We start from the raw sequence: 1,087,607 nt of genomic DNA on the forward strand, positions 1-1,087,607 counted from the left end.
TCAGTCTTCAATCGCCACTGACACCCCTTTTCACAACACTGTCTTATACCATCAACACCTATCACTTCCTCACGGGCTGGGATCCAAACAGTCCTTTTAATTTGTGCTTTGCATTTGGTTCTCTCAATGTGGTCTCCTCTATGTTGACAAAACCAAGAAGATCTTTGTTCACTCCTCAAGAATGACATTGAGCTTCTGGTTCCTTCTCCATACTGTTTCCATTCGGATCCGCCTCCCCCTGTGACCACAATAAACTTCGAACAAAATCAAACACAAGTTTTTTGAGGAAGAGCACCTCACCTTCGAGATTGACTCATTTTAGCTATGGGGACATAATTCAGCAATTTTTGTATAACCAGCCATTCCAGTTTGTTGCTGAATTGGCTATTTCCAACCATAGCATTAACTCAGTGTTTCTCTCTCCACAGATGCTAGCTGATCTGCTGAGTTGTTCCAGCAGACATGTTTTCATGACAAGTACCCAGCAGTGGCCACGTTCTGGGTGACTCAGCCGTAGCAGTATGTTAGTCCTTTCCCCCCTTCACTTCATCTCCCTTTACTTACACCTCCTCTGGACAGACAAATACTCTCTGCCCTCTCTTAGCCAGCATCGACATGCACTTGGGCCATCTGGATTCTCTTAATCTCCACTCTAAAGCAGATACTCCTTTTGTTACCTCCACTTCCCTGTGATTTAAAGCAGGCTTCTAATTGCACTTTTTCCAGTTCTACCTCCACATCACTGTCAGCTTGTCAATATTCACTTGCTGTGCTGTAGTTTCTCTGCAGTAAAGTTTCCTCCTATACCCCCGCTGTTCCTTTCTCCTTGATAAGATTGTAACCTCTTGGTCAGCCTGAAGTTGCCATTTTACCATGTTGGAGGGTCATAGAAACATTTAACAATGCCTTAAAACTAAGCAAATAAAGGCACACAAGCACAAAAGTAGCATTCCTCACTAAAATTAAATGACTAGCTTTGCAGAATACTTTTTTAAAAAAGATTTTAATTATGAATAAATAATTTTATGCATTTTAATAAGATCACTAATTTCCTGTTTGCGTTTTATTTCCAATGCAGAACAGAAAGCAATGTACTTAACAACAGGCCAACATATAAACAGTGTTGATATATTTATTTTAATAAGATGCTGCAGAATCAAGTGGATCAGTATCAGGTGAAATTGGTTGTTTGCAGCAGCAGTACAATGCAATACATAAAAAATTACTAAGTAGCACATATAAATAAATAGTGCAAAAGACAAATAATAAGATAGTGTTCATGAACTGTTCAGCAATACGATGACAGGAAGGAAGAAGCTATTCTTAAAATGTTGAATTTGGTTCTTCACCATCCTGTACTTCCTCCCTGATGGTACTTGTACAATGACCGCATGTCCCAGATGGTAAGGGTCTTTAATGATGGGTGCTGCCTTCTTGAGGCATTCAATATTTACCATGTAATGCAAATGGATGGTCACTTTAAGGCACGGCAGCACAAAGCTTATATGATGATGCACTATGTGAAAGTGCATTCAATTGTATTCTAATCTCAAACAAATGGGAAACTTTGACTTTTTTGAATGAAGTTCAAGTGCTTCTTCATGAGTAGCAATTCACAAACAAACATTCAAATACCAGCTCAGAAAAAAATCAGGAGCCAAGTCAATTGGGGAATATTACATTGTTGCTTTATCATGTCAAGTTGATTCACCGAGCAGCCAGAGGTCGTGGTCATTGTAGGTACCAATGACGCTGGTATGAAGAGTGACAAGATTTTGCAAAATGAGATCAGGGAGTTAGGTGTAAGTTAAAGGGCAGGACCTCCAGGGTTGTGATCTCAGGATTGCTACCTGAGCCGCGTGCCAGTGAGGCCAGAAATAGGAAGATCACACAGTTTAACATGTGACTAAGGAGTTGGTGTAGGAGAGAGTAAATCAAATTTTTGGATCATTGGGCTCTCTTCCAGGGACGGTGGGGCCTCTACAGAAGAGACAGTCTCCACCAAAACTGGAGGGGGAATATATCTGAGCGGGAAGGTTTGCTAGTGCTGCACGGCTGGGTTTAAACTGGAGTCGCAGGGAGATGGTAACCAGGGTGCCGGAACAGATAGTGGAGTGGTTGTGGAGAAAGATGCTGTTAAAAGTCAGGAATAAAAAAATTGAGCATGGTGCAACTAATGTTCTGAGCTGCGTATACGCAAGAAGTATTGTAGGAAAGGCAGATGAGCTCAAGGCATGGATCAAGACATGGAATTATGATATTGTAGCCATTAGTGGCTACATTTGCAGGAGGGGCAGGACTGGCAGCTCAGTACTCTGGGATTCTGTTGTTTCAGACATGACAGAGTGGAGGGATTAAAGGGGGAGGGGTGGCATTACTTCTCAGGAAAATGTCACGGCAGTGCTCAGTCAGGACAGACTGGAAAACTCATCTAGTGAAGCTTTATGGGTGGAAATGAGAAATAAGAAAGCTATGGGGCTATTATTACTGACCACCCAACAGCCCTAGGGATTTAGAGGAACAAATTTGTAAAGAGATCACAGACTGTTGCAAGAAACATAAGGTTGTTATAGTAGGTGATTCTAACTTTCCACATATTGACTGGGGCTAAAGGACTAGATGGGATAAAGTTTGTCGAATGTGTTCAGGAAAGTTTCCTTATTCAATACACAGAAGTCCCAGCGAGAGATTGTGCATTCTTGCTCTCTGATTAGGAAATGAGACAGGGTCTGGAGAAACTCAGCAGGTCAGGCAGCATCTACAGAAATGAACAAAACAGTCGATGTTTTGGGTTGCAGCCCTTCATCAGGACTGGAAAGGAAGGGGGAAGATGCTAGAATAAAAAGGTGGGGGGGGGAAGGGGAAGGAGGATAGCTAGAATGTGATTGGTGAAGCCAGGTGGGTAAGAAAGATAAAGAGCTGGAGAGGAAGGAATCTGAGAGGAAAGCAGAGGGGATCATAGAGAAAGAGAGGGAGGATGGGACCCATGGAGAAGTGATAAGCAGGTGAGAAGAGGTAAGAGGCTAGAGTAGGGAAGAGAAGAAGGAGGGAGAGGTGGGAATTTTTTTTTGCCAGTTCGAAACATTGATATTCGTGCCATCAGGTTAGAGGCTGCCCAGATGGAATATAAGGTGGTGCTCCTCCACCCTAAGGGTGACTTCAGCTTGACACAAGAGGCAGCCATTGTCTGATATATCAGAACAGGAACGGAAATTGGAATTAAAATGTTTGGCCACTAGGAAGTTCTGCTTTTCGCGGACGGAGTGGAGGTGCTCGACGAATTTACGACGGGTCTCATCAATGTACAGGAAGTCACATTGGGAGCACTAAACACAATAGTTTGACCCCAGCAGTTTCATAAGTGAAGTATTGCCTCACCTGGGGCGCTGAATGGAGGTGAATGGGCAGATGTAGCACTTTGGCTGCTTGAAGGGAAAAGTGTGGGAAGAGATGAATAGACAAGGGAATTACAGAGGGAGTGATCCCTGTGGAAAGCAAAGAAAAGGAGGAAGTAAGGATATGACTGGAGGTAAGATCCCTTTGGAGATGGCTGAAGTTGTGGAGGATGACGTGTTGGATGCGGAGGCTCATGGGGTGGTAAGGACAAAGGAGCCTTTATCCTTGTTAAGATGGTGGGAAGATGGGGTGAGTGTGGATGTTCAGGAAATGCAGGAGATGCAGTTGAGAGCAGCAATAATGGTGCAGAAAGGGAAATCCTGTTCCTTGAAGAAAGAGGACATCTCGCTGATGTCCTGAAAAGGAAAGCTGCATCCTGGGGACAGATGCAGCCGAGACGATGGAACAGAGAAAGAGGAATAGCATTTTTAAAGGAGACAGCATAGGTTGAGGTATAGTCAAGAGGTGACAGAAGCTTGTGTAGGGGACACTTTGCATCTAGTGGTCATAATGCCATTAGTTTCAAAGTAAATATGGAAAAAGATAGTTCTGGTCCTTGGGTTGAGATTCTAAATTGGAGAAAGGCCAGTTTATGGCATCAGAAAGGATCTGGAAAGTGTGGATTGGGACAAGCAGTTCTCTGGAAAAGGTGTACTTGGTAAGTAGGAGGTCTTCAAAAGTGAAGTTTTGAGAGTGCAAAGCTCATATGTCCCTATCAGAATAAAAGGAAAAGATAACAGGTTTTCAATGGATATTGAAGCCCTGGTTAAGAAAAAAAAAAAGAGGTGCAGAGCAGGTATAGGCGGATAAAAAACAAATGAGGTACTTATGGAGCATAAGGAATGCAAGAGAACACTTAAGATAGAAATCAGGACAGCTAAAAGCAGGCATCAGTTTGCCCTAGCAGACAAGGTGAAGGAGAATCCTTACGGCTTCCACAGATATGTTAAGAGCAGAAGGTTGCAAACAACAAAATTGGTCCTCTGGAAGATCAGAATGGTAATCTATGTGTAGAGCCAAAAGAGAAGAGGGAGATGTTAAAAAGATTTTTTGCATCTGTATTTATTCGGGAGATGGATGCAGAGTCAATAGAAGTGAGAAAAAACAGCAGCGGGGTCATAGACCCTGTACAGATTACGGAGCAGGAGGTGTTTGCTGTCTTGAGGCAAGTTAGGGTGGATAAATCCCCAGGGCCTGACAAGGTGTTCCCTCAGATGCTAAGGGCAGCAAATACAGAAATTGCAGGGGCCCTTGCAGAGATATTTATATCATCCTTAGCAACAGGTGAGATACCAGTAGGATAGCTACTGTTGCTTCGCTGTTTAAGAAAAGCTCCAAAAATAAACCAGGAAATTATATGCTGGTGAGCCTGACATCAGGTAATCTAAGGGACTAGATATAGGAGTACTTGGATAGACATGGACTGATTAGGGTTAGTCAGCATGGCTTTGTGCTTGGTAGGTCGTGTTTAACTAATCTTGTAGAGATTTTTGAGAAAGTTACCAGGAAAGTTAATGAAGGCATGGCTATGGATGTTGTCTACATGGACTTTTGGAAGGCATTTGACAAGGCTCACATGGAAGGATCAGTTGCTTGGTATGGAAGATGAGCTAGTACATTAGATTTGTGGGAGAAGCCAAACAGTGGTCATACATGGTTGCATCTAAAACTGGAGGCCTGTGACTAGTGGTGTGCCGCAGGAATCAGAGTTGTTTGTTATCTATATCAATAATCTGGGTGACAATGTGGATAACTGGATCAGCAAATTTGCGGGTGACACCAAGATTGGAGATGTAGTGGACAGTGAGGAAGCTAATCAGAGCTTGCAGCAGGATCTGGACCAGTTGGAAAAATGGGCTGAGAAATGTCAGATGGAATTTAATGCAGACAAGTGTGAGGTGTTGCACTTCAGTAGGACCAACCAGGGTAGGTCTTACACAGTGAGTGACAGGACACTGAGGAGTGTGGTAGAACAAAGGGATCTGGGAATCAGGTCCATAATTCATTGAAAGTGGCATCACAGGTAGATAGGGACATAAAGAAAGCTTTTGGCACATTGGCCTTAATAAATCAAAGTATTGCATACAGGGGATGGGATGTGATGTTGAAGTTGTATAAGATGTTGTTGAGGCCTAATTTGGAGTATTGTGTGCAGTTCTGGTCACCTACCTACACGAAAAGTGTAAATAAGGTTGAAAAGTATACGGGAAACTTACAAGGATGTTGCTGGGACTGGAGATCCTGAGTTATAAGGAAAGATTGAATAGGTTAGGACATCATTCCTTGTAACGTAGAAGACCGAGAGGAGATTTGATAGAGGTATCAAAATTATGAGGGGTAGAGGTAGGGCAAGTGCAAGCAGGACTTATGCACTGAGGTTGGGTGGGACTACAACCAGAAATTCTGGTTTAAGGGGGATAGGTGAAAAGTTTAAGGGGAACATGGGGTGGCGGGGACTTCTTCACTCAGAGTGTCATGAGACTGTGGAATGAGCTGCCTGCACAAGTGGTGCATGCAAATTCAATTTCAAAGTTTAAGTGAAGTTTGGATAGGTACATAGAAGACAGGGGTATGGAGGGCTGTGGTCCACATGCAGGTTGATGGGACTAGGCAGTTTAAATGGTTTGGCACAGACTAGATGGGCTGAAGGGTATGTTTCTGTGCTGTACTTTCTATGACTCTATGATGAGCAAAAGACAGCACAAGTGAAGAAGGAAAGAGTGCAGAAAATTTGAAGAGAAATACTGTGTATATATTATCTTCAACCTAAAACTCTCTAAATGGCTGTCTCCAGAAACAATTTAATATGTCTTATCCAATTCATTGCAATCAATTAACCAATTGTAATTAAACACCCAAAGCTAATTGCAAAAAAAAATCAAGCTTAATGTTTACATTTTGGATATAAATTAGTAAGCATAAATCTTATCAGTGACCATGTACTGAGATAAGTTGAACAGTAATGTTCTTAGTACACAGAAGAAACTCTATTGTGTTTCAATTAAGATGTAAGATGGCATGAAAGACTCACACGTAAGTAATATTTAATAAATGTTTATAAACTTCTAGCAGAAAATTCCAACAAGCTTTTGTCAAACTTGAAGTAGCATCATCGTTGCTAATGTAGAAAATATCCCACTGGATTAATGTGTCTAAATCAACAGACAGGAAGTGCAGCCTACAACAAGTAGTACAGAAATTAGAAAGGTCAATTCCCAACAAAGCAGGACACTCGAAAAAAATAAATTCTCGGAGAAAACAGTATTTATTTAAAAGTCAGCAAAGAAGCTAATCAGAGAATTCTGTGTCAACAAACAAAGGCAGACACAACCCCTTTAATAAAGGAGCATCCATGCATATCAATACTTTGCAAGCAAGGGCTCAGTAAAGGGGCACCTCACACATAACTCCCAGGAAACACTCAGATGCCACTGAAAGAGACCAGAAAGATGATTTTTTAAAAAAAAGTAATCAGGAGTCAGCTTTTGCCTACCTCAGAGTGCTGATTGTACTAACATGTTAAACATTTGTTTTTATATATTACTTTGTATCTTATAATTTGTGTATAATTTATAGTCAGTGTATTGAATGCATGTACAATGCTGCTACAAACAAGTTTTTCACTGCCTGTGCCTCATCACACTGTGCACATGACAATATATTCGACTTGAGTCTGCAAAGATCTCTGTAGTTTCAGCCCGACTACATTGACCTTTCCATGTTATTTCCTTTTGTCCAGATGGACAGCAAGTTAAGGTTAGCATCCTGCTTATCCTCTGCTGCTAAACAGGCTATGCTGAGAGTTTAATGGCTAGATGCCGGTAAGTTAACCTATCCATCACAACATATCATGTTTGTGAGATGCTTGTAGAAACACGGGCCACAGCACGGGATAAATGTGATGATTTATCCAGTGGACTAAATTTTACCAATCAAAAAGGACTTGGGAACATGGCCAACGTGCCTTACCTCAGGTGGAAACTGGAATTGCTAAAACAGAACCACCTCATTCAGCTCAGCCAAACCTGTGTTGGAGTAAATACTAGGCAGAAGCAGTAGTTTGAATGCCATGTACTCTCTCATATTCCTTTCCTTTCGACCATTAACGTGACCTGCTCTTAAGTGCTGACACAATGCCTATTTCAGTTTCCACTCTGTGCATTCCACAGTAGAGTATTATAATTCTCTTATGCTCTCTGGTTAACCACTACTGAACGTGAAGGGCTGCTAGTGTTTAACGACCAAGATTTCTGCTCGTGCCAAAATTATCCCACCTCATACATGATCCATTGTGACAGGTTGTACCCATCAATAGGTTCTATAAAAATGCAAGTGTTGTTCAAAATATTAAACAAGAAACCCAGAGAACCTTTGCTGCCATCAAGTAGTTGTTTACTTAGATATTAATGTATTTGGCAAGAACAAATTAGAGTACAGGACTTTCATTTGGAAACAAATCAGATGGTGGCTAGATGTTGTATTACTAAAAAAATCACGATGTGAATCCTGGCTACCTACATCCTAGAAGAGAGGCTGGCTAACACGAAAGTTGGAGATGGCCTTCAGTGTTTTCTCTTGGCCAACATTGCCACCTTTTTGTCATTCAGTCTCGCTCAGCCACCACCCCATCACAGCCAGTCCTTTGTTCGATAAACCCCTCCCTCATCCTCTTTCTTAGTGCATACGTGATTTCCACTTTTGTCTGCTTCTGATGACATCATTGACAATCGATTTATTTTTGTCACATGTACCCAGGTACAGTAAAAAAACTTTTATACTGTATGCCATCCAAATCTAGGTACACTGAGATAGTACAAATGATAATGAAATGATAGAATGTAGAATTACAGAGAAAGAGCAGTGCTGCTCGGCAAATCTGTGGACAATTCTGATTTGATGGAGATGGACGTGAAAGCACAGAGGAACATCTGGAAAAATTTCTGAAACGCTCGTTCGCTGCTGTCGTTACTGTGTGATCGGGAATCTTCCGGAGGAAAGGCCTCAAAATCCCTGGCTTTGCCTGCTGTTGGTGACCGAGATGGAGGTCGAATCGTTCCGATAGAGATGGCACTTAGTACTCAGTGTCGGAGAGCTGATCAGAGCTCAAAGTTTTCGGATGACTCAGAGTCAGACTGTGGTCAGGTATGGCAGGGACAGTTTTTCTTCCTTCTCCCGTCTGCGTGAGATGTGGGACATTTGAGAGACTTTGAACTTTTACTGTGCTCATGTACTTCTTCAAGTTATGGTATTGTTGCACTGTTGTAACTATGTTATAATTATGTGGTTTTGTTAGTTTTTTTCAGTCTTGGTCTGTCCTGTCTTTTGTGATATCACACCGGAGGAAATATTGTATCATTTCTTAATGCATGCATTGCTAAATGACAATAAAAGAGGACTGCATGTCTTCATAATCTATATCTATAAATAAGGTGCAATGGCCATGACAAGGTAGCATGAAAGATCAAGATTTCATCTTTAGTATGTAAGAAGTACCCTCATGAGTCTTATAACTGAGAGGTAGAAATATTAAGGCAGACCAATTTTCCATAGATGACACCTGACCTGCTGAGTGCTTCCAGCATTCTTTGCTCTTATTTTAGGTCTCCAGCATCTCCAGCTTTTTGCTGTTGATCTCCAAATAGTCTGGATCGGTTACGAACAGTTGCCAAGGATTTGGACGGACCTGGAAACATTTAGCAGGACCCAGGATAAGTGGGGGAAAGTAACATCTGTCAGATACCAACACTTACGCTTTCAGTTCCCTATAATCCATAGTAAGAATTTCTGTGCATCCAGTCCTGGATGTCAGACAAGAATTTTGATCATTTTAAGATAGGTCAAGGGAGGTGGTGGTGGGGGAAAGTTGGGTGTCAGCAGGCCCCACTTGAAATCTGACCCAGTGTGTTTGGATGTTGCTGATGATGAGAACCGGATGGAAACCAAAGACTGATCTCAAGGACCTCAGTGGTAATACTGCCGGGATGGGAAACGAGCCATTACTGGGATATCTTTGATGTTTAACAATAATTTTCAAGATTGAGACTGGTGTGAAAATATTGTCCCTTGCCGCTTTTAAGTCCTCATATTAATTACTGAACACACAGTAGATCCCAGCACTACGCTCCCAAAACCAACAGACACTTTTAGTAGGCCTGACTAATAGAAAAGATTTTAGTGGGATCTGGAGGGAAATATATTGTTTACAGGCTTTACAAAAGTGTCCCAGGCTACTTCAGCTCCCTTCCACCCCTTCTCCTCTGACTTCTTTCTTAAAAGTTTGCGAAGATTTGGTAAGTCATCTAAAAACTTTGACAAACTTTTATAGATTAGTGTTGGAGAGTACATTAGCTGGTTGCACACAACCTGGTATGGAAACAGGAATGTCCTCGAACAGAAAAGCCTCCAAAAAGTAGTGGATACAGGCTAGTCCATCATGGGTAAAGCCCCTCCCCACCACTGAGCATGTCGATAGGAATGATGTCTCAGGAAGTAGCATCCATCATCAGGGACCACCACCAATTAGGTCAGGCTCTCTTTTCATACTGCCATCAGGAAGGAGGTACAGGAGCCTCAGGACCCACACTACCAGGTTCTGGAACAGTTATTACCCCTCACCATCAGCCTCTTGAACCAGAGGGGATAACTTCACTCACCCGCACTGAACTGTTCCCACAAAAAACCGACTCACTTTCAAGGACTCTTGATCTCATGTGCTCAATATTTATGGTCTATTTATCCATTATTATTATTTTTCTCTTTTGTATTTGCATAGTTTGTTGTCTTTTGCACATTGGCGTTTGTCCATCTTGAGGGGTGCAGTATTTCATTGATTCTATTGTATTTCTGTGTATCAGCTGTGAATGCCCGCAAAAAAAAATGAAGCTCAGGGTTGCATATGGTGACATATATGCACTTTTGTAGCGACCCACTTTCTACACAAGCGAATCGGCTCACAAAATAGCCCGCGCGCGGGGAGAGACTTTTGTAATGCACCTCTGACGTCATTTCCGCCCGGAGAGGGCTAGAAGGGAACTGCTTAAAAGCTGTGCCGCGAAGTTTGAATAAACTAGTCTCGAGTGCGACTTACCGACTGCGTGTCGTTATTGCTAGCTCTGTGTGTGGCATATCGCTACATTGGTGACCCCGACGGTCCAAACGGGATTTGGACCAAAGATGATCGACTCTTCTTCATCCGTTCACGCAGTTTCACTAAAACTGCCAACTTTCTGGACGCTGCGACCACGCGTGTGGTTTGACCAAGCAGAAGCCCAGTTCCAGATTCGGCAGATATCTTCTGATTCCACACGTTACTATTACGTGGTGAGCTCCCTTGACCAGAAGACAGCTGCACGGGTTGGGGATTTCATACAGTCACCCCCTGAAGAAGGCAAATATGCAGCATTCAAAGTGCTGCTCATAGGGACCTTTGGCCTCTCATGGCATGAACGAGGTGCCTACTTGCTGCACCTGGACAGTTTGGGAGACAGGCCACCGTCAGCATTAATGAACAAGATGCTGGCCCTGGCTGAAGAACACAAGCCCTGCCTCATGTTTGAGCAGGCGTTCCTAGAACAACTGCCCGAGGACATACATCTGCTGCTGGCTGACACAGATTTCAGTGACCCCCAGAAGGTGGCGGCCCGGGCAGACGTGCTATGGAAAGCCAAGAGGGAGAGCGGGGCATCCGTCAGACAGATTACCAAGCCACGCGCCCAACAGCAGGCCAGACCAGGCCCGGCAACGGAGCGCACACAACCCAGAGGGTGGAGTGAGGAGGCCAATGAACAGTGGTGTTTCTACCACCAGCGGTGGGGCACAGAAGCCCGCCGTTGTCGCCCACCCTGCAAGTTCCCAGGAAAATGCCAGGGCCAGCCGCCGCTAATGGCTATGGTGGCTGGCCACCAGGACAACCTCCTGTACGTCTAGGACAAACAGTCAGGACACCGCTTCTTGGTCGACACCGGAGCAGAGATCAGCGTCTTACCCCCAACGGGGCATGACACCCGCAACAGGGAGCCGGGACCCACCCTGAGGGCCGCAAACGGCAGCACGACTCGGACGTACGGCACCCGCACAGTGCAGCTACAGTTTGGTGCCAGCCGGTTCACGTGGGACTTCACACTGGCCGCCGTGGCCCAACTACTTCTGGGGGCGGACTTCTTGCAAGCCCACAACCTGCTGGTCGACTTGCAAGGGAAAAGACTGGTCCATGCCGGGACTTTCCAGATGTTCTCCCTGGGTGAAGCCAAGTTGCCGGCCCCACACCTGGACTCCAGCACGCTGTCTGACAACAAATTCACCAGAATCCTGGCGGACTTTCCATCGGTTCTGGCACCACAGTTCACGGCAGCCATGCCCAAACATGGAGTACAGCACCACATTCTGACCCAGAGACCACCCCTCCATGCCCATGCTCGAAGGCTCCCCCCGGACAAGCTCCGCCTGGCGAAGGCAGAGTTCAAGAGGATGGAGGAATTGGGGATCGTACGGCGGTCCGACAGCCCATGGGTCTCCCCCCTGCACATGGTGCCCAAAGCAGCCGGGGGCTGGAGACCATGCGGCGACTATCACAGACTGAACGAGGCTACAACTCCAGACCACTACCCATGCCGCACATACAGGACTTGCAGAAAACCTATATGGGGCAAGCATCTTTTCCAAAGTAGACCTCGTCTGGGGGTACCATCAAATCCCAGTACACCCTGAAGACATCTGCAAAACAGCACGCATCACCCCGTTTGGCCTGTTGGAATTCCTCCGAATGCCGTTCGGCCTGAAGAATGTTGCACAGATGTCCCAGAGACTAATGGATGCAGTGGGATGCAACCTGGAATTTGTGTTCATCTATTTGGACAACATCCTCATAGCCAGCAGTAGTCGTCAGGAGCATCTGTCCCACCTCCGCCAGCTCTACTCCTGCATGAGTGATTTTGGCCTCACGATCAACCCGGCCAAATGCCAGTTTGGACTCAACACCATCGACTTCCTGGGCCACAGGACTACCAAAGACGGAGCAACACCTCTGCCCGCCAAGGTAGACGTGATCCGCCACTTCGCCCGGCCCAACACAGTCAAAGGCCTGTAGGAGTTCATTGGTATGGTGAACTTCTACCACAGCTTCCTCCCCTCAGCAGCCCGTATCATGCACCCTTTCTACACCCTGATGTTGGGTAAAGGCAAGGACATTACTTGGGACGAAGAGGCCGCGGCCGCTTTCGTTAAAGCCAAGGAAGCCTTGGCAGACGCCGCGATGCTGGTGCACCCCAGAACGGACGTTCCAACCGCCCTCACAGTGGACGCATCCAACACAGCAGTCAATAGAGTGTTGGAACAACTCATCAAGGGGTGCTAGCAACCCCTGGCGTTCTTCAGCAGGCACCTACGGCCACCCGAACTCAAGTACAGTGCCTTCGACTGGGAGCTGTTGGCACTATATCTGGAAATCCGGCATTTCAGGTACTTCTTAGAAGGCAGGCCATTCACCGCGTTCACGGACCACAAACCGTTGACCTTCGCATTCACTGGTCGGCCCACCAGCAGCGACGTCTGTCCTACATCTCCGAGTACACGACGGACATCCAGCATGTCTCTGGAAAGGACAACGTCGTGGCAGACCAGCTATCCAGGCCCTGTCCCAGGGGGTGGACTATGCAGCACTGGCGGAGGCGCAGCAGGCAGACGACGAGATGCCCAGCTACAGGACCGCAGTCTCGGGTTTGCAGCTGCAAGATTTCCTCATAGGCCCAGGTGAGAGGACCCTCCTGTGTGACGTGGTTACCGGCCAACCTCGCCCCATCGTCTCGGCAGCCTTGCGGCGGCGAGTTTTCAACTCCATACACAGCTTGGCGCACCCATCTATCAGAACGGCCATCCGGCTGGTCTCCAGCAAGTTCATGTGGCATAGGTTTCGCAAACAGGTCAGCGAATGGGCCAAAATATGCACTCAGTGCCAAACAGCCAAGGTGCAGTGGCGCACCAAAGCCCGACCGCAGCAGTTCGAACCCACCCGCCGGAGGTTCCACCACATTCATGTGGATATCGTGGGGCCCCTGTCAACGTCACAAGGAGTGCAGTACCTCCTATGATAGACCAGTTCACGAGATGGCCAGAGGCAGTCCCGCTCAATGACACCACTGCCAAGTCCTGTGCCCGAGCACTGATTGCAAACTGGGTGGCACGCTTCGGGATACTGGCCCACATTACCTCTGACAGGGGCGGCCAGGTCACCTCCAGCCTGTGGTCGGCTGAGGCCAGCCTGTTAGGAACACAGTTACACCACACAACTGCCTACCACCCACAGTCAAACGGACTAGTGGAACGCTTCCACCGTCACTTAAAGTCGGCTCTCATGGCCCGCCTGAAAGGGCCTAACTGGGTGGACGAGCTTCCCTGGGTCCTGCTTTGAATCCGCACAGCACCCAAAGAGGATCTGCACACCCCGTCGGCCGAGCTGGTGTATGGCACACCCCTGGTCATCCCAGGAGAGTTCATACTGGCCTCAAGGGGGCAAGAGGAGAACCCGCAGCAGTCATGGACAGAGTACGCGAAAGGCTCGGCAACCTGGCCCCCGTACCGACTTCACAGCATGGACAGATCCCGACTGCGTACCCAAAGACCTGTAGAACTGTAAGTTTGTATTCGTACGAAGGGGCGCACACCGGGCACCGCTACAGCGGCTGTACGAGGGGCCGTTCAAGGTGATCAGTAACAACGGGTCCATATTCGTTCTGGACATTGGGGGGAAAGAGGAGGTTTTCGCGGTGGACCGACTCAAACCAGTCCATGTGGACTTGGCGCAGTCGGTCGAGGTTCAGGCACCGCGGCGCAGAGGCAGACAGCCCAAGCGGTGACTGATTCAGACTGTGGACATTGGGGGGGTGTATCGCCGGTTCTGGGGGGGGGGGTTATGTGGCGACCCACTTTCTACACAAGCGAACCGGCTCACAAAATAGCCCGCGCACGGGGTGAGACTTTTGTAATGCACCTCTGACGTCATTTCCGACCGGAGAGGGCTGGAAGGGAACTGCTTAAAAGCTGTGCCGCGAAGTTTGAATAAACTAGTCTTGAGTGCGACTTACTGACTGCGTGTTGTTATTGCTAGCTCTGTGTGTGGCACATCGCTACACTTTGTTTAAAAATTTACTTTGAACTTTGTGGCGTGACCTGGCAGTCAGCTGTGTAACAGCTAGTTTATTTCTACTTGCGACTGGACAACATCAGCCACTGCCTGCTGAAAAGTTGTTTCACTCTGTGCTGGAAGCTTTCTGGGCACTTGGTTGCCACAGGACATGGACACATTGGGCATCTATGCTCAACTTGAAAGATTTAGAACATGGAACACAGAACATTACAGCACAGTGCAGTCTCTTCTGCCCATGATACTGTGCAGGCCTTTTAACCTACTCTAAGAACAATCTAACCCTTTCCTCTTACATAGCCCTCCATTTTTCTACCATCCATGTGTCTTTCTAAGAGTTTCTTTAAATGTTCCTAATGTATCTGCCATGACTACCACCCTTGGTAGGGGGTTTCACCAATCCATCATTCTCTGACATCCCCCCAGTACTTTTCTCCAATCACTTTAAAATTATGATCTCTCACTTTAGTCATTTCCACCCTGGGAGAAAGTCTCTAGCTGTCTACTCGATCTATGCCTCTATCATCTTAAACACCTCTATCAAGTCACTTCTCATCCTCCTTTGCACCCTAGCTCGCTCAATCTATCTTCGTAAGACATGTTCCTAATCCAGGCTGCATCCTGGCATTCCTCTAAATCATCTCTAAAGCTTCCACATCCTTCCTACAATGAGGCAACCAGAACTGAACATCATATTCCAAATGCGGTCTAACCAGGGTTTTATAAAACTGCAACATTACCTCACAGTTCTTGAACTGGTTTCCACAACTAAAGAAGGCTAATCCACCATACCAGCTCCAAAAATAACCCCTGGGTTTCTAGGTTAACTTGAGCTTTTCACCCTCAAATCAATGCTTGATAACTCTTGGGGATCTCTGAGGTAAGGATAAGCTTGTTTACAGGTGAAATGCCCAGCATGGAAAATAGGCTCCTTTACCCTCCAGTCTCACACAACAATGGTGTGCTTTTGGTCAGCCCTAAAATTTGCTCCTGCCCATTAAAATGTATACAACATAACATTAACATGTGTAGAGGAGGTCAGAGAAATTCTTTTTTTAAGTAAAAAAACTGATTATTGGAACTCATCTGAAAAACTGAAGACTAAAATATAAAATTGTCTTTAAATTAAATATATACATTTTTATTTCCTTAGTTTTAAGCATTAATCTTAAAGAATTCACAGGGAACTACAACGGAATTGATTTCAAAATAATATTACTGAGGGGCAGCTGGCAAAAAATTTAAGTTGAGATTTTGCTTCCTTTTGGAGAGATGTGAATGCTGATATCACTGGCCTAGCCTGTCACCTCATGCTTCTGAGGTGATGAATGCTATGATGGGAATCTATAAATTTAAATGCACCTTCTTCACAAGTGTTAATGACATTTCATCAAAATGTGATTAACAATCCACACTCCTCCAAGTCCTTTCACATTTATCATGAAGAAACCATCCTTTGCTTGGTTACAAATCACCCTTTGGGAATTTCATGATTGTGTGCTGGGTACACAGGTCACAGACGCCTTCAACAATTTTATTAAATGAAACTGTACAGCAATCAATGTTACTGTTATAATCCCTCTGCTGTCTCACTGGCCATTTGGACAATCTCTGCAGCAATCTAAAACGGCCCAGTATATTTTCCAACAGAGAGAATCCTTCATTCAGAAGGCACTACTTACTCCAGTGAAGTCAGAAATCATTAAGATTTATTTGAAGTTTTGCTTTGCTTTGCTTTGCACTGAACTAATTTAAATCTCTCTTTTCTAAATTATTGAAGGAATTTATAACAGGCTGGTTATAATTAGCTAAGGGCTGTTCTTGGTGACTCCGGTGGCAAGCCCACGTAACCTAACCAAAATTGTCTCAAATAGAGATGCATGGTACTGCTCCATATTCCATCACATGATGGTGCTCAATTAACTGACCTTTGTCAGGGCGACTGCGGAACTGAATCAATTGACTAGACCAAAGGGAGTGAGGAAACAGCCAAGCATTTCCAGGCATAGCTCCAATCTTAAAATTTCGTCTTGAAAACCCAAGTTTTGATGCCAGGTTCACTCTGCATTAGTGTACAGGATACTAAGATCTATCAGTGGCCCTCTCCTATTTTTCATCCCTGTGCTATGTCATCCAAGAGCTAATCGTACAGGTACTGGTATCAGTTCCTACCATTTCTCTTAAAATCTCAGCTATTTCTGATTCGTCATAGTACTTGCCTGACAAAAATGCATGAACTAAATCTTCCATAACTAAACATTGTGGAAAGTTGATCCACTGTCTTGATTCAAATACACCCATAGCCTGCTTGTCAGTACCTGTATAACTCACCTAATCTCTCCAGATCTCTGCACTCCGACAAATCTGGCCCCTTGCATATTATCAGATTTATTCTCTTCAAGTCGGGCAACCGTATATTCAGCCAGCTTGCTTTTTGTTCTGAAATCCCCACCCGCTCTCCCTCTCTACACCTTTAGGTTGCTCTCTGGCCCAGTGTCAAAATGGTAAATTGATGATGCTATTGTAAAGGGTCTTAGGATAAAGCAGCAGCTTAGAAATTGCTGTCAACAACTGGACCCTCTATCAACGTTGGTAAAATACAGGAGGACAGTGAGCACACATGGAACTAACTAAATACCGAAGTGGAGAAAAATAATTCCAGACTTAACTTACAACAGCCAGCCTTGAACAGTGAAATATTCAACAGAAAATCCAAAAAGTTTGCATCACTCTACCAGTAACATTGTTGACAAATCAGTGGATAACTTCCATATAAATTAATGACATGATTAATATTTCTGTAAAACACGTGTGTCTACAATTATAAAGAATTGTTCGTAAAATATTTTGGCCTATCCTCAGAATTTGCAAGGTATGATATAAATATCAATTCCTTTGATATCCTAATTTAAGACACGCAAACTTGGCTTTGCTTCAAATTCAATGCTCATGTGTCTCATAATTATTTTAGACTGGATCACGTTCCCATTAATATGAGGTGTTCATGTCCCTTTGTATCTGCATTGATTTACATGAGTAAGTACACCCTTGAGACTGTACAAGGTAAAAAGATATGGATGATCAAATACTATTACTGTATAGGCATGCTTACTAAAGTATTCTTTCTTACAAGAAAAAAAAAGAAATGGACCAGAAATAGTTGGTTGAAAATACAACAATACAGAAAACAATGTTTGTTAATAGAGAAGCACAGTTAACATTTTAAGTCGATAAGGTCTCAGTACGAACGTGTCTGATCACCTGAGTATTTTCAACATTCAATTTATTTATTTAGAGTTACGGTGTGGAACAGGCGAGCTGCAAGACCCTGCAACCCACTTATTTAAACCTAGCCTAATTACAGGACAATTTACAATGGCCAATTCTGGTTTTCTTCTGGTTTTCCAACATTTGTATTCTTAAGCTCTTTGGTTGTCTTTTTTTGAAATTACATTATAGCAGCTTTATTCATCTAGCAATTTTTTTTGGGAGACCACCATTGATAAGAGAATAGAAATATTTCATGACAAAACAAAGCCATTCAGCCCATCAGGTTTATCCCAGCTCCTTTCTCAGAGCCTTTGCAAATTATCCTCTGTCAAGTGTCCACCTGATTCCCCTTCAAAGGCACTATCAAAATAGACAGTCAATTAAATATCTTCTATGTAAATAAACCTTTTCCTCACATACCCTCTGTAAAAGATCTTAACACCTGTGTTCCCTGCTCCTCAAACCATTTGCTAATAAAAAGTTTTCTGCTACATAGACTATTATGACTATTAAATTTCACCCTAATCAAAGAGAACAACTTCACCCTTGCCAGTCTAACCCAATACCTGGCCTTCATGTTCAACAATTAGCTATGAAAACTTTCCTAGGATAAACTGTCAAAACGCCATGAAACCACAACATAGGAGATGGAAGTGTGGTTCTACTTTGGGGTTTAAATAACACCTTCTTCTCTCTTGCATTCATTTTAATGACGAGAGCAGATCCTGGTGTTATCCAGAGGTCTGGTCCTGCACATAAGGTAGTCTGTGCAATTAAGGTCACTCACTGCCCAAGTACTATCTGTGAAGAATCAATTTAATGCACCTTGAGTTATGATCATGGACAGTTTCTGGAGATGGTCTGCAACTTCTCAGGGGTCTCTGTCCACTGGGATGAAGCCAAGGTCTCAGCTCAAAAATAAGTTTCAGAAAAGTACTCTCCCACTCATTCTACAAGCATGCCTAGATGTTGGAACACTGTGGTTTGTAACTTCGTCTTATGGAATTGAGCAGCAAATGTATACATTTCAAAAGAATTACTTTATTAGGAAACACTTGAAGACTTGGTTTATTAACAGCTGAAATTATGCATTTATCACAGTGAAATTATGAATGCAACTGCTGGACTGAGCTTCATACCCACACTTCTAGCTGTGCTGCATGTGTTAACTGCTCATCTAACAAGCTCTCACTTGTCACTCGCACAAATCTTTGCTGGTGTCATGGTGACCCTTAGACTGTGGCTGAATTGTTCCTAACAATGGATGAAGTCTTTACTAAACATTTGTTTCAGCCTGTGTGCTTGCAGCACATCCAGATCATTCTAACAAGGATAATTACTTGTATTTAGACATCACCTTAAAATGGAGCAAAGCATCCCAATGCATTATCACACAATAATCGACAGCAAGGTGCAATATGAGGTATTACCATATGGGGAAGTATGTGATCAAAGGAGGGTTTTGAGGAGATAATACAGGAGGCGAAAGGTAAAGAAGCAAGGAGGTTTCAAATTTGAATTCAGATCACATATTTTGAGACTTCACTATTTGGTACCAAGTGCCCGTCCTGTCTTATCTGTCATCTGTTGAACAATGATCACCATGCTTAGTTCCAAACAGCTGTAGGTCTGCAGATTTCTCGGCTAATTTGTTTTGCTCTGACTTCCTAGATTTTTCTCTCTCTCTGCTTGCTAATAACTTTTCTAATCAAAGTGGCCAACTTGAGCAGGATGTGGGCTTGGCTTAAAGCCAGGGAAAGGAGGGGCTGGGACAAGGCAGAACAGCCAGTTCCGACTGCTTCTTTAAACCCATGTCGTGCTTGTCAACTGACAACTGCTCTTCTGTGTTTGTTTGAACTGTCCCTCCCAATTAGTGGTAATAAGTAAGTCTGTAAGGATGAGCAAACACAGTGTATTCATCCTTCCAATCCACTAAATTCCCAAGAGCACAACCCTGCTAATAGACGGAGGAAGCCAACTGCATCTTGTGCTCTGCCAACAAGTGCAAGCAAGGAGGCAAATTAATGACAAGTCATTTGAAGAGTTTGGTAGAAATTATGTTATGTTGTCTATCCACTGTAGAATTGATTAGTTTCTGTGTGATGAAAGTGGGTGAATCAATAAGCAAAAGCAAAGAGCAGACAAAGCATGCTCCAGTCCAATTTACTCACTGCAATGGTTTGTTTTTTTTTACAAACCTGACATATAAACTGCAGGGTACAAATTGCTGCTCTAGGACTGGGCCTGTTTAGAGCGACTACTTATGGCAAGCTCAGGGAAACCTGTACGATCATCCATCTCTCTGGTGAATTCAAGCCCAACAGATTCGCCAATGACTATTTCGGCAGTGGTGAAGACTTCCAGGTCACCTAACACGTGCCCGCCGATCATCCTGCCATCCTTGTCTGCCAGAGCTATGTGCAAGTGGGGCACTTCATTCAGGGTTCCAACCAACGAGACGATTTCGAACTTTTCATTCAAATGCACGATCTGACAATGAGAAATGCAGCACAGTCAAGTTAAAAGGTGTTAACATTACAACTTCCATGTATCTGCACCCTATCTTCAAAGGTACTTTAAAGCATGCACGGACAGAAACCTACACATGAACGTCCTGATGCAAGACCCAAATCAAAACAAAAAGAAGTTTGGATTAATATTCTGTTCCCAACAAGGATTCCTCCCCTCTGTGAGGAATTCCACGCACTTCTGGGCAATAAAACACAGAACAGGGGTATAGCAAGTGGTGAATTAATAGCATGATGAATGACCTACTGATGGAGAATGCACATCTCTAGTTCAGACACTGGGTTGTGTACAGCTCACTAACCTTTGCCAAATTCTTATCCTTTGGAAGTGCACATTGTTAGATGGACACAAGAAGACTGCTATCTTTGTGTGATGCATTCCATAGCGGACAAGGTTGGCAACATTCCAGTCTACATTTCAAAATAGTTCATTAACTTCAATTCCTAAAAGAAGTCAGAAGTTTCTTAAGTTTCATTGGCCATTGAGCCATTGATAATTTGGAAATGATTGTAACAGGGCCTAATCTATACCCCTTACAAGTCCCGGTTCTGAGTTTGTTAATGTTTGTAACACAGGAGAATGCTTGCAAACCATTGTCTCAAGTCTTTTTTTCCAGATCAAGAATTGTACTTTCCAAACTAATTTATCGCATGGTTTATTCCCCAATTTCATGGTCAAGACACACCGATGTTGCAACTTGATATCTGCTTGACAGAAATGATGTTAAAATATCAGTACACCACATGCATGCTCTATGGCTGGATGTCGTGCACATGCATAGAACAAAAAGGCCAATGATAAACGACAGAATCTGTATTTACGTATATTGTGTCATTCATGTTCTAAACCTATCCCAAATGGAACAAAGCAACTGAATAAAAGTTTGAAGCCAAGACAATGTCGCGATGCCGGCAATGTAGCAGCCAAACTATGCACAGAAAATTGCCAGAAATATTCAACCTTAATCATCTGATGCTCGGATCCTGAAACATTAATGCTGTTTCACTCTATCTGGTTACTGCTTGACCAGCTGATCATTTCCAGCATTTGTCAAGTTATAAAACCCATTAATCTGTACAGTTTTTCTGTGGTCTCAGTTGAGGAATAATGATTGGCGAGATCACTCCCCACTCTTTTTCAGTCAGTATCATGGCCTCTGAACATCCACCTTGGGTTTCAATTCTACACCTCAGCAGAAAGGCAGCACCTAACAACACAGAGATGAATTACAAAGGTGCAGAGATGTACAATAGTACACTCGCTCAAGTTAAGCGCTATCACTGGGTTTTTTTGGGGAAAGCTTATTTGTACAATTGTGCAGGAAAGGGATGGTATGAAAGGTGCTTAAACTCACACCAAGCAATTCTCTTTACCTCAGCCAGGCATAAGCCATGACAGCATTGGTTAAGCTCAGGAAATCAGCATGTGACCACACCACACCATGTTTTGACTCTGGGCTGATCCATCACCTGTCACACACAAGCCATGTAGTGCTGCCAAAAGTGGAGGAGTTTGGTAGGAGATGAGTTTGTGGTAATTTTTCCTACCGTTGCAACCTGGTTGATCTTTGACACAAGGGACAGAGAGAAACCTGGAGCTCCTTCAATGTGTGATCACCCTTCATATAGCTGGGAAAAGGATCCTTCATAACAGTAGACGAGGAGCAAGCCAATGATGTGCAGTGGTAAGAAATGTGTCTTAAACCAAGGACTGGTGAGAGAAAATGAAATATTCTGCACTCTTCAGATATACTTCACTAAATGTTGACATAAGAGAATGTAGATTCTGGAATCTACAGCAGCAACAATTTGCTGGAACAATTCACTGGGTCCAGCAGCAACTGAGGAGGAAAATGGATAGTCAATGGACAGTCAATGCTTCAGGTCCCAGATTGGAATTGGAATCCAAGCTTGTCAGAAACAACTAATGGAGCCCATATGAAGCATCTCACCCAAAACATCATCTGTTGCTCTACCCTGAGTTATTCGCAGTCTATTCTTCCCTCTCTTACCCTGAGCAAACATTGTAAGTAAGTCAAGTACTTCACATTGAGCAGAAGAGAGCAGAGAGGATAAGCACCATATTGGATTGCTGTCTTGCACCTATTACTTTGGAGGTGGCTTGGAGGGCCACTGGCTTACCCAAACTCAAGCCACTGTCAGTCAGTGGCTAGCTGTGGGAGGGGTCCTGGCAGCCAGAAAAAAACATTGAGCTAATTGGATAAAAAATACTGTACACTAATGACAAAGTGGGGTCAAGTGAAATCCAATCTCAGATTCTTTTCCAGTCCTGATGAAGGGTCTCGGCCCGAAATGTCAACTGCTTACTCTTTTCCATAGATGCTGCCTGGCCTGCTGAGTTCCTCCAGCCATTTGTGTGTCTTACCTCAGACTTAGAGAACTGCTTACACCACTTAAAGCTCACTTGTACCACTTTTGACACAATATGAAGCACTCAATTTTATTACAGGTCTTATGAACCACTGCTAGGTGGCCATTAGTTTTAGGATATTGGGGAGCATTTAGTTACATAAATTTACTGTGTTCGCATAACATAAATGAAACCCATTCTCAGGTTTTCGCTCTGCAGTTCAATAATGCACCAGGATCATCTAAATCTGTCTGACTGACTGGCATCTATACTGTACTGCTGGAAGTGTCTACTTGACTTTTGCCTTTTAAGTCATACTGTTTACTTTCCTCAGTTTTCTCCTTAGCATTATATATCGTGGGATAATCTTTCATTGGACCCAAGGAGCCATTTAGGTGGTCAAGTAGTTTGAATTGGACTCATCTAATCTTTGGATCTTGTCTATATAAGCATGGGCAAGTGAGCTACAATTGGGATTGGGATTGGGAGTGGGAGTGGGAGAGGGGAACATGGCTGGTCTTCCTGTCGCAATGGATGTAATGCTGAGTGCCGTACTAAACTGGAGTGACAAAATCACCAGAGGTTTTACGTCCAGAATGTGGTCCACTTTAGCTCTATTGTACATTTACCCAGTGAAGACACTTGCTTCATGATAAAGGAGAAAAACTGTGTTCTACTTCTCCTCGTTCCCTTGCCACACAACAGCTCCATAACCAAAGAGAACTGATTTAATTGAAGAATAGAGAAGTTATTCTTACTTTCATTTGCAGCTGAAAACTGGACTAACATCAAAATGTGTAGATCCAAACAAACACAGTCTTTGCAAAGAAACTCAGGCTTAAATTAAACCCAGGTCAGCCACTGTGGTAACACACCATTTATAAAATCTCACAATTGTGTTTCAGCTGGATGCTCAGCTCATGAACTTTTCGTCAGGCAAAAGTGAATAATGCTTTCTTTACTAAAAAAGGTTTTCCATGGATCCCTTTATCAGCTTGTCTGTGCTTTAAAAAAGGCAAACACCTTAATGGACTATTCTCATTCCCTTTTGCCAATAAACTTTGTTCTGCATTTTTGTTTTTAAATTTTCCAATTGTCTAAGTTTAAAATTACATAATACACATTTCAGGGAGAAACAAAAGCCACTTTGGAGGGAAGATCTTCACAGGGCTGTGTTCCCTATTAAAGAGCTGTCTTTCTATAATTGTATATAGTTCAATAGAAAAGTTAACATAATAAAAGGTCAAAATAAAAAGGAAACCACCCAATAGAATTGATCTCCTCATCAATTTACATCAGTGAGAAGCCACTGTGTATTTTAGTCCAAATTTGCATTTATTTTATTACCATTCTGCTACTCTAAACTGAACTTTTTGTTAATGTTCAGCATAGCTGAACAGCATAAATTTGTTTACTAAATGATGTTGCTATGTTGGAGATTACTGTGCCTGTACACTGCTGGAAGGATTAAAATCGAACACATTTTGTTCTTTAAAGGTGTTGCTCAAGATTAGACACACAGTAAAGAGAAACTATCTCAAACATTCAGTTTATCTCCAGCCAGCTTTTTGTACCCCAGGCACAGCGATTGCTGCCAGTACTACTACCATCAGACATGCCAGTACCTCATTAGTATTCAAAGCAGTGGCATTTGCCAGTCTGAGCGTTGCCTTGGTTACACTGCCCACACAAGTGATGATAAATGGAGCTTTCAGCTTCTTATCCTTCACAAACATTATCAAAGAGGTCAGAATTTCTTCGCCAGGGCTCAAACGCAATGCATAGACTGAAAGGGGGCTTGATCCAGCCTACAAGAGTAAAACAATTGGCACATGAGCTGGAGGTTTTAACAAAGATGTCACAATTTTCTATTACAAAATAGCAACCCAGTCAGTCTAACACTCTGATGTGCCACAGCATCTGATGGAAACACAGGTTGTTTATAACTCCTTGACTAATTGCAAATGTGTGTAAGACAGCCTTCCTTTTAACCACATGCTCATTGTTTGAACACACTTTCCTGTGGTTCCAAAGAGAGGATTATTCTAATTCAAACAGATTAAGGCAGCAGTCGCACTGCAGCCCACCATTCCCTCACCAGACTCTGCAGAATGCAATGTGCAGCTGTTTCAGCAGAGTACCACGAGCAGCTGGGCATCCTTGCACCCAGTTTGGAAGCTTGAAAAGAACCTTCCGGCAGTTGGCAATCTTTCATAACGTCAGCATGGCAGCACCATATTCTCAAAACCAGAGGGAGTTAAGACGGGGTTTGAAAGTTCCCACCTTTCTGAAAGGAGGTTCTGTATTTGAATCTAAGTGCTGCAACTGAGCTCCCGATTCCACTCACACCACCAAGAGAGTGAGCAGGAACGAGGAACATTGCTCCGAACAATTCCCTGCATATCGAAAAACCCCTTAAATGCCTGCTTCCACCACTCCTCTCGTGGTCCTTTCCAGGTACCTACCATTCTCTGTATAAAAAACATGACCCGCGTATCGTCTTTAAACTTACCCCTCCTCACTTTAAATGCATGTCCTCTAGTTCTCGACATTTCTAATGCTGGGAAAGAAGCTTTTGACTGTCTACGCTATCTATGCCCCTCATAATCATGTTCAAAAGATTTTGCATAAACAGACTTGATCCAAAGATTTATGATTTCTCATGTCTTGCTCTGCCCTTCTCATCTGAGATGTTGGGACATCTTCTCAATTTATTTAATAGAAGTAAACCAATCTTTTGCAGAACTAAAACTGAGGAGAAATGAGTGTAACTAGTTACAAACTCTTCTTTAAGCAGACTCTCAGAATGGTGGAGCATTTGTTTCTGCTCCAGTTCCGTGGTTTCTGAAATAGCAAAGAAGGCCAATGTACAGCACACAAATTCTGCCACAGTATCTGCCATGTGTTTGTGCCAGACCCCGATGTAGTTCATCAGCTGAGGGAGAATTTGTTGATGTCAGTTAGGAGCAGGTTTCCTTACTTGTGTTTTGACATTATATTTTGAGTTATCCCGAACTGCAGGCTGAAGTTGAGGACTCTAAAGTCAAAACTATGACACTGTGCTACTGCCTGTGTTGTGCCCATCCTACTGAAAGGACAACACTGAACTAGGGATGATAAAGAAATATGGCACATGAACTATGGTTCTGCATGTGTTAACATGTTGATTTGAGGCTTGAATAACCTGGCCCAGTTGGGAGAGCTTAACTTGTGCTTCCAGTGTTGACAGCCCAGGTGTTTCACAATCACCACCACTGTTATTAGGTTTTTATACCATATTTATTGAATAAACTGAATTTACATTCCCAGCTGCCAAGGGATTTGAATCTGTGACACTAGATCATTAGCCTGGTCCTCCGTCCCTCTAACAAATGTTACTTTGTGTTTACTATTCCAGAATAAATTTTCTTCCTCAGACCTCTACCATGACCTTTCTTGCTGAATACACGAACCAATCTGTTGTGAGTGGCTTTACATAAACTACAGGTACCTTAATTGTCTGAGATGGTATAAAGGCAGCCTTCCATTTACACAATTGAATCACCTGAACAGATACTGATGCTGGCACCTATTAAACATGACCTTGGCCGTCTTCGTCCCAATCTTCCCCCATCCGCGCAGGATTGCTTTACAAGTCAGGAGAGCTGCACAGTCAAGCAATAATTTAATACTTTTCTCTCAAATCATTATGTCTATCAGCCAATTTCCCAGACTTCACTGTCAATGTATACCATTCCAATGAAAGGACAGACCCGGTCAAAGTTCAAAGTACATTTTGTTATCAAAGCATGCATACTTTACACAACCTTGAGTTTTGTCTCCTTACAGGCAGCCATCTCTCCATACAGACAGGTGCTTATGCAGTCAGAAGATGGTGGCACTGACAGTCGAAAATCATTATTGTTCTCCATCTTGATCTTCACATAAAATAATTATGCAACATGCTCAATTTATAAGTGAGTTTTGATAACGCTCAGCACCTATACTCAGGATGCTATCCAAGTTGCATGCCGTCTTGGACAATGTCTCCCATCCACGACATAATGTACTGGTTGGGCACAGGAGTACATTCAGCCAGAGACTCATTCCACCAAGATGCAGCACATAGGAAGTCATTCCTGCCTGTGGCCATCAAAATTTACAACTCCTCCCTTGGAGGGTCAGACACCCTGAGCCAATAGGCTGGTCCTGGACTTATTTCCTGGCATAATTTACATATTACTATTTAACTATTTATGGTTTTATTAATATTTAATTATTTATGGTGCAACTGTAACGAAAACCAATTTCCCCCGGGATCAATAAAGTATGACTATGACTATGACTATGACTATGACTATGATGGTGCAGATCAAAGGTGAACTTGGTCAGGAAAGGAAACGGACTGAAGAGAACGAAACTAGTGTCAGGCAACATACTTGAATCTATATTAATGACGAGGGAGCAAAAACTTGGTCTGTTGTGGTGAACTGCACACATGACACTAACCTTATGTATTTATACTTATCGTGTTTTTTTAAAATTGTACTCTTTTTGCTTATTGTGCTTTTTTTTCGCTGCATCGGATCCAGAGTAAGAAACATTTTGTTCTCCTTTACAGGTCTGCACCGGCTGGTGGTGTAGTGATATCTGCACCAGACTTTGAGGTGAGTGGTCACAGGTTCAAATCCGGCTGGCTCCTTGCACGCTTTCCATCCACGCTGGGTTAAGCGTTGAGCTAGCAACTCGGCCTCGAAAAAAAAAATCAGACAAATGCTAAAGAAATGATGCGCCACAAGGCACGGAGAGGAACAACAAGACTTCTGTGCTGAAGAATGACAACAGGCAATCTGAATCTTAAACACGAGAAAGTCTGCCGATGCAGGAAATCCAAAGCAACATGCACACACAATTCCACGGGACCTCAGCAGGTCAGGCAGCATCTCCGGAATTGAATGAACAATCCACGTTTCGGGTCAAGACCCTTCTTCAGGACTGGAAAGGAAGGGGAAAGATGCCAGAATAAAAAGATGGGGGATGGTGAAGGAGGCTAGCTAGAAGGTGATAGGTGGGACCAGTTGGGTGGGAAAGGTCAAGGGTTGGAGAGGAAGAAATTTGATAGGAGAGAAGAGTGGACTATGGGAGAAAGGAAAGGAGGAGAGGATCAGGGGGAAGTGATGGGCAGGTGAAAAGAGGTAAATGGCCAGAGTGGGGAATAGAAGAAGAGGGGAAGGGGAGGGTATTTTTTTAGCGGAAGGAAAAATCAATACTCTTGAATCTTGAATGGGGTGAACAGTAGGAGAGGGGAACTCCATGACTAACAAACGAAATTTAATTCCAACTGTTAGTAAGTAGTGCACAAAGGAAGCAGAGATAAATGTCATGCACTCCATGAATATCTATGGATTAAACTGTAAGAGATGTAGCTGCTTTTGTAGTCCCAACTTTCAACATGCTCAAGGACTGCAGATGAGCAATTAGCAAAATTAACAGCACGTCAACTGTACAGACAAGGAGCAAGCGTCAGAATGTGTACTTGTATTCTAGACCAAAATTACGTTGAAAATAGATTCCCGGTCTGGTATCCAAGTGCTTCAAAAGGGCCAACAGTTCTGTAGAAATTGATGGCACAAAAGAAAGCCATTCAGCCCAGTATGTCCCTGCCAAAGAAACAGCTGAGCTACTTTTGATCACTTTCTAGACCTTGGTTTTCAACTTTGCAGGCTGCATTTCAAGTGCTCATGCAGACTTTGTACACCCTCCCTTTGGAACGTGCGGGTTTTCTCCGGGTGCCCTGGTTTCCTCCCAAAGTGCAAGTGCTCACTGGGCAGGTTAATTGGTTAATGTATATTGTCCAGTGATTAGGTTAGGGTTAAATCGGGGTTGTCAGGCACTGCCGAGCAGCATCCTCCAAAAGACCAGCCGGGCTTCTTCCATGCTGTGTCTCTAAATAAATAAATAGAAATACTCGCTCAGGCAGTGAGTTACAAACCACTGCCCCCACCCACCACCTACTGACAGGATGGGTGAAAAACTGCAATTACCCCATAACTTAAATCTTAGACTAGTCATCAAACTCTCCGTTAACAAAAATATATCTTCTCTCTTCATCTTATCTAAGCTGTTCATAATTTTACAAAAATCTCCCTCATTTTCCATTGTTTCACAGAAAACAAACTCAGCAGGTCTCCCCTTCAGGCTATAATTCTCCGACTCGGGCAACAACACCAAATCTCCTCTGCACCATCTCAGGTGCTTTCCAATAAGCAGAAATGTACATAATGCTGTAGCTAGAGCACAATCAACGTTTGTGTACAGTTTTAGTCTGACTGCACTGCTCTGATAATCTAGGCTTCACCTGATAAAGGCAAATTTCCTGTATACCTTGCTAGCCACCCTAACTAACACGCCAGCCAACACGAGTTCTGAATAGACCTTCCCAAGCTCTCTAGGTCCTCAGTTGTATCATACCTATTAATGTGAGTACCCTTGCCTCATTTGTAGTATCTCAGACCTTGCCAATTTCAATTTCAATTCTATTCACCATTTTTGTTACCTACTGATATCTTTCTCCAGCCTAGAACTTTGCTTCTCACTAGAAATCTGTACCTTTGGCAAACCACTTAAACTAAGGACTCGATATTTCATAAGTGTTTTCCCCCAGAGTGAAAAAGACTTAATACGAGGGGGCATCATTTTAAGGTGATTGGTGGAAAGTATAGGGGGATGTCAGAGACAAGTTCTTTACACAGAGAGTGGTGAGTGTGTGGAACGCCCTGCCAGGGGTGGTGGTAGAGGCAGATATATTAGAGATAGTTAAGAAACTTGTAGATAGACACATGAAAGATAGATAAATGGAGGGCAAGGTAGGAAGGAAGGGTTTGACTGATCTTAAAGTAGGTTAAAAGGTTGGCACAACAAGGCCCTTGTGGCCCAAAAGGCCTGCACTGTGCTGTTCTATGTTTAGCATATATCATGAAAAGCAAGGGATAAGGCTCATTTTGACCATTACCCTGTGCTTCCTACACTTGCCATTTTCCCTTGGATCCAATAGCTTTGTATTGTTTTTATTAACCCATCATGTATGAGTTTATCAACATCTTGCTGAATTCCATAGAGACAACATAATATGCTCCACCCTCACCAACTCATTTTCTAAGCTCCTCCAAAGTATTCAACCTTTTGTGAACCCAAGTCCCCTCAGCAAATCTCTGCATTAACCTGCACCTTTCAAAATGTCTGCTCCCCAGTTTCATGCTTTGAGCTGGCAGCAAAGAATGGAGATGCTTTGGGTCATTTTTTTCTGGAATAGCTTATGTGCTATAGAGTTCCAATGATGTTAAAATGGTATCACTTGCCTTGGGCCCAAGATATGATTGAAAGAGCTGAGTATGTGAATACTTGGAACAGCAATCTATCAGATAGTTAAATAGCTCATTAATGATTAACCTAGTTGTTAGTGCTCAGTAAATTCACTATTCTGAACAGGTCTGCAATAAATGGCTTCTCCAAATAGTGCCCAGAAAAGCAGGAGTTAAACTCATAGCTGAGCAAAATTTAAAACTATACTTGTAACTGTTCATTTGATGAAGGAGAGTAACTGTCCAGACTGCTTTTGAAGAGGTCTCGTCAAGCACATGGGTCAAGACATGGACACTTTTTTAAGACTTCAGCGACACCCAATTAATGCTCCTTCTGAAGATACTTTGTTCTGTGCACCTTTTAAACAGCAGGGATTTTATTTGCGATTCTTGGCACCAAAGGGGTAAAGAGGTTGGACAGTAGAAAAAGGTAGTCATCTTCTTCTCCTCCTGTGAAATTCAGTGCTGTGTGTTTTCACTTTTGGTTCTGAAATTTTCTCGATAACTTCCTTGCCTGAACTTAGCCCTTAGACATTGGCTCCCAATTCCTCATTTCCCTTATCTGAAATTTGTATTCTGAGTTGCGTTCACCTCAAAGACTTAACCCTCTCAAGCATGATAAGATCCAACAGAACTGCAAGGTTCACCCAGAATTCCTTTGCTCTTGCTTTTTGTGTACTTCAATCCTACCAAACGTTTCTAGGCCTTTGGATTTTGTTTTTTGAATTTCCTGTTCCACATTTCACCAGCTCAAGTGGTTCCCCTTTCTTAGAAACCATCTCTTTGACCAAGTATTCGATCATCTTCACCCATCAGAGACATATCGCAGTGCTTCTCCTGATTACCTGTTGCATAAATGCAAACTGTTTGTATGGGACTGAATTAAATATCTCTGGAAAAAGACTGCAAAAAAAAAAGTTGCAGCAAATTAATCTGAATTCCTATAATTAGTAATCAGTTTAGATATTTACTTCCAGCTTAAAATTTGATTGCAACATGGTATAAAATAGTGCAATCAATAACTTTTACTATCATGGTTCTTTGATTTCTGAGTATATTTAAAAAAGTGGGCAATTCAGGTTTAAAACTTAATATTGTGGTTAATTTGATATTCATAGCTGAATCGTTGAAAAAAACTCATCCTACCAGAGCAAATTTTGGAGTAACAGATGTGCTGTCAGAAACATCATAATCTGATAACATTTTCTTCAGGGCAAATAACGGTATCAATAATGGAATATCACTGAAACTGAATCAAAAGTGATCTCTCTCGGCAAAACAGTCCTAAAAGCTATATCAATAAATTCATAAATATTTCAATCAATCCATTGTAAATAGGAAGGCTGAGAGATTTCCTCAGCAAAAAGTCAGAATTGGTGGTTTTTTTTTGAAGATTTGCGCAGTGTATTCTATATTTTTCAGCTATGCCACAGAGAAAACAGAGTCTTTGATGAAAGAGATCAGTTTTAACCTGTTATTAGTGCTGTCAGTCACAGAGGGCACAATTTAGTCACAGTCCAGTTCTTCGTAAACACTGTGAAGTGATTGTCAAATAACATCAGTTTTCAGCTGGGAATCTGAAATTCAACAACAGATAAAGGCTGGATCCTGTCCCATTATAATTCACAGTGCCTTTATTATGTGCCAACTGAAATGGGACAGGTTGTCAAGTATTAAACACAAGCAATGTAAGCCGTGTAAGCTCGGTAATAAGCATTCAATTCAGCAGTCATCTGTAATGAGTAAATAAATTAGAGGGGGGTCTTTAAAGGGCTCTCATCAGCTGTCATCCTCCCCACCCCTGAGGAGCATACAGAGTCTCCTTAAATCAGCCCTGCACACAAATAACAATAACGGTTCCTAATCACAGTGTGAATATCTTTTTCTTAAGATGTTGACTGAACAGAGAGGAGACTTAGAATATTATCCTCAACAATGTGCAATCATTTGCACAGTTTTTGGGCACTACAGAAATCTTCATAGCTGAAACACACTGTCTGTTGGACACACACTCTCCTGTGGGGTGAACTATGCCATATGGATATGGCAGTGATTATCAAAATGCGGAGTGCCCAGAAAATGATGTCATTGGCATGCCACGAAGATTTAAAACCAGCTACTGCCATTTTGCTTCATTTCAGGCCTTCTCTCAACACTGCAGGGCAAACACACACATTCAGCAGCAACACCATCTGAAGGGATTATCAGTAACTCCTGGCTGTAGCCTACAACGTACCCTTCCTTATTTACTTCAGGTTGCAAAAGTCGACTGTAAGTAGTCCCGATGAAGAGTCTTGGCCCAAAACTGTTCATTCCCTTCTGTCGATGCTGCCTGGCCTGCTGAGTTCTTCCAGCATTTTGTGTGTGTTGCTCTGGATTTCCAGCATCTGCAGAATCTCCTGTGCTAGTAAATAGTCCGACAGGTGGAGAGGGAGCTCTCATTGGCTTTCCAACTTCCGCACAAACCTGTTACTCGCAGACAGAGTAGGCACTCCTCTGGACATACAACTTGGCTGGAGGAATGAGAAGACTGCACAAAGAGCAAGACAAGCAGCTGAAATGCATGGGGTGGGGTGAAAACAGGACAACATGAGGTCATCTTAACCGAAGGTTATCTAGGTATCACTCTTCAATCAGATTTTCAATGAATAGCAATATATGAAATATCAACAGTTCATGAGGACATCCAGTGATACCTGTCACACAGGGCAGTCTCAGCTGTATCCTCAGAACTGGGTTGGTACTGTGTTACAAGGGGCAGCTAATAACTTATACTACTGGATCTTTCCAGGTTGCTGCTGTTGATATTTGCGACATTTTGTTGCTTGCTTTCAACCTCTGCATCCTGAGGGAGTCCTCAGAGAGAAACTAACTACAGAAGTTACGTGGCCTGTCTTAAGACTGCAAACTTACCATGGTGCATGGTGCTGTTAGCTGCATGTGAATTGCTTGGAGGATGGAGCCAGCCCACTTTGCTCCACTTATGAGCTTTAGGAGGTCATCTTCACTGACCAGCTGTCACAAGCGTCATCTGGTACCCTGGCAGTGGCCGCGTTGTCTTCATTCTACACGGGGTCACCATCCAATCTGGATTGGTTACTGCAGCAACCAAAGCAGAACTTCCATATAACAAGGGCTGCACAGAATCAGAAGCAGAATCAGGTTTATTACCATTGACACACGCTGTGAAACATGCAAGTAATCTATGCACACAATGGAAGGGCAGACCTGGCTCTGGGTGCCCATCTGGCCCGCAAACCCAACACTGTTTGTGCTGTCACTGGAAGAGATGAACAGGTCAGGAGAGGAAAATATTCAAGGAAGTGGTCAAAATCTCTTTGAAGACTGCATCATTGACAGAGTTGGGAACCGCTGGCCACCTTCAATGTCGTAGAGAGGTTGTAGTGAACTGGGCAGTGTCTTGATGTCAGTTGTCCAGTTGGTAAGATGTAGCATTTGAAAACATTTTTTCTGGCTTCAACATGTCAGTTCGCAGCATGTGGCTCAACTCAAGGTTTGACTCGCTGGAACACCTTTCAGGACAATCTCCTTCCACACCCTAATATCTGTGGAGGACAGCCTCCCTCTACAGATACAGCACATTTCTTCTTTTTCGTGCAGTCTACATCTCCTCGATGGTGTTATTCTGTAATACATTCGTTTATAGGGAGAACGCAAAAGAATGGGGTTGATAGGGTCAATAAGTAAGCCATGATGGAATGGCGCAGCACTCGACGGGCTGAATGGCCTAATTATGCTCTTACGTCTTGTGGTGGCCTGCGAACAGAGTGAGCATGCTGTGCTGCTGCCGGAATGTGTGGCAGACTTGCGGGCTGCCCCCAGCACACCGTTAGGTCGTGTTGGTCACTCCCGTAAGTGACCCACTTCATTGTACGTTTTGATGTATGTCTGATAAGCGAATGAACCTGAGTTAATGCTTTCAGCCAGGATGATCTCTAAACCATCCTTGTTTAAGATGACCTCCTGCCGAGTGCCTCCTTCTCCTCCAACCCCAGTCACCATGCACTTTCCCCATAAAAGGAGCAGTCCTGTTGTCCTTGTACTGGCACACAGGATATTGCCCCCGCCCCCCCCCCCTGCTGATTTGCCAGCCGGTCAACACTCATGTAGCATAGTGCCCCACAGTTCCAAGGTCCCAGCTTCATCCCTGACTGAGTGGAGTTTCCACGGTTTCCCTGTAAGCTTCGAGTCTCCTCCACACAGGTGCTCTGGCTTCCTCCCACCTCCCAAAATCAAGCTTGTATATTCATTGGGCCCTAAAGTGGATGAGCTGCAAAAGGATTTAAGGAGCGTGGGCAGACACGTGAGAGAGAAAAAGTTGCAGCACCTCAAGGAAATAGGGAGGGGAGGGTGAATGGGACAAATGAGATTGCTCTGCTTGAACCTACAAAGTTACATAAATACTATTGATAACCCATGGGTGAAATGGACTCTTAAAATATGGAAAACTATTATAAAAGAATATAAACTAGAGAGAGACATTGCAATTCTTAAATGGTCTGCATATAACTCGGATTTTACACTGAATAAACTGGATGCTAGATTTAAGGACTGGACAGCTAAAGGAATAACAGCTATTTGCAATATAATGGAAGAAGGAACACTGTTCAGTTTTGAAATGCTCAAAGAGAAACACTTATTAGAAAAACAAGACTTTTACCGATATTTACAGATGTGACAGTATGTTAATAGGAGGGTTAAAAATGTAACCAAGGCAAGTACATGTCTGACAGAGCTATTCAGAAAAGCATATAATTCAGACAACGGTAGTAGAATCATTTCAAGTGTGTATAAGGGTTTGTCAAATCTTAAAACACATTCGACATCATACATTAAAACAAAATGGGAGAAGGAAGGAGGGATAATAATATCTGAGGAAGACTGGACAATAATATGGAGGTATCAATGTAAGTGCACCAGTTCACAGAAATGGAGGGAGTTCAGGTGGAAAAACTTGATAAGATATTTTATTACACCCTCTCAGAAATCCCATTATGATAGTAACTTCCCTGTTTGCTGGAGAAATTGTGGAAATCAAAATGCAAATCATTATCATATTTTCTGGGAATGCCCCGTTATCAAAGACTAACGGAGTGGCATACACAATGCCCTGCAAGACATCTTTAAATGTGAAATACCCTTGGAGAGTAAGACCATATATTTTGGGTATATACCTCAAAAATGGTTGAAAAGAGATAAATATTTAATTAATATACTGCTGGTGGCTGGTAAAAAGACCCTTACCAGGAAATGGTTATCATAGGAGAGCCCAACTTTAAATGTATGGATGGAAATTACATGGACATTTACAAAATGGAGAAGATAACAGCATCTGTTAATCATAAATTGGAACAATTTGGTTCATACTGGGAAAAATGGTTTAACTACATAACACCTCACAGGCCTGATTTTATTCTCAGGAGTCAATGAATATGTTGTAAAAAGAAGATCACTCCCTACTCTGTACATAGTTTTCTTCTTTCGATTGTTCTTTCTTTCTCTTTCTATAAGTGTATACCTCAGATAAATATTATGTGGAGATTTGTGACAAATATGATTCTATGATACATATGTACAGTATCTGAAATACATCTTATGGAAATGTTTGATGATGAACTTCAATAAAAAATTACCAAAAAAAAGAGATTGCTCTGCTTGGGGATAGAATGAATCTGCAGGGCCAAATGGCCTCCTCCTATGTCAAAGCAACTAACTCTGTTTAGCATTGGTCAGACATTAAAGTTATCGAAATACAGTAAGCATAAAGTTAATGTACTTCTGACACTGTAATTAATAGGCATAAACCAATCTCATATTGTGATCCCTCTGCCCTTTATTTCAAGGGTGAGTGAATTTGCTTCCGTAACTGTTTTACAACAGTTAAAGGAGATTGAATTAAAAGGGAGCCAACCATTCTAACTCCTGAATAAGAGCCTGATGACATGAGTATTATCACTGCTCTGTCTAGGGGAAAGCAAGTCCGCAGGTGTTCAAAATGCTGTATAACCTTACCATTCTGTTCTATGCTACAATGCAAAAGCTCTCTGCTCCCACTGCATGTTCCTGCATTCTTGCCCTATAATTTACCTCCATTTGCTGTTGACCTATTAGCTTTGCCTCTCATTTCTGTTCGATTTAAAGACAGTGAAATTGGTAGGTTACAGAAATAAAACACGGCTAAACAATGTGAAGATTATCTAATGTCACTCTTAGAAGCATGGTTCACGCCTTTTGGGCATCTCAATCCATAAGTGGTTTCCTTAATGTGATATTTAATTAATGAAAAATTACTTCTAAATTACAGTTAAAATTAAAACTAATTGTAAATAAAATAAGACAACTAAAATTTAATAACTTAATCAACAGGGAATCATTTTGTAAAAGCACCATCGCACATATTCCAGTAAACACGTGATGAAGATCTTTATGCATTAAAACCAAATTAATATTTGCACTATTTTAGAAAACTAAACACGATTGCTTAGCAACTGAATGGCTTCAGTGAAGGTACGTTGGTAGGGTGGAGCACGAACAGAATTGCACTTTGTGGACTAGCACATGTTTGTGGGTTGCTGTTGACTACATCAGATCCTCAAACATACTTCCTCATTCATGGACTCCTGAATTGTATTGAGAACCCATGAAAGAATTCAGGTAAATTCTGAACCAGATTTCAGGGTGGAGAGATTTGAGGGGTGGTTGTGGACACCCCCTTGTGCTGGAAGACCAAAACATCTCGAGCAGACTAAGTTCATGATTCACTGAAGTGATAATAAGCCTGATTCTGAAGTTGATATTCTTCCAATAGTAATCAATGTCTATGTCTCCGGCCACAGAGCACAGAGTCCTACACCAGGATCGAGACTCCAGACAGAGTTTCACTAAAATCCTTTTGTTACATACTCTTCTGACTCATGTTGTCTAGGCTCGAAATTAAAAATAGCTCGCTTGAACCTGGACGTGTGATGGCACTTGTGAATACCTTGCCCGACGTGAGTGTGAACCGATGAGCCAGTGGGGGTCAGCAGTGAAAAGTTGAAGGACAATAAAACAACATTAGTAACTAAAACACTCATCAAGTCCTTTCATTGGTGATTAGGGTAGCACATAAAAGATGAGAAAATATGACTTGGATAATTGATCATTTGGTTAGCAGCTTAATGATCTGAAATTTACACAAGTGTCGAATCAAATATAACTTTCTGTGGCAAATCTGTCAGAATTTAGCAGTAACTGTAGCAGGTGTAAAGTGCCCGTTTCCATAAACAGATGGTAGGGGGCCAGTTCCCAGAGTGGCTCTTTATTCCATCCCATCTGCTACAGGCAGGCAGGAGTGAATTTTGATTTTACTCAGCCCAGTATACTGAAATTGCAAAACACCACCGCTGCTCCAGAATCATACAAATGGCCCAACATGAATGGAAACATATCCTTCCCTGTAAGGAGCTGGAGAAAGCTATTATTTTTAACCACATTTCACAGCTTCTTTTAGATTCCTTTTCACTGATTCACTGGCAAGGCTAGCATTTCAAGGATCAATTTTATTCACCATATACTTATATCTGTATTAGGAATTTGCTGTTGTGTGCAACAGGTAACAAAAAAAAAACAAAATTCAACATTTATAACGTATAAAGAATTTTATAAAAATAAGTTAGAGGTTAAAATACGGATATGGAATTAAATGTGCATAAATACATAATTACCAGCATGTATTTACAACCTAAACAGCATTTTCAGAAGTGGTTTAAAGTGTTTACAGTGCTGTGCCATGAGTGGGGTAATAGACCCATTTCCCTTCTCTAATTGCCCTTGAGAAGGAACTGTGGAGCTGACTTTTGAACCACTGCAATCCTTCTGGTGAAGGTATTGTGCTGGTGGGTCGGGAGATCCCGACCTTAGACCAGGCGGTGATGCATTTCCAGGTCAGGATGGTGTGTAAGGTCAGAGCAATGTGAAGAAGGTGGTGGTGGTGTTTCCATGTACCAGCTGCCGTTGTCCATGGTGATAGAGGCTGTGGGTTTGGGAACTGCTGTTGGAGTTGTCTGGGTGAATAGCTGCAGTCCATTTTCTACATAGTATGCAATGCAATCACCATGTACTAATAATGGAGGGAATTAATGACTAAGGAGGCTGTTAAAATATCACCTAAGCATGCTGCTTTGTCCTGGAGTCATGCACTACGTGTGGTGTGCATGTGGGTACGTGTGCATTTAGGGACAGCAAATTCAATCGGTACATTTAATGCCAGAGAAATGTATACAATGCACATCCTAAAATTCCTTTTCTTCGCAAATAACCACAGAAACAGAGGAGTGACCCAAAGAATGAATGACAGTTAAATGTTAGAATCCCAAAGCGCCCCTCCAGCTTCCCCCCCCACGCATAAGCAGCAGCAAAGCATCGACCCCCCCTCCCCCACCGAGCACTCAAGCATGCAGCAAAACATCATGCTCTGAAACATGATTCAGTTACTGGAATAGACTTCCATAGTCCTACAACATCCAGGTATCAACATAATGCCATTTCTTGATCCTCCCCGAACTACTCATTCCATCAAAGAAATCTGTAACTTCTGCTGACAAAGCCCCAAGCTCTTAAGTTCCTGCACCAAACACTTCCTGGTCTCAACAAGCTCTTTAAAGCCCAACTCTTTGACCACATTTTAATTATTTGCCTTGACATCATCTCAGGCGGCTCATTTTGAAATTCTGTTTGATAATGTTGCTGGGAAGAAGATTATGACGATTTCCTCAAGTAAAGACATCACTGAAATAGAAAATATTGCTAATCATGAACAACTGAAGACATCAAGGTGATGGCGAAAGTTTGGAGGTCTTTTGGGTGTTCCAGCACTCTGCGGTCTCTGAGAGGATTTCGGGAGACAGAGACAATGGGCAGGCTGCAGGACAGAGCACAAGCTGGTGTTTGGTTCCATGTCCTCGATTAGAGCTTCCATTGTTCGCTGGCTAAAGTGACGAGGGCGACTGAAGAGAGTGCGGAGGGTGAGCTCTGGTGCCTGGCTTTTGATCGCTCTGCTAAGCTACCAGAGAGCGTAGGGCCTGCTGCTGCACCCGGAGAGTGTTACCCTGGTTTCTTCTGCGTGTTGGCTGTGGACTTGGACTATAAAATCTTTTTTCCAGTCTTAGAGAAACATAGAAAACCTACAGCACAATACAGGCCCTTCGGCCCACAAATCTGTGCCGAACGTGTCCTTACCTTATAAATTACCTAGAGTTACCCATAGCCCTCTACTTTTCTCAGCTCCATGTACCTGTCCAGGAGTCTCTTAAAAGACTCTATCGTATCTGCCTCCACCACCGTTGGCGGCAGCCCATTCCACGCACTCACCACGCTCTGTGTAAAAACTTATAGTGTTCTTTTGCTCGATCTCAGTCTTTTTTTTGTGCAGGAGGAGGAATTTTTTTGTGGGGGGGTCAATGTGCCTGGATCATTATGCTCCATTTTTCTGCAATGGGGAGTGGAGGGATTTCGGGGTTGGTATGCCTGATCCATTTTGTCTGTTTTTTTTGTAGGAGATGGGATTTGGGGGCTAATGATCATGCTGAATTTCTTTCCTGGTTTCATTGCTACCCAGAGAATTGAAGAATTTCAGAGTTGTATACTTTGATAATAAAATGAATCTTTGAAATTAATAGATAATTTAAAAAAAACTGGTCAACAAATGCTGCCTGGTCCACTGAGTGTTTCCAGCATGTTCTGTTTATATCTTAGGGAAAATTAACTGCCAGATTTCCAGTCTAGAGTCAGAGAGACATAGCAAAGTACAACACAGAAATAGGTCCTTCAGCCCATCTAGTCCATGCCAAACCATTTAATCTGCCTACTCCCATCAACCTACATTGAGATCATAATCCTCCAGACTCCTACCACCCATGTACCTATCCAAACCTCTCTTAAATGTTGAAATCGAGTTCGCATGGACCACTTACACTGGCAACTCGTTCCATACTTTCATGACCCTCTGAGTGAATTTTCCCCTCAAGTTCCACTTAAACTTTTTACCTTTCACTCTTAACCATGAAATCTAGTTGTAATCCCATCCAACCTCAGTGGAGAAAGCCTGCTTGCATTTACCCTATCAATACCCCTCATAATTCTGTATACCTCTAACAAATCTCCTCGATTGCTATCTCCTCTTGCTGAAGACTTAACATGTTGTCTGGACTGTGTTTATTACTCATAGTTGAATGGGTAGTCAACAGACCTTAATTGGGGACAATGTACACCATTTAGCAGCCTGGATGCTTAGCCTCACAAAGCCAGATATAGAAGGATACTGGACAAATATTAGATCATGGGATTAATGTAGATGACTGCTAGGTGGTCAACACAGAGGCGGCAGGCCGAATTGCTGTTTCCTTGCTCTATGACTCTATGACTCAGAGGAAATCTGCTGCTGATTAAAGAGACATTAGTATATTTACCAGTCATTATTTAGACCACTAAGAGTATAAGGTTCAAAATAGTCCACCTCTCCCCCAACCTCAACCCTCCACCAACAAATTCTCAATCTTTGAATTAAAATTGGGAACCTGGATTCTCTGATATACGTTTGTCTTAAGTAGCTGATTATGTGCATTCCTGCCAGAAGGGCCAAAAGATTTTCAAACCCAATTTATTCAAGACATTGGATGGCACCTATGGAGACAGTCTATGGACACCAATGATATTCTGGTCAAGGGCTCTAATCTGCATAAAGCACCAACAAAATCAGGTAGTCACAAGCCTAGGTTTCATTTCAGGTTGGGGAGAGTGGTCAATTGAAAAAAATCTGTATCTGAGGAGATTAAAATTATCACAGAGAAATGAAAGGTGTTACATTTTGGACTAAAATGAGATGAGGCTATATAAACGAAAGGACACAGTTCTAAAACAGGTACAAGAGCAGAGGGATCTGTGGATTTATGTGGAATTAATAATCAAAAATGGCAGGGCAGGTTGAGGAAGCGATTAATAAAGCACAGGAAACTTGGACTTCATAAAGACATGGATTATAGCAGGTCAGTCATGAAGAATATTTATAAATCATAGGGCTTACCTACAACTAGATCCTGTATCTTGTTCTGGGTGTCATATTTCTGTAACAATATAAAGGCTTGAGAGACAGAGCAAAGACCAGTACAGCACAGGATAGCTCATTCAACCCAATTTGTTCTTCCCATCTTCATACCTTTATACTATCCCTCCATTCCTTTCATATCCATCAATCTATCTAAAAGCCTCTTAAACTCCACCAGGCTGTGTGTCTTCACTACTACCCCTGATAACTTGTTCCAGGCACCACCACTCTGTATAAAAAACTTGCCCCTCACATCACCTTTAAACATCTCCCCTCCGCCAACCTTAAAAGCATATCCTCTGGTATTTCTCATTTCTACCCTAGGAAACAGATTTGGACTGTCTGCTCTGCCTTTGCCTCTCATAATTGTTATAAACCTCTATCCAGTCTCCTCTCAGTCTCCATTGCTCTAGGAAGAACAACCCAAGTTTGTCCAACCTTTCCTTATGGCTCATACCCTCTAATCCAGGCAGCATTCTAATAAACCTCTTTCACCCCTTTCGACAGAATCCACATCCTGCGGTGACCAGAACTGCACATGGTACTTCATGGTATTACAATCTGACTAAAGTTTTATTTAGCTGCAGCATAGCATCCCTACTCTTATACTCAACACTCCACACCAATGAAGGCAAGCATGTCATTTGCCTTCTTTACCACCTTATCCACTTGTGTAACCACTTACAGTGAACTCTGAACCTGGCTAACACGCGCTGTGCACGGCAACCTTAGAGATGTTCCGGGACCGCTGGGCTTCGCGGGGGGTTGGGGGGGTAATTGCCATCATTGACAGGGATGGAAACATTTTGATTTAATGTGTATTGTCTATTTGTAGTGAAGTAATTGTGTTAGTCACTGTTTTGTATAATTAACACTGAATTTGTAATAAAGATACTTTGTATAGTTAAAAAAAGATCCCCGGTACCTCAATGCTCTGAAAGGGTCTATTGATAACTGTATACATTCTCCTTTCATTTGACCTCCCAATGTCCAATGCCACACATGCCCCAATTAAACTCCATCTGCCACTTCTCTGCCCATATCTGAAACTAATCTATATCCCACTGTACTATTTGATAGTTCTTTTTATACTGTCCACAACTCCATCAATCTTAACTTTATCCACAAATTTGCAAATCCAGCCATCCTCATCTTCATCCAAATCATTGAAATGCACACAGTGGCCACTTTATTAGGTACGGGAGTGGATACTGGTGTGGTCTTCTGCTACTGCAGCCCATCCACTTCAAGGTTTGACATATTGTGCATTCAAATGCTTGTCTGCACACCATTGTTGTAATTATTTGAATTTCTGGCACCTTTCTGTCAGCTTGAATCAGTCTGCCTATTCTCCTACAACCTCTCTCATTAACAAGACATTTTTGCCCACAGAACTGCTACTCACTGGATGCTTTTGTTTATCATTCCCTGTAACTTCTAGAGACTGTTGTGTGTGAAAATCCCACAAGTTCAGCAATTTCTGAGATATTCACGCCACCCTCTCAGGCGCCAACAGTCAAAGTCACTTAGACCACATTTCTTCACCACCCTTTTTGGTCTGAACAACAATTGAATCCCTTGACCACCTCTGTATGCTTCTGTGCATTGAAGAGTTGCATTATGACTAGTTGATTAGATAGTTGCATTAATGAGCAGGTGTACAATACATAATAAAGTGGCTACTGAGTGGATATCATAAACAGAAATCCCAACACTGACCCCTGCAGAAAAACACTGACCGTGGACTTCTAGCCAGAATAACAGTCTTCCATCCCTACTCTGTCATCTATGTGCAAGATAGTTCCAAGTCCAAACTTCCAATTCACCCTGGATCCCATGCGTCTGTATCTTCCGAATCAACCAACCATGGAGGACCTTATCAAATGACTTATTAAAGTCCACGTAGATATCCTCCACAACTTTACCATCATCAAGTACCTTTGTCACCTCCTCAATAAACTCAATGAAGTTTGTAGGGCATGACCTATCACGCACAAAGTCATGCTCACTGTCCCTACGCAGGCCATACCTTTCCATATGTGCATTGGTCCTATCCTTCAGCATCTTCTTCAGCAGTTTCCCTACCACTGAGGTGAGGCTCATTAGTCTATAATCACCTTATTTATCCACATTTCCCTTCTTGAACAAAGACACAACATTTGCTACTCTCCAGTCCTCTGGGACCTCACCTGTTGCTAGTGAGCACCCCAAGTCTTTATCAAAGCTCCAGCAAGTTTTTCAGTTGCCTCTTACAGTATTCCAGGATATATACCACCAGGCCCTGGGGATTTAGCCGCCTTAATGCTTTTCAGAAAGTTTAGCACTACCTCCTCCTTAATCTCAAAATGTCCGTGCACATTGGCACGCCCCACTCATTTTTCACTACCGTCCAAATCCTTCTCTTTGGTAAATACCAACACCAAGTGCTCATTTAGTACTTCAGACATTTGCTCTGACTCCAAGTTCAAATTCCCTCCTACCTTCAGTGAACCTACCATCATCTCAGCTATCTACTTCTTCTACACTTTGTATATATAAGTATACAATGCCTTGGGACTCTCGTTGAGTCTGCTCACCAAAGATATTTCTAGCCTTCCTAATTGCCTGCTTGAACACTTTCCTGCTACCTTAATGTTCCACAAGGGGCCAGTATGATTCTTGCTTCTTTAATCTTATACATGCCTCCTTTTCCTTCCTAACTAAATGTAGGACCTTTCAGGTCATCCAAGGTTCCCTTGCCTTACTATCCTTGTCCTTACTCCTTCCCGGAACACACCAATCCTGAACTCTGCTCACAGCAGGCCAGGCAGCACCTATGGAGAAAAAGTACAGTCGACGTTTCGGGCCGAGACTTTTCATCAGGACTAGAGAAAAAAATCTGAGGAGTAGATTTAAAAGTTGGGGGAGGGGAGAGAGAAACACCGGGTGATAGGTGAAACCTGAAGGGGGAGGGATGAAGTAAAGAGCTGGGAAATTGATTGATGAAAGAGACAGAAGGCCATGGAGGAAAGAAAAAGTGGGGAGGAGCACCAGAGGGAGGATGGGTGGGCAAGGAGATAAGGTGAGAGAGGGAAAAGGGGATGGGAAATGGTGAAGGAGGGAAGAAGGGGGAGTGTTTGGGTGGGGGGGGCATTACCAGAAGTTTGAGAAATCGATGTTCATGCCATCAGGCTGGAGGCTAACCAAGTGGAATGTGAGGTGTTGTTCCTCCAAGTTTGTTGTACTCCAGGTTGGAGGAACAACACCTCATATACCACTTATTTCACCAGTTTATGTTAAAATCAATTAGTCTATTCTGCTTTTAAGTGTTCACCTTTCCTGCAAATGATAGAGCATCAGTGACCTCTCCCAAAGCTCACTCAATGGACCAAATATGAATTCCCTTCCCAGATACTGTATATCACTGGTATCTTATACAAAACATGCTACTGGAGCCTGTGATGTGCAGTTCAGAACTCGATCGAATGATCTAGCACTCTGCTATGTCTGGGGAGGACTGACAACACAAACTGTCTCATGGGAAAGATCAGAGGTGGGGTCATGAGCAACTCCATTTCAAAGCAGCAAGCAAGGTTGAAGCATCGAACCAAATGCAGACGAGGTCAGCAGTTGCTCCCAGTGGAGACCACGGGCGCTACAGTCGGGTCGGTGGCATTCGTACCCAGCGCGGTGGGTGCTCCTCACGGAAGGACTGCATTCACACGACTGCTCTCCTTGGATGGTGACAGGAGGATGTTTTCAACACTCTGAGATCTGTGTGATTATTGGACTGTACTTTGCATCGGTTTCCTTCAGCTTTTGGTGTTTTCTTTCTTGTTGCCGACTGGTGGGAGAGTGATATGTTACTTCTTATGAGAGGGAGGAGCTGGGGTTTGGGGTCTGATGTTCCTGTTGGTGTTTTTCTGTGTGGGCAATCTGTTAGTTTTTTTATTTGTGAGAGAGAGGGTTGGGAGAGGTTTGATGTTGTTTCTTTCTGTGAGGGAGGAGGTTGGGGATTTGATGTTATCGTTGCTGTTTTTTGCTAGGGAGGGGGTTGGGGAATTGATGTTATCGTCGTTTTTTTGCGAGAGAGTTGGCGTGTGGCCAAGTGGTTAAGGCGTCGGTCTAGTGATCTGAAGGTTGCTAGTTCGAGCCTTAGCTGAGTTGTGTCCTTGAGCAAGGCACTTAAACACGCATTGCTCTGCAACGACACCGGTGCCAAGCTGTATCAGCCCTAGTGCCCTTCCCTTGGACAACATCGGTGGTGTGGAGAGGGGAGACTTGCAGCATGGGCAACTGCTGGTCTTCCAAATAACCTTGCCCAGGCCTGCGCCCTGGAAATCTTCCAAGGCACAAATCCATAGTCTCACAAGACTAACGGATGCTTTGAATTTTTGTGAGGTTGGGGGTTTGGGGATTTGATGTTGTCGTCGCTGTTTTCTGCAAGGGAGAGGGTTGAGTGGAGATTTGATATTATTGTTGTTTTTTGCGAGGGAGGGGGTTGGGGATTTGATGCTATTGTCGCTGTTTTCTGCAAGGGAGGGGGTTGGGGATTTGATGTTATCGCTGCTTTTTTTGCGAGGGAGGGGGTTGGGGATCTGATGTTATCGTTGTTTCTTGTGAGGGAGGGGTTGGGTGGAGGCTTGATATTATTGTTGTTGTTTTTTGCCAGGGAGGGGGTTGGGGATTTGATCTTATAATCACTGTTTTTTGCAAGGGAGGGGGTTGGGGCTTTGATGTTATCGTTGCCTTTTTTTGCAAGGAAGGGGGTTGGGGGTTTGGGATTTTTGATGTTCCAGCTGCTGTTTTCCACGTGAGTGATCTATTAGTTTTATGTGCGGGGGGTGGGGGGTTTGGTGTTTGCGAATTTTGTTTCTTCTCTTTTTCGGGGAGGGGGGAGTTGATGTCACTTCTTTTAACAACTTCTATGGTTTTTCTGTATTTCATGGCTATCTGGAGAAGACAAATATCAGAGTTGTATTGTAAATACATAATTTGACAATAACATGAACCTTGTGAGTAGATGATTCATCTGCTACTGTCACTGTGTCTGCTCTCTATTTCACTGCCTGCTATTCATGAACTCGGTGACTAGTAAATTTATTATATTGTTCTCTTAATTGGCATAATAGCATAGTGGTTAGCACATTGCCACAGCACTGGAGATCACCGATCAGGGTTCAATTCCTGCCACTTTCTGTAAGGAGTTTGTACCTTCTCCCCTTGACCACGAGGGTTTCCTCCGGGTGCTCTGGTTTCCTCCCACATTCCAAAGGCCTACAGTTAGGGTTAGGGTTAGGGAGTTGTGGACACATTATGTTGGCGCCTGAAGTGTGGCGACACTTGCCAGCTGTCTCCAGCATAATCCTCAGACTATATTGGTCGCTGATGCAAAACAATTGCACCTCACTGTGTGTCTTGATAAATATACAATAAATAAAGCTAATTTTTAACTTCAAAGATGGCATACTCTCAACGATAAATATATTATTATTTCCTACAGACAGATATTATTTCTCTCTGTGGCAGATTGATAAAACTTCAGGATTATATAATGATGTCTTCTGCTCTCACAAGAATTGGTTAACTTGCTTTAATCAAGATACTAAGAAAACATCCAGGTCAATGATATCAGACAGACATTAAAAAATTCCAGTGAACTACAAGACAGGATTATAAAAGTTGAGTTTTGTAATCTAAAATTTATTGATCTACCTAAATGGTGAGTATCACAGATGAAGTTCATCTTTTGTCTTCCCCCCCAACTCCTCTGTACAAGTCTCACCGCACCCCCGCCACCCTCATTAGTTTCTTAGCATTTAATCTCTTCTTTTCCTCTTCTCAATGGCTTCCTCTCACTTGTTGTAAGCACAGTCCTTTCTCTCTCCTTTTAAAACCACCACAACACTGAAAGGCCCAACTCAAGTCGGCCACCTGGAAGCAGCTTTCTCCCAGGCCTGGCTCCCTGCCAGTTGCCAGCTGTGTCATTGTCTGCAACCATCCTTCTTAATCTCACGCACAGTGATCGTATTAACAGTGTTTACAACAACCTTCTGCCCCACCCCCAACCCCTTCTCCCACCCTGTCCCACTCCCAATTGTCCTCACCTCCTCTTGTTTAATTCTGTTTTGCAAGTTATTAAGCTGGGGAAGTCCATTAATCACAGTTCATGTCTTGTGTAAGCCCACACAAGGAAGAGAGAAAGTGGCTGGGAGGGGAGGGGAGGGGAAGGGAAGGGATGGCACGTTCACTCTGTTGAATGAGCGTGGACGGTGGTCCATTCAGATCTCTAACGAGATCATTACTGCTAACTAAATACAAACCTGCCCCCTTGACCCACTGGGAAATTATGTAGGCCCAGTGCAAGACATTAATATGCTTCTCCACCCCCTCTCCCTGATAAACAGAGAACTAAATGCGTGATCAAAAAAGGCTTAATCACTGCTGTGATTGTGATAAACCAAGACTGACGGACATTTCTGCAAAGCCCCTCAATAGCTGCGGCAGTGCCACCCCTGTGTATAAGTTCGATCTGCCATGCTCTGCAAGGAGCCTCCAACCGCCTCTCCCCATTTCTTGCACTGAGACCACCTGGGAGGCCAATTTCAATGCAGCAGCATCCCATCATTCCCACTAATACCCACCCTCAGCCCTTGCTACTAAAATGAATTCCACTTAAACCACTGACCCAGTTGAGCATTCCTTTTTTTAACACTACTCTGAAGAAGCCAGTTTTAACAAGGGATTACACACTTTCATTTCTTCTCTAGGACACCTGAAAAGAGCCACTGGCCAAATATTACAACCTCCACATCCCACCATGCTTGGAGCCATTCCACATGATTCACACTGATCAGCTTTAACCTCACCTGGACCCAAGGTCTTAGCATGGTCAGGAAAGCTTGCTTGATAAGTAGGGTAATGATCCACCACTTTGGCAGAGCAAGTGATGGGAAAGGTTGCTGCAAGAACTGAAGTGACTAACATGAAGATTAAAACAGAACCACTTCCACTCTGAGGTATTCTATTCATAGGGCTGGTCACCACAATTTGAACAAGAAATCACCAAATTAAAAACCTTAGAATGAACACCCTGTTTATTTTTGCAAACACGAGGAATTCTGCAGATGCTGGAATTTCAAGCAACACACATAAAAGTTGCTGGTGAACGCACCGGACCAGGCAGCATCTCTAGGAAGAGGTACAGTCGACGTTTCGGGCCGAGACCCTTCGGCAGGACTAACTGAAAGAGCTAGTAAAAGATTTGAAAGTGGGATAGGGAGGGGGAGGGGGAGGGGGAGATCCGAAATGATAGAAGACAGGAGGGGAGGAATGGAGCCAAGAGCTGGACAGTTGATTGTCAAAAGGGACATGAGAGGATCATGGGACAGGAGGCCTAGGGAGAAAGAAAAGGGGGAGGGGGGGAAGCCCAAAGGATAGGCAAGGAGTATAGTGAGAGGGACAGAGGGAGAAGAAGGAGAGAGAGGAAAAGAATGTGTGTATATAAATAAATAACGTATGGGGTACGAGGGTGAGGTGGGGCAGTAGCAGAAGTTTGAGAAGTCAATGTTCATGCCATCAGGTTGGAGGCTACCCAGACAGAATATAAGGTGTTGTTCCTCCAACCTGAGTGTGGCTTCATCTTGACAGTAGAGGAGGCCGTGAATAGACATATCAGAATGGGAATGGGACGTGAAATTGAAATGTGTGGCCACTGGGAGATCCTGCTTTCTCTGGTGGACAGAGCGTAGGTGTTCAGCGAAATGATCTCCCAGTCTGCGTCGGGTCTCGCCAATATATAGAAGGCCACATCGGGAGCATCGGATGCAGTATATCACCCCAGCCGACTCACAGGTGAAGCCTCACCTGGAAGGACTGTTTGGGGCCCTGAATGGTAGTGAGGGAGGAAGTGTAAGGGCATGTGTAGCACTTGTTCCGCTTACAAGGATAACTGTCTGGAGGGAGGTCGGTGGGGAGGGATGGGGGGGGGGATAAATGAACAAGGGAGTCGCATAGGGAGTGATCCCTGCGGAAAGCAGAGAGAGGGAGGGAGGGAAAGATGTGCTTAGTGATGGGATCCCGTTGAAGGTGGCAGAAGTTACAGAGAATTATATGTTGGACCCGGAGGTTGGTGGGGTGGTAGGTGAGGACAAGGGGAACCCTATTCCTAGTGGGGTGGTGGGAGGATGGAGTGAAAGCAGATGTGCGTGAAATGGGGGAGATGCGTTTGAAAGCAGAGTTGATGGTGGAGGAAGGGAAGCCTCTTTCTTTAAAAAAGGAGGACATCTCCTTTGTCCTGGAATGAAAAGCCTCATCCTGAGAGCAGATGCAGCGAAGATGGAGAAATTGCGAAAAGGCGATGGCATTCTTGCAAGAGACAGGGTGAGAAGAGAAATAGTCCAGATAGCTGTGAGACTCAGTAGGCTTATAGTAGACATCAGTAGATAAGCTGTCTCCAGAGACAGAGACAGAAAGATCTAGAAAGGGGAGGGAGGTGTCGGAAATGGACAAGGTAAACTTGAGGGCAGGGTTAAAGTTGGAGGCAAGCTCAGCATGTGTGCAGGAAGCAGCGCCAATGCAGTCGTCGATGTAGCGAAGGAAAAGTGGGGGACAGATACCAGAATAGGTTTAGAACATAGATTGTTCCATAAAGCCAACAAAAAGGCAGGCATAGCTAGGACCCTTACGGGTGCCCATGGTTACACCTTTAGTTTGGAGGAAGTGGGAGGAGCCAAGGGAGAAATTATTAAGATTTCGCTAGACGGAGCAGAGTGGCGGTAGAGGGGAAATGATTAGGTCTGGAATCCAAAAAGAAGCAGAGAGCTTTCAGACCTTCCTGATGGAGGATGGAAGTAGATAGGGACTGGACATCCATGGTGAAAATAAAGCGGTGGGGGCCAGGGAACTTAAAATCATGGAAAAGTTTAAGAGCGTGAGAAGTGTCATGAACATAGGTAGGAAGGGATTGAACAAGGGGGGATAAAACAGTGTTGAGGTATGCAGAAACGAGTTCGGTGAGGCAGGAGCAAGCTGAGACAATAGGTCTGCCAGGACAGGCAGGTTTGTGGATCTTAGGTAGGAGGTAGAAACGGGAAGTGCGAGGTGTGGGAACTATAAGGTTGGTAGCAGTGGATGGGAGATCTCCTGAGCGGATAAAGTCAGTGATGGTGTGGGAGACAATGGTCTGGTGCTCCTTAGTGGGGTCACAATCGAGGGATAAATAAGAGGAGGTATCCGTGAGTTGTCGCTGTTCCTCGGCAAGGTAGAAATCAGTGCGCCAGACTACAACAGCACCCCACTTATCGGCGGGTTTTATAGTAGGGTTAGGATTATTTTCTTGTTTTTACCTTGCCATCACCCCTTCGAGCCAATCTACTATGTGATCTGATCGGACTAAAGGTCAGACTGACAGGGTAATTAAAATTTATAACAGCCTGCTCCTTCCTCATTCTCTCCCTCTCTCCACAGGTAAGTGTATCCACCAACTGCCCACCATCCATTCAGTAATTAATGAAGCAGAAAGTCTGGGAGTATTATTTTCTCTTCCTGCCTGTGAATATGAAGTGTTAATTTGATGTTCCCAATTGACAATGCCATTGTTAACAAAGGCTTCAAAACAGAACCCAAGGAGAACATAGCTCGTGAAGAAAATAACCTCATGGGTTTGATTGTCTCTGGACTTTACTGTCAGTGAGCAAAAGCCCATGCTGCTTAGTGTGTCCTCTGCCAACTAATGAAGCCCGCATACCTCAGTGCACAGAATGAATCACCTGAAATACTCACTTATTTACCTTCACAGTATTGTGCTAAACCCACTGGCAGGCCACTGCTCTTTTCCAAGCAATGATTAATTTGACAAGAGTGAGAAACCTAACCCCTTTATTTTGCTAAAATTTTAAACAAAGGTCTTCTTCTTCTCAAAAGGATTAAAACATAGCATTAACAAAGGAATGAGGCGTGAAATTCCATTCCCCACCTGAGGCTCCATTATTCAGTTCCTGTTCATGGCACCAACACAGGAGCCCCAGTTGTCAGGCACACAGCATTTAAAACCACATACATTCAAGACTCCAATAATCTGCTATCAGACTATTCAGAATATCAACAGATTGGCATCTGATTTTTACCTCTCTTCGACACACCAGTGGTTACTAATTACTGTTAAATTCACCGTGGTGTGGTTCCTGTACTATCCTTGTATAAGGTGATATTAAACCTGATTTCTGCTTCTTTGTTCCTTTTAAATTTAGGGTAAAATTCATTACATTACTCTGTAACAACTGAAAAAGTAAATTGCTAGCAACACACACAAAATGTTGGAGGAACTCAGCAGGCAAGGCAGTATCTATGGAAAAGAGTACAGTCGACGTTTTGGCCCGAAACCAGTTCTGCCGAACGGTTTTGGCCCAAAATGTTAACCGTACTTTTTTTTCCATATATGCTGCCTGGCCTGCTGAGTTCCTTCAGCATTTTGTGTGTTGCTCAGATTTCCAGTATCTGCAGATTTTCTCTTGTAAAGAAAATTGCTAGTTTGTTGCAGTATTAATCAGACTCATGTCCAATGGACCAGAAAATCTGCTGGTCTGTATCACCAACATACGGAGTGTGTCAGAGTAATGGAGATGAACATTCGAGATAGGCAGTAAGTGGAAGCAAAAGTAAATTCCACGATCTAATTGTAAATTTTTTAGTATATTTTCTTTTCTTGCTGGTGGTTGATGTTTATTTTTAGAAGCTTTTTGTATGACGCATGACTCCGGAGTTGTACACCTAACGGGTTCTTTTTTTTCTCACTTTTCTGCTTAGTAGGTTTTTTCCGTTATCACAAAATTTTTTTTCCATCTTTAGGATAATGTCTTTTTTGAGACATTGTAAGTGTTGTTACTTCAATGTACTCATGTTATTTATTTTGTATAATATAACAATAAAAAAGATTTGAAAAGAAATGAAAAAAAGCAAATTCAGGTCTGTTAGAATAAAAACAGAGAATAGAGGAAATGGTGGAAATACACAGTGGGTCAGACAGGATCAAGAGAGAAGAACGGAGTTAATGTTTCAGGTTGATAACCTTTCATCAGAATTGAGAAAAGTTAGTAATTAGACGATTTTAAATTGCAGTCAGGGGGTGGTGGGGAGATTGGAGGGAATGCCAAGAAAGGGTGAATACTAAGAGAGACTGAAATGATGCTAGTTCTGACTGAGAGAAGATGGTGAAGGCCTGTTACCCATATCTGATTACCCTGGGGAGATGTAAATAGACGGAGAACAATGGAAATAGAGGGAAAAGTGGGGGGGGGGGGGAAGCCATCAATGACGGAACTTTTGAGATATAAACAGGAAAAATAAAACACTGCAGAAGCTGCAAATCCAAAATAAAAATAGGGAATGCTGGAAATTGTTAACAGACCAGGGCACAGATATGGGGGAACTGGATTATCATTACAAATTGTTGGCCTTTCATCAGAACTGGTCAGCGCTGTACACATTGCAATTGCAGAGAATTCATCAATAATAGTGGCCGCAACATTACAGAGGCTTGCATTCTTGGAAAGCAACCCATATTGCAATTTTCTGTAACTTGAAACGCTGTCATCTGTGCATGCATCAGGAAAAATGAGTTGATAAGATAAATTTTTGAGTTTATTAATTTAATTTTTTTACACTTAAAAATCCACAATAATTAATTTTAATCTGTATCTCAAATTTTTGAGGCAGTGACTTGTCAATACTGCAAGAGTGAATTTACATAGTCCAAATGGCTAGCTGTCTCATCTTGTCTTGGAGAAGACGTTGTGGATTAAGTCTACATACTTATTACATAATAAATGCTGGTAGTGTTTTTATTGAAGTAGATTTTATACAAGAGGATCTGGCACCTATTTTCTGATGCTTCCTCTTATGGGAAGTTCCTGAACTAGGATCATATTCTCAATATAAAGGGTTGTCCATGCCAGACTACAATGAAAATAAATTCTTTTTCTAATAGTAATTAATCCTTGAAATTCTCTATCTCAATGAGCTAGGGATATGGAGGCATTAAGTCTGTTAATGGCTGAGAAACAAGTTTGAACTATAACAATTATAACTACTATGGTAGCGTAGGGGTTAGTGCCACACAATTACAGCTCAGGGAATTCAGAGTTCAATTCCAGTGCTGTCTGTAAGGAGTTTGTACATTCTCCCCGTGTCCGCGCGGTTTCCCCCAGGTGCTCTGGTTTCCTCCCACAGTCCAAATACGTACTGGTTAGTAGGTTAATTGGTCATTGTAAATTGTCCTGTGATTAGGCGAGGGTTAAGTCGGTGGGTTGCTGGGTGCAGCAGCTCATTGGGCCAGAAGGGCTTGTTCTGCACAGTATCTAAACAAAATTAATGAAAAGGAAATGCAGAAAAGACACTGCAGTTTAGGGAGCATCTGTGGAGAGGGAAGTGAGGTGATGATGCAGGTTGATAATCTTTCACCAACACCGAGCACGATAAAATGAATACTGAACGTTGGGACACATGCCTGAATTATTTAAATTTCCTTCCTGCCGCGATGAAGATGCTCCTTGCTATCTCTGACAAATGATCACATGAAGTGCATGGATTGTGGGTATTTTAACACTTATACAAAAGCTATGTTGTGGCCACAAATTCCTCTCCCTCAGCTCCAGATTTCCCACCAAATACGCTTCTGCATTTCCTCTTTACTGTGTTTTCTCCAAGTCAGACCATTCACAAAACCCAATAATGAGCTCCTCACATTTCTGCTTCTTATCGGCCACTACTGCCTCTCCAGCCTGGCTCTCTGCTCATGATCTTCACAAGCACCCTGACTAGCCCTCTCCTCAAGATGGACACCTAAACCCCAGCCATTCTTTTCACCTCCTGCTTTAACTCAACGTTTCCATCCCCCCCTCCCCTCACACAAACTCCTGGGAGGTTTTGCCAATGTACATTTTGGCTCCAATCACTCTTGATGACTTTACTCTAAAACTGGTAAATGATCCGCAGAAGGCAACTTGCCAAATGTAGTAAATGGGATTACAAAAAGGCACTTGAAGGTTGGTATGGACAGGGTAGGCCAAAGAGCAAGCATGTCACTGTGCTGTAGGACTGTTCAACCTGATTTCTGCACATAAAACACTAGCTGAAGATCTCTCTCTCTCTCACACACACACACACACACACACACACACAGTAATTCAGTATTAAAGAAGATAAAATCTGGCAGAAGTCTTTAGGCTGACATTCAGCCTAGCCCATCGTATGTCATCTACAGCTAGTTGGTTGATGCTTTACTCCAGAGTCTGCAAGAATTGGGTTCAAGTCCTGCTCCAGAGACTGCTGAGCATAGAAATCCTTATGGTTGCTGCAGCACTCTCTTTCATGCATTATGTTAATCTGAGGCTCAGCCTTTTCTTTAGGATGAACATAACAGATTTGCGATACTATCATGACCTACCCACCCCTGGAGTCCTTTCAGGCTCTTGTTGTAGAAACATCAGGTATTCCATTCCTCCCCTTTTAACTGCTAACTGGTCAGAAAGTCCAAACGAGTTGATGAGCACATTTCTTTTTTCCAAATATTCCATGAAGCCTTGTCTTCCTGCTCCTGAAAATCTACCACTGTGGATCTGCGTTTGCTTGCTGTCAGGAATCGGAGTGCAGTGGTCCACCCGTCGCAGTGGGCTGAGCTCGTGCAGTTTCGGTGCTGGGGACACTGCCCTGGGAGAGGATGCTAGTGTTGATCATCCCAACCTGACAATGGACCTGGATGATTCTGCAATGTTCTGAGTTGCTAACTATTTTTTTTTGGTGTAGATCGGAAGGCCTTGAGGTGAGTGTCAATTTAATGTCTTGATCTCGGGGCTAGCGTTTCTTCACTCAGCTGTATACACTAAGGTCAGTGGTGTATTATCCATACAGAGGATGTAGAGCACGGGCTCCCAACATTTCTTATACCATGGACCCCTACCATTAACCGAGCGGTCTGTGGACCCCAGGTCAGGAACCTCTGATACATACGAAATACTTAAAGTTCTAGTTGACATCTCTTTACTATAATTATCTATGATTTCTGCCAAAAACTCAATTTTCACAATGCTTCTGTATGGAGCGTACTGTGCAGATTTTTGTTTAAAAAAGATATCATTGCTAACCCCCTTTTACTGCTTGTTATTAAAGCAAACAGCCTGTCAGTACAGAATTCCACAATAAATCTGTACACTTACTCAACTAGAGATCTGCATAGAAGTCCCAGGGGCAGTAAAACGGTAGTCTGAGTGGATGCAAGCAATCACAAATTATCTGCATTATTGATTTGGTCTTGAAAATTCACTATGACAGTGAATATCAATGCATGGAGTGGTGTATGTTCCACTTTAGCACAAAGTCTGTCAAGCATCTCCAAATGAGAGCAACAATATAGTTTCATAGTCCTTAATTCATCCTTAAGCAAAATATAAACAAATATAAATATGTTTACTCACACGTATACAAAAGTTTTCTTTTCTGAAAAAAATGAACTGTTACAGAAATGAATATTGATTCAAAGCCTGAAAATCTTCACACAGAAATGGTATTCATCAATTCATGTAAGCAATATCACTTCTATATTCATATATTTCCTTACAAGATAGAAAGAGGTGATTTTGGCCCTTTGAATCTCCCAATTCACAGAGCAATTCCAATTCCTCACTAATTTTTCTTGTAACCTGTTCTCCCAAATTCTCATTAACTCCTTCAATGGCCATTCGTGTGGGAGGAAACTAGAGCACCTGGAGGAAGCCCACACAGTTACAGGGAGAACATGCAAACTCCACACAGAGAGGGCCAGAGGTCAGGACGTGTCACTGGAGAGGTGAGTAGTGGTGCCACGACACTGGCTTCAGACTCTTTCTCTCAACAAATCATTCTGTCACCAGAGGAATGGAGAACAGAATGAAACAAGAATCCAGTCAACTTAATTTTTGAACATTACTTTGCATTGCTCTTAAGAGCCTGGAATGGAGGAAGAATGCAATATCAAGAATTCATTGAACACATGAGAAACAGAACATGTACCTTTAATTAAAAGGGATGGCTCAATTGAGAAGAATTGGATAGGGATAAAGAGGAAGGAGAAGATGGCGGCATTACGCAGTATGTGCGGCTGTTCCGAATGAATATCGATTATGTGTAACTAGGGGACTGTGCACAATCCGGATTTGATGGGGACAGCTGTGAGAAGCACGGAGGAACATCTGGAGTAACTTCTGAAATGCCTGCTTCGCTGCCGCTGCTGCTGTGCGATCCAGAATCTCCAGAGGGGAAGGCCCCAAATCCTCGGCTTTGCCTATTGCCCGTTGCCGGGGCCGGGGTTGATGCGCTCAGCAGAGATGGTGCTCGGTACTCGTTGGTCGGAGGCTCGGAGTTTTCGGATGGACTCGGAGTCGGACTGTGGTTGGATGGTTCCAGGATGCTGCATTGGCAAGTTTGCGGCACTGGAAGTTCACCGTCTGCGTGAGATGATGGGACTTCCAAGAGACTTTGAGACTTTTACTGTGCCATGGTCTGTTCTTATCAAATTACGGTATTGCTTTGCACTGTTGTAACTATATGTTATAATTATGTGGTTTTTGTTAGTTTTTAAGTCAGTTTGTCATGTGTTTCTGTGATATCATTCTGGAAAAACATTGTATCATTTCTTAATGCATGCATTACTAAATGACAATAAAAGGGGACTGCATGTCCTCCTAATCATCATAATCATAATTGCCCAGAAACTAACTTGCACATTTGACAATATGTCACACTGGTTCAAATGCAGTAGTGTACAGAGCTCTACACGCTGTGATCTTATTGAGCATGCACTGTACGAGGACAGGCCTTTCCTTCGCCACTACATGACATGTAAAGAGAATCAGGTGAAATCCAAAGCTGGGACTGGAGATAGGAGCAGGGATGTCCCCCAGTTTCCTGGTTTGTTAACAAACGCCAATTTCCAGGTACATTTATAGCTCACTAACTGCAGTATTATCTGCAGAAATGTGTACTGAATTGAATAATACAAGAAGACAGAATTTGAAATAGTCCACAGAAATCACTTGAGTATTTTGATTATTGATTCTGCAATATTGTTTTTTTTTGTGAGATGTGGTTTATATAAAAAATGAAGGATTTGGTTATTTGTTTTTCCTAAGTCCCTCATCTGTGTTTCTTATAACTTTCAATTCATTCATCTTCATTGAGGCATCTGAATTTATCATCAGATAAAATTCAGCGTCTCTCTTGACATTGTAGATGGATGGCAATTCCATAATTTAAAACCCAGAGTTACCATGTGAGGAGCCATTTGACAGATGTACACTATTTCAGATAAAGTAGCTTACTCGTTTGGCACTCCATCCATTACCTTAAATCCTTTGCTGTCTCCACCTACTCAACATGAAGCTGTGTGCAGCATTTACAAATCCAACAGCAGTAACTAGTTAAGGGCTTCTTTGACAGCACCTTCCAAAGCTACAGCCTCTTCCATCTAAAAGAACAAGAGCTGCAGATCCATGGGAACACCACTACCCGCGTGCTGCCTTGCAAACTGCACATCACTCTCCCAAACCCTGGACTCCCAGCCCAACAATGCTGTCAACAGGAATTCTGCAGATGCTGGAAATTCAAGCAACACACATCAAAGTTGCTGGTGAACGCAGCAGGCCAGGCGGCATCTCTAGGAAGAGGTGCAGTCGACGTTTCAGGCCGCGACCCTTCGTCAGTGGCCACACATTTTAATTCCACATCCCATTCCCATTCTGACATGTCTATCCACGGCCTCCTCTACCGTAAAGATGAAGCCACACTCAGGTTGGAGGAACAACACCTTATATTCCGTCCAGGTAGCCTCCAATCTGATGGCATGAACATCGACTTCTCTAACTTCCGCTAATGCCCCACCTCCCCCTCGTACCCCATCTGTTACTTATTTTTATACACACATTCTTTCTCTCACTCTCCTTTTTCTCCCTCTGTCCCTCTGAATATACCCCTTGCCCATCCTCTGGGTTCCCCCCCCCCCCCAGACCTCCTGTCCCATGATCCTCTCGTATCCCTTTTGCCTATCACCTGTCCGGCTCTTGGCTCCATCCCTCCCCCTCCTGTCTTCTCTTATCATTTTGGTTCTCCCCCTCCCCCTCCAACTTTCAAATCCCTTACTCACTCTTCCTTCAGTTAGTGCTGACGAAGGGTCTCGGCCTGAAACGTCGACTGCACCTCTTCCTAGAGATGCTGCCTGGCCTGCTGCGTTCACCAGCAACTTTTATGTGTGTTGCAACAATGCTGTAGCAGGATCCCCCAACGTGAAACTGTAATGGTTCAAAGAGGGGGATCACATGCACCACCTCTCAACAGCAATGAGAAATGGGTCTTGCCAGTAGCATCCGCATCCTTAAAACATCATCATTATTTGCCGTGTCATATGACGTGGGCGATCGTGGTCTTGGACCATGATTGTTCTTGGCAAATTTTTCTACAGAAGTGGTTTGCCATTGGCTTCTTCTGGGCAATGTCTTTCCAAGATGGGTGACCCCAGCCATTATCAATACTCTTCGGAGATTATCTGTTGGCATCAGTGGTCGCATAACCAGGACTTGTGATATGCACCAGCTGCTCATACAACCATCCACCTTCTGTTCCCATGGCTTTGCGTGACTCTGATTAGGGTGGTGGCGGCTAAGCAGGTTCTACACCCTGCCCAAGGGCGACTTGCAGGCTAACAGAGGGAAGGAGTGCCTTACACCTCCTTTGGTAGATGCATTTCACCACCTCGCCACCCATAATTATAGGGATGATTATTTACATATTTATTATTTCAAGGGTGCCCTATGCACACAGAAAATTTAGGCAGTGTAACATATTTCATTGTAGTTTGTTTATGAAGATGATGGACTTCTAACCCATCCAACGAAATCTAGATTGAGGCCAGGGGGAGAAGATAGCACAAATCTATATTTACCTCCAACTCTATAATGAAGCTGGCTGACCTACAATAGGAGATTATTGACCACGCAATAGTGCTATCTTGAAAGTTTCATAGCAATAGTGACAATGGCCATGCACCAACATGGGATACCTGGAGGTCATACTATCTATTAATGCAATTTCTTCGATTTACGTACACCAAGGTCCACTGTTAAGAAGATAGTTAAAAGAGGAACACAAAGGTGTGATGAATTTTAAGAACACCATTTAAACTGATATGTGACTGAACTATTGTCAGTCAGACTACTTGCCACACCAAAAAACAAGCTGTAATAACTGACTCAATTGCAAATTATTATTATTAGCTACTGCATTATTAGCTACTGAACTTAGATTAGAGATAAATCCACAGATTTGTTATAGGGTATGAGAAATAGATGTGTTTTCAGCAGTCCAATCGTCGTGGAACTGTGTCTGGAGCTTTGTACAGAAATGTAGCCCATTGCTCTGTATAGTGCATACCTACTGACTAAAGGCAATATAAAAGATCTATTTCTTACCATCACTCCACAAGCAACACTAGTGACACCTCTCTGGATACTGTTGTAGTCTTAGGTATTATTCATCCTCTGCTCTGTAACTCAAGGTTAGAATTTTTTATTTATTCTCTTCCACCTCAACTATTCCTTGCAGCCTATTTAACTTCCCTATAATAGCTTTTCTTATCCTGATCCATTAATGTCTAGCCAGAGAGGAAACTGGCTTCCAGTCAATAACTCCTTAGTCTCCAAGTCAACCACTATATAGTTGACCATACTCTTGTATTTGAGTGAATGAAATAAATCAATAATTTTGGACAATCCTTGGGCATTGAATAGAGTGGACTCATTGAACACAGAGTGGGTTCTTCGGCCCACCTGGCCCAGGTCAACCATCAAGTTCATCTCATTTTATTCTGTCCAGACCTCCCCCTCCCGCCACCCAACACCCAGATTCTACCAGTTGCCTACACACCACAAATAATTTACACCAACCAGCTTGCACATCTTTGGCATGTAGGAGCAAATCAGAGCACCATACAGATCATAAGTAACAAGCCTGGGTGTTATCCTTGATTCTGACTTGAATTCTGAACCCCACATAAAGAAAGTCACCAAAGTATTTCTACACTTAAGAAATATTGCAAAGGTACATCTGTTTCTATCACATAATGATGCTGAAAAACTAATCCACACCTTTATATCCACCAGACTAGATTTCTGCAAGGCACTTGTTACTGGCCTTCCAAAGTAATCTATTGATAAACTTCAACTCATTCAGAACACCGCTGCTACACTTTTAATGAAAACCACGATGAGGGAGCATGTCAGTCCCGTCCTAACTTCTCTGCAGTGGCTTCTTGCAAGAATCGATTTTAAAGTTCTCTTACTTGTTTTAACCTCCCAATGGTCTGGAACTGGAGTACATAACAAAATCACTTTCGTTTATATTTCTGATACTCTCTCGGGTCTTCTTCTGCTGACCTCTTAAATTTAAACATCTCCCCCAAAAGATAATTGGCAAGTCAGCTTTTTTGAACTGCGCTCCCAAACTGTGGAACTCAATAATGTACCTAAAACTAATACCTAAAACTATAAGGGATGCCTACTCAGTTGACACCTTTAAACACAAGCTGAAAATCTATTTAACATTGCTTTTATCTAGCATATTTTTGTCTTTTATTTTCAGATTTGCACTTTATCCCATTGCAAAGCACTTTGAACTACAAACATCGACTGTACGAAAAATGTTCTATAAGTTATTATTATTATTAATAAATTCCAGACAGCGCCCTTATTTAAGGCTGAAGCTGGGTTACAGGAGCTGTGCTAGATGTGCCATCCTGCTGCCTGTAGATCATTTCATAACAGTATAGCTACGGATCAGAATCAGATTTAATATCATGGTATATGTTGTGAAATTTGTTGGCAGCAGTACAGCACAATGCATTAAAAACTATAAATTACAGTAATATCTTTATTGCATTAAACAATATCACTATTGCATTAAATAGATAATGCAAAGAGAGCGAAAGCAAGTTCATGGGTTGGTTGATTGTCCGTTTAGAAATCTGATGGTGGATGTAGTACAAAGAAGACAGGAGCCTAGAAATGCAGCAAATTCTATAAAATGCAGCATTGCACAGATTAAAATTGCATTCGCATAGCAATTACGCAATTGCTTTTGGAAGAATCATGTAGTCATTAATCTCAGTGTTAAGGCATAAGACATTTTTGGTTTCCTGCATTCCTTTACCAGGTTCCAGTTCAGTGATAACTGAAATGCAACACCCAAAATTCACCCACAGCAAGATTTGCAATCACATTAACCAAATACCAAAAGGTACTATCAACTCTGAGAAGAATCAGCTGTACTAATGTTGAAGCCTATGACACTTGAAGGGGCAGATGTGTTTCTCCAGCATTTCAAGTGGACTGATCCAAATTGGAATCGCAGTTACTGCACCCACCAGAAGATGATTTCACTGGTTCCCTGCAAAATTTAGTGGCTAGAAATGCCAGAAGAAATCCCATAAATAGATTAGATTAGATTATGAGAACACTCAGTCCTCTTTTATTGTAATTTAGAAATGCATACATGCATTAAGAAATGCATGTTTCTCCAGAGTGATATCACAAAAAAACAGGACAAGCCAAAGACTAACACTGACAGAACCACATAATTATAACATATAGTTACAGCAGTGCAAAGCAATACCATAATTTGATGAAGAACAAACCATGGGCACAGTAAAAAAAAGTTTCAAAGTCCCCAAGTTAATCGACTCCCGAGTCCCTGATAGCAGGCGGCAAAAGGGAGAAACTCCCTACCATAAACCTCCAGGCACCGTCAACTTGCCGATGCCTTGGAAGCAGCCGACCACAGCTGACACTGAGTCCGTCCATCCGAAAACTGCGAGCCTCCGACCAGTCCCTCCAATACAGCCTCCCGAGCGCCATCCTCTGCCAAGCGCCTTCAACCTCGCCCCGGCCGCTGAAATAAGCAAAGCCGAGGATTTGGGGTCTTCTGCTCCAGAGGTTCCGGTTACCACACAGTAGCAGCGGCAGCGAAGCGGGCATTTCAGAAGTTTCTCCAGATGTTCCTCCGTACTCTCACGTCTGTCTCCATCAAATTAGAATTGTGCACGGTCCCCTACTTGACAGATTACAGATATCATTCACCAGAGAGGCCACGCGCACTGCCGTCGCACCGCCATCTTCTCCTCCTCCATGTTTTCCATATTTATCAAACACAAATGAACAAAAACAGAGATACACACACACAAAAGGCTGGAGGAGCTCAGCAGGTCAGGCAACATCTCTGGAAATGAATAAACAGTCGATGTATCAGGCCAAGACCCTTCTTCAGGAATGGAAAGGAGGGGGGAAGATGACAGAATAAAAATGGGGGGGGGAGGGGAGCTAGAAGATGATAGGTGAAGCCAGGTGGGTGGGAAAGGTAAAGGGCTGGAGAGGAGAGTGGACCACAGGAGAAAGGGGAGGAGGAGGGAACCCAGGGGAGGTGACAGCCAGGTGAGAAGAGGTAAGAGCCTAGAGTGGGAATAGAAGAAGAGGGGAGGGGGAGGGATTTTTTTTAACTGGAACGTGAAATCAATATTCATGTCATCAGGCTGGAGACTACACAGACAGAATTTAAGGTGTTGCTCCTTCACCTGAAGGGTGGCTTTATTATGGCACAAGAGGGAATCATGTACTGCCATGCTGGTACGGGAATGGGAATCGGAATTAATATGCTTGGCCAATGGGGAAGTTCTGCTTTTGGCAGATGGAGTGGAGGTGCTCGGCAAAGAGGTCTCCTAATTTTACGTCGGGTCTCACCACTGTAGAGGAGGCCACATCAGATCACTGCACACAATAGAAGATCCCAGCAGATTCGCAGGTGAAGTGCTGGCTCTCCTTGAAGGACTGTTTGGTGCCCTGAATGCAGGTGAAGGAGGAGGTGAATGGGCAGATGTAGCACTTTGGCCACCTGCAGGAATGAGTGCATGGAGGGAGAGTAGTGGAGAGGGACGTACGGACAAGGGAATCACAGAGGGAGTGATCCCTGCAGAAAGCGGAGGGGGGGGGAGAGGAAAGATATGTTTGATGGTAGGATCTCTTTGGAGATGGCTGAAGTTGCGGAGGATGATGTGTTGGATGCAGAGGCTCATGAGGTACTAGGCAAGGACAAGAGGAACTCTACCACTGTTAAGGTGGCGGGAGGAAGTGGTGAGCACAGATGTTCAGGAAATGAAAGAGAGGCATATGAGATCAGCATCAATGGTGGAAGATGGGAAACCCCGTTCTTTGAAGAAGGAGGACATCTCTGATGTCCTGGAAAGGAAAGCCACTTTCTGGGTACAGATGTGGCAGAGGCGAAGAAACTGAGAAAAGGGAATAGCATTTTTACAGGAGACAGGTTTAAAAAAGATGTCGGTTGACAGTTTGTCTCCAGAGATGGAGAAAGAGAAGGGAGATGTCAGAGATGGACCAAGTGAATTTAAGGACAGGATGGAAGTTAGAGGCAAAGTTGATGAAATTGATTAACTCAGCGTGGGTTCATGAAGCAGCAGCAATGCAGTTGTCAACGTAGCAGAAGAAGGGTTGGGGAGTATAACTGGGGAAGGCTTGGAATATGGGCTGTTCGATGTAGCTAACGAAGAGGCAAGCACAACTGGGGCCCATGTGGGTGTCCATGACTACCCCTTGACTCTGGACAAAGTGGGAGGAACTGAAGGAAAAACTGTTAAGTGTGAGGACCAGTTCTGTCAGATGGAGGAGGGTGGTGGTGGAGGAGAGGCACTGGTTGGTTCTTTTATTGAGAAAGCAGTGGAGAGTTTTAAGGCCTTCTTGATGGGCGATAGGAGTGCACAGATTCTTGACATCCATGGTGAAAATGAGGTGGTCAGGGCCAGGGAATTGAAAGTTACTGAGGAGATCAAGACCATAAGAAGTGTTGCTGATTAGGTGGGAATGGACTGAACCAAGAGGGATAGAATGGAGTTGAGCTTTGAGGACAGAAATAAGAACAAAATGAGAAAGACATCTGAAAGAAGAGGTAGCACTCAAAACCTTCTTCCACTCAAATTTCATCCATACTTCCTACAGGGGCAATAATTGTGCAAACTGCCCTCCCATAAGAGAATCCTCATTGCATCTGTGACCTTGAAAATCCTCCACCTGTCTGCATCGGTCTCAAATTTAAAATCACAGACATCTCATTTCCTGAGACTAAGCCTGAGGACCTTTCTGAGCTGTTTTTATTGCTATCCGTGATACCTTTTGTTCACTGCTGCAATGCAGAGCTGAGATTTCAATAAACATGGTGGTGATCCTTCTACGTTTGGTTCAGGCAGGTTCAGCATTTAGATCCAGACTGGTGCTTGACAGCACTGCAGTGATTCTGCTCCTTTGTCTTATGGTCTTATTCCCAAAATCCAGGCATTCAGGGAGGTCACGCATGCCTCTCCAGACACTTCCTTGGTAACCTCCCGCCATGGGTACACTCTGCATAAGGACACTGCCTCCTGGGAACACCAGGATAAGATCTGAAAACAATAGTGCAGGTTACAAGGACACAGAATGTACCCAAGGTGAGGGAGGTTTAATATCCATAGCTAACGTTGGCTTGTTCAATACACAGTTGGCTGAGTCCTCGAGGACAAAAATGCCAAATTGGCTTGGGAAATCCAATCGCAGGCAAGCAACAATCAGTGATGGCTCAGTAAATCAAATTCCTCTTACAGTGCTCCCTAGTAGTCGGCACGGACTTGTTTGACCAAAGAGCTTGTATCTGTGCTGTATTGCTCTATGACTCTATGGCCCTCTAGACCGGGGGATGTTTGTGGCAGGGGTGCCTCAGAGCCCTTTGTCCCAGCCTTACAAGGAAGATTCCAGACCTCCTTCAACCATTAGCAATCTCTCTCTAATCTTAAAATCAGCAATTGTTTTGCATCCCTGCACTGAAATCTGCCTTTGGTCCTTCCAATTTTCCTCTCCTATTCTCCCAGACTCACTTGTAAATCCTAAGCACTCCCTTTCATCCCACTCTCTTTTTGCCAACTCCCATGTCCCCAACATTCTAGCCTCACCAAATCTCAGTCACTGGTTCCTTCTTGATTATTATCAAAAATCACCATCAAAGATGGAACTCAACCTCCTCTGGCCGGTTTTCCCGTCTCCTGTATTACTGAATCCACACAGTCAAGACTGACACAACAGGAAGATAAGTGACAACCTGAAGACTGCTTGGCCCTGATAAGCCAAATTATGGCACATCACCTTAATCAAACCAATGAGAAATGCTCCAGGTTGGACATCAAAGTTCCATCTGCCATCTCAGGAAGCACTTTCTTGTCGTCGAAGAATAGGATACAAAGATCGCTAAGAAGTTATGCCATAAAATCCAACAGGACCTCATCTTCTCAGGCTTATTATATGTTTCATTACCATATCACACTCCTCAATGCTCTACCCCTTCCCCAATTTCATTGGGTCTTCAGCTCTAGTTGGGGATCATATCTGGGAATTTTTATGCACAGTAATGTAAGAAGCTGCAGGGAGTAGTGAACTGAGCACAATACATCTTGGACACATCATTCCTCACCATCTGCACCATGCCATCTTCTCACAGCTCCCATCTGACAGGAAGTACAGAAGCCTGATGTCTCACAGCACTAGGTTCAAAACAGCTACTTTCCTTCCACTATTTGTTTCTTGAACCATCCTGCACAATCCTAATCACTAAACTATGACCACTTTGATCACTTTACGCTACCATGGGTGTTGTTTTTTTGTTTCTGTTCCAACTGCATTATGTTTTTCCTGTGACTTCTGCTGACAGGATGCAATGTGGTGATACTGCACGTAGGTTTTTCATTGCACCTGTGCACTCACATACTTGTGCTTATGATAATAAACCTGACTGACTTTGACAATAATCCTCTGCCACAAAACTACCAAAATCGTTAGTCATCAGAGGGACACAGAGAAGATTAAATGCACAAAAATCCCTGCAGGCAAACAACACTACTTTGTCATGCGAACTCGAATATGCCACTGGCCTGAGTGCTGAACTATACTCATAACACCTACCTCTGGGCTCTTTGGTTTTGACTATGTTGAAATCCAGTGTTTCACTCTATCCTGGTCAGGCCCATATTGTGACACTGTAATGGGTTTCATGGACACTTTTTCAAGATTTACTCTTGCTTCATTGGTGCTCCATTGCATTCTTGAGAGATTGCTCACTTCTCTAACCCGACCGAGTTACCGGACCAAGGATCTGTAATATACATTCACACGTACTAACAATTTGCTGATGTGTTGGCGTGACGTGCCACAAAAGCAACACCATTCAACAACTGTAAAGAATAAAGAATAATATATAACAAATAAAGTTAGAGGTTGAATTAGGATATGGAATAAAATGTGCATAAATATATAAATACCAGCAAGTATTTACAAAGTAAATAGCATTGCAAAAAAGTGTTACACCTTTCAAGTTACACCTCGCTTTTCTGCATTCAATCACTTGGGAAGTTCACAGGACTGCTCTCCTGATTGATCCCAGAAGATAGGGAAGAATGTAGGGGTCCATATAATTAAGCTGAGTTGGCTGTTTCCCTGGAAGATTTTTTTTTGTGTACTTAATTGTCTTGCAAGAAACAACTTGCCCTTTTGACAGCTCACCCTGTTCCAACTGACTCTCAGTTCTCTTGGCTCCTGCTGGCTAGGGGAGATGATACTGCTTTCACCAACTTCCAGCTGCACTGTTCTACATCTTCAGATGGGACCTGCTCCACTGTAACCTCCTCCTCTGAAGCAGCACCCTGGGGGCTTGCTATTGTCCTTGCTCTTTGACTAAAGAATCAGAATCAGAATCAGGTTTATTATCACCGGCATGTGACATGAAATTTGTTAATTTAGCAGCAGCAGTTCAATGCAATACATAATCTAGGAGAGACAGAAAAAAAAATAAAAAACATAATAATAAGTAAACAAGTAAATCAATTATGTATATTGAACAGATTATTTAAAAATGTGCAAAAACAGAAGTACTGTATACTAAAAAAAGTGAGGTAGTGTCCAAAGCTTCAAAATCCATTCAGGAATCAGATGGCAGAGGGGAAGAAGCTGTTCCTGAATCGTTCAGTGTGTGCCTTCAGGCTTCTGTATCTCCTACCTGATGGTACTGGGTGCTGGAGGTCTTTAATAATGGACGCTGCCTTTCTGAGACACCGCTCCCTAAAGATGTCCTGTGTACTTAGTAGGCTCGTACCTAAGATGGAGCTGACTAGATTTACAACCTTCTGCAGCTTCTTTCAGTCCTGTGTCGTAGCTCCTCCATACCAGACAGTGATGAAGCCAAAGTTACAGTGTATGAGTGGGAAACCCTCCTGCAAATTTGGCTTTGAGTTGGGGAACAGGGAGGAAAATGGAAAAATAAAAGCTTCGTGATTATGAACATCTTGAGATGTTCAACAAAACCTCAATAACTTTCTAGTGCGAAAATCAACTCCTTCCGACTCTCTGTGTTATTGGACTCCCAATATTTCAAAGGTTTCTGCACCAAATGAATAATAGAAAATTACAATTAATTGGCCTTAAGGGCTGGAAGCTATTTAAGCTGGATAAGCTGTATAACACAAAGAGGCTGATGTCATGTTTAATTTTTCATAAGATGCCCATGGTAGATGTACAGTAACCGCTACTCTGTGAAGCAGATTTCTTAGAAAGTGCAATAGAGACAGCTTGTGGCAGAACATTAGCAGTGCATTCACTCCATCAGCAAAACAGGATATTTGGCTCTGGATTACTGCACATTAATTCTTTACCAACTACAGTTTTGAATGTTAAATTCCTAAATGGTGTAGGGAGCAATTATAATTAGTGAGCAATTTAATATAAAATCATTGATGAATTTGACACTATTATTAATCAATACACAAACACGAGGAATTCTGCAGATGCTGGAAATTCAAGCAACACACATCAAAGTTGCTGGTGAACGCAGCAGGCCAGGCAGTATCTCCAGGAAGAGGTACAGTCGACGTTTCAGGCCGAGACCCTTCGTCAGGACTAATCAATACATATTAATATAATGTACAGCAATGTCAATGCAAATATAATTAGTCCTCACCAAATGTAATTATTTAAAAATATAGACTGATAATAGATATGCAGAGTTAAAACAGAATCAAACAATAGACCTTAACAACATCAAAGGTTCATTTTTAATGGCGAGTTTACCTAAAAACATGATTATTTGAACATAAATTATAGAACACAACAAAGAGCGAATATGCCGTAATGTCCAAATTGAGTTACACGTTCTCTTTAATAGAATTTATCAAGTCTGTTTTGTGGCAGTTACGTGGTCCATTAAACCTCTTAAAGTCAATTCCTCTCATGATGAACATCAAACAAACATGGATTGCACTAATCAATAGACTCTACTCAAAGGAAACCATCTGACCTCGCCAATGATGCCTTATTTTGGAAGAAAGCAAAACAAATGTAGAACAAACCTTTACAGAAATTAAGGACCAATCTGGCAGAGGGCCAAGACTGATGAAAAACTAACTAGCACTTTGTAGCTCGAGGCCTAGGAGAGTTTAATCCACAGGATCCCCTGCTTCTCCACTGTGTAATGTGAACCTGAAGGCAAGAGCAACAGTTCTGACATAAGTGACCGCTATCTTGTCTTTGGGCAGACAGGCAGAAGTTCTGAGGGGGACAGAGAAGCCCGGCAAATTAAAGGCCTGAGATTCCATCACGTGGCTTGTGCTATGTTGTTTGTCAAGGAAAGAGGCAAATGATTTAAAATTTCACGCCTTGTTAAGCTTCTTCCAGCCTTCCTGACAGATTTAGCTTGAGGGGTAAGTCTCCTTTCAGAAGACAAATTTTTTATCTGTCTTGTATCTTCACATAGCAAAACATTTTCCTGGTATTCAAGGGGTACCTTATTCCCCTGTGATTTACTTGATGCAACATTTACAAATTACCAAAATAAACCCAGTTTATCTATTGAGAATGCAGTAGTGACTTAGAATCCCTTTGCATTCAGTGCTCTACACGGTCCATTTGTTAAATGGGAGTCAGATGCAGAGAGGGAAGACAAGTTAACAGAGGTCAATGAGTGGTGATCTGCAACATTACTGGAGTCAAGGGTATCTTTTTGAAAAGGGGAGCTTATAACTGCAGTTTTAAAAGTGAAGGCGATAACAGTAAATTACTCCCTCTCTGCGGTTAAAATACCAACTAGAAAGAGGGTCAGAGGATAGAGACAAGAAAGCAAAAAGTGATTCACTGAAGAGAAATATGAAAAAAATTGAAAGAATAAGTTTTTGGTTAAACATACTTTCTTAGATTAATAATAGTTACCCCACTTTAATCTGGGGTTAACAAAAGCACTACTGTGCCATTTGGGTTGCTCTGTATCTTGGTAATCATGGCGACTAGAAGAGCTTCCTATTGTCACCCACCAGAAGATGCGGAGATCAGTGGGCACATCCAAGGCATAAGAGACTGCACTTTTCTCAGGAAGCAATTTACTTCATGCCAATCCTTGTTAATACCTTCTCTTGGCAAATCAACATCAACATTTACAAAATTACTGCAACAAATGTTCTACTAGAAGAACTCAACAAAATAACTGGCACTGTCGATGCAAGAAATTTAAGGAAATGACAGAAAAGACCCTCATCTAAAATCCACAAATGGTGTTTTTGTGTGGATAGCAGAGAATCAAGTGATGTGGGGAAAGATGCAGGATTATTCATGATCTCACTGAATGTTACAGTGGGGCTGAATGCAGCAACAGTCAAGATGTTTTGCTCACAACACAGAAGAAATGCAATAAATCTGAAGGTATTTTGTTCCAGTGAAGGAGTGGCATTAACAGCACAACTGCTGTTTAATTCAGCAAAGATTTTTAAGTTTCATTGCCAGCATAGTGGCAAATGTTGCAGATCTTCAGAATTCTGCTGAAGATGAAAGACCTGCTGTGTACTGTAAGCCCTATAATGTGTGTGGCAGTCACATTACCTTCCTTGGAAAAAACTGGTGCACGAACATACAGTTGTATCAGACTGTGGAAAAAGTCAGGCACACTTATTGTTAACAACTGAACTGATCTTAAGTAATTGATCTATCCCTAAAGAACAATAATGGCATTGAAGCAGATTGAAACCATGAAACTTGTTCATAGAAAGGTTTTCAGGTACACCTGTGATTTTTCCTCCAACTCTGTGCCGCACTGTTTAAAAACAAACACTAACAGTTGGTCCCTTTCCCACTGACAATAGCTGTTACTCAGCAGGAATGACTTGATTTTTAAGTAATTTATCAATTTACAATTCAATTTTGCATTTCCACATGCAGATTTTGTATCTCAAACAGTGAGGATAAACAGTGTTGTTAGCTGATTACCTCTTAGCGATCACAGTTATTACTGAATGTTATACCATTTTCAATGCCTGTGGCATAATAATGAAATCAAATGGCTTACTTATTAATATTCTACATAAATTCTCCACAATTTTTTTAGCCATCAGTAATGGCTTCTCCAAATGTATTAACACACTTAAGTGATTAAATGTGGGTGACTTAAAATGTCAAACTATTACTAGCTTGATGTTTGCTACAGGCTTTTAAGGCAAGGTCATCTTCCTCATGGGGAATAATTTGCCTAATCAGGTGCTTTGCGTCTGTACAGTGTTTGATGGGCCATCTAAAAAGGTGAGAACACACTTAATCTGCAGAAAGAAAATCACTACCTCCAATAACACCCATTCATACGCTTGACAAACATCTTCTACAATGGAGTTCTGTTACAAACATACTCAACAGGGTTGCTCCAAAAATGCTGCATTGCCTTGAAACTATATATATCTATACGCATTAAATTACAAATAATTTATTCTAGTTGCACCTCTCCCCTTTATTTTCTGACTCTATTTGTGCTGTGTTCAAGTCTACCCACTTGCACAGCTGATTTCTGGAGCTTCTCTATGTCGGAACCCCAGCAGAGGGTATTGGGGGACAATTCAATTATGTGGACTGTCAAGGAACACATCTCTGACCACAAGGCCTTACAAAGGATTGTGACCACTGCTGAGAGGATCATTGGAATCTCTTTTCATTGGGCTCACTCGAGATAGTTAGATTTAGATTATGAGAACACTCAGTCCTCTTTTATTGTCATTTAGAAATGCATACATGCATTAAAAAATGGTACAATGTTTCTCTGGAGTGATATCACAGAAAACAGGACAAACCAAAGACTAACACTGACAGAACCACATAATTATAACATATAGTTACAGCAGTGCAAAGCAATACCATAATTTGATGAAGAACAAACCATGGGCACGGTAAATAAAGTCTCAAAAGTCCCGAGTCGATCAACTCCCGAGCCCCCGATAGCAGGTGGCAAAAGGGAGAAACTCCCTGCCATAAACCTCCAGGCACCGTCAACATGCAAGCAAGTTGCAAGCAGCCTTGGAAGCAGCCGACCACAGCCTACACTGAGTCCACCCGTCCGAAAACTTTGAGCTTCTGACCAGCCTCTCCGATACAGCCTCCCGAGCGCCTTTGAAACAAGCAAAGCCGAGGATTTTGGGGCCTACCACTCTGGAGATTCCAGTTACCACACAGTAGTAGCGGCAGCGAAGCAGGAATTTCAGAAATTTTCCAGATGTTCCTCCGTACTCTCACGTCTGTCTCCATCATATCAGAATTGTGCATGGTCCCCTACTTGACAGATAACAGACATCACCACCGAAGTGGCCGCACGCGCTGCCCTCACACCGTCATCTTCTCCTCCTGTTATTAGGAGTGCTGCACACACATGGCCCTTGGCATTGTCAAGGACCCCTCCCATCCATCCCAAAATCTCTTTAAACCCCGCCAACATCAGGCGGGAGATATGTAGCATTAGGACAAGGACTGTTAGCATGGGAAACAGCTTCTTCCCCCAGACCATGAGACTACTGAACCCCCTATCACCATCCAGATCTCATCACTTATGAAGCACCAGTTGTTATTATTTTTTAACTTGTGTCATAAATGCACCTTATGTTAAGTGTCAATCTTCTGGAAAATATTTTATTATTTGTGGTAATATCACTTTGTGTGTTGTGTGTGAGTTATATGTATCGTGTTGTGCACCTTGGTCTGGAGGAAATTGTTTCGTTTGGTGATATACATGTGCATGGCTGAACGACAATAAACCTGCACCCTGCTTTGAAAACCGTTCCATTTAAGCTGCAGCCCAGTTTCAATTAGCAGGCAAGATACATGTGGCACATTCCTATTCAAAAACTTTAGGCAGTTTAAGCTAAGATCAAACTTCTATGCTGGCCGTTTTTATAGCACCCTGTCACACACCTGGACCATGCCAAACTCCTATTTATATAGGAAGATGCAGATACTGCTTAACCCACTGAATTCTTGAAGCAATACACAGGTATTTTCCCTCCGATAAATATATTATTCACTTTAAGGGTAATGAAAAGAACAACAGGTAGAGGGCTGTTCAATCTACAATTGAACCAAATTAACCAATCTACTCATAAAAGAAAATATAAACTTGAATACATTTGCACAATTGCAATATTTAAAAGACATTTGGATGTAGTTAGAAAAGGTTTGGAGCAGGGTTCCCAACGTTTTTTTTCCATGGACCCTACTGTGAGGTTGGGAACTCCTGGTTGAGAGGACTATGGGCCAAACACAGGCATGTGGGAATTGCATAGATAGACATCATAGTCAGCCTGGACAAACTGGGTTTATACCTGTTTCTATAATATATAACTATGCGATCTATGAATATCACCAGATAAAGAATCTGACCGGGTAAAAGATAACACCAACAGACTGCGTCTATGCAGAAAGAAAGCTGTTTACAATGACATAACTAAATGATTACACTTGATCCCATGACAAGGCAGCAGGCTTGCAGGTAGGTTTTGAGAAGGAAGAGATAGCAAAATGGTGAGAATTAGACAGGGAATTTCAGAGCAAAGGACTTGGATGGTGGAGCAATGGAAGTCAGGTAGGAATGCAAATCCTAACTGTGAAAGGGAAAATGCTTCAACAATCACGCAGACCGAGACAGCTACTTAACAATCAACATGAAACAAAAGCAGATATAAATACAGGTTTCCCCTGCCATCCGAAGGTAGAGCGTTCCTATGAAACGGTTCGTAAGCCGGAATGTCGTAAAGCGAAGAAGCAATTACCATTTATTTATATGGGAAAAATTTGTGAGCTTTCGCAGACCAAAAATAACCTACCAAATCATGCCAAATAACACATAAAACCTAAAGTAACAGTAACATATAGTAAAAGCCAGAACAATATGATAAGTACACAGCCTATATAAATTAGAAATACTTCTCTACAACGATTGCCTGCACTGTTCTCCGTAGCAAAAATCTCACGCAAGCGCTCTCGGCAGAAACACTCTCTCCAGTAACCTTTAAGCTATGAAGCTGCCAAATCATACCAAATAACACATAAAAATACACCGCCTATATAAAGTAGAAATAACGTATGTACAGTGTAGTATCACTTACGGGAATCGGGAAGACATTGAGCACACTGATGATGGTGTGTTAGGCTGAGTCGTTGGAGGTTGGGATGGTGCAGTGGCCCCCACCCTCCGGGCAGCGAACCGATACCAATTCGCGAAGCATGCAGGGGTCCAGCGGTAGCTGGGATGCACCCAGCACATCTTTAAGAAAAAAGCCGAAATAAACAAGCTAATTAATTAGGTGCCACCTGGCACGTAAATGTTGGCTCAGATCAGAGGCAATTGCCGATTACATAGAGCAAGTGAAATCGGCAATCGCTTCTGATCTGGACCGATACTTACGTGCCGAGCAGCACCTAATTAATTAGCTTGTTTATTTCCGCTTTTTTCTTAAAGACGTGCTGGGTGCCTCCCGGCTACCACTGCATTCTCCGCAAATCGGTATCTGTCGGCGGCCCGGAGATTGGGACCACTGGAGTGTCATCTCATTGTTGATCAGGGCAGGCAGGTCATCTTCTTCTATGTCTGCCTGCCTCAATGTCGAAGGTCGAGGTTCGTCGTCTACTGTGGCTGATGTGGAAGCCTTGAAAAACGACTGTAATCTTGACTGCTAGCCTCGTGCATTTTTCTACCATACAGTTCTTTGTAAACCATCTTGCAAATATGCCCTAAACTGACGTACCCTTTCAAAATTAAAGTCGTACTTTATCATTGCAGTGAAAATCTCATGCAGTCGCCTCACATTCAGTTCCTGGACGACTTCACTTTCGGTCCGTTCGCTACTCCATTCAGTTTTGATTGTTATCCTTTCCTCTTCCAAATGCATCAGTTCTTCATCTATCAGTCCTTGGTCATGGGATGCCAAAACCTCTTCAACATCATCTTCGCCAACTTCCACAAGCCAAACTCACTTTGTCCTTACTTCGTTCACCACGATCGAAACGCTTTATTATGTCTAGTTTTACGCTAAGTGCAACACCCTTACGAGTTCTTTCAGGCTTTTCCGATACCTTAGAACTTACCTTGCAAACGGCTGCTCACAGGTACGTGATTAAGCAATGCTGGCGAGAATGCTGTTCCCGGGGAGGAGCAGCTGCTTGGGGCGTGCGCTGCTTTTTTTCGCGCGCTGCCTTTTCTCACACATTGTTTTTTTCGTAACAGTGAAAACACCTTCTGTTAGCGAAAACAGGGAACTAATGTAGGTCTTTCGTAACAGCGAGGTTTCGTAAAGTGAACGTTCGAAAAGCGGGGGACATCTGTAGTTCAAAGCAATTTTTAATGCTCCGTCATGTAGTTAATAATGAAAGCATTCAATGAAGCAAAATCACTTGTTCTCTCAAACTTGCTCCTTTGGCAAATTATGAACGCTTGCATCGCAACTATACCACCACTCTAGCCTTCGATCACTAGATTACACTTTCACAACTTGTGTTGTCTACCTACCTCCACTCCACAATTTTAGACTGCCATTCCCCACACTCACATATCTAATACTAAGTACACAAATAGTCATCATGCCTTTCACAAGCCACATGAATCACATCACAAAAACTCCAAGCCAGCTTTTCAATAAAATAGCAAACTTGTAGTAAAGCACCAAAGTTAATTTTGGATCAAACCATGCTGACTGACATAGGGAATTGCCAGTCCAGCATGTATCAGATTTCTAATCTTGTACAGCCAATGACTGAAGTGTAAAATATTCTGGAGGTTCCACCAGTGAGCCCAGCATGAGCTCACTGGAATACTGAGGGGACCCAATGATTTGTTGACAGTGGAACAAGGTTATTTTGATTTTGGATATTATTTTTAATTATTTACATCAGATTAAAAGGTTCTTATAAGCCTTTGCTTTCACAACTGCTGAAACATTTTTGGCAGGTTGATAGAACATGGGACAGTACAGGAATAGCCCACAAATTCATGTTGAACTAAGAACTGAATGACAAACTAAACTAATCCCTCCTGCTTACACAATGTTCTGCGCATTCATGTGTCAATAAGAACCTCTTAGATGCCCCTATCCTATTTGATTTCACCATCACACCTTGCACTGCATTCCAGACATTCGCTACTCTATATGTAAAAATATTTGTCCCACACATCTCAGTTGTGTATTTAATATTTCAGTAATAATTGATTAAGCATTGTTGTTCACTTTCTTAATTCCTTAGGGCTTATATGTAAAAATACGCTAATTGCATATGTCATCACACTACCACATGATACGTGCACGCCTCGCTTAAAGTAAACCCAAAGTAAGACATGCCAATGATCAACAAGTACAAATCTTGCTGAGTGCATTGGTTTAAAGGCATACAAGTTTGCTTAGAAATTTGACTGCTCCAGCCAAGCCAGCAGAAATGACTTTTGTTGATATTGTCAAAGTAATGCAGGGACACTTAGAACCGAAGACATTGGTGATTGCAGAATGCTTTAAGTTTCATTAGTGGAATCAAGAATTAGGGGAGTCCATTTCAGCGCATGTGGATTAATTGAAGAGGTTGCCTGAGCATTGTCAGTTGGGTAATAGTCTTAATGATGGACTGAGAGATCATTCAGTTTGTGGAATCTTATAAGAATGCATTCAAAAATGATTTCTAACAGAAGCACAACTCACTTTTAGAACATAGCAGATAGAAAATCTACAGCACATTACAGGCTTTTCGGCCCACAATATTGTGCCGACCATTTAACCTACTCTAGAAGCCGCCTAGAATTTCCCTACCGCATCACTCTCTATTTTTCTAAGCTCCATGTACCTATCTAAGAGTCCCTTAAAAGACCCTATTGTATCCGCCTCTACCACCTTCGCTGGTAGTGCATTCCAGGCACCCACCACACTCTGTGTGAAAAATTTACCCCTGACATCCCCCTTGTACCTACTTCCAAGCACCTTAAAATTATGCTCCCTCATGTTAGCCATTTCAGCCCTGGGGAAAAAGCCTCTGACTATCCACACAATCAATGCCTCTCATCATCTTATACACATCTATCAGGTCACCTCTCATTCTCCATTGCTCCAAGGAGGAAAGGCCAAGTTCACTCAACCTATTCTCATAAGGCATGTTCCCCAATCCAGGCAACATCCTTGTAAATCTCCTCTGCACCCTTTCTATGGTTTCCACATCCTTCCTGTGGTGAGGCGGCCAGAACTGAGCACAGTACTCCAAGTGGGGTCTGACCAGGGTCCTATATAGCTGCAACATTACCTCTCAGCTCTTAAACTCAATCTCATGATTGATGAAGGCCAATGCACCGTATGCCTTCTTCATCACAGAGTTAACCTGCGTAACAGCTTTGAGTGTCCTATGAACTCGGACCCCAAGATCCCTCTGATTACTCCACACTGCCAAGAGTCTTGCCATTAATGCTATATTCTGCCATCATATTTGACCTACCAAAATGAACTACCTCGCACTTATCTGGGTTGAACTCCATCTGCCACTTCTCAGCCCAGTTTTGCATCCTATTAATGTCCCGCTGTAACCTCTGACAGCCCTCCACACCCCCAACCTTTGTGCTGTAACGTTATTACACAGCTCTTGAAATCAATCCCACGTTTGATAAAGGCCAACACACCATATGCCTTCTTAACAACACTGTCAACCTGCACAGCAGCATAGACCCCAAGATCTCGCTGATCTTCCACACTGCCAAGAGTTTTACCATTAATATTATATTCTGTCTTCAAATTTGACCTATCAAAATGAACCACTTCACACTTATCTCGGTTGAACTCCATTTGCCACCTCTCAGCCCAGTTCTGCATCCTATCGATGTCCCGCTGACAACCCTCCAGACTATCCACAACACCTCCAACTTTTGTATCATCAGCAAACTTACTAACCCACACTTCTACCTCCTCATCGAGGTCACTTATAAAAATCACAAAGAGGAGGATTCCCAGAACAGATCCCTGTGGAACACGACTGGTCACCGTCCTCCAAGCAGAATACAAACCATCTACAACCACCCTTTGCCTTCTGTGTGCAAGCCAATTCTGGATCCACAAGCAAGGTCTCCTTGGATCTCGTGCCTCATTACTTTCTGAATCAGCCTCGCTTAGGGAACCTTATCAAATGCCTTACTGAAATCCATATACACCACATCCACTGATTTACCTTCATCAATGTGTTTTGTTACATCCTCAAAGAATTCAATCAGGTTCATAATGCACGACCTGCCCTTGACAAAGCCATGCTGACTATCCCTAATCAGATTATATCTCTCCGAATGCTCATAAATCTTGCCTCTCAGGATCTTCAACAACTTGCCCACCACTGAAGTACAACTCCCTGGTCTATAATTTCCTGGGTTATCTCTACTCCCTTTCTTGAACAAGGGAACAACGTTTGCACCCTTCTAATCCTCTGGTACTTCTCCCATCCCTATTAATGATGACAAGATCATTGCCAGAGGCTCAGCAATCTCCTCCCTCACTTCCCACAGTAGCTTGGGGTATACCTTGTCCAGTCCCAGCAACTTATCTAATTAAATACCTTTCAGAAGCTCCAACACATCCTCTTTCTTAATGTCTATACATTCAAGTGTTTCAGTCTGCTGTAAGTCACTCCCACAATTGCCAAGGTCCTTTTCACTGGTGAATACTGCAGTAAAGTATTCATTAAATACAAAAGGGATTCAAAAGGCAGCAGGACTGCTGAAGTGTCTCAGCCCAAAACGTCGACTGTACTTTTTTCTATAGATGCTGCCTGGCCTGCTGAGTTCCTCCAGCATTTTGTGTGTCTTGCTTGGATTTCCAGCATCTGCAGATTTTCTCTTGTTTGTAACAGACAAGTAATAAGGCTTATACCAAAAGTGAATAGTAAATTAATAAAAATGGAATTAGACAGTGGTTCAGTGGTTTCAGTCATTCCACGAGATCAGTTTGAACGGCATTTCAAAGATACTGAACTGAAGCCTGTAGATATTCAACTATGAACTTATACTGGAGAAGAGATAACTCTTGTGGGAATAACATTTGTAACAGTGACATACAAAAACAAGCTACATTGAGCTTTAAATGTGGTAAAAACAGAAGGACCAGCATTGTGGGGGTGCGACGGCTGAGACAACTACGACTTGATTAGAAATCCATCCATGATTTGCATGCCACATCCCCTGCAATAGTCAACTGAAAGTGAATTAACAATGGTACTAGACGATGCCACAACTGTCTCCAGGCCAAATGTCATGAACCATTGCCAAACAGAGGACAAACAGATATTGGTGTCAACCTCTGTGCCTCTGGTTGGAAAGCATATTAGACTAAGGAAGGACTATGCTGCTCAGAGGTATCATGAACGTGACAAAAGTAGTGGTCCGGCTACAACAATTTTTGAAGGTAACATACCTGAGAAAGCTTCAGATATGTTAATTCGGAATCAAAGGTGGTGATGAATCAGAATACAGGAGGGAGGTTGAAAATCTGGCTGAGTGGTGTCTTAACAACTACCTCTCACTCAATGACAGCAAGACCAATAACTGATTGTACACTTCAGGAGAGGAAAACCAGAGGTCCTTATCGATCAGAGGTGGAGAGGGTTTGCAACTTTAAATTCCCAGGTGTTACTATTTCAGAGGATCTGTCCTGGACCCAGCACTTGGGTGCAACTGTGAAAAAAGCAGGGCAGCGCCTCTACTTCCTGAGGAGTTTGCGGAGATTTGGCGTGACATCTAAAACTTTGACAGTTAAAGTTAAAGTCTGTCCCGAGCCTTATAGGCTCATCAGGCCGGTTTCCGTGGCGTGAAGCGACGGAGAGTATAAGACTCCCCCCCGGATAGGACACCAGTCTATCGCGAGGTTAACCCCCAGCATTTTGCAGGTACCCATTTTCAGCTAGGTGGACTGGAGCAGTGTGTGGTTAAGTGCCTTGCTCAAGGACACACACGCTGCCTCGGCTGGGGCTCCAACTCACGACCTTCAGATCGCTAGTCCAACACCCCAACCACTTGGCCACGCGCCAATAGGTGTCTAGTGGAGAGTGTATTGACTGTCTGCATTGTGGCCTGGTATGGAAACACAAATGCCTTTGAACGAAAATTCCTACAAAAGGTAGGGGATTCAGTGCACTATATCACAGGTAAAGCCCTCCCAACCATTGAGCACATCTACACGAAACGTCATAGGAAAGCAGCTTCCATCAGAAATTGCCACCACCTAGGTCATGCACTTTTCTCACTTCTGCCATCAGGCAGAAGGTACAAGAACCTAAGGATTCACACCACTAGGTTCAAGAACCGTTACTACTCCTCAACTATCAGGCTCTTGAACCAACGGGAATAATTACACTCACTTGCCCATCCATTGAGATGTTCCCACAACCAGTGATCTCGTTTAAGGAAGGATTCTTTATTTCATTATCTCATATTCTTGTTATTTATTGCTAGTTACTTAGATTTACATTTGCAGTTTGTTGTCTTCTGCACTCTGCCTGATCTTTCATTGATCCTTTTATAGTTACTATTTTACAGATATGCTGAGTATTCCGGCAGAAAAAAGAATCTCAGGATTGTAAACAGTGACACATACGTACTTTGGTAATAAAATCTTCTTTAAACTTACCCCCCCCTCTCATCTTAAAATGCATGCCCTCCAGTATTATACATTTTGACCCTGGGGGATAAAAGAGCTGTCTACATTATCAATGCCGCCAATAATCTTATAAACAGATCTGAAAAAGGTTCCCAGGGTGTTCCAAGATCAGGGCCACAGTTCCACTGCCCAAGGTCTACTTGCAACTCAGCTTGCTCCACCTCCAGGACATCCAACGAGTGCACAGAGTCCAATTGTTTGGCCTTGCTCATCCAGAAAAATAGGGCCATGCCTGGGACAATTTGGCCTGTGACCTTTACCCTCCTTTCTTTGACTGTATTGTAAGTAGACTCTCTGTGATGTAAGCATTCCCTGCGTGGTTAACTAGGAATGATATTGTAAATTGCCAGGCCAGGAAAATGTGAAGTCATAAAGACAGAAGGATTTTGGCCCATTGAAACTGCGTCATTTTCATAAAGGAATACAATTCAGAGATAAGCGACCCACTAAATGCCCATAAACCACAGGACATCAACCAGAAATCCAAACAAGCAGCTCTTGACTGACAATACGAAGATAGGTGGAGAGGCCGGTAGTGCTGAGGAAACAGAGAGTCTGCAGAGAGACTTGGATAGATTGGAAGAATGGGCAAAGAAGTGGCAAATGAAATACAATGTTGGAAAGTGTATGGTTATGCACTTTGGCAGAAGAAATAAACAGGCAGACTATTATGTAAATGGGGAGAGAATTCAAAGTTCTGAGATGCAACGGGACTTGGGAGTCCTCGTACAGGATACCCTTAAGGTTAGCATCCAGGTTGAGTCTGTGGTGAAGAAGGCGAATGCAATGTTGGCATTCATTTCTAGAGGAATAGAGTATAGGAGCAGGGATGTGATGTTGAGGCTCTATAAGGCGCTGGTGAGCCCTCACTTAGAGTATTGTACCAGTTTTGGGCTCCTTATTTAAGAAGGGATGTGCTGACGTTGGAGAGGGTACAGTGAAGATTCACTGGAATGATTCCAGGAATGAGAGGGTTAACATATGAGGAACGTTTGTCCACTCTTGGACTGTATTCCTTGGAGTTTAGAAGAATGGGGGGGGGGGACCTCATAGAAACATTTCAAATGTTGAAAGGCATGGGCAGAGTAGATGTGGCAAAGTTGTTTCCCATGATGGGGGAGTCTAGTATGGGAGGGCATGACTTAAGGATTGAAGGGCGCCCACTCAGAACAGAAATGCAAAGAAATTTTTTTAGCCAGAGGGTGGTGAATCTATGGAATTTGTTGCCACAGGCGGCAGTGGAGGCCAAGTCATTGGGCGTATTTAAGGCAGAGATTGATAGGTATCTGAGTAGACAGGGCATCAAATGTTATGGTGAGAAAGCAGGAGAGTGGGACTAAATGGGAGAATGGATCAGCTCATGATAAAATGGCAGAGCAGACTCGATGGGCCGAATGGCCGACTTCTGCTTCTTTGTCTTATGGTCTTATAGTCTTGACTGCAGCACGAAGTCTGTGCTGACATCTTCCAACGGAGACAAGAAAATGCTACTACCAACTCAAACCAAACCACTCAGAAAGGTGCTTCTGTCACTAACACCCCAAGTTCATAAAATGCACAAGGAGCTGTGGATATAGCCTCAATGCTGAAATTCCTGTGAATTTCCACACGTACCAGACTAAACCCTGAGGATGCATTCTTATTTTTATAGTTAGAAGGACTAGAATATAAAATTCAATAGCATTCACATTTCTTAGTTCCTGGGGAGATGTTACATGTTACAATTATAGAGCTCATCTTACATCTGCTGTGCTTTAAACCAAAAGCTTTAAAACAGGTTTGGTCATCTATGGTTCAGCTTGAGCTTACACATAAGTAGCACTTAGGGTACAAAGCGCTCTAAAGACTGCGGCCACTATCATGCTGCACATACGTTCAAAGATCATCTACACGTGTCCATAATGCCCCACATTGAAGTCTACTCTCCAAGCAATTGTAGCACCACAGAATTTGTGGTTTTTAAGAGCTCATTTCACATCATCACTTGAAAAAAATTGTATTGAGAAGTAGTATAAAGAAACAGCAAAACTCAACAAGAAGAGCCTAATAAGCAGCAAAGCCAAACAAAACGCAAGGCCAATGTCTGGCATTCTTTTGTACACCTGTATTCAATAGGATGCACTCTACGGATATATACAAGAGAAAAATACAACTGCTGATAAATAAATGACTAACTATGAATCAAAAAAGTCACTGTATCAAATGAGACACAACGTGCTTTTGTTTAATTTTGTTGCAATCTACTTAATAATATATATTATTGACAAACAACTTCAGAAATATTCATGTAAAGGACTGGAAAAATATCAGAAGACACCTTGACCAGCACTAAACTTATAGCACTTGGAAAAGGATCTAGTGCTTTCCTGGCATTTACGATGAATAAACTCTTCTCGGTCTTCAAGCCGATTACAGGTCTTGATTATAAATTTGTTAAAACTGGAGGAAAAGAATTTTAACAAAGGCAAAGATCCCGCTCTAAGTTAGAACTGGAGTTTGATTGTAAACAAGGTGGGAGAGCGGAAACCTGATTGGATGAGGACTAACCAATCAGGAGGGATGGACTACAGGGGTATAAATACCACTGGACTAGACTTACCCAGGCATTATCCCTGAAGAAGATGGTAGAGTTTGTATTCGAAACGCCAGTCATAATTGATACCTGTACCCAGCTTGAAGCCCGAGAAGAGTTTATTCATTACCTTCACTTGGATAGAAATTCATGTAATTGTCTAAATGAAACTTTTGGGTGTTCTATTGGATATCCTTCAGAATGAAATAAACTTCAAAATAAATTTCAATTGCACAGTAGTTTTTCTGATTACTGATAATCTCAAAGGACTTTATAGCCTATAAATTGCATTGAATAGTAGTGGTCGTTGGGAAGATTCAACAATTTTAGCAGTCTCCAAGAAACACCAATCTAATCCTGACCAGCCAACTGCTGAGAAATTGTACCCATTATTATGTTTTTAAGGATGGGTCTAATTTCTCAGCAGTTTACTCTTCTTTGTCCTACAGCTCCAGTGTTAACAAAACCTAATACAGATTAAGAAGTTTAATTACCTCCTAACCGTCCCTGAATCTCTACATCCTAGTTTTACTAAATCACAGATCATCCCTTTGTCTTATGTTCATTCTGCAAACAACTTTACATAGAACATAAAAAATTGCAGCCCAGTGCAGGCACAATCCAAATGATTGTGCCAACCTTTTAATCTACGAGATCAGTCTAACCCTTTCCTCCTACATAACCCTCCATTTTTCAATCATCCATGTGCCTATCTAAGAAGTTTTGAGTGCCCCTAATGTATCTGTATCCACCACCCCCTGCAGGGTATTCCACACACCCACCACTCTCTGTGTAAATAACTTACCTCTAGACTTTCCTACAATCACCTTAACATTATGCTATTTCTGCGCTGGGGAAAAAAGAGTCTCTGACTATCCACTCGATCTCTTATCAATCTCTGTCAATCACTCTTTTACGTCAAAGAGAAAAGTTCTAGCTCGCTCAACTTATATTAAGACCATAAGATATAAGAGCAGAAGTAGGCCATTCGGCCTAACAATCGATTCCAACAACTTCCCAACCACTGATGTCAAGTTTCCTTTATAGTTTCCTTTCTGCTGCCTCCCACCGTTCTTAAATAGTGGAGTAACACTTGCAATTTTCCAGTCATCTGGTATAATGCCAGACCTATCAATTCTTGAAAGGTCATTGTTAATGCCTCCGCAATCTCTCCAGTCATAGTCATAGTCATAGTCATACTTTATTGATCCCAGGGGGAAATTGGTTTTCGTTACAGTTGCACCATAAATAATAAATAGTAATAGAACCATAAATAGTTAAGTAGTAATATGTAAATTATGCCAGTAAATTATGAAATAAGTCCAGGACCACCCTATCGGCACAGAGTTTCTGACCCTCCAAGGGAGGAGTTGTAAAGTTTGATGGCCACAGGCAGGAATGACTTCCTACGACGCTCTGTGCTGCATCTTGGAGGAATAAGTCTCTGGCTGAATGTACTCCTGTGCCCAACCAGTACATTATGTAGTGGATGGGAGACATTGACCAAGATGGCATGCAACTTAAGACAGCATCCTCTTTTCAGACACCACAGTGAGAGAGTCCAGTTCCATCTTCACAACATCACTGGCCTTACAAATAAGTTTGTTGATTCTGTTGGTGTCTGCTACCCTCAGCCTGCTGCCCCAGCACAAAACAGCAAACATGATAGCACTGGCCACCAGAGACTCGTAGAACATCCTCAGCATCGTCCGGCAGATGTTAAAGGACCTCAGTCTCCTCAGGAAATAGAGACGGCTCTGACCCTTCTTATAGACAGCCTCAGTGTTCTTCCTTCTGCTACTTCCTTCTGAACCCGAGGGTGCATTCCATCAGGTCCAGGAAATTTATCCACACTCAGACCATTAAGCTTCCTGCGCACCTTCTCAGTCGTAATTTAGACTGCACATATATCACTTCCCTGATGGTCTTGAATGTCCAGTATACTGCAGATGTCTTCCACTGTGAAGACTGATGCAAAATACGCATTCAGTTCCTCTACCATCTCTGCATCTCTCATTACAATATCTCCAGCGTCATTTTCTATTGGTCCTATATCTACCCTCAACACTCTTTTACTGTTTATATACATTAAAAAAGCTTTTAGTATCTTCTTTGATATTAGTCACCAGCTTCATTTCATAATTCATCTTTTCCTTCCTAATGACCTTCTTAGTTTCCTTCTGCAAGTTTTTAAAAGCTTCCCAATCTTCTATCTTCCCACTAGCCTTGGCTTCCTTGTATGCCCTCTCTTTTGCTTTTACTTTGGCTCTGACTTCACTTGTCAGCCACGGTAGTGTCCTTCTTCCATTCGAAAATTTCTTCCTATTTAGAATATATCTGTTTTGCAGTTCCCTCATTTTTCGCAGAAACTCCAGCCATTGCTGCTCTGCTGTCCTTCCTGCTCGTGTCCCCTTCCAGTCAACCTTGGCCAGATCCCCTCTCATGTCATTGTAATTTCCTTTATTTCAATGAAATATCAACACACTGGAATTTAATTTCTCCTTCTCAAATTTCAAAGTGAACTCAATCATATTGTGATCACTGTTCCCTAAGGGTTCCTTAACCTTAAACTCTCTTATCATCTGTGGATTATTGCACAACACCTAATCCAGCACAGCCGATCCCCTAATGCAGGGGTCCCCAACCTACTTTGCACCGTGGACCGGTTTAATATTGACAATATTCTTGCGGACCGGCCAACTGGGGGTGGGGGGGGGTGTTCAAGTAGGGTTAAACTCACCTCAACATGTCTTTTACAGTTAGGGTTGCCAACTTTCTCACTCCCAAATAAGGGACAAAAGTAGCAGTCAGATCCTGACGAAGGGTCCCAGCCCGAAACGTCGACTGTACCTCTTCCTATAGATGTTGCCTGGCCTGCTGCGTTCACCAGCATCTTTTGTGTGTGTTGACGAGACACTTGTGTTTACCCCGAGAAAGACTACCATGACCATGAAGCCTTGCGGGCTCCAGTGTGCACATGCGTGACGTTCGCATATGTAACGTGCGCATGTGTGTATGTGCCGATTTTTTCCCCCACACATCAGTTTTGGCTTAATCTTCCCAACTACACTGTACCTGTATTATTTCTACTTTATATAGGCTGCGTATTTATCATATCATTAACGCTTTTACTATATGTTAGAATTATTTTAGGTTTTATGTGTTATTTGGTATGATTTGGTAGGTTATTTTTTGGGTCTGCGAATGCTCAAAAATTTTTTCCATATAAATTAATGGTAATTGCTTCTTCACTTTACGCCATTTCGGCACGAAAGGTTTCATAGGAATGCTCTGCCTTAGCGGGGGAAATACGGGACAAGGGTGGTCCCATATGGGACAAACCAATTTAGCCCAATATACGGGATGTCCCGGCAAATACAGGATAGTTGGCAACCCTATGTTCAAGTTTAACAGTGCGTGACAGGGAATGAGGAACGGTGCAGCTGACTCATATGGATTCCTCATGGCCCGGTACCGGTGGTTGGGGACCGATGCCCTAGTGGGCTCAACAACAAGCTGTTCTAAAAAGCCATCCCTTAGACATTCTACAAATTCTTTCTCTTGAGGTCCAATACTGGCCTGGTTTTCCCAATCCACTTTCATGTTAAAATCGCCAACGATTATCATGACATTGCCCTTCAGACATGCCTTTCTATCTCCTGCTGAATTTGTATCCACATCCCGGCAGCTGTTTGGAGGCCTGTATACAACTGCCATTAGGGTCCTTTTGCCCTTGCCATTTCTTAACTCAACCCATAGAGGCTCTACACCTTCCAATTCTATGTCATCCCTTTCTAATAATTTAATATTATTTCTTACATACAGGGCCACACCACCCTCTCTGCCTACGAACCTACCTTTCCGATACACCGTATATGCTTGGACATTCAATGGCAGCCATCCTTTAGCCAAGTTTCAGAGATGGCCACAATGTCATACTTGCCAATCAGTAGCTGAATTTCAAGATCGTCCATTTTATTTCTTATGCTGCATGCATTCAAATATAACACTTTCAGTCCAGTATTTATTGCTTTCTGTTTTAACTGCACCACGCCTCTATTGTCCTGTAACCCATCCCACTGGCTGTGATTATGCCTCATCTCCTGCCTGTCCATTCTATCATCTCTGTTGCACGCTATCTTTGATTTATTTCTGTTTTCCCCTTCCTCTGCCCTATCACTCTGGTTCCCATCCCCCTGCCAAATTAGTTTAAATCCTCCCGATTGCTCTATTAAACCTGTCTGCTAGGATATTGGACCCCTTTGGGTTCAGGTGTATCCCATCCGTTTTGTACAGGTCATACCCCCCCCAGAAGAGGCCCCAATGATCCAAGAACCTGAAGCCCTGCCCCCTACACCAGTCTCTCAGCCACGCATTAATATGCCTGATCACGCTACTCTTGCGCTCGTTAGCGCGTGGTACAGGCAGCAATCCTGAGATTACTACCCTGGAGGTCCTGCTTTTCAGCTTCCTACCCAACTCCCTGAATTCTCTCATCAGGACCTCCTCCCTTTTTCTACCAATGTCATTGGCACCAATGTATACCAAGACTTCTGGCTGTTCACCCTCTCCCTTCAGAATACTCTGCACCCGATCCGAGACATCCTGTACCCGGCACCTGGGAAGCAACACACCACACACATCTTGCTGTGCAATTTAAGACTATCTTTGCTTAATTTCTTTCCCAGTTCTGGCAAACAGTCTCCAACATGAAACATCAACTCCATTTTTCATTGCACAGATACTGCAGAGTGTTTTTAGTATGTTCTAGAAACATAGAAAGCCTACAGCAAAATACAGGCCTTTTGGCTCATAAAGCTGTGCTGAAAATATCCTTACCTTAGAAATTACCTAGAGTTATTCATAGCCCTCTATTTTTCTAAGCTCTTTGTACCTATCCAGGAGTCCCTTAAAAGACCCTATCGTATCCGCCTCCATCACAGTCACCAGCAGCGCATTCCACACACTCACCACTCTCTGCGTAAAAAAACTTACCTCTGACATCTCCTCTGTACCTACTTCTAAACACCTCTTTGGTTCTAGCCATTTCAGCCCTGGAAAAAACCTCTAACCACATGATCAATGCCTCTCATCATCTTGTACACCTCTATCAGGTCACCTCTCACCCTCTGTCACTCCAAGGGGAAAAGGCCGAGTTCACTCAACCTATTCTCATAAGGCATGCTCCCCAATCCAGGCGACATCCTTGTAAATCTCCTCGTCACCCTTTCTATAGTTTCCACATCCTTCCTGTAGTGAGGTGATTAGAACTGAGCACCGTACTCCAAGTGGGGTCTGACCAGGGTTCTATGTAGCTGTAACATTACCGCTCAGCTCCTAAACTCAATCCCACGACTGATGAAGGCCAATGCATCGCATGCTTTCTTAACCACAGAGTCAATCTGCGCAGCAGTTTTGAGTGTCCTATGGACTCCGACCCCAAGGTTCCTCTGATCCGCCACACTGCCAAAAACTTCTGTTTTTATTTCTGACTTCCTGCAACTGCAGCATTTTCTTTGATTCTCATTGTCCCGGAAGGAGTTCAGCTTCTTGACGGTTATTCAAAAGCGCACTCATCATTCAGGGAAATGGAGATTATTCCGTTACACTCCTGACTTATACCTTGTAGATGCTAGAAAAGGCCATGAATGTCAGGAGATGTGTCACTTACCATAGGATCTTCGGACTCTGACCTGCTCTTTTAGCCACAATATTTACAAGGCCTAATCTAATTGAATTTCTGGTCAGTAATGACCACAGGAGCTTGATGGTGGGCCTTCAGTGATGGTTATGCAACTGAATGTCAAGGGTAGCTGGTTAAATACTCTCCTTTTGGAGGTGCTCATCACCAGGCACTTGCCACTTATCACACAGTTCCTGAATGTCGTCTAAAGCATGCTGCCCCGGTGTGGGCTGATTCATTTTTGAGGAGTTACAAGTGGATCTGAATATTGTGCAGCCATCAGCAAGCCACACATCCTGCCTTTCTAATGTTCTGACTGAAGGAAAATCATTTCTGAAATGGCTGAATATAGATGGGCATGGGACATTACCCTGAGGAGTTCCTGTAGAGAAATACTAGGTCTGGGATGATTGACTCCCTGCCACTACAATCATCCTTGAGTGAGATACAAATGGATGTCCCATTCATTTTAATTTTACCCAGAGTCCTTGAGGCCCCACTTGTCAAATGCTGCCTTAATATCAAGGACAGTAATTTTCACCACACCACTAGAATTCACTGTGATGGTGACACGGTGTCACTGCGAGCAATGCAGCTGCCTTGCAGCTCCAGCAACACGGATTCCATCGTGACCTCTGCGAGGAGTTTCTAAGTTCTTCTGATGGCCACACAAGTTTCCATCCAGACCCTCAGTTTCCTCCTGCATCCTAAAGGTAGAGGGTGATATTTCAATTAGCCACTGCAAGTGTAGACGGCTGGTGAGTGGTGGGGCTGGGTACTCATGATCATGTACGAGAGAACAAGTTAAAGGAAAATAAGCAGAGAATGGGATTCCTCTGAGAAGCAACATTCAATGGGCCAAACAGCCTCTTTCAATGAGGTAGGAAAATATGAATTGATACTATGAAGACATTTAGTTCAAAAAGGTAATCAAAAGCACATCTTATGAAATAATCAACAGTTCCACACACAAAATGGAGAGATTCAACTAAAAGGTGAAATGATAAGTATATTTCATCAAACGAGTTGGCTATAGACCAACACGAGCATAAGTCTGCAAACTGTTGGAGCCTCTGCTTTAGACCACCGAGACAACACAAACACCTACATCAGGATGCTGTTCATCGACTACAGCTCAGCATGTAATACCATCATTCCCACAATCCTGATGGAGAAGTTGTAGAACCTGGGCCTCTGTATCTCCCTCTGTAGTTGGATCCTCAGCTTCCTAATCGGAAGACTACAGTTTGTGCGGATTGGTGATAACGTATCCTCCTCGCCGACGATCAACACTGGCGCACCTCAGGGGTGTGTGCTTAGCCCACTGCTCTACTCTCTGTATACACATGACTGTGTGGCTAGGCATAGCTCAAATACCATCTATAAACTTGCTGACGATACAACCATTGCTGGTAGAACCTCAGGTGGTGACGAGAGGGCGTACAGGAGTGAGACATGCCAACTAGTGAAATGGTGCTGCATCAACAACCTGGCACTCAACGTCAGTAAGACAAAAGAGCTGATTGTGGACTTCAGGAAGGGTAAGACGAAGGAACACATACCAATCCTCATAGAGGGATCAGAAGTGGAGAGAGTGAGCAGCTTCAAGTTCCTGGTTAGATCTGAGGATCTAAGCTGGTCCCAACATATTGATGTAGTTATAAAGAAGGCAAGGCAGCAGCTATACTTTATTAGGAGCTTGAAGCGATTTGACATGTCAAAAAATACGCTCAAAAACTTCTATAGTTGTACCGTGAAGAGCATTCTGACAGGCTGCATCACTGTCTGGTATGGAGGGGCTACTGCACAGGACCGAAAAAGCTGCAGAAGCTTGTAAATCTAGTCAGCTCCATCTTGGGCACTAGCCTACAAAGTACCCAGGACATCTTTAGTAAGCGGTGTCTCAGAAAGGCAGCGACCATTATTAAAGACCTCCAGCACCCAGGGCATGCACTTTTCTCACTGTTACCATCAGGTAGGAGATACAGAAGCCTGAAGGCACATACTCAGCGATTCAGGAACAGCTTCTTCCCCTCTGCCATCTGACTCCTAAATGGACTTTGAAGTTTTGGAGACTACCTCACTTTTTTTAATATACAGTATTTCTGTTTTTGCATGTTTTTGCACCTCAGTCAGCCCGGATTGGAAGTAGCATCTCCAACACCATCACACTGAGCACAGGGGCCCCCAGGGCTGTGGTGCTCAGTCCACTGCTGTTCACTCTGCTGACCCACAACTGTGCTGCAACACACAGCTCGAACCACAGCATCAAGTTCGCTGATGACACGACCGTGGTGGGTGTCATCAGCAAGAACGATGAGTCAGCATACAGACAGGAGGTGCAGCGGCTAACGGACTGGTGCAGAGCCAACAACCTGTCTCTGAATGTGAACAAAACAAAAGACATAGTTGTTGACTTCAGGAGGACGCGGAACAACCACTCTCTGCTGAACATCAATCGACGACTCTTCCATAGAGAACGTTAAGAGAGCCAAATTTCTTGGTGTTCACCAGGCGGAGACTCTCACCTGGTCCCTCAACACCAGCTCCATAGCAAAGAAAGCCCAGCAGCGTCTCTACTTTCTGCAAAGGCTGAGAAAAGTCCACCTCCCACCCCCCATCCTCACCACATTCTACAGAGGTTGTATTGAGAACATCCTGAGCAGCTGCATCACTGCCTGGTTCGGGAATTGCACCATCTCAGATCGCAAGACCCTGCAGTGGATAGTGAGGTCAGCTGAGAAGACATCGGGGGCTCTCTTCCCGCCATTACAGACATTTACACCACACGCTGCATCCGTAAAGCAAACAGCATTATGAAGGACCCCACGCACCCGTCATACAAACTCTTCTCCCTCCTGCCATCTGGCACAAGGCACCGAAGTATTCGGGCTCTCACGACCAGACTATGTAACAGTTTCTTCCCCCAGGCCATCAGACTCCTTAATACCCAGAGCCTGGACTGACACCAACCTACTGCCCTCTACTGTGCATATTGACTTGTTTATTATTTATTGTAATGCCTGCACTGTTTTGTGCATTTTATGCTGTCCTGGGTAGGTCTGTAGTCTAGTGTAGTTTTATGTTGTTTTACATAGTTCAGTATAGTTTTTGTATTGTTCATGTAGCACCATGGTCCTGAAAAACATTGTCTCGTTTTTACTGTGTACTGTACCAGCACTTATGGTCGAAATGACAATAAAAAGTGACTTGACTTTACTTTTAACAATCTATTCAATATACCTAATTCACTTACTTGTTTGTTTATTATTATGTTTTATTTTATTTATTATTATTTTTTTTTTCTCTCTCTGCTACATTATGTATTGCATTGAACTGCTGCTGCTAAGTTAACAAATTTCACGTCACATGCCGGTGATAATAAACCTGATTCTCATTCTCTGCCTTACACAAGGAATAGTAGACTTGCCTAAACAGGGTGGGGGTAGGGGAGGCTGGCAACGAGAACTAGAAACATGGGAATGAGGGATAGGAGCAGGGTATTCAGCCCTTCAAGCTTGCTCCACCATTGGGTGGCTTAGAGGGATAGGTGTAAAATGTGGGCAAGTGGGACGAGTTTAGATGGGCTTCTTGGTCAGCATGGACAAGTTGGGCCAGTTTCAATGCTGGATAACTCAGACTCCCCGACCATTCAAGAAGCTCTTGAATCTGAGTGAGGAGTCAACTCAGCATTACTGTATAACCCCACTCCACTGTAACCTTTCATTCTCTTGCTTACTACGAGTCTACATTCCTCTATCTAGAAAATATTTAAAGCATCAGTTTCCACTGCTCTTTGAGGAAGAGATTAAAAGACTCATTACCATCACAGAGAAAGACAAGTATATTTCTACGGTATTAAATAAGACCACTTATTTTATAAAACAGTGACACTAATTCTAAATTCTCCCATAACTGTAAATATCCTCTCCACAGCTAAGATCTCCATCAATCTTCTTTATTTAAATTAATTCACATCTCACTCATCTAAACTCCAGCAGATACAAGCTAGCCTTTCCAATTTCCCCTTTAGAGTACCCTCACCCTGCTTGTATCAATCCAATAAACTGTTTCTAATTGATTTATAATCTTCATTAAGATTAATGAAGATTATTAAAGATTAATCTTTCTCTACACAAAACGCTAGATATTGTCTCATCGATGTCATTTAGAACCTTCCTAATTTTGTATCAAAGTCCTGTCAAATAAGCAATGACATTTTGTCAGCTTTACTAATTTTGAGAATCACGCAATCAGACATCATGCAAGTAGCACGACAATATTCCTTGTAAGGCAAATTTGCCTTTTGTCTATTGAGGAACATTGTCTACCCCACTTAAAGTTTAAACATATAGGAAAAGCAGTAATATTTTGGGAATTCCTACACTTTATCAGAATGGGAAATAAAGATTTGGATAGCATTTGATGGGGAGAGAAATTACTGCAATAGTTAAAAAAATAGTATATAAATCCCATCACCAGACATTTCTGCATTAATCCTGTTTCATACCACCTTGTACAATATATCTTTGATCATGTGCAAATCTAACAACTGGATGCAATACCCAGTATACGGTAGGAACAAGAGATGATGCATTATCAACCTAAGATGCCCAAATTAAAAGCTGAGACAGTTAATACATTTTGTGTTTGAAAGAAGGGCAATTTGTCTTTCTAACTGCTCATTTCTTGGTGATAGTGACTTTGTGTTAACTATCAAACACTCCCTCAGTCTCCCCTCCTAGGTCTTGTCATCTATCAAAGGAGAGAGATTGAACAATGGAACACGGAGAAGATAAGAGATAAGCGAAAGCAATCAGCGGTACCAGTAAATTATCATTCTGTCACTGTCAGTGAATTGGGCTCCCAAAAAGAAGTATTTGCAGTGTTATCCTTCTATCTGAAGTTATTGATCAGAGATTTTAAGAAAGCACTCTACTATTCAGACTCTATCACAATAAAACCAATTGAACTTTGAGCACATGACTGCAAGCATCAAAACTGGTGCTGTCTCTTGTATCAGAGACTAATAAATGCAGGAAATCAAAGAACATGAAAAGCCTTTTAGTTAGTCAACTTATTCCATCTACAGACTCAGAATCGTCCAATGGAGACACAAGGGATCTGCAGATGCTGGAATATGGAACAACACAAAGGCTGGAGGAAAGAAGGTGGGCTTGATCTAAATTGTTGATTATTCATTCTCCTCCGTAGATGCTGTGTGACCCACTGAGATCCTCCAGAACTTAGGATGTTGCTAAGAAACAGTGTATCTGTTTTAAACATTAAGTTAATTCTGTACAATCACTGCACCAAATATCAACATCCTCCTATGTTTTAAGAAAATAACATGGAATTACCTGTGCCTTCTATCACATCCCTCCCACTTCCTGAAATTCCAAAATTCCCACTGCTCTGATAAATGCGTCGTTTCTGGGAACCACACACAGTATTATTGCTTTCAGAAGAACAAGGCCAAGGATTCTGGAATTAGTTGTGGACTGTGACTTTTGAACTGAAGTTTTCGTATTTGAGAGCCTGACTACCCACTGTAATACAGAGGGAATGGAATCCTGTCAGAGGTGTTAACTTCCAATGAAAAATTAAGCCAAGGCCTTTTCAGTCTTTCAGACAGATTTGAAAGCAGCCTCGTTAAAATTAAAAAAAACTCACCATCTCTTCTGGATGTTTTGCCCAAAATTCATTCTTCACAATTTTCAAAATACATACAGTTTAGATGTACTATGTTGGTTATGAAGGGCCTAGGGCATCCTGGCGTGAAAAGCAAAATAGAAATCCAAGTTTTCTTTCAACCCATGCCTCTGCCACATGCCCACTGTTCTGCTCTCTATATACACATGACTTTGTGGCTAGACATAGCTCAAATACCATCTATAAATTTGCTGACGGTACAACCATTGTTGCTAGAATCTCAGGTGGTGACGAGAGGGTGTACAGGAGTGAGATATGCCAACTAGTGGAATGGTGCCACAGCAACAACCTGGCACTCAATGTCAGTAAGACAAAAGAGCTGATTGTAGACTTCAGGAAGGGTAAGACGAAGGAACACATACCAATCCTCATAGAGGGATCAGAAGTGGAGAGAGTAAGTGGCTTCAAGTTCCTGGAAGTCAAGATCTCTGAGGATCTAACCTGGTCCCAACATATCGATGTAGTTATAAAGAAGGCAAGACAGCGGCTATACTTCATTAGGAGTTTGAAGAGATTTGGCATGTCAACAAATACACTCAAAAACTTCTACAGTTGTAACATGGAGAGCATTCTGACAGGCTGCATTACTGTCTAGTATGGAGGGGCTACTGCACAGGACTAAAAGGAGGTTGGAAATCTAGTCAGCTCCATCTTGGGTACTAGCCTACAAAGTACCCAGGGTATCTTTAGGGAGCAGTGTCTCAGAAAGGCAGCGTCTATTATTAAGGACCACAAGCACCCAGGGCATGCCCTTTTCTCACTGTTACCATTAGGTAGGAGGTACAGAAGCCTGAAGACACACACTTAGCAACTTAGGAACAGTTTCTTCCCTTCTGCCCATCCGATTCCTAAATGTCCTAAATCCTAAATCTTTGGACACTACCTTACTTTTTTTAATATACGGTATTTCTGTTTTTGTGTGTTTTTTTAATCTATTCAATATACGTAATTAATTTACTTGTTTATTTATTATTATTATTTTATTTATTATTTTTTTCCTCTCTGCTAGATTATGTATTGCATTGAACTGCTGCTGCTAAATTAATAAGTTCCACATCACACGCTGGTGATAATAAACCTGATTCTGATTCTGACACATAGATTAGCAGATCATTTTATTGATGTGTAATCTAATCCGGTTGCATTCAAACTGGCAATGACCATATGTTGGCCTTAAATTGCTCTGGGACGTGAATATGGCAAAAGTCTTAACTTGATGCAAGCACAATGTACAATAATATATCTACCCAGCTCAGTATGTCATCCATATTAGATTGCAATGGCCACCTCATCCCTGTTGATTTGAGATCTCATGCCAACAGTTCACATCACTGGCACAAGATTTCCTAACATAACCTATCCTGAAGCATAAAGTAAAATTTAGTGAATATCATGAAATACATTGAAAATTAAGTATATGAATAAAACACAACAAAAAAGTCCAAGAGTCATACAGCTTGGAATCAGGCCCTTTGACCTAACTGGTCCATGTCAACTAAGATTCCCATTTTAGCTGGTCCCGTATGCCCATGTTTGACCCATATTCCACTAAACCATTCCTATCCACGTACCTGCCTCAACCACTTCCTCTAGCAGCTCATTCTATATACTGATCTCCATCTGGGTGAAAAAGATGCCCCTTGGGTTTGTAGTTCCTATTAAATCTCCCCCTCTCATCTTAAACCTATGACCTCCAGTTCTCGATTCCACAATCAATGATATAAAAATTAAAATGTGAATGTGTAGAGGAGAAGCAACAGTGAAGAGGAATTAATGTTTCATTTTCTTAAGGACTTCAATTATTTATTATTTGTTGAATATATGCTTGGAAAGGTTTTGTTTTGTTTATCTGCCATCTTTGGCCCTCAAGTCTTTAGCTCATCTGAACTAGCCACTAGGAAGTGCAGACATTGTCAGCACGTGACTTTTTTTCACAATGTCGTTTCTAAGGGAAAAAAACATACATCGAACAATACATTACCCCACAAATATAAACACACAGTGAAATTCTGACGGAAAATGGCTTTGCCCTTTTTATCAACCTAACAAAAGAACTGAGAAAACCAGCTGTTTCAATGGATTAAATACAGGTTTAAAAATATGCACTTGGAATTGGGAACAGGCTATTTCATGACTTCATTATATGTCGTAGCTTTGAGATTGCAAGTGATATCAGTGACTTAATTTATAAAATATGATCTGCAACTACTAATGTGAAGCACTTGAAATTTAAGTAATAATATTTACGAGGTTGAAGAATCTGTAATGAAACCAGGTGCTGACCCCAAGCATCCAAATCTATTCATCTCCAAGAGGTGAGAGAGATTAAGCACAGGATGTCTTTTCAAACCTTTCCCATGCTTCTACCTTCAATAACGCTATCACCGTATTGATTTTCTTTTCAGTTTGTTCCAAGGCCAGGAGTGAATGGCAAATCCTGCTGATTTCAAATTGAAGTTCTCCAAATTGTATCTGTTATATTCCTCACAAATTCAAAAGTTGACAGACATTATTTCTCGTAGTGCATTTGCTCCATAATAGCTTGCTCTGTTAAAATATTCTATTCAGAACATATTGACTGATGAGAATTTTGCAAAGAATGTATACTCAATGGTAAAACCACTCAGAATGGCTTTTACTTAAATCTTATTGCACATTAAAATATTTTATAATAAATCTAATTTTGCAGGGTAACAATATCAGATTCAAGTAAAACATGACTGCTACCTATCACATAAATCATAAAGAAGGGAATTTTAAAGTGCAAATGGTGGGGATGTGATGGTTGGTTTCTGCCGTTCATGCACTTTATAGATGGATGCAAAACAGGCCAATTTTTGGACAGTGTTCTATACTTGATTTTTCCCTGTATTTGAGGCACTACCACTTTGGTAAGAAGCCTTTCCAGACATCCCTGCATCTGCCTGGAATAAGTATTTGGCCCCTCACAAGCATACGTTGATCAGGTAATCTGTGATATTAACAGAAATACAGAACTAAAATAAGCAGATATCCCACTCTTGGCAGATTCAAAATGGAACCACAGGACAGAGATTGCATTTTCTGTGATGTTGATGATGCAGTTTTGTGCTACCATCAACTTCATTCATCTCTAAGAAAGAATCATTGTCATTTGTGGCAAAGAGAAAGAGGCCTGTCGGTGCTGAGGTTTTCTCCCTCCTTAACCCCCGTAAATTACTTTTCGCTCAACTTCTGTCTGATAGTATCAATTACCACCAACTAACCCAGAATCACAATCAGATTTATCATCACTGACTTGTTTGTCGTGAAATTTGCTTCTTTGCAGCAGCAGCACAGAGCAAAAATATAAAATTCCTATAGATTACGAAAATAAATAAACATTGCAAAAAAGCTAAAATGAGGTAACGCTACATGTATCAGTCAAATATCTAATGGCAGAGGAAGAGACACTGTTTATGAATCGTTGAGTGTGGGTCTTCACATTCCTGCACCTCTTCGCCGATGGTGGTAATAAGAAGAGGGCATGTCCCTGGTGATAGATGCTCCCTTCTTCAGGCACCACCACTTGAAGGTGTTTTCAATAGCGGGAAGACTGTGCCCATGATAGCTGAGCTTATAACCCGTTGCAGCATCTCCTGTGCACTGGAGCCTGCATAGTAAGCAATAAGCTAAACAGTCAAAATGCTGTCCACCGTACACCTATAGAAATTTGTAAGCCTCTCTGGTGACATCCTGAATCTTCTCAAACTCCTAGCAAAGTAGAGCTGTTGTCATGATTGCATCAATGTGTTGGAATCAGGATAGATTCTCCAAGATATTGCAGCCAGCAACTTGAAGATGCTGGATCTACGTCCCCCTAGTTACTAATGTCTTTGCTACGTGGAAAGTTCTCTTTCTGTTTAACCTGGCTGGAATCTTTCATACTTATATACATCAGGTTTTTCCTTCTTGCACTATAATTCATAAATAAGGTATGAGAGCATAGCATAAATGCTGGGACCGTGCACAACATTAGCGAGACCGCAGAGAGAGAGAGAACTGCTACAGAGAAAGCAGCAGCAGCTATATTTCATTAGGAGTTTGTGGAGATTTGGTATGTTACCAAAGATACTCACAAATTTCTACAGATGTACCATGCAGAGTATTCTAACTGGCTGCATCATCATCTGGTATGGGAGTACTACTGCACAGGATCGAAATAAACTGCACAGAGTTGTAAACTTAGTCAGCTCCATCATGGGAACTAGCCTCTGTAATATTCAGGACATCTTCAGGGAATGATTCCTCAAAAAGGTGGCATCCATCATTAAGAAACCCCATCACACCGGTCATGCCTTGTTCTCATTGCTACCATCAGGGAGGAGGTACAGAAGCCTGAAGACACACACTCAATGATCCAGGAACAGCTCCTTCCCCTCCGCCATCCAATTTCTGAATGGACATTGAACCCATGAACATCACCTCTACTTTTTTTAAGCAACACATTCAAAATGCTGGAGGAACTCAGCAGGCCAGGCAGCACCCGTGGAAAAGAGCAGACAGTCGACGTTTCAAGCCAAGACACTTCATCAATATTTAATTGAACCATTTAATACATATGGTGGTGGTGGTTGGCATCCGTCTGTCTTGAAGGACAATGAGTGATGATCATTATCACTACAAGCCTGGGTGGAAGTATGGAGATCCTGCGATGCCCAGTCATCAAGATCCCCCTCTCGGCCTCACCACAACACATGCTGGTGATACTACACCAGATTCTGATTCTGATTCAGATCATTGATATAGATGGCAAGCAATCCCTGCAGCACACCAATAGTCACAGGGCTCCAGTCAGAGAGGTAATCATCTACCACCACTCTCTGGCTTCTCCCACGAATAGGGTTGCCAACTGTCCTGTATATGCCAGGACATCCCGTATATCGGGCTAAATTGGTTGTCCCGTATTTCCCCCACTATAAGTAGAGCATTCCTATGAAACCGTTCGTAAGCCGAAGTGGTGTAAAGCGAAGAAGCAATTACTATGAATTTATGTGGGAAAAATTTTTGAGCGTTTTCAGACCCAAAAAATAATCTACCAAATAACACATAAAACCTAAAATAACACTAACATATACAACCGTTTGTAGTAAAAGCAGGAATGATATAATAAATACACAGCCTATATAAAGTAGAAATCACAGACCGCCAGGGCCATGACTTGACTCGGAACCTGGAAGCCGCCAGGACCAGGACTCCACTCGGAACTTGGAAGCCGCCAGGGCCAAGACTCGACTCGGAACTTGGAAGCCGCCAGGGCCAGGACTTGACTTGGAGCCTCCAGGTAGTGGCGAGCTCTCAACTCAGCCTGGGAACAGTAGATAGCGGTTCTTGATTCCCTCCGGGGGATTAACTGACGGACCCACCTTGGTGAGGAAACTTTGCAGGCTCGCTTTGGCGAGGTAACTTGACAGGGTTGCTCCGGTGAGGAAAGGCGAATTACCTGCACTCGCTTCGGGCAGAGACTAGGCTTGCTCTGGCCAGATGATACTGGCACGCCGTACCTTTGGTGACTTTGCAGACGCTCTCGCACGGAATGGCTGAAAGCTGGAGACTATATACTACCGGTTCAGTCAAGAGTAATTGCCTCCAATCACCAATGCCGAGGGACATGGGAAAACAGGGAACCAAAGGGAAACAGGGAGTCAACAGTCTGGATCGTAACATAAACAAAGTAAATTTAAAGGGACCCTGATCCAGATCATGACACTCAGTTATATTAATTTTAGCTGCATATAAGCTAGGCTACATAAGGAATGCTGATCTCTGCCTGAATAAATCATTATTCAATATTTTTTATTCACAGTTCCTCAGATAATGAAGTGGGTCATCCCCATTTCCAATAAGACTTGGAAATGGTTCAGGCATACCACCATTTGGCAGGTAACATTTATACCGCACAAGTGCTGGCCAAAAACCATCTCCAATGAGGGAACCTCTTGTCATCTTATTCTGACATTCAAATGAAGCATCATCCTCTAATCCACTATCCTTGACATTCTGGGGATCACTAAGCACCCTGGTAACACAATGGGGCCAGCTTTTAGTCATAGGTGAGTCTAGCTTTTTCTTACACCGTCAAAGACACACATCAAATGCGGAAAGCTTCCCGGAATGTTATGTAAAGCCTGGTGTCTAACTGTAAGTGGTTCATTTAATTTAAACACAAAGTCACAGGTCTTGATCTTAAATGGCAATTATCCCTTTGCCTGAACAGATGCGGCCTGACCTGCAGTGTTCCTCCAGCGGATTGTTTGTTGCTTCAGATTACAGCATCTGTATTCTCTTGTGTCTTGATTGATTTGCCCTTGGCTTTCTTGTATTCTGATTCAGAATGAAAATGTCGCTGGTTCGCCCAGCACTTGCCTATCCCAAATGCATTGAAGGAGGTGGCAGTGAGATGAATGCTCGAGCCACTGCTATCCTTCTGCTGCTGGTCAGTAGAGAATTTCATAACTTGGACCTCAGTAACGACGAACAAACGGTCATTTATTTCAAAGCCAACACGTATGTGGGACGCAGTTAAGTCCTTGATATTTTTGAGCACATTTTCTGTTCTCCTACATATAATAGGAAGGTTGCAGAAAAATAGAGCACATGCAGTACTGAGTGTTAGGAGGTGAAATCAGTCAAACTTCTCCGCCATTGTTTTTCTCCTCTTTTGTGATTATTGCGATTAAGTAGCCTTGACTATGATGTATGATGCTTAAGTTACCTTGTTTTATAATTAATGAGACAAGGCCTGTTTACTGATCTCTACTGCTTTTCTGCTGGACAGGCAACTTCACAGTGGAAAGAACCACATGCTAGACTGTCAGTGGTATGGATCACTCTCCTCAGTACTGAATACTGAAGGGTCTGGGATAAGCTACTGGAAAGTATGCTGGTTACACAAGGACAGCCCATCAAGAAGGCAAACAGCAAGAAGTCATTATCAACACATGCCTGAGAGGAGACACTATAGTCTAAAATTATGGACACTGGTCAGGAAGCTGTGCGGCTGGCAACCGGTTCAGCACCGGAACGGAGAAGTCCAGTGGATAGTACAAAATCAGGAGCACTTATTACAGAGGAAGAACAATCTAAACTGGCCTTAATGCTCAGCTTTCCAGGATTTTCCCAGCAGCAGCATCTGGCAAATGAACAGCTTCTTCCCCTCTGCCATCCGATTCCTAAATGGACATTGATCCCTGAAGCACCTTCAATTACTCCAAAAGACTGAGGTTTGGTAAAATACTGAAAAGCTTTTATTCGCTGTACAATACGACCTCCACAGTGAGTGTCTGCCCCCGGACTGAGGGGGAGGGGCAAGGCGAACACCTTTATACAGGACTCTGTGGGAGGAGCCACAGGGGCAGTCAGCAGAGGGGTGTGTCCAGACAGGTAACCGAGTTACAACATATATACATGGTTTACCACATTCACCCCTCCTTTTTTAAAAAGAGTCCCGCGGGGTGAAGTGACTGACAATATTTAAAAGAAGTATATTTACAGGTTAAGTCTATCAGGTGGTCGAGTCCGTCGCTGTGATCTACGTAGCACTGGCGATGGCGGTTGTGCTGGCTCCGGCCTGACTTCAGGTGCCAGCACGTTAGGCATCGCTAATCCCTCATGCGTGTGCGTCACGCCCGGTATGGGAGTGTCGTGTGGTGTCTGTATAGGGTTTGGGGTGCACGGTGTCTCGTAGGTACATACATTGGTGGGTACGGGGTCAATAGTCACCACGGAGTGTTCAGGGTAGGGGCCCGGAGTTCCTGCGGGTGCCAGGTCGCGGATGGAGACTGTGTCCTCCCGCCCAACAGGTAAAACCAAGTAGGCATACTGGGGGTTCGCATGAAGTAAGTGAACCCTCTCAACTATCGGGGAGTATTTATTGCTCCTCGCATGTTTCCGGAGCAACACTGGCCCCGGGGACGTCAGCCAAGATGGTAGGGTGGTCCCGGTGGTCGACTTCCTGGGAAAAGAAAAGAGTCGCTCATGAGGGGTGGCATTGGTGGCTGTGCATAACAGGGAGCGGATGGAGTGGAGTGCCTCGGGAAGGACCTCCTGCCAGCGGGAGACCGGCAGTCCCTTTGACCTGAGGGCTAAGAGAGTGGCTTTCCACACTGTGCCATTCTCCTTCTCTACCTGTCCATTCCCCCGGGGATTATAGCTCGTGGTCCTACTGGTTGCAATTCCCCTAGCCAGTAGATATTGGCGCAGCTCGTCACTCATAAACGAGGACCCTCTGTCACTGTGGATATAGCATGGGTATCCGAACAGAGTGAAGAGCTTGCGCAGGGCTTTTATAACTGACGTGGTAGTGGTGTCGGGGCAGGGGATGGCGAAGGGGAACCGCAAGTACTCGTCAATTACGTTAAGAAAGTACACATTGCGGTCGGTGGAGGGAAGGGGGCCCTTAAAGTCAACACTCAGTCGCTCAAAGGGGCGGGTGGCCTTGATGAGTGGTGCCTTTTCGGGTCGGTAGAAGTGCGGTTTGCACTCTGCGCAGACTTGGCAGTCCCTGGTCATCGTCCTGATCTCCTCAAGGGAGTAAGGCAGGTTCCGGGCTTTCACAAAGTGGAAAAGCCGGGTGACTCCCAGGTGGCAAAGGTCTACATGTAGGGCGTATAGCCGGTCGATCTGCGCGCTGGCACAAGTTCCCCGGGATAGGGCATCGGAGGGCTCATTGAGCTTCCCAGGCCTGTACATGATGTCATAGTTGTAGGTGGAGAGTTCGATTCTCCACCTCAGAATTTTATCATTTTTGATTTTGCTCCGCTGCTGATTGTTAAACATGAATGCGACTGAGCGCTGGTCAGTTAGCAGGGTGAACCTTTTGCCGGCAAGATAGTGCCTCCAGTGCCTTATAGCTTCCACTATGGCCTGGGCCTCTTTCTCTACTGCAGAGTGCCGAATTTCAGGGCCTTGAAGGGTACGGGAGAAGAACTCCACTGGTCTTCCTGCCTGGTTGAGGGTAGCAGCCAGCGCAAAGTCGGAGGCGTCACTCTCTACTTGGAAGGGAATGGCCTCATCCACTGCATGCATTGCTGCTTTGGCAATGTCCCCTTTTATGCGGTTGAAGGCCGTGTGGGCCTCGGCAGAGAGGGGGAATGTGGTGGACTTGACCAGGGGGCGAGCCTTGTCTGCATAGTTAGAGACCCATTGGGCGTAATATGAAAAGAAGCCCAGGCACCTTTTGCGGGCTCTGAGGGTATTGTGAAGAGGGAGTTCCAACAAGGGGCGCATACGGTCAGGGTCAGGGCCAATCACTCCATTCTCCACGACACACCCAAGGATAGCAAGTCGGGTGGTCCCAAATACACACTTGTCCTTGTTATAGGTGAGGTTGAAAGATTTGGCCGCTTGGAGAAATTTTTGGAGGTTGTTGTTGTGATCCTGCTGGTCGTGACCGCAGATGGTGATGTTATCCAGATATGGGAACGTGGCCTTCAGTTGGCACTGGTCCACCATCCGGTCCATTGCCCTCTGGAAGACAGATACACCATTCATGACACCAGAAGGGACGCGCGGGAATTGATAAAGCCTGCCGTCCGCCTCGAAGGCAGTGTAAGGGTGGTCCTCCCGGCGAATGGGGAGCTGATGGTAAGCGGATTTTAGGTCTATGGTCGAGTACACCTTGTACTGTGCTATCTGATTGACCATATCCGCGATGCGGGGTAGAGGGTACGCGTCGAGCTGCGTGAACCTATTGATGGTCTGGCTATAGTCCACGACCATCCTATTCTTCTCCCTGTTCCGAACAACCACCACCTGCGCCCTCCAAGGACTTGTGCTTGCCTCAATGACCCCCTCCCTGAGCAGCCGCTGCACCTCCGACTTAATGAAAGCTCTGTCCCCCGCGCTGTACCTCCTGCTTTTAGTTGCCACAGGTTTACAGTCGGGGGTCAGGTTGGCGAACAGCGGTGGGGGAGGGATCCTGAGGGTGGAGAGGCCGCAAGTGGTGTCGGTAGTGTGGCAGTTGGCATAGTGTTGGGTGGGATGCGCGGGTCAGTGTGTGTGTGTGGTCAGTAGCGGGGTATGTGACACATCTCTACAAAACAGGGGATTTATGACAGTAATTGATGGGAGGGGCCCATCATACTTTATTGTCACGCTTTTCAGGTGGCTCTGGAAGTCCAACCCCAACAGCACAGGGGTACACAGTTGAGGCAAGACCAGTAACGTAAAGTCCCGATATTCTGTGCCCTGCACCACTAGTGTCGCTACACAACCCCCCCGGATTTCTGTTGTATGCGACCTGGAGGCCATGGTGACCCTCCGACTTACTGACCAGATCATGAGTCCACAATGCTGCACCGTGGCCGGGCAGTCAGCAGAGGGGTGTGTCCAGACAGGTAACCGAGTTACAACATATATACATAGTTTACCACAATCCCTCACTTTTTAATATATATTATTTCTGTTTTTGCACTATTTTTTATCTATTCATTATATATATATATACACTGTAATTGATTAACTTAATTATTTATTTTCTTCTTCTATATTACATATTGCATTGAACTACTGCTGCTAAAGTAACAAATTCCACGACACATGCCGGTAATAATAAACCTGATTCTAGGCAGCTCCAGGAAACAATTATATCAGTATGCCAATAGAGTTTCTTTTGTCAAACTGCCAGAACATCGCCAGGGATAGCTAAGCCTAACCTATTCAGATTTTTTAATCCAACACTTGTAGCAGGAAGTTTACCAAACTTGCAGACTGATTTCATATTCTTGACTTAGATTGACTTTTTAAAACGGTAGCAACTTCAACCCTGCAAATGTATTAACCGAGGTAGAATGAGAGCTTACATCAAAGCTGTTCCTTTCTGGTAAAGGCAACAGCCAACGTATAACACAGCCACATAGACCTGCATGTGTGCATTGAACACGATGATCTCAGCAACATAAAGGTTCGATATTCCAGATGATCAAAAAATCTGTGGAGCATAGAAGAGCAAAATAAAATTGCCCTGAGTTCTTGTTCTAGTCACAATCTACAGTCCCCTGGACACTGGCTGAGGGTAGGATCAAGACAAAGCAATTTGCCTCATGCAGCTGAGAAATACTCACTGAACTAATACAAGGATAAACAATTGAGTAAGGGGCTAGATTGAAGCTGGCACAGTGGAACAATATGCAATGAATCAATGCCTTTATAAGTGGAAGGAAGGAACTAGAGGAGGAGGGAGAATTCTAAAAAAAGACTTTTCCGATTGTTAGACAGGAAGAGCTTCAAATACCAGCAATTATTTTATAATGTAATATGGAATAATAGATGTCCCATATATGAGAAACCATAAAGGCCTTAATTGTGCCATACTTAGAAGAAGAGAAGTATTCAGTAGTGCAGTCGGTCTGAATTCGTTGATGAATATTTATGCCATTGCAAAATCATTTGCAAATTAATTGTAGAAGGGCTGTTGACAAAAATAGAAGATACCTGGAGCTGATTAACAAGCAATAATTCCATGAACTGTCTGAACCCCATTAGATGAATCGTCTGACCCCAAGATAGAATAAGAGCTTGAAATTACACTTAAAAAGCAATGATAATTCTGCCTGAATCTGCATTGCACCCCCGTCATGTTGAAGCATGCGATCTTGCCGCACAGTGTCATGTGGAAATTTGATAAAAAGAGATGGCAAGGTTAGTCACATCTATAACTGCAGAGGAATAGAAGAGGTCAATGTGAATAAATAGACTACAATCAACTTTACTGAAATTGTCCTGCCATACTATGTCCATGTCAGTCAGTAATGGGGAGGTTGGTACACAGACAGGAACAGCCATAAACATCCCAGCCCCTCAACCCTGCCCTGGCATTCAACATGATCCTGCTGATCTGCTCCAGATCTCCTCATTTGTGCCAGTTCCCCATTACCATGAATTCCTTGATCCAGTATTTAGCTACTTCCTCATTAAATACCCCCAGTGATCCAGCCTCCAGAAATCTCCAGGGTACAGAATTACAGAGATTTACCATCTTCTGGAAGAAGAAATACCTAAACATCTCAGTCTTAAATGATCACTCCCTTATATTGTACCACATTCCCTAATCTACTTTGCCACGGTCCCTTCAAGGTCTTATATGTTTTCATAAGGTCACCCCTCAGTCTTCTCATTTCTAAAGAACGGAGAGCCAACTCCCTTAGTTATTTATGACAGGACAATCTTTTCACCCAAGAATCAGCATAACGTATAGTGGATGTGGAGAAGATGCTTCCCGTAGAGGGGAGGTCTAAAACCAGAGGCCACAGCCTCAGGACAGAGATGAGGAGGACTTTCTTTAGCCAGAGAGTGACAAATCTGTGGAATTCATTGCAACAGGTAGCTGTGGAGGCCAACTCACTGGATAGATTCTTATTTAGTAATGGATCGGTCATGATGAAATAGCAGAGCAGACTCGATGGGCCAAATGGCCTAATTCTGCCCCGACATCTTATGATTTTATGGCATCTCTTTTGGTCAGTCTCCAACGTTATATGAGGAACAAACTACACACCAGCCTCACCTGACGTACTGTTTGAAGTCAAAATTAATGAGGAAGTTTTAAGCAAGGCAGAACACGTGATTCACTCATGGACTGTAAGTGAATAACTTAAGGTTGGAGGTGTGCTGTGGTTGGTGACAGCAGGAATGGAGAGCATTGCCCAAAATAACTCACATTTACACAAATTTAAAAACATAAAGCTTCACAGTCAACATTTGTAATTTAGGGAAACATGCACAGCAATATCTGTGAAACAATGAGATAAAGATCTGAGATTTTAGTGCCAAGTTCTTGTGTCTTGCATTTATTTTAGTTCTGTTGGGTGAAGAATAACTATTAGCCTAGATGGCAAGAGGAATCTCCTGCACTCACTGGAATAGTGAAGGGGAATCTGGTGGAAGGCAAACAGGGTTTGTTTTGTTTTCCCCCCAGTTTTCAGTAGACATTCACGTCTCTGAAGTAGGAACTGAATCCATGAGGGAAGAAGTATAACGCTGAACAAAATCATCTCTGTTCACATGGCCTAAAGGATAGAAGCAAGCTGTAATAAATCCAGAACCTTCATAGGAAATGTCACAAATATCAGCATTTTTCCTTTCTCAGTTCAGCACAGTAGCATACTGGTTAGCGTAATACCATGACAGTGCTAGCAATCGGGGTTCAATTCCATCCCTGTCCTTGAGGAGCTTGTACGTTCTCCCCATGACTGGGTGGGTTTCCTCCAGGTGCTCTGGTTTCTTCCACTTTCCAAAGACGCGTGGGTCGGTAGGTTAACTGGTCATACAGGTGTAATTAGGCATCACGGGCTCATTGAGCCATAAGGGGCCTATTATCGTGCTATGCCTCTAAACAAAAACTATCACTTTTAATCATCAAGTATCAGCTTATGTGATATTGTCTAATATTTCTGTAAAACTGATTGGGATGTTTTGTTACATTGAATGGACTATATAAATCTTAGTTGTTGGAACAAAATCAACTGCATTCTCCTGGCATGGAGATTTAAGCCAACTGGTTCACCATCCGAAAAGAAACACTTTAATTTCATCTTATTAATGCTCCATATGAAAATATGTTATTTGTATCTATTCTAAAAACTGTATCTATTGCATTTTACCCCATTGTAAAGTACTTTGAACTACATCATTTGTATGAAAAGTGTTATTAAGATTAATTTTTGTGGGAGATAGGAAAATAGTGATTGGAGATGATGGCACAAAGAGCTGTGGTTTCAGATCCAATCTCACTTCCCTCTAAATGGTCATAACAACCCTCGAAAGTGGCCTTGAGAAAGAAGGTAAGTGGTTCCTCTCACCACATAATCCACAAACAGGAGCTCTAAAAGAAAGAATACAGACAGATATTCCTGCAACAATATGGCAATTCTCCATTGCTTTCCTACCCCTCTCACTGTTCCTAGTCTCAGTTGCCTTTGAATATAACCAATTCCCTTCAACCTTACTCCAGGAGCTAACTTGTACTATATTTGCCCAGGTACTAAGCCAGAAAGAACAGAGACATTATCAACGCAAACACAAGGAAATCTGCAGATGCTGGAATTTCAAGTAACACACATCAAAGTTGCTGGTGAATGCAGCATGCCAGGCAGCATCTATAGGAAGAGGTACAGTCGACGTTTCGGGCCGAGATCCTTCGTCAGGACTAACTGAAAGAAGAGCTAGTAAGAGATTTGAAAGTGGGGGGGAGGAGATCCAAAATGATAGGAGAAGACAGGAGGGGGAGGGATGGAGCCAAGAGCTGGACAGGTGATTGGCAAAGGGGATATGAGAGGATCATGGGACAGGAGGTCTGGGGAGAAAGAAAAGGGGGAGGGGGAAAAAGCCCAGAGGATGGGCAAGGTGTATAGTGAGAGGGACAGAGGGAGAAAAAGGAGAGAGAGAAAAAGAATGTGTGTATATAAATAAATAACGGATGGGGTACATTGACTTATCAAACTTCCGTTAATGCCCCACCTCCCGCATCCGTAATTTATTTTTATACACAGATTCTTTCTCTCTCTCTCCTTTTTCTCCCTCTGTCCCTCTGACTATACCCCTTGCCCATCCTCGGGGCTCCCCCCCCAACTTTTCTTTCTCCCCGGACCTCCTGTCCCATGATCCTCTCATATCCCTTTTGCCAATCAACTGTCCAGCTCTTGGCTCCATCCCTCCCCCTCCTGTCTTCTCCTATCATTTTGAATCTCCCCCTCCCCTCCTACTTTCAAATCTCTTACTAGCTCTTCTTTCAGTTAGTCCTGACAAAGGGTCTCGGTCCGAAACGTCGACTGTACCTCTTCCTAGAGTTGCTGCCTGGCCTGCTGCGTTCACCAGCAACTTTTATGTGTGTTGCCAGTGACATTATCATTTGTGTATGATGTATGGACAATACAAGGTCTTTTAAGAGCCTCGTAGATAGGTACATGGAGCTTAGCAAAACGGAGGGCTATGCGGTAGGGAAACTCTAGGCAGTTTTTAGAGTAGAATACATGACTGGCACAACATTGTGGGCCGAAGGGCCTGTCGTGTGCTGTAGATGTCTATGTTCTATGTATGAACCACATACAGAGAGTACTTCGCTGCTCCAATTATGATCAACAGCCTTGTTCAAGTTTCTGCATCATGTGACTGTAGTTGCAAACTGCACCCTAGAAATAGTCAGAGTCCACTTTGGCATACATCGCGCAGTCCCCGGGAACCTTCATTCGTAACTTACTGAAATAAAAGGGAAGTCACTTAAAAAAAAACTATCGTAGGATTAGTCGAATTAACGGAGTTTATATAGATTGTTAAATGACTGACAGGTTGTTTCACAAACCCGGTGAAAAACGTTCTATTATGAGGCAGCCTCTTTGCACCGCCTGGGACACACTGTTTTCCAGTCTCCGACTTCATAAAAACTTCGCCTGCTTATGGAGAGGCCAGTTGGAAGTATTTCTATGATCCTCTGACGAGAAGAAGATGCATGACATTAGCTTTCCTCGATGCTGTTATCAAATAAATTATAAACCAAAATAAACTGTCCGACATTAACTCACCATTCCTCAACAACAAATATTGCCGGAACGATCCCCGTTAACCCAGGCGTGCTGTCAATCAGCGGCTTAGCCTGAAGGTCATGAACTCAAACCAGTGGAGCATTGGTGTTTGTTGCAATGTGTAAATAGCAAGGCAAGTTTTGTTGCAGAAAGGACCACCAGTTGACTTATTCATCCGAATGTTTCAACATAAGTAGATTATATTAACCAACAATAAAAATGTAGATATTACTCCAACGTTCTTCCACTTTATTTCGCGCTTGTTGTCAGATTTTCTCTATCGATTTTGTTTTCAGTTCCGGGATAATCTAAGATTTATTTTTCTTTTTTTTAACCGCCTTGACATGTTCCGGGTCATTGGATTTGGAACGATTCCGACAGGCTAGCTATGTTCAAACATTCTTGGTTCTTGTGTTTGTGTGTGGTGGGTTTGCATTCATAATACGAATAAAATATGCATGTAGCATAAGCCAGAAATTCACAATCGTCGCCTTTACGTACTTCCCTTCCCGAATTACCAGCTGTCTGCCACCGCTTTAACAGTATACTGTGCGTGTTATATTTAACCCATTAATTCCCTTTAAAAATCATCGTTAACTAATTTTAAAACCTGCCTAATTTCCTTATGTATATCACCCGTGCAGACAGTATCATTTCAACTTTCCAATGATGGGCCAGTTGGTGAGGTTGCTGAGAAAATTGACAGCAAGGTGGGGTGGGAGGGTGGGCGATGGTCACGGACGATCAGTTTGCCCCTATCGTGACGAACGGAGGTAGGTAGAGGTAGGCAGCCTGGAGCTTAAGAACGCGTGTGTGCTTACATGGGCAAAAGGACCAGCATCGAGAAACTGGGTTAGAATCCACATAAACTGGGATCTCAAGGTTTGAAATAAATCTAATAGATTTAGCAATTCAGAATCTCAGAATATTTAAATTAAGAAAATGCGGCTTACTATTGGAACAAAGTGGCTTCAGCAACCCAGGTCGAGGGGCTTTTAACAGCAATGCGCGTGGTTGCAGAGAGCTGGACTGAACTGTACTGCCATCTGGTCACAGTCTGCCATGTGATAGGAGCAGCTTTTTATTGAGATTTTAGTTAGATGGGCAAATGTTGACCTCTTGTGGCTCTGTTCCCAGGAACTGGAGGGTTTAGTAGTTTTATACAGCTGCCAATTTACAGACTGCAATTAGACTAAATAGAGTGAGGTTTATAATAGGGTATTTCAGGAGCATTACTGATGATACAGGCTGAGAATTCAGTGTTGTTCATAAATTCACTGACCCTAATCAATCTGGTGGAGATTTTAATATATTGACATTATTTGGGAGGGATGGGGGCATTGGGGTGAGGTGGAGGAGGGGTAGGAGAGGGAGGCACTTGGGAACGTTGGCAAGTGGTGAGTTAAGAATGTGGCTGCAGAGATACGCAGACCTGAAGTTTGATGGACCTGAGGGAGAAATCAGATGTTCCCATTGACTGTGGAATTATTGCAGTCAGATTTTAGTAACACGGGAAGGGAACTGTGGGAGTAATGGATGTTCAGGAGAAGGATCCCAGAGGTTTGTCAGCAAGATCCACAATTCCAGAAGATAGGAATATCGAAACCAGAAGCCGTGAGGTAAATGGGAGTGGGAGTAGCATCACAGTGGGCTCTGGGGTTGAAACTCTCCGGCACAGGCTAGGTGTAGGTGGGTGCTCAAGGCAAGATCAGGGTGTCAAAGAAGAGGCAACAGTGCTCCTTCTGGTCACTGCAATAAGGAGAATTCAGAGATTGTCATCTCTGTACAGCTCGTTAGAGGGCCTATGAAAACTGTAGGTTATTGAGGTCACTTTCATCTGATTACACTTCATGAAAGCATCTTTAACGGGTTTCATTCACTGATGATGTTCTGGAAATGCAGATTGAAATTAATAGATCACAGGTTGTGTTTTAGATAATGTATCTATTCAACATAGAAACTGAAATGTGTATGTTTGTCCAGGTCCAATTATTCCCCTTCTACTCTCTTCACTAGGAGAGTGCACCTGAAGTCAGTTTAATAGGTTTGACTGGTAGAATTGCAACTTCACTACACAGCTAGGTAAATTAATATTTACCTTAGTAGAACAAGCGTTCGAATGTTCAGAATAATCCACATTTATTCCAATTGACCAAGCCACCTGGCATCACAAGTCCCGCAATGCTTCACGCTGTACGTCATGTGGCAAGAGTGCCAAGTTTACGCAGCAATGTATGCCGTGCATCATAGTTCTCATCCCTTTCTCGGATGTACATCTGATGGCATTAGAGCTAAACCGGTTGTTTCCACCACCAAATACCTGAGAACTGTGGATCGTGAGCTGTGCTTGGCCAGTTCTATGCTAGATGGTTAAAGTGGCAAATCTACACCATACAGTAAACAACAGAAATTCTGCAGATGCTGGAAATTCAAGCAACACATATCAAAGTTGCTGGTGAACGCAGCAGGCCAGGCAGCATCTCTAGGAAGAGGTACAGTTGAAGTTTCAGGCTGAGACCCTTCGTCAGGACTATACAGTAACAATTTTTATTCTTCACATTTGTGGAGTTTCACAATATGTCAAGATTTTATTACAGACTAGTTTGTACATGCTATACTTTAGTGCTGTCTTAATACTTCAGTTTTAAATAACTAGGATTGATTAAAATGTGACCTCAACATAACACTTCAATCACTCTCAGGAAGAAACTTATGTAGTTGAAGACAATACACTATTCGTATTTAAGCTCATCTTCTCTCATATAAAATGAAGCCACAGTATTTAAGCTATTTTGACTGTGGGCTCACAATTGAAATGTTCTCTCCTGTCTGAACAGCTGATCACTTCTAGCATTTTCAGATCCGATCAGATTTCCCCAACCTGCTTCTTTTTTTGTTTTGGTCCTGAGCTCAGGACTGTCAGAGACGTTTCGCAAACGTGCAGAACTGCCGAAGTTCTGAAGCTCATTTGTTGGTAAAGGTTGCCACCTGCTGGAGAATGAAGTTTCTGAAATTGACATCTCTAAAGTTTTGTTTAACTTTTCTAAAGTTTTGAACGAAATTTTAATCAGTCCTTGCCACAACAAATAAACTCGTTCAACAAATATGAGTTTAAATGAAACATCTTATCTGAGAAAATAAATTGCAATGAGAATTACACCCCACAAATGACCTGTTATTTATTTGGACACCAGACTCAAGCACAGCAAAATCATGAGAAGCCCAGTTGAACTGAAAAAGTTTCATGAACACCTAGGCACAGGTGTTTGAATTGGAAGAGCTACTCCAGACTTATTTAGTTGTACTTACAAAACAAAATCTTACAGGCTATACAATGCATTAGGCAGCTCCGTCACTGTCCATGTTTATATCCTGTCCCACTGAAGGATAGGTGCCCCAGAGTCAGTAGCAATGTGGTGTAGAGGCAGGGGAATGGCTTTGGGAATTCACAGCATTGACCCTAGCTGCATAAAGATCAAAAACAAGCTACAAAACTCCTGATTACTAGCTAGCATTCTCCCTCATGAATCAATGCTCTACTGTGCTGAACAACATTCAGTGAGCTGCTAAGGCATAGACTGTACTCCGTGTGGGGGGATTCCACTGTCCAATACAAAAGTGAACTTGATTGCATTACTACTCACCAACCTGCCAGAGTTCTGAGTGAAAAGCTACTGGACCTGGTTTGCACCAGGTCAGGAATCAAACTAATAGCTGTGATAAACTTATATCAGCACTAAATCTGTCCTTGAATATGCAGAAACAGAATTCAATAATCCTTGTTGACCTCCAACCACAGCCGAATATGATAACTTGGGACAGAGCAGAGCTGCAGCAAATGATGCTGTTGCCTCGCACATTCAGCGATCCAGGTTTGATTCTGGATCCAGGTGCTGAATGCATTGTGTTTGCATGTTCTTCCTTTGTGTGGATTTCCTCCAACTGCTTGCTTACCTCCCGCTTCGCAAAGTTCGCAGTAATTTTATTATCGAAGTACATATATGTCACCATATACCCCTGGGATTCATTTTCTTGTGGGCATACTCAATAAATCCAATAACCATAATAGAATCAATGAAAGACTGCACCAACAGGGTGCAAAGACAACAAACTATGCAAATAAAAAAGAAAGAAAAAAAGAAGTAATAATAATAATAAATAAATAAGCAATAAATATTGAGAACATGAGATGAAGAATTCTTGAAAGCGAACCCAAAGGTTGTGCAAACAGTTCAGTGATGGGGCAAGTGAAGTTGAATTAATTTATCCCCTCTGTTCAAGAGCCTGATGGTTGAGGGGTAATAACTGTTCCTGAACATGGTGGTGTGAATCCTGCGGCTCCTGTACCTTTCTCCTGATGGCAGCAGTGAGGAGAGAGCATGACCTGGCAGTGGGGGTCCCTGACAATGGATGCTGCTTTCATACAACAACGCTCCGTGTAGATGGGGAGGGCTTTACCCATGATTGACTGGGCCGTATCCACCGCTTTTTGTCGAATTTTCCATTGCAAGACGTGCTAGTTGGCAAATGAATTGGTATTGGTATCGGTTTCGTATTGTCACATGTACTGGGATACAATGATAAGCTTGTCTTGAGCACTGTTCATGCAGACCAGATCATTACACAGTGCATTAATAAGGTAAAAGGTGTAAGCTAAAAGAATAACAGTGCATCAAAAAGCCACAGAAAAGTTGCAGGGCAGGTAAACAATAAAGTGCAAGATTATAATAAGGTCATTTGTGAAGTTAAGAGTCCATCTTATGTTCACATGTAGTTGGCATTCCAAGCCATTATTCATCCAAGTAGAAAGTTTTCTAGCTGCATTGCTAAAAATTGGCATGAGTTGATGGGGAGGGGACAAGTCAAATTCCTTCAGCCTCCTGAGGAAGTAAAGATGTTAGTGAGGCTTCTTGAAAATATCAACATTGTGCTTGGAGCAGGACACACTACTGATGATGTTCAGTCTCTCTAAACCCCAACACCATTGATGTAGGTAGGACCATGTCCTTTCCCCCACCTCCCCCCCCCAACTACCTGAAGTCAATGACCAGCTGTAAAACGTCCACAATGTGCAGTGGAGTAGTAAGAAAACTTGGAGTAGTTGATGGACATGTGAGAGAAAATAGGTTACAGGGAAATAAACTGAAAAATAGGATTGTGGGTAATATTCTGAGGACAAGCGTGGACTCAGTGGGCCAGATGACATCTTCTTATGTTGTATGAAAACATTAAATATTAAGACTGGCCAGGGAACTAGGATACATAAATCATGACTGCCACTATTGCTAAGAAAGGTGAGAAGAGATTTGATTGCAAAATAGGATACTTAGGGGCTATGATAGGTTGGATGTGGAGAAAGTATTTCCACTTGAGGGAGGATTTAGAATATAGAGTCTCTGTTTAAAAATGAGGCCGCCCATTTGAAATAAAGATGACACAGAACTTTTTCTCTCAGAGATTCGTGCATCTTTGGAACTCTCTTCCTCAGAGGGGAGTGGAAGCAGAGCCTTTGAATACTTCTAAGGCAGAGATAGAAAGATTCTTGATAAGCAATGGGGAAAAAGGTTACCAGGGTAGGCAGAAATGTGGAATTGAAGTTAGAGTGAGATCAATCCTGGCCTTTTAAAATGGGGAAGTAGGCTTGAAGGGCCATGTGGGCTACTCCTCCCAATTCTTATGTTTTCTGGGCAGTATAGGAGTATTGGGCACCAGAGTAACTCTGCTTACTCTTGGACTTTTTTTTGGAATGGATTCAATTAATGTTTTGAATTCTTCTGATGTGCAGCCCAACCTGAAATGATGTCTAGTACACTTCCAAAATAAGAAAGATATACAAATATCGTCCCCAGCCCGACTGTAACAGTAATATTGGGAACGTAGGGTCACCACATGCCTGTGCAATACACTCACTCCTTGCTCTCTGCTGATCTGCTCTCCCTGTGAGGCTGGCCATAGACCCCGTCTTACTTGTGTTTTCCAGAGTCTATGAGATGCATCAAAGGATCTGAAATGAAATATGAAATGCAACAATGTACAAGGTTACATTTTCCTGAGAACTAAGTTTAGCATTTTAAAGTGCTAATTCAAATGCAAAATATATACAGCAAGGTTCTGAAACACCAGAAAGACAAAAGCATGACTCCACTAGTGCACAAATGGAATCCTAAGATAAACTGGACCATGGCCAAAAAGGAGCAGAGATTCAGAGGCTTTCTGGGGTGAAATGCCTTTAGCGATCCAAAATGTGAAAAGAAAATAGCACTGGCTTTGAGAGACATTATTTACATTGAAAATGAAAAGAACACAAAGTTAGAGGACATGAATCACGCAGAGACTGGATGTAATAGGTAGATGTAATAGGTCTTTATTCAGGATGACAAGCATCCATTCTGGAAGAAGTTCTCTTGTTGAATGTCAAAAGAATCTCAGCAAACTGAAAAAACATAAGTTTTATACTCTTTAAGTAAAAAAATAGCAGGTTATTAAATACAGTTCCAACTTCAATATTTTGGCTGCAGGCTTCTGTACAATTCTCAAGTGAAAAGAACACCTCTGCATATTAAGGCACCTTTGTTTAGAATCCAGACGTCCGGAACAGCCTTCTTTTACAACTGTAACACTTGCCTACCTTAGCGGCTTAATATAGAGGGTGATAACCCCCTGCCCGGCCAAACTTAAGAAATCTCGTTTGGGTGGATGCTGCGCGAACAAATCAGTACCCCAAAATAACAAATTGTACACAATATGCGATTAAATGATTAAGCATTATAACTCTTACTATATGGTTAGTAGAGAAACAAAATTTTAAAAAGGGGCCCAAGTCTTATTAAACAGTCTGTGCGCAAGGTTGGAGCTCACTCATAGGCCAATCGGTCCCCATCGACCTCCTTCAATTGTCGCTGCCCTTTGGACCCTGGCTCCGAGTCCACCCCATCTGGCGGTCTACCAAATCTCTCCATTCGCGTCTTCTCTCTTCATCTCTCTCTCTCTCTCTAGCAAAAAGCCCACAAAATCAACTCCTTCCAGATTCACAAGACAGGGCAACAAAATCTTGATTGGCTAACAGTCAATCAACAGTCCTGTTATCTCCAGCCATAATCCAAACATTGCTGCTACAGAGAAACCGTTACTTCAGCAGTGAACATTACAAAAAAAAAAGCCATTACATTAGCAGTGAAACCTTACAGCGCGTTACACACTCCCCCCACCAAATTTAGTCATGTCCTCATGACGTTGAGATGATTCGCCAACCCTTCCTGCAAAACAAAAAGCCCAATCCAGGTGCAAAAGACGATGACATAGCCCCCCAAAACAGTAGAGATCACGCCACGTTCCCCAGGCGCTGCATAGGCCACCCTATCCAGTGGCTTCCTAATCCTCTGAGACATCCGTACCTCCTCACCTAACTCTTCAGGCTCAGGTGCTACTGGGGATACTTCGGGTCTACTTGGTGAGTCCTCCCTCGACCTACCACTCATGCCTCCCTACAACTCAGAGCACCCTGTCCTGTGTCCAGGCCCCGCTTCCTCTCCTTCAGGGTCCTGCTGTAACTCAGGCTGCCCACAGATAGCCCCCCGCCCACTTCACCTGACTCAGTGGGAGAAGAGCCAGGAGTCTCTGCCTCAATCAATGGGGAGTTAGCGAACGGCAGCATGTACCACACATCCAGATCATCATCCTCCAAGTCAGTATCCCGCTCAGGGGCAGGCCCTGGCCTAACTCTCCCGCTGTGGGCCCTGCAGTCGCCCAGCATTTTCGCAGAGTCCTCTTACTAGGTGTAGGCTCCTAGTTGGGCTCTGGGTCTACCTGCATCTCTTGTTCCAGGGGCAGCAGGTGGTTCTGATGGAGAATCTTGACAGGCCCATTCCCCTCCTCTGGTTTCACCCGGAAACCTGGTAGGTTTGGCATCTGACTCTCCACCACCTAGGGTGTGGCCACCCGGCAGTCAGCCAATTTGTGCTTTCCAGGTAGCCCCAAATTCATTATGAGGACTCGGTCTCCTGGCAGGAGTTGGGAGAACCTCACATTTTGATCATTCCTCCTCTTATTTCCTTGATTCTGCTTGGCGGCCGCGACCCCAGCCAATTCAAAAGCCCTTTTCAGCTCTCTCCTCATATCAGATACATACTTCAGATTAAGCTTCAGTGGTAAGTCACCCTTGTCAATCCCAAAGCAAAGGTCAATGGGCAACCTCGCCTCACGCCCAAACATCAGATAATATGGAGAGCACCCAGTAGCTTCATTTCGAGTACAGTTGTAACAGGGAACCAGATGCCCAATATGTTGTCTCCACCTGTTCTTGCTGATCTCCAGGGTCCTGAGCATGTCTAGCAAGGTCCGATTAAACCTCTCAGGCTGGGGATCACCCTGCGGGTGATAGGGAGTGGTCCTCAACTTCTCAACTCCAAGCATGCCCAGTAACTCATGGATGAGTCTGCTCTCGAAGTCCCGTCCCTGGACACTATGTATCCTCCTGGGAAGGCCATAATAAACAAAATACTTCTCCCATAACACTTATGCCACTGTAGTCGCCCTTTGGTCCTTAGATCCATAGAACCATAGTACACTACAGCACAGAAAACAGGCCATTCAATCCTTGTAGTCTGTGCTGAAACATTATTCCACTAGTCCCATTGACCTGCATCCAGTCCATAACCCTCCAAACCTCTCCCATCCATGTACCTATCCAATTTATTCTTAAAACCTAAGAGTGAGCCCGCATTTACCACACCACGTCAGATGGCAGCTTGTTCCACACTCCCACCACTGTCTGAGTGAAGGTCCCCCTAATGTTCCCCCTAAACCTTTCCCCTTTCACTCTAAAGCCATGTCCTCTCGTATTTATATTATGAGAACACTCAGTCCTCTTTTATTGTCACTTAGAAATGCATACATGCATTAAGAAATGATACAATGTTTCTCCGGAGTGATATCACAGAAAACAGGACAAACCAAAGACTAACACGGAGAGAACCACATAATTATAACATATAGTTACAGCAGCGCAAAGCAATACCATAATTTGATGAAGAACAAACCATAGGCACGGTAAAAAAAAATCTCAAATTCCCCGAGTCCATCGACTCCTGAGTCCCTGATAGCAGGCGGCAAAAGGGAGAAACTCCCTGCCATAAACCTCCAGGCACCGTCAACTTGCTGATGCCTTGGAAGCAGCCGACAACAGCTGACACTGAGTCCGTCCATCCGAAAATTTCGAGCCTCCAACCAGCCCCTCCGATACAGCCTCCCGAGCGCCATCCTCTGCCGAGGGCCTTTGACCTCGCCCCGGCCGCTGAAACAAGCAAAGCCAAGGATTCGGGGCCTTTTGCTCCGGAGATTCCGGTTACCACACAGTAGCAGCGGCAGCGAAGCGGGCATTTCAGAAGTTTCTCCAGATGTTCCTCCGTAATCTCACGTCTGTCTCCATCAAATCAGGATTGTGCATGGTACCCTATTTGACAGATTACAGATATCATTCACCGGAGAGGACGCACGTGCTGCCATCGCACCACCATCTTCTCCTCCTCCTAATCTAAGTGGAAAGAGCCTATTCACATTTACTCTGTCTATACCCCTCATAATTTTGTAAACCTCTATCAAATCCCCCCTCATTGTTCTACACTCCAAGGAATGAAGACCTAACCTCTTCAATCTTTCCCTGTAACTCAACTCCTGAAGATCCGGCAACATCCTAGTAAATCTCCTCTGTGCTCTTTCAATCTTACTGATATCCTTCCTATAGTTAGGTGACTGTACACAATACTCTAAATTTGGCCTCATCAATGTCTTATACAACCTCTCCATAACATCCCAACTCCTATACTCAATACTTTGATTTATGAATGCCAGAATGCCAAAAGCCTTCTTTACAACCCTGTCTACCTGTGACGCCACTTTCAGGGAATTATGTATCTGAACTCCCAGATTTCTTTGTTCCTCCGCACTCCTCAGTGCCCTACCATTTACTGCAGGGGTCCCCAAACTTTTTTGTACTGCGGACCGGTTTAATATTGACAATATTCTTGCGGACCGGCCAACCGGGGTGGGGGGGGGGGTGGTATAGGGTTGCCAGCGCACAAGAGTAGCAGTCAAATACGTTGTGTTTACCCGGAAAGACTACAATTACCATGAAGCCTTGTGCGGGCACCAGTGCGCATGCGTGTACCTGCCGATTTTTTTCTCTGCAGATCGGTTTTGTCCATTCTGTTTGGTGGGGGGGGGGTGTTAATCACGACCGGAATATAGGTGATAGGTGGCTAATACACTCAATTTCATTTCTAAAAGAGTTTATCTAACGAATTTAATATTAAACACACAGCGCATATTTTCCTCTCATGAATATAGTGATAAGTCAATTATCGGGGAGGACGGGGGGCTTGAAGTAATTGTTGAACAAACTTCCAGTAGAAGTGGTAGAGGCAGGTTCGATATTATCATTTAAAGAAAAATTGGATAGGTATATGGACAGGAAAGGAATGGGGGGTTATGGGCTGAGTGCAGGTCGGTGGGACTAGGTGAGAGTAGCGTTCGGCATGGACTAGAAGGGCCGACATGGCCTGTTTCCGTGCTGTAATTGTTATATGGTTATATAAATAAGTCAATAGCATCATAACATTTTAAATAATGTTTGGAAATTAAACACACAGCGCATATTTTCCCCGTATGAACATATAAAGTCATTGCAACACACTAATATCGCTGAATCAATGGGAGTCCTGGGCTTGTTTCCCTGCAACAAGACGGTCCTATTGAGGGGTGATGGGAGACAGCGATACTCGAAGGGGGTTCCTTATGTCCAGTCTATTCCACAATTTAGTTTTCGTTGCATTCATTGCAGAGATATGTTGGAAATGGAAGCAACGTTTTCACTGTTTTCGTAGCCATCCTGAACCGGAATGCCAGCAGAGATGTTATGTCAAACATACTTTTCAGCCCGCCATGATTTGCAAGTTCGAGGAGCTGATCTTCTTCCCGCACTGACATGGGCGACGTACGGGTAATGACCTCGCATGCGTTTAAGCTCAACAGTGAGCGTGACAGGGAATGAGGAAAGGTGCGGCTGACTCATATCGCCAAATCATATCGTTTCATCGTGGCCCGGTAGCACATGCTCTGCGGCCCGGTACTGGTCCGCGGCCCGGTGGTTGGGGACCGCTGATTTACTGTGTATGTCTTATTATCGTTGGCGCATGGCATGGTTAAGGCATTCGTCTAGTGATCTGAAGGTCGCTAGTTCGAGCCTTGGCTGATGCAGCGTGTTGTGTCCTTGAGCAAGGCAATTAACCACACATTGCTCTGCGATGACACCAGTCATGCTGACTATCCTTAATCAGCCCTTGGTTGTCCAAATACTTGTACTGTATATCTGATCTCTTGGTAGGAAAAGCCTGAGCATATCTGGTGTAGTGGTCCATTATGACTAAGGCATTTGCCATGTTGCTAGCATCGGGTTCTAAGTACAGGAAATCCATACACACCAGGTCCAGGGGCCCTGCACTCTGCAAGTGGGACAAAGGAGCTGCCTGCGTAAGCAGTATCTTCCACCATATACAGCGAATGCTTGACTTGCAGTATTCTTCGACCACTGACTTCATTCGGGGTCAGTAAAACCAGTCTCTGAGCAATCCATAAGTCTGTTCCACCCCCAAATGTCTAGAATCATCATGAAGTGACTTCAACGCAATCTTCCAATACTTCTCGGGCAGAACCAGCTGGCAACGCCAAGGTCAGTCTGGGGGTGACGTGACCCGGTATAAGATCTGGTTCTTCAACTCCAACATTGTCCAGTGCTTACAGATAATTGACAGCTGCCGCTACGGGATAATTTATCCTGACAGTTCTGACAATGTCAGCGGCCTGCCCATTCAAACTTTCAATCAATCTCTGTCGCTTTTCATCATCCAAGCACTGCCACTCATCTAACAACTGAGAGGTCTGTTCCGTCCAAGTCTCATACTCCTCCTCCCCTTTAGGGGTGGGTGTTATTCTAGAGAATAGGTGGAGCCTGCCATTGCTGGGACTTTGAATCTGATTTTTCCATTTATTCGCCAGAGAATTAAGGACAGATACTACCTCAGAATTCTCACTCTTCACCGGGGGACATGGACTAATCAGACATTCCAAATCTGACAACTCTTTCCCCTCACTGCTCAGAAATGAGAGAACACTGTCTTTGAAATCTCCACCCCCAGCTACCGCTACCTTAGCGCTGGTCTGCATTAAAATGAGAGCTGCGCCCACCATTTTATCAAACCTCCGCTCACAATCGCAACTTTAACAGTACTTAACAGTGGAATTAACAATTCATCCAGAGTACAAATATCTGCCCCACTGGTTCATTACTCAGGGTAATCACACAGCATCCAACGGAATCAATCCCGAACGTAGCCTCCACAATTGTAAGAGTCACTCTGGCTAGCAGCTTAATATAGGAGGTGATAACCCCCCGCCCGGCCAAACTTAAGAAATTTTGTTTGGGTAGATGCTGCGCGATATGTCCCCTGTTACAAATCGATACCCCGAAATAACAAACTATACACAATATGCGATTAAACGATTAAGCTTTATAACTCTTACTTTGACTAGATGGTTGATAGTGAAGCAAAATTTATAAGAAAAGGGGCCCAAATCTTATTAAACAGTCTGTGCACAAAGTTGGAGCTCACTCATAGGCCGCAACCTCCTCCAATTGTCGCTGCCCTTCAGACCCTCGATCCAAGTCCAACCTGTCCGGCGGTCTACCAAATTCTTTTTCTTTTTCTTTTTCTTCTCTCTCTCTCTCTCTCTGCATAATATGGGTTTAGGAGGAGAGACAGCATTGACAGACCATGTGGCTGGCAAGAGCTTTCTGGAGAAGTTAAGGAAACTTAGTGAAGGAAGAGAAAACAAATTTTTAATGCCCACCAAATGGAATTATGGAGGAAGCCTAGGCCAACACAGACTGTCACAAGAGGAGAAACAGGTTTCTGATCACAAGGATGCAAAGGATGATGTAATCTTCATGCACAGTGAAGCACGTGCTTCTTTACTGTCAGTGACAAACAAGAATCTGTTACTCATATTTTACAAATCAAATAAAAGGGTCTCAATGATTGCAGTTACTTTTTTTTACATTGGTTTCATCATGAGAGAGATTGAGAATTGTCTGTAAGTTAAAGAAATTAAGTTTTGCTGAATTTGGTTAATGTTTTAAGCCACTTAATGAGCCTTGAATTTGAGCACTCAAAAGTGCAAGTGCTATTCCTTCCCTCCACCACCCTTTTTCTCATCCCACCTCTTGATTCAAAACATTTAGGTCTGTTATACAAGATGTTCTTCTGGATGCACGGGATAGGCCATGGATACTGTTGCTGCTCTCAATGTGGGAAAACCTTGGGAAGGTTATAACATTGCCAGTTGCATAAGGAACGTTAAGGAATATGCGGCTGACCTGACACTGGCTAAGGCCAATGCTTGATCTAAGATGAGATGGCCAGAGATTATGAACACATCATAGGGATTTCCATTCATTTTTAAATTAATCTCCCCCACTGCTAAAGAGACTCACAAAGTGGGAGGAGACTAGTGCTGGATATCCTTGGTGAATCCATAGTCATAGTCATAGTCCTACTTTATTGATCCCGGGGGAAATTGATTTTCGTTACGGTTGCACCATAAATAATAATTAGTAATAAAGCCATAAATAGTTAAATAGTAATATGTAAATTATGCCAGTAAATTATGAAATAAGTCCAGGACCAGCCTATTGGCTCAGGGTGTCTGACCCTCCAAGGGAGGAGTTGTAAAGTTTGATGGCCACAGGCAGGAATGACTTCCTATGACGCTCTGTGCTGCATCTCGGTGGAATGAGTCTCTGACTTAATGTACTCCTGTGCCCACCCAGTACATTATGTGGTGGATGGGAGACATTGTCCAAGATGGCATGCAACTTAGACAGCATCCTTTTTTCAGACACCACCATGAGAGAGTCCAGTTCCATCCCCACAACATCACTGGCCTTACAAATGAGTTTGTTGATTCTGTTGGTGTCTGCTACCCTCAGCCTGCTGCCCCAGCACACAACAGCAAACATGATAGCACAGGCCACCACAGACTCGTAGAACATCCTCAGCATTGTCCGGTGGATGTTAAAGGACCTCAGTCTCCTCAGGAAATAGAGACGGCTCTGACCCTTCTTGTAGACAGCCTCAGTGTTCTTTGACCAGTCCAGTTTATTGTCAATTCGTATCCCCAGGTATTTGTAATCCTCCACCATGTCCACACTGACCCCCTGGATGGAAACAGGGGTCACCGGTACCTTAGCTCTCCTCAGGTCTACCACCAGTTCCTTAGTCTTTTTCACATTAAGCTGTGCATAATTCTGCTCACACCATGTGACAAAGTTTCCTACCGTAGCTCTGTACTCAGCCTCATCTCCCTTGCTGATGCATCCAACTATGGCAGAGTCATCTGAAAACTTCTGAAGATGACAAGACTCTGTGCAGTAGTTGAAGTCCGAGGCGTAAATGGTGAAGAGAAAGGGAGACAAGACAGTCCCCTGTGGAGCCCCAGTGCTGCTGATCACTCTGTCGGACACACAGTGTTGCAAGCACATGTACTGTGGTCTGCCAGTCAGGTAATCAAGAATCCATGACACCAGGGGAGCATCCACCTGCATCGCTGTCAGCTTCTCCCCCAGCAGAGCAGGGCGGATGGTGTTGAATGCATTGGAGAAGTCAAAAAACATGACCCTCACAGTGCTCGCTGGCTTGTCCAGGTGGGTGTAGACACGGTAGACAGGAATAATGCCTTTTCTTTAAAATATGAATCAATACAAACTCAACTTCATGAACAAGAAAGAGGCAATGCACACCAAGGAGAGATGATGGTAATGTTTCAATTGTGCACCCCCCCCCCATCCATCTGCAGCCTGAGCGGGTCACAACTGCATAAAAAAAGATGCTAAACTGCAGTACCCTACTTGCCACTATCTAGGATGTGGCTCACATGCTAGGCAACCCATCTTATAGAGAACACCACCTGTATTTAGCAATTCGGAATCATGCAACAAACTACAATTTTGTTTTACAAAGGGTGATGTGTGCACCCTTCACATTATTCCCATTGACACCAATGTTGAACAACATAACAGTAGACCTTAAAGTAAAGAGATGGTTTCTTTTAATTTTTTTTTCCATTTTGGAGCCATTTTGCTGCGGGGCTGTGAAAGAATGAACTCATTTATAATTGTACTAAAATATTGAGCATTGTCAAACACTCACATTGGAAATTAACTTAAACAGCTGTGGATTTTCATTCCTTTAGATTTCACTTACTGTCAAGAAAATGTTGTGTACCAATTTTCTTCTTGTGGCGTCACCTTCTGTTGCCTCTTGTAATTTAGATTCTTTTTGGTGGGATGGGGCAGTAAACTAGCAATTGTTGCTCCATTCTAACTCATCCATGGTGAGAGTGGACTCCTGAACTGGTGGAGTTAGTGTGATGTAGGTTCTCCCACGACACCGTTAAGGAGGAAGCTCAAGGGCTATTTTGATTCAGAAATCAGAAAAGGCCAATCCATGTTCAAATTGGAAGAGCATGAGATTTGCAGGGAAACCTGGAGGTGGCTTTTTTGTTGTTTATCAGCTGTCATTATCTTTCTCAACATAGAGCTTTCAGCAAAAGGAGGCTTGAACATTTGCTGCATTATACCCTGCAAATATTACTCAGAGCAGGGGTGGCTAAGCTGCCTTTCAGGTCATCATTAGGCCTGAATGACATTGAGCTCCATGTCTGAGTTTGCATGCTTTTTTTGTTACACAGTTTGGTAGGTGCCTCGATTCTGTTGCCATGTGAGATGGTGGAAGCAGAGAGATTAGCCTAGAGACAGACACATCAACGGGAGGAAGCAGAGGGAGATTGAGCATGTGCAGTTCAAATTGGCATTATGGCTGGAACAGACATTGTGGGCTGAAGGGCCTGTTTCTGCGCTGTACTATTTCAATGTTGCATGTCCTTACCCTGCTAACTCCACTTAATTTATTGTCCATTTATAAAGGGACTTATGTCATAATGCTGTTTTACACAACCAATATGAAGCTGCAGATAGTATGGAAAGGATACATTTATACTCAGCTGACTGTTCACCCATCTGCCGTGGGTGTGATCCTGTGTGTGCAGGTCATTGCGTGTTTTGCGTTCACGAATCAAGGCAACATAAACTTAGAGATGTGATAAGGTAACACTGAAATACAAATCCTTCACACCCACATCAAAAAGGCTGAAATGTTGAAATTCCTATTTAACAATCTATAAGTACTTGATAGAATTAGTTAATTCTTCTCCCTCTACTATTGTTTAGTGATATACTGTATACTATAGTCCATTTCCATGCATAACTATTTAACAGTCTAATTAACCTTTTGAGATCAATTCTAAACACAACGCAAGTATTTTTCACATTTCTACAACATTTGCAGCAAACAATATGTAGCTCTGAGTTCAAGCATCTATCATGATCTTGCTGAAAAATAGAGTGAATCAGGGGCTGAGTAACCACTAGCTCCTAGTTCTCATTCTCATATGTCATTGCCTTGTTCTCTGGTGGTTATACTGTACATGGAGTCGGTGGTTGCTGAGTTTTCGTATGCTTTGTACTCCTTGACTCATCTTCACGAGACAAGGAGGCATAAGCTGAGGAATCCAGATTCAGACCTCAGTGGTCAAAATATTGTGTGACTACAACATAAGGCACATCCAAGACATTCATTGATATCCTCAAGCCCAATACACAAAGGGTATTAAAAGGGCAATAATTATACTGGTTTTGTAAGGCATCATATATACAGGCGTCTGGAACTTGCCAATCTTGGTCAGGGAACTAGGTCTTTCAGGGTATCTACCTCAACCTCTACACAATCACAGTACAGTAACAGTTGCCTTATTAAATTAATGAACACAATTAAGTAAAGACCTGGTTGTTACTCACCAAAATTTGTCTTAACAAATGACAATTCAGCAGCAGGAAATTGTAATATGGGTGACCCTATGTTACTTGCAATGTGGAGACATTGAGTACTGAAACTCCACAGAACCCGCATGACAAGAGACTGGCAGTCAATCTAGAATAGTAGCGACTGCACGGTAAAGGCAGCCTAGAGAGCGGGAACTGAACACATCAATCCTGTGGAATGGGGTGTACATTTACGCAACGTGTAATTTAACAGAACTGTTTATCAAACATAACACTGTTATCAGTGGATGGGTTCAGAATCATAGAGGGTTGCAGCACAGAAACAGTCCCCTCAGCCCACTGAGTCCTCAGCAACCATCACACACCCACTTATATTAATCCAATTGTAATCAGTTTTATTCTCTCCACACTCCCATCATCTCCCTCCAGATTCTACCACTCTTCCACACACCAGGTACAATATATAACAGTCAATTAACTTAACAGTCTACACGCCTTTGAATGTGGGAGGAAACAGGAGCACCTGGTGGAAACCCATGCAGTCATAGATATAATTAAGAATATTGATTGAAGATTTCTAGGGTAACACCTAAACTTAGCCACTGTCAAGAGACATTCATGTGATGGAAACTGGGAAAAGCCACCGGTATCCACGTTCCTTTGTCCCTTGGTTGATATTTCAGGAGAGAGATCATTGGCCTCTATTTGTCTCTCTATAGAAGCTACCTGATTTACTGAGTATTTTCACCATTACTTGTTTTTATTTCAGATTGACCAGCATCTGCAGTTTTCCTGATTTTCATTTTCCTGAACATATGCAGCAGTGTGGCTCAGCATATTTAAGACTGTTACAGTATATTTACCTTGATGGTCAAGTCAGGTTGGACAGGATGGCAGAAACTGGATCAACACTGGGTCCACAAAAGAGTGCAGGAGCTGGAATTTGTAAAAATACACAGAAAGCAGGAGGAGCTCAATAACACGAGATATTCTGCAGTTGCTGGAAATCCAAAGCAAAACACACAGAATGCTGGAGGAGCACAGCAGGTCAGGCAGCATCTGTGGAAATCAATAACACGTCGACGTTTCGGGCAGAGACCCTTCTTCGGAATCTGGCCTCTCTCTTTCAATCCAAATGATTGGTCTCGACCCAAACTGTTGACTGTCCATTTCCCTCCATCGATGGTGCTCTACCCACTGAGTTCCTCTAGCTTTTTGCGTGTTACTTCAGTATTGAGTCTAGTTGGCTGTGGTTCACTTGGGTTCAAGTTGGATTTTCAATAAACCTCAGGAAAGGTCTGTAATACCAAAAAAAAACTATGGAAATCAGAGATATTACAGAAAATTGTGGATACTCACAATTCAGTCAGAATTTGTAGTGAGAGAAACAAAATTAACTTTTAAGGCAATGACTTTTCATTATAATGCATTAAGACCCTCACAAATAAGACCAGAAGACATAGGAGAAAATTAGGCAATTCAGCCTATCAAGTTTACTTTACCATTCCATCGTGGCTGAAATATCATCCTGCTCAACTCCACTTTCCTGTCTTCTTCCTATAACCCTTACCAATCAAGAACCTATCAACCTCTGTTTTAAATATATCTAATGACTTGGCCTCCACAGGCATCTGTGGCAACTCCCATATGTCTTATACATTATGAATATTATCAACAATAGTTTGTATTTATAAAATCTTTGATGTAGTTAAAGATGTGAAAGTACTTCACAGAAGCAATTTTAAACAAAATTTCATCCCATTGTCACAATAGGAGGTGTTTGGAGAATCGAGCCAAAGCTCAGGCAAAAAGGTAATTTCAGTGGAAAGCCTGAGAGCAAGAGCAAGAGGGAGAATAAGAGAGAATTACTGTGAGGTTAGAAGTGAGTGTTAGCGGAAGCACTGATAGTGAGCCAAAAGCAAGGCAAGGACAAAGCTGCTGGAGATTATTGGGAGGGAGTCAGGAACCATTTCTTCACAGAAGGGCTTAAGTCAAAGGTGGCAACATCTTGCTTTGAGTTTTGCACATTTTCCTAGTTCTGAGGCTAAAGAGTAAGGGTTCCAGTGTCGCTTCAGACTCAGCTCTTAACCCCCTCATGATTCAGTCCAGCACTGAGGGAGTGCTGCGTTAATAAAGGTGCTGTCTCAGTAATATTCTGAACAAAAACCCATCTGCTCATCATGCCACCTTTCAAAGAAAATAAATCTCCCGGTGACCTGCATCCTTCCCAAAATCAGCAGCTCTACAGTAGGTTATGGCATCAATTCCTTCTCAGTATACTTGTTGGAATGATTGTCAGCTAGACCAGGACTTCAACACATGCGCGGTAAAACATGGAAACTCAACAAACCCACTGGAAGTCAAAACATATTTGGAGTCCAGCAAAGGAGATCAGTCTAACTGAACCCCAGTATAAAGCTTCATTGGTGAATGGAATTGTTGTGGGGAAGAAAGGTAAATTAATCAAAATTTGTAAATAATTTAGCTTTTTAAAAATTGTTCTGATATTCAAAGACAAAGTTTCTTGTTTGCATTGTTGGAGGTGTTGGTACAGCTGAGAGCCACATCAATGGTCCTTGGGATACTAGATAGTTCCGCCACATCCCATCTAGACAAGTTTGGGAGAGAGCCAATTGAAGAAGATAGACACATGCAAAGGAAACCTGGGCCAAACAGTGTTTGAAATAAAAATGTATTTCCATTTTCCTTGCCACAAAATCCCATGGATTTATTCTCTCAAGTGCAAAAAAGATGCTGAATGATCTGAATGTAGATTCAGATCAAGGAAGGCACTATTTTAAAAAGATAATTTCCAGGAACTACGTATTAATTTTTAATTCCAAAATTGTAAGCAAATGTTGCTTTTACTCAGCAAAGAATGTATGTTATGTGTAATCTTGGATGTCAAAATAAATTTATTCTAGAAGTACTCATACGTCATCATATACTACCTTGAAATTTATTTTCTTGCACATATTTACAGGGAAATAAAGAAATACAAAAGAATTATGAAAAGCTATACATAAATAAAGACTGGCAAGCAACCAAAGTGCAAAAGGAGGCGAATTGTGCAAATTAAAAAAAAAAATAAATAATACCGTGAACATGAGTTGTAGAGTTTTTGAAGGTGAGTCCATAGGTTGTGGAAACAGCTCAGGGTTGAGCTGAGTGAAGTTATCCATGCCAGTACAGGAGTCTGATGGTTATGGGGTAATAACTGTTCTTGAAACTGGTAGTGTGGGACCCAAAGACTCATGTACCTCCTGCCCGATGATAATCCTGAGAAGAGAGCACAAAGCTTTCTTGTGGCAGTGCATCTTATAAATCTACACACTGCTGGGGAAGGTCTTCCTGTGACAAACTGGGGTGTAGTCACCATATTCTGTAGACTTCCCCATTTCTGGGCAATGTTTCCATACCGAACCATGATGTTACCAGTTGGGATACCCTCCATTGTACATATATAGAGGTTAAGCAGTTTTAGGTGACATGTTGATTCTTTACAAATCTCTAAGTAGAGGCACTGTCATGCCTTCTTTGTAATGGCACTGCATGCTGGTCCCAGGACACATCCTGTGGTATGATAACACCAAGAAATTTAAAGTTACTGACCCTTTCCATCTCTGATCCCGTAATGAACACTGGCTCATGGACCTCCAGCCTCCTCCTCCTGCAGACAATAATCATCTCTTTGGTGTCACTGATGTTGATTGAGGTTGTTGTTATCACACCGTTCAACCAGATTTTCAATCTCTCTTCTACGTGCCAATTTGCCACCAGCTTTCATTTGGCCAACCATAGAGGAGTCATCAGCAAATGGCATCGGAGCTGTACCTAGCCTCACAGTCACAAGGATAAAACGAGTAGAAGAGGGGGCTAAGCACACAGCCTGGTGGTGCACCTTTGCTAATGGTAACTGTGCAGGAGAAGTTGATGTCAATCCATATTGACTGGGGTAGGCAAATGACAAAATAGAGGATCCAGTCCACATGATGATAGTTTTCAGAGGATGTTAATGTTGAATGCTTAGCTGAAGACAATGAAGAGCATCCTGATGTATGCATCTTCACTGACCAGCTGTTCCAGAGCCAAGTGAAGGGCTAATGAAATAGCATTTGTTGTTGCAAAAGGCAAATAGGATCAGATCCAGGTCACTCCTCAGGCAGGAGATGATATGCTTCATGACCAGAATCAGAATCAGAATCAGGTTTGATATCACCAGCATGATAGAGCTGACTAATTTTACAACTTTCTGGAGCTTCTTTCAGTCATGCGCAGTAGACCCCAACTCCCATACCAGACCGCGATACAGATGGTCAGGATGCTCTCCATGGTGCATCTGCAGAGGTTTTCGAGTGTTTTAGCTGTCAAACCAAATCTCCTCAAACTCCCGATGAAATATAGCCACTGTCTTGCCTTCTTTATAGCTGCATCGATATGTTGGGACCTGGTTAGATACTCAGAGATATTGACACCAACAAACTTGAAATTGCTCACTCTCTCCACTTCTGATCTCTCTATGAGGATTGGTTCTTGTTCCCTCACCTTACCCTTCCTGAAGTTCACAAGCATCTCTTTGGTCTTACTGATGCTGAGTGCAAGATGGTTGCTGAGACACCACTCTACTCGCTGGTATATCTCACTCCTGTACGCCCCCTCATCTCCACGACCAACCTCTCAAAGCACTTCATCACAGTGCATTTAAGTGCTACTGGATGATAGTCAGATACTTTCTGTGTATTTATATGAAATAGATTATATTCTGCATTATTTTCCTGTTGTACTATTTTAATGTACTTATGTATGGAATGATCTGTCCAGATGGCAGGCATACAAATGTTTTTCAATGTATCTTGGTACATTTGGCAATAATAAACCAATTAACATGCTTTATTTTCTTTCCTTTTAGCACACACAAAATGCTGGAGGAACTCAGCAGGCCAGGCAGCATCTATGGAAAGAAGTATAATTGATGTTTCAGGCCAAGAACCTTTGGCAGGACTGGAGGAAAAATGATGAGGAGTAGACTTAAAAGGTGAGGGAGGGGAGGGGGAAACACAAGGTGATAGGTGAAACTGGAGAGGTGGCAGGATGAAGTAAAGAGCTGGGAAGTTGATTGATGAAAGAGATACAGGGCTGGAGAAGGGGGAGTCTAACAGGAGAGGACAGAAGGCCATGGAAGAAAGTGAAGGGGAGAGGAGCACCAGTGGGAGGCAATGGGCAGGCAAGGAGATAAGGTGAGAGAGGGAAAAGGAGATGGGCAATGGTGGGGGGGTGGGGTGCATTACCGGAGGTTTGAGAAATCGATGTTCATGACATCAGGTTTGGAGGCTACCCCAACAGAATATAAGGTATTGTTCCTCCAACCCAATTGTGGCCTCATTGTGACAGTGGAGGAGGCCACACTCAGGCTGTAGGAACAACATCTTATACTCCGTCTGGATAGCCTCCAACCTGATGGCACGAACATCGAATTCTTGGACTTCCGGTATTGGCACACCCCTCTCCTTCACCATTCCCCACCCCCTTTTCCCTTTTTCACCTTACTGTATCTCCTTTCCTGCCCATTGCCGCCCTCTGGTGCTCCTCCCCTCTTTTCCTTCTTCTGTGGCCTTCTGTTCTCTCCTATCAGACTCCCCCTTCTCCGGCCCTGCATCTGTTTCACCAATCAACTTCCCAGCTCTTTACTTCATCCTTCCCCCTCCTGGTTTCACCTATCACCTTGTGTTTCTCTCTCCCCTCCCCCACCTTTAAAATCTACTCCTCAGCTTTTTTCTCTAGTCCTGCCGAAGGATCTCAGCCCGAAACGTTGACTGTACTCCTTTCCATAGATGCTGCCTGCCCTGCTGAGTTCCTCCAGCACTTTGTGTGCTTTGCTTGGATTTCCAGCACCTGCAGATTTTCTCTTGTTTTTTTTCTTTCCCTGGTTGCTTTTCCACAAACTGATGCTCTTTTAAAGAGTTGACATTTTAAATAAATTAATTTGTTAAGTTTTTTTACATGCAATTATCTTGGCGATAAACGGGGGTTATAAATCAGTTAGCGACCATAAATGCAAATAAGAAGTAGGAGCAAGAGTAAGAATTACAGCTGTCAAACCCACAAGCAGTAAAAACACTGAAGCAGTAAGAACAGGGCCATATTTTTTTTTGATAAACTCTGTTCAAAAGTCCATCAGTCACAACCTGAGAGTATTCAATGACTGAGCATCTCCTGCCCTCTAGTGTGTAGAAGTGGAAGGAATCATAACATTCTGTGCATGGTCCTCCCTCATCCTGAATCTGGCCAGATGTACAGTAACAGCCTCTCGACATTTTCCCTGTCAATTGCTCTCAATTATTTCTGAGATGACCTCTCGATCTTTTAAATTCCAGTGAATCATGCCTTTCCCGACTAAATCTTACCTCTCTGGATAATGCAACCTCATTTGAGAAATGTGTCCAATAAATCAATACTGCATCAACTACGAGGCAAGTACTTCCTTAAGCAAAGTAAGTAAAGAAAGTGCAACACCCCCAACTCTGGAGAATTCTACAGGTTTGATCCAAAACTTCCAGTAATTTCTGAAACTTACTCAGGCTCTGGAATTTTGAGTCAGGGCTCTGGGTCACAGGATAGCAGGGTTGCGAGCACTCATGCATTGCCAGAGCTGTCCAGCATTCCTGATATTGGATTCACTGTCTTGTTCCTTAATCAACCTGAAAACATTATTTCATGTGCAGCGTGTGAAACTGAATGAAATGACTGAGTATAATCTGTATTTTAATAAACAGCCACTTCAATCATTTTAATCCCTGTTGACTGCTAAAAAGTTAGTTATTTGCATAACCATCACTTACAGTGGTTAAATGGGAAAATGCCTGTCAAATTAAAATTAACAGCTACAGTAACTGGTAATTATGTTCTCAGAGCAAGACCTGTGCTAAGTGGACAAAATGCCTTACTGCACAACTTAATTATGCTTCTATATGTTTTTATTAATTGCATTGAATGCATATGTGGGTATAGCAAGGATTATTCCGTAAGAACCAGTTTGTTGGAAAACAGTGTTGAATGATATTCAAATGTGAAGCTGTAAAATGAATCAGTTGAATTATTTATTTGTAGAAGTTCTACTTCATATTAATACTTCAGTTTAGTCCCAGGGAGAGAACAAAAAAATATTTATTACATTGGAGATTTTACCAATTTAGGATGATTGAAATTCATTCCTTATCAATAAGAATTTTACTTTTATTGGTGCATAAATAAAATGCTTTCCTACACTGCTGAATCAAATAAATAACCTTTAAATGCTTAAGCAAATGTTTGTGCTGCAGGTGTGCTGGATATGAAACAGCTCCTTAAACATTACAATAAATGCAGAGTAAACAGGTCATTAATTCTTCAGGTTTTATATTTGTCTCTAGTTTGAGAATACTTTTGTTTCTTAGTGTTTCATGAAATCAGATATTTTCAGCTATTAAGGAAAATATTTATTTTTTGGCTTCTCAGGCCCAAAGTTCCAAGTAAACTTTATTATCAGAATACATTTCTGTTACCGCATACAACCCTGAGATTCATTTTTCCGCAGGCATACTCAGAAAATCTATAGACTGGTAAATATAGAAGGGTCAATGCAGAAGACAACAAAGGGTACAAATGCAAATATAAGTATAGGAGTTAATACAATACAGAAACAATTGAGATATTTCTCATCTGCCTCTGACACAGCAGTCTTGCCCTCAGATCATCAATTTTATTCTCCAGGATTGTAGTCACCAACAAGATGCTGGGTAGAGGAGGTTTCATCCCTCTGCGTTTCAGCCTGGCTTTTGTCCATGGCGATGAGCCTTAAAAGCACCACACCTGACTGGTCTAGGTTCTTTAATCCGTCGTGAAATCTGAAGATTATTGATGTGATTTGGAAGTCCATTGTGAAGAGGAACTTTACATGTTGCAAACTGCAGCAGTCACCGATGATCGCTGGCACCATCTTGTGGTCATATAAAATACAAGAAGGTCAAAATTGGTAATTTTACTAATTATAGATTTATGTTTCTCTTCCCAGTATTTATCAGTTAAAGGCTACAATATTACTGTGGAATAATCCACCAATCATAGGGTTTATTAACAACCAAATCTGTAGAAGTGTAAACACAATTACACCCTTCTCCATCTACTGTGGTCTCTTGGGATCGAGGATGACATGCTGGTTTTGTAGATTCTGGGGCAGCTAATGAGGCAAATGCAGGAACCAAACTGTCCCAGTGCACAACTTCAGGGTTTCCTGTGCTATTCTGAATGCTCCTTTTCCACTTGCGAAGAATGAAGCTCTGAAATGTAACAGTTGAGGGTTGTAACCACTTTGATTGTGGGGACCTCAGGACAATTAAGTGCTTTCAATTCAGTGTTTGAAACCTGTTATTAAAAACTTCCTGCGAATTAAAACACAACCTAATAGGTGCACGTTGATTCCCAGCAGCAAAATCCCATCCCATCTCTACTTATTTTCTGTGCAGCTGAAATTCATTCTTTCATGGGCCCATCAATTCCCCTTCGATTATTTTCTATTTTCCTGCACCAAGCAGTATTTTATAGTTGTCATTTCCCAGAACATTCTTGGAATGTGGACGGAAACCGGAGCACTGGAGGAAACCCACACAGTCATTGGGAGAGTGTGCAAGTTTCGCACAGGCACCACCAGAGGTCAGGGTCAGATCTGGTTCCCTGAACAGGGGAAGTGGAGGTCCAAACTGCTGCACCACGTACATTGTTCTTACTGAGTACTTGCCATTTCCCCTTCATTTCTGTTTTTACTGTAGATTGTACAGCCTGGTTTCCAAGCTCCAAGTTCACAGTTAACAGCAGAAAAGCACACAAATCCTGGAGTAACTAAAATTTGTAAGGGCATGTGTAGCACTTGTTCCGCTTACACGGATAAGTTACACATATGCTACACATGCCCTTATACTTCCTCCCTTACCACCATTCAGGGCCCCAAACAGTCCTTCCAGGTGAGGCAACACTTCACCTGTGAGTCGGCTGGGGTGATATACTGCGTCCGGTGCTCCCAATGTGGCCTTTTATATATTGGCGAGACCTGACGCAGACTGGGAGACCGCTTTGCTGAACACCTACGCTCTGACCGCCAGAGAAAGCAGGATCTCCCAGTGGCCACACATTTTAATTCCACATCCCATTCCCATTCTGACATGTCTATCCACGGCCTCCTCTACTGTAAAGATGAAGCCACACTCAGGTTGGAGGAACAACACCTTATATTCCGTCTGGGTAGCCTCCAACCTGATGGCATGAACATCGACTTCTCTAACTTCCACTAATGCCCCACCTCCCCCTCGTACCCCATCTGTTACTTATTTTTATACACACATTCTTTCTCTCACTCTCCTTTTTCTCCCTCTGTCCCTCTGAATATACCCCTTGCCCATCCTCTGGGTCCCCCCCCCTGTCTTTCTTCCCGGACCTCCTGTCCCATGATCCTCTCGTATCCCTTTTGCCTATCACCTGTCCAGCTCTTGGCTCCATCCCTCCCCCTCCTGTCTTCTCCTATCATTTTGGATCTCCCCCTCCCCCTCCAACTTTCAAATCCCTTACTCACTCTTCCTTCAGTTAGTCCTGACGAAGGGTCTCGGCCTGAAACGTCGACTGCACCTCTTCCTAGAGATGCTGCCTGGCCTGCTGCGTTCACCAGCAACTTTTATGTGTGTTGCTTGAATTTCCAGCATCTGCAGAATTCCTGTTGTTTGCTGTACTTGCATGCTTGCTTTCAGTGACTGATGTACAAGGACACCTAGATCTCGTTGTACTTCCCCTTTTCCTAACTTGACTCCATTTAGATAATAATCTGCCCTCCTGTTCTTACCACCAAAGTGGATAACCTCACATTTATCCACATTAAACTGCATCTGCCATGCATCTGCCCACTCACCCAGCCTGTCCAAGTCACCCTGCATTCTCATAACATCCTCCTCCACAGATACGTTCTGTTACTGGAGTGCAATCCTATCCCTTGATGGTTACATGAACGTACTTCACCACTATCCACATGTAGCAGCTTTGGAGCTGGGAGGTTATGCAAGCATTGTAAGTAGGTTGATACCAATCCTCCAAGTATTTGCAAGAGTCCATCCTATAGGCAGTGCAGTCCATGTTCCCTTCACAGTTCTAATTTCGTTCAAGGTAAAACACGGAATCAAACTCAATATGATCTAGGGGTATTAATGCATTGGCAATCTACCTTCCGGATGTATAGATGCTCTCCAGAGCACACCCAGCAACCGAACCAGTTAGGACATGACACATATTCATAGCTAAGGTGAAGAAAAGTGTGAAGTGTTTTAGTGCCATGGGGGAGCTCTTCATTTAGACAGAAAGTAGATGTCCAGATTACCCAATATGTATGATGCACTTTGGCTACTTAGGGTGGCAAATAGCAACGGTCAAGAGTTCAGTCCATTAGTCCTTATTATCAATGTTCGGCTGGCTATCTGTTCCCCAGTCTAGTGGCACTGCTGCTTAACGTGCAAGGCATGTATCCACGTTGGCTTCCTTGGACCATTAAAGCAGTCTATGTGGTCAGCAGTACTTGGAATGGACCTTTCCAGTGGGGCTCTAGGCAGTTCTTTTGTCCGTAGGCTCTCTCCAGTACCCATTCTCCCAACTGGTAGGTCTGGCACTCTGCAGCCAGCACAGTCTTTTGGGCTTCAAGCACCCTCAATACTGCAACATGCTTTTGCTCTTAATCTGGATGTTCCTCTGTTTAATTGAAAAGGGAGGGAAGACTGGCAAGAGCATGGGATGCCCTAAAACTATCTCATGCAGAGGTAGGCTTGTTACACAGCTTGTAGCACAGTGCATTGTCATGAGGGCTAGTGCCCTGTCTCAGGCAGGGAAACATTTTCTTAGAGCTCCTACCAGATCAGTTCAAGCTACATTTAAACCAACATCTAATACCTGGAGTATTGCGTACAGTTTTGGTCTCCAAATTTGAGGAAAGATATTCTTGCTATTGAGGGAGTGCAGCGTAGGTTCATGAGGTTAATTCCCGGGATGGCGGGACTGTCATATGTTGAAAGATTGGAGCGACTGAGGTTGCATACACTGGAATTTAGAAGGATGAGAGGGGATCTGATTGAAACATATAAGATTATTTAGGGATTGGACATGCTAGAGGCAGGAAACATATTCCCGATGTTGGGGGAGTCCAGAACCAGAGGCCACAGTTTAAGAATAAGGGGTAGACAATTTCGAATGGAGTTGGGGAAAACCTTTTTCACACAGAGGGTTGTGGATCTGTGGAATGCTCTGCCTCAGAAGGCAGTGGAGGCCAATTCTCCAGGTTCTTTCAAGAAAGAGTTAGATAGAGCTCTTAAAGATAGCAGAATGAAGGGATATGGGGAGAAGGCAGGAACAGGATACTGATTGTGGATGATCAGCCATGATCACAGTGAATGGCGGTGCTGACTCGAGGGGCTGAATGGCCTACTCCTGCACCTATTGTCTATTGTCTATTTTGTTCATCTCCTCTGAACTCCTCCACAGTACTATTGGGAACTACCGTCTACGGCAGGGCACCGGCTGATAGCAGCCTCACCAAGTCCTCAAGAGCCGTCACCTGGCGTGGACTTTGATAAAACGGATGGCAGGGGTACAGCATCTAGTACATCCTCAGACTCTGGTTCTAATAGTTCCTTTTCAAACACTGAGGCGGTTTTTTATTTTGCCTATTCCTTGTGTCTTTTCCTTCTTTAACTTTGGCTCACTTTCCCTACTTTTTACACGATTCTTCTAACCGTTTTTGCATTTCACATCCACATTGAACAATACCAGGCCACCCCTAAGGTCTTCTCATATTTTTCTCTGTACATTCAGGCTGCATCACTGTCTGGTATGGGGGGAGGGAGGCTACTGCACAGGATCGAAAGAAGCTGCAGAAGTTTGTAAAGTTAGTTGGCTGCATCTTGGGTACTAGCCTACAAAGTACCCAGGACATCTTCAAGGAGCAGTGTCTTAGAAAGGCAGCGTCCATTATTAAAGACCTTCAGCATCCAGGGCATGCCCTGTTCTCACGGTTAGGAAGTACAGAAGCCAGAAGGCACACGCTCAGCGATTCAGGAACAGCCTCTTCCCCTCTGCCACCAAATTCCCAAATGAACATTGAACCCTTGGACACTACCTCACTTTTTTTTAATATACAGTATTTCTGTTTTTTGCATGATTTTTAATCTATTCAATACATGTATACTGTATAAAGTATATTGAATAAGATTGTAATCTGCTTCACGAGCAACAAAATTCACTAATTTATCATCAGACTTGCTAATCATGCGTTGTGCATTCATATCCTTCTCATTTACCAAAATAATGAACAACAGAGGTCCCTATACTGACCCTTGGGTCACTTTAATGTACTTCAAGACTACAAATACCTCCTTCCTCATAATATATATATATGATCCAATATCTCACTGCTTACTGTCCTTGTTTCTTTGGCATCCATGATATTCTCCTTAGTAAATACTGAAGAGAAATAGACACTAAAAACTTCATCCATCTCCTGTGGCTTCACACACAGATGGCCCTAATAGTCTTTAAGAGTACCTAGTCTCTCTCTACTCACCTTATACTGTACTGCTAATATAACTTAAGAACCTCTTGGGACTATCTTTAATCCTGCCTGACAAATCCATCTCATTCATTCATTTTGTCCTTCTGATTACCCCATTAAGTTTGGTATTAAACTTTTTATAATTATCAAGGGATTCTTTTGTACCCAGCTGCCTTAAGATTATTTATGCTTGCTTCTTTTTCCTTCCCAGAACCTCTATATCTCCCATCAGCCAAGGTTCCTTGAATATGGTATGCTCATCCCTCACCCTAACAGGAACATGCTGCCCCTGGCATCTCAATATGGTCTTTTTAAAAGCCTCCCACATGCCATCTGTTTCTTACCCTTTAAATAGACAAACCCATTTGATTCCAGTTCGATTCTACCGAATGCCCTCGAAGTTGGCCCTGCTCCAGTTCCGGAGTTTAATCTGTGGGCATGTTCTATCTTTTTACATAATTTTCAAAGAATAGTTTATAATAGAATTGTGGTTACTGGACCTAAAGGGACTCCAGCCACCACGCAGTTACTTGCCCCCACCCCACTCCAATTCCCTAAAATGAGGTCTATTATGCATCACATACATTTTGCCCCTTTCCACACTGGGTGGCCCAGCAATACCGGGAAAATTGAAATCTCCCACTAGCACTGCCCCATGTGCAACTTCTGAACATATCTGCTCTTCAAGTTCCTGTTGACTATTGTGGGGGGAGAGGGTCCTACAACAGCCCAACCAGGCTGACCATCGATTGTTGACTATTGTGGGGGGGAGGGGGTCCTACAACAGCCCAACCAGGCTGACCATCCATTGTTGCTTTCAAGCTCTAACCAATTGGCCTCGTTACATGATCCTTTGGGAATATCCTCTCCAAACACCGCTGTTATGTTCTCCCTTATGAAAAAGGCAACACCCCCTCCATTCTTAGCTGTTCCTTTATCACAGCTGAAGCATTGGTATTCCAGAACATCGATCTGCCAGTCCTTCCCTTCTCTTCATCACACTTCAGTTATGGCCACAATGTCCCACTCCCTAGAGGCAATTCATGCCTGTATTTCATCCTCCTTATTTGTTAAGCCAAGTATATTGAAATCAGAGTGCAATTTAAAGCTGTGGTCCTTTTACTGTAAACATGGCTACCCTGATTGCTAGTCTTACATTCTTTGGATGCTGCACATATCCCTGCTATCTCGGGTCCCATAACCTTACCAATCCAGTTTAAACCCTCACCGGTGACAAAAGCATATTTTCCCGTGAGGATATTGGTTGCCCCTCTAGTTGAAGTGCAACAGTACCTCTTGTACAGTCACTTCCACCCTAGAAGAGATCCCTGTGATCCAAGAACCCAAATCCTTGCCCCCTACCTCAGCTCTTCAGCCAACCATTCAGCCTATCTTTCTATCCCTTGACTTACGCACCAGGAGTAATCTGGAGATCCCTACTCTTGAGATCCAGCATTTTACTTTCTTATCTAATATTTTGTATTCATTCTGCAGGACCTCATCCTTTATTCTACCAATGTTGTTTCTACTAACATGTACAACGACCTCTGGTTGTTCCTGCTCCTTCTGGAGAATTCTTGCAGTTGCTCAGACATCCATGACCTTGACATGCAGGAGGTTACACACCATCCTGGCTTCCCTTCTGAAGATGCAGAATCTCCTCTCTGCCCCCTCACTCTCTGACTGCATCTTTTTCTTTCCAAGGCTCAGAGCCAGGTACAACACCAGAGATCTGACTGCTGCTGCTAGCCCTTGAAAGAATAGTATCCAGCAAAACATACTGGTTAGTGAGGGGACTGGCCACATGAGAAACCTGCACCCCTTACTTCTCCTGGTGGTCACACAACTATCTGAAGCCTGTATCTTGGGTACGACCACATCAGTAAATGTCTCGTCATCCTGAATGATTCTGCATTCTTCCAGATCAAAACTCCATTTCCTTGACCCAGTCTGTCAGGAACTGCACCCGGATACAATTCTCACAGATGTAGCCATCAGAGAGCGAGTGTTAACTTCCATGACTTCCTACATCTTGCAGAAAGACCACTGCACTGTCCCAACTACAATCCTGCTTACACTGAATAAAGGACACAAAATAAAACCTTATCTGTGCCTTCTCACTGAAGCCTTTTTAAAGAGTTGCTCTCACTCTCTGGGCCACAAACTTCATCTCTTCATAACAGAAAATGAACATAGAACATATAGAACATAGAACAGTACAGCACATTACAGGCCCTTCACCCACAATGTTGTGCCGACCCTCAAACCCTGCCTCCCATATAACCCCCCACCTTAAATTCCTGTCTAGTAGTCTCTTAAACTTCAGTGGTGTATCTGGCTCCACCACTGACTCAGGCAGTGCAGTCCACGCACCAACCACTCTCTGAGTAAAAAGCCTTCCTCTAATATCCCCCTCGAACTTCCCACCCCTTACCTTAAAGCCATGCCCTCTTGTATTGAGCAGTGGTGCCCTGGGGAAGAGGCGCTGGCTATCCACTTTATCTATTCCTCTTATTATCTTGTACACCTCTATCATAACTCCTCTCATCCTCCTTCTTCCCAAAGAGTAAAGCCCTAGCTCTCTTAATCTCTAATCATAATGCATACTTTCTAAACCAGGCAGCATCCTGGTAAATCCCCTCTGTACCCTTTCCAATGCTTCCACATCCTTCCTATAGTGAGGCGACCAGAACTGGACACAGTACTCCAAGTGTGGCCTAACCAGAGTTTTATAGAGCTGTATCATTACATCGCGACTCTTAATCTCTATCCCTTGACTTATGAAAATATGGTGAACTGATACCAAGGCTTAGAGCCCACTCCAGGGATTCGGATCTAAGGACTCAATTTGGTTCGGAATGCTGTTGCATGATTTCTGTTTCTCTCTCTCTGCTCATTGGGTGCTGATCTTTATTTTTTTTTTAATTGGGTTCTTTCAGGTTTCTTGCTTACATTGGCTGTAAGCAGATAATTTCTATATTCCTTGATATTAAATGTACTTTGAATCTTTGAATTTAAGGAGAACCCGAGGGACGACTTCTTCACTCTGAGGTTGGTGAAAATGTGGAACAAGCTGCCAGCAGACGTGATGGACATGGGTTCAATTTCAACATTGAAGAGAAATTTGGATAAGTACATGGATAGGAGTGATACGGAAGGCTATGGATCCGATGGTCAATGGGACTAGGCAATATATCAGCAAGCATGGACTACTTATGCGCCACTTGAATGGGCAGCCACTCTTTCTTTTAATTTTAGAGTTGTTTAATTCAGTTGCCACTTAGATCTCATTCTAAATAACTTGGATGTTATTTTAAACTTAATCGTTGTGTTTTTAGTAATTGAATTACCAGTTGGCTGTTTTGACCTGAGTGGAGCAGCACTGCAATCTCATTGTACTGAGCAATGACAATAAAGCTCTAATTCTAGATGGGCTGAAGGGCCTGTTGCTGTAATACTCTGTGACTCTACTTTCTGTTGGCTTTAGACCCTTCTTCTGGTTGACAGTCACTTCTGTCACGGATGCTGCCTGACTCATTGAGTTCCTCCAGCAGTTCACTATTGGACTTGTTATATATTTTAGGTGTCATTAATATTTATTTTCCTTGACTGATTACATTTTTCTTTTGAAAGAACATTGCCTATAGTAGAGTGGGCAGTGTCTGCCTACAATAGAGTGTGCAGTGTTTGCCACCTTTTTAATGGTTCAGTATAAGGGTAGGATGCAAAAAGCAACGGATTCTTCTATCAATCACTGGCAAAACCACGAAAATCAATTAACTGCAAACGCTGGAAACATGAAATAAAAGCAGAAAGTGCTGGGAACATGCAACACGTCAAGGGTTATCAGTGGAGAAATCCAAAAGGTCATCTCTGTTACTCTTCCAGCAAATGCCTGATTTGATGCATTTGATCCAACATTTTTTTCTCTCTGTTTTTAGTACCACTGTTGAATCTCCCAACAACTTGGGGATTTATTAGTGACAAAATGTAACTTAACAAGAATTGGTTGGAGTCTGAATATATTCTGGTGTCACTGTGCACACAAGACTGTCAACACATGGGGAACCTACTTGATCTCATACTCAATCTTGCTGTGGTAGACTTTACCTTCCATGTGCATCCTGAGAGGAGTGAACTTGGCACAAACCTCCAGAAAACAGCAATCCTGAATTTTTTCTTATATTGCTGTATTATCGTGCCAAATCATTTACATTAAGAAATAATCTAACTGCCAAGAACTGGGTATCCATGAGTTTCATTGGCCTCAGCAGTAGCTGCTGAAATTTATGCCACCAAACTCCAGACTGCAACATCAGCGTGGGAATGACAGTCACAGATCAGCAAGAAACCACTGTGTGGTGCCCTAGAGTCCAGCAGCAGACCATCGACAAGTTGAGGAGACTGAAGTTTTCAAGTTTACATCATGTATACATTGAAACATACAACATGAAACATAGAACATACAGTGAAATGTAAAGGTGTGCTGGGGGCTGACCACAAGTGTTGCCGCACATTCTGGTGCCAACATAGCATGTCTACAATGCTTGGCAGAACAGCAGAACACAGCAAGCAACGACAACAAAACAAGCCCCATTCCTCCCTCCCACCTTCGCACAGTCCTCTAACCCTAAGACACTCCATCTTCTTCAGTCTCTGGCCTTGGATTCAGACTCAGACACTAGGCCTTTGACCACGCCGGTGGACTCAGAGAGATCTGCAGACCCGGAGCTCCAGCCAAAGGGCCTCGAATTCTGGATTTCCAGTTCGATCTTTGGTATTGACCACAGGATTCATCCATCACTGAATACCAGACCTCAAATTCCAGACTCACTGATGATAGGACCTGAACACTATGCCTCGAACTCCAGTCTCATCAATTTACAAACCCAGGGGGTCATCAGACTTGGTTCCCTCTCCCGGCTTAGAACTCCAACTCCAGAACTCGCCAACCCAGGGGAAACCAGTAATCTTCATCCATGCCGATCTGTTGGCCCAACATCTGCCGGACATTTTACTTCTTCAATATTTGTATTGTTTTTCATTTGCTTGAATTTATTTCAACAACATGTAAAAGCTTTAAATGTGTGACCACTTTGCAAAAGAGCTAGCAGGTCAAGGACATCAGCCCATAATCACCCTCATCCATTAGCTCTCCACAAGCTATCTGCCCAATCCTTTATCTCACAGAATACCAGAGATTTTCGAAGTGAGACGTTGTTCCAGATGTGTTCGCTCAGCATTGTCTTGCTGAACAGAAAATATATTGAGGCTACTGAATTACCATGACTAGGGCCTAATTTATAATTTTGACAAAATATTTGTTTGAAGGAAAAATGATCTCACAAAGCATATTTACCTGAACTACAAGGATTGACATCTTCCTTTTCCTATGCTTGGGCCATCTTCTCAAAATTACATGTTGTGTATGCTGCACTCTCTTCAGAATTAGCCGAGACTTCACTTTTGACTAGAGATGTAGCCTTGTAAAGTTTGCTCATTATGTGAATCTTCTCCTGAATCCCTAAAGCCCTTCAGTCAGGGCAGTGCATAAATCAGCAATGCTGTGCAATGTTTTCCACTTGTTGAGTGTTGCTCCAACTACAACAATCAAGAGTATCCCACCAGCATCTGGAACAATTTTGTTATTTAATCAGTATTGCATAAAACTCTAACATTATTCTTTTTCCCCCTCTTCACTTATCATACTTATCATTTTTCCCCTTTTCCAGTTTATGCTATTCTTTTTCTTTCAGTTGTCTTATTTCCTGTTCCTTCCTTAATTTTCATTACATTTCTTTAAAATTTTTGAATTATTATCCTTCCCCCCCCACCCCCCAAATTATACCTTTCAGTTTGCCCTAGTCACATCAGAATCAGGATCAGATTTATCATCACTGATTGGATGTTGTGAAACTTGTTGCTTTGTTTCAACAGTATATATAGTGCGAAGATAAAAAATTACCATCTTGAAGCAAATAAAAGTCAGGCATTGTCAAAACAGAGAACATGGGGGTGGATGTCAAGCCAGACTTAAGTGTTGGGGTAGGAGACTACCTTTTTCAAGCATATTGTTGGATAATGTACAGTCACTGGAGAATAAGATAGAGCACCCAAGGGCAAGATTGCTGTATCAGAGAGAAATGAGTGATTGCTGCATTCTCTGTTCACTGAGACATGGTTCAGGTCCGACACTCCGCACATAGCGCTTCAACCTGAGGGGTTCTCAATTCGCCAGATGGACAGAACTGCAGAACATTCAGGGAAGGCAAGAGGTGGGGGGGGGGAAACAGTTGTGTTTCTTGATAAACTTATTGTGGTGCTCAGACATAGCAGCCTTCTCTCACTCTTCTTCTCCTGATCTGGAACATGTAATGATTAAGTGCCAACCATTTTACTTACCAGGAGAGTTCTCTGCCATGATCCTGACCGCAGTTTATATAACACCAAAGGTGGATGTCAAGCTAGCACTTGAAGCATTATATGCTGTGATTAGCAAACAGCATACCATAATGCCTTTGTCATCATTGCCAGGGACCTCAGTCAGGCTTGCTTGAAGAAATCTCTGGCCAATTACGATCAGCACATCACCTGCAGCACTGGGGGAACCAACACACTTGACCAATGCCATCAAGAATCTCTAAACCGTATTACAGGAAATCTGATCATCTGGTTGTGCTTCTCCTGCCTGCATACAGGCAGAAGCTAAAGTGCAAGGTACTAGAGATAAGGACAACAAAGAGGTGGTTGTAGGAGTCAGAAGAGCAGCTACAGGCTTGCTTCAATCCATGGAGCAGGTATTTAACACCATCATCCCCTCCAAATCAATCAATAAGCTCCAAAACCTAGGGTTCAGTAACTCCTTATGCAATTGGATCCTCAATTTTCTCACTTGCAGACCCCAGTCAGTACAAGTCGGCAGCAGGATCTCCTTCACAATCACAATCAGATAGGTGCACCATAAGGTGGTGTGCAAAGCCCCTTGCTCTGCTTGTTTTATATCTATGACTATGAGGCTAAGTACAGCTCCAACACCATACGCCGATCAGACCACTGTTGGCTGAATCAAAGGTGGTGATGAATTGGTATCTAGGAGGGAGATTGAAAATATGGTTGAATGGTGCCACAATAACAACCCCTCACTCAACATCAGCAATTGACTACAGGAGGGGGAAAAAAAGAATCAGGGGTCCATGAGCCAGTCCTCATTAGGGCATCAGGGGTTGAGAGGGTCAGTGACTTTAAATCCCTAATATGCTATCGTATTAGAGGATCTGTCCTGGGACCAGCACAAGTGCCATTTCAAAAAAGGTATGGCAGCACCTCTACTTCCTTAAAAGTTAATTGGCATGTCAATTAAACTTACGCAAATTTCTATAGATCCACAGTGGAGAGTATCCTGACTGGTTGCACCACAGCCTGGTGTGGGTAGACCAATGTCCACGAATGGAAACGGCTACAAAAAGTGGTGACTACAACCCTGTCCACCACAGGCAGATCTCTCCCCATGTCAGGACACTGGAGCAGGGATCCAATCGCAAACCCAGTACTGTGCACACAGTGATATTAATTGAGTAACAAATCCCAAGGTACAAAATAAGTCAGCATCAAAGTTCAGGCAGAGATCAAAACATAGAGACAGAGACAGAGACAGAGACAGAGACAGAGACAGAGACAGAGACAGAGACAGAGACAGAGACAGAGACAGAGACAGAGACATTCACTGGCACAATCTGGCAACAGGTGAAAACACAGGACTGAAATACACTGAGCAATAAACAGAGAGGCAGATGATAGGTGGAGCACAATGAGACTCAGGTGGCAGCAATACAGGTAATAATGAGAAGCAGATGAGAGATGGAATATCAGTAATACAGGGGCCAGACTAGAGCAGGAGTACATGGCAATACAAAACCACAGACTGAGAACTTGGGGGAAACACACAAAAAGACAGAGTTCAACTGGAGGTACCGACACCCCACCACTGAGCACATCTACAAGGAGCACTGCCACAAGAAAGCAGCATGCATCATCAAAGACCCCCATCCAGACCATTATCCCTTCTCACCGTTGCCATCAGGAAGGAAGTACAGGGGCCTCAGGTCCCACACCACCAGGTTCAGGAAAAGTTACTACCCGTCAACCATCAGGCTCCTGAACCATCATGGATAACTTCACTCACCCCAATATTGAACTGATCATGGATTCATTTTCAAGTCTTCTACCACTCATGTTCTCAGTATTATTTATTTACCATTTATGCATTATTATTATTTATCTTTTTGCATTTGCAGTTTGTCTTCTGTTGCAGATTGGTTGCTTGTCAATCTTTGTGTGTAGTTTTTCATTGAATCTATTGCATCTATTTGCTCTATTATGAATGCTTGTAAGAGAATGAATCTCAGGGTAGTATATGGTGACTGTATGGTGTTAGATTAATTACAAGACTGTGATGAGTATGCATATGGTAGATTGACAATGTGGTGAATCGACTAGGCCTCCTATGTACAGGAATGCAATCTCTCTTTTGGGCATGGGCTTTCGAGTGCACATCTTTCTGGCTTGGCGTCTCCAGTTCATAGCTCCCAGACTGTAAGTTACCCAGCATATAACATTACTAACACAACTCAGTATAAACGTTTAATTATACTGCTCCATTATCGTTCTTGTTCTGCGTATACATAACATTTTGGCAACGAGGTTCAAAACACAAATGTCCGCTCTGTTCCAAGCATCCAATCCATTTTGCACTGCAGCTATCGCGAAACTGACCACTGGAACCTGGATGCAATGGAAGACAGCCTTTCTGGACTGCATCGAACTTCTACTAATTTTAACACCAGTGGCAAAGCTGAAGGAAGCAATCATACTCAAGCTGCTCTGCATGCACTTAGTAGAATTCATACGGAAATACTTTTTTGCTCTCCACCGGCAGAACTTACCTGAGCTGACATACTTGTTTGAGGCTTTGAACAATGCTTGGGGAATGCAGGACAATCTCTTTATGGCAGCTTCAGGGTCTGACAGCTACTGCGGACCGCCAATGAGAATGCAGGTGATCTTATTGCAAGATTGATGTTCAAATACAAGTTCAAAGATATTCCCCCTAGCAATGCTTATCCAACTGTTGATTTTTGGACTCCATGAGGGGAGGACGCAGGAGAGCCTCCTGTCTGGAAAGCATGATTTGTCCTGCAAAGCATGCTCCACAGCTCACCACTGACAGGCAGTCAAGAGAGGCCTTATGCAGATTTGGCTCCCTCCCGAAAATATCAATGATTTCCACGGATACTCACCTGAAGCCCACAGTCTCCACAGAGATCACATAAGACTCCACAGAGATGATATTGCTGTGAGGAAAGTCACACTCAGTGCTCCAGTTGCAAGCATCAAAAGACAGTCTGTCAGATCTGTCAGAAGATAGGGCACCTCGAGAAGGTGTCCTTCGCTAAGCCACCAACAGTTTCACAGCCGGAGTGAAGAAGTCAGTGCTATTTTCCAGCCCCATGACATGCACCATGGAAACCAGACTCCTTACTTGCTTATACTCACAGTGGACAACCAGTCCTTGAAATTTGAGCTGGATATGGGGGTCAGCCATCACCTTGGTGAGTGATTTACCCTTACGCCAGATTCCAAGATAATAACCGCTGAGCCCAATGTTCCGCAGCTATTCTGGAGACAGCGTGGATGTGTGTGGTGTCTTTACGGCAGAAGTGGTTCTCTGTGGGACCTGCTTCACTTACCCATACATGTGGTCAGGGGAGGTCAATAGCTTAATTTGCTGGGCAGAAATTGGATTTGAAAGATCTCATCTGTACTGTCCTGCACTGGGGTGGGGTGAACTTGCATTGAATTCTCTGCTACAAAAGCACCAGCGGGGTTTCTAAGCTGACACTAATGGTCAATACTGTGATGCAGCGACTAAGTTCAAGCTTTAAGGAGAACTGCCAGCTGAAGTTTTACGACACTGTGGGCCTGAAGGTAGAAAAACCTGAACGATGACAGAGTGTAGATCTCCTACAGCTGGCCATCCAGGAGTGCATTTGTGGCAAGCAAGAGGTGCCAGAGACAAAGTCTATATGCATATCTCGCAGGAGGGAAACTGGCTACCGGCTGTTGACCGGCACTGTCGAGGTCAAGTAGCAGAATCTGAGCATATAGGTGGACAAATTGCTAGGATCTTATACACCAGCAAAGTGACAGGCAAACCTGAGAAGCTACAGATGTATCCTCTGCTGATGAAGTCCTAGCAGATGAACCAATGGATGCTTCATCAAGAGAAGAGGTGATTCACAGTCCACTAATAAGGCATCGTTAGTCTTTGTGAGACCATGGATCTGCGCCTGGAAAGTCTTCACTCCTGGGCAAAGTTGTATGGAAGACCGACAGTTGCCCATGCTGCAAGTCTCCCCTCTCCATGACACCGCTGTTGTCCAAGGGAAGAGCCTACATTAGGACCCATACAGCTTGGCACCAGTGTCGTCGCAGAGCACTGTGTGATAAAGTGCCTTGCTCAAGGACACAACACGCTGCCTCGGCTGGATCTCGAACTCACGACCTTCAGATCGCTAGTCGAATGCCTTAACCACTTGGCCACATGCTCACACAGTCCACTGCCCTCTACAGAAAGGCACATAGACAAGACAAGATCTGCAAATGCTGGAAATCTGAGTAACACACGCATAATGCTGGAGGAACTCAGCAGGCCGGGTAGCACCTGTGGAAAAAAGTACAGTTGATCTTTCAGGCCGAAACCCTTCAGCAGGACTGGAGAAGAAAAAGCTGAGGAGTAGATTTGAAAGGTGGGGGAAGGGGAGAGAGAAACACAAGATGATAGGTGAAATCATGGCGTGGGGGGAGGGATTAGGTAAAGAGCTGGGAAGTTGATTGGTGAAAGAGACAGAAGGCCATGAAAAAAGATGGGGTGGGGGGGGGTAGGAGCACCTGAAGGAGGGATGGGCCTGCCGGGAGATAATGTGAAGACAAGGGGATGGGAAATAGTGAAGTGTCGGGGTTTGAGAAATCGATGTTCATGCCATCAGGTTGGAGGCTACCCAAACAGAATATAAGGTGTTGTTTATCCAACCTAAGTGTGGCCTTATCTCGACAGTGGGGGAGACCATCGATGGACATATCGGAATGGGCATGGGAAGTGGAATTGAAATGGGTAGCCACTGGGAGATCCTGCTTGTTCTGGCGGACAGAGTGTAGATGCTCAGCGAAGCAGTTTCCCAATCTACGAAGGGTCCCACCAATATACAAGAGGCCACACTGGGAGAACCAAACACAGTATATGACCCCAACAGACTCACAGGTGAAGTGTCACCTCACCTGGAAGGACTGTTTGGGGCCCTGAATGGTAGTGAGGGAGGAGGTCACAGTATATGACCACAACAGACTCACAGGTGAAGTGTCACACATTGTGGGAAGCTGCCCTTATGTGGTGATCCAAAGGGTATGCAAGTCAGTTGACCAGCTGGATCGAGATTTCATCAGGATAGGCACTTCAAAGTGTTTCTCAGTTTACCTCACTTATTTCTTTCCACCGCGGTTTCCATCAATGGGGGGGGGGGGAGGGGGGAGGGGTGCACCGTATCAGATTGATTGGAAGAATGTGGTGAGTGCGCACACAGCTGATCGATCAGACGGTGAATCAATTGGACCTCATACTCACAGGAGGCACTCTTCCTTTTGGGAATGGGCTTTTGAGTGCATATGTCTATTCATCTCAGCAGGCCCAGTTCATACCTCCCACACTGCAAGTTTTCCAGCATGTATGTACCATTACTAACATGACTCAGTAAAAATGCCTAATTATGCTGTTCTGTTATTTTCCTGCATATACATATTTTGAAACTAAATTTACTTTGAACATCACCTCTGTGAAGCTGAGTGTATCACCACCATCTCTTATTGTTTGCACACTGGCACCACATACAACCCAAAATTTCTCAACATATCTCAGCATTTCAGATCATAGAATGCAAATTTCATACTTGTTATGGGTTAATATATCTATTAAATGTTGCAGAGACCATTCAGTTCTGGCAGCTTTAAAATTATGTTGATTCTTGCCATGCCCTATTGATTGACAATTGCTGTAATACAGGCTTTGATTTCCAGTCAAAATGGTGCCAGTGTACAACATTTCCTCGGTTGACATCTTCCAGTTAGCTCACAAAAATGTCTTTTTTACTTCCCTTATGTCTGTTTTTCATCTTAAACATGCTTCTGGTTAGAGCCTGCGATTTACAGTTAGATCGTCTGACTGACGCAGTGCTTTGCTGTCTCCAAGAAGATTCAGGAAGCAAGCGTTACTCAGACAGTCTCGATGTGAAGAAATTTCAAGACAGGGCACCAGCCAATGTTCGACTCCATTTGACTGGTCAAAGCATCCATTAATCACTGATTAAGGTGTCGAGTAAGATTGAGACATCGAGGCGAATGCAGATGTCGAGGAAGAGTCCAGCGCTAACTGCTTTCCTTTTGATTGCTGCTGGAGAAGGATTCTGTGAGTGGCCTATTGCTGTGTGGCTCATTGTGGCAGGTGGGTAGGCCTCTGTACTTGTGTTGTGTTCCTCCCTTTCGATGAATGTCAGTGATATCGTTGAATGGTATCATGGTTCTGTGTTTATGGATTGGATTTACGCATTTATGGACTGAAGACCTTTTCAGACTTATGGTTTTTATATTCTGTGTTTTCTTTATAATCGTCCATTCCTTTTCCGTTTTGTTATGCGAGGGGCGAGTGTTTGGAGGTTGATATTCTGTTAGTTATTTGTGCAGGAGAGGGGTTGTTTTTGAGGATCAATTTTTCTTGTTCAGTTTTGTGAGGGGGCTGGGGTTTGGGGGTTAATGATTGGGATGCTGTTCTTTTTTGTGCGGGGGGGTTGATGTTTCTTTCTGAACGGCTTTGATGTATTTGTTCATGGCTATCTGGAGAAGACAAATTTCAGAGTTGTATATGGATACATGCTTTGATAATACATGAACCTTTGAACCTTTAATCCTTTGTGGAGTTAACTGTAGGTGGTAGACTCCTCCCTTCTATTAAATTATTATCTTTAGAGAGCATCACGATAATAATTCCATTCTGAGGAAACTTCATCAAATGTGACAGTCAGATAATTGTAGAAAGGAAATTGGATTTGCACTCCCAAAACAAAAAAAAAATGGATTTCAAAGCATAATAGTTCTGTAGGATAATTGAGTTCTTGATTAGAAACACTCACTTTTCTTGGAATTTAGGAAGATACAGACCACTGTAATTCTCTGGATATGCCTTTCTTTGTCTGTACATTTACTTCTACAAAAAGCAAGAGGATTGTCTCAAAGAGGAATGTACAAATATTCAGCATGGCAGGCAGCTTGTGCAGAGGAAGAAACAGAGTTAACACTTCAGGTGAATCAGATTGAGAAAAGTGAGATAATAAGCATTTCTAAGTTGCTGATAAGAGAGTGGAGATATCAGATGGAACATACATGACAGTGTGGAGATAAAAACTCCAAAGAGGTGTTCCACCTGCCCTCACGACACCTTCCTTCCAAACTGATTAAACAAATATTGTACCACTTCATATTTGACTCACAGATTACACCTCAAAGATCCCCTGTAGTGCCCATTTAGCCAGACCATCACCAATGCCTCACACCCTTTGTTGCCAAGGAAGAGGAGGTGAGAGTGCTGTTCAGGAAGCAAAATATTAAAAAGGCTTATCTGGCCCTGACACTGACTCCCCTGTCATCCTTAAACATCGTGGTAACCAACTGTCTACAGGCTTCATAGACATTTTTAAACAGTTTCTTAAACTATGCACTGCACCAGTATGTTTAAACCATAGAAAGAGTGCAGAGGAGATTTACAAGTATGTTGCCTGGATTGGGGAGCATACCTTATGAAAACAGGTAGAGTGAACTTGGCCTTTTCTCCTTGGAGCAACAGAGGATGAGAGGTGACCTGATTGAGGTGTATAGGACAATGAGAGTCATTGATCGTGTGGATAGTCAGAGGCTTTTTCCCAGGGCTGAAATGGTTGCCACAAGAGGACACAGGTTTAAGGTGCTGGGGAGTAGGTACAGAGGAGATGTCAGGGTTAAGTTTTTTACACAGAGAGTGGTAAGTGCATGGAATGGGCTGCTGGCGATGGTAGTAGAGGCGGATACGATAGGGTCTTTTAAGAGACTTTTGGATAGGTACATGGAGCTTAGAAAAATAGAGGGCTATGGGTAAGCCTAGTAATTTCTAAGGTAGGGACATGTTCGGCACAACTTTGTGGGCCAAAGGGCCTGTATTGTGCTGTTGGTTTTCTGTTTCTGTTTCAAGAAATCTGTTATTATTCCCGTCCACAAAAAAAATTAAGGATCACTGGACTCGATGACTTCAAACCGTTTGCACTCATATCAGTCATAATGAAGACTTTTGAAAGGTTGGTCTTGTCACTTCTAAAATACATAACTCAAAGTTTTTCTACATCCACAGCAGTTCACCTATAGAGCCAAAAAAATCTGTAGATGATGCAGTTAACATCAGTCTTGACTTTATACTACAACACCTTGACCCCCTTGATATATATGGTCATGTTTTATAATTCTAAAACACAAAACTAGTTGAAAGGAAAACAGAGTTGGAAATGCGAGTCTATCTTCATTTTTACTTTAAGCAAGACATGCGCGTATGACACAGCAACATGATGATAAGTGGCAGCCACCTACTTCGTACATATAACCATAATGAATTATTTAAACGAGCAAAGAATGCTTAATCAAACAATACGTTTACAATATTACTGAAATACTAAATACAGAACACATATGTCAAGATTCTCTTTTCAGTTCAGCCTTCAACACGATCATTGCTGAACTTCTGGAAGAGAAACTCTCCAAACTTAACGTACCAGGCCACATCTGCAGCTGGACCACAAACTTCCTCCCTGACAGGGGGCAGTACGTAAGACTAGCCAAGCACACCTCCACATCCCACTCACTCAGCACTGATCTCCCATCTCCAACTTTCTCTATACACCAGTGTCTCCAGTGGTCCATCTGTTAAACTGATAAAGTTTGCGGACAACACCACTGTCATTGGACTACTCACCAGAGGCGACAAATCCAAGTACCACCAGAAAGCAAACAAGCTAGTGTCCCGGTGCAACCACGACAACTTGGAGGTGAATGCTCTCAAAATAGTGGAGATGGATATCGACTTCAGGAGAAATGTGTCACCTCTCCACCCACTCATCATCAACAACAGTTAGCACTGTTTCAACGTTCAGGCTCCTGGGCATAGTTATTTGACAGGACCTCATGTTGGAGAACCACATCTTCTTCATGTACAAAAATGCTCAAGTACAGGATGTACTTCTTGTGGTAGTTGATAAAATCCCATCTTCCCCAGAACATACTGGTGCAGTTCTACACTGTCATCATAAAGAGCACCCTCACATCGGTCATTACTGCTTGGTTTGCTGCAGTGTCCTCTGTAAATACTTAAAACTACTTTTTATAATGCTGTTTACATAGTAAATACATGGTAGTATTTATGTACTTATGCACATTTTATTCCAAATCTGTACTTTAACCTCGAACTTTATTTTTATATAATTTTTTATTTTTTATAATTATTGAATGTTGCTTTTTTGTTGCATGTTACACCCAGACTGGCACAACACAGCAAATCCCTAAGACAGGTAAATATATGGTGAATAAAGTTGATCCATGAAATAAACTGACAAGTGCATGTTGTGTTGTAAGGTCACTTATCTAAAACACCAGTTCTGTTTGTCTTTCTGCAGATGCTGCCTGACCCATTGAGTATTTCCATATTTATTTCAGGTTTCTAGCATCTGTAATGCTTTGCATTCAGTTTCAACAATTTTTGTCTCTTTGTTTGCTCTCTTATTTCTATTCATCCCTTACTTACATTGCTTCCAGTTGTACCCCTATGACCACCACACCAGTATTGCTTGTGTCATTCAATCTGTCTCTACCTTATCACAAATACATTCTTTGCATTCTCCACTCTTCTCCTTCTCTACAACCTGAAATATGTTTGTCAACAAATATTTTTCAGTTCTGCTGAAAGGTCATTAATTAGAAAAGTTAACTCCAATTTCTCTCTGGATTACACCTGACCTGCTGAGTATTTCCAACATTCTCTTTAAGAAATCTTAATTTTTATTCTCTTAAGCATCATCATTATTCTCATCAGGATATTTACACTGAAATAATTTTCTCTGGTGGGACAACTTAAAGACTGTTGGTTCAACTGAGGCAAGTTACAAGCAAATTCTAGAAAATCTTCTTCAACAGGTAGTGGGATTCTTGAAATTTCTTCCCAAAAGATTGTGCTTATTGGATCCATTAGAATATTTAAGAGTGAGATTAATAGATCCTTCATAGGAAAGTTGATCAAAAGTGAATAAATTGAGTTCTGGAATAAAGATTACTTTCTACTTCCTATTCCAATTTTCTAGCTTTGATTTTTTTTCCCCATCAACTGAACCTTTGAGGACTTTGACACACTGCAGGACTGGCATCAAAACAGCTTCATTCAATCTCACACTGATTCAGTCTGCATATTGCACCTCTGGTTTTGGACACCTAATTGTGGTTACAGCCAGTTCAGACACACTGAAAAACATTTTAAACATTGCCACATCTTTGACCAGAAACATAAGAATGCAGGCAATGGGAGTCATAGTAGGCTATTTACTCCTTCACCCTTGCTATGCCCTTCACCAAGATCATGGCTGACATTCTGCCTCAATGCCACCTCCATGATCACTTTCTGAACAAAATGTTCAGAAATCTACTCCTCTGTGCTTAGAACAATTAAGCCTTCAGGGCAGAGAATTACAAAGATTCACCAACTTCTAAGTGAAAGTATTTCTCAGTCCAAATGGCCTCCTTTTTCTGAAGCTAAGCCCTTAGTCCTAGATTCCTTGGTCTGGGGTAATATCTTTCTTATATCCAGCTTGTCAAGTGCTTCTATACCTTTTGATGAGATCTCCTCTGATTCTTAAAGCTCTGGAGAGTACAGAGCCAGATGCCTTGGTATACAATGACATAGAAAGGAAAAGCAAAGAGAATTTAGAGAGCTAGACAGAAAGCTGAGAAGCAGGATCTCCAGGGTAGTAATTCCTGGATTGCTACCTGTGCCACGCATCTGTGAGGGTAGAAAAGGGATGATTTGGCAGATAAATGTGTGGCTGAGAAGCTGGTGCAGGAGGCAGGGCTTCAGGATCTTGGATCATTGGGATCTCTTCTGGGTGAAGTATGACCTGTGTAAAACGGATGGGTTGCACCAGATCCCAAGGGGGACCAATATCCTCGCAGGCAGGTTTGTTAGAGATTTTGAGTAGGGTTTAAAGTAATTTGGCAGGGAAAGTGAAGGGATGCAGGATAGACGGCTGGTTAGAAAAAAGATAGAGTGCAGTCAGACTGTCAGGAAGGGCAGGTTGGACAAAATTGCAGCTAGCACGGTGAGTATCAGTGCATTAGGAATGCAGAATCAAAAAGGGTAGCAAATACAGTACTCAAAGTGTTATATCTCAATGCACAGAGTGTAAGAAATAAGTTGGATGAACTTGTCGCACTTTTAGACAATAGACAATAGACAATGGACAATAGGTGCAGGAGTAGCCCATTTGGCCCTTCGAGCCAGCACCACCATTCACTGTGATCATGGATGATCATCCACAATCAGAGTCCAGTTCCTGCCTTATCCCCATAACAACACACATCAAAGTTGCTGGTGAACGCAGCAGGCCAGGCAGCATCTCTAGAAAGAGGTACAGTTGACGTTTCAGGCCGAGACCCTTCGTCAGGACTAACTGAAGGAAGAGTTAGTAAGAGATTTGAAAGTGGGAAGGGGAGGGGGAGATCCAAAATGATAGGAGAAGACAGGAGGGTGAGGGATAGAGCCAAGAGCTGGACAGGTGATTGGCAAAGGGGATATGAGAGGATCATGGGACAGGAGGTCCGGGGAGAAAGACAAGGGGGGGGAACCAGAGGATGGGCAAGGGGTATAGTGAGAGGGACAGAGGGAGAAAAAGGAGAATGAGAGAAAGAATGTGTGTATAAAAATAAATAACAGATGGGGTACGAGGGGGAGGTGGGGCATTAGCGGAAGTTAGAGAAGTCAATGTTCATGCCATCAGGTTGGAGGCTACCCAGACGGAATATAAGGTGTTGTTCCTCCAACCTGAGTGTGGCTTCATCTTTACAGTAGAGGAGGCCATGGATAGACATGTCAGAATGGGAATGGGATGTGGAATTAAAATGTGTGGCCACTGGGAGATCCTGCTTTCTCTGGCGGACAGAGTGTAGGTGTTCAGCAAAGCGGTCTCCCAGTCTGCGTCGGGTCCCACCTCCCCCTCGTACATTGACTTCTCTAACTTCCGCTAATACCCCACCTCCTCCCCGTACCCCATCCGTTATTTATTTTTATACACACATTCTTTCTCTCACTCTCCTTTTTCTCCCTCTGTCCCTCTCACTATACCCCTTGCCCATCCTCTGGTTCCCCCCCCTTGTCTTTCTCCCCGGACCTCCTGTCCCATGATCCTCTCATATCCCCTTTGCCAATCACCTGTCCAGCTCTTGGCTCCATCCCTCCCCCTCCTGTCTTCTCCTATCATTTTGGATCTCCCCCTCCCCCTCCCAATTTCAAATCTCTTACTAACTCTTCCTTCAGTTAGTCCTGAAGAAGGGTCTCGGCCTGAAACGTCGACTGTACCTCTTCCTAGAGATGCTGCCTGGCCTGCTGCGTTCACCAGCAACTCTGATTTGTGTTGCTTGAATTTCCAGCATCTGCAGTATTCCTGTTGTTTGCATTATCCCCATAACCTTTGATTCCGCTATCTTTAAGAGCTCTATCCATCTCTTTCTTGAAAGCATCCAGAGACTTGGCCTCCACAGCCTTCTGGGGCAGAGCATTCCATATATCCACCACTCTCTGGGTGAAAAAGTATTTCCTCAACTCCGTTCTAAATGGCCTACCCCTTATTCTTAAACTGTGGCCTCTGGTTCTGGACTCACATATCAGCGGGAACATGCTTCCTGCCTCCAGCGTGTCCAATCCCTTAATAATCTTATATGTTTCATGAAGATCCCCTCTCAGCCTTCTAAGTTCCAGAGTATACAAGCCCAGTTGCTCCAATCTTTCGACATATGACAGTCCCGCCATCCTGGGAATTAACCTTGTGAACCTACACTGCACTCCCTCAATAGCAAGAATGTCCTTCCTCAAATTTGGAGACCAAAACTGCACACAGTACTCCAGGTGTGGTCTCACCCAGGCCCTGTACAGCTGCAGAAGGACCTCTTTGCTCCTATACTCAACTCTCCTTGTTATGAAGGCCAGCATGCCATTAGCTTTCTTCACTGCCTGCTGTACTTGCATGCTTGCTTTTAGTGACTGATGTACAAGAACACCTAGATCTCATTGTACTTCCCCTTTTCCTAACTTGACTCTATTTAGATAATAATCTGCCTTCCTGTTCTTACCACCAAAGTGGATAACCTCACATTTACCCACATTAAACTACATCTGCCCACTCACTTAGCCTGTCCAAGTCACCCTGCATTCTCATAACATCCTCCTCACATTTCACACTGCCACCCAGCTTTGTGTCATCAGCAAATTTGCTAACGTTACTTTTAATTCCCTCATCTAAATCATTAATATATATTGTACACAGCTGCGGTCCCAGCACTGAACCCTGCGGTATCCCAGTTGTCACTGCCTGCCATTCTGAAAGGGACCCATTAATCATTACTCTTTGTTTTCTGTCAGCCAGCCAATTTTCAATCCATGTCAGTACTCTGCCCCCAATACCATGTGCCCTAATTTTGTCCACTAATCTCCTATGTGGGACTTTATCAAAGGCTTTCTGAAAGTCCAGGTACACTACATCCAGTGGCTCTCCCTTGTCCATTTTCGTAGTTACATCCTCAAAAAATTCCAGAAGATTAGTCAAGCACGATTTCCCCTTCATAAATCCATGCTGACTCGGACCGATCCTGTTACTGCTATCCAGATGTGTCATAATTTCATCTTTTATAATTGACTCCAGCATCTTTCCCACCACTGACGTCAGGCTAACCAGTCTATAATTCCCTGTTTTCTCTCTTCCTCCCTTCTTGAAGAGAGGGACAACATTAGCCACCCTCCAATCCACAGGAGCTGATCCTGAATCTATAGAACATTAGAAAATGATTACCAAAGCATCCACAATTTCTAAAGCCACCTCCTTAAGTACCCTGGGATGCAGTCCATCAGGTCCAGGGGACTTATCAGCCTTTAGACCCAACAGTCTATCCAATACCATTTCCTGCCTAATATAAATTTCCTTCAGTTCATCCATTACCCTAGGTCCTTTGGCCACTATTATCTGCATACTTTTGCAGATTGTTAGGTATAATGTTGTGGCCATTACCGATTCGTGGCTGAAGGATGGTTGTAGCTGGGAGCTGAATGCCCAATGTTACACATTGCATGGAAGGGATTGGAAAGTAGGCAGAGAGAATTGCGTGGCTCTGCTGGTAAAGGATGGCATCAAATCAATATAAAGATGTGACATAGGATTGAAGATGTTGAATCCTTGTGGATGGAGTTAAGAAACTGTAAGGGTAAAAGGACCCTGATGGCAGTTATATACAGGCCTCCCAACAGTAGCTGGGATGTGTGCTACAGATTACAGCAGGAAATAGAAAAGCTGTGTCAAAAGGGCAATGTTATGATAGTCATGGGAGATTAACATGCAGGTAAATTGAGAAAATCAGGTTGGCAAAGGAACTCAAGAGAGTGAATTTGTTGAATGCCTATGAGATTGCTTTTTTGAGCAGTTTGACGTTGAGCCAGCTATACTGGATTGGGCGTTATGTAATGAATCAGAGGCGATTAGGGAGTTTAAAGTAAAGGAACCCATATGAGGACAGTGATCACAATACAATTGAGTTCAACGTGAAGTGTGATAGGGAGAAAGTAAGGTCTGATGTAACAGTATTTCAGTGGAGTAAAGGAAATTACAGTAGTATGAGAGAGGAGTTGGCCAAAGTAAATTGGAAGGAGATGCTGGGAGGAATAACAGTGGAGCAGCAATGATTTGAGTTTCTGGGAAAAATGGGTAAGGTGCAGGATAGATGTATTCCAAAAACAAAGAAATAGTCAAACGGCAATATTGTACAACTGTGGCTGACAAGGGAAGTTGAAGCTAATGTAAAAGCAAAAAAGAAAGCATACAACAAAGCAAAAATTAGCAGGAAGATAGAGGATTGGGAAACTTTTAAAGGATTGCAGTTTTTAAAAACCCATAGAAAGCAACTAAAAGAATCATTAGGAGGGAAAAGATGGAATATGAAAACAAACTAGTAAACAATATCAAGGTGGATAGAAAAAGCTTTTTCAAGTATATGAAAAATAAAAGAGAGGTGAGAGTGGATATAGGACCACTAGAAAACGAGGCCATAGAAATAATAACTGGGGTCAAGGAGATGACAGAGAAACTAAATGAGTATTTTGCATCAGTCGTGACTGTGGAAGACACCTGCAGTGTGCCAGGTGTTGAAAGGTGTGAGGGAAAAGAAGTGAGTGCAGTTAATATTACTAGGGTGCTTGAAAAGCTGAAAGACATAAAGGTACACATCACCTGGAGCAGATGAACAGCACCCTAGGGTTCTGAAAGGGTAGCAGTAGAGAATCTGGAGGCATTAGTAATGATCTTTCGGGAATCATTGGACTCTGGCATGGTTCCAGAGGACTAGAAAATTGCAAATGTCACTCCACTTTTTAAGAAAGAAAGGAAGCAGCAGAAAGTAAATTATAGACCAGTTAGCCCAACCTCAGTGGTTGGGAAAATGTTGGAGACAATTGTTAAGGATGAGGTTACGGAGTACTTGGTCAGCATGGTTTCCTTAAAGGAAAGTGTTGCTTGTTGGACCTGTTGGAATTCTTTGAGGAGCTTACAAGTAGAATAGGTAAAGGGATGTTGTATTTGGATTTTCAGAAGCCTTTGACAAGGTACCACACCTGAGACTGCTTACTAAATTAAGAGCCCATGGTTTTACAGGAAGGTTACTAGCATGGTTAGAGCATTGGCTGATTGGTAGGAGACAGTGAGCGGGAATAAAAGGATCCTTTTCTGGTCGGCTGCCAGTGACAAGTGGTGTTCTGCAGGGGTCGGTGTTGGGACTGCTTCTTTTTATGCTGTATATCAATGATTTGGATGATGGAATAGTTGACTTTGTTGCCAAGTTTTCAGATGATACCAAGATTGGTGGTGGGGCAGGAGGTGTTGAAGAAACGGGTAGGCTGTAGAAGGACTTAGACAGATTAGGAGAATGGGCAAGAAAGTGGCAAATGAAATACAATGTTGGAAAATCCATGGTTATGCACTTTGGTAATAGAAATAAATATGCAGGCTATTTTCTAAACAGGGAGAAAATCCAAAATTCTGAGATGCAAAAGGGTCTTGGGTGTCCTTGTGCAGAACACCCTAAAGGTTAACTTGGAGGTTGAATTGGTGGTGAGGAAGGCAAATGCAATTTTAGCATTCATTTCAAGGGGTCTAGAGTATAAGAGCAGGGATGCAATGCTAGGCTTTAGAAGATACTAGTGATGCCTCACCATGAGTATTGTGAACAGTTTTGGGCTCTTTATCTAATACAAGATGTGCTGGCATTGGAAAGGGTTCAGAGGAGGTTTACAAGGATGATTTGGGAATGAAAGGTTATCATATGGGTAATGTTTGATGGCTCTGGGCCTGTACTCACTGGAATTTAGAAGGATGGGGGTGGGGCATCTTATTGAAACCTTTCGAATGTTGAAAGGCTAGACAGAATAGATGTGGAAAGGATGTTTCCCATGGTGAGGGAGTCTAGGACAAGAGGATACAGCCTCAGGATAAAGGGGAATCCATTTAAAAAAGAGATGTGAAGAAATTTCTTTAGCCAGATGGTGGTGAATTTGTGGAATTTGTTAGCACAGGCAGCTGTGGAGGGCAGGTCATCGTGTATATTTAAGGCAGAGATTGATAGGTTCTTGATTGCCACAGCATCAAAGGTTACAGGGAGAAGGCCAGGGTGTGGGGCTGAGGAGGTGAAAAAAGGATCAGTCGTGATTGAATGGTGCAGCAGACTTGATGGGCCAAATGGTCGAATTCTGCTCCTAGGTCTTATGGTCTTTTACATGTCATATGGCTGTGATTTGTAGTTAAGTGTCTCTTCAGTTTTGCTAGAGCCATTACTGCATTTGTAAGTTATTTGCCACAGACTAGGCATAAGGTAATAGGACAACTTGGGTAATCAATCTCTCTTCATACGGCTAAGCTGACATCTGCAAACTAGTCTAGAGAGGTTTCACTGCATTCTCTCAATGGTAAGTACATACTTTTTGGGGACTAATACAAAATAGCACATGATATTCCAGGTCTCCTTAAGTGACTATACAATTGCAATGGAACTTCCTTACTTCTTTATTCAAATCCTTTCATAATAAACATAGAAGCACATAAAGTAGCATGAGGTTTGATCCACCATTCAACACAACCTTGGCTGTTCATCCACTTTATAACTCTGTTCTTGTTTTCTTCCCACATCCCTTCATCCCCTTCACTTTATTCACCTCCTTCATGAATATATTTATTGACGTCTTCCACTGCTCCTGTAGTAAAGAATTCTGGGTGGTGAAATCTATGCAAGTTTTTGTTCTAAATGGCATACCTTGTATCCCGAGGTTTTGAACTTCAATAAAATCCCCTCTCATTCTTAAGTGAATTTCAATAAACCCCCCCTCGCATTCTTCTAATCACACTTCACTCTAGTAATTCTGACTAGTAATTTTTGTATTTCTCTCTCCATGGTAAGAACATCCTTCCACTGATTAGCAGACACAAACTGCATTCAAAACTCTAGATGGGTCTCACCAAGACTCTGTCAGGCTGCAGCAGAACACATTGTTCCTGTATTCTAAAATGAAAGCCAACATCCTGTTTAGCTTCCTCATTCTTTGCTGAACCTAAGTTCTTACTTTTCACAACTGGAATACAAGTACGTCCATTCATTATTGTACGTTCCCTTTTCTCCAAAAACAACAATGAAAGCTATCACAGCATTTGACTTCTTAATTGCTTGCTATGCATGCATATAAAGCTTCAATGATCTGTGTACAAGGATACTCAGGTCTCATTGAACCCCAACACCATCCAATCTTTTACCATTTAACAAATACTGTCTTTTTTCTATTATGTGCACCAAAGTGCATAATCTTTTTTTCCACATTGTATTCCATCTACTATTTTCCCACCAACTCCCTCAACTTATTTGCTTCCCCTTGAAGGCTTAGTCCTGATGAAGGGTCTCAGACCAAAATGTCAACTGTACATTTCTCTCCAAAGATGCTGTTTGATCTGCTGAGTTCCTCCTGCATTTTGAGTGTTTGTTCCTCTTTACTCGCAATTACACCTAATTTAATTTATTCTTTTAGACAAATCATTGATGTAGATGGTAAATAGGTGGGGCCCAATCACCAATGTCTATGGTACACAAGTCACAGTCTGCCAACCTGAAAGGAATCCATTTATTCCCATCCTTTGCTTTCTGTCCAAGCATCAATTTGCAATCCAAGAAGTACATTGACACAAATTCTAAGAGTTAACCACAAACAAGAGAAAATCCACAGATGCTGGAAATCCGAGCAACACACACAAAATGCTGGAGGAACACAGTAGGCCAGGCAGCATCTATGGAAAAAAGCACAGCTGACATTTTGGGCCGAGACCCTATGGCAGGACCTAAGTGTTAACCAACTTCTTGTGTGGGACCATATCAAAATCATTCTGTAATTCCAAATGTACCACCTTTCCTTTCCTCTCTCCCCCACCAGTCACATCTAGAAAGATACATTAATCATATTTTTTCCTTTCATTAATTTGTTGGCTCTCCTCAATCTTATTTCTCTTTATACTTATTACAGCAGCATCGATTGTGCACATAGGTTCAAGAAAGTACATAATTTTTCAAAACGTATACACTGACAAGAAATCATTCAGTGCTTTTGTTGACCATGATATTGGAACTGAGTTTGGTGTATTCTCAAATATTTTCTGTTTGACTTAAGTCTTCATTGGACTCAGCAAAAAGTAAGTCTCGTTATGTCATCTTCAGTATGTGGCACCAGAAGCTTGGCAAGGACAACTGGTGCCCAATGGCTACATTCTGGTTGTAAACACTTCCAGAAAAAAAACTGGCAAAATGCATTTTGAGAGATTCAGCTGAAAATTCAGTTGACAAGACCCTAGTAAACTTCAGATGCTAAGGTTGAGTATGAAATGACAAAGCAGGATTGCATAGGAACTTGTTTACTGACATTTTTAATTTGATTAAACTTATAATAAATGATATTTTATTAAATTACGTATTTTAATATTACTTTTTTCCATTTTCTTTTCTCTCCATTTGCAGCAATAATGTCAGACACATAACTAGTTAACCCTCTTTACTCATTTTTCGAAGCAGGTATTAAACCCATCTCCTGCAGAGTCAATGCCAATCAGACATTATAAAGCAAAGCAAGCTTCCCCCACCACAAACTACAAAGAACATGGTGATATAGCCAAAGGTCTACTCCTGGTGCAGACTTTCACTGGACATGATCACCGGTTGTACATTCGTTCCTGTCTCTGATCGCACTCCCATGTGCTAGAAAAATGGCAGGAAGAACAGAAAATGCAAAATTACCACTTTTAAATTCTTTTCTTATTCTCCAATTCAGGGACACCTCCATTCACTGTATCTCTGCACTCCCACCTTCCTAACCCAGGCCTTCTCCTCTTTATACAATCTGTCTCCCCTCGCCCCTCTGAGTCCTGATGCATTGTTTTTACTTGAGATATCGACAGTTCCCTGCCCTCCCCACAAGTTCTGCTTCACCCATTGAGTTCATCCAGCTGATTGTTTGTTGCTCCCATTGATGGAAACTTGTCTTACCACACCCACCCCCCACCCCCCCACTTTCCAGCTGTATATGAGTTTCCACGGGATATCCTCAACATCAACGTCATGTCCTTGTTTTAAAGCCTCCTTCTCTGTATAAATGTGTGAAACAAAGTAGACGTTGATGATCTAAGATTGTGTGTATCAAGGTTGTTCTGCTTTTTAATGTACTAAGCATCTGAAAGGGTGTTTGAAAAATGTATTCAGTATTGACCCTGGTGGCAGCAAAGGATTTATAGAGGCTGCATTAACCTGATTTTTCTGTTGCTTTCATATAAGCCATCACAGATCAAGGCAGTGGAAGGTAACCTTGGTATTTTAGTAGCAATCATTCAAATATTCATAGAGATTTGTCTGAAATTTTTTTTTAAAAAAAAGGCATGACTGCAGCCCAGGAAATAAGCGTTAGCTTATCTCACTGATCCCAGATTTCCTGTACCTTGAGGATGCAAAATTCCAGGAAGAACAGAAATACAAAATTGCCACTTTTAAATACTTTCCTCGTTTTCCACTTCAGATGAACATAATCCTATTACTTTTATTTACTTAGGGATACAGTGCGGAACAGGTTGTTCTAGCCCAACAAGCTGCAACGCTCCGCAACCCACCTACTTAACCCTAGCCTAATCACAGGACAATTCACAATGAACAATTAACCTACTAACCAGCACGCCTTTGGACTGTGGGACGAAGCTGGAGCCCCCAGAAAAAATCCACGTGGTTCATGACGAGAAGGTATAGACTCATCACAGATGGCGCTGGAATTGAACTCCGACCTCCAGAATGCCCTGAGCTGCAAAAGCGTCGCGTTAACCATTACGCTACTGTGTCAACTTAATGCTGTTGTGTGTAGGAGCTTGCATGGCCACAGAAATTTCAATATAGATGCCCTGATTGTCAAAGAGCCTATCCTCATTACAGAAGCAAAACAATACATAAAGTATTTTTGATATTATAAAATAAACACATACTGCATAGTAAAACCAAATATTACAAAATCAGAATAAATGCTCCTGTATTTTCTTCTTATGTTTTTGAATATAAAGTTGTGCAGAGCACACTTACAATCTCAGCAAAAAGACCATAAACTAAGACCGCCATATTCATACAAACTTCTCTAATGATAGAGTATCGCTTTTATGATAGATTTGGGAGAACAGTTTAAGAAGATAGCCAACAATGCAGAGAAGAAGCAAAAATAATCCTGGCTGGAAGATTCATCCTGATTATAAACAAGAAGAATTCTACTTTTACAGAGGAATTCTTATAAATGTCTACATTCACCAATACTTGCACATATTGACACAGCAGCTGAATTCCAGACATTGCTGCTCTACAGAGATTCCAGCGACCACAAAGTCACATCAGCAGGCATTGTGGTCTAGACAGGCAGGAAGTGGAAAGCCAAGGGTGTAGTGGAGATGGGTGAGCCACAGGGATCAGGTAGGGGCAGTGATGTCTAGTTAGGCAGGGCTGGGCAGTTTCTCTTCAACCAGCTTCAACAGGGCCCACAACAGGGACAAAACTCAAACTGGTCCAAGAAGAGATGTGAGCAATTGTCAGGTAAGCGTCTACCACAAGCACGGTGGGAATGGGGCAGCACGGTCAAGGTGAGAGGGTGCGCTGAAGCAGAGGATGTCCTGGTCCAATATCTGGCAGGCAGAACATCAATGCGTCAACTTCATGATCCAGGCTGTGTATGATGTCCTGCCCAGTCCAACGAAGCTTTTTTGCTTGGGGAAAATGTGAGGCAACATCATATCCTCTCTGCCCTGACAGAGGAAGCTGGGAACACATCCTCAGCAGGTGCATGGAAGTCCTAGGGGAAGGTTGCTACTGCTTGCACCATGACCAGGTGCTGAAGGCAGTGGCAGAAACTATCTCCTTCGCTATTAGTAACAGTAAGCGCCTTCACCAACCCAGAAAGTCCATAGCCTTTTGTGAAAGCTGGAGACCAACCATCGTCTCAGCCCAGATCACCAGCAGGCTTGCTCGCCACTGCATTTGACTGGCAACTGAAATTTTGGCAAGCAATTAAAATTCCCTGACTTCATCATCCCAGAGACCTGACATGGTCATTCTATCAGAAACCTCGAAGCAGGTGATCATGGTAGAACTGATAGCTCCTTGGGAAGACCGGGTTGAGGAGGCGTTTGAGTGTAAGAAAGCCAAATACCAGGAGCTAGGAGAGCAGTCCCAGAGAAAGGGGTGGAGGGCATGATGCCAGCCTGTCGAGGTGAGGTGTAAATGTTTTGCTGGCTGCTCACTCTGCAGAACCTACTCCAAAGAAAAGAGCCATCAGGACCGTCACAGTGGATGCTGAGCATTCCTTCAGATGGCTACGGATCAAGGGGTGTGACCTGTGGACCAGTGTTGCTGGGACCACAAACCGGGGCCTGACCAACCCTGGATGGGTTGCCTGGGGGAATGGCGTCTGGTGCTTAAGGACCGAAAACACCCGATGACCCCAGGTTACATCACTGATGTGTCCTAGCACCTCTTAGGATATATCGCAGCATAATAACTATAAGAAGATCGGCAAGCAGCAAAAATGTTGAAATAACTAATGTGCACTCAAATGAATAGGAGGCACAGCTGGTGGCGCTGTTGCGTCCCCAAGAATGGAGGGGAGATTTCATTGGAACTGATTGAATACTAAAAGACCTGGATAGAGTGGATGTGGAGAGTCTGTTTCCGATAGTGTGGGTGTCTTGGGCTAGAGGGCAGAGCCTCAGAATAGATGTCCCTTTAGAACAGAGATAAGGAGGAATTTCTTTAGCTAGAGGGTGGAGACCAAGTCATTGGGTATATTTGAAACTGAAAGATTTGTGATTTGTAAGGGCATCAAAGGTTTTAGGGAGCAGAGAGGAGAATGGGGATGACAGGGATGATAAATCAGTCATGATGAGAAGGTGGAGCAGACGTAATGGGTCAAATGACCTAACTCTGCCCCTTTGTCTTATGGTCTCATGGTCCCAGCTCCAGTAACCTGGGACCAATCTGGATCTCCGGTTCTGTCTATGTAGTGTTTTGCATGTCCTCTATGTCATGCTCTGGTGTGCTCCCACATCCCAAAGATGTACTGGCAGGTAGTTCATTGGTCCCTCATGTAGCTGGGTGTTAGAACTGATGGGGAAATGGGGAGAAGGTCAGTAAGGGAATGGGATTGCTCCATGAATCAGACTGAATGGACCTCTATGTGGTTAAGAAACAAATGCTGTGAAATAGCTCCACTAAAAAAATAAAGAATGTTTTATCAGCATTCTCCCAAGGTGGTTCACTGACTTGTAACTTTAAATAGATATCCTATTTTGTTACATTCTGCTTCACTGCATCCCTTGCAACACATCAAAACCCAGTTACCTATAATTATTAGTTTCAGCTCCAAATGCACTTAAAAACTATTAGAAGTTAATCATATTATTACTTTTAAGAAACAGCAAATTTAAAAATTGTAAAGGAACACCATAAAATACCAGAACTATTAAATTCATTAGTTAGGTAATGATATGTAAAGTACTTGTACCTACATCTGCTCCTCTCAGCCATTGCTCTGCTTGACATGAGTAAAGCTACTGAGCCTGCACCATGACTCATCTGGTATCGGGTCAGCAGGCATAATCCTCAGTCAAACTACTGAGAAATTGCAGGATGCTGGTGCTGCCCTAATCCACTCAGGAGGAATCCAATGACACAACGTGGTCAGAATGACAAAAGCAATGAATGGCAGAAAGATTGAGACCCCATATTTTTCGATGTCTAAGCAGGAATCCCAAAAATCCTGGGAGTCACATAGAGTTAGTTAGAGTTACAAGATACACGTGGACTAAGATGTTAACTGTCCTGTGCTATCACCAGTGGGATCATCAGTTGATCAGCCACCTGTCTTCAGGAGTTTCGGCCCGCTTATGATCAAGACTCCCTCGAGGTGGTGGGCCAGCAGTGCTAAAGCACCACCTCCCACTGGTGAGCTTAAAAACTTGGCATCTGCCTCTATCAGATTTGTTGGAAACTTCCATCCAACAGAGTCTGCTCTTCAGGTGTCTATGCAACTACTGAAGGGTTTGCAAGATGTGTATACACTGTCTGACTATCTGCCCCTCTGGACATACTTGGTCCACACCCATGCTGATCCTTTCTCTGCTGCCTCAGCTACAGCCCTGCTGGTTGACTTGATCTCTCTTCTAGTGAAGTCAAGGTCACGCAGCCACTTCTGGAGAGTAAGCACAATAAACCCACGGCAGCCTACTTCGAATGGATAGCAGGAGACCTTCCACCCTCTGTCTCTGCACTCTGATCTTAATTCTGCATTCTTGGTTAACTTGCGCTCATGGGCTTCATCGATGTGGTCTTCCCAGGGGACTGTGAGTTCACCATTAACCACTTCTCTACTGGTGTCAGACCATACGATTATATCTGGATGCAACGCTGTGAAAGCTATTTGCTCCGGGAAACTGCCTTTCCGACCCAGGTCAGCCTTGACACACCAGTCATTGGCTGAAGAAAGTATGCTTGATCGTGAGCCTGTGCTGTACACCCTTGACTTGGAGCCTTCTTTCACAAATGATATGCGATGTTCTGTGCAGCATGGGGTATGAGATAAGTTGTGCTGCAGTACTCTCTGCTCAACCGCTTCTGTTACAACTTTGAGAACGTTGTTATGTCTCCAAGTGTACATGCCACTGGAAAGATTGACTCTGCATGCACTCAGGGTATGTTGAAGTGTTCCCTTTTCGCCACAAGCAGCACACCTGTCTGTCTTATCTTCATACCAGGTGCTGAGGTTGGCAGATGTTGGGAGCAGATCGTACGCTGCTCTGCATAGAAAAGAAATGCGGAGCGGTTCCATCTGCCACAGAACATTCCAAGATGGATGTCATTGTTCAACACTTTCCAACCGGGTCCAAGGCCCTTGTTTGGCCAGGCCAGCTGTTTTAGTTAACCTCTTCTCCTCTTCTACCTCTCGTACTTCTTGTGTTACAAGCTCACGGCGCTCCTTACCTGTAGAAGATGACCACCACTTGTGGGTTGTCCATCCAAGTCCCTGGCGGCCTAGCTGGATAGCCCCAACCGTCTCCTTGTGCTTCAATCTAGACTCTGCCTCATCAACTGCTACACGGACTGACCACTTCCTGCCTGATCTCACATCCGGCTGCGTGTTCTTGATGACAGGGTCTTTTGAGTCTCGAAGCATCAAGAATGATCTTACCTTGGCTACCTTGACCTCCTCAACAAGGGATTGCACTGGGATGGTAAGCTTTGTCTGGCTACTGTGGATTGCAACATTGGTGAGGCTGCTCGGTACTCCAACCCACTTCTTCACATACTTGTCGATCTTCCGTTCCATTGCCTCAACATGGGGCATTGCCACTTCATAGACAGTTAGTGGCCACATTATCCGTGGCATCAGTCCGTACTGCAAGCACCACAACTTCAACTTGCCAGGCAAGCCACACTTGTCAACAGACATCAGACCTCTGCTGATCTGTTCTCCTGTCTCTTGAACCCTCTTGGTGTCTCTCAGCTCCTCTGTGTACCATCGCCTGAGGCTCTTAACTGGTTGGTCCTGAATGGATGGAATCTCCTCTCCACAAAGGGTGAAATGAAAGTCAACCAGCTTTCCTCTCCTAAGAACAAGGCTCCTTGACTTCCTGGTCTTGAACTTCATTCTTCCCCAATCCATTAGCTCCTCAAGTCTAGATAGTACATTTTCCACTGCCTCCGTGCTGGGACCCAAAAGGGTAAGATCATCCATGAACGCTCGTATTGGTGGTAACTCCTCTCCGCCATCAAGTGCGACACCTGGTCCCACTGATTCTGCAGCCTCCATGGCACAGGCTCACGATCATATTTTTCGATGTCTAAGCAGGAATCCCAAAAATCCTGGGAGTCACATATAATATAGACTCTTGTTCGTCCATCGGGCAACGGTGAGAAGCGCTCTAGTCATCTATGATTTAAAGGGGCTGGACTGGTCTGTGGGTATGCAGAGGGCTGGAGAGGCCAGCCCATTCTTGAAAGGTCCTTTGGAAGTGTGGACAAAAGATGGCTGCCATGTTGGTTTAGGGGTTGCTGGCTTGGGCTTTCCTGGCCAGCCTACGTCTCTCTGCTTCCCACCTCATGTGTCACTGCACCCTTATGGAGGGAGGAGCGCAACTTAACCTGATCCTGGGCAATGTGCTTCCATGCGTTTGGGTTGATGCCAAGGTGACATGTTCCCATGTGTCCGAGTGAAGTTTGTCTTTACTGTGCTTCTTTGGCCTCCATGGGAACACTTTCCCTTCTGTAGTTTGTCATAAAGTAATCTCTTAGGCAGCTGATGGTCTAACATAAAAGCTACGTGGCTTGTCCTGTAGCTGGGACTGCAACAGGATGGTGTAGATACAGGGCAGGCCTGCCTCGGTAAGTACCTCAGTGTCAGGGATTCTGTCTTGACTTAATGCTGAGGAGCTTTCTGAGGCAGACTATGCAGAGAGGTTTCCATTTCTTGGTATGCTATTGGTATACTGTCCATGTTTGCAGGCGTAAAGCAGAGTGGGAATTACCGTGGCCCTAAACACCTTCAGCTTCACCTGTAGACGTATGCCTCTTCTGTTCCAGATGTTGGTATAAAGTTGGCCGAAGGCTACACTTGCTTTGGCGATCCTAGCGTTTACTTCATCATCAGTGACAATGTTCTGGGGTAGTGTGCTGTCAAGATCCATGAACCTGTTCACTGGGTTGAGCCTTTGACCATTGATTGTGATGTTTGGCTTAACATACGAGTTCCCTGATGCATTACTTCGGTCTTCTTTATGTTGATTGTAAGCCTGAAGTTGGTACTTGCATCAGAAAGCTTGTCAACACAGCACTGCACATCATCTTCTGAACCAGCATTGAGGGTACAGTCATCAGCAAAAAGGAGTCTCTGATGACATCTGTCATAACATTAGTTTTGGCATGGAGCATCCTGAGATTGAAGAGTTTCCCATCAGTGTGGAATCTGATGCTGATGCCTATGTCGCTCGCTCTGAAGGCATCAGTCAACATGGTGGAAAGCACCAGACTGAATAGCACTGGTGCCAAAGCACAGCCCAGCCTGACCCTGCATGAGACAGGTAAGGGCTCGGCTAGCTCACCAGTGTCCCAGACTCTAGCTTGCATGCCATCATGGAATTGCTGTAACTTGCTGATGAATTTCCTTGGTCATTCAATCTTTACCATGACCTTCACCAGACCTCTCTGCTAACAGTGTTGAAGGCCTTAGTCAGATTAGCATAGCAGGAGAACAGATCAGCATTTTGCTCTTGACATGTCATTTACAGCTGCCTTGCAGTAAACACCATGTCAATAGTCCCACCCTCTTTCCGGAATCCACACTGGTAGGAGTCCCCAGTCAAGATGTGATTGAGACAGTTGAAGAGAAGTTTGGCGAAGATCTTGCCTGCAATAGAAGCGAGGATATTCCTGTGGAATTGTCTCTTGCTCTCACATGAGTTGAAACAGCCAACGGAGCTTTTCTGTTAGCACTGCAACACCTTCGTTGTAGGCCTCAGCTGGTATTGCATCTGATCCAGGCACTTTGCTGCTAGAGAACTAATGTATCGCTTTCTGAGTCTCAGCTAAGGTTGGTGGAACATCAAATGTTTCATTAACAGGTACTTAGGACAGGTGATCGATGGCTTCATCATTTATACTCAAACGATGATTCAGAACACTGCTCTCCTATGAAGAATTTTCTCTTTGTCCCTGATCAGTGTTTTCTGATCAGCATTAAGGAGAGGGAATGATCCTGATGATGTGGGGTCATGGGCTTCTTTTAATACAGTGCTGAAGTTCTTTAAATTATATCTATCTGCATACACCTAAAACTTATCAGCTTTATTGCTCAGCCAAGGATCCTGCATCTGACGAAGTTTGTGTTGTACTTTGCATGCTATTGAAGGCATCCCTCTTTAAGGTGGACTTGAGGTCGCTAAGGAAAGCTTTGTGGAGACGATATTTCTCATCCAGCTGTTGTTCAATGTTGACACAGTTTTCATCAAACCAGTCCTTGCGCTTTCTGGTAGTAAGCCAGAATCTCTGTAGCAGTGCTGTAGATCAGCTCTTGAAGGGTTGACCAAGCAGTTTCCACATTCTGATTGTCCAGAGGGGCGGAGATTAGGTTGTCTTTCAGAGTGTCAACAAAAGACTGCTTTATGTTGCTGCTTTTCACCTTAGAGACATTCATCCTTCTTGAGGCTTTCTTTTCTTGTGTGGGTCTCTTGGGCTGGATGTGGATGTTTGGTTTGGAAATGATGAGATGGTGGTCTGTCCAGCTTTCAGTACCACCCATAGATATTGTCAACTTTATACCTTGCCTTCTCTCATCCTGATGATGATGTAGTCAATTAGATGGCAGTGCTTACAGTGGGGATGCATGCACAAAGTTCTGTTATGGGTGGGTAGGCGGAAGGTGGTGTTGGCAATCAACAGTTCACGTTCAGCACATGTCCGGAGTAGCAGAAGACTGTTGCTATTTCAGTGACCAAGGCCACATTTCCCAATAGGTGCTGTCAGAGCCTACTCTTGTGCTGAAGTCACTTAGGATGATTAGCTTGTCCACTCTGGGAATATTGGCAATAGCAAAGTGCAGTGCTTCATAGAACTCGTCATGGTTGGCGCGTAAGTACTGACAATAGTGACATGACGATAGTGACGGGGGTTTTATGGTCATGAGCCTGTCATTCATACTCTTTGCCCTCAATCTCTGTCTTCACTCAAGTCCAAACAGCCTCACATTGATCTTAATTTCCTCTTCCACTCCAAAAGAATGTGTATCCCACACTCCTTTCACTAGGTTCACTCTCTCCAGCGAGCCGAGTCTCAATGTTATATCAGGCTAATTCTCTCCTTATTAGAGCAGCTCTGTCAGCATCGACTCCGGCAAGCAGTCCGCACATCGAGGGTGAGAGGAATAGTCTTTAATTTTCTCTTTAATGCATTTTGACTGCTGTGACTGGGTCCCTGCCCGCCGCAGTAAACTGGCCAAGGAAAGAATGGAGCAGGCATTCTTTAGGTCACTGTTTCTAGCCCCTTCCTCATACCAAGGAGGTGAGCAGTGCATTCCTGAAAAGGGCTGCTCAGTCACTCAGGTGGCTGCCGAAAGCCCTGCTCTGTGTCGGTGGATAACGCCCCTATGGCCTGAACCGCCAATGTGCAGGTTTGCAGCTATGGCTGCCAGTGTACCCACGCCTGCCACTTTGTCACTAGCCCGTTGCTACGGGACTTGGGTTAGTTTGGGATGGGAAGGATGGAGGACAAGAGTGACCTGCGCAAAGACTTAGCTTAAAGTGAGGAAGAAAGAGTTGAGCAATGTCAACCTCACTCACTTGTCTGAGACCATCTGATTCCGATGGCAAGGCAGAGTCAAGGCAGCTGGAGATAGAGTGAGATACAATGGATGACTATAACGTCCTCAGTGCCTCATCACACTCTAAGTGCTCTGAGGTCAGTCAGCATTGACCCTTCCGAACAGCATGTTCAACAGTTCATGCACAGTGGCTCCACAACCTGCTCATCCAAGCGGTTTACCAGGATGTGGTTGCTGTTACTAGCTAGCAGCTGCTAGGAGCCACTAGTGAGATCTAAGTGCCAAGTGGTGGACAAGCTACTCCCAAGGGAGCATGAAGTGCCTGCCCCGACAGAGGTGCCACTCCTCTCTGACACCCCATACACCCCAAATATATATAATTTTGTAGGGAAATTGTGACATATTTTCCCAATATAACATATAATTCCAGCACTTTCCCCACCACCCAGACCATGCTCTCTTCTCATGGTTACCATCAGGAAAGGAGTACAGAAGTCTGAAGGCACACACTCAGCTATTCAGGCACAGGTTCTTCCCCTCTACCATCTGATTCCTAAATGGATATTGAACCCATGAACACTACCTCACTAGTATTTTTTTTATTTCTTTCTGTTTTTGCACTACTTTTTTCACTTAACTATTTAATATACATATATACACCAAATGTAATTCATTTTTTTCTAGATTTATCATGTATTACGTTGTACTGCTGCTGCAAAGTTAACAAATTTCACGACATATGCCAGTGATATTCAACCTAGTTCTGATTCTGATATCTGATATCCAATACCAGTCTCCAGAGATTCAGTGTGACAAAGAACATCAGCAGGTTCTTCAGTCCACTTGAGTCCAAACCAGCCATTAAGCACCCAATTTTACACACATCCTGCATTAACGCATTTATTCTCCCCACATTCTCATCAGTGAACCCCAGATTTAACGTATCATCTATAGCCTTCTTGTTTGCCATTTCTTATGTGATGCAGAGGGTTGCAAACTCAGCCAGCTCTATCATGGGCACTAGTCTCCCCAGCATTGTGGACATCTGGAAAAGGCCATGCCTCTGAAGGGTGACATTCATCGTTAAGGACACCCACCATCCAGGATGTGTTACCATCTCATTACTACCATCAAGGAGTAGCCTGAAGATCCACACTCAGGTATATGAACAAGAAGGCACACCAGTGGCTATATTTTATTAGGAGTTTGAGGAGATTTGGTATGTCACCAAAAACACTTGCAAATTTCTACAAATTTCCACATGGAGAGGATTCTAATTGGTTGCTTCACTGTCTGGCATGAAGGGGCCACTGCACAGGATCAGAAAAGATGCAGGTGGTTGCAAACTCAGTGAGCCTCTCTATGTCCACCAGGCACCACAGCATCAGGAATATCTTCAAAAAGCAGTACCTCAAAAAGATGGCGCCCATCATTAAGGACTGCCGTCACCTAGGACATGCCTGCTTCTCATTGCTACCATCAATGAGGAGGCACAGGAGCCGAGGACAAACACTCAACATTTTAGGAACAGCTTCTACCTCTCCATCATCATATTTATGAAAGAACAATGAACCAACTCATGAACCCTCACTATTTTTGCTCTCTTTTTGCACTACTTATTTAATTCATTTTTTAATATATATATATTTCTTATTGTAGTATTTCTTTATGCACTGCTCTGTAACATTGCCACAAAGACATGACAATGATATTCAACCCAATTCTGATGAACAATTGAGGAACAACTTCTTTCCCTCCTCCATACGATTTTTGAATGGTTCACAAACCCATAAACACTACCTCATTTTTGTCTCTTGCAAAAATGCCATCCCTTTCTCGCAATTCCTCCGTCTCCGCCGCATCTGCTCTCAGGATGAGGCTTTTCATTCCAGGACGAGGGAGATGTCCTCCCTTTTTAAAGAAAGGGGCTTCACTTCCTCCACCATCAACTCTGCTCTCAAACGCATCTCCCCCATTTCACGCACATCTGCTCTCACTCCATCCTCCCACCACCCCACTAGGAATAGGGTTCCCCTGGTCCTCACCTACCACCCCACCAGCCTCCGGGTCCAACATATTATTCTCCATAACTTCCGCCACCTCCAACGGGATCCCACCACTAAGCACATCTTTCCCTCCCCCACCTCTGCTTTCCACAGGGATCGCTCCCTACGTGACTCCCTTGTCCATTCGTTCCTCCCCCCATCCCTCCCCACTGATTTCCCTCCTGGCACTTATCCTTGTAAGCAGAACAAGTGCTACACCTGCCCTTACACTTCCTCCCTTACCACCATTCAGGGCCCCAGACAGTCCTTCCAGGTGAGGCGACACTTCACCTGTGAGTTGGCTGGGGTGATATACTGCGTCCAGTGCTCCCAATATGGCCTTCTATATATTGGCGAGACCCGACGCAGACTGGGAGATCATTTTGCTGAACACCTACGCTCTGTCCACCAGAGAAAGCAGGATCTTCCAGTGGCCACACGTTTTAATTCCAATTCCCATTCCCATTCTGATATGTCTATCCATGGCCTCCTCTACTGTAAAGATGAAGCCACATTCAGGTTGGAGGAACAACACCTTATATTCCGTCTGGGTAGCCTCCAACCTCATGGCATGAACACTGACTTCTCTAACTTCCGCTAATGCCCCACCTCCCCCTCGTACCCCATCCGTTATTTATTTATATACACACATTCTTTTTCTCTCTCTCTCCTTTTTCTCCCTCTGTCCCTCTGACTATACTCCTTGCCCATCCTCTGGGTTCCCCCTTTCCCCCCAACTTTTCCTTCTCCCTGGGCCTCCTGTCCCATGATCCTCCCTCCATCCCTCCCTCTCCTGTCTTCTGCTATCATTTTGGATCTCCCCCTCCCCCTCCCACTTTCAAATCTCTTACTAGCTCTTCCTTCAGTTAGTCCTGCCAAAGGGTCTCGGCCCAAAACTTCAACTGTACCTCTTCCTAGAGATGCTGCCTGGCCTGTTGTGTTCACCAGCAACTTTGATGTGTGTTACTACCTCATTATTCCTGTTTTTCCACTATTTTATTTACTTATTTCTTAATTATAGATTTTTATGTTTTTCACTGTACTGACACTGAAAAACAATAAATTTTACATCCCATGTCAGTGATAATAAATCTGATTCTGATTCCTATCTAACCATTTTTAGTTGTGAGGTACTGTATTTGGTAACGAAAAATCCACTGGATGGCGACAAAAAGCAGCGTGAACTTAATTCTTTTCCTAAAAGTGGTGTGAGATGTTGATAACAATAAATAAACCAGTAGTCTGGGAATTGTGTTCTGGGGCCAAAAAGATGAAGATGCCAACAGAGTGGGAAACGCCATCCAAACTTGGAAATACACCACTGTTCCTTCAAAATTCCAGATGTCCCTGCTGTGCTATTTTGGACGTACCATCATTGTATAGGCTGTTGCAGTTCTGGAAAACTGTTCATTGCCATTTTCTCAAGAGCAATTGAGGAGAAGCAAAGATTACTGTCCTTTCCAGGATTCCCAAATTACATTTATAAAGTAATGAAATTACATCCTAAACATGTCACAACACATATTAGAGGTCATGGCATGCCCTAGAAGTGTTGTTTCTGGTAGTGCAGGAAATAGGGCAGCCAGCTGGATATACTCAAGTCTCATCAAAGTGTTGGTAATTAGATAATCTGATCTGGTGACCTCGATTGAGGGATAAACAGTGGCAGGTCTACTGCATATATCTTCACCGCTCTTCTTCAACAGTGCATCACTGGGAAGCTACAAGTGCCTCTGCTGTACCAGAAGAATTATTTAAAATCTCATCTGAACTGTGTCCCTTCCAAATGCCCCATGCTATTCTTTCATACTACACAGGTGTGTCAGCCACACCGTTATATTTGAATCTCTGGCCTGGGATTTGAAGACACACCTTCTGATGGACGGGGTATAACTCCACAACAGAGTCTCTGACACACAGACAGTGGCCACTTTATTATGTACAGAAGTGGAACCTGGTGTGGTCTTCCGTTGCTGCAGCCCACCCATTTCAAGATTTGACGTGCTGTGCTTTCAGAGATGCTCTTCTGATACCACAGTTGTAGTGTATGGTTATTTGAATTACTGTTGCTTTCCTGTCAGCTTGAACCAGTCTGGCCATTTGCCTCTGACCACTTTCATTAATAAGGCATTTTTGCACACAGAACTGCCACTCACTGGATGATTTTTTTTGTTTTTCGCACCATTCTCTGTAAACTCAAAACTGTTTTGTGTGAAAATCCTAGTACATCAGCAATTTCTGAGATACTCAAACCACCTTATCTGGCACCAACAATTATTGCACAGTCAAAGTCACTTAGGTCACATTTCTTCCCCATTCTGATGTTTGTTCTGTACAATAACTGAACCTCTTGACCATGTCTGCATGCTTTTATGCATTGAGTTCCTGCTACATGATTGGCTTGTTAGATAGTTGCATTAATGAGCGGGTGTACAGGTGAACGTGATATAGTGGCCACTGAGTGTAGTATAACTGGATACACTGATTATCCTTATCTGATGCTCATAAAGAGCTAGATCATTGACTACGATGCTATTCTTGTCACAAAATATAAACCAGTTTCCCCACTGCCAATGTTCTTCCATCCGTTGTAACGTCACAAATTCTCAGATAATGAAGCAGACTATGCCTGCATTTTGCCGGAGCTGGACAATATTGAGGCAGGGAATGATATGTGACAAGTAACAGTCACAGTGCAAAAGAGCTCGGCAGTGAGTACTACACAATACAATGTGTGAAGATGGACACTAGTCTCCACCCTCACTGATCACCTCTTTTCATGACATCATGGACAGATACATATGCACGTAATAGATATAATGAAATGCATCACCCTCTGGATCTTCAACCATCTCCAAAGTGATCCAACCACTCAACATATCTTTACCTCCCCCTCACTTCCTGCAGGGCTCGGTCCCTCTGCGATTCTCTTGTCCATTTGCCCCTCCCCACTAATCTCCCTCCCACCACTTATCCCTACCAGCAGCCTCACTGCTACATCTGCCCATACGCCTCCTCCCTCACTTCCATTCAAGGCCCCAACCTGTCCTTCCAGGCCAAAACGTTGACTTTTTATTCATTTCCATAGATACTGCCTGTCCCTCTGAGTTCCTCCAGCATTTTGTGTGTTGCTTTGATTTCCAGCAACTGCAGACTTTCTCATGTTTATGATACACAATAGATTGACTGGTGGGGATGATATCAAGTAGATTTATCTCTTATGTGGTTTATTCATTATCTGCCAAAGACCCAGTCCAGCAGCTACTACCTCCTGATCTCAGTTAGCTGAGTCAGTGGTGAGGCCACTGGCACACTAGGAATGATGGGCATTATATCACCCTTTGCTCCTTGTGGTTCTTCTTCCAAAGATCTTCAACATGGAGACGCAATATTGTTGAAGGAGGACAGTACGTGGTAATCAGGAGGAGGTTTCCCTGTTCTTGTTTGACTGGATATAAATATTTTATTGGATCTAGAGTCAATGTGATTGATTGCCAAATAAATCGATGGGCCAAAGCTCCTGTTTCTGTTCTGTGTGATTCTATGCCTCTATTGCTCTGGATGTAGAGTGATATGTAGGCTTATCCATTAGTTTTCCTTCACCGAACAATGTAAATGAAACACTGGTGAGACATTAAACTGGTAAGTATTCAGTAAGTACTCTGTGGGAGTCTTCATTGTGGAAGACATCAGCAGTGTGACAGAGAGTTGAGAGTGACAGTGGGCAGAAGTGAGTGTAGTTGCAATTGCTAAGGAGAATGTGCTTGGAAAGTTGAAAGGTCTGAAGGTGGATAGATCACCTAGACCAGATGGACTCTGAAAGAGGTGGCTGAAGAGATTGTGGAGACATTAGCAGTGACCTTTCTAAGAATCACATCATTACATTCTGGAATGGTTCCAGAGGATTGCAAAAACGCATATGTCAGTCCACTCTAAGATGGGAGGGAGGCAAGAGGCAGGAAATTATAGGCCAGTTAGCATGAATTAAGTGGTTGGTAAGGTGTTGAAGTCTACTATTAAACATGGTGTTTCAGAGTACTTGGAGTCACATAAAAAAATAGGCTAAACTCAGCATGTTTTTTAAAGGGGAAATCTTGCCTGACAAATATGTTGAAATTCTTTGAGGATATATCAGGCAGCATAGACAAAGGAAAGATAGTGGAGGTTGTTTACTTGGATTTTCAGAAGACCTTTGACAAGGTGCCACACATGAAGCTGATAACCAAGATAAGAGCCCATTGTATTACAGGACAAATACAGGATAGAAGATTGGCTAACTGGCAGGAATCAAAGAGTGGGAATAAAGGGAGCTTTTGTAGTTGGCTGCTGGTGACTAGTGATGTTCAGCAGGAATCAGAGTTGGGATTGCTTATTTTCACATTATGTCAGTGATTTGGATGACAGAATTGATGGCTTTTTGACAGGTTTGTGGATGATACAAAGATAAGTAGAAGCACAGGTAGTGTTGAGGAAGCAAGGAGTCTGCAGAAGGACTTAGGCTGGTTAGGAGAATGAGCAAAGAAGTGCCAGAAACATAGAACATAGAAATCTACTGCACATTACAGGCCCTTCGGCCCACAATCTTGTGTGGACCATGTAACCTACTCTAGAAACTGCCTAGAATTTCCCTACCGCATAACCCTCTATTCTTCTAAGCTCCATGTACCTATCTGAGTCTCTTAAAAGACCCTATTGCATCCACCTTTACCACCTTCACTGGCAGTGCATTCCACACACCCACCACGTGTGAAGGAATGTAGTGTAGGGAGGTGTATGATCATGCACTTTGGTAGAAGGAATAAAAATGTATACTATTTTCTAAATGGAAATCAGAGATACAAAGGGACTTGGGAGACGTTTGCAGAACTCCCTAAAGTTTAACTTGCAGGTTGTGTCAGTGGTAAGGAAGGTAAATACAATGTTAACATTCATTTCAAGAAGACTAGAATATAAAAGCAAGAATGTGTAACACTGAGGCTTTATAAAGTATTGGTCAGACCACACGTGGAGTGTTCTGAGCAGTTTTGGGTCCCTTATCTAAGAAAGGATGTGCAGGCATTAGAGAGGGTTCGTGAGAATGATCCTGGGAATGAAAGAGTTAATGTAAGAGGACCGTTTGATGGTTGTGGCTGGAGTTTAGAAGAATGAGGGAGAATCTCATTGAAACCTATCAAACATTGGAAGGCACAGATACGAGTGGACATGGACCAGAGGGCACAGCCTTGGAATAGAAATATGTCCCTTTAGAACAAGATGAAGAGGAATTTATTTAGCCAGATGGTGGTATATCTGTGAAATTCATTGCCAGAGAAGGCTGTGGAGGCTAAGTCATTGGGTATATTTAAAGTGGAGGTTGATAGATTCTTGATTAGTAAGAGTGTCAAATGAGGGAAGGCTGGAGGATAGGGTTGAGGAGGGAAAATAAATTAACAATGATGATACAGCAGAACAAACTCAATTGGCCGAATGGCTTAATTCTGCTGCTAAGTCTTATAGGTCTGTGAGGTCGTGGCTAACCTTTCGGGTGAATGTCAAAGATCCCATGGCATTATACTGACTAACATTCCTTCCTTGAACTGCATCCAAGGCTTCCTTCCTTGCACAATGATAGGATTATCCGATCATCCAATCTTATTGTTGTGGGATCTTATGGCATGAATGCTGGTGAAAATGTTTCCCATGATACTATAATGAAAGCATTTTAAAAGCAGCCCTTTACGTGTGGGAGCCTTTGGGACACTTTGTGGTCATAAAGGTGCCTGGTAAATGACATTTTTTAAACAAATGCATTTTGTAATCACAGATACAAGGACAAATTAGAACAGAGATGACGTGGAACTTCTTTGGCCAGAGAATGTTAAGTCTATGGAATTGATTGCCACAGACGACTGTGGAAGCCAAGTCATTGGGTATATTTAAAGCGGAAGTTGATGAGGTTCTTGTTTATTAAGGGCGTCAAAAGTAACAGGGAAAAGGCAGAAGAATGGGGTTGATAGAGATAATGAAGTTCAAAGTACATTTATTATCAAAGTATGTATACTATATACAACCTTGAGATTCATCTTCTTACACAGCCACAAAACAAACCCATTAAAAAAAGACTGTCAAATATCCAATGTGCAAAAAAAAAGAACAAACTAGGCAAACAATAAAAAGTAAATAAATAAAACTAAAGTTCACAGAAGTAAGTCCACACTCACAAAGTTAGTTCATCACTGCAGCTGGTCCAGGAGCCCATTATTTTCAGGCCACAGCCTCAGTTCAGCACGGAGATGAGTAAACCTCGCGGAGCAGCAAGCTGAACACCAGCCCGTCCCTTGCCTCTGGTCCCAACGTCTTGACCTTTTTAATCTTGACCATTACTTACATCAGTCAAATATCAGCTGCTTTCCAGCTCTCGGACCCGGGCCCTGTCACTTTGATTCGGCTCCAAATCTGCTCTAGCAATGGCCAATCATCGGTTCATTCCTCGTTCCTGGACCTGGCCCCACTGCCTCATTTCAGCCCATTCCCACCACACTGCAACCTTATTGCACCTTCAAGATTCCAGTTCACACCACAAAAATGCCAGGTTGTACAGGTGATTCAAAAGCACAACTCCAAAAGGTAAGTTATAGATTAGTGACTGCAGTGATCATTGTCCAGAAAAAGTGTAATTAACAGAGTAGTTCTCAAAATGGCACCAGTGATAATCGGTGACTTTTTGTGGGCTGCAGAAAATTGTTCCAGATTTCTTCTTAAATATAAGAGGAAATTAAATGCTGCAAATTGCAACAAAAAGCATTGCAGCATGTAAATTTCCTCTTAACAATGGACTTCGAAATCATATTAATGATCTTCAGATTTGCTCTTGAATGGAAAATCCTACAAAAGGTAGTGGATTCGGCCTAGTACATCCCCAGTAAAGCCCTCCCAACTATTGTGCACATCTACATGAAATGCTGTCGTAGGAAAGCAGCATCCATCATCAGAGATCCTCACCACACATGCTCTTTTCTCGCTGATGCCATCAGGTAGAAGGTACAAGGGCCTCATGACTTGCACCGCCACGTTCCGGAACAGTCACTACCCCTCAACAATCAGGCTCTTGAACAAAAGGGGATAACTACACTCACATGCCCATCATTGAGATGTTGCCACAACCAATTCTCTCATCTTAAGGGCTCTTTATCGTGTTATTTCATGTTCTTATTATTTTTTATATTTGCATTTGCACAGTTCTGTTGTCTTCGACACCCTACTTGATCTTTCACTGATCCTGTTATAATTACTACTCTATAAATTTGCTGAGTATGCCCACAGGAAACTGAATCTTAGGGTGGAGTGTAGTGACATATGCGTACTTTGATAATAAAAATTACTTTGAACTTTGAACTTTTTAGTCAGTAAATTTGCTTGTTGCTAGTAAAGCATTGCTGTGCCTCACCAGTGCCATCTTAAATCAGCCATGATGGAATGACGGAGCAGACTTGATAGACCAAAAAGCCTAATTCTGCCTCTATGTCTTATGGTCTGATGAACATTTGAAATACATTATTTAAAGTGCTTAACCTTATCAACCAGCGGGTCTTCACTTCATATCCCAATAACTACCTTAACACAACAACACTATGACTATTTTGCACTACAACTGACTTCTTTTTGTTCTAGTTGTGTTCTTTCCAGAACAATTCTGTATAATTGGCATTCCATTTATGTTTATCTTGTGAATATTGTGTATTTAATACTTTTGGCCTGTGATGCTGTAAGTAAATTTTTCACAGCACCTGTGCATATGACAATAAACCCAATATTGACTTTTGATTATCCCGAGTGAGCAAATTCCAGCAGTAGTTTTAGACTTTCTGCAGCTGTCCTAACTATGCACAACCTGGATGGTGTGATTCAACCATAGTTGACCCATTCAGTCATCTCTGCTGGTGATGGTATTGGGTTTGCTGTCTGTGAAGTTCTGAACTCAAACAAAACTCTTAAGCCCTATTTGATATAGAGAGCTACAGGTACCCTCTCTGAAGGGAGGCTTCCTGTAGCCAAAGGTTAGATCACTTCCATGTTCATCCTCCATGGTGAATTTAGCTGCCAACACCCACTATTTGAGCAGTGGGTCCCCCCTCCCTACCAAGGTGGAGATGCTTCCAACTAATGAAGTAGTTTAAATGCAGTTCATTTATCTTTAGTGATACATATCTGAATTTACGTAAAATTCTTAAAACACATAAAAAGCTCAAAAAAGATGTCTATCTTCTAAAAGATTTCCAAATAACAAATGATTTCAAAAACACAAAGGATTTCCAAAAGACAGATAAAATTCCTTTAAGCTAAAATGACATACCAAAGAGTTGTAAGTTAATAAGTCGCAGAAATCAAAGGTGGAGGAATACATTCTAGTCACCCATCTTTCTATTATTCTTCTTGATTTCTTGATCATTCTTACTCAAGGCTGACGCTGTCTAACATTTATATTATTTTTGCCTCTAGGTGATTTCACCCACGTATGATGTTTTTCAGTTACATATGTCGGGTCAAGTGAATACATTTGTTTAATTAAACTGAAGCGGACTCCCATTAGTTTCTTTTGATTAAATAGTGGGCCAACGAGGACCCTATGTTCTCACTTTTTACTGCAAGAGGTTGATCTCTGATGATGGATGCTGCTTTCCTTCGACAGCATTTCATGTAGATGTGCTCAATAGTTGGAAGTTTAGCTCACTCAAAAACAGCTCTTTGATCCCTGCTGTGTTAGAAAGCTGAGCTTTTAAAAAGGCCTTGGGGCCCTGGACAGTGAATATCCATCACTTGCTAATAATGTATGTGTTGTCTGTTAGGCAAAGATGGTTGGGGTTGACCTTGTTGCCTCTGACTTGCTTTTAAAAGCTACTTCTCTTGATCTCAGAGCTCAATAAAACCCTTAGTCCATGGGTGACTTTGGAATGTGTTCCTTGTTGCTTTGAAAGAAACACACCAGTGACTTTGCACAGAGCAAGGTCCTAAAGACTGCAATGTAATAATGAAGGGATACCCTCTTTTCGGGATGATAAGTGTTGGCTGCACAACACGTATCTCCCACTGCTTCTTCAACATAATGCCTCAGGATTGCATATGCCTACCCAGTTTTACATTTGTATACAATGACAACTCCTCCACATGCACACACTAGTCAGTCTGGGTTTTGTGCTACAGAGTTTCAAGTGGAGTTAAACCTCAAAAACTTCATAGAGCTGTGGTTGACAAGTGAAAGAAGAATTTGAACCACAAAATATTCTCTCAGTAGGCAGTGAGAAGATAGCATTTGATAGACCGCAAAAACATTAAAACAAGTGAGCTAGTGTTTCCCACTTCAAAAGCAGTCGCTTTAGCAGAAACCTTGACATTCTGTACGCTCACTTTTGCCTAATTCCTTAGTCTTTGATCACTGCACTTAGTTGATATATCAAAGTTTGAATATCCTAGAATGGATCACAATACCAAATCAAACAACAGCATTTGATAGCCAGCACACAGAATATTCAGCGTAGGACTTGCTTTATGACCTAGTGGTGGCAAAAACAACTCTATTGTGAGTCCTGTTAAAGATGCATACAGCCCCACAGCTCTTCCCCCACATGGAAGATCAGATCACAATCTGGTTCACCTCATGTCCTTGTATAAATCCAGAGTACAGCAACAGCTAGCTACCACCAAGAGAGTAAAGAAATTACTATCGAGGACTTGAGGGGCTGCTTTGAGATTACTGACTGGAATGTGCATTGTGAACCATAAGGAGAGGACATTAGTGGACCTATTGATTGCACCACTGGCTACATCAAATTCTGTGTGGACACTGTAATACCATCAAGGACTACTTGCTGCTTCCCTAACAACAGACTATGGGTCACCAGTGATCTAAAGGCTCTTCTCAACCACAAGAAGAGCCTTTAGAGCAGGAGACGGAGGAATTGAAAGGTGCAGAGGGAGCTAAAGGAGAAGATTAAGGTGGTTAAAGTGGAATACAGGAGAGAGATGGGGAATGTTTAGGCAGAGTAACACACGGGAAGTGTGGGGAAGCATGAAGAATATCACTGGGTTCAATTGGCCTAGCTGTAGAGCCTCAGAATGCAGCTGTGAATGGGCTAATGAGTTAATCTTTTAATAGATTCAACAATTACCCTCCTGTTCACACCATTGTCAGCACACCAGTCCAGGTGCCGAGGCATGCAATGCTCCCTTAGCACCAATGCATCCCCTGCTCCCTCCTCCCCCAACCAGTTCAACACGTGGATGAACAACACAGGCTACCACTGTCTACATCCCCTCCTTGCCCTGCACCTACCATCCACACCTCCACATACCAACTGCTATCGTCCCAAACCTCAGCCTCCACCTTCAACCAACTCCCCAGTCATCATGGACTCACCTTCACAACTGAGCAGGTGAGTAGGGCTCTGAAGAAATTCAGACATGGCAAAGTATTGGGACCAGATGGTGTGAACCCACAAGGTCCTGAAGGAGTGTGCTGAGTAATTGTGTGGAGTTCAAAGCATTTTCAATCTGAGTCTCAGTCTAGAACGGGTCCCAATTGTGCGGAAAGCGTCATGTGTGGTCCCAGTACCCAAGATGGGCCAACCAAAAGTCTTGAATGACTACCACCCAATGGTCCTGACCTCACAAATAATGGAGACCCTAGAGAGACTGGTCCTGGCTCACCTCCGACCTCTAGTCAGATCAGCCCTCAATCCCCTGCAGTTTGCCAACCAGGAGCACATTGGAGTCGAAGATGCTGTCATCTACCTACTGAACAGACCCTACTCCCATTTGGATAAGCAGGGCAGCACCATGAGGACAATTTTTTTGATTTTTCAAGTGCCTTCATTACCATAGAGCCATCATTGCTGAGGGAAAGCTCCTGTTCAATGTAGGTTGGCACTTCCATTGTATCCTGGGTAATGGTCTACCTGACTGGCTGAGCAGAGTTTGTGCAGCTTCAGAGTTACGCGTCAGACATGGCTATAAGCAGCGCTGGGGCCCCACAGGAAACTCTTCCTGTCTCCCTTCCTGTTTACCCTGGATTCCTTGGACTTTAGATACAACACCGAGTCATGTCACCTGCGGAAATTCTCTAAAGACTCAGCAGTATTTGGGCGTATAAAGGGAGGACGGGAGGATGACTACAGAGCCCTGGTGGAGGACTTTGTGAAATGGTGCAAGCTGAATCATCTGTAGCTCAACATCAGTAAGACAAAGGAGATGGTGATGGACTTTAGGAAGACTAAGCCTACACTGCTCCCTGTTACTATTGATGGTGAGGACATGGATGTGGTGAGGCCCTACAAGTACCTGAGAGTACACCAGGATGACAGATTTAAGTGGAGCACCAATACAGATGCTGTATACAAGAAGGGCCAGAGTCATCTCTACTTCCTGAGGAGACTGAGGTCCTTTGGAATATGCAGGCCTCTCCTTCACGTGTTCCACCAGTCTGATGTCACCTGTACAATCTATGTGGTGCTGTGCTGGGGCAATGGTATGAATATGCATGATGCTAACAGGCTCAATAAACTGATTAGAAAGCCTGGCTCTGTTCTAGGAGTCAAACTGGACCCACTGGAGGCTGTGGTAGAACAAAGGACCCTCCAGGAAATCCTGGCAATTCTGGACAATGTTTCTCACTCTCTGCATGCCACTTTGGCTGAACAGAGGAGTACATTTAGTGATAGACTGAGACACCTGCGCTGCTCCGAAGAGTGCTATATGAGGTCATTCTTACTCTTAGCCATTAGGCTCCATAATGAGTCAACCTATAGCTGGGGATAGTGATAACCCCCTCCTGTTAGACTATTTGAGGTAACTTATTTTTTTATTCTTTCTTACTCCTAATCTTTGTATATTTGTGTATCTGTGCACTTGTAATGCTACTATGACACTGTAATTTCCTTTGGGATCAGTAAAGTATCTATCTATCTAATTATATGAATGAAGCTTCTGATAGTCACATTAAACCGTAATCTTCATTGTGAGGTATTATTTGGTTTCCTATTTGAACACCATATTGAAACTCATGGTGCAATTTTTACATGATGTTTTCTATTGACCTGTCATGGATTCTCACAGCTGCTGGCATTTAGCATTCCCAAAAACAACTTTTGCAGCGAATTCTTGTAGCACAAGAAGGCATGTAGCACAATACAAGCAATACTATTCAAGCTAAGGAGGGAGGGGCATTGTTGCTGGAGGAATGGGTGCTGCGATGATGAGAGAGGGAAAGTTGAATGCTTCCAGGGATCAGAGGGATCTTTACCATCTGGAGCAGAATAATGCCAATGGGAGGCATTATCTTCAATGGTGACGGAATGGCAAGATCACAAAGATGATGCAGGGCTGCAGCCATGTTGTTCTACAAGCATCAAGCTGCACAGGCAGGCACCTCCCAGTCTCCGCCCAGCTAACAGGAGTCACTTGCCACTCATTTCCAACTCATCACCTGCAGCCTATTTAAACCCAGCTCTTATCCACAGCCCTTGCTCACCCACTGAACCAGCCAGCTCCAACAAGTTGCTCTTAGCCTTCAGTTACTTGTCTCCTAGTTATGTTAAACATCTGATCTTTCTTGTTTTTTGTGGTCCTTTGTAGCTTGATACTTTGCAGTTGGTTATTAAAGTTATCGCTCACCACTAAATCATCTCCACTGCTCTATGTCTGAGTCAAGCCTCCTCTACATTTCCTGACAGGATGGGCGAACCAGTGATTGACCCAGCTGAGTTTACTCACTCTAAGGAAGTCATTCGCTGACATGAGCACATGATCCAGAAGCAACAGGAAACAATTGACCAAGTGTTCAACCCTCTCAACCAACCCTCCATCTCATTACAGTAACCCTGTGCCTGTCAGCCTCCTCACTCAGAGGCTCAGATCCCAGTGCTGAAATGCCTCAATGGATCCGCAACCTCCTGTCTCAGTGCATCTTACACTTGGAGCTCCAGCCATCTCTGTACGTTACGGCTGGTGCCAAGATTGCCTTTGTCACTTCCCTTCTGACTGGGCAGGCTCTGACCTAAGCCACCATTGACAGGGACAATAAAACCACCATTTGCAATAAATATGAGGAATTCAGCACTGAGGTGTGTCAGGTTTTTGATCATCCAAGAAGTGGAAGTGGGCAGAAATGTATAGGATACCTTGCCTGCATCAAGGCTCCCAGTTGGCTCTAGATCGCCATCGAATTCAGGATCCTCGTGGTGGAGTGTGGCTGGAATGTGGAAGCACTGCTGGCCCATTACCAGCATGATCTCTCAGAGCAATTGAAAGATGAGCTGTCTACTCAGGAGATCCCCACTGACCTCGAGAGCCTCATCATCCTAGCCCTCCGTATTGACAAGCGTCTTATGTAATGACCCTCCAGATGGTCAGTCAGAATGTTCCATTCCCAGAACTAATTCGGGTTACAATACGCTCCTCAGCAATGCCTACACGACTACATCGAATAGGCGCTACAGTCCAGCTGCATTCGGCTATCCCAGACCCCAGCTGAGGCAGGATTTGTCTTTGTCAACTGCATCAACTACAGTGGACTTAACAATATCACCATTAAGAAATGCTACCCTCTTCCCTTGATGGCTAGCACATTTGAAGCTCTCCACGGAGCTGAGATATTCACCAAACTTGATCTACAGAGTGCATACAACCTGATCTGCATTCACCAGGGAGATGTGTGGAAAATGGGGTTCATAACACCCACTGACCACTATGAACACTTGGTGACACCTTCAGACCTTCCATGTGTCTATCTGTTTTCCAAGCTGTCATCAACCAGATCCTTCAAGACATGCTGCACAGGTATGTGTCGTCTACCTTGACAACACTCTCATTTTCTCCGAAGACCCCCAAGATCTCATCTGTCATATCCGTTCAGTCCTTCAACACTGTCTCAAAAACCAACTCTATTGCAAGTTAGAGAAATGCCAATTCCACGCTCCAGTCATTTCCTTCCTGGATTATATCCTTTCACCCCAAAGCATTACCATTGACCCAGAGAAAGTGTGCACCATTGTTGAATGGCCCTGACTGTGCTCCCTCAACCAGTTATAACACTGACTGGGCTTCTCCAACTTCTACCACCATTTTATCAGGAACTACAGGCAATCGCCACACCTGTCACCTCCCTCACCAAGTCACCCATCCCATGGATAACCTGGTCTGCTGCTGCAACTCGTGCTTCACCATTGTTCCCATTCTCTACCATCCAAATCCCTCCAGGCCTTTTGTGATAGAGGTAGATGCATCGGACATGGGCACCAGTATCATCCTCTTCCAGCAACGACCAAGCAGGAAGACACAGCCTTGTACTTTCTTCTTATGCTTGTTCAACTCTCCACACTGCTATTATGGAGTAGGAGATAGGGAGCTACTGGTCACCATCAAATGGGTTTTGAAGGAATGGAGACATTGCTTGATCTGGACTGACCAGCAGAACTTCATATCCATACAACAGACTGAACTCAACCCACGTTAGGCTTGCTGGGTCCTACTCTTTGAGCATTTCAACTTCACCATGTCCTACTCACCTGGCTCCAAGAACATTAAGCCTGGTGTCCCGCCCTGACAGTTCAATCCAGCTGAAATGGAAATTGACCCTCAGCCCATCATACCATTCTCCCTGATCCTCGCCCGAATCATCTGGGATCTTGAGAAACAGTTCCACCAGACCCTACAGCATAGGCCTGCCAACACACCAGACAACTGTGCTGGGGGGTCTGAGGCACTCCAGTGGGACCAATCCTCAGCACTCTCTGGCCACCTGAGCACATGACGGACGCTGGATTTTCTGTAACGCTGGTTCTGCTGGCCCCCGATGATTGCAGATGTACATCAGTTTGTTGCTACCTGCTCTCAATATGCCCAATTCAATTCCTCCAACCAGTGCTCTTTTAGTCTCCTGCAGTCCCTACCAGTCCCCTGACTCCAGTGGTCCCACATCACAACAGATCTTGTCATTGGTTTGCCACATTCTGATGGGGCCATGAGGATCATGACAGGATCTACCATTCATCAAGGGGTTCTATTGGACCTACCCAGATCACCCTGGCCTGTTGGGTGTCGGACATAGGAGGAGGTCCTGTCAGGTCTGTGCAGATGGGCACCTCCCAGTCTCCATCCGGCTAACAGGAGTCTCCTGCCACTCGTTTCCAACTCATCCACCTGCCGCCTATTTAAACACAGCTCTCATCCACAGCCCTTGTCACCCATCAGACCAGTCAGCCTCAATCAGTTGCTCCTAGCCTTCAGCTACCTTGTTGCCTTGCCCTATTAAGTAACTGTTCCCTTTTGTTTCATGGCCTCTTGTGGTTTGTTATTTTGCAGTTCGTTATTAAAGTTGTTGCTCACCACCAAACTGGGACAGGGGATTGTGGTCAAACAGTTTCTAACTAGAGTTAGTCGCATGCACTTGTATTGGCTTTAGACACCTCACTAGATTTAAAGCAAACAGATTTGAATTGTGTCAATCGAATGTGTTTGTGTTGTGTGTGTTGTACGGATATGAGTGTCAGAAGCAGTAATTTTTGTCACCGATAGTTGGCAAGAAATAAGCAGTAAGACAATTCAGAACTATTTTGCTCACTGCAGTTTCAAGCAGTCAGGTCTGGAGATGCCAGAAACGGCCAGAAGTGAAAATTAAACAATTTTGCTACTTCAACAAGTGGGGAACTATGAATAATTTGAAGGTATCGACAATCATCTTGAATGCTACATCGAAAATGAAGGTTTCAAGGATGCAATCATTGAAAGTATTGTATGAAGTCAGTCTGTTATCTGCAGTAGGTGTCTGTGCTGTTTTTGTTTATTTATAGTCAGTCAAAAGAACACGGCAGCATACACTGGATGAATTCCTCCATCAATAACTATTAGGAACTAATACAGTATCATAGTACTGTAGAGGTATTGTTTGTGTTCTAAATTGTTCTGCATTTTATTTAAATGCATAAATTGTTACTCAGTGAAATGGTATTTAGCATATTTTTTGAACTCTTTCCATGATACTTAAGCTAATTGGTGCAGCCACTTAATGGGGCCAAAACGTACTGATCACAATGTATTCCAATTAAACGGAATCCACTGTATTTTCTCCTGTCATGGTCTGGTCCGTGAAGTCTGCATGCCGGTTCACGGTCCGGTCGGTGGACTCAGGACTCCAGGTTTTCCAGCTGTCCCTTGTTTTGATTGAGTTAAGCATAGGCACCTGATTCCTATCTTGGGGCTTGGAAAATGAGTAGCCTTGGGGTTGAGTGTGGGCTGCTGGTTTGTCTTGTCAGTCCCCCTTGGAGCAACCCGCTGATGGAAGGCTAGTGAAACCATTCGTGATCTCTAGGCCTGGTTGGAGGACCACCGCTTCATGGAGCCTTGTTGCCACTCATCGGAACAGTCATCGTGGTATGGATTCGGCCATTTCTGTAGCCAGCCAAGGTTGCTGACTGCCCCAAGACTCAGAGCCACCCCGGATTGAGCTCCTTTCCTGTCCTTGCCTCCGTTGGGTAAGCAAGGCCGTGATTGCCATTACCCTGTGGTTAGTTCTGTCCCTTCCTATCCCTTGCCTCCATCGGGTAAGCCAGGCCAATTGCCATTACCCTGCGGTTGGTTCTGTTCCTTACTGTCCCTTGCCTCTTTCGGGTAAGCCAGGTTGATTGCCGTTACCCTGCAGTTGCTTCTGTCCCTCCTTGTCCTTGCCTCCGTGGGGTGAAGTTCCACATCCTGCTCAGGAGAAGCTCCAAGAACCCAAGCCTTGAGGATCCTAAGTCAAGCTCCAAGAACCCAAGCCTCAAGGATCCCAAGCCAAGCTCCAAGAACCCAAGCCTCGAGGATCCCAAGCCAAGCTCCAAGAACCCAAGCCTGAAGACCCCAGCCTCCATGCCTCGAGTCCAAGACCCCAGTCTCCATGCCTCAAGTCCAAGACCCCAGCCTCCATGCTTTAAGACGAAGACCCCAGCCTCCATGCCTGAAGAACAAGACCCCAGCCTGCAGCCCCAAGCCTCTAGACCCCAGCCTCGTCCTGTCCCATAGTCATGTCATGTCCTTGCCTGGTTCTGGGGCCTGAGCCCGAGGCAAGACCCAGGTTCTGGGTCCTTGTCCAGTCTCTGGCTCGGAACCCAAGCCCAGGCTCCTAGTGCGTAGTTCCTTGTCCGGGTTCCCTGTCTTGTCCATGCCCTAGCCCAAGTCTGCGTTCTTGGCCCTGCTCCTTGTCTGTATCCAGTCACGTCCCTACTCTAGTCAAGTCCTGTTCCTTGTACTTCAGTGTCTGTGTCTCGCATTTGGGTCTGTTCCCAGCACCCCACTGTGACAGCTCCTTAATTTTTCTACATCGCTAGCAGTTTTATATTGCAAGATAAAGCCTTTAATTTTTACAACATACCACTACAAAAGCTATGTTTTTCCTTGTAATGCTCTTTGTAGTTGGTTTATAGGTTACTCTCAGACTGCAATCATGATGAGACTAAGCTAAGTGGAATATTATTCTCAAAGTGATACTAAAAGAAGGGCAATGTACCCCAAAGGCTTAACGTGATGACCTGTAACTTCAGAGATATTTTCATCACTCTAACCTGCCTGCCTCTTGAGAGTTTTCCCAGCACAAATTCAGCTGACTTTCAATGTCAGAAGCTCGCACCAGTAATATTTGTTTTCCTGTGTTAGGAAATTAATTTTAGCTGATTATCACGGTTCCATTGGTACCTTTCACATTGTAATTTTGCATGTTTTGTCATCTCATAATATTTTCAGAGGAGAGAGGATTAAAATATTCTAATAATATTTGTTCTTTGCAAAGGACGACCCTCAAGTACACCAAGTATTCTCACATGACAAATAGAAGCTACATATTCAATTAGGAAATTTAATCTAATACAAAACTTTTGTCTAGATAACGTTCTCATACTGTCTTGTGATTTCTGGTGTATTTTGGCATAATGAATCCTGTGTCTAGTTTAAATTACCTGAACCAACTACATCCCATATTGCACTTTGCATTTTCCCAAATTTCCCCCATTCTCTTTCTGTCTCTCACTCTCTCATTTGTGTGTAATGATCCTTATGATTTGTCCTTCTTCAGTTTTGTATTTCAAACCTCCTCCTTCCAAATTGCCTTCCAGAATATCAACACCACCACCACAAACAGTTAGAAGACCCGTTCTACATGAGCAAACAGCTCAAAGTGAAATGTGATCAGAGAAGAATTGACACCAGGCCAAAGTATGTTCAAGCACAAGTCGAGGGACTTGGTGAGAATTAAGCAGAGAGATGAGCTTTAAAGCAGTGCAAGGAAGCCCAAAGAGATAAGTGAATGCTGGGATATTTGATGAATGAGACAATACTGCAGTTCAGAAAATAGCCACTAAGATTTTTGATACTCTCAACTTTATAGAGGATGCAGGATGGAAGATGGGAGGACAGGCAAGTTGAATCAAAGGAGTCGACAGAAGCTTGCAAGTTTGTTGGCAAAATTTATGACAAAAGGATTAATGGTACACCAGGATTGTGTGGACAAAATTGGCTGAGAGGGAAAGTATATTGTTATTGTCAGGCAGCATGTATGGAGAGAAACTGAAGTGAAGATCATCAACCTGAAATATTAATTCAGTTTTTTACTCTCCACAGATGCTGCCTGGCCAGCTGAATAGCTGCAGCATTTTCTGATTGTGCTTCAGATTCCCAGCATCTGCAGTTTTGTTTGTTTTGTGAGTAACAGTGTATGGTCCTAGGGAAATACACAACATCGTTCCTTTCTCGCTACATCCCCATTGCCACTCTATGCATTGAGGAGTCAAAACCCCAGGTCTACAAATCCCTGAGAGTCCACTGGGGTTGTTGAAAGCTGATTGACTGTGTGTCTGCTTCTGAATCCACATCCAAATCCAGGTCCACTGCAGGCTGAAGAATGCCAGCTGTCTTGGGGTTGGAGAACTGTGTATGTATATGAGTGGGAAGGAAGAACATGGGCTTGTTCAACTGTTGTTGTTTTGTTGCTGCTATGTTCTGTTTTGCTGTGTTCAGTGTTCTGCCAGGCACTGTGGGCATTCTACACTGTTGCTGAAATGTGTGGTGACACTTGCAGGAAGTCTACAGCACATGAACGCAGCAGGCCAGGCAGCATCTGTAGGAAGAGGTGCAGTCGACGTTTCAGGCTGAGACCCTTCGTCAGGACTAACTGAAGGAAGAGTGAGTAAGGGATTTGAAAGTTGGAGGGGGAGGGGGAGATCCAAAATGATAGGAGAAGACAGGAGGGGGAGGGATAGAGCCAAGAGCTGGACAGGTGATAGGCAAAAGGGGATACGAGAGGATCATGGGACAGGAGGTCCGGGAAGAAAAACAAGGGGGGGGGACCCAGAGGATGGGCAAGAGGTATATTCAGAGGGACAGAGGGAGAAAAAGGAGAGTGAGAGAAAGAATGTGTGCATAAAAATAAGTAACAGATGGGGTACGAGGAGGAGGTGGGGCCTTAGCAGAAGTTAGAGAAGTCGATGTTCATGCCATCAGGTTGGAGGCTACCCAGACGGAATATAAGGAGTTGTTCCTTCAACCTGAGTGTGACTTCATCTTTACAGTAGAGGAGGCCGTGGATAGACATGTCAGAATGGGAATGGGATGTGGAATTAAAATGTGTGGCCACCGGGAGATCCTGCTTTCTCTGGCGGACAGAATGTTCAGCAAAGCGGTCTCCCAGTCTGCGTCGGGTCTCGCCAATATATAAAAGGCCACATCGGGAGCACCGGACGCAGTACATCACCCCAGTTGACTCACAGGTGAAGTGTTGCCTCACCTGGAAGGACTGTTTGGGGCCCTGAATGGTGGTAAGGGAGGAAGTGTAAGGGCATGTGTAGCACTTGTTCCGCTTACACGGATAAGTGCCAGGAGGGAGATCAGTGGGGATGGGGGGGGACAAATGGACAAGGGAGTTGCGTAGAGAGCAATCCCTGCGGAATGCGGGGGTGGGGGGAGGGAAAGATGTGCTTAGTGGTGGGATCCTGTTGGAGGTGGCGGAAGTTACGGAGAATAATATGTTGGACCCGGAGGCTGGTGGGGTGGTAGGTGAGGACCAGGGGAACCCTATTCCTAGTGGGGTGGCGGGAGGATGGAGTGAGAGCAGATGTACGTGAAATGGGGGAGATGCGTTTAAGAGCAGAGTTGATAGTGGAGGAAGGGAAGCCCCTTTCTTTAAAAAAGGAAGACATCTCCCTCGTCCTAGAATGAAAAGCCTCATCCTGACAGCAGATGCGGCGGAGACGGAGGAATTGCGAGAAGGGGATGGCGTTTTTGCAAGAGACAGGGTGAGAAGAGGAATAGTCCAGATAGCTGTGAGAGTCAGACATTCTCATTCTGACATGTCTATCCACGGCCTCCTCTACTGTAAAGATGAAGCCACACTCAGGTTGGAGGAACAGCACCTTATATTCCGTCTGGGTAGCCTCCAACCTGATGGCATGAACATCGACTTCTCTAACTTCCGCTAAGGCCCCACCTCCTCCTCGTACCCCATCTGTTACTTATTTTTATGCACACATTCTTTCTCTCACTCTCCTTTTTCTCCCTCTGTCCCTCTGACTATACCCCTTGCCCATCCTCTGGGTCCCCCCCCCCTTGTCTTTCTTCTCGGACCTCCTGTCCCATGATCCTCTCGTATCCCCTTTTGCCTATCACCTGTCCAGCTCTTGGCTCTATCCCTCCCCCTCCTGTCTTCTCCTATCATTTTGCATCTCCCCCTCCCCCTCCAGCTTTCAAATCCCTTACTCACTCTTCCTTCAGTTAGTCCTGACGAAGGGTCTCGGCCTGAAACGTCGACTGCGCCTCTTCCTACAGATGCTGCCTGGCCTGCTGCGTTCACCAGCAACTTTGATGTGTGTTGCTTGAATTTTCAGCATCTGCAAAATTCCTGTTGTTTGAGTCTACAGCACATCCTTGGGTGTGTTGGTTGTTAATGCAAATGATACATTTAGCTGTATTGTTCGATGTACACATGATAAACGAAAGTGAATCCATCCCCTCACTGCTTGAGAACTTTCCAACATATGTCAATGACCTACACTTAAGTAAAAAGCAATTTTTTTCAGAGTTTTGAGATGACATAATAATATTAAATGATGTATTTTGGAAAGCGAACATGGAAAGAAAATATAAAGTAAACTGTTCTGAAGGGCATGCAGAAACAAAGTGCTAGTAGAGCCCATGGATGTCACCTTGGAAAATAATGCAGATTCACCAGAGCAATACCAGGTTTGAGCAGTTCCATTGTGATGTGTGATTAGTGAAGCTGAAAGAGCATTCCTTCAAGCAGAATCTCAAGGTAAACAATGGAGGTGATCAAATTTACCAAGGAATTCGTAAATAGACAGCTGGGAAGATCCACTGGGGACAGTTAGATAGAAACAGGGCATAGTTTTAATGGACTATATATTTTTCTCTCTGTAAATCTTGCACTAGTGTTGTAATGTTTATTTTGTTTATTTTGCACTTATGCAAGTTATGTATAATTTATGTTACTTTAAGTTAATATTAACTCATGCTTGTCCTTGCAATGTACTCAGTTGTTGCTACAAAACACTTTTTAAAATGGCATTTAAATGCTGTGGAACCTAATTTGAAAAGACCATTGTGCACAAAAATCTTATACTGTGCAATTTTTTACCCTGTGACAATAATGTGTGTGCATTGAATTTTATATATAGCGGTATTAATTTTTTTTGGCTGGCAAAACAATTAGAACTTTGATCTCCTCTGGGTTTGATTGTTTTCACGCTCATTCATCTGCACTCTTACAAAACACACATAGTAGGCCTGTAGCGGGTAATGAAGGATTTTCTCACTGGAGCTTTTGCACACCATCCATATTTGATTTGCTTGCTAAATGAAGCTTTAATAAGTCAAGTTTCCAAATATCACTCCACTTCTTCTCACTTGCAAATTTCTCCAGCAGCTTTTACTCTGTGCCAATACATGCAGGTATTGTACATGAATATTTCTCATAGCTGCACATTCCTGACCTCATGAGCTTTCGGAGTAGCAGTTTCTACTGTTTCATTAAGCCATTCCACTTTAAATTAACAAGCAGTTCTTTTGCACTTCACATTCTTTGCTGCAGTGGAATTCAACATAGTGAATCAATAACTTCTTCAATAAAAACAGTATAAATAAACCGGTTCTAAAACCTACAGATAAATCAACGCAAACTCCACATTGTGCCATGAGGTTACTTGCAGGTTGGTGAAGCTTGCATAAAAGGAGAGTTTCACAGGCGTTTGGGCATCCCGGAGGCCCAATCAGCAGCAGGAGCAGAGTATGGATCAACAAGTAGAACTATGACGTTATGGCCATTATGGGGACTTGGATGTCTCAGGGGTAGGAATGGCTGCTGTGTGTGCCGGGCTTTAGATGTTTCAGAAAGGACAGGAGAGAGGCAAAAGAGGTGGGGCAGTGGCATTGCTAATCAGGGATAGTATCACAGCTGCAAAGCAGTGCATCAAGGTTAAATAAAAATACAGAAGGGACAAGTGGGGCAGCCATTGTCGGGCCAGCCATTGTCGGGAGTAGGAATGTCAGGCTTTGACGAGAAGAGGCTGAGGCCAAAGAAACAGGTTAGAGGGGTTCAAATCACAAACAAGAGAAAATCTGCAGATGCTGGAAATCTGAACACACACAAAATGCCGGAGGAACTCAGCAAACTAGGCAGCATCTATGGAAAAAAGAATAGTCGAGCTTTCGGGCTGAAACCCTTCAGCAGGTCTGGAGGAAAAAGGCTGAGGAGTATACTTAAAATGTGAGGGGAAGGGAGAGAGAACCACCAGGTGATAGGTGAAACCTGGAGGGGGAGGGATGAAGTCAAGAGCAGGGAAGTTGATAGGTGAAAAAGACAGAAGGCCATGGAAGAAAGAAAAAGGAGAAAGGAGCACCAGAGAGAGGCAATGGGCGGGCAAAGAGGTGAGGTGAGAGAGGGAAAAGGGTATGGGAAATGGAGAAGGAGGGCGGCGGAGGGTAGCGGTTTGGGGGGCATTACCAGAAGTTTGAGAATTCGATGTTCATGCCATCAGGTTGGAGGCTACCCAAATGGAATATAAGGTGTTGTTTCTCCAACCTAAGTGTGGCCTCATCATGACATTGGAGGAGGCCATGGATGGACATATCAGAATGGGACAGGGAAGTGGAATTAAAGTGAGTGGCCACTGGGAAATCCCGTTTGTTCTGGTAGACAGAGCATAGATGCTCGGCAAAGTGGTCAGCATAGATGCTTGGTGAAAAGGGTTAGTTTTTTTCCCTTTACTTATTGCTGATTTGGTCTTGGTTGCCTATTGTACAGTGCAGGCAGGATGGCAGATATGGCGGTGGAAAGCTCTTCCTGTAGGATGTGGGAATTCATGGAGCCTGGTAGCCTCACCTGTGGGAAGTGCAGCCAAATCCAGTTCCTAAAAGACCGCATTAAGGAGCTGGAGCTGGAGTTGGATGAAGTTAGGACCATCTGGGAGGCAGAGCAATTGGCAAACAAGACTTTTGAGCAGGTAGTTACAGCCAGAGTGCAGAATTTAGGGAGTAGATGGGCGAACACCGAGAGAGGTAAAGGTAGAGGGAAGTCAGTGCAGGACCCCCTGTGGCCATTCCCCTCAGTTACAGGTTTACCCCTTTGGATACTGATAAGGAGGATGACCTATCTGGGCAAGGCAGCAGCAGCCAGACTGATAGCACTGTGGTCAGCTCTGAGCCTCAGAAGGGTAGTGTGAAGTAGGGCAAAGCAATAGTTGTACGGAGCTCGATAGTTAGGAGGACAGATAAGAAATTCTGTGCAATCAAGACAGAAGCCAGGATAGTTGGTTGCCCCCCACCCCCCCCGCCCCCCAGATGCTAGGGTCCAGGATGTCTCTGAGCGGTTGCAGAATATTCTTGAAGAGGAGGGTGAACAGTCAGAGGTCATGGTACATGTTGGTTCCATGACATAGGCAAGGGAAGGGAAGAGGTCCTGCGCAGTAAGTTTAGGGAGTTAGTAAGGAGGCTGAAGAATAGGACCTCAAAGGTGGCAATCTCTGGGTTACTCCTGGTGCCTCAAGCTAGCGAAGGTCAGAACAGGAAGGTAGTGCAGATGAATGAGTGGCTGAGGAGATGGTGCAGGGGGCAGGGTTTCAAGTTCTTGGATCATTGGAACCTTTTCCGGGGAAGAGGTGACCTGTACAAGTGGGACGGGTTGCATCTGAACTGGAGGGGAACCAACATTTTGGGAGGGACGATTGTTAATGCTATTGGGAAGGGTTTTAACTAGGTTTGCAGGGGGGTGGGAACTGAAGTGAAGAGGCAGGAGATGGAGTGGTTGGTGCACAAGTAGAGACAGCTTGGAGGAAGTTTATGAGGAAGGATAAGCAGATGATAGAGCAAAGATGCACTCAGCCAGATGGTTTGAGATGTGTCTATTTTAATGCAAAAAGTATCATAAACAAGGTGGATGAACTTAGAGCATGGATCAATACATGGAACTATGATGTTGTGGCCATTACAGTGACTTGGATGTCTCAGGGGCAGGAATGACTGCTGTAGGTGCTAGACTTTATATGTTTCAAAAAAGCCAGGAAGGGAAGCAAAAGAGGTGGGGGGAGTGGCATTGCTAATCAGGGATAGTATCTCGGCTGCAGGAAAGGGGGAAGTCATGGAGGAATTGTCTACTGAGTTATTGTGGGTGGAAGTCAGAAACAGGAAGGAGGCAATAATGTTACTGGGTGTTTTTTATAGACATCCAATAGTAACAAGGCCATCAAGGAGCAGACAGGGAAGCAGATTCTGGAACAATGCAATAATACTGTAATAGGGTTGTTGTGATGGGTGATTTTAACTTTGCTAATATTGACTGGCATCTCATTAGAGCAAGGGTTTCAGATGGGGTGGAGTTCGTTAGGTGTGTTCAGGAAGGTTTCCTGATGCAATATGTAGATAAGCCAACTCGAGGAGAGGCGGTACTTCAAAGGTTTCAAAGGTACATTTAATGTCAGAGAAATGTAGGCAATATACAAGAGATGTCTTCGTTTCACAACGAGAGCAGAGACATAACAAACAACTTGCTGATTTACGATGTTAAAAGTCTGTTGCATCCTTTTTTTCTGAGCTCTGTGCCCAAAGAACTCGAGTCTCTGGACACACAGCCAGAGATCTTCCGTCTCCCACGACACACCAAATTCCTGCAGAGACACCGACCTTCGGTCCGCCTGTCTCTTCGGAACTCCGAAGGAGAGTTAATCTCTTAGGCCACATCTTTGGCATATCAAATAATGGTCAGCCATGAAACCCCAAGAGCGGGTCTCATTCCCATAAAGAACCGAAGTCATTGTGTAACTCTATGTCAGGGTCCAAAAGAACCCTGAAAGGGAAAAATAGATTTATTAAAGATGGAAATAGAGCTGTTACCGAAGATGCAAGCAAACAATTCGCTGTTAGGCGCCATTGTCTCCTCCTAAGCTTGATCTGGTATTGGGAAACGAACCTGGTCAGGTGTCAGATCTCTTGGTGGGAGAGCATTTTGGAGGTAGTGATCACAACTCTAACTCCTTTACCATAGTGTTGGAGAAGGATAGGAGCAGACAATTTGGGAAAATATTTAATTGGGGTAGAGGGACATACGATGCTATTCAGTGGGAATCAAAGTGAAGAGGTAGAGGATGGGGAGGTTGGGGCACGAGTAGAGTCAGCTTGTCAGGAGGTTGTGAGGAAGGATAGGCAGATGTTAGAGCAAAGATGCACTCAGCTTGATGGTTCGAGATGGGTCTATTTTAATGCAAGGAGAATCATACATAAGGCGGATGAATGCAGAGCGTGGATGATATGTGGAACTATGACGTTGTGATCATTACAGAGACTTGGATGTCTCTGGAGTAGGAATGGCTGCTGAGTGCGCCAGGCTTTAGATGTTTCAAAAAGAACAGAGAGGGAGGCAAAAGAGGTAGGGGCGTGGCATTGCTAATTAGGGATAGTGACATGGCCACAGAAAGGGAGGAGGTCATGGAAGGATTGTCTACTGAGTCAGTGTGCGTGGAAGTCAGAGACAGGAAAGGGGCAATAACTCTACTGAGTGTTTTTATAGCCCCCCCCCCAATAGTAACAGAGATATCAAGGAGCAGATAGGAGGCAGATTCAGGAATGCTGCAATAATTATAGGGTTGTTGTGATGGGAGATTTTAACTTTCCTAATATTGATTGGCATCTCCTTAGCACAAGGGGTTAAGAAGGGGTGGAGTTTGTTAGGTGTGTTCTCTCAGTGGGAGAGCATTTTGGAGGTAGTGACCACAACTCTATCTCCTTCACTATAGCACTAGAGAAGGATTAGGAACGGACAATTTGGGAAAACATTTAATTGCGGTAAAGGGAAATATGATGCTGTTAGGCAGGAACTTGGGAGCATAAATTGGGAACAGATGTTCTCAGGGAAATGCACGGCAGAAATGTGGCAAATGTTCAGGGATCGTTTGCATGGAGTTCTGCATAAGTATGTTCCATTGATGCAGGGAAAGGATGGTAGAGTAAAAGAACCATGGTGCACAAAGGATGTAGAAAATCTAGTTAAGAAGAAAAGAAAAGCTTACAAAAGATTCAAGAAACTAAGTACTGTTAGAGCTCTAGAAAATTACTAGGTTGCTAGGTAGGAGCTTAAGAATGGAATCAGGAGAGCCAGAAGGGGCCTTGAGAAGGTCTTGGTGAGCAGGATTAAGGAAAACCCCAAGACATTCTACAAGTATGAAGAGGATGAGCCTTGTGAGAATAGGACCAATCAACAGCGATAATGGAAACATGTGCATGGAGTCGGAGGAGGTAGAGGACGTACTTAATCGTCGCTACATCGACGACTGCATTGGTGCTGCTTCCTGCACGCATGCAGAACTCGTTGACTTTATTAACTTTGCCTCCAACTTTCACCCTACCCTCAAGTTTACCTGGTCCATTTCCGACACCTCCCTCCCCTTTCTAGATCTTTCTGTCTCTGTCTCTGGAGACAGCTTATCCACTGATGTCTACTATAAGCCTACTGACTCTCACAGCTATCTGGACTATTCCTCTTCTCACCCTGTCTCTTGCAAAAACGCCATCCCCTTCTCGCAATTCCTCCATCTCCGCCGCATCTGCTCTCAGGATGAGGTTTTTCATTCTAGGACGAGGGAGATGTCTTCATTTTTTAAAGAAAGGGGCTTCCCTTCCTCCACTATCAACTCTGCTCTTAAACGCATCTCCCCCATTTCACGTACATCTGCTCTCACTCCATCCTCCCACCACCCCACTAGGAATAGGGTTCCCCTGGTCCTCACCTACCACCCCACCAGCCTCCGGGTCCAACATATTATTCTCCGTAACTTCCGCCACCTCCAACGGGATCCCACCACTAAGCACATCTTTCCCTCCCCCCCTCTCTCTGCATTCCGCAGGGATCGCTCCCTACACAACTCCCTTGTCCATTCGTCCCCCCCATCCCTCCCCACTGATCTCCCTCCTGGCACTTATCCGTGTAAGCGGAACAAGTGCTACACATGCCCTTACACTTCCTCCCTTACCACCATTCAGGGCCCCAAACAGTCCTTCCAGGTGAGGCATCACTTCACCTGTGAGTCGACTGGGGTGATATACTGCGTCCGGTGCTCCCGATGCGGCCTTTTATATATTGGTGAGACCCGACGCAGACTGGGAGACCGCTTTGCTGAACATCTACGCTCTGTCCGCCAGAGAAAGCAGGATCTCCCAGTGGCCACACATTTTAATTCCACACCCCATTCCCATTCTGACATGTCTATCCACGGCCTCCTCTACTGTAAAGATGAAGCCACACTCAGGTTGGAGGAACAACACCTTATATTCCGTCTGGGTAGCCTCCAACCTGATGGCATGAACATTGACTTCTCTAACTTCCGCTAAGGCCCCACCTCCCCCTCGTACCCCATCTGTTACTCATTTTTATGCACACATTCTTTCTCTCACTCTCCTTTTTCTCCCTCTGTCCCTCTGAATATACCTCTTGCCCATCCTCTGGGTCACCCCCCCCCTTGTCTTTCTTCCCGGACCTCCTGTCCCATGATCCTCTCGTATCCCCTTTTGCCTATCACCTGTCCAGCTCTTGGTTCTATCCCTCCCCCTCCTGTCTTCTCCTATCATTTTGCATCTCCCCCTCCCCCTCCAGCTTTCAAATCCCTTACTCACTCTTCCTTCAGTTAGTCCTGACGAAGGGTTTCGGCCTGAAACGTCGACTGCGCCTCTTCCTATAGATGCTGCTTGGCCTGCTGCGTTCACCAGCAACTTTGATGTATGTTGCTTGAATTTCCAGCATCTGCAGAATTCCTGTTGTTTGTACTTAATGAATACTTTGCTTCAGTATTCACCAGTGAAAAAGACGTGGTAATTGTGGGGATGACTTAGAGCAGACTGAAATGCATGAGCATATAGCCATGAAGAAAGAAGATGTGCTGGAGCTTTTGAAAAGCATCAAGTTGGATAAGTCACTGGGACCAGATGATATATACCCCAGGCTACTGTGGGAGGAGATGGCTGAGACTCGTGCAATGATCTTTGCGTCATCAATAGGGTCAGGAGACGTACCAGAGGATTGGAGGGTTGCAAATGCTGTTCCCTTGTTCAAGAAAGGGAGTAGAAGGGGAGATAACCCAGGAAATTATAGAGTAGTGAGTCTAACTTCAGTGGTGGGCAAGTTGTTGGAGACCATTCTGAGATGCAGGATCTATGAGCATTTGGAGAGCCATAATCTGATTAGGGATAGTCAGCATGGCTTTGTCAAGGACAGATCGTGCCTTACAAGCCTGATTGAATTCTTTGAGGATGTAACGAAACACATTGATGAAAGTAGAGCAGTGAGTGTAGTGTATATGGATTTCAGTAAGGCATTTGATAAGGTACCACATGCAAGGCTCCTTCAAAAAGTAAGGAGGCATGGGATCCAATGAGACTTTGCTTTGTGGATCCAGAACTGGCTTGCCCACAGAAGGCAAAGTGGTTGTAGATGGTTCATATTCTGCATGAAGGTCGGTGACCGGTGGTGTTCCACATGGATCTGTTCTGGGACCCCTCCTCTTTGTGATATTTATAAATAACCTGGATGAAGAAGTAGAAGGGTGGGTTAGTAAGTTTGCTGATGTTGGGGGTGCTGTGGATAGTCTGGAGGGTTGTCAGAGGTTACCTAGAGACATCGATACAATGCAGAACTGGGCTGAGAAGTGGAAGATGGACTTCAATACAGATAAATGTGAAGTGGTTCAGTTTGGTAGGTCCAACTTAAAGACAGAATATAATTTAAATGGTAAGACTCTTGGCAGTGTCGAGGGTCTGAGAGATCTTGGGGTCCGTGTCCATAGGACACTCAAAGCTGCAACGACATATGATGTGTTGGCATTCATCAACCATGGGATTGAGTTCAAGAGCCGTGAGGTAATGTTACAGCTATATAAGACCTTGGTCAGACCCCACTTGGAGTATTGTGTTCAGTTCTGGCCACCTCACTACAGGAAGGATGTGGATACTATAGAGAGAGTGCAGAGGAGATGTATAAGGATGTTGCCTGGATTGGAGGGCATACCTTATGAGAATAGGTTGGGTGTACTTGGCCTTTTCTCCTTGGAGCGACGGAGGATGAGAGGTGACTGATAGAGGTGTATAAGATGAATCAGAATCAGAATTAGGTTTATTATCATCGGCATGTGTCATGAGATTTGTTAACTTCGCAGCAGCAGTTCAAAGCAATACATAATATAGAAGGAAAAAAACAATAATAATAATAATAAATAAGTATGTAAATCCATTACAGTATATGTACATTGAATAAACTAAAAATCATGCAATAAAACAGAAATAATATATATTAGAAAAGTGAGGTAGTGTCCAAGGGTTCAATGTCCATTTAGGAATCAGATGGCAGAAGGAAAGAAGCTGTTCCTGAATCACTGAGTGTGTGCCTTCAGACTTCTGTACCCCCTACCTGATGGTAACAGTGAGAAAAGGGCATGCTCTGGGTGCTGGGGGCCTTTAATAATGGACTCTGCCTTTCTGAGACACTGCTCCTTGAAGATGTCCTGGGTACTTAGTAGGCTAGTACTCAAGATGGAGCTGACTAAATTTACAACTCTCTGCGGCTTCTTCCGGTCCTGTGCAGTAGCTCCCCGCTCTCTCCCCCATATCAGACAGTGATGCAGCCTGTCAGAATGAGGGGCATTGATCATGTGGATAGCCAGAGGCTTCTTCCCGGGGCTGAAATGGCTAACACAAGGGGGCATAGTTTTAAGGTGCTAGGAAAGAGATACCGAGGGGATGTTTTTCACACAGAGCGTGGTGGGTGTGTGGAATGCACTGCCGGCTGAGGTGGTGGAAGCGGACACAATAGGGTCTTTTAAGAGCCTCTTAGATAGGTACATGGAGCTTAGACAAATAGAGGGCTGTGCACTTGGGAAATTCTAGGCAGTTTCTAGAGCAGGTTACATGGTCGGCACAACATTGTGGGCCGAAGGGCCTGTAATGTGCTGCAGATGTCTATGTTCTATATTCTATTAGGCAGGAACTTGAGAACATAAATTGGGAGCAGATGTTCTCAGGGAAATTTACAGCAGAAATGTGGCAAATGTTCAGGGAACATTTGCATGACGTTCTGCATAGGTATGTTCTACTGAGGCAGGGAAATAATGGTAGGGGAAAAGAACCATGGTTACAAAGGATGTAGAAAATCTTGCTAAGAAGAAAAGCATATGAAAAGTTCAAGAAACTAGGTACTCTTAGAGCTCTAGCAAATTACAAGAAGATACAACTGTTGAAGTTGTTAAATATGCTGTCTATGGAGTTCTTTCTCAGATCCATCTTGCAGATGCTCAGTGAAAGGAAGAATTTCTGTGATGTCTTAATGTCCGTTCCTGCATAACAGATGAATAATCATACTGAGGTGAAATGCAACCTGGTATTGTTAGTGCATCTGCATTTAACAACAAAAAAAACACTTTAAGGGTTACCCTTTCAGAATCAGAATCAGGTTTATTATCACTGGCATGTGACATGAAATTTGTTAACTTAGCAGCAGCAGTTCAATGCAATACAGAATCTAGCACAGAGAGAGAAAAAATAATAATAAATAAAATAAAACATAATAATAAATAAACAAGTAAATCTATTATGTATATTGAATAGATTTTTTAAAATTTGCAAAAACAGAAATATGGTATATTAAAAAAGTGAGATAGTGTCCAAAGCTTCAATGTCCATTTAGGAATCGGATGGCAGAGGGGAAGAAGCTGTTCCTGAATCGCTGAGTGTGTGCCTTCAGGCTTCTGTACCTTCTACCTAATAGTAACAGTGAGAAAAGGGCATGCCCTGGGTGCTGGAGGTCCTTGATAATGGACGCTGCCTTTCTGAGACACCGCTCCCTAAAGATGTCCTGGGTACTTTGCAGGCTGGTACCCAAGATGGAGCCAACTAGATTTACAACCTTCTGCAGCTTTTTTTTCGGTCCTGTGCAGTAGCCCCTCCATACTAAGCAGTGATGCAGCCTGTCAGAATGCTCTCCACAGTACAACTATAGAAGTTTTTGAATGTATTTGTTGACATGCCAAATTTCTTCAAACTCCTAATAAAGTATAGCCACTGTCTTGCCTTCTTTATAACTACATTGATATGTTGGGACCAGGTTAGATCCTCAGAGATCTTAACACCGAGGAAATTTCATGGCAATGATACTGTATATCAAATTTCAGAGGCCTGTTACTTGATTAACATATGATATGCTTTTGTGCACATGTGAAGCAATCAGACACAAAATGTGTTCAGTCCGATTCGCAACTGCAGCAAGATATGAATATTCGAACAGGAGTTTATAAATGGCAGGAAGCATTTGGATGATGCATGTGCTAGACAAGGTCTATTTTCAAGACGAAGTCTATCTAACCACTTCCCTTTCAGTATTACGATTCCTCATCAATATCTGCAAATTGACACTGACTGAGTACTAAACTGAGCAGGCACAAAAAAAAACACAGCCCACAAGTCAGAGACTAAGGTTCTGCTTCTATCAACTCTCCTCCAGATTCACAAAATCTTTACACCATTCACAAGGCACAGTTCAGGAATATGAAGGAACACTTTCAGTGAAACTCCAGAATGCTACAGAGGCTGAACCCCAGGACAAGACTACGAATGGTTGAACAATCTATCAATGCCTGAACCATTCACTTCTCCTCTTTCAGCACCTTTTGGTTACAGTGCATATAATGTACTTTATCAATACCTCTTCAACATATGTTCTGCATAACAAAGAAGGGTGCAGGCAAATGTATAAGCAACCGTCACCATCTGCAGGTTCTCAGGTCACACACGTTGAGTTGGAAGTTTATACCATTCTTTCATTATTCCTGAAACTCTACCCTTCTCAATGCTGTGGTAGTATGGTATCTTCACTAGGATCGAAATAGTTTAATAAGAAGCCACATCATCAATTTCTCAAGGGCAATAGGAATTAGGATAAATATTGGCCTTGTCAGTATTATTAAGATTCTATCTATAAGACTCAATACTATATTGAGCACACCACCGCCTCCTCAAATGCCTTCAAGTCATACATCATTGTGGATATATATGCAGTTCCTTTATCGTTGCTGAGTCAAAATCTTCAAACCTGCTACCCAATGATTCAATTACCTCATAGGCTACAGCACTTTAAGACAGACTAACAGCAACTTCTCTCCAAAATTGTTAACAATGCCAGCAAAGCTTACCGCCTATGAAGGAAAAAAATCAACAATATATTTCCTAGTAAAATGTAGAGGAATCTGATTCTCCTGGCTCAATTGTTCCCAAATCAGTCGTGAGGCTGATCAGAATAAACTGCTTTCAAATGAACGCCAACTTGAATCTCCGTTAAACTCAACAAATTTCAAGTTCTGAAAATCTTAAATAAAAACTGAAGGTGCTGGGGAAACGCAACAGGGCCAAGCAACATCTGTGAAGAGAGATACAGAGGTGATGTTTCAGATAGAATGCTTCTTTTTCACTTCTGTTGCCTGTCTCGCTGAATGTTTCTGGTGCCACAGGGGAGTCTAACAGCACGATGATTCCTCTTCACCAGGGATGGAATAATTTATTCAATCTGTAGGTGCAATGGAGGAGTTACAGTAGTTCTCAGTTTTCCTTGGTCGTGCTCTCATTTTGTTGCTTGTCAGAAAGTTGGGGTGAAATCTGTTGCATAGCAGGCATTCAGTGCTCTGCTTAACTTCACACCTAAACCCCACAAAAGACCTTGGAACCATGGAACAGTGATGGCTATGCAGTCTGTAACTTGACAAACATTGATATTTGTTGGTATAAATGTACAAACTAAGATTTTGATAAGGGTGGGACAGTGATGTAACTTCTGAAACTGCTGACTCTCTCAGATCCAATGACCTTATCTTAATCCTGACCCCCAGTGCTGTGTGGTTTTTGCACGTTGTTCCTGTGACTGCACAGATTGCCCCAATCCCAAAAATGTGTGAGTTGGTGGAATGTAAATAGGTAACTTTGTGATAAAATATGGGAGGATGTGATGGGAATGTGAATGTCAAAAGAACAAAAGTAGGATCAGTTCAAGTGAAGAGATTCAATAGTACATTGTCTGGATTACAGTGTATTGCCTGTAAGGTAAAATTGGACAAACATGTCCTAATGAAGTGTCTCAGCCCCAAATGTCGACTGTTTATTCATTTCCATAGATGCTGCCTGACCTGCTGAGTTCCTCCAGCTTTTTATTTGTGGTGCTCTGGATTTTCAGCACCAGCAGAATATCTTGTGTTAAGGCATTGGACAAGCATGGATTGTTTTCTCTGGAGTGCCAGGGACTGAGGGGGCAACCAAATGGTAGTATGTAAAATTATGAAATACTCAGATAGGGTAGATAGAGTCTTTTATCCAGGGTGGACATGTCAAATACTATAGGGCAAAAGTGTGAGGGAAAAAAGCTTTTTTTTACACACAGTAAGTGGTAGGTGCCTTGAACAGTAAAAGCAAATATGGTTAGTTAGACAGATACATATAAAGGCAGAGTACAGAGCTGGGGTTCCCAACATGGAGTCCACGGACTTCTTGCTTAATGGTATTAGTGTATGGCATAAAAAAGGTTGGGAACCCCTGGAATAGAGGGATACACAACAATATGCAGGATTAGTTTAAGTTGGCATCATGCTTGGCACAGATATGATGGGCCAAAGGGCCTTCCAGTTCTATACTTTACTATGTTTTTTTTTGCTACATAATAGGGCCATAAAAGCAGAATGACCTTCTTGAAGATGGAGGAAGAGAAGGACTCTCAGCAATTGGTCTCATCAACACCAAGTTTCTGGGCATAGATGTCCTTCATGAGTACAAAGAAAATGTAGTCAGCAGATTTATAAGCTCTTACAAAGGCCATTGCTGTGTGACAAGAATTATAGGTGTGAAGCATGAGGAGTTTAAAAACGATATGGCTAGTTATTTCAGATTGCAGGTGCACACAATGTGATACAATGTGCAGAAAGGACATCACATATGTTTACATATAATACACTTCTTCCACTTTGTTTAAAGGGAAAACAGAAACTAATCTAACATATTTACAAATTTAACTGAGCCTCAGGTTCTCTGAGTTTATTTCACCTTATCAGCAATACTGATGACACAAGTGTGGAATTTGCAGAGTCATCAGATGTTGCAAGTGCACCACCCACCTGGGGATTCAGAATTCTGGCTCTCCTTGAATCATTAGTGGGAATCACATCAAGAACAGTCTTCTTTACCAATGATAAGTAGCCTATATCAACTTCTCTGAACTTCTGGCAACTATTGACAGGTAATTGGCATCTTGCTAATTACCATTTTAACAGATGAATACTTGTTAATCTCTTGCAAAGCCCATTGCAGATTTTAAAGATTAATCTACACCGGCCATGTGCAGATCAGGCAATGTGTGCCTAGTTCATTCAGAAGGTCTTCCAAGACTACAGTTGTGTATGATAATACAGTCTTGACATAGAGTTGTAGAGTTATACAGCAAGCCCTTTGGCCCAACTGTCCATACGCCATACAAGGTCATCCCATTTGTCAGTATTTGGCTCATTACCTTCTAACCTTTCCAAACCTGTCCAACTGTCTTTTAATTAGTATTTTACCTGTTTCAACCACTTCATCTGGCAGATCTTTCACATACATACCAACCCTCATGTAAAAATGTTGCCCCTCAAACATATACAATCATGTGCCATATTGTGCTCTATCTCCATCTACAAGTTTGTTGATGACACCACGGCAGTGCGCCGTATATATATAATGATGAGTTGGAGTACAATAAAGAGATAGACAGCCTAGTGACATGGTGTCATGACAACATCCTTACCCTCAATGTCAGCAAGACAAAAGAGCTGGTCATTGACTTCTGAGGGAGGGAGGTGTGCATGCTCCTGTTTATTGCAATGGTGTTGAGGTCAAAAGGATTGAGAGTTTTAAATTCCTAGGAGTCGACATCCTGTCCCGTTCCAATCATATTGATGGCACAGCCAAGAAAACTCACCAGCACCACTACTTCCTCTGGAGGATAAAGATACTTGAAATGTTCCCTTTGATCCTCACTGTTTTTATTTTATTGATGTACCACAGAAAACATCCTATCCAGGTGCATCACTGTGTGGCATAGTAACTGATCTGCTCATGGCTACAAGAAACTGTGGAGAGTTGAGAACAGAGCTCAGCACATCACAGAAACTAATATCCCCATGATGGACTCTCTACACTTGCTACCTCAGTAAAGTAGCCAATATAATCAAAAACCACACGCACCACGGACATTCTCTCTTGTTTCCCCCCTCCTTTCGGGCGGAGGATACAAAAGCCTGAAAGCACATACCACCAGACTCAAGGACAATTTCTATCCAACTGTTATAAGGCTATTTAATGTTTTCCTTGGGGTAGCGAGGTGGAGATACATCTCTGCCAAAAGAGGTGTAAGGCGCTCCTTCCCTCTGCTAGCCTACAGGTCACCCTTGAGCAAAATATAGCATCTGCTTAAACACCACCCCCCCCCAACCACTCCGGTCAAGGTCATGCGAAGCCATGGGATCAGGTGGTGGATGGTCATATAGGCAGCAGGCGCATATTCAAGAGATTATGCGACCTCTGATGCCAGATAGACAATCTCTGAAGAGTATTGATAACGGCTGGGGCTACTCATCTTGTGAAAACACTGCCCAGAAGAAGGCAAACTACTTCTGCAGAAAAATTTGCTCAGAAAAATAATGGTCATGGAGAGACCATGATTGACCATCTCATAACACAGCACATAAAAGATGACGATGAATGTCTCCCTGGTACAATAGATGGACACAACCTCATGATGTATCTTATTGCGACATTGCACTCAGTTATTATTTTACCTTGTACTACCTCAATGCACCATTGTAATGAGTTGATTTGTATGGACAGTATGCAAGACAAGTTTTTCCTCTGTACCTCAGTACATATGACTACAATAAACCAATTTACCAATTTACATCACTCTGAGTACACCACCTTGGAATCTGAAATTTTCCACAACAGCAAGTTGGATATATAAGTTTGGACATGTAAAGTTGTTAGTTGGGAGTGCTGTTTTTGCAGTCTTCTCACCTCCCTCCAATCTTCTATTCTTTTTGATAACTGTTGGTGCCTTTGCCAAATAACTATCCCCAGAATGCTGCTTCTGGGAGCTTGCTGTGGTTACCAAAAATGATAAACACACTAAGGTCTGCAGATGCTGGAAATCCAAAGCAACACACACAAAATGCTGGAGGGACTCAGCAGGTCAGGCAGCATATATGGAAACAAATAAACAGTCAACGTTCTGGGTCGAGAACCTTTTCAGGAATTTTCACGCACAACAGTCTCTAGAGTTTACAGAGAATGGTGTGAAAAACAAACAAAAAACATCCAGTAAGTGGAAGTTCTGTGGGCAAAAATGCCTTGTTATTGAGGGATTTCAAAGAAAAATGGCTGACTGATTCGAACTGACAGGAAGGCGACAGGAGCACAAGTAACCATACGTTACAACAGTGGTGTGCAAAAGAGCATCTCTGAATGTGCAACATATCAAATCTTGAAATAGATGGGCACAGCGGTAGAAGACCGTGTTGTGACCCTCTCCTGTACCTAATAAAGTGGCCACTGAATGTACATGCCTCCAAAAGGACCACGACCTTTTCATGGTTTGGAGGCTTGCATACCTTAATGATTTGGAGAGCTCTGTTGGCTAGAGTCAGGGCTTTATGACTCTTGGCAGAGTCACCCATGCCAAACAGGTCAAAGGGTAGAGGCCGGACTAAGAGTGGTCCACTGGTCCTCCAGGTTCGGGGCTTCAGTCCAGGGCTAACAACTCTGACCGGTAAAACAAAATTGTTACGGAAACAGCAATAAAGAATCCTTCTACATCTGAGTGCAACGGTATTCCTGAGATTCTACCCAGGACTTCCATGACTGATAGTAGTAAAAACCAAGAAATTACCGACATGAAGGAAGCCCTGAACACTGCCAGAGATAGAGGAATTTCATTGCTACCCTAAATTGCAGAACTACTAAGTGTATAAGACAGGAGCCAGAACCAAATGATAAAGATGATAATCAGACCCTATCATGAAGTACAGCAGGAGCCATGGAAAACACAATGCAATTTGCATTACCAAATACAAAGCAGCCTTCCCACAGCGAAGGATGACAGCCAGCCCACATCTATGCAGAGTGCAGGAATGAGCTCAGCTATGATTTCCCCTCCCATATTAAATTGCTTGTAAATAATCAGGTGTGTCTGGTTTTTTTTTGGCTGCTGCTTGAATAGTGACCTGTTGAACCAAATTAGAATGCTTTGGAATTTTCTCCATCTATTTCAAAATCAAAAACAATTAAAAATAATTTGCAAGCTGTCTGTGCTTGTGCCTGGTTAATGAGGAGGTATTCAAGGGTCGGATCTTCCTGTGAAAATATGACCACATCAAGTCACCCACTCTGGGAACAACAGGAAGGCAGAGGTGCAAATAAGCCAGGAGTATAAACTTGCACCAGATAAATTTAAATTAAAACTTTGTCTCGAGGACATGAATGCATTGTTTCTTGATGATATCTATTGCCAGAGTCCTTTTGCATGTTCTTCTTTCAACCCCCCCAATAATGGGAGCTGGAAAGCTCTTTCACCTCAGATAGTGAAGAATTCCAAATGATAGATACTTCATCATGAGAACTCCAACTCTCTATATAGTTTTATTCATGTGATTTTAATAGCTCATGCAAAGGAAAATTACTGAAACATAAAAATGTTTGTTGCTAAATGGTGAAATTTGAGACTCAGTATTGCATAATGTTTCTTATGCTATTGATTCAGTTGAAAAATACAAATAAAACTTCAATAAAATATTTAACATGCATGCCTTCCTAATTCAACAGGAGTTATGCAATATTCATAACTGAAAACATCAGCCTACATTAAGCAATCAGCAATCTACGTTAAGTAACTGGTACTGGCTTTGAAAAATTACAGTGAGCTGCTCAGAATCAAATAAAAATTCTGATCATCAGATGCTTGTACATTGTACTTGCAAAAAGATAGAATGATTAATATGAAATAGTTCATAAAATTATTGATCTGTGTTCAGCTTTAGACTAAATTGATTTGTTTCTGATCCAAACAGCTCTGCATCCTGAGAGATCCTTCACATTGAAAGGTCAGAATCACAATAGACAATAGACAATAGGCGCAGGAGTAGGCCATTCGGCCCTTCGAGCCAGCACCGCCATTCACTGTGATCATGGCTGATCATCCACAATCAGTATCCACTTCCTGCCTTATCCCCATAACCTTTGATTCCGCTATCTTTAAGAGCCCTATCCATCTCTTTCTTGAAAGCATCCAGAGACTTGGCCTCCACACCTTCTGGGGCAGAGCATTCCATATATCCACCACTCTCTGGGTGAAAAAGTTTTTCCTCAACTCCGTTCTAAATGGCCTACCCTTTATTCTTAAACTATGGCCTCTGGATCTTGACTCACCCATCAGCGGGAACAAGCTTCCTGCCTCCAGCGTGTCCAATCCCTTAATAATCTTATATGTTTCAATAAGATCCCCTCTCAGCCTTCTAAGTTCCAGAGTTTACAAGCCCAGTCGCTCCAATCTTTCGACATATGACAGTCCTGCCATCCCGGGAATTAACCTTCTGAACCTATGCTGCACTCCCTCAATAGCAAGAGTGTCCTTCCTCAAATTTGGAGACCAAAACTGCACACAGTACTCCAGGTATGGTCTCACCAGGGCCCTGTACAGCTGCAGAAGGACCTCTTTGCTCTTATACTCAATTCCCCTTGTTATGAAGGCCAGCATGCCATTAGCTTTCTTCACTGCCTGCTGTACTTGCATGCTTGCTTTCAGTGACTGATGTACAAGAACACTTAGATCTCGTTGTGCTTCCCCTTTTCCTAACTTGACTCCATTTAGATAATAATCTGCCTTCCTGTTCTTACCACCAAAGTGGATAACCTCACATTTATCCACATTAAACTGCATCAGCCATGCATCTGCCCACTCACCCAGCCTGTCCAAGTCACCCTGCATTCTCATAACATCCTCCTCACATTTCACACTGCCACCCAGCTTTGTGTCGTCGGCAAAATTGTTAATGTTACTTTTAATTCCCTCATCTAAATCATTAATATATATTGTAAACAGCTGCAGTCCCAGCACTGAACCCTATGGTACCCCACTGGTCACCACCTGCCATTCCGAAAGGGACCCGTTAATCGCTACTCCTTGTTTTCTGTCAGCCAGCCAATTTTCAATCCATGTCAGTACTCTGCCCCCAATACCATGTGCCCTAATTTTGCCCACTAATCTCCTATGTGGGACTTTATCAAAAGCTTTCTGAAAGTCCAGGTACACTACATCCAGTGGCTCTCCCTTGTCCATTTTCATAGTTGCATCCTCAAAAAATTCCAGAAGATTAGTCAAGCACGATTTCCCCTTCATAAATCCATGCTGACTTGGACCGATCCTGTTACTGCTATCCAGATGTGTCGTAAATTCATCTTTTATAATTGACTCCAGCATCTTTCCCACCACCAACATCAGGCTAACCGGTCTATAATTCCCTGTTTTCTCTCTTCCTCCCTTCTTGATCCTATCACTCCTATCACTGTTCAAACTCCTATCTGAAGAACAACCACTCCAATGATACAGAATTCAGTCATAACCGTTCTGAAGTATTGGCTTGTGGAATACATCTATTAGATATTGTTCAAAGTAAATTTATTATCAAAGTATGTTAAGTCACCATATACTATCTTGAGATGCATTTCTCGCAGGCATTCACAGTAGAATAAAGAAATACAGTACAGTAAATTCAAAAAAAGTTATAAAGATTGACAAACAACGTGTAAAAGAAGGCAAATAAAAATAATTACTATAAATAAGTAAATAAATAATACCAATGAGGGTAGAGTCCATGAAAGCTAGTCCATAAATTGTGGAATCAGTTCAGAGTTGAGATATGAGTTTTCTAAGTCTAACATCCCCTGAGCTTCAAGGAAAGAATCAGAGCACTGTCTGCAGGGAATTGGTAGAATATCTGCAAAATTGCTTTTTAGAGCAGCTTGTGGTTGAGCCCACTAGGGGAAAGGAAATTCTGGACTGGGTGCTGTTTGGTGAAGTAATCCTGATTAGGGAGCTTAAAGTAAAGGAACCCTTAGGAAGCAATGATCATAATAGAATAGAATTCACTCTGCAGTTTGAAAGGGAGAAGATAAAGTCAGATGTATCTGTATTACAGTGGAGTAAAGGGAATTACAGAGGCATGAGAGAGGAGTTGGTCAAGGTTGATTGAAAAGTGACAACAGTAGGGATGACGGCAAAAAAAAAATATGGCTGGAGTTTCTGAGGGCAATTCAGAAGGCGCAGGAAAGATACATGCCAAAGATGAAGAAGTATTCTAAAGGGAGGATGAGTCAACAACAGCCTGAATGTTAAAGAAAGGGGATACAACATAGCAAAAATTACTGGGAAGTTAGATGATTGGGAAGCTTTTAAAAATGAACAGAAGGCAACTAAAAGAGCCTTAAGGAGAGAAAAGAACAAATATGAAGGGATGCTGACAAAATAATATAAAAGAGGATATCAATAGTTTTATTCAAATATACATAAAGAGTAAAAGAGAGGCAAGAGCGAATATCAGACCGCTGGAAAATGACACTGGGGAGGTAGTATTAGGGTACAAAGAAATGGCGGTGGAACTTAACAAATAATTTGTGTCTTTCTTCGCTATGGAAGTCACTCGCAGAATGCCAGAAATGTGAGTGTCATGAGGCAGAAGTGAGTACTGTTACTAGTAATAAGGAGAAGGTGCTTGGGAAGCTGGAAGTAGATAAATCACTTGGACCTGATAGACCACACTCCAGGGTTCTGAAAGAGGCAGCTGAAGAGATTCTGCTGGCACTAGTAATGACCTTTCAAGAATTGCTAAATTCTGGAATGATTCCCAATGATTGGAAAATGACAAATGTTACTCCACTCTTTAAGAAGGGAGGGAGGCAGATAAAAGCAAAGAGGCTTGCGTGCCTCAATGACCTGGAAAGCTAAGTTGGCTGGAGTCACAGCTTTATGCTTTTGCTCTGAGTAGGGTCACCCATGACAAACAGGTCAAAAGGTAGAAGCCAGACTAAGAGTGGTCCACTGGTCCTCCATGTTCAGGGGTTCAGCTCAGGCCTCATAGCCTTGACTGCTGAAGCAAAATTGCTACCGAAACAGCAATGAAGAATCCTTCTACATCTGAGTGCTAAGGTATTCCTGAGTTTCATCCCAGGACTTGTACGACTGACAGTAGTGAAAACCAAGAACAAGCTGTTGACATGATGAAAGAAGCCCTGCACACCACCAGAGACGGAAGACCTTTATCACTGCCCTAAATGCCAGTGGTGTAATGGGCAGTAAGTATCCTGACTTCAGTGGTTGGAAAGATTTGGAGTCCATTATTAGAGACAAGTTTTCAGGGTATTCGAAGGCAGGTTATAAAACAGGCTAAAGTCAGCATAGTTTCCTTAAGGAGAAACCTTGCTTGACAAAACTGTTGGAATTGTTTGAGGAACTAACAAGAAGGATAGACAAAGGAAACCCGTGGATGAGCGTACTTGGATTTTCAGAAGACCTTTGACAAGGTGCCACACATGAGACTGATTAACTAGATAAGAGCCCTTGATATTACAATAAAGATTCTAGCATGGATAGGGCATTTGCTGATCGGTAGAAAGCAAAGAGTGGGAATAATGGGATCCTTTTCAGATTGGCTGTCGGTGACTAGTGGTATTCCTCAGGGGTTGGTGTTAGGAAAGCTTCTTTTCACATTATCCGTCAATGATTTGGATGATGGAATTGATGGCTTGAGGCCAAGTTTGTGGACGATATGAAGAGGTGGAGGGGCAAGTCATGTTGAGAAAGCAGGAGTTTACAGAAGGACTTGCACAGATTAGGAGAATGGGCAATAAGTAACAAACGGAATACGGTGATGGGAAGTGCATGGTCATGGTAGAAGGAATAAAGGTGTAGACTGTTTTCTAAACATGGAGAAAAGTCCAAAAAGCAGAGATGCAAAGGGTCTTGGGAGTCCTTGTGCAGGATTCCCTAAAGGTTAATTTGCAGCTTGAGTTGGTGGTAAGGAAAGCAACTGGAAAATTAGCATTCATTTCAAGTGGATTAGAATATAAAAGCAAGGAATGTACTTCTGAGGCTTTATAAAGCATTGGTCAGACTGCACTTGGAGTATTGTGAGCTGTTTTGGGCCTCTTATCTGAGAAAAGATGTGCTGGTATTGGAGAGGGTCCAGAGAAGGTTCAGGAGAATAATTCTGGGAATGAAAGGGTTAATATATAAGGAGCGTTTGATTGCTCTGGGCTTATACTTGCAGGAGTTTAGAAGAATGAGGGAGGTTCTCACTAAAGCCTATAGCATATTGAAAGGTTGAGATGGAATGGATGTTGGGAGAATGTTTCCAATAGTGGTTGAGTCTAGGACCAGAGGGCACAGCTCAAACTAGAGGGATGTCCATTAAGGACAGAGATGATGAGAAATTTCTTAACCAGAGGGTAGGTAATCTGTGGAATTCATTGCTATGGGCAGCTGTGGAGGCCAACTCATTGAGCATATTTAAAGCAGAGGTTGATATGTTCTTGGTTTGTCAGGGTATCAAAGGTTACAATGAGAAGACAGGAGATTGAGGTTGAAAGGGATAATAAATCAGCCTTGATGGGGTGGTGGAGCATACTTAATGAGCTGAATTGGCCTAATTCTGCTCCAATGTCTTATGGTCTTATGCATGGACAGAGGTTTGTAGGACACTTCTGTGGTATATATGAAGTTACATTCAGTCCTTCAAGGTATTCGTTCAAGCCCTGAAGTGCTGCCACAGAAGCAGTATGGACATTTCAACAAATTGTGTTTTTTTCAGTAAAAATATGGAGTGTGAGTTTACAATGCATACTGGACACATGCAAAGAAGCTTTATGAAAAGTCATCATCATCATTGTTATCATTCTGTGCCAGGTCATATGACATGGGCAATCGTGGTCTTGACCTTGATTGTTCTTGACAAATTTTTCTGCAGAAGTGGTTTTCCATTCTGGGCCCCAGTAACCCCAGCCATGAAAAGTATGTTTTCCAAAAACAAATGCTTAGGTATTGACGAATATTCCTAGAACTGGAATGGAACAAGAGTATGTTTAGTGGGCAACAAAGCAAAGTGTCACCTACTGGAAGTGGAATTAAAACCCATAAGACCATAAGGTATAGGAGCAGAAGTAGGCCATTTGGCCCATCGAGTCTGCTCCGCCAATCATGGGTGATCCAATTCTTCCAGTCATACCCACTCCCCTGCCTTCTCCCCGTACCCTTTGATGCCCTGACTGATCAAGAACCTATCTATCTCTGCTTTAAATACACCCAATGACTTGGCCTCCACAGCCGCTCATGGCAACAAATTTCACAGATTTACCACCCTCTGATTAAAGTAATTTCTCCACATCTCTGTTCTAAATGGACATCCTTCAATCCTGAAGCTGTGCCCTCTTGTCCTAGACTCCCCTACCACGGGAAATATCTTGGCCATATCTAATCCGTTCAGGCCTTTTAACATTCAGTATGTTTCTATGAGATCCCCCCTCATTCTCCTGAACTCCAGGAAATACAGCCCAAGAGCTGCCAGATGTTCCTCACACGGTAACCCTTTCATTCCTGGAATCATTCTCGTGAATCTTCTCTGATGCCTCTCCAATGTCAGTATATCCTTTCTAAAATAAGGAGCCCAAAACTGCAGACATTACTCCAAGTGTGGTCTCATGAGAGCCTTAGAGTGCCTCAATATCACATCCCTGCTCTTATATTCTATATCTCTAGAAATGAATGCCAACATTGCATTCACCTTCTTCACCACTGACTCAAACTTGAGGTTAACCTTTAGGGTATCCTGCATAAGGACTCCCAAGTCCCTTTTCATCTCTGCATTTTGAATTCTCTCCCCATCTAAATAATAGTCTGCCCGTTTATTTCTTCCACCAAAGTGCATGAACATACACTTTCCAACATTGTATTTCATTAGCCACTTCTTTGCCCATTTTCCTAAACTATCTAAGTCTCTCTGCAGGCTCTCTGTTTCTTCAACACTACCCACTCCACCTATCTTTGTATCATCGGCAAATTTAGCCACAAATCCATTGATATCGTAGTCCAAATCATTGACATACATCGTAAAAAGCAGTGGTCCCAACACTGACCCCTGTGGACCTCCACTGGCATTTGGCAGCCAACCAGAATAGGATCCCTTTATTCCCACTCTCTGTTTTCTGCCGACCAGCCAATGCTCTAGCCATGCTAGTAACTTCCCTGTAATTCCACGGGTTCTTACTTTGCTAAGCAGCCTCATGTGCGGCACCTTGTCAAAGGCCTTCCGAAAGTCCAAGTACACCACTGCACCGCCTTTGTCTACCCTGCTTGTAATTTCCTCAAAGAATTGCAGTAGGTTTTTCAGGCAGGATTTTCCTTTCAGAAAACCATGCTGGCTTTGGCCTATATTGTCATGTGCCTCCAGCTACTCTGTAATCTCATCCTTAACTATCAACTTCAACAACTTCCCACCACTGATATCGGGCTAACAGGTCTAAAGTTTCCTTTCTGCTGCCTCCCACCCTTCTTAAATAGTGGAGTAACATTTGCAATTTTCCAGTCATCCGGTACAATGCCAGAATCTATCGATTCCTGAAATGCCTCAGCAATCTCTCCAGCTAATTCCTTCAGAACCCAAGGTGCATTCCATCAGGTCCAGGAGATTTATCCACCATCAGACCATTATCATACCATTGTCATCCTACTTGAACATTCTCAGGGCCAGCTGAGTCACCGATGTACTTTATTTCTCTGGGAGATTATGGAGGGACAATATGAATATCTGCATAAATTATTCAGACATATATTGGCATTCCCTTCAGACATGGAATTTTACTGGGATCCTTCCGAGCTTCTATAAAGAACATACATAGATTGTGACGTAAGTGAACTATATGCTCTTCAAACCTACTTTAACTGATGGGAAATAGAATGCGATATTGAGGGTCAAAAGTGATGCAGCTTTTGCTGACATATAGAGCTCAACACTAAGCATCTTATCATTACCCTAAATAATAATTATGGCATAAATTCTTATTGCATCAATCTTTTTTTGCAGTGCAATGCCATGCACCCACTACAGAAACAGTCAAAAGCAAACTGTAACAAAATTTAGTTCCTTAAAATTATGAACTTTCATATTTCTTCATTCTATGCTTAGCATTGACTCCATAGCACTTTCTGTGAAATTGCCTCCACCTAACTGATGAGGCACTGTCACAAATGAAGCACACTTTAAGCATTAATTTCTTGTGAAAACTGTTTGTGGACAGACAAGCATGCTTATACAAGTTATTCAGAAATATAACAGTCAACACATAGGTGATGGAGCTATTTTGAAATCCTTCCTAGTTTCTATCAGAGAGTAAAACCTTTGATGAGTTGGATACTCTACTGTTCTCCAAGAATAGGTCAGAGGCCAGAAATACTGTCATGAGTGCCAACTCATATACTTTCTACTATCTCAAGACATGGTAGTAAAATGATGAAATGATCTCCAATTTTTTAGTTTAGTGCTGTTGACACTTGAGAAATGACAACATCCGGGGCAAAGAACCTCTTGATTGACAGCCAATCCACTACCAACACACTGGAACTGCAGGGTGTACCAGAGTCACTGATGTTACTAACCGGGGCCACACTGGCAGCATATCCCTACCTGTGACCTTAAATGCCAATAAGGACATAGACAGCAGGCATGTAGGAACACTATCACATGCATATTCTTGACTTGAGTCCTGGAACAATCGCACCCCTTTTCCTCTCCCAGCAATATTAGGAGAGTACAGTACCTTCACTAGAGGGGCTATGGCAGTTCATGAAGGAGGCTGATGGACACCTGCTCAAGGGCAATGGGGGGGGGGGGGGGAGGGCAAAAACGCTGGCCTACTGATAACACTCAAATTCTGGAAAATTAGTAAAATATAACCTAAGAAGTGTGATGGGGTCCTGAATTACCCCTATGAGCTGTGCTTTTGAAAAGAGAGAGAGAGAGAGTTATTTAACGCTGACACCTTGTTTTCAAAAGAGATAGAGAGGCTCATAGCATGTTTATACTTTTTACAAGGATGTTGCCTGCTTGGAAATTCTTACAGAGAGAGAAGGGAGGAGCTGCTTTGATGGACAGCTAGTATTCAGTACAGTGAGGTAAATAGAAGGTCAGATGATAAACGGACAGACACATGGTTTTGGACACTGAATGAGCTTTGTTGAGCCCACAGAAAAAGTGGGTTTTGGAGGATCGATCAGGCGGATCGATCAGTGGCTCTCGCGGTGTGGAGAAGGTGTGACCGGTGGGGAGTTATTCGTGCGTCCAAGCCTCACCTGGGCTGATAATTCCACCATGGAAGAATGGTCCCCTTTGTTGTGGTCACAGTCAGTGACTTCTAAAGGAATTCAGAGGACAACAGGAAGCTCACCTGAAGACTCAAATCTCTCTCCCTCTCTGTCTCTCTCTCCATCACTACTCAACTCAATACCACGAACTGAACTGAACTTTATTCATCACCATAAGACTATCTATTTACCCCTAGACCTGAAGAAGCTTGGCTTTCAAGCAACACACATAAAAATTGCTGGTGAACGCAACAGGCCGGGCAGCATCTCTAGGAAGAGGTACAGTCAACGTTTCCAGCCGAGACCTTTCGTCAGGACTAACTGAAAGATGAGCTAGTAAGAGATTTGAAAGTGGGAGGGGGAGGGGAGATCCGAAATGATAGGAGAAGACAGATGTTGCCTGGCCTGCTGCGTTCACCAGCAATTTTTATTTGTGTTGCTTGAAATTCCAGCATCTGCAGATTTCCTCGTGTTTGCATTTTTAAGCTTGGTTCTCATATATTTCCACACTTACTTATATATATTCATTGTTAACCTGTTTTGTATATATGCATTTATATTACTATATTGCATAGTTACTAATAAATACCATTAGTTAATAGCAATGCTGGACTCAAACGTGTTTTCCACTTCTGCTGGTTCTTTAACCCTTCACAGGGCACGTAACAAAATTGGGGCCTGCGACCGGGATATGAACAAATTGGTTGGGGGGCCTGTTTGATTTGATTGGGTAAAATCCCTCTTGATTTGGGTGTGCAGAAAAACAGCAGAAATGGATGGTAGGGAATATCTGAGATCGCCAGACCCGGTGACTTTGATGATGTGCGGGACGTTGCTAAAGAATTGAGAATTGAGGTAGAGAAGGGTATGACGAAGGTAGAAGCTCAAAGGAAAATAGCTGAATATTATGTCTCTATACAGGAATTTGATGAGGGGCTGTTAAAGAGGTTTTCTATAGGGAAAGAGGAGGTCCAGGTACAACTAGAACAGATGAAGTTAGAGAGATTTAAATTAGAGATTGAGGAAGCAAAGAAACAGAGAGAAGAGGCAGACAAACAGACAGTGTTTGAGAGGGAGAAATGGCAACATGATGATCAAGTGGTAAACCATGGTGAGGGGTTTAGTGTCAGTCGAGAAATTAAGTTAGTGCCTCCATTTGATGAAGCAGAAATTGATAGGTATTTCCTACATTTTGAGTAAGTGGCCCATAATTGGAATTGGCCGAGGGATCAGTGGGCTGTGCTACTACAGAGTGTGATTAAGGGGAAGGTTCAGCAAGCATATGCAGCCCTGTCTCTTGACGATGCAAATGATTATGATGCAGTGAAAGATGCTGTGCTTATGGCTTATGAGCTAGTCCCGGAGGCATACAGACAAAGGTTTTGAGGTTTGAGGAAACCTTGGAACCAAACATATCCATATATCCATTTTGCCCATGAGAAACGTGTGTACTTTGATCAGTGGTGCACTTCAAAAGAGGCAGATAAGGATATTGACAACTTGAAAAAGTTGATGTTGATTGAAGAGTTTAAAAACTGCGACTTGGCTGAAATAAGGACACACTTAGATAAGAAAGCGGTAGCGACACTGTCAGAGTCTGCTAGGTTAGCGGACGAGTATGCCTTAACTCATAAGGTTAGGATTTTTCCGAATAGGAATTACCAAAAGGGTAATAGAGATAGCCCACCGGCTAAACCAGAAAGTAAGCCGGGGACTAGTGACAAAAGTAAGGAGGAAAGGAAAGACTTGTCCTTATCGAAAAAGGAATTTGTAGAGGAACAGAATAAAGATCCTGAAATTGTGCCTTTAAAAGAGACAGCTCTCTCTGAGGATGAAATTCAGAAAGAGACAGTGAGATATTACCTTAAAGATGGGGTGTTGATGAGGAAGTGGAGATCAGCCACTGTGCCTGCAAGTGAGGATTGGGCTATTGTGCATCAGGTAGTGGTTCCAAAGGTTTACAGGGCTGAAATTTTAAACCTGGCCCACAAGATACCTTTAGGGGGACATTTTGGAGTAAAGAAGACAGTGCACAGGATTATGAGGGAATTTTATTGGCCTAATGTCAGGAAAGATATTGTCAATTACTGCAGAGGGGGTCATATGTGCCAGGTGGTGGGGAAACCTAACCAGGCCATCCCAAAGGCACCACTTCGGCCAATACCTGCTTTTGGTGAACATTTTTCTAGGGTCATAGTGGATTGTGTAGGCCCGTTACCAAAGACTGCAGCTGGTCACCAGTACTTGTTAACAATTATGTGTGCTGCATCTAGGTTCCCTGAAGGCGTGCCTCTCAGAAACATCCAGGCCAAGACTGTGGTAAAGGCACTCAGCAAGTTTTTTGCACTGGTAGGTTTACCTAAAGAAATTCAATCTGACCAGGGCAGTAACTTTACTTCAAGAATATTCCAGCAAATAGTTTCTGAGCTGGGGGCTAAACAAATTGTGTCATCTGCCTACCACTCAGAGTCTCAAGGGGCTTTGGAGCAGTTTCATTCCACTTTAAAGACCACGATTAAAACCTACTGTTATGAGAATGACAGGGACTGGAATGAAGGGATACACTTATTACTTTTTGCTGTGAGAGACGCCATTCAAGAGTTCCTGGGGTTCAGCCCGCCTGAGCTCATTTTCGGCCATAGTCCCAAAGGACCTTTGACCTTGCTCAGGGAGCAATGGTCTGACCCAAAAGTGTGTGTCAGCGTGTTAGATTATGTTTTAAAATTTCGCGAAAGTCTTAACAAGGCTTGTAACCTTGCCTAAAAGAATCTACAAAACTCCCAAATTAAAATGAAACATTGGTTTGATAAGAGAGCAAGGGAGCAGGTGTTGAGGTTGGAATTAAAGTGCTGGTGCTGTTCCCTCTTGTGACCAACCCCCTCCAAGCACAATTCCATGGACCAAACCACATAATTAAGAAAATTGATTCTTTGAACTATGTTATCGAAACTCCCGACAGAAGGAAGGCGACCCAACTGGTACACGTAAATATGTTGAAGCCCTATTACGATCCTGAGGCGGTACCAATAAGTACTGTTATGAAAACAAATGGGGCTGAGGAATTTGACAATGAGGTACAAGATCATTTTACCAAACTGAATATTGTATCAACAAGACTTGAGAATTCCACTATTTTGAAAGACCTTACTGATAAAATCTGTCATCTAGAGTCTAGAGCCTGCACAGAGAGAACAATTGCAAGAACTAATTAGCAAGCATAAAGACTTATTCCCTGACATTCCAAGACGGTGCACTGGCGCAATGCATTACGTTATTATAAGTTCAGCCCAGCCCAATGAACAGCATCCTTACAGAATGAACTTAGGGAAAAGCAAAATGGTTGAAAAAGAAATTGGCTACATGCTGGCAGCCAGGATCATTAGGCCCTCTACCTCAGACTGGGTGTCTCCCTGCGTCCTTGTCCCTAAGCCAGATGGTAGCATGAAATTCTGTACTAACTACAGGAAAATTAATGCAATAACCAAGACAGATGCTTATCCTATCCCGAGAGTGGATGACTGTATTGATAGAGTAGGAAAGGCTAAATACTTCACAAAGATTGGCTTGTTAAAAGAATATTGGTGTGTTCCTTTGACAGAGAGAGCTAAAGAGATATCAGCATTTGTGACACCATCTGGACCATATGAGTACAATCTTTTACCCTTCGGGATGAAAAATGCTCCAAGGACATTTCAAAGAATGATCAACTCTGTGATTAGAGGTTTAGAAAACACAGGGGCTTATATTGATGATTTAGTGGTCTGGAATGACATGTGGGAAGAGCATATTGCAGCGGTAGAAAAACTGTTTCACAGACTTTCCAAGGCCAATATTACTGTGAACCTCGCTAAAAGTGAGTTTGGCCATGCCACAGTTATATATCTGGACTATGCAGATCCTGTACAGGCCAAGGTTCAAGCTATTGCTGGGGTTCCTGTTCCGACCGGCAAGAAAGCTTTAAGAAGATTTTTGGGAATGTTCGGGAATTATCGTAAGTTTTGTAAGAACTTTGCTGATATCGCTCTCCCCCTAACAAAACTTCTAGGGAAGGGTGAAAGATTTATATGGAGTGATTTTTGCCAGGAGGCATTTGAACGCCTGAAAACCATCCTGTGTTATCATCCTGTGCTCAAAGCACCTGATTTTTCCAAGCCATTTTCGATAACAACAGATGCTAGTGATGAAGCTACTGGGGCAGTACTGTTACAGAAGGGAGTGAATGGGGGGACCGCCCCGTCTGCAAATGGAGCAGCAGTATTTTTGTCCTGCTCTTAGTTTTCTTTCTTTCCCCCTCGTTTAAGCTTTGAATTTAAAATTTTTACTTGTTGATTCTTGAGGGGGATCAATATGTCTATGTCTACAAGAAGTGGGAAGAATTTACCTGAACCTAGTGATAAAGGTAATGGGAAAGGAAAGGTGCAAAAGGAAAGATCTGATGAAATGCCATCGTGGGCTGAAGATATCGTTCGGACACTGAATTCAATTAAGGATCAGAATGGATCAATTAAAGACCAACTGGAAAAGAATAGTAATGAAATGAAGTCGTTTCTGGGAAAACTTAAAGACCTGGAAACTCAAGTTATTTCACACGAAGAAGAATTGAAGATAACTAAGCAAAAGTTGTCTGAAGCTACAACTCATTTGGAAAGATATCAAAATAAGATTATAGACCTGGAAACTAGGTCTTGACAAAGGAATATAAGAATTGTTGGGCTGCAGGAAGGAGCTGAAGATGGAGATCTAACGGCTTACTTTGGTAAGCTTCTCCACACTTTATTTCCTACCATTCTATCAAAGCCGCCTGCTATTGAAAGGGCACACAGGGCGTTTATCTCGAAATTGAAGGATTCTAGTAAACCAAGATCTGTTCTGGTTTGCTTTCATCACTTTAAAATTAAAGATCAAATAATGCGACAAGCAAGAAAACAGAGAGTTTTTAGATTTATGGAATCTGAGCTCCGCTTCTACAAAGATTATCCAAGAGAGATAATGGAACAAAGATGAAAATTTGCCCTGGTAATGAAACAAGCATATGATAAAAAACTTTTTCCGTCTCTGAGGTACCTGACAAGAATTAAAATTTTCCCTGCTAATTCTCCTCCTTGCACCTTTTTTGATCCAAAAGCTGGACTGGATTTTGTTCAGGCTTTACCTGCCGCTGTCACCGACGCCGCTGTTACCGACACCGCTGTTGAATGATCCATCTGAAAGGTTGTTTGGTTATTTGTATATTATTTGATTTTGGAAAGAAGATTTATGAAGGTCACTTGTATATTTCATAGAGAGACTAATTAAAGAAGACAGAGAGTTGTTCTTTATTGCATATTGTTGGTTTTCCTTTGGAAAGATTTATGGTTTAAGTATCTCTGCTTAAATGATCTCTGGACATTCTAGGACTGAGGGAAGAAGATATGGTGATTTGTTCCTTTAATTTAATACTTGGTTTGTTTCTTTTTTTAATCAGCTAATTGGTAGTTTTTTCCTACTAATAGGGCTTTTTATATTTTTTTTCTGTTTTATTATAACATTTTATAATTGAATTTAAAGCGTTTTTTGGGAATTAATATTAAACGTAAAGATGGCGCTGGTTTTTCTCTCTAAGGGATAACATTATTTTGGTTCTTTCTGGTTTATTAGTCGATGGAATGTAAATACCTTTTTCTCCTGAGACTTTGTTTTTTTTCACAAGGTCACTCTACTTTTTTACTAACTGGGGGGAGGGAAAGAAAATACAGACACAGCAGTCAGCAGCTTTGAATTCTATCATAGATTGCTTGCCTCTTTCGGGTTTCCGGGTGTGGTGGGTGGGTTAGAGTTAGGAGTTTTTTCCCATTGGGTGGTTCCGGAGCGCGCGTGTTTTTTATTTGGTTATATTCTTCATCACCGCCATCTTTGATAATCCCATATTGGTATGTGCTCTGTGCATGTATAAAGTAGAATAAAATTATAGTATGGTGTTCAAATGGATTAATATAATAAGTTGGAATGTACGTGGTTGGAATCATCCTATTAAACGAAAGAAGACTTTTAAAATTATTAACTGATTCCAACCTGATTTAATTTTTGCTCAAGAGAGACATATCAGGGCAGGAGATCAAAATAGATTTCTTAGATGGTGGAATGGTTTGCAATTCCACTCTACTTCTCAGAGTAAAACAAAAGGCGTGACTATTTTCATTAAACCTAATATATTTATTCAAGAGGATATTGAATCAGATTCTAATGGTAGATTTTTAATTGCTAAAGGAACAATCTGTAACAGAAAAGTTGTTTTGGTTAATTTGTATGGTCCTAACTTAGATGATCCTTTTTTTTAAAAAGGTATTTGCTTTACTGCCTGATTTAAATGAATATATGCTCATAATGGGTGGGGATTTTAATTGCTGTTTAAATCCTATGATTGATAAGAGCTCAACCAATCAGCGACTTCCAAATCGATCCGCGTCATTTATTAATTCCTTTTTGATTGATCTTGGGCTGATTGATTTGTGGAGGTATCTTTATCCTGATAATAGAGAATATTCTTTCTTCTTACATGTTTATAAAAAAAATTCAAGGATCGATTATATTATAATCGATCCCTGCTTCTTGCCCAGTGTTAAAACTTGCGAATATGACGCTATTGCTATATCTGATCATGCGCCTCTGAGTTTGTCTTTTGAATTTGATGATGTCATTCTTGCCCGTCCAACTTGGCGCATGTCTCAGACATTATTGCAATACTCTGACTTTGTCAGTTTCATTGAAACCCAGATAAAAGTATTTTTTCTTTTTAATGATATAGGGGGTATGTCTAAATTAGTTATATGGGATACATTTAAAGCATTTTTACATGGCCAGATTATTTCTTATTCAGCTAAAGTTAAAAAACAAACTAAAGCAGAATTAGATAGAATTTCAAAACAAATTAAAGATTTAGATAATATTTATGCAATTTCCCCCAATACTGATTTATCTAAACAAAGGGTGGAACTTCAATCACAATATAACCTGTTATTAACTCATCCCATTGAAGGTTATTTGCTTAAGTTAAAGAACCAATTTTATATGTCTGGAGATAAAAACAATATAACTGCTTCTATCTCAATTAGAAACGGCTGCAGCCAAAAGCTAAATCATGAAAATTCGTAGGAAAGATGGTAAATTAGCTCAGGAATATGAAGAAATTAATAAAGATTTTTCAAGATTTTTATGCTGAGCTATATAAATCTCAATGTCCATTAGATTCCTCTAAAATGAATGCTTTTTCACGAAAACAACAGGAATTCTGCAGATGCTGGAAATTCAAGCAACATACATCAAAGTTGCTGGTGAACGCAGCAGGCCAAGCAGCATCTATAGGAAGAGGCGCAGTCGACGTTTCAGGCCGAGACCCTTCGTCAGGACTAACTGAAGGAAGAGTGAGTAAGGGATTTGAAAGCTGGAGGGGGAGGGGGAGATGCAAAATGATAGGAGAAGACAGGAGGGGGAGGGATAGAGCCGAGAGCTGGACGGGTGATAGGCAAAAGGGGATACGAGAGGATCATGGGACAGGAGGTCCGGGAAGAAAGACAAGGGGGGGGGGTGACCCAGAGGATGGGCAAGAGGTATATTCAGAGGGACAGAGGGAGAAAAAGGAGAGTGAGAGAAAGAATGTGTGCATAAAAATGAGTAACAGATGGGGTACGAGGGGGAGGTGGGGCCTTAGCGGAAGTTAGAGAAGTCGATGTTCATGCCATCAGGTTGGAGGCTACCCAGACGGAATATAAGGTGTTGTTCCTCCAACCTGACTGTGGCTTCATCTTTACAGTAGAGGAGGCTGTGGATAGACATGTCAGAATGGGAATGGGATGTGGAATTAAAATGTGTGGCCACTGGGAGATTCTGCTTTCTCTGGCGGACAGAGCGTAGATGTTCAGCAAAGCGGTCTCCCAGTCTGCGTCGGGTCTCACCAATATATAAAAGGCCACATCGGGAGCACCGGATGCAGTTTATCACCCCTTGTTCAATCCCTTCTGACCTATGTTCGTGACACTTCTCACGCTCTTAAACTTTTCGATGATTTTAAGTTCCCTGGCCCCCACCGCTTTATTTTCACCATGGATGTCCAGTCCTTATATACTTCCATCCCCCATCAGGAAGGTCTCAAAGCTCTACGCTTCTTTTTGGATTCCAGACCTAATCAGTTCCCCTCTACCACCACTCTGCTCCGTCTAGCGGAATTAGTCCTTACTCTTAATAATTTCTCCTTTTGCTCCTCAGATTTCCTCCAAACTAAAGGTGTAGCTATGGGCACCCGTATGGGTCCTAGCTATGCCTGCCTTTTTGTTGGGTTTGTGGAACAATCTATGTTCCGTGCCTATTCTGGCATCTGTCCCCCACTTTTCCTTCGCTACATCGACGACTGCATTGGCGCTGCTTCCTGCACGCATGCAGAACTCGTTGACTTTATTAACTTTGCCTCCAACTTTCACCCTGCCCTCAAGTTTACCTGGTCCATTTCCGACACCTCCCTCCCCTTTCTAGATCTTTCTGTCTCTGTCTCTGGAGACAGCTTATCCACTGATGTCTACTATAAGCCTACTGACTCTCACAGCCATCTGGACTATTCCTCTTCTCACCCTGTCTCTTGCAAAAACGCCATCCCCTTCTCGCAATTCCTCCGTCTCCGCCGCATCTGCTCTCAGGATGAGGCTTTTCATTCTAGGACGAGGGAGATGTCTTCATTTTTTAAAGAAAGGGGCTTCCCTTCCTCCACTATCAACTCTGCTCTTAAACGCACCTCCCCCATTTCACGTACATCTGTTCTCACTCCATCCTCCCACCACCCCACTAGGAATAGGGTACCCCTGGTCCTCACCTACCACCCCACCAGCCTCCGGGTCCAACATATTATTCTCCGTAACTTCCGCCACCTCCAACGGGATCCCACCACTAAGCACATCTTTCCCTCCCCCCCTCTCTCTGCATTCCGCTGGGATCGCTCCCTACACAACTCCCTTGTCCATTCGTCCCCCCCATCCCTCCCCACTGATCTCCCTCCTGGCACTTATCCGTGTAAGCGGAACAAGTGCTACACATGCCCTTACACTTCCTCCCTTACCACCATTCAGGGCCCCAAACAGTCCTTCCAGGTGAGGCATCACTTCACCTGTGAGTCGACTGGGGTGATATACTGCGTCCGGTGCTCCCGATGTGGCCTTTTATATATTGGTGAGACCCGACGCAGACTGGGAGACCGCTTTGCTGAACATCTACGCTCTGTCCGCCAGAGAAAGCAGGATCTCCCAGTGGCCACACATTTTAATTCCACATCCCATTCCCATTCTGACATGTCTATCCACGGCCTCCTCTACTGTAAAGATGAAGCCACACTCAGGTTGGAGGAACAACACCTTATATTCCGTCTGGGTAGCCTCCAACCTGATGGCATGAACATCGACTTCTCTAACTTCCGCTAAGGCCCCACCTCCCCCTCGTACCCCGTCTGTTACTCATTTTTATGCACACATTCTTTCTCTCACTCTCCTTTTTGTCCCTCTGTCCCTCTGAATATACCTCTTGCCCATCCTCTGGGTCACCCCCCCCTTGTCTTTCTTCCCGGACCTCCTGTCCCATGATCCTCTCGTATCCCCTTTTGCCTATCACCTGTCCAGCTCTCGGCTCTATCCCTCCCCCTCCTGTCTTCTCCTATCATTTTGGATCTCCCCCTCCCCCTCCAGCTTTCAAATCCCTTACTCACTCTTCCTTCAGTTAGTCCTGACGAAGGGTCTCGGCCTGAAACGTCGACTGCGCCTTTTTCACAAAAGATTGTTTTTCCTAAAATCTCGGCTGAGGATCAAAAAACTCTTGATGCTCAAATTACTGAAGCCGAAATTCATAAAGCTATTTTTTCAATGCAATCTGATAAGTCCCCAGGACTTGATGGCTATCCTGTGGAATTTTATTAAAAATTTGGAAAGTTGCTCTCTCTGTATACGTTGATAATATTTAAGGATTCTTTTGTAAAAGGTGATGTACCCTCTACTTTCTATTTCTTTAATTCTTAAAAAAGATAAAGATCCTGCTGACTGTGCTTCATATAGACCTATTTCATTACTGAACGTTGACGCTAAGATTTTGTCAAAGGTAATGGCAAATCAGTTGGAGAATATTTTGGGTAAAATTATTTGTAAAGATCAAACAGGCTCTATAAAGGGTCGCTATTCTTTTTCAAATGTTTGGAGACTATTTAACATTATATATTCATCCTCTTCTAAAACTCCACAATGTGTTGTATCTTTGGATGCTGAAAAAGCATTCGACCGAGTCGAATGGAAATATTTATTCAATGTTTTAGAGAAATTTGGCTTTGGTGTTAACTTTAATAATTGGATTAAGATGATATATAAAGCCCCTATTGCTACTGTTGTCACTAACAATCGTAGGTCTCCTTTTTTCCAGCTTTCACGGGGGACAAGTCAAGGCTGTCCATTAAGTCCTTTGTTGTTTAATTTAATATTAGAACCCCTTGCTATTGCTCTTTGTGAGGCTAAAAATATCCTTGGGATCTTTGTGAATGAGACCATGCATAAGGTCTCTCTTTATGTTGATGGTTTATTGGCTTATATATCTAACCCTGACGAATCCATTCCTGCCTTGCTAAAGTTATTTAATGATTTTGGAGGTTTTTCAGGATATAAAATAAATTTTAGTAAAAGTGAATTGTTTCCTTTAAATGATTCTGACTCTATATATGATAATACTCCTTTTAAAGTTTCAGACTCTTTTAGATATTTAGGTATTATAATTACTAAAAAAATATAAGGATCTTTATAAAACTAATTGTGTTCTCTTAGTAGACTCTATGAAGTATTTATTTAGTAGATGGAGTCCACTTACATTTTCACTTGTTGGTCGTATTCATATAGTTAAAATGATGATTTTACTGAAATTTTTATATTTATTTCAGAATATTCCTGTTTTTTTGACTAGGAAGTTTTTTGATCGGATTGATTCTATTATTTTATCTTTTATTTGGAATAATAAAAGACCAAGAATTAGTAAATGTCATTTACAAAAATTGAAAAAGGAAGGAGGTCTTGCTTTGCCTAATTTTAGAATGTATTATTGGGCTGTTAATGTGCGATATATGTCTTTTTGGCTATACTGGGTTGATAAGACTGATCGGCCAATTCGGGTAGACCTGGAACTGAAAGTTGTAAAACAGTTTTATTTAACCTTGTCATTGGGAGCTCCTTTACTTATGCAATTAGGTAAAGTTGTTAATTTAAATCTATATCCTGTGATTAAGTATTCTTTACAAATTTGGCTGCAGTTCCGCAATTTTTTAATCTTAAAAAATTTAAACTTTGTAAGCCTTCTTTGAGTAATCCAATTTTTTTACTTTGGAAAAATAAAGGTATTAATTCTTTTTTGGAGTTATTTAAAGAACATAGATTGATGTCTTTTGAACAATTAATTGATAAATATTCTCTTTCATACTCACACTTTCTGCAATACCTTCAAGTTAGATATTTTTGACAAAAATATTTAAGTAATTTTCCTTACATATTGGAGGCTGACCTGTTAGATACTATTATGAGTATGAATCCTTTGATTAAGGTTTCTATTGGAAGAATTTATAATTTATTATTACAATGGGATAAGCATCCTTTATCTAAGATTAAACAGGATTGGGAAAAGGAACTTAATTTGATCTTTATGATGGAGGATTGGATGCGGATATTGAAGTTGGTTAACTCTTCTTCAATTTGTGCTAGCCATTCATTGATTCAATTTAAAATTGTACATCGTTATCATTTGACAAAGGAGAGACTTTCTAAAATCTTTCCTAATGTTGATAGTCATTGTGATAGATGTAAAACTGAGATAGCTACACTGACACATATGTTTTAGTCTTGTTCTATATTGGAACAGTTCTGGAAGTCAGTTTTTTCAACAATTTCTAAAGCACTTAAAACTAATTTACAACCTAATAAATTAACTGTGCTCTTTGGAATAGTTCCTCAAAATATTCATGGTATTTCTGTGTCTGACCAACATGTTATTGCATTTGTTACATTGATAGCTAGGAGGGCCATTTGTTGAAGTGGAAGGATACATCAGCTCCCACTTTGTCACAATGGTTCTCTCAAGTGATGCTATGTCTTAGTTTGGAGAAAATTAGAAGTCGAACCTTTGAACCCATGCTTGATTTGCCTTGGAGTTTGTCCTTCCAAAGTGTACCACCTCACACTTCTCCGGGTTGAACTCCATCTGCCACTTCTCAGCCCACTTCTGCATCCTATCGATGTCTCTCTGCAATCTTCGACAATCCTCTACACTATCTACAACACCACCAACCTTTGTTTCGTCTGCAAACTTGCCAACGCACCCTTCTACCCCCACATCCAGGTTGTTAATAAAAATCACGAAAAGTAGAGGTCCCAGAACAGATCCTTGTGGGACACCACTAGTCACAATCCTCCAATCTGAATGTACTCCCTCCACCACGACCCTCTGCCTTCTGCAGGCAAGCCAATTCTGAATCCACCTGGCCAAACTTCCCTGCATCCCATGCCTCCTGACTTTCTGAATAAACCTCACCTGAAGACTCAAATCTCTCTCTCTCTCCATCACTTCTCAACTCAATACCACAAACTGAACTGAACTTTACTCATCATCGTAAGACTATCTATTTACCCCTAGACCTGAAGAAGCTTGGTTTTCATATATTTCCACACTTACTTATATATATTCATTGCTAACCTGTTTTATATATGCATTTATATTACTGTATTGCGTAGTTACTAATAAATACCATTAGTTAATAGCAACACTGGACTCCGAAGTGTTTTCCATTTCTGCTGATTCTTTAACCCGTCATGGGGTACGTGACAAGAAGCAACATACTTATCCGATTTTTTAGGAGCATGTTCAATATTTCAGGACCATGTTATCCATTGACTAACAAGCGCAATCAATTTCAAAAATAAAAAGCCTGAACTATTTTAAAATTGGGAAACTAGCAATATTATCAAAATTAGTGAGAAATGAATCATTTTATTTTCTTTTTACTGACTGCAGAAAAGCAAGTTTTCTTTGTTTTCACAAAGAACATACTTCTGCAATTTATAGATGTTGCAAAGTCAATTCTCATCTAAGTAATTATACTTCATTCAGCACCTTAACTTGGAAAATCCCAAAATAACACCAGGTTTCATAATTATTTACCAAGAATTGATGATTACTTATAAAATATACCACCTTTGAAAATCCTTTAGCAATATTTATAAATGTTGAAATCTAAAGCATTGAGCAACTTCTAAGTCTTCACTGCATTGTGATTCACCACAACGTCTTCTTCTATCTGATCAGCCCAGGCCTCAAAGTTATGGAACTCCTTACAAGCCACTTGACACACTTCTTCCAACATTCATACCCTTACCATCCACGTACGTATCCAAACTTCTATTAAACATTGAAATTGAGCTTGTATGCACCACTTGTGCTGGCTTAAAGTTTTGAATTTTAAGTTTTGGTTTAGTTGATCACTAGTTCCTGATTTGACTCATTACCTCATTTTTTTTTGTCTTATTGGTACCTTAAATTATAGTTCTTTTCCCTTCATCAGAGTTTCTGAATATTTCAAAAGAATTTAAAATAAATGAATTAAAGATTATTTACCTAAGAGTCCCATTATTTTTATGTAAGTACAACCACACAGCCAATCATTTTTATTATTCTTATTTGTATCTACATAGAGATTAAACAGACAAGTTTTAGAACAGAAACAAAATAAATTAAGAAAAGCTAAGATTTACTTTAAGGCTGAGTGCTTGAAGCAGTCAAAGTCAAAGTTGATTTTATTGTCACGTGTACAAGTAAATCTATGCAGAGGTGCAATAAAAACTTACGAGCAACACAAAGCATCATAAAAGCAGCATTCACAAGAGAACCATAAATTACACTCAATTACAAGCGATGTCAAAATTCAATAGACAATAGGTGCAGGAGTAGGCCATTCAGCCCTTCGAGCCAGCACCGCCATTCACTGTGATCATGGCTGATCATCCACAATCAGTACCCCATTCCTGCCTTCTCCCCATATCCCTTGACTCCACTATCTTTAAGAGCTCTATCTAACTCTTTCTTGAAAGCATCCAGAGAATTGGCCTCCACTGCCTTCTGAGGCAGAGCATTCCACAGATCCACAACCCTCTGTGTGCAAAAAGTTTTTCCTCAACTCCATTCTAAATGGCCAATCCTTACTCTTAAACTGTGGCCTCTGGTTCTGGACTCCCCCAAAAACAGGAACATGGTTCCTGCCTCTAGCGTGTCTAATCCCTTATTAATCATATGTTTCAATCAGATCCCCTCTCATCCTTCTAAATTCCAGTGTATACAAGCCCAGTCGCTCCAATCTTTCAACATATGACAGTCCTGCCATCCTGGGAATTAACCTCATGAACATACGCTGCACTCCCTCAATAATAAGAATGTCCTTCCTCAAATTTGGAGACCAAAACTGCACACAGTACTCCAGGTGTGGTCTCACCAGGGCCCTGTACAGCTGCAGAAGGACCTCTTTGCTCAACTCCCCTTGTTATGAAGGCCAACATGCCATTAGCTTTCTTCACTGCCTGCTGTATCTGCATGTATACTTTCAGTGACTGATGAACAAGGACACCTAGATCTCGTTGTACTTCCCCTTTTCCTAACTTGACACCATTCAGATAGTAATCTGCCTTCCTGTTCTTGCCACCAAAGTGGATAACCTCACATTTATCTGCATCTGCCCACTCACCCAACCTGTCCAAGTCACCCTGCATTCTCATTACATCCCCCTCACATTTCACACTGTCACCTAGCTTTGTGTCATCTGCAAATTTGCTAATGTTACTTTTAATCCCTTCATCTAAATCATTAATGCATATTGTAAATGGCTGTGGTCCCAGCACCAAGCCTTGCGGTACCCCACTAGTCACTGCCTGCCATTCTGAAAAGGACCCGTTAATCGCTACTCTTTGTTTCCTGTCTGCCAAACAATTTTCTATCCATGTCAGTACCCTACCCCCAATACCATGTGCTCCAATTTTGCCCACTAATCTCCTATGTGGGACCTTATCAAAGACTTTCTGAAAGTCCAGGTACACTGCATCCACCGGCTCTCCTTTGTCCATTTTCATAGTTACATTCTCAAAAAATTCCAGATTAGTCAAGCATGATTTCCCCTTCGTAAATCCATGCTGACTCAGACCGAAGCTGTTACTGCTATCCCAATGAGCCACTATTTCATCTTTTATAATTGACTCCAGCATCTTCCCCCACCACTGATGTCAGGCTAACTAGTCTATAATTCCGTTTTCTCTCTCCCTCCTTTCTTAAAAAGTGGGATAACATTAGCTACCCTCCAATCCACAGGAACTGATCCTGAATCTATAGAACATTGGAAAATGATTACCAGTGCATCCACGATTTCTAGAGCCACCTCCTTAAGTACCCTGGGATGCAGACCATCAGGCCCTGGGGATTTATCAGCCTTCAGTCCTATCAGTCTACGCAACACCATTTTCTGCCTAATGTGAATTTCTTTCAGTTCCTCCATTACCCTAGGTCCTCTGGCCACTATTACATCTGGGAGATTGTTTGTGTCTTCCCTAGTGAAGACAGATCCAAAGTACCTGTTCAACTCGTCTGCCATTTCTTTGTTCCCCATAATAAATACATCTGTTTCTGTCTTCAAGGGCCCAACTTTGGTCTTAACTAATTATTTCCTTTTCACATACCTAAAGAAGCTATTACTATCCTCCTTTATATTCTTGGCTAGCTTACCTTCGTACCTCATCTTTTCTCCCCGTATTGCCTTTTTAGTTATCTTCAAGAGTTGATTTTCTTTTTAAATGGTAAAGTAAATATGGTTACACACACAGAATAATGGAGGAACTTAGCTGGCCAGGCAGGGTCTATGGAGAGGAATAAAGAGTTAATATTTCGTGCCGAGACCCTTCAACAAGACAATGAAGTGTCTTGGTCTGAAATGTCAACAGTTTATTCCTTTCCATAGATGCTGCCTGATCTGTTGAGTTCCTCCAGCATTTTGTGCATCTTACTCTGGATTTCCAGCACTTGAAGAATCTGTTACATGAATAAATCAAATACTGTATGATAAAGGGTTGCATAAATGCAATTAGAATTATTTGCACAAATGGGGCGAGGTTTAATAAATCAGCCATGATTAAATGGTTGAATGGCCTAATACTGCACCTCTGTCTTATGATCTTATGGGGCGGGTGCATAATCCTGGGTACATATGCTTTCCTCCAACTCGGGCAAAATAGTTGCATCAACCTGCTGCTAAGCAGCCTGACCCAGCGTTCATCACAGTACTTAGTTTTAAAGTACACGCTAAGGCCACCCTGTTAAGGTTCAGTTTCACTTAAACTCAATGCTCACACAGTTCAGTTGTTTTATGGGTGTAAACTTGAATGAAAAAGTTAATTCATGCCACCGCATATCCCTTTAGACTCCATGCTGTTTCTAATCTATCAGCTCACCATCCCTTTTTTTCTATTGCCAGCTCGCTACAATTTTTAGCTTTCTATTGATTAGTACCTTTTGTTGAATTTGTAAATAGGAGGCTAAGGCGACTGGTGAGAGTTTAAACTAGAATTATTGGGGGGTGGGAACCAAACTGAAGAGACTGGGGAAGAGGAGGTTGGTTTACAAATAGAGAAAGCTTGTAGACAGTGCGAGAGGGAGGATAGGCAGGTGACAGAGAAGGAATGCGCTTAGACCAAAGGTTTAAGATGCGTCTATTTTAGTGCAAGGAGTGTTGTGAACAAAGTGGATGAGCTTAGAGCGTGGATCAGTACTTGGAGATATGATGTGGTGGCCATTACGGAGCCTTGGATGGCTCAGGAACAGGAATGGTTACTTCAAGTGCTGGGTTTTAGATGTTTCAGAAAGGACAGGGAGGGAGGCAAAAGATGTGGGGGCATGGCACTGTTGATCAGAGATAGTGTCACGGCTGCAGAAAAGGTGGACACCATGGAGGGATTGTCTACGGAGTCTCTGTGCGTGGAGGTTAGGAGCAGGAAGGGGTCAATAACTTTACTGGGTGTTTTTTATAGACCCCCCAGTAGTAACAGGGACATCGAGGAGCAGAAAGGGAAACATATCCCGGAAAAGTGTAATAAAAGTTGTCGTGATGGGAGATTTTAATTTCCCAAATATCGATTCGCATCTCCCGAGAGCAAGGGGTTTAGACAGGGTGGAGTTTGTTAGGTGTAGATAAGTCTACAAGAGGAGAGGCTGTACTTGATTTGGTATTGGGAAATGAACCTGGTCAGGTGTCAGATCTCTCAGTGGGAGAGCATTTTGGAGATAGTGATCATAATTCTATCTCCTTTACAATAGCATTGGACGCAAGTTAGAAAAGCGCTTAATTGGAGTAAGGGGAATTATGAGGCAGGAAATTGGAAGTTTAAATTGGAAACAGACTTGCTCAGTGAAAAGTACGGAAGAAACGTGACAAATGTTCAGGGGATATTTGTGTGGAGTTCTGCATAGGTACGTTCCAATGAGACAGGGAAGTTATGGGTAAGGTACAGGAACCGTGGTGTACAAAGGCTGTAATAAGTCCAGTCAAGAAGCAAAGAAAAGCTTACAAAAGGTTCAGAGAACTAGGTAATGTTAGAGATCTAGAAGATTATAAGGCTAATAGGAAGGAGCTTAAGAAGGAAATTAGGAGAGCCAGGAGGGGCCATGAGAAGGCCTTGGCAGGCAGGATTAAGGAAAACCCCAAGGCATTCTACAAGTATGTGAAGAGCAAGTGGATAAGACGTGAAAGAATGGGACCTATCAAGTGTGACAGTGGGAAAGTATGTATGGAACCGGAAGAAATAGCAGAGGTAGTTAATGAATACTTTACTTGAGTATTCACTATGGAAAAGGATCTTGGTGGTTGTAGTGATGACTTGCAGCAGACTGAAAAGCTTGAGCATGTAGGTATTAAGGAAGAGGATGTGCTGGAGCTTTTGGAAAACCTCAAGTTGGATAAGTCGCCAGGACCGGATGAGATGTACCCCAGGCTACTGTAGGAGGTGAGGGAGGAGATTGCTGAGCCCCTGGCGATGATCTTTGCATCATCAATGGGGATGAGAGAGGTTCTGGCAGACTGGAGGGTTGCGGATGTTGTTCCTTTATTCAAGAAAGGGAGTAGATAGCCCAAGAAATTATAGACCACTGAGTCTTACCTCAGTGGTTGGTAAGTTGATGGAGAAGATCCTGAGAGACAGGATTTATGAACAGTGGGAGAGGCATAATATAATTAGGGATTAATCAGCATGGCTTTGTGAAAGGCAGGTTGTGCATTATGAGCCTGATTGAATTTTTTGAGGATGTGACTAAACACATTGATGAAGGAAGAGCAGAAGATGTAGCGTATATGGATTTCAGCAAGGCATTTGATAAGGTACCCCACGCAAGGCTTACTGAAAAAGTAAGGAGGCATGGGATCCAAGGGGACATTGCTTTGTGGATCCAGAACTGGCTTGCCCACAGAAGGGAACGATTGGTTGTAGACAGGTCATATTCTGCATGGAGGTCGGTCACCAGTGGAGTGCCTCAGGGATCTGTTCTGGGACCCCTACTCTTCGTGATTTTTATAAATGACCTGGATGAGGAAGTGGAGGGATGGATTAGTAAGTTTGCTGATGACACAGAGATTGGAGGTGTTGGGGATAGTGTGGCGGGCTGTCAGAGGTTACAGCGGGACATTGATAGGATGCAAAACTGGGCTGAGAAGTGGCTGATGGAGTTCAACCCAGATAGGTGTGAGGTGGCTCATTTTGGTAGGTCAAATATGATGGCAGAATATAGTATTAATGGTAAGACTCTTGGCAGTGTGGTGTATCAGAGGGATCTTGGGGTCCGAGTCCATAGGACGCTCAAAGCAGCTGCACAGGTTGACTCTGTGATAAGAAGGTGTACAGTGTATTGGCCTTCATCAATTGTGGAATTGAATTTAGGAGCCAAGAGGTAATGTTGCAGCTATATAGGACCCTGGTCGGACCCCACTTGGAGTACTGTGCTCAGTTCTGGTCGCCTCACTACAGGAAGGATGTGGAAGCCATAGAAAGGGTGCAGAGGAGATTTACAAGGATGTTGCCTGGACTGGGGAGCATGCCTTATGAGAATGGTTTGAATGAACTCGGGCTTTTCTCCTTGGAGCGACAGAGGATGAGAGGTGACCTGATAGAGGTGTATAAGATGATGAAAGTCATTGATCATGTGGATAGTCAGAGGCTTTTTCCCAGGGCTAAAATGGTTGCCACAAGAGGTCACAGGTTTAAGGTGCTGGGAAGTAGGTACAGAGGAGATGTCAGGGGTAAGTTTTTTACTCAGAGAGTGGTGAGTGCCTGGAATGGACTGCCGACTATGGTGGTGGAGGGGGATACAAGAGGGTTTTTTTAAGAGACTTTTGGATAGGTACATGGAGCTTAGAAAATAGAGGGCTATAGGTAAGCCTAGTGATTTCTAAGGCAAGACCAAAACCATCATCTGCGTACAGGAAAGAGGTAAGTACGACTGAAACAAAGAATATCCCACATCTTGCACAAAGATCAGATTATGTTGATGGAAAGTCTAAAACAGGGATAAGCAACCTACAGCCCGCGGGCCACATCCAGCCCTAGAGCAAATATTGGTATACTATGCTTATCAGGCCCACGAGCGATTTTTCCTTATTCTGAGTGTTTCACGCGACCACACTGATGGACATGCATGGCGTCTTGTTACACTGGCCCCAGGTTCTGTTTTGTTCCAACCCAAACACTGGTATATACGAATGACGGGAAGGCAGACTACCTTATTAATATGTATTAGATACTCTCCGTGCACGCGCAAGTTTTCAGATGGGATTGTTCAAATTTGTAAACAGAAACAGCGTCACTGTGTTTTTACAAGAAATCCATGCTAAATATCCAGATATTTACATGTGCTACGATACTTGTTGAATAACTCACATTTCAAAATAAAATCGAAGAAAAAAATTCCAATGGCAATGAATGCAAAACGCAGGAAGGTAGACACTGAGTGCCGAAATTTCCAAGACACTTGGACACTAGATTACTTCTTCGTCGAGCAAGCTGGGAAACCAGTTCATCTTATTTGCCTAGAAGATGTTGCTGTGAAGAAGGTGGCAAATAACAGGCGACATTACGAGACCTGCCATACTGGAAATTTTAACAAGTTTAATGGGCAAGCAAGGAAAGATGAAGCTGAGCGAATGAAAGCTAGTTTCGAAAAACAAACGTCACTTTTTGCCAAGAAAAACAGTGAAAATGAAGGAAATACCTGTGACAAAATGTATTGCAGAAAAGATGAAGCCTTTTACAAATGGAGATTTTGTCAAAGAATGTTTACTGGCAGTGGTGGATATTGTTTGTCCTGAAAAGAAATCTTTATTTGCATCTATCATCCTGTCAGCAAGTTGAAGAAATGTCAGCAGATGTTAAAAGTTGTTTAAGGGATGCCTGCAATGATTTGCAATTTTTTTCAATTGCGCTTGATGAGAGCACAGACTTGAGAGACACTGCTCAACTTGCAGTGTTTGAGTGAGGAGTGACCTCAACTTTCAAATTTTTGCAGAGTTTATTCAATTAATTCCTATGAAGGACACGGTTGCTGGAGCAGACATTTTTGAAGCTTTGTTGAAAATGATGTCAGAAATTAAACTTACTGTGTCGAAGCTAATTGGAATCACAACTGATGGGGCACCAGCAATGGTGGGACAGAAAAAAGGCATCGTTGCATTGCTGCAAGGAGAAATGGAAAACCTTGGAATCGCACAGAAACTGGTTAAAATTCATTGCATTATCCATCAAGAGGCATTATGTGCCAAGTCTTTGAAATTAAGGGATATTATGGACATTGTTGTGAAGGCAGTGAATTTGATCCTATCTCGTGGATTGAATCATCGCCAGTTTCAGCAGTTTTTGTTGGATACGGAGGCAGAATACAGGGACCTGGCTTATTTCTGCAATGTATGCTGGCTTAGCCGAGGGTCAATGTTGGAAAGAGTATTTGCATTGCATGAAGAGGTGGCAATATTCCTTGAAAGCAAAAATGAGGATGCTTCACATTTTCGTGATCCTGATTGGCTTGCAAATTTGGCATTTCTTGTGGACATTACATCTCATTTAAATAACGAATTTACAACTTCAAGGAAAAAATCAGCTGATACGTGAGGTGTATGGTCATATTGTGGCCTTTGAAAGAAAGCTGCAATTGTGGGAGTACCAGCTTCAAAAAGGAAATTGTGCACATTTTCCCACTTTTCAAAAAAGTAAAGCACAAGATCCAGGCATTTTTGTGAATATGGTCCAAGAATTGAGAAAAGAGTTTTCATTTTGTTTTGCTGATTTTCACTTGCATGCAAATAAGTTCAAGCTGTTTGCTACTCCATTTGATGGGGAAGTGGACACTGCATCAGAAATTTTTCAAGTGGAATTGATTGAGATGCAGTGTGACCACATATTGAGATTGAAATTTCATTCTGAAGATGTGTCAGTGCTTGAATTCTATAGAAAATATATTCATCCAAGTGGGAAGTATCCTAACTTAGTGGACCATGCAGAAAAGATGGCATCATTGTTTGGCAGCACTAATCTGTGTGAGCAATTATTTTCAAAAATGAAGCACACCAAGAACCATTTGAGAACAAGATTGACTGATGCTCATCTGGATAATGTCTTGCTCTTGGCATCAACAAGTCTGACACCCAATATTGAGAAGCTTTCAAGCAACAAACAGCATCAAGTTTCATATTGATTTATCGACTGTTTGCATTAAAGCTTTCTTTTTTTATTATACTTAATTTACCACCATTCAATGCATCATGTTCATACGTTTTATGTTTAAAGATTCTTTGTGTCCTTTTAATAGATTCAAAAGATGCCTTGATTGAAATAAATTGCAACTAAACTGAGTTCTTCGATTACTAATTGACATCCTTGGTTAAGCACAAATGATTTTCTAGAATGCGTTATTCATTAATTTGAGGCAAAACATAACTAGATGTATTTAAACAGATAATTCCCATATTTCAAGTTTTTTATGGCATTTATCTGACCCACCGTCCACTTATTAATACGCGATCTGGCACCCAGAGGCAAAAAAGTCGCCGACCCCAGTCTAAAAAAATGCTCAGTTAATGTTATTGGTGGATGACAGCCAGTTCTGACACAGCCAACAGTAAATAATAATGGAAAAAGCAGCAATGCTGGAAATCTGAAACAACCCTACGAGGTTGATTTGCTGATGCACAATATACTCCAGAGTGGGGCTTCTACTTCTAATGGTATGACCACAAAGAGCGACCTCACGCGTTAGTACCAACACTGCAACCACAGCCCGCGCCAAGCTGGGACACACCAAGAGGGGCGGCACCTCACGTCAGGGAAGCTACCTGGACCCGCCCACGACCCAGTACGTCTGACGTCAGCACGCAGGCGCGAGGGGGAGGGGCAGCGGGCGGGCCTGATGGCGGCGAGTTCCGTGTTTACACCCAAGAGGACAGAGAGCAGAGCGCGGTGTCACTGAGTAAGCAGCGGTCGAGAGGGTAACGTCAGTAAGAGAGAAGAGGGGGGAAGAAAGAGATGCATCTGCTTGCTTGAGGACGCTTTCCTGCCTCCAATAATAACAATTAAAATCAAAGGTGCAAGGGGGCAGCGGATTACAAACATAAGGGGACGTTTCCAACTGCTTGTAGAACGGAATGTTTTCCAGAAAGCCTCATGGAGACGTCAAGAAATCTACACAGAAAGTTCTGGACCCAAAGAAGGATGTGATAACCCGCCTTAAGCACCTGAGGGCTCTACTAGGTGAGTGAGGAAACACCTGCAGTGGGTAACCCTGTGTTGGGTGAGGGCTTGGGGTGATTGATGGCCTAGGTGATTTCAGTTCCTACTACCCCTCCTCACCTCCTCCACTTTGCCTTCCCCGCCTCCAGCCCCTAATCGGCTGCTCCTCCGATCTGGCGAGGAAAGGACATTGGAATCACCGGTCGTACCGAGCGGGATCGCGCATGCGCGTGCTGGCACCGCTCGGACTTCCTGTCAAAAATTCCCTGTGATGTGACAAGTGGATGCTGCCTCGGTGACCACACGGATACCCTGGAAATTAATAAAATTGGGCAGCTTCGTGTGCCTTCAGTTCCATGAGGAAACATCAAGGGTGTCTTGATGTTCTGGTGCAGGCACACGATGTGCTTGGTGATGTCTTTAAGTGTTCTATATCTTTGTATAGTTTTTAAAAAATTCACAAGGTTACTGAAACTCACATGAAACTTATATATGTTTTGAACTGTTTGAACTCGTTGTACGGGTGAAGAACAGCCGTGAAGTTTATAATTGAAATGGAAATCTAAACGAGTTGAGGTCTGTTTATAGTTTTACAATGTGCAAAAGATTAGCGCTTGATAATAGAAACTGCATTGTACTGCATTGGATTAAACATTAATGGTTTACCTGCTGACTTGAAAGAAACTGTCAGTTTTCAGACATAATCATCTGAAAGTTTGTTTTTGCATCAGTTTGAGTCTTCAGTCCCATCTTCAGGAAAAACTATTTTCTATCAGATGCTCTCAAACAAAAGGAGTGGGAGTGGGCCACCCAAGCCTGCTTCACCATTCAATGTGATCATGGCTGATCTGATTGTTACTTGAGTTTTTCTTTCTTATCTACCCATGGTACTGTTTCATCCCCTTATCAAATTTCTTTCAATACCTGCCCTAAACATATTGTTCACACCACCCTTTTGAGAAAGACAGTTCCAAAGACATTTAGTCCACTGTGAAAGCATTCCACTTTATCTCTTAATAGGAACCCTCTTATTTTTAAATGGGGTTCTCTAGTTTTAAAATCTCATACAAGAAGAAGTACCCTCTCTACACCTTTGTCTCTTATATTTGGTTAAGTCCCCTTCCACTCTTCTAATCTCCTGCTTGTCTGACCGTTCTTCATAAGCCAACTCCTCTATTCCAAGTATCAGTCTTTAAGACCTTTTCTGAACAGTTTCTAATGTGTTAACATGCTCCCTTATAGGGAGGCCAGGAATGTTCACAATTATCACCAGTCATCTATATAATTGAAGTATGCCCTTTCTCTGTTTTGTATTCAACTCCCCTCAGAGTTCTGTTGCATTTCCTAATTATGTGCCTTTTTGTCAATCATGGACTTGGACACCAGTTCCCTCAGCATCTCAGAGATCTACAGTCTCTCGTCATTTGGGTAATATTCTATTTTATTTTTCCTACCAAAATGGACAATTTCACATCTTCCCATTTTGTATTTCAATTGCTATACCTTTGTTCCCTTGCTTACCCTATAGGAACTGTGTCTGTTTCACATCTTATTTTCCTAGCTGCCTTTGTGACACCAGTAAACTAAGCACCCATATCTTCGATGGTTTCATTCAAATCATTTATAAACTAAAAATGATTGGGGCTTCAGCACTGATCTCTTTGTACACTGGGAAAGACTCCTATGCACCTACTGTTTTCTTTGAAACAGGCAATCTATTATTCATGAAATATGTTACTTCCTTCATTGAGAGCTTCTTTTTTCTGTAATAACATTTGATGAGGCACCATTTTCAATACTTTATGGAAACTTAATAGTATATCCATTAGTTTTCTTTTATTTGCAGCACAAATCGCTCACTGAAAATGTGCGGACCAAATAACTGATTTTCATGCAGCCTTGGAGAAAAAGGAACAAATGGAATGGATTATGGATCCCATTCCTTCCCAGCGTATATGACAAATAAACTCTTCTCTAGCTTCCAGCTGGGTACAGATATTGATTATAACCGACGTTTCGATGACAAACTCTGCCATCATCAGGGATGATGCCTGGGCCTGTCTAGTCTGGTGGTATTTATACCTCCCCCCCCCCAAACCGTAGTTTGTCCCTCCTGATTGGTTAGTCCTCATCCAATCAGATTTCCACTCTCCCACCTTGTTTACAATCGAGTTCTTACTTAGAGCAAGACCTTCACAATGGTCATAGGATTGACTTCAATGACACAAAACTACCGTGCCACACTAATGGCTTTTGGTACAGCCTGGTAAGGGAAGCCATTGAAATAAAACTAAAGGCAAAGTTTTAACATAGACGATGGTCTCACTCTGGATAAGAACTGGAATTCAATTGTAAACAAGATAGGAGAGTGGAAACCTGTGGATATGGACTAACCAATCAGGAGGGATGGACTACGGGGTGGGGGTGGGAGGGTGTTATAAATGCCACCAGACTAGACATGCCCAGGCACCATCCTGGTTTCGTCATCGAAACATTGGTTATAATCGATACCTATTCCCGGCTAGAAGCATGAGAAGACTTTACTCAGAATGGACTATAGTTCAAATTCAGATTGAATACAATCAGCTGTCAGCAGAGAACTTGACCTTTCTGAAAAATGATCAGGACTGGGGTGCACAAACTACAGCTTGTAAAGCTGATAGGAAATTCAGGAAAAATTTAGAGAAGTGCAGGGGTTGCTTTAATGATTAAGGATAAAATTTAAGCGAAAAGGGTGGGCGATGACAGATAAGCTGTGTAGAATTTTTAAAAAAGAGTTGAAATTGAGAATGTGCATTGGAAATCTGGCAGTGATTATGTAGTGGTTGAATGTAAACAAATCAAAGGTGAGAAAGCATGCAGCATATATTTCCCATATAGACTTGGTTGGAAAAGCAGACAAGCACGTGCCAGGAAGGCAGTGAACTTTTTATGAGTTTGGTATAATTTCCTGCAACATGTCCCAGAACAAACAAGGAAGCAGTTAACTTGATTTTTGTAAGCAGCCCTATGTTTTGAGAACATTGACCAAATGGTGATCATTGTATGATTAAATTTAATCCAACCTTTGAAAGGAGGAAATGGGAAATGTAAAAAAGATAATGTTGAATGAGAAGGGGGAAGCACCAGATGAATGGAAACAAAAATAAAACACAATGGAGATACAAATGATACCAAAGTGGCAAATCTGATGTGCAGTGTGGTTGGCATTCCGCAAGTGGCCTAGATTATTGTGCGCACACTATAGCTGAAATCTTACACAATTTATGTTTTGACTGGTTGTTGCATTCCTCATTCTAGAATTATCTTAAAGCCAAGGGACTAAACATGACATGGGAAAGAAAAGAGCATGCCAACTGAATCACCAGGTGAACCAAAATGTGTGGTGGCATGACTACAAGTATATGAACAGCTGTTTAACAGAGGTAGCATGTGATCAATAGAATAAGGTTATCCCACGGCAAATGGGTCAGGTTAAACTTTCACAATCTTGCCATATCTACTTGCAAAACATAGTGATTAAACATTTAAGGGGAAGCAATTCCTTAAACATCTCCCTCTGTACTTTAGACTAAATGCATAATTACATTTTTATTCATCTTCAGCCAGAAGTGATCTGTGGAAAATCAGGTGATCTTATCTCGAGGTCTGTATTGTCACAGTCTCAGTCAAAGAGCCAATTTGATTCAATCCTTGTGAAATAGATGAGTGTACTATCTGGGGTAGTGACTGAATCCTATAACATCACAACTAAAAAGATTTGTGTTATATAACTAATTATGCCTCTATTCAGTTTATTACATTATTTTAGTTTCCATAAGGTTGTTGTAGCTGTGGGTAGTAGTAGGGATAAGCTCCCACTACTTATTAAATGCTCCCAATGACATGTATCTCAAGTATCCTTTGACAACCAAATGGCCTTTACATGTGGTTTAGCTACTAAGTTCAGTGGAGCTGTTTCTACTAACAGGAGAAGGGGCAAAGGTGGTTTACTGGCGCCTTAAAACCAGTCACTTTGGGAATTCCTTTGGCTTCTTCAGCTGCATGGAGCAGGGAAAACTGCAATAAGGCCAAGAGCTTGCTTTCCATAACATACTACCCTGGTTTGCGTATCATGCAGGCAGCTGGGACGCAACATCCATGGTTGATCCTGACCAACTGAAGGCCTCAAAAACATTTTTTTTTACCAGTTGTAATGATAATGTGGCAATTGTCCAGCCACATCCTTTACTCAGAACTGGACTGGGCGACGTGCTGTGGTAAGGTGAGCCTCCAGCAACTTGGAGGATAGTCACTGTGCAGATTTGGTCGCTGCTCGGAAGAGGAGAAAACTGACCACATCAGTTGCTGCAATAGTGGCTGGACAGTTTACCTGCCCTTAGTGTCAACATCTTTGCCTGTCTCAAATTGGACTGCAGAGCCACCTCAGAATGCACAATCGGTGAGCTGCACTAGCAAACATCATTGTACGACCGACCAGGACTAATTTCATCCAGCTAACTTTTCTCCTGGCAGTGTACTCTTGATCATGAGCAAAATGTCTGGAGGTTCTGCCAACAGTGCTAATAAGTGAGACTTCCTCAAATAACTGTGATGATCAATTTTGGTTCTGTCAGGATAACTTGGCTCTTTTAGGCAGTGATGCACACTTGGGTCAATTAGCTGAAACACAGAGGTGAGGTAAAAGTGCTTAGCGTTTGTCCAAAAGTTTTTCTGTATGTGATTTAGTATATTATGCAGATAGTTTATCCAAAGCCTCACTAGGTTCTTTGTAAATATGTAGGGCACTTACAGAAATTCATTAACAGGTCCTTTGTGTGGATGCTGCTAGACGTGCCACTTGCACAAATTTCATTTCTTACACTTGAGACTCATGAATAATGTGGCTCTCTCATCCAGACTAGCTTGAAGTGGTTTATTAAGGTAGATTTTGGTATTGGTTAAAGGAGGCTAACTATTTATTCTGCTACTGTCGGGTATTTTGACATCTAGATAGTTTCCTCTTTATGAGAATAATAGAGCCCAACTGTAGTGTACTGTTAACTTGTATCATGTTTCCATCTCCTTTTCTTTTCAACTCCTTGCCTATTTGTACACCTCACTATTGAAGTGCCACATCCTTCCCCAGCCTGACTTCCTCTGCTAACTTTGTTATTGCATTTGCCCATGATGGACAGTTCTGTTTATTGCTGTCAAGGCCCAGCATTTATTGCCCATTCCTAAATGACCTCTGCATAGAGTGGCTTGTTGAGCTGCTTCAGTGGATGTTCAAGGGTCAATTCCATTGCTGTAGGCTGGAATTACACAGCCCCAACCAAGGCCAGTACAGTTCCTCACTGAAGGACAGTAGTGAACCACATTGATTTATATGGGTACCAGACTCCCGACTAAATTTAAAGACACAATTACATGTCAGATTTAAACTCTGATCTTTAGTTAGTCCAGGCTTATTAATCCAGCATTTTAACCACTACACCATGATCATAAATTCTTTGCACAATGCTTTGATGTTTGTAGATCTTGCTCAAAATTAATACAGATCACCAGCATTGCATTAACAAACATTTTGTGGTGCTGGAGTCCTTTGAATGTCTTTACATTCCAGACGGTCTTTCCTTTGAGTTGATGGGTATTGGAAATTAGGATTTGATCTTTGGAAATGTGCCATTCCTTGCAGTTCATTCAAAACAAAGTTTCAGAACTATTGAAAGTCAATGAAGTGTGGAAAAAACTATATTTTGTATTTAGTGTGTTTAGATAACTAGATTCAGGCGCCCCTGTGAAATGGCTGTTCAGGTTTCCGAAATTCACACTTAACAGAATTCACTATCCAAAAATATGAGATCTGGAATAAAATCAGCTCACTCAGAATTTATAGAAGGGGAAAAAGTAGATAAATCTTTACATGTGCAGATATTGCAGCTTTGTGTTATGGAAAATTGCGATTCAGACTGTTTTCTAGGAATGTAACATCCCTGTAATACAGGGATAGCTTGCCTGTTTTTTAATGCACTGAAATATTACAAATATGGGACTGTTTATTGTGTATTCACCCTCACTTGGCATTTTAAATTATTGTCAAAGTTATTTCACATTGGTCTTTGATTTTGATGCCTACCTTTGACATTGAAGGGACAGAGGTGCCTTAATGTGAATAGTTGTATTTATATGATAGATTCTAAAGATCAATTAATGTTATTTAGTGATGCAGATCCTGCATAAACACACTAGCGAATGGAGACATTGGTCACATATTTGATTGACAGCATTTATGTTTATCATCCATGTAATTATGGAAACCAATGTGATTATTTCTGGTTATGTCAAAGAGCCTACTAATCTGTACTTGTAAATTTGTTTATTATTGTCACATGTACCAATGTACATTTAATAATTTTGTTTTGCATTCCATCCATACAAATAATTTTATCACATCAGTACATCAAGGTAATACAAGGGAAAAGCAGTAACAGAATATAGTGTTGTTGTTAGAAGAATAAGCTTTTTTCTCAGTGTTTCAGAGTTGAAGAATATGTCAAATATTTTTGCCAAGAAATTTTCTTGACATTTTGCTGAAGAGCTGTCTGTCTGACTTCAGGCCCTTCATGTTCAATAAGACAAAACAATTACTAAATGTGGAGGGAAAGGGAAAAGACTAGTTCTGTTCATAGGGACAAGCATCCTGTATATACGTGTGGCAGACCTTTTGAAAATAATATTAATGGAAGCTCATTAATTATGATTGTTCATAATTCAGGGAGGACTTGTGGGTGTAATGATGCTATGTTAATTAGTAGGCATGTACTGTGTAATGCATTATATCATGGTACCATTTAGTAACAATGATTAACACCTCACATATTTTTGGTGTGCATTACATAATCTCTATTTAGGGAGTAGAACAATTAATTTAGTGCCACTCTTTATAGAATTAAAGAATCCTGGGTTAAGTTATCAGGGATACAAGACAAAATTGTTTGTATTCTGATCAATCATTGTGGCTGAGCCTCAAATATAAGGGTACCCAGACTGTACCATCGAACTTTTTAAGGCCTGTTTTTGAGATTAGCATCTTATATGTACTTAGATAACTATGGTCTCTAGAGGCTGACTTCGTTGGAATTAATTGGTACTGGATATAGTGAACTCGAGGAGACTTTCATTTCATCATTTGGGGCTGATACAGGCTGTGGAAGATTTATAAATGTTGGACTTACAGACACGCATACATGTGAGTTCCCATAATATTATTAAATTCAAAAGAATGATATATGTGCATGAGCTTTTTCCTTTCAGCAGCAGAACTAGTTTCTTCTCTCTACTTTTAGGAATTGTTCTCATTGGTCTTGTATGCTTTTGATTCCAGTTATTCCAATACTCTGGAGGTAAGGTTACTATATGAGTGATTTTGTGTATTTTTCAATTTGTGAAGAAAATCAACTTACGAACGAACATCTGTTAAATCTAAACTTGTTTGTTACCTGGGGCTTGCTTGTACATGAAAGTACAGTATTAGAATACAATTACTTCCCTTGATCTCTATCAACCTAATAATTTATTTCCTACTGGATTTTATATGAATGGGGGAAATTTTTGATTTCAGAACTTAAATTTTTCTTCTTTTGAGGTCCTTTGCAACAGTAAGTATGTAGCCCAGCAGTCCAGGCCTCTTTAACTGCAGTATATCTCCAAGTACTTTTTCAATGTGTTGAGTGTTTCTGCTCCTAGCATCTTCTCAGGCAGTGAATTCCAAACCCATTGCCCTCTTGAAGGTGGGAAAAATCCCCCTCTCCTCCATTGTTTGCCACTTAGTTTACATCTGTGTGCCTTGGTTGCTGAGCTATCTGCTGGTTCTCCTGGGGTACTTAGAAATGTATACCCCTGTCTTACATTCTACATTGCTTCCTTTAGAGAATTCATAAGATTCATAATTCTCCATCCCACAGAGCTGTGGAGTCAGTGAATGTGTTCAAGATTGAGATAGTCAGTGGAATTGAAGATAAAAGAAAATGGGCAGGAGAATTGATTTGAGATCATGATCAGCTCGGCATAAATCTTATTGAATGATGGAATGGTGCCCTGTTTCAACCTTTATTTCTTATTTGTTCAGATCAGCAAATAGTAAGACTAAAATCATGGAGAAATAGAAAAATTGCTAGTAATAATTCTCTGTTATAGATCATATCTATTTCCTTGTATGTATATCCATGTAAATTTCATTGAATATAAGACCATAAGACAAAAGAGCAGTATTAGGCCATTTGACCCATCAAGTCTGGTCTGCCATTTGCTCATGTCTGATTTGTTTTCCCTCTCAACCCCATAACCTTTGACACCCTTATAAATCAAGACCTATGAACCTCCACTTTAAATATACCCAAAGATTTGGCCTCCATAGGACGAGGAATTCCACAGATTCACCAGCCACTGGCTAAAGAAATGCCTCCTCCTCTCTGTTCTAAAGAGAATGTCCTTCTATTATGAGGCTGTGCATCTAGTTTTAAACCCTCCCACATTTGGAAACATCCTCTGCGCACACTATCTAATCTTTTCAATATTCAACAGGGATCAGTGATGTTAAAACTCATTTTTCTAAACTCCAGCAGGTACAGGCACACAGCCATACCGTTCCTCAGATATTAACTCTTCCATTCCCGGGATCATTCTTGTAAGCCTCCTATGGACCCTCTCCAATGCCAGTACATTATTTCTTTGATACGAGCCGCAAAACTGCTCACAATACTCCAAATGTGGCCTGACCAATGTCCTATAAAGCCTCAGCAGTACATCCTTGCTTTTACATTCTAGTCCTCTTGAAGTGAATGCTAACATAGCTTTTTCTTTCCTTACTACCTACTCAACCTACAAGTTAACCTTTAGGGAATGCTGCACTTGGAATCCCAAATCCCTTTGTACTTTTGATTTCTGAAATTGATCCCCATTTAGAAAATGAGCTATATCTTTATTTCTTCTACCAAAGTGCGCAACTATACTCTTCTTGACATTATTCCATCTGCTATTTCTTCGTCCATTGTCCTAATCCGTTCATCTCTTTCTGCAGATGCCCTGCTTCCTCAACACTACCTGCCTATCTTTGTATTATCCACAAACTTTGTCACAAAGGCCAGCAATTCCGTCATTTAGATCATTAACATATATCATGAAAAGTAGCGGACTCAACATCGACCCCTGCATTGACACCACTAGTCGCTGGCAGCGAACCAGAAGAGGTGCCCTTTATTTGCACTCTTTGCCTCCTGTCAGTCAGTCAATCTTCTATCCGTGCTAGTATATTTCCTGTAATACCATGGGTTGCTGTCTTGTTCAGCAGCCTCATGTGTGGTACCTTGTCAAAAGTCTTTTGAAAATCCATGTAAACAACTTGCACTATCTCTCGCATTTCACGCACATCTGCTCTCACCCCATCCTCCTGCCACCCCACTAGGGATAGGGTTCCCCTTGTCCTCACCTACCACACCATTAGTCTCCGGGTCCAACATATAATTCTTCGTAACTTCTGCCACCTCCAACAGGATCCCACCACCAAGCACACCTTTCCCTCCCCTCTCTTTCTGCTTTCCATAGGGATTGCTCCCTATACGACTCCCTTGTCCATTTGTTCCCCACCCCATCCTTTCCCACCGATCTTCCCGGCACTTATCCTTGTAAGCGGAACAAGTGCTACACATGCCTTACGCCTCCTCCCTCACCACCATTCAGGGCTCCAGACAGTCCTTCCAGGTGAGGCGACACTTCACCTGTGAGTCGGCTGGTGTGATATACTGCATCCGGTGCTCCTGGCGCGGCCTTCTATATATTGGTGAGACCCGATGCAGACTGGGAGACCGTTTCACTGAACACCTACGCTCTGTCCGCCAGAGAAAGCAGGATCTCCCAGTGGCCACACATTTTAATTCCACGTCCCATTCCCATTCTGATATGTCTATCCATGGCCTCCTCTACTGTCAAGATGAAGCCACACTCAGGTTGGAGGAACAACACCTTATATTCTGTCTAGGTAACCTCCAACATGATGGCATGAACATTGAAGCAACACACACAAAAAAGTGCTGGTAAACGCAGCAGGCCAGGCAGCATCTATAGGAAGAGGTACAGTCGACATTTCGGGCCGAGACCCTTTGTCAGGACTAACTGAAAGAAGAGATAGTAAGAGATTTCAAAGGGGGAGGGGAAGATCCGAAATGATAGGAGAAGACAGGAGGGGGAGGGATGGAGCTAAGAGCTGGAAAATTGATAGGCAAAAGGGATACAGAGCTGGAGAAGGGAGAGGATCATGGGACGGGAGGCCTAGGGTGAAAGAAAGGGGGAGGAGGGGGAAAAATCCCAGAGGATGGGCAAGGAGTTATAGTGAGAGGGACAGAGAGTGGAAAAAGTAATAATAAATAAATAAGGGATAGGGTACAAAGGGGAGGTGGGGCATTAACGGAAGTTAGAGAAGTCAATGTTCATGCCATCAGGTTGGAGGCTACCCAGACGGAATATAAGGTGTTGTTCCTCCAACCTGAGTGAGGCTTCATCTTGATAGTAGAGGAGTCCATGGATTGACATATCAGAATGGGAATGGGACGTGGAATTAAAATGTGTGGCCACTGGGAGATCCTGCTTTCTCTGGTGGACAGAGTGTAGGTATTCAGCGAAACGGTCTCCCAGTCTCCGTCGGGTCTCACCAATATAGAGAAGGCCACACCGGGAGCACCGGACGCAGAGAAAGCAGGATCTCCCAGTGGCCACACATTTTAATTCCACGTCTCATTCCCATTCTGATATGTCTATCCACTGCCTCCTCTACTGTTAAGACGAAGCCACACTCAGGTTATGCATCTGAAAAATCTTTTTGTATCCTCCTTTATATTAAAGGCTAGCTTGCAATCATATTTCATCTTTTCTCACAGTGGTTTTTTCGTTGCCTTCTGTTGGCTTTTAAAAGCTTCCCATTGATTTTTGCTATTTAGTATACCCTCTGTTTTACTTTTATGCTCTCTTTAACTTCCCTAGTCAACCATGGTCGACTTGTACTCCCTTGAGAATGCTGGTGCTTCTTTGGGACGAACTGATCTTAAAGGAGAAATCTTCTGAATGACTCCCAGAAACTCTAGCTTTGCTGCTCTGCTGTAATGCCTGCTAGTGCCCCTTTCCAATCAAACTTGGCCAGATCCTCTCATGCCTCTGTAGATTTCTTTACTCAACTGTGATACCAATACATCCAATTTTAACTTCTCAAACTGCTAGGTGAATTCTGTCATATTATGATCACTTCCTTCCCAGGGGTTGCTCTATCTTGTGCTCCTTAATCAAATTTGGTTCATTGCACAAGACCAAATCCAGAATTGCCTTTTTTTCCCCTAGTGGGCTTAACCACGAGTTGCTCTAAAAAGCCATCTTGTAGGCATTCAACAAATGCCCTCTTTTGGAATCTAGTATCAACCTGATTTTCCTGATCTGCTTGCATATTGAAATACCCCGTGACCTTTGTAATATTGCCCTTTTTACATAACCTCTTCTATCTCCCTTTGTGATTTGTACCCCACATCCTGGCTACTGTTTGGCGGCCTGTATATAACTCCCATAAGGATCCTTTAACCCCTGTAGCTTGTTAACTCTACCTAGAAGAATTGTGCATCTTCTGATCCTACAGTGCCACTTCTCAAAGATTCAAGGTATGTATGCAGTACACAACCCTGAAATTCATCTCCTCCATGGAGAAAACAAAGAAGAACCATGGAACCAACCCATTCAAAAAAAACATCAAACAGAAGTAGGTACAGAGGGGATGTCAGGGGTAATTTTTTTATGCAGAGAGTGGTGAGTGCATGGAATGGGCTGCTGGTGACTGGTAGAGGCAGATACAATAGGTCTTTTAAAAGACTCCTGGATAGGTACACGGAGCTTAGAAAAATAGAGGGTTATGGGTAACCCCAGGTAATTTCTAAGGTAAGGACATGTTTGGCATAGCTTTGTGGGCCGAAGGGCCTGTATTGTGCTGTATGTTTTCTATGTTTCTATCCATCCCCCACCATGTGCAAAAAAAATTGCATGAATGGCAACAAGAAAAAAAGAGCTAAAACATAGAATATAAAAACACAAAATCAAAAGGCATATTTCATTATAGTTCAGCTCAGTGTTCACTACCTGCAGGCTGCCTCAATTCAGAAAATCGCAGAAAATTAGTAACAGAAAAAGAGTGACCAGAACTAGAACTAGAAACTAGAACCCATCATAAATGTGAATTGGAGTGCAAATCAACAATCTGTGTCAATTAAAGCTTGCTTCAGCACCATCCACCAACAGCCTCGAGGGAGAGAGAGAAATCACTCAAACACAAGGACCTACGCTTCGGAGCAGCAACTAAGAGAGTGAGAGACTGCCACATGCAGACACCTTCCCTGGCAGCAGCGAGTGAGAGGCTGAGAGACGACGCTGAACGCTCACTCACCCTCCACACTTGCCTTGATGATGCAAGACTTCCTCGATGTTTTAATCAGTGAGCTTGGCAAGAGGTGGGTGGAGTCAATCACGGGCTTGCGTCCCATCTCTTGGCTTCTTGGCCTCTGTGCCGCACACTTTTGTCGCAACCTTGTGGAACACTCTTGGAGACAGCAAAGCACCAGATCGCCTGATCGGCCTGAAATCTCACTGCCAGAATGTGGCTTACAATCTCTAACAGTAGCAGAACTGTATCCGTAATATAAGGATGTAAATGAAGGAAAAAGAATTACTTCTTTCTAAGAATTTTTTAAAATCAACTGACACGTCCCAACCCTTCTGCCTACCTACTTGCCCTTTTAGTACAATGTATATCCTTTTGGATATTTAGCTCCCAGCTGTGTTCTTCTTTCAACCATGACTCTGATGCCCACAATGTCATACCTGCCAATTTCTAGCTGAGCTAAATGTTCATGTACTGTGTGCATTTATGTATATAACCTTCAGTCCAGTATTCACTGCCTTCTTCATTTTGTCTCCATGTTGCCTGAAGTTAGATTCTTATCCCTTTCTAAACTCTTAATTTTATTCTTTATTCTGGAAACTGCAGTCACCTCTCCTGTGCTCACCTTCCCTTTTACTTAATCCACATATTATTAAGCTTTCCTTAAAGGCTCTGATATTTTCTCCTGGTCATTAATGAAGATCACTTTTGTTAGTGTATAATACTGTAACTTAAGATTTTGGTCCCTGGTCTCAATATTTTGGAAAGCTGAGGTACTAAAAAAAAAATCAGATTTTTAAGTTGTTAAATATTACTAACCTACATGTGGCAAAAAGAAAGTGTTCTAAATTTGTTTGCTATTAATTTCGTGGAGTGCCAGAGAATTGGGAAACTGCTGTTATAATGTGAACATTCAAGAAGGGAGGGAGAATGAAAGAAAGCAGGAAACTATAGGCTAGTTATCCAGGTATTTTCCAACAAGAAATGCTTGCCTTACTTCCTTAATAGTGAATTCAATCAATCAAATTCAATGTAGTTTTGATGTAAAGGAAATTGCAGAATTTCTCGTCGTTTAGAAGGTGCAGTAAATGGGTGGATGAAGGGGAATGAGTAAATGGAGTGCATTTGATTCCGAATCAGAATCAGGTTTATCATCATTGGCATGTGATATGAAATTTGTTAACTTAGCAGCAGCAGTTCAATGCAATACATAATCTAGCAGAGAAAAATAAATAAGTAAATAAAATAAATAATAATTAATAAGTAAATAAATCAATTACAGTATACATGTATTGAATAGATTTTTTAAAAGTGCAAAAAACAGAAATACTGTATATTTTTTTAAAAAGTGAGGTAGCGTCCAAAGCTTCAATGTCCATTGAGGAATCGGAAGGCAGAGGGGAAGAAGCTGTTCCTGAATCGCTGAGTGTGTGCCTTCAGGCTTCTGTACCTCCTACCTGATGGTAACAGTGAGAAAAAGGCATGCCCTGGGTGCTGGAGATCCTTAATAATGGACGCTGCCTTTCTGAGACACCGCTCCCTGAAGATGTCCTGGGTACTTTGTAGGCTGGTACCCAAGATGGAGCTGACTAGACTTACAACCCTCTACAACTTCTTTCAGTCCTGTGCAGTAGCCCCCCCCCCCCCACCCACACCAGGCAGTGATGTAGCCTGTCAGAATGCTCTCCACGGTACATCTATAGAAGTTTTTGAGTGTATTTGTTGACATTCCTCTCTTCAAACTGCCTCTTCATTTGTCTCTTCAAACTCCTAATGAAGTACAGCCACTGTCTTGCCTTCTTTATAACTACATCAATATGTCTGGACCAGGTCCTCAGAGATCTTGACACCCAGGAACTTGAAGCTGCTCACTCTCTCCACTTCTGATCCCTCTCTGAGGATTGGTATCTGTTCCTTCGTCTTACCCTTCCTGAGGTCCACAATCGGCTCTTTCGTCTTATTGATGTTGAGTGCCAGGTTGTTGCTGCGGTACCACTCCACTAGTTGGCATATCTCACTCCTGTACGCCCTCTCGTCACCACCTGAGATTCTATCAACAATGGCTGTATCATCAGCAAACTAATAGTGGTATTTGAACTATGCCTAGCCACACGGTCATGTGTATAGAGAGAGTAGAGCAGTGGGCACACACCCCTGAGGTGCACCATTGTTGATAGTCAGTGAGGAGGAGGTGTTATCACCAATCTGCAAAGATTGTGGTCTTCCAGTTAGGAAGTCGAGGATCCAATTGCAGAGGGAAGTACAGAGGCCCAGGTTCTGCAACTTCTCAATCAGGATTGTGGGAATGATAGCATTAAATACTGAACTATAGCCGGTGTTTGTGTTGTCCAGGTGGTCTAAAGCCATGTGGAGAGCCATTGAAATTGTGTCTGTCGTTGACCTATTGTGGTGATAGGCAAATTGCAATGGGTCTTGGTCTTTGCTAAGGCAGGAGTTCAGTCTAGTAATGACCAAGCTCTCAAAGCATTTTATCACTGTCGATGTGAGGGTTACTGGGCAATAGTCATTAAGGCAGCTCACATTACTTTTCTTAGGCACTGGTATAATTGTTGCCTTTTTGAAGCGAGTGGGAACTTCCGCCCATGGCAGTGAGAGGTTGAAAATGTTCTTGAATACTCTCGCTAGTTGGTTGGCACAGGTTTTCAGAGCCTTACCAGGTACTCCGTCGGGACCTTCTGCCTTGCGAGGCTTCACTCTCTTTAAAGACAGCCTAACATTGGCCCCTGAGACAGAGATCACAGGGTCATCAGGAGCAGCAGGGATCTTCACAGCTGTAGTTGTGATCTCCCTGTCAAAGTGGGCATCGAAGGCATTGAGTTCATCTGGTAGTGAAGAATCGCTGCCATTTATGCTATTGGGTTTCGCTTTGTAGGAAGTAATGTCTTGCAAACCCTGCCAGAGTTGTCGTGCATTTGATATCGCCTCCAACCTTGTTCAAAATTGTCGCTTTGCCCTTGAAATAGCCCTCCGCATATCATACCTGTTTCTCCGGTACAGACCTGCGTTGCCAAACTTAAATGCCACAGATCTAGCCTTCAGCAGACGACGTACCTCCTGGTTCATCCACGGCTTTTGATTTGGGAATATACAGTAAGTCTTTATAGACACACTCATCCACGCAGGCTTTAAGGAAGTCAGTAACAACTGCAGCATACTCATCCAGATTCAAAGATGAATCCCTGAATATAATCCAGTCCACCGATTCAAAGCAGTCCTGTAGGTGTTCCTGTGCCTCCCTTGTCCATACCACCTTAGTCCTCAGTCTTCAGTCTCTGCCTATACTCAGGGAATAGAAGTACAGCCAGGTGATCAGACTTCCCAAAGTGAGGGCGTGGAATAGCACAGTAGGCATTCTTGATGATGGTGTGGCAATGGTCCAGTGTGTTGTTTCCTCTGGTATTGCAAGTGATTTTTTTCAGATTGGCCTGGTTAAAGCTCCCAAAACGATGGTGAAGGCGTTAGGGTACTCTGTTTTGTGCACATTGATCCCATTGCTCAGATCATCTAAAGCCTACTTGACATTGGCCTAGGGTGGAATGCATACTGCTATCAAAATGACCCTGGAGAACTCCTGTGGTAGGTAAAAAGGATATTCCAGGTCTGGTGAGCAGAATTGGAACAACATTGATATATTTGTGCACCACGCAGAGTTGATCATGAGGCATACTCCTCCACCTCTGCTTTTGAGAGGGACTATAGATCTATCCTGATGGTGTACAATAAACCCGTTGATCTGAATCGCTGCATCTGGTAGGGAAGGGGTTAACCAGGATTCTGTGAAACAAGAGGACACATGCAGTCCTAATGTTCTTCAGATTCAGCACCCTAGCTCTGAGATCATCGATTTTATTCACCAGAAACTGCACGTTTGCCAGCAAGATAGTCAGTACAGGGAGTTTAAAATCGCATTTCCTTAAACGCACTGTAGCACTGCTCTGCACCTGCGCTTCATCATGGTATACTACGTGGGCGCTTCCGACCACAGTCGGTGTTGTTTCTGTCAGTTTTAAGCAGTGATAGTTCATTTAAACACGTTAAGACATCTTTGTTGACTGTACTGACCTTGGAAGCAGTTGTTGTCTTTTAGTTGTATCAGGCTGAAATGGGAATATTCAATCGTATCCATAAGGCCATGAGATATGGGAACACAACTAGGCCATCTGGCCCGTTGAATCTGCTCCGCCATTCAATCATTCTTCCAATCATCCCCACTCCACTGCCTTCTCCCCATACCCATTGATGCCCTGGCTAATCAAGAATCTATGTATCTTTCTCTGCCTTAAATGCACCCAATGACTTGGCTTCCACAGCCGCTCATGGCAACAGATACCCCAGATTTACCACCCTTTGACTAAAGTAATTTCTCCGCATCTCTGTTCTAAATGGACGTCCTTCAATCCTGAATTCTTGCCCTCTTGTCCTAGAATCCCCTACCATGGGAAATAACTTGGCCATATCCAATCTGTTCAGGCCTTTTGACATTTAGAATGTTTCTATGAGATCACCCCTCAATCTCTTGAACTTCAGGGAATACAGCCCAAGAGATGTCAGATGTTCCTCATACGGTAACCCTTTCATTCTTGGAATCATTTTAGTGAATCTTCTCTGAACCCCCTCCAATATCAGTATATCCTTTCTAAAATTAATAGTAGTAGTAGTAGTAGTAGTAGTAGTAGTAGTAGTCATACTTTATTGATCCCGGGGGAAATTGGTTTTCGTTACAGTTGCACCATAAATAATAAATAGTAATAAAACCATAAATAGTTAAATAGTAATATGTAAGTTATGCCCGGAAAGGAAAGGAGCTCAAAACTGCACACAATACTCCAAGTGTGGTCTCACGAGTGCCTTATAGAGCCTCAACATCACATCCCTGCTCTTATATTCTATACCTCTAGAAATGAATGCCAACATTCTTCACAACCAACTCAACCTGGAGGTTAACCTTTAGGGTATCTTGCATAAGAACTCCCAAGTCCCTTTGCATCTCTGCATTTTGAATTCTCTCCCTATCTAAATAATAGTCTGCCTGTTTATTTCTTCCACCAAAATGCATAACCATACACTTTCCAACATTATATTTCATTTGCCTCTACTTTGCCCATTCCACTAAATTATCTAAGTCTCTCTGCAGGCTCTCTGTTTCCTCAATACTACCCACTCCTCCACCTATCTTTGTGTCAGCAGCAAATTTAGCCACAAATCCATTAATACCGTAGTCCGAATCATTGACGTACATCATAAAATGCAGCAGTCCCAACACCAACCCCTGTGGAACTCCACTGCTAACCGGCAGCCAGCCAGAATAGGATCCCTTTATTCCCACTCTCTGTTTCCTGCTGACCAGCCAATACTCCACCTATGCTAGTAACTCCTCTGTAATTCCATGGGCTCTTATCTTGCTAAGCAGCCTCATGTGCGGCACCTTGTCAAAGGCCTTCTGAAAGTCCAAGTACACCACGTCTACTGCATCTCCTTTGTCTTCTACTACTCCTACTACGTCGACTCAGGCCTAGGGGGCCGACATTGGGCATGACGACAGACTCTCCACTTCTCCCTCTCTCTCATCAGTGTGTTCAGTTCATCTACATTAGCCACACCACTGTCTTCTAGGAGTGTTGTCTACCCTGCTTGTAATTTCCTCAAAGAATTGCAGTACATTTGTCAGGCAGGATTTATCTTTCAGGAAACCATGCTGGCTTTGGCCTATCTTGTCATGTGTCTCCAGATACTCATAATCTCATCCCTAAAAATCGATTCCAACAACTTCCCAACCACTGATGTTAGGCTAACAGTTTCCTTTCTTCTGCCTCCCACCCTTCTTAAACGGCGGAGTAACATTTGCAATTTTCCAGTCATCGGGTACAATATCAGAATTCATTAGTTTTTGAAAGATCATCATTAATGCCTTTGCAATCTCTCCTGCTACTTCCTTCAGAACCCAGGGGTGCATTCTATCAGGTCCAGGAGATTTATCCACCCTCAGACCATTAAGCTTCCTGAGCACTTCTCATTTGTAATTTTCACTGCAAAAACTTCACTTCCCCGACACTCTTCAATGTCCAGTATACTGCAGACGTCTTCCACTGTGAAGACTGATGCAAAATACCCATTCCATTCCTCTGCCATCTCTGCCTCTCCAGCGTCATTTTGTATTGGTATTGTATCTAACCTCGACTCTCTCTTACCCTTCAAATACTTAAAAAAACTTTTAGTATCTTCTTTGATATTAGTCGCCAGCTTCCTCTCATAATTCATCTTTTCCTTCCAAATGACCTTCTTAGTTTCCTTCTGCAAGTTTTTAAAAGCTCCCCGACCCTCTATCTTCCCACTAGCTCTGGCTTCCTTGTATGCCCTCTCTTTTGCTTTTACTTTGGCTCTGACTTCACTTGTCAGCCGGATAGTGTCCTGCTTTCCTTTGAAAGTTTCTTCTTATTTGGAATATATCTGTCTTGTACTTCCCTCATTTTTTGCAAAAACTTCAGCCATTGCTGCTGTGCTGTCTTTCCTGCAAATGTCCTTTTCCAGTCAACTTTGGCCAGTTCCCCTCTTGTGCCATTGTAATTTCCTTTATTCCACTGAAATACCGACACATTGGATTTAATTTTTTCCCTCTCAAATTTCAATGTGAACGCGATCATATTGTGATCACTGTTCCCTAAGGGTTCCTTAACCTTAAGCTCTTTTATCACCTCCGGATCATTGCACAACACCCAGTCCAACACAGCCGATGCCCTAGTGGGCTCAACAACAAGCTGTTCTAAAGAGCCATCCTTTAGACATTCTACAAATTTTCTCTCTTGAGGTCCAGTACTGACCTGGTTTTCCCAATCCACTTTCATGTTAAAATCCCCAACGATTATCATGACATTGCTTTTCTGACATGCTTTTTCTACCTCCTGCTGTAATTTGTAATCCACATCCCGGCTGCTGTTTGGAGGCCTGTATACAACTGCCATTAGGGTCCTTTTACCCTTGCCATTTCTTAACTCAACCCATAGAGACTCTACACCTTCCAATCCTATGTTATCTCTTTCCAATGATTTAATATTATTTCTTATACACAGGGCCACACCACCCCCTCTGCCTACTAACTTATCTTTCCGATGTACTGTGTATCCTTGGATGTTCAGCTCCCAATGGCAACCATCCTTCAGCCAAGTTTCAGAGATGGCCACAATGTCATATTTGCCAATCTGTAGTTGAATTTCAAGATCATCCATTTTATTCCTTCTGCTGCGTCCATTCAAATACAACATTCTCAATCCAGTATTTGTTGCCTTCTGTTTTAACTGCACCACGCCTCTATTGCCCTGTAATGCATGCCACTGGCTTTGATTAAGCCTCATCTCATGCCTGTTCTTTCTATAATCTATGTTGCACGCTATCTTTGATTTATTTCTGTTTTCTCCTCCCTCAGCCCTATCACTCCGGTTCCCATCCCCCTGCCAAATTAGTTTAAACCTTTCCTAACAGCTCTATTAAATGTGCCCACTAGGATATTGGACTCCTTTGGGTTCAGATGTATCCTGTCCTTTTTGTACAGATCATAGCTCCCCCCGAAGAGGCCCCAATGACCCAGGAACCCGAAGCCCTGCCCCCTTCACCAGTCTCTCAGCCACACATTAATACGTCTGATCATGCTATTCTTGCACTCGCTAGCATGTCGCACAGACAGCAATCCTGAGATTACTACCCTAGAGGTCCTGCCTTACAGCTTCCTAACTCCCTGAATTCTCTCTTCAAGACCTGCTCCCTTTTTCTACCTATATCATTGGTACCAACGTGTACCAAGACTTCTGGCTGTTCACCCTCTCCCTTCAGAATACTCTGCACCGGATCCGAGACATCCCGTACCCTGGCACCTGGGAGGTAACACACCATGTGGGTATCTCTATCAGGCTGACAGAACCTCCTGTCTGTTCTCCTCACTATGGAATTCCCCTATGACTACTGCATTCCTCATCTTTTTCTCTCCCTTCTGCACCATGGAACCAGGGTGCCAGAGACCCGATTGCCGTGATTGTTCTGTCAGGTCATCCCCCTCAACTGCATCCAAAACGAGATAACGATTACTGAGCGGGATGGCCACAGGGGTGCTCTCTGAGCTCTTCCTATCCCTTCCCTGACCGTCACCCACTTACCTAACCCCTGCAGCCTCGGAGTGACTAACTCCCTGTAGCTCCTCTCTGTCTCCTGTTCACTCTCCCTATTAAGCTGTAGGTCATCAAGCTGCAGCTCCAGGTCCCTAACGTGGTCTCTCAGGAGCTGCATCTCGGTGCTCCTGGTGCAGGTGTGGCCATCTGGGACACTGGAAGATTCCCAGGATTCCCACATCCGACACGCAGAGCAAAATACTAAACCTACCGACATGCTTGCTCTTCCTTAAAAAAAAAATGCAAAGAAAAACCAAAAATGAAGTCCACTTACCCAATTACCTTGCCGAAGCCTGAATGAGCAAAAGGCTGTTGCTTCTACTGTCACCACTGGCCTACTCCTGACAATGGCCACTCCGTTTATCCCTTCTGTGCTTTTATTTAGTTCATCAAGCTCAGTTGCCGCTGCTGATAGGCTTCGCACAATGGATTAACACCTGCGAAGCTCTCGTTTTAAATCACTGACTCTGACCTGCGAGAAACCTCCTCTGTTGAGCTCAGTTGCCGCCGCTGATAGGCCCCGCACAATCCATTGAGAGTACTGCTGCTACTCAAGTTGTACCTAGGCACCCTGGAAGTACACTCACTAAGAGAAAACAAAAAATTACAACACTTCTGGAGTTAAACTGGCTTGGTGACATGGGTCGGAGATTGGCTACCAACCATCAAATAGTGATAAATGGGTAATTTTCAGACTCGGCTGTCATAGGGTATCATTACTGTGACTTCAGCTATTTATGAAGCATATTGATTAACTCGATAAAGAGAAAAATGGTATTTTACCTATATTTGCTTATAGTTTGGGTTAATAAGTTGTATGATTAATACAGGATGATTTAAAAATAGAAAGGCTGGCTGTACTGAAGAAGAATACATTGCTTATTCTGAATGAGACATAAAGTAGTTGCTGAGATAATAGTGGCAATGTGGAGGACAGGGTGGGTGCCTGAGGAATGGACAAATGCAAATATTACACATTGCTTCAAAAACTACAAGGATATACACTGCAACTACAGACCAGTCAGTATGAACTTAATCAAAAGCGATTGCAGAAACATTTATAGAAACAAAGGGGAACAGACTTGACAGTCTCCTGGTCAAGTGTGGATGGATTAGGAAAAGCCAGCAAACATTTGTTTCAGAAAAATTCATTTTGTTTGGTAACTTGACATTTTGATAAGTGGGTCTGTAGGGGAAATACTGTTGGTGTGGTGTATATGGACTTTCAAGTTGATAGAGTCTTGATTAGTTAGGGTGTCAAAGGTTACAGGGAGAAGGCATGAGAGGGATAATAAATTAGCCATTATAGAGCAAACTCATTTGCTGATTGGCCTAATTCTGATCATAAATCTTATTTCAAAAGGGTTCTGATAATATGTTCCATAATTAACCTCCAGAAAGAATGCAATGGAATAAGAGGTAGTAGCAAGCAGAATAGAAAATTGGCTTCGTGACAGGCAGAGTACACTAGGCCATCATTATCTGATGACTTGGATCTGCAGATTGTCCACTTGTGAGCTTGGTTATTTATTACAGGGAGTATTGATAAATGTAGCTTTTCCTTTGGATTTCAGTGAAAGCTGCTTACCACGAGGTGGATTGTCTTGTGTTGGAACATAATGTAACATCAATAGTCAGTCTACATTCAGGGTCAGTAGTGGGGTTGAGAGACATGGGAGTGTGGGCAAGATGTGCAACCAGAGTCAATTGGGAGCAGTGAAGGTAAGAAACAGACTTTCTGGCAGTCGGGATCCAGAGAATGTCTGATCTTGACAAACTGCAACTTACGAGCTGAGACACACATGGGAGTTATTATAGCTGTGGAGCAGTTGACTATTAATTCTTTGCAGTCTTAAAGTTTTTGCCTGCAGCCTTAGTGGTATCTTTTTTATTTGTTATCTGTGAGAAGTCCATGCCCTGCTCCGTTGAGTTGGCAGAAGGACAATTTGCCATAATAACTTGCACTTAGTTGTACCAAGCACAATTTTCAAATTTGCAGAAGACATTGAAAAGTATTTGATGAACAGAGGGATCTCAGGGGTGCAAGTCCTTGTCTTCTTGAAAGTGGCAACGTGAGTAGATAAAGTGGTAAAAGAAGACATACGGCATACTTTCATTGATGTTGAGCGTAAAAAATGGGAAATAGTGTTGCAGCTGTATAAAACTTTGGTTATGCCTCATTTGGAGTATTGTGTGCAGTTCTGGGCACCAAATTACAAAAAGGATTTGGAAGCTTAGGAGATGCTGCAGAAGATGTTCATCAGGATGCTGTCTGAATTGGTGAGGTTTAACTATAAGGAGACACTGGGCAAACCTGAATTGTTTTCTCTGGAATTGGAATTAGAACTGGAATGCCTGAGACTGAGGGGCAACCTGATGAAAGTGTAAAAATTAATAGAGGCATAGGTTGGATAGATAGTCAGTCTTTCCCTGAGAGTCACATTCAACTGCAAGAGGGCATAGCTTTATGGTGATGAGGGAAAAATTTAAAGGAGATTACATGGCACAGCTTCTCCATAGAGAGTAGCAGCTGCCAAGCAAGGAGGTGGAAGCAGATAAGATATCAACATTGAAGAGGCATTTAGACAGACACAGGAGCAGGCTGGGAATAAAAGGAAAGTGAACACAAGCAGTTAAATGGCACTAGTTTAATTTGGGAAAATGGTCAGCATATACATCCTGTTCTTAAGTTCTGTGTTTACACAACTGCACTCTTATGTTGCAGCTATATCCCTTCATTTGAGACTCTACCACTGGTGGAAACATTGCCGTGTCGTACCTCCTTCAAATCAATCATATCTCAATTTTCTGAACTCCATAAAATGCAGATCTCACTATTTTGGCCTATTTTGGCCAATAACAGGCACGCTTCCAAAATGGTACTGAAACAGCAGCATGGGTTAGATAGGCATAAATTGTCGTTAAGTAGCAATGCAGAATGAGAAATCAGTCTTAAGCTTAAGGAAATGAACATGTGGAGTATTGTGTCCAATTCTGAGCATGATACTTAAAATAAGATGAAAAGGTTTTATTGTGCAGAAAAAATTTACTTATTTCTGGAAGGAGGCAATCTAATTACAAAGAGAAATTGGGATTATTCAACTTGAACATAGGTTTGAGAGAATAACTTTTTAAAAAAAAGATATTTAAAAATCGAAGGGATTAGACAAGCGTCTTTTTATGCTGTAGACCCCTACCATTAATGAAGTAGTCTAGAGACCCCAGGTTGGAAACCCCCAGTTTAGACAGAGTAGATAGAGGGCAAATGTTCCTATTGGTGGAAGGTCAGCAACCAGGAAACAGAAAAGAACAAAGAGTAGCAAGATGAAAAACCTCTCTGGAGTGAGTGCTTAGGATCTGGATTGCACTTAAAGGGGAGAGGTGGAGACCAAGTCAAAGGAGCTCTGGATTAATAGTTCAAAGAATTTGCAGGGCAATGAGGAAGAGGTTGGGGAGTTGGACCAGCTGAAGTGCTTTTGCATAGAGGTGGTATAGCCTTAATGGACTGAATGGTCATCTGTACAACTATCTTTGATTCTTAGCATTAGTGCTATCATAAGAGTAGGGGTTCTGGCTTATAAAAGAACAGACATACTGGAAGACACTCTGCAAGGATGAGTAACTAGTTTGAACAAACTATTGATCTCATATACATATACATGTCTATCTTTTCTCATATGCTGATAGCACACACAAATGCTTGAGGAACTCAGTAGGCCAGGCAGCATCTATGGAAAAGAGTAAACATCAGGACTGAAAAAAAAGATGAGAAATTAGAGCAATGGTAGGCGATAGGTGAAACCAAGAGGGAGGGGGAGTGAAGTAAAAGGTTGGAAAGCTGATGGGTGAAGGAGATAAAGAGCTGGAGAAGGGAGAATCTGATAGGAGAGGATAGAAGATCATGGAAGGAAGGGAAGGGGGAGGTGCACCGGAGGGAGGTGAAGGGCAGGTAAGTAGATGAGATGAGGGGGGCAAATGGGAATGGTGTACTGCGGAGGGCAATTACTGGAAGTTTGAGAAATTGATATTCATGACATCAGATTGGAGGCTACCCAGACAGAATATAAGGTGTTGCTCCTCTAACCTGAGCAGTAGAGGAGGCCATGGACTGACATATTGGAATGGGAATGGGAAGTAGAATTGAAGTGGGTGGCCGCCGAGAGATCCCATTTTTCCTGACAAACAGAGTGTAGGTGCTCAGCGAAGTAGTCTCCCGATCTATGCCGGGTGTCACCAAGATACAGGAGGCCACACGGGGAGCAATGGTTACAGTAGCTGATCCCAACAGACTCAGGAGGTGAGGTATCACTTCACCTGGAAGGACTGTTTGGGACCCTGAATGGTAGTGATGCAGGAACTGTCGGGGCAGGTATAGCACTTGTTCCACTTGCAAGGATAAGTACCAGGAGAAGATCAGTGGGGTGGATGATGGACAAGGGAGTTGCATTGTGAATGATCCCTGCAGAAAGCAGAGAGTTAAGTTGGAGCGAAAGATTTGATTGGTGGTGGCATCCCGTTGGAGATGGTGGAAATTATGGAGAGTTATGTGTTGGACGTGGAAGCTACTGGGGTGGTTGGTGAAAAGTAATCTCTCATCTTCATTCTCTTATGCTGCCTTTAAGTAAAAGCAATGCACAGAAATTTGCAAAGATTTGATACTTTTAAATGAGAATTAGCTGGAACCAAATATTTTGTGTACTCTCTATATCTTGGTATACTTTGCTGAATTCTGTTTTGATTGGTTTTGGCTTGCATGGATAATACATTGTTATCTGGAATAGACTGGTTCCTACAAAGCATGTGAACATTTGAGATTAAAGATGATATCAGCAAGGAGCACCTGCAGTAGCTTGTGTTCACTAAAAATACAGAATGGCAGCTTATGTTTGTAATGACCTTGATTAGAGATTTACTGGAAAATTTTAACTAGTTAGCAGTATTTATTAAACTAGCATTGTGAGAGCAAAGAAATATTATCTTTTGACCTGTGAACTGACAAAAATACACATTTTCATATTGAGTTGGGAATGCAAAGGAGCAGGTTCTTGGAGTTGTCATTTAGTGTTATTTAGTAAATAAGAGTTCCAGTTTTAAATTCACAAGTAGGTATTTACTCCTCCCTTCTCTCCTCCCACACCCACATACAAAAATGCTTTACGTCGTAATTTTTATATTGTATAATGTGACATTTTCATCATGAATATAACCTGCTAAACGTGTTATAGGCTGTGTGTATTGTTATGACCTTTTTTACTGTGCAATACTTGGTAACATTGCTTAAATTACTGTTTTGAGTTATTGGTTGATTTGTGGGGAAGAAGAAAGGCTGTAAAACTGTTTAAAAATATTAGAATTGTCTAGTGCACTCTGTGAAAGGCTTCAGTGTATAAGCCAATCCAGTTTGTTCTACTTGCACTCATCATCATCATCACCAGGTGCCGTGCCCAGTTTGAGCTTTGACTGCCATAGCCCACACACTCCTGTTTTGGGTCAAGTGGATCAATTCATTGGTATTCATTTCCAGTTCTCTGACTGCTGTCTTCATCAACATTTGTCTTTGCCTTCCTCTTGCTTTGTTCCCTTCAATCTTTCCCATAATTACCGTGCATTCTAACTCCTCTTTCCTAATCACATGTTCAATGAAGTCAAGTTGCCTTTTCATGATCTCATACATTATTTTTCTTTTTGTGCTTGCTCTGTTCATGACATCCTCATTAGATATTTGTTTCATCCATGATATTCTTTGCATCCTCCTCAAAAACCACATCTCTGCTGCTTCAATTTGTTTCCTCATGTTACTAGATATTGTTCAACATTCTGAGCCATATAACATAACTGGATAAACGTAACATTTCTGTACTCTGAGGCGGGATGTCATGCCTAGTTTAGTGTTGGTCAGTATACTCTTCATTCTCGTAAAGGTGTCTTTTGCCATCTCTATTCTTCTTTGGATGTCCATGTTGCACCTGCCATCTGATGTCACCCAGCTTCCTAAATAGCAAAAGTTCTGTACTTGTTCTATGTCTTCCCTGTTTATTTTCAGCCTGAAGATAGGACTCTCCTTCTTTTTGGATATCACCATACATTCTGTCTTTTTGCAATTGAAATATAGACCCATTTTTGCACTTTCTTCAACAACTATATCAATTAAGTTTTGTAATTCTTCCTCCGTACTTGCAATTAACAGTGTCATCTGCATATCTAAAATTATTGATGTTTTCACCGCCAACTTTGATTCCCAAGATGTCTCTTATTTTTTGCAATATTGTTTCACTGTACACGTTAAACAAATCATGGGAGAAAACACACTCTTGTCTAACACCTCTCTTGATTTTCGTAAACTGACTCACTTCTTCATCTATTCTTACAGCGGCAGTTTGTTCCCAGTACGGATTTCTGATTAGGCAGAGGTCTTTCGAATCTAGATCTAGAGTTTCTTGTAATATTTCAAATAACTTATTGTGCTTCACTTTATCAAATGCTTTTGTGTAGTCGATAAAACAAACAAATCTTTTTGCACTTGAATAGCTCGTTCTTATAGTATCCTTAACGTCAATATCGTGTTTCTTGTATCTTTGTCTTTCACAAAACCGCATTGTTCTTTACCTATTTCAGCTTGTATCTTACTTTTAGTTCTTGTCATCAAAATTCTTAGAAGTATCTTAGTGATATGACTCATTAAACTTATAGTTCTATGTAATTCACATTTTATTGCTCCAGGTTTCTTAGGAAGAATGATAAATACTGACGTTTTTCATTTCTTCTGGTATTATTCCAGTCTCATAAATGTCATTGATTAAATCAGTAAGTTTTTCTACTTGCACTATTCAACTTAAAAATGAATGAATATATGCTAGACCAAGATATACCAGTGGTTTACATTGTTTAATGAAAGCCAAATACTGATATTTGGTTTAGGTTCAGCTCAGAAATAACGTGTACCATCAATGGCATAATATCATTACTGATGGGACTTGGTCTGAGAATTAAATGCATAGTTTTTCATCTTTTAAACTAAGCTGAAGTATTTTTGGTATGGTTGAGAACTGCAATTTTGAAGCATTATCAGTTTCCTGTGTAATGAGGAATAAAAGAATAATAATAGTTCATACATTTGAATACCTGGGTGGTGTTTTTGGTTGCACTTTTCTGGGGGGGCTGGTGGGAAGAGATTACATTTGGTTGAGAATAAATAGAGTAAATTTCAAAGGAAAAAAAATGTATTCCTGTAACTACAGCTTTACTTGGGAATGTACAGTAAAACTGTCATTTGTTAAACCACTTCTAATATCAGCTGTTTATCTGACTTGTAGCTTTAGTTTTGGCACATGAAACCAAGCACACATGGTTCCTATTTATATTGGAAATAGCATTTGAAAATGAAATCTTCAGTCCCACCCAAGGTTTGTCCTTTATAATGACTCACTTCCTCATCTGAATGTTGCTCCTAGCTGACCACATTTGAAGGCCTGGGGATGGGATCCATTAGTATTGAAAGAATAGAAAGAAATTAAAAATAAATGATGAGCGATCATAAAAAAACTACTCTGTGGAAAGATTGGAATTCCTCCTGTATCTTAGCTAGAATTGTTTGCAGGTTTAATGTGCAATCAGGATGCAGAATGATGGAGTATAAAAATGGGGATAACTTGTACAGTGCGCAAGATGCTAGTGAAGCCATATCTTGGGTGCTCCTTACAGTTTTCACCTTATTTAAGTGTGTGTGTGTGTGTGTGTGTGTGTGTGTGGGGGGGGGGGGTAGTGATAAACTACATTATAAGGACCTTTTAATCATGTTTGACCCAAGCATTTTGGAGTTCAGAAGAACAAGAGGTGACATTATTCAGTGAGTCTCGACGAAGACGTTTGCTCTTATTGGGGAATTGAGATCCACTGAGATGGGTAGGAAAAGCATTCAGAATATATCTTCACCTACAGTATTTAAAATGGAGAAAAGGAAGAATTCTGTATCTCTGAGAGCTGCCGAAACTGACATGGTTTTTAAGTGACTCTGATTTGAAATTTCAGATGATTTTTGAAGGTTATGTGAATGGGGTAAAGAAAAGGTCAGGAAGTGGAAATGAAGTATGATCAGTTAAGTCATGATTTTGCTAAATAGTTCAGTAGACTGAAGAAACTATATGGCCTTTTATGCTCCCATTTATCTTTTATTCTTGACCTTCTACTTTACACCCTTGTGTTACGTTTTGTAACTCCAAAACATAAAACTAATCGAAAGATAAAGACAGGAGTCCAGAAGAACATGCACGTTCTGTTTTTACTTTTAGCGAGGCACGCATATATGACGTGGCATATGCCATTCATATACTTTTACATATACTGTAATCTGTAATGAATTATGTAAAAAAAAATTACTTAAGTAATATATTTATAATATTACTCAAATATTATTGAAATATGTTCATAGGGTTGTTTGCTAAGCCTAAAGGTTATGTCACAAATGTTTTGCTGCTAGTTGAGGTGATATCATCGAGCGTTGTTTCTGCTGAGTGCTCACATTTATATTGGTCTGACTCGTTCTGATTGGTTGGCTGTCGCACTGGCCGTTTGTCTCCACTGTATCCCAGTCAACCAGATAGCTGAGTAATCTCTGCTGGCCCGTATCCCTGGTTATTGGTCATTGTGAGCATTGGTTCCTCGGGTGTCCACCGTTCAGCCCTCGGCTTGTGATCCCGCAGACGCATAGGTTCGTAAATTGGGAAACTATTAAAATTATGTAGAAGCATAAAACAGGAAATCAAGAGAATTCTTAGAAGCTTGGTTCTCAATGGAAGATTATTAACAAGCATATTGAACTGGGTATTGTGCAAAAGTCTTGGGCATCCTGGGTATTTTTTGTATCAATTTTTTTTGGATGCTTTTTTTTGTCAGTAGGAAAGAGCAAATTTTAAATTTCCAAACATTCATTTTTCAAAAAGTTAAATGTTACAGAGAAATTTTTGTATTTTGTTAAAGAAATTAACATATTAAGTAACAGACCACTTTTCAAATAAAAACTTGGTTACTTTGTGCATGATTAAATAAAGATAACGAACAGGTGCTAATGATCACTGACATAATGAAACAAAAACGGGTTTAGAAAAAGAATCAAATTGAGCGAAGGTCAACCAAACTAAAAAGTGAGGGTGTGGCTGATGTGACAGTTTAACCTCTAGCTCATCAATTCTTACACCATGTTTCCTGTGACTAGTGGTGTGCCACAGGGATCAGTGCTGGGTCCATTGTTATTTGTCATCTATATCAATGATCTGGATGATAATGTGGTAAATTGGATCAGCAAATTTGCTGATGATACAAAGATTGGAGGTGTAGTAGACAGTGAGGTAGGTTTTCAGAGCCCGTAGAGGGACTTGGACCAGCTGGAAAAATGGGCTGAAAAATGGCAGATGGAGTTTAATACAGACAAGTGTGAGGTATTGCACGTTGGAAGGACAAACCAAGGTAGAATATACAGGGTTAATGGTAAGGCACTGAGGAGTGCAGTGGAACAGAGGGATCTGGGAATACAGATACAAAATTCCCTAAAAGTGTCGTCACAGGTAGATAGGGTCGTAAAGAGAGCTTTTGGTACATTGGCCTTTATTAATCAAAGTATTGAGTATAAGATCTGGAATGTTATGATGAGGTTGTATAAGGCATTGGTGAGGCCGAATCTGGAGTATTGTGTTCAGTTTTGGTCACCAAATTACAGGAAGGATATAAATAAGGTTGAAAGAGTGCAGAGAAGGTTTACAAGGATGTTGCCGGGACTTGAGAAACTCAGTTAAAGAGAAAGGTTGAATAGGTTAGGACTTTATTCCCTGGAGCGTAGAAGAATGAGGGGAGATTTGATAGAGGTATATAAAATTATGATGGGTATAGATAGAGTGAATGCAAGCAGGCTTTTTCCACTGAGGCAAGGGGAGAAAAAAACCAGGGGACATGGGTTTAGGGTGAGGGGGGAAAAGTTTAAAGGGAACATTAGTGGGGGCTTCTTCACACAGAGAGTGGTGGGAGTATGGAATGAGCTGCCAGATGAGGTGGTAAATGCGGGTTCTTTTTTAACATTTAAGAATAAATTGGACAGATACATGGATGGGAGGTGTATGGAGGGATATGGTCCGTGTGCAGGTCAGTAGGCCTAGGCAGAAAATGGTTCGGCACAGCCAAGAAGGGCCAAAAGGCCTGTTTCTGTGCTGTAGTTTCTATGGTTTCTATGGTTCTATGGTTTTGTGTTTGGAATGCTTGGAAATGTAAAATTTACTCTTTTCTACTGGCACACTAATGCAGAAGACAAAAACTAAACATTTAAAACAAAACTTATACAAAAAATGTAAGATGCCCAAGACTTTTGCACAATTCTATATTTTACAGTATTGTGCCAAACCACTGGAACCCAAGTACACTATACTGTATAAATTTTAAATTGTACCATACAAGCTTAAAGAATTAATCGCTGTGGAGGATTTTTCACTCCTGTGGGATAATGTGTTTCCTGACAGGGAGTGCTCACTCTGCTTGGCAGGTGAAACTTGTGGTTGTGAACCAATCTCGGTTTCTGGCTTCTCCTCCATGGCAGCTGTAGGAGTTAACTCTGGGACTGCTGGAAGTGGTTCTGACAGCTCCGAATACCTTTCTTTAGGACATGTGGATATCCTGAATAGGGCATGGTAAGCTGTTCGATCTACTGATCTACACAAGCCACTAGACAAAGCTTTGAGCCAATGCTTCTACTTTGACTATGCCTAGATGACTGGCATGCAGCTCCTCCAATATTTTAGCTTTCGGCTTGAATCGTGCATCCGCTCTCAAAGCCCAAGTATGACAACTGCTATTAAGGGCGATTCATCCTGGTGCTGGTAAAAATGGGGGCACTGGGATTTCTACTGCACATTCAGCCGTTTTGGGTTGCCATGTAGACCTGTGACAGTGTGGGGTTTTTTCTGGTTTCTCTTTGGATCATCTCTGCCGTAATAGGGAGACTTTTGATTTACATTAGGGAGAATGCATCAAGAAGAATATTCTCTTTTGTAAATTTTTCAGGTAGTTCCTTTCCAAGTGTAAATGGGACAATCCATCAGCATTTCCTTGATTAGTTGTTCTCTGACAACAGAACAGACTTGAATAGAGCACCAAAACAGAAGCTGTGTACAAGAAGACCCAGGGTTGCTTCTACTTCCTGAGAAGACTAAAGTCCTTTGCAGTATGCAGGACTCTCCCTCGCGTTTTCTACCAATCTGTTGTTTCCAGTACAATCTTCTATGTGGTGATGTTCTGGGCCAATGGCATCAACATGGGTGATGCCAACAGGCTCACTAAACTGATTAGAAAGGTAGACTCTGTTATAGGAGCCAAACTGGACACAGTGGAGGGTGTGGTAGAACAAAGGACCGTATAGAAAATCCTGGCAATTCTGGACAATGTTTCTCACCCTCTGCATGCCACCGTGGCTGAACAGAGGAGCACTTTCAGTCATAGACTAAGACAACTGCGCTGCTCCAGAGAGCATTATATGAAGTCATTCTTACCCTCGGCCATAAGTCCCTATATTGAGTCATCCTATAGCCGGGGAAGTGATGACCCCCTCCTGTTAATAAATTTAGTTATTCTTTGAACTTCTCTTCTAATATTGTATATCTGTGAACTTGTAATAGTGCTGTGACACTGTAAGTTCATTTGGGATCAATAAAGTATCTATTCATCTATCTCTTTAACTCAATCTTGTAATTGCGTCCTTCAAGAAACAGAGCCCATCTCTGCATTCATGCTGCTGCTATTAGAGGAACTCCCCTCTGTGGATAGAATTTGGGCACTGGTGGTTGATGATCAGTAGTGAGGATAAACTCTCTCCCATACAAGTACTGATTGAATGAAGGCAACAATTAAACCAGTGCCAAAGAAGAATAATGTGGGCTGCCTTAATGACTATCACCTGGTAGCACTCATATCGACAGTGATGAAATGCCTTGAGAGGTTGGTTATGACTAGACTGAACTCCTGCCTCAGCAAGGACCTGGACCCATTACAATTTGCCTATTGCCACAATAGGTCAATGGCAGACGCAATCTCAATGGCTCTCCACACGGCTTTAGACCACCTAGACAACACAAACACCTATGTCGGATGCTGTTCATTGACTATAGCTCAGCATTTAATACCATCAGTCCCACAATCCTGATTGAGAAATTGCAGAACCTGGGTCTCTGTACCTCCCTCTGCAATTGGATCCTCAACTTCTTAACTGGAAGACCACAGTTTGTGCGGATTGGTGATAACGTATCCTCCTCACTGGCGATCAACACTGACGCACCTCAGGGGTGTGTGCTTAGCCCACTGCTCTACTCTCTGAAAACACATGACTGCGTGGCTAGACATAGCTCAAATACCATCTGTAAATTTGCTGACGGTACAACCATTGTTGGTAGAATCTCAGGTGGTGACGAGAGGGTGTACAGGAGTGAGATATGCCAACTAGTGGAGTGGTGCCGCAGCAACAACCCGGCACTCAACGTCAGTAAGACGAAAGAACTGATTGAGGACTTCAGGAAGGGTAAAACGAAGGAGCACATACCAATCCTCATAGAGGGATCAGAAGTGGAGAGAGTGAGCAGCTTCAAGTTCGTGGGTGTCAAGATCTCTGAGGATCTAACCTGGTCCCAACATATCGATATAGTTATAAAGAAGGCAAGACAGTGGCTATACTTTATTAGGAGTTTGAAGAGATTTGGCATGTCAACAAATACACTCAAAAACTTCTATAGATGTACTGTGGAGAGCATTCTGACAGGCTGCATCACTGTCTGGTATGGAGGGGCTACTGCACAGGACCAAAAGAAGCTGCAGAAGGTTGTAAATCTAGTCAGCTCTATCTTGGGCACTCACCTACAAAGTACCCAGGACATCTTTAGGTAGCAGCGTCTCAGAAAGGCAGTGTCCATTATTAAGGACCTCCAGCACCCAGGGCATGCCATTTTCTCACTGTTACCATCAGGCAGGAAATACAGAAACCTGAAGGCACACACTCAGCGATTCAGGAACAGCTTCTTCCCCTCTGCCATCAGATTCCTAAATGGACATTGAAGCTTTGGATACTACCTCACTTTTTTTAATATACAGTGTTTCTGTTTTTGTACATTTAAAAAATCTATTCAATATATGAAATTGATTTACTTGTTTATTAATGTGTTTTATTTTATTTATTATTTTTTTCTCTCTTTCTGCTGGATTATGTATTGCATTGAACTGCTGCTGCTGAGTTAAGAAATTTCACGTCACATGCCAGTGATAATAAACCTGATTCTGATTCTAACCAGGCTCAAGGCCTCTCTGTCAGTCTGTGTATAATTTTTCTCTGCAGCAGGAAGGGAACATGATGCAAACTCTATGGGGAGCTCACTTCCATCAATCATAATATGCGACATAACAGTATCTATACTATAAGGTGAAGCGTCACAGGCAAACTTCACTGGATGAAGTAGATCAAAATGTGTAAGTATAGTGTCTGTTGTCTGCATTTCCTTTGCCTTTTGGAAAGCAAACTCACACTGCTATGTCCATTGTCAGTTCTTCCCGGTCTGTAGTAATGAGTTCAAAGACTGGAGTGCAGTAGCCAGGTTTGGCAGGAGCCTGTTACAGTAATTGACAAATTCTAAAAATGACCGCCACTGTGACGCGTCCCTTGGCCTTGGGGCATCCAACACTGCTTGCATTTTCTCAGTGCTTAGTTACCATTGTGCATCAATGGTGTGACCACAATAAGTGATGCTCAGTTTAAAGAATTCCTACTTGTTGCATCATGCTCTGAGCCTATAATCTTATAAACATTTTAACACTGTCTTGATATTTTGGAGATGTTCCTTGTCATCCTTACTGGTAACAATAATATCATCTAGGTAACACTGAGTGCCTGGGCAGCCTTGCAGCACCTGGTCCATAGCTCTCTGCCAGAGTGCAGATGCAGATGCTACTCCAAAAAATAAGCCTATTATAGTGATAAAGCCCTTTGTGAGTGTTTGTGGTGAGAAACACTTTGGACTCTTCTTCCATCTCCATCTGTAGGTAGGCCTCAGATAAGTTCACTTTTCTGAAGTGTTTTCCTCCAAAAAGGTTAGCAAAGATATCTTCTATCCTGGGCAGAGGGTATGAATCTTATTATGGTACTGAGTTCCTGGTGACCTTAAAATCATCACGAACCCTGACAGATCCCTTCTTCTTGGCTGCTGGGACCACTGGCGTTGCCCCTGTGCTCTACTTAACCTTGGAAGGAATTCCTTCAGCCTCTATGTTACCTAGTTCATTGGCTGCTTTATCACAAATGGTACAAGAACCGGATAAGCTTTGTAAAACTTGGGTGTGGCATTTTCATTTAATACTATTTACCCTTGATATGTTTGAGTTTTCCCAATTCCATCCTTGAACACTGCTGTGATATCATCCAGTACCTTTCTTAATTTGCATTCAGTTGACTCTATTGCAGGGGATGTGGCATGCAAATGGTGGATGGATCTCCAATCAAGTTGTAGTTGTCTCAGCCATTCATGGCCCCATAATGCTAGCCATCCTGTTTTTACCACATGCAAGCCCAAAATGGCTTGTTGGTTGTTATATTTCACGGTTGTGAATGTCATTCCCATAGGATTATCTTTTCTGCTTTTGAGTTCTTAGTTGGATATCTGCAAGCTTTAGTATGTTTAAAATGCTATTCAAACTCATTTTGTGGAATGACTGAAACAGCCGGAATAGTTTCCAATTCTATTTTAATTAATTTGCCATTCACTTCTGGTGTCAGCCATATTACTTGTCTATTGTTAGTTTTCACATTTGAAATCTCAAGGCTACCTAGTCCTGTGTCATTCACGTTATTATCAGATTTCTCATGAACGGCATGCAGATTAGTGCTCTTTTTGAAACTGCAACTTGAGATTTTATCTCTTCCTTGAGCAGTCCAATTATTGTTGTCTGCTCAACATGCTCTTTGTATGTGTTTCTGCAAGTTTTACCTTTAAGTCTACCTTGGTCCAGTATACCAGAGCCCGTGCCACAGCAGTAACACAATTTGTTTGGCCAGGGTGATTTCTGTTCAGATGTTGCAATTTTGTTCACTATCATTCCTGACTGCAACTCAGTTGCATCCCTTTCTTCTGTTTCTATTGATAGTAATTTCAACTGCTCTTTTAAGTGTGCACTTAGGAGCTGTTTTTGAATGTTTTCTTGTAAGATTCCACAACTAAACAATTCCTCAGTGCATCATTAAGCCCATCACTGAACTGATAATGCTCAGGCAATATCTTTAAGTCAGCTATGTATGCTGAAGTGGACTCCCCTTCCTTTTGATTCTGCTTATGAAACCTGAAGAGTTCTGCTAATCATCAATGGTTTTTGGTTCTAAATGTTCCTGCATTACTTTCGTGATATCAGCAAAGCTCATTTCAGCTGGTTTGGTCAGAGCAGTTAAACTTCTAAGCAAACTATTTATTCTTCCACCTATTATACTCAGCAAACTGGCACTAGCGCTGTATTGGCTATTTCTTTTTCTTGAAAATACTGCTCAATTCACTCAGTATACAATATCCAGTTACCTCCTGTACAATCAAATGCTTCTATTTTTCAGATGTAGCCAGTAATTTCCACTGTTTTTTCAAAAAAATTTAATTATTATTATTATCATCACTCAGTACACATTGTTTATGAACCCATGAATTCCCCTGTTTTCTGCCTTTTTTTAACTGGACAGTCGCTGTTCTTCCTTGAGGAAATGTTTTGTGCATTTTTTTACTCAACTGCTTCGTTGCACTTTTTAAAATAAATTTTGAAAGTATCTCTTTCCTTTTGAAGAAAGAGCATGCTGTGGTCAAACAGATAGGTAGTCACCTTGGGTTTATTTTATAACTTAGTTGTTGCCAGTGTTATGTTTTCTAACTCCAGAACATAAAACTAATTGAAAGAAGTAGACAGGAGCCAGGAAGAATGTGTACGTTTCATTTATACTTTTAACGAGGCCTGCACATATGACATCATGGTGTGATGATGCATACTGTTCACATAGTTTTACATTTAACCTGTAATGAAGTATGTAAACAACAAATAGTGCTTAATCAGGCAACGTATTTACAATATTACTGAAATATTATATATGCAACATTTTGGCTGTTCCTGATCACCTACAATTTCCTTCAGCTTGATTTCTGTGAAATCTGATGCTACAAACAAACAAAGGTGGTAAACCTCTAATGATAACAGTAGAAGAATGGCATGGTGGAAGATGAGAGAACATAGTGCATGGAGATTAACGTTAGTTTCTACTACCTATTAGCTAACTACAGTATGTATAAAAGATTTTGATTTGAAATGGTGACAGAGGTTAGAAGTGGGCTGGCAGTGCAGAATCAACATGGATAACATAAAAGTGTTGTTGTTAATCATCTCCAGTCCTCTAGCCGTTGAGGAATACTGCTGCTTTGGTACATTGCCATTTTCAGTTGCCTTGCTTATAATACTGTAAAATGGCTTCCACTTGTCTTTCAGCAAGCTCTCTTAAACTCCATTTCCTTGTGCAAGCTTTTCATTATTTACCACCTCATTTGTATTGGCTGTAATTTTTATCAATATGTGCCTATGTAGCACAAGGTTTTCATTTGTTTGAGTTTCAAAGTTACTTCAATAAAAATTTGAATATTTAAATCTAAATCTACCCCCTGATCCTGTCTGGGATTGAAAGCAGCACTGATGCTTGTCAAGAAATGGGTTGCTTAATTTCCTGATCTTATGATGGAAGTGCAGGCTTGGTTGAAGCAACTAAAGGAAGCTTTGGACACTGCTGCAGGAAATCCACAGGGTAATATCTTTGGACCAAGATGATTGATCTCCAGTAACAGCAAAATTCCATTAACAAGTCCTGATGCAGGGTTTCGACTCAAAATATCAAAAATTCCTTTCCCTCTGCAAATGTTGCCTGGACTGCTGAGTCCCTCTGGCAGTTTCATTTTCTTTTGAACTGCAAATATTTCTTTGTGCAAGGTATAACTGTCATTAGAAATTATTCTTTTTCTCTTGCTTCAGATATACTGACTTTTATCAGGCCAGAGTTTGGGCAATGGGTGGAGGGGAGTGGGGGAAGGTGGTGGTGATGGTAATGCTACCTTGGTTAGTGGACATTGACCACATTTCCAGAATTTAATTCTTTCTTCTATATTTGGAACTATGTAGTAATGATGTCTAGAGCTAGATGATTTAGAAACCCAGATTGAAAGTGCCACTGATCGCACATTAATCACAACGCCTCCTAATCACAACTCTGTCACCACATACAACTCTGAGATTCATTTTCTTGAGGGCATATTCAATAAATCCATTAACTATGATAGAATCAATGAAAGATTGCACCTAATAGGGCAGGCAACCAGTATGCAAAAGGCAACAATCTGTGCAAATACAAAAGCTTAAAATAAATAAAAAAGCAATACATATTGAGAGCATGAGATGATGAATCCTTAGGTTGTGGGAACAGTTCAGTGATGGAGAAGTGAAGTTGAGTGAAGTTATCCCCTCTGGTTCAGGAGCTTGATGGTTCCTGAACCTGGTGGTGTGAGTCCGGATGCTTTTGTACCTTCTTCCTGATGGCAGCAATGAGAAGAGAGCATAATGTGAGTGGTGGTGGATTTTGATGGATGCTGTTTTCCTGTGACAGTGCTCTATGTAGATGTACTGAATGGTGGGGCTTTCCCCGATGGACTAGGCCGTTTCCACCATTTTTTTGTAGGATTTTCCATTCAAGGGCATTGGTGTTTTCATACCAGGCAGTGATACAGCCAATCAGTATACTCTCTGCCACATACCTGTAGAAGTTTATCAAAGTTTTAGATGTTGTGCTGAATCTTTGCAAACTTCTAAAGAAGTGGAGGCACGGTTGTGCTTTCTTCGTAATTGCACTTAAGTGCTGAGCCCAAGACAGGCCCACTGAAACGATAACACTGAGGAATTTAAAGTTGCTGACCCTCTCTACCTCTGATCCTTCGATGAGGACTGGCTCATGGACCTCCGGTTTCCTCCTTTTGCAGTCCATAGGGGTGGCATGATCGCCCAGTGGTTAGCACAATGCTTTACAGTACCAGTGACCCGGGTTGAATTCCAGCTGCTGCCTATACTGGTTTTATACCTTCTCCCTGTCACTAAGTGGGTTTCCTTCGGGTGCTCCAGTTTCCTCCCACTGGTTGGTCAGTGAATTGGTCATTGTAAATTGTGCAGTGATTAGGCTAGGATTAAATTGGGGAGGGTTGCTGGGTGGCGTGGCTCAAAGGCTGGAAAGGCCTATTCCACAATTTATGCCAATAAATAAATAGACAAGACAATAGTCATCTCCTTGGAAGGAATTGAGTGAAAGGTTGTTGTTGTGGCTTCACTCAGCCAAGTCTTCAATCTCCCTCCTATATGCTGATTTGTCACTACATTTGATTCTGCCTATGATAGTTGTGTCATCAGCAAACTTAAATATGGCATTGGAGCTGTGCTTAACTACACAGTCATAAGCGTAAAGTGATTAGAGCAGGGGGCTAAGCACACAGCCTTGTGGTGTTCTTGTGCTAATGGAGATTGTGGAGATGTTATTGCCTATCTGAACTGACTGGGGTCTGCAGGTGAGGAAATCATGGGTCCAATTGCACAAGAAGGTATTGAGGCCAAGGTGATGAGGCTTTTTTTTTGCTGGAAACAGGAAAAGTCACTATGAATTGTCCTCACAGACCTCACTAAGGCCTTTGCAATTGAGCAGATGGCTTTTTGGCATGGAGTAGATGGGTGAAGGGCCTATTTCTGTGCTGTAGCATTCTGTGACTAAGAAGTCTCATTGCAAGATTGACAAGAGTTTTTTGTTTGAATAGCTAGAGACTGTTCTTTCAGGTCAGAGCTCTTTTTGATTTGCAGAAGTTCTGGCTTTAAAATTTGCCCAAGATCCTAGATTTTTTGTTTATTTACTTTGTATTATAAATGAGTGTATGATCATCTTACACATGGTTTTAACCACATTTGGCGCCCCTTGACAGACTTCCAATCTGCGTCTTGTAAGGCATGAAAATGCCCGACGCAGGCCTCTCATGGTCTGAGTCGACGTTCCCCTTGGTATATTTCCTCCAGCATTATTTGGGTTACCCAGATTATGTTGATGCAATCTTGAATACACAGGTGTGGAGGATGGAGAGGAGTGAATGTGATAACTGTCAGTTTGGAAACAAGTTTGAGAAATACGTGTTTGGAGGCAATAAACTAAATTTCTGATGGAATTCCTTCAGTTTTCTTGATGTTAAAAAAGAAGGTCAATCTATTGTCCTTGTATACCAAGACAAATGTAGAAGTTGAGGTTGGAAACATATAACAAAAATGTTGCATGTGCTGATTATTCTGAAATTGTTGACCTGGGTATTGAATACAGTTGAGCATTCAGAAGTCTAAATGCTGCTCCTTAGATTTAATGAAAGCATTACAGGAGGTCAAAGATGAGGAGGTTAGAGCGGAGTGAGCTATGTCACGCTTATTTATTGAATAAAGGTGTTCCACAAAGGATTCAAAGTACATTTATTATCAGAATGTGTATGCAGCATGAAACCATGGGATTCATCTTCTCCACAGACAGCCATGAAACTAAGAAATCCGTGGAACCTGTTCAAAGGAAAAACATCAACCACCTCCAACACACAAAAAACAAATTGTGCAAATGGCAGCAAGAACAAGCAAAAACACGGAAAGTAAACATAAAATCAAAAGAGTCCATATTCAGTTCAACTCAGTGTTCATTATCTGCAGGCTGCCCTGATTCAAAGTCGCCCAAAATAGCAATAAAGCTACAGGAAAAGGAGTGACCAGGAACTACAGTCTAAACCACAAGCTGCAGACCCAGGGCTTTAGTACCATCTTCTGACAGCATCAAGAGAGAAAGAGACCATTCAAACATAGGGGTCTTCCCTCAAGAGCGGTGAGCGAGAGGGAGAGAGCGACCATCACACTCAGACTCCTTCCTCCAGCAGCATTGAGTGAGAGTCTGGCAGACGGTGCTGAGTACTCGATTTCCTTCTGCACTTGCCCCAATGTTTTCAACCTTCCTCAACATTTTAACCGGCAAGTTTGGCAAGAATTGGAGTTAATCATGGGGGTGCACCCTATCTCTAAACTTCTTGGCCTCAGGGTGGCTTGCCTCTCAGAACTTCTCAGAGACAGTAAAGTGATAGATGGCTTAATTGGCCCAAAAACGAATCATCAGACCTTAGATTGCAGGTTCCAATAGTACCAGACCTACATCTAAAAGAAAAGGAAGGCGTAAAAGAAGTGAAAGAAACTGTTTTGTGGACCACCTGGGGAATGTAGACAGTGGTAGCGTTGTTCGCTGGTGCCATCTTCTCTCAAATGTGAAGGGTTAAGATGTCAGATGTTAAGGGGGATGTTTTGTTGGTTAGTTGGTAAAATTGAAAGTGACCAAGATATTTCTGTCATCTTTTTGAGGTAGAGAAGTGAGAGCAGACATGCAGAAAACACATTAATCATTTGAAATTTTCAATATTTCCAGCAATTTTAATCGAAATTCCAACAATCAGCCCACAACCTAATCATCTTTGATGGCACAAAATCTCCAGATTACCTTTGGTTACTTCAAGTCACATGCTTTATTGATAGATCACACTTTTGTTGATAGATCATAGACTATCAGTGTTAACTCTCCACAGATGCTACCCTGCTGAATGATTCCAACATTTTCTGTATATAAAGGAAAAAAATATAATTTACACAATTAAAACTAATTTTTCCTTGCTGTAGGTTCTCAGTCTTGTTTTATAAAGTTTTCATTTTGTTATTGTGTTAAAACACTTTTTAATTCCTGACAACTAACGGCTTTCCTTGTGGCTTGGTGCAGGAATCATCAATGCCTGCACAGAAAGATGAGAACAACAGGAATTCTGCAGATGCTGGAAATTCAAGCAACACACATCAAAGTTTCAGAGAAACGTTGACTGTACCTCTTCCTAGAGATGCTGCCTGACCTGCTGCGTTCACCAGCAACTTTGATGTGTGTTACAGAAAAGATGAGGCTTGTTTTACGCATGGTGATTTGCCTTTTGATGTCTGCTGTTTAATGCTGCCTCCTTTACTTCAGAATGTTGTCGTTCCAGTGAGAAAGGATGGTTTATTTTAAATATCTGTAAGCACAGATTGTTTGCAAAGAATGATACTGTTAATGGCTTGTTAAATGACTCCCCCATGCTGTTGACAATGATAGGAAGCTATATTTGAATAACATTGTTAGAGACATTTAAAATGCAAAATGTCAAGTCTGTATTTAGGTTTTCAGTCATTTATTCATGAATTTTATAATTAACGTCTAATAGGTATGAAAGTACATTTTTATGAAAGAATGACATCTGTGCTTCCTTTTGCATCCCTTTCATGAATTAGCAATTAACTGTCACTGAAGTATGTATCGAAATGCTTTCACTGTTGTCTGAAAATGACAGCCGATTGCAATGTAGCAAAATCCCCTACAAAGTATTGCTCAGGGCAACTTTGATAATTCCCATTTAAATGCGGCACCTTGTCAGAGTTCTTCTGAAAATCCAAATACACAACATACACTGATTCTCCTTTGACTATCTTACTTGTTATTTCCTTAAAGAGTTCCAGTAGATTTTCAGGCAAGATGTTTCCTCATGGAAAGAAACCATGCTGACTTTGGCCTATTTTATCATTTGCCTCCAAGCTCCCTGAAGCCATATACAGGTGGCCTCCGTTTTCTGAACGTTTGCTTTACGACACCTCGCTGTTACGAAAGACCTACATTAGTTACCCGTTTTCGCTAACAGAAGATGTTTTCATTGTTACGAGAAAAGGCAGCGCGCACTCGAACAGCCAAGCTCCTCCCTGGGAACTACATTCTAGCCACCATTACTTAAGCACGTGCTTTATCTCGATTTATTTTGTGCATCCGTTCGCAAGATGAGTTGTAAGGTATCGGAAAAACCTAAAAGAGCTCATAAGGGTGTTACACTTAGCGTAAAACTAGACATAATTAGGCGTTTCAATCGTGGTGAACGAAGTAAGGACATTGTCCGCGTGTTGAACTTGCCTGCGTCCACCATTCGTACTATTTATACGCAGAGAGAGAGAATTTTGAAAGCTGCCGATGTTACTGTTGGTTCTGCTCGTAGCAAGGTAGTCTCTTTTAGTTGGCATCCAATAATGGATAAAATGGAAAGTCTATTGTTTGAGTCGATTGATGGGTGTACAAAGTGTGGTGTTCCGTTAAGTTTTCTTATACTTAAGGAGAAATCAGTCAGTCTTTTTAATAAGCTGAAACAGAAAGCACTGGACGATGGTGATGAAAGTGTTGCGAAAGTGGAATTTAAAGGTAGTCATGGGTGGTTTTATTGGTTTCTGAGATGGGGACTGCTTCATAGTTTAACACTTACTGGAGAGAGTGCTTCAGCTGATACTGAAGCTGCTGAAAAGTTCCCAGCAGAACTGAAGAAAATAATTACAGAAGGTGGTTATTCATATAAGCAAGTGTTTAACCGTGATGAAACGGCAATTTATTGGAGTCTTCCCGATTCCAGTAAGTGAAACTACACTGTACATACATTATTTCTACTTTACATAGGCTGTTATGTGTTATTTGGTATGATTTGGCAGCTTCATAGCTTAAAGGTTACTGGAGAGAGTGTTTCTGCCAAGAGCTTTTCCGCCGAAAGTGCTGCCGTGAGACTTTCACTGTGCAAGACAGTGCTGCAGAAAAGTATTTCTACTTTATATAGGCTGTGTATTTATCATATCATTCCTGCTTTTACTGTATGTTACTGTTATTTTAGGTTTTATGTGTTATTTGGCATGATTTTGTAGGTTATTTTTTGGGTCTGGGAACGCTCAAAATTTTTTTCCATATTAATAAATGGTAATTGCTTATTCACTTTACAACATTCTGGCTTACGAACCGTTTCATAGGAATGCTCTACCTTTGGATAGCGGGGGAAACCTGTACTTAACAATTGACTCCAACATCTTCCCAGCCACTGAGGTCAGGCTAACTGGCCTAAAATTTCCTACCTTCTGCCTCCCTCCCTTCTTGAAAAGTGGAGTGACATTTGTAATTTTTCAGTCCTCCGTAATTATGCCAAAATATATTGATTCTTGAATGATCATTACTAATGCCTACATAATCTCTTCATCTACCTCTTTCAGAACCCTGGGATGTAGTCTATATAGTCTAGGTGACTTAACTACCTTCAGACCTTTCACTTTTCTAAGGACCTTCTCCCAAGTAAAAGCAGCTGAATTCTCTTCTGGCCCCTGAAACTCTTTTGGTAGATAATCTATTTTTGGATATGGAAACAGAGACATTAAGAAAGGGGAGAGAGATGTTGGAGACGAACAAACGGAATTTTACCGTGCGGGAGATATTGGTGGTGAAGTTGATGAAATTGATGAGCACCGATGCAGTCTTCATTATTGCAGAGAAAGAGTTGAGGAATGGTATCTGTTTTTAGGTTTGGAACATGGATTGTTTTATGTAGCCAGTGAAAAGTTAGGCATAGCTGGGGCCCATGCAAGTGCTATCGTCTGCCAGAAAGTCTTCAAAGCTCTCTGCTTTTTTCTTGATAACAGACCTAACTATAAACACAAGAAAGTCTGCAGATGCTGGACATCCAAAGCAACACACACAAAATGCTGGAGGAACTCAGCAGATCAGGCAGCATTTATGGTAATGAATAAACAGCCAACATTTCGGGCCGAAACCTTTCTTCAGTAAGGGGCAGATGCCAGAATAAAAAGATGGGGGTGGGGAAGGAGGATAACTGGAAGGTGATGGGCAAAACCAGGTGGGAGGGAAAGGTCTGAAGAAAAAGGAATCTGATAGGAGAGGAGAGTGGACCGTAGGAGGGGACCCAGGGAAAAGTAATAGGTAGGCGAGAAGAAGTAAAATAGAATGAAGAATAGAGGAAGTCGGGGGTGGCAGAATTTGTTAACTGGAAGGAGAAATTGATATTCATGCCATCAGGTTGGAGGCCACCTCGATGGAATAAAAGATGCTGCTTCTCCACATTGTGGGTGGCATCGTCTTGGCACAAGAAGAGACCTGGATGGACATATCAAAACAGGAATGGGAATCAGAATTCAAATATTTGCCTGTAGGAAGTCCCACTTGTGGGGGGATGGTGCAGAGGTGCTTGATGAAGTGGTCCCCTGATTTACAACAGGTCTCACCAGTGTAGGGGAGGCCGCATTGGGAGCATTGCACACAATAGATTACCCCAACAGATTTCACGGGTGAAGTGTTGCCTCACATGGAAGGACTACCTGGGTCTCTGAATGGAGATGAGGGAGGAGATGTGTGGGCAGGTGTAGCACTTAGGCCACTTGCAGGGGTATCTGCCAGGTAGAAGATTAGTGGGGAGAAATGAATGGACAAGGGAAGCATGGAGGGAGAAAACCCTGTGGAAAGCAGAGGGAGGTGAGGTAAAGATATGTTTCCTATTAAGGTGGCAAGAAGATGGGGTGAGCGTGGATGTATGTGAAATGGAGGAGATGTGGATGAGGGTGGCATCAATAGTGGAGGGAGGGAAACCCTATTCTGATGTGCTGGAGTGGAAAGCTGTGCTGGGAATAGATGCAGTGGATTTGAATAAATTGAGAAAAGGAAATAGCACTTTTAAAGAATATAGAGTGGGAAGAGGTATAGTCGACATAACCGTTAGAATAAATGGATTTATAAAAAATATCAGTAGACAGTTTGTTTCCAGAGATGGAGACAAAGAGATTGAGAAAGGGGAGGGAGATATCTGAGATGGACCAAGTGAATTTAAAGGCAGGGTGGAAGTTAGAGGCAAAGTTTTGAAAATTGATGAGCTCAGCGTGGGTGCATGAAGCAGCGCCTATGCAGTCGTCAGTGTAGCAGAGGAAGAGAGGAGGGAGGATAACCCGGAAAGGCTTTGAACCACCCTTGTCCTGCCTGGTAGAACTGGAACTCGCCCATAACAACTTTTAGCTACTTCACATTCTCCAGATCCCAAAGGTTTATTGTAGATAGCAATTCAGAAGAAATCAGACCAACTGAAGTTATTTTCCATAAAACTTGCCAAGCAGGAGGATTTGATCAAAAATTTTAAGTGGATGTGAAAATGGATTGGAGGACACTGTGTACACAGGTTGAAGAATCTAGTAGTGAATCATAAAATTAGAATCAGATCTCTGAAGTAAAGATGGGTGGTGATCTTATACTCTGTGGTAGAAATTTGGAATTCTCTTCTGTACTTGAGCCTTTTTTATTATTCAATGAGTTGCTGGTTGATCTCTTACCTGTATCCAACATATCTGTTTTCTAAAAGTATGCAGTTAACAAAACCTGGCATCAGTTCCCCTTTGTAGAAGCAAATTTTCATTTTCTTCCATTGTGTATTATAATGCACAAAGAGCTACTTTATAGTCTTCAGATTTTATTCCAGTGAAAATTAAGGAAATTAGGAGTTTGAGATGTGGAGGATCTTGGGAAACTGAAAGGTCTTAAGGTGGATAAGTCACCTGGCACAAATGGTGTACACCCCAGGGTTCTGAAAGAGGTGGGTATAGAGATTGTAGAGGCATTAGTAATGATCTTTCAAGAATCACTAGTTTCTGCAATGGTTCTAGAAGACTGGAAAATTGCAAATGTCACTCCATGCTTCAAGAAGGGAGAGAGGCAGAAGGAAGGAAATTATAGGTCAGTTAGTCTGACCTCAGTTGTTGGGAAGATGTTGGAGTCAATTGATAAAGATGTGGCTGTAGGGTGCTTGGAAGGACATGATAAAGTATGCCGTAGTCAGCATGGTTTCCTCAAGGGAAAATCTTGTCTAACAAATCTGTTGGAATTATTTGAAAAAATAATAAGTCGGATAGACAAAGGAGAATTGGTTGATGTGAACTTTCAGAAGGCCTTTGACAAGGTGCCACACATAAGGCTGCTTAACAAGGTATGAGCCCAAGGTATTACAGGAAGGACTTTAGCATGGATAAAGCAGAGACTGATAGGCAGGAGACAAAGAATGTGAATAAAGGGAGTCTTTTCTGGTTGGCTTCCACTAGGGTTTGTGTTGGGACTGATTCTTTTTACATTATATGCCAATGATTTGGGTAATACAAAGATAGATGGAGGGGTTGGTAGCTTTGAGGAAATAGGGAGACTACTGAAGGATTTAGACAGAATAGGAGAATGGGCAAATAAGCAGCAGATGGGATACAGTATTTTCTAAATGGTGAGAAAATACAAAAATCTGAGGCACGAAGGGATTTGGGAGTCCTTGTGCAGGATTCCCTAAAGGTTAATTTACAGGTTGAGTCTGTGGTGAGGAAGGCAAATGCAATGATAGCATTCATTTCAAAAGGACTAAAATATAAAAACAAGGATATAATGTTGAGACTTTAAAAAGCACTGGTGAGGGCACTGTATTGTATGCGGTTTTGGGCTCCTTATCTTAGAAAGGATTTGCTGAAATTGGGGAGGGTTCAAAGGAGGTTCATGAAAATGATTCTGGGATTAAATGACTTGTCATATGAAGAGTATTTGATGGCCCTGGGCCTGTGTTCACTGGAACTTAGAAGAAAGAGGGGTGACCTAATTGAAACCTATCGAATGGTGAAAGGCTTTGACGGAGTGTATGTTGTTACGTACCCCGTAACTGGGTTGCCAAACCAGCAGAAATGGATCACTCAGTTGGAGTCTGGAGTACTAGAACTAAGAAAGTTTTATTAAAGAAACAAGCAACACAGTAATCGAAAGGATAATAAATGCAACAATTCAACAATGATAACCACACATGTGCACAGAATTAAGATAACAGCATCAATCAAGCTCTATCGTTGTCTAGGGGTAAATGACCAATTTCAAAATGACTCAAAGTTCAGTCCAGTTAGTAGTCCAGTTCGCAGTAATCGTTGCCATGGCGATGGACAAGGTGGGGGAAGAGAGACATAGAATAGGAACAACTGATCATTCAGAACGGCTTCACTCACAGACCAGCGAGATGGCTCACAAGCAGCATTTGGGCGGGTCCTTGGTGATGTCACCTGAGGTCACCGACTGTGACCCCTCCTCCAGATGCGGTCGATCCTCTGCAGTGAACCCGGCACCCAGGCAAGGGCGGACACACACCGGGTTCCCGCTGATCGTACCTTTCCACCCTTGTCGTTGTCTGGCACTTCTCACCCACTCGTGAGAGGCGCACCGCTTCCAGGGTCTCGTTACCTCGGGTGGCATGTGTGTCTGTCTTAGCGAACCTGTCCCTTTTTATCCCCCTGCTGGGGTATCGCCTGTCCATCACTTCAAACAGTTCAGGGTTCAAAGGGGGGAGCCGCTCCAGACAGCTCTCTCTCCCACATCCTTTCATTACACATCTCCAGACGCTGCTCCATTGTTCCTTATCTCTCCTTCCCCTGAGGGCAGGTGGCAGACCAACTGCTGATGCCACTGATGCTAGCCCAGGCCAGCAAACATCTTAATTTTATGTGTATTCTCGTAACAATGTCGAGAGGATGTTTCCTATGGTGAGAGAGTCTAAGACCAGAGGACACAGCCTCAAATCAGAGGGGCGTCCTTTTAGAAAGGAGATGAGGAGGTATTTCTTTAGCCAGAGAGTGGTGAATCTGTAGAATTTGTTGCCACAGGCAGCTGTGGAAGCCAAATCCTCATATATATTTAAGGCAGAAGTTGATAGATTCTTGATAGAGCATGAAGGGATACAGGAGGAAGGGAGGAAATTGGGGCTGAGAGGAAAAATGGATCAGTCATGATGAAATGGCAGAGCTGACTCGCTAGGTCAAATAGCCTAATTCTGCTCCTATATCTTATGGTTCTATGGATAACTTGCAGGTGGCAGTGTTCTGTTAAGTTTCTGATGAACAACAGCTTGTAGAAGATTTAAGGATATTATTGCTTATATCAGTGATGGATGGTGGTTATTCTTTATTGAAAATGTTTGTTGCCTGGTACTTGTGTGGAGTGTTCCTTGCCATTTAATCAATTCAAATTTTTCATGGTCTTATAATATATGGGCATTGACTGCCGTGTTGCCAAAAAAGCTGTGAAAGAAGTGGGAAGCATCTGTCAACATCCCCACCTTATCTTATAATAAAGCAGTTGAAGACCAGAGTCAGAATTAGGGTTATTATCATCGGCATATGTCGTGAAATTTGTTAACTTAGCAACAGCAGCAGTACAGTGCAATACATAACCAGATTGATTCCTGGGATGGCAGGTCTTTCATATGAAGAAAGACTGGATGAACTGGGCTTGTACTCGTTGGAATTTAGAAGATTGAGGGGGGATCTGATTGAAACGTATAAGATCCTAAAGGGATTGGACAGGCTAGATGCGGGAAGATTGTTCCCGATGTTGGGGAGGTCCAGAACGAGGGGTCACAGTTTGAGGATAGAGAGGAAGCCTTTTAGGACCGAGATTAGGAAAAACTTCTTCACACAGAGAGTGGTGAATCTGTGGAATTCTCTGCCACAGCAAACAGTTGAGGCCAGTTCATTGGCTATGTTTAAGAGGGAGTTAGATATGGCCCTTGTGGCTACAGGGGTCAGGGGGTATGGAGGGAAGGCTGGGTTCTGAGTTGGATGATCAGCCATGATCATAATAAATGGCGGTGCAGGCTCGAAGGGCCGAATGGCCTACTCCTGCACCTATTTTCTATGTTTTCTATGTTTTCTATAACATATAAAGAAAAAAAAGTAAATTGATTACATATTGATTTGATTAAATATAGTGGAAAAGACAGATATAAATAATAACACCCTCTCATCTCCATCTTCTGAGATTCTGCCAATAATGGTTGTATCATCAGCAAATTTATCAATGGTATTTGAGCTATATCTAGCCACATAATCATGGATATAGAGAGAATAGAGCAATGGGCTAAGCACACTCTCCTAAGGTGCAGCAGTGTTGATTTTCAGCAAGGAGGAGACATTAAAAACATTAGCTCTCTTTATGAGAAGAAAGAAATCATGACCAAGCTCAATAGACGCAACAGCATATTTTCCTATTTCTAGCTTCCACCATGTACATACTAATATTTTTCGAGTATCGCCTTTTTAACCTTTCCCCTATATCAATGCATCTTGCAAATGCCTCCTTCTCCAGTCCCATCACTACAATACGAATAAATCTTTTTTCCTCTAAGTCTCCACCATTTTCAACCAGAATGCTTGAATGGTATTGCCATTATGCTGATACTGACAGAAATCTGGCTATCACCCATGATCCTGGCAGTTTCCCCCCATCTCTGATGCTTTCTAGTTGTATTTGACTGGTGGTGAACATTTTTCCCTTTACTCCACAGGACAAATTATAATTTGTGGTTGGCATCCGTCTGTCTCAAAGGACAATGAGTGATGATGATCATCATCACAAGCCTGGTGAGAAGGTATGGAGATCCTGAGATACCCAGATATCAAGATCCCCCTCTTGGCCTCACCAGTGTAGTCCAAAGCAAAGCTCATGAAGCAATACGTTTGGCACCAGCTTGGCTTCAGGAGCTGCCGGAAGGATGTTCAATGACTTCCAGCTGCCTTAGAGGCTCCACTCCGCATTTGTTGTCTGGGTTTACTCCTGTAGCCTTCGTCTCTCCCGAGGATGCCCCCAAGGCAGTGGGGTTATTTACCCGTGGCTGGGGATCTGGTTCACAAGCACCAGGGCGTGCCTACACATCGGTGGGCCTGCGTGCTACATGTGCAGGGTCCAGACCTCCTCCCCGTCCTCTGTAGTTCAGCCTGAAAGGGGTTCAGTTTCCATCTGTCACCATTGAGGAGGCGTTACATGAGGCTTGTGTTGGAGAGGTGATGTACTGTCAGGGAGAGACTTATACATTCAGCTCTCCTTTTTGCAAAACTGCTAGCCAGCAGTGGAAGCTGAAAGTGGGAGCGACAATCATTACCCACTACACTACCACACTAGAAGCATCACAACAACCATTTTGACACCACAAATTAACTTAAATGTCAGTTAAATCCACATAAATAAATGTTGAAGAATTGATTGTAAGATTGTCAAATAAAAGAGAAACAATTTTTATTGACTAGCTAGTCATTGCAAACAGCCTGGGAAAAGTCCAAAGTCAACTTCTGGAATTTCTTAATGCAGGTAATGGCAACGATTTAGGTGAGATTATCGAACACTTTTCGAGCCAGGGCAATACTTTTGCCATGAGCAGGTGTCTTAAATTGATGAAGATGTTTTACATTTCCACAAAAGTGAATTTCAAAACCAGTGGATTGTCCTGACCCTGACCAGTTGCCTAGGTTATCTGTCCATGATTATATAATTTTCTGTATCTGGAGGGTTAAACAAGCTGAACTCGGCAACGAGATTAATTGAAATAGGATTTATACTGTGTGCAGACACTGTAGACTGAGGCTTCCAACCATCCCAGAACAGCCTGATAATCTTCGGCAGCTTACCACGACATTTTGGAAGCATTAATTAGATAAAATAGACATAAATAATAAAGCAAGTAACATTTTGTTACTTGCAGGTTTTCCACAAGTACGTGTGTAAATGTCTGAAACTTACTTCAGTGGAACGTTCTAACAATAGCCAAAGGTTCCCTTCAGGACTGTCAGCTAGTATACATGATATTCGTGAAGATTATTATCACTGATTGTTGCATCTATGTACTACTAAAACTCTCATGCTCTGTCTGTCTGTTTGTTTATGACCTTCAATTAGCGCAAACTGTGCATTACAGCGGCACTTTTTTCGGTTAAATTGAATTAAAATGCGCTAACTTACAGAATGCAGGCAAAGTTCCGAGTTATATATTCGTGTAAAATTGTTCATTCGCCAAAAATCAACAGGCTGCCTTTCACCCGGGACCCGATTGGCCATCATGGAAATCGGAATGCCACACCAACCGCAGCAAAAGGGCAGGGCTATCACGTCCATTTAGGAGAGCACCAACCACATCATCAAGAAACAACAGCATCGTGGAGGCTTTGGTGTTACTGCTTCCTATCTTCTATCAAACATTAGGGTAAAAATGTATGGATAGCCTAATTATGTTGCGTAGAAAGAGAAGAGGGGCATTATGGTCAAGAGATGACGCCAAAGGTCATCGGGAAGCGGCAAGGGGAGGGAGAAAACAACAATCAGATGAGGCCAGGGCCGCACGACTCCAGCATCAGAGGGAAAAAACAAATGGTAGAAGAGATGAGGAGATGAAGGATGAAAGGGCTGTGCGTCTCCAAAATGACAAAAACAGGCAGAGAAGGAGGAGAGAGGAAGAGACAGAGGAGAAAAGGAAAGATCAACTCGAGAATATGCGGCATAGAGTAATTATTGCGAGAGATGTGGTCATAAAAAGTGTCCTTCGTTAAACGAGGAGAAGCAATATTTGTCTTGCTACGCGTCTTTCTTTTTTAATACACTGAGTTCTTCTTTAATTTCTAAAGCACGTCACATCACACTGCACTACCTTTCTCTCAAAAGGTGCCCCAACGGGTCACCCGGTTGTCTAGTATTTACTAATTTCATGTAGTTATCATTATCTTTATAAGCTAAATCCTCATTTGCATGCATCCTAAACTTTCACATCACCTTTTTCCTTTAAATACATTTGAATATAATTAATGTAAGAGGATAAAAAATAGAAATATCTCTTAAATACAGAGGGTAGTGGTCAATGGGATTTATTTTTGCTGGACAAGAGGTCTGTGATAAGTGGTGTTTCGCAGGAATTCATACCAGGAGCTAAACATCTATGGGTTTGTAAGTTTGTAGATTGTATAAGGATTGATGGTGTTGCAGATGGCACTGAAGACTGACAAAGGATACAGCAGGATATAGATCAGTTGCAGATATGGGTAGAGAAATGGCAGTCGGAGTTCAACCCAGCCAAATGAGAAGTGTTGCAGTTTGGGAGACAGTATACAATTAATGCAAGACCCTTAACAATGTTAATGCGCAGAGGGATCTTGAAGTCCAAATCCATAGCTCTTGATAAGTGGCTACGCAGGTTGATAGGAAGGTAAAAATGGCATATGACATGCTTGCCTTGATTAGTTGAAGAACTGAGATCAAGAGGTGGGAAGTTATTTTTCCAGCTTTATAAAACTCTAGTTATGCACTTCTTAAGCGTTACATTCAGTTTTGGTTACCCATTATAGGAAGGATGTGGAGGCTTTGGAAAGGGTGCAGAAGACCTTTACCAGGCTGTTGCATGGATTAGAGGTCATGTGCTGTAAGGAGGGTTTGGACAAATTTAGTTTCTTTGTCTCTGAGACGCCAGAGGCTGAGGGGATAACTGCATAGAGGTTTTATATGATTATGAGAGGCATAGATAGAGTAGACCGCCAGTTTTTTTTCTCAGGGTTGCTATGTCTAATGCCAGTAGGCATGTATTTAAGGTGAATGGGGTTCAGTTCAAGGGAGATGTGTGGGGGCATATTTTCTTTTTACAGAGAGTGATGGGTGCCTGCAACACTTGGGATGGTGGTGGAGGCAAATACAATATAGGAGTTCTAGAGGCCTTAGATAGGCACATGAATGTGCAGGAAACAGAAAAACATGGATTTTGTGTAGGCAGAAATGAATAATTTATTTGGGCTAATTGAATTAGTTTGGGACAACATTGCGGGCCAAACGGCCTGTTCTTGTGCCATATTCTATATAAGTTTATACTGTTATGTACAGTTTGTTGGCTGGGAATTGAAAACAACACCTACCATTGTCTGTGATTGCCGTCATGTATCTATCATTTATTATTTATGATCATCAGCCGTCTCATTCCTACCACAGGCAAAATATGAAATGCTTTGTTTGGATTGAATCCAATAGTGACAAATGAAAAATAAAAATGATAACGAAAATAAGGCATTCTTAGTCTGAAATGGAATTACAAATTAACTCTGGATGGTAGCCTTATTTAGTCGTAGGGTCCAGCGCAAGTGCATTACTTGTTCCAAAATAGTCAAAAAGACATCCGATAGCTATTGATAGAAAAAATATTTACATGTAGCACTGCACTGCCGTCAATTATTGAGTACAATAATGTTAAATGACTAAAAATAACTTTCATGCTTATGTGATGATTGGGCAAGTTTGATGCCGCCCAGCACAATATAGTCTCTAGATTTTTGGAAAATATATTACAACAAATGTAAAAAAAAAAGATTCAAATCTGCTAACTAATGTAGATACATACCTTTTAATGCTTTCTATCTTTCCCAAGATGGATAGTATATTCCATTAATAGCTAAAGGATATTAATCAGTGTATTTGATGGCTGCACAATGTTCCAGTAACAGGAGAACATTACTCTGTTTATTGAAGGTGTAAAGATGTTGGATTTTAAGCAATAGGCATATAAATATGGTACTTTGTGGACGGTATGTAGGTGTGTGTATATAAACATAGTCTTTAACTAAGATAAGAGAAAAAGAGAAAATATTTTTGAGAATTCAGTTGCAATAATGGAATATTTTAAGACAAAAGCCAGAGTGTGGGAAGTTATTTTAGGAAATATTTTGTGGTGATGTGTTGTAATATTCAAGAAAAGGAAGTTAAAAAGAAGTCTCCTAATTTTCATTATTCTTCTTTGTAATATGTTTGGTTGTAGTTTACTCATTAAACCAGAGGGCATCCATAACAGATTTATATTCCTTTTGCTCTCTTAAATTCTATCTTGCATAATATTCATAGTTAACTGATATGCAGGTTACTTTTCATACTTCTCTACCATTCTGGGTACCAGCTCTCTGATTTTACTTACATACGTTGTTTCAGGTATCCTTCAGTCATGAGATTATGATCTAGAGAGAAGAATTTTAACAATTTTAATAGATTATAGCATTTTTAGAGGGTTAGTAGCAGTAGATCTTTGACAGTTCATTCATTCGATCATTAAGTTCCTCACCATAACATCTTGGTTATTGCCATTGACCAGAATCTCCACTGGACCAGCTACAAAAGCAGATCAGGGACTGAGTATCTTTGGTGAGTGACCTACCCCTTGGTCTCTCAAATTGGGAATGTGACAGAATATTCTCCAGTTGCCTGAATGAGTGAATCTCCAGATTAATAAGTCCACCACCTCTTTCATCGTCCATTAAAAAGCAGCTGCTTGATTCGTAGTCCATTTAAGACAACCTTAAATGTTTACTCTCTCAACCACTATAGAGGCTACATTGGCTACCATCTTTAAACTGTACTGCAGTTATTTGTTTTGGAGTTGTAGAGAGATATGGCATGGAAGACTGGTCTTTTGGCCCAATGATTACAAGCTAACCTTGAACTCCATTTTACACTAATCTGGCAATCCTTTTTTTATTCTCCCTACATACTCATCAGTTCCATTCAGATTCTACCACTCTCCTACACACATCATGACCTAAGAACCCATCTACTTTTGGGATTTGGAGGAAATTGGATAACCCAGTGGAAACACATGCAGTCACCAGAGAGAGTGCACACTTCACGCAGACCAACAGTGCCCAATTGAACTCGGGTCTATGGTGCTGTGAAGCAGTGATTCTACAAACTGCACCAGTGTGCTGTCATGGTAGGAAAAAGAGTGTTTATGTTTTTTTGTTGTATTTTACTGTGCTTTTAATTTTTAGAATTTTTAAAATTATTTTCATCTGTTTGAATAGTTTTTAAACGTATATATCAAATGCAGTTTGAAAAGCCCTTGACAATCTCTTGGAATCTGCTCCACCATCTTTATTTTCCAGTTTTGATGGAACCATTAGTATTGCATGACCTGACTATTCCATACACTTTGATAAACTGCCTTATCTTCATGATAAACATTGTCAAAATTCTATTTATTCACTTTTTCCCACTTATTGGTGTCTATCTGTAGATGGAACTTAGTCTGAAGCAGAATTATTCTGTCCGCTCTCGAAGATGAGACAATCCTATGCAGTGATGGAATAGAATTATCAGTTCAAGCAATTAGTGTGTCCATGGTCAATGTCAAAGTTGTTGAGATATCACAGCACAAATCTAGGGGAATGTTGACAGTTTACCTGAAAGTGAAATCTGATATTCAGAAGCTTAGTAACATGAGCAAAAGCAGAGTTACCTTCAGCCATTTCCTTCATTATTAAACTGATTGTTAGAAAAGAAAACGGAAGGCTAACAAGCAAGCAGTCTTTAAAATATTGATGCAGTTAGGGATGTGTTTGAAGAAAATCTTGAGATTTCAAACCAAACTCTCTGGAATTGGGAGAAGAATTATGCAGATGACCTGAGTAGTGTTGGAATTGGATTAATCCTAGTAGGTATTCTGTTAAATTTCTTTCTTGTGTTTTCGGTATACAGAATTTTCATTAATTTGAGAAATGTTCTTGAAATGCTAGAATGACGTGGATTTTCCTGTCAAGCTCCTCATTTCACCCAAGCTCCCCTGGTCTTCACCTTTCAGCTGTAAGCCTTCAAATTAAACAGATCATAAGACCATAGACATAGGAGCAGAATTAGGCCATTCAGCCCATCAAGTCTGCTCCACCATTCCATCATGGCTGATCTCAGACCCCACTCAAGCCCGTACACTTGCCTTCTCGCCATATCCTTTGATACGATCAACTTTAGTCTTAAATATATACACAGACTTGGCCTCCACCACAGTCTGTGGCAGAGCATTCCATAGATTTACCACGCTCTGGCTAAAAAAAAATCTCCTTACCTCTGTTCTAAAAGGTCGCCCCCTCAATTTTGAGGCAGTGCCCTCTAGTTCTGGATACCCCCACCACATTCACCCTATCTAGTCCTTCCAACATTCAGTAGGTTTCAATGAAACCCCCCCACGTTCTTCTACATTCCAGTGAGTTCAGGCCCAAAGCTGCCAAATGCTCCTCATATGTTAACTGCTTCATTCCTGGAATCATCCTTGTGAACCTCCTCTGGACTTCCTCCAATGACAACATGTTCTTTCTGAGATATGGGGTCCAAAACTATTGACAATACTCCAAGTGTGGCCTGACTAGTGTCTTATAAAGGCTCAGCATTATCTCCTTGCTTTTATATTCTATTCCCCTTGAAATAAATGCCAACATTGCATTTGCTGCCTTTACCACAGACTCAACCTGTAAATTAACCTTCTGGGAGCCTTGCGCAAGAACTACTAAGTCCCTCTGATGCTTGAACCTTCTCTCCATTTAGGTAATAGTCTGTACCATTGTTCCGTTTACCATAATGCATAATACCTCTCCCAGCACTATATTCTATCTGCCACAATTTTGCCCATTCTTCCAATTTCTCCAAGTGCTACTGCAATTGCATTGCTTCCTCAACACTATCTACCCCCTACCTATCTTTATATCATCTGCAAAATTTGCCACAAAGCCATCAATTCCATTATCTAAATCATTGACAAACAATGTGAAAAGCAGTGGTCCCAATGCTGACCCCTGAGGAACACCACTAGTCACCGGCAGCCAACCAGAAAAGGCCCTTTTTATTCCCACTCCTCAGTTATTTCCACCAGTGCAACAGGATTCCATCATCAGGTGTATTTTCCTCTCTCCATCACTTCACCATGTAGAATTGACAGGTTCCTTCCACTACTCACTGCTCTGCCACATTTTACATCTCTACCAACTTTCCGTCTCTTTGCACATTTCTATTTTACTGCAGTTGAAAAGCCTGACCTTGCACTGTCCTTGGGAAAGTGAAGGATGAATTTATTTGCACACCTTCCAATATAGTGTATCCCATTCACTGTGCACAATGTGATCTGTACATTGGACCAAACTCATTCAGATTGGTGAAATGTTTCCCTTGGAACAATTTCGGTAACCACATTGTTTTTTCTCCAGGGATGTGGCTGTTTCGATATATTTATTTCTTCTCTTACTCTAACTGCTGTTTTTTAAAAAAAAATAATTGTTACTACCTAGATGCTTTGGTCTGCACTCGATCACAGAATTTTCCTGCGCTCTCTCCAATCCTACAGCCAACTACCCCTCCCCAGCAAATTAAAAATTTTCCACTTCTGTTGAATAGTCTTTGATCTGAAATGTTGACACTTTTTTTCTACATACGTATTGCTTGGTGTAAAGAGATGAAGATTGAAGATTAGCTTTATTTGTCAAAGGTACATCAAAACATACAGTGAAATGTTGTTTGCGTCAACAACCAACACAGAATGGGGATGTGCTGGGGGCAACCCGCATCTGCCGCCATGTTTCCAGTGCTAACAACTTAGTAACGCTAACCTGTATGTCTTTTGGAATGTGGTAGGACATCAGAAGAAATGCATGCAGTCACAGAGGGAGCGCACAAATTCCTTACAGACTGTCCTAAAAATTGGATCCCAATCTTTTGATTGCTGGCAGGTTCAGAAGTGAGCAAGATCTGCTGTAATCCTAACTTATCTTCTGATTTTTATTTTGGATTCCTAGCAGCTCTTTGCTCCAACTACTTCAAATACAAGATGCAAAAAGCATGGTCTTGCTGCTAAAAATGAATTTGTAGTGGGTAAGCTGGTTTCTAAGTAACAGAAGTTAATATTATTTAACATGAGTCTCAGAAGTGATTTACATTTTGTATGATGTGAAGCCTTTATTTTGTTTTCTTCCTTCTTTGATTATGCACAAAGACGGAGGCCAATTACATTCATACCGAGCTAAATATTTTCATTGATTTGTTCAGCTGTTTGCACAGGGGAAAATATTTGGAAGTAGGCCTTTTTATTCCGTCAGATGATCATTTCCATTTTAACCACCTTTAAGCCCGATAATTTATCTTGAAATGTAATAATTACAATCTCAGTGCAACCATCTGAACTCTGACTGTTGAAAGTTCAATTGTTTAAAACATAAATGACATGATAATGTTATAAATTACACTGCTTCATCTCTGTTTGAAACCTTGTTATTTAGCACACATGTTCATGCTTTTTGTGGATGCGGCCTTCTCTTGTAACGTCTTTAGTAATTATAGTATCTATAATTATACAGATTTGTATTTTTCCATGCAAGTCACTTGTCTGCAAATGCTGTGATTGTAGGTTTGCAGTGCCTGAAAGAATATAAAGGGGAGATTCATTCCCCTTTCTGCAGTGGGACAACTGTTAATACATGTAACTTTTATGTTGCATTTACCTGGAAGTGGTAGGGAAATTTAGAACACTGAGATAACTTTTAAAAATTATTCCATGGATTTTCTTTTTAAGACCATAAGACATAGGAGCAGAATTAAGACATTCAGCCCATCAAGTCTGCTCCACCATTCCATCATCATTGACTTATTATCCATTTTCCTGTCTTGTCTCAGTAATCTTTGATGCCTTTACTACTACTATCAACTTCCACTTTAAATATACTCAATGACTTGGCCTCCAAAGCAGTCTATCGGAACGAATTCCCATAGAACGACTTCCCTTGTCTGGCTGCCATGCTAGATTCACTACCCTCTAGCTAAATAAATTCCGCCTCATCTCTCTCCTTAATGGACGCCCCTTTACTCCGAGGCCGTGCCCTCTGTCCCGAGACTCACCCACTATTGGAAATGTTCCCTCCACATCCACTATCTAGGCCTTGCAATATTCGATAGGTTTCAATGAAACCACCCCCCCTCCCCCATCCATTCTTCTAAACTCCATTGAGTACAGGTCCAGAGCTATCAAATTCTCCTCCTTGTGATTGGCAAAGGGGATATGAGAGGATCATGGGACAGGACGCCCAGGGAGAAGGAAAAGTGGGGGGGGGGACCCAGAGAATGGGCAAGGGGTATAGTCAGAGGGAGAAAAAGGAGAGTGAGAGAAAGAATGTGTGTATAAAAATAAATAACGGATGGGGTACGAGGGGGAGGTGGGGCATTAGCGGAAGTTAGAGAAGTCAATGTTCATGCCATCAGGTTGGAGGCCACCCAGATGGAATATAAGGTGTTGTTCCTCCAACCTGAGTGTGGCTTCATCTTTACAGTAGAGGAGGCCGTGGATAGACATGTCAGAATGGGAATGGGATGTGGGATTAAAATGTGTGGCCACTGGGAGATCCTGCTTTCTCTGGCGGACAGAGGGTAGGTGTTCAGCAAAACGGTCTCCCAGTCTGCGTCGGGTCTCGCCAATATATAAAAGGCCACATCGGGAGCACCGGACGCAGTATATCACCCCAGCCGACTCACAGGTGAAGTGTTGCCTCACCTGGAAGGACTGTCTGGGGCCCTGAATGGTGGTGAGGGAGGAAGTGTAAGGGCATGTGTAGCACTTGTTTCGCTTACAAGGATAAGTGCCAGGAGGGAGATCAGTGGGGAGGGATGGGTGGATGAATGGACAAGGGAGTCGCGTAGGGAGCGACCCCTGCGAAAAGCAGAGAGGTGGGGGAGGGAAAGATGTGCTTAGTGGTGGGATCCCGTTGGAGGTGGCGGAAGTTACGGAGAATAATATGTTGGACCCAGAGGCTGGTGAGGACCAGGGGAACAATATCCCTAGTGGGGTGGCGGGAGGATGGAGTGAGAGCAGATGTGCGTGATATGGGGGAAAATACAGACCTATTGTCTCAGCTTGCTCCTGCCCCACCGAACTCGTTTCTGCATACCTCGACACGGTTTTATCCCCCCTTGTTCAATCCCTTCCTACCTATGTTGGTGACACTTCTCACGCTCTTAAACTTTTCGATGATTTTAAGTTCCCTGACCCCCACCGCTTTATTTTCACCATGGATGTCCAGTCCCTATATACTTCCATCCCCCATCAGGAAGGTCTCAAAGCTCTCCGCTTCTTTTTGGATTCCAGACCTAATCAGTTCCCCTCTACCACCACTACCTCCAACTTTCACTCTGCCCTCAAGTTTACCTGGTCCATTTCCGACACCTCCCTCCCCTTTCTAGATTTTTCTGTCTCTATCTCTGGAGACAGCTTATCCACTGATCTCTACTATAAGCCTACTGACTCTCACAGCTATCTGGACTATTCCTCTTCTCGCCCTGTCTCTTGCAAAAATGCCATCCCCTTCTCGCATTTCCTCCGTCTCTGCTGCATCTGCTCTCAGGATGAGGCTTTTCATTCCAGGACGAGGGACATGTCCTCCTTTTTTAAAGAAAGGGGCTTCCCTTCCTCCACCATCAACTCTGCTCTCAAACGCATCTCCCCCATTTCATGCACATCTGCTCTCACTCCATCTTCCCACCACCCCACTCAGAATAGGGTTCCCCTGGTCCTCACCTACCACCCCACCAGCCTCCGAGTCCAACATATTATTCTTCATAACTTCCACCACTTCCAACGGGATCCTACCACTAAGCACATTTTTCCCTCCCCCACTCTCTCTGCTTTCCACAGGGATTGCTCCCTACACGACTCCCTTGTCCATTCGTCCCCCCCAAACCCTCCCCACTGATCTCCAACCTGGCACTTATCCTTGTAGGTGGAACAAGTGCTACACATGCCCTTACACTTCCTCCCTTACTACCATTCAGTCCTTCCCAGACAGTCCTTCCAGGTGAGGCAACACTTCACCTGTGAGTCGGCAGGGGTGATATACTGCGTCCGGTGCTCCCGATGTGGCCTTCTATATATTGGCGAGACCCGACGCAGACTGGGAGACCGTTTTGCTGAACACCTACCCTCTGTCCGCCAGAGAAAGCAGGATCTCCCAGTGGCCACACATTTTAATCCCACATCCCATTCCCATTCTGACATGTCTATCCACGGCCTCCTCTACTGTAAAGATGAAACCACACTCAGGTTGGAGGAACAACACCTTATATTCCATCTGGGTGGCCTCCAACCTGATGGCATGAACATTGACTTCTCTAACTACCGCTAATGCCCCACCTCCCCCTCGTACTCCATCCGTTATTTATTTTTATACACACATTCTTTCTCTCACTCTCCTTTTTCTTCCTCTGACTATACCTCTTGCCCATCCTCTGGGTTCCCCCCCCCCCCACTTTTCCTTCTCCCTGGGCATCCTGTCCCATGATCCTCTCATATCCCCTTTGCCAATCACCTGTCCAGCTCTTGGCTCCATCCCTCCCCCTCCTGTCTTCTCCTATGATTTTGGATCTCCCCCTCCCCCTTCCACTTTCAGATCTCTTACTAACTTTTCCTTCAGTTCGTCCTGACGAGGGGTCTCTGCCTGAAACGTCGACTGTACCTCTCCCTGGAGATGCTGCCTGGCCTGCTGCGTTCACCAGCAACTTTGATGTGTGTTGCTTGAATTTCCAGCATCTGCAGAATTCCTCTTGATTGTGAAACACTGCAGTCTTTGTGCTGAGGGTACACATTGCTGTTAGTAAGGAGTTTCAGGACTTGGACTCAGTAATGATATAGTATAGTGCTTCCAAGTCAACATCATGTGCAACTTTGAAGTTAAGGAGCATTTGTTGCTCTTATTGCTACCTCAGTGGTGGGGATTGCAGGTTTGACAACTGCTATCGGAGAAGTATGTGTAGTTGTTCATGGATTCAGGTCTTTTGTTAATTTTTGTAACTCCAAAACATAAAACTAATGGAAAGAAAACTGCAGAGCCGGAGATAAATGTGTATGTTCTTAGTTTTACTTTTAGTGAGGCACACATTTATGACATGGTGGTGTAATGACATGTGCTATTCGTGTACTTTTACATACAACCCATAAAAATATTTAAACAAAAATGCTTTATCAAACCTATGTACAATATTTCTCAAATTTAATTGAAATAGTAAATACAGAACACTCCCTGCATCGCTACAAACGCCAACTCAATATAGGATGCATCGCAACTCATAGGTAATGTATTACGAATAAAGTCTTCTCAGGCTTCCAGTCAGGTGCAGTTATTGATTACAACTGACGTTTTGAATGCAGAGTTTGCCATCGAAACATTGGTTACAATCGATACCTGTCCCCAGGTAGAAACCTGAGAAGAGTATTTGTCATATACACTGGGAAAGCACTAGATCCCTTTTTCAGGTAATGTATTGTTCTCTAGTCATTATATATAATTAGTCATTGTATAATACAACTAATGTATAGACTTCCACAGCATAGTAAATTTTAAGTTGTCCCCTTCAGGCCCAAAGATTTCATCGCTGTGGGGGATTTCGTACTCTTGTTGGATAACTCCATAGTGGTGGTAGGAGTTGACTCTGGGACTGTAGGAAGTGATTCTGGCAGCTCTCGGCACCTTTCTTCTCTAGTAATTGGCTCTGCTCTCCCCAACTGATCGATGTTCTTCTTCAGATGATATCAGATGCAATCTTCACTGTGTGGCAGAGTGGTCCAGTTCTGTCCTTAATCTTTCCTCATTTTTGATCACCTCTGTAGTTGCTTGCCAGGAGGCCTTATCCAGCAGCGAAACATCAAACCTTTTTGATCGAAGAGTCCTCAGTTTGTCTCAGCTATTTATCTTGCATGCTCTCTCTGAGATTGGATTTGAGCAGATCCAAGCATGAGCACAAGGGATGACCCAAAAACAGCATATCTGGTGAATAGTTGATTGTGGAGTGTGCTGCATTGCGATATGCAAGAAGGAAACTGGCGAGCTTCTGATTCAGTGTTAGTATGTGTGTGTTTTGCTGACATTGCTCGCAGTGCGTTCTTTAGACTCTGGAAGACCTTTCCATGAAGCCATTTATAGCTAGGTCTTATGGTGTGGATGTCATATGTCATTTTCAGGAATGACTGAAACTGTTCTGCATCAAACTGTGGTCCATTGTCACTGACAAAGAGTTTTGGAATACCAGTACTTAAGAAGAGGTTTCTCAGCACATCAGCAGTATACAAGGCTGTAGTGGAGGCTATTGGGAACACTTCTGGCCATTTTCTAACTGCATCCACTATTACCAAGAAATTTGTGCCCATGAATTGTCCAGCAAAATTCATATTAATCTTCTGCCAGGGCAATGGAGAGGCACTGCTCTTGGCATCTTCTTGATGTGTTGCCATCCCGAACAGTGTATTGCAAGTTGCTTGATCTGCTGATCTATCCCAGGCCAGCAGACAAAACTTCAGGCCAGTGCTTTCATTTTGAACTTCCAACTCTTCAGCTCTCAGCTTGAATGCTACAAAAATGCACCATCCCCACATAAGGCAAACTCCATCAAGGGCAAGTTCATCCCGATGCTGATAAAAATGGGGAACTGGAACTTCTGTTCTACATTCCAGCCGTTTTGGATGGCATTTAGACCTAAGACAGTGTTGGTTCTTTCCTGGTTTCCCTTCGGATCATCTCTGCTGTAATAGGGATATTTTCAATTTGCACTAGAGAGAATATGTCAAGAGGAATATCCTCTTTTGTAAAATTTTCAGGTATTTCTTTTTCCAAGGGTAAACAGGACAATCTGTTAGCATTTCCATGATTAGTTGTCCTCTTGAATTCGATCTTCTTATTGTGTCCTCCAAGAAATAGAGCCAATCTCTGCATTTGTGCTGGTGCTGCTGCTGCTGATAGTGGAACATCCTTCTGTGGATTGAAAATGGACATTAGTAGTTGATGATCAATAACGTGGGTAAACTCTCCCAGACAAGTTCTGGTTGAAATGTTTTACACCCCAAACCAGAACTGAGTCCTCTCTGACAATCTGTGCATAATTTTGTTCTGCAGCACCTATAGCATAAGGCGAGGCATCACAGGCAAGCTTCACTGGACAATGTGGATCATAATTTGTGAGGACAGTATCTGACACCACCATTTCCTTTCATCTTTTGCAAAGCCACCTCACACTGCTTTGTCCATTGTCATTTCTTCCCAATCTGTACTGATGAATTCAAGCGGTGGAGCGCAGTAGCCAGGTTTGTCTGGAACCTGTTATAGTAATTGACAATTCCTAGAAAGGACCGTAGCTATGACACATCCTTTGGCCTTGGGGTATGTACCTCTGCTTGAATTTTCTCAGCACTCTTGTTTAAAATTTGTACATCAATGGTGTGACCACAGTAAGTGAGGTTTGGCTTAAAGAATTCACACTTACTGCACCGTGCTCTGAGTCCATAATCCTCTAAATTTTTTAACACTGCCTTGAGATTTTGGAGATGTTTCTTGTAATCCTTGATATATGGTATTCATTTACTTTTACATATAACCCATAATGGATTATGTAAACAAACAAAGAATGCTTAATCAAACAATATATTTACAATATTACTCCAATATTGCTGAAGTATTAAATACACAGTATCTAACTGTATAGCATTGGTATGTTTCACGTTACTATCAACTGCAATTTTAGAGAACTGGTATAAGCACACAGTGATCTGTAAGAATCTTTGAAATGCCTTCCCTGTCAAGGCCTTACAAGCAAATATTTTCATGTTAAAACAGATAAAAACTGAAGCAGAATGATTAATGAGCGTGGACAGGAAGGAAAACTGTGAACCTCTTCACTTGGAATAGGGAGCATTTGCTGTCAGAGGAAAGTGAGTTAGCTTTCTGTACTGTGAAATTTATTTGTAGTTATATATTTTTTTCTGAATAGCTTTCAGCTCCTCTCTGAACTAATTTGGACTGTAAATCTGTCCCTTGTAGCAAAAATGTTGTATGTCACTCCTGGCTAGGGCAGGCCACATCCTTATTCTCCCAAAGCAGCCCTGTACTTTCACTCTCTGACCTGCTGCTTTGCATGACTTTTCATACCACCTGACCATTAGAAACTTTCATCTTTGTAATGTAGCCAAATGCTTAGCATGTCGGACAAAAATAGGAAGGGGTTGTTGTCCATGGCAGTTGAATCTTTACAAGATGTTCCTCTGTTTTCAACAGGATAAGGGTGAGGCTGAATGAGCAGTTTCCATCAAGTATGTGCTGTTTAAAATGCAAACATAAGGATTTTACTGAGATGGGCTATTGTCCTTCAAGTAGAGGAAATGCTTGTGCAGTTTTCATTAGATTAATGATGGATGAAACATAGCTAATAGTCTTTTTGAAAGTTGCCATTAATTCTTGTTGGTGTTGCAAAACAGGAAAACGTGGAATGATGAGATAAATACAGTCTACCAGATGTTGCTAAAATGGCAGTTTTTCCAGACTTCTATCAGTAAATGAACTTTGTAATGTTTGTGTGTTCACTGCATAATCTCCTTCTATTGTGAAATCATCTACATTATTGGTGTAGTTTGAGGAACCATGTCAAATAGTCAATATCCTTTTAGTAAAAACAAACTTTTAAGTTCAGTATTTTTTAAATTGCCAGTGATCCTTGTTTGAATTGAGCATGAGTTAGTGCATGGCAATATGTTGGCTTCAGCTGCTAACTGAAGTTGTTTATAGATTTTGTGCTAGGGGCTGCCCCCCCAAACCATGAATTGATCTACTTTGAAAACTACGAAATAAGTTATTTGGTTCAACTTGTCTGCATTTTCACTTTCATGTGTTACCTCACCTCTCATAGACCATCACTTTCAAGGATGTTAGCAATTTATGCTTTCTTATCTGATTTCCTTTGTACTAATTCAGCCTTGGATATTTCATTGCTAATCCCGAAGAAAACATCTCCCTTAAATTACTTACAAATACACATTCACACCCCTGCCTCTTTTGTCTTTGTTCCCATTAGCTACGGAGTTTAGGTAGTTGATAACTTGTTTAAGAAGAAGAAGAAAGCCCTTAACTCCAGGTGGAATCATCGGGACGCTGTCATGACGGCATTTTTTTTTTAGCAGGCTTTCTTATTTTTACGAGGCTGAATTGCTAGCTGGCTGGATTCAAACTTGGGAGCCTTTGCTCCGAAGTCGGGCACTGATACCACTACGCCACCAGCTGGCCAACTTGTTCAAGCAGTCACTTGATCTACAGTCAGTGACCACTTTTTAGGTACACTTGTACATCTGCTTGTTAAGCAAATATCTAATCAACCAATCATGTGGCAGCAACTTAATGTATGAAATCATACAGACATGGTAATGAGATTCAGTTGTTATTCAGACCAAGCATCAGAATGGGAAGAAGTGTGATCTTAGTGAGTTGACTATGGAATGATTGGTGCCAGATGGGGTGGTTTGAGTATCTCAGAAACTGCTGATCTCCTGGGATTTACAAGCACAACAGTTTAGAGTTTATATAGATTGTGTTGCAAAAAACAAATAAAAAACATCCAGTGAGTAGCAGTACTGTGGGTGAAAATGTCTTGTTAATGAGAGAGGTTAGAGGCATTCATTTCTGAATGCCCAACACATTAGACTTTGAAGTGGAAGCACTACAGCAGCAGAAGACCAGGACATACACAGGAGGTACCTAATAAAGTGGCCACTGTGTATATTCACTGCAATGTATCACTACAGTTATTGCAGTATTCTATCTTGTTATTTCTTTTAGTATAGCTCACTGTACCTCTGAGAAGATGGTAGTGCGCACAGTCATAGTGGCCTCTCCAAGTACAAGTGTCTTTTTCACAATTGCAAGACACTGCTGGGTATTAAGAATGTCAAGTGCTGCAGGTCTATGCCCACTAGCAAGTTGCTGGATAGCGATGGAGCTGGACTTGTGTACCGTTTTGTCGTCTGGACTTGTATGCCATTGTTGTGCGGAGGTGCTGTGTAGTGCAGCAAGTGGGGCAAATGAAGTCTTGAACGTTTTTCTTGTGATTGCAACATTAATGTAGAATACTGCAAGTCTGGTCCCTGGTTCATTGGTGAGACCGACAGCGGGGGAGTTGTGCTCCCTCGGTTATTGAGCAGACCAGACCCTCAAGCCGCAGTGTCACCTGTTGTAGCAGCCCAAAGGAGGAAACACCTTGGTGGTGTGGGAGAGAGAAAAGGCCATTGTAGGTGCGCTGGAATGCATGCTGGGTCAGGGCTGGGTGCTCCCATTGGTTCTACCTTCCAGTGTTCACTTGGTGGAAGACAAGCTGGATTGCATTCGTCTGTGGCTCCCTTAGTGTGTGATGAGGAACTGCTGCATGCTTGTTCTTGCAGAAACATGGCTCCAGGACAACATCTCATGCAGGTCAACAAGTCATGCCAACAGGGACCTGGGTAATTTTTTTTGTAACTATGTGTTTTTCTGCTATAATAACTGTATGTGCCATGTGTGCTATGTGTTATGTTGGACTATTGGTACTGTGCTTTGCACCTTGGCCCTGGAAGAATGCTGTTTGATTTGGCTGTATTTATGTATAACCATATAACAATTACAGCACAGAAACAGGCCATCTCGGTCATTCTAGTCCGTGCCAAACTCTTACCCTATCCTAGTCCCACCAACCTGCACTCAGCCCATAACCCTCTATTCCTTTCCTGTCCATATATCTATCCAATTTAACTTTAAATGACAACATAGAACCTGCCTCAACCACTTCTGCTGGAAGCTCATTCCACACAGCTACCACTCTCTGAGTAAAGAAGTTCTCCCTCATGTTACCCCTAAACTTTTGTCCTCTAATTCTCAACCCATGTCCTCTTGTTTGAATCTTCCCCACTCTCAATGGAAAAATTCTAACCACGTCAACTCTATCAATCCTCCTCATAATTTTAACCACCTCTATCAAGTCCTCCCCAACCTTCTACGCTCCAAAGAATAAAGACCTAACTTGTTCAACCTTTCTCTGTAACTTAGGTGATGAAACCCAGGCAACATTTTAGTAAACCTCCTCTGTACTCTCTCAATTTTATTGATATCTTTCCTATAATTCGGTGACCAGAACTGTACACAATACTCCAAATTTGGCCTTACCAATGCCTTATACAAATTCAACATTACATCCCAACTCCTATACTCAATGCTCTGATTAATAAAGGCCAGCAAACCAAAAACTTTCTTCACCACCCTATCCACATGAGATTCCATCTTCAGGGAACTATGCACCATTATTCCTAGATCCCTCTGTTCTAAAGCATTCTTTAATGGCCTACCATTTATCATGTATGTCCTATTGTGATTAGTTCTACCAAAATGGTAGAATCACAATTAGACTTGAACTTGAACTGATCTCTAAGGCAAGTAGGCATGAATATAATTGGTTTAGCCAGCTGCATTGAGACTTGACAAGCCTATGTCTAATTTGGTGTCCTCAATTATTTCAGCTGAAGTCTCTCCAGTCTCCAGAATCACATTGGAGATTTAATAGTATAGTTGTTTACAAGATTCTTGCCGAAGAAAGCCAACTCTCCCTTGTTCTATAATCTTATTTCAATTAAAAAAATTCTCATTCTTTTAAATTTCAGCGAACAAGTCTCCATTCTCATTGCTCTTAACACATTAGGTGATGTTCTCATCCAAGATTCAGTTTAGTGAATAGAAGTTACACAATCTGTAAGGTAAGTATATCTTGGATGTCAAAACCTTTACTGTATATTGCATGTGGTATTACAGATGTGGTGATGCTGTAGCACCAGTCTGTTTCCTGTGCTGTAATACATGCCAACATGAAATGCGCTGGCCCAACTGTTCATTGTACCTGCATGTTAACTTTCTGTGTTTATTTCCGTGGGCCTGTGCCGCACACTTGATTTTACTAGACTTCCATCATTCTAAAATCCTCAACAGTTTTTTTAAATCAAAATCAACAACTCTACATTTCCTAAATTATATTCCTTCTGTCATATTATAGGTTTTTGCAAATAAAAAGACATGAATCATATTATGTTTAAGGAAAACCATAACAACTCATTTATTGCACTCCAAAACCTGAACAGAAAGCAGGGTAATTGAACTTCACGTAATTATGTCATCATGTCAGACCAGCCTCTTAAAGTGAAATGCAACTCAATGTCGATGGTTGTGAACTATATACGGTTCCACCAATTACATTACCCTACAACATTGTCGGCAAACTGCAAAGGTTTGGTACTTGTATCTTCTATAAATTGTACAAACTTTGTTAGGGACTGTGTAAATAATGGTTGTTTTCTTTCTTGTAACACAGGACTTAGGCATGCTTACAACTTTAAATAATTTAAAGAGCAAGCACACAGTGTTCTTACAAAGGATATTTAGTTAATAGCATAAGAGTAGAAGCAAATTACTTTATCCCTCCTGCTATTAATTGAAACAAATAGATCATCTTCTTTGTCTATAGTGCTCTTCTAGAAATACAGGATGTCCCTGTGCTTGGTTTCATAATGCTTTGTTGTTCTTATTTTTGACTAAGAGTGGAGTTTATTTTAGGCATAGGATGATGAGGAAGATAATGGGTAAGATTTAACTTCAGGGATTTCTCCATGTAAATATCAAGATTACCCCTTTCTGCCAAATTTTGAGCAATTTTGAAGAATAACATGCTTTGTGTGATGCTTTTAAACCATGCAGTGCTATGATCATCAATCCTTCTGTGGAGGTCACTTCAAGTAGCTGCATGTCATAGGGGATATTCTTCTCATCTGCATAGTTATCATGCCTTACTGAAACTGTATCCAAAGGCTTTATGAAATAATTCTGAATTTCAACTGTTTCTTGAATTTGTTGTATTGCAATTTTTCTTGACTTTATCAAGCTCATGTTGATGATGGTAGATTTTTTTTTGCATTTATCTATAGTTCTCTGGGGTCATTCTGGTAACAGTTTACATTCCACCTCAGGCCAATATCAAGCAGGCTTCAGATGATCTGAGCAATGGGATCAACATGCACGAAACACCGCACCCTAACACCTTCACCATCATTTTGGGAGATTTTAGCAAGGCCAGTCTGAAAAAATCACTAAGCAATTACCATCAACAGATCACTTGCAATACCAGAGGAAGCAACACACTGGACCATTGCTATACCAACATCAAGTATGCCTACCATGCTATTCCTTGCCCTCACTTTGGTCTGATCACCTATCTGTACTTCTTCTCCCTGAGTAGACTGAAGATTGCAGCACCAGCAGTGAAAACCAAGAAAGTTTGGACAAGGGAAGGACAGGAGCGTCTACAAGACTGCTTTGAATCGGTGGACTGGACTGTATTCGGGGATTCATCTTTGGATCTGGATGTGTATGCTGCAGTTGTTACTGACTTCATTAAAACCTGTGTGGATGAGAGTGTGCCTACAAAGACTTGCTGTACATTCCCAAACCAAAAGCTGTAGATGAATCAAGAGGTATGTCGTCTGCTGAAAGCTAGATCTGTGGCATTCAAGTCAGGCGAGCCAGGCCTGTACCAGAAAACCAGGTATGATTTGCTGAGGGTTGTTTCCAGGGTGAAGAGACACTTTTGAATGAGGTTGGAGGAGATATCAGGTGCACGACAACTCTGGCAGGATCTGCAAGACATTACTTCCTACAAAGCGAAACCCAGTAGTATGAATGGCAGCTACTGCATTCATAGCAGTTCATCTGGTAGTGAACCAGATGAACTCAAGGCCCTGTATGCATGCTTTGAAAAGGAGAACACAACTACAGCTGTGAAGATCCCTGCTGCACCTGATGACCCTGTGATCTCTGCTCAGAGGCTGATGTTAGACTGTCATAAAGAGAGTGAACCCTCGCAAGGCAGAAGGTCCCGATGGAGTACCTGGTAAGGCTCTGAAAACCTGTGCCAACCAACTAGCAGGGGTATTCGAGGACATTTTCAACCTCTCACTGCTACGGGCGGAAGTTCCCACTTGCTTCAAAAAGGCAACAATCTTACCAGTGCCTTAGAAGAATAATGTGAGCTGCCTTAATGACTATCGCCCAGTGGCACTCACATTGACAGTGATGAAATGCTTTGAGAGGTTGGTTATGACTGGACTGAACTGAACTCCTGCCTCAGCAAGGACCTGGACCTGTTGCAGTTTGCCTATCGCCACAATAGGTCAATGGCAGACACAATCTCAATGGCTCTTCACACGGCTTTAGACCACCGAGACAACACAAGCACTTACGTCAGGATGTTGTTCATCGACTGTAGCTCAGCATTTAATACCGTCATTCCCACAATCCTGATTGAGAACTTGTAGAACCTGGGCCTTCCTCTGCAATTGGATCCTCGACTTCTTAACCGGAAGACTACAGTCTGTGCCAATTGGTGATAGCATATCCTCTTCGCTGACAATCAACACTGGTGCACCTCAGGGGTGTGTGCTTAGCCCAGTGCTCTACTCTCTGTATACACATGACTGTGTGGCTAGGCATAGCTCAAATACCATCTATAAACTTGCTGATGATGCAACCATTGTTGGTAGAATCTCAGGTGGTTATGAGAGAGCATACAGGAGTGAGATATGCCAACTAGTGGAGCAGCAACAACCTGGCAGTCAACATCAGTAAGACGAAAGAGCTGATTGTTGGACTTCAGGAAGGGTAAGATGAAGGAGCACTTACCAATCCTCAGAGGGATCAGAAGTGGAGAGAGTGAGCAGCTTCAAGTTCCTGGGTGTCAAGATCTCTGAGGATCTAACCTGGTCCCAACATAAGGCAAGACGACAGCTATACTTTATTAGGAGTTTGAAGAGATTTGGCATGTCAACAAATACACTCAAAAACCTCTATAGTTGTACTGTGGATAGCATTCTGGCAGGCTGCATCACTGTCTGGTATAGAGGGGCTACTGCACAGGACCGAAAGAAGCTGCAGAAGGTTGTAAATCTAGTCAGTTCCATCTTGGGCACTAGCCTGCAAAGTACCCAGGACACCTTTAGGGAGTGGTGTTTCAGAAAGGCAGCATCCATTATCAAGGACGTCCAGCACCCAGGGCATACCCTTTTCTCATTGTTACCATGAGGCAGGAGATACAGAAGCCTGAAGGCACACACTCAGAAATTCAGGAACAGCTTCTTCCCCTCTGCCATCCAATTCCTAAATGGACATTGAAGCTTTGGATATTACCTCACTTTTTAAATTTACAGTATTTCTGTTTTTGCACATTTTTAAAAATCTATTCAATATATGTAATTGATTTACTTGTTTATTTATTATTATGTTTTATTTTATTTATTTTTTTCTCTCTCTCTGGTAGATTATGTATTGCATTGAACTGCTGCTGCTAAGTTAACAGATTTCACATCACATGCCGGTGATAATAAACCTGGTTCTGATTCTGAATAAGTGTATACATATGCTGCTTAGGCATCATAAAAGGAATCACACTTTTTCTTCTAACAATCATAGCAATTTTCCAGATTTCTACATGGCATTCATGATCTATATCTCTAATAGATACTGGAATGACAATGTGATTACTTCACAGCATGAGATCTGAGGTGGATATAATCATGAGTTCATTGTAAACTTTATGCTTATTGCCTGGTCTCTGTTATTGTGAGAGAATGCTATTTCTCAGTGTTTCAAGTCTTGTTACTGTCATATACAATAATAGAGCATTATTTTACTCTCTTGGTTTGATTTTAGTCTGTTCCAGTGTTATACTTTTTATTCAGGCTAACCGTTCCCGATTTGAAAATGCCAGTGGATTCTCATTTTGATGCTTTGGTTAGGTGGCACAAGTAAGAAGATGATGTAACCAAATCAAGAATGAATTGGCTGCAACAGGTGAATTTGCACATTGACTGGAACATGTTGGCAATAGCTTGTACTTCCGTAGGATCTACTAAGACATCATCACTACTAGCTAAAGAAATTGGCACTGCTTATTAAGCAAACCTTTGCCTCTCTTCAATATGACTTTCTGGTTCAAAGTTGATTCATGTTTGCGTCAAGTAATATTTGGATCTTATTTTCTGTTCAGACTTGTATTGTTTGTCATTGTTGTTGTCCAGTGTGCATTCAAATCCTTGGCGATCAGTCCTCATGAAGTTCTGAACCAAAACATTTAAACTCATTTTGAAGTTGAGATTCTTGCATTAGAAAAATCCATTGTGCAAATAAATGGTTACTGTGATTCTTTTACGGCTCAATCTGCTACTCAGCATTAACATCTAGCTTTAGAATCATTGACTTCATGGTAATTTAATCATATGCTAATGTTATATCCTATTTTTGATTACTTGTTGGCACAAACCAACACGATGCAAATCTGGATTTGACTTTTCTAAGGATTTTTGGCACACTAGAGATAAAACCCATGTAGTTAGTTATTTTTCAACTCTGGTTGTGCAAGTATTGAAATTCTTTACTCTTTTAATTGTAAGAACAATAAAGGAACCCTGTGATTATGCAACTAATTATGCCCAAAGGACAACATGCAGTCTGTGCTTGATAACTTTCTAATGCCAGAAAAGCTATCTGTGAATCTTGAGTTCAGTTGACTCCAATGATTAATGGCACTGTGCATCTGACCTCTACAGTGTGTAGAGCTGATGCTGTTGTGAAACTCAAGAGCATCATATTCAAGTGATAATCACATTTGAAGATAGATGATTTGAAATGGAAATATTCAAGGTACTGTTAAGGATTAGTAATGTTGTAAGAAAGAAATTAAGATTTCCTTGCAGAGTTGAAGTAGGATAACAGTGAAGATCATTTAAAGTTTGTTACCTCATGGTGTTTTGTGAGTTGCATATATATACATTCCCATAGCTGAATACTCTGTCAAATATGGTGAATTACAAATACATGCTCCACAACATCATAAAATGGTTATAGCATTTAGCCCATTGAGTTTGTATTGATTCTATATGAGTACAATTCAGCTAGTCCTGTTTCCCTGCTCTCTCCCATACGACTGTAAATACTTCCTCAAGTTATACAACTGAATTTGCTTGCACTAGTCATAGTCATAATCCCGGGGGAAATTGGTTTTCGTTACAGTTGCACCATAAATAATAAATAGTAATAGAACCATAAATAGTTAAATAGTAATATGTAAATTATGCCAGTAAATTATAAAATAAGTCCAGGATCAGCCTATCGGCTCAGGGTGTCTGACTCTCAAAGGGAGGAGTTGTAAAGTTTGATGGCCACAGGCAGGAATGACTTCCTATGACGCTCTGTACTGCATCTCAGAGGAATGAGTCTCTGGCTGAATGTACTCCTGTGCCCACCCAGTACATTATGTAGTGGATGGGAGACATTGACCAAGATGGCATGCTACTTAGAGAGCATCCTCTTTTCAGACACCACTGTGAGAGAGTCCAGTTCCATCCCCACAACATCACTGGCCTTTCGAATGAGTTTGTTGATTCTGTTGGTGTCTGCCACCCTCAGCCTGCTGCCCCAGCACACAACAGCAAACATGATAGCACTGGCCACCAGAGACTCGTAGAACATCCTCAGCATCGTCTGGCAGATGTTAAAGGACCTCAGTCTCCTCAGGAAATAGAGACAGCTCTGACCCTTCTTGTAGACAGCCTCAGTGTTCTTTGACCAGTCCAATTTATTGTCAATTCGTATCCCCAGGTATTTGTAATCCTCCACCATGTCCACACTGGCCCCCTGGATGGAAACAGGGGTCACCGGTACCTTAGCTCTCCCCAGGTCTACCACCAGCTCCTTAGTCTTTTTCCCATTAAGCTGCAGATAATTCTGCTCACACCATGTGACAAAGTTTCCTACCGTAGCCCTGTACTCAGCCTCATCTCCCTTGCTGATGCATCCAACTATGGCAGAGTCATCCGAAAACTTCTGAAGATGACAAGACTCTGTGCAGTAGTTGAAGTCCGAGGTGTAAATGATGAAGAGAAAGGGAGACAAGACAGTCCCCTGTGGAGCCCCAGTGCTGCTGATCACTCTGTTGGACACACAGTGTTGCAAGCACATGTACTGTGGTCTGCCAGTCAGGTAATCAAGAATCCATGATACCAGGGAAGCATCCACCTGCATCGCTGTCAGCTTCTCCCCCAGCAGAGCAGGGCGGATGGTGTTGAACGCACTGGAGAAGTCAAAAAACATGACCCTCACAGTGCTCGCTGGCTTGTCCAGGTGGGTGTAGACAGGGTTCAACAGGTAGATGATGGCATCCTCAACTCCTAGTCAGGGCTGGTAGGCGAACTGGAGAGGATCTAAGTGTGGCCTGACCATAGGCCGGAGCAGCCCCAGAACAAGTCTCTCCAGGGTCTTCATGATGTGGGAGGTCAATGCCACCGGTCTGTAGTCATTGAGGCCGCTGGGGCGTGGCGTCTTCGGCACAGGGACGAGGCAGGACGTCTTCCACAGTACAGGAACCCTCCGGAGCCTCAGGCTCAGGTTGAATACATGGTGAAGTACTCCACATAGCCGAGGGGCACAGGCTTTAAGCACCCTGGTACTGACGCCATCCGGTCTTGCAGCCTTGCTTGGGTTGAGATGTTTCAGCTGTCTTCTCACCTGTTCAGCCGTGAAGCCCACCGTGGTGGTTTTGTGTGGGGGAGGGGTATAGTCATGAGAGCAGGGTGGGGGACTGTGAGGAGGGGTAGGAGGGGAGAGTGGAATATGTGTTGGTTGGGGTCCGACAACAGATGGCTGTGGGGGATGGGCAGGGGTCACAATGTCAAATCTGTTAAAAAACAGGTTAAGTTCATTGGCCCTGTCCACACTGCCTTCAGCTCCTCTGTTGCTAGTTTGCCGGAACCTAGTGATGGTCCTCATTCCCCTCCAGACCTCTCTCATGTTGTTCTGCTGGAGTTTCCACTCAAGCTTCCTCCTGTACCTGTCTTTATCCTCCCTGATCCTGGCTTTCAGGTCCCTCTGTATTGCCCTCAGCTCCTCCCTATTTCCATCTCTAAACACCCTCTTTTTAGCGTTCAGGATGTCCTTAATGTCCTTTGTCACCCATGGCTTGTTATTTGAATCCCAGTAGCTCATTCTGTATCTTGTCCATTCATGTGGAAAAAAATTGTCATTGCATCATATCATCAAATTTACTGTTGATCCCTGCACATTAGTTTCAACACCTTAAATATGTGCTAACTATACAGATTAACAAACTTAAGTGAAATGGTTGTTTTCCCCTCAACTCGTACTTTTTTTATCCCTCAGTAAAACAATGCAGTTTGTTGAGGATAGCTACAACTCCTTTAAGATCATTGTATTGAGTTCTGCTCATCTTGATGCTGGCAATAGCTCTTGGCACATGGAAAGGTCTGCCCTGGCATGTTTTATTTTGTCCTGTAATTTGACTGAGAAAATGTCAAGTGACCTTTCTACATCGATTGCTGTATTCTCTGAAAGGTCTTGCTACTCAAGCAGTTCAGTTGATTTGACTTTTTTCCCCCAAAGACTCTCCGCCAAAATTGATTTTGATATGCACTAATTATTGATATGCATTTTCAGCACTTGCTCACGATCAGAAAAATTATGTTTACTGGCAAATATTCTCAGACATTTGCAATGTTGAAGAATTTTATTTTGCTTTGTGCTTTGTTTATGCAGTTGTATCACAGCACAGTCTGATTTTGCAGTGAAACATGTAGTCAATACATCTTTTGCTCCAATGTAGACTTGAGTGTAGACAAGCAACACACATAAAAGTTGCTGGTGAACGCAACAGGCCAGGCAGCATCTCTAGGAAGAGGTACAGTCGATGTTCTTGTACAGTCATCTTCCTAGAGATGCTGCCTGGCCTGCTGCATTCACCAGCAACTTTTATGTGTGTTGCTTGAAATTCCAGCATCTGCAGATTTCCTCGTGTTTGAGTGTAGACAATAACGTTTTGTAAATATCCTTTAACTACTGTAGAGAGTGTTTTTAAACTGACATCCTAGATTAAAGAATAGACTGGACATAAGGAACCCCATTTGAGTATCGCTGTCTCCCATCACCCCTCGATGGCACCGTCTTGTTGCAGGAAAACAAGCCCAGGGCTCCCACTGATTCAGCGATATTGGTCTGTTGCAATGATCTTATATGTTCATACGAGGAAAATATGCGCTGTGTTTAATATCCAAACATTACTTAAAATATTATGATGCTATTGACTCATAAGTGACTTATAATTCAGTGGTCCCCAACCTGTGAGCCGCGAAGAATACAGCGGCACAGCGGTGGCCGGAACTCACCCAGCACATCTTTAAGAAAAAAGCCGAAATAAACAAGCTAATTAATTAGGTGCCACCTGGCATGTAAATGTCGGCCCAGATCAGAGGCGATTGGCGATTGCCGATTGCCTTTTGTCTTTTATGAAGCAAACATAATCAAGAAGCAAAGATTCATTGCCTGGCAAAGTTGACTCATCCAACTGCAGAGCAAATTCTGTTGTCTTAAATATGTTGCACAATGTGTCTTCCACATTCTCAGACATTTCATCTATTCGTCTTTGAACAGAGTTGTCGCTAAACAGAATTGCTTTAACTGAACCAGCCTAGATGTTACAATCTTTCATTGTTTCTATTATAGTTTTTATTCTATTACAAATTTGTTGAGTATGCCAGCAAGAAAATTAATCTCAGACTTGTATATGGTGACATACATGTACTTTGATGATAAATTTACTTTAACCTTGTACTTGATCTGGTGACTTCTGCAAACTCATACTCAGAACCTCCCTTACTGCTGGCAGAATCAGTTCTTCTCCAATTGTATGGGGCTTTCTAGATTCAGCAATGAGCAATTAAATGTTGTAAGAAGCACTCAAACCATCACTGGTTTGTTGTGAAATGCTGGTGAACATGTTTTGAAGTGGTTTCGGTTACTGAAAGTTTTCATGAAGTGACTGAAAATAAGCCAAGTTCTTGTTTGCTTTATAAAATTCCACTTCTTCAAATGTTTCAAGGAGCCAGGATGGTTTTACTACATCATTTGGAAAAACTTATTCGCACAACAGACACATTACATTGGCTGCTGTTGGTTGTTTGGTGATGGTATCAATTCATATTACAGATAGACAACACTATACTGTCTACAATTCTTTTTCGTTTGGTCTGCTTCCGTCATTTTTATTATGGATTCACAAATACAATCAATCACCTATTGTTTAAGTTCAATCTGAAGCTTTATGATGAATAAAGGAGAAAGTTGTGATGTCATCATAGCTCAGGCAAAACCTGACTTGCTGTCTGAAGGTACATAAAGTGGGGCAGCAATATCTCATTTGGGCCGTGGGTGTCAAGGTCCAGTCCATAAAGTCCGTATTCCGGTTCATGGTCCGGTCCATCGATCCCTATTCCAGGTTTTCCAGCTTTCCCTTGTCCTGTTGGGTGCCTAAATTGAAGCACATGATTCTCATTTTGGGCTGGCTACATAAATAGCTCCTGGATTCAGCTTCAGTTGCTGGACTGTTCCCTCCTGTGCTACCTTTGCCTGTAATGCTGTTAGGTTCAACCACCAGGACAAGATTGGGGCCTTGCTGTGTCTAGATAAGGAACTGTCTTTTGTTGTTTGGAACAGTCTCTATGTGTCCTCGCCTTTACTAGGTTGGTCTGGCTGTTTGCTGCTACCTTGAGTTGCCGCTACCTAAGTCCTGCTCCCTAGGAGGGGTCCTGACTCTGTTTAGAGCCCCAGCCCCAAATCCTGTTCTCCCTCGACCAAGGCTCTGTGTTCCTGTTCCCTCTCGACCAAGTCAAGGCTTTGTGTTCTTGTCCTGTCCATGTGCCTCGCCTGGACCAGGAGTACCTTGCCCAGCCCGGTGCTGGGGTTCCCTCGTCCTGTCCAGGAGCCTCACATCCAGTCCTGTTGCCACTCCTCGTCCTGTAGCCACATCTTGTCCTCGCCTAGATCCGGGGTCTGAGCCCAAGTCAAGACCCAGGTTCCGGGTCCCTGTTCAGTCTCTGGCTCAGAGTCCTTATCCAGGTTCCAAGTTCCTTGTTCCTCGTCCAGGTCCCACTTTCCTAGTCTAGTCTTATCCCAGGCCCTGTATCCTCGTCTCGTCCAGGGCCTGTGTGTTGTCCAGCGTCGTTTCTTCCCCACTTCCCTTGCTTGCTTGACACATCTAGTCCTGTTCCTAGTACTTCAGTGTCTGTGTCTTGCATTTGGGTCTGCTCCCAGCGCCCCCCTCTATGACAGTGGGCTAGAGAAATACAGTCAAGACTATCTGAAAGGGTAGATTCTGAATTTTACTCCATTGAACGCCATACCTCAATTCACAAGAATTGCATTACTTGCATGTTTAGAGTATGTTTAGAGTATGAGAATCGTACTAGTCAACACCATACTACAATAGTGAATGGCAGTAATGCATGGACCAGGCCCAGAAATAACACAATTTCGTCAGTCCATATTTCTCATGATATTCCATTGTTTTCCAGCAACTATAACACATTTCAAGCAAAGTCTAAGAGAATGGTGGGTTAGCAAGAGATGAGGTGATTATGATGAGGGCATTTTGAATGTTATTGATTTAGGATTTTCTACCGATGTAAAATGATGTTATAAAATTTTAAGAGTAATTTGAGATTTCAATCTTTGACTTTCAAAAATCATTGAATAAGATGATACATTAAAGGTTTTTTGTTAAATACAAGGATCTAAGTTGTCTTAAGCAATAGTGAATTGGCTAATGGGCAAAAAAAAGAGCAAAAATTAGCAGTCTGCAACTATTAGATTGCCACTAAAATCAATACTAGGATCGCAACTATGTACAATCTACATTAATGATTTTGAGGAGGGCATAATGCATCTCCACTCGCCATACCAATCTAAGTGGGAAAGTAAAGGCTGCAAAGAACATGGGAAGTGAATTTCTAGAGTAGCTAGGTGTTAATTTTGTTATGTCAGCACATTTCTTAAGAAGTCACTGTATTGCCTCTTTGAATTAATATTTACTGCTGAGCATGCCCAGTATCTCAGGTAAAACATTATTTTCAAAACCACTGGAAAAACTTCGCAGGTCCTATAGCATCTGTGGAGGCTGTGATATTTGACATTTCAGGTCAAGGCCCAGGATCAGGACCAAGAGTATAAAAGGAAGATATCCGGAACATGGAGGTGAGAGGGAGTGGTGAGACAAAGATCAGAAGGTGATGTAGAAAAAGATTAGGAGAGAAAAAAAACAATTGGTAGATGGAACTGGATAAAGAAGAGTAAGGACAGAGGCTGGTAGATGTAGGTGAAAGGTGGACTCAGAAAAGCGAGAGATGAGAGACACATTAGAAGAGGGTGGAGTCTTGGTAATGAGAGAGTGTGAGATGGAAAAGGAGAACAAAGAAGGAGAGTACCTGGGGGTGAGTCTATTGTGAATTCCCACCTTTTGCCCCATTAACCACTGCATTCAATATATCATGCTTCACCATTTCTGTCAACTGAAATGAGATCTCACTATTAGCCACATTTTATCCTTTCCCGTATTCTCTGCAGCGACCACTCTTTTCATGACTTGCTGGGCTGCTTAACCCTTTGCACCCAACCCTCCCCATCCCCTGGCACTACCCCATTATAACCATAAGAGGGTGCAGCATTTGTCCCAACACCACCAACATCCAGCCCTTTCAGGTGAGGCAGAGATGCTCACGATGTGTCTTCCTTCACATTGGTGAGGCATAATGACAGCAATTTTGCTAAGTATCTGTCTTTGCCCACAGTGCTCATCTTGTATTTCTGTTTGCATGTCATTTCAAATCCTCTTCCCATTCCCACATCAAACTGTTTGTCCTTAGCTTCTCCATTACCATAGTGAGACCAAACACAAACTGGGAAAACATTCCATATTCCATTTGGATAGCCTACAACTGAATGGTATGAACATTGAATTTTCCATTTTCAGGTAACCTCACCTCTCATGTTCTTTTCTGGCTCCCACCAGTCTATCCCTTTTATCAAGACTCTTAACTGTACCCCTCCAAGTTCCATCTGCCCATCACTGATATGACTGTTCAGAAAGGTTTCTTCTCCCTTGGTTCATCTTTCCCACCTCACCCCCACCTGGTTTCATCTGCTCATCATTCCTCCTTTATTTGGTTCCACCTATCACCTACCAGCCTCTATTCTCCATCCTCCTCTTCCCTTCCCCTCCCCTCCCACTTCCATCTGCCATTTATTTCCCTTACATCTGTTTCTACATATTATCTTCCAGCCTGTTTCAACACTTCCTCTTTCTCCTTCACCCACCTGATTCCATCTGCCATTGTTCCCTTCCTCATCTTATACCACTACCTGCCTCTGCCTCTCCCTTCTCTCTCAACCTGGGTCAAATCATCAAAGTTTACACTGGCATGAAGAAGGCAGCTTGGAATCACAAATGCTGTCTACTGGAATATATTGTGAATCCAAGTATTATCCAAAATGAATAGGCTGTTGATTTCTGATTCAATATGTATAATTATTTGTAGCTGTATCTGAAAACCAAATCAGAGTGGTTAACTTTGTGTCCATCAATGAGGCAAAGATTCCAATTTCTAATCCAATTAATTTGAAGATCAATTAGGGATCTTCAGGATGGAACTGTTGAAGAATGACTACATCTTACTAACTTGAGGAGGTATCAAGGAGGATTGATGTGACCCAGTCATTTATTGTAGATGGATGTCAGCAATACTTTTGAGAACAGGCTGGTACAACAGGTAAAAGCTAACAAGGTCTAGCGGAAAATTAACTTCAAAGTGAGCTCAGTGGAAGGAAGCACAGAATGACAGACGCTTTCTGATTGAGAGATGATTATCATGGAGGTTCTGTAGTATTCTGTACATGAAGTCGGTGTTATGTTTACAGCTAAATGTAATAGGCATAATAAAGTAGTTTGCAGATAATACAAAATTTGACCATGAAGTTAATGGCAAGGAGGAAAACTTTAATTGTTGTGAGATTGCAATGGACTGGTCATTTGGACAGAAATATGACAAATGAAATTCATTTTTGAGAAGTGCGAGGTACAATGAATAAGGGAATCAACAATAAATAGAAGAACAGTGAGTATTGTGGAAGAACAAAAGAACCAAGGACAATATATCTACAGATACTTAAAAGGTAGCAGGTCAAATGAATTAGTTAAAATGCATGTTTTATTAGCTGAGGCACAGAATATAAGGCTGTGTAGGTGCTTGTAGAACTATATATAATTAGAGCACAGTGTGAGTGATTTATGCAGTCCTGGTCACATCATGGAAAGTTTTTGCACTGAGAGTGAACAGACAAGATTTAGAAAGATGTTGCCAAGCCTAGAAGATTAAAACTGTTACAAGAGATTAGATAAGTTAGATTATTTTGTTTCTGCGGAGGCCAATAAAAAAGATTAAATCAGCATTTGTAAAATTATCAAGTACCGACATAAGAATGATCTATTTCTCCAGGAGAGGTCAAACACCAGGAATGGAGAATTGAAATCGAGAATGAAAATAAATACAACTCATATTCTCAGTATTATTTATATTTTTTGTTTGCACAATTTGTCTTCTTTTGCACATTTTATCAGACTTTGTTTATGAATAGTTTTTCATAAATTCTATTGTATCTCTTTATTTTCCCGTAAATGCTTGGAAGAAAGTTAATCTCAAGATAGCATCTGAGTAGATGGTACTTTGACAATAAATTTACTTTGACTTCTTTTCCATCCAAGTGGCAGGGGTGTGGAACTCACTCCCAGGAAAAGGCAGTAGATGAAGAAACACATTGATGCACATTTGAAGAACCATGAACCTCAAAGCCATGGTTCTAGAGCTGGATGGCAGGACTGGGTTGGGTGGCATTTTGGAAATCATGTCTTCCCCATGCCATACAGTTTCAATTAATCTATTCACATCAACCGAGATCAAAAATATGCGCTTAAATCAATAGCAATGTTCAAATTCAAATATGTTTAACATAGCATCGGCTATGCCAAACCTTATATCAGGCATCCCACCCTGCAAAAACTCATTCCAGGGAGGTAGCACCCCCGCAACCCCATATTCCACCCCCTCCCCCCGTCACAGATGACAAGTTGGTGCAGAAAACGGAAGTGATCGGCTGCACAAATCATTAAATACTGTTATCACAGCGGTAAATAAAATCAAGTCGCATGCTCTCAATTCTTAACTATCTTGAGAGCATTGTATTGAGAATAATGAACTGTTTGAATACTGCTGAACACAGAGGTCAGATGGCTCTTTAAAGCAAACTGCCTGGGATGCTTTTATGCACATTTTGAAACTGTGTTAGAATTCTTCTTTTGACTCAATTGCTTCATTCAGTAATCAATTAAGTATGATGTTGCTTATTTGTCAGAATTATTCACAGAGTTTAATGAAATCGGTCTTGCTTGTGCAGGAATTGCAAGGAAATCTTAGAAAGCGAATCTTATCAAAGTTAAATCAGTCGTCTCCATGTTTTTGTCCAAGTTAACTCTAGTTAAATGCAACATTGGCTGTCAGGACCTTTTCCAATTTTTGAGCCTCTCTGTGTTGGAAGAGAAAGAAAGAATACTAGATGGTGATCTTCAAGTATACTGTGCCCAACTGGGTGAGCTGCATAAAGATATGTCAGAGAGATTTGAGGATCTTCTCTTGAATAAAATTTCAGACTAGGTAATACATCCATTCCTGAACACAAATGAGGAAGGATGGAAGAACAACTGGTCTCATTGCAAAATGACTTTGAGCTGAAGCAGAGGTTCAAAAAGTCATATCAAGACTGTTAGTTGTAGAAAGAAATCTCTGAATGCAATGTGGAAGAAGGCCAAATGTTTTTTATTGCCTTTCTAACATAGTACGTATTTAGTGGATCATAGTTTTAGTGCAATTGCCCAGCATCTTTCAAGGCAGTGAATCAGACTGCAAATTACTGAACACAGGGATCTGAGACTCGAGTGACATTTAGCCTGATGTGAGAAGCTGATATCACTACACCAAGTTCATCCATCTCATTGAAAGGTGAAAAAGCAATGAAATCATGTATGTTCTCAAATTGCTTTTATTGTAATTAAAGAAATAAGTTTAATTGCAGTTTGAAACAGATCTGAATAATTTTTGCAATTATTTTTCAATGCTTTAAATTTTATGTGATGACTAGAAAGGGATGTGATCTAGGAGCCAAGGGGGTGGGAACCCAAAGAAGTTTGGGAACCACTGGTCTAGATCAAAGTCCAGTTTTAGGCTCAATTATGCCACTCACTAATGCAATATAAGTTTAATCAAGTAATCACTCTTCTCATCAAGATCCATTACTATAATTCTAATTAGCCTTCTTACACAAGACAAGATCTAAAACAGATTATTTCCTGGTCGGCTAATCACACATCTGCTCTCAGAATTATTCTATGAAGAAACAAAGATGTTGTCAATCTTCAGAATGGAAGTCGATGTTTGATTGGGGCAATCATTCAAATGGATTTTATCCTGAGATGAGAACGTTAGAGTAAGGTTGGGATTTCAGGAAAAGGAAACTTGGGAAGAAATGGTCCACAATTTCTGTTGGTATGGGCAATGTTAAGACAACTTGCAGACTGCAACTATTGCATTCAGAGATGGTTTAACTGAGTCTAAGTCCATTCTTTTATTTTAACTTGGTTCCTGCCAGGAGTGGAGGTGGCAGTTGGGGTGCCATTATATGAAGTCTCAACTGTATACTCAGATTATAAGTTTTATGTTCATGTCCGATAATTGAATTAATCTAAGGTTGATAATTAATTCACTTTTTTGGCAGGTTTTTGAGTGTTTGATTAGATGATTGGCAATTATTGCAAGCTATTTTTAAAATACCAACATTTCAGGAGGGCCTTTCAATCTGGCTTTGAGGCTTTGAATCTTTGAATCTTTATTTGCACTCATGAATAGCCGTTGTTTGTGGTGTTTGGACAATGTCATCTGTCCTTTGAGACGTTGACAAATGAGGTATTATTTTAGGAAAGGCAGTTACAATTAATAGACATTAATAATGATAAAAAGGGGTATGCTTACTTATTTGAATAATATATAACTTGATCTTTTTTGTGTGATAGATATGACCAAATGACAACAAGGATTTTTTATCCAACCAAGTTGTATTAAATGATTACTGGAACCAAGTAATCATTGCTACCGCAAATTGTCTTTCTCCATTATGTTATGTGTAGAAACCTGGGATTTGACTTAAGTCAAAAATCTGCAAATTTGTAGGATAAAAGTGTTAATACACAGCAGATGTTTTGCTCAAGTTTATGATGCCTTTTTGAAACGAAGTGTCCGTGTCAATTTTTTAAAAATTTAATTTTGGTTTTGATTTTGAAAGTTACTTAGCAGGTTTGCTCTTTTACTTCAAACATCAATTGTTCATTAATTTCTATTGATGCTGTTTGACCTGGTGAGTTCCCCCAGCATTTACTATGTATCGCTCCTTTTCTTACTCTCTTCCTTCTGTGTTTGTAGTTATTTTTTCCTTTTTAAAAACTTACTTCTAGATGAGAGTATCTTCTGTTCCAACATTTTTTTATTCCATTCATTCATATGCAGTATTCATCTACGATTTAAAACTAAACAGAAAATGCTCGAAATGTTTGGCAGGCCAGGCTGCTTCTGTGGAAAGAAAACCAGAATTAATACTTCAGGCCGAAGACACCTGTCAGATGTTATTGCATTCCCAGATGGTTTAGCTGACAGGGTAGTACAGGTTTCCCCCACCATCTGAAGGTAGAGTGTTCCTATGAAACGGTTCGTAAGCCGAAATTTCGTAAAGCGAAGAAGCAATTACCATTTATTTATATGGTAAAATTTTGTGAGCGTTCGCAGACCCAAAAGTAACCTACCAAATCATGCCAAATAACATAAAACCTAAAACAACAGTAACATATAGTAAAAGCAGGAATGATATGATAAATACACAGCCTATATAAAGTAGAAATACTTTTCCACAATCATTACTGCACTGTTCTCCGTAGCAAAAATCTCACGCAAGCGCCGTTAGCAGAAAATCTCACGCAAGCGCTGTTGGCAAAAACATGGCACAAGTGCTCTCCAGCAACCTTTAAGCTATGAAGCTACCAAATCATACCAAATAACACGTAAAAATATACAGCCTATATAAAGTAGAAATAATGTATGTACAGTGTAGTATCACTTACCGGAATTGGTTCAGCGCCGAGCACACTGATGTTGGTGTGTTAGACTGAGTCATCGCAGGTTGGGTGGTGCAGTGGCCCCCACCCTCCGGGCCACCAACCAATACTGATCCACAAAGCATTCAGGGGTGCAGTGGTAGCCGGGAGGGACACAGCACATCTTTAAGAAAAACGCCGAAACAAACATGCTAATTAATTAGGTGCCGCCCAGCACGTAATTGTCGGCCCAGATCAGTGCCGATTTCTGATTGCGTCGTCTCTGATCTGGGCCGACAATTACGTGTCGGGCTGCACCTAATTAATTAGCATGTTTATTTCGGCTTTTTTCTTAAAGATGTGCTGTGTGCCTCCTGGCTACCGTTGCATTCTCCGCGAATAGGTATCTGTCTGTGGCCTGGGGGTTGGGGTGGTGGGACACTGGGGTGTCATCTTGTCATCGTCTGTTTCCATTAGGGCAGGCAGGTCATCTTCTCCTATGTCTGCCTGCCTGGATGTCGAAGGTCGAGGTTCGTCATCTGCTGTGGCTGATGTGGAAGGCTTGCTTGACTGCTGAGCCTCGCGCGTTTTTCTATCACACAGTTCTTTGTAAGGACTCAAACCATCTTGCAAATATCCCCTCAACCTACGTACCCTTTCAAAATTAAAGTCATGCTTTATCATTGCAGTGAAAATCTCACGCAGTTGCTTCACGTTCAGTTCGCTACTGAATTCTGTTTCGATTGTTATCCTTTTTTCTTCCAATTGCATCAGCTCTTCATCTATCAGATCTTGGTTATGGGATGTCAAAACCTCTTCAACATCATGTTCGTCAGCTTCCATAAGCCAAACTCACTTCGTCCTTACTTCGTTCACCATGATCGAAATGCTTAATTATGTCTAGTTTTATGCTAAGTGTAACACCCTTATGAGCTCTTTTAGGCTTTTCCAATACCATAGAACTCATCTTGCAAACGGCTGCTCACAGGCACGTGTTTAAGCATTGAGAATGCCATCCCGAATCCGGGGGAGGAGCGGCTGCTCAGGGCACACGCTGATTTTTTTTCGTAACAGTGAAAACACCTTCTGAAAGCGAAAACAGGGTACTAATGTAGGTCTTTCATAACAGTGAGGTTTCGTAAAGCGAACGTTTGAAAAGCGGGGGACACCTGTACTCATCTTAGAGATAAGTTTCACTAAACAGATTTTGAGGATGACCAATTAATTAAATTGGAATTAGCTGCCAAATACTATGTAAATAAAGATATCAAAGGCCATATTATAAATCATTATTGCATGATTTAACTAAGGATCTAATTCTAATTGATTAAATGTTGGTTAAATGTGTCATTTTTTTGCAATTTAATGACCTTCTGCAATTCTTATGTTATATCTATAAAAGCAAAGAACCCCTTTATACCAAGCTAAAACCAAACTAATTGATAGTATATTATGAAGGGAGGCTATTAATCCCAAAGGTTACTTTACGCAGTTCAACCTACAATCCAGACAACTGAAATGATTGTTAATTTTGAACTTATATGATCAAAAGAATAATAAGCACCTTATTTCTGTATATACTGAAGCTTAGCTTGAAGTCAAAATAATTAATGAAGTAGTTTGATTATTCCGAATGTTAAGGTATGTAGCTAATCTTCCTTTGGAACTGGCAATCAGAAATTAAACAATTTCGATTAAATTTATTTGATTTTATTAGATAAAATAGAAAAAAAGTTGCTTGTGAATTGTAGATTGACATCAATTTAGTACAGAACTAATTGCAAGTCAACACTTTAATACTTTGGTATTGCATTTGTAATTTATTTTATCATTGACTCCAAGCTCCTTTTAGATGAGCTGTTGTCTGTGATTGGGTGTATTTTTCAACGTAATATATTTTAAGTAATATTCTGTACCTGTTTATTTGTTGTGAATATAATTGACTGGTCTTAATGTAGGAATCAGTTTATTTTATTTTTGGTCATAACTTTCTTTCCGTTCTGGTTCACCTTGATCCAGAACATGGCATGGCTTCAACGATGAGAAACAAAGACAGTATAGTACTTGAGTCAGTGACACCAGCAGGAAGCACACCCCAGAGCTGCATCTGTGGCTGGTATAAAGTAACATTTGCTAGGGTCTTGAAGATATACCAGGGCAGGATGAAGTGCTTGAAGGAGACAAGACTGGGACTTTGCATCGGCCAGTTCTACTCGAGGGAAAGGACGAGTAAGTCAAATGAACTTCAGCAAGAGGATGGAACCCAAAGTCTACAGAGCATCAGTAACCCAGGCGCAGTCTCAGAAGAGCACATCAGTAGTGGTCTTCAATGACAACTGAAAGACAAGGCCAGCCAGCAGAAAAGAAGCAGCAGGTGAAAAAGCCATGTGTGAAATAGCCGAAAACCTGCAACAAGAAAGAGTGGGCAATGGTCGATGAGGATCTGTGCATGCTCCTCTATGGTCTAAAGAGCACAGTTGAGAAGAGAATTGAGAGGATGGGTGACCTCATATACAACTATAGAGCAGAAAGGTTTGGAGTGGGGACAATTATTAAGACAAAGCTGCCAGCATAGCCTAAATCAAGAAGGCAAAAGGAGATAGAGGTCATCATTAAGGAGAGACGGTAACTGAAGAAACAGTGGAGAAAATCAACCATGGAGGAAAGAGAAGAAACCAGTACCCTGTAGGCAGAACTAAAGGCACAACATCAAAGAAACAAGAAAGAATGCACTTGGACACATTTCTATAAGGACCCCTACAAGTTTGTGAAAAGCATTTTCTCAAAGCAGAAGAATGGAACTCCTAAGATGCCAAAGCAAGAGTTGGAAGATCATCTGAAGCTGACATGCTCAGACAGTGGAGAGCTGACCAGATCTGCAGTTTGACTTCAGTCCCCCCAGATATAGTGAGGTAAAAGTAGTAAAGTGGGCCAGGGCCGCTTCTGCGCCAGGGCCAAATGGAGTTCTGTACAAACTACAAAACGCATCAAGAGTCCTGAACTACTTATGGAAACAGATGAAGGTGGGCTGGAAGAATAAACTTACTCCTAGAGCATAGCGGCGTGCAAGAGGAATTCTAATTCCTAATGAAAAAGATTCCTCAGAAAATGGATAGTTTCGGCAAATAAATCTATTAAATGTTGAAGGGAAATATTTTTCAGTGTCATAGGTTGTCTGCTTACCTGGAGAGAAACAACTTTATCGACACACATGTGCAGAAGGCAGGGATAGCAGGTTTCTCTGGCTGCTTGGAACACACAAGTATAATTTGGCATCAAATACAAACTGCTGAAAGAGAAAGAAGAGACCTCCACATCTTGTTCTTGGACGTCGCCAATGCCTTTGGTTCAGTCTCACATAACGTCCTGTGGTCTTCATTTGAATTCTCCCATGTACCAGAAGGTGTTGCAACTCAGGTCAAAGTCTGCTTTTGAGATCTCCAGTTCTCATTGATAACAGCAGAGTACAACACAGCCTGTTACCCTGTGGAGATGGGCATAATGGCAGGTTGCACCATCTCTCTGCTGGCCTTTACCATGGCAATGGAAGTAATCATTAGAACTTCTAAATGGGTAGTAGGAGGAGAACAACTGAAGTCAGGAGTACATCTACCACCAATCAGGGCATTTGTGGATGATTTAACCATCCTGACAACTACCATCCCATGTACCAAACGGTTGCTTGAGAAGCTCCATTCAAACATCAAATGCCAGTTAAAAGTTTGGGTCGTTAGTACAATGTAAACCTCAGTGATACCAATCAAGTGAAACAGTTGAGAGAAGAAATCACCAAAGGGCTTAAGTGCATTAATAAGACTTTGCTGCCAGGAAACCTCAAGCTCTGGTGCCTTCAGTTTGGATTGCTCCCTCGGGTGTGGTGGTCACTGACTCTGTATGAAGTTCCCATCACTCATGTTGAAAAGATGGAGAGGACAGTTAGTTCCTTCATTAAGAAGTGGATGGGCCTACCAAGATCGCTAAGTAACATCTACCTAATATGGCAAAGGAGCTCTGGAGTTGCCTGTCAAGGGGCTGACTGAAGAGTTCAAGTGTGCCAAGGTGAGGCATTCTATGACTCTCCCAGAATTTCGTGACAGTGTTGTCCAGGATACTACATCCAGGACCTTAACAGGAAGAAAGTGGTGTCCAGCAGCATCAGTAAAACAGGCAAAAGCAGCACTCAGGTTTGCAGACATGGAGGGCCAGGTGCAATCTGGAAGACGGGGCCTTGGCACAGGCTCAAATAGGCCCATTTGGCAAAAGGCAACAACACAAAAGCAAAGGCAAGCTATGGTGGTGGAGGAAGTACAGTGACAGTAGATGAGGTATGCAAGAATAGTACCTCAGGCAAAACAGGGAAGTGGACGAGGTGGGTGAACATTGAGAAAAGAAAATTTAGCTGGAAAGACTTGTGGGAAAAGGAAGGAAGAAAGATTAGATTCCTTATAAGAGCTATTTATGATGCTCTCCCAACTCCAAAAATCTGAACCAGTGGCTCTGTGAAGACCCAGCTTGTCCATTCTCTGGAAGAACAGCAAACCTCAAGCACATCCTCTCATCTTGCGAAGTAAGCCTTACTCAAGGAAGACACACATGGAGGCACAACTGGATCCTCAGATGTTTGCTATCCGTTGTGGAGAAGCAAAGGCTGAATAACAACGCTAAGCCCCATATGACTGGAAGAATCACCATCCCCTTTGTCTGGCAAGGACAGACAGTGCCACCCTCAGTGACACGGTTGGTGTCAGGCATACTGGAGCTTGCTCATGACTTGAACATGGCTGTCGACCTTGGCAAAAGGCTAATATTTGCCCCAGAGATACCCACTACCACCGTCAGACCAGATTTGGTCTTGTGGTCCAGCAGTCTGAAGGCTTTAGTAATTTCAGAGCTCACAGTGCCCTGGGAAAATGCAGTCTGCGATGTGTATGAGCAGAAGCATTAAAGATATGCTGAGCTGGCTGCAGACACTAGGCAGTATGGATACAAGGTGCAGATTTTTCCAGTAGAGGTTGGCTTCAGAGGATTTGTGGCTACGTCCATGGTCAGATTGCTTAAAGGATGGGAGTCCAAGGCCAGAACTAGTGGCAAGCTATAAATGAACTCTTGGAGGTAGCCGAGTGAAGCACCCACTGGTTACGGATGAAGAGGAGTGATGGTAGCTGAGCCCTAAAATGACCCATGGGTGGCCAGCTGTGGAGGGGGTGCACCTGGGATGTCGGGTTACACTGTTGAGCCCTCTGGAGATGTAGTGGGCTTAAACTGAAGAAACATCTAAGGGGGGGGGGGTGCCCACCTAATGACCCCCTGGGAAGCATCTGCCACCCACCAAGCCCCACGTAAAGATTTCAATGCCATGACCCGGGTTAGGATCTGCTCATCAAAGGGATTGAAACATCTAGTCGTATAACCTCCAACAGCGGCAGGAGGAGAGAGAGCAGCACACTGCGCGTGCGCAACCCTCCGGTGAAAATGATATTGTATCTGTTAAATAGGGGCTGTGGACAATTCTGATTTGATGGAGAGGGACGTGAAAGCACAGAGGAACATCTGGAGAAATTTCTGAAACGCTTGTTTGCTGCCTTCATTACTGTGTGGTCAGGAAACTTTCAGAGGGTAGGCCTCAAAATCCCCGGCTTTGCCTGCTGTTGGCGACCGAGATTGAGGTCGAATCATTCGGACAGAGATGCTGCTCAGTACTCGGTGTTGGAGAGCTGATCAGAGCTCAAAGTTTTTGAATGACTCAGAGATGGATTGTGGTCGGGCATGGCAGGAAGAGTTTTTCTTCCTTCTCCCGTCTGCGTGAGATTTGGGACATTTGAGAGACTTCGAGCTTTTACTGTGCTCATGGACTTCTTCATCAAGTTATGATATTGTTGCATTGTTGTAACTATATGTTATAATTATGTGGTTTTGTCAGTTTTTTTCAGTCTTGGTCTGTCCTGTGTTTTGTGATATCACACCAGAGGAAATATTGTATCATTTCTTAATGCATGCATTACTAAATGACAATAAAAGAGGACTGTGTGTCTTCATAATCTAAAAAAACTGGATAATAGATTAAATCAAAAATAAATATATTTAGATGTCACTGGGGAGGCTGGCATTTAATATGCATCTGTATTTGGTCTTGGGGAAATGTGGCATGTTTCTGTCTTGAATAGTAGCAGTATGGTGAAATATGGCTTCCAGTATAGACACTCTTGGACAGGGTGTTAGAGAAATTTAATTCAGTGAATTCCATGGATGGTACAGACTTCCACAAACGTGTTTGCAGTAGGAGAGTTCCAAGCAGAGCAGGTTTTATCCTGGAATTTTTTTGAGCTGACTGGTGTTTGTCCTATTTTATTACAGGTAGATGGAGCACATATTCAGACACCCTTCTGACTGAAATGCTGAAGCTGTTTGGGGATTTGGGAGGGAAAGCAGAATACTAGCCTTTGATTTGCTTGCCTTATCCACTTTGTGATGTTAAGCCATGATAAATATGGTAATAAGTATATTATATGGTTGCCTATTCCTAAGTTGTCCCTTGCAGGCAGACCAAGTACTGCTTTAACTTAATTAATTTACATTCTTGCCTTGTATTCTTCTCTTGTGCAATTATATGTTGCAGGTCAGGTTTTTTTCTTTCATTCTGTTTTTGGATGTCAGGTACATCAATGCATCTACTTCCTTAGGAGTCTAAAGAAGTTTGGCACATCCATGTTGACCCTTGTCAGTTTTTATGGAAGCATCATAGAAAACAAGCAATCTGCATGCACCGCTATGGCAACTGCTCTATCTGTGACTGTAAGAAACTGCAGAAGATTGTGGGCACTGCTCAGTACATCATGGAAACCAGTCTTCCCTCCATGGACTCTTTCTTTACTTTTCACTGCCTCAGTAAAGCAACCAGCATAATCAAACACCCCACCCTCCTTGGACATTCTCTCTTCTCCCCTCTCCCATTTAGCAGAAGATATAAAAGCCAGGCTCAAGGACATCATCTGACCCACTGTTGTAAGACCACTAAATGTTTAAGGCAAATTCTGACCTCACAAATTTCATTATGAGTTACTGTAGTTGGTCTCATCTCTAATAATGATGTGACTTACTGTCAAAGAGAGGTAGACCGTCTTGCAGCATGATATGCTGGTAACAATTTGAAGCTTAATGCTATCAAGTCAGTGAAAATGAGGATTGACCCATTCTCCCCCCTCCCCCCCACCACAGAAATTTGCTCAGGCTGTATTTGTGTTTGTCATTCAAATTCCTGGGAACTACCATTACCAGTATATTGAAGTGGTACAAGCACATTACGCTCATCACTAGGAAAGTCCAGCAGAAATGGTTCTTCCTTTGCCACCTTAGGAATTTTAACATCTCCGAGCAAAAACTGATGAATTTTTACTCAGCCATCATTGAGAGTGTTTGGTTTCCTACCGTCCCCTCCCTCTCCAAGCCTAGGTTGCAGCGAGTGGTCCACTCAGCAGACAAGATTATTGACTGCCAGCTACTGACATTAAAAGACCTGAAAAAAATTTCTGCTGACTCCCCCCACCCTAGCAGCCACATCTTCACCAAGTTACCATCAGGGAGATGTGGCAAGTCCATCAACACCAGGAATCAGAATCAGAGTCAGGTTTATTCACTGGCTTGTGTTGTGAAATTTATTAACTTAGTTGCAGCAGTACAATGCAATACATGATAATATTGGGGGGGGATCAATTACAGTAAGTATGTATATTAAATAGATTAAAACTAGTGCAAAACAGAAATAATACATTTCAATAAAGTGAGATAGTGTTCATGGGTTCAATGTCCATTTAGGAGTCATATGGCAGAGGGGAAGAAGCTGATCCTGAATTGCTGAGTGTGTGCCTTCAGGCTTCTATAGCTCCTACGTAATCGTTACAATGAGATGAGGGCAAGTCCTGGGGGTCCTTAATAATGGACGCTGCCTTTCTGAGGCACCACTCCTTGAAGATGTGTTGGATACTACGGAAGCTAGTACCCAAGATGGAGCTGACTAATTTTACTAATTTTCTGCAGCTTCTTTCGGTCCTTTGCAGTAGCTCCCTCCCCTCTATACCAGACGGTGATGCAGCCGGTCAGAATGCTCTCCGCGGTACATCTATAGAAATTTTTGAGTGTTTTAGGTGACAAACCAAATCTCTTCAAACTCCTAGTGAAATATAGCTGCTGTCTTGCCTTCTTTATAGCTGCATGTTGGGACCAGGTCAGATCCTCAGAGACCTTGACACCCAGGAACTTGAAGTTGCTCACTTACTCCACTTCTGATCCCTTTATGAGGATTGGTTGATGTACCTTCGTCTTACCCTTCCTGAAGTCCACATCAGCTCTTTTATCTTACTTACATTGAGTGCCAGGTTATTGCTGTGACACCACTCAATTAGCTGGGATATCTTGCTCCTGTATGCACTCTCATCTCCATCTGAAATTCTACCAACAATGGTTATATCATCAGGAAATTTACAGATGGCATTTGAGCTCTACCTAGCCACACAGTCATGGGTATAGAGGGAGTAGAGCAGTGGGCTAAGCACACACTACAGAGGTGCACCAGTATTGATAGTCAGCGAGGAGGATATATTATCACCAATCCACATGGATTGTTGTCTTCTGGTTAGGAAATCAAGGATTCAATTGCGGAGGGAGGTACACGGATCTATAGCTTATCGATCAGGAAAGTTGGAATGAAGGTGTTAAATGCTGAACTATAGTCAACGAACAGCATCCTGACATAAGTGTTAGTATTGTCCAGGTAACCTAAGGCATTAAGTCATAATCAAAATCATTAAGGCAGCTCACAGTATATTCTTCTTGGGCACTGGTATAATTGTTGCCCTTTTGAAGCAGATGGGAACTTCTGACCATAGCAGTGAGAGGTTAAAAATGTCCTTGAATACTCCCACTAGTTGGTTAGCACAAGTTTTCAGAACCTTACTTCCATCGGGGCCTGCCGCCTTATGAGGGTTCACCCTCCTTAAAGACAGCCTGACATCGGCCTCTGAGACAGAGATCACAGCTGTAGTTATGTCCTCCCTTTCAAAGCAAGCATAGAAGGCGTTTAGCTCATCTAGTAGTGAAGCATCGTTGCCATTCGTGCTATTAGGTTTCGCTTTGTAGGAACTAATGTCCTGCAAACCCTGCCAGAGTTGACATGCATCCGATTTTGCCTCCAACCTCGCTTGGATTGTTTCTTCGCTCTTGAAATAGCCCTCCGCAAGTCATGCCTGGTTTTGTTGTACAGAGCTGGGTCTCCAGATGACTTAAATGCCACAGATCTAGCTCTCAGCAGATGACAAACCTCTGGTTCATTCAATGCTTTTGGTGTGAGAATGTACAGCAAGTTTTCGTAGCACGCTCTGTGACATACTCATCCAGATTCGAAGATGAATCCCTGCATACAGGACTACATGTCATCTAAGCTTCTTTCTGTAGTTATCCAGCTTCTCAACAAAACTCAGTCAGATGTGATACCCTAATTGTCCCTGCACAACATCCGTTAAATAGTCTTTCCTGCTGTCTTTGATCTGTTGATAATTAGTTCATCTGTTCATATGTTCACATTTATTTAAGTTTCATTATTGACATTTGTGCATGTGACTGTTCTGCTAACTGTTGATTGCTCATGGCTGTTTGCAATATTGTCTTGTAAATTTTTGGTTGCTATTGTGGTGTCTGTTATGGTTTTGTCCTGCAATTTATGCTTGGCACTAAACCACAATCAATTCTGGTATGATTCACATACTTGTAATAAAGTGATTCTGATTCTGACCTTGCACCTTAATGTCTACCACACTTGTACTTTTTCTGCATCTGTTACACTTTATACTGCATTCTGTTATTGTTTTACTTCGCACTACTTCAATGCACTGTTGTAATTAATTAATCTGTACCACAAGGTTTTCACTGTACCTCGGTGTATGTGACATCAATAAACTAATTACAATAACATGGCTCTTCTTTTAGTTAGTCCTGACGAAGAGTCTTGGCCCGAAACGTCGACTGTACCTCTTCCTATAGATGCTGCCTGGCCTGCTGTGTTCACCAGCAACTTTTATGTGTGTTGCTTGAAATTCCAGCATCTGCAAATTTCCTCGTGTTTGCAACAATAACACGAAACGTGCTTCTGCTTTATGAATAGTGCAGACCTTAGATGGTAATCCCCAGTTGATTCAAAAAAGAACAACTTAAAATGTCCCTTGCAAATTATATTATGGAACCAACATAATGTGTGGATTGTCAGCTGGTAGAGTGGTTTGTCAGACTGTAAAGACGGCTATATGTGAGATTGTTTACATCGGCAAGCTGGAATGGTTAAAGCATGATCTTTTTCTTGGGTTGCCACACAAAATCTGGGATGCCTTCAACACTACATGTTCTATTAGTGTGATTGTGAGTTATGTTAGGGTGAAGGAAGAAGATATTAGATGAAATGAAAAAAATAAAGGAAATATATACAGAGAAGTATAATACAGGCCACTATAGAAAATGGATGTTTCCAACTCTGAGAAAGATTGGCTTATAGCTAGTTCTCAGCTACAGAACCCTTGCATAACCCCAGCGCTGCCTGTATAAGCTTCTATGAGTAGTTTGTATTCATCTTGAGATCAGCAGGGTTTGACTGTGCTTCTGCTTATTTAAATATCTCAACAAGTCATATTTGAATGTGTCATGAATAAGAAATGTTGATAATAAGATGATGTGGTTAGAATTTTGCAAGCAGAGATTTTCTGTATGGATCAAATAAAAATAACTTGTGGATCATCTAATTGGATTTGAATTGCATGCCAGGAAAGGTAGGCCTCTGGGGTAATTTCTTGTTGATAGCAAGATTAGTTTATGAGCATGCTATTGAGGGCAACAAATTTGTGTGTATGTTTATGAATGTGCATGTGCATCCACTTATGAAAATAGATTTTTTTTTTGTAAATGGAGCACTTGCTGATTGGAAATTGTCCCATAACCTTCACTGGAATTGACAAAATGAGAGAATTATTTTAAGAATGTTTGTATATTTTTCCAAAATATTGTACTGTTTATAAATATGTAATGCAAACCAAACTAGGGGAAAATTATGAAGAGCTTTTAGAGCTTTATGTGAAAACATGCTTGCTTACACTTTGAATTGAGATATTGGTATAAAATTGGTCTGTTGTATAAAACCAGGATATGTGCAAATTAACTAGAATACTGTGAACATTTCCAAAATTCTTTTCAATTTGAGAAGTAACTAATTGTCTTGACCACTAATACAAGTAGAGTGGCCCTTATCTGAAATTCCAAAATCTGAAAACCTCCAAAATACAATTTTTTTTGAGCGTTGACGTGACGTCACAAATGGAAAATTCCACATGGCGCAGGGAAACTTCCCAGGTGATGCACAGGTCTCTGCACCACGGACAGATCAAGAAGTGACCTGACACGTGTAATGAAGAGAAGTTAATGAAAAATAGAAAACCACTGCATAAAGCAAAAAATGAAGGTCTCAATCTTGTATCATCAGCGTTGGAGTGAACATATGCTGCTTAACCTTATGCTGATCATGAAACAAGCAAAGATCTATATGACAAACTGAAAATTGAAGGTAATTGTAAATATTCAGCAGCCTGGTTGCAGAAGTTTAAGAAAAGGCATGGCATTAAATTTTTAAAGCATCTGCTGGTCTCAAATCTAGCACCTGAACAAGTCTACGATGCTGATTGTTTGATACATTATGTAATGGCATTACATTTTTAAAAGAGTCGCTGATGAAAATCGAACACCAGAACAGGTCGACAATGCTGATTGTTTTTATACCTTACATAAAACCTAAAAAAGGTAAAACACCAATACAGTGTACTGTAATCTTTTTAATCGAAGTGCAGCATCGTAGGTGGAGACTGAAAGTCTACCATTGTTTTATTGTTGTTAAACAGCTGATTCAGGTATACTCCCAATGCTGCTGTGCTGCTTTTGTTACCCCGCACACATTATATTTTATGATATTAACAGTAAGTAATTTTTACTAAATACATTTGTGTGATTAACAAGTGCAAGACAAAGGTTGCTACCAGTAGCACATAAAGTCAGAGTTGGTAATTACGCCAGTCCCAAGCTATGTATATCATTATATATTCCAAAATATGAGAAAAATCTGAAATCCGAAAAACTTCTGGCCTCAAGCATTTCAGATAAGGAGTACTCAAACCTGTATTACATTGACTATGCAGACATTCTTTGATTTGCAAAGGTGTATTCTGGGGAAACATTTTTTTATTTGGGGAGAAAAAAACATTTCCAATAAGTTTCAGTATAAAAAGTGCAGTTGCATTCCAGGGCTTAAGAATTTGTGTCAAAAAAGCCTAGCCATTTAACAACATGTTAACACAGGTTTCTGAAATAAAGCATTTTATTGACAACTAACTCTTCAATGTGGATTTAGACGAAAATGTGTACCTTTCAGCATACTCATCAGTTGAAACTGACAACATCCTGAGAAGTCTTGACAGGGTGTACACATTCTCCTGTGGGAAAATCTGGAATGAGGATTCGACTATTAAAAATCTTGATGAGGTGCAGTTTTCTGATGAGAATTAAATGTCTTTGGAACGTTCATCCTTTGTCTAGTGAAATCTTAATTATCTTTTGGGGAGATTCTCAAAAAAGCACACAGATGGAAATAGGAAATTCAATAAGTGATCAAGTAATCCATGATGTGATTAAATCATGGCATGGGCTTGAGAGGTCAAATGGTGTAATCCTACTCCTAATTCATGATGCATTTCATATCGAGGTGATGGCAAGGGAGAATAGAGGCAAAGTGGTCACTGGTTCTTGTTGATGAATCTGAGCTTGATGGAGTTTGTGACATTGAATGCAAGAGTTCTTCCTGGATGGCTGATAATAAAAAGACTTAAGGAAGGTGTCAGTGACTATCTGGACAGCTCTTGTCTGATTTCATCTGGTAAATATCCTCAGAGCAGCAGAGGCCTTTTCTATCATTGAGCCACATCCAGTGTTGTGCTTTACATTGTAATTGTTGTGTTTGAAAATGGCTATCCCTTTCTCGGTGCAGCAGATCATTTCTTGGTTCAGCTCCATGGGAGCTGAAAGCACACTGTTCATAACTTTCTTCATATGCAATTCATTTTGCAATAGTTGTGTCTTTGCAAGATGTGCTGAGATAGTCCAATGCCTATCTTCACATTCAATCTATTTCACATTTCCTGAATATTGCAATCTTAATATCTTAATGCTGCTTAGCTCTGAATTGATACCAAAGATATCTTAAGTGGTGCTAATTTTATGTTGGTGGCTTCTTGCTCCCTTTGTGGCTCTTGTTGGCCAAGCAGAAAATTCTTATTTTGAAACCTTTGATAGGCAATTTTTAATTTCCACGTCAAACCTATTACATCAAATCCAGCCTTATTTAGCAACATCTTGGAGATTTTTTTTTTCAGATTAGTTATCCCATGGGAGCTGAAAACTCACTGGCCATAACTTTTCCATATACCATTCATTGTTGCAATGATAGTGTCTTTGCAAGATGTACTGTGACATTGTATCTACTTCACATTTCTGAATATTGCATATTTTAACACTGCTTAACTCTGAAATGACATTCCTTCAGGTAGTACGTCCTCAAACTTACCTCATTGCACATTGTGGTGTGATGTGTAGGTCATATTATTTATGTCATAATTGACTTAGGATTGCATGATATTGACGTGAAAAGAATAAAGAGATTTGAGAATGGAAAATGTCGACAGGTTTTATGGCAATGAAGCCATTTGATTATGTGAAAAGGAACACACACAAAATGCTGGAGGAACTCAATAAGTCATGACGTTTTGGGCCGAGACCCTTCATTTGGATTGGAAAAAAAGGATGAGGTTAGACCAAGAAGGTGGGGGAAGGGTAGGAAGAAATACAAGGTGGAAGGTGATAGGTGAAACTGGGACAGGGGAGGGGTGAGTAAAGAGCTGGGAAGTTGATAGGTGTAAGAGATAAAGGAATGCAGAAGGGGAATCTGACAGAAGAGGGTGGAAGAGCATGGAAGAAAAGGGAGGGGGAGGAGCTCTAGAGAGAGGTGATGGGCGGGCAAGGAGGTAAGGTGGGAGGGGAGCAATGAAGGGCAGGTGGGGGAGGGCAAATATCAACAGTTAGAGAAATTGATGTTCATGCCATCAGGTTGAAGGCTGCCCAGATGAAATATGAGGCATTGCCCCTCCAACCTGAGTGTGGCCTCATCACAGCCGTAGAGAGGAGGTCATGGACTGGCATGCCTGAATGAGAATGGGAAATAGAATTGAAATGGGTGGCCACTGGGAGGTCCCGCTTTTTCTGGCAGACAAGAGCATAGGTGCTCGGCGAAGTGGTCTCCCAATCTACATTAGGTCTCACTGATATACAGGAGGCCACACCGGGAGCATAGAATACAGTAGATGACCCCAACAGAAGTGAAGTGTCACCTCACCTGGAAGAACTGTTTAGGGCCCTGAATGGTAGTGAGGGAGGAGGTGTAGGGGCAGGTATGGCACTTGTTGCACTTGCAAGGATAAGTACGAGCAGGGAGATCAGTAGGGAGGGATGAATGGGTAAGGGAGTTGTGTCAGGAGTGATCCCTATGGAAAGTGGAAAGTGTGGAGGCTGGGAAAGATGTGCTTGGTGGTGGGATCCTGTTGGAGATGGCGGAAGTTACGGAGAATTATGTGCTGGAAATGGAGGCTAGTGGGTGTTAAGTGAGGACATGAGGATCCCTTTCTTTTCCCTGGTGGGGTAGCGGGAGGATGGGATGAGGGTAGACGTGCGCGAAATGGAAGAGATGTTGGTGAGGGCAGCGTCAATGGTGGAGGAAGGAAAGCCCCTTTCTTTGAAGAAGGACGTCATCGCATTAGTTCTGAAATGAAGAATGTCATCCTAAGAGCAGATGTGACTGAGTCAGAGGAACTGAGAGAAAGGGATGGCATTTTTTACTAGTGAAATGGTGGGAAGAGATATAGTCCAGGTAGCTGTGATGATCAGTGGGTTTATAAAAGACATCAGTAGATAAACTGTCTCCAGGGATAGAGACAGAGTGATCAGGAAAGGAGAAGGAGGTGTCAAAAATGGATCAGGTAAATTGAGGGCACAGTGCAAATTGGAGGCAAAGTTGATGAAGTCACTGTGCTCAGCATGGGTGCAAGAAGCAGCACCAATGCAATCATGGATGTAGTGTAGGAAGAGTTGGGGAGTGATACCGGTGTAGACTTGGTATATAGTCAGGTCCATGTAGCCGCCAAAAAGCTAGGTATAGCTGGGACCCATGCAAGTGCCCATGGCTAAACCTTTGGTTTAGAAGCTGTTTTTATTAAGGTACAAACAATAATTGGTTCGTGCAAAATTAAAATGACATAGCTGATCGGTTATTTGAGTAATTCCCAGGGACATCCATGCACAAAATGTTATTATTTATGGACAATATTATTGAAAAGTGGGAATACCCCCATGCATTTGCAGAACAGAGAATTGCCATTTGGAGCTGAATGGGTTAAGGATTAATGAGAGAACATGGAGGGAAATTGATGAGGGCATGAAACACCGGATATTGTGTGTAGGAGAGCATTTTAATTTGAAATTGTAACATTTACTCTCTACTGTTTGGCAATGCATCAGATTCATAACTCTCTATTGAGTGGATTCATTTTTTGGAAGGTGCTGTACTCAATGTGTGAAGTTGACTGCAGAGTATATGATGGAATTCCAAATCTTCTCTAGGTTACTTCCATTTTCTAAACTTCTGACAAATACCAGGACAAAATATGAAGAGCAACTTTATCTTTTACTTTTGCATGGCTTAGTCTGCATATCCAGATTCAGATTTAACTCTGTTCTGCAAGTTTGCAGATGATACCACCATAGTGGGTTGTATCTCAAATAACAATGAGTTGAAGTACAGGAAGGAGCTAGGGAACATAGTAACATAGTGTTATAACAACAACCTTTCCCTTAACGTCAGCAGAACAAAAGGACAGGTCATTGACTTCAGAAAGGGTGAGGGGTGGTGCACATGCTTCTGTCAACATCAGTGGTGCTGAAGACGAGAGGTCTGAGAGGTTTGAGTTCCTCAGAGTGAGGGTGGCACGGTAGCGTAGTGATTAGCACAATACTGTACAGTACCAGTGACCTGTCTCTACAAAGCAATTGTGGACTTAGAACTTGCTAGTTCAATGATATTGGAATTAGAATATTATGGCACATACTGAGGTACAGTGAAAAGCATGTCTTGTATATTGTTCGTAGAGATCAATTCATTGAACAGTGCATTGAAGTAGTAGAAGGTAAAACAATAACAGAATGCAGAATGAAGTGTTAGTGACAGAGAAAGTGTAGTGCATGTGAACAATAAAGTGCAATATCATATTGAACCAGCAAGTTCTAAGTCCACAATTGCTTTATAGAGGGATAAATAAGAGGGAGAGAAATCCAGGAAAGTGAAAAGCAGTAGGCTCTTACATTTAAAGGGAAAGTGGAATGTACATAAAGATCAGAGTGCGAAGACTGAAACCAATGGCATGAAGCTGAAGGTTGGAAAATTTAAGTGACATTATTTAAATTTAAGTGTGAATAACACTGTTGTTAATAACTGGGTCTGGAAACAATACGATGACATTGCTATTGAAATGTTGAGTGAGAGGCAAAGGCAAGGGATTGTACTTGGGTGAGGCAGCTGGTGGAATGTGCAGCTAAATAAAAGGCAAGGAGTTGTCTCCAGCAGTCCTCCTCCTCTTCCCAATGTAGCACGTTTCCATCAATACCAGGAATTTAAGCAAATCATGCAAAGTGCTTGTAAATGGTAAGGATCTTGGTCATTGGTGATTTATGAAGTGTTATGCATCACAGAATATCCCAAATTAGTGTTATTTGGATATATAATTAATGAAATGGACAGAAAAGAGCAAGGGAATATGACAAAGAAATTTAACCATATTGTTTACAGGCCTGTTTTTTATATTAATATGAGTTTCTCAATCTTGAAAATAGAACAATCTGACAATGTTGAATTAAGATTGGCTTGAAATTTTGCACATTGTTGATGGTTCCTTGAAAATGTTCTTTATAGATGTTTTTGATTAAACTTTTTTATACTGCAGATCAAACGTACTTATCTATGCCTTGGGTCATGCTAATTGTCATTCATAATTGTGATGACTATTATAGTTCATTATAGCTCTGTTCAACATCGAAGAATCAGAATTGGGTTAAATATCACCAGCATATGCAGGGATCCTCATAGCAGTAGTTTTATTCTCCCTTCCATAGCAAGCATAAAAGGCATTGAGCTTGTCTGGTAGTGAAGCATCACTGCCATTTATTATGTTAGGTATTGTAATTGCGTTATTATCATTCTTGATGGGTCAAATACAACCTGTAGGTAAACAGATATAAAATTTTAAAAATATGATTGCCCATCTGATAAGCTACAGCTATGTACTCTTTGTCTCATTTCTCATCCAATGAATATTCTGCTGTGTGTTATCCGTAACTGTAACCTTCCCTGTAAAAACATGTACTATAATATACGTCATTTTTGTACTAATAATTGTCAGTGCTTTATTTTCAACTTATTGTTTGCTAAATGCAAACCCATTTTATGCATTACATCAAAATCTTTCACCTACTATTTTCGTCCTCCGTTTTCTGCACACGACTTTGTATTGTGTATAAGCCTGTGAAGCAGAGTAGACAAGTTGTAATTTGTGTCTGCTTGAAATGTCTACTGATCAGCTGTTGGACTAAGAAGACATTTAGAATAGATTGAATACCCGTGGTTGAATTTAATGCTACTAATGCTAATGTGTTCAGAAGTATTGATGAATATTGAGATTATTGGGGGGGGGCGGTTGGGGATGGGATGGCTCTTCATAAAATTAGTTAATTTAGATACTGAATTGTAAGATTTTTTGCAGCTGATCTTTTGAGATCTGGGCTTCACGGCAAGGCTAATGTTTATAGCCCTTAATGTTGATGAACAACTTTCTGGAACCATTGTAGCCCTTCTGCTGAAGTTATTCCTATTTTGTTAAGTAGGGAATGCCACAGTTTAAACCTAGTGATGGGACAGAAATAGGCTTCCTAGGTTGAATCATGTGCGACATGGGAATACAAGCTAGTTATCATTCTAGGCAATCATTACAGGTTATACTAAATATTCTGAATGCAGACATCCCACCCTGCAAAAACTCATTTCAGGGAGGTAGCATCATCAATTTGCAGGAGACTCTCGGAACTGCCGGGAGAGGTGGGATGTCTGTAATAGAGTAGCTCCTTAGCAGCTAGCCAGCTAGTTTAAATAACGTTAGTTATGCTAATGAATGAATGACACCTGTTAAACTCATCTCAACATGTCTTTTACAGTCTTAACCCACCATGGGCAATAGAAAAGTCACTGTTGCAAAAAGTGCAGTGAGCAACACTGTCATTATTTTTGACCCCTATTAGGCAGGGGTACATTTTAGTGTAGTCTGGGGTGACATACGTTTTATATTTTCTTTTTTGGAACACTCTGCCGTGGTGCGCTCTCTCTTGCGCGCGCTCGCTCTCTCTTTCTCTCACGCTCGCTTGCTCGCTCTCTCACGCTCTTGCTCGCTCGCTCTCAAAAAAATTGATTTCCGGGACATTGTATATAAATTGTGGGCATCAGGGAGCCACTATTAATATGCAGGAAACTCCCGGAACTTCCGGGAGAGGTGGGATGTCTGTGAATGCTTTTCAGAGTTTTTTTTCTTTGCCTTTTCAGAAGTCCAATATACATAATTTAGGGGTTTAAATACCGGAAATTGATGTATTAGCCAAATGGATATACCAAAACTTGAACTTTTTATATTTGTGTTAAATTGATTTTTTTTTGGTTTTGTTTGTATGTTGGGTAAGATTAGAACTAAAGGTGAAATGTATAAGGGGATCGTAAGGGGGATCTTTTCACTCAGAAAGAGTGGAATGAGCTGCCAGCAGAAGAGGGGATACAGATTGGATTTTAACATTTACAAGAAGTTTTGATAAATACGGGGATGAAAGGTATATGGAGGGCTGTGGTCTAGTCAGAGGTTCCCAACCTTTTTTTATGCCATGAACCAGTACCATTAAGCAAGGGGTCCGTGAACCTCAGGTTGGAAACCCCTGGTCTAGATGCAGGTTGATAGGACTTAGCAGAATAATAGTTTAGTATGACTAAATGGGCCAAAAGATCTGTTTCTGTGCTGTAGTGCTCTATGACAATATGTAATAGTAAGTATTCTTTTAATATTTCAGATACTTTGGAAAGAAGTGAACTGAAGCAATTCTTTGAAACCAACTACTCTCAGATTTATTTTATATTCTTCGAAAACCTGTTCACACTGGAAAGTAGCTTAAAACAAAAAGGTAATTTTTTAAATGATAAACATACTTTTATGGCTTATGTTTCCATTAAAGTTTTGAACTAAACTCTCAAGTAATTTTCAGTTTTTAACAACTTTTAGAATGTTGATTGATAGTTGCATTGTTTCTTATTTTGCGGTGGTTTGAATGGTTAAGATATTTACACATCTTACTGCATTGATAGCTCACTGAACTGGTTCTGAGATTTTTGTCTCTGCTGCTCTTCAGATATTTTAAGAATTTGTTTGGTCTGAGGGAGTATACTAGTTTTGGAATTTGTGTGAGGAAATAAAAGCAACATACTAATTTTGTATAATGTCAATTAAGTGATTTAAAGACAGGCTACAAGTTGAGAATCTCCAAAGCTTCCTAATGCTTAACTGTTTCTTCATTCAATTAGCATATGGCCTTTAAAACATTCATCACATTTAAATGCTTGCTGTATTTGAATATTAATTATCCATTATACCTTTTATAGCAAGTTATATCTTGCAATTTACGGCAGAGATAACTCTGAAAATATGAGAATTATTAATAATATAGGTTCACATGATTCATTCTTGCTATTTGTTGTAAGATCCTTACAATTTTAAAGTGGACTATTTTATTCATCCTAATTATTTTGTTTTTATTCCATGTGCTTGATTTATCCTGAAAACATATTATGCATCTTTCCCATTTAAACTGTGGAGGAATGTTAAGCCTTGCTGTACAAATGTTGCTGTTCCATACCTAGCCTTGGAAATCCATTTGGCAGAGTAACAGCAGAAGTGGTCAATCATTTTGTGATGCTATTTTTATTAACGGCATTCACTTTTCTGGGCGGAAATACTCAAAAGCTGCTATATCCTTGAGCATTATTTAAGTTGTGGTTGTTGATGGAACAGAGAACAATACATCACAGGAACAGGCTCTCTGGCCCGCAATAGTCATAGAAAGGTACGATACAGAACCGGACCCTTTGGCCCATCTAGTCTGTGCTGAGTTATTTATAATGCTTGTTCCCATTGACCTGCACCTGGACCATAGCCTTCGATACCCCTACTATCCATGTACCTATCCAAACTTCTCTTAAATGTTGATATCTAACTCAAGTGTACGACGTGTGCTGGCAGCTCATTCCATACTCTCACAACCCTCTGAGTGCAGAAGTTTCCCTTCATGTTCCTCTTAAACTTTTCATCTTTGACCCTTAACCCATGATCTCTAGTTGTAGTCCGACTCAACCTCAGTGGAAAAAGCCTGCTTGCATTTACCCTGTCTACACCCCTCATAATTTTGTATATCTCTATCAAATCTCCTCTCAGTCTTCTACATTCCAAGTAATAAATTTTTTCACATAACTCAGGTCCTCCAGACCCAGCAACATCTTTGCAAATTTTCTCTGTACTCTTTCAAATTTATTTACATCTTTCCTGTAGGTAGCTGACCAAAACTGCACACAATATTTCAAATCAGCCCTCACCTCTGTCTAATACAACTTCAACATCTCCTGTATGCAGTACTTTGATTTATAAAGGCCAATGTGCCTGAAGATATCTTATGATCCTATCAACCTATGATTCCATTTTCAATGAATTATGAACCTGTATTCCCAGATCCCTTTGTTTGACCATACTCCTCAGTGCCTTACCGTTCACTGTGTAAAACATACTGGCTGGTCCTGCCAAAGTGCAAAACCTTGTACTTAACTGCATTAAATTCCATTTGCCATATTTCTGTCCATTTTTCCAGCTGGTACAGATCCTGCTGCAAGCCATGATAGTCTTCCTCGCTGTCCACTACACCCCCAATCTTGGTAATCCAGTTAACCAGATCGTTAATATAGATGACATACAGCAGTGGACTCAGCACCAATCCCTGCAGCACTCCACTAGTCACAGGCCTCCAGTCAGAGTGGTAACCATCCACTACCACTCTCTGGCTTCTCCCACAAAGCCAGTGTAATTTACTACCTCATTTTGAATGCCAAGCGACTGAACCTTCCTGACCATTCTCTCATGTGGGACCTTGTCAAATACCTTGCTAAATTCCATGTAGACAACATCCTTGCCTTCATCACCTTTCCTGGGAACTTCCTTGAAAAACTCTTAAGATTGGTTAGATACAACCTACAATGCATGGAACCATGCTGACTATCCTTAGTCAGTCCACTTCTACACAAATACTCATATATCAGTCCCTTAGAATATTTCCCAGTAACTTTACCACTATTGATGTCAGGCTCAGCAGCCTATATTCAAAGTTCAAAGGTTAATTTATTATCAAGGTATGCAACTCTAAAATTCTTCTTCTCCAGATAGCCATGGAGAAGAAACAAAAGAACAGCAGCACGATCATCAACCTCCAAATCCCTCCTCCTTGCATAAAAAGCTAACAAAAATGGAGTAAGCACATCAACCCCCCCCCCAACAAATACCTCTTCCCCATACACAAAAATATGAGAAAGAGTGGGCGAAAAACATAATATTAAAAAACCATGAGAATGAAAGCAACTCTGTAGTCCATGTCCATATCGAAAACACAGAAAACCTGGGTAACATTTTCTGGACACAGCGGCAGGCCACCCTCTCCGTCAGCAGAGCGATCCCCACCAGTGATCAAAAGGCAGTCTTCCCTTTCCGGTAGCAGAGTGATCACATGAGCGTTCAAAAGACAGGCAGTAGGCGCTCGCTTCCCACATTCGTTTCAATATTTCAATCTCCTTCTTTGCTTTGATTGGCGAAATGGAGTTAAGCGTCAACTTGTGTCCCGTCCCACAGACTTCTCACCATGAGGTTTACACACACTCCCTCTACCTCCTGGAATTCTCTCAGAAACTGCAGAGCACTGAAACAACCAAGCAATCCTCAAATTGCAAATCGTGGTTCCAGAATCTCATTCTTACTGATGAATGCCTCCTTTTTGAGGCAACACACTTTGAAGGGGTCTTTGATATTCGTAAGGCCAGTGGCCAGGATGGAGCTGGCTGAATGTACAACTTTCTGCAGCTTTTTTTCAATCCTGTGCCGTGGCACCTCTGTACCAGACTGGGATGCAACTAGTTAGAATGCTCTCCAAGGTGCATCTGTAGAAATTTGCTTGAGTCCTGATGACATACCATGTCTCCTCAAACTCTTAATGAAATATGGCTGCTGTTGTGCTTTCTTTAAAATTGCATCAATATGTTGGGCCACAGTAGATCTTCAGAGATGTTGACACCCAGGAAGTTGAAACTGCTCACCCTTTGCACTGCTGATCCCTCCATGAGACCGGTGTGTGTTCCCAATCATTTCCTTGGTCTCACTGACGTTGAGTGCGAGGTTGTTGTTGCGACACCAGACAACTAGGTGTTCTATTTCATTCCTGTACCTGCATCTGCATCTGAAATTCCACCAACAATAGCTGTGTTATCGGTAAATTTATAGATGGTGTTTGAGGGGGATGTTATTTACGATCTGCACAAACTGTGCTCTCCTGGTCAGGAGGTCAAAGATCCAGTTGCGGAGTGAGGTACAGAGGCCCAGGTTTTGGAGCCTGTTGATTAGAATTGAGGGTATGATTGTCATGAACACTGAGCTGTAATCAATCAACAGCAGCCTGACAATAGGTATTATTGTTGAGTTGATCCAAGGGTGAGTAGAAAGCCAGTGAGATTGCATCTGCTGTAGACCTTTTGTGGTGATGGGCACATTTTAGTGGGTCCAGGTCCTTTCTTAGACAGGAGTTGATTCTGACCATGACCAACCTCTCAAAGCACTTCAAAGCTGGGAACCTCTGACTGCAGCACTGAGAGATTGAAGATGTCCTTCAACACTCTCAATAGTTGGCTGCCTCAGGTTTTCATTGCCCTACCAGGTACACCATCAGCCTTGATGCCTTTCGAGGCTTCACCCCTCTGAAAGGTGATCTGACATCGGACTCTGAAACACAGATTACAGAATCACCAGATGTTCTAGCGATTCGCACAGCTGTAGTTTTATTCTCCCTTTCAAAATGTGCACAAAAGCCGTTTAGCTGATCTCGGAGTGAAGCATCAATGCCACTCATAATGTTAGGTTTTGCTTTGTAGAAAGGAATGGCCTGCAGATAACATGCATCCAATTCTATCTCTAACTCCAATCAGAATTGTTTTTTTGCTCTTAAGTTAGCTTTCTTTGCACCGTACCTGCACTTCTTGTATAATTCTGATCATCAGTCTTGAATGCCACAGATCTAGCCCTCAGCAGACCACGAATCTCCTGGTTCATCCATGGCTCTTGGTTTGGGTGTACTGGTATGTTCTTGAAGACATGAACTCATTGGCAGAAGTTTTGATGAAATTAGTAACAACTGTGGAGTATTCATTCAGATTTAAAGATAAATCCCTGAATATTGTCCGGTCCAGCAATTCAAAGCAGTCCTGTAAACACTCCTCTGCCTTCCTTGACCATGCCTTCTTGGTCCTCACCACTGGTGCGGCGGTCTTTAGTCTTTGCCTTTATTCCAGGAGTAGAAGTACAGTCAAGTGATCAGACATTCCAAAGTATGGGCATGGGATGGCATGGTAAGTGTTCTTGATGGTGCTATAACTGTGGTTAATTGTGTTGGCATCTCCGGTTCTACAGGTTATATGTTGGCGGTAGCTGTTCAGAGACTTCTTCAAGTTGGCCTTGTTGAAATCCCTTGCAATGCTAGGGAAGGCATCCAATTGTGTTGTTTTGTTTCTGCTGATACAGTGCTCGAGTCTCCTAATGCCTTCCTGGCCTGAGGAAGAATGTACAGTATAAGGATAATGGTGGAAAACTCCCTTGACTGATAAAGTGGACAACATTTAACTCGCGGATGCACCGCTGGATGAGCATGATTGAGACTGAACCACCATGACTGTGCACCACTATGAGTTAATCATAAATTATTCTCCACTTCCTCTAGTTTTAAAAGACTGAGCTGTGCTGTCTTTATGGAGAATGCTAAAGACATTGGGCTGCAATGCTGTGTTTGCAGGGGTTAGTCTTGATTCTGTGAAGCAAAATACATACCAGTCCCTGATGTCCTCTAGTACTGCATTTCAATTGTACCAGTAGACTGGCTTGTCTTCCATGTTTCTGTGGATATCTTCTATGGACAATCCAATCCTGAATCCAAACAGCTAAGTCTCCATGGATCCTATGCATTTTTATATTGTGCCTGAGCTTTCCATGTAGGGCTTTGTCAAACACTATTAAAATCCCTGTTGTCAAAATCCACATCTCTACCCTCATTGTCACATTCATCACTTCCTTGGAAGAATTCAGGTTTGTAAGCCGCGACTTGCCCTGCACAAAGTCTGTCCCTAATTAGTCCATGGTTGCATAAGTCCTATCCCAACAAGTCCTTTCCAGTAGCTTTCTTGCAATTGGCATGAGACTCACGGGCCTGTAGTTTCCATAGTTATCTCCATTTCTCCTCTTAAACAGCAGAACAGCATTAGCTAATTATCATTCCTCTGAGACCTTGACCGTGACTTGAGAGAACACAAAGGTTTTGGCTGAAGTGCAACAATCTCACCTCTTGACTCTCTGAATAACCAGGGGCACATCCCATCAGGCTCTGAGGACTTTACATCTTAATGTTCTTTAAGAGACCCAACACTATCACTTTATTTATTTCACTGTCTTTCATGCCCTTCCTCTTGGTAAATACCAAGATAACATACTTGTTTATTTTCTATTTCATCTCACCTATATCCTCTGCCTCCAATTAGATACTCCCTCCTTTATCCCTCAGTGGTGCTACCCTCTCCCTAGTTATTCTCTTGCTCTTAATTTATGTATAGAATGCATTGAGATTCATTTTATTCCTACTTGCAAAGGACCTCCTGGCTCTCCAAATTTTGGAATAGATGTTGTTAAGTCTAGTATTACTGGTGGTAATATGGTACATTGACATTTGCAAAGATGTACTACATTCAACATTTGAATTGCATATGCAGACAATCCTTGTTCTTAATTGGATATGCACAATAGGATTTGTCACAAATCATAATGAGAGTCATCAGAGAAAAACTGTATACGAACAGAAAACCTGCCTGTCCTGGCAGACCTATTGTCTCAGCTTGCTCCTGCCCCACCAAACTCATTTCTGCATACCTCAACGCGGTTTTATCCCCCCTTGTTCAATCCCTTCCTACCTATGTTCGTGACACTTCTCACGCTCTTAAACTTTTCCATGATTTTAAGTTCCCTGGCCCCCACCGCTTTATTTTCACCATGGATGTCCAGTCCCTATATACTTCCATCCCCCATCAGGAAGGTCTCAAAGCTCTCCGCTTCTTTTTGGATTCCAGACCTAACCAGTTCCCCTCCACTACCACTCTGCTCCGTCTAGCGGAATTAGTCACTCTTAATAATTTCTCCTTTGGCTCCTCCCACTTCCTCCAAACTAAAGGTGTAGCTATGGGCACCCGTATGGGTCCTAGCTATGCCTGCCTTTTTGTTGGCTCTTTGGAACAATCTATGTTCCAAACCTATTCTGGTATCTGTCCCCCACTTTTCCTTTGCTACATCGATGATTGCATTGGCGCTGCTTCCTGCACGCATGCTGAGCTCGTTGACTTCATTAACTTTGCCTCGAACTTTCACCCTGCCCTCAAGTTTACCTGATCCATTTCCGACATCTCCCTCCCCTTTCTAGATCTTTCTGTCTCTGTCTCTGCACACAGCTTATCTACTGATGTCTACTATAAGCCTACTGACTCTCACAGCTATCTGGACTATTCCTCTTCTCACCCTGTCTCTTGCAAAAATGCCATCCCCTTCTCACAATTCCTCCGTCTCCGCCGCATCTGCTCTCAGGATGAAGCTTTTCATTTCAGGACGAGGGAGATTTCCTCCTTTTTTAAAGAAAGGGGCTTCCCTTCCTCCACCATCAACTCTGCTCTCAAATGCATCTCCCCCATTTCACGCATATCTGCTCTCACTCCATCCTCCCACCACCCCACTAGGAATAGGGTTCCCCTTGTCCTCACCTACCACCCCACCGGCCTCTGGGTCCTACATACTATTCTCCGTAAATTCTGCCACCTCCAATGGGATCCCACCACTAAGCACATCTTTCCCTCCCCCCCCCGCTTTCCACAGGGATCGCTCCCTACGCGACTCCCTTGTCTATTCGTTTCCCCCCCCCCCGCATCCCTCCCCACCAATCTCCCTCCTGGCACTTATCCTCATAAGGGGAACATGCCCTTACACTTCCTCCCTTACCACCATTCAGGGCCCCAGACAGTTCTTCCAGGTGAGGCGACACTTCACCTGTGAGTTGGCTGGGGTGATATACTGCGTCCGGTGCTCCCGATGTGGCCTTCTATATATTGGCGAGACCCAACGCAGACTGGGAGACTGTTTCATTGAACACCTACGCTCTGTCTGCCAGAGAAAGCAGGATCTCCCAGAGGCCACACATTTTAATTCTATGTCCCATTCCCATTCTGATATGTCTATCCACGGCCTCCTCTACTGTAAAGATGAAGCCACACTCAGGTTAGAGGAACAACACCTTATATTCCGTCTGGGTAGCCTCCAACCTGATGGCATGAACAATGACTTCTCAAACTTCCGCTAATGTCCCACCTCCCCCTTGTACCCCATCTGTTATTTATTTATATACACATATTCTTTTTCTCTCTCTCCTTTTTCTCCCTCTGTCCCTCTCACTATACCCCTTGCCCATCCTCTGGGTTCCCCCCTCCCCCTTTTCTTTCTCCCTGGGCCTCCTGTCCCATGATCCTCTCATATCCCTTTTGCCAATCACCTGTCCAGCTCTTTGCTCCATCCCTCCTCCTCCTGTCTTCTCCTATCATTTTGGATCTCCCCCTCCCCCTCCCACTTTCAAATCTCTTACTAGCTCTTCTTTCAGTTAGTCCTGACGAAGGGTCTCAGCCTGAAACGTCGACTGTACCTCTTCCTAGAGATGCTGCCTGGCCTGCTGCGTTCACCAGCAACTTTGATGTGTGTTGCTTGAATTTCCTGCATCTGCAGATTTTCTCGTGTTTATGAACAGAAAAAATATGGTAGAGAAACATTTTGCTCATTTAGCATTTGAGTAATTTAATAACCCAAGGAATGAACTGACCTTTAGAAATGTTTGACGTAAGTCAATTTAATCCTTTACTCTTGTTATGTAAGCAGCTCTGTAGATGTTTTGAGAAATCACAAAGGCATTCTCACTTGCTAATTTCAACTGGGTCGTTGTTCAGAAGTTTAAATATTTGTGTTGCGACATGCTTTTAAAATATAACTTTGCAGCCAGTCTGGCAGATTCAGCAGGACATCTCAACATTTGAGAAGTTCTGCTTTCTTAAAAATTTTATTTAAAAACAATCCAAAGGCCTACTTCAAAAAATCCATCTTTCACACTGATAGAACTGTATCTGGTAATGTCATATAATGTCAACTATACGGTTTACTTTATGATTGCAGATCTTAAATTGTATTTAAATCACTGATCAATACATCTGTTTTTGGACAGTAATAGAATGAACTGATCATTCATGTTACTGGGACAATGGAGGGGAGGTGTGGGGTCGTACAAGCATTACTAATAATGTGGGTACTGCAAAGTATTATTTCTTGTTATTACTTAATAGTAAATTTAAAAACTCTATTTGCTTTATGTTTTCTCTCTAACTGCAAGTGCCTTTTATTTGTCAAGGTTTGGGTTACAGGAAGAGGTTGGCCAGGCTAAGTCTTTATTCCTCGGAACGTAGGAGAATGAGGAACGACTGTATAAAAATGTTTAAAATTATGAGCTGAGGTGGATGGTAATAGTCCCTTTTCTGGGGTAGAGCTGTCCAAAACTAGAGGGCGTAGGTTTAGGGTGAAAGAGGAAAAATTTAAAAGACACCCAGTATGAGCAGAACACAGGAAATTGGTATGGGTTGGGTGAGCACCATAGCTTATATTTTGGGCTGAGGGTTCTGTATCTGTTTTGTATTGTACTGACTCTATAAACAGTAAAGTCCTCAAATTAAAGCAAAATTAAAAACAAAATTCAAGCCATTATTTTAATGTATTTGCTTCGCTGGATTGAGTTGCAATTTAGGTACCCAAATATGCTTATCTCTTTTGTCTTCATCCTTCTGAAATTGCAAGGAATTAAGTCTTTTACTTTCATCCATAACCTTTAGTGCCTTTGCTTTGCATATTCCCTTGTTTCATTCCAAACCTTGTAATTCTTTACTACTTGAAACAAAAAAAAGTCTATGCAGCAATTCAAGCTTATTGATCAGGATCTCAGCTTAGTTTATCTATTTTTCTATCTTCAAACATACTAAAATATATTGAGCTCTGTACTAAAGTTCAGTGGACTAGCAAAAACAATCTTTCAGATTAAGAACTCTAGGTTTCCTTTGTGCGTAGTTCAAAGTTTGTGTTTTTGCGCTCTCATTCATATTTGCCTTCACAGTACATGTTTTAGAAACATAGAAACATAGAAAATAGGTGCAGGAGTAGGCCATTTGGCTCTTCGAGCCTGCACCGCCATTCAGTAAGATAATGGCTGATCATCCAACTCAGAACCCTGTACCTGCCTTCTCTCCATACCCCCTGATCCCTTTAGCCACAAGGGCCAAATCTAACTCCCTCTTAAATATAGCCAATGAACTGGCCTCAACTGTTTCCTGTGGCAGAGAATTCCACAGATTCACCACTCTCTGTGTGAAGAAGTTTTTCCTCATCTCGGTCCTAAAAGGCTTCCCCTTTATCCTTAAACTGTGACCCCTCGTTCTGGACTTCCCCAACATCAGGAACAATCTTCCTGCATCTAGCCTGTCCAATCCCTTTAGAATTTTATACGTTTCAATAAGACCCCCCCTCAATCTTCTAAATTCCAGCGAGTATAAGCCTAGTCAATCCAGTCTTTCATCATATGAAAGTCCTGCCATCCCAGAAATCAATCTGGTGAACCTTCTTTGTACTCCATCTATGGCAAGAATGTCTTTCCTCAGATTAGGGGACCAAAACTGCACACAATACTCCAGGTGTGGTCTCACCAAGGCCTTGTACAACTGCAGTAGTACCTCCCTGCTCTTGTACTTGAATCCTCTTGCTATGAATGCCAGCATACCATTCACCTTTTTCACCGCCTGCTGTACCTGCACGCCCACTTTCAATGACTGGTGTACAATGACACCCAGGTCTCGTTGCACCTCCCCTTTTCCTAATCAGCCACCATTCAGATAATCTGTTTTCCAGTTTTTGCCACCAAAGTGGATAACCACACATTTATCCACTTTAAATTGCATCTGCCATGAATTTGCCCACTCACCCAACCTATCCAAGTCACCCTGCATCCTTTTAGCATCCTTCTCACAGCTAACACTGCGGCCCAGCTTCATGTCATCTGCAAACTTGGAGATGCTGCATTTAATTCCCTCGTCTAAGCAATTAATATATATTGTAAACAACTGAGGTCCCAGCACTGAGCCTTGCGGTACCCCACTAGTCACTGCCTGCCATTCTGAAAAGGTCCTGTTTATTCCCACTCTTTGCTTCCTGTCTGCCATCCAATTCTCTATCCACATCAATACCATACCCCCAATACCGTGTGCTTTAAGTTTGCACACTAATCTCCTGTGTGGGACCTTGTCAAAAGCCTTTTGAAAATCCAAATATACCACGTCCACTGGTTCTCTACTAGTTACATCGTCAAAAATTCCACTCTATCCACTCTACTAGTTACATCCTCAAAAAAATTCTATGAGATTCGTCAGACATGATTTTCCTTTCACAAATCCATGCTGACTTTGTCCGATGATTTCACCACTTTCCAAATGTGCTGTTATCACATCTTTGATAACTGACTCTAGCATTTTCCCCACCACCGATGTTGGGCTAACCGGTCTATAATTTTCCGGTTTCTCTCTCCCTCCTTTTTTAAAAAGCGGGGTTACATTAGCCACCCTCCAATCCTCAGGAACTAGTTCAGAATCTAAAGAGTTTTGAAAAATTATCACTAATGCATCCACTATTTTCACCATTTCTAACTCATCATATAATTTTGTCAATTTAAAAACATTCAATTATGCTATTATTCAACCATCTCAACTCAAGAGAATGCAAGACAAGACTATTGTCTTTCAAATATATTCTTCCACATAATTCACCCATGACAATTTGTTGAAATGGCCCTGTATCTCTTTATTGTAGGAATATTCCTAAGTGTGATGGTCAAACTAGATGAAGTGTGGCAAGTTGGGCCTGACCAAAATACTGTCCACTTGTAGTTTCGCTACCTCTATTTGTACTCGTACTTTGACACCAGGATCAACTTTTCAGTAGACTTCCTGATTAGTTTTTAAACTGCATTAACTGTTCATCACCTGTACAGTTGAGCACATAATTCCTTTTATCAAAGCTCCCCAATCACATGTTGTCAAAATATTCCAAACTGTCTTTCATGGGCCTCCCATTTCTTGGAAATAAATTTTGTAAGTCCAGGTCATTCTTAACTTGTAATTTCCTTCTCCTAAATGGGCTACGTGCAGTGCCCCCAAGTGTCATGTTTCCTTGCTCTACAGCTCTCCATTGCTTTATTTTAGTCACTTCTAAATTTCATAATCAACAAAAAGCCCACCACAGATTCCTTGGAACATCAATTACATATCCATCAATATGAAAATGATCCACCATCTTTATGGAAATTCTTACCTGTCATATCTTCCTTAAATTTCTCCTTTCTCGCCTTAAACCTCTGCCCTCGAGTTCCAGGCGCCACTGACCTGGGGAAACCTCTTTGGCTATCTATCCTATCTATTCCCTTTGGTAAAGTTACCCTCTTCCCTCCCCCCCCACCTCTTATATTTCAGTGAGAATAAATCTAACCTAACCAATCTCTCCTGATAACTATTGCTTTCCATTCCAAATACTATCCTGTCAAAAACTCAAAAATCAAGTTTATTGTCATATGTACAAGCACATGTGTGAAGAAAATCTACTCTCAGCAGCATCACAGGTACATAGCATTATATAAGCAACATTCACAAGAAAAACGTAAACCTAAGCTATACATATTTTTTACAAGGAGGAACATAATTAGAACAAAATAAAACAAATTCTATTTTAGTACAAATTGATCAGAATATGTTCAAAATACAGTGTTGCTAAATTGTTATACCAATTAGTTCCTGTGAATCTTTTCGGCACTATAACTACCACATCCTTCTTGTAGTATGGTGATCAGAACGATACATAACTCTCAAAATGCATTCTGATCAATGTTTGTTCAGCTGCAAAATGATGTCCGGGTTCTTATACTCTCCCTATGAAAGCAAACATACCAAATAGACTTATCACTACATCAGCCAAGGACCAGGACATAATTTTGCAGCAAACAAACATTGATCAGAATACATTTTGAGAGTTGTGTATATCTCTGATCAGCATACTACAGGAAGGATGTGGTAGTTATACAGTGTAGAAAAGATGCAGCAGGAAATGACGAACCAGGGACTAACTGGCACAGCAGTTTAGCAACACTATGACCATTTTGATCAATTTGCACTATGGACTTGCATACCAAGGTCCCTCTGAACATCAGTGCTTGTAAAGTTCCTGCCCTTTATATATCCTGCCAGAATTTGATTTCCCAAACTGCATTACCTCATACTGGCCTGGATTAAACTCCATTTGTCATCACTCTGCCCTACTTTTCAGCTGATCTATGTCCAGCTGTGTCCTTGGACAACCTTCTTTACTTTGTGACTCCACCAGTTTTTGTAATGTCTGCAAACTTGTAATCAGACCACCTACATATATATTACAAACAGCAAAGATCCCAGCTGGACTCTACTTGTTACAGATTTCCTGTAAGTTAACACATATCTGCCATTACCTTATGCTTCTAACCATTAAGCCAATTTTGGCTTCAGTTCAAAGTAAATTTATTATTAAAGTACATATATGTCACCATATACAAACTTGAGATTTGTTTTTTTTTGCGGGTATAATCCAACTAAATCCAAGAAAGACAGAAAAATCAATGAAAGACTGTATCCAACAGGGCAGATAAACAACCAACATGCAAAAGACAACAAACTGTGCAAATCCAAAAGAAAAATAATAATAAAAAATAAGCAATTGATATCAAGAACCTCAGGTGGCGAGTCCTTGAAAGTGAGTCCATAGGCTGTGGGAACAGTTCAGTGATAAGGTGAGTGAAGTTATCCCCTCTGATTCAAGAGCCTAATGGTTAAAGGGTGATAACTGTTCCTGAATCTGGCGGTTTGAGTCCTGAGACTCCTGTGCCACCTTCCTGATGGCAGCAGCGAGAAGAGAGCATCTCCTGGGTGATGGAGTTCCTTGACAATGGATACTGCTGTTTGTTTTTCAATATGCCACATTTGTGCCCTAACCTTCCAGGCTAACTTACCTTGTGGGACATTATTACAGTCCATGTAAACTGCTTCCTTCATCAGTATTCTTATTTACTTCCTGGAAAAACGCAGTCAGATTTGCGAGATATCACCATCTCTCACAAAACCACATTGACTCAATTTAATCAATCCTTTCCAAGTGGACATGTATCCTGTCCTATAAAATGTTGTCGTTAAAAACTCCCCTACCACCATTGATGTAAGGTTCGTCTATAGTTTTCAGGCTTATCCCTATGGCCAGCAAAAATGAAAACACCTCGGTTCCCTGCTCGCCATCTCCACGCCAAACAGGTGCTGTCAATCTACTTCTGTGAATTCCCGAATTCTGTTTTATAGTATTGAAATCTACCTTCCTGGTTTAGGGACCTGACTTAAAACTGCCTTGTCTTTTTTCCCACAACTACCTTGAATTTTAATGAACTATGGTCACTGTTCCCAGAGGCTTTCTGTGCAGACGTTTCTATCATGTGGTTATGAATCATGGTTTTGTGCTTTTCAAAGTAATTGAGCTGTTATCTGATGTTTTCAACTCGTGTATGCTAATTTGCAGTTAAAGTAATCAAGCACGTTGCATTTCAAAATATTTAAATCACTAATTTATCTTTATTTTGGGGTTTATTTAGGGAATAAGTCACAGAGGGAGGAGCTGGACTCCATCCTCTTTGTATTTGAGGTAAGCCATTTTTTGATACATCTACATTTGTACTCCTTTGCTAATTTTGATTTCATCTATTAGTGAACCTTCAGAAAGTATTTTAATTTTTTTCCATTACCAAATTTCTGTCTGTGGGTGTAACAGTTTTGCATCTCTTGCTAAGAATTGATTTTTGTTCTATAATGATATCAGATCTTTCTCAGTATGCTATTGCTAACTCTTTCCCTTTATTGTCCAAACCTCAAAATATCAAGTGGATGTGAAAATTCTTTTGAAATATTGATTGTAATTTTATGTCCTCTATTAAAAGAAGGTCATGAAAGCAGTAGAAATGTTCAATGTTCAAAGTAAATTTATTATCAATGTTAGTATATGCCACCATATACTACCTTGAGATTCAATTTCTTGCAAGCATTCACAGTAGAACAGAGAAATACATGAGAATCAATGGAAAAATGACACAAAAAAGACTGACAACTTAGATGGGGGGGCAGAGGGGGAGTGGTCAGGTGGAGAGAAGGGGGAGAACATAAATTCTAGAGTCCTTGGAAGTGAATCAATTGGTTTGGAGTGAGTTCAAAGTTGAGGAGAGTGAAGTTATTCATGGTGGTTCGGGAGCCTGATGGTTTAAGGGCAATAGCTGTTCCTGAACCCGGCAGTGTGGGACATGAGGCTCCTATTCCTCCTTCCCATTGGCAGCAGTGAGAAGAGTACATGACCTGGATGGTGGGTTTCTTGATGAAGGATGTTGCTTTCTTGTGGCAGCGCTCCTGATAGATGTGTTCAGCAGCGGGGAGGGCTTTGCCTGCGATGGACCAGGCTGTGTTCTCCACTTTTGTAGACTTTACGTTCTTGGGCATTGGTGTTTCCATACCAGGCTGTGGCCTTATAGATTGATGTTAGGAACAGAGATTTGAGAGATTGGGATTTACTATGTTGCATTTAGAAGCATTTTAGATTGAGCTGACTAGTTCTAAAGGTAGGTTGTAATGATAGTGATCCACTGTGCTATCTGTTAGGCGAACACTCGGGACACTCGACATTTTTTGACATTTTTCTCCTTTCTATAAGTGTATACTTCAGGTAAATATTATGTGGAGATTTGTGACAAATAAGACTATTATATGTACAGTATCTGAAATACATCTTATGGAAAGTTTTGTTTGATGATGAACTTCAATATAAAATAAATTGCAAAAAAAATTAAATAAATTGATTAAAAATTTGCATTGTTATTTTGGTGGAAAGCGTCTTAGTAACACAACAAATAACCCAAGTGATTAAAATACTCTTGCAATGATGTAGTTTGAACTCCACAAATCGAACGAAGTGAGTTAGGAATGTATTGCTTGAACCATCTTTTTGAAATGAAGAGCTTTCTAGGGTTTGGTTGGAGGGTGATTCAAACTTTGATAACTTGTAATGTTCTATTCAGACTGCACGCACAAAGCATATAATAGAGCACTACCGTCAAAAAGCTGAAATAATCAAAGCTAACTTGTTTTAAAACTATCTGTTTTAAAACTAATATCAGAAAAAATGATATGAAGCTACTGGATTGTTGGTAAATAATGCTGTCTGTATCTGTAGAGCTAAAGGGCAAGTTAACTATTTCCTCTGTATTGCCATCCTTGGCCAGTATATGAATCGAAATCCAGCAACGTGACTGAGTCTTATCTGCCTTCTAAAATGGTCCAGCAAACCACTTGTACATCTAATGTATGCTGATTCTTGCCAGTGGCATTAACCTTCTATGAATGTCTATTCTTAAACAAAAGTGTTCTGTTGTACAATGAACATTGCTCATAAAACATTTATTTATAACTTTAGTGTGGAATTTTAATGGAGGGTATTGAATTTTAATACCAAGTTATTTAAATTGTGTAATACATAGAAACATAGAAAATAGGTGCAGGAGAAGGCAATTTGGCCTTTCGAGGCAGCACCGCCATTCAGTATGATCATGGCTGATCATCCAACTCAGAACCCTGTACCTGCCTTCGTTCCATACCCCCGATCCCTTTAGCCACAAGGGCCATATCTAAATATCTCTTAAATATAGCCAATGAACTGGCTTCAACTGTTTCCTGTGACAAAGAATTCCACAGATTCACCACTCTCTGTGTGAAGAAGTTTTTCCTCATCTCAGTCCTAAAAGGTTTCCCCTTTATCCTTAAACCATGTGGCCAAGTGGTTAAGGCATTGGACTAGCTACCTGAAGGTCGTGAGTTCAAGCTCCAGCCGAGGGAATGTGTTGTGTCCTTGAGCAAAGCACTTAGTCACACATTGCTCTGTGACGACACTGGTGCCAAGCTGTTTGGGTCCTAATGCCCCTCCCCGGACAACATTGGTGTCGTGGAGAGGGGAGACTCGCAGCATGGGCAACTGCTGGTCTTCATACAATCTTGCCCAGGCCTGCGCTCTGGAGAGTAAAGACTTTCCAGGCGCGGATCCATGGTCTCGCAAGACTAACAGATGCCTTTATTTATCCTTAAACCGTGACCCCTTGTTCTGGACTTCCCCAACATCGGGAACAGTCTTCCTGCATCTAGCCTGTCCAATCCCTTTAGAATTTTATACGTTTCAATAAGATCCCCCCTCAATCTTCTAAATTCCAGCGAGTATAAGCCTAGTTGATCCAGTCTTTCATCATATGAAAGTCCTGCCATCCCAGGAATCAATCTGGTGAACCTTCTTTGTACTCCCTCTATGGCAAGAACGTCTTTCCTCAGATTAGGGGACCAAAACTGCACACAATACTCCAGGTGTGGTCTCACCAAGGCCTTGTACAACTGCAGTAGTACCTCCCTGCTCCTGTACTCGAATCCTCTTGCTATGAATGCCAGCATACCGTTCGCCTTTTTCACCGCCTGCTGTACGTGCATGCCCACTTTCAATGACTGGTGTACAATGACACCCAGGTCTTGTTACACCTCCCCTTTTCCTAATCGGCCACCATTCAGATAATAATCTGTTTTCCAGTTTTTGCTACTAAAGTGGATAACCTCACATTTATCCACATTAAATTGCATCTGCCATGAATTTGCCCACTCACCTAACCTATGCAAGACACCCTGCATCCTTTTCGCATCCTCCTCACAGCTAACACTGCCGCCCAGCTTTGTGTCATCCGCAAACTTGGAGATGCTGCATTTAATTCCCTCGTCTAAGTCATTAATATATATTGTAAACAACTGAGGTCCCAGCACTGAGCCTTGCGGTATCCCACTAGTCACTGCCTGCCATTCTGAAAAGATCCCGTTTATTCCCACTCTTTGCTTCCTGTCTGCCAACCAATTCTCTATCCACATCAATACTATACCCCCAATACCGTGTGTTTTAAGTTTGCACCCTAATCTCCTGTGTGGGACCTTGTCTTTTCTTTCTTTTTAAATCTTTTTATTGAGTAAGTATACAAAAAAGGTAAGCCATATAAACATTAATACAATGTTAAAGTATAATAAAATTCCAAAAGGTATCAATACCAAAAAAAATACTACAAACAATGTAATTTAAACATAAGAAACCAAGATAACATAATAGTATACTAAATTTTATATATATCAATGGAAAAAAAGAAAAAAAAACCCCAAAAAAAAACCCACCGTGCAACTAACTAAAAGCAAGGCAAAGCAATGGGCTAACTTGAAACCAAACAGAGTTAAACTTAAAATCACGTCCTCAATCCCGACCACCATTAAAAACAGTGGAAAAAAAAACAAGAAGGGTAAATATTACATTAAATGAAAATATCGAATAAAAGGTCCCCAAATCTGTTCAAATTTAAATGAAGAATCATAAAGGTTACTTCTAATTTTCTCCAAATTCAAACATAAAATCGTCTGAGAAAACCAAAAAAAGGTAGTTGGAGCATTAAGCTCTTTCCAATGTTGTAAAATACATCTTTTCGCCATTAAAGTAAGAAATGCAATCATTCTACGGGCTGAAGGGGAAAGATTACTAGAAATTTTAGGTAGTCCAAAGATAGCAGTAATAGGGTAAGGAGAGATATCTATATTTAATACCTTAGAAATAATATTAAAAATATCTCTCCAAAAAGTTTCCAAAGTAGGGCAAGACCAAAACATATGAGTTAAAGAGGCTATCTGCCCCGAACATCTATCACAGAAAGGATTAATATGCGAGTAAAATCGCGCTAACTTATCTTTGGACATATGTGCTCTATGAACCACTTTAAATTGAATTAGGGAATGTTTAGCACAAATAGAGGAAGTATTAACTAATTGTAAAATCTGCCCCCAATCATCCACAGAAATGGTAAGCCCCAATTCCTGTTCCCAATCTACCCTAATCTTATCAAATGGAGCTTTCCTAAGTTTCATAATAATATTATAAATCATAGCCGATGCACCTTTCTGACATGGATTGAGGTTAATTATCGAATCTAAAATATATGTAGGAGGAAGCATTGGAAAGACAGAAAGTATAGTACTTAGGAAATTTCTAACTTGTAAATATCTAAAAAAATATATTCTTGATAAGTTATATTTATTAGATAATTGTTCAAAAGACATAAGGGAACCATCTAAAAATAAATCCAAAAACCGTAAAATACCCTTAGTCTTCCAAGTTTGAAAAGCGCGATCCGTAAAAGAGGGAGGTGGGACCTTGTCAAAAGTCTTTTGAAAATCCAAATATACCATATCCACTGGTTCTCTACTAGTTACATCGTCAAAAATTCCACTCTATCCACTCTACTAGTTACATCTTCAAAAAATTCTATGAGATTCGTCAGACATGATTTTCCTTTCACAAATCCATGCTGACTTTGTCCGATGATTTCACCGCTTTCCAAATGTGCTGTTGTCACATCTTTGATAACTGACTCTAGCATTTTCCCCACCACCAATGTCAGGCTTACCGGTCTATAATTCCCCGGTTTCTCTCTCCCTCCTTGTTTAAAAAGTGGGTTACATTAGCCACCCTCCAATCCTCAGGAACTAGTTCAGAATCTAAAGAGTTTTGAAAAATTATCACGAATGCATCCACTATTTCTTGGGCTACATGTACTTCCACAAGCACTCTGGGATGCAGACCATCTGGCCCTGGGGATTTATCTGCCTTTAATTCCTTCAATTTACCTAACACCACTTCCCTACTAACATGTATTTCCCTCAGTTCCTCCATCTCACTAAACCCTCTTACACTACATTGCTCTCCTGATCACAAATCCTCAGCTCTATTATGGTAGTGATGAGTACAAGCAGTGTAAAGTGGTTTGCACAAGAATTGAATCACAATTGTTTCCTTCAGTTCAGTTTAAAGATGCACAATTGTAATTGTTTTTTTACACATGTACCTAGAAGTAGTGAAAAGTTTTTGCTTGCATGCAGTCCAGATAGATCATTTCATGCATGAAACGTTAGGTCAGAACATGTCTTCAGGCAATTAAAGTAGTAGTATTTCCTGATTCTCCTGTCTAGGGATAGTGAGTGAAATTGTTTCTATTACTGATTTTATAATAAGGTCCTATGTGTATGTGCGTAGCAGCTTGGGACTGGCTAAATGAACTCCAAATTGTATGCTATCTTGTTAATGTAGTTTTATTCTAATTAGGCTACTTAGTTGTAAAAAATGATAGAAGATATAAAAATTCACATTAACTCAAAGAGAATAATTGCTGCAAATTATGACTCACTTGCAATGAATTTAATTTTTGTCATAGTCATAGTCATACTTTATTGATTCCGGGGGAAATTGGTTTTCGTTAAAGTATGACTATGACTATGACAAAAATTAAATTCAGATCTAGTAATTCATCCATGGGTGAATGGATGAAGCAAATGAACTGGTGGAAGTTGTAGATGTTAATTTTAAGGGATGAAGAAGTTTGAAAGTGGATTAAGCATAGGTTAGTGCTGTGCATTTCTCCACTGAGCAGTGTGGGATTGGCATTGGTTGAGTAGTGAGTGTTGATTGACGTAATGCTTTCCATATTAGAAATTGCTGATTGATCTGAATTTTAAGAAGCTAGTTATTTAGAAAACTGCTAGGATGTTTTCCCAGAATTTTATTCATGGGAATGTTTTCAACGTGTTTTATTTGTGAAAACCATGGCATTCTAATTTCTTACTAGTGAAGCAAATGTTACCAATTAAACAGATTTGAACTATTCAGTACATCACTCAACCGGGGGAAAAAAATTCTGTTTTACCGTGTTAAAACTGAAAGTACACTAAAAGAAGCCCCATCTCATTAACAATGCTGATAAATTGGTTCTTCAGAAAGCTGAAATTTATCATGTTTATTATGTTGTAGAGCTGTAAGTATTCCTTTGAAGCAGCTTAAAAACTGTGTAAATTTGTGTTGAGGTGAATAAAGTTCAATGGACAATATTTTCATAAGTTTTTTTTACCACATCCAATTACACTTTTAAATAATCAATTCATTGGCCTTTATTCTGGTAATATTACCAGTATCAAAATATTTCTTTTTCAGGAGCTCTAATTCAGGAGCTGTTCATTACATTGGGCTTACTAGCTATTTTCAGGGTACCTGTACTTAAGGTTACAACAAGCACTGCTCTTTTACAGAGAATTAAAGGGGTACAAGGGAGGAGCCAGCCAAAGGAGACACTAGCAAGGATGATGACAGAACAGCAATGGCTGGAGCTTCTGAGAGCAACTTGGAAGGTGCAGGATAGATCCATCCCTAAGAAGAAGCATTCTAAAGGGTGGATGAGGCAACCATAGCTGACAAGGGAAAGACAAGTCAAATACAGCATTAAAGCAAAAGAGAGGGCATAAAATATAGCAAAAATTAGTAGGAGATTGGGAAGCTTTTAAAAACCAACAGAAGGCAACTAAAGAAACCATAAGAAGGGAAAAGATGAAATATCAAGGTAAGCCAGCCAATAATATAAAACAGGATACCAAAAGTTTTTTTCAGATATATCAATGATAAAAGAGAGGTGAGAATGGATTTTGGACCATTCGAAAATGACACTGGAGAGGTAGTAATGGGGGACAACATAATGTCAGACAAACTGTAAGTATTTTGTGTCAGTCTTTACTGTTCAAGGCAACAGCTATATGCCAGAAATTGCAAGTGTCGGGGCAGAAGTGAATATATCTGCTATTACTTAGGAGATGCTTGGGAAGCTGAAAGGTCTGAAGGTAGATTATTCACCTGGGCTAGATGGACTACATCCCAGGGTTCTGAACGAGGTAGCTGAAGGGATTGTGGAGGCATTAGTAATGATCTTTCAAGGATCACCAGATTCTGGAATGGTTCTGGTGAACTAGAAAATTGCACTCTAAGTCTCCATTCCACTCTTTAAGAAGGGAGGGAGACAAAAAAAAGCTAATTAAAGGCCAGTTAGTCTGATTTCAATGGTAGATAAGATGTTGGGGTCCATTATTAAGGTTGAGGTTTCGAGGTACAGTACTTGCAGATACTTGATAAAATAGGCCAAAGTCAGCATGGTTTTATTAAGAGGAAATCTTATCTGACAAATCTGTTGGAATTCTTTGAGGAAATAACAGTCAGGATAGACAAAGGAGAATCAGTGGATGTTGTTTACTTGGATTTGCAGAAGGTGTTGCACATGAAACTGCTTAACAAGATAAGAGCACATGATATTACAGGAACAATACCTACATGGATATAAGATTGGCTTATTGGCAGGTGGGAAAGAGTGGGAGTATTCTGGTTGGCTGCCAGTGACTAGTGGTGTTCAGCAGGGGCTGGTATTGGGACCGTGTCTTTAATGTTATATGTGAATGATTTAGATGATGGAATTGATGGCTTTAGGCCAAGTTTGCAGACAATATGAAGATAGGTGGAGGGGCAGGTATTTTTGAGGAAGCAGGGAGTCTGCAGAAGGACTTAGACAGATTGGGAGAATGGGCAAAGAAGTGGCAGATGGAATATCATGCACTTTGATAAATGGAATAAAGACATAGGCAATTTTCGAAATATGACAAAAATACAGAAATCAGAGTCCTCTTGCAGTGTTTCCTCAAGGTTAACTTGCAGATTGAATCAGTGGTCAGGAATAAAAATGGAATGTTAGCAGTCATTTCGAGAGGTCTAGACTATAAGAGCTAAGATGTCATGCTGAGGCTGTATAAAGGTGGTGATCAGACTGCACTTGGACTCCTTATCTAAGTTTTGAGTTATTTATCTAAGTAAAGATGTGTTGGCATTGGAGAAAGCCCAGAGGAGGGTCACAAAAATAATTTGAGAATGAATGAAAAGGTTAACATATCAGGAACATTTGGTGGCTCTGGACTTGTGCTGGCGTTTAGGAGAATGGGAGGGGGGGTGCGGGGGAGATCTCATTGAAAGCTATTGAATATTGAAAGCCCGAAGATGTGGAGTGGATGTTTCCTATAGTGTGTGAGTCTAGGACTGGAGGGCACAGCCTTAGAATAGAAGGGTGTCCTTTTAGAACAGAGGTGAGGATAAATTTCGTTAGCCAGAGGGCGGCGAATCTGTGGAATTCATTGCAACAGATGGCTGTGGAGGCCAAGTCATTGGCAGTATGTAAAGCAAGGATTGAAAGGATTAGTGAGGCCATCAAAGGTTACAGGGTGAAGGCAGGAGAATAGGGAAAAAAATCGACATGATGGAATGCTGGAGGAAACTCAGATGACTTAATTCTGCTCCTGTGTCTTATGGTCTTATGGTCTTATTTTTGTATCACTGATGAAATCCCACAGAGTTTGGCAATCAACTCACCTGGCGATTACAGAGAGGTATCTATGGAAATTACTAGTGTAAAATGAAGATTATGTGACTTGTCTTTCTGCACACAAATAACATCAATCTTAAAAACATGCGATCAAAAGTTTGTGGTTGTGACAGCATCAGCAAAAATAAAAACAAGTATATGGGTGTTTACAGGTAGTATTCCCTCATCGGAGGAAATAGTAAAGGAAATTGAACTACTCAAGGAATAAAACTTACTGAAATAAAAATTTAAAGATAAAGCCTTTGGAGTCTGCAGCTGGTATGTTATGTGCTGTAGTTTCCCTACGTAAGTGCTTGTGGTGAAGGTTTGTTGTGTATGGAATTTGGAATTTTGCCTAGAACTATGTGCTTTCCCAACTTCCCAGTAGCAGTCTGATATGTTCTCCAGTAAGTGTAGAAGTTAGCGTGACACCATTACAGTTCAGAGTTAAATTCTGGTACCATCTGTAAGGAGTTTGTGCATTCTCCCCTCGACCGAATGGGATTCTTCTGGGTGCTCCAGTTTCCTCTCTCAGTCCAGATGTACTGGTTAGTAGGTTAATTGGTCGTAAATTGTGCTGTGATTAAGCTAGTGTTAAATAGTTGGGTTGCTGGGTGGCATGGCTTGTAGGTCTGGAATGGCCTGTTCTGTGCTGTATTTCTAAATAAATAAACAAACAAACAAACAAACAAAACAAAATTTAATACCTGCATCTCAAGGCAAATTTTGGGTGTGGCAGTTAAAGTACTGGATTAATTATCAAAAGGCAGTGGAAAGATTTGGAGACACCAGTTCAAAAGTTGCCATGTGGGCCAAATTTAAACTAATTTTAAATAATTTTTTTCAATATTGGTGGTGTGTGAAACAACTAGATTGTTCTAAAAAGTAATCTGGTGCATTAAAAAGTTTGAAAGTTTCATTTATTATCAAAGTATACAGCTGTGGAATTTTTCTTATCCAGGTAACCACGAAACCAAGAAAGAAATGAATGGCAGCACGATCATTAGCCCCCAGATCCACTCTGCACCCTGCACAAAAAAAAAAAAACAAAAGTGGAATAGGCACATCGACCCCCAAATCTCCTCCTCCGCACAAAAAAAATGAGAAAGATAGGTGAAAAATGCAGAATACAAAAAAAATTAATAGTCTTTAAATGAAGGAGTACACCATTTTTACCTAAACTGGGCTTTCTGGTTTCTGAGCAGCTGGGGGTTAGCTCTCATCTGTTCCTTGAAATTAAAAAAGTAGGAATAAATCCAACTAGCCAATGATATTCTTTTTCTTTTTCTTCTTCTTTCATAAGCCCATCACCCCTACAGGGCAGAGGCCATTGACAGCAGCACACCAATCCTCTGTCCTGGGCCAGTCTTTCAAATGTTACCAGGTGTAGCCTATCTTTTTGGTGTATCCTTCCTCCTCCAGGGATGAGGTCTTTGGCGTTTCTGTTGCACTGTGCTTTTTCGGGATGGGGTGACTTACTCCATGGCCAACCCTCCTCCTTTCGTAGCCAGGCTTGAGTCCGATCATGGACTCGTAATTTGATCGTAATTTAGTTAGTGGAATTGTTATCAAAAAGTACTTAATGATAGTTTTGTAAATGCTTTCAAGTGACACATGCTTATCAATACCTTGTGCCAGATGTCATTGGAGCTTTGGTCCAATAGGGATAATCAAGCTGAATTCCGGAGGTCAGGAGTATGCCCTTGGATATTGGCTAAATTTCATGAGTATGCTTTCAATGAAAGCTGAAGTTGAAGTTAAGTATAAATTCGAAGGGAACCGCCTCACTGGTTGGAGAATGTACTGAGTACAAAGGTAATTGAGGAGAGTATCTTACTGTAAATCATTCTTGCAGGAATCCCAGGATTAATTGCAGTCATCTTGACTATTTTGTCGTTGAATTTTTAACATAAATTCTGAGGTTACTGTGCACACTATTGCAGTGTTCAATTTCATGTGCAATTACTTTGATTTTAAATAATTTCATGATTTAACATAGCAGAACTTGAAAAACATAGTAATAGTGTGATCACTTGAGTCGAGTAAGATGTTCTCCTAAGGACTTGTCTATTGGTGGGTCCTCAGGTGTCTATAGAGGCCGATCTGGGATCCATGTATTCTAGTCTAGTGCGTACACAAGTAAGTGGTGACTGTGGGTAGTGGTTGGGTCTTTTGGTTGTTCATTCTCTCCTTTTGCAGCTGCAATTTGTTCTCTGTAGAACAGTGGAGGTCATTCTCATGTAGCACAGCTCCCTCTTGAACACACTTCCTCCAGGTGCATCTTCTGAGAGCAATGTCTTGCCAGTTTTTTAGATGTAATGTTGAATTTCTTCAGGCTGATTTTGATGTTATCTTTGAAGAGTTTCCTTTGCCCACCAGGGTCTTGTTGACCAGTCTTCAGCTGGGAGTAAAGGATCTGTTTGGGGAGATGTGCATTAGGCATTCAAATGGCATGACCTATCCATCCAAGTTAGTGTTGTTTTATCTTGGTAGAAATACTGTTCCTGTTGGTCTTCTCCAGTACACTGGTGTCAGTGTGTCTGTCCTTTCTGCCGATCCTCAAAATCATTTGTAAGGTTCCTTGGTGGTAATGTTCTAAGGCTTTCAGGTGTGTCCTGTAGGTGGTCCATGATTCAGCTCCATACAGTAATGTAAGAAGGACAGCTGATCTATAGAGCAAAACTTTTGTTTTGATTTGTAGGTTGCAGTCTTCAAGACTTAATCTTGCATGGGCTTCACTAGCACTAATCAGGCAGTGGTTGTTCTCTGAGTTGATGTCTGCTTTTGAGGAGAGAATACTGCCAAGGTAGGGAAAGTGGTCTGCATTTTCAAAGGTGATATCGTCAACTTTTATGGAGGGCTGGATAAGTAGCTGGTTGGGTGGTGGCTGATATAGGACCTGTGTCTTTTTTATATTCAGAACAAGACCTAGGGTTCTATATGCCTTAGCAAAGCCATTCAGGATACATTGGAGGTCTTCTTCAGAGTGTAATGTGATGGTGGTATCATCCGCATACCAAAGCTCCATGATAGTGGTGGTGCTAATCTTGTTCTTGAGGTTGAAAAACCTGTTGTCTATTCTGTACATGATTGGGATTCCCTACGGCAGGTTTTGGCCAGTGAGGTGAAGGATGGCAGCAATGAAAATGACAAATAGGGTGGGTGTAGTTATACAGTCCTGTTTGACTCCTGTTTTGACAGTGAAGTGGACTTGTGTTGGTAATGTTTTCATCATACCACTCTCTTCTCTCAGTTTTACATCACTGCCAGTTTCAGAATCTTTGAATTCCTATTTTAATAGCATTATGTGAGTACCTTCAACAGATGGATGGGGTGACATACTACTTCCTTGCAGGTGTTTGGAACTAGCAATATATGCTTAATTATTAACCAGGGATGCCCACAATCAATGAAAGAACAAATATATAAAAAAACACCTGTTCAAAATATATTGGAGTCTTCAAATACTTTGCAGAATTGATTATCCATTGATGGTCATCTTTGATCATTGAGCCCTATACTTGTTTCCCTCAAACATGCTGCTAGCTTTTAGTTCCTTAAGTGGGCTCACAAGTAAAAAGCTGATTTTGCTGTCTGCATTGCTCAGAATGCTGGGTATTGATAGTAAGCGTGCTTGGCAGCATGGCGTTAGTATCATACTTTACAGCCCCAGAGATTGGAAGATTGAGGTTCAATTCCCGCAGTTGTCTGTAAAGAGTTTTATGTTATCTCCATACCCACATGGATTTCCTTAGGGTGCTCCAATTACTTCTTACATTTTAAAAGACATATGGTTAGTAAGTTATGGGCTTGCTATTTTGGTGTCAGAAGCATGGCGACACTTTGGGCCACCCCAGCACATCCTTGGACTGTACTAGTCATTGACACAAACAATGCATTTCACTGCATTTATTTCTGACACCTCCCTCCCCTTTCTTGATCTTTCTGTCTCTCTCTCTAGAGACAGCTTATCTACTGATGTCTACTGTAAACCTGCAGACTCTTACAGCTACCTGGACTACTCCTTTTCCCACCGTCTCTTGCAAAAATGTCATCCCCTTCTCGCAATTCCTCCGTCTCCACTGCATTTGCACTCAGGATGAGGCTTCTCATTCTAGGACAAAAGAGATGTCTTCCTTTTTTAAAGAAAGGGGCTTCCCTTCCTCCACCATCAACTCTGCTCTCAAAAGCATCTCTCCCATTTCACGCACATCTGCTCTCACCCCATCCTCCCGCCACCCCACTAGGAATGGGGTTCCCCTTGTCCTCACCTACCACCCCACCAGCCTTCGTCCAACATATAATTCTCTGTAACAAGATCCCACCACCAAGCACATCTTTCCCTCCCCCCCTTTCTGCTTTCCGCAGGGATCGCTCCCTACGTGACTCCCTTGTCCATTCGTCCCCCCGCCCCATCCCGTCCCACTGATCTCCCTCCTGGCACTTATCCTTGTCAGCAGAACGAGTGCTACACATGCCCTTACACTTCTCCCTTACCACTGTTCAGGGCCCCAGACAGTCCTTCCAGGTGAGGCAACACTTCACCTGTGAGTCGGCTGGGGTGATATACTGCATCCGGTGCTCCCGGTGCAGCCTTCTATATATTGGCAAGACCCGACGCAGACTGAGAGACCGTTTCACTGAACACCTATGCTCTGTCCACCAGAGAAAGCAGGATCTCCCGGTGGCCACACATTTTAATTCCACATCCCATTCCCAATCTGATATGTCTATCCATGGGCTCCTCTACTGTCAAGATGAAGCCACACTCAGGTTGGAGGAACAACACCTGACATTCCGTCTGGGTAGCCTCCAACCTGATCGCATGAACATTGACTTCCCTAACTTCCGTTAATGCCCCTCCTCCCCTTCTTACCCCATCCCTTATTTATTTATTTCCCTTTTTTTCTCCCTCTCTTTATTTCTCCTTCTGTCCCTCTCACTATAACTCCTTACCTACTCTCCATCTTCCTCTGGGCTCCCCTCCCCCTTTCTTTCTCCCTAGGCTTCCCGTCCCATGATCCTCTCCCTTCTCCAGCCTTGTATCACTTTTGCCAATCAACTTTACAGCTCTTAGTCTCATCCCTCCCCCTCCTGTCTTCTCCTATCATTTCAGATCTCCCCCTCCCCCCCCCCACTTTCAAATCTCTTACTATCTCTTCTTTCAGTTAGTCCTGACGAAGGGTCTCGGCCCGAAATGTCGACTGTACCTCTTCCAATAGATGCTGCCTGGCCTGCTGCGTTCCACCAGCATTTTGGGTGTGTTGCTTGAATTTCCTGCATCTGCAGATTTTCTTGTGTTTACGCATTTCACTGGATGTTTCAATGTACATATAACAAATAGGCTAATCTCTTCAAACAACCAGAAATATTTATTTTGGTATTTCTGAATCCATTGTTGTCAAATATTTTACATCAATTATTGAAAGAATGTTGTATTGACGCGTACTTTGACACCAACAGCTGTTGAATTTTGTGTGTATCAGAGGCAGCGTTCCCTCTAATTTTTTTTCAACTGCACGGATCAACCATTGCTCTAAGCATGAAATTTGAATACAGTCTGAAAACTGCACAGTATCTTAATAAAACATTATATTAAAAAATTGTAGCTGCATGACAACAAAGGCTATGTGCATGGGAGCATTTCAGTTACTGTGCAGCCGTGCACATGCGCAGCTTAGAGGGAACCATGATCATTGTAGAAAAGCTAGATGAGAGCACTTAGGAAGTAACAGTGGAATTTATTCAAACAGACTCCAGAAAGCAGGTTTTGTTTTGTTACACTGGTGCTCCTCTAAAAGAGGTGTACTAATGGTAATTATACCTGTATGCCCTGAGGAATGCAATTTCCATGAAGACCTGAACGCTTTACTGATTACTATGGTTGCATATTTCAGATTTGTGGATATCAATCTGCTGTAATCTCTGTCCACTACCCTGCCAATGGCAACAACTCTCTTTTGGAACTATGCCCATGCAAAATCTATCACTGAGCTCCCTTCACTCGATAATTTTATTGTGTTTTTAACCTTCCAGTCACTTCTCTACCTTTTTCTCTGTATACATTCTTATCCAAAGATTTATAAGTGGTTGAAAATTAAAAAGAAACACATTTCCTGTAAATCTGTTATTAAAACTGAAATGCTGGTTACCCAAGGTTCAATAAACCTCCAAACTAAGATGTATTTGAGATGCAGGAGAAAATCCATGCACTCATGCAAAGGACCCCACAAAGGCAGCACTAGAAGTTAGAGTCAAACTTTTGTCATTGAAGCTGTGTTACTTTCTGTCTGATGTAGGTGGTGGGCGAGAAGAGAGAATGTCTGGGGTGGCTGGGGCTTTAAATTATGCAGGCTTCTTTACCAGGGCAGCGAGAAGCATGAGTAGTCCCTGGAAGAGATGCTGGCTTTAGTGATGTGCTGAGTTGTATCCATAATTATCTGCAGTTTCTTGTGGTCACAGGCTCCACTAAACCCCTTAAAAAGACAGTAATATCTTCTAAGCTTATAAGAAGAAAGAATGTGGTCAGTTAATTGGACTAATTTCACCATTTCCATTCTCTGAAGAATAATCGATTTGAAACATCAGCTCTTAAGTGCTCATCCTAGATCTCTGCCCTGTAGAATAAATGGATAAAAATGTTTTTTGCTGTAAAATACTGAAGTATGGTGGAAAAATAATCTTGCATACTGCTCGTGGAGATGAATTCATTTCAACAGTGCATTGAGGTAGTACAGGTACAAGGTAAACCAATAACAAAGTACAGAATAAAGTGTCCCAGTTATAGAGAAAGTATAGTGCAGGTAGACAATAAGGTACGAGATCATAACGAGGTAGATTGCGAGGTCAAGAGTTCATCTATAGCCTTGCAACAGCAGGATAGAAGCTGTCCTTGAGCCTGATGGCATCTGCTTTCACCCTTTTGTATCTAATTTAGATACATCACTGAGTCATGCCATCTGCAGAAATTCTCTGATGACTCAGCGATAGTTGGGTGTATAGAGGGAGGATGGGAGGATGAACACAGGACTCTGGTGAAGGACTTTGTCAAATGATGCAAGCTGAATCAGCTCAATATCAGTAAGACAAAGGAGATGATGATGGACTTCAGGAAGACTAAGATTGCACTGCTCCCTGTTACTATTAGTGGTGAGGACCTACAAGTACCTGGGGCTGCACCTGAATGACAGACTTGACTGGAGCACCAACACAGAGACGGTGTACAAGGGCCAGAGTTGCCTGTACTTCCTGAGGAGACAAAAGTCCTTTCGAGTAGGCAGGCCTCTAATTCACATGTTCTACCAGTCTGTTGTTGCCAGTACAATCTTCTCTGTGGTGAAAAGGCTGTCTCTGTTATAGGAGTCAAACTGGACACACTGGAGGCTGTGGTAGAACGAAGGACCCTCTAGAAAATCCTGGCAATTCTGGACAATAGATCTGTCCCTCTGCATGCCACCTTGGCTGAAAAGAGGAGCACTTTCAGTAATAGACTAAGACAGCTGTGCTGCTCCAAAGAGCGCTATATGAGGTCATTCTTACCCTTGGCCATTAGGCTTTATAATGAGTCAACCTATAGCCGGGGAAGTGATGGACTCCCCCCCACCCCTCCATTAGACTGTTTGAGGTAACTTTTTTTAAAATTCTTTCTTACTTCTCTTCTAAATCTTTGTATTTTTGTATATCTGTGTACTTGTAATGCTACTGTGACACTGTAATTTCCTCTGGGATCAATAAAGTATCTATCTATCTATCTATCTAATGCTTAATGTGGAGGAGAGACAATGTTCAACGTTGGTAGGGTCTTTACTTGTGCTGGCAGAGAGAAATGTAAAAAGTCCAGGAAGGGGATGCTCATTTCAGTGATGTGCTGACTATATTCACAATTCCCTGCTGTCACAGGCAAAGCAGTTGACATACCAAGCTGTGATGTAGCCAGATAGCATGTTTTTTGTAATGCATCAGTAAAAAATTGGTGAGGATCAAAAGGGATATGCCCTATTTCTTTAGCCTCCTGGGGAAGTAGGTGTATTGGTGAGCTTTCTTGGCAGGGATGTCTGTGGTTGGAAAAGGAAGGTGTTGATTGCTCCTAGGAATTTGAAGCTCTCAGTGCTCAGCACTATTGATGTAAATTGGAGCATATATAGCACCCACCCCCTTCCTGAAGTCATTGACCGACTCTTTTATGTTGTTGACATCGAGGGGAAATGTCATGACACTATGTCAATAAGCTGTCTGTCTCCTTCCTGTACTCCTGTATTCATCATTATTTGAGATGTGGCCCACAATGGTGGTACTATCTAAATCATTGGAGATGAATCTAGCCCATGCAGTTATGAGTGTTTCGAAAGTAGGGGGCTGAGGATGCAGCTTTGTGAGCATCAGTGTTGAGGATAGTGGTGACAGAGGCATGATTATGATGATTGATCAAGAAGTCAATGATCCAGTTGCAAAGAGAGGTATTGAGTTCCATTCCAGGAGTTTGGTTGGAATTATAGTATTGAGGGCAGAATTAGAGTCAATAAACAATGGTCTTGCAGGGGTTTATTTACTGTTCACTTGCTCTGTAGGACGAGGGAGATGGTGTCCATTTTAGCAGTGGGTAAATTGCAGTAGGTTGAGGTTGTTTGGAAGGCTGGAGTTAATGTGTCCAATGACCAGCTTCTCAAAGCATTTCATGATGATGGGTTTCAGAGCCACCAGGTAGCCATCATTGAGGAATGTTATATTGTTTTTCTTGGGTACTGTGATGATAGTGGTCTTCTGAATATTATAGTAATATAGTGGATTCCAGTTAATTGGACTACCAGTTAATCAAGGCAGCTGTTTATTCGGGACAGCTCTTCAAGGGCAAAAACTAAATCAATAAAATAGCTGGGATTTCATTCATTTATTTGGGAAACTATGCCACTTACTTGTTTCTGTACAGTTTCTAACTAGTGTCAGTCACGTGCACTTGCGTGGCTGTTAGGCTCTACACCATGCTCAGAACAATCAGTTTTAAAATAGCATTAGCTGTGTGTGTTTGTGTTCAAAAAGCAGTGATCTTTGTCACTTATTTTTGGCGAGAAATAAGCAGTAAGACACTTCGAAGCAGTTTTGCTCACTGCAGTTTCAAGCATTCAGGCTTGGAGATGGCAGAAGTGGCCGAGAGAGAAAGCGAAACGATTTTACTACTTCAAGTTAGGAATTATGAAGGAATCAACAATCATCTTGAATGTTAAAATGAAAGTGAAGATTTGAAGGATGCAATTATCAAAAGCATTATATGAAAGCAGACCATTAACTGCACTAGGTATCTGTGCTGATTTTGTTCACTTACAGTCAATCAAAAGAACATGACAATGAATTCTGAAATGAAGTGGGGTTGTGTAGAATTTAGCGCAACACTAATACAGCTCAGGGCGTTCTGAAGATCAATTCTGGTGCCCTCTGTAAGGTGTCTGTACTTCCTATGAGCATAAGTTTTCCCCAGGTGCTCTGGTTTCCCCCTACAGTCCAAACACAAACCAGGTAGGTTAATTGATCCTTGTAAAATGTCCTATGATTAGGTTAGGGTTAATAGGGTTTGTTGGAGGCTGCTGGGGTGGCGTGTATCAAAAGGCTGGGAGGTCCTATTCCATGCTGTATCGATAAATAAATTTTAAAATTCCTCAGTCAATAAATATTAGGAACTAATACACATTTTTTGTAATATTATACAGGTATTGTTAGTATTCTAATTTGCTCTGTACTTCATTTAAATGCATAAAATGTTACTCTCTTAAATGGCAGTTTGTCTTTTTTATACCTTTTAACTATTTCCATGAAACTTTGGCTAATTGGAACAGCCGCTTAATTGGGCCAAAATGTACTAGTCCAGATGTGTCCCAATTAACCAAAATTCAATGTATCTGTTTCAGTTATCTTTCAAAATTTAAGACTGGATATTTTGAGCTAAGTAATACTTAGTTTAAATGCCAGTATATTGATTTGAAGATGATGAATTAAAGCTTTACACATGTAAGTTGGGATTTTTCATGTTTTTTGGCTCTCTGTGATTCCCAAAGTACGAATTGTGGTTCAGTTAGACATGATAATTATTTTTCATTGTAGCTATTCAGTGGGAAACCTTCAGTGTGCTCCTAGCAAGACACCATTATTGAAGTTTAAAGCAAAGTAGCATTTACACCATGACTCATCTTTCGTGCTTAGCAACATAAAAAAAACAAATTATGTGTTGTATTACTTTTTTAAGGACAAATGGATAATTGGAATCTTGAGAACCATCTAACTGCAGGAAGGTGGTCATCCTTTTCTCCTGTTGGAAGCAAGGACTTTGGTAGATTCAAAACCAAAAACTTTTGTATCTGCTAGCCGAAATGTAAAGGTTGAATCCAATAACTAACTGAATAAATAGCTTTGCACCTACCCAAGGTTATTATTACTTTAACATATGCTGCTCTACAGCTGAACTTGTCTAATATATTTCATCTGTTTAGTTTTACAGCTTGCAATGATCTGTCAGTAATGAGAGATATTTCCTAAAAAGATACTGCCAACATTGTTTGATTTGAAGAACTGAAAGTTGTTTGTGTTACCTGTTTTTTTTATTCTGCAGTGACATCAAAGAAATGTATTTAAAATGATATATCAATGAACATCAAAACTTGAATGGAAAATAAAGTTTGAATGAACTAATAATATGCTTAAGTAAGATCATTTGTGAGTTGTGGTTTTAGAGACATTATATGGATGTGCGCATCTCAGTTTGTAATTTGTTTACCTTGAACAGAAAATACTTCAACTTCTTCCAGAGAAGATTAATAGTAGATGGCAGTTCCACAGTATAGGTAAGAAGAATGGAGCATATTTGTTAAACATCTGTAATCCACAAATATCATAAGAATTTTGGATGATCAAATTCGATGCTTGTTCAAAATATTTTGATTTCTGTAATCTATATCATTTTAATTACTGCAGAGAGTCAAGTACTAATTGAATGATAAAGTTCTTGTATCTCTTAAATAAGAAATCTAAATGTCTGTTAGAACATTTTTTTTGTTATACAAATTTACTTCCCCTTACTAATTTATATTTGTACTTCTGTGGTATGTTAATATTTTTTAACCCCTTTAGCCTATAATACTAAGTTTTACCAGCACATTTAAAAACAAAATATCAAGAGTATTCTTGTGCATTGTTTCTATGTAAGTGACAATCGGGATTTCATTAGGTTCTTTAGGCTTCCCTCTCAGTTTCATCCTTCCTTAAATTTCATAAGCATTATAATGCTTGCCAAATCTTTTTTTTACTTTCCTGTTTCCATTTTCTAGCTCATTTGAGTGTCAAGTGCCTTTTATTTGATAGGTAAAAATGTCATCAATTGTTTTCCAAAGTCCCCTGTTGGTGTTTGTTAAAGGAATTCAGCATATTTTGTTTTATGCTGACATTTTTCGCATGGTATACATGTCATGCTCTCTCCTTGCTAAAATATTTTTGCTGCTGAGATCCTTTAGTTAAACACAGTGGAAGTTTTTTCCTGTGGTTTTCTTATCTGCTTTGTAATTAACTGCTGAGTGTCTAAGGCTAATGACAATTTAACAATAGACATATCAAAGCGAATAATACTTGGAAATAGAAGGTCAGGACTAAAGGGCAGAGGTTGTTTCTTTATTTCAAGAAGACATGTAATTTGAGGACGTTTCGTAATAGGCAACAATTGACATTAAGCTGAAAGGAAATGTGACAAGGAGGTGCAGCTTAATATCAGTTGTGGGGAGAAGGGTTTTGTTCTAGGTTTTAAAGAAGAAAAAGGATGAAAATTTAGGGTAGGAATTCAGGGAGCTCCGGGTCAGATGGCTGAAGCCATGGGCGCAAATGTTAAATTGAAGGGAGTTGGGGGAGGGAGTAAACATGAGACTAGAGTTGCAAGAATCAGATTGCTTGGCTTCTTTTTATTCCTTTAAGCATTAAGTTTTTCCATATTTATACTTGATGAAACCAAATATGTTGGAAATAAACTTAATCATGAACTATAATTTTTGGGAATAAATATTGAAAATTAGAATTTAAACTTCTTTGAATAACTTTAGTTTCTTTCCAATACAGTCATTATTAGAAACATATATCTTTTGAGACCATGGAAAGATGGATATTTTTGCAGATTTGTAACATAAAATAAAAATAGGAAGATTATTTCCTTTTGACAGTGTGCTTGGTGAATTGCCTGGGAAATTGTTTGTTCATTTGCCAGGAACAAAATCTTGCAGAAATCTGAATTAAAACATAAATTGCTTTAACTAGATAGGTCAGGCAATGTCTGTGGAGAGAGAAATGAATTAATATTTAAGGTTGATGACCTTTCGTTAGAATGCCAATCAAAATTTAAATCACTTTTTCTCCTTGTAAATGCTGACGTGAATATTTATAACATTTGCTGTTTTTATTAACCCATTTCTTGTGGTTTGTTTAGTTCCAAAGTAAATGCCTTGATTGAGATTGTGGATTCTGATCCCATAATAGATGTAGTCTACATTGGCTTCAGTTTGTGTTGCTGAAGGAATGCTACCTATTTGGAGATGCTGACTTGGACCAGATATTAAACATTTCACGTAGGCAGAAGAGATCTCATGGTCCATATTGAAGAGAAGGAAACTTTCCAGAGGTTCTCAGCAACATTCCTTATTGCTATCATTCATCTTTGAGTTTTTTTTTTAAATTGTAGCATTTCAGAAAGTGTTTGCAGAACTTTGTCCAAGGTTTGGGCAGGTAGACTCAGGGTACCAGAGAGCACTTGTTCGAAAGAAGCTACCAAACAGAAGATTCTTTATAAGTTAAGAAAAAGCTTATTGGTCTAGCAGAAAGTAGAAAATCATCCAGTGCTGGGATTATTTTTGTAGATTTGAGTATAGAAAATAGAAGTTTGATCACCTACAGATAAATTTTTATAATCCACCCGCAGGTGCTGAAGAAGGGTCTTGGCCCAAAATGTCATCTGTTTATTCCATTCCTAAGATGCTGCCCGGCCTGCTGAGTTTCTCCAGCATTTTGCATGTGTTGCTTTGGATTTTTATATGTTCATGTGTTGTTAGTTTTACATGCCAATTTAAGATTTAAGATTTAATTAAGTTTTTAAATTTTCTTATTATTTATTTAAGTATTTTTATCTGTAACAGGTGGTGGAGATATTTAGAATTAATTTAGATATTTTGTCTTTACTATGCTAAAAATGTCAATTGCTGCATGTATTATTTATAATTGCAATGTTTAACTTCCATTTTGCAACAAAATAGGCTCAATTTTGAAGAAACTTCTGCACACTGGAAATTCTATTAAGGTAAAAAACTTAACTTATTACGTTTAAAGAGACTGTTTCCTTCTATATTTATAACCTCCCTTATTTTGTGCTTCTTTTGGCTCTTATTTGATACTGTCAGTAGGTACAAACTGTAAGTTAAACATCCAATTCTTTGGCTTATTTTACAACAATAGTTCAGAGGTTTGTGAGAATAATTCATTTAAATGTCTCTATTTTGAGTTTTCCTCCAGAAAAGCTTTGTTCTTAAATGAAATAGATAGTCACAAGACAGTGCCAACTTCATTGCGGATGATATCTGTGTTTAATATGCTATTCATTGAGACAGGGAAAGGATGGCAGGATAACAGTCTCATGGTTTATGAGAGAAATGTGGAACATCTAATCAAGGGGATGAAGGAAGCATACTTAAGGTTTAGGACACAAAAATCATCCATCGCTCTTGAAAATGATAAGGTAGCCAGGAAAGGTTTAACAATGGAATTAGGAGAGCTAAGGGGGACATGAGAAGGCCTTGGCCTGTGGGATTAAGGAAAACCCCAAGGCATTTTAGATGTATGTGAAGAATGTGGGGACTACTCAGGGATAAAGGGTGAAACATGCTTTGAGTTGGAGAAGGCGTTAGGATGTCCTTAATGAATACTTGGCTGCAGTGCTCATCTGAAGAGGGTCATTGATGAATGAAAGGTCAATATAGAAGAGGCTAATATGCTGGAGCATATTGAGGTTAAGCTCCTGAAAACCATTAGGATAGATAAGTCCCCAAGGCTGGACAAGATATACCTCAGATTACTATGGGAAGCAAGGGAGAGATTTCTGCAGCGTTAACTAAAATATTTCAGAATCAGAATCAGATTTAATATCACTGGCATATGTAGTGAAATTTGTTGTTTTGCGGCAGCAGTACATTGCATACTTAATAAATTCAGTAAATTACAATAAGTATATATATTATATATAAAGTTTAAAAATAGTGTAAAAAGGTGAAAATGAGTGAGGTAGTCTTCATAGGTTTGCTGTACTTTCAAAAATCTGATGGCAGAGGGGAAGTAGCTGTTCCTGAAACTTTGAGTGTGCGTCTTCAGGCTCCTGTACCACCTCCTTGATGGCAGCAATGAGAAGAAAGCATATCCTGGGTGAAGGGGGTTCTTAATGATGAATGCTGCTTTTTTGAGTTATCATCTTTGGGAAGAGTCATCAGTGCTGGGGAGGCAAGTGCCCATGATGGAGCTGGCTAAGTTCACAAATTTCTGCAGCTTTTTCCAATCCCGTGCAGTGGCCCTTCCATACCCGACAGTGATTTAACCAGTTAGAATGCTCTCCACAGTACATCTGTAGAATTTATGAGTGTTCTTGATGACATATCAAATCTCCTCAAACTCCTAATGAATTAAAGCCATTGTTGTGCTTTCTTTGTAATTGTATCAATATGTTGGGCGCAGGATAGATCTTCAGAGATCTGGACACACAAGAACTTGAAACTGCTCACCCTTTCCATTGCTGGTCCTTCAATGAGCACTGGTATGTGTTCCCTCGGCGTCCTCTTCCTGAAGTCCACATCAGCTCCACAGTCTTACTACCGTTGATGCAAGTTGTTATGACACCACTCAACCAGCTGATCTACAGTATCTCGTTCCTATTTGCCTCCTTGTCACACTGAAATTCTGCCAACTATATTAGTGTTGCAGCAATCTTATAGACTGCATTTGAGCTGTAGTCATGGGTTTAGAGAGAGTAGAACAGTAGGCTCAGCACATATCCTTAAGGTATGCCAGTGTTGATTGTCAGTGAGGAGGAGATGTTATTTCTGATCTGCACAGATTGTGGTCTCCCGGTGAGGAAGTCGAGAATTCCAGTTGCATAGGAAGGTACAGAGGCTCACGTTTTGGAGCTTGTTAATTATAACTGAGGGTACGATTATGTTGAACAGTGAGCTGTAATCAATAAACGGCAGCCTGGAGTAGGTAACACACATCAAAGTTGCTGGTGAACGCAGCAGGCCAGGCAGCATCTATAGGAAGAGGTGCAGTCGACGTTTCAGGCCGAGACCCTTTGTCAGGACTAACTGAAGGAAGAGTGAGTAAGGGATTTGAAAGCTGGAGGGGGAGGGATAGAGCCGAGAGCTGGACAGGTGTAGGCAAAAGGGGATACGAGAGGATCATGGGACAGGAGGTCCGGGAAGAAAGACAAGGGGGGGGTGACCCAGAGGATGGGCAAGAGGTATATTCAGAGGGACAGAGGGAGAAAAAGGAGAGTGAGAGAAAGAATGTGTGCATAAAAATGAGTAACAGATGGGGTACGAGGGGGAGGTGGGGCCTTAGCGGAAGTTAGAGAAGTCGATGTTCATGCCATCAGGTTGGAGGCTACCCAGACGGAATATAAGGTGTTGTTCCTCCAACCTGAGTGTGGCTTCATCTTTACGGTAGAGGAGGCCGTGGATAGACATGTCAGAATGGGAATGGGATGTGGAATTAAAATGTGTGGCCACTGGGAGATCCTGCTTTCTCTGGCGGACAGAGCGTAGATGTTCAGCAAAGCGGTCTTCCAGTGAGTCGACTGGGGTGATATACTGCGTCCGGTGCTCCCGATGTGGCCTTTTATATATTGGTTCTACGCTCTGTCCGCCAGAGAAAGCAGGATCTCCCAGAGGCCACACATTTTAATTCTATGTCCCATTCCCATTCTGATATGTCTATCCACGGCCTCCTCTACTGTAAAGATGAAGCCACACTCAGGTTGGAGGAACAAAACCTTATATTCCGTCTGGGTAGCCTCCAACCTGATGGCATGAACATCGACTTCTCTAACTTCCGCTAAGGCCCCACCTCCCCCTCGTACCCCATCTGTTACTCATTTTTATGCACACGTTCTTTCTCTCACTCTCCTTTTTCTCCCTCTGTCCCTCTGAATATACCTCTTGCCCATCCTCTGGGTCACCCCCCCCCCTTGTCTTTCATCCAGGACCTCCTGTCCCATGATCTTCTCGTATCCCCTTTTGCCTATCACCTGTCCAGCTCTCGGCTCTATCCCTCCCCCTCCTGTCTTCTCCTATCATTTTGCATCTCCCCCTCCCCCTCCAGCTTTCAAATCCCTTACTCACTCTTCCTTCAGTTAGTCCTGACGAAGGGTCTCGGCCTGAAACATAGACTGCACCTCTTCCTATAGATGCTGCCTGGCCTGCTGCGTTCACCAGCAACTTTGATGTGTGTTGCTTGAATTTCCAGCATCTGCAGAATTCCTGTTGTTAGCCTGGAGTAGGTATTGCTTTTGTCCAGGTGATACAAGGCCGAGTGGAGAGCCAGTGAGATTTCATCTGCTGTAGATCTATTGCAGTGATAGACAAATTGCAGTGAGCCCAGGCCCCTGCTTAAGCAGGAGTTGATTCTAGCCATGACCAACTTCTCAAAGCTCTCAAAAAAATTTTTAGCAGTGAAACATGTCATTTGGCTCAACCCATCTGTGCTGACTTATGGGCATCATGCCTCCCAGTATCTGGTGCATTGTAAGGTGACTCAAATGTTCTTCTAGACACTTAAATGCTTTCAGTAATCCAGCTTCAACAACTCTCTCAGGCAGTGCCTTTTATGTACTTGCCACTCTCTGAGTGAAGAAGGTCCTCATATCCCCCTATGAATCTCTTCTTCTATCGTCTCCTCTCCCCTCACTGCCCTAAATTATATCGCCTAGTTTTAGCTACCTTTGACTTGGGGAAAAGTTTCTTGCAATCTCCCTTATGCTTCATCGTTTTAAAAATCGCAGCCCCATCCCCTCTTAACCTCTTGTGCTCCTCTGCTCTAGGGCGAGTGGGTCTAGTTTCATCAGGCTCTCCTTCATAAATGAACTGTTCCATTCCAGGCAACATCCTAGTGAGTCACCTCTGCACCCTTGCAGTGTTATCACATCCTTCCAACAGTGGAGAGAATAGAGCTGCATACAGTACTCTAGCTGAGGTCTGACCAATGTTTTGAAAAGTTGGAGCATATCCTTCCTTCCCACTTCTGTATTCAAGGCCAGTATCCCATACACCGTCTTAACTACATTATCAACTTGTGTTGCCACCTTCAAGATCAATGCAATTGTACTTCGAGGTCCCTTGATATCCTCTATGACCTCACCATTCATAGAGTAATTTCCTAGTTTCATTAGCACTCTCAAAATGCAGACCTTGCATTCATTGGGTTTAACTTCATCTGCTAGTTTTGAGCCATTTTGTTAAAGTCCCATATAATGTAGTAATTAAGTCTAATTAAAACAAAACTTAATTAAGTCATTCAGATTCTTGATAATTTTGAAGTACAAGAAAATATGTTGTTTAGATTATATATTAAGTTTAGGTGATATGTTAAGTTACTCCATGTGGGATCTTCCTAGTGATGACACTGTAAAGGTTTTTAAAATAACTGTGGGCAAAAGGTTAATAAGGTAAGTAAAAAGTGACATTTTTAAATTTGAGGAATATTAAATATTATGCAGCCATTCTATGTGCCCACACATCTCCTCTGGCTCAATTCATGAGATAACATTTACAATGCATAGCTATGCAGGTTGCATCAGCACTTTGGGGAAGTATGTATGAACTTTTTACACAGCATTGCTGACAGGTCATAAAAGTGAATTTTGTCTGGTCTCTTTCTAAGATCTTGATCTGTTGCTGCTGTGTTTGCGTTTATTGGGATTTTCTGTTCAATTTCTAAGTTTTTAAAATGTGAAAATATTGCAGGCAGTGGAGTGACAGGTACAACTGCTCAAAACTACTAGTTAACTTAATTTTCAGTGAAGTAGTATATGTCTGTTTCATTTCTTTAGGATGTTAAATAATTATGCCCCCACCTTTCATAAATGAGGCAGCTGATTAAGTTGAAGAGAAAAAGTGTAAAAGATGTGGATTATGTTTATTCAGCACCTTGATGCAATTAACCATTGCACTGAAGGAAAAGAGTGTTTTTCATTAAATGGAAGAATACCCTCAATCTCTGAAGACAGTGACACTCTGCTTGCCTTGTGAAAACAATGTGCATTAATTCGTTATAAGATTGGGTGCATTTCAGTACAAAAAAGTCAATAATTTTTGATAGCTTGTTTGGAAAAACACTAATTTGCTTCTGACCTTGACCATCCGAATCTAGATGAAAATTTAGCTGACATTTTGTGATTTTTATTTTCTCTCTCTCTCTTCTTCAGATAAGATGTGAAGGAATCCGTCTCTACCTACTTTGGCTTCAAGCACTGCAAGAAAATTCTTCTGATGAGCAGCTGACTTTATTTGCTTGTCTAGTTCCTGGTTTTCCTGCTGTTTCATCACGAATTGGACCATGTACTTTAGATACGCTCATAAATCCTTCTTACAATATATCTGATGGTTAGTAATAGAAATGCAAATTAGACTGAATAAAGCAGTTTTCATTAAAAAGAAGTGGCAGTCAAATGAAAATCCAATTCATAAATTGAGAGAATAAATCAAAGATTAATTTTCCTCTATCCCTGTTGGCCACTACTGTGCCCACTGAATTCATACTGGCAGTTTGTGACCTCAAATTTCTGCTTGATTGCACAGGTTAATTTCAGTGCAATTTTTTAAGGAATTGGAAAGTGAGCTAATTCTGAATATCCAGCCTCCCACTTACTCTTACAGCTTGAAGAGTGATTAAGTTTGTAGTTACTTACCTGAGAATTTCTTTGGCAATAGTTACTCCATAGTTTGGAGTTAAGTTATAGTGAGTTATACAGGAGGAATGCAGGAAAATGGGGTTGAAAGGATAATAAATCAGCCACGATGGAATAATGGAGCAGAATCGATGGGCCGAGTGGCCCAGTTCTGCTCCTATGTCTTATGGAGTTCTAATCAGAATTGCCCTTGTCGAATCCAGATTTGTTAACTTAGGAGCTATTTCATACCCGCATTTTTTTGATAGTTGCATCATTTTGGTTATGAGAGCCCAAAGAAATGAGGTGGGAATTAGCTTGCTGTTAGGTATTTCCTGTATTTTGTGGTTGATATACTAGGAACATTTTCCTCATTGTCAAACAAATGATACAATAGAAGGCATTGGCTAGAAGAATGTGCACTGTTGGAGAATATTGCTTCAATAATATGTTAGCAACCTTATTGTTTTATTTGCATAAGGTTAATGCCTCATATTTAGACATTCCAAATAACGTAACATGCTGTTAAAAAATCATTAAAGCTGGCTTTATTTATAACCCATCAGATTACAGATTGTAGTCCTGCTAATTCTGATAACCAACAGCACCTTGTGGATGCTTTGTTTGAGCCTACCCCATGCACCACAATTGTGTCACTGCACTTCAAGATGGTAAATAAAGACAGAATTTGGTAACTTGGCAATACTGCCTTGATCAAGTGGATCTGTGATAGCTAGATTGGTGATGTTGAGGTTAAATCAATTTTTAGTGAGTATACATTTTGCACAATTACACTGTTAAGTCCTTAACACTTTAGTCAGCGATTTACTGTACATAGTGGTATTACCTAGTCACTTGTGCTCATGTCTGCTAAGTCCCAAAAATTAAGCCTTGTCTGCTTCCCAGTGCTCAGAAAGTATTCATTCCCCATTTGTGGGTGTCCATGAGGTATTAGGAGGTTTCAGCTCAACACTGTGGAACAAAGAGCCACATCTCCTAATTGTACTACCAATTAGTGCTACCATGTCTGGAAGCACACAAGGATGTTGATGAAGTCTGAGCCAATAGCCAAAAGATGTGGTTCTGCAGTAAGTCACTAATGGGCATACTGAATGTTGCAACCAGCAACTCCTGTCATCACGGTCTTTAATGACAGTATTGCTATGTAACTAACACCAAAAACAAAATGCCTCAATTTTAATGGTTTCTTAAAAGTGAACTTGCCTTATTTTATAAACATAACCCCTTCCATTTCAGTCATAAAAATTGTTTATTCATTTCCATAGAAGCTGCCTGACCTGCTGAGTTCCTACAGCATTTTGTGTGTGCTGCTTACTATTTCCAACAGTTTTTTATTATCTGATTGGCTGTTAAATTCTTTTTTGTTTGTTTTTTGCCAAAACGAAGAAGCATGGAAAGGAGATCCTGTTTTCTTTGTATTAAAATTATTGGGTATTTAGTGATCACACGAGATTCTCATGCAAGAGACTCATGATCAAATCTAAAGTTAGCATTTAACTTTAACTTGCAGATAACCTGGAGACTAGGACATTATTACCTGAGTCACTTTTTCTAATGGTAGTTTTGTTCATTGTAATATGTGAAGTTAATCTTTCCCTCTGACTAGGCATTAATGGATCAAGAAAAGTTTAAACAGACTGCTGGAAAACAGTGAGATCAAAGAAAATAGAGAAAAAATGTATAACACTGGTGTACAAAGAAGAAAATAATTGAGATGAGCAACAATATGTAGAGAAATGTAACCAGTTAACTTTTAGTGCAGATGTTACATGAAATTGATCTGTTAAATATAAACCAGAAGTGTAGATTTTACAGAGTACAAGAATCCACTTTTCCATAAACCCTGGCAAGATAAAGGTTGCAAAACCATGATTAATCTTAACTTCTTTATGAAGCAGCTTAACAAGTTATTTATTATATCCAAATTGCTGCATTAGAATGTCAATAATTTTGGACAGACCATTTGCAACAATCTGGGTGCCAAATTTTGATGTGACTAAGTTTCTAACAGTCTGTCCATCTTGCCATATTCTCATAATGAATGGCTTTTCTTTTGAGAAATGAGGTACACCTTATGTTTTCAAACTCCTTTCTTTCTTTTTAAATCTTTTTATTGAATAAGTATACAAAAAGGTAAGCCATATAGGCACTAATACACTTAGAATATAATAAAATGACAGGAGATATTAATACAGATAAAAAAATGATACAAACAATGTAATTTAAACATAACATAATAAGGTAACATAATAGTATACTAATTTATATATATTTATTTTTATATATATATATCAATAGAGAAAAGGGAAAAAAACGCACCGTGCAACTAAACTAAAAGCAAAGCAAAGCAATGGGCTAACTTGGAACCAAGTAGAGTTAAAGAACTTAAAATCACGTCCTCAAACCCGACCTCCATTAAAAACAGTAAAAAAAAATACAAGAAGGGAATATAAATATGGGGCAAAAAAGAGAAGGAAAAAAATTACATTAAATGAAAATATTGAATAAAAGATCTCCAGGTCTGTTCAAATTTAAGTGAGGGATCATAGAGATTGCTTCTAATTTTCTCCAAATTCAAGCATAATATCGTCTGAGAAAACCAAAAAAAGGTAGTTGGAGCATTAAGCTCTTTCCAATGTTGTAAGATACATCTTTTTGCCATTAAAGTAAGAAATGCAATCATTCTACGGGCTGAAGGAGAAAGATTACTGGAAATTTTAAGTAATCCAAAGATAGCAGTAATAGGGTGAGGAGAGATATCTATATTCAATACCTTTGAGATAATATTAAAAATGTCTCTCCAGAAAGTTTCCAGAGTAGGACAAGACCAAAACATATGAGTTAAAGAGGCTATCTGCCCCAGACATCTATCACAAAAAGGATTAATATGAGAATAAAAACGAGCTAATTTATCTTTGGACATATGTGCTCTATGAGCCACTTTAAATTGAATTAGGGAATGTTTAGTACAGATAGCGGAAGTATTGACTGAATGTAAAATCTGCCCCCAGTCATCCACGGAAATGATAGAACCCAATTCCTGTTCCCAATCTACCCTAATCTTATCAAATGGAGCTTTCCTAAGTTTCATAATAATATTATAAATCATAGCCGATGCACCTTTCTGACATGGATTAAGGTTAATTATAATATCTAAAATATATGTAGGAGGAAGCATTGGAAAGGAAGAAAGTATAGTACTTAGGAAATTTCTAACTTGTAGATATCTAAAAAAATGTATTCTTGATAAATTATATTTATTAGATAATTTTTCAAAAGACATAGAGAATCATCTAAAAATAAATCCAAAAACCGTGAAATACCCTTAGTCTTCCAAATTTGAAAAGCACGATCTGTGAAAGAGGGAGGAAAAAATATGTTACCTAAAATAGGAATCGCTAGCCCAAAATGGTTAAGATCAAAAAATTTTCTGAATTGAAACCAAATACGTAAGGTATATTTAACTATCGGGTTAGAGACCTGTTTGAGGCGTTTCAGATCAAAAGGAAGAGAGGAACCTAAAATAGAGCCAAGTGTATAGCGATGTTTTCAAACTCCTTTGCTTCTTCATTTTGCTGGTTGAATAACAACCTGACTTGAAGGTGCAGCTGATGTCCTGCTGTACTCTGCCTCCACTCATGGCCGTATCCTATAGCAGAAAATATAGTGGTTCACCAAAAGTGGGAGCACACAGGGAAACAGTTGGCAGATTTGCCTCTAGGAATTCTCAAAATTGTTTGTAGACCACGTGGGATCTCTGAATCAATGCTGTCTCTCTTATTAAACAACACTTGGAAAACATCAAAATAGTAAAGGTACGGAATGTAATCTGTATGAATGATTCAGTGTCTACCATCATTAATAGCTTGATGGCAGTAAATCTGATCAAGCTGGCCAAATCCCAAAGAGTAGTTTATGCTGACGTGGGTCTGCAGCAAATAGTAGGAGAAGCAACATAAGGGAAATTGAATTCCATAATCCATCTTCTGTATCCCACAATCATAGAAGAGAGTTTCATTTTACTATTAGCAACACCTGCATTGTGTGAAGTGTTTCTGGCTGTTACCACCAGTTGAGTTATATTCCACCACCATCTGTAACCTCATGTTTCTCATTCTATTATTATTGTCACCCTAAGGGGTCATTCCCAGCTCATTGAGACATTCAGAAGTGAACGCTGAAAGGTGTACTGTGTGAACTTAAAAAGTGAATACTAACCGGAGAAAAGCTATAAAATGATGTTGCACATATGGCAAGCAGCAAAGGCGGGTTGTAGTAGGTGGAACAAAGTGATCTGATGAACAAGAAACTAGATTTTCTGATTCTGTGGTCCTACTATGACAATTTTTTCAGGGGGACAATTACACAGATGGCAGGAGGAGATTATTTGGCTTGCATTCAAATATTACATGCTTTTAGTCCAAGATGGTATATAAAGCAAGTCTTTTACATGTATCCCTAGCATAAATGTTAAATAACTGCTAAAGTTATATATTTTTGTTGTATCTGGGACGCTTCTGGAGCATAAGTGTGAAGATTTTGAAAAGCAGACATGAGAAGATTGTGGTTCTAATTTATGTGCTGTAGTTTATAGAAATAGACATAGAAATATGTTTTTAATTTGGAAGTTTTGATGAATTGGAACAATTGCATTACCACAACATTAATAATTATTACTTTTAATTTAGTAAAAATTGCTGCAGAAGATATTACTCCGCTGTTACCTTCAGTTTTGGGAGAAAAGATATCAGAGGATCAGACTTCATATATGCTTCAAATCCTTTTGAAGTACATGGTAACTCAGGTATATCAAAAGTTTTAATAACATTTGTGAAGCTTCGCATTTGTCACTGAAGGGGAGTGCTCCTCTGTTGTAAATGCTGTTGTATGAAAATTTGTACTAAGAGTTTAGAAATGTACTATCATTTTGAAAAAGAGCAGAGGAGTTTCAAGGACATAAGGAACTGAACAGAGACCCTTATGGATCCACAAAATTTTCTTCACCATTCAAAAGGTTACAGCCAAAACCCTGCCTTGTGCCTTTGTTATCCACTGGATTTAAGGTTTCCTCGGTTTTTTTCCCCCTAAGAATTCAAGGAGTTTTTGATCTTAGCTTCGAGCTATCTCCACAATTAACCATCACAACCCCTTGGGAAATGAAATAAAAGATTCCCAACCACTGAATGAAGAAGATTTTCATCATCAGTCTGCAATTATGAACCTCTTAAACTGAGATCATTTCATCTGTTTTTTAGATTCTCCAGCTAGTTTCAACTCTGACAGTCTCTCTCATAATCATGTGGGTTTCGATAGGATGTCTGAATTCCTGGACTATAACCCCTTTGACCTAGTCTCACTTTATATCTAGGTCTTTTCAAAGAATAGGTGAATCAGTATGGCACAACGGGTTGAGTAGCCCTTATCCAAAATTCCAAAATTTAAAAACCTCTGAAATCCGAAATATTTTTACCATTGACATAACGTCACAAATGAAAATTCTTCAAGATGCTGGGAAGGTACCCAGGCAATGCGTATGTCTCTGCACACCACAGACATTTCTAAGAAGTGACCTCACATATGTAATAAGCAGAAGTTGATAAAAAAATAGAAAACACTGCACAAAGCGAAAAATGAACATCTTAATCAAAATTAAAAGAGTGGGTTTGTTACTCGGAGTGAACAAATGCCACTTAATGGTATGCTGATATGCTGATCATGAAACAAGCAAAGATCTATCACAACAAACTGAAAATTTAAGGGAATTGTGATTATTCAGCAGGCTGGTTGCAGAAACTTTAGAAAAAATGCAGCATTAACTTTTTAAAGATTTGTGATGATAAGTTCATTGATGAGTTTTCCAAGATTGTCGCTGATAAAAATCTAACATGCTGAACGACTACATCAGTCCATATGTGTGATGAATACGTGTAAGACAAAGACTACTTAGTGGTTATAAATTCAGAGACAGAAATCAGAGACAGAGATCTCAAGCTATCTCATGATATATTCCAAAACCTTTAAAAATCCGAAACACTTCTGGGCCGAAGCATTTTTTTAAATATAATTTTTATTGAGTTTTCAAAGTGAATACATGAAAAGATAATGTCTACCCTACCCCCTCCCCTTAACCCTTCCCCCCGATATATACTCCTACCTGAAAAATAAAAGAAAGAAAGAAAGAAGGGAAAAAAAGAACTGCCTGGATATTGGAAGGTTTCCACATGCTCCATGGGATTCAAAATAAATTTAGTATATTTATTTATTACTTTCCCCAAGGGACCAAGATCTTTATCATCGGAGCAACTAAATATGCCATCCTATCTTTTGTAAATAAGGGCGAATATTCAAAAATGTTTCATATTTATCTCTTAAATTGTAAGTAATTTTTTCGAGTGGAATAGAACCTGCCATTTCATTGTTCCAACGATTCATACTTAAATACGAATCAGATTTCCAAGTAACTGCTACAGCCTTCTTAGCTACTGCCAATGCAATTTTTATGAATTCTTTCTGATATTTATTCAATTTAAGTTTCGGTTTTATCCCTTCAATATCACCTAATAGAAATAATACAGGGTTATGTGGAAGTTGAGTTCCAGTAATTGGTTCCAATAAGACTCTTAAATTTATCCAGAAAGGTTGAATTTTAGAACAAGACCAAGTAGAATGTAAGAAAGTACCAATTTCTTGATTACACCGAAAGCATTGATCAGATAAATTTGAATTTAATCTATTTATTTTTTGTGGTGTAATATATAATTGGTGTAAAAAATTATATTGTACTAATCTAAGTTGAATGTTTATTGTATTTGTCATACTGCCAAGACAGAGTCTTGACCAATTTGTTTCCTCAATATTAATATTCAGATCTGTTTCCCATTTTTGACTTGTGGATTCCTTGTTTAATTGTCTGTTTTTGAATCAAATTATACATACAAGAAATAAATTTTTTAATTTTTCCTTTTTGAATTAAAATTTCAATTCAATTTCATTGGATTTTGGCAAAAACATTGTTTGACCCAGTTTGCCTTTTAAGTAAGCCCTTAATTGAAGGTAACAAAAGAAAGTGTTATTTGATATTTTATATTTATTCTTTAGTTGTTCAAATGACATCAATATACCTCGTTCATAACAGTCTCCTATAGATCTAATCCCTTCTTGGTACCAATTATATAAAAGTTGATTATCCATTGTAAAAGGAATAAGTCTGTTTTGGAACAAAGGTCTCCTTGCTAACTAAGATTTCTTTATTTCATTATCAACATTTATCTTATTCCATAGATCAATCAAATGTTTTAATATAGGAGATTCTTTTCCCGTATTCATTTAGATTCCCATTTATATATAAAACCTTCGGGTGTATTTTCTCCTGTCTTATCTAATTCTATTCTAATCCATGCTGGTTTTCGATCATCAAAGAAAGATGCAATAAATCTAAGTTGATTTGCTTTATAACAATTCTTAAAGTTTGGAAGTTGTAACCCTCCTAACTCAAATTTACACGTCAATTTTTCCAGTGATATTCTTGACATCTTACCTTTCCAAAGAAATTTTCTCACACATTTATTTAACTCTTGAAAAAATTTCTGTGGCAATTGTATTGGTAATGTTTGAAACAAATACTGTATTCTAGGAAATATATTCATTTTTACAACATTGACTCTACCCACTAATGTTATTGGTAGTATCATCCATTTGTCAAGATCTTCTTGAATTTTTTTCAGTAGCGGTAAATAATTAAATTTATATAAATATTTTACATCGTTATCAAGTCTTATACCTAAATACTTTATACCATTTACCGGCCATCTAAATTGGGTTGCTAATCGACATTGGCTATAGTCTCCTTTAGTAAGAGGTAAAATTTCACTTTTATCCCAATTTATTTTATACCCTGATACTTTCCCATATTCATCCAATCTAGAAGATAATTTATGTAACGAATGCTGTGGGTTTGTTAAGTAAATCAAAACATCATCAGCAAAAAGATTCATTTTATATTCCTCCTAATTAACTCTAAAACCCATAATATCTGGATCAATTCTAATTAGTTCTGCTAATGGCTCTATCGCCAGTACAAGTGAAGCAGGTGATAATGGACAACCTTGTCTAGTTGACTTTTTTAACTGGAATGGTGTTGAAATTTGAGTATTTGTCACTACTTTAGCATTAGGGTTAGTACTTAAAGTCTTAATCCAGTTTATAAAAGATATTCCTAACCCATATTTTTCTAATACTTTTAATAAAAAATCCCACTCCAATCTATCAAATGCTTTTTCCTGCATCCAAGACTACTACTATACTCACCTCCTCCTTTTTTGTACCAAATGAATTATACTGAGTAGCTGAGTTACATTATCTGCCAATTGTCTATTTTTATTAAATCCTGTTTGATCCATATGTATTAATTTTGCTAAATATTTAGATAATCTATTCGATAAAATTTTTGCTATTATTTTATAATCCATGTTCAACAAAGAAATAGGTCTGTATGATGCTGGTTTTAAAGGATCCCTGTCTTTTTTTGACAATACTATTACAATCGCTGTTGAAAAAGATTCTGGGAGTTTATGTATTTTTTTCTGCTTGACGTATTAACTCCATAAAGGGAGGAAATAATAAACCTTTAAACTTTTTATAAAATTCAAGTGGAAAACCATCTTTTCCTGGAGATTTATTACTTTGGAGTGATCCTAAAGCTTCTTCAACTTCTTTTAATGTAAAAGGCATATCTAATCCCTTCTGTTCTTCAGAATTCAATTTTGGAAGAGTTACTTGTGATAAAAATCTTTCTATCTCATTAACATCATTTTGTGATTCTGATTGATATAATTCAGAATAGAAACTTTTGAAGGTTTCATTAATTTCTAAAGGTTTATAAGTAATTTTATTTGCACTTGTTCTAATTGCATTTATCATTTTGGAAGCTTGTTCTGTTTTCAACTGCCAAGCAAGAATTTTATGTGCTCTCTCACCTAACTGATAATACCTTTGCTTATGATTGCTTTGTCCATTCTGTATGTCTGAAGCATATTACATTGTAACTTCTTATTGACAAGTTGCCTTCGTTTTTCTTCTGTCATATGTCTTTGAGATTCTTTTTCTAATTTTGTAATCTCTTTTTCCAATTGATCTAGTTCTGCCATATATTCTTTCTTAATTTTAGACGTATAACTTATTATCTGACCCCTCAAATATGCTTTCATCGCATCCCATAGTATAAATTTATCATCCACTGAATGAGAGTTTGTATCCAAAAAAAATTGGATCTGCTTTTTCATAAAATCACAAAAATCTTGACGTTTTAATAATGTTGAATTAAATCTCCATCTATAAGCCACTTCTTCCTTATCAGTCATTATTATTGTCATTAATAGAGGAGAATGATCTGACAATATTCTTGCTTTATATTCCATATTTTCCCTCTGTGTTGAATATGCATTGATAATAGGAAAAGATCTATCCTTGAGTAAGTTTTGTGTCTATTAGAATAGAACAAATAGTCTCTTTCTTTAGGATTAATTCTTCTCCATATATCAATCAAATTTATATCTTTCATCAATGATAAAGTTAGTTTTACTACCTTCGATTTTGTGACAGCCTTAGTTGATCTATCTAAGACTGGGTCTAGGCAAAAATTAAAATCTCCTCCTGTTAATATTTTTTCATGTGCATCAGCCAAATTCAAAAAAGCTTCTTGTATGAATTTTGCATCATTTTCATTTGGTGTATAAATATTCATGAAAGTCCATAATTCAGAAAAAAGTTGACAGTGTATAATCACATATCTCCCCACAGAATCGGTTATTACATTTTGTATTCTAATTGGTAACATTTTATTGATCAAAATTGCTACACCCCTCACTTTTGAATTAAATGAAGCTGCAACAACACTACCCACCCAATCTCTCTTTAATTTCTGATGTTCTGTTTCTGTTAAATGCGTTCCCTGTAAGAAGGCTAAATCTAGCTTCATTTTCTTAATATGTGTTAAGATTCTTTTTCTTTTCACTGGTCCATTAAGCCCGTTAACACTAAAACTCAAAAAATTCAATAAATTAGTCATTATTCTTAACAAAGTTGCTCCAATCAAAAACATTACTTAGCTTCTCAACTCTCATAGCTCCTTGGGGAATCTCTTTGAACTTCACCATGTTGCTATGTGTTTCCCTCCCAATCATCCAGGCAAAAAGGAAGAAATAAAAGATAGATATGAAACAAAAAGAGAAAGCTGACACGAAGCTGGGCGGCAGTGTTAGCTGTGAGGAGGATGCTAAGAGGATGCAGGGTGACTTGGATAGGTTGGGTGAGTGGGCAAATTCATGGCAGATGCAATTTAATGTGGATAAATGTGAAGTTATCCACTTTGGTGGCAAAAATAGGAAAACAGATTATTATCTGAATGGTGGCCGATTAGGAAAAGGGAAGGTGCAACGAGACCTGGGTGTCATTATACACCAGTCATTGAAAGTGGGCATGCAGGTACAGCAGGCAGTGAAAAAGGCGAATGGTATGCTGGCATTTATAGCAAGAGGATTCGAGTACAGGAGCAGGGAGGTACTACTGCAGTTGTACAAGGCCTTGGTGAGACCACACCTGGAGTATTGTGTGCAGTTTTGGTCCCCTAATCTGAGGAAAGACATCCTTGCCATAGAGGGAGTACAAAGAAGGTTCACCAGATTGATTGCTGGGATGGCAGGACTTTCATATGAAGAAAGACTGGATGAACTAGGCTTGTACTCATTGGAATTTAGAAGATTGAGGGGGGATCTGACTGAAACGTATAAAATCCTAAAGGGATTGGACAGGCTAGATGCAGGAAGATTGTTCCCGATGTTGGAGAAGTCCAGAACGAGGGGTCACAGTTTGAGGATAAGGGGGAAGCCTTTTAGGACTGAGATTAGGAAAAACTTCTTCACACAGAGAGTGGTGAATCTGTGGAATGCTCTGCCACAGGAAACAGTTGAGGCCAGTTCATTGGCTATATTTAAGAGAGAGTTAGATATGGCCCTTGTGGCTACGGGGGTCAGGGGGAATGGAGGGAAGGCTGGTGCAGGGTTCTGAGTTGGATGGTCAGCCATGATCATAATAAATGGCGGTACAAGCTTGAAGGGCCGATTGGCCTACTCCTGCACCTATTTTCTATGTTTCTATGTATAACAAAATACCCCCCCTACTAATGTTGTGAATGAAAAGATACACAACACTACCCCCCTCCATTTTGCAGGTCGTGGCTATTGCCACGCTTGCACACATGAATAGCGTAGCGATTGGTCAGTATTTCTTCCAGCTCCCCGTAACAAAAAATTGTGTGTGTGTGTGTGTGTGTGTGTGTATATATATATATAATTAATATCACTATTCCCAGCTAATATTCCTCAAATTTTAACCTTTCTTCCCCTCCCTCATATAATTAATAAGATATTTATATATTTATCCGCCTTTAAAAATCCAGCAGGTCTATTCCTTGACCCAGTCTTCATCTTCAATCCATCTCGCTCCCCTGGGTTTGTTCTTGTATCTGGTGAATATTCAAAGAATCTTGCACAAACTCCTCCGCTTTCCGGTTTGTCAAAAAATCTTTTTCCTCCGCCAGCCAAAAAAATCTTCAAGGTTGCAGGATAACGCAATATAAATTGATAACTGTGATCCCATAGGACTTTTCTCACTGGATTAAATTTCTTCCTTCTCTTCGAAAGCTCATAACTTATGTCAGGGTAGAAAAAATTTTCTTCCCTTCTATCATCAATGGCCCTTTCTATTCTTGGCAGCTTGGGCAGCCGCCTGTAGAATCCTTTCTTTGTCTTGAAATCTTAAGAATTTTATTAAAATTGATCGTGGATATTGGTCATCTTGTGGTTTTGGTCTTAGAGCTCTATGCGCCCGCTCTATTTCAATTGATCGGTCTTCCTCTTTCATTTGCAAAGTTTCCGGGATCCATCTTTGAAAAAAATTCTATTGGATTGTCTCCCTCTATACCTTCTTTAAGACCAACAATCTTAATATTATTTCATCCACAAAAATTTTCCAACACGTCCACTTTCTCCAACAGTCGATTTCTTTCCGTTTTCCAGACAAGCATATCATTTTCTGTTTTTTCCACTCTGTCGTTAATTTGCTCCATTGTTCTTTCCAACTTTTGAAGTTTCTTATCCATTTTTTCCTGTCTTTTCATAGCTTTATCATAGCACATCTTCATGTCTGTAAACTCTGTTCTTAATTTTCTTAGTTCAGCCGTTACTTGCAATAAAGCCTCTCTTATGTCTCCATCGCATCCTTTACTGCCAGTCTGTTCCAGTTCTTCCTCCTCTTCATCATCATCTCTGCGGAATCCAATTCTGACTCTGAGTGACTTTCACTTGCAGTGGCCGTCGGTTCTTTTAGTTTGAGTTGTATCGATTTCGCATGCCAACTTCTTTGCGCATGCGCAATTCCGGCATCTTTTTCCCAGGGACCGCTCCCGCCACCATTGCTCCCTGTTCTTCTATGCCACAGATAAAATGCGTCTCCTCCGAAGGAAATCCAACCTGAATCCGAGGCTCCATTGCTGCAGTAGGCCCTTTTTTCTTCCCATCTCGCAGCGACTTCGCAACAACAGATTTCTTCTGTTGCGGTTTACGAGGCATATCGTAAAATAGTCTTGAGAAGCTTATAAGTAGTTTTCGGAAAGTATTTATTAACTTTATTTTGATTAAGCGGTACTTTGCTGATTTTTTTACGGGAGAGCTGGATTTACACGTCTCAATCCCACGTCATCACGTGACTCCCCCCCCCCCAGCCTAAGCATTTTTGATAAGGGGTGGTCAACCTGTATAATAATTTGACCCAGTGTAAAAGCTGACTTTCAGTATCCTTTGTGTTGCATTTTTCTGCTGTTAATCAGCATTGCAAATCATTCTTTTTCAAGTGTGTCCCTAATTTCCTTTTGAAAACATGTTTTTCTCCATTTAGAGACAGAAAGTTGCCGATCATAACTAGGTTCCAGATATTGATTAAAAAGTAAGCTTTTGACTTCATTTCTGCTACTTGTGGAAGGTACCACCTCTTTTACACTTAACCTTTAGCTGAAATCTTGTGTATACGTGAAGGATCTTGACCAGAAATGTCAACTACTCATTTCCCTCCATTGATGTTACTTATCCCACTGAGTTCCTCCGGCATCTTGTAAGTTTCTCCAGATTTCAGCAACTGCAGTCTCTTGTGTCTCCACCTTGATATGCAGTTGTCAGACACATTCTTGCACCCAGTACTGAGCATTTGCCATATTCCAGTCCCCTGGCACTACCTCTGCAACTATAGTCAATGGGAAGAATATGGAATAAACCTTCTAGAACCTCCACCCCAGTTCAAATAGCAAAGTAGGATGCATTGCATCTAGACCTGACATTCATTTCAATACATCCAGTCTTTCTGGACCCTCAGAATTGGTGTTCACCCTATTGGTCGTCTCTCTTTCCGCTTACTGAGATTTGGCCTTACCATCCGAGGAATTAATCTAGTGAAATCATGTGTTGTAGTGTCTCCAAAGCATGTACAGTACTGTGCAAAAGTATTAGGCACATATACATAGCCAGGTGTCTTAGATTTTTGCACAGCACCGTATTTGTCAATGTGGAGCAGCGAATGAATTTGTAAATCTGGCAGGAGCAAAGGATGTTGGGAATGGTGAGGGTGGAGTGCTGCAGGAGGAGTGTAGTTACAGGTGGCAGTGAAGGAGTACTAGGAGTGGGGATGTGGGATTGCACAGGTGCAGACACACCCAGACATGAGACACCAGGCAAGGTCATTTGATTCCAAACAATTAGTTTATTGATCCTTACAGAATGTCTATCTGATGGCCCCTGCTCCCACTCTTCTCCTTTCCCCTTCCCCTTTCCCAACCAGCATCCCCCTTTCCCTGCCCCCTTCCCACACTCAGTCCACAATAGAAACCCATATCTGAATCAGGTTTATCATCACTCACATATGTCATGAAATTTTATATTTTATGGCAGCAGTTCAGTGCAATACATGGAATTATGACAGTACTCTGCAGAAGTATTAAGCACCCTGCTCAACATCTTTTTGTGCTGTGTCGTATGACCATGATTGTTCTTAGGAAATTTCTCTGCAGAAGTGGTTTGCCATTGCCTTCTTCTGGACAGTGTATTTTGCAAGAGGGTGACCTCAGCCATTGTCAATACTCTTCATAAATTGCCTGGCGTCAGTGGTCACATAACTAGGGCTTGTGATGAAGACCAGTTGCACATACGACCATCCACCATCTGCTTCCATAGCTTCACGTGGCTCTGATCGGGGTGGACAGAGCTAAGCAGGTTCTACAACATATCCAAGAGCATCCTGCAGACTAGCGGAGAGAAGGAGCGCCTTACACATCCTTTGGTAGAGACATATCTTGACCCTGCCACCCATTTATGCAGCCTAGATATGTATATCTTGTTAAAGCTTTTGTATGGTACTACATGTCCTTGAGACTGGAGATCAAAATTGGACATAATACTCTTGACTTGCTCTCTCTGAAGCCCTGTACAATTTGGAGGGCTTTACAGTTTTGTCTACAAAACAAGCATCCAGACAGTTCTTAATAATTGCAGGATACCTCAGTCAAAACCTGCAGGATGTTTTATTCATATTCCATCAATATGTCACCTTGGTCACGAGGGAAACAAACAAACTGGACCATATTTACACAAACAGACATGGGACTTACGAGTATCCTATGCCCTCATCTTAGCCTTTCCAACCACATCGCCATAATGTTAATCCCAGCATACCGACCGCTGCTGAAAATGGAGAAACCGATCAAAAGGACCATCACTGAGCCAGTCTCTGTGCTTCAGCACTGTTGTGAATAGACTATCTCTGACAGATGTTCAAGGCGGCCACCACAAACTGAGAAGATACAGATTACTCAAAGAAAATAGCGTCACCTGTATGAGTGTTGCCTCCCTCCCTGGAATCCTAAACATCTGTTATGCACGCTTCGCAGCACGCAACACAATGCTGGTCACGAAAGTTAATCCCCTCCCAGATGAGCAGCCACTGTCTGTAACAGCAGCAGACATGAGAAGGACTCTGCAGAGAGTCAACCCCCATAAGGTTGCTGGGTCAGACAATATCCCAGACATTGTACTCAGAGAGTGTGCACGAGTTCGCTTATGTGTTGATGGACATCTTCAGCAACACTTCACTCATTCAGGCTGCTGTCTACACATTCTTCAAATCAGCCACCATCACCCTGTACCAAATAATTCTACAGTTTCAGACCTAAGCAGCTACCACCCATTAGCAATGACGCCAATCATCATGAAGCACTTTGAATGGCTGATAATGGCACATATAAGAAAACTCAATTTGTTCCACACTGGACCACCCTACGACAGGTGCCACAGCGTCTGTAATGCACCTGGCTCTGACACACCTAGAAAACAATGACACTTATATCAGAAAGCTGTCTCTGGATTTCATTTCAGCATTCAACACTATTGTCCCACAAACCTTGGTGGGGAAAAAAACTCCTATTCCTAGGTTTAAATATATCACTGTGCCACTGGGTGTTGGACTTCCTAACCAACAGACCTCAAATATTCAGGTTGCACAACCGCTCCTCCCTCCTCGTCATTCTTAACATAGGTGCCCACCAGGACTGTATGCTGAACCTATTGCTGTACACTCTGCTCACGCATAACTGCATGACCAAACACCCGAGTAATCGCATTGTCAAATCTGCTAATGGCTCATCACCGGCAACGATGAGATGGCCTACAGAGAAGAGGTGGTAGAGCTTGAGGTCTGATGCCAGGCAAATAACCTCTTCTTCAGTGTTAACAAGGTAAAGGAGATGATTAGCATCGTGCCCAATGTTTGTCCCGTTGACATCATCACCAAAACAGAAGATTTGGTCATTGTTCTATTACCTACTGTGTGTTGCAATTGAGTTTGCACTTCAGAAGTGAAGTTGGATTCCATGGCAAGTTAGTGATAGGGCTGTCTGGATATGAGCCCTTGAATTTATTCTAATAAACACTTTTAATGAAGAAGTAAGGATCTTTTATTTTATCTTATAGTACTACAATGATACATCAGCTGCTATTGATGATGAATGACAGAGCAAAACTTAACATTCCTCTTCCCAATCTCGAGATATCATGAATGCCAAGTAAAACCTGGAACAATTGTGATTTTGTTATATCCATTTTTCTTTTCTATCCTGAGAATGTAACAAGCTTGTAATGTCTTTAAATTCCAATGTATTATTCAAAATATTTCATACTATTCCAATGCAAAGCCTTTAACATCCATTCTTTTTATTATTATGTAACAACATAATAATAGACAAGGGCATACATAACAAGTAAGATAGATAACCAGTTTTCTACTTTTTCTGTCAGCTGGAAAAATAACTCTTTCCTGACACAAAAAGGGGAACTCTATCTTGATGTGCTGATTGCAAGTTTATCTTGCACCTTTGTCTGACTTTGAATAGCCTCAAGTTCAACTGCTGCTGCTGCTTAATACATGGACGGAATGAAAAGCGGCTCTCTATGTACTCAGTGGCTACTTTATTAGGTACAGGAAGGGATCTTATCTGGTTTTCTGCTGGTGTAGCCCATCCACTTCCAGGTTCAATGTCATGGGAGTTCAGAGATGCTGTAACACATAACACGTGCTTATTTGAATTGCTGTTGCCTCTCTGTCAGCTTGAATCAGTCTGACCATTCTCCTCTCACCTCTCATTAATAAGATGTTTTCACCCACTGAGCTACTGCTCACTGGATGTTTTTTTTTTATCTTTCACGTCATTTGCCATAAACTCTAGAGATGTTTTTTGTGTAAAAATCCCTGGAGATCAGCAGTTTCTGAGATATTCAAACCACCCTGTCTGGCACCAACAATCATTCCACAGTCAAAGTCGCTTAGATTACATTTATTCCCCATTCTGATGTCTGGTCTGAACAACAACTGAACATCTCAAACATGCCTGCATGCTTTTATGCATTGAGTTGCCGGCTGATTAGATATTTGCATTAATGAGCAGGTGTACACGTGTACCTAATATAGTGGCCACTGTCTGTATATATTCATTGAGAGGAAAGTCAAGAGAATTTACTCAAATGCACATTTTAAAATTCAGCTGTGCTGTTGGAATGTTATAACTTTGTAATATCCAAGATTTGTGTATGTTCTTAGGTGTGTGCATAGCCTTGACAAAATTAGTTGTTAGTTAAAACATAATTTAAATAGATAATCAATTAACAAGGTGTCATTGTTTTGGCTAATATGAAATGCTTTAATTTTTCACACATACTAATTCAACATTCTAGGAAAAGGGGTTATTGGTAAGCAGCAAAGACTTTGAACATTTATAGTTATGATTTTCTCATTAATTTAAAAAATATTTTATGTGTATGTATATGTGTACTGCTTTTGTGAAGCATTTTACATGCTATTGCTATTTTGGGAAATATTTGCTTTCATTATGTTAACCAGTGTTTATTTTTTCCTAATTTGAAGGCTGCAAGCTTGGAATGGAAGAATAAAGAAAAACAAGAAAGTGGTTTCAAATTCCTTTTTGCCTTATTTAAGAAGTTCTACCTTTCCCACTTGTTCCCATCCTTCACAAAATTTACCAATCTTTACAATCCTGTACTTGGTGAGTAAAACAACATATTAGGAGCCATCAATTAATGCTAGAACCAGAACTGTTTCTGCTTTTGCCTTCTCACATGTTATCCTGAAAGTGTGCACAAAGAAGTGCTGATCACAAATCTGAGGATTGCTGGCCAGGCTATTGTTTATTATCCATTGTAAATTGCGGCTTGAGAAGGTGGTAGAGATAACCGAGCAGCCCATTAGGTCATTTTAACCATCTTAATGCTAGGCCAAGTCTCCAATCGATAATATAATATGCATGATACTATCAACTGTTCAAATCTCTCACTATGCTGATACTTAACAGCAAATCTGCATTACTAATGCAATATTCTCTCACAACTAACTGCATAAATACTGTAATGCACTAAACACTGCATTCTTTCTCTGAAGGTCACACTGTACTGTAGTTATAGTTCTTATCTGTGATCCAACCTTGTGGATTCTGGCATTAGAAACCTCATTTTTTTCTCTTTTTTTTGTTGTTGATATTTGACTTATAGTAATCAGAAGTTATAGTGATGTTGGATTTCTATTTTGAGTGGCCTATCTGAAAATGTGTCTATAGTAACAGCTTGATTCTTTGTCAACTTTGCTTGATGTAAAGTAGGTTGGCTAAATATTTAAGCATAGAATGAGCTGGCATTTTTATATGACTGCGGGTTAGCATGAATGTTCTGCTTTATGGAAAGTCAGCCACCAAAACAGCTTTGTTCCTTGTTAAGTGAACACTTAAATTTTAAAAATAAACTGACTTTACAGCACAGAAAGGACAGGTGGCTCAGCTGGCCTACATGAGTGTTTATTCTCCACTCTTCTGACTCTAACCTTTTCAGCATATTGTAGACTATTTGCCGTTGTGCTCATCTAAGCTCAGTTTTTACAGTTTGCCTCAACTAGTATATATGTGAGCAAATTTGCCATTTTCACCATTTGAGCAATGAAAATCTTCTCCAACTTCTTAAGTGATTTATGAATGATCATGTTGTATTCATGACCCTTGGTTCTTGAGTCCAAAGATAAACACCTAATCAAACCCTTGCATAGTTTTTAAGATCTCTTTTTGGCAATCCGAGAGTCTTTTTTTTCTGGAGAATAGAATGTTACATTCATTCTTTCTTAGTAACTATCATGGATTGTTCCAGTAAAACTCCTTTGCACTGTTTACTTTGCTCCTTATATTTTGGAAGGTCACGATAGTAAATCTCTTGTCAATCTGTGAGGGAAGGAGTTTATTCATTTTCACATCAACTTCAAAGACATCAGAGATGCCAGATCCTGGATTCTGGAACAAAAACAAAGTGATGGATGAACTCAGTGGGCCAAGCTGCATCTGTAGAGTCGACAGACCCTCACCTCTATTCTGTCTATCTTCTCTTCACTTACTCAGTCCAGATGAAGTTTCAACCAAATGTGAAATGTGTATTTCACTCTACAGATACTGCCTAACCTGCTGAGTTCCTTCAGCAGTTTGTTTTTTTTTGCTTCAAATCACTCCAACTCGCCTCTTAATCCTCACCACCCATGAATCCATAAGACTCAGCTTCTATCTGGCTTGTGCTGTTCCCTTATTTAAATGGATCAGTGTTGGTATCAATGCCTTTAGCTGCCGTGTCCCTAAGCTTTGAAATCTTGTTTCTTTCTGTCTATATCTTTCCCTCTCTTTCCTCCTTTGTGATGTCCAGTAAGTTTTTGGTCATCTAGCCTAATATCAATTTGTGTGGCTCAGTATCAGATTTTCTTTAGCAGTGCTTCTATAAAGCCCCTGGAATATTACACTTATAAATATATATCCACTGTTGTTGTTCCTGCTGCTGCGGTTCTCCCTCTTTTTGCAAACTACTGCCAATCAAGCTGACTTCCACATGGGGAATCTATCTTGACCAAAAGCCCTGTGCTGTAAAGTTAAGGTGCATGTGGACTTCCAAAATATTGTTCCACCAGCCAAGTTAACATCGAAGCTAGTTATTTGGTAACAATTTCTGTTTCTTAAATGGGCATGAAGTTTGATATAATCACCCTCAACCAAGATTAAGTAACTTAAAATAAAAATCCGCAAGGGTTTATTTTAATACATCAAATTAATATGGATATAATTATGAAATATTGAAATTATTTTGTTCTAGTTTACCACAACATATTTATTTTCATTTCCAAAAGTCATTTTGCAATTCATGTGTTGGAAGTTAGGCACATTTGGTTTTGTTTTTGGTTAAGTCAAAAGTAGATAAAGTTGAAGTGGGTTCAAAAACATGAAACTCTTATTTATTCTCACCAGAAATTCCTCAAATGAGGCCAAAGCCACTGTACATTAATGTAACACGAAACAATGAAAGCATTTACAGCACACAGGACCAATACTTAGCAGCTCGAGTGGCATTTATTAAGTGGCTTGTGACCTTTTTCCTGGAAAAGAAATACACAGCTACCAGTCAGAACACTAAGAATGGTGGAGAAATGCTACCTAAAATTATCCAGGTATGGTTTTTAAAAAATTGAGTTTGCTTTCAGAATTATTATAATATGTAGCAATGTATAAGACCTAAACTTCTGTTCCTATGTTTTTTACAATTGCTAGTTGAACTCACTTTGTATTGCATCCACTAAGCAACAATTGATTTCATACCTGCCCAATGAAAACCCAGGGGTTGGTCATGTAAAGTGGCTCAGAATACTTACCATTCCCAACCTCTTGATCTATTCCTATGTTTTCTTTCTGTGTAGAACCTCTGGCATTTATTTTTTTCAAGCCAGAAAGTTCAGGACTTTGATGCACACCTGAATGCAGAAGTCCCAAACTTGCTGAAGGGTTCTTGCTTGCAAACGTGTTACTTTGCTCTATTCCCAGACTTTACTCTCCTGAGGAATCCAAGTGCAAGCTTGCTAAAATTTCCTAACATTTGTACTTATGAATCTTGTACCTGTTGATAGTCTGTGCAGAGTCCACATTTAAGGGAAGATTTATAGGCTTGAATAAAAGGAAATAATGAGGAAAGAGACATTTTAAATTTCTGTTTACTGTAGTGTTTTAATTAAATGTTTTAAGTGTTTTTTTCAAGTGACCCAACTTAACTTTATAAAGAAATTATTTAATAAAAAATTGTGTACTTTCATAAGTTGGATGAGTTCTGAAGGACTTTGAAACTTTGACAGATGGCAAAGATGGACTGTGACTATCTTCTGTCAAAATATTCTTCATTATTCTCTGGTTGGTTCTAGTTCTGGCCTCTTTACAGGATATAATTTATGTATAAAAAAAACCTTACAAATGCCCTGGGCCCTGCCAGTTACAGTATGAACTTCCCCTTCATCAATTTCAACTTCTTCATTTTATATGAGATCACAAAGTGTAGCTATGTACACACTTAGTGGCAAGTGTGAGTGATGAACCATATTTGGGGAAATGTGGGGCTAACTTATTTAAGGAATCGATCTCCTAATCCTGCAAGATAACTTGGCAAGTTTTTTTCTAAGTCAGCTCTAGGAAACAGAAACAGGTTAACAAACTTCAGGAAATTTCATTGATGTCAATTGTAGACCAGCAGTGGGAAGGGTGAGCAGGTTCAAGTTCCTGGATGTCAACATCTCTGAGGATCTATCTTGGGCCCAACATGTTGATACATTTACAAAGCAGGTACGACAACAGCTATGTTTCATTAGGAGTTTGAGGAGACTTGATATGTCACCAATGACACAGGCAAATTTCTATAGATCTACCATGGAGAGTACTCCATTACTGTCTGGTACGGAGGGGCCACTGCACAGGATCAGAAAAAGCTGCAGAAAGTTGGAAACTCAGGCAGCTCCTTTAAGGGCACGAGCCTCCCCAGCATTGAGAACAGCTTCAAAAGGCAATGACTCAAAAAGGCATCGATCGTTATTGATCCTCATCATCCAGGACACGCCCTGTTCTCATTGTTGCCATCAAGGAAGTGGTACAAGATCCAAAGGACACACATACACAATGTTTCAGGAACAGCTTCTTCCCCTCTGCAATCAGATTTCTGAATGGACACTACCGAATTATTTTTCCCCTTTTTTTTCCAACAGTAAAAGACTCTTTCATGTCAGAATGAAAACAGACCTCTACAAAGTGATCTGAATGAATTACAAATATAAAGTACAAAATAATTGACTGCATGTGTATTCACCTCTTCAAGTCAGTATTTATTAGATGCACCTTTGGCAGCCTTGTGTCTACGTGGATAGGTCTCTATCAGCTTTGCACATCTGGACACTGCAATGTTTCTTCTTTTCAAAACAGCTCAAGCTCTGTCAGATTGCACGGGGATCATGAGTGAACAGCCCTTTTCAAGTCCAGCCACAAATTCTCAATTGGATTGAGGTCTGGACACTGACTTGGCCACTCCGGAATATTAACTTTGTTGTTTTTAAACCATTCCTGTGTAGCTTTGGCTTTATGCTTGTGGTTGTTGTCTTGCTGGAAAACAAATCTTCTCCTAAGTCCCAGTTCTCTTGCAGACTGCATCAGGTTTTCCTCCAAGATTTCCCTGTATTTTGCTGCATTCATTTTGCCCTCTACCTTCACAGGCCTTCTTGGGCCTGCTGCAGTGAAGTATCCCCACAGCATGATGTAGCCATCACCATGCTTTTGATGATGTGCAGTGTTTGGCTTTTGCCAGACATAAGTCTGATAGGCAAAAAGCTCAATTTTGGTTTTATCAGACTATAGAACCTTCTTCCAGCTGACTTCAGAGTCTCCCACATGCCTTCTGGCAAACTCTAGCCGAGGTTTCCTGTGAGTTTTTCTCAACCGTGGCTTTCTCTTTGCCATTCTCCCCCAAAAACTGCAATCCGGGCAACAGTTATTGTATGTGCATTCTCTCTCATCTCAGCCACTGAAGCTGGTAACTCCTCCAGAAACATAGAAAGCCTACAGCACAATACAGACCGTTCGGCCCACAAAATGAACATGTCCCTACCTTAGAACTACCTAGGCTTTACCCATAGCCCTCCATATTTCTAAGCTCCATGTAGCCATCCAGGAGTCTCTTAAAAGACTCTATCATTTCTGCCTCCACCACCGCTGCCGGCAGTCCATTCCACGCACTCACCACTCTCTGCGTAAAAAAACTTACCCCTGACATCTCCTCTGTACCTGCTTCCAAGCACCTTAAAACTGTGCCCTCTCATGCTAGCCATTTCAGCCCTGGGGAAAAGCCTCTGACTATCCACATGATCAATGCCTTTCATTATCTTGTACACCTCTATCAGGTCACCTCTCATCCTCCGTCGCTCCAAGGAGAAAAAACCAAGTTCACTCAGCCTATTCTCATAAGGCACGCTCCCCCAATCCAGGCAACATCCTTGTAAATCTCCTCTGCACCCTTTCTATGGTTTCCACGTCCTTCCTGTAGTGAGGCAACCAGAATTGAGCGCAGTACTCCAAGTGGGGTCTGACCAGAGCCCTATATAGCTGCAACATTACCTTTCGGCTCTTAAACTCAATCCCATGATTGATGAAGGTCAATGCACTGTATGCCTTCTTAACCACAGATTCAACCTGCGTAGCAGCTTTGAGTGTCCTATGGACTTGGACCCCAGAATCCCTCTGATCCTCCACACTGCCAAGAGTCTTACAATGGTAGAAATTAGTAATTGTTGTTGATTGCAAATGTTTAAATATCTTTGAGTGTTAGATTTGTATGCAGCAAAACACATTTTAAAAATCCAACCTGGAAAAATGTACATCCAAGAGCTTTCTTTACTGAGTGAACTCGAGTATTTGTGTTTTGCCTATCAGTAGAGATACATGTAATTAGTATCTTAAAACTTCAGTAAGCTGTCATCTTACTCCATGGGCCTTGGTTCCCAAGCTCCCTTCCTCCTACTGCTGAGAATTGCTTTCTCTTGCTGTCCACACCCATGCACTATCAATTTATAAGTTTTATATTTTTTTGTATGACTGTATGTTTAATTGCTATCTTTACTTATATGTACCTTGTATTGTGTATGACTATTGTATTGCACTTTGGCCCCAGAAGAACGCTATTTCATCTGTCTGCGTTTATGGGTATTTATGTTTGGTTAAATGGTAATTAAACTTGAATTTGAACACTGGTTCCCATTTTTCTTGAAACCTACCATGTTGCAGAGAAAGTAAATTTACCCACTATGCAACATGCTTAAAAGTCTGCTGGAGTGTTATTGAAATAACTTTCAAAAGTCTGGAAAATCTACAAGTTCACCACCACTACCAAGGTCCCTGCTGTGCAAATTAACAGTTTTGTTATACGTTATCTTCATGCACAGTGCAAGATTATTTTGTGTATTAATCCATGTTTCATTAACTAAGTCTGGGGGGGGGGGAATTGCTAGATTTCTGTTTCGGAGAATAATAAAAAATATATTTCTCAAATTAAACATCTGTTTTTTTTTCTAATTTGATAAGCAGTCAGTGACTGCCAATCCATCAGGTCAGGAGAAAGCCTCTGAAATGGAAACAAATGGGTCTTCCGAACAAGACCGATCTCACTCCAACAGCAGTACACTATCTGAAAGAAGACTCAGTTGTTCCAGTACCTGTAGCATAGAAGAGGAACACCGGTCAGTTTACGAAATGGTTCAGAGAGTACTACTTTCATCTCAAGCTAATGTGAATTTTATCAATGAAGTTTTTCATCAGGCAAGTGCATATATTTAATAAATACTATCCCCTTCAAAAATATTATTTACTTTGGAGAAAAAGCTCAGCATTTCAATGAAAATAGGTGATTATATATTCTTAAAGGTAATAGAATTTCCAAAGACTTTTCTGAAACTTTGTGTGAGTGTAGAGAACATTTTTCATTTCATAATATGATTGACAATCAATAATTTAACTGAAATCCTACAAATCCAATAGGTCATGAAGTAAAAAGTATGATGGAGTGTAATTAAGATATTAAATTACTATCCGTTTTGCCATGACCCTTTTGATGTTTTGATGGGATTGTCAGAAAAATGTACATGTTCTGGTAGCGTTGAATCTTGATTCTCTTCTTGTGCTGTGTTAAGTAATTTTCATTCAAGTAGAGCAAATATCTTTTTGACAGGAATGACTTAAAATAGTGAGCGCTAATGAACTTTTATGCATGGGTAATTTGCCATAGTTAGACATAGTACCACATTTAACTGTTTTTGTCTTTCTTCGTTTACCTCTGGCTAAAAAGCAAATCTTCTAGATGTCTATTTCCACTGTTTTCAGGAAATATTTGGTAATGTTCATTGGTTGAGATGCAGACTTGTACTTTGATATCGTCAAAGTATGAATCACTAACCAATTAATATATCACTACATTGTATTAATTTGAAGGCTGAAGAGGGACTAATGTTGTGCCTTTATTTAAGGACGACTACAAACATAAGCCAGTAAACTACAGGCTGCCGTCAGTGGTGGAAATGTTACTGAAAGTGGTGGCCGGTTATTGAAAGAGACTGAAGGACAGGATGTATCGGAATTTTGAAAGCCAAGGACTGATTAGGGATCATTCATGTAATTTAGTATGTGGGAAGTCGTCTTAGGAATTTGATTGAGTTTTTTTGAAGTGGCACGTAAGAGGATTGATAAGTGCAGAGCAATAGACATTGATAGGCTGGTTCAGAAGTTCAGATCACATGGGATCCTTGATGATCTAGCCAGTTAGATACAAAATTGGGTTGGTGGAATCAGGAAGAGAAAATTGAGAGGACACACACCAGTCGTCGTCAAGGGATTAGCAGTGGAAAGGGTGAGCAGTTTCGAGTTCCTGGGTGTCAACATCTCTGAAGATCTATCCAGAGCCCAGCGATTTGGTGCAATTGCAACGAAGACACGACAGCAGCTATGTTTCATATAGGTTGTTGAGGAGACTTGGTATGTCACCAAGGACTAGCAAATTTCTACAGATGTACCGTGGAGAGCATTCTACCTGGTTGCATCACTGCCCGGTACAGGGCAGAAGGCGGGTGGTCACTGCACAGGATCAGAAAATGCTGTAGGAAGCTGCAAACTCAGCCAATTCCAGTATGGGCAGTAGTCGCCCCAGCATCAAGGGACATCTTCAAAAGGTAATGCTTCTAATAAACACATTTATCATTAAGGTACCCATCATCTAAGACATGCCCTCTTCTCATTGCTACCATCAAGGAGAAGGTACAGGAGCCTGAAGACACACACTAAGTGTTTTAGGGACAGCTTCTTCCCCTCTGTCATCAGATTTCTGAATGCACGATGAACATTACCTCCCTATTTTTTCCCTAATTTTTTTCTTCTCTTTTTGCACTATTTTAATGTAATATTATTATTTCTTGTAATTTATGCTGGTTTTTGTAATGTATTTCACTGTACTGCTGCCGCCGCAAAGCAACAAATTTAGTGACATATGCCAGTGCTGAATAAAGTCTTCTCGGGCTTCTAGCTAGGTAGAAGTATTGATTTTAACCGGCGTTTTGATAATAAACTCTGTCTTCTTCTTCAGGGATGATGCTTGGGAATGTCTAGTCTAATGTTATTTATCCTCCTATCATCCGTCCCTCCTGATAGGTTAGTCCTCATCCAATCAGGTTTCTACTGTCCCATCTTGTTTACAATCAAATTCCAGTTCTTACTTAGAGTGAGACTTTCCTCTTTGTTAAAGTTCCCTGTGAATGCAGAGCAGCGTATATTGGCCAGAAGGAACACATGGTGGAAACCCACATTAAGGAGCTCAGGAGGTTTATCCATGTGGGTTACTAAGAAAAATCAACAGTAACAGAATTTTGCATTCGCAGTGGCCGTCGAATTGACTTTGACAGCACAGGACTACTGGCTTTTGGGACCACCTGGTGAAGGAAGCCATTGAAATAGAACTAGAGGAAAAGATTTTTAACAAAGATGAAGGTCTTGCTCAAAGTAAGAACTGGAATTCAATTGTAAACGAGGTGAGACAGTGGACACCTGATTTGGTAGTCCTCATCCAATCAGGAGGGACGGATGATGGGGGCATAGTTACCACTGGACTAGACATAGCCAGGCATCATCTCTGAAGAAGATGGCAGTTTGTCATCGAAACGTTGGTTAAAATCAATACCTGTACCCAGCTGGAAGCTGAGAAGGGTTACTTGTTATATACGCCAGGAATCCTTTTTCATATGCCAATGATATTAAACCTGATTCCAAATCTGAATCTTTTCCACTCCCTAAGGTACTGATTGTTCAAGAAAATTGTGTAAGGTACTATATCTAGGGTAGCAGGAAAATGTGCAATAAATAAGTGGACTATGTATGGTAGAGGAGCCAAGGGACCTTGTGGTGAATGTCCAGAGTTGTTTTAAGATGACAGGACAGGTCAATAAGATAGTTAAAAAGGCAGAGGCATCAGATTGCAACTGAAGAGTCTCAAGCAGATTAAGGGTCTCAACTTGAAATATCGATGGTCTATTTCCTTTCATAGATGCTGCCCGAGCCACTGGGCTCCTCCAGCATCTTATGTATTGTTAAGGGCATATTGGGGTGTTTTTCTTGATTGTGAGAAGCATAGAATGTATAAAGGCAGGAAGGTTTAACTAGAATTGTATACAATAGTTGGGCCACAGCTTGAGTACTACATGTGGTTTTGCTCACTACCATACCGTGATAATTGCAATGGAGGGTGCTAACGATATTTATAAAGATGACATATACAACTGTGAGGAAATATTGTATAAATTAGGGTTATATACTTGAGCACAGAAGTCTGAGAGGTGATTTAATTGAGATGTATAAAATAATGAGAGGCCAAAATCAAGTAAATAGGAAACACCCTTTAAAACTACAACATGTACAATATAAGAAATTGATTGAAAAGTTACAGTCGTCATTGTCGTTAGGTCGCATCTGGAATTTCCGTTTGGCGGACGATTTCCCTCCAAGCCATTCTGACATATTGGGAAATCATATACTCGGCAGGTTACAGCAGTGGTTTGCCTTTGCCTACTGTGGGTGAGTTTAAAGAGATCACTGCCTCTTGCAGTGGATGACCAGGACGTCTAAGTAGTTTGTTGTGCTCTTAGCGCTCCACAAATGCCTGCTGGCCTGCCTTCTTGACCATTGGAGCACTAATCGGTCTCCTCCACTCAGTCTGCCAGGGCCAGACTTCACACGCTGGGACAGGCAGATCCCCTACCTCACCAAGGGTCGAAGACCCGTCGGCTACCCTCAGTTTACCGGGGTGTGGCCGCTGCACGTGTTACAGCTACTTGGGGCCACAGATGGGAGCTGAGCACCAGGTGGGGACCAAAGGTGGACGAGCTGTCCTGAAAAAGGGCACGGCAAGCCCCCCTATCAGAGGTGTTACCCCTCCCTAGACACCCCATACACCCCAAAAAGTTACAGGGGAAATGAAGAAAAAAAAGTATTTTGTGCCCAGAGAGTGGAAGTGGTCTTGAACTATATTCTTGAAAGGGTGGTAGAGGATGAAATGCTCAATACTTTTCAGAAATACATGGTTGTGTACTTGGAGCAGCTATGACGTGTAGTCCAATGGATCTGATGGAAAAGGATAGGTGAGTTCCACAGGTTAGGGTCCTAAACTGGAGCAAGAGTAATTTTAGGGGAATTAGGCAGGATGAATCCCCAGGTCCTGACCCAGTGCATCTTCGGACTTTGTGGAAGACGAGAGAAACTGGAGATACTTGCTTCCTCGTGAGCCACTAGAGAAGTTCACAAAGACTGGAAAATACTGATGTTCCATTGTTTAAAAAGATAACAAAGATAACTCGGGGAATGACAGGCTAGTCACCCTGACATCAGTACTATAGAGAATCCTGAAGGACAGGACCTACCAGCATTTGGATAGATGGAGTCTGATTAGGGGCTGACAGCATGTCTTTGTGCATGGGAATTTGTGCTTGATAAATCATTTAGAGTTTTTTTTGAAGAAGTAACTAAAAAGTGAATTAGGATAGGGCAATGGATGTTGTTTATTTGGACTTTAGCAATGCCTTTAGCATCGTCTGGCATAGTAGGCTGGTCTGGAAGGTTAGATCCCATGGTATTCAGAGAGAACTAATCAGGTGGATTCAGAGGATGGTGGTTGAAGGTTGTTTCTGGGAATAAAGGTGAGTGACTAATGGTGTGCTGCAGGGGTCAATGTTGGATACTTTGTTATTATTTATGTGAATGATTTGGATGCAAATGCACAAAGTTTAACAAGAGAGTTTACAGATAACATGAAATTAGGTGTTGGTAGTGAAGAAAATTATCACAGATTATAAGCAGATCTTGATCAGTTTGAGAAGCGTGCTGAGGAGTGGCAAATGGATTTGAATACAGATAAGCATGATGCATTTTGGAAAGTCAAATTAGCGTAGGACTTGTACTACGAATTTTTGGGCACTAGTGAGAAGGACCCTAGTGCATAGTTCATTGAAAAGAGCATCACAGCTAGACAAGGTTGTGTAAAAGGAGGTTAGCATACTGGCCTCCATCAGTGAGGGCACTGAGTAAAGGAGTTGGGACATTATGTTGCAGTTGTCTAAGCCATTAGTAAGGCTGCACTTGAAGTAAGTGTGTTGCCAGGTCTAGAAGGCATGAGTTAGGGGGAGAGATTGGCCAGGATAGATCTTTATTCCCTGGAATGTAATAGAATGAGACAGGGGCAAGCTTGTAGAAATCTTTAAAATTATGAGTCATAGATAAGGCAGACAGCCTCTTCCCCAGAAAAGGGCTGTCATAAACCAGGGGACATAAATTTAGGGTTGGAGGGGAAAGATTTGAAAGGGTCCAGAGGAGCAACTTTTTCATTAAGCTGCCAGAGGAAGTGGTTGAGCCAGGTACAATACCATCATTTAATAGGTCCTAAATACAGGGGATTCTGCAGATGTTGGAAACCTTGAGCAACACACACAGTGTGCTGGAGGAACTCAGCAAGTCAATCATAATGAAAGGTCTCAGCCTGAAACATTGACTGTTTATTCCTATCCCGAGATGCCGCCTGACTTGCTGAGTTCCTTCAGCATTTTCTGTGTTGATTATTTAAGAACTGCTTGGATATAGGTACAAGAGGTGGGCTTTGAGGATTATGGGCCAAATGCAGGAAATTAGGACTGCCTGGGTGTGCAGCATGGACTCAGTGGGCGAAAGGGATGTGTTTGATGGCTGTTGTTGGAAGATGGGATTAGGATGGATAACAATCTTGAGCAGCATGAATGTGACAGGCTCAATGATTCAATGAACCTCATACTCCCATTCCATCCCACCTTCTGTGCCACCACCACCCCAGTCAACAAGCTCACTCAATCTGTGTCTGGTTTCTACGCGGCCCACCACCATTTGCCAGGAATCAAATCTTGTGACTCTTGATCCATTACTCCAAGCTGCCTCCTCCAAATCCTCAGCCCCTGGGCCCCTTGCCCATCTAGCACTATTACCACCCACCCACACCATCCTACTGCGAGAATTCCCTAATACCTTTTGGAGGACCTTGTAAGTTTAGGTTGATTTAGCAGCGTACCTCACCATGAGATGTCCCATAAATAAAACTAAGTAATCCACCAGTCAGTGGTCACTATTTCACTTGTAACTTCTTTCAATATGCTTTCAGGTACCTGACTCTTCCAGTATCATGAAAAATATTTTTTTTCAAGTGACATCGCACTGCCCTCTAGTGGAGAAACCATGTTTAAAATTGCTGACTTTTCGTACTTTTACAATTTTGAATATGTAAAATAAAGTAGTCCTATTGTATTTGGACAAAACCTACATTTTGAATATTCTCAAATTTACGTTTGAATTTTGCAGGCCAAACACTATAATGCTGTTTTAATAACTCCATGGAACAATGCATATGATTTCTACTAACATCTTTTAATATCAAGCAACACACATAAAAGTTGCTGGTGAACGCAGCAGGCCAGGCAGCCGACGTTTCAGGCCGAGACCCTTCGTCAGGACTAACTGAAGGAAGAGTGAGTAAGGGATTTGAAAGTTGGAGGGGGAGGGGGAGAACCTGAAACGTCGACTGTACCTCTTCCTAGAGATGCTGCCTGGCCTGCTGCGTTCACCAGCAACTTTGATGTGTGTTGCTTGAATTTCCAGCATCTGCAGAATTCCTGTTGTTTGCATCTTTTAATATCTGCTATTTTCAAAAGCTCTTCATTTTCCCTAATTCCACATCAAACCCTGTTCTCAATCCACTTCATCCATTCTATATATTGTCAAAGACTGGTCTCATCCCTTTTTCTTAAACTTTTGTTTCAGTGATCATTTCTCTTCTTAGCATTCTTGATTGTTAGCTCATGTATGTTCATTTCTACTTCGAAGTGCTATTGTTGTGTTTGTCAGGAAGTGCTCTGCTTTCTCAGCAGGTTCTAGACTTGGATCATGAGACATTTAAAACAAAAGTACTTGGGCGGTGTCATTCTAATCCATGGTAACACTCTCAGTTGCTAGCACTCTCCTCTGAGTCATGATGCTGTCACTTCTAAACCAGTTCCAGAGATATGAGCACAATAATTTTATTTGATGTTTCAGTGTAGTCATGAAGGAGCGTTCTATTTCAAAAGTCGTGTGTCTTGATGAGTTGTCAGCCAATGTTTGTGTTTTTCTTTCATGATGAAAAGATCACCATGAAGCAATTTTAAAACAATGAAGTGTTGACTGTAGTGTCAGTACTTGTGCCTGAATCCTAATCATTGACCAGATGATTTGGGCATTTGTATTTAGTTACTTGTATGATATTGCACAGACTTGACTGCTCCTTTATATTCTGTTATTTTCAATTGCTAGATTTCAGAAATGCTTAATTTCAGATAACCAACAAATGCAACCCCAGATTAAAATCTCTTCCTAGCTCTTCTTTCAGTTAGTCCTGACGAAGGGTCTCGGCCCGAAAAGTCGACTGTACCTCTTCCTAGAGATGCTGCCTGGCCTGCTGCGTTCGCCAGCAACTTTTATGTGTGTTGCTTGAAATTCCAGCATCTGCAGATTTCCTCGTGTTTGCCCAGATTTTAATTCATTGGTTTACTTTCTATGTGATATCATTTAAGCTGTGAGTTTTAGTTTAATCTGTTGGAATTTATAACCATTAAAATGCCATAGTCTATAATAATTTTTTTCTTATTTTCCTGTATGAAGTATAATAAAGAATTGCAAAATTTCACTTGAAATAAATCATGAAATGGATATGTCACTGAATGTTCCTTAAAGAAAAGCTTAGTAAAAGAGAGTAAGGGCAGCCCGGTCCTGACGAAGGGTTCCGGCCCGAAACGTGTACCAATCTTTTCCACGGATGCTGCCCGACCTGCTGAGTTCCTCCAGCATGTTGTGAGTGTTGCACAGTGATGGAGCTAGTAAAGCTGCTGATTCACAGCTCCAGCAACCCAGGGATGATTTTGCTCTCTGGTGCTGAGGCTGTAGAGCAGGGTGTGTCATCCAGGGTTCCATGAGGTGTTGCTAGGGGTTCCGCAGAGATTGTGAATTAACAAAAATAAAAACATCATTTTTCGAACTTTGCACAACAAGCAATGCTAGCGTTCGCAGTGGTGGGCAGTGACCCAGCAGCCCTGTCAGCAATCTCAGCCCAGTATGGCAGTGCGCAGTAGGACCATGTTTATTTGGTTGAGTCCATTCTCAGTTTTTGACACGAGATAGGGGAGGCAGTTGATAATCGGTGAGTGCTGTATCATACAAAGGGGTGGATGGTAGGCTGATAATTGGTGAGCACTGTATTGCACAGAGAGGAGGACAGTAGGCTGATGAGCGTGAGGTGCAGTTTTTGAACACTGAATGGACTTGCCCAACTTGAGCAGTGATGCCAGCCTCTCCCTCCCGAATTACCACCCACAAATTCTCCTTACCCATTGCTGACTGACTTATGGGAGTGAACGAACTCTACCAGTGCAGTAGAAAATTGGAGGGAAATTGTCATTCTAAAGACAGTCCAGTGTGGCAATTTTTTGAAGAGGAGCTGTGAGATGGAAGAGAAGGATTCCAGGCTGATGCCTATGGACAATTCTGATAAGGTGAATGAGGAAGAATTACAAATTTGTGAGTCAACAACAGACACAAAAAAAGTCCGTCTTTACAATGGGTTTTACATGGACTGGTGATTCAAGTTGTCCTATTCCATTGTGCGTAGTCTGTGGCAAACAACTTAGAAATGCAGCAATGGCTCCAGCAAAATTGAAAAGACACTTAACTAGAAATCACAGCCGTATGACACGTAAAAGTGCTGATTATTTTAAACGACTATTGGAATCTCAAAACAAACAGATCGAAGCTTTTGAAAATAATCCCAGTCGGTAAAAAGAAGCAAGTTATTTAGTAGCTTTAAGGCCAGTTCACTAGAAAATGTTTTTAAAAACTTAGTGAAAACCTGGAGGAAGAGTACACCAATCTCCTGCTTAGCAGAGGAAGAATTCTCAACAGGGTGTTTGAGCTGAAAGGTGAATTGCAGGAGTACTTTCAAGAAAATAGTAGGCCAGGTTTTGCTGAGTGCTCTGAAGATGAAGAATGGTTGCAGAAATTTGCCTACTTAACAGACAGTTTTCATCATACGAACCAGTTGAGCAAGTCTCTGCAAGATCCCGGAGAAAATGTTTTGACTTCAAGTGACAAGATTCTTGAATTTAAAAGAAAAGTGAATCTTTAGAAAAATCATATTGCAAAAGGAAATCCAGAAATGTTTCCACTGCTGCTTGGGCTTGAGAGTGAGGAAGGGTATCAGAAAGTTTCGAGTCTTATTGAAAACCATCTGGAAGAACTGCAGAACAAAATTGAACAGTATTTTTCTTCCCTGTCAACACAAGTGTATAACTGGGTGAGGGACCCTTTCTCTGAATCCTCTGCTCAGCCTGAGAACTTGACTTTGAGAGAAGAGGAAAAACTTTGTGAGCTGCACTCTGGTCATGCACTCAAGTTGAGATGTACTGACATGCCCCTGGACAAGTTCTGGATTTCTGTGAAAGAAGCGTATCCTGCCACCTTTGGAAAGTGATGAACATTTTGCTGCTGTTTCAACTTCTTACAAGTGTGAGCAGGCTTTTTCTTGTTTAACAAGCATCAAGAGCAAGGATAGAAATTGTCTCATTTCAGTTGAAGATGAAATCCGTGTGTGTTTATTTCAAGTTCAACCCAGAATTGAGAAATTTATTATGTTTACCTTATAAGTTTTTAAATGTTTTGAAAGGGGAAGGAAGAAATTAATTTCAAGAAAGTTAAGCTAAAAAATCATTCTCTACTCAAAAGAGCATTGCTAGTTATTTTTGGATTATTATATCCACAACTTACTGATCAAGCTAGTGTTCAGTGAGCTGTAGATATAATAATTTTTATGCGGGGGTGCCCTGAGACCTGAAAGTTATTTCAAGGGTTCCTCCAGGGCAAAAAGGTTGAGAAAGGCTGATGAAGAGTATTTCCACCTCCCTGTGACTGCAGAGCTTTTCTCAGGTGCTTTGTAGTTGGTAGGTTAATTGGCCCCTTTAAATTAAACCTCAGTTGGTAGGTATATGGTAGATCTGGGATTGTGAGTTAGAGTCATAGAATACTACAACACAGAAACAGGCCCTTCGGCCCATCTAGTCTGTTCGGAGCTATTAGTCTGCTTAGTCCCATCGATTTGCATCCAGCCCAAAGCCCTCCATACCCCTCTCGTCCGCGTACCTATCCAAATTTCTTTTAAGTACTGAAATCGGATTGTATCCACCACTTCCACTGGCAGCTCATTTCACACTTTCACCATCCTCTGAGTAAAGAAGTAATCCCTCATTTTACCCTTAAAAACTTCACCTTTCACCCTTAACCCATGATTTCTAATTCTACTCTCACCCAACTTCAGTGGAAAAAGCCTGCTTGCATTTATCTCTGCTTATTCTCCTACACCCTCGGGAAGTCCTGACCGATTCAACCTTTCCTTATAACCCAGTTCCTCAAGTCTTGGCAATATCCTTGTACACTTTCTCTGCACTCTTTCAATATTATTGATATCTTTCCTGCAGTAAATGACCCAGAACTGGACACATGTTCAGTAATAATTCTCCAAATTAGGGCCTGCCAATGTCTAATACAATTTCAACGTAGCATCCCAACTTCTGCACCCAATAGTTTGATTTATGAAAGCCAGGTACGAAGTATCATGGGGGATGCCTGCTTATCATAGATGAATGCCTCACAGAGTGTCCTCAGCCAGCTTGATTCCATTGAAAGAAAGGCCCTCAGGATTATAGGTGTAGATGAAGCCACAGCTCGTGAGAAGCTAGCCATCAGTAGTTTACACCACACATGAAAGGTTGCTGTGGCTACTGTGCTATACAAAATGCACACCAGCCACAGCCCTGCAGACCTTTGCGCCATGCTGCCTTCATCTTATGAGAGATGGCGCACCACACGATCAAGTTTATCTATGCCTGCTCATGCTGTTTCAATGCCTGATACGAGAACCCACACACTGAATAGCAGCTTCCTGCACTGTGCTATCAGAATTGGAACAGCCTTCCAGATGCTGTGGTTGGAAACATCTGCAATGATGGGGTCCAAGCCTTCAAGAGTCGAGTGCACAAACACCTATCATCTCTGGGAGGGAAGTCACATGCTTCTTCATAAGCTATCATGAAGGGGACCAGAATAATGCTCGGTTGTTGGTAGGTAGGGTTAATACCTGACTTTCAAGAACACTTGTGAGTTATGTTCCGGCTGGACTTGGTCGTTAAGCTGCTGGAGAACAGTGCGGAAAGAACAGGTGCTGTTTTCTCCCGGTAGGGATTAGTTTTTAGTTCCAAGTGCTCCTGCCACCTTTTGTCACCCTGCAACCTTATCCTTCAATATCTTTGAATTATGGAGGACAGCATGTGTATAAATGTCTCTCTCCAGCAGACTTCATCATGATCATCATGACTCCAGTATTTCTACTATTTTTTAATGTTTCTTAATTGTACATATGATTTTTTTTGTGTTCTATCGCTGAGCAGCAGTGAACCATCTGATTAGCCTATCAGAGTTCTCCTTGGGAACTAGTTGACTTGATCAGCATTTCTGATCTGGCTATTGTTCACGATTGCACTTAATTTTAAAAAAATGCCAATGTGCCAGAAGATCTCCTTATGACCCTGTCTACTTGTGACACCACTTCCAAGGAATTATGGATCTGTAATCCCAGATTCCTCTGTTCTACTGCACTCCTCAGTGCCCTACTCTCACTGTGTAAGTCCTACGCTGCTTTGTCCTCCTAAAGAGCAACACCTCACACTTGTCTTCATTAAGTTCCATTTGCTATTTTTCACCCCACTTTTCCAGCTGGTCAAGATCCTGCTGCAAGCTTTGGTAGCCTTCTTTGCTATTCACTACACCTCCAGTCTTTGTTATCCGCAAGGTGTTGATCTAGTATACTGCATTATCATTCATCGTTGATATAGATAGATATACTTTATTAATCTCGAGGGAAATTTGGTTTCGTTACAGCCGCACCAAGAATAGAGCATAAATATAGCAATACAAAAAACCCCAACAATCGAACACCAAAATACAAACTATGCCAGATGGAAAATAAGTCCAGGACCAGTCTATTGGCTCAGGGTGTCTGACCCTCCACGGGAGGAGCTGCATGTTCGATGGCCACAGGCAGGAACGACCTCCCGTGCCACCAAGTGTTGTATCACGGTGGAATGTGACCGAAGTCCAACATTAAAAAGTTCAATATCCAGTCTGCAAATATGTTCCTCAATCGTAATATACCCCGGATTGCACCATCCATTGTTAGCCAGAACAGCAAGCACCCAATTCCTTTACGCTTACCGCTCTCAGTGCACTTCCGGTCAACCGGAACGGTATTACCCACCGAACTCCTCTTCTCCAAAAGTCTCTGTTGTCTTGACCCGGTCCTCTTTCCTCGGCTTTGTGATCCCCCTCTGTGTGTTTTCCTCTGGATTTCAGCAGGGGTGTCCACTGCTGTGTTCGCTAAGCCGGCCGGTCTTTGCTGGTCAAACAATAATGACAAACAATAATGGACCTAGCACCATTCCCTGCAGCATACCATCAGTCACAGGCCTCCAGTCAGCGAGGCAAACATCTACGACCACTCTCTGGCTTCTCCCATAAAGCATATGTCTAATCCAATTTACTACCTCATCCTGAATGCCAAGCGACTGAACCTTCTTGACTAACCTCACATGCAGGACCTTGTCAAGGGCTTTGCTAAAGCTCCTATAGACAACATTCACTGCCTTGCCTTCATCAACTTTCCTAATGACTTCCTTGAAAAACTTTATAAGTTTGGTTAGACATGATCTGCCATGCAGAAAGCCGTGTTGACTATGCCTAAACAGTCCGCAACTTATCAAATATTTATATATCTGGTCCCTTAGAATACTTTCCAATAACTTACCCACTGCTGGTGAAAGGCTCATAGGCCTTAAATTTTCTAGCTTATTCTTAGAGCCAATGGAACAACAGTAGCTATCATCCAATCCTCCAGCACCTCACCTTTTCCTAAGGACGTTTTAAATACATCTTCGAGGTTCTGTGTGATTTCTGCACTAGCATCTCACAAGGCTTGAGGGAACACCCCTGTCAGGCCCTGGGGATATTATGCACTCTAATTTGCCTCAAGACAGTAAACAATTCCTCCTCTGTAATCTGCATACAGTCCATAACCTCACTGCTGTTTTGCATCACTTCAATAGAGTCCTTCTGAGTAAATGCAGATGCAACAGATCTATTTAAGAACTCCCCCATCTCTTTTGTATGATTACAACATCCAAATGGTGGTTGTGTGAACAAGGTTAGTTTAAATGGATGCTTTTTAGTTGGTTTGGACTTGGTGGACCGAAGGATCTGTTTCTATACTTTATAACTCAGTAACTCCGTGACTCTGAAATTAGATGGCATATTTGTAAATTATTAAATTCTATTCTTGTATATGCTTGAATACTTTCTTCCCAAGCAGTATCATACAGATTTTACCTGGAGAATAAATTACACTATTTAAAATTCCATGAGGGCTGAGGAAATGTTGATAGAATTTGCAAAGGAGGAAAGTTATTTGGTCAGTGTTAGCCAAAATATCCAGGACAATGCTGCTGTTTCATTATCTGATTACTGTATCATTCACTTAGATACAAATCGATTTAATAAGTACTCTTCCTTCATGTGAAGTTTCTTCCATGTTGTGAAATACAAAGAAAACCATTTCTGGATTGAACCTGACAACAAAGTGCCTTATTTGTCATAATCATCAGCTTACCAACTCTCAGTCCAATATCTGAGCACGTGTTTTGGAGACTGGCCCCATAGGTTTACTGGCTGCCAGCATCTTCTGTCATGTGGTAACTCAGTTAACCAACAAATCTTGACTTTCCAACTGTTCAGAAAATGAATGGTTCTCGCACACAGAGCACTGTCATAACTTGGGAACAACCTGTATGTTGGAAATGATTTGGGAAGGTAAACATCTCGATATGACTGATTGGCAACCAAAACCAATTTTTCTGTAAAGTTAATCCTATTCTTCTGATTCCATCCCTAAATAGTTAAATAATGTTGCTTTGTTATTTTTATGACCATTTGATTTTCTTTCAGTGGTCTCAAGGCAAATTTATTGTGCAATCATTGAAAATATGAGGTATTTTTAAAATGCTTCCTTGTAACTATTATGGTTCATTTGCATGACAGTCCAGCATGTTGTCCATCATGCAGTTCTCAATTCCTGTTGTCAGCATGATTTTCTTTGAGAATAAATAATTTTTTCAATCTTCTTAATAAATTAATGCAAAACTTTCATATTAGATATAATATTCATAAATCTCCAGTTTAAATTGGCATTAAATAATAGTTTACTATTTGCCTGAAATATAAATTAACTGCATTAGAATTGGCAGATGGAGGAACTTGCACTTAACTATGTTTTTTTTTAACTTTTAGGGGTTTCTGCTACCTTCTTGTGAAGCATCAGCAATAAAAAAAGTTGTCAGAGTTTATCGGAAATGGATCTTGCAAGAGAATAAACCTTCATTTATGGCAGAGCCAGATGTAATTGACACTGATGAAGATACAGTTGATCACTCAGAGCAGCTCTCTCTAACGCTGTCAAATAACAAAGAGGTAAACAAGTAAAGTTTTTGAATTGCAGCACATAGTATTGAATATTTTTATTTTTCATGTAACGTGGTTTGCTTAAACCACATTATGTATTAAAAAAACTGACAGTGTGACTTGCATGTGTATTCTTGAAGCAACCTGTGCTTTGGAGTGAATCCAAGTATAAAATAACATTGTAAAATTCTTTACAGAGCAGCCTCAGGATTTGCCTTTCAATGAAATTCATAGGTCCAGAAGTGAGCGTGCTTCAAAGATTTGGTTTAAAACATTTTCGAGTCTCTTACAGAAAACATGAAATTTTGTCATGTTATACTTGACTTCTGAATGTTTCATGTCGATTATTAATGGAAAAGTGTTTCTTATTAGTTGAAAATGCAAACCTTTCTAACGAACATGACAAATTGCTGCAAAGATGTAAATTCACTTGAGTACCTTTATGACTGACAGAAATAGGACAACTTTGATGTTCTAAGTCTAATGTATGTATTTCAAAGAAGATATAGTTGCACCTTCGACATTTAATAGAAAAGTAATACCAATTCCAGAAAAATAGCTTGATACCTTGTCATGCACCACAAAAATATTGTTAATGTTATTCTAGACAAGTCAGTTTTGATTTTGTAAAAGCTATGTATACAGCTATTCATACATGAATATAAAATTTGCTGATTATTATGTGATACATTGAAGGCTGATAATTCTAGATAGATGTTTTGGCTAATTGTCAGTTAACACAATACTTGGAAAAATGTGAAGAAAGTACTTTTCCGTTTGCAAGATTGCAAATCTTGATTATTAAAGTATGTAAACTTCAACATTTTTCATGTTTTTAAAGTCCATTCAACAGGCAAGGCACAAGCGATCATCTAGCTGGGGAAGAACATATTCATTTACAAATGCTATCAACCGGGGCTGTATTTTTGAAGAAGAAAACAGAAATGTTCAGGCTGGTATTCAGTCAACATTGCAAGTGAGTGTTGATGCAGTTATTCTGTAAGCTGCTCTAACTTTTGTTGCCAGTGATTCTACTACTTTTTTCTTTTGTTTTCTGGCTATAATTGCTTTTCTTGAAACAAGTGTAAATTGTATTTTGCTTTTTCTTGAATATTCTCTTACAGCAGGAAAATATATGGCTCCTTAATTTCTCTCAGTTTGTGACTTATTCAAAGCTGCAATGTCACTGTGTGGGATGTTTATCTCCTCTCTGTACATAGTGAGTTGCAATTATGAATCTTGTGGCCCGGAGTAGTCACAACAGACTAGTGGAGTTGATTTCTACAAAGAAGATTTTATACTCACCCTCCATCTGACTGTTAATTCTGCATTTAGAGAACATGAAGCAGGTCACTGTTTACACCGACAAAAAAATGGTTATTTGGATTGACTAAATTTCCCTGCAGTTTGTCTGTGTTTCTATGGTTTAAGGCAATTCATGCTCACTTAGGCACCTTCAAATTTTAAAATTTCTGCTTCCCACTGTTTTAGGCATTGAGATCCAGATCCCTGAGCATATTTTTTTCCATTTGGATTTGCTGGTGTTCTTTAGATAAAACTGGTTAATCCATGACCTGGTGAATTTTTCCAGTACTGTACATTTTTTCAGATGTGTAGCATTTGTAGTATTTTTTAATGCTCTTGCGATATTTGTGCTCTCTTTCATAAAGTACTCAGGAGAGTGAATATAGAACTATAAAATGTATGAAGGAGAGTATAACTATAATTCCATTTGTTGTCTGTTTTGAAGTGAATCAAAGTGCAGTCCATCCTGTTTTTCAAAAGTTCAAAGGTTCATTTCTTATCAAAGTATGCAACTCTGAAGTTCTTCAATTCACCATATAGCCATGAAACCAAGAAAAAAAAAGAAGGGCAGCATGATCGTCAACCCCCAAATTCCATCTCTTCAGAAAAAAAAGGAGCAAATACAGAACAGGCACATCAACCCCCAAATCCCCCTCCCAGCGCAAAAAAAAGAAGGGCGGGTGAAAAATCACAGAATATAAAAACTATAAGACTGAAAAATAGAGCCTATAGTCCAAAGTCCACATCGAAAATGCAGTAAAGACCTGGACAATGCTCTCCCAGCCTGGGCACTACAGCAGGCTCTTCCCTCTCTGGTACAGAGCACCGACCAAAAGACAGACATCAGCACTCACCCTCTGAACTTGCTTCGGTGCTTCAGTCACCATCGTTGCTTCAATCGGCGAACAATGGAAGCTTTAATCGGTGAAATGGAGCCAGATGTTGTCTTGTTACAAGCCTGCCTGCTACGAGCTTTACGTGTACTGCCTTCCAGAATCTTGCCAGAGACTGCAGAGCTCTAGAACACCCAAGCAATCTCCAAACTTCTGCACTCACTTTGATGTTTCAAATGCTCTGGTTGCTGTAATCAGCAAACAATAGAATCTTTAATTGGCGAAGCATCGGTTCGCACCCCATCCTGCAGTCTTCTCACCATGAGGTTCGTTCACGCTGCCTCTGCCTGCCAGAATCCTCTTGGAGATTGCAGGTTGAAACAACCAAATGATCTCCAAACAGCAAAACACAGGCTCCAACAGTTCCAGAATCACATTCAATACGAGAAATAAATGTAAAAGTCATACAGGAAGTGACAAAGATTGTTCCATGATCTATCAGAAGATGTCAACCAAAGGAGCATTATACACAGGCACCATCTTGACTGGAAGTGCAAATGAATTGAAACATTGGACAATGTTACTGAGATGAAGTTAACGATAGAACAAATATTAGACCCAAAACTCCACTCAAGATCAAAAATGAGCAATCCGGTTCAATGTCAGGCAATTTTCAGGAAAAAAAAATTATAATCAATGATTAGGGATCAGCATTTGTAACAGGACTGAAAGTGATGTTGTCAGCTTTCATCCAAGTTTTTGCTCTTAATGACCATTTGTTGAGAAGTCAAGAATGCACTAATATACTCTATGTATGTGAAATTTATAGGTCTTTTTGACGAATTCTGCAAATGTGTTCCTGTTGGAACCCTGCAATGATGTCTTAAAGATCCTCGATGAACAGATTGATGTGTGCAAGGCTGTCCTGAGTATCTATAGGCACATGATCATGGAGTTAACCATGAACAGAAAGACATGGTGAGTAATAGCACTTACCTTTAAATACTGCATTTAAATTTTGAATAAATTAATGATTTTCATTCACGAAAGTAGTGTTTTTAACATAGCAAAAGTTTACCAAAGTCCCTCAACTCACTGGCAAAATAATTTTGAGGACGTATGACAAAAGGCTTCATCAAAGAACTATGTTTTAAAAGGAGGAATGAGGGAATGGTAGACCTTTGAGGTTTTCTGTAGGTCAGCAGGACATTGATCTCTTTTGGAGAACATGCAGCCATGTGAGAAAGATTGCATATTGGTGCAAGCTATCCAAAACATCGCTGTGTGGGTTTTGATTTCAAACCAAGCTGAAGGAGGTATGAGGATTTCAGTAGCAAATGAATTGAAGCACTGGACAATGTAACTGAGATGGACTTGATGATTGAACAAATATTAGGTCCAAAACTCCACTCAAGGACAAAAATCAACAGTCTGGTTCAATGTCAGATAATTTTCAGGAAAAAAACTAGAATCAACGATCAGGGATCAAAGATTATAACAAGGCTGCAAGTGATATCGTCAACTTTCATCCAATTAAAAACTGGGAAGTTTCTGCTCCTCCGGTACTTGATGCCAGACAAATACTTTGACAGTTTACTGAAATTGATTGAAAATTAGTCAGCAGACCCTGATAAGATAAAACTGGATATCATCAGCACATGTAGAACCTGACTTGTTTTTGGATGATGATGTTGTTGAGGGGCAGTACAGAAAAGTAATTAGGAAGAGGCAAGGGTAGAAGTTTGGAGTACAGTATGGGAATAGAAAGAAAAACTATTGTTGATTCTCTGGCTATGATTAGATGGTTAATGATAAAACTCATAGTGCAATCCTATCTCACTGATAAATAGTAGTAGAAGTATGAGTATAATGATAGTTGTAGAAATAATGCATTAGAAGCATGTTATATGGTTGTTGGCGGAGAAGTAAATTTACCCATGTCATAATGACATAGATAAGGACTGAACATAGAAGATGGCATGAGTGATCTTCTATCTCCTCACAACCTACACTTGATGGACAGCAATCCAAGATATAAAAAACACCATTACAGTTTCAGATGTGCTTTAATTTTGAGAAAAGTTTCAGGCTTTTGTCAAAGTTGCAATCATCATCATGCTAAGATACTGTTACCCATACTTTTGCCCATACCAGACACTATTTACGTTGTATGTCATTCTCCCGTCAACATTTAAACTTAAGATACAACAACATATCCTCACAGTGAAGATCACTTAATATACGTTGACCATGGAATGATAGTAGACATTGAGGATTTAAACTCTGATAAAGGCAAATGCTCCTGGTTCTTTTTATGTTACTAGGTAGTTTTATCTTTTCCATGAAGTTTATTGTTCAGTCAGTTAATTATACAATAAAATTATAACTCTGTGCTGTAATATGTTGCAGACAAATTTATGACTTGCTCCTGCTTTTTATACAAATTGGAAGTTTATTTTCACATTACAAAAGATCTATTCATTTATGTCTATATTCAACAAAGATTTCATCCATATAATCACAATACGTATTGGTGGCAGTTGAGCTGAGTTTGCCTTATTAACAAGTATATTGATTCAGACATGTTGTATGTAAACCTTTCAAATGACCAGGTTTTTCTTTTATATAGGGAGCAACTTCTGCGAGTATTGCTGAAGATCACTGAAACAATTATGCAAAAGCAACAGGATTTGCATAGTCAAGATATTTTTGCGCAACATATGGCTGAACTACTTTTTCGGGTAAAATGTGCAAATACTTTAATGAGAAGTGCTGTGTATAATGGGTGAATAAGCATTACGAGTACAGTAACAATAGTTGCTGCTGGACTTGCTGTAGTTTAGAGATGACTACTTTCAGTATTTTTGATTCCTTTTTTAGGTTTCCAATATCCACTGTATTTGTGTGTGTGTGTGTGTGTGTTGTTTCCAATGTACTTTATACTGCAAGTCCCCTGGTTATGACAGTTCCATTCCTGAGAACTGGTTGTAACCTGAACTGTTAATAAAGCAGAAATGAACAAAAAGTGTGTGGCAGAGCGTCACAGAAACTGCTGTGACGGGAGCAAGCACAGGAAGAGTGGCTACCAGCCGGCTTCACTGGCCTAGTGAGTCTGCTTAGTGGCCTCACTTCTGCACTGCTCAACCCAGCATCTATTGCTGTGGCTAAGGAAGAGGATGTGGGAGAGAAGGTGTGTGGAAATACCGCATTACCACTAGAGAGAACGCAAACACGAGGAATTCTGCAGATGCTGGAAATTCAAGCAACACACATCAAAGTTACTGGTGAATGCAGTAGGCCAGGCAGCATCTCCAGGAAGAGGTACAGTCGACGTTTTGGGCCGAGACCCTTTGTTAGGACGAAGGGTCTCAACCCGAAACATCGACTGTACCTCTTCCTAGAGATGCTGCCTGGCCTGCTGTGTTCACCACTAGAGAGAAGATGCCTGCAGTCCTCACACCCACACATCCTGTTGGTCTCCCAGATGTTTGTTCGTTTGTATGGGGAGGGCTTGTAAAGTGAAAATTGATGCTTTTTATAAGATTTTCCAAGTTTCATCTTTGTGAGTTATTGGAGATAAAACTGGGAGGTCATGTGTCAGAGAATAGCAACTGATCATAGCTTTTCTAGCTTTTTAGAAACCCTTTTGTAGGTCAGGACGTAGTAGCTTGTATGGTATCCAATGAGATCATAATTTGAGTTATATCTTTGGTGTAGAACAGAAGAATTTTCTCACAACATAACGTCATCCCATTTTGTTTTACTTAATCAGATATGTCTGTTTATAAATTGACTTTCTTTACATTTACTTCATTTTAAATCCTTTCAGGTAAAAGTCCCCTTTATGTCCATGCTTGTATCTACCAGACAACATGTTTTTAATACTAAAATTATAGAGCATTTCTTCCGTTGCAAGGGAAGGTGCTTGACCATCACTCATTGATCCCCTTGTTATAATGCTCAGATGGTATGTCTTTTAGGTGCAGTAGAATTTCCAGTCCATTGTTAAAAGCAAAGTTTGCTGTTCAAAAAAACACTTAACTTGTAAAGATTGAAGCTGATGGAGGGAAAAAAATGTGTCAAAAAGAGTTACATTATTTGTTTTAATATCACAAAATTTACAAATCTCTGTCCAAAAATTCAGCTTTGGAATGAAATACGCTGTTGTGAATATTATATGAAAGCAGTAAAAGATTGAATAAAAATCTTATTTTGATTACTGAAGCAAATGCTGATATGGTAGTTTGGTGTTATGGAGAAATGCAATATGCACCTTTTCCTGGGAATGGAAAAGAAACTCCTACAGGCACTGCCTACCCCCATGCAACAGATCATCTTGAATATGCTATTCATTTAAAAAAAAAAATTTGTATTCACAATTTGAGGAGAGCAGCTGAGACTCTTTTCCCTGCAGTAGAAGAGGAGTAGCTGTAGGTGGAGATGGAATAGAGAATAGATGCAGGAGTAGGCCATTCGGCACTTTGAGCCAGCACTGCCATTCACTGTGATCATGGCTGATCATCCACAATCAGTATCCGGTTCCTGCCTTATCCCCATAACCTTTGATTCCGCTATCTTTAAGAGCTCTATCCATCTTTTTCTTGAAAGCATCCAGAGACTTGGCCACCACAGCCTTCTGGGGCAGAGCATTCCACAGATCCACCACTCTCTGGGTGAAAAAGTTTTTCTTCAACTCTGTTCTAAATAGTCTACCCCTTATTCTTAAACTGTGGCCTCTGGTTCTGGACTCACCCGTCAGCGGGAACATGCTTCCTGCCTCCAGCGTGTCTAATCCCTTAATAATCTTATATGTTTCAATCAGATCCCCTCTCATCCTTCTAAATGTGAATCAGTATCACAAAAGGAAATATTTTTTCAGAATGCTTAAAGGGATGAGGAAGATATGACTGGTAATGGAGGTGGTGGTCATCATCTGAAGCGTTTGAAACTATGTGAATTGTTCTTTTGAATTTGGCGATCTCTGTCAAGGGGGATTTGAATGGATGACAGGAGGTGAACCAGATGTGGAAAATAGACAATTGTGGAAGAGAGCGCTATCAACCATAATAGAGGGGAAATCATGGTGGATGGAGAATAAATACATCTTGACAGTTCTGGTCTGAACTATGTAATGGATATGTGAGAATGAGGTAAAAGAATGGAGTCCTTAAATGAACCAGTATGGGAGGAAATGTCTTGGATCCAGGAACTGTTACGGATCGCAAATGCCGACATTTTCCCTTAGTGTGATGGGGAAGTTGAGTCAAAATGTAAAGGTGAACCAGGAGAAAGTGAGAGTAGGCCCTTTATAATAGCTGTAGTTCTCTGGTTCTTATCTTTGCCTATAACACCATGTTGTAGGAAGAGATAGAGGAACAGTGGCCTTCAAATTAATAACTTGCATCAATTTCAATGCTTTGACTGCAATTTATTTTATTACCGTATACTGTTCTAAAATATTCTCAAGATTGCCTCTGCAATTATACATGGCTAATTGTTATTTACTCCATATTTCTTCATGCATCTACATTTATGTTTCTTTCAATATAGTCCATGTTCAAGTCTTTGCTAGTCCTTATTCATGCATCTATTTGCTCTATCCAAAGGCATATTACGACAGTACTCTGCAAAATTCTTTGGCATCCTATCTATATGAAACAATCTGGTTTCCTTGGCTGTGAAAGTCTAGGGAAGACGATCTCCGGCCCTGCCAAACCTGTGAGATTGAGGTGTGAGCCCACCCCAAAACCCCCTGTTTGTGTGGATGCTGGGTAATTCGCTACCCTGTTACAAATGAAAGCCACGAAATAACAGGCAGTACACTGCATACGATTAAGGAAATTATATTTATGAATCTTAACTAAAGGGTTAGTAAGGAATAACAAAAGGAAAAGGGCCCATTCTAATTAAACAGTCAAATGTGCACATAGAAACATAAAAAACCTACGGCACAATACAGGCCCTTCGGCCCAGAATGCTGGGCCGAACATGTACTTACTTCAGAAATTACCTTAAGTTACCCATAGGCTTCTATTTTCTAAGCTTCATGTACCTATCCAAGAGACTCTTAAAAGCTAGAGCTCATCTTGTCACTCGTGCGCTGGGCCCTCGGTCAACATGGAAGCACACACCACTTTCTGAACGTCTCTTGCAATCCATCTTGAACAAACTTGTCTCCCACTAGATCATATACTACGACCGGTTCTCCCTAGCTTCTTCTCTCCATCTCCTCTCAAACAAAAGCTCCAAGCCCAACCTTAGTATCCCTCACCAGAGAAACCTCCTCTTAATCGAACCATCTGAATTGGATGGCACTCATTTCTCCTCTCTCTTATCTTCAACAGTAACCCAAACACAAGCTGAAAACAAGCAGCTCGCACAGAACAGCACAAAACAAAATACATACAGCATAACAGTAACAAATATGAGCCAGGGCATTATATATATATCTGTGCCTAAGACATTTGCACAGTACAGTAGTATTTTATGTATTGAACTTTAGTACTGCCACAAAAAAAAAACGATTTCATGACACACGAGGGCTAGAGGCCCCCTCTAACTAGCATTTTGTTAGCAAATGTGCATTTGCAGGAGAACAAAATTAGGAACCCAGGGGCAAGATTTGCTGTATCAGAAGGACAGAAGGAAATGAGGGATAGTTGTGTTCTGTGTCTGAGCAAGGCACGGCTTTCTCCCGGCACGCCAGGTGCAGAGATCAGACCAGAAGGCTTCTCAGTTTACAGAATGAATTAAACTGCTGATTCAGAAAAGACAAAAGGTGCAGGTGTGTTTCATGATAAGTTCTTGGTGGCAGTTTTGTCGAACTTGTGTTCCCCTGAGCTTGAACACCTAACGGTCAAATGCTGTCCATTCTATTCACTAAGGAGTACTCCATAATCCTGACTGTATTTTACATACCACCAGTGGCTTACTATAATTAAGTACTTGAGATACTGCATGATGCCAAACAAGAAACAATTCATCCTGACACACTTCAAATCACAGTGGAGACTTAACCAGGTTGTTTGAAGAAAACCCTTCCCAATTACCATCAGTAGAAAACTTGCCGCACCAGAAGTCCCAACACAAGATCTCAAGGTGTCAAGATCTCTAGGATCTAACCTGGTCCCAGCATATCGATGTAGTTATAAAGAAGGCAAGACAGGGGCTATACTTTATTAGGAGTTTGAAGAGATTTGGCATGCCAACAAATACACTTAAAAACTTGTATAGCTGTACCGTGGAGAGCATTCTGACAGGCTACATCACTGTCTGGTACAGAGGAGCAACTGCACAAGACCGAAAGAAGCTGCAGAAGGTTGTAAATCTAGTCAGCTCCATCTTGGGCACTAGCCTACAAAGTACCCAGGACATCTTTAGGGAGCGGTGTCTCAGAAAGGGAGTGTCCATTATTAAGGACCTCCAGCACCTAGGGCAGTGGTCCCCAAACACTGGGCCGCGGACCAGTACAGGGCCGCAAAGCATGTGCTACCGGGCCACGAGGAAATGATTTGATTTGGCGATATGAAACTATATGAGTCAGCTGCACCTTTCCTCATTCCCTGTCACACCCACTGTTGAACTTAACGCACACAAGGTCATCAGTGACCCAAGACGTGCAAAGGAATTGGTCCTTGACCCATTTGTGAATGTTTCCGGTGAATCTCCCATGTCAGTGCAGGAAAAAGATCGACTCCTCGAGCTTGCAGGTGACGGTGGGCTGAAAAGTATGTTTGACATAACATCTCTGCCGGCATTCTGGATCAAAGTCAAGGCTAAATATCCTGAGATAGCCACGAAAGCACTGAAAATGTTGCTTCCATTTCCAACATCATATCGCTGCGAAGTGGAGTTTTTTGCAATGAATGCAACAAAAACTAAATTGCGGAATAGACTGGACACAAGGAACCCCATTTGAGTATCGCTGTCTCCCATCACCCCTTGATGGGACCGTCTTGTTGCAGGAAACCAAGCCCAGGGTTCCCACTGATTCAGCGATATTGATGTGTTGCAATGATTTTATACGTTCATACAAGGAAAATATGCGCTGTGTGTTTAATATCCAAATGTTACTTAAAATGTTATGATGCTATTGACTTATAAGTGACTTATAATTCAGTGTTCCCCAACCACCGGGCCACAAAGAATGCAGTGGTACAGTGGTAGCCAGAACGCCCCAGCACATCTTTAAGAAAAAAGCCAAAATAAACAAGCTAATTAATTAGGTGCCGCCGGGCATGTAGATGTCGGCCCAGATAAGAGGTGATTGCCGATTGCATTGCCTGTGATCTGGGCCGGCATTTACATGCCGGGCAGCACCTAATCAATTAGCTTGTTTTTTCCGGCTTTTTTCTTAAAGATGTGCTGGGTGCGGTCCGGTTACCGCTGTACCGCTGCATTCTTTGCGACAATGTATCTGTCTGCGGCCCGGAGGTTTGGGACCACTGTTATAATTGACTTATCACTATATTTATGCGAGGAAAATATGCGCTGTGTGTTTAATATTAAATTCTTTCTTTTTCAATCTTTTTATTAATTTCAAAATATAGAAACAAAACATAGCAATAATACAAATAGTAGGAGATATATTGTTACACTTAAAAAAGTAATTGCAAAACCAGATAGTGTAAATTAACAAAGCTCCCAATCATGTAGAACTAACAACGGATAATACAAAGCAAAAAAAAACTGGGAAAAAAAATCATGAAAAAGAAAAAAAAAACAAAACAAAAAAAAAGCAAACCCCATCCCCAAAGAAAAACAAAATTAATCAACTAAACTAAAAGACCTGGGCAAAACTAACAATTTAAAAATGGAAAAGAAGAAAACCTCAGTGTCGACGACTCCATTCCCCTCCAACAACAGTACAGAGAGATAAAACAAGTTTGGAAATGATCAAATTACATCAAATGAAAATGCTGAATGAATGGCCTCCAAGTTTTTTCAAACTTAATGGAAAGGTCATAAACTGCACTTCTAATTTTCCCCAAATTCAAACACACCATAGTTTGTGAAAACCAATGAAATACATTAGGAGGGTTAATCTCTTTCCAATTCAACAAAATGGACCTTCTAGCCATTAAAATAAGAAATGCAATCATCCTTCGTGATGAAAAGGTTAAATTATTTAAGTCTATCATTGGTAGTCCAAAGATAGCAGTAATTGGATGAGGTTGTAAGTCTATATTTAGGACCGTTGAAATAATATCAAAAATATCTTTCCAATATTTCTCCAACATGGGACATGACCAAAACATGTGGGTTAAAGAAGCTATCTCGGAATGACATCTGTCACATATTGGATAATTGTTTTATGTCTTTTGATCAACTCTCTAATAAATATAACTTACCCAGATCTCACTTTTTTAGATATCTACAGATTAGAAACTTTTTAATTACTGTCTCCCCTAATTTTCCACACCCATATCCAATGGATACTTTGGAAAAAATCTTAGATTTAAATCTCTCTTTGAAAAGTGTAGTAGCAATTATATATAATATAATTATGAATTTATGTCCTGATGCTTCTAATAAAATTAAAGCTGACTGGGAAAGAGAACTTGAGATTAATATACCGATTGAAAAATGGGAAAAAATTCTTCAGTTGGTGAATTCATCCTCTGTATGTGCTAAGCATAGGTTGATACAGATTAAAGTAGTGCCCAGGGCTCATATGTCCAAAGATAAACTATCTCGTTATTACTCTTATGTTTAATATTAAATTCATAGAAACGAAATTGAGTGTATTAGCCACTTATAGGTGACTTATAGTTGACTTATCACCTATATTCCGTTTGTGATTAACACACCCCCCCCGCCCCCCGGGTCGGCCAGTCCGCAAGAAAATTATCAATATTAAACCGGTTCGTGGTGCAAAAAAGGTTGGGTACCCCTGACCTAGGGCATGCCTTTTCTCACTGTTACCATCAGGTAGGAGGTACAGGAACCTGAAGGCACACACTCAGTGATTCAGGAGCAGCTTCTTCCCCTCTTCTATCTGATTCCTAAATAGACATTGAATTTTTGGACACTGCCTCACTTTTTTTAATATACAGTATTTCTGTTTTTCAACTTTTTAAAAAATCTATTTAATATACGTAATTGATTTACTTGTTTATTGATTATTCTTATTATTTTTGTTTCATTTATTTTTTTTCTCTGCTACATTACGTATTGAATTGAACTGCTGCTGCTAAGTTAACAATTTTCATGTCACATGCTGTTGATGATAAACCAGATTCTAATTCTGATTCTGACACGAGACCACTGTTATACTAAGATAAGGAATGCCATGAATTCCATGCACAGAATGCATTGTGGTAAATTGGATGAGCTCAATGCCTTCTATGCTTGCTTTGACTGTCAAAACATGGAGCAACCATCACAAACTCCCACGGTCCTCTGATGACCCTGTGCTTTCATTCTTTGAGGCCGACTTGTGAGCAGTCTTCAGGATGGTGAACCCACAAATAGCAGCCGGCTTAGACTGGGTGCCTGGGCAAATACTAAAAACCTGTGCTGATCAACTGATTGGAGTGTTTACAGAGATCTTTAACCTCTTGCTTCAGCAGTGTGAGGTACCCACCTGCTTCAAGCGGGCTTCAGTTATACCGGTGCCACAGGGCTGTGTGCTTAGCCCCCTGCTCTGCTTGCTTTTCATTTACGACTGTGTGGCTAAGCCCAGCTCCAAGTTTGCTGATGACACCACTGTCGTAGGCCGTATCAAAGGTGGTGACAGATCTGCATATAGGAGGGAGATTGAAAATCCGGCTGAGTGGTGCCATTACAATAACTTCTTACTCAATGTCAGCAAGAAGACCAAGAAGCTGATTATTGACTTCAGGAGGAGGAAACCAAAGGACCATGATCCAGTCCTCATTGGAGGATCAGAGGAGGAGAAGGTCAGCAACTTTAAATTCCTCGGTGTTATTATGTCAGAGGACCTGTCCTGGGCCCAGCACATTAAGTGCAATAATGAAGAAAGTACGGCAGGGCCTCTACTTCCTTAGGAGTTTACGAAGGTTCAGTATGACATCTACAGCTTTGACAAATTTCTATAGATGTGTAGTGGAAAGTATATTGACCGACTGCATCACAGCCTTGAATGGAAAACCCTACAAAAAGTAGTGGATACAGCCCAGACCAACTCAAGTAAAGCTCTCCCACAATTGAGCATATCTGCACAAAACATTGTCACAGGAAAGCAGCATCCATCATCAGGGACCACTATCACCCAGGACACGCTCTCTTCTCATTGCAGAAGGTACAGAAGCCTCAGAACTCTGCCACCAGATTCAGAAATATTTATTATCCCTGAACCATCAGGCTCTTGGACCAAAGAGGATAACTTCACTTCATCATTGAAATGTTCCCACAACCTATGGACTCACATTGAAGGACTCTTCGTCTCAGGTTCTTGATATTTATTGGTTATTTATTTATTACTATTATTTTATTCTTTTTGTATTTGCACAATTTGTGTCTTTTGCACACTGGTTGAACACTCAAATTGTTGTGGCCTTTCATTGATTCTGTTATGATTATTATTCTATTCTGGATTTTTTGAGTATGCCCACAAGAAACAGACCTCAAGGTTGTGTATGGTGACAATTATGTACTTTGATAATAAGTTTACTCTGAACTTTGATAACAAAACCTGAATCTGATATGGGTCTCTCGTGTAGACTGAGAATGGAAAGGAGAGGGAAATCATGGTTGCCAAGAGGAGAGGGAGCAGGAAGCACCAGAGAGACATTCTGTAATGATCAATAAACTAATTTTCTGAAATGACAATTTGCACTGTACTGTACTTTATCAATTTTTTGGAGATGTTTAATGATGAGAAAAGAGTGTGTAAAGTAATTCCTGGAACTAAACCATTTTTTCGGTAAATGTAATGCTTTGTGGAAGGCTTTGTAGATAAAGGATACGATGAGTTAATGCAATAGTCCTATATACATAATAAAGCATTTTAATTTAAACTGTATGCAGTGCTGAGATACCAACACTGATGGTAAAAACCCAAAGTACAAGTATCCTAAAGTAAGTGCACTTCTGCGCTAATGAACTATTGCACCACTCTATAACATGAACTGGTATAACTCCAGTTTATCATGATAATTTCTGCATTCATGGAAATTTTGTAAAGTGTAATGAAGTATGACAGCACTCTGAAAATTTTATTTCAACTTATAAAGATAGAATCTAGAAATATTTTACCTGTAATGGAGGGCAGCTAATTGAGCACTTAATAAGTAGACTAAAATGTCGATAACTTATAAGACTATAAGACCATAAAACATAGGAGCAGAATTAGGCCATCTGGCCCATCGAGTCTGCTCCGCCATTCAATCATGGCTGATCTTTTTTTTCCTCCTCCTCAATTCCAGTTCACGGCCTTCTCCCTGTAACCTTTGATGTCATGTCCAATCAAGAACCTATCAATCTCTGCCTTAAGCACACCCAACAACCTGGCCTCCACAGTTGCATGTCACAAAAAATTCCACAAACTCACCACCCTTTGGCTAAAGGAATTTATCTGCATCTCTGTTTTGAAAAGACACCCCTCTATCCTGAGGCTGTGCCCTCTTGTCCTAGACTCTCCCACCATGGGAAACATCCTTTCCACATCTACTCTGTCTAGGCCTTTCAACATTCAAAAGGTTTCAACGAGATCCCCCCTCATCCTTCTAAATTCCAGCAAGTACAGACCCAGAGCCATCAAGTGTTCTGTGTATGATAACCCTTCCATTCCTGGAATCATCCTTGTGAATCTCCTCTGGACCCTCTCCAATGCCAGCACATCTTTTCTAAGATGAGGGGCCCAAAACTGTTCACAATACTCAAGGTGAGGCCTCACCAGGGCCTTATAAAGCCTCAGCATCACCTGCTTGCTCTTGTATTCTAGACCTCTTGAAATGAATACTAGCATTGCATTTACCTTCCTCACCACCAACTCAACCTGCAAGTTAACCTTTAGGGTGTTCTACACAAGGACTCCTAAGTCCCATTGCATCTCAGATTTTTGGATTTTCTCCCCGTTTAGAAAATAGTCCGCACATTTATTTCTACTACCCAAGTGCATGAACATGCATTTTCCAATTTTGTATTTCATTTGCCACTTTCTTGCCCATTCTCCTAATCTGTCTAAGTCCTTCTGTATCCTACCTGTTTCCTCAACTCTACCTGCCCCTCCACCCATCTTCATATCATCTGCACACTTGGTAACAATGCCATCTATTCATCTAAATCATTTATATACAGCATAAAAGGAAGTGGTCCCAAAACCAACCCCTGCATAACAACACTAGTCACTGACAGCCAACCAGAAAAGGATCCGTTTATTCCCACTCGCTGCCTCCTACCAATCAGCCAATGCTTTAACCATGTTAGTAGCTTTCCTGTAATATCATGCGCTCTTAACTTGGTAAGCAACCTCATGTGTGGCATCTTGTCAAAGGCCTTCTGAAAGTCCAAATATACAACATCCATTGCATCCCCTTTATCTATCCTACCTCTAATCTCCTCAAAGCATTGCAGCAGGTTTGTCAGGCAGGATCTTCCCTGAAGGAAACCATGCTGTCTTTGTCCTACCTTGTCCTGTGTCAGCAAGTACTCCCATCACCTCATCCTTAACCATTGACTCTAACATCTTCCCAACCACTGAGGTCAGCCTAACTGGTCTATAATTTTCTTTCTACTGCCTTTCTCCTTTCTTAAAGAGTGGGTGACATTTGCAATTTTCCAGTCTTCTGGCACCATGCCAAAGTCCAATGATTTTTCAAAGATCATTTCTAATGCCCCCACAGTCTCTAACACTACCTCTTTGAGAACCCAAGGGTGCAGTTCATCTGGTCCAGGTGACTTAGATACCTCCAGCTTTTTGAGCACCTTCTCTCTTGTAATAGTAACTGCACCCACTTCTCTTCCTTCATACACTACAACATCAGGCATGCAGCTAGTGTCTTCCACAGTGAAGACTGATGCAAAATGCTCCTTTAGTTCATCAGCCATCTCCTTGTCCCCTGTTATTATTTCTCCTGCCTCATTTTCCAGCGGTCCTATATTCTGTCTTATTTCTCTTTTATTTTTAACATAGTTGAAAAATCTTTTACTATCCACTTTGATATTATTTGCTAGCTTGCTTTCATATTTCATCTTTTCCCTTCTAATGATTTTTTTAGTTGCTCTCTGTAGTTTTTTAACAAATTTCCCTGTCCTCTATCTTCCCACTAATTTTTGCTTTGTTGTATGCCCTTTCTTTTGCTTTTACAATAGCTTTGACTTCCCTTGTCAGCCATGGTTGCACTATTTTACCAGTTGAGTATTTCTTCATTTTTGGAACACATATGTCCTGCACCTTCCTCATTTTTCCCAGAAACGCATGCCATTTCTGCTCTGCTGACATCCCTGCCAGCAGCTCCTTCCGATTTACTTTGGCCAACTCCTCTCTCATACCACTGTAATTTCCTTTAATCCACTGAAATACTGCTGCATCAGACTTTACTTTCTCCCTATCAAATTTCAAGCTGAACTCAATCATATTGTGATCACTGGTTCCTAAGGGTTTTTTTACCTTAAGCTCCCTAATTGCCTCTGGTTCATTACATAACACCTAGTCCAGTATAGCTGATCCCCTAGTGGGCTTAATGACAAATTGCTCTAAAAAGCCAACTCTTGGGCATTCAACAAACCCACTTCTTGAGATCCATTACCAACCTGATTTTCCCACTAGATCCAATCTACATTACCTGCAAATGAGTACAGTGAAATTAACTGCCAGGCACATATAAACATATGAATTAGGAGGGGCAGCCATCAGCTATTTAGCTGTTCAAATCTGCACCACCATTTAAAAACACCATGGCTGATCAGACTGTAGACATAACTCCTCTATCCTGTCCTTTCTTGGTAAACTTTCACCTCCTTGCTTGTAAATAATCAATTTACCTATGCCTTAGATTCAAAGACACTGCTTCCGTCAAGATGCTGTCACAACTTGCTATCTACCCCTATCTGTGCAGGGCAATTCATTTCTTACTAATTTGACTGAGGTATTTGAAGAGTTGATGAAAGTAGGGCTGTGTACGTTGACTACACGGATTTTAAGAAGACATTTGACAAAGCCGTCATGGGAGGCTCATCCAGAAGATTATGATGCATGGGGTCCATGGTGAATTGGCTGTTTGGATTTATAATTGGCCTGTTCACAGAAGACAGAGGGTAGTAGTTGATGGGACCTGTTCTGACTGGAGCTCTGTGACTAGTAGTATTCTGTAGGGATCCATACTGTTGTCTGTGATTGATATACATATATGTGTGTGTGTGACCTGGAAGAATATGTGTTTTAGTAGGTTTGCAGATAATATGAAGATTGGTGGTGTTGATCAGTTGTACATATGGGTGGAGAAATGGCAAATGGAGTTTAGCCTGGCCAAATATGAAGTCTTGTACTTGGGAGATCAATTGTTAAGTGCCAGTATATTGTTACTGGCAAGATCCTTAAAGTATTAATGTAGGGGGTGGGGGCTCTTGAGTCCTAAAAGTGTCTACACAAGTTAATAGGGTGGTAATGAAGGTGTTTGGCATACTTACCTTTGTTAGCCAACATATTAAATTCAAGAGTCAGGAAGTTATGTTGCAGCTTTATATAATTCTAGTTAGGCGGCATCTGGAATGATGCATTCAATTTTGGTCACCCTTTTATAGGAAGGATGTGGAGGCTTTGGACAGGGTGCAGAAAAGTTTTACCAGGATGCTGTCTGGATTAAAGAGCAGAAGCTATTGCAGAGAGGTTTGACAGACTTGGCTTGTCTTTTCTGGAGTGGTGATGGCTGCGGGGAAATCTGAGAGATTATGAGAGGCCTAGATAAAGTAGATAGTGGATATCTTTTACCAACGTTGAAATGTTTAATGCCAGAGGGCATTCACTTAAGGTGAGGGGTGGGGTAAGTTTAAAGAAGATGTATAGGGCAAGTTATTTTATACAGAGAGTGGTCGGTGTCTGGAAAGTGTTGCCGGGGTGGAATTGGAGGCAAATATAACAGAAGCATTCAAGACGCTCTTAGATAGGCACATGAATGTGCAGGAATGGAAGAACGTAGTTTAGTTGGACATTTGATTTCTAATATAATCAGTTAGGTATAACACTATGTGCCAAAGGCCAGTATCTGTGTAATATTGTTCTATGTATCTGTCAGCACTGTACTATAATCACTAAATAAATAAATAATGAATCATTATAGTTTATACAATGGATTCCATTTAATTGGAACCAGTACATTCTGACCCACTTAGTGGCTGCACCAATTAGATGAAGTTTCATGAAAATAGTGAAGGGGTTATATAAACAACAAATTACAGTTTAACTGAGTGATAGATTACTTTTGTACTTTTATCTTGTAATTACTGTTTATGGCAAAATATTTAAATGAAATACAGAAAAAATTAGTACACTGTCAATACTTCTGCTGTGCTAAAAAACTTATGTATTAGTTCCAAAATTATTGATGAAGGAATTCATTCAGTACACATTACCTTATTCTTTTGGTTGACATTAAATGAACAAAATCTGCTCAGATAATAGACTACCTTAATACAATACTTTCAACAATTGTATATGATCTTCAAAATCTTCACTTTCTTTGTAGCATTCGGGATAATTCTCAATACTTTCAAATTCTTTGTATTTTCTAACTTGTTGGTGTAGTGAAATCATTTTATTTTCACACCTGGCCGTTTCTGGCATCTCCAAGCCTGAATGCTTGAAACCACAGTGAACAGAACAGTTCTGAATTGTCTTACTGCCTATTTCTCGGCAACTATCAGTGACAAAAGTCACTGCTTTTTGAACACAAACACACACACCTGACGCTAGTTAGAAATTGTTCTGCAATAGTCTCTTGCCCTAATTAAACGGCATTGTGTCCCAAATAAACAGTGCAAACCCTGGCTATTTTCTCGATTAGTTTTTGTTCTTTAAGGGTTGTCCCAAGTAACTGGCTGCCCCATTTAAACTGATAATCTAATGAACTGGAATTCACTGTATTTAGTCAAATCACAAACAAGAGGAAATCTGCATTTGCTGGACATATGAGCAACACACACAAAACGCTGGAGGTATTCAGCAGGCCAGGCAGCATCTATGGAAAAAAGTACAGTCGACGTTTCGGTGCTGCTGAAGGGTTTTGGCTCGAAACATCGACTGTGCTTTTTTCCATAGATGCTGCCTGGCCCACTGAGTTCCTCCAGCATTTTGTGCATGTTTCACTGTATTTAGATTATTTTTGTACTTTTACTGTAAACAGCAATTAAAATGTAAAGTAAGGTGTTTACATGGTTAAAATAAGGAAGGCTATAAGTTCCTCATAATGCTCTGTACCTTTTTTTGCTATCATTGTATTTATGTTTCAGTTTCTAGATTGTATCTTAAATATATTTTTCTTCTATTTAGACCCTTATTGTCGCTTGGATACGAGCTAATTTGAGTGTCCATATTTCAAGAGACCTATGGGATGAACTACTGTCTGTGCTATCATCTCTCACCATGTGGAGTGAGCTGATCGCTGAGTGGGCAAAGATCATGGATTCTCTTACTGTTGTGTTAGCAAGATGTGTATACAGTCTCGATATGAACAACTTACCACTGGACAAGCTGAGTGAACAAAAGGAAAAGAAACAAAGAGGGAAAGGTAATGTAACTAGTTTGTAGGTTTGTGGCAGGCCATTCTTCAAGAGGATTGGAGGAAATGTGGCTCAGTTGCTAACTGTTATTCATCAGTATGCTCGATGGATTATGGATGGTATCAATAATTCTGCAGTATTGTTGCAAAGTAAACTTGCTTCTGTCTTTGAATTGCACTGGAAGACTGTGTGGCCCTGTGTATAAGAAATAATATTAAATCATTAGAAAGGGATGACATTAGAAAGGTGTAGAGTCTCTATGGGTTGAGTTAAAAAATGGCAAGAGTAAAAGGACCCTAATGGCAGTTGTATACAGGATTGGGAAAACCAGGCTAGTACTGGACTTAAAGAGAGAGAATTTGTAGAATGTCTAAGGGATATCTTTTTAGAGCAGCTTGTTGTTGAACCCACTAAGGGATCAGTTGTGCTGGAATGAGTGTTGTGCAATGATCCGGAGGTGATAAGAGAGCTTAAGGTTAAGGAATTCTTAGGGAACAGTGATCACTATACAATCGAGTTCACTTTAAAATTTGAGAAGGAGAAACTAAATTATAAAGTGTCAGTATTTCAGGAGAATAAAGCAAATTACAGTGGCATGAGAGGGAACTGGCCAAGGTTGACTGGAAAGGGATACTAGCAGGAAGGACAGCAGAGCAGCAATGGCTGGAGTTTCTGTGAAAAATGAGGTAAGTGCAAGATAGATATATTACAAATGAGAAGAAATTTTTGAATAGAAGAAGGACACTACCATGGCTGACAAGTGAAGTCAGAGCCAAAGTAAAAGCAAAAGAGAGGGCTTACAAGGAAGCCAAAGTTAGTGGGAAGATAGAGGATTAGGAAGCTTTTAAAAACTTGCAGAAGGAAACTAAGAAGGTCATTAGGAAGGAAAAGATGAATTATGAAAGGAAGCTGGTGACTAATATCAAAAGAAGGTAGTAAAAACTTTTTTTATGCATATGAAGGGCAAAAGAGAGTTGAGGGTAGATATAGGACCAATAGAAAATAATGCTGGAGATACTGTAATGAGATGGCAGAGGAACTGAATGCGTATTTTGCATCAGTCTTCACAGTGGAAGACATCTACAGTATAATAGATATTCAAGAGTGTCAGGGAACTGAAGTATGTGCAGAAAATTATGACTGAGAAGGTGCTCAGGAAGCTTAATAGTCTGAGGGTGGATAAATCTCCTGGACCTGATGGAATGTACCCACAGGGTCTGAAAGAAGTAGATGGAGAGATTGCGGAGACATTAACAATGATCTTTCAAGAATTGATAGATTCTAGCATTATACCGGATGACTGGAAAATTGCAAATGTTACTCCACTATTTTAGAAGGGTGGGACACAGCGGAAAGGAAACTATAGACCTTTTAGCCTGACATCAGTGGTTGGAAAGTTGTTGGAATCGATTGTTAAGGGTGAGGTAACGGAATACCTGGAGGCACATGACAAGATAGGCCAAAGTCAGCATGGTTTCCTGAAAGGAAAATCCTGTCTGCCTAACCTACTGCAATTTTTTGAGGAAATTACAAGCAGGATAGACAAAAGAGATGCAGTAGATGTGGTGTACTTGGATTTTCAGAAGGCTTGACAAGGTGCCGCACATGAGGCTGCTTAGCAAAATAAGAGCCCGTGGAATTACAGGGAAGTTATTAGCCTGGGTAGAGTATTGGGTGATCGGCAGAAAACAGAGAGTGGGAATAAAGGGATCCTATTCTGACTGGCTGCCAGTTACCAGTGGAGTTCCACAGTGGTCGGTGTTGGGACAGCTGCTTTTTACGATGTATGTCAATGATTTGGACTGTGGGATTAGTGGATTTGTAGCTAAATTTGCCAACGATACAAAGATAGGTGGAGAAGTGGGTAGTGTTGAGGAAACAGAGAGACTTAGCTAGTTTAGGGGAATGGGCAGAGAAGTGGCAAATGAAATACAATGTTAGAAAGTGTATGGTCATGCACTTTGGTGGAAGAAATAAACGGACAGACAATTATTTAGATGGGGAGAGAATTAACCTCCGGGTTGAGTCGATGGTGAAGAAGGCGAATGCAATGTTGTATACCTCTTCTATACAGGAGGTATAGAATATAAGAGCAGGGACGTGATGTTGAGGCTCTATAAGGCACTCGTGAAACCACACTTGGAGTATTGTGCACAGTTTTGGGCTCCTTATTTTAGAAAGGATATACTGACGTTGGAGAGGGTTCAGAAAAGATTCACTAAAATGATTCCAGGAATGAAAGGGTTACCATACGAGGAACGCCTGGAATCTCTTGGGCTGTATTCCCTGGAGTTCAGGAGAATGAGGGGTGATCTCATAGAAACAATCCAAATGTTAAAAGGCCTGAATAGATTAGATGTGGCCAAGTTATTTCCTATGGGCAGGGGATTCTATGGACAAGAGGACACAACTTCAGGACTGAAGAACATCCATTTAGAACAGAGATGCGGAGAAATTACTTTAGCCAGAGGGTAGTAAATCTGTGGAATTTGTTGCCATGAATGGCTGTGGAGGCCAAGTCATTGGGTGCATTTAAGGCAGAGATAGATAGGTTCTTGATTAGTCAGGGCATAAAGGAGTATGGGGAGAAGGCAGGGGAGTGGGGATGATTGAAAGAATTGGATCTGCCCATGATTGAATGGTGGAGCAGACTCAATGGGCCGAATGGCCTGCTTCTGCTCCTATATCTTATGGTCTTATGGACTATATTATCTCCTATGAGCTTTATTTTGGTTTCATAATTTGCTACATCTAAAACATTTGTTGACTCTTTGATGGGGCTCTTAACTGTGAAACTAGTGTAATTTGGTCAGGTGACATGTAAAATGGAAAACTATGTCAAAATTGGTGTTCAATTTGGTTTCGTGGGTCTGTTGGAGGTAAAGGATGGGGAAGCTGATTAATATTTTAACTATTATATTGAGACTGCATATGTTAGATTTAACCCAACATATTTTTAATTTTTGCTTAATTACAAAAGGGAAACAGGGTTTCTTGGATCTCAGTCATTTTGCTGATATCCCCGAGCCTCAATATTCTAATGGCATGGTGGCTTATATATTTCCTTACTCCGAATGGTCTTCTTGCTTTTGTTTCATCCCTTTTGGTTCCAGTTGTCCTGATGTGTTTGTAGACTTCTGAGTTGTTATGATCCTCAGACTTTTTCCTTCCTCTCTCCTCCATGGTAAAGTGTGGATGACAAACTTTCAACCACCCAAAAACCAACCTTCTTTTCAATCTGAATGGCTTCAACTGAAAAGCAGAAATGTTGAAGGTTTAATCAAACCTTTAAAGGGTGTGATGGAAATCTACTGGGTTCTCAAATGTAAAATGACTTCCCTAATCCATCCATCTGCACATTACTAGGGGAGGCATTAATATTCTAGATTCTTAATATTGTCATGTTCAGTTGACATTATAAAGGATTGCAAAAATCAACTAAGAACTTGAAATGTATTAGAATTAATTCTATTGTATGTTGTGCATCTTTAATTTTTAAGGAGTATATCAAGATCTTAGTAAAGGAACTGGAGTAGGTAGGTCCTTTTCTCTGAGCTGGAGAAATCAAGCTGATGGCACACAAGAGCATATGCGATTTCGAAGTGCAACTACCTCTGGAGCCCCAGGTGTTGAAAAAGCCAGAAATATTGTCCGCCAGAAAGCAACAGGTAAGTTGCTGAAGGGCTTAGTTATTCATGAACTGACTGGTTTTAGATAATATAATAATTTGTATAGTGTTTTTGATGTATTGCATGCTTATCAGAATTTTTTTTAATAACGAAAGCCTGTTAATTACATGTTCGATAATAATACTGATTCCAGGTCAGAAAACTTTGGTTTATTTTTTTGCTGTCAAGGCTTGTATTCTTGGTTGCTTCTAGTTTCTAGCTTCTTCATTGACTTTCCTCTCCTCTGCATGATTTCCTTTTCTTACAAGTCACCTCTTTATTCTTATAACAATGGCACAGCATACAGAAGTATATTTTAGTTACAATTTCAAAATTACTTGTTACACTTCAGTTAGCTTTTGTGTCTACGTCTGGGCATCCTATTTCAAGATAGAAAGAGTGTTAGATTGAAGTAAGTTCATCAGTATGATAGCTAGGATGAGAGATTTCAATTTTATGAAATAACTGGCAAAGCCAAGGTTGATCTTCATAGGGTGAATAAGCTTAAGATATTTAATAGAAGTATTCACAGTTATGAAAGTTTGCAAGGGTAAGAAGAGTGAAATTTTTTTAAAAACAAATTTACGTCCATTCACATGGGTGAGGGGTGGGAACAGGAAAAATAATAATGATAAGTTATTATGATCTGGATTGAACTCCAAAGAAAGGTGATCATCACTTCTTGAATGGTACAGAATAAAAATTTTAAGTATACATGTAACAAAACAAAATTTGCCAGGCTGTCAGCTCTTTCAAAGATATGGCACTGATGTGGACTGAATTGTCTTGTGTTCTGTGATTTGATCTTACACTTGTCCTTCATCTATAGGCTCTATCACATCCTTTGTGTTATTGGACTGAACTTCCAGGGGCATGGTTTCACATGGTTATGTGTTCTATCGCGCTTCTGTCTCATCTTGACAAACATCTTTGATCTTGTGAATATCACTGACTTTTTTCCCTTTTTTTTTTCTTGAACCCTGCTTTCATCATTAGGATAATAATTCTAAACTTCTGCTGTTCCTGATTTTTTCCCCCCATTCTTCACAACCTCTGCATCATTTGGTCAATGTCTACTACCACACAGAGTCATTCCTATCTTTTTCAATTTCCTTTGACTCAAACATTCCCAGCATTAATCTTAATCCCTCTCTTGTTCCCATCCTTTTGAGAAATATTCTCTTGTCATATGTTCATAATACAGATTCCACTGCTTTGCCTCAAGATTATTGTTTTTATTTTGCATGTACACTTTAGGTTAAAATGCAAGACAAGTCATCTTTGCCATTATGTCTTGTAGAACCATCAAGCTTAGCAGCACAAACAGACCCTTTGGCCCACCTGATCTTTAGCCTAGTCCCATCTGCCTGTACCTGGACCATGGCCCTCCATAACTCTCTCATCCATGTACTTATCCAGACCTCTATTGAATGTTACAATTGAACTTGCATCTTGCCACTTCTGCTGGCAGCTTGTTCCATACTGAGACCATGCCCTGAGTGAAGAAGTTCCCTGTATTCCTGAATTAGTGCTGCAGGCAAAAAATATTCTACAAATACTTTCTATCTTAGAATGTACTGAATAAATGATCTGATCTCTTCAAACCATGTATGGACAAAGAATACTTCGAAGAATACCTTTTATCTTAAAAATATACTGTATAAATGACCTGATCTCTTTAAGCCATAAAGTGTACTTCAAATGTACCATGCAATGTACAGGAACAAGCTTAAATTTCATGTTAAACATTTATGATTATCAATTGATTGCCAAGGTGTAATGACTCTGAACAGGTGGTTTCATTACTTATAATTAAGTGCCATTTTATTTTTTATGTGTTTTTTTCCCTTTGAACGATATTTTCTTTGGTGTCCACCAGAACAGTGGTTCCAACTTGTGTGTGTTGCACCCTTGAGGTCTTGAATTATTGTCAAAAGTTATAGAGGATCCATGAAACATAAGTAGTAGAGAGAATTTATTTGCAGAGTTGACCAATGCAGTAAGGCGATGCTCAGTACACCAGATGCTGCAGCCACAGAGCTGCTAACAGTTCCTAGGACAGTGCCAAATCTTTACAGGACTTTCATCACAATGGGAGGGCAGGAGAGAACTGGATTTCATCATGTATGATCGGTGGGGCTTTCATTCAAAACGTTTGGAAAGTACAAAACTAGGCCGCTAGTACTGAATTTTTAAAAATGGGTAAAACGGACAGTGTGAATAGACATCCAAAGCATAGTTTTGCCTAGTTGAGTTTTGTAGGTTTTATATCAATTTCAGAAAAGTGGAACAAAACATGGTTCTTATCATTTCTTTTTGGGTTGTTAGGAGTTATCAGCAGAAGTTCTCTTTTGTTTGCTGTTCAGGCTTATGGTGAAATACATGTACTGCTCACTACAAATAGATTTTTTTTATTATTAACTGTGAAACTTAATGAAATAGTGTACATCCATCTTTTTTGCTTTCCTTTCAAAGAGTGGAGCTGAAAGATTAAAGGCAAACAGATGGTGCATATTTGCCTTCTCAGGTGCCATTTCTGGCTGACACAGAGTTACAAAGCTATTGGCAAATAAACTTATCCCCATTGACAGTTAACAAATTGGTGTGATTAGCATGTTTGCTTTTCATAAGCCCCACGGCTTTCACACTAGATGATGTTTGCATTTCTTCAATTTTTTTTCAATTAAGGCCAAATTTGTAAATCAGTGTGGTTTCTTTTTAATAAATAATGACCAACTCCAGACTTCTTTCACAAGATCCTTTGTGCTTAATATCTCTATTACTGTGATTTGATGGAATTAGTTGTTAAAAGGTACATAGATTTGCCAGATGGACAAGTCTTTAATGATGAGTGCTGTTTTAAAATATGCTGCATCTGTGACCATGAGAGATGAAATAGATTTTTGCCACCTCCACTTTCCCTTATGATGAATTGCTTGCCTAATTGAATTTTCCATGCAGTGAACATCAGAGTATTATGTTTTGCTGTATATGGGTTCTGGCAGAGAACTAATGGTAGTTTTAATTTTTCTTTATTCATATAATTGAAATTGCCCTTTGAAAACACCAATGAATGAATGCACAACAGTATAATCACTGGCTAAAATAGCAGATGTTTTATTGCATAAATTTCATGTGGCGTAATTCAGACTTGTCACATTTCCTTGACTTTTGCCAGAAATGGATAATGATGTAGACGTTCATCCAAATGTTTTCTTCCCACTCATTCAATATTATATGACATTTTGCTTTTTAATATTTTTTGCCGTTGTATTGTTAGTGTTTGTAAGGTGTATTTATTAACTAGAACATGAGTTAATCAAATCTGGCAATTGAAGCAGCAAATTTATTTGAACAGAGTAAACTGTCTGCACCATGTTTTTCATTTCTAAGGAAATTTTTGTACATATGCCTTATTGTAACATATTCTCATATTACCCACCCACCCAAGCATTCTCTATTCTCTCTCCACCGGGCAAAAGTTTGAAAAGTCTGAATGCACATACCACCAGGTTCAAGGACCTCAGCTGTCATGGTACTCCATGGTAGTTCGGGGCGTCGGAGTTCAAGTTCAATTCCGGCGCCATTCTGTAAGGAGTTTGTGTACGTCTTCCCCATAGAGTGTGTGGGTTTTCTCCGGGTGCTCTCACTGTTTCCTCCCACTGTTCAAAGTCGTGCTGGGTAGGTTAATTGGTTATCAGAAATTGTCGTGTGATTAGGCTGGGATCAGTTGGGGTTGTGGGGCAGCTGGGGTGGCATGGCTTGAAGGGCTGGAAGAGTTTACTCAGCACTGCATCGCTAAATAAATAAAAAAGACTATTGAATAGTTCCCTAGTACAATAAGACAGTCTCTTGACCACACAGTCTACCACACAAGTGACAATATTAAAACAATTCAAATTTTTCCATACTATCTGTTGTCCTGTTGATTCCCACACAGTAATTAGCAAAACCAAATCTTCTCTCCACTCAATTATGGCCATCATATTGCTTGTGTTATTCAGACCGAAATTGAGTTATAATTTTCCTAGTAGTTAGATTAGTGACAAATAGTTCAATGCAGACCAAGACTGAAAATAGTGGAAAATACTACATGTACTTCGATAATGAGCTCCATCCTTCAATTACTAATTTTTTGAATTAGTTTAAATGCTTAATTACTTTTCTTCCTGAATGATTACGTTAAATGTTTGTTACTGTGTGATCCTGAATCTCCGGAGGGGAAGGCCCCGAATCCTCGGCTTTGCTTGTTGCTCGGCGGCCGGGACGGGGTCAAAGCACTCAGCAGAGATGGTGCTCGGTCCTCGGTGTCGAAGGGCTGGTCGGAGGCTCGAAGCTTTTGGACGGACTCAGAGTCGGCTGGGGTTGAGTGCTTCCAATGCGTCGACAGTTGTCGATGCCTGGAGGTTTATGGCAGAGAGAGTTTCTACCTTCTGCCGCCTGCTATCGGGACTATCGGAAGTCGATTGGAACTTTGAGACTTTTTTTTAACCGTTCCCATGGTCTGTTCTTTATCAAATTATGGTATTGCTTTGCACAGCTGTAACTATATGTTATATTATGTGGTCTTGTCAGTGTTGGTCTTTGGTTTGTCCTTTTTTTTTGTGATATCACTCTGGAGGAACATTGTATCATTTCTTAATGCATGCATGCATTTCTAAATGACAATAAACTAATCTAGTCTAGTCTAATTTATGTCAGGTGTTAGACCACAATGTTTCTGTTGTCCATTTAGATGTCACTACATGTGTTTTTTAAAAAAAGTATATATAGTCCTTTTTTTAATATATATATGTGTGTATATTATGTTATAACACACATTTATACATGTGTATACATACATAAAATATAAAATTTTTATTCCTCCTGAATTGAAGCCACAATACAAAGTTATTGTTTTTGCCTTTTGAGGTTTTGCCTGAGGTCGTGTGGTATCATCTGAATGCAGCAACATATTTTTAAAAGAATAATTATATCTGTGCACAGAGGTGATACCTTAGTAGAATGTTAAAATACCATAAAGTATTTTACTTGCTATATTCTGATAAATATGTATTTTAATGCATTTTAATTATTGTTGCCTGCTTTATTTCTTTGGAAGCTAAACGAAGTCAATCTATCAGCAACTGTGTCCATCTTTATGAGGCCTTGCCAAGTACTAAAAGTGTGCCTCTGCTGCTTCATACTGTGAGCTCTCTCTTACCTGGCATCACTCATGCCCCTTCCTCTCAGAAACTGTCAGGTACTGTACTGTAAGCTGTATTTCTTCATAACTGTCTGATTTTCTCACTCTGCTCTGAGTTTCTTTCCACTTGGCATTTATTGTGTGAAGGTGAAGTTGAAGTTGCACAGTCATTGAAACCTGTAAAAGATAAATTTAGTTATCACATTTATACTTTCTCTTTAATGGATAATATTTTCTTTTACAAGTTGGTAATTTTTTTTGTGATGTGGATGTACAACAAACTTTCAAAAATACAGCTGCAATGAGAGATCAACAGTTGGTAATAAGAGTTATTTGTTGAAAGACATCAAAGCTACTCTTTAAAGTTTTGCTCTTTTTCTTGAATGCAAACACGAGAAAATCTGCAGATGCTGGAAATTCAAGCAACACACACAAAATGTTAGTAGAACACAGCAGGCCAGGCAGCGTCTATAGGAAGAGGTACAGTCGACGTTTCGGGCCAAGGCCCTTCGTCAGAACTAACTGAAAGAAGAGATGGTAAGAGATTTGAAAGAGGGAGGGGGAGATCTGAAATGATAGGGGAAGACAGGAGGGGGAGGGATGAAGCTAAGAGCTGGGAAGTAGATTGGCTAAAGGGAAACAAAGCTGGAGACATGGGAGAAAGAAAGGGGGAGGGGAGCACCAGAGGAAGATAGTCATAGTCATACTTTATTAATCCCGGGGGAAATTGGTTTTTGTTACAGTTGCTCCATAAATAATAAATAGTAATAGAACCATAAATAGTTAAATAGTAATATGTAAATTATGCCAGTAAATTATGAAATAAGTCCAGGACCAGCCTATTGGCTCAGGATGTCTGACCCTCCAAGGGAGGAGATGTAAAGTTTGATGGCCACAGGCAGGAATGACTTCCTATGACGCTCTGTGCTGCATCTCGGTGGAATGAGTCTCTGGCTGAATGTACTCCTGTGCCCAACCAGTACATTATGTAGTGGATGGGAGACATTAACCAAGATGGCATGCAACTTAGACAGTATCCTCTTTTCAGACACCACCATGAGAAAGTCCAGTTCCATCCCCACAACATCACTGGCCTTACGAATGGGTTTGTTGATTCTGTTAGTGTCTGCCACCCTCAGCCTGCTGCCCCAGCACACAACAGCAAACATGGTAGCACAGGCCACCACAGACTCGTAGAACATCCTCAGCATCGTCTGGCAGATGTTAAAGGACCTCAGTCTCCTCAGGAAATAGAGACGGCTCTGGCCCTTCTTGTAGACAGCCTCAGTGTTCTTTGACCAGTCCAGTTTATTGTCAATTCGTATCCCCAGGTATTTGTAATCCTCCACCATGTCCACACTGACCCCCCTGGGTGGAAACAGGGGTCACCGGTACCTTAGCTCTCCTCAGGTCTACCACCAGCTCCTTAGTCTTTTTCACATTAAGCTGCAGATAATTCTGCTCACACCATGTGACAAAGTTTCCTACCGTAGCCCTGTACTCAACCTCATCTCCCTTGCTGATGCATCCAACTATGGCAGAGTCATCCGAAAACTTCTGAAGATGACAAGACTCTGTGCAGTAGATGGAGAGCAGGCAAGGAGTGATTGTGAGAGGGAAAGAGAGAGAGAAAAAAGGGGGGAATAATAAATGAATAAATAAATAAAATAGGGGATAGGGTAAGAAGGGGAGGAGGGGCATTAGCGGAAGTTAGAGAAATCAATGTTCATGCCATCAGGTTGGAGGCTACCCAGACGGAATATAAGGTGTTGTTCCTCCAACCTGAATGTGGCTTCATCTCGACAGTAGAGGAGGCCATGGATTGACATATCAGAATGGGAATGGGACGTGGAATTAAAATGTGTGGCCACTGGGAGATCCGGCTTCCTCTGGTGGACAGAGCATTGGTGTTCAGCGAAATGGTCTCCCAGACTCCCTTCTTACCCCATCCCCTATTTTATTTATTTATTCATTTATTTCCCCTCCCCCCTTTTTCCCCTCTCACAATCACTCCTTGTCTGCTCTCCATCTTCCTCTGGCGCTCTCCTCCCCCTTTCTTTCTCCTGTGTCTCCAGCTTTGTTTCCCTTTAGCCAATCTACTTCCCAGCTCTTGGCTTCATCCCTCCCCCTCCTGTCTTCTCCTATCATTTTGGATCTCCCCCTCCCCCTCCCTCTTTCAAATCTCTTACTATCTCTTCTTTCAGTTAGTCCTGACGAAGGGTCTCAGCCCAAAATGTCGACTGTACCTCTTCCTATAGGTGCTGCTTGGCCTGCTGTGTTCTACCAGCATTTTGTGTGTGTTTCTCTTTTTCTTGAATTTCTTTTGGGACAGATTTGATTGCTCCTCTCTAAACTCCCTTCACCCCTGAATAGGGCGCCCTAGACCTCTTCCCTGTCGTTTACCATAAACTATTGGGCATGGTGGTTTGTTTAAAAAGTCACAAGGTTTAAAAAGTTGACTTTTTTGGTGTATGTTAACTCTTTTGTGGATGGATTTGTTCTAATAGGTCCTAGAAACTGCTGCCTGTTCCCTAAATAGTTCTGCAATTTGTGCAATAAAACTAAAACACAATCTATAGAAGAAAAATACATTTTCAGTTTGTGAGAAGCATTGCTTCAAAAGGAAATTTTTTGTTTGGTCTGCAGATACTGTAGATTTTGTAAATCAGCCCAGGATTACTACTTATTTGTCATCATTTTGTGCATTTATTGGAAATCATCTGCTCTAAAAATTATTACCAACTGCTCAGAGTTTATGTTTAAGTTTAGAATTATTTCACAGATATGTAAACTTATTTGATTGCTATAGAAGTTGCATTTTAATTGAAGGCAAATTTACATTGTTGAAGTAGATCTAATTTGCTCAGGCCTATCTGAGTTGTTGTCTGTAGCCTCTCTACACCAGGGCATCGAGGCCCTGAATTACTTAACATTCCAGCATTTGGGCCTGAGCAGTACTAGTAATACTCTTTTTAAAAAAAAAAGTCTGCCCTGAAATTTTTATCCTCAGTTTTACCAGCTGTAAAAGCTGCCCTGTTGATAGTAATCTTTAAATGCCTCATAATAATTAAAAATAATGATAATATTCTTTGAAAAACATACCTGGCAACCAGTCATATATTATGTGCAAAAGAGAAGTTGCGCTATATTTAAAATAATTACTTTGCTTTCAGAGTGGTGAGTATTTTTAAACATAGAATATTGATGGGTTATGTTTAGAATTGTTTCTGCAAGTATGTCATTAAGTTCATCTGTTTTTGTTAGTTTACTATGCAAATATTATTTGTAACTCAGTTCATTTTTGAATACGCTTTTTTTTGCTTCCCTATAATAGTTGACTTATCTATTGCATAGAATATATTTCATTTGTCTCAACAGTTTATGTCTTTTATAAAGTACTTCTATGATACTTAGGAATGTTTACAATGAGGATTGTGAGTAACACTTAAATCCTTGATGCAAGTAATTTCCATGTGGGTTGACAGTGGATGATGGCAAATTCTATTGATTGGTAAACAAAAGTCCTTAGAGACAAGGATTAAATATAGCATTAAAAAGAGCGATTGTCATGCCATCCTAATTAGACTTGATACATTGCTACAGACTGGTCGGCTTTCACAAGTTACTGACTGAAGCTGAGTACCCGATCTCATGTGTCTGCATTAAAATGTGTTAGGGGGTTGCATTGTTCCAAGGATAACTAGTGTTTTATGCTTACATTTTAACAAGTTCTTTTTCATGAAGAACACTTTTAAGATGAGTATATTCCTGAAGTTGGATTCTGTCAATCATTCCCATACCTGTTGTGTGTGTTTCTGTGTATATACATATATAGAAGATGAAGAGCCCCAACAACCAGACAGTATACTAGATAATGAAGAACTCATTGCTGATACATCAGAGCACGAACAAAAGCTGACCCATAGCAGCAGCACTTCTGACATTGCTGAACAGCTATGTACTGATCGATTGCAAGGTAAGATGAAAAATAGTTAAGGATTTTAAGATCTAAATAATAGTATTTTTTTACTGAAGGCTGATCATTATCACTTGGATGGGAACTCTATCTAATGAGGGTGGGAATGAAGATTAAACGATTAAAAAAAAACAAAATCCCTGAAATCTAAAAAGTCTATTGGGGCTAATTGAGTGGATTTATCCAAGGCTCAGCTATTGTGTTTTACAAGGAAGAATAAATATTGGTCAATATCCTGACAATTAAACTCAAGTTATGAGTATAAACAAGAATTTATCAGCTTTTTGGATGGTGTGAAAATATAGACCTCCAGTACAAAATGACAGACTTGTTGCAATAATGCCTTTTGGTAACTACTATTATTAGAAAATATGCTTTTAGTTTTCAAATATATGTTTTGACTCATAAGAATGGGATTTCAGGCAATTGTAGGATGTTTTATAATATACTTTCTCTTTTTCTTAAAGTGACTAAGCAGTGGACTGTACTTTCTGTACAGATGCAAATATTAAATAAGTTACTCTGCCTTGTCTTTCTGCAGTTTATTTTTAAGTATTCTTTAACAGCTGGGCATCATTCTGTATCTACAATCTATTGAAATTCTTTTTAGTAAACAGATAGAATGAATTAATGAAATAAACATTATGATTATGAACAAAGCAAAGTTGAAGATTACTTTATTGTGAATTTCAATAGATTTGTGTATCATAGATTTCAAACTTCTTTTATTTCTTGTAGGAAAAAGAAGAGAACACTCATCTAGTTTCAGTAACTCTGAATCAAAGATTACTGTTGCTGAAAACAGACAGTCTGGAGGGAAAGAGAACAAGGCTCCAATTGTAAGCTCATGTACAAACAGAAGTAACCTTTGTAGTATCTGTCAATTTATAATTAAGGGAGGATCAACTTTAAATAATTATGAACTTCAAATAATGAAGTTAAACTGCAATAAAACTCAGAAAGAGTGCAGGTTTCAATTTGTTTATAAAGGTTGTGACTTTGTTCAATGAATGCTTATTTTAGTTAGATACAGAATATCCATTTTTTGATGATCCTTACAGTCACTTCAATATTTTAAATCTATAAGTTTTTGACGAATAAACTCTTCTTAGGCTTCCAGCTGGGTACAGGTATCGATTTTAACCAGTGTTTCGATGACAAATTCTGGATCTTCATCAGCGATGATGCCTGAGTGTGTCTAGTCTGGTGGTATTTATACCCCCATCTTCTGTCCCTCCTGATTGATTAGTCCTCATCCAATCAGGTATCTGCTGTCCCACCTTGTTTCCAATCGAATTTCAGTGCTAATTTAGAGCAAGACCTTCTGCTTTGTTAAAATCCTTTTTCTCCAGTTTTATTTCAATGTCTTCCTTCACTAGGAAGTCCCACAAGCCATTGGTGTGACACAGAATTTTAACAAAGACAAAGGTCTTGCTCTAAGTAAGAACTAGAATTTGATTGTAAACAAGGTGTGACAGTAGAAACCTAATTGGATGAGGACTAACCAATCAGGAGGGTCGAACGCGGGGGTAAAATTACCACCTGACTAGACATGCCTAGGCATCATCCCTGATGTTAATGGCTGAGTTTGTCGTCAAAATGTCGGTTAAAATTGATACCTGTATCCGGCTGGAAGCCTGGGAAAAGCTTATTCGTCGTATATACTGGAAAAGCACTAGATCCTTTTATGTGTAGGTTTTTTGGTAATAGTGGAATTAAAAGGTAAAAATAACATGCCTAGGTCTATCTGACCTAGACGAGTGTGATGGGATTCTGTGAACACGATCCAGTAGCGGTGGTTGGTCAGGAAATACAGTAGGGAATGCATCTTTTAAAAGTTGAGAAAAAAACTTCATGGGGTTGTTAGATTCAACAGCTTCACGCACCCCAATCATTCGTAAATTCTGCCGACGCATCCTAGATTCCAAGTCAGAGTTTTTAAAAGTCAGAAAGTCAAGTTTCTTCTTCATTACATTAATTATTTCTTCGATTTTCCCCATCTTAAGCTCACTTTGTTGCGCAGATTTTTGAAGATCAGATATAGCCGACTGATGTTCCGCAATGGATGTTTGCATCTTATCGATTGAATCGGCAATTTTCTGGAGATTAATTGAGATCTCCGTATGAATCAGGTCCGTAACAGAACCTGCAATTTCCGTACGAATCATCTCCCTAACAGAGGTTGAAATTTCCCTCTGAATTAACTCCGATATCGCTTTCAAAGTCACCGGTGATTCAGTCGGAGGAAAATCCATGCCTTTCGGTTTAACCGGAGGTTTACCATCCTTGCCGTCTTTCCCGTTCTTAGACATAGCAGATCTAAGTTCCATCCAGATATCAGAGAGTTCAATTTAATTCAAAGTATTGTAAGAGTTGATACCTTAATGGTTAATTAAAGTATAGCTGATCATAGAAAAAAAAACTCAGAGGTAATGGAGCGAGTCAAGAACGCAACTTCACTCCATGAGCGCTACCGGAAGTCCCCGAATTCAGATTTCCAAAAGACATTTAACAAAGTGCCACATAAGAGGCTACTGCATAAATCAACAGCTCAAGGCATTGGAGGAATTATGTTTGTATAAATTGAAACTGGTCATCACATAGTTTGAATAAATGGATCTTTCTCATTCTGGAAGGATATAGCTAGTGGACATCCTAGAAATGAATTTGTGTTTCAGTTATTTATGGTTTACATCGATGACATGCAGAAGAGTACATAAAGTAAGGTTTCCAAGTTTGCTGATGAGTTGGAAGTAAGTAGGTTGGCACATTGTAGTTCTGTAATGGTACGTAGGTAGCTTTCATTGCAAAGGATTGGAATTTAATAATAGGGAACATTTTTCTATAGTTGTTTAGGGTATTGATAAGATCACACCTGAACTGCCATGTAGATTTGGTCCCTTACCTAATAAAGGACATAACAGTGTTGGAGGCACTGTAATAGATATTCACCAGGCTAATTCCTACAAGGAGAGGGTTGTCCTATTAAGAGAGGCAAGACAGTTTGTTATGTATTCGTTGGAGTTCAGAAGAAAAGGGCTGGCCTTTAAATATCTTAGGGTGTTGTGACAAGGTACAGTAGATGTTGAGATGCTTTCACTCATTGGAGAGTCATAAACAATGGAGTACGATGACCTTTTTTTCCATTTTTAGATATGGGAATGATAATTAAAACAGACAGGTGTACAAATTTATTTTCACATAGGGTATATCTCTGGAATTGCCTGTAGAAGAGTAGATCCGCAAAAATATTTAAAGGGGCGATAGATAAATATTTGAAAATGAGGAATTGGTGGTTATGAAGAACTGGCACAGAGGCCAGTTTAGATCAGCCATGGTTGTATTGAATGGTGCCATTGGTTTACTCCTACTCCTATTTCCTTGTGTCCTTGTGACTTATAAGGAAGATCTGTCATAAGTAAGTATCTAAACATTTCTTTATATTCAAAAACACAAGAGATTCTGCAGATGCTGGAAATCCAGAACAACAAACACAAAATGCTGGGGGAACTCAACAGGTCAGAATTCTTCCAATGTTTTGCTTGTGGTGGTTTTTATACTCAAGATGTTAATTGGGACAGGAAAGCCCAGAGTTTCGTAATTAAGTGTTTTTTTTTTCTGAAGTATTTCTTGTTGCCCAGTATGCTTTTGCAGGTGGTCCCTGAGCTGAACAATATGAGGCCTTGCAGTAGTAGGGTCTCAAAGTTGTGGAAGAACATGGGTAAATTAGAACTAACCCTTCTCATGAGGCTTCTCTTGAAGACTTTCAACAATCAGCAAAGCCCCCAAATCAGTTTTGCCAGCTGTTAAAACTATAGTGTTTTCATTATTTTAGTATGTCCCTAATGGGTGCCACTTAGATGCACATTGTGCTAAGCAAGAGTAGGATTTGTTTGGACCAATTCCCTTCTTCCTAATCTTGAAAATTTTTGTTCATTTATTTATTAAGAAACTTCTTCATTTTTAGTATCATAATGAAATAAGATGGAGTTACATCAATTTAAAGAAAACCGCCACTTTAGTAACTTTTTCAACCATAAAATCCAATGTTAATGTTTTTAGGTCAAAAATCCAGGGGATGTTAATGGAAAATAAATTAATATCTCTTGATAATCCAAGATCTTTCTGACCCAGGTATCTGCATCCGCTATAATTGTAGTTGTAACGTTGCATCTATCTTACTTGTGTATCTGCTAATGGATAACCTCTGCACTGGTTTCAGTAACGAATGCAACCTGCAGATTGAGTCCATTAGAAAGGTCGGCAATGTGTCAACCTACTGCATCTGTTCCTTTCTGACCTTCACAGACACACCCACAACCTCCCCCACCCCCCACCCCCAAATCTGCAGTATTTCAGTTGATCAAGTAAATGCAGGTGGGTTATAAATTAGGGAAGTCAGATATTGAATGTTGTGAGCAAATAGCTAAAGGATTTCATTGGGTCATACAGCATCTGTGGAAGCAAATGAACAAATCAACATTTCATGTCAAGACCCTTCATCTGGATTGAGACAACACACATAAAAGTTGCTGGTGAACGCAGCAGGCCAGGCAGCATCTCTAGAAAGAGGTGCAGTCGACGTTTCAGGCCGAGACCCTTCGTCAGGACTAACTGAAGGAAGAGTGAGTAAGGGATTTGAAAGTTGGAGGGGGAGGGGGAGATCCAAAATGATAGGAGAAGACAGGAGGGGGAGGGATGGAGCCAAGAGCTGGACAGGTGATAGGCAAAAGGGATATGAGAGGATCATGGGACAGGAGGTCCAGGAAGAAAGACGGGGGGGGGACCCAGAGGATGGGCAAGGGGTATATTCAGAGGGACAGAGGGAGAAAAAGGAGAGTGAGAGAAAGAATGTGTGTATAAAAATAAGTAACAGATGGGGTACGAGGGGGAAGTGGGGCATTAGCGGAGGTTAGAGAAGTCGATGTTCATGCCATCAGGTTGGAGGCTGCCCAGATGGAATATAAGATGTTGTTCCTCCAACCTGAGTGTGGCTTCATCTTTACAGTAGAGGAGGCCGTGGATAGACATATCAGAATGGGAATGGGATGTGGAATTAAAATGTGTGGCCACTGGGAGATCAGTAGGCCTCCGGGTCCAACATATTATTCTCCGTAAGCCTCTGAGTCCAACATATTATTCTCCGTAAGCCTCCGGGTCCAACGTATTATTCTCCGTAGCCTCTGGGTCCAACATATTATTCTCCGTAGCCTCTGGGTCCAACATATTATTCTCCGTACTGATGTCTACTATAAGCCTACTGACTCTCACAGCTATCTGGACTATTCCTCTTCTCACCCTGTCTCTTGCAAAAACGCCATCCCCTTCTCGCAATTCCTCCATCTCTGCCGCATCTGCTCTCAGGATGAGGCTTTTCATTCCAGGATGAGGGAGATGTCTTTCTTTTTTTAAAGAAAGGGGCTTCCCTTCCTCCACTATCAACTCTGCTCTTAAACGCATCGCCCCCATTTCACGTACATCTGCTCTCACTCCATCCTCCCGCCACCCCACTAGGAATAGGGTTCCCCTGGTCCTCACCTACCACCCCACCAGCCTCCGGGTCCAACATATTATTCTCCGTAACTTCCGCCACCTCCAACAGGATCCCACCACTAAGCACGTCTTTCCCTCCCCCCCACTCTCTCTGCATTCCGCAGGGATCGCTCCCTACGCAACTCCCTTGTCCATTCGTCCCCCCCATCCCTCCCCACTGATCTCCCTCCTGGCAATTATCCGTGTAAGCAGAACAAGTGCTACACATGCCCTTACACTTCCTCCCTTACCACCATTCAGGGCCCCAAACAGTCCTTCCAGGTGAGGCAACACTTCACCTGTGCGTTGGCTGGGGTGATATACTGCGTCCGGTGCTCCCAATGTGGCCTTTAATATATTGGCGAGACCCGACGCAGACTGGGAGACCGTTTTGCTGAACACCTATGCTCTGTCTGCCAGAGAAAGCAGGATCTCCCAGTGGCCACACATTTTAATTCCACATCCCATTCCCATTCTGACATGTCTATCCACGGCCTCCTCTACTGTAGAGATGAAGCCACACTCAGGTTGGAGGAACAACACCTTATATTCCATCTGGGTAGCCTCCAACCTGATGGCATGAACATCAACTTCTCTAACTTCCGCTAATGCCCCACCTCCCCCTCGTACCCCATCTGTTACTTATTTTTATACACACATTCTTTCTCTCACTCTCCTTTTTCTCCCTCTGTCCCTCTGAATATACCCCTTGCCCATCCTCTGGCCCCCCCCCCCGTCTTTCTTCCCGGACCTCCTGTCCCATGATCCTCTCGTATCCCTTTTGCCTATCACCTGTCCAGCTCTTGGCTCCATCCCTCCCCCTCCTGTCTTCTCCTATCATTTTGGATCTCCCCCTCCCCCTCCAACTTTCAAATCCCTTACTCACTCTTCCTTCAGTTAGTCCTGACGAAGGGTCTCGGCCTGAAATGTCGACTGCACCTCTTCCTAGAGATGCTGCCTGGCCTGCTGCGTTCACCAGCAACTTTTATGTGTGTTGCTTGAATTTCCAGCATCTGCAGAATTCCTGTCATCTGGATTGAGAGTTGAGGGAAGATGGCAAGTATAAAGAGGAAGGAAGAAGGGTTGGAGCAAGAGTTAGCAAGCAATGGGTGGATTCAAGTGAGAAGGGGTGATAGGCAGTTAGAGGAGGGAAGAATGGAACCAGCAACCTTGTACAAAAGAGACCATTCCAGGAAAAAAAAGGGTTTAAATTCCTTTCTGATAAAGGAACTTCTGTTATTTTTTCTCTTTTATAAAAGCTGCTATCTGCCCACCTGAGTCTGCTGAAGTTTGACACTCCCAAGTGGATGCAGAAATTAGTTGTAATGGGCCAGTCCTGATGAAGAGTCTTGATCTGAAACATCGACTCTTTATACCTTTCCATAGATACTACCTCACCTGCTGAGTTCCTTCAGCATCTTGTGTGTGTTGTAATGAACCTGCAATAATGTTAACGTTAAGAAGAAACAAATGCTTAAACTCACTTTTTTGTTGCAGATCACGATACAGAGAAGCAGTAGCACTGGTGACCCAGAAAGTAATTCAGATGAACTTCAGCCACCTCGAGAAGGATACAATTTGAGAGCTAAAAGTGAGACTTGAATTCATTAACATTTTGGTTCATTAGGCTTTAGAAGGAATTTTGAACTTTTTAATTTGCTAGGGCTCAGGTGGGCATTTAACTGTGACAACTTTCAGGTGGCAGTAAATCTGTTGTCATAAACATCTTCGTATCAATTATACTGAAGTTTGAATGTCCTTTCTTTCATTAATGACAACTTCTTTTTAGCTTGAAGCTAAGTGCAGGAGTTTACAGAAGAATTTGCAAGAGAATTTTTTTTAATGCAAATGGGCCATTATCAGGATCTTCAGTTTAAGTAATCGGGTCACTAGCATCAGACTGATTTTCTATAATTTGAAAAGGCCAGCACATTCACCATGAATCTGAACTGTTAAGATAAAGTTATATCTCTAGAGTATTCAAAACTCAGAAGTCCTATGGAGTTCCTTTGCAATTGAGGGAAAAAAATTAAATGCTGGGAATGTGAAATAACAAAATGCTAGAAGTGCTTTGAAGGTCAGGCTGCATCTGTAGAGAAAGAGAAAAGTTAACTTTTCAGGTCAATAAACTGTCATCTGTTCACTCTGCTTCTTTTTCCTCAGAATGGTGCCTGTCTTGTTGGGTATTTCAGCACCTTGTTATCACTGCTTTCATATTGTAGCTTTTTTGTGCCTGTTGTGACTAAAACCTTCAAATTACTAACTTGCCCATTGGATTCCTGCATCAGCCATTTTAGATCTTCTTGTTCAATATCATTTCTTCCTTTCTGAATTTTTAGTATGGATCACTGGGATCTATAACTATCCCTTATAGTATAAAACTTTTTTTCATCATGTGGGTGAGAACAGTTGTGACAAGTTATACTCTTACCAATTGTTACTTAAAAGCCATAAGGGTGGTGGCAATCGCAGTCAGAGTGAGTTTAGAAATACAGTAGTCCAGCAGTTTGATGTACATAACTGGTGGTTACATATGGCAGTTCCTTGGAGTGGTGGGGGTGGGGAGAGCAAATATGATGATTAAATGTTATAAATTTGGACACTAATGAAGTCCATGAGTATCATGTTAATCTTGTAATTACTTTGCACTTTTGATGGAAGGTTATGATCAGTTTTCAAAACCTTCCTCCTTTCTAATTGTGGATCAACACAGTAATTCTGTGTTTGGGAATGTTACAAAAGCTTCAAAACTTTAAATATGTGTAAAACTATTTTTTTGGTTCAAAATGTTTTGTTAAGAAAAATATTTTCCAATATGAAGCCCTAGACAATTAAATATTTTGAACAGCATATTCAAAAAGATTACATAATATTCATGGTACTACAGGGCAACCAATATTCCATGCATATGAAAGTGACCTTTTTGTCTTAACACTTAGGTGGGAGTATTAGCAGTGAAACTTCAAATGGTGTGAATAATTTCAGTGAAACGAAGATTTCCTTAACTCAGTGGAAGAGATTTGATGAAGGATCAGATATCAGTGCAGTGGATGGTGCTGTTGATGCAGATACTACTTGCAGCTGGCAGAAGGTGAATTCTTCCAACCCTACTGTCCTTGCAGGTAGGAGATACAGAGAAGCAGAATTAATAGTTTGATGGTATTTGTTTTTGCATTCTTTAAATATGCCACTTGATGCATTGAACACTATTAGTTCATTTTTGTAGCCAGTAGACATATGGTACATACTGTAATTTAGATTAAACCACTTAGTGTTATTTGCAGTCTATGAGAAAACATAAGAGCTGCAGAAAACCAATATACTGCACTTACTATGGTGATAAAAGGGAAGAGTAGTAGTTTTAATGGAATTGTAAATTGAGTATTGAGATTATTTAGAATCTAATACAAGAGTGTACAAAATGTTCAAGTATTTGACATGCTAAATATCAAAAAATAATTGTGAATGGTGAATAACGAAATGATAATTGTATAAGTGATATGAAAGTTTATTCTGAGATCTGAGAAACATTAAAGAAAATGGCAACATTAGAATAAAAGAAGCGATAAAATGACCACTTGAAGAAAAATGTTAAATTCTATCTAAAATATATACTGTAAATTAGCACAGTGCAGTCAGATTCGTAATCAGGTTTATTATTGCTGTCCTATATGATGTGAAATTTGTTGTTGTGCAGCATCAGTAAAGTGCAAAGACATAGGATTACCATAAATTACAAAATAAATAAATAGTGCAAAAATAAAAGGAATAATGGGGTTATGTTAGTGGGATTATGGACCATTCAGAAATCTGATGGTGGAGGGAAAGAACCTGTTTCTGAATCATTGAGTATGGGTCTTCAGTCTCCTGTACCTTGTCCTTAATGGTAATAATGAGAAGAGGGCATGCCTCAGATGGTGAGGGTCCTAAATGATGGATCTCCTCGGTGGAGAGGGTTGTGCCTGTGATGGGGCTGGCTGAATCTAGAACCCCGTGCATTGCAGCCTCCATATCAGGCTATGAAACAACGAGTCAGAATGCTCTCCACTGTACATTTATAGATATTTGCAAGAGTCTTTGGTGACATATCAAATAGAATGTAGAACATGTACATAGGATAGTGTAGCGCAGAAACACAATGTTGTACTGAATCAATTAGATTAGTAATTTAATGGCCAACTAAACTGATTCCTTCTGCCTACACAATGTCTATATACTGTATTTCTATTTCCCTCACATTCATGTACCCATCTAAACATCTCTGAAAAATCCCCAATTTATCTATCTCTACTAACACCCCAGGCAGTGTATTCCAGGCACCCACTATTCTCTGTTTTTAAAAATAAAAAGATTTGCCCCTCACATCTCCTTTGAACTTGCACCTTGCACCTTAAATGCATGCTCTCTGATATTAGACACTTCCACCATGGGAAAAAGATAGAATCCATCTACTGTTTCTATGACTCTCATAATTTTACAAACCTCTATAAGATCTCCATTCAGCCTCTGCTGCTTAAGAGAAAACAACCCAAGTTTGTCCAACTTCTCATTATGGTATATGCCCTACAAACCTCATCTGCAGCATCAGGGCAGCAACCTATAAACCTCATCAGAACCTTCTTCAAAGCCTCGACATTTTTCCTATAATGAGGTGACCAGAGCAGCATACAATACTCCAAATGCAGACTAACTGGAGTCTGATAAAGCTGCAGCATAACATCCTGACTTTTGAACTCAGTGCCTTGACTCGTAAAGGCAAGTATGGATGTAGCAGCTCTTTCCCATTGGTCGTTTTGAGTGCCATGGCAATGGTGACCAGTTCTGTGCACCACAGTGTTTCAACAATAGCACATGCGAGAGACTTGCTCGCTTTTTTTTTGTCTTAAGGGTCTCCTCTTCACACTGAGGTCACGGCCAATGCTGAAGAACCATTGAGAAAGTATGCTGCAAGTATAGGAGGGCCCACATGCGGATTACTCTTGTAGTTCTGTAACTTGAGGAGACTTAATGAAGTACTTGTTGAGTTTGTAGTGTTACTGAATATTTAATGTCACAGTTTTTGTAACTTAGGGTGGCTTAGATGAGTACTTGTTTGACTTAGATGTTTGGTTGATAGTTTACTGTTGTTTATAAATGGTCATAGTCATATTTTATTGATCCTGGGGGAAATTGGATTTTTGTTACAGTTGCTCCATAAATAATAAATAGTAATAAAACCATAAATAGTTAAGTAGTAATATGTAAATTATGCCAGGAAATAAGTCCAGGACCAGCTTATTGGCTCAGGGTGTCTGACCCTCCAAGGGAGGAGTTGTAAAGTTTGATGGCCACAGGCAGGAATGACTTCCTATGACGCTCTGTGTTGCATCTCAGTGGAATGAGTCTCTGGCTGAATGTACTCCTGTGCCCAACCAGTACATTATGTTGTAGATGGGAGACGTTATCCAAGATGGCATGCAACTTGGACAGCATCCTCTTTTCAGACACCACTGTCAGAGAGTCCAGTTCCATCCCCACAACATCACTGGCCTTACGAATGAGTTTGTTGATTCTGTTGGTGTCTGCTACCCTCAGCCTGCTGCCCCAGCACACAACAGCAAACATGATAGCACTGGCCACCACAGACTCGTAGAATAAATGATTAATATGCTTACTTATAATCAGTGTATTGTGTCTCGCTTAACAAACCCATCTACCTGCTTCCCCGTAACACTTCACATTTTGCCAGGTTAAACTACATCTGCTATCTCTCTGCCTATACCTGCAACTGATACATATCCTGCTTTATTTTTTGCCAATCTTCTACACTATCCACAACGCCACTAATCTTCGTATCATCTGCGAACTTATTAATCCACCCATCCTACATTTTCACCCAGATTATTTATATATATCAAAAGCAGCAGAGGTCTCAGTAGAACACCACTAATCACAGACCTCCAGCTAGAATAAATCCCTTTGACCACTATCCATTATCTTCTATGGACAAGCCAGTTCTAAATCCGAGTGGCCAATCCATGGATCTCATACATCTTAATCTTCTAGATGAGCGTCCAATGAAAAGAAAAAAGAAAAACCTTACTGAAATCCATGTAGACAACCCTCATCACCTCGTCAAAAAACTCAGTTAAGTTGGTCGAACATGACTTGCCCTGCACAAAACCTTGCTGGCTCTCCCTAATAGGCCATGGTTTTCCAAATGCTCATAAATCCTAACCCTAAGAATGCTCCTCAGTAACTTCCTTACCACTGACGAGAGACTTAACCAGTCAATTGTTTCCAGGATTATCCCTGGTTCCCTTCTTGAATAATCGAACAAAATTAGGTACTTGCCAGTTCACGGAGGTGCAGTCATCTACACAGGTCTTGAAGAAGTTGGTGACAACTGTGCAGTATTCATTCAGATTTGAGGATGAATCCCTGAATATTATCCAGTCCACTGACTTAAAGCAGTCCTATCAGCACTCCTCCACCTCCCTTGAGCATATCTTCTTGATCCTCACCACTAGTGCTGTGGTCTTTAGTCTCTGCCTATATGCTGGAAGTAGAAGTACAGCCAAGTGATGGGACTTTCGTAAGTGTGGGTATGGGAAGCATTCTTCATGACGATATAACAGTGGTGCAGTATGTTGCCTCCTCCTGTTCAACAGGTGATATTTTGCTGGTAGTTCAGAGACTACTTCAGGCTAGCCTGGTTGAAATCCCCTAAAATGACAGGGAAGGCGCTGGTGTGCTATGTCATGACTACTGTGTGTTCTCCCAATTTCCCGTTCCTGAAGTCAATTTTCAGTTCCTTAGTCTTGCTGATGTTTATTGCAAGGTTGTTGTTGTTGTGACACCACTCAACCAGCTGATTTATCTCACTCCTGTATGTCTTCTCGTCACCATCTGAGATTCTGCTGACAACAGTGCATCATTAGTGAGACTATAGATGGTGTTTGAGCTGTGCCTAGTTCCACAGTCATTGGTGTTGAGAGAAAATGGTGAGCATGGGGGCGGCACAGTAGTAGTTAGCACAACGCTTTACAGTATTGGCGACCCAGGTTCAACTGTCACTGCCTGTAACGAGTTTGTACGTTCTCCCTGTGACTGTGTGGGTCTCCTCGGGGTGCTCCAGTTTCTTCCTGCAGTCCAAAGATATACTGGTTGGTAGGTTAGTTGGTTAGTGTAAATTGTCCTGTGATTAGGCTAGGATTAAATCAGTGAGTTTTTCGGCAGTGTGGCTCGAAGGGCCAGAAGGGCCTATCCCACACTGTATCTCAATAAATAATAGAAATAAAACATACTTGAGATGTGGTTGTGCTGAATTTCAGTGAGGAGGAGATGCTTTACCGATCCATCCTGACTGTGGTTTTCCACTATGTTAATGGAGTAGGTGAATCTTTTATATAACGATACTAAGGCTAGGTTTTTTTGTTTAATTACAGATTTTTTTTACTCTGTTGAATCTAAACTCCCATTGCTCTGTTGGGACTCATGTTAATATCCCCTGGCTCATAATGCCTTAATTTCATCACCATGTACTTAGAAGTTTAATTAGCTTTGAAATATCTAGTTCAGACCAAGTTTGAGGCCAGGCCATGGAAGGGACTTGGTGATAATGTTTGTGTGTCAGAAACAGTGTGTTAGAAAATAGAGCTGGGAAGTTGACCCTCATGGTTCATGCAATATTATTAAGGAGCAGCTTGTAAATATTTTTAATCTGGTTTCACTCTCTTACTAAGTGTACTTTACACTCCAGAATTATTCTGTGGATTTAAGATGCCACTATTTCTCATCTCCAAGAGCAAATATATTTATTTTTCTCCATTCATTGCTCATTTCTGTTCCAGTATTAGTGACAAGGTACAGTATATTGTTTCCTGACTCCACTGTTACTTACCAGCCCAATGCTTGCTTCAGCATTCATTCAAATCTTGCCAATTCAATAATATTTCAGATTCTTTTAGATAGACACATGAACATTCAGAGAATGAAGGGACATAGACCAGAAAGGATTAGTTTAAATTAGCATCATAGTCTGCACAGACATTATGGGCCAAAGGGCCAAAATGTTGTGCTGTACAATTTCATGTACTAAATATGTTGTGCTGCCTCAATGCCGTTTTCTCCTTTTATCAAAAAAAATCAATCTCCTTCTTGAATATCTCATCAAGTAAGTCTCCACAGCTGCCTTGAATCAGAAATTCCAAATATTCTCTGTACTCTGAAAAAATTTCTTCCTATCTCCGTCTCAGATTACTGAGTCCTTGTTCTGGGGCTCTGAATCCCTCATTCTAGGCCTCTTAGCCCGGAGAAAACTCATCCCTTATTGTGTTCCATTATAGGAGTATTAGAGTTTCAGTAAGATCACCTCTTGTTCTTCTAAACTCTGGAGAGTATGCCAGGGTCCTGCATGCTTGATTCTTCTTCATAGGATCTGACTCCCCCATCCTAGGAATCAGTCTGGTAAATCTTCTTGGTACTTCCTCTGTCAGAAGTTCTATATATTTCTCCTTGAGTGAGAACAGACTTGTGCCTTCTTAGAAATCTTTTTTTTACTGTTATATTCAGACCTAACTGTAATAAAAGCTAACCTACTCATCTTTCTAACTTCTCAGTGTACCTTCCCATTGACTTTAGCAATTAGTGTATATGGCATTCATGTCCATCTAAACACCGTTGCCATATAAAAAGATACTCTGGTTTACTATTCAAATGGATGACATGGTGTCTTGCTACATTATATTCCATCTTCTGTGTCCTTTACCACTCACTTTGCCTCTTTATTTTCTTCAAGCCTCTTTGTATCCTCATCAGACCTCACAGTGCCATGCTGTTTAATAATACATAACCTGACATAAATATGTTATACATGGTGCCCTCATTCAGATCATTGATGTTGAATAGGGGCAGGTGAGGCCCCACCATATCATTAGACTTCTATAACATCTGTCAAGGGCAGACATATTGAATCAGATACAGATGTTGACTGGCTATTTATAAAACTTCTTAAATGATTGCGCAAAATGTTTCATTTAACATTTAATTGCAGAAGCACCCTTTAGTTGTATCATTGAATTTTTCTTTCACCTTTTTCCTAAGAATGTCTCTTTACAAAATTAACTTAAGAGTTTGTAAACCACACATTATGAACATCATATATTGTTATAAATGCTCCCCAAAATTGAATGAGAAACAAAAATTCAATAAGAATGGAATGGTTTGGCAATTAAGTTGAGAAATTCTGTGCTAAAAGTTGGGTATAACAACTTTTCCTGTAATTCTATTTATTCCAATAGTTGTGATTAATTTCACTCTGGTTGTTAAGTCATGGAATAGAAATGATAACATTGTTTTTCATCCAGAATCAGTGACCTCGACACTTGATGTATAATTGAGTGTTTTATTTGTATATAACACAGAATCAGAGAGGACAGGAAAATTTTTAATTGGGGAAGGGTAAATTATGAGGCTATGAGGCTAGAACTTGCAGGTGTGAATTGGGATGATGTTTTTGCAGGGAAATGTACTATGGACATGTGGTCGATGTTTAGAGATCTCTTGCAGGATGTTAGGGATAAATTTGTCCTGGTGAGGAAGATAAAGATTGGTAGGGTGAAGGAACCATGGGTGACAAGTGAGGTGGAAAATCTAGTCAGGTGGAAGAAAGCAGCATACAAGAGGTTTAGGAAGCAGGGATCAGATGGGTCTATTGAGGAATATAGGGAAGCAAGAAAGGAGCTTAAGAAGAGGCTGAGAAGAGCAAGAAGGGGTCATGAGAAGGCCTTGGCGAGTAGGGTAAAGGAAAACCCCAAGGCATTCTTCAGTTATGTGAAGAAAAAAAGGATGACAGGAGTGAAGGTAGGATCGATTAGAGATAAAGGTGGGAAGATGTGCCTGGGGGCTGTGGAAGTGAGCGAGGTCCTCAATGAATACTTCTCTTCGGTATTCACCAATCAGAGGGAACTTGATGGTGAGGACAATATGAGTGAGGTTGATGTTCTGGAGCATGTTGATATTAAGGGAGAGGAGGTGTTGGAGTTGTTAAAATACATTAGGGTGGATAAGTCCCCGGGGCCTGACAGAATATTACCCAGGCTGCTCCACGAGGCGAGGGAAGAGATTGCTGAGCCTCTGGCTAGGATCTTTATGTCCTCGTTGTCCACAGGAATGGTACCGGAGGATTGGAGGGAGGCGAATGTTGTCCCCTTGTTCAAAAAAGGTAGTAGGGATAGTCCGGGTAATTATAGACCCGTGAGCCTTACATCTGTGGTGGGAAAGCTGTTGGAAAAGATTCTTAGAGATAGGATCTCTGGGCATTTAGAGAATCATGGTCTGATCAGGGACAGTCAGCATGGCTTTGTGAAGGGCAGATCGTGTCTAACAAGCCTGATAGAGTTCTTTGAGGAGGTGATCAGGCATATAGATGAGGGTAGTGCAGTTGATGTGATCTATATGGATTTTAGTAAGGCATTTGACAAGGTTCCACATGATAGGCTTATTCAGGAAGTCAGAAGGCATGGGATCCAGGGAAGTTTGGCCAGGTGAATTCAGAATTGGCTTGCCTGCAGAAGGCAGAGGGTCGTGGTGGAGGGAATACATTCAGATTGGAGGATTGTGACTAGTGGTGTCCCACAAGGATCTGTTCTGGGACCTCTATTTTTCGTGATTTTTATTAACAACCTGGATGTGGGGATAGAAGGGTGGGTTGGCAAGTTTGCAGACGACACAAAGGTTGGTGGTGTTGTAGATAGTGTAGAGGATTGTCAAAGATTGCAGAGAGACATTGATAGGATGCAGAAGTGGGCTGAGAAGTGGCAGATGGAGTTCAACCCGGAGAAGTGTGAGGTGGTACATTTTGGAGGGACAAACTCCAAGGCAGAGTACAAAGTAAATGGCAGGTTACTTGGTAGTGTGGAGGAGCAGAGGGATCTGGGGGTACATGTCCACAGATCCCTGAAAGTTGCCTCACAGGTGGATAGGGTAGTTAAGAAAGCTTATGGGGTGTTAGCTTTCATAAGTCGAGGGATAGAGTTTAAGAGTTGCGATGTAATGATGCATCTCTATAAAACTCTGGTTAGGCCACACTTGGAGTACTGTGTCCGGTTCTGGTCGCCTCACTATAGGAAGGATGTGGAAGCATTGGAAAGGGTGCAGAGGAGATTTACCAGGATGCTGCCTGGTTTAGAGAGTATGCATTATGATCAGAGATTAACGGAGCTAGGGCTTTACTCTTTGGAGAGAAGGAGGATGACAGGAGACATGATAGAGGTGTACAAGATAATAAGAGAAATAGATAGAGTGGATAGCCAGCGCCTCTTCCCCAGGGCACCACTGCTCAATACAAGAGGACATGGCTTTAAGGTAAGGGGTGGGAAGTTCAAGGGGGATATTAGAGGAAGGTTTTTTACTCAGAGAGTGGTTGGTGCGTGGAATGCACTGCCCGAGTCAGTGGTGGAGGCAGATGCACTCGTGAAGTTTAAGAGACTACTAGACAGGTATATAGAGGAATTTAAGGTGGGGGGGTTATATGGGAGGCAGGGTTTGAGGGTCGGCACAATATTGTGGGCGGAAGGGCCTGTAATATGCTGTACTGTTCTATGTTCTATTTTGCTTTGTATTTCTTTAACAATAATTATTGAGTGTCTTGATTGCTTGGGGTGATCTGCGGGTTAATAAGTATATCGGAAATCATTGTAAAATGACCATTTGTTAGTATGAGTGCACTGGATCATATGATTCAGTTATGAAGAAAGCCTTTTAATTCACACACTCAGAAATCATCTCTCTACTTATTCCATTTCATCCCATTGTGACATGTTATTGCTTTTGAAGTTTACCTGACTGAGAGGACTATTCAATGTTTTGATCACTTGTGAATGGTGATTTCCTGACAGAAGTACTAAATGTATCTTTGATGTATTTTGAATCTGTGTCTACATGTTTAATTTGATGCTGGGTTTTGGAGGTCTCTTTTGGAACTTTGTTTTACCTGAAATGTTTTTTCCAATGTTGTGTCTCACTTGTCTCCATTCAGGCCTGAAAGTGTGAAATTTATTAAATTTTTTAGCATGTGGACAATTCCCTGACAGTGACTATATGTTACATTTTATTATAAACGTTTAATTCTATATTTTGGCTTAATTATAGAAATAAAAATTATTTTTGTAAGCATTAAATGTTAAAATCCTTCTGGCAAAAGTTAAGGATTTTATGAGAGAAATTTATAATGTATAATTTTTGTTCTTAGACTAAGTTAAGTTCTGTTGTGAGATCTTTGAGATATTTCAGATTTAAAGTATTTCCTCGCTTGCTTTCCTAATTATGTTTGTTTTATATGGCTGTTGATATTTGTGACCTTGCTCATCTTCCTAAACTCATGGATTAATCTTGGGATTTTTAGGTCAACTTGGCCAGAGTTTGGGGTACACTCGATGGCCACCTAATTGGGTACCTCCTGTACCTAATAAAGTGGCCACTGAGTGGATATACATAGTCTTCTGCTGTAGCCCATCCACTTCAAAATTCAATGTGTTCTCCATTCAGAGATGCTGTTCTGCACAGCACTGTTGTAACACAAGGTTATTTGAGTTACTGTCACCCTTCTGTCAGGCAATTCTCCCATGACCTCTCTCTTTAACAAGGCATTCTCACACTCAGAACTGCCACTCTCTGGATGTTTTTTGTTTTTCTCACCATTTTCTGTAAACGCTGGAGATTGTTATGCATGAAAACCCCAGGGAGATCTGTACATACAGAGATAATGAAGCCACCCTGTCTGCCGCCAGCAATCATTCCGTGGTCACCCCTCATTCACTAGAATTCAAGGAATAAGGGGAGAACTAATTGAAACCTATGGAATGGTGAAAGATCTTGATAAAGTGGATGTGGAAGGGATGATTCCTATGGTGAGAGAGTTTAGGACCAGAGGACACAGCCTCAAAATAGAGGGGCATTCTTTTAGAATTGAGAAAAGGAGGAATTTCTCTAGCCAGAGTGTGGTGAATCGTGGAATTTGTTGCCACAAGCAGTTGTGGGTGCAAGTTTTTACGAATATTTAAGGCAGAGGTTGATGGATTTTTGATTGGTCCAGGCATAAAGGGCTATGGGGAGAAGGCAGGAGATTGGGGCTGAAAGGAATGATAGATCAGCCATGTTGAAATAGCACAGCAGACTTGATGGGCCAAATGGCCTAATTCTGCATCTATGTCTTATGGCCTTATAGTCAAAGTCACTTAGATCACATTTCTTGTCCAATCTGATGTTTGCTCTGAACAACAACTGAAGCTCTTGACCATGTCTGTATGCTTTTATACATCAAGTTGCTGCCAGGTGATTGGCTGATTTTCATTTGCATTCAGCTATATCTAATAAAGTGGCCACTTGAGTGTGTAAAAAAAACATTAATCAGAAACTTGGAGGAAGAAAACTTCTCTGTTCTATGCACAATCCGTTTTGGAATGATCCTGAGCCTTGCACTTTTAAAAACATGTTTTAATTTTATTTTTGAAAAATCAGTATTTTACAACAAAAGTAAATGACAGCAACAAACAAAATGCTGGTGGAACTGAATGGGTCAGGCAGCATCTGTGGAGAGAGTACCACTGACTTGTCTTCTGTTGTATAGTTTTATGTTTCTGAAGTTTATGTGAATCCCAATTGATCTTGGAAATTATTTTAGAAATGATTAAAGAGCTTTAAGCTTTTTGATGTTTGTGCTTTACATAAGATTGACTTTTACATTTTGTAATATAGATTTAGTGCATTAATTCAGTCAACTTCATGATGTATTCATGATGTATACTTTTCCATTCTTTCTTAGGATCAAGCACTGCATTTTCAACTTGTGCAGAGCCACAACTTCCCAGCATTTCTTCAGTTTACTCTATACAACCTGAACCTAAGGATTCACCCACACTCTTGGATGAGAAGCTGCAAATTCCCGATGATTTAGGTACTTTATTTGTTGTTCCATAGGTTTTTTTTCAAAATCTCATTTGCAGGAAATTTAGTTGGCTCATTAAGTTGACTGCTTTTGCAAACAAAATTGTTCAAATGTTTTGTGTGAACAATTTTATTATTCCCTTGCGGCAATGAAAATTTGAGGAGATAATGGACCATCACATTGTAATCAACAGCGCATTGCAAGCAAATGTGTGAAATGTTGATGTTAAAGCATGTGAATTAAGGATAAGTCAGCCTTCAATAAAACAGAAAAGCAGCAAACCAAAGTTCAAAAGAAGTTCAAAGTACATTTATTATTAAAGTATGCACAACCTTGAAATTTGTCTTCTTACAGGCAGTCACAAAAGCAATGAAACCCAATAGAACCTGTTAAAAAGACTGTCAAACACACAGTGTGGGGGGAAAAAGAGCAAATAGTGCAAACAATAAAAAGTAAACAAATAACACTTAGAACGAAAGTGAGCCCATAGCCACGAAGCCAGTTCATTGTTGTAGCCGCTTCAGGAACCCATTAGTTGCAGGTCACAGCCTCAGTTCAGTGCAGAGATGAATAAATCTCGCAGAGCAGCGAGCTGAACACCAGCTCGTCCCTTGACTCTGGCCCCTACATCCAACCTTTTCAATTTGGCCTACACAGGCCAGATCTACTAGGATAGTGACTACGGTGTTCTAAACAGAGGACAATTAGTGAAGACTATTTGATCTAGCAACATTACCAGCTATGTTGTTGTAGTGAAATAGCAATGTAAAGAACTTAATTAGGACTTGCATGTGAATAAAGCCATGGTGTTAACTGAGAGAAATTAAGTTCTGTGGCAGACTAGTACACACTGAGATAGCAATACTATAAAAAATTGTTCATTAAAAGGAAAGGTACGGCTGGGGTCACTCCTCCTACATGGAGATTGGAGGGGAGTACGAACGTACCAGACCGCCAGTATCACTGAAGTCCTGGATCAGACCAAATGAAATGTTATAACTAATGTGGCTTGTTATTACTTTGTTTACAATAATTCAGAAAGGAGTTCCTTAAACCATTTATTGTAGGCAGTAATTAAGAGAATTGTATATTTGTTCCAAACTGTTAAGCTCTTCCATCAGAAGCAAAGTGGTATTGCCATCTGACCAGTAATACTGTCATTTGACCAGAAAGAACGTGTTTTCAAAACAACAGGTAGTGAATGTTATTTCCTGTCCATGCAACAGGTTTTCAAAGCAACAGGTAGTGAATGTTATTTCCTGTCCATGCGTGTGGCAGATACATGTTTAATATTACTGAATATTTCAGAGATACCAGAGAAGGTTGCAAAGAGAAATTAGACATGTGACCAAAGGTATAGTTGATAAAGGATGGGAGTAGGGGGAATTGGAGGAAGATTCTGAATGTACAGAAGGATGTACAAACTGAAATAAAATAGGAAGAGAATTCTAGCAGAGGTAAAATGGAAAGTGTGGTAAAATCACAACTGTAACAGCGAATTTGCAGAAAGGAAAGCAAAACGTTTTGAAATCAATGAGCAAGATGGGAAGTTCTTGAAAGAAAAGGATGAGGAAATATCAAATGATGCTTCATTTGGAATAAGGTGATAGCATCATACTTGGCTAAGTTTGGGATTTGTGTGCCTTAGGAATTGGAAGTATTGGAGATTCAACTGAAATACACCTGCTGATAGATTGAGATGATGGTGAAGGTCTTCAGAACAGTGTAATTGTTGTTTTAATCATTGTATTATCAATGTTACAGTTTTAATATGAGTTTCAATATCAAAACAAGTTATGGTGCTGTTTAAATTATTATTTGTGGTTTCTTCTTCATGTGCCTTGCGCGTTACACGCTTGGGTGATCATGGCACCCCACATCAAACGATCCCTCGCAGTGTCAATGATATCTCACACACTTAGATCTGTTAGTTCTTTCACAGTGTCCATATATTTTCTTCTTTGCCTTCCTCTACCGTGTTTCCCAGGCATACGGCCTAGTAATGTAAGGCATTCTATTTCTCCCTTTCTGATGACATGGCCCAGGAATTTAAGTTTCCTCTCATTTAATGTTCTCATTAAAGATAATTTTGTATGGGCACGTTGGAATACTGTCTCATTAGTTACCCTATCTCTATATGATATTTTCAGCATTCTTCTAAGAAACCACATTTCTGTTGCTTCTAAGTTTCTTTGGAGTTCTGGTGTTCTAAGTTCACCCCAGCTTCTCGTATATCCCAAGGAATGAAGACCTAGTCTGGCCAATCTCTCTGTATAACTCAGGCCCATCTTGTCATGGCATCCCCTGGTAAACCTTTTCTGCACTCATTCCAGTTTAACCACATCTTTTCTATAACAGAGTGACTAAGACTGTCCTGATGAAGGGTCTCGGCCTGAAACGTCGACTGTACCTCTTCCTAGAGATGCTGCCTGGCCTGCTGCGTTCACCAGCAACTTTGATGTGTGTTGACTAAGACTGTATGCAGTATTCCAAGTGGGATCTCAGTAACAACTTATAAAAGAGCAACATAATGTCCCAACACCTGCACTCAGTGCCCTGGTTGGTGAAAGCCAGTATGCTAAACACCTCTTTTTATCACCACCCTGCCTACCTGTGATAGCACTATGTTGGGGTGTGGGGGAGTCTATAACACAGCCCCACCAGACCACCCTCTGCTTCTTGTTTCTAAGTTCTATCCATATGGCTTCATTGGACAATACCCAAAGAATGTCATCTCTAAGTATGTCCTGTCATATCAATAAGGCTACATCACCTCCTCACTTACCTGCACCACTGCCATGCCTGTAGCATCTGCAACCTTGAATATTAAGCTGCCAGTTCAGTTCTTCTCTCAGTTTTGTTACTGTTATGGCTACAACATCCTGGTCCTTAAAGCCAATCCACACTCTGCGTTCACCTCCTTACCTGTCACATAGAAATAAATGCAGTTTACTGACTATTTCTTTCCGTAACGTTACTGTGTCCTTGGCTATCCCGATCACGAGACCTGCTCTCGCAGGCTGCTGCTTTATCATAGGAGTTCCTGCTTGGGGTCCTTCACCCCAGCCATTCTTGTTTAAACCCTCCTGTCAGCAAATTTCTGTGCAAGTATATTAGTCCCTCTCTAGTTCAAGTGCAAACCATCCCTCTTTGCCTGGTTACCCTCCCCCGCCCCCCCGAAGAGTTCCCAATGGTCCAAGAACCTGAATCCCTGCCCCTGCCACCCCGTTCCTTAGTCACAGATTGATCTGGCTTATCCTTCCAATTCTCTCCCCACGAGTATGGTGGTACTGGGTATAATCCTGAGGGTGCAGGATTACCCTCGCAGCTCTGCCTCTTCACTTCCAACTATACACCCGCCCTATGCTTATTCTGTAGGAGTATCGTGGGGGGGGGCTGTCGCGGGTATACATGTCAGTGAAGGGATTGACCATAGGGAAACCCTGCACTAACTGCCTTTACTTTTCCTGATGGTCACCTACCTATCTGAAGCCTGTACCTTAGATGTGACTACCTCTGTAAAAGTTTCAGCTATAAGGTTCTCAGCTCCTGGCTGGTCCTGAGTACATCCAAACTCAGCTCCAGTTCCTTGATCTGGAGGGGGACCAATGTTCTTGCAGGCAGGTTGAGTAGCTGAGAAAGTGGTACAGAGGGTAGGGTTTCAGATTTCTGGATCATTGGGATCTCTTCTGGGGAAGATATGACCTGTACAAAAAGGATGGGCTACACCTGAACCCAAAGGGGACCAATAACCTTTTGGGAAGGTTTGCTAGAGTTGTTGGGTGAGGGTTTAAATGAAGGGCAAGATATAGGGAAAGAGAACCAAAGTGATAGGGCTGAGGTTGGGGCAGTTGGTATACAAGCAGAGGAAGAACAAGCAGAGATAATAGGGTAAAATTACAGTCAGTAGAATGAGTTGAAGTGTAACATGGAGGCAAAATTGAAAATGGTTATAAATACAGAACTGAAGGTGTTGTATTTCAGTGCATGCAGTAGATGGAACACAACAGTTAGAGATTGGCAGGTCTGATGTTGTGGGCATCACTTAGTCATGGCTGAAAGAAGATTATAGTTGGGAATGTAATATCTAAAGATATACTTTGTATTGAAAGGACAGGCAGTGGGGGTGGTGTGGCTCTGTTGGTAGAAAAATGAAATCAAATCCTTGGAAAGAGATTATATAGGATTGGAAGATGTAGAATCCGTGAGGGTAGAGTAAAGAAACTGCAAAAGTAAAAAGATACCGATAGGAGTTATCCAAGCCTCCAAATAGTAACCAGGATGTGGCATACAAATAACAATGGGAAATAGAAAAGGCATGTAAAAAGGGCAATGTTACAATAGTCTTGGGAGATTTCAATATGCTGCCAGATTGGGAAAATCAGTTTGATGCTGGATCCCAAGAAAGGGAATTTGTAGAATGCCCACGAGATGGCTTTTTAGAGCAGCTTGGGGTTGAGCCCACCAGGAGAAAGGCAATTCTGGACTGGGTGTCGTGTAATGAACCAGATTTGATGAGGAAGTTTAAGATAAAATAACCCTTAGGAGGCAGCAATCATAATATGACAGAAATCACCCTGCCGTTTGAGAGAGAAGCTAAAGTCAGGTGTATCAGTATTACAGTAGAGTAAAGAGAATTACAGAGGCATGAAGGAGGAGCTGGCCAAAGATGATTGGAAAGGGACACAAGCAAGGATGACAGCAGAATAGCAGTGGCTGGAGTTTCTGGGAGCAATTTGGAAGACGCAGAATAGAAACATCCCAAAGATGAAAAAGTATTCTAAAGGGAGGATGACGCAGCCACAGCTTACAAAGAAAGTCAAATGAAATTCTCTCATTTTGTATGTGTTGCTCTGGATAGACAAAGGATAGTCAGCCTATGTTGCTTATTTGGATTTTTCAGATCTTTGACAAAGTGCTGCACATGAGGCTGCTTAACAAGATAAGAGCCCATGAGATGACAGGAAAGGTACTGGCATGATAGAAGACTGGCAGGAGGCAAAGAGTGGGAATAAAAGGGGCCTTTTCTGGTTGACAGCTGGTGTTTTGTGGTGTTCTGCAGGGGGTCAGTGTTAGGACTGCTTCTTTTCACATTATACGTGAATGATTTAGATGATGGAATTGATGGCTTTGTGGCCAAGTTTACATGCAATAAGTAGAGAGGCAGGTAGTTTTGAGGAAGCAGGGAGTCTGCGGAAGGTCTGCAGACAGTTTGGGAGAATGGGCAAAGAAGTGGCAGATAGAATATTTTGTAGGGAAATGTATAATCATGCAGTTTTATAGAAAAATAAAAGTGTAGACTATTTTTCTAAACAGGGAGAAAATTCAAAAATCAGAGGTGCCAAGGGACTTGAGAGTCCTCGTGCAGGATACCCTAAAGGTTAATTTGCAGTTTGAGTCAGTTGTATGGAAGGTGAATACAATGTAAGCATTCATTTCGAGAGGACTAGCATACAAAAGCAAGGATATGACGCTGGGGCATAATAAGCCATTGGCTAGATGGCAGTTGGAGTATTGAGCATAGTTTTATTTTACTTTACTTTAGCGATGCAGCATGGAGTAGGCCCCTTGAGCCACGCCACCTCAGCAATCTCCAACAAACCCGATTAATCCTAATCCAATCAAGTGACAATTTACAGTGATCAATTAACCTTCCCAGAATGTCTTTGGACTATGGCAGAAAACTGGAATACCCAGAGGGAACCCATGCATTCCCCTTATGTAAGAAAAGATGTGGTAATATTAGAGCGGGTCCAGAGGAGGTTCACAGGAGTAATTCCAGGAATGATGGGTTAATGTATGAGGAGTGTTTGGTAGCTCTGGGCCTGTACTCACTGGGGGTAGAAGAATGGAGGGGGCATCAAATTGAAATCTATTGAATATTGAAAGGCTTAGATAGATTGGACTTAGAGAGGGTGCTTCCTATATTGGGTGAGTCTAGGACTAGAGGACACAGCTTTAGAATAGAGGGATGTCAATTTAGAACAGAGATGAGGAGGAATTTCTTTTAGCCAGAAGGTAGTGAATCTGTGGAATTCATTGCCACAGGCAGCTGTGGAGGCCAAATCATTGGGTTTGTTTAAAATGGAGGTTGATAGGTTCTTGATTAGGCAGGGTGTCAATGGTTACAGCGAGAAAACAGAAGAATGTGGTTGAGAGGGATAATAAATCAGCCATGATGGAATATAGGAGCAGACTTGATGGGCGGAATAGCCTAATTCTGCTCTTATGCCTTATGGTCTTATTGGATCCATCAGGAGCTGCACCTGGATGTACTTCCCATAGATAAGTCATCAGGAAGGCTATGAGGTTCCTTGACTTCTCACATCTTTGTTGAACAGTTGTGATGCAGTATCTGATATACCAATTTTTGTAATATATTTTTCATTGTAGAAATGAGTAGTAATATGTTACCAAGCAAGTATTAACTATGTATAATGGGAAAATAAATAGTTGGTATTTCAAGTCAGGGGCCCTTCATACAATTGGAAATGTGAGAAGATGGAAATGTTTTAAAAAGATGAGGGAGGAGGGAGCACCCCTGTTGAGGCAACAAGGGCAGCCCTGAGCTTCCAGCTTTGTGTCACTTCAAATCTATGCCCCACTTCTCTTTGACTCGATGTCTTTGGGCTCCTTCATTACTCTAATGTTGACCAACATAAACTGGAGGCACAGTACCCACCTCTTTTGTCTGGTACATTTGGAACTTCTTACTGAAATTATTAATTTCAGACAACTTTATCCATTTTTCTGCTTCCAACCTGAGCATGTCAAACTAATTGTTAACTTTATACCTTCGACCAGGACCACATCACACCCATTCTCTCTGCTCATTCCAACTCTTTGCCACTCTGCAACTTCAATATATTTGCAAACTTTCCTAGTCTTGTTAAAAGGTTCTTGAGCAAAAATATCAATTGTTTCTCTCCCAAATAATGCCTGATCTACTGAGTGCTTCCAGCATTTTGTATTTTTGTGGATTCTCAGTATCTGCAATATTTTGCACCAATTTGTATATTTCTCTATGTTGGCATGGTTAGTCCACGGGTAATGAAGTTTGCAATTGTTGTAATTGGAATTGTAAATCGTACTGCTTCTATCAGTCATAATTTCTCTGAGCTTTTTAAAAATATTCTATTTCATTGAACCACTCTTTTTGAATATGGTTAGGAGGGAGGAAGGTTGTGTAAAAGAATTTTCACATTCATGTCTGTGTAAATCATATCCTATCCCCTAAGTTTTTTTTTGAAGATTTGGCCTTGCAATGTATTTAAAAGAGAGAGACATTTCACTTCTGTGATTCAACATGAACCGAAGATATTACTTGTCTTTGATTCCTATGAATTCCTTTAGCCTTGTGTGTTGCTATTGAACTCTGAAACAACTAAGAATTAGTGCAATTATGCAAGATCTCCAAAATATGAGCTTCCGTGATCTACATTCTAATTTATCAATGTTTCAATCAACAGAGAGTGGTGAATACCTTGCAGATGAATGCAGTATCATCGCTGGAGGAAACCTCGCTGGTTGGCATGCTGATGCAGCTGCTGTGCTGTGGAGAAGAATCCTGGGCATTTTGGGGGATGTCAATTGCATAAGCAACCCTAAAATTCATGCCATGGTTTTTGAATACTTAAATGAACTCTGGCATAAACTAGCTAAGGTACCTCATGGAATATAATTTTTTTAACTTTTTTTTAAGTACAAAGTACATATTTGCATGTATATATTTATAATTGTGGTTTCTGGGATCTGCTATGTAGCATATTATGAAAATTGGAATAGATATTCAGAATCTTTTCCCCAGGGTAAGTGTCAGGAAGTGTATGGCTATATACTTTGGTAGAAGGAAAAAAAGAATAGACTTATCTGCTAAATGGGAAGAAATTTCAAAAAATCCTTTTAGGCATGGGTGTGAACGAGAAAGGGATGGAGTGATATAGATTACGTGCAACCAAATGGGATTAGAATAATTGGTATCACGTTCGGCACAGACATCATGGGCTGAAAGGACAGTTCCATTGTTGTATTGTTTTGTGTTGACTTGGAAGAGATCCATGAGTTTGCTGGAAGAATGTGAAAACTCCACCTCATCTTATTCTGTGGAGCAGTAAAGCTACAGCTCTACTATCTATACTATTGTCAAATTTTTCCCTAAACATTAATTTCCCTCTTTCCACTTGGCTCATTGAAATGCTCCATCCTTGTGGATAGACAGTATGTCACAACCATAATGTCATCAAGCTGGCAGAGCAACTTATGAGAAGGAATTCTTGTATTCAGTATATTGGAAAACAATTTTTAAGTTACATCTTAAATATTTTATGCAATGCATAATAATCATTGAAGCATTAGATTAAAATAGAAACTGAAATTTATATAGACGTTTTAGGTTATTTTAAGGTGCTATATTTTGAAATATTTATGAAGGAGTTAAAAAAGCCACACAGGCAAAATTTGTATTTTGTGACCCTTATAGAGTTGTAAAATAGTTTAAGCACAGTTTAAAAAGTAGCTTGCATTTTATGCAGCAAAAGTCTAACATCTGGTTCTTTGAAGTGCACCTGGAATTCAGAAATATCTTCACTAACAGCAACTGAGGATTTTGTACTTAAAACTCTACCGAAGTTGCTGGTTGTTTCATGTGCAATGTTTAAGAATTCTGGTGTTTTTACTGTCACTTCAGCAACAAAACACAGGCCACAACACAATTCTGTTTCATATAAAATTCAGCTTTCACATATTTGACACAAGTGTGCTGAGGGAACTCTGCAGAGCCTGTCAATTATGTTCCTGAGACCATTTATAATGGTTTGCTTCAAGGAATAAAGACTTCCTTGAAGCAAGCTTGGAGACTTGAAGATGGAGAATACATGGGTATCCTGACTGCATGTTTTTTCAAATGTATCCTGGAGGTTACAGTTAAATTACCTCTGCAATTTTCTTTTTTTTTTTACACTACTTTGTTTAGTCAAATGAAAAGAAAGAAATTTGAAAGAAAACTATATTGAAATGTGAGGTAAAGATGCACTCTGCTCTGCCTTAGTTATAGCAGAAACTGGAAAATATTACATCTGATAGGTGTGTCATGTAATTAAGTGCATAGAAACACAGAAATCACCATGCAGAAGGAGCCTTTTGCATTTTTGTATTTACTCACCACACAAGCAAATTGTTATAATCTTATTTCCTCACCTTGTCCTATACCCTTCAGTCATTTTTCTGTCACTATCTATACAGTTATGAATGTTAACAAACTTTCTGCCTTAATCATTACCATCTAAAATGAATTACTGTTCGCCCATATCCTTATTCAAAAGTTTCTCTGTGCATAAAACTTCTTTCATTTTGTGCAGTTTAAAGATTTATCTTTCAACTATGAGAATTGCCATGCTCTTTTCCTGCCTGATTCTTCCATGATTTTAAACAATTTTATCACATTATTCCATAATGTGATGCTCTTTTTAAAAAGAACATAAGGACATTAAGAAATAGCAGCAGGAGTAGGCCGTCTGGGCCTTCAAGACTGCTACACCATTCAATAAGATCATGGCTGATCTGACCATGGACTCATCTCCACCTACCTCCCTTTTATCCTTTTATCCCCCCGCAGACTACTGTGCACCTGTGTGGGGTAGATCAGCCCATGCAAAGTAAATAGACCCGTTGCTTCACAAAGCCTGCTGAATAATCACGGGCACACTGCGCCCCACACCCACTAACGTCATTTACAGACTTGCAGGCATTGCTCCCCCAGAGATCAGAAGATACACCACAACAAAAATTGAAAAAGGTAAAAAGAACTCGGATCCACGGCACCCACTACACCATCATGTGCCAGTTTCCAACCGCCTAAAATCGAGGAAAAACTTTGCTACAGTGGAGGAACTACCGCACGGAACATCCCCCCAAACATACAGGATTGACCTCTGGCAACAAACAGAAGCCAGAACCCCACCAAACAATACAGTGCAAGACCCCACAGAAATGTTGCCAGACAGGGCACTGCTTGATAGACAAGTGGTGCACTCTCAACAAAGCGAGAGCGGGAGTTTGTAGGACGGGAGACAATATGGTGAAGTGGGGTTTAAAGACCAGCGAATCCTGTGAGTGTGGCGATAGGGTGCAGAACATTGAACACGTTCTGCGCAACTGCCCACTTTTACCTGATTTAGCTGACACTGACCTGCTCAACGTCAACCAAACAACACTAGAGTGGCTGGCTGTCTAGTGTGACAAGCTATGATGATGACCTACCTCCCTGTTCCCCATAACCCTCAATTCCCCTACTATGCAAATATCTATCCAACCTTGTCTTAAATATATTTACTAAGGTAACCTCCACTGCTTCATTGGGCATGAAAAGTGACCAATTTGCACATCTTTTGGGCCTTTATGTCTTTTAGCTAAATGTTGCTGGGAGTAAATGGATTTATTTACTAAAGTTCAATAGCACAGGAGATGTTGAAAATACTGAGAAAATCAGACAGTTTGTGTGGAGAGAGCAGCAGTGTTTCATGTCCATGTTTATTTATGTTCGGTCTCTAGTTTTCTGATCATACTATAATACTATGGCAAATGTCTCCCTCAAAAAAAACACTACCAAAATCAATTAGAAAAGTCACTGCTATACAGCCTTGATAAAGTATTCAGCCCCCACAACTATTTTCATGTTTACTGTCTCATTTTAAAATATATCGAAGTAGGATTATCTAAGTTAATCTACAAACCAGTGTGCATCATGTCAAATCAAAAAAAAAATCCAAAATGTGTCAACTATTCCTAAAAATTAAAAACCAAAATTGTGGGGCTGAAAAAGTAATTATACTAAGTTTCCTCAGGTGCAATACTGTATAATGCCTTATTAAATCATCCACTTTGTTGATGTAGAAAATTGGAGGATCACCTGTTTTCAATGAATACCCCCTTCTATCTGTAAAATATAGTAAATTTTCAACTGACCAAATCAAAATGAAGACAAAAGAGCATTCAAGACAAGTCAGGAAAATGAAGGTAGAGATGCACAATTCTAGGGAAAAGTATAAGACCATCTGAAGGCACTGAACATACCTCAGAGCTCAGTGCAGTACATCATGAAAAACTGCTCCTCTAAGCTTAGCTGCCGGAGAAGAAAGGCACTTGTAAGAGAGGCTACTGGGATGCTAACGGTCACTCTGGAGATGAGGTTTGTGGTTGCACAATCTCTAAGGCCTTGCACAAAAACGGTATTCATGGAAGAATGGCAAGGAAGAAGCTCTAGCTTAAAAAAAGCATATCCTTGCCCATAAAGACTTTGCAAAGCATCACTTAGAGGCTACTGTAAAGATGTGGAAGCAGGTCTTGTGGTTGGATGAAACTAAAGTGGAACTTTCTAGCCTCAACACTAAGCTGTACTGATACTGCACATTGGCCAGGTAATACCATCCCTACTGTAAAGTATAGTGGTGGTAGCATCATGCTGTGGGGATGTTTTTTTAGCAGCAGGGACTGGAAATCTGGTCAAGATTGATGCGATGATGAATGGTGCTAAATACAGAAAGCTCCTGGATAAAAATCTGCTAGCCTCTATCTCACAATGGCGCCAGTGAACCATGGCAACGTGGGCTGCAGATAATGCTTCTAAATATACTTTTAAATATACCTCTTTAGAATTATACCTCTCACTGCAATCTGCAGCATGTAATTTTCTTCAAAGCAATGTATTTTTCAATCAAGTTAATGCTCTACAGATTTCATAATCGTCAGAAGGTCTCAATGGTCCAACAGGTACAGCACCTTTAAGCAGATGAAGGTTCATCGCCATTGTCAGAGGAGGGATCTCCAAGCCAGGCTAAAACACAGTGAGATGAGGCCTCCTGTACTCTGCATCTTGTTAGCAAATGTGCAGTTGCTGGAGAACAAAACTGAAGACCTTAGGGCAAGATTGCTGTATCGGAGCGAAATAGGGACTGTTGTATTCCACATCTGAGTGAGACCTAGCTGTTTTGCGGCATGCTACATATAGTGGTCAAACCAGAAGGTGTCTCAGTTTTCCATATGGATTGAACTGGTGATTCAGAAAAGTCTAAAGGTGGAGATATGTATTTCACAATAAACTCTTGGTGATACTCCAATGTGACAGTTTTGTTGAACTCATAATCCCTCGACCTTGAGCATCTAATGGTCAAATGCCATCCATTCTATTTACCTAAGAGTTTCTCCTTCGTAACCTGACTGCAGTTTACATACCACCAGCAGTCGACTATAATCAAGCATGAGATACATCACGATGCGATCTTCAAACAAGAAACAGTCCATCCCAATGCATTTCAAATCATAGTTGGAGACTTCAACCTGACTTGTTAAAAAAAACCCTGCCCAATTACCATCAACATATAACCTTAGCACCAGAGGTCCACTTACTAGACCACTGATCTACTATGATAAGGAATGCTTACTGTTCCATGCTCTGACCGCTCTTTGGTAAATTGGATCACTTGGCTGCCCTACTACCTGCGTACAGGCATAGGCTAAAGAGCAAAGTTCCAGTGATTAGGGCAACAAATTGGTGGCCACAAGAGGCAGATGAGTGGGTACAGGATTGCTTAGAGTCGGTGGTCTGAGCCATGTTCAAGGACTCATCGGTGGATCTGAATGAATATACCGTGGTTGTAACAGACTTTATAAAAGCAGATGTAGAAAAGTGTGTTCCCACAAAAGCATTCAGAGTCTTCCCCAGTCAGAAGCCCTGGATAAACCACGAGATCTGCAATCTGCTGAGAGCCAGATCAGAGGCATTCAAGTCTGGTGACTAAGAAAGTTACAAAGGTCCAGGTATGATCTCTGGAAAGCCTTCTTGCAGGCAAAGTGCCGATTCCCGGCTTAACTTGAATCAGTGACGGATGCTTGACTGTTGTGGTAAGGCTTGAATACTGTCACCTCTTATAAAATTAAATAAGGCAACATAGGCAACAGCAGAGCTTCGCTTCCATGTGAGCTCAATGTCTTCTATGACTGTCAAAACATGGAGGAACCGTCACAAACTTCCACCACCTCCGATGATCCTATGATTTCAGTCTGAGGCCGACATGCGAGGAGCCTTCAGGAGGGAAAGCATCCGGCCCAGATGGTTACCTGGCCAGGTACTAAAGACCTGAGCTGATCAACTGGCTGGAGTGTTCACTGAGATCTTCAACCTCTCGCTTTGGCTGTTTAATGTACCCACCTGCTTCAAACAGGCTTCAAGGCTTTTCTGGTGCCCAAGAAAAACATGGTGACCTGCCTTAATGACTATCGTCCACTAGCACTTACATCCTCAGTGATGAAGTATTTTGAGAGCTTGTTGGTGAAACTTCTGCCTGAAAAGCAACATAGATCTGTTCCATTTTGCCTACTGGAGCAAAAGATCAACAGCAGATGCCATCTTATTAGCTCTTCACTCAACCCTGGAGCATATGGACAGCAAAAATGCATACATCAGGATGCTCCTTATCACCCAAAGCTCAGCATTCAATACCATCATCCCCTCAAAACTAATCAATTAGCTCATAAACCTTGGCCTCAATACCTCCTTGTGCAATTGGATCCCTTATTTCTTTACCTGCAGACCTTAGTCAGTTTGGATTGACAGCAACGTTTCTTCCAGGATCTCCGTCAGCACAGCTGCAATATAAGGTTGTGGGCTTAGACCCCTACTCTACTCATTTTACACTTATGACTGTGTGGCTAAACACAGCTCAAATTTCATATTTAAGTTTGCTAACGTCACTGCCATTGGCCAAATCAAAGGTGGTGATGAACCAGAATGTAAGAGGAAGGTTGAAAATTGGGCTGGGGAGTGCTGCAGCAAAAACCTATCACTCAATGTCAGCAAGACCAAGGAGCTGACAGGAGGAGGAAACCAGAGGTCCATGAACCAGTTCACATCAGAGGTGAAGAAGCTCAGCAACTTTAAATTCCTCGGTGTTATCAGTTCAGAGGACCTGTCCTGGACCCAAGACATAATCGCAATTATGAAGAAAACATGGCAGTGCCTCTACTTCCTCAGAAGTTTGCGAAGATTCGGCATGACATCTAAAACTTTGACAAACCTCTATAGATACGTATGTGGTGGAGAGTATTTTGACTGATTGCATCACAACCTAGTTTGGAACACCTATGCCCTTGAATGGAAAATCCTACAAATATTAGTGGATACAGCCCAGTCCATCACAGGTACTCTCCACCACCCAGGTCATGCTCTCTTCTCACTGCTGCCATCAGGAAGAAGATACAGGAGCCTCAGGGCTCACACTACAAGGTTTAGGAATAGTTATTATCTCTCAACCAGTCGGGATAATGTAATTCAACTTCACTTGCCCCATCACTGATATGTTCTCCACAACCTATGGACTCACTTTTAAGGACTCGTCATCTCATGGTCTCAGTATTCATTGCCTATTTATTTATTGTAGTCTTTTGTATTTGTGCAGTTTGTTGTCTTTTGCACATTGGCTGTTTGTCCACCCTGTTGGGTGTGGTTTTTCATGATTTTATTAGGGTTCTTGGATTTACTGAGTATGCCTGCAAGAAAACAAATCTCAGGGTTGCATATGTACTTTGATAATAAATTTTCTCTGACTGGGGAACTCAAGCATATCAATTTCTTCATTTGAATCCACTCAATGGTTGCTCTGGCAGTGAGCTTTGGGTTGTTGTCCTCACCACTTTAAGCATTCCAAGTTCAGAGTCTTGACTTTAACCTGATCAAGCATTTCGGGCAAAACCTCAAGATTGCTGTTCACCACCGCTCCCCAACTAACGTGGCACAGCTTGAGTAATTTTGCAAGGAGGGATAGGCAAATCTTGCTCCATCACATTGTGCAAAACTAATAGACTTATCCAAGAAGACCAAGGAGCTGACAGGAGCAGGAAACCAGAGGTGCATGAACCAGTTGTTGTAATAGCTGTGAGAGGTGATTCAACTAAGTGGGATGAATACTTTTCAACTGCTGACATTTTAGTTTTTGAATATTTAATTTTTCATTCTTTACGATTTTCTCTGGGGTTTTTTTGGCTCTTGTGAAAAAAGGAGCATCGGATTCACAAAGAAAAATTCTCAGTTAAATTGATCAAAATGCCTGGTTGTAATACAAGATCTTGGCAGAATACTACTATAAATATGCAATAGTTTACATTTTGGCTAATGCACTTAATAGCCTTATGCAGTTTTATTTATTTTGGTGTAAAAACCATAAAATTATCTTATTTAGGCAGACATCCCACCTCTCCTGGAAGTTCCGGGAGTTTCCCGCATATTAATAGTGGCTCCCCGATGCCCACAAATTATATACAATATCACGGAAATCAATTTTTTTGAGAGCGTGCGAGAGAAAGCAAGAGAGAGCGCGAGAGCGACCATGAGAGGGAGAGTGCGAGAGAGAGAAAGCGAGAGCAAGCAAGCGAGCGAGAGAGAAAGCAAGCGAGAGCGTGCGAGTGAGAGAGAAAGCAAGCCAGAGCGTGCAAGCAAGAGAGCGAGCGAGAGAGAAAGCAAGCGAGAACGCTTGAGAGCGCGTGAGCGACCACGAGAGAGAGAGAACACGAGCGAGAGCACGCCATGGCAGAGTGTTCCAAAAATAGATAAAACGTACGTCACCCCAGACTACACTAAGGTGTACCCCTGCCTAACAGGGGTCAAAAATAATGACAGTGTTGCTCGCTGCGCTGTTTGCAACAGTGACTTTTCTATTGCCCATGGTGGGTTAAGACTGTAAAAGACATGTTGAGGTGAGTTTAACAGGTGTCATTCATTCATTAGCATAACTAACGTTATTTAAACTAGCTGGCCAGCTGCTAAGGGGCTACTCTACTGCAAACATCCCACCTCTCCCGGAAGTCTCCCGCAAATTGATGGTGCTACCTCCCTGAAATGAGTTTTTGCAGGGTGGGATGTCTGTTTAGGACCAAAGCTTTGTTTCCATTTTTTGGTGTCAGTGATTAAAAAAAAATAGATTAACAGAAAACAATGAAAACTTTAATTGTTAAATAATTTTTCATAGAAGTTCTTACAGGAATCATTAAGTTCCAACAGTATTGTACAAATATTATGTTTTTACTAATCAGAGGTGGCTGATTGATTATATTGTTGTTAGATTATTTGATCATTTAAACAGGACTGATTAAAAGACAAGTCTTTTAATTTTTTTTTCCAGATTAGAGACAACCTTGGTATCAGTTTGGATAATCAGGCTTCACCACAATCTCCAGTTCTAATTCCACCTCTTCGCATGTTTATGTCATGGTTGTTTAAGGTAGACTTACAGCTTGTTATTTTGTTTTTAAAGTTGTTTCTTGAAGACATGAAACAGAAAAGAAAATAGCTGAAAATAGATTAATCTTTATTAGCTGAAAATTTTCAAAGTTAATCTTTTATATATAAGAGAAGAGAATATCTGGCATATGCTGGAAATCTAAGCAACACACACAAAATGCTGGAGGAACTCAGCAGACCAGGCAGCAGAAAAAAAGATGAGGAGTCAGAGTAAGAAAGTGGGGGGAGGGGAAGAAGAATCACAAGGTGATAAGTGAAACTGGGAGGGGGGAAGGGGTGAAGTAAAGAGCTGGGAAGATGATTGATGAAAGAGATACAGGGCTGGAGAAGGTGGAATCTGATAGGAGAGGACAGAAGGCCATGGAAGACAGTAAAGGGAAAGCAGCACCAGAGTGAGGTGATGGGCAGAGCAAGGAAATAGTGAAGGAGAGGGTGGGGGGCATTACCAGAAGTTCAAGAAATCAATGTTCATGCAATCAAGTTGGAGGCTACCCAGGCGGAATATATGATGTTGCTCCTCCAACCTGAGTGTGGCCTCATTATGACAATAGAGAAGGCCATGGGCTGGCCTGTCGGAGTGGAAATGGGAAGTGGAATTAAAATGGGTGGCTACTGGGAGATCCCACTTTTTTCTGGGGGAGGGAGTGTAGGTGCTCGGCAAAGTGACCTACTGATATACAGGAGGCCACACCAGGAGCGCCAGAAAGAGTAGATGACCCCAAAGGATTCACATGTGAAGTGTTGCCTCACTTGGAAGGACTGTTTGGGACCCTGAATGGTAGTGAGGGAGGAGGTGTAGGGGCAGGTGTAGCACTTGTTAGGCTTGTAAGGATGAGTGCCAGGAGAGAGATCAGTGGGAAGGGTCGAATGGACAAGGGAGTCGTGTAGAAAGCGATCCCTGCAGAAAGTTGTTGGGGGGAAGGGTATGTGCTTGGTGATGGGATCCTGTTGGAGATGGTGGAAGTTACAGAGAATTATGTGCTGAATGCAGAACATGGAGGGTGGTGGGGTGGTAGGTAAAGACAGGAGGAACCCTATCCCTGGAGAGGTGGCGGGAGGATGTGGCGAGGGCAGACATGCAAAATCAAAGAGAGGCAGTTGAGGGTAGCATCAAGGTGGAGGAAGGGAAGTCCATTTCTTTGAAGATGGATTTCAAAGTGGCCACCTATCTTAGCCCATGGCCTCCTCTACTATGAGGTCACGATGAAGCCTCACTCAGGTTGGAAGAGCAACACCTTATACTCCATCTGGGTAACCTCCAACCTAGTGGCATGAGCATTGATTTCTCGAACTTCCAGTAATACCCATCTCACCGCCCTCTCCCTCACTATTCCCCATTCCCATTTCCCTCTCTCACCTTATCTCCTACTTTTCTTTCTTCCATGGCCTTCTGTCTTCTCCTATCAGATCCCCCCCCCACTTCTCCAGCAGTCACCAATCAACCTCCCAGCTCTTTACTTCACCCCTTTCCCCACCCTTCTCAGTCTCACCTATCGCTTTATGCTTCTTCTCCCCTCCCCCGCCTTCTTTCTCTGACTCCTCATCTTATTTTCTCCAGTCCTGGTGAAGGGCTTTGGCCTGAAACATCAACTGTAGCCTTTTTCATCAATGCTGCCTGGCCTGCTGAGTTCCTCCTGCATTTTGTGTATGATCCTTTTGTACACAATATGACTCTCAGCACTTCATATTGAAGGCGCAAGGAAAAGTAGAAAGAAAACTTTTATTCATGGAAGGTATTATTGGCAGCTACATCAGTAGTGAAGACAACAGGATATCTTTTTTTTAGATTTATTCAAGTGGTACTTGGAGAGTGAAGCGGTTAATATTTCAGTTCTATGATCTTTCATCAGTTCTGCTAGATTTTAAAGATGTAAAATTAGATGGACGTAAGTCTGAGGTTGATGAAGTACATTACTTTTACTTTATAGATTTTGATTACATATCCCGTCTGCATTCATCTGAATAATTCTTAATGCATTTCTGTAACATCCTTTAGGCAACAACCTTGCCCAATGAATATAAGGAAGGAAAACTACATGCATACAAGCTAATCTGTGACATTATGACTAAACGCCAAGACGTCTTGCCAAACTCTGATTTCCTAGTGCACTTTTATCATGTGATACACAGAGGTGTTGTGTGTGAGGATCAGGTAATTCAACCATTTCTTTTCTTCAGTTTTAATTTAAGGGCAAAATAAAATGTTCTAGACTTGGTCTTTATAATTAATTGAAAAGATGAGTTTTTGCAAAGTACCTACTAAGGGAAACAACCTACCAAGAGCCAAATTGCTCACTTTTGCATTGTATTTAGTCTCACCCAACCTCAGTGGAAAATGCCTGCTTGCTTGTTTAGATAAAATGCCCATTACATTTTAGAACATCTGAAGGATGTCAGTTCCATTTAAAATTTTCATTGAAGGTTTGATCTTAGTTATGGATATGATAACATGAAATAAAATTTTGTTTGTAATTTTACAGAGTTGTGATTTACAATTATCAAAATGGCAAAACCTTGAGAACTAAGTATAAGTTGGATTGACTTAAAGTGCAAAGAACTATAGTGTTGTTCACCAATTTGTTTCCCAGCACTGAAAGTATAACCAATAGAATAGATATGGTTAAAAGCAACTGGTATTTTCCTCAGAACCAAAACATATACAGTTGTGGATTCACATTTGATGGGTAAACTAGGACTGGTTTCATGGCTTTCTTTATCCATAATTACTGTAAATTACATTGAAGTCTCTGTGGTTGCTTTACAGGGTATATTTGAAAAGCTTGGTTTTAGGTAATATGTCATGTAGATTAAATTAGATTAGGTTTTTTTTAGATTAGCTTTTATCTGACATGAAACACAGTGAAAGGTGTGATTTGCGTCAAACCAAGTCAGTGAGGATTGTGCTGGGCAAGCCCGCAATGTTATCATGGTTCCAGTGCCAACATGGCATGCCCAAAACTCATTAACCCTAACCATAACGTCTTTGGAATGTGGGAAGAAACCAGAGCACCCGAAGGAAACCCACACAGTCATGGAGAGAATAGACAACCTCCTAACAGACAGTGGTGGGAATCAGACCCTGATCTTAGAGCTGGTACTGTAAAGTATTACACTAACTACTATGCTACTATACCACACTGTACCTTACCTGATGGCACAGGTTGTCTTAATCACAATACAATGCCTGAACAGTTTGTCAAAGCAAATTTCCAGAGCGAAGTAGCTGCCTGAATTGAATCATCAGCTGTTTTAGTGAATTTCTGATTAATTCCCTTTATTTGATGCAACTGAGCCATTTGTCAGAATTAGTCGTATTGACTGATTTAAGTAAAGGTAAAAGACATAAGCTAGCAACCTAGGTGACAAGGACCCAGACACAGTACTGTTTTTAGTCAGCTATATACTGTACCAATGTCTGAATGAATGAATGAATTGACTTTATTCTTACATCCTTCACATACATGAGGAGTAAAAACCTTTACGTTACATCTCTGTCTCAATGTGCAATGTGCAATCATAGTAAATTATAATAAATAGAACAGTCAATGTAACATAGAAATACACTCAAATCAGCGTGAGTTAATCAGTCTGATGGCCTCGTGGAAGAAGCTGTCCCAGAGACTGTTGGTCCTGGCTTTTATGCTGCGGTACCGCTTCCCAGATGGTAACAGCTAGAAAAGATTGTGATTGGGGTGACTTGGGTCCTCAATGATCCCACGGGCCCTTTTCATACACCTTTCTTTGTAAATGTCCCGAATCATGGGAAGTTCACAACTACAGATGCGCTGGGCTGTCTGCACCACTCTCTGTAGAATCCTGCGATTAAGGGAGGTACAGTTCCCATACCAGACAGTGATGCAACCAGTCAGGATGCTCTCAATTGTGCCCCTGTAGAAAGTTCTTAGGATTTGGGGGCCCGTACCAAACTTCCTCAACCGTTTGAGGTGGCAGAAGCGCTATTGAGCCTTTTTCATCACACAGCTTGTGTGTACAGACCACTTGAGGTCCTCGGTGATGTGGATGCTGAGGAACTTAAAGCTGTTTACCCTCTCAAACCCAAATTCATTGATGTCAATAGGGGTTAACCTGTGTCCATTCCTCCTGTAATCTACAACCAGCTCCTTTGTTTTTGCGACATTAAGGGAGAGGTTCTTTTCTTGACACCCCTCTGTCAGAGAGATGACTTCTTCCCTGTAGGCACCTCGTTATTGTTTGAGATTAGGCCAATCAATGTAGTGTCATCAGCAAATTTAATTAGCATATTAGAGCTGTGGGTGGCAATACAGTCATGGGTATACAGGGAGTAAAGGAGGGGGCTTAGTACACAGCCCTGAGGGGCTTCTGTGTTGAGAGTCAGAGGGATGGAGGCAAGGGAGCCCACTCTTACCATCTGACAGGAAGTCCAAGATCCATCTGCACAAGGGAGGGTCAAGGCCGAGGTCTCTGAGCTTCCTGTAGAGCCTGGATGGAACAATAGTGTTGAATGCTGAACTGTAGGTCAAGAACAGCATTCTCACATGAACATCCTTCTTCTCCAGATGTGTAAGGGTGGTATGTAGAGCAGTGGCTATTGCATCATCTGTTGACCGGTTGTGCCAGTAGGTGAATGGTAGTGGGACCAGCTTCGGCCTCGAACGCAATCAGAAATGTTTTATGATCCTAACTAACTTGCTTCCATCACCATCTGGTCCTCGCGTTGGAAGCCATGAGCAGTGTCACTTTATAATAGTTAGTAAATCAATGTTCTTGATTCTGCCCTAAGTTTGTCTCAATTGGTGAGAAAATGTTCCTGAATAGATGTCATCTAATGTGACTGGGTTAACTGGCCTTTCTCTGCTACAGTGTATAGCAAATTAACAAGTGATATCTGCCATTGGCTCACAAATAATGATTAAAACAGAAATACATTTGGCAAAATAATATTCATTTAGTTTGTGTCTTTTAACAGTTGTCACTTAATAGGAAATTAGATGCAGTTAGACTCTAAACAGTGGAGAGATTCTGAAGATCAAAAGTCAAGAATGAATAAGGATCTGAAAGAATTAGAATTGGGTTTAAAAGAAAGAAAATGGAGTAATTAGTGGGATTGAAAGTTAACGAACCTCCAGATAAGCATCCTAAGGATTTTAAAGAGGTGGTAATGGAAATCTTCCATCTTCCTGAATTTCATATGTTATCAAATCGTTCCCATAGATTGCAATGTTACAATCATAACCTGACCACTTTTGAAAATTAGAGAAAAAAATGAACTACAAACTAGTGATCATAAAGATACTATAATCTATTTTTAAGGCCTTTTCACCTTTACTATATTCCATCTGCCATATGCCCTTATTCACCTTAGCCTGACAATATTCCATATATGTAGATATGAACATTTAAAGGGGCTATTGACTTGAATGAGCTGAAAATAAGGAAACAAGGAATATAGAAAATCATAATAGGATTGGATACAGTAAGCATGAATTTATCAAAGGTGACTTGTAATTTTGTCAAAAGTAATTACACCCACGTCACTAATTAACCTTCTAACCTGTATGTCTTTGGAATGTGGGAGGAAACCGGAGCACTTGGATGAAATCCACACTGTCACGGGAAGAACATAGAAACTCTTTATGGACAGGAGTAGAATTGAACCCAGGTCTCTGGAGCTGTAATAATGTTATTTTTAACAGCTAAGCTGCCATGCTGCCTGGTTTTGGTGCATTTGGACTTTCAGAAAGCCTTCAAGAGAGGTACTGTGCAAGATGTTTGTGAATGTGATTAGAATCCAATAATTTAAGATAATCAGGTTTTCCACTCTGTCAAGTTCGATTTCAAATTTATTGTCATTCAACCATACACATGCATACAGCTAAATGAAACAAAGTTCCTTACATACAGCACATAAAGTAATATTAACACAATAATATGAACAAATAAACAAAAGTATCCCGTGTTCGTACAAGTTGACATAAAGTGTGTATATGACATATAGTTAAATATGCAATAATATTATTGCTACTGGCACTATCATAAATAATGTGTACTGGTTGGAGCAGGATGTTCAGAAGTCTCACCACCTGGGGGAAGGAGCTGTCACCCAGCCTAACAGTTGTTGTTCTTATACTGCTGTGCCTTCTGCCTGACGGTAGGAGCTCAAAGGGATTGTGGGATAGATGGTAGGGGTCCTTGACATGCTGAGAGCTCTGTGAATGCAGCATTTCTGCTGCATGTCCTGGATGTGGAGGAGACAGACCCCGATGATCCTCTCAACAGTCCTCACAATCCATTGGCATGGTCTTGAAGTCAGATGCCCTGCAATTCCCACACCAGACAGTGATACAGCTGGTCAGGACACTCTTGATGGTGCTCCGGTCAGAAGAAGTTAGAATGGGGGTGGGCAATCTCGCTTGCCTAAATCTCCTCAGGAAGTAGAGGTGCTGCTGTGCTTTCTTGACTAAAGTGATGGCGTTGAGAGACCAGTTGAAATCATCCATGGTGTGCCCTTCAGGAAATTTGGTGGTGTTCTTGTCCTTCCAAGGAGGAGCTGCTGATGTTCAATAGTTCCAGTTAATATCAGAGAAATGTATACAATATGCATCCTGAAATTCCTTTTCTTTGGAGATATCTATGAAAACAGAAGAGTGCCCCAAAAATGAGTGACAGTTAAAGTGTTAGAATACCAAAGCCCTCCCTACACCCCACTCCCATGCACAGCAGCAACAAAGCAACGTCCTTCCCCCACCCCCACTCACTTCTGCCAAAATGCATTGCACCCTCCATCTACCAAGCAAGCAATAGCAAGGCCCCCAATAAAGACCATTATCTGCAGTACACCAAAAACTAATCATTCATCTTATAATTCAACATGCCTTATGCTCTCTCTCTCCCTAATAAAGGGAAAAAGAGGTGTCCACTATCGCAGCGAGATGGGAGACATAGCAAAACAACTCGCTGATTTATGGTGTTAAAAGTCTGTCACGCAACTCTTTTTTTCCAACTATCTTTTTTAGAGAGGGAAGGAGAGAGAGAGAGAGAGAACTCGCTGAGTACACAGCATCCGACAGCCGATCCGAGGTTCCTTTCTTTGCTGCGACATTTCAGTCCGCGGCACCAGCTTAAAATCAGCCTGTCCGTAGGGCCGGAAAACCTTCAAACCCCAAAGGTGTGCTCATCTTCTAGACCACGTCTTTGGGATATTGAAAAGTGGCCGGCTGTGAGCCCCCAGGAGCAGGTCCCACCACCACGAAGACCCGAGTGTAACTCCAGGTCAGGGTCTTCAGCTGAACCCTATCCACCTTGTAAGGGAAAAGGAGAGGCATCAAAAGTAAAAATTAAACTGTTTTTGTAGACAAACGCGAAGAAGTCGGAATTTAACACCATCATGACTCCGTCTTTGACTGCGTACGGTAGGAACTGGTCAGCCAGCACCTTCCTGAAGTTCACAATCATCTCTTTAGTCTGGACCACATTGAGAATCAAGTTGCTGTGTTCTCCACTGCCTCTCTGTGTGCTGACTAATCACTGTTCTGGATGAGGCCAGCCACTGTTGTGTCATCAGCAAACTTAATGATGTGGTAGAGCTGGATTGAGGAGTACAGTCTGAACTGGCCAATCCTAATGAAAAAATACCAAGTTTCAAGTTCATTGTCATCTGACTATACATATGTACGACCAAACAAAAGAACATTCCTCTGAACCATGGTTCACCCACAATGTATATGTCATGCACAGCACATAAAACAAAATATTACCACAAGTAAATTAATAAAACATAATTGAAAATGTATGTAAAGTACGTAGCACAGGTAAACAATAATCACCTCAGTATCCACTTTTAATATAGGCTCTGCTTCTTTCCCCAGATGCTGATTGATCTGATGAGTATTTCTAGCTCATTCACTCATCCTGTCTATATCCCCTTTAAGTGTTCATATCTGCTTGTCAGTGAATTAAATTCGCCAAGGTGAATAAGTGTACATGGAAGATGGAATATAATGTGCAGGGAAAGTGGTCGTCCAACTTGGTGGAAAAAATGGAGAACAGAATAATTTTTAAATGGCTAAGGATTGAAAAACATTGGGAATTTGCTGGGACCTGACGAGCCTGTACAAGAAGTCGCTGAAAATAAATAAGCAGGTAGAGATACCAGTTAGGAAGACATTAGTATATTGTCCTTGATTCCAAGAGTAAAGGCATCTTACTGAAATTACATGGGACGTTGGTGAAATCCCAACTGGAACACTGTGTCCAGCTCTGGTCTCCCCACTGAAGAAAGGCTGTACTGTACTTGCAATGCAGAGAGGGCAGCAAAGTTTCACCAGATTGGTAACATGGTGTAGGGGATTGTCCTGTGAGGAATTTAGATTAAAATAATCAAAATTCTTACAGGGCTTGACAACATAGAGGCAGTGATGAGGATACCTCTGGCCGTGGGAATCTAGGACCAAGACATAATCTCAAAATAAAGGGTCATCAATTCAGGACTGTGATGAAAAGAACACGTACAAAATGCTGGAGGAACTCAGCAGGTCAGGTAGCTTCTAAGGAAAGGAATAAACATTTCTGGCCAAGACCCTTTGGCCCAAAGTGTCGACTGTTTATTCTTTTCCATAGATGCTGCCTGACCTGCTGAGTTCTTCCAGCATTTTGTATGTGTTACTCTAGATTTCCAGTATCTGCAGAATCTCTTGTGTTTGTGATGAGAAGAATATTCTTTACCCAGAGGGTACTGAATCTTTGGAATTCTCTACTCAAATAGGCTGTGCATTTATTCAACACAGAAATTGATAAGGATAACTGCCTTACCAGAAATCATTTAGTTGGCCAATGATAGGTGATCCATCTCGTCTTATAATTGTTTTAATGTTGAAGATTGCGGTGCAAGTCAATGGATTCCTTCTCATTTCATAAGGTAATTAGTGTGAGTCTGGAGCCATTTATAGTCATAATTACTGAGACTAGCTGCCCATACACAATACTTGCAACATATACCATCACTGATGTATTCATCAGTAAGGCAAGGAATACTTAGAAATTCTTCTGATGCATTAATTCAAGATACAGCAAACATGAGCTAATAAGTGACAAGCTGGAATCATGCCAGTGAAGTTCCAGGAAAAGGTCATCTCCATCAGGAGAAGATTTCACCACATACTCTTCATATTCAATTGCATTGTCAAAGCCAAATCCCATTTATCAATGCCCTGGCAGTCACCATTGACCAGAAAATCTATTGGACCAACTCCATACGTATTGTTGCCAAGTATCTTGTGGTGAGTAACTCCATTTCCTGATATCTCAAATAATTTTCCAAAATCTACTAGGCCTGCTCGGAACTACATTTCCCAAACCTACAATCTGTATCATCATAAAGGAAATGGTGGAAGGAATATGAAATGCCATTGCCTGCATGCCCTCCAAGTAACGCACAGTCATAATTTAGAAACTTAAACTCAATCTTTCACTGTTATCAGACCTAAATTATTGAATTTCCTATCCAACCTTCATCAGAGAAGCTTCAATTACCGAAGGTAGCAGCTCACCTTCTATAGGATAATTAATGATGCAGAATCTGCACACCAAAATGTGAGTAAAGAAAAGGCTCAGAGGCATGAAGATATCCTGACGTGACTGTAATATAGTGCGGAACCCCAACACTAACCTCTGTTTTGTCGAGGGCAAAATACTACTTTCTGTCAGTTCTACAGTGTCTATCACATCCTGCAGTAACTGTTCCATGTCATCCAAGGGTCTGGATTACCTGAAATTATGAAGGCATTGACAAATGCTCTGGCAGGATGAGGAATAAAATAATGGGACACTTTGGTAACCTGGACTGGTTACTCAACCAGATGATAGAATCATAGAACAATACAGCATGGATACAGACATCTCAGTCCATGGAGTCTGTGCCAGCTACAGTGCCACCCAGCTAATCCCAATTCCCTGTGTTCAGCACATATCTCTCTAGGTATCAACCTTCCAGCTACCTATTCAAGTGCTTCTTAAATGATACTATTGATACTGCCTCTACCACGTCGTCTGGCAGCTCATTTCACCACTCCTTGTATGGAAAATTTGCCCCTCAGGTCCGTTGTAAATCTTTCTTTTCTCAAACCTATTCCCCCTAACTTTGTTTTTTTTTTTTCTTTCTTTCTTTTTAAATCTTTTTATTGAGTAAGTATACAAAAAAGGTAAGCCATATAAACATTAATACAATGTTAAAGTATAATAAAATTCCAAAAGATAACAATACCAAAAAGAAAATACTACAAACAATGTAATTTAAGCATAAGAAACCAAAATAACATAATAGTATACTAGATTTTATATATATCAATGGAAAAAAAGAAAAAAAAACCCCCAAAAAAAACCCACCGTGCAACTAACTAAAAGCAAAGCATATTCCCCCTAACTTTGGACTCCCCTACCCTGGGAGGAAGACTGTTATCTTCCATCTTTGTGCCTCTCATGATTTTAAATATTTCTATAATATAAGTTGTCTCTCATTCTCCCACATTCTAAGGAATAAAGACCTAGCCAGGCAAACTCAGGCCTTCTAGCTCTGGCAATATATGACCTGTTTCAAGGTGTCCTGGTGAACTTCCGCATAAATAATTGAACAAAATTAACCCGTTATTTTTCTAGTTTCTAATGGAACCACCATCACCCAGGAATGGGAAAGACTACAGGGAATGATGTTACAGCACAGTCCATCACTGGCAAAGCCCTCCTCACCATTGAGCATTTTTACAGGGAGCACTGCTACAAGAAGGCAGCATCCATCATCAAGGACACCCACCATCCAGGCCATTCCCTTTTCTTGCTGCTGCCATCAATAATTACCTTCCAGCCTTCAGACTCCTGAACCAGTGTGGATAACTTCACACTCCTCAACTCTGAACTGATTCCACAAACTACTGTCACTTTCAAGGATTCTACAACTCAACGCCATAAGATATAGGAGCAGATTTAGGCCACTGAGTCTGCTCCACCATTTAACCATGGCTTATTTGTTTTTCCTCTCAGCCCCAATCTCCTGCTTTCTCCCCGTATATGCCGTCATGCCCTGACCAAACAGGAATCTATTGACCTCTGCCTTCAACATACTCAAAGACGGCCTCCACAGCTGCCTGCAGCAAAGAATTCTGCAGGTTCACCACTCTCTCGCTAAAGAAATTCCTCCTCATCGCTGTTCTTGAAGGATGCCTCCTCTATTCTGAGGCTGTGTCCTGTGGTCTTAGATTCTCTCACCATAGGAAACATCCTCTCCACATCCACTCTATCAAGTCTTTTCACCATTTGATAGGTTTCAATGAGGTCACCCCTCATTTTTCTGAATTCTAGTGAATACAGGCCCAGAGCCATCAGATGCTTTTCATATGACAAGCCATTCAACATGTTCTTGGCTTTTTTTATTGCACAATTTGCCACCTTCTGCACATTAGTGTTTTCAGTCTTTATGTATAGCCTTTCATAAATTCTGTTGTACATTTTTCCTGTAAATGCCTGCAAGAAAGTGAAACTCAAGGTACTCTTTGGTGACATATTCTTACTTAGATAAAAAAATTTACTTTGACTGATCTTTGAACTTCAGAGATATGGATGTGGACTGCCTTTTCAGCCCTTAAGTTTTCTGTTAAATTGGTGAAAAAAATTATCAACATTTTCCAGGAGGCAGTTTATTTACTGATTAAACTCTTCTAAGGCACTGGCTATTAATGTTCAAGAATCATTCTGAATGGGGCCTGAAGAGGACAGACTTAGAAAGCACAGATCACTGAAGATCTCACCACTCAAGCAGTAACCTGTTTGTAGAATAAAGGGATGATTCACTCTCAGATCATCAGCATTATTCCATTTTAAAAATTGAAAACCTGTTATTTTCACTTCTACTTCAAAGAATTTCTGTTGCACTTCACTGCAAACACTACCTTAGTGAGAATCTCAGAGTGTTGCAGCAGATTATATTTCATGTGGGGAAGGGATGGGTATTGTTAATTCTTGGAAACGTACCCTTCCAAAACAATTTCCTTAGTCATTTTCCTGAGACAATCAAAGTATATAGTCAAAGTATTGAAGTCATTATATGATGGAAAGCACCATTTAAGATGATTTTATTTGTCTTACTGCTCCAATGAGGAATGAAGGGGTATTTGTTTATCTAAATCTGAATGGACTGGTTTGTACAGGTACTTGGCAAATAGACAAAGTTTGTGTGACTTTCATGATCATTGAAGTCATAAAATTAGTTTTTGAAACTGTTTTTATACTTTACAATTGCCACATTGCAGAGAGAGATATCAAATATTGCACAGATTAGACTTCCATTATTTGATTATTTTCATGAAGCTACTTGTAATGATGAGACTATTATTTCTGTGCTGCTACCATTAGTTGCTGCCTGTTGCTCTTTTCTGAGGGAGGGTTGGATCAATGCCTTTTAGTTACAGCTGTCTTTCCACCACTATCTTTAGCATGTGTCCATTGCCTCTACAAGATGGAAAATCCATCTAGAGGGGTCTGTGGTGTGAGGAAATGGAAATTTGCATGAAATACCTGCCCTTTAAACAGTAGAGTGGCTTGAAGTGAACTGTTTTGAATGGTTAGAGCAAGTTTTTATGACTATCAAGTGGCAGATAGTACTATGAATGAAAAATTGTGAAATAGCTTAAGCAAAAGCTTTGTTATGTAAGTAATTGGTTGCATGCAAATTGTATCCCGAAGAAATGAATGACAGATTGAATTTTATTCAGAATCAAGATCAGGTTTAATATCGCCGGCACATGTTGTGAAATTTGTTAACTCGGCAGCAGCAGTACAATGCAATACATGACAAATATAAAAAAAAATTGAATTACACTACAGTAAAATAGTTAAGTTCAAATAAGTAGTGCAAAAACAGAAAGAAAGAAATATTTTAGTGAGGGAATGTTCATGGGTTCAATGTCCATTTAGAATTTGGATGGCAGAGGGGAAGTAGTTGTTCCTGAATTGCTGAGTATATGCCTTCAGGCTTCTGTACTTCCTTCCTGATGAGAAGAGGGTATATCCTGGGTACTTGTACACTCTCCTTTTGTGCACAGTGAGACCTTAGATAATGGGTTGATCTTATAGAAGTGCGTAAAATCACAAGGGAATCAGTAGGGTGAATACCCTAGTCTCTTTCACAGTGTGGGAGAATCGAGAATTATAGGTGAGAGGGAAGAGATTTAATAGGAATCTGACAGGCAACATGTTTAGTCAGAGAGTGGTCTTTATGGAATGAGCTAGAGGAAGTCATTGAAGCAGATACATTAACAACATTTAAAAGAGAGGTACATGGATAGGAAAGATTAAGCAGGGTTTCCCAAACTTTTTTAATGCCATAGACCAATATCATTAAGCAAGGGGTTCGTGAACCCCAGGTTGGGAACCCCTGCTTTAGAGGATATGGGCTAAATAAAGACAAATGGGACCTGTGAACTAAAGGACCTGTTTTCATCATTGTATGACTGAGTGATTCTATGACTAATTCTCTCTCATGGTCATTGGAGGGATTTGTAATGCTCTATGGATTGCAGAGTCTTTTAGTAATATAAACTAAATAAATTGGTCAAACCAGTATGTTTCACATTATAGGATAAATTATAAATGAAGTATGGAAATATTTATATTCTTCAAGCGTGTGATAGTGTATCTTAAGTTTAGAAAGACAAATGCTATTAATAAACCGTTTTCTGACAGCATGCATTGGAGTATTTCTTTTCTTGTATGTTACCATATTTCTTTGGGTTGCACAGCAATGCAACTAGTGGAGCTGCTGTCTCACAGCTCCAGTGACCCAGGTTCCACCCTGACTAGCAGTGTTAATTGGGTTTAAACGCAAACAACAGGAATTCTGCAGATGCTGGAAATTCAAGCAACACACATCAAAGTTGCTGGTGAACGCAGCAGGCCAAGCAGCATCTATAGGAAGAGGCGCAGTCGACGTTTCAGGCCGAGACCCTTCGTCAGGACTCCTGACGAAGGGTCTCGGCCTGAAACGTCGACTGCGCCTCTTCCTATAGATGCTGCTTGGCCTGCTGGCCTGAAACGTCGACTGCGCCTCTTCCTATAGATGCTGCTTGGCCTGCTGCGTTCACCAGCAACTTTGATGTGTGTTGCTGGTGTTAATTGGGTGCAGTTTGCATGTTCTCTCTATGACATCGTAGCCTTTCACTGGGTCCTCCATTTCCTCCCATGTCCCAAAGTGGATTTATAGGTTAATTGGATACTGTAAATCATCTCTAGTGTGAAAGAAATGGTAGAATTTGGTGGGGATCGGTCAGACAGTGAGAACAACAGGCTATAGGGATCAATGGTAGGCTCTGTCCACCAGTATAGACTTGATGGGCTGAAATGGCCACTTAAAATAAAGTATTCATACAGTTTCATTAGTGATTTTTTTTTGGTCAGGTAGTCTGCAAATATTGTAGCATATAGGTAGAATAAATCCTGATATTAGTGATGGAAGTAGATTACTTAAGAAATGTAGCATTTCAAATCCTTACACAATTCTTACACAATTCATTGAAATGCTCACAAGAAACACTGAAGAGTTTATTGTATGTAAAAGAAGACCACTGAGATGAGAAAGCCTGTTATTTAATAAGATGCTGATTGATCAAGATGTAATCTCAACCCTACATTGCTGTCAACCTATAGTAACCTTTCACATCCTTGCTTACTAAGTGTCTAGGTCAGATGACAGAATAGCACAATTGTGTACTATTCATCCCACTTTGACAACCAGAGAAGAGTTTTTACTGAAACTTGAGCAGAAATTTTCCCCTCCTGATACTCATTTTGGGGAGGTCAGGTTCATAAATCACTTGATAGATAGCAGAGCATTATTAGTGGAGTTAAACAGTGAGACTACTTCCTATGCTCTTGAAATAGCTGTTGTTTATGTGTAATATAATCAATAGAATGTTTAAGAAGCTATTACCCTACACCAACATTCAACATATGATCCTTGACCTTGGATCTACTTTCCAGCCGGTCCAAAAATGCCTAAATCTCTTTTTGAGCCTTACATGCGCTCTACTGCTGAGCTATGAGGCATTCCGTTGGTGGGGTTGATCATGGACGTTGCGTCCTAGTTGTCTACATCAGTGGTCCCCAACCTCCAGGGGCCGCGAAGCATGTAGGGGTGCAGCAGTAGCTGGAACACATCCAGCTCATCTTTAAGAAGAAAGCCGAAATAAACAAGCTAATTAATTAGGTGCCGCCCAGAAGTCAGTCTTCATTAGAGGAACTGAGGTGGAGAGGGTCAATAACTTTAAATTCTTCGGCATTAAGGATCGACGTTTCTCTCTCTGAAAAGTGCCAGAGGATCTGTCCTGGAAACCAGCAGGTAACTGTCATTACAAAGAAAGCACGACAGCGCCTATACTTTATTAGAAGTTTGTGTGGATTCAACATGTCGCCTTGATCCTGACAGCCCTGTCGTTTCAGCCTGTCTGGGCTGGTGTTTAAATTGACCAAACAATGGAACAGCTAAAAGCTCCAGCGCCCTGGAAAGAGAAGTGAACATCGTGTGGAGCAAGTGAAATCAGCTATCACTTCTGATCTGGGCCAACATTTACGTGCCGGGCGACACCTAATTAATTAGCTTGTTTATTTCGGCTTTTTTCTTAAAGATGTGCTGGGTGCGTTCCGGCTACCGCTGCACCCCTGCATGCTCTGTGGCCTGGTATCGGTCTGTGGCCCAGAGGTTGGGGACCAGTGGTCTACATGATACACAAGCTAGTGCAGTATGATAAGGAGAGCAAACTGTTGCCCATGTAGCAAGCTCCTCCCCTCTACGCAATTGATGAATCCAAAGGAACGGCAGACACTAGTACAGTTTGGCACCAGCAGTTATCACAAGAGTTGCCAGTCAGTGTTGAATTCAATGTAGGACTGCCTTAGGGACCCTGGGTTTTTCCTCAGGGTTTACTCCTGAAAATTTCCCTATGAGTGGGTGTAGCTGCAAGGTAGTGGAGGTTTGAGACCAAAGTTTTCCTTCTCCTAAATGAGCTGTGAACCATGGCTGACGAACCTCTTCTACCTGAAGCAATTTGTTTTAAGGCACCTTTGTCCCTTCACCTGTCAGTAGAAATGGTTCTGTTGGGTCTGGTAGCTAAACCACACGTGAAGGCCAAGAGCTGGACTTAGTTGTCAGAGGCTATTTCAGATGCATGCCGTTGGGAGCATTTAATAGGTAGTGGGATCTTATTCCTACTACCTCCCCCTGCTATTGCAACCATAAGGAATTACTACTGAGCACCCACAGTCCGTTGTGGAAAAGAATCCAAGGAGCTTCATCCCTTGGAGTAAAGAAGTCTTCCCTAAATTTGGTCATAATTGACCATTTCCTTTTCCTGAGACCATGTCCCTTGTCTTCACTCTCCAATAGGCATCTACTTTGCCAGCCGCTATCAGGATTTTGTATTCTATTGTAGTTATTCTTCAGTATTCCAAAGAGTATACATACATTTTGCAGACATACACTTGAGGAACTGGGATGAACTATGGAGAGAATCTTAGGGTTTGTTATAATTTACTCTCTGGCTTGGGAGATGCATTCATTATGTCTTGACAGATAACAATCCACAAGAGAGATCCGTACAAAATGCTGGAGGTCAGGCAGCATCTATGGAAATAAAAAAACAGTTAACGTTTCGGGCGAGAGCCTTTCATCAGGACCGAAAAGGAAGGGGAAAGATGCCAGAATAAGAAGGTGGGGATAGGGGAAGGAATACAAGCTAGAAGGTGATAGATGAAGCCAGGTGGGTGGGGGGGGGGGAATGAAGTAAGAAGCTGGGAGGTGATAGGTGGAAAAGGTAAAGCACTGAGAATGAAGAAATCCAAATGGAGAGGAGATTGAGCCGTGGGAGAAAGGGAAAGAGAAGGGGTACAGGGGGAAGTGATCAACAAGTGAGGAGAAGAGGTGGGGGGTGGGGCCAGAGTGGAATTGAAGAAGAGGAAAGGGTGCTGGGAGAAGATGGAGAGTTTGATGTTCATGTCATCAGGTTGGAGTCTACCTAGACAGAACATAAGATGTTGCTCCTCCAACCTGAGTGACCTCATCATGAAAGGGGAGGAGGCCGTAGACCTACATGTTGGATTGGGAATGAAGATTGGAATTGAAATAGTTGGCCACCAGGAAATCCTGCCTTTCGCAGATGTAGAGCAGTCATTTGAATGCAGGTACCTGGAAATCTCAGTGGGTCCAAACTGGGAGGCCTGAAAACAGAGCTGGAAGCCATATGGAACAAGTTGGCAGTGAAAACAAGTTCCCGAGGATACGTGGCTGTTGTAGCAAGTTTAGGTGAGCACATGGCCAAAGAGTCGAAGAGCCCCAGGGATCACAGAGAGGCAGCAGTGAGAGAGGGTCTTACCGAATTCCTATCGAAGAGGAGATTTAAACTTCTTCAGGGTAGGCGTATCTCAAAGAGACTTTGCAGTGGAACAGCAAATGATGGTCACAAGAAATTCTGCAGATGTTGGAAATCCAGAGCAACTCACACAAAATGCTGGAGAAATTCAGTAGGCCAGGCAGCATCTACAAAAGTAATTGGTGCCTGATATATTTCTGTAACCTTGCTGTGGAGCTGTAGAGCTTCAGTTGGCTATATATTACACTAATCTGACCTGACCAAAAATGGTCTGTGGTACTCTATCTCCTGCTTGATCATATGCCTGTCTAAATGTCTCGTAAATGTTGCTTTCACACCTGCTTCCTCCATCTCCCCCAGTAGCACATTCCTACCATTCTGAATTTTTAAAAAACTGCCTTGCAAATCTGCTTCAAAATTTCCCCCTATACCATAACTATTCTTTTCCAAGTGTTACATGCCTCTATCAGGTTGCCCCTTAGCCTCCGGTGCTCCAGAGAAAGCAATCTAACTTTGCTCAGTCTCACCTTATTCTTGATACTCTGCAAATCAGGCATCAGCCTGGTGAATCTTTACTGAACTCTCCACAGAGCCTCCACATCTTTCCTGAAATGCAGTAACAAGATCTGCACACAATATTCCAGTTATGGCTAAAGTAAAGTTTTCTACAGCTGCAATGTGGCTTGCAGACTTTTCTCATAAATGCTCCAACCGATGAAGGTATGTTTGCTTTCAAACTACCTTTACCACCCTATCTACTTGTATGGACTTGCAACCCAAGATGCCTCTGAATGCACCTAAGAATCCTGTCATTTACTATATACTTTAGTCTTGTATTTGACCTCTCAAAGTACTTCACCTCACAGCTGCCCGGATTAAACTCTCTCTGCCATTTTTCAACCTTATTTCCTGTATGCTTTGACAACCTTCCTGACTATCCATAACTCTGCCATGTTTCATGTCTTCTGCAAACTTGCAAATTTGGATTTGGAAGGAACAAAGGTGTAGACAGGGAGCAAATTCAGAAATCAGAGGTGCAAAGAGACTTGGGGGTTCTAGTGCAGGATTCCCGAAGGATTAACTTGAAGGTTGAGTTGGTAGTGAGGAAAACAAATGCAATGTTAGCATTCATTTTGAGAGGACTAGATTATACAGTAAAAATAAGGATGTAATGCTGAGGCTTAATAAGGCATTGGTTTGACTGTATATGGAGTATTGTAAACAATTTTGGGCCCCTTTCTTTTGGGCCACAGGATGTGCTGGCATTGGAGAGGGTACTCAGGAGGGTCATGAGAATGATCCTCAGAATGAAAGGTGAAAGTACAGGCAGTGCTGATGAAGCTGGGAGTGTGCAGCAGGACTTAGATTAAGAAAATGAGCAAAGAAGCGGCAGATGGGAAGTGTATGGTCCTGCACTTTGGTAGAAAAAAAAGGCGTAGACTATTTTCTCAATGGGGAAAAAATTCAGAAATCAGAGGTGTAAAGGGACTTGGAGTCTTTGTTGAGGAATCTCTAAAGGTTAACCAGCAGGTTGAGTCAGTGGTTAGGAAGGCAAATGTAATGTTGGCATTCATTTTGAGAGGACTAGAATATAAAAGCAAGGATGTGATGCTCAGGCTTTATAAAGGATTGGTTAGACTGTACTTGGAGCATTGTCTGGAAAAGATGTGTTGGCATTGGCGAGGAACCAGAGGTGGTTCACAAGAATGATCTGGGAATAAAAGAATTTAGTGTATGAGGAGCATTTGATAGCTCTAGGCCTGTACTCACTAAATTTAGAAGAATGTAGAGGGAATCTTATTGAAACCAATTGAATATCAAAGACCTATATTCTGCATTGCAGTCAGTGACCAGTGGTGTTTGTGCCTCAGGGATCTGTTCTGGGACCCCTTCTCTTCGTGATTTTTATAAATGACCTGGATGAGGAAGTGGAGGGAGAGGTTAGTAAATTTGCTGATGACACAAAGGTTGGGGGTGTTGTGGATAGTATGGAGGGCTGTCAGAGGTTACAGCAGGACATCGATAGGATACAAAACTGGGCTGAGAAGTGGCAGATGGAGTTCATCCCAGGTAAGTGTGAGGTGGTTCATTTTGGTAAGTCAAATATGATGGCAGAATATAGTATTAATGGTGAGACTCTTGGCAGTGTGGAGGATCAGAGGGTTCTTGGGGTCCCAGTCATTCGGACACTCAAAGCTGCTGTGCAGGTTGACTCTGTGGTTAAGAAGGCATACGGTGCATTGGTCTTCATCAACCGTGTGATTGTTCAAGAGCCAAGAGGTGATGTTACAGCTATATAGGACCCTGGTCAGACCCCACTTGTAGTACTGTGCTCAGTTCTGGTCACCTCATTACAGGAAGGATGTGGAAACTATAGAAAGGGTGCAGAGGAGATTTACAAGGATATTGCCTGGATTGGGGAGCATGCCTTATGAAAATAGGTTGAGTGAACTCGGCCTTTTCTCCTTGGAGCGGTGGAGGATGAGAGGTGACCTGATAGAGGTGTATAAGATGATGAGAGGCATTGGTCGGTGGATAGTCAGAAGCTTTTTCCTAGGGCTAAAATGGCTAACATGAGAGGGCAGAGTTTTAAGGTGCTTGGAAGTAGGTACAGAGGAGAAATCAGGGGTAAGTTTTTTATGCAGAGAGTGGTGAGTGCATGGCATGGGCTGCCAATGATGGTGGTGGAGGCAGATACGATAGGGTATTTTAAGATAGGTACATGGAGCTTAGAAAAGTAGAGGGCTATGGGTAACCCTAGGTAATTTCTAATGTTTGGCACAGTATTGTGGGCTGAAGGGCCTGTATTGTGCTGTAGGTTTTCTATGTTTCTACCTAGACAGAGTGGAAGTGGAGAGGGTATTTCCAGTAGTGGATGAGTTTAGGACCAGGAGACACAGCCTCAACATAGAAAGATGTCCCTTTAGGACAGAAATAAGGAGGAAGTTCTTTAGCCAGAGAGGGTCAGACAGCTGTGAAGGCCAAGTCATTGGGTATATTTAAAGTGGAGATTAATAAATTCTTGATTGGTGGAGCATCAAATGTTATGGGGAAACGGCAGAAAAATGTGTTTGAAAGGGATAATAAATCAGCCTTGATCAGATGGCAGACCACACTCGATGGGCTGAATGGCCTAATTTTGCACCTATGTTTTATTTACATTTTTATCCAGATATGTATATTACACACAACAGAGGTTATATTGTTTAATTATTTAGTTTATCATTTTCTATTATGTCCATTAAGCTCAATGTTTGACAAAAATGAAGGTCAAGTAAACTACTGATGCTCAAAATCTAAAATAAAAATAGAAAATTCCAGAAATTCTTCGCAAATCAAGCTACATCTGTGGGAAGAGAAAATGAGTCAATGTTTCAGATCAGAGACTCTTTGTCAGAACTGAATAGGAGCCAAAAAAAGTTTGTTCAGCTTCAGAGAGAGTGGGAGAGGGTGACATCTCTGATAGGGCACTTGCCATTTCAGTTCTTCATCCCACTCCCACTGTGTCTTATCGCACTGTGTCCTCCTTTCTGTGACAGTAAGACCCAAAGCAAGCTTGAGGGATATATTCTATCAGGGCATGCTGCGGCCTTCTGGACTTGATTGTGAATTCTACAACCTTGGGTAACTTGATTTCTTGGTCTATATTCATCATCTATCTGGAATATCAACTCAGCTTGTTTTTCTCTCCTTTTTTCCCCCTTCCTTTTCTCCTCTCTCTGGAGAACATGCTTTGCCTAACATACTTGGGCTTGTCCTGCTCTCCATTTCATACCTGCGTTCCTATGTCTATGTCCTTTTACTCTCCAGTTCCTCCTATGCACAAATTAAGCAGATAACCTTGTTTATGTATTTTCCCATGGTCACCCCAGCTTTAATACCCTCCATGCAGTTTTACAAGCTTTTTGTCTCCATTTTAGTACTGACTGTTTCTTTTCCACAGATGCTATTTCACCTGCTGACTGTTTCAGCATCTTCAATTTTAAACAAGTTAACCAACATAGAAATGTTTCAAATATTTATTATTATTTAAATAGTGGTAGTATAGAAACAATACTTTAGTGTAGTAAGTATAGATTTTGATGGTTTGATAAGTTTTTGTTTGCCTTTTTAACTCTGTAGTCTGTGTTTTTTCATTTGATTCCCAATATAGATATTGGTTATCTATTCTCATTATGGGACATTATGGGTTGTAGTCTCTCTTTGGAGTCTTGGTTGACATTGAAGGAAGGTGTACTCATAGTAGAAATTTTAAACAAATACGCATCTGCTCAATCATATTGAAGTAAACACTTCTGAGAAGCTTTTCAAAGAAGAGCAGAGTGTTCTCCCCCAGTGTTCTGAGGAGTATTTATATCCAGAAATAAACTGGTGGAAAATAACAATGTTAGCTATGTGATAATAACTAGATGCTGTGTGACATTTTGCTGCTCTATTCCCTACATTATACTCAGAGATAGTAAAAGAGGCAATAAAAGTTTTGAGCTTGAAAATTACAAGTAATAATTCAGTTTGAATGCTTTATTCCTATGGATAGTGGTAAGGTTTAGAAAGGGTTAAATTGGCTTCATATGCTAGCATTGTACCTTGGAGTCAATTTGATCATAAGCAATCACTGTTCGACTTCTGAAAACGGTTAAATGTACTATGTTAAAACACAGCAAACCACAGATGTATTCTTTCACTGTTGCCCTATTAATTTCTACCTCCAGATGGCGCACAGAGCCAAAAAGTGGAATCTACTGGGATACAAATTTGTTTTGTATTTTGGTGTATAGCATTTCATTGGAAGTTTTATTGAAATAATATGTTTATTTCAAAATATTTTGTAATCACAAATTTTGCAGTCACAAATATATGTTCACCTCAAGGAAGCTTAACTTTAGAGTTTTTTTTGCACTGAAACATTTAATGAAAATCTCTTTTCCATAGTTTAAAACTATATTGGAATATTAAATATATTCAGTATTGAAGTATAAAGCAGAGCTAACAGCAAGTATGTCAATTTGTAAATATTAAAACCACAAGAAAAGACGTCAGGCCTTTGCAGAAAGGCTGTTTCAATTCCAATTGAGGAATCCTACTCTTCAGCAAAAGTACCAACATTTTTGCTTCTCGTTGTGTTGCTTGGAAAATTGCTCCAGGTACTTATCGCTCTTAGTAAAGATTTTTTTCTCCTGTTTTTTTTTAAGTTAATGTTTTCTGATCCTCTTTTCCTGGATTAACTTGAAGCAATATTCAGATTTCCCTTCACACTAAATTCCCATATGTTGGAGAGAATTCTTTAAGCTTGGTTTAAGCATCCTAACAATTGTTTGATAGTAATACCAATTCAGATGATGCCAGATGGCTAGTGTATCAACAGCTAGTAATTAATTGTAAATGAGTAACTGCCAATGATAAACTTAGGGGTGTGAATTAAAACAGCAGTTCTCTATAAGCATTACAGGTCTCTTAGATTACACAGCATTCATTAAATGAGTAGATTGATCATTACAATTTTTAAACAATACTGGCTTTTTGAGTGAAGTGCAGGCCCATTTGCAACACAAATACTCTTTCTTCCCACTGAATTTCTTGATAATCAATGTTGTAATAAATATTACATGATTTAAGAATGAATGAACAAAAAAATTGATGTAGTAGGTCGGTTAAAGCAAGAATTACTGGTCCCGTTGTCCCCCAAATGTTTAGTTACCTGTCTATTTTTGGACCAATATATCTTTTCATAGCACAATTTATTTTTCTTTGTTTTCTTTCTTATTTGAAAGTTTTAATGTTTTGAGAAATTATGTATTCTTACAATATCTTCTTTGTCAGGCTCTTAAATTATATCATTGTTATTAATAAATACTAAACATAACTTTTTTTATTTAAAAATACAAGCCAGTTTTGGATTTTAAATAAAGGTATCAGAGTTTTAGTCTGGTAGTTGAACAAGTTTTTGTTAATTCAGGGTGTTCTGTCTCAACTGTTTCCCTCTTTAATTGAACTGGGAAGATGCCAGATCTGTGTGCATTTTTTTTTTGCTCATGTGCCATTGCGTTAACATTAAAGTGTTTGCTCCTTAACATAAGCCTGGGCCTTTGTGCCTCCCTCTGCAACCAGATCCTGGACTTTCTCATCAGGAAACTACAGTCAGTACAGATTGATCATAACATCTCCTTCTCACGGAGTATCAACACACCTCAATGATGCATGTTTACCCCACTGCTCTACTTTCTCTGTGCTCATAACACTGTGGCTAAGTGCAGTTCTAACACTATCTGTAAATTTGCAAATAACACCACAGCTGTTGGTAGGATTTCAGATGGCAATGAGGAGGTGTACAGGAGGGAGATAGATCGGCTAGTTGAGTGGTGCTGCAACAACAATCTCATACTCAGCATCAGCAAGATCAAGGAATTGATTGTGGATTTGGGCGAACACACACCAGTCCTCATCGAGTGGTCAACAGGATCTGCCCTGAGCCCAACACATTGATGCAATTTTGAAGAAGACATACCAGCAGCTCTATTTGGGATTTAAGGTTTAGTATGTCACCAAGGACTCTTGCACATTTCTATAATATGAACAGTGGAGACCGTTCCTACTGCTTGCATCTCAGCCATTCATGGAGGCTCCAGTGTGCAGGGATAACTCAGCCAGTTCCATCACGGACACAACCTTCCCCACCATTAAGAGGCTGTGCCTCAAGAAGGGGAGATCAATTGTTAAGGACGCTCACCATCCAAGACATGCCCTCTTTGCATTACTACCATCAAGGAGGAGGGGTTATCAGAGTCCAAAGACCGACGGTCAATGTTTCAGGAGCAGTTTCTTCCCCGGAAATCAGATCTCTGAACTATTCATGAATGCTACTTCATTGGCCCTTTTTTTTGCCCAGTTTATTTGTTTTGTAATTTGTCATAATTTTATATCTTTGCACTTTATCGCTGCTGCAAAACAACAAATTTCACATCATGTAAAACAGCGGTAATAGACTGGTTCTGAGATGGTTAAATATAGCTATCTGAATGGACACAGAGGGACAAATTGAAACAAAGTCATTGTTTTGTACATTTACTGTTGCATGTTCTTTAGCCTCCCAGATTTATTTCCTCCAACTAAATTTCATGAAGCAAAATAAATCCCAGCAATTATTATTACACATTGAGTAAAAAAAAAAAATCTGGTTTATTTTAGTTTTAAGATTTCTAAAAGAAAGCAGGCATTTTGGATAAGAAGATACTGTTTTGTTTAGGTGGAATCATCTTTTCTCTGTGGGGTACTTGAAAGAGGAGCATTGGAGGCAACTCCCCTTTTGACTAACAAATCTTCGAAAGTTACTGACTCCTTATCTAAAGTCACTCTGGTACCAACTATACTAGAGTTCTTAGTTTACGGGCCTGTGCACTGACTAAGGAGCATAATAGATGGGATGCATTTACAAAACTCTTTCTTTTCATAAATTGGTTTAGGTTTGTTGCTTTTTAAAAGCAAGGAACACTTTCTAGCCATTTAAAACAGCTGTTGGTTTGCATGCTACAAAGCAAACTCAGTTTCGTACTGCTGACCTTTTTTTTGCCCTGAGGCAACAGAAGATAGCATCAGAGCAATTCAGTCCTGTGACACATGAAGTTTGCAATCCATCTGTTAGTATGGATATGACTCTTTATTTAATTGTGGACATTATCCACTGTCATTCAAATCTAGAAGGTTGAATTAAGGGGGAAAAAAGTTTTATTTTTTCAGCTGCAAAAAAAATCATTGTATAGAGGACCTTCGCAGCTGCCTATGTCTGTCTGGATTGGCATGCTGCCAGGAGGAATCCAGCTACTTCTAACCCAATGTAAAATGAAAGAGTTTACATATCTTTTTGGTAGAGATTACTTGATAGAACACATTCATGGTAGTGAAACCAAAGTGGAGAAGCATCACATCCAGATTCCTAGAGAGAGGCTTGATTTCAGAGATAAAATCATAATCTGGATTGTAGGGCTATGGCTAACTTATGCAAGAGCTTCAAGACCTGTTTGAGGCAGCTGCCTGAATGGCTCAATGTGGGCAAGATCTTAGGTGTCCCTGCGTTGAAGATATTGGTTTTCTCATTGTGTCCATTTTATTTCCATGAAAGGAGTAAAGCAGTAGTTTCTAACACTCAGCTTTAGAGTCGTTTTCCTTTTTCCTATTTCTCGGTCTTTTTGAAGTATTATAAATAAAATTTATTTTTGAGCAGCAAAAATGAACAATTCATTAAATTGAAATATTAATTCCAGTAGGTGCTGCTTAACACACACAAAATGCTGGATTTACTGAGCAGGCCAGGCAGCATCTATGGAAAAGAGTAAACCATTGACATTTCAGGCTGAAACGTCGACTATACTTTTTTCCATAGTTGCTGCCTGGCCTGCTGAGTTCTTCCAGCATTTTGTCTGTGTTGCTTGGATTTCCAGCATCTGCTGATTTTTTTCTTGTAGGTGCTGTTTAATATGTGTGTCTGTTTTTCTAATGGGAATTCAAGCAAATTTTCCTTAAGGTTTTAGAGCCGAATTTGCCCTGTTAATCATGTAGGTTGATATTTTCAGGTTTATAGCACTTATGCCATGTCAACAAAACAAAACGTACTTCATCCGCCAAAGTGAACGTAAAAGTAACACTGTCTTATTTGTGTTTTTAGTGAAGTTCTTTTTTAGTTGATACAGGTGGGACAGTTAACTGCAAAATAGTTGATTATTTTGTAATAATCATTCTGAAATTGTGCATTCCTGTGTGAAATTATGAAGATCCCCAGACAATGTTGAATAATGTTTCACAACTTGGAAAGTTGCCATCGTCATCTTCTCAGATTGTCCCTCAGCATCAGGAATGACATGCAGACTTTGTGGCTTCCAAGGTGAATATGGAGTCAATGTAGAAATGGTAGATTCTTCCAAAGTTGGGGCAGTTGGTGATGATAGGATGCATGTGTAAGTAATTAGTGAGGAGGTATATTCCTCTAGCCATTTTCTGCAGGGTTTTTGAGTTCCTGATGCTTTGACTCGTGCTTCCCAATGCTGTCTCAAATAGTTCCTCTCCTCTTTGATGGTTATGGGCCAGCGATTCCCAGAAGTCAAATGGGATGTAGCTGACAAAGTTTCTTCGGAAGTGTGTTTAATAATTAGCTGCAATGAGTCAGAACATAACAGCACTTTATCCCCAGCTTACCCGAGAGCATTCTGACTTTTAACTTTCACAGTGTAGCCCTGTTCTCTTGAATCTTTGGTGGGACGAACCACAACTCCATCCCACAGCTTCTCTAGTCCAAATTTTAGCATTTAAAATAACTTGGAAATTCTCTTAATACAGTATGTGTGATCATGATTATTAATAAATCTGAGTTTTTGTTTATTTCAATGGTCCTCTTTTCACCTAAAAGAAATCAATAGTTCATTGCTGTAATAAGTATAATCCCTTTGTAATCTTAGTTTTGTTCATCAACGGTTAATGACCCAGGAACGAAGATATTGTCGTAGTAACAAAGTGCACTCACCAACTGCCTTTTTGTATAGCCATATGTTTTCTCTACTGCTTGCACTTCTACAAGCACTGTGTACAAAGCATTCAATTAAAGTGATTCATTTACCAGGTAACAAGCAGCTTGCTGCATTTCATATTTACTGAACTGTGCTTTAAAAGGGAAGAAAAACATGTCTGTATTTGAATTAGTTGATTTTTATGATCCTACTGATAAAGGGCAGATGTTCTCATTTTGCGGTTTTCTCATGCAGATTGTGACTTTCAGATGAGTTGGATAGTAACAGATTATGCTATCCAGGGTAGTTATGGAATATCTGTGTTTGTTAGGGCTGCACCATGTATCATTTTAATGAGCACTCCTGACCTGCATTATTACATCATTATCATTAGAGTACCAGTTACAATTTTCTATTTATATGAAGAAATTGACCAAGCTTAAAAAGCAAAAGCACTATTAATTGAATTGGAAACAGCAGAAAGTTCTTGATCTAAAGTTCTTTGTTTCCACCTAGCTTTGATAGCTACTTCTCTGTAATGTGAAAGAATTTTGTATGAGTTATTAAAGTTAGCAGTAAGGATTTGGCAATTAAGTTGCCAACAATTGGCACAATTTGTTAGTTTTTGTAGCACCAGAGTTGTAATGGTATATAAACGTTTGCTGTAAAATGTGTTGGATGTTCAAAGAACCAAATATTTGTTATCTGTAAAAGAATTTATGAATTCACTGATTTGTATTGATAATTGGTTATTGTTAAAATCTAATGTTTCATTGTGAGTGAATGTAGATAAAATATCAATGTTCAATCTTTTTTTTAAATTCCCTCTGCTCATCCACAAATTTAAGCACCAAGTTCCATGTTTTGAAACATCAGGCAAAATCAAATTCAGCTATGTTAAGTGAATGTGATTCTGGAACTGTTAGAGCCTGTGATTTGCAGATTAGAGATTGTTTGGGTGTTCCAGCATTCTGCTCTCCTAGAGGATTCTGGGAGGTAGAGGCAGCATGCTCGAACCTTGGCGAGAAGGCTACAGGACAGGTCAGTTGCCGATGTTCAACTCCATTTTGCTTATTAAAGATTCCATTGTTCGCCAATTAAAGCACGAACGAGATTGAAACATTGAGGAGAATGCAGAAAGTGAGCAGTGGCTGCCTGCCTTTTGATCAATGGTGGGATCACTCTGCTGCTGGAGAGGGCAGAGGCTGCTGCTGTCCCCGGATTTTTCTGCATTTTGGGAATGGGCTTGGACTATGGACTTTTTTTCAGTCTTATAGTTTTTTTATATTCTGTGTTTTTCACCCAATCTTTCTAATTGTTTTCGTGTTGCTGGGGAGGGGGAAATTGGGGGTTCTTGTGCTTGTTCCATTTTTGTTTGTTTTTTTGTGCAGGCAGGGGAGATTTGCGGGCTGATGATCATGCTGCTGTTCTTGGTTTAATGACTATCTGGAGAAGAATTTCAGAGCTGTATTCTTTGGTCATAAATTAACCTTTGAACTCTGATACACAGGCTTTTTGCTCAAAAGCAAGTTTGGTATTTTGAAAACATTTGAAAATTCTTATTTTGGTGATGTTTGGTGCCGTCCTTACAAATCAGTCTACACTGTCTTAAACAGTATGCATTTATCTTACACTTTATAATGTAGTATAATGTCCCAAGATGCTTTACAGCAGTGTGATCAGTCAAATGGTTATGGGAAACCAAAGCAATAAACCAGGTCCTGTAAAAGGTAGGTCAAGGAAGCAGATCTTAACTAGCGTCTTAAAGAAGGAGTGAGAACAAAATCATGGGAAAGGAATTCAAGATCCAGATTACAAAGTATGACTACCGGACCTTCAGTTGGAGGAGAATTGGAGGTACACAAATGTTGTCATTCACAGAGATTTTTGATTGACATTGGAGTGGAGAGATGGCTGAAAGCAGGACAAGCTCAGGTTTAGTTTAGACTGGCTCCCAGTTTACTAGTACCTCAATTAAAGCTTGTGAAAATGGGTGATGGGTATAAGAGATGGTATTAGTGAATTACTGGTTAAGTTGTTTAGGCAATATAGGCAAATGGAGTCTGATGTGTGAAAATATAAAGTTCTTCATGGTGAAGGAAGAAATAAAGAACTGATACTCATCTCCATTTAAGGCTGAGACATATTTCAATAAATAAGAAAACGAAGTATTTTTGGAAAAGTGCAGGAAATTGGTTGTAAGGAATGTCATATCAGCCATGATCCTATTGAATAGTACAGTATGCTTCTCCTTACTGTTTTGGGAAATGTATCTGCATATTTTACTTACATTAAAATTCTGGTCAAATGCACTTGTATACTTGAACTAATCTTTAATAAAATAAATGCATAATTTTCTGCATGCCAACCACGTCATTTATTGTCTTGGCCATTTCTGACTCCTGGAAAGGGTGTTGTTTTCTCTGCTAGACTTCCTAATTTATTATCACACTTTCTCTTCAACGTCACCATCCCTACTATAGATATATGTAGTGTTAATTTTGTCATCTCTTAATAAAATCATCTGTTATAGATTTGATTGCAACAGATGTATTATTTTCAATATTTTATGACTACTGTAAGGCACAAGTCTGTTTCATTACTGAATTACCAGCTACTGTTAAGTAAATGGTGCCCTCTTTTTTTCCCCTAAAAATATACATTCAGTAGCCAGTTTATTAGGTACATCTGTACACTTGCTCATTAATGCAAATATCTAATCAGCCAATCATTGGCAACAACTCAATGCATAAAAGCATGTAGACATGGTTAAGAGGTTCAGTTGTTGCTCAGACTAATCACCAAAATAGGGAAGATATGTAATTCATGTAACATTTTGATGCCAGATGGGGTGATTTGAGTATCTCAATAACTGCTGATCTCCTGGGATTTTCATGCACAGCAGTATCTAAAGTTTACAGAGAATGTTCCCATGACAATGGTTGACTTTAGATACTGGATTTCATGAAATAGGTTTGCTAATTCTGCCAGAAGTGGGATCTCCCAGTGGCCACCCATTTTAATTCCACTCCCCATTCCCAGTCCAATATATCAATCCATGGCCACCTCTACTGACACTCAGGTTGGAGAAAGAGCGCTTTATATTCCATCTGGGTAGCCCCCAACTGGATGGCATGAACATCGATTTTTTTGAACTTACGGTAATGCCCCTCACTCTTCACCATTCCCCATTCCCTTTTTCCCCTCTCACCTTATCTCCCTGCCCGCCCATCACCTCCCTCTGGTGCTCCTCCCCCTCCCCTTTTCTTTCTTCCACGGCCTTCTGTCCTCTCCTATTAGATTCCCCTTGCTCCAGCCCTGTATCTCTTTCACCAATCACCTTCCCAGCTTTTTAGTTCACCGCTCCCCCTCCTGGTTTCACCTATCATCTGTTGTTTCTCCCTCCCCTTCCCCCACCTTTTAAATCTACTCCTCATCTTTATTTTCTCCAGTCCTGCTGAAGGGTCTCAGCCTGAAACAACTGTACTTTTTGCCATAGAATCTGCCTGGCCTGCTGAGTTCCTCCAGCATTTTGTGTGACTTCCTTGGATTTCCAGTATCTGCAGATTTTCTCTTGCTTACCATTTATTTTGTTATCTTCAGATGATCAGTGAAACTTGTAATGAAAAAGGATTTTTATAATTTTTTTAAATAACATCAAAAAACTGACATTCTTTGTCTATTTCTTTCTATCATAAAAAGGCTTAAAATATTACATATAATGTTGTACCTCATCTTAATAGTAATGCTGCATATTTAAGTGGGTGTAAATACAGTTTAAAAGTCATTACTTTTCCAAAGTGATGACTTACGCTGTAGGTTGGGAAAGGGACTTAGCACATTTTTTGAGCTTGAGCTGTTGATATCCATTTATAAAAATGCAGCATATGTCAACAGAATCAAGCTCCCATCTGTTCTAGATATCTGCCAACAATGGTACAGGACAATGCATAACTTTGTAATTCCAGGTGTGATATAAAATGACAAATTAATCAGCCTCTCACTCATATGGATAGACCTTTGTTCTGCCTCAGTCAGCATTATTTTGTACTTCTTTTATTAATTATAATTCCTGTGTTCCCTTTGAGAATATTTAGCTTTGAAACTGAGCAATTGCAATGGTTCATTGCTGTTTAAAAATTAACTGAGAGAAAGGCATTTAGATGCCAACTGTCAAAAGGAATTTCGAAAAATATATTGTGATTATTAACAGAAATCCATGAAACAAATATTTTGAGGTTAGAACAAGTATATTTCTTTAAAAAAAGTTATAATTTCATATACAGTGGATTCTGGTTAATTTGGGCATCTGCTTATTTGGGACAACTATTAAAGAACAAAAGCTGATCAAGAAAATAGCTGGGATTCCCTTCATTTATTTGGGACCCTATGCCGCTTAATTGAGGCAGGAAACTGTTGCCGAACAGTTTCTAACTAGTGTCAGACGCTTGTACTTGTGTGGCCATTAGACGCTGCAAAAGCTTAGAGTGAACAGTTTTTAAATGGTGTTTGTGTTCAAAAAGCACTGATTTTTGTCACTGATAGTTGGTGAAACATAAGCGGTAAGACAATTCAGAACTGTTTTGCATATTGTGGTTTCAGGCATTCAGGCTTGAGCATCATGGTGGCATAGCAGTTAGCACAACACTATTACAGCTTGGGGCATTGGAGTACAATTCGGCCATCCTGTGTAAGGACTCTGTGTACCTGCTCCCCGTAAAATGCGTGTGTTTTCCCCGGGGTTCTCCAGTTTCCTTGCAGTCTAAAGACGTACTGGGTAGGTTAACTGGCCACTATAAATTGTCCCATGATTGGGTTAGGGTTAAATCTGGGTGGTCAGGGGTTGCTGGAGTGGCACAGCTGTAAGGACCGGAAGGGCCTTTGCTGTGCTGTGTATCTAAATAAGCCTAATCAAAATAAAATAAAAATTCCAGAAATGGCCAGGAGTGAAAATGAATCAATTTCACCACTTCAACAAGTTATGAACTGTGAAAAATTTGAAGGTATCAATAATTATCTTGAATTTTATGATTAAAATGAAGATTCGGAGGATGCAGTTATTGAAAATTGTATGAAAGCAGTCCAATATCTGCACTAGTTGTCTACACTGATTTTGTTTATTCACAGTCACTCAAAAGAACACAGTAGCTTACACTGAGTCTATCGATAACTATTAGGAACTAATACACAATCTTATAGTACTGTCATAGTATTGATAGTGTTCTAATTTGTTCTGTATTTCATTTAAATACTTAATTTGTTATGCAGTTTGTCTTTTTTTTATATACCCTTTTAACTTTTTCCATGAAACTTCAGATAATTAGGGCAGCTGCTTAATTGGGCCAAAACGTACTGGTCCCAGTGTGTACCAATTACTGGAATCCACTGTATGTTGTTCAAATGAGGTTTTGTCGTCTTGAATTTTTCAAATGTTAGGTCATAAAGAATTCAACAAGAGACATCTTACTTTCATTTCATTAATTGCTAAACTGATGTATAATAATCATTTAAATTACTGTTGATATAATTAATTGAATTACAGAGTACATCAATACATCAAGATCCATTTTAAATATTGGTTTCTCATGATGCTTTTCAGTAGTAAACTATCTGTTGTTTTACTAATAGATTGGTTTTGTCTCTACTTTTGCTAGGATGTGCTGAACATACTTACTAAGCATTGTTCCCCTCGCTTCTTCTTACTTGGATTACCTGGTTTCACCATGATGATAGGAGATTTCATCACTGTTGCCACCCGAGTCCTCAACTCAGATATGCCAGATGTGAGTATGACTGTAATTTTGAGAGAGCTGGACAACCTTTAACATTTGTATTTTTTCACTTAAACTTGTTTGCTCATTAGTGCACTGTGAGATGGATACCATGGCAGCAAATGTAGGGTGAAAATGAAGTAGCTTAAAATGTATTTCATCAAAAGGCTAGAATAGAAAATCTAGCAAACTCACTAATACCAGTACAGTTTTTACACAATAGATTATGTGAATCTTGTTAGTTGTTGATTTTCAGGCATAATTACACTAAAGCCTGAATATTCACAATTAAGTGTAAAAATAACCTGTTGTACATTATACAGGCACCACGTTGTGAAGCACAAATTCTTCTTGGATCCCTGGTTTGTTTTCCTAATCTGTACCAACAGATGTCGCTACTACAGCCTGTTAGTGGTGCTACAGATATTATCACAGGAAATGAAGATATCAAGGTAATGCAGTTTAACTGACTGGAATAGAGGGAAACCTGTTGAGCTAACATTTTGACAACAATTACAAATAAGTAACTTTGTATTGCTGGGACCAAATATGTACTTTTGACTTGCATTTAAATCTGGCTGCTTGCTTGCAGTTTATATACTTTATCATTAACAATCTGTGGTATGGTTAGAGTACAGAGAGGTAGGCAGTAACTAAGGTAGAGGTAACAATAGGCTACATGGAAAATGAAGAGTGGGCAGAAATGCAGCAAATGAAATTCAGTTAGGGTGAAGGGCAGTGTCGGTCAACGGAGAGTGAATTTATCCATGTTGGCAGCGAGGATTAGGAAATGTTTTTCCTATATGATATGAGGTTGTAGAGCTCTGAGATGCCAAGGCACTTGGGGGTCCTACTGCCTAATTTACAAACGTCTTAATACCAGTACAGCAAATAATTAGGAAAACTAAAAAAAATGTTAGGGTTGTTGCTGGGGGAATTAATGTGGGAGGGTTAGAGGGCACCCATGACAGTACACTGTGTAGGGTTTTGGTTTCTGTAACAATGTAATATGTTGGAAGTATTTCAGAGAAGAGCAAAGTTTTGACAAGTTCTATCCACGGGAGTTTGGAGAAATGAGAGAGGACTTGATTGAAACATATAAGAATCCGAGGGATTTTGAAAAGTTGCATGTGGAAAATGTGTTTCCTCTTCTTGAAGAATTCAGAATGAGTTACAACACACTGAGCTCTTCCAAAACGGTGAAATGCTTTGAAGGGCTGAAAGGACTACTGCTCCAATTTACGTGACCAAGGATTCCCAGAAGTCAAGAGGACGTTGCAGTTTTTCAAGAGGCTTTAAGTTACCTCCTTGTCTAATAAGACCTTTCATCCATCCTCCATAACCCTCTGGGGCAAAGAATTCCAGAGATTCAGTACCCCCGCATGAATTTCCTTCCACACCCCAGTTTTTAATGACAACCCTCTAATGTTGTAAGTATGTCCTTTTGTGTGAGACTCTACACTAGTAGAAACATTTTGACGTTGATCCTGTCATGCCCTGAAGTATCTTTGTGTTTCAATAATCTCACCTCTCATCCTTCTGAACTCCAAAGAATATAATCCTAATTTCTTTTGCCACTTATGGGATTACCCTCTCATCTCAGGAATTAGCTTGAGAATCTCTTTTGAACTGCCTTGAAGGCTACTATATCCTTCATAAATAAGGGGACCAAAATCTATTGACAAACTTCAACTCATTCAGACTGAGCTCACATCTTAGCTGCTCTGCATTAGCTTCCTGTATCTTTTAGAATTGATTTTAAAGTCCTCTTACTTGTTTTCAAAGTTCTTGCTAGGCTTGGACCAGAGTATATAGCAGAATTGTATTTGTTTTAGAATCTTTCTCGAGCTCTCAGGTCTTTTGCTGGTCTCTTCCTCAAAAGATAATTAGCAGGACAGCTTTTCTGAACTATGCTCCTGAACTGTGGAATTCAATACTTAAAACTATACGGGATGGAGACTCAGTTGGCACTTTTAAAAGCCAGCAGAAAACCTATTGATTTAACCTTGCTTTTAACTAACATCTTTTCATATTTCAACGTTATTCCATTTTAAAGCATTTTGAACTATATCATTTGTATGAAAAGTGCTCCATAATTTATTATTATTATGATTATAAAATTGTGCACAGTACTCAAGTAATGGGTTCACTAGTACCCTGTACAATTGGAACAATGCTTCTCTGTTTCTAAACTCCAGCCCTCGTGCAATAGAGACTAATATGCTGTTTGTTTTTCCTAACTACTTGCTGCATCTTCCTGCTAACCACTTGGTGATTTGTGCACAAAAACAGCTGTGCTTTGCTCAACTGGACTATTTCTCCTTTTAGATAATAGTCTGTTTTCACATTCCACTTACCAAAGTCCTCACTTTCCCGTATTTAGCTTGCTCAACCGACCTTATATAGTTATAGAATGCTAATATCCTTATTCCAGCATGCACTCCTACCTTCTTGCAAGGTATTTGGAAACGTAGATACCTTACACTGTTTCCTCCTCTTGGTTACTAAGGCAAATTTTAAATAACTGAGGGCCAAAAAAATAATCTTTGGGCATTCCATTTATTGTATTCTCCTGGCTTGAAAAAGACCTGTTTATTCCGACTGTCTTCTTGCCCTAAACAATTAGCTAATGCACTTTGCCTAATACCGTGTGCTCTTACCTTCTGTGCTAGCCTTTTAGGTGACCTTGTCAAAAGTTTTCTCTGATCCAAATATTCTAGTCTCCTCGGAGACACAGCAGCAAGATTGTCAAACATAATTTACCTTTCATGTTAACTTTGCTACAGTAGGTGTAGCTTTCCTGCAGTGGTTGTGGTCTTAAGTTTTAAACATTTACATCACAGTCTGTTTCAATGTTGATTTCCTGTGCTTATTAGGGATGTTACATTCCAATAATATATTTTTAATTTCTTCCATATGTTGCAGTGTATATTACATGCATTATTCTACATTATTTGCTATTCTGCAGAGCAGCAATTTAATTCAACAGTGTAAACCCTTATGAAATCAAAATATTTGGTGAGGCAGGGAATAGCAAATTAATTTGGCAAAACTTAAATTATTTGCCCTTGGTATATGAGTAGTAAGAGGTAGATGGTTGGTGAGTTTAGACCCATTCTAGATTTGAGAAACTTAGTTATTCATAAGGGAGAAAATGGATTCATCTTATCCAAATAGATTCTGCATGTCTGGCTGACTTGGTAAGTAGAAGGCTGATTCCAATTCAGCAATTTAAAGGTCTAAAGCATGTTACAGTCAGAAAAGTTAAAATGTCTTGTTGATTTCCAAAATCAATTTGTGCTTAAACACTTAATAATATTTGCTTCTCTATTGAAGACTCATTTACTCTACCACCATACAGTGCAAATGCTTTCAGAAGCTACAATTAGCATAAAAATGTCCCAAAGTCCTTCACAGAGATGTAAGGTGGAAAAATAAAGCAAATTGCAGAATCAGAGCTTTAATAAATAAGCAGGTCTGAAAAGATGTGGGAGGTGTGGCAATGTGAAGATGTTTTTAATAGGAGTTGGAGCACCTGAACGCATTGCTGAAAATAATGACAGAGGATGTAGTTCTGAAATATGCTTTGGCAACTGAGGGTCAAAATTGTTGGAGAAATTTATATTTTAAATTCTGAGATGGGAAAATGAGAACTATACTACACAGGTTAATATGTAGTTTTAGATAACTTGGAACTTTTATAGATTTGATTATGGGTGAGACATCTGAAAGAATGGGGTTGGAAAGAAACAAGGATGAAATTTTTATAGTATTTTAGGCTTAAAATTGGATGAGGCAAAGTTGTGGAAGCAATATGAAAGGCAACATTATGTGGGCAATATTGATAAAGGGAAGTATAAAGCTCGGCTTTGAGGGTCAGCCAGTGTTTTCATTCAATTTGAAACATTGATGAAGGAGAGGAATGGAGTCACTGACAAACAGGTGAAGTCTTCAGTCAGAGAAAAGCACAGCACAAAACAAACCCTTTGACCCATCTAGTCCATGCCAAACCATTTAAACTGCCCAGACTCATTGATTTGCACTGGGACCATAACCCTCCATACTCCTACCATCTATGTACCCATCCAAATCTCTTATAAGTGTTGAAATCGAGCTTGCATCCTCAACTTGTGCTGGCAGCTCGTTCCACACTCTCACAACCTTCTGAGTGAAGAAGTTTTCCTTCATGTTTCCCTTAAACTTTTTAGCTTTCATCCTTAACCCATGACCTCTAGTTGTAGTTCCACCAAACCTCAGCGGAAAGAGCCTGCTGGCATTTACTCTGTAGAGAGGAGAGAGAGAGAGAAATTGCCTTTCAGCTCACGAGAGAGGATAGGCCATGAACCTTTGCTGTTGATGTTTCTGTAGCAGGCAATTTCTTTTTTATGAGGTCGAGTTGCTAGCTCGACGCTCAACCCAGCACAGATGGAAAGCGTGCACCTGAGCCAGCTGGATTCGAACTCAGGACCTTCCACCCCAAAGTCCAGCACTGATGCCACTACGCCACCAGCCGGCAACTCTATCTATACCCGTCATAATTTTGTATACCTTTATGAAATCTCCCCTCAATCTTCTACATCCCAAGGAATAAAGTCCTAATCTATTCAGTCTTTTCTTATAACTCAGGTCCTCCAGTCTCAGCAACAATCTTATAAATTTTCTCTGTACTCTTTCAACCTTATTTACATCTTTCCTGTAGGTAGGTGACCAAACTTCATATAATACTCCAAACAGGCCTCACCAATGTCTTACACAACTTCAACATAACATCCCATCTCCTGTAATCAATGCTTTGTTTTATGAAGACCAATGTGCCAAAAGCTTTCTTCACAAACCAATCTACCTGTGATGTCACTTTCAATGAATTATGGACCTGTATTCCAAGATTCCTTTTTCCACCGCACTCCTCAGTGCCCTACCATCAACTGTGTAAGACCTACCCTGGCTGGTCCTAACAAAGTACAACACCTTGCACATGCCTGAATTAAATTCCTTCTGCCATTTTTCAGCCCATTTTTCTAGCTGGTCCAGATCTCTGGTTGCAAGCTCTAATAGTCTTGCTGTCCACTACACCCCCAATCTTGATGCCATCTGCAAATTTGCTGATCTTGTTAACCACATTAGCATCCAAATCATTCATATAGATGACAAACAACAATGGACCCAGCAATGATCCTTGCGACACTCCACAGGTCACAGGCCTCCAGTCAGAGAGGCAACCATCTACTACCACTGTCTGGTTTTTCCCACAAAACCAATGTCTAATCCAGTTTACTACCTCCTCTTGAATGCCAAGCAACTGATTCCTCTTGACCATCTTCCCATGTGGGACTTTGTCCAATGCCAAATGTCCAAAGTCCATGTAGACAACATCCACAGCCTTGCTTTCATTATCTTTCCTGGTAACTTCCTCAAAAAACTCTATGAAGGTTGATTTGGCCCAACATACCATGCAAAAAGCCATGCTAACTATCTCTAATCAGTCCATTTCTATCCAAATACTCATTTATCTGCTCCGTTAGAATACCTTCCCGTAACTTTCCCAGTATTGAAGTCAGGCTCACAGGCCTATAATTTTCTGGTTTATTTTTGGAGCCTTTCTTAAATAGCAGAACAACAATAGCTATCCTCCAATCCTCTGGTACCTCATCTGTCACTAAGGATAATCTGAATATCTCTGCTAGGGTCCCTGCAGTTTTTGTACTTGCCTCCCACATGTTGCAAGGGTTCACCTTGTCAGGCCCTGGTGATTTATCCACCCTAATTTGCCTCAGAAGAACAAACACTCCCTCCTCTGTAGTCTCTATAGGGTCCACGACCTCACTGCGGCTTTACCTCACTTCTGTAGATCCTGTGTCTGTCTCTTGAGTAAACAGAGATGCAAAAATCCGTTTAAGATCTCCCCCATCTCTTTTGGCTCCATGCGTAGACTACCATTCTGATCTTCTAGAGGACCAGTTTTGTCCCTTGCAATCCTTTTGCTCTTAACTTATCTATAAAAGCCTTAAGGGTTCTCCTTCACCTTGTCAGGTAGGGTAGCCTCATGCCTTGTTTTAGCCCTCCTGATTTCTTTCTTAAGTGTTCTCTTGCATTTCATATTCTCCATAAACACCACATTTGTTTCTACCTGTCTATACCTGCTATGCACCTCCTCTTTTTTTTCTTAACTGTGGCCTCAATATCCCTTGAAAACCAAGGTTTCCTAAACTTCTTATCTCCTTTTATTCTGCCAGGCACATACAAGCTTTGTCTCTCAAAATTTCACTTCTGAAGGCCTCTCACTTGCCAGGTATACCTTTGCTGTAAAACAACCTGTTAAATACATACTCGCCAGATTCTTTCTGATACCATCAAATTGGCCTTTCTCCAATTTAGAATCTCAACCCTCCGACCAAACCTATCTTCTTGCATATTTGCTTTGAAAATAATGGCATTTGTAGTCACTGAATGCAAAGTGTTCCCCTACATAAACTTTTGTCACCTGCCCTGTCTCATTCCCTAATAGGAGATCAAGTGTTGCACACTCTCTCATTGGGGCTACCATGTACTGATTAATGAAACTTTCCTGAATACATTTGACCACCTCTATTCCATCTGGCCTTTTTACAGTATGGGACTCTCAGTCAATTTGTGGAAAATTTACATCACCGACTATCACAACCTTATGTTTCTTGCAACAATCTGCAATCCCTCTACAGATTTGTTCCTTTAAATTCTCTAGGCTGTTGAGTGATCTATATTATAGCCCTGTTAACATGTTCAGACATTCTTATCAGAATCAAAATTAATATTTGTTAACTTTACGGCAGCAGTACAATGAAATATATGGTAAGTAAATGTAGAGAAAAAAAACAGACTTGCAGTAAATATATATATATTTTAAAATAAGTAGTGCAAGAATAAGAACACAAGAACATAGGAAATAGAAGCAGGAGTAGGCCATCCGGCCCATTGAGCCTGCCTCGCCATTCAATAAGATCATGGCTGATGTGTCTGTAAACTCAGCTCCATCTACCTGCCTTTTCCCCAGAACCCTTAATTCCCCTACTATGTAAAAATCTATCTAACTGTATCTTAAATATACTTAATGAAGAAGCCTCAACTGCTTCCCTGGGGAAAGAATTCCACCGATTCACCACTCTCTGGGAAAAACAGTTTTTCCTCATCTCCGTCTTAAATCTTCTCCCCTGAATCTTAGGGCAATGTCCCCTAGTTCCAGTCTCACCTACCAATGGAAACAACTTTCCTTCTTTTATCTTATCTATCCCTTTCAAAATTCTGTATGTTTCTATGAGATCCCCTCTCATCCTATTACAGCTACAGAAAGGGTGGGTAATGTAGCAGGATCCTCTTTTGAGTCAGTATGGGTGGAAGTCAGGAACAGGAAAGGAGCAGTTACTCTATTGGGAGTATTCTATAAGCCCCCTGGTAGCAGCAGAGATACAGAGGAGCAGATTGGGAGGCAGATTTTGGAAAGGTGCAAAAATAACAGGGTTGTTATCATGGGTGACTTTAACTTCCCTAATATTGATTGGCACCTGATTAGTTCCAAGGGTTCAGATGGGGCAGAGTTTGTTAAGTGTGTCCAGGACGGATTCCTGTCACAGTATGTGGACAGGCCGACTAGGGGGAATGCCATACTAGATCTAGTACTAGATAATGAACCGGCTCAGGTCACAGATCTCTCAGTGGGTGAGCATCTGGGGGGACAGTGACCACCGCTCCCTGGCCTTTAGCATTATCATGGAAAAGGATAGAATCAGAGAGGACAGGAAAATTTTTAATTGGGGAAAGGCAAATTATGAGGCTATAAGGCTAGAATTTGCGGATGTGAATTGGGATGATGTTTTTGCAGGGAAATGTACTATGGACATGTGGTCGATGTTTAGAGACCTCTTGCAGGATGTTAGGGATAAATTTGTCCCAGTGAGGAAGATAAAGAATGGTAGGGTGAAGGAACCATGGGTGACAAGTGAGGTGGAAAATCTAGTCAGGTGGAAGAAGGCAGCATGCATGAGGTTTAGGAAGCGGGGATCAGATGGGTCTGTTGAGGAATATAGGAAAGCAAGAAAGGAGCTTAAGAAGGGGCTGAGAAGAGCAAGAAGGGGTCATGAGAAGGCCTTGGCGAGTAGGGTAAAGGAAAACCCCAAGGCATTCTTCAATTATGTGAAGTAAAAAAGGATGACAGGAGTGAAGGTAGGACCTATTAGAGATAAAGGTGGGAAGATGTGCCTGGAGCCTGTGGAAGTGAGCGAGGTCCTCAATGAATACTTCTCTTCGGTATTCACCAATGAGAGGGAACTTGATGATGATGAGGACAATATGAGTGAGGTTGATGTTCTGGAGCATGTTGATATTAAGGGAGGGGAGGTGTTGGAGTTGTTAAAATACATTAGGACAGATAAGTCCCCGGGGCCTGACAGAATATTCCCCAGGCTGCTCCACGAGGTGAGAGAAGAGATTTCTGAGCCTCTGGCTAGGATCTTTATGTCCTCGTTGTCCACAGGAATGGTACTGGAGGATTGGAGGGAGGCAAATGTTGTCCCCTTGTTCAAAAAAGGTAGTAGGGATAGTCCGGGTAATTATAGACCAGTGAGCCTTACATCTGTGGTGGAAAAGCTGTTGGAAAAGATTCTTAGAGATAGGATCTCTGGGCATTTAGAGAATCATGGTCTGATCAGGGACAGTCAGCATGGCTTTGTGAAGGGCAGATCATGTCTAACAAGCCTGGTAGAGTTCTTTGAGGAGGTGACCAGGCATATAGATGAGGGTAGTGCAGTGGATGTGATCTATATGGACTTTAGTAAGGCATTTGACAAGGTTCCACACGGTAGGCTTATTCAGAAAGTCAGAAGGTATGGGATCCAGGGAAGTTTGGCTAGGTGGATTCAGAACTGGCTTGCCTGCAGAAGGCAGAGGGTGGTGGTGGAGGGAGTACATTCTGATTGGAGGGTTGTGACTAGTGGTGTCCCACAAGGATCTGTTCTGGGACCTCTACTTTTCGTGATTTTTATTAACAACCTGGATGCAGGGGTAGAAGGGTGGGTTGGCAAGTTTGCAGACGACACAAAGATTGGTGGTGTTGTAGATAGTGTAGAGGATTGTCAAAGATTGCAGAGAGACATTGATAGGATGCAGGAGTGGGCTGAGAAGTGGCAGATGGAGTTCAACCCGGAGAAGTGTGCGGTGGTACACTTTGGAAGGACAAACTCCAAGGCAGAGTACAAAGTAAATGGCAGGATACTTGGTCGTGTGGAGGAGCAGAGGGATCTGGGGTACATGTCCACAGATCCCTGAAAGTTTCCTCACAGGTAGATAGGGTAGTTAAGAAAGTTTATGGGGTGTTAGCTTTCATAAGTCAGGGGATAGAGTTTAAGAGTCGCGATGTAATGATGCAGCTCTATAAAACTCTGGTTAGGCTACACTTGGAGGACTGTGTCCAGTTCTGGTTGCCTCACAATAGGAAGGATGTGGAAGCATTGGAAAGGGTACAGAGGGGATCTACCAGAATGCTGCCTGGTTTAGAGAGTATGCATTATGATCAGAGATTAAGGGAGCTAGGTCTTTACTCTTTGGAGAGAAGGAGAATGAGAGGAGACATAATAGAGGTGTACAAGATAATAAGAGGAATAGATAGAGTGGATAGCCAGCGCCTCTTCCCCAGGGCACCGCTGCTCAATACAAGAGGACATGGCTTTAAGGTAAGGGGTGGGAAGTTCAAGGGGGATATTTGGGGAAGGTTTTTTACTCAGAGAGTGGTTGTTGTGTGGAATGCACTGCCTGAGTCAGTGGTGGATGCAGATACACTAGTGAAGTTTAAGAGACTACTAGACAGGTATATGGAGGAAATTAAGATGGGGGCTTATATGGGAGGCAGGGTTTGAGGGTTGGCACAACATTGTGGGCGAAGGGCCTGTACTGTGCTGTACCATTCTATGTTCTATGTTCTTCTGAAATCCAGAAAGTATAGTCCAGGTGACTCAAACTCTCCTCATAGGTTAACCCCTTCATCTCTTGAATCAACCTGGTGAACCTCCTCTGCACTGCCTCCAAAGCCAGTATATCCTTCCTCAAGTATGGAGACCAGAACTGCACACAGTAGTCCAGATGCGGCCTCACCAGTACCCTGTATAGTTGCAGCATGACCTCCCTGCTCTTGAATTCAGTCCCTCTAGCAATGAAGGCCAACATTCCATTTGCCTTCTTAATAAGCTGTTGTACCTACAAGCCAGCTTTTTGCGATTCATGAACAAGCACTCCCAAGTCCCTCTGTACAACAGCATGCTGCAATCTTTCACCATTTAAATAATAATCTGCTCTTCTATTATTCCTTCCAAAGTGGATGATCTCGCATTTACCAACGTTGTATTCCATCTGCCAGACCTTGGCCCACTCACATAACCTATCTATATCCCTCTGCAGACTCTCCACATCCTCTGTACAATTTGCTTTACCACTCAGTTTAGTGTCATCAGCAAATTTTGCTACACTACACTCAGTCCTCTCTTCCAAATCATCAATGTAAATGGTAAACAGCTGCAGGCCCAGCACCGACCCCTGCGGCACCCCACTCACCACTGACTGCCAACCAGAGAAACACCCATTTATACCAACTCTCTGCCTTCTATTGGTTATCCATGCCAATACACTTCCTCCGACTGCATGCATCCATATCTTATTAATTTGTCTCTTGTGCACCTTATCGAACGCCTTCTGGAAATCCAAGTATATGACATCCACCTGTTCCCCTCTATCCACCGCACACTTTACATCCTCAAAGAACTCCAGTAAGTTTGTCAAACAGGACCTGCCCTTTCTGAATCCATGCTGTGTCTGTCTAATGGAACCACTCCTTTCTAAATGTTTTGCTATTTCTTCCTTAATGACAGCTTCAAGCATTTTCCCGACTACAGATTTTAAGCTAACTGGCCTATAGTTGCCCAACTTTTGCCTACGCCCTTTTTTAAAAAGTGGCGTGACATTTGCTGTCTTCCAATCCGCCGGGACCTGCCCAGAGTCTAGAGAATTTTGGTAAATGGTTACCAACGTGTCTACTATAACCTCCACCAATTCCCTCAGCACCCTGGGATGCATCCTATCAGGACCAGGGGAATTATCTACCTTCAGGCCCTCTAGTTTGTTCATCAGTATCTCTTTAGTGACAGTGAGTTTATCGAGGTCCTCACCTCCCATTTCGTCCATCATTCTTAGGCATATTAGACACGTCCTCCACCATGAAGACCGACACAAAATAGTCATTCAATGCCTCAGCCAATTTCCTTATCACCCAATATCAATTTCCCTTTCTTGTCTTCCAAGGGACCTACGTTGACTTTAGCCACCCTCTTCTGCTTTATATATTTATAAAAAACTTTTGCTATCTGTTTTTATATTTTACGTTAATTTACTTTCATACTCTATCTTCCCTTTCCTTATTTCTTGTTTAGTTGTTCTTTGTTGCTTTTTAAAGTTTTCCCAATCCTCCAGTCTCCCACTACTCTTTGCGACTTTGTACACGAGCTTTTAATTTGATACTGTCCTTTATTTCCTTAGTTATCCAAGGCTAGCTCTCCCCACACTTACTGTCCTTACTTTTGGGCACAGGAGTACATTCAGCCAGAGACTCATTCTACCGAGATGCAACACTGAGCATCATAGGAAGTCATTCCTGTCTGTGGCTATCAAACTTTACAACTCCTCCCTTGGAGGGTCAGACACTCTGAGCCAATAGGCTGGTCCTGGACTTATTTCCATCTGGCATAATTTATGTATTATTATTTAAATTATGGTTTTATATTGCTATATTTATACCCTATTCTTGGTTGGTGCAACTGTAACGAAACCCAATTTCCCTCGGGATCAATAAAGTATGTCTATCTATCTATCTTTGACTGGAATATGCTTTTGTTGAACACTGAAAAATCTCTTTGAAAGTATTCCACTATTCCTCAACTGTCCTACCAAATAGCCTGTGCTCCCAATCCACATTAGCCAACTCCTCCCTCATCAATACACGAGTTTTAGATCTAACTATTTCATCCTCCATCTGTATGCAAAATTCAATCATACTATGATCACTCTTTCCAAGAGGATCCCTGACTACAAGATCATTAATCTTACCTGTCTCATTACACAGAACTAGATCTAAGATAGCATTTTCTCTTGTAGGTTCACTAGCATGTTGCTCAAGAAATCCATTATGGATGCATTCTGTGAAGTCCTCCTCTAGACTTCCAACCTGATGCACCCAATCTACGTGCAAGTTAAAATCCCCCATGACGACAGCCGTTCCGCTCTTACAAGCCTCAGATATTTCTTGGTTAATCACCTCGGCTACTGCAATATTTTTTATTAGGTGGCCTATAGACAACTCCCACCAGTGATATTTTTTCCCTTTACTATTCTTAATCTCTACCCAGATGGACTCAACATTCTGCTCCGTAGATCTTATATCGTCTCTCACAATCGCCCTGATCTCATCCTTAATTAAGAGTGCCTCCCCACCTCCTTTGCCTTCCTACCTATCTTTCTGTATTACCTGATACCCTTGGATATTTAATTCCCAGTCATCTCCACCTTGCAATCAGGTTTCTGTAATGGCCACTAAATCATATGCCTCAGTACTGATCTGTGCCACAAGTTCACTAACTTTGTTTGTAATACTATGGGCATTTAGATAAAGTGCCCTTATACTCATTGTCCTTTTAGAATCTAGTGACCTATGCGATTTTTGCTTTTTACTTTTATGAACTCTACTCTTACTTTTTTCTTCACTAACTCTAGCTTTGGTCTCTACATCACTTCCCTCTTTTTTTAAAACTGAAATTTTAAAAAAAAGTGAGGTAGTGTTCATGGGTTCAATGCCCATTTAGGAATCAGATGGCAGAGGGGAAGAAGCTGTTCATCAGTCACTGAGTTTGTGCTTCAGGCTTCTGTACCTCCTACCTGATGGTTACAATGAGAAGAGGGCATGTCCTGGATAATTGGGGTCCTTAATGATAGACACCACTTTCCTAAAGCACTGCTCCTTGAAGGTATCTTGGATGCTATGGAGGCTAGTACCCATTATGAGCTGACTAATTTTACAAGTTTCTGCAACTTACTTTGATCTGCGCAGTTGCCCCCTCATACCAAATGGTGAAGCAGCCAGTCAGAATGCTCTCTACAGTACATTTGTAGAAGTTTTCTAGTGTTTTAGGTGACAAACCAAATCTCCTCAAATTTCCTCAGTCCACCCATAAAGCCTCACTCAATGTGTTCACCAGTCTGTCCTTGACATTTTCCCTGACTAGTAAAGCCTCCCTCCTCCTTTAATCCCTCCTGCTCAGTTGTGTCTTAAACAATGGAACCCCGGAATATTGAGCTGCCAGTCCTGCCCCTCCTGCAGCTGTATCACTCATGGCTGCAATATCATAATTCCATGTGTTGATCCTTTGGCAGGACTGCAGTGAGAACTTTTCCAGTATTAATCGAAATAACAAGGTAATTACAGTTCACTTAATACATTATTTCAGATAAGTAGACTGAGAGTTAAAGGGAGGCAGAAGATTGAGTACAACGATAAGTGTCTTGTCTTTGGGGTTGATATTGCCAAAGGTTGTAGAGCAATAAAAAAACTCAGTAGATTAAGGAAAAATTCTTAAAGAGGTTAAGGTGTGGAGTAGGAAATAAATATATTTGGTACCGCAAGCATTGGCAGCAGAGGAAAAATATTAAAATAATGTATATTCTGACAGTGTCAAAAGATCCCAGAAAGCAAGAAATTTTTGAATTCTTTCATCGCTGATATTAGTGTAGAATTGGACCTATGTTTCAAAGACTAGTTAATTGTGCATAACGTACAGCTCCTAATCAGATATTGAGTGTTTATAACTGTTGCAACCTGTCTTAGCAGTTTTCTGTGAGTCAAGTAAATTTTTAGACACTATCCTAATTGCAGCATCTTGTATTAAAATGCAATTAATCAACCTGCTTCAGAAAACACTGGTGCAAGAAGAACAGTGTAACTTGGAGCAATTCATTAATATTTGTCTAGTTAGTTTTAATGTCATTGCCACCATAGGTGGTACATAAATCCAGAATGGACCTTATCGGATACTGTTTCACTTTAAAGTTTAGAATCCAGATGGATTTTGTTTTGTATACAATGATTCCGTTTCCTCAGAACATAATCTATTGTGTTTTGTAGAATACCTTCATTTATAAGTGTTTTACTTTTTGTGCTCAGATGGTAAAACTTGAGATGGTATTTGATTGATCACATTTTGATCTGAAAGAAATGTAACCTTTGGTGTTATTGTGTCCAGTGAGGAATAATAAAACTACTTATTCTTTTTCTGAATGACCTTTACATTTTTATCTTGTTTTAAAATGTTACCTTGGTCTCCAGAGTATTCCTATCAGCCAGAGTATAAAGGTTTATGAAAATAATGATGGAAATGGAATTTGTACCTCAGAAATGTAATTTTCATCATAGGATTTTAATCGATTTAGTGGTCATTAATGCACTTTACAGTTTGAAGTGATATGATCTGTCAAATAATTGCCTTCAGTCATGCTTTCAGGCAAGCATCTGTTCTTATGAACATTTGACTGTTTTATCTCAATTATTTTCTTCAAAGCATTTTTCTTAAATTGACATGTTTGAATCCAATATTCCTATGGGCCCTTGTAAAGACTACAATTCATATAATTCTGTAAAGCACCAGGCTCTCAGAATGCTCAATTTGTTTTTGAATCAACTTAATTTTTAAAGATCAATACGTTTTATTTACTTTTGATTCTGGAAACCTTGAGAAAGATGTTTTATGTAATTCTTACATCTTGTCAAAATATGCTACTTAACCAAGCTCAATTTTAAGGATAATATTGTCTCAACCATACATCATTAAAATGAAAATTACTAGAAAGGTTATTCTAAAATTATGTATTTTTATCTCGGACAGGATTACTTGGTAAATATTCTGATGAAAAATGCAAGGAATGAAACCTGTGAGACTGCACGGTAAGTATGAATATCTTTGTTCTTGGGAATTATTTAAAATTCTTCTCTAGAAATAATAAATGTCATGGAGCATTAACTAAACAGAGTCTTGGGTGAGTCTAATAAGACCATAAGACATTGCAGCATTCAGCACATCAAGTCTGCTCAGCTGTTCCAACATTGCTTATTATCCCTCTAAACCAATGTTTCCTGTCTTCTCCCCTTAACCTTTGACTCCCCAACTAATCAAGAACCTAACAAACTCCACTTTAAATATACCCAATGACTTGGCGACCATAGACATCTGTGGCAATGAATTTTACAGATTCACTATCCTCTGGCTAAAGAAATTCCTCTTCTTCTCTGTTCTAAAAGGACTTCCTTCTTTTCAGAGGCTGTGCACTCTGGCACTAGACTCCCCCACTATAGGAAGCATCCTTCCCACATCCACTCTATCTAGAACAAGAGAAAATCTGCAGATGCTGGAAATCAAAGTAATACACACCAAATGCTTAAGGAACTATGTAAGCCAGTCAGTGTCTATTGAAAAGAGTAAACAGATGATGTTTCAGGCGAAGACCCTTCATCAAGAGTTCCTCCCACATTTTGTGTGTATCCACTCTGTCTAGGCCTTTCAGTATTCGATAGGCCCCTCGTACTCCTAAACTCCAGCGAATATAGACCCAGAGCCATTCCCGGGATCTTTCTCACAAACCTCCTCTGGGCCCTCTCCAATGCCAGCCAATCAGAAAAGCCTCCTTTATTCCCACTCTTTGTCTCCTGCCAATCAGCCATTCTGGTACCTTTCCTGTAATACCATGGGCTTTTATCTTGTTTAGCAGCCTTATGTGTAAAACATTGTCAGAGGCCTTCAAAAAATCCAAGTAAACATCCACTGACTCTCTTTTGCCTATCCTGCCTGTTATTTCCTCAAAGAATGCCAACAGATATGTCCAGCAAAATTTCCCCTGAAGGAAACCATGTGGACTTTGTCCTAATATTGGTCCTTGCTAGCATTTATCATTATGTACACTTCTCATGATTTACCAAGATTACCCATGTTGTCCACAATTCTCCCCATGCTAAATTGGAAAAGCAGTCTGAAAGACCAGTTGAACAACACCCTAATATTGTCATATTGACAGAATAGCGTACAGGAAAAAGTATTTCTTCATTGCAGTTTCTGCCTAAGATATGTCTGACTGACAAGGCAAATGCTCCTCTTCTTTAGAGGTGTTGGTACAGTAGTACATAGGAAGGAGTTGCCTTGGGACTTCTCAGGAGTGAATTCCAAATTCAAGAAGTTTCATGCTATCAAGTCAAATATCGTCAAGGTATCTGAACATTGACCCTTTCTTCTAAAAACTGATGAATCATTATTGCTGCATGTGGAGCAAGTACTGGGAACAGCAAGTGCACAAAATATATTCTAAACAGGGAGATTCATTGCCAAACATTGGTGACGCCAGGAGTAACCACGCTGGGCAAGCCATGAAGTTCCTAGCTGACATCTGTGTCTGCAACAGGTGGTAAGCAAAGCAAACCAAGAGATAAAACTACCTGATTCCGTCCTCATCAATCTATCTTCAGCCAGTTTGATTCCTTCCCTGTAACATCCAAAAATGTGATAAAGTGCAATCAAATGCCGGCAAACCTTTCTGACCAGTACTCACTTTGAGTTTTCCCGGGAGAACTTGGTCCTACGTTTCATTCCAGCTGCGCTCCAAGCAGCTGAACTCTAAAGGTGAGGCATCAGTCCCTGTCCTCAACATCAAGGAATCATTTGATTGAAAGATAGAAGTCAGTAAGCATCAAGAGGAAAACACACCATTCGTTAATGTCATAGCTTGCACAAAAAAAGGTAGCTGTGTTTATTAAAAGTCAATAAACTTAGCCCATGATATTACTGCAGGAATTCCTGAGGGCAATGTTATCAGCAACTGATCTTCCATCAGAAGGTCAGAAATGGGCAAATCTGCTGATGATTGCACAATGATTGCAATTTTATTTTGTAGTACCTCAGGAAATTAAGTAGCCTTGCACCAAGACAACATTCAGACATGAGCTGATAAGTGGAAACATGTTTATACCATGTTTGCCAGACAATAACCATCCAACAAACACAAAATGCTGGAGGAACTCATCAATTAAGGCAGCATCTATGGAAGTGAGTTAGTATTTTTGGGCCGAAACTCTTAATCTGGACTGGAAAGGAAGAGGAGGATGCCATCTTTTATAAAGCTACCAAATCCTACGGCTAACTTGACTATACCTCTTCCCACCCTTTCTCTTGTAAAAATCTGTTCCCAGGGTTACACTTTCCTTTCCAGGATACCAAAGGTGTCCTCCTTCATTAATGCTTCTCTTACCCCGCATCTCCTTCATTTCCTGGACATCCACCCTCACCCCATCTTCCCATGCTTTAACAGAGATAGAGTTCCTCTTGTCCTCACTTACCACTTCATGAGCCTCTGCATCCAACAAATTATTCTCCACATCTTCTGCTATCTTCAATGGGATCCTACTACCAAACACATCTATACCTCTACCCAACTCTTTGCTTTCCACAGGGATCACTCCCACTGTGATTCCCTTGTCCATTCATCTCTCGCCAATAATCTTACTCCTGGGGCTTATCTCTGCAAGTGGAAAAAGTGCCTATTCACCTCCTCCCTTACCTCCATTCAGGTCCCAAACAGTCCTTCCAAATGAGGCAATACTTCACCTGCGAATCTGTTGGGGTTGTCTATTGTATCTGGTGATCCCAATGCAACCTCCTCAACAATGGGGAGACCTGATGTGTACTGGGGTGACCGCTTTGTCGAGCACCTCTGCTCTATCCACCAAAAGTGGCTAACCATTTTAATTTCTATCCCATTCCCTTTCCAACATATCAGTCCATGGCCTCCTCTTTTGCTGTGATGGGACCACTCTCAGGATAGACGGGCAACATCTCATGTTCCATCTATGTAGCCTCCAACCTGATGGCATCAACATTAATTTCTCCTTCTGGTAATTTTTTTGTCTTTTTCCCCTCCCCTTTCCCTCTTCTCTTCCCCACTCTGGCCACTTATCTGTTCTCCTCTTCTGCTTATAACCTCCCCCTGGTGCTTCTCCTTCTTCCCTTTCTCCCATAGTCCACTCTCCTCTCCTATCAGATTTCTTCTTCTGCAGACCTTTAGCTTTCCCACCCACCTGGCTTCACTTATCACCTTCTAACTTGTCCTCCTTCTCCTTGCCCCAGCTTTTTATTCTGGTGTCTTCCCCCTTCCTTTCCAGTCCTGCTGAAAGGCCTTGGCCCAAATTGTCAGCTGTTTTAGATTATAGATTATGAAGACATGTAGTCCTCTTTTATTGTCATTTAGTAATGCATGCATTAAGAAATGATACATTATTTCCTCCGGTGTGATATCACAAAACACAGGACAGACCAAGACTGAAAAAACTGACAAAATCACAAAATTATAACATATAGTTACAACAGTGCAACAATACCATACTTGATGAAGAAGTCCATGAGCACAGTAGAGTTTAAAGTTTCTCAAATGTCCCACATCTCGCGCAGACGGGAGAAGGAAGAAAAACTCTCCCTGCCATGCCAACCACAATCCGACTCTGAGTCATCCGAAAACTTCGAGCTCTGATCAGCTCTCTGACACCGAGTACTGAGCACCATCTCTATCTGAACGATTCGACCTCCTTCTCAGTTGCCAAAAGCAGGCAAGGCCGGGGATTTTGAGGCCCACCGTCCGAAAGATTCCTGACCACACAGTAACGACAGCAGCGAACGAGCGTTTCAGAAATTTCTCCAGATGTTCCTCTGTGCTTTCATGTCCGTTCTCCATCAAATCAGAATTGTCTACGGCCCCTATTTAACAGATACGATATCATTTTTCACCGGAGGGTTGTGCACACGCAGGCGCGCTGCCATCTTACTCATTTCCATTAATGCTGCCTAACCTGATGAGTTCCTCCAGCATTTTGTGCGTGCTGCTTTGGATTTGCAGCATCTGTAGAATCTCTTGTGTTTATGAATATCCATCCAAGGCAAGCAAGATTCCAACCAGTTACCTTCCAAGTTAAGTGAAATAACTATGATCATCAACTTGTGGGTCAAGTTGTCTAGAATTTCAGCTGAACCATCTATATAAATAGTAATTCTACTAAAGCAATCAGAGTTCAACTGCTGGGTGGTGAGAGGCAAATCACTACTGCTCCATTGTGATTTGCTTCCAGGCACGCTAGTGCCTTTCCACTATCAGGTAGACACAAGCAAGGAGTTCAGTGAAATAGTGCCTACATATATTGAAAAGTACGACTCCAGAAAAGCTCAGGAAGATGAACACCACCCAGAAAATATCACCTTTCTTGACTGGTGCTCCATCTGCCACCACAAGCATGCATTCCTTCTGGTACTGATGCTCAGCGGCTACAATGTGTGCCATGTACAAAACACACTGCAGCTGCTTGCTCAGGTAACTGCAACACTATCTCTCAAATTGTCCAGATCAGAAGGAGCAGTTATCTGGGTTGCCACCACCTGCAGATTCCCTTCCGATTTACAGAATCAGATTTCTTATCACCGGCATATGTCGTGAAATTTGTTAACTTAGCAGTAGCAGTTCATTGCAATACATAATATAGAAGAAAAAATAAATAAATAAATAAACCAATTACAGTGTATGTATATTGAATAGATTAAAAATTGTGAAAAAACAGAAATAATATACTTTTGTACATTTAAAAAAAGTGAGGTAGTGTTCACGTGATCCCTGTCCATTTAGGAATCGGATGGCAGAGGGGAAGAAGCTGTTCCTGAATCGCTGAGTGTGTGCCTTCAGGCTTCTGTACCTCCTATCTGATAGTAACAGTGAAAAAAGGGCATGCGCTGGGTGCTGGGCGTCCTTATTAATGGATGCCGCCTTTCTGAGACACCGCTCCTTGAAGATGCCCTGGGTATTTTATAGGCTAGTACCCAAGATGGAGCTGACTAAATTTATGACCCACTGCAGCTTCTTTCAGTCCTGTGCAGTAGCCACCCTTCCATTCTAGACAGTGTTGCAGCATGTCAGAATGCTCTCCATGGTACATCAGTAGAAGTTTTTGAGTGTTTTCATTGACATATCAAATCTCTTCAAACTCCTAATGAAGTATAGTCGCTGTCTTGCCTTCTTTATAACTGCATCAATATGTTGGGACCAGGTTAGGTCCTCAGAGATCTTGCGACTGAGGAACTTGCAACTGCTCATTCACTCCACTTCTGATCCCTGTATGAGGATTGGTATGCGTTTCTTCATCTTGTCCTTTCCGAAGTCCACAATCAGCTCCTTCGTCTTACTGACATTGAGTGCAAGGTTGTTGCTGTGACACCACTCCACTAGTTGGTATATCTCATTCCTGTACGCCCTCTCATCTCCATCTGAGATTCTACCAACAATGGTTGTTATCATCAGCAAATTTATAGATGGTATTTGAGCTATGCCTAGCCACACAGTCATAGGTATAGAGAGAGTAGAGCAGTGGGCTATGCACACACGCCTGAGGTGCACCAGTGTTGATCATCAACGAGGAGGAGATGTTATCACCAATCTGCACAGATTGTGGTCTTCTGGTTAGGAAGTCAAGGATCCAATTGCAGAGGGAGGTACAGAGGACCGGGCACTGCAGCTTATCAATCAGGTTTGTGGAAGTGATGGTGTTAAATGCTGAGCTATAGTCGATGAACAGCATCCTGACATAGGTGTTTGTATGGTGGTCTAAAGCCGTATGAAGACCTATTGAGATTGCATCTGCCATTGACCTATTGTGGCAATAGGCAAATTGCAGTGGGTCCTTGCTGAGGCAGGAGTTCAGTCTAGTCATGACCAACCTCTCAAAGCATTTCAGCACTCTAGATGTGAGTGCTACCCGGTAATAGTCATTAAGACAGCTCACATTATTCTTCTTAGGCACTGGTATAATTGTTGCCTTTTTGAAGCAAGTGGGAACTTCTGCCCATAGCAGTGAGAGGTTGAAAATGTCCTTGAATACTCCCACCAGTTGGTTGGCCCAAGTTTTTGGAGCCTTACCAGGTACTCCACTGGGGCCTTCTGTACTGCGAGGGTTCACTCTCTTTAAAGACGGTCAAATATCGGCCTCTGAGACAGAAATCACAGGGTCACCAGGCACAGCAGGGATCTTCATAGATGTCGTTATATTCTCCCATTCAAAGGGGGCATAGAAGGTGTTGTGTTCATCTGGTAGTGAAGCATCGCTGCCATTCACGGTATTGGGTTTCGCTTTGTAGGAAGTAATGTCTTGCAAACCCTGCCAGAGTTGTCATACATCCGAAGTCGCCTCCAGCCTTGTTCAAAATTGTCTTTTCACCCTTGAAAAAGCTCTCCACAAGTCATACCTGGTTTTCTGGTAAAGACCTGGGTCGCCAGCCTTGAATGCTATAGATCTAGCCTTCAGAAGACGACGTACCTCCTGGTTCATCCACATATTTTGGTTTGGGAATGTACAGTAAGTCTTTGTTGGCACACACTCATCCATGCAGGTTTTAATGAAATTGGTAACAGCTGCAGCATACTCATCCGGAGCGAAGATGAATCCCTGAATACGGTCCAGACCACCGATTCAAAGCAGTCCTGTAAGCACTCCTGTGCTTCCCTTGTACATATCTTTCTGGTCCTCACTGTTGGTGCTGCAGTCTTCAGTCTCTGCCTATACTCAGGGTGTAGAAGTACAGCCAGGTGATCAGACTTCCCAAAGTGAGGGCATGGAATAGACAATAGGTGCAGGAGTACACCATTCAGCCCTTCGAGCCAGCACCGCCATTCACTGTGATCATGGCTGATCATCCACAATCAGTATCCAGTTCCTGCCTTATCCCCTTAACCTCTGATTCCGCTATCTTTAAGAGCTCTAGCCATCTCTTTCTTGAAAGCATCCAGAGACTTGGCCTCCACAGCCTTCTGGGGCAGAGCATTCCATACATCCACCACTCTCTGGGTGAAAAAGTTTTTCCTCAACTCCGTTTTAAATGGCCTACCCCTTATTCTTAAACTGTGGCCTCTGGTTCTGGACTCACCCATCAGCGGGAACATGCTTCCTGCCTCCAGCGTGTCCAATCCCTTAATAATCTTATATGTTTCAATAAGATCCCCTCTCAGCCTTCTAAATTCCAGAGTATACAAGCCCAGTCGCTCCAATCTTTCGACATATGACAGTCCCGCCATCCCGGGAATTAACCTTGTGAACCTACACTGCACTCCCTCAATAGCAAGAATGTCCTTCCTCAAATTTGGAGACCAAAACTGCACACAGTACTCCTAGTGTGGTCTCACCAGGGCCCTGTACAGCTGCAGAAGGACCTCTTTGCTCTTATACTCAATTCCCTTTGTTATGAAGGCCAGCAGTATAGCACAGTAGGCATTCTTGATGGTGGTGTAACAATGGTCCAGTGTGTTGTTTCCTCTGACATTGCAAGTGATCTGTTGATGGTAATTGTTTCGTAATTGTTTCAAACCGGCCTGGTTAAAATCCCCCAAACGATGGTGAAGGCGTTAGGGTGCACTGTTTTGTGCATGTTGATCCCATTACTCAGATCATCTAAAGCTTGATTGACATTGACCTAAGGTGGAATGTATACCGCTACCAAAATGATTACGGAAATCTCCCATGAAAGGTAAAATGGATGGCATTTAACTGCAAGATATTCCAGAGCAGAATTGGGACAGCACTATATATTTACGCACCAAGAGGAGTTGATCGTGAGGCATACTCCTCCACCTCTGCTCTTGAGAGACTCTGTAAATCTATCCTGATTGGGTTGAAACGTCTCAACCCAAGCAAGGCTGCAGGACCGGATGGTGTCAGTACCAGAGTGCTCAAAGCCTGTGCCCCTCAGCTATGTAGAGTACTTCGCCATGTACTCAACCTGAGCCTGAGGCTCCGGAGGGTTCCTGTACTGTGGAAGCCGTCCTTCCTCGTCCCTGTGCCGAAGACGCCACGCCCCAGCGGCCTCAATGACGACAGACCAGTGGCATTGACCTCCCACATCATGAAGACCCTGAGAGAGACTTGTTCTGGAGCTGCTCCTGCCTATGGTCAGGCCACACTTAGATCCCCTCCAGTTCGCCTACCAGCTCCGACTAGGAGTTGAGGATGCCAACGTCTACCTGCTGAACCGTGTCTACGCCCACCTGGACAAGCCAGCGAGCACTGTGAGGGTCATGTGTTTTGACTTCTCCAGTGCGTTCAACACCATCCGCCCTGCTCTGCTAGGAGAGAAGCTGACAGCAATGCAGGTGGATGCTTCCCTGGTATCATGGATTCTTGATTACCTGACTGGCAGACCACAGTACGTGTGCTTGCAACACTGTGTGTCCAACAGAGTGATCAGCAGCACTGGAGCTCCACAGGGGACTGTCTTGTCTCCATTTCTCTTCACCATTTACACCTCGGACTTCAACTACTGCACAGAGTCTTGTCATCTTCAGAAGTTTTCAGATGACTCTGCCATAGTCGGATGCATCAGCAAGGGAGATGAGGCTGAATACAGGGCTACAGTAGAAAACTTTGTCACATGGTGTGAGCAGATTATCTGCAGCTTAATGGGAAAAAGACTAAGGAGCTGGTGGTAGACCTGAGGAGAGCTAAGATACCGGTGACCCTTGTTTCCATCCAGGGGGTCAGTGTGGACATGGTGGAGGATTACAAATACCTGGGGATACGTATTGACAATAAACTTGACTGGTCAAAGAACACTGAGGCTGTCTACAAGAAGGGTCAGAGCCGTCTCTATTTCCTGAGGAGACTGAGGTCCTTTAACATCTGCCGGATGATGCTGAGGATGTTCTACGAGTCTGTGGTGGCCAGTGCTGTCGTGTTTGCTGTTGTGTGCTGGGGCAGTAGGCTGAGGGTAGCAGACACCAACAGAATCAACAAACTCATCCGTAAGGCCAGTGATGTTGTGGGGATAGAACTGGACTGTCTCACGGTGGTGTCTGAAAAGAGGATGCTGGCTAAGTTGCATGCCATCTTGGTCAATGTTTCCCATCCACTACATAATGTACTGGGTGGGCACAGGAGTACATTCAGCCAGAGACTCATTCCTCCGAGATGCAGCATAGAGCATCATAGGAAGTCATTCCTGCCTGTGGCCATCAAACTCTACAACTCCTTCCTTGGAGGGTCAGACACCCTGAGCCAATAGGCTGGTCCTGGACTTATTTCATAATTTACTGGCATAATTTACATAGTGCTATTTAACTATTTATGGTTCTATTACTATTTATTATTTATGGTGCAACTGTAACAAAAACCAATTTCCCCTGGGATCAATAAAGTATGACTATGACAATAGTAAACCCGTCGAGATGAATCGCTGCATCTGGTACAGACGGGGTTAACCAGGATTCTGTGAAAGAAAGGACACACGAGGTCCTAATGTCCCTCTGATTGAGCACCCTGTTTTGACTTCAAAATATATTGAATTCTTGTATTGCCATCTCTAAATCTTAGAACTGCATATCCCACTTTTGCAATATTTATCAGTGATTTCAATATAAATGTAAGAGGCATGGGAAAGAAGTTTTTAAATGATAGAAAAATGGCTTTGTAGTTGCTGGTAAGGAGGAGATCTTAAGGTTATACAAAGGCATACATTATTTGGTTAGCTGATAGTAACAATGCAAATAGAATTTCATCCAAAGAAGTGTGAGTTAATACTTTTGGGAAAGTCTCAACAAGCTAAAGCAATATACAATAAATGGGAGGATATTGAGCAGTGTGAATAAACAGAGGGTCCTATTGTGTATCCTCAGATCCTTAAAGATCAGTAGATGGTTAAGGAAATTTGTGGAATTTTTTAGGTGCCTAGGCATAGAATATAAGAGCAGAGATTATACTAGAACTGTATACAGGACTACTAAGATCACAGGTTAATACCATTATGAAAGAAGATTGGATTGGAGGGGAAAAAATTATCTACAGCACTGGAAAATTCTAACTCATCTAGGCTTTCTTCTTAGCTATGGTCCTTTTCATGGACAAAAGTGCACACTGAGAATGCGGATCTGTGGGAGATTGAGGAATATAAAAGTTTGAGGGTCCTAAAGGGAAGTAATAACAAGGATATGTTCTTCACCCAGAAGAAGGTGAGGTCAAGAACTCACTCCCTGAGAGGCTGTTAAATATGAAACCATCATTTCCTTTAAATATTACTTAAATATGCACTTGAAGAGGCTTTGACCTACAGTGCAATTGGCCTGGTACTAGAAGGTGTTATTCAGTTTGCTAGCTCTTCTTCAACTGTCATCAACATTATTATGTTGTAGCACTGTGGGAATGCCTTCTCCAGAAGAATTGCAGCAGTTCAGAATGATCGTTTATCAAGTCCATCGGGAGTGGGCTTGCCAGAAACACCACATCCTGAGAAAGGGAATAAAATAAAATCTAGACAACAATGTCTCTTTTCAGTTTGCCTTGGCATATTTCGCCACTTTTAATCTTCTGCAAATGTGAATTGTGATATTTAAATGAATGTCAGTACAGGATATTATGCATGATTTAGTACAATGTAATAGAATATAAACCACAAAAACAGTTATGACACCAAGCATAAACTTTAGTGGAAAGTTTTAATACATTCACATGCTGTAATGTACTTGATTGTTCAATCAACATCTGCCACTATGTACGAATAAAAAATCCCATATTGATCAAAAGTTTATCAGACTGCTTTTCAATCTACTATTTTTTCAACAGAAGTGCAAAATTAGAATACAGACATGAACATTAGATTTGACTATTATGTCACAAATCAAAGATGCATTTTCAAATTACACACATCAAAGTTGCTGGTGAACGCAGCAGGCCAGGCAGCATCTATAGGAAGAGGTACAGTCAACGTTTTGGGCCAAGACCCTTCGTCAGAGTCTCGGCCCGAAACGTCGACTGTTCCTCTTCCTATAGATGCCTGGCCTGCTGTGTTCACCAGCAACTTCTATGTGTGTTGCTTGAAATTCCAGCATCTGCAGATTTCCTCGTGTGTGCATTTTCAAATTGTTAGTTAATTTACTAAACTACAACTTCCACTGAATGTAATGAAGTGCTTTAAGAGATTGGTTATGGTGTGAATCAACTCCTGCCTCAGGTGACCTGAATCTACTCCAGTTTGTCTACTGCCACAATAAGTCAACAACATACAGTATGTGGTTTTTCTGGCTTGTCGACCATCTAGACAACATGAACTCCTACATCTGACATGTTGATTCATGGCCTCCTTCTAGTGCCACGAAGAGGCCACCCTCAGGTTGGAGGAGCAACACTCTATATTCCATGTGGGTAGCCTCCAACCTGATGGCATAAACATTGATTTCTCCTTCTGGTTTAAAAAAAAAATCCTCATTGCTTCTTCCATTCCCCACTTTGGCCACTTACCTCTTTTCATCTGCCTATCACCTCTCCCTGGGTCCCTTCCTCCTTCCATTTTTCCTATGGTCCATTCCCCTCTCCTGTCAGATTTCTTCCTCTCCAGCCCTTTACCTTTTCTACCCACCTAACTTTATTTATCACCTTCTAGCCATCCTCCTTCCCCTTCTCCCACTTGTTTATCCTGTTGTCTTCCCCCTTCCATTCCAGTCCTGAAGAAGGGTCTTGGCCCAAAACATTAACTGCTTATTCATTTCCATAGATGCTGCCTGACTTGCTGAGTTTCTCCAGCCTTTTGAGAGTGTTGTTTTAGATTGCCAGCATCTGCAGAATTTGTCATGTTTCTGATTTCCTGCATCACACTGCTGCTCATCGGCTATTCAGCATTCAACACAATCACCCTATCCAAACTCATCATTAAGCTTCAAGTCCTGAGCCTTTGACCCTCCATCTGCAACTGGATTCTCAATTTCCTCATCAGCAGACATCAGTCAGTGAGGATTAGTAACAGCATCTCCTCTTCAATGATCATTAATACAAGTGTACCTTGACAGTCAACGACCTGATCATTGTTCTGTGTACAACCCACAGCTGGTTCCAATTCTGGTTTTCATAGGTGTATGTGCATCTGACCCCTATTTGTCCTGGAATGCTCCTAGGCTCAGTATTAATTTATTGATCTGAGGGACTGAATGTATCTTGTATCTGTTTGCTTGACTGTTGTACAACTGCATTTGTTAAATTCAATACAGGTAGTTCCATAGTTTAAAATTAATTCATTTTAATTTGTTTCCCAATTGTTTCAGAATTCCTCTGATTGGATCAGAGAAGTTTAGAAACAGGGAAAAAGGCCTTCCAGCAGAAAGCCATTGTAGCCTATTTGCCATTCAGACCATTCTGCTTTGCAGGATGCTACGACAAAGATTGCTGCAGTGGACTGGGAAACAAACCCTAGGTGTGACCTAGGGACAAGTGTGTTTGGGAGGGGATGGACAACTGGGTCCAGCTTGTTCTAATCAATTGATTACAATCAAATTGATTTCAGGTAGCTTTAATTGTATCATTACATCATATTTTTAATCTCCAATAATGAAGATACAGAGAAGGGTTTGTGTCCAAGTATGGAGCTTCATCTGGTAGAAGAAAAATCTTTGCTGGATTTTGCTTGTACCTCATTGATAATGAGACCTAAGAAAAATAGAAGTTGGAGAGAATAACAATGTCAATGGATACTCAAATGCAACTTTTAATTTTGCTTGATGTGTGTTTTTTGATTTTTATTCAGCTGCATTGCAATGTGTAGTCTTGGAATCTGGATTAGTGAAGAACTGGTGCAGTGCACAAACCACGCTCAGGTCCAAGATGCACTCAATGTATTAGGTGTGACACTTAAGGTAATAATTAATTCTCTCTAGAGTGACATGTTCATTTCAAAGGAACCAAATAAAACAACTTTTTATCTATAGCCTTTGTAATGGATAAAAATACAATTTGCAATGCTATTTCAGGAGAACAAAAACTGTTTTCAGTTCAATAATCAATGCCTCTTCCTAAATATTTTGCAGCAGTATATGTACACTTGATTGTTTTGATTTATTTGGATTTGTCTTCAATTGTAAGATAAGTATTTTGGACAAGTACAGATTGATTCTCTTTTCTGCACCGTATTAGCAGTTAAGTTTAAAAGAACGGGAAATTTACACAGCCTACCCTAAGTTCTCATTGAATCTTTGACAATACCATTCTCTAGAATTCCCTCCGTATACCTTTCCATCTTTTTACCTCTGTAGAATCAGAGTATTGTTGCAGCAAATAAGGAGGTTGCCTATCCCACTGAGGTCCTACTGACTGTTTGCAAAGTACAGTCCAATTCTACTTCTTCCACTGTAACCCTGGAAATAATATTTTTCATACCAATTGAATTAACTTCTGGAAGCCTTCTATTACTCTTTTCCCTCCACCCTTCTTGACCATTAGTTCCATATCATAAGCAAGTTTGAGCTACTCTTTTAAGTGCCCCCGCCCTTCATCCTTTCCCATTACTTTGAATCCTTTGGTCCTTGAACCAACCATAAATGCGAGTAGTTTCCCTACTTAGCCTATTGAACGTGTCATGATCTTACTCATCTCTAGCAAATCTTTCTGCTTTCTAAGTAGAGCAACATCCGCTTAGCCAGTCTGTTCTTGAACAGGATGTCCCCAGGAAATGAATGAATTCCATTTTTGCAGATAATCATAAGTCAATTTTGACTATGTCAGAAAATGCACAGAGATCACTTTTGTATGGTAATCGTGCCTTCACAGAATTGTGTTGAATTCTTTCAAAAGCACATAAGGCTGATAAGAATGAACAATTACTAAAAGTAGAGAGAGAGGACTCAAGTTCTGACATTCATAGGAACGAAAGTATGTATTTACATAGGATTTGTGACTTTTATAATATGGAAGTTTGTCAATCTATGGGAGGCCCATAAGTGGGTGTTCATTTCTGGGGAATGTACTGTAATTAAAACCCCTACTTTGTGGAATCATTTAGGAAATTATATCTGCGTCTGTTAAGGATTCTTCAGTTCTTTCTAAGTATAGTGTCCAGAATTGAAGAAAATATATGATTTGTGGTTAAGTAATTCTCTCAATGTGCCCTGTCAGTTGCAAAGGTATAATGTTTTTATATGTTTAGGAGTCTGTGTTTGTACGCAGCCCTTAATAATTGTGCAGTATGGTCTGCATTTTGCTTCTTGTTCTTCATGCCAAAATGTATTGCTTCATCATTGTATTGGTTTCCGTTTGCTCCTTGTGCTAGCCAATATATATCCTTTTGTAATCCATTATTGTTCTCACCACTAATTATCACTCTTACAAGTTTCATACCATCTACTGATATGAATATTTTACTGTTCACACCTGAATACTGCTACGTATGTGTGTGTATATAAGAAACAGTGTTCTTTTTCAATGGCCCCTGGAAGCAATATTGTTACTACAACTTTCTGCTTGTAGTGTCGTCCATACACTACTTTGTTATCATGCTGCCATTAAATTATTGCTTCCACAAGTCTTTGTTTTTTAAACTGGCCCCAACCATTCTTTTTCTGGGGAGTAACAGATGATTACAGCAAGTCTTTCTGTAATCCTCACACTTGTATATGTTCAGCATGTAACGAAAATCAATTTCCCTCAGGATCAATGAAGTATGACTATGACAGCAAGGAGACTTACTGAATTAAGTCATAGCCAGCTTTACTACTTCCACCTTCTTTTCAGTTTTCATCCTGCCCATTGCTCCTATAACGTCCCCCTTTGGAGATTTTGGTAAAGGACCAATACAAAGTTCTCATTAAGGTCCTTACCCTTCCTCTTTGGCTCTTATCATTTTGGTCCCTATTGAGTCATTCTGCCTCCTATTTCACTTTATATATCTATAAAATACTTTCAGGTCTCTTTTAAGATCATTGTCATTTTATTCCAATTTGTTGTATTTGCCTATCATAATTTCCTTTTCCCTTTCTTAGTCTACTACAATCAGTTTGATTCTCACTTCAGTTATGTATTGGCACATGTCGTGCATTAGCATTTATTATTATTATTATTATCATCATATTCTCCATCTCACCAAGTTGGCTCTGGCTTTTGCTCTTATACCTTTCCCCTTTCTGGGAGTGAAACTTCATTTTTTTTTAAAGAGCTTTAGTTCCTGCATCAGGGGTGGGATCACGGCATTGCATGTCCTTTTATTTGGCATTTACTAAAATTGATTCCGACTTTTGGCCTACAATGTTAAATGTAATATAGATGTATACTCTCTTGGTATAAGCAGATTCTCAAAATACATTTGAAATGGAAGTGTTAAGAACAAAATTAACTTTCATTGAGAGTTTAATTTTTCTTTTGCACTTATGACAAATACCATAGAGCTTCCATGAGACTTTAAGAAAATATTACTCCATTGTTTCAAAAGAATTGAGGGTGTTGTTTAAGTCTTAAGTCTACATACACTATAGAAATTTAGATGTGCAGAAGTTGTAGCTTTTTTCAGCTGTGCTTGGTAATAAATGTTGACAAATGAGAAATAGTAGTTGAGGTTTATAAAATGTCAATATTTTTCTTCTAAGTTCAAGGGACATGAATTTTATAAAAAAGAAAGGTGAATTTTTGTTTTTACAATGAGATTAGAACTATTTTATCATTTCCAATGCTAATGATATTTGTACAATATTAACATATAACTTCATGTATTTTCAAGTAGAAGAAAAACTTTCTTTGAAATTAGCATTAGAAAGGAAAGGAAAATTTTGGTAGTTAATTAACTGTTTCTCTGTGTGAACTTTAGTTTGAAGTATGCTGTGCATAATGTCGATGTGTATAATATTTACTATATATATAAATGTTAAAACAATAGGAAAATGTTCAGAATGTTCTCAATGCAGCATGAATTTTATCTGCTATTTTAGCACTTGTGACATGTCAAGAGGATGTTTCTAAAATAGATTGATAAAATGCAGTAAAAAGTTATTAAAATTCTTTAGAAGTTATAAGAATGGGAAATAAGAGCAAGGGGCAGTTGTATCTTCCTTTTACCTTAAAACCTTTTTACCATTCATTAATGTCAAGACTGATCTTTGTCATGTCCACTTTTCTACCCATAGTTAATTACTATCAATTGGTAAATACTTTAATGCACAAAGAAAGCATTCTCAGTGTATAGTACCCTCTGCTGCAACAAGAAATGATAGGACAGACCATTGTTGCAATTCTCTTGCCTAGCCTTGTTTTTAAAAGAAAGTATTCCTGATTCTTTGTAACCAAACAAAAGGTAAATATTTTCTTGATAATCCTTAAGATTCTGAATGTTAGTTGCATAACAGCTGTGCAGAATATCTTTATTAGGGATGCACAACTGCTAATTAGGCTTTCTTACGCAACTAACTGTCTGGATATAAAACAGCCATTTGCAAGCCAGCTGATCTCAATTGTCACAGTTGAAAATTGCATCCATTCATAGACAGGGACAGTACTTAACCTGTTGATGATCAGGGAGAGTTCTTTCATTGTGCAGTATAAGATTCTGAGAAACTAACAATATGTCGGAATCATTGCAAAGGTACACAAAGGATTAGGGGCTCTTGATGACATATATATAATTGATATCCCTGGTCAGCTAGTGTTAGTCATAACAAGGGTTAAAAAATGTTTATTTGTGAAGTCATTTACTTTGTTTGGATAACAGAATGCTAGTTTCATCCAATGTAAATTTATATGATAATATTTTTTCCTTTTGGTTATTATGCAAATAACTAATTATATTATTTCTATTGTGAATTAACTCTTATTTGTAATTTTCTTTAGTTGTTCATGAATTTTACAAGTCAGATCACAACCTTAGTTATCCCAAAACTAGTTTTTTTTTCACTGAACGTGTCAAGATTGGATTGTGGCTTAAAAAGAGTGTTTAGATGTGGTTTATATTTTCAACGACATGTTTTGTTTTAAGTTTTCCAACAAAGTAGTTGCTGAAGTGGCTTGTGACATGCTGCAACTGTTGGTTACTCATATGGAAAAGCTTAAGAAATATGAATCACAGCTCCCCAAGAAAATTGCTGAGGTAAATTGCTTTCTTTCATAGTTGCCTGAGTGTGAAAATCATATTATTCTTGTATACCATTGAAATTGATTCAAATGTTTGTTAAACAAATGGTTTGTATGTACTGTAATAAAACTGAACAATATTTTTTAAATGCAGATCCTTGTTGCCACTATTGCATTTCTCTTGCCCAGTGCAGAACATTCATCTGTTGATGCAGATAAAAGGGTGAGTGTGACTTTTTATGTTACTCCTTTCCAGCTGCACAGCAAAGATTGAAACTAATGCAGAATAATGCATTATATTTTCTTACCTTCTAGTTAATAGTATCCCTGCTACTCTGTCTCTTGGATTGGTGTATGGCAATGTCTGTGGAAGCTTTATTGGAGCCTATTAGTGCAGCTTTGATGGAAGACCAAATGGCACGCCAGGCACCTTTATTAGATTATATATACAGGGTATGTATGTTTTGTATTGTCCTATAGTTTAGGACTTTCACTATTGAAGGCCATTTAGTTGCCAGATAGCTGTGAGTTAATTGAATAACAATCACATTATGCATGAAACTCTGTTATAATAAATAATTCTGAATGAATTACAATCATAAATTGATCCTGTATACCTTAGTTTCTTTGGAATGTCTTTGCCCTGGAGGAAGGGTGCATGAAGCAGTGGAAGTTGAAAGAGAGTTAGTGGAGGAGAGGGAATATGCAATAGAAAGAGCTGCTCTGTGTTAGGGTGAAGGTAGGATTAAATTCAACATAGAATCATTACCAACAGATATTATCCAAAAAGTGAGGACAATGGTAGTAGTCAAACTGTCAAATAAAATCAAGTTTAATTATCATTCAAACCATACATAGATACAGCTGAACAAAATATCGTTCCTCTGAGGCCAAGGTGAAAAACATTCAAAATAGCAAGCAAACGTTCAAAAGTAGTGAGTAACATTATTCAAAATATCGACCAAAGAAGCATATTCACTCAAAAAAAACGTGTATAGTCCATGATCCTGAGCGACAATGTCCAGCAGTCGATGGTACAGTCTCCCGGCAATGTACATACGCACCCAATCCGCCTGTCATTCTACTGATCAAACATGGGAAGGCAGCACTGACAGGAGAGGTCAGGCTCCAGCCAAGTTCAACCATGCTGTAGCACATCCGTATCTCTCACCTGGTCTGCAGCAACAGGCAAGCCTGAGGCTTGAGGCCTAGTTCTTGCTACAGTTGAGGCTACACAGCTCCCATGTTGACTGTCCCTTCACCAAACAAGGGTAACAAGCCAGTGGCAACTTACAGTATCGCTGTCCAACAGAGTTTTATGACTTCAAGTGAAACGTTTGAGACAATCCCCACAGTTATACTGCACCAACTCCAATGCTTCCAAGTAGCAGGCAGCAACATGGTCTGGAGGCAGGTCAGCTCCTCTAATATCCCAACCGGATCCTTCGACACCTTGCCAGGCTCTAGTTCCGACACCAGTCCAGCTGCTCTGATCAAAAAGCAGCTCTCTGATGGAGTAGCTCTGAAGTACCCAATGTTCTTCGAGTAGAATTGTCTTTAGATGGTAAAAAAACAAATTTTACAAAGAAAATAATACCTTTAGTTGGCCCCCAAAAGGCCACTGCGTTTACACATGCTGCCATCTTACCAGAAGTAAAATCACAATAGCCTTCACACAAATAGCCTTCAGAGGTTCTACATTATATTCTGCTGCTATGTTAATAAATTAATTTATTAGATCTAGCCTAAATGAGTGAGGGACATTTTAGGTTATTTTTAGCATTGACAAGTCAATAAATTAATATAACTTGATTTAATATATATAATGTTAACAAGTATTATTTTGTTCACATACATTTGATCATTCTATTGACAATATTGACCAACTAAGTATTTCCAACATTTTCCGTTTTATTCCATATTTTTAAACACCTGAATTTTTACTTATTTTCAAATGAATGACCATGATTTTGTCACTTATTGACTGAAGGGATGGTCAAAGAAGTTTTATGAGTACCTTTCAAAAGTATTCAATAAATACTTCATAAGGAAAAATCTAGAGTGCTTTAGGAAACCAGCCAGGATCAAAAATATCAGATCTATCTTTCAAAATTGTGACTGGTGCTATGGTCTTAATGGCTTGCTTTATTCTGAGGCATTTAAAGATCATCAGCTGAACAGTTTCGCAGTTCTTGTCATCAACTTTGATATCCCTTTTACTCAGTATTAACTTTTGATATACTTTGTGTAAACTGATACTCATTGGATGCATATTATTTATTATTAAATTTAGTTTCTGGACCAGTTAATATCCTTTGTTTCTTTCAGTCGCTCTAACTTGTCCTTGAGTAGATATCCTAAAACCGCAAACATAAGGTTCAGTAACTAGCCTTTTGCTCTAATTAATTATTTTTCTGTAAACTGAGCAAAGAGTTTCAATTGATTTCAAGTGCACTGAACTGTGTCAATTTCTCCCTGAAAATTGAATTATGGGTTCTTGTTTCTGTAATCTGTCGGTGAGTAAAACCAAGTTGCACTGGCTCATTTTATTCCTTGTTAGCAACGGAGTATAACTACATATGGATCTGTCTTGAATGGAAAGCAGATTATATGCTATAGCTTCTCGTGGCTGCAATAATAAATGCCTTTTGTAGGTTGCCTCGCAGTAAGCATTTGCTTTCTCAACCAAACCAAACAATTGTATGATTAGTTATTTTGTTGCTTTTATTTTGCTCTAGCAAGCCTTCACTGTAAAGACCATCAGCACTTCATGTTTGAGTTTAAATGTGAAACTCAATTATGTAATTACTGAGAAGGCTCATAGCTACACCTCAGTGAAAATTTGACTTAAGAGCACACTGGCAAGACTGATCATTAAATAACACAAGAGATTCTGCAGATGCTAGACATCTTGAGCAACACACATAAAATTCTGGAGGAACTTAGCAAGTCCGGCAGCATCTATGGAAGCAGTCGGCATTTCGGGCTGAGACCTTTCATCTGTACTGGAAGGGGAGGGGTCAGAAAGCAGAATAGAAAGGTGTTGGAGGGGAAGGGTTGCTATGTAGCAGCTGAAACCAGATAAGGTGGAAGGTAGCTGGGTGGGAGGGGGATGAAGTAAGAATCTGGGAGGTAATAGTTCTAAGAGAGAAAGGGCTGAAGAAGGAGGAAGCTGATTGGAGAGGACAGTGAATCATGGAAGAAAGGGAAGAAGGAGGGCAGTTAATGGACAGGTGAGGAAAAGAGAAGGGGCGAGAGGATAACCAGAAAGAGGAATGGAAAAAGAGAAGGGAAAGAAATTACCCCGTTTGAGAAATTGATGATCTTCTGGGTCAGAGGCTACCCAGGCAGAATATGAGATGTTGTTCCTTCAACTTGTGACTGGTCTCATCGAGGCAGCAGAGAAGACCATAGATCGACATGTCGGAATGGGAAGTCGAATTGAACTGGGTGGCCACTAGGAAATTCTACCTTTTGTGACAGACGGAGTGAAGGCGCTCGATGAAGCAGTTTCCTAATCCACATTGGGTTAAACCAATGTTATATAGCACTTTTCTTTAAGGGAAAGAAAAAAAATGATATTTTGATAAGGTGGAGTTGGAAATGAAGTTCTAAAATGTTCATTGGCTTGTCTTTAATTCTCATTATGTCAAATAATTGTGCATAATATTCTTTGGTGTTGTGTATAAACCCCCTTGTGAGCTTCAGCTGAATCTCTAGCCATTTGCTTCCTTCTCCTTTCTTGGCTTTAACTAAATATTTTCACTTTCTATTTGAATTTCTTTTCCATCCTGCCATTACTTTCTACCTTAGCTTGTAATCTGTGCTTGCAAAATTACCCATATATCAAACTCACTTTGGAGCTGGGAACTGGAGTTGGATAGAGTTCATTGCCAGTGAAAATTATAAATTTGGATTTGTAATGTCAATAATTCTATAAATATTTTGTCTAATACATTTTTAGTCTATTGTTTAATTTGTGATGATTTTTACTTTGCTAGACAAAGCTACCATTTGACAAAATAGTTGTCAAATTATCCCTTTGTCATCTTCAGCAAGTTCTCTAAATCACAAGCCATCTCCCACGTGCTTAGATATTTATTGAATCCTTATGAGACTTTAATCAGGGCACTTAAAACCTTAGTTCAAAGTAAAAAGTAAATTTATTATCTAAGTTAATATATGTCACTGTATACAACCCCAAGATTCATTTTCATGTGGGCATACTCAATAAGTCCATAATAGAATCAACGAAAAATTGCATCAATGTGGGTGTTCAACCAGTGTGCAGCAAATTGGTCAAATACAAAAAAAAAGCAAATATAAAGGCAAAAAGCATCTAGAGTTTGAGATAAAGAGATCATTGCAAGTGAGTCCATAGGTTGCGGGAACAATTCAGTTTAGTGAAGTTATCCCTTTTGGTTCAGAAGCCTGATGGTTGAGGGGTAATAACTATTCCTGAACCTGGTGGTGTAAATCCTGAGGCTCCTGTACCTTCTTCCTGATGGCAACATGAAAAGAGAGCATGTCCTGGGAGGGGTCCCTGATTATGGATACTGCTTTCCTGTAACAATGCTTGATGTAGATGTACTCTTTGGTGAGGAGGGATTTACCCATGGTTGTCTGGGCCCTATCTACCCTTTTTTTTTTGTAGGATTTTCTGTTCAAGGGTGTGGGTGTTTCCATATCAGGCTATGATGTAGCCAGTCAATATACACTCTACTACACATCTTTAGAAGTTCACCAAAGTTTTAGATGTCGTGCCGAATCTTCACAAACTCCTAAGGAAGTAGTGGCGCTGCCCTGCTTTCTTAGTAGTTGTACTGGGCCCAGGACAGGTCCTCTGAAATAGAAACACTGAGGAATTTAAAGTTGCTGACCTCTCCACCTCATCCTCTGATGCGGACTGGCTCACTGACCTCTGGTTTCCTCCCCTTGAAGTCAATAATCAGTTTCTTGGTCTCACTGATATTGAGTAAGAGGTTGTTGTTGTTGTTGTGGCACCACTCAGCCTGATTTCCTATATGCTGATTCATCACCACCTTTGATTCGGCTTACAACAGTGGTGTCGTCAGCCAAGTTTAATATGGCATTGGAACTGTGCTTAGCCACACAGTCATAAGTGTAAAGTGAGCAGAGCAGGGAGCTCAGCACAGAGTCTTGTGGTGCACCTGTGCTGATGGAGATGGTGGAGGAAATGTTGTTGTCCATGTGGAGAAGGTACTTTCTTTCTTCATTGAGGTAAGATTGAATGTCTGATTCTCAGACCATGGTCCCTTATTACCTCACTCACAGTGCAAACCAGCAAAGTATCTTGTCTTCCACTCCTTCATAATAGGATAACAGAAAATATCAATAAGGCTTTGAAAGAGAATGGGAAAGCCGACAGTTAGGGGCCAGGAATAGAAATTGGGAGAACGAGAAGCAATACACACAGCATGATCAAGCAGTTGGGATCAGGGAGATCAGCAAAATATGACCCATGTTACTAAACCTACCAAAGTGTTGATCTAGTAATTATATTATTTGCAAAAAATTGTGGTGTCCATGATGACTCTTACAATTATTTATAGATGCACCATTGAAAACATCCTATCCACTGCTTTGTATAGCCACTGCTCCGCTCGAGATAGCAAGAAATTTCAGACCTGTGGACACAGTTCAGTCTATTATGCAAGGCAACCTACCCTCCTGTGAATCCATCGAGATTTCCTGCTGCCACAGGAAGCAGCCAAACTAACTGGGGGACCCTTCCCATCCCAGTCATCTCTCCCTCCTGTCGGGGACCCTTCCCCTCCCGTCGGGGACCCTTCCCATCCAAGTCATCCCTCCCCTCCCATCGGGGACCCTTCCCATCCCAGTCATCCCTCCCCTCCCATCAGGGACCCTTCCCATCCCAGTCATCTCTCCCCTCCTGTCGGGGACTCTTCCCATCCCAGTCATCCCTCCCCTCCCATCGAGGACCCTTCCCATCCCAGTCATCTCTCCCCTCCCATCGGGGACCCTTCCCATCCCAGTCATCTCTCCCCTCCCATCGGGGACCCTTCCCATCCCAGTCATCTCTCTGGGACAAGATACAAACGCTTGAGAGCACTTACCACCAGGCTTAAGGACAGCTTCTGTCCTGCTGTTATCAGACTCTTGAATGGACTTCTTGTAAGCTGGAGTTGAACTCTTGAACAGAAGCTTTTCACTTGGTACATGTGCCAATAATAAACCAATACCAAATTCCAACTTTAATCATCTTTGTATATGGTTTTTTTTCCAATTTCTATAATACACGTCCTATTAAAGCACCATTCAGTTATGCTTTTTGCAAAATTGTTTCTACAATTTTACACACTTTGCAAATGCATCCTGCAGTCAGTTTCTCCACCGTTTCAACATGTCCTCGTCCAAAAGACTTAAAGTAAAGCCAACTACAACAGTAGCCAAGAGTCGCCTCTCATCCTCCTTCCTCCAAAAAGAAAAGCCCCAGCTTGCTCAAACTTTCCTCATAACTTGTGTTCTCTAATCCAGGCGGAATCCAGGGGTCACAGTTTGAGGATAAAGGGGAAACCTTTTAGGACCGAGATTAGGAAAAACTTCTTCACACAGAGAGTGGTGAATCTGTGGAATTCTCTGCCACAGGAAACAGTTGAGGCCAGTTCAATCAAAGTTGCTGGTGAACGCGCAGGCCAAGCAGCATCTGTAGGAAGAGGTGCAGTCGACGTTTCAGGCCAAGACCCTTCGTCAGGCCTGCTGCGTTCACCAGCAACTTTGATGTGTGTTGCTTGCATTTCCAGCATCTGCAGAATTCCTGTTGTTTGCATTTAAAAGGCTAGTTCATTGGCTATATTTAAGAGGGAGTTAGATATGGCCCTTGTGGCTAAAGGGATCAGGGGGTATGGAGGGAAGGCTGGTACAGGGTTCTGAGTTGGATGATCAGCCATGATCATACTGAATGGCAGTGCAGGCTTGAAGGGCTGAATGGCCTACTCCTGCACCTATTTTCTATGTTTCTATCCTGGTAAATATCCTCTGCACCTCCACAAATGTCATTTAGTTTCATTTTTTGTTATTTTTTTAAATTTCGTATTTTATTTTAAGTTTTTGATAAAAGTTAGATTACAGAGAGAAGTCCTTGAGAGTTTCAATATCAGAACCTAATACAATTCAGACTTGAATTACTAATTTACTTCAACATTTTTAGAAAGAAGTAATGCAACTAGTGAAAATAAAATAATACCAAATAAATCTTGTATAGCATGCCATCAATTACCACATTAAGAATGCACCTTATCTTTATTTAAGGATGAATTTTATATTGTTCACATGCTTGTAAATGCAGCAGCAGCGATGCAGTGATTAGTCACTGTGCGTCATCTTTCCTTTTAATTAGATCCTGGAGGAGTAAAATAATATGGATTTGATAGAAAAGAGAAATGATGCTGCCATTTCATTGTGCTGTTTACAAAATGAATTAATTAACAGTAAGCTGCAGTGTCAGGGAACTCATAAAACTAGCTCAATGAATCAGATCATAACCGTGTGTGGGATTCATCGTACCCATCTGTTGCTTTTTGTTTTACAGGTATTACACTCGTGTGTTTATGGCTCTAACCTCTTTACTCAACAAAGTCAATACCTGCTGACTCTTGCAGATGTCTCCTCTACAGAATATGATCCATTTTTGACATTGGGAAATGTCAAAAATTCTGAACCAACACATTCATATGTCTCAAAAGATTTAGGCAGCCTTCTTACTATCACTGAAAGTAAGTGCTTCATATGTAGAATAATTTATACTGAATTGCAATTCTTAGGAAATCTCCAATAGAAGATGTTTCTTCCAATTTAGTCATTGAAGACTTAATTTCTTTAATACAAATAAACACTCTTTCTGGGGATGTTAACACACTAATATAAAAGTTATAGTTTGGTACAATCACAGCCACAGACCTTAAATAAAGAGCCGTAGTTTTGATTGTGTAACATAGATTTTCCATTTCACATTTTTAATGTAAGAATTAACCCACTAAAGATAAATTATTTAACACCAGCCTTAATTCTATGCTGATTGGAAAATTTTGGCTGAATGCCTTTTTTTGTTTGCAGAGACTTTTAGGTTCTGTTTAAAATTTGTTACATGATGCAACCAGTCATAGTTATTAACTGTTTATCGATTATATAAATGATTAATTATTTATTTGAATTGCACTCAGTGGCCACATTATGAGGTACACCTGCTTGTTAATGCAAATATCTAATCAGCCAATCATGTGGCAGCAACTCAGTGGTTAAAAGCATGCAGACATGTTCAAGAAGTTCAGTTGTTGTAAAGTCAAAGCATCAGACTGGGGAAGAAAAGTGATCTAAGTGACTTTGACTGTGGAATGATAATTGATGCCAGATGGGGTAGTTTGAGTATCTCAAAAACTGCTCATCTCCTGGGATTTTCACACACAGCAGTCTTTGGAGTTTGTAGAGAAAGGTGCAATAAATAAAAAAAAAAAACACCCAGTGGGCAGCAGTTCTATGGGCAAAAACGCCTTGTTAACAAGTGAGGGCAGAGGAGAATGGCCAGACTGGTTCAAGCTGACAAGAAGGTGACAGTAACTCAAGTACCCACACATTATAACAGTGATGTGCAGAAAAGCCTCTCTGAACACACAACAGATCGAACCTTGAAGTAGATGGGCGATAGCAGTAGAAGACAATGAACATACAATAATTGGCCACTTTATTAGGTACAGGAGGTACCTAATAAAGTGGCTACTGGGTGTATATATTCATATTTTGAGTCCAGACATTACTGTTAAATGCAAACATACAAGCTAAAGCAGGACATTCTTGTGTTAAATAAAATAGGTGTTTTATTTCCACTTCCAGGTTTTGAATTTTGTCGAAGTAAGATAAACATCAAAACTAACACTGGGAGAAATTGGATTTCATTTTGAAAAGTATGTTTACAATAAAAATAATCAAGCCTACTAGACAATTAATGATCTGAATTTTGCCAGGAAATGCCAGCAAGTCTGGGATTCCTGCACATGCATATGTAAACATGAAACCTCCATACACTGTTTGCAGTGTGGTATCTACTCCAGTACCCATACAGGGTCAGATGAGGCAGAGGTAACTTTACTTTAGAATCAAAGAGTTAAACAGCATGGAAACCAGCCTTTTTGGCTCAGTGGATGCATGCTGACCAAGGTGCCCATTTGCCCACGTTAGGCCCATATTCCTCTAAACCTTTCCTATTCAGTTACCTGTGCAAGTGCCTCTTAAGTATTGTCTCAACCACTTCCTCTGACAATTCATTTGATATATGGACCACTCTCTGGGTGGAAAAAGTTGCTGCTCGGATTGCTATTAAATCTCTTCCCCCCACCCCCCCACCTCAAACATATGTCCATTAGTTCTTGATTCCCCAACCCTAAGGATAAAAGACTCACTATCTAATACGCTTGCTTAAGATCACCTGTCATCCTTTTGCATTCCAATGAATGAAGTTGTAGCCTGCTCAACCTCTCTCCATATCTCAGCCCTTCGAACCTAGAAATAGCTTCATAATTTTTTTTCTGCATTGTCTCCAGCTTAAAGGGATCTTTCCAATAGCAGGTGACCTAAAATAAAGATGAAATTCCAAAGCCGGCTTCATCATCCTCTTGTATAACTGTAACATAATGCCCTATCTTCAATGCTGATTGCCCTGACTAATGAAGGCCCGCGAGCCAAAAGCTTTCTTCACTACCCTGTCTACCTAAACATGAATTTCAGAGAACCATGTACTTGTACTCAAGGGTACAACATTCCTCAGGGCTTTACCATTCACTATAAAGTTCCTATCCCAATTTGTCTTCTCAAAATGTGACACCTAATTGCACCTTAAATCAATTTCATTGGAGAATGGCTACAAAAAATTGAGAATAAGCAAAAGTTTATTTTAAAACTTTTTATTTCAATGTTTTAGGGCTTGAGTTTCAATTTAATTTTAGTTAATTACAATTAGAATGTTCTGAATCTTAGAAATGTTTGATTTTTGGCAGAAGTTACATCCAGCCAAACTGAGCCACCGTTATAGGTATTTTTCAATTGTTTCATTGGAGCGGTTGCTTGGGAGTGGGTAAGGGGATAGCTTGTTCAGGTCCTTTGAAAGGATTTACTGCTAAAGATCCAACTGCCTTCATTCAGCTTGCTTCTACTAGGGCATTGAAAGTTCATTGAAAATAATCTGAACAGACTATTCAATAGATGCCTTATTTTAAAAATCAAGGCTGCAATGCTGGAATGTGGAGCAATAAACCATCTGCTGGTGGTCAAGCAATATTTGTGAGAGAAAAGGAATTGCTGGTGTTTCAGGTCGAAACCCTGTATCAGTCCTGAGAATTTCTTTCCTCCTACAGATGCTGCTTGACCTGCCAAGAGCTTCCAACAAATTGTTGTTCCTTTATTTCAAAATGACTGACTGGTGACGTTTAAAATTATGAACAACAGTATTAAGGTTGTGTGCCATTCACTCTACCCTTTGCAACTTCCCCTTTTCCAAGCCACCAGCATAACATGTACAGCCTTACTTGTGGGATCATGGCTTGTTTTGCATTGCATGGAAGATACCACCTTTGAAAGATGTTAATTATATTGGGGCTCACTTCTGACAGGCTGATTTTCAGAACTCCATTGTAGCCCACATACCAATGCAAGGTCATATTCAGAACAGCTCATTTCATTTTGACAAAGTATGATTTTGGTTGCAAACAGGTGTACAACAGCATTTTAGTGCAGGATTATTATTCTTAACAAAGAATGAAGAGAAAAAGCAGGTTTGTAAACCTCAATAAATGCAGCATAATTTGCTTTCTTGCTTGTAAAAATGACAAATTAAATTGGTGCTTCCAGATTAAAGCCTTTTTTTTTGCATTCCCTATTGTCTATGACTGAGTCATCATTGTGTGAAAATGTACCATGGAAAGAAATAGAACATTGAAATTAGTATCTTCCTAAATCGTGAAGTAGAAAAATCTGCTTTAGTCATTGAAGTTTGTAACTGCCACTTCTATGATAATTGGGACCCCTGACCGCTTTGCAGTCAGCATGATGCTATTACAGCTCAGAACGTTGGAGTTCAGAGCTCAGTTCCAGCGTCCTCTGTAAGAAACTTAGTACTTTCTTCCTGTGAGTGTGTTGGTTTGCTCCAGGTGCTCCAGTTTCCTCCCAAATCTAAAAGTGTACCAGGTAGTAGATTAATTGTCCTGTGAATAGACTAGGGTTAAATAGATGGGTTGCTGGGTGGTGTCAGAAGGACCTGTTCCACACTATATCAGTAAGTAAAGACAAAATAAACAAAACAAATATTGCTTCCATTGAGTGGCATTTCCAGCAATGAATTTCAGTTTCATGAAAGCATACAGTTTGGAGTACTAGGTGAATAAAGTTGGTGGTGTGCATTCTATCTGGGTCACTGTGGCAAAAGAGAGTCTGAATCTCTATGGATTTTGAAGCCTGAGTGTTACTGTAGATGGAGGCTTTGGCCAGGCAGCATTGAGGCTTGTCGTCTGTTTTGCAGCTGCTATTCCAAAATGTTTGCTAAACCTGAAGATAGGTCTTGAGATTTAGCAAAAGTTTTTATGTATTTTTGCCCAAATTTAAAGGTGGGAGATCTTGTAGGAGCTCTGTATATAATGGTTTGGACAGATCCATTCAAATGATCTGATTTATAAAATACAGATGTAATGTGGTCAAGCTAGGAAATGAGAAGAATAAACACCAAGGTTGTTAATTTTATAAATGGAGGAAAATTGAGATGAATTGTTTTATATATTTTGATAGCTTTTGCTATTGGTTGTTACAGGTAAGAAGAGGAGAAGTTTGGAGCTGGTCCCTCTTACAGCCCGTATGGTAATGACACACCTGATTAATCATTTGGGCCACTATCCACTCAGAGGAGGTCCTGCCATACTTCATAGCCTCGTCAGTGAGAACCATGACAACCCTTATGTAGAATCATCAGACCTATCTGCTGAGGTTTTCAAAAGCCCAAATTTGCAACTTTTTGTGCTTAATGATAGCACTCTTATTTCCTATCTTCAAATTCCTGCTGAAACCATGATGTTAGAAAGGACGTCTAGTAGTGATCCAAGCCTTCCTGCGTCAGATGTGAGGGTGATTGTGCGTGATATCTCTGGAAAGTATTCATGGGATGGTCAGATTCTGTATTGCCCGTTTAGCAATCCAGTGAACTGTTCTAAAGACAGTAGGGCGTCCCCCTCTACAAATGTTACTTTTATGGGTGATGGTCAGTGTGACGTGCAGAAGCCTGACTACAGTGCACGTCAACCAGAGCAAGATAATCTTGATCAGCTGCTTGAAGACTTGGTTAACTCCAGTCCAGAATGTTTGCCACATCCAAAACTGGGACTCAGTGAGCCAGCGCCACCACCAGTTGGAATGAACAGTGATCAGGAAAAGAACATCATGGATGCTATAATGAGACAAAGCAATCAGGAGGAGGAATACATGAGAAGGTGGAGCAAGGATTATTGTATGAGTGTGGCCAGTCAAAAAGAATCTACTCATCAAGAACCTCAGGCACCTTTTTACTACTGTAGACTGTTTCTTAATGACATGGGAATGAATTCTTGGGACCGAAGGTAAGCTATAAATCCTTCTAAAAGTCTTCAAATGTAGTGTGTCACCAAGATCAGTGGGAATCTTTGGAAGTACTCCATACAATATACTGGTCAACTTTCCCACAGCCCTATCTCTGGAGCACTTTTGTGTTTAGTGAAAATTAATAATTTCATTCTTCTTTTAAAGTCTCTTCAATAAATATATGCTTCCATTGGTTTAGTCTACGACATAAGTAGATTAGAAACAAGTTTTATCATTGATCATGTGACAGGACAATATCACGTAGATTTTTGAGTTGTGTGGTGATGGATCTCTCAGGTATTTTTGTACAATATAAATGAATACCATTGAATAATGAATAAGAAATTTTGCTGAATCAAAACTTCTGAAGTTAAAAATATAAAGGTGATTTGTTTCTGAACGCCTTCTAATTCTTCTCCCTTTTTAAATGCATGAAAGTAGAGTTGTTGAAGGGCACACAATAAACGGGCATTTTGATGAGATAAGGTTAAAATTAAGACGAAGCTATAGAGCAAAGAAGTTTAAAAATGGAAGTAAAATTGGAAATAGAAGCAGCTCGCATGTTAGGGAAATGATCATATTTCATGGATGCAAGACATACTAGTACAAAGTTCTGAATGTATGTTTGTCTAGTGAAAAGTTAGTTTACATTTGAAAAATCAAAAATAAATCAGGCAAATTATACCGATCTCTTGGTGGCCCAATGAATTTGTTTTTGAATGTGTACAAAACAAATTAAATGCAATAGTGTATATATTCAGAAACACTTATGTGACATTCTTTATAGAGCCTTTGTAATCTTGTGTCTTTTTTATTTGAAGAAAAATAGTTCACCTATTTTTGTTTAGCACATTTCTCATTTGGGGACTTCCTTTTTAGCTTTGGAGGAAACATGGCAAGGGTTTAGTAGGAGACAGACCATCAAATGGAAAATCGAGATGTTAAAAATAATTTGTGGGATGAATACATTCCAATGAAATATTTAATTTTTCTACTTGCACTTTTAGACCTTTATTGTAACATTACAACTTTGTGTTTGGGACTGAACTGCCTGTTGGAAAACATTTTCCAAAAGCATTTTAGTTGAATAAAAGATCATTGTGGCTGAATGGTGTCATCAGAGAGCATGTTGTAGAGGCAAATGCCATTATATTTAGGGACAGAAGTTATAATGAGGAAGCACTGAGCCAAATTATGACAGAAACCTGGCAGCAGGGAGTCATGTTGTGCAGGCAGGAGGGGTGCTCATAGTGAAGTTCTTTATAATAATGTCTAATTTGATTAATTTATTTCACCCTCTTTATTCATTGTTCATTACTTATTGCCTCCCTTTGGTGTAATATTTCATTGTGAACCACATATCTATACCATCAATGATTCTGTTTATTCTCGTTTCTTCTTCAAACAATTTCGTACCCATGAAACAGGTTGCTTCCAGTTCTACTTTGGTCAATGTTCCCTTATTGAATGTATTCTTTAAATTCATGTAATTACATCCTAAATTACTCTTATCTGCTGTGCTGACTCCTTCCACTTGGTTTTTATGTTTAAGTGGTTAATTACTCTTTACATAACAAAAGGTGGCAGTAACATTTCCACAATTAACATTAGACATACAGAGTTATAATTTCCAAGTTAATTTCTCCTGCCTTAATTAAAGGGTGTTGGAAATTTTCCAATTTTGGAATATCATGCTCAGAGAATCTGTAATTTCCTAATCTACATCTGTTTTTATACTTAAGTATTTGATGATTTGTACCTCTAAAGGGAGGTCTGTGTTTGGTCTTGTTTTCTCAACTGAGTTTCTTTAACATCTTCTGTTAAGTTCATCCCTTTGATTTGTTGTATTTCTGGTACACTGTCCTCCTGTGTTATGAAAGCTGATATTAATTAGGTGAGCAAGTCTGTAATATCCTTTTTTTCGTTTGTTTTTGTTTTGCAGTTGCAAATCACCCACCTCTATTTTTAGAGAGCCCAGTTTTTATTTGGCTATTCTTTTTCTCTTAGTAAACTGGAAAGCCATAATATTATACACAACATCCCTCTCAATTTTGTTTCATCTCTGGTACTCTTCTGCACTTTTTAAACATTTGTTTTGAGATACAGGGAAGTAACAGACCCCGACGACCCAATGAGCCCTCATCACACAACTCCAATGTCTCCAATTAACCTATGATAACAATTAACTTACCTTACACCTTTGGAATGTGGAAGCCGCCAGAGGAAATCCACACAGTCATGGAGAGCCAGTGCAAACTCCTTGCAGGCAGTTGCGGAAATGAACCCAGGATGCTAGCACTGTACTAGCATTACACTAATCACTCTGTTACCGTGCTGCTTTGTTCAGCCATCGACACCTCACTGGTTACACTAATGTTTATCATCTGTCTTTAATTTGGGAACCAATGAAGAATTAACCACATTGTGGGTTTAGAAAAAGGAGGGTAAATAGATTTTTAAAACAATTCATTAGTTTCATTTTTTTTACTGTTATTGACTTTTTTATTACAACAAAAAAAATCAGATTTAATTAGTTGAATTCCCCATCTGTCAGGGATAGATGTATATTTGTATCTTACATAAATAAAGGGCCTTTGATGCCATATACCATTCCAATTATCTTTTGTTTCCTTTGTTCTTTATATATCTATTTTTCTTCAAATTCCTGAAGGCAATCTCTAGAGTGCAATGCAGTGTCTTTTATCTTTTGTTAAGCAGGATTATTTAAGTATCCAGGTAGTATCCTGGCTCTTTCACATTATTGTTCAGATCTTGTATTCTGACAAAAATATGTTTTGGTCATCTCACAACATCCATTTATTTACTTATAATTCTCCACCATCCTCCTCATCACTTCATATTTAGATTGCCAAGATTTTAACATGCTGCATAACCCACTGTTAGCTAAGTGCCCCAGGAGGTTGTTTAACTCGGGTTCAGTTGTTAAATAACCAGTTTGTATGTTGACCTACAAAGTCATTTGCTTAGAAATTATATTGAGTAGCATCACCCCACTGTGTACCTACACAGTAAAATTTCTATGAAAAATAAGTGGCAAATGAATGTTGATCCATTTGGGTTTGATCTGGACCATCGGAGCTGTCCATGCACACTCTCCTCACAACCACCTGAGTTTCCCTTGGGTGCCTTGGTATGTTAATCCCAAATCTTTGCTGGATGATAGGTTAATTGGCTGCTGTAAACTGTCCATAGTGATAGTGGATAGTAGAAATATTAAGATGAAGTTACTGGGCAGATGATGAAGATTAGAGTATAGGGCAATATGTCAGGTGTGAGCCCTATATAATTACTATAAGAAATAGCATAGACACAGTGCAACACACGCAGAATGCTGGAGGGACTCGACAGGTCAGACAGCATCTATGAAAACAAATAAACTGTTGACATTTCAGGCTGAGACCCTTCATTAGGACTGTAAAGGAAGGGGCCTTTTTTGGTTGTCTGCCGGTGACTAGTGGTGTTCCTCAAAGGGTCAGTATTGGAACGGCTGCTTTTCACATTGTTTGTTAATGATTTAGATAATGGAATTGATGGTTTTGTGACAAAGTTTGCAGATGATATGAAGATAGGTGGAGGAGTAGGTAGTGCTGAGGAAGTAATGCGATTGCAGCAGGACTTGGAGAAATTGGAAGAATGGGCAAAATACTGGCAGATGGAGTACAGTGTTGGGAAATGTATGACAATGCATTTTGGTAAAACGAACGATGGTGCGGACTATTATCTATATGGGGAAAAGGTTCAAACATCAGAGGGGCAGAGGGACTTGGGAGCCCTTATGCAAGACTCCAAGAAGGTTAATTTACAGGTTGAATCTGTGGTAAAGAAGACAAATACAATGTTGGCCTTTATTTCAAGGGGAATAAGAACATAAAAGCAAGGAGATAATACTGGGCCTTTATAAGACTTTAGTTAGGCCACACTTGCAGTATTGTCAACAGTTTTACCCTGTATCTCAGAAAGGATGTGTTAACATATGAGGAGTGTTTGGCAGCTCTGGGTCTATATTATGAGGAATTTAGAAGAATGCAGGGGGATCTCATTGAAACCTACCAAATGTTGAAAGGATTAGATAGGGTCGATATGGAGAGGATGTTTCCAATGGTGGGTGTATCCAAAGCTAGGGGGCACAGCCTCAAAACTGAGGGGTGACCCTCTAGAACTGAGGTAAGGAGGAATTTTTTTTAGCCAGAGTGTAGTAAATCTGTGGAATGTTCTGCCACAGACTGCAGTGGAAGCCAAGTCTGTGCGTATATTTAAGGCGGAAGTTGGTCGTTTCCTCATCGGTCAGGGCATCAAAGGATATGGCAAGAAGGCAGGTGTATGGGGTTGAGTGGAATCCGGGATCAGCCATGATGGAATGACAGAACAGACTCGATGGGCTGAATGGCCTAATTCTGCTCCTAAGTCTGATGGTCTTATGGAGGACATGCCAGAATAAAAAGGTAGGGGAGGGAAAGGAGGACAAGCTAGAAGGTGATAGTTGAAGCCAGGTGGGTGGGAAAAGTAAAGGACTGGAGAAGGAGGAATATGATAGGAAAGGAGAATGGATCTTGGGCGAAAGGGAAGAAAGGAGGGGCACCGGGGGGACAGGTGGGTGATTGGTGAGTGAGGAGAAGAAGTAAGAGGCCGGAATGGGGAATAGAAGATAAGGGATAGGGGAAGGGAAAAGACAAAAATGCTGGAAGGAGAAATTGATGTTCATGCCATCAGGTTGGAGACTACCAAGGTGGAATATGAGGTGTTGTTCCTCCACACTGAGAGTGGCCTGATCATGACATAAAAGTGGGTTGTGGATTTCATGTGAGAACAGGAATGGGATAGGAATTAAAATAATTGGCCATTTTAATGACACTGTGGGCCAGTTAGGTTCCTCTTCAGTTGTAAGGAAAGATGGTAAATGTAAACTAGCTGAGGGAAATCTTTGGAATTGATTTGCATTCTGTTAAATATTGACCAATTGGTTATGAGGTGCATTCATTAGAAACAATGCTGCGGTTCCACTGATAGGTGTGGTAAAGTTGACATCCCATGTTGGAAGACAGTCAGGAAATTGAATTGGAATCAGCTAGTTTTTTTTCTGCATCTCCTTTTTCATCTGCTTGTGATCATCCATAAGCAATACTCCAAAACTGCTGATTATGCCTTCAGAGTGGAGTAAATGACAATGACTGGTGGGATAAGTGGTTTAAAAGAAGTATTAATTTGCAAATTATTGGAAGTTCAGGTCAGTGTATTTGTTTAATTTTCTCTTGCAAAAACAAAATTTTCTGAGCATTTCTCTCCATTTTCCTTCCAAATGTCCTTCACAAAATGTATTATACGAAGTAAAATTAATGGATGAATTTCAAGTCTTTAGTTTAAGATTAGTGAATGCAATAATAGCACAGCTACAAGGCTAAATACAAAATAAATCTTTTCAGGGACTGCATGTACCTGTAATACAATCCTTGGCCATCTGTTGTTTTGTGTACAATATGCTCAGGTTCCTTTTTCCGCTTGCCTCTGTTAATTGATTTTACAAAAAGGTGACTTGCACTACATCACAGGAAGGTTGCACAACAAGAGGGAGTTATATATTTATTCATTTTTCAGGTTGTGGGTGCACTGGCAAGGCTACCAGTTATTGCCTATCCTGAAAGGATAAAATGTCATTGGCATTTTTGTCAGTTCTTTTTCCAAATGACTCCCCCTACCACTGTTGAAAGATACTCATTTGCACTGGTGTGATGAATTGTATGGACGGTATGTCAGATAAAATTTCACTGTACCTCAGTACATGTGACAATAATAAAGCAATTTACCAAGTTTTTTAATGTTGTAAAGAATGTTGCATCTCTTGCTTCAAGTCAAATAGTGCCACGCATTTGTGCATTTGTTAATTTAATTTTCCAATCTGTAAGTTCATATTCTACTACTGGGTGCAAGTAAATAGAAACGATGACGGTTAACATTTATATGGCACTTCCTCAAAGAGCAAAACATTCCAAGGCATTTAGCAGGAGATTTATTTTTGTACTGATTGTAGAGCTGGTGTAGGTTACTAAGACAGATAAAGGAGGCAACAAAGAGAATGGAAAAACAGGGTGAAAATATTGATATCAAAACATTGCTCCAGAATTCATGTACCATAGGTCCGGCAGGATTGGTGAAGAATATTCAGTGCGAGTTGGACCAGGCAGTAGAATTTTGAATGATATGAAGCTTATGAGCAAGGACAGCAGGGAAACAGTAAAAAAATAAGCTAGAAAGATGATAAAGGCATTGATGAGGGTTTCATTGGTAAAGGAGCAGAAACAAAGGCAGAGTTGGACAATGTAGAGGTAGAATTAAGCAAATTTATGAACAGCATGTGTCTGTCACCTAGAGATTAAGTATAAAACTAAACTACTAAATGTCTCTTTCAGTTTCAGGTGGTTGCTAAGGAGAGGATTGTAGTGAGTGATTAGGGAATCGAGTTTGCAGTAGGGCCTGGGAGAAAAAACTTCAGTCTTTCCAATATTTCATTTAAGGAGACTGCATGCTGTTATTAATTGCTTTTGCCAATATGAAAGTGCCAGAGTCAAGTGATGTAAATATAAATGCTTAAAACTGATACATAAACATTAATTTCATTAATAGGAGCCTCTTTATTCAGCACTAGGTAACAGGTGAAAAAATTGTTTTAGTCCATTTAATTAATACATTATTTTAAAACAAATTATAATGCACACAACAAAAGTTCCTTCAAATTACTGCACACAGTTCCATGCATGTTTGAAAATGATATGAATCTGTCAACCAGGACATATGTTTACAAGTGGTATGATAACTCATTGCATTAATTGAGCCATATAAGGAGATAGAAGTAACATCTGACAATGCAAATAATGCTTCAATTGCTGCTGTGTCTCAAGATGTATAGGCAGGGTTTCTTTTTGTGACCGGGTGGAATTGCGCTGTGCATAGAATACTCAAATACTCTGCAACCTTTCAATATCCTTAAAATAATTTAAAATATATCACAGTATGAATACAATCTCTGCATCTATTTTATAATGACTGGTAAAACTCACTCAGACAATAAACATAATGTTTCATTGTTTCATAATTGTTTAATTAATGTTGAATTTGCAAATTGTTCCCCTTGGAAACAATCATGCATTTAGGCTCAATCAAAAATTTCAATTGTACTCATTGCTGTACAAGTATCAGGGAATGCGTAATGTTTGAATTAGATGTTTGTTGGATAATAAGCTAATGTTGATATATGAAATGTGTTGTAAGCTTATAGTACAGTTAAATAAGATCATTCCTTAAAGAAAAAAATTCTTTTAATTAACGATACCATTGTTCAATTTTAAAAATTGGATTCCAGTTACATAGGCAATATTATTCAAGAATTCATCAAGTCTTGAATTACAGTTTTGTAAATAACTGACCACAAAGTTGAATCTTTACCCTTCTGTTTATTAACACGTGGCTTTTTACCTGTTAATAATGTACAGTTGGAAACTCGCACGTTCAGAAGCTGAGAACTCTAGTCCAAGAGTTTTAGAATAAGCAACAGTTGCCATGGTTGAACAAATACCGAGAAAACCAAAAGATTAAGCTCCATTTTCCCTTCTGTTTTTATTAAATTTGTTATGTTTTGTAACTCCAGAAACTAATAATATATAAAAGGAAGTAAGGCCTAGATAGGAACTAAGGCCTATCAATGTCATGTCATCTGCAAATTTGATCAGCAGATTGGAGCTGTGCACGGTAATATAGTCTTGGGTGTATAGGGAGTAGAGGAGTTGTTTATTTAACAAGTACTATATAAGCATCCACAGCATAGTAAATTTTAGATTGTCCCATTCAGACATAAAGCTGTAATCACTGTGGAGGATTTCTTACTCTTGTGGGATAACATCTTTCCTGACAAGGAGGTGAGAGGTTCTGCCAACTCTGAACACCTTTCTTCTCTAACAGTTGACTCTGCTGTCCTCAACTAATCAACGTCTTGTCTCCAGATGACACCAGATGCAAAGTATGTAAGGATCCTGTACTGTCCTTAATCTTTCCAAGTACTGATTTTTGATGACCACCGTAGTCCCTCGCCAGGACTGTTTGTCCAGGAGTGAAACATCAAAACTCCTCGTTTGAGAAGCCTTCAATTTGTCTCAGCAGTTTCTCCTGCATACTCCTCCTGAGATTGGATTTGAGCAGCTCCAAGCATGAGCGCAAGGGACGACCCAGAAGCTGGTGATTTGTTGGTTGTGAAGTGTGCTGTATTGCGATATGCAGTGAGGAAATTGGTGAGCTTCTGGTTCAGTGTTGATGTAGTATGTTCTGCTGACATTGCTGGCAGTGCATTCTTTAGACTCTGGGCAAATATTTCCACCAAGCCATTTGTAGCTGAGTGGTATGGTGTAGATATAAGAAGTCTTATTCCACCCATTTTCAGGAATGACTGAAACTTTTCCACTGCAAACTATGGTACATTGTCATTAACTAAGTGTTCTGGAACATGAGTCCTTGAGAAGAGGCTTCTCAACATATTGACAGTGTGAGAGGCTGTAGTAGAGGCTATTGGGAACACTTCAGGACACTTTGTACCTGCATCCAGTGCTACCAAGAAATTTGGCCCATGTATGGTCCAGCAAAATCCACATGACTCCTCTGCCAGCGCAATGCAATTCCCAGGCATGGAGAAGCCAAGCTTTTGGCATTTTCTGGACACATTGGCATCCTAAACTGTGCATGGCAAGCTTTTTGATCTGCTGATCTGTCCCAGGCCACCAGACAAAGCTTCGAGCCAATTCTTTCATATTGACCACACCTAGATCAACCAATAGTAAATCAAGGCAACTGGACTTGCTGTGTTGTCTAGAAGACATTTTGCCACTCACCCGGGAGGCTTCTTCAGTTCTGATCCATGGTGGGTAGTTTTCCAGCTTATAATCTCTGAGTTGTTGGATGGTACAACTCACAATCTCCACATAAGGCAACCCTATCAAGGGCAAGTTCATCTCAGCACTGGCAAAAATGAAGGAACTGGAGTTTCTGCTGCACATTCAAGCCATTTTGGATTGCCATGCAGACATGAGACAATGTGGGGCCTTTTCTTATTTCCCCTTGGATCATCCCTAACATAATAGGGAGACTTTCTCTTATGTATGCTGAAGTGGACTCCCCTTTCTTTTGATTCTGCCTATGAAACCTAAAGCGTTCTGCAATCAACAATGGTTTTGGTTCTAAATGTTCCTGCATACTTTCATGATATCAGCAAAGCTCAATCCAGCTGGTTTGGTTGGAGCAGTCAAACTGCATGCTTTTCCACCTATTACACTCAGCAAAACTGGCATCACTTTTCATCAGCTAATTCCACTTGCTTCAAATACGGCTCAGTTCATTCAGTATTCATCACCTAGTTATCTGTTATTATCACCCTGTACTCATTGTATTGTTTATCCGTGAATTTTGTCCATTTTCTGCCTCTTTTAAAGTTCTTACATCTCTGTCCCCTTTTGAAGAAAAAAGCGTGTTCTGCTTCATCAGTTAGGTAGTTGTCTGTGGTTTGATTTAAAACTACCTTGTCGCCACTGTTATGTTTTGTAACTTTGGAAATGAATTGAAAGAAAAACATAGGACCTCAGGACAAATGTGTGTACTTTGTTTTACTTTAGTGAAACCTTCACTTATGATGTGGTGGTAGTATGATGAATGCCATTCACATACTTTTTGACTTGATCCATAATGAATTATATTAAAAAAAGAATAATCAAACAATATATTTACAATATTACTCACGTATTACTGAAATATTAAATCCGCTACAGAATTCGTGAATGTTATATTGTGAAAGACAAATGCTAATGATACCATTTGTGACTAGCTGATTTTTGTTCACAGATTTGAAGTAGAAACTGGCATCACAATTCACCAGAAGTCTCAGATACTGATGTAATAAGAGAAAACAGGATGATGGCCTAGTTATTAGGATCATTTCTAATGGCTTCCAAATTAATTCTATATTAATGGAATTCAGCAGTTTTCACTGGAACTGTGTACTTAGTGATAAGTACTACCAATACCCACACGCATGCAATACATAGCTAACATAATCACTTCTTGGTTTTAAACTGGAAGATTCAAACACTGGACAACCCTCATTTAAATTACCTGTTCTTTAGTCTTTTGCATGGCAACATGAGACTATGCATGTTGCAAGCTATTAACTCATTAAATTAGATAGACTTGAGTTTTAATAGTTCCCCAAATCATAGTCAATTGGAGGTGGATACAAGAAAACAAAGTGGGTTCCTACAGATGAATTAGCACTTAATGCATAGAGATGTGTACTTTATCAAAATGTTCCATATCAAGTCACAAGATAAATCCTACGTAATGATTTTAAAATGTTCCTCTCCTTTAGTTCTCTGTGTCTAGAACCCTCAAAGTTCATTTACCATAAGACATAGAAGCAGAATCAGACCATTCATCCCATCAAGTCTGCCAGCTGGCTTAGAGTTTCAATAGTTTTTTTTCTCTCCTCTTCTTTGACAGTATTATTTCTGATGTTCCCCTTCCAACCCAAAGACTTCACTTGTACATAGTCCCTTGGCGGCAACATACAACAGCACGTTGCCAGGTTCTACAGGTAGGTGGTAGGTTAATGTCATCTAGCTCCCCCTCACAAAGTTTTGTATCAGCTCCTCCATTCTTCTCCCCACAGCTGCCCAAATGGTTCGGATATATTTTATGTATTTGATTTGTTCATAGGATTCAGGCTTTGGTCAAGCTTGCATTATATGCCATCCCTAAATAACCATGAGCTGCGGAGATGGTTAATGGCTCTCTTTGTCTTATTACTTGCAAGTCGTCTTTTGGCTGATATGCAGCATTAGATCAGCAAAACTTTCATTATGAAATACTGAGAAGTCCAAAGTCATTGTCAAGGTGACTGTTAGCTCTGTATATTAACCACTAATTTTGTTACTTCCTTGCGATATTCTGAAACTGAAAAAGACTAATCATAACCTAGGGGTTATATTTGCTCTTGGTTTGAACTTTCCAACCCATACCTTTTCCATTACTGCAGAGCTTGTATTCACAACTGTAATATTACTTAACGTAATTCTTGATTCTGTGCATTTGTAGCTGAAACTATTTTTTTTCCACCACATCTCAGTCCAAAATGCTCAAGTCCTTATCTTGAGACTCCCCTTTGGTTTTATATTTCCAACCAAGGGAAATATCATGCATCTGAACTGTCTTCCACCAACACACATAAAAGTTGCTGTTGAACACAGCAGGCCAGGCAGCATCTCTAGGAAGAGGTACAGTTGACGTTTTGGGCCGAGACCCCTCGTCAGGACTAACTGAATGAAGAGCTAGTAAGAGATTTGAAAGTGGGAGGGGGAGGGGGAGATCCAAAATGATAGGAGAAGACAGGAGGGGGAGGGATGGTGCCAAGAGCTGGACAGTTGATTGGCAAATGGGAAATAGGACAGGAGGCCTAGGGAGAAAGAAAAGGGGGGAGGGAACCAGAGGATGGGCAAGGGGTATAGTGAAGGGGACAGAGGGAGAAAAAGGAGAGAGAGAAAAGGAATGTGTGTATATAAATAAATAACAGATGGGGTACGAGGGAGAAGTGGGGTATTAGTAGAAGTTTGAGAAGTCAATGTTCATGCCATCAGGTTGGAGGCTACCCAGACGGAATATAAGGTGTTGTTCCTCCAACCTGAGTGTGGCTTCATCTTTACAGTAGAGGAGGCCGTGGATAGGCATATCAGAATGGGAATGGGACGTGGAATTAACATGTGTGGCTACTGGGAGATCCTGCTTTCTCTGACAGACAGAGCATAGGTGTTCAACGAAACGATCTCCCAGTCTGCATCGGGTCTCACCAATATATAGAAGGCCACATCGGGAGCACCGGACGCAGTATATCACACCAGCCGACTCTGAGGTGAAGTGTCGCCTCACCTGGAAGGACTGTCTGGGGCCCTGAATGGTAGTGAGGGAGGAAGTGTAAAGGCATGTGTAGCACTTGTTTCGCTTACAAGGATAAGTGCCAGGAAGGAGATCGGTGGGGAGGGATGGGGGGGGAACGAATGGACAAGGGAGTTGCGTAGGGAGCGATCCCTGCAGAAAGTGGGGGAGGGGAGGGAAAGATGTGCTCAGTGGTGGGATCCCGTTGGAGGTGGCTGAAGTTACGGAGAATTATATGTTGGACCCGGAGGCTGGTGGGGTGGTAGGTGAGGACAAGGGGAACCCTATTCCTAGTGGGGTGGCAGGAGGATGGAGTGAGAGCAGATGTGCGTAAAATGGGGGAGATGCGTTTGAGAGCAGAGTTGATGGTGGAGGAAGGGAAGCCCCTTTCTTTCAAAAAGGAGGACATCTCCTTTGTCCTGGAATGAAAAGCCTCATCCTGAGAGCAGATGCGGTGGAGGCGGAGGAATTGTGAGAAAGGAATGGCATTTTTGCAAGAGACAGGGTGAGAAGAGGAATAGTCCAGATAGCTGTGAGAGTCAGTAGGCTTATAGTAGACAACTCTTCTACCAAGTTCGCCAATCACAACTGAGTAGCTCCAATGGTCCTGGTCCTACAACATTTTGTGTTTTTTTTATTTCATCCTTATTTTCTAGTTTCTCAACCACCTTGCTCATCACTGGCTCTGTAACCTTCATTGGCCCTATGAATCTTTCCGATTTCTAACATTATCCAGTTCGTCCCTTTTTTACGTCTCCAATTTTGTTCAATGTATCATTGGTTGCTATGCCTTGGTTATAATCCCTGGAATTCCTTTCCTAAAATATCTCAGATTCTCTTCCACTCTCAGTCTTGCCGTTAGACTCCAGAGTGAAATGAAACAGGCACCTAGAGTTTAATTACAGGGTGAAAGTAAATTCTAGTTATGTTTCTGAATTTGTAAGGATATTGAAGTTCAAAACTTTCACGTCTTGTGCTTTCACATTTACATCTGAATTTTGAATTGTCAATGTCATTTTTTTAAACTTCCATTTTCTAAATAATGTATTAGTTCTTGTTAAGAAAATTATTTCTCAGTCAATTTTTGGTCAAATATGTCTTTTATTTTAAGGAACAGTTTCCACCTTCTAAAGAAAAACTCAAAACTGCTAAGGGAACTAAAAAATTTGGATTCAAGGCAATGGTAAGTATATAACATAATTTGATGAATATATTATGGAGTTGTGCTTATTGGCTTTCCCAGCAGTTGAAGAAACTGGATATCTTTGAATCTTTCTAATTAAATAATAGGATCTTACAGTACAGAAACAGGCCTGTTAGGCCAGTGTGTTCATGCCAACTATCAAGTCCTTATCTGTACTAATCCCATTTACCAGCACTTGTTCTATAACCTTCCATGACTTAGCAATTCAAGTGCTCATCTGGATGCTGCTTAAATGTTGCAGGAGTACTTGCCTCCACCGTCTCCTCAGGCAACACATTCCGGATTCCAACTATCCTCTGTTGCTTTCCACAAACCATCTAAATCTCTTACCATAAATTTCATTACTATCTGAAAACTGTTAACAATCTACTTAAAATATTGTTCAAAATAAGGGGAAGAAGACCATGTTAACACTAAAGTGTAGAACAGTTGAGAAATCATTGGGTAAGAAAACCAATAAACTCAGGATATTTCGCTTCTGTGGAAATCCCAAACTTGGCACTTGTGAAGTTTCATTTGAAACTGCTGGCAATTATCATGCTTTTTTTTTGATGTACAGATGTCACAAGATGTTAGGGTTTATATTTCAGTTCTTTTGGTATCGCTATCACACATTTCTGAAAATTACAATTGATTTTGATTCCAATAATATGTATTTTTATGTAGTACAGCTAAACAGTAAAGTTTGCCTAAGTACGAACTGATGATCAGGCTAGGTTCAGCAAATGCAGGTTAGATTATTATAAATAGTCAATTCCTCGGATTTAAATAACATCAGTAATTTAATAGTAATCACCTCCACTATTTTACCTTATTTTCCCGTGGGTTTAGTAATTAAAATACCTGCCTCTGAAAATTATGACAAAGTTCTATTTATGCTTGTCACTGCCTTCCTCCTTTCAGTGCAATTCTAAATTTACAACTCTTTGTGACACATCTGTTAACTTAATTCCCCTGTACCTTTGTAAAGATTAGATTATTTCATTACATACACCAGAATGCAATGAAGTTCCTTATTCGCATGAAGCTCACAAAGTAAGTGGTAGACATGCCAATAATAATATAAAAGTGCAAAGGTTGTAGTGCACTCTGAAATTGTGCAAAATATGTTGAAGTGAAAATAATCGCGAGGGATAGAACTAAGAGTACTATAATATGGCAGCACCATTGGGAAAGAGGTGTGAAAGAGGGAATTGATTTGGAAGTCTGATAGCAGTCGGGAAGAAACCTGTTCTTAAGTCTAGATATGTGGGCTTTCAATCTCCTGTATCCTCTCCCAGAAAGTAGGATAGAGAAAAGGGAAATGCCAAAGAAGCAGTTGTTTTTGGTGAGAATTCTTTTGCCAACTTTTCTATGCATTACCATTTAGATCTTTTTATTGTTTGCCTTTCAATTCATATGTGCTTCTGCTCATTCCTTATTTTCTCTCTTCACTTCTTGCATTCAACCGAATTATAATGTAGTGTGTTCTAAGACAACTCAGGCAATCTTTCATTACTTGATGATGCACCAAACATTAACTGCAAAAGTATACCTAAATCCAGTTGAATAAGTAACCCTTGCATCAGGCAGTTTTACTAGTATTCTAGCCAATTCTTACAATAAGAAATGCCCCACCATTATTGCTTTATTGTTCAAAGTTTGAAGAACATGTATTATCAAAGTAGCCATACTATTTACAACTTTGAGATTCATCTTCTTGCAGACAGCCACAAAACAATGAAACACAATAGAATCCATTTTTCTTAAAAACCATACATAACAAAGACCACCAGGCACCCAATGTGTGAAAAATGAACAAATTGTGCTAACAATAAAAACATTCAACAAATAACACACAGAACAGGAACCGTAGCATCTCCGAAAGAGAGTCCACAGCCACGGAGCCAGTTCAGCCGGTCCAGGAACCCGATAGCTGTAGGCCAGAGCCTCAGAGCCGGTTCAGCACTCAGGCAAGTGCCAATGGTTGCAGGCCGCAACTTGAGTCAGTTCAGTGCTGAGGCGAGTAAACCTCGTGGGGTAGCAGTGTTGATATATGTGTATAACTTTTTTGAAAATTTTCATCCAACAGTCAAACCTTAGGAGTGAAAAGATAACATTTTAATTTGGTTATCTTGATGACAGTGCTCCTTCCAAGATGAAATGTTTTAATTATTACAGTCAGCTCCATCACACTGTATTTGAGTGGAAGAGTGGGTTACATTTTGAGAGTACGACTTGCACCTGTTCTTTATTTAGCAGCCACGGCCATACATGCCCTGGTTGGGTTAAGTATCATTGGGATCTCCTTTGGTTTCAAAATGTGGTAACCACTGCTAAGAGTCATAGCCATTTGAGTGAGGATCAAAATTTACTGACCTCCAAGGGATCATTTTTGGAAGTGAATAAAGAACATCAAATAAAATATAGCTTCACTATTTTAATGATTTTACATTCCTCAGAATTGATATACATTCATTCTCAGGGCTTAAAGCTGTAACATAGCCAATTTTCGTTATCAAAACTGGTTATTATTTTGACATCAGTACATGTATTGCTTTGGTCAAGGGAATATATGAGCAATTTTTCAAAAAAAAAAATCCCTGTCCTGGTAAAATGTCATTCTGAAGCATAGTAGCAGCTAGTTTTGACTGAATAAATCATGAGCAATTTTATCCAGGTTGTTCATGTGTCAGCAACATCCAGAAAAATATCAAATTATTTTGTTAGTTAATGTGTGAATAATATACTAATAAAACATGTGCATGATGTATTGGAATAGCAGTTCAATTAAATGCATGATTTCTAAAAGTTATTCTAAAGATTGTGGGATGTTAATTTGGATTTCGCTATCACTGCAATAAACATTTTTGAAACTATATTTCTTTTACCCTCTGTGGTTTAGAAAATAAAAATTGAACTTACAGTGCTTATGTGTTGCTATACTTTTGCGCCAGCATTCTTTCAGTATAGTAATGTAGCTATATGTAGTATGAGAATCCAGTTAACAATCATGATATATTAACTAGATCCTTTGTAAGCTGTGAGAATATCTATTGGTGTACAAACATAATGTCAACACAAATAATAATTTTATACTTTTGTTTGTAATCTGACAAAAGCTAATGAGGTAAAAAATGTGCTTGTCAAAACTGATGTAAATTCGTATTTTGTTCTCTTCAAGTCGGGAAACTCATAAGATTGCAGTGTTTTATATCATGGAAGGACAGGAAGACAAGTGCTCAATTCTCTCAAACACTGGAGGAAGTCAAGCCTATGAAAATTTTGTCTCTGGACTAGGCTGGGAGGTATAGTGTGTTTCTTCCTAGAATGCGTTAGAGAATTTCATAACAATACCTGCTTTGTTTCTGTTACTTAAGCAAATCTCAATTGAAATGTATGACTTCATAACAATGATATAATAGTAAATTAACTACTTAAAATGATTTGATGTTTTCATCATTCTTTGATTTATTAAGGTCCATCAAATATTTAACTTAAGTAATCTATTTTATGTCTTCACTATCCAAAAATGCTTGCTGTATCTTCTCTGTCTGGCCTTAACCAATTTCATTCATGATTAATTAGTAGGTTCAGATCCTTGCAGAGTGGTGGAATACTTAGGTGGATTGTTGAGGAATGGCTTTAAGAATGATCCTCTCTGCTTTAAATCAGACTCGAAACTACTGACGCCTAGAAATTGAATTCAATAATGGCACAATTTGGTATTAAACATATTTGGAAATCAGATACTGTAGCTCACACAAATGTTCATTCTGAGTCCTCTGTGCACCTGTTGTGCGAACAAGGAGAGCCCTAGACACGTGCAGTAAAGTCCAATGATGTGTGATGTGTGCCATTTCAATCATGTTCTGTTGTGAAGCAGATTATTAAAGCATCTGTGAACACTACTTCTTTTTGACTTGGGCTGGTGGTGGGGCGGGGTTGATGGTGGTGGGATCCAGAAGAACACCTCCCAGACTGGACACTTTGGTGCTGATCTGCCTTAAGTTAAACCCATTTTCTCACACCTGGAATTAACCTGCGAACCAGCACATCTTTGAAACTTGCTAGATAACCAGAACACTTCTGATATCCCATACAGACATGGAAAAGATGTTCAGATTCCTACCAGAGATTAAAATTGAACCCAGAATACTGGAGTTATGGGATAGCTGCAATGCTGCTGCAATGACCATTAGCAAAGTATAAGATGTTACCGTTTTTTCTTATTAACACGGATGTTGCTGTAACATTCTGCACGTATAGAATCTTCACAGGTGCTATATTTGAATTTTCCCCTAGAAAATGTGTTCAAAATTTATTCTACTGCTTAGATTGGAATGGGACTAAGTTCTTGTCAAATTGGAAGTATTATGGATTGAATGCAAAGATTAATATCAATAGAATTAAAATTTATGTGATAGAAAGAACTCCAGTTAATGGACTTAACGTCGAACCTTTTCTTTGCCATTTAGAAGAAAAATCTTAACCCATGAAACTGTTCAAAGACTGTCAGGAATAAATATTCAGAATAAAAATTGTGCTGATCTGAGAGATCTTTCTTCAGATTTTCACTATTTATTAGTGCAATGTAAGAAATTGTCATTCATTCATATATTGTTTTATAGATTGACCTGTCTACACATTGTGGTTTCATGGGCGGCCTGCAACGTAATGGAAGTACTGGCCAAACTGCACCTTACTATGCTACCTCTACAGTGGAAGTCATTTTTCATGTTTCAACAAGAATGCCATCGGATTCCGATGATTCAATAACAAAAAAAGTAAGAACTAGAGAAATAATTCTTGACAGCTATTTTCCGAAGAGCTCTCAATGATTTGACAATGTGATTATCTTTTAAATGGTTTAAAGACTTTATTTATAAATTAACAAGAGAAAGGTTACTGATGCTGGGAAATGTTGTTTCATTTCCACTTGAACCTTGAAGTATTGAATCCAGAGAATCTACAAATCAAGTTCCACAATGGAGGTCTGAGAACCTTCCTCTCCAGCAGTAGTATGATGTGATGTTGATAGACCTCGATATAAAAAAAAGTTTTGTAATGCTATTTAAAAGAACAGTAGTGGGCCTGAACATTAAAAGTCTGTACACCTTTTCAACGTAAGTACTGTATATTCAGAGGGCATTTAATCCTTTGTGACGTACATTATTAAATATCGCATATCTTTGCTGAGTTTTTTATGTACTTGATAGATCAATAGGTATCACATCTTATTTAAATAATTTTAGCCATTTTTAAATGAAATTTAGCCAAAGTAAGAGTAAAATATTATTGGTAATGTCAAGCATTATTTGATCCTGAACGACAGACAATCTGCCAAAGGAGCTCAATGTGTTGTGCAGAATTTGTGTGTGGGAGAAATTACCGACATTTTGGATCAAAACCTTGCATCGGGATAGAAAGTAGAGAAGAGGGATGGCTACTACATGGAGAAGAGTTGGAGTGGTGAGATTGAGGAGCGTGCAAAATTGAAGGTGGGTGGAGTTAGGAGACAGTCACAGGTGGATAGTAGATGGAGGCAGTCAAAGGAGGGAAAAATGAGGGCAGATGGAGTGAGATGAAGGTTGGTATCCACTTGATATGGGCCACGTCCCCTCTCCACCAATACTCAAGAGTAATTAGGGATGGGCAATAAATGCTGGCTTTGCTAATGATGCCCAGATGCCAAAAATTAATCTCAAAAATATATAATGGAACATGGATATCTGAGAGTGGAATACACAGATCCCTGATGAAAGCTTCAATGGAGGCCAATAAAGCTATAACAGAAGCAAACTAAATTCTGAAAAGATAGGAAATGAAAATAGTGACCTTTTGGTTAACATCTATCAAATTTTGTTTGAAGGAGTACACTTCCAGTTGATTTATATTTTTAAAAAAAGTAGGAGATAGAATCAACCAAGTCAGCCTTGAATGCAAGCAGTAAAAATGGAAGCCATGACTATGTGATGTTGACTCAGAAATCAGCTAGAAACTTCTTGAATAAATATCCTTACCTTGAAAGTGGTTAGAATATAGAACTCATTTCCAAAGGGAATGGCTGGGGCAGACAGTTTGTCTTTCAGAGAAGGTCAGTTAAACAAATAGTGTGATAAAAGTTAATGTTGTAAGAATTAGATAAAGTAGTATAGGAAAAGGTTTGAGGGGGACATAAATGTCTGTTTGGATTTGTTGGGAAGAATGACCTGTTGCAGAATTAAAGAATGATATCTGTTGCAGAATTAAAGAATGATGTAAGGATTATATTATTTAAAAATTTGTTGAAGAAGACTTGTGTAGGTTAAGGAATATGTGGAGATAGATGAGATAGATCCAGGCAAAATGCAGATTGTTTGGCTGGCTGTACACTGATAGAAGAAACATATAACAAGCAGCTACTTTCAAAGAGGAAATCAGAATTCTTAAGTTATTTACTCACTGTTACAACTGAGAAGTTGAGAAGTATCAAAGACATCAAAGAACTCACAATTGGAGGCCATAATATAAATAACATCAGATATGCTGATGACATCGTACTAATAGCTGACTCAGAAACAAAACTTCAAGAACTACTCACTATAATGGCAGCAGAAAGTAATCACAGAGGCCTCTCAATCGACACCAAGAAGACAGAAAGCATGGTCATCTCCAGAAAGACAAACATCCCACAATGTGTGACCAAGATCAGAAATACAAACATCAAACAAGTCAACAAATTCGGATATCTTGGCAGCCTAATAACAAGTGATAACATGTGCGACACAGATATCAAATACAGAACAGCAATGGCGAAAGAAGCTTTCCAAAAAACAAAGTCCATATTAACAGACAGAAAGACGAGCACATACACTAAAAACAGAATACTGCAGTGCTACATTTATTCTATCCTGACTTATGGAAGTGAATGCTTGTCCATTTCCCCAGCAATGGAAAAGAAACTAGAAGCGGCCGAATTATGGTTCTACAGGAGAATGTTAAAAACATCATGGACCACACACATCAAATGAAGAAGTTCTCAGAAGAGCCCAAGCAGTTAGATCACTCATACCAACAATAAAAGAAAGACAACTCAGATTCCTAGGGCACATCATGCAGAAAGATGAACTAGAAAATCCCATACTCTCTGGAAAGATCGAGGGGAGCAAACCTAGAGGAAGACCTCGGCTTATGTACATCAAAAGCCTAACCAGGTGGCTACACATCGAGGAAATGGAATTCATCCAAAGAACGAGCGATAGATCTATATGGAAAACTATGGTCACCAATGACCACATCAGATATGGTACCTAGACAGACAGATAGTTACAAATGGCATCAACAAAGACATGAATGGAAAGATGAAATTCTGCTCCTTAGGATTGCAGTGAAATGGTGTAGGCCAGAAGAAGAGTAGTTGGGGTAATGGAGAAGTAAAAATTAATGACCAGCAACTTGAGGTTTAGCTTGTGCTCTGTCAGATTCACAAAGCAGTCACTCGATACACAATTGACCTATTCATTGTCTTAAGGACAGTGCATGCAGGAGTCACAGTGTCTTGATGAAGGGTCTCGAACTCTTTGTATGTATTGTTTTGGATTTCCAGCATCTGCAGATTTTCTCGTGTTTGTGATTCTAAACCAGATTAAGTTGTGATTTACCGTTGACTGTTGTGATGAATTTCACTACATTTTCAGAAATGTACTGTATTTAGTAATGACCTTGTGCCCTGTTATCATCTTATGCATAGAAATATATACTCCACTTCTCTGACTTCCCTGAAATCACCAGTCACTCATTGCTAGGTCCTGATTGGAGTCTTCTGCCGGGTGAGCTGGTTTTCAATAAGTCAGTGAAGCACAAGGCCTTGCCTTACACAAGTGATAGGCTACGGTGACAATAATACCCTTAGTAGTGTTGAGGCTCCAGAGCATATTTATACTGAATGTTTGTGGCATAAACATTCTGAGTTGCTTGGGACCTGTTACAAATTTAAATATTTAAGAAAGTTAATGTTATTAACATTTTAAAGTAATTTCAATACCTAAGCTAGCCTCATTAAATCAGTCAAAAGTGTCTACTTATTTTCTTGGCAATCACTTTGTCCCATTGATTTTAATTAGCCTGCTCTAAATGCACCCCATTCACCATGAAAAGTCCAAATGGACAGAAAAGAAGCCCCACAGTTGTCACTTGGTTGAGCAGAAGGCTGCAGTAGGGTTTTTTCTTTGGATTTGCCCAGTTATGACATACATGGTGGCAAATCTACAGCAATGTTCCCTTTAAGATGTGCACGTGCACATACCTTTTGCTACTAGCACACAAAAGAACTTAAACTATGCACAAAAGGTTGCCACCCTCTTCCTCTTTGGCACGTTAAATTTATTTCACGATCATACACAATCATGTTTCTTTTTCCAGTTTCTGATGCTGATGGTGTTGACAACGTGGAGTTTGCAAGATCTGTCTGCACATTTTAGAACTGGCTTATTTATACTGTTTTTATTGAAGAAATTATTCAGGGTGCACATGTTGTTGTCATGGGGCAAAAAACTGCACAGCACAAGATTTTCACATACACTGTTCCTTAAAGATTAGAGGGAACATCGATCTACAGTAGAATTTATCAGAAGTTTGTCTTATAAAGTTCCCTTTTGGCTTGTCTTGCTATTTAATGAACCAAATTGTTTTATTAGATGATTTTTAAAAAATGGAATGCCTAACGTACAAACAAGTCAGGCATCTGTGGAAAGAAATGAAGCATTCTGAAGAAAGGTCATTTACCTAAAGTGTTAACTTTCTTTCTCCACAGATGCTTCCTGACATGTTGTTTTCTGGTAATTCCTGTTTATAATTTCAGATATCCATCCGAAAATTTGAATTTCATGAACTTTATTTAAATCAGCTGAATGTATACGATCACTTTGCTAAAACATTAAACACTTTTTCAAATTTCTAGAAGATGTTTTTACCATTAGTCATTATATCAATAACCTGAAGTAGATTTTATTTAATATCAATGTTTTTCAAACATAACAAAATGCAAGAGGAACGCAGCATGTGAGACAGCATCTATGGAATAAACAGGTGACTTTTTGGGAAAAGACCCTTTCTCATGATCCTTCTGATGAAGGGTCTCAGCTCGAAATGTTGACAGTTTATTCATTGCTGCCTAATCGGCTGAGTTCCTCCATCATATTGTGTGTGTCACTCTGGATTTCCAGCATCTGTAGAATCTGTTTGTTGTGTTTGTTATTTCCACTAATATAATCTGTTTGTAATAGTATGGAATAACTTAATTTCTCTACTTTAGTTCAGTTGTATCTGCTGCTTTATATTCCCTTGTATCATGGAAGAATTGTGTGTTTTGTGTGCTACACTAATTATTGAGTGGCTTCAGATAAAGAAACAGCATATGATGCTGGAGTATCACAAATAAAGTCAATATTTGCTGAATACAATGTGAGCATTTTTGTACTTACTTTAGGTTATACTTCAGAATTCTTGGTTTGCATATTTTTTAAGCTATTAATGCCTTTAATAGTTCTGCGTGCTAAACAAAATTCAGTCATTTTCAAATGAAGATGTCTTGGTAATTCTAATAAGGCCAAAGGTATTCTTCCAACAAAATGAGCTTGTGTTGCACAAAACAAAATCAGGCACATAAATCAATGAGATTTGACATTCTTTGTTTCTCACTATTTTCTGGGAAGTTGATTAGTATTCAGTTGTACATGAACATATCGACTCTGAAATCTGAGTTAAAGTCAGAATAGGTCTGATAGTCGATTTTGCGTGTTGATGGTTCGAGAAAGAAATTAAACAAAGATATAATTCAAAGGAGGGTAATCATGTTTGAATACCCTTCTCATTACACATCCCATCAATTCAAGGATTTCTTCTTTTAACATGTATTATTTGTTCTTCGCCAGAAACTGCTGCATCTAATCAATGATAGTCTCAAACAACCTGCCCTGGCATTTAATAGACCAACCAAATATGAAACCTGAGCTGCCTTCATTTCAAAATCTTTCATTTACCCAAACTTTCATTTTGGATGGGAAGTATATCAGTTCATCTCTGTAATTGTGCTTGAAGAAACTTATAAGTGAAGCACACACAATATAAGTTTAGGCAAAAATTGTATCTTAATTATTTAAGGTTTAATTTGGCTCGATGCTGCAATATCTTTGGCTGGTTATTGATCATAGTTTGCCTATTCTGGTCAGTTCTTCTCAGAGACAGATCTGAGCAATTAGGATTTCTGAATGAACCTTTTCTTCTACCATTAAAATTAGCTCACTGTTAAAGTCTGAATAAAATATCATTGACTTGTTCGTTCAGCGCAGTTTGACTTAACATAATTCAAAATTGTTTGTGTTTCAAACAATGCACTGGAATATCCATTATTCTATTTAACTTTTGTCTGCAAAATTCCACTCATATTTTACTGATGCTGACACACCATTCAAATGCGTCTGCTTAAGATCATATAATAGTACCTTGGATTTCTGAGGGTTCTCTTGGTGATCTTTCAGTATATATGAGATGATGGGTACTGTTCCAGCTGATGATAGTTTGCAAACCATATCACATACAACATTTTGAAGTTAAGTGTTGGGGCATAGCTTGGAAATTATACTGATGTGTACTGCCATTCTATCAGCATCACTAAACTTCAATCCCGGTGCCTTTAATGTAGGTAGGGAATGTTAGTGAATGTAACCAGTTCTTAAGTCACTAATCTTACCATGCTGTAAAGATAATTGTCAATTGGAAATTTTGCAACTGTTGACAAAAGCCTGGGCAAGATCTTCACAGTAGATCAGCTTTGGAAAGTAGAGGTCCGAGATCTTACTCACAAATTTCATGTTGATGGTACAAATGTGCTTTTGGAGTGCTTGAGGTTCAACCGATTACATGAACTGCTGTCTGTGTCATCCTGAGAGCAGTAAGAAAGTTGGATTGTATCAATGACAACTGAAGTTTATCCTGGGAAGTGAAGTAAGTGGTTTTGGCTTTTTGTCACATTTAGCCACAGGAAATTACTACTCATCCAAGGATAGAAGTTGGTCAGGAAGTGTGAGAGAAAAGAGATAAAGAGAAATAGATAGGTGCTTCAACAGTAGAGTTGGATTTCAGCTTTTGTATATATGCTAATTCTAGACCTTATAGCTCAGAGACATAGCACAACTTGTCAATAAACATTAGCTAGTTTTTCCATGTCTACAGATCTTGTCACTAAGAGACAGCATGCACAGGAAGATTGAAGTTGGAGAGGGGTCAATTCTGGTGATTGAAACAATGCCAAGACAAGGATAGTCTTTAAAGAATTTGGAAGTAGTACTTAAGAGTGAGGAAAATAAACTATTATCAAAAATTATGATTGGTAATATAAAATGGAATCATATGAGCAACACTGCTGAGCTTAATAGAGGAGGAAAGAGGTTGTTGGAGAATGGTATTGTCAACTACATCCAAAGCAGCACAGAAATTGAAGAAGATAACACTACCATGGGCAATTTCACAGTCACTTGTTACTTTGATTAGGATCAGTTTGAAGCTGAATGGTCAGAAATCGAAGTGGAGAAATTCAAGTAGTGTACCAAATAACTTAGGCTCAGATGAGAAGGGTTTGTGGATTTAGAAAATTAAATTCAGAAAAGTACTGAAAGTTTTCAAAAGCAGAGGGCTAAGTTTTCAATGAGTGGTATTGGTGATCTTTACAAGGGGAGATTGGTATTAACGAAAGATGTTAGTCAATAGCAATCTCCCCTTGTAAAGGTGGAATCTGTGTTACGCTCTTAACTATGTTGTAATTATACTTTGAAATCATATGCTATGGACTCGGGTTAATTGGACCATTGATTAATTGGGTCAGCTGCTTATCTGGGACAGCCCTTAAAGGAAGAAAAACTAATCCAGAAAATAACCAGGATTCCCTTTGTTTATTTAAGATGCTATGCCACTTGATTAGGACAGGAGAGTTTTGCCAAACAGTTTTTAACTAGTATCAGTTGCATGCATTTGTGTAGTCATTAGACACTGTATCATGCTTAGGCTGATCAGTTTTTAAATAGCATCATTTGCAGGTGTTTGTGTTCAAATTGCAATGATTTTGTCACTGATAGTTGGTGAGAGGTAAGTAGTAAGACAATTCAGAACTGTTTTGCTCACTACAGTTTCAAGTATTCAGGCTTGGAGATTCCAGAAATGACTGGGAGTAAAAATGAAACTATTTCACTATTGAATGTTACAATGAAAATGAAGATTTTCATCAATGGTTGTATAAGATGATGAGCGGCGTTGATCGTGTGGATAGTTAGAGGCTTTTTCCCAGGGCTGAAATGGCTAGCGCAGGAGGACACAGGTTTAAGGTGCTTGGAAGTAGATACAGAGGAGATGTCAGGGGTAAGTTTTTTTACGCAGAGAATGGTGAGTGCGTGGAATGGGCTGCCGCCGATGGTGGTGGAGGCAGATACAATAGGGTCTTTTAAGAGACTCCTGGACAGGTATATGGAGCTCAGAAAAATAGAGGGCTATGGGTAACCCTAGGTAATTTCTCAGGTAAAGACATGCACAGCTTTGTAAGATAGCTGAGTGTAGAGATTGTAATTATCAAGAGGGTATACCCCATTTTGAAGCATTCATTTGTGATTCTGATTTTCTCAGTTTCTCAATTTCAAGGGTTAAACTAGATTTCTGCCGTGAATGACATGGGTACTGTTCCAGCCGATGTTAATTTGCAACACACATAATGATTGCACAGGTGCAAGAGATTGGCCTATGATTTATTTGGGTTTAATTGATTAACAGCACAGTAGGACCATAAGACTAGGAGCAAAATTAGGTCATTCAGCCCATCTAATCTGCTCCACCATTCCATCATGGCTGATTCATTATTTCTCTCAACCTCTTTTATTTGATGCCTATCAACCTCTGCTTTAAATATACCCAATGACTTGGCCTCCACAGCTGTCTGTAGCAATGAATTTCACAGATTCCACCACCCTCTGGTTATGGAGATTACTCCTTTTCTCTCTTCCAAAGGGACATTTTTCTATTCTGAGGCTGTGCCCACTGATGCTAGACTCCCCCACTATAGGAAACATCCTTTTCACATCCACCCTATCTAGGCCTTTCAGTATTCAATAAGTTTCATTGAGATCCACCTCAGCCCCATTCTTCTAAACTTCAGTGGGTACAGGTTGAGAGTCATCAAACACTCCTCATGCGTTAACCCTTTCATTCCTGGGATCTTTCTTGTGAATCTCCTCTGGATCCTCTCCAATGCTAGCACATAATTTCTCCTCACAATACGGCAGGTATGGCCCGACCAATGCCTTATAAAGCCTTAGCATTATATCCTTAGTAATTCGCCAGTTTGCTTGGTGGAGTGTATTATAGTATAATTGACCCAGACAGAGCATGTAACCATAGGGCCATTATCAGTTTGTTAATATTAGTCAAGTTGGGAGGGCTTGGATGTGTTGGTTTGTTGTTGATGTCAATGTTAGAACATGCAGGTCATTGGAGTGGGCTGCTGCATTGCACGCAGTAGCACCTGCATTGCACGCAGTAGCACCTGCACTTTTCCATCAGGTTCTGTGTGGAAGCAGCTGTTTTCCACAAGTGTTTGCATAATCTGGATAAGTTAATGATCTCTCTTCCTGTCAAGGATTATCCGAAGTAACATCTAATGATTGATATTACCATTAACTACAAAGAGATTGATCAGTGATATTGACGATTGGATTTTTCCCCGACTCTACCTTTGTCCTCTAAGATTCCACAGCTGGCAGGTCCATGATTTGTCTGACTACTGAGGTACTTGTCTGGGATGTTTACTTTCTCTAATGAATGAAAGCCAATTCAATATGTGGTGCTCATAAGTTTGTTAAGGTGGCAAGGCAAGGGTCTTTAACCATCTCCAGAATTACAGCAAAACATTTCTCTCTCTCTGCTGTTTTTGTAAACAATCAGAACACAGGCAGGTGATAACCAGTGTCTTGCCCAGATTACTGTATCCTTTTTTGGATCTCCCCCTCCCCCTCCAACTTTCAAATCCCTTACTCACTCTTCTTTCAGTTAGTCCTGACGAAGGGTCTCGGCCTGAAACGTCGACTGCACCTCTTCCTACAGATGCTGCTTGGCCTGCTGTGTTCACCAGCAACTTTGATGTGTGTTGCTTGAATTTCCAGCATCTGCAGAATTCCTGTTGTTTACTGTATCTATTCACTGCATATGTCATCAAGACCTGTGACATTGGCAGTGTTCATAGCATAGTTGGCTTTTTTTTCCTCTATTTCACCTGTTGTCAACTGATCATTAAATTTTTCACCCCTTTATGTTCTACTTTTGCAATGAAAATAATCTTCACTTGTCTGTACTTCCCAATGAAAAATGGCTGCCCCTCTCTTTAAAACCACCTGCTCCTATCCCACTCAGCAAATCGTTTCCTACTTTCAACAACCCACCTGCCTGTATTGGCCGAGACAGAGCTGCACCGAATGAAATCCTGGCTTTTGAGTGTGGAAAATCCATTTATGCCATATGTCACTGCTGTTGGCTTTATATCCCACTGAAGTAACCAGGTAGAACAAATGTCTTGGCAGCAGTTGTTCATTTTGGGGAAATTCATTTTCTTTTCTCCATTGTTCCCAAATTATTGGAGGTATATTTCTACCTTGAAAATATTAGTCAGAAGACCTTTTAGATGCTTCATGTGCTGGAAGAAAACAAGTTAAGTAATTTTAGGGTCTGGGTATGTGAAAATGAGATTTTAAAATATGATATATTTTGGTAAGATTATCAGATCTGATCATCAAATGCTAAATTTGACAATGAATCATATCTTTGGGTTGTAATGTGTCAGTAAATTTTCAAAGGCCAGCAAATGTATATGTATCTTTTATAGCAAATTTCAATTGAAGCAGTGTCTCTGAATACAAGAATAGCCAGATTAACTGTAATTGCTTTCAAGCTTTATGAGTAGTATGTAATAAAGGTTCTCCTAAAATTGCTTTAATAAAAATGTGGGTCGTACTGTTCCATAGAACCGCAACATCTGGCATCATTACTATAAACTTCTGATCAGAGCATACATAAAGTGAAAATCAATTTGTGCATCAGCATGCTGCAGTCCTCTGACTCTATCTCACTAAATCATAGTTAATGGTTTTTAAAAAAAAATGAGCAGCAAAAACTAATGAGGTGATTTAGCTTATCGAAAAATGTTTAAAAGTAGTAAGCTCTCATTTTTGTTGTGTGCCTCCAACCCCATGCTGAACCCTGTGCTCTTAGAGTGGAAATTAGTTAGCTTTGTTAGATTAGATTTTTAGCAGCACAGAGGTTGCAAGCTGTGACAGAGCTGTGCTATTGGATTTGTACGATTCATTTGGCTCCACGAACTGTAATTGCACTTGTGTCTTACAAGGCTTTTTTAGCCTGCGGCAGGACTGGAGCAGGAAAACAAATTGGCAGGGTTACAGTAAGAATGAAGGCGAATGAAAGGCACACATTATCAATCTCCAGGCTGTGCTATTCCTCCAGGAAGTTTCTTGGTTAATTTACAAATAAAACTCCGTCTTTGAGGAAGAGGACACTGTAGTGCAAACAAAGGGGGTGGTCAGGCTTTAGTGTGACTGAATAACAGGGCCACCATGCCTACATGACAACAGGAACTTTCAATCAAATTGACGACTCCATTCTTGAGGCAGCTGGCTTTGCTAATGCAATTAGCACGAAGGAGGTCAGGCTGCCGGGTGCAGAGCTTTGACCAGTGTCATCAGTGGTGTGCTAGCCACCCGGCTAACAGCTTGCAAAATGATTCACATGAGTAAATGAGTTCTGTGGCACATGTCTAATTAGCCAAGGATTCGGATGTTTTCATTGGTCAACAGAATCAAATATTTCTTCCCATTCACCGTCTGTTTTTTATGTTATTCACAAAGAAGCATCAGCACTTTTTTTTGAGTAAGGTCAGTATAAGGTGAATGATGTGAAGCTGGAAGGTGACAACAATATAGACTTGAATCTTTTTTTATTGGTAAAACAAAATTGGGTGTCTCAATAGCTGTCAATGAAACAATTGTCTAAGAATGTGTTTTGAAATTAATTTGCATAGACAGATTGTACTTTTCCTATTTCATGATACTTATAATTTTGAAGACATTTTCTCAGAGCACATTATTAGGAACATAATAAATATTTGAATACCTCTTGCCAATTGGAGATGTTCAGTAATAAAAGAATTCATAGTATCCCTAGACTGGGAGGAGAGAGGACATTGAGCAATGTGCTTAATAATTTCTCAATACTTAAGAGCTGGAAATGCACATATGAGATCATTGTAATGATAATGGCTGTGATCTGACCCATAGTTAAATCACCAGTGGATTCTGGTACATAATGGAAAGTCACTAGCTATGAGAATGCTACTGCTCATGGTTCTACAGCCTAGTTTGTAAAGCTTTATTTGTTGATGGGGTGATTTGAAAAAATGTAAGGAGAACAGCTGGCTGAGCGTTTTTATGTCAGTATGATGTACCAATTTGATGTAATCATTGTGTGTGCAATGTTATTTTAATGCTTTTGATACTGAAACTAACCATGCTGTTAGCATCAAATTTCGCGTAATTAATATTTTAAAAATCCTCTCATATCTTTCATTGTTTCTACAATGTAACTACAATCGAGAAATAAAATACAAGCACTGGCAAAATGTTGTGTTCATAACTTTAATGGAGTGCTGCCAAATAATTTTGACCTTAAGCACAAAGTAATCTAGGATTCTGGCCATCACATTACTGCCATTTCAACTCATTCTTTCTGGGTAACTGTCATGTTGCTTTTTAGGCTGCACTGCAAATCAAATGTATTGGAAAAAATATGTAACAAGTAAAAAAGGCAGTATTCTGCAAATGAATCACAACAAAACCTGCTACAAAATAATCGAGTAAATTTGACATTCTAGCTCATTCTCCAATTATAGTATGGCTGTAATGTGTGTGTGATTTTAAAATATCTTCATGAGACCAGACTTTCTGTTGATCTGGACACTCAGGGCAGGTAATTCAGAAGACGTGAAAAGATTTCCATGTTGGGATTCTCTTATCAAGTGGTGTCCAAGCATTGAACTGTCAGTCAATACGAGCATCTGACACTTTTGCTGAAATTACTTATGGATTTAGCAGTCCAAACCAATTAGCTGCCTCCTCAAAGCACAGTGTTCAGGAAATCCATTTCCCTGGACAGAAAATGCCTCAATATCTACCTACATTTAACTGAATAATCACCAGATCAGATGGTCTGTTTTATCACCAAATATTGCCAGCTGTCTAGGAGTATTCAAACTTCTATGTCCAATAATATGTACTGCATCCAAGTCTGCAGATTTACTTCAGAATTTCTACAGTGGTTTGATCATATGTGAAAAATATAATCTTTCAATGTAAACTAATTTCATAAAGCATTCTTTCTTTCCAGGCCTATCAACTAATTAATTCAGGCAAATTAATTGGAAAAGTTTTCACCTTTTACTATTTTGAATCTTCCAGCCATTGAGGCAAATTAATTAAATTTATAGATGTTGACCATGTAATGAGGTACTAATATCACTAGATGACAATTAATCGAGAGCCAATTTATCATTGCAGCTTCGTCACTTGGGAAATGATGAAGTTCACATCATCTGGTCAGAGCACACAAGGGATTATCGCAGGGGAATCATTCCTACAGATTTTGGTGATGTCTTAATCATCATTTATCCGATGAAAAATTGCATGTTCTACATTCAAATCCTCAAGAAACCAGAAGTAAGTATAATTTCATTTTGATTTGCTGAAGGCTACTGTACAGCATAAATTGAGGTTCATTTTAATCACCAAGCAGCATTATTTTGGCAGGAGGTCTCCTGATTACAAGTAAAGTAAATTTTTATTGAGTGCACTGCTGTATGAAACCTTGGTTGGCAAGGAATCAGGAGCTTCTGTTTTTGGAATTTTTTTTATATAAGTTTTTCATTACAGAAGACTGTTAAATACATTGTACCTGCAATCGTTCTCAGAGAGTTAGCAACCTAACCCTATTCTCTTTCCTCGTACCATAGTACCTGTCACTTTTCAAAATATTGGTCCAGTTAGCTTTCAAAATGTGCTTGAACACTGCTTTTAACAATGTCTCTAATAGGAAGTTCTATCTTTAAAAAGTTAGGTTTCCTAATCACTCTTCTTCTCACTCCTAATTTTAATTGGCCAGTCCATATAAAGTTGTTGGTGGGAAAACTTCAAAATAGTAGTACAGATTATACAAGTGATCATTAAATCAAGGACTAGCTAACAACCTGCTGGAGGAGCTCTGTGGATTGAGCAGTATCTGTGGGGGCAACGGAATTGCTAATATTTCAGGGAGAATTCCTTTCCCCCCACTGATGCTCATTGACCACTGAGTTCCTCCAGTAGACAGCTTGTTGCTCCAGATTCCAGCATCTGCAATTTCATGTGTCTTCATTAAATAGAGTCAGTATTGATTTGTTAAATGTCGCTGATGTTTAATTAATCTGACTGAATATTTTTGATGAAGCAATGGAGCAGGTTCATGAAGGAAATTTGGTGAATGTCATCTTTATGGGTCTAAAGGAAGTGTCATAAATTCCATATAAATTCTGGTAAGCAAAATTAAAGATTAAAAGGTTAGCTTTATTTGTCACATGTACATCAAAACATATAACGATATGTATTGTTTACAATGTGCTGGGGGGACACTTCTGTGCCATTGTAACACATCAAAGTTGCTGGTGAACGCAGCAGGCCAGGCAGCATCTCTAGGAAGAGGTACCGTTGGCGTTTCGGGCCGAAACCCTTCGTCAGGACCATTGTAACAAGCTCGCAATACAGTTGAGGCCTATGGTGGAAACAGACATGTGACAATAGGGTGAACAAATAAAGATGATGTTGTATTAAGTACTTGCTTTTCAGATGAGGAAGGTAGAACAGTAGTGGTTCCCAGGAATCATTGCACAAGATAAATTTCCACAATTTATTGATGAAACAAAACTTAAGGTAACAGCAGACAGTAAAAACACACCAAGAGGATGTAATCTGGCAGAATGGGGGAGACAAGTGATATAAAATTTAAGACAGAGAATTAAAGTGATGTAGTTTAACATGAAACAAGGGGAGACATCATTGGCTAAGTAGCACGATTCTACAGGATGTGCAGGTATTTTGAAAATAATTGGATAAGATCGATTAAATTCTAATTTGAAATCTCTTAAGAGTTTGCATACTCAAATTAAAATTTTCATTTGCACCAAATATTTACTCATATGAGCAATTAAATATAACGCACTTCTCTACCGTTATAGCCATGTGGCCATTAGTAATTTAGCATGGCCACTGAACAGGACTGTGCTTTAATTTCTAAAGACATAAGAAATGGTGATATATTTGTAGCAGTTCATCATTCCATACATGTACTCTCGATTTTCTCTTTCTATAACTGTTATGGTGTTACTATTGATTCTGTTCCAGTCAAAGATAACAGTAATGATTATCTTTGATTCTTCAATACTGTTTTAAAAGTTAACAGCTGCAGACCAAATTTTACTGGTTCATGCCAGTGGCATCAAATACAATTATTTATTTTTATATATATATATATACATATATATATATATATATATAAACACTGACTGTTTACTCTGCCACTGGACTCGGATACTCAGATCAAGGGGTCTGGGCCAACAAAGCAATAGAGCTGAATCTTCACTTTAGCTTGTACATGTTTCTTTCTTTTCAGAATAAGACGAACATTTTGTCTATTAATTTATCACTAGTTTTGTCAATACTATCAGCTTAGTAAGTGTTTATATAGGTCCTGAAAATAGTGCTTAAATCTCAGCAAAACTGGTTAATTGTCCTTTTACTGAGCTTGGAGCCATGAGGTTACTTGTAATTGAAGTAGCAGCAATGAAGATTTTTTGTAATATTTATTTCTTGGGATATAGGCATTATTAACAAGACCAGTTTTCTCATGTGGCCCTAATTGGCTTTGGGGGAAGTGATATTGAATGAACTAGTGAATATACTCCATTATTGTTGAGTGGAGAGTTGCGAGGTTTAGACAACATGCAGCGGTGAGCAAGAGCTGGACCTATTTTATTATATTAAGCAAAGTTGTATCATCACCAGATCAGCCGAGTGGAAGAGCATTATGGAAGAGCATCATTTGATGGCCTTGACCATTTTTTCTCAACCATCATGATGCTATCATTGAGAAAACAATCTTCTTACAGAAATAATTCAACTCAATACCAGTGGATGACATGTTACTGTTTTCAGCTGTTTAACCTGTCAATATTATAACAGGAATTTTTTAGAAACTTCATGTATGATTTTACAGACAGCAAAGGATTAAGATTTGATATTAGGCTGAATCTGAAACAGATGAAAGATTATATTGTAGACCTCGAGGTTGCTGCCACAGTACTGCCACAGTAAGGAGCTGTGGCTATGCAGTGGCTGATATCAAGGTAAGGTACCCGCTTATTCCTCTCCATAGGTGCTGCCTGACTTGCTGATTTTGTAGGATTTTTGCTTAACATACCTAAAACCTAACTGTTTCACTATGTTATAAGCAAATAAGTTTTACTGAGAGTTTTTTATTTCTTTTTATTTATTCAAAAAAACACAATTGGGGTTCATATGAGAAAGGAGCAATGAGGTTAAGGAATCAGATTATAACCGGAGAGCTGAAGCCACACCACTAGTGAAGAAGATGGGAAAAGCCTATGATTTTGGAGGGTGACAGAGGTAGAAAAGGTCAATGTGTGGAAAAACTTTGCCTTCAGCTCCCTTTAACTATATAGCCTCTCACCTTAACATGTCTCCTCTAGTTCTAGACTCCCTTGCCCTCAGGAAAAAAAATTCTGATTATACATCCTATCTGTGCCTCTCATTATTTTGTAAGCATCTAGAAGGTTATCCTGCCATCTCCTACATAAGAATAAACGTAACCTAGGTAACTACAGAAAACCATCCTGTTGAACCTCTTCTACACTCTTTCTAAAGCAATGTACACAGGCAGCACCTACGGAAATGAATAACTAATTGATGTTTCAGGCTGGGACCCTTCCTCGGGTCTACCCTCTTTGTAATGTTATCACATCGCTCTAATAGGACAATGACCAGAACTGTACACGGTATTTTCTAGCCTAAGCAATATTTTCTGTACCTGCGTGATGGACGCAGCTTGTACTTATTGTTGCCATCTATAATCATTTTGATCATTTGGGGGGAATGTGTACTGTGATAAGTTAATGGAAATGGAGATCAATGAACAAAATGCTGATCATTTTGACCTCTTGTTTTTGAAGCCTTTTATTTTGTTAGAACCTTTACTGGACAATAAATCTATGATTTTTAAGTTGCATTTGTTAAATAATTGGTGATATATATAGAAACCATAGAAAAACTACAGCACAGAAACAGGCCTTTTGGCCCTTCTTGGCTGTGCCAAACCATTTTCTGCCTAGTCCCACTGACTTGCACACAGACCATATCCCTCCATACACCTCCCATCCATGTATCTGTCCAATTTATTCTTAAATGTTAAAGAACCCGCATTTACCACCTCGTCTGGCAGCTCATTCCATACTCTCACCACTCTCTGTGTGAAGAAGCCCCCCACAATGTTCCCTTTAACCTTTTCCCCGCCTCACCCTTAACCCATGTCCTCTGGGTTTTTTTTTTCCCCTTGCCTTAGTGGAAAAAGCCAGCTTGCATTCACTCTATCTATACCCATCATAATTTTATATACCTCTATCAAATCTCCCCTCATTCTTCTACGCTCCAGGGAATAAAGTCCTAACCTATTCAACCTTTCTCTGTAACTGAGTTTCTCAAGTCCCGGCAACATCCTTGTAAACCTTCTCTGCACTCTTTCAACCTTATTTATATCCTTCCTGTAATTTGGTGACCAAAACTGAACACAATACTCCAGATTCGGCCTCACCAATGCCTTATACAATCTCATCATAACATTCCAGCTCTTATACTCAATACTTTGATGAATAAAGGCCAATGTACCAAAAGCTCTCTTTACGACCCTATCTACCTGTGACGCCACTTTTAGGGAATTTTGTATCTGTATTCCCAGATCCCTCTGTTCTACTGCACTCCTCAGTGCCTTACCATTAACCCTGTATGTTCTACCTTGGTTTGTCCTTCCAACGTGCAATACCTCACACTTGTCTGTATTAAACTCCATCTGCCATTTTTCAGCCCATTTTTCCAGCTGGTCCAAGTCCCTCTGCAGGCTCTGAAAACTTTCCTCACTGTCTACTACACCTCCAATCTTTGTATCATCAGCAAATTTGCTGATCCAATTTACCACATTATCATCCAGATCATTGATATAGATGACAAATAACAATGGACCCAGCACTGATCCCTGTGGCACACCACTAGTCACAGGCCTCCACTCGGAGAAGCAACTCTCTACTACCACTCTTTGGCTTCTACCATTGAGCCAATGTCTAGTCCAATTTACCACCTCTCCATGTATACCTAGCGACTGAATTTTCCTAACTAACCTCCCATGCGGGACCTTGTCAAAGGCCTTACTGAAGTCCATGTAGACAATATCCACTGCCTTCCCTTCATCCACTTTCCTGGTAACCTCGTCGAAAAACTCCAAGAGATTGGTCAAACATGACCTACCACGCACAAAGCCATGTTGACTCTCCCTAATAAGTCCCTGTCTATCCAAATGCTTGTAGATTCTGTCTCTTAATACTCCCTCCAATAACTTACCTACTACTGACATTAAACTTACCGGCCTATAATTTCCCGGATTACTTATCGATCCTTTTTTAAACAATGGAACAACATGAGCCACTCTCCAATCCTCCGGCACCTCACCCGTAGACAGCGACATTTTAAATATTTCTGCCAGGGCCCCTGCAATTTCAACACTAGTCTCCTTCAAGGTCCGAGGGAACACCTTGTCAGGTCCCGGGGATTTATCCACTTTAATTTTCCTCAAGACAGCAAGCACCTCCTCCTTTTCAATCTGTACAGTTTCCATGATCTCACTACTTGTTTCCCTTAACTCCATAGACTTCATGCCAGTTTCCTTAGTAAATACAGACGCAAAAAACCTATTTAAGATCGCCCCCATTTCCTTTGGTTCCGCACATAGCCGACCACTCTGATCTTCAAGAGGACCAATTTTATCCCTTACAATCCTTTTGCTCTTAATATTCCTGTAAAAGCTCTTTGGATTATCCTTCACTTTGACTGCCAAAGCAACCTCATGTCTTCTTTTAGCCCTCCTGATTTCTTTCTTAAGTATTTTCTTGCACTTCTTATACTCCTCAAGCACCTTATTTACTCCCTGCTTTCTATACACGTCATACAACTCCCTCTTCTTCTTTATCAGAGTTGCAATATCCCTTGAGAACCAAGGTTCCTTATTCCTATTCACTTTGCCTTTAATCCTGACAGGAACATACAAACTCTGCACTCTCAGAATTTCTCCTTTGAAGGCTTCCCACCTACCAATCACACCTTTGCCAGAGAACAACCTGTCCCAATCCACGCTTTTTAGATCCTTTCTCATTTCTTCAAATTTGGCCGCCTTCCAGTTCAGAACCTCAACCCTAGGACCAGATCTATCCCTGTCCATGATCAAGTTGAAACTAATGGTGTTATGATCACTGGAACCAAAGTGCTCCCCTACACAGACTTCCGTCACTTGTCCTAACTCGTTTCCTAACAGGAGATCCAATATTGCATCCCCTCTAGTTGGTCCCTCTATATATTGATTTAGAAAACTTTCCTGAACACATTTTACAAACTCTAAACCATCTAGACCCCTAACAGTATGGGAGTCCCAATCAATATATGGAAAATTAAAATCCCCTACCACCACAACTTTATGTTTCCTGCAGTTGCCTGTCTTGAATAATTTTCACAGGTGGTCAATTAATGTATTTGGCTGTATCTTTATCTTTTACTTCTTCCAGTGGTTAGTGTCAAATCTGATACCACCTAAAATGAGTTGAGTGTTTTGTTTCTTGTGCTTACAGTAACAGATCATGTTCTCTATACTTTCTGGATATATATATATCAATTAATTAATGTAATGGTCTTCATCAACTTTTATTGTAGTGTGTTAAAACCAAGGCTTCACTGCATATTAGTACATTTTTATGTCCAGTGTGTTCCGCTCGTGTCTTTTGGATATTCTAGAAATTGTTACTCTTGTAGTTTAAATAATCTAAAAGCCTGGAGATTCAAAATAGTGTTGTCAAAGCCTGGACAGCATGTTGAGCTGACATCAAAGATTCCTCTCCCTCACACAGAGCAATGACAAGGAAGTGGGGAATGGTGAAATTTCCCAAAGACCCGTTGATCTGGAAGCATATTAATGACAGCACTGAAGAATTTACTTATTCTGTATCTTTGAAGTTTACTGCACTAGCCACATGCACAGTGAAATGCAGTTGAATAAGGATATGTCATAATTAACCCAAGTTTGCATAATGATTCTTTGCAAAGTCAAAGTAGAGTTTATTCTCATATGTACAAGTACAAGCATGCAATGAAAATCTTACAACAGCATCACAGACATATAGCATTAGATACATATCATTCACAAGAAAAATAGAAGTATAAATTATATGAAATAATGCAAGAAAGAACACACTTGGAACATAAAATGTCCATTGTAGTGCAAAATGGTCATAATATTGCTGTGGTAGTAGTTAGGGTTGTGCAGGTTGATTCAAGAACCGAATGTTTGAAGGGAAGTAGCTGGTGTTGAACTCGGTGCTGTGGGATTTCAGGCTTTTGTACCTCCTTCCTGATGGTAGCTGGGAGAAGTTATCATGATCTGGATGGTGGACATCTTTAATGCTGGATGTAACCAACTTACCATCTGAGGGAGAGAAAATGTCTAGGGTATGTGGGGGGTCATTGATTATAGTGGCTGCTAAGCAGTATTCATTTGGGTAGAATGCTTTCTATGATCTATCTATAAAAGTTGGTGAGGGTCAAAGGGGGCATGGAAGTAGAGATGCTGTTATGCTTCCTTGGCCATGCCATCTATGTGATTAGATTAAACAGGCTATTGCTAATGTTCACTCCTAGGAACTTGTAGCTCTCAATCCTCATGACCTCAGCACCGTTGATGTTAACAGGTGCACATGCATAACGCCTTTTCCAATACTTTGTGAACAGCTCTTTTGTTTTTGCAATACTGAGGGAAGATTGTCGTCATGACCATCTACCATGATGACTATTTTCTTCTAGTACTCTGGCTCATCATTATTTGAGATTCGGCTCACTACAGTGGTGCCCAGGAATATAGCTACGGGTTCAGAGCAGAATCTGGCTAAACAGTCATGAGTGTGTGGGGAGTGAAGTTGGGGTCTGAGGACATAGTCTTGTACAACACCAATACTAAAAATAACCACAACAGAGGTGTTGCTACTTATCATTACTGGTTGTAGTCTGTTGGTGAGGAAGTCAAGGATCCAGCTGCAAAGAGAGGTGTTGAGTCCCAGGTCAAAGAGTTAGAGATGAGTTTCTGAGGCATTGTAGTATTGAAAGTAGAGCTGTAATCATTAAACAATAGTCTCATGTAGCTGTCTTTACTGTCCATATGTTCCAGGGATGAGTGTAGGACTAGGGAAATGGCATCTGCTGTGGACCTGGTTTGTTCATTTAAAAATATGCATTTGCTGTCATTTGGCTGAACTACGTAAGTTTTCAGTATTCTAATATGTAATGAGTTTAATGTCATAATGTTTGACTGTATTTTCCAAAAATATATAATTTTTAATTCTTTAATAGGTTATTCAAGTCAAGACTTAAACTTAGATATGAAAGAGAGATAAAGTGAGCTTTTTGTACACCACAGCAAATGGTAGAAAGCATCATTCTCCACTGGGGTTCCACAAACATTTATCCTTAAGTGTTAAAAGATTTATTCCAAGGTTGACTCTAAAATGAATGAAAGAGAATGGTTAAGAATAATGAATATTGTGAAAGAATTATACATACAGTATTGTTGTTCTTGTGGACTCCATCGTTAAACTGTTTCTTAACCAAGCGGCTTCCTTTATCAAGTTACAGAATCCATGGAAACAGACATAGCTGTGGACAGGGTTTCGAACATGCTGCTTATTTGTTTCGCTGATGTTTGTTGACATATTAGATATGCATGGACAAATGTTAAAGTGAAAAATCTTTTTAAATTTAAGCATATTAACATCAGAAGAGTTTTCTGATAAACTAGCTTTTACTTTTGTTACTAATGTCTGTCTTTCTTGTTTTTATTCACTGCTTGGCAACCATGCATTGATTTGCACATTCTTTTGTCTTCATTAATTAAGTGATGCAATTATCATGAACTGCAACACAATCCTCCTCAAACAAAACCTTTTTCAAGAAGAATAGAAAGTCTGCCAATGCAACACGCGTCACAGATGTATGGAGGATACTGAAAACAATAACTGCAAAAGCGATTTACAGAATGGGGCCAAGAGCGTTGTACAAGCTTAGTTCACTGCAGATGCCACTAGGGACATACAACGGGTTCCCCTGGACACAATGCCATTTAGTGTGCAGTTAGTGAAGTGAAATTAATGCTCAGCCGTTTGATATCAAGTTTAAGATTACTCAGACCCATTTGTCAACAATGTCAGACATACCTAAAATAATTGTAGCACAGAATGTTTATGTACAAAGTATGTAATGTAAGCAAGGCACATGTCGTTTTCTGGCATCTTGTACAAAAGTAAGACAGCAATGGATAAGTAATTTGATGCTGTTGAGATCACCCCATAGAGGGATGAGAATAAAATAGAACTGCTATTTCATTCTGTACTTTACCCTATTCTGCACTAATGTATGTTTGCACTAAACCTGCAAGATATCAGTTGTTAACTACATGTTATTCAGTGAATTTAATTTCTGATTCAAGAAGTCTCTTTTAATTGTCATCAGATTAATTTATCATTTTTCCTGTATACATTTATTACAATAATGACTTGTTGCAAATTTTCCAACGATCAGGAGCAAGTGGTGCTGTATATAATTGACAAGAAGGATTCTTGTGTCTGGTATAAAGACCTGGGCACAAATCTTTTCAGAGCAAAAAAAAAGAGCATGCGGCCTCTTATATAAGAAGAGGGAATAGATGCGTGCACAGATTTTGTTTTGTTCCATTCAAAATGTGACCTTAGATTATGTGGTATCAATTGGAAAGAACTGCCCCTGAACTCTCTTTTACTGTGAAGCAATTCAGCTGACGTTTCACTGTATGGTATTCATAAGGGAGTCTGAGTAGAAGCTGAAACCTCAGAGACCCTCTTACAACTATTGTTATGAACTTGAGGAAGGCAACTGTGAAGATGCATGAACGGAAGTTACAGTGTGCATTTTAGACACTTTCTAATTTGATTACAATTTCCTAGTTTCAGTCAAGATATTCAACCTGAATTATGTCGATGAGAATCGCTTGGAAAGACAGCTGTCAGATGCAGATGTTAAATAAAATGAAATTCTTGTTGAAATTTGCTGCCAAATCTAATTAGAGGAATTCCCTGAGCGCAAGAGTCCTTTTTATTCCTTTTGTCTGCTTATTCAATGACCGTCTCAGTCATCCGGTAGTAATTGCATGACAGGAGAATAATAAGTGGCATTTATTTGTTCAATAAGTCCATGTCCAGATGGAAAAAATTGTGGTTTGAAATACTGATAATTGTCTATGGACTCTCCTTGCATGATACAGACTGTTTTCCTTCCCCCTGAAGTTTTGCGGATGCCATTGCCAAACAAAGCAACTGTGACAGGAGTCACTGTTTCTTGCAAAATACAATTTTTTTTCTCTCACTTTACTGATATCTCAAGACATGAGTTGAATCCTAAAGTCAGAGATGCATGCTGGAAAATAAGTATCCGAGATAAATTCAATGTTCCCAGTAACAGTTGTCATGTCCACTATATGAGATTTAATCTTGTTGCCATGATTGTGCATTGTTGTTCATCCTCCAAAAATCAGTAAAAATAGATTGCTTCTGCTATAATTTAGTATTTGTAGAAAATCAAGGAAAGTATTTAATAATCATGTCACAAACTTAAAACCATTTCTTTCTAAGTATGTAGCATTATCATTTTAAAATGTAGTTACAAGATCAGACAATGAGTCATTTCTATTGCCTAGATCAGATTACAACTCCCCTAATCAATGCAGAGTTTACAGATTTGGACAGTTCCTTCTCCAGCTGTTAAACTATTTAATATGCTAAGGCTATAGGGAGGATAATGTGGTCTACCTCCAAGGAAGGCGCTAAGTAGAGCTGAACTGGTGCCTTCTAAAACTGCTTTGGCATGACTCTGGAGTTGGTCAAGCAAAGACTATGCAACACAACTTCGCTAAGTGATGAATCACATTTCATAAGGTTTAAGAAATCCATGTGACTGTTATTGTGGAAGTATATTTTGACTATGCATGACTTCTGAGTGAATCTTAATCGTTTTACTACAAAATGTTCATTGAAGATGAAATTTATTCAGGGATCAGTATGAAATAGAATAATGTTAAAAGAAAGAGATTATATGAATGAATTATTCATTTTATGAATACAGATGTCAATGTTTAGGGTTTATTGTCCTTGAAGGTGATGGTGAGCTGCTTCCTTGAACCCAACACTCACAACACGCTGGAGGAACTCAGCAGGTCGGGCAGCATCCGTGGAAAAGACCGGTCGACGTTTCGGGCCGGAACCCTTCGTCAGGACCCGGCCCGAAACGTCGACCGATCTTTTCCACAGATGCTGCCCGACCTGCTGAGTTCCTCCAGCGTGTTGTGAGTGTTGCTTTGACCCCAGCATCTGCAGATTATTTTGTGTTCCTTGAACCCAAGTAGTCCTCTGGTGAACGATTCCTTAGAGCACTGCTCAGTTGTGAATTGCAAGATTTTGACCGAGAGGGGTAAAAAAGAACAGCAATGTTATTCCAAGTCAGGGTGATGTGTGCAACTTTGAGGAGGAGCAGAAAGTGGTATTTCCATGTGCCACTGCCTTTATCCTTGTTAGTACAAATCATGAGTTTACGAGGTGTGAAGAGAGTAGTCTTGGCAAGTAACTGCAGTGCATTTCGTAAATGGCATATTCTGAAACCACAGTACAGTATAATGATAGTGGAAGGGATTAAGGTTCGGGTTGATGGAGGTGCACCACCTAAGCAAGCTTTTTTATTCTGATGATAGCAAACTTCTTGGCTATCAGGAGAGCTGTGGTCACCATTCTATGGATAGGGTGCTAAAAGGAATTCACTTCCTGCAGGAATACCAGCCTCTGACCTGAACTTGCAGCCTGCAATATTTAGGCAGCTGGTGCAGTTGAGTTTTTTTATTTTTGTTTGTTTCACCTAGCTTTTCTAGTGTCCTTCAATACTTTACATTTTAAAAAACCGGTTTGATCAAACTTTTGGTCAGCAATCCTACTATTTCTTTAAGTAACGTGTCATGTTCTGATAAAAATGCACAGGGAGACCAAAGAGAGTGCAGAACACAGCAAGGCCAAGATGGTTGAACCTGAACGTGAGTCTCTTTTTCCATTAGACAAATCTTGGTGCTCAGCAATTGCAGGATCTGGGATCAATGCTTGGATGCCTTTATAGGGTTTGGGAAGGTTAGGATATGGAACAAAGCTGATTAAGTGAGAAATCAAATATGGTTTGTGTGGTGCGATACAGACGCAGGATTTGACATTGCTTCGGTTGAGGGAAAAGGCTCAGATATTGGGATGCTGAGTCAGGCGGATTGAATATTGCTATGCAGGGAGGTTGTTGAAAATTCAAATGTTTTTGGAGCACGAGTATGCCACTTGCATTTGGGCCTGATCCGCCATTTAATAATGTCATGGCTTATCTGATTTTGACCTTAACTCTGCATTCTGTGCATCTTTGATAGCCTTTTTTGTTGAGTATATCTCTCTCTGCCCTAAAAAATACTCTAAGACTCTGTTTCCGTTGTCCTTTATGAAAATGAGTTCCAAGTTTCACAATGATAGCAATCCCCATAAGAATACAAGATACCACTCTGTTATCTTTCCTAACTACTTGCTTTATCTGCACAGACTCCCAGATCCCCCTGCACCTTAGAATTCTTTTATTTTTGCTGTCAAAATGAATAATTTCATATTTTACTCTATCTGCCAGATTTTTATCATTCATTTAGACTGTCTACATCCCTTGGGAGCCTCTATAAATTCTCTTCATAAATTACTTTCCGACCCAACTTTGTGACATCAGTATATTTAGTAACCATATTTTCGGTGCCTTCAAATTATTTAAATAATTGTGGAGCAGACTCGAGGGGTCAAGTGGCCTAATTCTGCTCCTACATCTTATAAATTGTAAAGTGTTTAGCCCGGTACCAATCCATTGTTACATCGTGCTAATCAGAAATAGACCTATTTCTGGTGAATCAGCCAGCCTTCTTTCCATGCCAATGTGTTACCTCCCCCATCATGAGCTTTCATTGTCTCTACAATAACTTCTGACAGACACATTATTCAATACCTTACGTAAATCTGGTATAATTCAACTTTATCTATAACACTTCACAAAATTTCAGGAAATAGTCAAACACAATTTTTCTTTCCCAAAATAATCCTTGGCTCGACCTGATTAAATTGACTTCTTTAAATAATCTTGCCAGAACAACCCTAGTAGTTTCCAACCTTTTCCCAAAGATAGATGTTAAACTACCTGCAGTTCCCTGCTTTCTGTTTCCTTGTGCTTTTTGGATAAAGGGATTGGGAATTAGTATTTTTTCAGCCCACCTGAACCTTTCTGAAATAGAGAGGTTCTTGGAAATGTAAAAGAACTGCATCATCTATCTCACCACTACTTATAAAACACTCAGATGAAGTTCTTTGGAAGGCAGAGACTTATCAACCTGCAAATCCACCTGTTTTCATTGTAGCACTCACTAGTCTGGTGAATACAGTTTTCTGCGTACATCACTTCCTTCCAATTTCCAGTATAGATTATTTCTGGGATGTTTCTTATATTCCTGATTATTGAAAAAGAGATTGGCCTCCTCTTAAGTCAGCAGTTAGGAGGGAGGTGCCAGGAAGCCATGAAGTGAGGAACTAAAAGCTTCATTGAGAGCTGGGTGAAGAGGACCCTGGCTTATATTTTGGTAAGCGTTCTGGGGATGGAAGCAGTTTATGAAGCTGACAACACTTGGTGCCACGGCAATGAAAGGGAAACAGTTTAAATATAATTAAGATTCAAGATTGTTTGTTATCATTCTTCAGTACTCAAGTGTAAAGGAGAACAAAATAATTGTTACACCAGACCTGATGCAATATGAAAAATACACAATTAACATAAAGAATGCAATAAAAAAACAGAACAAATACAACAAATATAAATATAAAGGCAATCCTAGAAAACACATTGTACAAGTAACTGTTATGTGCATAGACTGATCATAGGTACATGAAGTGACACTAGGTGGTGTGCATGTTGTGTTGTTGGGGGTGATGGAATGGGTTAATGAGTGGAGGTGTTGATCCACCCTACTGCTTGGGAAAGTAACTTTTTTGAGTCTGGTGGTCCTGGTTTGGATGCTGCGTAGTCTTTTCCCAGATGGGAGTGGGACAAAAGTCCATGAGTAGGGTGGGTGGATTGGTTCTTCAAGTTGTTGATAGACTTTTCCTGACACCTTTCTGTATATATGTCTTTGATGGCGGGTAGACTGGACCTGGTGATGTACTGGGTAGTTTTAACTACCAATTGTAGAGCCTCCCTGTCCACCACAGTGCAATTTCTGCACCACACACTGATGCAGCATTTTAGGATGCTCTCAACTATGCATCTTAGAAGGTCATGAGAATTGATGTGCCTCCTCAGAATGTAGAGCGATTGGCGAGCCTTCCTGACTGCAGGAGGATGTGTCCTGGGAGTATGAGAGGTTGTACAAGATATGCACTCTCCAGAGTTTCAAATGGCTTGCAGTTTCCGCTACTGTGCCATCAATGTGATGAGGTCTGTGAGTGGTGCAGGTTTTCTTGAAGTCAATAACGCATTGTGAAACTTTCCTCCATAAAAGCAGTGGCATCCAGAGAACTTTAATGTCACATTAACACATTGTGGAGAAGGTAATTTAAAGAACTCCTGCTAGCAGGCAACTGACCTATGAAAAATGCTTTACCTTCTGTCAGTTCTGTGGTTCCAGAAATCTTCCTGAATCTGTAGATAAGTTCATCCGTAAAGCGAGTGATGAGGCATGACTGCTGAAGATGGTGCTTGCATGTTATGTATTATTTGTCTTTTCAAACGTAATTAATTGCATAATAGTATGATCTATATGATTTTTTTTATTAGAATGAATGAGGACTAATAGTTGTGCTGTTGTATGTTTTTGTGTAGGCTCACACATTTCAGGTTCTGCAGCCAGCGATTAACTACAAGGAAACCCTTAATCATAAGTATGCTTGATACCTTTCAGGTCCCATTTTTTGGTCCCCTCTTTGATGGAGCCATTATAAATGAAAAACTTCTGCCAAGTCTCGTTCGTGCCACAGGCATCAATGCTAGTCGAGCTGTGAAGTGTCTCATACCCCTGTACCAGAGCTTGTATCCTTTTTCCTTCAAATACAATGCGGCGTGGACTTCATTAAGGTTTGCTTTGATTTACATAAATGTATTGTTCAAGTAGTGTCATGTTCCTGTCAATATGATGCGGCTGTTTATTTGTTCATGATATGTGAACTGATCTGTTGCCACTTGAACAGATTTTAGACTTAATCTCACATTAATAAGGACGTGTTTAGAAATGTGTAGTTTGACAACAATCTTGCATCCCATGGTTATTCTAAGAAGAGTGCAGATATAAGAGAGCTTGTGTTTGGTATTGTAGTATTGCATTTGTTCCATCTCACGGTTTACTGATTTGAATGGGAAATTATCCTGAGATGGTATTCATAGTGGAAGAAATGGGTGAAATTAGCCCTTTTATAGAGGTCAACTTTCATTGTGGTTTCTAGGGTGTCAATGAATTTTGTTTCCTTGTTAATGAATGAGAGTTAATGAACTGACATCAAGGTAATTTTACCACATTGACATTATGAAACACAGTTGCATTGCTGCACAGTTTTCCTTGAACATCCGGCAGGCTACTTTGGTGTGTTTTCAGTGCACAATATGAAGAAGCAATATTTCATGCTCATTCAGCCTATTAAAAGGCCAAGTTGAGAATTTCAGTTCAGCAAATTAAATAATATCCATACAACATATTTATAGGATAATTTTAGCATGTTACAATATCTGTAGATACTGTAAAGTTGAAAGTGCCTGTATGATATATCTTGCCCTTTTCATAATTGATCTCTGAACAAAAAAACACTCCCTCGTTGTGACAGTTCTTATTGCTAGAACTGTAAACTCTGATTACATCTGCACTTGACAGATTAAGGAGAATTTAATCAACAGAGGAGATTAATTTGCATCTCAATTGGAGAGAGGTGAAAGAAAAAAAGGTTACACTCTGTAACCAGCAGGTTGCAGAAGAAATCTGATAAGACACAAAGCCTACTCTGAATACTACAGCTGAGTGAAGGACAATATGTAAGGATGTGTTACCACAGCAACTTAAATGTTCTTTGCTCTTTGTTTACCCTATAGCGTGCATTTCAGTCATTTGGGCAAAAAGTCTACCACTGTTAAAATTATGTTTAAAGTGATTTGTTTTCTGTTTGTTATCCAGTCTAACACCAGAAGGAACCATTTGTAGAAAGGAATTGAGTGGACACTGCAGATTTAGATATGCTGTGGCTAAATCAATTTAATATTTTACTAAGCTGTACTAAATAGAATCTTATTGTAAAAGAAATAACTTGTTTTTGGTGTGCCACATAAATATGTCTGTGTATACATTGCTTAATTTGAATTTTCTTTCTTCTGGGCAATAAAATTAGTTGACTTGGTGTAGGGAAGATTTCATGTAGAATGAACATTTTTGACAGCATCTCCAAACTAATCCATTACAGTAATTAGCATCACAACAGTATCGAGACGATTTTGCTTTCTGTGTAGAAATTGTGATGTTCATATATATCCTTTTATACTGCCCTGAATAGGTATAGCACCACACAACTGATAATCACAGTGAAATTTATTTTTAATCATTTGTGTAGAACTGGCATAATTGTTTTCTGTTTAGTCATTTAAAGTTGATTGGCAGTTGTGTGTGTGTGTGTGTGTGTGTGTGTGTGTGTGTGTGTGTGTGTGTGTGTGTGAGTGAGAGAGAGAGAGAGAGACAGATACATTTCTGTGGGCTGAATACTGCAACCATGCAACTAAAGCATCAATTTACTTGTGCAATATCTTTTCCAGTTTAAATTTTCAACCTTCTGTGACCCGCTACATCTGAAGATATCTGAGATTAATCTTATGATTATGACATAAGAGAAACTTTAAAAATTTACTGTGCCAAGTTTATAACATTGGCAATAGAATTGGTAATAGACTGATCATTGAGGACATACAATGTAAAATAATTATTCAAGAATAAAGTTTGGAATTAGGACAGTTGCTTCTTGTATACTGGAGTAGGGAGAATCGATAATCCATTAATAGTTCTTAAAATATATATACTGGACATTGTGCTGTTCCGCATAAATTCTACGTAGTTTAGTAGGTTGTGAATTAAAGTGAACATGGCAATACTGAATTCATCTGCTTTTTGAAGGTTTTATAGAAATAGAGATGTTGTAAAAGGAATTGCCAAAATAAGAAAACAGTAAAATAGAAGTCTAAGTCAATTAATGGAACTTCCTGCACAAAATATGTTCTAGCTCACTTATAATTGTAAGAGTGTTCTTTCTTTATATAGAATTGCTACTTGACACATTTTATTTTTTCAGCTTACAATGTGGTCTTTCAATTAACCCAGGTTGTATTTAGAAAGGTTTAGAAGTAGCTTGTCATTTGAATTCTGACTAATTTACCGGTGAGACTAATTTCATTAAGTTTGTTTTTTTTTACAAAAAGTTAATTTTAGCTTGTTTGAGGTAACACCTTTTACATAAAAATTAAGATGGGATCCAGTGTTGTTACTTTATCAATATGATCTAATTAGACTTCACTTTTGAACTTTCATGTTGTGACCTTATTCTCAGCTATACACAAAGATGTGAATTAAAATGAAGCTGCTGTGAAAGAAATAGCATTAGCAAATTCCTGTTACAGGTCCCACAACAGACACAAGTGCAACCACATGCTGTTACAGTCTGCTGAACGGCATTTATTGTGTACTGCCATCAAAGAGCAAGATCCATCAGGGAATGCATCTCCCTTTATTCCTGAAGCAAAGGCTTGAGGTTCAATCCCCAGGAGAAAAGCTTAAGCATCTGAACTGTTATAGAAGGAAAGTAGGTGCTTGTTTGGCAACAGCCATCAGAAAACATTAAATTCTGCAGCCAGTTCCACAGAAGAGCAAGGGCACAGAATTTGTATCCATTTGGATAATCATTTCCAGTCACAGGCGGCCTCTGGCAAGATTGGCTTCCATTTTTTTTTACAGATGTCCCATAAGTCAAAAATAGACAGAATCCATTCTTTACTAATCATACTTCCATAATATTGTAATATGGCATCAAAAGCACATAAGACTGATAAGAAAGAGCAATTACTGAAATTGAAAAAAAGAGTTACTTCGGCAGTTCGTAGGCACAGACAAAGGTGCAGACTTTTGAATTTAATATTATGGGAACTCATTTGTACACAGAAATGTATGTAACCTGGGATGGACTGCAAGTGATTAATGTTATAAAATTTTATATTCCTATAATGTACATTTAATGTTTATTTATCTACATTGAGAATATTAATAACTTAAAATTGGGGTGCACAGCAGCAACTGGTAGCAATCATTTTGGTCATTATTGTTTTACTGAAGACTTAAGTTTCTTGGTTGCAACCAATTGAAATGTTGCTGCTGGGTAGACATTGGCCACAAACCCATTTCAGATTGTTTTGCTGCCAAGCATGATGTAAGAGAAGTACTGAAGCCCAATTTTAGGTTGAGGGGGTTTGGTAAGATAGTTGGGATCAGAAGACCAGTTGCTCGTGTTTGGAATTGAGGCTGGCTGGCGAGAAGATTGGCATGTGAGTTCTGAAGCAAATGAGATGGGAAGACAACCACTTTGGGGAATATAAGATTTGGATAGATTGGCACTCTTTGTAGGGAGGGGTGATGGTGTATGGGGTTGGACAGAATTCAGGAGATGCCAGTAGAATAAGTTCAGTGTGGAGGAGGTGGCCAAAAGATAAACGTTAAGTAATTTGCTCACCTATTAGGAGCTGAAGAAGAATAGGACACCAACAGAAGAATAGGGATGGCAAAAGACACCTTTACGAGAATGAAGAGCATACTGACCATTACTAAACTATGCATGACAACCCACCTCAGAGTACTGAAATGTTGCATTTATCCTGTTATGTTATATGGCTCAGAATGGACAATATCTAGTAACGTGGGGAACCAAATATCTAGCGGGGATGTCATGAACAGAGCAAGCACAAAAAGAGAAATAATGTATGAGATCATGAAAAGGCAACATAACTTCATTGGACAAGTGATTAGGAAAGAGGAGTTAGAATGCACGGTAATTTATGGGAAAGATTGAAGGGAAGAAAGCAAGAGGAAGGCAAAGACAAATGATAATGGAGACAGCAGCCAGAGAACTGGAAATGAATACTAATGAATTGATCCACTTGAACCGAAACAGGAGTATGTGGGCCATAGCAGTCAAAGCTCAAACTGGGCATGGCACCTGATGATGATGATGATGATGAATGGGAGCTAAAGGACTATGGAATGATATAGTTTCCATGTCTCTGATGTGGAAATCATGCCAGGATCATAGAATTGTGACTTGAGAATTGCCTAATCAAATTTTATGGATAAGGTGAATTGACCTAGAAATCTGGAACTGGTCATTATTGTATTTCAAATTTAGGATGGGGGGCGTGTGGGTGGGAGAGGCAGTGGTGGTGTGGATGAAATTGGATAAATCATCACCTCATGATCCTACTGCTCAACTCCTGCTAGATATCAGAATAGAAGCATTGGTAATGGGTGAGCAGCAAATCACCAGCTCCCATAATGTAAGAAACAAGGAATTTCATGTACACAAAGTGAAAGTAAAATTGGTCTGGGATTATTTTGTGTGTTCATTTTGATAAATTCTTAGCTGAAAGAATAAATTCCTTCCAATTTGAGTGAATAAACTGCTTCATTTTATAAGTGTGTCTTTTTTTTAACCATTGACATTTTTAATTGGTTAATGAATTTACTTAAAGCACATATTTTAAATTTGAATGGGGACAGAAAAAAAATTAAATATTTAACAAAGCTTGCTCCAATTAATGTCACTTGCACTTTATGCTGTATGATTTTGTCTGTGACATTTGTATATAATTTGTCTTTATATCCAACTGAGGGATCACCCAAGTGATCACAGCTTCAAGAATTCAATAAAAAAAATTATAGGGAAGCTTCCAGATGTTCTCTTGCTGGCAGATGCATCCCTCTGCAAACTGGAATGTGCCTAATGTTAACACAAGGAAATCTGCAGATCCGGAAATTCAAGCAACACACATAAAAAATGCTGGTGAACGCAGCAGGCCAAGCAGCGTCTATAGGAAGAGGCACAGTCGACATCTCGGGCCGAGACCCTTTGTCAGGACTAACTAAAAGATGAGATTTGAAAGTGGGAGGGGGAGGGGGAGATCCAAAATAATAGGAGAAGACAGGAGGGGGAGGGATGGAGCTAAGAGCTGGAAAGTTGATTGGCAAAAGGGATACGAGGCTGGAGAAGGGAAAGGATCATGGGACAGGAGGCTTATGGAGAAAGAAAAGGGGAGGGGAGCCCAGAGGATGGGCAAGGAGTTATAGTGAAAGGGACAGAGGGAGAAAAAAGAGAGACATACATACATACATACATACATAAGGGATGGGGTACGAAGGGGAGGTGGGGCATTAACGGAAGTTAGAGAAGTCAATCTTCATGTCATCAGGTTGGAGGCTACCCAGACAGAATATATGGTGTTGTTCCTCCAACCTGAGTGTGCCTTCCATCTTGACAGTAGAGGAGGCCGTGGATAGACATATCAGAATGGGAATGGGACGTGGAATGAAAATGTGTGGCCACTGGGAGATCCTGCTTTCTCTGGCGGACAGAGCGTAGGTGTTCAGTGAAACGGTCTTCCAGTCTGCATTGGGTCTCGCCAATATACAGTGGTATGCAAAAGTTTGGGCACCCCTGATCAATATTTCTGTTACTGTGAATAGCTAAGCGAGTAAAAGATGACCTGATTTCCAAAAGGAATAAAGTTAAAGATGACACATTTCTTTTATATTTTAAGCACGATTACTTTTTTATTTCCATCTTTTATAGTTTCAAAATAACAAAAAAAAGGGCCTGAAGCCAAAGTTTGGGCACCCTGCATGGCAGTACTTAGTAACACCCCCTTTGGCAAGTATCACAGCTTGTAAATGCTTTCTGTAGCCAGCTAAGAGTCTTTCAATTCCTGTTTGGGGGATTTTTGCCCATTCTTCCTTGCAAAAGGCTTCTAGTTCTGTGAGATTCTTGGGCCGTCTTGCATGCACTGCTCTTTTGAGGTCTATCCACAGATTTTTGATAATGTATAGGTCGGGGGACTGTGAGGGCCATGGCAAAACCTTCAGCTTGCGCATGTTGAGGAAGTCCATTGTGGATTTTGAGGTGTGTTTAGGATCATTATCCTGTTGTAGAAGCCATCATCTTTTCAGCTTCAGCTTTTTTCCTGATGGTGTGATGTTTGCTTCCAGAATTTCCTGGTATTTAATTGAACTCATTCTTCCCTCTACCAGTGAAATGTTCCCTGTGCCACTGGCTGCAACACAAGCCCAAAGCATAAACGATCCACCCCCGTGCTTTACAGTTGGAGAGGTGTTCTTTTAATGAAATTCTGCACCCCTTTTTCTCCAAACACATCTTTGCCTATTGCGGCCAAAACGTTCTATTTTAACTTCATCAGTCCACAGGACTTGTTTCCAAAATGCATCAGGCTTGTTTAGATGTTCCTTTGCAAACTTCTGACGCAGAATTTTGTGGTGAGGATTCAGGAAAGGTTTTCTTCTGATGACTCTTCCATGAAGGTCATATTTGTGCAGGTGTTGCTGCACAGTAGAACAGTGCACTGCCACTCCAGCGTCTGCTAAATCTTCCTGAAGGTCTTTTACAGTCAAATGGAGGTTTTGATTTGCCTTTCTAGCAATTTTACGAGCAGTTCTCTCAGAAAGTTTTCTTGGTCTTCCGGACCTCAACTTGACCTCCACTGTTCCTGTTAACTGACATTTCTTAATTACATTACAAACTGAGGAAACGGCTACCGGAAAACGCTTTTCTATCTTCTTATAACCTTCTCCTGATTTGTAGGTATCATTTATTTTAATTTTCAGAGCGCTAGGCAGTTGCTTAGAGGAGCCTATGGCTGCTGATTGTTGGGACAAGGTTTGAGGAGTCAGGGTATTTATAAAGCTTTGAAATTTGCATCACCTGGCCTTTCCTAACGATGACTGTGAACAAGCCATAGCCCTAACAAGCTAATTAAGGTCTGAGACCTTGGTAAAAGTTATCTGAAAGTTCAAATCTCTTGGGATGCCCAAACTTTTGCATGATGCTCCTTTCCTTTTTTTCACTCTAAAATTGTACAAAACAAAAATAGTACACTAATCTTGCTTAAAATGTTGAAAAGAATGTGTCGTCTTTAACTTTATGACTTTTGGAGATCAGTTTATCTTCTACTCACTTAACTATTCATAGTAACAGAAATTTTGACCAGGGGTGCCCAAACTTTTGCATGCCACTGTATAGAAGACCGTATCAGGAGCACTGGACGCGGTATATCACCCCAGCCGACTTTTACAGGTGAAGTGTAGCCTCACCTGGAAGGACCGTCTGGGGCCCTGAATGGTGGTAAGGGAGGAAGTGTAAGGGCATGTGTAGCACTTGTTCCGCTTACAAGGATAAGTGCCGGGAGGGTGATTGGTGGGAAGGGATGGGGGGGACGAATGGACAAGGGAGTCACGTAGGGAGCGATCCCTGTGGAAAGCAGAGGGGGGGAGGGAAAGATGTGGTTCGTGGTGGGATCCCATTGGAGGTGGCGGAAGTTACGGAGAATCATATGTTGGACCCGGAGGCTGGTGGGATGGCAGGTGAGGACAAGGGGAATCCTATTCCTAGTGGGGTGGCGGGAGAATGGGGTGAGAGCAGATGTGCGTGAAATGGGAGAGATGCGTTTGAGAGCAGAGTTGATGGTGGAGGAAGGGAAGCCTCTCTCTTTAAAAAAGGAGGACATTTCCTTCGTCCTGGAATGAAAAGCCTTAGGATGAGAGACAGTGCAAAAATGCCATCCCCTTCTCGCAATTCCTCCATCTCCGCTGTATCTGCTCTCAGTTCCCCTTGTCCTCACCTACCACCCCACCAGCCTCCGGGTCCAACATATAATTCTCCGTAACTTCTGCCACCTCCAACTGGATCCCACCACTAAGCTCATCTTTCCCTCCCCCCTCCCCCCCCCCACTTTCTGCTTTCCACAGGGATCGCTCCCTACGTGCTCCCGGTGCAGCCTTCTATATATTGGCGAGACCCGACACAGGCTGGGAGACTGTTTCACTGAACACCTATGCTCTGTCCGCCAGAGAAAGCAGGATTTCCCAGTGACCACACATTTTAATTCCAAGTCCCATTCCCATTCTGATATGTCTATCCACGGCCTCCTCTACTGTCAAGATGAAGCCACACTCAGGTTGGAGGAACAACACCTTGTATTCTGTCTGGGTAGCCTCCAACCTGATGGCATGAACATTGACTTCTCTAACTTCCGTTCATGCCCCACCTCCCCTTCGTACCCCATCCCTTATTTATTTATTTCTTTTTTTTTTCTCCCTCTGTCCCTCTCACTATAACTCCTTGACTATCCTCTGGGCTCCCCTCCCCCTTTCTTTCTCCCTAGGCCTCCCGCCCCATGATCCTTTCCTTTCTCCAGCCTCGTATCCCTTTTGCCAATCAACTTTGCAGCTCTTAGCTCCATCCCTCCCCCTCCCCCTCCTGTCTTCTCCTATAATTTCAGATCTCCCCCTCCTCCCAGTTTCAAATCTCTTTCTATCTCTTCTTTCAGTTAGTCCTGATGAAGGGTCTCGGCCCGAAACATCGACTGTGCCTCTTCCTATAGATGCTACCTGTCCTGCTGCGTTCACCAGCATTTTTTATGTGTGCCTAATGTTATAGCTCTGTACTTCTATGTTCAGACATTTGAGTTATTGACACCTTGCCAGCAAGTCAAGATCTGAGAGAAATCATTTTTGGCATTTTAGAAAGCCATTAAATTTAATGATTTGGTTTTTGAATTGTAAAATGTATACAGTATTTGAATTTCTTAAAATGATTACATTCCGCTGTTCTCAAACAGTTTCAAGACACTTTGGATTTGAGAGAAGGACCAGCATGAGGAGCCTTTTTCTTGAGCTTAATTTCTTCATCCCCATTGTATCTGCTCAATCATATTCATCAGATCAAGCAGAAGTTGTCCTAGCAAAAAACAAACCTATGATCAAACCACCAGGTCTAAATTTATTCTACTTCAGGAAATTAATGCAAAGTCCGGATGCTACAAAAGTTCACCTTAGAATGCTTATGCGTGATATTGAAAACCCAACTCCGTTTCAGACAACATATGAATTGTTTGATAAAACTAGTCCAAATGTTGCTAAAACATAGATTGAAGAAATCTTGTTAATGCCACATTTTGGGTTCCCAGTGACTTCTGTTGTTGCAGTCAGGGAACAGTGCTAAAAGTGCATTCCATTTTATCAAGAGGGATATTGTAAGAGAAGGTGCAATTTGGCCAGAGATACTATTGATGATAATTATTGTAAATACAACATTCCAGTGGAGTTTATTTATTTATTGACTTGACTTTATTTCTTACATCCGTCACATACGTGAAGGGTAAAAACCTTTACATTACATCTCCGTCTAAATGTGCAACTTATAGTAATTTGTAATAAATTGTATGTACAACAGGACAGTCAGTGTAGCACAGAAATACAATTGTATTAACATGAATTAATCAATCTGGTGGCCTGCTGGAAGAAGCTGTCCCAGAGCCTGTTGGTCCTGGCTTTTGTGCTGCAGTACTGTTTCCCGGATGGTAGCAGCTGGAACAGTTTGTGATTGGGGTGACTCGGGTCCCCAATGATCCTTCGGCTCTTTTTACACACCCGTCTTTGTAAATGTCCTGAATAGTGGGAAGTTTACGTCTACAGATGCGCTAGGCGGTCCACCTCAATCCTGTGATTGAGGGAAATACAGTTCCCATACCAGTGATGCAGCCAGTTAGGATGCTCTCATTTCTGGCCCTGTAGAAATTCCTAAGGATTTGGGGACTCATGCCAAACTTCAACCATCTGAGGTAAAAGAGACGCTGTTATGCTTTTTATACCCCACAGCCGATATGTACAGACCACATGAGATCCTCGGTGATGTATATGCCGAGGAACTTAAAGCTGTTCACCCTCTCAACCCCAGATCCATTGATGTCAATATGGGTTAGCCTGTCTCCATTCCTCCTGTAGTCCACTACCAGCTCCTTTGTTTTTGTGACATTGAGGGAGAGGTTGTTTTCTTGACCCCACTGTGTCAGAGTGATGACTTCTCTGTAGACTGCCTTGTTATTATTTGGAATAAGGCCAATCAACGTAGTGTCATCAGCAAATTTAATTAGCAGATTGGAGCTGTGAGTGACGACACAGTCATGGGTACACAGAGAGTAAAGGAGAAGTCCTGAGGGGCACCTGTGCTGAGAGTCAGAGGGTTGGAGGTGAGGGAGCCCACTCTTGCCACCTGCTGGCGATCTGACATGAAGTCCAGAGTCCAGCTGCAGAAGGTAGGGTGAAGGCCAAGGTCTCTGAGTTTCTTGTCAAGCTTGGAGGGAATTATGGTGTTGCATGCTGAACTGTAGTCCAAGAACAGCATTCTCACATAAGCATCCTCCTTCTCCAGATGTGTAAGGATGTTGTGTACGGCTGTGGCTTTTGCATCATCTGTCGATCAGTTGCGTCAGGAGGCGAACTGCAGCGGGGCCAGTGTGGGTGGTAGCATGCTGCAGATGTAGCCCTTGACCAGCCCCTCAAAGCATTTGCTTATTATTGAGGTGAGTGCGACAGGACGCCAGTCATTCAGACATGTTACCTTGGTCTTTTTAGGTATAGAAACAATGGTGGATATTTTGAAGCAGGAGGACACTCTACACTGGGAGAGGGAGAGGTTATAAATGTCTGTAAACACACCTGCCAGTTGCGCCGCGCACATCCTGAGTACTGGCCTGGGATGTCATCTCCTCCCTCAGCCTTGTGACTGTCCACTCCTCGGAAGCACCTGCGTACTTCAGCATCAGAGATGACTAAGGTGCAGGCTGCTTTGGCGGCTTTCCTCAGGGGCTCAGTTTTGGCGACATCGAACCAAGCATAAAAAAGAATTAGCTCATCTGAGAGAGAGGCAGCGATGTTGGAAGCACCATTGCACTAAGCTTTGGAGTTTGCGATGGTGTGCAGACCTTGCCATAAGCTGTGTGTGTTGTTGGTGGAGAGTTGTGTCTAGATCTTGCTCTGTATTGTCATTTTGCTACCTTGATGACTTTGCAAAGATCGTAGCTGCATTTCTTGAGTTCCTGTTGGTTACCGGCAATGTAAGCTCTGTCTCATGTGATGAGTGCTGCTCGCATGGAACTGTTGATCCAGGGTTTCTGGTTTGGGTAGATCCTGACTGATTTTTGGGGGACAACATCCTCATCATGAAAGGCATTCCAGTTGACATCATCAAAGCAGTCCTGAAGCATGGAGAGACTGATTGGTCGGACCACTAGTTGACGGTTTTAACTATGGCCCCCTCTTGTACATCGGCAAAAGCAAGATGGAGGGGTGATGCAACTTTCCAAATGGCGGATGAGGAGTGCTTTGTAAGCATTGCAGAAGGGAGAGTAAGCAATTGTGCCACCCAAATATGCTATTGTGCTGCCTACAGCATCTGGGCCAAGACATTGACATTAATTCATGTGACAACAAATCAGTGGAATTAGGGGTGTAGAAGAAGAAAGCAGATTACAGATGGATTTCAGCAGATTTAATATGAGCAAAGTTGAAAGAAATCCTTCGTCAGGACTAACTGAAGGAAGAGTGAGTAAGGGATTTGAAAGTTGGAGGGGGAGGGGGAGATCCAAAATGATAGGAGAAGACAGGAGGGGGAGGGATAGAGCCAAGAGCTGGACAGGTGATAGGCAAAAGGGGATACGAGAGGATCATGGGACAGGAGGTCCGGGAAGAAAGACAAGGGTGGGGGGGAACCCAGAGGATGGGCAAGGGTATATTCAGAGGGACAGAGGGAGAAAAAGGAGAGTGAGAGAAAGAATGTGTGCATAAAAATAAGTAACAGATGGGGTATGAGGGGGAGGTGGGGCCTTAGCGGAAGTTAGAGAAGTCGATGTTCATGCCATCAGGTTGGAGGCTACCCAGATGGAATATAAGGTGTTGTTCCTCCAACCTGAGTGTGGCTTCATCTTTACAGTAGAGGAGGCCGTGGATAGACATGTCAGAATGGGAATGGGATGTGGAATTAAAATGTGTGGCCACTGGGAGATCCTGCTTTCTCTGGCGGACAGAGCATAGATGTTCAGTAAAGCAGTATCCCAGTCTGCGTCGGGTCTCGCCAATATATAAAAGGCCACATTGGGAGCACCGGACGCAGTATATCACCCCAGTCGACTCACAGGTGAAGTGTTGCCTCACCTGGAAGGATTGTTTGGGGCCCTGAATGGTGGTAAGGGAGGAAGTGTAAGGGCATGTGTAGCACTTGTTCCGCTTACACGGATAAGTGCCAGGAGGGAGATCCATGGGAAGGGATGGGGGGGACGAATGGACAAGGGAGTTGTGTAGGGAGCGATCCCTGCGGAATGCAGAGAGAGGGGGGGAGGGAAAGATGTGCTTAGTGGTGGGATCCCGCTGGAGGTGGCGGAAGTTACGGAGAATAATATGTTGGATCCGGAGGCTGGTGGGGTGGTAGGTGAGGACCAAGGGAACCCTATTCCTAGTGGGGTGGCGGGAGGATGGAGTGAGAGCAGATGTACGTGAAATGGGGGAGATGCGTTTAAGAGCAGAGTTGATAGTGGAGGAAGGGAAGCCCCTTTCTTTAAAAAAGGAAGACATCTCCCTCGTCCTGGAATGAAAAGCCTCATCCTGAGAGCAGATGCAGCGGAGACGGAGGAATTGCGAGAAGGGGATGGCGTTTTTGCAAGAGACAGGGTGAGAAGAGGAATAGTCCAGATAGCTGTGAGAGTCAGTAGGCTTATAGTAGACATCAGTGGATAAGCTGTCTCCAGAGACAGAGACAGAAAGATCTAGAAAGGGGAGGGAGGTGTCGGAAATGGACCAGGTAAACTTGAGGGCAGGGTGAAAGTTAGAGGCAAAGTTAATAAAGTCAACGAGTTCTGCATGCGTGCAGGAAGCAGCGCCAATGCAGTCGTCAATGTAGCGAAGGAAAAGTGGGGGACAGATACCAGAATAGGCACGGAACATAGATTGTTCCACAAACCCAATAAAAAGGCAGGCATAGCTTGGACCCATACGGGTGCCCATAGCTACACCTTTAGTTTGGAGGAAGTGGGAGGAGCCAAAGGAGAAATTATTAAGAGTAAGGACTAATTCCGCTAGATGGAGCAGGGTGGTGGTAGAGGGGAACTGATTAGGTCTGGAATCCAAAAAGAAGCGTAGAGCTTTGAGACCTTCCTGATGGGGGATGGAAGTATATAAGGACTGGACATCCATGGTGAAAATAAGGCGGTGGGGGCCAGGGAACTTAAAATCATCGAAAAATTTAAGAGCGTGAGAAGTGTCATGAACATAGGTCGGACGGGATTGAACAAGGGGTGATAAAACACTGTCGAGGTCTTAAACGCATCTCCCCCATTTCACGTACATCTGCTCTCACTCCATCCTCCCACCACCCCACTAGGAATACGGTTCCCCTGGTCCTCACCTACCACCCCACCAGCCTCCGGGTCCAACATATTATTCTCCGTAACTTCCGCCACCTCCAACGGGATCCCACCACTAAGCACATCTTTCCCTCCCCCCCTCTCTCTGCATTCCGCAGGGATCGCTCCCTACACAACTCCCTTGTCCATTCGTCCCCCCCATCCCTCCCCACGGATCTCCCTTCTGGCACTTATCCGTGTAAGCGGAACAAGTGCTACACATGCCCTTACACTTCCTCCCTTACCACCATTCAGGGCCCCAAACAGTCCTTCCAGGTGAGGCAACACTTCACCTGTGAGTCGACTGGGGTGATATACTGCGTCTGGTGCTCCCGATGTGGCCTTTTATATATTGGCGAGACCCGACGCAGACTGGGAGACCGCTTTACTGAACATCTACGCTCTGTCCGCCAGAGAAAGCAGGTTTCCCAGTGACCACACATTTTAATTCCACATCCCATTCCCATTCTGACATGTCTATCCACGGCCTCCTCTACCGTAAAGATGAAGCCACACTCAGGTTGGAGGAACAACACCTTATATTCCGTCTGGGTAGCCTCCAACCTGATGACATGAACATCGACTTCTCTAACTTCCGCTAAGGCCCCACCTCCCCCTCGTACCCCATCTGTTACTTATTTTTATGCACACATTCTTTCTCTCACTCTCCTTTTTCTCCCTCTGTCCCTCTGAATATACCTCTTGCCCATCCTCTGGGTTCCCCCCCACCCTTGTCTTTCTTCCCGGACCTCCTGTCCCATGATCCTCTCGTATCCCCTTTTGCCTATCACCTGTCCAGCTCTTGGCTCTATCCCTCCCCCTCCTGTCTTCTCCTATCATTTTGGATCTCCCCCTCCCCCTCCAACTTTCAAATTCCTTACTCACTCTTCCTTCAGTTAGTCCTGACGAAGGGTCTCGGCCTGAAACGTCGACTGCACCTCTTCCTACAGACGCTGCTTGGCCTGCTGCGTTCACCAGCAACTTTGATGTGTGTTGCTTGAATTTCCAGCATCTGCAGAATTCCTGTTGTTTGAAAGAATTCCTAATATCTTTTATTGTATGTACTATCTGCTCTGTACTCAGGGCATAAAATTTACATCAAGTGAAATTGTGTGTAAATTCAAGAGGACCGAAATGAAAGAAACAAAATGACTATTGTCAGGCAGCTGTAGTGAAAGTGAGCATGGTTCAGAATCAGGTTTATTATCACCGGCATGTGCCGTGAAATTTGTCAAGGTTATATTGTCATAACTAATCAACATAAAACTATGCCTGCAACTGTAGTATCAACCAAGATTTTGAGGCCATAATGTTATGTGATTCCTACTTTGCAAAAATGAAAATTTAGAATTAAGGAATAAAGAAAAAAATGATATAGAGGGCATCGTGCATGAAGATAATTTTGTGCCTTGGGATTTAGATTCCATGTGAGTTGTTGAGTTGAAGTAGATTTGATTCAGATCTTTCAAGGTATTGAAGTCAGTGGTGCATATACTTGGTAGTCAAAGATACACAAAGTGTTAAGAATCATACATTTAAATTAGAATTGCATGGGCAGTCCCAAAGTGAAATACAGTGCAACATTCTACAGAGGAAAACGGAAGGAGCAATGTAGGGATGAGTTCAGTTGGGGGAGGTCAGATGTGCCAAATAGCTCTCCCTCATTCTGACTATGAATGAAAACTAGAAGCACTTAGAATCAGATCTGGAAGCTCATTAAGATTATTAACACTGATCAAGAGAATTTATTACAATCTGAATGTAATAACTTCACACATGAAATGGTGGTTCAGCTTATTTCCTATTGTGACAGAAGCAAGGAGGATATTCAAAAGATAGAACATAGCTAACCTCGGAAGAGGCATTGTCACGAGATGCAAGCATTAATGACTTGGTACATGGCACTGTGCTCCTGACCTGTTGATTTTGATCAGCTTTATTTGCATATGATGAGTGGTACAATTCCGAGAATGGTATGGAGAGCCAGACAAGGTAGGTTTCCATTTTTTCCTTACTCTTTCACCTCAATGGGCATCTACTTGTTTTTTTTTTCTCTCTGCTTAGTCATAGAAAAGTTCCCTGTGTAATGCTGCAAACATCATGATTTATATTCATTCATCAATAGTTTGTAGACTTTTCAAAAGATTCTGATTTCATGTTTTTGCACTGCTTAAAATTGACTTGTGGCTAAAACTGATTAGTGCTTGAGCCTCAAGCCAAACTCTGCATGAAGCTTAATTTGAATAGAACAAAGAATATTCAATGCAGTACAGGCTCTTTGGCCCATGATGTTGTAGCAATCTATATAAACCTACTCTGTGATCAAATTAGCCCTTTTCTCCTAACAGCCCATAACCCTCCACTTTTCTTGCATTTATGTGCCTATCTTTCAGTCCTTTTGATGACTCTATTGTATCAACTTCTACAACTATCCTTAGTAATATGTTTCAGGCACCCACCACTCTCTGTGTAAGGAACAAACCTATCTGACATCTCCCTGAACTTTCATCCACTCACCTTTAATGGTTATCTTCTGGTTTTGGCCATTGTCGCCCTGGGGAAAAGGTGCTAGCTGTCCACTCTAGCTTCTTTTAATTTTATACAACTGTATCAAGTTGCATCTCATCCTCCATCGTTCTAAAGAGGAAAGCCCTGATTCACTCAGCCTTTTCCTCATAAAGTGTAAACTGTAGGTGACAAATGGGAATCTTGGTGTAACTTTCCATGTTCCATGTTTCCTTACAACATAAAAGGTCATTCGTCCCGTTGAATCACAGAACAAACCCATTTTCCCAATAACTTTTCCTGTTACCTTTTTTTCTCTGCATTTATATGAACTCCTCTCTGAATCCACCATTTACCTATACACTTGAGGCTGTTTAGATTTGGCAGTGGATCCACCAGTGCACGACTTTGAGATGCAAGAGGAAACCCGAATACAAGGTGAATCTCATATGGTCATACCAAAAAAATGCAAATTCCACATAGGCAGAACCAGAGATTAGGATTGAATCCAGGTCAGTGGTGCTGAGAGTCAGCAGTTCGACCAGTTACACTATCCCACTGGAGTGAAGTATCAGTGTGATGGGTAGAGGAGCTCTTTGGCAAAGTTCAGTGACAAGGGAAGGAGATGAATATGACGATACTGGCTGTGGGAGATCAAAGACCAACAGCAATACACTTTATTGAAGAGCAGATCGTACTCCACTAAAATGTAACTTTTAACAAAGATTTGTGACTATTCTGAGCAGTCTTTTATGATAACAGTAAGGACTGTTGATAGAGCAGCTAAGGGGAAAATGAGGCACAAGCTTCAACTATGTGGGGCTGAAGTTGTGCAGGAGATTTATTATAATCGTTGATTGGAGGTTGATTCACTTGTGAAAACAACTGTGTGCCTGTTTCAGGTGGATGTATCACTTATCCTACTCGTGCATAACTCTTGAAGACTATCAGAATGTGACATCAAGGGGAACATTTCTGTACTTAGAGTGTGTCTTTTTCGCTCCTCCCTGAATTGCTTTCCTTGGAGCAGAAGAAGCTGAGATGTTGGAGGTATACAAAATCATGAGGGACATAGATAACATCGATAGCAGGAAACTTTTCCCCATAGCAGAGATGTCTGAAATGAGAGTATGAAGCAAGGGTAAGAGGCAAAAGGTTCAGAGGAAATTTGAAAAAGAACTTTTACACCAAGAGTGTTATTGTAATCTTGAAAGCACAGCCTGGATGGATGAGCCAGGTACTATCACAACATTTGAGATGTACTTGGACGAATGCTTAAGACATCAAAACAGTGAAGGCCATAGACCATGTACTGGTAAATGGGTTTAGTATAAAAAGAAATATGATGGTCTGCGTGTACCTGGTGAGCTGAAGGGCTGGTTTCTGTAAAGTGCGACTCTTGACTCTGTAACCCTCAACTTTCAATGCCAACCATGCACTATAAAGCCATTCAGTAAGTGCAAATTGAATTTTGATTGAATCTAAATCAGTTTTAATGGAACCTTATCATGCTCCAACAAAATTAATAACCTAATGTAATGCACAAGTGCATTTGTTTGAGTTTCTTCTGTGATCTGTTATCCCAGTATACTTAACAAAAAGGATTCCGTATCTGAATGTTAGTGTGACTTTATGGATGGATTAAATCCACATTGGTCTGGGTCCTTTATGACAGCTAATTTTCAAGACTCAGAAATATTTTTTTAAATGGAAAAAGATTTTACACAGTAGTACTTTAGAACATTTGAGATGTGTGGTAAGATACTATAAGGAAGTCATTCATATTACATAGTGAATGCAGACAACATTATAGCTGGTATTTGTTGAAGGTATAATCAGAACCCTGTAGTATAATAGCACTGCATTATTGTAAATAGTTACTAATCACTCTTGTTTAATATAGGCAATTATTGAGGGCAATTTTGCTCCATCATAGTTTGGAGCATGAATGCTTTCATGCTGATTCCATTACAGAAGTAATGAGGACAATTTTCAGAAAAGAAACACAGCTAATAAAAAAGAAAAAGAATAATACTTTTGATTTTGGTTGTTTTTTTTTGGAATGTGCACTAAAACAATAATTGGAACATGACTTCTAAAATGTGATATAGATGGCAGTGCTTTTGCTTGATTGAGCATCTAGCAGTGTGGAAATTCTCATCATCGGGTGCAGAGTTTTTCCAATTTTTTTTATTAACTTCACTACATCAAGCCAATTACAATATTAAGTATTAAAATATAGTTCTGAAAATTACATTCCAGATATGAAACTGATGCAATAGAGGATTTCACCATATGCAGTTTGTGACATTTTAATTCATTGGTAGGAGCAGTATGAATTATTAAATTTGGCTTATGGTTCCCTCCATACTATATCTTTGTTTGCTCGTCCAATAAAAAGTCCAAGATTTAACATGCTATATACACAATGGTATTGAACATAAAGCTGACCAGTTGGTTGCTGGAGATTTAGGCAAAAGCAGAGGCTGTCTTGGTTCACACTTCTCTTGGTACACCCCAGTGAGCACTCCACCAACCAGTAATACTTTAATAAAAGTGTGCTGACCTTCATTTTTGAAGTGCTGATTCCCTGCCAAGAAGGATCAATAGTTTAGTAAGCTGCTTGTGTTGTTTACCCATGTTCTGTTGCTGAGACCCATCTCCAGGCAAGAATCAATAGCGTTAATCTATTCTTCCCTGTAATAAGTCACGCAAGGCAGAGCTTTTAGGTGATATTACAAGGTTTTATGGAGGCAGTTATTCAGCTGTGTGAATTTGAAGCCATGTTGTGGATTTTCATTCTGTATACTTTTTTTCACCGAGGCTACTGAACATGATATTCTTTTGTCTTTCTTTGTATATACATAGTGGGCATTTTTGCCAGTTGTGAATGTTCATTTTTCTTTTGTTCCTTTTTGTAATGTTGTACTATATCCATTATTCTTCTTCTGATAAATGATAACACAATAAAATTACTGTTTCTTTCAAAGCAGTAGCATTGACAGTGCTATGTAGTGACGGTCAAAAGACCAGGTTGCCTTGTTGAACTCTCAGCAACATGAGAATGATAATCCTACAAGAAGATTAGAAGCAACACACATCAAAGTTCCTGGTGAACGCAGCAGGCCACGCAGCATCTCCAGGAAGAGGTACAGTCGACGTTTCAGGCCGAGACCCTTCGTCAGGACTAACTGAAGGAAGAGTTAGTAAGAGATTTGAAAGGGGGAGGGGGAGATCCAAAATGATAGGAGAAGACAGGAGGGGGAGGGATGGAGCCAAGAGCTGGACGGGTGATTGGCAAAAGGGATATGAGAGGATCATGGGACAGGAGGTCCGGGGAGAAAGACAAGGGAGGGGTGGAAACCCAGAGGATGGGCAAGGGGTATAGTCAGAGGGACAGAGGGAGGAAAAGGAGAGTGAGGGAAAGAATGTGTGTATAAAAATAAATAACGGATGGGGTACGAGGGGGAGGTGGGGCATTAGTGGAAGTTAGAGAAGTCGAGGTTCATGCCGTCAGGTTGGAGGCTACCCAGACGGAATACAAGGTGTTGTTCCTCCAACCTAAGTGTGGCTTCATCTTTACAGCAGAGGAGGCCGTGGATAGACATGTCAGAATGGGAATGGGATGTGGAGTTAAAATGTGTGGCCACTGGGAGATCCTGCGTTTTCTGGCGGACAGAGCGTAGGTGTTCAGCAAAGCGGTCTCCCAGTCTGCGTCGGGTCTCGCCAATATATAGAAGGCCACATCAGGAGCACCGGACGCAGTATATCACCCCAGCCGACTCACAGGTGGAGTGTTGCCTCACCTGGAAGGACTGTCTGGGAAGGACTGAATGGTAGTAAGGGAGGAAGTGTAAGGGCATGTGTAGCACTTGTTCCGCTTACACGGATAAGTTACACATATGCTACACATGCCCTTACACTTCCTCCCTTACCACCATTCAGGGCCCCAAACAGTCCTTCCAGGTGAGGCGACTCTTCACCTGTGAGTCGACTGGGGTGATATACTGCGTCCGGTGCTCCCGATGTGGCCTTTTATATATTGGCGAGACCCGACGCAGACTGGGAGACCGCTTTGCTGAACATCTATGCTCTGTCCGCCAGAGAAAGCAGGATCTCCCAGTGGCCACACATTTTAATTCCACATCCCATTCCCATTCTGACAGGTCTATCCACGGCCTCCTCTACTGTAAAGATGAAGCCACACTCAGGTTGGAGGAACAACACGTAATATTCCATCTGGGTAGCCTCCAACCTGATGGCATGAACATCGACTTCTCTAACTTCTGCTAAGGCTCCACCTCCCCCTCGTACCCCATCTGTTACTTATTTTTATGCACACATTCTTTCTCTCACTCTCCTTTTTCTCCCTCTGTCCCTCTGAATATACCTCTTGCCCATCCTCTGGGTTTCCACCCCTCCCTTGTCTTCCATCCCGGACCTCCTGTCCCATGATCCTCTCGTATCCCCTTTTGCCTATCACCTGTCCAGTTCTTGGCTCTATCCCTCCCCCTCCTGTCTTCTCCTATCACTTTGGATCTCCCCCTCCCCCTCCAACTTTCAAATCCCTTACTCACTCTTCCTTCAGTTAGTCCTGATGAAGGGTCTCGGCCTGAAACGTCGACTGCACCTCTTCCTACAGATGCTGCCTGGCCTGCTGCGTTCACCAGCAACTTTGATGTGTGTTGCTTCTTTCTCTCACTCTCCTTTTTCTCCCTCTGTCCTTCTGACTATACCCCTTGCCCATCCTCTGGGTCCCCCACCTCCTTCTTTCTCCCTGGACCTCCTGTCCCATAATCCTCTCATATCCCCTTTGCCTATCACCTGTCCAGCTCTTGGCTCCATCCCTTCCCCCTCCTGTCTTCTCCTATCATTTTGGATCTCCCCCTCCCCCTCCCACTTTCAAATCTCTTACTAGCTCTTCCTTCAGTTAGTCCTGACGAAGGGTCTCGGCCTGAAACGTCGACTGTACCTCTTCCTAGAGATGCTGCCTGGCCTGCTGCGTTCACCAGCAACTTTGATGTGTGTTGCTTGAATTTCCAGCATCTGCAGAATTCCTGTTGTTTGCGTTTTTAAAAAAGATTAGAAAATTGGCATGCTTTCAATCAAAATAAATCACTTTGACTTTTACACATGAGAGTGCTGGGGACACTCCTGCACAACAGAAGTTAGAAACTTACGAAGTCAAGTAGTTTGTTTCTGCAGTTTATTTGGCTGCTAAAAAATCTGGGTCCAAGTGCCTTAACTCATGCCTGTCTCATGACTTTCCACTCCTTATTGCTTTCCACATCTGCACAAATATAGCCGTGCAGTTTCACCTTCTTTTCTGTGACAAGACACTTCACTTCCTTGATCTGATCCTTGAGTTTCTTCTGGATTCATAGATTTTAATGATGTAGCAAGCCAACCATTATACCTGCTACCGACTTAGCAAGCTACCACTGTGAACAGCCTTTTACATTGATCATGCTTTTATCTTGTCCTCTGAGACTAATCTCTGTGAGACATCTCCTTCAGTACACTTAAATGAGTTGGTTCAGGTCCATGAAAGAAGTTGGCTCTTGGATTGAGATTTTTTTTAAATAAATCTCTATTCATTCTACCATTGCCTAGATATTCCAGTGCACTGTTTAGCTGGATAGCAAAAGAGACTTGTAGCATTTGGCAAGGAGAAATGGATAAAGGATCTGTTGTGCATTGAATTAGGGCATTGGGAGATTAGTCGTACAGTGGGGAAACAGGTGGCAGTGGATTGTGGAGGTTGCATCCAGAGGATGGCTGTGTTAATGGGGAGATAGAGGAGCTCAGGGATTTTAGTATTTTTAATTCATCCCACAAATAAGACAATGTTGATGATATCTTATGCTAGGTCAATGTGATCCCTACACAACTCTAAAGGGAACTGTACACAGGGTATGACAGCCAGTAAGTAAATCTAATTCATGTTTACTTGATCAAATCACATCATTGGTTACAAACAGGATTTTCTCCAAGGTGCATTAATTTCTAAACTTGTGCTGCTGACTAAATCAATCCAACATTCTCCATGTAAAAGAAGACATGATGGTTGCACATAGTCTAAAGGTAAGCTTATTGTCATGCACAAGTATATGTATGCTCAGGTGCAATGAAAAACTCTGTGCTGCAGCATCACGGGTACATGGTATCATAGAAGCAGCATTCACAGAAAAACATGAATTAAACATTAATTGTACTTTTTTTTACAAGAAAAAGAATTGGAACAAAGAAAAACCCATTTTATTGCAAAGTAGTCAAATTATTCATTGTGTTGGTAAGTAGTAGTGATTTAGGTTTTGCCATTTGGTTCAAGAACCAAATGGTTGAAGGGAAGCAGCTGTTCTTGAACCTGGTGGTGCAGGACATCAGGCTTCTGTACCTTCTGTCCAATGGTAGCTACAGAAATATGACGTGGCCCAGATGGTGGCGATCTTTGATGATGTTGCCTTCGTGAGGCAGTGCCTCCTACAGTGGGTGAGATGTGCCCAAGATGTATTAGGCAGAGTCTACTACTCTTTGCTGCTTCTTACCTTCCTGCACATACAAATTCCTGTACTAAACCAAAATGCAACTAGTCAGGATATATCCAACAGTAACTATAGAAGTTTGTTGGGGTGTGCAATGACAAGCAAACTTCCCTAATCTCCTAAGAAAGTAAAGATGCTGGCGTGCTTTCCTTATGATTGCATCTATGTGCTGAACCCAGCACAGATCATCTGATATGTTCACACTCAGGAATTAATAGCTACTGACTCTTTCCACTGTAAACTGGCAGATGGCCTCCTTTTCCTTCCCGAAGTTAATAGTCAGCATTTTAATTTTGCTGGCATTGAGTGAGAAGTTTGTGGCACCAACCAGTAATCTGACTCATCACCATCTGATTCTTCCAACAACAGCAGAGTCATCGGTAAATTTGAAGATGATATTGGAGCTGTGTTTAGTCATGTGTATAGAGGGAAGAGTGCAAGCTTAAGCATGCAGCCACGAGATTCTCTAATGTTGGTAGACGGCGAGGAAGACATATTTTTATTAATCCTCCCTGGTTGCGATCTGCCAAGCTGGAAGTTGAGTATCCAGTTGACCTCATAGACTTCATCATTAAATTCCTGTCACTCTCTTAGCTCCTTTTCCTCAGTCAAGCAATCTCACCCAAAAGTGGTGAATGCATTGATTAATGTCAAATCTTATGAGACCTAATTCTTCAATTAAGCTACTCTGCTGTGCCCCCCAGCTTTCAATCTCGTACTATACCCATCTGCCTTTAGACGTTGACAACTTCACTAGCCCAAGTGTTTCAGTTATTAATGGGATCTCATTCAGTCAAAGTCCACTTTAAAAAGATATAATCATTCCAACCATCAGTTTTCTTGCCATGGTATTGGTTGGGATGGTGGGGCGGTGGGAATGATGGAGATGAGAACTGTCAGCTTCTGTAAACAACAGGAATTCTGCAGATGCTGGAAATTCAAGCAACACACATCAAAGTTGCTGGTGAATGCAGCAGGCCAGGCAGCATCTCCAGGAAGAGGTGCAGTCGACGTTTCAGGCCGAGACCCGATTCTGTAACCCACTCTTGGCCATTGGCCTGGCTTAACGCCACTGATAACAACTCCACTAACTCTACATTTTCCATTTTTATCATTGGAGTTAGCCACATTTTCTCATTTTCAGTGGCTCCATGTATAAGAATAAAATGTCATATCATGGCTAAATACTACTTGAGACTAGCCTCAAAGATTACCTTAAAGTTAGCTCTCTCTGCATGGCCATTCCCCATCTTCTTGCTGCATCATTTTCCATTTCAAAGCTTTTTTGAAAATTTTAGACTCCTTAACCAATTCCATTACCAGTAATCTCTTCTCCTCTTCCCTTTGTTTTCCCCAATCCACCTTCCTGCTACTTTGTCAGTCAAATTTTGTGTCTGCCCTCTTAAAGGAAACTTAAGTTTTCTTTAAGATTTGATTGGGGGTGAAGTATTAAAAAAAATCTCTGTTTATGCCTCCATGTTCACCTTGGACCCTTTTGAAATTTAATCATACCTAGATTCTGCCTTATCACCTGCCATCCCTGTTCTTTTTCCCCTTGTACTTTTCCCTGCATCTCAAAAATATATATAATTACTATGATTTGCACATTGCACATTCACAGTGATGTAATGTAACGATTTTTACTCATGTATGTGAAGGATGTGGGAAATAAAGTCAATTCAATTCAATTGTGAGATAATTATGAGATAAGGGATAATCAGCTGAGTGTTCCTGAGATTTTCTTTTAACAGGTTTCTAGCATCTTCAATAGTTTAAAATTTTCATTTTCTAACAGGTACTGTTTCCCTCTCTTCAGATACTGATTGCTCTGAATATTCCCAATATTTTCTCTTCCATTTCAGAATTCTATCATCTACCAGAACTTGTTTGTGTATAACTTGCATTGGAAAAAGTTGGATAATATTTGTAAGAATTCCAGAAAATAAAAAGATGGGGAAAAAAACTATTAGGTGATAGAAATCGGACTTAATTCGATTGAAAACTGAAGCTGAAAACTGGCTATAAAATTCAGTTAAGTTAGAAAAGTGAACACATAATAATTTGCTAATTAATGTGAAGTATGAATGAGAATATAATAGTTACTACAGAAGCATCATTTCCTTAGATATTTATTTCTAATCACCAAAAGTGCCTGGAAATGGACATCTGAAGTATTATTTTGACCTTTTTTCAAAAAAAACTAAGCAATATCAAGGCAAATGATGCAATTCCAGCAGCAAAAATATTACCATGCATTTCTTAATTTTTAAAGTTAATTTCCATGTTCTTGACTAATTGCCTCAGAGTGAAAAGGTGTAAAGTTTGTTGATATGTCATTAACCATAGAATATATACCCTGTGATTTGCTCAGAGACAGGAGAGATTGCAGACACTGGAATGTGGAGCAACACAAAAAGTAGTGGAGGGACTCAGTGATTCAGACAGTATCTATGGAAGGAAATGGACAATCAATGTTTTGGGTCAAGATCACATGAAGATCTTGACCCAAAGCATCAACTGTCCTGTGATTTGTTCTGATAGTTTTGGCGTTTTTTGGTCAGTGTCCTTAATTTGCTGACCAGAGTTGATCCTAAAATTGTTAATAGTCAAATAAATATCAGCAGTACTTCCATGGTTAAGCCTTTCCCAACAAATTGCATGCTTCTTCTCATGTTTGGTTACTACCCAAGTATTGCAATGTGCAATTCTGTTTCAGTTCATTTGGAATTTCAAACAGAACTAAGCAATATGTTAACCTCAGTTAACTCACTTCTGAAACTATGACAGAGTAAAAGTTATTGAAGGCATTGAAGATTATTGGTTCTAAGGCATTTGGTCAATAGTAATAGGAATAGATGGAATGAGATGGATTGGTAAAAGTGTCTGAAAAATCTGTCCAATTTTTTTGAGATTGTGAACAGCTGATTAGATAAAGGGGAACAAGTGAAGGTGGTGTATTTTCTGAAGGCCTTTATGTATAAACAATTATTAGCGCACACTAGATTAAGGAAAAATTATTGACTTGGATTGAAGATTTATCAACAGACAGAATAAATCAGTCATGTTTCAGATTTGGGAAGCTGTGACGTAGGGTATCAGAACAACCCGTGCTGGGACTTTATTTATTCACAATCTGTATCAATTATTAGGTTACGGAAGGACCTAGTGTGATAAATCTGTTGGCTGAGGCTGATGAGGATGCAGAGAAGCTTCAATGAGTTATGACAAGCTGAATGAGTAGGCAGAGATCTGGCAAATCAAATATAGTGCTGAAAATGCAATATTGGTAGTACTTTGGAAAAAACAAGTAGAAAACCAGACTTTTTTTATATGGTCAGAGATTGAAAAGTGTATGACCTTGTACATGAATCACTTGAAGCATGGAATGGGAAGGCAAATGGTATATTGGCTACTATTACAAGAGAATTTGAGTACAAGAGTAAATAAAGTGTCATTGAAATTGTACAAGGCTTTGGTGTGAAAGCATGTGCACTAGAGTGTACAGGTTTTCACATCTAAGGAAGAATACAGTATATTTATGATAGGAATGCAACAAAGGTTCACTGGACTGACTCCAGGATTGGAGAAGTGTTATACAAGAAAAGATTAAGTAGACAGGGAGAATTTAGGATAAATGAAAAGTGATTTTTTTTGAAATCTCAGGGCTCAACAGTGTAGATGCATGGCTGGTGCTTCTTTTAACTGGATGGTCATGCACCAAGGTCACAATTTCAGAATAATCTGAGTTCAGCATTTAAAATTAGATGTGAAGACATTTCTTTACCCAATAGAAATTCTCTTCCCAAGAGAGCTACAGAAGCTTAGTCACTGACAGATCAACATAGTTCAAGGAATTGAGAGAAATGTAGTTGGGGCAGGAAAGTGGGCAGTGATTAAAAAGATTGAGCATGAATTTATTGAATGGTGGAACACACAACAGAGACTGAATTAGTTCCTCTTTCTTTCTGTTTAGTACTTACACTGATCTATGTGCAACAAGGGTCCCAATATTTATTAATATTGCTAAACTAAACATAGAAACATAGAAAACCTGCAGCACAATACAGGCCCTTCAGCCCACAATGCTGTGCCGAACATGTACTTTAGAAATTACCTAGGGTTACCCATAGCCCTCTATTTTTGTAAGCTCCATGTACGTATCCAGGAGACTTTTAAAAGACCTTATGTTATCTGCTTGTACCATCGTCGCCGGCAGCTCATTCCACGCACTCACCACTCTCTGAGCAATAACTTAACCATTACATCTCCTCTGTACCTTATTCCAAGCACCTTAAAACTGTGTCCTCTTGTGTTAGCCATTTCAGCCCCGGGAAAAAGCCTCTGACTATCCACATGATCAATGTCTCTCATCATCTTATACAGCTCTATCAGATCACCTCTCATCCTCCGTCACTCCAAGGAGAAAAGGCCAAGTTCACTCAACCTATTCTCATAAGGCATGCTCCCCAATCCAAGCAACATCCTTGTAAATCTCCTCTGCACCCTTTCTATGGTTTCCACATCCTTCTTGTAGTGAGGTGACCAGAAGTGAGCACAGTACTCCAACTGGGGTCTGACCAGCAACGTTACCTCTCAACTCGAACTCAGTCCCACAGTTGATGAAGGCCAATGCACCGTATGTCTTCTTAACCACAGAGTCAAACTGCACAGCAACTTTGAGTGTCCTATGGACTCGGACCCCAAGATCCTCCACAATGCCAAGAGTCTTACCATTGATACAATATTCTGCCATCATATTTGACCTACCAAAATGAACCACCTTACACTTAAACACGAGGAAATCTGCAGATGCTGGAAATTCAAGCAACACACACAAAATGCTGGGGGAATGCGGCAGGTCAGGCAGCATTTATAGGAAGAGGTCAGGACAAAGGATCTTGGCCGGAAACATCGACTGTACCTTTTCCCATAGATGCTGCCAGGCCTGCTGCATTCCACCATCATTTCGTGTGTGTTACCTCAGACTTATCTGAGTTGAGCTCCATAAATATTAATGTTTTTCTTCTTTAGATACTATTGAATTTTCTCAACTCATATTTTGACAAATTGAAGTTTTACTTTAATGCTGTTTCATACAGTGTGACTGTCTTCACTGGGATGTCATCTGGTCCTGATATATTGTTGTTCTTAGTCATCATAACAAACAAGATTTCTTTCAGAAGCAGGGAAATCAGCAAGAAATTCAGTTATGGATTTCCACAATGTTAGTTTCTCAGTGTTGCATTTATATTGGAAGCACATGTCTTAAGCACCATAGCTAGGATGTTCTCAAGGCATGCAGACTTTTCTGTCCTCTACTTGTAGTGCTTCTCGATGTATTATGTTGTGAATAGGCATCTATGCTTGTAGGATCATTGAACGAGACTGAGATAAATAGCTGGTAGAAAATGGTGGCAAGGGCACTTAAGTTTTTTAATGCATATTTTCTGGACTCCATCGACTGAAGAGAATTTTCCTGCAAATTCCCCCAGCCATTTCACCATGTCTAAGAACAACATTGTATCAGTTCCTTAATTATTCACCATTATAACATTTAAATGTGATGGGACTTCAGAATTTTAATGATCTACTTGTACAATTATTCTCTCCATGTGGCTTTTGCTGTTAGCATGTGTGTTCTTCATTGTATATTACTTCACAGTAAATTAGAATTTGTATATGGCTTGTTGGTTTTGAAAGAATTGAGGATATTCCAACCCACTGCTGAAATTACATGCTGTTAAATTATGGCACTCAGGATCTCCTAATGCCCAGTTATGGATGTCCTTAACATAAGTTCTTTCTGAGTGCTCATGAAACACTAAAGAACTAAATTGTTATAAAATCAATGTTCATGAAGAGATGCATTGAGACACAGAAACACAGACACCAACAAGTAAATTAATTCATTTTAATTCAATTTAGTTGTAAGCAACACACACAAAATGCTGGAGGACCTCAGCAGGCCAGGTAGTGTCTATGAAAAGAAGTATAGTTGATGTTTCAGGCCCAGACCCTTCATCAGGACTGGAGAAAAAAAGATGAAGAGTCAGAGTTAAAAGGTGCGGGGGGGTGGGGGGGCGGGGGAGGAGTAAACTCAAGGTGATGGGTGAAACTGGGAGTGGGGAGCTCTGAAGTAAAGAGCTGGGAAGTTGATTGGTGAGAGAGATACAGAGCTGGAGAAGGGGAATCTGATAAGAGAGGACAGAAGGCCATGGGGAAAAAAAAAGGTGGAGGAGCATCAGAGAGAGGTGATGGGCAAGTAAGGGGATAAGGTGAGAGTCAATAGGAAATTGGGAAGGGTGAAGTGGGGGTGGGGTGCATGACTGGAAGTTCGAGAAATCAATTTTCATGCCATTAAGTTAAAGGCTACGCAGACAGAATATAAGTTGTTGCTCCTCCAGCCTGACTGTGGCCTCATTGTGAAAGTAGACTGACCTGTCAGAATGGGAATGGAATTTAAATGGGGGGGCCACTGGGAAATCCTGCTTCTTCCGGCAGATGGAACATAGGTGCTTGGCGAAGTGTCTCCCAATCTGCTTCAGGTCTCACCGATATACAGGTCATACCAGGAGCACCACATACAGTCGATGACCCCAGCAGGTGAAAGTGTTGCTTCGCTTGTAGGAAGAACTGTTTGGGGCCCTGAATGGTAGTGAGGGAGGAGGTGTGGGGGCAGCTGTAGCACTTGTTCCACTTGCAAGGATAAGTGCCAGGAGGGAGATCAGTGGAGAGAGATAAATAGACAAGGGAGTCGCATAGGGAGCAATCCCTGTGAAAAGTAGAAAGTGGAGAGAGAAAAATGTGTTTGGTGCTGGGATCCAGTAGGAGATGGCGGATGTTGTAGAGAATTACGTGCTGGACCTGGAGGCTGGTGGTGGTAGGTGAGTATAAGAGGAGCCCTATCCCTCGTGGAGTGGTGGGGGGATGGGCTGAGGGCAGACATGCACAAAGTGGAAGAGATGCAGTTGAGGGCAGCATTGGAGGTTTAGTTGTAAGGTGCCTGTCTCTGTTTCGGCTATTCTTCTCCAAAGAATTGAATGGCATTCTGCAACGTGTATCAGATCTAATCTAACATAAGGTTTTCTTTGGAATGACATGTGATCAGTTACATAGAAAAGGCTGCAGCAAGCAGGTCAGAGTGGTGATCTTGAGGCTTTAGCTCTTTGGCACTTCAGTCAGAGGAAATCAAAAGAAAGTAACTAGTGGTGTCTCACAGGGGTTGTGTTGGGACCGATTCTTTTAATGTTATATGTCAATGATTTGGATGATGGAATTGGTAGCTTTGTTGCAAAATTTGCGACGATATGAAGATAATTGGAGGGGCAGGTAGTTCTGAGGAAGTAGAGAGGCTACAGAAGGACTTAGATTAGGAGAATGGGCAAAGAAGTAGCAGGTTTTTCTAAAGGAGGGAAAATACCAAAAACTGAGGTGCAAAGGGACTTGGGAGTCCTTGTGCAGGATTCTCTAAAGACTTAATCTGTGTAGCTTCAGAACTGTGTGTCAGACATGGCTATAAGCAGCACTGGGGCCCCACAGGGGACTGTATTGGCTCCCTTCCTGTTTATTCTGTATACCTCGGAGTTTAGATACAACATTGAGTCATGTCATCTGCAGAAATTCTCTGGTGACTCAGCAATAGTTGGTGTATAAAGGGAGAACAGGTGAATGAATACAGAGCCTTGGTGGAGGACTTTGTCAAATGGTGTAAGCTGGATCATCTGCAGCTCAACATCAGTAAGAGAAAAGAGATGGTGATGGACTTTAGAAAGACTAAGTGTGCACTACTTCCTGTTACTATTGGTGGTAAGGACGTGGATGTGGTATGAAACTGCAAGTACTTAGGGGTGCACCTAGATGACAGATTTGAGTGGAGCACCAATGTAAAGGCTGTGTACAAGAAGAGCCAAAGTCACCTCTGCTTCCTAAGGAGACTGAGATCTTTTGGAATATGCAGGCCTCTCCTTCACATATTCTACCAGTCTGTTGTTGTCTGTACAATCTTCTGTGACATGGTGTGCTGAGGCAATAGCATCAACACAGATGATGCCAACAGGCTCAATAAACTGATTAGAAAGGGTGCCTTTGTTATAGGAGTTATAGAAGTCAAACTGGACGTACTGGAGGGTGTAGTAGAACAAAGGACCATATGGAAAATCCTGGCATTCTGGACAATTTTTCTCACCCTCTGCATGCATGCCACCTTGACTGACCACAGGAGTACTTTTAGTAATGGACTTCAACAAATGTGTTGCTCCAAAGAGTGCTGTATGAGGTCATTCTTACCCTCAGCCATTAGATTCTATAATGAATCAACCTATGGGCTGGAAAGTGATGACCCCCCTCCTGTTAGATTGATTGAGGTAACTTATTGTTTTACTCTTTCTTACTTTGCTTCTAATATTTGTATATCTGTGCACTTGTAATGCTACTGTGACATTGTAATTTCCTTTGGGATCAATAAATTATCTATCTATCTATCTATCCATTTTCAGGTTGAGTCTGTGGTGAGGAAGACAAATGCAATGTTAACATTTATTTCAAGAGGACTAGAATATAAAAGCAAGGATGTAATGTTGAGACTTTATATAGCATTGTTGAGGCCTCACAGAGTATTGTGAGTAGGTTTGGACGCCTTATCTTAGAAAGGATATGCTGAAACTGGAGGTTGACGAATATTGATTCCAGGATTGAATGGCTTGTCATGTGAAGAGCGTCTGATGGCTCTGGGCCTATATTCACTAGAATTCAGAAGAATGAAGGATGACCTCGTTGAAGACTATCGAATGGTGAAAGGCCTTGATAGAGTGGATGTGTAGAGGATGTTTCCAATGGTGGGAGAGTTTAAGACTAGGACACAACCTCAGAATAGAGGGATGTCCTTTTAGAACAGAGATGAAGAAGAATTTCTTTAGCCAGAGAGTGGTGAATCTGTGGAATTCATTGCCACAGGCATCTGTGGAGGCTAAGTCTTCATGTATATTTAAGGCAGAGGTTGATAGATTCTTGATTGGTCAAGGTATGGAGGAATATGGGGAGAAAGCGGGAGGTTAGGGCTGAGGGGAAAAATGGATCAGCCATGATGAAATGGTGGTCCAGACTTGAAAGGCCAAATAGCCTATTCTACTCTTATATTTTATGCTCTAGTTGTGGAGGTAAAAGCTGAAAGTTCTGCAAAGAACCACCACATTTTTGTGAAAGTTTTAAATCTGTTTCTCTTATTTGACCTTCTGATCCCTTTGTTTTAATCATTACCTTTCTCCTGTCTGTTGGTTCCTATTACCTGTTGTTTCCTCTTTCTAACCGGGCTGTCATTCATCGTATACTTTTCCATAATTCCTCTTTTGTTAATACTGTTTCTTTCTTTTAGCTTTTAAGTTTAATTGGGATGAGAGATAATCAAAGTTCAAGTCCAGAAGATCCCAAATGCCTTGTTGTCCTTTCAACCACATTTTCTGAGGGGGGGGGGGAATGGGTTAAAATCCAATTAATTGTGCTTACTGCAACCATTTCTTGATTGTTGACTTCCTGAAAAATATTCCTGCCATGGCAATTAAGTTGGATTCAGAATTTATCACACCCTAAAAATTTCATCTCCAATTTCATCACTGACTCAAGTCAGGTACATTTCATTCTAGAGATAGAATGTTCTGACATACAAATGACAACTATATTGTGACTACCTCTACCAAAAAAAATTCACATCTGTAAAGGAAAAATAGTAAGAGCTTTTGGATGTTACATGTTCCCTAAAGATAGGTTTTATAACGTATTATGTCCCTGGATATCCTGCATTCAAAGTAAAAAAAACATCTTAATGGTATAGTTCTGCAATATTTGTGAGTAAATTTGTGTAGCTGATTTATTTTAATATACACTTACAACACATTGAATTGAACTGGAAATTTGGCAGAACAAATTAACCATTTCTAAAAATAATCAAACTTGGTATAATATCAAATGCAAAAACCAATAATGGACACAAAAGCCTTCAGTTTATTGGAAAATCAGTTTTAATTTGACTTAGAGATATGTAAAACTTCTGATAGACTGAAAATTAATAAATTTTAGTCAAATCCATTTCAGGCAAGACTGTAAAAGCCAAGCAATCTCAAATCCATTCAAATCCCTGCATTGACGGGATTTTACAAACCACGGCATCAGTTTATATATAAGATAATATTTCAGTTGATCTATTATGACAAGCAATTGATTTTTAAAACCTGTACTTTACTCCTGAATCAACCTAAACCTCATTTTGACCCTCTTCAATCATATTGTTTTCCACTATTTTGTTCTTATAATCTTGAGATTTTTTTAAAGATTTTATTTCCCATTCTCTGTTAATATTAATCAAAACGCACAGAAAAGTGTTCCTTTTTTTTTTACCTTTCACATTTCCTACCAGCTGACCAGCTGTGCCTCAGGATTGTTGCAATATCTAACGTTCACAGATCCCAAGATTTTACTTTTCACCTCAGTGAGGAGACAGTGTTTCCATTGGGATTACCAATGTGTCTGGTTCACAGTGATAGCGCAGAATAAAGTAATGTACTCTCCGCATGGCATATGGTGTCTAGCTTCATACAAAATGCAAAAGTATTCTTCAATCACTGACAAAAAATTTGACTCATTTCATTTGATTACTAATAAAAGCTGCTTGCAGACTTGTAAGTTCATGTCATGTTTCAGCAGTACATATAGTGAAAATTATGTCCCAAAGAGAATGCAATATTTTTTTTCAGAATACACAAGGCCTCCACCCACTGTTCCTCCAGCAGATTATTTGTTGCTCCTTTTAAACTTCTCAAACCTAAGGCTTTGTCTGGTTATTATTTCCTGGTTGCTTTGTAAAAGTAACTGCTCGAACAACTATTGCAGGCTCTCACAATTTTGCTTGCAAATCATTGCCTTTCTTTCTGCATAGTGTAGATGCTTGCTGGTTTAGTAGATTGATTTGGATTTATCTCTCTAGTGCAAATTGATGAATGTCAACAGGAAAACACTAATTCTGAACAAATTGAATGCATTGTGATATTTTGTTGCAATGTATTACACATTTAATTATTTTGATCTGTTACATCATAAAATTATGTATGTATAAGCATCTTTATTGTGTTTTGCTATGCCTGTTGGTTTCTTATCAAATTTCCTGACCTGTTGCAGGATGACTCAACTCTTCTTACAGGGTTCTTTTAATTGTGATTGATGTGCAATTAGCTGCTTTATTGAACCTCATTAAGAACTGCAAGCCTCTGCTCCTGCTACGAGTAATTAGAGTCCAGCTAGCCAGTTCCATCTGTTTCAGGAGAACAGTTTAATTAATGAACTTTTACGCATCTATTGCATTGCCTCTAGCAGTCTGTTTTTCAGAGCACTACATAGGTTTTGCATGCTGTCTTTTCTCTACACAACGGTTTGTGCTTTTTTGGGTTAGTCGTGCAGCTGTGTTAATTACCAAAATCCCACGTTCTCTCAGTTCCTAGACTTTTTAATGTGAAATCTACTCAAAAGAATGTGTCTGAAACCATTGTGTGATAAGATACAGCAGCAGTTAATTATTTATCATTTTCACTTTGATACAATTTTAAACAGTTCAAAGGCCATAATAATGTGTTTGGTCTTTATCACGGCCGCTGCCTTCTGCAGTGAAAAGGCTTGTCCTCTTAGAATGTATTAGCATTCATGTGAAAAATGCATTTCTGCTCAATCTGTCCTAGATTTTCAGAAAGATTAAAGTCTGCATCATGCATTTTTTAACCTTACAGGAATATAGGCTTTGAAGTGCTAATGATTTCTTTCCTTTCTCTTTTCTGCATTCAGAAATACTGCCTATTATTTTGAGCTTACTGAAAAGTGCTGGCTGCATACAGGGACATATTTTCATTGGATATTTTGGACTCATATTATCTGATCAACTGTAAAATAACATGCTGGGGAAATGTTAACTTCTAATAGATTGAATGACTGATGAGAAAACAAAGTAAAAAGTGCAATGATTTGTAATTGTAAAAAAACATAGGATCATATACTTAGTGAAAGTGCCAGCAGCATTTGTATGTGCGCAAGGTGTGATAACTGCAATCTATAATAGAAACTGTAAATGCACAGCCAAGATAATATTGACTCAACATAATTTCAAATACGTATACTAGATATCATGTCATTCTGCCTTTTGAAACTTGAAGATTCAAAACAGTTTAAGTTAAAAGTTTCCATCACAATTGGAAATGTAAATTTGCTGTGAAAATATGATCATTATTTTAACACATATACTCCTTTGATTTCCACTTCTATAAATCAGATTTGTTAAAGTTTGTTCCAATCAAATATCAGCATTTGGTTCATTACAAATAAATTTTGATACTTTCATGTAGGAAATTTTTGTTTTAAATCTGGAATGAGAATCTTTTTTAATTGTATGTCTGATAAATAGCTTTCTAAATAGCATGAGCAAGAAAACTGGTCTTTATCATCTCCAGAATGGAAAGCAAGTGTTGAGAGCCTCAACCACTTGCAGGGAGTTGTTTGCAGTCAGCTGCCACAGAAGGCTCAGGATTGTGAGTACCAGGTGTTCTGCTTAGGCCGCCTAATTGTTGCCTTGTAATAGACAGTCTGACTGCACAGTATGGCTTGGGGCAAGGATTAGGAGGCTGTTGCAAATGTGCAAGTTGCCTTTCATTCCTTCCGTCCCTTTTATTTTGCTCATTTGTGCCACTATAGTCAGTTCAGGTATAATGTGATACTTCTAAATCTTCTGTATATCATATGCCCTTTTGATTTCAACATGAGGCAATAAAGTCCTAGCATTTTACCCTAATTGTCCCTGATTGAACAATTCATACAAAGTTGATTGCAGATCCCATCTGCTAATTACTGCACCCCTCTGACAGCTATACCATTGTTACATGTATACAATGAGGGAGGCAGATCTGTTTCGTGGATTATTTGAAAATTCTGTTTGGATGGTTATGTATGAAGCAAATGCTTGCTGTATTGATCTGGTGCTTATTGGTGCTAAATATATTAAATGATGTGCCAATCTTCAGACAATGGAAGGGAGATACTTTTATTATTTATTTTAAATTAAAAGAGAACATGAGCAAATTGTAAATTTTCAATTGGTTGTAATTTATTTTCTGGAATTTCTTCCATATTCTGTGTTCGTGTCTGAAAATTGTCATTTTAGGCATCCTGTGTTACTGAAACACTGAAGAAAGTTATTTTAACAAATAAAGACTTATAACTATGCTACTGCCCTCTGTAAAGTGGATGCAGAAGCACAGAAGCGAAAGCATAAAGGATTTACAGCATGCTCCAAGAATTGAGTGGATGCCACCATCAGAGTAGATTGAGCAAGCAGAGGTTTATTTCTGGGAAGAAAACTGAAAATGAAACATAATAGAGGTTATTACGTTTTGAAGGGTGTTGATAGAGTGGTATTGAAATGCTGCTTCCACTTATGAGTGACTTTAGACCAAGGGGACATTGTTAAAAAGGTAACAGCTAATAGATCAAGTTGATAAGGAATTTCTTCAAAGCATAGTGATGAGAATGTCAAGATCATTGCCGCTGGGCAGCGAAGCAAGTCTCCGTAACAAGGGGTGCCTTGAAGCAAACATCAGCAAGAAGAGGGTAAAAGAGAAGGGGTTGAGAAAGATAATTAGAGTGGAAAATAAATATTGGCCAGAACTATTTGGCATGTAATGTTTCTTTGTAATTCTGTGGAATATAATTCTTCTTAATTTGCTGGAAGGGAACTTTAAGCTGTAAAGATATTTAAGATCTATTTTCTGACTAACCAGTGATTAATGATTCCTTTTTCCACATCCTGGGCAACCAGAGGAAGTATAAGGGATTACAATCCCTGCACAATGTTTTCTTCCAAGTGATGTTCCCCTTTGCCAAAAATATTTGAGTTCTGGTTATTCCATGGGCGGCCAGTGGGAAGTAAACTATAATCCATTGGGATTTGTATGCCTTGACATTGCCAGTAAGATATTCCACAATAGAGAGCCGTGCAACCCAATTCAATATGAGCCTTGTTCAACTTTGTTAAGTGTGAGGAATATTTCATTCAGAGCAGGGTTCTTCATGTTCGTTGAGAAAAATGAAGCAAGTGATTTGGAATGAGTATTTTCTCCCCGGAAAATGCAGCTTTTGTACGTGGCTGATTGCCAAGCTCATGGCAGTTTTTCAGAAAAGCCTTTTCTGAGCCATTGAAATAATAAATGGCAGCATCATTTTGGAAGAGGTTCCATGATTATCACATTAATCCAATAAAGTCAGATACACCTGAAATTTCAGTTTACCTTAAAGCACTTCAGAGAATGAACATTTCAGAGAAAGTGACCACAATTCCCTGACCTTTAACATAGCCGTGGACAAGAATAGGAGTAGATGGTATGGAAAAGTATTTAATTGGGTGAGGGCAAATTATGAAGCCATTAGATAGCCAATTGCGAGAGTAAGTTGAGAACAGATGTACACAGTAGAAATGTAGAGGTTGTTTAGATAACATTTGTATAGAGTTCTGGATAAGTGGTGGAGGCGCATACAATTGGGTCTTTTAAGAGACTCTTAGATAGGTACCTGGAGCTTAGAAAAATAGAGGGCTATGCAGTAAGGTAACTCTAGGCAGTTTCTAGGGTAGGTTACATGACCGACGGAATATTGTGGGCCGTAGGGCCTGTAGTGTGCTGTAGATTTCTATGTTCTATGTTTGTCCCACTGAGGCAGGGAAAGGGTGGTAGGGTGAAGGAACCATGTTTGACAAGAGTTATGGAACACCTAATCAAAATGAAGAACAAAACTCACTTAAGGTTTAGGAAGCAAGGATCAGACTAGATCTTGAGAGTTATTAGATAGTCAGGAAGGAGATTAAGAATGAACATGACAAGGTCTTGGAGAGGAAAAACATGCATGAAGAACAGGAGGTTGACTAGATTAGGGTGGAACCAATTAGGGATAAAAGAAGAAATGTGTGTCTGGAGTTGGAGGAGGTAGGGGAGGTTGTTAATGAATACTTTGCTTCAGAATTCACCTTGATGAAGGTAAGGACAGCAGAGAACAGACTAATATGATGGAACATGTCGATGTTATAAAAGAGGATGTGCTGGAACTTTTGAAAAACATTAGGATAGATAAGTCCCTGGGACCAGACAAGTTATTCCACAGGTTGCTTCAGGAAGTGAGAGAAGAGATTGCTGTAGGTTTGCCAATGATCATTGATTCCTCACTGGCCACAGGAATAGTACCAGAAGATTGGAGGGCGACAAATATTATTCCTTTGTTCAAAAAAGATAATAGGGATAAAAAGGAAAGGTACATTGCATCCGGAGTTTCTCCAATTAGCGGACGATTTCTCTCTACGTCTGTCTGACATAGTGGGCATAATCCTTGAAATTAAAGGTCAGTGAGACTTAATGTCAGTGGTTAGCAAACTAAGAATCCTCTCCACCAGAGACATTATTTGCAAGCATTTGGAGAAACATAGTCTGATCAGGAATAGTCAGTATGGCTTTGTGAGGGGCAGATCATGCTTCATGAGCGTAATTGAATTACTTGAGGAGGTAACAAAACAAATTGATGAAGGTAGAATAGTGGATGTGATGTACATGTATTTTAGTAAGGAGTTCGACAGGGTTTTCTATGGTAGGCTCATTCAGAAAGTCAGGAGGTATGGGATCCAGGGAAACATAGCTGTGTAGACTCGGAATTGGCTTGCCCACAGAAGACAGGCTAGTAGTAGATGGAACATGTTCTGCTTGGAGGTCAGTGACCTATTATGTTTTTCTGGCATCTGTTTTGGGACCCCTGTTCTTTGTGATGTTTATAAATGAATTGCATGAGGAAGTAGAAGGGTGGGTTAGTAAGTTTTCAGATGACACAAAGGTTGCTGATAGTGTAGAAGGTTGCCAGAGGTTACAATCGGACATTGACAGGATGCAGAGCTGGGCTAAGAAGTGGCAGCTGGAGTTAAATCTGAAAGTTGTGTAGTCATACACTTTGGAAGGTTGAACTTGAAGGCAGGGTTAATGGCAAGACACTTAGCAATGTGGAGGAACAGAAGGTTCTTGGGCTCCACGTACATAGATCTCTCAAAGTTGCTGTGCAAGCTGATAGGGTGGTTAAGAAGGTATGTGGTGTGTTGGCCTTCATTAGCAAAGGAATTGAGGTCAAGAGCAGCGAGGTAATGTTGCAGCTCTATAAACTCTGATTGGACCATATTTGGAGTATTGTGTTAAGTTCTGGTCACCTCTTAGAGGAATTATGTGGAAGCTTTAGAGTGGGCGCAGAGCAGATTTACCAGGATGTTGCCTGGATTAGAGAGATCATGCTTTGTGAGGCAACTTTGAGCGAGCTAGGGCTTTTCTCTTTGGAGTGAAGAATTGTGAGAGATGATTTGATAGACTGATATAAGATAATAAGCTTTGATAGAGTGGACAGCCAGCACTTTTTTCTCAGAGTGGGAATGGCTAATATGACAAGGCATGATTTTAAGGTGATGGGAAGAAAGTTTTGGGGATGTCAGAGGTAGTTTTTTTAAACACAGGGACTTGTAAGTATTTGCACGCTGCCAGAGCTGATGGTAGAGGTAGATACATTAGGGACATCTAAGAGATTCTTACATAGGCACATAGATGAAAGAAAATGGAAGGCTATGCAGAAGAACTATTAGATCAGGATTTCCTAACGGAGTCCATGGACTCCTTGCTTAATGATATTCGTTCATGGCATAAAAAAGGGTTGGGAAACCCCTACATTTGATTGATCTTGGAGTAGGTTGAAAGGTTGGCACAACATTGTGGGTTGAAGGACCTGTGCTGTGGTGTAATGTTCTATGTTCCCTTTAAATTCATAGACTATCCCTTGTGAAAAATAGGTAGAAAAACTGAGGTGTAGTGTTTAAAGACTGTGTAGTTTCAAAATCTGAATTTTTCTCTTTCAGGGGTTTGTGCATAACTTGAAGTTTGACCAACCGATCATTTGACTAATTTGAACTTGATTTTTCCATTTGAGATCTTACTAGCTTTGATCAAGCAGTGGAGAGTTGCTGAACACACCAATTTGTGCTGAGAATACAAATTGTCGAACTTGTGTTACATCCTTCTAAGGATTATTTCTGAGGCTTCTGAGAAGGCATCACTTTACTGACATCTGCAGGATGCTATTATTGATGGCAATAAATTATGTAATTTCCATCAAACTAGGCTGATAATTTAATCAATAACAGAAGCAAACCTCTATTATTATGGAGATATTGAGAAATAAAGTAGTGGTGTTAATTTTCCTTCCTTTCCTCAGTAGGATATATTCTAGACTTGCAGACACTATATTTTTCAGCAAGAAAGTTGTACATTCTTCTGCAGGGGATCCACAAAATACTTCCTGGAGTAATTGATTTTACTAAAGTTACTGTTTTTGCTAAATCGAGCGGTAAATCAGTTGGTATTCACGTTGTTGAACAGAATCAGTTCTTCAATATCCCTCTTCGAATCTTTTTACAATCCTAGGGTGTTCCAATTGTGAAGTTGGAGTAAGTGACTGTTATCATTGATATAGACTCCATCACTGCTTTAAATGAATTCAGCCTACGTGTAACTCTTCTCTTACACTGAACTGTTTGCTGTCATGGTTCTCTACATTAACTCTTAACAGAGTTTCCAAGCCTACACCCTCGCCAAGCCCACCTGCTTCTGCCCTTTCACTACATTTGCCTTTGAATCCCTGAACAATCCTTTTGTTTCCAATAGACCTAATTACTTAAGTGCTCTCCTAATCAGGTCCTTACTTTCCAACCTCTGTAAACAAGTTTGTTTGGTACCTCTTTTACATATATTCCATTCTCTGATTGCCTGTATGGTTCTACACTGTTATTGGCACTTGGGTCAGCAATACTTAGTTTCCAAAATTCTCATAGTTCTCATATTTTTCAAAGTCCGACCCCTTCCATTCATCCATAATCTCTAACTCTATATTCTTCACAAAAATCTCCATTCTTCCAACTCTTCTGTCCTAGGTTTCCTTTGCTCTGCCACAATTCAGATTCTAAGCTCTGGAATTCTGCCTCTACCTCTTTAGTACACAAATTGAAATGGTTAATTTTGATAAAGCCTTTGTTGAACTATCTCCTTATCTGGTCTTTTGCAAGCTGTGATTAATTGTCCTGATTAAAATTGAGGTCTAGCATAGTTTGGAGTTGGTTATAATTTAATTGCATATTTTGAAATAGTTTCATTGTAAATATGACCTTATGTGATTGAGTCTGCACAATGTGAATTCTTATAACTTATTTTGAATATTCTGATCCAATTTGGAATTGATGATAGGGTAATGGGTTTGCTGAAAAATGGAGCATATTTTGCTGACGAGTATGCTAAGGCAAAATGACAAATGAAAATCTTATCGATACTCTGAAATTATCGGTTATAACAGAAACTTTACTGTTGTACAAATAAAGTATTCTTTATGTTTTGCACCCTGGGTGTAAACACTTACACACAGTAGTGTTGCATTTGGTGTTGAAGTAAACTGAAGTACAGTACAACAATAAACAAGCTGCACCATGTAATAAAAATGTAAAGTTGGGACTATTTTAATGTTACTTATTTACAAACTAACATATTGGTAATTATTAGGGTAAATATTGAGTAAAGCATCTACCAGTGGAAGAACTGCCTGGAATCTGGCTCGTTTAATAACATATGAAGCAAGGTTCCATTATATTTCGATGTGATATAAATTTGTAAATATTTTCAAAAGGTTATTTGTCTTACCATTAAATAAGATGGATCTAATATTGGCAAGACTCATTAACTAACTAATAGGGAACTTTAGTTACAACTTGAATGAAAAATAAAATTGGGTTGTTTATTACTTTTTAAAAATCCTCTGTTTGGGGATCAGAATGAATCTTTGTCTTTGTTTCACTTCTTACTTTTCCCTTATGGCAGCTTTTGCATCATTACCAGTCCCATGTTCCTCATCACCACAGCAACAAATACCTCCAGCTGCTATTACCTAAGTTGATTTTTGAGAGTTCTGCTGTGAGGCATTTATCAAAGGAGCTGTGCTTGGTGCTGATTTTAAATGTATTATCAACTCTTGACAGGTGCTCTGTAATTGCATTTCAATTCCAAAGAGAACTTTATCATACTGTTAAGCTTCCACTGCTCTTTACCTGATGATTCATTCTACTATACTACAAATTTTTCATGTTTTATATGCTTTTTTGCTGCTAACTTTAACATTTAAATTTTAATTTGGTATGCTCCTCATAAAAAATTCAGAGCCCAATGTAAAAGGATAATAGGCAAGGAAATACATTACTCAGTTATCTTAATGCTAGTAAAAGATGACTTCATTTTAACTGGCAGACTTAAATCTTCCATAGTTTCTACTTTGACATAGAAATTCAATTACAGCTTCTTTTAGATAGCAACAAATAGAATTAGTAGTCTGTGTTGGAATGTTCCATAGAATGACAGAGCTATTTTTATATAATAGTAATCTTTTTAAATTGCAAATGTAGAACAGATAACTGCTAGTAATTCAGTTGAAAACTTCTGACGCTGATGATAGAAAAATAAGATTAAGGCTCACACAGGGTTGTAAATATTAGCAATAACGTTGTTAACTCCTTGGCGATAATCTTGTAACTTCTGCTTTTCTTATGTAATCTTGTTGCTATTGCTCCTCGGTGATGTGGTCCAGTCGTGAAAGTAATAAAAAGAATAACCCAAGATGATATTGAGGTAGGATTGCCCGATGCCATGCCAACTATTCACACAAAATGGAAAAATGTGATCATCTCTATGCATTCAAAAAATCTTGCTGCACAAAACTGTGGATGATAAGACTATGGATAATAAGAAGTTGCAATTTATTTAGTTAATTAATTTGATTCAGGTCTTACCTTTAAGACGATAGTCTATGTAACTTATTTAACTTTATCAGTGATTAGTATTCTTGTGCTGTGTTGTGTTTCCTCAAAGTGTAATGTAACAGTTATCAATTTCAGGTTGCTGTCTTGCAAATCAAAAGCAAAGGGTAAAGCAGAACTGCAAAGATCCTCCTGGTGGTTTACTGATAAAATTTGAATGAGTGCATTGTGTGTAATAATTCTCCAAGAACTCAGAAAGCATGGCTGTGACACCAACAATAATTATTCCATGCTTGTTTTACAAGATTCGATGAATACACCTGTGCCAACATTCTTAGATACAATAAACGACAGGATTTTCTTAATGACACAGTTTTATTTTGTCAACTGATGAAGATGGTAGATGGTTGCCCAGTTTGATTGCATCAGCTTTGAGTTTAAAAGATGTTATTAAACAGCAATGGTGACGTAGCACAGATGTTAGACAATCTGTTTGCAAATGTAGCTGAGTAACAGTCTTGTGTCACATAGGAAGCAGCAACAGATTGTGTAGAAGCATGTTGGGTCATGAGCAAGGCAAATGTCATGTTTTCAAGATGCTTCTATCGTGTTTTGAAATCAGCAAAAGAGCATTAAAAAGTGCCTGTGCTGAATTGCAGGCTGTCCATAGTACCAAGTGAACCTGAAAATCCTAATGGATTTGCCCCTTTCAAAAGTTTTGTATTAACACTTTGGTTGTAGAAAAACCTGCCTGTGGGAGCATTATTGGCAGATGCTGATATGAATTAAACACATTTTTCTGGATTTGTGGTCATATCAAGTAATAGAGAGGGATTAGAATCATTAGTATTTAACTGCAGGCATTGTAGTGCCATTGATTGATAATGGTAGGATGTTGTTATAAGTAAGGACAAATGCTCTGTCTAAAATAAATTGAATCAGTCTTCCTACGTATAGAGACTACATGGTTTATTTTGTTGTTTTACTCAACTAATTTGATGTTTTTGATTTTGTGTTTGTAATATTACCAAAGCATTAATTGCATTTGACACAGATGGCCTTCTCATCAATTCCTGCCAATGTAATGTACAGATCCTTTATTTTTGATTAGATAAATTCCCGCACTATGGTGCATGAACACGATAATGAATGATTTGAAATTCCTCAAATACACACAAAGCCCTAAAGAATCATACTCGATCGTGTAATGGAAAATAATTAAAACCTTCGTAAAAACCTTGTTAATTATCTTATTTCAGTACTAATTGATTATATATTGTTTTTTTTTCCAAATAAAGTGGACAGTGTTGTATGATTTTTAGCCATTTGGCCATGCAAAATAAGGGACTCCAAAGTGGCTTACATGACACAAAACAAAATCCCAGAGGTTCAATTAATCTGCGGTCGCTCTGTTGCCAAAAAGCTTGGGAGAGAAGGCTCATTAAATATTGGGCCTAGGTATATCTCGTCAGCAATTTAACTTAGATTAAAAACTGTAATAAAGCACATTGGGACTTCTGTTGCACGGTTACATGTGGCCTTTTTTCTTAGTTTCTTTTCCCTGGTGCATGCCTCATTCGTAGAACATGCCAGATAATTAGACAAATGACCATCGGCACCTCCATGTACACTGATAAAATGGGACAGTTACATTGTTACACTGATCTCACCGGAAGGCCAACCTAGGGATTTGCCTCTCTCGTAATCATGGTATGAAGCAACTGCTTTTAGCCTGATGTTTCCAGTGGAATGAGCTTTTCCTGAAAGCTGTGCGTGACAAGTCCTTTTCACACATGCTTGACAATTGCCAGTCAGCACCTGCTCTCCTTACGCAAATAGTTTTTAGGTACCTGAGCTCTGATGACAGTCTGTGCTTTGCCAGTTGTAAAGTGAAACAAGCAATTAAAAAAAGTGAAGCATATAGACAAGAAAATGTTAAATGCAGTTCATGTTTCCTTTCATTTAGTTGCTCAGTATAAAATCTTGTACTTTGGTTGTTTCTAAAATATGAGTTTACTAATTCTCAAATGCATGACTTATTTGCAAATGGAAGTCATGCTTGTATGCTACACCTGCCCATTTACCTCCATTCACGGCCCCATACAGTCCTTCTAGGTGAGGCAACACTTCATTTGCAAGTCTTTCAGGGTAATCTACTGTATCCAGTGCTACATGGAGACCACAGTTCGATTCGGGGACCACTTTCAACAGCAAATGCCATTTTAATGGCTCTTTCCTGAACCCTGGCCAGTGAAGACTCATTGACTACAGTTCGGCATTCAGTACATCAATTCCCTCAAAATTAATCAATAAACTTCAAGACCAAGGCCTCAATACCTCCTTGAACAACTGGATCCCAAATTTCCTGACTTGCAGACTCCATTCAGTTCAGACTGGCAATAATAGCTCTTCTACAATCACTATCAATACAGGTGCACCACAAGGCCCTGTACTTAGCCCTCTGTTCTACTCGTTTTATACTTATGACTGTAGGGCTAAGTACAACTCCAGTGCTGTATTTACGCCTGCTGATGACACCATTGTTGTAGGCCAAATCAATGGTGGAGACAAATCAGCATAGAGGAGGTAGATAAATTCCTCGGTGTTATCATTCCAGAGGACCTGTTCTGAGTCTAGCACATAAGTGCCACTATAAAGAAAGCATAGCAGCGCCTCTACTTTCTCAGAAGTTTGCAAAGGTTTGGCATGTCATCTTAAAACTTTGACAAACTACTATAGATGTGCAATGGAGAGTATATTGATTGGCTGCATCACAGCCTGGTATGGAAACACCAATGCCCTTGAACCAAAAATCCTACAAAAAGTAGTGAATATAGGCCATTCCATCACAGATAGAGCCCTCCCCACCATTGGGCACATCTACATGGAGCGATGTCACAAGAAGGCAACATTCATCATCAAGGGCCCCCACCATCTAGTCCCCTATATTCTCGCTGCTGCTATCAGAAGCAGAATGCCAGAACAGGTAGTGGTGGTGTTGTGGAGAAAGAAGATGTTAAGCCTACAGTACATACAAAATAAGGAATCAGCATGTCCAGCATGGTGGAACTAATGTTCTGAGCTGTGTATATTTCAATATGGAGAGTGTTGTAGGAAAGGCAGATGAAGTTGGGGCATGGATCAGCATGTGGAATCATGACATTGTAGCCATTAGTGAGACTTGGTTGCAAGAGGAGCAGGACTAGCAGCTCAGTGTTCCAGGGTTCTGCTGTTTTCAGCTGGTAGAGTGGAAGGGATTAAAGGGGGGAGGGTAGCATTACTAGCCAGGGACAATGTCATGGCAACACTCAGTCAGGACAGACTTGAGAGCTTGTCTGGTGAGGTTTTATGGATAGAACTGAGGAATAGGAAATGTATGACCATGGAAATGGGACTATATTATAGACCATCCGACAGTCCGCACGATTAGAGGAGCAAATTTGTAGATAGATCTCAGACTGTTACAAGGAACAAAGGGTTATGATAGATAGTTATTATTTTCCACATATTGACTTGGACTCCAATACTGTAAAGGGACTGGATGGAAAGAGTTGGTCAAATGTGTTCAGGGAAGTTTCTTTAATCAGTACATAGAAGTCCCAATGAGAGAATGTGTGATACTTGACCTGCTATTAGGGATTGGACCAAGGCAAGTGACAGAAGTTTCTGTAGGGGAACACGTTGCATCTAGTGATCATAATGGCATTAGTTTCAATGTAATTATGGAAAAGGATAGGTCTCATCCATAGGTTAAGATTCTAAACCAGAGAAAGGCAAATTTTCATGGTATCAGAAAGGATCTGGAAAGTTGATTGGAACAGGTTTTCTGGCGAAGGTGTACTTGGTAACTGGGAGGCCTTCAAAATTGAAATTCTGAGAGTACAAAGCTTGTATGTGCCTGTCAGAATTAAAAGGTAGAGATAACAGGTTTAAGGGAACCTTTGTTTTCAAGAGATACTGAGGCCCTGGTTCAGAAAAAAAGGAGAAGCATAGCATGTATAGACACGTAGGAATAAATGAGGTACTTGAGAAGAATAAGAAATGCAAGCAAAAACTTATGAAGGAACTCAGAAGGGCTAAAAGAAGGTATGAAGTTGCTCTAGCAGACATGGTGAAGGAAAATCATAAGGACATCTCCAGATATATTAAGAACAAGGGACAAAATTGATCCTCAAGAAGATAAGAATGGTAATCGTTGCACAAGGCAAAAGAGACAGGAGAGATTTTAACTGGATTTTTTTGCATTTGTATTTACTTGGGAGATGGACACAGAGTCTATAGACGTGAAGAAATGCAGCAGCAAGGTCAGAGGAGGAGGTGTTTGCTGTCTTGAGGCAAATTAGGGTGGATAAATTCCAGGGCCTGACAAGGTGTTCCTTCAGACCCTGTGGGAGGCTAGTGGAAGAAATTGCAGGGGTCCTAGCAGAGATATTTAAAGCATTCTTAGCCAAGGGTGAGATGCTGGATGATTGGCGGGTAGCCAATGCTATTCCATTGTTTAAGAAAGGCTCTAAGAATATGCCAGGAAATTGTAGGCTGGTGAGCCTGACATCAGTAGTGGATAAGTTATTGGAACCTGGAATCGTTTTCGTGAACCTCCTTTAAACCCTCTCCAGTTTCAGCACATCCTTTCTAAGATAAGGGGCCCAAAACAGCTCTTAATACTCCAAGGGAGGCCTCACCAGTACTTTATAAAACCTCAGCATTACATCCTTGCTTTTATATTCTAGTCCTCTTTAAAATGAATGTTCACATCACATTTGCCTTCCTTTCCACAGACTCAACCTGCAAATTAACTTTGTGGGAATCCTACATAAGGACTGCCAAGCCCCTTTTGCAGCTCAGGTTTTTGTATTTTCTCTCCATTTAGAAAATAGTCAATCCTTTCACTTCTTTTACCAAAGTGTATGACCATACAGTTCCCAACATTGCATTCCATCTGCCACTTTCTTGCCCATTCACCTAATTTGTCTAAGTACTTCTGCCGCCTTTGGGAAGGGAACGTCGAGGGAATGCCTCTATCTCCTCAAAATTACTTGCCCCTCCACCTATCTTCATATTGCCTCCAAGCTTTGCAACAAAGCCATCAATTCTATCATCCAGTTCATAGACATTTAATGTAAAAAGAGTCAGTTCCAACACAGACCCTTGTGGAACACCACTAGTCACTGGCAGCCAACCAGAAAAGACTCCCTTTATTCCCACTCTTTGCTTTCTGCCAGTCAGCCACTGCTTTATCCATGCTAGAATCTTCCCTGTAATATTGTGAGCTTGTAGCTTGTTAAGCAGTCTCATGTGTAATACCTTGTCAAAGGCCTTCTGATAATCGAAGTGCACAACATCAACCTATTAATCAAGCCTTTGTCTATTCTGCTTGTTATTTCTTCAAAGAATTCCAACAGATTTGTCAGGCAAGATTTTACCTTGGGGAAGCCATGCTGACAATGGCCTATTTTACCATGTGCTTCCAAGTACCCCAAAAACACATCCTTAACAATTGACTCCAAAATCTTTCCAACCACTGAGGTCAGACTAACTGGCCTGTAATTTCCTTTCTTCTGCCTCGCTCCCTTCTTGAAGAGGGGAGTGACATTTGCAATTTTCCAGTCTTCCAGAACCATTACAGAATCTAGTGATTATTGACAGATCATTACTAATGCCTCCACAATCTCTTTAGCCACCTCATTCAGAACCCTGGGGGTACACCATCTGGTCCAGGTGTTTTATCTACGTTCAAACCTTTCAGTTTCCCAAGGACATTCTCTCTAGTTATGGTAACTTCATACACTTTATGCCCCTGATACCTGGAACTTCCACCATATTGTTAGTGTCTTCCGCAGTTAAGACTGATGCAAAATACTTATTCAGTTCGTCTTCCATTTCCTTATCCCCCATTACTACCTCTCCAGCATTGTTTTCCAGCGGTCCGATATCCACTCTCACCTCTCTTTTACAAGAAAGAAACTTTTGGTACCACCTTTAATATTATTGGCTAGCTTACTTTTGTATTCCATCTTTACCTTCATGTTTGTTTTAGTTGCCTTCTGTTTGTTTTTAAAAGCTTCCCAATTCTTTAACTTCCCACTAAATCTTTGCTCTAATATATGCCCTCTCTTTGGCTTTTATGTTGGCTTTGACTTCTCTGGTTAACCATGGTTGTGTCATCTTTTCTTTGGAATACTTCTTCCTCTTTTGGATGTATATATATATCCTATGCCTTCCGAATTACTTCCAGAAATTACAGCCATTGCTGCTCTGCTGTCATCCCTGCCAGTGTTCTTTTCCAATCAATTCTGGTACCTCCTCTCTCATGTTTCTGCAATTCCCTTTACTCCACTGTAATATTGATACATCTGACTTTAGCTTCCCCTTCTCAAAATTCAGTGTGAATTTGATCATATTATGATCACTTACCCCAGTGGGTTCTTTTACCTTCATCTCTCTGATCAATTCCAGTTCATTGTACAACACCCAATCCAAAATAGCTGATCCCCTATTGGGCTCAACGAAGAACTGCTCTAAAAAGCCATCTCATAGGCTAGGAATTCCTCCACTTGGAATCCAGCACCAACCTGATTTTCCCAATCTACCTGCATATTGAAGTCCCCCATGACTATTGTAACATTACCTCATTTTCTAACTCCCGTTGTATTTTTACCCTTGCGATTCATTAGGTCTATCCACAACGATTCAACATCTTATGACCCTGTGTCACCTCTAATGATTTGATTTCATTTTTTTACCAATAGAACAACACCCTCCTCCCCCCCCCCGCCCTCCTGCATGTCCTTTTGATACAATGTGTATCCTTGGACTTTAAGTTCCCAGATATCATCATCTTTCAGCCATGATTCAGTGATGCCTACAACATTATACTTGCCAATCTGTAATTGTGCTGCAAGTTCATCTACCTTGGTGACATACATATATTGTGACACATATGTAATTTGATAATGAATTTACTTTGAACTTTGAAGTTTATTAAGCACCTTCGCTCCATCCATAACAAGCAGGATTTCCAGGTGGCCAACTATTTAAATTCCAATCCCCATTCTCATTCCAACATCTCAGTCCATGACTTCCTCTATTGCCACAATGAGGCCACTCTTAAGTTGGAGGAGCAACTCCTCATATTCCATCTTGGTAGCCTCCAACCTGATGGCATAAACATTGATTTCTCTGCCTTCTGGTAATTTCTCCTCCCTCCTCCCTCCTCCCTTGCTCTTCTTCAATTCCCATTCTAGCTCCTCTCCCCCCCCCACCTACTCCTGTTCTTCTTCTCACCTGCCTTTCACCTTCTTCTATGGTTTTTCCCTTCCCTTTCTCCCATAGTTCAGTCTCCAATCAGATTCTTCCTTCTTCAACCCTTTATCTTTTTCACCTATTACCTCCCAGCATTTCACTTCATCTCCTCTCTCCCTCACCTGGTTTCACGACTCGCCTTCCAGCTTGTGTTCCTTCACCATCCACCCCTATCTTCTTCTCCCTTTCTTTTCCAGTCCTGATGAAGGGTCTTAACTGAAAAAGTTGTTTATTTATTTATTCCTTTCCATGGATGCTGCCTGACCTGCTGAGTTCCTCCAGTATTTTGTGTGTGTTGCTCTGGATTTCCAGTAGATGTCAAATCTCTTGTGCTTATGTTCCAAATTTTGATTTTTATTGCTCAGGTTATTATGTTTGGCCACCATAATGTTTATATTTTATTTCCATGCAATTGGGTTTTAAAACACTCCCTGTAAATGAAATAAAATCTTACATTAATGTATAATTATTCCATAAATAAAATTATTAGGATTAAAGTTATGTAATGTCACTATTATCAATAACAGATATACACACTAAAAATAAATGCATGTACAGCTTTTTAAAATATGTTTGTAGCTATGCCCAATGTGTAAATTTACTTGACTTCAATGCAGAAATGCTTGAGAATATTTTCTATATTTCTTTCTATTGAATTTGGTGTAAAGATTTTGATGATTATTTTCATCAACGCTGGAGGAACCAACCTGTAGCATGACCATAGGAAAATAATTGGTTTTGAAGATCAAGATCCACAACTTCTAGAAATTGTGTGCCTTGTTAGACACTCATTGAGCAGGGAACTGAATTTGTTTGAGAGAATTGATTTCTGAAGGATGGAGATATTTTCCACAGTAGCATTGCCATTGTGGCCTCAATTGTACATTGTAGTAATTTTTGAACAAATAATCCTGATCTCTTGTCTTAGACAGGTGGATTCCCGAGAGACATGATTGAAGTTCCTTTCAGTTCATCATTATGTGATGGCGCACCAGGTGGTGACAGGGAGTTTAAATATTCAACAGGAAAATGTGTAGCATCATCAATGTCTGTTATACTGTCAATAGATTTACATTGTACTCGTTACTTGGGAAGCTTTGGAAGTACGTCATTATTTATGACTTCTGCTGTATCATTGTGTGCTTAATACTGTCCTTTCATGTGAACATTGATAATTCAAATAGAGTGATATCAGAGGAAAATGACTTGTGTCAGATCATTCCTTTTGAGTTTTTGTATTTATTTTCCCTATTGCCTCGTTTGAGTAAGTTCAAAATACCAGCATACATGGGTGACACGGTAGTGTACTGGTCAGCACAACGCTTTACAGTACCAGCGACACGGGTTCAATTCCTGCTGCTGCCTGTAAGAAGTTTATACATTCTCCCTGTATTCTTGTGGGTTTCCTCCAGGTGCTTCGGTTTCCTCCCACAGTCCAAAGGCCTACCAGTTGGTAGGTTAATTGGTCATTGTAAATTGTCCCCTGATTAGGGTAAGATTAAATTGGGGGATTGCTGAGCGGCACAAATCAAAAAGCCAGAAGGGCCTAATCCGCATTGCATACCAATAAATACATAAATAAATAAATATCCTTTGTCAAATGTACTGACATATGTTTTTCAATGGGGAAATTTAAAATTAAGCCTCCTTTGAACTACAGAAGGACTCCCAGAAGGAGTTTTAAGAAAAAAAAACTAAAAATGTGTGCATACTTCTGCTAAACTTAAGCTACATGCAAAAATGGTGATGTCTTATTTGTTTCATTACTGACCTGTGTATAGGGGACATGGTTATCCTATTATGTATGTATCTTAAGAGAATGCTAAATTAATTATTTTAACAGTCTTTGAAGTACCACAAGTTAGGTTGGTAAGTTTAATTTTGCTCTATTTTTTTGGAGTTTACTGCTCCACAGGGTTTCTCATTCCTCAAACAATTCACCCAACATTTATTTTGAGCAAGTGTGGGAGCCACCAGGTGACTGTGTTGTTGGAGGGATGTTTAAAATATCAGTTTATTTTAAAACAAATAAATGAAGACAGATGAAGACTAAGGATACACATAACATGGGAGACTTGGGATAAAACCGAAAAAGCACTGGTGACATAGACCCCAAACATCAGTATGCAGTACATCATGAAGAAGTGTTTCTAAAATATGTTAGTCAGCATGCTACTTTCACTTAAGACTTCTCTTTTTTTTAAAGAAACTTATTCCTGTTTGCAGTGCTTGTAATTTGGCAACCATATTTCATATGATCCATCAGCAACATACCATAAAAAGCATCTCATTACCATAAAGCTTTTGAGACATCTTAAAATTGTGTGAGGCAACAAATAAATATAAGTGTCTTCATATCTGGAAGACTATATTAGGAATGTACAGAATTATGCCATGAATGTTTTGTGCCGTTGGACTGGAGACTGTAGTAGGGACAGTGGTGGAGATGAGCTGATCAAATGTCCTGAAAGATAACAAATAGAATTTCATCTGAATTCTACCACTTTGTCCCCTCCTCCTCCCTTTCTCTTATGATCCACTCTCCTCTCCTTTCAGATTCTTTTTTTCTCCAGCCTTTGACCATTCCCACCCACCTGGTTTAACCTATCACCTTCCAGCTAGCCTCTTTCCCCTCCACACCCCCCCCCATCTTTTTATTGTGGCATCTTCCCCCTTCCTTCTCAATTCTGGAGGAAGGGTCTCAGCCCGAAATGTCAACAGTTTATTCTTTTCCATAGATGCTGCCAAACCTGCTCAGTTCTTCCAGCATTTTGTGTGTGTTGATTTGTTTGAATTCTTCCTTTTCTGCTAAAAAGGGATATATTCTGAATGGGGAATACCTGTTTGAAATTTGCTCTTAAAATTTTATTTGTCACTTTGCATATGATCTGAGCACAACCTTATTCATGATGGAGAGACATTTTCAATTTCTTTCGACTAAACTCAACTTTGCCAGTCTGGCAATTTGGATGAGAATGTTAAAATCAGTAACAAAAGATGATTGAAATTTGGAAGTTTTGACCCAAAGCACATTCTTTGATCAAGATCTGTTCTGATAATTGCAATCCCTCTTTCGTACAGTGCAGGAAGTACTGTAGATCAATCAAAAAAGATCTTTACACAGTAACTAAACTCTTAACTGAAGCATACTAAAAGACATGAGCTGCTACCCCAACTTTTAATGAAAAAGAAATTTCACCAAAAATGGTAAAGCTGTCTTTTCTGTTTTCACCTGTTGACACACTATTTCAGCATTTTTGTTTCTTATTATAGTTTTGAAATTTGCCTTGATAAATAAATCACAAGAATCTGCATATCAATTATAATTGTTATAGGCACTTCTGTTATGATGTCACAGCTAACACTTTGTGGAACTGCATGTCTTCTTGTCAGTTAGGATCAAGCAGCAAGACTTTCTTCTATATACTTATAGCAAATAGGAAGTTATTTAGCCCATAAGGGCCCACATCAGCTCATGGGAGAATAATCTCACCAAGCCACATTTCCCATTTCCTTATGTTCTTGCAAAATAATCTTTCTCAATATGCTCGTTATTTCCCATTTCATTCTCTTGCCGTCACCCTGCACTTGGTGGTAATTTGCAGTCACCACTTCACCTACCAAAATGTTTTTAGGAATATTTTTGTTTACAGTATTGAGAGTTTACAAGCTCCATTAGTAAAGGCCTTTTCTCTACCTTTGGAAATGCATACTTCTGCCAACAGTTGAATAGAGTTGACAAAGCCTCCTCTTGCTCGGTATTTGTATATTGCATACTATAATGCAACCTGACATGACAGTCAAGTGAACTAGTAGAATTTCCTGCACTATCGAGTTGTATACACTAAATAAGCAAACAGTAACAAATGTCATTGGTGCTATTTGCTTCAGATGCTAAGGAGCCACATAGATATGACCAGTTCTACAGAGGGAGTTATAGGATTTGGAGAGCAGCATTTCATTTTCCTACATTTTATATCCTGACTTGTAATATTGTTCAGTTACTCCAGTATCTTAAAAATTTTCCTGAAATACTGCCTGCTGCCATTGTTCGATGAATTAGATTATGGACGATATCTGTTAGACATCAGAATGTTTATCTTAGAAAGTATCATCTAGTTTATGAGAGTTATGATAACTTAGCTCGACAAAATTCAGAATACCTTCACTAAAAGCAATAAACTGGGAAATAGTTGTAACTGAGCTGAAACAGAATGAAGGAAAATAATTTAATATAAAAATGGTTAAAAGAAACTATCTGAAGACAAGTTCCATTTTTTTCACTGTGCAATAGTAGAGGCAAACAGTAAATAATTCATATAGTGGCTTAGAAGGTCACTAGATCCAAATGGGTCAAGAGATGCTAAAAGGAAAGAAAGTGTTGATAATGAGAGATCGTTACCTGGCAGTCGTGGAAGTAAAAATAACTTGTAAAAGGTAAGAACAAAATTGATCAGTAGAACACACAAATTAGATCTTAAGATTATCCTCTCAGCAATAAAACCAGAATATGAGTTTGTTCACTGATTCTGTTTAAGGACAAGTAAGTAAAAGCACAAATAAATCAGGCTAATTAGCTGCAGATATGGATAGCCTTGTGACATTGTGCTACAAAATGGTGTGTAGATATTCATTGATTCAGTGCATTCAGAAAAGATTAAAAATAGGAGAAAGGGTCTTGAGATGGCATTCCTGATTAGGGAAGACTTCTCAGTGTTGAGAAGAAGTTAATTTGTGGGACAAAGGACAGAATCAACTTAGTTAGCAGTGAAAAGCAAAAGAGATTTAACCATGCTTGTGGAGATATTTTATTGGCCTTTACATTGTAAGAGAAAGGTAGAAGTGCAAATCTGAATGCAAGTTTTAGAGGTGTGGAAGAAGTATGGAGTGGTCATAAAAGGGCGAACACACACAAAATTATGGAGAACTCAGTGCACTAGGCAGCATCTGTGGAAAAGAGCACAGATGATGTTTCGGGCCAAGACCCTTTATCATAAAAGAGGGACTCTTATTCCAAGTTGATATTTGTTTAATTATGGGAAAGGTAGGGAAGAATTTCCAAAACTGCTCTTAGCTTCATTGCCCAGTGAAGAAGGAGGAGTAACAGTTCTGGTCCAGGCACATGAGTTTGGCCAAGTGTCAATGGAAGAACATTAGAATAAAAGCCATCATTAAGACTTAGTAGAACTTTTTAACTTAAACAGAGTTTATTTCAGTGTGTTGAGAAAAGATTCAGCCACAGTAAAGTGCAATAAGAAATTAACAGGAGAGCCTGTAATGCATCAATAGGACCTCTTTGAAGGAGGTGTCTTGGGTATCAAGCTGAAAATATTGACGTGAAGAACAGTCAGAAGAATTGAAATCAGAATTCTTTGGATGCCGAGGAAAGTAGACTATATAATGAAACAATAAAAAAGTACAGTGTTTGATATCTCAGGGAACTTATCAAATAAAAATCAGATCAAACACAACTGAGAGTGGAAAAGACAAAGAAAGTTAGACTTGCAGAGGGAAAACTTGAGAGTGGAATGGCAGTTCAAGGGAATCCAAAATTCTTTCACCAGTATGTAAATAATGATTCCATAGCAGGTGGCAGGTTGGACTTGTTGCAGACAAAGGTAGTAATTGCATGTATAGGACAAGGCTAGAATGTTTGATGAGTATTTTATATTGGTACTTAGTCAAACTGATAAAATATCCAGAAGACTAGGGCTGGGGATGTAATAGATGGCATGAAAAATGATAAGCAGTATGTACTGGAAAGGCTGGCCATACTGAGAGAGGATAAGTCACTTACTCCCATGGCTTGTCTCTAAGATTCCTAAGGAAGGTAGGGATGGAGACAGCAAAGAGGCATGCCATATTCTTCCTTGAAAATGGATAGCTAGAGACAGTTTATGTTCAGGAAAGGGTGTAAGGACATTCGTAATCATTGCTGGCAAAACAGATTAACATCAATGGTGAATAAGGTTATCAAAATTATACATGAGAGGAAAAATTCTCTCATATTTGGAGAAGCTTTGAGATAATGAATGAGAGCCTACGCAGACCTATAAAATTGTTTTTTGTTACCATGTTAAATTGGAGGTGTTGGGGTTGTTCTTCTTGAAGTTAAGAACATTGATTGTGGTGTATGTGATTATGACATGTTTAGATTAATTTGAAAAAAATAATCCTATTCTCATACAAGGCAAATGAAGAACAGACATTAATTTTTAGGCGAGAGAAACAGAAGGATAAGAGAAAAAAACTTGTGCAGTGAGAGGCATCGATCCTCTGGAATGGGAGAAGTAGGGACCATCGGTGATTTCAAAAGGAAATTAAATGGATGCTTGAGGGAAATAAAAGACCATAGGAATAGATTAGTAGGGAAGACTATTGGAATGCCTAAGAGCTGGCATTGACTCAGTAGTGTGAAGTGTTTTTACTAAGCATTTTTACTAAAAGGATAAACAACTTTAATGGTGATATGTTTCCTTTGGTGTTCCCTAATTTTGCTCAATATTTCGAAATCAAAGGTGGTAGTAAGTGCTGGTACAGGACACAGTAAAAATGAGACAACCATGTGCTACATGAAACAATACAAAAACTACACTGAACTACGTAAAACAACACAAAAACTACACTAGACTGCAGACCTATCTAGGACTGCGTAAAGTGCACAAAACAGTGCAGACATTACAATAAATAATAAACAAGACAATAGGCACAGTAGAAGATAGAAGGTTGGTGTCAGTCCAGGCTCTGAATATTGAGGAATCTGATAGCTTGGGGAAAGCTTTCACAATCTGAAAATCCTTTTTAAGTTATTAAAATGAAGCAATTTGAACCATTACTGCCAAAAATACTGGCTTTAAGTTTATCAGTTTGCCAGTTTTCTTTTCCTTTGCTACCATTTTGACACTTTGAGACTATTAATTGTTGGGGGTTAATTATTGGGCACTACGGTTACATAGCAGTTGGCGTGATGCTATTGAAGTTCAGGGTGTCTGTTTGGAGTTCAATTCCAATGCCATCTGTAAGGACTTTGAATTGAATTCACTTCATTACTTACATCCTTCATATATATGAGGAGTAAAAATCTTTACGTTACGTCTCCATCTAAGTGTGTCCATCCTCCCTGTGGAATACATGGGTTTTCTCCGGGCCTCTGGTTTCCTCCCACAGTCCAAAGGCGTACTGATTAGTAAGTTAATTGGTTGTTGTAAATTTGTACTATGATTAGGTTAGAATTAAATCAGGAGTTGCCTGGTGGCGCAGCATGAAGGGCCAGAAGGACCTATTGCACGTTGTATCTCCAAATAAAAATAAACAATAATAAGGATATTAATTGCTTGGGCCACTTTAGTTGACACAAATAAAAACGCTGAAAGTTTTTGATTCTTAAAAAGTTCTTAAAAAATACAATGAATTGTAACGTGTACGTTACAGGGAAAATTCAGAGCTCCCCTTCTATAAGCTTTGCCATTTTTTAAATAAGGATCATCTATTAACAACCTGTCCCTGATTGGCACACTATTCTTTGAGTATTGCTATGTAAGGATGATGTTTGCTAGTTAATCATTCTGGCAAAACTGCTGACTATCCAGCTACTCTTCTTGGCATTTGCCCTAGATTATATTGTTACCTGTTGACTTTTCTCTTTAAGACTATAAGACATAGGAGCAGAATTTGGCAACTCAGCCCATTGAGTCTGCTCTGCCATTCCATCATGGCTGATTTATTATCCCTCTCAACCCTATTCTCCTGCTTCTCACTCTATCATTTGACACCCTGTCTAACCCAAGAGCCTATCGAACTCTGCTTTAAATATACTCAATGACTTGGCCTCTGTGGCAATGACTTCCAGAGATTCATCACCCTTTGGCTAAGAAATTCCTCTTCATTTATTTTCTAAATAGACATCTCTCTAGTCTGGGGCTATACCCTCTGGCCCTAGACTCATCCACTACTGGAAACATCCTCTCCATATCCACTCGATCTAGGCCTTTCAATATTTGATAGGCTTCACTGAGATCCCCCTATTTTCAGTCTTCCCAAATTTGAAATTTGTCACCTTAATGCCTTCCTCAGAGAAAAAGCAGAAAACGCTCCATCTTTGTACATAAATGCCCATCTCCAACCTCCCTTTTCTTTTCAAAATTCACAAAACTATTGTGAGACCTTACTGCCCATCTCTTTTGGATCTCCAATCAGGTATTCAATGCTAGAACAGTGCCCAAGCAATGACAGCCTTTGTGAATGTGATTTTAGTCAATGTCTTCCCACATCCTTGCAGACCTGCCCATAGACCCTGACATGGTTGCCAAAGCCATCCTCTATTGTTCAGCCTAGAATGCCTGGACTTCCTTGATTCCATTTTATTTTTATCCAGTCATAGCAATAAGCAATCCTGCAATGGTTCTCTTCCAAATTCCATGCCTTCACTTCCTGGAATCCATCAGTATTTCAACTGTATACTGCACCTCAGTAACATAATCTGTTTCAAAAAAAAATTGGGAGACTCCACACATGCACTGATCCATCGTACATGTAAAGTAAACTTGGATTCATTCAGGCCGCTGTGCATAGTTCTGACTTATACATGGACTTGCTCATCTTTCACTTCTTCGGCCTTTTGTTTTGGCCTATAGTTTAGTACAGCCACAAATATATTATTCTTAATCATGCATTTAATATCTCAGATGAACTTGCTTCCCCCTTTGTCATCTCTTCAGTCCTTATAAATCTTCAAAATTTGTGTTTTCTTCCACTTTTTATCATTTTGCATTAGATTGCCTTTAATCTTTCCAATGGTGACTATACTTCATAAGTATGGAAATTTATTCTCTAAACCTTCCTACATTTTTACCTCTCTCATGTCTTTTAAAACAATCTGTAAAACTTCCTCATTTGATGCTTTTTGATCATTTGTTGTAATGTAAGTCCAGTTAGTTACAAAGTCCATATTTATTGTGCTGAAGAATATGCACTTCTAGTCAAAACTTTCATTTTGTAAGGAAAACTAAGATATTCAGTTAAATATTCATTGAAATTCAATATAATGAACATCAGTGACATTAAAACTTCGATATTCATTAAAATCTGATTATGTTGTCTGTAAATATGCAGCATATTTTAATTCTTTCATCTTAGATTAAATGATTCCTGTATTTCTTCAGAGAGTGTAATCCTTCATCAACCATTTGGTTTTGCCTCATTTACAAAGAAGATGGCTTTCTTCTTTGTGAATAATTTTCCTGACTACCACACCTTTTTTTCATCCCAATTAATTAGTCTAGCTGTTACATGAATCATATACCTCAATATCCATATCAGGCTTCAGATAGTTGACATAAAGAATCAGTAAGTGGTTTACATATCAAAAGATGTTCAGAATGTGCATAGAAAATTAGCACTACATTATACATGTTCTTATTGCTGCGCTTTGTGAAGGAATTGAATGCACGCAAGTACATAAGTCTTTGATTGAGGACCCACAAGTCTTTGGTAAGCTTATTGTTTATTTCTTTCTTTCAGAGCTTTTATTTTGTAAAAGCAATTTGTTATTTTTCAGCATTACATCTTGCAAATCCACTGCAGGAAATATTTTCTCTTGAATCTCTATAAATAGAAGAGGTTTTTAATAATTTGCGAACATTCAAGTTCCTTTTAAGTTGGATTCTCTCTGTCTCTTCCATTGCCTCCCTTTATGCTCCCTCTAAGGTTTGCGTATCTGCGTGCACACGCACCTTTTGCTACTAGCGCACAAAGGAATTAAAACTGCGCCCCAAAGGTTATCACCCTGTACCTTGTTGGTATGTTTCACGATGTATCACGATCGTACACAATCCCATTTCCCTTCCCAGTCTCTGATGCCACTGCTGTTGACAATGTGGAGTTTGCGATGATTTGTCAGCTGATTTTAGAACTGCCTTATTTATGCTGTTTTTATTGAAGAAATGATTCTATGTGCACATATTGTTGTCACTGGGCAAAAAATTGCATAGCACAAGATTTTTGTGCACACTGCTCATTACAAATTAGAGGGAATATTGCTCCCTCCCAACCCTTCTCACACACGAGCATTCTTTCCCTCTTGGTCTCATATGCTATTAGATTCTATTATTTCCTCTCGATCTCTGCCTTCAGTTTCTTCCTTCAACCATTCGATATCTCTTTCATCAGCTCAGAACATGGTTAGGCTTTAGGTTGGAAGGCAGATTCACATGTCCAAAGTCTGGTGTTTCCTTGACTGTGATAAATAAATTCAAATGAAAAGTTTGCAACTAACCTGAAAGGTTGACAGCAGAGGAAGCATCATGCCAAGTGTTAGTTGGAATAATAATAATATATTAACTGCTATGAATACAAATGTTCAAGAAGGCAAAGGTGCAGTTTACAAAGTATACATCGGTATGAATACTTATTAAATTCATTTTACTCGTTCTCCCATTATCCCTTGATATAAGGGAAAATCTATGTTTTTTAACATTCCCAGGGTAGAAGGTACTTAATGTGACAGGTGAGAGCAAATATCGGTGCGGTCCTTCTGTTTTCTTTGCACTTTAATGTGTTCTTGACAAACTGTCTCAAAGTTCTCAATGAAATGCCACAGGTTCTTCAACCACTTTGAGAGGTTATAGTCATAGTCATAGTCATACCTTATTGATCCCGGGGGAAATTGGTTTTCGTTACAGTTGCACCATAAATAAGTAAATAGTAATAAGACTATAAATAATTAAATAGTAATATGTAAATTATGCCAGGAAATAAGTCCAGGACCAGCCTATTGGCTCAGGGTGTCTGACCCTCCAAGGGAGAAGTTGTAAAGTTTGATGGCCACAGGCAGGAATGACTTCCTATGACGCTCTGTGTTGCATCTCGGTGGAATGAGTCTCTGGCTGAACGTACTCCTGTGCCCAACCAGTACATTATGTAGTGGATGGGAGACATTGTCCAAGATGGCATGCAACTTGGACAGCATCCTCTTATGGGCCAGAGATTACAACGAGTTAGTGAGGATGTTGCTTTTTTCAATGCAGGCTTTGAGTTATCCTTGAATTCGGGCTTTGGGTTCCTGGATCACTGGGGCCTCTTCTGGGGGAGGTACGACCTGTACAAAAAGGACAGGTTACACCTAAACCCAAAGGGGTCCAATATCTTAGTAGGCGGGTTTAATAGAGCTGTTTGGGAAGGTTTAAACTAATTTGGCAGGGGGATGGGAACAGGAGTGATAGGCCTGAGGAAGGGGAAGACAGAAATAAATCAGAGATAGCGTGCAACAGAGATGATAGAAAGGACAGGCAGGAGATGAGGCATAATCACAGCCAGTGGAATGATTTACAGGGCAGTAGAGGCGTGGTGCAGTTAAAACAGAAAGCAATAAATACTAGACTGAAAGTGTTATATCTGAATGCACACAGCATGAAAAATAAAATGGACGATCTTGAAATTCAGCTACAGATTGGCAAGTAAGACATTGTGGCCATCTCTGAAACTTGTCTAAAGGATGGCTGCCATTGGGAGCTGAACGTCCAAGGATATACAGTGTATCAGAAAGATGTGTTAGTTGGCAGAGGGGGTGGTGTGGCCCTGTGTATAAGAAATAATATTAAGTCATTAGAAAGGGATGACATAGGATTGGAAGGTGTAGAGTCTCTATGGGTTGAGTTAAGAAATGGCAAGGGCAAAAGGACCCTAATGGCAGTTGTATACAGGCCTCCAAACAGCTGCCGGGATGTGGATACAAATTACAGCAGGAGATAGAAACGGCATGTCAGAAAGGCAATGTCCATTATTAAGGACCTCCAGCACCCAGGGCATGCCCTTTTCTCACTGTTACCATCAGGTAGAAGATACAGAAGCCTGAAGGCACACACTTAGCGATTCAGGAACAGCTTCCTCCCCTCTGCCATCCGATTCCTAAATGCACATTACTTCACTTATTTTAATATACAGTATTTCTGTTTTTTGCATGTTTTTTAATCTATTCAATATAAGTATGCTGTAATTGATTGATTTATTTATTACTATTATTGCTTTTATTTATTATTTATTATCTTCTATATTATGTATTGCATTTAACTGCTGCTGCTAAATTAACAAATTTCACGTCACATGCCGGTGATAATAAACCTGATTCTGATTTTGAGCTGTGCTTAGCCACAGTCGTAATTGTAAAGCAAGTAGAGCAGGGGACCAAGCACTCAACCTCGTGGTGTACCTGTACTGAAGGAGATTGTGGAGGAGATGTTGTTGCCAATCTGAACTGATTGGTGTCTGCAATTGAAGATCCAATTCTACAAGGAGGCATTGAGGTCAAGGTCTTGAAGCTTATTGATTAGTTTTGAGGAGATGGTAGTATTGAATGCCAAGCTGTAGTTGATAAAGAGCATCCTGACGTATGCATCTTTCCTGTCCACATGTTCCAGGGTTGATTGAAGAACTAATAGGATGGTACCTGGCGTGGACCTGTTGTGCCGGTAGGCAAATTGGAGCATATTCAAATCACATCTCAGGCAGGAGTTGATATGCTTCACCACCAACCACTCAAATCACTTCATCACAATGGATGTAAGTGCTACTGGATGATAGTTATTGAGGCAGGTTACCTCATTTTTCTTAGGCAAGTGAGAGGTTAAAGATTTCAGTGAACACTCCAGCTACATCATAACACAGGTCTTTAGTTCTTGGCCAGGTACCCTATCTGGGCTGGATGCTTTCCGTGAATTCACCCTCATGAAGGGTGCTCTCACGTCGGCAACAGAGACTGAAATCACAGGATCATCATGGGGGGATGGAAGTTCATGATGTTTTCTTCATGTTTTGACGATCAAAGCACGCATTGAGCTCATCTGGAACTGAAGCCCTGTAGTCGCCTATGTCGCTTGATTTTACTCTATGAGAGATGATAGTATTCAAGCCTTGCCACAGCTGTTGAACATCCTTCATTGATTCAAGTTCAGTCTGGAAATGCCACTTCTCCCATGAGATGGCTTTCTGGAGATTGTACCTGGACCTCTTGTAACTTTCTTGGTCACCAGACTTGAATGCCTCTGATCTGGCCCTCAGCAGATTATGGATCTCATGATTCATTTGGGTCTTCTGTTTGGGGAAGACTCTGAATTATTTGTGGGGACACACTCGTCTACAACTGATTTTATAAAGTGCTTGACAACCCTGGTGTATTCATTCAGATCCACAGATGAGTCTTGAACGCAGCCCAGTCTACCAACTCAAAGCAATCCCGTAGACATGTGTATGTTAAATCATTCCTTCATAAGATCCCAAGACTTTGTCCATTTCTATCATTCATTCCACTTTCCTTTCGAGCTTTTACAATCCAAATTTTATCACCTGCTTCCTAATTTGCCACATTTGTTCCTGCTCAAAATAAGACAAGCAGCTAATTTTCTTGAAATGAAGATAATAGATATGGCTTAATTTGGACAGTAGCCTATGAAATTGGTTGTCAATTAAAGGATATCCTAATAACTAACTCGCCCACTTACCTACCCCCTCACCTGGCTTCATCTAACACTTTCCAGCTTGTACCCCCTCCTCTCCCACCACCTCCTTATTCTGGGTTCTTCCCCCTTCCTTTCCAGTCCCGATGAAAGGTCTCAGCCCAAAACGTTGACTCTTAATTCCTCTGTATAGATGCTGCTTGACCTACTGAGTTCCTCCAGCATTTTGTGTGTGTTATATCCAAATATCTGATGCTGGCAGAATATACACCTTGTGAAAGAACTTCTTTTTAAGTACATCAGCTTTTGAGATAGAAATGAACATCAAATTTTTAATCACTTTCTGCAATTTTGCTGAATGTTTTGATTCAGAATCTTGTATTGGGATTTGATGGTAAATGAAAGAATAATGTAGCCATATGGGAAGACAGTACTCTATTAGTGAATACCTGTTGGGCAAAGATTTAGAAAGGAAATTGGATTATTTTACTATACATGAATGCAGCGCCATATGCCTCTTCCCACTGCAATGGCTGTTAACACTTCATTAGGGCTTGTGAGCTGATGAAATTAATTAGATGTTTACAACATTCTAATGACTTGGAGGGACACATTCCATGCAGGATATGGGCATCTGTGGTATGTCTGTTAATACTTTCACACTCACATGGTTCATTCTGTACATTAACTCTTTATTTTGGTTAGCAATTACCTTCCTGTTGGGAGGAAAGGTCTTGCTAGCTGGAAACTGAAGTACAATAAGATATTTGCAGAATGAATGTGAAAGTTAGCGGGTATTTCAACATAAAACTTGGTAGCTACTCATTGGGAATTGAGGAAGTTTAGTTCTGGAATAAGGTTTTCTGTCAGATATTTACTTGTAAATAATTATTCGTTGTTAGTAATGTCTCTTCCATTCAAGTGACATGCATTCTATCTCATTAAGTAATCAAATATATGTTTACTGTGAGTGAACTATGTATTTTCTCTTTCAAGGTTAGCATTTTTGCTAATCGAGACAAAGATCAATGCGGCATGTCTGAAAGCACGTGTTTAAATGAGTTCTAATCAAGCTTGATCCATTGTTCTGTAACTACACAATTGCCATTTTTCTGTGCATGCAAGCTTTCTTGGAAGCTGCCAAGAAGCATTCTTGTTGCATCAGTTCAGCTCTGCTCATCTTGTTGAACTCCCATACAGACTTGCTTGCTGGCTGAGTGAAGATGAGAGTTACCGCTTAAAAAAAAGAAGGCTGCTGACGCCCACGAGTGATGAAAGCCTGTCATCAACAAGAACATGATTGAGGAAGCACAATGAGAGTGCAAAACCTGCCTCTGTTAATCTGTTTTCTCCCTATGTTTTACACCACAATAGCAGTGATCTGTTTTGCTCTGTAGAATATTTCACATCTCCAAAATATTGAGGAATAAGCAAATGAGATGAGAGTGAGAAGAAAAAAGAAAACAATTCCAGAGTGAACGAGGGGTTTACAATACTGTCCAGAAAGCCATCGCAGCAATGATCTTTTAACTCAGACAATACATTCATTACCAACTTCTTCATAGTTACTTGGCAGGCCCTACCCAAACTCATGTCAAGTTCAAGTTTGATGTTGTTATAGGCAAACATACACAAACACACAGTGCCATGAAATTTGTGTGCTTCACCTAATTTCACTATTCAACATCATTCATATCTCACTATTCCACATATGGTAAGTATTTTTTTTTGCCATGTACTAAGTAAAACTGTTCATGACCACAAAGGTATGTATTTGTGTATTTGGGAACTGAAACTCGAACAATGTGTCAAATGCTTCTGTGCATGTATTTGACCAGTTACAAATCCTGACACTTTGTTTTGCTGTAGGTAACATTGCATAATCCCCTGTAGCTTCAGAAGTCTTGGAAGCAGCTGCTAGCATCTATCCCATGATGGATGAGGTGCTCTTGACTGTAGCCTGAGAACGAAGCCAATGAGTGTTCTCTGACATGACTGCATCTGTCTTGGCCATTGAGATTGGTGGGATTATTAATTAATAGGTGAAGTGCTGCCAGATGAGAATGGCTACATTAGGAAGTTTAGCAGGTGAGACATGCAGTCTCCTGTTATATTCCGGGGTACCGTGGTGCTGTAGTTAATAGAACTGGTCCATCACAGCTCCACCAGCTCATGTTTGATCCTGTTCTCTGGTGCTATCTGTGTGGAGTTTTCACATTCTCCCTATGATAACTTGGGTTTCCGCTGGGTTCCGCCGTTTCCTCCCACGTCCCAACATTGGTTAATTGGCCAGCTGTATTTTGCCCCTTAAGGTCAAAGACATCTGCTAGTTTATGACTCATTCTCGGACCTGCTGCTGAAGTTTAACATTAGCAGTGGCTTGTTGGGAGCATTATCTGCATTCAGTTTACCTAAATGTGGAGTGCCCTCCAAAGGACTTTTCACTTGTATCCCCAGCTCTTTTTGCTCACTGTATGTTCGTCTCCAGGTGAAACCCAGCTCTCTCCCTCACTGAGCATATTGGAGTCAGAACTGGTATATGGTAGGCATGAGTGCTATGACTGTGTATCCTCAGACTGATCTGTCACCAGGTTCCAAGAGTTCTTGGGTGGATTAAAACTGAGTTGGAGCAATCATTGTACACATGATCATTTTCAATGTGAGCGTATGCTGTATGCAATGAGCTGGATAAGTGTTCTGTCCACAGATGCCAATGATGTTCTGTCGCCAATGGTTATGCATTCCAAACCACCATTCATCTCCCAAGATGCTTCTTTTGTTGATGGGATTTGCAAGATGGATGGAGGGTCATTTTTGAAATAGTGCCTCTCTTTCGTTTTGAATAATTGTTTCTCCTGCAAGGGTGAAGAGATCCATGAGCATGATACATGGCATAGATTGATGCAACGCCTTTGTGAATGATGACCATGCAGAAGATGAGGTGTAATTACATAAATGTGAGGTTAAGAAGCATTCCTGACTGAAATGATAGGGACATGAAGAAGCAGACAGACATTCAGAGGTTGGTGCACATTCACAGTTTGGGGATTGACATGCTTGAGTCAACTAAAGGGATAAATTGCAAAAGTTTTAGTAAGGCTCATCTTGTGTTGCAGATGATTGTGGAACATTGCTCATCTGTCCATTGTTCATTAGACTGCCTTATCGAGGAGCAGTGAGCACACTTCTGTGGCTATCTCCAGCCACAATGACTTCTCATTAGCAAGAAAGTGATGTTATTGCAGCTCAGCCTGTGATAGTTATTCGCTTTCCATGGCCCACGAGACTCATTGCTAACTTCAGCTTTCTAGCACAGCAGCAAAATCTTTCCAAAGGATCAGAGTTGTTTGTGACAAAGTTAAACGTCTAACAAACGTTTCTTGCTCAGCTTCTTGATGTAAACAAGAACCCATATTCAGTTCTTAATGTAAATTGCAACCAGCCATAAGCTTGAATTTAAAAGCACAGCTTTACAAACAACATTGTTTACAAAGCACAACAGGAGTTGGCTATTCAAGAGATATGGTTTACAAAATGAAGTCACCATGAGATTTCTTGTCTGCATTAGACAAACATAAGACAAGGGGGTTATGTTACTTAGCATATCAAACATGGTCACAGGCTTAGTTGATCTATCAATGGTTGGGATATTTGTGTATTCAGAGAGTCAACCCTGACAACATTAATTTAAGGTGTCTGTGATCTCTATCCCCAGAAGCTTTTAGACCATCTGGATGGATTATTTTGCCACAGCAGAGGTATCTGAGAAACATCAGATGCAAACAATGACAACTAGTAGCAAAACAGTGTAAATAGTAGAAAGCATTGGGGATTGTTAGGAAAGACAAGGAGAATGACAAATGGAATGACAGAAAGGAGAACTAGAATTCATTCTCCAGCCTTTGGTTTCCATGACAGATGACTGGTTCATCAGCAGCTTGTTGGTATGTTCTTTTAGTCCTTAAGAATTGTGCCTGTGTTTGGAAGTCTTTTGTAGTTTATAAATCTTTTTGCAATTCAGAAATCCCACGAGTGTTAAATATGTGTGAAGAACTTTATCTAAGTTTAAATGTGCATCATTTAAAAATAAGCTGTTTAAACTGCTTTGTTAGCTACAAGTATCCCCTCCTTGGTAGGGAGGGGTCCCACCGCTCGAATAGTGGGTGTTAGCAGCTAGACCACACTGCAAAGACTAGACAGGGAAGTAAGCTAGTCCTTGAAGAATAGGTGAATACACTATAACCTCCCTAGAGTGAAGATACCTGTAGATATCTATATTGGATTAGGCTTAAAATCTTCTTTTGGGTTTAGGGCTTTGTGGACAGTTAACACAATACCATTACACTTTCAGTTCCTACCATAATATTTAGTATCTTTGAATCCTAGAACAATTCTGTCATCTCCAATTCATTTTCTGACTGACTTTTATTGTGCAGTCAGCTGCAGAATACATTCAATGCCATGCCTGCAGTGAATCTTGAAATAATGGAACTAAGATTGAGCTGCATACATTATGAGCAGGATAACTCAATGTGATTGTTCTCAGAATCCTCAAATAATGTATTACTGTTTAACTAATTGAAGTGAGTATGTCAAATGTGCGGCAGAAAATTCTGCATTTTCCTCCTGAAGATACTAACCTCACAGTATGTTTAGGATATGTTTAACTAGCATATTCTATCACATTATCATATGTGCAAAAGGATTTTTCAGGAACTACAATACACTAATTGGTTTAAGTTTGCTTACTGCATAATTATAAACAATTTGGTGGAAAAGTGTTCAACTGATTATTTTTACATTTAAAGTCCTTTAATAATTTTTCAGCATTTCACTCATTGTCCCTAATTCACTTCCTGATTCACTGTTTTCTCCAGAAACATAGATTATCCTTCTGCCTGCACAGATACTGCCTGACAAACTGAATCGCTTCTGCAGTTTGTTTTCAACTCATGTGTAGCTGCTGGTACTACAATAGATAAACAAGATAATATATTTGTAATCTGGAAAAGGCTCAAGTTTAGGTATTGGCTTCAGGTAAAAGTGAGTTAATCCCCAAAATTATGACAGTAGCAGGAATAATTGTCTTTGCTTTGTTTGGACTACAGTTTGGTATTTTCAATTTACTTTTACATCCAGTATTGGATATCCTCTTCTTCTGCAGTACCTCAGGATCAAAGCTCACTTGCTTCCTCTTCATTTCTGTTGATTTTTGAGGTAAATGATGATACCAGTAAATGACTCAAAAATTTGTCTTGGGTAGGGCAGTAGGTGCATGATGGAGGGGGCAGTTTGAACGGTGTTGCCTTCCTGTCACCATTTTTGCTTGGCTTCTATTTACTTCTGACACCTTAGTTAAAAGCTGTGTACATACATCCACTGATGCTTCTGGACACATCTTCAGTGATGTTCCTGGAATCATCGGATGCTTCGGGTCTTTCAACATCATACACCCTCCTCCAGGTGACCCAGCCGGGGCTGATCAGACCCCAGCTTGTGTCCAGATGGCTAGCCACTTATGATTCCATGGCTCCCCTCTTTTGAGCCACAGCCATCTTGAGGCCCTCTCTGCCGCATCGGTGGTACTGCGGATGGCTCTCCTCTTCCTCTCCCTCTCTCGATGCCCAAATTGCTGAAGGCTCTAGCTAAGGAACGGGCTGCGAATCCCCTACAACCAACCTCCACTGGGAGACACCTTGCTCTCCATCCAGCCTGCTGACAGTTGCTAACCAGTCCTGCGTACTTGGAGAGCTTCCTCTCAAAGGCCTCTTCCAAGCCATCTTCCCATGGGACTGTCAGCTCCAGCAGCACCACTTGCTTAGTAGACTCAGACACAAGGACAATGACTAGTTGCAGGGTGGTGGCTGTCATATGGTTGGGGAACTTCTGCTGCCGTTCAAGGTCCACCAACAGCTGCCAGTCCCTTGCAGAGATCAGGATGCCTGTAGATGTTCTGTTGGTGGGTATTGGCTGCTCCCCAGCTCTGACAAAGGCAATGGTCTGCTTGGAGGTTCAGGACCACTTCGCCCACTCAACTCCTGCACTGATGGCTTCAGCGATGGTCTTCAGGATCCGATCATGCCTCCACCTGCACCGTCCCTCACTAAGTGCCCTTGCGCAGCTGCTGAAGATGTGCTCCAGGGTTCCTCGCTTAGAGCACAGTGGGCACGCAGATGACTCTGCCTTGCCTCATGTGTGCAGGTTTGATGGGCTTGGAAGCACATCGTACACTGCCTGAATGAGAAATTGGATCGGTGTGGTTCAGCTTTCCAAAGATCAGCCCAGGTCACTTTCCTCTCAACCACATTCTCCCACCTTGTCCAAGCTCCCTGTTGCTTCATTCCCACCGCCTTTGCAAGTTCTCGTCTCCTCCACTACTGCTCTCACCTCCTCCTGAACTAGAGAAATATTAGTAGCAAAGTATTTATGTGATACGTAAGTATGTTGTTTGATATCTGTAGAACTAAACACTCCGGAACAATGCACTCCATGGAATCTAATTTTATGCAATCTTATTGAAGACGGCAAGTGATATTATACATCTAACGCAGTGTGGAGGAAACAAAATCTCTGTATGAAGCACATCTGACAGCTAGTTTATAAAGGTTACTGTGGGCATGGACTGAAAATTCTGTAGGATTGCAATGATGTATTACAGCCAGTATTTAGAAATGCATTATGAGAGAAGTCAGATTCTTTTACACATTTTGAAATGGTAATTAAGCATACTGAAACCTGCAATTTACAGACTATGTCTCGATGGAATTTCTTCAAACATAATAAAGAATGGCAGGAGGAAAGAAATCATAATTTGTAGGACTATTTGCTCCAATGTCAAAGACTAGCTAAAATAATAGCTATGAATATATTTATAACTCACTATTATAAAATGGTGGTAATATTCTAGTTTAGTACAAAATGCCTCTCATGCAAATAGGTATCTCCTAAATATTTGAAAGAAATTCCAGTTAAGTTATGAATAAAAATTCCACTTAACTATTTTATTTCCTGTGTTTGTATTATAAAGTAACTGTGAATAATTTCATTGATCCACATTCAACTGCACAAGATATCAGGAAACTAACTATTGATTTTGGTGTTGTTCATAATTTTAATTCATATTGAATTTTATTTCAATGCTCATTACACACTTCCTTGTGGGCCAGGAAACACTAGTTTGTTAACTGCTTTTGTACATTTGTATTGTCTATGAGACTTGGATCATAGTAAGGGTACATTTAGTGGCACATTTAGTTATTACAAAGCAGAAGTTTGAAACGTATTTGTAATTATTTCCCATTCCCAGAGAGAATTATATTGTCATGCATCATCAATGTTTAATGTTTTAACAAAAATTTATTTAAGGTAAATCTTCAACCTATAGTTGTTTATATCATTCATATCTGAATGATGCGCATTCTGCAAAATAGCTGGTTGACAGACAAGGACTGTAATTTTTTTGTGTGTTGTAGCTATTGGTAACCCTGGAAAATAGGGCATTCATATTGGTTTCAGTAAAACAAGTACAGAAGCAATTAACTGGAGCTTGCTGGTCTCATTCATCTGACTAAGATCACTGGATCTTGGTGTGAAGCAGGCTCTGTTACACTGTTGTGTAGCACTGTTGGATGGACCAGCAAATAATATTTTAGAATACTCTTTCTCATTTTGTCATCTGATAATATTTCGGCCACTCTACAAATATTTGTTGGATCATTTATAGCTGATAATTTTTCATAATTATTTTGGAAGTCTTTCACTTTTTAAAGACTCATCATTCTCAAGACAATAAATTTTTGTTTGGTTAAGATATTTTGAGTTATACAAAAGGAATTTTGAATCAAATTTTTTAAAAAATGCAATTCAGACTAATTATAACTTCAGACTTGAAGAAGCATTAGGTGGAAATAACGAGGTCCTTCTTGCATACACGCTGTTTCTAATCAGCATAAACGATCTGAATATCAAAACTAATTGTAAAAATGTCTGATTTGATGCAATTTATAATTGCTAAGGATTTGGTTGGCTTATTCAATTGTTCATATCTATTTAACACCAGAAAGGGTGAATTGTGCAGATCAATCAAAAATATTTGGGCTTAAGAATGCAATGTAAAAAAACTTGCACAAGGAGACTTAGGACTTATAAATTTCAATGCCTAGACAACGTGGGCAAGCAATAATGAAATGTTAAAGAAATGCTCATAGATAGAACTCTGAAGTATACATCCATAAAAACATCAAGGCAGTATAATGTATATGTTAGATCATGCTTAAAGGAATGGAAGGAAAAAATACAGCAAAAAGCAACTTGTGATAGAGTAATTAAAAGAGACGTCATAGAAAAACTAGAAGCCTCAAATTCACTGAAAAAATTTAGCATTTTCGTACACTAAGATGGACTCTTGACTTCACAATCTACCTTTTTACAGCCTAGTACCTTATTGTTTGCCTGCACTGCACTGTCTCTGCACTGCAGCATTTTATTCTGCATTCTATTATTGTTTTCCCTTGTACTACCTTATTGTACTGAAATAATGAAGTGATCTGTAGGGAGGGCATGTAAAGTAAGTTTTTCTTACTGCTCTTCAGTACTTCTGTCAATAATAAACTAATTTACTAATTAATGTTTACCAATTGTTCACTTCTACAATTTTTTTATTTATTGAGATAGAGTGCTGAGTAGACCCTTCTGCCCCTTTGAGCCATGCTGCCTAGTAACCCCCCCCCCAATTTAATTCTAGCCTAATCACAGGACAGTTTACAATGACCAATTAACCTACCAACCGGTACGTCTTTGGATTGTGGGAGGAAACTGGAACACCTGGAGAAAACCCATGTGGTCATGAGGAGAACGTACAAACTCTTTACAGGCAGTGGCAGGAATTGAACCTGGGTCGCCTGTACTGTAAAGCGTTGTGCTAACCACCTCACTGCTGTGCCACCCCATAGCTATATGCTGCAAATTTGGTGAGAGGATTGACTAAGTAAAAATCTACTGCTTTTATTTTGTAAAGCAAAGTCTGTCTGTCTAGGTACCATATCCAATGCAGACTTTGGTGACCATGGTTTTCCATATAGAGCTATCCTTCGTTTTTTAGATGACTTCCATTTCCTTTGTGTAGCCACCTGGCTATGCTTTTGATGTACATAAGCCAAGGTCTTCCTCTAGGTTTACTTCCTTCAATCTTTCCAGAGAGTATGAGTTTTTCTAGTTCATCTTTCCGCATGATGTGTCCTAGGAATCTGAGTTGTCTTTCTCTTATTGTTGGTATGAGTGATCGAACTGCTTGGGCTCTTCTATAAACCGATAGACTGAAATAATTCAACATACTGTGCTTTCCAGTCCTAAATTACAATTATCTTTATTTTACTTAATGAAGAAATGTTTCCACTGAAAAGTCCCTCAAAAAAGTTAATAATTTAATTTTATTTAAGGTACTTTCTGAAGTATTTTTTCCAAGTAATCAAATACAACACTACTTTGTGCAATGGGCAGCACTAGAAATGTTGACCTTTCCCCTCACCCGAAACATTCTTTGTCTTTTCTTAATGTCGAAAAGTACAAGTGCATAACAAAAATAATGAAGGAAATAATGGGGGAGATTTTGACCTATTTGAATAATTTGTACATAAAATGTTTGCTTCTGCATTTTGAAGTGTTCTGTTTATTGCCATGAAGCTGCTCAGAATTCCCCTAGAATTTCAGACTTCGGTGTGAGATTCTGAGGACGTGTATCAGGTGCGGACATTTGACGATACTGTACAGGGGTTAGTTCTTCCAAAATCTTAAAACTATATATTATGCCAATAATTGGAAAAAAAACAATAATAAAATAATGGAAAAGTGGTATAATGACCTGATAGTACTACATTACTACATTTTAACAGGAGCATTATCATCATGTATTCAGTATTCAATTCACCCATCTGTTATGGTCAGCTATTCAGTGATTTTCATTGAACGTTTTTAAAGATAACTTTAAGGACTTGATTATTTAGGTGCTAATCTAATAATGTAAGCCCTGTACCTCTTCACTGCCCATTTATGTTTAATTAGTCATTCCCTGTACTTTCATAAAAAGGAAAGGCATTGCTGATATGTGCCTTCACTTAGAGATGGCTACTGGGTTATGGTAACTATTTTTCAAGGTCCTATAGTAGAACTTCAATCACAATGAACAGTGATATGTAATGTGGGTGGATTGGAAAAGGACCTTTAGTTTGTGGATGTTTAGAACAAATCCCATTCTGCTGTAGTCTTCAGTGAACAAGTTAACTTGCAGCTCGGACTCTGAACGTGCAGGAAGGCAAATGTCTGTATATTGTAGCTCTGTGACAGGTTGGAAGGACTTTGGTTCTGGAGTGAGGATGATGCTTTCCCATCTTGCCCATCGCTGAGCTCCATTGCACCAAGAAATTTGTTAGAGGCAAGGTGCAGCATTGCTGAAAGGACAGTTTTGCCCAACACCAATTTTCAAGGGTTTGTTGGATCATGTAACTGGTGTAGGATTAAGATGAATATCTGAGGAAAATTCCTGGAGATCATGCACTTTCAATATCTCAGGAACCACTGCACTTTAATAATAAAATTCACCATTGCCTTTGGTGAATGAGTGCAGCCTTTGGTTATCAGAGCAAATGAATATTTGAAGATTAAAGTCTCAAATATGGTTCAATGTTTACGGTATATCAGCACCATGGATTACAATTTTCATCATGTTTTAGAGTTGTGTAACTGGCATCCAAAAGCAAATTCTCCATATCTACTAGCAGGATAAGTGAACCAAAGTCAAAATCCTCTCTTAAGCCAGTATCAAAGCTTTAATTACTCCAAACCAGCTCCAATATGGATGGCTGATACTAGGTTCTTACAAAAGACATTGAGCACCTCACCTCCAACTAGGTTCATGCTGGAGTGGCAATGGTTGACAGACAATGCAAAATTGTTCAAACCTACATGTTCTCCACTGTAGAAGCAAGGATCACCCCATTGTCAGCCATTGAGCTAAAGGATGCAGATGATATCTTGTATAGCCACACGTTCAGAGGCCAAGCTCCACATCTTTGCTAATGCATTCCTGAAAGCATATGGAAGAATGAAGCTTGCACAAGACATCTGCAAAATAAAGTCTTCTACTGACTGATCCATTCTGTATCTCACTGTCTTAGCAACAGAGAAAGCTGTGCAAGAACCATCTCCAAAACCACTGAGGAAAAAATGTGTCATCCCCAATAACTCATGGGAATTTCTGGCTCATTACTGTTCAAATTTGAGGAGCATTCAGGAAATCCCTTCAGTAGTAAGAAAACCCAATGAAAGAAGATACCACCTCTCAAAGGACCAATCTTTCCACCCCGTTAAGTACCTGCTCCACCTGTGGCAGAATCTATGGGTCACACAATGGCCTATTAGTTCTCAGAGCCTGTTGAACTGGAGGGGACATAAGTCAGACATTACCCTGAATGACTGCCAAAGAATGCAATATTGTTTTTATCATTACACTCGGTATTAGAGGATTCGTATGTGTTAATGAGTTTATTGGGAGGTAATGGCACTAGTCAAAATCAAACACACACTCATGATTTTTGGATCTCGGCTCTATTTAAAAGATGCTGATTAATTATAAAGAATGTCATTGAAGTGTTCATAGCTTTAACAATATTAGAAAAGAGCAATCTAATATAGTGTATAACCAGCCAAGAGTCCATTGCTATGGGGATAGTATATTGTGCCAAGTTCTGATTATGATCAAACTTAGATCAACAGGTTATTTTTACCTAATTATATATAGTGTTCCACTGGAAGTCAAAATATTCTTCACGTTTACATTGATGGAGCTATGTGATTATTTATAAATCAGAAACGTGGCAGAAGTTCAAATTAAATGGGAATGAAATTGAACCTGGCCTTCAATTTTTCATCAGTTCAGAGTTGCTGAGAGAAAAAAGTTGGTCATGAAATCATTGCTGCTGAGTGATACCTCAACAATGCTAGTACTCTGTTAGAGGACAGTGTTTTGGAATGCATGACACCTTGCCAGCTCTTTATACATGCTGTAATCCACCTTCAAAATGATGTCGAGTGCAGCCAGCGTCGCGTCATTCTGAGCTTCCACTACAGCATGTAGATGTTGGGTGTTTGTGTGTTGCAGCGGAAGTGATCATATCAGTGATAAGGCTATTCATTTTGTTTGGATCAACCAATGAATGAATGTGGACAGAGAGAGCATTAAGCCCTGTGCAACTTCCTACACCAACTCAGTGTCAGATTGTCCATATACCTTGACACTGAATATGGGCCTGTCAATGCACCAATCATTTCATCGTGCCTTTGCTCAGCTGTCTTCTTGTGTTGCAGTAGGAACTATTATCAAACTTCTCCTGCCCTATTCCACTGCTGGATTCTGACCTTTAGCTATTTGGACTGAAATCCATGCCTACATTGCCCAAAATCAAGTGCTACTTCCCACTGTTTTGGTGATTTACCTCACCTGAAAAAATATAGCTCACTTGCCATTCTCTCCATATTCTCTCCTTTTTTCTTTATCATCCTCGTCAATTCATTCGTTTATGCTTGCATCTAATTTTATACCGATATTACATCTCTTTTGTAAATATAATATTCGGATAGCTGAATAAATAACTGATCCTTAATTTCACAAACATAAAAGCAGCAATGGAAAGCATGAAAATAGCAATTCTCAATCAAGGCCGAACAAATTGTTTGTCAGTCTTTGGGAAAAGTAGGTGCCTAAGTACTCATTATCAAATACAAATGCTACCACCTGATAACTTGAATTTTTATAAGGTTGTATGCTTGGTACTGTAAAGAAGAGCCTGCAGTATGGCTGTACACCTCTTTTATCACATGAATATCCTCCTGATCACAGCATTATTATGGGCCAAAAGCTGAAAGTTATATCTTGGATTTTACAGGCAACAATGAGGTCAGTGTGCTCAATCCTAATCTCAAAGAAAGTCATCCGCAGAGATCTAACAATATCTGTTGTGTGGATTTCCCCTTTTCCAATATTATCTGATGTCAAGTATGAATTCTAGGGGATCTCTGGTGCCTACCAACCATGTCTTCAAACTATCCAAGCTGACAGTCATTTTGACAAATTGTCAGAGTTCAGAGATATCAAATTGGGAACTAAGAATACTTTTTAACCAAATGCAAAATATAGAGTGGACCTGTAGATAATGTAAGTGTAGGGACTGAAATATTAACCATTACTAATATAACTTCCATAACATTAATAGAGGATAATATATTCTATGTATTTTAAAAGAGAATAATCATTAAATACATGGAAGTTCTCAAGATTACTATGGAAAAGATGAGCAGACAATGCAACCTGTGAAGGAGCAGGGAATCACTGACACATATCTCTGACTACAATCTTTGAATGCACTTGCCAATCATGCAGAAGTTGCAGTCAGACTAATTGTATAACCTCAGCGAACACTGACACCTTTGCAGAAAATCCAAGCCATTTTCCAGAAGGTTGTTTCGCCTCTTTGAGTTGCCCAATTAATGGAGATGCAGAATAATGTCCCATTCCCCCCCCCAAAGTACTCTGATGTTTCTTTTGAAACTGTTTATGTGACGTTCTTTAGACCAAGTAATCAGTAGTTACAAGTTAATATAAATTGTCTAATGGCCATCAAACAGTGCTGAGCATCTGTGAAACCTATTATTGCATTGTACAAACAATGGAAAGTAACGTAGATTTGTTTAAGCATTTCAATATAACACATCTTTCTGGATGTGAGTAGACATACTCTACAACCCTCATGACTTATTCCAGGAAAACTTAAAAGTGGAAGAAGTAGAAAGTCACTCTCAATTTCCAATCTGAGTTCACTCAAGTTGAAACTGAAAGCCTGTCTTACTTGAGTAGAACCCGGGTTCTGCACTTAAGAACTTTACTGGCATTCTAACTGATATCTGTAGAAAGAGGTTAATGAGCTATGGTTCTAGGGATATACCTGTGCCAATTGTTCATTCTTTAATAGAGCTTGTTGCCACCCAGTTAATGCTACTGCCTTCTCCTTTTCTCTATATTATTGAGATTGTAACTGTTAGAAGCAGTAAAGTTAATTAGGTAAAACAAGCTGAGTTAACCAGATATGTTCAGAATTTGTTCCAAAGGAAGATTTCTACATTTATTAAGCAGTTTTGGTTCCATATTCGAAGGATTGTTTCTTTAGTAAATTACCAGGCTAAATGTTTAACAAACAAACATTTCTACTTTAATTATTGATTTGTAAAATGTTTATATCTTGCAATGCATCATATTACAATGTATTTAAATAAAGAAAATATTTTCTTTCTTACAAACATTATATAATGCTGGAAAAAATGTTAGCATAAAAACCTAACTTATGGAAGAACTCTACTCTCTTCAAATTTGAGAGCATTTCTGAAGTCCCAACTGAAAGGATGCATTTAAGTAAATCTTTCAGTAACACTAAAGAAGCAAAATGAATAAGCCCTTTCTTAAAGTTAACACATTTGTTTGTTTTCACAATTAAAAATTCAAACAGAAACAAATAGTCAGTGCTTAACTACTCTGAATAGTTTAGTTGTGCACATAAGGAAACAAACATATTTCTGAAAAACTTGTTCTCAAATAAGTCTAATTGATCTGAGTGCTCTCTCCTGCATTCTCACAGCTCCTATTCTCTCTATTGTACAGCCAGACATCTGACTCCAAATTTATAAAAGTTACAAGACCTACCTGTAACCTTTTGAGAATTATAATGTAGCTCCAGTAGTTTAAAACTGTTTTCAGAGGATATTGAGAGCTTAATGGTTAAGGCTCAAATATCAATGCACCAAATGGTTTTGGATATGAAATGTTTGAATTAGGCTTTGTCACAAATTCAATTGCATTTTGTTGTTAAGGCCACCAGTCAAAAAAAGAAAAAGGTAAAACAGAACTGGGTGAATCATTTCTGGCCTCAAATAGTCTAAGCTGCCATGATATATCAAAGCATTTTGAAAGAATGGATTATGATGTAAATGGGATGTTAGTGCCTTTTTGAAAATTAGTTGGCAATTCATTATTCAGTAACATCACAGACCTTATTGATTCACCCCTTCTAAATTTAATAAAAGCATAAATTGAGGTTTATTTTTATAGATGATTCTGTTTTACCCTCTCCTTCTCAATTTGGAATTCTTTGAAAAGAAAACTGGCATTTCATACTTGCTGTATGACCATATAATCAACGATGCAGACAAACAGCATCGGGGGTTAATGGTCCCCATTGAGGGGCATCACTGCAGAATATTTGACATGCACCAGTTGGAAGCCAGAACTCAACTGGTTGTGAAAATCATAGCTAATCAAAGGAAATTCCATGACCCAATCCAATTAAAGCTTTGGAGTAGGAAGTATATGGTTTTATGACCTAGTTCTATCAAATTTGTCTGAATTAGATTCTGCAGCTGTCTCATACTTAAATACATAATGTAAAATTCAGGAGAAACATGAAAATCATACTTTGCTGTCATTTTTTGAATTTTTTTCTTAGAATTACTGGTATTTGATTATAAGTTTCAAATTTCTGGCTGCCATCCATAGAAACATAAAAAACCTACAACACAATACAGGCCCTTCGGCCCACAAAGCTGTGCTGAACATGTCCCTACCTTAGAATTACTAGGCTTACCCAGAGCCCTCTATTTTTCTAAACTTCATGTATTATTCTTTTTTTTTGCGATGGTGGTAGAAGCGGATACAATACAGTGCAGTTTGAAAGAACTTGCGCACTGGGGTACCATCTTTCTGATGCTGCATTAGGCTAAGTCTACATCACCCAAGATATTTTCCACTTTGTGCATAATCCAGTGCTGGGTTCCGGGGACATTTGATTATGACTGACATAACACTTGGCTGGTAGGTGAACCTTAAAGGGGGAGAAAAAGTAACAGCTGGTGACATGGGCACGGTTTGGAGGATGATTTCACCCCAAAGTGTTGACTGTATTCTTTTCCATAGATGCTGCCTAGTCTGCTGAGTCCCTCCAACATTTTGTGTGTGTTAGTCTATTTTTATTCCTGAATCAACGTATCATTCTGATTCTTTATCATGTTATTTGTAGAAGCTTCTTGGTGAGTCTCCTAATTCTATGGGGCAGTTCCCCTGGTTTAAGGATGATTTACTTTCACAGTGTTTTGTTTTGGAAGGGGGTGTTGAGGAAGTTGTCGAAGCCAGAGTAGGCCCTTTCACAGATGGGGCAGGTGGTGGCTGACAGCATGGGCACGTGGAGAGTTTGTAAGAGGTGTGCTTCTTCTGGCACCCACGCAAAACCGATGTGAATTAATGATGGATAGCCTCAAGACTCTCCATACCCTCCCAAGGTGTTCTTCTCTACACTGAGTTGTCACAGTTCAGGGGTTCCCAGAACTCACTGGAGATGTTACTCTTCAAGAAAGCTTTCAACGTCTACTTACTTTTTCTCTGTCCACCTGTTAATTTATTCCCTGGACAATTTGTAAAAGATCAAGCATGGGATCCTTGGCATCCTAATCATATTTTATTCTTGAATCAACAGATTGACCATTCATTATCACATTGGTATTTGTTAGAATTGGTTTGGCTTCAATTGACTGTTACGTTTCCTACAGTCTAAGAGTGACTATACCGCACATCTAATTAAAGCATTTTGAGGCACATTTTGGGTACTCAAGATTATTCCATATTTCAGACTGGAAAAGAAGAGGAAAAACGTAATAATTTTAGATGGTTGAGAAATGCTGAATAGGTACTATTTTTGTTCATTTTCCTACTTTTCCTCCCGATCTCTTCTACTGAAGGCCTCAGCTGTTACATGACCTAGGTGTCTTCAACTACCTCCCATGAGTGCCCATTCTTTGCAGGATATTAAAGGTTCAGATTCTTTTTGTATTCTCTTTCTCTTTTTGCCATTTGATAATTTAACAGTGGATGCTATAAACCGACCTTGTTCCTCTGATTTAGAAGTTATGTTTCTCATAACAGTGATACATTGCCCTGGAATTTACTGTAATCCTGATTTCAACAAATGCATGAAAATTAAAGAAGATTGTAGATACCGGAAAAATGTCCAGCGTTTTCTGTATTTGTTGCTGTAATTAATTGCAAGATTAAATGGAGTATTAACCACAATGTTAAATACCTTTGACAAATCTTCAGTTTTGCTGGCACAAAGTTATTACATGTTATGTTTAATGATGTGATACAATGTATAACCCATACAAAAATTATAATTTAGCCTTGCATTCATAAAGTGATAAAGTCCACATTGGGTCTACTGTCCTGTATAAGAATAACTTCTGTGGAAATTGACTGGTTGCAGTTTGCTCAGTCATTGGTCTTGATTTTCAACCAAGTGAATTTGATATTACCCAGCCTTTGCCAATTTCTGTATCAGTATCTTATGTCTTAATGGATTGAAACCTAACATCTCATGCAGAGAATAGGCAGGAGTGCTTTATCACTTCATAGCAAATATGAATCCTGATTACTTTTTCCTTCCTCCGATTATACAGAAACGCTTTGACCACTTTAGCTGTGACAATATAATGCAGTACAGGATTTTTAGAGTGTGGTGATTTCTGGTTTAAAACATCTGATATATAATGCAGAATTATTGAATAAAGAACAAGAACAGTGTCAGGTTTTCATTTAGTGTTGCTGGTCTGATTTTCTTGAAAAACAAATATCAATAAGTCAAGAATTTTTTTGGTTTAGCTTTCTTTGGAACAACTGAGTAAATTGCAACTGAAAAGCAGCGTTTCAGTAGGCATTGTTTCAGTTACATTTATTTGCTGTTTTGTTTTGTTAGTGATGTTGCAGACTGTTCAGCTTAAAGCAAACAATCTTGCTGCGTAGGTGTATCCTATCTACGGAAATCATGTCCGCTCTTACTTTTGTCAATATTTAGGCAAGCAATCTCAGTAGCAACCATGTAGAAATTATCTGCATTTATGATAATGGAGGACCATATGGCTTTATTTACCTTTTGTCCTTTCCTAATTTATTTTTTTTTGGGTAGCCTCATTTTTGAGAGAACTCAATTTTTAATGAGACTGCAGAGAAATTCTATTCCTAATGCCTTCCAAAATTGTACTTTATCCACTTTGCTGAGGTAATATTTTTGATGCATTTCTTACAGTGGCCTTTTTTTGCATGGCTGTGTGTTTATGGTCTTTGCTAATGTACTTGCTCTCAAAGTGACTCATTCTTAGTGACATCAGTTACTATGACAACAAGGACTTGATGTGCTTTTTCCATTCTTGTTATCCTGTAACCTGCAACATAAGGAATTAATTGAATTGTAAAGGAATTTTTTCATCCATTATTTGATAATTATTGTTTATATATATTTCAGTTAAATATCACAAGAAAGATAGTTAACGTATCAAATGTCATTAATATTCTAAACATTTAAAATCTAGCTGTCTGCAGCATCTTGAAGTATAGTCATTATATATGATTGCGAACATTACCTGGCTAATTATGCTTCCTCTTTGATTGTGATATGTCTCCTCTTTTTAAAAAGCTATTTGTGTTTAATGTAGACAATCAATACTAGAGAAACAGTAAGCTGAACCACAGAAACACCATGATACAATTATGTGTAGCATTTAAAAAGACTAATGCACATCAAAGCTCTCTGTTATCATTTTAATATGTACATCAGAAAATTGCACTTTCTGACAATGTTATTAATAAAAGAAGCCGCAGTTTAGTTTCAAGCAACCAATCTCTATCTATTTTTTTAATCTGCTGCTACACAAACATAAGGTTTACAAACATGAACTTTAAACTTAATATGCTGCTGTTTTGTACCAAGGTATTTTGAATAAACAGCAAAAGTGCAATGTTAAAATCAGTGCGGTGACCATGCTAAGGGCTAAAATATACATTGGGCAAAATCTTAATATATGCAGTATGCTATCATTGTTTCTGCTTTTTCCGTCCAGACTTGATGCATGTTGTCACGGTCCACATTACTGCCTGCCTGCCTTCATGAGAGAGCTGGCTATTGTACTAGATCATTTGGGTTTACGTTAATTTGGAGTCCCTGGTCTTACTGTCTTTGCATACATTATTTAGTGAATGTCTATGTTTTGTTAGCTGTTGTGTGCTGTATTGTATTCTTATGTGTTAGTTATGCAGGGCCTTTCATTAAACAGCAGGGTGTTATTAGCCATCGCCTGAAAGAGCTATATATTGTTTCTGCCTTGTTTAAACTGAGCCCAGAAGCTGACTACAGACTATTGGCCAAGCAATGAATTGGCAACTGATGACAGGCCCATAGAGGGCCTGAGGCTCAGGTGGCTCACGGCCTCAACTTTAGCTCAGCTCTTTCAACAATTTGTCACGCCCAAGCCTGCTCCTGCTGCGCCAGCACGTGCCAGCTTAGTGTCAAAGCGCCTGTTCGCCAGAAGGACACACCAGCCCAACAGCCTGCTGTTGACGAGGCCAGTGGCTTGCTGAGGCAATATGGAGTGGAAAGACCCAGCAACAGCCTGCATGCATTTCAGAAAAAGACAACATCTAATGACTTATGAATGGCATCAGTTGGTCCCTAAAGAATTGGCAGAAATGTGTGCCTCTGGTCTTACCAAATTAAGCAGGCTATTCATTAACTAGGGTCATCAGAATTTGAGTCTGTATAGAAAGGCCAGCAATAAATAAACTCATAAGGTCCATATTTCAACTCTAACACTAAATAGTGAGCAGACAAAATAATTTTACATTTAAAGAGCATAACTATATGATTAAATAATTTGTAAACTTAATTTTTTTACTCTGTTTTAGTCTTTCATGTTACCTTCCATTGCAGTATTATTATAGAAAACACACAACTTTAAATTTTATCAGCAGCCCCCACCCTTCCCAACCCAACCCTGGAGCAACCTTTAGTGTATGTCTAATTTTGCCAGAACGCTATTCTAAAACTCCTAGAAGTAACAGTTGACTGTATTATTCCCAATTTAGGATTATTCTTATGCTGTCCTTCTAGGCACTTGCATTTTGACTGCCAATTTAATATATCAATATCAACTTTACTTTCCAAGGAGTGTTAAAGACAACAGCAAATTTTACAAGGGCCTGTATTTTGTATGTGATTTATAACTATGTTTCAACCCTCTTTTGTAGAGTGTGAAACTTTACACAAAGAAGAAAATTAAAGCTCTCCACAGTGTGTCATGAAAAGCAGCTACAAGCAGGGGTCCTATTAGGGCAGCTGGAAGGTTGTTGAACTCTGTCACGCTTTTAAGTTATTGGTGACTGGTTTTTGATTACTGCGGCAGTTGTGAGTTTTACCATGGTCATAGGGAAGCAATTTAGTGGTGTTTTATTACAGATAATGTAATCAGATTTTTGACAGAGTGTATTTCTTGTGTGGGGCTTTGAGTTTGTTCTTGGAGCTCTGAGTTTTAAATAATATTCTGTGGCAGGTCTGGCACGCGCTGCTTATTAACTATGACACACTGAAATTGAAAACTGCTCGGCAGTAAAGTGATGTACTCCAAAGTGTTTAAGTTAAATTAATTTTAAATGGTTTTGATTGATCCGAAGTTTTAGAGCATGTTGCAGTAAGAGTTCTGTTCAAATTGCACAGCTAGGCATTGCTGAACATTTCTGCACCTGGACCAGTGCTTACACAATGATCACGTATAATAAAAGAATAATAATATCAGAGCTTTACACTCTGCCTTAATTTACTTCTAATATTTCCATATGAATTCTGGTGAATGTTTTCAAATAGGCTAGATTCTGTGGAAGGGTACAATAGCAAATAGGTTGCAATTTAAAAATCGTAAATTTTATTCTACCATCTGTCATTATTACAGAGTTTGTTCCTTTAAATGAATGAATTATTTATTTTTATTTAAATATCCAAAACCAGATTATACTGGATGAGATACTGCCAGTACCTAAAGTTGATGATGTCATATTGTTTACATAAAAATTAATGCCGAAATGTTTTCAGAAAACAGTTAAATTATTTTTTTTTAATTTCTTGTTGCATCTAGAATGATAAAGAAGTTCTGAAATATTGATGGGAGCAGAGTCGTTAACATGAGCTATTGTAATTGTATAAATATTCTGCGGCTTGGCTGTTAGAAAAATACAGGTGTTAGAAATGGCATTTCTATGCATCACTTAAAGATTTCGGTTACGTTCACCTCCACTTGCTTCTGCATACTTCTTTAACCAATCACACAGTTATGAAGAAAGAGCTCAGTACGTTGAAGCAATAGTCCAGCAACACAAAGAGGTCATGCCATTTGAAGATTTTGCAGCCCAAGTCTTCGCACCCTCCCCAAGCTACTCCCTCAGTAACATGGGTAAGTCAAAATTATTCTTTTCTTTGTGGATCACTCTGGTGACAGATGTACAACAATTTTCTGCAGATAAATGCTGAAAAATTCAAGACACCCTCTTTTATTTAGAATAAACCAAATGAGTATCAAATGGAAAAAGTACCCATTTAATTTTTTTGTATCAAAGCTGTTCCTTCATCCATTTTTATTCATTTTCTTTCCCTTAATTGGTTGACTGTCCAAACCAGGTAAGTAAATGAATTTGCTTGGCATAATATCTTCACACTAAGTAAATGATACAGATTGTTGATATGTATTGAATGTACAATACAGAATCTTATTTGAATTAGTGCTGAATTGAGGGTAAAAGATCCAGTAATACAGAAGTCACTAATGTCCCATATTTGTTCCGCAGTTGGTCGAGGAACACTATGCACATTCCAAATATATAGCACAATAAGTTCCAGAAGTAATGTCAAACAAGTATAATTATTAATAGCTATTAGGCCTCAATGATTTGTGCCAAAAAAATCATATTGTAATTTACTGGCATCTTTAGAAAGACTACAGTCTTTTCCAGAATCTAAGTCCTCAGTAAAATGTTACAAAAATTGTGGCTTCTTGAGTTAGAAGAAGCAAAATCCAATCATTTATCAAACAATTATAGTGAAGGACTTCGATAAATTTACTAAATAATCCATTACTAAAGCAAAATACTTTACTGAAGAATTTTGAAAGGTTTCAAAAGTTCAAGAAGTTTCTGAATGCATTATTCCTTTTTTATTATTTTGAGAGTTGCTGAAAATATTTGTTGATGTAAAATTTAATTCACGATATGCTTTTCTAAACTTTATTTTATAAATTACAGAATGAAATCTTAAGCCTTAATAATAATATGCCAGCAAATTACTTGAGTTTACTGGCATTCTTAATTCTATTAGCAGCAATGGCAATCATTTACCTCAAGCCTAACAATCTGTTTAGTTGATTTCACAAATTTTCCACTTGGTCCCTTAGTTCTCTTTTTTGCTCAGCAACATATGCCTTATCTCTTGAAATCATTTATATGATTTACTTGTATGATAATTCCTAATAACATGCCATATGCTTATTTTTGGCATGAGATATTTCTGCTTATTTCTGCACTGTAGGCCAACTTTTAAATAAATTCATTTTTCTATTGAAGGCTTCAGATTGTATGCATTCTGCTTGAACCAACATCATCAGTGGAATTTGTGGTATTAGGAAACATTTTCTTCTGCATAATTTCCTATCCTCTGTTGCTGTTCTCTTGTGATGATCATTACAGCATTCATTTCTGATTTGTATTTTATCCTGCTAGTGTAGCCTAGTATTTTCAACTGCATTAAAAAAAATGGATGTTGATTTCAACTGTTTTACTGAATTCACTTACAATCATTTGCACTTCCTATATCGCTCCAGATTCCTAAAAAGGTTATAACCTTTAGGCTATATTTCTTGTGTAATTCATTGTTTGCACTGATTCCAATTTTAGTTCATGGAGTCTGTTTGCGTTAAACTGAAGAGATTTAAGTAATATTTAACTAACATTTAACTTATTCAACATATCTTTCTACCAAATGAAACAAAATGAAATTCAGTAAAAAAAAATGATACTGGATTTTACATAAAGAGGTAGTCAGTATTTTCTCTTGTGGGTGTATATCTTTTTGATACTTTCTATGTTTTTCTGTACCTTTTAACTACAAACGTTTGTACTTTTCTCTTTCTGTGTAATGTGATAGAATTTTATTGATATTTCCCGAATGTATTGTACCTGACCCGAATCAAAGAATAGCATGGGGTTTGTTGGTTTATTGGATGGAAATCAAATCCTGTTAAAGAAATTGAAGATCAGGAATCTAGGCAATTTCAGTATTTTGCTGTTGTGATGGATGTCACAAAAACCACCTAGTTTGTGTCAAATATAAATCAAATGAGAAGATTTTACAAATACATCCTTGACAGATTCCTGAAGCAGTATGTTTCTTCTCCAACGTAGAGTCTAAGTAGGAGAGTGTTGGAAAAATGGTGACCTTGACTCAATTTAAAAAAGAAAAGATGAGATGAGGTCTGTGGTTTAACTTTAAAATGAGTTCCATCTATAAGACGCAAACAACAGGAATTCTGCAGATGCTGGAAATTCAAGCAACACACATCAAAGTTGCTGGTGAACGCAGCAGGCCAGGCAGCATCTCTAGGAAGAGGTACAGTCAACGTTTCAGGCCGAGACCCTTCGTCAGGACTAACTGAAGGAAGAGTTAGTAAGATCTTGGCCTGAAACGTCAACTGTACCTCTTCCTAGAGATGCTGCCTGGCCTGCTGCGTTCACCAGCAACTTTGATGTGTCCATCAATAAGACTTAGTTTAAGTAAATAACCATTCAACTGACCAAATTGCCCAAAAGCTATTCATTTGTGAGATTGATATGGTATGTATTCAATGCATATGCATGGTATCATTTAATTACAGAAAATGAGATGAGTGGCATGGTCTGTAAAGAAAAATTATAGTTACAGATGAATAAAAGGATCAAAAGCAAACTTTTATTTCTTGGATTTGTTAGTACTTTACAGCATTGTGCCTTGGGATTTGGGTAAATGAAGAACAATTGAATTGAAACCAATTAAAGTGCATGGCTGAATGGGAAGAGTCCAGATCCAGATGGGATGGGAATGGTTGTGACGAAAACAAGGTGGACGTGTTCACTTGAGCTGGTCAGAAGTAATCACTTCAGGGAGAAGGGCCTGATTGTGGGGTTGGACGTCCTGATTGCAACAGGGAGAACAGTTGATAGTCAGCAAAGAAGAACAAGTCTATAGAGGTGTGAATTGGTTATGCTATTCCAAGCTTTTGCTGCTAGAAAACAAGATTATTCAATTCATGTCCTGCAAGTAGTGCTGCCTGTGGATTCAGATTTACTTACCTGCTTTTAGACCATAAGACATAGGAGCAGAATTAGGCCATTCGGTCCATCAAGTCTGCTCTGCCATTCAACATTGCTGATTTATTATCCCTCTCAATCTTTTCCTGCGTTTTCCCTGTGACCTTGATTAATCTTGAACCTATCAACCTCTGCTTTAAATATACTCAATGATATGGCCCCCACAGCCATGTGTGGCAATGAATTGAGGAAATTCCTCCTTATCTCTATTCTAAATGGATGTTCCTGTATTCTGAAGCTGTGCCCTCTCATCCTCAATTCCCCCACTGTAAGAGATGTCCTCTTCAACCCTCTGTATATAGGCTTTTCAATATTTGATAGGTTTCAATGAGATCCCGTCTCATTCTTCTGAACTCCAGCAAGTACAGGCCCAGAGCCATCAATCTCTTCTCATACTTTAACACTTTCATTTGTGGAATCATTCTCATGAGCCTCTTCTGGATACTCTCCAATGCCAGCATATCTTTTCTCAGATAAGGGGCCCAAATCTGCTCTCAATACTCCGTGCAGACTGACCGATGCCTTATACTGCCTCAGCATGACAATCTTCCTCTTAACCTAGTCCTTTGGAAATGAATGCTAACATTGTATTTGCATTCGTTACCACCAACTCAACATGCAAATTAATTTTTAGGCAATCCTGCACAAGGACTACCAAGTCCCTTTGCACCCCTGAATTTTCTTCCCATTTTGAAACTAGTCTATCTTTTCATTCCATCTACCAATGTGCATGACCATCCACTTCCCTACACTACATTACATCTGCCAGTTCTTTGCCCATTCTGCCAATCAGTCTAAGTCCTTCTGCAGACTCCCTGCTTCATCAACACTACCCTTCCCTCCACCTATCTTCATATCGTCCACAAACTTGGTCACAATGCCATCAATTCCATCATCCAAATCACTGACAAATTTATTATTTATTAAGTTTGTCCACTATTTCTTTGTCACCCCCCCCCCCATTACTACCTCTCCAGCGTCATTTTTCAGCGGTCTGATATCCACTCTCGCCTTTCTTTTACTCTTTATCTATCTAAAAAAACTTTAGGTATCTTTTTTTATTTTATCCGCTGGCTTTCCTTCACATTTCATATTTTCATTCCTATGACTGGTTTTTAGTTGCTGTCTATTGATTTTTAATAGATTCCCAATCCTCTAACTTCCCACTAATATTTGCTATTTGCCCTCTCTTTTCCTTTAATGCTGTTTTTGACTTCACTTGTCAGCCATGGTTGCCTCATCCTCCTTTTAGAGTACTCTTCATCTTAGGGATGTATCTATCTTGCACCTTCTGAATTGCTCCTAGAAACTCTAGCCATTGCTGTTCTGCAGTCAACCCTGTTAGTATCCCCTTCCAATCAACTTTAGCCGGCTCCTCTTTCATGCCCCGTAATTCCCTTTTCTCCACTGTAATACTGAAACATCTGCCTTTATCTTCTCCCTCTCACACTGCAGGGTGAATTCTATCATATTATAATCACTGCATCATAAGGGTCCCTTTACCTTGAGCTCCCCTAATCAAATCTGGTTCATTACACAACACCCAATCCAGAATCACTTTTACCCTAGTGGGCTCAACTACAAGCTGCTCTAGAAAGCCATCTCGGAAACGTTCTACAAATGCCCTCTCTTGGGAACCTGATTTTCCCAATCTACCTGTATATTGAAATCCCCCAAAACTATCAAAGCATTGCTCTTTTGACATGCCTTTTCTATTTCCATTTGAAATTTGTATCTCACATCCTGGCTACTGTTCTGGGCCCTATACTTATCTCCAATTAGGTCCTTTTACCCTTGCGGTTTCTTAACTCTACGCAGAAGGATTCTACATCTTCTGATCCCATGTCACTTCTTTCTAAAGATTTGATTTCAACTTTTACCAACAGAGCTACCTTACCCCCTCTACCTACCCACCTGTCCTTTCAATACAATATGTGTCCTTGGATGTTGAGCTCCCAACTGTGATCTTCTTTCAGCTATAACTCAGTGATGCCTACAACATCATACTTGCCAATCTTTATCTATGCTACAAGATCATCAACTTTATTCTGTAAACTGTGTGCGTACAAATGTAACACCTTCAGTCTTGTATTCATCACCCTTTGATTTAGCCTCCATGTTGCACTTCAACTCATCCCACTGACTGCAATGTTGCTCTATCATTTGCCTGTCCTTCCTCAGAGTCTCAATACACACTATATTTGCTTGTATACCAACTGCCTCGTCCTCAGCCCTAATCACTGAAGTTCCCATCCTCCTGCCAAATTAGGTTAAACCCTCCCAAATAGCAAACCTGCCCACAAGGATATTGGTCCCCCTCGGGTTCCGGTGTAAGCCGTCCTTTTTATACAGGCCATACCTTCCCTAGAAGGGATCCCAATGATCCAGAAATCTGAAACCCTGCCCTTTGCACCAGCTTCTCAGCCACGTATTCATTGGCCAAATCATCCTATTGCACGTGACATAGGCAGCAATTGAGAGATTATTATTCTGGTATTTCTGCTTTTCAGATTCCTACCTAATTCTCTATATTCTCTCTTAAGAACCTACTCCCTTTTCCTACCTAGGTCGTTTGGTGCCAATATGTATCATGACTTCTGGCTGCTCAACCTTCCCCTTTGGAATGCTGTGGACTCAATCCAAGACATCCCTGACCTTGGCTCTGGGAGGCAAAATGCCATCTGGGTGTCTTTTTCACGTCCACAGGATCTCCTGTCTGCCTCCCTAACTTTGGAATCCTCTGTCACTACTGCACTGCTCTTCTCCCCACTTCCTTTCTGGGTCACTGAGCCAGACTCGCTGCGGTCACTCCGACTTCCCCCAGCAGGTCTCCCCACCCCAATAGTATACAAAGCGGTATACTTATTATTGAAGGGAACAGCCACAGGGGTACTCGGCACTGGCTGTCTATACCTTTTCCCTCTCATGACAGTCACCCAGGTATCTGCCTCCTGCAACTTTGGGGTGACTACCTCCCTGTAGATTCTATCTATCACCTCCTCTTTCTGCCATATGAGCCGAAGGTCATTGAACTGCAGCTCCAGTTGCTGAACGTGGCCTCTAAGGAGCTGCAGCTCGATACACTTCATGCAGAAGTATTTATCAAAGGAGACTCGAGGTCGCCCAGAGTTCGTACATTTTACACAAAGAACAAACCACTAACTCTGGACCCATTCTCAGTGTACTAGCTATGCACTAATAGACAAAGAAAGAGAAAAAAAAAACTTAGTAGAAACTTACTTAGAACCTCCACTTGTGGTTGACCAAGTCTGTTCTTGCCTAAGCCTTGGTCATCTATTGATCATCTTACACAGTAGTTCAAATCCAGAGAGCAGCAGCCTGTAGTGCAAAACAGATCGCTATTGAAGTGAAAGCATTACATAGGAAGAAGCAACTTGCTTTCCACAACCAAACTGACTGCTGTTTCCTTGTTTAATTGAAGTTTTGAAGTGAAATTAGATTCTTTTTATTACAATTTAACTTCCAAAACAATTTTATTGACTGTCATCAATGAAAAAAATGAAAGAGAAAGTACAAAAATGATGATATTATTCTTTATTACATGTGGCTATTAGTCACAGTGGTTATTGCATTTATAAGACCATAAGAATTAATCCATTCAGCCCATTGAGTCTGCTCCACCATTTGATCATGGCTGATTTATTTTGACTCTCTACCCTACCTTCTCCTGCCCTCTCCCCATGTCTATTGATGGCCTTACAAAGTAGACACCTATCAAACTCTGCCTTAAGAATATCCAGTAACTTAGCCTCCACAGCTATCTGTGGCAATGAATTCCACAGATTCACCACCATCTTGCTGAATAAATTAATTCTGCCCTTGCCAACTATGGTCTTATCCCATAAAAATATTAAAATAATTTCCTTCACCGTTTCAAAGACACAAAGAACTGTCATCTAAATTTGGAAGAACTAGCACTAAGCTGAATAATGCAAAGATTTTATTCCTTCCCTGAAGATTTCTGTTTCAACCTAATTAATTATAGGCCCTCCTTTAGAGTTCATAGTTTCAATGGCTGGTTTAATAATAGACAAACTTGCTTGTTATGCCTTGTACATTAATGTCCAAATCATTCATATAAATAATTAATAACAGAGGTCCCAACACTGACCAATGGGACTCCTCACTAATCACAGGTGTGCAGTCAGAGAGTCAACCTTCAGCCATCACCCTCTGCTTCCTATTATTGAGGCAATTCTTGGCCTGCTGAGTTCCTCCAGCATTTAGGCTGTGATATTCTACACAAAGCAACAATTACCTATTTCCTTAAATAAATATTTGCTGCACCTCCCACATAGTCATATTTATTTATTTGTGTAATATTAACAGGGCAGGTTTGAATTAAAAGTATAAAGCACAGAGAAACTCGAGTATACCTTGGTCATTCATACTATCCATTATGGGCATCATGATGCCTTTACTCATGAAATTAGTTCCAAAGCCAGGGATCATATCCTTGAAGCAAAAAACATGATTGATATTAGACATAGGGAATAAATTAATTACAAAAAGATATTTAAAATATATTTGGGGCAGAGCCATTTACATTTGACCTAAGTAACAAATGAAAAGTATACGTGCAGTTACAAAAGGCAATTGAATTCTTGAACACAAGGTTATTATTTCTAGTATGTGATAAAAATCATCATTGAGCCCATGTTAACCTTTCCCTCCCCAGGACTGAAATAGCTGACACAAGGGGGACATAGTTGCAAGGTGCTTGGTAGTAGGTACAGAGGGGATGTCAGGGGATAAGTTTTTCACACAGAGAGTGGTGGGTGCGTGCAATGCACTGCCAGCGATGGTGGTAGAGGCGAATACAATCTTTTAAGTGACTCTTAGATAGTGCATGAGCTTAGAAAAATAGAGGGCTATGCAGTAGGGTAATCCTAGGCAGTTTCTAGAGTAGGTTATGTGGTTGGTACAACATTGTGGGCCAGAAGGGCTTGTAATGTGCTGTAGATGTCTATGTTCTATGTTAATTCTGAATTCACTTCATTTGCTTCCCCTGAATACCATGTGACCTAATCTTCCAGATGAGGCCACATGATATTCAGGGTGTCACAGTAGCATAGCAGTTAGCACATCACTACTAAAGTTCAAAGTAAAATTTATTATCAGATTTCACACATATCATCATTTACAACTCCTGAAATTCTATTCCTGTGGGCATTCTTAACAAATCTATAGAACAGTAACTTTAAACTGTAAACTTCAGAAACTGTAAACAAACTATGCAAATGCAGATATAAATAAATAGCAATAAATAACAAGCATGAAATAACAAGATGACAGAGTCCTTAAATGAGTGTAGCTAGCCCCTTTTGTTCAAGAGTCTGATGGTTGAGGGTTAATAACTGTTCTTGAACCTAGCGGTGTGAAATCTGAGGCACCTGTACCTTCTACCTGCTGGCAGCAGTGGGAAAAGAGCATGGCCTGGGTGGTGAAGATCTTTAATGTGGATGCTGCTTTTCTACGGCAATGTTTCATGTAGATGCGCTCAATGGTTGGGAGGGTTTTACCTGTGATGTACTAGGTCAAATCCACTACTATTTGCAGAATTTTCCACTCAAAGGTATTGGTGTTCCCATACATGGCCATAATGCAGCCAGTCAACACACTTTCCACCACACATCTGTTGAAGTTTGCCACGGTTTGCAGTAACATGCCAAATCTCTGCAGACTCCTGAGGAAGTGGAGGATCTGGTGTGCTTTCTTTGCAATAGTATTTATATGATGGGCCCAGGACAGGTCCTCTGAGATAGTGACATCCAGGAATTTAGTTATTGACCCTCTCCACCTCTGACCCTCCAATGATTACTGGGTTATGGACCTCTGATTTCCCTGTCCTGAAGTCTACAATCATTTCCTTGGTCTTATTGACATTGAGTGAGAGATTGTTGTTATTATACCACTCAGCCAAGTTTTCAGTTTCCCTCCTGTATGTTGATTCATCACTCCCTTTGATACAGCCCACAACAAGTTTGTCTTCAGCAAACGTGTAAATGATGTTGAAGCTGTACTTAGCCACACAGTCATAGACCATAACACCATAAGATAATAGGAGCAGAATTAATCCATTTGGCCCATCGAGTCTTCTCCGCCATTTCATCATGGCTGATCTAATTTACCTCTCAGCCCCAATCTCCTACTTCCTCCCCGTATCCCTTCATGCCCTGACCAATCTAGAATCTGTCAACCTCTTCCTTAAATACACATAAAGACTTGGCCACCACAGCTGTCAGTGGCAAAGAATTCCACAGATTCACCACCCTTTGCCTAAAGAAATTCCTCCTTATCTCTGCTCTGAAAGGACGCTCCTCTATTCTGAGGCTCTGTCCTCCGGTTTTACACTCTCCCACCATTGGAAATACCCTCTCCACATTCACCCTGTCAAGACCTTTCACTATTCAATAGGTTTCAATGAGGTCACTCCTCATTCTTCTGAATTCTAGTGAATACAGGGCCACAGCCATCAAACACTCTTCATATGACAGGCCACTCAATCCTGGTATCATTTTCGTGAATCTCCTTTGAACCCTCTCCAGTTTCAGCACATCCTTTCATTACATAAGGCACCGAAACCTGCACACCATACTCCAAGTGAGTCCTCACTATTGCTTTATAAAGTTTCAGCATTATATCCTTGTTTTTGTATTCTAGTCTTCTTGAAATGAATGCTAGCATTGCATTTGCCTTCCTCACCACAGACTCAACCTGCAAATTAACCTTCACGGAATCTTGCATAAGAACTCCCAAGTCCCTTTGCCTCTCAGTTTTTGGTATTTTCTCTCCATTTAGAAAATCTTCAACCCTTTCATTTCTTTTACCAAAGTGCATGACCATACACTTCCCAACACCGTATTCCATCTGCCATTTCTTTGCCCATTCTCCTAATCTGTCTAAGTCCTTCTGTAGCTTCTCTACTTCCTCTGCTGTGTACATACATCTATTGATGCTTCTGGACACATCTTCAGTGATGTTGCTGGAATCATTGGGTGTTTCAGGTCTTTCAACATCATACAACCTCCTCCAGGTGACCCAGTCGGGGCTGATTAGACCCCATCTTGTGTCCAGATGGCTAGCTACTTCTGACTCCACGGCTCCCCTCTTTTGAGCCACAGCCATCTTGAGGCCCTCTCTGCCGCATCGGTGGTACTGCGGATGGCTCTCCTCTTCCTCTCTCCCTCGATGCCCAAAATGCTGAAGGCTCTAACTAAACTACTTAGCCTTCCACCTGTCTTCATGTCGTCTGCTAACTTTGCAACAAAGTAATCAATTCCATCATCCAAATCATTGACATATAATGTAAACTCTGAGGAGTGGGTGCGTGGAATGCACTGCCGGCAGCAGCGATGGTAGCAGAAACAATGAGGTCTTTTAAGAGCCTCTTAAATAGGTACATGGAGCTTAGAAAAATAGAGGGCTGTGCACAAGGAAATGCTAGGCAGCTTCTAGAGTAGGTTACAAGGTTGGCACAACACTGGGCCGAAAGGCCTGTAATGTGCTGTAGATTTCTATGTTCTATGTTCTATAACACAGACCTCTGTGGGACACCACTAGCCACTGGCAGCCAGTCAGAAAAGGTTCCCTTTATTCCCACTCTTTGACTCCAGCCAATCTGCCACTGCTTTATCCATGCTAGAATCTTTCTTGTAATACCATGGGCTCGTAGCCTGATAAGCAGTCTCATGTGTGGCACCTTGTCAAAAGCCTTCTGAAAATCCAATTACACAACATCAACTGATTCTCCTTTGTCTATCCTACTTGTTACTTCTTCAAAGATTTCCACCAGATTTATCAAGCAAGATTTTCCCTTGAGGAAACCATGCTGAGTGTGTCCTATTTTATCATGTGTCTCCAAGTACCCTCGGACCTCATCCTTAATAATCAACTCCAACATCTTCCCAAACACTGTCTTCAGAATAATTGGCCTATAGTTTCCTTTCCCCTGCCTCTCTCCCTTCTCAAAGAATGGAGGGACATTTCCAATTTCCCAATCTTCCAGGACCATTCCAGAATCTAGTGATTCTTGAAAGATCGTTACTAATGCCTCCATAATTTCTTCAGCCACTTCTTTCGGAACTCTGGAGTGTATCTGGTCCAGGTGACTTACCTACCTTTCGACTTTTCAGTTTCCCAAGAACCTTCTCTGAAGTTATATTAACTTCAGAAACTTCATGCCCCCTAACACCTGAAACTTGTACCATACTGCTAGTGTCTTCTACAGTGAAGACTAATACAAAATACTTGTTCAGTTCATCCACTATTTCATCATCCCTCATTACTACCTCTCCAGCATTGTTTTCCAGCAGTCCCATATCCACTCTCACCTCTTTTTTACAGTTTATGTATCTGAAGAAACTTAGGGTATCTTCTTTAATATTTTTGATGAGCTTACTTTGATAGTCCGTCTTTACCTTTGTAATTACTTTTTTAGTTTCCTTCTGTTGGTTTTTAAAATCTTCCCAGTCCTCTAACTTTCCACTAATCTTTGTTCTAATATATGCCCTCTCTTTGGCTTTTATGTTGGCTTTGACTTCTTTTTTTAGCCATGGTTTTGTCATCTTTCCTTTAGAACATTTCTTCCTCTTTGGATGTATATATCCTGTGCCTTCTGAACTGCTTCCAGAAATTCCAGCCATTGCTGCTCTGCTGCCATCCTTGCCAGTGTTCTTTTCCAATCAATTCTGGCCAATTCCTCTCTCATGCCTCTGTAATTCCCTTTACTTCACTGTAATACTGATACATCTGACTTTAGCTTCTTCTCAAATTTCATGGTGAATTTGATCATATTATGGTATTGTCCCCTCAGGGTTCTTTTACCTCAAGCTCTCTAATCAGTTCTGGTTCATTGCACAACACCCAATCCAGAATGGCGGATCCTCTAGTGGGCTCAACCACAAGCTGCTCTAAAAAGCTATCTTGTCAGCACTCTAAAAATTCCCCCTTCTGAAATCCAGTACCAACCTGATTTTCCCAATCTACCTGCATATTGAAGTCTCCTTCGACTATTGTAACATTGCTCTTTTGGCATACATTTTCTTTCTCCCACTTCTACTGTTTGGGGGTCTGTATGCAACTCTCATCAGGGTCCTTTTACCCTTGCAGTTCCTTAACTCTATCCAAAATGATTCAACCCCTTCCAACCCTATGTCACCTCTTTCTAATGATTTGATTTCACTTTTTACCAACAGGGCAATGCCACCCCCTCTGCCTTCCTGCCTTTCCTTTCAATACATTGTGTATCCTTGGACACTAAGCTGCCAGCTATAATCTTTCAGCCATGATTCCACAATGCCTACAACATCATACCTGCCAACCTGCAACTGTGCCGCAAGTTCATCTACCTTATTCCGTATACTGTGCGCACTCAGATAAAACACCTTCAGTCTTATATTCACCCTTTTTGATTTTGTTGCACCATGCTCAACCTTTTGATTCCTAACTTTGTCTGAGGTCTTACCAACATTTGCTCTCCACAAGCTCTCGACTAACTGTAATCAATAAAGAGCATCCTGATGTATGCATCTTTGCTGTCCAGATGTTCCAGGTTTTGTGAAGAGCCAACGAGATAGCATCTGCTGTAGACCTGTTGCTTCAGTAGGCAAATTGGAGCAGATCCAAGTCACTATTCAGACAGGAGCTGATATACTTCAACACCAGCCTCTCAAAACACTTCATCACTGTAGATATATGTGCCACTGGGCGATAGTCATTTAGACAGGTTACTACGCTCTTCTTGGGCATCGGTACGATTAAAGCCTGCTTGAAGTAAGTGAGTACCACACACTGCTAGAGTGAGAGCTTGAAGATATCCATGAATACACCAGCCAGTTGGTTGGCACAGGTCTTCAGTACTTGGCCAGGTACTCCATCCGGACCGGATGCTTTCCTTGGATTCGTACTCTTGAAGGCAGCCCACATGTCATTTTCAGACATTGAAACCAAGGGATCACCAGGAGACATGAGGGTGTGCGATGGTTCCATCCTGTCTGGTGGTCAGGGTGAGCACAGAAAGCATTGGGCTTATCTGGAAGCGAAGCTCCGCTGTCTCCTTTGTTGCACGATTTAGCTTCGTAGGAGGTTATTCAAACCTGGCCACAGCTGTTGAGCATCCCTCATTGATTCCAGTCTAGTCCAGAATCTCTATTTTGCCTGAGAGATGGCTTTCTGGAGATCATACCTGCTCCTCTTGTAGCATTCGTGGTCTCCAGACTTGAATGTCTCCGATCTGACTCTCAGCACGTTCCAGATTTCATTGTTATTCAGGATTTCTAATTGGGGAAGCCCCTCAACGATTTCTTGGGACACTCTCATCCACAGCTGTTTCAATAAAGTCCATCACAACCCTGGCATAATCATTCAGGTCCCTAGATAAGTTCTTGAACACGGCCCAGTCCACTGACTCAAAACAATCCTGTAACTTTTCCTCAGGCTCCTGCGACCTTCCCTTAGTTGTCTTGATCTCTGGAGCCTTACTGTTGAGGCTTTGTCTGCGTGCAAGTGTTAGGAATACAGCCAAATGATCTGAATTGCCAAAATGCCGTCTTGGGAAGGAATGATAGGCATTCCTTCTTGTAGTGTAGCAATGGTCTAGTGTGTTGAAACCTCTGGTGCAACAGGTTACGTGTTAGTGGTAATGGGGCAGGGTTTTCTTCAAACAGCCCTGGTTAAAGTCACCAACTATAATTTGAAATGCATCAGGATGGGCTGTTTCTTGTTTACAGACAGCATTGTGCAGTCTTGCGAGTGCTTGCTTATGATCAGCCACTGGTGATATGTAACCTGCAGTAAGGATCCAGAGGCAAGTAGAATGGTCTACATAGAATCGTTAGTTGTTTAAGTCAGGGAACAAAAAGTTGGCATGACCCCAACTTCCGTGCATCAACAAGAATTGATTAAAAAGCATACACCGCCACTTTTTTCCTTACCAGAATTTAAGGTTTGATCCATGCTAAAAATATAGCTCATGGCATCGAAGTTTGGAGTTCAGTTCCGATGGCACCTGTAAGGAGTCTGACCTGTGAATTGCGTGGGTTCCTCGCCTGGTGCTCTGGTTTCTTCTCATAATCCAAAGACATATCAGTTAGAGGTTTATTGGTCATTGTAAGTTGTCCTGTGATTAGGCTAACATTAAATTGTGGCTTCCTGGGATGGTGGACCTCAAAGGGCCGGATGGGCTTATTCCATGCTGTATCTCTAAATAAAATAAAATAGATCAGCCTGCTACGCAGCACCTTGTTAAAGGCCTTAGTAAAGCCCACATAGGCAACATCCACTGACCTACCTTCATATATCCTTCAAAAAGATTTGTCAGCCCTGACCCCCCCAAACGAAACCTGATCAAGCTCTGACTATCCAAGTGGTGGTAGATCTTGTCATTCAGAATTCCCTCTACTAACTTTCCTACAACTGAAGTCAGGCTTACTGGCCTGCAGTTCCCTGACCTGTCCTTGCTACTCTTAACTACATTACTCACCCTCCAGTCTTCTGGAACTTCATCAGTGGATAATGATGAGCAAATATTTCTGCAAGGGTTCCCACATTTCTTCTCTGGCCTCCCATAAGGTCTAGGGATGCAATTGGTAAAGCACTGGGGATTTTCCCACCTTGGTGTGCTTCAAGGCTGCAAATACCTACTGACGTAATGTACGTATGATCCAAGGCCTCACTAAGTATGACCCTTATCTCTTTAGCATCCATGATATTCTTCATAGTGAACTCCGAAGAGAAATAGACATTAAAAATCTCAGCCATCTGTACAACGCTGCTCTCTAATGTCAATGTGCATTTGTAGCTTTGTGAGCAGATAAGAGTTGCGTGCTTGTGTTGGTTGTCAGGAGCAGCAGACTGGCAGATAAGCTTCCTGACATCGGCAGAACTAAAGGGAGATGGCATTATTGAACATAATCATTTCTTTATTGCCTGGTGAAGGCAAACAACTAGTAAACCCTCCTTGCAACCTTCACATACTAAATTGATCACAATTAGAGATTTTTTAAAATGATATTTCACTGTTGTTTCATAATAATAACTTGGTTTTATTTTCACCAGCATCTTTATACAAAGCATATACTTATAAATTATAAATCAGCTATAACATGATGCATGATCTCCTACCTCTGTGAATACTATCTCTGTAACCACTGGATAAATTTTGCCAAATTTCTTCTGAACCACCATATGTTGCAACTTTTAATATTGAATATTTTGTCTGTTTTGATAGTAGAGAGAGATAATGTACAACCCACTTACAATGCACTTATCACTCTTCAATATATTAGATATTTACATTTTAAAATATATGACAAAAAACTACTAATCAAATTCTTCAGGATTCTTTTGAAGTGATTCCTTTGACTTTGCCAGCAAACAGCCAGAAATGGCTTGAATTTTGACTGACATTTTTTTTTAAGTTGCTAAGCCGATGCTGTTACCATGGTAGCATCTTAGGCTGTTGTGAATGGTTACCAGTATCACACTTCATCCTCACAACCGGATGACATAATGCCTTTAATTCCAGGACTGAACTATTGATGCACATTAAAATGTGTTGATAATCTGTTGCTGGTATGCTCTCAATCTGCTGTAGCAGAAGGATGATTTGGTTTATGAATCGTTGTCAGGTTTATTCACACAGTTGGCAGAGAGACATGTTGCTCTGGTTTCAGGAAGCTTTGGCAATTGTTATAAAGAATTGAACGCCGAGCTCTTTTGTGTACATTATTGGGGGGATCGCAACAGAACAATCTCTGAAAATCAAACAGTGACGAGGAAAATCTATAAATGTTACTGACATATTTGCTTCATCTATTTCTATGTACGTATAATTTTAAACTGTATGTATTATGGCGTCTCTAATTTCAAAGATCCATTCAAACTGAGTTTTCATTGAATTATCATTGGTTTATTATGTTATAGGATTTGATGTAAGGAGCCCAGCTGTTTTAATTATGTTCTTTAAATAGGGAACCTTTCTTTTCCTTTTAAGTTTATTTGTAACCCCAGTCCCAGAACATCATAGACCATTATTTGCCCTCTGAAGTGACTTAGCAAGTTTAGTCAGATAATGTAGTATGTATGATTCAAGAAGACAAATCAGTCCTAGTTTCTCAGGGCAAAATGGATTTAGCAGCAGTGATTCAGTCCATCTCTTTTGCAGTGTCATCAGCCTGTTTATCCACATCCTGGACTTGGTAGGTTCAAATACTCCTATCAGCCTGCCAGGCATCTTTTTACCAATCACCACCTCAAGATTCAAGTATTGATCTTCTTTTTGCCAAGGACATCATACATTTGTTGCTAGTGAAAAGTAAGCGTGGAAAAGAGGTGACAAAGCTATGTTGCTGATATAGAAGCAAATTTTACCCATGCGTTCTGATCTACAAAGCTTTCCAATCAAACAAATGTTAAACTCTGGCTTTCAGTTTTCAAACTCCACCTCCAAAAAATCTAATGTTATCCTTTCTGTGGTATAACCTTTAAAAAACTCCCTTAATCTACTAATCAGAATAGTTATCAAACCAGTTTTATCCTTAGTTAATATCCAATAACATAAAATAGAATTTTTAAAGCTTATTTACAGAAAAAAATGTTTCATAAGGAAATCCTACCTAAAAATAGCAGAAACAATTTTCCTGGGATATATTGGATGCAATAAAACTTACTGGATGACCAAGGTAATCTGAAACCCTAATTGTCCCCCTCCCCAATATCTTGTACAAGATAGCATTCTGTAAAACTGAACCACATCCTGGCAATTGTTATCTGGATGATTAAGGAGCAAATTAACAATCATTACATCTCCTAGTGCTGAAAGAGTCTGCATGGCATTTTGGTAGGTATAGTTTCTCTACCCACCAATAACCAAATCTTCCAAATTGATGAAGGACTTTGAGTGCAATTGGAATCTATACTCAAGTTCTGCCGTTCATTTATTTCTGGAGCTCACTGGAGCAGACATTTTATCTCTGGGATATGTAAGACACCCAAGATCTTTTTGGCACAATTTGTCAAAAGTTCACTGATACTGTTACAAATATTTCAAATAAATTCTATTTATATGATTAGAATTTAGAAATAATAGAGGTGTGATTAACCTTTTTGAGCTATGCTGTGGGCTGGCAACTCATGCAAAGAATGTTGAGGTATATGTTTGCAGAGATTGCAAAGATATGTAAAAGCCACAGAGCAGTGGTAATGGGAGACATCAACAGTCCATAAAGAGGTAAAGGTATGTGGGAGTTTCGGAAGTGTGTTCAGGACAATTTTCTTGTATTGCTCATGTAGCACCATGGTCCTGAAAAACGTTGTCTCGTTTTTACTGTGTACTGTACCAGCGGTTATGGTCGAAATGACAATAAAAAGTGACCTGACTCGACTTGATCAAAATTGCTCCTTGCCCAGCGAGGAAACCTGCATTGCTTGATGCCACTCTGGGTCAGGTGGGGCAAGTATCAGTGGACAAGCATACAGAAGCATTGTTAAACCATGTCAAATCTATATGGCAATATCATCCATTTAGAAAAGCTGTGGTAAACATGATAGACCACTCCAAGATGAAATTTAATTTGGGAAGGCTAATTTCATGGGGAGTAAACAGATCTGGTGAAAAATCAAAACTAAAGCTTGCTAGCAAAACTGTAGTTGAACCTAAGAAGACCTTTCAGATGGATGGGTTTTAACTTAGTTGTAGGGAGTGAGTAAGGAAATTAATATAAGCCTGATGTAGGATGTATGCATTTACAAGAGGTATTTGATTAGTTGTCACGTAATAGGCCTGGCTTCAAGGTTGAAGCCTATGTACTATAAAAGCCTGTATCTGAATAAACAGCTGAGCAAGTAAACAATAATGTAAAGGGTTCTCATTCAGATAAGAAGTAGTGTGCAATAGAGCTCTCTAGGCTCACTGCTTTTCTTATTATGTATGAATGATTTGAACATGGACATATTGAGTGCAATTTCCAAATTGGCAATCCAAGATTGACATCTACTGTGCAGTATTTTTTTCACAACCACACTCCGATGCTGGATTCCTTCTGGAGTTGTGCTGATTCCATGATATTTGTTTGGGAATTAGCTCGAACAACATCTGGCAGGTTAAACCTGGCATTGACTTAAAAGGAGAAGATCACCAGCTATAAGCAAGTGCTGTTTTCATTTGTTCAGTTGTGTTTAAGTTTATTTCAATGTTCTTAAGTGTCTTCTTTTTTTCATCTTCTTCAGTGCTGTAGGAGCCATGTGATCAATCAAATCTATGCTAATCCCATCCGTCATATTCCTCCATTTCCCTTTCAACTGTCAACACCTCTTCCTCCTCCTGCCCGCTCACAGTAAGGGGAAATTTACAGCGTGAAGAAACAGAGAGTAGTGAGAGGGAGACCATGCAAACTCCATACACACACTACCTGAAGTGAGAATTCAATCTAGATTGTTGGACTTGTGCCGCAGTAGCTTTAGCTACTACACCACTACACAAAATTGTGGTGTTTTTAATTATTTATGACTCTTCACTGTTAAGGATTATTCTGGAGTTATGAAATTATGTGATTGCATTAGATATTAATTCAAGCAAGAACCCGTCTTCAGTTCTTAATGTAAACTGCAAGCAGTAATCAGGTTGAAGTTTTAAACAACAGAACACAAACTGCTGATCCACAGCAGGGGGCTGGCTGCTAGAGATGTGCAAAGTAAGGTGACCATGAGACGTTCTTGTATACATCAGCCAAATGTAAGACAATGGTGTTATGTTAATTAACCCGCATCAAACCGGGCAACATAAGTTACTTTTCACCTTTGTGACTGAATTCAAGGTGACAAACCAGACTGAGGTTGTCACTTCTTAGCACATTAAGCATGGTCAGTAGTATAGTTGATCAGTCAATAGTTAGGATAGTTGTGTACTCAGAGCAGCCCTGATAACATTAATTTTGTTTATCTGGGATCTCTGTCCACAAAGGCTTCTAGATCATCTGAGTGAATTATTTTGTCCCAATAGAGGTGTTTGAACTTTCAGAGGTGTCTCCCGCTGTAGTATGTAATTCAAAAGAAGCATTGTCAACCCAAAATATTGAAGCAAACCATGGCATTTTAACATTTGAATTTATATTGAATTACCTGCTGTTACCTTTGATTTTAAGGGTACAAAAGTGTGAAGTACTTTCAGTTTGAAAGACTCTACCAAGAGGGTATCCAGAAAAATGCTGCTTCTCAAGATGAATAAAGACGTATACATCACCAACCTCAATATCTCGTTGGTGATTTAGATCACAGTCACAACATTCACATCATTGTTGCTTCAAGGGTTTTGTGGGAGGACTTTGCCTCCTTCCACCTCATTGCAAGTTTGAAGCGTTCACTTCATGGAAAGTCGTGCCAGCATATAGGGTCTTACTGCTGAGAATCTGCCTGGCTTCATGAACAAATTCCCCTGGGGGTACAATAAGTGTGATCTTTAAGAGAAAGAAGTATTGTTGGGCAACTCATGCTAACCACAAATTCGAAGCCATTCTTTCGTGTTTATGGAGGGGGAAAGAGAGTTAATATTTCATGTTGATGGCATTTCACCTTGGCAAGGCCAGTATATTAATATTTGTTCCATAAATGTTTACAGACCTGCAAAGTATTTTGAGCATCTTCTGTTTTTATTTTGGATGTTCAGGTTACAGTGCTTTCCCTTTTTTCTTAAATAAACCTCATGGGCAAAAGCAGCATTTATTCTGAATGTGCACCATAATTTTGAACTGTTCAATGGTAACTATGTAAATGTGTCCCAGAACAGTGAGACATTAATGGGTACTTGTGCTCCAGCAAATGATGAACTAGTTGTTGCACTGAGGCTAGTGGGAGATGTGGAAAGTGGCCAGATCTCTCGAGGAAGTTGTCTCTAGGCAATTTCGTTCATATTTTAACAAATGATATGAGATTGAATTGGCAGAGGCTTCAGGATGAGTCAAGTGCCCAAACTCTGGTGCAGAATGGTTCATGAAATGGAAGTATGTCAGAGGGGTTTAATTAGAGTAGAACTTAACAATTTGCTAAATTAATCGTTGTTAGCTTCTTCAGAATGCTGCACAGAACATACTAGTTTAAAAATGTAAGTTAAATCTTTTGTATTGGCAGATCAACACTAATTGCAGAAAAATAACAAACATATCCTTAGAATTTTATTGTGATATTTTTAACTGAATTTATAATGCTTTATAATGATTTTTGCTATTTTCTCTTTACATAGAAAAAAAAGACATCTATGTCAAACGGGCAACGTGCCTTATTTGATTAAATAGGAACAAAACATAGTCAAAGATAAGTCAGTTTCTTGATGAAAATGATTTAGTCAAGGGATGTCAGCTTCCCTATTCTTCCCGCTAGTAGACGTTAGCCACTGGGATTCAGGTTGTTGATGGAGTTATAATTCCTGTCTTTGCATTCTCTTAGTTGAGAAGATGTTTCTTCTGAAAAATAGCACATTACTAATTGTATTGATATTCAGTTGGATATTTCAAAATGATTATCTGATTTAACATTAAGATGCTGATATCTTATGTTCCTCTTGTTCTGAGCATCTGAATATAACTGAACATAGTCTATCATTTGAAACTGAAAGTTACAGTTTACTTTGATATCTGTATGTTTGTTAATATAGAAAATTATTCTGAAAAATTCTGAATTTGGTGGTATTTTCAGGAACATTTCGCACAGAATAATCTTAAAAGGCTAATAAGGGACAAACATTTTTCGTCCCAGAAGTTCCAGGCAATGAGGCCTCCAGTAAAGAAGAGGCTTAACTTTCAAAATGAGATAAAGAATTATTTAATGTTCCTAATTATTCTAGATGCATGCAAATGTAAGCATATGCAATTACATTTTTTTCAAAAATTACATTATGTCCAAATAAAGTAAAGTCATCCATTAGCCTTGCGAGACCATGGATCTGCGCCTGGAAAGTCTTCACTCTCCAGGGCACAGGCCTGGGCAAGATTGTATGGAAGACCAGCAGTTGCCCATGCTGCAAGTCTCCCCTCTCCAGGACACCAATGTTGTCCAAGGGAAGGGCATTAGGACCCATACAGCTTGGCACCAGTGTCATCGCAGAGCAATGTGTGATTAAGTGCCTTGCTCAAGGACACAACACGTTCCCTCAGCTGGGGCTCGAACTCATGACCTTCAGGTCGATAGTCCAATGCCTTAACCACTTGGCCACGTGCCCACTATAAATATCCAAATATATCCAAATATAAACCAGATAAATATGGTGAATAAGCTTTGAAATATAATACAGGATCTGAATGAAATTCATGATTTTGATCCCAAAGATCAGAGTGAAGAACAGAAATTCTAAAACGTGGAAGAAAAGGTTTCAAAGTTGTTTCACTTCATGTTCACACTGCCACATTGCAAAGCTAATCAGCTTGAACACCTCTCCTCATAGCAATGATTTATGGTGTTCAAAGTGATGCTAAAAATTGTCATACCTTTAAGCCTTGACTGAGGATGACTTGATTGTAAAACCCATACAAATAAGATCTGTTAAAAGATCATGTAAAATGTGTAATAAGGGGTCACCAAAAGAGGATGGCTCTTTTTATTATGTCTAACAGTGGCCAATTCTAGTGTTGTTAGGCTTTATTCACATCTAAAGAGGGTGTTGTTTTATTATGTCTGATAGTGGTCAGTTCTAGAGTAGTAAGGCTTTATTTGCATATAAATCTGTGATCAGACCACTGCACACTCAAATAGAGAAGCTATGCCTTACATTGCATGGTTCGGGTCTTGGGCTCTCCTCTTCATTTTTGCAAAAAACTCCGCTGACATCTCATCTACCATATTTTAATTAACTTTGAAAAGGAAGGCCAGCAGTTTTCTACAGTTTACAAAGACTGACATTATAGCCCTCATTGTCAGTACAATGCCAAGTTTTTCACCTCTACAACTTTTGATTGTTTGATCTTATTCCTGCTCAGGACCTACATGTATTTTTTATGTGATAGGTGTTTATTTTGAAAGTAGTAAAATTTGATCCATTATTAGTATGAAACCAATTGAATTTGTCAACTTCATTTCTCTCTATTAATTTTTACAGTAATTATTTCTGACAGAGTAGCTGTTCCTTGTTGAATGGCATGCTACCTTGAAGTGCAGACTTCAAATGATTAGAACATCTACTCGCAGTTCCTGACAGAAGCAATTCTGCACTTTGCATTTTGCTTCATTTTAAATTGTTTCTGATGGATATTGAGCCCTAATGAAAGCTGGCAAATGAAGGAGAATTGTAAATGTATAAACACAACTGAAGTGGAAAATTATTTTTACATTTTTACTATTTCCTACCATATCATAAATATACAGTATTCTCATTAATCAGAATATAAGTTTAAATCAAAATATCATATATTATGAATTAGAAGGAACAATGTAGCTCAAAATCCAGTGCTCTTGTTTTATAAAATTTGGAGAGCATGTGCATCTGTTTGATAAAGATAATATAAATTATAACAATTAGATCAAAGTTACCATTAATTTGATTGCAAAGTATTAAATGTGTCAGGATCATGTGAAGTTGCCTGTGATTTTTCAAGGATAACTGCACACATTATTATAATGGATTTAATGTGGATTGATAGCAAGCTGATGAAAATGGAGAAGGGAGAAAAGCTCTTAAGTGAATTCCAAAGGAGAAATGGTTGCATATAAACAAAAAAATGTACTTTGGGACATTATATTATTAGACCTTGTCACATGACTGGCACCAATGAATATAGAATTGAGTCAGGTTTTATAAAAACAAACAAACATTTATTAAACTTTGCTCAAAAATAGTGAAACATATTTATACGACTAACTTAACCGGAAGTTAACTGCTATACAGCAACTCTGGAACAGTCCTTAAAAGGGTAAATGCGAGAACATTTCTTAAAGTGATGAATTTGAACACAGTTCTTAGAATGGTAAATTCGAAAGTCCAAGAGATTTATACAGTTAATTAGAAGAGACTTTCCTGGAGTAAAGAATTCCTCGAAGATGTGTCGTTACAGTTGATCCCAGCCGGAATCTGCCTTATCCGCAGGATTCATGACGATGGAAATAAAACTGTTTAAAGGAACTGACCTTTTCCTCTGGAGAATCGACTCTGCATTATCTTTCCTACTTTAGCAGGGGTTATCTCAGTTGCAGGTCACTTTTTCTTGAACGAAGATTCAATAAAGGTCGATCCTCTCCTAAGCTGCCAAACGATATCAGCTTTACTCAGCTCAGCGAATTCCTGCACTTTGGTAAGGTATTCACTCTCCAATACTACCTTCAATAGAAAGTAGAATTCCACTTTAAAACAAAACTGTATCATAAGCCAAATACACAGCAAAACGGAGTATCTAACACAAAACTAACTGCGTCACATCAAGAGTCTCTTTTATATACCTGTTGAGAACAGGTCATCATGTGACCTCACTGGCGGGAAAATTACATCATGTGACCTCCACAAGACCACTACAGGTTTCCCCCGCCATCCGAAGGTAGAGCGTTCCTATGAAACGGTTCGTAAGCCGAAATGTCGTAAAGCGAAGAAGCAATTACCATTTATTTATATGGGAAAATTTTGTGAGCGTTTGCAGACCCAAAATAACCTACCAAATCATGCCAAATAACACATAAAATCTAAAATAACAGTAACATATAGTAAAAGCAGGAATGATATGATAAGTACACAGCCTATATAAAGTAGAAATACTTCTCTACAACAATTGCTTGCACAGATCTCCGTAGCGAAAATCTCACGCAAGCGCTCTCGGCAGAAAATCTCACGCAAGCGCTGTTGACATAAATGCGCTCTCCAATAACCTTTAAACTATGAAGCTGCCAAATCTGCCAAATAACACGGAAAAATACACAGCCTATATAAAGTAGAAATAATGTATGTACAGTGTAGTATCACTTACCGAAATTGGGAAAACAGCACTGTGCACACTGATGATGGTGTGTTAGACTGAGTCATCGCAGGCTGGGTGGTGCAGTGCCCCCCCCCCCAGGCCGCCGACCCGATACATTGCCGCGAAGAACGCAGCGGTAGCCGGGAGGCACACAGCACATCGTTAAGAAAAAAGACGAAATAAACATGCTAATTAATTAGGTGCTGCCCGGCACATAAACGTCGGCGCAGATCAGAGGCGATTGCTGATTGCATCGCCTCTGATCTGGGCCGACAATTACGTGCTAGGCGGCACCTAATTAATTAGCATGTTTATTTCGGCTTTTTTCTTAAAGATGTGCTGTGTGCCTCCCGGCTGCCGCTGCGTTCTTTGCGAATCGGTACAGTATCTGTCCGGGGCCCAGGTTTTGGGGTGGTGGGACACAGGGGTGTCATCTCATCGTCGATCAGAGCAGGCAGCTCATCTTCTATGACTGCCCGCCTCAATGTCAAAGGTCGAGGTTCGTCGTCTGCTGTGGCTGATGTGGAAGGCTTGCTTGACTGCTGAGCCTCGCGCATTTTTCTATCATACAGTTGTTTGTAAGCACTCAAACCATCCTGCAAATATCCCCTAAACCTACGTACCCTTTCAAAATTAAAGTCGTACTTTATCATTGCAGCAAAAATCTCACGCAGTTCCTTCACTTTCTGCATTTGGTTTTGATTGTTATCCTTTCCTCTTCCAATTGCATCAGCTCTTCATCTATCAGTTCTTGGTCATGGGATGCCAAAACCTCTTCAACATCATCTTCGTCAACTTCCACAAGCCAAACTCACTTTGTCCTTGCTTCGTTCACCACGATCGAAACGCTTAATTATGTCTAGTTTTATGCTAAGTGTAACACCCTTACTCTTTCAGGCTTCTCCGACACCTTAGAACTCATCTTGCTAACGGCTGCTCAATGCAACATGTTTAAGCAATGCCGTTCCGAATCCGGGCAGAGTGGCTGCTTGGGGCGCGCGCTGCCTTTCTTCATCACAGTGGAAACACCTTCTGAAAGCGAAAACAGGGTACTAATGTAGGTCTTTTGTAACAGTGAGGTTTTGTAAAGCGAACGTTCGAAAAGTGGGGGACACCTGTTCATCATCCTCATAAGACAGTCATAAGATATCCATGAAGTATGTAACAACCTCTATTCAGAATCTTTATACTAGTATTTGAGATTGTGGGGATGAGGGAAGTTGGATCCAAGGTGCAAAACTGCTTGTTATTAGGAAGAGATTGGTTGAAGAAAAAACTTGTATATTCAAAATCAAATTCTGCAATTCAGAAGTACACTTCCAGGGCATTGGGGTTTAGTGACTGTCAAGAAAAGCAAAACACATGAAAGATGCAGCTGGACAAATATGTGTTCACACTGCAGTAGCTTATACTGTATCCTCAGAAATGCAGAGTGATCTTTAGATTTCACAGCAATTGTCTAGAGCTAGAGAAGAAGAGCTAATATAATAAGTATGAAACCATCCTACATTTGATTTGTTGTGAATTATAAGATTTACTAGACAATTAGGAGACTAAACCAATTACTGTACTGATACAAAGTTACTAAGTACTTCAGGCACAAAATATAGAGTATTTCAATCAAGAAGCAAATGCCAGTATTTGTATTTAGACAAACCTGATGTCTAAAATACAGAATTTAGCTTATGTTTTATTAAGTTAAATTAAGTGCGTATATTACCTTCTTGATAATAGCTGCTCTGTAGCTGCCTACCTTAAGACATTGGTATTTAGTTACAAGTAAGTATTAGGAGCATAGCTGTAATGAGAAATGTTCAAATATTAGGCCGGAAGAAGTTTTAATAATTATTTGAGTAGATTATTAGTTATCTTTAGTAATGCGCTCATATCTAAGTATAATTATATGATGATATACACACTAATTTGTACATTACATTATCCCTAATGACATGGCAGATATACTGTCCAAATTTCATAGGAAAGTATGTTTAATCTTTCAGACAAGGTAAATTGGAACTGCAGAGCAAGTCTACAAATCAACAAGTAATGCCATTATTTCTCATACCTTTTTGAAAAGGCACAGTTGGTGTAATTTGATAAATAATCAAATTTTACTAGTATTTGGTTTAGAAGCCATTAATTTTCATAATATTCAAAATCTGATTACCAGACCTTCTAATTGATTGAATAGAAGTGGATTTGGATGTCCAAATGATTTATTGAAATGTGTATATACCTTTGTGATTTTCATTCAAATTTGACCCAAGGTGGGATGCTCGAGGTCTTTCTGCTTCAAAAGCTCAATTGAAAATTGATAATGACCAGAGATGTCTCATTTTTCCCAATGACAACATAACAGATCCCAGTTCTTATAGGCATCAAACTCATCATACCAAGCTCCACATAACAATAAAAAAGCAGTAGCTGAAAGGAAGAAGTTTACTTGCATGACATTTCTCTTATCCTCAAATGCCTTATTCCACTCTATTAATCTTTTTTTATTTTTAGGTTTAGCTAATATCAGTAAATTTGTGTCTGTTGTATTGATTATACAGTTCAACCCATATTTAAGGTAAGCAATTTTCGATTCTTGGCAGTTCTGTAATTGCAAAACCCGCAAACTTTCTGGTGTCATTTGTGGAGAAAAACTGGGATATACAGTAAAAACTAGAACAGATGCAACTAATTTCTAGCTGGGTTTGAATTACCTAATCAGTGTGTTCTTCGTCCTTCAAATATGGCACAGTAGAGAAATTTGGGTGTTAAATTCCTAATCAGGAGATATTGAAAACATATCATGGATTTTCAATTGAATGCAAATTAAGTCAGGTAAATAAATGTCAATTTCCATTTATCATTCTAAAAGAGAACTAGTTTCCAAAGTCCATAATATGGAAAGACTTGAACTTTTTTAGTCCTATAGTCTGAATACCTTTTTATTTGTACCTGGCATTGCTGTTAGAGAGAAAGTGAAGCAGAAATTGCGTTTTTCAGTCAAGGTAATTTGGAATTACAGAACAAGTCTACAAATCAACAAGTACTGCCATTATTTCTTATTGGAAGTAAAGAGAGAGAGTAAAAGACCCAACAGCCTTTAGTGGAAGATCTGAGGTCTCAGGTCTCAACATTGTCATCTTATGCACAACCTTTGCTTTAACTTACCTTGTGGAGAAGCTAATTTAATCTCTGTCATATTAGTGTGCATCTGTTCATTGTAAGGTGACTCTGTTGCTTGAAAAGAGCTGACCTATTTAACTGCCATAGTCAATTTAAAAATCCATTCATCTTAAGATCACTTTGTATTTTTATTATTAACTGTTGTGCATGTGGCCTGTTTACACAACTATGTTATTAATAAAAACGTGGGAGACGGGAACTAAATTTCATGGTTCTTTACTGGTAGAGTCCGAACTTGACACACACATACAGATCAATATGCGCCTAATAGTGCATGCAATGACGTGTAACTAAAACATAAAGTAGTCCCTTATTATAATGTAGGCTATAAGGTACACTCCCCTTTTGTTTTATTAGTGTATCAACTGTTTTTTTTTAACTGGGGCACTATGCTATACAAATATATTTACCCTTAACATACAAACACCTACCATTGTTTACAAATTATAACAAAGTAATTTAATAATATCAAATTATAACAAGCCTTCTTTTTCCTTTATTTTTACTTTTGGTCTAAGACCCATTTAGAACTCAAGTCTCTGGAGAGGTCTTCTCTGCCTGTCCGGGTAACGTCTGCCCTGAAACGTTTGCTTTGGGGAATGAGTCTCCACAGGTACATCAGGTTGGTTATCAGCACTGATGAGAGGCTTATCTGTAGATGAAGCTGATGTGGTCACATCAGGAGTGTTTGCTTCTATGTCAGGGGAGTCCGGGCGAGGTGTTGTTGTGTTTTTCACCTGAGCATCCAGGATTTAGTGCACATGATGTCTCCATACGTTCTTTCCCACCTCCACCTGTGGCCCGTCTATGGTGGAAATTGTACCCAGCTGCCACTTTTCAGTCCGGTCATCATGTGCAAGAACTGACTGTCCCACACTGTAGCTCCGTGTTCACTTAGCATTCAAGTGTTTGAACTGTCTGTTCTCTACATCACACCATACATCTGGTTTGAGAAGATCCATGCGGAACCTCAGGTTCCAGTTCAGAAACATCATCACTGGAGTCTGATTGGTGGTTGCATGTACTGCATTATGATAGGCAAGGAGGAAGTTGTCTATCTTGTGTTAAAGTGGTCAATTTTCGCTGTCCATTGCCTTGATGGCTTTCTTGAATGTCTGCACAAATTTTTCTGCCAAGCCATTTGTGGATGGCGGGTAAGGGGGAGATGTAAAGTGCTTGATTCCATTGTTCTTCACAAAACTTTGGAATTCTTCAGAAACAAATTGTCATCCATTGTCTGTGCAGATTTGTTCTGGTATGCCATTCCTGGCGAACGTGGCCCTCAGAACTGTAATGGCCTTTTCCGATGTGGTTGTCTTTATTTTGATGACCTGCAGCCATATGGAATGTGCATCGACGGCGATTAAAAAGATAGAGTCCATGAATGGTCCAGCAAAGTCAATGTGCACTCATTGCCATGGTGATGAGGGCCATTCTCATGGATGGAGAAGGGCTTGTGGTGGTGTGTTCTGGATCTTTTGACATCCAGAGCAGTTCTTGGTCAAGTCCTCAATCTGTTTATTGATTCCTGGCTACCACACATAGGCACGGGCAAGACTTTTCATCTTCACGGTACCCAGGTGCCCCTTGTGCAGTTCCTCCAGCTCGTGAACCACACATTAGAGTTCCCTGACACACTGACAACTGCTCCTTCCTTGCTGGAGAGACTGGAAACAGTGCGTTACCACGCGCTGGCCATCCTTTTACCATGATGTCATACACTTTTGACAACATGGGGTCATTGTGTGTTTCTCTTTCAATGAGGCTGTTTGTCACTGGTAATTGTTCAACTATTGTTGTGTGAAAGACCTCTGCTGAATCCAATTGTGTAGTTATCTCTGAAGTTGGCAGTGGTAAACGTGACAACCCATCTGCATTGCCATGTTGCTTGGTCCCCTTGTGTTCAATGTCATACATGTGACCTCCTAAGAAAAGAGACCATTGCTGCAGCCTTTGTGCTATCATCACTGGAACGCTTTTTCTTGGGTTGAAGATTGACACGAGAGGCTGACGGTCAGTCAGCAGGGTAAACTTTTGGCCATACAAGTAGTGACTGAATTTCTTGACTCCCCACACGAGGCTTAGGGCCTCTCTGTCAATCTGTGCGTAGTTGCGTTCAGCTGAAGTTAGCATTCTTGAGGCAAAGGCTATTGGTCTTTCTGAGCCATCTGGAAACTTGTGCGATAACACAGCTCCTATCCCATGGGGTGAGGCATCACAAGCCAGTCGGATTGGTAAGGAGGGGTCAAAGTGTGCCAGCACCCCTTCCGAAGTTATGAGTTTTTTAGTTTCTTGAAACACTTTCTTACAGCTCTCAGTCCACTTCCATTGTATCCCTGTCTGTAATAGTGCATTTAGTGGGTGTAGAACTGTGGATAGGTTAGGCAAGAACTTGTGGTAATAGTTCAGTAGTCCAAGATATGCTCTCAGCTGAGACACATTTTCAGGTGGTGGTGCCTTAAGCACTGCTTCTATCTTGTCTTGAGACATGTGTAAGCCATCCTTGTTGATCACATGCCCATAGTATGAGATTTCCTTTTTGAAAAACTCACATTTCTGTCAATTAGCTCTGAGCCCATATTCTCGTAACCTGGTGAGCACTTGTTCAAGGTTAGAAAGATGTTCGTCGTCATCTTTGCCGGTGACAATGATGTCATCCAGGTAACACTGAGTCCCTGGAATCCCCTGCAGGGGAGCTGATGCTATCCCAAACACCAACCTGTTGTACTGGTAAAGTCCTTTGTGTGTATTTATTGTCAGGTATTTCTTGGATGCTTTATCGATTTCCATTTGGAGATAAGCCTGGGCCAAATCGATTTTTGTGAAATGTTCCCCTCCTAACAAGGAAGCAAAGATGTCCTCAATATGAGGTAGACGATACTGTACTGTGCGGAGAACTGGGTTAACAGTCACTTTAAAGTCTCCACATATGCGCACCTTGTTTGGTTTTCCTGGTTTTGTGCTGGAGGTTTTCTTCATCACTGGAACGATAGGCGTGGCCCATTCACTCCAATCCACCTTTGACAGGACCCCAGTCTGCTCCAGATTTTTCAGCTCTGCCTCTACTGTAGGATGGTTTGCATGTAGCACTGGTCTGGCTTTGTGAAATTTTGGACATGCATTTTCCTCAATCTCAATCTTTGCCTGCATGCCCTGAAGTGTTCCTATTCCTTTCATGAACACTTCCTCAGAGTCAGCAAGTATTTGTGACAGTCTCTCAGATGTAGCCTTGCTGCCCTCCTTTGCTGACACAACTAGTGCCTTGATGGTGTGCCAATCCAACTGGATTTTCCTGAGCCATTCACATCCCAGCAATGGTGGTCCTCCATTTTTCAGTACATAGAGGTTCAGCTGCTGTGTTTTGTCTCTGTAGATCACTGTTACTTTAATTTTACCTTTGGAACGCACTTTCTGTCCTGTGTAAGTCTTTGGCAGTAGTTTAGTTCGTTTCAGAGCTATGTGAGAAAACAGTCATTTGTAGTCGTGTACAGCGATCACTGTTAAAACTGAGCCTGTGTCCAACTCCATTTTCAGTCTCACGCCTGCCACTTGTGGAGTGATCCATATTACTCTTTGATCAGCTGTCTCTTTCACGCTGTGAAGTTGCAGACAAGACAATTCACTTTTGTCTGAGTCATTTTTATCAGAACTGCTTTCTTTCATTTTGTGTACATTGTTGTATTTTCCTTTCTGGGGTTTCTTGTTTCTCTGTATTTTGACCTTTTTCTGCTGTTTACTAGCTTTGCATACTCTGCCAATGTGGCCCTGTTTGCCACAATTTCTGCATTCTTTGTCTTTAAACCAACAGTCCTCAGGGCCATGTGACATGTTCCCACAACAGTAATATTTCTTTCGTTCATTTCTGTTCAGTGACATTTTATTTGCAGCATAATCCAGAGATTTTTGTTGTATCTCTGAAGCACCCCATGCTGCTGTTTCCAATGATATTGCAACTTTCAGCGCCTTCTCTAATGTGAGGTCTTTTTCACACAGGAGCTTCTTCTGTGTGGTTTCACAGTGCATGCCACACACTAACCTGTCCCTCAATGCGTCCGACAGACCAGCTCCAAATTGACAATGTTCTGATAATTTGCGCAATTCAGCACAATATTCAGAAATGCTTTCATTTTTGCTCTGATTCCATTACTGAAATTTAAATCTTTCAGCATGACCAGTGGTTTGGGATTTAAATGCTGTTGGAGAGTGTCTACTATTTGCTTGAATGTTTTGTCAGCTGGCTTTTTAGGGGTTAACAAGCTCTGTAGCAGCCCGTATGTTTTTACCCCCATAATACTGAGTAAGACGCTGGCTTTCTTTTCATCATTAACACCATTAAGGCTAATTTATACTTATGCATCGAATCTACACTGTAAGTATGTCATAACCACGTACCCTACGCCATAGCCTGACGCGCACCTCCTCAAAAATGTAACTACCCGTCCCGGCGATGCAGACCGCAACAACTGTGATTGGTCCACTTGGTAGCATCGCATTTCCTCCTATGCATTTCCGGTTGCTTCTTCTCGTCAAATCTACCTGCTGACATCCGAAAATATGTTTTTGCTCCCATAACACTGAGGCTACGTCCACACTAGACCAGATAATTTTGAAAACGCTGGTTTTGCGTAAAAACGATAGACATCCACACCAGGCGTTTTTGAAAATTACTGAAAATACTGGGCACGTGCAGAACACACAGAAAACAAACGAAGAGGAAATGGTAAACTTGGTACGCTTTTGTCCAGTTACAGACTAGAAAAACTTAAAAGGAAATTGCCAAAGGAAAGACTTGGTGCGCGTTTGTCCAGAAACATTTCCTACAACCATAGTCTCTTCACCGATGAAAGGGACGACAGCTACAACTAAATACTATAAGGCTTGTTACTGGGCAAAAGTGAAATTTGTTATTACTTCATTTGTTTGCCTTTACTTTTGCCATGTCTTTGTGTATTATTTTGCTGTATTTAACGTGCAATAAAACGAGTTATTGGGGAAAAAGTGACAATTGCATCTATTGAATGTTTGCACAAGCAATACATTAATAAAGCACCTTGTTAAATGTATAAAACATGTCTGCATCAGTGCAATCTTGTATTTCCATACAATGTTACATTAGGCTGTTACACATCTATTGTCAGATATTGTTGTTGTGGTGTTGGAGGTTGCGTTCAAGAAAACAATGAAATGCCGCGCTGTCGCCACCATTTGTTCCGGCTCGTCATGACAGCGTTTTTAAAATTAGCCGGTTACCCCGTACACACTACAATGGCCAACCGGCATTTTCAAATTTAAACACTCTGGAGGGTGTTTTAGAAAAGCTCCGTTTTCGGAGGAGGAAATCGCCGTTTCAGTGTGGACAGAGGGTCAAAACAAAGAGAAAAAGTTTTGGTTACGGATTTACCCGGTCTAGTGTGGGCGTAGCCTGAATAAGACGCTGGCTTTTTTTTCATCATTAACACCATTAGTGTCACAATATAACTTCACTCGGTAAGTTACCCAGTTTTCGATGCCACTATCAAATGCTGTAATGGTTCCAATCATCGCCATCTTTGTTATGTCCCATTTTTCCTTGTTTTCTTTTTAGCTAGCTCCTTGCAGTCACTGCACGTTCCACTTGACTCACATGTCCTTTTTCCTAGCGCAATGAGCGCACTCCGTCTAGACGTGTGTGTCACTTCTTTTCACTGAGGAAGACATCAGCAGTATACCGGACACTCAAGGGTGGCAGGGAAGAGAAATGTGCGCAGTCACAATTACGACAGTGAAAGTACTTAGGAAGCTGAATAGTCTAAAGGTAGATAAATCTCCCGGACCAGATGGAATGCACCCTCGTGTTCTGAAGGAAGTAGCTGTGGAGATTGTGGAGGCATTAGCAATGATCTTTCAAAAGTCAATAGATTCTGGCATGGTTCCGGAAGACTGGAAGATTGCAAATGTCACTCCACTATTTAAGAAAGGGGCAAGGAAGCAAAAAGGAGATTATAGACCTGTTAGCTTGACATCGGTGGTTGGGAAGTTGTTGGAGTCCATTGTAAAGGATGAGGTTACGGAGTACCTGGAGACATATGACAAGATAGGCAGAACCCAGCATGGTTTCCTTAAAGGAAAATCCTGCCTGACAAACCTATTACAATTTTTTGAGGAAATTACAAGTAGGAGAGACAAGGGAGATGCAGTGGATGTTGTGTATTTGGATTTTCAGAAGGCCTTTGACAAGGTGCCACACATGAGGCTGCTAAACAAGATAAAAAGCCCATGGAATTATGGGAAATTTACATACGTGGATAGAGCGTTGGCTGATTGGCAGGAAACAGAGAGTGGGAATAAAGGGATCCCATTCTGGTTGGCTGCTGGTTTCCAGTGGTGTTCCACAGGGGTCCATGTTGGGGCTGGGAGCTAGCTTCTTTTTACGTTGTACATCAACGATTTGGATTATGAAGTAGGTGGCTTTGTGGCTAAGTTTGCTGATGATACAAAGATAGGTGGAGGGACCGGTAGTGCTGAGGAAACAGAGAGTCTGCAGAGAGACTTTGATAGATTGGGAGAATGGACAAAGAAGTAGCAAATGAAATACAATGTTGGAAAGTGTATGGTTATGCACTTTGGTAGAAGAAATAAAAGGGCAGACTATTATTTAAATGGTGAGAAAATTCAAAGTTCTGAGACGCAACGGGACTTGGGAGTCGTCGTATAGGATACCCTTAAGGTTAACCTCCAGGTTGAGTCGGTGGTGAAGAAGGCAAATGCAATGTTGGCATTCATTTCTAGAGGAATAGAGTATAGGAGCAGGGATGTGATGTTGAGGTTTTATAAGGCACTGGTAAGACCTCACTTGGAGTACTGTGTGCAGTTTTGGGCTCCTTATTTGCGAAAGGATGTGCTGACATTGGAGAGGGTACAGAAAAGATTCACTAGAATGATTCCGGGAATGAGAGGGTTAACATATGAGGAACGTTTGACCGCTCTTGGACTGTATTCCTTGGAGTTTACAAGAATGAGGGGGGACCTCGCAGAAACATTTCGAATGCTGAAAGGCATGGACAGAGTGAATGTGGCAAAGTTGTTTCCCATGGTGGGGGAGTCTAGTACGAGAGGACATGACTTAAGGATTGAAGGGCGCCCTTTCAGAACAGAGATGCAAAGAAATTTTTTTAGCCAGAGGGTGGTGAATCTGTGGAATTTGTTGCCACGGGCGGCAGTGGAGGTCAAGTCATTGGGTTATTTAAGACAGAGATTGATAGGTGTCTGAGTAGCCAGGCATCAAGGGTTATGGTGAGAAGGCGGGGGAGTGGGACTAAATGGGAGAATGGATCAGCTCACGTTAAAATGGCGGAGCCAACTTCTGCTCCTTTGGCTTATGGTCTTACGGTCTAATTTATCTCCCTTCTCTCTCTTTTCCTCCAAGTGTCGTTATCAACTAAAATACAGCGTTCCTATAAGATGTAGTTCATAAGTCTCGTCACCAATTTGTTGTGTATGTGGCCTGTTCACACAACTATGTTATTAATAAAAACGCGGGAGACGGGAACTAAGTTTCATGGTTCTTTACTGGTAGAGTCCGAATTTGACACACACATACAATACACGCCTAATAGCGCATGCAATGATGTGTTACTAAAACATAAAGTAGTCCCTTATTATAGTGTAGGCTATACGGTACTTTAACAAATATCCATGTTTTAAGTCATCGATTTGAATGGGTTTCCCTTGTCAGAAGTTATATTATGACTTGAAAATACATCTTTCTTTTCATTCATTTATTCTCTATTGATAATATCACAAGCCGGTGATTCATGATGGGGGGGGGGGTTGATTTCTGTTTTGCTTTCTCTATTTGCCAAGGCCAATAATTTCCTTCCATGCCTCTTCCATTGCCTCTCAGCAATCCACTGACAAATGAGATATAATGATAAAGAAGGAACTTGGACTGATCTTGGCATTCAGTAAATTTCTCCTCTACCTTTCCCCTAGCCCCTCACCAACCAACACACAATCATGTTGTATTGGAGAGAAAAAAAACTTGCAGCAAAGTAGTACCACTCATTTTGAGATTCCATAACACCCCAAAAATCAATGAAATAATTAATTATATAGTTGTTCTCATTATATCAGCAAATAGGACACATGAATTGTTTACAGAGAAGGCTCCAAAACAGCATTGAAATGTTAGATGACCTAATATGCTTTAATGGTGTTTGCTGAGAAATAATTGCAGATCAGGAGCACTTCAGTGCCCAACCTTAAACAGCCCCACAAAATCTTTTTATGCTGCATTAGTAAATATGACACATCAGAAAACTGGCGTGCCCTAGCGTTCAGCCACTTCATCTGAGCTGTACTTAAGTGGAAACTTAGATTAGATGTTCATGACTTGCAGCAAGTCTCAACATGACTTTCTGATAGATCAGTGGTCCTCTCTTGGAATTATGCAAACACTAGGTGGTTCCACTTGATTGTAAGTTACTTTTCTCTCATTATCATCAGCAGTGTATCACTGCAGTGCTTCTGTGATAGATTGTATGATATTGAATGAGCATATACTTCATGATCTTTGTCTGAACAGCCAGTAAGTCAAATCAGACGATATGTTTAAACAAAGGGCCTTGACCCAAAATGCTGACTGTCCATTTCTGCCCACAGATATTGAATGACCTGCTGGGTTTCTCCAGCAGTTTTTCTGCCAAATGATATGTTCTTATTTTGTCTTCAAGGCCTTATTGCTTACTCCAGATAAATGTCTTATGCTTGTAAATTAATATTTTTTTAAAATCTGAATTTTATTAAAACCTGCAGCTTTATGGTTATACAGCACACATTAAAAAATGCTGGTGAACACAGCAGGCCAGGCAGCATCTATAGGAAGAGGTACAGTTGACGTTTCGGGCCGAGACCCTTCGTCAGGACAAAGGATCTCGGCTGGAAACGTCAACTGTACCTCTTCCTATAGATGCTGCCTGGCCTGCTGCGTTCACCAGCATTTTTTTTTATGTGTGTTGCTTGAATCTGCAGCATCTGCAGATTTCTTCATGTTTGCTTTATGTATATATGTTTGAATCAACATTACTCACATTAAGTGCTGCTACAAGCAAAAGACCAGAATCAGGTTTGTTATCACTAACATACTTGGTGAAATCTGTTATTTTGTGGCAGCTGTATATAAAAAATAATCAACAAAGCATTTCTGAGTTTGGCAACTTAGTTTTGATGCTATCATTTGAAACCCATATTTAATTTGTAGGCTTTTCTAGGAGTTAAAAACTGCATCTTTTATTTGTGTGGAAAATTGCACGAGAAAACATCCTCCTTCTACCTCTTCCTATAGATGCCGCCTGATCTGCTGCGTTCCACCAGCATTTTGTGTGTGTTGCTCCTTCTTTCCAATGGCTTTTGCCATTCATAGTTGTAGTTTCAGGACTTACTTTTATGTGGTATCAGAATTGAAAAATATCCATAGAACACGTTTAACATTATCCATCAGCAGGAAACTGATGGGGCAGGATTTTCTGCCTGTGATATATTCTGTCATTGTTTGTTTTTATTGACTTCAATTTGTTGTCCAGTGGGTTAGGTTGAATATCCTCAGAATGAAGTGGGTCTTCATCCTCTTCACAGTGCACAGCCTCAAAAATTTAAAACAAGAATTACTTCAGCTTATACATTTCAATATTGCTATCTAAGCCATGTGTCATCAATATATAATTCTGAATGAACATTGCAAATTAGGACTTGCCTCTTTGTGATCATTTACCATATATTACTGGTTGTGTGGGTGGAAGGGGAAATCTGCAGCTGATGTTGTTCACATTACATAAACTTCTTCTTTGCCATTGAGAATTTTAAATAATTACATACTGCATTAAAATGTTCCACATTTCACATCACTAGACGCAGCTTTGTGAAAATTATTGTCAACAACAAGTTTAAATTTACTTCCTCAAAGGAATGAGAGCTGCTGTTTAAAAGAGTTCGCATGGGTAAAATCCTGGATCCTGTCTGGTCTTTGTGAAATAGTACTGAAGTGGACCTGAGAAGATGTGGGAAGGTCTCAAGCCCAGATAATAACTAGAACATGATGATGCAGTGAAGTGATCACTCTTGCTGTTCAACTCACCATAAGCCAGTTCGCTCATTCATTTTTCTGTGGTACTTGATAACGCTGAAAATTTATCCAAGATTACTTATGAACTCTTAAATTTGGTTTATCGCACTTAAATTGATCAAGTAAGGATTTGTTTATAGTAATTTGAAATTTTAAATGACTATATAAGCATTTAGGTATATTTTTAAACCTCACAACTTGTAACCATATTGGAAAAAATATGTTACTGAGAACATGACATAAAACAATTCTTGTCATCGTGTATCTTGTGTAACCTAATTTCTTCAGTACATTCGAGCATACTCAGGCTTCATTGATTGTGCAGCTCCAACTACTAATGAAAATGCTGACACTTCTCTCAATATAACGAGTATTCTCCACAGCACTTCCCATGATCTGCCTAATTTTGGAACTCTGATGATATGGATGTACTGATACTTAATATAGCTATGAAATATTTGTTTGTGTGGCTTTCTGGAAATGATGACTCATTCATGTAACACACGTAAAAATTGCTGGTGAATGCAGCAGGTCAGGCAGCATCTCTAGGAAGAGGTACAGTCGACGTTTCGGGCCGAGACCCTTCGTCAGGACTAACTGAAAGAAGAGATAGTAAGAGATTTGCAAGTGGGAGGGGGAGGGAGAGAGAGAGATCAGAAATCATAGGAGAAGACAGGAGGGGGAGGGATGAAGCTAAGAGCTGGAAAGTTGATTGGCAAAAGGGATATGAGAGGATCATGGGATGGGAGGCCCAGGGAGAAAGAAAGGGGGAGGGGGGAATCCCAGAGGATGGGCAAGGAGTATAGTGAGAGGGACAGAGTAACAGATGGGGTACGAAGGGAAGGTAGGGAATTAACAGAAGTTAGAGAAGTCAATGTTCATGCCATCAGGTTGGAGGCTACCCAGACGGAATATAAGGTGTTGTTCCTCCAACCAGAGTGTGGCTTCATCTTGACAGTAGAGGAGGTCATGTAATCCATTTTAGTATGTCAACTTGGAGACTGTGTATTCACGGGCTATATAGTGGCAGCACAGGCAAGTCCATTTCTGCTTTCTCCTGACACCTATGTGGGCCTTCTGTCAGAGAAGCTTGACAGGAATCTTGACTAAAAGTGACAAAGAATATTCAATACCACATCCATAGAGAACTCTGATCATGTACGAAGCTTGTCTACTCCATGGTTTAATACTTCACTGTCTGTAGTATTGCACTACCATGGAATATAAATTCAGTTTTTAGTTCTGAATCACAGTTTCGATAGACTTGATCTTTAACCTTTTAACCATAATGTTAAAAAAGCATGCTATCCAGTTTTAAATGTACACTTTATAGTTGTTACAAGACTGTCTCAGTGAATCTCTTACATGAGGAAGAATTGGTGGCTTTTCTGTCCTTGCCAAAAATTATTGCCTGAAATAACGCCTGGACCATTTGCACATACTTCATAATTTTACAGGGGTTATATTGTCATTTATAAATGCAGTTTTCATTGAACTATTCAAACTGCTATATGGATTTCCCCAGCCCTGCAGTTTATGTTCTGCAGAATCCACTCTATTTGGATCCAACATGCACCCTCTTGAAAAACCAATCTAATGAGATATTAATTTGAAAGGGTGCTGTTGAATTTTCCAGATAGCTAGTCAGTGCGCCTCTTTGAACAAGCAATTGATTTGTGGTAGTTGAATTGTTCTAATGATTCATTTTGGTGTTTCATCAACTTGCAGGCTGTGCAAGACTAGAGGCGCAAATTCGTATTCACCTACAGCCTGACCCCAATTCCCAATTCCCGGCATATGCTGTAGTGATTCTATTTGTTTCCTATCACATCCATCAGTGCAGCAATCTGAAAGGTGTCATATTTACGGGCCAAGAGTGTATCAAAAAAGAGAGCTTGTCATGTAGTACCTTTCTCTATATCAGAACATCCAAAGGTGTTTCACATGGACTGGAGTATTCTTGTCAGATAAGGGCTACTGTGTGTTTGAAAATATGCCAGCTAACTAGGTCCTAGACAAATAAAAGGGAAATACATAACAGATATTTGGTTTTCAGTGTTAATAATTCAGGAACTTGTTCTAACTTGGACCCTATGTGAAGGTCAGTGTGCTAAAGGAGAAAAAAGAATCTCGGTTTAGCATCTCACCTGAAATATTGGTTTCTCTTGTACATCTAATATTATTTTGAATATGAACTTAACAACATTTCACAGTTTGAGCAATAATCCTTTAAAATACAGGAATTTTAAAATATGCTAGTATTTCAGATGAAACTTGAGTTTCATTTCTAATTGTCTTAGTATGCAATTAAGTTAAATGTTTAGCAAATGTCTAACATTAATTTGTAGTATTCTTTAAAATGGTTAAAAAATCAGGTTTATACTGCTCAATTTAAAACAAAATAAATATATTTTAAGTAAATATTTTAATGACTGTAATTATGGCAAATAAAGGTAGTTGTTCTGGAAACATGCAAGAAATTTAACAAAAGTGACCAGTGAAAGGTTCAGAGATTATGTGTTGCTGAAGCTTTAATCTTACTGAACAGCACTGTTCGTTACTTTTAATTACATCTTAACCAAGACCGCAGCTTAGTTGTACAGGTTTTGTTACACAATTATTTGTGGTTCATCCATAATGCATGTTTGAAAGCTGCAGCTCGGGTAAAACAAAGCCAATCCAATTTCATACATTATAGTGTTACCAATGTGCTCTTTCTAAAAGAGATGATTCAAAATTGTATTTTATGCAGCACTGAACAGAAAGAGCAAAAATAAAGCTCTCTCTTGCTGATTAAAATTCCTAATTACTGTTGTTGTTACGAAGTTTTAACAGTGCACAGTAGAAATCATTATTCTTTGGCATTACAAAAGACCTCTTCACAATTGCTCAGATTGGAGTGTTGGTGAAATTACACAGCAGGGCTCCACTGCTATTCCCAGGAGGGAAGATGGCTTACAACTGACAAGTATTATTAATTATCACTTTCTTTTCATAACACAGTACCCTGTTTAATTGTTTACCTGGAAGTTGCATGTGTTATTTTCATATGCGTACAGTGTGATAGTTTTTTATTGAAAAACAGCCATTAGAAATATCTCTATGCGTCATGATAGAAAAGCAACTTCACCCCCAAACTGCAGTGTAGTTTTTACTTTGACTTTTAAGATAAGCTTGAAAGAACACAGGTTGTGCATTTATATGTATTGCCTAGGTTGAGAACAATTGTGAATTATGTGCAGTTGTTGACATTCTTTCATAATATTGTTGCAAGTTTTATTTAGATATTTAATCACTTTTTCAGAGATCATCTTTTGGGAAATTAATATTATGTGGAAAGCTATGAGCCAAGTGCTTAGGTGTCTCAACTAGAATTGATTCCTACAGTCTATATATAACTCTAACAATAAATAAGTTTAATTTAGTGTATTTGCCATGTTATATATAAAGATACCATATTCACATGGTGAATTTAAATTGTTTATGCTATATTTAAACATCAATTGTGAAATTATTTCAAGGTTTCTGTCAGTGATTACATTTCTGGTGAAAGTGATTACCAACTGTTTCTATATTTTTAAATGAAAGGTTCTTTCAGTCTTTATACTCCAGCATTTAAATTAACTTATGGTTTTTCTGTGACCAAATTTATCTTATAATATTCTTGTCCAGAGCCATGATATCTGTAACCTCTTCATTTTTTATTTTCTTTTTCTCTCTTCAGATTTAAATATTTAAACGTCTATTACAGTTATTGTTAAAGGTAAGCCATCACTACATTGGTTGTGCTATGTCTCAACCAGTTTGTTCATTACACTTTATCAATAAACATTCTTTATGCTGTTCGCATAGTTGGCCTTGCTATTTCTTATTGCTCCTAATTAGTGGTGATGTGCTTTGAAACAAGTGGTGCTGGGAATTAACACCTGACTAGGTAGCTGCATTAACAATACTGCTGTACTAATGGTACTTCCCTGTTTCTGCATGTCTGAGCTTTAACTGAAAGATAATACTTTTGTTGTATGCCTGAGGCTGAATCTGAGACTAACACCTGCCATATTGGAGAATGTCTTTGTCACTCATGCTTTTGTTTGAATTGCTTCAGGGAAGCCAATGAGAGTTAAGTCCATTTATGTTTTGTTTGTTAAGCACCACGCAATTGGATTTTGAAACTGGATAGATTAGAAGTGGCACGTGCTGAGCCTGTCTTTTGAGCCAGCTTGGCTTAATAAGTAGTTTCAGGAGGGCAGATTGCTGAGCCTCGGCTCCTGAATGGAACAGCTGGGGGAGGAAGGCAACACAAAAGAGAAATAGACAGAGTGGCGTAAACCTGGAGAATTGTGGGTGGGGCTTTGGACATAGGGAGCAGGCCGACCACACGCCAGGTGTGACCTTTTCTAGCTTGCTCATTCTGCTTATTTGTCTGGGCAATTTAAAACTTACTGATAAAAATGAAGAATGTGGCAGTCTGTCTGCCGCAGCCAGAAGTAGGAGGAGTCTGGCTGAAGCTGGTGGACCTCATTGATTAACCCTCTAAGGAGTATATTAGCATACTAGCGCCAATTCTGAGAACATGATAGGTGTTGGAGTTTTTGGAGATGATAATCTGTTTCTTGCTACATTACCATTTTTTTGTAAAATTAATACTTAATGTAGTAGCTGAGCCTATATAGCAGATGTTGCCCCATCAAAAGACTCCAGATAACAATGGCCCTGTTTCTAGTAAAAGTTGAAGCAATAAGACCAGAAGACATAGGAGCAGAATTTAAGTTTCCCCTTATTCATATTAGTTTTTCGTCTTGTACTTATGGACTGATTTGAATCTCATAGAAACATCTTCCCTACACTTATCCAATAAAACTTGTATAAGACCATAAGACATCAGGCAGAATTAAGCACTTTGATCCATCAACTCACTCTACCATTAAATTATGACTGATTTATTTTCCTTCTCAACAGCACTCTCCTGCCTTCTCCCCAGAATCTTTGATACCCTTACAATTCAAGAACCTATCAAACTCTACTTTAAATATACCCAATGACTTGGCCTCAGCTGTCTGTGACAATAAGTTCCACAGATTCACCACCCTCTTGCAAAAGAAATTCCTCCTGATTTCTGTTCTAAAGGGAAGTCCCTCTATTCTAAGGCTGTGCCCTCTGGTCCCATTATTGAAAACATCCTCTCCACGTCCACTTTCTCCAAGCCTTTCAATATTTGGAAGATATCAGTGAGATTCCTCTTCTAAACTCCAGTGAGTACAGGCCCAGAGCTCCTCATTTCTTCCCTGGGGTCATTCTTGTAAACCTCCTCTGGACCCTCTCCAATGCCAGCATTTCCTTCCTATGTTTTCCTTGGACTGCTCACAATACTCCAGATGTGTCTTATAAAACCCTAGCATTACATCCTTGCTTCTATATTCTAGTCCTCTCAAAATGAATGCTAACATTGCAATTGCCTTCATTATTATCAACTCAGCCAAGAATAGGGAATCTTGCACTAGGACTCCAAAGTCCCCTGCACATCCAATTTCTGAATTTTTTCCCTGTTTAGAAAGTAATGTACACCTTTAATCATTCTGCAAAAGTTCATTACCATACAAGTCCCAAAACTCTGTTCCATCTGCTACTTCTTTTCCCATTCTCCTTCTCTGCCCAAGTCTCTCTGCAGACTCTCTGCCTCCTAAACACTACCTGTCATTCATTTACCTTTGTAGCATCTGCAAACTTGACCACAAAACCATCAATTCTGTCATCCAGATCATTAACATATAACTTGAAAAGTAGCAGAATTAATTCCAATCCCTGCGGAATACCACTAGTCACCGGCAGCCAACCAGAAAAGGCCCGCTTTATTCCCACTCATCAATCTTCCGTTCATGCTAGAATTGTTCCTGTAATACCATGGGTTACTACCTTGTTTAGTAACATTATATGTGCACTTTATCAAAGGCCTTTTGAAAATCCAAGTAAACAATGTCCACTAACTCTCCTTTGTCTATCCTGCCTTTTACTTCCTCAAAGGATTCCAACAGATTTGTCGGGCAAGATTTCTTCTTAAGGAGACTATGCTGACTTCGACATATTTTATCATGTTCCTCCAAGTACCCCGAAACTCCATCCTTAATAATGAACTCCAACATCTTCCTAACCAATGAAGTCAAGCTAACTGGTCTAGAATTTTCTTTCTTCTGCTTCCTTCCCTTCTTAAAGAGTGGAGTGACATTTGCAGTTTTCTAGTCCTCTGGAACATTACAGAACCTAGTGACTCTTGAAATATCATTACTAATGCCTCTACAGCCTCTTCAGCTGCCTCTTTCAGAACCCTGGGTTGTAGTCCATATAGTCCAACTGACAAATCTACCTTCAGACCTTCCAGCTTCCCAAGCACCTTCTCCTTAGTAATAGCAACTACACTCACTTCTGCCCCCTGACTCTCAAATTTCAGCCATTGCTGGTGTCTTCCACAGTGAAGATGGATACTTGATACTTGATCAGTTCATCTGTCATTTCTTTGTTCCCCATTACTGCCTCTCTAGCATCATTTTCTGGCAGTCCAGTGTCCACCCTTGCCTCACTTTTACTCTTCATATATCTCAGAAAAAATCCTTTGATGTCCTCTTTGATTTTATTGGCTAATTTACCTTCATATTTCATCTTTTCGTTCCTGATCACTATTTTAGCTGCCTTCTGTTGGTTTTTAAAAGCTTACTAATCATTAAGCTAACTACCAATTTTTGCTGTATCTTTTGCTTTTATGTTGTCTTTGCATTCTCTTGGCAGCCACAATTGTCTCATCCTCTCTTTAGAATGTTTCTTCATTGGGGTGAACTAATCCTGCTTCTCCCAAATTACCCCCAAAAACTCCAGCCATTCATGCTATACTATCTTCCCTGCTACTGTCCCCTTCAAATCAACTTTGGCCAGCTCCTCTCTCATGCCTCTGTAGTTACCTTTACTCAACTCTGATACCAATACATCTGATTTTACCTTCTCCCTCTCAAACTACATGGTGATTTCTATCATATTATGCTTCCTAAGGGTTCCTTTACTTTAAGCTCCCTAATCAATTCTGGTTCATGGCACAACACCCAATCCAGAATTGCATTTTCCCTAGTGGAGTGGACCACAAGCTACTCTAAAAAGTCCAAATACTGGGAATAAGAATTAATAGCTACCTTGGTCATGTCATTGTAGAGCCAGTGATTCAGTGAACTGTCGACAAAATTCCACCTTATCAGTTTGAACAAGAGGAAGCTGTAATACAGTTTGATCACAGTAGCATTTATTTGATTAAATATATTAAAATACATTATCAGATTTATTTTGTATTATACCATTTCATGCCTTTTATATGATCATATCTGTCAAAATTGTTCTTTGAAAATTTATTTTGACTGTGAAGGTCCTAATTGATTTGGAAATGTTATTGAGTAAATAATACCTTTTACCTAAGAGTAATGGTAAAATATAGGAACGATCTTTATGAAACAGCAGATTCAATTATGTTTATGAAGCAGAAACTACAAATGTAATTTGATGCATTGCATTTCAGTGTATAAATTAATTTAAAATGTCCAACAAGCCATCATAATTTTGAGAGTCAGTAGATATATCAGACCTCTAAGAAATGGCAAACAGCAAACCTACAGCAGGAGGCTGTAAAATTATGCTGCTGTGAAGAGCTTTGACACATTATACTACATTAAAGGCACAATATAAATGCATGACGCTGTTAAATTTTAACTATGGACTTTATTTTTGCTTGAGGCTTGTGCTGGGCAGCTAGAAGATTATAATTGGTATGTCTTTTCTGAAGACTGCTGTTCAACTGTTCACCTCTTGTGGCTGGCAAAGGGGATGATGATGGAGGCATCCTTGCAACATCTAGGAAATTTTACCAGCGGTTGGGAGGGAGAAGGTGTCTAGGAGAAGTTGCCTTTCTAAGAAAAGTATTTTTCATATTCGTTGCTAACTTCCGCACAACAAATACTATGTTCAGAAGCAAGTTAATATGTTACTAGGCCCCATACAGGAGTCAAGGGATCCCAAGATCTGATTACTAGTTCTATGTGAGTTCTATGGGAAAATCAGCTGAAGACAAAACCAGTGGGAACAACACAGAGGATTACCAAGAACTGAGTGGAAAATGGAACTGGTTTGGTTTTACTGGTGCTATCAGAATGGGTTTCTCTTATGAGAGATTACGTGAGAGCATCAGCTAAATATGTCGGAAAAAACAAACTTTCATTTTCTTAAGATGTACCTGGAGGGAAGAAGCCAATATGACTGGAGGTAAAACAGAGGTAATGTGGGAAAATTAGTCAGTCACATAACCTGAATAGTGAGCTAAAAATAAAGGTCGGGTTTCTATTAAATATTTTATTTTAGAGAAGTTAAAACAGCTTAAACAACTAAAGATTTTTCTATTTTAATTGGTGATGTTGGTAGTAACAATTTATAATATTGTTTTGCCATCAACAGTATGCTTTATTAGTTCATATCCACTTCAAACTGAGTGCTTCCTCTGCCAAAGATGATAATTTGAACTTGAATGGGCTGACCTGACTCTGCTCATATCTGGCCCCTTGCTACCTAATTTGTTCTTACTTTATCCACAGGGTATCGATATGCATGTGAAGCTCAGTTTCATTGCATTTAGCTCCCTCTAATGTGGAATGAGAGACCGAGACAATTAAAACCCTAATTATTTAAATATTAGCAATATTTAACGAAACAGTGAAGTAATTTTTGGCTTTAAAAGAAATGCAGCCTTTTAAATAGTGGAATCCTAGTCTGTCTGTCTGTATCTTGTTTTACGGCGGTAGGAATCCTAGTCTGTAATCTTGAATATGCAGCTAAAATAGTTTGCCAAATATAGCTAAGATTCTAAATGTGTTCTCGGTTGTGTGCATTTAGGTGATTTTCTGTTTCTCACCAATATTTCCCAAGTAATAAAATTCCAGTAAGATTGTATCAATAAAGACGTGACTGAATGGATTCAAGATCAAAATTAAAATGGAAATATTAGATAGTGGGCAACACACATGCATCTCCTAGTGGCTAGTTGTAAAGCAACACCAATTGACATACAAGAAAATAATCACTCTAAATGAGGGATAGCTAAACAATTCTTCCTTATTAATAGTGGTTAATTTCTAAAATAATAAATTGTACTGACCTTTAGTTATCTGAGGTGCATGAAGGCTGCCCTTTGCACCTATTAGGCACTAGCATCTCTAAAAATGATGAGCATTGACACTTCCATGTTTTACAAGTTAATGACTTTGAAGGAGAATATATATTTTTTTCATTTACAGAATTCCTCCTCTTTGCCTCATTGTTATTTTAAATCTTACATGAGCTATTCTGTTCGAATCAATCTCTCATCATAGCCTTAAATAAATATTGATCTGCAGCATAAAAAAAGTGATTGGTTAAGGAAGGATCTGTTAATATGTCAGGCACCAGATCAGTTAAATATGAAACAATGAAAAACATAAAGACTACAGATTAAATTTCTTTTATATATTAGGTTATAAATTCCAAAGGCGTAATTATATGAAGTTGGTTTGAATTTCCAATTTGCACTATAAATTATGAAAATTTGCGTAAAAGTAATTAAGTAAAGCTAACATTACTAAACAAAGCCCTTAAGAAAAAATAAACAGATCAAAATAAAATGTTCATGTTCAGTCACAATTGCCTGATTGAAAACCCTTTTAAGTGTTCTCCAAAGAAGGTTAATCTTAGGGTAAGGAAGGAGCCTGAGGCGAATTTGGAATACTTTGCTGGAAAGTCAGTCTTAACACATTTTTCTGTCATCAGAAATACTCCTCTCCAGACCTGTGGCCAGGGATCCAATAATCCATAAAAATATATGCAAGCAAGATTAAACTGTGCAATCACTTCCTGATTCCATGATATCACTCCTAAGGTAATGCTGCTACACTCAGGTTTCATTGGGCTGTTTGCATGAATTACTCCATGCAGTCTTTGGTTGTTGCTGAGGATATCGAGGATGTTATTATTTGGTTGTCAAGGCTGAGTGGTGCCACAGCGACAACCTCTTACTCAATGTCGGCAAGACCAAGGAGCAGATTTTTGACTTCAGGAGGAGGAAACCAGAGGTCCATGAGGCAGTCCTCATTCGTCAGAGGTGGAGAGGGTCAGCAACTTTAGTATCCTTGGTGTTATCACTTTGGAGGATCTGCCCTGGGCCCACCATGTAAGTGCAATTATGAAGAAAGCACGACAGTGCCTCGACTTCCTTCAGAGTTCAGCATGACATCTAAAACTTTGACAAACTTCTATAGATGTGTAGTGGAATGTATGCTGACTGGCTACATTGCAGCCTGGTATGGAAACACCAATGCCCTTGAATAGAAAATCCTACAAAAAGTAGTGGATACGGCCCAGTGCATCACAGGTAAAGCCCACCCTACTATTGACCACATCTACACAAAGTGTTGTTGCAGGAAAGCAGCATCCTTCATCCCCACCACTCAGGTCATGCTCTGTTCTTGCTACTGCCATCAGAAAGAAGGCACAGGAGTTTCAGGACTCACAACATCAGATTCAGGAACACTTATTACCTCTCAACCATCAGGCTCTTGAACCAAAGGGGGTAACTTTACTCAACTTCATTTGCCCCATCATTGAAATGTTCCCACAACCTATGGACTCACTTTCAAGGACTCTTCATCTCATGTTCTTAATATTTATTACTCATTGTTTCTTATTATTTCTTTCTTTTTATATTTGCATAGTTTATTGTCTTTTGCACACTGGTTGAATGCCCAATTTGGTGCGGTCTTTTATTGATTATATTATGGATTTATTGAGTATTCCCAGTAGAAAATGAATCTCAGGGTTGTATATGGTGATGTATATGTACTTTAATAATAAATTTACTTTGAACTTTGAATTTGAATTTAACCTTGCTTAGATTTAGATTCATTTATTTCCAGTTCTGTCTAACTTCAAAGCTTCTCAACTCCTCAGTGCTGCTAGATCCCAAGATTTCCTCCATAACAGCATGATGTAATGCATCTTTCCACGTCTGAGGAACCTGTATTCTCTGGTAGGGTGGGAAAGGCTGTAATTGCAGAATGAATAGTTTATTCAGCCAAAAGCAACACTTACAGAAACAGTCTTTACATTTAAGTGATCCATGGCAGCTCTGAGTTGTCTTCCGCCTTTCATCACCTTATTGTTGCAAAGTATCCCTCCATTTCTTTATTCTGATATGCTCATCTGTCTTTCCCTTAAATCTCCTTAGATTGTTCTTCAACATTCAATCAGTGTCAAAGGTGACTTGCTTCAGCTTTCTGGGTCCTGAGGGAGCTGATGAGGTCAATGTGGTAGTTACATAGCCAGGATAGATGGGTGGTATTGCAAGTGGTGCGCTCCCACCATTTTTGATAGGCTTTCTTATGCTCCCATTGAAGATATTTGTGGTCTTAAACTTTTCATCAGTTACAAACCAGAAATTTCATGAGTTGGTGAGGATGTTACATTTTTTTTGGAGGGTTGAAGATAGCCTTGAAGAAATTCCTTTGTCCTCTTGGTCAACTCCTGCTGTGATGAAGCTCAGGGTGCTTGCCTAGGGAGTTTAAGGTCAGGTGTGGGATTAACAAGAGCCCGTCTAAGAGTGCCCATTGACAATCATCAGAGCCCCCATGACTGGTTTAAGAAGGCAAGCTGGTACAGATCTACTGATGGATTTGGAGCATTTTGTAGCATAATCTTTGATGGTATCTCTCCAATAATTTGAGATAGGGGACCACTTCAATGAACTGTTGAGGTGGACGGTGATTGCTGCTACCTTCAGAACTATGAGTTTTGTGCCGTGTTTGAGGTGTTGATCTTCACTATTTTCCTCAGATTGATAAAGGTTTTGGTGGTACACTGAATGCAATGGCAAATTTCATCTTCAATATCTCTGTTTGTTGAAAGGTGCTTTCTGAGATATGGCAAGTGTTCCGTATGTTCCAGGGTCTTGCCATGGACCTAACTTTCGAAGAGGTGATACAATGCAGTATACTGCAATCTGGCAGAAGAGCTTTGTTTGCCAGATTTTTTTTTGTAGGAACTATTCTTTTTTTATGTAACAATGAAATAGGTGACAATGACTTGGAGCTCAGATCCCCAAATGTGTATGATTGCAAGTGTAATCTGCAGACCACAGCTTGATGGTTCATATTGGAGAGACATGGGCTCTGCAGGTGCAGCCATCATAAGTTAAATATTCCCATCATTTATGTAGATTTGTTTCAGTCCAATGGGATTTTGAGCAAAGATATTGCCTTGTTTGACCCCATTGTATGCTAGGGGTGGGTTTGTGATGGATTCATTCATTAGAATGACAGCTTGCTTGCCATCTTGTAACAGATGTACAATGAAGAACACTCTGAGAGAAGCAAAGTTTCAGAAGGCCTTTCTCACTTGACAGAATCAAAGGGTTTGTAAGGTCTAAAAAGTTTTGTATTTATGGTTGATGCTGCTGCCTGCACATTTTCTGGAATTGTTATGTAGGTAAGATTTTGTTTTCTGATGATCATGATCTACACTGAAATTTGGAAGCCGATTTTCAGCACTGGGTGAAGGTGATTGTGGAAGACCCTTACAATGACCTTATCAATGCTGCCTCACAATAGGGAGACCAAAATTGGATAGTTTTCCTATTTTGGCAAAGAAATAATCCCAAAAAAATGGTGTATTTCAGTCTAGAATATGGACCAAGGTTTTTCTTTGTCATCAGATTATAAGTTCTCTTTAGCCTCATCCAGGTTTGAGAGAAAGGCGCTGGATTTAAATTAGAATGATCCAAACATCATGAGATACTTGCTTATGGGATGGGCATTCATTGTGATGCAGAGTTGTCTCATTTCTAATATGGAATCCCACTTTTAGAAAATGGATTTCCTCTTTTGGAAAGTGGACCTAAGTCAACTGGAAACCAGGCTGTGCTTCATGGGCAAGAAAACATGTGGATACAATGTAAACAATCTGCTGAAACACACTCAAAGCTTGTGTGGATATACTTTTACCTTGTGACTGCCCTTCACTCCTTTCCAAACTTCCCTAGCTCTTGGTCTCATCTCCTCCAGTTATGTTTTACCCTGACTCTACTCCTAGCCCTACTTTCACTACCACTCTGCTGTATCCTACCACTTGCAAACCTCACCCTCCCTCCCTCCCTCATTCTCTTTTCACTTTTTCCAAACAAAGAACATATGAAATAGTGAGGCATGTAGGCCATTGCTTTCTTCAAATATGTCTACCTTCCCCTTTCGAAGTTATAGTTGATCTTTTTGTTCATATCTGACCTACGCATGCTCCTCTTCAAGCCAAAAAAGCGTCCTTGAATATATTTAATAACAGAGTTTTGACAGCCCTTTGAATGATGTAGTAACCTCTGTGTAAGGAGATTTCTTTGATCTTAGTCCAAAATATGTGATCCTTTATTCAAGCATGAGCATCTAAGCCACAGACTATCCAACCAAAGCAAGCAGCTTTTTCACCATTTACCTTTCCATCTCTTTTAGAAGTACATTGCTACAGAGGGACTCTAATAGCACAGATATGAATTGGTTAAGTAGCAGATGATGAGGTCTCATGGTAAATTATTGTTCTTTGGGCAGGAGGAAATTGAATAGTGGTGTTCCCCAGAGATCAGTATTGGGGGAGTGCTTTTTTTTAAAAATCCATGTTAATAACTCAGACCTGGGGATGCCAGCATAATTTCTGAATCTGTGTATGATACAAAATCTAGTTGCATTGTTAAACTACAATGACGATGTAGGAGCAAGCTGAAAGGTCGCACAGAGTTGGTGTTTGAATAACAGGCAACTTATTAAAAGCTGGTGTTCACCAGGAGACCAGCTGAAACTGATCAGCCTGAGCATAAATTTAGAGCAGCTTTTACATTCTCATTTGGCGAGATTACCAGTAAAACTACATTTTGATAACAGAATGGTGGTCACAGGAAGACTTAATTAAGTAAAAGACTAGGTCCTGATTACAGAATAAAATGATGATCCACAGGTCTAGTAGTAAATCCAATTTTCTATTACAATAATGGGTGCATGCTATAACACAATTAGTGAAGTTCCTGAAACTTGAATTTCATTGCAGTTGCAATCCATGTCTCTACTTTTGTCTGTGGTTCCCTGTTACTCCATTAGCACAACCCACCTCCCTATTTACTAATTATTAGCCCTCACAATTCTTTCCCCAATAACAGAGGACAGTGATAGATTGTAGCAAGATGTAAGCAGACTGGTGGTAAGAGTGGGCACACTCTTAACACAGAGAAACAGAAGTTGATGCATTTGGTAGGAAGACCGAGGAGAGGCAACGTGGAATCCAGGATACTGTTCTAAACAGGGTGCAGAAACAGAAGGACCTGAGGGTACATCTGCACAATTTGGAAGGGAAGCCATGCTGAATCTTTGTAAAACACTGGTCTGGCCTCAACTGGTGAACTATGTTCAATCCTAGCCTCCACATAGTATAAGTGGAAGGATATGAAGGTATTAAAGTGTGCCCAGAAAAGATTTATGAGCGTGGTTCCTGGGAATAGGGACAACAGTTACAAGGGCAGAATACAGAGGCTGGAGGTGGAAGACAAACATTACTGGGAAGATTTGATAGAAGTATAGAATAATGAGGAATCTGGTTAGAGTAGATGTGGTAGACCATTCTCTTTGATGGAGAGATTGTGGACCAGAGGTCACAGACTTAAAAGGAAGAAAATTACGAGCAGTGTGCTTTGTGTGGTTGGAATCTGAATTGATGTGATGGCGGCAAGTTTCAATGTGGCCTTTAAGAGGGAATTGGATCAATATAAAGTGAAGAAACATTTGCAACATCATGGAGAAAGACCAGCAGGTGGAACTGGAGTTCATCTGGTAGATGGCCTGCACAGATGTGATGGGCCGAATGTGCTATAACCATTTTATGATTCTGTTAAGCTATGTGCTTGTGGAGCTATTCTTTTCAATCTCATCAGAGGAATTAAAGCTGCTCCACCTCCAAGACAATTATCCATCCGATGAGACAGACACCAAAGCTTACACACAGTGCCCAGGTGTAATTCCACGAAAGCTGCATATAGTTGTAGCATCTGAGATATAAACCCTTGTAACTGAACCCAGCATTCCATCTGTTCTTCCAAATTGTTTACTGTGCCTTCATTTTTGACTTTGTATATTATGAACAAACAAGGGCAATAATATTTTAAACTTTGCTAATAAGCACATCCAAATCCTTGTTTAAATAAAAGTTTAATAGTTACTCCTTTCAAAAGTAAACCTGTCATTCTGTTGTGCTGAACAAAATAAATAACCTTGAATTTCTGACATGTACTCCATCTGCTCCCTTTTTAGCTCATTCATCAACCTTTCCCATATCACTTTGCACCAATCCTTAAACTGCACTTTCACACCTAGCTATGCTTCATCAAAAAATCGGGACACATGACACTTTCATAAAAGTCAATATTGATTGTAAATAACTTGGGCTCAAGTTGCAGATATTTGTGAAACTGTGTAAATAACGACAAACCAAAGCTAATAAGGAATTTATTTTTAGTCTTCTCTCCTGTCAACTCTTAATCTGTGCTAAATTATTAACTAATCCAGTAGCTTTCATTCTTATAACAATTTGTGTGATGCCATTTGCAATATTAGTACAGTACATCCATTTGTTTCGTCCTATCATCCCTACTTAATAGATACGTTTATTAAATTTGTGGAACTTATTTCTCCTTTACTAAAGCAATGTTGACAATATCAAAGGTTCAAAGGTTCATTTTATTGTCAAAGTACGTACGTAGAATACAATTCTGAGATTTGTCTTCTCCAGATAGCCAGAAATTACAGAAGAACCATGGAAGTCGTTGAGGCCCCTTCCCTATGAGAAAGAAAAAGAAACAAAACTGGCAAACCCCAAACCACCCTCCCCCCCCATCTCTCCCTTACACAAAAACTAACAGGTTGCCCACTCAGACACGGCATCTAAACCCCTAACCCCCAACCTCTCCCTTACACAAAAACTAACAGATCCCCCACTCGGACACGGCAGCTAAAACATCAAACCCCTAACCCCCAGCCTCCTCCCACACAAAAAAAGTAACAATAACATTAAACACCCAAACTCTCCCTCACCCAAAAAAAGTAACATATCGCTCACCCACCAATTGGCAACAAGAAAGAAAATGTAGAAAAACTGAAGGAGACCTATATAAAGTATAGTCAACATCAGTAATCATGTATGTCTCGCAATTTCAAAAACTCCTTCGTCAGCACCGAACTCAGTCCTTCCAAGGGGCCTTCATCCACCAAGAAGCAGCCTCCCATGGGGATCGACCTTTGGCCCAATGTGGCCTCCCGTGGTTCATACTATGATTTACTTAGTACCCTTAACAAAGAATTCCAGCGTTTTTCTGATAGCCAGTGTAGTGAAGTGGTTAGTGTAATACTGTTACAGTGCCAGCAATCAGTAATCATGGTTCAATTCCTGCCACTGTCTGTAAGAAGTCTACACATTCTTCCTGTGACTGCATAGGTTTCCTCCAGATGCTCTAGTATCCTCACGCATTTGAAAGACATACGGATTAGTGTTAGTAAGTTGTAAGCGTGCTAGGTTGATACTGAAAGCATGGCGACACTTTTGGGCTGTCCCCAACACATGTTTGGACTGTGTTGATCATTGATGCAAATGAAGCATTTGCATCGATGTTTCAGTGTGCACATGACAAATAAAGTGGATCTTTAACCTGTGGTTCCGTGCATTCCCTCTATCTCATATCTTAAATTGCATTATTACATTTAATACTTTTCATTCCACTGGGACTATTCATGAGTATGTAGAATTTTGAAACTTCTCTATTAATACATTCATTATTTCTGGTGCCCATTTACAACCTAAAAGTGTAAACTTGTAGAGTTTATTGACAGTTAGAGTCATAGAGAATTACAGCACAGAAATAAGCCCTTCGGTCCATTTAGTCCATGCTGAAACTATTTAAACTGCCTACTCCCATCGGCTAACACCAGGACCATAGCCCTCCGTATCCCTGCTATCCATGTACCTATCCAGACCTCTCTTAAATGTTGAAATCGAGCTTGCATGCACCACTTGTGCTGGCAGCTCATTTCACACTCTCATGGCCCTCTGAGTGAAGAAAATTCCCCTCATGTTCCCCTTAAACTTCTCACCTTTCACCCTTAACACATTACCTCAGGTTGTAGTCCCACCCAACCTCAGAGGAAAAGCCTGTTTGCATTTACCCTATCTATACCCCTCATAATTTTGTATACCTCTATCAAATTTCCTCACAGTCTTCTACATTTGAAAGAATGCAGTCCTAACCTATTCAATCTTTCCTTATAACTCAGGTCCTCCACATCCAGCAACATCCTTGCTACGTTTCTCTGCACTGCTTCAACATTGTTTACATCTTTCCTGTAAGTAGGTGACCAGAACTGCACACAATACTCCAAATTAGGCCCCACCAACATCTTATCCAACTTTAACATAACATCCTACCTTCTGTACTCAATATTCAGTATATTAATTTATGAAGGCCAATGTGCCAAAAGCTTTCTTTATGACCCTATCTACCTGTGACGCCTCTTTCAATAAATTGTGGATTCCCAGATCCCTTTGTTCTTCCACACTCCTCAGTTCACTGTGTAAGACCTACCCTGGTTGGTCCTACCAAATTGCAAAACTTCACCGTCGACCTCACCCACAATCTTGGGGTCATCTGCAAATTTGCTGATCCAGTTAACCACATTATCATCCAGATAAGTGATGTAGATGACAACCAACAAAGGACCCAGCACCAATTCTTGCAGCACACCACTGGTCACAGGTCTCCAGACAGAGAGGCAGCCCTCTGCTACCACTCTCTGGCTTCTCTCACAAAGCCAATGTCTAATCTAGTTTACTACCTCATCCTGAATGCTGAGTGACTGAACCTTTTTGACCAGTCTCCCATGCTGGACCTTGTCAAATGCCCTCCTACAGTCCATGTAGACAACATCCACTGCCTTGCTTTCATCCACTTTCCTGTTAACTTCCTGAAACTCTGTAAGTTTGGTTAGACATGACCTACCCTGCACAAAGCCACGCTGATTATGCTTAATCAGTCCATATCTATCCAAATACTTATATATCTGGTCCCTGAGAATACCTTCCAATAACTTTCCCACAGCTGTTGTCAGACTCACTGGCCTATAATTTCCTGGTTTCTGTTTAGGGCCTTTTTTAAACAGTGGAACAACATTGGCTATCCTTCAACCCTCTGATACCTCTCCTGTTGCTAAAGATGTTTTAAATATCTCTATTAGGAGCCCGGCAATTTTGCTCTTGCATTCCGTAGGGTCCGAGGGAACACCTTGTCAGGCCCTTGGGATTTATCCTCCCTGATTTGCCTCAGGAGAGCAAACACCTTGTCCTCTATAATCTGTGCAGGGTCCATGAAGCTAATGCTGCTTTGCCTCACTACTATAGACTCTGTATCAGTCTCCTGAGTAAATACAAATGCAAAGGATGCATTTAAGATCTCCACCATCTGTTTTGGCTCCACCCGTGGGTTATCATTCTGGTTTTCCAGGGGACCAATTTTGTCCCTTGTAATCCTTCTGCTCTTAACTTATCCATAGAATCCCTTAGGATCCTCCTTCACCTTATCTACTAGAGAAACATCATGCCTTCTTTTGGACTTCCTGGTTTCTTCTTAAGTGTACTCCACAAGCACCTCATTTGTTCCTACTTACCTATACCTGCTATGCACCTCCTTCTTTCTCTTAACCAGGGCCTCAATATCTCTGGAAATCCAAGGTTCTGTACATTTGTTATCTTTACCTTGTTTTCTGACAGGCAGATACAAGCTTTGTACTCTCGAAATTTTGCTTTTGACATCCTCCCACTTTCCAAGTACACCTTTGCCAGAAAGCAGCCTGTCACAATCTACACTTGCCAGATCATTTCTGATGCCATCAAAATTGGCCTTTCTCCAATTTAGAATCTCAACCCTCAGATCAGACCTATCTTTTGGCATACTTACTTAGAAAATAATGGCATTGTGGTCACTGGATGCAAAGTATTCCCCTACACAAACTTCTGTCACCTGCCCTGTCCCATTCCCTAATAGCAGATCCAGTATCACATGCTCTTTCAGAACTTCTATATAATGATGAAGAAAACTTTCCAGAATACATTTGATAAGCTCCATCCCAACTAGTCCTTCCATTAACTTCTCCAGTATTTTCAAAGTCAAAGTAAAGTGAAGCTGTATTTTCTAGTTAACTTCAGTCCCTTCCTCTCATTAGACCCTTAATTCCCCCTTTCTTTCCAATACACTTGTGTCATTTGCTATGGAGGCAGGTGCAAATAAATTTGTTCCATTGTAACTTGTTATTCTTAGCACAGTGTAATTTCTCCTGCCATTGCCTCCTCCATCACATCATCACAGATATCAATAAGTTTCTCCTGATTTGTATTTTGTTTGTTTTAGTTTGTTATGTTATACTTAGGAAATAATTTGTATCATATAGAAGCATCTTCAGTACACTTGTTCATTAAGACTCTTTTAAAAGACCAAAAGACGAATACAATAGGGTCTTTTAAGAGACTTTTGAATAGGTACATGGAGTTTAGAATTACCTAGAGGGCTATGGGTAACCCTAGGTAATTTCTAAAGTAAGTACATGTTCAGCACAGCATTGTGGGTCAAAGGGCCTGTATTATGCTGTGGGTTTTCTGTGTTCTATGTTTCTAAGACATAGGAGCAGAATCAGGCCATTCAGTCCATTGAGTCAACACTGCAATTTGATCCTGGCTGATTTATTTTCCCTCTCAGCCCCGTTCCCCATTACCTTTGATACCTCTTTCTATCCAACACCACTTTAAATATATCCATCGACTTGACCTCCACGGACGTCTGTGGCAATGAATTTCAGATTCACCTACCTCTTGCTAGAGAAATTACGCCTCATCTTTGTTCTTAGGGAATGTCCTTCTACTCTGAGGCTGGGCCCTCTGGTTCTACACACTCCCACTGTTGAAAACATCCTCTCTTTGTCCACTCACAACACGCTGGAGGAACTCAGCAGGTCGGGCAGCATCCATGGAAAAGATCGGTCGACGTTTTGGGCCGGAACCCTTCATCAGGACTGAAGAGGGAAGGGGCAGAGGCCCTATAAAGAAGGTGGGGAGAGGGTGGGAAGGAGAAGACTGGTAGGTTCCAGGTGAAAAACCAGTAAGGGGAAAGATAAAGGGGTGGGGGAGGGGAAGCAGGGAGGTGATAGGAAGGAAAGGTGAAGAAAGAATAGGGGAAAACACAATGGGTAGTAGAAGGAGGCGGAACCATGAGGGAGGTGATCGGCAGCTGGGGGGGGGGGGTTGTAGAGTGACATAGGGATAGGGGAAGGGAGGGGGAGGGAATTACCGGGAGTTGGAGAAATCTAGGTTCATACCAAGGGGCTGGAGACTACCTAGACGGTATATGAGGTGTTGCTCCTCCAACCTGAGTTTAGCCCATCTAACACATTTTAGCCTATTCTCCTAATCTGTTCAAATTCTTCTGCAGATTCCCTGCTTCCTCAACAATATCCTATCCCCACCTATCTTTTTATCATCTGCAAACTTGACCATAAAGCCATCAATTCCATCATCCAAGTCATCAATAAATAACATGAAGAGTAGTGAACCCAACACTGAACCCTGTGGAACAATATTAGTCACTGGCAACCAACCAGAAAAGACCTTCCTTTATTCCCAGTGGTTGTTTTCTGCCAGTCAGGCAATTTTCCAACCATGCTAGTATCTTTCCTGTAATACCATGGGCTCCTATCTTGTTTAGCAGTCTAACATGTGGCACCTTGTCAGAGTCCTTCTGAAAATCCAAGTAAACAATATCCACTGACTCATCTTTGCTATTTCCTTAAAGAATTCCAACAGATTTTTCAGGCAGGATTTCCTCATATAATGAAGCCAGCCATCAGATCACTGTTCATAAGGCTCTCTTCCAGAGGAGAAGGCTCCTACTTCTTATCTTTCATTTTGCTATCATTTCATTATTCTGTTTGGCTCTTCCTCAGTGTGTATTTCTACAAAATGGAGATCAACCTATTTATAGTTGATCTAGCTAAGGTTCTGTAGCAGCTTCGCAGCCTACCTCGACTTTTTTCATTTTGCCCTTCTAAAAATGAACTAGTGTTTTATGCTCTTAATAACTAATGCTAATTTTGTTGATTTGTAAAACCACATCCATGGACCTCTTTGTGTTGCCAAATCATTTATTTATTTTCTAAGGGTGTTTAGAATGTTGTTAATCTTATGCACCATCTAGCCTTTAAAGTTAATTTGCCAATTCTACTAATTTCAGTTATATATTCACATATTGGAATTGAGAATGGATTGAAAAGTCAGAAATATTTAATATTTTCATTAGCCATGACATAGAAAAAAAAGCTGCTAACAATAAATGGAGTATAAATGCTTCATTGTGCATGAATTTGGTCATACTCTATGTCAATATTTATTAAGTTCCTTCTGCACCTCATTTAGCACATTGGGTGGCAACTTTGTTGCTTCTTTAGTGTTTATCTATTTTACAAGGCCGAGTTGCTAGCTCAACACTTACCCAGCATGAGTGAAGTCATGCAAGGAACTGGCTGGATTCGAACCCGGGACCTCACGCCCCGAAGTCTGGTGCAAGTGGCACTACACCACTGGTACAGACCAATGCTTAGAAGAGAAGAGATGTGAAAGAGGTCTGCAGTAGTGATAGAAGTTCCATAGTTAGAGGAACAGAGATAAGATTCTGTAAACATGAAAGAGACGCCTGCATGGTATGTTGCCTCCCAGGTGCCAGGATCAGGGATGTCTTAGACTGGGACCATGGCATTCTTAAAGGGGAGGGTGAGCAGCCAGAAGTCTTGGTACACATTAGCACCAATAATGTAGGTAGGAAAGGCAAGGAAGTCCTGAAGAGAGATTTTAGGGAGCTTGGTTTCTGGCTGAAAAGCAGGACCACTAGGGTAAAACTTTCTGGATTGCTCCCTGTACCACGTGCCAGTGAGTGCAAGAATAGGAGCATTTGTCAGATAAATGTGTGGCTGAAGAACTAGTGCAGGGGCAGTGCTTCAGATCTATAGATCATTGGGATCTCTTCTGTGGAAGATACGACCTGTACAAAAGGATGGGTTACACCTGAGCCCGAGGAGAACCAATATCTTTGTGAGTATGTTTGCTAGAGCTGCTGGACAAGGTTTAAACTATTTTGGAAAGGCTGAGGATGGGGCAGTTGGTTTACAAACAGAGACCGTGTTTAGTGAGACTGCTAGCAAGGACAAGATGATGATAGGGCAAAATTGCAGTCAATGGGATGAGTTGCAATGTAAAAGGAGAGCAAAATTGAAAAGGGTGATGGATACAAGGCTGAAGATGTTTGAATGCATGCAGCATACAGAATAAAGTAGATGAACTTGTAGCACAGGTAGAGATTGGCAGGTATGAAGTTGTGGGCATCACTGAGTCATGGCAGAAAGAAATCTATAAATTGGAACTTAACATCCAAGGTACACATTGTATCGAAAGGACTGGCAGGTAGGCAGAGAGGGTGGGGTAGCTTGTTTGGTAAATCAAATCCTCAGAAAGAGGTAACATATTATTGGAAGGTGTAGAATCACTGTGGGTTGAGCTAAGAAACTGCAAAGGTAAAAAGACCCTTATGGGAGTTATATCCGGGCCTCGAAGCTGCAACATAGATGTGGGCTACAAATTACAAAAGGAGATGGAAAAGGGCAATGTTACAATAGTCATGGAGAATTTCAATAGGCAAGTAGATTGGGAAAATCAGGTTGGAGTTGGATTCCAAGCGGGGGAATTTGTAGAATGAAAAAAGATGGCTTTTTAGAGTAGCTCATTGTTCAGCCCACTAGGGGATCAGCTATTCTGGATTTGTTGTTGTGCAGTAAACTAAAATTGATCAGAGAGCTTCAGGTAAAGGAACCCTTAGCTGCCAGTGACATAATATGATAGAATTCACCATGCAATTTGAAAGAAAGAAGCTGAAGTCAAATGTATCGGTATTAAAGTGGAATAAAGGGTATTAAAGAGGTATGACAGAGAAACTGGCCAAATTCGATTGGAAGAGGACACTGCTAGGCATAACGGCAGAGGAATTGCTGGGAACAATTCAGAAGGCAGAGGATAGATACATCCCAAAGAAGAAGAAATATTCTAAAGGCAGGCTGATGCAACTTTGGCTGACAAGGGAAGTCAAAGCCAACGTAAAAGCCAAACAAAGGGTATATAATAGAGCAATAATTAGTAGGAGGTTAGATGATTGGGAAGCTTTTAAAAACTAACTGAAGGCATCTAAAAAAGTCATTAAGAAGGTAAAGGTGGAAAATGAAGGTAAGCTAGCCAATTGTATTAAAGAGGATACAAAAGTTTCGTCAGATATAAAAAGAGGCAAGAGTTGATATCGGACTGCTGGAAAATGATGCTGAAGAGGTAGTAATGGGGTCAGGGAAATAGTGGACGAACTGAATAGGTATTTTGCATCAGTCTTTACTGTGGAAGACACGAGCAGTACGCCGGAAGTTCAAGTGTGTCAGGACAGAAGTGAGAAAAGTTGCCATTACTAGGGAGAATGCGCTTGGGAAACTGAAAGGTCTGAAAGTAAGCAAATCACTTGATCCAGGTGGTCTACACCTCAGGGTTCTGAAAGAGGTGGCTGAAGAGATTGCCTTTCAAGAATCAATAGACTCTGACATGGTTCTGGAAGATTAGAAAATTGTAAATGTCACTCCACTCTTCAAGAAGGGAGAGTGACAGAAGAAGTGAAATTATAGGCCAGTTAGTCTGACCTCAGTGGTTGGGAAGATGTTGGAGTTGATTGTTAAGGATGTTGTTTTGAGGTACTTGGAGGCACATGATAAAATAGACTGATGACAGTATGGTTTCCTTAAGGATAAATCTCGCCCTACGACAAATCTTTTGGAATTCTTTGGAGAACTAACAAGCAGGATAGACAAAGGAGAATTGGTGGATACTTGGATTTTCAGAAGGTCTTTGACAAGGTGCCGCACATGAGGCTGCTTAACAAGTTAAGAGCCCATGGTATTACAGGAAAGATACTAGCATGGGTGGAGCATTGGCTGATTGGCAGAAGGCAAAAGGAAGAAAGGAGAGCCTTTTCTGATTGACTGCTGGTGACTAGTGGCATTCCTCAGGAGTCTGTGTTGGGACCGCTTTTTTTTACATTATGTGTCAATGAATTGGATGACAGAATTGATAGCTTTGTGGCCAAGTTTGCAGATGATATGAAGATAGGTGGAGAGGTTGTGTTGAGGGAGCATGGAGGCTACAGGAGAACTTAGACAGATTAGGTGAATGGACAAAAGAAATGGCAGATGGAATACAGTGTCTGGAAGTGTATGGATATGCAACTTGGTGGAAGAAATAAAGGCATAGACTATTTTCAAAATGGGGAGAAAATTCAAAAATGCAAGGTGCAAAGAGACTTGGGAGTCCTCGTGCAGGATTCCCTAAAGGTTAATTTGTAGGTTGAATCAGTGGTGAGGAAGGCAAATGCAATGTTGGCATTACTTTTGAGAAGACTTGAATATAAAAGCAATGATGTAATGTTAAGGCTTTATAAGGCACTGGTAAGGCCTCACTTGAAGTATTGTGTGCAGTTTTGAGCCCCTTATCTACAAAAAGATGTGCTGACGTTGGAGAGGATTCAGAGGAGGTTCATGAGAATGACTCTGGGAATGAATAGGTTAACATATAGGGATCAATTAATGGCTCTGGGCCTGTGCTCCCTGGAATTCAGAAGATCGAAGGGGAATTTCATCAAATGTTGAAAAGCCTTGATAAAATGGATATGGTAAGGGAGTCTAGGACCAGAGGGCACATCCTCAGAATAGAGGGGTGTCCATTTAGAATAGAAAAAAGGAGGAATTTCTTTAGCCAGAGAGTGATGGATACGTAGAATACATTGCCACATGCAGTTATGAAGGCCATGAGTATATGAATATATTTAAGGCAGAGGTTGGTAGATTCTTGATTAGTCAGGGCATGAAGAGTTGCAGGGCAAAGGCAGGAGATTGGGGCTGAGGGGGAATTGGATCAGCCATGATGAAATGTTGGGACAGACTTGATCGTCAAAATGGCCTAATTCTGCTTCTATATCTTATAATCTTATGGTCTTACAATAATAAAAAAAACCTTTAAATTAAAGCTCAGACTTGTGAACGGTTTTCCAGACACTGTCTCACCAAGGCCTGATATAATTGCATTAAGATCTGTCTAGTCTTGTACTCAAATCCCCTTGCAATAAAATGTGAATTTAATACTTCCCTTCCTAATTATACTTGCATGTTATTCTTCAGTGATTTGTGCACAAGCACACACTAGTTCTTCTGAACACTTTTTGATCCATCACCATGAAGGAAATAGTTGACCAAAATTAAGATTTTCACATATTTCCAGTTTATACTCCATCAGCCATATCATCAGTTCACTAAACTTATATTCCCGTGAATCTTTCTGCATTCTTCTCACAGCTCTCACTCCCATCCACTAGATGTCAATTCTGGATAGCTGAATATACAGCATTTGGTGTTCACAATGTGGTCTTCTCTGCATTGGAAAAGACGAGGGCATTTGGCTGAGCACCTGAGTTCAATTGACGGGGCAACCCTGAGCTTCCCATTGCCAGGCACTTTAATTCTCTATCCCATTCCTAATGTGACCTCCTGTATTGTTACAATGAGGCCCAATGGAAGCTTGAGGGACTGCACCTCATCTTCAATCTTTCTGGACTCAATATTGAATTCTACAATTTAAGGTAACTCAATTTCTCTATCTGCATTCATCACCTATATGTGATTTTAGCTCAGATTGTTTTATTTTTCTTTTTTTCCTTTTTTTCCTTTGTTTTCTCCTTAGGAGCGGAGGGCGTACCTTTGGATTGTGCCAAGCTTTTTTTCTAGTCTGCTTTATGAATAAATTTAAAAGTTGCTGTAAATGCATACACAGATTTCATTCAGCTAAGCTAAGGGAAATAAATAATGTTTATCTAACCCCTACCGCCTAATTGTAGTATAATAAAGGATCTGAATAATTAGAGTTTGTACCAGGCAGATTGCAGGTGGAATTATGATATTTTATGAAAGGAAGCATTTATCAGTTTGTACTTATCATCTGTCTATTCTGCAGCTGTTACCCTAACAGTCGCTCATTTTTTTGGATCACAGAGTGTTTCAAGGTTGATTGCTTGGCATGAGTAGCCAGAAGGGAAGTTTGACTGATGGAATGTGCAAGCATAAAGGCTAAAGGAATGTTGTGGGTGGTTAAACCTAACTAGGTGTGTCTGCAGTACATATGCTTGCCTCTATGTGCCACATTACTTCTAAGTGCAATCAGTCTCTTTGTTGTGAAAGATCTTGCATGGATATTGCTCATGCTTGCCTGCTGGGGGGTGATTTTTGTGTTCTTCAGACCATCTGCCACTTCAGTAAATGCAGGACCTAACAGGCCAAAAGCAGAAGTCTGCGGCCAGTTAATGCTTAAAATAGCAATTAGATGCTCAGCGTAACGGATCAAAAAAAATCATTAGATCGTTAAATATAAGTGAATGTTTTGGAGAGAATACTTTGAACAGTGCCCTGTGCTCTTGGAAAGCGACACAGAAAATTTTTAAAAATCAGTGTCAATAAAGTTCTGTTCTCTAGTTGTCTTTGGAGTAGTTAAGGTGTACAGTACTGCAGCTGCTTTGGACTCTTTTCTGAATTAATTTGCAGTGCCTTTGGTAGTTATTCATTGAGCTTCTGAGAAAATTCTTTCAAAAAACTGAACAAATTTACACAATAGTATGCAAACTTGATGAGCAAGTATGTACGTGTACCAATTAAAATGCTTTCTACACGATGGCAAACAACAAGATAATAGAGGCATTTCTATGTCACTGCAGCACCTGCTAATCATCTGGTTTGGAACTTGTATGGTACAATAGAGAAAAGACATGTTCCATGTTTTTACATCTGCAGATGGTGTTTGGCCAAAGAAACACCATTTTCCGTAAAATTATACTAATCAGGCACTATATGCGAGTGCCGACTAAATCAGCGAGAACATAGGAAAGCTCCGAAGGAAAGCAGCGGGAAATTTCTAGGCGCAGTAACTTGGGGAGAGTTTTCTAATGTGTGGATGAAACAGACGGATGGTGCACAATTACAGAAAATGTGAAGTGAAAGGATTAAAATGGATGAGCAGAAGAGGAGGATAAAGATGTGTTTAGGTACACCGTGGTTCAACAAGAACCATAGTTGAGCAATGGTTAAATAAACAGGACTAAGGACCTAGGTGATTAAAGAACGGAGTGGGCATTATAGTCAGAGTGGTGGCAGTAGATAAGAAAAATAAAATGGGAAAATGCTTCCAGGGAAAGAGCAAATAATAATCTCATAAAAGTGGCTGTGGGCTACGGAGACAAACTGAATGAGGTGTGCAAAATTGTGACAGAGGAAGTTGTGCCAAGTCCAAGTGGTCACTGCAGTCCAGGACCCATGATGGTTGAAGCAATGCGTGACTAATGATGCTAAAGAATCGATGTTGCTAAATAGTATCCAAGTGTGAACATAATTATATTCAAGATAGGTGTTGGTTAAGCCAAGTCTTAAGGACAGAAGGAAGTAGGAGATCCTTAGAGAAGTTTGGGGCTAATTGGAGAATGAAGGTTTAAAGTTATACCAGGTTGATGGGATATTGCAACTGGCCAATTCATCTGAACTAGTTGAAGCCTTGATCTGGAGTCCCTGGTTGTCTGTTTGGAGTAGGTTCTTTCTGGAGTAACTTCAACTTGTGCTTGAAGAACCCCATGGAGTAGTGATTTTGTAGGGGCTTGATTCAGGACATGGTGTTGGCTAATTTGGGAGAAATCCTGATTGACATTTGTTTTTGCCAAGTTTTTCTTTAACTTGAAACATCATAAGTTGCTAGTCACCCAGGGTTCATGGATTTTCTCTAATCCAAGACCACTATCCACCAACTGCTTGCCACAGAAGTTCCAGATAAGACAAAAATGTAAGAGGAGCAGTTACCCTCTAATAAATTAGACCATAAGACCATAAGACATAGGAGCAGAATTAGGCCATTTGGCCCATTGAGTCTGCTCCGCCATTTTATCATGGCTGATCCTTTTTTCCTCCTCCTCAACCCCATTTCCCAGCCTTTTCCACATAACCTTTGATGCCATGTCCAATCAAGAACCTAACAATCTTTGCCTTAAATACACCCAATGACCTGGCCTCCACAGCTGCATATGGCAACAAATTCCACAAATTCACCACCCTCTGGCTAAAGAAATTTCTCCGCATCTCTGTTTTGAATGGATGCTCCTCTATCCTGAGGCTGTGCCCTCTTGTCCTAGACTCTCTCACCAATGGAAATATCCTTTCCACATCTACTCTGTCTAGTACTTTCAACATTTGGAAGTTTCAATGAGATCCCTCATCCTTCTAAATTCCAGCGAGTACAGACCCAGAATCATCAAACGTTCCTTGTATGATAACCCTTTCATTCCTGGAATCATCCTTGTGAACCTCCTCTCAACCCTTTCCAATGCCAGCACATCTCTTCTAAGATGAGGAGCCCAAAACTGTACACAATACTCAAGGTGGGGCCTCACCAGTGCCTTATAAAGCCTCAACATCACATCCCTGCTCTTGTATTCTAGACCTTTTGAAATTAATGCTAACATTGCATTTGCCTTCCTCACCACTGACTCAACCTGCAAGTTAACCTTTAGGGTGTTCTGCACAAGGACTCCCAAGTCCCTTTGCATCTCAGATTTTTGGATTTTCTCCCTGTTTATATTTATTTCTACTACCAAAGTGCATCACCAAGTTCATGCATTTTCCAACATTATATTTCATTTGCCACTTTCTTGCCTATTCTCCTAACCCGTCTAAGTCCTTCTGCATCATACCTGTTTTCTCAACACTACCTGCCCCTCCACCAATCTTCATATCTTCTGCAAACTTGGCAACAAAGCCATCTATTTCATCATCTAAGTTATTTATATACAGCATAAAAAGGTGTGGTCCCAACACCAACCCTTACGGAACACCACTCGTCACTGGCAGCAAACCAGACAAAGATCCTTTTATTCCCACTTGCTGCCTTCTTCCAATCCGTCAATGCTCTAACCTCTAACTTTCCTGTAATACCTGGTAAGCAGCCTTATGAGTGACACCTTATCAGAGGCCCTCTGAAAGTCCAAATATACAACATCTACTACATCCCCTTTATCTATCCTACTTGGAGTCTCTTCAAAGAATTCAACAGGTTTGTCAAACAGGATTTTTCCTTAAGGAAACCATGCTGACTTTGTCCTATCTTGTCCTGTGTCACCAAGTACTCCATCACCTCGTTCTTAACAATTGACTCTAACATCTTCCCAGCCACTGAGGTCAGGCTAACTAGTCTTTAATTTCCTTTCTGCTGCCTTCCTCTTTTCTAAAGAGTAGGGTGATATTTGCAATTTTCCAGTCCTCTAGCACCATGCCAGAGTCCAAAGATTTTTGAAAGATCATTTCTAATGCCACCACAATCTCTAATGCTGCCTCTTTCAGAACCTTTTGAAATTCCTTCAAAGCACAGTATAGTTTAGGATATGAATGTGAAAGGATTTTTTTCACTGCTACGTGGAAGCAGACAACAGTTGGGCTGTATCTAAGGTGGTCAAAAGTACACAGAAGCAGTAGACTAATAAAGCACAGCGGCAGTGATTATCTTATCACAACCTACAGCCCAATAGGTAATTATGCATTTATTATTTTGCAGACGGTTTTCAAATGAGGGAAAGGCAGGTGCTGCCTTTCCTGCCAGACCAGCTACCTAGAATTTAGAAAAGTTAAAAAGGATTGTCTTGTATAAATCCTTTGCTTATTATTATACAGAAAGGCAGTTATTGAAGGATTTAGGTCATTAATTTGACTGATTAATGATCTTTCAGTTCTGTTTTTCCAGCAGTGGTTTTGTTCCCTGATGAATGTTATCTAGTATATCACATCATGTCTGCAGCGTGAAGTATCCCACAGTTTCCACTGACTTTAGACAGCAGTAGCTCAGTACAGCTGAAGCAATATTTTAATTGCTTTTTGTATGCTTATGTCAAATCAAAAGTACCTTTGTAGTAATCATCCAGGTTTCATATTTTAATTGATTATCTGATTGGTTGTCTTATATAAACATCAAAAATATATATGTACTGATGCTTTCGATTTAGATTGTGGAAGGTGAGGGCAATTTGTACTTCACAAGATATTGCAGAATTTCTGTTTATATATCACAATATACTCAGTGGCCACTTTATTAGATACCCCGGCACTTTTCTGCATGTATGTCCTTGATGGCAGCTAGGCTGGCGCCAGTAATGAGTTGGGCAGTTCTTAACTACCCATTGTAAAGCCTTCCTGTCCGTCACAGTGCATTTTCCATACCATGCAGTGACGTAGCTTGTTATAGGATGTTCTCTACTGCATATCTGTAGAATAACATGAGTATAGATGTGCATAGTCCAGCTCTCTTCAGCCTCCTCAGAAAATAAAGGCATAAGTGAGCTTTCCTGATCGTGTAGATAGTTTTCCGATTGTAATTAGTGATTAGTTCTATAATGTAGAAAAACAAAAGGAACAGCAGAAGGAGGAAAAGAATAAAAGAGATTTTCATACTATTGAGTAAAATTGGGGATTAAATGACAAAAAAGATTATGGTGGAGGCAATTAAAGATCTATCTTATAATCATTCTAGATGGGAGTATCAGAATAGGTTGACCTCAGGGGTTGAGATTAGAAGGCTGTGCTGTGCCTGAGCAAGGAACTGTGTTCCTAATCCAGTTTCAGTAGCATCAGTGCTCCATACCAGGTGAGCAATTAAAATATTGAACCCAAATCACAATTTCACCTTTATGAGATAAGTTTATGAAGAAAGAAGCCTTCATTCTAAGTTTCATACATACCCATATATAACAGATTACAATTTTTTCATTTCTACTGCCAACTTGCAATAATCAGCAGGCACTATGCCTCCTAATTTTAAAGAGTAGACCGGCCTGAAATTTTGACTCATCGTTTCCACAGATGCTGCCCGACCCACTGCGTTCCTTCAGCATGTTGTGAGAGTTGCTTTAAAGAGTAGGATTTCATATGTAGCCTGAATATATAAACAAAGAATAAAATCAAAGCACGGTTATCCAGTACCAGAAATCTGATAGCAGCTTGTGTTGCCTTTTGCATATTGACTTTACTTTGACAGTTCTGTTTAGACCAGTTGATTGTATTTTCAAGCAAGTAATGATATTTTCATTGGTATATCCTTACTGTTTAAATGTGCTAAAAGTAACAGTGCATGATGCAGAAGTTAATCAAGTTGCTATTTTATAGAGTAGTGGTAGAAACGACTGTTGTGACTGTCAGCCAGTGATTCCATTTTAATTTTTACATGTTCACTTTGAGTGAGTGAAGGTCTCCGTCGGTCAGGGTTGATCATGGATATTGTGTCCCAGCTGTTTAGATACGCAGGCCTTGGCAGTACGATATGGAGAGCAAGCTATTGCCCATCTCGCCAGCTCCCCCTCTCCACGCACCTGATGAATCCAAAGGAGTGGCAGAGACCAATACAGTTTGATACCAGCAGTGACGAGAGTTGCCAGTCAGCATTGAACTCAACGTAGGACTGCCTTAGGGACTCCAGCTCCGGATTTTTTTCCTCAGGGTTTACTCCTGAGACCTTACTCATGAGTGGGTATAGCCGCAAGGCAGCGGAAGTTTGGATCAGAGTTTTCCCTCTCCTAGATGATCTGCCAACCACGGCTGATAAGCCCCATCTGCTCAAAGCGACCGGTTTTAGGGCACCAGTAATCCGCCTTTGCCCCTTCTCCTGTCAGTAGAAACAGTTCCGCCAGGCTTAATAGTTAAGCCATGCATGAAGGCCAGGAGCTGGACTTGGTTGTCAGAGGCTATTTGAGGTGCACGCTATTGGAAGCATTTAATAGGGAATGGGAGCTTGTCCCCATTACAGCCCATGAAGCCAATGGTCACTTTAATGTGTCACATTAGTAGTGGCTTACTGAAATACTATTGCACAGTACCAAGAAAGCTGCCTTTAGTTATTTAAATAAGTTAGGTTTGAGCGGAGAGGCCATAGTGGGAGTGACCATTGTGTGAGTGGGCCAGTGTTAGAGTGGGAAGTTCAGGCTTGGGCTCATAGGGGCTTCAGCGAGAAGAGGCAAAGGCTGTAGGTAGATTTGTTTTGTTAATTTATTTTTCTTTCTTATTGCACAATTAGAGCAGTGAGGTGGCCAGGCAGAATGCTCCTCTTGCAGAATGTGGAAAGACAGGAAGTCCAGTGTACCTGACGACTACACCTGCAAGAAGTGCATCCAGCTACAGCTTCTTTCAAACCATGTTAAGATGAAATTGGAGCTGGAACTGGATGAACTTTGGATCATTTGAGAGACTGAAGGGTTGATCAACAGCATGTACAGGAAGGTAGTTACACCTGAAGTCCAGAACACAGAAAGCTGGGTGACTGTCAGGAGGGGGGAAAGGGATAGACAGCCATTGCAGAGTACCCCTGTGGCCATTCCCCTTAACAACAGGTGTACCACTTTGGGTACAATTGCGGAATTGCGGTGGGGGAATAACCTAGCCCAGGAAAGCCATGACGGTCAGATCTCTGGTGCTGAATCTGGCTCTATGGCTCAGAAGGGAAGTGGGGAAGGGATGTGAGCTGTAGTGTTAGGGGATTTGTTGGTTAGGGAAACAGTAAAGAGTTCTATGGATGCAAATAGGATTCCCAGATAGTTTGTTGCCTCCTGTGTACCAGGAAAAAGGACATCTTGATTCGAGTCCACAACATTCTTAAGTGAGAGGGTGAACAGCTAGAGTGGCCAATGTCAGTTCCAATGACATGGGTAGGCAGGTAGTGAGATCCTGCAAAGTGAGTTCAGGGTGTTAGGTGCTATCTTAAAGGACAGGACCTCTAGGGTTGTGATATTAGGATTGCCACCTGTGCCACATGCTAGTGAGTCCAGAAATGGCTAAAGAGTTAGAGGAGCCAATTTTAGAGAGATCATAGACTATAGCAAGAATCATAAGGTTGTGATCATAGATGATTTTAAGTTTCCACGTATTGACTGGGACTCCCTTACTGCAAAAGGGCTAGATGGGATAGAGTTTGTCAAAATGTGTTCTAGAAAGATTCCTTAATCAATACATAGGGGTCTGTAGAGTGAGACTAGAGAAAGTATGATACTAGATCTCCTATTAGAGAGTGAGACAGGGCAGTTGACAGAAGTTTATGCGGGATAACACCGCATCTCGTGATCATAATGCCTTTAGTTTCCGAGAAGGGTAGTTCTCATCCTTGGTTTGAGATTCTCAGTTGGAGAAAGGTCAGTTTTGATGGTGTTAGAAAGGATATGGCACATGTGGATTGGGACAGGCTGTTGTCTGGCAAAGGTGTACTTGGTATGTGGGTGGCCTTCCAAAGTGAGATTTTGAGACCACAGAGTTTGTATGATCCTGTCAGAATTAAAAGGCAGGGTTAACAGGTTTAGGAATCTTGGTTTTCAAGAGATATTGTTTCCTGGTTAAGAGGAAGAAGGTGCATAGCAGGAATAGACAGCAAGAAAGAGATGAGGTGCTCGAGAAGTTGAGGACATGCACAAAAACACTTGAGAGGGAAGTCAGGAGGGCTAAAATAAGGCTTGAGTTTGCTCTGCTAGTCAAGATGAGGGAGAATACAAAGGGCTTCTACAGATGTTATGAGCAAAAGGATAGTAAAGAATAAAAATGGTCCAATTGAAGACTAGCATGATCATCTACACATGGAGCTGGAAGAGTTTAGGGAGTTCTTAAGAGGATTTTCTTGCATCTGTATTTCCTCAGGAGATGGACACAGAATATATGTGAATATTTTAGCCCAGAATACCTGTGGAATTCTCTGCCCAGGGAAGCAGTTGAGGCTTCTTCACTAAATATATTTAAGAAACAGTTAGATAGGTTTTTACATAGTAAGGGAATTAAGGGTTATGGGGAAAAGGCAGGTAGATGAAGCTGAGTTTACGGATGGATCAGCCATGATCTTATTGAATGGCGGGGCAGGCTCAATGGGCTGGATGGCCTACTCCTGCTCCTATTTCTTATGTTCTTATATAGAACTAAGACAAAACAATCGTGAGGTCATGGGTTGTATCTGGATCACAGAAGAGGAGGCGCCTGCTGTCTTGAGGCAAATTGGTGGATTAGTCCCCAGGGCCTAACAAGGTGTCTCCTTGGACCTTGTGGAAGACTAGTACAGAAACTGCAGGGGGCCCGGCAGAAATATCTAAAACATCCGTAACCAAAGCTGAGGTGCCAGAGGACTGGAGGATAGCTAATGTTCTGTTGTTTAAGAAAGACTCTAAAAATAATGCAAGAAATTGTAGGCCGATGAGCCTGACATCAGTAGTGCATAAGCTATTCAAAAGTATTCTAAGGAGCAGGGTATCTAAATATTTAGATAGGTAGGGCCTGATTAGGTATAGTCAACATGGGTTTTTGTGTGATAAGCCATATCTAACCAATCTTGTAGAGTTTTTTGAGGAGGTTACAGAAAAGTTGTTGAGGGCAAGGTAGTGGGTGTTGTTTACACAGACTTTACCAAGGCCTTTGACAAAGCCTTGCATGGGAGGTGGATCATAAAGATTCATTTACTTAGCATTCAGGGTGAGGTAGCAAAATGGATTGAAAATTGACTTCAAAGTTAAAGCCAAAGAGGGGTAGTAGTTGGTTGCCTCTCTGACTGAAGGCCTGTCACTAGTGATGTGCTGCGGGGATTGGTGTTGGGACCATTGTTGTTTGTCATCTATATCAACAAACCATTACCGAGATGGTAAACAGGATCAGCAAATTTGTGTTTAACACAAAGATTGGGGCCAGAGTGGACAGCAAGGAAGGCTGTCAAAGCTTGCGGTGGAATCTAGACCAGATGAAAAAAACAGGTTGAAAAATGGCAAATGGAATTTAATGCAGACAAGTGTGAGGTGTTAGGGAGTATGAACCTGGTTAGAACTTATTCGTTGAACAGCAGGGCACTGAGGAAAACGGTAGAACAAAGGGATCTGTGAATACAGATCCATAATTTCTTGAAAGGGTTGTAAAGAGAGCTTTTGGTACATTGGACTTCGTATATCAAAGTATTGAATAGATGAGTTGGAATGTTATTTTGAAGTTGTTTAAGACATTGGTGAGGCAAAATTTGGAATATTATGAGCAATTTTGGTGCCCTACATACAGGAAAGATATCAATAAAATTGAAAGAGTACAGAGAAAATTTACAAGGATGTTGCTGGGACTTAAGGACCTGAGTTATCAGGAAAGGTTGAATAGGGTAGAATTTTTTCCGTGGAGCTTCGGAGAAACGGCAAGATTTGTTAAGGTAAATACATGCAGGCTTTTTGCACTAGAGCTCATAGGTTAAGGGTGAAAGGTGAAATACTTAAGGGGAAACTGAGGGGGAACTTCTTCACAGAGTGGGCAGTGTCCTTAAGTTTCGGTTGTTTTTTTTGTTTTACTGTGAAACAGCATCTGAACTACACCACAATAAAATGTAATCTCAGCAAATAATGATCTTGTTATAATTATCCGAGTGCTGTCAGTAGCTGTTGTTTCTCCCTCACTTTTTCTATAATTAATTTACGAGTGATACCCACTTTTATCTTCTAAGGTTTTGCATTGCATAAAGCCACAAACAATGCCAGTGTCTTCACCCTGAAATGGCATTCATACAGTGTCTCCTCTGTTCATTCCATTTCAGTGGACTTTGACTTCACAATCCCATTCTACATTTTCCCACCACACCCCTGATCCTTTGCTGGAGTTGATCACCAGTCTATCAAGTTCAAAATCATTTAATCAGCTGCATAACACATAGATGGAGTATTAATGTGTTCTTTGCAACAATCAAAAACTAATCCAGCAAATTTTTAATGTCAAATGTAAATTGAACATTCAAGAACAAATCAGGCAGTATCTATGGAAAGAAGTAGTCGATGTTTTGGGCTGAGACCTTTCATTGGGACAGGAAAAGAACGGGTAAGAAGCCAGAATAACCTGCTTATGAACATACCAATTTTACAGAGAAAGGCAAACTATGCTTTCATTTCCCATCTTCAAAGGAGGGAATCACTAAACAATGCAAGAAGATTTTTATGGATATATCCTCTGCCCCACCATATCAACAGCCAATGATAGAATCCTGGATATCTACCCTTCACAAGATAGAAAACTACTCAGGTAATAATGACTGAGAGACAAGCTAGATTATAGAAAGAAGGGATATGTTCCAATTTTGCTTCAAATCATTCCAGAGGACTTCAAGCTGTTATATTTTGGGAGTTCAACCTCACATTGAGCAAGTCAAAAGGACAAACAACAGCCTTCACAACCGGATAGCTGAAGTTAAGACGGGGTTGGGCTGCTGATGACTTCAAATAAAGGTCAAATCTGAATGAGCAAGGTACTGGGCAGATCACCATATTGCAAGACATTTCCCGATTGCATCTCCAGACCAGATATCCTAGCCACTTAAAAATGTATATAAAAAGGAAATTATTCAGAAAACTAATTAATTAATTTTATGCCATTTTTCAGGTTCTCCAGATGGAAGTCAAAGCACTGAAATGCCTATAGATGTGGGAACTAATCCAACAGATCAGCACTACCCAATATGCCTGATGCCCCAAAAATCAGTGTCTCTGGGAAATCTTGCCGAACTGCCAATTCATTTAATCTATGTTCAAGCTAAAGAATTTTACAGTGACGAGTTGCAAGCTGAGGCTTGCTTTTCAACCTCTTCATTTTTATACTCCTTTACGGTGTTTAGAATGACATTTATTTTAGATATGATTTGAACCTGCTTTCTTTCTTTGATAAGAAATTGAGTTTCAGTAAAACAGATATAGATAAAGGATCGTACAAGCTGTTGTGTCTCAAGGGTACATGTCAATCTTTCCTCCTGTCTAGGGATGAATGTATTGTGTCATCTGCATACCATAACACTATATGGTATATAATATCACTTGCCTTATTGATGGCTATGTTAGGAAACAATATGATGGCAACTATATGTGGAGCCCACCACACTCTAGCATTATAATCAGAACAAGTCTTAGAGCCTGAAATTAGACTCAGTGCACCTGCATGATTGTGGTATTCAGTTAGTGCAATACTAAGCACTCCAAAACATATTGAAATCACTGCCCTTCAGTGTTTCCAACTGATATTATGTCACTTATGGGAAAGGACATCATTTCTCATTGACAGAATTATATGTGAGTGCTACCAGGAAATTAATAGGATTTTAAAACACAGATGTAATGTCCCAATATGACATTTTGTGCTGTGCAAAATGTGCAATACAGATGTTTACCACAGATCTTCTTTTTGGCTAATTTTATACCGCTGTCCTCCAGCCTTTACTTGCCTTCTTTCTTACGTTCCCCCCCCCCCCATAAATTCCAGAAAATGTGACTTTTGTAACACACAAGCATAGGAATGTGAATTACTAGTTAGTAGAAACTCTGCTGCTAAGATCTTTAAGATTAGGTGAAGCACCAGAGGCAGTGGACTAGTCACTTTCAAGCACATGGTCTCTATCTTTTAACTATTTGCATTACATTTGAGTGACCACATACATGGGAAGCAAAGAGAAAAGACTTTATTAATTCTTTTTATTCCTTGTAATAACATCAAAGAAAGAATGAAGTTCGGATATATACCTGTTTATATGTTGACCTTAAACTATTAGTTCTTTACAGATTAAAAGCACAAGTATATCAGGAGGATGATACAAAACAAGAACCTGAGCTAATTTGGGAATAGAATTGTACCATCTATAATTCATTTAGTGTACAGTGTACAAGTGGACAAAGACTTATTTGCAATTCTGGCAAATGTTTAATCTGAAGCTCTTAATTTAGTGCCTCCTGCAAGTCATATCCAAGCAAAAACCATATATATATATATAATATTTTTAAAAGTGCAACATAAGAGTTAAAATTCTATTTGTTCCTATCTTTCTGTGCAGTAATTGCCTTGCTTGTTTGTGATGTAAGCATCCCCTGGATATGTAATTAACATTTCAGAAAGGAATATGGCCACAGATAATGAAATACTTATAAAAGGTGCTGCATTTGTGGAAATCATTGTCCAGTCTTGGCCCAGTTCTGAAAATTTTGAATAAATATCCATCATGGGTCTTTATCACCCAATATTCTTTACCTCACAGCTCTGAAGCACTGAATTGTAGGACCAAATACCTAATGTTTTTTTCTCATTTAGATAAATTAAGCTGCAAGAGAACACAGGCAAATCACTGCATATTTATATACTTAATTTGTGAGTTTTTTTGACTAAGGATTCCTTATCACTTATTGCATCTTAAAATTGTGACAGATAGAACAATAACTCTGTTAACATTTTGTATATATGTGCACTTGTAACTCATTTTGTTTTATATCATACTCCTGAAAATCTTTGTCTTCCTGTATGTTTCAATCAGCAGTTGACATATGGGTTACCTGGACTATTTATTTACTCAGATTATGCTTTGTTTGAATACATTAAACAGATGAAATGTAAGATTTCAATTTCTGTCAATGTCTACTAATATTTTGTTTTGCAATGACAACTTTAATATTCTAAAGTAATGCTTTTTTGGTGTTCATCCTTCTATTGCACTTATACTTTGTGTATCAGTCAAGTGAATGTGCTCTTTGGTTGTCAGATGCTTTGTACAATGCTTTATTTTTATTATAAATGTAAATACAAAGTAATATTTGATAAGCAGAATATAAAAAAGCAGCCTTTGTAAGTTATAATTCAAATGTAACATCTTGCTGTTGATTTCTGTCAATTATTGAGCTCATATTAAAGAAAACAGACAGAGCCTCCAGTCATCTGTACTTGGCATTTGGTGCAGGAATGTGAGATGCAGTCTTACAGTGTTATGGTAATTCATGTGGCATCCCTACTTATCAGGCTATAGCTAAGATTGTGTCTTCTACAGCATATCATTTGTAAATAATTAGTCATAAATTCAGCCTGTTTTATCCATTTGTTTGATCTACAAATTCTTTTTAAGAATATTTCTCAACAGGAACCTACTTTGCAGCTTTTTTAAATGTTTCTTTAAAAATCTGTAACTTTATAATGTAAAGCAAAATTAAAGAAGTGTGTCCAGTTTTCAGACAGTTCCTAATTTGCAGTGTTCTCTGTCCGAACCTGAAGTGTCATGTTTTCTCCTTAATTTGCTAATCCTCAGTTACTAAAAGGTTAAATAGTGTCAGCAAAAGTTTCACTGTGCACGCTCTTCCTGTGTAAATTATAACTGTTACTTGATTTGTGCCCAGATATTTTGGCCTGTTTATACCAGTAAATATTTTCCTTACAATTAATTTAACATATAGAATTACAGAAATTCTAGTCTAACTATATTAATAATTCAATTAATCAGGAGAAATGTACCTCCATAAAATTCATATTGCTCATTCTCTTCGAGTTAGTTCAGAAGTTTTAATGGAATTATTTTAATGCAGAAGACGTCTTCCATTCAGTGAACAAACCTGCCCTCTTCTGACTTTCCCTTCATAGCATGTCACAGAGTCACTGACTAAACCATGTTGCACGGATCACTTTGAATATTTCACTACAACAATGCAATATTATTCAGCAATATCTGAACTTCTTGTCTAATTCATAGAATGATTCTTGAAAATACCCAATGTACTGATTTTGTAATGATACGCCAGTGCTGTTACACTGCTCCGCAGACATTTCACATAAACATGAAAATGCTTGACATCATTACCAAGGAAACGTTGGGAACACCAAACATTTTAATCTTCAGCTTAACTTTTAAAATAATACTTCATTTCTGTAGAATTTGTTGTATCACACAAAAGTTGCACTACTTCACTGAAGACTTGGGGCATTTCATTTCTAAGTCCTCCCTCCCCACCCCCATCCAAAAAAAAGACTGAGATTTTCCTTCTGGTTATAGAACATAGAACATAGAATAGTACAGCACAGTGCAGGCCCTTCGGCCCACAACATTGTGCCGACCTTCAAACTCAGCCTCCCATATAAGCCCCCAACTTAAATTCCTCCATTTACCTGTCTAGTAGTCTCTTAAACTTCACTAGTGTATCTGCCTCCACCACGGACTCAGGCAGTGCATTCCACGCACCAACCACTCTCTGAGTAAAAAACCTTCCTCTAATATCCCCCTTGAACTTCCCACCCCTTACCTTAAAGCCATGTCCTCTTGTATTGAGCAGTGGTGCCCTGGGGTAGAGGCGCTGGCTATCCACTCTATCTATTCCTCTTATTATCTTGTACACCTCTATCATGTCTCCTCTCATCCTCCTTCTCTCCAAAGAGTAAAGACCTAGCTCCCTTAATCTCTGATCATAATGCATACTCTCTAAACCAGGCAGCATCCTGGTAAATCTCCTCTATACCCTTTCCAATGCTTCCACATCCTTCCTATAGTGAGGCGACCAGAACTGGACACAGTACTCCAAGTGTGGCCTAACCAGAGTTTTATAGAGCTGCATAATTACATTGCGACTCTTAAACTCTATCCCTCAACTTATGAAAGCTAACACCCCATAAGCTTTCTTAACTACCCTATCCACCTGTGAGGCAACTTTCAGGGATCTGTGGACATGTACCCCCAGATCCCTCTGCTCCTCCACACTACCAAGTATCCTGCCATTTACTTTGTACTCTGCCTTGGAGTTTGTCCTTCCAAAGTGTACCACCTCACGCTTCTCCGGGTTGAACTCCATCTGCCACTTCTCAGCCCACTTCTGCATCCTATCAATGTTTCTCGGCAATCTTTGACAATCCTCTACACTATCTACAACACCACCAACCCTTGTGTTGTCTGCAAACTTGCCAACCCAGCCTTCTACCCCCACATCCAGGTCGTTAATAAAAATCACGAAAAGTAGAGGTCCCAGAATAGATCCTTGTGGGACACCACTAGTCACAATCCTCCAATCTGAATGTACTCCCTCCACCACCACCCTCTGCCTTCCGCAGGCAAGCCAATTCTGAACCCACCTGGCCAAACTTCCCTGGATCCCATGCCTTCTGACTTTCTGAATAAGCCTACCATGTGGAACCTTGTCAAATGCCTTACTAAAATCCATATAGATCACATCCACTGCACTACCCTCATCTATATGCCTGATCACTTCTTCAAAGAACTCTATCAGGCTTGTTAGACACGATCTGCCCTTCACAAAGCCATGCTGACTGTCCCTGATCAGACCATGATTCTCTAAATGCCCATAGATCCTATCTCTAAAAATCTTTTCCAATAGCTTTCCCACCACAGACGTAAGGCTCACTGGTCTATAATTACCCAGACTATCCCTACTACATTTTTTGAACAAGGGGACAATATTCGCCTCCCTCCAATCCTCCGGTACCATTCCCATGGGCAACGAGGACATAAAGATCCTAGCCAGAGGCTCAGCAATCTCTTCCCTCGCCTCGTGGAGCAGCCTGGGAAATATTCCGTCAGGCCCTGGGGACTTATCTGTCCTAATGTATTTTAACAACTCCAACACCTCCTCTCCCTTAATATCAACATGCTCCAGAACATCAACCTCACTCATATTGTCCTCACCATCACCAAGTTCCCTCTCATTGGTGAATACCGAAGAGAAGTATTCATTGAGGACCTCGCTCACTTCCACAGCCTCCAGGCACATCTTCCCACCTTTATCTCTAATGGGTCCTACCTTCACTCCTGTCATCCTTTTTTTCTTCACATAATTGAAGAATGCCTTGGGGTTTTCCTTTACCCTACTCGCCAAGGCCTTCTCATGCCCCCTTCTTGCTCTTCTCAGCCCCTTCTTAAGCTCCTTTCTTGCTTCCCTATATCCCTCAATAGACCCATCTGACCCTTGCTTCCTAAACCTCATGCATGCTGCCTTCTTCCACTTGACTAGATTTTCCACCTCACTTGTCATGGTTCCTTCACCCTACCATTCTTTATCTTCCTCACCAGGACAAATTTATCCCTAACATCCTGCAAGAGATCTCTAAACATCGACCACATGTCCATAGTACATTTCCCTGCAAAAACATCATCCCAATTCACACCAGCAAGTTCTAGCCTTATAGCCTCATAATTTGCCCTTCCCCAATTAAAAATTTTCCTGTCCTCTCCGATTCTATCCTTTTCCATGATAATGCTAAAGGCCAGGGAGCGGTTGTCACTGTCCCCCAGATGCTCACCCACTGAGAGATCTGTGACCTGACCCGGTTCATTACCTAGTACTAGACCTGGTATGACATTCCCCCTGGTCGGCCTGTCTACATGCTGGGACAGGAAGGGGATTGGTGAAGAATCAGCACTGTAATTAAAATTATTAGTCATGAACACCCATATCTGGTCTGCCTTCAAGATGGAACTTAAAGCACGAGTAATGTGATGTGATGTTTAACTTAAAATGCTTTATGCATAATTTTTTTGATATTCAGATTTTATATGTATATTGTTCACATGTCTGAACTTTATCAAATAATCCTAATTGGGAAACAATGGCTAGTTTCACATATTATATCACTCTGGTGAAGTAACTAGTACTATATTTCTGTATACTTTTCTAGATACTAGGCAGTCGAACTGAAATATTTGTATATTGCATTATTGTATTTTTATAAGAGCTGTCCCCGGGTTATGAACATCCATCTAATGGACCTGTAGATACTAATGAGTTCCCCTACTAATGTTAAATTGAGAAGTGCAACCTATGTATATATGAGTGTCAAAACTAGTTTCCTTTCTCCACTCCTAGTGGTTGTTCTTATCAATCTCATGAACTTTTATGCCATTCATTACAATACTGTGGGAGGTATGATTACCATACTGAATAATACTTGTAGATTTTCTTCCTTAAGTGGACAAAATCGGCATCTTTTAAAAATAGCAGAACTTGTTAGTTACCTAGAGATAGCTTGTATCTACATATTTATGCTGTCTTGTTTGGTGTTGCCCCATATAAAGATATTATACCCGTCAGAATATCAGAGTAGGTTTGAAAACTGATCACGGATTTAATTATTTACTGACAGAAATATGTCCATTTATAATGCACTGCTGTTTAACTTTTCTTTCTCATCTTGTGTCCCTCCATGATCAATTTTCATTACTGCTCATAATGTTGAAGCTGGAGAAAATAACGTTCTTGGAAAGTTTATTTGCTGCCTCTCAACTATCGGTGGATTTTCTAAAACTGATAAAGAACTTTTTTTTAACTCAATACAGTATTCAAAAATGCAGCATCAGCAATTTGTCCTGCAACATTTTTGAAACCTTTAGAATGTGTCTGCCCTTTTAGAGCATACTGTCCGAGGCTGTTGGAAAGCCAAACTCGGGAAATTGTTTGATTCTTCAGTCTCCTTGCTCTAAGGGAACTGCACTGTTTCTCTATGGGGCCATCGACATCCGATGCATCTATTTTTGATGCAGTAGTTCCTTGTTTTCCCCAGATCATTATTATTCTCGATGCACAAGAATTTTGACATGAAATCTCAACTATTCCTTCTCCAACACCCTAAATAGATGCTGCTTGACCCAGAGATCCTCCTGCAGATTGTTAAGTGCTCATGGTTATTCTATTCTTCCAGAGGTCATACTAATTTGATTGTTCAAAGGATTTGATATTTTTCAAGGATAGAGAAATGTAATAATATGTAATGCTAACTGTATGAACCACTTCTTCCGGGGGATGTAGTTTTTAATTATGCACTACACTTTAACATGAGTGCACGGCAGTATAACAGATATTGGATCTTGCCTGTGAAAGTAACAAGAGGCTACCTTGTCATCTGTTATAACCTGCAATGACCTGTCAAGATTGTCTCTGCAAAATAGGTTCGTTTGACATCCTGTGCTGCCAGCCACTTTCAAACAACAAAAAAGCATTTTACTGCATACCTTGTTCCTTTCATTTATCTCACATCAGAACAGTGTCGCAATTTGCATTCTGTATGAAACAATATATGTGTCTTTAGAATTAACCTTATGCTATTACCAAATAGAATCATATCAATAAAAGCCAATTCTGTCTTGATTCCCTCTCCATTTAGAGATGTGAGCTGATGTTCATAAAAGTAATTAAATATCATTTAAGTTTTATTAAAATGCAGAATACAATTTTGTACAAAATTTAAAGATGGACATAGTTGTTTTTTTATTTTTTAACATTTTGCCAGTAAAGATCCTAAGACAGTTATAAATATGTTCAAAAAATAAAAGTGATGCATCTATAATTATTATTTTAAATTCAGAAATGCTATGGTGCATCCAGCCACCAAAGCAGAAACAAGATCATGTCTTTTTCAATTGAATTTCATGGAGTCTTCCTGCTGAATTAATCTTGGAGACAACTTGAATAAAGTTGTCACACAGAAGTATATAAAAAATGATTCTGCAAATTTAGGAAATTGTTTTTCAACTACAAACTATGAAAAGTGTAAAAATAGATCTTTGCATCACAATATTTTAAGGTCGTGATTATAAAAGCTTTGGAAAATATTATTTTATATCCAGTCTTTGAAGTATGAAGATGCCGGTTTTGGGATTGTGCATTGAATTTATTATTGTCATCTCACTGCAGTCATGAGAAAATGTGAATAGCCACATGAGCATTAAGAAGTTGTATCTGTTCCCTTTATCTGCTGTGGCACATCACCACAGAATGAGTTAAGAAAAACAGTTGGGTAACTGAGAAATGATGTGCACAATTGCACTTGAATACTTACAGATATTTGTTCAAAGTATTTACAAATATTTTCATTTTGCAAGTTTTGTTGGCAATATGAATAAACTAAGCTCATATTGTTCTTTGAGAACAATCCATTTTAGTGTATTTTTTCTGTTTCTCAAGCTGTCAAATGATTTCAAAACAAGAAGCTTAAGAATGCTTGCATTAAGATATCAAGCATTTTTAAGATGAAAGTTCAGGATACCTTTGTTATGTGCATTGTCATGGAGATGGAATTCATTAAAAATTATGATTTCAATCTAATCAGTTTTGGTTTTATTACTGATGCAATAATACAAGATTCGCTCAAAGAAAAATATAAACACCATTGCAGGTTTCTTTTATCTATTTTGTTGCTTAATCCATTTTCCAATTTTATGATTGCATTACAAAAAACGAGTAATAATGGAAATTTAAGTAGGTTGCGTATAATTTTTAAATACATAATAGTGTTGATTGATACATAATAGATGTGTGAATGTTGGCAAGTTCAAAATAGAACAGTAGGTGTTTCAAAGCTTATTTTTACAGTTTTCTTGCCCTTGCATCATTATTGTCAGACATACCATGTTCTGTGCCATTGCTACCTCTCCTCTCAATCCATTCCAAACACTTCACATTTTTTGATGAAGTACTTTTTGACACTTGTCTCTAGATTTTATTTTCTTTCATTCCCACTTCTGCCCTGCAGTGATGCTAGTTTGCTTTTCTTTTAAAATGTGTATCATTGCTTCAGGAGTTCCAGATGGCAGTTTCCTAGGCCCAACTATCTCTTCACTAACCTTCCCTCCACAAAAGGTCAGAAATGTGAACATTCACTGATGGTTGAGGTCCATTTACACTTCAAATGATGTAGTAGTTCATGGTCACCTTACATAGAAATAAATCATTTGATTTCGCACTGATGTGGTGTATGAATGCCCTGCCAATCAGGGGAGTCTAATCACCTTCCCTTTATATTCAAAACTATTATTTTTGATGAAGTCCCGAAGTGCACTTAAGCTGATATAGGCCAGGAGGTTGTTGCTAAGAAATTGGACAATCCAATTAGCAGAAATGAATTGAATCATCTATATTAGTGGTATAAGTAGACTGGCCAGATATTTAAGTTACTTTCACTCTTCTAACATCCTGGAGTGAGCCAACATTAATCATAAGGTTAACTGGACCAGCCGCATAAACACTGTCCACTAAATTCCTGAGCTTAGGTGATTTGTGCAATATGACTCGATCTTGACTTCCCAAACTCTTCTCCCATTTACAAGTGGGTGGGAGGAAAACTGCTTGTTTTGTTGGGGTGTTGTTCTGATGAACATTGTGGGAATGTTATGTTGGTGCCAATAATGTGTGGTGACACTTGTGGGCTGCCTTCAGTACATCCTTACGTTATGTTGGTTGTTGATGGAAACCGCGCATTTTGCTGTATGCTTCAATGTACACGTGATAAATAAATGAATCTGCATCTAAGCAAGGTAAAATTCAAATTCAAAGTAAATTTATTATCAAAGTACGTATACAGTATGTTACCATATACAAGCCTGAGATACATTTTCTTGTGGGCATACTCAATAAATCCATAATAAAATAATAACTATAATAGAACTAATGAAAGGCTGCACCAATGGGGGCATTCAACCAATGTGAAAAAGACAACAACCAGTGCAAATGCAAAAGAAAGAAATAATAAAAATAAATAAATAAGCAATAAATATCGAGAACATGAAATGAAGAGTCCCTGAGAATGAGTCCATAGACTGCGGGAATGATAGGGCAAGTGAAGCTGAATGAAGTTATCATCTTTGGTTCAAGAGCCTGGTGGTTGAGGGGTAATAACTGAACCTAGTGGTGTGAGTCCTGAAGCCCCTGTACCTTCTTTCTGTTGGCAGGAGCGAGAAGAGAGCATGGCCTGAGAGGTCTGGTCCCTGATAATGGATTGTGCTTTCCTGCAACAACACTTTGTGTAGATGTGCTCAATGGTGGGGAGGGCTTTACCCATGATGGACTGGCAGTATCTGCTACTTGTAGGATTTTCCATTCAAGGCCATTGGTACTTCTATACCAGGCTGTGATGCAAACGATATACTCTCCTCCACATACCCATAGAAGCTTATCAAAGTTTCAGATGTCGTGCGAATCTGCGCAAACTCCTAAGAAAATAAAGGTGCTGCGTACTTTCTTCGTAATTGTACTTGCATGCTGGGCCCAGGACGGGTTCTCCAAAATGTTAACACTGAGGAATTTAAAGTTGCTGACCTTCTCCACCTCTGAACCCCCAATGAGGACTGGCTCATGGACCTCTGGTTTCCTCCTCCTGAAGTCAATAATCAGCTCCTTGGTCTTGCTGACATTGAGTAATAGTTCTTGTTGCGGCACCACTCAGCCAGATTTTCAATTTCCCTCCTATATGCTGATTCATCACCACTTTTGATTTTGCCCACAACAGTGGTGTTGTTAACAAACTTGAATATGCATTGGAGCTGTGCTTAGCCGTACAATCACAAGTGTGAAGCAAATGAAGTGGGGGGGGGGCGCTAAGCACACAACCTTGGGGTGCACCTGTGCTGATGCAGATTGTGAAGACATTAGAACTTAGAAAACCTACAGCACAATACAAGCCCTTCAGCCCACAATGCTGTGCCAAACCTACTTACTTTAGAAATTACCTAGGGTTACCCATAGCCCTCTATTTTTCTAAGCTCTATGTACCTATCCAGGAGTCTCTTAAAAGACCCTATCGTATCCGCCTCCACTGCTGCCGCCAGCAGCCCATTCCACACACTCACCACTCCCTAACATCTCCCCTGTACCTAGTTCCAAGCACCTTAAAACTGTGCCCTCTCATGTTAGCCATTTCAGCCCTGGGAAAAAGCCTCTGACTATCCACACGATCAATGCCTCTCATCATCTTATACACCTCTATCAGGTCGCCTCTCATCCTCCACCGCTTCAAGGAAAAAAGGCCAAGTTCACTCAACCTATTCTCATAAGGCATGCTCCCCAACCCAGGCAACATCCTTGTAAATCTCCTCATCACCCTTTCTCTAGTTTGCACATCCTTCTTGTAGTGAGGCGACCAGAACTGAGCACAGTACTCCAAGTGGGGGCTGGCCTTACCTCTCGACTCGTAAACTTAGTTCCGTGGTTGATGAAGGCCAATGCATCGCATGCCTTCTTAAACACAAAGTCAACCTGCACAGCAGCTTTGAATGTCCTATGAACTCAGAACCCAAGATCCCTCTGATCCTCCACACTGCCAAGAGTTTTACCATTAATACTATATTCTGCCATCATATTTGACCTACCAAAATGAACCACTTCACACTTATCTGGGTTGAACTCCCTCTGCCACTTCTCAGCCCAGTTTTGCATCCTATCGATGTCCTGCTGTCACCTCTGACAGCCCTCTGCACTATCCACAACACCCCCAACCTTTGTGTCATCACGTTGTTGTCAATCCAGACTGACTGAGGTCTTCATGAGGAAATTGAGGATCCAATTCCACAAGGGGGTATTGAGGCCAAGGTCTTGATGCTTATTGATTAGTTTTTAGGGGATGATAGTATTGAATGCCGAACTGTAGACAATAAAGAGCATCGTGATGTATGCATCTTTGCTGTCCATTTGTTCCAGGGTTGAGTGAAGACCCAATAAGATGGCATGTGCTGTGGGCCTGTTGCTCAGTGGGCACATTGAAGTGGATCCAAGTCACTTCTTTGGCAGGAATTGATATGCTTAATCACCAAATTCTCGAAACACTTCATCACTGTAGATGTAAGTGCTACTGGATGATATTCATTGAGACAGGTCAGCACCAGTAGAAGTGAAGTCTGCTTGAAGCAGGTGGGTACCTCAGGCTGCCAAAACAAAAAATTAAAGACCTCAGTGAACATTCCAGCCAGATGATCTGCACAGGTCTTCAGTACTGGGCCAGGTACACCGTCTGGGCCAAATGCTTTTCGTGGGTTCACCCTCCTGAAGGCTGCTCGCACATCACCCTCAGAGACTGAAATCACAGGATCACAGTACGTGATGGTTCCTCCGTGTTTTGATGGTCAAAGCAAGCATGGAAGGCATTGAGTTCATCTGAAAGCAAAGCTTAGTTGTTGCCTATGTCGCTTGACTTTACTTTATAAGAGATGATAGCATTCAAGCCCTGCCGCAACTGTCAAGCATCCTTTGTTGACTCACGTTTGGTCAGGAATTGCCTCTTTCTGGAGATCACACCTGGACCTCTTGTAATTTTCTTGGTCACTGGACTTGAGTGCATCTGGCCCTCAGTGGATGGCAATCTCATGGTTCATGCAGGGCTTCTGGTTGGGGAAAACTCTGAATGATTTTGTGGGGAATAAAAAATTCAGGAATGAGTCAGAATATTCTCAATTACCTGGATAATTTTTGCCTCAACACCCAAGAGTTTGAATCATTCAGTATATAGTGATCCATTAGACTGCTAGCCAATTTGCCACTTGAATGATACACAGTTTACCATATACCATCTTGGTTACAGCATGTGTTCAAGCTCCCAATAAGCAACACCATCTGGAAAGACAAGCAGCAAGGTGCATGGGAACAGCAGAACAGCAAAGTTCTCCAAGTCGCACTCCCTATTGTCACTGCCTCAAAATCCTCCAGCTCCCAGCTTATCAGTATTTTGGATGTAAAGTAACTTCACGTTGTAGACATCGAATTTGATGTGATGGTTCTTCACCATCACCTTGAACATTTGAAAATGACAACTAAATTTTGGTCTCGTACAATAGCATACTACAGCACAGAAACAGGCCCTTCAGCCCATCTAGTCCATGCTGAACTGTTATTCTGCCTAGTCCCATTGACCCACACCTGGACCATGGCTCTTCATACCCTTGACAACTATGTATTTATCTGGTCTTGGCAGCATGAATGATATTTTTCTCAATTTTCAATGTCATGTGATGCACTATTGAGTGGTGAGGACCTCTGCCAGTCAGAGTTGACCATGCATACTGTGTCCTGGCTGTCTAGATACGCAAGCCTGGGCAGTACGATATGGAGAGCAAGCAGGAGTTGCCAGTCAGCATTGAACGCTTTGGACTGCCTTAGGGACTCCAGCTCTGGATTTTTCCCTCGAGATTTACTCCCAAAGCCTTCCCCATGAGTGGGTATAGCCGCAAGGCTGTGAACATTTGAGATCTGAGTTTTCCTTTTCTGAAATGAGCTGTCAACCATGGCTGACGAGACCCATCTGCCTGAAGCGACTGGTTTTAAGGCACCGGCAACCCGTCTTTGGCCCTTTCTCCTGTCAGTAGAAATGGTTCCACCAGGCTCAGTAGCTAAGTCACATATGAGGGCCAGGAGCTGAACTTGATTGTCAGAGGCTACTTGAGGTGCACGCCATAGGGAGCATTTAATAGGTAGTGGGAGCTTATCCCCATTACCACCCCTGGTTATACAACTTTAAGGAACTATTAAGTAACCTGGTTCCAAATCACTAATATCACTAACTAAAAGCACTCATTGGCTTGCTCTGAGGCTCAGTTTCCCAGTGAAATATAACAGACTTTGTCTCAACAGAGAGCCACTCATAGGAACTTCTAGACAGCTAGACACACACTTTCATTATTTTATGAATATACTAGAGCTTGGGAAATTTATAATACTATTTCAATCAACAGGTACTTTCTTCATCTTAGACACTTTAAGGACCATAAGAACATAAGATATAGGAACAGAATGAGGCCATTTGGCCCATTGATTCTGCTCTGCCATTTCATCATGGTTGATCCAATTTTCCTCTCAGTCCCAGTCTCCTGCCTTCTCCCTGTATCCCATCATGCCACGAACAGTCAAGAATCTATCAACCTCGGCCTTAACTCTACATAAAAACTTGGCCTCCACAGCTGCCTGTGGCAAATAATTCCACTGGTTCACCACTCTCTGGTTAAAGAAATTCCTCCTCATCTCCACTGTTAAAGAATGTCCCTCTGTTCTGAGGCTGTGTCCTCTGGTCTTAGACTCTCCCACCATAGGAAACATCCTCTCCACATCCACTCTATCAAGGCCTTTCACCATTCGACAGGTTTCAAAGAAGTCACCCCTCATTCTTCTGAATTCCATCAAATGCTCTTCATGTGAATCATTTTCATGAACCTCCTTTGAAGCCTCTCCAGTTTCAGCACATCCTTTCTGAGATAAAGGGCCAAAACCTGCTCACAATACTCCAAGTGGGTCTCACCAATGCTTTATAATGTCTCAACATTACAGCCTTGCTTTCATATTCTAGTCCTCTTGAAGGAGTACAGCATCAGAAAGGAAATTATTTGAAGTTTTTTTTTAGAGAACTTCCTTTTTCCTTACAATTTATGTCTTTTTTAGGAATAATAGTTAGCCAAAGGAATTTAAATACTGCCTTTTGGAAGGTCTAAGTGGTCACCAGTGGTAGATTTCCACATTCACCTGGTCACTTATTCATGTACCACTCATGATCACAAAGGGATTGAATGGATGGAAAAATCTTGATTGCAAATTGAGTGGCAACTCAAATGCAGTTTGGAAGTAAATCGGCTTTAACCACCCTGACAAAGTCGCAATTAATTGTTTAATAAAAATTTTCTGTGTATGAACTATAACTTATTGGAAAAATAAATATAACTATAAATATATGAGAGGTGGCTTGATAGAGGATGTACAAGATGATAAGAGGCATAGATTAAGTGGATAGTGAGAGACTTTTTCCCAGGGTGGAAATGGCTAATGCTAGGGGCATTAGTTTAAAACGATTGGTGGAAAGTATAGGGGGATGTCAGAGACAAGTTCATTACACAGAGGGTGGTGAGTGTGTGGAATGCCCTGCCAGGTGTGGTGATAGAGGCAGATACATTAGATGTGTTTAAGAAACTCTTAGACACATGGATGAGAGAATAAAATAGGGGGCTATATAGGAGGGAAAAGTTAGATTGATTTTAGAGTAGGCTTGAAGACCGGCACAACATTGTGGGCTGAAGGGATAATACTGTGTAATGTTCTATGTTCCAACTATATTTCATCAATTTTAGTACCACACGAAATGTATTTTAGTTTAAATTAATTTAGCATTTAACTGTTTTGTTCCCCTGATGTTGTATCCAATGCTATTGACGGACAGTATAGATTACACATCAATGTTAATTCATCCTAGACAGTAGATACTTGCACAATTTTAAACAATGTATGAACATGAAATGGGTGCATTCTTAATATTTATCATTTCAGTTTCAGTTCCATAAACAAGGGACACTTTGTTTTGTTTAAATTTGTGTTTCAATATTAAGAAAAACTTGTGAATGCAGCTTTTCCATTTGGTTAATACTATAATGGTAACATCAAAAATAGAAGTCACATCTTTAAGTGGAGTCTCCAAAGATAATTGCACCAAATGCATACTCTAGCCTGATCAGCTGATCACTGAGGAGTTTAAAAGCAGCAATGTGTTTAAAATCGAGTCCACCCTTCAGCCATTCCACAGGAAAGTGAGAAATGACTCCTTTCCCTTGCTTGAAGTGTTGGTAAAATAATGCCATTTAGCACATAAGAAACTGACATCAGTCACAATCTATCCCCAACAACACAGAGAAATTTAATAGACAGCACTAATTTTGATTGTGATTTCTGGTCTTGATCACACAATTTTCCAGTTTCTTGTTCTTTCAGTGCCTAACTTTATTATACACAAGTGAGAGCTTGAGAGTGAAAGATGAAAATAACTAATTTTAAAATATTATAGCTCTCAACATCTTTATGGATGACAATTATAGAGTAAGTGCACTATTCAAAGATTGGTAAATAATGGACTGCATTCTCTGTCTTTATTTTCCATCTTGTCATTATCCATTTATTTTCTGTTTAACCCCTGACCCCTCCTGCTTTTGAAACCATATTCTCACTTCATATGACATGTCAATTCTGTTTTGTTTCTTCACACAATTCGTCTACTCTCTGTCACACTCTCTGCCTTTTTCCCTTTATCTACTTCTAACTTGGATGCATCTAATATACCAGCACTACTTCAATGATTCAAAGTCCACTAGTGTGATATTGACGTGGCTACGGAACCTCTCTGAGGCCCTTATCATTTCTAACTTTACTAATTTTAAAAGATATTGCAAAAGCTTGAGGTAAGTAGTGAACAAGGTGGGTGTTTTTTTTTGTCCCAAGTTGGAATAGGAACGCTGTAAATAGCTGCACAGATAGCACTTGATATAGTCGCCTTTCCAGGACTTCATCATGCTTAAAGATGCATCTGGTTTGAGAAGTGTATCTACAGCTCAATGTATCACCCATCGCTGGCTCCTGTCTCTCAGTGCCAGTTCCAGTCATTTCGGACGTTGAAGATTTAGAGAATGGGAAGTAGAGAAATAGCTGTGTTGCATTGAGCTAATTCGTCATAACGCTTTTGCCAGGTATCTCCAGCAACCCCCGGATTGGATCCTGACCTCTGGTATCGCCTGCGTGGAGTTTGCACTTTTTCCATCACTGCGAAGTTTCCGTCCCCGTGCTAGTGAATGGTAGAATCTGGGGGGACTTGATGGGAATGCGGGGGGAGTAAAATGGGAGCGGTGTAAATGGATCCGCGTGAACTCAGTGGTCCACGCGACCTGTTTCCATACCGTGTCTCTCTGAGATTTTGCACGAAATCTTATCTCCGGTATTGTCGCCTGGCGCCTAATTCTGCGCATTTCACTTTGAAGTTGAACTCGACTAATTCCAAACCTGCGCCACCAGAAGTTTCGATTCCCTCTTCTCTAACCTAAAGACTATTTCAAGTTCAGCCCTGTTCATGCTTCCGACTTTTTTCCCCTGACATCCAAACTGTATTAAATCTTTGAATATTCAATGATAAAATTAATTTTCGACACGGTGTAAGTGTAATTATTCTCATAAATGTCCAATAGTAAAGATTACTGTTTGTCTTTTTTTAAAACCAATTTCTTAAAAGAGTGGATGCGGAGAGGATGTGTCCTATAACGAGGGAATCTAGGAGCAGAGGGCACAGCCTCAGAATACAAGGACGTCCCTTTAGAAAAGAGAGGAAGAGTGATCAGCCAGAGGTGGTGATTCTGTGAAATTCATTGCCGCAGACAGTTATTGGGTATATCTAAAACGGAAGTTCTTGCTAAGTAAGAATTTCAAAGGTTACAGAGAGATGGCAAGAGAATGGGTAATAAATCAGCCATGATGGATAGCGGAGCAGACTCGATGGGCCAAATGGCCTGATTATGCTCCTATGTTTTATGTTCTTATGGAATTAATCTAATTTGTCAAAATAGAGCACTAATATCGAGGTGTAGTGTAGACTCGGTTTCAGCAAATATCCGCTAACATATTTGTTTATATAATTCGCAAACTGTTCAACTATTTGCGGAACAAGAATTGCGAAAAAAAATCATCCCTTTAACCAGAATTCAAATTTATTGTTTAAAAAAAACGTTTTGTACCCAGTGGTGTTTCGGCAGCACGTCTCCAAGATGTTGATGGCCATAAATCTCAGATTAACCCGCCTGCTGTTCCGAACAGAAGGAGAAATAACAATTGCTCTGAATTTTGATTATTTTCTGGAAAAGGGGCCAAGGATTTGAACAGGATTTTAGATGCGCAGGCCCGTACTTGAGTGTCATTGACCCATTACGAGAGTTTGGAAATCCATTTTAAACCCGCATTAACTTTCTCCTTATTGTTACCTAAAGGCCGCGCGTTACACCGTATTTAGGAGCTTGTTCAGTAATAACATTGTTCCATCGTAATCAAGCGTAGATGGGGCTGGTCTGATCAACCTCGCCTAGGCTATAATCCGGCGATTCTCTCACAGCAGGGTGCATAGGGTACTACACATCAAGGGGCTTAGAGACATATTTTGAATTTAAAGCATCTTATTAAATGGAATAGAAATTGTAAACGGGAGCGAGGTTTTTTTTAATTCTACAACTTTTGTATCCAAAGTATCAAGCACTACCCATCAACTGACTGATGTGTTATAAATAATGGCCGAGAGGATTTTTTTTTGGTTAAATGGAAAACTTTTGGTTAAAGTGAATCCTACAGGTGTGGAGAAATTAGTCATTACCGCTACTCCCAAACCTGTCCCTGTTTTCACTCTACTGTTTGACTGCTGTTCATTTTAAAACTGATCGTTAAACGCAATGGGATTTTAATATTAACGAGATTTATTTGACTGATTAACGGGAAAGGGACAATATAGTTCCCGAGAGCTAAACTTTAAACCAGCGCAGATCGATTATTTAAAAAAATGAATAGATGATTGAGGGGGGATCTGATTGAAACGTATAAGATCCTAAAGGGATTGGACAGGCTAGATGCAGGAAGATTGTTCCCGATGTTGGGGAGGTCTAGAACGAGGGGTCACAGTTTGAGGATAGAGGGGAAGCCTTTTAGGACCGAGGTTAGGAAAAACTTCTTCACACAGAGAGTGGTGAATCTGTGGAATTCTCTGCCACAGCAAACTGTTGAGGCCAGTTCATTAGCTATGTTTAAAAGGAAGTTAGATATGGCCCTTGTGGCTACAGGGGTCAGGGGGTATGGAGGGAAGGCTGGGTTCTGAGTTGGATGATCAGCCATGATCATAATAAATGGCGGTGCAGGCTCGAAGGGCCGAATGGCCTACTCCTGCACCTATTTTCTATGTTTCTATGTTTCTATATTTAGTGATCTCAATCTTGAGTTTTAAATTAGCTTTAACTTTATTTCTGCTAATAAAACGTCAAGAAAAGGGATTGTCTGGATTTAGACATCTACTGAGCTCCGCTGTCATGATAATGTTCAAATCGTTTTTGTAAGGAAAACTAAACGAGTAATGATTATTAAATCAAATCCGGTAAATTAATAACAAACAAGTAAATTAGCCTAATAAATAGCTAAAGAGAGAGCAACAATCAAACAGGGAGATTGGCTAAAGGCTGCGTAAGTACTGCATCCCCACTCGCCTCCTAAGTCAATAACATTTACAAAAGGTCACATGTTGGCTCTTAAATGTTGCCTCCGCAGGCCCCTCCACCCCGCTCTGCTTTATGAGCAGGCTGGAAGATGTTCACTTCTGCATCGTGTTTCAACACTACGTAAATTCCAGACAATGTCCGGAGTGGCGTGTGTCGGCAGCATCGGGCTGCTTGTTCCTTTCCATGTCATGCAGTGAAAGTTTGATTATGATTAAAGCGCAAACGTGGCGAGCGCTCTGTGGTTTCAATTATTCATGGAGAAATGAGAACGTCCGCCTGTTGAACTAAGATAATATATTTGCAGCAGAATGGCAAGATCTCGAGCGTTACCGCATTCATAAATCGATGTCTGTATGGAGCAGCTTCCAAATTAACGCCGCGGGCTTTCTCCGTACTGTTGTCCCCAACAGCCAGAACTCAAAAGAGGCCTTTCGCTTGGGTACCCTAAATTGTGCGGATGATGGTGGGGTCACGGGGGTTTGCAAGGTAGCAACGATAAATCGGGCTGTTTTAGCAATTGCCCTGAATCCCTCTAGCCTTGCAATGAAAATATTGGACGTGTCGGTGTTAAATTATGCAATAGCTGCCCCCATTAAAGTTGATGAAGACGAATGGGTATCTGTCCCGCTTGCGCACCCTATATCCATTCCAAGTCCTGTCTCATTTAGGATGCAGTACTCAGATATCAGAATGTCTGGTCGTTATTGATAGTGAGGAGGTTTTCTCGGGCCACCGCAGAATGCGGAGATTGTCTGGACTTGTCAGTACAAACGGGTGGAAACTGATTTTTAAAAATATTGAACCCCGCGTATGAATGCAGAAGAAATTGCCCTCTACTGTTTTCCCTCAGTCCTGGCAAATATCCCTATTCTTTACACCTATACGAGCTGCAGTATTTAAATAATGTTTAATGGTCCTTAAACGAACACATTAGCTACCGTTAGTAAAATTAGATGAAGTGAAATTATTGAACCTCAACAGAACTCAAATTCTGCCCAAACCACATTTCCTTCCTTCTTTAATTAGTGAAAGATAATTACATGTAGATACTCGCTCCAAACAACTTGAGACTTATGGGTTGATTAAATCACATTGTAATTTAATTGCGCTGAATTCCCGCATGTTAAACTCTGGTTTACCCCAGTTTCCAACACCATGACTGTCACTAAATCTGCCTCCTAAACCATCGGCCGGAATACTGTAAACAAAAGTCAGCCGTGTATCCAAATTAGCCCCCACAGTATTATCACCAGTCAGGCTTTCTAAAGCTGCTCTACAGGGGGAGTTAGATATATCGAACTCCGTTTATTTCGCCATTTCCACGGCATCGTAAATAACCCAACGAGTGCAAATGCCAGGAGCTGAAGCCCCAGTCGTCAGGTGCATCAGCTTCAACTATCCACAAGCTGGGAACAGCCAGTGCACTCTGTCAACACAAACAAGAGATTTAAAGCCAATAATAATTCCCTGTCACTTACTGATACCACCACCTGTGCACAGGCGTATTAAAACCGCCATTACAAATTCTAACTTAAAATGAAGAAGCCTTAATACTTAAGTACAACAAAATCACGAAGGCCCTATTATTGTTAGAACAACAATCCTCCACGGATTGGGCTGTACTACAGGCACGTGTTTCCCGGCCCCAGGAGAACACTTTGACCAGCGACCTTCCCTACCGGAAGAGGCCAACTACGATCCAAATTTTAAAACACAACCAAAATGTAAATTAAAATTACAAATATTTAATCACAAACCAGAATGCCAATATATATTTTATTTCGCTTATATGGCGTTGTTGAGAATATGTCAACTTAATTTTTAACAATTTTTGTTCTTTTTAAGTCCCGAGCTACAGAAAATATTGCAGATCAAGTTCCGCCATGTCTTTGAAAACATGACTGGAGATATTGGGTTTGAAACACTTCTCAGAAAGAAGGTTACATTTTAAACAAAAACTTGTATCAGCTACCTTTCGACACAACGGACACGTTGTAGCTTCATTATCCACTGAATCTGTTCCCCCCCCCCATCTCTTTTTGGATCTGATTTATAACGTACCAACCTAATGAATGCTGGCGAATAACGTTCAGGCGATGGCATTTCTGGGACATCGCCTCAATGGAAACCCGTCCTTCTAGGGAAAAGGAGGCTGAATCTTTGCCCCCAACTCCAACTGTGGAATCCAAACATTAAGTGTTATTACCATCTGCCTGACAATGGTTCCTCTCAGCATCGACATGGCTTCTGAAGGAAGTATTCACGTTTCGTTCAATACGATCGTGATTGGAAATCGGCGGTAAAATAGTTACCATTTCGAATGTCCAATCCTATACGAAAACTTGTCCGAACTCTTAAGAGTTACAAATAATCGCCTAAACTGCACAATAGTCGCTGCCATCACATTATCTCCAGATCACGGAATCTGTAACAGTTGTGTTATCGTCCTAAACTGCGTACCACAGGTTAACACTTGCATTGTACAGAATGCAGTCTTGTGGAATCAAAATCGGACAAATCTGATTCCTCACACGGAACTTTTAAAGAGCGATATTTTAAAAAATCTTTTTGGGAAAAGCTATAGACAATATCATAAATAGTCAAGAACTAAAATAACGATGGACACAATGCACGGATAATTATACGTATTTAATATATTTAAATATTCAGTAACAAACACAATTGAGAACGTACATTTGGAACCACTATATAAAAGCTAACAGTTAAGAAAATAAGTTGTGTAGAAAAGGGATTGCATTTAATTTAACAGTTGTCAGCTTCACACGGGTCTGTATATGGGTACCAGAACTGAATAACCAAATCCCATTTAAGATCGTATAAAATAAACGAACACATTTTACATTTGTTTGGAAAATGAAAGTCGATCTGAAAGTACTAAAAACGAAGCATTTAACTTACTAAAACAAACACAGAACGTCAAAATAGATAACGAAAGTATACAATATCACAGTTTTTTTTATAAATAAATAAAACGAATAAATTATAAAATGTATTCATTTAGCAATACATATACTCAAAACAGTAAAATTATATGCAACAAACTCATCATTTACGAAGGAGGGAAACAACGTGGAAAGCGTCGAAAAATTAAGGCATTTACATCATCTTACTGAAATATCCGGGTCAGCAATCCAAGGCATTTGTGGCTAATCTAAAGGAATGTTCTAATACCGGCTTTGTTCAGACAATTGACGGTCTCAAGTGTCCAGCAAGTCACAAAGCTACATTAAAGCTGTTTATTGTTTTTGGACCTAAAGGTGCGGTCCGAGATGAGCGTCTGGTACACCAGGTTTGTTGTAGGAGGAATGAAGCGATGAAACCAGTTCATTTGAGCACGGGCTGGGTAAACAGTGGTCTGATGATGAGAATGATGATAAAGGCACGGTTTGTCGCCCCCTCTCCATGTACTAACAGGCCGGGCGCACTGGTACCTGGAGCAAGATTACTTGCCTGTTCTCTGACGGGTGGCATTTGTTGATGTGCCTGGTGAGTCCGGGCGAGCTGTAGAAAGTGGCCGCGCAATACTTGCAGGGGAAAACCTCGGTGGCATGCAGGCGGAGGTGGCGTTCTTGGCCACCCTTACTGGCCAAGTTCTCCCCGCAGAGCTGGCACTCGGGGCCCGGCGGCAGCTTGTCGGGGGGTGGCGGCGGCTCGGCTCGGTGAGCCAGCAGGTGCTTCCTCAGGTAAGCCTGGCGCTTGAATCTCTTGCCGCAGCGGCAGCATTCACAGTGGCCGCCGTCTTCGGAGCCGCAATCGGCGAGCGCCGAGCTAGGCTCGGGGCTGTCCCGCTCGGCTTCGGGCCCGGGCCCAGACCGGGGTTCCGCTCCGACGTCTGCTTTGGGCTGGTGCGGGGGTCGGGGCTTGTGCCAACGGCGGTGCGACGCCAGGTTAGCCGGGCAGCTGAAGACCTTGTCACACTCGGGGCAGCGGTAGTCGACCCGCACGATGCGAGAGCACTTGTGCTGGGCCAGTGCGAACGGGTCGGCGTACTCCTCCTTGCAGAGCTGGCAGATGAATTCGCCGAGAGGGCGGCCAGGTCCCAGTCCTTGGCCAGGGCCCGCACCCATGCGGCCCGCCTTGCCCTCGCCCTCGGGTGGCGCCTCTTTGATCCGTAGCCCCAGCACCGGCGAGGTCGTCACCTCGTCTTCAAAGGCCAGCTTCCTCGCCGCCTTGGCCCGGCGGGCCGCTGCTCCCGCTCCCATTGGTGGCTTGTTCCTGCGCTCGGCCGCTTTGGTGGCGCCCCCTGCCCGGGGAGACGGCGAGGAGGAGCCGCCGCCTCCACCTCCATCACCTCCTCCTCCACCGCCGCTGCAGCCCAACTCGGCGCCGCCCGGGGCCGCCAACAGCAACATGCGGTCCAGGGCGTTGAAAGTGGCCGCCGGCCCTGGAAACGACTCGGCGGTAACCGGGGAGCCCAGGCTCACTGTCCGCTGGCCGTACATGCGTTCTCTGCTGACGGGTCGAGCCGGGCTGGACAGCGGTTGCCCGGGACAGCCCGGCTCCAGCCGGCCAAACACCTGCGCTCCACCCGGCTCCGGGGCGGCTCCTCCCCCCACCCCCTGGGGCAGAGGAGGGTCCGCCGGCGGCTGCTGTACCGGCGGCTCGGCGGCATCGTGGCAGCGGATGCGATAGGAGATGGGCGTGGATCTCCGGCTCCTCTTCACCAGGAATCCTCGCGGCATCGTTGGGGAGAGCGGGCGTGTGACGAGAAATAATTGTTTTAAAAAAGCAAATTTGAGTAAGCAGAAGGCACTTGACATCAAATAAATAAATAAATGCACTGTGAACGCCAGTTAGGAGCTCCCGTCGCCCCGCACTATGTGCCCGGCGGAGCCCGCTGCGTGTGTGGCATGGCGCCAGACCACCGCCAGCCTTCCCCGCTGCTACTGCCCGTACTCGGGGATCCGGCTCTCGGATCTAGCCTCTTCCCTAGCTCCGCTCCCGCCGCTCCCTTTAAAGGCGGCCCCGCTCCCATTGTCCTCGCCCGCCTGGCCGAGCGGCCGGGCAGCCAATCACAGGCGCGGCTGACTGGAGTTTAGCCAATGGGGAGCTGAGTTTCTTCAACCTCTCTTCCCCCCCCCCACCCGGGCCGTGCAGCGGCTCGGGAGGGGCTGGGAGCCGATGTGTGTAATTCTGAGTGTGCATATGTGAGTGAAGGGCAGAAGGGATGGGTTGGATTAATTGCCATCTCATCCCTTCCCCCTTGGATTATACACCAAAACGCGAGGGGCAGAGTACTCCCAGCTGATAGGGATCTCGAAACTTTACAATAGAACCAATGTTTTCCCCTCCCCACCTGCCTTCTTATAAATCGCAGAGTGCAGAATTACCCGCCTGTGACACGCAGATTTTTGAGCGGTCCAAATCTGGATGGGAGTGTGTGTTTATTTCCAAGGCCATCTAATCCCAACCCTCTTCCAAAAGTTCCGATGACAGTCTATTTCAATCAGAGGAAGATAACCTTAAGGAATGGGGGGGGCGGAATGAAAATGTGGTGAAGGGGAGCAGGTGGAAGTGGCGAGGAGCTGATCTCAGGAGATTCGGTAAAAAAGGGAGTTCCGCAAGTTCAGATGTTCACAAGAAGACTCGTATTTACATCAGCTACACCCATGCAGTTGTCGACAACAACCTTGGTGAAATTCCAGCTATCGGTACTTCTTGGTCACTGAATTTTCTCCACTATAATTGGTGCTGTTTCCAGCCAGAGGACTCACCTTTTCACTTCCCCCACCCGCCCACCTTTGCACCCCCCTCAGGTAATTGTTCTTTGTGGGCGTCGGGGATGAGACCGAGCAGATGCGGCCGGTCTGCGGGGGCTGGCCTTTGCCCGCGCGCGTGTATGTGCTCAGCCCGTGGCTGCTGCCACACGCCCGGCTCCGCCTCCTCTCTTCGGCCTGACACGCGTCGGCTCTTTGTCGGTCTGCAGTGGGAGGGGGGGTGACTGGCAATCTGCCAACCACAGCCGTCCATCACCATCAGAACCCGCAACAGCATCCGCACACTCTCTCAGCAGAGAGAAAGAAAGGAGGCTGATGTCTAGGGCAACACAAAAGCTCCCTCCGCAGCCGTGGCCTGGGCTTTGTGAATGAAATTAACCTCTGTCCATTGAAACACGAGCCCAAACAATGAAGGCAGGGGCTGCTCCGCGATCGCCTCGCATCGTAAAGGGCAGACGCTGTGCTGAAGGAAATCGCCACATTTCTATCATCTGTTACACGATCCGTCTCAGTCGCTGACAAACGGGGTTCATCACCAACTTTCCGCTCTTCCTACCTCCGAGAGAAGGCTGATGTTTAACTCCATTTATGAGTGCACTTGGCAAGGAGCGGTCCTCATAGTTATCTACGTCCCTCACCAGACTCTCTAACTTTATCTCAAGTAGTCCATCGGAAGGACTGGCGGCTGCGGGACGAGTCGGCGGCTCTCATCTCTCCCGTTCTTGCGCCATCCTCGCCGTACTATCAGAAGTAAAAGTTAAGAGCCCCTTTCCATTCAACATTTACTACTCGGTCGTTTCTACCCCTCACTTGCTTCCTTTTCTCACAAGCATGAAGGATGGGATTTAAATCCGCCCCTCTTCAATGAAATATTTACCCAAAAACCGCAAGCCGCCGCGAGAACGCCGAGATCAGTACACATTATTTTCATCAGATTTATGAAACGGTCTCACTTGCACTTAAAGAACTAAAATAAAAAAAACACATGGTTAACCTCTGATACAATAGTGCTCATTTTGTCTGACAAATAAAACAGATATAATAAATAGCCCTCCTCTCAGTGAACGCTCCCTGCAAAGACAGAAATTAGAGGGGAGGAAGAAACTATGCATAAAATATGCGGAGATGTGTCGCTTTTGTTGTGCTAAATAATTGAGTGTGCAGTGTGTGTGAGTCTCCGGGTTGTTTTGGCTGGCCGCGCTCTGTTGACACGAAATGCTTTTATCTCGCTTTTGACCAGGAGATTGAAGGGCACGCGAAAGGCACGCGGAGGACTCGGTTATTGTGCGGGATATTAGCATAAAGCTGCTGGACAAATTAAGATAATTACACAGCAAATCCGAATCTTGCAGAGATTTACGCTTAAAAAAAACATCAGTTGGCAAGGGCGAAAGCCTGCATTGTCAACTTTGTGTTCATTGAACAGCGAGTCTGGTAAGGATTGATGCTCGCAGACGTAAAATAATCGTACACTAAAACTCCAACACCGGATTCCATTTGCCGGAGGGATACCACGCATATTTCAGAAGTATGCATGCATCAGTAGAAGTGCTTAGAATGGGACAGGGGTTTCATTAATTTTAGGGTAACCATTCTACCTCCAGGTTTCCCTTGAAGGTAAATACGTTTCCTCTTGGATCAAACCCCGTGCTGTCTGCTCCCACCCCCCGGAACGTCCTAACTCCCTTCTCACAGGAATATGATTTTAAACATCGAATAAATTGCATCTGTTTTCAAACTCTCCAACGACTTCTCCCGTAGTTTGGAGCAGAGGATTTGGCTGGGGTGAGGTCACGGGTTGAGTTTGATTTTCAGGACATTCTTCCTAGGGTTAGGAAGAACGCGGGGACCTGTGGACCTGCGTCCTACTTCAAATGACGGTCTTGATGTTAATAATTCTTCAAAATTGTACATTACTGCCTGCCCTTTACACCACTGAGCAAATTACATCTCTGACTAAATGTTATTGTGGAACACCACAATGCTAGCTGTATTTTACGGACGAGCGAATTCTTAACTATATTTTTGGCTCATTACAACCTAGCCACACTATGCCCTCATAACAGAGCTTTATGATTCCTTCGTGCTTGGACTGACATTAATGTGTGCAAATTACTTCACCGATTGTGTTTAAGTGAATGCGGATTATAATGCTGTTATACAGAATCTAGTTTTAAGGCTAGGAATCTGGTAAATGTGGGAAATCAATAACAGAGGTGGTTGTGTTGGAGGTGCTGTCTGTTATTAGAACCAAAGAACAAAATTTACAAGTATTTGCTTAAATAAATACAAATGCCAGATCTTAGGTGTTGAACCGAGAGATAGTTCAGTTCTTGCTGGTGAAAATTGAGGTACGCGGGTCTCGGTTCCTCTGACTGTCCAACCTGCATCATATGAGGAATCCAAGATGGTTCTCAAGTTATGGTCAGCCACATATGTAAAGTGTACTGATAAATAGACCAAGTTGTGTGATCTATTTCAGAGCTTGAGTAGCAGCTTCAGTCGGCAGCGTGCACACAACAGGTTAGAAATAACGCGCTTCCAGGAAGTGTCAACGCATACTACACACTTTACCTTCTACAGGCAGAGAAAGAATAGGAGGGGGTGGGACGGGTCCGAAATAGGTAGAATAGTGCAAGAATCCCCTGGATGTCCCAGATTGTTGAAATCTGGAGAAAGCAGTAGTCGTTCAGGGAAGTACTCTGGCATTTTAACCACAAGGAAGAAATGTAGCCTTTGCAGGGGAGTCTGTAGTTCGGAGAAAAGGTGTATATCTGAGTCCATTGGCATGATCACGGGGATCATAGGATGCTTCCTAGACGCTCAGGTCAATGATGCATAGAAATTGCCGGGGGGGGGGGGTGAGGAGGTGGAGATTGTCCAGCCAGAGGTTATGGTCCATTTGGGAAGGAATGGTAATGTTCTCCGTTAGAAGGTTTTCAAATGTGATAGTGAGGGGGCTGAGAAGGGAAGGGTTACATAGAATATACAGTACTGTATGTCGCGATATTTTTAAAGGAACAGCTACAATTGTGAGATGGCAAGATATGACAGGAAGCTCAACAAATGGGCCATGCATGCTTATCAGAGAAATATAAATGGGCAAACCTGCGGCTGGGAGAGTACTATAGGTTCCTGAATGTTGGATGGAGATGAAGGAACAAATGTAAAGGTAAATTCCAGAAAAATGCAAAAAATAATCAGGCAGTCCAAGTATTGGTTATCAATTGCCTAGAAAAGCAAACGTTTTGAAACGCATTCAAGAGAACACTTTAATCAGTATGTAGCAAGCCGAACAAGAGATGAAGCGGCACTGAACCTAATGTTAAGGAATGAACCTTAGGCAAGTAGAAAAATAGTAGTGGGGTATTATTGTGGAAAAACACAAAGAATAAACAAGAATAAATAACAGATCAATCACGACCTTGTGTTCGGGCGGAGAAAGGCTGAATGATCAATTGACCTTTTCCTGCTCTTATTACCTACTTTCATGTGTTTTTGTAGTTAATCATAGTTTTACATAGTTAAATATAAGTGATCTAGAAACTACAGGAAGGCAAATAAATGTTTCAACAGTAAGGATGAAATCAAGAAGAAATAGTGAAAGTTGGGATGAACCATTTGATCCAAAAGAAAGGGAGAAGCTAACTACCAGAACCTTGTCCTTGGATGTCAAGGGACATATGAGGCAGCACAAGATGAAAGGGAGGAATTTTCTCACAAAACAGAGGAATTTTCTCAAGGAGAAAATCAGCAAATCAAAATGAATGTATGAAAAAATGGCAAATAAAATCATGGAAAAGTTTAAAGTATTTTTGTGAATATAGCAAAGGATGTGAATATACAAAACGTGTCCTAAAAAAGATCAGAATGGAAGATCTCTTTATTCTAAATAATTACGTGGAACCTGACTTCACACAAGACAGCACCAATAAGGAGGAAAAAATATATAGAGAGATAGAGAGAAAGATATATAAATGTGGAGGGGGGGGAGTAGTGGAGGATCCTTAAGCTGTAGCTAGGCCCAGGTAAAATGTATTCTGGGGGTGGGGGGATATAAAGGAATGTGATTAAACTGTGCACAGACCAGTCTATTATTTTGAATTCTTCCTGGTTATAAGCATGATGCAGCACACTTTAAGACAGCTAATGTTGTATCATTATTTGAAATTGAAACAAGTAACTAGAGAACAGGTAGCCTAACAACAGGAAGGTTTATCGGAAAAGATGTAGAGGGATGTTCATGCCAGACAGCTTGAATTCGTTAATGGGTGGTCTTTTATGAAGGCTGATCCAAAATATCTATTTAGAATGATAGCTATGTTCACTTCTGCACCCAGTCTATCATTTTCCCTTTAATAGAATTTACTGTTTCCATTGCCATCATATTTCTTTTTACATATTTAAAAATAAACTTTTGGTTTTCTTTATTTTACCTGTCAGTATTTTTGTGCATCCTCCTTGATTCATAGCTTAACTCCTGCAGTTTCTGTATTCCACAATTTTTTCTGCAGTACCTGGCACAATTTACTGCAAGCAGCTTTTAAAAAAACTCAATTTTTCCACATTCTAAGTAACTTTGTGTTTACATTACAGTGCTGATCATATTTTCTTGTGTATAGATTATAATACCAATTGCTCATTGCAATCATTCTTAATTTCATTTGCAGCGACACATTATAATCTTCAGTCCTCCTTACTTATAAAGATCCTGTACGTGTTTATTGTGAAATTTCCAAACTGGTTGAATTTTACTTTATGTTCATTACAATGCAGTTATTACTTTCTTAAATATGCACAACATTGACTGTACTGTGTGTGATATTACAGTGTGATTATTCTTAATTCTGGATTTACTTCCGCTGCTTGTACTTTACTATGTGCATAATGCTGTAATGTGCTAAATCACACTCTAACCCTAAATCTACATTTACATCTGCACATTACAATACTGCTTGTATATTTTACTAATATATTATAATGGTGATATAAGGTAGAAAATGCTGGAAATACTCTGCCCATCAGACAGTACATGTGGAGAAAGAAATAGAGTTAATATTTGATGCCTCCAGTCATTTACTGTACTTGTTGTGATCAGCTATGAAAACTCCTCCATAGGTCCAGAATTGTATTTGGTGGAGTCATGAACCAGAGGGGGGTACAAGGTGTCAGAGGCTGAGATCAGATTGGCGTATGATAAGCCCACATTGTGCTCACTTCGGCAGCACATATACTAAAATTGGAACGATACAGAGAAGATTAGTATGATAAGCCCACTATTCTACAAACCAGTTTGTTGATCTTTGTAGCACTCCCTCTGCAATATTTTCTTTTTTTAGTCAAGAAGACTGAAACTGTGCATGATACATCAAGTGCACTCTCATCAAAGCCCTCTATAGTTCAGAAGGTCTTGACTCAAAACATCCATTTCCTCCACAGATACAGCCTAACCCACTGATTTCCTTCAACTTTTTATTTGCTCCTCTACATAATAGCACTTGCAGTCTCTTGCGTCTCCGAAATAAGGTATATTTGTATTCAAATTCTAAAGCAATAAACGTCCTTAATTTTTATGTTATTTTTATTTAGAGATACAGTGCTGAACAGGCCCTTCCGATCTAACGAGCTGCACGCCCAGCGAGCCACCCGTTTAACATCACAGGACAATTTACAATGACCACTTAACCTACTAAACAGTACATCTTTGGACTGTGGGAGGAAACTGGAGCACCCAGAGGAAACCCAGCCAGTACACGGGGAGAACGTACAAACTCCTTACGTAGATCTCTGCTTATTACAAATTTCACTTAAAAGTATTCTGTGCGTGTTGTTTGCTGAGTGCATATTACTGTGTGCACATTACAACGCCCACTTTACTTTGTAATGCGCCTTTAAAATTGACCGTTCTTTACTGTGGCGCATAATAACGCTGGTATACATTACCTTGTACATGATGGCTACATTGCAAAGTAGTGTTATGCTGCTGTTTGCCTATTAAAATACTGCCGGGCTCATTATAACGTTTTATTTTGTATTTTTCCACAATGCAGCACGTTGGTTCCTGTACTGCGTTACACTGTCCTAACCATATTACAGTGCTGTATTTTATTGTGAATTTAACATTGCTAACTGAATTTAAGTGGATTATATTGGATTGTATTACTGCCTTCATGTTACAATGCTGAATAAACTTTACAGCAGCACATTACAATGCTATTTCGCAGTACTGTTTGCGGAGTACCAAGTTCCTACTGCATTCTGTGCTCATTACAATGCTAGTTGCTCTTCACCGTCGCTTTTCCGAACACTGCCTAATCGGACAATGTTCGATTAGGGGGCAAATAATTTGGAATTTGAACTGTTAAAAGATGACCAACTTGGAAAAAAAGATAATGTAATAAATTATGACCGTTCACGGATATAATAGTTTCTTTTGTTACAAGCATTTTCTAATCCCGATAAGGTTTGAATTATATTTAGTTATTTCGCTTCCCGGGATTTTGAACACTTGTTTCGCTTCGTGCATTTGATTTAATCAAAAATTTACTTCCATCGGCTAAAGTGCTAAATAATTACATCTCCCTGGAACACGGTCCTTTCCTACGGACCAGAAGGCTTATTTCGCATTGGAAGGGATTTTGATTTCTCATGGGGTGTTATTGGCTAGGGACTGTGCTAAATGTCCTGGTTGGTTTCAGAGGCAATCCCGTTGCATACGCGGCTCTCATTAACATACAGCTGTAGATTGCTATGTGGCTTAAGGCTCCTTCGAAAAGTACACACCAGGACTTATCAGCACAAGCCGTGTGCGTGCAGCCCGGCCAGACGGACAGCGAAACAATCTGCAAGACTTCAAGGGCCACACAGCGATTCCAGCAGGAAGATCTACATCTGTTGTATACAAGGCAAAAAAGTGCCCCCCCACCCCCGCGCATTCGCGCCACATTTGGCTATCCCGTTTTGCTTTAAGATACCGTGGTGCGTTTCACACACACGTAATATTACGCGTGTTGTTGGGAACGTTATTGTTTACGTGTTTTGCGCTACCGCTTGTATGACTCTCCCCAGTGAGTGAAACATAGAGCGGGTTTGTTGCCGCGGGCTGCAGAAATGGGGATGCATTTCGAAACGGAAGGGGGGGGGTGGAAGAGTAAGTCAAGAACTCACGATGCCAGAACAGAAAAGTAATTGAAACGGCAAGGACAAATAAAACTCCTGGGAATTAGAAACTCTTGGGATCATTCCCGACCCATCATTAAAATCCCATGTCACTTTAGCTCGATATGTTTTCAGAGTAACTGCAAAGAAACGATTGATGAGAAGCCTTCAGCTCCATTCGCTTCACACGCTGCCCGGACGAAGTTCAGAAATCAACAGTGCACCGCGCAGATTTCTCTGGAAATTAGCATTGTAACTTGCAGGCGGTAATACACAGTGGCGTCACCTGGCACTAAAGGGACGGCCTCTGTACCTTATCGCAATTAATGGTACCGTGAGTGGCTAGAGGCATCAAAGTAACATCTGCCACTTGGTTTCCTTTTTTTTGTTACAAGTAACACTGCGCAGGCGCTAGTCTTGAATCTAAGGTGTAACGGTGGTGACTACGAAAATGATGGGACTTTGCATGCAGCGTGTCTCAGTGCAGCTCTTGAGATTCACTTAGCAAGGGGAACTCTTTCAGGGCACAATTTTCTCAAATCCTGTTTTCTTTTGTTTTTGGAGAGTGGGGAGCGAAATTTACAGCAAGCACGGGGCTAGGTTGCCTTGGCCGAAGGACAGGGTGAGATTTCCCGTGTTAAATACATCCAGGGCTCGTTTCCACAATGCAAGATGTGTATTGGTGTGGATTCAGAATGGCAACACTCACTGATAAAACGGATGAGAGGAAAGGGACAAATGTTTTGCATTCAAGAGAATAAAACAGTTTTTATTATTATTTCAGTGTTAAGAAAGCATTCTCAGGTAAATAAATGTAGAAGGCAATTTACTTCACGACCGAGCTATTACAGCGCGCCATCTCCCGGACAATTTTTGCACAACGTTCCTGCGCGAACGCAAGTTAAATCAATTAATTATCCATTCTTTTTCTATTACAGCAAGCGTTGAAGCAAAGAAACTAGGGTACAAAAAGACACCGGCTATTGGCTGACGTCTAAACAATACCAGGCAACGCAAACATAGGGAGGTGGTAACTGTTGTAGCGCAGGTAATTTAGGAGGCTCCTTTCGATCAGCTTCTGATAACCGTCCTGTTCAAATTGCTTTTCCAAAAATGCCTTTGTATTCCCCGGTACCAACAACTCACCGTCTGCTATCAGGCGAATTAGCTCGTCGATTGGCTGGGCAACATTTAACTTTGGGACGGAAAAGAAGAATAATTATCTAGCTCAAACTGTTCACAGGGAATTTCCAAACAAATCTCTGTTGGCCAGTCCGGCCTGACTGTGTTCCTAAAGCCCGTTTTAGAGTTAACTGGAGGAGAAAATAATGACAATTCAAACTTTCCTCAAAATAATTCCAAAATTCCGCTTGGGAACTAACTCGATTTTATATCGGCCTTTCCACCCGGCAAGCGGCCAATTTGAGAACCCGGAATGAGTTGAAGAATTAAAAACCGGCCAGAGCACGCCCCTTCCACCCCCACCTTCTCGGAGTAATACCTGGACAATATCAGCAGCCACCTAAACAGGCGGTGGGGACCCTGCTTTATGAGGTAATAGTTAATGGGAGGATTTTTGGTTGAACGACTTCAGAAATAGAATCCAACATAAATTTTCTACTGTGTCACGTATTTAGTACAAGCTTAGAAAGTCATCGTGTATTTAATACCCTCACTTTTTAAATATATTATTTGTTTTTGCACGATTTTTAATCTATTCATTATACGTATACTGTAATTTATTTATTTATTATTTTTATTTTTTTCTCTTATGTATTGCATTGAAGTGCTGCCGCTAAGTTAAAAAAAGTCACGACACATGGTGGTGATAATAAACCTGATTCTGATTCATGATATTCGAAAGCATTTAATAGTCAGTGAGTTACTTTAATGTGTGATTATAATTGCCTAGTATACAGAGGTACTACCAGAAAGATAATCAACTAAATAATCTGTTTTGTGTTGACCACAATACCAAAAGTGCTCCATTTTTATTTCACCTGATTGCATATGATCAATTGGGTTAAACTGATAGGCAGGTGGAACTTTTAATATCTCAGCTATTGCTGCAATCCAATTGTGGCATATATCCTCTTGTTAATGGAGATTATGGGCTGAGATTCTTAGTAGTCCTTGAATCGCAACCTGCTGACTCAGAAGTGAATGTGTTTGTTCAGTAATGTCCTAGTGAAGTGCTGTGTGAGGGTTTACCACATTAAGGGTGCTATGTAATTGTTCTTGTTGAAACTGTTGAGCTGTAAGCTGAACACATCAGTTAATTGGGAACTGAAGAATGCTTAGTTCCTTCTCATGTGATATGCTATTTCACTTTGGGAGAATATAGATTCTCAATTAATTATCTCATGGAAAGATTGATTTGGTTACTTTGCTGTGTTGTAGGATCATCACAATCTAACAATTTGCATTTAGTTAAGAATGGATCAAGCTGACAGTACACACAAAATGCTAGTGGAACTCAGCAGGTCAGTCAGCATCTCTGGAGGGGAATAAACAGTCAACGCTCAGCCCAAAACTTCGACTGTTTATTCCCCTCCATTGATGCCACCTACCCTGCTGAATCCCTGCAGCTGTGCTGTGTTGCTCTAAATTTACAACATCTGCAGAATCTCTTGAATCAGGTTGATGGGACCTTGGTTCATTCAGCAGTTAAGAGTTTAAGGGGTAGGAATTATGTTGCATGACTTCAGAAACAGAAACAACAGTGTAGGTGCAGGAATATCCAACTGACAACAGTGGAGCGGTTTGGAGGTACAGTATATGGTGTAACAACCTATAGCCCATCATCATTATCAGTCACACCCAATTAATTGTGTTGCTTTGAATCTGTCACTTCTGTGGTAGGAGTGAAAATCTGATTGGGAAGGTTTCAATTTGGCATTGCTGGAAAGAACAGGTATTAAATTTTGGAGGGACAAGAGGAAAAAAAAGGTGAGGATTAGAGTGCCAGCTTTCAAGGAAGAAATGCCCTCTTTTAAAATGCTTTTTGCGTGTCACTATACATTGTGGTTTCAAATTAATACAGATTTAATGCTTCATTTTTCAGGTCTGTGTAAATGGACCAGGCAATTCAAGTGCATTAGAACTAGTATAAATAGGAAACCATAGATACTAAAGCAATCACAAACAAGAGAAAATCTGCAGATGCTGGAAACCCAAAGCAAAACACACACAATGCTGGAGGAACTCAGCAGGCCAGGCAGCATCTATGGAAAAAAAGTACAGTCAACGTTTTGGACCAAGACCCTTCATCAGGACTGGAGATAAAAAGATGAGGAGTCAGAGTAAGGTGGTGGTGGGAGGGGAGGAAGAAGTACAAAATGGCAGGTGATAGGTGAATCCGGGATGAAGGAGGGGTGAAGTATAGAGCTGGGAAGTTGATTCAGGGCTGAAGAAGGGGTTATCTGATAGGAGAGGACAGAAGGCCATGGAAGAAAGAAAAAAGGGTGGAGCACCAAAGGGAGGTGATGGGTAGATAAGGAGATAAGGTGAGAGAGGGAATTGGGAATGGGGGAGGGGTGGGGCATTACCAGAAGTTCAAGAAATCAATGTTCATGCTATCAGGTTGGCGGTTACCCAGACAGAATATAAGGTATTGCTCCTCCAACCTGAGTATGGTCTCATCGCGATGGTAGAGGAGGCCATGTTGGAAGCCATCTCCAATGGGATCCCACCACCAAGCACATCTTTCCCTCCTTCCCCCCCCCCACCCCACTTACTGCTTTCTGCAGGGATTGCTCCGGACGTGACTCCCTTCTCCATTCATCCCTTCCCACTGATCTCCCTCCTGGCACTTATCCTTGCAAACATAACAAGTGCTACACCTGCCCCTTCACCTCCTCCCTCACTACTATTCAGGGCCCCAAACAGTCCTTCCAAGTGAGACAAAAAATCACATGCGAGTCTGTTGGGGTCATCTACTGTATCCAGTGCTCCTGGTGTGGCCTCCTATATATTGGTGACCTGATGTAGATTAGGAGACAGCTGCGTGGAGCTCCTATGCTCTATCTGCCGGAAAAAGCAGGATCTCCCAGTGGCCACCCATTTTAATTCCACTTCCCATTCCTACTCTTTAAAGCATTCATCTGTTTTCTGTGGATGTCTGTGAAGAACAAGAATTTCACGTTGTACATGTTATACATTATGTGATATTAAATTGAACTATTGAAGGCATTTGAAACTGGGAATGGTGCCAAAACAAGCTAATAGCTGTAATATCTAGCTGCAGGAAAGATGAGGGGAGTGATTGATAGGAGAAACAAAATATCTGTGACAGGGTGAGACCTGGGTTTACCTATAAATGATGTCATCAGATTTATTGTTTATGGGGGCAGTTAGGGAGGGAAAGGATTATACTTTGTTCATGAAAGTTATGAATTGAAGGTGGTTAGGGAGTAAAAACACAGATAAAAGAGTGTCAGAGTTGTGAAATGCAGGTTTGTAAGCTGTGCTAATGGAGAAGAGACTAAGTTAATATTACAGATGGATGACCTAGCCCATTCTGATGCAGACAGAAAAAAGCAAGTAACCTGAAGTTGATTCAGGAAGGCTGCAATATTACCAGAAGGAAGATGATGTGCTGTTCAAACTTGAATTTGGCCTCTATAAACAATGCAAGAAGCCACCAAAAGATGGGTTCATATGGGTGTGAAATAGGGAATTAAAGTGACATGCAAGAGGAAATTTGAAGGCACCATGGTAACTCAGCATAGGTTCTCTACAATGCAGTCACCTGATTTGCACTTGGTTTCTTCAAATACCATGGGGAGCACATTGTGAATGCCAAATGTGGTATATTAAATTGGAAGAAATGCAAATGAACTGCTAAATCACCTGGAAGGTCATTTTGCAGCTATATCGGACCCTGGTCAGACCCCACTTGGAGTACTGTGCTCAGTTCTGGTCGCCTCACTACAGGAAGGATGTGGAAACCATAGGGTGCAGAGGAGATTTACAAGGATGTTGCCCGGATTGGGGAGCATGCATTATGAAAATAGGTTGAGTGAACTCGGCCTTTTTTCCTTGAAGTGACGGAGGATGAGAGATGACCTGTTAGAGGTGTATAAGATGATGAGAGGCATTGATCATGTGGATAGTCAGAGGCGTTTTCCCAGGGCTGAAATGGCTAGCATGAGAGGGCACAGTTTTAAGGTGCTTGGAAGTACATACAGAACAGATGTCAGGTGACAGAGAGTGGTGAGTGCATGGAATGGGTTGCCGGCGACGGTGGTGGAGGCGGATACGATAGGGTCTTTTAAGAGACTCCTGGACAGGTATATAAAGCTCAGAAAAATAGAGGGCTATGGGTAACCCTAGGTAATTTCTCAGGTAAGGACATGTTCGGCACAGCTTTGTGGGCCAAAGAGCCTGTATTGTGCTGTAGGTTTTCTATGTTTCTAGAAGTCTTGGACGTATGTGGGAAGAGACTACGTTGGAGTAGAAAGAATATTATCAAGAAGGAAGTTGTTGTTTCATATGGCAGGTGTTTTTCTCTTCACACTTCTAATTGTTTTTGTCAAGCCATTCCTCCAGCTTGTGGCCACATCAATGGACTATGGCAAAGTCATCTCGGATCTTGGTAAGAGGGCTTGTTTAGACCAGGTGGAGCACATCCTAGGTTTGGGCACCACAGGGGCAAGCTGGTGTTTGTAGGATACTCCATTGGTGTAGTGTTTGCACTGCTTTGGCTTGTCGACTTCTGAGTCTGTTTGTGGCCGCCCAGTTTTTTCTGCTAGCTGCAGTAAAGCCTGGGAGGAGCAAGGTGGGGTTGTTGATCATACCTCTGCCGGACGGTGTGCTGGTGTGCCAGGATTGGTATCATTCAGTGTGTTTGTCATAGGAATCGAGGTTTTTCAAGCTGCAGGAAGATTTTCGGGATTTGAGTTGGGAAGTTGGAGGAGCATTTTCGATAAGTTTATGAACTGGAATGTTGTTGGGCATATTTTGGATACACTTGTAAAATTTTGCTGAAGCTACTCTCCTACGAATCTCCAGGGGTGCTATTCTGCTCATTGTTGGGAGCCAAGATAGAAGTAAATTTGGTGGGTAATAGCAGGCTGAATCAATGAGTTGGTTAGGACAGTACCTCTTGTGCATCTTGTGTAGGAGAGAGAAGCAGACTGTGGTGAAGACAATAAAGCTGGAAGCTTTGGAGGGAAACTTTCCTGAGGAAATGAGCTTCAATTCTGATTGGGAGACTATGGATTGATGTTGAATGGTGGGGTTGTGCTCTAGAGAAAGAGATGCAGAGGGTTCTAACAGATGACATCTGGCCTTTGTAATATACAGGTCAGTTTGGCATTCTGAACAGCACCAATACTTGCCAAGTTAATCTCAATTTAATTGTACTTTTGAGACACTGTGAAAATGTAATAGACTGCAGTTTAAGAAAGCAACTCACTGCCACCATTTGGGCAATTAGGAAGGAGCAATCAACCTTGGTTTTACTAAGGATGGTCATGTCTAGAATACTGCCTACATAGTCCAAAAGAAGACAATGGCCTTTAAATTCGTATGGTTTGATAGAAAATGTTCTGCCTTTTTAAAGCCTTAGTTATGTAATTTAAAGTGAACTCTACATTTGAATGCTCCTCTCGTCTCTATAACCTCTGTCAGTGCTAGAGGCCTATGATTTCTGTCTCTCACCAATTCAAGCCTTTCTTCCCAGCAGTGTTTACCTTGCTGTTCATTATCAAAAGCATAATTATACTCACTACTAAATCTACCACAAATAATTTCATTTTACATGAGGTAGTATAAAGTGACTGATATGTGTAGAACCACACAGTGACAAAAGAATGAGGGACAACACTCAAATACACCACTCAAAGTTTGTGTTATTTTGACTTTAAGGTAGGGACACATTGATGTGAGGCTGCGGGGTTACGATATGAATGAAATCACAGACCAGTTAATGTGAACACTTCAGATTGACCAGTGTATCTTTGAAGTTCAATGTAAAGCACTGGAAAAGTAGAAAGAGGGAGGGTTACTGGGACAAAAAATGAAGTGATTCTACATTAGGAGTAGCAAAATGGCCTGTTAGGACCCACGCACAGTTGAACTGTAGTAAGGAAAGCTTGCAAGATTTAAAAGGGATCCTCTGGCTTTTCTTAATATTTTTAAATGAAGACTTCACCTGTGTTTAAGAGCTTGAAATATTATTGCATATCAAAATTTCCATGAACATATATTTTCACATTCAAAACAAAAGAGCGAACACAACAGATTCTGCAGATGCAAGAAATCCAGAGCAACACACACAGCATGCTGGAGGAACTCAACAGGTCAGGCAGCACCCATGGTAATGAATAAACAGTGACATTTCAGGCTGAAATCCTTCATCAGGACTAGAAATGAAGGAGGAAGGAGGAAGAAGCCAGAATAAGACTTCAACGGGGGTGGCGGCGGGGGGGGGGGGAGTGGAGAGTACAAGCTAGAAGGTGATGTGTGAAGCCAGGTGGTGGGGGAGGGGGGATGAAGTAAGAAGCTGGGAGGTGATAGTTCGAAAAGGTAGAGGGCTAGAGAAGTAAGAATCTGATAGGAGAGGAGAGTGGACCTTGGGTGAAAGGGGAGGAGGGCTACTAGCAGGTGGTGATAGGCAGGTATGGAGGGATAAGTGGATGGCCAAAGTGGGGAATTGAAGAAGAGGGAGGGTGGGGGGAAAATATTACCAGAAGTTGGAGAAATCAATATTCATACCACCAGGTTGGAGGCTACCTAGATGGAATCTGAGGTGTTGCTCTTCCAAACTGAGAGTGGCTTCAATGTGACAGAGGAGGAGGTCATGGACCGTATGTCGGAATGGGAATGGGGATTGGAATTAAAATGGATGGCTACCCCGGGAAATCCTGCTTTTTGTGATTGAGTGAAGGTGCTCAACAAAGCAGTCCCTCAGTCTATACCAGACCTCACCAATGTAGAGGAGGCCAAATGGGGAGCACTGGATTCAGCAGACGACCCCAACAGATTTGTTGCCTCACCTGGAAGAACTGTTTGAGATCCTAAATGGCAGTGAGGGAGGAGGTGAGTGGGCAGGTGTAGCACTTCTTCCGTTTGCAGTATAAGTCCCAGGAGGGAGATAGTGGAGAGGGACAAATGAACAAGGGAATCACTAAGTAAGCCATCCCTGCAGATAGCGGAGAGTGTTGGGATGGTGGTTTGAGGTAAAGATGTGTTTAGTGGTAGGGTCCTGATGAAAATGGCAGAAGTTGCGGAGAATGTGTTGGATGTGGAAACTCATGGAGTGGTAGGTGAGGACAAGGGAAACTCTTTTGTTGTTAAGGCAGTGCAAAGATGGGGTGAGTGTAGATGTCTATAAACTATAATAACTAACAAAAGTATGAGATACCTTTTCAGATTCCACTAACTGTCGCACTTCTTGCTTGAAATCCATGAAACGATCATGATAGATACAAAGGGCCCATGGCTCCTTAAAATATCTGGAAATAGGAAAAAAATTATTCAGCCACTTTCTGGACACTAATACCCATTACCTACCTTTTGTTAATTAATTAATGAAAACTGACTTTGTTACTATTATGTCCTCGAGAATAGTCTGCTTAATCTTTTGCTGCCAGCATCAATAATCAGTTTAATAAAGATTCAAAGCAACAAGGTGATTTTGTATAATAGCAAAATTATCATTTTATTATCCCTATTAAGACTTGGGTTCATCAAAACAATTAATTCCTTATTACTTCATGCAGTTAGTAGTAAGTTAGTGGCTTGAGAAATTATCAGTGTTATGTGATCACGGAGACAGATTTAACATTTTATTACTTAGATAATAGTGTTACCATTCCTAGTTACTGGCAATTTGTAGTGTTGTATTAGTGTAGTTCGGCATAGATTAAAATAATCATAAAATGATTAATTAACATAAGTACTAATGCACAACCTAAAATAGTCATCAGAACTTTGAGATTGAAACCTGCTTGGAATTAACAAGGAAGAGGATCAAGATTCACTATTGTCAACTAATGTTCATGTTAATTACCCCTTGGTTTCTCCAATTTTATTTTACTTCATCGAATTTGTGTAGGGGATTTTAAATTTTAAGTCTCTCCCAGCAGACTCTGTGACTGTCCATGGAAATGGGTAGTGATGGCCACAATATTTAATTCCAGCATGATTGTAATGGGAATGTCTCAATGGACCAGTTGTTTCTTTTCCTTTTGTCATTTTGCATGTTTGTATGGCAATCACAATATTGGAGTAATAGCAGGAAATGTGTGAAGGTCACAGATTCCATTTAAAAATAATTAAGTGGAACATATTTCAGTCTAATAATCATTGGAACCATTAGTACTTTAAGGAAATCAATTAAAACTCATAATCCTAAAACATTTACTTATTATTGTCAAATAATTTGATGCTTTTTTGGAAAGAAGGTGAAGAAATCTGTAGGTTTGTTTATTAGAATAAGTGCAACTGCTCAATAAGATTTCATCTTAAATTCTAAAAGTTAGTATGCAAATACTGTCTGCAAAGCAGCTTTTGGTTATTTAAAACAATGTAAATTTAAATTATGTTTCATATTTTCAATGTTCAACTTACCGGAAGGCTAAAATTAACCTAACAGATGAAAACAATTGCATGAATTTTTAAACTACATTTTTCAAGTGAACACTGTACAAGGGTAACCTCTAAAACATCACTAAACATGCTAGTGTTCAAAACTACACAGAAAGATGGACAAACAACCAATGTGCATAAGACAAACCATACAAATACAAACAAATAAGTATTGAGAAGATGAGTTATAGAGTCCTTGAAAGTGAGTCTGTAGTTTGTGGAATCAGTTCGGTGTTGAGGTGAGTGAAGTTATCCACACTGGTTCAGGAGCCTGATGGTTGAGAATAATAACTGTTGCTGAACTTGATGGTGTGTGGAGGATATAGACTTTTTCCTCTGACTAATATTTTTATCTCAGTCAACATCACAATAAAAACTACTTATCTGGTTATTATTCCGTTACTGTTTCTGGAAGCTAGCTGTGTATTTCCTATGTTACCACTGTGGTTACATCAAAATGCCTATTGGGCTGAAAATTCAAACAGTCCAGTGGTCAAGAAAGGTGATATGAATGCCTGTTAATTGTGCCCATTTCCTTTTTGGTCTTATGCCAATTTTTATTTAATTTCAGTGTTATGATATATCCATGAGTAGTCTCCTACATTAAAAATGCTATGTAAATGCGTGCTTATTTTTCTTAACTGTTAATATCTTTGAGCACTTAATGGAATCCAAAAAAGATTAATATTCATATTCTCACCTCACTGTTAATATTAGAGATTCCAGTAACGGGTTGAGCACAGCTGAGAGGAAAAGTAGTAATGTGGTCTATCCCTGAGGAATAAAGGCCCAGGACATACAGCTTACCAAAATGTGACATTTACATAAAGGTCAACTGCTCAGGGTGTTCTCAGAGCTATGCTAATAATACTGCGGGGAAAACGGCATATCACTGCTCTGCAATCAAACAAGCGGGCTGTGTTAAGATCACAGGAGGTAAACATGAGAAAGCTGTGCTTATATTACTGTGATAAAGTAGTAAAGCAGCTTAAAATATCCATGATGCAAATTAGTTGTAGTATGGGATGAAAAATTGTGACCATTCTGACAAAATCCTACTGTAAATTTGACAGCAGTTGTTTATTAGACTGGGACTTGTATTACACTTAAATCTGAGATTCCAGGATGGCATTCTGTGATAATGAGATGCTTCCATTTCCAAATAAGACCAATGGCTACTAGACAACAGTGAGAAACCTAGATGATATCTTCTCAACCCAAGAGTGCATGGCCAACAACAGTTTTGATGTTACCCTAGCTCAAATCACCATTTCCTGCACCAAATACACTGAACCAGCTTCACTGCTTTATTCAACTGGAGCCAAACTGCACTGTGAAGACCAAGATGTTCCTAAAACAAGAAGATTGCTTGGAACAGTAAAATTCTGTTTCTATGACTGCCTGAAGGGAAACAGTTGCACTACAAATTAGGTATTGTTTATTTGCATATTTTATTATTGACAGAGAGGTATCTGTGTTTTTCAAATCACTTTTGGACAGGACAGTTTACATCAGCCAACTCTGGATTCTGCCTTTACACAGGCTCAAGAAATACAAATTTGTTTCCTACTATTATTAAAACTAGTTCCCTCAGTGGAAGAGTGAATCATAGGTCTTTACTTGTATGGGTCCTGGTAACTGTCAGCAATATAATCAATGGCAGAAGATGAGGTCTGTGTCAGCTGTACTCACAATGTTGAAAGCACTTTCATGTTGTTACATTTTTAGTGATTTTGTGTAGATTAATGCTAATATTAGGATGTTGCTCAATAGGGTGCAGTACTTTCATAATCAAGTTTTAATAAAACACAAAATCAAAAAAATTTAAAAAAACATGGATCAAAACAAAAACTAATGCTGTGCTGATTCTATTGAAATTTTAACTCTTTGGTCAATAGAGTAATAGACCACTACAGCCCAGGAAGAGGCCTTCAGCCCATCTAATTTGTCCCAAACTGTTAATTCTGCCTTTCCCCATTGATCTACACCTGGACCATAGCCCTCCATATCCTTCCCATCCTTATAGAAACTTCTCTTAAATATTGCAATCAAACTTGAATCCACCACTTATGCTGGCAGCTTGTTCCAATTCGTACCACCCTCTGAGTGAAGAACTTCCCCCTCAAGTTTGTCTGAAATATTTCACCTTTTGCCCTTAACCTTTGACTTCTAAGTCTAGTCTCACCTAACCCTAGTGGAAAAAGCCTGTTTGCATTTAGACTATCTATACCGCTCATAATTTTGTATACCTCTATCAAATCTCTCCTCCTTCATCTGTGCTCTCGGGGGTAAAATCCTAACCCATTTAATCTTTCCCTATAACTCAGGTCCTCAAGTCCAGGGAACATGTTTGTAAATTTTCTCTGTACTCTTTCAATCTTATTGATATCTTTCCTGTGGGTAGGTGACCAGAATTGTACACAATACTCCAAATTTGGCCTTGCTAATGTCTTAATTGCAACTTCAGCGTAACATCCCCACTCCTGTACTTAATACTCTGATTTATGAAGGATGGCGGGGGGGGGAGGGAACGTCAACTCAGACCATGAGAGGCCTGCGTCGGGCATTTTCATGCCTTACAAGGCGCAGATTGGAAGTCTGTGTGGGGCACCACTCCTCGCACAGACAATAGAACAATGTGTGGTTAAGTGCCTTGCTCAAGGACACAAACACGCTGCCACAGCTGAGGCTCAATTTATCACAGCTGATTTATGAAGGCAATGCATCAAAAACATTGACATTTAATATTTGAGAATGTAAAGATTAATCAAAAATAATCAGTATGTCCTCGTTGGGAGGTGATCCTACCAAACCAATTTGAATGAGCTTTTTAAAAAAGATAACAAAATATATTGATGATGGGAGTGCAGCTGTTGCAGTCTACATAGACGAGTAATGGCCTCATGTGGAACCTTGCACTCAATATCAGTAAAACCAAAGGACTGATTGTGGGCTTCAGGAAGGGGAAGTCGAGGGAACACACACCAGTCCTCATCAAGGGATCAGCAGTACAAAGAGTGAGCAGTTTCAAATTGCTGGGTGTCAACATCTCTGGAGATCTATCCTGGGCCCAACATATTGATGCAATTACAAAGAAGGCATAACAGTGGCTATATTTCATTAGGAGTGAAGAAGGAGGTACAGAAGTCTGAAGGCACATGCAACATTTCCCCTCACTGTCAGATTCCTAAATGGAAAATGAACCCATGTATACTACCTCATTTTTTTCTTCCTCTTTTTGCATACTTAATTAAATTTTGATATACATTTCTTGTTGTAAATTATAGTTTTTTATACTATGAATTGCTATGTATTGCTGCCACAAAACAACACATTTCACAACATATGCCAGTGATATTAAGCCTGAATCTGAAAACTAGTGTAAAAAATTAAAGATCCAAGACAAGTTGGCAAATTAGGTCCAATATTGGCTGGTTTTTGGAGGCAGAGGGTGATAGTGGCGTACTGTGTTTGTGATTGGCAGTCTGTGATCAGTGGTACATTAAAAATTGGTGCAGGGAGCCTTACTATTTCTTATATACATTAACAATTTGAATTTAAACATAGGAGGTAAGCTTGGTAAGATTGCAGATAACATGAAAATTGGCAGTGGTGCATTCATAGACACCTTCCCTGACACACCTAAAAATGAGGACAGTTATGTCAGAATGATGTTTCTGGATTTCAGTCCAGCATTCGACACTATTGTTCCACTGACCTTGGTGAGAAAACTCCTACTCTTTGGTCTAAATAGTCCACTGCACAATCGGGTGTTGGACTTCCTAACCAACAGACCTCAGACAGCCAGGTCCTCCATCCCCATCATCCCCAACACAGATGCCCCCTTCCCTCCCTCCCCCTGCCCCCCAGGCTGTGTGCTGAGCCATTGTTGTACATTCTGCTTATACATGAGTGCATGGCCAAACACCCAAGTAATCATATTATCAAGCTCACCAATGACACAATAGTGATGGGACACATCACCAACAATGATGATACAGCCTACAGAGAGGAGGTGGAAGAGCTCGAAGTCTGGTGCTAATCAATAACCTCTCCTTCAATATTAACAAGACAAGGAAGATAGTTATTGACTTTAGCGAACTCACATCCCTCTTTACATTGGTGTGATGGCAGTGGAAACTGTGAGCAGATTCAAACTCTGCGAGTGCACATCTCACACAACCTCTCGTGGTCCTAGAACACATCATACACAATCAGGAAAGCTCACCAACACTTCTATTTTCTGAGCAAGCTGATGAGAGCTAGACTACAAACATCTATACTCATGTCATTCTACTGATGAGCGGTAGAGAGCATCCTAACCAACTGCATCACTGTGTAGTACGGAAACTGCACTGCAAGGGACAGGAAGGTTCTACAATGGGCAATCAAAACTGCTCAACACATTACCAGCACCAGTCTATCTGCTAGCAAGAACATATATACAGAAAAGGGCCAGTAACATCATGAAGGATCCCACCCTTTCCTTCTCATGGGCTCTTTGACCCACTCCCGTCAGGGAGGAGGCTACGTAGCATCCATGCCAGGACCACCAGACTCAAAAGCAGTTACTTTCCCCAAGCTGATCAACATTTCCACCCACTAACCCAGCCATTTACACCCCCCAACTACCACTACTTTATCATTTTCCCTTCAGTCACCTTATGTACAGACACTCCTGTGCCTAGCACCACCTTATGGATATACAATCTATCTATATAAGCATGATATTGATCAATTGGCTAAGTGGGAAGAACAATGGCAGATGGAATTTAATCCTGTTAAGTGAGAGGTGATGCATTTTGGCAGGACTACCAAGGATAGGTCTTGTAAAATGGAATTTTAGGACACTAGGGAATATTGAGGAATAGAAGGATCTTAATATACAAACCCAATGATTACTGAAGGTGTTAGCACACATAGATAAGGTGGAAAGGAAAATATTTGGGATTCCTGCCTTCAGTAGTCAATGCACTGATTTCACAAAGTATGGTGTTGATTCCTACCTCCATTAGTCTGGAGGTAATGGTAGAGCACTGGTTGGGACACAGCTGTAGTACTGTGCATATTTCAAGTTGCCATACTATAAGAAGGGTGTGATTGTACTGGAAAGTGTTCATAGGAGATTTACCTAAATATTGTGAGGAATGAGGAGAACTATAGGAAATTTCCTTGGAGTTGAAAAGGCTGAAAAGATAAAGGTATTCAAAATTTTGAAATACAGATAGGAAACCTTTTAACATAACAATGGTGTCTAAAACTGGGGAGTGTAGATTTAATGTACCATGTAATAGATTGAGTGGACCTAAAGCAGCATTTGTTTTCACTCAGAAGGTGGTTGGAATCTAGTGTGCATTGCCTGAGTGGATGGATGAGGCAAGTAATACTGCAGTGTTTAAGATGTATCTAGACAAGCACTTGAAATGTTAAAGCATGGGAGGCTATGAACCAACTGCGATGGTAAATGGAATTAGTCTAGGTTTTTAACTTGATAGTTGATGTACACTTGGTGAGCAGAACTGTATGATTCTTTGATTCAATGACTTTATTGGGTGGGGACCAGTGAGTAAATCTATGGTGAAATGTGTACTATTGTGTTCCTGATGCATTCCAATTCTAACCATAGCTTTTTGAGACTTCTTGAAACAAGGAGAGAATTTGTGCAGATTGGGGTTCTGACGCATACTTTGGAACTCAGCACCATACTTTGTGAAAGCATGTCTTGCCCAGTCCACACCCCAACTGTAAAAAATTTTGTGGGTGTGGTGTCTGATGGTTACTCCAGAATTTATTTGGAATTGTATCATCAGTGTGCTTTTTGTGCTACCTGAACTGTCCAGGAAAATTTCCAGCTTCCAAACCATGTCTACTTTAGAACTTCTTTGCCTTCCGTACTCTTTCCTGTGGTTTATTTATTTGTTACAGGTGGTGTCATTACAGCCTTAGTTTGGACGAATGAATAATCAAAGGAACAGGAGCAGAAGGCTTGGCAATTAGTGGGATCTGCAGCTGTGACTAGTGGAAGGTAGGGTGTGGTGAATGGGATAGCTGCTTGTAGGAAGCAGTACCCAACACAGGGAAAGTGGCATTTCTCACAGAGGAAAGTAGTATGTCAGAAGATTATAGTTGTTATTTGGGCCCTGCAGAAGGACCTATTGTTCGCTGGACTAAGGAGGAATTAGATCATGTAGCGACATCCCACCTCTCCCGGAAGTTCTGGGAGTCTCCCGCATATTAATAGCAGCTCCCTGACGCCCGCAAGTTATATACAATATCCCGGAAATGAGAGGGAGAGCGGGAGCGGGAGTGGGCATCCTGATTGGTCTCTCGTTATGCGAAGTAGACCTGTCAGTTTTCTCTGTGGGCAGGCTTTACAGTCGACCTCTGTCTCTCCATCAGTTCTATTTAGTGTCCTGCACTGCCATGGCAGAGTGTTTCAAAAAAGGAAAATATAAAAAGCAGTTCACCCCAGACTACACTAAAGTGTACCCCTGCCTAATAGGGGTCAAAAATAATGACAGTGTTGCTCACTGCACTGTTTGCAACAGTGACTTTTCTATTGCCCATGGTGGGTTAAGACTGTAAAAGACATGTTGAGGTGAGTTTAAGAGGTGTCATTCGTTCATTAGCATAGCTAACGTTATTTAAACTAGCTGGCTAGCTGCTCTATTACAGACATCCCACCTCTCCCAGAAGTTCCAGGAGCTCCTGCAAATTGATGGTGCTACCTCCCTGAAATGAGTTTTTGCAGGGTGGGATGTCTGATGTAGGTATATTAAGACAATCATGGTTTTCCATTCACAATGAGCAATTGATTAGTATTTCTTTTATCTGTCAATGTTTTGTTGTTCCAGTTTTCCCGTGTAATTTTGGTATATATAGTATTTGTTTTGTGTTTTGTTTGAAACGTGTTCCAACTTGTGGCCTAATCACTAGGGAAATTCCTTATAGATGAATTGTAAATGAGCTGATCTAGATAATTTAATCTTAGCTCTGTATCACTATGCACATAGAATCCCACAATGATTTCTTTCTACTCCAGGATCCTTAGCTCATGGATTGGCGAGATTTCTTTTCTCTTTTGAGCTTTATCTCCTTAAATTCTTATCAAAAATGCAGAATATTTTGCTAACATTGATATTAAAGGAAATATATGAGAAAATATTATGCTAAATTCTCCTCTAAACAAAGATATATCAATATTCCTTCTGCATTCATTTTTTAATGAGATGTACAACATCTAAAGTCATTGTGATTTTAACAATTAATATTAAGAGCTACTGGGAAGGCTTTTGGGAAAATATGCAATGGGGCAACTGCAGTTACTGGCTGGCCTTCAGTAGTGAGTGGCCTGGCTCTATGGTTTATTAATGGAGGGTTTGGTTGAAGAAATACCAAGTAAAGGACTTGTCCTTATGCAACTGATGCCAGGTCTCAGGTCCCATTGACATTAATGCAGTGTCACGGTGCCACCGGAACTTACATAACTTTACCCTCATGGTTAAGGTCAGTAAATGCACTTTCAAATGTTGTATCCCTTCATTTGAAAGACTAGCATCAGTTATGGAATATGCACCCCAATCCTATAATCTACCAAACAACAACCTCCAAAATCTGTGCCTGACAGTCTTAAGTACCATCGATCCTGATGTATATTCTTTATCTTTAATGAAGACGCATTATCCAACCACATGCATGATACTCTCTTGCACACCACTCTCTTCTTTGCAAGGAAAAGTGACCCATGCATTGATGCATCAGTTCTCTATTCCCAAAATACCCTAGGTTCCATAGACAAGAAAATAAGCATAATTTACTTGTTTTGTCAAAAAAGGAAGAAGACAGAAATCAAGAAATTACATGCCAGTTAGCTTAATATCTGTCACAGAGAAAATATTAGAAACTATTAAGGATATTGTTACAAGGCACTTAAAAATTCAAAGTAATCAGGCAAAGTCAACATGGCTCTGTAAGTTAATTCAAGTTTGATTATTCTACTGGAGCTTTTTGAAGAAAGAACGTGGATAAATGACAACTGGTGGATGTACTAACATTTCTGGACAAATGTCGTATCAAACAATTATTGTGGAAAACTAACAGTTCCTGCTAAAGGTAGTAACATATTGATGTTGGTGGAAGATTTGATGGCTAATAAGAACTAGGGAATAAGCATAAATGTATGCCTTCTCTGTTTCTCCCCATGGATTGGTGTTGGGACCTCAGTGTTTACCATTGTATTGTTAAGGATCTTTGCCACAAGATGGAGGTGGGAGGAGGAGGGGAGATATATTATGCAACAGGAATGAATTGGTAGAGGATATTTATTTTATTTTGTAGTTGTTAAATGTGAGACACCTAAATTCATATGCTTCAGTGAACTATTTAATAACATCTTTGAACATACAGATGTGCAAGCGTTATTTGCATACTGCAGTTTGATAACTGAAGTTGGAGTGTTCCTTTTTATTTTCAAACAGAGGGTGATATAGCTTGAAAGATTTCCCATTTGTCCTCCAGGTCAGCTCCTTATCAAGAGGAGTAGCAAGAAAGATTTAGGAAAACATTGGGGCAGGATTTGTTGTGGACTGCATATTAAGATCATGGCTTGTATTGTAGAAAAAAGATGGAAACGAATTTCTGTATGTAAGTTGAGAAGAGTGCTCCTCAGTCCCTCCTAACTGATGGAGTGATTGTGATTTCTGTGCCAAGAAATGGTCAAAATAGACCACGTATTGAGTAATCCCTCATTTCTCTTGGAGTTGATGTGTATTCGGAATCAAATCTATTGGTTCGGTAGAATCCATACTGTGACTCAGGAAGCAGCTCTTTGACCACTGGGAGGCAATGGTTAAAGAGGACTCTGTGATAACTTCCCCTGTGACAAACAGTAGGAGCCTTGGTTGTTACCATAATTGGATATTCTTCTTGAAAGTACCAAGATAGTGCTGTCTCCTGGCAGGTCTTTCTTTTCCCAGAAATGACATGGGAAATGAGGTTGTAAATTTGTAACTGAAGTTCCCCTTCACCGAGATTTCAGCATGGATACCATCCACTCCTGAGACCTTGTTGGTTTCCAGTTGGCATGGGGTACAAACGATGTTTGTATATACAGATAAATATCTCCATCAAAATATTAGTTCTCCTTACTCTATGAGTGATATTTTATCTCTATATTAAAGATCATTAAGTTAATCATGCATGCAATGGGTTGGTAATCAGCAGGGATCTGGAGGAGGTAAAACTACCACTGATTGTTTTCAATAATATTTTGATATTTTTATGTGGAGATCAAATATCACTCAATAAGTAAGGAGGCTAACACTTTTCTCCATCTAGCAGAACTGGTCCTCACCCTCAATAATTTCTCCTTCAGCTCCTCCCACTTGCTTCAAACCAAAGGTGTAGCTATGGACAGTTGCATAGCTCCCAGCACATGCCTGCCTTTTTGTCAGCTAAGTGTAACAGTCCATGTTTCAAGGCTACACCGGTATCACTCCCCAACTCTTCCTACACTACATCGACAACTGCATTGGTGCTGTTTCCTGCACCCATGCTGAGCTCGTCAATTCCATCAACTTTGCTTCCAACTTCCATCCTGCCTTCAAATTTACTTGGTCCATTTCTGACACTTCCCTCCTCATTCTCAATCCCTCTGTCTCCATCTCTGGAGACAATCTGTCTACTGGTATCTTTTATAAATCCACTGATTCTCACAGCTACCTGGACTATACCTCTTCCCACCTTGCCACTTGTAAAAATGCCATCTTCTTCTTTCAATTCCAACGTCTCTGCCGCATCTGTTCTCAGGATGAGAGTTTTCATTCCAGAACTGAGATGTCTTCCTTCTTCAAAGGAGAGAGCTTCCCATCCTCCACCGTCAACGCTGTCTTCACCTGCACACCTGCCCTCACCCCATCCTCCCAGCACCACACCAGCGATAGGATTCCTCTTGTCCTCACTTACCACTCCACTAGCCTTCGCATTCAGCACATAATTCTCCGTAACTTCTGCCATCTCCAACAGGATCCCACTGCCAAGCACGTCTTTCCCATTCCCCCACTTTCCACCTGCCGCAGGGATCGTTCCCAATGCTACTCCTTTGTCCACTCATCCTTCCCCGCTGATCTTCCTCCTAGTACTTATTCTTGCAAGTGGAACAAATGCTTCACTTCTTCCCTCACTACCATTCAGGACCCCAATCAGTCCTACCAGATGAGGCAACACTTCACCTGCGAGTCCCTTTGGGTCATCTACTGTATCCAATGCTCCCGGTGTGGCTTCCTGTGTACTGGTGAGGCCGGACGTACATTGGGAGACTGCTTCACCGAGCTCAAACGCTCTGTCCATTAGAAAAAATGGGACCTCCTGGTAGCCATCCATTTCAATTCATTCCTCATTCCGATTCTGACATGTCAGTCCATGGCCTCTTCTACTGATGTGACAAGGTCACACTCATGTTGGAGGAGCAACCTCGGGTTGCTACACTTAGCTGACAAAAAGGCAGGCATATGCTGGGACCCATGTGAGTGTCCATAGCCACACCTTTGGTTTGAAGGAAGTAGGAAGAGCTGAAGGAGAAATTATTCTGCCTGAGTACCCTCCAACCTGATGGCATGAACATCGATTTCTCAGACTTCTGGTAACTGCTCCCCTCCCATCATTCTCCATTCCTGTTTTCCTCTCTAACCTCATCTCCTACCTACCCATCACCTCCCTCTGGTGTTTCTCCTCCTTCCCTTTCTTCCATGGTCTTCTATCTTATCAGATTCCCCCCTCTCCAGCCCTTTTTCTCTTTTACTAATCAACTTCCCAGCTCTTTACTTCACCAGACATCCCACCCTGCAAAAACTCATTTCAGGGAGGTAGCACCATCAATTTGCAGGAGACTCCCAGAACTTCCGGGAGAGGTGGGATGTCTGCAATAGAGTAGCTCCTTAGCAGCTAGCCAGGTAGTTTAAATAACGTTAGCTATGCCAATGAACGAAGGACACCTGTTAAACTCCCCTCAGCATGTCTTTTACAGTCTTAACCCACCATGGGCAATAGAAAAGTCACTGTTGCAAACAGTGCAGCGAGCAACACTGTCATTATTTTTGACCCCTATTAGGCAGGGGTACACTTTAGGGTAGTCTGGGGTGATGTACATTTTATATTTTCTTTTTTTGGAACACTCTGCCATGGTGCGCTCTCTCGCTCTCTCTCACGCTCTCTCTTGCTCTCGTGCTCTCTCGCTCACTTGCTCTCAAAAAAATTGATTTCCGGGATATTGTGTATAATTTGCGGGCATCAGGGAGCCACTATTAATATGCGGGAGACTCCCGGAACTTCCAGGAGAGGTGGGATGTCTGCTTCACACTCTTCCCCACTCCCAGTTTCACCTATCACCCGCCACTTTGTACTTCTTCCTCCCCTTCCCCACCTTCTTAATCTGACTTGTCCTCTTTCCTTCCAATCCTGATGAAGGGTCTCGGCTCAAAACATCAACTGTTTACTCTTTTCCATAGATGCTGCCTGGCTTGCTAAGTTCCTCCAGCATTTTGTGTGTGTTGGTTTGGATTTCAGCATCTGCAGATTTTCTCGAGTCTGCGTTGTGACTGCTTCTTTTTACATCAGTAAGAAGATAGGGGAAGGGGCAGGTAGTGTTGAGGAAGCAGGGAGGTTGTAGAAGGACTTGGATAGCTTAGGAGAATGAGCAGACGGAATGCACTTTGAAGGAACAAAAGTGTTGACAATTTTCTAAGTTCAAAAAGTTCAAAACTCCGAGATGCAAAGGAGCTTAGGAGTCCTTGTGCAGGATTTCCTGAACATTAACTTGCAGGTTGAGTTGGTGATAAATAAGGCAAATGCAATGTTAGCATTCATTTTGAGAGGACGAGAATATAAAAGTAAAGATATAATGTTGAGGCTTTATTAGGCATTCTTCAGATGGCACTTGGAATATTGGGAGCAATTTTGAGCCCCTTGTCTAAGAAAGGATGTGTGGACATTGGAGAGGGTTCAGAGGAGGTTCACACGAATGATTCCAGGCATGAATGGGTTATTATATGAGCAGCATTTGATGGCTCTGGAGTTTAGAAGAATGAGGGGCAGATATCATTGAAAACTATTGAATGTTGAAAAGCGTAGATAGTGTGGATGTGGAGAGGATGTTTCTATCATGGGGGAGTCTAGGACCAGAGGGCACAGCCTCTGAATAGTAAAGGGGTTACCAACCAGCAGTCCATGAAGCCCTCAGTTAATTGTAGGGGTCCATGGCACCCTCAGTTAATTGTAGGGGTCCATGGCATAAGAAAGGTTGGAAATCCCTGGAATAGAGGGACATCCATTTAGACTGAAGAGGAGGAGGTATTTCTTTAGTCAGAGGGTGGTGAATCTGTGTAATTCCTTGCCACAGATGGCTATAAAGGCCATGTCATTGGGTATATTTAAGGCAGAGATTGATAGGTTCTTGATTAGTCAGGGCATGAAAGGTTACAGGGAGAAGGGAGGAGAATGCGGTTGAGAAGGAAAATAGATCAGCCATAATGAAATGGCAGAGCAGATTTGATGGGCCAAATGGCCTAATTCTGCTCCTGGCTCTTACGGTCCTATAAAACGTCTCTCCTCAGGCATGCATGCATTACACCTTCTTTTCTACATATTTTATTATCATATAGAATTAGTGAAAACTAATTTTTTAAGAGACATTTTCAGATACAATATTTTGGATAAATGCATTTTAAAAAATAGCACTACTTATGCCAAATGCCCAATTATACAGCTTTGCTAAAAGAGCATAAAATAAGTGACATTGTTCTTAGATTGAAATACTAAGTACTATAACAGCTCATCAACACAACCAGATCTTATAAACAAAGATTACTGAAAAACAGTTTCTTAACTGGAGGCTATGGAAGAAAGTAGTCATAACATTAAAGAGTGACTTTGGTGATTTATCAGTTAGTTACCATCTAACTTTGGATTTGCTTATGAAGGTGGGAGGAGGGAGCTATTCCTGCTTCCTGAACCCACACTCCAGTCTTTACAATATATAGAATCAACCTTTAATACCTTACGATTCTGCAGTGTACAACCATATAAAGGCTATTTCTAATTTACCTGTACAAATCTGAAATTAGTCCCTCGTCGAAGCGAGAACACAAACTATTAAGAAGACGTTCATGTTGTCCATACAAACAGATATAGTTTGAGACTGGTAAAGGTTTCAGTGATAGACAAGTGATGGAGTCTACTATGTTGTATTGGTTCAAATGGATTTGGAAGTAGTTCCCAGTACTTGGACTTCCTGTGACTAGTTCTCTTCCCTGTGTGTAAAAAAAGAAAGAAATTCATCAATACAGTCCAGTCTTGTTCACTGAATGGCACACTTGAAATTGATTTTCTGGAATAAATGCACATGTGTACATGTGGTCTAGTTGAATGGTTGTGAGATTGACAAGATAAAAGATTGCAAAGAAACCAAATATAAAAGGCTAGGATTCTACAATTCCATCTAGAAATAGAAAGTGGTGGAAACACTCTTCAGGTTAAATGTCTGAAAGGAAGGGAAAAAATCTTTTGAAACCAATGAAGGGTAATGTGGAATAAAGATTGAAATAAGCTTTGAGATGGGGTGAATCAGTGCTGTTGAAGAGAAAGGTCAAGGGGATGAATGTTTCAATGTGTGGCATTAGCAAAGACCTCAGGATGTGATAAAAAGTGTTTTTTTCAGCATTTCATCTTTGCTGGATTTCTAGCATCTGCAATTTGTTTGATTATGTTTCCTACTCTGACTTTAGATTTTGGACATTTTAAGCAGTAAAGAGATCTAATTGTTGATTAGCTAATAAATAACTACTTTTGGTTCTACTGAGTATTAATTAACTATTTGATTAATTAATACAGGACAATAAGCTGAGGTGCTATATTTGGTGCATCTGGTTTTGCAGAGCAGGATATTTGTGCTTAGCGCCTGGACTCAATCCTGAGTTGAGCAGCAAAGTAAGGTGTCATTGGCAGCTGACCTCACCAGCTGCAAAGTTGAGAAATGTTTCATTAAATTAAATTTTGAAAATTGCAAAGACTGGACAAAATCTTTTATAAGCATTTTGGTACGGTGCATTCCTATTTATTCAAGAGAAAAATAGCTCTATAAATTAAAGAGACCTACCCAATGAGTTATGGTGGAAGTTCATAAATCAAATATTTGAAAATCAAGAAATCATATATTGCTATCGAAGAATATTGCAACATGACACTTAGTGGTCTTCAATGACATGGCACTTCTATTGTGTGAGGAACTTGATTATATTTTTGATAAGTTACTAGAATTACTCCAATATTATTTAGGGAGCCTTAAAGTAAAATAAAGAACCCTAAGTAACTACAGGCCCATTAAATTGCTGCCAATAATGAATAGTACATGGAATTGTTAGAGACTCAACATCTGATTATTTGGAGAGGGTTTGTTAGGAAATGCAGTATTACACTGGAAAATGATTGTACCTTAACAATTTGATTGTATTTTTTGAAAAAGCCACCTAGATTACGGCCACTTGTACTACACCTGACTTCCAGTTCTAATTGTGTTCTATCTTGTATAATTTACGTTTATGATTTCTTGTAAATGTTGTGCTTCTAATGCTATGTGATGCTGCTGCAGTAAGTTTTCATTACACCTGCGCATACATGTACCTTCTTATGACAATAAACCTGACTTTGAGATGGTGGTTGAAAGAAATTCAGTTATAAACGTGAACTTCCAAAAATGCTATCAAAAAGTTATCACACTAAAGGCTTCTCCACCAGTCTGAAGCTTTTGTTTCTGTTGGTAATATATTGAGCTGGAATTAAATCTTTCTGGAACACTACAGATTTAAAATAGTTTCAGACTGATTTGGATGCGTTTGGATTTTGGTTACTAGTTGAGTCTGGCAAGGAAAGGTCTTTACTGTTTATTTTAATTATCTAGTTATTGATGTTGGGCATGATCAGCAAATTAACGTTAGATTTGTACCACTGCCAAGATCACTCAACTTGCTTAGTTGAATCTTGGCATTTTGAAGGATTGGGGTTGAGACTGGATAATGGTGTATGACTTTGAAAAATGAAGTGTTCTGCTTGTGAGGGGTATAAGATCCGAAAATAAGCATCCTTTAAGTAAAGGATCAAAGCAGATGAAAGGAGGAATAGATCTAAATACAACAAAAACATTAACAACGTTGTAAAGCAATTCATAGAACAATTAGGATACGACATAGGTTATGGTTCTGAACTTAATAAATCTTGACTTGACCTCAGTGGGAATATTATGTTCAAGTCTGATCTTCTCACCCAATGGGTGGCATTGAAGCTCTGGAAAAGATGCAGATGAGAAGGCCACCAGACTGATTCTAAGCTGATATTTCTTAATTATCACAATTGGATAAAAGAGATGAAACCATATAGCAATCTGATTGTAGTTATTACATTGAAGATAGGATAGACTGTGTTTTAGTAGCAGTTTGTTCTAAATAAATGGGTCATAGAGAACCATGGTTCTGTTACAGATTGGATACAATCAATCTTGGTCAACTATATTGTGGTGGATCTTTTTGCAAGACATAGTGAACTTTTAAAATAAGCTCATGCGTGTTGGAAAATTCTCTTAAGCAAGAGTCTAGATGAATATGTAGGTGGAGTAGAAGTAATTTCTCACAAAAAGTATGTAGGGTCTGTCTCGAACTTTTTGGATTACAATGATTGACAGGACTAGTTTTGTTTGTTGGGTGGATTGTGAGAAAAGCTTTAGTTTCTTTTTCTAATTTGCCTTGGTTTTTATTTTTCTGTTTATCAAAGGAGATCAGATGATTTTGCCTTGTATGGGGTTGTCTTTGTTGTGTTGCATAGGGTTTTTTTCCTGTCTGTGATTTACGGTATGATGCCACGGGTATGGTGCTGGAGGACTGGAGGGTAACTCATGTCGTTCCGTTGTTTAAAAAAGGCTCCAAAGGTAAACCAAGTAATTACGGGCTGGTGAGCCTGACATCGGTAGTAGGTAAATTATTGGAAGGTGTTCTGAGAGATCGGATATACAAGTATTTAGACAGCCAAGGGCTGATTAAGGATAGTCAGCATGGCTTTGTGTGTGGTAGGTCGTGTTTAAAGAATCTTGTAGAGTTTTTTGTGGAGGCTACCAAGAAAGTAAACGAAGGAAAGGCTGTAGATGTTGTCTGCATGGACTTTAGTAAGGCCTTTGACAGGGTCCCACATGGGAGGTTAGTTCAGAAGGTTCAGACACTAGGTATCCATGGAGAGGTTGTAAACTGGATTCGAAATTGGCTGTTTGGGAGAAGACAGACTGTGGTAGTGGATGATTGCTTATCAGACTGAAGGCCTGTGACTCGTGGTGTGCTTCAAGGATCTGTGCTAGGACCATTGCTGTTTGTTGTCTATATCAATGATCTAGGTAATAATATGGTAAATTGGATCAGCAAGTTTGCTGATGACACTAAGATTGGAGGTGATGTGAACAACGAGGAAGGCTTTCAAAGCTTGCAGAAGGATCTGGACCAACTGGAAAAATGGGCCAGAAAATGGCAGATGGAATTTTATGCAGACAAGTGTGAGGTGTTGCATTTTGGAAGGACAAATCAAAGTAGGACATACACAGTAAATGGTAGGGCACTGAAGAGTGCGGAGGAACAAAGAGATCTGGGAGTTCAGATACATAATTCCCTGAAAGTGACATAACAGGCAGACAGGGTTGTAAAGAAGGCTTTTAGCATCCTGGCATTCATAAATCAAAATATTGAGTATAGGAGTTGGGATGTTATGGGGAGGTTGTATAAGACATTGGTGAGGCCAAATATGGAGTATTGTGTACAGTTCTGGTCACCTAACTATAGGAAGGATACCAGTAAGATTGAAAGAATGCAGAGAAGATTTAATAGGATTTTGCTGGGTCTTCAGGAGTTGAGTTACAGGGAAAGATTGAACAGGTTAGGACTTTATTCCTTGGAGCGTAGAAGAATGAGGGGGGATCTGATAGAGGTTTACAAAATTATGAGGGGTATAGACAGAGTAAATGTGAATAGGCTCTTTCTACTTAGATTAGGAGAGATAAATACGAGAGGACATGGCTTTAGGGTGAAAGGGGAAAGGTTTAGGGGAAACATTAGGGGGAACTTCTTCACTCGGAGAGTGGTGGGAGTGTGGAACGAGCTGCCATCTGATGTGGTAAATATGGGCTCACTCTTAAGTTTTAAGAATAAATTGGATAGGTACTTGGATGGGAGAGGTCTGGAGGGTTATAGACTGGATACAGGTCAATGGAACTAGCAGAATAATGTTTCGGCACAGACTAGAAGGGCCGAATGGCCTGTTTTCTGTGCTGTAGTGTTCTATGGTTCTATGATGCTGGATCTCTCTGATAACTAAAGATACAGTGGCATGCAAAAGTTTGGGCACCCCAGTCAAAACTTCTGTTACTGTGAATAGCTAACCTGATTTCCAAAAGGCATAAAGTTAAAGATGACACATTTCTTTAATATTTTAAGCAAAATTACTTTTTTATTTCCATCTTTTACAGTTTCAAAATAACAAGAAAAGAGCCTGAAGCAAAAGTTTGGGCACCCTGCGTGGTCAGTACTTAGTAACACCCCCTTTGGCAAGTATCACAGCTGGCTATAGAAAGCGTTTACAAGCCAAGAGTCTTTCAATTCTTGTTTGGGAGATTTTCATTCATTCTTCCTTGCAAAAGGCTTCTAGATCTGTCAGATTCTTGGGCCATCTTGCATGCACTGCTCTTTTGAGGTCTATACACAAATTTTCAATGATGTTTAGGTCAGGGAACTGTGAGGGCCATGGCAAAACCTTCAGCTTGCGCCTCTTGAGGTAGTCCATTGTGGATTTTGAGGTGTGTTTAGGATCATTATCCTGTTGTAGAAGCCATCTGCTTTTCATCTTCAGCTTTTTTTTTACAGACGGTGTGATGTTTGCTTCCAGAATTTGCTGGTATTTAATTGAATTCATTCTTCCCTCTACCAGTGAAATGTTCCCCGTGCCACTGGCTGCAACACAAGCCCAAAGCATGATCGATCCACCCCTGGGCTTAACAGTTGGAGAGGTGTTCCTTTCATGAAATTCGGCTCCCTTTCTTCTCCAAACATACCTTTGCTCATTGCAGCCAAAATGTTCTATTTTAACTTCATCAGTCCACAGGACTTGTTTCCAAAAAGCATCAGGCTTGTTTAGATGTTACTTTGCAAACTTCTGATGCTGAATTTTGTGGTAAGGACGCAGGAAAGGTTTTTTTCTGATGACTCTTCCATGAAGGTCATATTTGTGCAGGTGTCGCTGCACAGTAGAACAGTGCACCACCACTCCAGAGTCTGCCAAATCTTCCCGAAGGTCTTTTGCAGTCAAACGGGGGTTTCGATTTGCCTTTCTAGCAATCCGATGAGCAGTTCTCTCGGAAAGTTTTCTTGGTCTTCCAGACCTCAACTTGACCTCCACCATTCCTGTTAACCGCCATTTCTTAATTACAGTACAAACTGAGGAAACAGCTACCTGAAAACGCTTTGCTATCTTCTTATAACCTTCTCCTGTTTTGTGGACATCATTTATTTTAATTTTCAGAGTGCTAGGCAGCTGCTTAGAGGAGTCCATGGCTGCTGATTGTTGGTACAAGGTTTGAGGTTTTATGAAGCTTTGAAGTTTGCATCACCTGGCCTTTCTTAACGATGATTGTGAACAAGCCATAGCCCTAACAAGCTATTTAAGGTCTGAGACCTTGGTAAAAGTTATCTGAGAGCTCAAATCTCTTGGGGTGCCCAAACTTTTGCATGGTGCTCCTTTCCTTTTTTTCAATTCAAAATTGTACACAACAAAAATAATACACTACTCTTCCTTAAAATGTTGAAAAGAATGTTTCATCTTTAACTTCATGACTTTTGGAGATCAGTTCATCTTCTACTTACTTAACTATTCACAATAACAGAAATTTTGACCAAGGGTGCCCAAACTTTTGCATGCCACTGCAGGTTGATTCTACATATATACTTTCAGCATTCATTATGGGTCACCTTACCATTGAGAAAGCATTGGGACAGCTGAGAAAGAGCTTTAAGTTTCAAAACCAAAGCTACCTTTCCCGCTTCCACCTTTATCAAAGTTGAGGAATTTTTAGAGATTGGGGTAGATGTGAGTAATCTGTTCTCAATAGGTCTTCCAATTGACAAAAGCTTCTAAGAAGACTATGTGCCTCTATATTAAAAAAAAGTCTGTTGTTCTTCCAAGAAACAAGAGGATCAGACAGAAAAGCTATCAAGGTACATGGCCAGGTGTAATCTCTTAGAAAGGCACAGTAGGTTTAGGGAAGTGTTTGACTGATGTCTGTGCATCTTTTGTAAATGCATTAATAAATTTTAGCCAGATTTCCCAAGCTGTAAACCCTGACTCCTCATTCACATGATCGTCCACTGATTCCATGACCTCTGCTTCCAAGATGATAATCTGCACTCTCATCCGAAGCTCTCCAACTGTTCAAGATCTCCCATGGCACCCTTCACAATCTGCTGATGATCAGTCTGCCACAATCAAAGTTGATAGGCATTTGCAGGATTTCTGCAGCATCTGTGCTACTTGTTATGAGAGGGAGGGAATTTCTGGAAAAAAGTATCTCACAACTAATGTGGTAGACCGCATTAGAATTATATACATTATTTCTTTAACATCAGATACTGGAAATCCACAGCAATGCACACAAAATGCTGGAGAAGCTTAGCAAATCAGGCAGCATCGAGAGAAATGAATAAACAGTTGACACTTTGGGTCGAGATACTTCATCAGGACTGGAAAGGAAGCGGGAGGGAGCCAGAAAGGAAGGTGAGAGGAAAGGCAAGGAATACAAGTTAGAAGATGATAGGTGAAGCCAGGTGAGTGAGGAGGAGGAAGAAGTAAGAAGTTGGGAGGTGATAGGTGGAAATGTAAAGGGCTGGAGAAGAAGGAATCTGATAGGAGAGGAGAATGGACCATGGGAGAAAGGGAAAGAGGATGGGCACCAGGAGGAGGTGATAGGCAGGTGATGAAAAGAGAAGAGGTAAAAAGAGGCTCAGAGTGGGGAATAGAAAAGAGGGAAGGGGAAAGAAAAAATTACCAGAAGCTGGAGAAATCAATATTCATGCCATCAGGTTGGAGGCTTCCCAGATGGAAGATGAGGTGTGACTACTCCAACCTGCAACTTCTGCCATCTTCAACAGGACCTTACCACCAAACACATCTTTACCTCTCCTCCACTCTACACTTTCCACAGGGATTGCTCCATCCATCCCTTGTCCATTCATCCATCCCTATTAATCTCCCCCCTGGCATTCGTCCCTGCAAGTGGAAGGAAGTGGTACACTTGTCCATTCACATTCTCCCTCACCTTCATTTCAGGGCCCCAGCAGTCTTTCTAGGTGAGGCTACACTTCACCTGTGACTTTGTTGGGGTCGCCTACTGCATCCAGATGTGTCCGCCTCTACATTTTTGAGACCCAACTTAGATTGGGGGGCGACCGCTTTGTTGAGCACTTTCTCTACATCTGCAAAAAGTAGGACTTCCTGGTGGCCAGCCATTTTAATTTCAATCCTCCTCCCCGTTTCCATTCCGACATGTTAGTCCACGATCTTATCTCCTGCCAAGCTGAGGGCACTCTGAGGTTGGAGGAGCAACACCACATACATCATTTGGGTAGTCTCCAATCTGGTGGCATGAACATGGATCTCTCCAACTTCTGGTAATTCCCCCTTCCTCTTCCCTCGAGTTCCTCCAGCGTTTTGTGCATGTCACATAATTTCTTTTGCCTTTTCATGAGCAAGTACCTGACCTACTGGCCATTTCCTGGCTTTATACTAGCACCAGATTATCCTGCATCCAGTAGCAGAGCAAGATCCTGCACTAAGCTTGATCTGTGGATTTCAAAGGGGATTGCAGGGATTAAAAAAAAGGTAAAATTCAAACTTTGATTTTATCTCTATAATTCATTTAATGTCTGCAATTAGTTGTATTTTTGTTTTTTTATTCTTTTGTTATTTTTCCACAAAAGTTTTCTTTTGTGGGCAGGACTTGTTCTGGCCCAAATTTATTTCTCACTTGCACAAGTACGTACATGTATACTGTACATAGATGCAATGAAAAGATTACTTGCATCAGCTCTCAGGCAAATTGCAACATATAAGCAATTTTCACATGAGAAACAGAAATTAAACACCTCCCCCCCCCCCACAAGAAAGAACACAATTAGAACAAAAAATGTCCATTCTAGTGCAAAGGGATCATAATGTTTCTAAATTGTGGTGATTAGTTTTGCTGGTTGGTTCAAAAATTGATAGATTGAAGAGTAGTAGTTGTTCTTGAATCTGGTGGTGTGGCACTTAGGCTTCTGTACCTGCTGCCTGACAGTAGCTGTGAGGAAATGGCATGAACCAGATGGAGGGGATCTTTGATGTTGTGTCTTCTTATGGCAGCAGTACCTGTAGATACCACCAGTGGTGGGGAGGAATGTGCCATGAATTACTGGGTGGAGTTCACCATGCTTCTAGCATTCCCATGTATTCAAATTCTTTCATGAGTACATCCGTAGAAGTCTGTTATTGTGTCCATTCAAAGTATTGGCACAGCTTTTAGGCCTCATCTGTTGACTCCAGGACCGCTGGACCTTCTAGATTTAGTTGAGATACATTTGATGACCACAGGTTTTAAGTATGGGGTGTGGGCTTTTTGCTGTAACATCAGGGCTATCATACACAATCATTTTAGGCTTTTTACTTGCCTTCTCTTGTTAACCAGGAGCATCACTTTCAACTCTTCTAGTGATTCTAATTTGTCTCGCTGGGAATCTGGTATGAAGAATGAGTTAAGCAAAGTTTTTTCCAACTACACCTTGGAAAGATGAAAGCATCTTCACAATATCCATTCCTGCTTCATCAACAATCTCCTGCATTTTTCTTTTAGGTGATTTAAAATATCCTTCTAAAGGCATGACCACCTAATTCATCCCCCCATTAAGCACTAAAGCAAAATAATTGTTTAAAATTTCTGTCTTTCTTGTGATTTATTTTGTTTATCTTTAAGTGATGCTTATTGGAGACAGGAGCAATAATCAAAATGCTGGAAGAACTCAGTGAGTCAGACAACATCTGTGGAAGCAAATGAAATGTCGACATTTCAGATGAGGACCCTTTATTGGAGGGGAGGGGAGGGGGGGGAGCAGAAGTGTGAACCATTTGAAGGGTATTGACCTGAAATGTCGACTGTTTATTTCACTTCACAGATGCTGTCTGACCCACTGAGTTCTTCCAGCATTTTATTTGTTGCCTTATCTTGTACTATTTACATTAAGATGGACCCTTGACCACAGAATCTACCTTGTTGTGACCTTGCACATTGTTTACCTGCACTGCACTTTATCTGTGCATTTTATTCTGCATGCTGTTATTATTTTACCTTGTTATACCTCAATGTATTGTACCATGATTTGATCTGTATGAACGGTGTCAAGGCAGGTTTTTCACAGTATCTCAGTACATGTAACAATAATAGACTAATTCCAGTTCTATTTATTTTGGTTACAGTGGAATACCAATACTTTATACATTCCTTAATAATTAAACTTCTCCCACTCCATTTACCGCACTGTTTTTTTTTAGCTTTCCTAACCTCTCTGTGTTCTCTTTGGACACAATTTTCTTTGTTGTCTGTATACTGGACATCTGCCTTTATTGTCAGTTTTGTTCTTTTGTCATTATTAATTGATTTCATGTTGTTTCCTAATTTGTTCATTTAATATGAAGTTATATCAGAAAGTCTGAGCATTAACGGTGACGAATCGGACCCTCGTGTTTGCAATCGGCAAAAGGCCTCAAGGTATCTTTTTTAAAGTGAAATGTAGAAAAATAGACCCTAACTGAAACACGATATCACACAACCTAATGATTATCCCAATGCACCATAATATTATTATATTGTATATTTAAACATGTCTGTTATAGTATTTTGTTAAAATATACATGATTTCTAAGGACATCATGTATATAGCTTTTTATTATAAAGTCATAATAGTAGAATTAATTGTACATTGTTTTAAAGCAATGGAGCTTTGAAAATAGTTTTGTTATAACTGTGTGCATGGCAAAAGAATTTACTTAACATGAAATTATAGATAATACAACTTTTACTTTTTGGAATTCGGTATAAATGGTATTTTAACACAAAAAATACACATTAATTTTGTATTTCCTTCACTGATGAATGAAGATGTGTACTTATTAAACACAAAAGTGGAAATGGCTATTACAAAATAGCAGATGCTCATCTTTATGGGAATGGAAGTAGAATGTGAACTGCCTCTGAGAGTGCTAAAGGTGATGAACCTTATGGCTGTGAGAGATCAGTTTCACATGAGCAAGTCAATTAGCATTACTAGAAAAAAAATGTCAGTCTTTTCTCCACCTGCAGACTATGTTTCCTGCAAAACAGTGTTAGAAATTATTTGGTTCAGCATCAGAGGCTGCGTTCTTAATAAATCTCCCAATATAATAGCAATCTATCATTAGATTCAACAAAATATGATTAGAATTTCTGGATGACATTTCATGCTGTTTTTGGCTAAGCCAACTTCCTTACTGGATAATTTTAACCACCAATGTGCCACAAAATATGTTGGCTGGTTAGTGCCAACAACTGAGGACGTGACCTTAGTAGGCTTTCTATAACCTACAGAGCATTGTGACAACGTAAAACATAACTCTATATTTCTTCAAAGAATATCAACATGCAGTTTAATTTAGTTTGTCTTTCATTTATAAAATTATGGTACATTAACAGATCTACTATTGTCCAGCTTAGTCTCCAGGCCGAGATTAGATAATAATTCTTGCATGCATTTTCACACTCTTGCAGAGACAGGATTGGAGTCACCTGAATATTCCACTGTGGCAATGATTTACAATTTGTTTTGAGTTGCCTCTCAGTGAAAAATCAAAGAAGTATAACTGAGGTAAACTGTTAAATACATAAAATATAGAGGATTAACTGCTTCATATACTTAGTAATCTTCCGATACACTTTTTATTGGATCATTTGCAGCATTGTTCATATTGAGTCTGTTCATATGTTCACTAAAAAAAATGTATGGATTCTGAGAGATGGATTTTCACACAGTTAAGCGTGAAGTCATAAATTTGGACTAAAATTACATAAGAGTATAATTTAAACTGAAAAGTTGCCAGAGAGATTTGGGGGCCTTTGTACATGTATGTAGATGTCTGTTACAAAGAAATCATCATAAAGTCTAATGGTTTGTTAACATTTATAACTATAAATCTATAATACACAAGAGAAAGTTTAAGCAATAGATTTTTTTAGAAAATAAAATAAATCCTGTTAGACTACAACTAGAATAAAGCACTGCAAAATGTTGGAATAACCTTTTTAAAGGAAGGCTTCAAGGATTGAATTATAAGGTGAAGTAATAAAAACTACACTCATTTCATCTCATGTATAAAAGATAAAGGGCTTGCTTTATAGAATTTCAGCAAGAAATGATAGGGCATATGGAAAAATGAGTAAAAAAAATCTAGAGCAAATAATGTTTAAAATTAGAGCCAAGCCATTCAGGTGAGAAATGAGGAAGGACTTTCTGACAAAGTCAGTGTGCAGATTAGCCATAAATGTGAGTGGCCAGGCAAGCTCAAGGGACTCGAAGGTTTAGTCCTATTCTTGTTTTTTTATGATAAGGGAAAGGACAGGGTGTTGGAATTAAGTAGACCGATCTTACGGAGAGCTGGAACAGGTCCTAAGCATTGAATGGCCTCTTTACTGTAAATCTACAAATCCATGAATGTTCTCTGCATGAAGATGCATTTAATTGGATCAAAAAAATGTCAGATTGAGCCACTTTTAATATAGATTATTTAATTTTCAAATTTGTTGAGGTGTTTTGTAGCCCACTAGCAAATAAAATCAATGTTCCTATCTAGTAATTAATACTTACATACTCCGGTTTTTCCTTCTGCCTATCCTGACAACGCATTAATCCTGGTTTAGAAATATGCAGGTAATGGTATTCTCCTGGCAGATTACATTCTGTGTTAAAATAAGGACAAACACAACTTACAAACTTTTTTCAAATAGTAGGAAAATGAAAATTAAAACAGAAGATAATATTTAAATCATAATGAATAATTTTATACTGAATTTTATAGCATTGTCATTTAAACAAATGTGGTATGGTAGCATTTGGATTTGATCTCAAGTTCCTATTCTCAATAATGTTATTGTGGCAATTCAGGCAAGGTACTGGGTAGGGGGTATATATTAGATGAACTGATCCAGGCAATTCCCAAAAGAATGGGGGAGAAATTGGAGAGAAACCTAACCCAAGATAACATTCAGGCACTTCCCAGCTGCTGTCACAGCCCAAAACTGCAGAGGCCTGGAGCAAGTCACCCACCTGTCCTCATGACTGCAATTGGCATGAGACCCATAGTGACTATAAGCTAAAGGGAGAATCTCACCTTTGAATAAAAAAAACTGTCAAAAACAAGTATCACAGAAAAATAATGCGTTTTTAAGGTCTGCTGTATGAAGCTGAAAATGAGAAATTATTCTAAGAGGGATTTATTTTAACAATCTCATGCTTCTTCCCTGCTGTGTGCTACCAGCAGGATCACAGCTGTCATGGTGCTTCTGTGAATATGCTCCATACTGGAACTTGATTTAGTAACAAAGCTTGAAAAGATTGCACTTTTGTTTAATTTCCAATGGAAACATATTCACTATGCTTTACTGAATTAAATAAAAATTATCATGAAAGGTATATTTTCAAGCACTGCATTCAATGCAAGAAGAGCATATTGTGTTTATCTAATTGTTTATCTCATTAGTATGCACTTCAGTGGAGATATTGCATTCTGTATAAGGTTCTGGGGTGGTAATCGCTGGATTCTTTTAGCAAGGAGTATTATCAGTAAAATACAAGTTAAGGGAGAGGTAGGTAGGGTAAAAGTAGTTATAGAGAAATTGGCTTAAAAGAGAGTTAGTGAGGAATTTATAACCAGCAATCTTAAGTTGGATTCATCGTTTTTATAATTCATAAAAATTCTAGTAGAAAAACAATCTTTTCCCACAAACTGACAGCATATGCTTTCATTGCTCTAAGAACATGATAGTGATCTCTGTAAATGTGGGAATCCAGAAGCCACAATTAGTACTTATGTTCTTCCCAAATATGTATTATTTAGCAACTTCTTGAACATAATCTTTGAAATTAAGTGAACTGTCAAGATTTTCATGCATTTATGATCTATTACTGTAAAAATTCTTGAAATATTCTGCTCAATTCTGAAATTGAGATTGTAATAAACAAAAATGGTGCATGAAAATATCCAACTTTATAGGTGTTGATTACCATTTTTCTCATGTTTATTTCACCATTTGGTGGGGTTTTTTAAGTCTGTGATACCGCAGCTACTGTCTTAACTTATTTTATGTTCCAATCTTTATTCTTGCTTTTTTTTAAGACTTATCTTCAGTGTGATTGCCTGTTCAATCTGCTGGAAGTTAATATTGTTGCTGAGCATCAATGATCTTTACAACTGGTATCTAATGTCAGAATAGGTAACTAAGTCTTTGTGGACAGCTTCCTTACAGGCCAGCAGTTAGTATCATCACTTCAATGCTGATTGCTGAGGTCAATACAAGTCTGAGTTAGCAAATTAATTTCTGGCCTTTTTTTTCTAGGTTGTTTAGTTTTCCAAGAGATACTTCTTGAGGAAGCAAATAGTTTCTGTCAAGTGAGTGTGATCTTAAAACATTTAAGGAACCTGTATAGTAAGGATACTGTAATGAAAATTAACATTTAAAGTTATATATTGCCTTTCAGGATGATATTAGCATTTTGAATATGTGCTTCACACAAGAATAGATATTCTAAAATAAAGTTATATTACACTTCTTGAACTTCAGTACAAAAATAAGTAGCACTCTTAATATTATAATTTAAAAATTTTGAAAAAATATTTCTAATAAAATGGTCATGATTTGAGACTCAAGTACATTGATGGTGATTATTATATTAAGGACCGATTATGCTCAAATTCTCAATGAAGACAGATGCTAGCTTCTTCTTTGGTCTCCACACAGCACAGCAGAGCTTTGTGATTTCCTATTTTAACTCACTTGCTTCTAAATGCCAGATACATTTTTAATGTTAGGAAGCTAAGATTAAAAAGGGCTTAGAGCAGAACAATGAGGCTTGATTCCAATGAAATCTGTGCAGCCTGTGTAACACAATCATTTAATTTGCAGTAGTATTACCATATTCTGCTTCCTTTTTAACTAGGATTCATCTGCACCAAATTTAAATTTCACTAGGCTCAGCAGATGCATGCTCGGCCAATTTTAATATGATACCCTGTTCAAAGGTGTCAAACATTTACTAGAAATAAGGCATAGGAATGAAGCAAGATTATTGCTATATAGGTGATGGAGAAAAGCCTGTGTGACTGAAATAAGATGTTAATGAGGTGTTATATTGAGTGAGATGACCAGATGTAGCATGTTGACTACAGAAATGACATAAGTAATTGCATTTCCAGCAAGCAGCTTGAAGTGTTAACCAATGCCATGATTACAGATTAATATGAAGAAAGAACTTTAATTACTACAATTCAAGTCGCTTAGCAATAAATTTGGTGAAATTTTCCAACTGGCTATAACTATTTAACTGGACATAATACTCCTTTACTTCATCCAGTAGCAACTATAAAATCATTTGCTTTGTAATTCTCCCTAATTCAAGTATAATTGGCAAGTAAAAGCATAGAAAAAAACACAAGAAAGGTCCAAAAATATGGTGAATTGGCACAAAAAAAATCCCTGGAACTTAACTTAATTATCATTACTGTTTGTAAATTAGTCAAGGTCGATCAGAAAGTTTGTCTTTATCCTGTTTTTTTTATATAATGGAATTTCAGCTGATATGACATTAGATTCTTGCTCCAAAATGTTCTTAAACAAATGAAATGTAAACACTTACCACCAGTAGTCTACAAGTTAAACAATAGACTTTTGGCAAAATAAACCATTCACTAATCTATGTGCAGAGAAGATTTATAATGAAGTACAAAAGAAAAGATGCTTAGCAGGTCCAATCTATTAGCAAAAGAACTTTTATGCCATTTCTAAGAAAATTGAAGGCATGGCCTAAGATGGTATACAGTATGTGTCTAGGAAGTCCACTTAATATGTGGAGCAAGATTATTGCCCTACTCTGCATATGGCACAATATTACAAATGTGCACATCTGCAAAACCATACCCATCTTGAATGCAACCTATTTTCAGCATTTTGTTTGTAAATAACAATTTAAAGGAACTATGCAACAATTTACCAGCAACATTGATGAAATTAAGGCATAGAACACTAGATGAACGTCTGTAACCATTTCATTCTAGATTTACAGTATGGATGATGGACATTTTGCAAAAAAATTGTTCCGTGAACTAATTGTCTTCTGCATGAAATTTGAATAGTTCATAGGCATTTAGGAATAGAGCCAGGAAATTTAATATCTTTTAGTTTGTTCTGCCATATAATAAGGTTATGCCCAGTCTATCATAGATTTATACCACAACCTTGGAACCTTTGGTTAATAAATATCTATTTCAGATTTAATAATAACAATCAACCCAGAGTCAACAATTATATCTGGAAAAGAGTTTGAAACATCTACTACCCATTGCATCAGGAAATGTTTTGAAACTTCACTCTTGAAAGATTTGGATCTAATTGTTTAACTGTACCATTGTCCCACTCTGTTTACACAGTTCCCATTAGTACCTTGAATACCTCCATTAAACCAACCCTAAAAACATTCTGAATTCGAGGGAATGTAACCTACTGTACCTTCCTTAACTTCTCTTTAAATTTACTAGTTGAGTTCAATTATCATTTTTGGTAAGTCTGGAGCATACTCCTCTTTATGCATGCTACATTTTCCAAATTGAATCACTCAGAACTGTTCACTGTTTTTCACAAGTGGTCTGACTACAATATGCTGTTTCTTCCAATCCCAGTTTGTAGCTCTTGCCATCAGTTGCATCGCCTTCACTTTTTATTTTGTAAGTTTTTTTTGCTGATATAGTCTATACCTTTTCTTGGCAGCTTTAGTTCTTGTCTCTTAACCATGTATCATGTTAAATTCTTTATTGACATTTCCTGATTTTCTATAATCTAATCCACTAGCAGATTTGCACAATTTAATGTGAATAGTATCAGTCTCACTGCATACAATTGAACCTTAGCTGAGTGTAGAATCTTTGCTGCCATTTTGTCTCCTTCCCTTTTGAAATGCTACATTGAACACAATCATATAATGATTACTATTAGATAAATGATCAGAAAATTTGGTTTATTGCTCATTATCAAAACTAATACATCTTGTTCCTTTGCTGGTTACAGTGAAAGTGATTGCAAAACAATATCCTGAATAAAATCAATAAAATTGTCATCTTCCATCATTTCATTCTTTTTGCCACTTATACTCCTCAGTATAGTTCTCACTGCATTGGAAGGAAAACAGTGCTGTCTATTTGTGAAAGACCAAATCCAGAAAAAAAGTACAAAATTATGATCATTTCTAGTCATCTTAGTGCTACAAAGGAAACACAACCCCCAAGGCTTTTCATCAGAATTGTTAATGGCAGTGACATTGTTTTAGTATGGAATTCTTCCCACTGAATTCACAACAGTATTTTAACTTCGGGTTTTAGCCTTTTGGCATGATTTACTCACTGAACAACCAATGATTATTGCAACTTCCCTGAAATTGTGCTGTGTGAAGGGCTAATCATATTTAAACTATATTTTACCATAGCTAGTCCAAATCATTCTGCAGCCTCACTTCTATTCACAAAAGGCTATTCCTTTTTCTCACACAACCTCAGTCACATGTTCATTTCACAGATTATATTTTCCATGAGAATCAGTTAGTAATACAGTGATTTCAATCCTTTAGTCTTCAATCCTAAATTATGAAAAACAAGAAGCTGCTGGAATTATTCAACAAGAGAAGCAGGTTTACCTCTCATCATGGAATCCAGAGTGGGTAAGGGTTTTTGCAGCAATTTCCTCCCATCTATGCTAACATTCATACAAATGTCCTGAATCAGATTGAACCTGGTACCTTTTAACTGTCTGTAAACATTTGCAGAGATCTTAAAGTATTTACGTGTTTATGCATTTTAGTGTTTTTGCTTTTTACAAGTTTCAAAAGCTATTAAAATTTAATTTATTAAAAATACTTTTGACATCTATAATAAAAAAAAATCCTAGTATTCATACACCCAGCTTACACCCAGTCACAAACGTGAGAAAATCTGCAGAGACTGGAAATCCAAGGAAACATACACAAAATGCTGGAGGAACTCAGTAAGTCAGGCAGCATCTACAGAAATGAATAAACAGTCGATGTTTCGGGCCTTGTTCAGCACCCCACAGCCTCCAACCAATCAAGACCCTGCTAAATCACAGAAACCCCTATCGACGTTCATGAACAAGGCTTGAACTGATATCAGGCCACAACTTCTTGTCATGTGCACTGCATTAGGTAAGTACAGGCTTTGTTAGTTTACCAGTGGTGAGTGATGGTGGTTGCAAATTCTGGGCAAATTTATTACAAATGATTTACAGACTCTTTGAATACAATTTCAAATATACAGTATTTCAGCAACATACCTCTGACTTTGCATCCAGTGTAAGTGGGAACAAGGAGATCTAGCTCTGCCGGTGGCTGAGTCATTTGTTCCAGAGTTGGATCAAAGAGATGCAGCATGAGTGCAGCTAGCTGAAATCCAATTTCCTTTGAATTAAAATTTTCATGATACCACTGGTCAGCATGATAACGACGAGAGTATTTGGTAAGTGGTCCTGCAGCTCTAATTGTTATGTCATTGGTATGAAAAGTAGAGTCAATTACTAGTTTTCCATCAAAGACCAGGCAAGCTTTATTTATGGCCCTGAAGGCATCATAATCCACTTTCTTCTTGTCAAAGTTAAAGAAAGCCTGTAAAAACACAAAAACATATTAATCTAAGACACTGTTCTCCATACTCTACAAATCCAACATTCCAGCTTTAACCTACTGCAGTTTATGAGAATATAGTGTATTCAGATTGGATTTTCAGTTTATAGCTGCATTGAAATTTTCATCATTGACTATGACAGTCCAGGACAAAAATCAGCAAACATCATAATGTGCTCCCTTCAAGACTATTTTTCCCCCTCTAGCTTTCAGTGCCCTGGGTCTGTAAAACTGAAATATAGTTTTTTTTCTTTAAATAGCTTACTAAATATCCACATATAACAAACTAAAATATAGCTTACCAATTTTCAGCTTCAATACGTTTTGAACACACTTTGAGAAGGACATTAACATTCCATTAGATATCATTATTTTTTTTACCTTTCTACAAGCCTTCAATGATTTAATTTGATGTTTACCTAAATTTCGCTGATTTCCTGTGATTTGACTCCATGCATTACATGAGTTGCACATTTGGATTTTAGAATATACTAGTATTATAATGTAAAAAGTACTTACTGCTGTTGACCACTAGGGTTTATACACTGACTGCTTATTCCAACTATCTTTTGCCAATTCACTTATCATTCAAAGTTTATATTATTTATAACACATTATGATTTTGAAAGTCCCTCTTTCTCAAACTCTATTATTAAATTCATAGATATGATTACAATTTGAAAGCACAGATTATTAACTACTGTTTCTCAGTAAATGGCCTGTTATCAGTTCTAAAACACCTTGATCTAATAACTCTTCCAGAATACAAGTTGAAAATTCACTGCCACAGCTAATAGTGCTTCTCCCAATTTACGTGAAAATTAAAATCACTCATTATAACTATATAGAGCCCTGATAAGGCTCCAGCTGGAAAATACTTTGTTCCCCTGTCCATGGAAGAATATAACTTGAAGATCAAAGAACTGCAGATCCTGGAAATCTGATATAAACACAAAGAATTGGAAATTCTTAACAGATCATATAGCAGTGGAAAGAGAGAGAATGGGAGAGCAGGCAAGAATAAGAGAATTAATACTGCAGGTCAATGGCTCTCCATCACAACTGTAGAAATGAGAAAAGAAGCTTATTCTACATTGCAGAGTTAGCAGTGGGGGAGGGGGTGTTAGGGGAGGTGGAGAAATTGTGTTCTTCAATTGCAAAGGGATTATACTTGGTAGGGTGGAGATATACTCAGTGGCCAGTTTATTAGGTACGGAAGTGGAACCCAGTATGGTCTTCTGCTGCTGTAGTCCATCCACTTCAAGGTGCATGCAAAGATGCTCTTCTGCACACCACTGTTGTAGCATGAGGTTATTTGAGTTACTGTCACCTTCCTGTCAGCTTGAACCAGTTTGGACTTTCTCCTCTGACCTCTCTCATTAACAAGGCGTTTTTGCCCACGGAACTGCCGCTCACTGGATTTTTAAAAATTCTTTCCACACCATTTTCTGCAATCTCTGTAAATTTTGTGTACCACATTCCCGAGGAGTCATCAGATAGCGTAGAGGGAGTTTAAAAGAAGTAAGTGGGGACAATTGACACATATTGCGCACCACAGTCCCAAGGAGTCATCCGATTGTGTAGAGGGAGGGAGAGTTTAAACAAAGCGAATACTTAAAAGAAGTAACTGGGCTAGTGTTGGAGTGAGGAATTGAGGCTTCCGTTCATTGAGGCTTTACAGAGGAGAAGTATTGGCCATAGGGGTTGTGTAATAATATTTCATTAATATTTGAGTAATATGGTAAATATATTTTTTGATTAAGCACTCTGTAGTTTACAGAATTCATTATGGGCTATATGTAAAAGTACGTGAATGGCATATATCATTATGCCACCTCATTATGTGTGCGCCTCAATGAAGTAAAGCTACATGAACGTGAGTTATTCCTGGCTCCTCTGTTTTTTCTTTCAATTAGTTTTGCGTCTTGGAGTTACAAAACATAATAGTTGCAATGAGTAAGTTTTAAATGAACCAGAGCCAACTGCCTACCTGTTCAAGCACAGCAAGACATTCAAGTTGGAAAAAAAGATGCTACTTTTTTTTCCGGAAGAGGGAGAAAAAGATGGTGGAGTTAAAAAAAAAGGTATAAAAATGGATGAAATCATGGGTTCATAAACAGTGAATACCAGGCAATAATAATAATAATAAATAAATAAAGCAGAAATACCTGGCTACATCAGAAAGATAGTCACATTTGATTGCACAACAGGTAACTGGCTGATGTATACTAAATGAATTGAGCAGTATTTTAAAGCAAATGGTATAGCTGATAGGAAACCAGTGCATATTTTGCTGAGTGCAATTTGTAAAAAGCATACAGTTTACATAGAAGTTTAACTGCTCCAACCAAATCAGCCAATATCAGCTATGCTGATCTCATGAAAGTAATGTAGGAACATTTAGAACCAAAACCATTGTTGATTGTAAAAACATTTTAGGTTTCCTTTTGATTCAACTTATGAAGGGGAATCCATTTCAGCTTATGTAGCTAAATTGAAGAGATTGTCCATGAATTGCCTGTTCAGTGATGGGCTTAATGATGCAGTGAGAAATTGTATGGTTTGTGGAATCTAACAAGAAAACATTTAAAAATGGCAACTAACTGAAGCATAATGTGTATTTCAAAGAGCAGTTGGAACCGCTGTATCAATGGAAACAGCTAACAAAGATGCAATTGAGTTGGAGTCAGGATTGACAGTGAGCTTGAATAAAATTACAACGTTTAAATGGAAACCTGCATGGCTGAACAAATAGTGTTACTGTTGTGGCAGGGGCTCACACACACCAGGCCAATGCAGGTTTAAAAGTGAAACTTGAAGCAAATGCAACAAAGTAGGACATATGTAAATCGCATGTCACGCAGACAAAAATAAATGGACAGCTCAGGGAAGAGAAAAAGAATAAAAAGTCAAGTTGTAGTTTCAAAAAGAGCAGTAATCTCCATGCTGTTGATGTGGTAAGTCATGCCTAACCTGTCTGATAGAGTTTTTCAAGGAAGTTACCAGGAAAGTTGTCTACATGGACTTCAGTAAGGCTTTTGGCAGGGTACACATGGGACATTGGTCAAAAAGGTTCCATTGCTGGCTATTTAAGATAAAGTAGTAAATTGGATTAGACATTGGCTTCAAGGAAGAAGCCAGAGAGTGGTTGGAGATGCTGCCTCCCTAACTAGAGGCCTGGGACTAGTGGCATGCTGCAGGGATCAGAGCTGGGTCCACTGTTATCTATATTAATGTTCAGGATGGTAATCTGGAAAACTGGATCAGCAAATTTGCAGAAGATACCAAGACTGGGGGTGTAGTGGACAGCGAGGAAGACTATCAAAGCTTGCAGTGGGATTTGGACCAGCTGGAAAAATGGTCTTAAAAAATAGCCGATGGAGCATAATGTAAACAAGTATGAGGTGTTGCACTTTGTGTGGACCAACCAGGGTAGGTCTTACCTGATGAGCAGTAGGACACTGAGGAGTGTAGTTGAACAGAAGGATCTGGAATACAGATGCATAATTTCTTGAAAGCTGCGTTACAGGTAGATAGGGTCGTAAAGAAAGCTTTTGGCACATTGGCCTTCATAAATCAATGTATTGAGTACAGGAGTTGGTATGTAATGTTGAAATTCTAAAATATGTTGGTGAGGCCTAATTTTGAGCATTGTGTGCAGTTTTGATCACCTACCTACAGGAAAGATGTAACTAAGATTGAAAGAGTGCAGAGAAAATTTACAAGGATGTTTCTAGAACTTGAGGACCTGAGTTATAGTAAAAGGTTGAATAGGTTAAGACTTTATTCCCTAGAATGTAGAAGATTGAGGGGAAATTTGATAGAGGTATACAAAATAATGAGGGGTATAGGGTAAATGCTAGCAGGCTTTGTCTACTAAGGTTGGGTGAGACTACAGAGGTCATGGGTTAAGGATGAAAGGTGAAATGTTTAAAATGAATATGAGGGGGAAATTCTTCACTCAGAGAGTGGTGAGATTGTGGAATGACCTATCATCGCAAGTGTGGATGTTTCTATGATGTACTGTTCTATGATTCTAGACATTGTAGAATGTGAAAATCCCAGGAACTCAGCAGTTTGAGATAGTCAAACCACCCCATCAGGCACCAACAATCATTTCATGGTCAAAGTCACTTAGGTCACATTCCTTACCCATTCTGATATTTGGTCTGAACAACAACTGAACCTCTTGAACATGTCTGTATGTTTTTATGCATTGAGTTGCTCCCACATGATTGGCTGATTAGATATTTGTATTAATGAGCAGATGTACAAGAGTATCTAATAAAATGGCCACTGAGTGCAAGGTGACACAATGCTTTCAAAGCTAACTAAAGCAGTTAGAGAGGGAATTAATAAAAAGAAGCATGGTGGGGGCGGGATATACCATTGGTTGCAAATCTTATTCAAAAGAGGATGTTGGAAACATCCAACAGATAAATATTATGGGGAGAAAAACAGCTTTTATCAGAACTGCCATAGTTTTTCCTCTCTATAGATACTGCCTGATCTGTTGGTATTTTTTTAACCTTCTCTTTGTTTCAGATTTCCAATAGTTACAGTACTCTACCTGTCACAGATCCAATGTTTTTTCTTTTCATTCTTTCTTTAAATTCCTTTATTCATATATCATTTAGATGGCTCTGAAGTTTAGTTTAAGTTTAATTGTCATTCAATCATACATGAATACTCATGAATATAGCCAAAGAAAATAGTGTTACTCTGGGGCCAAGATGCAAAATACAATACCAACAGTCACATACAGCATCACAGCATCACAAAAGGCACATACAACACATATAAGATAGTAAGCACATACAAGATATCAGTAAAATACAGTCATAAAAATAATACAGTCTAGGATCCTGAGTCCATGAATATTGTAGCAATCTGTAATCAAACACAACATGGCTCGTCTTCTGCCAGTTGAACACTGGGGCAGCAATGACTCTAGCTTGGATGCCTTACCATACTGTCCCCGCTCGAGCATACTGTCTTTGACGTCTCTCTTCTAAGTGGCTGTAAACAGACAATACCGTGGCTTGAGGACTTGTCCTCGCTATGACTGAGGACATGTAGCTCCCCCACTGTCTGCCAACAAATCAGTGAATCGGACTTGCAGTATTCCACATTAACAACATCCAACAAGGTTTTACGATCACAAGAAAAGTGTCTAAGCTGATCACTTGCTGTTAGACTGCACACCTCCTTTGTGCCTCAACTTCTCTGATGCCTTGCTGATGCAGTCAGCAGCATGAAGTCCAGCTCCTTCAGTTTCTCCACCAACAAGAAACTTGTTGATGGGGTAGACCTGCAGTACTTTAAGTTCTTAATGTCCAGCTGGCTCTTGTGATCATAGAAATATGCTTAAAAAAGAAAGTAACCCTTTTGGTTGACCCTGTAGAAGCCGCTACAATTGAACGCGCCGCTGTCTGATCAGAAGATTTGAAAGCCTTGTGCCACCTGGACAATTCCATTGCTTCTCTCCATCACTCCCTCCCTTGGCATCTTAAAATGCACTTCTTTTCTCACTCCAGTTCCAATGAAAGATCATTGACCTGAATTCTTAGCCCACTTTCTCTTTGCATGGAACAACGGAATATTTCCAGACCTTGCTGTTTTTATTTGAGTGACCAAGCTAGCTATAATTTAGAAGAACAAAAGGCACAATAATTTAAATGTACAAAATTCTTATCTGGCTTGACGAAGTAAATGAAGGGATAATATTTCTCCTGGATGGAGTATGAAGGGAAGAGGGTGTCAGCCATACATAGAGTCATAGAGTTATAAAGCACAGAAACAGGCCATTTGGCCCAACTCATTCCTCACCTACCGTGTTGTCTACTTGAGCCAGTCCCACTTCCATGCATTTGGGCCATATCCCTCTAAACCTTTCCTATCCATATATCTGTCTAAATGTATTTTAAACATTGCAATTATTACTGCCTCTACAACTTATTGCAACTAATTCCATATATCCACCACCCTCTGGGGAAAAATTTGCTTCTCAGATCCCTCTCTCACCTTAAACCGATGCCCTCTAGTGATAGACATAGGAAAAATTACCAAGATCAGAAGGAATTTTTACACGGCGAATAATAAAACTTCACTAACCAAAAAAGTTGTGGAGGCTCAGTCTCTGAGTATGTTCAAGGCAGAGATTGATTTTTTTTTTGGATATTTAGGGAATAAAACATTAAGGATAACATGAAAGTGGCACTGAGGTAAACTTATTACATGGCAGCACAGTGTGAAGGGCCAACTGAACTATTCATGTTTGTACTACTTAAATTTTTGGCATGTGCTTCTTCCTTGTATCCCCTTCCCTGTAACTAAATCAAATGATCTGTAGACTGTTCCTCCTAGAATCCTTCATCTTTTGCTGTACCTTATATCTGCCAGTATTATATCCTCCAGCTGATCAACCATGCTAAAATCTCTTTATTCTGGTACTGTAATCATGTTAACACTGTAATTTATTCTAACAAGTTCCTTGACATTTTCAAAAGCTTTCCAGTCTGGGATCTTTGATTTGCAACTATACCGAGCTTGTAATTAAATTTATACAAGACGTACTATATCGTCCCCTGATTTATGTTTCAAACTCATTATTTCTTAAACCCTAGGCATTTTTTAAAACTTTAATCTGTATCATTGTCCTTGCCCAATCCAGTTGTTCTGTTTCTTGCATTTCATTAAAAGAAGGAAAATAACAGCCAGCCAGTTGAACTGTGGTGAAGTTCTGGTTATTGCCCAGCAGCCACTGATTTTGCCACAATAGGTGAAAGACATAGGTGCAAGATTTAAGGGAAGAAGTTTTGTCTAATTCGGAATTGGCAGTGAAAGAATATTTGGCTTGAAGCTAAAAGACCAGGATTTGTAAATGGCTGACTTCTTTTCCACCCATAATTAACACATATAAAGTGATTAGCCATACTATCAGAAGTGCAGGCTTACACTACCCAGATTTTTAAATTAGTCAGTTACCCCAGAGGAATTATAACGATAGGAAGGTCTAATATGTGTGGAGCATAACATGTAAGTGAAATGCCCTGATTAAGATTTCTACTGCTAAGCAGTGTGGTATTTTATTCTAGCAGTTTTCTGTAAAAGCAGTGTGTCCTGCTGGTAGTGTATTTTGATTTTGGCTAAAGATAAAGGGCCATGTTGTCCACCGAAGGAATGTTGTGTCAGCCAATCAGGATGGTGGACTGTAAAGAGAAGTTCTAGAGACAGCTGGGTGAAGAGAGATTTCTGATAGACAGTGGTCAGGTTCGTGGTCTTTTGGTGGGAGATGTGGAGAGGAGAGGATCAGGGAAGATGCCTGGAATATCCTATTCAAAGGAGAGAGCCTAGTGCCAGGAGTGTTTTGTACAACAAAGGAGTCCAAGAAGGGAAGTTCTATCTGTGAGAATACAGTGCTGTGAGTAAATGGTACACCCAACCACTACCGAAATGAGCTCCAACATTTATGTGCACATTTAGACAGGTTTATCTGTAATGGGCCTTTTTATTAATTTTCTTTTCTTTTTCCTATTAACTGTTTAATAAAGCTGAAATTGGTAAATACATTTACTTTAAAATTTTATGCGGTGCACAATCTGGTATTTTTTGCCGACTCATAATTGTGTATGGGCAACCAAGAGAAAATTTGCAGATGCTGGAAATCCAAGTAATACACACAAAATGCTGGAGGAACTCAGCAGGCCAGGCAGCTTCTATGAAAAAAATGTATAGTCGATTTTTCGGGCCGAAACCCTTCGGCATGTCTGGAGAAAAAACGCTGAGGAATAGATTTTAAAGGTGGGGGGGGAGGGGAAAGAGAAACACCAGGTGATAGGTGAAACTTGGAGGGGGAGGGATGAAGTAAAGTGCTGGGAAGTTGATTGGTGAAAGAGAAAGAAAGAAAAGGGGGGAAGAGCACCAGAAGGGGGCGATGGGTGGGCAAGGAGATAAGGTGAGGGAGTGAAAAGGGGATGGGAAATGGTAAGGCGGGGGATGGGGTTGGAAGGCATTACCAGAAGTTAGAGAAGTCAATGTTCATGCTATCAGATTGGAGGCTACCCAAACAGAATATAAGGTGTTGTTCCTCCAACCCAAGAGTTACCTTATCATGACAGTGGAGGAGGCCATGCATGGACATATTGGAATGGGAATGGGAAGTGAAATTAAAATGGTTGGCCACTGGGAGATCCCACTTTTTCTGGCGGAAAAAGCATTCACTAATGCATCAATCTTGTCATAAACTTTTATGTAAACGTACATTATTGTAGAATTACCTGCAAGTTAGTAAAAAAAAATTATAATGAATAATCATTATTCTGAGGCTCCTACTTCCCATGGCTAGACAATTTATGTTATACTGAAGTGACTGTGGAAGGTGCAGAATGAGCAAAAGACACCCGTCTCTTATGTTTCCCAAATTTTCTGCTTTGTTCCTTCAAGTACATTTAGGTTTTCAAGACATTATCTGGAATCAGCTGCCACATGTACATGTTTCAGGCCGTCCTCTGTTATATATTCTCAGAGAGGTTTATATGACAGCTTCTAATGCATCTAATTGTAATTCCCTCATCTTCACTTGCAATGATTATAACTTACCACACATCTAAGTATCAGTGGTTCAGAATCAGTGGTGAAAGATGAAACGGTTATATGACCATGGACCTTCCCATTGTTCCACTTGGCGAGGAGACAGTTAGAGTACACAGAAACATTAGCCTTCTCAAGTGCTTTCTCTACTGCAGTTTCTATTACAGGATTGTCGAAACAACTGGTGTTAGAACTTGTAGGTGGTTTCAACAGATGAATGAGAGAGCCATCAATTCCAAAAGACAGGATTGTATTCACTGTGATGTAAGCCTCAATTGTATTCCCATATACTAAGATATTTCCTGAAAAGGAATAGGAATGATAAAGAATGCATGTAAGTATTTTTAAATAAATATTTAATTGACAATAATGTGATCTCATTTTGAGGTACTATGGAGTACACGTAGAGTACCATCCAGAGGATATAGTGGGGAGCCAATTTAATTTTTTATGGTTTAACCATCATTAGAATACAGAGAATACCAATCCAAATTGTGCTCTCCATAATGAATTCAAAGGTTGGGAGGAAGCAAATGGGGTGCTTTGGACACAGAACATAAAATAGTACAGGCCCTTTAGCCTACAATGTTGTGCCATCTTTTAACCTACTCTAAGATCAACCTAACCCTTCCCTCCAACATAGCCCTCCATTTTTCTTTCATCCATGCACCTATGAGTCTCTTAAATGCTGCTAATGTATCTGCCTCTGCCACAACCTCTGGCAGAGTGTTCCAACCACTGTGTAAAAAGAAACATACCCCTGACATCCCCTCATTATACTTCAATCACCTTAAATTACGCCCCCTCTTATTAGCCATTTCCGGCCTGGGAAAAACTCACTGACTGTCCATTCTATCTATGCCCCTTTCCATCTTATACACCTCTATCATGTTACTCCTCATCCTACTTTGCTCCAAAGAGTAAAGCCCTATTCTCTCCTTGTCATGGCACCCCAAACAGAGATAATTCTGGAGTCTGACATTGACTGGATAAATGACATGGCTCAGTCATTGTGATGGATATTCACTGTCCAGAACCCACAGGGCCTTTTTGCCAAGCTTAGCTCTTAGCTTAGCAGGTGACTCTTCGCGGGGTCAAAGATTTGGGGTAAGTTAAACTTTCAATCAATATTCCTTGTTCAGCCTTTTGTTGTAAACAAGTGAACAATAGGGTCAACATTTGGCCATTATTTAATCAAGAGAAAACAATGGGGTCTACTTCAGCTTATATAATGCCCTGATTTAGACCATGTTTTATTGTATTAATATAGTTATGCTGTTGGGTAGTTTATTTTATGCAGATTTTCTCAAAGTGCAATGTGTTCCTTTAATTACATTATACAGTCCATTAATTCAATTGATAGACAACTTACGTTTGTTGAATTAGCCAATAGGATTTGGTTTGTTAATACTTGGCCTAAAAGATGCCCTGGAACTTTCTAGAGGGACAGGGAGAAGCCATTTTTGAGAAAGCTGTTAGAAGAAGAAGGGGAAAGATGGAAAATGGAAACAGACAACAAACAACAAACATAGCAGAAAAACGTGAATTCATTTTGAAGGACAGATATTGCTGTTGGAAAATCCTCGTGCAGACAATGGTCTCATGGAGAATGTACAGGTAACTTTTTCTTTTCTTCAATATTTTTATTAATTTCTTTCATAAAAGAATACAGAGTACAGTAGGATATATATATATATATATATCGATAATATATTGAAATCACAGATAAGGTGTAATTACCCCATATCCATATAAAATTAAATTTAAACATAACATTGAAAAGAGATAATTTTATTATACAAAAAATCTAAACCCACCACCAGAAAAAAAACAGCTGTTAGGTTAAAAAAAAGGAAGAAATCCTTAACTTATAGTAAAACATATTATTAGCCAACATCTGTGCTTAATAGCAAATCAAACATTTTGAAAATAATTCAAAAAAGGTCCCCACAATATTAAAAAATCTTGTCTAGGTTCAGAAATTGAACAGCGAACCTTCTCTAAATTTAAGTATAACATAACATCATGTAACCAATGAGTATGAGTAGGCGGAGTGGCATCCTTCCACTTAAGCAACAATGCCCTCCTGGCTATAAGAGAAATAAAGGCCAAAGTATGCAGCTCATGTGACTCCAAAATAATATCATTTCCTCCAACAATACCAAATAAGGCAAAGGATTAGGCTTAAAATTTATTTAAAAAACACTGAAAAAGTTTGAAATACTTCCTTCCAATATTTTTCAAGACTCAGACAAGTCCAAAACATATGGACTAGTGAAGCTTCTCCATTATTACATCTATCACAAAAGCGAGATATATCCAAATAAAAAGGAGACAACTTATCTTTAGACATATGGACTCTACGAACCACTTTAAATTGAAGAAGGGAATGACGGGCACATAACGATGAGGTATTAACCAATTTAAAAATTTCATTCCAAGTGTCCTCAGAAATTGAAATCTGTAAATCTTGTTCCCAAAGATTTTTAATTTTATCTAAAGGAATAGTTCTCATTTCCAACAACATACCATAAAGATTAGATATAGATGCATTATGGAAGGGTTTCAAATTAAAAATTATATCAAGTAAATTTTTATCTGGACTCTTAGGAAATGTATGTACTTGAGAACGCAAAAAGTCTCTAATTTGTAAATATCGAAAAAAGTGAGTTCTCAGTAGGCTATACTTAATTGGCAGTTGTTCAAATGAAGAGAGACTATCTCCAACAAACAAATCATGAAAACATTTAATACCCAATCTATTCCACTGTTTAAAAACTACATCAGACATAGAAGGTTTAAAAAAATAGTTTAAAAAAATGGGACTGGAAAGTGAAAAACTCAATAAACCAAAATATTTTCTAAATTGTACCCAAATCTTCAAAATGTGTTTACCTACAAAATTATCAGTTAAGTTACTTAAAGATAAAGGAATTGAGGATCCGAGAAGAGAAATGATAGAGAATTTATTAACAGAGTTAGCTTCTAAAGAAACCCAGACCGGACAGTCCTCTTGATTAATATAATATAACCAAAACGTAAGATTCCGTATATTGACTGCCCAGTAATAAAACCTAAAATTGGGTAAGGCCAAACCTCCATTCTTTTTAGCTTTTTGAAGATGAACATTATTTAATCGAGAAATGTTATTTTTCCATATACAAGATATAATAGAACCCAAAGAATCAAAGAAGGATTTAGGAATAAAAACAGATATGGCCCAAAATAAATATAAAAATTTAGGCAAAATATTCATTTTAATGGAATTGATTTGGCCAACGATAAAGAGAGGGATGACCAATTTGAAAGTGCCTTCTTATCATAATTTAGAAGTGTAAAAAAAATTTCTTTAAAAAGGAATTTATAATTCCTAGTAATTGTTGTGCCCAAATAAGTAAATTGATTTCTTACAATTTTAAAAGGAAGGTTAGTATTAACTAATACCAAATTATTCAAAGGAAAAAGTTCACTCTTATGAAAGTTATGTTTATATCCAGAAAACTGACTAAAGCAAGAAAGTAGATAAGGTAAAGAAGACTCCTCATTAGAAATGTAGAGCAAAAAGGTCATCAGCATAAAGTGAAACTTTGTGGGTAATACCCCTCCTTAAAATACCAGTGATATCATTAGTTTCCCGGAAAGCAATAGCTAAAGGTTCTAAGACCAAATCAAAAAGCAAAGGTCTCAAAGGACAACCTTGTCCAGTTCCACGATAAAGTTTAAATGGTTTAGAGTACTGAGAGTTAGTAAGAACCTGAGCAGAGGGAGATAAGTAAAGTAATTTAATCCATTGAATAAGATCGGGCCCAAAGTTAAGTTTTTCTAAAGTTTTAATTAAATAATTCCATTCAACCCGATCAAAGGCTTTCTCAACATCTAAGGATATCACACTTTCCAAAATCTCTTTAGAAGGTGAATAAGTAACATTCAATAAACGACGAATATTAAAGTGGGAGTATCAATTTTTGATAAATCCAGTCTGATCATCAAAGATAATAGATGGCAAAATATTTTCAATCCTACGAGCCAAAAGTTTAGATAAAATTTTAGTATCAACATTAAGTAAGGAAATAGGTCTATAAGAAGAGCATTCAATTGGGTTCTTATTCTTTTTAAGAATAAGCAAAATAGAGGCTTCATAAAAAGATTGTGCCAACTTACCTAATTTAAAAGAGTCGGAAAGGACTGAATATAAATGAGGTATAAGCAAAGAGGAAAAAGCCTTCTAAAATTCTCCAGAAAATCCATCAGGACCCGGAGCCTTCCCCAAGTGCAAAGAGTGAACAACTTTGGCAATTTCCTCATAGGAAATAGGTTGATCCTACAATTTTTGAATATCAGAAAGTGTAGGAAGGTTTAATCAATCTAAAAAATATTCATTAGAGTATTATCTATAGGAGGATCAGAAGATAACTTTTAAATAGCTAGTTAACCTTGGAGAAAGCTTGAGACACCTTGTCCTTGGATATTTATTTGTATTTCACTTGGACTGTGTTTTCAGGCAGAATTGTTTGGTACCCTGAGTAAACGGAGTGAAGCAAACCCAGACTGACTACGCAGCAATGAGCTCCTTCGATTATCTGCACATTTCAGGCTAATATATGTGTAATGGGCTCTTTTCTTTATTTTGTTTGTTGTAGTTTAAAATATTTTGTCAATGCAACTTTAATCTAAGCTTATATTGGTGTGAGTTAAATTATTGCATTCTGGCGAACAGTAAATTTGCATGGGTGGTCAGTGTTCATACAAGTAACAATCCTACTTTTCCTTTTATTCAAACTGTTATGTTTTGTATTTACCCAAATTATATTTACCCTAGATACGTTTATTTATTGGAAACGGTCTTCTCATCATTATTCTCATGCACTGAGTTATGTCGCTGTTAGTTTGTATTCACAGTCATTACGAGCCTGTGGTGAGAGGGTTACTTTTAATTACACAATGAGTTCACCTGGTCTGACGAATGTAACTAAAAAATATCAAATGCGTCTGAAGTCACCAAACAACAAAAAACAGATAGAAATGTTAGAGAGAGCAAATCTAAATGTCAGGAATGGCCAAGGAATGACAGAAAAACAGAGTGACTAAAATCCATTCCTCTGCTTTCAATTCCTGTGACGGATGACTTGCTTGTATACAACTCATTGCTATGTCTTTTTAGCTTATCGGAATTGTACCTGTATTTTGGAAATCATCTGTGCTTTAGAAATTATTCATACTTTGAATATCTTTTACAAGATAGAAATCCTGTGAGTTTTGAATGTATTTTAAGAATTTTATCCAAATTTAAAATGTGTATCACAAAATAAATGAATTACATTTAAACTACTTTGTTAGTTGGAAGGTGGGAGGGGGGAGGCACTGTTCAAATAGTGGGTACTGGCAGCTAAGCTCGCTGTGGAGGATCTAGCCTTTGAAGAGTAGGTGGCTACAGTATAACCTCCCTTTGGTGAGGGTACCCATAACTATCTCTGTTGGATAGGTTTTAAGATCTTCATTTGAGTTCAGAATTTTATAGACAGCAAACACAATACCATCACACTATAGTCATAGTCATACTTTATCGATCCCGAGGGAAATTGGTCTTCGTTACAGTTGCACCATAGATAATTAAATAGTAATAAAACCATAAATAATTAAATAGTAATATGTAAATTATGCCAGGAAATAAGTCCAGGACCATCCTATTTGCCCAGGGTGTCTGACCCTCCAAGGGAGGAGTTGTAAAGTTTGATGGTATTAAACTATTAGTTGACTTCCTATGATGCTCAGTGTTGCAACTCGGTGGAATGAGTCTTTGGCTGAATGTACTCCTGTGCCCAACCAGTCCATTATATAGTGGATGAGAGACATTGTCCGAGATGGCATGCAACTTGGACAGCATCCTCTTTTCAGACACCACCGTGAGAGAGTCCAGTTCCATCCCCACAACATCACTGGCCTTATAAATGAGTTTGTTGATTCTGTTGGTGTCTGCTACCCTTAGCCTGCTGCCCCAGTGCACAACAGCAAACATGATAGCACTAGCCACCACAGACTCGTAGAACATCCTCAGCATCGTCCGACAGATGTTAAAGGACCTCAGTCTCCTCAGGAAATAGAGACAGCTCTGACCCTTCTTGTAGACAGCCAAATCAGTGCCAAATGGGTGTAATGAGAATCTTGATGTTAGGGATATTATTACTTTCAATCTATGCCCCATAGTTAATGATATACCACAATGTGGGTACTTATAATTTAGCATGTCTTAGCATACAGTGACTTCTAAAAAGTATTCAACCTTCTTGGAAGTTTTCATGGTTGGTTGTTTTACTACTTTGATTCGCAGTGGATTTAATTTGGCTTTTTGACACTGGTCAACAGAAAATACTTTTTCATGTCAAAGTGAAAACACTGCAAATTGGTTTAAATTTATTACAAATATTAAACACAAAATAATTGACTGCATAATTACTCACCCCTTCAAGTTAGTATTTAGTAAATGTACCTTTGGCAGCAATTATAGCAGAGTCTGTGTGGATAGGTCTCTATCAGCTTTGAACACCTGGGCTCCGCAATTTTTCCCCATTCTTCTTTACAAAACTGCTCAAGCTCTGTCAGGATTTCATGAGGATCATGAGTGAACAGCCCTTTTCAATTCCAGCCACAAATTCTCAATTGGATTGAGGTCTGGACACTGACTTGGCCACTCCAGGATATTAACTGTGTTGTTTTTCAACCATTCCTGTGTAGCTTTGGCTTTATGCTGGAGGTCATTGTCTTGCTGGAAAACAAATCTTCTCCCAGTTCTCTTGCAGACAGCATTAGATTTTCCTCCAGGATTTCCCTGTATTTTGCTACATTAATTTTACTCTCTACCTTCACAAGCCTTCCAGGGCCTGCTGCAGTACAGCATCCCCACAGCATGGTGCAGCTGCCACTACGCTTCACGGTAGGGATGGTGTTTTTTTGATGATGTGCAGTGATTGGCTTATGCCAAACATAGCATTTAGTCTGATAACCAAAAAGCTCAACTTTTGTTTCATCAGACCATAGAACTTTCTTCCAGCTGTTGTTAGAGTCTCCCACATGCCTTTTGGCAAATTCTAGCCAAGATTTCATGAGAGTATTTTTTCCCCAACAGTGGCTTTCTCTTCACAAACAACAGGAATTCTGCAGATGCTGGAAATTCAAGCAACATACATCAAAGTTGCTGGTGAACGCAGCAGGCCAAGCAGCATCTATAGGAAGAGGCGCAGTCGATGTTTCAGGCCGAGACCCGACGAAGGTCTCGGCCTGAAACGTCGACTGCGCCTCTTCCTATAGATGCTGCTTGGCCTGCTGCATTCACCAGCAACTTTGATGTAAGTGGCTTTCTCTTTGCCACTCTCCCATAAATCTGCGACTAGTGAAGCACTCAGGCAACAGTTGTTGTACGCACAGTCTCTCCCATCTCAGCCACTGAATCTTTTAAGTCCTCCAGAGTTGTCATAGTTCTCTTGGTGGCCTCTCTCACTAGTCCCCTTCTTGCACACTCGTGCAGTTTTTGAGGACGGCCTGCTCTAGGCAGATGTATAGCTGTGCCATATTCTTTCCATTTCTTGATGATTGACTTGACTATATTCCAAGGGATATTCAGTGACTTGGAAATTTTCTTGTCTCCATCTCCTGATGTGCTCTTCAATAATCTTTTCGTAGCGTTGCTTGGCGTGTCCTATTGTCTTCATGGTGTAGTTTTTGCTGGGATACTAACTCACCAGCAATTGGACCTTCCAAATTCAGGTGTATTTTTACTACAATCAATTGAAACACCTTAAAACAATACAACAAAAACAAGAAAACTTCAGGGGTGGAGGTGGTGAATACTTTTTATAGGCACTGTATCTAGGCTTAGCAGAATTTTTTTATATCCCCATTAAAGTCTCCTCTCAATTATTCTGTAACAAGGTAAACAATCACACTATGGCTAAACTTTCCACTGAATTAAACTTTATTATCCTTGGCAACATTCTCCTGTATCTTCTCTGATCCCTCTCTTGCTATCATATCCTACCATTGTGTGATGACTAGACTACTCTCAGCCATGTTTTATGTACATGTCTACAAAGGTGGCATGTCTTTTCCAAATTTGGAGCTTTGCCATAAAACACATCTAGGCCTCAGTTCAACCCATTAATTAAATTTCTCCTACCGTCCAGAAATAGCACTCAACAGCAGGGAGACTGGGTTTAGCCACTCCATATGCTATCACTGATAGGAAGAGTTTCCATGCACATCATTGGTTAATGTAGCAGTGTGTCAAAGCTGAGGCCAACCATAGCAGGGAGTATGAGGGCATGGTTCCTTCTTTTACTCCATCTAATTCGTTCTTCCCAACACACACACACACCCCTTGTCAATCAGTATGACTAATCATGTACGATTTCTTCCACTTGGAGTCTGGCCTTGAGATAACATCCTTAATGTTAAACCTGGTTCAGTTAAAGTAGGTAAGGAACAGCAATCAGATAATTCAATTACACCAGTTAGATAAGTCTCTAAAAGAGCAGGCTTTCATCTTGCAAAGCACCAGCATGGAAACTGGTAACTTAAGATGGTGAGTTATTAAGATGTATACTAAAGAATTTACTGAACAGACACAAGTAGATGTGACAACAGTGACCCAGCAGAGGTCACTGAAGGACCAGTTCACATTTTAACTCAAAGATCACAGAATTATCTCTTTTCAGCTTCCTCTATTATAAAGACAAAATAATTTGCCTATTCAATCTTTCTTTCTGAGGTTGCCAGCTCTGACAACATTCTTGTGAAAGTCCTGTGGACTCCAGGCAGTACAATTACATGTTTCCTGTAACACAGTAACCAGATTTGTAGACCATGTGAAGCAGTGGTAAAATTAGTGTTTAGTACAGTTTTATCATATGGGCCAAACATGGGCAGATGAGACTAGCTCACTGGGCAACACGACTTGACATGGATGAGTGAGCAGAAGGGCCAGTTTCAATGCTGTAAGACTCTATGACATTCCTTGCTTTTATAGTCTATTTCTCAGCTAATAAGTGAAAGTATCTTACAAGACATTATACCACTTTGTCAATCTGTTACTTTGAGGAGTTGGGGACATTCATGTGTTCCTTCATACCTCTGATTCTTCCAATTTATCATGCACTCATTTGATCTGTAGCTTCTCCCCAAATACATCACACATCTCCAAATTCAAATCCATTTGGCAATTTTCTAACAAACTGACCAGACTGTTGATAACATTCAGTTCTCCAAAATTTTCCTTCTCACCATCAACCATATAGCTTATTGTTATATCATTTTAACCTTCTTTATCTTACTTGCATCTAATGTCTCAATCATACCACAAAATGAGAGATTAAGGCAAGTCCAAATTCCACTGATTCCACCTAACCATAGTTGGGCAGATGGGACTAGCTCACTGGGGACTCAACCATCATCCATACTCAGCCATAGCCCTGTGCTGTCTAGCATTGAACTAATTTTAGATCTAATTTGCCACTCTCCTTTAGATCTCCATGGGCTTTCACTTTTTTAAATGAGTCATTGATGTCTGTACCTGGAAGAACCTTATAAAACCTGGAGTCCTATATGGCAGTTGCTAGAAAATAATGAGCATGTGTAAAATAGTACAACCATAGCTGACAAGGGAAGTCAAAGCTATTGCAAAAGCAAAAGAAAAGGCACACAATACAGCAAAAATTAGTGGGAAGATAGAGGATTGGGAAGTTTTTAAAAACCTACAGAGAGCAACTAAAAAATCATTAGAAGGGAAAAGATGAAATATGAGCGCAAGCTAGCAAATAATATCAAAGTGGATGGTAAAAGTTTTTTCAAGTATGTTAAAAATAAAAGAGAAGTGAAAGTGGATATAGGACTGCCAGAGGCAGGAGAAATAATAAAGGGGGACAAAGAGATGGCTGATGAACTAAAGGAGTATTTTGCATCAGTCTTTATTGTGGAAGACACTAGCAGTATGCCTGATGTTGTAGTGTGTGAAGGGAGAGAAGTGGGTTCAGTCACTATTACAAGAGAGAAGGTGCTCAAAAAGCTGAAAGACCTAAAGGTACACAAGTCACCCGGACCAGATGAACTGCACCCTAGGGTTCTGAAAGAGGTAGCGTTTAAGATTGTGGTGGCATTAGAAATGATCTTTCTAAAGCCATTGGACTCTGGCATAGTGCCAGAGGACTGGAAAATGGCCTTTGTCACTCCACTCCTTAAGAAAGGAGGAAGGCAGCAGAAAGGAAATTATAGACAGTTAGCCTGACCTCAGTGGTTGGGAAGATATTAGAGACAATTGTTAAGAATGAGGGGATGGAGTACTTGGTGACACAGGGCAAGATAGAACAAAGTCAGCATGGATTCCTTAAGGGAAAATTCTGTCTGACAAACTTGTTGGAATCCTTTGAGGAGATTACAAGTAGGATAGATAAAGGGGATGCAGTGGATGTTGTATATTTGGACTCTCAGAAGGCCTTTGATAAGGTGCCACACATAAGGCTGCTTACCAAGTTAAGAGCCTATGGTATTAAATGAAAGTTACCAACATGGTTAGAGCATTGGTAGGAGGCAGCAAGTAGGCATAAAAGGTTGGCTGCCAGTGACTAGTGCTATTCCGCAGGGGTCGGTGTTGGGACCACTTCTTTTTATGCTGTATATAAATGATTTAGATGATGGAATAGATGGTTTTCTTGCCAAGTTTGCAGATGATATGAAGATTGGTGGAGGGGCAGGTTGTGTTGAGGAAATGGGTATGATGCAAAAGGACTTAGACAGATTAGGAGAATGGGCAAGGAAGTGGCAAATGAAATACAATGTTGGAAAATGTATGGTCATGCACTTTGGTAGTAGGAATAAATGTGCAGACTATTTTCTAAATGGGGAGAAAATCCAAAACTCTGAGATGCAAAGGGACTTGGGAGTCCTTGTGCAGAACACCCTAAAGGTTAACTTGCAGGTTGAGTTGATGGTGAGGAAGGCAAATGCCATGTTAGCATTCGTTTCAAGAGGTCTAGAATACAAGAGCAGGGATGTGATGCTGAGTCTTTATAAGTCACTAGTGAGGCTTCACCTTCAGTACTATGAACAGTTTTGGGCCCCTCATCTTAGAAAAGATGTGCTGGCATTGGAGAGAGTCCAGAGGAGGTTCACAAGGATGATTCCAGGAATGAAAGGGTTATCATATGAGGAATGTTTGATGGCTCTGGGTCCGTACTTGCTGGAATTCAGAAGGATGAGAGGGAAGCTCATTGAAACCTTTAGAATGTTGGAAGGCCTAGACAGAGTAGATATGGAAAGGATGTTTCCCATGGTCAGAGAGTCTAGGACAAGAGGGCACAGCCTCAGGATAGAGGGGCAACCTTTCAATACAGAGATGCACAGAAATTTCTTCAGCCAGAGGTGGTGAATTTGTGGAATTTGTTGCCAGATGCAGCTGTGGAGGCCAGGCCGTTGGGTATATTTAAGGCAGAGATTGATAGGTTCTTGATTGGTCAAGGCATCAAAGGTTACGGGGAGAAGGCCGGGAACTGAGGCTGAGGAGGAGAAATAAAAGATCAGCCATGATTGAATGGCGGAGCAGACTCAGTGGGCCAGATGGCCTAATTCTGCTCCTATGTCTTATGGTCTTATGGTCTACTCTGATGTGTGATCACTGGAAGTATGGACTGCAGATTATTTGGGTTCCTGACTTTTCTTGAATTAGATTGGAAGGAATGAGTGGCAAGAAAGGTTTTCAGAGAATTGTACAGTACAACCCATCAATCAAACCAGTCAGCATCCTGTCCTATTATCTCCATCATTCAGCAGTTAGTCTCCAGCCCTCTATGCCATAGTGACCTAAGTGTTCACCCTGGACACTTTTGAAGTGCTGGAAGTGACCCAGCTTCAACCATTCTCTTCAGGAGTACATTCCAGATACTTACCACTCTCTGGTGTAAAATATCTTCCTAATATCCTCTCTGAATATTTCCGTTCTTACCCTAAACTTCATTCCATTAGTTTTATTTGTCTCTGATACAGAGAAAGCTTTCTACCTAATCTATACCCAACCGAATTTTATCTACCTCAATGTCTACTCTTAACCACCTGCACTCTAGCAAGGAAGTCATGGGTTTTCCAGACTCTCCTCATAACTACTCCATCCTAGGGAAAATTGTGGTGAATATTCTCCACATACTCTCCAGTTATTATAACATTCCTATATTTTGGTGACTAGAACTGCACTCAGTTCTCCAGCTGAAGTCTGACTAACATTTTATTAAATTGTTATATATATTTTATTATCCTTACTTCTGTTTTAATTTCTATATCCTGATTCTGACCTGGATTCAAACAAATTTTGCAAGCTGTGTAATGAGATACAACTGTGCCACTGCCAACTGGAAATTCAATGTTTCTTTAAACACTTCCTCCGAGAATTGCAGATATATTTTCCTAAACATATAAATTTGGATTGAAAACACAGTTGTCACTTCACTGGTAACACAAATATGCTTTCTCCTTATTGCTTTTTTCCCCAGGTAGTAATCTTAGAAAGATCTCCTTGAACACCATAATTAATAACTGAAGAAAAAAAAGTCACAATCAGCAGCAAATAATTATTTCCTAAGGATCCATAAAAGTTTTATCCAAGAACAGCTACAATCACTTAAAATATATCACTGGTATTGGCCCTTTTTAATTGATGACTGATAACAGCAACAATTAATAATTACAATAATGAAATGAAGTAGCATGGGTCTAAATTATATCATCACTGATAAATTGTGTACATCCATATCCTTTCTCCTGTTTCAAAAATTGCTCTAATGACCAGAACTCAAATGAGCCCGAAAATTACATTGAATGCAAAAGCATGGCAAATTGTTGGGATCAAGTCACATAATTTTGGTTAAGTTCTCAAAGGTGATTCTCTCTCCAACCCTCCTTTCCCCAAATATCTTTCTTTAATAAGTTTCAATGCAAAAATTGATGAGAAAGATCAAATGTCTTTGATTAAATCAAAAGCCTTCAAATGCCTTTGAAGACACTAAAGACTGCAGATGCTAGAATCTAGAGAAAATACAAACTGCTGGCGGAACTCAGTGGGTTGAACAGCAAATGTTAGTACAACAGGATTTGTCGGTATGTAGGTCAAAACTGCAAGGGTATCTTACTTGACTGAGCTAATAATAAGGGTTGCTTGAAAACAAACAAATAAATATGCTTATAAGTGTCCTTAGTCACAGATTTGTTTACCACAGAAACAGGCTCTATGGAGTACTTTATCATTACTAAAAATTGCATTTATCTATTACTAGTCCATTCATCTGCATTTAGTCCGTAGCTTTGGCAATTAGAGTGCTTGTTTAGATGCTTCTTAATTGTTGTAAGTGTTCATCAGTGTGCGTTCCACATTTCAACCATATTCTGCAGAAAAATTCCCCCCCAGATTTCATCGAAACTTCCCACCTCTCAACTTATATTTGTTGAGAGGTAGGAAGTTAAAACATGTTCTTGTTTTAGAGACTGTCACCATGTGAGAAAGAGTCCAACAATCCATCCCCTATAATAATTTTGTATACCTCTGTTTGGTTACCCCCTCAGTCTCTGCCACTAACAGGCGTTTCAGTTATAAGCATACTCAATCTATCCTTATGATTGAAATGCTCCAATCTAGGCAACTTCCCAGTCAATCTCCTCTCTACTCTCTCCAGTGAAAGTACATCCTACCAATAATGTGGCAATCGGTACGTATTGCTGTCATAACGTCACATCCCTTCTCTTATATCTCTATACTATTGCTGATCGCAAGCAGGCTTCTCACATGCATGTGCACTCCATTATACCTTGCAGAATCATCCACAACATACAACTCAAAATGTTCCAACACTCCAATTTTACATGTTATATTCTACACAGCTGTACCAGTTTAGTCTCCTCAAATCCATCCTTCCTGAACACCAATGGAGGACTTTAAAAAAAGGGAAAACTTGTAAGCTAGCAAAAAAGAATGATAGAGCAGGAAAGCTACTCAAGAAGAGAAATAATTAGTCTTGTTTGTCAACATTCCTCCTCAAGGTCATGTGATTAAATGTTCTTGTTATTGTAAAATAGTGTATCCTCTAATTCAATAACAATGTAAAACTATATGTAATAATCTGAATGATTAATAATGCAAGATAACATAAGGGTCAGGAAGTCAAATGGTAGATTTCAGCTCAATAATCTAATTGATTAACAATAGTAATATATCAACAGCAAACAATAGTGCCAGATACTGCTCAATGATAGTCTATAAGCACTAGTTCTGTAAATCTAAGTCAGATCCCTAAAAATATCCTGTGAATATTAACAGGTTTGATTAAAATATTTGCTGATCAATTCTGTTGGCACAATACATGAATCTTAAAAGAGAACCTGGCAGATTGCATTTCAGTTATTCATATGTGGTGAATACAAGGACCAATTTATAAGAATTAAATTACATTCATTATCAAACATTGATTTATGTTACACTGTGAGTATCTCTCCCTGCTTAGTTTCCCAATTAAGGAGAATCATTTGAATGTTGAAAATAAATGTAAGGTAATTAAAGTTAATTCTCCTTAACTAAATTAGCAGTTAATTGCACAATTAAATGGGCTTACATGTGCATTCTTCAGTATATCCACTCTAAGCAATACTGCAAATTAAAATTAATTAAAATATATGAAGTATTTGTAAAACAATGGACTGTGCCTCCATGGCAATTCAATTCAGCAAATGAATAGGAAACAAAGTGAGATAAAGGCGTTGCCAAACTAATAATACATTTCTGGTTACATGATAATAAAGTGTTTCTTAAAATTTCTATGTGTCTTAGCTGGTGAATGTAGAAACTACTTACTGTTTTCATCAGCACTGGCAATTCAGTGCTTCCTATTTTTGCTGTGTTTTACCCATTTCTGGGCATATTACACAAGTATTTTTACTCCTGATTTCAATATTTTATTGCAGCATCCCACCAAAGAATTTAAAACTGTTACCACTGCCATGATCTTGCACATTTCTGGGTATTGCTTCTGTGCATTGAGATCAGGGAAAAAAGACATCATGAATACAAGAATAATAAGACTTTGCAGTAAACATTTTCATTTAGCTGCATAATTTTGAGACTATTATTTCAGAATGAGTGTAGCATAGTTTTGTCAAAATTTATGATAAAACAATGGTGAATTTTTAAGGTACAATAAAATTAGCTTTAGTTTTCACATGTACAAGACATGCAGTGAAATGTACTGTTTGCATCAAGGATGTGCCAAAGGCAGCCTGCAAGTGTCTTCATGCTTCCAGCGTCAACACAGCATGCCCACAACTTACTAACCCTAAATCGTATGTTTTTGCAACGTTTGAAGGAAACCAGAGCACCAGGAGAAACCCATGCGGTCACGAGAGAGAACATATAAGCTTTTCATAGACAGCAGCAGGAATTGATCCCTAATCTTACAGCTGGCACTGTAAAATGTTATATTAACCACTATGCTACCACGCCACCCTCATTTACAGCTCCAGCAGCCTGGAGTCAGAACACGGGTTGAAATCCCAACATGATAGTTAGGGAATTCATATTTTAATAATTAAATATTTAATTATTTAAACTAATAATAAGCTACTATCACTACTAGCAGCCGTGAAACCAGCAGATTACCATAAGACCCTATCTAGTTCACAGATGTCCTGCAGAGAAGCAAGTCTGTCATCTTTATTTAGTTTGGTTTATAAGCAACTCTGGACCTACCTCAGTTCTGGAACGAACAATAAAGTAGTAAAGTCTTCTGGGCGTGAATTTTGGAAACACAGCTAAGTGATTGTTTGAAGTTCACTTCCGTAAATGATAATAAATGCTAGACAATACATAATTTTAAATTGTTTATTTGATAGATTGTTATTCAAAGTGTTAATAGAAAATGAGACAACGGTGAATATATAAATTAGGGCACACACAAATCATTTCATTGAATGGGAAGCTAACAATACACTCCTATTCTTATCTTGCTTTTCATGTATTTATGTACTGTAAGGGGATGGAGTAAATTTGATGTCTGTGTAAATTGAAGGAGCAGAGATGTGAAAGATATGAAATTAGGGGGATACCAACTTTTTCCAGTAGCCAATACCTCAGGATCAAGCATCTCAAAGATAGCTTTACCAGCTTCTCTCATAGGCAAGCACATGCGTGGATAAGTTAGCGTTGTTTAATCCAGTGCCTGCCACCATCTCCTGAATCAGACAAAGCAAGGTCCTACAATGTGGTTGTGTGGGGCAACAGTAATAATTAAATAGCTAGCAAACTGAGCAAACTAAAATATAGCTATGAGATTTGCTGCATGACAAAGTCAGATTCCAGTGGATTGGATGAATATATTCAAAAAAACATTAATGGGTACTGATTTGCATTGCTGCAGTTAATAGGATTTGACATTTTAAAATGCACTCACTGTCCATTATGCTTGAGGTCATGTCATTGAACTTCTTGCAGTACTACATAAAGGTCCCTGCGGCTTGACTCCTGGCATTGACTTCAGTATTATAATAAGGCAATAAAGTACCTCACTCTCTTTCACCTTTGTGGCCAAGACCCATAGTACAGCAACTAATATTTTAAGCCTGAGGTTTTGGGATTGCACCACTGTTGGTTCCCAGTTTAGTTTCAGAACCTGCACCAGTCACAATGCACTTCTCAGTTATCACAATACAGTTTGTGTGAACTAGCAGTTTGCAATATTGTGTACATTACAAGATTAACACATTCATATATACAGTAAGGGCTTTTCTGACTGTACATCTTGAGACATCCTAAAAAGGAACATGAAAGCTACAATATAAATGGAAGCTTTTTTCCCTTTTTTTTTAAAAAAGCAAACCAGATTACAATTACACTTGCCACTTAACAGGTGTTCAAATTTCAACATCAACTTCTGTGTGGACTGCAATGTTCCGACAAGAACTGTCCTTTGTTATTCAAATAACAAGACATGGGTAACAAAGGACATTAAGGACATCCCGAAAGCTAAAAAGAGGGCATTTAGAGATGGACATAGGGAGGAGCTGAGGGCAATACAGAGGGACCTGAAAGCCAGGATCAGGGAGGCTAAAGACAGGTACAGGAGGAAGCTTGAGTGGAAACTCCAGCAGAACAACATGAGAGAGGTCTGGAGGGGGATGAAGACCATCAATGGGTTCTGGCAAACTAGCAACAGAGGAGCTGAAGGCAGTGTGGACAGGGCCAATGAACTTAACCTGTTCTTTAACAGATTTGACATTGTGGCCACTGTCCAACCTCCACATGAGCCATCTGTTGTCGGCCCCCAACCAACACATATCCCACTCTCCCCTCCTACCCCTCCTCACAGTCCCCCACCCTGCTGTCATGACTATACCCCTCCCCCACACGAAACCACCACGGTGGGCTTTACAGCAGAATAGGTGAGAAGACAGCTGAAACGTCTCAACCCAAGCAAGGCTGCGGGACCGTTTGGTGTCAGTACCAGGGTGCTCAAAGCCTGTGCCCCTCAGCTATGTGGAGTACTTCACCACGTATTCAACCTGATCCTGAGGCTCCGAAGGGTTCCTGTACTGTGGAAGACGTCCTGCCTCGTCCCTGTGCCGAAGACGCCGCGCCCCAGCGGCCTCAATGACTACAGACTGGTGGCATTGACCTCCCACATCATGAAGACCCTGAGAGAGACTTGTTCTGGAGCTGCTCCGGCCTATGGTCAGGCCACACTTAGATCCCCTCCAGTTCGCCTACCAGCCCCGACTAGGAGTTGAGGATGCCATCGTCTACCTGCTGAACCGTGTTTACGCCCACCTGGACAAGCCAGTGAGCACTGTGAGGGTCATGTTTTTTGACTTCTCCAGTGCGTTTAACACCATCCGCCCTGCTCTGCTAGGGGAGAAGCTGACAGCGATGCAGGTGGATGCTTCCCTAGTGTCATGGATTCTTGATTACCTGACTGGCAGACCACAGTACATGTGCTTGCAATACTGTGTGTCCGACAGAGTGATCAGCAGCACTGGGGCTCCACAGGGGACTGTCTTGTCTCCCTTTCTCTTCACCATTTACACCTTGGACTTCAACTACTGCACAGAGTCTTGTCATCTTCAGAAGTTTTCGGATGACTCTGCCATAGTTGGATGCATCAGCAAGGGAGATGAGGCTGAGTACAGGGTTACAGTAGGAAACTTTGTCACATGGTGTGAGCAGGATTATCTGCAGCTTAATGTGAAAAAGACTAAGGAGCTGGTGGTAGACCTGAGGAGAGCTAAGGTACCAGTGACCCCTGTTTCCATCCAGGGGGTCAGTGTGGACATGGTGGAGGATTACAAATACCTGGGGATACGAATTGACAATAAACTTGACTGGTCAAAGAACACTGAGGCTGTCTACAAGAAGGGTCAGAGCCATCTCTATTTCCTGAGGAGACAGAGGTCTTTTAACATCTGCCGGATGATGCTGAGGATGTTCTATGAGTCTGTGGTGGCCAGTGCTATCATGTTTGCTGTTGTGTGCTGGGGCAGCAGGCTGAGGGTAGCAGACACCAACAGAATCAACAAACTCATTCGTAAGGCCAGTGATGTTGTGGGGATGGAACTGGACTCTCTCACGGTGGTGTCTGAAAAGAGGATGCTGTCTAAGTTGCATGCCATCTTGGACAATGTCTCCCATCCACTACATAATGTACTGGGTGGGCACAGGAGTACATTCAACCAGAGACTCATTCCACCGAGATGCAACACAGAGCGTCATAGGAAGTCATTCCTGCCTGTGGCCATCAAACTTTACAACTCCTCCCTTGGAGGGTCAGACACCCTGAGCCAATAGGCTGGGCCTGGACTTATTTCATAATTTACTGGCATAATTTACATATTACTATTTAACTATTTATGGTTCTATTACTATTTATTATTTATGGTGCGACTGTAACGAAAACAAATTTCCCCCGGGATCAATAAAGTATGACTATGACTATGACTATGACTATGAAATGCTATCCAATGACCAGTGCTGGTAGTTTGACAACCGAGAAAGAAAGATAACAAACTTTAACCTGAATGATATATACAAAATGGAAGAGGTACATAAAATGTATCTGGAGTTTTGTGCTGTTGGTGACAACTTCGCACGCATTGCTATTTCAACTGGGACATATCAGATTTGAGAGAATCTACAAAGAATGTTGACATCATGACCACACAATAGAGTTAGCATAACAACACAAATTTTACTTGAAATTCGGGGTCACAGTAAAGAGGCTTTTATTTTCAGCAGCATTTCTTGTGTGTCAGGTACTGCAAGGAATGTAAGCCCTCCCCAGCCTTAGCTTTCCCATTTTGTCTCACCATCAACAACATCTTGGAAACATACCTCTCTGTATTACCTTAATACCACTGACTATTCCATTAGATATTTCTCAGTTTCAGTTTCTAGCCAAATTTCCACTTCCAAACTAATTTCCTGTTCTTACCTGCTGCTTTGGCCTTGTTCTTTCTGACTTCACATGGCAAACAGCGTGGATACATTTAAGACTTCAAGTTGGTAGTACCGACAGATATTTACCAGTTTTCATTAAAGACTTTTAGTGAGATTAAAGCTGTACCTTTAGCATTTGCTGAATGAGATTTGAGCCAATGCAGTGCATTTTCACAATCGCTATGATTATTCAGAATGAAAAGGTTGGAGAGCACTTTATCTGTGAATTGCTTGTCAGGGTCCACAATCACGTCCTTGTTAGTCAATTTTTTATCAGCTCCTGTGGGACATGGAACCTTCATAATAGAAAATAGAATTTTAATCAGCCTTAATGTTTTTAAATTTACTTCAGCTATACCTTTATTCATTAAACACTGGTGCCAGCTGTGCACTTCTTCCACCCATCACCAGGAAAGCTGATCTCTCCAGATGACCATATTGTCTTCAACATGATATCTAGCACTGTATCACTGGAGGGTGGGGGTGAGGGAGCAATAATGTCTCTGCAGGCCATTTCCCTGTCCAGGCAACTACAGAAAACACTATGCTTTCAAAAACCCTTTGATTACATGTACTGAAATTGCTTAACTTGTATCATCATTGTGCTCTTTATTCTCAATCACTTGAGAAGCTGGTAACAATTATGGAGCTACTCAGCTAATTTCACTTGATAAAACACACTGCAGGGAAAACTGTCTCCACCCTCATAGTAAAACCACACTTCCCACCTCTCATCTGGATAGAAAATTAGATACAAGGCCCACTCCATTCTTGGAGAAAAGAGGTTACAATTATTTCAAATAAATGATAATGTGATTTGAAATGCACAACCTATAAAGGTAACAAAATCAGATTCCATTGTAATGTTAATTAGACACAAATTTTAAGAACACTAACGTCTAGGGAAGTAGATAGGATATAGCACTAAAGTGGTCTCAACTCTTAAAAAGGCATGATTGCCCAAATAGACTTGGGTACAATAATATTCCACGTTTTATGTCACAATTAAAATCTCTGTGCCACAATGTATTAAAATAGATTACAATGTGTATGTGAATGAAATCCTCCTGCATTCTGCAGTTATCAGTACATGCATCAAACTTATTTTTTGAATATGAACACTGTTAATTTATTCCATAAGTAAAACACATATTCTATATAATAAGAATTAATAGGATTTGTGTGATAGCAATAATTATAAAAAGTTTCATAAGGTAATATCATGTTGACTCCTCTGTTACATCTAAAACTAATTTTTTGATTTTTCAATGTGATTTCATTTATTTCCTTCTATATGAGTGAATAGCTAAAAATACATTGATAGTGGAGTTTTTGGATAAAGCTTTCCAAGCAAATGCAAATTCATTCACATTTTGCAGTCTTAAGTTTTTATTTAAAATACTGCATCCTGTAACTTCTAATTTCATGGATAAACATTCTGTTAATGAGCAATTTCTTAGTTTCTTCTTTAATGAGTTGAGCTCAGAATCAGAATCAGAAGAAATAAAATAAAATTTAATATCACTGGCATATGTCGTGATATTTGTTTTTATGGCAGCAGTACATTGCAATACATAACAATAAAAACTGAATTTATATATATGTACACACACACACACACACACACACACACACACACACTCCACCAGCGGACTGGGAGCTCGAGAGTGTTCCTATCCTGACATCGGTGGTGGGGAAAATGCTAAAGTCAGTTATCAAAGATGTGATAACAGCACATTTGGAAAGCGGTGAAATCATCGGACAAAGTCATTATGGATTTGTGAAAGGAAAATTATGTCTGACGAATCTCATAGAATTTTTTGAGGATGTAACTAGTAGAGTGTATGGGGAGAACCAGTGGATGTGGTATATTTGGATTTTCAAAAGGCTTTTGACAAGGTCTCACACAGGAGACTAGTGTGTAAACTTAAAGCACACGGTATTGGGGGTAAGGTATTGACGTGGATAGAGAATTGGTTGGCAGACAGGAAGCAAAGAGTAGGAATAAACGGGACCTTTTCAGGATGGCAGGCAGTGACTAGTGGGGTACTGCAAGGCTCAGTGCTGGGACCCCAGTTGTTTACAATATATATTAATGACTTAAGACAAGGGAATTAAATGCAGCATTGCCAAGTTTACGGATGACACGAAGCTGGGCAGCAGTGTTAGCTATGAGAAGGATGCTAAAAGGATGCAGGGTGACTTGGATAGGTTAGGTGAGTGGGCAAATTCATGGCAGATGCAATGCAATTTAATGTGGATAAATGTGAGGTTATCCACTTTGGTGGCAAAAACAGGAAAACAGATTATTATCTGAATGGTGGCCGATTAGGAAAAGGGGAGGTGCAACGAGACCTGGGTGTCATTATACACCAGTCATTGAAAGTGGGCATGCAGGTTCAGCAGGTGGTGAAAAAGGTGAATGGTATGCTGGCATTCATAGCAAGAGGATTCGAGTACAGGAGCAGGGAGGTACTACTGCAGTTGTACAAGGCCTTGGTGAAACCACACCTGGAGTATTGTGTGCAGTTTTGGTCCCCTAATCTGAGGAAAGACATTCTTGCCATAGAGGGAGTACAAAGAAGGTTCACCAGATTGATTCCTGGGAAAAGGGATCAGGGGGGTATGGAGAGAAGGCAGGTACAGGTTTCGAGTTGGATGATCAGCCATGATCATACTGAATGGCGATGCAGGCTCGAAGGGCCGAATGGCCTACTCCTGCACCTATTTTCTATGTTTCTATCACCACTGGGATTACTCTGGCTTTAACCTTCCACATCCCTTCTATCTGCTCTTTCAAGCCCTGGTATTTCTCCAGCATCTCATATTCTTTCTTCCTGATGTTACTGTCATTCAGGATTGCCATTTCTGTTCCTTATCCAATATTACTATGTCTGGTTGGTTGGACAGTACCTGCTTATCTGTCTGTATTTGGAAGTGCAAAAGAACCTTAGCTATGTCATTCTCCACTACCTTCTTGCATGTTCCCTATTTTGACTTGGGAGTGCCCAATTCATACTCAGCTCTGACATTCCTATGCACAGTTCTTGCAACTGGATTGTGCCATTCAGTGTATGCTGTTCCTGCCTGCATCTTGCTCCCTGCATCCTGCTACTATGTGCTGGATGGTTTGCAGTGTGCAGATGATTGCAATCCAGCCTGTCATTCCACCCCTCGGACATGTGTCTCTCTCTTTGGAGGTACTTTGATGTTGCAGCCTTCCTTGTGTCCTCATTGTGGCTTCCATGTGCCTGCAGGATCCCCAGATATTTGTAGCTGTCCTGTACATCTGGTATGTGGCCTTCAGGTAAGTTGACTCCTTTAGTCTTGATGATTTCCCCTCTTACGACCATCTTGCTGCACTTTTCCAGTGCAAATGATATCCTGATGTCTCTGCTGTACACCCTTCTCAGGTGAATTAGTGGCATACATTACATTTCTGGCATACAGCTTGGTGTCATCCATGTACAGGAAGTGGCTGATGGTCACTCCACTCTTGAACCTGTATCCATATCCACTCTTCAAGATGATCTGGCTGAGGGGGTTCAACCCTATGCAGAACAGCAGTGGGGATAGTGCATCCCCCTGGTATATTCCACATCTGATGCGACACTTGTGCTATTGGTTTTGAGTTAACTTCTAGCATTATCCTCCCATGGTCCATTGAGTTCTTGATGAAGATCCTTACTGTCTTGTTGACCTTGTACAGAGAGAGAGAGGCACTCCAGGATCAATGCATGGTGCATTGAGTCGTATGCTTTCTGGTAGTTGATACAGGCTATGCTTAGGTTGGTTTGCCTGGTCTTGGAGTTTCACATTACTGCTTTGTCTACCAGTAGCTGATGCTTGCAGCCTCTGGCTCCATTACCAATCCCCTTCAGAGCAGGGCTCAGGAATTTACACACATGTTCCTTCAGCTCAATGGCTATGATGCCTGATAGGAGCTTCCATGTTGTTGACAGGCAGGTTATAGGCTGGTAATTTGACAATGTTGCTCCTTTGTGAGGCTCCTTCATTATGAGTACTGTACTGTTCTTCCTTGAGTTAGCCAGCCCGGGTGGGAGCCTGCCTCAAACAGCTGGTTCTTTTGAGATGCCGGCTGGGAATGTAATGCAGTTAGTTTCTTCAGCCAATAGGCATGGATCATGTCAGGCCCTGGTGACGTCCAATTGTTCATACTTGCTACCCATTGCTGGACATCTACTGCTGTGATGGTGACTGGTTCTTCCTCTGGGAGATTGCAAAGCTTGCAATGGTCTTTCAGCCATTGGGCACTGCTGTTATGTGATGCTTCTTTCTCCTGTATGCTCTTCCAGTACTCCTCAGTTGCTGCTTTGGTTAGTTCAGGAATTGTTGTTGCCCTGGAACTATGCAAATACTTTTCCTGGTTCTTTGGAGAAGAGTGCATTTATTTGCTTGGCCTCTGTGTCCTTCGTGTACCTCTGTAGATTGGTAGCCAGAGCAGTTAACTTGCTTGGCAGTTTCCAGCCTCTCTACTTCCTTAGTAGCCGAGATGAGTCATTGCTCTTCCCACCTTTCTACTTCTCAATTAGTCTACTGACCTCCGCTCTCGTGGTTTTCACCTTGACTTCCAATCATCATTTCCGGAGGTGGGGTTATAACAGTCCTGTCCACTGGATTTCATTTTGTAGCCCAGCATTTCTAAGACTGCTGCTGATGCATATATCAGATTACTGGTCTCAGTTATGTTGGAGGTTGCATTTGTGAGTAGTGCTTCATTGTCTGCTTCCAGCAGGCCTTCTGATGGAATTTTATCACTAAGTCTGAGAAGCCTAATTAGCTGATTGACAGTCACCAGTTCTTTTCTCTGATTACAGCAGCCAGCATCAATATAGCACAAGGTGAGGTTTGAACTTAAATTTTCCGTGTACAAGGTGTTGCTATTAATTTTGCACCATCTATGAGCTGTGGAGGTGAACTTGTATTTCCGAATTGGCTCGGTTCTGCGGTGATGTTGCTGTGGTGCACTGTGATTGTATGTCTTCCAATTCAAGATGTGATAGCAATCCTCCGTTGACAATGTTTGATCACTGGGTAACTAGTTGATTTTCTGTGAATGTGGACGGTGGTCTTTGTTGTTGCCAGAGTCCCCATATGCACTTGATGTATCCTTTTTCATGTATGTTGCTGTTAAACTAGCATTCCATTAATTCCATGTTCTCCAGTCTTGTCCATTTATGGTTTGTTCCGGTAGCCAATTTCTCACCAGATGGTCCCAGTTCCCCAATCATTGCCACAGACCTTGTTAATCCAGGCAACGTCTGAGCTGGCATAAATTTTATTCTTCTTATCACTCTTATCCCGAGGTTTTTGTGGGCATAAGTAGCACAAGTGTGAGGGGTCCAGCCCAAAACCCCTACTTGGCCACCACCACCAGGACCTGAAATTGCTTACCCTTTCCACTTCTGATCCCTGTATGAGGACTGGTGTGTATTCTCTCATCTTACCCCTTATCAAGTTCACAATCATTTTTTGAGTGCAAGGTTGTTGCTACAATACCACTCAACTAGCTGTTATATCTCATTCCTGTACGCCTTCTTCTCACCATCTGAAATTTTGCCAACAATTGTTAAGTTGTCATCAAATTTATAGATGGTCTTTCAGCTGTGCCTAGCCACATAGTCATGAGTGTAGAGAGAGTAGAGCAGTGGGCTAAGCACACATCCTTGAGGAGTGCCAGTGTTGATTATCAATGAGGTGGAGATGTTATTTCCGATCCACACAGACTATGGTCCACTGGTGAGGAAGTGGAGGATCCAGTTAAAGAAAGAGGTACAAAGGTCCAGGTTTTGGAGCTTTTCAATCAGAACTATAGGAATGATTGTGTGTAGCCCCCCCCCCCAGCCACCCTCAGGGTCGCTCGGCTCGCTGTCGTCTAGGGAAACAGCCTCAGCCCCACCAAACTGGATAATTCGTTTGTGTGGATGCTGTGTGATGTACCCCTCCCCGCCTAAATAACAGACAATACACCAGATGCAATTAAATGATTTACAGTTTATAGATATTACTGGAACTATATAATTAAAAGAGAATAAAATATAAAAGGAAAATAAAAGGCGCCACACTTATCAAAGTTCAATCTCTTCGTGCACAAAAACCGTTGGAGCTCAAGGACCTTCTTCTTCACCCTGCGACCCCCTCGGACCACCTCAACCGGCCGCCTGGGACCAACAACGGTGGTCGACCAGATGCTCCACACGAGAACGTCTCCGTCTCCTCGCCGAACGTCCCGCTCGGGGTCCGACCCCGTTAGCGGACTCACAGCACCTGGTCCATTCTCTGTCTCGCTCTCCCGCCTTCTGCCCCAAAACCCCGCGCATACGGTATCTTCAAATACACCAAAACCGTAACAACTATCCCAATTGGTTAATAGCACTCTCTTATCACACTCTAAACCAAAACAAACTGTTAGCACAAACTTTCTCAGTGTTTAACACAACAAAGCCGCATTCCCCAGATTAACATAACAAAGACGCCATTTTAATTAGCCTCCGCAGTAACATAAAAATCGAAACTCCCCCCACCAAATAAAGTCATGTCCTCATGACTTATAAATAACTCGCCACCCAGTCCTACAGACACACAACACACACATACACAGATACACACAGTGACAGTGCTCCCCAAACAGTGGACCTTACTCCCATCCCATGGGCGCTACATAGGCCAACCTATCTGGGAGCTTCTTAACCCTCTGAGACCTCCGTACCCCCTCACCTAAACCCAAAAGGCTCAGACACTACTAGGGATACCTCGGGCCTGCTTGCCAACTCCTCTCCCACTCAGGCCACCACTACAGCTCAGAGCCCCCAGTCCAGTGTGGGGGGCCCCGCCTCTCCTCCTTCCTGATCCTGCCGTAACTCAGACTGCCCACAGCTAGCTCTCCTCGCTACACCTGACTCAGTGGGAGAAGGGCCAAAGGTCTCTTCCTCAATCATGGGGAAGTTAGCGAAAGGCAGCATGTACCACATGTGCAGCACATCATCCTTCGAACCCGTATCCTTCCTCATTCCCTCGATTGGTAGCTGCTGTTTCAGTTTCTCCAAACTGAAGCATTTAGCTGGGGCTACCCCTTCAGCCTCCTGCAGTCGAGATGTTAGCTTCTTCGGGGACTCCTTCAACTCTCGCCACAGCCTCTGCAGTTCTGACTCAGGGTTCCTGGCCATCTCAATCTGGGACGCAGTTACCCCACCAGCTTCTTCCACCCTGACCTGAAAAGCAGCAGTTAAAGAATGTTCAGCCTCCGGTTGTTTCTTCCTGAGGATGTCTTCCAGGTCAACTTTCAGTTTTTCCACTTCATTTAAACTCGCGATAGTCACCTTCAGGTTCCTTTCAAGCGTCCGCCTCCCCTTTCCGAGATCTGTCCTCCATTTCTTCGCCTCCTCGGGAGTGTAGTCAAACTCCCCTCCCTGGGCTCTTGGTTTTCTGTTGACCTTAGTCAGAACACTTCCTTGATCTTCCCCAACTTGTAAATCTTCCAATCTGTTCTGAATGGACGTCTTGAGTTTCTGCTGATCCCTTCGAAGGTGGGTCATTGTTTCTTCTCGCTGGATTAATTCATCAGTACATGACCGCAGTGCGGTGCAAATCCCCTCTCTTCCCTGTGTCTCATTCAGATTGACGACCTGGGTTTCCAACCCCCTGTCCACCACCATCTGTCCCAACACCAGGAAGTTCAACTGGTATGTCGGGTCATTTTCCTCACATTGCACCAAACTCCTCCGGCCAAAAACTCCTCCACATTTGACACTTCGCTTCGGTCGCCCGGGCTCAGCCACTCGCCTCGCCTCATAGTCCCCCCAGGCGAATCCAAGCTCTAGGCGGTCATCCACATACGTCAAAACTCCACACACCTTCACTTCCTCTATGGTCTTCCTCATGCCCCGCGGGAAGGATGCAGGGGCTCCGGATATGCCCTTGGGCATCTTTTCAGATCGGAAGATTCCTAGGGAACTAGTAAAGGCCATCTTCAGCTCAACAGCCGCACTCCTCAGGATCTGGCAACATCCACCCCTCAGATGCAGCACATTAAAGCACATCGCATCATCCCCACACACGCTGCCTTCATCTTCTACGCTGCTAGGGTACATTTGCCGCGACCTCTCTCTCACTGAGGTGTCTTCAGCGGTCAACTCCCCTCCCTCGTGGTAGTTCGGAGCATCTACTAAGAGGGTCTCACCCTCAGCTACTTTCCCCAAGCCACACCACCACCGGGTCTCGTTTAAATTCGGTACCGGCTCAAGGCTACTACACACGTCCTCAGAAGCAACTCGACACGCTGGGTGCCCAGACAATGCCCCCTTGAACTCCAGGGTCATTAACCAATCATCGTCTTCTGGATAACTACTGCCACTAGTACCCAAAGTCTCCGGTGCCCTTGCGGTTGTCAAGGATAAATGCTTCAGACACCGGTTGTAAAACGAACTGTCCACAACTTGATCTGTGCCCTGGGGTCGAGGATAGCTTTAGCATCGCTTCCCTCTATCCATAGCGACACCCTGGGGTGTGGCCCCTCTAAGCCTTCAGGAATAGGGTCTTTTCCTTTCATTGGTACATTGCTGGGAACGTGCTTCCCCAGAGACCCCAAGCCGTTCCCCCACTGGGCCTCCACTAAGTTTCCCGACACCTCTCTGATCAGCTGAACAACTGATCCCCTGAAATGATCCCCCTGGCACTGCAAGCAATTTAGCCGCCCTCCTCACCAGAGAAGACACACTGAAAACTCTCCCCCCTTTCAAATAACTGACAGCTGTCACTACGGTGTAAGTGAACCTGACAGCTCTAACACCGTCACCAGCCCGCCTACTCAAACTTTCAACCAATCCCTGTCGCTCTCCCTCAACTGAGCACTGCCACTCATCTAACAACTGAGAGATCCACTCAGCCCACGTCTCGCACGCCTCCACCCCTCTTGGGGTGGTCACTATCCCAAGTGCCAGGCGAAGCCTGCCAGAGCTAGAACATTTATTCGCAGACCCTACCTACAAATCAGACCACTCTTCTCTCTCTCTCCCAACCGCTTGGGCAGCTCCGAGTGCCACCTCCAACTTGTCAATGCCAGCCTGACCTCAAGCAAAGACCTCACCCACCACGCATACAGCAATCACCAGCAAATAACCCACAGAGACACACATTACAGATTTAAACAGGGTACCCACACAGCATACCAGCAGACTCAATCCCGGACAAAGCCCACACAATGTAAGCCCCCCTAGCCACCCTCAGGGTCGCTCGGCTCGCTGTCGTCTAGGGAAACAGCCTTGGCCCCACCAAACTGGATAATTCGTTTGTGTGGATGATGTGTGAGGTACCCCACCCCGCCCAAATAACAGACAATACACCAGATGCAATTAAATGATTTACAGTTTATAGATATTACTGGAACTATATAATTAAAAGAGAATAAAATATAAAAGGAAAATAAAAGGCGCCACACTTATCAAAGTTCAATCTCTTCGTGCACAAAAACCGTTGGAGCTCAAGGACCTTCTTCTTCACCCTGCGACCCCCTCGGACCACCTCGACCGGCCGCCTGGGACCAACAACGATGGTCGACCAGACGCTCCACACGAGTCCGTCTCTGTCTCCTCGCCAAACGTCTTGCTCGGGGTCCGACCCCGTTAGCGGACTCACAGCACCTGGTCCATTCCCTGTCTCACTCTCCTGCCTTCTGCCCCAAAACCCCGTGCATACAGTATCTTCAAATACACCAAAACCATAACAACTATCCCAATTGGTTAATAGCACTCTCTTATCACACTCTAAACCAAAACAAACTGTTAGCGCAAACTTTCTCAATGTTTAACACAACAAAGCTGCATTCCCCAGATTAACATAACAAAGACGCCATTTTAATTAGCCTCCACAGTAACATAAAAATCGAAACCCCCTTACATGTGTTAAATGCTGAGCTATAGTTAATAAACAGCATCCTGACATAAGTATTAGTATTGTTCAAGTGATCCAAGACCCCGTGAAGAACCAATGAAATCACATCTGCTGCAGACCTATTCTGGTAATAGGCAAAATGCAGTGGGTCCAGGTTCTTGCTGAGACAGGAGTTGATTCTAGCTATAATCAACCTCTCAAAGCACTTCATCACCTGTGGATGCAAGTGCTATTGGATGATGGTCATTAAGGCAGCTCACCCTACTCTTCTTGAGCACTGGTATAATAGTTGCCCTTATTTGAAACAGGTAGGAACTTCCAACTGTAGCAATGAGAGATTGTAAATGACTTTAAACACACCTGCCAGATGGTTGGCACAGGTTTTCAAGAGTCCTACCAGGTACTCCATTGGAGTCTGTTGCCTTGCAAGGGTTCATCCTCTTGAAAGACCATCTGATGTTGGCCTCCAAGACAGAGATCACAGGATCACTGGGTGTTGCAGGGATCCTCATAGCTGTAGTTTTATTCTACCATGCATAGTGTTCATAAAAAGGCATTGAACTCATCTGGGAGTGAAACATCACTGCCACTCATGATGTTAGGTTTCACTTTATAGGAAGTAATGGGCTGCAAACCCAGCCAGAGCTGAAGTGCATCTGATTCCACCTCCAAGCTTGTTCGGAAAGAGGAATGACCACCAGCAAAGTCAACATAATATGGAAAGTAAATGATTTCTGGGAAGCAGTTTTGTCATATCACTAAGTATACTCTTAAGTTTGGAAGAAAGACTGGTGATCTCATTGAAAAGTACAAAATTCTTAGTGGCTTGACAGGGTAAATATCAGGTTGAATCTTTCTTATGCCCGGGGGATCTAGAATCTGGGGTTACAGTCTCAAAATAAGATGGCAATCATTCGGGGCATGTATGAGAAGTAATTTGTTCATGTAAGGGATTGTGAATCTTCGCAATTCTTGACCCAGGAGTACAGTAGACTTAAATTTGCTGTGTATATTTAAGCCAAAGATTGATAGATCTTTAGCTATTAAGAGAATGGGGTAATGGATTACCATAGGAAATGGATTACTGCACTAAGCTCAAACATGATCTTATTTAATGTTGGAGAAGGCACCAGAGGCCAAAGGGCTTACTCTTACATCAAGTTCTCATGCACTTATTGTGGTAACATGTAGTAAGTTCAAATATTTTCCCAGGATAGTGCAGATGAACCCTGTTCTCACAAGAGTGCAAGAAGATCGAAATAAGCCATGAGACCCCTCAAGTCACCCCCATCTTTTAAAAGGGTCATGGCTGATCTATGCTAGCCTGCACTTTTCATCTGTGCCAGTCCCATTACCATCAATTCCTCAGTCTTTTAAATATTTATTTCTCTTCACCTTAAATAATTCAAATGATCTAAGCTCTACCATGCTCTGGGGCATGAATTTTTCCTACCTCTGGGAGAAGTAGTAGTCATATTAAGTGATTGGCACATTAAATTGCAAGTATACTCTTTTATTGATGATTCTTCTGTTAGTGAAAACATTTCAACATCTACCCCATCAAGCCTCCTCAGGATCTTATATATTTGAATGAGGTCAGCTTTCGTTCTTCTAAACTCCAAGGAGTACAGATCCAAACTGTCTAGCCTCATTTGAGAGGACAATCTTCTCATAACAGGAATTAACCCGATTGTCTTCTTTGGACTAGTTCCAATATTACTATATCCTTTTTAAATCAAGAGGACCAAAACTGTGCATAGAATTCAAGGTGTGGCCTCATCAGCACCTTGTACAGCTCAAACAAAATCTCCCTGTTTTAAAACACCATGGCCTTCACAACAAAGGCCAACACGTCACTTGTCTTCTCGACTAGTGTTCTCCAAATACTAATATGCTAGTAAGAAAGTGAAATCTTATATTGTTCTAAAATAGAAATTTGGAACATTTTCTATTTCAATAGGTACATTTAACATCAGAGAAATGTATACAATGTACATCCTGAAATTCTTTTTCATTTTCATTTGATTTCTCAAAAGGTTAGATTAAATAAATAGTCACAAAAAACACATAAACACAGTGAAATATCTATTAGTGATGGGTCATTAACAAGATGGGCATGATTGTGACATATGGACAGATCAGAGAGAAACCAAAGAGATGGAGAAAGTTATAGATTCATATCTAGAGTAAAAGAGAGTCAATGGTGCTGTTTAACATTGTGGGTATGAATTTTAGTCACCATTACAATGCAGAAATTAAAAGTGTCAATTTGTGAGCAAAACCTTCCACAAACAGATTTAAGATAATGTCCAGATAAATTATTTCAGTGTTTTACATTTAAGCAGCCATCACACACAGCTAGCTTTATATGTAGAGTAGCTGCTTGGTACAGTAACTGAGAAAGGAATAAATGCATTCAAGGGAATAGCAAAAGCAGGAAATAAATGAGAATAATTATGTGATATCACACTCATTAATCATATACTATATATTTTGCTTAGAGAGTACTTGGACTTACCTGAAACTGCTGTCCTGTGCAAAGGATTAGATGTTCATATGGTACTTTTCTGCCTCCAGTTACAATTACATGTTTAGCAGCTCTGTCAATACCAATCATCTTACCAACCACCATATTAACCCAAGAATGCAATGACATCAGAGCATAATCATCATGTTCATAGCTGTGACTGCAGAATGAAAGGGATATTTTTATTGTCAATTTCACTCTTTCCAATATAAATTAGGCATTTTGTAGGTAATGAGTCCACACTTCATACTATTGGCTAAACTAAGCTTGCAGTCAAAGACTTCTAAAAATTTTATAGGTAACTTGGAGCAATCTAAATGAAATCTCACATGGTAACACATCAAAGTGAAGCACTATGCAGCTTATTCTTATAATACTTAGTTGTATGTGATAACATTTCTGCATTATGACTAAGAAAGAAAGACTTTGAAGCTATAAAGCATCTCACTTATGACAAGACTATTGAAGAAGTAGCTTTGTTGCCAAAGGTGGTATTTATATTTGCCACAAGCAGCAATAAGCGGCTAAATTGTCTGTCAATGCAGTTGCTTGAAGGATATGTTTGGCTATACATCAGCATTACCTTACTGTTCTGTGAAAAGTATCTGCAACCTTTTATTTTTTTACCTCAGTAGATAGTAGGGTCTGAATTTAATATCTTTAAGATCTTCAACAATATTATACATACTCAACATTCCACTGAAGCAGCAGGCCAAATTATATATTGAAGTCTGACTGATGATGATCAGATGAGGAGATAGCAGTGCTACTATTAAGCCAAGGCACTGTTTATGATCATCAAAAAATATACCACAATAGATATCAGGGAAGGAAATAAATATATTTTTCAATAATGATGTAAAGCAAAGTGGAAGATATATTGCATAGAGCATAACACGTAGAGAAGTTGGGCCAGTTTTTGAGTTGAGTATTTCTATGTAATGTAACTCTATGTGATGCTTCCAACAATAAAACAAGAACTTCTCATTGTCTAGATCAAATGTGGTCTTTTTTAATTGTTTGTGCATCTTACCGTCATCCTCCACTACATAAATGCTTAAAACATGTCCAAAACATGTCAAGTAATTAACTATCTAATGTACATACCTTCTGGTTTGGAATCTTCTGCAAGAGGGATGTGTGTGGGACACAGGAACTGCACATGTTGAAATCAATGTAATGTTATTGAAGCGAAGGTGTGGGCTGAAAGAAAAGTATAGATAATTAAACTACATTGAATTAAATAAGCAGTATACAACATAGAGCCAAAAATCAAGAGCACTAGAGAAGTGAATTGTTGAGAGAAGCTTGCATTTTCTAAACATATGCATTAATATGAAATCTAGCAAAACACAGTTAAGGCCACTAATTTGGTCTTCATTTAAGTCTGTGCAGTGCATGAGTGGCAAAGTGTGCTCTCTTCTCCCGACATATGCAGAAGCCTAGATAAATTAATGGACTATATAATGGAATACAACTTTGAATACATTCTTAATACACACAAAGTGCTGGAGGAACTCAGCAGTCCAGGCAGCATCTTTGGAAAGGAGTAACCAGTTGATGTTTCATGCAGAGACCCTTCATCAGGACTGCTGAGGTCCTAATGCAGGGAGTCCTGATGAAGGGTCTTGGCTCAAAGCATCAACTGTTTACTCTTTTCCATAGATGCTGCCTGGCCTGCTTTACTAACTCACCCAGTTTGTCGATGTAGAAAATTAGAGGATCACCTGTTTTTAATGAATTCATAAGAATAAATACACCCTCTCTCTGTAAGGTCCAACAGTATGGAAGATTTTCAACTGACCAAACCAAAGTGAAGACAAAAGAGCATTCAAGACAAGTCAGGGAAATGATAATAGAGAAACATAAATCTGGGGAAGGGTACAAGGCCATCTGAATGGCACTGAACATACCCTGGAGCTCAGTGTGATCCATCATGAACAAGTTGAAAAAATATGAAACCATAGCCTTTAAGATGTTGCACAAAAAGGATATTTATGGAAGAGTGGCAAGGAAGAAGTTTGGCTATATAAAAAAATCTTCTTGCCCATAAAGATTTGCAAAGTGTCACTCAGAAGATACTGTAAAGATGTGGGAGAAGGTTTTGTGGTCAGATGAGACTGAAGTAGAACTTCTTGGTCTCAATACTAAGCGGTATGTGTGACATAAATCTACCAGGTAACACTATCCCTACTGTAAAATATGGTGGAGGTAGCATCATGCAATAGGGATGACTTTCAGCAGCAGGGACCGGAATCTGGTCAGGATTGTTGGGAAGATAAATCCTGCTATAGACAGAAAGCTTAAACTAGGGAGGAAGTTCGTCTTTCAGCAGGACAACGATCCAAAGCACACTGCTAGAGCAACCGTGATTTCAAAGATTTTAAGGAAGCATTCACTAAAGGATACTGCACAAGATATTAAATCATAGCAGCGGCAACAGTGGCAAGAATATATTAGCACAGATTTGGAAATGGCTAACCAACAAAGGTAAAAATCATCATCAGATTGCTAAGCTACAACATATGGCATGCCAGTGGATCTTTTGTATATTAATAACTGAGATGAAGTGACCAAGTGCATTGCAATTTTGCTGATGATACACAAATAGTTGGCAAGCAAATTCTGACGAGGACACAGAGGCATACAAATAGGCTGAGTGAAGTTTGTTAGAATTGTACAGTATGGGTAAATGGAAGGTTATTCATTTCAGTAAGAATGGAAATGAGCAATATTGTTAAGAAGGAGAAAGAGTGAGAGTCAGGGTCAACGTGTTCTTGTAAGGATGGAAGGCAGGAAAAGCAAGTAAATAGAATGTGAAAGGATATGAACAGTTTGATAAAAAGGAAACATATCAAATATAGGGAACTGAAAACTGGTAAGGTCCTTCAGCACAATATAGTGTGGGCACAGCTGAGAAGATATACCAGAACGTAGCATGGAATGGAATGCTTCATTTATGAGGAGACTGGAGGAGACTGGATAGGCTGTGTTTGTCTTCTTTGGAGCAGAGAAGGCTGAGAGGATCCTTATTTGAGGATATAAATTAAGGGGGGAATAGATAAGGTAGTTAGTAGGAAACTTTTTCCCATTAAGCAGATGTCAAAAACAGGAAGAAAAGGCTTAAGTTGAATAGAAAAGGTCTCAAAGAAATTTGAGGTAATTTTTTTCTCCCAATTTGCATTGCACTGCAGGAGAAGAGGATAGAAGCACAGGTGGCATGGTAGCATTGTGGATAGTGTAATGCTTTAGAGTGCCAGCAGTCAGCAATCAGGTATCAATCCCCTTATGACTGTGTGGTTAAGCACAGCTACATTGCCATATTTCAGTTTGCTGATGACGCCACTGTCATAAGCTAAATCAAAGGTGGTGACAAATTAGCAAATAGGAGGGAGATTGAAAATCTGGCTGAGTGGTGCCATCACAACAACCTCTCAATGTCAGCAAGACCTCAGAACTGATATTGGCTTCAGGAGGAGGAAACCAGAGGTCCATGAGTCAGTCTTCATCGGAGGATCACAGGGTCAGCAACTTAAATTACTCAATGTTATCATTTTGGAGAATCTGTTCTGGGCCAGCACGCATGTGCAATTATGAAGAAAGCATGGCAGGGCCTCTACTTCTTTAGGAGTTTGCCAAGATATGGCATGACATCCAAAACCTTGATAAGCTTCTATAGATGTGCGGTGGGGATTATATTGATTGGCTGCATCACAGCCTGTTATAGAAACACCAATACCCCTGAACTTACAACAAAGTAGTGGATACGGCTTAGTCCACCACAGGTAAAACCCTCCCCACTACTCAGCACTGTCACAGGAAAGCAGCAATCATCATCAGGGACCCCCCCACCACTCAAGATCATGCTCTCTTTTCACTGCTGCCATCAGGAAGAAGGTACAGGAGCCTCGGGACTCACACCACCAGGTTCAGGATCAGTTATTACCCCCCAGTCATTAGACTCTTGAACCAAAAGGGATAACTTCATTTGCCCCATCAGTAAAATGTTCCCACAACCAATGTACTCACTTTCAAAGACTCTTCATCTGATGTTCTTGATATTTATTGCTTATTTGTTCATTTTTATGATTCCTTTATTTGTGTATTTGCAGTTTGTTATCTTTTTCACACTGGTTGAATGTTCAAGTTGATGCGGTCTTTCATTGGTTCCATTATGGTTATTATTCTATTATGGATTTATTGAGTATGCCCACAAGAACATGAGGCTCAGGGCTGCATATGGTGACATATATGGACTTTGATAATAAATTTACTTTGAACTTTGAATTCCCACTGCTGTCTATAAGGAGTTTGTATGTTCTCCCCATGAGCTTGTGGGTTTCCTCCCACATTCCAAAGACGTACAGGTTAGTAAATTGTGGGCATGCTATATTGATGTCAGAAGCATGGCGACATTTGGAGGCTGCCTCCAGCACATGCTTGGACTATATTGATCATTGATGCAAATGACACATTTTGCTGTGTGCTTCAATGTACATATGATAAATAAAGCTAATCCCATTTTATCTTATCTCTCATAACATTTAAGAAATATCTTGACAAACATTTGAGTTTTCAAGGTATAAATGCTGTAGACTTGGTGGTGATAAATGGGATTGGCGATGATGTTCACTTCATCATCAATATGGACATGGTGAGCTGAAAGGCCTTTATGTGTGTTGTGAATATTGTGCATATGGTGTTAGGTGATAGACAAAGAGATACCAAAGGAAATTACAGTGTCACAGTAGATAGCAAATATTAGAAAAATAAGAAAGAAAAAAAAAGTTACCTCAAACAGTCTAACAGGAGGGGGTCATCACTTTCCAGACTCATTTAAGAGCCTAATGGACGAAGGTAAGAATGGCCTCATGTAGGGCTCTTTGGAGTGCTTTTTATAGTGATCTTGTTTATGGCTGGATATATTAATGTATTTATGAGATGGTACGGCCATGTAACAAGATCCAGTGGCCTTGCAAAGACCATTCTACAAGGAACTGTGGAGGGGAAAAGAAGGAGAGGTAGACAGAGGAAAAGATGAACGGACAACATTAAAGAATGGACAGGGAAAACATTTGTTGTGACCCAGGCGCTGGCACACAACCGCAACAGATGGAACAGACTGGTGCAAAGCTTGTCATGACAATGCCCCGACGACTCCACCAGGAGTTAAGGGCGCAAGGAAGGAAGGAAGGATATTAATGTATTAATGGTCTTGGCTAAGAGGGGTATAGGCAGGGTTAAAACAATCTAGTTAGATTTTCTCATAACTAACATCTATCAGTCATAGAGAGGTACAGCATGGGAAACAGCCCCTTCAGTCCAGCAAATCAAACACCCATTTACATTAATCCTATATTAATCCCATTCTCCCAACATTCTATCAAGTTCCCTCAGATTCTAGCGTCCGTTTACAGACAATTTACATTGGTCAATCAACCTACCAACCTGCATGCCTTTGGGATGTGGGGGGGGGGTGGGGGGGGGAGGGAATTAAAACACTTGGAGGAAATCTAAGTGATCACAAGAAGAATGTGCAAACTCCATGTAAACAGCAACCAAACCACTGCTTTACATTGCCAGAGATCCATATTCAACAGAATTGAATACCGATTTCTGGCAATGTAAAGCTGTAGTTCTACTAGCTGCACTACTCTGCCAATGCGCCATCCAGTGATTACTGATGTAAAATGCAGGTATGAAATAGTACAGGAAAATGCCCTTTGGGCCACTACATTTGTGCTGAACGCAATGCCAAATTAAGCAAAATCTTTTCTGACTAAACATGATTCATATCTCTCCATCCCCTGCACATTCATGTTTTCAGTCTACTAAATGCCACTATCATATCACCACTACACCTGGCAGCACATCCCAGGCATGTACTCAGTGTAAAAAAAAATGCCCTGCCCATCTCCTTTAAACATCTATCTCTCACCTTAAAAGCATGTCCTATAGTATTTGACATTTCTCTGGGAACTCAGAGAAAAAGATTTTGACTGTCCTATCTATGTCAATTAGAATGCCAAATAATACCAACAAACATTGCACATTTATATGAATGTCATCGAAGGTCACTTGATGGTAGCCGTAGAGGGTTGATACCATTTCTGGATCAGTAAAACAAAAGAAGCTGAACACGTTACCAAAAGGTCAAAACTTAAGGTTAAAGGAAGAAATTAATTATAATTGTTCTACCAATGTTCAGAGGGTACTTGAGTTGTATTCTGGCAGTTTAGGACTTGATTGCATTTGATTATTTCCAGCACTACTTATAGAATGTAAAATCTCACAACCATTTAAAATGTAGAATTAATTATATTACCAGAAGACCAATGTTTCCAAGAAGGAGATCCCAACTTCAGATGCACCAACCACCACTATTCGTGAATTGATGGTTACTTTTGGCTCTAGTGTCAACTTTCGGTTAATATGATTTAGTGCATATTTTGGCTAAAACAAAATACACAAGGATTAATATAAGTACAATATCTTATTTCCAATGTTCTTTTGACTTCCTCTGAAAGAAATGAATTGTTCAAAATTGGTTCTTTGGGGACTTGGTCCGAACGTATGAGCCTGGCCAATGAAAGACAGAGGATTCACAAAATCAGAATCAAACACACACTTGGCACCACATATTTCACACACAATTGTGCCTTCCTATAGATGATACAGTTGATTTTTCACCTTATACTTCCAGAAACACTTGGACGAAGCAAGTAATTAAAGCCCCCACTGACATCTAATAATTGAGCATATTCATATTGGAGAAGCAGCTTGGAAACCTTTGGTATGCATTGCCTTGTATCAGCCACCTCTTGTGATTGCCTGCTTGGAGAAATGTTGACATTAAAATATAGCAATATTAGTACCTGTCCTCCTGTGGTAATGCTTAGTTAAGATTAATTACATTCTGGTTTATAACTGCAGGAATATTCTAACATGTACTGTGCAAGCCATCATTCTGTTTCTTTATAAGGAACAAAAATTAAGATGATAAATCAACTATATGCTATAAAATCTAAACATGAGATCAATTATAAGTTATTTGAAATTAATAAGGAAAATGAGGCAGCTTGTAAACATGCAACTTCTGGACTGGCAAGTTCTAACAAACGTCCACTCTAGGTCAGTGAGAAATGACAGCATTTGCAATTCAGTGAGAGAAATACCGAATGGAAACAGGCTCTTCAGACTGCTTGTGCCAGCTATCAGCCAAACATTCACAATAATCCTACATTAGTAATATTTTTTCATTACTTCCTATTTTTGAATCATACTTCAGACAATTTGAGGTTTCACAGATATCCACAATTAAAAATAACATGTCGTACTGTTCAAAAATGCATCTATAAATACAGGTTAAAACTTCAATATAATTTGTGAATCCTAGCATCTCTATTCACATTTAAAAGAGTGATGTGGATTATCAGGTCAGTTGCCTGTTAAACTCAGTACCAATATTCTTTTGTGATTATTTCACAGGAGACAGTACAGAACGTTAATTAATTGGTTTGAATAAAATTAGTTCTGTTATATCTGTGACAAAAACTTTCATTCTTTCATGCAATTCTTTGAGTTAGAATTTCAAATTGTATTATTATGATTCTGTGACAGTGACACCTTTTATCCTTTGTATGTCATGGACTCATTAGATTTTTAAACACATAAATGTATAAATTCTAAACTTCCACTAGCATTAAAATGGAACACTTCAAAAATGTGATTGAATTTAAAATGTTCCATTTGTCATCTAAACCAAACTCATAAAGCTGCTAAAATGATCTAATAATGTTTGATAATATGTGATAATGCATCAATAAGATACAAATATTCATATCCATTGGCATTTCTATCATATAACAAATCCATCATGATGCATTTTCAGTGTTGATAATATTTCAATATTTAAGATTATTAATAATCTGAAAACCTTTCAAAATCACGCACAGTATTAAAATTTTTAGCTTTATGCTTTTGCTTCCAGTATTATATCCATTATGCATTCTCAATGACTCTTGGGGAACTCAAATCTTGTTGATGCATAATGATATTTACATGAGTGTATCAGTAGCTGAAATATTATCTCATTAAATTTCTATAAATTTTACATAAAAATTCTCTTTGCACTTGGAATTTTAAGGTGATTCAAAATTTTCACCACAATTGAAATAACTTGAGAGAGAAATAGAAAGTAGCTGTTTAGCATTTTTTCTCCCATGGATGACAAAAGGATAGATTGAGAAACAGAACATGAGATTCTAAACACATTATAGAATTCTCCAAAGATTACAGCTGTCATGCTTCAGTAATCAGTGCTCCTTTCATTTAGGCAAGGTACAAACTAATTGGCCACAGAGAGTTTAAGATTAGGTGAATTGGTCCCAGAACACACCTTATTTCAAAAACCCATTAGCAGAATGAACTGAATATGGCACTCAAAGGAGTGATCAAATCTTATTGCTGGTGAGATCAATGTCATGTTATTTTTCTTTGGTTTACAAAATAGAGTTTCTTTTTATCTCTTTTACTTGTATCATGGGATTTATCCATTTGTTAGTATGCTTTACCTAAAACAAAATCTTCTGTTCGTCCTTACTTCTTCCCTTGGTGAATTCCAACTTAGTGTATTCCATACTTCTAGTGAAGTTGCATTTAAATATAATTATAGCTCATCAGGTTTCCTTCATTACATATTTTTCCATTTTAGTAAAATGAAAAAAAAAGACCTAGAAATTAGACTTTTTAAAAAAGGTATTCTTAGGACCCAAAATGGATGTCAAGTGATCAGAACTGCATCATCATCATCATCAGCCACAAATGGCAAAGTAAAATAAGAGGTATCCTTCATCCAACAGGTATTAGACCCTAGCATTTGAAAACAACAGGCCAAATACCTACTTCAAGCTCCTACTGTGAAATTGGCTTGCTTTGAGGCTGTTAGCAACACTGCAAGCTACAATCAGACAACTTATAAATCAGAAAATACTGGAAACAATTCAAAACATGAGGCAGAATTAATATTTCACGTCAATTATCTTCTATTAGTTCCAGGACTTACAACTCTTAACGATGAAGGCACAGTAACATATTTCCAGGTCAAGATGGAGGATGATGTGTAATTAAGAGGGGAATTTGCAATCGGTAATGTTCATGTGCACCTTCTTGTCATATTCTTTTTGTCAATACCAGTTTCAAGATTAGGATATACTGTAGGAGTGTCTAAGTGAGTAACTATAGTATATTTTTTAGACAAAATGCACCAGTAATGGAAGAAAGAAATGTTTACAGTAGATTGAGTGTCAGTCAAGTAGACTGTTTAATCCTGGATGGTTTTGAACTTCATCAGTATCATTAGACTCTTATCCAGTTACACAGAATATTTCGTCACACTCCTGAGTTGCACCTTGTAGAGTGTAACTGAGTGTTAGGCTTTGGGGTGTTAGAAAGTGAGTCACTTAACACAGACTCTGACCTATTCTTATAACCACAATATTTATGGCTAGTCTAGATGAGTTTAAGATTCTTGATGATGGTGCAAATTCAGCAGTAGTAATGTTGTCTAGTTCTTGCTGCATTCAGGAATAGAATGTTTCTCTGTCTGAGGTATTACAAATAGAATTGGACCTTGTGAAATTATCAAACATCTCTACTTTTCTTCACCATCAGCTGAAGACAGTTGAGTTTAGCACACTGGCCTGCAATAATGCCCAGGGAACAGGAAGGTTGACTTCCAGCAATGACTATCAAACTGTTTATTTTATTTTATTATATTAGTGAACCAACAGCATTGATAACACTACTAGGAGTGAAAGGTAGATTTAACATAACATACAGTGAAATTGAGATTAGAAATCCAGTAGACCGGGAACTAGTATGATCTTCAGTCTTCAACTAGTATGAAAGCAGCAATATTGACACTTCTATCAAGATAGAAGTATAATTTAAACTTATTATTAGCTAAAGTCAGCAAGTAAAACGAAACATGACTAGACATGTACCTCTCCTCACCTCATATTTCTTAAATCAACAAATATCTATCAACCCCAGATTTAATATTAACAATTTACCAAACATCAATTGACCTTTATGAAAAGAGTTCCAAATTTCTCCCAGCCTTTGCATGCTGGGGCTGTTCACTAATTTTACTACTGAAGGGCTTGCTTCATATTTTTAAGAGCAGATCTATATGTTCCAACCAGCAAAAATCAATTTCCCCATCTATCCTTACTGTTTCCTGTAATATATTGAAAATACCAACAAAATTACAACTCAACCACTTAAGATCCAAAGTATAAACATCCATTTATCAATCACAATGACATCAGTGAAAAATGTCATATTGTTACGGGATAAAGGAGGTTGAAGCAATTTTAGCTTCCAGCAAGATGCACTTTGGTTGGAATAGGCCATGTAATTGGAGCTGAAAAGCTGTGAAGAGTGATGCATCATTGGAAAATGAGGATATTGGCATTTTCCCCTACATCAGAGCTAGAAAAATCTAGAGGACATAAATTTAGGATAAGGAGTAAGTGATTTAGAGAAGATCAGAGGGGGGCCTTGATCACCTGGAGCATATAGAATGGTACAGCACAGGAACAGGCTCTTTAGCCCACAAAGTATGTGCCAAACATGATGGCAAATTAAACCAATCCCTTCCACTCGCACATGATCCATCTCCCTCTGTCCCCTGTATTTTCATTGGCTATCTAAATCCTCTCAAACACAACAGTATGCTTTTAAATGCCACTATCATATCTGCATTCACTCACAGACATCGTATACATTCCATACAATGGAGAGTACCTGGAAAACATTGCTGGAAAGAGCAGCAGAAGCAGATTTATTGACAGCAATATACAGTATAAATATGTGCCTAAGACTTTTGCACAGTACTGTACAGTTTCTAGATAGGCAGCTGAATCCTCTAGGCATAGAGGACGACAGGCCAAATGCTGGAAATTGGCCCACTGGTCAGCATGGGCATGGTGGACCAAATGATCTGTTTCCATGCTGTATGACTCTATGTCACTCCCTTAGATAACAACACCACAACAAAGTCTAAGGCCTTGGAATGGCAAGCTTAGGAAGTACTCAGCAGGTTCATCTGATTTTCAACTATTTTCCTGATGATTGATGCAGGCCTCCTTCAAAACAGTCCAGGCAGCAGAAACACTATTTCAGCATGCTTTCTGTGTCTATGTATCATTACTTTGTTTTATGCAGAGTACCCAGGATCTATATGGGTTGGATAAATGATCTACCATGTAAAATGGTCAGTAAGTATCTTATAACTGAGCTGGTATTCTTTGGTTTGCTATTATACGAGAGATGATTGATAAGTTCGTGGCCTAAGGTAGAAGGAGTCAATTTTAGAAAACCTAGCGCATTTATTTTTCAACGTAGTCCCCTCCTACATGTACCCACTTAGTCCAGCGGTCGTGGAGCATACGGATCCCTTCTTTGTGGAAGTGGTCCACAGCAGGGGTGATTGATAAGTTCGTGGCCTAAGGTGGAAGGAGATGAATTATTAACTTCAAACTTTCTGCATTATCACTCAGAGAGTCGAACTGCACGTGCATGTAATGAGAGTGTCTTGGACCTCCAGGTGGTCCACAGCAGGGGTCATTGATAAGTTTGTGGCCTAAGGTAGAAGGAAATGAGTTATACAGCTCTCATTACATGCACGTGCAGTTCAACTCTTTGAGTGATTACGCAGAAAGTTTGAAGTTAACAACTCATCTCGTTCTACCATAGGGCACGAACTTATCAATCACCCCTGCTGTGGACCACTTCTGGAGGTCCAAGGCGCCGACTTCTACAAAGAATGGATCCGTATGCTCCACGACCGCTGGACTAAATGTGTAGATTAGATTAGATTATGAGAACACTCAGTCCTCTTTTATTGTCATTTAGAAATGCATGCATGCATTAGCAAATGATATAATGTTCCTCCGGAGTGATATCACAGAAAACAGGACAAACCAAAGACTGACACAGACAGAACCACATAATTATAACATATAGTTACAGCAGTGCAAAACAATACCATAATTGAATAAAGAACAGACCATGGGCATGGTAAAAAAAAATGTCTCAAGTCCCAAGTGACTCCTGAGTCTCCGATAGCAGGCAGCAAAAGGGAGAAACTCCATGCCATAAATCTCCAAGGCACCGACAACTGCCAATGCCTTGGAAACAGCCGACCACAGCCGACACCGAGTCCGTCCATCCGAAAACTTAGAGCCTCCGACCAGCCCCTCCAATACCACCCCTTGAGCGGTAAATGTAGGAAATATAAATGTGCTAGGTTTTCTAAAATTGACTCCTTCTACCTTAGGCCACGAACTTATCAATCACCCCACATAGTTCAAAAACAACTACCACAGCAGACTTCCATTTGAATGAAGATATTATTACGACTGATGGAGCATCAGGCATCATTTTGCTGATTTGGCTTTTGGCCAAATTCTGACTTGATATTGAAGGAGTGAATTCCCTATTGCTTCCAGTATAAGATAACATTTACATAGGTACAGCTATATTTAGTATGCCTACATTGGCACATTGCCATTCTTGCAAAGTGACTTGCAAATTAAAAGAAATTGACTCTTTTTGTACAAAGAGAATTTCAATGACCCCTCATTGTGGTAGCTGGGTGAAAACCTGCAAGATGTTGTGAATATCTCCAGTTCTAGCCTAAAGGGAACTGAGTATGCTCATGTCAGTGTCCTGGTTCAAATAAGCTGTTTACAAAAATGCCAGATTTCAACTCAAAAATCCTTTCAAAACTGCAAATATCTTAGTATTTCTTCTTTGTTCTCTGATTTGCTCTCTGAAACCCTTTTGTAGATATCGATCTCATCTGCTCATTCAATCGTGTTATATTCATGTTATAACCATGTTATAATCATGTTATAACCATGTTATATTATGGATCTGTTGCTTTGCAGCAGCAGATTGCCAGACTTAATTTAATACAACTATAAATTTGGAATGGTTCAGAGTGCAGTTGTTTGCTTCAATTATTTGCATGACTTTTTTCCTATCTCTTGTACATCAAGTGTTGGTCTTTTATTTTTATTCTTTTTTTCTTTAATTGGGTTCTTTCAAATCCCTTGCTTTATGGCAAGTAAATCACAAAGTTGTATAATTTATGCTTTCTTTGATAATAAATGAATCTAGAATCTTGAATCTTGAATTACAATAAGAAATACTTTTGAAGATGTTCTCGATGCTGGGGAGGTTAGTGTCAATGATGGAGCTGGTTGAGTTTGCAACTTTCTGCAGCTTTTTCCAATCCTATGAAGTAGCCCCTCCATACCCAACAATGATGCAACCAGTTAGAATGCTCTCCACATTGCAGCTGTAGAAATTTGCAAGAGTCTTTGGTGACATATCAGTCTTTGAAGTCTCCTCAAACTACGAATCACATATAGCCACTGTCGTGCTTTCTTTGTAATCGCATCAACATGTTGGGCCCAAGATAGATCCTCAGAGATGTTGACAACCAGGAACTTGAACCTGCTCACGCATTCCACTACAGCTCACTCAAGGAGGACTGGTGTGTGTTCCCTTGACTTCCCCTTCCTGAAGTCCACAATCTTTTCCTTGATCTTACTGACGCTGAGTACAAGATTGCTTTTTCAAGATCATTAAACCAGTTGATCTGTCTCACTCCTGTATGACTTCTCGTTACCATCTGAAATTCAGCCAAAAGTTTGTCATTGGCAAATTTATGGATGGTGTTTGAGCTGTGTCTAGCCACATAGTCGGGTGTACAGAGAGAGTAGAGCAGTGGACTAAACACGCATCCTTGAGGTGCACCAGTGATGGTTGTCAGTGAGGAGGAGATGTTATTTCCTATCTGCACTGACTGTGGTCTCCTGATGTGGAAGTCGAAGATCCAGTTGCATTGGGAGATACAGAGGCCCAAGTTTTGGAACTTGTTGATTAGTACTGAGGGTATGATTGTGTTGAACGCTGAGCTGTAATCAGTAAACAGCAGCCTGAGGTCTTTTGCTATTGTCTAGGTGATCCAAGAATAGAGAAATCTGTGAGATTGCATCCACTGTAGACTTATTGTGGAAATAGGCACATTTGCAGCAGGTCCAGGTCCTTGATTAGGCAACAGTTGATGCTGGGCATGACCAACCTCTCAAAGCAGTTCACTACAGTAAATGTGAGTTTAGCTGGGCTATGGTCATTGAGGCAGCTCACCCTACTCTTCTTGAGCACTGGTATGACTGTTGCCCTTTTGAAGCAGGTGGGAACCTCAGGCTGCAACAGTGAGACACTAAAGATGTCCTTGAACACTCCTGCCAGTTGGTTGGCACAGTTTTTCAGTGCCCTTCCAGGTACACCATCGGTTCCTGATTCTTTTCAAGGGCTCACCCTTATGAAAGAATGCCTGACGTCGGCGTCCAAGACAGAGATTACAGGGTCACTGTATGCTGCAGGGATTCACACAGATGTAGTTTTATTTTCCCTTTCAACGCATACATAAAAGGCATTTAGCTCATCTGAGACTGCTCATCTGGCCACAGGGGAACCCTGCACTGATTTCTTAATCCCCTCACCTCTCCTTACCGCCCATCTACTGTCCAACACCTGTACTCTTGGTGTAATCATCTTTTTAGAAGTCTCACCTATAATGGCTTCAGCCTCCCAGATGATCCTGAATACACCCAGTCAGTCAAGAGCTGAAGTTGGATGCCCTTCCTGCAGATGTAGTCATCAGGGAAACCATCAGGTATCCTAAAAACCCACATCTGACAGGAGGAGCATTCCATCCTGACTACTGTACATTAAAAAAAAGGCTTCCCTCTTCATAGCTGTGCCTCTGCCTGTTCTCGTCGAGCCCTATTAAACCAAAGACTTGCCACTCTATCACTGGCACACTCTGCTTGGTCCTACCTTCCTTTTATTTGCCGTTGAATTTAGGCCTCTGCCACCAACACTTACTGTACATCCAGAGCCGAAAAAGACCAGTCTTACTCGAAGCTGCTCCTTTCATTTTTTTTTCTTTTCCCTCCCTCCCTCCCTCCCTCAGGTCTCTGACACCGACACTTACCGTGCCAGAGCCGCTGAAAAAAGCAATGGCTTACAAAACCTGCCAAAGCTGACGTGATCTGATCCTGTCTCTAACTTAAATCGGAATTGTTTTCTTACTCTTAAAATAGCCTTCCATAGGTTATACCTGGACTTCTTATATAGTTCTGGATCACCGGTCTTAAATGTCACAGATCTAACTCTCAGGAGACTACGAATCTCTTGCTTCATCCACGGCTTTTGGTTTTGGTATGTCTGGTACGTTCGCCAAGGCACACACTCATCCACAAAGGTCTTGATGAAGTCAATGACAACTGTGGCGTATTCATTCAGATCTGAAGATGAATCCCTGAATATTGTCCAGTCTACCATCTCAAAGCAGTCCTGTAAGTGCTTCTCTGCCTCACTTGACAAGACCTTCTTGGTCCTCACCACTGGTGCTGATGTCTTTAGTCTCTGCCTACACACCGGAAGTAGAAGTACAGCCAGATGATCGGACTTTCCAAAGTGCAGGTGTAGGACAGCACAGTAAGCCTTCTTGATCATGGTATAACAGTGATCAAGTGTGGATGCTCCTCTGATTCTACAGGTGATATGTGGTCAAGTAATGTAGCATTTTTAGGAAGTATCAAGTACTTTTGAAGTTGCAACATCAACCCAAAGAAGTAAATGACAATGTTATACATCCAAAATGCTGGAGGAACTCTGAAGGCCAGGCAGCATATGTGGAAAAGAGTAAACAGTCAACATTTCAGGCTGAGACCCTTCATCAGGGCTCATGAAGTCAGTCCTGATGAAGGGTCTCGGCTTGAAACATCAACTGTTTACTCTTTTCCATAGATGCTGACTGGTCTGCCCATTTCTACCAGTGGAAGAGAAGTACTTTCTTTCATTCACTTTGCTTGTGCTTACATTCATTTCATCATATTGCATACAAACTTGTATCTCTATGTCATCTAGATGTGCTGTGAGCAAGAAATGGCATGCAGAATTCAGTACGTGTCCTCCTTCCCCACCTAAATCCTGGGCAATCCATTCAAAGTCTCTAAATTCACCAGTCATTATGTTAAATTGTTAAAGTAAAGGAACACCTGTAAAACGTGTACTCAGATTGGTGGGGTACATATCTGGTTCTGCCCTTCAAATGAGTATGTGATTTCCCATGCAAGCAGACTCTTTATTATGATGGTATTTCCTAAGGCTCCACTCAAATATTGGTTTGTGTACTAAAGTATAGTTCTGGCACTCTAGATAGTTGTATCGAATGGATTGAATGGATTAGACTGTAGTTCTATGTTTCAGTTCTATGTTTTTTTTGTATTCCCACCCATTCTTTCTTGTTGGCTACTGGTGGGTTGGGGGCAGGGCCAGACTTTAGGCAGGGCTAGGCTGGGCTGCAGCCCAGGGGCCAGAGCTGCAGAGGGGCCCAAAATAGGTAGCTATCATCATGGCGGACAAAAAAAATACGAGAGTGGAGCACAATAAAGAAAAAAGAAACAAGGAAAAGAGGACTGTGAGAAAGAAGCATTAAAAAAGACATTGAATTTGACAGAATTTTTTAAACCTGTTCTCAATGATGCAGCAGTACCATCGCTCTTGTCACAGTCTGAGACCGGTGGACAAATGGAGACTTGTTCAACAGCGAGCACTAGCACCAGCGTTAGCATAGGACCACCGTTAGCAGCTAACGTTGAAGAGGCAGAGAGCATGATTTTGGGATTCCCGACCACAGAGGGCTCCGAACAACCAAGTTGGGCCGCCATTAATGTTAACGTTACTGCTACTGAGGATCCTTACCGCACTGAACCTGCTCGCTGGGGAAAGAAAACATCAGATGATTCAGTCCGAGCATACTGGGCTAAGAAAGGGCCGGAGTCCTGCCAGAATAAGGATGTGGATATCAAAGCTTCGGAACGAGTATACAAACAGCAGAGACGTTTTTTTCTCCAAATTTCACTTCAAACGCAAGCTCGTAAATGGTGAGTACATATCAAGGCAATGGCTCTTATATTCCCCTTCCACCGGCTGTGTGTTTTGTTTTGCATGTGGCATCTTCAGTGATGGTAACTATCAGTCCATCTTCGAAACTGGCTTTAGCAACTGGAAACATGCCGCTGCACACATAGGAGAGCATGAAAATAGCGAACACCACAGGAAAATGATACTGACCTATGTTACACTAGTGTCTGACAGCAGAAGAATAGATACAGAACTGCAAAAACAGTTCGAGTCAGAGTGTGTCTACTGGACCGACGTATTGAGAAGAGTGGTGGTGGTTTTGACGAATTTGGTCGAGAGGGGATTGGCTATCCAAGACTCCAATGACATATTTGGCAGGCCTGATAACAGCAACCACATGGGCATTCTAGAGGTAATAAGTGAGCTTGACTCATTTTTGAAGGCGCACATACAGAAATTTGGAAATGCAGGATCAAGCACCCCATTCATACCTTTTACCTAAAACATGTGAGGAGTTTATTGAGCTCATGAGCGATCGAGTTCTGTCAGAGATAGTTAGTGAAGTCAAAATGGCCAAATACTTTTCTATTAGCATCAATTCATGCACAGATGTTGCACACGTAGATTAGCTCACATTCATTTTATGTTATATGTCAACTGGTGGAAACATTCAGGAGAGATTCTTATGATTTCTACCCATTGAGAGCCACACAGGGGAGGCTTTATGTGAGTCTGTGCTCAAAGTTTTAGGAGAGATGAATATTGCCATAAGCAACTGCAGGGGTCAGTGCTATGACAATGCTGCAAGTATGTCTGGTGCATACAAAGGCTTACAATCCCGCATCAAGGAAATCAATCCACTTGCTGAGTGGGTTCCACGTGCAGCACACACATTGAATCTTGTTGGAATCAACAGTGTCAACTGTTGTGTTGAAACAGCTGATGCTGTCCTTCAAACTAAGAATCTGCATTACTTTCTGTCTTCCCTCTTAAGGCCTATAAGTTTATAGCCTACGTATTGTACTAAACCAATGTCTTGGTCCACAGCTTTGATATTTAGACCAGTATGACCTTTGCTCTTGTTCTTGCCTTTTTTTTGCTTGGTACAGCAGCATTTTATGGTATCGGCAGGGGCCCATTAGGGCCTCCAGCCCAGGGGCCCCGGACCCACTAAATCTGGCCCTGGCTGGGGGTTTGGGTTTGATGTTCTTGTTGCTGTTTCACTGTATGGACGATATATTAGCTTTTTGTGTGAGGGAGAGTGTTGGGGGTTTGGGGTTTGATGTCTTTGTTGCTGTTTCTCCGTGTGGGCGATCTGTTAGTTTTAGTGAGAAGGATGGATTTTGGGGGTGGGGTTAGGGTTTGCGAGTTTTTGTTTTTTTTTGCAGGGGAGGGTGAAGATTGATGGCTCTTTTTCTCCAACTACTTCCGTGGTTTTTCTGTATTTTATGGCTATCTGGAGAAGAGAAATCTCAGAGCTGCATTCTGCATACATGCTTTCCTTTGAACTACTGATATAGCTGAATCTTAGTACTGTTGATACTTTACAGGGAGAATTCATGACTTCCCTTTTAACATGTGTATTTATTGCTTTCTACTATTCTGTTTTATTCTATGAATTATCTAAATAATTCTTTTTTTAAAACCAGTTAATCATTTGGACAGTAATTCAATAAGACAACGCAGTTTATCGACCAAGTTAATTGGAAAGGTTTTTCTCATGTATGCAGACTACCGTCTAGAATTATGACTATGAATCTGATTAAATTTGTCATTTAGAAAACAGTATCTATTTTAACAACAGATTCCTGAAAAACAAAAAGAAAAACAAGCAGATGACGATGAATTTTAAAGTGTGCTGTACTGCTAAAGTAATAATGCTATGTGTTGAACTTAGAAAAGGAAAATACTTCCTGGAGTAAAGATAAGAATTTTAACTTGCACTGAAAATTCCATGAAAAATTATTTGCAGTAATGAAAGCAGAAGTAATTCTATAATAGATACACCAATGTTACTCCAACATATTAAACTAGAATGAAGCTCATCACCACTGAGACTTCCGTACCTATTCACAAAATAAGAACTAATATCATCAAAATCTTACTGAATTTACATATCTGTTGTTCAAGGTTTACATCAAGGTTCTGATCATCATTCTGTGATAAGGTGGTAATATGCCTAAGGTTCAATGTAAGAATGGAAAATTGCAATTGTAAATTCTCAATGGTGAGGTGAGGATCTAAAGTTGCACAAAAATACCAACCAGGCAGCCATGACTGCAACATCATGAGCCAAACATATAAATGTTTCGAGATGATAAAAGGATGAACATTGATCTGTGTACCATTTGTTAGTGTTGCAGCATACACATATATTCATATTCCTCAAGCACTGATATTAGAATTCTCGTTTTTTTGTGAAACAGCAATTAAAAGCCAAAAGCTCATGAATATGGTTGGCATCCTGTACATTCATTAACATTGACCATCACACTGCCATATCTTTTCTACATTTCTTATCACCCACCTTATCCACTCTGATTTGTTTTGATGGGGCATTAATGCCAAGTTGTTCTAATGGATAGATAATCTGTCGTCTCCGGCGCACAGGAACAAGAAAGTGAAGAGCAGATGTCAGAGAATGCGCATGTGGACTCTGCAGATGAAAGTAATGGTTTTTATAGTTACTTAACTGTAAAACATTGTAAAGGTACATAATTAGTTTCACAGCGAATAAGTGTGAAATTTACAAATTAGAAATGGAGTAGGCCACTCAGCCCCTTAAGACTACTTTGCCATTCGATAAGTTTATGGTTAATCTAAATGTAACCTCAATTCTACATTCCAGATAAGTCCTGATCATGGTTTTATTCTTCTTGCTAGTCAAGAATCTATATACCTCTTTCTTAAAATATTCAAAGATTTTGCTTTAACCATCCTTTGAGTTCCAAAGACCTAAAATTTGACCTCACCCCTATCGTACTTTGGTGAGTCTATATTTTTAAACAGTGAACCCAGTTCTACTTTCTCCCAAAATGAGGAAATATCCTTTCCACATCCATCATCTCAGGGTAATAACACGTTTCAAGAACGCTTAGGCCAAAGTATTTAATGTAACACAGATGTTTGAGAATTTTTTTCCATGTAATGGTCACAGATGAACTTAAATATGATGCAGGCATAATGATATTACAGTTTTCTAAAACTGCACAAAAATGTAGGCTCTGTAGCAATATAAGGCAGTTAATAAATGGAAAGTTAAATCTTTATGAAAACTATTCACAAAATTGTGTGAGTACTTTGCAGACAAAATCTTCTACACATGGAGTGGAATATTTTAGAACAATGAAGTACAGTTTTAAAATACGATATATAAATAATCTATAAATATTACATTATTTTAACTATTAAACACTATTTTGACATGTTTTTACCTTATTAGGTAAAGATTTTGGATAAACAGGATAGTAAAGACATGACTTTAAAGTAATCCGGAGTATCTCTTTGAGAAAATGTTGGGTATAGTGGTAGAAAATTGGGTTTAAAGCAAAGTGATAGAGATGTCCATGTTCTTCACGTTGGTGATGATTAAAGTAGATGAAATTTTCAATGTTATAATGTGAACGGATATATTCAATATCCTGCAAAAGCAAAAGAGTAATAATGAACAGAAAGCAGAATAAAGCAGGCAAAAATAGTAACATCAAGATTTTAAGCACCACAATTTAATCTGTGGATGAAAATCTCAAACATAACTGACTTTTTACTGCATTTAATCAATATTCTGTTTATTTCTGACTAATCTGTAACTGCCCTGGAAAAGGTGGTAATGAACCACCTTCTCGACCTGTGGCAGTACTTCTGACAAAGTACTTGCAGTGTTGTTAATTAGAGGGTGCCAGGATTTAGACTCATTGACAATGAAAGACTAGCAATAGATTTCCAAGGTGCGATGGTATGCAGCTGGAAGAGGAACCTATGAGTAGTAGTGTTTTCATGCACCCGCTGCCTTCATCTTTCTTACTGAAAGAGATCATGGACTTCAGAGGTTAAATTGAAGTAGCCTAGGCAAATAATGACAGTGCATTTCACCAATGGTACACACAACAGCAACAATGTACTAGTGGTGGTGCAGGTAATGAAGGTCTTCAGACCTGAAGAAGGGTCTCGGCCTGAAAAATCGACTGTGTCATTTCCATGGATGATGCTTGGTATGCAGAGTTCCTCCAGCATTTTGTGTGTTTTGCAGTGAATGTTTAGAGTGGTAGAGTGGAAGATGCCAAGCATCTTCCAATTTATTGATACCATAGTTATCCTAGGAAGTTGAGAATATTTTATTAAATATTGTACCCAAGCCATTCACCACAGGATACCTAGCCTCTGGCCTGCTTCTGCAACACTGTTTTTATGTGCATGGTCCAGTTACATTTCTGGTTAATGGCAACTCCACAGTACTTTGACAGTGGGGAACACAATGATGGCAATGTTATTAAATATCAGTGGGAGGTAGTCAACTTCTCAATTGTTGGAGATGGGCATTGCCTGGCACTTCTATAGAACAAATGTTACTTGTCAATAATCAGCCCATGCCTGAATGTCATATAGATTTCATTTGCTGAAGAGCTGAGAATTAAATTGGACATTGTTAAATCATCAGCCGTCGACTTCCGGGGTCGAGTATGGAGTGAGTTGGTGTGTGTGAGTGTGGCTCCCGATTTTTATTGAAAATCTACCTGTTTATCTTTGCCGTATGCTCGAGATAACTGGATACTTACCATTGTGAACAACGCGGGACATAGCTGGACATTGAAATGGCAAGTAGAATGTACCTTTTAAGTAAAACTGGGGGAAAAGATAGCGAAGCCTCGAGCAAGAAGGCGGATGTTACAGTAATGGCGCCGTTGCACGCTGCTGGAGCTGGTCCTGGACCTGCCCTACCCGATGACTTGGAGAGGCTTCGTTTAGTACTTATTACTGACATGACGCAAGCGGTGCATTCTGCCCTAAAAAGAGAACTTGAAGATGCTTTATCACCAGTGACTGCTACCATGGAACAAATTATGTCTGCTTACGAGACATACGACAAACGCATTCGTGGGGTTGAAGACGGCCTGAATGATTACAGTGACCGACTGGTGAGCGCTGAAGCCGCCATTGCAGCGTTGCAGAGCGAAAACGCAGTTCTGAAGGGAAAGCTTGATGACCTCGAAAATCGGTCGCGGAGATCCAATTTGAGAGTGGTCGGCATTCCTGAAAATTTGGAAGGTTCAGACCCTGTTAAGTTTATGACCGAGTTTTTTGACGAAGTGCTGGGGGCAGATTTTTTCCCAAGTCCTCTCGTACTTTCGCGTGCTCACCGAGTTGGACGTAAACCATCCGGTGTCTCTGGAGCCAAGCAAACGAGACCAAGAACGTTCCTGGTTTGCTTTCACTCCTTTCAAGATAAGCAACGCATCATCAACAGACGGAAGCAGGAGCTGTATTTCCACGGACACCGCGTGTTTTTTAATGAAGATTTTAGTGCGGAGCTGGGTAAAAAACGAGCAGCTTTCAAGGAGGTGAAATCCCTGCTTTACGGGAAAGAGGTCAGGTTCGGCCTCTTGTATCCTGCCCAGCTCCGGGTCATGCATGAAGGTAAAAAGCATTATTTCGATACACCAGAGGCGGCCAAAGAGTTTTACCATTCGCGCTGGGGAGAAGAAGAACGAGAAGAGCAATGACTTTTTTTTAGGTTATTCATGCAGCATTGAAGGGGCCTCATGCCGAGGCAAACTGTTAATTTTCACAATCCACTTCTTTGTTCATTTTTTCCAGTTTAATTTGTGGAACGCGATCGGGTTGAACTGCTATGCTGCCGAAACTGATTAACAAAAACTTTCAACCAGCAAAATGTAAATATTTGGGAATTATATCTCGGGTGTTTAAGTTGCCCAGTGTGTTTTTTTTTTGTTTTTAATGCTTAGCTTGACCTGTGTCATCTTTAGCCTATATGTTATATTAAAGGTAGTATAAGTGATAGGATAAATTTTAAGGAGGGGAGCCACCCTAGATTAGATTGAAAATTGGGTTGTATGGGGAACACCTTGGAAGTTTTTTGTTGGGTACTGCCTGCAATCATCCTCAATTGGGGAGGTAGATCTAGGTTTCGGGGGTTAATTGGGTTTTTTGTTGTTTGTGTAAAGGGGTGGGGGGAGTGTTTTGGGGGATTACCATGGCAGTTTATTCTTTTGTGTGTTACGGATTGATCAGACTTTCTTTTCATTGTGCGTTATTGTGTGCAACTTATACCCTTGCACTGTTTTGGATTGTGGGCCCTGTGTGCCTTTTGATATGGTTAACGTGAGTGCTGCTGGTGGAGGCCACCCTGTGAGGTTTATTTCGTGGAATGTAAAGGGGCTCAATGGTCCGGTTAAAAGAGCTAAAGTTTTCTCTCATCTGAAACAATTAAAAGCAGATATACTATTTCTACAAGAGACACATTTAAGAGTGGAGGACCATAATAGACTTCGTAAAGCATGGATTAGTCAGGTTTTTCATTCCAGATTTAATAGTAGGTCCAGGGGGGGTGGCAATATTAATCACCAAAAGAATGCAGTTCACACCATCTGATGTAATCAGTGACCCTAATGGTCGCTTTATTATAGTCTCTGGCTCTCTCTTTCAGATACCTGTTATTTTGGTAAATGTTTATGCTCCTAATTGGGACGATGTCCAATTTGCAAATAGGGTTTTGTCATTAATACCTAACCTGAATACACATAAGCTAATCTTTTCCGGAGATTTGAACTGTGCTATTGACCCACTGCTTGATAGGTCTTGCCCTAGGGGAACATTTTCTGGTATGGCAAAGGCCTTCTCGATGTTTACGCAACAAAATGGTTATATAGATCCTTGGAGATTTTTGAATCCATCAGTTAGGCAATTCTCTTTCTTCTCTCATTTCACCACTCCTATTCCAGGCTAGACTATTTCTTTATAGATAATTCCTTGATACCTATGATTAGACAAATTGAATACACTGCTATAGTTATATCTGATCACTCGCCCGTGAAACTGGACCTATGTTTTCTTTTAAACGTTAGAGAACAGCCTCTGTGGAGACTTAACCCCCTTTTGCTTTCTAATGAGAAATTTTGTAGTTATATATCGGCTAACATTGACACATTCTTCGAGACTAACAAAACTGAGTCGGTATCGTACTCTTTACTTTGGGAAACTTTAAAAGCTTACTTGAGGGGTCAAATAATATCTTATACTTCACATGCCAATAAAGAGCGTAGGAAGGAAATGCAAGTGTTATTGAAATCTATTTGGGACCTGGATAGAAAATACTCTGAGGCACCCACTGCGGAATTATATAAAAGCCGGGTTGATTTGCAAGCGAAGTTTAATCTTCTATCTACAAACCTATCAGAACAATTAATTCTTAAGACACGTGGCCTCTATTATGAATATGGTGACAAGGTGAGCCGGCTTATGGCTCATCAGTTGAAACGTCAAGCTGCATCACGACTTATTCCTCAGGTAAGAGACATGCACCAGAACTTGACAAGCAATCCAAAAGAGATTAATAACATCTTTGCAACTTTTTATTCCTCTCTGTATGCCTCAGAGTTCCCCTCAGATAAAACAAATATGGAACGTTTCTTAGATAATTTGGAAATACCAACTCTTGAACCAGAGGAAGTGGAGAACCTAGATCGGGCTCTTGGGCAGGAAGAGATTAATAATGCCATTATGGCTATGCAGAGTGGTAAGTCCCCAGGTCCTGATGGTTATCCAATAGAATTTTATAAGAAATTTAAGGATAAGCTCACACTGGTCCTTCTAGAAGTGTTTCAGGAATCTTTGGAGAATGGCTCCTTACCCCCTTCTCTATTACAGGCAACTATTTCACTACTTCTTAAAAAGGACAAGGACCCGACTCAATGTGGATCATATCCCCCCATTTCACTTTTGAATGTAGATGTGAAAATTTTGGCTAAAGTGCTTGCATGTCGTTTAGAACATCCCCTTCCCAAGATAATTTCAGATAATCAAACAGATTTTATTAAGAATCGCTATTCTTTTTTAATATCCCTCGACTGGCTGATGTGGTTTATTCACTGAGTGATTCTCCAAGTCCAGAGGTTGTTATCGCCTTGGACACGGAGAAGGCATTTGATAGAGTGGAATGGGTATACTTATTTAGTGTTTTGGAGAAATTTGGATTTGGCAGAATATTTATAGCTTGGGTTAAGCTATTATACCACTCGCCTTCAGCGCGTATACAGACAAATTATTTTCGATCTGGCTATTTCCCATTAACACGTGGCACTCGCCAAGGCTGCCCACTGTCCCCTCTTCTTTTTGCAATTGCAATTGAGCCTCTTTCTATTGCAATTAAGTCAACTACATTATTTCAAGGTGTTGGAAAAGGGGACATGGAACACCGTGTTTCCCTATATGCTGATGACCTCTTACTTTATGTTAGCGACCCTATAGGTAGTAGTCCTGCTATTGTGTCATTATTAGGTCAATTTGGAGCCTTCTCTGGCTATAAACTGAACTTTCAAAAAAGCAAATGCTTTCCCATTAATAACTTGGCCCTACAGATCCGAGAGGAATCCTTGCCCTTTCCTTTATCTCAAGATGGTTTTGTATACCTAGGAATACATATTACTCGCTCTTTTACATCTCTGTTTGAAGCTAACTACAGGCCTCAGGTTAGCCAAATGAAGGCTGATTTCGAGAGATGGCGCAGTTTACCCCTTACTATAGCTGGGAGAATTCAGTCAGTGAAAATGACTATACTTCCTAGATTTCTCTATTTGTTTCCGTGTTTGCCAGTTTTCTTATCTAAGTTATTTTTTAAATCAGTTGATCAAGCTATAACCTCCTTTATTTGGGAAAATAAGGTCCCAAGGGTTAATAAGCGCATTCTTCAAAGAGGTCGTGACATAGGTGGAATGGGTCTTCCCAGCTTTATTCATTATTACTGGGCATCGAACATTCAAAAAGTATTATTTTGGCTTCACCGGCCAGATATAATCTGGTGCCTGCTTGAGTCACGGTCTTGCCACTCCTCGTCTCTCCCAGCTTTGGTGTATTCTTCCTTACCATTGAAATCCTCTCAATTCACATCTAACCCGATCGTGCTGTCCACCCTCAAAATTTTTAATCAATTTTGCTGCCACTATAAGTTCATATCAGCTTCAGTTTTGGGCCCCATTCATAAAAACCATTTATTTCCTCCCTCCACATTCGATTCAGCTTTTAGACAATGGAGTTTGAACAGTCTTATGCGCATTAAGGATTTGTATACTGATAACATATTTGATAGTTTTGATAACCTGCGCGGTAAGTATGGCCTTCCGCATAATCATTTTTTTAAATACCTGCAGATTCGCCACTTTGTCAAGGAAAAATTTCCCTCTTTTCCTGTTCTACCACCTGCTATGTTATGGAAAAAATTCACTCTTAGCTTTAACAATAAGGGGCTGATTTCTGAACTATACTCTCAGCTGATGTCTTTGGGAGTTCAAGATCTAAACAAAACTAAGAGTAGGTGGGAGGACGACCTCGGTATGGACCTTGCGGAAGAATATTGGGCAAAAGTATTGAATAGGGTTCATTTCTCATCATCATGTGCTAGACTGGGGCTCATACAATTCAAAGTTTTACACAGGGTAGATTTAAGTAAAGCCAGACTGGCAGACATATACCCTGGGACAGACGCTGGCTGTGACAGGTGTTCCTTCTCTCCAGCTCGTTTAATACATGCATTTTGGTCATGCCCTCGGCTTGATGACTATTGGGCACCGGTTTTTAAAATTATCAGTGAGGTTTTGGGGGTGACACTGAGACCTTGCCCGCTTATAGCTGTATTTGGTGTGGCAGATGATGATTTGGGTTTAAATGCAAACCAGTCGGATATCATTGCATTTACATCGCTATTGGCCCGTAGGAGAATTTTGCTGGTTTGGAAATCTGCCACTCCCCCAACTGCTGCTGCTTGGTTAGAAGATGTAATGTTTTTTCTGAAATTAGAAAAGATTAAATTCACTTTGAGGGGGTCTGTGAAAAAGTTCTATTCGAATTGGGGACCTTTCTTATCATATTTTGGGAGTCTTAAGGAATTACCTACTAGTTGAGGGCATTTGATTGTACTTAAGAAGTTGCCTCCCATTTAACACACTTATAATTTACCTCACAGGGTGGTTGATGAATTATAAATATGAGTGTATTTTGGATCATCTGACATGTTGCAGATGTGTATGAGCTGTCGTATTGAAGTAGTGTGGGGGTACGGTTGTGAAATGTCCGTACTTGTATTTGTGAATTGTTGTGTTGTAGATATATTAGCTGCCATGATATGTTCGGGGAGGGCGGGTGGGGGGGAGGTTTGTTTTGGGGGTACGATACTAAAGCAAAATGGAGGAAAATGTAATCCATTATATATTCTGTATTGTGTCATTCCTTCAATAAAAATAAAAGAGAAGAAGAGTTTTTTTATTTAAAAAAAAATCATCAGCCGTCATTCTCATCTCTGACCTTATTTTGGAAAAAAGGTCATTGATGAAGCTACTAAAGAAATATTAGGCCTACAGCACCATCTTGAAGACAGCCTGGAGCAGGGATGATTGATCTCAGATGACCACAACCAAATTCATTTGTGTGGAGATTGAAATCCAAACACTGGAGAATAACTCTAACTATCGGAGGCATAGGTATTATGGTTATTTTGTGTGATTTTGATATTACCTGAAGGTTTGATCAACAGAAATGCAAATCAAGGATAACTGGGAGAAAAATTTGGGCCAATTTTTATATTTTGTGATAGTTCCTTCCCTTCCATAAAATTTGGTATATCTGAATATATATCATATTAACGATGCACCTAGATTTCCCATTGTAAAGAGCTTTAAAATATATCTTACTTAACTCAGTATAAAAGAAACTCCAGTTGCTTGAAATTTGAAATAATAACATAAAATATACTCAATAGGTCAGGCAGTTCTGATGAAAGGTTATCAACCTAAAATATTAACTCCATTCCTTAATCATAGATGATACATGACTGTTGAGTATTTTCAGAATTTTCCATTTTGTTTGAAACGATCAGTTTATGTCAAATCTCTTGATCTGATATCCTCCTTGTAAATGTTACAGAACTTTTATTGTGCCTCTATATCCTTTGTACAATATGAAGACAAGAACTATGCAATGTTCTTCAAATACAATCTATTTAAGGTTAAGTATGAACTTAATCTTTTTGATTTTCATTTCTATCCTTGGTATTTTTGATCTGCTGATTATTACTTTACTAATCTCCATTGTTACTGTTTGTTGATTATTGATTACTGTTTCTTTATTCATGGATGCCTCGAACACTTTCAGACTCTAAACAGGACACAGTTATTTATCCTTTCTCCTCCAAACAAATGCACCTCACAGTTTCCTATACTAAAATTTAACTTCCAATTAAACAGCCATTCCACAAATTTATGGATTATATCTTAAACCTCTAGGATACATTTCATGAAGAATTTAATTACAAATGTATTTAACTTTTAGCTTTCAGCAATGATAAGAAACTGGCAGTAACAGAGTACTGACGGGCATTTAAATAAATATATGAGTAACTGGTTACTGCTCATGTACAGCAGTTTGAAATCATCAGTGAGAATTAAAATGGCCTTCAGATGTATATTTGGATATTCAGTATGTCCATTCATGTATATCATTGTAAGATGTACATGAAAAATAATGTAACTAGGTGATATTCATGTTTGCTGGCCTGGGCTAGCATCAGTGGCATCAGCAGTTGGTCTGCCACCTGCCCTCAGGGGAAGGAGAGATAAGGAACAATGGAACAGCGTCTGGAGATGTGTAATGGAGGGATGTGGGAGGAAGAGCTGTCTGGAGCAGCTCCCCCCTTTGAACCCTGAACTGTTTGAAGTGATGGACAGGCGATACCCCAGCAGGGGGATAAAAAGGGACAGGTTCGCTAAGACAGACACACACGCCACCCGAGGTAACGAGACCCTGGAAGCGGTGCGCCTCTCACGAGTGGTGAGAAGTACCGGACAACGCACAGGGTGGAAAGGTACGATCAGCGGGAACCCGGTGTGTGTCCGCCCTTGCCTGGGTGCCGGGTTCACTGCAGAGGATCGACCGCATCTGGAGGAGGGGTCACAGTCGGTGACCTCAGGTGACATCACCAAGGACCCGCCCAAAAGCTGTTTGTGAGCCATCTCGCTGGTCTGTGAGCCATCCCGCTGGTCTGTGAGTGAAGCCGTTCTGAATGATGAGTTGTTCCTATTCTATCTCTCTCTTCCCCCACGTTGTCCACCGCCATGGCAACGATTACTGCGAACTGAACTACAAACTGGACTGAACTTTGAGTCATTTTGAAATTGGTCATTTAACCCCTAGACAACGATAGAGCTTGATTGATGCTGTTATCTTAATTCTGTGCACATGTGTGGTTATCATTGTTGAATTGTTGCATTTATTATCCTTTCGATTAATGTGTTGCTTGTTTCTTTAATAAAACTTTCTTAGTTCTAGTACTCCAGACTCCAACTGAGTGATCCATTTCTGCTGGTTTGGCAACCCAGTTACGGGGTACGTAACACAGAGTACTGACGGGCATTTAAATAAATATATGAGTAACTGGTTACTGCTCATGTACAGCAGTTTGAAATCATCAGTGAGAATTAAAATGGCCTTCAGATGTATATTTGGATATTCAGTATGTCCATTCATGTATATCATTGTAAGATGTACATGAAAAATAATGTAACTAGGTGATATTCATTGACCTTTCGCCTCAGTAACACCCCAAGATCAATTCATTGAAGTAAATTTATGAAGACTCAAGCTATTTTTCCCATTTCTTCTAAATGTCATTAATATTTGATTAATACTGCCCTGTTATTACCCTCTAACTTACATTATGCAAGGGTGTTTATCTCTATAGATATTCTGATTTTAGGGCATTGTGCCAGCTCCAGTTATCAGGGCAAAAAAGTGAAAGGAGATGAACAGAGAAAAAAATTATTTTGAACTGGACCAACTGGGTGTAATGTTCTTTGCCAGTTCATCTGTAATGTTGCAAATATACGATCAGATAAAATTTACGTAAACTCAATCTTAGTTCATTTGTAGTGGTGGATGTCAAAACCACATACTTTGATTTAATGGGTTTCTTTGTCAGTAAATTATAATAGATACACATTTTTAAAATGGTCATATGTGTTAGATCTATCAGCTGAGATATAACATGTTAAACAAACCAGCAGGAGGAACGTGGGCCACTAAATATTCAAAACAATGCAAAAATACTTCCAAAACTCTATTGGAATATACTTCCTTTGTACAAAAGTTTGACACATATATAAGCCAATAACGACAATGGAGTGGGTATGATGAGCAATGCTTAGAATAATGATATATATACCAACACATCTGAACCTTTCTCCAAATTCAAACTTTTCCAAGTGAAATATCCACCAACATATTTATATAATAATACATCTTTAATACATTCCAAATACTGATTTGCTTATTTCACCAGTGGATAAATAGTCAGCATGTATTTACTGACATTTCTAAAAGTAGTCAATACCTCTTCATTCCTGATGACGGCAACCCCCACAATTTCCGATAAAACATCAGCCACAATTACCTGAATTGGAGTTCCATCCTGATAAAATAAAAAGCAGAATGTAACGACTAATTAAACTCTTAAGTAAACCAAGAAAAAGAAAAACTTTTGTGCTATCATATAGTTAAAAATTTGGAGTGGATGAAAATGACAAATATGAAGGGATTTAGACCTAACTGACTAAATCTGAAATATAGACAATTACATTAAAATAAATAAAACATTCTCAAGCTCCTTGGCATTAATTGATACCTGTTTTTACTATAATTTGTATTTCTGAATGATACTATAAAATTGTTGTTGGACAAAGAAATGCCATCAGCTCTATCATTCCATATTTAGGAGAAGAAATTTGATACATTGCAAGACAAATTTCTGTGAAGATATATTCAGAAAGAAAAGTCAGGAACTTCCTGCACTGTAAAATCAGCATTTTATTTTTTTCTGGGACACTAACTCATGGAGGTAGCCAGTAATACACAGTGGATTCCAGTTAATTGGGACATTGGGGCCAGTATTACATTGGAGCAGCAGCCCCAACTAGTCGAAGCTTCATGGAAATAGTTAAAAAGGAATAAAAAAAAGGACAAACTACTATTTAACTGAGTAACAAACTATGTATTTAAATAAAATACAGAATTATACACTGCCTATGAAACTGTGCGTTAGTTTCTGATAGTTATTGATGGAAGAATTCATCCAGTGTACACTGTTGTGTTCTTTTGATTGAATGTAAACAAATAAAATCAGCATAGAAACCTAAAGCAGATAATGGACTACCTTCATACAATACATTAGAAGATTGCATTCTCCAAATCTTAATTTTAATTGTAACATTCAAGCTGACTATCAATACCTTCAAATTCTTCATAGTGCCTAACTAGTTGAAGTAGTGAAATTGCTTCATTTTCACTTCTAGCTGTTTTTAGTATCTCTGAGCCTGAAAGCTTGAAACTGCAGTGAGCAAAACAGTTCTGAATTGTCCTGCTGCTTATTCCTCACCAGCTATCAGTGACAAAAATTATTGCTGTATGAACAAAAACGCACACAACTGGCACTATTTAAAAACTGTACGATCTAAGCACAGTATAGTGTCTAAAGGCCACACAAGTAGAAGCGACTGAAGCTAATTAGAAACTGTTTGGCAACAGCCTCCAGTCCCAATTAATTGGCATATTGACCCAAATAAACAACCCAATAAAGAATCCCAGAAACTTTTGTGATGAATTTTTGTTCTTTAAGAATCTCTGCAATTTTTTTTCTATGCATGAATGGCTCACAGATGATGTGGGCCTTTCACAAAGAAGTGGACCTTTGCAGAGCACGCAAGTCCTGTTTTATTGTTACTTAATAATAATTTGCTTGACAGGCCATAGAGATTCTTGTTGGAAATTCACCTCAGCAAATATTCTTTCATTTAACTATTACCTTTCATAGTGGCTCTCTACGTTTTCTGATGCTATCCCACCCTGATTGCAAGTCTGACACATGTTCCCCCAATCGGGAGTAATACCCTGAGACTCCACTCCCCCTCCTGGACCTCTCTCCTTGACAGTTAATTCTTTCCCTTACAACAGTGTTATGAATCAGCAGCAATGGAGATAAATTTGAGTTGAGTTTTTATAAAATAAACAACGACATTTATTAACCTCTACTCAAATTAACATGGAACAGTAAACGAACGATTAACTTAAATGGATGTTAACAGCGTTACGCTTCTATAGTTATCAAACGATCAAACTTAAAGAAAATTCTCAACAGATCTCATTTAAGCACAGTCTTAAGGTGGTAGTTTAATAAATCCATATGATTTATGAAATAACCGAGAGGAGAGACTTCCCGAACCTTGCGATGAAGAAAAGTCAAAACTGCGGACACCGGTTCCAGCCGAGAAATACCTTTTCCGAAGTTATGATGCAGAATACGAGTTCTCAAAGTAACTGATCTTTCTGACAGAAGTGGTCATCACACAATACCCAAACTGTGTAAGGGTTACCAAAACGTGCGTGCCACGTACGGACGGTTCCAAATGTCAGTCACACCTGTAATGCGCTGAATGCTGCTGCTTAACCCCAAACCCTCTGGGGTTTGTTCGGATTCTTCACTCTCACTCACTCTTCTTCTCTGATGGCGTACCTACCAACGGTGAGTTCCCACCAAAAACAAACTACGCACCTGTCTGTCTGTATCTTGTCTAACGGCGGTTGGCATCCAGCTTAATGGTGCATTACCGCCACCCTCTGCTCCAGAATGTGCACTAGACATACATTCCAAATCCCTTTACCCAATCGCGCGCGCACACACACATATATATATACAAGCTACACTTCACCCTCCCATCTTTGACCATCCTAGTATCCTATTCCTGTTTATTCGTCATATTCTATAAAAAACTCCTGTACCCCTTAAAAATGCTAAAAATACCTGGACTTGTGCTCTCTCACCCATGCCCAGCAACCCTTTTAATGTGAATTCCTGCATCCCCAACTCCCTTAATTTATTTCTCATCATCTCTCTCTGTATCCCATACTTCTTGCAACACAAAACTACATGTTCTACTGACTCCTCTTCCTGACATTCCTCACACAATCCTGTCTGGTGTTTCCCTATCATTTTCAATGTTTTGTTTAATGCACAATGCCCCAGCCTTAACCTAGTCCACACAATTTCCTCTCTTCTGTTTCCATTACCTACCCTAGTAACTGCAACACTCTTTTGTATTTGATATAAATGCCTCCCTTTCCCCTCCCTGACCCATCTTTCTTGTCACATTCGGTTGACTTTTTCCCAGATTACACACTGAACCTCTGCTTTACTGATACTAATGTGCATTTCCACATTTTCTTTCTTTAACGCCCTCTTTGCCAACTCATCCACCCTCTCATTCCCCTTCACCCCTACATGTGCTGGAACCCATAGAAATTTTACCTGACCTCCCTGATTTGCAATTCTTGTAACTAACTGAAGGACTTCATAAAGTACATCTTGCCGACTGTTTGTGTGAAAAGACCTTAAACTTGCTAGAACTGAGGATGAATCTGAACATATCAATGCTTTGGCTTGTCTGGCTTTCTGCACCCATTGCAACGCAACCAACACTGCCAGCATCTCCACTGTAAACATTAAATGTTCTTCTGCTGATTCCAATTTCTTTTGCTGGTATTACCACCCCAAACCCTGTCACTCCTGTTTCAGGTTCCTTCGCACCATCCGTATAAATGTGAATATAATCACTATACTTTTCCATCACATGACAGTTAAATGCATTTACCAAATCTGTTTTATATCTTTCTTTCCTTTTTACCTTTAACAAATGCCAGTCTATGTCAGGCCATACAAGCTTCCATGGAGCTACAACCGGATAAACTACTGAAGGACTTATCCTCAGATCAAATACTCCACATTCTTTCGCAATATCATTCCCTACCCGACTAAAGGTATCCCTCTGAAACCTCCCATTTTCCCAGCACTCCTGCAACACTCCTTTAGTAGGGTGAGAATCATTGTGCCCCTGCAAATTAGCCCAGTAGTTTGCCATCAGTTGCATCCTTCTTAGTTCCAAAGGCATTATTCCTATTTCTACCTGTAGGGCTGACACTGGTGACGTTTTAAAAGCCCCACTGCACACTCTCAAGGCCTGAGCCTGAATCATATCCAGTTTCCTTATAAGAGACCTAGCTGCTGATCCATATACTATATTTCCATAATCCAATACAGATCTTACTAAAGCCACATACATTCTCTTCAAAGCTGAACAACTTGCTCCCCATTCCCTACCAGTCAAACATCTCATCACATTTATTACTTTTTTACATTTCTCCTCAACTTTCCTGATATGGTCTGCCCATGTTAATCGTGAATCAAATATAACTCCCAGAAATTTAAATGATGCAACCCTTTCTAATTCAACCCCATACATTCTTAACTTCTTCCCTACCTCAACCCTTTTCCTGGTAAAAAATACAGTTTGAGTTTTATCTACTGAAAATCTACATCCCCAATCATAACCCCACTCCACCACTTCATCAATTGCTTCTTGTAGTTTCCTGATTATATGGTCCATGTTCCTGCCTCTTTTCCACAAGGCCCCATCATCCGCAAACAGTGACCTACCTATATCCACTGGTACCTTTGTGAAGACATCATTGATCATAATGATGAAAAGTAACGGGCTAATCACACTACCTTGAGGTGTGCCATTTTTCACTATGTACTGTTTTGATAATTCTGATCCAATCAGAACTTGAATTTTTCTACCAAACAAAAAATCTTTAATCCAATTAAAAACTCTCCCACCAACCCCCATCTTGTGCAGTTTAATTAATAATCCTTCCCTCCACATCATATCATAGGCTTTTTCAATGTCAAAGAACACTGCCACTACTGACTCTCTATTTGCCTGGGCCTTCCTTATTTCAGTCTCTAACATAATCACTGAGTCCATGGAATTCCTTCCCTTTCTAAAACCACTCTGATAACTTGCCAGCATTCCCCTTTTCTCAAGCTCATATGATAACCTTTCTGTTATCATCCTTTCCATTATCTTACATATACTTGATGTTAATGCAATTGGTCTGTAGCTAGTGGGTTTTGACAGATCCTTGCCAGGCTTCCTTATTGGAATTACTACTGCTTCTTTCCATGCACTTGGTAATCTTCCCTCCTGCCACACTCTGTTATAAAAATGCAGCAACTTCAAGAGCACTCCTTCTCCTAGATTTTTTAGCATCACAGAGCATATCAGATCTTTCCCTGGGGAGGTTAGTCTTGATCTCTTTATTGCTCTCACCATTTCTGCTAATGTAAATGGATCATCAATTATATCATCTGTTCCTTCCCTCCTGCTTAACACACCTGGGTGTTGGCTCATTATTCTTTCTCTTCTTCTTTTCCCTTCTTCAGACAAATTTTCTGAACTGTGTATCAGTACAAATGACTTGGCCATGAACTCAGCCTTATCCCTACTGGAGACTGCAGTTTCCTCCTCAGATATCATTACTGGATATTCCCAATCCCTTCTATCCCCTCCCATCCTCTTAATCATTCCCCATATCTCTCCCACAGGTGTTGTTCTTCCTACCTTGTCGCAAAAACTCCTCCAACTTGCCCTTTTAGCTTGACGTATAGTTCTTCTCACCACTGCCTGTGCTTTCTTACATTGAACCAAATGCTGCATATTATGGGTTCTTTTAACTAGCCTGAATGCTCTATTTCTGTTTTTTACAGCCTGACAACATTCCTCTGCCCACCATGGTACCAGTTTTCTATTCATCCTATTTTTACCCCTAGGTATAGATCCTTCTGCTGCCATGATAATTGCTGAAGTCACCTGACTGTTTAATTCATCTACATTTCCAGAAATATCAATCTTTGTCAACCCTTCTTCACTCAACTTCTGGAAATTACCCCAATCAGCTTTTTCAAACACCCACTTTGGGGTTCCGCCACCTGGTTTTACTTCAACTCTTTCACCCACTGAACACAAAACTGGGTAGTGATCACTGCCTACTGTTGAAGCAGTCCAAACTCCCCAGTTACTAATGCCAGCCAAGGTATTAGACACTAACGTAATATCTAACACTGACTCAGTTCCTGTTGTTATATCTATCCTTGTGCCGCTAACATCATTCATACACACCGAATCCCTTTCTTCCATCAAATCTTCAATTACCTTTCCATTTGGATCTGTAATCTGATCCCCCCATATTGTGCTATGAGCATTGAAATCTGCACACCACACTACTTTATGTCTGTTTTGTCCTTGTATCTTTAATAGGCTGCCCAAATCCAACCTTTTACATGGATTGTAGTAGTTAATTATAACCACTCCCTCCCCTCTCTCCAACTGTGGTCTCCCCTTATATACCAGTTAGAACATGCCATCACGTAACATCACGTCACCCCACTATCACAAGACAATTACATCATTCTAATGGCACAAGACTATTACATCATTCCAATAGCATCATATTCACGAGATATTCATGGGACAAGTAAACATACTTGTGACTGATCTATTTTCATTAATGTTTCAAAAATTAAATGCACCCCAATGTTTTTTTTGGTTGTCAACACTTAATTAAAAACTTCACCAGACCACATTTGGAGAACTGTGAGCAGTTTTGGGCCCCATATCTAAAGAAAGTATGTGCTGGCATTGGAGAAGGTTCAGAGAAGGTTTACGAGTATGATCCTAGGAATGAAAGGGTTAACATATGAGGAATCTTTGATGGCTCTGAGCTCTGATGAGAGAGAATTCAACTGAAACCCACTGATATTGAAGGGCCTCAACAGAGTGGATGTTTCCAATAATGGGTGAGTTTTGGACTCACAGCCTCAATATAGAAGGATGTCAGTTTAGAACAGAGGTGGGGAGGAATTTCTTTAGCCAGAGGGTAGTGAAACTATGGAATTCATTGCCACAGATATCTGTAGAGGCCAATTAATTGAGAATATTTAAAGGAGAGGTTGATAATATTCTTGATTAGCAACAGCGTCAAAGGTTATGGAGAGAAGGCAGGATATTGAGGTTAAGAGGGAAAATAAATCAGCCATGATTAAGTGGCAGAATAGACTTGGTGGGCCGAATGGCCTAATTCTGCCCTTGTGGTCTTATGTTAAGAACAAAATGCTGAGGTTTGCATATTTTCCGAGTTGATAATGTTGCATTCAATTAAAAGAAGATGGGCTTACTGCTCTTGAAAATTTACATTTATATTGGAGAATCTGTAATCAAGAACACAGCTGATAATGCTAATGTGGGAAATGAGGAAAATCAGTACTGAGGAGGATAGCATAAATTATAACAGCAGAATACACAACTAATTGTCAAAAGAAGATCAACATAGGTAAATGTTACAAAAACAGAAGCTAATTATTAATTAATTATTAATAATTATTAATTAACTAATTAAGCTAATTAACAGAAGCTAAGTAAGAGCTCAGGTTGGGCAGAGGGACAAAGAGGCCTTTAAGGACATGATGGGTTACAAAGTCCATAAAGAAGACAGCAAACCAAGCATTAGTATTTTTTCTAGAGGGATAGGACTGAATAATAGGGCCGAGCACTGATCCTTGAGAAACACCACAATTCATTCCATTTTTTAATAGCTAACCCTTTCTCCACCTCTCTACTGTTCTGAAGCCAGTGCATCATCTATTCTGCTTTGTTCCCTTACTTAACATTCTCTGATTTTTATTAGTCTATGGTGACCTTCTTGAAGTCTCTTGGTTACTAAATGACAATCTCCTGCTACCAATCACTCTTCCTCACCATGACCATAGCCAAATACTAACACAAGCCCCCCCCCACCCCCCCACTGATCCTCATGCACCAAATCTTAGCCTATATAGTACGATTCTAGGAGTGAGCACTGAAAAAAACTCAGCAGGCCAGGCAGCATCTCTAGGAAGAGGTACAGTCGACGTTTCGGGCCGAGACCCTTCATCAGGTCGGAAATTGTTAGTAGTTCAACCGATTTCAAATACATCTGCTACAGACTTATCAATAGTATTTTATTGCTTATATGGCCAATGTAGATAAATTTTCTGTGTATTACTTGTTTACCTTTTTTATTGTTTTCACAATTTGTTCTTTTTCACATGTTGGATATTTGTCCATCTTGGTTGTGTGAGGTTTTTCATGGATTCTATTGTATTTCTTTGTTTCGTAACTGCCTGCAAGATGAATCTCAAGGTATGGTATACATACTTGGATAATAAATGTGCTTTGGACTTGGAACTTTGAATTTTTTCTTCATTCCTTTATAAACATTTTCGTTCTTCTGGCATTCTCAATTCCTCTCCACTAAATATCCAGGCCAGTTTCCTTTATTTCAAAACACATGATAAACTCGGGATTTGCTTCCACTGACAAATAAATGTGCAGTAAAAGAAAGAGTTGAAATGAATGTACCTTTCCTAGTCCACTAGCAGGGAACTATTTGCAGTATATTTGCACATTTGTGAAATGAGGCTACTCTACAATCAAAGCTTCCTTTGTGGTTTTGGATTGAGTAACACCAGTTTGCTACTTTACCCAAGGGCAGCCTGCCACCTTGGTTTCTGCCTTCATATGAAAACAGACGGCAAATGAACCCAGCACCTGTATTTGCTCTAAAGTCAAGACAGAGTGACTGACCATTTTCTATAAAGTATTATGAATATTAAGTGTTAGAAAGTTGTTTGTTTGCATGTTGATAAAACAGCTACTAGTCAGACATAGCGGACCTATTGACCCCTAACAATCAACTATCACTATTCATATATGGGGACTAATTGAAGGGGTTTGCACTCTCAGGCTTTAAAAGAATTGGGATCAGAGTTAGGATATGTATTGCTTCTAATCTTAAAAGGTTCTCTAGATTCTGGAAAGGTCCAGGATATTGGAAAGCAGTTCACATAATGTCTCTTTTCAAGAAAGAAGGGAAACAGACAGAAGGAAATTCTAGGCCAGTTAGCCTAACATCTATCTTCAAAGTTCCAAGTAAAATTTATTATCAGAGTACATGCATGTCATCACATACAATCCTGAGATTTTTTTCCCCTGCAGGCATACTTAGGAGATCTATAGTACAGCAACCAAACCGTCAACATCAGGAACTGTAAACTTAAACAAACTGCAAATGCAGATAATAAATAAATAGCAAAAAATAACTAGCATAAAATAACAAGATAAAAGAGTCTTTTAATGAGTGTAGTTAGCCTGTTTTGTTCAATAGCCAAATGGCTGGAGGGTAGAAACTGTTCTTGACCTGGAAGTAAGAGTCCTGAGGCTCCTGTACCTTCTAACTAATACGAAAAGAGCATGGCCTAGGTGGTGGGGATCTTTGGGAAAATATTGAAATCCTTTAACAAGGAAGTAGTAATAGAGCATTTAGAAAATGATAATACAATCAGGCAGGCTCCACATGGTTTTATGAACGGGAAATTGTGTTTGACAAGTTTATTAGAGTCCTTTGAAGATGTAATAGGCAGGATGAAGTGTATTCACAAATTTAAAAGAGCATTTAATAAAGTGTCACATAAAATGTTTCTGCACAATGTAAGAGATCATGGAAATGGATATAATCCATCAGCATGAGGAGAGGAACTGGCCACGCAGCCAAAAAGAAAATCAAAATAAATTGCTTCATTTTCAGATGGTAAGCAATAACTAGTTGGAAGCCACAGGAATTATGTTGGGACCTCAACTTTTTACGGACTTCAGCCTGCAGCTCAATAGAGTAATACATAAATTTTGTGGCTGCCTTTAATTCCTCCTTTTCCCCAGTCTAAACTTTGAATTGTTTAACTTTTATTTTTTGGATCTTGGTGGGAAATAGTGGTCGTTATGTCATATCCTTTAAGAAGTGGAAAACAGCTTTTTGAACCTAGCAATGGAAAGGGAAAAACTTCGAAAGAAAAACCAGAAGCTATGCCTGTCTGGGCTGAGCGTTTGAAATGTGAGTTGATGGGTCTCCACAGCAAAATGGACAATAACACTTCTGAGTTGAAGTCATTCCGACAGAGTTTATAGACTGTTGAGGAAAATATTGTTTCCTTGAATACTGAGTTTAAAGAATCGAAATGTCAGATTGTGGTTATTTCAAACCGCCTGGAACAGGCTCGATGCAAAATTGTCGATTTAGACGCAAGATTGCGTAGAAATAACATTCAAATTGTGGGTCTTAGAGAAGGCTCTGAGAATGGGAATTTATTGGATTATTTTGCCAATTTGTTTCAATCTCTGTTTCCGGATATTCTATCTCAGCCTCCCGATATTGAAAGAGCTCACAGAATTTTCACTTCGTCAGATAAAGCTCGACCAATTTTAGCCAACTTTCTTCGCTTTAAAGTTAAAGACCAAATCATAAAATGTGCAAGAAAACAGAAAGTTTTTTAATTTAACGGTTCCGAGATATGTTTTTATGAAGATTATCCACGGAAAGTTATGGAACAACGGATCAAGTTCATATCTGTCATGAAGATCGCACATGAAAAAACTTTTTCCATCTCTGAGATATCCAGCGAGATTAAAATTATTTCCTAAAGATTCTACTCCTCGCGTCTTCTTGGATCCCCAAGCGGCATCGGATTTTGTCAACTCTATTGTGGAATCGGCTGATGTATGAAAGATATTAGAGTTTCTGAATAATTTTCTGCAAGAAAACAGGCTTTGAAGATTTCAGTATGCTGAATGATGGATCGATGGATTACTTAAAGAAGAGGTGATCTTTTTGGTTTGACTAAAGAATGACTTTTTTTTGAAGTCTGTTTAGTATACGGAGTGAATTAATACAGCGGATAGATTGTTAACTGGTTTGGTTATCTGTTTCTATCTTCCTTTTTCTTTATTAAGTGATAGTTTGCTTACAGTTTATATAGACTTTTTTCTTATATTATGGAGTGTTTAGTAATAGATAATTAGCTTTAGTTCTTTTGTTAAATAAGGTAGTAAGTTAAAGAATAATGGCGCTGCTTTTCTCTCTTTCGAGATTAAACTGTTTGGGCTAATAGTATTGCTTTGGCATCTTTGGAGACTGTTTTTGCATTCCCTAGTTTATTTCCAATGATTAAATATAAACATTTTTTTCTTCTTTGCTGGGCTTTCTTATCTTAAGGTTATGTATTTTCTTTGTAAGGGGGAGGGGGGAATTGATAGTAAAAACTTTTAAATCATTATTTAAATGGAGCGGCACGCGGAATACCGTTCTTATGCTTTTCTCCTTGGGGATGCGTTCCGGCCTTTTTTCTCCTTTGCCGGATTTCTATCTTTGGGGATGGTGGGAGGTTTGGGGATATTTTTGCATTTGGGGTTTATCGTGGGATTTTATTTTTTTCACATACATTTCCTGTATTTTTTCCCATTATGGAGTTCTGAAGCATGAGTGTTTTCTATTTGGTTATATTCATCACCGCCATCTTTGATTAGCCCGCGATGGTATGCGTGTATTGTCATGTTTAAGAATAATATTCAATGGTACTTAAACAGATAAACGTTATTAGTTGGAATGTACGTGGCTGGAATCACCCTATTAAGCGAAGGAAGACTTTTGAAATTATTAATCGATTCCAGCCCAATATAATTTTTGCTCAAGAAACGCATATCAGAACAGGCGATCAAAATAGACTTCTTAAAACATGGAAGGGCCTTCAATACCATGCTACTTGTCAAAATAAAACAAAGGGAGTATATATTTTTATTAAATCTAGTATTTTATTTATTCAAGAAGACATCATCTTAGATAATAATGGTAGATTTTTAATTATTGAAGGAACAATTTGTAATAGGAAAATTGTCCTGGTTAATCTATACGGACCTAATGTAGATGATCCTTCTTTTTTTAAAAACGTATTTAGTTTATTACCAGACTTAAATAAATATATGCTGCTGATGGGAGGTGACTTCAACTGTTGTTTAAACCCTGTGATTGACAGGAGTTCAACCAACCAGCAGCTTCCGAGTCGTTCGGCAACACTTATTAATTCCTTTTTAATTGATTATGGTTTGATAGAAATCTGGAGAAATTTGCATCCTAATGATAGAGATTATTCTTTTTATTCACGTTCATAATAAATATTCAAGAACTGATTATTTTATAGCTGATTTCCGATTTTTGTCCAAAGTCCAGAAATGCGAATATGATGCTATTGCTGTCTCGGATCATGCGCCTTTAAGCTTAACTTTTGAGTTAAATGATGTTAGTAATGTAAGCTTGCCTTGGAGTTTTTCAGAAAATTTATTACGAAGCTCGGACTTTGTCAAATTTATAGAGATTCAGATAAAAGATTTTTTTCTTCTTAATAATAAGGGAGATGTCTCGAAATTGATTATATGGGATACACTTAAAGCATATTTGCGAGGTCAGATAATATCCTATTTGGCTAAACTCAAGAAACAGACAAAATTAGAGTTAGATAGAATTTCAAAACAAATTAAAGACCTGGATAACACTTATGCAGTCTCTCCTAATGTTGATTTATTTAAACAAAGGGTTGAACTTCAATCACAATATAATTTACTATTAACTTATCCTATTGAAAGAAATTTGCTTAAATTAAAAAGTCAATTTTATATGTTTGGAGATAAAAGTAACAGGCTATTAGCATCTCAACTTAAAGCAGTTAGAGCTAAAAGACAAATTTTAAAAATTCGTAAGGGAGATGGTAGTTTAGCTTGTAATTATGAAGATATTAATAAAATTTTTCAAGACTATTACAGTGAACTCTATAAATCTCAGTTACCAGCTGACCCTTCTAATATGTATGCCTTTTTACAAAAGATTGATTTTCCTAGAATATCTGTTGAAGATCAGCAAATTCTTGATGCTCCTTTTACTGAAAGAGAAATTCAGAAAGCTATTCTTTCGATGCAATCTGGTAAAGCTCCTGGATTCGATGGTTTTTCTGTAGGATTTTATAAAAAATTTGAAGATTTGCTTACTCCTTATATGTTGGAAATGCTTAAAGATTCTTTTCTGCTAGGAGAGTTACCTTCCACATTTTATGAAACTTCTATTTCTTTAATTCTTAAGGAAGATAAAGACCCTACTGATTGTGCTTCATATAGACCTATTTCGTTACTAAATGTGGATGCTAAAAATTCTTTCAAAAATAATGGCTAATCGGATGGAGAATATACTAGCTAAAATTATTTCTCAGGATCAAACAGGTTTTATAAAAGGCCGTTATTCTTTTTCTAACACTCGGAGATTGTTAAATATTATATACTTATCCCTCTCTAAGACTCCCCAATGTGTTTTTTCTCTAGATGCTGAAAAGGCATTTGATAGAGTTAAATGGAAATATCTATTTAAAGTTTTAGAGAAATTTAGCTTTGGTACTAATTTTAATAAATGGATTAGATTGATATATAAAAGCCCCATTGCCACTGTTATTACTAATAACTGTAGATCCCCTTTTTCCGACTTTTGCAGGGTATGAGACAAGGATGTCTATTAAGCCCTTTGTTATTTAATTTGATGTTGGAACCTTTGGCTATTGCACTTCGTGAAGCTAAAAATATTCAAGGAATTTCTATAAATGGGACTATTCATAAGATCTCCCTTTATGCGGATGATCTTTTGGTTTATGTTTCGAATCCCGAAGAATCTATTCCTAGTTTATTGAAATTATTGAATGAATTTGGATTTTTTTCAGGATATAAATTAAACCTGCATAAAAGTGAATTATTTCCTTTAAATGATTCTGCTTCTATATATGATGACATTCCTTTAAAAGTTACGGATTCTTTTAAATATTTAGGTATTATCATCACTAAAAATTATGGAGACCTTTATAGAGCTAATTTAGTTCCATTAGTGGATTTTATGAAGCAATTTTTTTCTAGATGGAATCCACTTACACTTTCGTTAGCTGGTCGAATTCATGTAGTTAAAATGATGATTGTACCAAATTTTTATATGTATTTCAAAATATTCCTATTTTTCTAACTAAGAAGTTCTTTGATCAGGTTGACTCTATTATTTCATCTTTTGTTTGGAATAATAAAAGACCAAGAGTTGGAAAATGTCATTTACAAAAATTTAAAAAGGATGAGGTCTTACTTTGCCTAATTTAAGAATGTATTATTGGGCGGTTAATATACGTTATGCGTGTTCTTGGTTATATTGGACCGATGAAAAGGAACGACCACCATGGGTTGATCTGGAATTGAAAATTGTGAAACAATTTCATTTAACTTTGATATTAGGAGCTCCTTTACCTGTACAATTAGTCAAAATTTCTATTCTAAATATAAATCCTATGATTATTCAATCATTACGAATCTGGTACCAGTTTCGTAAGTTTTTTAATCTTAAAAAATTTAACCTTTTTAGTTTAATTTATCGAAATTATTTATTTAAACCTTCACTTAGTGATCCTACCTTTTCTCTTTGGAGGAATAAAGGAATTTTTTCCTTTATGGATTTGTTTCAAGAAGGACGATTGATGTCCTTTGAGAAATTAGTAACTAAATACTCTCTCTTATATTCACATTTTTTGCAATATCTTCAGGTCAGACATTTCTTACAAGAATATTTAAGTAATTTTCCATATATACAAGACTCTGACCTGTTAGACATTATTTTAAAAATGAACCCTTTAGTGAAGGGTTTCATTGGGAAAATTTATAATTTACTATTACAACAGGATAACTATCCTTTACTTAAGATTAAGCAAGATTGGGAAAGAGAGCTTAACATGACCTTGATAACAGAGGATTGGTTGCAAATTTTGAAGCTGGTTAACTCTTCTTCGATTTGTGCCAGTCATTCTCTAATTCAATTTAAAATTGTACATCGTTATTATTTGACAAAGGAGAGATTGTCTAAAATATTTCCTAATGTAAATAGTCAGTATGATAGATGCAAAACTGAGATAGCTACATTGACACATATGTTTTGGTCATGTTCTGTATTGAAACAATTTTGGAAATCTATTTTTTCTACAATTTCTAAAGCTTTAGAAATCAATTTACAACCTAATAAATTGACAGTTTGGTTTGGTATAATTCCTCAATATATTCACAGTATTTCTATATCAGACCAACACGAAATTGCATTTGTCACATTATTGGCTGGAAGGGCTATTTTATTCAAATGGAAAGATGCCTCTGCTCCCACTTTGATACAATGGTTCTCTCAGGTGATGTTATGTCTTAGTTTGGAAAAAATTAGAAGTCGAACTTTTGATCCTAGATTTGACTTTGAGAAAAGGTGGGGTTCTTTTGCCCGTTATTATCATTTGATTTGAGTTAATAAAGATGGTCCTTTTCTGATGCTTGGGTATATGGATTTGGTTGGAGGATTGATGTCTTTTTTTATGGAAGCTTGTATGGCGTATTGCTCCAGGTTTGTGCTCCAATGAAGTTCTTTTTCCTTTCTCTCTTTTTTCCATAAAAAAAGCTTTAACATTTTGTTTTTTTTTATTATTATTGATATACTGTTCAGTTTGGTTGATAGTTTAACTCTTATTCTACATATGGATATGTTGTCTTGATTATTTTGATGTATTTTTCTTTGTTGTTGATTTTCAATAATAATTAATAAAAAGATTGAACAATGAAAAAAAAACTTTTTACTATGTACATGAATGACTCAAATGACATGACCCATTTTAGAGAGATGTGCTGATGATATAAAAAAATTGTGAGGAGGACATGAAGAATATGCAAAAGGATAGAGAGGAGTTAAGTCAGTAAGACCATACGATCATAAGATATAGCAGAATTAGGCCACGGCCCATCATGTCTGCTGTCATTTCATCATGGCTGATCCAATTTTCCTCTCAGCCCAATCTCCTGCCTTTTCCTGTATCCCTTCATATCCTGACCAATCAAAAATCTACCAACCTCTGCCTTACACAGAAATAAAAACTTGGCCTCCACAGCTTCTTGTGGCAATGAATTCCACAGATTCCACGGATTCAACACTCTCTGGCTAAAGAATTTCCTTCTCATCGCCATTCAAAAAAAATCCTTCTATTCTGAGGCTGTGTCCTCTGGACTTGGACTCTCCCACCATAGGAAACATGCTCTCCACATCCACTCTATCAAAGCCTTTTAATAGGTTTCAATGAGGTCACCCCTCATTCTTCTGAATTCTCGTGAATACAAGTCCAGAGTCATCAAATGCTCTTCACATGACAAACCATTCAATCCTGGAATCATCTTCATGAACCTCTTTTGAACCCTCTCCAGTTTCAGCAAATCCTTTCTAAGGGGTGCAAAACTGCTCACAATACTCCAAGTAAGGCCTCACCAGTGCTTTGTAAGGTCTCAGCATTACACCCTTGCTTTTATATTCCAGTCCTCTTGAAATGAATGCTAAAATCGCATTTGCCCTCCTCACCACAGACTCAACCTGCAAATTAACCTTTAGGGAATCCTGCACAAGGACTCTAAAGTCTGTTTGTGCCTCAATTTTTTGTATTTTCTCTCCATTTAAAAAATAGCCAACTCTTTCATTTCGTCTTCTGAAGTGCATGACCATGTACTTCCAAACACTATATTCCACCTGCCATTGCTTTACCCATTCTTCTAATTTGTCCATGTCCTTCTGCAGTCTCTTTACTTCTCCAAAACTACCTGCCCCTCTACCATCTTCACATTGTCTGCAAACTTTGCAACAAAGCTATCGATTCCACCATCCAAATTATTGACATACAATGTAAAAAGAATCTGTCCCAGCACACACCCTTGTGGAACACCACAAGTCGCTAGCAGCCAACCAGAAAAGGCTCCCTTTATTTACAATCTTTGCCTCCTGCCAATCAGCCATTGCTTTATTCATGCTAGAATCTTTCCTATAATACCATACCATAGCTTTTTAAGTAGCCTTGTGAGGCACCTTGTCAAAGGCTGCCTGAAAATCCAAGTATACAACGTCAACAGGTTCTCCTTTGTCTATCCTGCTTGTTACTTCTTCAAAGAATTCCAACAGATTTGTCAGGCAAGATTTTTCCCTTGAGGAATTCATGCTGAGTACGTCCTATTTTATCATGAGCCTCCAAGTACCTTGGGGATCTTATCCTTAATAATCGACTCCAACATCTTCCCAACCACTGAGGTCAGACAGACTATTCTATAGCTTCCTTTCTTCTGCCTCTCCCCTTCTTGGAGCAATTTTTGCAATTTTGACATTTGCAGTTTTGTATTCTTGTGGAATCTAGTGATTATGAAAGATCATTACTAATGCCTCCATGATCTCTTCAGCCACCTCTTTCAGAACCCTGGGTTAACACCTTCTGGTCCAGGTGACTTGTCTTCCTTTGGACCTTTCAGTTTCTCTCTAGTTATGGTAACTTCCTCGATCCAACATATCCCAGATCCTGGCACTCAGGAGGCAACATATCATCCGGGAATTTCATTCTCGCCCACAGAACCTCCTGTCTATTCCTCTAACTAATGAATCTCTAACAGCAGAGTGTGCCTCTTCTTTTTTTTAAGTTAAGTGCAATCATGAACAATAGCCAGATCATAAATGCTGATCAAGTCAACTAGTTCCCAAGGAGAACTCTGATAGGCCAATCAGATGGTTCACTGCTGCTCAGCAATAGAACACAAAAAAATCATATGTACAATTAAGAAACATTAAAAAATAGTAGAAATACTGGACTCATGATGCTCATGATGAAGTCTGCTGGAGAGACATTTATACACATGCTGTCCTCCATAATTCAAAGAGATTGAAGGATAAGGTTGCAGGGTGACAAAACGTGGCAGGAGCACTTGGAACTAAAAACTAATCCCTACCGGGAAAAAACAGCACCTGTTCTTTCCACACTGTTCTCCAGCAATTTAAGGACTAAGTCCAGCCAGAACATAACACACAAGTGCTCTTGAAAGTCAGGTATTAACCCTACCTACCAGCAACCAAGCATTGCCATCCTGGTCCCCTTCATGATAGCTTATGAATAAGCATGTGACTTCCCTCCCAGAGATGATAGGTGTTTGTGCACTCGACTCTTGAAGGCTTGGACCCCATCGTCGCAGGTGTTTCCAACCACAACATCTGGAAGGCTGTTCCAAATTTTGATAGCACAGTGAAGGAAGCTTCTATCCAGTGTGTAGGTTCTCGCATCAGGCATAGAAACAGCATGAGCAGGCATAGATAAACTTGATCATTTGGTGCGCCGTCTCTCATAAGATGAAGGCAGCAAGGCGTGAAGGTCTGCAGGGCTGTGGCTGGTGTGTATTTTGTATAGCACAGTAGCTGCAGCAACCTGTCATCTGTGGTAAAAGCTACTGATGGCTAGCTTCTCATGAGCTGTGGCTTCATCTATACCCATAATCCTGAGAGCCTTTCTTTGAATGGAATCAAGTTGGCTGAGGACACTCTGTGAGGCATTCATCTATGATAAGCAGGCATCCCCCATGATACTTCGTACCTGGGCTTTGTAAACCATGGCTCTGCCCTCTTTGTCTAGTTTGGATGCTACTTTCCACAGAGCTCCAAGCCTTTATCCAGCCTTGTTTGAAATAGTGGAAAAGTGTTTATCCCACACCAACTTGCTGTCAATATTAACACCAAGGATTACTAGCTTCTTTAAATCCAGCTTGCAGTTCCCAAAAAAAGGTCGAGGTTAGATGGATTCCTCTTCCTAGACATCACCATCGCCTCGCACTTAGTAGGCTCAAAGTTGACATTCCAGTCATCTGCCCAGGCTTTCATCCTGTCAAGATCCCTATTCATGCCTGTTGCCACTGTATTACTCTCTCCTGCTCGAATTGGTGCAAATAGTGTGGAGTCATCAGCGTATAGGTATAGCTCGACACTGCATGCATCATCCATCAATAAAGATGGAAAACAGAAGTGGCCCAAGTATTGAACCCTGTGGTATTGAACCCTGATGGTTGAAGAAACACAAGCCTGACCAAAGATAACAACTTTGATGGTCCGTACATGAAGATAGCTCTGCAGCCATCTAAGCAGCTTTCCCTGTGACTTTCATCTGTTAAATCATCCCTCCCCCTGACAGTATTCAAAGTTGGTGGAGGGGGAAGGGGGGAGGGGGGAAGGGGTATGACCACAGGGATACTCTGCACTGGTTCCTTAATGCATTTCTCCTTCCTGACTGTCACCCAGTTTCCAGTGTCCTGAATCTTGGGTGTAACTACCTCTCTATGTGTCCAATTTATCACACCCTCAGCCTCCTAAATGATTCGGAGTTCATCCAGTTCCAGCTCCGACTCCTTAACACGGACTGTTAGAAGTTGCAGCTGGTTGCACTTCCTGCAATTGCAGGCGTCAAGGACACTGGAGGTCTCCCTGACTTTCCATGTCCTACAAGAGGAGCAAGTGAAAATTCGGCAGAGTATAAATTTGGGAAATGCAAGCTGATGCATTATAGTAGAAATAATAGAAAAGTCGATTATAGAATAATAGACTAGTGAGTCTTACGTCAGTAGTGGGCAAACTAATGGAAAGGATTTTTAGTCAAACAACTGGAGAAGCATAGATGAGAAAATCTGCAGATGCTGGAAATTCAAGCAACACACACAAAATGCTGGTGGAATGCAGCAGGCCAGACAGCATCTATAGGAAGAGGTACAGTCGACGTGTTGGGCCAAGACCCTTCATCAGGACTAACTGAAAGAAGAGATAGTAAGAGATTTGAAAGTGGGAGGAGGAGATCTGAAATGATAGGAGAAGACAGGAGCGGGAGGGATGAGGCTAAGAGCTGGAAAGTTGATAGGCAAAAGGGATACAGAGCTGGAGAAGGGGGAGGATCATGGGACGGGAGGCCTAGGGTGAAAGAAAGGGGGAGGGGAGCCCAGAGGAAGATGGAGAGCAGGCAAGGAATGATTCTGAGAGGGGCAGAGAGAAAGGGGGGGGGGGGGGATAAATAAATAAATAAATAAGGGATGGAGTAAGAAGGGAAGGAGGGGCATCAACGGAAGTTGGAGAAATCAATGTTCATGCCAGCAGGTTGGAGGAACAACACCTTATATTCCGTCTGGGTAGCCTCCGACCTGATGAACGGCATGGCTTTATGAAGGGCAGGTTGTGCCTCATGAACCTGATAGACTTTTTGAGGAAGTGACAAAACAAATTGATGAAGGGAAAGCAGTGGATGTGGTGTAGTTGAAGTTCAGTAACATGTTTGACAAGGTTCCCCATGGAAGTCTCATCTAAAAGTCATGAGGCATTGGATGAATGGAAACTTGCCAGCGTGGATTTGGAATTGGTTAGCTCACTGAAAGCAGTGGGCGGATAGTAGTAGACAGTGCATTCTGCCTGGAGTTCAGTGACGAGCGGTGTTCCACAGGGATCAGTTCTGGGACCACTGCGCTTCATCATTTTTATAAATGATTTGGATGAAGCAATAGAAGGGTGGGTGGGTAGCTTTGCAGATGATACAAATTCATTGAATATTTTAAGTTTTGATAGATTTTTAGCCCATTAGGGAGCCAAGAGATGTTAAAAAGTAGGAGAAAAGTGAAGCTGAAGCGATGATCAGAACCATTATCTTGTTGAATGGGAAGCAGATTTAAGAGACAATTTAATCCAGCGGTCCCCAACCACCGGGCCGTAAAGCATGTGCTACCAGGCCGCAAGGAAACAATATGATTTGGCGATATGAGTCAGCTGCACCTTTCCTCATTCCCTGTCACGGCCACTGTTGAGCCTGAACGCACGCGAGGTCATTACCCATACGTCATCCATGTCAGCGTGGGAAGAAGATCAACTCCTCGAGCTTGCAAATGACGGCGGGCTGAAAAGTATGTTTGACATAATGTCTCTGCCAGCATTCTGGATCAAAGTCAAGGCTAAATATCCTGAGATAGCCATGAAAGCACTGAAAACGTTGCTTTCATTTCCAACATATCTCTGCAATGAATGCAACGAAAACGAAATTGCGGAATAGACTGGACATAAGGAATCCCCTTCGAGTATCGCTGTCTCCCATCACCCCTTGATGGCACCGTCTTGTTGCAGGGAAACAAGCCCAGGGCTCCCACTGATTCAGCGATATTGGTGTGTTGCAATGATTTTATATGTTCATACGGGGGAAAATATGTGCTGTGTGTTTAATATCCAAACATTACTTAAAATGTTATTATGCTATTGACTTATAAGTGAATTATATAACCATATAACCATATAACAATTACAGCATGGGAACAGGTGATCTCGGCCCTTCTAGTCCATGCCGAACGCTTACTCTCACCTAGTCCTGCACTCAGCCCACAACCCTTCATTCCTTTCCTGTCCATATACCTATCCAATTTTTCTTTAAGTGATAATATCAAACCTGCCTCTACCACTTCTACTGGAAGTTCGTTCAACACTTACTTCAAGCTCCTGTCCTCCCCTGATAATTGACTTATCACTATATTCATGCGAGGAAAATACACGCTGTGTCTTTAATATTGAATTTGTTAGATAAACCGTTTTAGAAACGAGATTGAATGTATTAGCCACTTATCACCTATATTCTGGTCATGATTAACCCGGCCCCCCCCCCGAACAGAATTGCCAAAAACGATTTGTAGAAAAAAATCGGCACATACACGCATGCACACACAGGTGCCCATGCAAGGCTTCGTGGTCATTGTAGTCTTTCTCGGGGTAAACACACTGTATTTGACTGCTACTCTTGCCCGTTGGCAACCCTACCCCCCCCCCCCCCACAACACCCCAGTGGACCAGTCCGCAAGAATATTGTCAATATTAAACCGGTCCACAGTGCAAATAAGGTTGGGGACCCCTGATTTAATCTACTCCTCCTACTACAGTGAATAGTGTCTAAATCAGCTGTGTAATGGCTGGGATGTATAATCTGAAGATATATTTAAATACTCATGTGTGGTCTCTGAACTTCCTGCAGCAATGCATCCAATTCATTAGGCCTTCTTCCTCAGTGGCCTTAAGGAACATAACAAATACTCTTGCTCTCTTCATAGAGTTTGTCAAGAGATTTCTACTCTTGTGGCCCTTGCTTTTATATCTTTCTCTGCACCTTCTCTACCCTGGCTTCCATCGCACCCAGCAGCAAATTTGGAGCCTTCTGTGTAGTATCACAGCTCTTTAAATAAACAAAGATTTACTCTTATCAGGAAAATCACTCCCTGGAGCCATGCTGCATCTTCTTATTAAAAGCGGATGGCTTTTAAGTTGTTCAGGCTTACCCAAGTACAAACCCCATTTCCAGAAAAGTTGGGATATTTTCCAAAATGCAATAAAAACAAAAATCTGTGATATGTTAATTCACGTGAACCTTTATTTAACTGACAGAAGTACAAAGAAAAGATTTTCAATAGTTTTACTGACCAACTTAATTGTATTTTGTAAACATACACAAATTTAGAATTTGATGGCTATAACACACTCAACAAAAGTTGGGACAGAGGCATATTTACCATTGTGTTACACCACCTTTCCTTTTAATAACACTTTTTAATCATTTTGGAACTGAGGATACTAATTGTAGTAGATTTGCAACTGGAAATTTTGTCCATTCTTGCTTGATATAAGACTTCAGCTCCATGGTCTCCGTTGTCTGATTCTCCTCTTCACGATGCACCATACATTTTCAATAGGAGATAGATCTGGACTCGCAGCAGGCCAGTCAAGCACACGCACTCTGTGTCTACAAAGCCACGCTGTTGTAGCCCGTACAGAATGTGGTCTGGCATTGTCCTGCTGAAATAAGCATGGACGTCCCGGGAAGAGACGTCGCCTTGATGGCAACATATGTCTCTCTAAAATACTAATATACGCCTCAGAGTCAATGGTACCTTCACATACATGCAACTCACCCATGCTGTGGGCACTGATGCACCCCCACACCATCACAGATGCTGGCTTTTGCACCTTTCGCTGATAACAATCTGGATGGTCATTTTCATCTTTGGCACGGAGAACTCGACGCCGTTTTTTCCGAAAACTAGCTGAAATGTGGACTCATCTGACCACAGCACACAGTTCCACAGTTTTTCGGTCCATCTGAGATGAGCTCGGGCCCAGAGAACTCGCTGGCGTTTCTGCATAGAGTTGATGTATGGCTTCCTCCTTGCATAATACAGTTTCAAGTTGCATTTCTGGATGCAGCGACAGACTGTATTGAGTGACAATGGTTTTCTGAAGTACTCCCGAGCCCAGCTGGCTATAATTGTCACAGTAGCATGACAGTTTCTTAGGCAGTGCCGCCTGAGGGTTCGAAGATCGCGCGCATTCAACAAGGTCCGACCTTGCCCTTTACGCACTGAGATGTCTCTGAATTCTCTTAATCTTTTCACAATATTATGTACTGTAGATGTTGAAAGATGTTAAATTCTCTGCTCTTCTTGCGTTGAGAACTGATACTTGAATATTCTGTGCACTTTTCAATCTTATTTTAACTCTGTCCCAACTTTTATTAAGTGTGCTGCAGCCATCAAATTCTAAATTTGTGCATGTTTACAAAATACAATTAAGTTGGTCAGTAAAACTATTGAAAATCTTTTCTTTGTACTTTTGTCAGTTAAATAAAGATTCGCGTGAATTAACGTATCACAGATTTTTGTTTTTATTGCATTTTGGAAAATATCCCAACTTTTCTGGAAATGGGGTTTGTAGATCTAGATGTTTAGGAATACTGAGTGAATTTCAGTACCACTGTTGAGATATGTAGCCAATGAATCTTACGGTCAACAGTGGCTAAATACACAAATACAAAACTAGCCAGTGACATATAGTAAGTTGCTTACATTGAAACCAGGTGACAACCCAAAGGCCCTCTGGGAGACAGGATGAAAGATAGGCCCAGAAGGATGAATGACATGGCAATGATTGGAACAAATACAGACAACGAAATAAAGATTCTTCAGAAGTGCAGATGTGGATGGGAGAACGTGACAACACACAGGGGGCTACAAATCCATCAGAGGAGAATGAAGTGCAGCAAGAAAGGCCAACAGCAACCTTGCACAGCTGTGGCAGATCAGACAAGAGGGACCCAAAGCCGGGTAGAAAATCACAGAGCTGAAGCACCCAACATTGCTGGAGGTGATTTGTTGGTAGGGGATGAAGGCCCAACAATGGAGGGTAACCCACACATACACACCTGACATCCCCTCAGCTGTGGAGCCATGTCACAAAGCTAAGAGGAAGAAACCAGGAAGGAAGTATAAGATCAAGTGGCCAAAGGCAAATGAGGTGGCCATGTGGCAGAGTCTGGACCGGACCTCAGCATGATCCTAGAACACACATTATGCGGCTAAGTAGAGGATAAGCTTACCTAATCTGGAGACCCTCTATGAGGCATATAGGGATACATTTGGCAAAGATGATGTCAAGTGAGTCGTTGCTCTAAGAGAAAAGGGAAGAAGTGAGAAGGACATAGAGCAGCTAATAAAAGGGTGGTGCCAGCCACAAAAGAACTGGAAGAAAGCAACACAAGAGAAGAAAGTGAGCTTAAAGCTGTTGTGGAACAAAATGAAATAGAAGCTAGTCAGGCTGCGAAAGGCAGAGAACATTTGTAAGTGCAGGAGAAAAAAAGAGATAGACAGCTTCATTAGGAATCCCTTCATATATGCCCAACAGCTGTTGGAAGATAAAAAGAGCGGGAAGCTGGAAGCCACCAAAGAGGAGCTGGGGCAGTACCTAAGGCCAGGTACAGTGATCCAGCAAGAAAAACTTGCTTTCGATCGCCATGGCATGTTCCACGTCCTTCTCCTCCAACCATGCAGCTTGACACCACCCTCCTCCTCAACCCCCCAGGCTAAGTGAAGTCAGAGAAGTTATCAAAAAGGCAAGGTCAGCATCAGTGTGCCAGGTCCAAACTGAATTTCTGACAAGCTCTATAAAAACCACCCTCCTGTACTCAAGATCCTCCGGAACCAATGAGAACTGCCTGGAAAAACCAGCACATCCCAACAGAATGGCAAAGAGCTGAGGCAGTGTTCATCCCCAAAAGAAGAACTCCAGTTCTATCAACCAGTTCAGAAGCTTTGCACTGCTGAATGAAGAAGGGAAAATCTTCTCTTCTGTTGTGGCTCAGAGGATGACCAGCTACCCCATGGGCAATGGATACACTGACACCAACTGCCAGAAGGCATGAATTCCAGGCTTCCCAGGATGTGTGGAGCATGCATCATTGATATGGGACCTGAGCGTGAGAAAGGTGACCTACATGTCATGTGGCTGGATCTTGTGAATGCCTGTGGATCTGTGCCTCACCAGCTCATCAACTTTGCAATGGAGTTCTTTTACGTTCCTGACTGCATTAGGAGACCCGGTTTCTGATTATTTCAGCAAACTCCAGATGGGTTTCTTTTTTTGAAATGCTACAGTGGGGCAGCAGCAGCTCAAAGTAGGGATCGCAATGTGGTATTCCATTTCTCCTATCCTGTTTGTGGCAGCCTTCAAGATCATCCTTACAGTAGCATGCAAAAGTTTCTGATCAAAATTTCTGATACTGTGAATAGCTAAGAAAGTAAAAGATGAACTGATTTCCAAAAGGCATAAAATTAAAGATGACATATTTAATATTTTAAGGAAGAAAACTTTTTTATTTCCATCTTTTACAGTTTCAAAATAACAAAAAAGGAAAAGGGCCTGAAGCAAAAGTTTGGGCACCCTGCATGGCAGTACTTAGTACACCCCCTTTGGCAAGTATCACAGCCTGTAAATGCTTTTTGTAGCCAGCTAAGAGTCTTTCAATTCTTGTTTGTGGGATTTTTGCCCATTCTTCCTTGCAAAAGGCTTCTAGTTCTGTGAGATTCTTGGGCCATCTTGCATGCACTGCTCTTTTGAGGTCTATCCACAGATTCTCAATGACGTTTAGGTCAGGGGACTGTGAGGGCCATGGCAAAATCTTCAGCTTGCGCCTCTTGAGGTAGTCCATTGTGGATTTTGACTTATGTTTAGGATCATGGATCCTGTTGTAGAAGCCATCCTCTTTCCATCTTCGGCTTTTTTACAGACGGCATGATGTTTGCTTCCAGGATTTGTTGGTATTTAATTGAATTCATTCTTCCCTCTACCAGTAAACATTCCCCATGCCGCTGGCTACAACACAAGCTCAAAGCATGATCAATCCAACCCTGTGCTTAACAGTTGGAGAGGAGTTCTTTTCATGAAATTCTGCACCTTTTTTTCTCCAAACATACCTTTGCTCATTGTGGCCAAAAAAGTTCCATTCAAAAGGTTCAAAGGAACATCTAAACAAGCCTGATGCATTCTGGAAAGAAGTCCTGTGGACTGATGAAGTTAAAATAAAACTTTTTGGCCGCAATGGGCAAAGGTATGTTTGGAGAAAAAAGGGTGCAGAATGTCATGAAAAAACCTCTCTCTAACTGTTAAGCACAGGGGTTGTGTTTGGGCTTGTGTTGCAGCCAGTGGTCCCTGGCTGATGACCCTGTAGCTGGCTTAAGAGCACTGTCGGAGGTGCGGCAACGCCAAACAGAAAACATCTTCCTGTAAATTTCACATGGGGGGGGGATTAACTGAGCCCTCATGTTTCCTAAGTCTCTGCACAATATTTCTGGAATTATTATCAGCAAATAAATGGCTAACAATATAAATGCTTGCAAAAAAATCCTCAGGAGATAATTTGACACTCAGTACTGCTGAAAATGGGTACCGGCAAATGCTAGGGGTTAACCGCATGATAGACTGGCATCCTATCCAGGGGTAAGTCTCGTACTCCCAGTCGCTTCACACCACAGAAACTGGCATAAGCACTGGCCTGATGGGCCACAAGGCTCGGGACCGACTTTAACTTTAACTGTAACATTATTAATTGATCTACAGGAACTAGTTTCTTTCACTTGTTCAAGGATTTCAAACAGAATTATTACTAGCAGAACTACCAGAAGCTCCATTTAGCACGATGAGTGTGGGTGTGGAAGCAAACAGTGATTCAGGCAATTATTAATATTGCCTTCTTTGGAATATAGCAGAGTTCTTGTACTTTAATGAATCAGACATGAAACTGACTTCAACAACCATCAACTCAAAAAGGTGATAAGCGCAATTATATTACACAAATGGATTGGTCCCTTTTCTTTACATGTCAGATAAATAATATTAAATGTTAATAATTTACAAATTAAACAATGTTATGCTTTCAACAATAAACGCAAATTAATCAAATACTCACATCGTCTCTGCGGCTCTGATTATATGTAGTTAAATCAGCTAAAATACTGTGTTGCAGTTCAAGACTTTGGACAAGAAGTTTAATCGCTTTGGTGTCATCACATGTTGCAAGTCGTACCACAAAGGATCTGGGAAGGAGAAATTGCTGAATGACTAAGTTACTAAGAAGAAATTTTTTTAAAAAGGAATAAAAGTGTTATACAACTGGAAGTGCTCCTGATATTTACACAGAAGCTAAGTGGGTGTGAAGGGGACAAACAAAAAAAAACCTTGATAAGGAAAGGGCAAGCTGAACCTAATATTACATGGGAAATAGATGGGCTACAATAGTGGGAGGATGAAAGAGGATGATATGGCTGGAAGGAATGAAGCTTTGATTGGCAAAAATTAAACTGAAAGCTTCCTTAAGATATAGGGGTGAGCACTCATAATCCTGCTTTCTCACAGAAAATGCTGTAAGAGTAACTCAATTGGGAGAGTTGGCAAATCCTGATACCCTTTAACTCCCAGATTTCCCAATCATAGGTAAGCAAATGTGCAAGTTAAACTGCACTCCTAATTGGGCTGTAGGAACTGGATTTAAATATGTGAGTGCTACGACCTCCACTTCATATCATGGCATCTTTTGCTAAAAAAAAATTAACAGCATGAATATGTCATCTAGATGTTTTTGCCAGATTTCTTCAATTACACTCCATCTAGACTTCTTCCATCTATCTTGGAGTTGTTGACACTGAGGCCATTGGATTCACAAATAATTAAAAATAACACTTTGAGTTAATAATGAATTAAAAAGAATTGTAAGCAAAACAATGTCTCATTTCTGGAGGACTAACATTGAAAACCAAGGATGTTGAACTGATAAGGAACTTTGGTGAGTCTGCACTGAAGTTCGGAAGACTTTAGTGTAAATTATAGTCAGATAGGCTCAATCCCTGATTCTGGCTGGTTGGGCTGATCATCCTGGAAAGCAGAAATAAACTTCAAATCTACAGGATAAGATCCTTGAGAAGATTCTTATTTGAAGAAGTGTCGACTGTATGGAGACACCGAAGAGAAGCATTTATGTTCCTTCTATTTTATATACAGTGCTGTAAAGACAGTTAATGTCGTCATCTTCCTTCAGCTGCCAGCTATTCAAAGGAAACACTACCAAGCTACTGTAAAACCTTATAAATTACCTGCCCCACTAAACATTTCAATTGCCAATCTACCTTCTTTGTCAGGTTTGTAAAATGCTAAATTAGTTTATTATTGTCACATGCAAAAAACTTGTCTGGCTCTTCATTGTTCTTCATACAAATCAATTAATTATAACAGTGCATCGAGTTAGTACAAGGTAAAACAATAACAGAATAAAGTGTTACAGTTACAGAAAAATTGCAGGGCAGGTTGACAATAAGTGCAGGGTCTTAACTAGGTAGATTGTGAGATCATTTTATTGTTCTGAGGGACTGGTCAATAGTCTTATAATAGATTATGCTGCCCAGCCTGCTGAATTCCTCCAGCATTTTGTGTGTGTAGTTGGACAGAAGCTGTCCTTGAGCCTGGTGGTATGTGCTTTCTGGCTTTTGTATCTTCTGCCCGATTGGCCGGGGGGGGGGGGTGGTGCGGTGAGAAGAGAGAATGTATAACTGAAAAGCATTGTCAAAATTTAATCAAATAAAACATGAAAACTATGGTTTCATGAACTTCATATAATTTACATCATTAAGTAAAATTTCAGAGGTAACATCCACAGCAAAAAAAAGGGTTGTTTGGTTTTGTCAAGGACAGTCTATGTACCTGCCAGGATTTAAGTGGCATGTTTACAAGGCAAATTTTACGATGCACCAAAGCACTGTAGTCGGGAGCACTTGGCTAATGATGAATGACTTTCTGTTCAGGAGCTGAGCATTGGTGTCTCAGCAGTAGAAGAAATATGAGAAGTAGGTTAAAAGTGATCTGCGCAATTTTAAAGTAAGCTTAATGGATAATTACAAATACCAAGGTAAAAGAAAACTATTTATAATCAGATATGAAATTGAGAAAATGATTAGAAAGGAAACAGGCAGGGTGCCAAAATAAGTCACTTGCAATTAAATATTGAAGTTCTACCCATGGAAAGGCAGAACAACAAAATAGGTAACTTTAACATAACCCACTGTATGCAGAATAAGATGCTTTGGGGAGCAAGACCATTTGCATTCTGACCAATGTAATTTTATTTAAATTAACATCCTAAAAACCCCTAATATGTTATTATTTATCTCTGGTTGGTCATGTGCTCCAATGGGCCAAAATGAGCCTAAACATCAATTTTTGATTGATAATGCCTTTGAAGGTCACATTAATTAACATTAAAAGCATTTATATAAATGAAAACTTAAATAAAGTGAAGCTTAATAGACAGCATGATGACACAGCTGGTAGAGTTACTGCTTCCCTGTTCCAGCAACCCAGGTTCAATCCTGACCTCTATGCTGTCATTGTGGAGTTTGCAGATTCTCTATGTGACTGTGGGGGCTTCCTCCAGATTACCTAACATCCCAAAGGCATGGCTGATAGGATAATTGGCCACTGTAAAAATTTACTCTAGTGTGTAGATGAATGATAAAATCTGGGAGGTGTTTATGGGAATATGGAGAAAATAAAACAGGATCACTATAGGATTATTGTAAATAGGTAGATGCATGAACTTAGCGGGATTCAATGGACCTGGATATGAGAAAAAAAAATCACTGTTGTTTTTGTTTCTCTGCATTGAGGAAATGTGAAAATTTTTAGATTTATGGCTCATCTGATATCATTTTAAATGTAGCTGACTCATCACTTGAGTAATAGATGATGCATTCACTTGCCTACTAAAAATAAGCAATATTGAGTATTAAGTCATCTACTGAATACATAAGTGCATGGGGTTTGTTCTTCCCATATCAGGTTGTCAACAATTTGTTAAAAATAGATAAAACATGCCTCTGAATTATTTGAGACCACCAAAGAAACTGATGGTCCTTAACTGATGGTTTTATCTAATGTTTGGTATGATATTTAATCTTCCTTTGTATCAGCATCCTATCAAAGGAAAAGAAAGAGATACAAGTCAAGATGTTGACATATTTCATTTTTTTCCTCATTATACTAGTATACTGGAAAATTTAATAAAAGATTGTTGTATTTCTCAGCTAACAGCATTTCATTAAGTTTGCAAGATTTTTTAAGTATTGCCGTGAAGAGCTTGAGTCCTGTGACATTTATTAATACTAACCCAGGAGCACTGTTATTATCTTGCTGAAACCTATGTCAAATTTAATCCTCCTTCTGCTACTATTCAATAAATTGATTTATGGTTGTTATGATCAGATGACATAATCTTAGCAAAGATCAGAAATGGCACTACATATTTCTAATATTGGTCTAATGACGTGGATAGAATTTGCAATAACTTATGGCAGAAAATAATATTTGTCTAACGATAAAGTCCTGACGAAGGGTCTCGGCCTGAAACGTCGACTGCACCTCTTCCTATAGATGCTGCTTGGCCTGCTGCGTTCACCAGCAACTTTGATGTATGTTGTTTGTCTAACGACATTTTGTTGGACAAGGTTATTTTCTTTTTCAGTCAATTTGCTCAGCTCATCCTTCAGTTGTATTCAAGGTGTTTGAAAATACACCTCACTATTAAATTTCTTGATCAAAGGAGATGAGACCACAAAATTAAATATAAACCTAATAACATCACTCTATCAAGCACAGAACATAGAACATAGAATAGTACAGCACATTACAGGCCCTTTGGCCCACAATGTTGTGCCGACCCTCAAACCTGCCTCCCATATAACCCCCCACCTTAAATTCCTCCATATACCTGTCTAGTAGTCTCTTAAACTTCACTAGTGTATCTGTCTCCACCACTGACTCAGGCAGTGTATTCCACGCACCAACCACTCTCTGAGTAAAAAACCTTCCTCTAATATCCCCCTTGAACTTCCCACCCCTTACCTTAAAGCCATGTCCTCCTGTATTGAGCAGTGGTGCCCTGGGGAAGAGGCGCTGGCTATCCACTCTATCTATTCCTCTTAATATCTTGTACACCTCTATCATGTCTCCTCTCATCCTTCTTCTCTCCAAAGACTAAAGCCCTAGCTCCCTTAATCTCAGATCATAATCCATACTCTCTAAACCAGGCAGCATCATGGTAAATCCCCTCTGTACTCTTTCCAATGCTTCCACATCCTTCCTATAGTGAAGTGACCAGAACTGGAAACAGTACTCCAAGTGTGGCCTAACCAGAGTTTTATAGAGCTGCATCATTACATCGCGACTCTTAAACTCTAACCCCCGATTTATGAAAGCCAACACCCCATAAGCTTTCTTAACTACCCTATCTACCTGTGAGTCAACTTTCAGGGATCTGTGGACATGTACCCCCAGATCCCTCTGCTCCTCCACACTACCAAGTATCCTGCCATTTGCTTTGTACTCTGCCTTCGAGTCTGTCCTTCCAAAGTGTACCACCTCACACTTCTCCGGGTTGAACTCCATCTGCCACTTCTCAGCCCACTTCTGCATCCTAGAACTGACAGAAATTTTTTTTATTTATGGAGAATGGAACATAAGGATGCTATGTATTTTAACATTGTTTTTCATAACTTTAAGTCTGCATAGCCATCCGATTAGTCACACAACTCCTTAAGAACAGATTTTAGAAATCTAAACATTCTCTGAATTACATCAAAATGTCACACTAGTTAGTGTATGGTGAAGGTATTGCCATTACTGTCTTTTAAAGAGCATCAATGAAAATTACGAAAATTGGAGATGAAGTAGTGTATTGAAATAAAAATACCTTGCTTCACAATGTATGATGAGTAGGAAAGACAGGTAAAAACAATTGTTTTGTGGTGTTAAAAATTCCATTGACTTCAACACATTAATAAGAACTTTTATTGTAGCTACAAGCATTAACAAATGGATTTAAGTAACTGTTGTTCCCTTGCATGTGATCTCTCATTAACCTACAAGCTAGATGGCTTTATCAACAGATTTTCACCATTGAAACCTTGGCCTCACTAATCAAAAATATTCCCTTTGACCCATTCCTCACTCCCCCATCTCCTTCTAACTAAATACTCACTTTTGCTAACAGGAATTCTGCAGATGCTGGAAATTCAAGCAACATACATCAAAGTTGCTGGTGAACGCAGCAGGCCAAGCAGCATCTATAGGAAGAGGTGCAGTCGACGTTTCAGGCCGAGACCCTTCGTCAGGACTAACTGAAGGAAGAGTGAGTAAGGGATTTGAAAGTTGGAGGGGGAGGGGGAGATCCAAAATGATAGGAGAAGACAGGAGGGGGAGGGATAGAGCCGAGAGCTGGACAGGTGATAGGCAAAAGGGGATACGAGAGGATCATGGGACAGGAGGTCCGGGAAGAAAGACAAGGAGGCGGGGGGGTTGACCCAGAGGATGGGCAAGAGGTATATTCAGAGGGACAGAGGGAGAAAAAGGAGAGTGAGAGAAAGAATGTGTGCATAAAAATGAGTAACAGATGGGGTACGAGGGGGAGGTGGGGCCTTAGCGGAAGTTAGAGAAGTCGATGTTCATGCCATCAGGTTGGAGGCTACCCAGACGGAATATAAGGTGTTGTTCCTCCAACCTGAGTGTGGCTTCACTCCACAGTAGAGGAGGCCATGGACAGACATGTCAGAATGGGAATGGGATGTGGAATTAAAATGTGTGGCCACTGGGAGATCCTGTTTTCTCTGGCGGACAGAGCGTAGATGTTCAGCAAAGCGGTCTCCCAGTCTGCGTCGGGTCTCACCAATATATAAAAGGCCACATCGGGAGCACCGGATGCAGTATATCACCCCAGTCGACTCACAGGTGAAGTGATGCCTCACCTGGAAGGACTGTTTGGGGCCCTGAATGGTGGTAAGGGAGGAAGTGTAAGGGCATGTGTAGCACTTGTTCCGCTTACACGGATAAGTGCCAGGAGGGAGATCAGTGGGGAGGGATGGGGGGGACGAATGGACAAGGGAGTTGTGTAGGGAGCGATCCCTGCGGAATGCAGAGAGAGGGGGGGAGGGAAAGATGTGCTTAGTGGTGGGATCCCATTGGAGGTGGCGGAAGTTACGGAGAATAATATGTTGGACCCGGAGGCTGGTGGGGTGGTAGGTGAGGACCAGGGGAACCCTATTCCTAGTGGGGTGGTGGGAGGATGGAGTGAGTGCAGATGTACGTGAAATGGGGGAGATACGTTTAAGAGCAGAGTTGATAGTGGAGGAAGGGAAGCCCCTTTCTTTAAAAAAGGAAGACATCTCCCTCGTCCTAGAATGAAAAGCCTCATCCTGAGAGCAGATGCGGCGGAGACGGAGGAATTGCGAGAAGGGGATGGCGTTTTTGCAAGAGACAGGGTGAGAAGAGGAATAGTCCAGATAGCTGTGAGAGTCAGTAGGCTTATAGTAAACATCAGTGGATAAGCTGTCTCCAGAGACAGAGACAGAAAGATCTAGAAAGGGGAGGGAGGTGTCAGAAATGGACCAGGTAAACTTGAGGGCAGGGTGAAAGTTGGAGGCAAAGTTAATAAAGTCAACGAGTTCTGTATGCGTGCAGGAAGCAGCGCCAATGCAGTCGTCGATGTAGCGAAGGAAAAGTGGGGGACAGATACCAGAATAGGCACGGAACATAGATTATTCCACAAACCCAACAAAAAGGCAGGCATAGCTAGGACCCATACGGGTGCCCATAGCTACACCTTTAGTTTGGAGGAAATGGGAGGAGCCAAAGGAGAAATTATTAAGAGTAAGGACTAATTCCGCTAGACGGAGCAGAGTGGTGGTAGAGGGGAACTGATTAGGTAAAACACAAACCCAACAAAAAGGCAGGCATAGCTAGGACCAAAACTCACTTTTGCTATTGCTCTCCATGTTTTGATAAAGGCTCCTTCACCTAAAACATTAACTATGCTTTTCATTTCATAGATGCTGCCTGACCAACTGAGTATTTCATACATTTTCCATTTTTATTCCATATCTTGACCTGATTGTGATCTGTACAGATGATAGATTACATATGAGCAAATCACATTTCTAATTCATTTATTATCACACCAAAAGCATATTATATGCATATATTCATACAGTTAATTAGTATACAGAACATTCTAAATATTTCTTACTTTAGCAAACCTTTACGATGAATAACGTACAGCTCATGGGGTACTGTGGTCTCACTGTAGGGCACAACACGAACAAAATCCTTCAGCAGGGGAAATTCAGGGACCACATGAGGTACAGTGATAACGCAAAAGTCTCTGTCCTATAATTGTTTGTTGCAAAATGAACACAAATTAGTAAGTTTTTAAAATTCGAATACATTGAAGGATTCTGGGAGTAAAGTTTAGACACTACATGCACATGTAACTTGCAACAAAATTATTATTTTTGCAGAGACTAAGGTTGTGGGAATTTGTCTTATGTGTTTAATGACATGTAGAAAACAACAATGGAAGTAGCCAAATGAACAGCCTACATGAAATTTGTCCATCCTTATATCCCAAAAATGTTGTTGCTATCGCTTAGCTCATGCATGTGCTCGGTAGCGGGTATGCTTTTTGTTTTGCTGGTGGGGGGAGGGGGAGATTGTTACTCGCTGCCGCTTACGCGCAGGAGGGGGGAGCTGGGGGGATGACCTTGGGGTTCTTACATTTAACTGTCGTTCATTCTTTGGGGCACTTCTCTGTTTTTGTGGATGTTTTGCAAAGAAAAAGCATTTCAGGGTGTATATTGTATACATTTCTCTGACATTAAATTGGACCTTTGAGCCCAATAGATGCATGATTCTAATATTACTGCAAACTTACAGGCTGCAGTTAATGTTGAACAATCGTACTCCCTACATTTATTGTATTTAAGTTATTCATACAGAACCTCTGAGAGAAAGTTCTGTGGGGGAACATTGGGGCAGGCCAATTTGTAGTTATATTAAACAATAACAATTATAGGCAAACTGTTAGAATTGGCCACATGCTACTTTCTTAACAAAGTTGGAAGTTGAAATCCGAATCTAACTGATATGTTTTCCCAATAATCCATCAGAATGCACTAAATTTATTTTCTGCAAAATAGTTTCCAGACAGGGCATGAAATTAGTCAACAAAGCACTATTATCTGTATCATTCAAAAGATCATCTATCCAAAATACTAATTCTGCTTCTTGTTCCACAAAAGCTGCCTGACCTGTTGTATTTGAGATACAACTAATATCTCTTGTTTGCAATTGAGATTTGACCTTAAGATTTAGCACATCAAAAATCATTCAAGCCTTTGGTTTACAACATGCTGGCCTACCTATTGTTCTTCATTCATACAATATTGGTTTTGTAGTGCCATAAATGAAGATGATACAAGACTTACTTACTGGGTAGAGATTAAATAAATAGGGCAAAAAGTCCTGAGACCTGTGAACAAAGAAGGCACGCATATATCATTTCTAGTCATGGTTAGAAAATAACTAAGTTTAGCCAATATCTAATATCTTACTTTTGCCTTGTATACTTGCATACAAATTCAGGATCTGACTGGAAAAGGTATTTAATGTTTTAGTAATGTTTGTGACAAATCTTGAAACATTTTCATTCAAAATTTTATTGTATAGGGTTCACCAAGGCATTTATTTAGGCTAATGAGGATGCACACTGGGACTATAAATTCAATCACGGGCAAAGAGATAATATGGTTCTGCATGGAAGAGATCCACACAAGGTTATTATGTATAGCAAATACGTAGTGCTAAGACTTAACAGCTTAAGAGATGTCACTTATGATCTTTTATGCACGTAATTTCAGGAATTTCATATGTAATTAATCTGTGCTATTAAGTGTCATAACTGCATTTCTTAAAAGGGAACTGATTATTGACTACAATCACTAGTGAAAATCATTGCCAGCTCAGAATATATTGTGTAGAGGTGACACAAACAAAACAGAAAGCACACCTTTATTGACATTGATCTTGCATTCCTGTTGAAACAGGTGGATCAGACTCCTGTACCAGCATTAATAACTTCATTCAACTCTACACTGAACTAATTCTACGACCTATAGACTCACTTTCAAGGACTCTTTACAACTCATGTTCTTAGTATTATTGTTATTTGCGCAGTTTGTCTTCTTTTGCACTTTGGTTGTTTGTCAGTCTTGTGTCTTTCTTCCACCCTACTCCTTTGCTCTGCCTTTTGTAGTGCAACCCACACAACTATCTCCACTTCTTGAAACTTTTTTGCCCATTTTTCTATTTTCAATCCACAAGCAATTGTTAATGTTTTTAACTGCATTACAATTTACATGATCCTAGAGCTTACCTTGTTTCATATTTCTCATCCATGCAGAACAACTGTATGCAAAAAACATTTGCTACATCTATTGAACCGTGGGCAACAATTTGGCTGTTTTCTGCTCCTTCAGTTACTTGGTTTCCAATGTTACTCTCTGGTACTTGGGCAGTTTCATCCTGGCTGGTCATTTCATTCTGCATCAAGGAAGGGTAAAGTATGGCAAATCATATAGCTCACACTTTTAAACAGTACATTATCTATTTCACACTGTTTATTTATTTCCATAGATGCTGCCTGACTTGCTGAGTCTCCAGTATTTTGGATGTGTTGCTTTGGATTTCCAGCATCTGCAGAATTTCTTGTGTTTATTCTCAGTAGGTTATGTCCATTGATAAAAGACTTTCAATCACAATCACTAAAAGTGTGAAGATGTGTTGAGGTTGCAGGAATCCTACAAAACCACAAGTCCTAAAAGTACATGTATACTGGAGATAATGCTTATGTTGAAGGAAACTGCCGAAACAGCTGTAAGCAACAAAACTAAGAACCCAATTTTAAAATAATTCAACAATATATCTGTGTAAAAAATGCACAAATCTGCTGAACGTTTCTTAAAATTTAGAATGACTTCTGACTACAAATCTAACTATCACTTATGCAATTGCTTAAGATAAAAATCTCTAATATTTATTCTTATACATTTATGGAATGAAGACTTCCCAGGCAAGGTCAGCATTTACTCCACATTCCCAATTAACCAGAAGAAATTAGTGCTTAGCCACTTTCTTGGACTGGTGCAGTATTACTGGTGAACAAAATCCTTGGAATTCCCAACAGACCAGGTAGCAGTGATATCAGGCTTAAATCTTAACATTAATACCTGTCAGAATTAGAAAAATGTAGAAATCTAACAATTTAACAGTGGAGAGGAAGGGAAGGAAATAATTAAAGGAAAAATTGTGATGGGATGCAGGACTGTGATTAAATGACACCACGGATAATGTGGTACAGCAAAATTGAGTGATGGTAAGCCTAATAACGAAACAAAAAAATATGGAAAGGTTCTTTCTTCCATTCTGGCATAATAGTCCAGTTTCTGGAAACTGTCAAGCAAAAGGCTTGACATCTACCATAGAAAGACAAGGACAGGTGTTGATAGGGGTTCTCCAGTTTGCAGTTCCTTTAATACAGTTCCGGACTTCACCAATGAAGAGTATTCCTACATCTATTTTATTAATGAACTTATTGATAATTGACAACTGCTTTAAATAATCCAGCTGTTCAAATCTTATTTCTCGATTGTGGGATGTTCCTGCATGTTAAATTCATATGTCTGAGTTGATTTGAGAGGAGTGATCATTAATGCAGGTTACATGATCGTTATTATTATTTTATTATTGTTTAAGCTGTAATGCATAATGCACAATGAAAAGCACCGTGAAGTGCCTACCGATAGCAACTTACAACTTGCGTTGAACTGCTGCTGCTAAGTTAACAAATTTCACGTCACATGCCGGTGATAATAAACCTGATTCTGATTCTGAAAATGGTTAAATAGTACAATAAGCATTGCAGGAATTAAAGATTCCAGAATAGAACATTAATAATACTGTCAAAATTAATTTCAATTGCACAGAGAAATTTAACTTTGGCAGAACCCCAAAATTTCCCTACCTGCAGCTATATTTTTGGTTCAGGGATTTAATTTTTTTTAAATTCAATTTAAGGTAACATACCTTTCCATCTGTATTACCTTCAGAATGCGAAGGTGAAGTTATTTCGTTTACTGTCAATAGAAAAGTAGAAATTTTTTTGATTAACCACGAGTCAGAACAATAACAAATGTATGTGTTTGCTTACAACTGACTAGCCCCGGTTTATGTCCACATAGCTATAATGCCCTGGTTAAGATATTTACTGCTGTGCTCTAGGGTATTTCATTTAGTAGTTTTCTGTCAAAGCAGTGTGTCCTGCTGGCAGAACGTTTTGATTCGGCTAAAGATAAGGAGGCATGTTGTTCAACTTAGGAATGTAGTGTCAGCCAATCAGGATTGTAGAATTGGGAGAAGGTTCCAGAGGGAGCTGGGCAGAGGGAGATTTGTGACAGACACTGGAGGGGTTTGTAGTCTTTTGGAGGGAGGTGCGGAGGAGAGGATCAGGAGATGCGACTGTAGGATTCAATCTGACAGGAAGACACAACTGCAAGGAATGCTTTGCGAGATGAAGGAGTCCAAGATGGCAAGCTTTACTGATGATTGGTGATGAGGATTCAGCACCTTGAGTAGAGGTTACACCCAGTTTTTGGAAGATACAAGCTCCAACGGTCATGTGCACATTTAGACTGATTTAAATGTAATGTGCCCCTTTATTTTTTCTTCTTTCTTTTTTTACTAACTGTTTGCTAAAGCTGAAGTTAGTAAATATACTTCCTTATAATTTTATGTGGTATACAATCTTTTATTTCTTGCCAACTGATAATTGTGTATGGGCAGTACTTCCACAGCATTTGCTCAAATCGAAGTTTCTTTAACAGAACATCATGACGTTCTTGCTTAGTTGAAAGCCAAATCATACTGACCCTAAATGTATATTGTTTGTGAAAGGTGACCTTCTCGCCGCTGAGTCACGTGGCTGTTAGCCGAGTTCACTATCGAGCTAAGTTTGCGTACAAGCCCTGTAAGTGGGGTTACATAGCATTCTAGCTTCCATCCATTCCAAGCCTCCTCAATTCCACATAATAAATGAAGAGGGTAACAAGCTGCTAGCAAGTTACATTCAGCTCTCTGCCACATTGGCTGCCAAAAGCTGAATAGTCTTCAGATATTTCTTCTGCTTCCCATTCTTCATCTTTTAAAATACCACTGAAAACCTAACTCTTTGGCCAAGTGTTTGACCATCAAACCTAATTTCTCTTCCTCTTGCTTGGTGCCATTTCTTGTTTAATTATGCTCCCGTGAAGCATCTTCAGATATTATAATGCTTTAAGAGGTATTACATAAGGGCAATTTCTTGATATTATAATTTTATGCAAATAAAAACTGAAATTAACATCTTCCATGTATGCCATCACATCCAAGTCAATTACTAACCTCCCCAGGAAATTGCCTATCTGATCCCAGATTTATAGTCTCCAAAACTACAAGCCTGTATCATTCCAACGTTCTGTATTTCTGTCCTCTGTGATCAGCTCCACCCCACCCCCTTTCCAGGATGACTGATCCATCCACTTTTACTCCACCAATTGGCATATTTTAATGATTATCCTTTCTTATACCTTCCATGCGTAATGTCAACAACAAACACATTTCCCAATTTACACAATTCTGAAATAAAGATTACATCCTCCACTCCCTAATTCAATCATACATCATCATCAGTGCCACTAAAGTAGATAAAATCACCTTCGTCATCTTCTTTTCCCAAGTCTAGGGCAGTAAATACTCTTCCCAAGCAATTAGTACTTTTCCGTACTTCAACTAACTTTCACTATGCATTAAGTTCTCTTATATTGAAACAAATACACATGAATCATCACTTTTCTAAATACTTCCAAAAATTCCACCATTGTGACCATGGGTTTCTGAGTACGTGTCAAACGAATTATCAATCTTATCCCCGCTATGCTTTTCATTTTCTTGGACTCCTACACCATGCCAACAACTCTCAACATAGTTCTAGGAGACACCTCATCTGTCAGTTATACATATTATTACTTACCAGGCTTAACAATGAATATCTTCAGATTTTATTAACATTTTCAATTTTCTTAAACACATTCATAAAATTCAAGGATTCTACTCTTACAGGTACATTTGGTATATAATCATTCATATTTACCTTACTTTATTATCCCTTGTGTTGTTTTAACACTCCTGCCCTTCAGCCTATCAGACTTTTCCCATCAGTTCTTTTCTCCACTTCCTCTCCATCAGATGGCTACTAAACCTTCCCCTTCTAGTTCACACAGGAGTTCATAATCCCAAAATGTTAAGCCTGATACCCTCTCCACAAATGCTACCTGGCTTGCTGAGCCTCTTAAGGGTTTTCTATTTTGCAACAGTTTAGAAAACAGGATATCTATAACTGACTGTATGGGCTCAATGCTGGGTAACGTCTCAAGCACTGATTCATACAGCACTGCATTAGTCATAACTTTGTGGTGAGAAAACGTGTAACATTGTGTAAAATCTTCGAATTATATTTTGAGTCCTGATGAAGGGTCTCAACCCGAGTCATTAGCTCTATTCCTCTCCATAGATGCTGCCTGTTCTTTCTAGGTTCCTCCAGCATTTTGTGTATGTTACTCCAAATTACATCCTTACAGGATTTATTGGGTCCATTTCTCTGGAAACTTAAGCATTTATTTTTAAACATTATTTTGAATACAATTTTTTTTAAATGGATACATTTAAAATGGGAGCAAGAATAAGCTATTTATCCCTTTGTGTCTGCTCCACAAATTAACTGTCCATCAACTTCAGCATAATCTTTGCTCTCTCTAGCTTTAAGAAATATATTTGTCTTCTTTATGAACATACAATATAAAGTCAGAATCAGAATCAGGTTTATTATCACTGGCATGTGACATGAAATTTGTTAACTTAGCAGCAGCAGTTCAATGCAATACATAATCCAGCAGAGAGAAAAAAAAATAAACAAGTAAATCGATTATGTACATTGAATAGATTTTTAAAAATACGCAAAAACAGAAATATTGTATATTTTAAAAAGTGAGGTAGTGTCCAAAGCTTCAATGTCCATTTAGGAATCGGATGGCAGAGGAGAAGAAGCTGTTCCTGACTCGCTGAGTGTGTGCCTTCAGGCTTCTGTATCTCCTACCTGATGGTAACAATGAGAAAAGGGCATGCCCTGTGTGCTGGAGGTCCTTGATAATGGATGCTGCCTTTCCGAGACACCGCTCCCTAAAGATGTCCTGGATACTTTGTAGGCTAGTGCCCAAGATGGAGCTGACTAGATTTACAACCTTCTGCAGCTTCTTTTGGTCCTGTGCAGTAGCCCCTCCATACCAGACAGTGATGCAGCCTGTCAGAATGCTCTCCACGGTACAACTATAGAAGTTTTTGAGTGTATTTGTTGACATGCCAAATCTCTTCAAACTCCTAATAAAGTATAGCCGCTGTCTTGCTTTCTTTATAACTACATCAATATGTTGGGACCAGGTTAGATCCTCAGATATTGACACCAAAGAACTTCAAGCTGCTCACTCTCTCCACTTCTGATCCCTCTATGAGGATTGGTATGTGCTCCTTTGTCTTACCCTTCCTGAAGTCCACAATCAGCTCTTTTGTCTTACTGACGTTGAGTGCCAGGTTGTTGCTGCGGCACCACTCCACTAGTTGGCACATCTCACTCCTGTACACCCTCTCGTCACCACCTGAGATTCTACCAACAATGGTTGTATCGTCAGCAAATTTATAGATGGTATTTGAGCTATGCCTAGCCACACAGTCATATGTATACAGAGAGTAGAGCAGTGGGCTAAGCACACACCCCTGAGGTGCGCCAGTGTTGATAGTCAGCAAGGAGGATATGTTATCACCAATCCGCACAGACTGTGGTCTTCCAGTTAAGAAGTCAAGGATCCAATTGCAGAGGGAGGTACAGAGGCCCAGGTTCTGCAACTTCTCAATCAGGATTGGGGAATGACGGTATTAAATGCTGAGCTATAGTTGATGAACAGCATCCTGACATAGGTGTTTGTGTTGTCTAGGTGGTCTAAAGCCATGTGGAGAGCCATTGAGATTGCATCTGCTGTTGACCTATTGTAGCGATAGGCAAATTGCAACCGGTCTAGGTCCTTGCTGAGACAGGAGTTCAGCCTAGTCATAACCAACCTCTCAAAGCATTTCATCACTGTCTATATGAGTGCAACCGGGCGACAGTCATTAAGGCAGCCCACATTATTCTTCTTTGGCACTGGTATGATTGTTGCCTTTTTGAAACAAGTGGGAACTTCTGCCCATAGCAGTGAGAGGTTGAAAAGGTACTCCGTCAGGAGCTTCTGCCTTGCAAGGGTTCACTCTTTTTAAAGACAGCTTAACATCGGCCTCTGAGACGGAGATCACAGGGTCCTCAGGTGCAGCAGGGATCTTCACAACTGTGGTTGTGTTCTCCCTTTCAAAGTGTGCATTGAAGGCGTTGAGTTCATCTGGTAATGAAGCATCGCTGCCATTCATACTATTGGGTTTCGCTTTGTAGGAAGTAATTAGTCCTCCACACCCTTCTGTGATAGGGAATTCTGTCAGATCACCACATGTTGGGTGAAGAAATTTCTCCTGATCTTGATTCTAAATGGCATAATGCATATTATCTTCTGCCTTTCATTCCTTTACTTTCCTCTTCCTTCCACTTTAATTTAAACACATCATGACCACATTATTAGTGTACTCGGAAAACACTTTGTCCTAGTCCTATCAATGCCTGTCCAGTCTAGTTTTATTGGTCCTAATGCCCCATGAATTTGAATCCCTCCTCCCATACTCAATTTCTTCATAGAGTCATGCAGCACAGAAACAGATCTTTTGGCCCTACTGGCTCATGCGCAAACCAAGCTAATCCAATTTGCCAGTGTTTAGTCCATAACTTTCTCAACCTTTTCAATCCATGGATCTGTCCAACTGTTGTAAATAGTGTCATTGTACCTGTTTCAGCCATTTCCTCTGGGAGGTGATTCCACATAGATACCACTCTGTGTGAAAAATGTGTCCCTTAATTCTCTCTTATATCTTTCCCCTCTCAAATTAAACCTATGTCTAGTACACATTCATCTGATATATCTATTTCTACAACAGACTACAAAACTGAAATGACATTTTTCCCAAGATTTCAAGTGTCACTTTGGACACAGTTAACATTCTGATTTTGGAATAAACAATAAAAAATACTGATATCAGTTAATGACTTTGCTAGAGCTTATTGGACAAAGGAATGGTTAATACCTGGTGGCTCTGCTGTTCTTGGAAGTGGTGCATTCACTTCCTTAAGAGGATTTTTACGAAGACCATGAAATGGACGCAAATCAAAACAGTTGTTCAGTAATTCAACATTTACTTCGCTGCACACACTTATAAAACCAACGGCAGTGTTGTTTACCTGTATGTACATAGAAACATGACTGAATCATTGGTTCCTTTACATGTCTAAAGAAAGCAACTACAGTATGTTATAGCTATTTCTAAAATATTTGTAAAAAGGAGAATTGCTTAGCTAAAAGTCCAAGAATGTTCCTCTCATCTTATGTTATTATAGCAAATTTGACATTGAAGAATCTCACAAGCTTATTGAACCTGCCTCACGTAGCCCTGGCAAAATGGGTTTCAATATGTGTATGTGTGCCAATAAGTACAGAGTACTATATGTAGAGTTTTCAATACCTATTCTGGCTCTGCAAATTCTCCTAGCACAAAAAGATTCATGAAATTCACTTGTGGGATGCTGAGTTTGTTCTATGAGGAGTGATTAAGCAGAGAGGCCATGCTGTGTACAGTCTTGAAAGGATAAGAGATGATCTTAGGAGTCATACAAAATTCTCTGGAGACATGAAAAGCAAGATGTGGGGATGAAGTTTCCTTCAGCGGGATTTGGAACTAGGATCCAGAGCTTAAAAATAGTAGATGACTCCATTCTACCTAATAGAGCTATGGAGGCACAATCACTGCACACGCTCAAAACAAAGACCAAAAAATTCCTAGATATTTAGAGGGTATTGAGTGGTGCAGGAAAGTGATAATGAGGTAAAAGATCAATGACGATCTGAGTTAATCTATAGCAGCCTACTTCCACTTTTATTCCTTATGTTCTCACATTTGAAACTGGATTATTATTTCCTTCTTACTAAATTTACTTCATTACTATTAATTCCGAATGAAGTCAGCATTTGGTTTTGTCAGGAATTTGACAGAATACCCTCTATTTATTCAGAAGAGTACTCTCCAAACAACATTTAAGAAGCTTAACGCCATTCATGACAAAGCTGTGCACTGATTGACACCCAAGCCATCACTCTAAACATTCACTCACTTCACCACCAGTTCACTATGCATGCATCATCTACAAATTGCAATACAGAAATATGTCAAAGTATTTCTGGAAATAGTTCTCAATTGCACCACTAGAAAGCTCAAAGTGGTACATTCACAAGAACAAAAGTCCTCGTTAGCCCGCTTAAAGATGTACATGATTTAAATATATCACACATCTTCCAAAATTGTAGGTCAAAATATTGGTCACCCTAGCTAAAAGCACTGAAGGAAACCGTTACTACCTTAACTTCAGCAGTTCAATGTGTCTTATCACCAACCATTTGTGGAATCACAGGTGGTCAATAGACATTGAATGAATTGAAAAGAAAAATTAGAAGTTCCACCATTGCAACCAAAAAGATTTTAAAAATCATCTTGTAAAGTACAGGAGCAAATAATATAATGTTTTCTACTTGTTTTATATATTGCCTCCTCTTCAACTTAAATTTTATTAATACCTTTCTACACAATATGATTTAAAATTCTTCATTTTATTCACTGGAGCTTCCAATACTTTTTCTATAGCACAGGCAACCTGCTGGAGGAACTCTGCCCACCGAGCTGTATCTGTGGTCCTGATGCAGGACTTCAGCCTGAAACAGTGACAATTCTTCTCCCCATCTCCCCTACTTATGCACCCCTCCCCATACCACAGATGCTGTTCAATCCTTTGAATTTCTCCAGCAAATTGTTTCTTAGTCTGGATTCCAGCATCTGCAGACTCTTGTGCTAGCAATTTTTCTATAGCTTTTTTTTAATCGTTTTACAATAGCTACATAATGTAAGCAGAACCAAATGCAAAATGAAATTAGTTTACAAATGATTTAACCCAACTTGAAAAGTGTTTATAAGACAAAAAAAATTTCACTTGAAAGGCAAAATACTGACCTCACAGACAGCAGCATGATTCTTTTCATCTTGAGCTTCTATTAATTCTGCAAGGAAGTATTCACCATAAATGGTTCTCAGTGTGTCAGTCATTTCATTGAAGATAGGAGTGATATCATCATGATCCTCTATCCTGGTGAGCCAAAGATCTCAGTTCAGCAATGACTCAAGTGTCTTGATAAGTGGTATTTGCATTATAATGTACAAATTCTTTACTGCACCCGTGATCATGAGGAGTTTATATGTTCTCCTCGTGACTGCGTGGGTTCCCTCTGGTTGTTCCATTTAGAGAATCCTGCACCAGGACTCTCAAGTCCTTTTGCACCTCCAATTTCTGAATTTGTTCCATGTTTAGAAAATAGTCTACACCTTTAATCCTTCTACAAAAGTGCATGATCATACACCTCTGCATTATATTCCAACTGCCACTTCTTTGCCCGTACTCCTAACCTGTCCGAGTCCTTCTTAAGAATCCCTGTCTCCTCAACAATACCTGGCCCTCTACCTCTCCTTGTATTGTCCACAAATATTGCCACAATGCCATCAATTCTGTTAACTGGAACATTAACATATAACATGAAATGTAGTGGACCTAACATCGACCCTTACAGAACACCACAAGTTACTGGCAGCCAACCAAATACCGATGCAAATGAGTCTATTTGCAATAATTCCTTGGCTGTATTATTCTCTCTGAATTTTCAGAGATTAGGGGTTTGAGGAAATGAAGTTTAATTGTTTTGTGGATTAGACTCAGTGGAAGACAAAGATTATTAGGAAATATCAGTTAACATAGTGTTTTTGATCAGAGCAGTTCATACATAACATTAATTCTCCCACCTCATTATTCAGTCTCCAAATCTTTTGCTGTTTATTGTGTTAGTATAGATCCTCAGGGTTCAATTTCATGATAGCCCAGTGCCCACTGAAGCTAGCAAGGGAAACCATGCCTTCACATCTTACAAGTAAGGTGCTCACTGCTGAATGCCATCAGTGGAAATACAGATAGCAGGGGACTGATGGAGCCTATGTTGAAGTATTAGAGGACCTCCCCAATTTATGTCCATTCCTTGAAATCTCAAGGAGAATGCAAGTTGAAATTCCAAGAAGATGATTGTAATGATATAAACATTCTGAAGATTTCAGCTAAGTAGTCAAAACTAGAGAAACCATACTTAATTCCCACCTCACTGAAGATAACAGGTAACATAGTCAAGGCATAAATGTTAATTGTCACACTAAAGAATTGATTAACATCATATCAAAATGGAGTCAAATTAGAATTGTGGTGTTCCTCAGGGATCTGTTCTGGGATCCCTCCTCTGTGATTTTATAAATGACCTGCATAAAGAAGTAGAAGTGTGGGTTAGTAAGTTTGCTGATGATACAAAGGTTGGGGGTGTTGTGGATAGTCTGGAGGGTTGTCAGAGGTTACAGCGGGACATCGATAGGATGCAGAACTGGACTGAGAAGTGGCAGATGGACTTCAACCCAGATAAGTGTGAAGTGGTTCATTCTGGTAGGTCAAATTTGAATACAGAATATAATATTAATGGTGAGACTCTTGGCAGTGTGGAGGATCTGAGAGATCTTGGGGTCCGTGTCCATTGGACACTCAAAGCTGCTGCGCAGGTTGGCGGTGTTGCTAAGAAGGTATATAGTATGATGGCATTCATCAACTGTGGGATTGAGTTCAAGAGCCCTGAGTTAATGTTACAGCTATATAAGACCTTGGTCGGACCCCACTTGGAGTACTGTGTTCAGTTCTGGTCACCTCACTTCAGGAAGGACGTGGATATTATAGAAAGAATACTGAGGAAATTTAAAAGGATGTTGCCTGGATTGGAGAACATGCCTTATGAGAATAGGTTGATTGAACTTGCCTTTTCTCCTTGGAGCGACGGAGGATGGACGGCGGCCTGACAGAGGTGTATAAGATGATGAGGGGCATTGACTGTGTGGATAGCCAGAGGCTATTAAATTCCTCCGTATACCTGTCTCATAGTCTCTTAAATTTCAGTAGTGTATCCACCTCCACCACTGACTCAGGCAGTGCATTCCATGCACCAACCACTCTCTGAGTAAAAAACCTTCCTCTAATATCCCCCTTGAACTTCCCACCCCTTACCTTAAAGCCATGTCCTCTTGTATTGAGCAGTGGTGCCCTGGGGAAGAGGCGCTGGCTATCCACTCTATCTATTCCTCTTATTATCTTGTACACCTTTATCATGTCTCCTCTCATCCTCCTTCTCTCCAAAGAGTAAAGTCCTAGCTCCCTTAATCTCTGATCATAATCCATACTCTCTAAACCAGGCAGCATCCTAGTAAATCTGCTCTGTACCCTTTCAAATGCTTCCTATAGTGAGGCGACCAGAATTGCACACAGTACTCCAAGTGTGGCCTAACCAGAGTTTTATAGAGCTGCATCATTACCTCGTGACTCTTAAACTCTATCCCTCGACTTATGAAAGCTAATACCCCATAAGCTTTCTTAACTACCCTATCTACCTGTGAGGCAACTTTCAGGGACCCCTCTGTCCTCTCTGATTCTATCCTTTTCCACAATAATGCTAAAGGCCAGGGAGCAGTGGTCACTGTCCCTCAGATGCTCGTCCACTGAGAGATCTGTGACCTGACCCAGTTCGTTACCTAATACTAGATCTAGTACGGCATTCCCCCTAGTTGGCCTCTCATTATACTGTGACAGGAACCCGACCTGGACATACTTAACAAACTCTGCCCCGTCTAAACCCTTGGAACTAATCAGGTGCCAATCAATATTTGGGAAGTTAGAGTCACCCATGATAACAACCCTGGGTCTTTTTAGAGCCTCTTAGATAGGTTGATGGAACTTAGAAAAATAGAGGCCTATGCACTAGGGAAATTCTAGGCAGTTTCTAGAGTAGGTTACATGGTCGGCAGAACATTGTGGGCCGAAGGGCCTGTAATGTGCTGTAGATGTCTATGTTCTATGTTCAAAATTTTCTGAGCTTAATAAATATAGGTAAGTATCTAGTCAAAGATAACTTCAGAATCTCCAGGGATGCACCATGGTTGTAGTATTTTGTTACATCTGTGCCGATTTCCATAGCAGTGCCAGAAATTTGTGGCTTTACTGGGTTTTCTCCACTCTGGCTCCAAACATTAGCAGCAAAATTGTGATGCATGTTGGCAACTTCTTCATTACCATAATCACCCATTCATTTCCAATCTAAATTACAAACCATGGTCCACATTTTTTGCATGACTCAAACAACTCGACAAATTGGATGAAGTACCAGAAATATGCAAAATGAACAAATTAATAGTATTTAACATTGTGCAATGTTGACTCAGTCAGCCTTACCAAGTTGAACATGTTAATTACACAAGAGATAATGCATTTCGCATCAGGAAGAACATTTACTTAACTACCTTTGCAACTCTGTCACCGCCCCCAACACACAAACAAACACACACACACACCTATTTTAAAATTTCCTCAGTAGTCTGCAGGGTGATCCTTAATCTCCTGCTGATTTATTGTGATCATATACATTTTGGTAATATAAGACATAGGAGCAGAATTAGGTCTTCCAGACCATCAATACTACTCCACCATTACGGCTGATTTATTATCCCTTTCAACCCCATTCTCCTACCTTATTTTTGCCTCTTATAATTTCATGCACTCCTCTTTGCTTATGCGTCAGACTCCTTCATTTCAAATTGTCTAATTTTATAAGCGAGTTACTGAAATATTAAATATGGTTGATAATTTCATTGCAAAGTTGGTGTTGCACAAAATTCAATGAATAAATCCAGACCAACACACACAACATACTGGAGGAACTCAGCAGGTCAGGCAGCATCTATGGAAGTGAATAAACAGCTGAAGTTTGGGCTGAGACCCTATATCAGGACTGGAAAGGAAGGGGGAAGAAAGCAGAATAAGAAGCTGGGTGAGTGGGGAGAATGAGTACAAGCTAAAAGATGATAGATGAAGCCAGGTGGGTAGGGAAAGGGGGATGAAGTAAGAAGCTGGGAGGTGTTTGGTGGAGAAAGTGAAAGGCTGGAGAAGGAATCCGACAGGGGAAGAGAGTGGACCATGAGAGAAAGGGAAGAAGCAAGGCCACCAAGGGGGAAGGGAGGAGAAGAGAAGAGGCAAGAAGGGAGCCAGAGTGAGGAAGGGAAGAAGAGGGAAGGTGAAGGGGGTAAAATTACTGGAAATTGAAGGAATCGATGTTTATGTCATCAGTGTGAAGGCTATCTAGATGGAATATGAGGTTGTGCTCCTTCACCCTGAGAGTGGCCTCATTGTGGCAGAAGAGGAGGCCGTGGACTGAAATGTCAGAACAGGAATGGGGATGGAGTGGAGGTGCTTGACAAAGCGTTCCTCTAATTTACATTGGGTCTCACCAATACAGAGGAAGCCATATTGGGAGCACTGCATACAGGAGAACCCCAAAAGATTCACGGGTGAAATACTGCCTCATCTGCCTCAAAGACTGTCTGGGGTCTTGAATGGTGGTACATAGTCAGAATCTTTTCCAAATGGTAAGAGCACCAAAAACAAAACAAACAAAATAAACTACAGCATAAGTTTCAGGTGACTGGAAGGAACTTTTAAAGGGCATTTGAGAGGGCCCATTTCTATTCTGTACAAATCTAAAAGTCTACAGCAGAGATCAGTTAAATCCCTACCTACCACTAAAATCCAAAGAATAGCCATTAACAGATTAATTCCTAGAGAGTGGATGATGAAAGTAATCTTACATTTACCGCTCATCTTCAGTTCCTGTAAAAAGAAGTGGTGACTCATCGACAGGAATTATTGCAATGTTTGTTGTAATTTGGCTCCCATAATGATGTCATTTGCAAATTCTAGTCTTTTACCCAACTAACAGTGAAGAAGCTGCTATATATGCCCATTAGGAGATTATAGCTTTTCCTTGTTACTGCTATTCCTATCCTTCACCTCCTCAATTAGCATCAGATTTATTATCACTGACTTATATGATATGAAATTTGTTGTTTTGCAATGGCAGTACAGTGCAAAGACATAAAATTACTAAAGAAAATGATCAATACAAAAAACAAAAGTAATAATATGAGGTAGGGTCTGTAAGTCATTCAACCACCTGAGTGCAGAGGAGAAGATGCAATGTCTGAATCTTTGACTGTGGGTCTTCAGCCTCCTATATCTCCTTCCCAATAGTAGTATTAAAAATCATAGGAGAAAGTACAATTTCTAACTTGGTTGAGTTGCTGTAAGGTATCCTGTGGATTCTGCAAACCACAGAGCAATTTTTTAAAATGGAGGAATGTTACAATATTAGTTCTGGTTACAGGCTGATTCTGTTGAGAATTTTTGTCTAGGTACAATGCATGCATAGCATATTCTCTTCAGAACCTGCACACTGCCCATCTCTGGACATCAGCTGGTACATTTAGTGCATTGAATGGGGTCGTTAACATTCACTAAAAAGTTAAAATACAGCATAATAAAAATGTGCATTTAAATTTATTTCTAAAACATAACAATGGTTTAAGTAAATTTATTAATTATTTAAATATCTTGTCAGGATCTCCAAATGTTAAAAAGCATTGAAATCATATGCCTGGAAAAACTACTTAGATTCAATGAAGAGGCCACAGAGAATCCCATCTGTGTCCAGTTATGGTAGACCAGAAGTAAGCAGAAGCAACTAAGGACTATAGAAAGCTAATTTTGTCTGTAGTTTCTGTGCAGATTACATAATTAGTCCAACTTGATTGATGTCTGACAGTGATGTTATCAACCTGAAATTATGCTGCACGTTGCTTCATATTTTAGGAGCACAATCGTATACTAGAGTCCACCAGGAAACATTCATGTTATGCTCAATCATCCAAATCATTGAAGCCACTCTGGAGATTTTCTAATGCTTCCAGTTCATGGAATATAGCAAAAACTATTAGACCATAAGACACAGGCGCATTCAGCTCATCAAGTGTGCTTGAATATTTGATCACAACCAAATTAATATCTCCTCTCAACCCCATCTGACAGCCTTCTTCCTGTACCCTTTGATGCCCTTACTCATTAAGAACTTCATCAACCCCTACTTTAAATATATCCAATGATTTGACTCCCACAACTATCTGTGGCAACAAATTCCAGATTCACCGCCATCTAGCTAAAGAAATTCCTCCTCATCTCCGTTTCAAAGGGATGCCCTTTTATTCAGAGGCTGTGTCCTCTGGTCCTAGATTCTCCTACTACTGGAAACATGCTCCCCATTTCCACTTTATTCAGGCCTTTCAATATTTGGTAGTTTTTAATGAGATTTCCCCCTCCCCCATCCACCTCCACCCATTCTTCAAAACTCCAGCAAATCCAGGCCCAGAATCATCAAGCGCCTTTCATCCCCGGGATCATCCTCATATGACTTCTCCAGACCCCTCTATTGCCAGCACATCCTTTCTTATAGACAGGGCTCAAAACTGCTCACAAGATCCCAAATATGGTCTGACCAATGCCTATTAAAGCCTCAGCATTACATCCTTGCTTTCATATTCTGGTCCTCTTGAAATGAGTATTAGCACTGCATTTGTTTTCCTCATTACAGACTCAACCTGCAAGTTAACCTTTAGGAAATTCTTCACTTGGACTCACAACTCCCTTTGCACCTCCGATTGGTGCAGGCTGAGAGCTGAGAGCTCAACAGAAGAAATCTGCTATTGACTAAATCTCAATCTATCCCCACTGGAACTAATCGTGTGCTCTTGTAGGAAATTTGATATTCATCAAGTCAGCTCCCAGAATACGCTCAGCTCAGAAATGCTTTGCTGCTAAGCTCTGCTAATATTTTCTTCTCACTTCCAAGCATAACGCAATTAAGTATATTTTCATACTGTATTCTTCAAGTTGTACCAACTCATCATTGAAATCATTTGAACTCTGCTAGGGTGGACATAAAGAAGTCATATTCCAAGATAATAATGGGGCCAAGATGTGAAACTGTGCCCTGCAGTTTTTGCAAGTAGCTCAATAACCTTATCTGCTGTTAGTTTTTGGAATCACTGAAATTTTTGCCTGATTGTGTGCCATTATGATCACAGTCAATTTAATGCATCTTGGGAAGTTGTTTAATAGCTTGAAGACCTCATGAATCAACTCTCTCATTTCAGCAGGTTAGCATGTGCTAGTAATGCCATGTATGTTTGGAGTTCATTCTTACATTTCTTTCAGCCTCAAATACAGTTTAACAGGGGTAACTAGCTTGGCCAAGGAAAATCTATTGCTCTTTGCTGTGTTGTTTCCACTATTTTCTGGATTTACAAATGAGCCTTGATGAGCTGTACTTTTTCTGTGAGGTCCTGAGTGGCCACATAGTGATGAACTTTACCCAAGAGGACCAGAGTATTGCTACCCCATTGACATTGGATCCTGCTGCTCTTGCACTTTGCTGTGCTGTTAGTCAAATCACTGCCACTTACAGGACTAAGCAGTCAATGCAGGAATTAGTGTCTTCTTGCTGTGTAAAGGAAAAAGTAAGTTAAAGGCATTTTCACTTATTTCTGGGATATTTGGGTTTCTAGCAGGAGAGACTGAAATATTCCATACTCGACTTTATTTGCAGTTCCAGAACAACCTTTAACTCTTCCACTTGGAATTCAATGCCCTTGATGACCACCTACTGCACTGTCCTAAACTGTTCATCTAGGACAGATAGTCTTTAACAAGCCTTCAAATAGCTCATTTATCTTAATTCAACTGTTCACTGCTGTAAGATTAGAAAGGATACTTTGCAGAGCGGCAGATTTAGATCAATGAAGTCATTCAAGCCGGGAAAAAAAATTATAACATAAGCATTAAGTTTCCAGGCCGAAACCACTGAATGGTACCAGAAACCACTGTTATAAAATCAACTTGTCAAGATTTGAATAATTCCTTCTGTGAAGTGCTATGACAGCCATAGGCTTAGGGGTGCTAGATTTTTTTAATGTCGTAAATATATAATGGGTAAAAGGTAAATATATTTACAACAGGAATAGGTTGTTAATTGTTCCTGCAGTGATGTAACATATTCAGAAGCAGGCTTACAAAATGTAAATGTAAAAATGTTTTGCTCCAGTCTTTTTTCCATCCTCTATGTAGTTTCACGAACTAATCTTAAAGTGAATTTAAATCTCATGGAATGCATTCTTTAAGATAGTACTTAGTGCCCTCTGCTGCTAGTCACAATAAGCAGACAAGCTGAAGAGCACATTGACCCCCTACAAGGATGTAAATACTGTATATGTACCCTATAAAACCATCTTAATAAATCAGTCTGGATTCTATTCTTGAAGGCTCATAATACTACCATAAAACCTTCTATTAGAAGAGCAAGTCTTCACAAAAAAAAGGTCCATGATAATAATGGAAGATGGTAAACAAAGAAATTGTCTCAACTATATCTCCCAGATTAAAAATTTCCAAGTGCAGTCCTTATTTAAATGTTTAAAACCAATTATTCCACAAGATCAATGCAATTAGATTGTACAGTGGTTTCATAAAGTATTTAATATCTAAACATGTATATGTACTTTTGAAAATACATGTGCAGATATACTTTGAATACACACACTACTTGTTCAGAAAGATACCATGGGATTATTTGAGAGTTCTCCCAATGACCTAGTCAACATTTATCACACAAAGAACAAAATCAGTTATTACACTGCACATATTTGGTGTATTTTGATGTGCACAAACTGCTGCCATATTTGACTTATTCTACAGAGTAACTGCACTTCAAAGGTAATTACTTGAGTTCAATTTACTTTGAAAGGTCTTGGAAAATGAAAACCATTATGAAGTTCTTTTTTTTCTCTTTATTCTGTCTTGCTCTGTTAAAAATCACACCAGAAAAGAATATACATATCCAATTATTGGAAAGAACGGTGATTACTACAGTAAGGAGAGAGAAAGGATATCCATTAAAGAAACATTACCTGGCTTTTCGAATGTGTAATACTGAAACATAGTCCTTTCTGTAACACACAGTGACTGTATAGTGCAGACTATCTGTCTTCCTAAATTGTGGCAAGGGTGCAAACAGAAGTGATATTGCAGGATCTGGGGTGAAAGTAAGATAGAAAAGACAAATGAATTCCAAAATTGTATTAAAACAAGGAAACTTTATCAGAGTTGAACATAACAAATGAGATTTTTGAAAATAAAATTAAAATTAAATTTACCCAGGCTGACATTCTTTTCAACAGAAAGAATTATGAAGTGTAGTTCTCTAACAGCATTAAAGACAGTCCTGAAGCAGGAGCAGAAATAAATTAATATATTTCATAATTATATATTTTGACATTTTCTCATGAAGCAGAAAATCAAATGTCATTCACAAACTGCAACAGGATAAATAATAGCCTTAATTTGTACAGCAACTTTTCACAACTTTAACCATAAGTATGGCAGAAAACAAATAGACAAAGGGCTGCCTTTGTGGCTACCTGTAGTGTGTAGTCAGCTTGTTCCTGATTCCATGCCTGTAAATTACAATGGTAAATACAGTACTGGGTCTGGGGGGAACCACAGATATACTGAGGGCTGGTTACACTTTGTGTAGTTAGCTTATGATGAGCAGCACACTTGAATGGTGTTGCCAACACAAACTTAAAAGGTACAGTCAAATAAGTGGCACATTTGTTTACCTTGTTTCACCTTCCCCAAGTAAAGAGGTTCACACTCTTTTTATTCTTTAATATCATATCTATGAATATCGATGAAATAGAGTGCATGCACAATCTATAACTAAAAAACTCTACCTACCTGATAATCTCTCTAGCACAACCAGCTGCAAAGTCCGGTTTAGCCACAAACAAATGCATAAAAAGTGTGTTCAATGGCTGCCAAAATATTAAAAGTGTCATTTTTATACAAACATAAATCATCTGTAATAGAATTAAAAGCAGTATAAAAGGTTACATTGTCATATTTCTCCTGGCAAAACCTGCCAATGCTTATAAATTTGGAGATAGCAGTAAAACATATGGATCTATTTGTTTTAGAGCAATGAAACCCTCCCCCCTTAGCATTAAGTATTGATCTGTTGTCTATGCATGCGCATTGTTCTCTCTCTCTCTCACTACAATGTTAATATTCCCATTAAAGCCATTCCCCTCATGCGTGCTTTTCTATATGTAGTTGTGCACAGACACAACAAATTGGCAATGAGTACGAACCTGAATGTCAGAAAATATCACAAACTGCTTCGACAGTTATGGGACAAAACAGAGAAAGTTAAACAGCACGAGAACGCCGAAGGACCTGTGAGTGACAGTGAAAGACTCACTGAATTTAAAGTAAAAATAAAATGGCAATAGCTTCAGTCGGGAAAGTTGATGAATTTGATAGCACTAATGAAGGCTGGGAGTCATATATTGAGAGGGTTGATCCATACTGTAACATGAACAACGTGGAAGAGCAAAAGAAAGCCCCCACACTTCTTGGCTTAACAGGTGCAAGGACATGCAATCTCTTACGCAACCTAGTAACCCCTGAAAAGCCAGCAAGACATTCAACAAAATTGTTACAATTTTACAAGATCACTTGAGCCCTAAACCACTGGCAACAGCTGAGAAATTTAGATTTTACAAAAGGAACCAGTCAAAAGTTGAAAACATTTCTGAATACAATGCAGAACTGAGCAAACTTTCCCAGTACTGTGACCTTAGAGATGGACTTTCTGGTTTTTTAAAGGACAGGCTTGTATGTGGCATGCATAGTCAAAACACTCAATCGAGGCTACTGGCAGAAGGAGATCTATTCTTCGAACAGGCATTAACCATTGCAATATCATTAGAGACTGCAGCAAACGATGCAGAAAAACTATAGAAAAGGAGGTTAGAATGTGATAAGCTACAGAATGTTGTAAATCTAGTCAGCTCCATCTTGGGCACTAGCCCACAAAGTATCCAGGCCATCTTTAGGGAGCAGTGTCTCAGAAAGGTAGCGTCCATTATTGAGGACCTCCAGCACTCAGGGCGTGCCCTTTTCTCACTGTTACCATCAGGTAGGAGATATAGAAACCTGAAGGCACACACTCAGCGATTCAGGAACAGCTTCTTCCTCTCTGCCATCCAAATTCTAAATGGACATTGAAGCTTTGGACACTACCTCACTTTTTTTAATATACATCTACGGGATCAAGTAGTGTAAAGGTTTCTTCTTTTATGTTACTGTTAAGGTGAATAAAATGGCTTCTCTGTACTGTTAACTGCTGAGGCAGTGGTTCTCCATAGCAGCATGTTTGGGTTATAATTAGTGATAACAGGACTTCTATTCATTTGCTAACCAATTGCGATAGATGTTATTCTTTCTGTCCGTGTGAAAGCTGTTAGTCTGTGCAGGCTTGGGGAGAAGGTGCACGGAGGACGAAGACAGAAGACATAGCTTGAGGAGATGGTTGCCGGACCGGCTGGGCCTGGGCTCAGGGCAGGAGCCCAGGGCTCAATGACTAGCGAAGAAGGATCAGCGAAAGGGAATCCGTGAGCTCCAACGTTCGTGCACTGGACATGTTTATGAGATTATTTGCGCCTTTTATTTGTTTTCCTTTTCTTTCGTTTCTCTACTAACCCCATACTTAAATATAAAATCTTAATCGTTTAACCGCACATTGTGGACTGAGTGTTATTTTGGGGTACTGATGTTACACAGGGGACACAACACGCAGCATCCACCCAAACAAGAATGCTAAAGTTTGGCTGGGTAGGGGGTGCCACCCCCGAGATCATGCCACTAGGCAAAGCGAGCCTTACATACAGTATTTCTCTTTTTGCACAATTTTTAATCTATTTTAATCTTGATTTTAACTGACATGTGGCTGTTGTGTTTTACTATCTATTGTTATGTTTATTATTTAGTGTTGCATTTGTTATGTTATGATGGCAGTGCTCCTGGGAAATGCTGTCTCATTCTGCCCTGCAGAGCTGATGCCAAAGTTCAATGGAACAATACCCTACCAGGGAAGATGGCTACAGTGCTACATTTATTGAATGCATTGTTAGACAGGAGCAAAATGGGAATGGTCAGAAAGATGTGAAAAACCTTCAAGGAAACAATGAGACTAATAACATCTGATGAACTGCTCATCCATTATGACCCATCCCCACCCATAAAATTGATGTGTGATGCATCCCCTTATGGCATTGAAGCCATCTTGTCACACAGGAAAGATGGATCTGAACACCCAATTGCATTTGCTTCAAGATCACTGACGAGTGCAGATCACAACACACAGATCGACAAAGGGGCCCTTAGTCTAGTATGGGGAATGAGGAAGTTTCACCACTACCTCTACAGACAAAAGTTTATGCTAGTGACAGATCATTAGCCCCTTCTGTCCATTTTCAATCCCAGGAAGAAAATTCCAATGATGATTGCTGCCCGGTTAAACATTGGGTACCATTCTGAGCAGCCCACACTTATGACATAGAGTTCAAGGGTACCAAACCACACAGCAACACTGATGGCTTGTCATGTCTTCCACTATTGGCAACTGAAGAAAAGTCTTCATACTGTGACCCAGCAGAAGTGTTCTACGCCGCACTGGTGGACCAGTTGCCAGTAACAAATTCCAAAATACAAAAGGAAACAAGGGATGACTCCACGTTGTCAAAAGTCTAGGAAATCACGATGCAAGGATGGCCAGCTCATGGTAATCCTGCTTCCAGAGTTCTCAGCGAGACGAGACCAACTGTCAGTATGTCAAAGAACGCTGATGTTTGAATCTCATGTTGTGATTCCCTCTAAATTGCCCACCAGAATGTTAGAAAACCTGTATTAAGTCAAGATGAAAGTCTCGCCCAGAGCTATGTGTGGCGGCTGGGAATAGATAAACAGATTGAAACATGGCCAAAGGCTGTACGGGATGCCAAAAAGTTCAAAATACACACCACAGGCACTGTTACACCTGTGAGAACGGCAAGAGTACAGATTGACTTTGCTGGGCCATTGATGGACTCCATGTTTCTGATTGCTGTGGATGCTCATTCGAAGTAGCCAAAGGTTATACGAATGAAATCAACAACCTCAGCAAAGAGTGCCTCCGTTCTGAGGACTATCTTTGTCAGAACTGGCTTACCAGAAGGAATTGTGTGTGACAACGGACCACAGCACATGACAGAAGAATTCCAAGCATTCATGAAGAAAAATGGCATCATTCAAGTCAGCTGTTCACCACCCAGAAATGAATGGGTGAGCTGAAAGGTTTATCTAAACCTTCAGGAAGTCCATTAAAGCGATGGACAAGGAGGACATTTCTCTACAGCACAAGGCGACAACTTCCTCTTTGTGTATCAGAACTCTGTTCATGCGATGACAAATCAAACACCTGCAATGTTGTTCATGAACAGGAATCTGAGATCTAGCATAGACCTCCGGAAACCAGATCTATGGAGAGAAGTGCAGAATAACCAGTTCAGTCAGTTGAAGTGAAGCAGCAAGGAGCTTCGAGATTGGGCAGGAAGACCTAGCACAGGATTACCGAGAAGACAAGTGAACACCCGGTAGGATAGCTACAAAAACTGGACCACGGATGTATACAGTGGATACTGGCGACCAGACATGGAGATGTCATGTGGACCAGATACTGGATGCTCTACCAAAGAGCACACCTGAGCCGAATGCATCCAAGAAGATGGACACATTACATTCACTGGACCTACTTCTCAGTGACAATGTCACTGACAGCAATGTAACATTGGAAACCTGGAACATTGTCTCAGACAAGGCACCTACCAAACCTGATGTCACTCCACAGGTCCAGAGACACCATCCTGAATGAAACAAAGTGCCACACAAAAGACTGAATCTTTAGAACTGTGAAGTTGTTATGGTCTGTTATTGTGAAAGTATGTTTATTTGGAATATGCGTTTATGAAAGAGAAATTGAATGGTCTGTACTTATACAGTTTTATGGTGCATTAGTTTAAAGGGGGAGGATCTATGTATGGATCTACTTCTTTTAGAGCAATGCCCCCCCCCACTTAGCACTACATATTGATCTGTTGTCTGCTCATGCGCACTGTTCCCTCTCTCTCACTGCAATGTGAATACACCCGTTAAAACCATCTCCCACTTGCATGTTTTTATTTAATATTTATGTAGTTGTGCACAGACACAACAATCGGGTGACTATTTTTTGTAGTTATAAGTAAATACACACCCTGCACAATTCAAAAACATGCACTTAACCCACCAAATCAATACATCTCATTACAAATTAAAATGAAAAATCAGAGTTTAGCCACTATACAGCATTTGCAGTATTTTAATGGTCATGTAGATCAGGTGGATAGGTGGATATTTGGGCTTATGTGAGTGAGAGAAAGAAGCGAGAGGAAATGTAAATGGAAACACGGTAAGGTTGGATAATTGACGTGGGCATAATGGGCCAAAGGTGCTGCTTTCATATTGTATGAACCTATCTAAACGAAAAATACATGATGACAATGTTGTCCATTCAGTGCCAGTGACAAAGGACAAGTTTCTGCCTAAATAATCAAATACAGACAAGCCCTGCAATACACGTGTAGGGTTGGGATGAGAGGTCTTTACATTCCCAGAAAACAATTTGTTTTTCAATAATGTGTAGACACATCATCTTCACTTGTATCAAGAAACATAAGTTGGGAACAAATGAATCTTGCATTTATTTACCTTTTTGTCCATATAAATTCTTTTCCATATTTTAAGGTAGTAAATTGTAAATTCTGACAGGTCAAATTTCCTTATAGCCAAACGGCTGTAGTATGGGGATCATCTGTAAAATGACTATCACATAGCCACTGATAGGGGCAAAGCCAATGACAAACTATATCCATTCTCTCCATATTCTCATCAACTCTCCTCAGAGTCTACCATTCATTTACACATTTGTAGACAGAGAGCAGCACTTCGGACTCCATGCTTCTGATCACCATGTGCATAGAGCTATAAAGTTGAAGAGTTGGAAAAAGACCTCAAGGACACAAGTCCATATATATTCAAGCTAATCCAATTTCTTGGCACATGTCCAAATCCATCCAAACTCTTGTTGTCCAGATCAGACATCCCACCCTGCAAAAACTCATTGCAGGGAGGTAGCACCATCAATTTGCAGGAGACTTCCAGGAGAGGTGGGATGTCTGCAATAGAGTAGCTACTTAGCAGCCAGCCAGCTAGTTTAAATAACGTTAGCTATGCCAATGAATAAATGACACCTGTTAACCTCACCTCAACATGTGTTTTACATTTTAACCCACCATGGGCAATAGAAAAGTCACTGTTGCAAACAGTGCAGCGAGAAACACTTGACCCCTATTAGGCAGGGGTACACTTTAGTGTAGTCTGGGGTGACGTACGTTTTATATTTTTTTTGGAACACGCTGCCGCTCTGACTTTTTTTGGAACTCTCTCGCTCTTGCTCGTGCTCTCTCTCTCACTTGTGGTCGTTCTCACTCGCGCTTGCTCTCTCGCTCTCACTCTCTCTCGCGCTTGCTCTCTCGCTCTCACTCTCTCTCGTGCTTGCTTTCTTGCTCTTGCTCTCTTTCTCGCTTGCTTTCTCGCTCTCGCGCGTGCTTTCTCGCTCTTGCTCTCTCTCTCTCGCGCTTGCTTTCTCGCTCTCTCTCGCACGCGCGCTCTCTCTCTCGTGGTCACTCTCACTCTCACATTTGCTTTCTTGCTCTTGCGCCCACTCTCTCGCTCTCTCTCGCGCGTTCTCTCATGCTCGCTCTCAAAAAAATCAGTTTCCGGGACACTGTATATAATTTGCAGGCATCAGGGAGCCACGATTAACTTGCGGGAGACTCCCGGAACTTCCGGGAGACGTGGGATGTCTGCCATATTCCCATCCACATCCTTCTTACGTGTATCTAATGTGCCCGCCTCAATCATTTCCTCTGGCAGCTGTTTATATATATCTACCAGTCACAAAATGAAAAAGATACTCCTTAGGTTCCAATTAAACTTTTCATCTCTAACCTTAAAACTATGCCCCCTCATTTACAATTCTACAACTTTGAAAAAAATACCACTCACCCTATCTCTGTCTCTCATGATTCCATATACCCATATGAGATCAGCCCTCAGTTTCCAGTGCTCAAGGAATAAAACCCCAGCCTGTCCAACTTCTTCCTATAACTCAGGCCCTCAAGTTCAAGCAACATACTTATAAAATTGTAATTCTTTTAAAAAAATCAGATATTATTCAGAATCAGGTCATGAAAATTGTTTTTTTTGTGACAGCAGTACTGCGCAGGCATAAGGAATAGTACTAATGTTATGAAAAAAAAACAGCACAGAAAGAAATAGCAAGCTAATGTTCATGGACCATTCAGAAATCCGATGGCAGAGGGTAAGAAGCTGTTTCTAAAACATTGAGTTTGGGCCTTCAGGTTTGGTACCTTCTCCCGGACTGTAGTACTGAGAAAAGTGCATATCACGAATAGTGAGGGATCCTTAATGATGGATAACGTCTTCCTGAGGCACTGCCTTTGTTAGATGTCCTCAATGAAGGGGAGCCTAGTGTCTGCGTCTATAACCCTCTGAAGCCTCTGGCAATACCTCCATAACAAACAGCAATGCATTCAGTCAGAATGCTCTCCATGGCACGTCTGTAAAAATTTGCTAGAATCTTTGGAGACACACCAAATCTCCTCAAACCCATAATGAAGTACAGCCACTGGCATGACTGGCATGATATCTTTCATCAGTACGGTGGACTCAGGATAGATCCTCTGAGATGTTGATGCCTACAAACTTGAAACTGTTCAGTTTCCACCCTGACTCCTCCATGAGGATTGGTGTGTGTTAGACCTTAAGACACAAGAGCAGAACTGGGCCAATCAGCCCATCGAGTCTGCTGATTTCATCATGGCTGATTTCCCTCTCAACCCCATTCTCCTACCTTCTCCCCATAATCTTTCATGCCCTGACTAATCAAGAACCAATCACCCTCTGCCTTAAATGCACCTAGTGACCTGTCCTCCACAGTCACCCGTTTCAAGGAATTCCACAAATTCACTACCCTCTGGCTAAAGAAATTCTACCTCATTTCTGTTCTAAATGGACACCCCTCTATTTGAGGCTGTGCCCTCTGTTCCTAGGCTCCGCCACCAAAGGAAACATATTCATCACATCCATGAGAGTTTTCAATATTCAATAGGTTTAATAAGATTCCCCTCATTCTTTGAAATTCACGCGAGTACAGGCCCAGAGCCTCCTCATATGATAATCCTTTCATTCCCAGAATCATTCTGGTGAACCTCCTCTGAACCCTTGCCAATGTTAGCACATCTTTTCTTAAAAAAGGGGCCCAGAACTGTTCACAATACTCCAAGTAAGGCCTCACTAGAACCTTATATAGCCTCAGCACTTCATTCTTGCTTTTAGATTCTCATCCTCTTGAAATCTTTGCTAATACTGCATCTGACTTCCTCACCACAATTCAACCTGCAAAATAACCTTTGGGAATCCTGCATAAGGAATCCCAAATCCCTTTGTATCTCAGATTTCTAAATTTTCTCCATTTAGAAAATAGTCTGTGCTTTTCTCCCTTCTGCCAAAGTGCACGACCATACTGACACTGTACTTCATCTGCTACTCTTTGCCCATTTTCCTAACCTGTTTAAGTCCTTCTGCAGCCTACCTACATCCTCAACACTACTTGCCCCACCTATCTTTGTACTATCCACAAACTTGGCCAGAAAGCCATCAATTTCATTGTCTAAATCATTGATGTACAACGTAAAAAGCAGTCCCAACACAGACCCCTGTGGAACACCACTAGTCACTGGCAGCCAATTCTCTTATTCCTACTCTTTGCCTCCTGCCAATCAGCCAATGCTCCAATGGCTATCCATTGCTAGTTCCAATGGATACTAGCACTATCCATGCTAGTATATTTCCTGTAATGCTCTGGGCTCTTATCTTGTTTAGCAGCCTTATGTGCAGCACCTTGTCAAAGGCCTTCTGAAAATCTAAGTACACAACATCCACCAATTCTCCTTTATCTATCCTGTTGGTTATTTCTTCAAAGAATTTCAACAGATTTTCATGCTGACTTTGGTCTATTTTGTCATGTGTCTCCAAATACCCCGAAACTACTTCCTTAACAATCAACAATAAACTTCAACAACTTCCCACCCACTGAGATCAGTCTACTGGCCTATAAATTCCTTTCATCTGCCTCCCCCTTTTCTTGAAGAATGGAGTGACATTTGCAATTTTCCAGTCCACTGGAACTAAGCCAGAATCTATTGATTCTGGAAAGATCATTACTAATGCCTCCACAATCTCTTCAGCTATCTCTTTTAGGACCCTGTTGTGTAGACCATCAGGTCCAGGTGACTTACCTATTTTCAGACCTTTCAGTTTCTCAAGCAAATTCTAGTAATAGCAACTTCTGCCCCTTGATACTCTTGAGCTTCCGGCATGCTACTAGTGTCTTCCACAGTGAAGACTGCTGCAAAATACTTATTCAGTTCATTCATCATTTCCATGTCCCCCATTACTATCTCTCCCAGGTAATTTTCATTAGTCCACTATCTACTCTCACCTTTCTTTTGCTCTTTATGTATCTGATAAAACTTTTGGTATCATTTTTTATATTATTGGCTAGCTTACCTTCATTTTACATCTTACCCCCCCCCCCACAGTTTTTTCAGTTGCCTTCAGTCGATTTTTTAAAATTTCCCAATCCTCTAACTTCCTACCAATTTTTGCTTTATTAAATTTAAGAGACTGCTAGACAGGTATATTGAAATTTAAGAGACTGCTAGACAGGTATATTGAAATTTAAGAGACTGCTAGACAGGTATATGGAGGAATTTAAGGTGGGCGATTATATGGGAGGTAGGGTTTAAGGGTCGGCACATCATTGTGGGCCGAAGGGCCTGTACTGTGCTGTACTATTCTATGTTCAATGTTCTATATGCCCTCTTTTTTCTTTTATGTTGGCTTTGACTTCATTGTCAGCCACAGTTGCTTCATCCTGCCTTTAGAATATTTCCTCTTCTTTGGGATGTATCTATCCTGCACCTTCTAAATTGTTCCCAGAAACTCCAGTCATTGCTGCTCTGCCGTCATCCCTGCTGGTGCCGCCTTCCAATCAACTTCAGCCAGCTTCTCTCTCATGCCTCTGTAATTCCCTTTACTCCACTGTAATACTGATACATCTGACTTTAGCTTTTCCATCTCAAATTGTAGGGTGAATTCTGTTTTATTAAGATCACTATTACCCACGGGTTCCACTACCTTAAAATCCTCAATCATATCTGGTTCATTACACAACACCCAATCCAGAATTGCTGATCCCCTAGTGGGCTAACCACAAGCTGCTCCAAAAAACCATCTCGGAGGCATTCCACAAATTCTCTCTCTTGGGATGCAGCATCAACTGATTTTTCCAATCTATCTACATACTGAAATCCCCCATGACTAATGTAACAGCGCCTTTTTAACATGCTTTTTTTCTATCCCCCACTGTAATTTGCAGACCACATCCTGGCTATTCTTCAGAGGTCTGTAAATAACTCTCATCACAGTCTTCTTACTCTTGCAATTTATTAACTCTAAACACAAGGTTACTACATATTCTGATCCTACATCACCTCTTTCTAATGATTTGATTTCATTCTTTACCAACAGAGCCATCCCTCCTCTTCTGCCTACCTGCCTGAACTTTCGATAGATTGTGTACCCTTGGATACTAAGCTCCCAACTACAATTGTCTTTTAGCAACGTCTCCGTGATACCCACAAAGTCATGCCTGCCAATCTCTAACTACACTGCAAGGTCATCTATCTTATTTCATACAGTGCATGTTCTCCCGACTTTCCTTCCTGAAAACCACAATCAATTCCTTGTTTTGCTGCCTTTGAGTGCGAGATTGTTGTTGTGACAACACTCGATCAGCTGATCTATACACTTCTGTACACCTTGTGTGTTTCTGAGATACTGCCATCAACAATGGTGTCATTGGCAAATTTATTGATGGTACTTGAGCCCTTCCAAGCCACACTATTACAAGTGTAGAGAAAGCAAAGCAATAAGCTAAGCACGCATCCTTGAGGTGTGCCTGTGGTGATTGTCATCATGGCGATGTTATCACCAATGCATACTGATTGTGGTCTCCCAATGAGAAAGTCAAGAATCCAGTTACGGATGGAAGTACAGAGACCCAGGTTTTGAAGATAGTTGATTAATGCTGAAGGGATAATAGTATTGAACACTGAGCTGCAATCCACAAACAGCAGCGTGATATAGATATTGCTGTTGTTTAGGTGGTCCAAAGCCCAGTGAAGAACTAGTAAAATAGTGTCTGCTGTAGACCTGTTGTGGGATTATGCAGATTGCAGCAATCCAGGTCCTTGCTCAGCCAGGAGTCAATTCTGGCCGTTACTAATCTCTCATATCATGTTGTCACTGGAGACATACTGAGCATCTACAATGACTACTGAGCTATAGTTATTGAGGCAATGCACTTTACTCTTCTTGGGCACTGGTATGATTCCAGCCCTTTTGAATCAGAGCCTCCGACTGCAGCAGAGAGCCGCTGAAAATGTCTTTGAGCATTCCAAAATTCAAATAAACTCTTAAAATATTAATATATTCATCATTAAACTGCAATAAATCCTACCAACACTGAAATAGAAATATACAACACCACATAATTCACTAACCAGCAAGTAATGAAAACATCAACAAGAGGTATATCTGTCTTGTTCATTTTTTCAGTTTATTAGCTGTAATAATTAACATTTTGAAATATTGAACAATTTGTGAACTCACTGTGAATTTTGAGCTATTGCCATACATATGCAGCCAGGGTTCCCAGTTGTTTTGTCCAACAGTCTCTACATTTGGGTAATCTAAGAAGGCCGCGTGAGCTATAACTTCATTCTTCTCATTTTCTACAGTAACAGCAAGGTTTGCTCTTTCCCTAAGTGTGCAAAAAATCAAAAACATGAATATTAAGAAAGAATATATTTGCATTCATTTGATTTTCATGATCTCATGGTATCCTGAAGCACTACAGCTAATTCAGTACCTTAAATAATTACTCAACGTGGCAATGCAGAAAACACCAATTCCCGCTCCACTTCCCAATGCACCATATCCCCTGAAAATGCAAGGCATGAAATATTTGCTATTTTATCTCCACTCTACTCAACACCAACGGTTCCAGTCACTTTTGCCTACATTTCAGTATCTGATCAATCCTCAGTCAACATCACCCTTAAGTACCAGGTACTTGCTATCTTTTCCTCTACCACTTCACTATCCTTGGTCTCTTGTATTATCCCAATATCATTGAAACCACTACTAATGAAGCCTTTTACAGTCTTCTCACTACAGCAGAGTTCAAAATTTCAGGTCATTTTGTAAGGTAATTGACATTTATACCTCTCCACATTTATTTTTATTTTTCCATTACTATTGACAGCTAATGCATTTTTATCTCACTATATCATCCCTTTTATCATTAGCCACTCATGTTCTCCAGTCTAAAGCATACTGTCAATTTCTTTCTTCCAACAATTCTTCATTTTCCCTGACCATCTTTTTGCCTATAAAGATCAAAATAACTACATTAACTCTAGCAACACACATCAAAGTTGCTGGTGAACGCAGCAGGCCAGGCAGCATCTCTAGGAAGAGGTACAGTCAACGTTTTGGGCCGACGTTTTCATCAGGACTAACTGAAGGACGAGCTAGTAAGAGATTTGAAAGTGGGAGGGGAGGGGGAGATCCAAAATGATAGGAGAAGACAGGAGGGGGAGGGATGGAGCCAAGAGCTGGACAGGTGATTGGCAAAAGGGATATGAGAGGATCATGGGACAGGAGGCCCAGGGAGAAGGAAAAGGGGGAGGGGGGGAGAAAACCCAGAGGATGGGCAAGGGGTATAGTCAAAGGGACAGAGGGAGAAAAAGAAGAGAAAGAGAAAGAATGTGTGTATAGAAATAAATAACGGATGGGGTACGAGGGGGAGGTGGGGCATTAGCGGAAGTTAGAGAAGTCAATGTTCATGCCATCAGGTTGGAGGCTACCCAGACGGAATACAAGGTTGATGTGTGTTGCTTGAACTTCTAGAATCTGCAGAATTCCTCGTGTTTACATTAACTCTATTTTTCTCTTGACAGATGCTGTCTCTCACAATATCTGTCTACATTTTTTTAAATAAATCGTCCTGCCCCAGGTAAAGAATGGTGCATCTCCTTTAGGTGGATTACATTTAATCACATTACAGATGTTTGCAATTGCAGTCCTAGAACTTCAGTAGAGTGATAAATGAAAATTAGAGTATTATTTGAGCCATAATTATTTCCAGCAGGTGGCAATTTGCTCTCACAATTTCAGTACTGCAACTAAAATACTCAGAAAAAATGCAATAAAGACCTTATTGTCAAGTTACAGAAACTTGACAATAAAGACCTTAAATGCTGGATATTCCTTACTTATACTTACAGCAGATAGAGAACATTAATTCTTCCAAACATGTCATTTGTGCTTGGGGTAAACAGCTTTAGTATCTGATGAGCATCTCGAGATTCCGATCGCCTTACATTTATTGTTATGCTTCCTCCAGTTGAACCATATATCGATGTCATTGTCACTGTCTAAAAGAACGCATAGATGACGTCATGGAATTGACACAATTTCCAGGGTATTTGCTCAAGTTTATCTGAGGTGTAGTTAAGCAGTCTGAACAATCTTTCTTGTTACACATCTTCAAGTGAAAGTCTAAATGATTTTGTGCCCAATTATCATAAAATATCCAAATGAGGTTTTATTTCTTCAAGATATTAAACTACTAAGTATAATGTGCCTCAATTAAAATTATGTGCAGAATCATTATATTTTAGATGGTTATTAAAGAAACAGCTAATGAGTTGAACAAGCTCAACCTCTTAAGTTTTCTTTCCAATACAAATCAACTTCCAGATTAGCAGGATGAATTTGAAATCCTCATGCTGGCAATTTCTAATGGATCCAAGCCATAAGCATCCTGGCAACAGAGCAGTCTGTAGGTGGCAATTAGACGACAGGAGGAAAACAGTCCGACCCTACCTTGGGATTTTTGACAACTCTGAATGCTTTTAAGTGACTGACTGTCAATCAGTTAAAATAGATTTAAATAATTAAAAATTGCATTTAAGTGGCATAAATGAATTAGAAACATTATAAGATAGTTCAATAAGTACCTAGACCCCACTCAAATGTGACAAACACTTTCCAAGGCTGTTGAAAGTGGAGGGGGTGGATACAAGGTGTCACCAGACCCTTGGATTAGTTGCTTTGCATTCCACACTTGGATTCAGTGCCAAGTCTGGTAAAGGACCAGGAAGTCAGGTGTCCCTCTACTTGTCTCCAGAATATCACTGGCTTTCATACTGCAATGCACCGATACATCAGACAGAGGCACAAAGAACATCTGCTTGCCAGCTCTTCATGTGACCAGCAACAAAAGAGTATAGTTTAGACCCATCTTGGACTATCTCAAATCACTACCTGATGACAAGTAGTTATATTCCCTAGTTCTGATCTACCTCCCAACTTCATCCTTGCCTCAGACACTATCTATGTCTGGCCAGACAGTTCACAGCCTTGTTATCTGTCTGCCTATGAGATAAGTTTCTAACACCACATCCATAAAGGTCCAGCATAAAATTGCATGCCTCTGAAACTGCCTCAGATCAAACAGTAATAAAATCCTTACCTATGTTATTGTTCCTTTAAAACCCCTTGCATTCCAGTAACACCAGGTAACTCATCTTGAATGCTCCTAAAATCCATAATAGAAACTCTTACCTCTACCATCTCATTCACTTATCATCTCTGTGCTTGCTGACCCAATCTTGTGAAAACCTTCTGTAACACTGTAATATTTCACTGCAACGGTAATGGTTTCTCTGTAGCAGCAATGTTAGGGTTATGACTAGAGATAACTGGGCCTTTGATATGTAGGTTAGCCAATGAGAGGCACGGTGTTCTTTCTTGTGGGTCTGGGAGCAGGGATTTTGCGGTCTTTTGCCGGGGACAGATGAGGAGAGAAGATGCGAATGGAGAGAGTCGGTAGACCAGTGGACAGAGTGGACTCGGAGCAAGGGTTGGCTATGCTTGGAGGAGGTCGACGGGGAACCTGTGGACTGAACCACGAGCTCCAATGTTGCGCATTAGACTGTTTCATGAGAATGGGCCCTTTTCTTTTCTTTGTTTCTTTACTAACCATATAATCAAATTAAGAATTATAAAGCTCAATTGTTTAATCGCATACAGTATTGTCTACTGTTTGTTATTTCGTGGTACTGATTTCTAACAGGGGACACATTGCGCAGCATCCACCCAAACAAGATTTCTTAAGTTTGGCCGGGCCAAGGGTTGTCTTCCCCTAGATTAAGCCACTAGTCAAACAGCGAGTTACACTACCTTTAACATTCTCACTTCTATTTTCAAGTAATTTAAGTGCCTCACTCCCCACTTTCTCTTCATGCTCTCTGGAATTTTATCCCTAAACTATATATGTATATATCTACTTCTAAAATGTTTCTTCAGTTTTGCAGTTATGGAGAGCACTCCAGATGAGGTGTTGTGATCACTGTGCACAAAGTTACTAGTGGAGCAGAACTTCTGGTGAGCCCTATGTGCAGGGAATGACTGCTGAAATGTGCAATATTTCTGGATAGCAAAAATATTGACCACAACCCTTAAACCACTCCAGGAGTCCTCCATGCATACTCAGTGGTAATGCACGGAGCCTGTGACCTCAAGCATGATGTGCATTACCTTTTGTTAATTGATTGCTGTTTGATAGGATTTTGGAGTGAGGAGAGACTGAGAGGGCAAAGTATGGGTGCAGAAGATGGAAATGGCAAGCGATAAACCAAGTGGGAGAAAGAGGGTTGATTATGATGCTCCAAGAACAATATACAGCAGATGTTGGGAATAAAAGCAAAATATGTTAGGAATACGCCAAAGGTCAGGCAGCATCGAAGGAAAGAAAAACTGTATTAACAATTCAAGTCAATGATCTTTCATCAGAACCCGAAAAAAGATAGAAATTATAGAAAACTGAAGTTTCAAAGAACTGAGAATGGAGAGAGAAAAAGAGAAGGCTTTTGAAAAGGAGGAGAACTAAACAGAACGATGAAGGAAGCCTTCACACTTTTTTTATTTATAAACAGCTTCTGATTGCACTTCACAAATGTGATGTTAATTATACACAAATTCGTTTTGCATTTATGTTTATGTATGCTTTGTCAAAATATCAGGTACTAAAAGGTTTTAGTTCACTGGTGTGTACAGTCTACATATCCTGTCCTGGTTACCCGCTGTGATCTCAGACACACATATCTCATCTGCAAAGTTCTGTAACGTATTTGCACCTGAAGAACATACATCTGTAATCACAAAGACAGAAAAATCTCTGCACAGTGCTTCTTCAACTCGTTTCTTCTCTTGAGAAACATCTACATGCTTGTAGACTTTCTGACAATTGTGAAAATTTTTGAGACAAGCTGTCAGCATATTGCACAGAAATTGCTTAAGTATATTCTTCATGCAAACAAAGAAAAAAGAAGTCTGGAAATTGTGATGGCGGTGGAGAGGGAACAGGATTGATAAGTTTACTGTGTTGAATAAGTGAAAACTAATAAAAACCTATTTCACAACACACATAAAAGTTGCTGGTGAACACAGCAGGCCAGGCAGCATCTCTAGGAAGAGGTGCAGTCGACGTTTCAGGCCGAGATCCTTCGTCAGGACGAACTGAAGGAAGAGTGAGTAAGGGATTTGAAAGTTGGAGGGGGAGGGGGAGATCCAAAATGATAGGAGAAGACAGGAGGGCGAGGGATAGAGCCAAGAGCTGGACAGGTGATAGGCAAAAGGGATACGAGAGGATCATGGGACAGGAGGCCCAGGGAGAAGGAAAAGGGGGAGGGGGGGAGAAAACCCAGAGGATGGGCAAGGGGTATATTCAGAGGGACAGAGGGAGAAAAAGGAGAGTGAGAGAAAGAATGTGTGTATAAAAATAAGTAACAGATGGGGTACGAGGGGGAGGTGGGGCATTAGCGGAAGTTAGAGAAGTCGATGTTCATGCCATCAGGTTGGAGGCTACCCAGACGGAATATAAGGTGTTGTTCCTCCAACCTGAGTGTGGCTTCATCTTTACAGCAGAGGAGGCCGTGGATAGACATGTCAGAATGGTAATGGGATGTGGAATTAAAATGTGTGGCCACTGGGAGATCCTGCTTTCTCTGGCGGACAGAGCGTAGGTGTTCAGCAAAGCGGTCTCCCAGTCTGCGTCAGGTCTCGCCAATATATAAAAGGCCACATCAGGAGCACCGGACGCAGTATATCACCCCAGCCGACTTACAGGTGAAGTGTTGCCTCACCTGGAAGGACTGTTTGGGGCCCTGAATGGTGGTAAGGGAGGAAGTGTAAGGGCACGCGTAGCACTTGTTCCGCTTACATGGATAAGTGCCAGGAGGGAGATCAGTGGGGAGGGATGGGGGGGACGAATGGACAAGGGAGTTGCATAGGGAGCGATCCCTGCGGAATGCAGAGAGAGGGGGGGGAGGGAAAGATGTGCTTAGTGGTGGGATCCCGTTGGAGGTGGTGGAAGTTATGGAGAATAATATGTTGGACCCGGAGGCTGGTGGGGTGGTAGGTGAGGACCAGGGGAACCCTATTCCTAGTATGGTGGCGGGAGGATGGAGTGAGAGCAGATGTACGTGAAATGGGGAAGATGCGTTTAAGAGCAGAGTTGATAGTGGAGGAAGGGAAGCCCCTTTCTTTAAAAAAGGAAGACATCTCCCTCGTCCTAGAATGAAAAGCCTCATTCTGAGAGCAGATGCGGCAGAGATGGAGGAATTGCGAGAAGGGGATGGCGTTTTTGCAAGAGACAGGGTGAGAAGAGGAATAGTCCAGGTAGCTGTGAGAGTCAGTAGGCTTATAGTAGACATCAGTGGATAAGCTGTCTCCAGAGACAGAGACAGAAAGATCTAGAAAGGGGAGGGAGGTGTCGGAAATGGACCAGGTAAACTTGAGGGCAGGGTGAAAGTTGGAGGCAAAGTTAATAAAGTCAACGAGCTCTGCATGCATGCAGGAAGCAGCGCCAATGTAGCGAAGGAAAAGTGGGGGACAGATACCAGAATAGGCACGGAACATAGATTGTTCCACAAAGCCAACAAAAAGGCAGGCATAGCTAGGACCCATACGGGTGCCCATAGCTACACCTTTAGTTTGGAGGAAGTTGGAGAAGCCAAAGGAGAAATTATTAAGAGTAAGGACTAATTCCGCTAGACGGAGCAGAGTGGTGGTAGAGGGGAACTGATTAGGTCTGGAATCCAAAAAGAAGCGTAGAGCTTTGAGACCTTCCTGATGGGGGATGGAAGTATATAGGGACTGGACATCCAGGGTGAAAATAAAGCGGTGGGGGCCAGGGAACTTAAAATCATCGAAAAGTTTAAGAGCATGAGAAGTGTCACGAACATAGGTAGGAAGGGATTGAACAAGGGGGGATAAAACCGTGTCGAGGTATGCAGAAACGAGTTCGGTGGGGCAGGAGCAAGCTGAGACAATAGGTCGGCCAGGACAGGCAGGTTTGTGGATCTTGGGTAGGAGGTAGAAACGGGAAATGCGAGGTGTGGGAACTATAAGGTTGGTAGCAGTGGATGGGAGATCCCCTGAGCGGATAAAGTCGGTGATGGTGTGGGCGACAATGGCCTGGTGCTCCTTAGTGGGGTCACGATCGAGGGGTAAATAAGAGGAGGTATCCGCGAGTTGTCACTGTGCCTCGGCAAGGTAGAGGTCAGTACGCCAGACTACAACAGCACCCCCCTTATCGGCGGGTTTAATAATAAGGTTAGGATTAGTGCGGAGGGAGTGGAGAGCAGAGCGTTCCGAAGGAGTGAGGTTGGAATGGGGACAAGATGCAGTGAAGTCGAGACGGTTGATGTCCCGTCGGCAGTTAGCAATAAAGAGATACAGAGCAGGCAGAAGACCAGAGCGGGGTGTCCATGAAGAAGAGGAGGGTAGAAGATGGGAGAAGGGGTCATCGGTGGGGGTGGAAGAGTACTTGCCGAAGAAGTAGGCTCAGAGACGGAGATAGGGAAGAAAAGTTCCGCATCATGGCGAACACGGAACTTGCTGAGGTGTGGGCGAAGGGGGACAAAGGTGAGGCCCTTACTGAGGACAGAGCGCTCTGCCTCCGACAGTTGAAGGTCAGAGGGGATGGTAAAGACCCGGCACGGATGAGAGCTGGGATCAGAGGGGGGACAGGGGAGGCTGGGAGTGTCAATGGAGAGGGGAGGGTTGGGGTGAGAGGAAGATGGAGCCTCTGAGGGCCCAGGAGCTGACAGTGGGATCTGAGGGCAACGGGGTTGCAGAGTGGTGGTGGGGGAAGGGGAGACGGGAGTCACAACAGCAGCACATAAAGACCCGGCCTGGAGTTCAAGGCTGGAATCTTGAGAGCTAGGATCGGGGGGGGGGGAGGGGGGAGGCTGGGGGTGTCAGTGGAGAGGGGATGGTTGGCGTGAGAGGAAGATGGAGCCTCTGAGTACCCAGGAGCTGACGGTGGGATCTGAAGGAGACGGGATTGCAGAGTATTGGTGGGGGAAGGGGAGACGGGAGTCACAATAGCAGCACATAAAGATCCGGCCTGGAAGACCCTCAATCGTGACCCCACTAAGGAGCACCAGGCCAGTGTCTCCCACACCATCACCGACTTTATCCACTCAAGGGACCTCCCATCCACTGCTACCAACCTTATAGTTCCCACACCTCGCACTTCCCGTTTCTTACTCCTACCCAAGATCCACAAACCTGCCTGTCCTGGCCGACCTATTGTCTCAGCTTGCTCCTGCCCCACCGAACTCGTTTCTGCATACCTCGACACGGTTTTATCCCCCCTTGTTCAATCCCTTCCTACCTATGTTCGTGACACTTCTCACGCTCTTAAACTTTTCGATGATTTTAAATTCCCTGGCCCCCACCGCTTTATTTTCACCCTGGATGTCCAGTCCCTATATACTTCCATCCCCCATCAGGAAGGTCTCAAAGCTCTACGCTTCTTTTTGGATTCCAGACCTAATCAGTTCCCCTCTACCACCACTCTGCTCCGTCTAGCGGAATTAGTCCTTACTCTTAATAATTTCTCCTTTGGCTCCTCCCACTTCCTCCAAACTAAAGGTGTAGCTATGGACACCTGTATGGGTCCTAGCTATGCCTGCCTTTTTGTTGGCTTTGTGGAACAATCTATGTTCCGTGCCTATTCTGGTATCTGTCCCCCACTTTTCCTTCGCTACATTGGCACTGCTTCCTGCATGCATGCAGAGCTCGTTGACTTTATTAACTTTGCCTCCAACTTTCACCCTGCCCTCAAGTTTACCTGGTCCATTTCCGACACCTCCCTCCCCTTTCTAGATCTTTCTGTCTCTGTCTCTGGAGACAGCTTATCCACTGATGTCTACTATAAGCCTACTGACTCTCACAGCTACCTGGACTATTCCTCTTCTCACCCTGTCTCTTGCAAAAACGCCATCCCCTTCTCGCAATTCCTCCATCTCTGCCGCATCTGCTCTCAGAATGAGGCTTTTCATTCTAGGACGAGGGAGATGTCTTCCTTTTTTAAAGAAAGGGGCTTCCCTTCCTCCACTATCAACTCTGCTCTTAAACGCATCTTCCCCATTTCACGTACATCTGCTCTCACTCCATCCTCCCGCCACCATACTAGGAATAGGGTTCCCCTGGTCCTCACCTACCACCCCACCAGCCTCCGGGTCCAACATATTATTCTCCATAACTTCCACCACCTCCAACGGGATCCCACCACTAAGCACATCTTTCCCCCCCCCTCTCTCTGCATTCCGCAGGGATCGCTCCCTATGCAACTCCCTTGTCCATTCGTCCCCCCCATCCCTCCCCACTGATCTCCCTCCTGGCACTTATCCATGTAAGCGGAACAAGTGCTACGCGTGCCCTTACACTTCCTCCCTTACCACCATTCAGGGCCCCAAACAGTCCTTCCAGGTGAGGCAACACTTCACCTGTAAGTCGGCTGGGGTGATATACTGCGTCCGGTGCTCCTGATGTGGCCTTTTATATATTGGCGAGACCCGACGCAGACTGGGAGACTGCTTTGCTGAACACCTACACTCTGTCCGCCAGAGAAAGCAGGATCTCCCAGTGGCCACACATTTTAATTCCACATCCCATTCCCATTCTGACATGTCTATCCACGGCCTCCTCTACTGTAAAGATGAAGCCACACTCAGGTTGCAGGAACAACACCTTATATTCCGTCTGGGTAGCCTCCAAACTGATGGCATGAACATCGACTTCTCTAACTTCCGCTAATGCCCCACCTCCCCCTCGTACCCCATCTGTTACTTATTTTTATACACACATTCTTTCTCTCACTCTCCTTTTTCTCCCTCTGTCCCTCTGAATATACCCCTTGCCCATCCTCTGGGTTCCCCCCCCCTTGCCTTTCTCCCCGGACCTCCTGTCCCTTGATCCTCTCATATCCCTTTTGCCTATCACCTGTCCAGCTCTTGGCTCCATCCCTCCCCCTCCTGTCTTCTCCTATCATTTTGGATCTCCCCCTCCCCCTCCCACTTTCAAATCTCTTACTAGCTCTTCTTTCAGTTAGTCCTGACGAAAGGTCTCAGCCCGAAACGTCGACTGTACCTCTTCCTAGAGATGCTGCCTGGCCTGCTGCGTTCACCAGCAACTTTGATGTGTGTTGCTTGAATTTCCAGCATCTGCAGAATTCCTTTGTTTGCGTTTTTAAAAACCTATTTCAATACGTTTTGTTAATGAGAAACGAACCGGGATGTATTTTATTTCAGTATTGCACAGTTTGGAAATAAAAACGCTTCTACAATTTCTCTAGTAGAAAACAACTCTGTAAAGTACTCTAATTCAAAAAAAAACACCATACTACCTTGATGACTAAACAAAATCTACGTTTTCTTTCTGGAAAACATTCTGAAATGTACCATAATTCAATAAGGCAATTATACTATCACTCCGTAGGTTGAAAAAACGCAATGTCTTCGTACGAATATTTTCCCCGTGGAAACACACCACAAATGAGATCGCCCAAAGGTACAAGTTCACGGGTGATTCTCACCTGCCCCACATAATTTCATTTCTGCTTACACAAAACTATTAATAAAGTTACCTTACCCCACTATATCTTTGCAAGCTGTACTTAAAAAAAATAAAACAACAAAAGGTCACGCCGTTGCTGCAACAAATGCTGTTTGGCGATGCCGAACGTCGATGTCATAGCAACCGGCGTCACCGTCACGTGGTGGGTGGCGCCGTTGGGTCAGAGGTGACGACGCGTAGTCCTGCAGTGTGCTGGGAATGTTTACGGGAGGTTTCTCTTTGGTCGTGGAATAATTACAGTTTGGAGGGTGTTTTATCAGCTTTATTCGAACCGAGGGGTCGAAATCACATTCCGATTCCGACATGGCGTCGACAGCAGCCGGGAAGCAGCGGATACCTAAAGTGGCGAAGGTAACCGAGGCTCTCGGGCAGGGTGTCAAGGCCCCGGGGAGGTAGCAAATGGAGTGACACCAGTGGTGGGGACTGTTGCTAAATGGACAGGCCAGATACCTGGGGCTATACTTCTGAGAGTGCTGAATACATTTGACAGGGTTTATGAAGGGTGCAGGCGAATCAATCCATTCCGAGCGTCGGAAGGGTCGGGAACCAAAGGAACAACTTCAAGGGGAAGGGCCAGGATTATCATTCATTTAGATTTATGAAAGGAGGATGGAACCAAATTTTGAAAAGATGTTTGGTAAATACTTGGTGAAACATTGCAGACAATATGGGGGTGGGAGGAGAGTGGGACTAACTAGAGGACTTGAAGGATCGAATGACTTCCTGTGCTAAAATTATTTTGTAAATCTTTTGTCATCTTTAGACCACAGAAAATCCAATCGTGGCCGTTACTTTTATAGGACTTTGGTAGTAGGTGTTTGGTCATATAACATAGAACAGTACAGCACCAGAACAGGCCCTTCGGCCCACAGTGTTATGCCGAACTAATTAAATTAGTAATTAAATGCCCATCTAAACTAAACCCTTGTGCCTACGCAATATCCACTTCCGATCAATCCCTGCACCTTCATTTGCCTGTCTTAAGAGTCCTTTAATCTCCTATTTGCCCCTAACACTGCCCCCTGGCAGGTCGTTCCAGGCCCCCCTTTTGAGCTCATTTCCTTTGAACTTTCTCTTCTCACTTTAAGTGCATGCTCTCTGGGAAAAGATACCAGATCTGTACTATTCATATTTTCGAAACTTGTTTTGGGTCTTCTCTCTGCCTCTGCCACTCCAGAGTAAACAACCCTAGTTTGTCCAAACTCTCCTTATACCACATGCCCTGTAATCCAGGCAGCATCCTGATAAACCTCTATTACACCCTTGTCATAGCTTCCACATTGCTCCTATAATGGAGAGCCAGAACTGAAAGCAAAGTTCCAGATGTTGACAATCTAGGGTTTTATAAAACACCAACGTAACTTCTTGACTCATAAAGACAAGCATGCCACATGCTTTCTTTGCCCCCCCCCATTACCCTGTGTAGCACTTTCAGGGTGGTATGTACTTGGACCCCAAGATCCCTCCGAACACCAACAGCGTTAAGGGGTCTTATCATTAGACTGTCTCTTTATATTTGATCTCCCAAAATGCAATACTTCACATTTGGTTGGGTTAAACTCCATCTGCCATTTCTCTGTCGATATCTGTAACTAGTCTAAATTCCACTGCATCCTTTGGTAGTTTTCTACATTATCCACATCACTGCTTTTCTTTGTATCATCTGGAAATTTACTAACTCACTTATTTACATTTCAATCCGAGTCATTCACATATATATTACAAACAGCAGGGGTCCCAGTATGGATCCCTGCAGGACACCAGCAGTTAAAGGCCTCTAGCCTGAATGGGTTCCATCGACTTCTAGCCTCTGTCTTCCATGGGCAAGCCAGTTCTGAATTAAATAGCTTATTGACCATGGATCCCATGCATCATAATCTTCTGGATGAGCCTCCTCGGGGGAGACCTCGTGAAAATCCCTTATTAAAATCATGTTGACAATATCCACAGTACTATTTTCATCAATCAACTTTTTTGAAAATCTGAAGTTAATAAGATGAGAATTGCCACACAAAGTGCTGAAAGTCCTTCATTAGATGATGGTTTTCTAAATACCCACAAATCCTATATGTAAGAGTCGTCTCTCGTAACTTCCTTTTGCCACTGACATGAGGCTCATTAGTGTGCAGTTTCCAGGATTATTCACATTTCACTTGCCGAACATTGGAAAAAAAAATAGCTACCCACCATTCCTCTGAGATCTCTCAAAGGAAACGAAGATAACAGTCAAGGCCACAGCAATCTCATCTCTTGCCTCTGTTTAGCCACTTTCACCCAGGGCAGAGGTCCCCAACCGTTTTTGCACTGAGGACTGGTTTAATATTGACAATATTCTTGTGGACCACCCGATTTGGGGGTGGGGGGGAATGGGGTTGTGGGCGTGACAGAGAATGAGGAAAGGTGCAGCTGACTCATATCGTTTCATATTGCCAAATCATATTGTTTCCTCGCGGCCTGGTAGCACATGCTTTGCAGCCCGGTGATTGGGGACCACTGACCTAGGGGATACCCCATCAGGACCAAAGAGCTTATCCACCTTAACATTCTTTAAGAGACCTGACACTGCTTTCTCCTTTATTTTCAGATGCCATAGATAGTAGCATTCGCACTGATCTCCCTATTCTCCTTGCAAAAATTTAATGCAAAGTACTTATTTAGGATTTTATTCAGATCGTCTGCCTCCAAGTGCATCCTTTAGTTAACCTCTTGTTCTTGATGTATATATAGAATGTATTAGGATTCTCGTTAATCCTACTTGCCAAGAACTTTTATCACCTCTTCTAGTTCTCCTAAGTCTTTTCTTGAGTTGTTTTCTGGCCGCTTTATAATCCTCAAGGGCTGTGTTTTATTTTAGTTTCCTAAACCTTACGTACATTTACTTTTTCTTTTGACTCAATTTACTACCTCCCTTGACAACCAAGGTTCCCTTACCTTAAACAAACGAAAATCTGCAGATGCTGGAAATCCAAGCAACGTGCACAAAATGCTGGAGAAATTCAGCAGGCCAGACAGCACCTATGGAAAAGAGTACAGTCGATGTTTTGGGCCAATAATCTTCAGCAGGACTGGAGATAAAAAAGATGAGGAGTCAGAGTTAAAAGGGAGAGGAGGAAAAAACACCAAAGTGATTGGTGAAGTTGGGAGGGGGAGGGGTGAAGTAAAGAGCTGGGAAGTTGATTGGTGAAAGAGATACAGGGCTGGAGAAGGGGCAATCTAATCGGAGTGAACAGAAGGCCATAGAGTAAAGAAAAAGAGGGAGGAGCATCAGAGGGAGGTGATGGGTAGGCAAGGAGATAAGGTGAGAGAGGGATAAAGGGATGGGGAACAGAGAAGTTGGGGGAGGGGGGCAAATTACCGTAAGTTTGAGAAATCGATGTTCATGCTGTCAGGTTGGAGGCTACCCAGATGGAATGTAAGATGTTGCTCTTCCAACCTGAGTGTGGCCTCATCACAACAGTAAAGGAGGCCATGGATGGATGTGTCGGAATGGGAAGTGGAATTAAAATAGGTGGTCACTGGGAGATCCCACTTTTTCTGGTGGATGGAGCATAGGTGCCTGGCGAAGTGGTGTCCCAATCTTCGGCGGGTCTTATAAGAGCTCCGGATAAAATGGATAACCCCAATAGACCCATAGGTGAAGTGTCGCCTCATCTGGAAGGACCCTTCCCTTACCTTACCTTGCCTTGCCACCTTTGTCCCTCCTTCTTACTAGAATATACCGGAACTCTACTTTGTATAGCCTTCAAACACCCTCTGCATGTCAGATGTGGTCTTGCCCAAAAACAGCTATTCCCAATTAACTCTCACTCGCTCCTGCTTCTTGTAACTTTCTCTGCTCCAACTGGATTACAGAACATCTCTTATGAGGAAAGGTTGAGTGAGCTAGCGCTTTTCTCTTTGGAGCAAAGGAGGATGAGAGGTGACCTAATAGAGGTGTATAAGATGTGCAGACTATTATCTAAATGGGGGAGAAAATTCAAACATCAGAGGTGCAAAAGGACTCGTCCTCGTGCAAGACTCCCAGAAGGTTAATTCACAGGTTAAGTCTGTGCTAAAGAATGCAAATGCATTGTTGCCATTTATTTCAAGGGGAATAGAATATAAAAGCAAAGAGATAATACTGAAGCTTTATAAGACATTAGTCAGGCCGCACTTGGAATATTGTCGACAGTTTTGGGCTCTGAAAGGGTGTGTTGTCATTGGAGAGAGTCCAGAGGAAGTTCACGAGGGTTATTCTGGGAATGAAGGGGTTAACATATGAAGAGTGTTTGGCAGCTTTGTACCTGTATTCACTGGAATTTAGAAGAATGTGTGCAGATCTCATTGAAACCTACCGAATGTCGAAAGGACTAGAGAAGGTGGATGTAGAGAGGATGTTCCCTCTGGTGGGGGTATCTAGCACAGCCTCAAAATTGAGGGGCAACCTTTTAGAACAGAAGTAAGGAGGAATTTTTTTTTGTTTTAGCCAAAGAATGGTGAATCTGTGGAACGTTCTGCCACAGACTTGGGTAGAGGCTAAGTCCGTGGGTGTATTTAAGGTGGAAGTTGATAGATTCCTGATTGGTCGGGGCATCAAGGGATATGAATAGAGGGCGGGTGTATGGGATTGAATGGGATCCAGGATCAGTCATGATGAAATGGTGGAGCAGACTTGGTAGACTGAATAGCCTAATTCTGCTCCTCTGTCTTATCGACTTATGGCCTTATAAGAGGCGTTGATAGCATGGGCAGCCAGAGACTTCATCCCAGGGCAGAAATGACTATTACAAGAGGGCATAATTTTAAGGTGACTGGAGGTAAGTAATGGGGGAGGGGGGTGGCAGAGGTAATTTTTTTTTACTCAAAATGGTGAGTACATGGAACACACTTCCAGGGATGGTTGTAGAACAGATACATTAGGAACAATTAGCAGACTCTTAGATAGGCACATGGATGAAAGAAAAAATGGAGGGCTTTGTAGGAGGGAAGGGTTAGTTTGTTGTACTGTTCTATGGTTTAATACTCTCCCTCCAGATCCATACTTATCCTGAGCTATCTTAAAACATGAGCAGTGATCACTGTCAGTTACCAACATCAGGTCCAGTATGGCCCTTCCTGTTGTTGGGCTATCTACCTGCTGGTTTAAGAAACCCTCCTGTATACACCTGTCAAATTCTACTCTCTCTAAACCTCTTGCATTAAGAAGAACCCAGTCTAGAAGTTGAAGTCACACATGACAACAACCCTATTGTTTTTACACCTTTCCCTAATCTGCCTGCATACAGTTTATCCCAGTGGCTTTTGGTAGGGGTCTCTAGTATAATCCCATCAAGGTAATTGTACCTTTCATATTTTGAGTTCTACCCATATACACTGAGTGGATGAGCCCTTCATTATGTCTTCTCTGAGTTCAGATGTGATATTATCCCTGATTAACTGCACATCCCTCCCCACCTTTTACTTTTCTCCATGGTTTCTAAAACGTCAAAACCTACATGAAGCATCCTTTCTTGTCCCTTTGTCAACCAAGTCTCTGTTATGGCCACAGCATCATAGTTCCATGTACTGATCCATGCTCTAAGTATATTTATTCGCACAGTAATCTACACTATTTATCTTTGGCTTCATGGAACTGTTACCAAACAAAATTTAACCTTAATTTAATAAACCCTGTGAGATAGTAGAAGAGTTGATCAAAAGTTTAAGAAACATCCTAGAAGAAGAGGGGAGGCAGTGAAGTTGTCCAGGGCATTCCCAGTAAATCTGTTACAATTTATTTCCTACAATGTAAGGCACTGATTTTGAGGGAAAGCATTGCATTATCAATGCTCAATAATTCTTATAATAATAACTCAAAGACAGCTAAGCTGTGCAATATGAGGTAGATTGCAAAGAGCATTGAGGAACTTTGGGCATCGGAGACTGATGAGAAAGCACTTTATGGCTTTGGAGTGCAGCAGGAATAAATAATAATGGAACATTAGGTTTTAATGTTGTATTTTAAAAAATATTCATCCATTATTCCTACACTCTCAATAGCTTTGCATTTTAATTGCTGTTTCTTCTTTGTTGCATCAGTCTGTAATGTACCAGATCTTGTAGCTTAAGGTGATATTTTAAATACAGCTGTATTTAGATTACATTGTATAATTTTCTTTTATGTTCTCAATTTTTCAAATATAACCAAAGGTATGAAAATTTGAACATGCATTCAAAAATTGCATTTTTGCATTAGAAAGATGATAGCTAAATAATGCTCTGTCATAGTTTTAAGGAAAGTCATTGCTGTAAAAAGATCTGATTTTGATTTGGCAAAGCCATGAATTATATCTTCAAAAAAAAAGAGCTGAATCGGACCTGGTTTACTTTAATTCACAGGTGAAAAATAAAGCACCAGCCGAATTACAAATTACAGCCGAACAGCTGTTGAGAGAAGCCAAAGAAAGAGAACTTGAATTACTTCCACCACCACCTACTCAAAAGATCACTGATGAGGAGGAATTGAATGACTATAAGCTAAGAAAAAGAAAAGTAAGTACATTGTTTTAAAAATGGTAATCTTTCTTCTTTCATAGACAACAAATCAAGATTGTTGTTTTATGCAGTGTAAATAGTGTACTATTTTTTCATTTGCTGCTGTTGTTTGAAAATAGACTTTTGAAGACAATATACGGAAAAATCGAACTGTTATTAGCAACTGGATCAAATACGCACAATGGGAGGAGAGCCTAAAAGAAATACAGCGGTAAACATTTTAAGAAGGTAGAATGTAATTCATTCAGAAATGTATTTTTCAGACTGCATTATTTTAATCTTCATACATCTGTTTGTATCCACTCAAGGGCACGTTCAATTTACGAACGTGCATTGGATGTCGATCACAGAAATGTTACTCTGTGGTTGAAATATGCAGAAATGGAAATGAAGAATAGACAGATTAATCATGCACGCAATATTTGGGATCGAGCAATTACCATTCTGCCTAGGGTCAATCAGTTTTGGTAAGTTGACTAATGGTCAGCAGTCTTTTAACTTTCTGGATTTTCTTTTCATTTCAAAACCTGCATTACATTCTTAAGCTTGATGTGAAATTATTGTCACAGTCTTCATTTGCTAGAAATAATATGTTGAATAATTATGATTAAAGCACTTTTCTTTTAAGCTGTTTTTAAATTTTCTTTTTCATTTTTAGATTTCTCCATGGTCTTGCATCTCCTTCTCCCTCCCTTGAGCACTACAAACCTTAGTGATATCTGTTCTTTCTCATTTCTGGCTTCAGTTGCCCCATAGTTTAATCATTAGCAAACACTACCAATAGCCCAAATTAACTTTCTAAACCTCTCCAACTCTCTATATCCTTAAAATAACCAACCTCCTTGACTCAACCTTTGGTCACCTGCTTTAACATTACGTGGCTTGCTTAATTTTTCTTTAATAGGACTCCCCTACGATGTTTTGCTGTGTTTAGGTTGCTGTTGTTTACATGATTCTGTTTTACTAATTGTTTAAACACATCAAAAATTCAGGTACAATAAAAGTCAGTTACACCCATTAGCTTTCTAATTGAACTACTTTCCACTTTAATGCTTTGCTGCATTTTAAGTATGTGCATTTCAATGTGAAATATATTTGGGAATAATTTGATATAGAAACATAGAAAATAGGTGCAGGAGTAGGCCATTCGGCCCTTCGAGCCTGCACCGCCATTTATTATGATCATGGCTGATCATCCAACGCAGAACCCTGCACCAGCCTTCCCTCCATACCCCCCAACCCCCGTAGCCACAAGGGCCATATCTAACTCCCTCTTAAATATAACCAATGAACTGGCCTCAACTGTTTCCTGTGGCAGAGAATTCCACAGATTCACCACTCTCTGTGTGACGAAGTTTTTCCTAATCTCAGTCCTAAAAGGCTTCCCCTTTATCCTCAAACTGTGACCCCTCATTCTGGACTTCCCCAACATTGGGAACAATCTTCCTGCATCTAGCCTGTCCAATCCCTTTAGGATTTTATACGTTTCAATCAGATCCCCCCTCAATCTTCTAAATTCCAACGAGTACAAGTCTAGTTCATCCAGTCTTTCTTCATATGAAAGTCCTGCCATCCCAGGAATCAATCTGGTGAACCTTCTTTGTACTCCCTCTATGGTAAGGATGTCTTTCCTCAGATTAGGGGACCAAAACTGCACACAGTACTCCAGGTGTGGTCTCACCAAGGCCTTGTACAACTGCAGTAGTATCTCCCTGCTCCTGTACTCGAATCCTCTCGCTATAAATGCCAGCATACCATTCGCCTTTTTCACCGCCTGCTGTACCTGCATGCCCACTTTCAATGACTGGTGTATAATGACACCCAGGTCTCGGTGCACCTCCCGTTTTCCTAATCGGCCACCATTCAGATAATAATCTGTTTTCCTATTTTTGCCACCAAAGTGGATAACTTCACATTTATCCACATTAAATTGCATCTGCCATGAATTTGCCCACTCACCTAACCTATCCAAGTCACCCTGCATCCTCTTGGCATCCTCCTCACAGCTAACACTGCTGCCCAGCTTCGTGTCATCCGCAAACTTGGAGATGCTGCATTTAATTCCCTCATCCAAGTCATTAATATATATTGTAAACAACTGGGATCCCAGCACTGAGCCTTGTGGTACCCCACTAGTCACTGCCTGCCATTCTGAAAAGGTCCCGTTTATTCCCACTCTTTGCTTCCTGTCTGCTAACTAATTCTCTATCCACATCAATACCTTACCCCCAATATCGTGTGCTTTAAGTTTGCACACTAATCTCCTGTGTGGGACCTTGTCAAAAGCCTTTTGAAAATCCAAATATACCACATCCACTGGTTCTCCCCTATCCACTCTACTAGTTACATCCTCAAAAAATTCTATGAGATTTGTCAGACATGATTTTCCTTTCACAAATCCATGCTGACTTTGTCCGATGATTTCACCGCTTTCCAAATGTGCTGTTATCACATCTTTGATAACTGACTCCAGCAGTTTCCCCACCACCGACGTTAGGCTAACCGGTCTATAATTCCCCGGTTTCTCTCTCCCTCCTTTTTTAAAAAGTGGGGTTACATTAGCCACCCTCCAATCCTCAGGAACTAGTCCAGAATCTAACGAGTTTTGAAAAATTATCACTAATGCATCCACTATTTCTTGGGCTACTTCCTTAAGCACTCTGGGATGCAGACCATCTGGCCCTGGGGATTTATCTGCCTTTAATCCCTTCAATTTACCTAACACCACTTCCCTACTAACATGTATTTCGCTCAGTTCCTCCATCTCACTGGACCCTCTGTCCCCTACTATTTCTGGAAGATTATTTATGTCCTCCTTAGTGAAGACAGAACCAAAGTAATTATTCAATTGGTCTGCCATGTCCTTGCTCCCCATAATCAATTCACCTGTTTCTGTCTGTAGGGGACCTACATTTGTCTTTACCAGTCTTTTCCTTTTTACATATCTATAAAAGCTTTTACAGTCAGTTTTTATGTTCCCTGCTAGTCTTCTCTCATAATCTTTTTTCCCCTTCCTAATTAAGCCCTTTGTCCTCCTCTGCTGAACTCTGAATTTCTCCCAGTCCTCCGGTGAGCCACTTTTTCTGGCTAATTTGTATGCTTCTTCTTTGGAATTGATACTATCCCTAATTTCTCTTGTCAGCCACGGGTGCACTACCTTCCTTGATTTATTCTTTTGCCAAACTGGGATGAACAATTGTTGTAGTTCATCCATGCAATCTTTAAATGCTTGCCATTGCATATCCACCGTCAATCCTTTAAGTGTCATTTGCCAGTCTATCTTAGCTAATTCACGTCTCATACCTTCAAAGTTACCCCTCTTTAAGTTCAGAACCTTTGTTTCTGAATTAACTATGTCACTCTCCATCTTAATGAAGAATTCCACCATATTATGGTCACTCTTACCCAAGGGGCTTCTCACGACAAGATTGCTAATTAACCCTTCCTTATTGCTCAAAACCCAGTCTAGAATAGCCTGCTCTCTAGTTGGTTCCTCGACATGTTGGTTCAAAAAACCATCCCGCATACATTCCAAGAAATCCTCTTCCTCAGCACCTTTACCAATTTGGTTCACCCAGTCTACATGTAGATTGAAGTCACCCATTATAACTGCTGTTCCTTTATTGCACACATTTCTAATTTCCTGTGTAATACCATCTCCGACCTCACTACTACTGATAGGTGGCCTGTACACAACTCCCACCAGCGTTTTCTGCACCTTAGTGTTATGCAGCTCTACCCATATCGATTCCACATCTTCCCGGCTTATGTCCTTCCTTTCTATTGCGTTAATCTCATCTTTAACCAGCAACGCCACCCCACCTCCTTTTCTTTCATGTCTATCCCTCCTGAATATTGAATATCCCTGAACATTGAGCTCCCATCCTTGGTCACCCTGGAGCCATGTCTCTGTGATCCCAACTATATCATAATCATTAATAACAATCTGCACTTTCAATTCATCCACCTTCTTACGAATGCTCCTTGCATTGACACACAAAGCCTTCAGGCACTCTTTTACAACTCTCTTAGCCCTTATACAATTATGTTGAAAAGTGGCCCTTTTTGATGCTTGCCCTGGATTTGTCGGCCTGCCACTTTTACTTTTCTCCTTACTACTTTTTGCTTCTACCCTCACTTTACACCCCTCTGTCTCTGCACTAGTTCCCATCCCCCTGTTGTGAACTAACCTCCTCTCGCCTAGCCTCTTTATCAGTCCTTTTAATCCCTATTGAAGAATATTTAAAGACAATGCTACTGCTTATGTTTCCATGACCATTTTGATTTGTTGTCTTTTAACTAATTTCCATCTGCTTGTCATTTTTATTCCTTTTTTTTGGAGTTGGTGTTGGGGTGTAGAAGTCTAAAAACCCATCAGTTCTTTTCAGCAAGGAATTATTTTACAAATTAAAATCATGCTTGCTAACGTCTTAAAATTTAATTTAACATTTAGTATTAAAATGTAATATTAGTATTTAATTTAATATTTAAAATAATATTAAAATTTAAAGCTAAAAATCCCTTGCTTTTGTTTTACTTCCTACAACCTAGAGTCTTTATCATCAAACTTACTGAATGGCTATACAAACCAAAACCAAAACTATTGCCCCACAGATTTGCAGTCACACCAATAATGGTTGCTCCAAAAGTCGAAGTTATGTATTCAATCCTTTATTAGCAACTAGCAAACATGCAGTCTTGAAGCAATGAAACTTGAGTGTACCCAAGTGCAAGCCGAGCGTTATTGAACGGTCAGCGGAAGATATGACATCCACTGGTCTCCATCTACTACAAATTGAAATGAACAAAGCATGAAGGTGTAACCCTTCACTTTTACTACGCTCCCACTCACGTGACTAGTTACCTTAATAAACATAATAAATGTGCAACACAGAATACAATGCAGATAGACCACAGATGCATTGCTCCTACATTCAGCAAATGACATTCTCTGCTCTGTGGTGATAGACTTTGAAGCAGGATGTGTGGTATTCTCTAAAAACAGGGAAAATGTGGTTTACACAATGACATGGGTCATTTTGGAATTATGGGTTGACATGTTAGAAATCACCCAGTGCTAGTTTTAATTAATATATGCCATTTAAAAATTTTTAGTGTGTGTATGTATGTCTTCAGAATAAATCAAGTGGTATACATTTTCTGTGTGCACGAACTATATTGTATTTGGTTTTGCTAGGTATAAATATACCTACATGGAGGAAATGCTGGGGAATGTTGCAGGAGCAAGACAAGTGTTTGAACGTTGGATGGAATGGCAACCTGATGAACAAGCGTGGCACTCGTATATTAATTTTGAACTCCGATACAAAGAAATTGAGAGAGCTCGGCTGGTTTATGAGAAGTATATCCTTTTAAAATAAGATTTCCCTTAAGAAGTCTAATACATTACTTTCTGTAAGTAACTGATCTTCACGAAACTAACAGGATAGCTCATAGACCTGCGATTTGGTCTTTGCATTGATTGACTTGCCAGATAATCTCTCTTCTTCTAGAAACTGGAACCATCTATTAACTGGAATAATTGCTGCACTTAGAATGATGACAACATTGAGAGGAGATTTCACTTACTTTGTTTTGCATGTTCAGTTTTTTTTTGTTGTGTGGGAAAATAAGAGCTAATAGTTACCTCCAAAAAAAGATACAATTTTTGTGAGTTGCTGGAGGAAGACACTAATTGTACTTCTTGAGATCAGAGTCTTAAGACAATATAAACAGAAAATTCTGGAAACACTTAGCACATCAAGTAGCATAGTGGTGAAGCAGGTTATCAACATTTTAGGTCAAGAAATCTTTATCAGGACTAGAAGTAAGAAAACAGGCGAGTTTAATTTGCATATGGAGGGAGGTTTTGACGGATAAGAACCTGTCCACTTGGGTTCCTTTCTAAACTAGCCAAAATGTGCTAACAAATTTAAAAATTATTATTTTATAAAGGTTTCCAGAAAGCAATTTTCAACTGAATTATTTGACTGAATTTTCCATAGAGTTGTTTCTGATTTTGCACAAGTGGTGAGGGACCACACTTATGAAGATAAATAAGACTTTTGTTTCTAACCACATGGAATTATAGAGCAATACAGCATGGATGCAGGCCTGTGCTAATCACAGTGCCCATACAACTAGTCTCAATTTCCTGTGGTTGACCCATATCCCTCTAAGCCTTGCCTCTGTGCATGTACCTATCCAAATGCTTCTTAAATAAACTATTGTGCCTGTCTCTATCACTTCTTCTGGCAGCTTGTTCCATATACTCACCACCCTCTGCATGAAAAATTGTGCCTCAAGTCCCTTCCAAACCTTTCCCTTCTCACCCAATTTTTATGCCCCCTGTTTTCAGAGCCAATCCATGCTCTGAGTTTATCTGTTTTACCTGTTAAACCTTGAGCATTAAAATAAAGGGTTAACTGAGTATTCTTTTCACTGACTTTACTGTATCTTTAGCGATGCTTGTTACTAGACTTGCTCTTGATGGCTACTGTTTTATCCCATAACTTGCTCCTGCTCAGAGTCCCACCCCATGCCAATCTAGTTTAGGGGTAAGTGGCATAATACCAGGAATGTGAAATAGTTCTAAAAAAAATCCAGGCATTATGTTGCTTTATAGATGATTGAAGTCTCTTGGTATTTTCTGACCTAGCACCTTTTGTCAAAGTGCCTCTTGTTTCTCCTTCCTCTTTCACTATTGGGCAGAACAATTGAATGGCCATTAGAAAACTAATTTCTGCTGATTACATTTCTAAACTTAGACTAGAACAGAACATAGAATAGTACAACACAGTACAGGCCCTTCGGCCCACAATGTTGTGCCGACCTTCAAACCCTGCCTCCCATATAAGCCCCTACCTTAAATTCCTCCATATACCTAGAGTGCAAGAAAATTCAATTGCATTTAACTGATGTACGTAGGCCTAAGTGTAATGCAGGATCTCCATTTTTAAAAAAAAGTAGAAAAATTCCCAAAAAGTTTGTCATCGGACTTTCAAAGTCTATTGATTTCAAAGGTTCATTTATTATTGAAGTATACGACTCTGAAGTTCTTCTCTGTGTAGCCGTGAAATCAAGAAAGAAAAGTGCGCTGGACATAAATTCACCGAATTGTCTGAAACGCTATTAGTCTGTAGTTCTATTAAAGTTTTCTGAGAAATCCCAGACAGGTTTGCCCATGCCTCATTTACTTGTTAACCTAGATAGTTGAATGTTGAGGATTTGATTTAGAATAATACAAACACTCCAATTTTAGAATAGCGTCCAGGATTGTGAAAAATCAGTGTCCCCTATTTGTACCACAGATGACAAATAAGTTGGATCCATAGTTGTACAGCAAGGAATCAAGTCACTCAGTCCAACTCATACATGCTGACCAAGATGCCTATCTACACTAATCCTATTTGCCTACATTTGGCCCTTATTTCTCGAAACCTTTCCTAATATATCCTTTAAACATTATAACTTTACTTGCCTCTATCACTTCTTCCAGCAATGCATTCCATATAACCACCACCTTCTAGAGAAACCTGCCCCGAAGGTCCCCTTTAAATTTCCTCCTCTTACCTTAAGCCAGTTTTCTCTAGTTTTAGCCTCCCTTTTCCTGGGAGATTGATTATCTGCCCTATTTATGTTCCTCATAATTTAAAAAACTCTATAAGGTAGGATTCATCCCTTAGCCTCCTTTGCTCAAGGGGAACTCAGTTTCAGCCTATCCCATTATGAATTAAAAAGTTCTTTGAGAAGCACAAATGCATTAGATTAAAACGCTGGATGCAGATTTCTAATCATGGATTCCTAATCATAAATAGAATCTTTCACTTTCTACTGCTTGTAAAATGAGCTTCAACCTCCAGTGGTCTTGTTGAAGGGTCTCAGCCCGAAACGTTGACTGTTTATTCCCCTCTGTAGATATTGCCTGACTTGCTGAGTTTCTTCACCATTTTGAGTGTTTTGTTCAAGATTTCCAACATCAATATCTCTTGAGTTAGTAGTCACTAAGGCAATCTTCAGGCACTATATTAATAACAGCTAAAGATCAACATTTATAAATGTGTTGAAGCAGGTTTCTTTCGAGTGATCATATGTAAAAATAATTATTTCTCCGCAGCCATTTGTGGGAAAAGTTACTTTTAAGCAGTTTTGTGCTCCTTAATTCTTCTGCACTTGTTCTCATCCATCCTGATGTTAAAAACTGGATTAAGTATGCCAGGTTTGAAGAAAAACACGCGTACATCGGCCATGCACGGAAAGTGTATGAAAGAGCAGTGGAGTTTTTTGGGGAGGATCATATGGATGAACAGCTCTTTGTAGCATTTGCAAAGTTTGAAGAAAAGCAGAAAGAAGTAAGTAATCACAGAATTAACTTTTTATCTACCTGTTTGTTTTCAAGGCATGTTCAAAATGCTTAACTACAGTGCCTATAAAAAGTATTCACCCCCCCCCCTTAGAAGTTTTCATATTTTATTGTTTTACAACATTGAATCACAGTGGACTTAATTTGGCTTTTTTGACACTGATCAACAGAAAAAGACTCATGTCAAAGTGAAAACAGATATCTACAAAATTTAAATTAATTGCAAATATACAACGGAAAATAATTGATTGCATAAGTATACACCCCCCCCCCACTTTAATATGACATACCAAATCATCACTGGTGCAGCCAGTTGGTTTTAGAAGTCACATAATTAGGTTTTTTTTTTGGAGATCTGTGTGCAGTCAAGGGGTTTCAAATGATTAGTAAAAATACACCTGCATCTTGCAGGCCCAACTGCTGGTGAGTCCGTATCCTGGCAGAAACTACACCATGAAGACAAAAGAACACTCCAGTCAACTCTGCAAAAAGGTTATAGAAAAGCACAAGTCAGGAGATGGATATAAGAAAATTTCCAAGTTGTTGAGTATCCCTCAGAGTATAGTTAAGTCATTCGTCAAGAAATGGAAAGATATGGTACAGCAGTAAATCTGTCTAGAGCAAGCTGTCATCAAAAACTGAGTGACCATGCAAAAAGGGGACATGAGGGAGGCTGCCAAGAAGCTTCTAATAACTGGAGGAGTTACAAGCTTCACTGGCTAGATAGGAGAGAATGCACATAGAACAGCTGTTGCCTGGGTGCTTCACCAGTTGCAGTTTTATGGGAGAAAGGCAGAGAGAAAGCCCCTGTTTGGGGGAAAAGAAATCTCATATGAAATCTCAGCTACAGTTTGCCAGAAGGCATGTGGGAAACTCTGAAGTTATCTGGAAGAAGGTTCTATGGACTGATGAAACCAAAATTGAGCTTTTTGGACATTGGGTTAAACACTATATTTGGCGTAAGCCAAACACTGCACATAATCAAAAACACACCATCTCTTCCGTGAAGCATGGTGGTAGCTACATCATGCTGTGGGGATGTTTACTGCAGCAGGCCCTGGAAGGCTTGTGAAGGTAGAGAGTAAAATGAGTGCAGAAAAATACAAGGAAATCCTGGAGGAAACTTGGGAGAAGATTTTTTTTCCAGCAAGACAGTGGCCCCAAGCAGAAAGCCAAAGCTACACAGGAATGGCTTAAAAACAATGAAGTTAATGCCCTGGAGTGGCCAAGTCAGAGTCCAGACCTCAAGTTAACTGAGAATTTGTGGCTGGACTTGAAAAGGGCTGTTCACTCACAATCCCCATGCAATCTGACAGAGCTTGAGCAGTTTTGTAAAGAAGAATGGGGAAAAATTGCAGTGTCCAGATGTGCAAAACTGATAGAGACCTATCCACACAGACTCAAGGCTGTAATTGCTGCCCAAGATGCATCTACCAAATACTGACTTGAATGGGCTGAGTAATTATGCAATCAAACTATTTTGTGTTTAATAATTGTAATAAATTTAGACCAATTTTTTTTTGGGAATTTGTTTTCACTTTTTCATGAAAGGGTTTTTTTTCTGTTGATCCGTGTCAAAAAAGCCTAATAAAATCTGTTTTGATTGAATGTTGTAGAATAATAAAACTGAAAATTTCCAAGGGGGAGTGAATACTTTTTATAGGCTCTGTATATTCACTATCACTATTAGAGTTTGAATAATGACCAAGTATTGATTGTGTGATTCTCCTAAATTTGAATCAACCATTTTGGTCAGAATTTCACTATGCAGCAAACATTACTGAAAAATAAACAATAACATAAACATTTTCTTTCCCCTGGTAGACAATAGACAGTAGGTGCAGAAGTAGACCATTTGGCCCTTCGAGCCTGCACAGCCATTCTGAGATCATGGCTGATCATCTACTATCAATACCTGGTTCCTGCCTTGTCCCCATAACCCTTGATTCCCCTATCCACCTATCTAGCTCCTTCTTGAAAGCATCCAGAGAATTGGCCTCCACTGCCTTCTGAGGGAGCGCGTTCCACACCTCCACAACTCTCTGGGAGAAGTTGTTCCTCCTCAACTCTGTCCTAAATGACCTACCCCTTATTCTTAAACCATGCCCTCTGGTACTGGACTCTCCCAGCATCTGGAACATATTTCCTGCCTCTATCTTGTCCAATCCCATAATAATCTTATATGTCTCAATCAGATCCCCCCTCAATCTCCTTAATTCCAGCGTGTACAAGACCAGTCTCTCTAACCTCTCTGCATAAGACATAGAAACATAGAAAATAGGTGCAGGAGTAGGCCATTCGGCCCTTCGAGCCTGCACCGCCATTTATTATGATCATGGCTGATCATCCAACGCAGAACCCTGCACCAGCCTTCCCTCCATACCCCCCAACCCCCGTAGCCACAAGGGCCATATCTGACTCCCTCTTAAATATAACCAATGAACTGGCCTCAACTGTTTCCTGTGGCAGAGAATTCCACAGATTCACCACTCTCTGTGTGAAGAAGTTTTTCCTAATCTCGGTCCTAAAAGGCTTCCTCTTTATCCTCAAACTGTGACCCCTTGTTCTGGACTTCCCCAACATCGGGAACAATCTTCCTGCATCTAGCCTGTCCAATCCTAGACAGTCCGGACATCCCAGGAATTAACCTAGTGAACCTACGCTGCACCTCCTCCACAGCCAGGATGTCCTTCCTTAACCCTGGAGACCAAAGCTGCACACTTGGTGTGGTCTCACCAGGGCCCTGTACAAATACAAAAGGATTTCCTTGCTCTTGTACTCAATTCCCTTTGTAATAAAGGCCAACATTCCATTAGCCTTCTTCACTGCCTGCTGCACTTGCTCATTCACCTTCAGAGACTGATGAACACGTACTCCTAGATCTCTTTGTATTTCACCCTTACCTAACTCCACACCGTTCAGATAATAATCTGCCTTCCTGTTCTTGCTCCCAAAGTGAATAACCTCACACTTATTCACACTAAATGCCATCTGCCAAGTTTCTGCCCACTCACCCTGCCTATCCAAGTCACCTTGAATTCTCCTAACATCCTCATCACATGTCACACTGCCACCCAGCTTAGTATCATCAGCAAACTTGCTGATGTTATTCACAATGCCTTCCTCTAAATCATTGATGTAAATCGTAAACAGCTGTGGTCCCAATACCGAGCCCTGTGGCACCCCACTAGTCACCACCTGCCATTCTGAGAAACACCCATTCACTGCCACCCTCTGCTTTCTATCTGCTAACCAGTTTTCTGTCCATGTCAATATCCTCCCCCCAATGCTATGAGCTCTGATTTTACCCACCAATCTCCTATGTGGTACCTTATCAAATGCCTTCTGAAAGTTAAGGTACACCACATCCACTGGATCTCCTGCGATTCTCTTCCTGGTTACATCCTCGAAAAACTCCAATAGATTAGTCAAGCATGATTTGCCCTGGTAAGGCATGAAACCAGATTTTTTTAATCCTTTCTGATCATGGCTCCCTACAATGTAATAAAGTTTGAAATTTTAATAATTAATTCCTCTTAAATTGTCACTCATTTTTAATTATAGAATAGTATATGCTTGATAATTCCCTCTGATAAAGTTTCCTTCAAAAAGTTTTGAAATAGAAACTAATTTCTTTGCAATCAGAGATGTATGAGACACAGTTCCATATATCCTGTCATATGAACAAACAACAAAATCCAAGATATTGTAAAGTTGTACCTTGATAGACCAAATACTGTAAGGTGTGGGAATAAATAACTTCCAAACCTTTTAAATGAAATTTTCAGTTGTATCTTAATTAAACCTTATCCTGAACATATATATGTATTCACAGCCAGAGAATCTTGCACTGATTTGATTTCTAGAACAAATATTGCACTTCAACTTTTAAACTTAGTTCATTATAGTTTTAATTTATTGCTTAACAACACATTTACTTTTTGATTTGGGAAGAAACTGCTAGTTTCATTATGTATCAGTAAAAATCTGCTATTTAAATGTATGAATTTTTGTATCCAATTTCATTTAATTACTCACAATCATGTACATTTTTATAATGTGCTTTTAGGCATGATGTACATATGTCTTTAGACACAAAATGAATTAAATATTCTAGTTGTGATATGATGTAGCGCAGTAAATACTAAAGGGACTTATTGCTAAACATATGGAATAGAACTATGTGTTCATGTAATAGTCTGATATAGTGGATTGTTACTAAACAAGCAGGGGTGATTTCAGGAAGTGGTGAAACACTTACTTCACAAAATGTTCCCAGTATTCTGTAGAATTTTAAAATATATTTGATTTTAACTTTGTAGTGCCCTCATGTATTGTGAGCTTTCGTCTTTATAATTCCTTTATGATATCTTGACAACTGGCCATTTCAAATATTCCATTTTAAATTGTCATACAAGAGGACAATTGAAATATACAGTTACTTTTTAACTGAATGTTGTAATCATGTAGAATACAAACATCAGAAACTAGATGCTTATATCTGTAACTGTTCAGGGCTTGAGCTGTGTCAGTCAGGATTTCTGCTTCATGGTGAGGTGGATGAATGCAACCCGACGAATGGACTAGTGGCGTTGCTAAATACTCTTATCTTGAATTGCTGTTCTCTTTATTGTTATCCAGAAATAGCTTTTCTAAAATGGCATACTCGCTGCATTAAGCAAGTACAAAACAAAGTTCAGTTATAATTCCTTCTACAATGAAACGAGCATCAAATCCTTCAGTTAAAAAAAAATAGAAAATATAAATTGAAACAGTGTGCTGTATTGTCAGCAACAGGTTTGGTCTTCAGAAAATATTAATCTTTTTGAAATCAGTCTTAATTGAACCATTGTTTTCAAGAAATCTTGTAAAAGTAATAGTAATGTATGTAAATGAAATATACGTAATATCAGCAATTTTAGTAATGATGCAATGATCAAATTGTAAAACATTTGCTAGGGCTCCATTGAAATATGTTGGTTTCACCTTTGTTGCTGGTGATCTAAAAACTTCACTTGAATTTCTACTTACTGCTGAGAATTTGTTTATTTCAAGTTTGATCGAGTGAGGGTGATCTACAAATATGCACTCGATAGAATTGCCAAAAGTCAGGCTCAAGAGCTCTTCAAAAACTACACGGTGTTTGAGAAAAAATTCGGGGACAGAAGAGGTATTGAAGACGTTATTGTCAGCAAAAGACGCTTTCAGTATGAAGAGGAAGTCAAGGTAAGATTAATTTTACAATTAGATTTAGAAAACCTACTGCACAATACAGGCCCTTTGGCCCACAAAGCTATGGCCGAACATGTCCTTACATGTTATTATAAAATAATAATAAAAATATGCTGTATTTTTCTTGTATTTGCACAGTTTGTTTTCTTTTGCACCTTATGGTTAACCATTCTTCAAAACTACAAAATTACAATGGATATAGATAGAGTAAGTGTAAATGCAAGCAGACTTTTACCACTGAGGTTGGGTGGGACTACAACCAGAGGTCATGGCTGAAGAGTGAAAAATGAAAAATCTAAAGGGAGCATGAGGGGAAACTTCTTCACTCAGAGGGTTGTGAGAGTGTGAAATGAGCTGCCAGCACAAGTGGTGGATGTAGGATTAATCTCAAGAGAAATTTGGGTAGGTATATGGATTGGAATGGTATGCAGCACGTCTGTTGATGTGCTGTAATGTGGTGTTCTAAGACAGTGATTTGAAGCTGCAGTGTACACAACATGACACCTATTGAGGACATCTTCTGGTTTTAGGCCATTCATATTGTAGCAAGACATTGTAAAACTGTGCTTCACTTAAATTAATTTCCTCTTCAAATGTGATCAATATGCACGTCATAACCAAACTGACTTAATTGAATTGCAGCATACCAAAGGAAGATCATTCAGAATTTCTTTGGTGGCTCCGTTTACTGTAACAGCCATGAGAGCGGGGCCAGGTTCTCCATAACTTGCAGGAAGGCCCTCCTGTGTGACTGCACCAATAGGAATGGTATAGGTGCTGCTGACAAATCCATCTGCTCCACAATGATCGTTGAACAAGCCACCATTGCCAGACACCTAGACAAAAATACTTCCCTTGCCTTTATGTCCCTTTCTTGTGAAAATTGTGCCAGCTCCAAGTGAAGCGAAATGTACCGAGTCTTTGTGTTGTAAAAATTCAGTAATTATTTAGTTTTTTTTCCAAAATAAATGAATATATTAATATTTTGTTTTAGAAAAATATCTAAATTGCTAATAGAATGCAAACATGAGTAAATAATTCAATATTTTTATAAATCATTTGTTAGACCTCAGCTAGGTTCAGTATGGAGAACCACACTTTAAAACATAGGTCAAAGTCTTGGAGAGAGTGCAGAAGAGGTAGTAGAATAGGAATGTGGCTGTGAGACATCAGTTGCATGGAGTATTGGGAAAATTCAAGGTTTTTCTCATAACAGATGTGCTATTTCAAATATTAATTGTTTTAATAGAATGAATAAGGAGAAACTATATTCATCGAAGGATTGATCAGAGGATACATATTTAAGGTATCAGGCAAAAAAACAGATATAAAGGATTCACAATGAGATGTTTGTGCTGCCTTAAAGAGTAGTGGAAGCAAAATTATTGGTAATTGCCAAAAGAGAATGGGGAAAAAAAAATTGAAGGGGGAAAATAGAACTATAATAACAGGGGGGTGAGATTAATTAGACAATTCTACCCAACAGTTAGCAGGGACATGATGGACAAAATCATTGTCTCCTGTCCTGGATTCTAAAAGCAATGGGAAATAAAATCTAAGTGGAGCTTGTTACTTCATGGAAAGTTTGAGCAACTAGTAAAAGATGTTTTTTTTCAGGGAAAGCTGAGTTGAAGGGTTAGAAGACATGGTGTACAGTATTGGTGAAAATAGAGGAGAAGAGTTGAGAAGTGGCTTCTTTGGCCCCATATATACCTACACTGAATTTCTGGGGGCCAAATAGCATGCTTCTATGTTGAAAATATTAAGTGATTAGGTTGCAAGGTAAATCCTTTTGTTTTAATCAGATTGTTCTATAGTTATTGTGAATGGTAGTATTATAACACACTGGTGATACTCAAGCCCTGGAAGTGATGCAAAGAAATATAAGTGGCTGATTTATGAGGCAAAAGTTACGTGGGCCTTTTACCTTTTGAGGTAATTGTTTACCAGTCTTGTGTAAGAAAGGAAATGATAAAAGATAAAGGACAATTGGCCTAAGTAGTATTAAGATGAGAAAAGGAATTTGAACATACACTTGTACAAGGAGGGAAAACCCCTTCATATAATTTCAAAAAATCACTGAGTGTTGTAGTGGGGAGCTATGAATCTGATGCATGGTTTGGCAAATACTGCCTGAAAGGATGATGGAAGCAATAACATTAATAAAAGCTAACAGAAAAAAGAAATATTTGAAGGCAAAAAAAAAGGGAGCTGAAAGAACAGGGGAGTGAGATTATTGAGATAGTTCTGCCCAATAGCTGACGCAGGTGAGATAGGCCAAATAGTCTACTCCTGTTCTGGATTCTAAATGCAAAATATTTCGGATATGAGAAATAAAATTTATGTAAAACTTGTTATCGCTTAAAAATAATGGTTGTATTGAGAGCTATGAATTTGTTGCAGATGAATGAGCTGAGATTGGCTGAATGGGATTCTTCATCTTGTGATTTACTTTTAAAAAATAGTATTCAAAGTCATTTTGAGTTTAAGAATGTTATTTCAGTTCAAACATCTGATATACGAATGATTTCATACCCTGTGTCAATGCATATATCATCTGAAATTAATTTCTTTAAAAATACAGACAAATTAAAGTTTACTTATGAAAATAAAATGGATAGTTTTGGCTAAATGGAACACCATACTTCTTCTTAAAAAAAAAACAAATAATCAATCACACAGAGTATTTTCAGTGGCTTAGTTTCATGTTCCTGAAGACAATTAAACCAAAACTCTGTTATACTCAGGTTTTTTAGAACATGTAAATGTGATATATTTTGGCTGAAATGACTGGGCCGCTTGATCTGTTTAGAGTTTGTTAATAGTTGATTCAATGAATTAGTTTATAGAATTGTTTGACAAGCATCCATTGAAGAAGGATTGATGAGGCTGCTCAGTTAAATAAAATCTTGATTGTGTGTGTGTGTATATATGATCAGTGATGGTTTGTATTAATCATTCTCCTGAAGTAACTTGCTGTAATTTATGGTTATAATGGGAATTTGTGTTACCTGTAGCTCAGAGAAGCTGTGATTGCATATGGATTGTTGCATGACGTGGACCAGAAAGCTAAATGGCTTTAAAAACAACTTGATATTCACTGCTGCCGACTATATGGTTTCAAATGGCTTATAAGTTCCATATGCAAACATCCCATGTGATGCTTTAGCAGCTTTGTGGCAGTGCATTTTTAAAACATGGTTCTTTAGGAAAAAACGTAGCTCCTGTGTAGTACCAATCTTCTGACATTATTTTTTTTCTCACTCTATACATAAATGCATATGGTATGTGTCCTCTTTGCAAAAGTCTCCTATATTCCTGCATTTTGAGGTTTAATTTTTCTCTGTGACCAGTACTTTGAGTAGATCTTTAATGAGGTTCAATGACCATTATACAGCTAAGAATATGTGGAAAGAAGAGGTATCAAATGTGTGCGTGCTTAGATAACAGCTAATTGTGCTTCAGTGGATAATACAGGGCCTTGTAAAAGTATTCAGCCCCAGCCTGTCACATAAATGAGTATTACAGCCACGGTTTTGATTAATTTTACGTAATCATGTGTTCTTTTTTCATGGTAGAGCCCAGAAAACAGGGTAAGTTGTACTGCATTGAAAAACTTAAAAGTTCAAAAACTGAAATGTCAACCATTCAAAGGTATTCATCTACCTTTGCTCAGGACTGAGTTGAACCACCTTTCGCAGCTATTACAGCCAGACATTTTGGATAAGTCTCTATTAGCTTTGTACAATGTAACGGAGCAAGATTTGCTCATTCCTTCTTGCAAAATTGCTCAAGCTGTGCCAGGTTATCAAAATCAGAACCAGGTTTATTATTACCAGAAATTTGTTAACTTAGCAGCAGCAGTTCAATGCAATACATAATCTAGCAGAGAGAAAAAAAATAAAATAAAACAATAAACAAGTAAATCAATTACATATATTGAATAGATTATTTCTAAAAAATGTGCAAAAACAGAAATACTGTATATTAAAAAAGTGAGGTAGTGTCCAAAGCTTCAAAGTCCATTTAGGAATCGGATGGCAGAGGGGAAGGAACTGTTCCTGAATCACTGACTGTGTGCCTTGAGGCTTTTGTATCTCCTACCTGATGGTAACAGTGAGAAAAATGCATGCCCTGGATGCTGGAGCTCTTTAATAATGGACGCTGCCTTTCTGAGACACCGCTTCCTAAAAATGTCCTGGATACTTTGTAGGCTAGTACCCAAGATGGAGCTTGTTGTGGCGTGAATGAAATCACTGGAGAGAGAGAGAGTTACTGGTAGATACAAAGCAGCTTCTTTATTCGACAAAACAGGGTTCAGCAGGCATCATACGGATGGAGATGCTTTCGGTGGAAAGGTGTGCTGCCCAACGTGGGGCTCGATATTTATTTGCTACACACAAAAAAAGACAATTCCATATTTACAAAGTATAGACAAGGCTTTCTTTTGAAGCTACATACAAACCTCACACCTCCTGATTACACTCATCCCACCAGCGTCTGAACTGGTATTCAGGAATGCATTGTTCAAACCGAATCCACAATACATTTATTTGGTATTTTACGTGCTAACACAGAAGACAATTCATATTTACAAAGTATAGATAATGCTGTCTTGGAAAGTACCTGTAAACTTCACACTTCCATCCCAGAGGCACCAGCAGCATCTGGGCTAGTGTTCCGGTATTCACAGCTTTTAGGAACAGCATTGTTACAAATGAACCGGGTTCACAGCTTTTAGGAAATGCATTGTTATGAACTCAATCCACAGTACTTTGTCAAAGAACAGAAGACTGGTGGCCAAAGTCATTTAAGTGTAAATGAATCATCTACCCAAAAACTCACTCTAACAGAGCTGATTAGATTGACAACCTTCTGCAGCTTCTTTCGGTCCTGTGCAGTAGGCCCTCCATACCAGACAGTGATGCAGCCTGTCAGAATGCTCTCCATGGTGCAACTATAAACGTTTTTGAGCATATTTGTTGACATACCAAGTCGCTTCAAACTCCTAATAAAGTATAGCCGCTGTCATGCCTTCTTTATGGCTACATCAGTATGCTGGGACCAGGTTAGATCCTCAGAGATCTTGACACCCAAGAACTTGAGGCTGCTCACTCTCTCTACTTTTGATCCCTCTATAAGGATTGGTACATGTTCCTTCATCTTACCCTTCCTGAAGACCACAGTCAGCTCTTTTGTCTTACTGACGTTGAGTGCCAGGTTGCTGCTACGGCAGCATTCCACTAGTTGGCATACCTCACTCCCGTACGCCCTGTCGTCACCACCTGAGATTCAACCAACAATGTTTGTGTCGTCAGCAAATTTGTAGATGGTGTTTGAGCTATGCCTAGCCACACAGTCATGTGTATACAGAGAGTAGAGCAGTGGGCTAAGCACACACCCGTGAGGTGCGCCAGTGTTGATTGTCAGTGAAAAGGATATGTTGTCACCAGTCTGCACAGACTGTGGTCTTCTGGTTAGGAAGTCGAGGATCCAATTGCAGAGGGAGGTACAGAGGCCCAGGTTCTGCAACTTCTCAATTAGGATTGTGGGAGTGATGTATTAAATGCTGAGCTATAGTTGATGAGCAGCATCCTGACGTAGGTGTTTGTGTTGCCTAGGTGGTCTAAAGCCGTATGGAGAGCCATGGAGGTTGCGTCTGCCGTTGACCTATTGTGACGATAGGCAAATTGCAATGGGTCCAGGTCCTTGTTCAGTCTTTGTGCAGGAGTTCAGTCTAGTCATAACCAACCTCTCAAAGCATTTCATCACTGTCGATGTGAGTGCTACCAGGTGATAGTCATTAAGGCAGCCCACATTATTCTTCTTTGGCACTGGTATAATTGTTGCCTTTTTAAAGCAAGTGGGAACTTCGGCCCGTAGCAGTGAGAGGTTGAAAGTGTCCTTGAGTACTCCCCCTAGTTGGCTAGCACAGGTTTTCAAAGCCATACCAGGTATTCCATCGGGACCTTGTGCTTGCGAGGGTTCACTCTCTTTAAAGACAGTCTAACGTCGGCCTCTGAGACAGATCACAGGGTCATCAGGTGCAGCAGGGATCTTCACAGCTGTAGATGTGTTCTCCCTTTCAAAGTGTGCATAGAAGGTGTTGAGTTATCTGGTAGTGAAGCATCACTTCCATTCATACTATTGGGTTTTGCTTTGTAGGAAGTAATGTCTTGCAGTCCCTGCCAGAGTTGTTGTGCATCTGATATCGCCTCCAACCTCGTTTGAAGTTGTTGGGGAGTAGGCAGCAGTTTTGAGATCTTGCCAGAGATGTTCAATTGGGTTAAGATCAGGACTCTGGACCAGTCAAGGAGATCAATTTTCTTCATTTGAAGCCACTCCATGGTTGCTCTGGCAGTGTGCTTTGGGTTGTTGTCCTGGTGAAAGATGAAATTCCTCCCCAGTTTAAGTTTCCTGGCACAGGCTAACAGGTTTTATCCAGGATCTCTCTGTGTTTAGCAGCATTTATCTTCCCATCAACCCTGACCACATTTCCAGTCCCTGCTGCTGAAAAAGCATTCACATAGCATGATGCCACCCCTCCACAATACTTTACAGTAGGAATGGTATTACCTGGCTGATGTGCAGCATTAGATTTACACCACACACAGCGCTTGGTGTTGAGGCCAGAAAGTTCCACTTTAGTCTTATCCAACTACAAGACCTTCCACATCTTTACAGTAAGTGATGCTTTGCATAGGCTTGGTGGGCAAGAATGTGCTTTTCATATAACCAGGGCTTCTTCCTTGCTACCCTTCCATGAATAGCCATTTTGTGCAATGCTTTAGAGATTCTGGAGTCATGAACTTGATCTCTAGTTGCAACCACATACTTCTGCACCTCACTCATCTGAGTGATTGCTAGCATCACTGTAGCCTCTCTCGTGTCTTCTCTGGCAACTGGGTTCAAAGGGGTGGCCTGACCTAGACTAGTTTCATATTTTTTCCACTTTTTCACAACACACACAGCACTGACCTCTGAGATATGTTCAGTGTCTTTAAAATGGTCTTGTACCCTTCCCCAGATTTGTGCTTCTCTATCATCATTTCCAACTTGTCTTGAATGCTCTTTTGTCTTCATTTTGGTTTGGTCTGGTGAATGTCTGCCCTACTGAGAGGGGGTATTTATTCCTGTAAATTCATTGAAAACAGGTGATCCTACAATTTTCTACATCAATAAATTGAGTGTGTCGGTAAAGTAATATAAGTATTGCATCTGAGGAAAGTTAGTGTAGTAATTACAAAGGGGATGAATACTTTTTCAGTCTCACAATTTTGGTTTTAATTTTTAGTAAATTGTTGACAGGTTCGGAATTGTTCTTTTGATTTGACATGAAGTACAATGTTCTGTAGATTAGCTCAAAAATCCTACTTCAATATATTTTAAATTTTGAAAATGAGATAGTATAATGTGAAAATAGTTGTGGGGGCTGAATACTTTTTCAAGGCACTCTAAGGGAAAACTTCAGATTACAAACAAAAAATTGTGCAAAATTCAATGGAGTTCTTAGTATATTTTGTATAATTTAGTATCTTATCTTTCTGAAAGGCTAATCCACATAATTATGATGCCTGGTTTGACTACCTCCGCTTGGTTGAGAGCGATGGAGATCCTGATACTGTACGTGAAGTGTATGAACGTGCAATAGCCAATGTTCCACCCATTCAGGAAAAGCGACATTGGAGGAGATACATTTACTTATGGATTAACTATTCTTTGTATGAAGAATTGGAGGCAAAGGTATTTATGTGACAGCAATGCTATGTATGATCAAATCATTTTCTGTAAGATTATATTGCAACTCATTTGCCTAGATTTCCTGTTCTGTGCTCTTCCCAGATTTCTACACATAAGAATGGGTAGGTAATCTGCTTATCCTGTAATCTATTATAGAACTATTTTGCCTTGATGGAATAGAAATTCAGTGATTTCTTTCTGGTTTTTGTTTTAAGCCAAATGATTTTAAATTCACTTAATAGCTCTAGTGGCAGAACATAAATTGTTGGTAGCAGTGAATGTTGTTCCTTTTTGCAATAACTATAGAACTAATCCCATGTGATTTTTTTTTTAAAGAGAAAATACCCCAACCCAGTAGTTTTGGTTAAAATATCAATGTAGAATTAAGTTACATTTTTTACTGTTGTATTTTGTTTAGTCTGTGTATGTTTTATAATCATTGTACATTATTGAAAATTCTGTAACTTCACTATGCCTTCCTGAACAGGATCCAGAGAAGACGAGGCAAGTTTATCAAGCATGTTTGGAACTCATCCCCCATAAGAAGGTACATTTGTATCGTCCTGAACTTTTGAAAATATTTCTGATATCCGTACAGTTGATTTCTTCTCCATAATATCATGGAAACCCAAGAAAATACTTTATATCGCTGTGAATCTCAGAGCCTACATGTCTGTAGAATACTTCATTGATTTGATTCTTGAAGGTACCAGAAATAACTACAGTAACTACATTTGAACAGAAAAATAAGGAATAAAAAGTGGTCGGTGGATGTCTTTGTACATCATGAACTTTAGTTATTGAGGAACATAGTTGTCTCTGCAGCATAATATCGCTTGTTTCTGTTTTATTTGGAGCAACTAGGATCGTGTTCAATTAATTGATTGTTAGTTACTTTTTGATGATGGTATTTTATTCTAGTTTACATTCGCCAAATTCTGGCTGCTATATGCGCAATTTGAAGTTCGTCAGAAAAATCTAGCTCTTGCCAGACGGGCTTTGGTAAGTAAGCATATATATGTTTACTATTTTACAAAAAATATTCTACTGAGTATAACTGTTAAATAACACTTTTTAAATGTTGCATTACGCTTTTTTTCGAATTTCAGTTTAACAGTAACTAGGTTTAAAAGCAATTTGTAGATTTTCTTGGCAAAATTGCTTTTGTTGTCATTAGCTTTGTTATTGTATTGTTCCATAGGGCCTAAGCTCCCTGCATTGCCATAAGACATAGGAGCAGAATTAGGCTATTTTGCCCATCGAGTTTGCTCCGCCATTTCATCATGGCTGATCCAATTTTCCTCTCAGTCCCAATCTCCTTCCTCCTCCCCGTATCCCTTCATGCCCTGACCAGTCAAGAATCTATCAACCTCTGCCTTAAGTATACATAAAGACTTAGCCTTCACAGTTGCCTGTGACAAAGAATTCCACCAATTCACCACTTTACCACTTTCTTGCTTAAGAAATTCCTCCTCATCTCCGTTCTAAAATAATGCCCTTCTATTCTGAGGCTGTGTCTTCTGCCCTTAGACTCCCCCACCATAGGAAACATCCTCTCCACATCCACTCTATCAAGCCCTTTCACCATTCAATAGGCTTCAATTAGGCAACCCTTCATTCTTCTGAATTCCAATGAATACAGGCCTAGAGCCATCAGGTGCTCTTCATATGACAACCATTCAATCCTGGAACCATGAACCTCCTTTTAACCCTCTCCAGTTTCAGCACTTCCTTTCTAAGAGAAGGGGCCTAAATCTGCTCACATTACTGCAAGTGAAGCCTCACCAGTGCTTTATGAAGTCTCAACATTACATCCTTGCTGTTATTTTCCAGTCCTCTTGAAATGAATGTGAACATTGCATTTGCTTTCCTCACCACAAACTCAAGCTGCAAATTAACCTTGAGGAAATCCTGCATAAGGGCTCCCAAGCCCCTTTTGCACCTCAGATTTTTGTATTTTCTCTCCGTTTAGAAAATAGACAACTTTTTCATTTCTTCTATCAAATTGCATGACTATATACTTACCAACACTGTATTCCATCTGCCACTTCTTTGCCCATTTTCCTAATTTGTCTTAAGTACTTCTGTAGCCTCTGTACTTCCTCAAAACTACCTGCCTCTGCACCTATCTTCTTATTGTCTGCAAATTTAGCAATAAAGCCATCAATTCCATTATCCAAATCCTTGACATATAATGTAAAAAGGAATCGGTCCCAACACAAAACTCTTTGGAACATCACTAGTTACCCGCAGCCAGTCAGAAATTGTTCCCTTTATTCACGCTCTTTGCTTCCTGCCAATCAGCCACTGCTTTATCCATGCTAGAATCTTTCCTGTAATATCCGGGGTCGTTGCTTGTTAAGCAGCCTCCTGTGTGGTACCTAGTAAAAGGCCTTTTGAAAATACAAGTACACAACATGAACTAATTCTCCTTTGTCTATCCTTACTTGTGATTTCTTCAAAGAATTCCAATAGATTTGTCAGGCAAGATTCTCCCTTAAGGAAACCATGCTGACTATGGCCTATTTTATCATATGCCTGAGAACTCATCCTTAATAATTGACTCCAATGTCTTCCCAACCACTGAGGTCAGACTCTCCGCATCTTCTTTGCCCATTTTCCTAATTTGTCTTAAGTACATAAGACAAGTCTTAAGAATAAAGGCCTATAGTTTCCTTTCTTCTGCCTCGCTCCCTTCTTGAGAAGTGGAGTGACATTTGCAGTTTTCCGGTCTTCTGAAACCATTCCATAATCTAGTGATTCTGTAAAGATCATTTCTAGTGCCTCCATGATCTCTGCAGCCACCTCTTTCAGAATCCTGGGGCGGACACCAGCTGATCCAGGTGACTTATCTACCTTTAGTCCTTTCAGTTTCCCAAGAACCTTCTCTCTAGTTATGGTAACTCCACACACTTCATGACCCCTAACACCTGGAGCTTCTGCCATACCGCTAGTGCCTTCCACAGTGAAGAATGATGTAAAATACGTACATCAGTTCTTCCACTGTTTTGTTGTTTCCCCATTACTACCTCTCCAGCATCGTTTTCTAGCCATCTGATATCCACTCTCGCCTCTCTTTTACACTTTATGTATCTGAAGAAACTTTTGGTATCCTCTTTAATATTATTGGCTAGTTACTTTTGTATTCCATCTTTATCTTCTTAGTGACTTTTTTAGTTGCCTTCTGTTGGTTTTTAAAAGCTTCCCAATCTGCTGACTTCCCACTAATTTTTGTTCTATTATTTGTCCTCTCTTTGGCTTTGATTTCTCTGCTTAGCCATAGATGTGTCATCATTCCTTTACTTCTTCCTCTTTGGGATGTATATATCCTATTGCTTCCAGAAATTCCAGCCATTGCTGCTTTGCCGTCATACCTGCCAGTGTTCTTTTCCAATCAATACTGGCCAATTTCTCCCTCATGCCCCCCTAATTCCCTTTACTCCACTGTTATACTGGTACATCTAGCATTAGCTTCTCTTTCTCAAATTTCAGGATGAATTCAATTATATTATAATCACTTGCTCCTAAGGGTTCTTTTACCTTAAGGTCTCTAATCAATTCTGGTTCATTGCCCAACACCTAATCCAGAATAGTTGATCCCCTAGTAGTGTCAATCATGAGCTGCTTTTAAAAGCCGTCTCATCGGCACTCTAGAAATTCCCCCTCCTGGAATCCAGTACCAACCTGGTTTTCCCAATCTAGCGGCATATTGAAGTCTCCCCATTACTATTGTAGCATTGCCCTTTTGACATGCATCTTCTAACTTCCATTGTAATTTGTAGGCCACAGCCTTACTACTGTTTGGGGTCTGTATACAACTCCCATCAGGTTCTTTTTACCTTTACAGTTCCATAGTTCTATCCACAATAACTCAACACCTCCCAACCATATGTCATCTATTTGCAATGATTTGATCCCTTTTTTTTACCAACAGAGTAACACCACCTCCTCTGCCTTGCTACCTGTCCTTTTGATACAACATATATCCTTGGACGTTAAGCTCCCAGCTATAATCTTTCAGCCATGAGTCAGTGATGTCTACAACATCATACCTGCCAATCTGCAGCTATGCTGCAAGTTCATCTACCTTATTCCCTATACTGCGCACATTCAAGTACAACACCTTCAGTCCTGTATTCACCCTTTTCAATTTTGTCTGCCTTTTACATTGCAACTCATTCTGTTGACTGCTATTTTCCCCTATCAACAGCCTCTCCTCCCTAGACGTTGCGTGTTCGTTAACCAGCTACCTCATCTTATGATTATGAAGACACGTAGTCCTCTTTTATTGTTAGTTAGTAATGCATGCATTAAGAAATGATACATTATTTCCTCCGGTGTGATATCACAGAACACAGGACAAACCAAGACTGGAAAAACTGACAAAACCACATAATTATAACATATAGTTACAAACAGTGTAACAATACCATAACTTGATGAAGAAGTTCATGAGCACAGTAAAGTTCAAAGTTTCTCAAATGTCCCTCATCTCGCACAGACGGGAGAAGGAAGAAAAACTCTCCCTGCCATGCCGACCACAATCCGACTCTGAGTCATCCGAAAACTTCGAGCTCTGATCAGCTCTCCGACACCGAGTACTGAGCGCCATCTCTGTCTGAACGATTTGACCTCAAACTCGGTCACCAAAAGCAGGCAAGGCCAGGGATTTTAAGGCCTACCCTCTGGAAGATTCACAACCACACAGTAACGACAGCAGCGAACGGGCGTTTCAGAAATTTCTCCAGATGTTCCTCTGTGCTTTCACATCTGTCTCTATCAAATCAGAATTGTCCACGGCCTCTATTTAACGGATATAATATCATTTTCACCGGAGAGCTGCGCATGCGCGGCGCACTTCAGCACTATTATCTGCCTTTCCTACCATACTTCTTGCATTGAAATATATACAGCTTAGAACACTAGTCACACCATGCTCAACTTTATGATTCCTGACTTTGTCTGAGGTCTTGCCAACATCTGCCTCCATAACCTTTCCACTAACTGTTCTGGCATTCTGATTCCCATCCCCTGCAATTCTAGTTCAAGCCCCTCCATGTGACATTAGCTAACCTTTCCACTAGGACGTTAGTCCCCCTCCAGTTCAGGCGCAAACCATTGCTTCTGTACAGGTCTCACATTAAGAGAGCCCAATCATCCAAAAATCTTGTGCCCTTCCTCCCATACCAACTCTTTAGCCATGTGTTAAACTGTATAATCTTCTTAGTTCTGACCTCACTAGCACATGGCACATCCTGAGATCACAACCCTGGAGGTCCTGCCCTTCAACTTAGCACCCAACTCCATGAACTCTCTTTGCAAAACCTTGTCACTGTCCTACCCATGTCACCTACCTAGACCACAACTTCTGGCTGTTCACCCTCCTATTTAAGAATGCTGAGGACACAATCCAACATATCCCGGATTCTGGCACTCAGGATGCAACATACCATCTAGGAATCTCATTCTCGCCCACATAACCTCCTATCCGCTCCTCTAACGAACAAATCCCTATCACCACAGCATGCCTCTTTTGCCCTCTTTCGCTTTTGAATCACAGAGGTAGACTTGGTGCCAGAGACCTGACCATTGTGACTTTCCTCTGTTAGGTCATCCCCTTGTCAGTATCCAAAGTGATATACCTGTTGTTGAGGGGGATGGCCATGGGGGTACTCTGCACTGGCTCCTTAACCCCTTTCCCCTTCCAGACTGTCTCACTCACAAGGATGCATTTTGCAAGGGACGAAATTATTTCTGGGATTCAAGGTAGCAAATGTGACCCACTATTTAAGAGAAAACAGGGAGCAACTGACCTGCTGGCTTAATATCAGTAGTAGGAGAAATGCAGGAGTCCAAACTGAATGATATAATGACAAAATATCTTAAAAAGAATAATAGATAAAATGGAAATATGAAAAAAAAAATCATGTTGATTAAATTGCTGATGCTCTTAAAGAATGTGACTAGTAAGGGATCCTAGTGCTCTCCTTGTGTAAGAAAGGATATTGTCGCCACAGGTAATACAGCAGAGATTCACAATACTGATTATAGTGATAGTAGGTACACTGATGCGAGATTGATTAGACTTTGCCTATATTCTGTAGGGTTTAGAAGAATGAGAGGAAATCTCATTGAAATTTACAGCATTTTTTAAAGGATGGTAGGCTTTACAGTGGTGCTAGAAAGTTTGTGAACCCTGTAGAATTTTCTCTATTTCTGCATAAGTATTACCTAAAATGTGATCAAATCTTCACGCGTCCTAAAACTAGATAAAGAGAACCCAATTAAATAAATATCACAAAAACATTATATTTGTTCATTTATTTATTGAGAAAAATGACCCAATATTGCATGCGTTTGTTGAAAAAAGTATGTGAACGTTTACTTTCAGAAACTGGTGTGATCCCTTTGTACAGCAATAATTTCAGCCAAACAGTTCCAGTAACTGTTGTCAGTCCTGCACATCAGTTTGGAGGAATTTTAGGCCATTCCTCCTTACAAAACTGTTTGAACTTTGGGATGTTGGTGGACTGGCTTCTTTGCATGAACTGCTGCTTCAGGTCCTTCCACAACATTTCTATAGGATTAAGGTCAGGACTTTGACTCACACACAAATTTTCTTCTTTTCAAACCATTCTGTTATTGATTTACTCGTCCTTCAAATCATTCTCTTGTTGCATTATCCGACTTCTATTAAGCTTCAGGTGGTGAACTGCTACCCTGACGTTCTCCTGTAAAATGACTTGATACAATTTTGAAGTAATTGTTCCCTCAACGATTGCAAGCTGTCCAGGCCCTGAGGCAGCAAAGCAGCCCCTAATCATGATGCTCCCTCCACCATGTTTCACAGTTGGGATGAGGTTTTGGTGTTGGTGTAGCATGCCCTTTTTCCTCCAAACATAACAATGTGCATTTCTGCCAAAAAGGTCAACTTTGTCACAATCTATCCATAGAACATTGTCCCAGAAGCATGGTAGGACATCCAGGTGGTCTTTTACAAACTTGAGACGTGCAGCAATGTCTTTTGGAAAGCAGTGGTTTCCTGCATTCTTGTTCAGTGTTTTTCTTATAGTGGACACATGAACATAGACTTTAGCAAGACACTAGAGATTTCTGCAGGTCTTTTACTCTTACCCTTAGGTTCTTTTTCACCTCCTCCAGCATTGCACGTGGTGTGATCTTTGCAGGATGCCCACTCCTAGAGAGAGTAGCAACAGTACTGAGTTTCCTCCATCTGTAGACAATTTCTCTTACTGTGGACTGATAAACACTCAGGTCTTTAGAAATGCTTTTGTAGCCTTTTCCAGCTTCATGCATCTCTACAGTCCTTCTTGGGTCCTCTGAAAATTGTTTGATTGCGGCATGGTGCACATAAACAGATCTTTTTTGAGAAGAGCAGGCTCTGTCAGTAACCTGACTTTGTCTTTTTTATAAGGCAGGGCAACTCTACAATCCACACCTCCAATCTCATCTCATTGATTGGAACACCTGACTCCATATAGCATAACCCCAGAGGTTCACATAATTTTTCCAACAAATACGTGTAACAGTGAGTGCATCTGCTCTCAGGATGAGGCTTTTCATTCTAGAACGAGGGAGATGTCTTCATTTTTTAAAGAAAGGGGCTTCCCTTCCTCCACTATCAACTCTGCTCTTAAATGCATCTCCCCCATTTCACGTACATCTGCTCTCACTCCATCCTCCCACCACCCCACTAGGAATAGGGTTCCCCTGGTCCTCACCTACCACCCCACCAGCCTCCGGGTCCAACATATTATTCTCCGTAACTTCCGCCACCTCCAACGGGATCCCACCACTAAGCACATCTTTCTCTCCCCCCCCCCTCTGCATTCCGCAGGGATCGCTCCGTACACAACTCCCTTGTCCATTCGTCCCCCCCATCCCTCCCCACTGATCTCCCTCCTGGCACTTATCCGTGTAAGCGGAACAAGTGCTACACATGCCCTTACACTTCCTCCCTTACCACCATTCAGGGCCCCAAACAGTCCTTCCAGGTGAGGCATCACTTCACCTGTGAGTCGACTGGGGTGATATACTGCGACCGGTGCTCCCGATGTGGCCTTTTATTTATTAGTGAGACCCGACACAGACTGGGAGACCGCTTTGCTGAACATCTACGCTCTGTCCGCCAGAGAAAGCAGGATCTCCCAGTGGCCACACATTTTAATTCCACATCCCATTCCCATTCTGACATGTCTATCCACGGCCTCCTCTACTGTAAAGATGAAGCCACACTCAGGTTGGAGGAACAACACCTTATATTCCGTCTGGGTAGCCTCCAACCTGATGGCATGAACATTGACTTCTCTAACTTCCGCTAAGGCCCCACCTCCCCCTCGTACCCCATCTGTTACTCATTTTTATGCACACATTCTTTCTCTCACTCTCCTTTTTCTCCCTCTGTCCCTCTGAATATACCTCTTGCCCATCCTCTGGGTCACCCCCCCCCCCTGTCTTTCTTCCCGGACCTCCTGTCCCATGATCCTCTCGTATCCCCTTTTGCCTATCACCTGTCCAGCTCTTGGCTCTATCCCTCCCCCTCCTGTCTTCTCCTATCATTTTGCATCTCCCCCTCCGCCTCCAGCTTTCAAATCCCTCACTCACTCTTCCTTCAGTTAGTCCTGACGAAGGGTCTCGGCCTGAAACGTCGACTGCGCCTCTTCCTATAGATGCTGCTTGGCCTGCTGCGTTCACCAGCAACTTTGATGTATGTTGCTTGAATTTCCAGCATCTGCAGAATTCCTGTTGTTTACGTGTAACAGTGGATCATTTTTCTCAATAAATAAATGAACAAGTGTAATATGTTATTTAATTAGGTTCTCTCTATCTAGTTTTAGAACTTGTGCAAAGATCTGATCGCATTTTAGGTCGTATTTATGCAGAAACTGAGAAAATTCTACAGGGTTTGCAAACTTTCTAGCACCACTGTATATATGAAGATGTTCTGCTGGTTGAGGAGCCTGGAACCAGGGGTTCAGTAAAAAGATGGGGAAGGCTTTGCAGGACTGCGATAAACAGTAATCTCTTCACTCAGAGTGCAGTGAATCTTGGTACCTTGTACTCCCCCTCCCACACCAGCGGTGTGAGGAAGTTCAGTTGCTCATTCAAAATGCATTAGTGGATCTCAATGGATCTGGGAAAAGTGCTGGAAAATAGCACTGATTTTTTGAACAGCCATGATCTTGAGCAATGGCAGAGCAGGTTCAAATGGTCTATTCCTACTCCTCTTTCCCATTTTCTTTTGTTACATTGCCTATCTACGCACTGAAATACCCGGACACCTGGTATCACTGGATAGCATATAGTGGAAGAAACACAGGCTACTTTTTCCTTGATTAAGCTGGGCTCCTGAAGCAATTTGACTCAGTATTATTGCCACGCTGGTTAACTTGGTGTAGATAAGAAATGCATCACTAATGTTCCTTTGCTCTGTAAGGTTCAGCCCCTTAATGAGACAATGCTGCCTACTCATTTGGGAGTAAAATGCAACTTTCCACCATTGTCAAACATGTTCTTGGTAGAATGGAGCAAAACCAGAAAGTGCTGGTGTACATAGTTAAAGTTCAAGCATGCATGAGTACCCATCAATACAGCCAAACGAAACAGTGCTATTTTGAGGTCAAGGTGCAAAGCACAGTACCAACAGTAATTCACAGAACAAGACACACATTGCACATAGAGGATAGCAAGTACATATAAGGTATCAGTAAAATTGAATCACACAAAAAAGATATTGGACAAGAACTAGAGCCCATGAAAGAAACAACAGTCTGCAGTCGAGTGCAGTACGGTTTGTCTTCTGCTGAGTGAACACTGGGGGGCAGCACCGACTCCAGCTTGGATGCTACACCACACTGCCCCCAGCCCGGAGCCACTCTAAAGCCTCTCTCCTGGACAGCTGTAAACAGGTGATTCCGTGGCTTGAGGCCGAGTATTTGCTATGACTGAGGTCACGCAGCTTCCCTGCCATCCACCCCATAACATCTGATATTTTAAAAAAGTGATGAAAAATGATATACAACTTTTTATTAGAAATCTTTCTGTCCTAGGTATCACCTAAGGAGCTTTCAATATTTCTTGAATTTTCTTTTTGTTCCCATTGAAATGAAGGTCAACTTAACTCGCCTTATACCCATCATTGAAAAATACGGTGGAGAAACAGGCCCTTCAGCCCATCTAGTCTGTGCTGAATTATTATGCTGCCTAGTCCCATCAATCTTCACCTGACCCATAGACTTCCACACCCCTCCCATCCATGTACCGATCCAAATTTCTCTTAAATACTGAAATCCACCCCTCCACTGGCAACTCATTCCATACTCTCACAACCCTCTAAGTGAAGAACTTGTGTTCTCCTTAACATTTCACCTTTCACTCTTAACCCATGACCTCCAGCTCTGTTCTCACCTGATCTCAATGGAACAAGCCTATCTATACCCCATAATTTTGTATACTTCCAACAAATCTCTCCTCATTCTCCTACACTGCAGGGAATACCGTCTTGACTTAGTCAACCTTTCCCTATAACTTGGGTTCTCAAGTACTGGCAACATCCTTCTAAATTTTATCTGCACCCTTTCAATTTCATTGATATCTTTCCTGTAGGCAGGTGACCAAAACTGCACACAATACTCCAAATCAGGCCTCACCAATACATCTTCAACATAACATCACAACTCCTGTACTTAATACTTTGATTTATGAAGACCAATGTGCCAAAAGCTTTGTTTACAACACTATCTACCTATGACACCACTTTCAAGGAATTATGGATCTGTATTCCCAGATCCCACTGTTCTTTCGTATTCCTCAGTGCCCTAATACTCACCATGCAAATCCTTCCCTGGTTTGACCTCCTAAATGCAACACTTCACAGTTGTCTGCATTAAATTCCAACTGCAATTTTTAATCCCATTTTTCCAGCTGGTTCAGACCCCGCAGCAAGATTTGATAGCCTTCCTTGCTGTCCGCTATACCCCCAATCTTGGTGTCATCCACAAATTTGCTGATACAGTTTGCAACTTTATCATTGATATAGATGACAAACAACAACAGGATCAGCACCAATCCTTGTGGCACACCACAAGTCACTGGCCTCCAGTCAGAGACAACCGTTTAGTACCACTCTGGAACTTCTCCTGTGAAGCCAGTGTCTAATCCAATGTATTACTTCACCGTGAATGCCATGACTTAACCTTGACCAATCTCAAATGTGGAACCTTGTCACAGGTATTGTTAAAGTCCGTGTTGACGACATCCCATACTTTCCCTTAATCAATTTTTATGGTTACTTCATTGAAAAACTCTGTAAAATTGGTTAGACATAACCTACCAATGTTGACTATCCCTCACTAGTCCCCGCCTATGGAAATACTTATATTCCAGTCCCTTAGAATACCTTCCAATAACTTACCCACTACTGACGCCAGGCTTATGGCCTATAATTTTCCTGCTTATTCTTAGAGCCTTTCTTAAAAAACAGAACAACATTAGCTATCCTCCAATTCTCTGGCATCTCACCCATGGCTAAGTATGATTTAAATACCTCTGCCAGGGCTCCTGCAATTTCTGCATAAGTCTCCCACCACTTCAAAGCCATTTTATATTGTTTTTGAGAGGTTAGCACTGGAGTCAGCGGTGGCTTATTCATTAATATATGCCTTGAAGTTATCATTTGTGCTCTTTCAGGGGACTGGCATAGGAAAATGTCCAAAGAACAAACTATTCAAAGGGTACATTGAACTAGAGCTGCAGCTTCGTGAGTTTGACCGATGCAGGAAACTCTATGAGAAATACTTGGAATTTTCTCCAGAGAATTGTACTACTTGGATCAAGTTTGCAGAATTAGAGACCATCCTTGGTGATGTTGAGCGTGCTCGTGCAATCTATGAGCTGGCAATTGGCCAACCTCGACTCGATATGCCAGAGGTAAGAGATCTGATCAGTTTTGCATAATCAGTAGTAACTTTTACATACAATATGGTATAAAATATGCAGTGCATTTTATAAAGCTGGTTACATGAATCATCATATAGATTTTAAAGAGATGAACCTAGGAATCAAGTGGATTGCTTAGCAGTCATAATAAGTAATGATGTAATCCATCGTAACTATTACCTGAAGCATTGAATGACTTGATGGAAGTAGAGCAGAATGTTTTTTTTTCCTCTTATGTATAATATTTTGCTATATCTTTAAAGTGTAAATCTTCGTGTCTATTAAATCAGACTCTAATTCAGTTGTAAATCATGATATTTTCCATCTGACAAATTGACTTCATGGAATCTCATCTGTATGCATCTCTTATTTGAAAACCTGTCACTTTAATTTTTTTAGACGTTCTCACTAATATATAAAATTATCTTTTTAAGACCAAGTTCACATGCATAAAACGAGGAGACTATGTTGTGCAAGCTTAGAAGATTATTTTTCTGTACTCATGCCTGTTGTGACAAAGTAATCAGTTTAATTTTACGCAAGATTGAATCAACTTTCCCTCTTAGATATTTCCAGCAAATTGATTACCTCTCATCTCATGATTCTTCAAATAATGGCAATCGCAGCATAATAAAAACAAAGCTATCCATTGTATTGGTCCTTTAACTGAAGCTATCAAATCTTGTTATGTGTTTCTCCATTCTTTTGATCCTTGTTTTTTCTCCAATTTTTAATCTTGGTAGCACAGATTATGATGTATTTCAACTTTAAGAGCAATAAATTAAACTTTTAGGTTTTCTGTACTATTTGAATTACAGCCCAATTCATTTGGAAGTTGCCATCATGTTTATTATGAACCAGTACATTCAAAATGCACTTAACAATATAATTTTGTTTTAAATTTTACTTTTCAGCAATCTTCCTCGATTTATTTAAGAGCAAGCTGGTGCACTTAGATTTATTAAATGAATTTCACAAAGTAAACCAGAGGCCTGTGAGCATTCTATATGACATTTAGAAAATATAAGCCAGTAGTTAGGCTTCTTGATTTATTAAAATAAATGCATTCAAAAGTTTTCAAACTTGCAAAAGCTCTTCGTGCTCTTTCTTTCCACTCCTGTAGTTTGAAGAAACCCTTCATGGCTGTGGTCTGCTTTTCTTTCTCTTCTAGCACTTGCACTTCTCACAATACTTTGCCATGTAACTACAGGAGGTGCAGCATCTGTTCATTCACTACTTCCCATCATTCAGGTGGGAAGGAGTGAATGAAACAGTAGTTCTAGCCGATGTAGCGATTCAAAGGTACTTCTGAACTAATGCATTGCATTCAGTGCTCAGAATGTAGTCTCCTGTATGTTGGAAAAAACAAGCACAGGTCAGATGACTGCTTTGCGGAGCAACTGCTTTCAGCTTGCAGGAGGGACCTCAAGCTTCCATTTGCCTGGAACTTTAGTTCTCCATCCCACTGTGCTATGTCTATGGCCTCCTGCACATTTGTAATGTGGCAATGTAAACTTGCAGAACAGCACCTCATTTTCCAATGGGCACTTTGCAGTCTTCATGAGTCAATATCAAATTCATCCACCTTGGTTAACTCGCGTAATGTTTGTATCACAGACTAGATAGGCTGAAGTGCCTGTTTCTGTGTTGTAGTGCACCATGACTCACTCAGAAATGGGCATTTCCTAAGTCTTTCATCTGTGTTTTTCTCTCTTTGTTTTTCTTCATTAGCCTATCAAGCAGCTAACTTGAGAAACATATCTCCATTGATAGCCTGGCCACTTGCTATTAAGAGATATTCCCTTTGTCATACCCATCCCTCCCTCTCTCTCTTTGCAGTTTAAAATGAGCTTATTTTCTCTTTTGATCGATTCTGTTAAAGTGTCTTCAACCTGAAAATAACAACTGCTTCCTCAATTGCTGCTTGACCCAGTGTTTCCAACATTTTCTGTTATAATATCAGAATCTTGCATATTCTTGAAGGTGGGAATGTGGATAGTCTTATAGGAGGGGCAGGCTTCTACAGTGAAAAAAGATGTTGCAGGTGATGTTGAAAGAACTGGAATTTTTACGTTAATTTCTTTTTTCAATACCTTATCATTTGAAAGGAATTCTCTCTATGCTCCTTTTGATGAATAATTAATCACCTTTATACTTCTGCAGCAGAAGAAAAAACTAAATTGGACCATTGACCATTTTCAATTTTGTTTATATTATGTTGAAAATTCAATTTATTTTTATAAAGGCTTTAAAATTCATCCCACAAAACTATGCTGAGATGGCATTTTTTTAATATAAGACATATCCACTTTTTATTTCATTGTAGGTTATAAGGAAACCCACTCTTCCTGCAGTCGCAATTTGGATGTTAAATTGAGTGTTAACTTCTATAATAAAATCAATATCATCTACAAGTTGGATAATTTTGTGGAATTTGCTATTTTTCAGGTGCTTTGGAAGTCGTACATTGACTTTGAAATTGAACAGGAGGAATATGAAAGGACGAGAAACCTTTACAAACGTCTACTTCAACGTACTCAACATGTCAAAGTAAGCTAGTAATGTCAAAAAGACTATTTTGGCAGTTAACAATTATTCAAGTTCCAAAGACGCTTCGTACTTAAAATAATTGATTTGTTACATGCCAGTGCAAAATATTTGCTATGTCCCTGCTTTTATTATTATCACGACTCTGGATGGTAACAGGTTTTACAAAAATGTTTGGCTCCATTAATGTTTCAATACTTTGTAATGAAAAAGTGTTCTAATTATGTGAATGTTGATGTGTTAATTTGTCAAGTGTTAAAGGATTTAGGGTAAAGCAATAGTAGTGTTTGTTTCCTGGATATCAAGTTAAAGACACAATATTGGCAAATGAATGACTTGCATTCTAGTTTTGTGACTTATCTAATTTTGCTTCAAAAACAAGTATAAGCTGAGAGTTTGACACCATTGGGATTTGATTGTTAATTATTGCTATAATTCTCAGCTATGTCGCTTGTTCTCTGCTGTTTCACCTGCTTCTCAGTATAAATTGTATTATATGAGACTGAGAAGGAATGGAAATAATTATCCATGCAGTTATTGATGTGATTTGAAATTCTATATCTTTCTTTTCAACAGGTATGGATTAGTTATGTTCAGTTCGAACTTTCAGTGGATGCACCCGAACGCTTATCTAGATGTCGACAAATCTATGAGGATGCCAACCGGTCTTTGCGAAATTGTGAGGAGAAGGAAGAGCGACTCATGTTCTTGGAGTCCTGGAGGGACTTTGAGGCTGAATTTGGCACAGAATCATCACAGAACAGAGTTCGAAAACTTATGCCAGAACGCGTCAAAAAGAGGAGGAAGTTGCAGACAGAAGATGGAGTAAGAATTCTTGTCAAAACAGACAAATCTACTTTTACTAAAATAACAAAAAAGTTAATGTGCAGTCATCTTTAACACTTATCCCTTTGACAGTTAACTAATAGCCATTCAAATACTTAAACATATCTTTTGAAGTAAGGTGGAAAACTTTCATATTGATAAACACTGGTAATATGAAGTGTATATTAAATCTCAAGCATTTTATTTTCTAATGAAAATACATCTTGCATTTTATTGGCCATTTAACCATTTTATTTTTCAACAGAATTTTAACAAACTTAGCTTTCTGAGTATAAATGACTTGTGACAATTTAAATATATATATTTTTTTGCAGTTGAAACTTTCAAGAACCCCACATTTGCCAAATGGTTGACATGAACGTTTTTAAAACTTTTGCCAATACACACTTTGTAAGCTGTTTTTAAGAATATTCCCTTGAGCCTTGTCTATTCGCACAGTTTTGGTATTCTCTGCTTTAAGTTGTTTGGTCCAAGAAATTAACAACTTGCTCACATCAGTCAGATCATGGTTTATTGAACTGCTCTCTGCTAGGGTTTTCCTGTTTGTTTTCAATTGGTTAATGATTCATGTCCCTAAGTTGTTTTTCTCCTAACAACTGTCGTAGATCTAAATTTGAAAAATTCTGATTTATCTTACTTGCTGATATGGTTGTTGGAGCTGTTTAATTCTAGGAAGACTTAATTACATCTTAAAAACAAAATACAAAAGTAGGTTGTTTAAAAGTCTAGTGGCAGAAGTATTAATCAAATAATACCTCCGTTTTATTTTCTTAATTTAGTCAGATGCTGGCTGGGAGGAATATTACGACTACATTTTCCCTGAAGATGCTGCCAATCAGCCAAACCTCAAGCTGCTCGCTATGGCCAAGCTCTGGAAGAAGCAACTGCAGGATGAGAAAGAATCAGAGGAGGACCCTGACAAAAGTACAGATAAGAATGAGAGTGAATCTTGATGACTTGGCAACTTTTTCTAGACACTTTAATTTTCTTTACCTTTTTTTTGGATTTTGTTTTTGTACAATATGTGAACAGCTGGAGCTGTCTATAGTGTTTATTAAATAAGTTTTGTAATATGCTTTTTTTTGCAATTCTTTAAGATATTGTTATCCTCAACTGAGCTCAGAGTAACTTAGGGTCTAGTTTGATTAAGTCATACCTCCGCCATTGGCTAACGTAATTCAGTGGTTCTCTCAAGATGACTTTCTAACTATCCAATAACGGTATTTAGTATTACTTTGTTTCAACATGCAAAATTACAACACAGTATAGGCTATTTACAAATAAAGTTTGCCTTTATTTGTTAATTTTGTTGGAAAGTTATATGGTGGAAAATTTTTGAAGCTCTTTGGGCAACTGTTTCTCCACCTTTCCGAATGAAAGCTCACTTGTTTAGACTTGACATAGGCATATCAATAATAATTTCATTGGTACACATTGAACAATACAGCATAGCACATCACCTTTGAGCCACAATGTTGTGCCAACCTTTCAGCCTACTCTAAGATCAATTTAACCCTCCCTGCTACGTAGCCCTCCATTTTTCTCTCATCCATGTGCCTAACTAAAAGTTTCATAAATGTCACTAATGTACCTCCCTCTACCACACCCCTGGCAGGGCATTCCACACACCCATCACTCTCTATGTAAAGAATTCATCTCTGACATCCTCCCTGTACTTTCTTCCCATCACTTTTAAAATATGCCCCTTTGTATTCACCATTTCCACCCCGGGAAGAATCTCTGGCCATTCATTCTATCTATGCCTCATCATCTTGTACATCTCTGTCAAGTTGCCTCTCATCCTCCTTTGCTCCAAAGAGAAAATCCTGAGCTTGATCAATCTATCTTCATAAGACATGCCCTCTGGTCCACGCAGCATCTCCTCTGCACTCTACACTGAACACAATATTCCAAGTGTAGTCCAACCAGGGTTTTATAGTGCTGCATTATTACCTTGCGGCTCTTTAAAGTCCCCGACTAATGAAGACCAAGATCCCACACACCTTCTGAACAACCACGTCAACTCGTGTTGCAACCTTAAGGGATCTGTTGGTATATACACATATAATTTCAGTCCTTGATGTATCAAAGCCACCTTTGCCTGTTCCATGCAGTCTGTACCATCTTACTCTGAATCCTTGTGCATATGACATGAAAATGTCAACAGCAAATTTATAGAAATCATTGTGTGCATTGAGTTTATTGTGAATTTTCGTTGCAAGTTCTTTGTAGGTGTATTCTTATGAATAGGAGGCTGGAGAGGGCAAAGTGACCCTGGTTGCATATAGACATCAACATTTAGTCCTTTAACAGGCTAGAAGTTTTGATATCCATGTTCCTGAAAGTACCAGTCACAGAGTGAATATTTTCAGAGGACTGCGAAATTCAAAATTCTGCATCCTCTTATTTCCGCAAAGGGTCCAATACCCAAATGAAAAACTGAATTTGCAAATAATGATTTAAGTTCTTAAAGTGCTTTTGTGTATTAATGAACTCTCTGAGAAATGACATTATTTTCTTCTCATTGTTCACATTGCAAAGAAAACTGAATGAAGTCTTCTTTCTCAAATCTGGTGATACAGAGCTCCAGTATCCAAGTAAGAGCGTCATTTATCCTCTTACACCATACTATGGTATGGCTGTTAAATTTCCTTGTAACCATTAACTTACTGCGATGAAAAGACTAAAACATCTCTGCCAAAAAAGTTGTAATTAGAAGTTTCTCGGTTGCTTGGTCTGTCCAAGCAGATTTTGCTTTGAATTCAACAAGGATAAACTCTTTTGCTGAAGAAGGCCATCACTTCCTCAATATAAATAAAAAGAATTATAAAGATGCAAAATTCAAGCAGAAGACTTTTGTTAGTTGGCCACTTTTTATGTAATTTACAGTTTTAACAGTTTCAATGTGTGATAAGCCTTTTAATAATTTCTTACATAAATGATGTGAATTTTTATTTCAAGTGGTATTCAAATCTCCATTTCTACCTACCGTAGAAGTTGGACATAGTCTCCACTTGGCAGACTATGAACAGTAAATTACGCATCCATTTCTTAAAATATTTGCAGACATTAGCCTGGTTTCACCACCAAAAGACAAGAATCTCTCAACAGCTGCCAAGGAAGATTTTAACAGCTTTTCTGGGATTCTTGTCATATCTTTCTGCCATTTTGTTTATTTGGATCTACACTGTATTGTCCAATAATGGAACACCATTAGCACCTGTAGATTGTCTATTTCAGTATGTGCTTTATACTTTTGTGATTTAAAATTGAGCATAGAAAAGAAGCTTTAATGATCTGTGCAACTTAGATAAAAGTATTGGTTTATTTCCTGTTGCAATTAGTCTTTTTCTTGATTTTTTTTTCTAGTTTTGGAGTTTTTTTTTGTTGTCGGCCTTATTTCATTACAGATGCTGCACTCAGTTAAAACCTAGTACTTGATAGCTGCCTTTCTTTTGTGGGCAGGAGTTCATTTGTGAAAAGCTTTGTAGCCATGTTGAAGTTATTGAGAGATATTGGAGATTTCTGTAGCATTTTAAATAGAGCAGTGAAAATTAACGGTGCCTGACAACTTTGTGGTTTAGGAACTCACTTCAAAGGCAGCTAAACCCTTAATGCCCCAAGATGGAAAGTAAAAAAACGTTCTTACCTAAGATTTTTGTTTGTTTCAATTTAGTTCCCTAGCTCCAGGGCTGAATCAAAATTCACTGGCTCCGCAAACTCCGCCACTTGTTAATGTCAAGTCTTCATAATTTTATACAATTGCAACTTTAACAGCACTACTGTACATGCTGATCTTCTACTTGTCTTAACAGCATAAGAGAAGTGTTCTGGCCTACTGGGCTCATGCTGAATGCCAGCTGAACAATCCCTCGAGTTCCATTAGCCATGTTCATCCTCCTTCCTCAACACTTATGTAACTTGTTCTCTCAGAGACATGAACATGTCAGTTAATGAATGCAGTAAGTAATTTATTTACCAGCACTCCTTCAGGATGCGGGAGAAAACCAGAGCACTTGGAAGCAACCCACATGGAGAGAACGTGCAGACTCTACGTATACAGCAACTGAGTTATGCCTCTGGATGACGGTGGCACAGGCTGCAACCTTTAAAGAGCTGAAGATTTCCAAGGATTTATAGGGATGCTGTCAGTCTTGCGGTTTGGGTAGCTTGTGTGGCAAGTATACACTGGTTTATCTTCATTGGGTAAACTTTAAATTACTTGTATCATTAAAGCCTCTTGAACTTTGGCATCCTAGGTTGGAAATCATGGTTATAAATGACTCCATGCTGAAGAATGTGTATATCTCTACTTGGAAATCACTTTCCTCTTACCTTTGGCATTAAATTTGGATCCCTTTTATGTTCAATCAGAAGTCGTGTTGACCAACCTACTTGTATCACTTTCAGGCACTTCTGTGAATATAAAACTAATTATCTAAGTTTCTTAATTCTTTTGATTGCATGGCTTATGCTGTCTATTTTTGTAGCCCTTCCTCTCAAAGTCATCTTTTATTTTGTTCCCCACTTCAAAATTCGTACCACTTTGCATTTTTCTCCAGGCTTTGCAATTGCATTCATGCAATTATGGTCAGAATCAGATTCAGGTGTAATATTACTGGCATTGGTTGTTAAATTTGTTGTGTGCCAGCAGTACATAATAATAAAACTATAAATTACAATAAATATATATAAATAAATTAAATAACTATTACAAAAAGAGCAAAAGGAAAAAAGAGTGAGCTAGAGTACATTGGTTAAATGTTCATTCAGAAATCGGATGGCAGAAGAGAAGAAGCTCTTCCTAAAACACTGAGTGTATGTCTTCAGGCTCCTGTAACTCTTCCTTGACGGTAGCAATGAGAAGAGGGCATCTCCTGGGTGATGGGGGTCCTTAATGATGGATGCACCTTTTCAAGGCATCACCTTTGGAAGATGTCCTCAATACCTGGGAGACTAGCGCCCATGATGAAGCTGGCTGAGTTTGCAACTTTCTGCAACTTTTTCTGATTCTGAGCAGAGGCCCCTCCATACCAGATGCAACCAGTTAGAATACTCTCCATGGTACCTCTATAGAAATTTGCAAGACATACCATGTCTTCTCAAACTCCTAATGAAATATAGAAGCAAGGATGTAATGTTGAGACTTTGTAAAACACTGGTGGGCCTCACTTGGAGTATTGTGAGCAGTTTTGGGCCCCATAGAAAGGATGTGCTGAAACTGGAGCGGGTTCAAAGGAGGTTCACAAAAATGATTCCAAGTTGGAACGGCTTGTCATGTGAAGAGCGTTTGATGGCTCTGGGCCTATATTCGCTGAATTCAGAAAAATGAGGGGTGACCTCATTGAAACCTATCGAATGGTCAAAGGCCTTGATAGAGTGGGTGTGGAGAGGATATTTCCTACTGTGGGAGAGTCTAAGACCAGAGAACACAGCATCAGAATAGAGGGGTCTCTCAATGAGGAAGTCAAGAATCTTATTGCAGAGTGAGGTACAGAGGCCCAGGTTTTGGAGCTATTTATTAGTACTAAATGTATGATGGTGTTGAAAACTGAACTGTAATCAAAAAACAGCAACTTCATGTAGGTATTACTATTATTTAAGTGGAGAGATTATCTAAGATGATCTCCATTATCTGAATGGAGAGCCAGTGGCATTGCATCCACTGCAGACCTATTGTGGCAATAGGCAAATTGCAGCGAGTCTAGATCCTTGTTTAGGCAGGAGTTGATTCCGGGCATGACCGACCTCTCAAAGCACTTCATCACAGTAGATGTGAGTGCAACTGGATGATAGTCATTGAGGCAACTCATCCTGCCCTTCTTGGATACTGGTATGATTGTCACCCTTTTGAACCAGGTGGGAACCTCTGACTGCAGCAGTGAAATATTGAAGATGTCCTTGAATACTTTATACTTTATTGTCACCAAACAATTGATACTAGAGCGTACAATCATCACAGCAATATTTGATTCTGCGCTTCGCACTCCCTGGAGTACAAATCAATAGTAAATATTAAAAATTTAAATTATAAATCATAAATAGAAAATAGAAAAGGGAAAGTAAGGTAGTGCAAAATAACCGAGAGGCAGGTCCGGATATTTGGAGGGTACGGCCCAGATCTGGCTCAGGATCCGTTCAGCAGTCTTATCACAGTTGGAAAGAAGCTGTTCCCAAATCTGGCCGTACGAGTCTTCAAGCTCCTGAGCCTTCTCCCAGAGGGAAGTGGGACGAAAAGTGTGTTGGCTGGTTGGGTCATGTCCTTGATTATCCTGGCAGCACTGCTCCGACAGCATGCGGTGTAAATTGAGTCCAAGGACGGAGGATTGTTTTGTGTGATGTGCTGGGCTGTGTTTACGATCTTCTGCAGCTTCTTTCGGTCTTGGACAGGACAACTTCCATACCAAGGTGTGATGCACCCTAGAAGAATGCTTTCTACGGTGCATCTATAAAAATTAGTGAGGGTTTTAGGGGACAGGCCAAATTTCTCTAGCTTTCTCAGGAAGTAAAGGTGCTGGTGGGCCTTCTTGGCAGTGGACTCTGCTTGGTTGGACCAAGTCAGGTCGTTTGTGTGATATTGACCCCGAGGAACTTAAAGCTTTTGACCTGTTCCACTTGCGCACCACCGCTGTAAATGGGGTCATGCAGTTGCTGCTCCTTCTGAAGTCAACAACCAATTCCTTCGTCTTGCTGACGTTGAGGGATAGGTTATTGTCTTTGCGCCATTCCACCAGGTTCTTAATTTCCTCTCTGTACTCAAACTCATCATTATCCAAGATACGGCCTACAATTGTGGTGTCATCAGCAAACTTATATATTGAGTTTGATGGGAACTTGGCTACACAATCATGGGTGTACAGTGAGTACAGCAGGGGGCTGAGTACACAGCCTTGTGGGGCACCGGTGCTCAGAGTGATTGTGGAGGAGAGCTTGTCCCCTAATTTTACAGCCTGGGTCCTGACTGTGAGGAAGTTGAAGATAAACTGCAGATCTGAGTGCTAAGTCCCAGGTTCCGGAGCTTAGGAATCAGTTTATTTGTAATGATGGTAATGAATACTCATGTCAGTTGGTTGGAACAGGCTATCAGTGCCCTACCAGATACACCATCAGGGCCTAATGCCTGGCGAGGATTCACCACCTTGGACATGAGTTTCCAACCTTTTTTTATGCCCTAGATCAATACCATTATGCAAGGGGTTTGAGGACCCCAAGTTGGGAACCCCTGTTCTTGAAAGATGTTCTGACATTGGTCTCAGACTGATTACAGGATCACCAGATGCTACAGGGATTTGTACAGGAGCACTTTTATTCATCTGCGAGTGAAGCTTCATAGCCATTCATGATGTTTTACCTTGTAGGAAGTAATAGCCTGCAAACCCAGCCAGTGTATCTCTAACCTCAATCAGGATTGTTTATCGCTCTTAAAATAACCTTCCGTAGATCTTACCGGTCTTGAATACCATAGATCTAGCCCTCAGCGTACTATGAATCTCCTGGTTCATCCATGGCTTTTGGTTTGGGTATGTCCAGTGTGTTCTTGAAGGCACACACTTATCCACACAGGTCTTGATGAAGTCTGTGACAACTGTGGTGTATTCATTCAGGTTAAGAGATGAGTCCCTGAATATCGTCCAGTCCATCAACTGAAAACAGTCCTGTAAGTACTCCTCCACCTCTCTTGACCATCCCTTCTGGGTTCTCATCGCTGGTGCTGAGGTCTTTAGTCTCTGCCGTATGCTGGGAGTAGAAGTACAGCTAGGTGATCCAGCTTTCCGAAGTGCAGGCATGGGATGGCATGGTAAGTGTTTTGCATGGTAAGTTTTTCAAGGTGGTATAACAGTGGTCAAGTGTGTTGGCTCCACTGGTTTCAAAGGTGATGTGGTGGTTGTTGTACCGATGTCTTCAAGCTGGCCTGGTTGAAATTCCCCCCCCCCCCACCTCCCAAATAATAGGGAAAGCATCAGGGTGCACTGGTTCATGACTGCACATCATAGTGCTCAGCTCCTGATGTGCTTTGTGGCTGAGGTGCAAGTACAATTGAGGCCTGTCTTTCTAATCTTATTTACCATTTTCCTTGCTCTTATTTCTCTGAAGCTGCCTGACCTGTTGAGTTCCTCAGCATTTTGTGTGGATTTCAATGTAGGGAAATAAACAGCTGATGTTTAGGGCTGAGACCCTTCATTGGGTCTGTAAAGGAAGAAGGCAGAATAAAAAGGTAAAGGGTAGGGGAGGGGAGTACAAGGTGGATGCTGGAGGAAGTCAGCAGGTCAAGCAGCATCTATGGAGTGAAATCATCAGTTTTCTGGAAATAGCTCTAAAGGATTGCCTGGTCAAACTTTGAGATTCAAATTTTGCTATAATTACAATCACAAACTACTCCACAAAGATTTTTAGATTCTTGCCACTGAACCCAAACAGTGCAACTTATCTTAATTTCTGAACCACTGGTTCTTTAAATACTTTTTACAGTGTTCCAAATAAGCTTGTTAGGTGAGTCAGGCGTATTGGCAATAAATAACTTGTGGTTTAATATAGCTAATGCGATTGGTGGTAGAAGCAACAAGCTGATACTATGGAATACATGGGCAATGTATCTAACATAACAAGCTTGGAGTAAAGAATGGGCAGCCAAATCAGATGGTACAATCAATACAACATTTTAAAGGAAAAAAGTGACCCTTTTGTAATATTGTCGTAAAATTTTGTGTTTACAGGTAGTACAATCCAGTAAATTCCTTATAACCTAGGGTAGGCAAATACAGCCTGGTTACTAGGAAATGCTGTTCTAGTAGGAATTAGCATGAAAAATGTAATATCATGTGATTAAAAATGCTCAATTTTAAGAACAATTAAATGAAGAATGAATACAAAGTTCACAATCAGTATTGGTTAAAGCATAAATATTTGCATCCTATGATGTAGTGTCCTAATTGAAATTAAATTATTGTCTGTTCTGATTATAATCTCTTCATAAAACTGGCATTTGTAGGATTTGTATTTTGATATTAGCTCAGTGTTTTGAAATAGCTGGATACTGGAAAGTTCGTGCTCCCGTGTGGATACTGAATGGAAATTATTCAGCCCACTTAATGTCAAATATTTTAAGGTAGCATCTTGTCAACAGTTTGATAGTTGAAGCAGTTGCCATTTGGATCTAAGCTGGTTACAGTGCCTAGTATTTGTAACTTGTTAATGATTTGTATTGGATACTATGTCATCTGTCATCGATAATTGGTTAGCCATTATATTGTGTAGTCCTGCTTTAGGGACGTATATAGTTACATATCCATAACACAGGTGCCTTATCCACATGAAATGAAACTTCATACAACAAATCTGTGAGGCAATCATTATTTTTGATTTATGGCTTTAATCATTTTATATACCATTTTTTAAAATGTATCATATCCCAAAGTCAGCAAGGGAGGTGGTTGAGGCAGATATAGTGTGTCATTTTGATATTTTCATGCTGATATTGGGACAGTGCTGTGAATTGTACATAAAATTGTTTCTTTAAAAATGCAGATTCTGGGACTGACATCTTTCTGTTCTTACAATCATTACACTGATTTGATTCATTTTGCTTCCACTCAAAGCAAAGTTATTGAAAGGGTTTCCAGCAGTGCATGGGAATGTATAAACAGGCTAATACTGTTCTAACATGGCAACCACCAACTGCTAGGCCCAGAACAGCAAAAGAGTAGGTGATTAGTTTTAATTTATTTTACCCATGATCCATTTGTTGTACAGTATTGTTAAAATAAGTCAATAATACCAAAGTAGCAGTATACACATTGACCTTAGATCATTCCTAATTTTGTGTACAATTTTCATTGTCTCAGGTTTTAGGCAGCAAAAGCCATATTTAGGTTGTTAATCTGATTTGGAGTCATGTTTACAGATGCATTTTAAAAGTATCTACCGTCTGATATAGTAATTAAAACAAAATTATACAAGAACAAAAATGTATTGATATTTACAGTAAATTGCACATACAGGTATTAACTAGGTCTGAACCTTGACAGTACTTAAAGTATTTTAAAAATCATGAAGTCTATGAAAAAACTGATTTAAAACAATTTTCCCCCTGCAGTCTGTTTATAGCTAGAGCATCAAAAATGTCTCCTATTATACTGCCTGCTGCTTTCTCATCAATAGTGAAAGATTAAATTTAAAATCTATTAGGTATTATTTCTTCCTTGTATAAACACCCAGTTATTAACATGCATACATTTCCAGTGTATTAAAAAAAATTTAAAACCTTTGTCTCAGCCTCCAGGTACAAATGATCCTCATCAGGAAGCCTGAACAGCTATGAAATTAAACAAACATTCCAGCACCTAAAGAGCTGACAACATTGAGTTTTTGCTGCACTTTTGGATACCAACTATATTCCGTCTATTACACAAGAAATTAAATCTCTCACAAATCTTTATTAAGTATATACAAGAAATCTGCATACATACAAGTGTATCTCCAAGGCTGTTGGCTGCAAGGGCCATATTAACAAACATTTCTTGATAAAGCTGTGGCTCTTGGGGCCTACAAAGGTAAATGCAGAATGCTAGGACTCAAAAAAAATGGATAGGCCATGATGAAATGGCGGAGCAGACTCAATGGGCCAAATGCCCTAATTTGCTCCTATATCTTATGGTCTTAAAATTATCAAGATAACTTCATACTCATGCACTACTGAAACACAAGCAGACTTACTATCCAAAAAAAAACCTCAAATTCCCTAATTCTCTTTTCAGTGCTCATAAAATTGTACATTGCCCAAGAACCACAGCTTAAAGCTATTCAATGTCTTCAGGCCTAACTGGATGAGGAAGAGGTATTATTGATTTCTTCTCTTTATCTCTTGATAAGGCTTTTCTCATATCTGTTGGAGAGATCAAAAATGCGTGGTTAAAAATGCAAACATCTAAAAAGTTGGTTAACACAATTCATCCAAAGTGGAGTATTCACTTACAAATTACCTTTCATTGAATCAGTAATTATAACTACCTGTAAATTCATAGCATAGGATCTCAAAGTAATCAACAACCCATAAATATGTACCAAAATTACAAATTATTATAAAAGGTTTATATAAATTTATAATCATACCATAGGCATTTTCATCAGGTTCTCCATTGCTAGCTGAATAGTATTCTATCACAGTTCTGTAGACACTGTAGCCAAGCTGCTTGTACATGTTCACAGCCACTTGATTGGATACTCGTACAAATAGATCCACAAAGAATCCACCTTTTCTATAGAAAAGAAGCACAATGTTCATCTATCACTGATGAAATGTATGTTAACCAGATACTATATGTAGTAGCTAAAACATACAAACTAACCTTTCAGATATCTCCTCCAGCAGTTCCATCAGTTTAGCTGCTAGTCCTAAACGTCTAAATTCTGGAGCCACAGATAATGCTGTTACATGTCCATGCCATTCCTCTCTTGCCACTGATCCTTCAGCTTTCCCCATTACTTAAAATAAGAAACAATCAGTAAGTGACACTATTTAAATACTGTTCGCTCTAAGCATGGTGTAGTTCTAATAGCCACACAAGTGCACACATCTGACGCAAGTGAGAAACTGTTTGGCAAACTCTCCTGCCCCAATTAAGTGGCATAATGTCCCGAATAAACAAAGGGAATCCCAGTTATTTTCTCAATTGGAGTTCGTTCTTTTTTGGCCACCCCAATTAACCGATGGTCCAATTAACCAGAACCCAATCTATATGCTTTTAAAATTGGGAATGTGTGTTTACACACAATTCAGAAATGTAACAAAAATTTCAATACAATCAAACAGAAACTGAAGAATACAGAACATCACAGTGCTTGCCTGTGGGAACAGGTAAGATTCTATGTGACTGCTTTTGAGTTGATAAACTGGTCCATAATCTAACATTCAGCAGCCAGCCTAGATGAATATGCCACTATTATCTCAGACATTCTCAGCAAGTGTGTTGAGGAACTGTGTATCAAAAAGGAGAATCCAAGTGCTTCCAAATCATGAAGACCCATTCTCTTCTCAAATCTAGGTCTGCAGTATTTGAATCAGGTGACCCTGACCTTTATAAGAAATCAAGATACGACCTTCATAAAGCCATCAGAGATGCTAAGAAACAGTATCAGTCCGAAATGGAATTTCAGTCCAGCTATCAAGTCTTACATAGCAAGTTATAAAATGAAGTCAGACAGTATCACAGAAGGGAACAGATATATCACCACCCACCCTGACAGTTTCTAGTACACCTAAATCTACAGGATGTAAGATCAGTCTTCTGGAAGGTGAGCCCATGGGAAGCATTGAGCCTAGATGGTGTCCCTGGACATGTCCTTAGATTTTGGTGCAGATTAGCTGGCAGGAGTATTTGCAGATATTAACCTCTCCCTGTTTTAGGCTATGGTTCTCTCCTGCCACTATCATCCTTGTATCCAAGAAAAACAAGATAACATGTCTTTATGACTACTGCCAAGTGACTACTGTCTACCATCATGAAGCATTCAAGAGGCCAGTCATAGAAAACATTAACTCCAGGTTTCCAGACAACCTTGACCCACTGCAATTTACCTACCTCCAAAGGAGGTTTACGGCAGACACCATCTCTAGAGCATCTGAACAGTAGAGAACTATGTCCAATTATTGCTTATTGATTACAGTTCTGCCTGCAGTACAATTATTCCAACCAAACTCTGGACCCTGGGAGTTATGCAACTGGATCCTTGACTGCCTGACCAACAGACTGCAATCAATAAGGATAGGCAGCAACATCTCCGCCATGATTATTCTAAATGCTGGTACTCCAGAAGGTTGCATCCTCAGCCACTACTCTACTCACTGTACACTTGTGGCTGGGTGGCCAGATTTTGCTCTAACTCCATCTACAAGTTTGCAGATGATACCACTGCAGCAGGCCACATCTCAAGTAATGATTTGGAGTACAGGAAGGAGGTAAGAGGGCTTAGTGACATAGTGTCATGACAACAACCTTACTCTCAGTGTCAATTTTTAAAAAAAGTAATTGACTTCAGAAACAGAGCCAGTGCAAACACACCTGTCTACATCAACTGTGTTGAGGTTGAGAATTTCAAGTTCCTAGGTATGAACATCACCAATTACCTGCTCTGGTCCTAGCATGTTGATGTCACAGCCAATAAAGTTCACCAATGCCTCTACTTCCTCAGGAAACTAAGATTCGGCATGTTCCTGTCGACTCTTAATAATTTTTAACCATTGGAAGTATTCTTTCTGGATGCATAACAGATTGGAATGGCAACTGATCAACACATAACCGCAAGAAAGTGCAGTTGTGGAAGCAGCCCAGCACGACAAAGGAGCCAGCTTCCCCTCTATGAACTGTCTATACTTCTCATTGTGTCAGTGAAATAGCCAGCATAAAGGCCCCACCCACTCGACACATTCTCTCTACTCCCCTCTCCCATAAAAGAGGATACAAAAGCCTGAAAGCACATACCAGCAGCTCACACTTTATTCTACATTATTGTTTTACCTTATGCTAGCTCAATGCACAATGTAATAATTTGATCTGCATAAATAGCAAGCAAGCAAACTTTTCACTATATCTTTGTACGTATGTCAATGATAAACACAAGAGATTCTCTAGATTTTGGAAATCCAGAGCAACACACACACAAAATACTGAAGGTCAGGCAGCATCCACAGAAATGAATAAATAGTCAACGTTTCGGGCCAAGGCCCTTCTTCAGGGCCGAAAAGGGGGAAGATGCCAGAATAAAGGTGGGGCGGGGGGAGGATGGAAGATAGCTAGGTGATAGGTGGAGCCAGGTAGGTGGGAAAGGTAGAAGATTGGAGAAGAAGAAATCTGATATGAAAGTGGACCATAGGAGGAAAGGAAGAAGGAGGGGCATCAGGTGAAGTGACTGGCAGGGAGGAGAAGAGGTAAGAGGCCCCAGTAGTGAACAGAAGCAGGGTGAAGTGGGGGGGGGGGGGAAGGAAAATACCAGGAGGAGAAATTGATGCGATAATAAACCAATACCAATTCTTAAAGAGTGTTGGAGGGGTGAAATAAATTTTTCCCTGACATTCAAAGTAGTTCTAGAGGTTTTGACCAATTAAAGGAATGCAGAGAAAATTCTGAAAACCAACAATTAAACAAAAAGAGGCGATCTTTGACTGTGTGCTCTTGGAGAATTGCTTGTGAAATGTAATGGACAAAACGGTTGCTAGATTCATTTTTACATTCCTAGAAGTACAAATGAAGTAGGTCAAGAACTGGAGTAATATAATATTACAGATCTCAGTTACAACAGTAATGCTCAAATAAATATTTTGATTTTTAAATTAGATTATGGTGAGTTTAAACAAACTACAATGCTGGATTCTTACTGTATCCCATCAACTCTCCTCCAGGTGCTTCAGCAACAATAAAATACTCTGGCCAATGAGCCAAATACTGTAGATAGAAGGGGATCCCATACTGTGAATTAGTTAAGAAAAATAACAAGATAATATAGTCAGTAATCTGCAAAAGTTAAATTAGCGTCCAATACAAAACTTAATAGTAACAAAAAGCTCTACCTTGTATTTATATGTAGGCTGATGAAGTGCAATCTACAATTTTTTTTCTATTTTATTTACTTAACGTCACTGTGGCTTTTTGTTATGCCATAGCTCAAGAGTTTTTCCCAGCTCTACAGCTATTTCTTTCATCAGTTGCTAATCTGGCTCCAAATGTACAAGGAGTTAAGTGAATTATCATTGGTTTAATCTAGTTCATGCCAATTCATTTCACGAAGCCTTGCTCAGCCAAATTGATTCTGAATTTCATGTAAATTCATACACAATTCAAAATTTGAGAGCCCTTCAAAGAATAAATGATCACTGAAAATACAGCAACTCCATAAAGTAACCAGGCAGTCAGAGTACAAGTTTAGTCCTATTGCAAATTAAAAATCTACTAGCTATTAACAATCATGAAAATCCTCAATAAGCCCAAATGAATTGAAACTTGCTTTTGGAGCACAATTTGAAAAGAAGCTTAACAACCCAACAGATGGTGGGCATCAGGCTCTTAAATCAGAATGAAGCACACTACAAAGAACTATGAATTAGTTGTGGTAGACTAAGAAACCATATTGAAATGCATGATAGCAATATCTATTTTTTTAAAGAATTAATACTTGGTTTACAAGTTGCTAAATTGTACTGCTGGCCCATGGCATAAAGAAAGTTGGGAACCCCTGCTTTAGGGTAAAGGAAAAATAACTGGCCATGGCTAGAAAGTAATAATTCAAAAAGATTAGACAAATAATGTTGCCAAAAAGCAGTAAGCCAAGGACTAGGAAGATTTAAGAAATCAGCTAACCATAGAAACTACAGCACAGAAACTGGCCTTTTGGCCCTTCTTGGCTGTGCCAAACCATTTTCTGCCTAGTCCCACTGACCAGCACACGGACCATATCCCTCCATACACCTCCCATCCACGTATCTGTCCAATTTATTCTTAAATGTTAAAAAAGAACCCGCATTTACCACCTCATCTGGCAGCTCATTCCATACTCCCACCACTCTCTGTGTGAAGAAGCCCCCCCGAATGTTCCCTTTAAACTTTCCCCCCTCACCCTTAACCCATGTCCTCTGGTTTTTTTCTCCCCTTGCCTCAGTGGAAAAAGCCTGCTTGCATTCACTCTATCTATACCCATCATAATTTTATATACCTCTATCAAATCTCCCCTCATTCTTCTATGCTCCAGGGAATAAAGTCCTAACCTATTCAACCTTTCTCTGTAACTGAGTTTCTCAAGTCCCGGCAACATCCTTGTAAACCTTCTCTGCACTCTTTCAACCTTATTTATATCCTTCCTGTAATTTGGTGACCAAAACTGAACACAATACTCCAGATACGGCCTCACCAATGCCTTATACAACCTCATCATAACATTCCAGCTCTTATACTCAATACTTTGATTAATAAAAGCCAATGCACCAAAAGCTCTCTTTATGACCCTATCTACCTGTGACGCCACTTTTAGGGAATTTTGTATCTGTATTCCCAGATCCTTCTGTTCCACTGCACTCCTCAGTGTCTTACCATTAACCCTGCATATTCTACCTTGGTTTGTCCTTCCAACATGCAATACCTCACACTTGTCTGTATTAAACTCCATCTGACATTTTTCAGCCCATTTTTCCAGCTGGTCCAAGTCCCTCTGCAGGTTCTGAAAACCTTCCTCACTGTCTACTACACCTCCAATCTTTGTATCATCAGCAAATTTGCTGATCTAATTTACCACATTATCATCCAGATCATTGATATAGATGACAAATAACAATGGACCCAGCACTGATCTCTGTGGCACACCACTAGTCACAGGCCTCCACTCGGAGAAGCAATTCTCTTCCACCACTCTTTGGCTTCTTCCATAGAGCCAATGTCTAATCCAATTTACCACCTCTCCATGTATACCTAGCGACTGAATTTTCCTAACTAACCTCCCATGCAGGACCTTGTCAAAGGCCTTACTGAAGTCCATGTAGACAATATCCACTGCCTTCCCTTCATCCACTTTCCTGGTAACCTCCTCGAAAAACTCCAATAGATTGGTCAAACATGACCTACCACGCACAAAGCCATGTTGACTCTCTCTAATTAAAGTCCCTGTCTATCCAAATGCTAACAATGACTCAACCACTGATGTGCCAAAGGTACTAGAAGTTGAGAGGAGACAAGCAAGAAACATCAAAATGGACTATATTATATAAAAGAAAAAGTTATTAAAGTTAATGTGGGCTCCTCTCTGAGACAAGAGAAATTCTATTGAAGAGTACAGAAATAGATAAAAATATTTAATACTGCTTCATGTAAGACAAAAGAAAGCCAATTGGAAACAGCAGAGGGCTAAAAATCTAGGTGACAGTAGCTCAATGAAATTAGTACCGGTTGAAATAAATTTGAATGAAAGCATTATTGAAAATGGTGAGCTATAGATTTTTAGACATCAAGAGAACCAAGAGCTATGTGAAGTGCAGAGCTGACACAAGGGGCTTCATGGACCACTGCTGCTTCTGTTTCTTACCTGGTATTTTGAGGTGAGAACATACTGCTATGGAAAACAAATAGCAAGAGGAACAATTTAACACAATTCTATAATTTTTCAAATAGCACTACTTTTACTGATTTCAACATCAACTAAAGATAAATTAATATAGAATTAATAAAAACAAAGTACTCAAGGCCACTAATTTAATTTGTGTTGGTGTTATCAAGTAGAAGTTTAAATGACAGCTTTGCTCAGGCACATTTCTAATCTGAATTATGTCTTACTTTTTAAGAAAAATATGGATGTGCTGCCTGGTGAACATTAACCAGTTTCTTCTCAAGAATTCAATGCATTATTTAACTGTTAATAAGGATACAGTTTCTGTAAGTGGATCCAAATTTCTGCAAAATAAAACAAAAACAAATTACAAAATAGTCACAATCTGCTGTTGTAATTAGTGCAGTGTTATATTAAAATATAGTTTTCCACAAAGAAAGCAACAAAAATCCTGCTGTTTGGGCCATGTGTATCACTGACACACAAATATTGTAAAAACTTATTAGCAACTAAAATCCCCTAAATACGGTAAACAAATAAAGAGTAGGATGCCAGGACTTCATTGGCACACCAATGACAAGGTTACTCCATGATGCCCCTCCTCCCGTTCTTACTCCATCCCTTATTTATTTATTATTTTTTATTTTCCCCCTTTCTTCTCTCTCTGTCCCTCTCACAATAACTCCTTGCCTTCTCTCCATCTTCCTCTGGGCTCCCCTCCCCCTTTCTTTCTCCCTAGGCCTCCCGTCCCATGATCCTTTCCCTTCTCCAACTCTGTATCCTTTTTGCCAATCACCTTTCCAGCTCTTTGCTCTATCCCTCCCCCTCTTGTCTTCTCCTATCATTTCCGATTTCCCCCTCCCCCTCTCAAATCTTTATCTATCGCTTCTTTCAGTTAGTCCTGACGAAGGGTCTCGGCCTGAAATGTTGACTGTGCTTCTTCCTATGGATGCTGTTTGGCCTGCTGCGTTCCACCAGCATTTTGTGTGTGTTGCTCCATGATGGCAGTGACCGGAGCGAGGCTCAGGAGGGCCATCAGTTGACTGAAGAGGGAGAAAAGGGCAGCTTTTGGCTGTGGCTGAAGAGGAGGGACAGAAATTGGGATACCGACTAACCTCATTGGAAACTGCAGGGGGTGGCAGAGAGACATCTCTGCTACTGCTCCGCCACCAGGAGATGGATATCAAGACTAAAGCCTGATTTATACTTCTGCATTAACTCAACGCCGTAAGTGCTGCGTCGCCGCAAACCCTACGCAAAGCTGACACAGATTCCTACGCCAGAGCCTGCGTTGCTGCGACGCGCACCTCTCCCAAAATGTAACTGTGATTGATCCGCTTGGTAGCATCACATTTCATCCTACGCTGCAATAGCTTCCCATCGGGCGACTGAAGGGCGGGGAAGGAACTCTGGCTGCAATGCTTTCCATAAAGGTTAACAGACCTCCAAAATTATGGAGGACACATTTCACTCTTACGAAAAAAGACGCTCGCTTCTTGTTTATCCCGAGAAAGACTACCATGACCATGAAGCCTTGCACGGGCAGGTGTGTGCGCATGCGTGACGTGCGCGAATTGCAGAGCGACGCAGACACACCAATGCACAAATATAAATGTTCACAACGTGCAAAAGTCACTTGCATAGGTTACGGCGTCGAGTTAACGCAGAAGTATAAATCAGGCTTTAGGGAGCAAAACATCAATGAATGGTGTGCACTGTTGGAGGTGCGGCAGACAGCAATGCCTAGCAGGAAACAACATTTTCCTGTAAATCTCACTGGAAGCTATTTACATGTAATTTTCACGTGGGATTTACAAATGCTTTAGCTTCCCTGAATCAAAATAATAAAGTAGTACAAGAAGCCAGCAGACTTATTAGTATCTCCTGTCATCTGTTCTCAGACTTCAAGCCTTTCCAGATCAGAACATGGACCTGGTTGAACATTCTATACAGTGGCATGGTCAGAAGCAAGACATTTACTTTTGCAACAAATAACTCCGCCAACTGCTTTCACAGATGCTTTTGGTGTCATTGGGTTCATCTTGTTAAAACACAAATACAAAAACTTGAAACGAATTCAATCACATTATAACTTTAAAAAGTTGCAAATTGTTTATTTGTGGAATCAGATATCAATGGGAAGCTGTGTAAGCAGTACCCATCATCTAAAGTCATTTTATAGACAGAATCATATCCCAATAGTCACCAATTATGCAATAAAAGCAATGGGCATCAAATCATCTTCTATCTTCTTATCATGAACTGGAAAATAATGCTTATTCTTAATGCAAACAAGAGGCACATGTAGTATCTACAGCATATAATTTTATCACTTTAGTAGATTTATTGCTGTGGTTACATTCTACCCATAAAGGCCTCCTCCTGTCTCCTTCTAACTCTCCTTCCACGCTACCTTATAATTCTCAATAGTCCTGTTCTGAATTCCTAAATCTTAAGTACGCTTCCTTTTCCTTATTGACTAAATGTGCCAGTTCTCTTGTTGACCTCTTCTCTTCACCCGACCGTACTTTCCCTGCCTTAATGGGGCAAACCACCAGAACCCCTTGCAAGTGCTCCTTCAACAACTTCCACATTTCCATTATACATTTCCCTGAGAACATTTGTTCCTAATTTACACTCCTAAGCTCCTGCCCAACTGCATCATAATTAGTCCTCTCCAATTAAATATTTTCCCCATACCGGCTGCTCCTATCCCCATCAAAGGCTATGGCAGATATCAGGGACTGTCTCCAAAATGCTCTGAATCTGTCACCTAACCAGGTCTGTTGCCTAGCACAGATCCAGTATGGCCTCTCCACTAGTCAGCCTGTCCACAAATTGTCAGGAATCCTTCCTGAACATACTTAAATTCCAACCCAGCTAAACCTTTTGCACTAATCAATATGAGGGAAGTTAGGTCAACCTGTTATTTTTCTCACCTTACCAAAATTTGCTCTTCTGTGTTCCAGTGGCTGTTGGGGGGAGCTATCTATAAAATGCTCCCTTCCTGTTTCTGATGTCTACCCAGACTCACTCAATACATGATCCCTCCATGACATTCAACCTTTCGGCAGCTGTAATACTATCCTTGATTTGCAATCCCACTCCCCCACCTCTTTTACCTCTCTCCCTGTCTCTTCTGAAACATTTAAAACTTGGACTATCCAGCAGCCATTCCTGCCCTTGTGACAGCAAAGTCTCTGTAAAGGGCACAACATCACAATTCCATGCTCCGGATTCATCACCCTTTTTACCTAATACTTCTCACATTAAGGTATTGAAAATACATTTCAACCCATCTAATCGACTGTATTTACTGGTCCATCATATGCCCTATCATTCTGGCTCCCCTCCCCTTGCCTACCTAGTACAAACCCTCCCCAACAGCTCTAGCAAACCTACCTTAAAGGATTTTAGTCCCCCTACTGATTATTTCTAGCATTTACTGTTTGTACTTAATAATTTGCAGCATGAGTTCTATGGGGCATCACAGTGGTGACATACAAAGTACTGTCTAATGGTGTAAACACGAGGAATTCTGCAGATGATGGAAATTCAAGTAACACACATGAAAGTTGCTAGTGAACGCAGCAGGCTAGGGAGCATCTCTAGGAAGAGGTACAGTGGGTGTTTCGGGCCGAGACCCTTCGTCAGGACATTGGCCCGAAACGTCGACTGTACCTCTTCCTAGAGATGCTGCCTGGCCTGCTGCGTTCACCAGCAACTTTCATGTGTGTTACTGTCTAATGGTCTTAGTTAAGGAAAGAGGTTAGGATATTGCAAGTAGAGCAGAGAGAGCTTACAACATAAATATTTAGAATGGACAGGTGCAGTAGGCTTGTGTCTACTGGAATTAGAAGAATGTATGAACTTCATGGAATTGTACAAGATCCTAGACAAAATTCTCTATATTTTTTTACAGCTGCATGGACTGACCATTGCTCTGAGCAGGAAGTTTTTACACCACCGCCACAGCACTTTATAATAACATTATACAAAGGAAAATCCCAGCTGCATGGCAACAAAGGCCATGTGCAAGGGAGCATTTCAGTTACTGCACTGCCGTGTACCTGCGCATCTTAGAGGGAACAGTGATCCTGGATAATCTTGACACGGCAGATGTTAGAGGATCTAGACCTAGTGGTAACCGTTTTAAAATAGGGTGTCACCATTTTGTGGGTGCTTGGACTTTTTTTCTTCTCCAGAAGACAGCAAATGTATTTTTTTAAAAGAGAAGTAGGTAAAAAGAGTTAAGGAAGGGAAATGGACGTGTTACTGCATGTAGATGGGTATGCAGAGTCGAGTCAAGGTTGTAGCTGATCATCCATCATCTTAATGGCAGAGCAAGTCTTAAGGGCTGAGTAGCCTATTTTATATTCCAAGTTTATATGTGTACCGTTTCCTTTATTTTTCTACATTTAGTAAGTGACATACGAAGTGAGTGAAGCATACTTTCTCAACCTATCCTAACTGCATTTTTATTCTGTTGCCCAGCTCCCTTGAAATCCACCATTTCCCCTGTTTGGATGCAAGATTCACGCTGCCCCTACTCACACCACTTCCAACCACTAACTCAGGTTCTAAATCTAGAAAACAAGCTATTTAGAAGCACAAAAGTGCGCAGATGCTGGACGTCTAGAGCAACACAAAAGCATCGGAGGAACAGAGATGGCACCTATGGAAAGAAATGAAGTTGACGTTTCAGGTCGAGATCCTTCACCTGGATTGGCAGTCGGGAAGGGTCTCGACCCAAAGCAGTGCCCGTTCACTTCCCTTCACAGATGCTGATCGTTAGGTGGGATAACTGGAGAAGGTAGGATTGTTCTCCGAGTAGAGACAGTAAAACTGGAAGAGATTCAAACTCATGAACAACGTTGAACATACACTTCCCGTTAACCAGGGCACACAGGTCAAAGTCGAGTTTATTATACATACAAGCACACGTATCCACAGGTACAATATAGTGGGGGGAGAACTACTTGCAGCAGCTGATATGATGCACATGAGCATCAGATAAGGTTTACCCGGATCATCGCTGTTTTAACCCCGTCTCGGCCACAGAGCACGAGGAGGCATTCACGTGGTGCCTCCACTCCGCAAGACGGCTTCGCGCCACACTTTACTCACATGTTGTTGAACCGAAAAAGGTCATCACAACAAAACGCACGCAGCGTCGTCATTTTACAAGCTGACACTCAACCGGCCACAACGCTCCCACCGAACGGCAAAGTGCCACCGGAACTGGCGTAAAACACGACGGCGTGAGGCGGGCGGTGGGGGCGGGGAGAGGCCGAAGCGTGTTACGTCGCCCGCCGTCCTGATGCCCGCGCCGTGTCGCGCGCTGGCGTGCCCGACGGGAATGACGTCACCGGCCGAGCGCGAGCGACGTTGCTTACGAGCTGCCTCCATCTAGTGGTTGGATGACATCGCCGCCGAAGTGCAGGCGGGGGGCTCTTTCCCCGCAGGTGACACGAGGAAAGGGGAATAGAGGTCGGTCTGCCGACGCCTGGAGCCCCTTGAACCATCCTGTGGGATAGTGACCCTACCCACGTCTGCTCCGCCCATGCCCACTCACACAAGGTTCAAATACTGCAGGTTTCTGCCTTGAACATATTCAATGATTACTGTACCTCCATAAGTTCCCAAGGTAAAGAATACCCATCTCTGAGAGATAAATTCTTGCTCGTTCGCGAAAACTGCAAAATATAGGCTATTCCAGGGAACAGACGGGTTCGTATTTTACTAACGTCCACGAATTTGTCCGTGAACAAACAAAAATCACTCCGCCTGGTCACCACCCCTATCTTGGAATGAATGGCAACGAATTTACATAAGAATAATACGTAAGAACGATTCAGAACGAGGGGACCCAAGTTCTGAAATTCTTGTGTCCATTAGACTTTTGAGTTTAATAGACAATAGGTGCAGGAGTAGGTCATTCGGCCCTTCGAGCCAGCACCGCCATTCACTGTGATCATGGCTGATCATCCACAATCAGTATCCAGTTCCTGCCTTATCCCCATAACCTTTGATTCCGCTATCTTTAAGAGCTCTATCCATCTCTTTCTTGAAAACATCCAGAGACTTGGCCTCCACTGCCTTCTGGGGCAGAGCATTCCACAGATCCACCACTCTCTGGGTGAAAAAGTTTTTCCTGAACTCTGTTCTAAATGACCTAACCCTTATTCTTAAACTGTGGCCTCTGGTTCTGGACTCACCCATCAGTGGGAACATGCCTCCTGCCTCCAGCGTGTCCAATCCCTTAATAATCTTATATGTTTCAATCAGATCCCCTCTCATCCGTCCAAATTCCAGTGTATACAAGCCCAGTTGCTCCATTTTTTCAACATATGACAGTCCTGCCATCCCGGGAATTAACCTTGTGAACCTACGTTGCACTCCCTCAATAGCAAGATGTCCTTCCTCAAATTTGGAGACCAAAACTGCACACAGTACTCCAGGTGTGGTCTCACCAGGACCCTGTACAGCTGCAGAAGGACCTCTTTGCTCCTATACTCAATTCCCCTTGTTATGCCATTAGCTTACTTCACAGCCTGCTGTAGTTGCATGTTTGCTTTCAGTGACTGATGTACAAGAACACCTAGATCTCGTTGTACTTCCCTTTCTCCTAAATTGACTCCATTTAGATAATAATCTGCCTTCCTGTTCTTACCACCAAAGTGGATAACCTCACATTTATCCACATTAAACTGCATCTGCCCACCCACCCAGCCTGTCCAAGTCACCCTGCATTCTCATAACATCCTCCTCACATTTCACACTGCCACCCAGCTTTGTGTCATCGGCAAATTTGCTAATGTTACTTTTAATTCCCTCATCTAAATCATTAATATATATTGTAAACAGCTGCGACCCCAGCACTGAACCCTGCGGTACCCCACTGGTCACCGCCTGCTATTCCAAAAGGGACCCATTAATCGCTACTCTTTGTTTTCTGTCAGCCAGCCAATTTTCAATCCATGTCAGTACTCTTCCCCCAATACCATGTGCCCTAATTTTGCCCACTAGTCTCCTATGTGAGACTTTATCAAAGGCTTTCTGAAAGTCCAGGTACACTATATCCACTGGCTCTCCCTTGTCCATTTTCATAGTTACACCCTCAAAAAATTCCAGAAGATTAGTCAAGCACGATTTCCCCTTCGTAAATCCATGCTGAGTTGGACCGATCCTGTTACTGCTATCCAGGTGTGTCGTAATTTCATCTTTTATAATTGACTCCAGCATCTTTCCCACCACCGACGTCAGGCTAACCTGTCTATAATTCCCTGTTTTCTCTCTTCCTCCCTTCTTGAAGAGAGGGACAACATTAGCCACCCTCCAATCCACAGGAACTGATCCTGAATCTATGGAACATTGGAAAATGATTACCAATGCATCCGCGATTTCTAAAGCCACCTCCTTAAGTACCCTGGGATGCAGACCATCAGGTTCTGGGGACTTATCAGCCTTCAGTCCCAACAGCCTATCCAACACCACTTCCTGCCTAATATAAATTTCCTTCAGTTCATCCATTACCCTAGGTCCTTTGGCCACTATTATATCTGGGAGATTGTTTGTGTCTTCCCTAGTGAAGACAGATCCAAAGTACCTGTTCAACTCGTCTGCCATTTCCTTGTTCCCCATAATAAATTCACCTGCTTCTGTCATCAGGGGCCCAATTTTGGTCTTAACTATTTTTTTCCTCTTCACATACCTTAAGAAACTTTTACTATCCTCCTTTATATTCTTAGCTAGTTTACCTTCATACCTCGTTTTTTCTCCGCGTATTGCCTTTTTAGTTACCTTCTGTTGCTCTTTAAAAGTTTCCCAGTCCTCTGGCTTCCCACTCGTCTCTACTATGTTATACTTTTTCTCTTTTATTTTTATACTGTCCATTACTTCCCTTGTCAGCCACGGCCTCCCCTTACTCCCCTTAGGATCTTTCTTCCTCTTTGGAATGAACTGATCCTGCACCTTCCGCATTATTCCCAGAAACACTTGCCATTGCTGTTCCACTGTCATCCCTGCTAGGGTATTGTTCCATTGAACTTTGGTCAGCTCCTCCCTCATAGCACCATTGTTCCCTTTGTTCAGCTGTAGTACTGACACTTCCGAGTTTCCCTTCTCCCTCTCAAATTGTAGATTAAAACTTATCATATTATGGTCACTACCTCCTAATGGCTCCTTTACCTTGAGGTCCCTGATCGAATCCGGTTCATTGCACAACACCAAATCTAGAGTTGCGTTCTCTCTGGTAGGCTCCAGTACAAGCTGTTCTAAGAATCCATCTCGGAGGGACTCCACAAACTCCCTTTCTTGGGGTCCAGTACCAACCTGATTCCTCCTGTCTACCTGCATGTTGAAGTCCCCCATAACAACTGTAGCATTACCTTTGCGACATGCCAACTTTAACTCTTGATTCAACTTACACCCTACATCCAGACTACTGTTTGGGGGCCTGTAGATAACTCCCATTAGGGTCTTTCTACCCTTAGAATTTCTCAGTTCTATCCATATTGACTCTACATCTCCTGATTCTATGTCCCCCCTCGCAAGGGACTGAATATCATTCCTCACCAACAGAGCCACCCCACCCCCTCTGCCCATCAGTCTGTCCTTTCGATGGGACGTATACCCTTGAATATTCATTTCCCAGGCCCTGTCCACTTGAAGCCATGTCTCTGTTATTCCCACAACATCATACTTACCAATTTCCAACTGTGCCTCAAGCTCATCCACTTTATTTCTTATACTCCGTGCATTCATATACAATACTTTTAATTCATTACTCCCCTCACCTCCCATATCAATTCCTATTCCTGTCATGGTCCGGTCCGTGAAATCCGTATTCTGGTTAACTGTCTGGTCCATCGACCCTTGCTCCAGGTTTTCCTGTCTACCCTGTTTCTGTTCTTGTTGAGCTCTAACTGAGGCAGCTGATGCTCGTTGGGGCTGGCTGCATAAATACCTTCAGAGACCAGGCTGTGGCTGCTGGATTGTTCTTGTCCTTACTCCTTGTATCCCTTCCTCTGCCTTCTGGTTCCTTACCTGAAGCCTTGCCGGTAATTCTAGCCTCGCTTGAAGTTCTCGTTTCGCCTTGCAACGCCTGAAGCCCTTCCTTGTCTTGCCGGTAACTCTTGCCTCGCCTGAAGTTCTGTCTTGCCTTGCATTGCCTGAAGCCTTGCCTTGTCTTGTCTTGCTGTCTTGTCCTGGAGCCACTCCATATCTAGCTCCCTTCCTGTCCCTTGCCTCCATCGGGTAAGCCAGGCCGTATTGCCGTTACCTGCGGTTGGTTCTGTCACTTCCTGTCCCTTGCCTCTGTCAGTTGGTGATCCGCGCCCTGCCCAGGAGTACCGTGCCCTGCCCAGGAGGAGCCTCCAGCCTCCAGCCAAGCATCACCTCAAGTCTCTAGCCTCCAGCCTCAAGCCTGAAGACTCCATCCTCCTGCCTCCTGCCAAGCCTTACCTCGTCTCTAGCCTCTAGCCTCAAGCCTGAAGACTCCAGCCTCCTGCCAAGCCTCGCCTCAAGTCTCTAGCCTCAAGCCTGAAGACTCCAGCCTTGTCCTGCCTGCTAGCCAAGCCTTGTCCTTGCCTAGTTCTGGGGTCCGAGCCAGAGGCAAGACTCAGGTACTGGGTCCTTGTCCAGTCTTTGGCTCGGAGTCCAAGCCCAGGCTCCTAGCTCTCTTGTCCAGTCCTGTTCCAGGTTCCTGGTTTTCTTGTTCACGTCCTTGCCCTCACCCTGTATCCTAGTCCTGTCCCTAGTACTTCAGTGTCTGTGTCTTGCACTTGGGTCCATTCCTAGCCACCGCCTTCTGACAATTTCACATGGCCATACTGTACGATCCCTTCTTGAGCTTTCTGCTCTGTTGATTCTGCTGTCTTTCTTAACTTTTCTTATTCTCACTTTCCCTTTATCTCCATCCTTCTGTTTCCAGTTCGTCCCCTCTCCCCCCCCCCCCACCTACTTAGTTTAAACACACCCGTGTTGCAGAGGTGAACCTGCCTGCCAGAATGCTGGTGCCCCGCTTATTAAGGTGCAACACGTCCCTTTTGTACAATTCATCCTTACCCCGAAACATACCCCCCAGTGGTCCAAGAATGTAAATCCTTGCTTCCTGCACCAGTTCCTCAGCCACACATTCAGATCCATTATCTCCCTGTTCTTGCCCACTCCAGCACGGGGAACTGGAAGCAAACCGGAGATAACCACCCTGGAAGTCCCGCTTTTCAGCCTTCTTCCGAGTTCTCTGAAGTCATGCTGTAGAATGTCTTTCCTCTTCCTCCCCACGTTGTTAATCTCTGCTATGACAGCATATTAAAGGGTATTCATAAATTGGACGTCCTCAATCAAGGGACAGCTTGTTTTCTGAAGTAATGTGACTCAACTGTAGTTTCTTCTAGAGAACCATTCTCTCTATATCGATCCTGTCAAATCCTTCAGAATCTCGCTCGTTTCAGTAAGACACCTTGTATTTCTTCCTTCCTCCAATCAAAGCAGGTCCCATTTCATCTCAGGATTAATCCAAGAAAACACACTTTGCACTGCTTTCAATACAGGTATCTATTTCCTTAAATACCGAGGAGATCTACAAACAGAATTCCAGTCTTACCGGTGAACTTTACGGCTATATCAAAACCTCGCACCTTTCTACCCTGGACCAACTTTACATTAGCTTTCCTATTTACTTTCTGTACTAGCTGTCTGTGTTTCATGTATTAGGATCCCCATAGCTATTTGTATTGCAACATGTGGCAGTCTGTTATAATTTGATTTTGTTTATCCTTCTTTCCAGAATGCATAACGACATACACTCAGTGGCACACCCTGACCGTTAATACAAATATCGATCTGCCAGTCATTGGACATCAACTCAATGCAGGCATGGTCAAGACGCTTAGTTGCTGTCCGGACCAAACCTCAGAATGGGGAAGAAGTGGGACTTGCCACACAGTCATGAGTGCAGAGCGAATAGAGCAGTGTGTATCTTTCAGGTGTGTTCATTGTCTAGGTCGGAGGATGTGATGTTACTACCAATCCACGCTGAATGTGATCTCCCGGTGAGAAAGTGAAGGATCCGGCTGCAAAGGGGAGAGCCCTGGGTTTTGAAGCTTGGTGATTAGTACCGAGGAGGCCGATGGTGTTAAGCACCGAGCTGTATTTGATAAACAGCAGCCTGAAGTTTGTGTTTGGCGAGTAGAGTGGAGTGCCACTGAGACTGCATCCGCTGTAGACGTTTTGCGGCGGTAGGTGAACTCTAGCAGGTCCAGGTCCTTGCTCAGGCAGGAGCTAATTCTACCCATAACTAATCTTTAAAAACCTCATTACGGGAGAAGTTAATGCCACCGGGTGACAGACATTGAGACAGCTTACCATTGGGTACTGCTTTGATTGCTGCCCTTTTGGACACGCTGCAGGCAGGAAACATGTTCCCGCCGATGGGAGAGTCTAGAACCAGAGACCACAGTTTAAGAATTAGGGGTAGGCCATTTAGAACGGAGCTGAGGAAAAACTTTTTCACCCAGAGAGTGGTGGATATATGGAATGCTCTGCCCCAGAAGGCTGCGGAGGCCAAGTCTCTGGATGCTTTCAAAAAAGAGATGGATAGAGCTCTTAAAGATAGCGGAATCAAAGGTTATGGGGATAAGGCAGGAACTGGATACTGGTAGCGGATGATCAGCCATGATCACAGTGAATGGTGGTGCTGGCTCGAAGGGCTGAATGGCCTACTCCTGCACCTATTGTCTATTGAAACAAATGGGAACCTCACAGGACAGCAGAGAGCGGATGAAGTTGCTCTTCAACCAGACACCCTGGTTCCTACTAAACGATTAGAGTTGCAGCCACAACCGTAGTCGGTCTTCATCATGGTAATCCGATCGAATGAACTAAGGCTGCTTCGTGGAGGTTAGAGACGGGGAGCCAAAAAGGACGGAGAACACGAGCTGACTCGTGGAAAAGACCTGCGACGGAACGCGGGGGTCACGAACGACTCCATCTCGAAGTGGCGAGATAGATTGAAGCATCGAGGTGAATGCGGAAAAAAATCAACGCGCTGTGCGATGAATCTTTCAAATAACTAGCAGTTGGAAAGGAAATGCTGAATACAAATACAAACAAGATGCAGTTAGAATGTAATTATATGTGTTCTTGTCAGAGCCCTTATGGTGTGATTGGCAGTGTAACAATTTACACTATATTAAAAGAATTGCCTGGGCAAGTATTATTCTCTCTCAATTAGAACACTAATAATCTCAGCCATTTCCTCATCAAATACCCGCAAAATATTCATTTTTAAAGTTAATTTCAGGTAACCAAGGAAATCTGAAAGCGGACCATTCATTAATTTATTAATGATGTACTGTTTAAGTTTGTGTTAACCAGAACTTTCAAACATACATTGAAAGATTAACTACTAGATCCTGAAGAGCTTCGTCATTCTGTGTTGCTCCATCCAAAGAGAGTCAGGACTTCCATTTCATGGATGGTACCTGCATCCAGAGCAACATGTGCGTTACCATTATTCCCATTACTCCTGGTAATATATTAGAAGGTGGGGCCCCTCACTTTCCACGGGAGCAATTTTTCCAAATTCAAAAGCAAAACAATGTTTGAAATAAAATCAGAACATGCTAGGGATACTTTATAAACGAGGAAGGATTTAGCTGGTAATTAATTATTTCTTTAAAGCTTGACTTAACTTACCAGGTCAATGATTTTACTTGTTCTAGACACACCAGTTAAGGAGTCAGATGTGGAGTATATCCCGCCCCTCAGGTTCAGTGTCAAGACCAGCAGGAGAGCGGCAGGTAAGATGCACTGGCATCTGCAATTGGCAGGCACGAAAGTCAGGAGATCTCTGATCCACTCAGTGCTATTGATTATTAGTTCCAGAATCATCAGCTACACTGCACAATCAAGCCTTTGTATATGCCCAAAAGTTTTCTTGGTTTGGACTTGGAAAATTAATCATTGTATTTACTGTGAAAGAAAGTTCAGAATGGGGTACTAATGATATATTTATTCATTTATTTTCTGATGAAGTCCCTCCTAAGATACTGTTAAGTGAACTTCTGGCATTGAAGACAAACTGTTGATCTATTTGTGTAATTGGCTGATTAACTGATGATGAAGAGTAGGGATACTGGACATTTAGTTCAACTGGCTTAATATAGCCAGCAACTTGTAGCGATTAGTGTTGGAACTCAAGATCTTTATTAAGAACTTAGAAGATAGAGTAAAAAGTCACAGATCTAGTTCACCAATGCCACAGAGGTGGGTGCGTTACCAGTAGTGTAGGAACAAAAAAGGGATATATTAAGAATTTTTTCTTCAAAGTTCATTAAGGTGTGCCTAGCAGCCCTCCTAGGGCTTATCTCACAATCTTCCGATATTCCTATATCCATGTTTATTTTTATCCCTCAACTGACTTGTTTTAACAGTTCTAGTTACTTATCCTATCATTTGCCAAGTGCAGATCTAAGATACCTGGTTCTGGGCATCTGGCAGTTTGTTGCAACTACTATTTAAGTGATGGACTGACTTCTGACTATCAGACTCTTTAACAGACATCTCATATGCAAAATGTGAATTCTTTAAATCTCCAATCTGTCTCATCATTTATCTGCACAGCTACATCATATTCTGCATTCTATTTTCCTCTTACTTCCTTGATGGACTATGTATATAGTATGATCTGTCTGGATGGCATGCAAATAAAAAATTCTCACTGTTTCCTGGTACACATGAAAATAATAAACCAAAACCAACAGGAGCAATTTACAGTGACTGATTAACCTACCAAGCAGCATATCTTTGGGTTGTGGTAGGAAATCAGAGCACCTGGGGGGAAACCCTGGTACTCATGGAGAGATCGTGGAAAGTTTACAGATTAGTTCTGGAGAATGAAACTAGATCACTGTAGCTGCAAGGCAGCGTTACTACTGAGCCACCCATCAGAAGCTTCTGGACAGCACTCAGAAGTAACAATTATGAGTGATTTTTTTCCTTTAGCTCTTTGTCCTTTGTAACTAAATGACCCACCACTAACCTAGCTCAGTTGAAACACAACATAAGAATCGTACAGTTCCATGTTGCATTGTACAATCACCGGCTAAGCGACTGGGAATGGTATTAGCAGCTCTCAGAAGAAGAATGACAGAATTGATGCTTTGTGGCCAAGTTTGCAGATGATACAAAGATAGGTGGAGGGGCAGGTGGTGTTGAGGAAGCAGAGAGGCTGTTGAAGGCCTTAGGCAGAATAGGAGAATGGGCAAAGAAGTTGCAGATGGAACACAGTGTTGGGAAGTGTGTGGTCATACACTTTGTCAAAAGGAATAAAAGCATAGACTATTTCCTAAATGAGGAGAAAATTCTAAAATCTGAGGTGAAAAGGGATTTGGGAGTCCTCATGCAGGATTCCTTAAAGATTGACTTGCAGACTGAGTCAGTGGTGAGGAAGGCAAATGTAATGTTAGCATTCATTTTGAGAGGATTAGAATATACAAACAAGGGTGTAATGCCAAGGCTTTATGAGGCATTGGTGAGACCTCACTTAGAGAATTGTGAGCAGTTTTGGGCCCCTTATCTAAGAAAGGAAGTGTTGACATTGGAGAGGGTTCAAAGGAAGTTCATGAAAATTATTCCAAGATTGAAAGGCTTATCATATGAGGAGCATTTGATTACTCTGGGCCTGTACTCACTGGAATTCGGAAGCATGAGGGTGGTTGTCAATGAAAGCTATCGAATGTTGAAAGGCCTAGATAGAGTGGATATGGAGAGGATGTTTCCTGTAGTGGGGAAGTCTTGGACCAGGAGGCACAGCCTCAGAATAGAAGGACTACCACTTAGAAAAGAGATGAGGAGGAATTTCTTTAGCCAGAGGGTGATGGTTCTGTGGAATACATTGCCAGAGGCAGCTGTGGGTCCAGGTCATTGGGTGTTATTTAAAGCGGAGGTTGATAGATTCTTGATAAGTCAGGAATGAACGGTATGGGGAGAAGGCAAGAGAATGGGGGTTGACAGGGAAATGGATCAGCCATAATCAAATGGCAGAGCAGACTTGACAGGCCCAATGGCCTAATTTTGCTCCAATGTCTTATGGTCTTATTGTCTACGAATGAATGACACTACCATTTGAAAACTTGCCTAGTACAACTGGCTCACCTTCAAATGGCTTCCAATTAAAGACATGCCAGAAGCTTGGCCCGTTTACAGTTCAAAATGCCTGTTTGTGTAACCGAGCAACTTGAGTGAATTGAAGCAACTTCTCAGAGCCCCATACATTTGAGCAAAGGAACACCTAATCAAAGCAACCCACCATAAGAAAAAAATCAAAGCTTCCTTTTTAAAAAAAGGTATAATTCCAGTTAAATCACTGGTGGCCATGTCATTTAACAGGAGCCATAGCTACTGACACAAGAGGGCGCCTCTACCATGCAAAATGATGGCTTTGCCTTTGCCATGACACATCAAATGAATCACAAGTAGCCTTCATTTCATACCCCTATTCTGCCGTTCTCAGCAGTGAAAGAAAACAACTTTGACCATTGTACTTTACATTGTTCAATATTGGATGTTACTGCACACTTAATTTCAACAGAAGTTTTTTAAAGTTGATTTAAGTGAAGCCTATTTTGTATGTTTAAATCTGTCAGTTGTATTGTGTCACTAGCTTGAAAATGTGAATGGTTCTTCTAATTGAATGGAAATGCAATGAATCATTGTCCAGGAAACAAAACTAAACTGCTTCAAACTTAGGTACTTTCTCCCCAGCGTATAAATATAGATAATTCTCAAGAGCAATAAGCAGTTACTCTTGAAGTATTTGGAGGTGAACACGTGATGTACAGTACATCTCTTAGTTACTGATCTAGAAGGTGGCTCTTTGGGCCCATCAGGTCCATTCCAACTTCCAACAGAGCAACCCCCTTATTTCCCTGTCATCCTGCAACCTAATGTCTCTCACCTGCCCTTCAGCTCCGGTTTGCCATTTAATTACACTAATGCAGCAGTCAATTACCACACCAGCACATCGCTGAGATATGAGAAGCAAGTGGAGCAGCCAGAGAAAACTGTGGTCCCAGGCGGAACGTGTAACTAGACGGGTAGCACCAGCAGTCTGGATTGAACTCGCGTCTCTTGAGCTGCAAGGCAGTAGGGATCACTGCTGCACCAGGCTGCTGCCATTCACAACTAATTTTTCAATAATGAAGAGGCAATAGAGCTGTAATACAGCCAATCAAATATTGTTTCTACATCTGGGCTAACCTGTGATTTATTTTAGGCCTCTCTTTTTTAAGATATAGGATGTGGCATTACTCAATAGGTCTACATTAATAGCCTGATCCTAAATGAACCTTGAAGTTAGTAACAAGGCACTATAGATCCAACCATATTGCTTTGGACATGGAAGCCAGATCACCTAAGGTGGTCTGAGTTCTTCTCCTGAAAATGAGGAACTAGATGGGATTTCATGGCAGTTAAAATAGTTAAGCAGTCACCAAAATTGAAGCTAGTTTCTTTTATTCCAGATTTTTAATTAACTATGTTAAAAGCCCCCTGATATCCTGGTAGTATTTGAACATTTTATCTTCAGATCACACTGGGCAACAAATTTTTCAGAAGTTTTGCTTCCTCAGAATCTTCTTTTTGTTTATGAATCTTCTTTTTGCTTGAAGCTGAACGCAAATATAATTCCAGACTACTTGTATCACAAAGGAATCTGGAGAAACTTATATTGAGTATAATGTATTTAATTGCATAATGGTGTACAGAATAGTTGCAATAGTTCTATAAACTAATTGCAATAGTTCAACTAAAAATGTTTTGTTTATGACTTTTATTTGTACTCTGTGTCTGAGACTTCTCGCTTAAGTGTCCAACAATAATCATCTAGCATTGATGGATTCCATTTGCCCCGATACCATTTCTCCATAACTGCATTGTGCTGGTGAAATCTTTCACAGTGCTCATCACTGATAGCACCAGGATTTGCAGGGAAGAAGTGTAAATAGGAATGCAGAAAATGATTGTTTAGTGACATGTTGCACTTGCTGGTTTTTTATGCTTGAAACATGGCGTCAACCAGCTGCACATAGTTTGGTGCTCTGTTGTTGCCAAGAAAATTTTCAACAACATCCTTGAATGCCTTCCATGTGATTTTCTCCGTTCCCACTAGAAATTCTCTGAATTCCGTATCACTAATGAGCTGTTTGATTTGTGGACCAACAAAACTGCCTTCCTTAATCTTGGCTTCAGTTACTCCGAGAAACATCAGTCTCAAATTTCAAAATCCTTCACGGAAATGTATAGCCTTTCTAAAACCTGTCCTGCCAGGCCGCATTTGCCCTGCCTAAGCATGCCCATGCATACCCAGACAAGATAGTAAACTTTTCAGCTTACATTGTGGGCAACATTTTAATTGACTTGAATTATGAATTGAAATAACAAATATAGGCAATTTCAAAAAAATGGTGCATGATAGGGAAATTTCATGGAGATTTTCACAATCGGCAGCCCAAAATCCATAACATATACCAAAAAGTATTCAGGAAGCAAAATCTTTGTTGCCCATTGATTGAGCCTACTGGATTATTCATCAAGCTACTGCATCCCAAATTGGAAAATTCAGAAGGTTTTAAGAAATAACAAATTAAATATAGATTAATTCATCCTTCCCTGAAGAGCCTAAGTAAGCTGGATGGAATTTGGCAAAGATCTACCATGATTAATGTTTATTTTATCTGGTGTTGCACAAAACTGACCAAAGTTATTGAATAGGTTTGAATGAGTTCAATTTCACAATTTTTACTAAATGGGATTTGAATTTTCTGGGGATGAAACTGGATTTAATAGAGGTATTGTTTTTGTGTTGCAGTACCACTGCTGGTTTTGTGATTCTCATCTATCATACACACAATATTTCACACACATAGACAACATAAAACACACAAACACAACAAAAACTTCTGTCTCTCCCTTACATACAGACATAAACACATACATAAAATTCTGACCTGTGATGTGCAAGACATCACGTAGTTTCTGTGTTGGAAGAAGCACATAGCATCTGCTGGAGATATGTTGAACAGGCAGTTTGCAAAGACAATGAGCCTCCAACACAATTATCACTCCGGTGTTGCCATTTTGAAACTCTGCATCCCATTTGATGCTTTGTCACAATTACCCATATATTTAACAGACTGAAAAGCCCCCACTATGCTGTTTGAAATGGATCATTAACTCCTAGAATTTAGTTCCAGGATTATTTCTACTGGTGATACTTAATTCAAAAATATCCATAACTTTCAGAGTTAACAATACAGAATGGTCCTCACCCACTCTTCTTTGTCACTGCACGAACATGGAGTACTCAAAGAAAGAGACTGGGAAGTGCAAGATCAGGGGTGGGACAGGGAGTGAGACCCAGGACTCAGGGGTCAAACTGAAGAGTGGGAGTTCGGATTATGTTCTAAATGGGGGTTGAGCTAGGGCTTGAAATCACAGAGTCAAGGTCTTCGTGGGTAGGGGGCATGAGTGAAATTGGTAGGTGACGTGAGGAATCTCAGAACCAACCTGAGTAACTGGGACCTATTTAGTGAGTAGCCCAATTAAAACATTTTCATTCTGAGAGTCCTCTATAACTAACACCTTACAGTAATTTAAAAAAATAATGTCTTGGGAAATGTTATAAAGAAGAGTTGGCCACCGAGTAACGTCATCTTCAGCGTGTCTGGTATGAGAATTGCCTCGATCCTGAAGCAGCAATACTTGGAACAAATTCTGGAGAAATTGTCACCATTAATTTCCCTTCCATAAACATCGTTATTTTATCCTTGTGGCTCTGCGACAAACAGTTACATGTAGAAAAAAGTTCTCACTCCCTATAGTTTGGGCACTTTTTTATTTTTAGAAACTTGCAGCGCAGAAACAGGCCCTTTGGTCCAACTGGTCCAAGCCAACTGCAGCATCTTTCCTGCTCCTCCCAATGGCTTATTTCAGCCCATAACCTTCCAAGCCTTTTCTCTCCATGTACCTGTCCAAATGCTTCTTAAATACTGCAATTATACCTGTTTTGATCACTTCTTCTTGCAGCTCATTCCAGTTAATCATCACCCTTTGTATAAAGGAGTTACATCTCAGGTCTCTTAAATCTCTTCCATCTTACCCCATATTTGTGCCTTCTTGGACTCTCCACCCATAGGAAAAAGACTATGACCCTGTCCATACACTTTATGAGTTTATGTATTTCTATGTAGTCACCTCTCCTCTTCTGCAATCCAAGGAATATAGATGCAGCATTTTAATATAACTCAGGCTACCTAGTCCAGGCAGCTTGCTCGTAATCTCTTCTGCACCCTCTCCAACTTGACAATGTTTTTTCTATAACAAGATGACCAAACTGAACACGATACATGAAGTGGAGTCTCACCAATGACTTATAGACAATAAGTTTAACATAATGTCCCTTCTCCTTAGCTCATTGTCCTGACTGACAAAGACCAGAACGCTAGATGTTTTCTTCAGCACCCTGTCCACTTTCAGTGAGCTGTGCACTTACTGAAGCTCTTACTGAAGTCCAAAGAGACTGCATCCACTGTTTTAAATTCATCTGTCCCTTTAGTTACCTCATCAAAAAATTCCAAAACGGTTTTTCAGGCGTGACCACCTACATACAAAATCCATGTTGACTATTCCTGATCTGACCTTGCCTATCCAAGTGATGGCCAATTGTGTCCGATCTTGTCCATCAGAATCCTCTCCCATAACTTTCCTATAGCTGAAGTCACACTCACTAGCCTGTAGTTCCCTCACCTGTCCTTGATACCCTTCTTGAGCAATGGGATAACATTAGCCACACCCTTGTTTTCTGGAACTTCACCAGATGCTAAAGATGAAGCAAGTGTCTCTACAAGGGCTTCCACAATTTCTTCCCTGGCCTCCCATAATACCATAAGACAAAGGAGCAGAAGTAGGCCATTCGGCCCATCGAGTCTGCTCCACCATTTTATCATGAGCTGATCCATTTTATCCTATTTAGTCCCACTGCCCCGCCTTCTCACCATAACCTTTGATGCCCTGGCTACTCAGATACCTATCAATCTCTGCCTTAAATACACCCAATGACTTGGCTTCCACTGCTGCCCGTGGCAACAAATTCCATAGATTCACCACCCTCTGACTAAAAAAATTTCTTCGCATTTCTGTTCTGAAAGGGCGCCCTTCAATCCTGAAGTCATGCCCTCTCGTACTAGACTCCCCCATCATGGGAAACAACGTTGCCACATCCACTCTGTCCATGCCTTTTAACATTCGAAATGTTTCAATGAGGTCTCCCCTCATTCTTCTAAACTCCAAGGAATACAGTCCAAGAGCGGACAAACGTTCCTCATATGTTAACGCTCTCATTCCCAGTATCATTCTAATGAATCTTCTCTGTACCCTCTCCAACGTCAGCACATCCTTTCTTAAATTAGGAGACCAAAACTGCCCACAGTACTCCAAGTGAGGTCTCACCAGTGCCTTATAGAGCCTCAACATCACATCCCTGCTCCTATACTCTATTCCTCTAGAAATGAATGCCAACATTGCATTCGCCTTCTTCACTACTGACTCAACCTGGAGGTTAACTTTAAGGGAATCCTGTACAAGGACTCCCAAGTCCCGTTGCATCTCAGAACTTTGAATTCTTTCTCCATTTAAATAATAGTCTGCCCGTTTATTTTTTCTGCCAAAGTGCATAACCATACACTTTCCAACATTGTACTTCATTTGCCACTTCTCTGCCCATTCTTCCAATCTATCCAAGTGTCTCTACAGACTCTCCGTTTCCTCAGCACTACCGGCCCCTCCACCTATCTTCGTATCGTCAGCAAACTTAGCCACAAAGCCATCTATTCCATAATCCAAATCGTTGATGTACAATGTAAAAAGAAGCGGCCCCAACACTGATCCCTGTGGAACACCACTGGTAACCGGCAGCCAACCAGAATAGGATACCTTTATTCCCACTCTCTGTTTCCTGCCAATCAGCCAACGCTCTATCCATGTATGTAACTTTCCTGTAATTCCATGGGCTCTTATCTTGTTAAGTAGCCTCATGTGTGGCACCTTGTCAAAGGCCTTCTGAAAATCCAAATATATAACATCCACTGCATCTCCCTTGTCTAGCCTACTGGTAATTTCCTCAAAAAATTGTAATAGGTTTGTCAGGCAGGATCTTCCTTTAAGGAATCCATGCTGAGTTCTGCCTATCTTGTCATATGCCTCCAGGTACTCTATAACCTCATCCTTGACAATCGACCCCAACAACTTCCCAACCACCGACGTCAAACTAACAGGTCTATAATTTCCTTTTTGCTTCCTTGCCCCCTTCTTAAATAGCGGAGTGACATTTGCAATCTTCCAGTCTTCCGGAACCATGCCAGAATCTATCGACTTTTGAAAGATCATCGCTAATGCCTCCGCAATCTCCACAGCTACTTCCTTCAGAACACGAGGGTGCATTCCATCTGGTCCAGGAGATTTATCGACCTTTAGCCTATTCAGCTTCCTGAGTACTTTCTCTGTCGTAATTGTGACTGCGCACACTTCTCTTCCCTGCCACCCTTGAGTGTCCGGTATCCTGCTGTCTTCCTCAGTGAAGACTGATGCAAAATACTTGTTCAGTTCCTCTGCCATCTCCTCATCTCCCATTACAATTTCTCCAGTATCATTTTCTGTCGGTCCTATATCTACTCTCACCTGTCTTTTACTCTTTATATACTTGAAAAAGCTTTTGGTATCCTCTTTGATATTATTTGCTAGTTTCCTTTCATAGTTAATCTTTTCTCTCTTAATGACCTTCTTGGTTTCCTTTTGTAAGGTTTTAAAAACTTCCCAATCCTCTGTCTTCCCACTAATTTTTGCTTCCTTGTATGCCCTCTCCTTTGCTTTAACTTTGGCTTTGACTTCTCTTGTCAACCACGGTTGCATCCTTTTTCCACTTGAAAATTTCTTCTTTTTTGGAATATACCTGTCTTGCACATTCCTTATTTCTCGCATAAACTCCAGCCACTGCTGCTCTGCCGTCTTTCCCGCCAGTGCCTCTTTCCAGTCAACTTTGGCCAGTTCCTCTCTCATGCCACTGTAATTTCCTTTACTCCACTGAAACACCGACACATCAGATTTCGGCTTCTCTTTTTCTAATTTCACAGTGAACTCAATCATGTTATGATCACTGCCTCCTAAGGGTTACTTCACCTCAATCTCTCCAATCACCTCCGGTTCATTACACAATACCCAATCCAGTACAGCCGATCCCCTAGTGGGCTCAACAACAAGCTGTTCTAAAAAGCCATCTCGCAGACATTCTACAAGTTCTCTCTCTTGAGATCCAGTGCTGACCTGATTTTTCCAATCTACTCGCATGTTAAAATCCCCCACAATTATCCTAACACTGCCCTTCTGACAAGCTTTTTCTATTTCCAGTTGTAATTTGTAGTCCACATCCCTGCAGCTGTTTGGAGGCCTATAAATAACTGCCATCAGGGTCCTTTTACCCCTGCTATTCCTTAGCTCAACCCATAAAGATTCAGCACCTTCCGATCCTATATCACCTCTTTCTAATGATTTAATATCATTTCTTACCAATAAAGCCATGCCTCCCCCTCTGCCTACCTTCCTATCCTTCCGATACACCGTGTATCCTTGGACGTTCAGCTCCCAGAGACATGCATCCTTTAGCCAGGTCTCAGTGATGGCCACAATATCATACCTGCCAATCTGTAGCTGTACAACAAAATCATCCACCTTATTCCTTATGCTGCGTGCATTTAAGTATAACACCTTAAGACCAGTATTGGATACTTTTTGCTTTGATTTCACTGCAACTTTATTGCACTGCAACTCATCCCAATGGCTACACATTTGCCCCATCACCTGCCTGTCTTTCCTGACATCTTTACTGCTCACTATCTTAGATTTATTTCTGTTTTCCCCTTCCTCTGCTCTATCATTCCGGTTCCCATCCCCCTGCCAAATTAGTTTAAACCCTCCCTAACAGCTCTATTAAACTTTCCCGCCAGGATATTGGTCCCCTTCGGGTTCAGGTGTAACCTGTCCTTTTTGAACAGGTCATACTTTCCCCAGAAGAGATCCCAATTATCCAAGAATCTGAAGCCCTGCCCCCTACACCAATCTCTCAGCCAGGTATTCATCTGCCTGATCCGACTACTCTTGCCCTCGCTAGCACGTGGCACAGGTAGCAATCCCAAGATTACTACCCTGGAGGTCCTGCTTCTCAGTTTCCTTCCTAACTCCTGGAAATCTCTCTTCAGGACCTCCTCCTTTGTCCTATCTATGTCATTGGTACCCACATGTACCAAGACAACTGGCTGCTCACCCTCCCCCTTTAGAATATTCAGGACCCGATCTGAGACATCCCGTACCCTGGCACCTGGGAGGCAACACACCATGCGGGTATTTCTGTCAGGCTCACAGAGTCTCCTGTCTGTTCCCCTGACTATGGAATCCCCCACGACTACCGCATTTCTCTTCTCCCTCCTTCTCTCCTGCACAACAGCGCCAGGCTCAGTGCCAGAGACCCGGTCACCGTGGGCGTCCCCTGTCAGGTCATCCCCCTCAACAGCATCCAGAACAAGATATTTGTTGCTGAGGTCCAAAGCAAAATAAATTGCTCAAAATAAATTCTCTCAAAGTCAAAATAAATTTTTAACTTGGTCTAGCCCTGGAATTATGCTTCAAGGCTATAAATACTTCCTTCCCTGTAATATGCCTGTTTTCAAGATCTCACTGCTTATTACCCTAATTTCTTTGGCATCCATGATATTCTTCTTAAGAAACACTGAGAAACACTTTTTAAAAATCTTGCCAACCCCTGCAGTTCCACACATAAGTAGCCCAGATGGAGAAACTAGCCTCTCCTTAGTCATCCTTTTCTCAGTTAATATTACTGAAGAGCCTCTTGGGATTTTTTTCTTCTTTTTCTTTTATTTGTAGGCAGGGTTAAAGGTGAAAAATTGAGTCACCTTGAACAATGGTGTGATCGGTGCTGCTTACTTTTCAGATGGGTTCAAAGTTCAAAGTAAACATTATCAAAATACGTACATGTCACCATATACAATCTGAGATTTGTTTTCTTGTGGGCATTCATAGTAAATCCAAGAAACACAATTAAAATCATTGAAAGACTGCATCCAACAGGACAGGCAAACAACCAATGTGCAAAAGAAAACAAGCTGTACAAATACAAAAGAAAAAATAAAAATAATAATTAAATAAGCAAAACATTTCAAGAACATGACATGAAGAGTCCTTGAAAGTGTGTCCATAGGCTATGGGGGCAGTTCAGTGATGAGGTGAATGAAGTTACCCCTCGGTTCAAGAGCCTGATGGTAGATGGTAGAAGGGTATTAATTGTTCCTGAACCTGGTGGTGCAGGTCCTGAGGCTCCTGTACCTTCTTCCTGATGGCAGCAGTGAGAAGAGAACATGCATTTGTGGAAATTGTTTATTTATTAGTGGTCTCAGAAAGCTTCCCTTTTACTTTAAGCATGAATGGTCTGTGTTAACCAAATCCAAATCCCAACTTGAAGCAAGAACCTTCTCAAAATGGCCTGGACTGTCTCTTCTATGGGATTCACACAGAGGCATCATCCACTCCTCAGTATAAAAGTGGAAGCAAATCATCCCCAATCCCCAGGAGTTTAAGAAGGTAGATGATGAGGGTTGATTCAGCCAGACTTGCTCTCCTCCTTCAATTAGTTCCAGCTGCCTCCCTTTGTTTCTCCTCAGCCAGCTGGGCAAACTGGAAATGTGTCACGAGTATTGTTAAACCTGCCTCACGGCTGTCAATAGTGACTGGCAGCTGTGCAGATAAGTTGGAAGCTGTGCATTTGGAACTTGTCAAACTTTGATACAGTGCTAATTATCTATATCATACGAATCCTAGAACACTGAAAGCAAGCCGTGACTATTAGAGATGTTTGATAATTAGTGATGAGAGCTGGGGGGAAGGGGAGTGAAAATGGAAGGCTACGCTTGTGAACATGAGGAATGATGCTGAAGACACAGTACATCATTAA

General features: G+C 40.7%; 6 protein-coding genes and 1 pseudogene across 17 annotated transcripts; 3 read left to right on the forward strand and 4 right to left on the reverse strand.

Moving 5' to 3' along the window:
- Positions 1–18,766: 18,766 nt before the first annotated feature.
- LOC134350158 (bifunctional protein GlmU-like) lies at positions 18,767–110,787 on the reverse strand. 7 transcript variants are annotated; one of them, XM_063055111.1, is made up of 5 exons: positions 109,738–109,995; positions 66,193–66,382; positions 32,956–33,178; positions 24,328–24,510; positions 18,768–20,293 (listed from the first exon to the last, which is right to left on the reverse strand). In XM_063055111.1, the coding sequence occupies exons 3-5, from the start codon at positions 32,980–32,982 to the stop codon at positions 20,036–20,038; spliced, it is 468 nt and encodes a 155-aa protein (XP_062911181.1). In that variant the 5' UTR covers positions 32,983–33,178; positions 66,193–66,382; positions 109,738–109,995; the 3' UTR covers positions 18,768–20,035. The 7 variants fall into 7 exon arrangements, 5 of the variants coding, with proteins under 5 accessions (XP_062911180.1, XP_062911181.1, XP_062911184.1 ...); XR_010018841.1 differs by lacking the exons at positions 32,956–33,178; positions 66,193–66,382 and adding an exon at positions 109,518–109,646 and having other exon boundaries at positions 18,767–20,293; XM_063055110.1 differs by lacking the exons at positions 32,956–33,178; positions 66,193–66,382 and adding an exon at positions 109,502–109,646 and having other exon boundaries at positions 18,767–20,293.
- A 135,391-nt stretch (positions 110,788–246,178) lies between these two features.
- Positions 246,179–784,936, forward strand: ralgapa2 (Ral GTPase activating protein catalytic subunit alpha 2). 6 transcript variants are annotated; one of them, XM_063056248.1, is made up of 42 exons: positions 246,179–246,518; positions 351,955–352,065; positions 366,055–366,104; positions 385,553–385,610; positions 388,053–388,096; positions 393,257–393,434; positions 398,428–398,543; positions 411,254–411,392; positions 413,670–413,869; positions 417,804–418,037; positions 432,243–432,422; positions 433,255–433,389; positions 435,381–435,529; positions 437,181–437,292; positions 452,004–452,241; positions 455,734–455,901; positions 461,003–461,143; positions 464,922–465,062; positions 465,801–465,901; positions 472,092–472,185; positions 473,534–473,716; positions 484,399–484,530; positions 491,991–492,184; positions 500,691–500,789; positions 502,806–502,961; positions 533,345–533,473; positions 533,785–533,913; positions 548,407–548,465; positions 561,148–561,256; positions 565,354–565,464; positions 565,603–565,671; positions 565,764–565,901; positions 573,022–573,205; positions 577,282–578,080; positions 591,169–591,240; positions 594,425–594,548; positions 595,872–596,027; positions 608,880–609,038; positions 623,758–623,885; positions 708,309–708,430; positions 749,320–749,358; positions 782,327–782,459. In XM_063056248.1, the coding sequence occupies exons 1-41, from the start codon at positions 246,413–246,415 to the stop codon at positions 749,331–749,333; spliced, it is 5,961 nt and encodes a 1,986-aa protein (XP_062912318.1). In that variant the 5' UTR covers positions 246,179–246,412; the 3' UTR covers positions 749,334–749,358; positions 782,327–782,459. The 6 variants fall into 6 exon arrangements, with proteins under 6 accessions (XP_062912318.1, XP_062912314.1, XP_062912316.1 ...); XM_063056244.1 differs by lacking the exon at positions 749,320–749,358 and having other exon boundaries at positions 782,327–784,936; XM_063056246.1 differs by lacking the exon at positions 749,320–749,358 and having other exon boundaries at positions 591,175–591,240; positions 782,327–784,936.
- A 19,188-nt stretch (positions 784,937–804,124) lies between these two features.
- LOC134350159 (insulinoma-associated protein 1-like) lies at positions 804,125–806,441 on the reverse strand. Its single transcript, XM_063055116.1, has one exon. It carries the CDS (start codon positions 806,267–806,269, stop codon positions 804,917–804,919), a length of 1,353 nt encoding a protein of 450 aa, XP_062911186.1. The 5' UTR covers positions 806,270–806,441; the 3' UTR covers positions 804,125–804,916.
- Positions 806,442–812,435: 5,994 nt separating this feature from the next.
- Positions 812,436–812,493, forward strand: LOC134351258 (U6 spliceosomal RNA; annotated as a pseudogene).
- Positions 812,494–815,191: 2,698 nt separating this feature from the next.
- cfap61 (cilia and flagella associated protein 61) lies at positions 815,192–1,002,319 on the reverse strand. Its single transcript, XM_063055117.1, has 26 exons — positions 1,002,262–1,002,319; positions 993,538–993,689; positions 991,861–992,011; positions 980,860–980,936; positions 980,277–980,344; positions 980,031–980,154; positions 971,070–971,202; positions 969,099–969,252; positions 963,876–963,925; positions 962,167–962,333; positions 961,224–961,263; positions 959,983–960,122; positions 952,828–952,954; positions 926,218–926,295; positions 916,040–916,246; positions 915,133–915,261; positions 901,918–902,045; positions 896,700–896,795; positions 895,584–895,752; positions 883,284–883,452; positions 863,665–863,957; positions 854,718–855,045; positions 848,974–849,065; positions 837,077–837,282; positions 822,753–822,843; positions 815,192–815,579 (listed from the first exon to the last, which is right to left on the reverse strand). Exons 2-26 carry the CDS (start codon positions 993,678–993,680, stop codon positions 815,379–815,381), a joined length of 3,561 nt encoding a protein of 1,186 aa, XP_062911187.1. The 5' UTR covers positions 993,681–993,689; positions 1,002,262–1,002,319; the 3' UTR covers positions 815,192–815,378.
- Positions 1,002,320–1,002,417: 98 nt separating this feature from the next.
- crnkl1 (crooked neck pre-mRNA splicing factor 1) lies at positions 1,002,418–1,048,742 on the forward strand. Its single transcript, XM_063056250.1, has 14 exons — positions 1,002,418–1,002,597; positions 1,008,604–1,008,756; positions 1,008,879–1,008,970; positions 1,009,068–1,009,226; positions 1,013,957–1,014,123; positions 1,016,932–1,017,110; positions 1,022,177–1,022,347; positions 1,029,905–1,030,096; positions 1,030,581–1,030,640; positions 1,031,015–1,031,095; positions 1,041,803–1,042,042; positions 1,044,500–1,044,601; positions 1,045,175–1,045,423; positions 1,046,224–1,048,742. The coding sequence occupies exons 1-14, from the start codon at positions 1,002,550–1,002,552 to the stop codon at positions 1,046,395–1,046,397; spliced, it is 2,067 nt and encodes a 688-aa protein (XP_062912320.1). The 5' UTR covers positions 1,002,418–1,002,549; the 3' UTR covers positions 1,046,398–1,048,742.
- A 6,128-nt stretch (positions 1,048,743–1,054,870) lies between these two features.
- Positions 1,054,871–1,067,821, reverse strand: naa20 (N-alpha-acetyltransferase 20, NatB catalytic subunit). The gene is made up of 6 exons (XM_063056251.1): positions 1,067,654–1,067,821; positions 1,062,846–1,062,870; positions 1,059,816–1,059,906; positions 1,056,790–1,056,925; positions 1,056,554–1,056,699; positions 1,054,871–1,056,326 (listed from the first exon to the last, which is right to left on the reverse strand). The coding sequence occupies exons 1-6, from the start codon at positions 1,067,704–1,067,706 to the stop codon at positions 1,056,241–1,056,243; spliced, it is 537 nt and encodes a 178-aa protein (XP_062912321.1). The 5' UTR covers positions 1,067,707–1,067,821; the 3' UTR covers positions 1,054,871–1,056,240.
- Between the last annotated feature and the right edge of the window lie 19,786 nt (positions 1,067,822–1,087,607).

The sequence above is a fragment of the Mobula hypostoma genome, chromosome 8, assembly GCF_963921235.1.
Source record: "Mobula hypostoma chromosome 8, sMobHyp1.1, whole genome shotgun sequence".
In the NCBI taxonomy this organism is placed as follows: Eukaryota; Metazoa; Chordata; class Chondrichthyes; order Myliobatiformes; family Myliobatidae; genus Mobula; species Mobula hypostoma.

Coding starts and splice junctions, on each gene's coding strand:
- cfap61 (XM_063055117.1), bottom strand. CDS start 993,680: ATGACATCGATATATGGTTCAACTGGAGGAAGCATAACAATAAATGTA. Junction 971,203..980,030: donor TTACACATTCGAAAAGCCAG/GTAATGTTTCTT, acceptor TTGGCTCACCAG/GATAGAGGATCATGATGATA. Junction 963,926..969,098: donor AAGAACAGCAGAGCCACCAG/GTATTAACCATT, acceptor TTCTATTGACAG/TAAACGAAATAACTTCACCT.
- LOC134350159 (XM_063055116.1), bottom strand. CDS start 806,269: ATGTCAAGTGCCTTCTGCTTACTCAAATTTGCTTTTTTAAAACAATTA.
- crnkl1 (XM_063056250.1), top strand. CDS start 1,002,550: ATGGCGTCGACAGCAGCCGGGAAGCAGCGGATACCTAAAGTGGCGAAG. Junction 1,008,757..1,008,878: donor ATAAGCTAAGAAAAAGAAAA/GTAAGTACATTG, acceptor GTTTGAAAATAG/ACTTTTGAAGACAATATACG. Junction 1,045,424..1,046,223: donor AGTTGCAGACAGAAGATGGA/GTAAGAATTCTT, acceptor TTCTTAATTTAG/TCAGATGCTGGCTGGGAGGA.
- ralgapa2 (XM_063056244.1), top strand. CDS start 246,413: ATGTTTTCCAGAAAGCCTCATGGAGACGTCAAGAAATCTACACAGAAA. Junction 352,066..366,054: donor AAGTAGCTTAAAACAAAAAG/GTAATTTTTTAA, acceptor GGGTTTATTTAG/GGAATAAGTCACAGAGGGAG. Junction 591,241..594,424: donor AATTTGGATTCAAGGCAATG/GTAAGTATATAA, acceptor GTTCTCTTCAAG/TCGGGAAACTCATAAGATTG.
- naa20 (XM_063056251.1), bottom strand. CDS start 1,067,706: ATGACGACGCTGCGTGCGTTTTGTTGTGATGACCTTTTTCGGTTCAAC. Junction 1,056,700..1,056,789: donor CTGGAGGAGATATCTGAAAG/GTTAGTTTGTAT, acceptor TCTTTTCTATAG/AAAAGGTGGATTCTTTGTGG. Junction 1,056,327..1,056,553: donor ACCTGATGAAAATGCCTATG/GTATGATTATAA, acceptor TCTCTCCAACAG/ATATGAGAAAAGCCTTATCA.
- LOC134350158 (XM_063055110.1), bottom strand. CDS start 109,594: ATGAAGTCGGAGACTGGAAAACAGTGTGTCCCAGGCGGTGCAAAGAGG. Junction 24,511..109,501: donor CCGGGTTTGTGAAACAACCT/GTCAGTCATTTA, acceptor TTACTCTTGTAG/GCTGGATCAAGCCCCCTTTC. Junction 20,294..24,327: donor CTGCTTTGAATACTAATGAG/GTACTGGCATGT, acceptor TCTCATTGTCAG/ATCGTGCATTTGAATGAAAA.